Consider the following 820,000-nt stretch of genomic DNA (forward strand, 5'->3'; position numbering starts at 1 on the left):
AGTTACTTCTTTTCATTCCCTCAGCCATTTACTGACAGTGTAAATGTGGACAGTTTCTTCATCTTTAATTTCTTCAAATGCAGAATACAATTTATACTATTTAGTTCACAGAAATGCTGTGTTAAGATAATAATGTATGCAGAATCTGCTCTGTACCTGATAGAATGCCAAACGAAAGTTAATATGTCCAATATAAATATCACCCCTAAGGGGATAAAACTGTGGAATTTAGAGGTTTGAGGCATGAAAAATTAGAATAGGGTAATCTTGGAAGGCTTCCTGTAGGAGGCCGGATATGAATTGGTATGTTTATGTGACTTTTGAAGGACTAGGTATACGTATCACAATTCAAGACTCTGTGATAGAGTAGGAAATGCTAAGACATCCCCACTGGGCATTTAATCAATGGAATGGACTTCTGCACTGGGATATGATCATCACGTGTTAGTTTAATTTGCTTTTTATAATACAGTGGGCTTTGCTGAAATAGTTTTTTATTCAGGAAGTTGACGAGGGACGGTTTCTAGCATAAAGGATGTTCAAGATTAACAGTTCCTGGGTCTAGGCAGGAAGTTGAAACTTCAGTTTTTCAGTATCACAGCGGCAAACGAAGGAAGGTTCAACAGAGTTAAGGATAATTAGGGTGACTGCAGGTAGGGACAAAGGTCTGACTTAAAGAGGGAGAGGGGAGTCATGCATGGAGACTTAGGGCTCTGGCCAAGGGAAACAGAGAAGGTCAGGCAGAAGAGGACCAGACAGCGCCCAGGGACCTACTTGCTAGAAATACATACAGCTGCAGATCTGAGGAGTCTCTGACCATCGCTTCAGTATATGCCAGGAAGAGCACCATGTAAACGCCCTGTCTTTTGGCAAAAATGTAAAAATCTAAAAGATACCCACCTCATTCCATGGTAAATATGGAGAAAAAAATATATATTGGTCCTATGAAGTATGGCATGAGCAGGGGAATCAAGGTTATCCATAGAGTATTGCACTGAAAATAATCTATTTCAGTGAAGTGGAAAATTCCAGGATGCTGTTTGGAATTTTCAAAAGGTACAGTGAGAGCTATCCCCCTGCAAAGAGTACCAGAAAACCACAGGATAAAACAAGCTGAGGCAACGAGGTAGAATGGAAAAGAAAATGGATGAGATGAAATAGGAAAGCCCGCAACAAGTATATTTAAAATCATACCAGAGTCTATAGAAATAATTGTTAAAGGGAATATAAAAATGGATAGAATAAAATCAATGACATGGCTGATACATTTGCCAATCCATCCCACATTGCAGAGGAAAAGGATAAAGAGGAAGGCACAAAAATTCAAACTAGTATAAATTAGTATCTTAAAACAAAGATACAATAATGGGCTCAGAGGATATTAAAATACTAAAATGTTGCCTTAACTAAGAAATCTGGATATAAATGTTTTTATAATATAAAAATGAGATAAAATATAATAAAATAACTAGAAAACAGAGTAACGTGAATAGGACAGTAACCAGGGACCAAACTGGAAAACAGGTAATTATAGAATTACTTACGAAAAAGTTCTCAGCCAAGGCAGTTTATGAATGAATATTTTTTCAAAAATTTTTTTCTTTATAATCAGTGCTAGAACACAGAAATATGGAAACGCTCTCAATTTTATAAATCCAGTATATAATCTTGTTTCCAAACTCTGATGAAGATAGCAGAAGAAAAAAAATTAAAGTCTAACTTTGAAATATTGCTATAAAATTCCATAATAAATTACAGACAAATAGAGCTCAGCAGTAAATTTAAATTAAAATAATAAAATATTATTTCAGAATGAAAGGATGGATCCTTAATTGAAAACATTAATATCTTCATCATTTCTGGAAGAGGCACAGATGCTTTTTTGTTCCTCTTTATAGTAAAACTCAACATTTGTGTCTGTTATGACCATCTCCATTTCTTCACCTCTGCTTCTCTTCTCAACTAGCTCCATCAGTACCCCAACCTCTCCCCATCTTACAAAGGCCAGCGGCCAACTTTCAGAACTCATCATACTCAGTTTCTCATCAGCACTGGACACGGTTGAACATGGCACCCTTCTTGAATTTACTTTTTGGAATAACAACCTCCCTTGACATCTCCTCTTGCCTTTCTGGTCACTCCTTTGCTTATTCCTCCTCCTTGTTTAAATGTTGGTACCCAGGGCTCATCCCTGAAAGTCCATTTCTCTCTAAACACTTGCTGTGTGCTCTCTGTCAGCCCCACAGCTTTGTACACCATTGCTCTGCTGACAACGTCCATATTTATATGTACATACATTGCTAACTTATGAACTCCAACTTCTCTATGCCACTGTCTGCTCGACATCTATTTAGATGTCTAGTAGTCAAAGCAAACTTCACAAAGTACACCTCCCGATTCCTCCTTCCCTTGCCTGCTCCTAGAGGCTTACCAAGTCATTCACTGACACCAGCAATCTACTCCAGCCGAAACCTTAGGTGCCATCCTCCACCGCTCTCTTTTCCTCATACCCCCTGTGCAATCTGTCAGCATGTCTTACCAGCTCTATTTTCAAAACTAACCCCCAGACACAGCACTTTACTTCTCACCACCTCGACCGCAATCACCCTCATAGAGAGACGTTTAATAAACAAATCCCATTTGTTTATTTTTTCTTTTGTTGTCTTTGATTTTGGTATCAAGTCCACAGTCGTTGCGAAGACCAATGTTGAGGAGTTTGCCCTTTGTTTTCTTCAGGAATATTATGGTTTCAAGTCTTATGTTTAAGTCTTCAATCTATTTTGAATAGATTTCTGTGTATGATGTAAGACAGGATTCAGTTTCATTCTGTTGCATGTGGATATCCAGTTTTCCCAGCACCATTTATTGAAGAGCCTATTCTTTTCCCATCAAAAATTAATTGATCAAATAGGCATGGGTTTATTTCTGGGTTCTCTACTCTGTCCCATTGGTCTATGTGTCTGATTTTTTGGCCATTACCCTCCTGTTTTGGTCTCTCACAAGCTGGGAGCTTGTGAACATTCTCAGAATGTACACAGGAACATGTGTATTATTCCACATCCGTTTCTACCCTTTCTCCCTTCCCTCCTACACCAGAATTCTGATCTCTCTTAAAATAAATGGAATAAACAGGATCAGGAAGCTTATCTGTTCCATTCCAAAGTGTTTCTACTTGTTTAGAACCAATCAAACTTGGGTGATTGTCTCTCCTCTGCCTTTGCCCAAAACTCTGCACACACCACCATCACAGAACTCGTTTTTTTTCTAGCTTTCTACGAGTCCCCTCTCTCCGTAGTGAGGAACATGCTTCCATAGTATCAGTGGATATTCCTGGCCCTCCCTCCCTCCCTCTGCTTTTCCCTCCCCAACTTAATTATAAACATCCATGAGAGGAGGGCCTTAGAGCTGGCACCCCAAAATAAAGGCTCTGTGTTCAAAAAGAAACCTTGATGAGCTGCTTGAGTCAACACTTAGACACTAAAGTCCTGAGTGGGCAGAGTCGAGCACATGAGAAAGCTAAGATGCTCAGTCCTAGGAAAGAGCAGAGCACATGGGGCATTGGAAGAGAAGGCGAAGAGGGGGCTTACGAAGCGGTGCGGCTGACTGGCCAGCGCGCCTCGCAGTCTGGGAGTCGACTATCCAGTGTGATCGTGATCGCACCGTGTCAGCGTAAACACCCCTCTCCTTCCTCTCAAGCTCTCAGGAAAGTTGACCACACGTATAAATACTGTGCGATTGTGAGTATGTGTGAGCGTGCGTGTGGCAACTGAGAGAGGGGCTGAGTTCCACACCTGGACCGACGTGGGAGAATATCGAGCAGGCAGTGGCATAAAGTAAACTCAGCAGAAGCAGGAGCCTTGACCCAGAGAGGACGATGGAAACATGAGTCTACCCACCCCACCTCATCATCGGAAATGTGTGGAATTTTACATACGGGGCTTCCAGAGTATGCAAATAGAGTTATAGCCCATCTCATATGGATCTTAGGGGCAGGGAGACTCCTGTTGCCATGTGGACCATGCACACATATCACCCTCCAATAAGCACTCAAAAATGTATAAGTAAACGTGGTGCTGAAAGACCAGGGTTGTTAATAAGGACAGAGGAGGAACTACTAGACTCTCCTACCTGATATGATGTTTGCAGCCCCCGTGTCCATCAACAGAGGAATGGATAAAGAAGATGTGGTACGTACACACGATGGAATATTACTCAGCCATGAAAAAGAATGGAATAATGCCATTTGCAACAACACAGATGAACCTAGAGATGGTCATTCTATGAAGTAAGTCAGAGAAAGCCAAGTATCATATGATGTCACTTATGTGTATGTGGAATCTAAGAAATTACACAGATGAACTTATTTACAAAACAGAGGCTCGCAGACGTAGAAAACAAATTTATGGTTACCAAAGGGGAAAGGGGGGAGGGGAGGGATAAATTAGGAGTTTGGGATTAAAATATACACACTCCTATATATAAAATAGATAACCAGCAAGGCCTACTGTATAGCATAGGGAACTATATTCAATATCTTATAATAACCTATAGTGGAAGAGAGTATAAATATATATAAAACTGAATCACTTTGCTGTACACCTGAAACTAACACATTGTAAACCAACTATATTTCAATAAAAAATAAAAGTTATATATCTTAAAAATTAAAAAAAAAAAAGATGTTGCAGCTTTGATGGTTCAGTGAAGGATCTCTTGTTTACTCCAAGACATGGCCTTAACAAATGCTGGCCGAGGTTCAAAGCGAAGGGGGAGATGTGCGAACAGGACTAATCTGCTCTTTATCAAAGGTATAAACAGAAGCTCAGCAAATGGACAAGAAGGGAGACTTGCTCGCTTAGAGCTTTGTAATGTGGCCGCACACGCACACTCCATCAAAAGCTGAGCCTCCGGGCTTCCCTGGTGGCGCAGTGGTTGAGAATCTGCCTGCCAATGCAGGGGACGCGGGTTCGAGCCCTGGTCTGGGAAGATCGCACATGCCGCAGAGCAACTGGGCCCGTGAGCCACAATTACTGAGCCTGCACATCTGGAGCCTGTGCTCCGCAACAAGAGAGGCCGCGATAGTGAGAGGCCCGTGCACCGTGATGAAGAGTGGCCTGCACTTGCCACAACTAGAGAAAGCCCTCGCACAGAAACGAAGACCCAACACAGCCATAAATAAATAAAATTAAAAAAAAAAAAAAAGAAAAGAAAAAGCTGAGCCTCCAAACACGTGCAAAGGCACATCTCCTACCGATTCAACGCCTGACCCCATTGCCACCAGCCCAGCTCTGTTCCTCAGAGTCGTAGATCAGGGCTGGAAGCCACTGCACTGATTCCCATACTCCCCGTGGCCCCGTGTAGACCATCAGGAAAGTGCTCCTGTCTATCCTAGAGTGACAAAACTGAGAAGATTAGATTATACACGCTAATCTGATCCCAGATCTTTCTCTTCTCTCTGTGACGTGGCTCAGGCAGTGTTCCCATAGCAGCTCCACATCTTACAGGGCTACACCTCCTAGCAGAGGGTCCGTGGTGGTTCCCACTCTTGTCAAGGAATGCTGGCCACTGGGTTCGGTAACAGTACCTCCTGATGCCAAAGGAATGGAGGTAGTGGATTTGTGGTGTTACTAAATCTGCGCTAGTTCAACATCACCTATTCATTTGTCAGCTTTTCTATTACCTGTTTAACCGTCTCCCTGCATCAAATTCCCTCTCTTTCAAAATACTCAAAATTGTTGGCTTGCAAACTGGCCCCTGTGCATGGAGGGGAAGAAGCGATGGAAGAAAGGGGCAGCCAGTCCAGATGGGAAGGTGGCCGCTTGAATAAGCAGGCAACTTACTCGCAAGGCCTGCCTTGAACCTCAAGACAGTAGATCTCTGCATTCACCCACTGGGATCTTCAAAGGTTATAGAGAGGCCTTAAGGGGGTTCAGTCACCCCATCCAGATGGTCACAGTACCACATTGCTCTCTCGAGGCTGCGTCCTTGAACAGGGCTCCCACTGTGGAGCCTGTGGGCCCAGCTTATGTTCCAAGGACAGGGGAGAGGCCAAGGAGCCTCCGACTGCGTGGGTCTGGCCCGTGGGTCAACTGGAGGTCACATCCTCTCAGTGACCTCCTCCCACACAGGATGGTGTCTGCCTTCCTGGTTTTATACCCCTTGATACAATGCGTTTCTGGCTTTTTGTACAGTTGCAAAGTTAATATGTGAATGTATCTACTTAAAATGCCAGGTATCACGTCACAAGCAATCATGAATACTCTGCTTGGTAGTGGAGACCCGAATTCATGGATTTGAAGCTACGTGACCTTAAGCAACCTCTTTAAAAGTTCTTTGTTTCTTTTCCAAACCTGCAAAATCAGGATAATAATACCTACTCCAAGGGTTGTTGTGAGGGTTAATTTGACTCACGTAAAGCACTTGGACTAGCCCCAGGTATAATAGGTCCAATAAGTGTGGGTTATTTTCATGAGATTTTCACTTAAGAAAAAAAGTCAGTTGATAACATTCCAACAGAAAAGCAAATGAGAAATAAAAGTCTTTGAGCATCTAGTCTGAGCTAGTTGGAATCTTAGGATTCCAAAAGCAAAACCACTTATCTTTTAAATAAGCTCAGGAGGTAAGAGGCATTACCCTGGGTAAACTGATACTCTCCAAACTGGACTCTCTCATCCCCTATAGAAGTGAAGGGTGTGTACATATACACACATATGTCTATGTGTATATCTGCGTGTGTGTCTGCCTTTCTGTCTGTCTGTGTAGTTATCCCACCACAGCTAGAAACGTGCCTGTTGGGTTGCTCCTAGCTTGGCTGGTTATACAGCTTTGGTGGAAAGAGTACTAGACTTGGAGTTAGGAGGTAGAAGTCTGGATTTCCGGTTGTGGTTGCATCGTATAACACTTATGTGATTGAGAACAAGCTACAAACTCTGAATTTAATTAAACTTACCTATAAAATGGGAATAGTATCTACCTTCCTACTGTGTCGTATGGTGAAATGGAATTTTGCTTGTAAGATAACAGAAGATTATGAAAGGGATACCAGGTGGTCTCCAATCAAAAGAAGAGGTAGAGTATCAGGAAAGCACGGTTGTACCTCTATCCTGTGGTTTTTGTTCCATCGTTATCCCTTTTTTCGGATAAGCTAACAGATTCATGGAGGTTGCTAGTAAGCTGCAGAGCCTGGTTTGAACCCAAAGTGTCTGGAACTAGAGTTCAGGTTAGCAGCCATGATTTTGTCATCCACCTCTAACTAGGTGGGGCGACGGGGCAGGACTGCTTACCCAGTAAGGACCGTGGGAAAGGCAGCCCAGCGTAAGGCTGGAGAGCCTCAGGGTGGGAAACACCTCTGAGGTCCCAGCGTAAGGCTGGAGAGCCTCAGGGTGGGAAACACCTCTGAGGTCCTTTATAAGATCATCCCCACCGACTCCTCAGGCCCACAGGAAAGTTTTCAACAACACAAGTCTTGAAGGAAATTGTGTTTATTGAGAAAAATAGTGAAGGGCTGGAGTTTGTGTACCAGCTCACTTAGAGTAACTGACACTGACACACACAGATGAGCACAGAGGAGTCCACGTGGAAGACATGGTAAGACATGCCAGATGGGGGGAGGCTACAAGCCTCACCCAGCCTCTGACGTGGGAGATTCAGGCCTTCGGGGAGGCCCCATGTCACTTCTGGGCCCCATAATTAGGCGCTAAGAGAACCTACAACAACAGGAAGGACCCTTCCGTCAGATACCAGACAGCACGCACCTTCATCCATCTCTCTGTGTGCAGGTACTTCATGTGTAATGTAGAAACATTACCTGTCACATCTGTGCCAGGCCTACATAAGAGGAAGACAGAACAAGTCATAATAACAATCGTTATTGACATGTGTTTGCAAAACGTTTCCACATGTGCCTTCCCAGGTACATCTTACACCAATCCGACCTTATCAGTAAAAGCTGATATTTATTGGAAACTTACAATAGACCAGGCATAATCGTGAGCCCTTTACCTGTATTTTCTAATTTAATCCTCAAAACAACTCCGTTTCATTGATGAGAAAAGTGAGGCGAGGAGGAGAGGTTAAGTCACTTGTTCAAGGCCTCCCTTCTAGTCGTTGGAACACGGATCCCAACCCAGAAAGTCAGCTTCCAGAGGCCCGGATGAGTGGCGAGGTGGATATACCACCCAACTCACTGATGGAAAAAATGTAGTTCTAACGCTTGGATGATTGATTGAGAAATGACTTTGAAACGTCTTTCGCGCTCGGCAAAGGGATCCCTTTGATGCAAACACAGATCTTGTTGCCAGTGGCAAACGTCAGGTGCCAAAGTCTCCTCTGCAGCATCCGGGCCAGACTGCAGCCCTTCTGGTGCTTCTGCGGTTGGCTGATTCACCACGCTAGAGTCAAGAAGTCGCTTCCCCAGAGCGGGAGAGCCCTCCCTAGCTCGGACTGCGCGGACCCAATGGCAGATCTTCATGCCTCTGCTTGTTCACTTGCATTTCAGGCAGATCAGGCCTACTCCTCTCTGAATATTTTATATTCATCAGGGCAAGAAGGATGCCTCTTGTTTAATTTCCACCTTAACCTTCAGCCTTTAACCCCTTACTACCACCTGAAGCTGGAATTTGGGAAGAGTCTAGACTTAGGTTTAGGAAGGCAGTGGAGACCAGCAGTACTTGCTTTGCGGGATCGTCATGCAATTAACCAAGTCAAGTACGTAAACCGTGGGACCCCTTCAGTCGTGCAGAGGCTGGATGAATAAGGCAAGTCCCAGAGGCCCTCAGAGCAGCTTTGTCAGTACATGTAGCGTCTCTTTCCTGTCCAGGGGCTTATTTGATCTAATGGAGTTAGTCCTGCTTCTAAATACAAGGTTAGAGAGTGGGGAGGCCCTACCCACCTCCTGCTGGAACCCCTCTTCTGAGTTCTGTGGCCTCCCAGAATTAGGAAGTGACTGTGCCCTGTGCCAAGCACTGTTTTTCTTTTTAAAGACCTTTCTCGTGTGGACAATTTTTGATTCAATTTGTTGCAATATTGCTTCTGTTTGATGTTTTGTTTTTTTTTTGGCTGCGAGGCATGTGGGATCTTAGCTCCCCGACCAGGGACTGAACCTGCACCCACTGCACTGGAAGGAGATGTCTTAACCACTGGACTGCCAGGGGCGTCCCTAAGCACTGTTTCTTATGTATTTGCTTCCTGGATGCTCTCACTGTTTGGGCCCACTGCCGGCACTGGTGGTTCTTCTAGAAAGGATAACCCCAATCCTCTGATGCTAGCCACAGCCCGGCACCCCGAGTCAATTAGTTTATATCCACCATCAGTCCCTTTTCTCAATGCCAACCCTTGGGGCCAGGTGGCCAGTTAGGGGTTCAGGCTTTCCTGATACAGCCTGTACTGTATCAAAATCTGCCCTCCGTTGAACATCTGAGTTGGTGCGTCTCACACTGCAGAGTATATATAGTACAGATTCCAGGCCTGTTTTATTGTTACTTTTAATATTAAAATAGCCTTTAAAAAGGCTTTCTCGGGACAAATGTTAGAATGAACAGAATGCTGATATAAATGGCATAAGTTGGTCTTTGCAGGGCAGACAGGTCCTATGTCACCAGATCTATGAGCCATATAAAGTTGAAGGAAATATGGTTCTTGTTCCCAAACAACTTTGGCAAGTGGCTGGGACTCCTTGACCATAACTATTCATGTTATGGCCTATCTGCTTTCTCCCTGGTATCCTAAAGAAGAGTGTAACACAGAGGACAGTATTTAAATTCCACGGTGGGGATGGAGACGGAGATGGAGAGAGACCTCAGGAATGAGGTGGCATTCAAGCCAAGTCTTGAAGGCAGGTAGAATTGCCACATCCCCCAGAGAAAGAGTGGGAAATCCGGATGGGAGGAAACACAGGGAAAGGGGGCTGAGCTGACCGTGGCAATGGGTGCTCGGGGAGGGATGAGTCATCCGTGGTGGTGGAAGCAGAGGACAAAAGAAAAGAGGAAGAGAGAGGGGCTGGGAACGGAAAGGTAGTTTGCTGGGACCCAGAATGCTCTCCAGGAAGTTTCGACTTGATTCCCAAAGATTTCCAAAGAATATAGATCCCCACAGGGGGTTACAGTGGAGAAGTGGCCCAATTAGAACTGGATTCAAAGAAAATGCTGGCGGCCCCTTGTGTAACTCATTAGGGGAAGAGAAACTGGATGCGGTAGCATCGTGAGCAGGGTCCAGGCAAGAAGACCCCACAGCGGGAGGAAACGGAGAGGAGAGACGAGACCCCGGGGAGAAAATCATCAGAATTCAACGTTCCCCAACTGCGCAACTTGAACACTTGCTATCTGTCTCTCCTGAATCAGGAGATAGGCTGGAGCGTGTGAATAATAGATGAAGTGCTACGTAGATGAGGTTGATTAGAACAAACAGTTTAACAATGTGCTTAAATGAAAATTTCAGGGCTGGAGACCCAGTTAGGAGTATCGTTAGAGGCGCAGCACAAGGGGCTCCAGCTTTGTTCTCTGGGTGATTTTTAGGGAGCAACAAAACATTTTAATGTCGATGTCATGATGGGACATGATTCCTGGATGGGTCGTGGAGGGCAGAGATCTGGAGAAAGGCAGCCTCTGCCACAGCAGTGCAGATCCGAGGGGACACTGTGATTCAACATCCCTCCTGCACCCGTTTCTGGCAAATAGAATCATAACTGATTTTAGGGTCTTTTTTTGGATCCCCTCAAAATAGGACTCATACATTAGCACTGTCATTCCCATTTCATAGGACCCCGAAGCATACTCGCCTCAAAAAAGAAGACTTAAGTCATTAGCAAAGGCCCCAATCTGGGCTCTGAAGCTTTTTCTGTGTGTGCTTGTCTTAGGACACACAAAACCAGCAATGTCGTGATGGTAATGAACAGGTGACTTGAACTGAAACTTGAGTCCTCGGTGAAAACTAAAGCTTTGGAAATTTACATTGTAAACTTAATATTAAGCTAACTGTGTTCCATGTTATTTTCAGAAGTAATACTGGTTATATGCAGTAATAATGATTTGTATTTACCAAGCACTTAGCAGGGTCAGGATCTATGCTAAGCGATTTCCACAGGTTAACTCATTTAATCCTTACAACACCCGTCGAGGTAGATTCTATTACCCTCATGTAACATACAAAGAAACTAAGGCAGGAAGTGACGGACCCAAGGCTCCCAATAACAAGTAGGGATCTGATCTCCATTCCTTTCCACTCTTAAGACTTAGCAAATACGTATGGTGGTGTAGACCTAACAGACCTTTCACAAGCAGCGATTATATTTCAAGACAATGCAAAGATGTTACTGTCAATGGTCCCTCCTTGCAGCTGATGCTCAGAGAGCTGAAAGTGACTCACTTAACATTTGTACGGCTCAAGAGTGGCTTGTTGGGGATTTTCAGCAAGGTCCCCTGACCCCAAAATACAAGGGTGAGTCAGGTACACAGCCCATCCCATTCTTGCTCTAAACCTATTTCTCTCCCTTTATTTATTCCCTATTTTGGTCCACTGTATTGCCAAGTGATCCCAGCTCAAATCCAGAGCCATCCTCGGTTCTTGTCTCCTTTCTCCTCACCCACACCTGCAGTCATCACAGCCTGTTTTCTTTCTTTCTAAACTCCTCTCTCCTCCTTTTTGGTTTCAACTCCCCTGACTCAAATAAAGCCTTTGCCTATAATTGTTTATTGTCCTTTCATACTGCTCTCCTCATTTCCCCCAGTGGTACTCGAGCTTTAGTATACACAAGAGGTACTCGGAAAGCTTTTGAAGACACAGATCTAGAGAGTCTGATTCAGTGGGTCTGGGGTGGGCCCCACAGATTTGCATTTCTAACAAGTTCCCAGAGGAGGCTGCTGCTTCTGGTCTAAGGACCTCGTTTTGAGAACCGCTGTCCTACTCCATGGCCGCCAGAATGATCGCTTCACTTCTGTGCGTATAAACTCTCCATAGCTCCAGAGGGTCTAGGGCAGACAGATGCCCAGCATCGCAAAGCCTTTAGTCCATGTGAGCCTTGGTGACCCAACATCGCCCAGAAGCAAGAGCTGGGAAAAGCCACTCTTGCTGATGGCGCTAGTGCATGTATAAGAATTTTCCTCAGCTCAAAGTAAGAAATCAAGCCCTGAGGACTAGGGGTCTGAGTGAGCAGGTCAGGGGTAGCTGATCTTTGTTAAAGGATTTTTCCCAACCTCTTAAAAATCCTGCTGATAAAACTATGGTCTGGATCATGACTTATTAATCAATGGAATACACTATGGTAATGGAATAAAGAACAAAAACCACCTGGTGACCTCAATTAATGCAGAAAAAGCATTTGACAAAAATCCACTGTCCTTTCATACTAAAAACACTCAACAATCTGGGAATAAAGGAGGCTGCTCAGCCAGATGGAGGTCCATCTATGAGAAACCCACAACTAACATCATCCTTAAGGGTGAAAGACTGAATGTTTGCCCCTAAGATCAGGAACTAGACAAGGACGTCTGCCCTTGCCATCTCTATTCCATGTTTTACTGAAGGTTCTACTTAGTGCAATTAAGCAAGAAGCACTTCAAAAGGAAGACATAAAACTATCTCTATTTGCAGATGACATTATCTTTTATATAGAAATTCTAGAGGAACCCACTAAAAAACTGCTAGAGGTAATAAATGAGTTCAGCAACATTGCAGGGTACGAGATCAATACACCAACTTCAATTGTATTTCTGTGTACCAGCAATGAACAACCCTAAAGTGAAATTAAGACAACAACTCCACCTACAATAGCATTAATAAGATTAAACTGTTTAAAAATAAAGTTTAAAGAAGATATGCAAGACTTCTACACTGAAAGTATAAAATATTATGGGCACCAATTAAAGATCAATATAACTGTAAGGAAAGTTCATGTTTATGGATCAGAAAATGTAATATTGGTAAAGCAGCAATAATCCCCCGAATAATCTATGGATTTTATGTTATCTCTTTTAAAATCCCAGCTGGGTTTATCCTGTAGAAACTGACAAGAAAATACTGAAATTTATTTGCAGGTGCCAGGGACCCAGAGTAGCCAAAACAATGTTGAAAAAGAACAAAATTGGATGATTCACAATTTTAAAACTTACTACAAAGATATAGTAATGAAGGTAATTAAGAGGTACAAACTACTATGTAATACGGATATATAGTACAGCACAGGGAATATAGCCAATGTTTTATAATCACTATAAATGGATTATGACCTTTAAAAATTACGAATCACTATGTCGTATACCTGAAACTTATTTAATATCATACATCAACTATACCTCAGTTAAAAAAAATTATACTAGGTAAAAGAAGCCAGACAAAAAGGCCACATGGTGTATGATTCCATTTACATGAAATACGCAGAACAGGCAGATGTATAGAGACAAAGTAGGGTAGTTCCCTTCAAGGCATCGAAGGCCTGAAGAGAACAGAGAGATGGGGAATGAGTGCAAATGGGCAAGAGATTTCTTTTTGGAGTGATGGAAAAGTTCCAAAGTTAAATGATGCTGATAGTTATGTGACTCCATGAATATACTAAAAAAAAAAAAAAAAATTGAAATGTACTCTTTAAATGGGTTGAATTGACGGTACATCAATTATGTCATAATAAAATGATTTTGTAATCCCATTAGGATAAGCTCTTGACTAGATCCAGCAGAACAAATAGATGGTACATGGGGAGATAGTCCTGAGGAAATTGCCCAGAATGCAATGCGGAGTGATAACATGAACGACGTGAGAAGCAGCACAGAGGCTACACTGGGAACCTCCAACAGGTACGAATGGTGCCAGAAGAAGGAAATGGATGGATGCTGACAAAGGAGAGAGTAACCAAAAATATTCCAGAAGTGAAGATTTCTGACATAGACTCTCACGTTAGAAGATGATATTCTGAGCTGTAAGCAAAAGGCATAGATGTCTAGGGAGACTTTAAAATGCAAAGAAAAAGGAGAAAATCCTAGAAGCTTTCCAAAAAGAATAGATCGCTTACCAAAAATCTGTTTCAGAACAGATTTCTCATCGGCGAGAGAACTGATGCAGATGGGAATGAAATAATATCTTCAAGGTGCCAAAGGAAAGTAATTTTCAACCCCACATTCTAATCCTAACTAAGCTGTAATTTATTTGCAGTGAAATGTAGTGGTTAAATGCATGACTCTGGAGCTAGAATACATGGATTTGAAACCCAGCTCTGTGACTTATTTGCGTGGAGCTGGCCTCAGTTTTCTGACCTGTAACACAAAAATAACCACCTTATAGGGAGTTGGGAGAATTATATGAATTTTGCGTATGTAATCGTGCTCAGAACAATGCTTGACATGTAGACACACTGTTGAAGGGTTAGCTACTGATTCAAGATATATAATTAGGTAATAAATATGGAAAACAACTTTCTAGTCATATAATCAAGAAAGTTATTGTAGCAATGCTTAGTATCAGATTTTAAAAAGAACCAAAAGAAAAACATTAAAAGAATTGGGGGCCTCCCTGGTGGCACAATGGTTGTCTGTCTGCCTGCCGATGCAGGGGACACCGGTTCGTGCCCCAGTCCGGGAAGATCCCACATGCTGCGGAGCGTCTGGGCCTGTGAGCCATGGCCGCTGAGCCTGCGCGTCCGGAGCCTGTGCTCCGCAACGGGAGGGGCCACAACAGTGAGAGGCCGGCGTACCGCAAAAAAAAAAAAAAAAAAAAAAAGAATAAAAGCATCCACTCAACAAAAGGATAAACTATCCATATCCATCAAAAGGATATCACGTGCAGGACCTTGCTTACATCTTTGTGTACAAAACATAGTCTCAAAATATATACAATAAAAATTAAAGAAAAAATGACAAATCCACAATTAACGGTATACTTTAATGTAAAAGATTAGAAGTATTATGACTGAACAAATACAAATACACACATACTCCCCCACAAATCTCATAAAAATGTTTCAGCACATTTCAATGAATTGATAAACAGTTCACGATCTCTTGCCATACAGAAATTAAATTCGAAACCAACAAAGAGTAGAACAAAGAGAATCCAAAAAATGTGTGCTTTGAAATCTCAGAAGGAAAAAACACACGGAAGAATAAATATAAGCAAGTTAAGTGTTCAACAAACTAGAAAAAAATAGGTTAAAGGAATGGAGGAAATAATAAAGAAGTCTGTGGAAAATTCAGAATTGAGTCCATTAATATTTTTTTCTAAAATTCCCTTCTTAGTTTCTCTCATTTGTAAAAAAAATTGTAACTTTTATTTGTACACATACATTCAAAATGTTATTGAATTCATTAAAATTGTGAGACTCATACCATAAATAGAGTGCCTATGTATATGTGTTTGTAATGCTTAATAGAGATTATAAATTCCAGGAGGAGAAGTGTTATGACTTATTCACTACTCTATCCCCATTCCGTGTAATAGTGCTTGGCATCTAGGAGAGTGATGAATATTTATTGAATACTGCAGTTGAAGAGCAAGTAAAATGAGTCAGAAGCTAACCCTCAGAGAATTTTGCAGAGTCAAACACAACTAGATTATAATCCTGGTTCTGGAACATTCTGGCTGAACTCTGGGAAAGTTTAATGTCTCCCAGCTACAGTTTTCTACAACATAAAATGGAAATGACAATAGCTACTTCACAAGGATCTTGCGGGACTTAGAATGAGGACCAAGTGCCAGCTATTGGGTCTAAGACTTATTGGGTCTTAGCCCCATACCCACCTGTTCTAGTACTGTTCTATGATACTGGGGCTGGGACTGCAAACCGCATTTCTGCTTGGCCAGCTGGTTCCATGCTCAGCTCTGGCAATGGGGGACTCCGGAGCAGGTGCTGGAGGAGAAGGAAGCTCCTTTCTGTTTGCTCTCCAGGGAGGTCCCATCTACTTCCTGTTCCTGTGAGCTTCACAACACAAGGTTTCTCCACCCTGGCAGTGACTCACTCCTTTCCCTGGGAGTGATGAAATCCAGTTTGCAGTTTTGTCAACACTCAGAGAACCAGCTTCTTCAGGGCACCAGTACCAGCAGGACAGCCCCCTGCTCAGAAGGATGAATTTCAGTTCCATGACCCCTCCTTTAAATGTCTAAATTTTACATATTCTTCTAGCCTTTTCTCTTTGATCCTCTACCCCTGAAATTGCTACCTCTGTGATCCCTTAGAGTATTCTTTCTACCCTTTTATTACCTAATTGACAATTCTCTGTATTAACTTATCTCTATTTAAATAACCAGTGTGGTTTCTGTCTCCTGACTGATCCCAGATTAAGAACTCAAAGCCCCTAACATGGTGATTCCCATCACCATGCACAAAGCACTTTTGCATCTCAGTTCCCTGACCAGGGGTTGAACCGGTGCCCCCTGCAATGTAAGCGCGGAGTCTTAACCACTGGACTGCCAGGGAATTCCCACATTTTTGCATGTGTGTGATCACATTTGATCCTCAGAACAAAGCTGGGAAGAAATCACTATAGGTAGCCAACCCTTTTTCAGATAAGAAAAATAAGACTCACTGAACCACAAGCTAATTCCAGGATGCAACCTTGCCCCTTGTTAGATATCTTTTTTCAGAATTTATTGGCCACTATTCTGTTTTACAATAACAATCTGGAATAGATATTGAATGAGTCTTCATTGATTTATTTCAGCAGAATACTGAACTTGATCAAAATCGTTCAATTCTTTTGAATTGTTTTCCATTTATACTCAAAACGATACAAGCATTGATAAACCGCAAATGTTTGATGTGAAAGTGAAGGACAGAGACCTTATTTAATTCAGCTAATTAACAGGCAGCCTTGGGAATCGGAAAGACCTGGAATCTGAATGCGATCTGCCAAATTATCAGCCATGTGACCTTCCACAAGACACTTGAGTTCTGAACCTCAATCTTCTCATATGTAAAATAGGCAGTGCCTTGCTGGGCTATTTGAAGATTAAATGGCTTCTGTACAATTCCTGGAGCATAGACTGTCTTAAATAAAAATTGTCTCACAGGATACAGAGATTGGTCCTATCCTCAGAACAAAACAACATGTATTGTCTTTAAAATTTCTACAAAATACAGCTGGATAATTTACACAGTTCTCTGGACCCAGAGAAGAAGTTCTTTTCCATCTTGTTGCATCTTAAAAAGAAGAGATGTACTCGGTCTGTAGTTTCAAGCTCTTTTATTTGGAGGCTTAAATGGTCCTTGAAGTCTTAGGGGCTGACATGAAGGTCAGCGGCAGCGGGACAGAAGACAAGAGACCTCTGGGGAGACTTCAACCAGTCAGGAAGATGCTGGCAGCCGGGAAAGGAATCTAGACAAAACGGCATAAAAAATAAGGAAATCTATCACCTCACATAATATTCAGTCCAGAGGTAATATAGGCTTCAGCGCCTTAAAGATATCTACAAGAATTGTTGTTGTTCCTTTTTTAATCTTTCCATTTTTGCCATCCTTGCTGATTTCACTCTCGAGCCAGAAGGAAGATGGCTTATAATCTGTTAAGCTTCACATGTGATCCACTGACACCTTGTGGAAGAAAGGAGTGTCACTTCCTGCTTCTCTATTAGGATCAAGGACTGTTTTCCCAGAAGGCTCGTCAGACTTTTACCTGATAACTCCTCAGCCAGGACGAGGCCATATGTTCCTTCCCAAGAAACGAACACGTGCCTTGAAGCTGGAGTGGGATCCCTTTCTCTGTGGCACACTGCTTCCTGGAGGAGGGTGGACACTCAGATAAAAAACCAGGTTTCCACTAGAAAGTGGGACTTGAGAAAGAGATCCCATTTCAAATAACTATTAGGAGACCACTGACCCCAATGACATCAGAAGTTCTTGTTATCCCCTTTAGGGAGGATACCTGTGTGTATTAGTTTCCTAGGGCTGCTGTAATAAATTGTCATACCTATGTAGCTCAAAACAACAGACATTTATCACAGTTCTAGAGGCCAGAGTCAAAAATCAAGGTGCTAGAAGAGCCATGCTTCCTCCAAAGGTTCTAGGGGAGAATCCATTCCTTGCGTCTTCCAGCTTCTAGTGTCTCCAGCTGTTCCTGGGCTGGTGGCTGCATCCCTCCAATCTCTGCCTTGTTGGTCACCCGGCCTCCTCCTCTTTTCTTTGTGTCACCTCTCCCTGTTCTTCACTCTTAGGAGGACACTTCGCATTGGATTTAGGGCCCACCTGGATAATCCAGGTGATCTCAAAACCCAAGATCCTGAACTTAATTACGTCTGCAAAGACCCTTTTCCGAATAAGATGTACGGATTCGGGGGACTAGGATAGGTCGTACATTTTCTGTGGTTGTTGTGGGAGGAGGTATCACCATTCAGCCCACTGTACTGAACTGCGGGGTTGTTGTGATACTGCGTATCTAAAAGCTCTGGCAAAGGGCTGGCACCAGGTGAGCATGTGATAAGTACTGGTTGAACCTAAATCCATTTATACATCTCTGCAGCCTCAGCTGGCTTTTTTCTCACTCCCTATGGCCTGACTTCTGGCGTTCTTGGCAAAAGACAGCATTCCCTTGGCCTGAACAAGAAGAATGTGAGCCAGCAGGACAAAGGGAATAACTGCGGGATGGAAAGTCAAATGCGGGGTGAGCAGGTTGACCCAGATGGCAAGGAGATGGAACAGGATGGCTATGGCAGCGGGAAGCCAGGGGAGGTGAAGGTGCATGTCTTGGCGCAGTGCAGGCGGGATACCGGCCCCTCTGTCTCACTGCTTTCCAGAGTCCTAACGTGGGCTAGAAATACCTTCTCTGCCTCAAGTCAAGCAATTACCCCCAGGGTATGTAACTTCTTCCTCTTGAAAAATTCACAATTTCATAAAAGGTATACTTTACAGACCCTACATCCAAGTTTATTTTTCTTCTAGGCAAACACATCCATCTTCCCAATCCCTCATTTGCAAATAATGAGCCAAAGCAGTTTTCTCATTCCTCTGTTTTCTATTTTGCAAAGAAAGGTGATGCTGAAATTTCATACTTCAATTTCATGCTCAGACAGTTTCCCAGCTGGAATGAAGGAAACTTAAGAATTATCTATCTCAGCCCTGCATCTCACAGAGGAGGAGTCCAGGGCCGGGAGATGTTAAGTGGCTTGCTTAAGGTCACGGTGGGGACGGGGGGTGGGGGTGGAAGGAAAGGATGCACTGCCAGAAGGAACAGCTGGAGACAAATTCCAGATGGGAAGAAGTTCCTGGAAGTCTGGGTAGTCAAGCAGGAATGGAGCGTGGAGTGGTGACCTTGTCACTTTCCTGGGTCACCAACTCTAGATGAAAATTTCTGTTTTGTCCCTTAAATTAACCCTAAGATTCTTTATGTAATCTCATTTACCAAATAAAGGTTAGACCCTTAAACTATCAAAGCGTCATTACCCATGTTCTGGAGACTCTGAGCAAGTGAAGTGAATCCAAAGTATGAAATAAGATCTATAACTTTGTCATCGATTGTATTAAATGAATCACTCATCACCATCCATCGACCTGCAGTTACCATCCTCATACCAGTCCCTATTATACTCACCTTTTTAAGAATACATTTTGTTGGGGGGGCTTCCCTGGTGGCGCAGTGGTTGAGAGTCCAACTGCCGATGCAGGGGACACAGGTTCGTGCCCCGGTCCGGGAAGATCTCACGTGCCGCGGAGCGGCTGGGCCTGTGAGCCGTGGCCACTGAGCCTGTGCGTCCGGAGCCTGTGCCCCGCAACGGGAGAGGCCACAACAGTGAGAGGCCCACGTACCGCAAAAAAAAAAAAACAAAACATTTTTTTTTTTTTGGCTTGGCCTGAAATGACATGAAGGATGACAGAGGTCATTGAAGAAAAGAGCAATCTTGAACCAAGCAAGTGAAATGGCAGAACTGTATCTCTTTCCCCACCTCTGTCCTCTCGCGGACTCTGGCCTGGGGATGGTTCAGCCAACACTGATGCTGCCCACGAGGAAAAACAGACCCGGAGAACTTAAGTGACCTGTCCGTGAGCGTACCTTCTGGTAGTAAAATGGGTGTGCTGGGAACGTCTATCTCCTGACAGTAGCGCTTTCCACAACTCCATGTTGTTAAATCAGCAGCTCAGAGTATAACTTCGCCTAAAATAAAAGTATCTGCTCAAAGGCTTTGGGGAAGTTGCAAGCAGAATAATTGATTTGGCAACAGTAATAATTGTATCATCAGTCAAAACTCAGAGAACTAGAACCAATAGAGTGGGTGTGGGAGGGAGGCAGAGAGGGTGACTGGGACCGATTTATCACAAGGAATTGGGTTACACAACTGTGGGAGCCGGCTATGCAAGTCTGAAGTCTGTAGGGCAGGCCGTCAGGAAGGGAAGAGCATAGCATACTAGACACCAGCAGGCATGTGGTCCAAAGGAAAGGGGGAACGAGAGAGGCTGGTTAGAAAGTGACCACAGCTACACAACTTTGTAAATCAACTATACTTCGATTTTTAAAAATATCTCTTACTCAGTGATTTAATAAACATTACCTGAGTATCTTAAAAAAGAAAAAAAGAAGAGAGGGAGAGAGAGAGAGAGACCACAGCACAGTCTGGAAAAGTCCCGTTCAGGCCAACAGAGTACATACAGCAGAGCAAGGACCCGTCGTGAGAGGAGTCTGCATCGGGCAAAAATGCCCAGCCGTCGTGCTCCCACTGTGCTCTCCATCACTGGGAGCGGCTGGGGGAGCAGGTCCCAAAGATGTAGGAGCTGGAGGCCGACCGCTAATACACTCCCCAGGGTGGGCTGTCTCGCGAAGGGAGTCCTGAGCCGCGCACTCCCATCGCCGACGTGGAGGGAATGGGGGAAAGCCAGCATTCTGGGATTTAGTACTCCTTGTTCACCCATGAGAAAAGTGTGGCTTAGACGAATTCAACACCCACTGGTGAGTCTTAGGGATGCAGAATTCCAGCTGATACGCTCTTGGCTCTCCATTCTTCTTTTCCTTCCCGTTACGCCACATTTCCATGCTAGAAATTCTGCACAGACTCCAGATCAAGATGCCTTTGTCACTGTCACCCCATAATAGTGAGAAAACAGGCCTGCCTTTAAAACGTTCCTCTGTGTGCTGTGCAGCTACAGGAAACTCGAGGAAACGATGTGTTAAGGAAGGGAAGGTCCTCTTGGGTTATTTTGCAGACAGTCCTCCTCAGAAATTGGCGATAATTAGTATTCTGGCTGCTTTTCTAAGGATGAATTCTTCCAAGGTGAAGCAGTTCAACTCTGCAGTACCTGAAGCAGAAATAATGTATGTTATGAACACAGGGGACAGTCAAACAGCCTCCCCAGGGTCTCCACTTGGAAACCTGAGATCAACCCATTAAGACAACAGAACAAAGCTTCCTCCAGAGGGAAACGAAACTGGAAAGTCCAGGAGAGCTTCTGGGTCAGGAGGCAGCCCTGGTGCCCTGAATCTGTGTCCTTGTTTCATCTTCCCCTCAGGTAGGAAAAGACACTCTGAGGGGGTCTTCTCCTGCCTCTGTTTCCTATTGCTATAATAACACGTTACTCCAAATGTAGTGGCTTAAAATAATACAAGTCCTTTCTCTTACAGTTCTGGAGTCAGAAGTCCTAAATGCTCCTTCCTTCTGGAGGCTCTAGGAGAGAATCTGTTCCCTTAACTTTTCTGGCTTCTAGAGGCTGCCCAGCCACATTCTTTGGCTGATGGCCACAGCGCTCTAATCTCTCCTTCTCCAACTCTGATCCACCTCCTGAGGCTTTAGGGGCAAATCCATATCCTTGTCTGTTTCAGCTCCCAGAGGACATCTGCATCAGCGCTCACAGAGGTAGGGGGTAGTGACCCTGGCCAGGTGAAGGGCGCCTGGGTGGGTCATCCATAGCTTCTAGTACAGTGGTTCTCAGTCTTCAGCGTGCATGAGAATCGTCTGGAGGTAGGGTGAAGAGGTTTAGCAAGTAAAAGTACAGGACACCTAATTAAATGTGAATTTCAGATAAGTACTTTTCTCATATGAGTACACAGTATTGCGCGGGACATTGTTATACTCAAAAATTGCTCATTGATGGGCTTCCCTGGTGGCACAGTGGTTGAGCGTCCGCCTGCCGATGCAGGGGACGCGGGTTCGTGCCCCGGTCCGGGAGGATCCCACATGCCACGGAGCGGCTGGGCCGCTGAGCCTGCGCGTCTGGAGCCTGTGCTCCGCGACGGGAGAGGCCACAACAGTGAGAGGCCCGGCGTACCGCAAAAAAAAAAAAAAAAAAAAAAAAAAAAGTTGTTCATAGTTTATCAGATGTATACAAATCTAACTGGGCATTCTGTATTTTATCTCCTCCCTGGAGGGCTTGGTGAAACACAGTTTGCTGCTGTTCCTGATTCATTAGGTCTGGGGTGGGGGCTGTGAATGTGCCCTCGTAACAAACTCCCAGGTTCAGCTGATTCTGCTGACCCAGGATCTTCACACATGCAGAAAACCACTTTTATAGTGCTACATACTTTAAGAATATGTCAGATTGTTCCTCAAAATCATTTAGGGCTTTTCCCAGTCCCGTAAAGGAAAAGCAAAGTCGTGACAGAGGCTTTCAAGGGCCCAGGTGCCCCGGCAGTTACCTCCCTGGACTCGTTCCCTGATCCCCTCTCCATTGTTGAGAAACTCTGGCTGCGCAGTTGTTTCTGGAACAAACCAGGCACAGTCCAACCCAAGGGCCTTTGCACAAATAGATCCCCCCAATTAAATGGGTCTCCCCTAAACAGGTACAGGGGTTCAGTCCTTTACCTCCTCCAGCCTTTGCTTAATTCTGTCTTTTCACCTGGTTTTAAATTGCATTGCTCCATCTCCACCAATCTACGTGGCATGTCGATTTCCGCAGCATTGTCTCCACCTGACAAGCAAGAAATGTATCACCGCTTATTATCTACCCGCTCCCGCTAAAACTCAAGTTCCACGAGCACACAGATTTGTGTGTATTGTATTCACTGCTATTCACAGCAGTGGTAGAGTTTCCCAGGATGTAAGAGGTGCTCGACAAACGCGTGCAATGTGTTTAAAGAATGGAGGTGCCCTAGTCTGACACTGTTTGTTCATGCTGTGATCAAAGGCGTTAAGTCACCCTGTGGACAGGTCTTAAAAAACCTTTTGCAGAAAATGTCTCCTTTGCAAATGGGTAAAGCCAAGTCACCCAAGGGTGTGTGTGTCGGGGCATGGGGTGGGGGTGGGCAGTAGGACTTTAAAAATGCTATTGCAAGATCACTGAGCAATTTGACCATTCCACAGCTGTCAGCTATCTGTTGTTTTTGTGGTTGTTAATCAATAGTCCGGCAATAGGGTCAGGTGGAAGATATTCCCATCTCCATAACCCCGCCTCTGACCAGAGAGCCTATCACAACCAAGATGAGGCTTGGAGCCCATTCTGATAAACGCGCAGGCGTTCACCAGCGATCCAGCAGCGACCATGCGGTCATGTTTTTTTTTAGTTCAGGGAGTTCCATATACTTTGTCTCCAAGCTTTCTAAAAACAGGGTGAAAATTTCCTTCTGGGGCAAATGCACTGATATCTACACGGCAGAACGGTTCAAACCTTTCGTCTCGAGGGATTTGAGACATCTGTGAAGGCAGAGAGTCTGAGGAGGAAGATCGCAGCCCTGCAATTTGCTCTCAATACAGCGTCCAAGGGAAGGTGCTGGGATGATGGGCGGCTCAGACACTGTCCACCCAAGGGTGGTGGCATCCATGCTGTTTTCAAGGTAGCCACGTGGCTTGGCCGTTGCCCATTGTGCCAAAGAGAAATTACTTCTAATGTCCCTTGGAAGCACAGCAAGGTTTTTTTTTTGTTTTTTTTTTTGCGGTACGCGGGCCTCTCACTGTTGTGGCCTCTCCCGTTGCGGAGCACAGGTTCCGGACGCGCAGGCTCAGCGGCCATGGCTCACGGGCCCAGCCGCTCCGCGGCATGTGGGACCTTCCCGGACCGGGGCACGAAACCGTGTCCCCTGCATCGGCAGGCAGACTCTCAACCACTGCGCCACCAGAGAAGCCCAGAGCAAGGTATGTAAAGTGCTTGGTAGTCCCCTCTGGATACAGAATTTCTTTTAAGTTATTGCACTTTGAAGTTAACTGAAGGCCCCCAGGATATAAACTAAAGGTATTCAAACACCTTACACTGTTTCTACCAGAATATTTTAAACTACATGTAAACAATAATCATCTTTATATATACGCATATATAAAGTTTAAAATGTTTGCTAAAATCACCACTATGTATCAATTAAAGTAAAACTTTACAAATGAAATCATTTCAAGATGCTTTGCTTTATTATCGAAGCTGGCAATGAAACAAAAACCATTTAATTCATTGAACTCGCTGGATTTCCCAGTCCTGAGGACAAATAAAATGAAATAAAGAAACTTACAACCATTGCAGAGTTAAAATTTCAAATTCCTAACTCGAATCATTTACGTTCTGCTTGTAGGATCTTCGCCTTTGGAACTAACATCTTTCACGTGCGCAGAATCCTAACGCTAAAAGCCTGACATTTGACGCCTCAAATAGGAGACAGACTTCTTTTAAACATCTCCCTGGAAATCGGTGAGTTTGTTCATAACTAATACACAGAAATACACATTTAACAAAGCTCGCAAAACTCTTAGCCTTTCTACCCAAAATTAAAACAATTTGAACTGAGAGTAATAGGAAAGGCTTCCTGTCTTTACATAGGCAGAGCTGAGAAAGGTCTAAGGTAGTTTGTAAATCTAAGTGGTGTAGAAAAACTCAAAAGCATTTAATTAAAGCAGCTTGTTTCCTTAAAGCTCCCAGTCCAACCCCTGCCAATTGTGGGGGGCCAGTCCAAGTGCTCCTGCGTGGTGGAGCTTTGCTCCAAACCCCAGGGGAAGTCGTCACATCTTCCTCTGCTTGGGTGACCAGCTTCTGGTTTGCGCAGGACTGAGAGGTCTCCCGGGATGCAGAACTTTCGGTGCTAAAACGGAGACAGTCCCAGGCAGCAAGGACAAGCTGTACACCTCACCTGAACCCTGGCTCCTCTCCAAGAAGGATCCCTTCCCCTGGGCTGTCCCCAGGGCCGGGAGGATCGCCCATGAGTGTTTTTTGTGTTCAGAGGAACCTGCTAAGCCTCAGATGTCTGTTTCCAAGCTTCATCCCTCTACCCTGTTTAGCTCTGCTCACGGCCTGGGCCCCTGGAGGCCCCAGCTACCCCTCCTCAGCCCCCCGAACGTGACAGGAGGCTGATGGGGGTGGGCAGGTGAGGCTCTGCAGGCGCAGGTGCCTGGAGTTGAGTTAACGGGGGCGAGAGGACGCAGGCCAGGCGTGTAAAGAGGTGGGTTGCAGCGCCTCTGCGGGGATAGCTCGTGGCTGCTCTGGGCTGCAGGGGCTCCGGCTGCTCTCTGACGGGTGGGGTGGTAGGGCTGCTGGGGGTTGTTTTCAAGCTTGCAAGTTCGGCTTTCTCAGGATTCAGCTCTTTCTCTCCTGAAGATGCTCTGCCTGCCTCTTTCTCTCTCCTGTTAAAAGCGTGAAGAGGCTGTAGCCGGCAAAAGCCCGTCTGTGGCCTCTACTTTGCATAAAGAACGTCCTTTGTTTTCTAGGCCTTTCCTTCTCCCTCAGAAGAGGGTCAGGGATAGCACATCCTTGGTCCAGGGCGCTAAGGTCAAGCTCCGTTAGCTTATCTAGAGGAACAGGACGGGATAGGAGCTGGCTGGGCCCCTAATGACCTGGTCTCAGAGGGAACAGTAGAGCAGGGTTTCAGAAGCTTCCCTCCTCCCCTCCCACCCCCCGCCGACATCAGCACAGAGACCAGTGTTGGGAGGAGAGCCACAGGCAGGGCCTCTGAAAAGCTGGGGAACTGAAAGTTGGGAAACTGAGGGACTGGGGCTATCGCTGTCTGCCTTCCATGAGAATCAGGCCAGCCTGATCTATTGTGAACCATCAGGTCAAAGGGAGTTAAAACACGAGAGCGTTAAGTAGATGAACCTGAGGCCCTAAACTGAGCTCCAGGCCTTCCTACGTCCATGATACGTACCCTCCCCTCACCCCTGAACAATAGGGCTAGCAGCTGTGACTCCAGGGCCCCTGAGCCTCAGGGACCCTCACCAGCTCCTCTTGGGGTTGTGCGAGGGGTAAGGGGCTCCTCAGACCTGAACTGAGAGCTAAGGACTCCCAGCCCAGGCCCCCTACCCTCGCCCCACTCCTCGCAGCGAGCCACCCGCTCAGGTGCTGGACACGCAGCGTCAGTAAGAAGGTACTTGGAACTGGGAAGGGCAAAGATCTTGCAGCCGCTCTGCCCAATGCTGGTCCCTGCCCTAGGCCGTGGGTGACTGAAGCAGAGGCTCTGGTCCTTAGGCCCCTTTAATAACTGGATCAGACCGAATGCTCCTGGAGTGAGAGGGCTGAGAAGTAGCAAGAGGTCGTTATCAGCATCTAGAAACCCCGTAGGACCTCATCCCCTAACTTACGAGGCAGGAGGCGTGCTGCCTTCTGTCACAGAAGTGCTATCTGGGTACCAGACTGTCAGCAAGTTAGAGCTGCAGAGCTTGGGTATTCGTGCAAGTTTAACCGTCACTCTAAGACTTAGCCGGCGTGCACTAAAGTTAATTGAGCCCAGTCATTTTTTCCTGAATCCAGCAGGCGTTTGACACCCCTTGTCAATTTCATCACTTCCCTGGTCAACATTCGTGTCACCAAGAGGGAGTGACCCTGATCCCAGTTCCAGCATTTCATGGGGACACGCTTCCACACTCGTGTCTAGTTCTCCCCTACAGGACACATACTCCCCATCTTAAGAGATACTTGTCAGTTGGGTCTTTCTTGAAGCAACATAACTAGTTACTGGTGGAGAAAAGATTTAGGCCCGGTTCCACCCAGTCAGCTGGCTCCTATTTCTTGATGCTGGGGACCATGTGAACTCAGGTCTAGCCTGACTCCCTTCTACTCTCGTAAACCTAGGCAGCTGCTCTGATGCTGGCGTCCTAACTAGTAAGACAAGGGAGTAGGTAATAGCTTCTGAGGCTTTCACAGGCCCCCCTTCAGTGTGAGGGGGGCCTAAAGTTGGGGGACACCACCTAAATCACTACTGTGAGTGCAGGAGTGGAAAGTCAGCTGGCAGTGAAACGTCAACTGGATTGCTCAAGGCGGCCCCCAATCGCTGCCACAAGTAGCCAACAGGGGCATCTCCTCTTAAATGGAGGTGAGGACAATGCTTCTAGTGGAATGTGGAAATGCACAAGACTAGAAAATGCCTCCTAAACATGCACCCTGGAGAGCAAACTAATAACGTGGGGCATTGCCTAGCTCTCGCTGTCCTGCTGTGAGTATTGATACATCTTTTTAAGTCCCCTCAAGGCGAGAAAATACTGCAGTCCACTGCTTAATTAGACGAAGCCACTAAAACTCATCCCGTGTGGATCACAAGCCTGGCTTTTCGTTCTAGCTTCTGCAAGCTGCCCTTCCCTCTACTGTGTTTGCTGAGAAAAGTGCCCTTTAGGGCTTTGCCAGTCATTTAGTCATTCCCAAACAGTAGTCTAAGGGTTTATGTTGGTGGGTGACTGTTTCTCAGGGGAGTAACAGTATTAAAGATGGGCTATAAAGCTGAGCCTTGAACGGCCACCGTCAGTGTATGTGAGGTGTAAGGGTTCCGAGGCTGCTCATCAGATCCATAGTGCGCAGCTGTCAGGGTGACGTCACCGGTGACCCGACACTGTCCCGTGATGTCTGTGCCGGGACCACTTAGATGTTAGCCTACAGGACACTAGTGAGCCCAGGTGGCCCCTAGGGTGGACATTGGGAGGGTCTAGGTGCCCAGAGGACAGGCTCATTACTCCCCAGGAGAAGTGATGCCTGCAACGCCTAGATTGGAGGTCTGAGTGCACAGGCTCAGATGCAGAGAAACTGCTCATTTCTCCATTCCCTACTGAGACTCGTCAGGATGTAAGAGTTAAGGGCAAAAAAAACCAAGATCTTTCCAAAACATCACTTGATAGGTACTAGGTCTAGACGTCGGGTCGGGAAGAATACTCGGAGCCTCCCAGAGTCCTGAGGAATGAAGAGCAGGCTTTGTTGGAGATGGCTCGGTACCGGCCTCTGCTCCTAGGTTTAAGGAACAGCGGTTATTTCCAAGCCCAGAGTCCATTCCTAATGTCAAGTTCGCAGTGGAACAAAACAGATGGACCATGGTCCTGCAGGAAGGGTCTAGAATCCAAGCGGGAGCTGAGTAGACTGGCCTGCGCCACTTTGCACTTGAAGCAGGCCCCTTAGACTTGGCTCAGATCGCCATGATTTGGGGTTTATTCACACAGGGCTGTTGCTGCTTCGCCGTCCCCCTCCCAGTGGCCTATGTCTGGTCTTTCCTTTTAAGTGATAGCCAGAGATATTCATGGACTCCTTGGAGCTGTGTCTGTTCTGCTTCATAGTTTTCAGCTCGAGTCTCGCCTGGTAGCAAATGAGGATTGCGTTTGTCAAAGGAGAAAAGTGGTAAACATTGAACGCAAGCGGTAAAAATCACCGAAAGCTGGCCCAAATATCACCAAGAGCTGCCCATTGGCTGGGAGCAAGAAGCATGGGATGCTAAGTGAACCGTTGGTCTGAAGAAAGGTTGGCATCTGCCGGCCTAGTGGCCTAGTTCTGCAAGAAGGGGGGCCGTGGAGAAACCTCCAGATAGGACCATCTTTGTTCTGTCTGACTCTTGTGCAGTCGGAGGTTGGCAGCTGAGTTTGAAGTGTAATGAAGGACACTGACCTTGGAGCTTCCCAGGGTTGGGCCTTGCCAAGCCTAACCTCCGTCCTGTGAGCCGTGTAGGTGGGGTGGAAAGGGTATGTGAGGTGTAAGGGTTAGGGTTACACCTAACCCTTACACGATAGACGGCTCTGTCATCCACACTGAGACCCCCTTGGGAAGGAGGGTGAAGGGAGGGAGATTTCCTCTCTTCCTGATTTCAGGGTTAGTATTCTCACGTGGACAACTAAACATGACGCTGATGTGAAGCTCCAGGCATTCACTAAACTGCATTACTTGGGGGTTAGTTGCACCTTGGTCAGCACGTGTCCCAGGTAGGCAACCGCCTGTTTCAAGTAAATCAAAAATAATGAAAACACCAAATCCTGGGGTGTTCTCTCTCTGAGACTGAATGTCAGCGTTTTCTCCGATGCAGGGTCATTAGACCTGAACGAGTAGCCTATCTTCCAGACTTGACTTTGTCAAAGTGAAGGGAAAGTCTGGCAAATCCAAGCCACATGAAATGCTGGCACCAGCTGTGCTTCTGAAAGATGCATTCAGTCAAGACATAGTCGGGAGTTGCGGGGGGGCAGAAGGTCCCTGTGGGCACCTAGTCCGGGTCACAGATGACATGGCATCCAGCAGACAGTGTCCCTGTGGCTGGATTTGGGGGAATGTGACTACAGCTCCCTCTGAAGCTCACTTTCAAGAGCAGAAATGCACATCTGCTCAGCAGATCCCTGGTGCCATCACAGGATAGCTCTAGAAACGAGGCTCTTTCACAAGCGTGATGTCTTCCTACCTAGTACTGGAGGGCACCTGTGGGGTGGGACGTGGATAAGGGGAATAACTTCAAAAAGAAAGTCCTTGTTGAACCCTCTGTTCTGATATCTGACTTCCAGAGCTGTCATCTCTACACAAGAGCTGTTGAGATTAAAGTGCCCAGTTCTTAAGACTGTAACTAACCAGACCAAACTCCCTGTGGCCCAGTGGTCGGGGGTGGGGGGTTGGGGGAGAAACAATCTCCCAGGATTAGCATGCTTCAGCTCCTGAGAATTTTGAGTCAAAGGAGAGTAGGTTCCAACATGAGAAGGACATCCAGGGGAGGTGGTTGTACTAACATGGCCAACAGTACAGTCTCAAGTTTCTGTGTCACTGGCAGTGACAAAAGTCCTGAAACGGGGGGTGAGGGTGTTGGAGTGGATAAGATCATGAAATAACCTTTGTGAAAAAGTGGGTCTGCCACCTTTGATTCCTCCATCCCCAGTATGGTTGGTGAGAGCCCAACTTTTGACCTCTATCAAGAGCCACAGATGGCTTCAGATTCTGTTTTAGGACTATTACTGCTGTGAAGTGACGTTAGACAACCCGAAGGAACCAAAAGTAGAATCTGTTGTATCAGTTACTCCGGAGATTTAAAAATTCCATGGCAGTGAATGAGGAACAAGAGAGCCTAAAGTATTCCTGGTATGACCCAGTACTTTAGTCTTTCCAAATCAGTTTTGAGCCCATGACACTCTAATACAAATCAGATCTCTCTTCCCTCTTTCATGATTGAGGACTGGGTCATAATCTGAAATATAACCAGAACCATCAGAGAAATCCTCCTTACCGTAGGCGACCTGCCTGTAGTGAGGATTTGGGGCAAAATTGTGGCAGAATACGGCTGTTGCCTTGTGCCGAAGCCCTAGATTCTGTATCCTTCGCCGTGAAGGGAAAACTGGACACTTCTGCCCACGTGGGCTTCACCATCTGTTCCAGAGGCAAAACTTGGAAAAGTCTCTATGTGCCATCAGGTCCTAAAGACTGAGTTCTCAGGGCACAGGGATCCTGAGTGGTTTCTGGGGGAGCCATAGTCTCTCCAAGTGAAAACTAGGAGATGAGGGGACAGGTCTGGTGTGGTCCGAAATCCCAGAGACCCAGACAAATCTTGGCTCTTCTTGCTTGTCTGCCTCTTTCTTTACGAGTATTTGCCTGAATTCTCCCACCTCACCCTCAGGAGACCCTGGCCCCAGGGGTCCTCTCTAGTTTCCTGGCCTCCCTGTGCACCCACGTGCCTAGGGAATCTGTCCCATCTTGTTGATGGGACTGCTGGTTGTACAGGTCACTGCACCTGGAAATCCTTCCCGTGGCTGGCCCTCTAAAAGGTGGCTTTCTGGGCTGGATGAACACATAGCCCTTGCATTCCTTCCTAGGAGCAGTGGGAATCCTCCAGGCCACATCGGTGTTTTTGCCAGCACTTCGGTTGCTCTTAGTTTCCCTCAAAAACGACGTCTCAGTTGTAGAAAGCTTGTTGAGGGTCTGTCTCACTAACTGGGGTTTCATCTGTCCTGGAGAAAGGTATTTTCTATCCATTCTGCAGGATTCCCTCCCTTTACCTTTTACGGGAAATCGTTCATCTCCATCCAGGCCTGGATCTTCTTCCAAGGCCAGGGTCTTCACCCTGGTGACTAATCGTTTCCCAAGTAGTATTTGTGACACGGCATGTTGATAAGGTCTCTCTAAACTTCTGGGGTCTGAATGCTCTCGTGGTTAGTCGGCCCCAAACAAGTAGATTCCAACCTCGCTTCTAGACCTGCTGTGAGGATTTGGGCTGAGAGGGCTTTGGCCCAGATGCTGCCTGGTCCAGGGGTTGACACATCTCTGGCTACTTTGTTCCTGTCTCCTTTGCAAGCTCTTCTTTGGCCCCCATTCGGCCTCGACTAAGAGCTACGGCCTTCTGTTTTTCCCCTCTTCCCATCTTCGCCTCTAGTGGAGCTCTTCTGAGCCTCAACCCAGCACACTCAAATACCTACTACCTGTCCCTATTTGAGTTTCACAGGTGCGTCAAACTTAGATTGTTGTTCTAGGTGGAATTCATCATCTCTCCTAAATCGGCTACATCTCTGCAATTCCCCATCTCACTCTGATTTTGAAAGGAGAGTAAAATAATCCTTAAGTTTCCAGGTGTCATTGTACTGATGGCCTTGGTGGTGTGTCTGATTTAACCAGCTATTCTGAAGTTAAGAGAGGCTGAAAGGGAGATGGCGTTTTCTTCACGTTGGGTTTTAAAGCGGGCAGTGCTGTCACTGCCCTGAGTTGCTTTTAGGTGCAGAGGCAGCTCCTAATAGGCACCTACCCCCACCCCCTCCATCAGAAGACCTGAAATGCATGCCTGAGTGACTGAGGGCCTTGAGCATGGGATCGGCATTCCCAGGGATTAGATGAAGCCTCACGTTTTATTATTTACCGTAAATGAGCAGCTGAGGAGAGCGGGGTCCGAGATGTATCAGCCTTTCTTCAGCCTCTCCCCCAAACCCGAGGGGGCTAAGGGAAGCGGGGCCCAGTGTATGAACTTAGCCTGTGGTGAGTTTTATAAGATGACAGAGCCTGGCAAGCGGTACTTAGCTTGCAATGATTTATTGGGATGGAAGTCTTTAAGACCTACCAGCTTTTTGGTCATAGTACTTACTCTTAAAAGCTGGGTACACACCCCTAGGAAGGACTTAAACAGTAGAACTTGAGACTGGAGTGGGAGCCCGGAATTCTTTTGGTGCTGGAGAAGAACTGTCTCAGCATCCTCTTATTTTAGCTATGAAGCTCTAAATCTCAAGAATGGCTGCCGGCAGTGCCCCTTCTCCAGTGGTACCCAGAAGTTCTGCAGTGACTTTCCCCGAACGTCCCATCTTAGACCCGGAGATGTCTGGATGCCACGGGGTCTTGGTCATGCTTTGCTTATATACTAAGCACGTACAAAGGCCAAGCTAAGGGGACAGCTGGGTGGTTACCTGTCATGGGACTCAAAACTTGTCCAGGAGGGAGTTGTCCAGGACCTCCTTGTCTAGGAGGGCAGAGGTCTGCAGTTCTGGGTCTCTCTGGTCCAGCACTCTCCAGAGAGCACTCTACTGAAGTGATCAATCAGGGTTAAGTTAGACTAGTCTAGAAAATGCTGTGCGACCTGCCTGGTCGAGTTTGATGGGTCAGTCCAGATGCCCAGTTCTGTGAATGTAGCTTTGGGCCAGTCTGGGTGTAAGTCTTTGTTTTCTCTCTAGAACAGTTTTAGGTTCACAGCAAAACTGAGAGGAAGGTAGAGAATTTCGCACGTACCTCTGCCGCCATACATGCCCAGCCTCCCCATTATCAACATTCCCCACCAGAGGGGAACCGATATTGACACGTGATTTTCACCCAAAGCCCATAGTTTACAGTAGGATTTACTCTTGGTGATGTACATTCTATGGGTTTAGACAAATATATAATGACATGTACCCACCATTATAATATCATACAGCATTCTTACTGCCCTAAAGTTCCTCTGTGGGTAAGTTTTTCCTCCAAAGCAAACCTAATATGCCTAGGGACCTTGGTTGAAGATTCTCATGTGAGTGTGTGTTAGCTTGTGACAACTTTGATCTGCACAGACCAGGCCATGGGCTTCCTCCACGCTATTACTCTGATCCAAGGGATGAAGAGAACCTCAGTGTTAAGTGAGAAGAGAGCATGATGTGAGGATTGAGGTGGGTGGTCGAGAAGTGTGCACCTGAGACAGTTATCTTAGGGTCTGTGATAGAGAAGAAGGAGGTGAGGGTCAGAGAAAAATCGAATAGAATAGTTGATAGGCACTGGGTCTTGCATGGCCTGGGAGCAAGCATGAGCTCCAACAGGCTAAGTCTGACAGGGAATGAGGCCGTGAGCAGTGTGTTCTGCCATCAGAGCTCTCACAGGACCTTGAAACTGAAGATGGAGGAAGTTTCCTCCTGCAGGGCTGTCTGGACACCAGACCCTCAAAGAAGGCTCATGAGGCCAGATCGGGTGTGTGGAGCACAGGTCGTCACTGCTTCTGCTCCTGTGGAAGTTGGCCGCCCAAACTAACAGAGTCCAAGAAACATTGTTAACAAGTGTCTGTGCCTGGCTGGCTATGGGGGTTAGATATACAGGAAGTGTTTGCTGTTATTCTTTCAAATAGCAATAGTTTCTCTCTCTATGAATTTTCGCTGGAGTATGGTTGCTTTACACTCTTGTGTTGGCCTCCACTGCACAGCGAAATGAATCGGCCGTACGCATACAGATATCCCCTCTCTTTTGGACTTCCCTTCCATTTAGACCACAGACCAGGTAGAGTTCCCTGTGCTATACAGTACGTTCCCATCAGCTGTCTATACATAGTATCAATAGTGTACATGTGTGAATCCCAGCCTAGTTCCTCTCGCCCTACCCCTTTCCCCCTTGGTATCCGTACATTCATTCTCTACGTCTGTGTCTCTATTTCTGCTTTGCAAATAAGATCACATACCGTTTTTCCAGATTGCACATATATGCATTATGATACGATATTTGTCAAATAGCAACAGTTTCTTGAGCTCACAAAAGTGCCCAAATCTCTAGTTTTCCAGCAAACAAGTAGCCAGAGGACAAATATTACAGGTCCCAGAAGACTGAGCTTCAGGTTCTACTTCAAGCAATAAACATGAGTGTGGTAAGAACAGTCTCTCTGACAGGTCTGGGAGCCTTAGGAGCTCAACCACACTTCCTCCGAGCCAGACACCCTAGGTCATGTCCATGGTGACTAGCGAGCCCTTTGGGAGATCTCACTCTGCAGTCACATTCTCCAGGACCCAGCCAGAAAGCTCGCAGTTGCTGGGAGCAGGGCAGCAACACTGAGGGACAGCCTTGCAAAGTTAGGGACTGAATTCACCAACCTGCGAACTTACTTGTCCTTCACTCTGTTTAATGAAATAACATTGAAGAGTGAGACTGAGGGAAAGTTAAAGTGAACACACTCATGAAACCGTGACCCGGGAAGATAGAATGTTACCAACAAACCAAAGGCCTGCCTCCTACCCACTGTCCTCAAAGAACAAATCAGGGATAAAAGTGGGGACATTTTGTGAAGCTTTTACTGTGAGTCCATTTATATACTCTAGTCTTTTCACACTATCTTTGAGACTTGTATATAGCAGTAGTTTGCTCGTTTCCATTGCTATGTAGTATTTCATTATACTTCAGCTTATCCATTCTAGTGCTGCGATATACTCAGGTGACAGCTCGGGAACTGTTAAAAGCTGTTGCTTTAGCATAGCGTCGTCGGATGTGGTAACTGATGTGCGTGTGTGTGCCTTCCTGTTGGTGTACCTTGTAGTGAAATCTCTGGGTCGTAGACGCTGTGTGCTTGCCTTCGGGGGACACACCAGAACGGCCTTCCGAGAGGTCATGCCATTTTACATTCTTGATGTAAGGAAGTTCTAGTTGCCTCACATGCTAACCAGCGATTAGTGACGTCAGTCTGTCACTTCAGCCCTGCTGGTGACTGGGCGGTCGTAGGTTACAGTGCTTCAAATTACTGACATCTTATTCAGTCACAGTTACAGATACTGTTTGGGTATCTAAACTAGGCAAGGTGTTCTTGTCCACATCAGACGATACAACTTATACTTCGTAACATGTTGCTACTTTGTTTCCCAGGATAGCCCAGAGTGGTCACTTGGGCATCAATCTGGGTATATTTATGGGAACAGATATGGCAGAAGGTGGTGGTGTATCAATTCTTGAACTTGTTCCTTCCATCTCCACTCCAGGACCTGCTGGAGTCCAGTGGGTAGTGGGTCTGCAATAATGCAGAGGTTTAGCTTGGAAGATGAAAGGAGAGCCCTCTTCCCCAGGCTCCCTCTTCTGTGGTCCTTTCTCTTCCCTTCCCAGGGTTCAGTCCTATAACAATAGTCTTGAGTCACACTGGACCTTTCACTTCAGAGCTAGGCCTGGAACTCACTGTCTGCTGGATCAATGAGTGCCACTCTCCTCCAGCCTCTGCCTGGGGTTCGTGGGCTCAGTGTGGCTTTGGTGGCACTGGGCATCTTGAGACTTCTTATCTACCTGGGTTGGAAGGCTTCCTACATCTAGTCTTCAAGTGCAGGAGCAGTTGGCCTCTAGATCTCCTTCCAGAAGTGGTTTGTGACTTATGTGTGTGAGAAGAAACTCCTAAGACGGTCCTAGAGTCACGCCGTGCCGACGCTTTGCAGGGCTTCTGCAGGAGGTTTGGGGGTCCTCCCTGTCTACTGTGCACGGCTGCTGCTGAACTTGCTTATGTCACCTGTTTCCAGGTCAATTGTGCTCCTGGGGGTGGTGGCAGCTGGTCTGAGAGACTTAACCCTGATGAGGACGGAGTTGATCACTTGATCTATTTCTTTGTTCTTAAATGAAAGTCTATGGCTTACTCTGGACTTGGTGCTTAGGGCCCTGCAACCTCACTTGGCCTACAAATAGAGTACAGGATGCAATTTGCAGGCCATCCATGTGCATGAAGGGGGGAAATCCTCAAATGGCAAATGAAGGTCAGACGTGACCTCAGGAACTGGGAAGCTCTGGGAGAGTCCCAGCTGTAGCTGAGGGAAGTTGGCAAACTGAGGACCAACTTGCATGCCAGAGAGGTGCACTTAACTATCATTCTGCATAAGAATATTTTGACTTAAAGATCGGAGCCTGATCCTTTAATTTGGTGTAGGGAAGGAGTTTTGATCTGGGTGCCCGTATGATATGGTGACTTTAGTGATCACGGTAAAACTCGAGGTAAAGGCCTCGGCCGTTGTGCGAGGTCGTGAGCCTGCTCTGAATATGTGATTGAGACATCTGAGGGTCCTCCGTAATCTAAGACAGAGAGGCCTTGGAATCTCTGAGACGGCTAGGTCTTGAGGCTCAGAAATTAGAGGGTTTTGTTCAGCTTTACTACGTATGTTTATATATATATATTTTTTTTAATTAATTTATTTATTTATGGCTGTGTTGGGTCTTTGTTTCCGTGCGAGGGCTTTCTCTAGTTGCGGCAAGCGGGGGCCACTCTTCATCACGGTGCGCGGGCCTCTCACTATTGTGGCCTCTCTTGTTGCAGAGCACAGGCTCCAGATGCACAGGCTCAGTAATTGTGGCTCACGGGCCTAGTTGCTCCGCGGCATGTGGGATCTTCCCAGACCAGGGCTCGAACCCATGTCCCCTGCATTGGCAGGCAGATTCTCAACCACTGCGCCACCAGGGAAGCCCAACTACGTACATTTAATGTATAGAAATTGCACGTACTTAATGTATACATTTTAATGAATTTGGACATATACATAGACCCATGATACCATCACCACAATCAAAGCAAGAGTATTTTTATAAGTGCATACGTACCAAAACCTGACAGTGTTTTACAGGGAACCAAGAGAAAGGAAAGTCATGTGAGGGGGTATGAAAAGAGGCTGAGTCAACTGAGACAAGAGCTGACCTGAAGGGCTCTGTCTTCAGGAGACAGAAGCAGGAGGGCTCTGGAATGGGGGAGAGAGGAAGCTGATTGGGACGGAGATGGCTGGAAATTGCCATATCAGAGGCCCCAAGAAACTTGGAGAAAATGAGCTGGGAGGCTCACGTTAGCAAACTAAGAATGAAGAGGGCTTTTAGTGAGGACAAAGAGAACCTCCTCCAAGGTCCCAGCTAGGCTGGACTCGGCTTCCAGGGCTGTGGCGCCAGCACTGGGCAACTTGACCTCAAACTAAAGAGCACTCAGTGTTTCAGTGCAGTTAAAGATCAGTCCTCCTGGGCTTCCCTGGTGGCCCAGTGGTTGAGAGTCTGCCTGGCGATGCAGGGGACGTGGGTTTGTGTGCCGGACCGGGAAGATCCCACATGCCGCGGAGCGGCTGGGCCCGTGGGCCATGGCCGCTGAGCCTGCGCGTCCGGAGACTGTGCTCCATAATGGGAGAGGCCGCGACAGTGAGAGGCCCGCGTACCGCAAAAAAAAAAAAAAAAAAAAAAAAAAAGATCAGTCCTCCTTTTGAGTGAAAGAGGATTCCTGATGGGCCTCTAGAGATCCAGTGCTGCCTGGATTCCAGAGTCACACGAGGCTGAATTTGTGTTCCTTCAAAGAGGTATCTGGCCTAGGATAAAGGATGGGATCCAAAGAGCTCCTCACCTTAGTTTGAGGGATGTTGATGGGCCCCCCCAGATGGTGGCCCCCCTCACAATATGCACAGATAACTGAGTCTAGCATTAAATGCTTCAAACCTTCATTCTGGCTGGAGTCCTGTAGCCTATGCACAAATCAGGGTATTTGTTACCCATGTGATCAAGGTTCAGATCAGACCAGAGATTTTTGAATAAACAGGAATAATCCTCAAGTGCAAGAAAATACTTGAGACTTCTAGACCTGAGCCAGCTGGTCCTTTAACTATTTCTGTATTTCATTTATTCTGCTGTGAAGTGCAATCTTATGATACAGATGACATCCAGCTTGTGGTAGAGTTCATAAGTACACTAGAAAGTTCCAGGCATTTAGGGAACCATCTTTAGGATTTCATTATTACCAGGACCCAGGAGCAAGCCTGGAGTCGGCTTTTAAATGTAGAATACTTGCTGGCAGAAGTAGGCATGGCTCTTCTCCTCCGGGAATCTGTTGGTCATCCAACTGGGGCTTTCCAGTGGCTCTGTATAGCAGTTTTCTCTGTCGTGATATCCTTTGAGATGTAAGGACAACGTGACATGGAAGGTCATCCTAGCCTTCTTGTGTCCAACTCAATAGTGACAGCTGTAAGGGCCGTTCCATGCATCTGAGCAGCATCCCCAAATGTGTGATGTCCCCCAACTCTAAAGATGCCTACCAGGATATGCCTTTTTCTTCATTAGTCCAAAGGCAGCGACTTGCCTCTCGTTTAACGAGGATATCCTAACAGGTTTCAGATCACTGAACACGGCAGTGACGCTGGGGCATGCTTCACGCTAGAGACTCCTCATTGAACGTACTTGAAGCATAGCCAGGTTCTTAGGCTTTCTGACCCCCTAGAAGCAGGGGTCTTCTGGCTTCTCGATGTGGACAAAGCAGAGCTCAGACTAGAGAAGGCAACCTGCCCTCAGCAAAGTCTGAGCTGCTCACCCAGGGTCTGAACTGTCACTAGCCAGAGGCACCAGCGCCCAGGAACGGGAGCTGCTGGGAAAAGCACCTGACCCAGTGGTCAGGGCTGCCTTAGGGGCCTCCCTCCCTCAGAGCCTCTAGGCTGCAGCTGTTCTACCTGATAATGTCTCATCATCTCCCCTTCCGTGTAGAAGAGGGACATTACTGTGCCAGGAAGGGTCCATCTGCTTGTCTCCAGGGCTTTAACCAAAACAGTGACATGGGATGCCAGAGTTCAGTGCACGTGTTCTGCCCAGTGAGGTCTTCCTCCCTCAGCTTGACTGAACTTGAACTAATATCTGTCTCAATATCCGACTGCTGTCTTTTTTCATTCGAGCTGAAGTGTTTCTGGATCTCGGTATGAGTGTGTAATTCCGGGCTGTACCTTAGGCTTCTGAGGACTGTAAGGCTGATTCCTATTGACCTTTCATTTTAGCAGGTAGTCAGCCTGTTTAGAATGCATATCGCACTTAGGAGCTGTAGATCAAGTGTCAGTTCAGTTAATAAAGCTATTCTCGTGGATCCCACCTGTGTTACCCGGATGACAAGACTCTCCCCAGGGCCTCCTCGGGGCAGGGAAGGAGAGCTCCCTCCCACCGGAGGGAAGCGTGCTGGATCTCAGCATTCTGTCCGCGGGCTCTGGGAGAGAGGGCCACCCCCTCACCCCTGCGGGAGTGAAGAGGAGTTTCCTCCATGAGCTCTAATGCAGCTGTGCTCAATAAGTTGGGGGAGGGGCTTGACTTTTCTCAACTAAAGAACAGGCAGGTGCGATGAAAGGGCTCCTGTCATGTTGGGGGTCCTTTCCCCAGGCTTTTGGCTAGAGAGAATAGACTTCCCTTGGGGCTGTTTCTCGTCTGTGCCTGTTGGCATTTCCTGGCTTCGGATCTCACTAGTGCCCAGCCAGGCAGGGGTGTACAGAAGGTCAAACAAAAACCCAGGAAACTCACTGCTAGGTGGTTCTCACATCCCTGGGTCCCTAGCCAGTATGCCTCCTTCTCTCCTACTTCCAGAACCTTCTGGTAGGTGACTCCTGCAGGGAGTAGGCAGCTTCCAGCCCAAACTGTCAAATCGAGCTGCTGACTGCAGGGAATAGGCTGTTTCTCTTGAGACAATGAAATAATACTGGCTTTCTGAGTTCCCCAGTATCTCTCTTTATTCCCTTGACATCCACTAACCTTGCCTACTGTTGCCTACTACTAGCAGCCAGCTAAACGTGTCTCTTACTTCTGATCCTTTGTGTTCATCTTCTGACACTTAAGCAAACACAAAGCCATGGTGGGCGTTCTTTCTCAGACTAAGGCAACTGCTGTGAATTGTGTCTTAATCACCCTCTTCACCCGAACTCTACAGCTGGACAGATGAGAGCCACAGAAGGTTACCTGTCACATACTCAGAGCCTAGGAGAGGACACTGCCACACACGGCCCCTCGGGGGGAGAGGCGGACAGAATGAACAAGGGGTAAACTTTAGACTTTCAGCCTTAAAGCCACCTCCCACCCAGTGGACCATTTCTCCTTAAGGACACCCAGAAACCTCCCAAATTGGCAGCTGTGGGCTACTTAGGAGAATTTTCAATAACTTGCTGTTCGCGCATGCTGTGCGAGCTTGGATTCGCATAGTGGGAATAATACAAATGGAAAGCGGTCAGTAATGTCTCACCCTAGAAAGGCATTAATGACAAGCTCTTCTTTGGAGACCTAGCAATCCAGTTTAACTTCATCAGTCATAACTGGGCAAGGAGGAATTTGGGCTAGCACGAACACTTCTGGCTGGGACTACGTGAGTACAACCAATCAGGTACAATGGTCTATAACTTGGCTAAAAGAAAAGCCACGTGGCCGGTCACAACTGACCCAGCTGGATTTCGGGACATGTTTTCCTAACCAGAACCTGCTGTATGTACAGCTGAAACACCAGCTCAGGCAAGGCTCCGTGAGGGTGGGTGCCATCCTTCGGGATTCAAAGTAGAAGAACTAAGTAGAAGAACTCTAGGTGGTGGTCTGTTCCAATAGGAAGAACCCGTGAGTCCAGAAACCAAGGGGCGGAAGTAGGTGTGGCCTCACTTAGCATCATTCTTAGTCTCTTACAGAGGACTTTGTGCTTATCATCACCTCCAGTTCAGCTCTGCAGGATTGGAGGTCCTAGTCCCAAGAGGGTGGAGACTTGGAGAGGGTGGGAGTAGGGTTCATTCTTGCCGGGGACACGGCAAGGGGTCCCTGAAGTATAGGATGTGACCGCATCCCAGGCACTTCAGGCTCCTTGTATCCAGGACCATCAGGCAAGAAAAGGCGCCCTTCTGGCAGGGATGACCAATCCTGGTGATCAGCTGGAAGTAGAGCTGCTGATATAAAAGGAGGGCAGAGAGGAAGGGATGTGGCACTCAGGCGATCCACTCGGACGCTTACTGATTTTCCCCTGCCCGGTTGTGACTGTGAGTGGACGAGTGTAGCCAGCATCCTGAGAAGGATGTGTCTACTGGAGGCTCAGACCCTTCAGGAATGAAAGCGAGTTCTAACCGCCTACGCCAGCAAGCGCAGCATAGGTAGTAACTGAGGGTCAGGGAGATCTCGGAACAGAGCGTGGAAGAGGAAGACAATGGGTACCAGTTGCGGCTCTGGGACCGACTTCAGTGATGTAGAGTAGATCATCCTGCTAGTCCTGCTTTTCTTGAGTTCATTTTCCTCCTCTCCTCGAGAAGGAGAAGGCTACCAGGGCCCCAGAAGAGCTGTTCCCCATAACTGGATGAGACCACAGAGGTACAGCCGTGCCTGATTAGCTTCAAACTGTGGCCAACGTGATCCAGAGATTTCCTGGAAGAATTTCTGCCTCGTGGCATTTCTCGTGACAGCTCATGAGATCTCTGGAAATAACGCGCATGCCTTTTCCTTGGGAGTGTATTGGTACACTTTAAGAAATCTAAAGGCTCCTGATTTCTCAGTTGCCAAGTGTCTACCCTACCTGATTCACAGGAAGAATGCCAATCTGTCCCATGAGCTGGGTCTTACACAGCGTTTGGCAGAATGTGTGTTGGTGTTTCTTGGGTGGTGGGAGAGATCAGGAGAGGTGCTTCCACTGAGAGCTAATTCAGGGGCTCTGTAAATGGAGTGAATTGACCTAATTCTGGAGGGTTAGGTGCTCAGCTCCCGGGACTTACCGAGAGTTGCCTTTCTCGGGCATCCCCGGAATTTTGAAGAGGTGCTTTCCTGTGGTATCTCCTCATGGACAGAGACATCAAATGTGGAAACTGCCAATGAGTAGGTTAGTTTATTCTCATGGTGACACTAATCTAAGGAAGTGGTTCCCTAAGCGACATTATTTTCGCTGTTTCTTACCGGTACTGAGAGGGACAGAGCCCATAGAGAAGAGCATATGCCTCCGAAGACACACACAGCTCTTACAATGGAGGGGAAAGTCCTCAGTGATCATAGGAACAGAAGACCCTTTGTGGGAGCCAGGTGTTCAGTGATTCCCCCGCAACCAGAGTGGGGGCAGGGCTTCCTGACATTCATCCTGGAACACTTGTCTTCCATGTCCTGCAACAATCCTTACATCAGGCTTCCTGAACTTGGACAAGAGAGCCCAGAGGGTGCTACAAATAAGTTCTCAGGGTCAAAGACCTCCAGACAGAGAGAAACCAGTGGAAGCCGGTACTGAGACTACTCAGAGGAAATAAAAATGGAGGCTTGGGGGAGCACAGGATTTTTAGAGCAGTGAAAATACCACGTATGACCATGATAGATACATGTCATTGTTCAGCTGTCGGAACATACAGAATGGTACAGCATGAAGAGTACACCCTAAGGTAAACCGTAGACTCTGTGATAGTGATGTGACAGTGTCACTTCCTCAAACATTACACATGTTAAAATACCCACTGTGGTATGGGATGTTGGTCATGGAGGAGGTTGTACATGAGGGTGGTGGGGAGAGGCACATGGGAAATCTCTGTACCTTCCTCTCAATTTAGCTGTGTACCTAAGGCTTTCTTTTAAAGGAGTTTTTATACAAAAATGGAGGCTTGGTTTGAATATTCCTGATCTAAGTATGGAACAGGACTTTCTCTTCCACATTCATGGCTTGATATTCTATGTTCCCCTCTGGGTCAGGGTTCTGTCCCCCTTCAATTTCTGACTGAAGCATCTCGGAGTTAGTAAAGTCGCCACGTGTCACCTTATGACCACCTCGTGAGCGTTCCAGAATCCCATGCCGGGGAGTGTAGACTGTTCAGTGCTAACCCCATGGCTGCTGTATGCCGTGAGCACATCAGTTGGTCACTGTGGGAGGTGGGATTCCCCTTCCCCTTCAGAAGTGCAGGCTGTTTCATGGGCAATGCAATCTCATCTATGAGATTTCACAGAATATTTTATTTTAGGGATGGAGAGCATGTTGGTGATGACCTTGTACAGATTCTAGGACTTCTTGAATATCTTATTGCTTTGCCTGGTTCAGGTTGACCTTCTACTTTTAGACCTGGTTGCAACAGGATGACATGGGGTATGGTATCTGGGTTCCTAAGAAGACACCAAAGGTACCTGAAGTCTGGGGTTCAGCTCCACGTGGGGTGAACCTTGACCTACAGGAAGAGATGAGAGCAAGCGAGCTAATAAGTTCTCCTTTGTCTCTCATCTATGGATTACTCAAAAGTATAATCTCTTTGTGACCTTTCTGGGCCTAGTGAATGAACCTGCTAAGCTAAACCTGTGTCAGTTTTCAACTCTTTGTAATGGGGAGTCCAGAGGGGAGGTGCATTGTATCACATCACTTCATCTTCTCTTTCATCACCTATTTCCTCATCCTTACCTAGCCAGGCTCAGCCACAGTGCAGATATGACCATTTTAATCAAATGGGGAACTCCAGGGCATGAACTGACACCTAAAGAAGTCCTGTGTCAGGTAGAGATGCTCAGTCGTTGGCAGGAGGCTGCCCAGGAAGAACAGACCCCCAAATGCTGAGCTGAGTCCTAAAAACACCAACCACTGGAGGCCCTCAGACAACTCCTCCTCGAAGGCGAACACCTTTCTTCAAGACCCAAGGCACACGCTTCTCCATGCGTGTAGGGGAGCAGCTTCCCCAGCCTCTGGTGGGCAGACTCAGAAGAGGGAGGGTGGAGGAATGAACTACAACACCGTCACCGCAGCTGGTCTCAGGCTATAACTGGCACTCACGTTCCTGCTCCTCTTTCTGCCCATCCTAAACTCGCTCCTCAGCCAACACCTCTCCTGCTCTCGGTGGCTTACTTGATGGTGTGACTTGAGCTCATCCTGGAGGGAATCTGAGCCCCTGATAATTATCCTTTCTCGGGCTGGTGTTGCTGTACTTGTCTGTTTACCTTTGGGTAGGGGAGGACCAAGAGATGTCCCAAGGGACCACTCAGTGCCATCCATCCTCTACTCTGATGCCTTGTGTCACAGAAACCCTATCTCAGTGAGGTCCGCTGTCCCTACCAAGATGGTGCTCACTCTTCCTGCCTGCTGTTCCTGGACGCAAGAAGCCCAAAGTACCCAGACAGAAGCCATAACTGGACGGCCAAAGGGATCCTTTGGCAAGAGTGTGCTGTCTTTGAGGAACAGAGCTTTGGGCTTCCTGTCGCTGCAACTCTTAGCTCTGCAGGATTAGACTAAGTCCCCCCCAGTGGGTCATTAGGAATTATGGCAAGTTGGGGCCTCTCCTGTTTCAACCCCTTGGCTCCTGCACCCGTGTGTTCCTCCCACTGGAGACATAGCGCCATAGAGTCATCTGTTTCACTGTGGATACAGCCTCCTGAAGGATCATTGCAGAGGAGCTACAGCTGCCCCTTCAGGAGGCTGTGCCAATGCCCCATCAGGCCTGCGGCCTCGGAAAGGTGCAGTGTGTGAGGCGCCCGCTGGATTCCAGGGTCTGGCCTTCATCGTTCATTGTAAAGTGGCTCCAACAGTCATATGCTACGGTGTAGCGGTTCATACTGTGGGTCAGGCATTCCGTAAGCCCCCCAAGAGCGGCTCCTGTTTGAGGTTCTGATGGCAAATCCATACCTGGAGTATATCTTCATCAACATAAGAATGAACCGTTGGCCCCACCCAATAGAGTAAATGACACCACGTGGGTAGGCGGGCTTCTTGAGGCACAGTGCCGTGTCGGGAGCTCAAGACTGGTCTCTACTGCTGGCAGGGTGGACACTTGGAGCGAGAGCTGGTTTAGCCTTGAGGGGTGGGCTGCCCTGCCACTGGGCCCTTGTGTAGCCTCCATCACTGCCACCATAGCCTCTCTGTACATATGCCCATTGCACCCTCTCTCTCGTGGCTGCTGATAAATGCCAGCGAGTATATATTTAACAAATTTGAGACATAACTCATACCATAAAATTCAGCCATTTAAAGTATACATTTGAAGGAGTTTGTATATTCAAAGTTGTACAACCATCACCACTGATTTAAGAACATCAGCCCTTCAAAGAGAAGCTCTTACCCAATAGCAGTCATTACTCGTCCCCCCAAGTCACCCACAATCTCTAGGCAAACACTAATCCACTTCCTGCCTCTGTAAACCTGCCTATTCTAGACAATCGTATGAATGGAATCATACAAGTGGCCTTCTGTGTCTTGGTTCTTGTGTCTTGGTTCATAACTTTCTCAACGTGGATCCATGTTGTAACAACTATCACTGCTTTACTTCTTCATATCAAGGACTGGCTGAGGTTAACCGGCCAGAGTCATCTTCTCTACTAGCATATTCAGTGGTTCCTCCGCGGTGGGCATTAACGCGAGATGCAGGCATCTTTACACTTCTGTACTTCATGTTCACTCCCGTATGTTGATCTGAGACCCAAGTCAGGCAGAGAATCGTGACTGCTTTGATAGCAGCCGAATTCGGCCCACTGTTCATCCGTGCCTGCTTCCTAAAGGGGGACGGTGGGTTGGCCTTAAGTGTGTATGTGATGTATACACACAGCTCCAGCTTCTGAAGGAAGCGCCACCACCTAGCCTCTGTCGGTTTGGGGTTGATCATCCCCACTGAGGAAGCTCCGCTGTCATCAGCCGTGGCCCGCAGAGGGGCCACCACTGAGCTTAGTGATGCCGTGCCCCTCTCAGGGTACAGTCCTGATGGGCTTGCTGAAGGGCATGACCTGTGGACACTGTGTGCAGAGCCCTCTGGGTTATTCTGGCTTCACGTGTAATATCTACCCTTTCCCATGCCCTGAAGTCCCTTCTACCAACTGCTGCAACAATTCAGAGGATAGAAGAGAAAGGAAGCAGGAGTGGATAAGGACGGCTTCAGAGGGGGTGCAGGTATGACAGAGTCTCAGACAACCAAAGTTGGAGCTCAATAGCAAAGATTGCCCATTAGGGAAGTCCTATGTGTGGCAGAAGTGGCCAGGCCTTAACACCCCATCATGTGTGGTCATTGGGAAGAAAGTGGCCTCAGCTTAAAAGCTACAGCAGATCCTAACTGCCCTCACAGGTGGAGGCTTCTACGTGAATGGCAAACTCATTCTTTTTTTTTCTAACATCTTTATTGGAGTATAATTGCTTTACAATGCTGTGTTAGTTTCTGCTGTATAACAAAGTGGATCAGCTATACATATACATACATCCCCATATCTCCTCCCTCTTGCGTCTCCTTGCCCCCCTCCCTACCCCACCCCTCTAGGTGGTCACAAAGCACCAAGCTGATCTCCCTGTGCTATGCGGCTGCTTCCCACTAGCTAGCTATTTTACATTTGGTAGTGTATATATGTCCATGCTACTTTCTCACTTCAACCCAGTTTACCCTTCCCCTTCCCCGTGACCTCAAGTCCATTCTGTACGTCTGCGTCTTTATTCCTGTCCTGCCCTTAGGTTCATCAGAACCTTTTTTTTTTTTTAGATTCCATATATATGTGTTAGCATACGGTATTTTTCTCTTTCTGACTTACTTCACTCTGTATGGCAGACTCTAGGTCCATCCAGCTCACTACAAATAACTCAATTTCGTTTCTCTTTATGGCTGAGTAATATCCCATTGTATATATGTGCCACATCTTCTTTATCCATTCAGCCGATGATGGACACTTAGGTTGCTTCCATGTCCTGGCTATTGTAAACAGAGCTGCAATGAACCTTGTGGTACATGGCTCTTTTTGAATTATGGTTTTCTCAGGGTATATGCCCAGTAGTGGGATTGCTGGGTCGTATGGTAGTTCTAGACAAATTCATTTTTGTTTGATTCTTGAAGGGAGGTCCAAGCATCACAACTCTGTCTGCCATGCAAGTTGTAGTTCTTGTCTATTCTGGTCTTGTATGTTTCTCACAACACCGTACCACAGGGATGGTGCTGCTTAGAGCCTTGTTACTCAAGGTTGCAGGTCACACAGTATGAGACCATGTGGGCTGGGGGAAGGCGTCAGACACAGGCTGTCACGGGTTCTTATCGAGTATACGTAACACTCAGGATTGTTTTGCCCATCTTAAGGATTTGGTTTCTATACATGTTGCAACAAATGAAAGTTCTTACCTTACAGTTTGGAGCTGTGGTTGGTGGGATCTGGGTCACGCACGGTTCACGTTAATTTACTTGTGGCTCTGTTTTATGGAATGAGTCTGAGGATGGCTGGTGTGATTAGTGTCCTGATTACTTGTCCCTCTGACCTCTGGGGCATAGCCCACCATACTTAAACTCAAGTCTTCTTCCCAGAACTCTTCTGCCACCACCCCCTTGTTAGAAATGAACGAGTGCCTCCCTCTGCTGTGACCTTGAAGACTACAGGCACCTCACAGGGGAACTCCTAGACACAGCGAAGCCCCCAAGGTAGCTCACAGTATTTTTAAATTGTCCATAAAATAGTAACTCTTCATCTGGAAAATGATCCATTCACAACTCGGGCCTCAGACACTGGGCATATTGTTATCCACATTAGAGGTGACCACGGCCTTGCAGAGAATGGTTCTGAGAAAGTCCAGTGCTGGGCTGGAATCTCTAAACACTATAAGAAGGGTAGAGATCTCTTCTTTATCACTGGCAGTCCCGCTGGCCTGCTGTCTTGCTGCCCTGCTGTCTCCCTCTCATCCTGTTCTTGTCTGGGGACTCCTTGGGTCCATATCACCATGTTGTCACCAGAACTCACTTTGTTGGCCTCTGTGATGTCAAACATGAACTGAAGTTTTGCCACAGACGCTCCCCACGCCGCCACATATTCTACATTTGTATTTGGTGGCTTTGAGCAAGAGGTGCTTTGCCTCCGTGTCATAACAAGCACAAAAGGCCCACAGAGCTGGCTTCTTTCTCAGCTGGAACCTTCTCCCCAAATAAAGCACACTGTGTCTGTGACCTCAGCCTACTTTTCGGTATCCTCCAAGGACAAAATGTCACCAAGACAGAACCTTGATTTGTCCCTCAAAAGCAAAACGTGGCAGTTATTCTTCCAATGCCAACTGATGTCCAGAGATGAAAATGCTTTTGGAGTTTCCAGTTAGAGGTCGTTGTACCACAGGCCAGAGGAACCCGTTTTAGGTCACAACCAGCACTCTGTCCCCAGGAAGGTCCAGTGTGTTTGTGTCGTGTCCTCAGTGGATGCTGACTCAGAGGGTTCAGATTCTGTTGTTGGGTATCTGAATCGAGCACAGTAGGAAAGAGGCCTGGCAGTGTCTCTGGCTATGAAGATCACACGTCTTGCAGTCCACCACAGGATGGTTTTGTGAGGCTAGGAGCAATCAAGCCTGGACCGAAGGTTCCTTTTCAGGGTACAGCAATCACTGACCTGGAGGGTGGTAAGGACACCACAAGGAAAACCCTGCCAGGCCGAGGTGGTGACTAAGGCTGGGGCGTGTGCGCGAGTCCGCGTGCACTGAGGATAAAAGGCCAGTGATACTGGTTCCAGGAGTAGGAATCCATCCCTGGGGATGGTTCTGCTTGCTTCCAAAACAGGAGGATTTCTCTACCCATGTGCCCCAGCCACAGCCTTAGCTGCTTCTGGAACACCTAGAGAATATTCCCATCCAAACCAAAGGGTGTACAATCCCCTGTTTCCAAATGAAGTAGTTCACTGGATGGAGCAATAGCTCTGAGAAGGGGAGCCAGGCTCTTGAGAGCAGCAGAGAGAGAGAACTCTGGTGTCCATGAAGCACAGCATGGTTCAAGGAGAGCTGCCCCTCTAAAGGGGCCACGTTCTACCTGATTCTCCATCAGGGTGCAAGCTCTGGGACTACCTATCTGACCACTGACCGGAAGATGAAGTGCAGGGGGCGAGGCAGTCTGGTCCAGAAGAAAGTATCACCCTTGGAATTGGACGCTTAGGAGGTTACAGACTTCTTGAGCTCAGCCTAATCTGACTCTCTGCTTTGAAGTTCCTCCTCCTCTACCCGCCTCACACATACATGGATGACAAGTGGGGAGGGGACCCCAGGGTGCTTCTGAGCCTTGCGAGGCTGGTTGTCTCTTTCTATATGGCCCTGAATTTGACACTAACCATCTTCCTTGATGGAAGTTGAAGGGGAGAAAAGGATAGTCACAAAGAGACTGAGTGAAAGACAAATCATGGTTTCTCTCTTCGATCACATCCCGCCTTCTTTCAGTTTCTGATGGATTCCTTTGTGCTGATGTGGGTGTAGGAGAGGAACGCATCCTTTGTAATATAAAAGACCAAATGACATCCCGTTTATTTTAAATTAGTGTTTTCTTTAAAAGTGTTTGAAGTTATAATTCCTGGTACAACTATTATATCATAGGCTATAAGAATGCCTATTTCAAATATATAATAACTTTTAATGAAAACAGAACATAAAACTATTCAAATGTTCCCAGTGTTCTCACTACCTGTCTCATGAGCTACCAGTGGAACATGGACCATAATCTGGAAGCAGAGTCACCGGCCACAGCAGGCGTATCCTGCCTCCTATTTCATCATTGGTACTTCACTGCCCCTCCTGTGCCCCAGACCCCCAGGAAAGCTTGAGAGGCAGGGAGGCAAGACTTGAGGATGACTCTTGCCTCAGAGCCATCTCAGCTCAAGTCACCCTCCTCCAAGGAGGAAGAACCTGAGTGGGGCATGGAGAAAGTGTTTCTCAGACTTTATTAGACCCTGAAGAGCTAGAACAGCCTGTTCAAGGTCCTCATACTGGGGGAATCTTTATCTGGAGTGTCACTGATTCTTTCCCAATTTTTAAAAGAAGGTACTAGACTCAAGGGTTGTTGGGCCACAGAGAGTAAGGTGCTGTGGAGATCCAGCTCCCAGCATTCCACCGGTATAATTCCACCAGAGTCGCAAGAGTAGCCCGGTTGACCGCTGAGTCCAGCTATGGCACCTGTCTGGTTGGGGGTCCAGTCTAGCAGGGCTTCAGGAAGCTGGAGAACCTAGAAGGGCTCCAGACCTGTTCTCTCGGGGCTCTGCTGGGGAGTGCTGCAGGAAACAATTGGTATCTTGACTGCTTGGTGAGGAATCTAGTTCAAGACCAGAGGAAGACTCTTGGGTTGTGACAGGAGTGAAGGTAGAATCCTGTGTCTTGGTTCCAGGCTGGGCACTGCAGACAGAGCCCACTTCAAGTCCCTTGGCTGGCACTGGTCAGGTGCAGGGACTGACTTTTCATGGGTGGGTACATGTTTAGTGCCCAGATGTGGGTAGTAATTATGCTACACTTAATTCTGATGTTAACGGGGGTAAACATGCTATAGGAAGACTCTTAACTTCTTATTCCGTTAGCTTGGCACGCTGCTGATTTAGAAATGTTCAGAATCTATGACTACATCTTAGAAGCTCTAAGAAAGTACAGAAATTCCCTATGCTGAGCTTTTTACAAGTTTGACATTGATTTTTATTCTCCCTGCTCCCTACCCCTCTCAGTTTTTAAGCAAAGGGCTCTTTTTGGTTCCTTTCTGATAATTAGCATTTAATACACTATTCCTTCCATCTGAGAAACTGTGTAGGGCCAGAGAGTGGGTTGGAGTCACTTGAAATCCCTGCTTCCCTGTTAACCAGTACCCCCCGGCCACATCTGTGCCCTTCCTTACCCATCAAGCTCGTTTCTTCATTTCAGGTGTTCAAGGAGTCCTTGTGACCCACAGTCGAGCCCTTGAAGTCACAGGGGTCTGTGTTTCCATCTAGTTCATTCTACTTCATCACTGTCCTTCCGTCATGAGGCCCCAAATCCCCCACTCCCGTAGTCTCCCACCCCCAATAGGCTAGGTCACGGAGCTGAAGAAGAAACCATGGAAGCAGCCGTTTCGGTTACCCAGCACCTCCACTGTGACAGATACCTCGAGTCACTCCCCTCAGCCCAACACTGATTTCAGCCGCGTCTGTTTTGCACAGCTCCTCCCACACAGGACAACTTCCACATCCAGCACACTCACACCCTTTTGCATCGGTGCCTTCTCCAGTGCCCAGAGACCACTAGGCCTTCCAGTTCAGGCAAGCAGAGGTGTTAATGTCTCTGCACTGACCTTCAAACAAGGGGCAACCAGAGCCAGCAGCTAGAAGCTCCTGACTCCTGTACTTTGTCGCTATTTCCAAGAGGCATCCTGCAGGCTCTGAGAGGTCCTGTTGCCAATGGTACTGATTCCTTATTGGCTTTTCCTATTTCCCCTTTTCTTTCCTCCTCTTTCCTCACCTCTGCTTCCTGGAACTAGTTCTCAGATAAACTACAGCACCAGAGTGCTCATCTCAGGATCTGCCTTTAAAGGAAGGTAGAGCCAATCACTGCAACATCACAGAGGGCTGCAGCCTTTAAATACCTGGACCGCACACTCATCCCTTTCTCTGACATCCTGCTTGGTCTCCCCTTACCTGTCAACAGGCTCCAGTGCCCTCTAGTGCCTATCTGGCTATCAGTAGGCTGGGCCCTGGAACAGACAGAGTGGAGAAGCAGGGAGACTGGACGCCCAGTGGAAGATGTCTTGTGTGTTCTTTTTTAAATCCAGACCATAATTTACTTTTAGCTGGAACTTACTGCATTTAAACTTAATATAATTGTCAATTACTGATAATTAACTAACATCATACTATGTGCTTCCTGTTTGTCCCACATGTTCTAAGTTCCAATTCTTCTCTTTCTTGCTTTCTTTAGGTTGAGTTTTTATTTTTCCTTATTTCTCCTCCAAGCTCTAATGTTTAATCTCTTAGGAGTTATCCTAGGGATTTCTGCAATGTTAGGGATATCAAAATCTAATATAAATTAGGACTCTTACCTCTTTCCCAGAAAATGTGAGACGTCTAGATTACTATGACAGTACTCAGTCCTGATTTTAATGTCGTATTTTTATATCATTTCAATCCATATTGAAACCTCTCATTATTAGTCAGGATTTACATGTCATTCTTCATTCCTTCATTTGTTCACGCTTCATCTGCAACCATTTACTTCTTCCCAAATAACCTTTTTTTAGCTTTGAGATATAATTGACATATAACATTGTGAGTTTAAAAGGTACAATGTGTTGGGGCTTCCCTGGTGGCGCAGTGGTTGAGAGTCCGCCTGCCGATGCAGGGGACGCGGGTTCGTGCCCCAGTCCGGGAGGATCCCACGTGCCGCGGAGCGGCTGGGCCCGTGAGCCGTGGCCGCTGAGCCTGCGCGTCCGGAGCCTGTGCTCCGCAACGGGGGAGGCCACAGCAGTGAGAGGCCTGCGTACCGCAAAAAAAAAAAAAAAAAAAAAAAAGTACAATGTGTTGATTTGATACTTATATTGCAAAATGATAACCACTGTAATGCTAGTTAATACCACCACCATTTCGCATAATTATCGTTTTTTTATAGTCAAATGTAAGATCTACTCTTAACAACTTCCAAGTATACAGTACAACACTAATTATAACCACGATGCTGTGCACTAGATGCCCAGGACTTGTTTATCTTCCAGCTGGAAGTTTGTACCCTTTGACAAACACCTCCCCATTTCCCTGACCCTCCAGCCCTTGGTAACCACTATGGCACTGTTTCTACAAGTTTGGCTTTTTCAGATTCCACGTATAAGTGATGGCATATAGTACTTTCCTCTGACTTATTTCACTTAGAATAATGCCCTCAAGGTCCATCGTGTTGTCGTAAATGACAGGACTTCCTACTTCCTCTTGGCTGAATAATATTCCATTGTGTGTATCTATACCACCTCTTTCCATTCACCCACAATAGACACGTAGGTTGTTTCCACGTCTTGGCCATTTGTGAATTATGCTGTGGCAAACACGAAGATACAGACGCTGCATTGAGATAGCGTTTTCATTTCCTCTGGTTATATACCCAGAAGTGGGATAGCCGGATCATACAGTAATTCTACTTTTTTTTTTTTTTTTTTTTTTTAAGAAACCTCCATACTGTTTTCCATCGTGGCTGCACCAATTTACATTCCCACCAAGAGTGCACAGGGCTTCCTTTTTCTCCACACCCTCTCCAGCGCTTCTTTCTTTCTTGAAAGCCTTTCTAACAGGTATGACGTGATACCTCGTGGTCTTGATTTGCATTTCCCCGATGAGTAGTGATGTTGAGCATGTTCTCATGTACCGTTGGCCCTTTGCACGTCTGCTTTGGAAAAAACGTCTATTTAGGTCTCTGTCCACATCTTAGACTGTTTTTTTGCTATTGAGCTGTATAGGTCCTTTATATATTTTGAATACTAACCCCTTATCAGATATGATTTGTAAATATTTTCTCCCATTTCATAGGTTGCCTTTTCATTTTGTTGATTGTTTTTGTTGTGTCTGAAGAACAGTCTTATTTCCCATAGTGCACGTCTTCTGGTGACAATTTTATTTTCACTAAAAATGTCTTTATTTTAAAAATAAATTTAAAGTACAACGTACATTCAGAAAAGTGCACACACACCATACATGAACTTTGAAAATTAGTTGCAGCTCTAAACATACCTATGTACTCAGTACTTCTTAGTCCATTTTCTACCACTTATTCTGTGTATAAAAATGCAATTTGATTTTTTAAAAATAACCTCATATCCAGCGATTTGTTAAAAACCGTATTTATTCTTATAGATTGTAGCTGCTTTTGGATTTTATACATATAGTCATCTATGCATAAGTTTTCTTTCTTTAGATTCCTTAGGCTTTCTACATCTCGCTATTTTATTATACCTCCAGTATATCATTCAGGGAAAGTAGTAGTTTTGGACATCTTCCCAAACTCAGAAGAAATGTTTCCAATATTTCACCATTAAAGTACAATGTTTACCAGAGGGTTTTTTATTCCTTATCTACTGATGCTACTTTATTTAACGACAAGGTGTTGTGATTTTTGTCATGCTGTTTCTACATCTATCCCAGTGATCATGACTTGTTTCGCTTCATTAATGTGGCAAATTTCACTGAGTTTTTGTCTTTTACGTTTAAAATAGCTCTTGCGTTCCCGGGTTGGGGGGAAACTATGTGATCATGCTAAATTATTTTTATAGATCACTGGATCTGATTTACTAAAATAATTTGGGAGTTTGAAACTACATGAGAAGGATTGGGGTGTAGCGTCCCTTGTCTTGCTAACTCCTTGTCACATTCTTACACTCATAAATTAGAAGCAACTGTTCCCATACAAATGGTGAGGGGGGGTCTGAGGGTCCTAGGGGGAGCATTGACATCCTTCACAGAGCTAATATCTGGATGGCCAGCAGGTCTACTTAGGTTATCTTTCTTCTTGATTCTTGGCTATATTCTCTTTGTATGTCTAACAATTTGAGCAAATGGCATTGTGAATAAATAAATCTAAGAATATCTCCGACCAGAAAGGATCATCTTCCCTGTTGGCTGTGTGGGGTGAGGAGAGTCTCCCCTCACCCTACATCAAAGACTGAGCTGATCAAGGCCAGGTGTCAGTTTTAGTAAGACTCTGGGTTGTCCTTATTTCTGGGCTTTGGTTGAGAGCTTGGGAGGTCCGTTTCTTTCGCCATGAAGGATGGTGGAGATCTCCCTCCGCCCATCAGAGCATCCCATCCCCCTCCACAGCCTCGACACCTGGAAAATGTCTTCAGAGGAGATGGAGTAATGTGCTTGGGGCGGCCCCTTCCCCAGCACATCTGCGTCCCAAGCATGGCAACACTGCTTATAAGCTTTCAGCCCAAGTCCCAGCCTTCTGTGCAGCCCTAAGACCTAGAAGATGTCCCCTGGGAAAACTGGCCCCGTGCTCAGAGCCCTTCAAACTTCCAATTTGTCACAGCAGCCCTGGACAATCAAAAGCTCTGCTGCTTTTTGTCCCAGCAGAGCCCCCAGCCAGGGCCAGTCAGATCCTCAGCCCGTGCCCAGAACTGACAGTTGCCACCAGCAAAATGTGGCTGGTTGTAAGCAAGTCACCCCCAACAGTTTCCCCATCTCTGGAATTTAGTTTAGTCACCTGTGGTTCTGATGTCTGTAAAAGTGAGGGGTTTTTTTTTTTTTTTTTTGGTAATTTAACTTTTCCTAGTTTCAGCAGTATGACCTATGTTCTCCCTAGAAGTAGATGCAGCTAAAGGTAATTTCTAAAGCTCGATAGTTACTTTCGAAAATCTCGGGATGCTCTAATGTAGAAAATGACCTTGTGGTGACATGCTGTGTTCTACTGACATTGTTCAGACCCAGGTCAAACGTCCAGGCCTCACAGCAAGTCTCTTAACCTGGTCCAGCTTCATGGACGTGTGGCCTGGAAAGTCACACACACTCTGGGCTCAGAAGGGCCCTGCACTTGGGTTTCTTGATGATTTAACAAGAGGGCCTACATATTTTCCTTTGGCACTAGGTCCCACAATTTCAGTGGCCACTCCTACACTTAATCTTCGCTGACATCGTTTCTCCTGCCTCTGAAACCCTAGCTCTACCCTTGCAAGGTCCCAAAGGATGATACCTCTTGTTTACCTACAGGCCAAATGTACCATGAAAACTAGCATTGGGTAGTTTTCTCATTTGAAATAAGACATAGGAAACAGAACTGTCTCAGGGTTCCTCTCTTCCACCTGACCAGAGGTGATCACTGTACCCTCCCTCCAGAAATCCTCAAAGGCCCAGGACTCGGCATTCCTTATCCTAGGAAACCCATGAACTTGCAACTGGCAAGAAAGGGGCTCCAGGTCCACCTGCTCATCATTGCAGTAAATTGGAAGAGGAAGGAAAAGACAGAGGAAGCAGGCAAAGGGTGCCCCTCCTCAGAGAGCTATCCTGGTCCAATGGCTCCGTCCTCAGAGAGGAGGGCCGTAAAGCCTGGAAGGTCCAGGCTCTTGGGGCAGGGGAGGGGTGTCTGAAAGTGCTGTGAGACTGCAGTGAACACAGCTGTGGGACTGTGTCCCAATGCTCCCTGGCTGCCTCCTTCCCTCCTGCCCTTACCATCTCTCCTGTCATCACTCTTGCGCATCCCAAGGGGACAGCAGGCAGGGCTGCAGACATGCAAGTCTCTAAGGGAATGGAGGGACAGCCGTTGTCCAGTGAGACCCAGAAGGAGACCACAAGGAGGTCCTGCATCAGGCCCCTTCGAAGAGCCCTTCTTTCCTTTTGAAACCTGCCTCTGTCCTTCAGAAAAGGCTCTTGGAAACTGACTACCCCCAGTTCAGAAAGCCAGGGTGAGGCTTGGGTTACTGACTCCGAAGTACAGGGCAGGGAAGAGATGGCTGAACCCTTGACTGGCCTGACAGCAGCTGAGGGATTCTACATCATCATGGAAACGGGGAGGGTTGCTAAATACTGGAGGGGTGGAGCCTTGTGCGCATGGGGGAGGGCCACACACTGAAGCCCGTCTTGATGCTCCTTCTAGAACTTCTCTTTGTTAATTTCCATTTAACCTGGCAGTTGGTAGAGACAGCCAAAGCCGTGTGTGGTCCTCTGTTCAATAAAAGCAGTCATATCAATCCAAAATTCGGGAAGATACAGAATGGTCTCTAATTAAAGACTCCGTAATGAGGAAAACAGCTGCAGTGGCAATGCCCATGGAGAGCCAGGCCCTGTCCTAGGGATGTTATTGTTTTATTCACTAGCTCTTGTGATCTCTGAGGATTAAATGGTGATGGATGTAGACACTGCTTTATCGACCAGCAGAAATCTGTGTAAAGCTTCAGCGTGTCACTTGCTTGATCCAAATAAACCTATATGGTGGCAAGTGTCCTGTGGGAGTGCAAAAGGCAAGATGCTTACAGTAAAACTTAGCTGAAACTCTTGATGCCAACTCTTCTCCTGAGGGGTAAATGAATTAAAATGAAGCCATTGTCTCTAGGCCCCTCTTCAGTAATAAAACTGCATTAACTGTGCCCAGAATGCAAGACGTGGATGTGTGGCCTCAGCAGAAACATAGGAGGCCGTTATAGTCTTTGACCCCAGAAAACATGCAACTAAATTTCATGGATATATTCATGAAGTACTGACTGGGTACCAGACAGTACTATTGTAAAAAATAAATAGCAACCTCAGAATCAGTGTTTGCTAATGCAATTAAGTAAATGTTATTGGTCCATTAAGACACAATTTGACTAGCTGAATTGTGTTTAGTCAATCTTTTTCTCAGCCAAGAACAATGTTTCCATGTGATTCATGGTGACATGAGCACTGTGGCAAACCTGGTAACCTGTGCTAATCTCCTAAATGATGTGGGATCTGATAAAACCCCAAGGAGTCATCCTTGTTTCCAGCTGCCAGTGTGTAAGAATCTCTCACTCATACGCCACAAAATACATCATGTGACACTTGACTAAAACAGAACAATATTTAACTTTTCGGCATTCTTGTTCTGAAATGTTCAGACAGACTGAGAGTATCATTTATTCAGTTTAACTCATAAGTCTACAATCCAGTCTCATCCCAAATTAAAAACATTTGAGCTTTGAAATCTAAAGTCTGAGACTGCTTATCGACAGAGCATGTATGTTTCTGGAATGTTACATGAATCTTAATTCCGTGTTTTTCTATGAGGTCTATCGAGTTAGTTAAGATGCTATATTGTAGGGTCCATGGGGCTAACTGACCCTTATGGTTGACATAAGACACTTGTCTCCAGGGTGGACAGATGAATGTAAACCTAATACCATTTTAGGGAGTGACAAAGCTTGACTCTGAGGATGAGTTCTGTCACTATGATGGATAGCACTATATATGTTCACTTAAGATGAGGCATTGGGAAGAACAAATAAAAACAGGATACTAGGATCAATGCCAGGAACACCCAAGCTGTAAGGTGGTCTTACAGTCATGTGTTCATTCTTTTTTTTTTTTTTTTGGTACACGGGCCTCTCACTGTTGTGGCCTCTCCCGTTGCGGAGCACAGGCTTCAGACGCGCAGGCTCAGCGGCCATGGCCCACGGGCCCAACCGCTCCGCGGCATGTGGGATCTTCCCGGACCGGGGCACGAACCCACGTCCCCTGCCTCGGCAGGCAGGCTCTCAACTACTGCGCCACCAGGGAAGCCCCATGTGTTCATTCTTAAAGCTCCAGTGGCAACCAGATCAAGAATATGAAAATTATATATATATATGTAACTGAGTCCGTTTGCTGTATAGCAGTAACTGATACAACATTGTAATTCAACTTTTTTTTAAATTTATTAAAGTAATCATGAGGAAGGCAATGATAATTGACTTCCTGGTCACTTAAGCATCGAATCAAGAATGAACCATCTGGCTCCAGGCATGAATATGATTCAGTGTTCTAGAACGTATTCCCTCTGGGGAATAGCTTATATTGGGGCTGTTTGGTCTTGAAGGTTCAGGGATTGTGAGAATACTTGTATTTAAAGAACACTGTCTAATACGAGATGAGCTGGTACTGGTCACTAGATCAGGAAAAGGATCTGTGGGTATTTACAGCAAAGGCAGGCTTTGGCTCAGTAAGGAAGATGCCTCTAGCCAGCTGTCAACAGGTGGAATGAACTGACGAGGGTAGCTAAGCAGATGCTCATGGTCACCTTGTGAATGCCTCGGGTAGGTGCTGTGTATGATAAAACAGACAGACATGATGCTAGAAGCTCAGAGCCTTCAGCGCTGAATTCCCTAGTCACTGGGTAAAGCCACGTGGCTGTTAGCAAAATGGTGCGTTGCTAGTGACCTTCTTGTTTCCCACTGTACAGACTCATCTCCTCCCAGAGGACGAGGGGAGCCTTTGAAAGCCGTGTGTTTGCTGTGGGCTAGTGAGAGACACCACTGGCTGGAGTGAAGAGTTCTCTGCTCATATGCAGCCTTCCTCCCTGAAATGAGTTAATCCCATTTTTCTAGAGGTGGGAACGTAGCAGTTCGACATCCCTCTTCACGTTGGTGCTGATCCTAGCACTCCCCTCCATCTGGGGAGTTCCATTCTCATCTTGCAGTTGTCTGCACAATTGATCTCTGGATTCTCCTTTGTTGACCAAGGGTGGATGCCTGCTGTTTATGTACCAGGCATTGTTCTGGGTATAAGGGATGCATCAGTGAACAAGATGGACAAGGTTCCTGCCCTGATGGAGCTTCTAGTGGGAAGAGACTAATCAGAGCTGTCAAAAAAGCATGTCAGGGCAACAGGAGTTAATGAAGTTGAGTAGGGTGGGCTTTCGTTAGCCTTAACGCCGTTCTTTCCCTTCATAAATTTCAACTTCCCTTTGCCTCTATTCAAATTCGGTGAACTTGATATTCACACCTCAGCTGAGGTGGACTTCTTCCTTCCTCCTCCTTCCTCCTTGTTTGCTTCCTCCACAGCTAAGGACCAACCCAGTTCCGGTTTACTTGTAACCAGACCTGAGCTTTGATCACGCTCCTTAGCGGAAGCAGTTTTCCCATAGCTTTCCTATTTCGTCGTCCCTTCACAACATGTGACATTTAAAAAGAAACAGCAGTATCTAAGGCGAAAGACATCAGTGGCCAGGACCAAATATTTGGCTATGTTACAATGGAATTTTCTCCCATGGTCTTTGCTGGGTTCCCCCCAAATCAGACCTTGAGAAAAGCATATCCTTAGACAAGGGTCCGCTTCGAGTGTTTGGAATTGCTGACAAGGCAGTGAGGAGGTGATGGGGTGGGGGAGGGAAGGCAGAAAGTAAGAGGCATCTTACTAAGCCAGCTGCTACAGTACGTGACTAGAGATTAGCCCTTCAGGAAAGCTCTAGGAACTAGTACTTCAAAAGGATCCTAGATTGAGAAAGTTGGGTTATGTATACTCCTGACACTTGTTAGGGTATCCCATAGGTATCTGGGGGGATGTTAATTCTGAGGCACTTTCAGCCTTTTACGTTGCAGACAAAGTGGGTTCTACCAGCCTATGGACAGCCTCCAAAGAAGGTGCAGGTGTTCTGATGCAGGCCGTGGGAAGTGAGCCTGGGGTGCACAGAACTGGCGGTGTGGGGCTTCACGGGGCATGACGGAGGATTGACAGTGTGGAGTTGCAGGTATTAAGATGAAGATTTAGCTTTAAGAACTCGTAATGCAGAATAAGAGCTAGTAACAGTGGATGGTAAAGACAGAGGTGGGTTTTTCCATCTTCTTTGCATTGAAATGGTATTTTAAAAACGTTGACAGTATCCAAGTGCTTTGGGTTGTACTTTTTCCCTGTTAAATATTTTTTCCTACCATCTCAAATACTTTCAATGTGAGCTATCAGTTGAACTTGAATTTTTCTAAGATGGAAAAGGGTGGGTGGCGGTTTGGGACTCGTTCTATCTTGGATCAAGCCAGCGCTTCATGGAAATCTCTTAACCTAAATTCAGTCTTGGATCTGTGGAAACCATGGGAAACATCTGGTCACAGGATCCTGAGGCCTGGTCACTGACAGTGTCTTAGCTTAAGCATACCAAGACATGCAGAGGAGAGAGAGAAGAAAGGGATAGGAAGTATTTGAGGGGAAAATGGCCCGCAAATCCCCAAATTTGATGGAAAACATAAATCTCCACATCAAGACATATTACAGTCAAATAGTTGAAAGACAAAGATGGCCTCGTGAAAGCAGCAAAGAGAAGCAACTTGTGTACAAGGGACTCAAAGATAACTTATTTCTCATCAGATCACGGAGGCCATAAGGCAGTGGGATGATGTATTTAAAGTACTGAAAGAAAAAAACCTCAAAGAATTCTAGATCTGGCAAAGCTATCCTCCAAACCTGAAGAAATTAAAATATTCCCAGAAAAACAAAGCGGAGGGAGTCTGTCACTAGTAGGACTGTCCTATAAGAAATGCTGGAAGGGGTCCTTCAGACTTCAGTGAAAAGGACACTAGACAGCAACTCAAATCCATATACGAAATAGTGGGTATGAGCTTTCCTTTCGGGATGATGAAAATACTCTGGAACTAGATAGTGACGACGGCTGTAAAACATTGTGAATATACTAAATGCCACTGAACGGTATACTTTAAAATGGTTAAAATGGTAAATTTTATGTTGTGTGAATTTTACATCAATTTAAAAGTCTCCTGGGAGACATAGAATCAACTGAATAACTGCGTAGGACCCATCTGACTGAGCGGGTGCACTTCCAGAGGGTCTCATGTCAGCAAAGCCAGGATGTGTTTGTCAGAATCACACAGTCTTAACTGTGGAAGAGCTGAGAATGTTGGGAGGTGTCTGGCAACCCATATCCACAGATTAGGCTGCCTTGGTGGAACTGGCTTCAACTCTCAACCTCAATGAGCCAATAGTAGAGTTTGGTTTAATAACTGCATGAAATGGATGCAGTCATGACCCAGGCTGAGAGAGACTTTCCCTGAAGATCCCTGTTAATTGAAAAGTGTATGTCAGATGCTGTCCTGTTCACCTTTCCCTCAGATCTGCTTAATCTCAGCATTTAGGAATGAAGTGTGGACCTTCTTCCAGGGTATGAGTTACTCCTTCTTTGGGTTGTGTTGGCTCTTCTGTCAAAGCAAGACCAGCCCCTCTTGAAGATTATCTATACCTTAGCAGTTATGGTCTCATCATTTTCCACACCTGAACCTCTGAGGATTGGGTCCATTTCTCCTCTCATGCCAGGTCCTCCAGGATTAATTCTCTATGGCCATCACTGTGATTTCTCTGTCATGGATCATTCCTGAAGAGAGATACCTGCCGTCTAAGGCAGTATTTCTGGGATCACGCAGATTTCTGTCAGTCTGAACTTGTTACAGACTGAGCTCAGGAGGTTGAATAAGCCCAGCCACAGTCCTTAAGGGCAGAAGCTGTCGCATCCTGAGCTCCTCGGGAATCTGTTTTGTACGAGGAGGTTCATGTGTGAGTAGTATATTATGGAGTGCTATCGGGATCCGTCCCTGCGGGAGGATTGGATGGGGAATAGCTGACCAATGACACATTCCAGTGGAGAGCATCACTGACCCTACAGAGAATTCTGAAGCTGGGGTGATGATTCAGAGCCATCTCAAGAGGGGGTGAGAGGGCTGACACCCTGGGCATGGTACATGAGCTTAGACAAAGAAGTTCCCCTCAGATGAGGCAACCCCACAGAGAAGTGATAGCTCAGGGCTTTCTTCAGGGAGCACTTTTCCTCAGGTAGCACTTCAAGTAGCATCGGGGGAGGAGCCCTTTGTTCCTGGAGAGGAGTTTGGGCAGTGTATGCCAGTGTGCACTGCAGCCCCTGCACCACTCAGATCTACTTCTTGGTGGAAGTTCCAGAAGTTCCCCTAGGATTCCAGGGAGGGGTGGGTGTCTTCTCCTGAGGGATATATAGAATAAGGAAGAATAGAAGAAGAAGGTTGGAGAGAGAAGCTATATCCCATGAAGCAGCTGGTGTTGGGGATACAACAAATACACGGCATCCCCTTCCTCTGGATTTCCTGTACCCTTGTATAGCTCTGCTGGTCTTGGTGGATTTCCTGGTGGTATGAACAAGATCCTCATCATTCATGCACCTGAGTGTGAAGTCATGTTCTTCCCAGGTCAGGGATGCTGTGCACTTGCCCTTTTATGATCAGAGCAGAGCAAGGGATAACCAAGAAGCCTGGGTGCTAAACATTCTTTCCTGCCCCTGTGTATAAAAGCACGCCCACCTCCTCCTGGTCAAGATGGTGTTCTTTCTTGTCTGCCAGTTCCTTTGCTCAAGGAGCCTTGAGTGCTAGGGCATCAACCATGGGCCATTCTGAAGTAGGTCTTCTGCCGTGTCCCCTGGCACAAGGGTGCCCCTTTGGGGAACCAGTGTCCCTAAATCTAAGAGGCCCAGAGTTGTATGGTCAGGAAGAGGGACAGATCCTCAGGTGGGTCCCTGGGAGTGATGGCAAATGACAGCCACACCGACTTGAAGCCCTTGGTTCCCAGGCCCATGTCAACCGTAACCCATTCTTTTTTTGCAGAGGACAGGGGGAGGGGTAAGGGTAAGCTGGGACAAAGTGAGAGAGTGGCATGGACATATACACACTACCAAATGTAAAATAGCTAGCTAGTGGGAAGCAGCCGCATAGCACAGGGAGATCAGCTCGGTGCTTTGTGACCACCTAGAGGGGTGGGAGAGGGAGGGTGGGAGGGAGGGAGACGCAAGAGGGAGGAGAGATGGGGATATACTATGCATATAGCTGATGCACTTTGTTATACAGCAGAAACTAACACAGCATTGTAAAGCAATTATACTCCAAAAAAGATGTTAAAAAAATAAAACCACTTCTTTGTATGAATGGTAAACCACTAGGAAACGGTCTCTGATTTAAAGGATTTTGCATCAGAATACTTTATTAGAATACTTAGAATGTTTAGAATATTCTGGCTGGGTCAGCCACTTACATTCTTAAGGCCCAGTGTAAACGTTGAAAGGACCCCGTGGTGCTTGTTTAAAAAGACCTGCAACTCCTACAGCCCTGTTCCGTGCGGTGAGCCTAGCTTATAGGATTCGACTCATGTAGGGTCTAGGGCCCTGTTACCTACAGATTTTAGACTCCTGGCTAAATCCTCCTATTTCCAAACTCAACACCCAGCAGGGCCACAGCCTCATCCCCAGCTTTTGGCATGTTGCTATGTCACTTTTAAATATATTTCTATTTGGGGATCATGGGAATTAAAGAATATATTTACCATACCATATTGACTGTTTGGGATCTATTTTAAAAATAAAAATAAAGAGGCTGGATGTCTGGCCTGACGATGGCTCCAAGCCCAGTAACTTAACGTCTAGAGATTGCTTGGAAAGGGCTTTTTCACTCCAGCAGTGTGGTTTCTGATGACTGTACATAATTGGTCACCAATTTAGATACTACATTTGCTTTGTTGGCTGTATTAAATTTTCTTGCTACGTTGGATTCACTTCTGTTAGCACTAATTAAGTTGCAGTTTGGTTTGGTATCAACATTAACAGAATCTCCAAACGGAAGTGTCCAATTTAGCGTAGCCCTTCGGACTCAGATGGTATCTCTGGATTTTTGCGTACTTTACCCCCAACAGTCTATTCTGGAATATAACCTTCTCTAGGTTTGCCAGATAAAACACAGGGGTGCCCAGTTAAATTTGAATTTCAGAAAAAAACTTTAAAAATGTGTGTATATACCAATTACTGCATGGGACATAGTTATGCTAAAAAATCACCTATTTAAACTTGACATCCTGTGTTTTATTTGCTAACTCTGGCAAACTTACCTTTAGATAATAAAGCAAAAAAAAACCAATTAGGATCTTCTCAGCCTGCACGCAGTGCTTTCCTTGAACCAATATTCCAATTTTTTTAGTATTTTCTACCAATAATAAAGCCAGACAGCTTTATGCCTCTAAGTATAAATAGGATGCTGAGATCAGAGGCTATGCTGACAGATGCGGTGACTCTATGGGTGACATCTGTGCCCCCGCATGGGGGGCCAGGCAAGCCTTAACACCCCGGAATTTGTCATCCTGTGCCCACAGTTCAGTTGGCACCGGTTACGTGGATGGTCATGTCCACCCTAGACTGTGAAATAGGATCCTGACTCCTACTTTAAACATCAGGAACAAAAATATGAAGAGCCAGGCTCTAGGATCCATCCTAGGATCAGAGAAATCAACTGGAGGCCTCTTAATTTTCAATAATTTGGGGACCTTAAATTATTCCTAAGCCTTCATTCAGTATTTACAACGCAATGCCCTTCTCATCTGTCTGCTGGACAATTAACTAAGACTTTGCCCCTCCACAGTTGGCTGAATTGGGGTGTTCTAGCATTTCTCTTCATGGATGTCTCTCAGTGGGTTATTTCAAATGATTCCCATATATTGTAATAATGCAATAATTTTTTTACTTTAGGGCTATGTTTGTTTTTCCCAAACTCACTCAGCTTTCTTCCATGCTTCTTATTTCACCATACTCCAATATGCAAGGCATGACCAAATACACCTTGAGGTAGGGCCCACGTGATTCTCTCCTGTCCTCACTGCTCCTTGGTCTTGTAACCCTAGTGGCCAGAAATCAGGAAGTCTGCCTGTCAGGGCTAGAGTTGGGGGTCCCAAGCTGGTGCCTGTGTTTATTTAGCATAAATCGTTTAGTCTACCCCTGTTGACTGTAGTGACACAAAATAGATCTTCCAACTTTCTTACTAATGCTCTAGTTATTTCCAGTTTTTCTGTAGACCTATAGATTGCAAAAGGAGTACTATCTATAGCATACTAGGTTTTTCCTATTTCTCTAAAGGGGATTCTGATCACTTCTGCAGTTATTTGACCTGATTTATAGCTCCAGTCCTTTGAGCAAAAACTGGAGATGGGGCAACAGGGTATGACACAAAAGTACCTGCCGTACATAGGTAGAGCTCACCTGGGGAGGATGTGTTCCCTTGCACTTAATGTTTTACTTCTTACAAACCTTTTTATGTAAGCACTCAACATCACCACCTTGATCAGTTGCGCTGTGAAATGGTCCAGTTGGTTTTCTCTGATGGTGTCATTTGGGAACAGTCAGGCCATCTGAAAACAAAGGTGTGCCAGGACTCACCAGGGAACACAGTGCAACAAAAGATAGAATCGACACGCCTAGATAAAGCTATAAGGAGAGCTCAGGCAGAAGCCTGTTCTTGGAATTTTTCTTAAATTTCCCTTTAGCTCTTTGTTCGGCAAACCAGAATATGGATCCTTTTTCATTAATATTTACAGCTGGCCTTGAACAATGTGGCGCTTAGAGGCACTGACCCACCATACAGCTAAACATCCACGTATAACTTTTGACTCCCCCAAAACTTAATGGCCCACTGTTGACCAGAAGCCTTACTGATAGCAAACAGTTGATCAACACAGTTTGTATGTTACGTGTCCTATAGACTGTATCCTTAAAGTAATCTAGAGAAAAAAATTAAGGTCATGAAAGAAAATACATTTACCGTGCTCTATTTATTGGTACCGTAAGTTTATGATGTCCTTTACAAGGGGGTCTGTCAGTACCTATCTCATTATGGTCTTCTACAGTACAAAACTGTATGTTATGTGTGTTACTGACACTGTATATCAAAAATGAAAAGATAATGTGAAAAATTCATTTACAGGTATAATGATCCACGCATTGATAAGAGGCAGCAGTATGATAAGCTAGTGTAGTCCATAACAGTTGCTTCAAGGTAGCCTAGCCTGTACACTAATGAATGAATGGTTATAAAATCTTCATGGCATACGGCGTTACAGTCAGATTTCTAATACAGTACTGGAAACATAGTTACATCTTTTAAAAAGCCACTTATCTGTGATGATAGGCTGACATGCAGTCTCTCCAATTACAAGAGAGAGGCCTACTGTTTAGTAATTTAATTCTTTGAAAGCAAAGTTATAAAACGGTAAGAACTGGCACATAAATTTTACATTAAATATCACTTCCCTTGTGCCTATATAAGTATAGGCTATCCACTTCTATACAAGTCTTGCACACGATGTTCCACACGTATATTTGTGTATAATTATTGAAAAAAAAATCCAAGTGGACCCATGTTGCTCGAGTCTCAACTGTATTTAAAATATTTTAAAATATATTTTCCCTAGATTTTCTTGAACGCTTTCAAAGCTGTTTTAAAAACGGAAAGAATAATACATCCCTCACCCAGGTCATCAGTTGTCAATATTTTTACTTGCATTTGATCTCTCTCGTATTTATATATAAAATATTTTCTATAAAGAACCCTGACTGACACAATAGTATACAAAACTTTTTCTCCAAATAACTGTACTCTCCCTTCTTTGTGCTATAACTGTGCCTTAGAAGTTCATCAGTAGTTTTATAATTGATTTATGTAGCCGTCCTTATAAAAGTACTTTTTCTATTAGACCTTAACATTTTAGGCCAGTTTGTGTATGGGAATATTGTAGCACGTAGTAAGAGAGTCCCCATATACTCCCATACAAAGTCTTCCCTTCTATTAACATATGACATTAGAATCGCATGTTTGTTACAGTTAGTGAACAATATTGATACACTACTAACTAAAGTTCATGGTTTATTCAGATTTCCTTATTTCACCTACTGTCCTTCTCCTGTTCCAGTATCACATGCAGAATAAATCACATGCACTTGCCGTGTCTCCTTGGGCTCTTCTTGGCTGTGACAGTCGTGGAAAGTACTAGGTTTTAAGGACATTAGCAGGTCAGGTATATGGTACCGTGTCCCTCCGTTGGAATTCACGTGATGGCTTTCTCATGATTTGACTGGATTTACGGATTTTAGGGGAGGAAGATCACAGAAGTAAGTTTCTGTTTTACCACATGAAGAGTACGTACTGTCAACATGATTTGACTGTTAATGTTGACCTGATCAGCTGGTTGATCAGGTGTGTGTCAAGTTTCTCTACTACAAAATTTCTCCTCTCCTTTCTATACTGTCCTCTTTGGGGGAAGTCACTATGCACAGCCCACATTTAAGGAGTGAGGAATTCTGGTCCATCTCTTTTAGTGTGAAGTGCCTTAGTTTAAATTTAAATCTAGTTTAAATTCTTCATGGGGGACTCATGGATATCTATTTTATAATTTGAGTTCTAATCCAATACTAATTCTGTTGCCCAAATCGTTCCATCTTTGGCCGTTGGAAGCTCATTGAGTTGGCTCCTATGCCCCTCTGACATTCCCCCATCAATGTGTTTGTTGTTTTGTATTGTTTGTATCTTTGTTTTTGTACATTTCCTTACTTTCTGACACTGTAAGGTGCTACAGACTCATCTTGTACATCTTCTGTTCCAGTCTCAGGATCAGCCATTTCTCCAATTTGCCCTGGTTCCTTTTATTGGAGACTGGTCTTAGAAACCAAGGTCTAGGCGCTAGAGGTTCTTGTTGCTACTTGGGTGACATTTCTTTTAGGCCCTCTCAGCTGATGGAGGAAAGAGATATATGCGTATACGCTAACCCATGTATATATGCGTATCTAAGTATTTATGTATTCATCTGCATTTACATTAAGCTAAACATGAATTCACACTAATGTCTCCAACTTCCATTCATTACCGCGTGGAGAATTCCAGCTTCCGCCCCTTACTGATCTGTAAATTTCCACTCCAACAGTGAGAAATCTGGCTCCCATCAACCACCATCCATTTACTTAATTGTTCAATTCCAGTAAACACATGCAGCCGTATTAGAATTGACACATGTCCCCACTGGAATCAACTTTCTTGCCTAGAGGGTGCTTAAGTGTGGTTCCTTTTGACTTTATCCTTACAGGCCCCATTCATTTCTAATGTTATTTGGGGCATCACCTTTCCCCTCACCCTCTCCAGAGAGGTTGTTTCCCAAACAAACTACAGTTGGATTCTGTTGTCACAGTCTGCCTTCTTTCCTGGGATTCACTGTGCCCTTAAGTGATTTTCTAATTGGCGTTCATTAAGGTTTACTCTTTGTGTTTTAAAGTTCTATAGGTTCTGACAAATACACATCATGTCGTGTATCCGCTATTATGGTATCATACTGAATAGTTTCACGTCCCCCCAATCCCCTGTGTTCCATATATTTCTCCCAAACTGGAAACCCTTGATCTTCTTACTATCTCTATAGTCTTGTCCTTTAATGAATGTCATATAAGTGGAACCATACAGTCTATAACCTTTTAAGATCGGCTTCTTAACCTAGCAACGTGCGTTTAAGTTCGCTCCGTGACTTGTAGTGTCTTGATAGATCATTCATTTTTATTCCTGGATAATATTCTATTGAGTGGATGTGCCAGTTTGTTTATTCCTTCATTTATTGAATAATACCATGGTTGCTTCTAGTCTTTGGCAATTGTGAAGAAAGTTGCTATGAACATGTATGTGCAGGTTTTTGTGTGCACTCAAATCAATGGGGTAGAAATACCTAGGAACCCAACTGCTGGATTGTATGGTTAGACTATGCTAACCTTTGTGAGAAACCGCCAGACTCTTTTCCAAAGTGTGCGGGTTTGCATCCTCCACCAGCAGCGAATGAGAGGTTCTAATGTTCTGCATCTTTGTTGACATTTGATGTTGTCAGTTTTAGATTTTAATCATTCTAAGGGGTGTGTAGTGGCATCACATTATTTTAATTTGCAGTTCCCTAATGGCAAGTGACGTTGAGCATCTTTTCATATGCTTATGTGCCATTTGTGTATCTTCCTTACTGAAATATCTGTTCAGGTCTTTTGCCCATTTCTGAATTGAGTTTACTTTCTTGTTGAGTTTTAAGAGTTGTTTTTATATTTTGGATATAAAGTCCTTTACTAGATGTGTTTTGCAAATATTTTCTCCCAGTCTGTGACTCTTCCTTCTCTCTTTTTTTTTTTTTTTTTTTTTTTTTTTTTGCGGTACGCGGGCCTACCACTGCCGTGACCTCTGCCGTTGCAGAGCACGGGCTCCAGACGTGCAGGCTCAGCGGTCATGGCTCACGGGCCCAGCCGCTCCGCGGCATGTGGGATCCTCCCGGACCGGGGCACGAACCCGCGTCCCCTGCATCAGCAGGCGGACTCTCAACCACTGCGCCACCAGGGGAAGCCCTCTTCATTCTCTTAACAGCAACTTTCACAAAGCAGTTTTAAAATTTAATAGAGTACAACTTATCTGTTTTTTCATGGACTGTGCTTTTTGTTCAAATCTCATCACCAAGCCCAGTATCACCTATTTTATCAGCTGGAAGTTCTATAGTTTTGCATTTAGGTCCGTGATCCACTCTGAATTTTTGTGAAAGGTGGAAGATCTGTGTCTAATTTTACTTTTTTGCATATGGACATCTAATTGTTATAGTACCTTTTGTTGAAAAGACTACCCTTTCTCCTTTGCCTTTGCTCTTTTGTCAAAGATGAATAGACTGTACTTGTGTGGATCTGTTTCTGGGGTTTCTATTCTGTTCCATTGATCTATGAGTCTCTTTCTTTCACGGAGACCACACTGTCTTGATCACAGTAGTTATATAGTAAGTCTTGAAAGTGGGGAATAGCAGACCTCCAGCTTTGTTCATTCTCCTTCAGTGTTATGTTGGCTGTTCTGTATTTTTTGTTACAATCAGTTTGTCAGTATCTACAACAGTGCTTACTGGGATTTTGAAAAAGTACCCTGTCATCCGAACATCAGGGATCTGTGCTCTTATCACTGTCTGCACCGCTGTGACCTGCAGCAAAGAGGCTTTGTCCTTCCACCTCCCCCGATCCGCATTGTTTCAAGACCCTCCCCCTCTGGCTGAAGTGACTTCCAGGGGATTTAAAGACTGGTGCCCCCTTTTCTCCCCTTATTTTTCTTTTTTCCCCTTGGCAGAGCCAGGCATTAAGGATTAGGGCAGGGCATTCAAAAGCAACTTGAATATACAGGGAAAATTAGAAAGCGACTACATATGCGCGCTGATACGATCCCAGAAAAACCCTGAGAGGCCCCTAGGCTTACATCTCAGGCTGATCCTTAGCACAGAGACAGCCTACAATAATCAGTAAAACTGAGTCAATTAACGAAACAATAAAAAGCGAAGAGGGAAGGTGGGGAATCTGATTTCCAGAGTTACCACATTATCAGATGTTCAGTTTTCAAGAAAACCACCAGGCATACAAAAAGACAGGAGATTATGGCCCACTCAAAGGATAAAAAAACAGAAACTGTTCCTGACAGGACCTCATGGCAGACCTAGTAGAATAGATCCAGCAGTTCTATTTTTCAACTCCACAGTTTTGTTCCCTTCATAATTTTCATCTCTTTCTTAATATTCTCTATTTGGGGAGATGTTCTCATTTCTTTAGTTTTTAGACATGGCTTCTTTTCTCTGAACGTATTTATAATAGCTGATTAAAAGACTTTATCTAGTACGTCCAACATCTTTGCTTCCTTAGGGACAGTCTTTACTGGCTGCCCTTTTTTCTTATATAAATCATACTCCCATATTTCTCACGAGTCTTGCAACTTTTTGTTAAGTTAGACATTTTAACTGAAAGTCGGATCTTCCCCTCCCCCCCGTTCTGTTGCTTTTTGCGGCTGCTGTTTCTGTTTTCCTAGGGTGCATTTGTAGAATCTGTACTCTTTGTCACGCACAGCCACTGAAGTCTCTGCTCAGTGGTCAGCTAATGATTGGACAGGGGCTTCCTTAAATGTCTGAGCCTGTAAGTCACCCAGGCTTTGCTGAGTGAATCTGTGTGTGTTGGAACAAGCCATCAGTGCCCCGGCAGGTGGTTTATAACTGTTCCTCAGCCTTCGCTTCTTGTTAGCACAGAGCCTCAAGGTCGACTAGAGGTGAGATATTAGGGCCTTCTTTTCTGGTTTTGCAACAGCTCTCACTTGTGTGTGGCCATCTATATTCCCAGGAGTATGTTGGACCTTTTCGAATCATCCTATAAACATCTCATTCCCCAGTTTTTCTCCTTTTAGGTTTCTGGGTCAGCCTTTTTTTTAATCCCCAAGTGGTAATGCTACCTCAGACGTCTGTGATGATAAACAATTGCCTCTGATTGTTTTTAACAAACACGCTGGCATAGGACTGATCACAGTTACTCCTGAGAATAGTGAAAATGCTCTGTGGGTGTGAAGAGCTCCCAACTGTCCTGCTCCTTCCAGTGGCGACTAAGCCGCTGACTCTCACAGCTACCACAGTTGTAAGGCTATTGGAGTTTTCAGGGCTACTATGAGGCTGGGGAGATAGGGGAAGGGATGGGGCAAGTTCAAAGGCACTGAAGCTCGCTGTGACAACTGAGATCGGGCCAGTTTCCTTGAATAAATGCTCCTCAGAATGTTGCAGGTCTGGCTAATTTCAAAAGTTCTAAAAAAGTTGATCTACAAATTTTGCCGGTGTTCTCATTGCCTTTATGGAGGATTGAACCTTCCGAGACTGTTCCTCAGCCATTGCAGGAGTGCTTCTCTCTTTAGGCTGGTTTGGTCTCAACTTTTCTCACTTTTTAAAATGACATTGGTATCTTTGAAGTGTCTCGGTCAATTATCTATAGATAATCCCATAGTATGGACAAAACATATACATTATTACTTCCAATATGTTATTTTCCACATGAAGTTCCAGTATTAAACTAAAATTTCTCAGTGTTCTCTGGAGGAGGGAAGATGGGGAGATGGAGAAATTAAGACTATCAAGAAATTTAACAGTATTGAAACTTTTTAAGGGAAAAAAATGGCAAATCTTGCCATCTAAAAAATCGCCCAAAGTTCACATGCCCATTTACCACTTATAATATTAGGACCACAGAAAAACAAATATTATCCAATAGCACTTGTAGTATTATGTCAGTACATAAAGGGCATATTAACATTGTGTTTAGATACTCCAAATAACAAACCAAGTAGTGATCTATATAAACTGGGGATTCTATAGAAAGAAAGTCACAAAATTCCTGAAACATACATCAGAGTTATTTCACCATTAGTGCAAATATCTAAATTTCGCTTCATGTGCATTTATTTAAATTTTTGCATGGTTTATAATAGAATATACATACAATCCAATCTTGAATTTTTAGCAATTTCATAGGTGTTATAGAGGTGAAACGTGAATCACCATTAAATTGTTGAAGGCTATTAGCACTTTACTATAAAGAAATATTTTCCCTAATCCAATTAGCACATCTGCCAAATTTGACAAGTGTTAAATCTAAACTTTTGCACTTGTATTATACTACATTTCTTTCAACCACTTTCTGATTATTTAAATTTGTGGCATTTAATAACTACTTTTACAGAACTCCTAAAAAGTTAGGAGAACTGAACTAGTTAACCTCCCCTTCCCTTTCCACTGAGAGGTAATTGCCTCACACAAGAGTTTAAAGGCTTACAAATATTCTTCCTTGTTTGATTTTGTTTTATAATAATCCCAGATCTTTATCTCTTGATGATTTCTAAGCACATAGTCATTCTAGCCTGATTGTTTTATTAAAAGTTTCCTTTTCCTAAACGGGAAATTAAAATTAAAAGTTAACTCATATACTTTGTATCGAATACCTAATATTCAATAATTCAGCCTTTATTTTGCTCTAGGATACTTAAACCATAAATCAGTGATTTTTTTCTGAGTAAATAGTTAAACTCTAAGATTTATTAAACTTTCCACTTGGCCAAGACACAAGCTTATTATAAATAGGAGACTCTAAAATAAGCATCTGACAAATTTAGCAATGGAAATTTCATGTCTTCATTTAAGTATCATAATTGATTGTTGAGAAGGCATCTTTCCAAACAATTACTTTCCAAACTTTGCAAATGCTGAGCACCAATTTCAACCCAATTATCTCTACATATATTTGAACAAATCAATGTCCAAAATCATTTCTTTAGTAAAAACTGTTCTTATCCAATCCTCTTGCCATAATTGAGATTCTTTTTTCCCCTCACCATCTCAGAACCTCTACATTTTTAAAGCCAACAATTTCAGGGACATATTTCTTGTTTGTGTGTGGGGGCTGGCTATTTAAGTTTGTTTTGGGGAAAGAACAAACTGGAAGAAACCAGAGTTTATTCTGTTTTCCCCTGTACCGTGGAGGTTAGAAGTCCAGGTACCATATTTGCCGGACACTTACCTCCAGGGTCCAAGATGTTATTTACATTCTGCTAATGAGAAATTCTCATGGAAGCCTGGAAAAATGAAACTGAAGCAGAATCCATTTCTGCACCTCTAATGCACGTGCTTGCCAAATTCGAACTTAAGCAGTGCCCTCCGACATCCCCTGTTGTCCTGCCTCAGGCTGGAGAGCCGTGAAGTTTGATTTCTATAAGCACCCTAATTCTGGGTAGCAGCTGCCATCTGACTCTGTAGCAGAGAACCTGAAAGATAGATTTGGTTCCTCTAACAACTTTTGTCCCTTAGTTGTTCCAGTGATTTTATAAGTAGGTGATTCCCTGAATTAGATCATTTCTGCTTGAAATACCTACAGTGGTTCTTCTCTTTTCCTGTACCCTGAATTATATGGCATTTGACACCAAAAAAATGAGCCTGCCTACTTCGGACTGCACTAAAGATATCACAGAACGAAAATGACAAGTTCAGGCCTCTACGTTTTCAGTGCAGGGCATAGAAACCTTGAATGTCAGAATTGAAGAGCTAGTAAAAATCCCTAAAAGAATGTCTCATCTGTTGTAGCTATAGGGTCAGTGTATTATAACAGCAAACTCAAATTTTGATCCTCGAGTGGTAAAAGAATTACAAAAATTTAGCTTCCCATCCACATCAGGGCTCAATCTGTGAAAGTCAGATTCATTCAAATGTCCCCATTCCGGTTTTCAGGATACTATTTTAAAATCAATCGTGAACCTCCAAATCCCACTGACTTTCATTTCTGCCAAAGTAGAAAGTAGCTCCTCCTCCCTGGTCTTGAGGATTCAGACGTCCCCTTGTATAGGATCCTGTACCGACTTCACCTGAGGAAGTTACCTCGCAGAGGGCTCTGCAAAGTATGTCTCCAAAGCCCACCTCCACCAACCCTCATTCCTTCCAGATCAGCAACTACAGTTAGATCTAAACATACACAAGGGACAGGTTGAAAAATAGGAAGCAAGCATTGGCACACTGTCAGAATTGCAACCTTTGGTGGTTTTTATCAGCCAAAACCTAGGTATGGGTGTGGAAATAGACCGTAAGGGTGTTAGACCAGGGAAGAAGAAATGTAAAATTGCATTGGTCCAAAATTATCAGCAATAGATCTGAACCTTTATAGTAAGCACTCGAATGCATTGAGCAGATAGGAGTAAAGTTGTGGGTTTAAACAGGAGTTCCGTGTTGGCTTATATTAAGTGAAGTCAAGATGCCAAAACTTCTTTCATAAAATGTAGAAGGAAGAATCCAAATACTTGGAAAGATGTAGATGTTGGAGTGTGGATTTAGCGATATTTGATGCCCCATCTCACACCCTCTTGGTCTACCATTATGCTCCGGCATTGCTGCAGCAATGATGGAAGTGTAATCTGACACCTCTCTCTATTGCATACCTGTCTTGCTTTCTGCCCCAGGGCTTCTGGTGCTGCCACACGAATACCTTTGGGAGCCCACATCTCCACCCTGGCTCATCCACAGACCTGAAATTGCAAGGTAGTTACCATTTGGCCCAAGGGTAATGGAATATTGTAGAAATATACTCCCCTGTTTCATACCTTGTACAGCACACTCTACATGTGGTTCCTCAGAGGGTTCCAGAAACTCTTAGCCCTAGATTCCAGTAGTAATCAGGACCCCAGTCATTCCCTTCCTGTTATAACATGCGTGGCGACTGTCAGCATCTTCCCCTCTCCATCCCGCAGCTTTTTCTGACCACTGGAACCTACTCTGTTTGCACACATGCAGACCTGGGTGCCTGAGAATTTGTACCTCCTGGAAGCCACCCTAGCCAGGGGCTGACAGAAAGTTGTACGTAAATATCTCACCTCCCTCACATCTTGGGTGGGCTAATCCCAAATCGCATGTTCTGGGTTGGTTCCCAGAGTTCTCCCATGGCATCCATCCTGGCATCCATCTCTGGTTCCCACAGCGTTAACTTGTCTCAGGATGTACCATTGATTGGGAAGATGATCCCCGGAAATGCTGATGAAGGAAGGAATGGGGAAGTGAGAGAAAGGCAGTGAACTTGCACTTGAATCCTCGCGCCAGGATCTGCTCTAGGGGGACCGTAACTGCGACAGCTATTACTACAAGTGGCCTTAGGAGGCAGAGGCTCAGAATGGGAATCTAGCGTTACACTCAGGCATGTTCAAAAAAACGTTAAGGGTTTGTTTAAGCCAAAATCGATTTGAATCGCACAGCACCAAACCGGAAGTGTTCGGAGCACTCGGCCAGCAGGAGCTGGGGAAAGACTTGCACATACAGAGAAGGCGCAGCGGCGAAGAAGGGAAATTGATTGGCTATAGCTTAAAGCCTACTGTCGGTCTGTGATTGGTTGTCCTCAGGTTTCAGTTTTAACCTTGAGGCATTTATAGGCTTAGATTTTGGTTTGGTTAAGGAAGCCACCGTGGCAATAGAGTTTAATTAAACACTAGAATTGGGTCACTCACTGGCCAGACTGCAAGAAGGACCCCATTACTGAAGAGACAGTCTTGGTTATCAAACGGGGTGGGCAAGAGGATGGTTTTTGTTTTATAAATTTATTTATTTTTGGCTGTATTGGGTCTTTGTTGCTGCGCGTGGGCTTTCTCTAGTTGCGGTGAGCGGGGGCTACTCTTCGTTGCAGTGAGCGGGCTTCTCATTGCGGTGGCTTCTCTTGTTCTGGAGCATGGGCTCTAGGCGCACGGGCTTCGGTAGTTGCGGCATGTGGGCTCAGGAGTTGTGGCTCGTGGGCTCTAGAGTGCGGGCTCAGTAGTTGTGGCGCACGGGCTTAGTTGCTCCACAGCACGTGGGATCTTCCCGGACCAGGGCTCGAACCCGTGTGTCCCCTGAGTTGGCAGGTGGATTCCTAACCACTGCTCCACCAGGGAAGTCCAAGTGGATTGTTAATGGCAACTAGTGGGTAGAGGCCAGGATGCTGCTAAATGACCCATAATACACAGGACTGCCCATCTCCCCCAACTATACAGAATTATCTGGCCCTATGTTACCTACTGGGGATTAGAAACCCAGGTACCTTTCAAGTCGTTGATTATGCTAATCTCTGAGGGTTATTTTTTGTTTACTTTAAAACATTTAACTTTTAGTAAAACTCAAATTAATCTCACAAAAATGTTTTAAACCCATGTGCCAGTCGAACAAAAATGCCTGATTTTAAGGAACACTTACAAATCAGTAAGAAAAGATGAACACTTGAAAATCCCCAAATAGGCCTTGCATTGGCTCTTTCTTAATAAAAACAACACAAACGCCAACAAATCTGTGAAAAAATAACCTCATCAGTAACAAAAAAACAAATGCAAAGGATCAGTCAGGATTCAGTTAGGAAAACAGAAAACACTCTTGGCATTTCCAGTAGGTAGGGATTTAAAACAGGAAGTTAGGTGCTGACGAAACATCTGGAAAAGTTTGGAAGCAGGAAACTGACGAAGGGCCTCTGCCAGCTCACTGGTTTTCCACCAAGGAATCTGGAAGCTGCTCCTGCCACCGGGCCTGGACCAGCAGGGAAGCACTGAAGGGTCAGAGCTGCCTGCAACAAAGAGGCCTCCCCCCTCCCACTCCCCGCTCCCACAGAGGCCACTGCAAAGCTCAGGGTCAGCCAAGGCCATGCCTTTGCCTCCGACTTCCGGGAGAAGAATAATGGCTTTTGCTTTGGGGCACTTGCCACCTCTTGCCTGCGGACCTCATCATGACAGAGGCTAAACCAGTATACTACTGAAAAAGGGGTTCTGGAAAATGTGGGTTCCAGGCACCAGCCCTGTAAAATAAGGAAGGAGAAAAAAGCATCGGAGAAAGAGGATGCTGCTGAATGCAACAGACAACAAAAATGGACAGATGATAAAATACCAGCGCCACTCAGGTCCACGAGGTTGGCTACCTCCAGAAAGACGGAACAAATTTACACTTCTGCCAGCACGGTTTCCAGTTTGATAAAATGTGACCACATAAAATACGCATATTAACTGACCCCCCAACCCAATTCGAGGGTGGTAATCACACAAATTTACAAAAACATAGATATGCAGATACTCAACACGCTATGTTTAAGGTAGCAAAAACTGACCAGCTAAAACATCCATTAATAGGATTTTAATCAAATGCTTCTACCTCGTAAGAGTATCACACAGCCATTAAACATAATGAGGCACATTTGTATTTATTGATATGTTATTTTTCTGTGACCTCCATAGTCCTTAGGTAAGGATTTTGCATTTTATCCTACAGAGCTCTGGGTACCGTGGCCCCTGCTTGCTTCCCTAACTGCATCTCCTGCTACCTCTCCCCACACCAGCCAAGCCTCAGCCATGTGGCTACCTTCTGGTGCTGCTTTCCCTTCCGAGGTCCCCCTTCGCACTGTTGCTCTGCCCAGAACACTCTATATGATGTATATCATCCGATTTAGGCATTTATGTAAAAGCACATGTGAATATATGCATAGAGGAACCGGATTTTAAAAGGAAGATATTCTTGTATTTCTGTATCTATGGTTATATTTGCAGCTCTATGGGAGCTTATTAAATTACTTTGCAACTCCAAGACAGCTAGTTTGAAAATCTAACGGAAATGATACTTGCAACTTTGTGATGAATTTGAAAACCTAGTGGAAGCAGACGCTCTTCTAGCAAAAGGTTTAAAAAGAATGACTCACCAAGAGGTAGAAAATTTGACCAACGCCATAACCATAGAAAACCTTTCCATCATTAAGTTTACAAGTTTCTCTTGAAATATTATACAGGAAGATTTTGTTTTATAAACCAGTTTAAGAATGTATTATACATGTAGAAGGGTGTTTACAACATTTAAGGGTATTTGCCTTATTTTTCTTTAAACATACATTTACTATCCAGATTAATAAAACATTCCCAATTCCTTAGAAGCCCTCTGCATGCCTCCTTCACAGCACCCCCTTTTCCTCCCAGCACCCAAAGATTAACACAAAAGTTAGGAATATGATCACGATTTCCTTATTTTTAATAAATGTAAATGTTATAATAAGAATACCAAAATATATATACACTAATATGTATAAAATATATAACTAGGAAGAAACTGCTGTATAAAAAATAAATAAAATTTTTTAAAGGTACCCAAACAATAAATTGGATAGCTTTTTTAGAAACTGAATAAAAAGCCTAAACCTAGCTTAGAAAAGGGCACTGTTACCTCTGTTAGACAAAAGCTCCTGTGAGAAGACACACTAAACAGACTCCTTGGGTTTTAGCCTGCAGTCAGCTCCAACCATTTACAAGAGCCCATCCTGGTCCAGCTAGTAGACAAACTCATGAGTGAGTTGTAAGAGACAAGAAAACCACAGCTGGGGCATTTAGAGATTGCAAGAAGAAAGAGGCGGCTCTTCTGCTCTTAAGATCTCCCTTGCCTACCTCCAGTTCTGAAGAAGAGGTCGAAACAGAACTGTTCTGTTCAGAAATTAGTGTCCTCTGGTGTTTGCAGCATTGGGACCTAGAGAGCAGAGCAAGAACTCCATCAACATAAGCTCAAGACAAACCAAATACAGAATAGAAGAGGGCTTATCTAGAGGAATCGACCTTTGATGAAAGAAATGCGTCTTGGATTGCTCACCCTTGGGACACTCCTTTCCGGAACCCAGCCACCAAGCTGTGAGAAGTCCAGGCTCCATGAAGAGGCCGTGTGCCTGTCCCAGGGGATAGCTGAGCGCTCACTAAGCCAGCAACCACTGCCAGCTGTGTGTGTGAGCCGCCTTCCGATGGCTCCAGACTCCATGTGATGGTAAATCTCACGTTTCACCTTGGCTGAGCTGTGGTGCCCAGTTAGTTGTTTGGCCAAACACCAGCCTAGATGTTGCCACAAAGGCATTTTTTTTTTAGATGGGATTAACATTTAAATCAGGAGACTTTGAATGAAGAAGATTACCCTTCATAACAGAGGTGGGCGTCATCCAATCAGTTGAAGGTCTTAAGAGCAAAGTTGAGGTCTCCCAAAAAGGAAGAAATTCTGCTTCCAGGCTGCGGTATAGAAGTTCTGCCTGAGTTGCCAGCCTTTGGACTCAAGACTGCAACAGCGACTCTTGCCTGAATATCCAGGATGCTGGCCTGCCCTGAGAATTGATGTTTTACATGTCAACTTGGCTGAGCCACGGTGCCCAGACACTTGGCCGAACGTTATTCCATATGTTTGGATGTCTCTGTAAGAGTGTCTTGGGATGAGATTAACATTTAACTCAGTGGAATTGAAGTAAATCAGATTGCCTTCAGTCACGTGGGTGGGCTTCATCTAAGCAGCTGAAGGTCCGAATGGAACAAAAGACTGACCTCCCCTGAAGAAGAGGGAATTCAGCCAGAGGACAGGCTTTGGACTTGAACTGCAGTATCAGTTCTCCCCTGTGTCTTCAGCCTGCAGGTCCACCCTGCAGATTTTGGACTTCCTAGCCTCCGCAATTACATAAGCCAATTCCTTAAAATAAATCTCTCTCTCTCATATACATATATATATATCTCCTACTGGTTCTCTTTCTCTGGAGAGCCCTGAGTAACACATACATCCACTGCAGTTACAAATACACAAACGCACTGACGCTCCTGAGCAAGGACCACCCAGCCGAGTCCAGTCAACCCACAGAACCATGAGAGGTATAATGAATTGTTGTTTTGAGCCACTAAGAATTTGGACGGTTTGTTACACAGCAATAGGTAACTGGACCACTAAGCATTTTTCACTCACAACCAAAAGAATCTTCACAAACACATTGTCTATCCTTTCTTTTACAGTTTTTCCTGTGAGGTCTTGACATTTGAGGCTTGTTTCTTCTCTCCAATTTCTCATCAGAGAGTATTTGCTTTTTGTTCAGACTAATTATCTATTTTGACTTTAAGCCGTTCAAGTATCTGTAAAGAATCTCAGTCCATGTGGATGAGAAGACAGACAAAAAGCAAGTCCTTCTCAACACTGGTTCTGCAGTGATTCCTGCTGTTTTCATTGGACTCGTCCCAAGAATACGCTAACGCTACATAATTTTCACTGTTTTATTAGACTGGTCATTTCAGCAGGATTCGGGGAAAAGGAGTCATGTATGTGAGCATAATTAGGTGTTCTTAGAACTTTGCATAATTATTGTGGACCTGTGTACTGAGCCTATAAGCAAACTATTTTCTCTCCGTTGTGATTTGGATCATTTATCGATATAAAATAGACCGTTCCATTTCATACTGTGTCTGAGATCAATATCTCCGTGCCACTTTTCTGTTTGCATCGCCCTGAAACAAAAACTAGAAGGTTAAAGATAGAAGGATAAACAAGTTTATGTGAGTTTCTTGTTAAACAAAATGTAGGTGAATTGTTTTGTAGCCCAGTTGGAGCGTTGGGCACTTTTGTTTTCAATAAACGAGCTTAAATTACTTCATCTTTCCTTATATGGGGCACTTTTGCAGTATCACGTGGTGCTTTCAATGCTGGCTGTTCGTATATGAAGGAAAGTCAAGTTCAATGACGTCTGGCCTTAGAGGTTTACTTCCCAGAGAGCTTGTTCCAAAGAAGGGAAGTAGTGGTGCAAAAGGACTGAAAGGATTTATGCCAGTTAAGTGTTGCTATCGTGTGATTAATCACAGCGTCTAAACCATAGTACTGTTGCAAAGATTAAGTGGGATCAGGTATGTATATGAGCTTTAACTCCACTTATATACGGGCTAAATCTAGATAGCCTTGATGCTTGAACTGAGTTTAACTCTATCCACTATTCAGAGGATATACTGTTAGATGGACTTGTTTTAGTAACAGTCATTTGGAATCTAAAAGGTGATCTGGATCCTATTATCACAAAAGCTTGAGCTTTGAGTTTCATTGTAAGAGTAGAAAAAGCAAACTAAATTTTTAGAGGGCACACCTGATAAATGCCCCCGACCCTCCCATTCTCCTCTGGTTTCAGAACACACTTAGAGAACCTATGAAGGAGCGGCAGATGAAGCTCCAACATATTAGCTTTATTATTGATAAAGGTGGAGCTGGGGGTTGTAACTTCTTGTGAGAGCCATGCAGGGCCCAGGCCTGGCCCGAGGGAACTAGGAGGGTGGTGTTCTCTCTGGCCGGCTGGTACCCAGAGGAGGAGAGGAAAGGGCTGAGCTGGGCATGCCCAATTTATCCTTCCTGAGCTTGACAGGTGGTCAAGTTACTCTCTTTCCCTGATGCAAAATGAATGGAGAGGCGGCACAAAGCCAGGAGTTAACATTAATTGAACTCTTCCCACCTAGAAGGAAACATCTAGCGTAAAGAAGGAAGTTCGCCCCGTACTGTTCATCTTATGGAGGAAAGTCAAGTGACAGGCACTGCGGAGCCTCGGGAACCCGGCATCGCCCTGGTGGTTTCCTCCTCCCTCCTCCGCCCCTTCTCAGTCTCCTTCACTGTGTCCTCTTCCTTGACCCCGCCTTTAAGTGTCAGAGTCCCAGGGTCTGCTCCTGGCTCCTCTCCTCTCCTCATACCCAGCCTCCTAGGTGAGCTCATTTAGGACTTTAAATACCAGAAACAGATGGAAAGCTCACCATTTAATTTTCTAGAACTAATGTAACCTTAATATCAGAATCTAATCAAAGGAAAAGCAAAAATATTGTCTTCTGAATATAAATGCAAATCATGCAACCTGCTGGCATATCAGTGTGTCAATTGTAGTAGATGATACAGCACACCACACAGATCTCGCCCCACCCCTTTTGTTGATGGAATTACTACCAGTGGATGGGAGTGTTAGTGGCTGATAGCTCTCAGTTGAGACCCTCCCTGGGCATTGACCTTGACTGGACAGAATGTCTCCCCAAGGTCCAAGGCTATACTCCCTTCCTGGTGGACGCAGCGGGTACAAAGGCCCCACCACCTCGCCTCAATCCAGGACAGCTCTGTTGATCCATCAGTCGGTCCCAGCATTCCCTGTGGGGTTAGCTGTTCAACATCCCCTTCTGTCCAATCCTGGTTCCTTCTCTCCCTCCGTTGTTGCTGCACATAACCCTCCACCTAAGAACCTGTTTCCATGGAACCCAACCTGCAGCATCAGTAGACAGTGACCAAGTCCGTTTTAGTCTGAGAATACAGAGAGAATTCAACCTCGGGAGTTCTAACCTGTGAAAGTAATGAATTACGTGGTAAAGGAGGTTAAAAAATTGTATCAATGGCTACCAAATTGACATTTCATACAATTCAGCAGTAATTCCTAATAAACATTACGTGTGAAATAGGATTAAATAGAAACTACTACTTATTAAGGGAATTTTCATTAAAGTCTAGAACATTTTTCCATGTTATGTCTTGATTAGACATTATTAAGACCATTCACCAGAAACTATTACTTAATGTTTTCAGAGCTATTAACAAGCATAATAAGGTACACAAAGTAAATGCTCAAAACAGAGGTTTGAAAAAGAGACATCTTTATTTACAGGTGCTATAGTTGCACAACTATAAATCCAGGAAACCTTAGAGACGTAGGTTAAAAAACAAAAAAAATTTAGACGTAACTTCTGATTTCTTAAGGTGCGGAATAGCAGATGTGTATTTAAAAATAAAGCTTTTCTCTAGCAATAAAAAGCTAGAAATGAAATTGGAATAAAACCCCATTCACAATAACAATAAATCTGAATAGGCCCAAAGCTGAAATAACCCAGAGGTCCATCACCTGAAGAATATATAATACAAAGTGTGGTCTGTCCATACACTGGAATTCCACTGAGCAATAAGAAGGAATGAAGTACGGATCCATGCTAGAACACTGATAAACCTAAAAAACGCTGTGCTAAATGAGGGAAGCCAGACACAAAAGACAGCGTGTCGTATGTTCCCAGTAATACGAACTGTCCATAATGGACACAAAGTGGATTAATGGCTGTCTAGGGCTGATGGAAGTGACTCCTTTCAGGGGTGATGGAAACATTCTAACATTAGATTGCGGTGATTTTTTTTTTTTTTTGACAACTTATAAAAATACCCCCCCCAAATTGAATTTTACACTTAAAGCTGAATTTTATGTGGTGCATATTATATCTCAATATGGCTATTTTTAAAGAGTCAACTCGTATTTTAAGAGTTCAAGCACACAGCATTGAACATAAATCTTTGGCAAATAAGCTTAATATTTTTAGCTCAGTGAAAACAGAGCTGTATCTTCTCTGATTTGTCAGTGTTAAATCTTCTCTCATCTGTCAGTGTTAAGTATAATACAAGCATATGTTTTTATTCTACTTGGGGATGTTCTTTCTAAATGGATTCAGGTTTACTGATCAAAGGAGCTAACGCTACTCCTACATGTTTAATATTATGAAAAATGTAAGTTTGCATTTACCTAAATGAATTTATTCTTGTGATGAACTTGTATGTCAGCATTGTTTTGTAATTTGTCAGCTTGAAGATAATTTCCAAGATCTTTAGATAACTTAAAACCTGGGACTAATGTTAAGTTGAGTTCATTAACGATACTCACTGGATGCCTGGATAAATTTTAAGTGAAATAGAATTGTGAAGCCCAGATCACAAAGCATGACTTTAAGGTTATGTGATTTTGCTTCTTATTTTTATACACTACAGAGAGGCTATATCTTTGGGTCTGTTAAGAACAGTTTCATTTTGCCACTGAGAATTTGCGCAAGGAACACGTGTGGCTGTAGAGAGCTGTGTTGTGTGTTTCCATGAGCTCTGATAGATCACGTGCTGGTGTGTGACCCACGGTTCTCAATTACCCCCTAGTTTTCTCTGTCAAATATTACTACTTTGTTTTTAAATAACTAATATAGTTAACATACTAATTATCATAAGTGATTGAGGCTATACTTGGGAGCAGTGGTATCAGAGAAATATAACAACGCACGTGTTTCTGTTTCACAAGGAAGAGTAGTTTTGTCCTAAAGCAGCAGTGTTGAGGGTATTTGTGTTATCCAAACCCCTTTTGCATTCTTCATAGTTCTTGTGGACTCCTTAGTTAAAAATCCAATCTGAGACTCCTTATGAAAACTTCTAGCAAAGCAAGCTTAGGGCCTTTATGGTAAATTAACACTCTTGGTGTACCTGTGTACATAATCAGGGCCAAACTAATGAGAACAGCCTTACTCTGTGATCAAGAATAATTTTTTTTAACTTTGAGTAAAAGTGGGGATACAGGGGAAAAAAATATATGCTTCAATGGAAAATGACGGTGTACCTATAGCACTCCCTCCCGTGTGTGATTCTGAGTTTACAGAAGCTATTTGGCACCTCTGGAAGTTGTAGATAACTGAGAGCAATGCAAAATCATTCTTGTTGTGAAATGCAAATGAACCCTCCACTGCCCCCAATCCACCAGAAAGATCCATTTCAGCTCCATTGGCACATCCCTCCCTATCAATATTTCTGATCTATAAATATGTGTTCTTTGGATTCTCCTTTGAACTGGTTGTACCGCCTCACCAGCTTTCTCATGATTTAGTTAAACAAAATAGTTAGTGTTTTATCTTTATACCTGTATGAGAATCACGATCTTACCTTTCTTTGGAAAATTCTGATCTACTGACTCGCGGACCTTGGAGAGCTCGCTCTACGATAAAGGCTGCATTTCAATTCAATGAGAAAATAACTGTCTAGTTAAATGTTGCTGGAATAATTGGCTCTCCATTTGGAACAGAGCAAAGCCAGACCCCCAGGTCACACCGTATACAAAAATGAGCGCCAGGTAGATTAAAAATTGAAGTGTACATGTGTGAAAAATAAATGTAAAAATGTAAAGATTTAAGTAATAACAAATGTGCGTAATAAAACTCCTAAAAGAACATTTAGGAAAAAATGTAATAGGCTTGGTGTGCTGGAGGCCTTCCTGAGCAGGACAGAAACGTGTCCTGCGTGAATATTACAAATGCTAATTTTTATCTTTCATATGGGTTACATCAGACTCCTGCCTATTAAACTGGTGTTATAAGCATAAACATTTCCTCAGGCTGTTGTGTCTTTTGACTGTATAGTGCTTATTTTTATTCAAGATTTTAATCTTCTTAGTCAAATTTCTCTTGCTGTCCAGCTTCTGGGTTTCTTGTCTTGCTTTTGGAACGTTGTTTTTATATTACTATTTTATATTATTATTTTTTATGAAGTTTTATGTTATTGTTATACCAAAGTTATTTTCCTATCCATATGTAGAGAGAGTTCTCCACAGATTTATTTTTAAACATAATTATAATTGCTTTACAATGGTGTGTTAGTTTCTGCTGTATAACAAAGTGAATCAGCTATATGTATACATACATCCTCATATCCCCTCCCTCTTGCGTCTCCCTCATACCCTCCTTATCCCACCCCTCTAGGTGGTCATAGAGCACCGAGCTGATCTCCCTGTGCTATGCGGCTGCTTCCCACTAGCTATCTGTTTTACACTTGGTAGTGTATATATGTCCATGCCACTCTCTCACTTCATCCCAGCTTACCCTTCCCCCTCCCCGTGTCCTCAAATCCATTCTCTACATCTGTGTCTTTTGTCCTATCCTGCCCCTAGGTTCTTCAGAACCTTTTTTTTTTTTTTTTAGATTCCATATAGATGTGTTAGCATACGGTATTTGTTTTTCTCTTTCTGACTTACTTCGCTCTGTATGACAGTCTCTAGGTCCATCCACCCCACTACAAATAACTCAATTTCATTTCTTTTTATGGCTGAGTAATATTCCATTGTATACATGTGCCACATCTTCTTTATCCATTCATCTGTTGATGGACACTCAGGTTGCTTCCATGTCCCGGCTATTGTAAATAGAGCTGCAGTGGACATTGTGGTGCACATCTCCGTAGATTTTTGAATAGAAAACGCATCTGGACATTTAGACACCAAAGCATGCATGGTGACTTTTTTGTGGGGTAGGATTGTGGATAATTTTATTCTCTTGGTTTCTGTTTGCTTATACTCATTAAACAAGCAATACATATTCACTGTAAAAAAAAAAAAGCAGCTTAATTTTCTAAGAAAACTTAAGTGCCTTATCTCTAGAAGGATGTTTAAAAAAAAACAATAAAACTGTCTACATTGGCTGTCTGTGTGGCTGGGGACTAGGTAGATGGGGGACAGGAGTGGGAGAGAAACTTTCACTGAGTCCTCTTTTGTACCTTTTGAATTCTGAACCATGTGAACAAATAGTCTTTTCAAAAACTTAAAACCGTGATTCCTCCAGTGCGAAGGGAAACACCGTGGCCCACGCACTGCCTCAGGCACCAAGTTGCCCGCGATCGTATCCTCCTAGGAGCAGCATCATCCCACCAGATCGTGAGCACAGCCCACCCTGTAGCTTTGCAGCCAGGTCTGGGCATCAAAGGCCTGGACTTTGGAGTCAGACCAACCTCAGTTTGAATCCATGCCCCAGGCCCTTAGGGACAGGACACCAGGGGGGAATTTGCTTTTCCCTCTCTGGTCGTTTCCTCATCTCCAGAGTGAAGGTATTCGCCGCAACAAGCCTCTGAGTCTGGAGTTGAGATACTGAACGTAACGAGCCTCATTTCAGTAGAGACTCAATAAATGGAGGCTAGGGATTGATTTCTGATCAGATATCTTCTAGAGCAGGGTTTCAGAGCAGGCATTATTGATGTTTCAGATATGGTAGTTCTTTTTGGGGGGGTGGGGTAGGGGCCCTGCCCTGCACATTACAGGATGCTTAGTGGCATCCCTGGCCTCCGCTCACTAGATGCCAGTAGCGCCCACACCCCCATCATCCAGGAGCTGTGGCAGCCAGAACCGTCGGCCGACTTGGCCAAATATCCCTTGCAGGCTAATCATCCCCAAATGAGAACCACTGATCTAGACAGTCCAGAAAAGTCCTCAATGAAGCGGACAGGTACTAAGTGTTCATACACAGGCTGGTCCATTCTCAGCTTCGGGCAGCCCAGCCTTGCGTTCCGGGGTGGGTGGGGAGGTGGTGAACAAATGCCTCCATCTAGAGACAAGGATGACTGTTCACGTGGGCCAGGCTGGGCCCTCCTCTACACCTGCCTCATAAGGTGGTTGTGAGAGTATTTCTCCCATTTTGCTGTGACTGGGCCGGGCCCCAGAACCAGGACGAGGGTTCTGCACGCTCATGTTGCCGGATCGCCTCTGCTTTCCAAGGGCTGCTAGGGGCACATGGAGAGAAAGAGCAAAGTAATAAAAATCAAGGCTCCCGCTGCTTCTCTGCTGACATTGAGAGCTTAAAATAATAATAATAATATCGATGATAATAAAAACCCTGTGCTCTCACCCTCGCCAACTAGTGGCCACACAGCATCCAGGATTACACACACCCTGACTTCCTTGGGGAACTGAGGAATGAGTGAACGTCCCTGGACAGATGGGGAGGCCGCCTGACCTTCTCGCGGGTCACAGGGGCTTCCCATGCCCACTGGCTGCCTCTGCCATTTTCACCATCCTCAGGTCTGAGGAATAGCTGGGCATCCAGGAGTTGGGGCTGCAGTTTGCCTACAAGATCAGGAGGCCTTCCTAAAAACTGCGAAGGGCCAGTGAGATGGGTCTGAGAGGCAAGAAACTCCAAGAAAATCTCTTCCTGGCTAGTATTTCTAGGGCCTCCACGAAAGCTGTCTTGAATGTGGGTGTTGGTCAGCCTGAGGGGAAAGGCTCGCACTGTGAGGTAGGATCATCTGACGGGCAGGAACTAACCCCCTTGCTCTCAAAGAAAGGTCCTTCAGCCTTTGTACAGTGCTATCCTAGTCCTGAAAATGGGAACGTGCAGGGCTTTGGGGAGCCCTGCCCTCGCCCTCAGATGGGCAACCAGGGAAGAGAGGATTGTGAGGCTAGCTCCTGTTGCCTCCTGTCTCCTCCGTCCCCACGAGACAGGGAGATGTAGCCCCAGCTCTCCCTTCAAGAAAGAACTTGCCGTTCAGCTGTAAATAATGCTGCTCCCTGGCAGCTTCCAGCTCTTCATGTTTTTAGAGTCCATCTCAGCTTTTGATCTGTGTCTACACTCTTCCCAGGCAGCCACTGGGACTGAACAACACTGGGGGGGGGGGGGGGGGGTGTGAGGGGGCGGGTCCCAGGGCCTTGCCATTTCTGTCCAACAGAGATTCCTCTGAGGAGCCATCTTTGCTCTGGAGCTCCTGGTCGAGCTGACTGAGACTTTGTCAGATCTACTCACGATCTGATGGCTTCCTCTACCCAGGGCTGCTTCCTCGCTGCTTTATGTCACACACATCATCCCCCATAACCTCTTGCAATCCTCTCTTTGCCTTGTGGTCAGCTTCCGGAAGTCTTCATCCACACAGCCCCTTAGCCAGTGCTGTCTCGGGTATGTCTGAGGAAGAGGCTGCCCCCTGCAGGCCTCCATCTCCCCGTGTGGAAGTGAAGGCGCTGGCCTTGCAGAGCTCCGGGTCTCTTAGCTTGGCCATCAATGAACTTAGCCTCATTAGGAGGCCGTATTTAGAAAGCTTTGCTCATCGTGCGCTGACATCATATCATTGGCTTTAGCACTCCAGGACGACTTCAGCCCTCAGGCACAAACCGTTCCTGCTGTTTTCTCTTTTGGACACACTCTTAAAGCCCCTCGGTTGACCCTTCTCTTCCTCCACAAGCCTCCATGGTCTTGGTTCTCATCCAGGGGGCAAAACCTATATCACCATGGATTTGTGAGAAACGCACAGAGTTCCCCAGAGTTAATCTCTTCATCTGGACAAAGAGAGACAAGTCACACAGCTGGCTGCGGTCGGATATGGGCAAGAGAAGTGTCTCCTGAGGCTCTTGTACCTGAAACATTGTCTGTCCTAAAGAGGACACACTGTGCAAACATATCTGATTTCATTCTCTCTAAATCTCCACTAAAACTGCAGAAAAGGGAATTTTTTTTTTTTTGATTCTGTACTTCAACAGCAAGACCTTTTTTTTTTTTTACATCTTTATTGGAGTATAATTGCTTTACAATGGTGTGTTAGTTTCTGTTTGATAACAAAGTGAATCAGTTATACGTATACATATGTTCCCGTATCTCTTCCCTCTTGCGTCTCCCTCCCTCCCACCCTCCCTAAACCCCACCCCTCTAGGTGGTCACAGAGCACCGAGCTGATCTCCCTGTGCTATGCGGCTGCTTCCCACTAGCTATCTATTTTACGTTTGGTAGTGTATATATGTCCATGCCACTCTCTCGCTTTGTCACAGCTTACCCTTCCCCCTCCCCATATCCTCAAGTTCATCTTCTAGTAGGTCTGTGTCTTTATTCCTGTCTTACCCCTAGGTTCTTCATGACATTTTTTCCCCCTTAAATTCCATATATATGTGTTAGCATATGGTATTTGTCTTTCTCTTTCTGACTTACTTCACTCTGTATGACAGACTCTAGGTCCATCCACCTCATTACAAATAGCTCCATTTCATTTCTTTTTATGGCTGAGTAATATTTCATTGTATATATGTGCCACATCTTCTTTATCCGCTCATCCGATGATGGACACTTAGGTTGCTTCCGTGTCCTGGTTATTGTAAATAGAGCTGCAATGAACATTGTGGTACATGACTCTTTTTGAATTATGCTTTTCTCAGGGTATATGCCCAGTAGTGGGATTGCTGGGTCATATGGTAGTTCTATTTGTAGTTTTTTAAGGAACCTCCATACTGTTCTCCATAGTGGCTGTACCAATTAGAAAAGGGAATTTTCAATCTCATATCCAGAAGAACAGGAATAAAAGAGTAGTACACAGCAACAAATTTCAGTAACAGGAAAGCAGACAGGATAGTTGTACTTATTATCTCAGCCTCTCTGAGAAATTCAAGTACTAATCAGGCAGTGGGGAAAGCCAAGAGCCAACTGGATGCACAGAGTCCTCAGAAGGCTCAGGAATTGAAGGTACCAGGTACTTGCAGAGGTGGAGGGTGAAACAGGCTAAAATAAGGAGCATTCAATGATAGCAATTTAGAAGCAGCCTTAGAAACCCCTCTCACTCCACCCCTCTTCAGGGTTTCCCCTCCCTCACCCCAGCAGAAGCCTGGAAATTTATTCACTGGAGTGAGTAAAACAGAGAATCTCTAATCGAGAGGATCCCTGGACACTTAGGGGCAGAAGTACTATTAGAAAACGAGGGCATTAAATTCTCACATGCACAATGAACAGTGAGATGTTACAATTCTTTTCCTTTCTTAGTTCCTAACTACTGGCAGCCCAACCTCAATCCTTCAGACAGAAGTTGGAAAGAGTACTGTTTGTGAACCTCTGACCAACATCAAGGACTCCTCCCCAAAAAAGGCCCTACTAGATCACCCTACACTGAAGATCACCCTACACTAAAGTTCACAGTCAGCAAGTTCAACCCTGTGCTCAGAGACCCCATCAGCGCCTTTGTTCCCCACTCTTAAACATAAGCAGATAACCAAAGGTTACCAGAAATATGAGGGGAAAGTCTAACATAAAAAGCAGAAACCAAAAAAAGCAGGAAAAACCAAGTTGAAATAATTGAGACAAAACAGGAAGAAGGGTGGGGGGAAAAGCTTAATTTCCTCAGAGATGCTGCATCCATGACGTAAAATAGGATGCAATTTTTTTTAGGGAAATAAAAGAACTTTTGGAGTTTGAAAATAAAGGCAGACATGAAAAACTCAGTGGGAGGACTGTAGAACAATTTTTGAAGAAATCTCTAGGAAGTAAGCAAAGAACAAAGGGATGAATAAAAGAAGGCAAAACATGAGAATATTAAAAGACCATCCTAGGGGATACAAGATGTGAATAATAGGAGTTCCAGAAAGGGAAACCAGAGGAGAGGAGATCATTAATGAAATAAGTTTTTAAAATTGTTTCCCCAGATATGGCAATTTAGAAGCAGCCTTAGAAACCCCTCTCACCCCACCCCCCTTCAGGGTTTCCCCTGACTTTAAAGACTAAAAGGGATCACCAAGTTCCCTGCATATCAATCCTTACACATTATCATGAAATCAGAGAACAACAGAGATGAAAAAGATTGTATACTTTACTTCCAGGAAAAAAAAACTGGCATCAAAGGATCAGATATTAGAATGTCTTTAGACTTTCCAACGTCAACACTAGGAGACAGAATTCTAACGCAATACCTTTAAGAATTTGAAGGAAAATCATTTCCAAACCAAAATTCTATTCCTTTTCAAACTATTAATCAAATATAATGGTAAAATAAAGACAGTTTTTTACAGAAAAGTTCTTCCAAGAATTTACCCCCCAAGCAAACTTTTTGCAGAAAGCTCCTGGAAGATATGCTCCAACAAAACAATGCAGTACATGGGGAAGTGGGATAGAGGAAGCAAGAGATGAAAAACATAAAATGATGAAAGATCCAGGATGACTGCTGTGTACCAAGCAGTTAGTCTGGACTGGAAAAGAGTAAACCAGGGACAAAGTTTTGATAACCAAGAGACCTACTGCCAACATTAGTAAGATCCGGGACACGCTTTGTCTGAGTTTTTATACTATATCATCACATATGATAGTTTTGCTTGGTATAGAATTCTAAGTTGTAGTCATTTTCCTTCAGAACTTTATGATGACATATACAGAGCAAGTGTAGCTTAAATTTAAACGTTATAGGCACTACTGTGCAAATACCTGCCGAATCTTTTCTTTCTTTCCAAACAAAAGCTGATGGCTGGCTCACCCAGTGCTTTGTGTTCTCAAAACACTTGTGCAATCAGCTTCATTAGAAAAGTTATTTTTAGAAGGTATTCTCATTAACCAATGCGTGAATTTTGTGGTCTACGGCTTTAAGCAAATTTTAAGATAAAATCAAAGAAACTTGGGGCTTATGATGATACATTTCTACCAAAAGCAAGCACATGAGATTTGCAATCCAACAATTGCCAAAAAAAAAAAAAAAAAAAAGATTCGTGTCTAAGAAGACACCTGAACTCCTAAAGAAGTCAGATACCCAAAAAAAGATTGGATTTTTGACTCTGTCTACAGACAAGAAGAGCCTACCCCTTCTCTCCATTTTTATGATCGCTGAATTGAAGACCTAAAGAAATGACAGTCTTATCCCACTGGGATTATCTCTTCAGCCTCCTTAGCTGCTTAAGATTATTTAAGCTTTCTGTGCCCCAGTTTCCTCCTACGTCAGTTGTGGATAATAATAGTATCCACCTCATAGAGTGGTGACCATTAAATGAGATGACGTATGTAAGGCACTTAGAAGAGTGCTTGGCACACAGTAAGTGCTATAGAAGTGTTTGCAAGAGGTTCTGGAGTGGATGAAGCAAGAGAGGAAAACCCACTTTCTGTAGAGGATGATTCCCCAAATGTCTACATTTCTTTTCCAAGAGGAAGTAGTACTTTATTCATTTAAATCGGCAAACACTTATTGAGAGCCTGCTGTGTGATAGGTGCCCTGATGCTGGGCCCTGAGGATGCAGCAATGACAATGTTGTAGATTCTGCTCTCAGAGCTGGGGGAGGCGTATTTAGTTGTCCAATTATTTGGTTACTGTCTTCTTGCAACTTTTCACAAGTGCTATGAAAGGAAAGTCCAGGGCATTATGAGAGTACAAGAGGAACCTGAAGTCTATGTTGAGGGGGCAGAGGAGGTATGGCCAAGGAAGCCACCTCTGAGGCCTGAAGGATGAGTAGGAATTGGCCAAGCCCCAGGAGGGGGGCCTTCCATGCAGACCAAAGAGTGAGGCCCAGGCCCTGAGTCAGGAGAACACAAGGTGCCCTGAGCATGCCAGGAGAAGGCGACTGTAACCGGAGGGCAGGGAGCAGGGAGAAGGCTGGGCAGGACTTTCGGGGCCTTGCAGTCCAGGGCAAATAAGTCAGACAACGGCCTTCCTCTGCCCAGAACCTATTCATGGCTTCTCATTGGCTTAGGACAACAGTAGCCTACTGGTGGGGCGTTGTCATCAACTAGGGAAGGTGGACACGAGTGCTGAGAGGCTCCGATTTGATTCAGAACAGACGGTGATCAGTGGCTGCCTTCTGAGATGAGTGGGATGAGAGTTTGACAAATGCCTCAAAGTCACCCCCAGGCCTCAGGGCCTGGACCTCCGAAGAGGGGTGTCTCCATGTGACACTGTTCTAATTGCTCTGGTCCAGCTGGAGACAATGGGAGGGTGACAGGCACAGGGCAAGCCCTGGAACGACTACTCTGCTCCACTGGTTTGGTTCAGTGCTGTCTGCTCAGCTCCTAAGGATGCCCGGCAAGGAGTAAGCACTCTATGGGTTGTTTGCTGAGCCAGGGAGGGTGGGCACCAGGCTTATCAGCGAGGGGAGGGATGCCCAGGCAGAGGGAACAACATGTGTAAACGAAGGTGACGTAGCCCCATCCCCTGCCTGTCATCACTGATCCAGCACAAACTTCTCATCCTTCCCTGTCCGGACTTTAAGAGGCGGTGGCTTGTAAGTTGACATTGTCATTACAGCAGTTAAGCGTGCCTAGGGGAATATAGACCCCACAGTGACAGGTACAGAGGAGAAGCTTATCCCATTGTCTTTTAATTATTATTAAATACTCAGTAATTGTGCTGGACCCTGGGGTTCCAGCTGCCAAGCAATTAGACCCAGCCAGGCCTCAAGGAGAACCGCTGAAGGAAGTGACACTTCCAGGCTGCAAGCTCCCCGGTGAGGCAGGATGGACAGAGGGCCTGCCAAGCTGCCCCTTTCCCTCTGTGCCTCGGTCTCCGCACGTTGAGCTGCTCTCACCTCCTCCGTGGAGCCCAGACTAGGGTTCCTGGGGATGAGTCTGGGCATCTCCCTGAATGTTGATGCCAGTGAGAGTCGTGCAAGGCAAAAGAGGGGTAACTTCACTCTGGGGTGGCCACCTGTCTCCATATGCCTGGGACTGGGGGTGTCCGAGAAGGAGGAGACATTTAACGTTAAAGCCAGGAATGTCCCCGGCAAATCGGAATGACTTTGGCACCCTGCTTCTCCCTCACACATCCAGGGGGCCAGACTCAGCTGATCCTACCAAAGCCTCCTAAAGCATGTTGTCCTTTTGCAGAGGTTGGAGTGGCCCTGCCCTCCCCCTGCCTCAATTCCTGCAGACACCTTCCATCACCCAAGGTGGGCTGCCAGCTAGCAGTTCCCAGATCTACTGGTTTGTCGGGGCTCCAGCAGGAGACAGATGGGGTGCCCAGAGGTTTCCTTGGAGGGAGTGTAATGAAGGGACTATCGGTAAAGATGAGGGCAGGGTCAGGGGAACCAGGAAGGGATGGTGAGGCACCAGCGGTCTGAGAGCTATGGGAAACCTTTGCCACTCTGCGGCCTGGAAGGGTCTGGGAAAAAGGAGGTGGGTGTGTTGCCAGGTCCAGAGAGAGATGGGCCACTGCTGGTGCCGTGGCAAGGCAGGGAGGAGTCAAGGTCAGTGTATGTCCTAATCTCTCTCTTCCCACCCTCCCATCTCCTACCAGTGTCTCCCATTGACCAAGTCCAGCGAGAAGCCAGAGGGATCCTGGATGATGCAGTTCACGGGGTCAGCCTCCCGGGGCACAGAGCAGGGAAGGGGTGGGCAGAGAATAGGTCTGGAGAATGTCCAGCACATCATCTGTAAGGAAGTTATCCCCGATCCGAGGCTTGAAGCTTGAGTTCAGGAGCCCCGGGGCCAAACCAGGCACTTCTTCCAACAATGCCAAGTATCCAAGAGGCATAGCCTCGGAGTCACACAGACCTCAATTCAACTCCTCACCTTACCTACGGTCTCTGCGTCTTCAATGACCACACAAGGGTAATAATGTCACTCTACGGGGAGGCACCAAGGGCTAGGGGAGAAGACAGGTAAAGCATGCAGTGGGAGCCTGCCGCCTGTTTGAAGAAGGGGGCGAGAATGAGTGAACACAGAGTATTTCTTCGCTCTTATCAGATTGAGTTTAAGCCCCTCACAGAACTCTCCTATGTAAAGTGTCAGCATAGCACCTGATTTAAAATACGCCTTTCTTTGGCTTCTGGATCCTACAGACCTTAGACTCGGGTTAAGTAACCTCTTTGGTCCGTGAGGATCAGAACGGCACCTGCCAGATATGCTCACTGAGAGGATTAAATAGGTACTTAGGATAGGCCTGGCACACAGTGAGATTCCGGTTGGCTACAGTTACGCTTTTGTCATTATTGCTAGTATTAGGCTTAAATAAGATAAGCACTTATAAATCACGTCGTAAGTTCCCCCAAAAGCCCACTGGCCCCACTTTACAGAGGAGCCACTTGTCACGGTCTTCTTGTGTGTCCAGCAGTCCCCAGTTTCTCAGCCAAACGTTAATCTAGGTGCTGCGGGGAAGGTATTTTTGTAGATGTGAATAAGGCCGTAATCGGTTGACTTCAAGCAAGAAAGGTCACCCTAGATAATCTGGGTGGGCCTCGTTCGGTCCGTTGAAAGGCCTTTAAAGCAGAGCTGAGGCCTCCCTGGTAAAGAAGAAAATCCCACCTGCGGAGGGCAGCTCCCGCCCGTGCTGGAGAAGTCCAGCCTGCCCTTCCTGGTGGCCTGCCCTGTGGGCTCCAGACTTCCTGAGCCGGACCCCGCAATCACGTAGACCAGCTCCTCAGTAACATCTCCTGGTTCCGCTTCTCTGGGTCATCCCTGCCCGACTGCAGCACTGAGCCTTTGAGAGGTTAAGGGACTTGCCTGGGGCTTGCTCAGCACGAAGTGGAGACCCAGGCTGAGGACCCAGGCGCCTCTGACCCCAAGCTCTATGCTTTGCCTTTAACTGTGGGAGGCCATGTGGCCCAGGGTGGGCCCTGGCCTCCAGGACTCAGGGATGAGTGGGTCTTGGTTATACCCCCATCAGCCCCTGTGCCTCATACCTCACTCCGCCTCGTGCCCAGCACTGCCACCAGGACTCCACACAAGCAGCTGACGTTTGTCTCAAAAATGAAAGGAAGAGCTGCTTGCTGGCAGGACAGGGTGGAAGTGGGCAGCCCTGAACTGGGGGGGCAGCCAAGGCCCCTGCGCCCACTCAAAGAAGTCCCTCCCCCTCAACTGCTCATACTTCTTTCAAGATGCCACCCACCCACCCCACCCCCTTTAAAAAACCATCTATTCCTGGTGCTGCACTGGGGCATTGCCATGGCAACAGGGCAACTCGGGAGGCTCAGTAAGCCGGCTTGCTTCTCTGATGGTTCTGTGGGGACCTCACGGTTCGCAGAGCAGCTGCACAAGCCAGCACCATCTGCTTTGAGTGGTGAATACACACCCTCCCTTCCTACGCCCCTTCAGTGAGCTTGCCTCACGTCGAGCCCAGGGGCCAAGGACCCTGGCAGAGGGGCCATAGAAGGGTTGGTTGAGAAATGTGGAAAACCAGGGTCCTGTTCTAGTGCTGAAGCTAGGAGCGGGGCAGGCTGTATGGGCCGAGAGCATGGGAGGTGTGTTCCTCCAGGTAAAAATCAACCCTGTTACCCCGTGAAGGAGAACACTGGGTGGGCGGTGCTCCCTAGGAGAGCAGTAGAGGAAAGATCCCACGTAAGCAGTGTCCTGTCCCTTTAGTCCAGAGCTGGGTTGGAGCTGGCCATCCTGAACCCTGGGAAGTTAGGGGGCAGCTGGACCACTGGGGGTAGAAGTAAGGCTGAGGCTCACCAGGTTGTGCTTCTGTGGAAGGAAGGAGAGATTTTGTCTTCCTGTGCCCACTGCATCTCAGTTTAACAGACATGTCACATGGGCTGGGGAAGCATTATTCCCATCTTGCAGGAAACCCCTGGTCCTCTCCACAGTCCTCCCCCACCCCCTCCCCCATCCATTCCCCCACTGCCAATCTCAGCCTGTTTGCCTTTCTCTTGGCAGATAATAGGTTCTGGTTCTGAAGGAGACATGGCCACATAATCCTGGACAGATGATCCGTCACAATCCTCATGTCCTCATTGCTCATATACTAAGCAATTGCTTTCCTTTCCTGGACAACAGAAGTTAACTTCCCCAAGATCTTTGCCTGGGCAGAGATGTGCACCCAGCTCTCAGGATGAGATGATCCCCGTGGTGGTATTCTGTCCACTTACGCTGAGTCGTCTGGGTGTAGCAATCAAGTAGTGTATGCAGATGGCAGAGTCTGCCGGACTACAAGATAGATGGCATACTCACATTGGGTGATTTGAGAACAGTTTAATGAAGGGACCATTTTCAAAAACTTAGAGTATAAAGAAACCGTAAAGGTAGTGCAGTACAAGAAGCTAATAATGTCAGGGCACCATTACCCCTTGTGCCAGGGTAAGAGGGGCAGTTCCGAGCCTGGAAGCAGAGGCTGTGCAGAGAAGGCTACCAGGGAGAGGCTGGGACCCTTGCTTAGGAAACACCCAGACCCCAGGGTCTCCACGACTCAAACGGAGGGAAGAAATGCTCCTCCTCCCTTTCCTCAAACCTCCTGACTTTGTGCTAGAGCTCCCCATTGGCCAAATCTAAGTGGAAGCCACACAGGTTTGTTTCCATGGACACAGAGCAGAGTGGATAAAGGTGGAGAGAGATTTGGAGGGGAAAATAGAAGATTCCCAGCCCAGCATTTGTCTTGGGACACTAGAGTCAAATCCAAGCTCTCACTGGCTCACTGAAAGTGATTAGCTTGTACCATCAGCCAGTAGAAAGGGCAAGGGTAGATCTGGTCTCAGGTATAACTTGATTCAAGACTTAAGTGCTCTTAGGCTCTGTGAGATGTGTCAGCCCACCTGCTTCAAGAGGCCGCAGACACAGCTCTTCCCTACCAAGTCCTGCTGGGGAAAAAAAGGGAGGGCTCCCACTGGCTGATTTGGGTCACGTGGTCATCCCTGGAGCAATCACCGTGGTGGCCCAAGGGACATGGTGCTGTAATTAGCCCAGCCTGGATGACAGACCACACCTGTGGCTGGGAGCAAGGTCTGTTACCAGCGCAGGGACCCTGCCATTGCTGAGTGTGACTGCCCAATGATGCAGCCCAGAACTTGAAACAACAAACACAGGATGACTTGGGGGACCCGCTGTGAGACAGACTTGATCTCATTGATCACCTGACCTATATAAGCTCCTACTCTGACGGGGGCACCACGGTGACGTTTTGGGTCTCCTGGAATTAGTGTCAGCTCAGAGCCAGTGTCCAGGAATCCCCCCAAAAGTCTGATTATTTCCCTTTCCCCACGGCACGGTCACCCTGGTAAACAGCCATGGGTCCTTTCAGAGAAGGCTGGGAGAAAGATTAATAATACACACTTTTGGCCATGTGCCCGGGTCCATCCTCAAGGGCACCCGACCTCCCCTTCATTCAAAGGGTTCTGAGTCAGTAATCTGGCTCAAGTCTGGACAATTACCAGAAGAAGGAGCAAAAGGGGGCAGGCACCAGACGCATAGATACACTGGAAGCCCCTTTTCGTAGTAGACGCACAGCCCACGGTAGACAAACAGTCAAAGGGAATGTGTGGAATGCATACAGCGGAACCAAAAACAATAACCACGAAATCAGGGTCTCAGAACAGTGCTGGCACACAGCTAGCTTTTATTATGAGCATTGAATATATTATCTCAGTAGGTACCTTGACTCAGGGGGTGATGTTAATAATCATAATTCCTCAAAAGAGCCCTGTTTTACACACAGGAAACCTGTGGTATAGTAAGCTACCTAAGCATTGCTACCTAAGACTGTGGGTGCTGAGCTGGGAGGCTGACCCCAGAGCTCCCACCCTCCCTGCCACTGTGCCCAGCCCTGCAGGTGGGCCAGGTGAGAGAGCCCTGCATCCTCAGGCTGTTTGGGTTTTGGTTTTGGTTTTCAATGCAATTCTTGGTCTGGCTGAGGCTGAGTTGATCGGAGCTGCTAAGACAGTTGGACATGACAGCTGGACATGACAAAGATTCTTTTGAAGTCTCAAAAATGGGACTGGGATTGGAGTGGCTTATGCTTAACCCAGATAAGTAAGACCCTGACGTGGAATTGATTTCAGTGCATGCAACTGTCTCCAGGAAGATGCTGTGGGCTGATCGTTAACTCATAGATATTCTTTACTGTTACCGAGCCAAACTTGGGTCCACTTGCCTGCAGGCAATAAAGTCGATCTACTGACACTGGGTTGTGGTGAAGGAAATTGCGGCATTTATTGCAGGGTGCCAAGCAAGGAGAATGCACAGCTCGTGCTCAACTCCCTGATGGCTTTCAGGGAGGGGAGTTTTAAGGCAGTGTGGGGGAGGGGCTGCAGGGTTCACGATCAGCTCATGCACTATTCTCAGATTGGCTGGCATCAAGGTGAAGTTCCAAGTATCATCAGATCTCTGGCTTCAGTGGTCTGGGGTCTATGTGCTTGTGGTCAGCAGTTGTCATCTGGTGGGGGTCTGGTTCCTATAAAAAGCAACTTGGGAATGTGTGTCAGGCCTTTATATCTTGCAGAGAACTGGGAGTTTGGCCACTCTGCTGCGTGACGTATTTATAGTCTACATTGTTACCAGTTTCCCGGCCCAACAGCTATTCTTGGTTTCTACATCTTCATATTTCTAATCATTAACTCTTGAGCCAGCCTTTGAGACTCAGGGGAGCCCTGAGAGACTAAAGCAAAAGCCTTTTATGTCCAAGGACAGGGACATGGCGGATTGTATACGGTTTCAACGGTTAACCATAAACTCGGCAGAGGAACTTGGTTTTGGGAGACTCGGTTTCGTTATGAACCAAACACGTACCAGGCACCACAGGCCTGAGAAATCAGTGTCCCAAGGGGTGCGGCTCCGTCAGGATATAGGCTGTGGATAGTCCGAGCCCCAGCATCTTAGCGGTTTAAAGGTATTTTTTCCCCTCACTTTCTGTGTCCGCTGTGGGCCAGCTGGGGACTCTGTGCCCCACCTCTTCACTTCAGGACCTGGACTCAGCAGCCTCTATCTTACAACCTGACTGTCAGCATGATGTCCTGGAGGGTCTCACGTCGACACCTGATGCTCCATCCAAGAAGGGACCAATGTCACTTCACTCAGGATTCATTGGCCAGAACTAGTCCCATGATTCCACCCACCCAGGGGACCAGGAAGTGCCAACTGCGTGTGCCTGGAGCATGGGAAGCGGGAAGAACGGGTGCACCAGTGCATGTGGGGTGGGGTCCTGACTGTTGTAAACGGGTGCGCTGGGGAGCGAGGACCCCTTTACCCATCATGCTCGGGCGTCGCTGGGCCATCAGAGCTCTGGGTTTCTTCATATAGCAAAGGCTATGAGGCGCTGTGGTGTGGTGGCTTGTCAATCTCCAGGATGGGGACACGGGATACGGCAACGCACATAACCTGTGTTGGCGGGTGGGGCTGGGGACAAGCATTCCATGGAACGTATTTTGGGAGAAGCTATGCGTTATTACGTGAGACGATGACTAGGCAGAGCACAGAGGATTTTTTAGGGCACTGAAACTGCTCTGTATGACACTCTAATGGTGGACACATGTCATTACACGTTTGCCGGAACCCGCAGAATGTGCAACACCAACAGTGAACCCTGATGTAAACTGTGGGCTCCGTTACTGTATCACGTGGTTAGATTTTCACCAAGTTTGTTGGGTACGTCTGTAAAGGCCTGGCACTGAACACAGGTATATACAACATTCACTTTGGAGGGTCCCTGGAGAGGACCCCAGGGGCAAGTGCAGATATACTCCAGTGCAGCTGAAACCAAAGTGGCAAAGAGGCCTGTGACTCCTGACTGGGGGCGACAGGCCACAGGACGCTGGGCAGTGGTGCCCAGGCACAGCCAGGAGGCCAGCAGGGCTGCAAGGGGGTCAGGGGAGCAGCTCTGGGAGGGCCTTGTCAGCTGGGGTGGATGGGAACAGGGAGGGTGGAGCAGGGAAAGTGACCTGACCTTATTTACACTCTAGAAGGATTGTTTTAAGTCCCTGTGTGTTGTCAGGATGCAGAGAACTCTACAGCCAGAAAGGGTGACTTGTTCTGTATGTGAGTTAAGCCTCACTAACCCTGAGTTTAAAATGCAAACGCATGCATTGGCTTCTGTATTGAAAGCAGATGGGAGGAAAGGGGGAGGGGAGGTGGGGGGGTGGTGGAGGGCTGACGCAATAATGCAGGCGAGACCTGGTACTGTGGACCCAGGGCGGGTTGGTGGAGGTGAAAAGGAGTCAGATTCCGGATAAATGTTGAAGGTAGAACCAACGGGACTTTCTGAGGGTTTGGATTTGGGGTAGAAAAGAGAAGTCGAGGATAATTCCAGAGTTCTTTGGCCTGACCAGCTAGAAGGATGGCACTGACTTACTGAGATGAGAAGCCCTTCAAGAGAAGCAGGGGTCTGGGGAGGTGGGGGGGAGGGAGGTGATCAGGAGTTCACGTTGGACCCGCGAAGTTGGAGATGCCCGTCGGAAACCCAAGTGAACAGGTGTCACGGGCAGGTGGATGTACAGACCGGAGATTTTTAATGAATGGTTGCTGGATGGAAGGGTGGGAGGTGGGGAAGAAAGGGAGGAAGGGGAGAGGGGGCGGGAAGAGGGAGAGAGGGAAGGAGAGAAGGAGGGAGGGGGGAGAGCAGGAAGAATCCACACCCGACTGTTGTCCCGTCCGAGACCTCCCGTGCTCTCAGCAGCCTGGCCGGCTGACACTAGATGGAGGTCTGTCGCCGCACACTGAGACTCATGGATCAGAGCGAGACCTTCGTCTCTAAAATGTCAACACAGATTGTAAATCCTCTTCCACATGCTGCCTGTGATCTTCTTGGGAACCTCCCAGAGGCAGGACAAGGAGACCCAGCCTAAAGAGGCTCTCTGTGGGGCGACAGTGCCAGGGACAATGGCCTGGGCTCCCTGACCTCATCTGGGGCGGGGTTGGGGGGGGGGGACGCTGCATCTGGCCCTTAACTGTACGTGCAGGGTTCCAGCAGTGTCTTCGCCGATGCTTGATGTTCAGGCGGGGCTGGGGTGGTACGGAGCGAGGAGGGGAACCACCGTCAGGGGCGGCTGGCCTGGGCTGGCCGGGCTGATGATCTCTCTGAACCCTCCCAAAGGTGGACGTCCACGAAGGATGGACAAAATAAAGCCCCCTCTGACCCGTGAACTGAGTTTTAGCCCTTGCTGCTCTTGTGAGAAACCCCGGCTCAGATGAGAACACTGAGTGGTGAAAACAGTACCAAGCTCGGAGGTTGTGGGAAGATGAAACGAGTCCGTATCTGGAGAAGAGCTTAGGACAGGGGTCTGCAAACTGTGGCCTCCAGGCCACACCCGGCCCCCGGTCTCTGCGTGGCCCACCAGCTAAGAATGAGTTTTACATTATTAAATGGTGCAGGGGGTGGATACCAAAGACGAAGAATATTTTGTGACCCATGGAAATGCTGTGAAATTCAAATTTCAGTCTCCATAAATACAGGTGTATTGGACACAGCTGCGCCCGTTCATTTACGTATTATCTCTGGCTGCTTTCCTGTTACAGCGGCAGAGTTGGGGTATGGCATTAAGTCTAAAATAGGTACTGTCTGCCTCTTTATTGTCAAAGTTGTCTAACCCCTGGCTTAGAAGACCCGGCTCCTGAAACAAGGTGTCCCATCGAGGAACAAACTGTGGTGATGTGATGTTGGTCATTGAGAGTCAAGGTTCTTACCAGGGTCAGGCCTCTTCCCCGTATGAGCCTCTGTTCCGGGGCAGCAGAGCAGAACAGGCAGCAGGTACCCCATGAATGAGCGCACTTACGACAGGACCAGTAGAAACGAGCCTGGCTTCCGTGGGGCTCCACCTGTGGCCATGATGTGCTTTGGTCCAGAATCTCCCCTTAATCTCAGAGTTGGGACAGCACGGAGAAGACCACGGTCCTCAAGGGTGTGGTCCCAACCCCAGCAGCATCAGGACCCCTGAGGCCTTGTGAGAAAGGCACAGTTGTGGCCCCACCCTGGACCCAAAGTGAGGATGGGGCCTGGCAATCTGTGTTTTCAGGAGCCTTCTAGATGCGGACAAAATCAGAGAATACCACCCCTTCAGGAAGCTCTGACACTGGCACCCCCAGAGTTCCGTGATGCCCAGGCCTCTGGAACACGAGTGAAGTCAGAAGCCCCTAACCTTTCAGCAGCTACTGTGGGTTGCCGAAAGCAGAGTTTACGTTTGACGCAGAGATGACAGAGCATCTTTTATCTGCCTGTTTCTGCTTTTTCCCACACACACGCAGAGACAGGTAGAAAAGGGCAAAAGGGGTTGTCTCATGTTTTGAACTCCAATTCCTCAGCCAGAAAAACAAAAATTGGCCAATCGGGGGGTCTCGGTTGATTTGAAGTCCTTGCTGAGGTTTTTAGGGGCAAGGCTTCTTAGCGGGCCTGCCTGCAGTGAGGAAGACCAATGACAATTTTGACTCTGTCCACCTTGCTTGAGAAAGTTTTCCGAATGTGGCTTAAGGCGGGAGAGCCTGGACAAAAACACCTCTTAATTCCCCTTTTTCTTAGTGAAGGAAGACCAAAACACATTTGCAAACGTGCCATAGAGATTTTAATGAAAAAATTAGAAAAGTGCATTATTTTACAACACTACAGTAAATGATTTTCTTTTTTCTGTAAAGACATTGTAAAATATATACAGGGTTGCTTAGTGCATTCGTTACAAAAGAAAGATGCAATCCCTTGCATAAATTACATATTTTACATGGGCTGGATGTCTACTTGGACTTGTAAACATTGGTGATACAGTTTTGTTTTGTTTTTGTTTTTCATTTTTCAGATAAGCTGCGATAGTAAATACCTCTGATATTCATTTGATGGTTGTCTCATTCTGTTAAACTTCAGAACGGCATTCTAAGGCCATTTGTGAAGGCGCCCTCTCCACGGGTGGAGAAGGCCAGAGAAGATAAACAAAAGGAAAACGAACAGGAACAGTAGGCTTCTTTGAAACTGGTTCACTGTGGTCCAGTTGGGATCACTGAATCTGCCAAATCTGGTGCGGCTTCCCACCCAAGGTCTGATGCCTTGACCACAGTTGGGCCTGCTATCCAATCCCAAACGCCCACCAACGTGGGAAGGGAGAGCCCTGCTAGGGGTTCGGGACAAACCGTTCCATCCTCCTGGCATGTGGCCAGGCTGACCCAGCTTCTGCTAGAAACTTCCTGATCTCCATCACTCCTCGGGAATGTTCTGGAGGCCTTCCAGCAGCAGCATCGCCATCAGAACAAACCCAGGTCCTTTTAGCATGCAGTCATGAAAATGTCCAGCAACGCCAAGAAGAAAGAAAAAACTCCAGAGACCCAAACATACCCGGTCAGTGCATACACGCGCGCGCCCCAGATGAATGAGTGAGTGTCACACCTTTGTGCCCCCAACTCCCAGAATGAACTCCCTGTGCATATAGGCCAATCATTTTAACGGGTGTGAGTTTGAACCTAATTCAAGCTTAACTTCTTCTATGCCTAGGGTCACAAATGACACTTTTTAAATGTTTCACGTTTGAGGTACAAGGATACACAGTTGGCTAAGTTAAAAAGTGTACGTGGTAGAGGGATTATCAGCAATTTCTTGGCCTGCTGGGAATAGACTAGAAATTCTTCCTTCTTGTTAAGTGGTTCAGTGACTTAAAGTCTCATCCTCTTTGACATCTTTCCTGTGTCTCCTCTGTTTAATTACAAGCCTTCTGATCAACATTATGGACAAGCGAGAGAGCCTCAGACCTTCCAGGTGGGGTGAGTCTGTTTTCCTATTTAAATTTCACTCAGTAAGGCCACCAGCATCACCTAATCCAATGCATTTTCTGTTCCGTGGAGATTTCTGATAAAGCACAGGGTGGACTGAGGTGGCCTCTGGAGGTCCCTTCCAGCCCCAGACGGCTGTCAAAATGCTATTTGTGGGCTGAATAAACAAATATGTAATTAGCCTTTTTCAGGACCATGTTCTTCTCTGAGGAGCCATCAAATTATAGAGAAATCTGGTTAATTGTGGGTTCTGCTTCACTGGATTCCTACGAATCGTGTTTTGCCTTTCATTCGATTTTTATTTTTCTACCCAACTTCTAAAATTCAGCTCAAGAAAGTGCAGCAGTAGCTGAGCCATGTTCTGATTCCAAGAAGTACTCATCTGACTCTGTTTCTAGAACTTGTGCATCTTGGGAGCACGTGATCCAGTGGAATTTTAGCCTTGTGAGGCCACAGAACTTGACCGTCCAGTTCACCACAATGGCCTCTCACTGAGGTTGGTGGCAGATGCCCAAAAGCTCTATAAATAATCGCTGGATAAGTGAATCAATCAGCAGGGAATACTGCTCAGAGGGGGCCCTGCAGAACCACTGTTGCAGCTCACATCAGTAGCTGCTTTGATCTCTCAGGTTAAGGAAAGGTAGGACTTCCCCAAGGTTGGTCAGGCAAAGGGGGGACTTTGGTTCACTGGGCAATGTCCACCGCGCCCCCCCGCCCCCCGCCACTGCCAAGCATTTGGTCCACTTGGGACTGAGCAGGGCCACAAAGGAGAACCTGTCAACAGAAGGGTCAGAGAAGCTGGGTAAAGACATGATTCTTTGGTGCGAGGAGGGTTATAGAACAACTCTACCTGGAAAATGTGATGTTCCCCAGGGGGAAGGAACTGGCCCCGCTCAGGAACCCTATGCTTGGGAGGACTTGGCCATCCCGCCTCCAAAGCCCCCCCCACCCCCCAAGGAAATGTCAACCAAGAGCATGGAACATAATGACACTGATCTCCTGTCATCTTCACCAGCATCTGCCTCGCCCCTGGCCATTCCATCCTTTGTCGGAGAGGAAGTGACTTGCCCAAGGCCACTTGGCCTGATTACAAAGAGGAAGGAAAGAAAGCCGTTGCCCGGGTGGGTGCTTACGAAGGCCCTGAGGCCTCCACCCCCCAATGCTCAGGAGCTGGAAGGGGCAAAGCTGAGGTTTTATGTTTGTAGTGGTCGAGGCTTATAGCTAACCTTCACAAGACCTCCCTCTTCAAGATCAAGAGCTGCTCTCTGGATGGTAGGGGTCCCCAGGCAACTTGACTGGAGCCTCCAAGAGGCTGAAGTTAGGATCCAAGGGTGAATGCGATGATGTGGAGAATAAAAACTTCCCAAGTAAAAAGTTACCTTGCCCTCAAGTGCGTCCTCTTCTCCTCTCTCCATCCCTGATTCCTGGTCACAGGCAGTCACAAAATCTGTTGCTCCCAGAATCTCAGGAAACAGCGAATTCTTCACGCCAAGAAAGCCCAAGAATTATACATTTTCCTTTTAGTGGTTTCATGCTAATCTTTTGTCAAGCTGTTGGAAGTCTGCACCAGAACAAGCCCCCAGGATGCTTAAATGAAAGACCAAGTAGATCTTATCCAGAAATATTCCCATATGCAAATTAGACCTAACGTCCAGAAGAAGGAAGAAAACCTCCACCTGAAGAATAGGACGCCACAGAATTCAAATTGGCTGAGGCTCCAGGATCTAGTTTCAGACTTTTGTAATCAGAGGAGAACCCAGTAGGGATATCAGGATGAATAGCTCCTCCATCAGAGCCCAAGGCTCAGGCTCTGGGTGTTAGAGCGAAGGACCTTGAAATAAAATGTGTGGGCACTGGGGAGCCATGGAAGGTTCCTGAGCAGGAGAGTAGACTGGATGACTTAAGGTGTGACCAGCTTGTGAAGGGCCTTGACAGCTCACTGACTCATCTTTCAGGTGTGGCTCTGTGGTAGAGAAGCCACGGAGCACTGGGTGAAATAGCTGCTCCCTGCCCTCTCCCATGCCTGGGCCTCTGCCCATGCAACAGTGCCCACTTGCTCCTTCAAGGCTCTCCTCAAAGATTACCAAAAGCCAACTCCTCCCTGAAGCCCTGCCTGCGTTCCTCCACCAGACTGATCACCTCTTTCCATAGCTGGACTTAGTCAAGTGCCCGGGAGTAAGCTTGCAGGAGCCTTGGACTCGCCTTTAGGAGAAATGCCAACGGTGTTAAAAAGTCTAGCTCGGCGCTCTGCTCAGAACAGGTGCCCGATGTTGGCCCACGCTGTCCTTGTAGGCACCCCGTGCAGTGGGGTTTATCTGAAATCTCCAACTTTAAAGGCTGGAACACGGAGGCTCAGAGAGGCAAAACCACCACCTGCCTGTGAACGGCAGAAGCCGGTCCCAGGTGTGCATGCAGCTTTATTCCCTCACGCTGCTCTGCAGAGAAAGAAGAGCCTGCCCCGTCCCGTCTCAGGGCCCCAGAGCGAGCGCTGGGCAGGTGCAGAGCCGAGGCCGGGGATCCTGTCCCTCGCCGTGTGTGCCCCACACCGCTCAGCCTCTACCAGAAGTACTCCCGTGAGAAAACGGTGCCGCCCTGACTCCTGCTGACACTCGCCATCACAGGGCTCACTCACTCCAGGGCAAAATGTCACAAGCGTGCCGCTGGCGTCTGAAGATGTACCGACCACCTGCTTTATGGGAAATGCCCAGCTGTGGACAGCCTGTGGCCCTATCGCACGTGGCCCACCCAACTCTGCCAGGCAAATGCCTCTGAATCGCCAACGGTGCATATCCCATGGATATGCATCGGTTTCCAGGGATGGAACAAAGTCTGGCAGTGAAGTTAAGACGTGCCTTGATGACAGTGACGAGTGGCCATTTAGGCAAGATGCTGGAAGTCTGATTGTCTTTATGCCCTGCTGTGGGCGCTGCCCAGAACGTATAGCTCCTATGGCCGGGTCACTGGAGGTTTCCTTCCCAGTGTATTTCTCCATGATAGAAAGAAGGACTGGGGACCCCAGAGGAGGACACCATTGAGTCCCTCATGGAACAAATAGTCAGAAGGAGCTTTTAAAGTATGCTCCCATCTCCACCTCCGTGCTGGAGAGCGGCAGGGATACCTTCCAGGCAGCGGGAACAGAATGGGCAAAGGCTCAGAGGCGGGAATCTGTATGGACATATTTTCTTGATCAAAATTAAAGGGACTGTGCCTCAGCCAGTGGGTTGCTCTATGCTACCAAGACTGAGAAGGCCATGCTATAGAACTTGCCAGTGCAAACACACATCTCAAACAGAGATGAGAAGCAACTGGGTGCCGAGTACCCCACTGGCTTACGGGCATCCTTCCAACCACTCTACTGGGCTACACTTGCTACCCTTTACAACCCATGAAAGAATGTCTTGGTGCTTTATGTCTGTTTATAGCTGCATCATCCCCACAGGTGTTTAGGGGAAAGATTGCTGACTCTCAGCAGAGAAGAGAGATCCATGTGAGAAGTTAGAAATAGCAGAGGCTTACTCGGCTTTGGTGACGAGACCCAGCATCCAGGAGCTCCTGGACACCTTTCCTACAGCTTCAGTTCATGTCTCCAGCAAAGGAGAACAGCACTTAATATGCCTTATTTATCTACGACGAAAGAGGTTATCACAGAGGTCTCCAGAGAGTCAAATTTCTCAAATGCATTAATCGTAACAACACCTTTAATTCCTCAACCTGAGGAGACACAGGCAGGTCGTGGGCCCGCCCACAACAGAACTGGCTCAGACAACAAAGTGGCAACGTCATGACAAACAAAAACGGAGAAAACATCCTAGACCGGGGGAGTCTGGGGTGAGCAGACAAGCAACGTGGGATGCAATCTTGGATTGTCTCTCAGATTCACAAAAAGGCCCTGGAAGACATTTTTGGGACGACGTGAGAAATGTGAGTATGGGTTGCGTCTTAGACAGTATCACGGTGTGACTGTTAAACTTAAGGGTGACAACAGCACTGTTACCAAAGAGAAGGCTTCTGTTCCTGGGACAGAAACAATTTTTCCCTCTGGCCGAACCGCCTAAAAGTTGCAGATGTCACTTCATCCTCCAAATGCCCCTGGGTATGAATGTCGGGGTTGGGGGGTGTGGTTTAAGCAAATGTGGCAAAGTTCTGAAGGCTGGTGAGTCCGGGTGAAAGGGATATGGAAGTTTTCTGTAAATCTGGAATTTTCACAACAGAAAGTTGGGGCGATAGGGAGGAATCATGGTAATAGGTTTCCCTCCCCACGCCCCCCCCCAAAACAGCAACCTCTACTAAGGTGTGCTCAAGAAATAACCACATAAAATGGACGTATGCCCAGGGCCTTGGGGAACCCAGCACGCACGGGGCCTTGGTTTGCACGATGACCACCCTTCTTGATGCCTCTGCCTACTCACTCGCCATCTTCCCAGCTCCCAGGATGCTGCCAAACGAAATGATTTTGGGTTTTCAATGTTGTGGCTCAACCCTCAGATGTGCCCAGGGACCAGAACATCAGGCCAGATGTCTTCATCAGTCAAATTGATTTTGTGCTAAATGCTCACAAAGTCAGCCCAAACTGGCCCATTGTGTGGATGAGGAAGCTACAGAGGCCCAGGGAGGGGAACGGATTTCCAGGAGCCCAGTGAAGCTGGAGGTGAGAACCGGCTCCCCGTCCTGCCAAACTTTCCTTGCCTGGGATCCTTCCGGGGTCCCACACAAACCATGACTCTGTAAGAAACACACGTCAGCCACTCCCAGGCAGCAGGCCTGCATGTGACAGACCCCACATCCCACCCCTTCCAGGGTGAAGATACAATTCATTGGAGTGTTGGACAGATGATACCGCCCGTCCCACCAAGAGGACGGACATAGTCCGGCACAGGCCTCAGACCCCACGCCTCTGTGGATGCCCTTAACGGGTACCCTAATTAGGGCCTATTATTTAAGAAGTTTACATAAAGAAATAGGGCCGAAAACCTCAGCGATGGGTGGTTTTCCTTCTTTAATCATTTTTACCTCTCTCACCTACCCCTCCAAACTCAGTGTGCACAACGAATGCCTCCAAACCATTCTTCCCTCCAGCTTCAAACCGCTAGTGACCAGGAATCACTAGGAATCGAGGCTTTCAGAAGATCTGGAGGCAGAGAAAGATGACCTGCCTGGGCTTATCTGCAGGTTTCCAAGTCACCATCCAGATATTCTCCCAACCGAGGCACCGTGTGCAGAGACCAGACGACGGTGCACCGAGATTAAGCGGTCAACTCACCCTTTCCTACAGATGGGTTTTGACGAGCACCTGCAAAGCCAGGCCTCCTGGGCAGCAGTCTGCATCCATCTGCTTCCTCTGCTGGAAGGATTAGGGACCCAGTGGGGATTCCTGGGCTGCAAGTGATCTGCTGTGATCATTCCAAAGTGCAGGTACCCTCCTCCCAATTGGTGGTGCATAGTAGAGCACAACAGATGCTTCAGAGACAGTATTTAAATTTAGGGCACCAGGCGGCCTGCTGTGTTTAAGAGGCTGCCGCCTGAGTTTCAGAACAGAGTGGTGTGGATGGAAAGAAGTGCTCCGATCCCAGCTCTGGGGCTAACTGGGTATCTCAAAGGCCAAACAGGTTGGTTCACTCCTATGTAAAGAATCTAGTAGACCAATGGCATGACAGCACCTTCCACCCAGGATGGATGTCATAAAGATCAAGATGGGATGGTCTCTAGAAAGCATGGCACTCAGAGCTGCTGGGCTAATCGGTACCACTGCTTACCTTCCTTTTGTCTTTGATGGAGGGGATGGATTGAGATCTCCTAGTTGGAAAGCATTCAAGTGAGAGTCCAAAATCTCTTTGAGTATCTATGTGGCATGTTGATTTCTAGACCCCCACCAGGGACCACGTGGCAGGCCAACCTCCTGGGATGCTGGTGGAACGTGGCTCTTCTTCAGCTCATTCTAACGGAAGTTGGGGCCCAAATTCAAACAACCTGGTGAGATTTCTTCCCCCTCCCTGAGTGGGTGTGGTCAACTGGAAGAAAGGTGTGGGAAACCTGGGCTGAAAGAAAGAAATCATCAGCTGTGAGGGGGGGAAGAGAGACCTGGGTCCGAGATGCTGAAAAGTCCAGCAACAAGGACTGTTTGGAGGGTGTGACAGCAATGACGAAGCAGCAGGATAAACAAGTGGGAAGACCTAAGTTCTGGCTGTCGGGCCTCAGATTCGTGTCCAGCCTTTCTGGACCTTGATTTCCTTTCCTGAAGATGAGGGACCTCAGCGAGGTGACTCAGACTAAGCTTTCCCTTGGCTTTTGAGGATTCCAATGCTGATGGTGGGGGGGGGGGGGCAAGCTCTAGGTGGAGATGCCCCAGGCCTGCTTTATCAAGAGACGAGAACCCTGGAGAACTCCTGACTCAGCGCCCCCATCAGAGCACCTCACTGGATGCACCTAGAGGACTCCTGGGCCAGACAGCGTGGTAGGGAAGAGCTCGACCATCTGAGAAAAAGAAGGACATCACAAGGGAAGCGAACCGAGGTCCCCCTCCACCCCCGAACGCTCTGAGCATAAACAAGGATGTTTACCTTTGGAACAGAAGACTTGGTACGTGTCCTTCAGGGGCTGAGCTGGTAGCAAAGGGCAGGGGGTGGGGTGGGGGGCTAGGATATGGAACCAAGAGAAATTCCAAGTTGCTTCAGACACTTAAGTTGGTGGTCATCCCGCAAACAGGAAAGACTTCATCTTACCCTCCTTAATCCTACAAAGAAGAGCCAGCTCTGTGGAAAGAGAGATTATGGGATGTTTTCTAAACTTCCCTGCGAAAGGAGGAGCTCCCTGTCACTGGAAGCATTCAAGCAGAAGTAGGTCACTTTATGATCACTGTACACTGGTGAGGGGACCAGTTCTGAGTGAAGGGTTGGACCCGTGTACCTCTAACTGACTCTAAAAGCCTGGTACACTTACCTGTGGAGAAAGAGATGCAGGTTCCCTCATCTGAGGGCTGAATGAGGGTGCCATAATGTGGTGGGGTCACCTCCTTGGACACTTTCGGGGTCCAGACTGAGACTAATGTCTCAGTTCTAGCAAAGACCAGCTCTCTGACGTTGAGCAAATCACTCACCCTCTCAGTGCCTCTCTCTCTTTTATAGATCAAAGATTACCTGCTCCTGAGCAGCCCAGCCAAAGCACATTGCTGTCCAAGAGCTGGAAGAATTTGAAAAAGGGAAGTGAGGATGGCTGATTTTTAGAAATGGCCGAGACAGTGATGAGGGAAATGAAGGTCCCCCCGTGAATCTGGAGGTGAGACTTTGCTTTATTCCTGCTGTGGAAAGGGCCTCCAATGTGCTATGTTCTATAGCCCCCCCCGCCCGCCACCAGGATGTTAGCAGGCCTTCCCTTTGGGGTCATCCCCTATCGAGAGTGGGGAGGAATTTCTCCATTATTCAGAAAAAAAATCACCCCCTGAGACTGACAAGTTCCCAGCAGGCCAAGACGCAGCTCCTTGCCTCCAAACTCTTCCTGAGACCAACATCAACATTCCCTTATTTACAAATCAAATGCAGTTAGAGACAATCTTTCTTAAAATACATTATATATATTCTTTAAAATGAGGAATGCCCTGTCGTTTTTCATTAGGAAAAGAAACCACATCCACTTAGCAATACCCATTCTCATCCAAGCATCCTGAACTGTGATTCTTATTCATGTAGGTAGATGCTACACAAATCGTCATCACACAGATAAGAGAATAAAACACTCTGTGGCTGCAACAATTTTCCAGTTTCCCCCAACACGTCCAGTTACATGGAAAATTGTTGGAACTAGAGGTGGTAAAATTAAAAACGTCTCTAATAAATTAATATTATTGGCTTTTGATTATTCCATTGCTAGTTTTGTTTTCTTGTGTTGATAACGCATACCAGTTTAACAAAGTGCATGCTTGTTTAAAAAATTTTTGAACTGGCAAGCTAAAATGATCCGTGTCGGCTTGCCCACCCACCCCCTAAAAAGAAGTTAATATAATTTAGAATCTAGCGCTTCAAAAATGTGGTCATGACGTATCTGGGATAAAGATTGCTTGTGGAACATGCATGATTTGGCAAGATGATAAATCAGAAACCTCGTGGGTTTTGTTTGTTTTCCCGTTTTGTTTGGAAGCGGCCGAAAGCAGGCTATTAACAGAATTGTGTGACGGAAAAGAAGGATGAATACCTGATACTTTCCATTTTGTCGCATCAGAAGCACACTGGTGTGTGCACTCATTCACACACACTCAGACCACACGCATTCGGCCACCCACTGCTTGGGGAGGAAAAGAGAAAGGAGTTGGGTCAGAGACACCACTGTGGGTGGGCACTCGAGGCTCTCAGCCGCGTGTGCAACTTTGGGTCAGGTATCCTCTGGGCTCTGTCTCCTTGTCTGGGTCTCACACCTGTCCTGGGAAAGCCACCCCAGAGGTGGGGCGGGCTGGGGAGAAATGTAAGGCATACTTTGCTGGGAAGAAGGAAGAAATCCATGCTTCATGCTCAGATGCGAGTTTCACAGGAAGACGGGCCTTTCCTTTTTTCCCTTTGGCCTGCTCTGTCTCGCTGGGAAGGTGGGGAAGAAACGAAACCAAGAAAGAGGGAAGGAGAGAAAGAAAAAATGATGACAGTAACCATAACAATAAAGGATATAACCATAATCAATAAATAAGACAAGGTGGGCCAATGAGACTTAACGTCAGCTGTGACAAATGACTTCTGTTGGTGTTTCCCTCCCCAGACCCTAGATGGACTTCCGCCGTCTCGTCAGCCTGTGGTTGTCGGTAAAGCTGTGTAACCCGGGAGAAACGGAGCTGATAGGGGACGGGAAGAGGCTGTTTTTTAATGTGCTTGGTGAGATCTCCTCGATCTTGTAAGAGATGGGGTGGAAGTACTGGGGGGCGAGCTTGGCGCTGAAGGAGTTCTGCTGTGCCGCCGAGCGGCCACCGTATTCCTGCGGGCGGTAGCAGGTGCAGGAGCACACGGACTGCAGGTCCGCCGCGTCCGCCTTGTACCGGGGCCGGCCCTGCCGCGCCTCCTCGGGGATGTGGATGGCCATGCTGTTGCGGTTGCCGGCGAGGGACGCCCGCTCCTCGGCGTCCCGCCGCTCGTCCTCGCTGTTCATGGTCAGGAACCTGAGGACCACCAGGTTGAGGAAGGCCCCTATGACCGTCAGCCCCACCAGGATATACATAAAGCTAAAGGCCACGTAGAGCGGCTTCCTCTGCAGGGCGCCCTTGGTCTGCAGGGCCACGTAGTCCCCAAAGCCAATGGTAGTCAACGTGATGAAGCAGTAGTAGTAGGCGTGGAAGAAGCTCCACTCCTCGCACTGGGAGAAGGCGGCCGCCCCGATGCACAGCGTCCCCATGCAGGAGAAGAAGCCCACGGTCACCATGTTCTCCATGGACACCTCCGTGTTGCGCATGCCACAGCACCTCTTGATGCGCTTCAGCAGGTAGCGCACGAACGTGTTCATCCGCTCGCCCAGGCTCTGGAACATGACCAGCGTCAGCGGGATGCCCAGCACCGCGTAGAACATGCAGAAGGCCTTGCCCGCGTCCGTGCCCGGAGCAGCGTGCCCGTAACCTGCGGGAGGAGGTGAGAGGACAGGGAGACGGAGTCAGCTGGGGTCTCCTGCGGTTCGGGGTGGGTGTGGGGGTGGGGCGAAGAACAGGGAAGAATCAGTGAAGAAAGAGCCTTTGAAGTTTGGCGGGGGGCGGGGGGGAGGTCTGGGGCATTTGGTCACAAGAGGAGCTTGGGGGTCATTGCACTGTTCTTCCAGTAACACAGTTTTCTCAAAGAAAAGCAGCATATTCACTCGTAACATTTTGCAGAAAACTCCAAAAGTAGCCAGCCCAAGGGAGAAAATTCAATAACCCAGCACGGATCAACATTAAGAGTGAGGACTCAGAGAAGGCTAACTGGGTTTTTCGGTGGTGGTTCTTGTTTTTGACCACCACGATTCTATTCTTAGATACATGCGCGGTCCAAGGCCAGGTCGAGCAGACAGGTGGGCAGACAGCCAAGGAGGTGTGGATCCCGGCACCTCCCCCGCTGGGAGATGGAGGTGGGGACACCACGGAAGGTAAGAGGGGTGCACGGAGGGGATGATGGATTCCCTAGAGTCCTTTCTGCGTGTGCTGGGGAAGGGGAGAAAGAACCCCGGTTTCCACGTTCTCAACGGTGGTGCCGGAAAGCTCGGCATGGAGCAAATCAACTTGCCTTCTGCCCCAGGCTCCCCGTGCCCACAGCCAGTCCGTGTGGACTCCTTGTCATACATCACCTCCTTCTACCCTCGTGACGACCCTATAAAACAGGCGTGATGCATCTGACACCACGGGCAAGGAAACCGAGTCAGTTACTTAATAGCAGGGTAGCTTGGTTTCTTCAGAGTTGGTGGCTGAAAACTCTGGGTTCCAATCCCCCAAATGAGGCTTTTTTAAAAGCAGACATCTTGAATTGAGAGAGGTCACTGCGGGGTGGAGCATCAACACCACGAGGGCAAAGATTTTTTACCTGTTTTGTCCCCTGCTGTATCCTCACACCTAGAGAAACACCGAGCACGTAAGATACCGCTTTAACGTAAGGCCGGAATAAACTGATGCCACTGTGTGAACGTGGCCTCGTCAGAATGGAGGGAACGAACAATCCTCAGCGACCTCGTGTGTAAGTGCTTTTGAAACTCTTCACGCAGCTGCACGGACCATCACTTCGTTGGTCCCCTGCATCAACTATGCAAGACCGAGCCTGTATTTCCTCACATTCAAATGCGGACAGGGGTGCTGGAAAGGTGCTGGAAAGGTGAGTTACCTGCCGGCGTCACCCGGCTGGGCAGTGATCGTGTCAGAGCCAGGACAGGGTCTAAGACTAGTTCAAGTTCCGGGACCAATCCTGCCCAGAAAAATACCAGGGTCATGGGCGGTATTTGGACTGGGCACTTGGAGGAGGCGCACGGCCTTCCGACGTCTCAAACCCTGCCCGGTCACAGAAGGCTTCCCTGGTGCTCCCCAAGCCACACGCTCATGGTCATTTAACCGGCTGCGCTACCTTAGGCCCCAGACAACCTCTCCCGATCTGTTACGTGGGGGGAGGATAATTTTGAGGTGGGGATGTTGTGCAGGTCCGCTGAGGTCAGAGAGCCCAGGGCCTAGGACACAGGAGGGACCTGCACCCCGCCCACTGCGTCCCCCAGGAAGACAACTGACTGCCCTAGCCCGGGCCTCTCTCCCAGAGATTCATCGCTTCCGTTGAGCCTGCCCGCCTTTCCCCTGGCATGAGCTTGTGCCACGTCCTGCCTGCCCCGGGGGCCACACTTTCACGGCAGAGATGACATCACACGTGTGTATCCTCTCTGGCCCTCAGTCCCACTGAGCCAGTGCAGAGCTCTGACCCCTCAGCAACCCCACAGTCTTACGAAAGAGGAGAAATGGCAGGTCAACGTTGGAGTTGGGCCAGAAAGGACAGAACAGTGAAACAGCAAGGAGGAGAGAACAACAGGCATATCAATGGAAATGATCCAACCTGAAGGGACGAATAAAGATCAGAAATGAATAAAGTTTAAAAGCCTCAGAGACGTGTAGGACAGTGTCACCAGGTGTCCTAGAAGAAAGAATGAGACAAAAAATTGAAGAAATAATAACCAAAATTAACCAAATTTGGTGGAAGACAAATTTACAGCTTCAAGAAACTCGGTAAGCCTCAAGCAAGATAAATACGACGAAAACCACACGTCGGAGTCAAGCTGCTGAATGCCAGAGAGGGAAGATCTTGAAACCACCAGAGAGAAACCGTGTATCACATACAGGAAAACAACGATTTGAACAGCACTTACTTCCAATCATAAACAACAGGGGCCAGGAAACAGTGGGTAACATCCTTAAAGAGCTTTTTAAAAAGACTGTAACCCAGAACTGTCTATCCAGGGAAAGTATTCTTTAAGAATGAAGGCAAAAATCAAAACTACAATGAGATATCATCTCACACCAGCCAGAATGGCCCTCGTCAAGAAATCTATAGACAATAAATGCTGGAGAGGGTGTGGAGAAAAGGGAACACTCTTTCACTGCTGGTGGGAATGTGAATTGGTTCAGCCACTATGGAGAACAGTATGGAGGTTCCTTAAAAAACTACAAATAGGAGACTTCCGGGAAGATGGCGGAAGAGTAAGACGCGGAGATCACCTTCCTCCCCACAGATACACCAGAAATACATCTACACGTGGAACAACTCCTACAGAACACCTACTGAACGCTGGCAGAAGACCTCAGACCTCCTAAAAAGCAAGAAACCCCCCATATACCTGGGTAGGGCAAAAGAAAAAAGAATAAAGAGAGACAAAAGAATAGGGACGGGACCTGCACCAGTGGGAGGGAGCCGTGAAGGAGGAAAGGTTTCCACACACTAGGAAGCCCCTTCGCGGGCGGAGACTGTGGGTGGCGGAGTGGGGGAAAGCTTCGGGGCCGCGGAGGAGACCACAGCAACAGGGTGCGGAGGGCAAAGCGGAGAGATTCCCGCACAGAGGAAAGGGGCCGACCGGCACTCACCAGCCCGAGAGGCTTGTCTGCTCGCCCGCCGGGGCGGGCGGGGCTGGGAGCTGAGGCTCGGGCTTCGGTCGGAGCGCAGGGAGAGGACTGGGGCTGGCAGCGTGAACACAGCCTGCAGGGGGTGAGTGCGCCACGGCTAGCCGGGAGGGAGTCCGGGGAAAAGTCTGGAGCTGCTGAAGAGGCAAGAGACTTTTTCTTCCCTCTTTGTTTCCTGGTGCGCGAGGAGAGGGGATTAAGAGCGCCGCTTAAAGGAGCTCCAGAGACGGGGGCGAGCCACAGCTAAAAGCACGGACCCCAGAGACGGGCATGAGACGCTAAGGCCGCTGTTGCCGCCACCAAGAAGCCTGTGTGTGAGCACAGGTCACTCTCCACACCTCCCTTCCGGGGAGCCTGTGCTGCCCGCCACTGCCCGGGTCCCGGGATCCAGGGACAACTTCCCCGGGAGAACGCACGCACGGTGGGCCTCAGGCTGGTGCAACGTCACGCCGGCCTCTGCCGCCGCAGGCTCACCCCGCACTCCGTGCCCCTCCCTCCCCCTGGCCTGAGTGAGCCAGAGCCGCCGAATCAGCGGCTCCTTTAACCCCCTCCTGTCTGAGTGAAGAACAGACACCCTCCGGTGACCTACACGCAGAGGCGGGGCCAACTCCAAAGCTGAGCCCCAGGAGCTGTGCGAACAGAGAAAGGGAAATCTCTCCCAGCAGCCTCAGGAGCAGTGGATTAAAGCTCCATAATCAACTTGATGTACCCTGCATCTGTGGAATACATGAATAGACAACGAATCATCCCAAATTAAGGAGGTGGACTTTGAGACCGTGTGGATGAAAGGCTCTTGGTGCTGCAGCCAGGAGTCAGTGCTGTGCCTCCGAGGTGGGAGAGCTAACTTCAGGACACTGGTCCACAAGAGACCTCCCAGCTCCACGTAATACCAAACGGCGAAAATCTCCCAGAGATCTCCATCTCAACACCAGCACCCAGCTTCACTCAACGACCAGCAAGCTACAGTGCTGGGCACCCTATGCCAAACAACTAGCAAGACAGGAACACAACCCCACCCATTAGCACAGAGGCTGCCCAAAATCATAAGTCTACAGACACCGAAAATACACCACCAGACGTGGCCCTGCCCACCAGAAAGACAAGATCCAGCCTCATCCACCAGAACACAGACACCAGTTCCCTCCACCAGGAAGCCTACACAACCCACTGAACCAACCTTACCCACTGGGGGCAGACACCAAAAACAACGGGAACTACGAACCTGCAGCCTGCAAAAAGGAGACCCCAAACACAGAAAGATAAGCAAAATGAGAAGACAGAAAAACACACAGCAGATGAAGGAGCAAGATAAAAACCCACCAGACCTAACAAATGAAGAGGAAATAGGCAGTCTACCTGAAAAAGAATTCAGAATGATTGATAGGAAAGATGATCCAAAATCTTGGAAATAGAATAGACAAAATGCAAGAAACATTTAACAAGGACCTAGAAGAACTAAAGATGAAACAAGCAACGATGAACAACACAATAAATGAAATTAAAAATACCCTAGAAGGGATCAATAGCAGAATAACTGAGGCAGAAGAACGGATAGTGACCTGGAAGACAAAATAGTGGAAATAACTACTGCAGAGCAGAATAAAGAAAAAAGCATGAAAAGAACTGAGGACAGTCTCAGAGACCTCTGGGGCAACATTAAACGCACCAACATTCGAATTATAGGGGTTCCAGAAGAAGAAGAGAAAAAGAAAGGAACTGAGAAAATATTTGAAGACTTATAGTTGAAAACTTCCCTAATATGGGAAAGGAAATAATCAAGTCCAGGAAGCACAAAGAGTCCCATACAGGATAAATCCAAGGAGAAATACGCCAAGACACATATTAATCAAACTGTCAAAAACTAAATACAAAGAAAACATATTAAAAGCAGCAAGGGAAAAACAACAAATAACACACAAGGGAATCCCCATAAGGTTAACAGCTGATCTCTCAGCAGAAACTCTGAAAGCCAGAAGGGACTTAAAGTGATGAAGGAGAAAAACCTGCAACCAAGATTACTCTACCCAGCAAGGATCTCATTCAGATTTGATGGAGAAATTAAAACCTTTACAGACAAGCAAAAGCTGAGAGAGTTCAGCACCACCAAACCAGCTTTACAACAACTGCTAAAGGAACTTCTCTAGGCAAGAAACAAACACAAGAGAAGGAAAAGACCTACAATAAGGAACCCAAAACAATTAAGAAAATGGGAATAGGAACATACATATCGATAATTACCTTAAATGTAAATGGACTAAATACTCCCAAAAGACACAGATTGGCTGAATGGATACAAAAAGATATTTCATGCAAATGGAAGCCAAAAGAAAGCTGGAGTAGCAATTCTCATATCAGACAAAATAGACTTTAAAATAAAGACTATTACAAGAGACAAAGAAGGACACTACATAATGATCAAGGGATCGATCCAAGAAGAAGATATAACAATTGTACATATTTATGCACCCAACATAGGAGCACCTCAATATATAAGGCAAATACTAACAGCCATAAAAGGGGAAATGGACAGTAACACATTCATAGTAGGGGACTTTAACACCCCACTTTCACCAATGGACAGATCATCCAAAATGAAAATAAATCAGGAAACACAAGTTTTAAATGATACACTAAACAAGATGGACTTAATTGATACTTATAGGACACTCCATCCAAAAACAACAGAATACACATTTTTCTCTAGTGCTCATGGAACATTCTCCAGGATAGATCATATCTTGGGTCACAAATCAAGCCTCGGTAAATTTAAGAAAATTGAAATGGTATCAAGTATCTTTTCCAACCACAACGCTATGAGACTAGATATCAATTACAGGAAAAGATGTGTAAAAAATACAAACACATGGAGGCTAAACAATACACTACTTAATAACGAAGTGATCACTGAAGAAATCAAAGAGGAAATTAGAAACAAATGACAATGGAGACACGATAACCCAAAATATATGGGATGCAGCAAAAGCAGTTCTAAGAGGGAAGTCTATAGCAATACAATCCTACCTTAAGAAACAAGAAACATCTCGAATAAACCACCTAACCTTGCACCTAAAGCGAAAGAAGAACAAAAGAACCCCAAAGTTAGCAGAAGGAAAGAAATCATAAAAATCATATCAGAAATAAATGAAAAAGAAATGAAGGAAACGATAGCAAAGATCAGTAAGACTAAAAGCTGGTTCTTTGAGAAGATAAACAAAATTGATAAACCATTAGCCAGACTCATCAAGAAAAGAAGGGAGAAGACTCAAATCAATACATTAGAAATGAAAAAGGAGAAGTAACAACTGACACTGCAGAAATACAAAAGATCATGAGAGATTACTACAAGCAACTCTATGCCAATAAAATGGACAACCTGGAAGAAATGCACAAATTCTTAGAAAGGCACAATCTGCCAAGACTGAACCAGGAAGAAATAGAAAATATGAACAGACCAGTCACAAGCACTGAAATTGAAACTGTGATTAAAAATCTTCCATCCAACAAAAGCCCAGGACCAGAGGGCTTCACAGGCGAATTCTATCAAACATTTAGAGAAGAGCTAACACCTATCCTTCTCAAACTCTTCCAAAAGATAGCAGAGGGAGGAACACTCCCAAACTCATTCTATGAGGCCACCATCACCCTGATACCAAAACCAGACAAGGATGTCACAGAGAAAACTACAGGCCAATATCACTGATGAACATAGATGCAAAAATCCTCAACAAAATACTAGCAGACAGAATCCAACAGCACGTTAAACGGATCATACACCATGATCAAGTAGGGTTTATGCCAGGAATGCAAGGATTCTTCAATATACGCAAATCAATCAACGTGCTACGCCATATTAAAAAAATTGAAGGAGAAAAACCATATGATCATCTCAACTTTCGACAAAATTCAACACCCATTTATGATAAAAACCCTGCAGAAAGTAGGCATAGAGGGAACTTCCCTCAACATCATAAAGGCCGTATATGACAAACCCACAGCCAACATCGTCTTCAATGGTGAAAAACTGAAAGCATTTCCACTAAGATCAGGAACAAGACAAGGTTGCCCACTCTCACCACTCTCATTCAACATAGTTTTGGAAGTTCTAGTCACAGCAATCAGAGAACAAAAGGAAATAAAACGAATCCAAACCGGAAAAGAAGAAGTAAAGCTGTCACTGTTTGCAGATGACATGATACTATACATAGAGAATCCTAAAGATGCTACCAGAAAACTACTAGAGCTAATCAATGAATTTGGTAAAGTAGCAGGATACAAAATTAATGCACAGAAATCTCTGGCATTCCTATACACTGATGATGAAAAATCTGAACGTGAAATCAAGAAAACACTCCCATTTACCACTGCAACAAAAAAGAATAAAATATCTAGGAATAAACCTACCTAAGGAGACAAAAGACCTGTATGCAGAAAATTATAAGACACTGATGAAAGAAATTAAAGATGATACAAATAGATGGAGAGATATACCATGTTCTTGGATTGGAAGAATCAACATTGTGAAAATGACTCTACTACCCAAAGCAATCTACAGATTCAATGCAATCCCTATCAAACTACCACTGGCACTTTTCACAGAACTGGAACAAAAAATTTCACAATTTGTATGGAAACTCAAAAGACCCCGAATAGCCAAAGCAATCTTGAGAACGAAAAATGGAGCTGGAGGAATCAGGCTTCCTGACTTCAGACTATACTACGAAGCTACAGTAATCAAGACAGTATGGTACTGGCACAAAAACAGAAAGAGAGATCAATGGAACAGGACAGAAAGCCCAGAGATAAACTCACGCACATATGGTCACCTTATCTTTGATAAAGGAGGCAGGAATGTACAGTGGAGAAAGGACAGCCTCTTCAATAAGTGGTGCCGGGAAAACTGGACAGGTACATGTAAAAGTATGAGATTAGATCACTCCCTAACGCCATACACAAAAATAAGCTCAAAATGGATTAAAGACCTAAATATAAGGCCAGAAACTATCAAACTCTTAGAGGAAAACATAGGCAGGACACTCTATGACATAAATCACAGCAAGATCCTTTTTAACCCACCTCCTAGAGAAATGGAAATAAAAACAAAAATAAACAAATGGGACCTAATGAAACTTCAAAGCTTTTGCACAGCAAAGGAAACCATATACAAGACGAAAAGACAACCCTCAGAATGGGAGAAAATGTTTGCAAATGAAGCAACTGACAAAGGATTAATCTCCAAAATTTATAAGCAGCTCATGCAGCTTAATAACAAAAAAACAAACAACCCAATCCAAAAATGGGCAGAAGACCTAAATAGACACTTCTCCGAAGAAGATATACAGACTGTCAACAAACACATGAAAGAATGCTCAACATCACTAATCACTAGAGAAATGCAAATCAAAACTACAATGAGATATCGTCTCACACCAGTCAGAATGGCCATCGTCAAAAAATCTAGAAACAATAAATGCTGGAGAGGGTGTGGAGAAAAGGGAACCTCTTGCACTGTTGGTGGGAAGGTAAATTGATACAGCCACTGTGGAGAACAGTATGGAGGTTCCTTAAAAAACTACAAATAGAACTACCATATGACCCAGCAATCCCACTACTGGGCATATACCCTGAGAAAACCATAATTCAAAAAGAATCATGTACCAAAATGTTCATTGCAGCCCTATTTACAATAGCCAGGAGATGGAAACAACCTAAGTGTCCATCATCGGATGAACGGATAAAGATATGGCACATATATACAATGGAATATTACTCAGCCATAATAAGAAACAAAATTGAGCTATTTGTAATGAGGTGGATGGACCTAGAGTCTGTCATACAGAGTGAAGTAAGTCAGAAAGAGAAAGACAAATACCGTATGCTAACACATATATATGGAATTTAAGGAAAAACAAATGTCATGAAGAACCTAGGGGTAAGACAGGAATAAAGACACAGACCTACTAGAGAATGGACTTGAGGATACGGGGAGGGGGAAGGGTAAGCTGTGACAAAATGAGAGAGTGGCATGGACACGTATACACTACCAAACGTAAAATAGCTAGTGGGAAGCAGCCGCATAGCACAGGGAGATCAGCTTGGTGGTCTGTGACCACCTAGAGGGGTGGGATAGGGAGGGTGGGAGGGAGGGAGACGCAAGAGGGAGGAGAGATGGGAACATATGTATATGTATAACTGATTCACTTTGTTATAAAGCAGAAACTAACACACCATTGTAAAGCAATTATACTCCAATAAAGATGTAAAAAAGAAAAAAAGAATGAAGGCAAAATCCACTTTCAGACTAAAAACTTGTTTCCTGCTGCTCTGCATAGCATGATTACTAAGGAAGTTCTTCTGCCTGGAGGGAAACAGCACCAGATGGAGACTCAGGTCTTCAGGAAAGAATGAAGTGCATCTTGGTAAACAAGTGGGTTTATATTTATACAAAGTGCAGGGGTGGGAATCCCGCGACATCGCCATATAGCTCACCTGTGTGGCTGATATAAAACCCAGATGGATGCTGGAAGACAGTAGATCGCTGGCAACTTAATAAGGCGGTAAATTAGCTAACGGTTCCGGATGGGATATATTTACTGGAGGAAACCAGCACAGCATTTGCTGGCTCAAACCCAGGTGCTCAGGCCCCCCTCCTGTAAAGTAAAAATGATCAGAAGCGGTGTCCCTTCACAGGGCCTGGATGGCAGTATGCCCGTGTATCCTGTCCCGGGGTGGTGTCAGTTCTCCCGCGGCCCATCGTACTACAGAAAGAACTCCATCATTTTGACACCCCACAGTATATCTCACTGATCTGTTACAGCAACGACATCCCTTAGCAAGACGCGTGCACAAGAGAGTGTGGGCCAGGGACACCCCCAAAGTTCAGGGCGTTCCAAAGTTCAGGCCCTAGAATAAATCTCCTAGGGCCCCAGTGGTCCAGGGCACAGGACCACTGCAGCAAGAAAGAAGCTGCCCAACTTGCAGAGCCTTTCAGGAAGACAGAGGCCTGACCGGATGTCTTCAACTCCCCATCTAGATGCACCCATCTCCACCCTGCTCTCCGCTGGGGAGGCTAAGTCTGCATAAGCCACCTCAAGGGGTTCTTGGCCCTCTGGTGTCCAGCTGAGTTCATCCAAGGCACAGTCCCAGCAGGAGGTCAGAGGAACGGAGGAAGATGAGGACCTTGGTAATGAGCTACATCTGCCAGCAGGTTCACGCCATGGAGCAACCCTACAAGTGCTAGCAGCTACATCCCAGGCATGTTGACTGACAGCTCTCCACAGTTGCTCATCCCAGGCTACCACACCTTCCCTCGTTGCTTTCCCTGCAACCTACCCACCCTCCCACACTATAAATAGCCATTAATTAACTGTTCAAGTTGAGAGTGCCACCTCCTGCAAAGACCCTGGCTGATACACCACGTGTATTCTCCACTAGATCTGCTTCCCAGGTCTCCTTATGATGCAACGCGGTGGGCACTGCATGCAAACGCAAACGGGTCAACACATATCGGGTCTACGTATAGAATATTCATAAAGTATCAGTGGAACACACAGACATAGCATGGATGCTTTATACAAACACACACGGTATATATACGCTTGGAACTCTGTGAAAGATGGATGTGTTGGGTAGAGTAACTGCACGTGGATGTGAAACGTGGGCAAAAGCCACATACCATATATGTATTAGACCAACACACAAAGCATCTACGGTATACCCACCGCACACCCAGAGTCACACACTTTGTGCAGGATGTGCATGTGCACGGAAAGTGCACTCAAGACACAGGATGTGTGCACCACATGTATGCACAGGCTGCAGGGATTGTACGTACCCATATCTCAATAGCATCCATGATATCTACAGATAACAGATATACGCAGTGGAGAACATACAAAATACACATATGCCAGACACGAGAGAAGACAGCTTCTCCTTCCCAAGAGGAGAATGGAATTAATATACAGAAATCTGTTGTATTTCTATGACAACGAAAGATCAGAGAGAGAAATTAAGGAAACAGCCCCATCGACCAGCACGTCAAAGAGAATAAAATACCTAGGAATAAACCTACCTAAGGAGGCAAAAGACCTACTACACTCTGAAAACTATAAGATGCTGGTGAAAGAAACTGAAGACGACACAAACAGATGGAAAGATATACCATGTTCTTGGAATGGAAGAATCAATATTGTTAAAATGACTATACTACCCAAGGCAATCTACAGATTCAGTGCAATCTCTGTTAAATTACCAATGGTATTTTTTAGAGAACTAGCACACACAAAAAATTTTAATTTGTATACAAACACAAAAGACCCCGAATAGCCAAAGCAATACTGAGAAAGAAAAATGGAGCTGGAGGAATCAGGCTTCCTGACTTCAGACTATACTACAAAGCTACAGTAATCAAAACAGTATGGTACTGACACAAAAACAGAAATATAGATCAATGGAACAGCATAGCAAGCCTGTTATAAAGAGGAGAACAAGCTACAAATCTTCAGTGCTCTCAGAGAACCTGTGTGACAACTCAGATCCTAGAAGACTGTGGGTGTTTGTTTGTTTTTTTATCTGTGAGTGAATGAAGGCAGCCTGGCCTTCCTGGGCTGGGAGCCGGATTTATGTATCTACTCATATGTCATCCACTGAGACTCATCCAGAGCCTTGACTATGCACCATGACCTGTTTCTGGCACAGGGGATCCACGGGGGCTTTTCATCTTCCCCCGAGATCTCCAGAGGGGCACCAGCCAGCCAGTGCTCAGAGCCCCACCCAGTGCCTGGACAGGGGGACCTTAGGTGGAGGGCATGGGTGTCACAATGCCACTGAGGACTCCCAGGCTGGTGCCTGTTCTCCTGGGTTGCCTCCCACCCCACCTGTGAGGACCAGTCCCTTGAGCTCAGAGCCACATCCCTGTCCAGGTTTTTCCCTTTAAGATCCTGGGCTCCCCCTACCCACCCCCCCCCCATCTTCCCAGGCACTGGGAGCCAGTTTCTCCTCCACCGACAAAACCTCAGGAATCCCACCTAGGACCATACTGCTCATCCTTCCATCACCATAAACAATTCATCCTTTTGGCAAAGACACATCTAAACTTGATTTATACGGTGCTCAGGAGGTGTGCTTAGGGTGCAGAAGATATGCTGAAACCTCTGGGCTGCTGCTCTGTGACCGAAGCAGAGTTATTCAGTGCCCTGGACAGATGTGAGAAAGGGGAGATCAGACCAGCTCATGGCCACCCTGCAAGAGACAGGGTCATCCTTCCCCAGCCCCACAGGAGCCCAGCAGTGACCAACATGACCATCACCCAGACCTCCACAAACTGGGGAACGTGAAGACCACCAGCCACCAGATGCGAAGCTCCCTACACATGGGGGACACAGTGACTCACACTGTCCCTCTGCACCCAGCCCTGCCGCCCCCTTTCTGCTGACTTTTCCACGTGTGCAGAGCCAGAGACTCAGACTTGCTCGTGGCCCTGATGGGCTGCTCAGGTGGCCACAAGGGGCCAGGCCCCTGGGCGTGAGGCCAGCCATGGGGACCACTGACATGGATGGCGACGGCGGTGACAGCCTGAAAAGCCACCCCCAGCGTGCACAAACGGCAGCTGCGTCTCCAACACTGTGCTCCCTGGGCCAGGGTTCTCTTTGTCAGCAGGTGGCAGGGCCCAGGACCAGGCTAGGGGCAGAAGCAGGTGGACATATGGGCTTCTGCTTAGTGCCTGAACCCAGGACCCTGGCGTCCCCCACCAGGAGCGCTAAGGGCAGGGCAGGTGGACACATGCGGTGAAGGAGTTCAGCAGAACAGAAAGGAAGACCGCAAGCCCAACCCCACATCCCAGCCCGTGCACGTGCACCCACGTGCCAAGCCCAGGGGTAGGGATGGAGCATTCTAAGAGCTGCAAGGCTATTCGTTAAGAGGAATGCACAAAGTCAGCCTTGCAAAGAACCTCCACTTTGCCCAGCCAACCTCCCCACCCAGAAAGGGCTGCAGAGCCCAGCTCCACACCACAGGCCAGCATGGCCTTCCTCACCTACAAATCCCAAAAGGGGACAGAACTGTTCAAACAACAAGCCCCACCTTGAAAAGCTGATCTGGACTCCTGAGCATCCTAGAAAGACACCTCGGTTTCCTCATCTGCGAAATGGGGCCAAGGACAGGGAGCAGAAACAGACAGAGATGCAATGGGAACTGACCTCTTATCAGGTCACCAGGTCCCTGCTATGGACTAAATGTTTGTCCCCCACAAATTCATACGTTGAAGCCCTACCCGCCCCCCCACAGTGAGATGACATTTGGAGGTCATCCCTCCCTCCTTCCCTCCCCCTTCCACTGTCTTCTTGCCAGACTCTGAGCTCCCAGGAGGGCAGCGCCCACCCCTGGCTCACCCCTGTGGACCCCAGAGCCCAGCACAGAACAGGCACTCAGAACTTAGAGGGCGGCATCACCATGCATATGACCTCCGTCTTCCAGGCCTGCCTTGAAGTCCTAGCCCATCCCCAAGCCCAGCACGGCTGAGGGCAGAACACACTGCATCATCCAGCCCGATTTTCATGGCCCCTTTAATATACTTAGTGGGTCTCTTTGATCTGTCCTGGGAGAGGCTTTGCAGAAGAGAGGCCTGCATCTCTGGGCTGCAGCTGGCCAACGCATAAAACAAATGAATAGGCTCTGTCTTCCCGGAGGGGAATGAGGCAGGGAAGGAGGGTAATAAAACTAATCATTTCTATTGGGCTGGGGGCTCCCCAAAGAGCCAGCTGCAGCTACAAGGCAGCGCTCCCTTGCAAGACACCCTGTGCTCCCCCGGCTCCTACTAGATTTCCCAGAAGCTGACAACCGCCAGGTCCGAGAAGTTCCCAGGCCCAGCTCCTGCCCTGGGCAGCATGTCATTAAGATGTCATGGGTGTCCAGCGGGCTGTCCTCACTGTGAGAAGTAAATAAGGCAACTGGGCAGTGTGGGTCGTAGACCAGCCTCACTCCTGACACTCCGGGACTGTCCATGGCTCCCTCCTTTCCCCTGGGAATCTAGGCCTATGAATAGTTGGCCGTAAAAGCCCTGTCCAGACTCTCACAGCACTTCACAGTTTGCAAAGCTCCCCCCACTGTGGAGTGCCCCTCCCTGAAGCCTGCCCTGATCCCTGTGCCAAAAACGGCCAACCCAGCTTTGAATTCCCCTCCAGGACACTTCAGCGGGTGGGACAAGGCTGGCCCCTGGCATCAGGACAACCTGGGTTGGAGCCCTGACTCTGCCCCTTAGGGACCGTGGGTGCCCAGGCCTCCTCATTCTCTTCAGTCAAGTTCACTGTGATCCCAGCCTCCCGGGGACACTCTGCCGCTCACTGTGCAGAAGCAGCCATGAAGGCCAGGTACCAGTGCTCACGGGCATCACTTCCGGCCCAGAGGCCGCCCGGCCCAGGCAAGGAGATGGCCACCAGGCATTTGGGCATCAGGAATTTGCTGCTGGAAGACAATGAAATATTTATAAAGGACACGCAAGGGTTTTGTGCCTGTAGGAATTAAAATAGGCACAAATTCCATTAAAGAATGACTCAAGGTGGCTTTGTGGAGAGAGGTGCCGGAGAAGGGGGCTGCCCTCAGCCCCCCGTGCTTTCTGGCTGGCCGCCCACTTCAGCCTGCAACAAGCATCCCACTCACCCGTCCTCCAACCGTGCTGGCCCGGCTCCGGCCCCCGCATGGGCTCCGCATGGTTATTAAGACCCAGGTGTCTGCAGACACCAAAAGGGAAAATGATTCATGGGCCCCGTGGGGCATGGGGAGTGGGGGTGAGGGTGGGCAGGAAGGGTCCTCCAGCGGTTCCTGGATGGAAATCAGTAAGTCCCAAGGACTACATCTGGCTCCATCTCCTACTCTACCAACCATGACCTTGGGAAAGCCACCTAGACTCTAAGCCTTTACTCTCTTCTGTAGAGGGGAGTGAGGAACGAGGAGTTCCTTCCAGTTAGTTCCACAGCACTCTACAGTCTGCAAAGCTTTTCTGCATTCATTCTTTCATCTGAAAGGGCCGCCCCTGGTGGCAGCCCCAGGTCAAGCCACGCTTCTCACATTATAACCGAACCTGAATTTCTCCCGGGTCCCACCACGGAGGCTTGGGCTAATGTGCAGGACTGCCGTTCAGCCCCCGAGAGGGCATGATGCTTCCTGTGGGCTCCGATTGGGTCTCCGGCCAAGCCCTGAACCAGTGAGCCTTTTGTTCTTTCCTGCCAGACTTGAAGGGGCCAGGGTGTGATGTCCGGAGCCTCTGAAGTCATTTCACCACCATGAGGATGAGCCCAACCATGCAGGAGACTATCCCGAGAAACGGGGGCTATTGTTCCACCCCCAGGTCCGAGCCCAGTCTCCAGTCAGCCCTTCTCAGGCACTCCCGTCTGTGTCCCAGTAATCTGGCTTCAGCCAGTGCTCTGACTGCAGTGGATTAACACTCAACATGTCCTACACCTCAGCAGGACTACAAATAACGAAGAGCAGTTTGGGAAGGATAACAAAGCACTTTGCAACTCACACACCCCTGCACCTCTCACGGTTTCTCTTACAGGCCACTAGGTCTGTCTGAGGGGAAGTGGGCAGGTGAGGCCAACCAGGCCTGCGGGCAGCCGGCGGCCAACTGGAGACCCACGTCCCCGAAAGAGCAGCTGCTCCCCGAGCCCAGCGACTGGGGCTGCAGGCCAGGGTGACCCAATGTCCTGCTTTTTAAAGAGAAGCTGGAAACACTGGATATTGAAAACGTGGGATCTAACTGGTATCTAATGAAACATTTTAAAACGCGGCACAGGCCAAACACAGTAAGAGAAAACCGACCGTCTCTTTGTCCGACGGGTAAGTCACGATGCTCAAGGACTGGAGCGGAGGGAGCAGAGGACAGAAGGGACTTGAGGAGAGAGAGGCCGGGGGCAGCAGAGGGGGCAGTGAGAGGGCAGCCAGGCCCGTGGCTCCCCCCGCCCCCCGAGCCCCATCTCACCCCCCCCATTCACCTTCCCCCATCACAGTGAGGTCCCTGCTGCAAGTCATCTGTTCGTTCCATTTCACAGACGCACAAATAAAGGCCACAGACGCGCCTGCCCCGCTCAGAGCACCAAGCCGAGCCACGGCCAGGTGAGCGTGACCATCTTGGGCACCATCCCCAAGGGGACTCAGCCCACAGGACCATGACCCCATCTCACAGATGGGAACCCTGAGGCTTCCTGTCCAGGGCCGGGCTTCCAAGGCCTGAGCCCCGCCCCCCTCGGAGGCGCCTGGAGGCCTGGGGAGTTGCTCAGTCACCAGTTTGGCACTGTGATCCCCGGAAGAAAACCTGGCAGATTTGGTGTTTTATTTAATGACAGAGCAATTCCCTCATTAATTTCCCGAAACGTTCCCTTTTGGTTTCGCTTCATTGTTTCGATATGTCTTAAGAGGGAAAGAAGACCTAAAAATACATTTTTAAAAATATGCAAGCTCACGAGGCACAGATTTCTAACAACAGCTCCTGATAGGTCTTTCTCTTCTGTCTGGAGGGAGGCCTCATGTGAGGACGCCCTGGGGAGAGCCCGGTGAGCCCCTTCCTGGGAGGGCTGGGGAGGCTGGGGTGCGGGGTCTCAGGTGAGGCCAGGGCCTGCTCGGCCTCAGGGACCTTCCCACTCGTATCAACCTGGCGCCCACTCCCCCCCCCCCCCCGCCCCCGCTTGTGCTAAATGGACACCGCATCTCTCGCTTGGTCTGTGCTATCACTCAGGAGCACCTGGCAGACGAGACGGTGGGGGCTCCTAGAAACCCTGGTCCAGACTCCAGGTGGGCCTCTCCCCAGCTCTGGGCTGTACCTCCCTGGGTCCTGTTTCCTTTGTGTTATGAGGACCCAGGGGATCCAGTCACATGTCGTTATCCCTATCTTAACGGAGGAGGAAACGGAGCCTGGGCAGCCCCGTGTGCTTCTCCTTTAGTCCCACAAAGACCTTGGGAGGCTGGCATCAGGAGACCCCTCAGATGGGGGCAGAGCTGCATCCCAGGGGTCCCTGAGGGTGCTGAGAATGGCGCCCACAGCAGATGGTGGTGACCACCCAGAAGTCAGCGGGTAAGTAAAAGGCAAGACTTTACAGTTTGCTCAAGAATGTTCTCTACTCAGCGCTGACCAAAGCAACAAAACATACTTCCTTTAGAAACTCTTTTTAGCAACTCTACTCCTTAGTTATATAGCCAAAAGAATTTTAAATAGGTATTCAAATACTCGTGCATGCATGTTCACAGCAGCGCTATTCACAACAGCCAAAAGGTGGAGACGGCCCAAATGCCCATCAGTGGATGAACGGATTAGCAAAATGTGGTGTGGGACCTAATTAAACTCAAAAGCTTTTGCACAGCAAAGGAAAATATAAACACAATGAAAAGACAACCTACGGAACGGGAGAAACTATTTGCAAATGATTCAACCAACAAGGGGTTAATTTCCAAAATACACAAACAGCTCATACGGCTCAATATCAAAAAAAAGAACCCAATCAAAAAATGGGCAGAAGATCTAGACAGACATGTCTCCAAAGAAGACACACAGACGGCCAACAGGCACATGAAAAGATGCTCAACGTCGCTAATTATCAGAGAAATGCAAATCAAAACTACGATGAAGTATCACCTCACGCTGGTCAAAATGGCCGTCATCAAAAAGTCTACCAATAAACTCTGGAGAGGGTGTGGAGAAAAGGGAGCCCTCTTGCACTGTTGGTGGGAATGTAAATTGGTGCAACCACTATGGAAAACAGTATGGAGGTTCCTTAGAAAACTAAAAATAGAACTACCATACGACCCAGCAATCCCACTCCTGGGCATAAATCTGGAGAAAACTGTAATTCAAAAAGATCCATGCACCCTTATGTTCACTGCAGCACTATTTACAATAGCCAAGACATGGAAGCAACCGAAATGCCCATCGACAGAGGAATGGATAAAGAAGATGTGGTACATATATACAAGGGAGTATTACTCAGCCATAAAAAAAAACAAAATAATGCCATTTGCAGCAATATGGATGGACCTAGAGATGATCACACTAAGTGAAGTAATTGAGACAAAGATCATGATATCACTTATACACAGAACCTCAAACAATGATACAAATGAACCTGTTTACAAAACAGAAATAGACTCACAGACACCGAAAACAAATTTATGGTTACCAAAGGGGGAAGGGGTGTCAGGGGAGGGACAAATTAAGAATTTGGGGTTAAAATATACACACTACTATATATAAAATAGAGTACCAACAAGGACCTGCTGTGTAGCGCAGGGAACTACATTCGGTATCTTGTAATAACCTATAATGGAAAAGACTCTGAAAAAGAATACATATATGCATATATATACATATATACAAAATCGGAATCACTTTGCTGTACACCCGAAACTAACACAACATTGTAAATCAACTATACTTCAATAAAAATTAAAAAAAAAATAACATAAATGAACGAACCAAACGAAAACAAGCACACAGATACTGAGAACCAGGGTAGTGGTTACCAGGGTGATGGAGGTCGGGGGAGGGCGAAATGGGTAAAGGGGGTCCACAGTGTGGGGACAGATGGAAACTAAACTTTCAGGGGTGAGCGTGCTACGCTGTGTCCAGAAGTAGAAATACAACACCGTACGCATGAAACATATAATGCTATAAACCAATTTTAAAAAACTAATTAATTAAAAAGAAAAGCTGGTGCATGTATACAATGGAACATTACTCCCATAAAAGAGAAGGAAATCTTGCCATTTGTGACAACACAAATAGACATTACGCTAAGTAAAATGAGTCTGAGAAAGACAAATACTGTATTATCTCACATATATAGAATCATAAAAAAAAATCAAGCTCATAGAGAAAAGATTGACAGCTGCTGGAGGCGGGACTCGGGGACGGTGGGCAAAATGGGTGCAGGGGGTCAAAGGAGCAAACTTCCAGGTGTAAAATAAATAAGCCCTGGGGACGTAATGTACGGCACAGCGACGGTAGTTCATAACACTCTATTGCATATTTGAAAGTTGCTAAGAGAACAGATCTTAAAAGTTCTCACCACAAGAAAAAAAACTGTAACTGTGTGTGGTAATGGATGTTAACCAGATGTACTGTGGTGATCATTTCACAATACAAACAAAAATAAAATCGTTATGTCATACATCTGAAACTACTACGTTATAGTTCAATTAAATCTCAATAATTTTTTTTTTTTTTGCGGTACGCGGGCCTCTCACTGTTGTGGCCTCTCCCGTTGCGGAGCACAGGTTCCGGACGCGCAGGCTCAGCGGCCATGGCTCACGGGCCCAGCCGCTCCACGGCATGTGGGATCTTCCCGGACCGGGGCACGAACCCGTGTTCCCTTGCATCGGCAGGCGGACTCTCAACCACTGCGCCACCAGGGAAGCCCAAACAATGTTTTTAAAAGGAAGGAATCTCTGACACATATTACAATGTGGCTGAGCCTCGAAAACATTATTCAAAGAGAAAGAAGCCAGACGCAACAGGTAACACTGTATGATTCCATTTATATGAAATATACAGAACGGGCAAGTCTACAGAAGCAGAAAGCAGGTTAGGGCTTCCCGGGGCTGGGCGAGGGGACGACACGGCAACTGCTTGATGAGTCGGGGGTTTCCTTTTGGGGTGATGGAAATGTCCTGGAACTAGGCTGAAGTGGTGGTTTGCAAACATTATGCACTAAATGGCTACGTTTACATTATGCCTATTGTACCTCAAGAAGTGGGGGACAAAACATTATTTTTAAAGCCAAACGCTTCCCATTTTCCAGGGGTCCCGGCTCCGACCCGAACAGGAGAGACATCAGGAACAGGACTGGGACAAGGCATACCCAGACCCCAGACCCTCAAATATCTCAAGCTTGGGCCGAGCCTCACTGCTGGAAGAGGTTAGAGGCCCTCCATCCGCCAAGTAAGTTTGCTCTTGAAGAGGGTCATATAAAATGTGGCCAGTAAAGAGTTTAAGGGGCTGAGATGATGGTTAAAGCCTACAGCTCTCAGTATTTTCAGGCCCACTTGCTAAAGAGCCTCGGACCGCCAGTCAGCGACCAAAATGCAAGGGCGCCCTCTGGCGGGCACACGGACAACTGCAGAGCCGGAACTCGGCCGCATGGGCCACCAGCCCTGCTGGGTTCCCCTGGGACAGCATTCAGAACCAGGGAGTCAGGGAAAAGCCATTCATCTTTTTTACAGAGGACGTGTGTCGTGTGGTGAACTTCTTCTCATAAGTTACCACCAACCAACGGCATCACTGACGAAACATAATAATAGATGATGGTGATCACAACCACTGTCTACAGAGGGCATGCACTGCGCCAGGGACCAAGCTAGCATGTTTCACGTTCCCCAACTTATTCGCCCTGCAGGGAGAGGGAACGCCCTTTGCGTAGTGAGTGGTGTTCTCTTGTGGGGCACGGATGAGAAGCCCCAGAGTCAGACGGAGCTGGTGCCCATCCGAACTCCCTGCTCTCAGCCAGCCACATACTGAAGAAGAGGTGTTTTCCTTCTGTCTCCTCCAGCCCTTTGCAAGAAAATCCTCCTCTCTCTCCCATTCTACTCTCCTTCCCTCGCTGCATAGTCCATAACGCCCCCCTTCCCAAAACAAAAACTGCAAGGAAATCTGGGGAAACAAACTTAAATTTAAAAATTAAGTTCATTAAGAAAAATTATATAAAATCGGGCTGACTTCTGAAAAGTCTAGGGTGGAATAAGACAATTTTAAGACGGGCTTAATACCCAAGAATACCCACTCATTCGGTAATCATTGATACTTGTATTTTTAAAGAAGTAAAACCAAGTCACAACTATTTAAACTGGTGCTTTGTTTCTGTTTGAGGTGGAGACGCTCCTTCAGGGCCTGGAGGGCAGGAGGCAGAGGGAGCAGGTGAATTCATGGAGGAAAGATCCATGGGGGCCGAACAGAGAGAGCCCTGGATGCCAAGGTACTCAGCCTCTGAGTGCCAGCTCCCCAAAGCCCCCAGCCCCCCAGGTGCGGCCTGCCCTTCCCTCCCGGAAGCTTCTGCCCCCTCTCAGGGCCCGGCTCAAAGGCCACCTCCTCCAGGGAGGCCCTCTTCTCCTCACCCCCAAATCGCAAAGGCGTTCTGGGCACACAGGGACCTAAGAGACCCGGCGTTAGGTGGCCTGTCTTCAAGCCTGGCTCCCCTCTCAGTGAAAGGAGCATGACTCACGCCGCTGAGGGCAAAGACACGCGGCTTTCACAGCTGAAAATGCTAAAATGCAAACGCCTCTGCCTCTGGGACACACGATGAGCTGAAGTGAAGGTAAAAGGTAGACAGCTCGGCTTCCCAAGCCACCCGTGTGCTCACGGGGATTGGCCGCCCCGGGGTCTTGTTCCAGGGCAGGTGCTGAGGCAGGGGGCCCGGGCCTGGGACTCTGCATTTCTCTCCAGCACCCTGGATCCTCCTACCACTAGGGAGGGACCTGAAGGGAAGCAGGGGCCTGTCGCAGCTGAGCGGGTCAGCGCCCGGCCTCCGGGGATGTCACCGGCCTGGTCCCGAGTGCGTGGTGATGGTTGGAACTGAGCTCGTGTCGCGCGCACGCTCGGCACCCACGGGGGTCTGACAGCAGCAGACTTGCTCCACGTGGCGAGAGAGGCTCATTTGCTCAGGCAGCAGCAAAAGCGGGGGGCTCTAGCCGAGAGCACTGGTGCCCACCCAGATGTGGACCCTCTCCTGCTCCGCACACGGCGGGCCACACGGCACTCGGGCCTCCTGCAGGGCTCCAGGCCTGGCCCGTAAACCCGGCCTCGGGACTCCCGTCCTCTCTCCTCCTTCCTCTTTCCCGCTCTGCCTGAACAGGGAGCCGACCTGGGACCTCGGGGAGGATGGAGCCTCCCGCTGTTCGGAGCCCGGGTTCCTGAATGACCGTGCACGACAGAGGCCCTGCTGATCCCCGGTGACTGTGACACGAGGGGTAAAGGAGCTGGAGTCGCATGAAGCCGGGGATGAGGGGAGGTGCTTGCTGCGCCCCCCCCCCCGCCCCGCCGGCTCACAACAAGCACTTGTAGAGATCAGGGTTTACCAACACAGGGGCCACACTCAAGGGGCAGGTACGTACAGGCCGTCATCGCCGACCCTGCTGTCCAACAGCATCCCCCGGACTCGGGTGCAGACACGGATGACCCCTTCTGTACCTGTTTCCACATCTGCCAGGGGCAGGGACGGCCGTGTCCATTTCACAGGTGAGAAAACTTGGTCTCCGGGACATGATTAGCTGTGTGACCTTAGGGTCACCCCATATGTAGTGGGGCGAGGCGTGGGACATGGCCGTGACTACACAGCGCAGCCTGCTGTACGATGCTGACAGCCCCCGTGCATGTGTATGCAAATGCAGACACCACACGCACACGCACACACATGTATGTGCGCACACAGGCGTACACAGATACCTATGCACATATACATAGGTACACAGATGCACATGTAGACACACATGCACACACACGTGTGCTCGTCTGGGGCCCAGGACACTCTGGAGAACAACAGAAAAGCAGCAAGATGAGCTGAGGAGCACAGCAAGCCCCTCCTCCTTCTCCAGTTATTACAGCGAACGTGCGCTACACTGAGCCTTACAAAAACCGAGGGGCAGTGCTCGGCACACAGCCTCTGTCCTCGGTCCTTGTTGGAAAATGGAGAGTCATAACAGCTCCAGCCTCGTGGAGGGGGCGGGATTCAAGGATTCCAGCCAAGTCACTTGCCCAAGGACACACAGCTAATATGCGGGCCACCGCGGCTGCCATACAACCACCCGGTGTTCACCTCCTCTTCAAAAGGCTGCAGCCAGCACCTGCGGGAAGACGCGCGCGCGCGCGCACACACATGGCCCGGACCACAGCTCTCCCAGCCCCTCGCTCGCACAACGGCAGCCCGAGGTGTCTGCAGGTCGAGTGGAAACAGCCCGCCGTGAGCCACACCAGCTCGGCCTGCTTGCTCGTCTGTGGGACTCTGGGAACGTGCTCTAGCACCTTGCGCCCAGGTCTGTCCTGGAGGCGATATAAACCCGCATCTCCCCCTCCAATGCTGCGAGCATTAAAGAAGGTGACAGACACAAAACACCGGCACTGGCCTCCCTAAGGGCAGGGGCCTCTCCCTGGACCCTTCTGGCCTGTGATTTTTGCCTTTTGGTTTCCCAGACACCCTGCAAACGTTGTAAATGAGCTTGTCCCAGGTGCACATGAGTCTCCTTTCTTCTACTTTATGCCCAGGGACTTCGCACGTGCTGTGCTACCAGCCGTGGACGCCGGCACCCTCCTCAGCTCCACCTTGCCTACAGGTTCACCCCTGGGCCCTCAGCCTCAGGCTGGGACGGCTCAGCGGAGGGACCCAGTGCGGAGCCAAGGTGCCCCTGCCTCGTGGCTCCCTTAGGCCGGTGGCCTCAAGGAACCGGGTAAGTGCCAGTCCCGAGGGAGCAGGACTTGTCCCAGAGGTCAATGGGAGGAGACCCTGAGGAAGGGGACAGCATGTGGGCAGCCCCAGCCGGTTACTGCTCTGCAGGGTCACAGCCCAGGGGGCCTGACCTCCTTCGCAGAAAGGGAGGCGTCCAGATGCACGGACCGGACGTTTGCAAAGCCCTGCCTCATCGATGTCTTCCCTACCCTCTTGGCAAGGAGGCGTTGGTGTCTGGGTGCCAGGGGTCTGCCAGGTGCCCTCCCCGGAGCCCTCACTCCCCTCGGCCCGAGGGTTGCAGGGGAGGCACGTCCACTGTCACTAGCCCTGCAGGATGGCACCATCTCTCCGGTATCTCGAGGTTTCCCACTCCCTCCCACCCCCTGGAGGGGCCGGCTCACCGTGCTGGACCATCTGTCCTCCCCAGACCAGCAGGAACACCTCAAGGGCAGCCTCTGACTTTTTTTCTGGAGCCCCAGGACCAAGCCTGGCATGACGAACGGCCAGACAAGGGAGGTCTCCTCTGGTGCGTCTCTTTCAGGTATGATTCCACTCGGGACCTCCACTGGGTGTCAGCGGGATCCTCGGGTGAAGGCAGATGATACAGATATAAATTGGCCGAGGCATGCCAGGCCTCTCGTGGTGTGCACGGGAATCGCGTTTTACCAAGGACTTTGTAGGAGGGGCGCTGCCTGGGGCACAGGGCTGGTCAGTGGGAGAACAGGAATCACCTGTAACACTGGCCGGGGAGGCAGGGGCAGCCTCGCTCTGATACCCGACTCAGGTCACCGTCCGATCATTCCCCTGCGGCATACAGAGCCCTGGAAGAGGGGGCTGGGCGGCCAGGCTGTGGGCAGAGTTGGGGGCAGGCAGTGTCCCTCACACAGCTCTCTAAAGCCCATCTTATTCACGGCCATAAGTATCCCCAGTGTCTGGTACACAGGACCTCAATAAAACATTTGTGAAACGAATGAATAAGTGAACAGATACAAACCGTTGAGTATATAACATGTCAGCCACGTGCCGGCCACTGTTCTAAACACCCACAGGAGGTACAGTTACTACACCCATATTTCAAACAAGCAAACTGAGGCTCAGGGGCCGGTAACCAGCACAGGGTCACCCAGCTGACAGCATGGCAAAGGGGGAATTCAAACCCAGAACCCCGCTCCCTCAAACCTGTCCCCGAGGCCACCTTGCTGCCAGGCTGGGGTCAGATCGTCCACATACGACAAAGCAGCGCCCCCTGTCCCGTGGGGAGGTACAGGGCAGGGCCTTGGGAAGGAGGCCAAGGCAGGAGGAGGGAAGGCCGCCAAGAGGCAGGTGGGGGGAGTGGCGACGTGGACGAGAGGAAGGTTGAGGGCTCTGACATCAGGGCCAAATGGCTCGAAAGTCTCCAAGGGTGACAGCTGCCTTTATGGGAACAGACTGCCGCAGTGCAGGGTGGGAGCATCTCCTTCTTTCCTGCCACAGCGGGTGAAATGCCTGTGTCTTTCATCTCTGCACTCCCAGTGCCTGGGACATACAGGCACTTCTTTCATCCCTTCATTCATCCAACAGGTAACTACTGAGCACCCACCATGTGCTGGGCACTGGGAAGGCCAAGAGAGTGATGACAGCAATGATGGGGATGACGGGAAGGAAGAGGAGGAGGGTGGTGACGAGGCTGATGAGGATGACGACGACAGCAGTGATGACAAGGATGACGGTGACAACGGCGCTGCTCTGTGTCAGGCCCTGTTCAAAGGCTGTAAGCCAGTGGCATCACAGAAGGCACAGCAGCCACTAGGGTGTCGTGAAGGATGTGAGACAGAAGTGCTCTCGGATAAGCCTACTGTATCCTCAGTTCACGCTGCCACTTCCCCAGGACCTCACGTGCCAAGCCCCCCGCCAGGCCCCTGGCTGCGAATGAGGAAGCCAGCCCTGGGCTCAGCATCTGAGAAGGGCAGGGCACCCCCCCACCCCCCCACCCCCCCACCCCCCCACCCCCCCACCCCCCCACCCGCCCACCCCCCCCACCCCCACCCGCCCACCCCCCCACCCCCCCACCCCCCCACCCGCCCACCCCCCCACCCCCACCCGCCCACCCCCCCACCCCCCCACCCCCACCCGCCCACCCCCCCACCCCCACCCGCCCACCCCCCCACCCCCACCCGCCCACCCCCCCCACCCCCCCACCCCCACCCGCCCACCCCCCCACCCCCACCCGCCCACCCCCCCCACCCCCCCACCCCACGGAGAAGAGCCTGCCCAGAACCTCCAGCCCTGCTGCAGGAAGCGTTTACAGACAGAAGCTGGCCTCAATTCATCTCTCCAGAGCCACGGAGCCCTTTTAATTAAAGAGCCTGCCCAGCTGTCTGTGGATGAGGAATGGCCCTTGGACCGTGAGAGCGGCCCTGTATCGGTCTTGTTAGTGGCTTGGTGTCCTGGAGCTGCTTGTGCAGGCCTGGAGACTCAGCCAAGGGAGCCAGGCCCGAGAGGACCACCCCGTCCTCCTGCCTACACGGCCGTGCGGTCTTGCCAGGATGGGCTCCACCCCACTCAGCCCCCAGGGAAAATGAGGACGGGCTCCGCTTCTGAGGCTGCCCTGGGTGAGGTCCCCTTCCGACTGCACCGCACCCCTCTGGAGATCCCCAGATGCTGGCCACGGGGAGAGGTGGCCTTCGAGGGACGGGCCTGGGAAGAGCACCGGGTACAGGTTACAGGAAGAGTGCTGGCCTCTCTGGGACCCAGTTTCCCCTCTGCCACATGGAACGAGATCGGTCCCGCTGCCTGGGGTGTCTGCGAGGGCTCCGTGGGGTAAGCTGAACTCTGATCAGACAGGGCCAGGTGTATAGAAACTGCTGCATTACCACTGAAAACAACGCGACGTCACCATCTGTCACTGACCTTCCTGAGAACACCGCGGTTGGCGTGACATGACACTGCAGACACACAGTAGGCCCTCAACAAATGTTAGTGGAAACCCAACCCCCTTCCCACCCCCATTGTTCCCCCAGTCAAAACCTGTCCCCAGAACACTATTCCTCCAGGACAGTCTGCTGGAAGAGCCAGGTGGGTATTGCAGCAGGAAGGCTGTCCAACCTTTTGCCCATAGGATGGAGGTGACGTTCGGGGAGCCCTGCACTGGCTGCTCTAAAGTTGGACTTGCAGTGCTCACGTGGGTCGTGTGATTGATCAAGTCACTTAGCCTCTCTGAGCCTCCATTTCCTCATCTGTCAAAGGGAAAGGAGCCCCCCAAATGGGGGATGGACATGCTGCGTGATTCCTGCCCAGGGCCAGGTACACACAAGTCCCAACGGTGGGTCTTCTCCCCCAGCCAGCCCTGGGCCACCCCCACGTGTCTTTCTGCAAAATCCCACATCCCGTCCTTTTGAGGCACCAACCATTCAGGTACTCCCCAGCCCAGTGTTCTGCAAAGCATGGCCACAGACCATTCATGGGACTCCCTAGTGCAATGGTCAAAATGCAGATTCTGGGCCCTGACCCATGGAATCAGGACCCTGGGAGCAGGCCCTGGAATCTACCTTACAGAACTACCCAAACCGGGTTCTGAGAGCCCCAGCCCTAACCTGAGCTGGGCTCTGGGTTTGGTGCCCATTTCTGAGCCTGGTGTGAGGTGGAAAGTTGGATGGATCTCCAAGGGTTTGGATGCAGTTTGGATGGATGCTCGCAGGGCCCCCAAAGGCAGATACCCACTGTTTTAGGCTTCTCTGTACCAGTCCCACAGGGAGAAAATCCTGCCCACCCAGAGCACTGCCCTTAATACCCTTCCCGAAAAAGCCAAGGGTGACAGTCACTGGGGTGGACTCTCTCCTGAATCTGTCACCATCAATTCCCATCACCATCTGACGCTGGAGCCTCAGACACCACCAGCAAGGGGAGCAGGCTGGCATCTCTGAGTGGGATTGCGCTACATTCGTAATCACTCTGTCATGACTATGAGAGAAGAGCCGGGTCCCGGCGCCACCTCCTCCGTGTCTCAGCCATGTGACCTTGGGCAAGTCACCTAACCTTGCAGAGGTCAAACACGGAGATGCAAAACAAGAGATGGAAAAATCCCCACCGACCTAATCGTCCTTAATTTATCTCCTGGACTTCCAGCCACTTCTGTTTTCTACTTTTGAGATTTTTCCATTTTGTAAATTGCTAATTGTAGGAATAATACTTGCTTACTTACCGAAGAGCATTGCAAAGTTAAAAAAAAAAAAAAAGTCTACAGAAGCAGGAAAGAATTACCCACAATCCCACCACTCAAGAGGCAGCCCTGTGAACATTTTGTTATATTTCCTCCAGCCTTTTCCTAAATACATCTTCCATGGCTGAGAGCAGACTTTCTATAAGCAATTACGTAGCTTGCTTTCTTCTACTTATAAGAAAATGCTTATGCCTCTATATTGCCAATAAAAATTTTCATAAACATTGTTTTTAATTCTTCATAAATTTCAAGTAGACGTGCCATAATTTCTTCCCCTAAATAGGCTAAATACGGAATCCACTGATCTCCAGTTTGTCTCTGTTGCTAATAACCATTTGTGTTTTAGCCAAAAACACACTGTTTCTGGCCCTTGGTATTTTACTCACACCACATTAAAAAGACCAGAAACCAAAGAAATGCCTGAACCTGGGCTGAGCACGGCAAGAGATTCAAAGCTGAAAAGGATCCCTCACTGTCCCCTTTCCTGAGGGCAGCGTCTAATGAGAACCTGCTTCCCACGGCATGCCCATCTTCTAGGAACAATCGCCCCCATTTTCCTGGATGAAGACACATGCTTAGAGAGGTCAAGTGATCTGTCCCAGGTCATACAGCTAGTATGACCCCAAAGTTCCAGCTATTCTCATGCTGATGGTCACAGCCAGGGCTGGAGACATCCAGGCTGGGATGAACAGGGCCGGCCCTGTGCCCCAAGGTAGGGTCAATTCCTGAGCCTCTCACCCGGCCAGATCCAGAGTCTCCCTTTTCCCCTCACTGTCACCCTTTCCTTTAAGCAGAGGTGGATCCCACCTACTGCTGATGAACCCAAACCGTAATGTGCTTTCTGAGGTCACAGAACTTCACTGCTGGACAGCCAGCTTCCAGAATGGCAGAGTAAGGACCTCCAAAAATCTGCTCAGCCAGAAAAACAATGAGAGCCCTGGGAAAAGTGTCAAAATCAACTTTTTCAAGTTCTGGAAATTAACAAAAGGCTTTCAATAATCCAAGATGTTTATTCGAGAAAAGTGACTAAATCGCAGTAAGAAAGGAAAGCTTTATGGTATTTTAACTTTTCCTAGTCCCATCTCCCTGTCCCCAGCTCTGTGGTAGCCTTGAAAATCAATAGCCCAGCAATCGTGACAGCTGTGAAAACAGCATCCCATGGGAGGGGGAAGAGGAGGGCTGGAGCTCCCAAGAAAACCTATACCCAGAGAACTGCCACTATTTGACCTGTCTGGCAGCTTCCTGAAAAGTTCCATTCCCATGGCTAGTCTTTATTTGACCTGACTCAGAGCCTGCTCCGTGAGAAACCATATACCCAGGGCATTTGCTGAAAACAGTCAGGGGCAAATTCTTTTAACAGTGCAGCTGCCTGAAGTGGAGTTACCAGTTGGGGCTAACAAGAGGCTGACCAAAAAATTAAAAAACTGGGGAATGGAAGACTTGAAAAGCTCTGACATGTTCCTGGGAATCTAGAAGGTACACATTACCAGGGAACACTTTAGATGGCCCTAATCCCCCACTTTCTGGATGACCGTGAGACTCTACCCAAGCAGGAAGTGAAGGCTAAGATGAAGCGGTAAACTGCCTGCCAGAGCACTGTGTACCCCAACCCACACGTAGATTCCCTCAGCAAAGACGGGGAGACTTATCTGCTCAAGGCATCTAAGGAAATCTCCGTCCGACAATTAGATGACCACTAAGCTAACCAGGCAGAGACTTCATGGCCGCATGTGACAAAGAATATAGACTTTACAGAATTCATCCAGGAAAGCTGCTAAGCCAGCAAACAGCAGCATCAACAACAACAAAAAATAACAACATTAAATCCTGGAGGTTAAGGAGCAATTTGATTTCCAGAGTTTCCATATTATATCATTGTAAACATGTAGTTTTCAACAGAAAATTCCAAGACACACAAAGACACAGGACAGTATGGCCCATACACAGGGAAAAAAAAGGGGGGGGCAGTCAGTAGACACTGTCTCTGAGGAAGCCAGAGATTAGTAGTGATGCTAAATTGGGTTTTATAAATATGTTCAAAGACTAAAAGAAACCATGTCTAAAGAAATAAAGGAAAGCATGAGAATGATGTCTCACTAAATAGTAAAGAGATAGAAATTATTCTTTAATAAAAATTATGGGATTGAAAAGTACAATAAGTGAAATGGAAAATCCTCCAGAGGGTCCAACATCAAATATGAACTGACAGAAGAAAAAAATAGTGAACCTGAAGACAGATTAATTGAGATTACCAGGTCTGAGGAACAGAAACAAAAATGGAGAAAAGATAAACAGAGCCCTCAAAGACCCATGAGACTGTAATAAAAGATCTACCATTTATTTCATTATGGTCCTGGAAGGAAAAGAGAAAAAAGGGCAGAAAAAATATACAAAGAAATAATGACCCAAATCTACCAAAATTTGATGAAAACATTAATCTGCACATCAAAGAAGACTAACACATTCCAAATAGGACAAACTCAAAGAGATCCACACCTAGACACAGTTAAGCTATTGACTCATAAACAAGGATAGACTCTTGAAAGAAGCAAGAGAAGAATAACCCAAAATGTACAGGGAATCTTCAGTAAGATCACAACTGACTTCTCATTTGACACCACAGAGGCCAGAAGGCTCTAGTGACATGTTCAAAGTGTTGAAAGACAAAGACTGTTAAGCAAAAATTATATACCCAGCAAAACTACCCCTCAAAAACAAAGGAGAAATTTAGACATTCCCAGATAAACAAAAACTCAAAGAAGTCATTGCTAGCAGACCTACCCTACAAGAAATATTAAAGGAAGTCCTTCAGGATTAAATGAAAGGACATTTGACAGTAACTCAAATCCACAGAAAGAAATAAAGAATGCCAGTAAAGTTACCAACTTTATATAGGTAAATATATGAGTACATATGTGTTTTATTTGTAACCCTTTTCTTCTCCTATCTGATTTAAGACCATTGAATAAAGCAATAATAATAAAACAGTGTTGAAGGGCTTATAATGTGTAAAGATGTAATTTTTTTTTTTTTTTTGCCAGGCCACACAGCTTGCGGGATCTTAGTTCCTCGACCAGAGATTGAACCCAAGCCCTTGGCAGTGAAAGCGCTAAGTCCTAACCACTGGACCTCCAGGAAATTCCCAAAGATGTAATTTTTTTTTTTTTACAATAATAGTGCAAAGGAAGAGAGAGGGAATGGAGCTATAGTGAAGCAGTTTTTATATACCATTGAAATTAAGTGAGTATCCATCAAAACTAGACTTTTTAAAGTTGTTAATTATAATCCCCAGGGAAATCTAAGAAAATAATTCAAAAAATATATATAGTAAAAGAAACAACAAAAAAATCAAAATTATATACTAGAAGATATCTATTTAAACACAGTAATGGAGGAATCAAGGCACAAAAAAGCATACATACAGAAGTAGCAAAATGATAGATAAACCCTACGTTATCAATAACTACATTAAATGTAAATTTACTACACACTACAATTAAAGAGGCAGAAATTGGCAGAATGGACAAAAAACAAAAACATGATCCAACTATAGGCTGTCTATGAAAGACACACTTTAGATTCAAGGACACAAACAGGTTTAAAGCAAAAGGATGGAAAATATCGATCATGCAAACTTGCCGAAAGAACTGGAGTGTGGCTATACTATCAGACCAAATAAACTTTAAGACAAAAATTGTTAATAGAGACAAAGAAGGACATTTTAGAAGCATAAAAGGTTCAATCTATCAGGAAGGCATCATAATTATAAACATATATTTACCTAATAACAGAGGCCCAAAATGCACGCAACAGAACTTCACTGATGTAAGGACGGGTTCAATTTTTTTTCCCAGTCCACTGCCGTCAACCACACCCTGTCCCATCAACCCTTCAGGATACCTGGGGAAGATTCCAAAACTATCCAGTCCCTTTCAGTTACTCAAATCTCAAGAAAGTCTACAGTGCCATCTCAAACTCAATTTAAATCTTGTCTCCTCCTCTACTTCCAGTGCAGAATGGAGCTGGGATCCAGGCTGGGAACAGGGAGAAATGGAAGGGGACCCACAGCCTGGCGAAGACACCTGCTCCCATCCCCTCGTAGACTCAGTCTTGTGTGAGTGGCAGAGCAGGGCAGGGGAGTCAGCTCCCTCCCGTGGCCTCAGCTGTCTCCGACGACGTATTCTGCGCACTTGCTCCCATGCTAACTGCACCCAAATATCAAAGCCCAGTCTTCACGTGGAGCTCTACGACTGATAGACGCATACCATATGTGCTGCTAATTAACATAAGTGAGAGGCGCACGGAGAGGATGAAACCTGAGCTTTGAAGCCTAGTGGCCAGCTGTGCCACCTTGGGCACATTACTTCATCTTTCCGAGCTCCACTTTTCTCTTAAAATATTAGCTGCTAATATGCACTGAACACTTTTTTCCATGCCAAGTGATGCTAAATGGATAAGCCCACTAACTCTCATCACAGTCCCCTAGCAGGTCCTAGTGTCATCCCCATTCTGTAGAAGCAGAAATGGAGGCACAGGGAAGGTGGAGGACCTTACCAGAGGCCGGGCCACCAGCAAGTAGCAACACTGGGGGTTTGACCCCAGGCGGCGTGACTACACACGTTTGTTCATTTTGCAGGTGTGTCTGGCACCATGCCTAGCATATAGTAGTTGACCAATAAATGCTAGCTACTCTCCCTTCTCTGTCCGAAAGTGCCAACGAACCCCAAGGCCACGGGGTGAATAAACGCCCTGTGCCAAGCAACTGGGAAGGATGAGAACCCAGTTACAGAGCAGTTTGCCCTGTGTTGGCCTGTGGCTCCACCCCCACAGTTCTGAGTATGTGGAACCTGGGCCTGGCCACGTGGCTCATTTTAGCCAAAGGGAGAGTAGAAAATGCGATGCAAGGAAGGCTAGGAGGGCTTCCCTGGTGGCGCAGTGGTTGAGAGTCCACCTGCCGATACAGGGGACACGGGTTCGTGCCCCGGTCTGGGAAGATCCCACATGTTGTAGAGCGGCTGGGCCCGTGAGCCATGGCCGCTGAGCCTGCGCGTCCAGAGCCTGTGCTCCGCAACGGGAGAGGCCACAACAGTGAGAGGCCCACGTACCACAAAAAAAAAAATGGCTAGGAAAGTGCTTCTGCTTCAGGGCTGGCCTCTCTGACTGCTTTTGAAGCCCAGCCTCCATGTGTGTGACAAGACCCCAGCTTCCCTACAGGAGTGAGACCACATGGAACAGCCAGCCCAGCTGAGTCCCCCAAACCAACCAGCCCCCGGCTCGCCGGCACCGCACCAGCAAGCTGTGGCCAGACCGCAGGGCTGCCCAGCTGGGCCTCAGACATAACCTCTCTGAGGTCAGCGTCCACATCTGCAAGAGGTAAGGACCCCAGCTCTGCCCCATCCATCCCAGAGATGGCATCAGGGGACAGCTTGCCTGTGCCAGGGCTGAGTGGCGGCCTCATACCTCACCTGGTCCCTGCACGCGCCCCCAGCGGGTCACGAAGCCTCTGAGCCCGCTAATCGCACCTCCATCCATCCCGAGCCCAGCGTCTTCCTGCTCTTCTGGGCAAGGCGCAGATCGTGGGGCCTCCTGTGCTCGGCACGCCCCCCAGCCCCAGAAGAGCGGTAAAACCAGGCGAGCTCGGCTAACGCTGAGGAGTGGGCCCCAGGCACTGTGCTCGGCTCCGCAGCGCAGAGAGGCTGCATGCAGCTTAAGTGAAGTAACGCCCATGGCCTTCGCATCTGCAAAGCATCCCTGCTTGAGCACGTCAGCAATCGAGCTGGTGACTTGAACCCTAGTCTGTCACCTAACCCACCTCCTTAAATGTCTTTCTCCTTTGCTCTACCCCAGAACACCCGCCAAGCTCCTGCTATGCTGTACACTTCCCACTCTCAGAACAAGTCAGGTTGTTGACAGCCACTGGGATGATGGATGGGCTAGTACCCCAGCCTGTGACACCTCACACCTCTTTCTCCAAGACGGCAGTCAGGGCTCATCTGCGGGGCCCTAATAAACTGGTTTGGGGTCCTTCCCGTGCTCCTACAGTCCCGTGCTGGCTACGGTCAGTCAGAGGGATGTATTTCTTCAATGCCGTTCATCCTGGTCACAGACCTGCACCCAGAGCCACTTGGGGCTCACCAGGGCCTCCTCGAACCATGAGCCCATCTGCCCTCGGGGCTGCCGAGGACAGCAGCCTTGGACAGGGACCCTGAACCCTGCGGGGCTGGGTCTGTGGATAGAATTCAGGGGTGTCCAAAACTTAGATGTGGAAAAATACACCATCTTCAATTTCACCACCCTCTGGCTGAAATTTAGCAATTCCTTCTATTACACTCATGAACAACAAACCAAAGAGGGGTCAGTAGTGGCTATTGCTGTGACGTCAACAGAAATGAGACGTGATTCCCTCCCATGTGTGCAGTTGGGGACATTTTGAGACATCGCAGACATGCATCATCGCTGGGTAGGCGCTGGACCCACCATGGTCCCCGTTACTGAACGCGTCGGTCAGAAAGCACACCTACCAGTGGGTCACCCACTTTAAAAAATTAGTTTCATCCTGTGTTTCAGTTTTACTGGTTTCTAGAGAGGATTAAGGGAGATGACTAGGGAATCGCCCTGCCCAGGGCCCGACACCAGATAGGGGCTCTGTCTCTCCTGGTGGTTTGGGGCACCCTGTGACCTGTACTTTTGGGGGTGGCGGTGGATGCCTGGACCACCCTGCAGGTAGAGTTCACCCACTCCCTGCAGCTGCACCCCAGCCCCACCCCAGGGTGCCCTCGGGGCACAGGACACTCAGGGCACTTCCCTCTCCATCTTCTGTCTCCTATAACTACCCAGCTTTCCCCAGCCTGTGGCAGAAAAGCCACCCGTCAGCACGCCGAGCTCGGCACGGACCACACAGCCTGCTGCAGATTACCCAAGGGACACTGGGCCCTGGCATCCTCAGGCCGCCTCAGCCCCCAGGAAATGGGCATCGTGACCTTTCTTCTCCTGGAGGTGGAGTGGCACGTGAGGGTCACCCTAAATAATGGTGTCCTCACCCACTCTGACCCACACCTACCTCTCCAGCCTGCCCCCGGCTGCACACCCAATTCTAATACACCATTACCCCTTCGTCCGTGAGCAGGCGGAAGCCCTCCTCTCCAGCAGCCTTGCCCCTGCCACGCCCTCTGTCTGGTCTGACCCCCTATCGCAGGACGAGCTGACCTCGGCCGCCCATCCATCGCAACTTTCCCGATGCCGCTTCTGCCCAGTGCCCAACCTCTGCGCCCGGTCAGGGCCATGATCCCCTGGTGATACGCTTCTCTCCCCTCCTCGCCCATCCCCCCAGCCAGCCCACACCTGACCAGGAGCTCCCTGAGGGCAAGGCCTGTGCTGCAGAAGATGAGAGATGAGAACTCTGGAGGCGCCCACTGGAGGAGCTGTCCCGCTGGCAGGGCTCACCCTGTGCAACGAACAGGTCTCCTCCCAGACTCTGCCAGACAGATGTCCACTTCCGCTCTGCAGCAGGGACCAGCCATAGCCCGGTGAGGTAGTGAGGTGCCCGTGGCTGAGAGCATGAAGCCAGGGCTGGACCACCACGCACCCAAGGTGGCTCAGAATGGACCCCTGCATCAGGGAAGGAATGCTGAGGTGTCCTTACTCCAGCTCAGGTGCTCCTATAACCCCAAGTGACATCCATGGCTCGGGGACAGCCCTTTCCCCACCTAAAATTGAAATCAACTAAATCCCATCCCCCACCAAGAGCAGGTTTTAGTGCAAATTCAGCGGCTCCTTCAGAGACAGCCGCCCAGACTCAGGAGATGTTAAGTACGTGGCTGGAACCAGAGGTCCTTGAACAAAGGCGATTCAAGCCCTGCTGAAAAAATTGGGAACAGCACCAAAACAATTAAATTGATTGAAAAAGAAGGGCTCGAATTCACTCGTTTGCTGTAATCAAAACCAATAAACAATTTTAGTGAGCTTAAAAGCATGTTTTTTTTAAAGTCTGACTTTGGTTTCCTTCTGGGTTTTTTTGTTTGTTTTTTTTTTAAGTGAGGCTCTTATAGAATGCCATGGGTGTGAACTAGCCCCCAGCCTTGTGAAGTGACAAGTGACTTTGCAAGTCAACGTGCCCTCCCTGGGCTCCACTGGGATCTCTCCCCACCTGGCTTAGCCTGGTGGCCAAAAGGCCCGGAGCACAGACAGTTCTCGACAGGTCGCCCCCCAGAAGGGACCCTGGGAGAAGCTCCTTTCTCTGGGTAGAACCCACCCCCTCACAAAGCTTTGAGGAGCGAGGGTGAGGTTGGCAGCCCCAAGCTGGATCCCACACCTGAGGGACACAGGACGGGGGGATGGGAGTGAGAGCAAAGAACATTCCAGAACCCAGACCCCAGAGGCCAAGGGGTGGTTTCTGAATCTGTTGTGTGATGGTGATGCCAACTCCCCGAGCTCCAATTGCTCCCCCCACCGTGAGATCACCAAGTAGGACGCCTCCTCCAGCCTCCTTCCTTGCCACACCCACTCCCCAAACAGAAAAACTAAGCCCCTGGAGTGGCACCCCCACGTGGGCAGAGGGCGCTGGCCAGCTGGCTCCGGGCCCTGGGTGAGTATGTAATCCACGCTGGGACACCAGCATCCTCTCTGTCCGGTAGGAGAGCAGGTTTGGGGGTCGATGGCTGATGAGCGTGAGCTGTGTACTGTGGTCAGAAAAGGGACAACTACCATCCCCCTGCCCTGCTCAAATACCCCTGGGGACGCCCCAGACACTCCAACCAAGCCCAGAGCCCTAATAGTCGAGACCTCTCCCAACCCGCCCCAAACTCATCTAGGCCTCCAAGAGCCCCCCTACGCCCTCGGCCTCATCCCTCTACCTCTCATCCTTGCAGCAGGTGAGCCAGCTTGCCAAGGTCACAGGTGTTCTCATCTGGCAAGTGGAGATCCTAACGCCCCCTCATCCCACCCTGTCACTGTCCCGCACAGCAGGGACTTGCTGCCGGCACCATGGTCAGCAAACAGTTCAGAATCCATGGAACCAGCCAAGCTGGATCCCCTCCACCTCTGTGTCTCCAAGCTGCTCCCGTTCCACAAAGCACCCCCTTACAGGAAGTCCTCCTGATATTCCAACAGGAAGCACTTTGGAGAAGGTGGGGGAGAAGCATCCCTTCCCTCACTCATTCATCTCACAGCTGAACACCCACCCTGTGCGGGTTTCACGGGAGCCCAGAGAGCTTGCGGTGGACAAGTCGGGCTGATCAGGGAAGAGCCAGGGCCCCCCACTCCGGAAGCCAGGTTCAAGGTCCACCCTGGTCAGTCCCTGGGCTGTGGGAGGAGATGAGGAGACCCTGGGAGCCGGCAGGAGGTGTCCCTCACCCGGACCAGGGTCCAGAGAAGCCCCCTGGAGGAGAGGACTTCAAACCTGTCCCCCTTCAGGACTCAGCGGCAGCCGGACAAAACCCTGTACGTGGAGGGGCGGAAAAGAGTGGGGAACTGGGTCCCGGACAGAAGGACTGCCTGAGCCAAAACCTGGGTGAGACCAAGCGGGTGCTTCTAAGAAAGGCCCTAGAGAGCCGAGGCAGGGAGCGGGGGGCCAGGGACCACACCCTGTGCCCCCTGAGCCGGGAGCCTAGGGAGGGAGATCCCTGGAGGAGAGGGCTCGCGTGGGGAGCCGGGGCTCCAGGGGCCGAGAGGGCCTAGCAGGGAGGAGGGACACAGGGGCCCTGAGAACTCTGACAACACCTCCACCTGGCACCGCGCATCACGCAGCAGGCAGAAAGGTGAGCCTGGCCTCCAGCTCTCCGGGCCTGGGGTGTTCTCGGCATCAACACGGGCCCCAGCCGGGTGGTGGCTGTGGTCCCCACCCTCCCATGGCATCTTCGCTCGCGAGCTAGTAGCTGCTGCTGAAGTAACAGTAATCCCAGCTTTAATACTCTTGCCATTAGGAAGGGCCAGGGCCGTGCAAAGCGTTCTGCAAATAAAGGGATTTTGGGGGACTGTGGGGTGTGGGTACTATCATTACCCTTATTATCCTGTCTGACCGACGAGGGACAGAGTGGGAGGAGCTAACCGGCATCTCCTGCTTGCAGGTAGCAGGGCCAACAGACCCAGCCAGGCTGAAACCCATGTGGCCAGAAATTCATTTAACACAGCGTGGCAGCAGCCAGCGTGCGAAGCTGGGTCTCAGAGCAGGCTCTCCTGACAGCGCGGCTCCCTCTCTCTATCCTATTTGATTCCCTTCTATTCTAGCTTGTGTTTTAATATGCTGGCTGTGACCCACTAACTTGATTTCATGACCCACTAATGGATCACAGCCCACGGTTCAGACGATATTCCTGGGCAGGGTTTTGCAGCCTGAGGCGGGCGGGGTGGGCTTGGGAGCGAGCGGCTGACACTCAGGTGGGTCCAGAGGTTCAGACTCCCATTCGTCCGTGGGCATCACTGTCCCTGATTCGGAGCTGAGGCCACAGGCTCTGGAGGCCTGCTCCGCGGCCCCAGGGGGCACAGGGTGCCTACCTGGGCCCATAGGAGGAGGCTGCAGAAACAGAAGGCTGGCACCAGACTGAAACGCGAGGCTGCTTCCCTCCCCACACCGTGGGCCGTTTTGTCATCTCAGAATTAAGAGTGTGGAGTGGGAACCATGGGCGGTGGCTCCCCAAGCAGGGGTTCCCCCTGAGGGCTCCAGAGGGTCCCAGGGAAGCATTCCACAGGTGCCCATGGGGCCCTGAGCATCAAGGTTGAGCGGAAGATTGATGCTGTGTGACTTTAGGTGTCTCACTCACCCTCTCTGGGCTCTTGTGGAACCACCTACCTGAAGAGGTCAGGATTCTTTCACCTTCCAAAGGCTGGGGCTGCCCCGTAAGCCCAAGGCCCGTCCCACTCAAGGATTTGGCTGCAGAGGGCAGAAGCCCCTGCCCCTCCCCACCCAGGCCCACCTGCCCTCAGCACTGGAAAGGGCAGGGGTCATCAGAGTCCAGGTTGGGCGGTCAGGAGGTTGGCAAAGCCAGGCAGTGGAAGAGCTGGGAGCCTCCCCAGCTCTGGGCTTCCCTGTCTGTAACTCAAGGCCTGAACTGCCCCCCGCACAGGGTGTGTTAAACGTTACAAGAGAAGGTATCTCAGAAAACACTGAACTCGTGTGATGCCCAGAGCAGGTGCTCCGGGGAAGCCAGTCCTCTGCCCTCCTGACCATCCCCCAGCCTCCTGGCACCTGGGACCCACCACTGCCAGCCTGGTCCACGTTTGTCTCGGGGACAACTTCAGCCACTCTCTCACATCACCTGGAGCCAATTAGGCATCCATTCTGAGCACCTGCTTTTGAAGCCCCGAGGGGTATATGGGGGAATTTGTTACCACTGCCTGGGGCCTCCCACCCCTCCACCCACTCCCTAGCCTCCCCCAGCGACAGCAAGCGGGGCCTTCTGAGCCTCAGACCAGATGCTGCCCTACCCCTGCAGGAGACCCCTAAGACTCCCCCAACACTGCTTAGCCCCCCACGGCCTTAGCCTGGCACCCCAAATGCTCACAGCTCTTACCCACCTGCCCCTCCTGGCACGCTCAGAGCTTCCAGGAAAAACCTGCCGCTTCCCCACTGCCCATCCCCTGACACCTCCACCCCGTGGCCCTGCTGCTCACCACAAGCATCCCTCCTGCCCCCTTCTCAGGTTGGAACCGGACCCAGTGTTCAAGGCCCAGGTGGACGTCACCTCCCCTGGGAAGCCCTGCCTGGGCCCAGCAAGCAGGAGGACCCCTGGGGCCAGCACCTATCGGGAAAGGCTGTGAGCATGGCACGTCGGCAGCCCCGCTGAGATGCAGCCCTATGGCACACACGCCTTGTGGCCTCTCCCCTGCCGGCCCTGTGCGGGCTCCTGCAGATGTACAGTTCTGGTTCGATTCGCAAAGAACAAGACCAGTAACAATAGACATTTTGCCAAATTCATCAGTTTCTGAATCTCTTCCAGTAACCTGTGGAGAAGACGGGTGACCATGTGCAGATGAGGGGGCAGTGGCATCTGAACTTCTGTTACTTATAGCACAACAGGGATTCTAGTGACCAGGTCAACACGGAAGGAGGTCTCTAGTGGCTGGCCACAGGGCTCTACCTCGGACTCGACCTGAGCAATATTTTTCATTAATTACTCAGATAATGACCCAGAAGAAGCCTCTCACACAGAGCAATGAGGGACAGCCCGCTGTAAATGGATGGGTGCCCTCAAGGACGGTACCATGTCTTTGTGTCAAGCGGTATCTGAGACATGGGAATAACAGGTATTCCAGGGATATTTGCTAACTGACTGAATGAATGGTATTTTGGATGGTAGTTCTGGCCGTCTTTCCAGCATTTTAAAATCTTGACCCTAACAAGATAAAATAAATCGTGGTAAACAAGAATTCCCAGAAATGGGCTCTAAGTTTATGGCGCAAACATAGACTTGACATTAACGGGTAACTCTTAGTTGAATACAGTAAACTGATGTGACCGCCCCAAAAGAGATCTCTGACATCTCTAACAGGGGGACCCTGGCTCACTGCCCTGAAACTGGTCACCAGCCCTAACACATCCACATAGCAGGTGTGCTATGCATGTAAAGGAGAATCGGTCCCTCTGTGCACTGGGCACACAGGCCCCTAACCAAGCATCCCCTCCCACCCTCTGCTGGCAGTAGGATTCTCTGCAAGTCTGAGGTTCAAAGGCACGAGAAGGGGTGCTAGGGCTGTGCCCCAGTGAGCGTGTGTTTTCGAGGGGGCACTAACACAGTGGGATGGGCCCAGGGACAGAAGTCTGAAGCGGGGGGGGGGTCCCGGCCTCCCCAAACCCACAGCCCCGAGAAGGTGGCGGGAGGTCTCAGGAAAAAGCTCATCTGTGTAATCACCTTCATTCATTCACTCAGGAAATATTTATTGAGCGCTTAACCGGTAGGCACAGCTGTAGACATTTGGATTCTTTTGTGGGGAGAGGAAGAAGGGAGACAGACAATGGTTACCGAACACAATAAATAAGTAAATGATGCAACAGGAGAGAGGGTGGTAAGGGCACATGCCACTGTCTTCTGCAGCAGCCCCCATGGCTATGGGACAGCCGTGCAAAGGCCCTGAGACACGGGCATGCCGGCCACTGGAGGACAGCAGAGGGGCCAGGGTGGCTGGGGAGGGGGAGGAGGGAATGACAGGGGCGGTCTCAGGGACCTGACGGGCAGGGCTGTGGACCATTTTAAGGGCTTTGGTTTTTCCTCCAAGAGACACAGGAAGGTCTAGAAGGTTCTGAACCCACAGTGTTCTGTCCTGGCTTCCACTCCAAAAGGTAGGTCTCCAAGTCCTACCTTTGCCCCCTCTCCAGAGGCTACCGCAGAATATAAAATGGGGCGGCCATGTACAAATAGTTTGGTGGTTCCTTAAACCTAGAATGACCACGTGAGCCAGCAATTCCCCTCCTAAGTATGCACGCCAAAGAACTGCCAACAGAACTCAGACAAACACATGTTCATAAGCGATGCTATTCACAACAGCCAAAAGGTGGAGACAACCCAAGTGTCCATCACACGAATGTGTATGTCCTCAGGATGGCACATTGCTCAGCCGTGGACACACGCTACAGAGAATGAAGGTCTGACACAGGCTGCAACGTGGATGAACCTCGAAAACATTCTGCTGAGGGAAAGGAGCCAGACACAACAGACTTCGCATTAGATGATTCCACAAATTTCCAGAATAGGCAAAGCCATAGGAACAGAAAGCAGATGACAGGCACACCTCAGAGGGACTGTGGGTTGGGTTCCAAACCATTGTAACAAAGCAAATATGGCAATAAAGCCAGTCACATGAACTTTCCGGTTTCCCAGTGCATGTAAAAGTTATGTTTATATTATACTGTTGTCTATTAAATGTGCAATCGCATTGTATCTAACAAAATGGACGTACCTTAATTTTAAAATACTTTGTTGGGCTTCCCTGGTGGCGCAGTGGTTAAGAATCCACCTGCCAATGCAGGGGACACAGGTTCGAGCCCTGGTCTGGGAAGATCCCACATGCCGCAGAGCAACTCAGCCTGTGTGCCACAACTACTGAGCCTGCGCTCTAGAGCCTGCAAGCCACAACTGCTGAGCCCACATGCCACAACTACTGAAGCCTGCGCACCTAGAGCCCATGCACCGCAACGAACAGTAGCCCCCGCTCGCTACAACAAGAGAAAGCCTGCGTGCAGCAGTGAAGACCTAATTCAGCCAAAAAATAAATTAATTTAATTAAATTACTAAAAAAAAAAACCCAAAGGTATTTAATAAAAATAAAATACTTTGTCGCAAAAAACAAATGGTCAGTTATCACAGAAACGCCAAAGATCGCTGATCACAGATCACCGTAACAAATATAATAATGAAAACGACTGAAATATTACGAGAATTACCGAAACGTGACACAGAGACACGAAGTGAGCCAATGCTGTTGGAAAAAATAGCACCAACAGACGTGCTTGACGCAGGGTTGTCACAAACCTCCAACATGTAACAACCAGTATCTGCGAAGCACAGTAGAACAAGTTATGCCCGTCTGATGGTTTTGACAGCTGGGAGGAGTGGGGACGGAGAGTTAGTGTTTAATGGGTACGGGGTGTCCTTCTGGGAGGATGCAAATGTTTTGGAACCAGATAGAGGTGATGGTTACATGACACAACACTGAAAGTACCAAATGCCACTGAATTGTACACTTTACAGTTACTGATTTTATGGGATGTATTTTACCTTAATTGGAGATGGGGGCCACACAAGCCCGACTCAAGATGGTAGCGGCTGCAGTGTCGACCCCCACTTGGGGCTCCTGCCTCCTACACCCTCCCCCCACAAGGGGGAGGCCACTAGCTCAGCACACAACTTCAAGAACTCGCTGTCACCAGCTAGTGACCATAAACACCCACTGGCATCAGCCCACCCAGAGCAGCCGTGTTTCAACCCAGAGCCTGGTGCAAATGGGGTTAACCAGTGAAAAGCACATGCTGGCCTGCAGATAGGTAAGGACAGGGCACCTGCCCCCAGGGAGTCACCCCTGGGCTATGCGTGGATGGGAGAGACAGACGCCCCACGGGCTGCCCCACTGGCTGGAGCTCTGTCCTGGGGACTGGGCTGGGGGCAGCTGCTGCTCCGCCCATCTTTCCCAGTTTCAATCTCCACCTCACGTCTCCCCTGTGGCAGGAAGTCATCTGCCTATAAGAGGGAAGGAGCCTCCCGAAGCCTAAGGATTTCTTTCCGTGGGTTTTCATAATTCACTTCTGTGAAATGCACCCCCCGCCCCCCCCCCCAAAATAATCAAAGACGACTGAGCTGCTCTTTGCCCTCCAAGAAGTGCTCTCTTCCCTTCCACACCCTGCATTTCAGGTCCTTCAACTGCAAATGGGGTCCAATTGCTCACTTGCATTGAAGATGGATGCGCTCCGGTTAAATTCTCCTTTTTCACTGTAACTCAGCTGGTGGAAAATGACAGGATTTTCAAGTAGACACGATCTGGAAAATTGGCCGGAGTGGCGTGTCAGAAGCGTGTGTTTAATTATGCAAACGCTGGCGCTGGGGGCGCAGGAGGCCTGTGATGAGCTCGCTGTTGGATTTGGGGGTTGGCAGCAAGTGGACATCGTGGGTGTAGAAAGAGGGTGGGCTGAGCACAAACAGAGTCACAGGTAGGCCAAATCCACTCCCCAACACGTCCCACGCACATGCCACGCTCCCTGGGTTCCGGCCGTGGACTCTGCATCCCACCCTGGTCTAACTCCCACTCCCATCCTCCTCCTGCACTGTGCCCAAGGGGGCACCCCCTGCTCAAATACCTTTGATGGCTCCCCAGCACCTGCAAGGCAACCGGGGTCTGGTTGCAGGGCTGTGCTGCCCGGCTTCCAATCCCAGCCCTTCCGCTTCGCAGCTGTGTGACCCTGGACAAATTACTTAACCACTCTGCCTCGGTCACTCATTAAGAGAAAATTCACGAAGCACCTAGCATGTTCTAAGATCTGGGGATACAGCAGAGAACAAAGCAGCGCTGACAGGCAGTAAAGAAAAGTCTCCCCACCAGCACGGAGGATCCAAAGAAGCTGAGTGGAAACTCTCGGTTCACTGGGGGAAGAGGTAGCGTGGGGAGGGCCCCTCGATTTCATCTTACGAAAGGCAGTGAGAGAGCAAGCCAGACAGATACCTGAGGGGCGGAGAGAACTGGCATGTACAAAGGACCTGGGGCAGAAGCAGCCAACCCAGGCAAATTAAGGTCCCGAGGCCACGGGAGGAGCTTGACTCAAAACTCCATAGTAAGGTAGATAGCTAGTGGGAAGCAGCCGCATAGCACAGGGAGATCAGCTCGGTGCTTTGTGACCGCCTGGAGGGGTGGGAGAGGGAGGGTGGGAGGGAGGGAGACGCAAGAGGGAAGAGATATGGAAACATATGTATAACTGATTCACTTTGTGATAAAGCAGAAACTAACACACCACTGTAAAGCAATTATACTCCAATAAAGATGTAAAAAAAAGAAAACAAAACTCCCCACGGCTTCTCATTTCACCCAGAATAAGCTCCAGAGTCCTGAATCTGAGTTCAATTTTCAGTGGATCATTCTGGCTACTGTGTGAAGTGTAGACTGTTGAGGGCAAAGGTGGGGCACCCTTGGTTAATCATGTCTCCCCCATGGCAGCTCTATGAGTACCAGTAACTGCCCCCACCCCGCCAGCCCAGCCTCAGGTCTCACCGCGAACCCTGCAGCAGCCTGGCACACACACCGCTGGTTAATTCAGTACTTATCATGATTGTTAACAGGGCACCAAAGAGCCCGAGGGTAGGCAGTGGAGGCAGACGCCTTAGGACAGGGGAAGGGGCTGAGCCGAGGTGGCCCTGTGCCCACCCTGGTGCTTGTGGCTGCTCTGCCCACCCGCCCCCCCCCGTCCTCCCCACTGAGAGGCGACCCCCAGGAGGGAGGGGAAGGAGGGTGAACAGAGGATCCACGTCCCCTCCCCACCTCAGGTCCTTGCCATCTGACCATAGCAGGAAGGGACTGGCTTTGGACTGGATACAGACTGAAAGTTTGCAACTGGCCCAGAGTGAATTTCAACAACCAGAAGTCCCTGGGAAAGGCAACACTCTGCCCAAGATGTGGGTGAGGGGTGGCCTGCACCCAGTGAGGGGTGCAGCCCTGCCATAGCTGGTGCTGTGGCAGGGGAGGAACGAAGCGGCCTCCCATCAGCCCTCAACGGGCTGGGCCCAGAGACTCACCGAGACTCCCCCAGCCCCTCATCCCCTCACAAGTGATGCTGGGTGGGGGCCTTTGGAGCCCCAGCCAACCACAAGAACATCTGCTCCTACTAACATCGAGAGTTCCAGAATCTCTGGGTGAACGCAAAAACAAGAATGTTAGGCTGCGGGTCAAGAGAACGCGTTTTAAATTCCATTCCACTTCTTCCTGGCTGCAAGGCCAAGGCTGGATGACCCCTGAGCAGTTCACCAAACGTTCGAGGAGGGGCTGGAGCCAGAGGGAGGCCTGGGGGGGGGTGGTGTGAATGCGGGATAATCTGCAATGGCAACTCAGCCTCTATCAACAGGTACCAACGACCACACAGTCAGAGACACAGGCATCTGGTCCACCTCCAGGATCAACACCACACCATACCCCCCACACCCCCAGTCTGTGGTCCTGGGGCAGGGGGGCTTCCAATCACAGCCCCATCCCACCCTCCGCCCGAGTCTTTCCCTGGAGTTGCATATAAGGATGCTGTCTCTGCTCCGGCTAATGAGCCCCACTCATCCTCTGCGTCCTCCCCCTTCAGTGAGAAACACCTGGGCTCCTCTCTTAGCTCTGACAGCATCACCTGAGCCCTCAGATCCCCAACCAAAGCACCTAAAATCCGTTCTATGCCTGAACTTCCCCATCTTGTGAACCCCCCATGTCACCAGTTTGAGTCTCAAATGTCCTTACTCTCAAACCCCCCGTGACCTGGGTAACATGATCCCAGCTTTCTGCAAAATTAAATGAAATGGTAGGATAGGCGGACACAGGCTAGCGGCCAGCAGATGAAAAACACCCACAGCAGAGGTTCCACACGGCGCCGAGCCCTCCCAGTAGACCAGCGACAAAACCACCCAGGATCAGACACACAGGATGCTTCAGACCTGATTCGAAGGCACCACCACGTTGGAGTCATCCACAGCTCGCCTGGCTTCAAGCCCGACACGCACTTCTCAGCCCACGACGGCTCCAGGGCTCTGTGTCCTCGTTTGTGAGAAAATGGGTGCTTCTCCACTTAAATGCATTTAAGGACTGACACCTGAGCAACCTGGGCGTGGTGAGCTGACCACTTGCAGGTGAGGCGGCTGATTTGGGAGAACCGCCCTCCCTACCTGGTCCCACGGCTATCTCAGGGGCTCAGGGTTCAAGCCCCTGTCCTGCCACTGGCCTGCTGCCTGCATCAGCACCCCTCCCTGTAAAAAGCTGGGGGGAGGCTTCCTCTGATATTCATCAGGTGAGGGGCGGGAAGAGGTGGAGGCTGCCGGCCCTGGAGTCCTCCAAAGGCACGATTCTCGTGCTGGGAGCTGGGGGTTAATTAAATGGTTATTTGTTCTGCCTTCCAAATGGGGGAAATACGCACCCTAAAGAGCTTTCAGGAGAAAAAGTGCTGCGTGATGATTATTTAATATTTTATGGGTCCATAAATACACCAAGCGCTGTCAGCCGCTGGCTGCCGGGAGCACCCGTCAGCAGGTGGCATGCTCTGGGCGCCCCTGACACCCGGTTCCCGGTTGGCAGCAGCCCAGGGTCCCTCTGAGTTCAAAGCCGCCGAGACCAGGCAGGGGGTCCCAACCCCGGATGCATCCTCACCCTCCCTCCTGGAGTCAGAACTTGGCATCCTGGGGGCTAGGGATGGCACCATGTGTGCCGTGGTAGCAGTTTGCTGCTGCTTCCTGGGGGCTACGCAGGGGCCCTCCTTCCACATGTGGAAGATGGGGGTGCAGAAGCGCCGGCCTGCCTGTGCCCTGCCGCCCAGTGTTCGCTGCAGGAAGCGATGGAGAACCATCACACAAGCCACCAGCCCTGTCGGCCTCTGATCCCAGACCCGTTTCCAAGTAGCTGAGACCACTCTTCTAAAAAGTATTTTATGATAAGAGATCACAAATACCTGGCCAGGAATAAAAAATGTTTGGACATACTTCATACACATTGGCTTTACCTTAACATAATAAAAAAGAGTACCTGAAATGTCTGCTTTCTTGGTGTCACATTTGCTTTGAATCAAATTGAGGTCTCCCACCCCGAGACCCTGCCTGATCTAGTCCCCCTGCCCCTCCCCCCGCAGCTGATCCTCCTTCCAGTCTCAGGGTCCATGGTTCTGGTGGTCTCCACTCAGAACCCCCCACCAGAGACCTACTCTTCCTCCTGCTCTCTCCAGAGATTTCTGGGGTGGGGCTGGGGCCCCCGTGGGAATGTGAGCCCCTGGGGGCAGAGCCATCCCACTGCCTCTCTGACCCCGCAGGGCCCGGCTTCCCCCTTGTCCACTATATGCAAACACTTGTTCGGCAGACACTCAAAACTCAACTCAGATGACACAAGGGAAAGTGCTTTTAAAATCCATAGATTGCTCTACAAACACAAGGCGGTATTATCGGCTCAGAAAGAATCCGTCTTCCACGCTGTCCAGAGGCCCACGAGCTCATTCCTCCCCATGCCAGCCCGGCTCAGCTCTCGGCAGCACCCTCCCGAGAATGTCCGCTCCATGCTGCCCAAGGCCTCACGGCCCCCAAGTCCCCCAACCCCAGAGCCTCAGAGCAGAAGTGGCAGGCTCTGATCCCCACGTTCCTTTCAGCCAGGAGGAAGTGGAGGCTCAGAGTGGGCAAGTGGGTACTCGAAGGCCACACAGCAAGTCAGTGCCCATGCCAGGGCGCTGGGCCCCACGCCCAAGGCCTTGTCCACGCAATTTCTTCAGGAACAGAGCTTTCCAAGTTAACACACCTGATGAGAAAAAGGAAGATGCTCTCATTTACGAAAAAGAAAACTCTTAAGTCCAAGCATAAGCTAGGAATAGCTGCGGTTTATCAGAATTTTCAGCTTGTACTGCCAGGGAAAGCTCGGGGAGAGCTTTTAACACTTACTTGTAAAACATAAGGCACCAAATCGCTTGCGTGCCCCAGTGTCCAGCTGCCCCAGCCCCCTTCATCTGGGGACAGCTTGGCCTGATCAAAGAAGACAGTTTCTGAATAGGAAGCTGGCCTCAGAGCATGTGCCCGTGTGTCCAGGCCCGTCCAGGTGTGCCATGGACTATATCAGATGGCCAGACAGACAGACACTCTCCAGCCCTCAGGGCCCCTCCCCCTCTCCCTCGCTGAGCTGCAGACCCTCTGGCTCCCTGACAACAAGCCCCTCCCACTCGGGGCCTCGCTGGCTCCTCACTCAGCTGAGTGTGCTGGGCAGACACCTGGACTCTGCCTGGGTGGAAGCTGGGGCACCATCCCTCCAGGAGCCTTTCATTTTGGGCCCCAGTGGTTTCCTCACAGAGTACCTGGTTCAAATCCTCCAGACCCCTCGGGATACTGTAAGGTCCAAAAAGATAAGCACGATATGCCAGGTTAGTTGTTTAATCATGGCCTCTAGTGGGGAAGGCGGGCGGCAATAGTGTGTCTTGTTTACCATTCTATCCTGGAGCCTCGTACAAGACAAAGCACAGATTTATGGAGCACCTGTGGTATCCGCTGAAAAAGGATGGATGGGTGGGTGGATGGATGGATGACTGGATAGGTGGATGGATGGATGGATGGATGGATGGATGGATGGATAGATGGGTGGGTGATTGGATAGATGGGTGGATGGATGGATGGGTGGATGGATGGATAGATGGGTGGGTGATTGGATAGATGGGTGGATGGATGGATGGGTGGATGGATGGATAGATGGGTGGGTGATTGGATAGATGGGTGGATGGATGGATGGATGGGTGGATGGATGGATAGATGGGTCAGTGATTGGATACATGGATGGATGGATGGATGGATGGATAACTGTTTCAATGAAGAGATGGTTAATATGGACAAATGGATGGATGGGTGGGTGCATGGTTGGGGGATGAATGGGGTGGTAGATAAATGGGTGGATAGGTGAATGGGTAAGAGGATGGTTTGTTGCAAATGGACAGGTCAGTGGGTGGATGGGTGGACACACGAGCAGATGGCAGAGCTGGAAATAAAACTCTGGTGTGGCAGGATCCGAGTTCCCTGCTTTTTCAACCCTCCCCTCCTCCACTCCTTTTCTCTCAGACACTACTTGGGGACAAGATGACAGTGACAAGTGACGGGGGCGAGGCTGCAGACCCATGTGGCCTCCAGTTGTCAGGAAGTCTGACAGCCCATCTCGCTGAGAGCCAGGCCCTCCTTCCCTTCCCCATCCCTCGCTCAGCCCTCACTTGGTGTCCAGGGGAGGAGAGGAAGAACTCTGCCACCTCTTGTAATCACAAGGAGCAAACAAAACAAAACACTCCTTCCCCGCTCGTTCCCAAAATAGCCTCTCTCACCACCCAGACATGCTGGCTGGCTGGCTCTCCCTCATTCAAACCTGACTAGGCAGATTTTCTAGAGCCCTGAGCTGGGGATGGGGGAGGGAAGGGGCAGGAGAGGCTGGACTCCCACCAGGTCTAGAAGGGAAGCAGGAAGCTGACTGGCGTCAAGCCCTGTGCTGTGGTGTCACGACATGGAGAATCCCCAGTCCACCCTGCCAGGAAGGCACTGTGACCCCCATTTCTCATACAAGTAAACTGAGGCCCAAAGAAGGGAAGTAACTGCTCAAACTTGCATAAGCAGGTGTGGCTAACTCCACCAGCCTGCTTCCCCCACACCCTGAGCCTCCTCATCCAGGGGCTCTGCCAAAGAGTTGGAGGGGAGAAAGCAGATGTGGCAGGCCAACGCAGGGTAATCAGGGAGGGCTTCCTGGAGGAGAAGACAGGATTCAAAAGAGGATTTCAACCTACAGCAAATGAAAGGTAGAGCAACACTGGGGGGACCTTGGGAAAGTTCCTGGAGCCCTGTTAGCCTCAGCTTCCTCATCTGTGTAATGGGAACAAGAACCCTGGGAGGGAGGTGGAGTGAGGTTCAAATCAGATAAAGAGTTAGGGCCGCCCTCTGATGGGCACTGAGCCACATGGCTCGGTGGACATTCAGGTGACTCAGGGCCCCTCTGCTCCACTCTTCTCACAGGCACAGCGAGGGAGGTTCGGAGGGGGCAAGGTCAGGGGCCGCTGATGCGCCCAGGTGCAGGTGAATGAACCCCACTGGGGCTCTGACCTGAGCTGAGAGGCAGCTGTCAGCTCTCCCCACCGCCAGCCTGGCCCTCAAGAGCGCAGGAAGCAAAGTGGGAGCAGCCTGAGAGGGGAGCTGGAAGTGGCTCGGCCCCAGGCCCTGACCTTCCAGCCTCCTCCAGTGCACACCTCCCTGCCACGCCTGCTGTCCAGAGGCAACAAGCACGTTCTCACCTCTGGGCCTCCGCCCACGCTGTTCCTCCTGGCCAAAGCACCCTTCCCCATTCTCCTTGGTATGCTCCCCACACACCGACATCTCAGGTGGGACCACACTGACTTCTCCCTCACCATCTCAGGCCGGTTCTCCCCAAGGGGCTCCCAGCCCCGAGGAGCACACAGAGAAGCAAGTGGCCGGGTGCACGGAGCCTTGTCAGATGGCCTCTCCTCCAGGAAGCCTCCACCCTCCTCGCCCTCACCTTCCCGGAAACAGCTGATCACTTCCTCCTTTAAGCCAAACTTTGGCGGGGCTCAAACTCACACAATGCTCCACCTACTGCCGCAGAGACTTCCTGAATAATCATGATCCTTCCCAGACCCGTCGCTTCTCTTGGGCTCCACGCACTGGCCAGGTACAGGCCACCGTCATCTCTCACCTGGACACAGGCCACAACCTCCTCACGGCCTCCCCATCCCTGGCACAAGGGACGGAACATCCAGTGGCCAGAGCGGTCCTCTCCAACACAAATCGGATCATGCCGTAGCCCTGCTCGACCCCCCCAGTGCCAGGGCTCTACCCCACCCCGACCCACCCCTGCACAGTCTGTGCTTCCCCCTTCCAGCCCCATCTTCCTGCAGCCTTCCTGGCCTCGGGATCCATTCTAAACCCACCACTTTGCCCCTCCACACCACTGCAGGTGCTGTGTGCTCCAAGGAACAACCGTCTCCATCCTGCTAGGTCCTCCTGACAAAGTCCTGCTGCTCCCCAGGGCTCAGCTCCAACGTCACCACCTCCAGGAAGCCTGCCCTTGTGTTCCCAGGGAAGCCAGGCTGCACTGAGCAGCAGAAAGGCAGGCACTGGTTTGAGCTAGGACTGAACTCAGGCATCCCGGTGCAACTAACCTGCTGTGCGACCTCAGGCAGGTCGCTGAGCCTCTCTGAGTGTAATCCTCTTAGGAGTCTAACCAGGAAACAAGGACCCACTTGAAAAATTTAGAACAGAGGGAATTCCACCCAGTCATGGGGGTGACAAGAAAGCTGAAGCAGCCCAGAGTGGGGACAAGAAGCTGCCACCAGGCTTGGGCAGTGAGAGCAGGCAGGCCAGGGTCAGGAGCCTTACTGGCCAGGGTCAGGAGCCTTACTGGCCAGAGCAGGAGCCATGGCACTGTCCTCCAGTGGAGCCGCTGCCAGGGATGCGGGGGAAGAGAGGGTGCCGTGTGCACCCTCACCCTGCCGTTTGAACTTCTGCCGCTGCCTGCCCTGGGCTAAAGTCCCCCAGACCAGAGCATGAGTTCCCTGCCGTCCGCCGCAGGAGAAGGGGGCAAGTGGGTCTGCGAGCACAGCCCTTCTCCCACCTGCCAAGCAGAGCTGACGGCATGGTCACGCCTAGCAAGGCCAAGGCCGTGTTCCAGGAGCTCTGCGTGACTTAGCTTCCGTCTCCCCGCGGAGTCCCAGGCTTGTCAGGGCCCTGGACCAGTCCTCTAGGTTCCCACGGACTCGGGTGCTGTCCGAGGTGCTGAGACCCCCAAGTTCAGAGGGTAACACAGCGTGGAGAGAACTAATGTTTTCTGGGGGGGTTGTGGAGGGGGCGGCCCTGGGAAGCTCCCCGAGGGGACAAGATCAGAAGTGATTTGAAAGTAAAAATTAAAATACTGAGGCAGGGCAAGTTACCGAGGGAGGCATTCCCGGGGGCGCGGAACAGCACGTGAAAAGACACTGGGGGCCCCGTGGGTACCAAATGAGTTCATAGGCCAGAAAGTGCTTGTGCCCCAAGGCACCCCATGTGGATGGGGGCCCTGACTGTCATGGGGGACTGGCCCAAGGCCCCCCGCCTCCTAGGGACCCAGCTGCAGGCTAGGTTTTCCTTACTGGTCCCAGGGGTCCCCCTTCAACTTTCCGAAGCAAAGCTCATGCCTAGGATTGAGGGCACAGGCTGCGTTTCTCTCCTCTTTGCCCTCTGCCTCAGGCACATTGATTAAAAATGGTGAATGCTGCTCTGTCCTACCCTCTGGCACTGGGCTCCAAGCCCCTGGAAGCTCAGACCTGACCCCAATGCCAGGTTCGAGGTACCCGCTTGCTGCCTATCCAACAGCAGTGGCCAAGCGATCAGCAAGGGGAGAGGGTGGCCTCCTTCCCTGGGGGCCTGTTTCTCAAAGGTTCCCCCTCCTCTTTTTATTATTCTTCCCCTATTTCTTCTCAAGTTCTGGAGAGCTGGAATTTGAACCTGGGGGGGGGGGCGGTCAAAACTGAGAGCCTGGGCAAATGACACAAACAGACAAATTCCTGAGGAAAGAAAACCCACAAATGACCACTCAACATAGGAAAAGATACTCAACCTCACGCTCAAGCTACACCAAGCTACCATTTCCCGCTAACAGGTTGCTGGTGGGCAGGTACAATAGTACAACCCCATGGAGGGGAATTTCTATACCTACCAAGTTTACAAATGCATTTGCAATTCCACTTCCGCACATTTATCCTAAGGTACACCTGCATACGTATGCAATGATGTTGGTAAAAAGTTATTCATTCACGAGTTGTTTCCAGTCCTTTTCTATCAGGAATAGAACATCAATTAGTAGAGGCCTCACTGAATTCTGGTACATTCGCAAAATGGAATAGTATGCCTAGGTCAAAAAAAAAAAAGAAAGAAAGAGGAAGTTATGTACTGGTATGCAAAGATCTCTGGGATTTATTATTACGAAAAAGCAAGAGACAGAACAGTGATCGAGATGCTGCCTTTTGTGTAAGAAAGGGGGGATAATAGTAGATATTTGTGTCTCCGTCAGAAACACAAGATATTAATAAAAGTGATTCGTACTTTATTAGTAAGAACATGGAAAAACAGATGCAGATGGGATGAAAAGAACAGGATGGGAATGAGTTACTTCAATGAACACCTTCGTATCTTGGCTTAATATCTGAACTATGGAAATGTATCAATATTACCTACTGGATCAAATAGCTGGTCAGAGTGGTTTTATTTATTTTTATGTGACCCTGGGCGAGTAACACATTTCTGAAGGTGCTAGTGTTAGCAATGAAACGGAGCCTTAGCCTCTCTGTAATATTATTATATTGATGAAACGTGAGAATCTCTAAAAGGCACTTAGACCACCAAATCGCAGGTAGCAATCACTCGGTAATAACAACTGACAAGGAAGAATGGGGCTATTAGGACCCAACTCCTTCATATAAAGCACAAAAATGACTGGGTAAAACCTACATATTGGATATATTTTTCATTCAGTTAACAGAGCTTTACTGATTATCAATGATACATACTGCTTGCCATTAAGGGGCTTAGCGCGAGAGACAGTCGCTCGCACCCAGGCTGTTTTGAGACTTTCTGTGTCTATGACCATCCCCCTATTCCAGATGGAAAAACTAAGGCTTAGAGAGGTCAATCCATCTGCCTAAGGAGGTCTCAAAGCCAGTCAGTAAAAGGAGCCCAGTTCCCTCAGCTTCAAAACCCCCATTGCTGCCCCACTGCCGGGGGAGGGCATCCTCAACCCCCAGCTCCCAACAAGCACCAGCACCTTCCCTGCATCTCTGGTAGAAATGCAATGAAAATGCTCAGCTCCAAGTAACCTTCCTGGGGCCCCACTTAGAACGTGGCAGAGCCGGGGCCGAGGGCAGTGGACGACAGAGCACCAACCATGCCCGGGCCTCCAGCCACACAGCGGGGACCACTCATGCCACAAACATGCCCTGAGCTCCTACTATGTGCCAGCCCTGTTCTAGCCACTGCGGACAGCAAGTTGGGGACAGCCTCTCTCCCACTGCAATGTAAGCTCCCTGAGGAGGGGAGGTGACCATTTAGTTTGTGAGACAGAGTGAGGCAGGGCCAGGGCACCGGTGATAACACGGGAGGGGTGTCAGGACTAGGAGAGAGCAGGGCCAGGCAGCCAGGTGGGCTTTGAGCAGATCTTGGAGGACGTAGAGGTGTCCAAGGGGACAGCATCTCTGCTGGAGGAAGATGAAGTGCCAGGGAGCAGGGTGACCGAATCCCTGCTCTCCTCCTGCTTCCTGCAGGGAGTACAAGGCGGGGCAGGGGACCCAAGGCCTTGTGGTCCACTGTGAGGACTTGACTCAAACCTTCCAGTAGTTTCCATCTCCTTCCAAATGGAAGCTGGAACCATGCAATCAGACCCCGTCTTTAGTGGATCTCCCTAAGTCTAACTGTGGTGTGGGGGATGGAAGGGCCAGCGGGGCAGCTGCAGAGTGAGGGGAGGCCAGGCTAGCATCAGTGGCCTGTCCAGGGTGTGGCCAAGGTGACAGAAGGAGGGCTGGCTGCTGGGTTGCTTCCACAGGTGGGCCACAAGCCTGGGTGTTGGGTTGAATGGAGCCGAGGTTTCTAGCCTGAACAACTGGAAGGACAGAGGAGCCAACACCCGGGGAAGGAGGGAGCTGCTGGAGGCACCGGGTGGGGCGATTATGAGGATGACTGCTAACAGCACTCCCATTTTGCAGATAAGGAAACTGAGGCACACAGAGGTTAGACTTGCCCTTTGCAGAACCAGGGCTCAGTAGAAGTCCCCCCACCAGGCTGCTGCCTCAGCACCCAGGCCTGCCGGGCGCCCCCAGACGTTGGCACAGCCGCTTCCCTTCATGGGGAAACTGAGGCTCAGAGTGGCAACAGGCCAGCTCCCCAGGTCTTCCTTGGGACTAAGGCCTGGGCCCCACAACCCAGGCAGGCTGAGCCCGCAGACTCCAGCCCTCTGGGAGCCCCCACCACCACCCTGCTTCCCCGTTGCCATGACAATCGCCTTATAATTCCTCACCGCCCAAGTGGCAGGGTGGACACAGTGTCTGGAGTATCCCAGCTGAGGCTACCAGGGGCTCCGGACTGGACAGTGCTGGCCTGGGCGGGTGGCTTTGCCCTCCTCCAGCACCGGCCCAGGGCCTGCCGTGCTCTGGGCCCCCTCTCTCCCCACTGCTGGGGCTCCGGACCACGGAGCTGTCCCACTCCCTGTGGGCCTGTCTGGTGTCCTCCCCTCTTCAGGCCGGCCTGGGGCCTCCCCCAGTCCCTTGGCTCCTGAGTTTCCACTGCGGGCAGTAAGGGGTGAGTGGGGAGGCCGGTGGTCCCCCCTCTCTGCCCAGGGTTCAGCAAGTAAAGCCAGGAGGAGGACTCGGAGGGGAAAGAGGCACAGGTGTGGCCAAGTGACACAGGCACGCGGTCAGGGATGGCCTTACGCTGAGTCTCTAACCAAGGCAGGCCCATGGGGCTGTGTGCACACATCTAGCCTAAGGCCTCGGCCAGTGCCCCCCACCCACCCCAAGCCCTGCTCACCCAGCTGCTCCTGGCCTTGAGGATGGGTCAAGCTCGGGTGGCCGTAACTGGGCACCATTGTTCCAGCGACTCGACATCTCACGAGGGTCTACACTGAGCCAGACATGGCTGGGCACGGAATTGCTGGCGCAGTGGGAGGAGAGGGGGCCAGGGGACCAACCGCAGGCAGGGACTGGACCACAGGGACGGGGCGCCATGGCAATAGGTTGGGAGCCAGGATGGGTGGGGTGACCCCTCGGTGTGAGGAGTTTAAAAGGAAGCTCCCCTGCCCCCAGCTTCTCACCAGGCTGGCCCCCGCCTCCCCACGCCCAGGGGTCTTCGGCAGTTCTACCTAAGGGATTTGGAGGATGTCTCCTTCCCAAAACAAGGATGGGCAGACCCCAGTACCAGCACAGTTCTACACAAAGTACTCAGGCCGACGCAAACTATTATATAGAGAATAGATAAACAGCAAGGTCCTACGGTATAGCCCAGGGAACTATAGTCAATATCCTGGGATAAACCATAACGGAAAAGAATATGAAAAAATGTATCTATATGTATAACTGAATCACTTGGCTGAACAGCAGAAATTAACACAACACTGGAAGTCAACTACACTTCAACAAAATTTAAAAAACAACAACAAAGTAATCAGGATGATGTCTGCTCTGTGTATCAGCTTCTTACGGCGGCTATAACGACTGCCACAAACTTGGTGGCTTAAAACAGCACAAATGTATTTGTTTGCAGTTTGAGAGGTCAGATGCTGATCAGTGTCTCATTAGACTAAAGCCAAGGCGTCAGCAGGACTGCCCTCCTTCTGGAGGCTGTCGGATGCCATGGCCCCTTCCTCCACTTTCCAAGCCTCTTCCCGCCTCTCCATCTCTCACCTCTGCTCGCATCACGACGTGCCGTCTGTGACTCTGGGCCTCTGTCTCGCTCTTTCAAGGACCCTGTGATTACACCGGGCCCTGGACGATCAGGACGCTCTCCCATCGCAGGGTCAGCTGGCTAGCAACCTCGGCCCCACCTGCTGCCTTAATTCTCCCTGCTGTGCGAGGTTACATATCCACAGGTGTGTGGACGTTTCTGGGAGAGGGGCACATTCTGCAACTGCCAGGTGCCCACCCCCCCTGGAACAGTTCACAGGAGGTCCCCCGGAGCTTGGATCCTTCCCCCCACCCCTCCCCTAACAACTTGCCCTCTTGTGACATGGGACGAGGAGGTGCAAAGGGGGGCTAGGGACACTACCCCAAGATGGACTCCAGAACAACCGAGGCAGGATGACCCCCAGCCCACCATCCAGACCAGGCTTCTCGAACTTGAGCATGCACAGTCCCCTGGCGGGGAGGGGGATGGGTGTCTCATCAGGAGGCAGCCTTGGATGCCGAAGGTCTGGCTGAGACTCACCTGTCCGCCCAGCTGCCAGTGAGACCAGGGCTGCTGGCCCCAGACAACACTGAGCGCGGCCAAGTGGGAGGATTTCGGCTCTACCCCATGTCATCGGAGCTGGGCTCATCAGTGCCCACGTTCGACTCCATCACCACCACACCTGGGATGCACTAAGCGGTCGCAACCCAAAGCCGAATCTTGCAAGGGAAGAACCGGGGACCCAGCTGGGGTCTGATCCCAGCTGCCTGGCTACCAGCCGTGCACCGTGTGGCAGTTAGGTATCCCTAGTCTAGAGCAGAGAAAACTGGGGGCCGAGAACAGTAACTAAGAGGAACAGAGCTGCAAATCCTGCTTTTACCAAGTACTGCCTGCGTGACCAGAGGCAAGTTCATAATAACCCTGAGCCTTGGTTTCCCTACATGTAAAATGGGAATAGACCCTGCCGTGTAGGGGGGTTAAAACAATATGCAACAGTATTTTAAGCCCTGCCATGTGCCCTTTCTATGAAGCGAAATAAATATATACACATGAGCACCTTCCCCTTGGGTGTTAGCAGGTTGGAGTGGGTCAGCTCCTCACTGGCAACCTCTACAAGCTGGATCATCCCATTTTACAGATGAGGAAACTGATGCGAGGGAGGCCCCATTCATCAGCCAGCTCTGGAGGCCCTTGAACCTGGCAGCCGGCCCGAGTCTGTGCTCTGGGCCACGGCAGGACTGCATACAGCAGGTGCTCAAAAGGCTCCACAGAAAGTCCAGATGCACATCGGACTGTATCTGATAACTGAAAGCCCACCACCTCTTCACCAACATGCAGTGCGGTTTTTATTTCTTCCCACTTAGGTCTCCTCCACCTGTTTTTCGACCTTCAGCCACGTGCCTCCTTGGGCATTGATGCCCGTGGCCTTGCCCTGGCCTGGAGGGCTGGGTCTCGCCCTTGAGCAGAGGCCCCCCCACCTCCGTCCACGGCAGCATCACTGTGGCTGCATCTGAGGCTGGCGCAACCCGCCCCCCCCCCCCCAGCCCGGCACCCGACGGCTCGGTGGTCGAGGGCCCAGTGGGGACGTGTGGCCTGGCTCGGGCCAAGGCCGCACAGCCGCAGAGGCGCCTGAGTGAGATGGGAGTCAGGCCCCAGGCCTACGTTCCACAAGCAGCCCTGCGACATGAGAGAGAACACAGCACACACCCGGCACGCGATGGTTCCCGCCCTGCTGATGTGGAGACCGAGGACTTTCAGACACGACGAATCTACAGCAGAGGGGGAAGCATCCACCGACGGAACACCAACCTCCAAACCTTAAATCACCTCTACGCAACCTGTCCACACCAGCAACACGCCACAGCTTCTGAAAGGTCTCCAACGGGTCAGGCGAGAGGCGAGGAGACACGGCTGGGGTCTGGCTGTGCAGCCTCTCCCTAGGACTCGGCTCTCCGTCCTACAGGGGGTGAGTCAGAAGCCAGAGGTGGGGGAGGAGCCCAGCCAAGGGCGATGGAAGCTCCCAGAACGAGGGCCACACTGTACCCCATGTAGGACATGTGCTCTCTCTCTGAATTCCGGCCAGGACCCCAGAGGCCGGGGCTCCCGTACACACCCCACAACTGGGAAAAGCCAAGGCCTCCAAGGCCAAGGGGCTCCTCCAAGGTTCTGTGCTAAGCGTTCAGGGCAGCCTGATTCCAAAGTCAAGGCCAGGACCTTGGAGAGAGCTGCTCCCTTCGGACGCCGCCCCTAGAGAGTGTCCACTGACTTAAAAAAATAAACGAATAAAGGTTCCATCTTTAGGATGTCTTCCCAGTTCGGCTGGGGTCTCCGTGGGCATCTGAAAGGGGAGAGGGGCCGGGCGGGGAGAGGCCTGGCTCAGCAGAGCCTGTACCAGAGACCCACAGACAATGGCAGCGGATGGAGACTCCATTTCGCAGTTGCGATCCTCATCTTTTCCTGATCATGGAAAAGAAATGAAGAGAGAGAAGAGATGAGAGGGGCAGGGAGAGGAGGGGGGAGACGAGGAGGGAAGGAAGAGAGAAACAGGTCCAGAAGCACCCAGCGCAGCTTGGGTGGCACCATCCTCCTTGCTTCACGGAACTGTCAGTTTTCCAGGAGAGAGGGGGGCGGGCGGACAGGTGCTGGGCCACAGGGTAAAACGTGTCCCTCACCCGTCTCAGCCTGCAGTCTCACGAGCCACCGGCTGGCCCGTCCATTCCCTGCAGACAACACCGAGGACCCACAGAGGGTCCTGCCCACAAGGCCCCCAGCCAGGGGGTGGCCGAGACCAGCCAGCACTCGGACCCTGGCTCTCCCCATGCCAGCCCGGACCTGTGGATAAATCAAAGAGGCCCGGGCTTCCCTGGTGGCGCAGTGGTTGAGAGTCCGCCTGGCGATGCAGGGGACGCGGGTTCGTGCCCCGGTCCGGGAAGATCCCACGTGCCGCTGAGCGGCTGGGCCCGTGAGCCATGGCCACTGAGCCTGCGCGTCCGGAGCCTGTGCTCCGCAACGGGAGGGGCCACAACAGTGAGAGGCCCGCGTACCGCAAAAAAAAAAAAAACAAAGAGGCCCCGCAGGGCCGGCAGCCCTCCTGCCCATCACGTCCCCCCACCCATGCCTGCGCCAGGCTGATGGGCCACACACACCCGCTGGACAATGCACCAGCCGAGGTGGTCCCAATGCCAACCCACAGCAGCCGCCTGGGCCACCGGGTTCCTCCTCAGGAGGCTGGGCTGGGGTCGGGGGCGTGGGGACAGCACCACCTCTGGATCACGCGGGGCGGCAGGTGGCGCCGGGCGGGAGTCAATGGCCATGGGGCCCTGAGCACGATCCTAACGTAACCTCTCCGGCTCCACAGCCCCGAAGGGAGCCAGGAGGCCCAGAGAGCTCTGGAGGTGTCCCCCAGGGAGACAACGCGACCAAATTCAGCCTGCGCCCCACCTGCGTGGATCCTGCGACACTGGCTCCGTTCCGGAACCTCCATTAAAAGGATTTTTCACCAAGGCCCAGGCGACCTGTGAGCAGCTGTTCAGGGAAACCACTCCCTTGGGGACGCTTCACGGCCCTCCCCGCTCATCCCCCTGCCCGGAGCCAACGCAAGCGCCTCCACCATCGCCCTCAACGTCCCTCTGCGTCTCTGCCTGCAGCCCTCCTGGTGGCCTCGCTGGCGCCGTACCCTGAGCGGGACAAGAATTCAGCCCGGGTCCCTGGCCTCCGCCCAGCATCACCCCGAAGCTGCCTACACCCCTTCCCCAAGGCAGGGCTGCAACTGGCATCAACTGAAAACAGTTCTGGCCCCCAAATCACAGCTGAACTGCCTTCTCAGGCACAAGAACGTCCACTGGTGCCCAGAGCCCCCTTCCTGGGTTCTGGGCAAGGTAGGACCCAAAGACAGGCTCACGAGGCGGGCAGGATCACATGAAGGGCCGCCAGCCACCGGCTGGGGAGGCCGAGGGAGCGTGGGAGCCACAGAGCCCTGCAGCCTGCAGGGCACATCCCACCTGCCTCGACGCCCTTCCCCTCTTCGGGGATCGCTAGGCTAACGGATGAAGCCTTTGTCAGGACAACCCCCAGCCCACTATTCCCACCCGAAGGGGGGCTGCTCAGAGACCCCAGACACACCACATCCCTCAGTCTGACACCTCTGACCCACCACGCCGGAACTGTTTTTTAGCAATTACACCAATCACTCACCTGGACCCTATTTCCTCTCCTCCCTAAACGACTCAAGGGGCCCTGAAAGTGGCAGAGGAGGGCACTGGCTCCCCCGCCCCGTTCATGCCCACCCCCACTCTGTCATCCGTACAAAACCCTGTCCCTCTGTAAAATCAATCCCCAAAACCACGGGCCCCAGAGAGTGAAGTGATTCACTCCCAGGTAGGTCCTGCTGACGTGTGCGGCTCCCCTGTGACCTCGCCCTGCCCAGGGATGGAGAGAATGAAGAGCCAGATGCCACCCGGCCAGAGGCACCATCCACGCATTCCCTTAGAAAGGCCAGCGCCTGACACCACGAGGGACCCGGTACCCTGAGATCTCACCTAAAGGAAGATCCAGAGAGGTGAACTGCGTTATCCCCGTTGCAAAGGTGAGGAGCCCGAGGCTCTCGGTCACGTGCATAATTGCCGTTTAAGCAAGGAGGGCTCAGCCACTCTGGGGGAGGGGGAGGGGTGTCCCGCACAGTGCAGAGCCCCAGCCGTCCACGCCCTCCAGCAAGGACCCCCCAGCACGGGCTCCACCTTCACAACCCAGGCAGCTTTTGTGAGGATGGAGCAGAGTGGGTTGTAGATGATGACCCTGCAATTGTACTCACAGGACCGCATCCTAAGGGGACAACTGGACAAGAGTACAAAGGACCGTGAACAAGACATTCAACACAGCATTCCTTATAACAGCAAAACTTGAAAGGCTCTGAATCTCCCACACCGGAGAGCAGTTCATTACGGCTTATTACGATTCCGCCGCACAGATGGACCATGAAGGCAGGGCTAGAGATGTCCACGATTACACTTATGTCCATGAGAGCAGGTTCTGGATATACTAAATGGCAAACACCAAAGGTCCAGGAAAGTCAGTGTACTACAATCCTGTTTCTTGCAAAATACATAAAAATAAGAATAAGAACGGGAAACAGATGCTGGCTGCATACGTATTTGAAAAGTGTGGACAAACACACTAGAAACCGCAGATTCAGCGGGTGGGAAATCAGATCTTTTTCCTCACCTGTCCTTTCTAACGTTGCTTTACAATGACCATGTATTGCTGACCTGATTATAATGTTTTGCTTTTTAAAGTTAGAAACACCCCGCAACAGGACACGTTTGGGCGACCTGACCTCCCACTGAGAATCTTCCCAGCTCCGGGATTGGACGACGGCCCCGGGGACGTCCCCGTCACCGAGCAGGGGCTCTGTGGCCGCCTCACCGTGAGCCCGGCCCCCGCCCAGCCACGTGGAGCAGGCGTGCGCGCGTCCCCTGCTCATCCCGTGGGCTTCCTTCCTGGATCCACGTCTGCTTTAATCACAACATCACCGAGAGAATATCCGATAAGAGCAGCAGCTGGCCCGCACGCATGCAGGCAGGTCACCTGCCAGGCCCCTCCTGGGACCAGAGGCAGCAAAGAGAGCCCACGTGCAGAGGATGTCTGGGATCCAGGTGGCCTGACCCCAAAGACAGGCTGTCCACGGTCAGCACGTCCCTCCCTCCCCTTCCTGGCTCCTCCCTCCTAGGGGTCACCCTCCCGGACCCCCTCTGGCCGACGTCCTCAGGTCTTTGCTCTGCAGCCCCAGCGGCAGGACCCCGAAGCCGGCCCAGGGGAGGTGACAGGCCGCCAGAAGCTCCCACAGGCGAGAGGCTTGGCCAGCATCGAGCCCCTTCCTGAGGCCTCTCGCGTCATCCATTCTCTTATTCACAAGTGTTTATTCACGGTTCCCTTGTGCTAGGCACGCCGCGGGGATGGCGGGAGGGGCACGGCCCCCGGCTTTCCCCTTGGGGCCCGCAGCCCAGCGGGAGAGGCAGACGTTGAGTGAATCAAGCTCTGATGCGTGATGAATGCCATGCAGGGGAGGCCGGGGGCCGACAGTGGGCGAGACCCCGCATCAGGCCAGGCCGCAGCTGGTGCTTCCGCCCTCCTCCCAGCCGCTCATCACAGTACCGGCCATAGCCAGTCCCTCACCCCCAGCCAGGCTCTCATCGAATTCCCAGAGCCCGGGGATGACTCCCTCCTGCGTTCCTCATCTGTCCCCCACGGCACGGGCCCCGCTCACTGATGCCCCGGCTGGCCAGAGGCTGGGGGAGGGACGCCACGTCGCGTCCTCTGAAGGGGGTCCTCGCAAGGCCCCTGCCCCACTGTTACTAATTGCTCAGACCGTGCTCTGGGCAATGCCACAGCCAGAAACAAACCCGGCCCAACCTACTGGCCAGTCAAAACCCGCTCTCTTGGGAAAAACATAGAAAAACCAACAGCCGACACCAGGCAGTAATAAAAATCATGCTACAAAATGGTCTCAAAATAGATCCCAATACACAATTCCCATGGCAACTGCCCCACGCCTGAGGGCTGCCTCCGGAGGAGTATGGACATGGGGCAGGTGGGCTCAGGCGCTCCGGGACATGGCACACCTCGGGGGCAGAGGGCCCGGCCCCCTTTCCAGTCCTGTGTCTTCTCCAGTGACAGGGTGAGTTAGGAGCTTGGGGCTCCAGCAACAGCCTAGAACGTGTGGACTGGGACGGGCCTCAGGAGAAGCTGCCCAAGCCTGCAGGACCTTCACAGCTCCTCCCTGAGCCCAGGTCCCCAGCACCACCTCCCACGAGGCAAGGTGCCAGGCCCCACAGGGTGGGAGAGGTGGGCAGCGGCCAGTCCAGCGGGGGGACACGACAGGAGGGAGAAATAAACAAACAGCCATGGGTCCAGCCACAGAGTCCCCGCCTCAGCCCCTGCAGAATGGAGTGTGGGCCCAGACAGTGACAGCGAGGAAGCCCTGGGTCCTCGGCTTCAGGACCTAATCCCCACTGAACGGCCAAACCAACACCCAGCAGACACGAGCTCAAAGCCTTGCCTCAAAGAGGCAGCAAGGCGATCAGCGGTTGCTTCGAGCTGGTGGAAGGGGGACGGGGTGATGGTTAAAGGGCACAGGGTTTCTTTTTGAGGCGATGAATGGCTCTAAAAGTGACCGTGGACTTGCACAATCTGTAAATATGCTGCGAACCATGGAGTTGCACACCTTGAGTGAGGAAATGTGCCGTCTGTGAACTGTGTATCTCAACAAAGCTGCTACAAAGAAGCAAGAAAACCCCGCCAGACCTGTGCCAGCAATCAGGAGGGGCACCTTAGCAGGACCTGGCCGATGCCAGGTGAGCAGCGGGGACACCAAACATTCCACCGATCACCTCGACAGTCAATGTCTCACTTGACAGCCCTGATAATCTGACCTGCTAAACGCCAGTAGCCCACTTTTCAGGTGGGGACAGTGGGGTTACGAGAGCTTCCGGAGCTCACCAGGGCCGCAGAGCTGGCAAACACAGGCTGGAGAGAGAACTCGTGGAGACGAGCGAAAAGCCAGCCGTCCATGTTTGAGACAGGGGGCTTAACACCTTGCAGGTTGTGAAGACACCACCCAGGAGGCGGCCCAGCCTCCCATTTCCTTCTGTGGTGGTGGGACCTCAGGGTCCCACAGAGAGAAGAGAACCCATTCCAGCATGACACTGAGTGCACAGCCCACCCAGTGCCCCAGCTTCCTCCAAGGCTGGATTTGGGGCGACCTCCTCCCAAAGCTGGGCCCCACTGCTCCAGCCCAAGGCAGCTCTGCCCTCCCTGCCGCCTCAGCCGCCTGGGCTGTCTTTGGATCCTTCCAGCTCTAGACCACTGTGCCCACCAGGGAGACAAAACCCCGAGCTTGTTTCCCACGGCCCGTTTGGGGTGTGTGATGTACTGAATGTTTGTGTCTCCCCAGTGTCCATATGTTGAAACCCTAGCACCCAATGCAATGGTATTTGGAGGTGGGGCCTTTGGGAGGTAACTGATTATAGATGGGGTCATGGGGGTGGAGCCCCATGATGGGATTCACGTCCTTATAGGAAGAGGAAGGGACCAGAGCTCTCTCTCTCCAACACAGAAGGATACAGCGGGGAGGCGGCCATCTGCAAACCAGGAAGGAGGCCCTCACCCAACCAGGCTGGCACCTTGATCTGACTTCCCAGCCTCCAGAGCTGTGAGAAATAAATTTCTATTGTTTAAGCCACCCAGCTTGAGGCACTTTGTTATGGTCACTGAGCTGACCAAGACAGGCTGCCAGGGCCAGGTGGACAGACAGCAGTGCCCCCAGTACTATGTCTGTGAGGCAGGGGACCCGGTGCTCCCGTTTCCCGGATGAGAAGCCTGACGCTGTTTCTCATACAAAGCACACAGCTATGGAGCAGGGAGCCAGGACTCGAACCCAGGACCTCATGCCCCAGCGCCCAGCTCTGCCCAGAAACCTGTGTCCCCCCCACCCGGCCAGACGGCCTCCCTCCCCACCTTCTGCTCCGCTTGAGGCCCTCCTCCTTCGCCGACACTGAGACGGGACCCGTGCGGTCAGGGTCACAAGAGCTCAGACACCCGGTGGCCCTGAGGCCAAGCAGCAGATGGGGTTTCAGCACAGGGTGGGGCCTTCAGAGGCCCCTGTGCACGGAACGTGCTTCCCTGAAAGCCACACCCAAGGGCCATGTCCCCTGGCATGTCAGCCCAGAGACGCGCTCTTCCTCCCCCCAGAGGCTTCCCCACGCTGAGTGCTCGTATGCACTCCTGGCCCGGTGACACAGATGCCGTGTGGAGCACCAGAAATGGCACCGGCCACGGAGTCAGACACACTGGGATTCAAATCCTGGCTCCACGCTATTTGTCTGAGTGAGCTATAGGAAAATTACTTCATCTCCCGGAGCCCTGGGTGTCCACCAGCCCCAAAGGGAGCAGAGGTGGAAGGACTGAATGAGGTAATAATGTTCACGGCGGGGCCTGCTCGGGGCACGGGCACTGCCTCAACTGGAAACGAACACCAAAACCCTCAGGGACTGGGGGATGAGGGGAGACATCCCATGATCCCCTGCACGCCTTTCCACGCACCCCATCTCCTGGGCCTCCTATCTCCCCCAAATGTGCTGGGCTCTCTCAGCCCTCACCCAAGCTGCCCCCTGCCTGGAGGGCCTGTCTCCCCTCCCTACTCCCAGGCATCTTCCACGGCCCAGGCCAGCCTCAGCTTCTCCCAGAAGCCTCTTGGGACAGACCCGCTGGTGCTCGCCAAAGCTGGCAAACCTCACATACTTCCTCCCGCACACAGCTGGACTACATCTCCCAGACTTCTTTGCAGCTAGGCAGGATCGCATGACTGTGTGCTGGCCAATGGGATGTGGGCAGGCATGAAACACACCAATTCCAGGCCTGTCTCTGCACACACCTCCAAGCTCTCTTTCCCCATTGGCTAGCTGAACGGAGAGCACTCCAAGGACCTAGAAGAAGGCACAGTCACAAGATGGAAGAAGCCTGGGGCCCTGAGTGACCTGGTGGAGCAGAGTCTCTAACCTGCATTCACTCGAGCAAAATAAACTTGTATTGTGCTAAGTCACTGGGACCTGGGGGTGTCTGTTACAGCAGTCAGCCTATGCTGACGAATACACAGCCCCGACTCCTCTCCAACAACAAACATGTCCAGTCGTGGCTCCCTCCTCAAGCCCCCTCCTGGCCCTCGGTCCTCTGCACCACCACTAGCCAGGTTCTTGTCTGTCTCCCACGCTGGTCTATGACCAAGGTGCAGCCTGTCACTTCCTCATTTCCATTTCCCTAGCTGGGGCTGGTGCAGAGTGGGCAACCATAAATTTTGCCCCATGAGGACACCAGAATTCCTCAGAATAGGATCACCTGGAAAATAAGAAGTTTGTTCCCAGAGGGCCTTCCAGTCTTAGCTTGTGCCTGATTCTCCAAGTGTAAGCAATGACTATGGATCAGCCTCATGTCAGACACCGTCCTAAGCTCTTCCCAAGTACATGCTCACTTTACCCTTCCCAAAACCGAGGTAAGTCACTTGTCCATGGCCCATGGCAGGCAGGTTACAAGAACTGGATAAAAGCCAGGCCGCGGGGCCCCGGAATGTACATGCTTCCCCCAGACGCAGGCCAGCATCGTGTTTGTGCCCCCTCCGGCCCCACCTCCTGCTGAGGACACAGATCCAGGCCATGACAGTCCGGCCTGAGGGTCAATCGTCCCCAGGGCCGCCCTCGTGAGCTGCTCACCCTCAGATCAGCTGAGTGCAAATTCCGGGCACTCAGGGCAAAGGAGTCAAGAGGGACAGACACCGTCCCCCAGCTGAGCAGAAGTGAGGCATCAGAGAGGGACAGTGGCCCGTGAGAGTGGGCCTCCCTGCCCAGGAGCCCACTTGGGCTTGAGAAAGAGGAACCTATCCCAGGGGCCCGGAGACCAAAGGGAACCAGAAGGGACACTGCACTCCACACGTGAGGTGCCTCACAGACGCCACCATCCCTTGCGAGGTGGGCACACGTGTCACTAGCACTTCTCACCAACACATGGAGGCCACGTTGCTGAAACACCGCCATTCTCCCCACCAGCTGGGACACAGCCACTCCCTCACTTGCCATCCTGTACTCCACTGCCCTATCCCTCATATCTACCAGCTGAAGGCTGACGCTGGGCAGCGGGCCCTGCAGCAGCTGTGCCGGGTGTCAGATACTTTCCCTGTCACCTCTGGGTGTGCGAACCCCATGTGGCAGATGGGGAGACTGAGGCCGAGACACTGAGTCACGCCGGGGAGGAGGGACAGCGCTGGGCTCACGAGCAGGCCTGCCTAACCCCAGGGCCCGTGGCTCTGTGCACAGCACTTGTCCTGCAGGCTACTCTGACCCCGAATGCCAAGAAGTGTTCGTCACCCAGCCCGCCTGGCCTGCTGGTTTGTTCAAACCCCAAGAGACAGCTCGGGGTCAAGAGAGAACATAATTCCTCTAAACACTGAGCACTCAGCAAAGGGGGAAAAGTGGGTCGCAACCATTGACAAGAAGAGAAACAAGCAGGATGCTCCGACCGGCGCATTACCTGGCACCCCAGCCCGAAGGCCCAGCGCCCTGGCCAGCCCAGGGCCGCCCAGCTGCCCCCCTGCTTGGCCTGGAGCCTCCTGGACTCGAGCGCCCAACCTTCCTCCCCAGGCTCTGCAGGGCCGCAACAACTCCTGGGAAGTTCTGGAAGCGGGATTCCGCCCAAGTGTGGGCCCCCCCTCTTTCAGGTGGAAGGATTTCACAGGGCCGCGGAGAGGCCTCTCCTGGCAGGTATGCCTCTCGGGCCTCCCCTCTTGGATTCAAAATTTGAACCCACCTCCCCTCTGTGGGCTGAGAGCGCCGAGGTCTCTGTCCCTCTGGAACCACTGCCCTGTGTTCACCCGGGCTCTCCGGACACCCCTCTCCACGTCATTTCAAAGTGCGTCTGGATCTTAGTCTGCAGCCAGCTTGGCCCTTCCACAGGGGTCTCCAGCTCTGCTGGGATGAGGCTCCGGGGAGCAGGGTCCTCACATACCTGGGACGTCCTCTGGTGTCCGCAAGGGCGTCCGAGCCCGCTGTTGGGAAGGTCACTGGTTCAGCTGCAGGGCCACTTCCAACGCCACACAGACACTGTTCCCTTTGGGAGTCTGGGGCCTGCTGGCTTGGGGGCTTCGTGGCCAGGCTGAGGGCCATCACTGGGCCTTTAGGGACATATGGGCTCCCGTTCGGGACCCAGGGCCTTGCTCTAAGATGCAGCAATGAACAGCCTCTCCCCAGGCATTAAGTGGGCAAGAAAGCGGCACCCCCCCTCACGGAACATGGCTACACCCCGCGTTACATTCACACAGAGGCAGAGATGCAGAGGCCCGGGTCTACACTGACCTGAAAGGCTACCCCTGACGCATTTGCAGCTTTCTTCTTTTTAAGCCCATTTCAGAGTAGTAAGCATTCAATTTGCACGTGGGTTGGCCACTCCATACCGTACCCCCTTTCTCCTCACTGAGAGAACCCCAGTTTTACTTGGAACAGCCATGGGCCCAGCTAGAAACACCAGGGGTGGGCATGGGCCCCTGATCTACCCAGGGACAGCGGAAGCGCCTGCCGACAGGGCTCTGAGGGAGCCCGTGTCCCCAATACACAAGGGCAGCCCCAACAGACACCCGCCTTTACTCCTCCCCTTACTCCTACCGAGGAGGCAGGATAAAAGCTGCTTGCTAAGATGGGGGCACAGGGGGCCAGAGGGCCTGGGTCCGTGATGACTTCCCCAAGGAGCTAGTCTGCTGACACCCAAACTTCCTGTTCTAGGGGAAATCCCAAACTGGTTAAGCTGCTGTGGTCAGATTTTTTATTTTTATTTTTTGCGGTACGTGGGCCTCTCACTGCTGTGGCCTCTCCCGTTGCAGAGCATAGGCTCCAGACGTGCAGGCTCGGCGGCCATGGCTCATGGGCCCAGCCGCTCCACGGCATGTGGGATCTTCCCGGACCAGGGCACGAACCTGTGTCCCCTGCATCAGCAGGCGGACTCTCAACCACTGCGCCACCAGGGAAGCCCTGTGGTCAGATTTTTACAAGACTTACAAGAAGCCAACCCATTCCTCACTGACACAGGTAGCCATCATTCAACCCAGGATCTCTGGGTACACACATGCCTGGATAAGACTGAGGGACTGTCAGCAGGAACCAGCCAAACTCACCAAGAGCTCACCAAGCACCAGCCTTTTCTCCATCAGTCCTCACACTGGCGGTCCCATTTTACAGATGCGAAAACTGCTCAGAGAGGTCACTGAACTCGCCCAAGGTCACACAGCCTGTGAGGGCACAGGTCAGGATCTGAACCCAGGTCTTTTCTAAGACGCCCAGTTTCCTCCTTCAGAGAAGGGGAGGTTGAAGCCAGAGCCAGGAAGCAGCTCCACACCTGGGGGCAGAGCAGGACTCCGGGCGGACTCACTCGTTAACAAGCAAGCACTGAGCTAGGATATGGGGACAAGGATGAAACAAGGACAGAGGCCGCAGCCCCACCACCTTCCCACCTCCGCTCTGGCCCTGGAACCCACACTTCGCCTGCAGCCGGAGGCTCAGCCTCGCTTTGAGCCATGTCACAGCTGTAATTATTCACCAAGTGATGCAGTGACCCCGTGACCCCGGCGGGGTGAGCCTGGGGCACATGGCCTGGGGGCCTGTAGCTCCTGGGTCCTGTCCTCTGAGCCACCTGGGCCCACCCATGCCTGCGGGGATTGGGGAGTCATGCCCGAGGCCAGCAGGAGCTGGCAGAAACTCTTCCGGCTGGCACAGCCTCTGCCCAGGGCCAGCCAAGTGTGGGCTCCTGACCTGGCCTGGGCCAGCAGCGGCAGAGGTGGAGGGACCGGAAGTTCCAGTGCCCAATCCTGCAGGGGTGTCACAGGGGGCAGGGCAGGTCCCAGCTTCAGGAAGGAGCCTTCCCTTTCAGCTGCCCACCCTGACCTCCTGCTTCACTGGCCTCAGGAATCAGAGCAAGGGCCTCGTCCAGGGCCTGCAGTGGCGGCTCCTGAGGCCAGCTGGGCCCTGCATACCTCCAAGGGGCTAGAATTGGACAGCACTGAGGGCCACCTCAGGGACAGTCCTGGGGCTGGGGGAGGGGCAGAAGGGAGGGATCCTTCCCATGGAGGAAGCTGCCCTCCTGCCACTTCAGCATCTCAGGTCTGCCTCTCCCCTTCCCTGAGGCCACCACCCTACCCAGAGCCTCCCTCTGCACCCAGAAGGCATGAAGGCTGCAGCCCACCGCTCCCCCCTCTCCCCTCCACACCCTGCAGCCCACCCTTCCCCTGCAGCCAGAGGTCCTTCTCAAGTGCAGCTGGCAACCCCTTGCACTCAAGTGCATGCAGTGGCTTATTTAGCCGAGGTAGTGTCTGGAAGTTAGTTAGGTGAGCTCTCACTGTGTGCCGGGCTTGGCACTCGTACTCTCTCTCTGAATCTACACACAGCCCTTTGAGGTTGACACTCACGACCCCTACTCTGGAGTTGAGAAAACGAGGGCACAGAGAGGTTAAGTAATGTGGGCAAGAAAGCCACACACTAGTAAATGGCTAAGCCAGGATCTGAGCCCCACTGGCCCAGTTCTCCAATTCCAGAGCTCTGCCACCTCCCTCAACTCTTCCAGGTCTCACCCATCCAGCCCAGGGCACTCGCTCTGGCCTCATCCCCAGCCTTCTTTCAGTCCCTCCCCTGCCACAGGGCCTTTGCACATGCCACGTGGTTCCCTTGTCCTGGGCAAGTAACTTCTCCCTACGTCAAGTCTCAGTTTAAATGGCACTTCTGGGGGACGCTGTCCCTGACCACCTAATTGGAGTTTAGTCGCCAGCATTCACTCTCATAGCACCCACTTCTTGCCCTTCACAGCACATCCCATGACTTGGAGCTTCAGGTTTGTGTCTTCACTTGTTTAACAAGTATCTCCCGGAGCAGACATGTGGCTTTCGCGTCTGTTTCATTCACCTCTGAGCCAACCACATCTGGCAGAGTCCAGCACATCAACATCATCATCACAGCATCCACTGTCCATCCATTACGGACCACATTCCAGGTAGCAGGCCAAGCACTTTACCCACTCTATCCTACTTAATTCTCAGAAAACCTCTCAGAAGCAGACACTGGTCTACCCATTTTACATATGAAAACACTGAGCTGCTCAAGAGAAAGGCCAGGACAGGCACCGACAAAGCCTGAGTCCACAGTGGTTCTAACCAGGGTGCAGGGCTCCTCTCACTAGCAAGCTGCTTCACGCATGCGCATTGGATGAAGAGACAGCAGGGCAGCCTGGACGGATGTGGGCCAGGGGGACCAGGCTGAACCAAGGTGGGAAGCAGGAGGCACAGACCACAGTGTGAAGGAGAGAGGATGCTGGCAGAGATGGGTAGAGTCGTGGGGGGAGGTCCACACATCTCCGAGCTTTGGACCTGACCCTGCAGACTTCCCAGAGCCCCTGAGGGTTTGGGGGCGGGACAAGGGCCACAGGCTTTAGGAAGCTCAGCCCACACCACAGGGGACAGCAGGCTGACTGCTCCCTTTGCTGGAAGGTACTAGAGTCCCAGAGGCTTCCGTGGTGAGGCCAGTGGTGGGTTGATCCTACGTCAGGGGGTGGGGCACTGGCCATCTGCAGTGGACGCCTGGACCCAGCACCCTACTTAGAGAGGTCTGCATGCGGACCAGTGCACAGAGTGACGCTGTGGAGAAATTTAACTGATGGGCCGCTTGCCTGGCCCGTGGTCAGAGCCGCACTCAGGGCTCAAGCCACCTGGAAAAGTGGCCCAGCCTCAGGTGGACGAGGGAAGGCCCCCTTCCTTCCCATGGCCTGCTCATCCAAAAGCTCCCGGCAACCCCAAGGGAACCAGACCAGGCCCTGCAGGTACCCTGGGATTTGGAGGAACAACTGCGAAATCAGCAGGCTCCCGAGTGAGCCAGGAGGGTGAGGGGTGCAGGGAGAACCCCACTCCCACGGAAAGCGGGGCTGCCCTCCCAACCGGACTGCCCACCACTTCATGCAAACACCTGCCATTCAGATTCGTGGGCTGTGGTTCTTCAAGGATTTGCTTTTCTGAAAGACTTGGAGAATATTCTAGAACAATTAAATATAGCTCCTGTGGAAGCTGTTCCACTTCCATGCCTATATTCATTCAACAAACATTCTCCGAAGGCTTGCTCAGTGCCAGACACTGGCGGACATATGCCTCAGTCCCTGCTGGGAAGGCAGGGGGCAGGGGAGGAGTCAGACTTGGGAGGAGCTGGGCACGACACGGGGTGACAGGGGCTGAGATGGCGGGGGCCCCGGAGCTACAGGGACAACAGGAGGGACACCTAACCAGCCAGCCAGAGAGGAGCGGTCTTTAGTGGTTAGGGACTCCATCTACATGGCATAGGGTGCGGTGCTGAATGGCGCTGAGTGGTAGGCAACAGCTCAGACTGCAAGGGCCATGGCGGGCAATGCCTGTGCGCTCCAGGCAGCTGGGAGCCATGGACAGCTTTGGAGCAGGGGAGTGACTCGATCTGATTTGATGGCCTGTGGCCAGCTTGGTGCATATCAGCACAGGCCTTGAGCCATCGCAGAAATGCATGCATTGGGACAAGGCCGAGTGGGTAATGTGGTCTCAGTGCAGTGTTGCATAATGCCCCGTGGCCCCCCGCCAGCCCTTTAAAAACAAATGCTTAGGTCATCCCCAGAGCAAGCCAAAAATTAGAGAGGGCTCCTCTGTGTGCCCAGAAAAGACTGAGGCTGAGCTGGAAAACAAAACCCAAAGGAAAAAACCCAGAACATTTCCGATGGCTGGGTCTCCTGGGTCTGGTGGGAAGTGCAACTTCAGCCAGGGGCATCAGGGGCTGGGGGAGGGGACAGTAACAGGACAAGGTCCTGGCTGATGGCCAACGCCCCCTGGATAGGAAGAAGCGAGTACAACGTACCAACAGCACTTAACACCCCACCCTGTAAAGGTCACTGATGGGCCCAGCAAGACGTAAGATGAGGGCACCGGCCTGCCAGCATCTCCCCTGTCAGAGGGGTGGAGAGCAGGGGTCTGGACACCAGGCGTGAGCAGAAGGTAGCCAGGGAAAGCATCACCACCCGGGCCGCAGCTTCCTCTGCTCGCCTCTCCCACCCGTGCTCCTCCCACACGAGGTGATGCCCTGCCGACAGCATTCCCCATCTCAGCTCCATCTTCTCTTCTGATGCCTTTACCGTGGGACTCTCGGGACACCCTGAGAAGCAGACAAAGCAGCCAGTGGCCTGTGTCTTCAGCAGCAGGTCCAAGGGTTTCCGTCGCCAGCCACCGGAGACCTCAGAGCCAACCTCGTCCGCGGACTCACTTCCCACTCAGGAGTTAAAGCCCAGACGGGGAAGGGAAACCTGCCCGAGGGGTCGGAGCTGACCACGTGGCTCCAGATCACATACCAGGACATGTGGTAGCTGACCATGGACGAGGGCTCAGAGAGCTGTCCCTGTTACAAGGGGTGTACAGGCGGAATCTGCAAGGCCTCTGAACAGGCTGCCAGGAGGTCCCTCCTTCCCCAGAAGTCTGGGCTTCACGCTCCCTAGGCCTTCAGGCACGTGTGAAATCGGGCACGCAGCCACACCCCCTTCTCCATCATCTTCCAATGACTGGTCTAAGTGTGGCCACAGGATCCACCCCTGGCCAATGAGGGAGAAGCAAAAGTTGCTGGGTGGGGCTTCCAGGAAAGTTTGTTCAAAGGGCAATCTCAGTTGGCATACCCCTTCTGACCTTTAGCCCACCGTTCTTCTTCCTGCCTGGAACATATATATGATCAACATGGGTATAGATGACAACACGTAAAGAAGACCAAGCAGGAAAATCAAAGGAACTGGGAGCCCAGATGGCCCTGGACAGAGTACCACAGAGACTAGCACGGTCACTCCCTGATGTTCCACCCAGACATCCCCTGGGAACTCCACGTCCTCCGGTTGTCTCCAGGTCAGCCACATCTCAACACAGCCCACATCGATGCTCGTGACACCAACACATTACTCAGCGAGCCCTTCTTATGCAATTTAGTGCCAAACACTCTACAATAGGAGTTATAACATTTGACATGTTTTCTTTCTGTCCTTTATCCTAGGAAACTCCATGTAAATTTGAACTTCTATCATGGCCATCATGAGAGTTAATATACGTGAAACACACGCACACAGCCCAGATTCCTGGACCTTTGTACCTTATTTTTAGGCATTTTGTTATACGCAATATCAAAATCTTCCTAGAAGAGAGAGGGTAAAAATAAGCTCAAAACGTGTGTGTATACATATATATATATATATATATATATACACACACACACATACACATACACACATATATAACAAATGCTAATAAAAGAAAGCAGGCACAGAAATAATATCAGGAAAAAAAGAACCCAAAAGGCAAAAAATATCAAACACAATAAAAAAAAGCATGTTTTATAAAGGCAAGCTTATCTCCACACCAAGAAGGAATGAGAAACACGAACCTTTATGCATCTAACCAGATAGCTTCAAAATACATAAAACTAAAATTGACAGAAATACAAGGAGAAAGTGACAAACCACAGTGATGAAGCACTGAAAGAGACACTAACAACCTCTTTCAAAAATAAAGTAGACCTAATAATAATGACAATCAGATGATTATAAGGCAAGGGCACAAGCAGAGATGTCTACAGAGCTACAGGCAGCTGAAGGAAATGAGTGAGGTGACCTGATGTGATGGTGGGGACTGTGGCAAACCGGACAGAGCACGTGCTCCATTAAAGGCATGAGAATTAACAAAATAATGATCATTTAAAACAGTATAGAAGCACAGGTGTGCAGGTTGATTTAGCCAATAATCACTAGTTTCAACCCTCGAAAGGCTGTGAACAACATAATAAACAAGTTTGACTTAGATTTATATAGAACTTCATGCACAACGAAGAGATAAGTTCTTTTCAAATATACATGGAACGCTACAAAAAGTAATCATTGAGCTACAAAGAAAAATTATAGTAAATCTTAGAATACAGAAATTATGCTTTAGAAATGTGCCTACAGACAGTGAACACTCGATAAAGGTTGGCTCTCTTAAACTTTCGGAATGCAATAGCTAACAATTTTCTCAACAACTTGAGGGCGATTATTATTATTATTTATTATTCCTATTATTCCTATCATTATCCTCAATTTTATAGATGGGAAAAGCCCAAGGTCACAGTTAGCAAATGCCCAAGAAAGAATAATACCCAGGAAGTCTGGCTTCAAAGCTTACGCTTATAACCAACTATGCTAACTTTATGTGTGTGTCTGTGTGTGTGCATAATTTTAAAACACATACACACACTTCAAATAAGTCTTGGATTAAAGAAAATACTAATTTTCAAGTTATTTACAAATAAGTGATAATGAGAGACCTACGGGATACAGCCAAAGTGGCATGCAGAGGAACATGTATAGCCCTTGATACATTTATTTAAGAAACAGAAACTGTCAGTGTGTGAAGGGCGGAAAAGAAAAATAAAACTAAAGAATGTAAAGTAAGTATTTAATAAGTACAAAAGCAAAAATCAGTAAGATAGATAACCTTACTATACTATAATAAAACCAAGAGCTGGTTCTTTTGAAAGATCAATATATGTTGGCAACTAATTCAAAATATTTTCAAGCAATGTAATGGCCAAAGGAAACTTGTGAGCAGGCCAGAGGCTGCATAGGAGCCAACTGTTTCATCCTCTTCTACACAGCAACCTGCTGGAAGCTGTTACCTGGAAGTGGGGCTAAGGGGCTAGACTGTGACGAGACACTTCCACTTTTACTTTATGTTTTGTTCAAATATATACTAAGGTAGAGATTAGAAGTATAATAAACCCCCAAACACAAATAATCAAACTTCAATAATTAACAACCTATGGCCAATCTCATTTCATCTAAACCTCCACCCACTTCCCCTGCAATTCAGATAATTTTGAAGCAAATCCCAGACATATCATCTCATCTCTAAACCTTTCAGTATATATCTCTAAAAGATAAGGGCTCATTTATTATATATAACCATCATAAAATAATCACACCCAAAACTTAACATTAGTATGTATGTGTGTTTCATTACGGAAGTACTACATGCTACCTGTTAGAAAATTCAATTAAGAAGTTTAAAAGAAGCACAGTAGACCTCATATACCCCAAAACATGCTGAAGGATCACCCGGAGTGTACAAATGGGGACACTGAGGCTGAGACCAGTGAAGGGGTTTGCCCACCGTCTCCCAGCCAGTAAGAGGTGGAGCAGGGATTTGAGCTCGGGCCTCTTGATGACACATCCCAGGCTGGGTCCGCTCTACCGTGGCAGCCTTTTGACCCAACATATAACCAGATTTTGAAAATAATGATAGGATAATGAATACATCGGGGCAACAACAGCTCCTTGGCCGTAAGGATATACGCTCACACTCTTACATGAGATAGGGCAGAGACCAACATTTATGGAGGGAATTCTGCACGACAGGCCTGGATAGGTACTTTCATTTCCATTGTTCTGCTCTTAGCAGTCCTAAGAAGATACTATGGGCTGAATTGTGTCCCCCAAATTCGTATGTTGAAGTCCCAACCCCCCACCTCAGAATGGGACCAAATTTGGAGATGGGGGTATTTAAAGTGGTGATTAAGTTAACATGAGGTCAGTAGGGTGGCCCTAATCCAGTGTGACTGATGTCCTTATAAGAAGAGATTAGGACACAGACGCCCATAGAGGGACAACCATGTGAAGACACAGAGAGAAGGTGGCCATCTCTAAGCCAAGGAGCGAGGCCTCAGGAGGAACCAAACCTGCCAACACCTTGATCTCAGACTACTGGTCTCCAGAATTGCAAAAATATAAAGTTTTGTTGTTTAAGCTACCCAGTCCACGGTGCTTCGTTACGGCAGCCTGAGCTCAATACAGAGGTAGATGATACACTGTCTATTTCACAGATAAGAGAACGGCACATCTTAGAGCTACGAAATGGGCAGCATTTGAACCCAGATGAGAGTCCAGAGCTATGCTCTCTCCCCTGCACCAGGCAGCTAAGCACGGAGAGCAGGAAAGGCTCAGCAAGGGGCGTGGACAAACTTGGTCAGCCAAGAGGATGAGCAGACTGCACCCCTGCCTTGGCCTCATCGTGGGCAGGTGTATCTCCTGCCCTTACGCTCTGGACTTTGTCATGTGACTTGCCTCAGACAACGGTTACGTGGAAGAAATGACAGCACGGTAGCAGGGTCATGGCATAAGACACCTCACTTGCTTTCACTGCCCTCTTGCACCTCTGCCATCACCAAGAGGAAAACACACAGTGGCTTGGAACAGAGCTGCCCCGTCAGCTTCAGACCAGCAATGAGAAAAAAGCTGCCCAGCTGAGTGCTCTGGAGCGGTCAAGCCCATGTGAGCCACCGTCTGTGAACAATAATAAATGGTCATTGTTTTAAGCCTCTATATTTGTGGGTGATTTGTTACACGTCACTAGCTAACTGATATAGAAGGTCAAAAGAAGCAGTATATAATGAAACAGTAACAAGCACAGGCTCTGAAGTCAGACTGCCTGGGTGTAACTCCTGACTCTGACATTATTTTGCTGTGTAACCTTGGGAAAATTGCTTGATCTCTCTGATCTTCCATAGCCACATCTGTAAAATGGGAATACATGAAAATATCTATCTGATAGGGTTGTTGAGAGGATGAAGTTAACTGAGATGGTTATCTGTAGAAAAACAAAACCCCATGAGTGGTAGCTCTATTGTTGTGACAGGGACTAGAGACTAAGCTTGTCCTGGGGTGCTCTGGTCAGCCTGACCAAGACAAGCAGATGACAGACCTTTCGTCTTCTTTTGTTTTAACATCAGTCCCACATCTGCCTTTCCCTACTAATTTAATGAGGCAGTGAGCTCCCTGTCACTGGAGGGTCAAGCAACGATGCCATCCTGAAAGGGTAGAACCAGATGACCTTTGAATCCTGTCAGACAATAATCACCGAGGCAGGTCTTCTGCCCTGTATCCAACCCATGATCCCTGGAAGGTGAACAGTGGTATAAAGAAGAGAATGTTGGGCTTGAGGGCAGAAGACCTGGGTTCAAGCCCCAAAGTCCACTGTGTGACCTTGGGAAGCCACTGGACGTGTCTGGCCTCGCTGGTATAACAGCATTAATCCTAACCATGCCTATTTCACAGGGTTGTTATGTGGATGAGAGATGGTAGTGGATGGGACCCTGCTTCGTGACCTAGATAATAGCCGGGACAGGCAATATCCATGTCCATAGAGTCCTCTATAGAGAGGTCACTCCAGGCTTACTGAGGGAAAAGCCCTCCACCTCTGAAGTTACGGCTTTCGCTGGCTCGGGGTGGGCAAGTACATGGCAGGCACACTGCCACTGTCCATCCTATACCCATGGCACACATGACTAATCGATCACAGCACTCCTCCCCACTGGAGCTGCTTCTCAGAGCTCCCGTGACCAAGCCGACTGGCTGGACCAGAACCGATCAGGCAAAACCTCCGATCCTGGGAGCCAGACCGAGGCCCACTGGCTCCCCTGCCTCCACCTGGTCCCGGGGTTTCCAGGAGATTGTGGGTTGCAGGTGTCAACTGCCCCCACAAGACTCCCTTGGACTAGCTGAGTCTGGGATGAGGATGGGTTTTCACAGCTGTGGACACCATCCCTCTAACCCCACGTGACCTGGTCCAGGCCACAGAAAGATTGCTAAGAGAATGTTCTAAAATAGTAAGAACATCCAAAACATGTCTTCAACACTGCTGAGGGCTCTGCACCATATGCTGCTGTTTACAAGACAACACACAACACGGCCAGGTGCTTGTGCCCTCTGACCTGGGAAGCCCACCAGCACGGCAAACCCTTAAGTAATAACCCAGCAGAATCCACACACCCACCCACACACACACACACACACACACACACACACACACTCACATTCAATAAAGCACTACCTATAATTGGCCAAAAAAAAAAGGAAAGACACATTAAAACACTATAAATAGAGAAGTGGTTAAATAGATGATCATATCCATTTAGTGGATATGGAGCTGTGAAAATATATTTCCCTTAAGACTGCGGAAACACAAGGTAATGTTTGATATAAACTTAAAGAGAAAAAGACTCTGAAATGCCTAGACACCATGGGGGCCTACCAATACCTATCTCCACTCCTTCCTCACCTTCAGAACCCATTTGGCTTGAAAAGCAACATGCTACATTTTCCCAGACTTCCTTGCAGATAGAGTTGGCCATAAGACAAAGTCCTGGCCGATGACGTGTAAGCAGAAGTCCTTAGGTGGACCATACAGGCAAGCTGTTTAGAAAGGAGCAGGCTCAGCTGATACATGCCTTTGTCTTTTGTTCTTTTTTCCTGCCAGGAAAGGATGCCGGAGGTGATGCTGGAGTTAGGGTAGCCATCTTGGAACCATGAGGCACCAGCCTGAGAACTAAAGCCAAGCTAAGACGGCTGAGCAGAAAGATAGAAGGAGCCTGAGTCTCTGAAGGCATCGTGGAGCCACCTGTCAGCCCATCTACCTGCCCCAGACTCCTTCATTGCTGTTTGGTCCGGTCACTGTTACCTGGGTTCTCTGCTACCGGCAGCTGAACGAAGTCCCTTACAGATCCATCCTGATGAAAGGATAAAAACAGTGAGCACAGTTGAGCAACGAGGAGAGTGGGAACATGAAAAGCTAAAACCATTCCTGCATGTGACCACGAGACCACAGGGGAGTGGTGGGGACTTTTCTCACCTCTTTATAAAATGACCTCTGCCACGGCTCACTACTTCCCCTTTTCTGTGATGTAGGAGCTACTTTGTGAACCAACACACACTGGGCATCCACTTCATCGGCGTTCGAATCCCTCTGGCCTAAACACTTGTCCCAAATAGATGCTAGACCAATTGTGCTAACTGCCAGGGCCCCTCAGCACTCGGGGCGCGAAGAGGTCTTTATCTCCCCGGAAATGGCGCTCACACTGGGAAACCCTTCATTACGACCAGACTCAAAGGGAACATTCCCCCGCAGCCTGCAGCAGCCCTGGGCGAGGCCCTTTCCTGGGGCGCAGACGAGACTCGTGGTTAGAGCCCAGCCAGGCCAGCCCTGCGTCACGAGCAGTCATCCCCCACCAGAGTCCAAGAGAGAAAAGGTCCCGACACTGCAGGTGCAGCCCATGGGACACCGAGCTGCCTCCAGACGTACCTGGGGCCTCGCCGCTGGGCTGGAGCAGGAACCACACCCTCCGTCCTCCCTGACACACAACAACGCTGCCTAGAGCTTCTGCGTGAGGTGGGGAAGGCAAGCGCCCTCCTACGGTTCCCCCCAACACCTCCAAGCTCACCCCACCTGCCCAGAGTGAGCGAGCTGGCCTCAGCCCCACCTGGGCTCCCACCCCCCCATCCACATGGGACTGTGCCTGAAAGCTCAACGCCAGAGTCACCTCCCTCCCCGACATGTGGCTGTGAGGCCTCCTCTGGGCAGAAGGAGGGGGCAGGGAGAGGGAAGGGACCCACCTCCCAGGCACTGACCTCACACACACACACGCCACACCGCTCGGCCCCCTCTGGCCATGATTCGGAAGGTGGCTTCTTCTCCTAGTCTGCAGAAGAGGCTCCGGGAAGGGAAGTCACCAGGCCAGGGGACATTCTGCACTTCGGGCAATATCTGGCAACGTCTAGAGACATTTTTATTTGTCACTACTGGGTGGGGGAGGGGGGTTGCCACTGGCAACCAGAGGATGATGGAGACCAGGGATGCTGCTCCGTGTCCTGCGACGCACAGGACAGTCCCCACTGCAAAGAGGTATCCAGCCCCTAATGTCAGTGGTGCATGGGGAGAACCCTGCCCCAGCCCGAGGTCACCCAGTGACCAGAGCCGGGGCCCTGCGTACAGCCCGCGCTCTCTGCAGCCCTCACGCCAGGATCCTCACTGTGGGTCACAAGCAATCAAGGTCTCCTGCCCACGGAAGTGGGGACACTGCCGGTGGGCACCACGGAAGTACCTAACGGAACCCCCAAGAGTCAGCAGGTAGATCCTCACCAAGCTCCCCTGTGCACGAAGGTGTGGGAGAGGGACAGCAAGGGGGGGCAGGCGTGCACACGGGGAGGGTCCAGGGAGCAGCTGTGCCCAGCCTGGACACCTCAGGGCTGCCGCTCCCAAAGTGGCTGCCGGCGCCCGGCTCTGCCCCTCACTCCCAGCAGGCCTCACCCGCCCCTGAAACCCACAGCACCCCAGACGTGTGCCACCCTGCACGCCTCCAACACATGGCCAACAGGGACCAAAGACACCACTGCCGTGAGCTTCACGTTTACTGACATTTTGGTCCCTGAGTATAACATCTTGTTCCTGACGGGCCATCGGGGGGTCAATCATCAAACACCTTCTGGGGCCCGGTATGTGCCAGGCGCTCGGGACACTGGGATAAAAGGCCCGAGCCCAGCCCTCAAGCGCCTTTCATGTGAGCAGACCTAGCACAGTGCAGGCCCCTGCTGTCACCCACTGACCAGCGTCCAGAGGACAGACACGAATACAGTCTCAGCATCTTGTGAGTGCACGGGGCCAGGCTGGGTGGAGGGGACAGCACAGGCAAGGTCCCAGGTGGGAACTGCCCGGCAGTGGTGTCCCAGGGGGCGTGGGGAGAGGTGGAGGGAGGTCTGGGGGCCCACAGGGCGGGAGGGGCAGGCAGGGCGCAACAGGGCGGAGGGCTGGGTGCCATGACAACACACTGAACGCCTCAGCCCCGGGCAAACGCCTGGTGATGCTGCCCGCTGGGAGCCTCTCGCCTTCCTGTACCTCACGTCTGGCAGGGCTGGTGACAGCCCAAGGCTGTTTCACAGGTGGGTGCCTCTTCCCGCCAGGTGCCGGACAGACTCACACGAGCCCGTCACTAGCGATGGCCTTGGGGACCGAGATCACACATCTAAGGCGTGGGAGTGAGAAGCTCCCCATTTGGCAAGACGGGTCCCTAACCTGCTGTCCTCCCTTAAAACCAACAGCTGAAGTTCAAAAGGCCAGGCCTCTGCCCTGCACCTGCCCAGTGGCCCCGAGGCTCATCCGAGCGGGAAGATGGCCCCAAACCACTCAGTTCAAAGTCCCCCCAGCTCGCAGGGCCGAGCGCGCACCTCGGCCGCCGGCCGGTGCCGAGTGGCCCTGGGGACTCAGTTGCCCCCTGTGGAGGCTGTGGAACAAACACATGCCCGGGGCACCCTGCAGGAGGCGTGGCGGGCCCGGCTCTGACCCGAGAAGTTGGGGTGCAGGGGTGTCGGTGGTAGAGGAAGATGGTGGCGTGGGGCTGCAGGGTGGAAGGCGGCCTCCCGGAAAGCCATATTTTCCCAACAGGCCTGGGTTGAGAAAACCTACTGCCCAGGGTTGGACCCCACGGCTCCAGAGGCCCCCGAGTCCCCCAGCCTGGCATCCCACCACGGGAGCCTCCTTCCGCTGGATGTCAGAAGCTTTTCCATCTCCGGGGTTGCTCTCTGAGTACAGAGTGGGCATGGGGCAGCCCCCCCATGGTCAGGGCCACGGCACCCAGCAGGGGCGGGGGCTGGAGACAGGCAGGGGATGGGATGTCCCCCAGGGGGGAGGGCGGGAGAGCAGGGCTGGGAAGCTGCAAACGACGACTCTCCAATTTGCCAAGAGCCGTTGGAGTGCAAGGAGGTGCGAGGCACCTGGCAACCACTGTCAACACAGCGGAGCCCCGGGGCTGTGACAGGAGGCCTTTCACGGTTGTTCTGGCACGTTCTCTGATGCTCGAGAGCCACCAAGCTCTACGCCCCCATTTCACAGATGAGAAAAAAGCCCCAGGCTAAAGGGACGTGCCTAGGATCAGGCCTCCAGGACAGGCAGACGTGAGCGGGACTGCCGGTGATCTGCCTGCCGCCCCCGGCCCCGAGTCCCTTGGGCTCAGGCTCTGGAGGCAAGCGCGCCATGACCCGCTCCTGCAGACACGAGACCAAGGCCAGAGGTAGGGCCTGGCCCCGGCCCCCTCCGCTCTCCATACGCCCAGCCCAGCACGCCCCTTGCCACCCAAGGGCACCTGCACCCTCACGCCAGCCACAGCTCATCCACCTCTGGTCTGGCGCCATCCTTCACCTCACTGCCACCCAGGGCTCTTCCCAGGGCTGGGGACACGACGAGGGTGAGGGCAGTTCAGGGCAAGCCCACCGCACGGGGCAGCCCTGCCTTTGAGCAGCTGTTTCCCGGCCAGGCCCGTCATCGCTCAGGACCCCAGGAAGGAGCACGGTGGCGGAGGTGGCTGAGGGCTACAGCCGGTCATCAGCTGGGGACCCCCTGCTTCTCCCAGGCCCAGGGGCAGACATCTCACAGCATCCTGGCAAGCCGGGCCAATGCATTCACAGACGCTCCTAAATTTTCTCATCTTCCCTTGCTGCAAATTTTTCCATCAACCATCCCTTCTTCTCTGGGTCCACAGCACATAGCTGTTTTGCGCTCCGAGATCAACGTCAGGGCCTGGATTCGCCCCAGTCCAAGACAGAGAATAAGAGAAGTTCACATGAGCCAGAAGCTCGAAACATGTCAGTGCAGGGAGGGGGCTGCCCAGAAATGCTGGGGTACTGACTGGGAGCATGAACGAAAGTATAGTGCAGACCAGGGGAGGTGAGAAAATTCTCTGCTCTCCCTGCGGGATCAGACCCAACTTGGAGAGCACACTGTGTGCGCCAGAGCTGCTCAGAGGAGAGCGGCCAGCTTACAAAGGCGTTATCAAAAGAAACTCAGGGGCCCTGGGGCCATCTCCAAATTCCCAAGACTGTTACGGGACAGGAAGTGAACCAAGCTCTACTCAGCCCTTCTGCTGGAGAACTGTACGCCACAGGGTGGGTGCCTGCAGCTTAGAAGGGAGAGCCTCCTACAGACAGAGGTCCCAGAGTTAAGACAGGCAGAAGGGAACTCGGAACAAAATCCCTTAAGGAAATGAGCACCAGACCCCGCCCCTGCTCCCCGCCCATGGGTGGCCTGGAGGAGGATATCCCTGGGGTGGAGGGGAAGATTCTCAACCAGACGCTCACGTCCCAGATTCCACTGCCCATGGACTCTTTTTTTTTAGCTGCATCGAGTCTATGTTGCTGCGCGTGGGCTTTCTCTAGTTGCGGTGAGCAGGGGCTACTCTTCGTTGCGGTGCACGGGCTTCTCATTGCGGTGGCTTCTCTTGTTGTGGAGCACGGGCTCTAGGCGCACGGGCTTCAGTAGTTGTGGCGCGCAGGCTCAGTAGTTGTGGCTCACGGGCTCTAGAGCGCAGGCTCAGGAGTTGCGGCGCACGGGCTTAGTTGCTCCGCGGCATGTGGGATCTTCCCGGACGAGGCATCGAACCCATATCCCCTGCATTGGTAGGCGGATTCTTAACCACGGCGCCACCGGGGAATTCCAGGGTCCTTGCCTCCTAACTCCCTCCCAGAGCACTGCCAAGACCAGGCGTTACATTCATCTCCGCCGGCATTTTCCCTGGTCCTCTGGCGCGGCTGGTGTGAAGACAGTGCGGGGCTGCTCTGTGTTCTGACTCACAGAGGCAGGTGCCCGGGGCTGCCCACCTGTCCATCCTAGCTCCCCAAGCCCATCCCACCCTGGACCACTCCACACACCTCCCACTCCAGACTCACCTGCACTCTGTGTGCTGAGTTCCCTCTCCTTTCCTGAGCCTGGGCCCCCGAGTTCCACTTTCTAAATGGAGACCCTCAGGCCGCTCCTCAGGTGACCACCATAGAGACTGGCCAGCCCTTTAAGAGAAGACCCCCCCGCCCAAGTGCACACACCCCCTTCCACGTGGAAGCCCACAGGTCAAAACTTCACACAATAACCTCAACGTTCATCTAAGCACACACACTTCATCACATGTGAAGTGATGAGCTCCCTGTCACTAGAGGCGTTCAAGAAAAGGCCGGCTGATGAGGCAGGATCGTGGGTGCTGGTAATGTTCTGTTTCTTGATCTGAGTGCTGGCTGCACGGCAGGGTTTGTTTATCGGAATCACTGAGCAATACACTTGTGACACGTGCGCTTCTCCACACGAACTTTCTACTCTCTGAAAAATTAGAAGTGACTGGGATCGGCTGACCATTTGGCAGGGAGGAGATGAGGCTGGAACAACGTGAAGATCGCCCACCATCGAGGCGTTAACACTCACTGAGCCCTGCCAGGGATGCCGTGCACCCACCCTGACCTGCCCATGGGAGGAACTGGGTAACATCCCGCTGACGGAGGAAAGACGAACGACGCACGGAGCCAGGTGAGTGCTCCGAGCGATGAGGAGTGAGCGAATGAGTAAGTGAACGACAGCACAGAGGGAAGAATGGACGGATGCGGGGATGGGTGGAGCCTGACATACACGCGCAGGGAGGGCTGGCTGAGGGGCAGTGTGGGGGATGGACGGGTGCAGGTGCGAACGCAGGTCCACAGGGGAAGAGATGTACACGGAAGCCTGGCTCACCTCCCGCTGTGACCCCCCCCCGGACTTAGCAGATGAAAGTCCAGGCCATCCGGAGAGAGCAGGTGAAGGCCATAGATGTCTGCACACGGGGTCTCCCGTGGTCCCCGCTGTCTCAGAGCCCTCAGCGGGGTGTCTCATACGCCTCGGGAGAGCCGTCTCTCTCAGGTCACCCCGAGTCAAGGAACCCACCCCTTTGCCTCCCCCAGGACATCTATAAATAGGCCGTGCTTGCTGGAGGGCCAGGGCCACGTCGAGCAAGGCCAGGTCCGGGCAGGCCTGGGAGGAGCTGAACACGGCACCTTGTGCTCCTGCACCCGACCAGCTGCCATACTGAAAGTCACAAGGAGACCCCAGCCCTCCCGTCCGGCCCACGGTGTGCTGGGTGGCCGGGTCCTCCACCTGGGCCTGGCTGAGCAGCTTTCCTGAAGCGTGACGGTAAAGGGAGAAGCAGAAAGACACAGATGGAACACTCCACAGGCCCATCCCTGGCTCCTGGGTGGAATCCATCTTTGGAGCCTGCGGTAAGGAGATCCCGACTGCAGAGTTCCAGGCCCTCGGCCTCAGTGGGCACTGCCTCCTCTGGGCCTCAGTTTCCCCATCTGTAAGTTGGGGCAACACCTCCTCCCGCCTCGAGGGTGACGTGAGTGCGTGTGTGTAGAAGTGGTGCTTCCCTCCTCGGTCCTTCTGGAGGTGACCACTCTGTGCGGGGCTGTGTGCGGGTCCCGCCGGTGCCGGGAGGAGACATGGTTCCTCCAGGGACAGAATAAATGGCAGCAACAATGCTGGAGCTGGGGGCGTGCGGAGCGCAGGGGGCACAGCTCGGGGGCAGGGAGCGGCAGAGGGTAAGCCGTGCCCAGCCCCTGGGCTGTCTGCCGGTGGCTCGGGAAGGGTTAACTGAGTTTAGCTGTCCCCACGCTTCACGATGGACTGCACCCAACTGTTTGGGTTTCCAGCTCCCCTCCTGCCTCAAGGCCAGGCCTTATCTTGTCATCTAGACGGTCCCCAGAGCCCCAGAGGCAGCACAGGCCAGGCAGGGTCTGGCACGCAGCGAGTGTAAACCGTGGATCGAAACCTGCACCCCAGAGCGCGAGAAGAGGACATGGGAGACGCTTTCCACTTGGTGAGAAGTCTGTTCAAGGTCCTGCGGATGAGCGAGAAAAGGGGGCGCCCCACTGCATTCTGGGGCGGGGGACCTTGAGCAGGGAGCCCGCAGGAGCGCAGAACCTTCTGGGACTGTGCCCCACCCCCTGCCAGGGACCCACCTCCTGAGCCGGTGCCCTGGAGCAGCCACCCCGCCTTCAGCCGGGCCCAAAGGGCCTGACGTCAGTCTGTTCCTCCTCCTCCAAACAGCAGCAAAAACAAAACGCAGGGCCCTTCTTTCCCTCCTTCCCCTGTGAGGCCCAGGTTTTAAATCTGCCTCTTAGATCCTCCAAATGAGATCTGAATTCTAAGCACAGTTTCCTCTTTAATGATCCTGAAGGTGGTAACTACTTAGAACACAGATGTTAGAGTCGAAAGAGAAGTGTCTGGAGATTCCCGCTGTTGTCAGAAGTAGTCGCTGATGGCGGGACACAATTTTGGCCTCAAGCGCCTCCTGTAGGAAGAGCCCCCGTGTGCTGGGGGTTCCTTCCCACCCAGGCCTCAGCCCTGAGCAGAGCAATTCGGAGCAGGCGCTCTACAGCCCCTGGCCGCCGGGACTCCTGACTGCCACCACTCCTACCAACAGCTCAGGAAGGCAGGTGGGAGGGTTTCCAACCAGCCTGCTAATCAGATGGGCACGGCAGGGGACGCAGAAGGAGTTTTCATCCTGAACATGATGGAGAGTTCCGAAGGCCTCGGGCTCGCCAAATTTAGAACGCAACAATACCATCTCCTGGGCAGCAGCTACAAGTGGCACAGACATGAGAAGCAGCGAGCGGGGACGGACGGCACCCAGAACTGGAGCAGCGATGGGAGCGAATCTGCCTTCTTGGAGCCAGCGGGACCTGTGCTCGCCCCTGCCTAGGACAAAGGTGCCTGGGCCTGGGCTCCCGGGAGAGCTGGCCGGCGGTCAGTGTGAGAGCCCGACAAAGCCTCTGACGAGAACGGCGGCCACAGATCCAAGGCAGAGTGGTAATTATATATGTTCTTAAAATCCCGTTCACCGAGTGCGCTACTAACTGCATCCGGGAAGCGGCGTACATTAGCAGAGGGAGTGAGGGTGGTTCCTGCCCCACCTTGGAGACCCGAGCTCAGAGTCGAAGCATGCACGCTCAAGGTTAGCTTCGAAAGAAGGACGCCCCTGCAGATGCGCCCGACTCAGGAATATCACTGTCCGATAGGAGGCGGTTCCGTGGAGGGCCTGGCTGGGGGCTGGGCTTTGGTCTAGGCCTAGGAGCTCCTTAATTTGCATTTATATTAAAATAGAAGAAAACAAACAGAATTAACTAGATAGGTGCTTGGTTTCCCGTAAATGCGAGCTCTTCAGAGCTAAACAGCTTCCTAGGGCAGAGTCAGGCTTAGCTGATGTCAAAATTCATGGATTCTCACCTACGAAGCGCACACAGCGCCGTACCAGGCGGCTGCAGGCACGAGGGATCCCACTGGCCCTTCAGAGTCACCCTGGCGGGAGGTTACAGCGTCACGCCCCTTCTACAGGTGGGGAAACAGGCTGGGGAGTCAGCACACCACCCTGCCCTTCATGGAACTCAGGTTCCAAGCCCGGTCAGCGGGCTCCAGGTTCAGCATCTTTCGACCACAGGGCAGCTGAGTCAGGACAGTCTTTTCTTCCCAGCCTTACACACACATTCCACCCTCTCCTTCCGGAAAATCAGTTGAAAACTCAACAAAAGAAGTGAGGAATAAGCCAGCACGGTCATCGGCTGCCCCTCCACACGCTCCACCTGGCCACCCCGCCTCGACCCTTCCTCTTTGGAGCCCTAACCGTTAGAGGCATATGCCCAGAACTGCCAATCAGAATCAATCAACGCGATCGAGAAGAACCTTATCAGGTAAATGGAACATCTCTAGGTTTGATTTTAACTCCAACCATCTCTTCGATGTTGCAGTTCAACTCTTGGGACCGGCCAGAGGTCTCCCGTGCTCATTTCACTACTGGTGGCCAGCACGCTCGCAGATTTCATCTGATTTGGGTCTACGGCACTCAAGGCACTTTAGGGAACGATGAGTTCTTCCTCCCCAGGGGTGGTCAGTTTTGGAGGCATATCCCCGGCTCTCTGGCTCTCCCGCAAGCAGGCCCCTGCCCCGCAGGATGGACGCCCTGTGCATGTGTGTCACGGCCACAGCTCACACTGGAAGTGTAAAGAACAGGAACGATGGTTATGACTGGCTGGCCCTTTCAGGACCCGGAAGCACAGGGTGGGAAAGGAAGGACTTTACTGTGTTTTGGCCCCTGGGCCAAGGACGTGTGGCAAGAGGAGCAAAGCTGGTTCCACAGACAACAGAAGGACAATTTCCTCCTGAAAACATAAAAACCTACACCAATGAATTAAACATTTCAAACAAGATGACTCTCTTAAAAACTCTTTTCAACCAAGAAGGAAAGACAAGCCGTCCTGTGTTGGCGCTTCCTGTTGCATATGGCACTGAGAAATCCTGTTTTTTCGGCACGCAGAGCTTTCCAGAGAAAGAAAAATATCAAGGGGAAAATCAGAGAAGGAGGTCCAGAGAAGTCAGGCAGGAGGGACAGAGAGAAGGATGGGGAAGACGAGGCCTCTTCTCAGGGCACAGGGGCACAGAGAACTGGAGGGGAGCAAACTAGAGGTGGCCCCGAGCCAATACAGTGGCCCTGACAGGTCCACGGAGGTGGCCATGAGAGGCCGGGTGCCGTGCTGGGACAAGGTGCACGCCACAGAGACACCACCCTGCCTCCTGCGGCGTGGGGAGGGCAGCCCCAAATCCACTGGGATGAAGTGACCTGCTCTATTTCCCACAGGTCTCCAAGGGTGATGGACGCAAGTTGCCTGAACCCCTTGGCCTCAGTGGGGGTCCTGCCCTAGGTGCCCACCAGAGGCTGCTTCACGGGTAGCACCTTCGGGCTCAGACCCACAGGAATCCCCAGGGTGTACCAACTGGACTCTCTCCCTGGACCGGAGCTGAACTTCCCCGGCTTCTGGGCAATACGCACACATGCCTTACCCACCGGCACAGCCTGGGGGTGGGCTGGTCCTGCCCGCCCCCCCCCACGGGCTCTCCACCGCGCTCCTAGAGCCTCTCACCAGGCCGCCACCGCCCCGCCCCCGCCCCCATCACCAAAGAGCAAACCCTCTCCTCCCAGGGGCCTGGCACGACCAGGTTCCAGCATGGAAGAAGAGGAGCCAGGAGGCAGGAGAACTGAAACCTGGGCTCGGAGAAGGCTGGAGGCTGGCGAGGGTCAGCGCCTGCCTCGCTCCGAGAGCCGTCCGCGGCCACCTGAGTCGGTCTCCGCGCCGCAGGTGCCAGGCCAGCCCTCTCCAACTCCCGGAGAGGTAGTAAGTGTAAGGCTTGGAGGCCCGCGCAGCCCAGCCCGCGCCGGGGCGGTGGGTGGGTGGGTGTCTGCTGTGGGATTATTCTTAGCGCTCCACTCTCTTTGCAAAAGTGGCGCCTCCGCCCTCCAGGCTCCGGCACGCTCGCTCCGGGCTCGCACGCCCGGCCCAGACACCGGCGCGGAGGAGGGCACCGGGTGGGGTCCGCGAGGGGTGAGACGGCGCGGAGGCGCAGGAGAGGTGGGGGCTCCCGGAGAGGAGGGGGCGCTGCGGGAGGGGCCCCGGCGACAGGCTGCGTTTAACCCTCGGCGCCCCGCACCCAGCCCTGCGCCGCGCGCTCAGCCGCCTCCCCGGACTCCTCCCGGGACGCGGGGAGCCGGGCGGCGGCGCGCCCAGCCCTTACCTATGGTGGTGATGACCGTGATGGCAAAGTAGAAGGAGCCGGCGAATTTCCACTGGACGCCAGCGCGGTGCGGCTCCGACTGCAGGATCACCAGCTCCAGCTGCCGGTAGTCCTCGCTGCTTATGTTGTACTTGCCCTTGATCCGGACCTCCTCCGCTTTGAGTTTTTCCTCCTCGCGCATCTCGTGGTCCGACTCGAGGGCGTCGAAGACGGCGGCGCCCACCAGCAGGTAGGTGAAGGTGCAGACGATGAGGGACAGAGTCCGCACGTTCTGCCTCTTCATGGCCGCCAGCAAGGAGCCGGCGCGGGGGGCATGTCCCGCAGGCTCGCAGCCGCGCGCGTCCCACTGCAGCGCCCGGCGGCCGCCGCCGCCTCCTCCGCCGCCGCCGCCGCCGCCTCCAAGTTGTAAGCGGCGGCGGCAGCAGCAGCAGCAGCAGCAGCAGCAGCAGCAGCGGGGAGGCGGGGGGCGGGGAGGCTGGGGGGGCCCCCCTCCGCCGGGGCCGCCACAGCCGCCGCCACCGCGAGGCGGCTGGCGGGGCAGGGGCGGCGCGGGCCCGGGCTCGGGCGAGAAGGCGGACAGGCACAGGAGGCTGCTCGAGCGCCGGGGCCAGGCGTCCGGGAGCCCCGACACCCTGCGCCAGACCCGGCCGAAACAGCCCGCCCCACTGCGCAGGGCCATGCACGGCGGCCCCGCCGGGCACCGCGCGGGCCTCGCTGCCCTCCGCACCCCGCCCCCAGCTCCCGCCGGAAAAGCAGGGGCGGGAGCGGGAGCCGGAGCGCGGCCGCCGGGGCCCGCGCCCCTCCGGGTCGGCTCCGGGGAGGCGGCGCCCAGATAGGAGACCACAGGTCCGCACGCGCCCCGCGGGACCTCCTGCCCCTTTTACGCCTCCGCGTTCCCCTTTGAGGGGGGTGAAAAAGTTTGCGAAGTGGCGGCGTCTCCGGAGTCCCCAGCGAGCGGGGAGGGGGCCGAGCAGGTGCAGCGGTTGGGGCGGCCGGGTGCCCGAAGGTCCGAGCGCGCTGCGTCCACCCGGGCGAGCCGGGACGCGGCGGGGTCCCAGCCAGGCGTCGGCCGGTCCACGAAGTTTGCTCGGCTCAGCCCCCGAGGCGCGGGAGCGGGGCGCGGCCCCCGGGTGGCAGGGCCCGCGGCGGAGCGGCCTCGGGGGCGGCCGGGAAACGGCGCGGCGGCGGTCGCCCAGCCCGCTCCTCCGGGGGCGGCGGGCGCGGCGGAGGCGGCGGCGGGAGGGGTCCCGCGGGCCTCGCGGAGATGCGGGGTGGGCGCGGGCGCATGAGCCGCGCGGGGGTCGGGGCCCTCCGGCGTCCGGGCGTCCGGGGAGGCGGCCGCAGCGCCGCTCTGCCTGGAGCGCTGCGTGCGTGCGCGCCGGAGGGAGCCCGAGTGTGTGTGCGTGTGTCTGTGCGTATGTGTGCCTGTGTGTGTGTGTGTGTGTATGTGTGCGTCTGTGTGTGTATGCGCGCGCGGGAGCGCGCGGGTGTGTGCGCGCGGGCGGGCGTGTGTGTGTGTGTGTGTGTGTGTGTGTGTGTGTGTGCGCGCGCGCGGCAGCCCCGCTCCAGCGGGAGGGCCACGGGGGGCGGGGGCCGGGCTAAGCCGAGGCCCGGCCTCCCTCCCTCCCTCCCTTCTTTCCTCCCTTCTTCCCTCCCTCCCGCAGCCTCCCGGGCGCGCCACCTCCCGCCTGGTCACCAGCCAGCTGGCGAGGCTGCCGCGGCGGCTCCCGCTGCAGACCGAACGCGGCGCAGGGCGCACGCGAAGGGAGCTCGGGAGGGGCGGCCGGTGCAGCCGGGGAGGGGGTGGAGGCGGACCGAGTACTGGGTGTCGCCCGAGAGGAGGTGGGGGGCGGAGCCACCAGCAGGTTTTGGCGGGGGATGGGAGGATAAATGAGGCTGCTTGGGCCGTTCTAGGCCAGCTCCCCGAGAGCACATGCAACCACGAGAGGCGGAGAGTTTGAGGGACCCGGGGTTAGGAGAAGAAACGGGATGCAGCCCAGCCGGAGAAGGCAGACAGGCAGCTTAAGGGAGAGGGGAAATCCGGCGGAGGGTGGGAGCACGAGGGGAGGGTCGGTGGGCTCCCGGGAGCGCAGCGGCGCACGCGGCTCCCCCAGGGTCAGCCACCTGGCCCGGGCGCGGGTGCATGTCACTGGCCTGGGGCGTCTCCTCGTCGCGTGCTGGGGTCCCAAGGGCCGCGTCAGACCCGGAGAGCATCGCCGGCCGGTTGGCCCAGCACCGGCCGACCTGGAAGGGCGCTGACGACGGCAGGAACCGCCACTCTTGGGATCGGGGCCTCTGGGGAGGGCGCCGCATTCCCCTTTCCCTGTCTGCTTCCTGTTGCTTTTACGAGAAACACTCCTTGGTTCCCCGAGGTTGGGCGCGGGGTGCACCCAGAACTCAACCCTGACCCTCCCCCCTGCTCCCCGCACCGCGCGACGGCGCCTCTCAGGACCAGCCTGGGGAGGAAACCCGAGGCTCGGCCTGGGTGTAGCTATTCCCTGAGTCCAGACAGGGGTCCTCGCTCGGCTATACCCCCTTTCTATTTCAGCCTCCTTTGCCCTCTTCCCCCCCATCTCCCTTCAGGTCGTCGAGGGGGTTTCCCTCAACCATCGGCCCCTTTAATTGCCTCTTGAGCAATGGCGCACGAAAGGGGCAAGCGCAAGTGGCGGAGACCCCCGGGCTCCGCTTCCCTGGGTCAGGCGATCTCCCTTGGACCCAGCCAAGAAAGAGATGGAGACTTGGGGAAAGGGGCGCCCTCCCCGCGCTGGCGGCGGGCTGAAAAACGGGGCAGAGGCTAGCCATGGACTATGAGGCGGGTAGGCCAGGGAATTATACTCAACCCTCGCGCAGCTCGCTCCGGGAGCCCTGATCCCTCTGGGTTGCCCCCTCGGGCCGTGCTTGGGCTCCCCGCCCACAGGATTCTGTCTGGGTCGATCGAGTCTAGGGACCCACGGGGGCTCCCCGGCGGGGATGCTCTCCATCACATTTTGGGGACTCGCGGGTGCTTGCGCCCCGGGCGCACCAGGGAAGGGGGCCCCCGCTGTGGGCGACGTCTGGGCCGCCCGGTCTCCACTGGGTCTGAGCTCGCCCGCGGGGGCGGGGAGCCCCACCCCTAGCAGCCGCTCTCCCCAGAATTCATTTTGGAAACCGAGGCCCCCGCGCTCGGCGAATGAGCCTGGCCGCCCGGTGAGTCACCGCGAGCGGGCGACAAGGATTCCCAGCAGCTGGTAATTAATTGCGCCGTGGCTCGGCCCACGACGGAACCCCAGTCGGGCCTCCCGCCGCCCTGCAGCGGCGCCACCCCTGAGTCACAGCCGTCGGGCCTACGCCGTCCGGAAGCAGCCTGCCCGCCTGGACGCCACCAGGGGGCACTGGACTCCGACCCACAGGTCGCCCCGCTTTGAGTCAACGCCTCGTAGGAAAGTCCAGGCTGTCCCCGCTGGCAGGTGCGGGAGCGGGGCATGGGGTGCTCTCCACCCACAGATTCCAAGCTTTGTAGGGAGCCACTTTTATTCAGTTTACATACAACCTTTCAGGAAAGCGGAGCAGCTTTGCGGATTGGAAGGGACCTCAGAGATAAACTAGTCCAAACCGCTTGTTTTACAGATGGGAACACTTCCAACGGGAGAGGATCACGTGCCCAGGGACACAGGCAATTCGGATCCAGAACCAGCACTGAACCTCCTCCTGGCTTCTGTCCTGCGTTCCTTCAAGGACCCAGCTGCCTTCTGACCCCAAGTTCACAGTGCCACGAAGAGCCACAGACCACTCCCAAACGCCGTTTCTTCCTTTACTTCCCCCCCGCCCCCCCCCCCCACATATGGCCTTTGGACTCAAGAGAAACAAGCCTGGGAGCCGGGCCTCTGGAGGGTTCTTGGTCGGGGAGGGGGGTAAAAGGAGGGTTTCCTGGTCTTTCCATCCAGCACCCACACTCCTCTCCTCACCCTACACTCTCCTTCCATGGTCTTGACCTGCAGGTGGAAGTGAACTCCTTGAAGCAGAGCCTGGGTCTTGACATCTTCCCTGTGTCCCCAGCACTCATCCCCAAGGCAGGTGCTCAGCTAGCACTGTGGGTTGCTGCCGCACGACAGTCCAGAAAGCGGTTAGGCTGGTGGCAGTGCGTCTGGGGAGACCACCTTCCCTGTCTGCCCCTGTGGTCTGGGAGCACCAACTCCAGCTCAGCCTAGAGGTGGATTCAGAGCTCAGGTGTGGCCAATCAGAGCCAGGTTTCCCCCAGCCACGGTGATTGGCTGGGCGTGGCTCACCTCTCAACCAATGAGAACCCTGGGAAAGAATTTCTTTGAGGAGGCGTGGGAGGGAGGCAGGTACTGAGACTGCAGGTTCTTTACACACAGTGGGCGTGTCCGTAGCCCCTGGGGCTAAGAATCACTACCCTGTGTTACCCAGAGAGGCCGACCAGCTTATTCGGGCCCCTCAGTGAGTCCGTGGGTCTCACCCCCAGTCTAGTGCTGCTTCTACACCAGCGCTATGTGTCTGTGAAAGACTCAGCTGCGGGCGGGAAGCAGGGAGGTACCGTGCTCTAGGCCAGCCACCCAGTGCAGCACGTCACACCTCCGTGCCTTTGCTCACGCCGTTCCCTCTGCCTGTATACCTTTCCCTGTCCTCTTCAGGCTCCCGTCTCCTCATCTTTCAAGATTCAGCTCTGGCAGCATCTCCTCCAGAAGCTTCCCCTGTGCCCAGCCTGGATGAGGTGCCTGTGTCTCTGCACATACTTCTATCCTGTGACCCCTTTGGTGCCAGTCACACCTCCCCTGCCAGACTGTGAGCTTCTCGAGGGCAGGGGCCGTGCCGGCCTCAACTTGGTCATGCAGACCTTCCACACGGTAGGTGCACGATAAATGTTTGTTAAAAACCAAAGAGCAGAGTTGAGCTCACGTGCCAGTGCGTCTGAAGTCATCACCCCAAGTGAGATCTCTCAAAGGAAGGCAGGAAGAGGTAGATGTAGAAGAGTGAAAGAAAAAAAAAATAGCTGTGCAGATGGCAAAGGTGGTTGCCTGCCAGGACCCCGAGAGTCTCTGAGGTTTAGGCCTTGACTCTGATGTCCCTGGGGGTCGAGTGCAATGAAGGAGGAGAAAGAACACGAAACGCAGAGGTGGAAGAGAGGGCAGAAAGCAACAAGAGCTCAGACAGTGGAAGGAGTGAGGAGTGAGCCTGGAGAGGGGAGTGGGTCCAAGGGTGAGCTCACCAATATTGGCACACAGGCTGCCTTCCCTTGGCCTGGGCCCACAGCAGACATTGCTAATCAAGCCCAGCCCTGTCTTTGGTCGAGATCTGTTACAGCCTGAGAATCTTGAACACAGGGGTCCACACAGGGCTCATCCTGGGCTCAGTGCTCACCTGTTTCCCTTCAAGGCCATCACCAACCTGGCCCCAGCTGAGATGGCATTGTGAGAGGATGTAGGGAGCCGTGAGCAAGCAGCACCGTGACGGTGGTGTGTGGCGCCCTGGCGGGCTGGTCCTGAGGGAGCCTTTCTTGAGCACCTGCTGGGTGCTCAGCCTGAGCGGGGGACTGAGCGTTCATGAGGACTCTGTGAGGCCATCATCATCCTCCCCTTGGCCGGTGATGAAGCCAAGGCTCTAAGCTTCGGACAGTGGCCATGACTGCAGATCCTTCGTGGGGTGGGGTGGGAGCTGGGGGGCTGCGTCCTCCTCTCCAGGCACAGGCTACCAGGCCGGACCAGTGTGACGGCGAAAAGGCTGCGAAGGAAGAGGGAGAGTCAGCCCAGTCCCTGGTACACAGGAGGTGCTAAAAGTTGTTTCATTGGCTCCATGATTAAATCCCAAATATGCTAAGGCTGGTCCCAGGGCTGATGTGGTGAGAGTCGGGGGAGGGGAGCAGGAAAATGGCCCGGGGCTCCCAAGACACGAGAGGCAGAGCCAACGCCAGAAAAGGGAGACTGAGGCCGGCCAGGCTCAGTCTGCCCAGAGGATTCCAGAATGTCATGTCAGGGGCAGGGGAAGTAGTTCATAGGGTGGACAGTCAGAGCCTGTGACCTGGGGCTGCTGGACCTGCACCTGCCCCAAAAGTCCATCAACAGGTGATGTGAGGACACAGAGCCCCAGATGGGTGGGCTCCTCCCTGAGATGTGAAGCCCAAGGGGGGTCTTACTTGGAATTTCTGAGCCCCAGAGTTCTCCTTGTGCAGTGATGTCTCCAATGGTGACCACGTGGGCAAAGACGCCTGGGAGATTCACACTCTAAACTGTTGCAGGAACGATCGGTGTGCAGGTTCGAGGCTCAGGGAGGATCTGATCTGCCCCCGGAGTTAGAGGACTCTTAAAAGTAGGAAGTACATCTAGCAGGTGAGGAGCCAGCCAGCCCCCTCTGGGACTCAGGGTGACATGCGAATGAGGGCAGAGGCAAGGCCAGGGGCCCCTCCTTCGAGCCAAGGGCGGCCCCCAACCCCACCCCCCCCAACACACACACAAGCCCTTGCTTTACTGCAGGAAATATCAGTGGATTTCAGGCTTCTTAAGACACAGCCTGAACCACTGCCCAGCTCCACACCTGCTCCATAAATAGCTCCATCGTGCTCCCCACGGAGACCCAGTGCTGCCAGGATCAATCAGGCCATCGGCAGAGGCTTCACCAGCTGACAGCTCCTGAGGGGGGTTGCTGGAGGGGCACGAACCCTGTGCCCAGCAGGAGGGTCTCATTAACCGAGGCCGGAGCGTCAGGGCCAACCCCTGAGGGAGGCTGTTCGAAAACCAGGCCCAGGAGATGGGAGGGCAGCATGTCCACGCCCACAGCGGGACTCCTGGGCAGTGGGGAGGGCATCCTGCCCCCAGCCTCCGCTTCTGGGTACTCGGGGCTTGGCAGAGCAGAGGCTCCTGGGCGTTTGCTGACTAGATTAATGAAATGGATTCAAGAACGACGTACCGGTGGCCAGGAAATGGCACTGGTGACCTTTCTCTCAGTCACCTCCTCACCACCCAGTGTGTAAAATAATTAGACACCCATAGAGAGGGGACATTTGTTGAACCCAGCTCTTCTCCTTCGTAATACTAATGCTGACGTAAATAAGAATAATTAAAAATAAAAGATCTTCCGCTCTTAAAAACAAACAATAGCTTACGGAGAACGCTCTAAATGTGGGACGTGGGGAAGCTTGCGCTCGGGTGTGAGACGGGATGCCCCGCGGTTGTTGATGTGGCTGTGGACAGGAACACCTGGAAGTTGTCCAGCACGGGCACGGGGCAGAGCCGGGGCGTGGAGGCTGCTCTGCGGGCCACCCCCCCCCCCCGTCCGAAGCAGCGTGTCCCTAAAGCGCACACGGGGTGTGAACAGGCTCTCCATCACCATCAGATCAGTTCTCCCAGACGGACCCCGACTGGCACTCGGGCTGTGGGATAAGTACCGGCTTCTGAGTCAGGCGGCCGGGATCCAAATCCCAAGCTTGTGTTTCCACCCGGCGTGACCGTGGGCGAGTGGGCGACCCTCTCCGTGCCTCTGCCCCCCACCCCACCGGTTGGTTGGCGAGGGCAGAAGAGGGCTCTCCATCCATCTGGATGAAGCGCGGGGAGGCGTGTGCGGCTCGCCGGCGGAGGCCTGGCCCGCAGGCGGAGCCGCGCGGTGCGGGAGCTCATCCCGCCCACCCCGCGGAGGACACGCTGCCCTCCTCCCTCCACCTCCCTGGCCGGGGAGCCAGCTTCCTCCGGTGGGAGCTAACCTCAGTCCAGTCACATGGCGCCATCGTTGTCCCCGTGCCGAGAGTTTACAGATCCCCGCGGAAGGTGTTTAAATATTTTCCCTTTTCAGAAGCCTCGTTCTCGCCTCTGCCACGTTCACCTTTGTGTGGCAGAAGGTATTTCTGCAAACGCAGCCGCGGCGGCAGCGATTCCGCAGCGAGACAGGCATCCCTGTACACACTGCTGCTATTCTGGGGACTCGCAGGTGTATCGTTTGTATAATCACGGGCCTGTCACCTCCCGGGGGAGGGAAGAGAGGGTGGGGTGCTTCCAGAGGCTCCTGTTCCATGGGAGCCTTCCCCTGCAAACCCTCCTGGCCCAGGTGGGGTCTGGGCCTGGCCCACGTGCCCTGGTGCGAACAGCCCCTGCTCCGGTCCAGGCCTCGAGATTCCTAGGACAGGGCCTGTCCGACCTGTCTGTGTCCCCAGCACAGAGTAGGGATCAGGAAACATCCACTGAGCTGATGGGAGCTCTGCAAGGGTCTGGGGCTTCAGAGAGGCTTTCTCTGCCCCTGAAACATCACCTGCCAGGCTCGGGGCCGCCATGCCAGGCGGGGGCTGGGAGTTTGTGACACAAGGTAGATGGGAGATGGCCATGGCAGGTCTGGAGCTGGAGACCCGTGGGTCACGGGGGCTGCGGGAGCCCAGCCCAGCATAGACTGTGGGACCCCAAAGGGCTTCCTGGCCAGTCCCCAGGCCGTGGGATGGGCTGATCCCAGCTCTCTGGTTGCTATGGGCGTGGAGAAGGCACAGCTACACTCTGAGGATGCACGCATCGTAGGGCCCCGCCCAGGGTTTAAGTCTCTTCCCGCAGGGCCGGAAGGTGCACTGGCAATTAGGTCTCCTTCCTCGTTCGATGAATAAGGAGACGGCAGCCCAGAGAAGTCCAGGGACTTATGGGAGGTCACAGAGTCATCATCGTCTGCAGAGCTGGGACACCATCCACCTCCCAGGCCCCCGAGCCCAGGTCCAGGGCCCCCCAGAGGGTCTCCAGGGAGTCCACATAGCTTGGCAATCCAGCCCTTGCCTCGAGGAGTATTGGGGAGCCAGCAGCAAGGTCTCTGCTGTCACGGAGCAATCGTCCTGCTGGGAAAGTGAACAGTAAGCCAGTTAACCATCAGGGAAAAGCCAGAGACAGGTGATTGCAGGAAGATGAGAAACACGGGACGGTGAAAAGTGTACTGGGCAGAGAGAGATTTGAGGTGCATTGGTCAGGGATGGGCAGCCCGTGGGGATGACACTGGAGCTGAGACTTGAATGACACGTTTGGGCCCAGGAAAGGGTGTCTAAGCAGAGGGAACAGCCTGTGCAAGGGCCCTGGGGTCAGGGGAGGGGCGCTGGCTTGTTCAGGGAAGAGCCAGAAGGCAAATGTGGCTGGGATGCTGGCCCAGAGGAAGTTGGCACAAGATGAGGTCAGAGGTCAGGGCTCCGAGCCCCTCCAGGGAGGACGGGAGGCAGGGCCAGATCACGGAGGTTCTCGCAGCCCACGGGAGGAAGATGGATTTCACTTGCGCATTCGTGGAAGTCCACGCGTGCATTGTGTGGGGAGGGAGAGAAGGCACATCCGCTTCATTGGACAGTGTGGGGCACCCACATCCTGTAGAATCAGCACCACAGGGCACCTGGGGAGCTCTCCAACCTGGAAGAAGAAGGGTCCCCAAGAAATGGGTGGTCAATTAAAACAATGACGACTCCAACTCTGATGACTGTGAAGGGGCTGGGCCTGCAGTGCACACAGCCCGTGGCCCCAGCCTCCCAGAGGCCACTGCTGAGCGTCTCTTGTCGGGGCCGGGGTCCACTCACAGGGGACCAGGCGCCCCGGGGGTGAGTTGGGTGAAATCACTGCAGCTTCCGATGCTGTCTGGTCTCCAACGACCTAGGACAGGCCTGGTGGACAAGGTGTGATTTCCGCAGCAACAGGAAGAGTCCCCAATTCCCCCAATCCCTCCCACACCTCCACTCAGATGCCTAAAATCTCTTTAATGGTGGCAGGTTGAATTACTGGCTCTTTATAATCATTGTACCCTTTTAATTTATTTATTCTTGATCACAAACAATACTTTTTGCGTAAAATATAAAAAGTAGAGAGAAATATAAAGAAACAAAATCCTAAGGATTTTCCCCAGGGAAGTTAGCACCATTTCAGCAATGGGGCCGGCCTTGGGCAACACTGACTTTTACACCCTAAAGTCCACGGATGCTGATGTAAGACCTTCCTTAAGGGTCAAGTGCAAGGGAGCAGGTGAGAACGCAAAGGGGATGGATGTTCAAGAAGGTTCGAGGATATGGTTAGAGAGGAGGACGCCCAGGAGAGAAGGCTGAGCTGAGAAGGACCACATCACAGGTTGCACTCCTGTTTTTCTCACACTCCACTGCCGCTGTGCGGCTTGGATGGAGCCAGGCAGAGATTCCATCCCTTGAGTATGTGACAACCGTGCAGTCCTAACACAGCGCAGTCCTAACACAGCCCCGGATCAAGGCCGGCTGGAGCATGGGTGCATCAGGACCACGATGCTGGGGGTGGAGGAGGGCTGGAGGGGACACCTTGTGTGAGGAGGTGGCCCATAATGGTCAAGGACTCAGTCTGCGTGTGCACGAGGGCCGATCTGGCTCAGATCTGGGCACCGACTTCCTGGGTGAACCCCCGGACTTCAAGCCTCAGGCCCGTCCCTTGCAGAATGGGTGGAATGAGGGCTCCTGGCTGATTGGATGGTGGTGAGGGTGAAAAGCCAGGTACCACACTGGCACAGTCTCCGAGCTTGGGGTGGAGGTACTGCAGACAGGTGGGCTTTGGAATCAGATGGTCCCGAGTTTGAATCCTGGCTCCGCCATATACTGGCTGATTGACCTTGGGCCTGTCACTTCACCCAAGTCTCAATTTCCTCACCTGTGAAATGGGGACGCGGTGTGTATTGTACTTAGCAGAGTGCCTGGCACAGGTAAGCACTGAAGGAAGGTGAGCTGGTTGTGTTTGTCTCTGTCCCTAGCTTTGAACCTCACTCTCTCATGAGCTCCTGTTGCTTCTCCAAATGCAGGGGCACCGGAGACTCCTGCACAACAGTCCTGAGACTTTGAACCCAGCAGAGCAGGGGCAGGAGCGGGAGAGTTGGAACATCGGAAAGAGGAAGGGAAAGTGGAGGACCAGAGAGAAGGATGGAGAGACTGGGGGATCGGAGAGATGCAGGAACCAAAGAGGAGGGAGAATGTGGGGTGCAGACGAGGTAGAAGGGGGCAGCGATGACGGGCGGGGGTGAGACGATCAGGGTAGGTTTCCCTGACTCTGGTGCTGGTGGACACCTCCTTGGTGCTTCCACCCAAAGTCTCTCTCTCCCAGACTATGTCTTAGAATCTGAGACCAGAGTAGAGATACAGGTCTTCATTCTTTCTTGAATGTCTGTTAAGCGTGTACTCGGCCAGTTCCTGGTCCAGGCCCTGGAGGCTGCAAAGGTGAGGTCAGGATGCTTACACACCACAGACCGATGTACTGTGTACATGTTGGCTCCCACGATCCTTCATCAGCAGTACTGTCCACAATTCAGTCCCCAATGCACCCCACACCCCTTTCTCTCCTGTGCAGCCTGTGCTTGGCCATACCGACCTGTGTTCTGGCCTGCACTTCAGCTACCATGGAAAGGAAGCGTCAGGCCAGACTCTGGGGCCAGGCCTCACTTCACCTCCTGTCTGTTTGCCTTTTCTGAGCAGTAGCCTTTTGGCAGCTAAATTTAACTGAGTATTTGGTTTCCACCCTACCATCCCTCCTTCCCTCCCTCTTTCACTTGGGTCAGATCACGGTGTGATGGCTCTCCCAGCTCCCTCCCCGTTTCCTCTCTTAAGTGTCCTCCCTAGTAAGTTTCTTGTGTGTTTAGTTGCATCTCAACATCTGCTTCTTGGAGGACCCAGATCAACACAGGGGCACTCAGCTATCAGATCTGAGCCTCCAAAGAGCTGACAAAGAAAAATCATGGCATCTAGGGGGGCCCAGAGCCAGACACGACAGGGAGAGTTGTACCTGGAGAGTGAGAACACCCCGCATCCTATCGGTTTCTGAATCAGTCAGGATGGGATAGATTATACAGCATGTCATGGACTGAATGTCTGTGTCCCCCACGTTCATATGTTGAAACCCTCAGTGTGATGGCATTCGGTGGTGGGGCCTTCGGGGGGCGATCACGTTTAGATGAGGTCATGGGAGTGTGGCCCCGTAATGGGATTAGGGTTCTTATAGTAAGAGGAAGAGATCAGAGCCCTCTCTCTCTCACTATCTCTCGGCCACGTGAGGACACAGTGAGAAAGGGCATCGGCAAACCAGGAAGAGGGCTCTTGCCAGGTGCCGTATCTGCCAGCGCCCAGTCTTGGACACTCCAGCCTCCAGAACCATGAGAAATAAACGTCTGTTGTTGGTCACCCCCCATCCCCACCACTGTCGGCAGCATTTTGTCGCAGCAGCCTGCACTGACTGAGACATAGCAGAACCAGAACATTTTTTAAATAAAAAACTCAGTGGCTCAAATTACAAAGGCTTATTTCCTGCCCATGTTGAGTTGACAGTAGCTCTGTTCACTGGCCCCCTGAGACCTAGGCCCCCCTGAGACCTAGGCTGACAGAGGCTCCCTTGCCCTAGACTTCCACCATCCCAGACAGGGAGATGGAACCTGACAGATTTCACCGTGGTCCCAAAAGCTGCTGCCCAGAAACATCCTCCATCACTTCTGAATGTACCGTGTTGGCCAAAGCAGGCCACACGGCCAAGCCTGGGGTCTTCTGTCCACCCTCATACCTGGCAAAGACCTTCACCCAAGAATCCTGTCCCTAGGCAAGTTCCCACTCACCCGTCAAGGCAAAAGGAAGATTCTGAGAGTACGCTTCCCAAATTCTCTTCTATCCCCTGCATCCTTCATTTGAAGAAAAGACTCAAGAGAAGACCCAAACCTGAAAATAAAGAAGACAGAACAGAGCCCATGAAATGAAGAACGATGAAAAGGGAAAGACGTAATGGTGAGCAGTGGAACTTGCTATGTGGTAAATTGAATAAAAATGAATAAGGATAGACCTGTCCCAGACTGTATCATCTAAGTGCTAAGTAAGGGTTCCTAAAATTGAAGGTCCGTACTGAAAGGAAAAATTGTAATGATAGTCTATTTATAAAAGTCATAGCTCAGCAACAGCTACAAGTTATGGCCAGGAAGGACACTTATAAACTTTGCAAGGATCTCATCTTGGAGGGGGAGGGGAAAGGAAGAAAATAAAAGATGTCTAGAAATGTCATCTTATTGGACTGGGGAGGAATAATCAGGGGAAAAATAGAACACCTTATTGTGTGGAATAGGTGGTATCTTACTTTCAAAGTAGAGAGATCTGGGAAACAGGGAAGAGAGAATGGCTATCAGTGCAATGGAAGGGGTCTTAGGGTCTGTCTGCTTGGGCGATCATAACAAAATACCACAGTCTGGGGGACTTACACAACTCACATTTGTTTCTCACAGTTCTGGAGGCTGGAAGTCCAACACAACATTGTAAAGCAATTATACTCCAGTAAAGACGTTCAAAAAAAGACATTAAAAATAATAATAAAATAAAATAAGTTGCTGGGAAAATAGCTACAAGGATAAAGCAAATGAAAATAAAGTAGGACGGGTAGATAGTAATCTCAAAAAGGTTTAAGATATTTATATGTGATAAATTAGAATGTTATACAATGAAGTGCTATACAGTCATAAGCCTGTATTTAAAAAGAAAAAAAGAGTTAAATATGTAAGCAAAACCTATTAGGAAAGGAAAGAGAACCGGATAAAAGTATAATTATAGTGAGAGACCATTGCACAGTCTCCGTAAGAAACGGACAAGAGTATTAGAAATGAAGAAACTGTTAGAAGTTAAGAGGCTATCAAATTTATTGCATGGCCATTGATTGGATCCTAGTTTGAGCAAATCAGATTTTTAAAAGCTGTTTTAGGGACAGTTAGGGAAATTTGAATATGGATGGAGTTTTAGCAGATTATAGAACATCACTGTTATTTTCTCAGGTGCAGTAATGGTATCATGGTTAAGTAGGGAAGCATCCTTCTTTAGTAAAGAGATAAACTGAAGTATCTAGGAGTGAAATGCCATGAAGCCTATAATTTAATTCTAAATACCTCAGTAAAAAACAAACATAGCAAAATGTACACAGCTACTGAATCTTGATGATGGATGTATAGTATACGTTATCTCTCTGCTTCTATGTATATTTGAAATTCAAAAACAACAAAGTAATAACACCAGAACTGAATAATGCAACCAACAACTGTGAACATATATATATAATATAGTTATATATATATATATATATATATTTTTTTTTTTTTTTTTAAATAGTGAATCCCTTTTTATGTGCCCAAATGTCACCGAGGAAAATCAGTATATAATAGGCTGACAATAAAACATTACCAAATTCAAGAACCCAAGAATGAAGTTTTCACAGGCCTCATGCTCCAGCCATATTCAACACAAGTAGTAATTAGTAATAAAATGGGAGCCAAACACTTGACTTGCAAGTTTAAAACATTCATGCATAACTCTTGGATCAAAGAGAAAAATCAAGGGAGAAGTTATATATCATCTGGAAAACAAAGAAAAAGAAGATGCTTCATGTTAAAACATATGGAGTAAAGATAACAGCTTAGAAACACACCACCTAAATGCCTTCATTCGAAGGGGCAAAGGCTAAACATAACATCATTTTTAGTACTTGTCTCAAGCAATTAGGAAAAGAAACAAGAAAAGGGGAATTCATAAAGAACTGAAACTGATGAAATAGAAAAAAACATTTAAATAGTGGGAAGAATATGTAAATGCAAAAGCTTATTCTTTGAAATGGCTAATAAAATAGAAAAAACCCTCGTGAGTCCAATTATGGAGAATGAAGAGAGAGAGTAAAATTAGACAAGATTAGCAGTAAGAAGGCAGACATACCAATATAACTAGAGATACAGGAGAGATAAAACTAATTATGAGAGAATATTACACGCAACTCTGTGATAACAAATTGAAAACCTCAGGGAAATGGATGATTTCCTAGTAAATTACCAAAATCAGTCCAAGAAAAAACGGAAAATTTTAATAGACCAATTACCATAGCAGAGACTAGAAGGTGACTGGAGATCTATCAGTGAAAAGACAGCAGAATCAGACAGGCTCACAGCTGAGTTTTATCTAATTTCTAAAGAATGAATCATTTTAATACTGTTTAAACTATTTGAGGCCATAGAAAAGGATAGGAGAGAAATGCCCTTATTCATTCTACGCATCTAGAATATCTTTAATACAAAATAAGGGGAACTATAGACTGATGGCACACGTATAGGTGAAAATTTCTAAATAAAATACTAATAAATAGAATCTAGCGACTAATCAAGAGAACAATATATTACCCTTCAGGTTCAATGTGGGAAAGCAGTGTGTGGTTGAGGACCCCTTAGCCTTGGAGACATTTTGTAGGCATACTTTCACCCCTCTTCTCTGAGCGTCTCTTGGCATGACAAAAAGTAAGGACGTATTAGGCAACGATCAGGGGCCTCTAATGAACCAGACTGGACAAAGCTAAGACATCGACATCTAAGGGAGCCTTAATGTCTGTTAGCAATGCCAAGATTTTATACGGAAATTTTGTGGGGTTTATTTCCAGAACAGCCTCTAGTTGTTTCAGCATCTTTGAAATGTTCCAAAGAACCACTTTTTTTTTTTTTTCTATATGAAATCCACTGAGGGAGAGGGAATTTTCTAGGTTTTAAATGCACACCAGAGCACAAGATCTAATATTACTGAATTCTCGCAGCAACTCTGTGGGGAGTTTGGAGAGGTGGAGAGACTTCCGAGGGCACTCAGATGATGCAGGCAGAGTCAGACCTCAACCCTGCTGAGACTGACTGCGAAGCCCAAGCCTTCAATGGCATGTGTGAAAGCCACATGTGGAAGGCCCCTGGCGACTTCTTGGTTCAGGGAGGAGTTTCAGTCCATTTAGCCAAAGCCAGGAGCAATGGAATGAAGACTAGATTAGGTATCAGGAGACCTGGGTTCTGTTTCATCCTCTGCCTCCTGGGCCATGACTTTGAAGGCCTCTGCCCTTCTGCAACATTCTGAATCCCTACGTAGCTGGTCTCAGAAGGGCCAGCCGTGGGTTGCTGTCCGTGGTGCTGAAGGTGCTCTTGTCCGAGGGCTCCCACTTCACCTATTTTCAGAGGAGCTGGTCTGGGCGGCTGCCAGGAACACACTGTGATTAATCGGCGGGTTTGAAATGGCAACTAAAGGTGGAAGGAAAGAATTTCTTTATTGGTTTGCTGAATCTGTGCCAAAGGAGCTTTTTCTTTTTTTTTTTCTTTTTTTTACCGAAAGCCATGTCTTTTTGACAATTCTCATCACCTGGGCCTAAACTGAACATCTCAATTTTTGGACAGAGGCATAGAACTAAGTTTTCACTGCCCAGGTGAGTAAATGGGACATTACCTGATTCCCAGTGCCCCGTTTCCCCTCTCAGGTCCCATGAGAGTTCTGAGGGAATCCAGAGGGAATCTATGCTAAATTTTGTGTCAGTTACTCACTTGTTTGTCTCTATTGTCTTTTTTTTTCTTTGTAACAACTTGGTATGTATCCTTAACAAATACACTGATTTGCTTTTTGGACTTCAAGTAATTAGAATCATATTGCATGTGCTTTTCTGTTGCCTTTCTTCCATCAACGTTATGTTTTGGAAGTGGATCCACATTGTTGCATATCCCTCACTGTATACTATTCTGCTATATGAATATGCTGAAACGGATCTGTACGTTCCATTCTTACTATGGAATGTGAACTTATGTCCTTTTCTTCCCTGCTATGAACCATTCTGCTGTAAACATTCTGGCACACAGCTCATGTTACACAAGCCACTGTACATTCATCACGTTATGTACATGACAGTAGAATCGTTGAGTCTTCGGGTAGGACCAGTTCAGCCTCACTAGGTGCGGTAGAAACTTCTGGTGCTCATTCTTCCCTCCTCCCTAAAAGAGACATGCCTCGTTTGCAGTCAGGCAAGGCCATTCCCAGGGTGAATAATCTCATTACGGTGTAAGACCCTCTTCATATTTCTCCCAGTTTGTGACTTGTCTTTCCACTTTCTTTATGGCCTTTTGATGAATGGAAGTTCTTAGTTTTAATATAGTGAAATCGATCATTTTTATGGCTTGTGCTTTTTGTGTCTTATTTAGGATATCTATCCCTACCCCAAGATCGTAAGATACCTTTAATGTCTTCTAAATATTTTATACTTTGCCTTTCACATTAAGGTCTTAACCTAGAATAATTTTTACATATGGTGTGTAGCAGGGCCCAGTATCTCTCTTTCCCTATGGCTACTCATTTACTTTCTGAGCACTATTTAAGGAAAAGTCCATCCCCTTCCCACTGGCATGTGACAGCAATATTTCATACATCGTATGTCCCTATATGCACAGGTCTGTTTCTGGGCTTTCCATTGACCCATTTTTCTATTCCACAGTGTGTACTTGTTTAGCTTTATAATACATTTTGGCTTATTCTTCAAGAGTACGTTGGCTATTATTGGGCCTTTGCATTTATATATGAATTTTAGAATCACCTCGCCAAGCTTCACCGCCCCACAAAAAAATTAAGATTTTTACTGGTGTTGCATTGGACCTATAGATCAATTTAGTGAGAAGTTACATCTTTATGAAAGAGAGTCTTCCAACCATTTACTTAAGATCTCCTTTAATGTCTTCCAATAAATTTTTATAATTTCCTCCATAACTGTCTTACACATTAAAGATTTATTCCTGGATTCTGTGTTTGTTTCCTTTTTTTAAAATTTTTATTTATTCATTTTTGGCTGCATTGGGTCTTCATTGCTGCACAAGGGCTTTTCTCTAGTTGCGGCGAGGGGGACTACCCCTCGTTGCAGTGCGTGGGCTTCTCATTGTGGTGGCTTCTCTTGTTGCAGAGCACAGGCTCTAGGCACATGGGCTTCAGTAGTTGTGGCACACGGGCTCAGTAGTTGTGGCTCACGGGCTCTAGAGCGCAGGCTCAGCAGGTGTGGCTCACAGGCTTAGTTGCTCCGTGGCATGTGGGATCTTCCCCGGCCAGGGCTCGAACCCGTGTCCCCTGCATTGGCAGGCGGATTCTTAACCACTGTGCCACCAGGGAAGCCCCTGTTTCCTATCGTTTCTGTAACAAGTCACTACAAACTTGGTGGCTTAAACAACACAAACATTATCTTACAGTTCTTGAAGTCAGAGTCCAAAATGAGTCTTGCTGAGTAAAAGTCAAGATGTGGGCAGGGCTTTGTTCTTGCGGAGGCTCTGGGGGGAGAATCTGTTTCCTTGTCTTTCCAGCTCCTAGAGGTTGAGGCACCTCTTGACTCATGGCCCCTTCCTCCATCTTCAAAGCCAGCAACATCGGGCTAAATTCTTCTCATGCTGCCATCTCTCGGGTTCTCTTGTTTCTCTCTTTCCCTTTTAAGAAACCTTGTGAATATATTGGACCCACATGGATAATCCAGGATAATCTCCCTATTTTAAAGTCAGGTGATTAGCAACTTCAATTTTATCTGTACCCATAATTACTCTTTGCCATGAACCCATCATTTTCACAAGTTCTGGGAATTAGGACGTGGACATCCTTGGAATGTCATTATTCTGCCTACCACAGATTCTTTATATTTTTCGTAGTTCTACAAATGGTAATGTTTATGATTTTATTTTCTAGCTGGTTTTTGTTGTGGTACCAAAATGTTGTGGATTTTCTATATTTATTTTGTACCCAACAACACTGCTTAAGCACTTACTAATTCTGATAAACCTGAAGATTCTTTAGGATTTTTTAGTGTAATTGATGATATAATGTGCAAATAATGACAGTTTTGTTTCTTCCTTTCCAGCCCTTATGCGTTTTATTCGCTCTTGTATCTAAGTTTCTGTGCTGGTATGGACCAGTTATACAATGTTGAATAAAAGTGGAGACAATGAACATCCTTGTTTTATTCCTGATCTTAAAGAGAGTGCTTACATTTCAACATTCAGAATAATGTTTTCTGTACCACAATGTTCATTGCAGCTCTATTTACGATAGCCAGGACATGGAAGCAATCTAAGTGTCCATCGACAGATGAATGGATAAAGAAGATGTGTCACATATATACAATGGAATATTACTCAGCCATAAAAAGGAACGAAATTGAGTTATTTGTAGTGATGTGGATGGACCTAGAGTCTGTCATACAGAGTGAAGTAAGTCAGAAAGAGAAAAACAAATACTGTATGCTAACACATATATATGGAATTTAAAAAAAAAAAGGGTCATGAAGAACCTAGGGGCAAGATAGGAGTAAAGATACAGACCTACTAGAGAATGGACTTGAGTACACGGGAGGGGGAAGGGTAAGCTGGGACAAAGTGAGAGAGTGGCATGGACATATATACACTACCAAATGTAAAATACATAGCTAGTGGGAAGCAGCTGCATAGCACAGGGAGATCAGCTCGGTGCTTTGTGACCACCTAGAGGGGTGGGATAGGAGGGTGGGAGGCAGGGAGACGCAAGAGGGAAGAGATATGGGAATATATGTATATTCCCATCAGTGTATAGCTGATTCACTTTGTTATAAAACAGAAACTAACACAGTGTAGTTATACACTACACTAAATCAGTGTATAGCTGATTCACTTTGTTATAAAACAGAAACTAACACACCACTGTAAAGCAATTATACTCCAATAAAGACATTAAAAAAAATAAAAAATAAGTACCCTAAAAAAAAGAATAATGTTTTCTGTATGTATACTTTTAATAGATATCCTTTTATTAGGTTAAAGAAACTCTTCTAGACCTAGATTATAAGAGGTTTTTGCGGGGTTTTGGAGTTTTTTTGAAAGTCATAAGAGGATGTTGACTCTTATCAAAGACTTTTCCCACATCTGTAAGAATGATATGATTTTTCTTCTTTAATTTGTTAGAGGGGTGGATTCATTACTACCTTTTCCAATTTAAAACCAACCTTGTAGTCTCTGAATAAATACAGCTTGATCATAGTATTCTTTTTTTCTTTTTGCTGTGAAAAATAATTTTTATTTTATTTTTTTAACATCTTTATTGGAGTATAATTGCTTTACAATGTCGTGTTAGTTTCTGCTGTATAACAAAATGAATCAGTTATATGTATACATGTATCCCCATATCCCCTCACTCTTGCGTCTCCCTCCCACCCTCCCTATCCCACCCCTCTAGGTGGTCACAAAGCACTGAGCTGATCTCCCCGTGCTATGCGGCTGCTTCCCACTAGCTGTTTATTTTACATTTGGTAGTGTATATAGGTCGATGCTACTTTTACTTTGTCCCAGCTTCCCCTTACCCCTCCCCACGTCCTCAAGTCCATTCTCTACGTCTGCGTCTTTATTCCTGTCCTGCCCCTAGTTTCAACACAACCATTTTTTTTTTTAAGATCCCATTATATGTGTCAGCATACAGTATTTGTTTTTCTATTTCTGACTTACTTCACTCTGTATGACAGTCTCTAGGTCCATCCACCTCACTACAAATAACTCAATTTCATTTCTTTTTATGGCTGAGTAATATTCCATTGTGTATATGTGCCACATCTTCTTTATCCATTCATCCGTCGATGGACACTTAGGTTGCTTCCATGTCCTGGCTACTGTAAATAGAACTGCGATGAACATTGTGGTACATGTCTCTTTTGGAATTATGGTTTTCTCAGGATATATGCCCAGTAGTGGGATTGCTGGGTCGTATGGTAGTTCTACTTGTAGTTTTTTAAGGAACCTCCATACTGTTCTCCATAGCGGCTGCACCAATTTACATTCCCACCAACAGGGCAAGAGGGTTCCCTTTTCACCACACCCTCTCCAGCATCTACTGTTTGTAGATTTTTTGATGATGGCCATTCTGACAGGTGTGAGGTGATACCTTGTGGTTTTGGGGTTATTTTTTTTTTTTTTGACATCTTTCTTGGAGTATAATTGCTTTACAGTTTAGTGTTAGTTTCTGCTGTATAACAGAGTGAATCGGCTATACGCATACATATATCATCATATCCCCTCCCTCTTGCGTCTCCCTCTCACCTTCCTTATCCCACCCCTCTAGGTGGTCGCAAAGCACCGAGCTGATCTCCCTGATGAATGGATAGAGAAGATGTGGCACATATATACAATGGAATATTACTCAGCCTCATTGTGGTTTTGATTTGCATTTTTCTCTAACGATTAGTGATGCTGATCATCCTTTCAAAACGAAGCAACTGACAAAGGATTAATCTCCAAAATATACAAGCAGCTCATGCAGCTCAATATCAAAAAAACAAACAACCCCATCCAAAAATGGGCAGAAGACCTAAATAGACATTTCTCCAAAGAAGATACACAGACTGCCAACAAACACTTGATGATGGTATTCTTTTCCACGTATCACTGAATCTGTTTGCTAACATTTAGATTCAAATTTTTTGCATCTACGTTGATGCAAAGTTTTAGGATTTAGCCTAAAATTTTCTTTTCTTATGCTGTGTTTGTTAGATTTTGATATCAAGGTTATACCAGCCTCATAAAATATACCTGAGTGCTTCACCTCTTTTCCCACGTTCAGAAATATTTTGTGCAGCATTAGAATTTTTTGTTCCTTGAATTAGAATTCACTGGTAAAAGACCATCTGGGCCTGGAGTTTTCTTTTTGAAAAGACTTTTAACTACAGATTGGATTTCTTTCATGGTTTTAGGATTGGTCATCCTGTTTATTACCAGAAATTTTAACTATTATATTTATTAGAAAATGTATATTTCATTTACATTTTCAAGTTTATCACGATTCTTCATAATTTCCTCTTATAAGTCTCCTAGTATTGTCTGCAGTATCCGACGTCCCCTCTTTACTTGTAGTGTGGCCATCTGGGCCTTTTCTTTTTTTCTTTATTAATCGACTCAGAGGTTTCTCAATTTTATTAGCCTTTTCGAGAAACAACCTTTGGCTTTTTGTTACTGTGTGTCTCTTTCTTATTTTATTAATGTATAATCTTATCTTTATTATATTCTTCTATTTTCTTTGATTTCTTATGCCGTCTTTTCTAGCTCCTGGAGATGGTGCTTTGTTCATTAACTTTCCCACTTTCTTCTTTTGAATATAAGCATTTAAGTTTATAAAACCTTCTTCTAAATACTGATTTATGTGCATCACACAAGTTCTGATAGACTTTTATTAATTGTTCAATTTCAGTATTTCCTACTTGCCATGGTTACTTCCTCTCTCAACTCTGAGTTACCTATAAGTGTTTACTAGATTCCAAATACATGACAATTTTATAATCATCTCTTTCTGATTTCTAAGTTAAGTATATTGGGTTCAGATAATGCATCTGTAGGATAACAGTCCTTCAACTACTTACTGGGCCATAAAGCAAATCTTTAACATATGCCCTTGATAAAAACGACTTTCTAAGCTGCTCTGTATTCTAATATAAATCCACTAAATCAAATTTAATGACGGAATTTTACAAATCTTGTATGTTTTTAACAATTTTTGTCTTCTCGATCTTTTAGTTACTGTGAGAGGTTTGTTTATTTCTCCTTTTAGTTCTACCAAGTTTTTCTTTATGTATTGAAGGCAGTATTATTGGTTGCATACATATTTGGAGTTATTATAGGCTTCCTGATGCTATTACTTTTATCATGATGTTATTGTTTTTATTTCTTAAAGTAATTTATTTTTTGCTTTAGACTTACTTTTAGGATTAGGATTTTTCTGGTACATTTTTTCCAACATTTCATTTCAACCTACTATATCCTTAGGTTGTAGTGTCTCCTGTAAATATCATAAACATGATTTTGTGGGTTTTCTCTAGGCTTCTATCTGGGATATTTAGCTTAATTTACTCTAAGTATGATACGCTTTATTTCTACAACTCATTTTATAACCACTTCTAGGTGTTACTTAATTGCTCTGTGCCTCATTTTTTTCACCTGTAATATGGGGATAATACCACTATGGTTGTCATTTTCTTCTATTTGTTCTGTCATTACCATTTATTTCTTTGGTCATTTTCTTTCCTTTCTTTCCCACTTTTTGATTGAATAATTAACTTTCCTGATTCCATTTTTTTGGAGCAACTAGTTTAGAAGTTGTTCATGTTATTTCTCGTTTTCTTAGTGCTTATCCCAGAAATGGAAACTTCCATAAACAAAGCACCAAAGCTTAAGTCTAAATTACTCAACATCTTTACCCTCCTCCTGAACCTTTAAAATTGAAATTAAAGCATTTAATTCCAACCACCCCCTTACCAACACTTCTGTGTTATTTTGCTATATGTCAATGCTGTCTTAATAATTACTATACGGTAACTGTTTGTTTAGATTCACCCGCATGTGTGCCGCTCAATCTCTCGCTCCTTCTTCCTCTCGCATCTCTGACGTTCCATCTGGCATCAATTTCTTTCTGCCTGAGATTCATTCTTCAGAACTCCCTTCCGTGAGGTTTTGGGGGTGGAACCCCTGGTTTTGTTTATATGAAAATATAATCATTTCATCTACTGAAAAAGACTTGCATCACTCAGCACATTCTCCGAGACTATACCACCGACTTCTGGACTTTGTTTTTGCGGATGGAAAGTCAGCTGTCAATCAAATTGCCACTTCTTTGAAGGTAAATCTGTCTTTTCTTTCCAGCTCCTTTTAAATCATCCCTTTGTATCTGTCCTTGAAATTGTATTATGACGTGTCTATTGTGTCTTTTAAATGTTACACTACTTGGAATTTATCAGGCTTGTTAAAATATGTGGACTTTTGTCTTTATCAGTTCTGAGAGGTTCTCAGTCATTATTCCTTCGAATACTGCCTTTTCTCTATTCTCTTTACCCACTTCTCCAGGAGCTTGATTAGATGTATGAGAGAGTGTCTCACTCTGTCCTCTGTGTTTAAGTCTCTTTCATATTTTTTGGTCTTTCTGGGCTGCATGTTTTTCCTTAACATCTTCAGCTCTATCTTTCATTCACTGGTTCTCCCCCAAGCTGGGTTTAATCTGCTTTTCAACCTATTTGTTAAGTATTTAATTTCAGCTCTATTTTCCAATTATGGGAGTTCCATGTGATTATTTTATGATGTTCTAGGTCTTTACCCATTTTAATCTTCTTCTTCGTTTCTCAAAACATATAAAGAACACGTATCTTGTAGTCTATGTCTGATAAAGCCAACGTCCGATTCCTTTTCAAGCCCAAGTTTGCTGCTTCTGTTTCTTCTGGCTCTCACACATGATCCGTGGTTTCCTTGTGTATTTAATGACTTTCTTTCTTTTGAAACTCTGAATTATTCATTTTCCTTGTAGAAGCCCTTGGAGCTTGGGACAAGAGTAGATTCCTCCAGAAAGGATGCATTTACTTCTGTAAGATGTCTGGTATGTGGTGGTAGGGGTGTGTACATTTAGGGTCATTTTCAAATTAATGAATGACTTGAAGTTTGGGGGCAGATTTCAGGGAGTGTGCCTTGGGACTGCAGATTCAAGGGAGGGCCAATGTGGGTTGGAATCAAAGGGTTGAGAGAGAGTAGTTTTATTTCCACTCTCTAAGTATGGTAGGCCTCCCAAGTTATTGGGGAGTGGCCTTCTATTAGACTTCCCACCTGATGGGCCCTAGGATTTGTCTTCCTCCTTCCTGTTTTGTGAGACTGCAAAAAACTGATGCTCCTGCTTTGGCAAAAACCCTCAAAATGAAAGTTGGCATCAGTTCACTGCTTGCCTTTTTGGATTCTGCCTACACACAGGTACTGGACTATTTCTTACTCCCCGGCCAGCTTTGTGGATGCACTCACAAATGTGTTTTTACATAATTACCATCATTTTTAGTTGTTTTCAATAGGAGCTTAGTCTGGGCCCCTACTCCTTCATGTTGACACCCTCTTTTGATCTTTACTTATTATTTGTCGTAATCCCTTAAGACATTGCTCAGAGGCCCCAGGAGCCAGGTGATCACATGCACCTCACTCTCTTCTCTGCTTACTGGGACCAGGCTGGCTCTTAAGACATCTAATGACAGTGGCTTCTGGGCTCACAGGCCTCATCCGACACCTGCATCTTTTGAAACCATCCACAGTTCTAGCTTTTGCTTGACTACAAAGAGTCACAGAGCTCCCTCCTTTGTCAGACAATCCCTTTACCATTTGTGTTAGAAATACCTGCCTTATATTATTTCATGTTACCTAATAAATTAACCTGTGTAGGGGTCTAATGGGAAACAGCAATATCCCTTGTTAAGCTTCCCAGGGGAATGGTGGAATTCCAGGCACACGCCGGGGATGTGGATGGGAGCACACAGGCGACGGGAGGGGTACGAAGAGGGAACAAGTATTCACGAGGAGTTGCCCTCCTGTGTAGGAATGTTGAGGAGATCAAACCAAACTCCTAGCGTAAACTGCCCACGAAGTAAGTACTTTTATCTCCATTTATTCGGATGAAAAGAAATCGAGTCTTAAGTGACATGTCTGAGGTCGCAGAGTTGACCTGTGGCTGAGTTGGAGTTCAGTTCCTCAGACCCCCTCCCATGGATCAAGGCTCTGCTTGGTGAATTTCGGATGACAGGAGTGTGACGGCTGGGTGATTACGGGGTCATTGCAGGCCTGTCCTGGCCAAAGGGAACAGTGTCAGGAGGCAAAACCAAGCCAGCTCAGCTAGTGAAATGAAAAGGACAGTCTATTCTGGGCTTAGCCTCCTCTGGCCTTGGGAGGGAGGAGGGTTCCAGACACAGCAGCTGTAGGACTGTTGTGCTCAGGAGCCGACAGCACAGAACCTGAAGAACCAGGACGCTGAGCTGTCACCCAGACACCTGCGCCTGGGTTCTCTGCCTTGGCCACACACCTCCACGCTGGAACGATCCAGCCGTGCCAACGCCAACAGTAACATCCCTGCTCTACATGGCTCCTGGGTGCTCGCTGACCCTACGAGAAAGCTCCAAATGCTCACAGCCCACACAGGGCTGTCCTTGGGCCGGATGCAGTTCATCTCCTCTGCCGTGGGGGGCACTCGGGACACAGGCCTCATGTGGGTCACCTTTCAGGGTGCCTGGGTTAGTTCCAACACCCCCTCCCCCAAGAAGCCCTTTGAGACTTCTCTCTTGGTGCATTCAGTAACTTCTCTGGCAACTGTTGTATTTGTTTTGGAAACTATAAAACACATGGGGTTCCCACGACCCCCTCCTCAGGTTTGATAATTTGCTAGAACAGCTCACAGAACTCAGGAAAACACTTTACTTACGGCTTATGTTGACCAACTGATTATAAATGACGTTATAAAGGATACAGATGAATGGCCAGATGAAGAGGTGCCCAGGGTGAGGTCTGGGAGGATCCTGGGTGCAGGAACTTCTGTCCCCGTGGCGTTGGGAAGCACGACCTCCAGCTTGTGGGTGTGTTCACCAACCAGGAGGCTCTCCGCACCCCACAGCTGAGGGAATTTTACGGGGGCTTCGTCTTGTAGGCATGATCAATTAACCCAACTTCCAGCCCCTCCCCGCTCCCCGGAGGATGAGGGTGGGAGAGAGAGGCCCAAGCTTCTAGCCATGCTGGGCCTTTCTGGTGACCAGCCCCCATCCTGAAGCCGTCTAGGAGCCCACCCAGAGCTGCCTTTTTTCGAACAAAAGATGCTCCTGTCACCCAGGAAATTCCAAGGGATGAAACAGCTCTGTCAGGAACTGAGGGCAGAGACCAAATACCTACTGTGTTACACTCAGCCAGTCCCCGAAAATGGCTGTGGATGAGCCCTCACTCCCAGCCCCCAAGATTCCTTGCAATGTTCAGCATCCCTGGGGCTCCCAAGGCTGGCATCTGACCTGTTCAGGTCCGAGAACAGCTGGCATGGCAGGAATGAACCCCCGAGGGGTGGGGGACACACGGGCCAGCTCTCGCCGCTGGTAGGAGGAGCCTGAAGCTGTGTTCTCACTCCCCGCAAGTTCCCCGAGGATTTCAGCCCAGGGGCCCAAGAATGCTTCCGCCCCGGCTCGTCCCCGCCCCTGACCCCTCACTCCCCCGCGGGGGACCCCTCATCTCCCAGATGAACTTGTGCTCACATTCAGGGCTTGCTATGGGGCACTCAAACGAAGACCGTCCCTGGGCCGGCCTCTGCGAGGAACCAGGTGTGTGTGCCCTGGGCAGAAGGGAGGGCCGGCTAAGGGCAGGGCTCTGGGAGAAGCAAGGTCCGCGAGGGTGGAGGCCGATGGAGTGGGGGGAACGGGCCACCCCAGGCCACGTGGCAGCTCGTGCAGTTTGAATAAGCACCCCCTGCCCAACCCAGGGGCACAGCCCCACGAGGGGCAAGACAGCGCTCCGGCCCTCACTCGACCTCCCTGTGGGCGACAAGCAGCCTGCAAAGCCACGGGTGGCAGCCTGGCCCACGAGGCCTGGATTCGGGCCGAGAGCCTGCGAGGGACCTTAAGCATCGTCAGAGAGGTGGAGTGTGGGAGAAGGCGGCTCCTCCCAGGCGTCTCCTGGGGTGACCCTGCCAGGGCAGCGGGATTCTGCCCAGCCGCCTCTGGCGCTGTGCTCCGGGCACCTGGAGACCCAGTGCCCCAGGCCCTGTGATGGGGCAGTGCCCCAGGGCCCAGAGGGCTTGAGGACCACACAGCAGGGCGAAGTCCCGGCACTGGGAGGCGTGCCAGGAACACGTGCAGCCCACGTGAGGCGGGCCCGGGAAGTTCGTCGCTGCCCTGAGCCCAGAGCTTTCGTTGAGATGTTTTCTAATCAGGGTGTGCCGGTACGCGTGGAAGGGCACCCATCTCTGAAGCCCTGGGGTTCCCACGGGCCATGCGCCCCAGGCCCACGGCAGCTCGCTCGCTGCCCATCCTCCTCTGTCCCTGGGTGTGGGCTGGCCATGTGCCTGCTGCCCGGGGGCCTCGTTTAAACAGGGTGACCCGGGAGCCTTGGACACGTCCAGCTTCACCGCACCCTGCTCTGTGCCTTGGGACCCTCGCCCTCTCTCTGGCCCCAGAACTCTGCTCAGCAGGTGGAGTTTACTAGACAGGGCCTGTGGATGCCTGGGCAGAGATGGTCTGAACCTCCAGGGCTGGGAGTGAGGCTGCAGGGGGGCAGCAGGCTGGGCGACCCGGAGAGGAGGGAGCAGGGGCGAGGCAGCCTTCGCGGTGGGTGGGTAGGTGGGTCCGAGGGCGGCTGCAGGATGCCCACCTCCAGCCTGCACCTCGACCTCTGGACACCTGTGTCACCCCCAGACATCTTCCCGAGTGTGTGTGGACCTCAGGAGAGAAAGTGAGGGGCCGAGATGGCCAGAGCCATTGCGGGGGCTGAGGACCACGGTGTAGGACTCGAGGCAGTGCTCTGAGAGGGGCGGCATAGAGGCCCAAAGAGCACACGCAGGGGAGGGGCCTGGGGGGGCCACAGGCACAGACAGACACAGGCCCAACCCTGCTGGCCACCAGCCGTGCGTGCTGCCTGGGGCCGTGCGAGTCCCTACCTGCGCCGGGGGCTGACGAGCTGGTGGGCGGCCCCCTGACCACACTGGACAAGCAGAGGCAGGGATGCAGGTGGACCAGCAGAGAAGTGAGGCAGGCCCTTTATTGGAGAATCTGTCACCGACACGCAGACGCACACAGGCCGTGGCCCCCCACAGCCCAGCCTGGAACCAGCCCAGGGGCCAGAACAGCTGGCACAGGTGACCGTCTACCCACCGGGGGCAGGTGGCCCCTCTTGGGGTCAACCATGGTGCCACCTCTCCTGGCTGGGCTGCCTCGGGGCCCCGGGGAGAAGAGCCAGCCCTCGGGGGATTCCAAGGGCCGAGGGGGCTGAGGGAGGCTCCCCAGACCCACCCCAGCTGTGGCCCTGCCTCACGCTCACCTCTTCTTCCTGCTGGCTGGGCTGTGAACCCCCGGTCACAGGAGCAGGTGCGGGACCCAGGGTCACGCTTTGGGGTTTCGTTAGCACTCACCCTAGCAGCGGCCTCTTGCAGGGGAGCCCTGATGGCCAGTGTGGGAAGGGGCACGGCTGCCAAGTCTGGGGGCCCCTGCAAAGCCCAGAGAGGACGGCGCAGGTAGGAGGGGAGGGGAGGGGAGGGAGGAGTGGACAGGAGTTGCAGCGAAGGCCTGTCCCCTGCCCGGGGGGCCCTCTGGTCATCTCTCCCCGCGGGAACAGCGGCTCAGGCCTGGGCCCCCAGGGCGCGCACGTGCACACTGGGCAGGCGGAACCAGGAGGGCGGCAGCCCCTTGCTGGAGCTGTCCTCGTGGAAGCGGATGCGGAGGAAGAAGTCGCCCGTGCAGAGGAACAGAAGGGCCCCAAGGCAGGCTGACTGGCCCGACGGCCGCACCTGAGGGGAGGAGGGGCATCAGCCGGGAGCAGCGCGGACCCCCCGAGCCTCCAGGAGAGGCCTGAACCTAGCTAGATACGGAGGCGGGGGCGGGCACGCCCCCAGGACTTTCTCCCGTGGCCCTCCAGGGCTTCCGTGCTGTGCTGCCCCGGGCGAGTCACTGCACCTCTCTGGGCCTCAGCTCCTATCCTAGGATGGCGCTAATCACACTTCCTTCTCTGGGCCGTTTGGGGGTCAGGGAGCGTGGGGAGCGTTTGGGGCAAAGGCACCATCTCAACAGGTAAGTGGAGCTTAAGGACAGTGCCTTGTGACCCCATCAGCCCCTCTGGGCCTGCATGCAGCGACCGCGAGCAGGGAGCAGCCGGCCACGTGGGGCAGGGCAGCGGTGCCAGGGGCACAGAGATCTGACGCTGTCTTGCTGCTCCCCCAGCACACTCACCTCAGCTCCTTAACAACCCTCGGGGCCAGCATCCCCATCCTAGCTCTGCTCCCGGGACTCAGGTACAGAGACGTGAACTTGTCTGAGGTCTCAGGGCGAGTCAGGGGGACGAGGGTCAATGCAGAGAGGCCGCCACGTCTACCTACCCCTAAGTCTGCCACTGGGGGAGGGGTGGGACAGGGGACCGTGACCGGGGGCCACACGCACCTTGTCCAGGTAGAAGGTGCCGGAGCCCACGAAGGAGACGGCATGGCGCAGGTCGTAGGTGTGCACGCCGTTCTGGTGGTCCTGGAAGGGCACCACGCCGAGGGCGAAGGGCCCCACGCTGCGCGGACTCCGGTTGGTCAGCCTCACCTCCAGGCGCACGGGGTCGCCCACCCGGCAGGCTGCCGCCTCGCGGTCACAGGGCTGTCCGTCCACCAGCACATCTGCGAGGGACATGGGGCACGAGGCTGTCAGGGCACCGCCCAGCCGGCCTCCCTCCCTCCATTCATTCATTCATTCCCCGCTCCTTCACCCACCAAGGCTGCCTCCTGGAAAACAGAGGAAGGGCCCCGGTTCCTGCTCTCCCGACGTGCAGGCCAGTGGAGACAGGCGTCGGGGCCGGAGCTGTATCCCAGGGGGTCTGTGCCACGCTGGAGAGGCCGAGAGGGCCCCAGGGTCACTGGGGGGTCCTGAAGGGCCTCCTAGCTGCCCCCACCTGGAAGGGCTGAGCTCTGGCCTGGACCCCAGGGGCTCCTGCAGGTGGAGGCCAGCCAGGGTAGGGGCTAAGAACTGGCGGGGACTGTGCACAGGCCGGGGCCGAGGAGCCGTGGCTGGGCCTCCATCGAGTCACCTGCAGACCGCCCCGCCCAGACTGCCGCAGTGAGGGCCGGGTGGCCCTGGGGCACCACGGAGGCGGGACGCTAGCTGGGGGAAGGTCTGGGAGTCACGGAGCAGGGCGCACGCCCGCCAGGCAGGGAACAGGGAATGGGCGGCAGCAAGGGGGTGGGGTGATGGGGCAGGTAGACCCCCACTCTCCTCAGACCACCAGACATCCCAGGAGGACGGCGGGGTGGGTAGGCTGGGGGACCCGCCTTCAAGCATGGGTGCAAGGCACAGGCTGCCACTTGAGAGTGACAAGTGTCCTTAAAAGAGGCAGAAGAGGAGAAAACTGACTCAGAGGGGAGCCCAGAGCCCAGAGGCAGCCCTCAGTCTGTGAAGACAGAGGCAGAGGCTGCAGTGATGCAGCCGCAGCTCCAGGAGCTGGGAGAGACAGGGGGGATCCTCCCCCAGAGCGCTGCCCACACCTTGAATTCAGACCTCCGGCCTCCAGAAGAGTGAGGGTCAGTCAAGCCCCGTTGCCTCGAGGCCCCCAGTTTGTGGTGATTTGCTATGGCAGTGCCGCATGCCGATACGGTCAGTAAGGGTCCTTCCTGACACCAGAAGGTCACCGGCTTGCTGATCCGGCCATGGAGGCCAGGGAAGGGGGTCCTAGACCTGCAGTGGGACTTCACACCACACGGTACTGGCCGTGGGGCTACCGAGCGCCGACCCTGAGCCCTGGCCTCGTCACATCTGCAGGTCCTGGAGTAATGATGTGACGGTGTCACCTGTGTACTTCCTCACGCCTGCCGACCTTGCTGTTTAGGGACTCGTCACGTGTGTCTCAACCTTGACCCCGCCATTACCGGCATCCCGCAGTGGAGGCTAGTCGGGGACAGCCCCTGAGTCACTGCCACTGCTCCCGACACCAGGCAACTGCATGGAAGACCCTCCTGCCCGACAGCTATGGGGCCTCGGTGCCCACGGGAGGAGGCCAGCACCTCACTGGAGTTCCTGGAAGGCACGGCTCTGGAGAGTGGCCAGCACTGGACGGGCCATGCAGACCCTCCCTCCAAGGCAGTAGCACATCCAGGACTCGGAGTGAAAGTGTGTGTGTGTGTGTGTGTGTGTGTGTGTGTGTGTGTGTGTGTGTGTGTGTGTTGAGAGGTTATATCAGGAACAAGAGACACTGGCTTCTGTCCTGGGCCTGTTTCAAACCTGAGAAGTGGGCGTAATGACAGTCCTTGGTCCCTCTCCTGCTCAGGCCGGGCCCCGGTGATGCGTGCTGAACAGTGAACCCAGCCAGGCAGGTCTGAGCCTCATGTGGACAGAGCAGGTGTAGGAGAGCCTCGGTTGATGGTTCCATTAAGGGCAAGGCAGGATTCTCTGCAAATCAGCGAAGGGTGGCCGGCTCGCTGCATCTCTGCCCCCTGTTCTCCCTTGTAGAGAACCGCGTGGGCCACGGGCACTGGCCTATGGCTCACCTGGTGGTGCCCATTTAACCCTTCCCTGATGCCCAGCTCTACTTGGCCCCTGGGGCAACGAAGAGGGGAAATGAGGCTGTGGACGCAGTTCCCAGTGGGACTCTTTCCTTGGCATTCTCTAAATGAGGGGGAGGGGCATGTCCTGAGGTCAGGCCAGGGTGGCAGGGATGGGGGACAGAGCTGGCCCCTGGCTGAGCAGCAGGCCGGGCTGGGATCTTGGCTCTGCCCTAACCCTTCATCCTGGAGGAGGCCCTTTGCCGAACTGAGCCTCCTTCACCTCATGTGCAAAACCGGGGTAATGATCCAGAGGCAGACAGAGGGCCCAGCCAGGCCTGCCCTGCCCTAGTCTGGGGAGAGCTGCTTGCTTCCTTGTCTGCCTCCCCAGGGAGGAGGGCGACCGACCCTCAAGAGGGGCAGGACCCACCTGCCCTGCTTTCTGATGTGTCTCCAGTCACAGGTGACCGACTGTCATGGTTCATCCATCCTGGCCTTAGTACTGAAACTTCTGCGTCCCGGGAACCCCTCAGGCACACTGGGACGGTTGGTCACGCCACACCCGTGCCTGGCACCCACAATAAGTGCCTGCCAAACTCTTGACTTTCTGGGCTCAGCAAGCAGCTGCCTCCTCCCACCCTGCCGCTCCAGCACCTCCAGCCTGGGTCCGAGAGCACCAAACCTTCCCACGTCACTCACTGGGAAGAAACAGCAGAGGTCCGTTTTCTCTGAGAATATGACACGCTTCCTGAATTGAAAAGGATGCCAGGGCTGGCCTCTCCTGGGACCCACGGGGTACTGTGCGAGAAATCTAGTGAAAATCCATCTGAGATAACAGTGTTGATGGTGACCGTGATGGCTGTGCCCAGGTCAGGGGTTGTAACTCCACCAGCACTAATGTCCCAGCATACCCCCTTGCTGTAGTGAATTCGGTTCTCTGACTCTGGACCAGGGCAGCTGTGCCCCATGCCGGGGAGAGGGGACCCTTCTCGCGTGGAAGCCCCGCTGAGCAAGGCTTGAAGGAACAGCTGAGACCAGCAAGGAGAAGCCCCAGCTATCCACCAGGGAGTCACAGAACTCACCAGGAAGGAGCAGGGAAGAAATAATTAAAAATTTCTCAAAGGCAAGCTGTGTTGGAGCCGTTTCTAAATTGCCCAGAGGAAAGAGAACCACCTCGCGGCACTGCTGGGAGTTCAGCCGCCCTGCTCGTGCAGGGCTCAGCTCGGCTTCCCGCCCACCGTCCCTGGGGGCCACCTGGCCCAGCCCCTCCGCCCTCAGGTGGGGAAGGTGGGCGCCGAGTCCACTCAGTCGCCAGACCGGTGGGGGGGGGCCCTGTCAGGGACGGCGGGTTAGCACTCCCTCTGTGTCCGCAGCAGACTGGCCAGCTGCAGGGAAGGGGTGGGCACACCAGTCCGAGTGTGTCCCGTGCAGCTGGTGCCTCCCCGCCCCGAGAATTCCTCACAATCACCCGGGAGCCTTCCCGCGGCATCCAGGGTGGGCTCATTAAGACCCCCGTGGGAACCCCAGGTCTGATGTCCGGGTGTGCGGGGTCTAGTTGCTCCCCTTGGCCGCCAGGGTCGGCCCGTCAGGCCGCTGCCACTATGCACTTCCTGGGGTGGTGACCCCGCTGCCCACCTCCAGGCTGGGGTAGAGGGATCCCTGCTGCAGCACACTTTTGAGTAGTTTCTCCCTGACTCCTCCCCGCTTGCCCACTCCGAGCCTCAGTTTCCTCACCTTTAGAAGGGCTGATAGGAAAGCCCACCTCAAAGAGGTTTTGTGAGAATTGGAAACGCGCACGCAGAGGGGGCGGGGCACACAGCGGCCGCAGCGGGACGGCTGGATCATTATCACCATTATGCTCACATCCACCCTGGGCAGTGGAGAATGCGCAGGGCGGGCCGGGTCCCTGACCAGCTCTAATCCCCAGCCGAGGAGGACACTTTGCATTTATATAGCTTCTCCAGGGCCGTTCCTCACCCGCAGGCTGGTCGTGAATGCTGATGGGGAAAGACGACCAGCACGGCGCTGATGCGTTGGACAGAGAGGACCGAGGCCGCAGGACGAGTCCCTTCAGCCTCTCCTGGCCACTCTGTCCAGGAGGGATGCAGACCCACAGCCAACCTGCAGGTGGGCCACACGGCGACCTGGAATGCTCCTGGCCACTCTGTCCAGGAGGGATGCAGACCCACAGCCAACCTGCAGGTGGGCCACACGGCGACCTGGAATGCCCCAGCCTCCCGGGGAGGCAGGGAGGGGGGTCCCAGCCTGGAAGCCCACCTCCTGACCCCCAGGCTGCTGGGGAGCTGCACACGGGCAACCTCGACCTGGGGCCTCCTCGGGAGCGGTGGGCGGGAGACACAGAACTCTGGCTCTGTGAGGTCCAGCCTTGTCCCCGAGAAGCTCCCGGAACCCTGAGTCTGTGCCACCAGAGGGGGTGGTGTGGTAGACAGAATGACACCCCCAAAGATGTCCACATCCTAATACCTGGATCCCGTGCAGCGTGTTCCCACACATGCTAAAGGGACTCTGCAGGTGACATTCAGTTAAGGACCTTGAGACGGCAGGTATCTTGGAGTATATGGGTGGGCCCAATGTCGTCACAAAGGTCCTCATAAGGGCAAGAGGGGGCAGGAGAGAGCCTGGAAGGCTGTGTGTCCGTGGCGGCGGAGGGAGGCTGGGAGTTGCTGCACGGCTGTCTTTGAAGGCAGGACGGGGCCAAGGGGTGCAGGCGTCCCTGGAGCCCAGAAGGCGGGAACCGGGGTCTCCCCAGCCCCCAGCCTGCCGCCACCTCTTAGACTGGCTTACAGGACCGTGGGGTAGTAGCTCGTGTTGTTCTCAGCCACTAGGTTGGCGCTCACTTGTTAGAGTGGCTGCCGCTCAGCGACCAAAGGGCTGCCGCCGCCTCCCAGGCCCAAGGGGAGGGCAGGCAGAGCCTGGCCTGGAGCTGGACCATGCGCGCAGTCTGAACTCTGCCTGTGTCCCTCATCTGGAAACGCAGCGAGTGTCACATTCTCTGTGCAAAGTGCCAAAGGGAAGTGCTCAAAGGTTCGTCTCGTTTCTGCCCGACCTGCCCCCAAGCCCCCAGTTTCTGAAACCGGAGGCCAAGGCCACAGCACTCGTTATCTTAACGAGTGTCTGTGGAACATCCTGGATGTGGCCCTGCCCTCAAGCAGCTCCAGGTGGGAGGGACTCCTGGACAGGAAAGGTGGCCACCCTGCAGGACCGAGCAGGAGGGGCTCAGGACCCAGTGAGGGCTGCAGCCAGGCACCGGCTCCTCTGGGCAGCCCTGACCTCCTCGCCCAGGTGTCCAGCGGGGTCTCACCCTTAACTTGGCCCAAACGAAACCCTCCCACTTTCTCCCGGAAACCCCGCCTCCCCAGGGTCTTCCGTACAGATGTGGCCCTACCCGGCAGGCCTCCCTGGCGCCAGGAGGTCACACCGAGGTGTTCCCCGGGCACCCACACCCAGCCCACCGGCCCGCCTGGAGGCCATCCCCATCTCCGCCCTGACCCACTCTATCTTAGCCCACGCCAGCTCCCCACACGGCAGCCAACGGTTCACAGTGGCGTGAACCATGGTTTTACTTTGTCACGTCCTCGCTCGCCCCTTGCCCGGTCCCAGAATAAAAGGGAGTTTTGATCACATTACGGCCACTGACCCTGGCCTCCAGGGCCCTGCACGGCCCTGAGCCAGGTTCCCCCATCCCCACGCTCCTACCACGTTGCCTCCTTCCTCCCTGTTCCGCCAGCAGGCCCAGCGCATCCCTGCCCCAGGGCCTTTGCACCTGCTGCTCGCACCACCTTGGCCCTCTCCTCAGGGATGCTGCCTCTGACCACACAGTGAAGAGCCTTCCTGCCCCGTCACTCTTCCACTCTCTTCATTTTCTCGTGACCCTCAACATCTTATCTGAAGTTCTTCTTTACCCATTTGTTTGTTAACCATTGTGTGTCTCTCCCTCCTCGCCCCAACACCCAGGCCAGGCAGGCACTCTTCTGGTTCATATTTGTTGAGTGAATGAGTGGATGAATGAAAGAGTAGGTGAGTGGGCTTTGGGGCAGGGGTACCTGGGCTCAAATCCCGGCCGTGCCTGCCCCCTTCGGGCCCCCTGGGACTTGAGGGGACTGGGCCACATCCCCGAAGCACCCCTGCAGAGAGGACGTTAGGACCAAGCTGCCACTGCCCGGCTCTGGTCCTGACTCGCAGACCCGGCTTTCGTGGAGGAGATTATTTATGCGGGAGAATCTCATATCGTAAGAAATCTCCGGGGAGCGGATTAGTCTCTTCCCTCAAAGCGTTAAATTGGGCCACAGTCCATCTTCGCCCGCCGCCCCCGGCCCTGCTTCTCCTTCACTTTTAATACCAGCCAGAGTCACGGACTTAATTTTATCTGGCCCAGAATGGCTCCTGAAACGGCTGCCACGTTTATGCTATAGCACGTTGACAAGCTCTGGCAAGAGCCCATGCTATAAATAGAAGGCACGACGAGGGAAGGGCCTGCAGGGCCCAGGCTGGCGAGGAAGGCACTAGGGGGAAGGCGGCCGGCGGTGCCAGCCTGCGCTCTGGCCAAGGGCAGCCACCGTGCGGACAGCGGGCGGGGGTTCACGCAGTGAGAGTGCGCTGAGAACGGGGCGGTGCCCGCACCCCAAGGCGCCACCAGGTCAGGCGGGTCTTCCGTTGCTCACTCCCTCCCCCCCACCCTCACGTGCTCCTGGAGGGCAGAGAGAACAGGGGAGGCTTTAGTGGGTTTTGAGCAGGGAGGCTGAGGCCCGGGAAGTGATGGGGCTGCCGGGGCCCGGGGCCTCTGGCCCGCCCCAGACGCTGCCCCGACAGAGTGCCCGTCGTCCAGGGCTTGGCATCGGCATGGCGGCTGGAGTCCTGCTTCTGGAGGGGGCGGCTCTGTCCTCCAGCCTAGGTCTCCCCTCTTGCCCCAGGAGGGGCTGCAACAGCTCCGCTTTCCCATGAGAGCCCGGTTTAGACCCCTGCCTGGCCTCGCCAAATGCCGCCCCCACTGCACGCCGCGCCTGGAGGGGGCCGGCCTTTCTTGGTGCCCAGGACACAGGCAGACACCGCCCTTGGGACCTGCCAACCTCTCATGCCCATTGCACTCCAGAGGGTTCCGGGCCCACGTAAGCCTGGGAGCAGGTGGAGAGCGCAGTGGAAGGGGCCCGGCGTGGCCCTCTGCACCCAGGCGCCCCCCTCGCCCTCCCCCGCGGGCACCAGCCCGCTGCGCTTCTCACTGTTATTAGTCTTGTGGGTGACAGGAGCTCCCAGTGGCACCCTGGCCACTGTTCTAAGGCTTCACAGGCCCCGCCTCACGCAGTCCTCAGACCAACCCCATCAGACTGGCGCTGTCACTGCACCACTTTACAGGTGAACCTACCCCGGTGCGGAGAGGCTCACAGCCGGCCCGAGGCGCCCAGCTAAGCGCCCAGCTCCCACCTGAACTCTGGGCACAGGGGCTGGTGTTATTTTTTAAACAGCTTTACCGGGATTTAGTTCACAAACCACACAGCTCACCTACTAAAGTGTACAATTCCATGACTTTTCATAGATTCCCAGATCTGTGCAACCATCACTACGGGCAATGTGAGGGCATTTTCATCACGTCAAAAAGAAACCCCATACGCCTTCACCATCCCTGCCTCTTTCCCCGTCCCCCAGCCCTGAACAGCCATGAATCGAGTTTCTAGCTCTCCAGACGCCCCAGATCTGGACTTTCACATGAGTACCATCATATATATTCGGTCTTTAAGGACTGGCTTCCCTCCCTGAGCGTGACGCTGTCAAGGTTCTGCCCTGTGGGAGCCCGCACTTCCCTCCTCTTCACGCTGGAGTGATGTTCCGTCGTGTGGCCACACCACAGCTTGTCTTCATTTGTGGATGGGCCCTCGGGTGCTTCCACCCTTGTCTGTCGTAAGCAATGCTGCCGTGGACACTCCAGGACAAGTGTCTGTACGGACTCAGGTTTTCACTTCTCGAGGACACACACCTCAGGGCAGAACTGCTGGGTCGTGTGGGTCTGCGTCTGACCTGCTGAGGGACCCCCAGGCTGTGTTCTGAAGCAGCTGCGTTATCTCACAGCCCTACTCGCAGCGTTCAGGTTCTCCACGTCCCTCCCAGCACTTGTAGCGCCTGCCTTGCTCTGTCCGCGCCATCCTAGTGCGGGTGCGGTAGCGTCTCCCTGCTGTGCCCACGCCCGGCCAGGCAGCTGCGGCCCTCAGCGCCCCACAGGGTGGACGTGCACCTCTGCCTGCCGGGACAGGAGTCTGCAAAGGCCCTTCTGTCCGGTCCTCTTTACTCATCTATCCCTCGCTGAGAACCTTCTGGAATCCCAAGCCCTTAACCCCACTCGTCCTCCTGGAGACTGCGGCTGGGCAGAGGGCTGGGGCATAGTGTGGGCTCCTCTCCCCTCGTGCACGGCAGAGAATAGGGGGCTGGCGAGTCCGAGGCCAGCAGAGAGCATCAGGACCCAGACTTCAGAGGCGCAGGTGGGAGCAGGGCCTCTGGGGCCAAGACGAGGGCCGGGTAGAGAGCGGAGCCTGAGGACGAGCAGGTCACGGATGGGCCAGTGGTCAGGCCGGCCCTGCGGCGTCCACAGTCTGGTCCACGGAGTGGGAGGGCGTGAAGGTCAGGGGCGGGCAGACGGTCCTGGCACTTGGGAGACACTTGCCAAATGGCTGTGGACAGCCCAGCGGTTCTAAACCACTGTGGACTCTTCAAAAGGGACCTGCCTGGCGGCTCCCGGGAGTCTGGCCTCCTAGGTCGATTCTGACGTGTGCGTGTCCCGGGCCACGGTCTCGCTCTGAGAGGCAATGGAAGACGGGTGAGGTGGGACCTTGGGCGGAGCCTGCACAGCACAGTTCCCTTGGGGGCTGAAGGAAACACGGAAAAAATCAGCAGCACCCCCGCCCCAGCCAAGGTCACGCGCAAGTCACTTTTCAGTGGCAAAGAGGGGTGAGTCATGGACGGCCTGCTCGCTGCTTCTTTAGGACACAGCTCCCAGGGCCGGCAGTGGAAGGCTTCTTCTTCCCCGGAGCCCAAACCCCCAGCAAGGACACCCTGCCGGCCTCACCCCAGAGCTCCACCTTCCTTGCCTTTCATTTCTTTGATAAAACTGGACGACTAAGCAGACTTTAGGTCTAATTTTGGACAAAACATTTTAAAGACTTGGGAACAATGCAGTAGGAATTAATGAGGTGAAGACTCCAAAACTGCTGGAGTGAGTCAAGTTTTCGAGGCCCTACCAAGCCTGCTTCAGCTAAAGCACATTTAAATTTCAAATTTCACAAGACACACATTTTTCTAGTTGACATAAATCTTGGGTGGGCCTAAATTTTAGAGCCAAATTTGATTCAGGCGAGGCTAGGTTCGGGAATTTATCAAGGAGCTTTGTCACCCTTTAAATGAAGCAAAAAAGAAGCTCAAGTGGGAACAAAATACAACAGCTGAGGCTCGGGGATGCGGAGGAGAACCAAGGCCTGGGGCCCTGGCCCCGGTGGTGCTGCCCACTCCCCCCAGCACTGGCTGTGCTCTGGGAGAAGGCACAGGCAGGTCCCGCAGAAAACCCCGTAATTCCCGACTAGCCAGTAAAAAGTGGTGAACTTTCTCTAATGCCAACGTAGCTAGTTGCTAGGTACGCAACCAAGGTGGCAGGTTTTCCCTCGCTACCGACGAGAGCCAAGTAACTTACCTTTTCTCTGTGGCTGTTAGGGAGCTCAGAGCCAAGAGTGTACCAACCTAAGGCACCACGTGGGCCCTCAGCAGCCGTATTTCAGTCTACACACACAGGCGCACACACGCACGCACACGCGGACTCTCCTGCATGCCCACTCCTCCAAGTCTTGACCAACTGTGCCAAATATGGTTTCCCTTAGTCCACATGTTTCAAATCTTATTTTGCTACTTTATTGACAGAGAGTTTGCAAAAGAGGTCAGGAGCACGGAGATGCCCCGGAGGTGGGAGTGACGGTGTTCTGGGCAACAGTGTTACACACAAAGAGGCAGTGGGCATCTGGGGAGGTGGCATCAAGCCCCACAGCCGCCTCCCGCCTCCCCCCACCTTCCGAGCCTCCCGCGCCGTGGGGAAGGGGGTCTTTCTGCCGGCCGCGCTGGCTCAGGCTGGGGTACACGAGCGGAGAGTGACGGGCCGGGAGAAGGGCTGTTCCCGAGAGCTCGGCTCGGCTGTGCAGGCTCCACCGGGTCCCGGGCCGGGCGCTCGTCAAGGTGGGCACCGCACAACGCCTGAGCCCTGCTCTCAATGTGCTAAATGGCGCGCATTTTTAACAGTTACTGAGGTAGATAATTAGTTCATAAGCCAGGATGCCTCTTCCCCAGCATCCGGGGAGGGAGAACGTGCAAGACACACACGTGTAATTACCCTCAAGTCGAGAACAGCTCCTGAGGAGCCGTTTGTCTCTCTTGGGTAAATCATTTACTTTTACAACTTTTCATTAAAGATTTAAGGGAATTAGATTAAAATGAAGGAGAGCTGGAGTTGGAGGGGAGATGCGTGTGGCTTGGAGCTCACTCGTGGAATGTCCTCTGGCTTCCCGGGCACGTCCACCCGGGTGCCAGCACCTGCGGGGCGGGCGGGGAGCCCCCGGCGGCTGCATCCTGTGACCCTGCGGACTGTGCAAACCTGCTTCAACGACGGGGAGAGACGCACACGGCCAACACCACCCACCAGCTCAGGGGTCCCCCTGCCCACGGTCGCCCCGGTTCTCGGGCCAGGCGAGCAGGGTGGCGGAGCTCAGACCAAGTCCAGGTTCCGGGAGAGCCCCTTGAGAAACCGGAGCCTCTGCTTCCTTGCCTGCAAGGGGGTGATGCAGCCAGAGGGCTGGCGTGCAGAGCCGGGGCAGAGAAGTGCCCGACAAACGCGAGGGCTTACGACGGGGACCAGAGGCAGTGGTGCAGGCGGAGCTACAAGGTCGGTTCAGTTTGAAGAGACTGAGGCAGTGGTGCAGGCGGAGCTACAAGGTCAGTTCAGTTTGAAGAGACTGAGTTCGGGGCGGCCACATTCAAACCCGGGTCTCGCCTGAGGGTTCCGTGCTGGTGGCCGCCCTCTGCTGTCCTCTCCCTAGCAGTGTCCCCCTGCCCCAGGTCTCAAGGCCCCTCCACCCCGGGGCCCGCCCTGCTCTTCCCTCATGGAACACTTGAACTTGGAAGGTTCTGGTGGCAGATGGTCGCGTGTTCACCAGACCATTCCCTTGCCTCCTGGGCACACAGCCAGAGTGCAGTGCCCGCAGTGCTGAGGCATGAACACGGGACTGAGTCCCGGCCAGTGGACAGCAGTGGGGAAAATGACACCTCCCAGAGCTGGCCCACACACACATCCCTCCTACAATCCCCCATCTGCCTGCTGACAGAACTAAAGGAGCTGAGAAGGGTCCAGGGGAAGCCGCGGGATAAGGGAAGCTCTGGGATGGGCAGGGTCCCAGGGTGGGCGGGGCCAGGGTCCCCCAGTGGGCTCCAGACAGGCCCCACCACCACCACCACAAGAACATAAAGTAAGGCTGCTGTGTTGGGCCCCTGAAAGTTGGGGCTGTTTGTTAGGGCACTTAGCTATGACGTTTACTGGCCTCCAGGGCTCGTCTCTCCAAACTGCTCCCTTTCAGAAGCGACACTGGAACCCGGTGTGGAGCTGACGTGCTCAGGACCACAGTGTGAATCAGCGGTGGCGTGGGCACTGGAGCCCGGGTGCCCTTCCCTTCCCAAAGGGACCGGAATTGCTTTTGCACGGGGAGCACCGTGCTTAGTGGAGACAATGCCTCTCTTAGGCCCTCTGCTTCAACCTTCTCTTTTTGGACAAGCACTTCAGACAACTGAAGATAAACCAGGAAAAAACGGAAGAATGAAAGCTGTGCCTGCTGGCTGGTAGCATTATGCAAAGACATCATTCTGAGAACAGCAGAGAATTTGAAATGACTTCTCTGTCTCCGAGCAGTGTCCCTACGTTTTCAATCTCTCCGTTTTCCTCTTCACTCAGGACTTTCTAAATAAAGATTGCTGGCCCCCGGGCAGCCCCTCCGCCGCTCCTGTGGCTCTGCGTCCAGGCAGGTCCTCACCACACGAGGCTGTCCCAGCCCCAGACCTTCTCACCCACAGGGTCAGATCACACACTGGCACTGTTGGCACCAGGAGGATATGCAGGAACCTAAGGACCCTCCTTTCCCTAGATGAGGAAGCTGAGGGCCGGAGGGGAAGGAGCATGGGAGGCCCCAGCGGACACGCGAAGGGTCCGTGCAGTTGGTTTCATGCCGCTGGACCTTTGCACAGGCGGCTCATTGCCTGGGCCTGGGAGCCTGCCCTGTCCGCCTGTCCAGCTCAGCCTCCCCTCCCTGGTGCCTTGGGGGCTGCACTCGGCATCCTGCATTTACCTGGGGTCCTGCCACCACCACGGACTCGGGAAGGCAGGACATGGGCACTCCTCCCTCCATCCCCTGGCGCCCAGCAGGGCCTGAGTACCTGGGGCAGCCCCCAGGATTTGCAGACCTTCTGCTGACCGGTAGTGGGGCCAGGCCTAGGAGCCAGGTCTCTGGACTCCGGGGTCTGTCCAGGCAGGGAGACAGCCAAGGAGATGAAAAAGGGTTTCCAGAGAGAAAATGTAAAAGGATGTCGATATAGGATTGGTGCCCTCGACTGCTCCTCCAGAGTTTTCTAGACCGAATTGAAGGCCATCTGCCTCTCTCCTCTGCTCACTCTTCCCCAGCACCCTGTGACACCCCTCCCTCCATCCATCACCTGCTCACAGCCACACACAATGCCCCTCACACTCTCTGCCTTGCCAGCTCCTCTAGGCCTTTCCAAAACTCAGCTCGAGCAGCACCTCCTCCAGGAAGACTTCCTGAATCATACCCAGCCCCACACAAGCCTCCTGTCATATCATGTACAGCCTCATGCCGGAATTTTCCGTTGACAAAATGTCTCCCTGATTGAGGCGAGCTCTTCTGAGGGCAGGGCTCAGGGTTCACTCACTGAACTAACCGACGAATGAACAGGGCCCGACTATGGCTTGCTGTGTGACCTTAGGGAAATCACTAACTTCTCTGAGCCTCTGCTTTCCCATCTGTAACTCGAGAGGAACGAGCTGGATGATTTCAGAACAGGCTACTACTTCACGGTGCTCGTGCCTGGGCTCAGCCCTCTAAGTCCATACTCTCACTGCTCTTTCTACTGATCCAAGGTGGCACGTTGGCTCCCTCGGCGTCTGGACACCGTGCCAGGACCGTCCCCTCACCCCGCCACACACAGCCCAGGGCCTGACACCTGCCTGGTGCTCGGTCAACGTTTACCACGTCAAACAGACTCTTCAAACGGTGGCAGCTGAAGCTTCCCGTAGACGTGGAGCACCCAGAGCAACTCAGATCACTCAGGAAGGACACGGGCCACGAGAGAAGCTTCCGAGCGGCCCACTCGGGCTTCCGAACCACGGGAGCCAGGCAGCTGGACAAACAGGCTGGTGATGAGCCCGCTGCCCTGCACTTAACTGGGGTCACTCCCGGCCATGAGAAAGGGCACCCTCTGAGCCCCCAGAGAGCACTGCCCTGCCGAGACTTTGCCGCTGGCCCTTTGGAAGGTGGGCTAGAGGCTCGTGAGATGCAGTAAGGGGGCCGCTCACGGCCCCTCTGCCCTGGGCGAGCCCCGCGCAGCAGGCCCCACGGTGATGCTCACGGCACGGGGTAGGGGTGGGGGTGGGGCGGAGGCCCGCACAAACCCAGGACGGAGTGAGGAGCGGCCCCCACTGCACCCACCCTGGGCGCAGGGTGTCGGATGCGGGAGGGCGGCGTCAGAGCAGAGCGGCCTCAGGGAAATGGGCCCCGGCTGTCCGAGCGGCGCGGGCTGTGCACTGGGCCCGCAGACCCTCACCAGAGGTGACCCTGCTGAATGAGACCCCCACCTGGGCTTCTCTGACGGGGGCTTGAGCGTCGCAGAGGCTCCAGGGGGCCCGACCCACACGAGAGTCCAGACTGTCCCGGACTCAGGCGGGCTCCCTGCAAACGAGTGTGGACAGAGCAGCTCCTGGAGGACCGCCTCCCCAGGGCCCGTGCCAGCGCCCGTGTGCTTCCCTCTGTGCTGCTCTCTACCTGAGCTGCCCCTGGCACGGGGGACGGGTGCCCTCGTGCCGCTGCCTTTGCATTGGCTGGGTCCTCTGTTTGCAGAGGAAGAGCTCGGGGCCAGGCAGCAGCCCTGCACCGCACGGTGAGTGTGAAAGGCGCCGGGGCGGTGCCGGGCACAGGCTGAGGGGCTGTCTGGGCAGCCCTGAGCCAGAAAAGAAGGCCCTTGCCCAGGGCCCTGCAGCTGGCTTGTGGCCTTCTGCTCTTGGGGATGGGCCTCTTGCCTCTCTGCAAGGACTGGTGGCTTCTCTAAATGTACTTTCCAGCCCGAGAGGGCCAGATCGAGGAGCCCTGGGATGAGTCCCCAGGGGCCACTCAAACCACACCTGTCACCCAGGTGCCTGTCCCCTGCAACCCTCGGGCAGTGTGCCCCGTGGTGGGGGGGGCCCTGTCCTAACACGCGAGGTAGCTGCTGCATGTCACGCACTCCTGTCCTCCCAACCGACACAGTGCCAGCGAGAGAGAGCACTGACCCCAGAGCAAGCACGGAGAATCCTTCCAGGTCGACCTGGCTTCCCTAACTGAGCCTCCTGCAGAGACATCAAGACTGCCCCTGCTGTCCCGCGTCCTGTGTACAGATGACACACCCGAGGCAGGTGCAGGTTTGGGGGGAACGCTCAGGAGGAAAGATGCACCGCGAGGGCCCAGGACTGGAGTCGGCACGAGGCGGGGAGGCTGGCTGACGGGGCCCTGGGGATGGGGGGCTGCCAGGCCACTAACTCGTGGGGCCCTCACCCAGCCTCAGTCTCTCACCTGTAAGATGAGACGGTGATGCCTGCCCGGCAGGGATGCTGAAAGGTAGAAGGTGCAGGAGCGCTGCAATGTCCCTTGTGAGTGCGCTGTGCCGCGAGCTCGGGTGGCACACCCTCCCGGAAGCCCTCAGCTACGCCTGTACCCAGCCCGGAGCCCCCTGCGCTGTCACTACCTGTCCCTGCTGCTCCCCCCACGCGCAGGGGCTGAGGTCTATCTGTGTCTTGCCCGGTGGGTGTCTGTGAATGAATAGTGTGCAGGGTGAGCGGCGGTGGCCCCTTCTGTAGCGACACTGGGCCTTCCAGCTCCCAGCGACCCCGGGCACCCGCAGCACCAGCACTGTGAACTCCCCTCCCCTGAGCACCTCCCACGCGCCTGCACTGTTCTCGGTGCTTGGCGCGCACGGGCCCGTTCCTCCTCCCCAGGGCCCTATGACAAAGGGTGTTACTGTCCCCACTTTGTGGACAAGGTACACAGAGCTCAGGTCCTTGCCTAAGCTGGATTTGGCTGCAGAGCTCACGCTCTTAACTGCTTCCTTCCACACGAGTTCCTTTGTCCCCTGCAGTAGTAGCAAGTGACATCGGCAGGATGGGTGACCCCAGCGGACACGGAGAAACCAAGTGCAGCTCCAGCACGAGGGACAAGGGCCCCTGCCGCTCCACCAGGCAGCCCGGCCAGGTCGCTGCCTGCTCGCGGGTTGCAGAAGGCCGAGTGCGAGGGGCGGAGCCTCCTGAGGAAGCCTGCCCTGCTGCCCGCGGAGCCGATCCACGTGCCCTTTGAAACAAGCCCAGCCCGGCCCAGCCCAGGGGAAGGTTAAGGGCAGCCCACCCAGTCGGCCTACCTGGCTGCACGTCTGAATCTCTGGCCCGGTTCTGTCAGATGTTCGATGGAAATCACTGTGGAGCCCTCAGCCCTGAAGTGACCAGCAGCCAGAACTGGACAGAATACATCCCTGCGAGGGTCCAGAGGCCAGGGATGCTCAGGGGCCAAGCCCGTAGCACCCGACATGGACCTCTGCCTTGGCTCTCAGATAAACCTCGCCCTTCCGGAAACCACGTCTCCCGTAAGCATCCATGCTTCAGGTACCAGGGCCATGCCCCGGCCCTGACTCATTTCTCTGTCTCTGCACACTGCCCGCCTGCTTCCAACCCTAGCTTGTAACCACTGGCAACAGGGGCAGGCTCCCCCGTCCCACTTACTCAAGTTGGCGATGTTGGCTTCGTGGCAAAGGGTGGTGCCCACAGTTCCTAATCTGCCCACCTATCTGGGCTCCCGTGCCCCAGCCGCCTCGGAACAGGGATCTAGATACTTCATCTTCTGTGGCCACGAACTCAACCAACACTGGACTACACATCACCCATCCAACATCCATCCGTGTGTCTGTCTACCCACGTACTCACCTGTCCATCCATCCACACGTCTCCCATCTGCCACCTGCCCATCCTTCCGCCAACCCCTGCCCCCCTCCCTCCCTCTATTCGCTTCCCATACAGTTTCTCCATTTTGCCTTTTCCCACTTTGCTAACTTGCCCTGTTCCTCCTTCATGGTGGGACAGCCCCGGTGCCTGCGGACTTCTCGGTCAGCCTTGGAGGCCTAAACCCACGAAGTCTTCACCGCAAGCGTCTTCCATTCCTTCCAGATTTCCCCACACTTCCTGGGGGCCTTGACCAAACTTTCAACAGGCCGTCTGAAATGGTACCTCTGCCATTTATGAGCTGTTTGCCCCTTGGCAACCCACTTACTTCGTGAGCCCCAGAATCCTCACTTGGAATACAGACTATGGTGACTGAAGATTAAAGGACACGGATACGTAAAGGGCCCGCGCTCGGCACATGGGGGAGTCAGACAACATCAGCCCCCTTTCCTCCGCTGCGTTATGGCTTATAGGACGGTTCCTTGTGGGCCGTCCGCTGCGTTATGGCTTATAGGACGGTTCCTTGTGGGCCGTCCGCTGCGTTATGGCTTATAGGACGGTTCCTTGTGGGCCGTCCGCTGCGTTATGGCTTATAGGACGGTTCCTTGTGGGCCGTCTGCTGCGTTATGGCTTATAGGACGGTTCCTTGTGGGCCGTCCGCTGCGTTATGGCTTATAGGACGGTTCCTTGTGGGCCGTCCGCTGCGTTATGGCTTATAGGACGGTTCCTTGTGGGCCGTCCGCTGCGTTATGGCTTATAGGACGGTTCCTTGTGGGCCGTCCGCTGCGTTATGGCTTATAGGACGGTTCCTTGGGCCGGTCCATCTCCTCGGCTGGAGTACAATCATATGGTTTGCATGTCCCAACCCCATCTCCTGGCGCTTAGCAGGAATTCAGGAAATACTTGCTGCATTGAACTGGCTTCATCATGGCAAGTCTGAACCCTTGAACCTAGAACTGCAAGAAGAGAGATGCTCCAGAATACTCTCAGTTCATTCTGGCTAACCTGACCCTCAGCGGGGACAGCCAAGGCTGCCCTGGCGTTCTCTGGACCTTAGTTTCCTTCTCGGTAAAACAGGGCAGTCAAACCAGAGACCTCCCCTCTGACTGCCTAGTCTCAGCCACCCAATCAACAGCAAAGGCCACCAAGGACTGGTTGATGGCATAAACCCTGGATGTCCGCATCTGCCCTCAGCGGAGACAGGACTGACCCCTCCAGGGGCGCAGACAGTCTGCCATGGATGCTGTGATACCTGCTCGGGGGGCCGCTCCTGGAGTGAGGCCTCAGGCCCCCCAGCCCTTCAGAGGCTGCCTTGCCCAAGGTCACAGCCCCTTTCCAGGGGGGCCCACATCCGGTGACCGGCTGACACAGGGCATCAGGCCCCAGACCCCTCGTCCCAACGAGCCACCCCTGCTCCGGAGCTCCTTCACGGGGCCTGCGTCGCAGCCCGGCCTCCCCCTCCTCTCCCTCTCACAGGGGCCCCAACCTGTGGCGCGAGCTGAACAGTACACCTCCCACCCTGCTGAAGAGGCCTCCTGCTTCGGGTCAGAGAGACTTAAACCCTGGCTGCACCACTTACGAAGCTGCATGAGCTTCCGAGCCTCCACTTTCCCATCTGCAGAATGAGCTTAAGCACTCAGACAGACAGCGTGGCTGCAACGAGTCAATGAGATGAAGCCCGAGAGCTTCCTGGCACGCGGTGCTGTCACTGCCTGGGGTTCTGGGGAGGAGACTGGACCCGAGATGCTGTGCACTCGAGCGGGGCCTCTTTCTGCCCCAACTCTGAGCGAACAGAGCTGCCGCTGCCCGTGACAGCAGCTGCGTTTACCAGGACCTTCCGTGGGCCCGGCCCTGTTCTAATCCTCACAGCTACCTTCTGCGTTACGAGCCCTTACTGCCCTCACTTTACAGATGAGGAAACTGAGGTTCAGAGACGATGGTCACTTGTCCAGGCTGCACAGTAAGTGGCAGAGCTGGAGGCTGGGCCCAGGCGTCTCTTTAACACCTTCACAGCAGGCTGTGGCGTGGGGAAGGGAAGGAAAGATGCGGGCTAGCGCCCACGGAGTATTTACGGTGTTCCTGGCGCTGCACTGGGGCGTCTCCATGTCTGGGCCCGTGGAAGCCACGCACAGTCATCTGAGCTGGGTTCTGTCTTCGTGAGGAAGGTGAGGGGTAGAGGCCGAAAGGCCAGCTGTAGGCTCGTGACTCCAGGCCCTTGACGGCCACCCTGGCAGTGCTGGGATGCTGACAGCAGGAACGCTGGGACAGCACACTCGGAACTTGGCATTGCCGGCCGGCATCCCCCAGTTCTGGCAAGAATCCTGCCCAGTCGGTTCAGCGAGAATCCCCGCCCCTGATGTCCGATCGCCTGGCCTGCCTTCAGCAAGAATCCGCCACGCTTGATGTCTCCTCTTAGTGACTTTCCACCCACTGACCCCTCACTCTGCTCGTTGGCTCCAAACTCCCAGCCGTCTTTGCTGCATTTATAGCAGAGTCTGACCTCTCTCTGCTACTGGACAGGCTTGACCCCTGTCACAACAGTCCTGAATAAAGTCCCCTTACTGTTTGAACAAGTGTCAGAATCATTTTTTGACAGCACAAAGCTTCCTGTCCCCACCGCAGAGGCTGGTTGAAGGATTAATGCATGCTGTCCCCAGGCCTAGAGAGGACACGGAGCCACTCTGGGATGCTGGGAGGGGGTCCAGATCCCAACCCAGCCTCTGCACGTGCAGGCCACCTGGACCACCACGCTGCACGGGGCTGACCTCGGGTCTTCCTCACAACTTGAATCCTGCACGTGTGTGCGCGTGGGCAGGTGTGTGGGGTGAGTTCACATAATCTGCTCCAGAGGCTTCTGAGGCTAAAGGGAGGCCATGCCTGCGCGGGAAGGGCAGGGCCAGGGCTTGGGAATGGGGGTCAACATGGATCCTTTCCTCCTCTGTCCCTGCAGTACCAGATGGAGAGAGCAAAGAGCAGGGAAGGACGGAGATGATGGGGGCAGGAAGCCGGCCCAGGGAGGGCCCAGCCTAGTGGGGGGGCTCGGGGGGCTGGGCGCCCTCTCCCCGGCCCCTCCCGCCCCAGGGTGATCTGTCTCAAGGCAGGCACGACAGTGGCCTTGTGCTCAGAAGGCTCCCATGGCCCAGCACCCAAAGGACACCAGCTTCTGGGCAAAGCTCCCAGGGTGCCCTTAGAGGCCCCATAGCAAAGAGGGTCTCTTTCCTCACCCTGCAGGCCGCTGTGCCCCTGCTCCCTCCTCCGAGAAGCCCTCCTGGACCTGCGCAAGTAGAGCAGGAGCCCCCAAAGCCCCCTCCTCCCCATCTCTGGCCCTGTCTCTGAGCACAAAGCTCTAAGCCGTGACTTTCTTTCTCAGCACCAGGCAGGGCGTGAGTATCTCTCCAGGGTCAGCCAGGGCACCATGAGCACCCCCGGGCTGGGGGGGAAGCTCCTGACCCTCAGTCCCTGCTCAGACCTCCAGGTGGCCTTGATCAGTGCCTGCTGATGGAATGGATGAGCACACAAATCTCTTCCGGGTCACAGTGCTTTTCAACTTTTTGCTGGCGACTCCTGCAGGTGTGGCCCGGCCACAGAAAGCAGCAGGCCTCTCCCTAGCCCCAGGCCCTGCATTTAAGTTTGCGGTGAGCAAGCTGCTCGTTCCCAGGCTGGGGGTTCCTGAGAGAAGTCCTCTTGGTACAGTAAATAAACGGGGCTGAGCGCGCAGTAAAAGCCGATGAAGGCCTCACTGGCTGTTTGCCCAGTGGTTTCTCATTAACTGAAAATAAAAATTAAAGACAAAACGTCCCCAGAGATGCAGGAGGGGCAGGGGTGGGGATGAGGGACTTGCGGATGCCCCTTGGGGGCTGGGTCCCAACCATTCACGGAACACAGTCACCTCCTTATACCCGTGCCAGGGTCCGCAGCCGGGGTGGGGCACGGCTGGAGCAAGGCCAGGCCGGTGTGATGCCCCCAGACTCCACCCCTGCCCCCTCGCACCAGGCCGTGTCCCTCCTCAACCTTCACTACCCACCAGCAAAGGTCCAGCGAGGCCGGGAGCGGGTCTGCTTGCTCCTGTGTCCCCGGGACCCAGGGAGGGCCTGGCCCAGCAGGGGCTCAGGAAATCCCTGCGGATGGGCAGCAGCCCGGCCCTCCCTGCCCTGCGGCAGCGGGTACACATCTGCCCGCCTGCCAGGGGCTCGCCAGGCTGCCACCCGCCCAGGGCCATTTACCCTCCCTAATCGGGCTCGGGAGACAGGCCGGGTGAGTGGAACAGCCTACTCTGTGGGGAGCTGGGGGGGACAACCAGGAGATTTAATTAGACCTCTGAGCTCCTGCCGGTGTCCTCTGGGGCTCACACCTCACCGGCAGGGGCTGTCAGATCCCTGTCTCCCTGGGGGATCTCTGGTCTGGGAGCCGGCATGGGGGCGGGGGGGGGGGGGCTTTGTGAGCTCTGGCTAAGCCTGAGAAGCTCCACGTTCACTGGTTCAGCGAGCGGCACCAGCATCCCGAGGTCGGCACAGAAGGAACCCGGGTCACTTGCTCTCTCGCTCACCCCTCGCCACCAGGGCCTGCGGCGTCTACGGCCTAAATCTCACTCCAACTGCCCCACAGTGTGAAGGCCCAGAAGCTCAGGGTGTGGGTCCGGGGACCCCAGGCCTGGGTTCAAAGCCCCATGCCAGCCCTCGCCAGACGGGTGTCCTGGACACGTGCCCCTGTGCTCGAGAGCGTGGATAGGCGTGCACGGCTCAGCCCCAGAACCCTGGCCCAGTCCCCAGGAGTGGGTGCCGCCCTCCACGGGGATCCCCATGGTGCCTCTGCCCCGCCAGCTCCCACCCCGTCCACGCAGCAAACCTCTCTGCATCTTTCAACCCCCCTCGCGCCCCCAGCGCTCCCCTGTTCTTCGCACGCGTCTGCCCTAGGTACCCCGGGAGCCCTGTCTCCCATAGACGGTAAGTGGCGTCTCTCAGGGCCGGGCCCGCCGAAATCAGAGCCCGAGCCCCTCAACCCTGAACAGCAAGTCTGCGGACTCACAGCCCCTCAGCCCCAAAGCCCAGAGACAAGCAGCTCCCTGTGCTTTCCCGGCTCAGCTCACTGTCTAAAGGGCCAGAGACCAGGAAGCAGTTGGGAAACGAATTCGCTCAGCACTGGGTGTTGGGGAGCCCTGGAGCCCGGGCCCTGGTGACCGGTCCGGGTGGCGGGGAGGGCATTCAGCAGGGCGATGGTGCCGCAGAGCTGGCTGTGGGTTCTGGAGACCCCAGGGCTGCTGTGCCAACTATCCTGGCGCTATTCCTAGTGTGGTTACGGTTCCCTGTTCACTTCCGCTGCTCCAGGCGCCTGTTCGAAACTCGGGGGCACATCGTGCATGTTCCTTTAATCCCGGTCTCCGTGCTGCAGAGAAGGTATAAATGTTTCCATTCTGCAGATGAGAAAGCTGAGGCTCAGGAAAGTTACATCACCAGGTACGCAGCCCTGGGTGGCCCCCACCTGTGTCTGTCCCGGTGGCCCATCAGACTCAGCACACCTCTGGGAAGTCTGACCTGGGCTCCGGGCTGGGCTCTCAATGCTCAGCTGAACCCCAGGCAGGGACACGGCTGCCATGTGCTCGCAGAACCCCCTAAGCTGTAAGCCCCTCAGCCCGTCCCCTCTGAAGCCTGGCCTCCACACCAAGCTCCTTCCAGGAGCCCCCGTTCTGCTCAGCTCACACAGCCTGCCACCTCCCTGGCAGCCCCACACGGGCGTGTGATGGACCTGCAGACATGAGCAGACACTCCTCTGCACCCCCACCTGCACCCAGCCCCACTCCACGCCACCTTGAGAGGCCCCGATGATGGGGGGTAAGTGCAGCCCCCAGGCTGGGGTCAGGGCCGGGTGGGGTAAGTACGGTGGGAGGGGAGGCCGTGCAGGGCGTGGACCCCTGGCAGGAGGACTCTGGGGGCGGTTTTCGGGGAAGCACGGAGGAGGTGACTTCCGGCCCAGTGAACGCTTGTGAGGGAGTCAGTGTGGGATCCTTGAACCGCTGAGTTGGGGAGACTGGGGGTTACATCAGTCCTTCTGCCCTACCCGGCACCCTCCCGGTTTGGCTGATCAGCCTCCTACCGTCACATGAGAAGGAACACGTACCTCTCTGGGCCAAGAGCATCGCTTCCAGGAGAAAAATGGAATTTTTAAAAGCAACTCGGAAGCCGATTGCCTGCCATGTTGTCTGCTTCATGAGCAGGAGAGCAATTCCAGTCACAGAGCAGCACCCGGGGCAGGGGACCAAGGTTCCTGACACGAGGGAGCTGGCCGCGGCGGCCCCTGCTGGTGAAGGCTGGGGAGAGACCCAGCCAGCCGGGCCCACCCACATCCTGAGCCGTGGGACTCAGGACGGCAGCACAAGCGGCGACCGCCTACCACAGGGCCGGATATTCAGGAGCCGTAGACCAAGCTAACAAACAAGGACGTAAGACACGTTTCATCCTCCCAGCGTGACAAACACACCTCCATCATGGCCGGGAGGCCGAGACCAAATGTAGAATTGTGGCCCCTTGGACTTCCGGGCTGGGATGCGATGCCGTGAGAGCACCTGGCAGTCCTCCTCCCTGCTCACCCTCACAGGGGATTCATTCCCTCCCATGCCTTCCACCACTTCTGGGGCTGGTGAGCCCCATTCTGAGTCCAGACCCATGGATCCCGGGCCTCTGTACCTCCGCCAGGTGACTTGCTGGCCAGCCCTCAATCCCCACCTGCTCTCTGGGCGGGGCCGCCCCTCGGCTCCACAGGGAGGCCCCGACAGTCACCCTGGCCCTGAACCCAGAGCTGCCGAGCTCCGCCCTCGCTCCCACGGTGCACGGCCCCTCTCCAGGGCCGGGGGCCACCACCCCTGTGGTTTCCAGCTCTAGGCCCTCCCTCCCCACCCTGCCTGTCTCCCCCTCCGTGCACCTTTGCTTCCTTTGCTTGTCTCCCCTTCCCACCTGCCCCCCTCTGCCTATGCTCTGGTACCAAGTTCAGATGGAGGTTCCTGACTGATGGAAACAGATTCTGCGGCGGGCACAAAGCCTTGAGGAGCCACAGACGGGAGGCTCCTGGCCGCACCCTGACACAACGCTAATCGGAAGGGGAGACCCAGGTCTGAACAGGCTGGGTTACGTCTGAGGACACCTCCGCGGTACCCGTACTGCACACAGGGCAGCCCCCTCGAGGGCTGGCTGGAGGGCCGTTGCTTTAGAGAACCCGGAAGAATGGTTGTAATGAGCACGTTAGGACCTGGTATGCAAATCAAGGCGCTCAAAACAGTTTGTTCTCTTGAATAATTTAATCATCTCCACCACCATCTCCTTCTCCTTCTAAGCAGCCTGTATTTGCTTAGGAAGTGGGTGGGCAAGTCAGGACAGGGTCCCTGCGGCCAGAAGCCCCGGGGCGGCCCCTCTTCTCTGTGGGACTTGGCCTCCCCTGCAGGCTTCAGCTGTACCCCACCTGGAAAATGGGGATGAGAACCCCAGCCCCAGGCTCCTGGGGTCATGGGGCTGCACAGCTGGGGCGGACCCCTGAGCCCACCAGCGGCCATCCCAACACCTGGCTTTCTGAAAGCAGGACGGGTCTCAGTAACGGGACTGGCGGAAACTTTTCTTCATTCCTTGATCCAATAGGAAAGAGAATAATATTTACTGAGGGCCTTGATCTGACACTAACGGGGTGTAGACCTGTGGCAATAGGCATATTTCAAACAACTCTTTTGTCTTCTCAGTAACCCTGTAAGCAAGGCTTGAGAGAGGGAAACAGATGAGGGCTCGGAGAGGTTGAGTAATTTGATTAAAGCCATTGAGTAGTGCTGGGATTGAAACAGGGCTCTGTCTGAGCACACAGCTCATGACCTTTCACCAGAACCACACTAAGGCCTGGTCTCCCAGAAGAATGAGAAATATCGTGGATTCATCTAGGAAGACGACTCTTCACTGAAATGCCCTTACAGCGTCCTGAGGAAACAGAATCTGATGGAAGCTACAGCCTGTCTTCCCCACCAGAGAGCCCTTTAGGTCCATCCTTCCACACATCCGTCCATCCAGCTCAGATGTTCTCACAGCACCCACAGGAAAGCAGCAAACAAATGAACACACACGCACACACGCACACACGTGCACACGCACGCGTGCATACACACACGTCTCAGCTGGTCGCAGGCGGTCCTGAGGCGTGAAGGATGAGGGCGGGATGGGAGGCTGTTTTATGTCGGCCGTCGCGGACGGTCTCTGCGAGGTGGCATTTAAGTCGAGCCCTGAAGGAGCCAGACAGACACCTGGAGAGCAAGTGCCGGCAGAGCAAGCAGGTGCGGAGGCCTGAGGGACCAGGCAGAGACGCGCTGGGAGATAGGTCGGGCTGCATCCGGGAGGTGAGATGCTTGGCCTTTCCCTCGGATGAGATGGAAAAGCCCCGGAGGGCCCTGGGCAGAGAGACCAGGCAGCTGGCCTCGGCTTTGTGGGCTCACTGGGGCTGCTGGGGAGCAGGCAGTGAAGAAGCGGGAGGTGAGTGAGTCGGGAGGCTCCCGCGGGCGGCCCGGGGAGAGGCAGGAGCAGTGGGGATGTCAGATGCGGTGCAGGCGGGCCCGGCCCCACGAGCCAGGAGCAATGAGGCCTTGGGTAGATGCCCAAGTTCTGGGAGCAGGAGGGAGGGAAAGCCAGGCAAAGTTGGCAAGACTCCATGGGAGGGAGGGGCTTCTGAAAGCTCAGCCCACCTCCGCAGGGTCCTGGACGCCCTGGAAGGACAGGCGTGTTGTGTGTACTTATGTGAGTTTACACTTTCCTGAACAGATGGTTCGAAGCTTCCACTGGATCCTTGAGACACTCTGGGGCCCCAAAGGGTTAACAGCCAGTAACTTAAAGGATGGGCTGGACCCAGGCAGGAGGAGGAGAGGTGAGGGAAAGAGTTTCTGAGTTAAGAGAGAGAGACGGGAAAAGAAAATGAAGGAGGGCTCAAGATTCGTTCATGGGTCAGGGTCCCCATCCAGTGCTGGCGGGAGAAATGGCGGATACTGAAGGCCCTGGGGAAGGGTGAGGGCAGGCCCTGTGTGCTGAGTTGGGGGAGATTCTGGGGGCTGCACGCAAGAGCTGTGGGCATGGGTACGAGAGGCACGTGTCCTCGAAATGCAAAGCCCACAGCGATCTGCTTGTGAATTACACCCAGGAGAGCTCTTTTCCCACAAGTGGATTTGTACCCACAGGATGAAGACGACCCGCCTGGATCACACTCCTCCCTGCACTGCTCCCAGCAGGGACCCTGGCAGGGCCGGGAGTGGGAGACTCACGTAGCCGGGCTCTCTGGCATCTGATCTGGAGCTTGGAAACTGCCAGTGGCCCCCTTTAAGGACACAGAACTCTTTATCCCCAAAAGGGTTACAAGTACTAAAATAATCACGGAGCAATTTTCATAGACACAACATCTAACGCACAAAGCAATTCAATAGCGGAATGTTTTGCTTTTTTCTTCTTTTTCACAAGGCCCCAGGGAACCTGCCAAATCCCTTTGGTCCCAAACATCAAGGAATAGCGATGGAAAAGAGGAGGAGCTTCCCTGCCTTACGGTGGGGGTGGGGGCGTGGGGCGGGGGGGCAGTTATCCCTGGGCAGGTGGCTTCTCAGGCTCCGCCCCCAGCTGTGAACAGAGGGGGCCCAGAGTCCTAAGGGCCCCGCCCCGCCAGACTCCGCCAGACTGGGATTGGCACCTGCAGCACTCCGGTGGCCCCTGGCTGGGCCAGGCCTCCTCCCCAGCCCACCTCTGAGCTCCCGTCCCCACGGTGAGCATGACGGCTGTACGCTCGTGAGTCCCCAAAGTGACAACTTCTCCAAATGCAAACTAAATCCTTCCTTCAACAAATATGTACTGACTCCTGGACCAGGGCCTCTGGTATCAGACAGACACTCAAAACAGGGCTATCACATTTACCAACAACTGGACTTTGGAGAGGTCAGGTCACTTTGGGGCACTTCCATTTCCTTCTCTGCGACATGCTTACCTGGCACCGTGTGGGGACTTGCAAGCTAGTCCCTGCAAAGGCACTCAACCCACAGTGTTTGTTCTTGGGGTCTCCGCTCCCAAGCTCCCTGCCACAGGAGACCACAGAGGGGTCTCAGGGCTGGGGCTCTGCCTGGCCCAGCGTCCCCACCTGGCTCCTCCCGAGAGCACCTTCCTCAAGGGGAAAGGCCGAGCCTGTGTCACATCCTCGGGAAGGGTCCTCTTCTCCAGAAGGGCTTGCCTGGGCGTCCCACGCACCCGCTGTTTCAGCACTGTCACATGTCCTGAGTCTCTACTCCATGTGTGTGTCCCCTACACGACTGCAAGACCCCAGCACAAGCCTGCCAACAGTCACAGCACTGCTCCCACTGCTGCCGCCCCTCCTGAGGCTGCTGAGGACCACAGTGATGACCACGGCCTCAACTGCCTCCGGGGGCTTCACACATCACCCGTCTCACTTCTCACAACAGCGGCACGAGGTGGGAACGACGAGTCCTCAGATCACAGATGGAAGGCAGCCTCTGAGAGGCTCCAGGACCAAACCACACAGCGACACCTGCTCTGCCCGATTCCACAGCCCTGGTTTCCCCACTCCAGCCACGTGTTCTGAGGTGTGCGGTCAGTCAGCTCCACACAGGGAGAAATGCAAGGTGTCACGAGACGAAGGCTGGGTTGGACTGGACAGAGGGACCCAGGTGGGAATTCGGGCAGGTGCGGGTGGGAGGACGGGGAGAAGCTTCCAGATGGAGGAGACGCGGGAGCCGAGTGCAGAGGTGGGCAGGTGGTATGAGCTGGCCGGGCCCAGATCCCGCACAGAGACGGGGACATAGCAGACACGATGGGGCTTCATCCAAGAAGAAACGCAAGCAGCTGACGCACACATAGCGAGAAGCCGAGCCTGGCCAGTGATCAAAGAAGCGAAGTGGAGGCCCGCAGAGCCTTTCCTTGCTGACCCAGTGGACTGGCACGGGTTTCTATGGAAAATGAAAGCCACTGCTGGCAAGGGTCAAGGGGAATGGGTATTTACATACACGGTTGGTTACTACCTAGAAGCTGTAATATGGATGCAGGGCGATCTCGAAGTAAGTAGCAAACAGACACACTCTGACTCGGTGATTTCAGTTCTAGGAGGTTATTGGTGAGGGTGGATTTGGATAATAACACTGAGAAACCAGAAACTACCTCCAGTCCAAAACCAGAGGGGACGGGCTACATAGGTTAGGAGACACCGGAATAAAAGTACATCACGCAGCCGTGAAAAATCATGCTTTAGATGTACATTTGGTACGTAGGGAAAGACAGGACTATGTACATTGAGGAAAAGTGTACTTATGTACCTATATTTTCAGTTACATCTCATTTTTATAAAAGATGTACGCAAGAAATAACCTAGACGACTACAAACCTCCCTGTTAAGAGTCAACACCTCCGGATGACGGGATTGCTGCTAACAGGTAGCTTCTTTGTGTTCACCTATTATTGTTATTTCTCTACAACGAGCGTACATTTTTTGGTTTAATTTGTCAATAAGGGTTATCTGAACAGAGAGCTCATAGCCCACTTTAATTCTTATCTTTGTACAATCTGTACTAAGTGGTGTATGCCAACGTATGCCACATCTCGAGCTATGGGCTAAACTGTGTCTCCCCAAATTCATATATTGAAACTCTACCACCTGCAGAGCTCAGAATGTGACTTATTTGGAGAGATGGCCCTTAAGAGGTGATTAAATTAAAAGGGGGTCCTGAGGGTGGGCCCCAGTCCAGCATGACCAGTGGAAGAAACAGCAGGCGGCTGACGTCAGGGGCCAACCTGGACCCGGGGGCTTCTGGGCATGCTCCACCTGAGCCTCAGAGCCGCACAGGCCCCACCGAGGGTGGGAAAGTAACAGCGAGACCTCAGTAGAGGCATGGCAGCAACCCTTATGTGCCCAGTCTTCTGAAATAGGGGCTTAAGTACATGCTTTCCAATAAAACATGCACAGCGAGAGAAAACTGAACTCTGCCCGGGCCACTGAGGACTGGACCGGGGGAGCTGGGAGGGACTCGCTGACCACCTACACCCACTTCCTCCAGGAGGCGGGGTGACTGGCTGGCAGGCGAGGAGGACACACGTCTCCTGATTCGGACCCCAGGGCCCAGCGTGAGGACCACGGGACATTCGTGACGTGTGCACATGGCCGACCCCACCTGCCCCGGCAGCTTCAACACCCGGGCCAGGCGGGACCCGGGACACAGTTCCCGCAGCCCCCTGGCCGGCCGAGAGCTGGGGTCTGGGAAGTCTCCCCCGGGCACGAGTCCCGACGGCTGCCTGGGTGGCTTGGGCAGGAAGACGACTCCGCTATCGGTGACAGCCCCGTCGGTGGAAACGTAATTATGTTGCGGCCTGGTCTGCAGGGACGGCAGGGGCCCTGGCTGCCCGAACGCTGCTAATGGCTATTGATTTGTCCTGCCAGTCTCCGAGGCCTATATATAGCCTGCTCATAAAATCACTTGGGATCCAAACGGAAAGTGACCGTTGATCAAGTCCAACGGCCCTCGTGCGTGTGCGCGAGCACAGGTGAGCACGGCCGCGGGTAGGTCTGTGCACTCGGGCGACAGGGGAGAGGACTCGATGGGGCACCCTCGCGGGGCCTGGCATTGCGTGTATGTCACCTCCCCCCACGGGGACCCAGCCTGGCAAAGGGGCTTTGAGGAGGTGGAGGCTCAGGGTTCAGTGACCTGCCCACAGGCTCCTGCCCTGCCAGGAAGTGGCCGAGGAGAAGAGTGGACAGCCAGTCTCTGGGAGGAGAGACTCGGCCCAGCCACTCCTGGCTCTAGAAGGGGGCCGGGGGCCCAGAGGGGCCTTGGTGCCCTTCGTGGGTGAAGGAGAGGGACTGGGCACCCACGGGGGGCTCAGGAACTCAGAGCACACGGCGCAGTCCTTGCGCCCAGGAGCTACGGTCGTGCTGGAGAAGAAAGCGGATGTCGGGAAAGACAACCAGGCAGCCTAGGCCAGGGCCTCACAAGGGGTCCACCCGACAGTCCCCAAACCCCTCCACTCCAGCCATCTCCATGGCCACCGCACCTCAGCCCCATGCTCCCAGGGCCCCGTGAGCTCCGCTGGGATCTGTCCCACGTCCCGATGACGCTCGGGGGGTCCCAGGGCCACGGCCGAGCCCAAGTGAGTCTCTGCAGAGTGGCGTCGTGCAAGAGGTAGGGCCGGGGCTGGGGTGACCACGTCTCCTCCAGCCTGAAGTCTGCGTCCCCAGTGTGGCACGTCCCAGGAGCCCTGTGGCTACGGGCCGGGGTCTGGCTCTGGATGGAGCGCTGGCTCCCTCAGCAGCGCCCACGCTCGCTCTGTGCCCACCTGGCAGGCAGCATGGTGAGGTCGGCCATGCCAGCCCAGGCCTGGCACAGCCAGGTCCTTGCCTCTGTCTTTCCACGTGCTGGTGGCTTGCATAGGTTTTAACTAAAATCCAAAGGAAACGCTAGACAGTACTTAGTGCTAATTAAATGAAGATAAAGCTCCCCACGGCAGCCAGAGGCCCTGACTACAACTGGAGGCGTTTGTCCTGAGGGTAAATCGCCCCCTGGCAGCAGGCAAAGCAGCAGATGGAGGCCGATGGGAATCAGAGACCCGAAAGGCATCATCCACCAGTGGGAAGTGGAGGCGGGGATGGGACAACAGCTCACGCACCCCTCTGCCCCGTGGTTGCCCTCTCCCAGCTCAGCCTTGCCAGTGCCCCCAGGTGCCCGTCACCACCCACCTGGCTGGATGCCCGCCCTCTCTGTGGACCTGTGACCATGGCAGCCCTGTCGCCTGCAACCAAACGATTAATGCATTCATTCTTCCGATTACCCTTCACTCAGCTCCCCCTACCTGTCTGGTAGTCTTCTAGAAAGAAAACAAATTTCTAGAAAGAAATAACATAGAAAGGCAAACCAAGGGCCTGCTTCCCTGAAGCACAGGTTCTCATGGGGAAGGAGGGCGGAAACACTGCGCTGGCACATCCCGCGTTGGTGAGGGATCAGCTCTAGGAAGGAGATGGGACGGGTGAGGGGGAGACGGACGTGGGCTGTGCTGGAAAGGGTGCTAGGGGAGGGCGGGCAGCTGCAGGACGGGCTGCAGGATGGGCTGCCGGACGGGCAGGCGAGGGCTCGCCTGGCCAGGCAGGACAGAGGAGGGCAAGAGGTGGCCGGAGAGGCCTGAGGGGGGCTGGAGGGAGATGGGAGGTGACTGGGGGTTTCAGCAGAAGAGTGACAGCCTGATGCACGGGTGTAGAGGGTCACCTGGCTGACGTTGAGGAGAGATGGTGGCGGTGATGCGAAGAGGCCAGAGGAAGGCCTTAGAAGGGGCCCAAGAGAAGCACGATGCCGGCGACCTGGACTTGGCGGGGGTGGGGGGGGACGACGACTGGGAAAGCTGGCAGCCTTGGGGCCGCACGTGTGTTTGCAAACTGGCTGCCTCTCCCTCTTGCCTGCACAGGGCCCCGTCCGGCGTGACCTTTGATGTCCACTCAAAGATGTCACCATCCAGCTGGGCACCGCCTCCCCCCGGGGCCGTCAGCAAGGCGGGTGCTTCCCCCCCTCCCCAGGCCCTGACCTTGCCCACCTTGGGACAGTACTGCACTCCCCCGTCTCCCCAGGCCAGAAACAGGCAGAATGCTTCAGAACATTTACTGAAGGAACATGGTCTTCCTGTCAACCCCAGAGTAGCGGCTCATTATCATTAATTATTGAGAAGATTATCCCCGATAAGGACACGGACGGCTCGGTAAGGGGAGGGGATTTGCCCGACTGACAAGTGAGGGACAGAGCTGGGAAGTGACCTCAGCTGCTAGAGCCCAACCCCCATTCCCGACAATGGCACACACTCTGGGGATCCTGGGAGCGACGGAGAACACGCAGTTAACAGCAGAGTTCGCTGGGCACGGAGGGAAACGACCCAGTGGCATCACGCGACCTTAGGGTAACGCTTGGTGAGGAAGCAGGTTGAAGGCTGTGATCCAAGGGCCAACAGGGGCTTTGTCCCTGACACACCCAAGGCCAGAGTGGGCCCAGAGGCATCTTGGTGGCTGCCGTGCCTGGAGCTGGACGCCTGGGAGAGCTGGGATTCCCCCCCATCCTACAGGGAGGGACCCGGCAGGAGGCCCTCAGGGCCCCTTCCCACCCCTCAGCCCAGGAGTAGGGGGGTCGGTTCCCAGTTCTCTAGAGGAGCTCTCTCTTTGGTTCACTTATCTAATAAAAGCAAGAGACTAGAATATGGGTCTCTGGGGACCAGGAACGGGGCTGCAATTATTCATTCACTTTGCGTCTTCCTTTCCTGTAAACATTTCCCCTTTTCACGAGCTGATAAATTTGCTTTTCCCAGAAACTGAGAAGAGGGCCTTTGGCCCAGGCTGGGCACTGAGAATGTCACGCAGGCTAGAAATTACCAGCTGCCCTCCTGGGTGCTGGCAGGTCGAGGGCCGAGGTCACATCTTAGAGGGAGGGCGCAGCTGGCGCGGGCAGGGGGTCACCCTGAGGGCAGTACGGCCCGGCCCCAGCCGGGTGTGAGCACAGCCTGGGCCGTGAGTCTGACAGGCTGGGTCCCCCTGCCCGCCTTGTGGGACCAGATGGAGCCCCAGTCAGGACCAAGCGCTCTGTCTTGCCCTCCATGGCTGTCTGTCATTCTGGCCCTGGCGCCTGGGCCTCGACATGGTGGGGCCCACGTGGAACGTCCTCTGCATTCACGGCCCTGACATTCGGCTCCGCCTTTGGGGTCTACCCAAAGGCAAGTGTCTCCCTGACTCCTCCCTACCACAGTGTCTCGGTGACACGCACCCGACATGCAGCCACCCTGGCCCCTGCCCCCCGAGGTACGCTGCTCCGGTCCCCTGACACGCCCCCCCTCCCCCAACCAGGCACTCTCAGGGGACCTGGGCGTTTTTGGGCCACCAGCCTGGCCACTGCCTTACTGAGTGCAAGAGGACCAGGCTGGGAAGACTCGGCAGGACCACAGTCAGTTCAGTGGGGACTCGGGATCCAGGCGTATGTTCTCGGTTCCCAGGTGGAGTGCCCTCTACCCTACGAGGCTACTGGCCTGCATGCCCATGCCAGGCCCGGCCGGCCAGATGTCGGAGTCCACGATCACTCAGCTGCGTGAGCACGTGGGGCCAGCAGGCCAAGCAGGGGAACTAAACTGCCAGGTGACGTCACCCCATTTTTGCAACACAGCGCTGACCAGACTGCCCCCTGTGGCCCAAGGAGAGGCGGGGCTGCCGGAAAGGATGGTGGCACGGAGGTAAGGACGCCAACACGGCTTGCTTACGGAAAGGGGACGCATAACCGCTTATTCGGGAAATCGGATCTTAATTACCAGATCGATCACCTGATCAGGAAAGCGCTGCTGACCACGCAGCAGCCAGGGCGCCAGGCTGCCTTGCCCTCGGCTTCTCCCCGAACCCGGCCTCCAAAGTGGCTTCCGTCAGGCAGGCCTGTCTGCCCCGTCCATCTGCCTGTGTGCACGCACGCATACGTGGAAAGGCACATGTCTGTGTCATGGAAAGGCACGTGCGGTGCTGCCTTCAACTCAAGTAACTATAAATTTTCCATAAAGAAATTACCATAAAGTTCCTTTAGGGAAACCAAAAATGATTTGGTTTTGGTTTTGGCAATAAAACCAAAAGTCCATCATGCCTTGGAATCCTTATGAAATGACGATACAATAATGTCTTCTTAAACCACAGATCCGGTATGCCCTAGGCCCTCTGCAGCTCCTGCAGCGCCAACCCCCAGCCTGCACGTGACCCCCACCAGCCTCGCCGCTGAGCCCTGAATGCTCTGCTTCCGCCACCTGAACATGCCGCCTTGATCCTTCCCCTTCCAGCGCCCCCGCCTTGACCATCTTTCAAAATTCAGTTCCACCGCCACCTTTTCTGGGAAAGGTCCTCTTTCCCCGTCATGGTCGAAAGCAGCACCTTCACCTTTTCTCTGGATTTCTGTCTCAGGGTTCAGCAGACAGTTTTCCGACTGTACATCTACTCCTCAGCCTACGTGCTCCTTGGGGCTGCACCGAGACGGTCTGGCAGATGCCAGGCACTTAGTAAATGTCAGCTGAATGAATGATGGAAGGCTTTCTGCTGCTTAAGTTTTCCCAAGGGAGTTGTTAAAAGTGGTTCCAAATAAGCTCCACAGGTGTGCCTGTTTTCTTCCTGGGTCCTCCTCCCCGCCTTGCAGGGACTAGGCAAACATTTCCTGAATAAGCAAATGAATGAATGAATGATTTTCTCCTTGGTAATAACAAATAAGTTACCCACGCTGGCCATGAGACTTCTTACGTATTAACGTGCACTTCAGTGAAACAAAATCACATGAAAACAGCTAGAGTGAAAGAGACTTTCGCTTCCAGCCAAGGGACGACAGGGACAAGCTTACCCTCCCCCAGCACAACGTGGCACAACAAATACTGGACAGAAGGCGTGAAACCATGGTTTTCAACACGCTGATCATTGAGCAACAAAGTACAGTGACCCCTGAGAGATGAAGTGAGCCTACGATACCTCAGCTTACTGCCTGGAGAGGTTTCTGGGTCAGGACACAGGGAATGGGGACCTTAGGGGGACCCTGAAGATCCTGTGAGTTGAGAAGACGGCGCTGAGAGTCCAGGGAGGTGGAGGCAGCTGGAGCTTATCAGACAGAACGCTGGCGAGAAGACAGCAAGGGCAAAGCAAGGGACTGCGGAGGTCCAGGGGGGCCCTAAGGAGTCAGCGACATCCCGAAAGTACCCAAGGCTGGGGAAAGGAGCACCTAAAAGGCTCGCAGGGAAAAGTGTCTCTGGCTCACACAGACCCAGGAACAAGACCTGTTCCCACCTGTCAGACAACAAAACGTCAGAATTCATAAGGTGTTAGCCTGGTTGGAAAGTCCTTGCCTTCGTAGTGGGGGAAAATCGGCCCCAGACTAAACGCTGTTCTGGTCTTGCCTAAAAGGTCTTGAGAGCAAAAACCTAGATGATATAACCTTCTCTAAGTAATAAAACTGTGTCCCAGCATCTCAAGAGTATTTATATCCTGTACCCGAAAAGGCAAAACTGATCATGTTTGCCACCCAATGGAAGATTACTAGGCATTCAAAGAAGCAGAAAAGTATGACTCACAATGAGAAGGAAAAAAACCCAACAATCCAAACACGTCCAGAACTAACACCAGAATTAGCAAATGAGGACATTAAAACAATTGTAATAATCCCAGATGTTCAAAAAGTTAAGCAATGACATGGAAGGTACAAAAGAGACCCAATTCAAACTTCCATCGATGAAACGTACAATATCTGGGATGAAAATATACAGGATGGACTTCACAGCAGACTACACGGCAGAAGAAAGAAATAAGTGTCCTTGTAGGCACAGCAATAGGAAAGATCCAAACTGAAATATGCAGATTGAGAAGTTTACAGAGAGAAGAGCATCGGTAAGTTCTTGGAAAATTTCAAGTGGCCAAACCTATCCGCAGTTGGCGTCCCCTGAAGGAGAGGAGCATATGGAGGGACACAGAAGAAGCAAATGAGAAACAATGGCCAGTTTCTTCCCCAAACTGAGAAAAACGATGAACTCCAAGATCCAAGTAGCCAAACAAGCACAAGAAACAGGAAGCAAACGACACCAGGGCACACTCTAGTCGTACTGCTCAAGCCCAGTGATAAAGAGGAGCATTCTTAAAAGCAGCCAGAGAACAAATGCTACATCTCGAGGAACAAAGGTAAGGACGACAGTGGTTTCTTACCAGAAACGACGTAAAGGAGGAGACGCTGCAGCAACATCTTAAATGCTGGATGGGGTGGCACGCAGAACTGCTAAACTCGAATTCGAAGCCAGGTAGAAAACAACTTTTTCAAAAACTAAGGTGAAGACAAAGACTTTCTCAGAGAAACGAGCAGAGAGAATTCAGCAGAAACAGACCTGCATTTTCGGAACGCTAAAACAAAGTCTTCCAAGTACAAAGAAAATAACACCAGATGGAGACGTGGATTGATAAGAAGAAACAAAGGCACAGGAAAAGGTAACTACATGGGTAAATAGATAAGATTTTGTTTTTATTGAAAACTCTATAAAACAATAAAAACGTTTTGTGGAGTTTATAATTTATATACAAATAGGATGCATGATAATAGTGGTATTAAAACTCAGAGAGGAGAATTGGTACTATGTTATCATTAGGTCCTTGAAGTATATATAAAGTTTATAACGTCACTTTAAGATAAGTTAAAGATGTACACTATAAACCCTAAACCAGCCACCAACATAATACAGTAAAAGAGTCATAGTTTTAGCCAAAAGAGGAGGTAAACTGTCTTTGTTCACAGATGACACGATCATCTATGTAGAAAATCCAAAAAAAACAACAAAAAACCTCCTGGAACCAAGTGATTATAGCTAGGTTGGAGGATACAAGGTAAACATACAAAAGTCAATTAGCACCCCCCAAAAATGAAATACTTAGATAGAAATCTAACAAAATATGTTTAAGATCTGTGTGAGGAAATGAACAAAACTCTGATGAACATAAACAAAGTAATAATAAATATAGAGAGAGATAGTCCATGTTTGTGAATAGACTCAACATTGTCAAGATGGCAGTTTTTCCCCACCTGATTTATAGAGTCACTGCAATCAAAATCCCAGAAGGTAATTTTGTGGACATTGGCAAACTGATTCTAAAGTTTATACCGAGTGGCAAAAACAAACAAAAAACCCAAAGACAGAATAGCCAACACAATATTGAAGGAAAAGAACAAATCTGAAGAATTGACACTACCTGACTTCAAGACTTACTAAAAGCTACAGTAATTAAGACAGTGTAGTATCAGTGAAGGAACAGACAAACAGATCAATGAAAAGAATAGAGAGCCCAGAAATAGATCCAGGTAAATACAGTCCACCGATCTTTGACAAAGGAACAAAAGCAATACAATGGAGAAAAGACAGTCTTTTCAACAAATGGTGCTGGAACAACTGGACATCCACATGCCAAAAAAAAAAAAGGATCTAGGCACAGACCTTATACCCTTCACAGAAATTCGACTAAAATGGATAATGTAAATACAAAATGTAAAACTATACAATTTCTAGAAGATAAGAGAAAAATCTAGATGACCTTGGGTATGGTGATAAGTTTTTTTTTTTTTTTTAAACATCTTTATTGGGGTATAATTGCTTTACAATGGTGTGTTAGTTTCTGCTTTATAACAAAGTGAATCAGTTATACATATGTTCCCATATGTCTTCCCTCTTGCGTCTCCCTCCCTCCCACTCTCCCTATCCCACCCCTCCAGGCTGTCACAAAGCACCGAGCTAATATCCCTGTGCCATGCGGCTGCTTCCCCCTAGCTATCTACCTTACTACGTTTGTTAGTGTGTATATGTCCATGACTCTCTCTCACCCTGTCAAAGCTCACCCTTCCCCCTCCCCATATCCTCAAGTCCGTTCTCCAGTAGGTCTGCGTCTTTATTCCTGTCTTACCCCTAGGTTCTTCATGACATTTTTTCCCCCTTAAATTCCATATATATGTGTTAGCATACGGTATTTGTCTTTTTCTTTCTGACTTACTTCACTCTGAATGACAGACTCTAGGTCTATCCATCTCATTACAAATAGCTCAATTTCATTTCTTTTTAAGGCTGAGTAATATTCCATTGTATATATGTGCCACATCTTCTTTATCCATTCATCCGATGATGGGTGCTTAGGTTGTTTCCATCTCCGGGCTATTGTAAATAGAGCTGCAATGAACATTTTGGTACATGACTCTTTTTGAATTTTGGTTTTCTCAGGGTATATGCCCAGTAGTGGGATTGCTGGGTCATATGGTAATTCTATTTGTAGTTTTTTAAGGAACCTCCATACTGTTCTCCATAGTGGCTGAACCAATTCACATTCCCACCAGCAGTGCAAGAGTGTTCCCTTTTCTCCACACCCTCTCCAGCATTTATTGTTTCTAGACTTTTTGATGATGGCCATTCTGACTGGTGTGAGATGATATCTCGTTGTAGTTTTGATTTGCATTTCTCTAATGATTAATGATGTTGAGCATTCTTTCACGTGTTTGTTGGCATTCTGTATGTCTTCTTTGGAGAAATGTCTATTTAGGTCTTCTGCCCATTTTTGGATTGGGTTGTTTATTTTTTTGTTATTGAGCTGCATGAGCTGCTTGTAAATTTTGGAGATTAATCCTTTGTTGGGTATGGTGATAAGTTTTAAAATACATCAAAGGCACTATCCGTAAGATAAAGAATTGGTAAGCTGGAATGCATTAAAATGAAAAACTCCTCTCAGCAGAAGACACCATCAAGGGAATGAGAAGACAAAAACTGGGATAAAATATTTGCAGAACACATATCTGGTAGAAGACTGTTATCTAAAATATACAAAGAACTCTTAAAACTCAATGATAAGAAAACAAACAACTCAAAAAACATGCAGAAGACCTGAACCAACATCTCACCAAAGAAGACAACATTTGGCAAATAAGCATATAAAAAGACGCTCAACGTCATATGTCATTAGGGAATTGCAATTTAAAACAAGATACAGCTACATACCTGTTAAAACACCCAAATTCCAAAGCACTGACAATACCAAACGATGATGAGAATACGGAGCAACTGGAATGCTCACTCACTGCTGATAGGAATGCAAAATGTACAGTCATTTTGGAGGACAGTTTGCTGAATTCTTACAAAAGTAAACTCTTACCATATGATCCAATAATCATGCCCTTTGTTATTTACCCAAATGATTTGAAAACGTATGTCCAAAGAAAACCTGCATGTGGATATTCATAGCAGCTTTATTCACAAGTGCCAAAACTCGGAAGTAACCAAGATGCCCTTTAGTGGGTGAATGCATAAATAAACTGTGGTACATCCAGACAACGGAATATTATTCAGCACTGAAAAGAAATGAGCTATCATGCCATGAAAAGATACGGGGGACACTTAAATGAATATTACTAAGTGAAAGAAGCCAATCTGAAAAGGCTACATACCATATGATTCCAACTACGTGACGTTCTGGAAAAGGCAGAACTATGGAGACAGTAAAAAGATCAGTAGTTGTCACGGGTCTTGGGGGAGACGAACAGGTGGAGCACGGAAGATTTTTAGGGCACCGAAACTATTCTTTCCGTATGATACTCCAACAGCGGATATACGTCATTGTACACTTGCCAAAATCCACAGAATGAACCGCACCGAAACTGAATCCTAATGTAAACTGTAGATTCTGGGTAATACTCAAGTGTCAGTGTAGGTTCATTGATTGTGACGAATGTACCACTCTGGTGGGGGATATTGACAATGGGGAAGACTGTGGGGTGGTGGGTATATAGGAACTCTCTGTACTTTCTGCTCAATGTTGCTGTGAACCTAAAACTGTTGTAAAAAATAAAGTCTACTTTTAAAAATGGAATCATAAAAATACTTAACAAATCCAAAGGAAGTCAGTAAAATAGGAAAATGGAACAAAGAACAGTTGGAATAGACAGACAGCAGACAGAATACCACAGGCTTAAGGCTAAACTTAATAATAATCACATTCAATGTTAATAGACTAAATGTAAATGGACCCAAATAAAAGGCAGAGGTTGCCAGGATAAAAGCAAACTAAAACCAAACTAAACAAGACCTAACCATATGTTGCTTAAAAGAAATGTGCTTTAAATACGAAGAAACAGATACACTGAAATTGAGAGTATGGAAAAAGGTGTATCATGAAATCACTAATGTAAAAGTGGCTGGGGTGGCTATGTTAATATCAGTGCAAGTGATATTATGAAGTTATGAATGTTATTTCACAGTTGTAAAGGGGTCAATTCATGAAAAGGACATAAGAATCCTAAATGTTTATGTATTGATACCTAGTAACAGAGCTTCAGAGTTTGTAAAGTAAAATCTGATAGAGCTGCCAATAGAAACAGCAAAATCCACAATTACAGGCGTGTATTTCAATACCTCTTTCTCAATAATTGATGCAACAAGTGAACAGAAAATCAGCCAGGGCATAAAAGACTGGAACAACGCTGTCAATAACTTGACCTAATTAACATTTCTAGAGCATACTGCCCAAACGGAACACACAGTACGTGCAGGTGCACGTGAAATACATACAGACCACATACAGACCACATACCCCACTGTGCGTTTAAGAAGACTGCCATACGAAGTATGCTCTCTGACAACGATGGTATTATATTAGCATTTAATAACAGAAAGAGATCTGGAAAATCCCCAACTACTTAGAAACTAAACAACACACTTCCAAATAACCCTCGGGTCAAGAAAGAAATTAAATGGGAAATTAGAAATTATCTTGAACTGAGTGAAAATGGAAACATAGCGAAATTTGTGAGATGTCAATAAAGCAATGCTTACTGGAAATTTATAGCACTAAACACCGATTAGAGGAAAAGAAAAATCTCAAATTTAGGATTTCGGCTTCCACACTAAGAAATTAGAAACAGAAGAACAAATTAAATCCAAAGTAAAAAAAAAAAAAAAAAAAAGGAAGGAAACAGACAGCAAAGTGGAAATCAATGAAATGGAAAACAGGAAATCAATGGAGAAAAATCGATGAAACCAAAAGCTGGTTCTTTGAGAAGCTCAATAGAATCAGTAAACCTCTAGCCACACTGATCAGGAAAAAAACAGAGAAAATGCAAATGATCAGTATCAGGAATGAGAAGGGTGAAAAGATGAACAAACACCCATCACGTGACCCAACGACTCCACTCCTAGGCCGTGACACCAAATAAATGAAAGCACACGTCCGTACAAAGACTTTTACAGGAATGGCTGTGGCTGCTTTCTTTTTAACAGCTCCAAACTGGAAGCAAACCAAGTGTCTATGAAGTGAGCAGATAAGGAGTATACGTAAGTGCATCTGATGGGATGCGGCCCAGCCACAAAAAGGAGCAAGCTACTGATATACACAACATGGAGGAATCTCGACATGGTTATTCTGGATGAAAGAAGCCAGTCTCAAGAGAGTATGTAGTGCAAGAATCCACTTGTATGAAACTAACCTACAGTGACAGAGAGCAGATCAGCGATGGGAGGGCCGGTGAGGGGCGGGGGGGCCAGAGACGAGGCGTTCTACGGAGCAAGAGGCAACTCGGGGGGACGATGGCTCCACCAGCGCATACACGTGTACGCTTTAGATATGTTTAGTTTGCTGTGTGTCAACTAGACCTCAACAAAGCTGCTCAGGGCTTCCCTGGTGGCGCAGCGGTTGAGAGTCCGCCTGCCGATGCGGGGGACACAGGTTCGTGCCCCGGTCCGGGAAGATCCCACGTGCCGCAGAGCGGCTGGGCCCGTGAGCCATGGCCGCTGAGCCTGCGCGTCCGGAGCCTGTGCTCTGCAACGGGAGAGGCTGCAACAGTGAGAGGCCCGCGTACCGCAAAAAAAACAAACAAAAAACCAAAACCACAACAAAAAAACAAAGCTGCTTAAAATCCGGAAACTGACTCAACCAGGGCGCACCGGAAGGCCATGGCTCTTCCATGCAGAGCACTGAAGCGACGGGATGAGTACAGTCACAGCCTGGGGGAACGTCTAGTCACTGCTTAATGTAAGTTTGAGGAGGAAAACTCTGGTTCAGAGTGATTGAGCTGCTTCATGTCTGTGTCACAGCCCACGCAGAGAGGGGAGAAGGGCACCAGACATTGGCTGGGCCCCGCTGGGCACATGGCTGTCAGGAGTGTCTTCCATCTCATCACAGCCCCAAAGCAGAGCTACTGGGCCCGCTCTGAGGATGAGGACCTTGGTTCTGAGCCGACTTCTTCCCTGGGGTCTCACTGTCAATCCCCAAAACAGGAAAGGGCCTTGCTGAAAACTGCAGTGTGGGTGCATCAGGTCAAAGATGCTGATACGTGTCTCAGTTTTTTTCTAAATCTTGACCAGGTTAACACCTAAGAATTGGTGACTGTTTAATGTCCACTTTAAATTTATTTTTCAAATCAATTCCATTGTACTTCAAGCTGTGAATCTAACACTTCCCTGCCTGTTTGCGCCTGCGCCAGTTCCTGCCCAGGGACCCCCGTATGTTGGCCGGGCCCCACAGGAAAGCTGCTCCGAGGCGTGACTGGGAGTGACCTGTGACCCCATGGCTGGGCCTTAAGGTTGGCTGGTAACGTGGGGATGACACCTGGACGCTGCCTCACTCCCAGGGCTACTGTCAGCCCCACAGTAGCAGGGAGCAGACGAGCTCTGGAAGGCACAGAGGGCTGCTCAGAAGTAAGAGGGGGACCCACCTGCAGTGGGCACTGCCCCCATCCCCACGGGGTTCCCCTTTGCTGCCAGCCCACTCCCAGGTACAACACAGGACACTGGACTCAGAGTCAGGCAGCCCAGTTCCAGCCGGGACCCAGCCCTCCCGGCCGTGTGACCCGACAAGCCGCTCCCCGTCCTTGATCTGCGCTGTGGTGATGTATGCGTGGGCACCAGACAGGACAGCGCCACCCGATCTCAGACGCAGGTGCCCCTCACCGAGCCTGGTGGGCAGAGGAGCCTCCGCAAACGCCCCCTCCCCCCAGCCCCTCCTGCAGGGCCCACCCCCCCGGTGGCCACCGGGCGTGCTTCAGGAGAGCCGGGGTGGTGGGTTAATTTAAAATTTAACTTGCTTTGCTTTTCCCACCGGGAAAAGATGTGGGAACAGGTTTCTAAAAATAGCCTGGCCTGTCAGAACTGTTAACCATCAGGCTGGGCAGAGACGCCGGGCTGCTGGGGAAGGAGCGGCGAGGACTCCCAGCTCCAGGCCTCCCGCTGCTGGCCAGTGGGCAGCGCGCTGTCCTGGGGCCGAGACCACCCCTCGGGGAGGCCGGGGGGACCTGCCGCGGGCGCTTCCAGACAACCACCACCATGGAGGTAACAGCAAGTACCACCCGTGTCAAACGCCTCCCCCCTGAGCTGCCTGGCCAGGGGCGCATGCTTTACGCGCTCTCCCTCGCTCCCCCTCACAGGCCTACAAGGACCCCACCTTCATCGGAGCAGACAGAGGCTCAGAGACACTGGGGGCAGGCTGGAACCCAGCTGGACCGAGGCGGAGTGACCGCAAACCCAGCCCGTCTGTGAAGTCTGTGGCCACTGGTAGCGATGCCTCCCGTGTACCAGGGTCCCTGGAGCTTGTGGAAATGGGTTCTGGCTCCCCCCAAAGGTCCTGGGGTGCCTGTGGACACTCCAGCCTGGGCCTAGGCTCCGTCTGCTACCCGCCTTCCTTTCTGAGGAAAGAACAGACCCGGCAGAGAGGGGAGTGGGAAGAGAGGGAAGGAAACCCAGGGCGGCTTCAAACCGCTGAGCCTAGAGGCAGAGCTCACGGCCCACGGCACCCGCCCAACACAAGGTCAACCCACCACGTTTCTGAGCAGACAAACCCACAGATCGCACCCAGGCTGCCTGCCTCCCGGGGGCGCTGACCCCGGGCTCTGCAAGGGACCCAACTAGATCTGGGGCCCCCTCTGCCAGCAGTCTTGGGTCAGAGCAGAAGGATTTGGAAGAGAAGTCCAAGTGAAGGGCGCCTTGTTTTAAAAGAGCCGAAAGACAAACACCTGAGTGTCTCTAATACGAGAAACTGTCTATACACTACGACGCAAATAAATCCCGGGAGTCAGGCGAGCAGCGCAGCTAAGATCATCAGCGTGGACATTAATCCAAACGTCGCGAAATGGTAAAAGTGTGCCAGAAGCACGGAGTCCGCAGCTCTCACCTGGGGAAGCGCAGGGCTCACTTAAGCACCGGTTCCCCACACCCCCCTCCTCTCTCCCTTCCAGGTGGGCGCCTCAGCTGGAGGGGAGACCCACGGAGGTGAGAGCCCAGGACCGTAGGAGCGCTGTGCCGCCCTCAGGGAGCTGGGGTGCTCTGGGTGAGGTCACAGTCTCCCCCGCCTGCCCCCCAGGCTGGCTGGGGGCCGGCGGAGGTCTGCCCAAGTCCACGGGGCCCTCACCTGACCTGCCCTCACACACTTGTTCACCCTTGGCCTCATCATCCCCAGGCTGCTTGAATTTTAGCCCAGCTGAGCCCCACTTTAAAACGGGGGAGGCTGTGTGTCTCACTGAGGGCTTCCTGAGGCCCCACACTTTGTGTCTGTCATCTCACGTGACCTGGAAGCACGTCTGCGTGATCAGGATCCTCGGTGGCCGGAGACGGAGGCGAGAGGTGAGTCAGTACCATGCCACAGCTCACCCAGCTTGGGGGGAGGGCGGTGCTGGGGGTGATGGCACCGGAGCCCAGGGCACCCGGACCTCCCCCTTTTGACCGTCCTCGTGGCCTCCTGCCCTGGCCGGACACAGCACATGCTCCTGGCTATTTGCTCCCTGGTGTCCGGGGCTGGGATAAAAGGCAAGCACACCTCTGACCCTGAACCACAGGGAGGCAGGCGATGGCGGGTGGCAGAGGTTAGCGAAACGGAGAGAACCGTGTTGATGGGGGAGGACGGAAAGGCAGCCTTGTTGAGGGAGAGCTCATCCATTTTGCTAACGGGCCTCAACTGGAACACTGAAGTGGGTAATCTGATTAAGGAGGGCTTGGCCCGGGCCGTCTCCCGCTTCCTCCCCTCGGCCGCCCCTCCCGGCTGCAGGCAGCACATTTGGTATGGATCATCTTTCTCGGTAATGGGGTTATTCGGGGCCTGGCCGGGCTGGGGAACATTACGACGTGTCGCCACTGAACTGGGACAGCAGGTGCTTGTCGATGCATCTGTGGAAAATGCTCGCAGCACAATCTCTGCATCAGGACACACACGGGCAAGGACACTGGGAAATTGAATCTTATTACTAATTAATGGCTTTAATGCCTATGATTAGGCCTCAAACACACTCTATTTTCCCAAAGATAAGGTTAGCCCTGTTTGAACCAGGAACCCAAGAGCTCTGCTAACGCTGACGCGAGAGAGCTCAGCTCCGCTAATCAAATTCAGACGTTCCGAATCGACCGCCTAGATTTTCAAAACTGTGACCTGAGAATAAATGACACCAGGAGGCCTGCTTTGTTCTCCAGTAAGAGGTGCCACGTGGGGAGAGTGAAGGAGCCGGGGAGGGGGTGCAAAGGCCCGGGAGCCAAGACTCACTGAGCGCCACCGGTGGACAGGCCCCACCGCCAGGGCGCGCGGAGCACAGAGCGAGGGTTCTAGACACGGGGTGGCTCTGCCTGCCCCCACCCTGGGACATGCTAACGTCTAGAGACAGTTCCGGTTGTCGCACTCGGGGGAGGGGTGCCGTGGGCATCCGGTGGGTGGAGGCCACAGTGCGCGGGATGGCCGACAAAGACACGTATGGCTCCATATGTCCACAGCGCCCAGGTGGGCACAGGAGATGGACACGGGGCTTGGAGGAGGGCGGCAACACACCCTGCGAGAAAGGGGTCTCAAACCTTCGGGGGCTGCCCGTCAGTGTCTCCAGCTGGCCAGCCACAGGCACCCTCGGCAACCCGCGTGCATGCACACCCACAGGCACACATGCTCACGTGTGGTGACGTGTGTGTGTCGGACAGACAACAAGGTGCCACGGCCCCTGAGCAGAGCGGCGGTCTGCTGGCAGGAACCTGGATGCGGGGCCTGGCCACAGCGGCCCTGCTTCTCCTGTGAAGATGCCCCAGCCCAGACCCCCAAGGGAGCAAGCGCTCGGCACATCGGCACCCACTTGGGAGGTACAGGAGCTCAATGGATGCAGGCCTGGGCGCCCCACCTCCCGCTGCACAGTGCCCTGCAGAGCGGACACCCAAAGGCCAACGAGGGTGGGCCTCTGCCGGTACCACCTCTGCGGCAAGGTGACACTGTTCGGTGGGACTTTAAACTATATTCGTCCAGAGTCGACAATCAACAGCAGTCGAATAAAACCATCATTCACGGCAAAGCAGAGCGACAAAGGGCTTCCTTGGGCCGTCGTGTGTCAGGGGGACAGGAGGTGGCTGTTTGGCAGGGCAGCTTTGGGCAGTCTCAGAGCCAACAGGACAGGCTTGCTGGCCAAATGACTCACTGGGGCTGGCTTTGCAGTGTGCGGCACGCCCAGCCGGGGGTCCAAGGCAGCCAGGCTGCCAGGGGCGAAGGAGCCAGGTTCAAAACCAGCCTGTGCCACTTACTAGGCTGTGTGCCCTGGGCGAGACACTTAACTTCTCTGAGCCTCGGTTTCCTCCCCTTTTAAAATGGGTCAAAATCCCCACCTCCTAAGGAAGTGGGGCGATGGCCCAGGGGACCCAGCACAGAGGGAGCATCTCCTGGATGGTGACTCTCCTGGCCCAGAGCTGGTTCCAGGGCAGAGGAGCTTTCTAAAGGCCAACTCGACTCTGCTCCATCCCTACCACGTCCATCCGGGTGGTGCCCGCCTCTGCAGAGCGCCCCTGACCCCACGCGGGTGGCATCACCTGACTGCCGCCCAGCCAGCCCCCTCTGCTGCCGAGCTTGTCACTCTGTGGCTGGTCCCATCAGACAGGGTCCACACACTGTGGATTCCTGGAGGGAAGAGACCGCACTCCCCCTCAAGGCTGCAGACGGCAGAGGGTCAGCTTGCGTCTAGGGAGGCGGCGGCCAAGGGGAGGGGCCTCAAGCTCGGGAGCCACAGAGATGGGGCTCGGACACTGGTTCGGGAGCCCCGCCTCCGCTGGCAGCAGGCCCTGTCCACAACCTACCCTGCCCTCCCCGGCTGCCCGCAGCTCCCACCAGCAATGGCTGCCACGGGGCTCTCGCCACCCAGGGCGTCCCCAAACTACTGCATGACCCAGGCAGTGTTGCCCAAGGTTGCTGTCAGACAGGCAGACAGGAAAAGAGGGTTCCAAGGCCAAAGGGCGACCCCCGTAACACGGGGGACCTCTCAGAGCCACGACTGTGCGGAGGGGCAGCGTGTCCCCACGAGGGGCTCGGTCGACGTGCAGCATCCCAAGCACAGCTCTCCAGGCCGGGCCCACCCGGGGGACGCGCTTTGGGACCCCCGGTGTGAAACCTGCCTGACGACCGTGCGCTCCCCAGGAGCGGGACAACGAGCCGGCAGTCCTCTGCGGCCCCGGAGCTCGCCCACGGCGCACAGACCGCCCCCGCCCCCTCTTCTCCGGCGGGGCTGGAGCCGCAGAGGACACGCTCATGCACATTGCTGGGTGGACGCTGCTTCTGCCCGGGGGCTCCCCCGGCTGAGCCTCGGGTGGGTCTGGCAGGGACAGGTGCTAAATAGAGGCCCGCAAACTGACTGCAACCCCGCGTTCCAAACAAGCAGCAGCGCTTGCTGGGAATTCATCGCACTTTAAAGCTGTTCACGTGACAGAGGCCGCATCCACCCCGAGAGGGATCTGACCTCAGGCGCACGGCCCGAGAAAGCAATCGTTCTTTTCCTAAGCCTGGGCGAAGACAGCAAGGGAATAAAAAGACAGGAACCAGGATTTATGAAGCTCTTACTATGTGCTCAGCATGCCTCACACCCTAACTCCTCTAGTCCTCTCAGAGCTCTGGGAAGACAGAACCGGCTGGGTCCTTGGTGGGAGACGTGAGATGCTCTATGGACAGGCACAAAAGTTGATTCTTTGCACCGTGTTGGGCTCTTTATACGCGAGACTCAGGGCCCGGCCCAGGTCCCCACAGGCCACGGTGAAACAGGGATGGGGGCCCAGGTGTCCTGGCTCCAGTGCAGAACCTATTCTTCTTTGCCATGTTTGCATGCTGCCCGTGGCTCCACCCACCCAACACGTGCGGCAGGAGAAAGGCCACTGCTGACAAGCTGGAAGAGCTAGGCTGCCACCCTGTGTCGGCAGTGACCTCCCCGTGGGCCCTTCAGCGAGACGCCAGGCTTCTCCTGGACACAGAGATCTCAAAACGCTACCTAGAAGATGCGGGAGTTGGCCAGATCCTCCCCGACCCTTCTAGCTTGAGTAGCCATGTTTTCATGATTCAGACACAGCTTTCCCCTGGGGCTCACTTGGCTTCATGGCCAGGCAATGCGGCTGATAGGATCCGTGATCAACGCTGGGTAGGAGTGTGGTGGAGGCGGTGGGAGAGGTGAAGCCACCAGCAAGTGGACACTCTGATGATCACTTACAAGCATCTGAAAGCATCCTCTTCAATTACGTGGAAAACAATCCACGACTAACCTGAAACCCAGAGTGCACAAGCGAAGTGTCGGGAAGCGATCAGAGATCACGACGCTTGCCCAGCCGGGGAGACGCAAGAGGTGGGAAGCGGGCCTCTGGAACTGAAAACGAGCCAAGCACGAGCCAGTTAGCAGCTTGAGACGCCTCCGCAAAACAGCACGGGGCGGGAACAGGGGCCCCGGCATGTGAGGCTCAGGGTCACCAGCCATGGTGAACAGTCACTGAGCAAACCCAACACAGGAGAAGGCGGTGGGGTTCAAACCGCATCAGTAAGAGCCTGACACCCTCAGTACAAGCAGAGATGGATGGGGGAGGAGGCCCGCTCAGGACGCTCCCTCTCCTTTCCGCGCTGCTCATGGTGACATTCACAGAGTCAGCCCGTGAGCAGAGCCCTGGGCTTCTCCGGGTGCTCAGAGCCCAGCTCCGCACTGTTGGGGCGTTGCCACAGGTCACTCAGCGATGCTGGGGCTCAGGGAGAGGAGTCAACCTCGGTCACCTGGTAGGTCTGTTCCAGCCCCGGGGCCCCAATTCTGAGACACATGCCCAGGAGCTGGGTGACAGCAGTTACTTCCCAGACTGTTCCCATCCTCCCCCCACCCCTCCCCCGGCCAGGCAGTCTCCATAGATTTGCCTATTCTGGACATCTCCTATGAATGGAATTAGACAACAGGTGAGCATGTGTGTCTGGCCGCTTTCATTCAGCACGATGTCCTCCAGGTTCTCCCGTGTTGCAGCATCGATCAGGACTCCATTCCTTTTCACGGCCGAGTAATATTCCCTTGCGTGGATGATCCACATTTATTGGTATCTATTCAGAAGTTGACTGACATTTGTGTTGTCTCCAGTTTTTGGCTGTTATGAAAATGCTGCTGTGAACATTCGTGTACAAGTTTTTGTGCGAACGTGTTTTCACTCCCCTTGGGTATATACATCTCAGAGTGGAACTGCTGGGTCATACAGTAACCTTATGTTTAACTCTCTGGGGAACTGCCAGACTGCTTTCCGGAGCAGCCACACCATTTTACACCCCTACCTGCAGTGCATCTGGGTTCCAACTCCCCCACATCCTTGTCAACACTGGCTGTCCTAGTGTGTGAGAAGTGGCATCTTATCGTGATTTTGACTTGCGTTTCCCAAATGACTAACGAATGATGCTGGAAATCTTTTCGTGTGCTGTTGGCCATCTGATTTCTTTGAAGAAATGTCTACTCGAGTCCTTTGTCTATTTTTAAACTGGCTTATTTATCCTTTCTATTGCTAAACTGTAAGAGTTCTTTATACACTCTGGATACCAGTCCCTTATTTGCACATATTTTCTTCCATCCTGTGGCTTCTCTTTTCACTTTCTTGATCGAGTCCTGAAGAGCACGCAAGTCTTTAATTTTGATGAAGTGCAAGTTATCTTTCCTTGTTGCTGTTATTGCTGTACTCTTGGTGTCCTATCTAGGAAGAGATCGCCAAATCTAAGGTCATAAAGATTTACCCCTATGTTTTCTTTTAAGTGTTTTATAGTTTTAGCTTTTATTTTTAGGTATTCGACTCATTTGGAATTAATCCTGACGTATGGTGTGAAGCAGGGGTCCAATTTCATTCTTTGGCTTATGGATATCCAGTTGTCCCAGCAACATTTGTTGAAAATACAGCTGACCCTTGAACAGTACGGGTTTGAATCCACTCACGTGTGGATTGTCTTCAGTAAATAGGTGCTACGGTACCACATGACCGGAGGCTGGTTGAATCCACAGAGGCGGAAGCGTGGATATGGGGGGCCAACTATGAGGTTTTATGCTGATTTTTGGCTGTGCAGGGGTTTCTCGCCCCAACTTTTGTGTTGTTCAAGGGTCAACTAGACTATTCTTTCTTTATTGAACTGTCTTGGCACCCTTGCTGAAAATTAATTCATTAATGTGAGGGTTTATTTCTGAACACTCAATTTTATTTCATTGATCTGTATGTCCATTCTTATGCCAGTGGCACATTGTCTTGATTGCTGTAATGTTATAATAAGTTTGAAATTGGGAAGTGTGAGTTGTCCAACTTTGTTCCTTTCTTTTTTTCCTTCTTCAAGATTATTTTGGCTATTCTGGGTCCCTTGACCTAGAATTTGAATTCTAGGATCAGCTTGTCAATTTCTGCCAAGAGACCACCTGGGATTTTTTTTTTTTTTTTTGCGGTACGCAGGCCTCTCACTGTTGTGGCCTCTCCCGTTGCGGAGCACAGGCTCCGGACGCGCAGGCTCAGCGGCCATGGCTCACGGGCCCAGCCGCTCCGCGGCATGTGGGATCTTCCCGGACTGGGGCACGAACCCGCGTCCCCTGCATCGGCAGGCGCACTCCCAACCACTGCGCCACCAGGGAAGCCCAGCATCTGGGATTTTGATAGGGATTGTGTTGAATCTGTAGATCAATTTGGGGAGTACTGATTCAACAAAATTAAGTCTTCTGATCTATGAATAAAGGATTTCTTTCTAAAGATTTAGGTTTTTAAACATTTTAATTTCTTTCAAGGATATTTTGTAATTTTCAGCATATAAATCATACACTTCTCATGTTAGGTTTATTCCTAATATTTTATTCTTTGTGCTGCTATTGTAGATGGAGTTGTGTGCTCTTCATTTCACTTTGGGGTTGTTCATTGCTAGTGTATAGAAATATAATTGATATACCAGTCGTGCGTGGAAACGGAGACTTTCAGTCAGAGCTAGGATTTAGAAATATTACCTCATCGTCCTAAAGAGAAGCTTCTGCAGATAGAGGAGACCGGAAGAGGGCTGCTGTGCTAACCCAGGAGAAGACGAGGACCTGAACTGTAGCGGTAGATGCTTCTCACCGTTTGTTTGTTTGGTTTCTTCGAAGAGAGGGGTGGTAGGGAGGCCTGGAGGGGCGCTGCCCAAGGTGTGGCGTCATCAGGATCTGTGCTCCGGAAAGGGTATAATTAGCTCCGATGCATGGGAGCCCGTGTGAGCTGCTGCAAATGTTATCTTCCGAAACTCTGGATCCTGGCCGTCACTTCAATCAGCCAATATGGAAACACATAATGGGATCCCAGCGATACTGCTTGGAAGAGTTTCCTGCAGCTGCTGGAACAAATTACCGCAAACTGAGTGGCTTAAAACAACGGAAATTTATTCTCCTACAGCTCTGCAGCCAGAGGTCTGAAATCGGTATCACTGGGCCGAAGGCAAGGTGCTGGCAGAGCCGCTCCCTCCAGAGGCGCTCGCGGAGGTTCTGTTCCGTGTTTTCTCCGGCTTTGGGTGGCTGCTGGCAATCCTTGGCTTGTAGCCACTCTGCTCCAGTCTCTGCCTATGGGGTCACGTGGCCTTCTCTTCTGCATGTCACGTCTTCTTTGGCCTCCCTCTTATAACAACACACATGATGACGTTTAGGGCCTATGCATATTATCCAGGATAATCTCAAGTTCCTTAAATTACATCTACAAAGACCTCCTTTCGGCCACGTACAGTCACAGTCACAAGTTCCCGGGGACTAGAACTTGGATCTCTTTTGGAGAGCTGTTGTTTTTTTCCTGGCTGCGCTGCTTGGCTTGCGGGATCTTAGTTCCCCAACCAGGGAGGGATTGAAACCAGGCCCCAGCAGCGAACGCACCGCGTCCTAACCACTGCGCCACCAGAGAATTCCCTGGAGAGCCGTTTCTTAGCTACTCCCTGCTGTGTGTGCAGACAAGTGGAATCCTCATAACCACATCCATCAAATGCTGAGCCTCGGTCTGCTGGAACCACCCCCCTCACTGGCTTCCAAAAGGGTCCATTTCCCCACAGTTGCCATTTCTGTCCAATCTCAGGGGGCTCTATCAGAACCTGTGCTCCTTGTTCCGTGTCGGCACCATGGCAGCTCCACCCTGTCTCCCACCATCCACACTGAGGCCCTGGACAAGGGACCTGGGGGGGCTCCTGTGCGCTCTTCCTTACAGCAGCAGGCAGAACCTCCTGTAGGGACTGGCAGTGGACGGGGCGGGGGGCAGGCAGCCTCTGAAGGCCCTGCAGTTCCATGCGCTGGGGCTCAGGCAGTCACCTGTCAAACGTTTACTGAGACTGGCTCTGTGCGGGGCACAGGGACACCCTCAAGGTACAATCCCACTTATTCAGCGCCCTCTGCCACCTGCACCCTTATGGGCCGTGGAGCCTCAAGCATGTCACTCGTCACCTCTATACCTCTGTTCTCTCGTGACCACCTGCTCCACTGTCTGTGGACTGGGTGGTCGGTGCCGAGTGGCAAGAATGTGCCCGAAGGCCTTCAGGGAGCTCTTGTGATTACACGGGGCTTCTGGGAAAATCCTCTCATTTCATCCCCACAACATCCGTCCTTGCAGCCGAGAGTACCTCTTCTGGAAGGCCTGCCCGGTGACCCTCTCTGGGCTCCCGGGGGCCCTGAGCGCTGTCTCTTTATTGCTCTCTCCCTCCCAGCCACAACCGACTATCCCGCACTCGGAAGCCCCAACCTGGCGCACACAGTAGGCCCTCAGCAACAGCTGGCTGAGCTTTCTCAACACCGGGCCCCAAAGCCCCTTCTTCTTCTCTTAGAGATGTGTTGAAGGAGAATTACAGTCAAAACCCGAACACTAACTCATCCTCAGAGGCCCCCAGTGGCCGGCCCGCTCCCCAGCCCCCGTGACTCTGCTCCAGCCCAAGGGTCCCCTGCTGGCCCCTGAACGTGGTTGGCTGTTTCCACCCAGACACCTGGCACTGTGTCCTCCTCGGCCTTGAATGTCCCTCCTGTAACATCCCCTGGCTTGGCCCCCCTCCCTTGGGGTCTTTGTGGGTGTCACCCCGCAGCGAGGCCCTCCCTGCCCACCCGCCCCCGGCCCCTGCCTGACTCTTGGCACCAGCCAGCGTTTGTCTTGGGCCATCTTCCCCGATGGAAAGTGGGCTCCGGAGGGCGGAGCTGTGCCTGCCGTGCTCCCTGCTCCATCCCTGGCATGCAGTAGGTGTTTAATACACAGCAAAAGAATGAATTAAATGACTCCAAGAACGGAAAATGTATCCGTCCTCGGTGCATGGGGACACGTGCAGGGAGTGACTCGCAGTCAGGGCTGGCTCCCTGGCTGGAGGATGATGGTGGGATTTACTACCGAGATGAACGCCCAGTGCGTCGTTATTTTCACTGAAAGAACAGAGCATAAAAGCAATGCTGTCAGATGAGTAAGTCTCACATTTAGAAATCATGCCGTCTTATCTCTGAGAGGCCAGATCAGCACAGGACCAGGAGGAGGGACTCTGCTCACTGGGTGGGTGTCGGGGAGGCAGGCCCCCTCCTCGCCTGGCTGTGTGCCCAGCCGGCCCCTCCCGCCCGGGCCCTGGTCGCGCTGGTAACACTGGGGGCACGGCCACTTTCCTTCCGCTCAGCGCCTGGCCCCCAGTGGGCACGGAATGTGCAGGCAGCCTAGTCCTTCCCCTTCTGTGAAGTCACCCTCTGGCAGGGCTGGCACCACGTCGGCCTGGAATAATCCCAATAACTAACAAACGCCACCCCCTGCCATCCAGGGGGTTTGTTACTTACGTAACAGGTCCAGGGGCAGAGTCTGTTACGTATGCCTGTATCAACACACACACACCATCGACACACCGTCCACCGAGCTTCGGAAAGGTCTGAAGGCAGTCTCATCAGGAGTGGGCGCCTGGCACACGTTTGCTAAAATGTGTGTGGTCTAAAGGCAGAAGCAGCCCAGGTGTCCACGCAAGGATGGACGCACAAAGGGCAGTGTATCCGTTCACGGGAATATCGTTCAGCCTTAGAAGGGAAGGAAACGGACACTGGCTATGAGGTGGATGGACCTTAAAGACAACAGGCTAAGCGAGATATAAACCAGTCACAAAAGGACAAATACCGTATGACTCCACTTACTAAGGTCCCTAAAGTAGAATGGGGTTCACCAGGGCTTGGGGGAGGGGGAACGGGGAGTCGTTTCATGGAAACGGTTTCAATTTTACAATATGAAAAGTTCTGCAGATGGACGGCGGTGACGGTTGCACAAAAAGTGAACGCACTTAATGCCACAGAATGCAATGAGATTGGATGGACAAGGCCCTGGATCTTCTCACAGGGGACGCAGGAGGCCGGGCTGTCGCGTCTGGCTGGCGTAGTGAAGAGGCCGTAAGAGGCAGGCACATCCCCACGTGGCCAGGTGGCTGGGACACCAGGAGCGCGTGGATGCCGTGCACGGGGCGGGGGGTGCTTCTGCGGGACGTCCCCCACCCGGCCTGGGCTGTGCCCACCGTCAGGTGAACGAGGCAGGGGTGTGATGGCGCGGTGAGCTGTGACAAGCTCTGTGGGGATGGCGTAGGGGTCCGAGCCAGGAGGCGGTGTCCTCCCCCAGAAAGCACCATGGAGTCAGGAGTCCTGGTTCCCAAATGCACAGCCACCAGCTGTGGCCGAGGGACCCGCCAGGAATCCACGCTAGCTACCCCGTCAGCTGTGCTGCGTTACCTCCTTTCCTCTGTTCTGTCCTGTATCCTGAAACTTTTCAAGTGCCGACTGGCTAAGAAACGGGATTTGGGAGCGTGCAAGCAGGAAGCGGCAGTTCTGCCTTTGAACACCAGCATCTCAGCAGCCTCCCAACCCAGCACCGGTCTGCAGAACCCAGCGGCAACCCCCAGAGGCCCGCGGACGTGCCTCATGGACACCTCTCCGCCAAGCCCTGGGCCTCTGCTGGGACCCTCTGTACCCCACAGTCTGGCTGAGACTCACGTGGGTTTGCTGGGCGCCCACCCTGCCGGCGCTGATTCTCCCACCGGGCACATATGCACAAACCAGAGCACGACTGCCCAGCTCACCCCAGGAGGGCAGGGATGCCCTCCTGCTGGCTTCTGGGCACGCCTCCTGTGGGCCAGCCCTGGGTGAGGCTTTAGGGCTTGACGGGACCAGCGGGCAGGGGACTGGCCCTCAGGAGGGGTGGAGGGAACAGTGAGAGTGGCTGTTGTTGGGAGAAGAGGGTGATATGAGATCCTGGTCACATGAGGGGCTGCTGGGCAGCCGCAGGACACCAAGTGTGGTCAGAGGGATGCCCCTCCCCGCCCCGGCTCCCACCCCTCCCCAGCCAGGCCTCGGGCGGCCCCTGGCCCTCAGACTCAGTTTCTTCACCTTTAAAACGGGGATGGCCTCATATCATTCCCAGGATTGCTGTGAAGAACAAATACAATAGTAATGTGTAAGCTGTCAAATCCTGTGAGATGCTGACATTAGCCCCACGGAGGAAGACTGAGGAACAGTCTTCTTTACAGGCAACATGTCAACTAGTATTTATTTCTGATGATGATGGGAATATATTAGAAACGGAACATCCTGTTTGGAAAAAAATGACTGTCTTTGCCTCTAGAGTGAGGAGCTGTTCTCTGATTTGGGAACCGAAGCGTTGCACTCGGAGTGTTAGAAGGGTTTAGAACGTGGAGCGTGTCTGTGTATCTGTCTCTGTGTTGTGCGAGCGTCTGAGTGTTGTGTCTGTGTATCTGTGCGAGTATGAGTGTCTGAGCGTTGCTGTGTGTGTTTGTGTATCTGTCTGTTCTGTGTGTGTGTGACAGTCTGCATGGTGTGGTGTGTTTGCGCACCTGTGTTGTGTGAGGGTGCGTGTCTCTGCGTGCGTGTGTGCTGCTAGGGCCCTTCCCAGGCTCTCGCCAAGGTCGTGGCCTCTTAGAAGGCAGCGTCAGAAGGAAACTTGAGCCCACCTAGCCCGTACTCTGCCCGTGACCCCTACCCCTCGTGCAGAGACCGACTCCGCTGCCCCGGGGGGAGGTGGCCAGGGCACCCCATCTGTGCTGGACCACACGCAGGGCCAGCGCGTAGCCACCTTGCCCAGGAGCCCACCCACAGGCGGTGCCAACGCAGGGGACCCTCAGGCCCCAGATCCTCTCTGAGAGGGCCCTTGGACCGGGGCACGTGGCCTCTGCCCTCTAGCAGCCCACAGTCACACGCGAGGCCCCCCCGATACAGCTGAGCACCCACCCTTTCCAGGGGCCATCCTTGTGACCTGCACACTCAACCCGTTGCCAAAGGCTAATTCCCCTCCACGTTCACTGGTGGAAGGTTTTCCAAAGAACTTCAAGCCCTTTCTCCTCAGAGGAGACGTTTCAAGGCCCACCGAGCAGCTGGGAGGCCGGGCCCGTCTCTTCAGATGTGTGCAACGCCCTTCGGCTCCAGTCCCCCATCTTGGAACCGCAGCTCCCCTTCACCCCTCGCCCGGGGGCACGCACCTCAGTGGGGATTTTTATCTCAGTCGCTTGGGCAACAACCTGAAGTCAATGCCATCCAAACGTGGTCTCAACGGTCACTGAGTTCACCCTCTGTGAAGCCAAGATGTGCCCGTGTGCCTTTTCCCGGGGAGCCCCAGTCAGCAAACAGAGCACCACCAGCCCATGGGGGCAGCAGCGGCTTGCACACGTGTGCTCCACAGACACCCCGAGTCCTCAGACCACCCCTCGTGCAGGGCGGGAGCCTGAAGCTCAACCAGCAGAGGTGTCGACCAGCCCCCACCGGCGGGGCGGCAGAAGAGCTGGGTCGGCAGCCGGTTCCTCTGACTGCCTGCCTGTGGCCATCTGGAGCAGTAGCGCTCCCAGCGTGTCTCATGCAGGAACTCACGCATCACGCATCACGCACCGAACATCCCTGTAGGCCCTCACCCCGTCCAGGGAGGGCTCCTCTCATGCTGGGGGCCCAGAGGCACCTCCTAACTGGGTACACACTTGGGTAGGTGGTTGAGTCAGGCCAAGGCTCTCTCCCTGCCTCCTTCAAGCTGTCGAACCCCCACTGAACTCTCCAGAGAAGCCCCCAGGCCTCGCCAGGCGGGCAGGGTTCCCGGCTCTCAGCCCAGATGCAGAGCAGACGCCCCCCCCAAAGGTGTGTGTTCCCTTGGGAGTTTCTGCGGGTCTGGGGAACGTGGAGCCGGTGGGAGTAGCAGTGCTCGTGCCGCCTTCCTGCCCGAACGTGTGTAAACTCCAGGCCGTGCAGAGGCCTGGAGAACGAACGTTCCACGGAGACTGAGGTGGGCCCCACACGACTGGGTGAAGTGCCCCAGCAGGGCTCCTGTCTCCCAGCTCTCTCTGTCTGGTGCCCAGGAAAGCCTGTGATCGCAAGCAGGCGACGGACAGCCCACAGCAGGTACACAGCAGAACTGCTGGGTGGAGGACGTGCCGGCACAGGGTCGGTGGCTCCTGCGGGTGGGGACTGGGTTCTTATGGCTTTGCCCTGATGGGCTGGGATTGCCCCACGTACAGGCAGGTGTCACGAGTCTCATTTTACACAAGAGGAGGGCAAGACACAGAAAGTTTAAGGAGCTTAGCTAAGGTCGCAGGGCCCGAGGGTGGTAAAGGCAGGGTTCTGCCTGACCCTTAAAAAAAGTTATTATTTTTGAACATCTTTGAGACCTACGTCACACACAACACGATTCGCCCCTTTAAGGTGAATAATTCCAGAGTGTTTAGTATGTTCGCAGTGTGCCGCCATCACCACCATCTAATTCCTGAGCACCTCATCACCCAAACAGGAACCCTGCACCCACTAGCTGTCGCTCCCACCCCCTCTCCCCCGAAAACCACCGATCTACCTTCTGCCTCTACGGATTTCCCTATTCCGGACGTTTCACATAAATGGAACCAGACAATATGTAACTTTTTACACCTGGCTTCTTTCACTTTGCATTATATGTTAAACACTCATCAACACTTCAGCATATATCAGTACTCTGTTCCTTTTACTGGTGAGCAATGTTCCATCGTTCGGAGACCCTGAGTCGCTGAGCCATCCGCCGGTGGACACCTAGCTTGGTTGTTTCCACTTTCAGCTGTTACAACTCATGCACGGGCTTGGCTGGTCCTTCATATGTTTTCATTTCTCTTTGCCAAGGAGAGGATGTGCCTGCTTTAGACCCCTGTGTTCTTGTACCCAACCTAGTTCAAAACAAGAATAAATCTCTATAGACGATAATATCTCATCACTAAAAACATCTAACTTGATAACCCTCTGAGAACGGAGAGACAAATGCAAAGCCCAGATAATCTACTTAACTTGTCCCACTTAGCATTTACCCCCAAAGCAAAAAAGTGTTACCTCGAATTGTACAGAAGCCGCTTCTAAAATTGACTTTACAGTACAGTCTTCTCCAAAGGCGGACTCAGCACTTTGCCCCGCGTTGCATCAGCAACATTTGGACGAAACGGGCACAGGGAGGGGAGTGAGGCCGTACCGTAAGCGTGCCTAAAGGCCGGCAGTGTCAGGGCGGGAGCTGAGAAGCTGCGCTAAACGCCCCAAGAGCCAGCGGGCGATGTCCTGCTGCAGAAGGGAGGCTGGCTGTGAAGTCGGCTGGTGCTGATGAGACAGGCAGGCGGAGGCCGCTCTGGGGAATGAATCCTGGGCCGTCGCCTTACGCTTCTGTCTCTTCCTCACTGTGACGCCCTTCCACTGTCTTGGGCAAATCTGAGTTCGCCTGCGGGCACCCGGTATCCTGACAAACCAGCCTGCCTGCCGTTCCAGCCCTGTGCTTCCTCATTTCCCCACTGGGGCTTCCCTCCCCTGTCACCAGAGAACACCAGCATCACCCCCACTAACACGCTCATCCCCGAAACCACAACGGCCCCCAGCACACAGCAGCCCTGACTACCTCCTCCACAAGCACGGCACAGCCACAGACACGCAGCTCGACACCCTACGTGCCAGCCCCGAGGCTGACCGAGCGCTTTCCCCCGCAGACACCACCGAGCATCCCCCCAATTCCTCCCACCTTCCCCGACCCCGGCACCCCCCACCCCGACTCCCCCGAGCACTCCCCAGAGCAGAGGTTGCCGCAGGTGCGACTGGCACCTGAGCACACCTGCCCTGCGTGCAGAGTCACTGAGGAACTGGAAAGACAGGGGTGGTGGGAGGGTCTGTGTAGATGGGCTGAGGAATACAAGTGATTGTCTGTTGCCTCCTGAAACCCACGGAAAGCACGGCGATGGAACAGATATGGCATGAGGCCACGAGGAAAGAGGCCATGACAGCTGGGGGAAGAGGGCGGTCATCCTGGGGAGGAGTGAAGAGTAATGGACAGAGCCCCGCAGAGGCCGAGGACAAAGGAGCAGCTGCTGGGAGGCGAGGGGTCAGGAGGACCGGCAGGAGCCGGCCAGTGAACAACGCCCAGGGATAATGCAACCTCGGGCCCAGCGGCAGGGGCACTGCCCTGGGAGCTGCGGAACATACGAATGAGAGTCTAGAGTCTGGATCCTTAGGGGAGCTTTGTCCCCTGCGGTGCCTGTTGTCGCTGGTCTGAACTATGAAATGGGACCAAAATGAGCTCCTCTCCCCGCTAGCTGGGAGGAGTGGGGAAGGAAGCGCCGCAGGCCTGCCGTGTCCGGCTGCACAGACCCTTGCTGGGTGGTGGCACCGTGGGAGAGCGGGTCCCTGGCAGGCGGCCGTCTCCCCTCCTCTGGCCTCACTCCTGCCGTCTTCTCTGTCCCTGCTGCTCAACAAGAGGAGTGCAGCTTGGCGAGGACAGAAAAGCAGCGGGTGGGACTCATGCCTACGAGCTCTCCCACCTGTCTGACCTGGGGTAAATCGACCTTGGGGCCTCAGCGGGAGCTGAGCTTGATGCCCACGTTCAGTTCCCAGGTCTCGGGCCAGGCAGACGTGAAACGGAGGCTCAGACACTCACTTTTCCAGGGTTTTCTGCTAACAAGTAGCAGAGTTATTACTACAAGTAGTAGACTCTGAATCCACATCTGAATTTAAACTCCACTCCCCCCTAAACTCTGCTGCTGGCCTAGAAAAACAGAGAACGGTCACTGAGAACTCTGAGCGTTCCTACGCGGGACACGTGGAAAGGCGCAGGAGACAGCCAGAAAGCGGCCACTGCTTCTGCAGGAGAGCAGCTGCGGGGGTGCGGCTGGACCACTTGTGCCGTAGAACCCCACGTGCTCCGGGTGCCACTGGCGGCTCTCACACCTCTCGGCCTGCGGGGGCTTCAAAACCAGGGTCAGGCTGGCAAAAGCTGTGCTGCCAACTGGCTTTATCTTCCTGCCAACAGAAGGGGGAGGCAGCTGTGATAGGAGGAAGAGCGTCCACAGCCGTGCTTCCAGCCCTTGGACGGCCCCTCAGGTTCCAGGGTCCTCGCTCTCCCAGCGCAGAGGCAAATATTATCACCTTGTGTCAGGGACGAGACTGGAGCGCAGAGGAGGTAAGCACTTGCTCAAGGTCACACAGCTGACCCGAGATTCAAATGCTCTCCATCTCCAGATCACCAAGACGACCCAGTACTCCGCTCACGGTCGACACCCATTCACCCGCTAGACGTCCCCGGGCCGGGTGCTGGCTGCCTGCCGGAAGTCCCCCCACGCCCCTGCCGGGAGAAGGCCGCGCTGGGCATCCCCAAGGGAGCTGCCAGCAGGAGACACACAGTGAGGGCAACGGTGGACCCCGTTCTCATTAATCACCACTCCTGTCCCTCACTGAGCTGCCTCAGACGCCCTTCGAGACAAGACGGAGAAACAGGCCAGGGAGGCTCCAGAACATGGGCCAGGTGATGCCGGTGGGCGGCCCAGCCTGGGTTCCCGACCACTGGCCAAGCTGGCAAGAACGGTCACGGCTGGAGTCTGTCCGCTGCACGAGTTGCGGGGCACTCGGGGCAGACCTGCTGACCAGGGAAGCTTCCAGAAGGAGGGGACGCTGAGCCCTGGAAAGCAGGTCTGACAGACGGGAGGATTCGCTCCAGCAACAAGGGGCACCGTCCAGAGCTGTGGGGCTGGCCATGCAGAGGCAGAGGCAGAGGCAGAGACGGGGGAGCAGAGGAGGGGAAGGCCGGGGGCCTCGGGGAGGGAGGACGGAAGGCTGCAGGTCTGAACGGGACCGTCCCATTCCATGTGCCACACGCAGACCAGAGCCGCACTGGACTCACTGCCGGCACGCACGGAGCTCTGAGATCCGGCCCGGGCGGTGGGCCTGCGATCCCCACAGGCAGACGGGGGTCCCGACAACGGGCTGCATTAATCAACGTAGAATCTGTGTCACAGTTTTATTTTTCTTCTGCCGGTTGTACTAGTATAGGCTGAGGGATCCACATCCATTGTTTACACACGCGTGCAGGGATTACTCGCACTTCCTGGACAAGGCTATGGGGTTGGGGACTTCAGGTGACTTGCCCTCGGCTAGAAAGAGACTGACCCCAGGTTTTTCCAGTTCTGAAGCTTTACAGTACTTCCCATCTCTGGGCACCAGGCCCTCAGATTGAGGAGCGGCAGGACCCTGCCCTCGGGGCGGAGGGTGATTGGAAGCTGAGGGTAAGTGGTGTGCTGGGCAACGTTTAACCATCTGCTGTTTGGAAAAACAAAACTGACTTGTCACTGGCCAATTTCCCTGGTGTAAATACTTCCACCTGACTGATTTCTAGCTACGAACGTGAAGTTAGTTGAATTCACAAAATTCCTGAAGATGTGAGTGGGTCTAAGGGTACGCTGACACAGCCCCAGACAGTCTTCTACTGCCACTCGGCAACGTCCCAGTCACTCTATAAGGATCGGCCCCCTACACCGACATCCTGAGAAAGCCGCCCCTGCCCTCCTCGGGCACAGCCCCTCACACTATTTTCCCACCCCTCAACCCCTTGAACCCGTCTCAATCACAGCACTTATTCCCGAGCACCATCGCTGTTCCTGGGGAGCCCCCCCCCAAGACAGAGACCACCTCATTAGGGCACAGAGGTGACATCTGGAAGACAGCACTTCGGAGACAACCGTAAATAAGTTCCACTTATGACTACAGATGCAAGAACTATAGATAAAATATTAGCAAGTCAAATCAAGCAGTGTGTCACTAGGATAGCTCACCGTGACCAAGAATGGTTTATCCTAAGGGTGGGTCACACCAAGAAATCTATCAGCCTAACTCACCACAACATTTAAAAGGGGAAAAAATGAGGATTACATTAATAAATGCTAAAAGTCATTTGATAGAAAAAAAACTTAGAGAACTTCGCCCCCCAAAAATCCTCTTAAAACAGAAGAAAACTATTTAAATTATAAGAACTGTTTTTATAATAAAATATTTTACATATTCAAATATATACATATATGAATCTGTTACATTTCTAATTAGAATGTTAACTTTTAACTGGACAAAAATGCTCTTAAAGTTCATACAGACATACACCTAAGAAAAGTGTAAAAGAAGAATAGTGAGAAGGGGGCATGCTTTGCCAGATATGAAAACTTATCCTAAAGTTACTATGATAGAAGGGCATGGCATTAGTGCAGAAACGGACAAACCTTTTCAATACTACAGATAAGAGAATCCAGAAGTAGATCCATGTTTACAAAGGAACTAAATATATTACATAGATGGCACGCTAATTCAGAGGAAACGGCTGGTTTTCAAAAATAAATTGGTTCTGGCATAACCGACTAAACATCTCTAGGACAAGCCGGGATCCACCTCGTTCTATATGCACAAATAAATTCCAGTTGGATTAACATTTTAAATGAAAAAAAGAAATGAAAAGCACATGTATATAATAGGAAGTGGGGGAGGCATTCCTAAGAGGACACTGAACCTCAGGAAAATAAAGGGACTCTTTCCGGCAAAAGCCACGAAGGCAAAGTCACAAGAAACAACAGTCGAGGAAAAGGTACCCGTGGCACATCCAGCAGACAGTAGGTTCTCACGGCCAGGTTACAGCTTCCTATGCATGGGTAAGAAAGAGACACAGGATCTCATAGGAGAAGGGGTGGAGGGAGTACACAGGGAATTCAGGGGGAGGAATCTACAGGATCAGTAAATAGAGGAGATCCCCAACCTTGCCAGTTGTCTGGGAAAGGCAAATCAGAGCAACAATGGTGTGCTCTGCCCATCAGAGTACAGATGGAAGCCATCAGGCTGAAGCAGGAGGACGTGGGCAGGTGGGCATGTGACCTCCTCCAGCAGTGCCCTCTGGGCAAGGGGGCTGGGGTGCATAGAACATGTCCAGTACGTGGTTCTTAGAGGGGTCTAACAACAGTAGGATCCCACCTGGGGAGAACAAACACATTTCATATATAAACACGTGTGTATGCGGCTACATGAGCCTGGAGAAACGTGTAAAAGGACATAAACATCTATATCAGGGCGCTGGGACTGGGTGCCTCCTCAGAGGACAGGAATGGAGAAGGTAGGCAGGTGAATACATTTCATACTATTCAGTAGTATTTCACTAGTAAAAATGAACAGGGATTACTTGTATAATTTAAAGAATCTAATAAATGGTTTTTAAGTGCTTTCTACATCAAAAACCAATCCCAACGCCCAGGCTTGTCATCGGTCCGAGCGTGATCATTGCTCACAGGGCCTGTGAGCTTGTTAAGGCTTCCGAGTAAAGAGATCAAGGATGCTCGGCACTGTAACAGCCTGGTAAATAGGAATCAAAGAGGCAGCAGCTGGAGCCCTCCCCGCGGAGCTCAAGGGAGAGCAGGGATGGCGGCGCCGTGCTCGGCTATTGGCTGGGCCCAAATTGCCCCTCACTCGGGGAATGAGTCGAGCAGGGCTGAGCAATCAGGCCGAGAGACTTGAGAGCACTTCCCCGGCACCGGGCTCTGACTCCTGCCCCCTCGTCAACGTGGCTCTATCAGGGGCCACGTGTGCTGCCAGAGCCCCAGGCAGGATGCGGGTCGTGGGACGTGGGACGCAGGAGACCAAGCCCCGCCCCCCCTCCCGCCGCCGCGGTAACACACACACTCAGTGTGTGTTGAGGCTCCGGACAGGCCAGTTCATCAGTTCAACTAAAAATCCATGCCTGGAGCTGATCTGGGCCAGACCCGTGCAGGGCCCTGGGGATGTAGAGATGACTTCCTCTGTCTATTCATAACCCAGGCCAAGCGCTGGGCCCCGAGGAAACAGCCATGGGGAGACACAGGGACCCTGCCCCTCAGAGGCTCCCGAGTCATGGGGGTCAGTGACACACAGGGAGCTGACCTCGACAGCTTTCTCAGGGCAGTCCTCCCACACGTGAAACAAGAGGGTTGAGCCCAAGCACTCATGTGCCCAGAGGGAACACCAGGTGCTGGACCCACAGGGAAAACAGACCCAGGCCTGTCCCAGCTCAGAGCCCGGAGGAGAAGAGGGGCCCTGGCGACCCCACTGGTGTACCTTTACAAACCGAGCAGTGCTGGAAGGGCGCTGTTAGGGGATGCGTGCGGGGGCTAGGCTCCACGTGGGTGTTAGAGAAGGCCGCCCCGCAGAGGAGGCGTGTGAACCGGGAACTGTAAGGCGGGGCCAGGGCTCTGCCATGACCCCACGGGGAGAAGGCGCACGAAGCCCTGGTGACAGAAACGTGCTCAAGGCCTCTTTCCCTCTGGCTTGGTCTGCTGGGGCTGCTGGAGCAACACGGGCCGGGGGGCTCACGCGACGGACATTTGTTTCTCACGGTTCTGGAGGGTGAAGTCCAGGGTTGAGGGGCCGGCAGGGTTGAGGTCTGGCGAGGGCTCGCCCCTCGGCTTGCAGATGTCAGGGACCCTCACTGGGGAACCGGGAATTCAGCTCCAGGCCCACGGCACAGCTCCCCCATCCCAGACAGGCACTGTGAACACTGGTCGTGAGGTTCTTTTATCTTTTGTTTCTAAGCAACACTCAGTGTCCCTACCTGGGTCGCCTGGGCTGAGGGGGGAGTGCGGGGCACTGGGATGGGTCAGCCCACGAGAAGGGACTAGAAAGATGTTACTGAGGGCTGGGGTCTCGGAAGGATCAGAGGCAAGACCCGCAGCCTGCAGGGCCCGGCAGGGTGGGCAGCTCTCCCCTCCGGGGCCCACGGCCCAGCTGGGTCCAGAAGCTCACTCCCTCCCGAAAGGAGGCGCGACGGCGGGGGGCGTGGCTGGTGTGGGTGGCACCGAGTCCCTTGAGGCCGCTGTCCCGGCCAGGCGTCACTCGGGGCAGTGCTGCAGAGGTGTCCCTGGACGTGCTGGCAGGATGGACGTGGGCCGCGAAGGCAGAGCTGCAGGAGCTGGGAGGGGCTGCACAGGCACCTCTGAAACTCTGTCCCCAGAATCTCTGCCCTTGATCCCTATGGGATCAATTAACGTTCCCATGAAAATGGAAATTTAATTTCCATAATAAGTTCTGAGGAAAAGGTCACTTCCACCCCCAGGAGACTGCGTTTCTCGGCTTGTTTTCAGCTAGGCATTCTGCAGGACAGGGCTGCTGACACACGCCCCGTGGAGGGTCCTGGGGAGCCGAGTGAAGGGCAGCTGCAGCTCCAAGACCGTGAGATGGAATCGGGTTTTAAGGCTGAAGGGCTCCCTCCCTCCCACACTCCGCAGTCTGAGTACTGATTGTGCAAGCTCCAGCCAACCTCGGGGAGGGGCGGTCCTCAGGGAGGCGTGGCTGGGGGTGTGGCAGCCTGGACACTGGGTTGAAAGGATGAGACAAGAGGTGCAAAGGGAGAGTTAGAGACGGTCTGGTCCAGAGAAGGTGGGCGGGGCTTCTCATGGGTCAGGGCGGTGCTGGGTTAGAAGGACACATGGCAGAGGGCCTGCCAGAGTCGGGGGCGGGGACTGTGGGCAGGGGGACGGAGGAGGACAAGGCTTTGGACTTGCAGGTCCGGAATTCAGAGAGGCTGGGGGGAAAGGGCAGTGTGGGCCGCCAGATTAGGGGCCAGGCAGGACACAGGACTGCTGTAAACAGTCTCATTTTTACGCAAAGCAAGGTTGTGGCAGAGAAGGCACTGATGTTGTCAATTTAGTGAAGGAAACTGAGGCTCCAAAGGTTCAATCACTTGCTGGAGGGGTCTCGGCCCAGCTCTGGCCCCAGGGCCCATGCTCAGCTCGCCTGCAGGAGCCACTGTGACCGCTCCGACGTGCCCATCGGGTTTCTGCCAGTGGCCCTTTGTTGTCCTGGCTACACCTCAGAGGTGCCCGTGCTGGCATCCTTCCTTCAGGCTGGCACGGGCGTCCCCCGACCCAGTAACAGGTTATGAAAGGGGTGAGGGCCGGGTCACTGGGGCTCCAGAGCTTCTGGGGCAAGGCTCTCTCTGCCCCACCAGACTCCCTGGTCTCCTCAGGTGGAATCTGCTGTCGCGAGCGCGTCTCCTAGTCAAAGTGCAGAACAGCCTTTCTTCCTTGGGCTTCCTGTGAAAATAGCAGCATTTACATGATAACATCTGACTGCCATCCAGCTCGAAGGCCGTTTTTAATACTTGAGGTCTGACACCGCACGGAGACGAGGTGCTCAAGACACTAGGATGCGAGTAGCTGGCGAGACCTGCCGTGCCTGCCCGCGGGCCGCTGCTGGTCAGTTCTGGGATGCGGGGTTGGCGGGGCGCCCCGGGGAGGCCGGAATGGGCCTGGCGCTCTGACCTCACCGTTTACGTCGGACTTCCTTGGTCCTCAGCTTTGCCATCTTGAACTTGAGCTCTAGGCTAAGGGTGGGGCTGATGCTCTGGGGAAACGTTCCTAAGTGAGGCCAACCAGAGTGAGCAAAGGGGTCCGTTCCCCTGCTTGGAGTGCCCACCAGGCTCTATTCAGCATTCACGACTCTGCCCAGGGCGGCCTCCTCTAGGAAGCAGTCTGGCCCGCAAGTGGGATCAGCTGTCCCTCCCTCCCTCTGGGAGGCAGAATTCTACTCACGCTTGTACAGCCCCCTCTTGAGTCTGGCAAGAACCTGTGGATATGTTATCTGGCAAAAGGGAGGTGTTTTAAGTGGGCCTGACCTAATCAGGGAGCCCTTTAAAGCAGAGAATTTTCTCCAGCTGAGCTCAGAAGAGGAAGTCAGAGCTTCAAAACATGAAAAGGATTCAATACACCACTGCAGGTTTGGGATGGAGGGGGCACATGGCAAGAAATGGGGGAAGCCTTAGGAGCTGACTGCCAGCAAGGAAACGGGGACCTCAGTCCTACAGCCACGAGGACCTGAATTCTGCCAACAACAAGAAAGAGCGTGGAAGCAGACTTTTCCCCAGAGCCTCCAGGGGAGAATTCCACCCAACGAACACCTTGGTTTTAGCCTGGTGACACCCCGAGTAGAGAACCTTCCTGAAGCTCCCTTGGCTGACCTCTCCTTAGCTTTCAAGATTCTGCCCATAGCAGGTATCTTCTTCAGAGAATTCTCCTACTGTTTGGTAAGCACGGAATGCTCCTGGGCAGGCTGCTGACCCCTCCCCTTCCCATCTCAGACCCTCTCTCCTCGGCGATCCTCAGCCTCCACTACTCTGGCTTAGAAACAGAGGTCAGCCATGCACATGCCCAGCAGAGCAAAGAATTCTCCTCCTTATATGAAGCAGAAACTCCCCCAAACAGGCACTATTCTTCTCCTGGCACACGTGCATCTACAGGTAGCAGAAACCCTGGACAATCCATGCTACAAATGCATGCCTAGGGAAAAGCCCCACGGACAGCAGAGGGCTGTGTGGGGAATAATTGGGCTAAGGATCTATGACGGAGGACTGACGGTGCTCACTAAGTGCCATGCACATTGAGAGCGCGAGGTGGCTCCTTTACGAAGATGGAGAGCAAAAGCCTTGGCGCACGTGGGGATCCACCAGCCACCCGGCCAGCCCCGGGGACCGCCTGGAGCAGCAAGCACTCTCGTCACCCCCACCTCCAGTTGAGGGAGTAGGAGTCAGAGGGGTCTGCTGGTCTGGCTGACCCAAGAGTCGGTAGAACAGCCTGAACTTGGACTCAGGTCCGCAGGCTACAAAGTGCCATGTTTTCCACCCATCCCTGGTGTGGCCAGTTCCACACACGGAGGTCTCCGGGTCAGTCTGCGCAGTGGAAGCTCGAGGCAGGTCACATCGGGCACAGGCTTGGCCATCAGCATCCCTATTTGAAGACGTGAAACCGCAGCTCTGACAATGTCTCAGGCCCGAGGAGCAGTGCTGCTGTGTGGGCTGGCTCTACCGGGGTGCAGGCCCAGTGATGGCCCGCCAGCCCAGCAGTCGTTTCATTAGGGCCTTTCCATTCCAGGTGCTGTGGGCTCTTTATTCCAGGTTGGCTCACCTGGACAGGGTGACGCTGAGGGGAGGGTTTCAAAGACAAATGTGCCCCCTGTGAAGAGGGGTCTACTCTCTAGCCTGCGGCATTGAGGCTGTTCTGCGGACAGGGCTTTGCTGATGTGAAGGTGACCCGTGAGCACCTATCTCCCCTCTTTGAGCCCTACGCTCATTGGAGCACCGTTTTTTTGTTGTTGTTTTAAACTGGTTGTGGGTGGGGCAAGTCTTCACCCACCTGACCAGTCCCCTGGCCTCCTCACCACCTACAACCAGAGCGGCTGCTGATTTTGTTTCATATGTTGGGTTGCAAACACACCGCATTTGATGAACAGATTTCGAAAGCACCGAGCAGAATCCTGCAGGCCCTTCCCGGCTCTGCACGCCAGGGCTCTGTGATAAGCGTCCTTATCAGACCCTCTCTCCTGCGGTTGATGCTGTTTGCTGTGCGCTGTCTGTCTGTCTCTCCGTATGTATCCACCCACCCATCCATCTATGCATGTATTTTACATCCACGAAACGTCCTAACTCGTAACCCTGGGGACACGAGTGGAAGGCAGCACGAGAGGCCCAACACCGCAGCAACCCTACTGCTGTGAACTGATCGAGTCCCAGCTGACAGCAGATAAGAGGCACTGTGGCCACATCTGCTTGCTTTAATTAAGGAGGAGATTGATAAGAAGTGTCACAGTGAAATGAAGAGACTCTAAGCCTCACTGGTCTGCTGAGACATAAGAAGCTGAAGATTAAAAATACAATAAAAGTTTCCCCAGAAAGCCTACAGAAGTAGTGACAGGGAGGATGGAGCTCATGGGGCAGCAGAAAAAGCCTGGCAATGCTCAAGAATTGATCCCACTCCCCAGTCTCCAGCAGGGGAGGTGGCCTCATCTCGCCAGTCACTTGGACAAATTGTATTTATTCTGGGGTAAATGGTACTTTTCACCAAGGGAAAAGCGCTCCTGGACAAAGAAACGCTCGCCCTTCTCAGACACTGGAAGATGTTCTGATTCTGATTCCCCTGGGCTGGACGTGCACCTGCTCCTGTAATCTTCCCCAGGTCCAGACACGCCAGAGGCCGCCAGGCCCCTCCTACAGACAGACTTGGAGGGGCTCAGAGTTCGGACCAGACCCAGGCCCCAGCCCCAGGCCGTCTGATCCCAGAGCTGCTCCGTTCACTTGGACAGTCGAGATGCTGCAGCCTGCAGGACGTACGACCCAGCTAAGGGCTGAAAACTCACAATTCATCTGGATGCCGGAAGAGAGAGAAGCTGGGCTTCCTGCAAGCCTGGAACATTCGGCTGAATTCCCCTGAGTGGAGACCAAGGCTCTGAGAAATCTCAGCACACCTGTCATTTGTTCTGAGAAGGAACAAATGCTCTTTGAGGTGCTTCTAACTGGAGGTGTTTTATTTTGAAAACTAAAGAACACGATCATCTAAACTCCCCAACGTTTGCTCCTGTTACTAAAAACAGGAGGTTGTGGTTCAGCCCCACCACCCCCAGGGAGTCAGAAAGGCTGATGGGAACTGCTTCTTCTGCCTCTGTATTTTTTTTTTTTTTCCTCCTTAAAAAGAAAGACAATGATGAGGACTCAGAGCCTGGAGACCCGGGTTCAAGTCCAGACTCAGCCGTGAGACCTTGACCAAGGAGCAAAGACGGTGGAGGCCACGGCGGGGCCCTGGGTGTCTACCCAACAGCAGGGTTTGGACAGGGAACCAGTGAGAAAGTGGACAGAAAAAATACTCTGTAAACTTTAAAGCCCAAGACAACACATCTGCGAAGAACAGAAAGGCCGGTCAAGGTCGCCAGCCAGACCACGGTCCTTGTCATCACAGTCTAAGTGTACAGGGTCCCGCTGGCAGTGACAGTGAGAAGGGCTGCATTCATGGAGCCCCGAGACAGCCCTGAGGTCGGCCGGGGAAGAAGGGGGTCCCGTCGCCATTTCCAGACGAGGATGCCAAGGCGCGCCAGGAGAGCCAGATGCGGGTGCCGCTCCTGGGCGTGCGGCTTCCCAGACCCCTCCCGAGGGCCCCATGGCACCAGGTGGGTCTTCCAAGGGGTCTCCGGGTGCCCGCATCCGCTCAACCTGCTCTCCCGTTTAGCCCTTATCATACTTGGTTGACATCCTACGTACTTGGTCGCTTTTCTTCTCTGCTGGGCTGGGAGCCCTGTGAGCACAGCGACCGCATCTGCAGGGACGAGCGCGTGGGCAAGGCAGAGTCCTCCGGCACACGGGGCGGTGCTGGGGGCCAAGCCTGAGGGCCTGTGCTACGGAAGGCTCCTCCCCGCAGCTGCTCGGAGACGCTCCGGAAGAGCCTCCTTTGCCTTCTGCCGCTGGACCTGGTGGCCTCAGAGACCTCCCGGTGCCAGTGTCTGACCGGCATGAGCCAGCCTAGTTTCTTTTGGGGGCGGGGACTCTGCAGAACCAGACTGCTGGCCCTGACAACAGACGTGTCACCGCCACCTAGGCACCCACAGCAATGTCTGCCGGGCTGGCGACCACTGGACGTTCTCGGCCCCATCAAAGGCATTTGTACGGCTGCCTCTGACCGATGGTTCCTTTAGACGAGGCTTGATGTCCAGGGGTTGCCTGGGAACCTGACCATCAGTTTTCTTCCTCTTATTCCTTCCCCGCTTCCAGCCCTGCTATGGGGAGATCAGAACCTTTACGAGCTGAAGGGTGGGCAGGCAGCTACAGCCCCGGGTCAGCCAGCCTTGTAGCGACAGGGGAGCTGACACACCAGGCTGGTAAAAATACACACCGCCAGGTTCTCTGGGGGCAGCTTCTCCCACGCTGGGAGGCCCATTCGGTACCATCAACTACCAAATAATACCAAATGCACCACAAGATGGGCAGTCCACCCCTGGCCTTTGTTCAAGCTGTTACCTTGGCCTCACGACGCTCTGGCATCCTCACCTGCCTGCCACTCCCGCAAGCAAGGCCTCGGGGACTGGCTCTCTCACGCATCCAGCAAACACGGCGCACCTGCTACCTGCCCGACACTGCGCTTGATGTTGGGGACGTTATCAGGGGATGTGAGCATCATGGTCTTGGCCTCCTGGGACACCAGGCCAGGCAGTGAGTGCATCTAGAGCAGGGCTTGGGCAGGGCGTGTCCCAAGCACCCCGGGGGCCGGGGACAGCTCTCAACAAGTGGTGCCCACACTGAAGGACTGATGGACCAGACAGACCACCACCGCAGGGATAAGGAGCTGACGCTGGGGCAAAGATCCGCGGAGGGACCGAGGCCCCGTGCTGACGGGATCCACGTCTGTGTCCACTTGAAAGTGGCCCATCAGAGAGGAGGCTGAGCCCCTCACACTAGTCCCTCACTCTGCACACCTGCGGGCTGCGCTCCACGGGGGGTCTTCCCACTCCGCGTTCCCGCAGGTCCCCCTGCAATGCCACTTCCCCCAGGAAGCCGCCAACTCTGTTGGGTGTCTCCCCTGTCTGGTGAACACGATAAGGAGGGAAGGAAGGACCGTCCCAGGACGGCACACGGCCAGCCTGTGCTCTGGGAGAGGGAGGGGTGCCTTCCAGAGATGGGAAGTGCCAGCCCCGTGCCAGGCCTGGAGACACGGGGTAAAAGCAAATGGCCTCTCCCTCCCAGGGCCCAAAGCTTCCATGGCAGTGCCCTGTGCTGTCTCCAACGGACTCCACTTTCTGAGAAACTCGGGCACCCAAGACAGTGCGGCCATCAACAATTACTTTGCTTCTGTAGTGACTGTCCCCAGGGTGGCTGTTTGCCATCAAAAGCAAGGGAAATGGAATTCTCAGCTGGTCTGGGCCACCTGAGCCCAGAGACAGACATGCACACACCGCGGACCTCGGACGTGCTGGGAATGGCTCCCAGCCCCCATTCCTCGCCTGGAGGACCTCAGGCCAGGGGACCGTGTACTACTTACTACACACGCAGGGCTTGGCAGACAGCACCAGATAAATATTTGTTGAATGAATAATCGAGAGAACGCTAGTCATCATTTACCAGGTGCTTCAACGCCATCTAATGTGGTAGTCGTGGCACCAGGGCAAACCTGGATGCAGAGTCTTAAAACTGATGTGACAACCTGGCACGGCTCCCCAAGAACGCCTGAGGGACCTGGGTGTTGCTGGCCGACCTAGGAATCCCTGAGGGCCCTTCTGGTGCAAGGCTGCAGGGCCCTAGGGCAAGCGGCAGAGCCAGCTGGGAACTGAAAACTGACCCTCCTGCCCTTGGTCTTGGGCCAAGAGTGCCCTTGGGGCAGGAATTCACAGCAACTACCGTTCCTGGCTGACGTCGGCCTGGCCGTGCGCGGGGTTCTCAAGGCCCTCCTGACACGCTGCTTTCTGCTGAAGGACCCCAGGTCACCTCCTGCTCTGTCTGAGGTCGGAAGGAATGTGAGCTTGGGAACCGGTCCTCCACTGGCTGTGGGTTGTGCTCCAGACAAGGCGGGTGACCCTGGGGGAGTCACCTGATTTCTCTAGGCCTGTAGCATGGGGACAGGCCCCTGGCGAGGCTGTGAGACAACGGTGCCCTCCTCTGGCGCCCACGGGGCCAGAGCCCTCGTTCCCTCAGCCCCTAACCCAGAGGCATGGCTGGCACACCAGGATCCTCATCCAGGGTGCGATCCTGGGGCCTCGGTCAGCGGGGGGTCAGAGAAACATAAATGAACTTTACCCAGAGCCCAGGAAACCCGCAGATGAATTCAAGTTCAACTACCGCTTCCTGGGTGTCTTCTAAGCCCCATGTGCCGTACTGTGCTTTGAAAAGACTGGCCTGATACCAAGCTGGCCAGGCTGTAGCCTCTCTGGACAGCTGCAGGGAGAGCTACTTTCCTGGCTACTGAAAAAGCACTCCTGCTTGGCCTTGGGGCACCTCCTTCTTCTCCCTTTTAAGTGCTCCTGCCTGAGCCTGGGGCGTCTTGCCTGGGGCAAGCTGCTTTATAATCTGCTGCTAGCCAGCTCTGTCCTGAGAAGCCCTCCAGCCAGGCCTCCACCTGCCGGCCTCACTCAAAGCGAGCAGGGAGCGCTGGAGGGGAGAGCAAACCCACCTGCCGCTCTGTCAGAGCAGATACCCACCCCCAGACACAGCCTCACTGCAGCCTTGACAAATAAACACGGTCAGCGGGCAACCCATCACGCTGGTAAATTGAATCAACCGTTTCTCTTGCTTTCCTGCTCAGGGCCGCGATCACAGCTCCCCCTGCACCAAGAGGTGGGAGGGGACCGGCAGGGGTGCGCTCAGGACGCAGGGCTGATCCCTGCGAGGGGGCAGTGGGCGCTGGCTCGGCCCCACCGCAGCAGGGTCCTCAACACACAGCACAGAGAGGCACCACCACCACCACCTCCGTCCAGTAGTTCACAGTCCTGCCCGTCAACAGTTTTCAAAGCGCTCGTCCCTCTGCTCTGGGGACACTGGGTGATGCTCTGTAATCTACACTTAGCATCCCCGTGGAGTGCCTGCCGGGGCCGGGACCTGGGATAGGCAGCATCTAATCTAACGTCCTATAACCCGGCAGGTGAGTGTGAGCGTTTTTGTTTTAGGGATGACGACGCTGAGGCCCTCGAGGTGAAGAGACAGACGTGTGGCAGTGCTGGCTGGGCCTCCTGGGCCAGGATGCTTCTGGCCACCCTGGCCGGTCCAGCCACCCCCCAGCCCTGGGCCTGCGGTCGGACTACAGGCAGCTGGAGGCAGGCGGGGGGGGGGGGGGTCTATCTTGCTTGCTGGTACAGACCTGGGGCCAACCCCATGACAGGCACATGGCGGGTGGCACTCAACAAATCCTGAATCGGGGAGAGAACGAGTAGCACATTGAACGTGTTCAAACACCTAAACAAGCGTGTGGAGTGAACGGGGCAGGGACGGTTGTCCTCACTTGGCAAATGAGTAAACTGAGGCTCAGAGAAGTGAGGCAGCAGAGTGAGCTGGTGGCAGGGCTGGGACTAGAACCTGCGGTCCAGTCTCCAGTTCACTACTTCCTGATTTCTAGGCTCCTGTAGACTCAGGTGAAAAGAGTCCTAAAACGTCCATTTTGCGCATGGGGTAAAGTTGAACTCCAAATTTCCGTGAAGTCTTAACAGGCTTGGCAGGCAGCACACTGCCCCGCCCGCGGATGCCCAGACCCTGTACACACACTGGATCACATGGCAAAGGGGAACTTGGGTTGCAGATGTAATTAAGGTCGCTAAGCAGCTGTCTGATAGGGAGGTAAGCCCGGGTTGCTCAGGTGGGTCCAACATAATCACCAGGGTCCTCAAGTGTGGGCGAGAGGGGCAGAAAAGTCAGAGCCGGAGAGGTGGCATCAGGAGAAAGGCTGGACCAGCCAATGCTGGCTTTGGAGGCCAAGAGGCCATGAGCCAAGCGGCCCCTGGACACTAGAACAGGTGAGCGACGGAGCTGTCCTCAGGGCCTCCAGAAGGAACACAGCCCTGCTGACACCTTGATTTTAGCCCAGCGAGACCCATTTTCAACTTCTGACCTCCGGGACCGTAAGACAACAGATTTGTGATTCTTTAAGCCACTTTTGTGGCCGCTCGTTACAGCAGCCCCAGGACACGCAACACAGCACCTCAGCCAGAGCTCAGCACTGGGTACGTGCTCTCTGCACAGCTCTCCTCACTGTCCCCTTGGTCACCTGCCCTCCATCCCCACGCCCAACCTCCAGAGGGCATGGCCTCTGGGGTCCCGCAGGCTTCAATGGCGTCCCGACCCCAACCCCGCCTCCCAACGTGGGCGCCTGCCCAGAGGCCCACCCATGCCACCAAAGCCCTGAAGTGGCCCGCACGCAAGGAGACCCCATCACCGTGAGGGTGAACTCAAAGACACAAACCCTACCCCCAGCAGGGCTCACAGCGCCTCCACCAGCCTCACTTCCCCCATCTGTCGCACAGGGTACATCACGCCCAGCTGTTGCAAAGATTGCGTCTGACAACCCCGTACGATTCCCAGCAAAGTGCCTGTGGCACAGAGGAGGGGGTCAGCCAAGCCGGCTCCCTGCTTCTCCCCCCGACATGAAATAACCGGGCTTCAAACACATCATAGGATGAGATGGAGGACGAGTCATTTCCGTCTCACCAACACTTCTTTACTGTTACCTCCATAACAACTAGAGGGGCCGTTACTTTTCCAGACGGGCGAGTCATGGACCGGACGCATGCCCACACGAGCCGTGAGGGCACTGCCTGTGCGCACACAGCCGCAAGCTCCGCGTCCACACCTCGGGGAGGGCTCTCTCCCACAGGTGACGAGCTTGTGTGTAAACTGGCTTAAGCTTTCTGGAAGATGGTCTGGAGAAGAAAACAGGGTTTTTCATCTTGTAAAAGGCCAGGAGCCCTCATTTACCAGTCAGGTTGGTCTGGATCCACTGTTTCAGAACCGGGCCTGGGTTGTTCCACGTGCAGATGCCTTGGCCGCGATCCCCAGGTGGCTAACGTGACCCGTTGGCCAGCCTTGGTCCGGAGGCCTCAGCCTCTCGCACGCTCCCAGCCCGCCCTGTCTCCTCGGATGTCCCACGAGCATCGATTCCTCCGGCACGTCCCACCCAGGCTCATCGTGGTCTCCTTTGGGCCTCACCACTCAACTGACACTTATCCTGTCTTGCATGTGTTAATTTTCTCCAGTTAGAGGTAACTAGCAAGTGTGTGGTGTTTATCACTTTCTGGTTGTACGACTTGGGCAAATTCTCTCTCTTTTTCTGGGTCCCAGAAATGAGGCTGACGCTGCCCCTGCTTTGCAGGGTTGTGGGGAGGGGTGGAGAAGATTTAGAGGGAAAGCCCCAGCGAGGCCCATATGTCTACAAATGCCCGCACCCCCCCCCCCCAACTCCTGCCCCAGGCCCTTATAGATGTACAGGGCGATCCGTGGAGTCTGCAAACCTGAAATACACCTGAGGCGCAGAGATTGCTAATTGCCTCCGAACACCCGCGTTCCCTTGTACAGTGAGGGGTCCTGAGATTTAGATGGGCCTTTGGCCACTGTCAATAAAGCCATACCTCCGAGCTTCCTGTAAATTTTGGCCAGTGGAATGAAAAGAGTGGAAGTCTGCTTGAAGGGGGCCGGCAGTGCCTCCTTCCCTCCCCTCGTCCTTCCCGCCGGCCGAAATCCCGAAAGCCACAGCAGCAACAGTCAGCACTGCCGCGGCCACACAGGATGGGGTGGCGGGGGTCCAGGCCCCTGGCGCTGAGCGCGTCACACCAGCCTTGGCCCGCCTGCCACCGGGTTTTTGCGTGACTGAGACATGTGAACTTTACTTAAGCCGCTCTCATTTTGGGGCTTCTGCTACGGTAGCCAAACCTCAGACTACGGGACACAACCTGCAATTTCTGTGTGTCACAGACGCGGTTCCATCTCTCTAGGGCTCGCTGGCTGGGGTGCGGGCCAGCTGAGTCAGCCCCCGAGGGGCAGGCCGGGGCAAGGAGCGCTGGGACGAGGGCACACCAAGGACCAGGGGATGGGGAAGGCTTCCTGGAAGAGGCAACGGCAGCTCAAAGGGCAAGCAGGGAATGCAGGGAAAGGGGGGGGTGGAGGCATGGCAACCACATCACCTACTTAGGTAGGACCTGACCAACAGAGAGACCTCGAGGGAGTGGCTGTGATGGGCCCTGAGAGTCATAAGGAAAGTTCAGGAAAGTCTTTGAAGGCCTGAAGCTGGAGGAGACTGGGAGGAGTCCTGTAAAAGTCCCAGCAAGTAGGGATGAGACCCTGGCCCCCCCCACCCCGCCCAGAAGCCAACCATCGATCCTAAACTGAACGGAGCTCTTAGTTTCATCCCCGTGACAGCAGCCGGCACCTCAGGAGGGTGGTGACGGGATGACACTCGTTCTCCTCTGCAGCTGTGTTTCCAATCAACGGCCCAGCTCCAGGCCCCACCACATTCTCACCAGCCTGCAAACCTCGGGCTTCAAGCCCCACGACTCTGGTGAGATAAGGTGAACCACATCCTAGATCAGCAGAGTAGGTGCAATGAACACATGACCGTGGGAACACAGTGAATAACAAAGACAAATGTTTACACAGCACTTTAAAGAAATTAACTCTCTTACACACACATAATTACGATGATCTTGGAGAGAAAATGTAACTGTTTCACTGAGTTCTAGTTAATCTGCGTTAGGACACAATTCCAGACACACTGGAAGCTGGCTGATGCGTTCAGACATCTGAGAGACTCCAGGCTACCAAGCCCCAAGGGCCCTCGTGGACAGGCTCAGAGCAGCATGAGGACGGGGCACTTTCCTAGCTCCCCTACCACTCAGTCCTTGACGCTACTTGCCAAGGGTGCCCCCCGCACTTCCTGTTGGGGAGGCCACGGGTGAGCACAGCAGGTTAGAAATCTGAGTACACGATGCAGTCTGTTAGTCCAATACAACGTCAAATCTATATCATTTTTATCAGATTATCCAAATTCATTAAGAAACTATTGAAACTATCTGGTCAAGTTAATCAAAACATTCATGGTTTCATTCACTCAATGATTACTTATTAACAGGCGACTCTGTGCCAGCATCTGGACTTGCCACTGTCCCTGCCCGGCAGGGTCCCCAAATGCCGGTCACTGTGGGCACACAGGAGGATTAAGCCCGCCCCAACCAGGAAGGAAGATGCTGCAGACCTTGTAGAGTGGACCAGAGAGGCCCCTCAGGAACAAATGCACCTCTTTTCCAAAACCAAGGCTTCTGCCAAGAAAGCTGAATGTGGCTCGTGGTGAACAGAAGAAAAAAAAAAAAAAAAGCAGTTTCTGAGAAGGAGAAACACACACACTACAAACACTCTTCCATGAACACCCAAAGCACTGAGGTGAGAAAAGAACGGAACCAATGTTCATCCTGGACGAGGAATGGAATCAACGGACCAATTCCGTCTGAATGACATAGACACGGCATCCTGCAGCCAGCGGTCGTGTTCACTCAGCCCTGTGTTATCCTTCAATACAAATGCAAAGAAGTGAAATGGCGGCTTCGGACTACCTCGGGGACGAGCGTGAGTGAGCACCTGTGTTCCCCTCAAAGGCGTCGGGGAGAGGAGCACGTTTAAAGACCCCTCCAGGAGAAAAGACCACCACCGACAAAGCACTGCCCCTCCTGACCCACCAGCGTGGGCCCCTGTCACCAAGCAGGGGCCTGGACTTCGGTCTCCAGGAAGCGAACAAGGTCCCCCGTGGAGAGTTTCAGCCACTCCACAGGGCCTGCCCGGGAAGCTCTCGGGCAGGTCACTCAATGGAAATGGCTTTCTCAAGAGACTTTGAGGGAGGAGGCAGAGAACAGAAACAGGCGATGAGAACAGAGCAGCTGACAGCGTGCTCGACAGCTGGGCCCCTGGGGCTCCAGCCAAACCGCCGCTGCACCGCCGGCGAGCAGCCCCGGCCCGCGCAGGCATCAGGTGAGGGACGGGTGCCGCACCCGCTCCGCGGGCTGCCCGTCAGCCCTCCCAGGGAACATCATCATCTGGCCTCCCCGATCTGAAGCCCACGTTGCCTCTAACGATCGAGAAGGTGAGTGAAACGCCTGTACGCGTGCACACAGACCCACACACACCAGAGGGCCACTGACACACTGACCGGTTACCTAGTCAATAACCTGGAGAAGAAAATCCCCCACTGACGTTAGAGAAGTAGGATGTGCTGTATGGAACACACACACATACATACACACACACACACGTATCTCTTGAAAATCCACATGTCACACGCGCCTAAAGTTGGGTCTCTTTCTATACGTAGACACAGAAGTGTAGAGACTCAGCCCTCTCCATATAAATACGTACGTGTGTTTATGTAGCTCCAAGCCCCTGAAATAGAAATCTACATGCTTAGGTGAATCAGAGGTTTCAGAAGAGTCCAGACCCAGGTGCCCGTGCTCCAGACTAACCACGCGCTGAGCCATTTTCTTCTCCTTAAGTAGCCTTCCCTTGGCACAGCGAGTGCCCCTCCCACTCTGACGAGGGACTTGAGGGCACACCTGCCCAGGGCCCACCGGCCCCCGTCTCCAGCAGGAGGTTCCTGGGTGGCCTCTTTTCCTCTGCCCTTGTCTAGGATCCCTGAGGAAAAGACGGATCTCCTGGGGCCCCCAAGGGCACACTCAAGGGGCCCCACGCGGATCACAGAGCAAACGGGAAGCAGACGATGTAGGGCCACGCCGGGGATGCTGCTCCCATGGCGGGAAGAGCTTCACCGCGGACCAGGAGTGTCGGCGATCTTCGACGCCGGCCAGCCTTGCCTGCTCTGGTATCAGAGAAGCGCGTCAGGAGCCGGGAAGGGACGGGCGTGTCGAGCTGTCTCCTCTAACCCTGCTCTGATCCAGCTCTTCAGCTTCACTGCGCTCCTCGTTAAGAATTTCTTAATAACTACGAGGGAACTGCCAAGTAATTGTTCTAATTATGTAATACAAACACATGATTTGCCATAGCAAATAGATACTATAGTCCCAGTTATATATTACGGCATACAGCATTCAGTAACCTGATAACACCTTATGGAAAAACCCAGACGAACTTTTTGGCCAACCCAACACAACAGTGAATACAATCGTGGTCACATCCCAGGGGGTGAATATTTTTGAGCATGTTCCACACAAGGAGGCCCGCTGCGGGCCCCTCACCCTCCGCCTCGCTGAACCCTCACGCTGCCCTGTGAGGTGGGCACCACCTACTCCTGGAACAGGCCAGGAGGTGAAGGAGCTTCCTCGGGGTCCCCCGTCGGGAGCCCCGCTGAGCCCATCTGCGTCAGGGGCCAGTTCTGCCGGAGCGCCTGGCTCCGCCCCGGCTCAGCGCCAGCAACCCCTGACCTCTGGGGGACGGGGCCTGGGAAGGTCTGCAGCCCGTGGCCTGAGGGCCTGTGCGCCCTTCCTCTCCTCGCCCACAAGTGCCCAGGCCTCCAACGGTTTTCCCTCCGCTTCCTGCTTCCTGTACCAGCTCCCCAGTGACCCCCGAGCCCAGTTATTCGGAGCCTGAACCCCTGGAGGCTCGACCGTTGACACGGTGCTCCTGCCTCCGTCACCCCATCTGGTACACATCACACGTGGGGAAGATGGAAGAAAAACTAGAGTTTTTGAGCGCTCACTATGTGCCAATTACAGTGGTGACCGTCTCATATTCACGACTCACGCAGGGTGGGCAGGTCTCACGAGGCACAGCCAAGTCTGGGGCCTGGGGCCTGGGGCTCCTGACTCCCAGGGGCTCCTCCCTGCAGCCCCCAGAGGCAGTACCCTGAGACGCGCTGCCGCTGTCCTGCTGAGAAACGGGGTTACTTGTGACAACGTTTTCATCACAAGTCACCATAACTGTCAAAGAAAAGAAAGAGCGAGACTCTAATATACCTCCCAAAGCCACCTGCAAAAGCTGGGCCGCGAAAGTTACCATTGGGAGGGATGTAAGTCACACGAGGAAGGCTGTCTGGTCTGTCAGTGAGTTGGGCAACCAGCTCCCCCATGCACGCACAGAGGCACACAGCCACCTGCCCGTCCATTAGGCATGCGCTCTCCATCCTTTCCACCCACCAGCTGTCCAGTCACTTCGCTCTTCACCCACCCGCTCACCCAACTGTGCCTCGGCCCATCCAAGCATTTACCACGCAGCTGTGCCCTCGTCTCTCCCTGCCCAAAGGCCCATCTACCTCTCCAACCATCACCTATCGAAGTCCTGTCACACGCCAAGAACCATGGCAGCTACGGGAGCACCAAGGTGAATAAGATATCCTCCCTCCTTCAAAGGACTCTCAGTCGCAAAGAGGACACCAGCACGTAAAAACAAACTGCGGAAGCTCCTCCATCCACACTTTTCACTTCACGAACATTCACGAGAATAAGGGAAGCTAAATAATGGAGAGAATGCACATCAGCTCAGCTGCCAACCAACAGATGATGTAGTGGGTCACTTACATGGTGTTACTTTGGGACTGGCTAGTGAACAGACTTTCAGGGGTCTCACGTGTTGGTAAGTAGAGGAACTTCCACACAACAACGCACTAGGTCCTAAAGGGAGGTAGGAACAAGGTTCTGTGGGAGCTGGGAGCACATTGTACCAGGGTAAGAGAATATTGTACCTTATCTGAAATTGGTCTGATTCAAACCTAAGTCAGTGTGATTCAAAAGCTCATACCCGTCCCATGTTACCATCTGCTTTCAATAGGAACAGAAGCTCAGGCCCAAAGCAACTCAGAAACTACAAATGCTGACCCCCAAATGCTACCAGCTGCTCCCCCCATCTTGATTCCAGGAGTTGTGTGAGGGTAGCTCGAGACTTCTCTGGCGGTCCACTGGTTAAGACTTCGCCTTCCGATGCAGGGGGTCCCTGGTCGGGGAGCTAAGATCCCATATGCCTCGCGGCCAAAAAACCAAAAGAGAAAACAGAAGCAGTAGTGTCACAAATTCAATAAAAACTTTAAAAAACGGTCCACATCAAAAAAAAAAATCTTAAAAAAGAAAAAAAAAAAGACGGCAGATTTCCTGAAAATGTGTCCTGGGACGAAGGGCACCTGGGACGGCTCCGCAGAAGGTCCCCGGGCTCCGGTCTGGCCAGATGCCACTGCTGGGTCTCCAGAGGAAGCAGAGCATGAAAAGGGTCCTGGTTGCGTTACCGAAGACACGGTAATGCAACCTGGGAAGCTTGGAGAGCGCTAGAAAACTGAATCTGAATGTTCAACGAGCAAACCAATTAGGAAAGGAAAGGACTTCCTGTGGACTTATTGGAAATACTCATACTTAATGATTTTGGAGCATATGTAGTGGCTGCAGAAAATAATTTTACTGTGAACATTCTGGGGAGACTGTGCGGTGGCATGAGGAAGAGCTCTCCAAGGTCAGGAGGCTGCAAACAGCCCGGCCGCCCTCCGTGCGTGTGAAGCGGGTGAAGGAGAGAGGATGCTGGTTTGGGTCACCAAGCACAGCTGGCATCCTGGAGGCCCTCCTGGGGGAGAGCGCGCTGCTGAGCGCCCAGGAAACAGAACACCTGGTCCCTGAGATCTGACCCCAAACCAGCACAAACCAAAGAAAACCGTACACTTCCTCCCCGGGCTCGGGCGCGCAGCTCTGCGCGGTTATAAGGGTTACCACGCGCCGGCAGCAGCTCCGCTTGACAGCTGTGTGGCTTTGATTACTGAGACGAAAAAGTGAGTTCACTGAACAGGTTGGGACACAATCTCTCAAAACGTGGGTGGACCCTGGGGGGAGGGATCCTCGGAGGCGGGGCAGCAGAGACACGGCTGTCTGCAGGCCCCTGCCCACGCCCACCTTCCGAGCAGCTGTGAGAGATGCTGAGCAGGCCACACGTGCTCTTAGCTCCAAAGCGTTCTCTGTGGCTTCTTCCCCAGGAATGGTTCCGACCTAGGCATCTTGTGGAATGTTCCGAGGTGACGCTCCTGTCCCGTCAGCACCTCGAAGTGCCATCCTCCGTCCTGGGAAGGCCTGCCCATCACAGCTGTGTGGTCAGCGAGCCCCACACTCAGTACCCACCAACAGAGCCCCCCGTGGCAGGCACGCGGATGGGCAGGGGCCCTCTTCCAGGCAAGAGGAACACGCGGTCTTCCTGAGCAGCCTGGGTCCCCTCGGGGTGATTAGCAGGGGGCAGTCTAGGGATCAGCGCACCGTCACTCAGAAGCACCTTCCAAATCTCCTCCACTGCGGAAGGAGCTAAGGAGGCGTCCCTGTGCTTCCCTCCTGATATCCACCACGGGCCGTGGATTCCGTGACTCAGGAGTCTGTCTGCCCCACCATTAGGAGAGCTGGGACAAGAGGGACAGACCCTGGTTAACGCTGAGCACAAGGCAGGGGGTTCACGGAACGCTTGCTGAATCAACGGGCGAGCAAAGAGATGAATGAACAGCGAGCAAATGAATAGGGCTCCAACCACTGGTCTCCCCAAGGGTGCAAGTCAGTTCTAAAGCCGTGGGACTGTGACTGTTTCCTCCGGGTCAGCAACAGTCAGGACCAGGAGAAAGCAGGGCCAGCCCAAGGGGCGAGGAGCAGACCTGGAGAACAGCTAAGGGTGGAGGGTGGAACTCGGCATAGAGCGCTGACTCTGGGGGCCCGGGGCAGAGCCTGGGGACAGGCGCCCTCAGTGGTTAGGGCGCGTGGTGGCAAGGTGATGGCCAACCGACAGCGGTAACCTTCGAGAGGAGGCAGAGGGGTCTTGTTTTGGTTTTCTTTTTTTTTAACTTGTAAATAAATATGGAGATGTTTCATATTTTAATATTACATATGCCACCTAATTGAATTGTATGCGATTATTACATATACACAGATTATATACAGCTATACAGTGAATGTGCAAAATGTGCAGCTATTATTTGGGATTTTGTTTTGTTTTAATTCTCAGGGCAAATGGTCTCACTGCAATAAAACAACAGAACAAGGAAAACGAACGCCTCTGACCATGCCGTGTCTTTGAGTGCTCTGGGGTGGAAGGCTCATCACTTCCTACCAGCTTATCAGATCCCTGGAGGGTCTTGTGAGGCTCACTGTGCTCAGACATCTCCGCAGGTTGGGCTCTTCCAACACTTGAAATACCTCTCCACTCTCCTGACGACTGTGCAACATCCAGCACCTTCTCTTTGTCAAGCCCTGTCAGACTCGACAGGGCCGGCTCTGCTCCCCGGAGCCTCAGATCTCGGACGCCGCCGTCAATGACGTTTCTAGTTCCAGAAAGAGGCTAGGAGCTCAGTGCAGTCTAGGCCTGGCTGGGGTCCCATTCCATCTGGGCAGTGACTCGACCCTCAGCGACGTGGGCTGTGCCCAGGTGGGAGTGCTTCCGGCGCACCTACCCTTGGTGGTAGGGGCACCTGGCACAGCGGCCAGCGTACAGGATGCCCCGAGTAAAGGGCAGCCTAGCCAGGCACCAAGACTCAAACCTGGCTCCTCCACCTCCCAGCTGTGTGGCTCTGGAAGAGGAACGTAACCTCTCTGAGCCTCGGTGGGACGAGAGTCACAGGGATCACAGCAGCTCCTTCACAAGGGGGGCTTGGCATAACGCCCGGCACACAGTCAGGTCGTAACAAGCGCTACTCTAATGAACTGCTCTCTCCTTTCTCTCTCCTGCTCAAATCTCTCAGGAGACTTGTTGGCAGTGGTGGGTCTTGAAAGAGCCCAGCAAAGGGGGCACCAAGTGGGCACTGAGGCCGGTGCTGGGCACCCTGGGACCCTCACCGGCAAGCACGCTGGCCTCCCCCTTCCCCCTGCAAATCACACCGACCTGGCTCCCCCACTTGCCAGCGGGGCCCCCGGGCTCTGGATAGGCTCCTGGCTCCTTCCGCTGGGCGATATTCATCTACAGATGCAGCTGGCACGGTGTTCTGAGGTGGGAGCGTCAATTATTAAACCACTATTTGTTCATGTCTCCGGGAGGCGGGAGACTTTGCCTCCTCCACAAACATGCCTGGAAGACCACTGGGCCTACGCGGTTACCCTGCAACCAGGAGCTGGGCCGCTGATCAAAAGACAAACAAACAATCAGGCCTAGAGATTCTGAATCGGGACCATGAAGCCGCTGGGCATGGAGGTGAGCAGACAGCGGTTCAGTACTGGCTCTCCTCGGAACCTGGGGAGCAGGCGCTGGACTTTCCAGGCCTAAGAATCTTGCTGAGAGCCCCAAGCTGGGACTGCAGGGCCCCTGGGTCACCGGGTGGCCAGCCTTGGCTCTGAGGCCCTGGCGGGGTCTGCACCCCAGCTCTGGTGCCTCGCCAAGTCTTGTCACTTCCCTGAGCCTCGGATTTGGCAACTTCAAATGACAGTGGCATCCCCGAAGCTGCGAGTCCCGTGGGGATCCAGGACGGTGAAGGGCAGGGTCCCCAGCTCGGCTTATCCGAATCATCATGTTGGCTGTCCGTTACACACGCAGACTTGGGCTCTGCGCCTGACCCTCTAAATAAGGAGCCTTAGGAGACAGGGGGTCAGTGATTCTGAACTGGCCAACCCAGTACCTTGCACCCTCCCTGCGGCAATGGCTGATGAGAAGCCCCATCAGGTGTGGGGTACCCAGAAGCTGCCCTGAAAAGAGCACTCGCCTCCTGGAAGGCCCAGCTCGACCCTGTGCCTTGGGGCCACCAGCTGATGCACGGATTATACAGCCTGTAAGACGGGCAATTCCCTCGGGTGACCTCCAAGCATCCCCTGCACATCACCGGGCCCAGCCAGCACAGCCTCCTACAGAACCAGGGAACTGGGAGGTGGTGTGCTTGGTGGAAGAGCAACAGAACCGGGTCCAAACACGCTGTCTGACTTGACCCCAGCTCCCCAAGTCCCCGTCCTTCAGTCTTTTCCCCAGTAACACGGGAACGGTTTCTCCATCTCCCTGGGTTACATCAGAGATGAAACGAGACAGTGACTGTGAAGAGTAGTGACTCAGTTTGGACTCAGGACATGCAGTGGCCCCTTCCCTCTCTCAGCGGTGACCTCATCCATCCTCACTCCAGCGTGGGAATCCCCTCCCCCCTACCCTTGGCACCACGAAGATTTGGGACTTTGGGGAGGTCTGTGGGAAGAGGGGTGTGCAGACACTGGGCAGGGCTGCAGGTCGGGTGGGCGGGGGTTGGGGAGGAGTCTTACCTTGGGGGCAGCTATGTGCCTAGTGCCTCATCTCAACGTGCCTTTTCCAATAGCCACCTCTACCTGGAACGTTCTCAGGACCAACGCCAAGCCTCCCAGGGGCCTGTGTCCCAAAGCCATCTCTGCTCCCCCAGGAGATAGACCTCAGAGAGCCCTGGGCGCCCCCCTCCCTCCTCTGCCCCCCGACTCTGGGACCAGGAGGCAGGGAAGTGAGCCCACAACTCCTGACGGCAGCCTGAGCTCTAGCAAGAGAGGCTGTGCAGCCAGGGCTCCTCCAGAGGCTCACCGCTGCTTCCCCAGGGCTCCCCTGTAACGCAGGCCAGCAGCAAAGCACCGGACTTGGGGGTGGGGGGTGGGCGGGCCTGTTTTCTCAACAGCGACTGCATTAACCGTGTCTGAGCACGGTCTCCATTTGTAAATGTGACAGGCTTGCTTTCAGAATTAATTTCTTCCCGTGCCAAACCTGGCGCTGCCCGAAAGGACTGATGGAGGAAAGGGGAGGCGGTCGAGGGAAAGTGCAGGCAGAGCCAGCCTAGGTGGAAGAGAGCGCCCTCATCCACTCACGCATTCACCCGTCTGTTCCTTCACTCATCTTTCATTCACATGTTCTCCGAGCACCGAGCACTGTCACGGATCTGGCGCAGTGCTCGGCGTGGGGTCACAAATGACTCAGCCACACCTCTGCTCTCCAGGAGGGCTCGCAGCCTGTGAGAGGAGGCGGGAAGGGCAGTGGAAAGTCAGGCAAGATGCTCTGGAACCCAGGGTAGGGGCAGCCAGCTCAGACGGGGACGCAGTGCCTGTGCTGCGTTTTCAAAGAGTAGCAGGAAGGCGCACAGGGCAGAAGGAAAAGGCACGGAGGGGTGATCGTCCGAGGTTTCGGACATGGGTCAGCATGGCAGAGGGGCGAGGCCGGACGCCAGCAGGGGTGACCAGGCCTGAAGGCCCTGATGGGGAGGAGTCTGTATTCTTTTTTTTTTTTTGCGGTACGCGGGCCTGTCACTGCCGTGGCCTCTCCCGTTGCAGAGCACAGGCTCCGGACGCGCAGGCTCAGCGGCCATGGCTCACGGGGCCCAGCCGCTCCGCGGCATGTGGGATCTTTCAGGACCAGGGCACGAACCCACGTCCCCTGCATCGGCAGGCGGATTCTCAACCACTGCGCCACCAGGGGAGCCCGAGGAGTCTGTATTCTGAGCACAACAGGGGCCCAGTGGGCATTTGAAGCTGCCGGGGCCTTAGTCACGGAAGCAGGGTGAGAAACACCACTGCTGCCCGTGTCTCCACGGAGAACTTGCACACAACCTCGGACTGCATCCTGACCGTGGCCCTACCGGATGCTGCCCACTGTTCCTCCATTTGTCAGCTGAGGAGCCTGAAGGCCACATGGTGGGCGAGCAGGGCAGCGGGGACCCCAACCTGCCTGCCGATGCCGGTCCAGGGCCGGGGCCTCTCACGGCCACACATAGCAACAGGCCAGCCAGAGAAGCCATGGGGCCTGGCAGCCGCTCCCCGCAAGAGTCAGGAGCCGGCATGGGGTCCCTTCGGCTGGCTGCCACCTCCCAGGCAGAGGTGAAGCCCTTCTCCCACCAGGAAAAACTGCCGTGGGGGCGTGAGCTCCTCCCTAGCAGCTGCCACGAAGCCCGCGGCGGGTGGAGGGAGCCACAGACAGAGGCACCACGGACCCAAGTGGCCTGGCCCGTGGACCCACCCGCCTTTAAAACGCCATCAACCGGCCACTGAACAGGCAGCTGTCCTGAGGACAGGAGGCCTTCCCCGCTGAGGAGAATGGCTCGAAAAAAGGCTACTTTTAAGTGAATCCACTTACAAATGGGACCAAATTGTCATGGCGAATAGTGAAAATAAGGTAAAACTGAGGCTTTACTTTGGAAATAAAATGAAAAGAAGTATGAAAACAAGCTCACTTTAGGATATACTTAACACAAGCCAGGTTACATTTGCCAGAGGTACTAAGTCTTTGAAAGAGCAAAGGAAGAGCCAAGTTGTGACCGTCTTTTCCTGCCCTTTTCTGAGAGCGCGCACGAGGGCACAGCGCGCCCGCTGGCTTCACTCCACACGGCAGCGGCAGCGCAGGAGGGCCATCTCTGTGCACCTCCTGGAGGGCCCCGCGCTGGCCCAGTCACCCCCTACCCTTAGCTCTCAGCTCTGCCCCCAGGTCCTCCTTGGCCCAGGGCTCGGGGTCCAAAGGAAGCTCTCCTGGATCATTTCACCAACTTCAGGAAATTCTGCACCTTCTCCAAGATTTGTGATGGACTCTGCAGTTGCTCTTCATTTTCTTTGCGCTCTCCTGTCAGGTGTTATGGACAGTAGGCAGCCGGGCGGGTGCAGGGACTCCACAGGAGGAGACAAGGGCCCGTGTGGGGCAGGGGGAGGGCGTATGGGGGAACCCACTATACTGAGGTCAGCCCGTTCGTGTGACCCCTGGGACAGCCCTGTATCTGCAGGGCGTGGACGCTGACGAGTCAGGAAGATCAGTGGTCTTGCCAAGGCCAGAGCCGGCCCGCGGAGCCGAGAGCCAGGGGGCGGGAACGCCGGGCACCCAGCCCGCGCCTCCGTCAGCCCCGCACCCTCACCCCACGGACCCGCCTCACCGGCCCATCCAGGCCCTGCTCATCCTGCTGCCTCCAGCCTGAAACCTTCCCCTCTGCTCTCGCGGGCTGAAATCCTACCGCTACTTTCAGCCCTCTCCCACACGCCACTTCTTCCACGAGTTCTCCCCGCTCAGCCCCAGACAAGGCACTGCTTGGTGCTCTCAGCAACGCATGAGAACGCCCGGGTCCGGAGCCTCTCCCCCACCCCGTGCCCCGATCGCTGGCCCGAGTCAAACTCAAGAGGTGACGCTAACTTGAACCGACGCCCAGGTGGCCCACGTGGCTGCGTGGCCTGACGTCCAAGCCCTGGCTCAGGGCTCACGGGCACCTTCAGCCGCCAGCTCCCCATCATCAAGCCCGTCCCGCGCTTCCAGTCTTAGAAGTGGCCGTCAACGCTCTCACCATCCCCATGACCCACAGAGACGTTCAGTGGAAAGCAGGGCTTTCTGCTGCTTACTAAGCAAAGCTGGATTTCTGCAGAATAAAGTTCACGCTTCCAGAAATAGAAAAGGCATGTGGGTGATAACGTGCCATAGCTCCAGAAAGCAGGGAAATTAACGCTTCCTCCTAATGACAGCTTGGCAGGTTCCGCGTCTGAGAAAGAGAATGACCGAGGGCGATTCTGCTCCCCGGCTGGTGGCAGCGCTGCCTGTGGCGGTCAGCCTCGCACCCACAGGAAGGGTCCAGATGCCAGCACCGCCCCCAGGCAGCCAGCAAAACGCGTGGGACGGAGGGGAGCCCGGCCGGGGCCTGGGCCCAGGACCCAGAGGACACGGGAGACACGTGTGCGGGATGCGCTCCCAGAGCTCACGCAGGGAGCTCTGAGGTCCGCGGCAGGAGCGGGTGACAGCTGGGCTGCGCCCTGAAGGACGGACTAAGTTTTCCAGGTGGAGCAAAGGGAGGCGGGAGGGGACCCCGCCTCAGTGCTTTCAGTAGAGACACCCGCCCCCGTAGGGCCACAAAACCCTCTGAAAATCTGACGAGAACTACAGACCCCGTTCCCAGAGAAACGAATCCCCACGTACAGTGTGTGTAATTTTGCGCCGTTTGAGGACAACTCACCGCCAGCCCCCGGCTGACATACTTGCTCAGCGGAATGTGAGTGGCTGAGGACAAAGCCTTTTGCAATCCCTGTGCCTCCAGAGTCTAGGCCGCACCCGGTGCACGCCACAGCGCTGAACAGACGCTTGCTGAGTGAACAAACAACCGAATTGGTGACGCCGCCGACGCCCCGCCAGGCTGTGCGTGGGCATTAACCGAGCGCACATGGGCTTGAGACAAAGGTCCGCGTCTTCCTTGAGCGCAGAACAAGCTCACGAAGTGCCCTCCCTGCAGACCCAGGTCCTGATGAGACTGTCACAGGCTCCCAGGAGTGGGGGAAGGCAACATGGCCCAGGCAGCCGGCCTGCTCCTACGCCAGGCGCTTGGGCGGCCCGACGATGCTCGCCACAGGCCCCTGTGCTTCAGGAGAGTGGCTGCCCCAGCTCTACTCGCACAAAAGGCCAGCAGGGGGCCGGCGCTGGGGGCGCCCGGGGAGGATGCCCAGGGTGAAGTGCAGGCTGCGACATTCCCCCTGTGGGTTCTCAAAAGCTCCAATGGATTTTTAACAAAACTCAGCCAAGGTAATTCAAACCAATCTATCCCACACCAAATATTGCCATCAGAGCACAATGTCAACTCAGGACAACCCTGCCTTCCCCACCCCTGGCCGTTCGTTCAATTCACAGACATCAGGGCGACCTCTGAGCTCCAATTTTCTGTAGCTGTCTCCATGTCCAGAAGACCCCGTGCTTCCAAGTCTGCAGTGAACCTTCCAGTGTTCAGGCTGCCTGTAACACCCGGAAGCACCAGGTCCCACGTCAGCCCCGAGCCCTGACTTGCACTTCAGAAACCACGGACAGTGACAGTCTGTGTCCAGAGCCACAGGCGTCGCAGAGAGGGGCTGGGAGCCAAATGACAGGGGGGATGCTGACCTCAGGAAGATTACGTCGGAGGATGAAACACCCACATGAATAACTACCACCCCAAATGAAAGATGTGGGTCTCTCAGGGCGGTGGGGTAAGGTGCTGCGAGCAGGAACCACGGAACCACGTGGGAGGAGCCTGGTGCAAAGAACACCGGCATGACGGGCGCAGGGACAGGAAGAGAGGGGCTCACAGAGCACGGCACCGCCTCGTCATCCGAGCGCTCTGGGGCCCTACTGCCTTCCCGCCCTCTCCACCGGGACCCCTCCCCCTCCTCCGGGCTTCCGTCACCAGCTCGCCGCTTCCCTAGTCCCTTCTGCCCACACCTGCCCCGTGCTCCATCTTGGAGCCCCATATCTGGGCTGACCTCTGTCCTCGGAACCACACGTCCACCCGCCTGCTGAATGCCAGCTGTGTCCAGGTCTCCCTGACTGTAAACACCACTGAAAAGTCTGCACTGACCTGTCTGCATTCCCCCTAAGGTTTCAGGTTTGGGGAAGAAGGAGAATTGGGAACTGGAGGCACGGATGTTCACAGCCCCCTGGAAACACAATCCACGGCAGACGCCTCTGCTCCAGGCCCCTCTCCTGCTCCCTGGTCCTTCCCGGCCCTGCCCACGCACTCCTGGCAGCTTGGATGGACGGCGAAGAAGCTTCTGTCTGTCAGGCGTGGCACTCAACAGCCTCAGCTCCTGCTGGGACCGCCTCCCTCCCCCTTCCCTACATTACCCTCCCTCCCTCTCCTCCTCCTGCATTAATTCAGCGTATGAGTCATGAGTTCTGACTGCGGCCAAGCTCCTTCCGTGCCCTGTACTACAGGTAAACTCTTCCGTACTCTTCAAACTTCCAGCACCCACGACACAACCGCCCCAATCCTAACCTGTGACACGATCTCCCCTCCTGTTTCACAAGGAAAATGGGCCACAAGTGGGACCCCTGTGTCTTCCTGCTACGAAACATACACCCCACCACATCTGGACCCTCCAGGTGCCCCTCAGCGTCTGGGCTCCAGGCACACGGCCCCGTGGAAAGCGCACCCGACCTTGGCACACCATATCCTTAGGCCCGCACTGCTGCCGCCTCTTCTACTTATCTCTGCCCAGACGTTACCTCCTCCGGCCCCCTCCCCAGGAAACCCAACCCCTACTGCCTTCCCGCCCTCTCCACGATCACCCACAGGCCTTGGCGCCATCGCACTGCTGAGCTACGTGAGTGACAGGCAGGTAAGTGAGGGTCTGTCTCTCCACAAGAGGGTCAGCTCCCCGAAGCCAGGCTCTGAGCCGCTCCTGTGCCTTGCCGTGTCCAGAGCACACGGAGGTTCCAACAGTCCTCACGACACGCTGAAGGTCCTCTGCTAGGCCGGGACATGAGCTCAGGACACCTGAGGCCCAGCTCCTCCCATCACGCCAGGCTACACCCACGGCCTTCAGCGTCTCCTACCAGCCCATGCCCCTGGACCCCATTCCAGGCCCAGCGCTCGGTTCACAGTATGCGCCCAGGAAGCGAGTGCTGACTGATCCAGTCCCTGGCATGACGGGTGGCCTCTCTCCAGGCCTCTGGCAGAGCCGCAGGTTCCTGCTGCGGGGTCTGCCCCGCCCCCCATCTGCCCTCCCCACCACCCCGCTTAGAGCTGCTTCTTGACAAGGCTGCAATAAGAGAAACACCACAGCCTGCAGATCCCGGGAACCACCTGGCCACAGCAGAGCGGGCATCTTGCAGGCTGGCAGGAAGTGGCTCTCTGGCACCTTCCCACGGCTGCACTCCTGCACTTCCTGTCAAGCCACATATGCTGTCAGGAAGAGCTGGTTTCCACGCATGTCTGGAGTGGCTGCTTCTGCCCACTCCAAACCAGAGGAGGGGATATGCTTTGGGTCCTATGGAACCTACACGCTGGGGGATTGGGAGCTGACGCTTTGAGCCTCAGAGCCCTGGCCTCCTCTGTGACAGAATGAAGGGATCGCGTCTACTTCACTGCCCCGCCCTCAGCTGCCTTGTTATGATGCGATTCTGCCCCACCCTCGAGAAATCAGGGCTCTTCCGCAAGAACCAGCGCACTTTGGGTGGACAGGGGCGGAACACCTGCAGGAAGTGGTCGGCTCTTAACAAAAGGGGCCGTAAAGCCTCGTTCGAGTGTGTATTTATCAGTAGGTCCCCAGGGGCTCCCGACGTGATGGCTAAGCTTGGCCGCTCCGTTTGTTCGATGCAGCTCGCTGTTGTTGAGAAGGTATCGCACCACACACTCCTGCTTGACAGATGCTGGGGATACGTTACGCCATTTAACCTTCCGCTCAGTCACATAAACTGGGACCTTTACAGATCCAGAGACTAAGGGTCTGCAAGGAAAAGCATCAGACCCAAGGAAGAGGAGGACCCAGGGCCCACGGCCCCGAAGCCCACGTTCCTCCTGATCTGCTGTGGTTTTGGCAGACGGGGCGGTGCCCTGCATTTTTCTATTCCACCAGGATCTTTACATTTGCCACCACCAAGGGAGATCTGGTGAACTCGTTTCAAGCTAAGGGGCCGATCCTCTGACAAAACGGACATCTCCAAGAGTGACGGTCACTCGGCTGGTTTCTTCCAGCTGTCGGCCTGGATCAACCGTCCAGTGACGAATCACCAGGCCAGGCCTCGGGGAGAAGGATGTTGTCAGGGGCCGCCTGGAAAAGGTCAGCAGCTGAGTCTTGGAAGCTGCCTTGTCAGGCTCAAGGTCTGGCTTCAAAGTGGCCCGAAGGCCAGCACCTTTTAAAGGACAGCTTCCTTTGTCGATTCCTCAAATGGGAAGGAGTTATTTTCCCCCAAAACCTCTTAGCACTGCAGCCCAAGCTGACCCACATTTGCTTCCAGACCTCTTTTCCTTCCTAAGAAATTACACAGCTTAATTTCAAACACTCTCCCTTAAGCATCTGCTCTGCGCTTCCTTAGCACATTCTGAATAACGTGGGTAAGACACAAAAATGGCGGGTAAAGTAGAGCGAGGCCAACAGCCCTGTCTGGGGGGGGGCTGACGGAGAGGGACAGACAAGGAGGAGGCAAACCTGGACCCCACGCGGGAGGCCAGGTGACCTGGGAGGCCCCATCCACATCCACGCTCCCATGACCTCTCCCCCTGAGGGCGTCACCTCAGTCACGGCCCATGCACAATCGGGACCTCACTCCACCCTCAGCCCGGCCCGGGGAAGGTCTGTCGGAGGGAGAAGGGAGCACTCGGGGGCAGAATCACTTATCCAGGGTCACGCAGGCCCACAGCTGAAGCCAGAGCTCCTGTGCCCAGACACGTGCCCTGCACTGCTGATGGCTCCTGGGCTGCGGTGGGACGGGCTCAGACACCAGCGCCTGTGAGCCACGTGGACTGGATGGAGACCCAACCAGGCCGCCTGACCTGCCCGGCCTCCGGTCTGCTCAGCTGTACGGAGGGACCAGTGGACAGCTCCGGGCGAGGCCGTCGGTGTGGGGCATCCAGCTGTCCCACCACCAGGGAAAGGCACCTCCTCCTCTTTGCCGGCCGATGGACGGGGTACGAGGACTGCTGGGATGGTGAGCCCGGGGCCCAGATCCGGCCCTACTTCCTGATGCTTGATCTTGGGCGAGCTGTCAGAACCATGAGCTGTTTTTGTCCACCCATCGAAGGGAAACGCCTGTGCCCCTGGGTGGTCCCCTAATGCTGGGCCTCGAGCGCACGGGGAAGGCCAGTGCCTGCTCCCTCCCACCCTGCGCCTCCTGACCACCCCACCCATCGGGGAGGACCAAGCTCTGCGTGACCCCACCGTCCCTCCGGCCTCCTGACATGCAACCGCGTGCGGAGTGGCCCCTACTTCCCGCCCGGCCTTCCTTCCACAGTCGGCTGTGCTGAGCAGGCCTAACTCAGTCCGATCTGGGCTGGGACGCCCCTGAGCAGGGACAGGCCGCCGGGGGCCGCCCCCGCTGGCAGCGCCAGAAGCACGGAAGCCGGCAGCACCGGTCTAGGGTCCCTCCTCTGACCGGGAAGCCAGAAACCTCACCTGAAGCCTAGATCTTTATCTCAGCAGACACTTCCAAAAACACAGATAAAAGGTCATGTGGCTCATCTTCTCCATGAGAAAAAGCCACAGGAATCGGCTGAATTTAATGCAAAGTGGGAGAATAAATAAATGAGATGCTTTCCAAGGTCGCTTTCAGCTCTTGCTGAGACCTAGGCCCGGCCCAACGCCTGCAGTGCCAACCCAGTGAAGGCGGGCAGGGCAAGGCGCCGCTCCCCATTCAAGCCGATCCTTCCTTCGTGCCTCCCGCAGCAGGCCTGTTCTGAGTGGACCCTCCACTGGCACGTCTAGGAAGGATGTTTTTGCCTTTGAGAAAGGCTGAGATGGCAAACCTGTCAACCTGGGGAAGGCCGAGGCAGCCACTCCACCACCAGCACATGCACGCCGCATGCACTGGCTCATTTGCAGCTCTGGTTTCAATGCTGCAGCTAAAAATACATGCGCCGCCAATGAGACGAGGAGGGGCCTGCCAGCACGGGCAGCGAGCAGCTTTCTCCCTGTGGCAGGCTGGAAACTGAATCCAGGATGTGGGGAAACAGCGACATTCCCAGGATTGCCAGGAAGCCCAGTGGGTCCCCGCCAGGATTCAGGCATGGAAGGCCCTGGGGACAGCACCGTCTGCCAAGGGCGGTCGAAACGCCACCCAGGTCACCCATCCGTCCGGGCACAGCCCCAGCAGGCCACACACAGCCCCCTGTCTGCACGGGGCACAGGGCTGGGATTTTGACTACTCAAGGACAGGCCTTAGTTCCCTAAAAGATGCCTTGTGGAGCTGGAGCCAAGGGAGAACGGCGGGCGACGCCGTTACGGGTTGGCTGCGGGCCCTCACAGCCACCGCCCAGGCCTCAGGTCAAGAGAGTCACTAGGGTCACGAAGCCGGGACTCCAGCCCAGGGCAGCTGCCTCCCGAGTCCACAGGGAGGTGGAGGCGAGTGAGCTGGAAGCGCGGGTCTCCTCCCTGGCTCCCCCCACCTCCCGGGAAGACGGCCCAAGCATGCTGACCACTCACCGGCTCTTCTCTGGTGGAACTGGGCGTCCCCCACCCCCCAAGTCCAGATCTTGGCAGGTGCCCTTACTCCCTCCCTGCAGAAGACACACTGCTGTCACCAGGCCTGATGCCCAGGTACAAGGTCTCAGGGGAGGAGCTGCAGGGAGTCGATGAGCACAGCAGAGGGAGTCAGAGGCCTGGATTTGATGTCCTGGGCGGAAGGCCTTGGGCAAGTCACTTAGCCTGGCTGTGTGCCCCAGGGCTCTCCTCTGTAGAGCAGGGACAGTGACGCTATCAACCCAGCAGGGCCTTTCCAAGGCTCTGATGCAACACGGACATGCAAGCACTTTGTAAACTGAAAACCCAGGTATGTACACCCTCCAGCATCTTCTCAAATGAATCAGGGGAAATAAGAAAAGCGGATCCTGTATCTGTACTCAAAGAGCGTCTATCCCAGATGGCGAGACAGAAGGTACTTTAAGAAGAATATAAGGCACCACCAGCCCAAGGGCACAGAGCTGGCATGGCCAACATATACAGGAGCACGGCACACGCACACGGGCCGGCACTCGCCGCGTTTGTGCCAAGGGTAGCCAGTGCAGGGGAAAGATGACGTGGCCGGGCAGTATGGGGACAGTTCCACAAGGGAACCTGAGCCTTGGAGGAAAAGCGGAGGAAAGGCAGGCAAGGCTGCTTGGATGGGCCACCACGGGAGTGGACGTGACCCCCTCCCGGGGACTCCCACAGCCCCCCACCCCCACCCCGGATGGGAAGCGGCCTGCGAGGCACCCTGCGTGACGTGAGGAAGCCGCGGGGTGAGTGGAGGGAGGAGTCTGCACCTCAGATGCTGGTGTTCCGGCTTTGTCCCGGGTGACACAGGCCGGCAGGATGAGCTGGGACAGGGAAGGGCCACTGCTATTAGGACATCTTTGGCCCGCAGCACAGAACGCGGTGGTTGGAGGGGAAGGAGGAGGGGCGGTGGCGGTGGCAGTCCAGCAGGGAGGCCTCTGCCATGGACGGCAGATGGTGAGAGACGGGGCTGGGATGTGGAGGAGCTGCTGCCCCCAGCCAGCCTGGGCCCGAGTCCGGGGGGAGCCTGCAGCAGCCACGGCCACCCCGCCCAGCAGTGACGTGAACTAGCAGGTAGACGGCCTTCACCAGCCAGAGCGCTGAGCTGCCTCGGCTCCGTTTAACAGAGCAGCGGACGCCAGGGGCTCAGCAAGGTCCTGTCTAACGGCCTTCGCTAGCCGTGCTCCCGACGGCTCGCCGGGCTGCAGACTCAGTCAGAAGACACATCCTTCTCCTGAGTGCGCTTCCCGGCCAGAAGCCCCAGGGGCTGGCTCGTCCAAGGGGCCGTTTCCTCAGCTGGCACCCGAGGCTCTTTGCTGTGCTGTCCGTCCCTGGACGAGGCGTCAAGAAAAACAAGAGATCCCATTCACCGGTACCGTGAGTCCCAGCTGATGCACGTCCAGATCCCCATTCCACGACTCTTCTCTCTAAACACAACTTATGTTTGAAAAGGGCGTAGCATCCAGAGAGCAAATTTCCTGTGAGACGGAAGCCCTGGGGTTAAAGTTTTTATCTTGCAAAGAAACAATGGGAAAACCAGAGAAAGACTGAAACCTCCATCCCTTGTTTTTCGCATGTTGCATACCTTGAAATCACTTTCTTATTTAAGAAACGGAAAACACCTACAACAGTGTGACAGAAGCTGAGTCCTGTGGTCGATTCAAGCACCAGCTCTGTGACTTTCTGAGTGGGAGACTCACTGCTGTCTCTGCAGAGCCCCGTCTCCAGCTCTGTGAGGTGAGGGTCCTCCACCTGCTCCAGGGGCCCCGGGAGGGGTGGGGCGGGCAAGGCAGGCGGTGTTTGTAGGGCAGATGGCAGAGGGCGTGCTGTGGGCAAGCCCTGCAGAGCTCTGAGCGCCTCCAGCCTCACACAGTGGATCTTCCCACAGCAGCGGAAAGATCCTGATGCTCTTTTCCTGACCCTAGAGGTGAAATCTCGGCAAACAGAAAGGGCCTGGGACCACCCAGTCCAGCAGAACCCACCCTTGCAGCCTGGATTGAGGTGGGTCACTTTTGCACCGGGGCTGTCCCACACACCGGGACAAAGTGCTTTATGTCAGCAGTTGTTCAACTGCAGTGAAGTGCCTGTCATTACATGAGCCAGTGGAGGGCCCGTGGGTACCAGCATCCTAGGACACTGATCGTCAACAGGTCCAGGAGCGACGGAGTAAGCGCTGCAGGAAACGCGTGTGAGCTCTGCCTGGAAGCTCATGTGAAACTCTGGGACTAAGAAGCTCGCAGAGACCTGCACTTGACCTACATCTGCACTAATTAGCACCCGTTCAAAGCAGCCGTCTAGATGCTCCCGATTTCACTTTCCACTGTGATTAGGAGAGAACTCAAGCAGGCCCAGCCCGAGGACAGAAGCATCGTCACGATTAAGGCTCCTCGGTGCTGCGGATGACGAGGAGGTTTGAGAAGCTTCTCTCAGAAGCCAGAGCCAGAGGCACCTTTACGAACGGACAGAGATGTTTTCCCCAGTGGAAGTCTTCTGGCCCATCTATCTTTGTCCGGTAGGAACACACCCTTTCTCCCCAACAAGCCCGTGAACTCCTTCGGGAAACAGACTGTTTCTCATTCATTCATTCATTCATTCACAGAACAGACGTTTGTTGAAGGCTTAGTATTTACCAGTCACTCAACAAGCATTTGCCTTGTGCCTCCTCTGGGTCACATAAGGAACAGGCCCTGGAGACGGAGATGGACGTTAACTTGGACCTCATCCCCGTGAGTTCATGGAGAATGAGAGACAGGCACAGATCCTCACAGGGGAATCGGAAAGAGCCACCATGGGGATGGAGGACAGAGGGGAGAACGGGGCCCGGAGAATAAGAACAGGGAACCAGCCAGGAAAGGGTGTGAAGAGACAGCGAGGAAGGGGGTGCCGTGGACAAAGGCAGGGCCTCATGTCAGGCACCCCTCCTGAAAAATTCAGTTCCGAGGCCATGGGGTGGGGGCAGGGGGGACCTGGGGGACCAGGGGGATGAGGGAGGGGTTGGGGGCAGGGGGGTATGGGAGACCAGAAAGGGAGTGGGGACAGGGGAGCATGGGGACCAGGGAGAGGGGGAAGGGCATCGGCACAGCAGAGCCAGCCCATGTGGGATCCGCCCCGTGCAGTGTGAGAGGTTGACATGCTGAGAGTGGGGGAGGGTTGGGGCAGAGACGGAAGACCGGTTACAGTGGGGGGATTGACAAATCGGTAATTACATTAGAGATAACAAAGCCAATCTCCCAATGCCAAGGAAGTGAGGTACAACTGAGGAAAGGGGACAAAACCTGAAGGAACTTTGCCGTGTTGGACTGGAATTAGAGGTATCAGAGAGAACTGGTAGCTGTCAATACGCATAGAAAGAGACGTTGACGTGTATGTGTGTATTTAGAGTTATATGTACATGTATATTCCCTGGCTGTGTTCTCTGAGAAGGCCAGGGAGTAGCAACACCGCCCCCGCCGGCAGTAGGAATGACCATTCTCACATCTGCATCTTGGTTTCTAAATAATGATCTTCACTAAAGGGAACCAAGACTTCTTGGGGAAAATGGATGCTGTCGCAGCTGTAGTTCGTGATGAATCTGGGACACCTAGTGCCAGAAAGCAAGGAAGTGTCCAGGGAATGACGGAGACTTGTCGAGAGACACAGAAGTCAGCCTGAAAGAGCTCCCACTGCATCAAAATAAATAATGACAGTCACATACTTTAACCCACTGAGTAAAAGAGGAAATGACGAATCCACTCAGAGTAAACGAACAAAGGAAAGTTTAAGGAGGAATCGGTACTTACAAAGTTTCAAAGCACCTTCCCACAGAATACTTAGTGATTACCAAGAGAAACAAAGAAACCTGATCGCAGAGAAGGCTGGCAGACACCACCTTGTCAAGTGATCAAGGTGGCCACCACTGGTAGTGGAGCAAACAGAACTCACGAGCCATCTGAGAGGTGCAAGAAGGACACAGCACTGCCTCTGTGACTACTGACAGAGACACAGGTACTGAATCTAATCGTGAGGACACATCACACAAATGCCCCAAGTTGAGGGGCATTCCACCAATGGCTGGTTGGTAACATCTGGAAGCACCAAGGTAAAAAAAAGTCAAAGAGAGACTGAGGAATTGTTGCAGATTGACTGAGACTAGAGACATGAAACAACTGAAGGCAACAGTGGTTCTGAACCACGTCTAGATCCTTTAGGAACCAAGGACACTATTGGGATGACTGGCAGAACTTGAATGGGGTCTCAGTACTGGATGGTAGAATGGACGCTAATTTCCTGATTTTGATGGCTGTGTCGTGGTTAAATAAGAGAATGTCCTTGTGTGTAGGAAATACACAGAATTTGGGACGATGGTGCAGTGCCTCTAAAATGGCTCAGAAAAAATTCTAACCACTGTACGTGCAACTTTCCTGCAAGTCTGTGAGTAATAACACGATAAGTTCCTTCTTTCTTTCCTTTTGCTTATCTTTACATCTAAAAGACTATGGTACTGTGGAATTTCTGGTTAGAAGTCAGCAGACCCAGGCTTCCAATCCAGCTGTAGGCCACTAGCTCATTATATGATTTTGGGAGGCACAATAATGGGGAAAACGTGGATTTTCGAATCATAGTGACCATGCGCTAGTCTTCACTCTGCCACTCACAGGCTGAATAACCCTGCATACGCTTTGCATTTCCCTCCCCTAAAGCACAGGAATAACACTACCTACTTCAGAGACAGACTGTGAAGGTTACGTTATTAATTCCTTCCACAAATATGTATTCAGCTGTCACTAAAATGTTCCGGTAACAGTTCCAGGTTCTGAGAATACAGGGAAGAGCAGATTCTTTCTCTGTGGAGCTTATACTCTAGCAGGGGTGGAGAGACAAATAAGAAAAAAACCTGTATATGTAATGAACTTTCAGAGAATAAGAAGAATTGTGAAGAAAACTAAAGCAGGTAAGGCCTTAGAAGGTGATGTGGGGATGGGGAGGTCAGACAAGAGAAGCAGGAGAGCTTAGAAAGGAAAAGGAAGAAAAAATAAAATCATCACACAAAATAAAACCAAGATGACACAGATCACAAGAGTCAAGATAAAAAGCATAACAGAATACATGACAGAAATAAGACCAAACATATGTGCCATATCAAGGAATGTAACTGGTCTAAACCCACTTATTAATGAAAAAGACAATGAAGTTAGATCACAAACAAAACTCAACTCTATGCTTCATCTAAGAGAACCACATAGGGGAAAAAAAAAATTCTCAAATGTTTAAAACAAAACAAGAGGCAAAGGTACATCAGCCAAACCAAAAGAAAGGAGGGATGAGAGCTACAGTCTCAGACCAGATTGAAATAAGGGCAAAAGACATTAGAGGAGCCACAGAAAGGCACTTTACATGGTAAAAGGCACAACAAAGTGAGAATAATTATGACATCTATGCACCAAAGACCATCAGCCTTCACACTGCATGTATTACAGGACAGACAGTATCACATCGATGGACAGAAGTCCATCAGGGTGAAGAGGACCCATGTTAGCAGTAATTGTAATTCACTTCTCAAAGTCCATGGGTAGATCAAATAGGTAAGGATCTTAAAAAACCTAAGCCAATTAATAAGGTATAGCTAAGTGATACATTTCAACTCAATACACTTAAAACAAGGAATATGCCTTCCTTTTAAATGTCCATGGAGTAGTCATAAAAAAAAAAAACCCCAAAAAACAAAAACTAACCACAAAGAAATCTCAGTAAATTCTAAGAGGTGAGAATAGTACTAAAGTGATTCCACTGCTGTTACATTAGAAAGTCATAACAAAATGAGAAAAAACAAACAAGCAAAAAACTATGTCTTAAACAGCTCTTAGGATAAAGATGAAACAAACTAGAATCGCAGAATGCCTAAAAATATCAAACATGAAAAATGTAAATGCCAGAATGTGGTTAAAGCAGTAATCATAGGAAAATTCATAGCCCCATAAAACTATACCAATAATAGGACAATCTAAATGAATGAATTAAATGCCCAACCCAGTAAGTGAGGGAAAAAAATAATATAATAAGCCCAAATAAGGCAGAAAGGAGAAATTAATAATGATAGAAGAATCACTGAATTAGAAAAGAGAAGAGAGATAGAATTAATGAAGAAAGTAGATCATGTGTTAGCTCACTTAAACAAGAAAAAGAAGAGGAAGCAAACTTATATAAAAGAGGAAGCAAAAACAGGGAAAAAACCCTCCGTTAAAGAGGCAGTTAAATACCTATATAAGTTTTCTTTTTTAACAAAATGAGCTATACAAGCTCTTTCTGAAGTCATACAAATAAATATGAAAGATGTGTAATGGGCATAGGGCTGATTTTACAAGATAAAAATATTCTACAGATCTTTGGCATAATAATACAAATACACTTACAACTACTGAACTGTACACTTAAAAATGGTTAAGATGGCAAATTTGTATTATGTGCTATGATCACAATATTTAAATAAACAAATGAAGGAATGTAAGAAAATGACATTGAAGAGGATTACCCAAGCAAATATTAAAATATATTGTAAACCCATAATACACTTACAAGGGTGATACTGGCCCATGGATAGATTAATGGAAGAGAATCCCAAGATTTTCCTAAACATATGAGAAAATGGCATTGCTTATTAGTGAAGATAGATCATTTATTAAGTGACTTGGGGATAACTAGATAGCTTTCTGGAAAAAGAAAAGGTGGATCCATGCCTCACTCTTCACACCTTAATAAATCCCAGATAAATAAAAGATTTAAATCTTAAAACAGCCGAGCCCATGAAAGCATTAAGAGAATTTTTTTTAAATGTACTCTAAATGAGGAAAGTCTCAGTATGATATAAAAACAAAGTTTTTGTTTGTTTGTTTTTAAAGAGATTGTTAAATTTAAATAAGTATCTTCCAGCTTGACTCACTCCTGGGAGGACTGGCATACTTATAAGGGTATTTGCTGCAACCACATTTCTAATAGCAAAAGATTACTAAGGGCCCATCAGAAGATACAGAGTAAATAAATTACGATACATCTTACGCTGTGGTTGAGAAGACTGTGGCAGCTCTGTGTGCAATATGGAATGGGGCTGGACCCAGCCTATGTCATTAAGCAAGAAGGGAAAGTGGCAGGAAGCTCTCCCGTGGTACCCGAGGAGGAAAATACACAGTTTGTGCACGTTTTATCTTCACAAAATAAGCAAATCACACAAACACTGACCACATGCCACACAGAGGATCCATTTTGGGGCGGTAGTCTTTCCCATCAAGGAAAGCCTCACGGCCCCGCTTTGTAGAAAGAGGAGGACGAAGCATCACCCATGGCCTTCACTGGAGGCCCAGAGTAACAACGAACACCCACAACAGAGCTGGCGGGAATCGGCCAGCTCCTGGGCTGGGCAGGACCCCCTTCTCCACAGCACCCTCACGCCACTACTTCCAGGTCCACCTGTCACCTTCCCTCCGAGGAAAGGGGCCCCGAGGCAGTCACAGTCGTGGGCCTCCCTGGATGCCCACGACCCCTGTCCCCGAGGCCAGAGGCTGCAGGTCTGGTATGTGCACCTGCTCCCCTCAGGCCAAGTCCCTCTCAATCGGATGCAGGAAGCTTACTGAGCACCTCCTTTATCCTGCCCACACGGAGCTCCCAGTCTCGGGAGCAAGACAGAAAAGTGAATAGGCAAAGACAACGTGGGGTGGGAACTCGAGAGGCGAAGGCTTACCGCCGGGACGGGAGGATGTCTAAGCAGAGCGCTGAGGGGTCCAGCGCAGTGATTTCAGGTGGAGGAGCTGGGGACTGAGGGAAACTCAATCCACCTGGTTTACATGCTGTCCTTTGTCCTTGAGCTTTCTCCAGGGACCTGGCTCGGAGAGACATACCCTCTGGCCCAGGATCAGAAACCCTGTTCTGACTCTTGGGCCCCAGAAGCAAACTCCAACTCAGGCTGCCTGGGTTCCTGGCACAGGGGTAGGACAAGGGCAGGGCTGGGCCTCACTCAGCCTGGCCCCTCACGCCTGGGGTGCAGCTGGCCCTCCCGGCTGCTGCGTCACAGAGGATCCAGAGTGACCCGTGGTGAATTCGTTCTCTCCTTGCCAGGGGGAGTGTGGATCAGTACGGCCTCCCTGGAGGCCAAGCTGGCCACAAGCGTGCAACGCCTCCACAAAGCACCAGTAACCCTGCCCTGGACACTGGCCCTCTGGGACTGACCCGGGGGCAGAAGGGCAGATGCCAAGAATGTCCACCTTAGTCTTATGAATGGAAAACCTGGAAACCATTAATAGCCAGCCAGCCAGAAGGGTGTACTTGGGCACGTCAACACGGAAGTCACGTGCATTTAAGTCATGTGGAAGGAGGACGTCTAAGGACTAGGACTTGGATGGCCTTGACCCTGTGAGGAGGATGGCCTTCATCCACCGATTCTTCCACGCGGTCAGCAAACATCGAGACCCGGCGGGTGCGGTCAATGCTGCCTGTTCCCAGGGCGCTCACTGGGAGTGGTGGACACCATCTACAGGCCACGAGGACTTGAGGAGGGGACACAAAGGAGGACACGCAGCTCGGTGGTGGGGTGTGACAGCATGGAGGTGTGGGCGGCAAGCAAGGCTTCCCAGGAGGACTGAAGAAGGAAAGACAGGACTAGGGGAAATCACGGGGCACAGGGAAACAGGCCTGGACGAGAGGGCAACTTCCTGGCAGAAGGCAGAGCAGCGGAGGGAGCCCGGGGTGCACACCTCGGGGAGGATGGCGCTGGGAGAGCCCAGAGAGACGGGGGACAGAGGCTGGAGGGGCAGGCGTGCTGGTCGGGGAGGGACTTCTAGGCCTCATTAAGGACGCTCCCGTCCATCCTCAGTGATAATGGGAGACAAGGAATTGTTTTAAGTGTTTAAGAGTGACATCATTGGGGTCACGTTTGGGAGGGTCACTTGGGCTGCAGGGAGGACCCCAGGTCGCAGGAAGCAGATTGGGGGCAGGAATAGCAGTTTGGGGGACCAGTCATGGAATCTTTTCACGCAGCAGTTTCTTCCATAAAACATAGACTAATGCTTATCCCAGCAGGTAGTTATGAAGAATAAACGAGGTGACAGAGTTACTGGACACGCTGCATGCGGGAAGTGCTCCCCAAATGCAGCTATTCTTTTGGGAAAGATTATCACAATAAAGCAGGCTCCCAAACATGCTTTAAAAACTAGAATGCTTGGGACCAAATAGAAGAATGGGGGGCAGGGTCGAGCGGGTGGTGGGAGGGGAGAGGAGAGAGGAGAGGTGCTGCAGAAGGGCAGGAACAGGCTCTGGGGCGCCGGGGGGCCCAGCACAGCCGAGGCTCTCGGGGCTCCAGACAGACAGCGGTGCCTGCCTTCAGTGGCTGCGAGGAGGGGGAGGGCAGCTCACAGAACACGCCTGGCACGGAGGGGCCCAGGGCAGGGCTGCTACCCAACAACGAAAGGGCAGGAGGGGACTGGCTGGTCCCACAGGGTCATTCCCTGGCGGGGGATCATGGCCTGGGGCTTTTTCTTTGTATGGGTTTTTGTGTTGTTGTTGTTTTGTTTTTAGTTATTTCTGAGATACACATTTTAAAGTAATAACTAGAATTATGACTTATAACATTATACCAGAACATATATTTAGAAATTTCATGTAACATCTGAAACATTTATATTAACATATTTCCATACAAATAACCCAAAGAAAGTTTAGTATTAGTTGTTTTGTTTGCTTGTTTGTTTGTTTACACAGCAGGTTCTTATTAGTCATCCATTTTGTACACATCAGTGTCTACACGTCAATCCCAATCTCCCAGTTCAGCACACCAGCACCCACCCTGCCACTTACCCGCCTTGGTGTCCATACGTTTTATATGGGCTTTTTGTTTTCAGCTTTTTTCCTTCCTTTTTTATATCCTGTATAAATTATTTTTCCTTTTTTTTAAATCAATTTACATACATATATATATATATTTGGCAAAGGTGCCAAAGGGACAGTGACTCAGCCCCTTGGCTTCCCTGCACCCATTGCCAGGCCAGCTGGGCCTCAGACCAGATGGCCATTCACCACAGCTGGGCCTCAGGGAGGGGTCCTCAGACCAGGCTGACCAGCCGCTGGGACTCACCAAAACCACCCGATTCACCTGGCCCAGCAGACCCAGCCTGGACCGTGGGCCTGAGTGCTAACCCTGGCCCGGGAGCAGCTGTCTGGAGACGTAGCCTGTGGGGGAGAAATCCACAGCCCAGCGCCATTGCTAAGCTCCCTGGGAAGGAGGCGGGTGTCCATGGGCAGCTCACCTGCCAGGGAGGCCTGCGCCACACGTATCCAAGATACAAGTATTGCCATCGGTCCTCACGAATCTCACGCTAGAAACAAACTAACCGTCTCCCCCACCAAGGCCTCCATGTCACCCAGTTTGATGACATGACATCTTGCAGGAGTTGGGCCGCGTCTCCCCGCAGAGTCCCAGGAGGGCGGGATGCAGCCCGACCTCAGGCTCAGGACAGTCTGGCTGCCTGGCGCGCCGGGATCCAGACTCCAGAACGGAGCTGGCAGAGTGCAGAAGGGGCCACTGAGGTAGACGGAGCAACGTGCAGACGTGATGAACCCATAGCGCCTTCCAGGTGGTTCTGTCCCCAGGGAGGCCCGTGAGCTCCGCTGGTGCCGCGGGCTGTGTGCCCCATCCCAAGCACAGTGCCGGCTCCTTTGAGACTGAGCAGGTGGTCAGTGTGGGGGTCCAGGGCTGCCTCTGGCCTCCGCTTCCAGGACACCCGCCAAGCTCCCACCTGGCAAGCACACCAGGCTACATGGGGATGGTCTGCTGACCGACCTGGGCCCCCTGCCTGCATCAGACCAGGAGTGTCTGGAAGGCCGGGATCAAGTCTAACTTGCCTCTGTGTCCCCAGCACCTGGGACAGTGCCTGGTGCAGATGGACAAATCCATCAATCCAAGAACCTACGTATTCCACATAACTTGAAGCAACAAAAACCCCGTGAGTCTGTTTCCTAATTTGTAAAAGGGGGACAGTAATCATGACCTCAAGACTTGTGCGGCTCGGACGAGCCACACGGAGGGTTTGGCGTCATGCTCCCCAAATGTGAGGGTGGATCACTCTCCGAGGCAGGGCAGTGGGTGACCTCACACAAGGCATCACGTGGCCGCTGCTTCCCTGACAGGCGTTACCCTCGTGCCTACAAGTGCTGCCCACACATCACAGCTCGGCCCTGGACCTGGGGGTTTGCTCGGTGATGATCTGGAGGCTGTGCACTGAAAGCATCCCCTCCAAGAGGTAGCCAACACCTGACTGGTATTCACTGACTGTGGATGAAGGACAGGACAGACCGGGCACCACGAAGCTATGAAGAGGAAAGCTTCAGCTGTCAGCTGAAGAAGGGAGAAGGGGCACAGCCGTGGGACAATCAAATCATCATGGGAAACGGCTTAGCCCATTAGTCACCGCCACCCAGTATCCACGGAAACGACTGGAACTGGCCCTCGAAGCAGGCCGTCAGGAAGCCCACTGGGCTCTGCCACCCTCCCAGCCTCGTCTTCCCACCCGGAGGTGCAGCCTCCCCAGCTCGCAGTTTTGCTCCCGGATGGACAGAGACAGGAGGCAGCCGACGCGGGGTCCCGTCCCAGGCCCCTCCCCCCCTGCCGCGGCTCTGTCCTGTCCGGTCCTGCCTTGCCTTGGGATGCTCCACAGAAAGAACGCATGCAGTCCTGGATCCACCCCAGAATCTAGCTTCCTTTCCTCCTCGACCACCACACAGCATCAGTCCTGGTGGTCCCCACCGCCCCAGGCCCACATCCCCGCTGAGAGGGAAGGAACGTGCTCTCGCAAGGTCACAGGCATCTCTTCAAACCTTCGCCCAGGATTTGGGGCCCTCAGCATCTCCAGTTTACAAATAAGAAACCCAGGCCCAGAGAACTTGCTGACTCGTCCACAGAAGTTGCCCCAAGAGGAAGCGGCAGACAGGACTGAGACCCGTGGTGGGTTTGTGCCACCCACAGGTCTGCCTGTGGCACGTGACGCAATCACCATCACGAAGCAAACCTGACGGCTGTGCTCTCTGCCACCACTCCATGGACTATTAACAATTCCAGGGTATCCTTGCTGAGGGAACGACCCCAAAACACAGAGAAAGCTCTATGTACAGCCAAGGCAAGTAACTTACATAACAACAAACACCTCCAGAAAACAGAAACAGCCGAACACCAGAGCAAGTACTAAGTTATCTTGTATCCATTTGATGAAATTACGGTGAGGACTTAAACAGCATGTGTTAAGACGTGTTTATAACATGGGAAATACTTATGTTTGGTCAAGTATAAAAAAGGACACAGAAGTATGATCATCTCTATGAACAAAATTTAAGTTGGGGGACAGGAAAAAGACTTAGAAATGCACACAAATGAAGTAGAGACTGTTTTGGGGGGGGGGTGGGAAAAAGGTAATTTTTCTCTATCCAACTTTTCTGATTTCCCCTGGCTTTCTACAGTGAGAATATATTGCTTTCATGAAGTGAGCTAGTGGAAAGGTCAAGAGTCCAGGGTGTGGAAAGCTGCCTTTGAAGAACCAGGAGGACAGCCCAAGTTATGGGGTGAGGAGCTGGTGGCTCCAAGATGTTGGCTCCACTGCAGAGGGGACAGTGAGGGTGGGAGGTGACGTGTGCTGAGGCCAGGGATGAAGACCCCACCCCACGCACGGTGGGCTGGGGAGGCCAGCCTGGGGCAGGAGGGAAGCAGACGAAACTCACCGCCTTCCCTCACGGGCCATTACCCTGGAACTGCATTCACAAGAGGGTGAGAAAGTCACCCCAGAAACCCAGGCTCCCACAATGCCCATGTCATGATCAATGACCAAGAGTCACATAGTCACTTGACAAAACAGCTCAAGAGCCTTAAATGTGTGCACGTCTTTTGACTTGATAACACTAAAGCTAGGAAACTGATCTAAGTCAGGAAAGTCTACAGAAGATGTTCCTTGGAAGCAGCCAGATATGGTAAGAGTTAAATTAATCATGACACTCTGAACAGGAAAATACTACGCACTGTTTCTGGAGACCGTGGATGCCTCGAGGACAGGAACTGGGCTGCCGGGGATGCTGCTGGGAGCCCGAAAGCGCAGCCCCGAGCTGCCTGGCACCGCGGACACTGCCAGTGAGACCTCCTGGCAGAAACGCCTTTCAGGTCCTGGTATTACTGTTTAAAACGTCATGCATCTCCTCCAGGATAAAATCTTTTAATACTTGCATTATTTGCCAACACACTGGTATGCATGTGACACATGACAAGGAAAACACCTGCGAGGAGACCAGTGCAAATCCAGCAAGGGCCTCTGACCTCTCCCAATGTACCCTCCCCACCCCCAATCTCTGGAATGAGTCAGACCCTCCAGGGCTCACTCCCAGACTGCCGAGGCCTTGGGGAACTTCTTCTGACTGACATGATGCCTTAATACAAGTTTTGCGTCACTGTGTTTCCTCGGGCTGGTTGGGGCTGGGAGTCTGATCCTCCTCAGCTACCACATACGGTGGAAGTAGCTGGCTGAGCCCGGGTCATTAAGAGCCAACACATTCCAAACTAGGAAAGCGAGGGACACCCCCAGAGGTGCAAGCAGTGACACATTCCGCAGAAACACCGCCCGCCTCCTTCCACTCGGGCTGCACCAGCGAGGCGGGCGGCTTCCACGGAAGGAGCCCCCGGTGCAGCAGTCCACTCACAGCTGCCGTGTCAGCGCCCCTCACAGGACTCCCGACAACCTTCACGGGCGGGAGTAGGGAGCCCGGCAGAGTGGGCAGCCCCCGGGCAGCGCGAGGGGCTCTCACAAACTGAAGGGGAAGTGCGGGAACGCCAGGAGGAAGGCCTGTTCTCTTCAGACCCCTGGGATAATTTTCCTGTGTCTCCAGCATGCCAAAGGGGGAGGTCAAGCTAATTCATTAAGCGGATGAAATACCAGATACTAATTTACAATGGTTTCTGGGGTAAAGAGAAGAAGGTACACGTACAAGATTGTTTGCATCTGACCCAACATAGATTACATGATGGAATCATTTCCAGAGGATAATAAAGACTCCCACTTCAACAAAAATTCTACATTTAGTTTGTTTCTCAACAAAATTGTTTCACCGCTATTTAGGAAGGCGGAGACTGGGGTGAGAGTTCCAGGTGCAACGGGCAGCGAACGTTCAAATGCCTTTTTCGAAGTGCCACCTCAGGGCGATCGCTCACGGGCTGAGCGCCAGGCTGAGTTAGGGTGTTTACCAAACAAACTCTGTCAGAGCTAGTCCAGGAGAGACGAGCTAACCGCAGCCTCGCTCCCGCCCACCACCCTGATCACGGGAGATGCAGAAACATCTGCAGAAGACACGCCCATGCGGACACCAGGTGCCCCCACGGAGGACGGCAGACTCCGCAGCAAATGGACCCCGAGGGCACCTCCACGTCACGGCCACACCTGTGCTCAGAGGGCAGCGAGCCCGTTCACGAGGCTGTGCCCGGGCAGAGCTCGGTAGACACGCAGAGGCCGGCGCGGCGGTGAGTTTCCCTCCTCCCACCGCTCTCTGTGACGTCCCACACACCGCCAAGCGCGAGAGCCTGCGCATTCTGAGAAAAGGAGCGCGGGCCCCCGAGGTGACGAGCGGTACTCACCCCACAGGAGAGGGGCCAGCTGCAGATGCTCCAGGACCAGCTGGCTCAGGAGTCCTTCCACACTCGCCTCACCTGTGCGCTTCAGAGAGGGGTGAGCCGCGTTAAGGAAAACTCCGCTGCCTCCGAGTCCCGGGCCAGGGGGAGAAGTTCTAGAAGTTTCTCCACAGACTCCCAGACGGGAAACCTCCCACGGCAGGTGACCGTCCCCCTGCTCTCCAGGGATGGTCTAACCAACCACAAGATATCACCTGAGTGTGTGGGAAACAGGTACGTAAATGTGGCAAGGGCCTCTCCCCCCCCCACCCCGCCCCCCGCCACCCCCCCCCGCCCCCCCCCCGGCCCAGATCTGGTAAATTGAGCTGTTACGTGAAGAAGGGAAATCCACTGGGATAATTTCAATCCAACAGCTATTCTTGCTGGGGGAAATAAAGAAGAGGGAAGGTTGTTTTTCCTAAAAAGGATGCAAACTGTGGCTTACTGTTCAATACAACCAAGTGCGTCTCTCTACACGTGTCGGTTTCATGCCAGTTTCACGTCTGCCCTGTTATACATCTTGATGTAATTACACATATTATTACAAACGGACTCAGGCGAGTTCATAATCGAGGAAGTCATAGGGCCTCTCAGCAAGTATCGGTGGATGAAGAAATTAGGTTTAGAAATGCAGGAAACAGACGTCTCCAAGGTGCTAATGTTAAACAGCCAGTGTGGTCCTCAGAGAGAGATCTGTAAGCCTCTCTCCCTTTTCCTACATAAATTAAAGCCCCAGTACTTAGGTTGCAATCAAAAGGGAAGAATGTCATTCCTGACATTCTCTAGTGACTGAGGAAGTGGGGGAAAATCCCATTACTTTCTTCCATTAGCAAGTTATTGCATTCAACAAACACAGAGTGTGTCTGAAACAAGACAGGCATGGTGAGAAGCACTGAGGACACTGAAATGACTGGACGTGAACCTTGAACTTGAGAGGCTCACATTCCAACAAAGATGACAATATAGGAACAGACCATTGCGCTTGCCCAGCCTGAGGACAGCCGGGTCGGGATAAAGCCACACAGGCAGAGTAGAACGGGCTGGGGCAGGGAGCGAGGGGTGCCGAGGCCCCGAGGGAATGAAGACCAGAGCTCCCGGGTCCCTCCTGCCAGAGAGGGACAGCCCAGCCCTCAAACAGCCCAGCCGAGCATCCACGGAAAGCTGTTCAGACAAGAGGGCTGCCCAGGAGAGCCAGCTGGCCGCACGCGGCAACGGGCCTCAGACCAGGGCACAGGCCAAGCCGCTGGCGTCCAGGATGCTCAGGAGCACCGCCCACCTGCCTCTCCAGCCCCGGGTCCTGCTTTGGCTGCCTTGGCCCCGTTTCAATTCTTCCAAAACACAGCGTGCTCTCTCAGAACTCCATACCCTCCACCTTCCGCGCTCTTTGCCTGGAAATGCTTTTCCCTGCCCTCTCTCCTCCTCACTGTACTCATGCTTTACCCCTTACCGCAGACCTCACCTCCTCCAGGAAGGCCTCTCTGAACTGCCTCTGCTCCGAAGGCTCTCGGCAGCCCCTCGGCAGCCCTCGCCAGATGTGTGTGTCTTCCATCGTCTGGCTTCACCACTCGCCTGTCCGCTGGGCGAGGGCAGAGCCCTCATTCTGGGGCCTGGAACAGTGTCTGGATCATCGTGGCCACTCCATGAACACTGTCTGATGACTAAATGAATGCTGGCATGAGTCAACATCCCAGGTAAGTGGTGCAGGGGCCACATCTGTGTGTGTGTGTGTTTCTTTCTGTTTTCTTTCCTGACTCTCTCTGGGGGGTATTTTCACTTGTATGAAATTAAGACTTCAGAATATGGCATATTACTCCCTCTTGTTAAAAAAAAAAAAAAAATCACGCCAGGCTTTTGAGGCTGATCGCACCCCGGTGCTTGAAGAACAGAAAGAGTGCCTAACAAACGTGGCCAGGATGAGGAGCCTGTGAGATGATTAGCGAGAAGAGCAAGTTAGCATGTGAGTAATTACAAAGTCGCCAACGGCACTGGGGCTTTGGAGACCATTCCAATAGCATATTTCCGTATTCGGACATGAGCCATAAAATTATACAGCTGAGCTAGTAAAGCTAATTACCTGCACGCACCTCCCCTCCCCTTCAGCCCCGTGAGCCACCAAAGCAGCCTTGTGTCTGAGCCTGGGCACAGGAATGCAAGCCTGGCTGGCCAGTCAGCTACGCAGATGCTCTATCGGCCACTTTCAGAGCCCAGGTTACAGTTACAGTGAGGGCAGTGGACATGGCAGCCGCTTCTCTTTCCTGAACACATGGACTCTGGCGGTGGGGGCAAGAGGTCGACAGAGAACGATGACGAGGACAATAATTCCTATCATCATTTCTGCTAGAAGGAGTATTTCCAAAGCGAGTCCCATGAGAGAGGCTGTGTGCTAAGTGTTTAACATGTATCTTCTCAATTTAATACTATTTTCAAATTGAGTATGTGGTGGGTTTAAAATAGGGACTGTTACTTCCATTGCAGAGATTTTTAAGACTCAGGCCCGTGGGGATAACAAGAAAGCAGACACGGCTAGGAAGTGGCAGGATTGAGGCCGTCTGACCCTGGAGCCCACACTGCAGCCCACACTTTCAGACACTTTACTATGAACACAGTATCGATTCCTCACAATAAACCTGGAAGCCAGGACCCGTGATCCCCACCGGACAAACGAGGATCCTCTGTGCACAGGGCCGGGGCCCGGCCAGGACCCCAGCACTGCCAGGGGCAGAGTCACCGCCCGCTCCCAGCATGGCGCGTGGTGGCCAGCCTCTTTCCTCCAGCCCTGAGGGAGGCCCACGGGGAGCTCTCCGTGGTGCTGAAGTACCTGTCTCCCCGCTTCAAGCCCTTCCTAGTCACCTGGGACGCAGCAATTAAGTTTCCAGGTCAGCCGATGGGTTCTTGCCCCCAAGATATACTCCTGTCCCTTAGGAGGGCAGGGGTGGTGACACTGCAGCAGGGGGAATGTAGACCACTGTGGGTGCCAACCAGGCTTTGCAAGTCTCCTAGCCACACCCTCAAGTAATGATCATCAACAACCCCTGTGCGCCTGGAACGTAAGAAAACTCAAGTGCCCAGCTCAGTGCATCCAACTCACATTCGTCCTGCCTCTGGAGCCTCCCACAGGCAGCTTCTGGCTCCCCGCAAGGAGCCACGCATCCCTCTCACAGCGCCCTCTGCGCCTGCCACTTCCTGCCTCAGAGCCACGGCTGAGCTCCCTGGAGCCACCACACTTCACTCACGCCTCTCAGAGGTGGCGAGCCTCGCACTGCGGGCTGGCCCTTGCTCACTGCCATCCCCGACTCAAACCTGCCGGGCTGACGAGCGGGCAGCTCTGCCGTCACGACTGCTTGGCCGCTTATTTTTGCAAACCAGTAAGAAAGACTTCAGAGGGCTGCTTGTGGCTCCAAACCCAGGAGAGTAAGGGACGCTGCCCCTGGTCAGTGGCACTGCGCCTGGCACACAGTAGGTGCTCCATCAATGCTCAGTGCTTCTCACTGAGCACCTACTTACCTAAGGGGCATCTCACACAGCGCTCACAGCAACCTCAGGTTGAGGAAACCCCTTCGGGGATGTTAAGCCACACAGCCAGGGAGGGAGGATCCAATTTAGCCCTTCAGCTCCAGGTGCAGAGCTCCTCCCTGCCAGGGGGTGGGCCTGGATTCACATCAGGGTATCAATACCTACAGCGTGGGCTGTGGTAGCTGCCGGGGACGAGAAGACCCACCAGGTGAGATCCTTCCTACTTTTAAGAAGCCCAGCCTATTGTGCAAGGATGAGCCCTTAGTATTATTAGTCACCCATCATTGTTAATTACATTTAATTAATCAATATTTGTGCAGAGCTTTTTTGTTTACAAATGTTTTCATGCACATTGTCTCAGTTAATCTTCTACGAGTCTTGGGAACCATGGATATTTGCTTCCAAATCTTAAAAACAACGCCAGATGCTAGGAAAATGCAGCAAGTTAATAAAATACCTTCCCTTTCATTTCCTGCTAGCCCGTTAGCGGTGAAATATTCAGTCATGCACTGCAATCAAAGGACCGTTTAAAACCACGGAGCAGTTTTTGAGACCCCGCCTGTGTGTATGGGACTGAAGTTTACCAGGACCCAGCCTGATGCTCTAGAAGAAGCGACTGTTCAGTCAGCTCTTCCCTCGGGGAACATGCAGCCTGGCGGGCGGCAGGCCTGGGTCCTCCCACAGGGGAGTGCAGCACCGCGCTCTGAACACCGGCTGTTGTAAGTGGTCTACTGCTGATGTAGATGTTCCTGAACGGGCCCCCAGGTGAGCGTTCCGGAGTGGGGAGCTCGTTGAGGAGCAGGCCTGCACCTTGGCACCACCCCCGCCAGGAAGATGGGTCGTCTGCGCCCCATGTGCCAGCTCTGGAGTGACAACCCCAGGTGCAGGGACTTAGCCCAGCCCCACTTCAGCTCAAATCAATTAGCAAATTGTCACAACTAGAAATTACGCTAATGGAAAGGCTGCTTTAGGTGATTAATGAGCCTCTTTCCCATGACTCTGTCCTCCGATTTGCTTCATGAACTTTAAGAATGCTGATGCTGGGCTGTTCTCATCCCAGCAGGGCCGCCAGTGTCTGGGCTCAGCTCCCTGGACAGCGCCACGAACTGCCGGGGAGAGTCTGCACGCGGTTCGGGGCTGCAGGTCTTGCGGGGAGAGAACAGTCGAGTCAGAGGATGGAGGGCAGGCAAAATGGAGAGAGCCCTGCGGGGTAGGTGTGCCAATCAGCAGCATGCCCGAGGAACACTACGTCTCTTTGGCTTCATCTGAAAAATGGGGATAACTTGAAGGCCCTGGCAGAGACCAGATGCTCTTCTGCTCTTTTGCCCAACACAGAGCTAATAAGAGCACAGACTCTGAAGCCAGGCAGCTGGATGACAGCCCAAGCTCTGCCACTTACTAGCTGGGTGACCTGGAACAAGTTAGGTAAACTCACAGGCCCTCAGGTTTCTCATCTGTGGACTGTGGATAAAAACTACTTCACAGGGTTTTTGTCAAAACTGAGTAAATCTAGGTAAATTGCTCAGAACAGTGCTGGCATCTAGTAAGTGCCATAAGGTGTTAGCTGTTACTTAAGCTCTGTAATTTTATGATTCTATTATATAAGATACACATGCTCACAATAATTGTCATGCCAAAAGTGCACAGAATGTGTAAAAGCCCAGCGTGCGCCCAATCACATGAGCACGCTGCACGTTGACTCGTGTGCGTGTACACTCTCTCTCTCTCTCTCTCTCTCTCTCACACACACACAGATTTGGAACTTTGCTTTGCATACTAGGGAAAAGTCCTTCCCCACTCTCGTGAGCCGGTGAAACCCGAAATCTATGCTCTCTGTGAGCCAAACCCTGATTCCATTCAGAGTAACTTCAAGGTATACATATTTGGATTCGGGGGAGTCAAGAATCAAATATGTGTCCCTCCCACCTCACTCCCTCCGTCCCCTGAAGGCTAAAGGGCCAGGGCAGCTTTACATCCTCGAGGGTCGGGAGCAACGCTTCTCTTGGGCTGGCACGGCTTCCCCACTATGAGGATTGAAGGCCTAACCGAGTGATTACCCACAGCCATAAACATTCACTCCCTAAAGACAAATACAAGACGCAACCCTGCATGTTACTGAAGATGATCAAGGAATCAGCTGTACCGATAAAGGGAGCTACTTGTATTAAAATTCATTTAGATAGAACTCTCTCTCCTAACATGACTATCAGAAAAACCTAGTGCACTGTTTTAAAGGAGTCTTATCTAAAAATACTTAATTTCTCTCAGGGAATGAGAAGACAGAGCTCCATCAGAAGCATCTGTGAGAGTTAGCCAGAAGCCAATTAGAGAGGCTGAGAGGCCATCTCAGGCAATCCGGTGCAAACAGTGAGAGCTCTGCCTCAGTCTATAAAGGGAGGAGGGCTTGGCTATCGGCAACTTCTCCTCACTGGCGGGGATGCGGTCTCAGAAGCTGAGAAGCCAGGTGTGGCCGTATGCCAGGTGGCCTGTCCTGGTGGTGACCAACCAAACTGAGGACGTCGTGCCTAGAGTCTCACAGGGTGGACCCCAAGTACAGACTGATGACAGACGTCACAGCCGCTGCTGCGCTTCTGGGATTTATAGAGGGCCACTGGTGTCTGTGAGGCCAGACACGCCACCATCAGCGGCACGGCCCGGGCCAGCCCTGGGAAGGCAGCCCCTCGGGGGCGCAGCCGTGCTCTCAAGAGAACGACCACACTCCCCTTCCCAGTTATTAAGGACTCTGCCCTCTGCGTCCCCCGAAGACATTCCCGCCCCCGCTCTGGGCTGCTGAGTCGTGGGCACCTAAGGCCCACTGTACCCCTGGGGTCCTTGAGCCTCTGCCTCACCCTCAAAGCAGCCAGATGGTTACAAACGATCTCCAGACGGAAGGCGGGAGACGCGTGCTTACCAGACCAGACCACCTGGCAGAGACTCAGCCCAGATGGTCCGGGCCGCCAGCCTCGTGGGGATCAGCTGAGCTGGGCATCCAGTCCCCGTCGGGAAACCTACATGGGGTTGGATTCTAGCAGGTCAGCACTCAGCAAACCCTGAAATGCTCTCTGAAGAGAGATTTGCAACAAAAACGAGGGAAGCGAGAAGGGGCGCTGACAAAACAAGCTTGCTCCCAGCGTCTCCCGCATCTGTTTCCACCGCAGACAGCCTGCGCAGGGCTGCCCCCTGGAAATGGAGACGGGCTTCCACTCAGACGAATCTTGCTGGTTGCAAACTCCCTTCCTACGTTCATCACAGCACTCAGCGTAGTGCAACCAAGCGGGTGACCATCGGCTGCATCAATCAGATGGAAACCACTGAGTCACCAAAAGGTTTCAGTAGCTACATGGAAGGATTCCAGGCAGCACCGGGGCGGGGAAGAGAGCACGAGCTTGGGCTCCGTCGGGCAGAGTCCACACCCCATCTTGCTCACCGCAGTGTCCCCGGCGCTGGGCGCAAACCGCAGCACATCATAGGTCATCAGGAAATAGCCGCTGACACCACCTGACCTCAAGAACAGCACAGCCTGGCAAGGGAGACAGTCCTGGGAAGAAAACAAACTTTCCTGTGCTCTGTAAGCAGTATTCCAAACAAGAGTTAAGCACTGAGAATTGCAGGACCCCAGAGGAGGGGCAGTTCCAGCCGGGCCAGATGGCAGAGGGGGCAGAGTGGGCTCCGTGGAAGATGGAACATGTGAGGCCAACCATAAAGGACGGCCCACACCTGCTCCAATGCTGATGCCTGTTCCTCCGTCTCTCAATTACCGTGGAAAGTGAAAACAGATATGGTCAGCTTCCATACGTCCCCAAACCAGACGCTCTGGGTGATTGTCAGAAATGCCAACCCAGCCCCTTTCAGGCAGGCCCCAGCAGAGGTGGAGGTGAGGACGCCAGGGGACAGTCGTGGGGGAGGTCTGGCCCAGCGTCCCTTGTCCAGGAGAAGCCTCACCTGAGGCCGGGTCACCTGAGCAGCGCCGAGTCTTCCAGCAGGAAGCGTGTCCCCTGTACTGACACACCCTAGGGTCAGGGGCCGTGACGGCACCACGAGGGTGAGGCCTCACTTCAGGTTGACTTCAGTCAACAGGAAAATAACACGCGTTCTGGGATCCTGGCTCTCCAGCTCCCGGCACCATCTCAGGTGAGTTACTTAATTTCCAAAATTTACTTATTTACTTCTTTTTTTTTTTTTTTTAGGTTAGGTCATACAGTTTTTTTTTTTTTTTAAACATCTTTTTTGGGGTATAATTGCTTTACAATGGTGTGTTAGTTTCTGCTTTATAACAACTTATTTACTTCTTAAAAAGGGGTAGGTATTACCTGTTTTGTAGGTTTGAGGGAAAGTGCTAATATCCTGTCTGGCACCTGGTACGGGATCAGAAGGGCAGATACAATTGTTAGAACTGACCCTAACGGCAACCCGGACCAGGGGTCATCACGGTGCTGAACAGATGGAGACACGGGCCTGACAGGTCACCACCTCCCTGCTGGACGCAGGAGACAGCAGAGCCAGACCTTCGGAGCCAGGGCTCCGGCCCCCAACGATGCAGCATCTTTGGTCCCAGCCCAAAGGCAAATGCAGACGGTCACTGGGTCACGTGCGGGGGCTACTACCTGCTACTGACAGAGTTCCGGGAGAGTTGGCTGTATTAAGGTTTCCGAATTTCAGTAAAAAGGGTCCAACAGTGGCAGCTGGAGGGAAGAAGAAGGTTCAAAGAAGAAGAATGGAAAGCAAGGGCATGTTTATCCGGAAAGCACGGACAGGCCTCTCTATGTAGGCCGCCCCTCCCCGCCCCCAAGAGCCCCTCCGACATCACCCCCAGGCGAGTTCCTCCTGCGAGATGGGAGCGCTCAGGAGGACATTCCCTTTCAAAGTCACCAGGCTGAGGTGGCACAAGGGATAGGCAAGGGAAGAGGGCGGGCTTCAGGACAGGTCTCTGTGAGGAGTCCTTCGTCCTGGGCAGAATAAGGATCGAAGCGCAAGGACAGGAGAGCCCCAGGTGTGACGGGGGCAAGCCTGATGGCGGGGAGGGTGCTGGTCCTGCAGGCGCCACACGACGGGGCTCCTCGTGGTACCGTCACCTCCCCCCACTACACTGGGAGGAACGGGAAACAGAGGGGTTAGGCTGAGACCCAGTGGCTGGCGGGGAGGGGTGAGGCGGGGGAAGAGCGCCTGCCGGTCCCACGTCCAGCTCCGCTGCCCGGCATCCCTTCCCCAGCCCCGCAGACAACACACTAAGTAACTGACACACAGGAGCCGTGCGAGCGGCGGTTTTCATAGCAGTGATGATGATGGAAGTGATAAACAGAAGAGAGACAGGTATCGTAAATCTAGGGGAACAAGCGGTACTCATGAGCTCATTTGGCGGGGCCAGCGTGTAAACCCCACCTCAGAACCAGTGAGCGCCAGGGCTGAAAACACCACTAGGCCCCTGGTGCTCACTGCCCCTGGATGGCCAGGTGCCCTCCACCACCTCCTCCACAGGAGGTCACCCTGTCCCTGCAGAGGTGGGTCTCCTGACCCACCGGGCAGCCTGCGGGGACCCGTGGACTGTGTTGGCTCTCGGCCAGTTACCAGGCTCCTTGTAATAAAGCCTGCCCTTTATTATAAGGGGGGGAGGGGTTACAAGGAGGGGGAGGGACGGACTGGGAGTGTGGGGTTACTAGATGCAAACTGTTACATGCAGAATGAATAGACGACAAGGTCCTACTGTACAGCACAGGGAGCTATATTCAATATCCCGGGGTAAACCATAATGGAAAAGCATATAGAAAAGAATGAATATATGTGTATAACTGGGTCACTGTGCTGTACAGCAGAGATCGGCACGGCATCGTGAACCAACTAGACGCCAATAAAATATAAATTAACAAGTAAAAATAAAAATAAAGCCTGCCCTGCATCTTTCACAGAGTGGCGGGGGAGGTCAGACGAGAGGAGGGACCTGAAAGCACGGTTGGGCTGTACTGGGAGGGACAAATCTTCACGGCCTGCAGGGAGAGCCCTGGAGGTCGATGCTCACAGGCTGCTGCGGGCAGGACCTGAAGGAGGAGGCCACAGAGCCGAACCCTCGTCTTCAGGAAGGGAGGGGAGGAGGGAAGGGGGCAAGGAGGCAGGCAGGGCAGCCCGACTGCTCCGCACAGCCTGAGAGACGCCTGGCCCCTGCTGCCCCAGACTGCATTCTGTACAGCCAGTCACAGGGGACGACTCAGGTCCCCAGTGTGTGTCAGGAATGTGCTTGGAATACTCCAGCCCTGCCGGTCCTTACCGCAGGAAAGCTGTCTCAGCCCTCCCAGGCTGCACCGCGAGTGTCCGTCTCTGCGTCTGCCCCTCCCGCAGACTGGGGGCGTCTCCAGGGCTCAGCCCACGGAAACAACAATACGTACAGGCTGTTAGCCAGGTGCAGAGTAGGTCTGGAGCTCCCGGTGTCCCTGCCACGTATCTGGATGTTGCAGATGTTACCCAGACAGGCGTGCACACACCTACCGCAAGAGCCACAGTTTCCTTTAAAACACGTCTGTCCAGCCTTACGTGCCACATACGGGCCATTTTTATTACTACAGTGGGTGTCAAACTAGGCTCAAATTTTTTATGAAGTCTAAATATTGAGAAAATATTAAAATGCATAATGAAATAATTAGCCAATTCAATCTTTGGTCTTTCCATCTGCTTGAATTTAGATTTACAATAGCAAAAGTCTGCTATCCATCCCATGCCAGATGTCATTACCAGATAGGAGGGGAAGTGGGGAGGGAGGGAATGTCCTTAATGCTAATTCTCTTCACTCAAATTCGCCTTTGGGGACAGTCTTCCAATCCTTAAACTAGGAGACAGGTGTGTCTGGCACATGGTAGGCATTCAATAAGGATTTGCAGCATGAATTATTAATCGAACACAAAACAGGGAAGTCAGCTTCTTGAAAGAATCAAGGCTAAAACGAGAGAAACCCAAAGACATTTTAGTACGTTTTCAATAATAGTTTTCAAAGCACGTTCAGAGTTTTGATGGTGAATATAACCCCGTTAGAAGGCAAGGACTGTGGGCTCAAGCAGGCCGCGGGGTTCAGTGCTGGCTCCTCCCCGTTCTCTGCAGGAACTCAGAGGCAGCTGCATCAGTAAGACGTGGTGAGAAACGCCCTGGGAGCTGTTGAGCGGTGCCGAGGACCATGTGGGACCCCTGGGGGCAGCACCCAGGAAATGACACTTGCAGGTGCTGCCGTGCGCCCTGGCTCCCAGTGAGGCCCAGTCTCCGTGAAACTTGGGGAGGCAGGGCCCCCCAGTCCCAGAATGAGACCCCGCAGAAGGATGAACCCTTCCCACCGGGTGCCCGAGCACAGTGCCCCTCCTCCACGGGTGCCAGCCAGGCCTGCCTGGCTCTGCACGAGGCCCTGCATGAAGCCAAGGCTCCAGGACCCAGCGCGGCTCCACGCAGGAGGTGCGGAGCCTCCGCAACCCAAGGCCCAGAAAGGACCCTCCTGGCTCGTGCCAGGACGTAGACGCCAGGACTGAGCGCTAATGGCCTCCTTTTACGACCGCCCGCCCCCCTGCCCCCCTCCCCACCACAGGATATGAGCACCTTCGCCACGCTCCCCATGGGGCCCTGGACTGGCGGGTAAGCGCTTTGCTGCCAGCCACCCCACCTGGGTGCGTCCTTGGCTGCACCACTTCCTGGCTGGACTCAGGGTGAGTCAGCTCACCCCGCTGAGATCCCGTTTCCCCAGCGGACCGTGAGAGGTGCCGACCAGAGAGGTGTGAACAGTTGACAGAGGTGACGGATGCAGCGAGCCTGGGGCGCGGCGTGGGTGCCGCCTTCCTCCGTGCTATGACACTGCTCACTCGAGCAGCGCCGGCTGACTGGACCCTGACTCTGCTGAGAAGTGGGGTCACCGAGGGAAGGGCACCTCCCGCGGCCCCCCACCTTTTCACTTCTCTCTGTACAGAAGACAAACGCCTAGCTCCACCATGCATGCCAGCCAGGCTCCCTCCGTGAGCCCCTGAGCGCTCTAGTTTATGGCGTCTGGTTCTCAAAGCCTTCCATCTACAGCGCTTTATCTGTCACAAGCTCCTCGGAGACAGGGGTCTTGTCTACCAAGCCCAGATTCACGTTAGCTGGCGCGAAGGAACTTGCCTCAGTCCTGGAAGCTGTGCCTCCTGCAGCCTAAGGTTGATTCCGGAATCCAGGGCGACGAGCCCACACAACAGCCTGTGACTATCCCACTTCCACAGAACCAGTGTGTGAACAAGGTAATCAACAGACATTCCCATCAGAGTTGCCTCTTCCTGGGAGACACCCTGAGCGAGCCATCCTCTCGCACCATGCGAACTGTGGGGCATCTCCCACCCCTGTCCCCTTGATAAACTTCTACTCACCCTTAAAAAGCCCACCGTGGCGACACCCCCTCTGTGAAGCCACCCCTGACTGCCCTACCCCCGGCAGCTTCATTCTCTGAACCTCACAGCGGTTGGCATAACGCTCTGTCCCTGCTCCCCAGCCGTCCGTTTAATCCTCAGATGACGCACACGCTCTTTGGGACCGGGCAACCCCATGAGGCCCTGCCTACGCACTGCAGTCCCTCAGGCAACTTGCCACATACCCAACCCAAAGCAGGCACCGAGTAAAGACTGCTGGAAAAAACACGTAAATAGATAAGTGAACCTGAGTTTTCTCCAGAGTCCCACTCACCCAACTGAGTGTCTACCACGAGCCAGGTACTGATCGGAAACTCAAGGCAGGGCCACTTACTTTATGAAACCGTCTTTTTTAGTGCAGTCCTCCTAACGCCCCCACCCCAGTCTTTTCAAAATGGCATCTGCGTGCCTTGCTGAGCTGTACGGCCTGATTTCAGTTTCCCCAACAATCGTATCCTGTGTCCAGCTGTCAGTATGTGGAACCTCCCGACCCCAAGCCCAGCGCTGATGGGTGGCCGTTAGAACCGGTCACTAACACAGATCTCAACGCTGACAGGAAACACGTGATCCAAGTTAGAGCAGCTCCGGCCCCAAGGAGGCCTTTCCTCATCCTGAACCTTGTACTTCACTCGTGGGGCCCTGGGCGTGGTGGAAGGGTAAGAAAATGCCCACTCTTTGGTCCGTATCTCCCTGCCATGCCGTTTGTGAGTTATCTGTGGCTAGCGCTCAACAACTGACCCCTCTGGGGTCCTCCTCAGGGGTCCGCAGGTCGGGGTGGGCACCGGGAAAAGGATATGATGGTCCAGTGGATGTCCAGCTTGCTGTTGATCTCCAGGCCTCGGGCTTCCTGCCTCTCCTCCTCCAGCTCCTTGGGATTTGCAAACTGCCCCTTCTCCCCAGGGGATTCTGGGAAACTCTCAAAGTTGAACTTGTCCACTTGAATAGCCATTCTAAGAGAAGGGTGAAACAGAGCAGAGAATCAATCAGGAAGGCAATTTCTTCTGTGGGCTGCTGGAGAAACAGCCCCTGCCAGCATGAGACAGGATAATGAATCATCATCGTTAGTAGTTCATAACCGATTCACTCCAAGAAAATGAAATAATTGACTCCCAGGGTAGTACCAGCTTCAGAGCTGGCTCAACACCGTTTAGCACGGAAGACACAGTCAGAATGTCCGACGCCAGAAGGAAATCTGAATTCTGGAGTAGGGTAAGGCAGAGAGGAAGCAAGGGAAAAATCGCAGAGGGGTGGCCTGGCAACCACTTACCCCTGGGCCCCCAAAAGCCAGGGGGAACTACAGCCTCGTCATCAGAGCCCTGCCTGCCGCGCTAAACCTCACCCTTGGCCAGATGGACTTGCTCACACACGCCGTGTGCTCTGCCAGTCGCACAGCTCCCCACCTGCCCACTTCCAGCCCCTGAGCCCAGGACCCTACCCTCCCTTCAGGTCTCGGCACAAGTACAACATCCTCTACAGAGCCTCCCACACTGCTGCTGTGTCCCGCACTCGCAACCTTCTGGCAGTTTCCAGAACACACCAGGCTCTTCCTCCCTTAGTCTTTGTGCCCACAGCTCCCCACATGGGAATGTTCTTCTCCTGACCCTTGGCACAGCTGGAGGCTTTCATCCTTTAGATTTGAGCTTAAGAAAGGCCTTCCCAGCCCACCTCTCCACAGCAGCTTTCCATCGCATCCCTCCCCTCGCCCCACTCTCCACTGCGGCATTCAACCTATTTCTGCAATAGCATTTACCATGAGCTGTAAATATTTACTTTTGGATTTGTTAACTATCAATCCTACCAAAATTCAGCTCCTTGAGGGCAGAGATCCTCTGGTCTTGTTTACCAGTGTTTCCCAGGCCTAGAAAAATGCCTGCCAGGCACACTGTAGTAACCGGTTCAGAGAAGAAATGAACGAGTGAATTAAGATCCTTCCCTGGATCTAGGGGAAGATGACGGAAAAGTAAGACGCGGAGATCACCTTCCTCCCCACAGATACATCAGAAATACATCTACGCGTGGAACAACTCCTACAGAACACCTACTGAACGCTGGCAGAAGACCTCAGACCTCCCAAAAGGCAAGAAACTCCCCACGTACCTGGGAAGGGAAAAAGAAAAAAGAATAAACAGAGACAAAAGGATAGGGACGGGACCCACACCAGTGGGAGGGAGCCGTGAAGGAGGAAAGGTTTCCACACACTAGAAACCCCTTCGCGGGCGGAGACTGCGGGTGGCGGAGGGGGAAGCTTTGGAGCCGTGAAGGAGAGAGCAGCAACAGGGGTGAGGAGGGCAAAGCAGAGAGATTCCCGCACAGAGGATCAGGGCCGGCCGGCACTCACCAGCCCGAGAGGCTTGTCTGCTCCCCCGCCGGGGCGGGCGGGGCTGGGAGCTGAGGCTCGGGCTTCGGTCGGAGCGCAGGGAGAGGACTGGGGTTGGCGGCGTGAACACAGCCTGCAGGGGGCTAGTGCGCCACGGCTGGCCGGGAGGGAGTCCGGGAAAAGTCTGGACCTGCCAAAGAGGCAAGAGACTTTTTCTTCCCTCTTTGTTTCCTGGTGCGCGAGGAGAGGAGATTAGGAGCGCTGCTTAAAGGAGCTCCAGAGACGGGCATGAGACGCTAAGGCTGCTGTTGCCGCCACCAAGAAGCCTGTGTGTGAGCACAGGTCACTCTCCACACCTCCCGTCACGGGAGCCTGTGCAGCCTGCCACCGCCAGGGTCCCGGGATCCAGGGACAACTTCCCGGGGAGAACGCACAGCGGGTCTCAGGCTGGTGCAACGTCACGCCGGCCTCTGCCGCTGCAGGCCCGCCCCGCACGCCGTGCCCCTCCCTCCTCCCGGCCTCAGTGAGCCAGAGCCCCCGAATCAGTGGCTCCTTTAACCCCCTCCTGTCTGAGTGAAGAACAGACACCCTCCGGTGACCCACATGCAAGGGCGGGGCCAAATCCAAAGCTGAGCCCCTGGGAGCTGTGAGAACGAAGAAGAGAAAGGGAAATCTCTCCCAGCAGCCTCAGAAGCAGCGGATTAAATCTCCACAATCAACTTGACGTACCTGCATCTGTGGAATACATGAATAGACAACGAATCATCCCAAACTGAGGAAGTGGACTTTGAGAGCAAGCTTTATCATTTTTTTCCCCTTTTCCTCTTTTTGTGAGTGTGTATGTGTATGCTTCTGTGTGAGATTTTGTCTGTATAGCTTTGCTTTCACCATTTGTCCTAGGTTTCTATCTGTCCTTTTTTTTTTTTTTACTTTTTAAAACATTTTTTCTTAATAATTATTATTTTATTTTAATAACTTTATTTTCTTTTACCTTACTTTATTTTCTTTTCTTTTATCTTCTTCCTTCCTCCCTTCCTTCCTTCCTTCCTTCCCTTTCTTTCCTTCCTTCCTTCCTTCCTTCCTTCCTTCCTTCCTTCCTTCCTTCCTTCCTTCCTCCCTCCCTCCCTTCCCTTTCCTTCCTTCCTTCCTTCCTTCCTTCCTTCCTTCCTTCCTTCCTTCCTTCCTCTCTCTCTCCCCCTCCCTCCCTCTCTCTCTCTTTCTTTCTTTCCCTCCCAGCTCCACATAATATCAAACGGCGAAAATCTCCCACAGATCTCCCTCTCAACACCAGCACCCAGCTTCACTCAACGACCAGCGAGCTACAGTGCTGGACACCCTATGCCAAACAACTAGCAAAACAGGAACACAACCCCACCCATTAGCAGAGAGGCTGCCTAAAATCATAATAAGTCCACAGACACCCCAGAGCACACCACCAGACGTGGACCTACCCACCAGAAAGACAAGATCCAGCCTCATCCACCAGAACACAGGCACCAGTCCCCTCCACAAGGAAGCCTACACAACCCACTGAACCAACCTTAGCCACTGGGGACAGACACCAAAAACAACGGGAACTACGAACCTGCAGCCTGCAAAAAGGAGACCCCAAACACAGTAAGATAAGCAAAATGAGAAGACAGAAAAACACACAGCAGATGAAGGAGCAAGATAAAAACCCACCAGACCTAACAAATGAAGAGGAAATAGGCAGTCTACCTGAAAAAGAATTCAGATAATGATAGGAAAGATGATCCAAAATCTTGGAAATAGAATAGACAAAATGCAAGAAACATTTAACAAGGACCTAGAAGAACTAAAGATGAAACAAGCAACGATGAACAACACAATAAATGAAATTAAAAATACTCTAGAAGGGATCAATAGCAGAATAACTGAGGCAGAAGAACGGATAAGTGACCTGGAGGATAAAATAGTGGAAATAACTACTGCAGAGCAGAATAAAGAAAAAGGAATGAAAAGAATGGAGGACAGAATGGGATAACATTAAACGCACCAATATTCGCATTATAGGGGTTCCAGAAGAAGAGAAAAAGAAAGAGACTGAGAAAATATTTGAAGAGATTATAGTTGAAAACTTCCCTAATACAGGAAGTTAATCAAGTCCAGGAAGCACAGAGAGTCCCATACAGGATAAATCCAAGGAGAAACACACCAAGACTCATATTAATCAAACTGTCAAAAATTAAATACAAAGAAAACATATTAAAAGCAGCAAGGGAAAAACAACAAATAACACACAAGGGAATCCCTATAAGGTTAACAGCTGATCTTTCAGCAGAAACTCTGCAAGCCAGAAGGGACTGGCAGGACGTATTTAAAGTGATGAAGGAGAAAATCCTACAACCAACATTACTCTACCCAGCAAGAATCTCATTCAGATTTGATGGAGAAATTAAAACATTTACAGGGCTTCCCTGGTGGCGCAGTGGTTGAGAGTCCGCCTGCCGATGCAGGGGACACGGGTTCGTGCCCCGGTTGGGGAAGATCCCACATGCCGCGGAGCGGCTGGGCCCGTGAGCCATGGCCACTGAGCCTGCGCGTCCGGAGCCTGTGCTCCGCAACGGGAGAGGCCGCAACAGTGAGAGGCCCGCATACCGCAAAAAAAAAAAAAAACAAAACACATTTACAGACAAGCAAAAGCTGAGAGAGTTCAGCACCACCAAACCAGCTTTACAACAAATGCTAAAGGATCTTCTCTAGGCAAGAAACACAAGAGAAGGAAAAGACCTACAATAACAAACCCAAAACAATTAAGAAAATGAGAATAGGAACATACATATAGATAATTACCTTAAATGTAAATGGATTAAATGCTCCCACCAAAAGACACAGACTGGCTGAATGGATACAAAAACAAGACCCATATATATGCTGTCTACAAGAGACCCACTTCAGACCTAGAGACACATACAGACTGAAAGTGAGGGAATGGAAAAAGATAATCCATGCAATTCGAAACCAAAAGAAAGCTGGAGTAGCAATTCTCGTATCATACAAAATAGACTTGAAAATAAAGACTATTAGAAGAGACAAAGAAGGACACTACATAATGATCAAGGGATCGATCCAAGAAGAAGATAAAACAATTGTAAATATTTATGCACCCACCATAGGAGCACCTCAATACATAAGGCAAATACTAACAGCCATAAAAGGGGAAATCGACAGTAACACATTCATAGTAGGGGACTTTAACACCCCACCTTCACCAATGGACAGATCATCCAAAATGAAAATAAATCAGGAAACACAAGCTTTAAATGATACATGAAACAAGATGGACTTAATTGATATTGATAGGACATTCCATCCAAAAACAACAAAATACACTTTCTTCTCAAGTGCTCATGGAAAACTCTCCAGGCTGGATCATATCTTGGGTCACAAATCAAGCCTTGGTAAATTTAAGAAAATTGAAATTGTATCAAGTATCTTTTCTGACCACAACGCTATGAAACTAGACATGAATTACAGGAAGAGATCTGTAAAAAATACAAACACATGGAGGCTAAACAATACACTACTTAATAACAAAATGATCACTAAAGAAATCAAAGAGGAAATAAAAAAATACCTAGAAACAAATGACAATGGAGACATGACCACCCAAAACCTATGGGATGCAGCAAAAGCAGTTCTAAGAGGGAAGTTTATAGCAATACAATCCTACCTTAAGAAACAGGAAACATCTCAAATAAACAACCTAACCTTGCACCTAAAGCAATCAGAGAAAGAAGAATTAAAAAAAAAACCAAAGTTAGCAGAAGGAAAGAAATCATAAAGATCAGATCAGAAATAAATGAAAAAGAAATGAAGGAAATGATAGCAAAGATCAATAAAACTAAAAGCTGGTTCTCTGAGAAGATAAACAAAATTGATAAACCATTAGCCAGACTCATCAAGAAAAAAAAGGGAGAAGACTCAAATCAATAGAATTAGAAATGCAAAAGGAGAAGTAACAACCAACACTGCAGAAATACAAAAGATCATGAGAGATTACTACAAGCAACTCTATGCCAATAAAATGGACAACGTGGAAGAAATGGACAAATTCTTAGAAATGCATAACCTGCCAAGACTGAATCAGGAAGAAATAGAAAATATGAACAGACCTATCACAAGCACTGAAATCGAAACTGTGATTAAAAATCTTCCAACAACAACAACAACAAAAATCTTCCAACAAACAAAAGCCCAGGACCAGAGGGCTTCACAGGCGAATTATATCAAACATTTAGCGAAGAGCTAACACCTATCCTTCTCAAACTCTTCCAAAATATAGCAGAGGGAGGAACACTCCCAAACTCACTCTACGAGGCCACCATCACCCTGATACCAAAACCAGACAAGGATGTCGCAAAGAAAGAAAACTACAGGCCAATATCACTGATGAACATAGATGCAAAAATCCTCAACAAAATACTAGCAAACAGAATCCAACAGCACATTAAAAGGACCATACACCATGATCAAGTGGAGTTTATTCCAGGAATGCAAGGATTCTTCAATATACGCAAATAAATCAACGTGATACACCATATTAACAAACTGAAGGAGAAAAACCATATGGTCATCTGAATAGATGCAGAGAAAGCTTTCGACAAAGTTCAACACCCATTTATGATAAAAACCCTGCAGAAAGTAGGCATAGAGGGAACTTTCCTCAACATAATAAAGGCCATATATGACAAACCCACAGCCAACGTCGTCCTCAATGGTGAAAAACTGAAACCATTTCACTAAGATCAGGAACAAGACAAGGTTGCCCACTCTCACCAGTCTTAGTCAACATAGTTTTGGAAGTTTTAGCCACAGCAATCAGAGAACAAAAGGAAATAAAAGGAATCCAAATCGGAAAAGAAGAAGTAAAGCTGTCACTGTTTGCAGGTGACATGATACTATACACAGAGAATCCTAAAGATGCTACCAGAAATCTACTAGAGCTAATCAATGAATTTGGTAAAGTAGCAGGATACAAAATTAATGCACAGAAATCTCTGGCATTCCTATACACTGATGATGAAAAATCTGAAAGTGAAATCAAGAAAACACTCCCATTTACCATTGCAACAAAAAAGAATAAAATATCTAGGAATAAACCTACCTAAGGAGACAAAAGACCTGTATGCAGAAAATTATAAGACACTGATGAAAGAAATTAAAGATGATACAAACAGATGGAGAGATATACAATGTTCTTGGATTGGAAGAATCAACACTGTGAAAATGACTCTACTACCCAAAGCAATCTACAGATTCAATGCAATCCCTATCAAACTACCACTGGCATTTGTCACAGAACTAGAACAAAAAATTTCACAATTTGTCTGGAAACACAAAAGACCCCGAGTAGCCAAAGCAATCTTGAGAACAAAAAACGGAGCTGGAGGAATCAGGCTCCCTGACTTCAGACTATACTACAAAGCTACAGTAATCAAGACAGTATGGTACTGGCACAAAAACAGAAAGATAGATCAATGGAACAGGAAAGAAAGCCCAGAGATAAACCCACGCACATATGGTCACCTTATCTTTGATAAAGGAGGCAGGAATGTACAGTGGAGAAAGGACAGCCTCTTCAATAAGTGGTGCCGGGAAAACTGGACAGGTACATGTAAAAGTATGAGATTAGATCACTCCCTAACGCCATACACAAAAATAAGCTCAAAATGGATTAAAGACCTAAATGTAAGGCCAGAAACTATCAAACTCTTAGAGGAAAACATAGGCAGAACACTCTATGACATAAATCACAGCAAGATCCTTTTTGACCCACCTCCTAGAGAAATGGAAATAAAAACAAAAATAAACAAATGGGACCTAATGAAACTTCAAAGCTTTTACACAGCAAAGGAAACCATAAACAAGACCAAAAGACAACCCTCAGAATGGGAGAAAATATTTGCAAATGAAGCAACTGACAAAGGATTAATCTCCAAAATTTACAAGCAGCTCATGCAGCTCAATAACAAAAAAACAAACAACCCAATCCAAAAATGGGCAGAAGACCTAAATAGACATTTCTCCAAAGAAGATATACCAGCAAACACATGAAAGCATGCTCAACATCACTAATCATTAGAGAAACGCAAATCAAAACTACAATGAGATATCACCTCACACCAGTCAGAATGGCCATCATCAACAAATCTAGAAACAATAAATGCTGGAGTGGGTGTGGAGAAAAGGGAACACTCTTGCACTGCTGGTGGGAATGGGAATTGGTACAGCCACTATGGAGAACAGTATGGAGGTTCCTTAAAAAGCTACAAATAGAACTACCATGTGACCCAGCAATCCCACTACTGGACATATACCCTGAGAAAACCATAATTCAAAAAGAGCCATGTACCAAAATGTTCATTGCAGCTCTATTTACAATAGCCCGGAGATGGAAACAACCTAAGTGTCCATCATCGGATGAATGGATAAAGGAGATGTGGCACATATATACAATGGAATATTAGCCGTAAAAAGAAATGAAATTGAGCTATTTGTAATGAGGTGGATGGACCAAGAGTCTGTCATACATAGTGAAGTAAGTCAGAAAGAGAAAGACAAATACCATATGCTAATACATATACATATGGAATTTAAGAAAAAAAAATGTCATGAAGAACCTAGGGGTAAGACAGGAATAAAGACACAGACCTACCAGAGAATGGACTTGACGATATGGGGAGCGGGCAGGGTGAGCTGTGACAAAGTGAGAGAGTGGCATGGACATATATACACTACCAAACGTAAAACAGATCGCTAGTGGGAAGCAGCCGCATAGCACAGGGAGATCAGCTCGGTGCTTTGTGACCACCTAGAGGGGTGGGATAGGGAGGGTGGGAGGGAGGGAGACGCAAGAGGGAAGAGATATGGGAACACATGTATATGTATAACTGATGCACTTTGTTATAAAGCAGAAACTAACACACCATTGTAAAGCAATTATGCTCCAATTAAAAAAAAAAAAAACAAGATCCTTCCCTAACACCCCAGGCCAACGTTTACCTCCCGCCCACCGCCACTGTTGCCCAGCCCGCACACCTGTATCCACGTTCAACTGCGTCCCCAGGTGCTACAGTCCCTGGTCTCGAGAAGGCAGGAGGGCTCTAGCTAACCACCTGCAGCTGGCCTCCAACTCCCACTCCCATGCCCCTGACAGGCGCATAGCCAGGGACTGTGTCTTACTGACGCTGGAAATCCTACCTCTTGGCATGAAATCAGGCATACAGCAGGTACTCAACAAAAACGTGTTACATGGATGGATAAAGAAAGGGGGGGAGAAAGGGGGGGAGGCCCTGAAGATGACTGTCACTCAACACATAAAAGTAGGCATTTTCTTGTATTTCACAGCCTGTGCTGTGGCCAAAATATTCCACTGAGCCTCAGCACGCTCTGATTGGCCTTTGGAGCTTCTTCTTTAACAGCCGGGAACTGGTATTCAGGGTGTATGAACGTAAGATTAAACCCAAGGAACAGAGGTCTTGAGAGCTCGGAAAGGACTACTGGAACATTGGTAAATCCACAGCATTTGGCCAGGAGCGTGACGTTTGAGGGTCAGCTACTGAAGAGTTAGAGGCACTTACTTCTGTGTAAGAGCAGAAACAGTGCATTTCATAGCAAGGACCACTTTCAAAAAATTACATGTACTGTTCTTGTCGGATTATACAAGTAGATAGGCTTACTGTAAAAAGCTGGAAAATAGAGAAAAGCATACAAAAGAAAAAGCACTCAATCTTATATTCTAAGGTTGATATGTTAATTCTGTAGTCTTTTTTCTAAGCACTTGTATTTTAATGTAGTTTAAATCATTATATAGGCATACATACAAGTCATTATATAAGTATTAAATATATGTGACCACACATACATATACACATAATTTTAAGACTTGCTTTCCTCTCTTAATATAGGATGAGCAATTTCGCATCATTAAAAATTAGTCTGGGGCTTCCCTGGTGGTGCAGTGGTTGAGAATCCGCCTGCCAATGCAGGGGACAGGGGTTCGAGCCCTGGTCTGGGGAGATCCCACATGCCGCGGAGCAACTGGGCCCACGATTACTGAGCCTGCGCGTCTGGAACCTGTGCTCCGCAACAAGAGAGGCCGCAACAGTAAGAGGCCCGTGCACCGCGATGAAGAGTGGCCCCCGCTCGCCGCAACTAGAGAAAGCCCTCGCACAGAAACAAAGACCCAACACAGCCATAAATAAAATAAATTCATTAATTAATTAAAAAAAATTAGTCTGCAGAATATTCTATCGTATGGCTGTATCATAATTTACTTAACAATTCCCCTATTTCTCATACTTTCAGGTATTTTCCATTCTTTAAAAACTTACTGGTGAAAAAAATCGTAACAACCATCTTTGTGCTTAAATTTGTTCTCTGCATTTATGACTGTCTGTTAGACTCCATTCTAGAGGCAGAATTACTGATTTGAGGGTGTGAAAACCTTTGAGGTTTGGAGGCAGAGGACCAAGTTCCTTCTCAGAGACTTCTTCCTGAGGTACACTACCCCGAGCAGTGCGGGCGGGCACGCCTCTCTCTGCACCCTTGCCAATACTGACAATGATCAATTTTTAATCTGTGCTAGTAAGAGGCAAAATGCTGCCTCGCTGATGCTTTAATTTGCAGGTCTGTCTGAATTACTCCTGAGGTTGCACATTTTTTCAGGAGCTTATTAGCCATTTATCTTTCTTCCCCTGTGAGTGCAGCCGGAGTGCTTCTAATTTCCCACCCGGCAGAAGCGCTTCCTACTTCCAAGCTAGCCCGGAGCAAACTAGTGCTCTCTTCAAACAAAAGGTCAGAATATTTCCTAGGTTTCACTAAAAAGGCCAAATTCAGCTCATCGTCTGATAACTCAAAAAGAACTAATAACTGTCACCTGTCAGATGGGTGTGGACACATCCTAATACCCAGCTCTCTTCTGGTCGAATGCAAAAAGGGAGAGAGGCCCGGCTCTCAGCAGCCTTAGGGTCAGAACACACACTGAACACTGGACACCAGGATTACATTTGTGTGACCGTCTTCGGTGGGGGGAGGGGGGCTCTTTCAAACAATTTCTGACTGCGTAAGCGTCATACTATATGACCCATCTCCACCCTTCAGGAAAGTGTAGCCAGGTGTGCCCACAGAACAGGAGAGGAAAAAAAAATGAAATGCAACGAACACTTATTGCATACCCAGTCCCGGGCCAGGTATTTTCAATACACATTCATCTCTTTTCCTACTGTGGCCTGAGGATGAGTGTGATTTGCTTCCTTTTACAGATGCAATGACGCTGTGGGCATAAGCCACCTGCCCAGTGTCACAGCGCTGCTCCCGTCAAGAGCCGGCCGCTCAGACTCAGCGCTGCGCTGTTTTTCGCTGTATCTGGCTCTCCATTGCTTAGGCAGAGGACCTAAAAGGTAACGGTTTTTGCTCGTGCTGTTTTCAGAGCCGGCGTGGGACACAGACCCGGTGACCGCGGGCCTGCCATCCACAAGAACCAGCGCACCCCCAAACGTAAACAGCCCTCCTGACCCAGCAGCCCCAGGTCGCGTGCTGCCAGCAGACGTCCCAAAGGCAGTGTCCCTCCTCTCCCACAGATGACGAAATCGAGGCACCAGAAGTCGAGTGGCTCACCTAGGGGCACCCTGCTTAAAATCCTGCAGCCACGGTGGCAACTCCAGGACCCGAGGACTACCCATCCCCCAAACCCCAGAGGAGCACTGTCCACCTCTACGTCTCTATCTACGTGGGCCTGGGGCACGGTCCTGAGCCCCGCCGCCCTCCTCCTTCCTCCCCTCCAGGAAGGGGCCGGCAGCAAGGCCGGGAAACGTTTCCCAGAGCCGAGTCCTTACACGTGAGCTCTCTGCCCGCCATGACGCGCACACCGGTCCCAAGGGCCAGCACTGTCAGAGGGGGAGTCACAGCCTGGTGTCCTGGGAGGCACCCTTGCTCCAGGTGCACCCGCAGACGTGCCAGAGGGCCCCCTGGCTGGGGGCAGCAGTGCTCCCTGGTGACGCAGCAGGTCCAGAGCCCATCACAAAGCAGCTGCTCGAAGAGGACGCGGCCCCACGGCCGTCAGGGCCGCTTACGGAGGAACTGAAGCGGAGCTGCTGGGAGCCCCTTGTGGAGAGGAGGACGGGAAACCCAGGAGGAGGACGGGAAACCCAGAGCCGCCTAGGGGAGGCAGGGAGGGAGGAAGACCATCTACTGCAGCGGCCCCCGGAGGGGAGGGAGCTGAGGCCCCGGACGGCAGCCCACGTCCACCCCGTGGGCACCGAGGCGGCAGAGGGCACAGAGCAGGGAGCCCCGGCTTGGGAGCAGACCACCTGGGCTGGACCCCCAGCTCTGCCCCGACTTGAACATGACCTTGGCCGTGGCCCTCCACTTCACTGAGCACCTCTGCGGAATGCGGTCGGCAGTAGTGACCTAGAGGGCGGGCGAGGGGTCAGCGTTCTTACTCAGTACTAGTGACCACGCCATCAGAGGTCAGCTCCGCCACAAGGCTCGGTCACAGCACAAACCCTCCTGGAAGGGTGGCACTGCCTCACAGTGCAAAACCCTGCACCCAAACTGGGGCTAATAAGCCCCGTCTTGTAAGATTTTGTGCAGATTAAGTAAGACGGTCCGCAAGTGCCCAGCACACCATAGCATCCTACAAACAGTGGCCACTGTCACGACTATCAATCCCACCTTACATATGGGCAGACTAAGGGGCTGGGAAGTTAAGGAAATAACCTGAGCTGCTCACGGAAGAGCTGAGATTCGGACCTGAATGCGGTTCTGATGCTGACCCAGCGCCCTAGCGAATTCCCCAGCCTCCTAACCGTACATCCCCACCACCATTCAATTCTCTTCATCTTTGCCGCATCGGAGTGAAACAGAATTAATACTGCTATTGAATGCCAATTTTCACGTTTAATTTTATGGCCAAATGTGACAATAATAGTCAAGAGTTGGCACTAAAAAAAGGTGCTGTGATTTTTGAAGAGTCTATAAAAAAAGCGGTGGTTTTTAAAATACCGTATCATATGATTCAGCCTTTGAACAGCTGATAACCTCGCCAGGGAAGTCATAATGATGACATTTAAATACAAATCAAGGAGTCGGATTTAGAAGGACTATCCAGATATAATTAAATTGAACTTCCATTGGGAGATAATTGATAGTTATATGATGGTATTCTAAATTTATGTGGTGCATCCTTCGGGAGTCTATTTGACTATGCAGAACGCCAGCCTATTTCTCTGTTTTATAATGACGTACAATCCAAGTGAAAGGGAAGCGGCCAATCTCCAGAGTCATCCATCCTGAATGAGAAGAACTTTTGGCAGACAAGAAAATGGCATCACTGACAACCTGGATCACACCCAAGAAGATCATTTTCACCTTAAGCCTCATAGATCAGTTATGGTTTTAAAAAAAAAACACCTTCCTTATTATTATTTTTAATCGAAGAGAACCGTATTCTAAAAATCAAAGCACCATCAGGGATCGCAGCAAACACAAGAGTGGCAGCACCCGTGGCCACGGGGGGCCCAGCATGTGCCTCACCACCACCACCTACGTCCGTCCCCACGGCAGCCCCGGCGGGATCACACACACGTGCTGCCCAAGGCCACAGGGAAGGCAAACGGGGCAGAGGACTCTTAACCAGGCCTGGACGGCCCAAAGCCCGCGGCAGGCGAAGACGTGGGTCCGGAGAGGTGTCCCTGCTCCCCGCGCTCCGGGCACACGGAGGGCTGATGCAGCTGAAGGACAGAGCGCCCGGCAGGGCCACTGCAGCTCAGACACGAGCACAGGCCTGGGAGCCAGGGCTCCACCCTCTAGCTGGCACCACGCAGAGGCTGGGATCCACCTGGAGGGGAGAAAGCTGAGGAGATGCCCGCTTCAGACAGATCCCAGCCTCTCTTGATCGCCGAGTCTGCCTCTGAGGCTCCAGCCTGTCTGAGTCTCCAGTTCCTCATCTGTGAGTTGGAGGCTGTCCAGGGCCCACCGACCTCCTGCCTGGGTTTCTGTGAGTTCAGCGAAGGCCAAGGGTGGGGACTGGAGCGGGGACCATGGCCTCTTGCTGCCGAGACAGCTTCTCGGAAGAATGACCACGTGGTGTGATCACGGGCGAGGGACCAGCTGGTTCCGCAGGAGAAGAGGACCAGGGACCCCACGTGACATCCCCCGTCACACTCCCCCATACACGTGCTCCCCCGTCGTCCACACGCGGGGACCCCAGGGCACTGCCCCATCTTACAGACGGGCGAGCTGAGGGCAAACAGTCCTCCTCCCCCACGGACCTGCCCTCCTGGGGCCCCTCGCCTGTCCTCACCGCTTCCTCCAGGCAGCTAACTCCACTCCCCCGCTCCAAGACCCAGCCTCCCTGCGAAGCCTCCCTGCCTCCCATGCTGCCTTTCAGGCCGGCTGGGGCACCCCCGTGTCACTGTGCCCCCATCGTCCCCAGCGTCCTGCCCTCCTCCTCCCCGAGGGCGGCCAGGGCTCTGCCGACCCATCTCCGGGCCAGGGCTGCTTCCGCCACAGCCACATGTGCAGCCTCCGAATCACCCCCGAAACGCCGACACCTCCTGTATAAAACTGATATGAGTTTATTCTGTATTAGAGAAAAAGAAACAAAGCCATGCTTCTAACGTCCAGAGGCGCTGGCTCTGAAGCATCGGGAGTGTCCCCTTCCATCTCAGCCAACGCTTCTGCGGAAGCACAACCCCGTACCTTGCGTTTCTGTACACGAACGATTGTTTGGGGACCCGTTAAGTACCTTTCTCGGCGCAGAAAACAGTGCTTAATTAATAAAATGAGATTTACTCCTAACGTCATTGAGCTGCCAGCTGATGCCCCTGAAACTGCGGGAAGCAGAGTGAGGGCTGGATCCCGGCTTTCCGGGGCCACTTTTCATTGACTTCTCTCTGCTAGGCCTCCTGCGGGGCGGCGGGGGGGGGGGCCCTTGCCATCTAGACAGGGCTGGCCGGCCTGCTGGATCCCTGCCACAGAGTTCGGCAGAGGCAGGGACAGCCGGGGCCTCTGTAGTGCGGTGGAAAGGGGCGGGATGGCAGGCCAGTGGGCAGGGGTTCAAGCGCGACTCTGCTCCTGACGGGACGTGGGATCCTGGGCGGGTCACCTGACTTCAGGGCACCCTCTGGGATGGAGAACTGTGTGGAGGAACGAGCACGGGCTTTTTGCAGCCACACAGACCTGGATTCTAAATCCACGCTTGGTCACCTAGGAGCTTGGTGGCCAGAGGCTGTGCAAAGCAGTCAGGCCACAAGGACAGGGAGCACAGCACAGTTTCTTGTCCTCTGGGGTGTGTGCTGTGACCAGGAAGGTGGGCTGTAAGGTCCCTCTGGCAGCCCAGTTACCTGTGATGATTAAGAACTCACATGGGAACTGGGTATCTGACATGGGGGTTAGTCAGGATTGTGGAGAATTTGGACCACCTGGCATATAATTGGTGATCAAAATTACAGCTATTACTTTGCGGGGGGGAGGTAAAAAAAGTTCTAGAGTGGATTGAGATCAAAACAGGAAAGCATTTACAATGGCGTTTATGAAGTAAAAAACGCCAGGTAGATGCTAGGTACTTTATTTCTTCTTTTCACTATCCTGTAATCACAAAGAATATTACACGAAGGCTAACGTGAAAGCATCTGAGCCTCTCGCTGTGTCCTCAGCCCTGCATCCTCCACAGCTCCCCCCTCTGCTCCCAGAGGCCCCGCATAGGACAGGCTGGCGGGGAGACCCCACCAGCTCCTGCCCGTCTACCCTCATCTCCTGTCTCCCTCTCTTTCCACAGCAGGACTCACAGGTCCCCCAGCACAGGACGAGCTTGGCTGAAGCAGGGCCTTCCCTCCCCGGCGAGCACCAGAAACCGTTCCAACAGTGCCCTGGATTTGCTGGGTCTCTAAGGGGGAGCTTGGGGTTTTCTCCAATGCTCCTCAATGACTACTCTGGGGAAGTCTGTACGAAGATCAAAATAGCTATCAGATGCTCTCCCGGTTTTCTGCTATTCTTTTAGTCTGAAAGACCTGGCTTCTGCCTAGGCCTGCCTCTCATCGGCTGTGTCTTTGGCGAGTTACCCACTGGGAGCCTCCGTCCTGGGCCGGCGCGGGGGCCCTTCCTAGGGAGGGGACACGCAAGTTAACCCAAGTAAGGGTCCGGCCACGGTGCAGCTGGCACCTCATCAGGGTTAGTTCCCGCCTGCTTCCAACCATAGTAGGAAACGAGCTACTTTCCTGTGGTAGGTGGACCCACTCTGCCTGGTATGAGTGAGTGAGTCCCCGCTTCTCCCCGAAGGCCGTGCTCCACTCCGGTGGGCTGGGAAAGCCACCGAGGAGCTCAGATCAGAGCAGCAGCCTCTGCCGGGGCAGGTGGGCCGTGGCCGCCATGCATCCTTCAGTGAAAAGCAGGTGCATTAACACACGCTCGGGCACCTCCGGCTCCTTTGAGTTCTCCCAGAGTAACGTGCTGGCCAGGGAGGGAGATCTAAGGCAGCAGCGTCCCCATCGTGGAGCCTGCTTCACTCCCATCACCCTGCAGAAGACGTGGCTGCATCGTGGGGCGGCCGCTACCTCAGGGTGAGGGCACTAGCCCGGGTCCCGGCTGGCAACCCCATCACCCTGACGAAGTCGGGATCCTGCACAGCAGCTGCAGGTCAGTGACTGCGCCCGAGGGACACGAGCTGATGGGACACTTCACTGTTGTCCCCTAGTCACCTTATTCCACACGTTGGCCAGCCAATGTGCCAGGGTGGGATGTGCTGTGAGCAACATTAGGGTTCAGCGGGGTGCTGGCTGGGCTAGACTGAGGAGGGAACCTGGGACCAGCCACCTGGGACCAGCGCGACGGTACTCAGAGAGCTGTCGGCACGACGCAGGCCCCGCGCTTAGCATTCAGGGACATGGGCGAATCCGAAGCAGGCCCCATCTCCCCGTGGGAGATGGACCTCGGGCAGACGGGCTGTGAGGTTTGTGACGAGCTGTGACAAGTGCTATGCCACAGGGATGCTCGGGTACGACTCAGCGAAGGGGCGACCCGTCCTGTCCACCGTCCCTGAAGCTGCTCGGGCTGGGAGTCAGGGTGAGATGAGGAGGGAACAGCCCAGGTACGGGAACATCACAAGTGGCAGAGCACGATGTGATGGAGCGTGAACGCCGGCTCGGCTCCCTGGACACCAGTCAGACTGCTCTGAGGGGCCTGGGAGGGACGAGGCCAGAGGGGTAAGCAGGGGCAGATCACAGAGGCTCCCATGGCCTCGTCAGGGTGCGTGCACAGCCCCTGCTCGCTATGGCCGAGTAGATGGCCACACCGCCAGGCAGGTGGACCCACGCTGCAAGGAGTGTCAAAGGCTAGTTTTAAGAACAAAGGAAAATTTTTTTAAAAATAGTACAAAGAGGAGAGACTGAAGGAGGCAGAGGAAAAGGCAACTACAGAGGGAGAGAACGATTACTGAGTATTTGCAGTTAGCACACATGCCCTCCTTCAAATGCAAGGTCTTACTGTCTTCACAAAGCAGATGAGGAAACCGAGGCACAGGTGATGGTGTGGTCACCAAGCGTCAGGCCTTCCTGGACACAAACATCCTTCCACAGAGCCCAGGTGGGGATGGCAGCCCGGAGCAGCTTCCTCCCTGTGCCGCACTGGCCCCTGGCAGCCAGAGGCCTCCTGCGCACATAGGAGCATCCACGGGTGAGGCACTGGCTCCTCCCTCCTGTCCAGGTGACACCTAGGAGGGAGGCTGCTGGGAAGGCAAAGCCCAGGGCCTGGGTCCAGGGTTCCAAAATGAGAAGGCAACCTTCCTCGTTGCATCCCCTGGGGTCGCACAAGGGGGGTGGGCAGGGGGCTGCTGCTGTTTGGGGGATGGGGTTCAAACCCACTCCACTCGGCAAACACGGGGCGGAGCCAGGATGCTCACAGGTTCAACCCCAGGCCCGGGGGGATGAAGAGAAAGAGGGAAACAAACTGGAACATCGCTGGCAGATTTTTTCCTGGCAGATGCTGCTAAAGAAAGGACGTGAGAGAAATACGTGGAGGTACTTTTGACATCTGGGTTTAGGACAGACCATGGCCGTTTCCCTCATCAAGCTAATGAGAAGCAGAAGAACCCACAGAGCTCAGTGACCCCAAAACAGCTCTGGTAGAGCAGCTACAGACGGATCAGACAGTTCAAACGCTCGGAATGGAGCGCAAGGATCCTGGTGCATTGCCAGTGGCAAAGGTAAGTGAAAATATCCCGCATTTGCGGAAGGACAATAACACTTCAATTATGCTCCGCAGAAATTAAAGTTCCCTTGTATAAAAATGCCCCTGTTAAGTGGAGCTGAACCTACAAAACATTACCGTGTTGTATCAGTCTTTCTGGACAGAAATATTTCTACGTTGGGATGCAGATTTCCCACCTTCCACAGGACGCGTACCTGCTTCTACCTAACTAGGAGATCGAGGAAGGGAGGGTCTCAGGTAGGGGACGGGGCATCTGGCACTGAATCTGCATCTGGTGGAGGGTGGTCCCCTCGCCGAGACCTTGCTCACAGCCAGGTTCCTTGCTGGGTTCTCTATAATCACGTCTCTTAATTCTCACAACCACCCCGGCGATAAATGTTATCAAGATCAGTGTCCGAATCCTCTAGAAGAGGAAACCTCAGAGCCCTGTGTGGCCCTGGGGGGCAGAGGAGCAGGGCGCTCTGGAAGGCGGACGTGGCCCTGTGTCCTTGGAGCAAAGCCTCCTCCCATCACAGCGTGTCCAGAAAGGGTCAGAGGCGCCCTGCAGACGCCAACCAGTCTCCAGGGTGGAGTCCAAAGGCAGGTGAGTCACCTCTGCTGGACTCTGTTCTCTCACCAGCAGACAGGGTAACCCCCGGAGAGCGTCCTGAACACTGTGACCTCAGTTTGTCATCTGTAAAATGAGCACATGATCTAGCTAAAAAAAGGTGATCTGTGGATTGATTTGGACAGTGTATTCTTAATAAGAAAGCCTTTTAGAAATCCTAGTTCTTTCATTGCCATTGTTATTACACAATACCTTCCCACCAGCACCTAGCACTCCATACATCCAAAACCAGAAGCATGCCACCTCCCAACTGCTCCCCTCCAGGCCCATCTCACTCCTGCATCACCCCACACACCAGGCCTGCGATCCCCCTTCCCTTTGCCCTCCAGGCCTGGGCAGCAGGCTGTGTGGACTGACCCCGCCCCGTCCCCACGCCCTAGTTCAGGCCTCCTGCCCCCTTCTGCGGCGGCCACCTGACGGCAACGTCACTCTAACTCCCAGCCTCTCCCCTCTCTGCCCTCTGCACCCTGTGTGCAGAACTCGATCACAGTGTATATAAACTGCCCTGGTTCTAAAGGGCTCCTGCCACCCAGAGAACAGAACTGGGGATGAGGGTGATGATGCCTAAGAAAAGTGTGGATGCAAAATCCAAGGGACCTCCCTGTCCTGCTAAGTGGTTTCCTAGAGCTTCTAGAGCTTTCTTTAGACAAAGGGGCGAAGGAGGTTTAGCAGAAGGAAGGCAGCAGCCGGGGGGGAAGGCTGGAGGGGGGAAGAGACCGATGACGAGCCCGTGTGAAGGCTAGTGCAGTGGCCCAAATCCAAACCAAAACCACCATCAGAAGAAGAAAATTTCTAAGGTATGGAATTCTCAAAGGGATTTACAAATTGGAAATTGCCCAGTTACTATCTGTGTGCAAATAACATTAGTGTAACCATCAACAAATAGTGTACATACGGATATACTTATAAACACAGAAATAGAATTAAGGGAGATTCCCTTGGAAAATAAAAATTAGAATACATTTCCAGAAGGTCAAAATTCTTTCCAAGAGGCCTAAGTGCCAGGGAGGAATTCAGTTTTTACAGTGAGAATCCCTACCACGTACGAGGCCTTTCCCTGCACCAGGTGCTGTGCTCGAGCCTTTCCGTCCCATCATCGCTCAGGGCTCACCGCAGACGCGGCCGCCTGCTGTGCTGAGACCCAGCTCTCATCTACCCCCCATGAAGCCCCGAGTGTAGCACTGTCATTCCCGTCTGTACTGATGGGGAAACTGAGGCTCCTAAGCCACCCCCAGGCTCCAGAGGGACACGGTCAGGGAGCAAAGGTGGAGGCCCGTGAGCCACGGTCCCCGAGTGCGAGGAAGTCGGCGGGATGCTGGGGGCGGGAGGAAGTGGGGGCCTTGGCCTTCATTCCAGAGGTACCTACACGGGTCCTCACGTCAACAACCGGCTCTTCTGATAAACCTCTTCACATGACCGCCCCAGAGCCGTTCACCAAGACGGCAGTCTCCACGTGCCGCCCGACACCAGCGAAGGGAGTCCGCGTGGATGGGGCCGCACCAGCCTCCGTGACCTGCCCCGCCAGTCTCCAGCCCCGTCCTGCCGCCGGCACCACGAAGCCCTTACTGTCCCCACGCCGCGTCCACGCTGCACTCAGCACTTGCACCTCTGGCCTCTCACCCGGCTAGGCTCACCCTCGACCCACCTCCCCTCAGCTCCCTGTGCTTCCAGCAGCCACCCTGGTAAAGCACACCCTGGAGACCTCCTGCCCCACCTGACAGTGCTCGGAGGACAGAGACGCGGCCTGCCTGTCCTCGCCGTCCTGGCGCCTGGCACAAGGTCTGGAACGCAGTCAGGGCTGAAGAAAGTGGACGCTGAACTGAGAGTCACCCCACAAGCCCTTCGTGCGACTGCAGCGTCACCCGCCCGGAAGGAACCACGCGCTGACGGATTTTAAGGCAGCTAAATGCCTCCATTTTATTAACAAAATGCTTCAATCATACCAAGTCAGCTGCCGTTAGGAAAAAGGTGCTTTTACATCTAATTGCACATTTCATCAACGCTAAGTTAAATGTCCTACTTCCTAACGTCAATGAGGAAAGCAAACAGGGACAGGAAGGGGTCAGATGTCCCGAGCGTGCCCAGCTTGGGAGAGGCGGCACAGGGGTGCGCGGCCCAGCCTCTCACCCCCCGGAGTCAGGGCAGGGGACGGATGGGGCCAGGGCAGCGGAGACGCAGAGACCTGGGCTTGCATCCTTGCTCTGCCCCAAGTCTGGGCCATCTCAGGAAGTCATTTGGCTTTCTGAAGCATTTTCTGGCTGTAAAAATAAGGATACGGAGGCTAACCTCAGAGTACAGTCGTGAGGTTTAAAAGGCCTCGCGCCCCGTGCTGAGCACTGGGGATGCACTCCAAGGGCGGGGCTACCTGGAATCACATCCCACCATGGACACCACCCACCCTGGCACTGATCCGGCCAAGGGAGCAGAAGGGAACCGGGAGGGCACGGAGCACGCAGACTCCTTAGGAGGCATGCGAACCCCCGAGGCCTGGGCCCGCGCACCTCCGGGCCTCAGCTGTCCCGACTCACCTGCGTGCCTCCTGCCCCGGGGCCTGCAGCGCTCGGGCTGCTGGGCCTTGACTCCGCCTCGGGGATCAACCCTGTGAAGGCTACTCTGGCCTGTTCCCGCCTCCGCCCCACGGGAAGTGCAGGCTCCCTGCCCTGAACACTGTGCCCACTATTTAACGGTTGGTTAACCACACTCATGACCGTGGTTGCTTCACACCCACACACACACACCCACACACACACGACTATGAATTCAGAGTGAATTCACTATGGATTCTTATCCATCTTTCATAGACCTACAACTTAGGTGTTCAACAAGACTGCTGAATGAATTACTGAAAACTGCCTTTGATAACCTGAACGATGCGATGAGAATGAGGGGCCAGCTTTGTTCTGTGTGGCCCCAGGGGGTAGGACAGAGGGGCTAAAGTCACGCAGAGCCCTCTGTACCCCTGTGTGACAGCCCACCCCTCCCACTGACCGTGAGGAAAAGTCTGGACCCGCACAAAGGCAGGCCCCTGAGCTCTCTGGGAGGAGAGCACAGCGGGAGGTGGGACGGGAGTAACTCAGACTAGCGCCCCCCCCCCCCCCCCCCCCCCCGCCGCGGGCTGGGCCTCCACATCCCGTCTCACTTCTCCATGGAGTGGCCTGGGGCGCCCCCAGTAGACAGCATCAGGCAGCAGCCCCAGTGGATGCAACTCGGATAGAAACGCCACCTTTCTGGCCAGGAAAGGGGGTCCCTGGAGGTGGCAGAGCGTGTGTGTGTGTGTGTGTGTGTGTGTGAATCTCAGGGCACGGGCCCTAAGAACAGACCTGGAATTTGACCCTCCGCACCTGCACGCCCGCCTCAGATTCTGTTCGCCCCTGAGCTGTGGGCGCACAGGACAGGCACCAGCTCGCAGGGCTGCCTGGCTGGGATCCCGAGCAGACACAGGCACCTCAGCCTGACCCCGAGCGGCCCAGGGCGCCACCGCCGGCCTCTCTTCTCAACCCCACATCCAGTGAGGTCACGTCGGGAGCTGGAATCTGGCCGCAGGGGAAGTATTTGCACCACAGAATTTGGCAAACGCTACAATCCAGGGTGAGTTGTTAACAACCTAGCAGGTCACGCTGGACAGACCCAAACCAGTGAAGCAGAGGCTTGGGGAACTGAGCTGAAGGACGAGAGATCTCGACTTCCAGCCCAGGAAGGCGAGGCAGGATTTACGACTGGAACCTCACTGGACAGGCTGCCTGCCAAAACAAAACCATCAGTGCTCTCCAGAGGCTCATAAAAGATAACCCTCAGAGTCTACAAGAAATAATGCTCGCAGTGTCCAAGAACAATGTAAAATACCTGCCATGCAAGAAAACAGGGAAGTGTGACCAATCCTCAAGAACCAGTGATGCCAAGCCCAAGACAATCCACACGCCAGAGCCACCTGCCAATAAGCCAACAGGCTTAAAACGTAGAGTCACCGTAACACAGCACGACATCTGAGAGACACGAGCTGAGCTAAGGGGCCTTTAAATAACTCCATGACACAGCCAGTCTCAAACACGGTGCTGGTCTCACATTTGAGGGAAAAGACAAACAATCAAAACCTGCTCAGCCCCTCCACACCTCGGGCAGCCACTGGACCTCGCTCTGCTTTCCTCCTCCTAAAGCCTCAGCCCGCCTGCTTCTCTTTCCAGATTTGCAGGTTTCCGCAGCCCTGCATAATTCTGCTGATCTTCTCAAACCGTGCTTCTGCACGTGGCCTGCAGCTTCGGGAACACAAAGCCACGGCCTGACACGTGGGGAGCAGGAGGCAGGGGTCGGAGGTGCCCCTCCCTGTAACCACGGCCCCAGCAAGGCTGCGGGGGTCAGCAGAGGGGTTTAAGAGCGCACCGAGCCAAGCAGGGGGCTCCAGGACCCTCTCGCCGCCTTTCCAGCCTCATTTCCAGCCTAGCGCTCTCTGCTTCACCCACTCCAACCTCCTCGAGGGTCCAAACCATGGCACACTCACTTGTAAAATGGGGTAATAACCGCCTCCTCACGGGGGAGGGTTTCCCCAGCCCTGGGAGCAGAACTCGACTCCGACGGCCCCAGAAGTAAACGATGCCGCGAGTGGTCCCCTGTGTCTCTACACCTCTCCAGTACGCACAGGTGACGTGAACAAACACTTAGCATGGTGGGTGGCACGTAACAGGTGCTGGACAAGCACAACTTCACTTCCCTTATATTCTGGGATCACCTGAACGTCACAGACGTGGTAGGGGAAGGGACGGTACTCACGGAGGGCGGGCCCCACAGAGCCTGCTGCCCTAACACGCATTCGCCCTCCGCTCCGACTCCTGGGATGGGCCAGGCATGAGGGGTGGGGGCAGGAGCCACAGCCCACCCGGAGCTGACATTACCAGGAGCAGGACGGAGCTAAGGTGAGTAGTGGCGAGAACAGCTAAGAGCTCCCCCAAAGCTCTCTCCAGCAACCGGTGGGTTGGGTGGATGCGGGCTGGAATCAGACTGGAAAACAGGCAGCTAATGACTAGATCGAAGCTTTGGAAAGAGCTCCTGCTTTGCATTCAAGTAGCAAACACAGTGCAGGCCTTTAAGGGAACAGACTAGAGCTATTTATACCCTCCTTTCTCCAGCCAAGACATTAAAAGGACAAAAAGGTAAGACTAGAGCTATTTATACCCTCCTTTTTCCAGCCAAGACATTAAAAGGACAAAAAGGTAACAGTGACAAGATTAACATTCAAAGACAATTTCAACTCTTCTAGACCCGTCAAATCCAGTAAGAGGCATTTTCACCTTTGGCCCCATGGAGGAGGGAACTTAGATTTCATTTTCAGTCAGCCATGGTGAGTGGCGGCCCCTGAGAGACCCTGACATCCCTGGGAGAGGCTCAGAGAGGAAGCAGGAGCGAAGGAGGCCACACGGGGTTACGCTGAGATGAAACCACTGCGGAGACAGCAGCAGTGCTCACCGGACGACAGGCACATGCCCCCCTTGCACAGATGCAGAGACTGAGGCGCAGGCAGGATAAAGCCCTGCTGGAATCGGCCCTGGGGCGCCGAGCCTGCTCCCTCCACGGCTCCGCTGTCCTGCACAGGAAGCAAGCCCGAGGCCCCGACCCTCACCGTCCCACCTCCCGGGCCGCGCCACCGGGGTGAGGGCGAGAGTTGGAACCCCACGTCTACAACTACAAGCATGAGACAACTGGAAGCCACCTCGACCTCGTGGGCTCAGCCTTCTGACCTGACGGTGAGGGTTTCGGTCACAGGCTAACTGCCATGTACCGGACGCCGGCTGTACTAGGTCAGCTTTGCCCCCAAACCTCACAGCCCCAGGCAGCCACGCCCCCCATTCCACAGAGGATGACGCCCAGGACCTCGGGGGTTACCGGCAGGGCAAACGCACACAACGGCAGTTTCCAAACACGAGGCTTCACCAGTGGATCCACATGTGGCTTGAACCCCAGGAAGAAGAATGGACGCTCCTCTGCGGGTCTGGCTCGCCCCTCGAACACACAGCTAACAGCTGCCCCCAGAACCCCGTCTTCAGTGTGTGGAATTTTACATCTGAAAGGGGACAAGCACATCCCTCTCTCTGCACAGATTAAATGAACCCAAGCCCCAGCTTCCACAAGGCTGCACGCAGCCCCAGGCCTGAGCCCTGGGCCCCGGGGTCCGGGTGGTGCCCTCGCCCCGAGTCTGCTCGTCTGGATGGGGCTGTGGGCTCAGCACAGGCCGCCAACGCAAGGAGCTCAGATCGCTATCGCTCATCTACCCTCCGTGGTAAGACTGAGGCTCTGACCATCCTGTCTCATCACAGAGTTGCTAAGGATTACACGTCCCAAGAAGCAGAGGAGGAAGGGAAACGTGAACGCAACGATGAGAACGGAAACCTGCTTCACCCGGAAAATATGACCGCGATTTATCGCTCCACAGCAGATGACGAAGGCCCATCAGAGAAACTCTGCTGAAAATAAAGAAAAAAAAAAAATCACCCGGAGTTGTTTTGCCACAAATTAGAAAATGCTACTCTCCGGATGATTTCTGCTTCAATTTTTTCCTTTATTCACAGAGAATTTGTCAAGCGTTACAGGAGCACCTAAGAGCAGCGATGTGATTCAAAATGAAAGAAAAGGCTGAAGAAGGTTGGATGCACAGCTTGTGTCTGGGGCAACCCCAGAGTCAGTGGCCTGGAGCTTGGAAGCACTGCCTGGACACGCAAGAGGCACGGAAGCCAGATGCGCAGCTCCAAGGGCGGCGGCCCCGGGCCTTCGTAGGGGGCCTTGCACACCACCAGGCCTGGCTACTGGCCCCGTGCACGGTGACACATCCATGCTGGGTCAGGGGCTTCGAGGACCACGGTGTGGCCGGCCAGTCCTCTTTCCCAGACACGAGCACAGGGGAGGCTGGGCGTTCTGATTCCTGCAGTGGGAAAGGCGTGGGAGGCAGCATCCCCGAGCCTCGGCCTACCTCTCCTCCACGTGTGATGTGAGCACGATGGCAAGCCTGACTGATTCAGTGATGCTTCGGGGTAGTTTGTTACCACAGCACAATCCCCTGAATGCTGCCCAGCCCTTCTCCCCGGAACGCCTGTGCACTCTGCCACCGCAGATGAACGCCGAGCTTCAGGGTGCGGTGCGAAGGCCACCACTTCCGGAACGCTTTCCTGATTCCCCAGCCAGGAGCCATCTTTCTCCTCTCAAGACCCCCAGCCCCTTGTCTGTCCCCCTGCGAACTTTATCACTTTTTTCCCCTGCATTACGGTTCTCATGACCCAGGTTTCCTTCTCCCGCTGTAGGAGAATTTCCCTGAGGACATGCCCCAGCTAAGACTGCTCTGACTCTCACATCTTCTGTCTGAAACAGGGACTCCACAACCATCACCGCAGACACTCACCGCACGCTGCTGGCTTGTCAAGACGCTCAGGTCCCTCACATGTAAGACTCAGGAATCCCCAGATGCTGCCCTGCTGAGACTGGACCCGGCAGAAGCCAGGAGAGCCACAGGCTAACACACCACCTGGCACCTGGCACCAGGCCTCGCCAGTCCTGCTAGAGGAAGATTCAGAGATGGGCAATCCAAAGCGCTTCCTAGGTCACTGTTGAGGATGCAGTATACTTACTCATTGGTAAAGTGTACCCTAAGGTCCAGCCCTGTAAACAGCACTGGACCACACAGCAGAGACACGAAGACAGATGAAACGCAGCCACACACGCGGGAGCGAATGGTTAGTGGGGAGGCAGACAGGTACTTGCAGACGCGCGACAGATGTGGTAACAGAGCTGAGCGCCAGACCCCACCTCCCAGAGGTGGAGGGGAGCCCCCTGGCCGGCAGGAAGAGCAGGGCACCCCCAGGACGAGCTCGGGGAGGCGAGCCTGTGGCAACTACGGGACTCACGGCACTTCGGCAAGTGACAGTGTGAGCGCAGAGCGGCAGGCGCCAGCTCAGGTGGGAAGGTGGGAGAGGCTCAGAAGACACCATGCTGTGTGCCCAGAAGGGAGCTGCTTTAATACACTGGGCGTATGGGTATTGTGAGACCATGAAAACGTGTGCTCCTGAAGGGTAACAAAACAAGCCCCTGTGATGCTGTGGCGGAAGGGGAGGCTACAAGAGAGCGGCCACAACACAGTCCTGGTTTTGCGTCAGTAAACTAGACACAGCCCCATCACTGTGGACGAGGATGCGGGTGGTGAGGGTGTCATCTCTGGGAGGCGGGATGAGTGCAATTCAAAAATCATCTTCTTGAGACTTTTCTAAACTGAACATGTGTTCGTTTTGCAGGGGGTAAGGGTAAGGGATGCTATCTCAAAGAGCAAAAGAAAACCCTGTTCCCGGGAAGCTGGACAGCAGGGTGAGAGCAGCAGCGGGTGGGATGACAGCACAGGGGACGAGCCCCCAAGCGCGGTGACGGGGTGATGGCGACGGTGCAGGCCAGGGGCTGGCATGAGGGCCACGGTCGAAGCAAACAGGACCCCTGTGTGCAAACGAGCGGGGACAAGCATCGTCCACGTGGGAAACTGCACACGGTCGGGTTGGAAGAGGAGAAAAAGGAGGCAGATCCGGGCAGACGGGAAGGGCTGTGGACGAAAACACTCGGAAGGCAGAGTGTGAGGTGGAAACGTTAACATAAATGTCACATTTTATTCCCACTGCCGCTACACTTTCTAAGTGACCGCGGCGTTGGGCGATGGAGCCTCTGACCACAGGGGACAGAGCCAGCGCTGCAGTCAGCACTGCGGCCCGGCATCTGACTCAGTGCCCGTGCGGATCAGAAAGCAGACAAGGCGAAGATACGTTCGGAAGATGCATGAAGAAAGGTAGGCTTCCTGTGCCTTTGTGCATCTTTGGGGATTTGAAAACAGAAATCAACCTTGCGGAAGATCGATTCAGCCAGAAATACCTTTCAGCAGTCTGGCCGCAGGTTGAAAATGCCACAGCCATTTAAAAAACAAAAAGGAGAAAGTCCTCCACAACGTGGAATTGGCAATTAAGGCAACAAAGGAATTCCTGAATGAAAACAGTAAAGCGGGAGCCCTTCCCCCACCTCATGCGCCTGCAAGTCTTTCTCTGGGGAGCTGAGCAAAGCTGCCCCCCAAGCCTCGATCCAGTGGTCCCTCCACGGAAATCCTAGGAGAACGCCAAAGAGGGGCTGGTCATTTGAAACAGTCTGTTTTAATGGGAGAGCTCTTAAATATGCAACCCCTTGAGACATGTAGTGTTGTCCCGCCTTACTTTTTGGAGGCCAAAGGAGAAATACTACAGTTGAGTGAGGTATCCTGTCTCCCAGACCTCCCTCCCTCCCCCCACAGCCTCTTTTTTCTTTTTAATTTTTTTTTTTTTTTTTTTTTGCGATACGCGGGCCTCTCACTGTTGTGGCCTCTCCCGCTGCGGAGCACAGGCTCCGGACGCGCAGGCTCAGCGGCCATGGCATGGCTCACGGGCCCAGCCGCTCCGCGGCACGTGGGATCTTCCCGTACCGCGGCACGAACCCGTGTCCCCTGCATCGGCAGGCGGACCCCCAACCACTGCGCCACCAGGGAAGCCCCTTTTCTTTTTAATTTTCTTGAAGTGTAGTTGATTTACAGTGTTGTGTTAATGTCTGCTGTACAGCAAAGTGACTCAGTTATACACGTATATGTATTCTTTCTTTATATTCTTTTCCACGATGGTTTATCATAGGATACTCACTACAGCTCCCTGTGCCCCACCCACAGTAGGACCCTGTTGTCCATCCTACAGATAACAGTTTGCGTCTGCTCACCCCAAACTCCCACTGCATCCTCCCCACCCCTTGGCAACCTCCAGCCTCTAGGTACAGGTAAGGAGCATCCCCCATCCTCTGGGCCCTGGGACAAGAGAGGCCAATCAAACGTGGTCTCTATGCTCAAAGGACTGGGGAGAGAGACGGAGGGACAGGCGGGCAGTTGATGACGCCACACTGTGGAGGGGACGAGTCCTAGGAGCCGGAGAATGAGCAAAGCCCAGATGAAGGCCTGGAAGAGGTCACGCCCGGGCTGGGCACCGCGGATGGACAGTGCACACAGCTGAGTGAGTGCAACCCAGGGGGAAGTGGGGAGGGATGTGCTAGGACAGCCAGGGGGGCAGGCGGGAGCGGCCACAGGAGCAGGGGGCTGAACAGGAGGCCAGATGGGGCTGCCAGGAAGTGTGTGCCAGCCAAGACCCTCACCCAGCTTCCCAGGCCCCTTCCTAGGGTGGGTCTCCCTTGACCACCCCCGGAGGCTTCTCCTCAGGCTCGGGGTCTGCAGGGGTAGGGAGGACAGAGGCCCACTAACTCGGGCTGGCGTGGGAGCCCCCAGCCGTCTGTCCCACGTCACCCCAACCTTACGGGGCCACTGTCCCCACAGTGGCCGCTAACGGGCCAGTGCTCACACACTCTGATTCCAGACCAGTCTGATCACATCTAGTAACTGTTCAATCAGCACTGCCAACATATTTTCAAGTCCTAAATCCTGGAACTGGAAAGAAACCTCTAAGTTCAGTGCGGCAACGACGATGCCCCAGGGCCCAGGAGGCAGGGTCACAGCAAGGGGCGGACTGAGGGTGGTGACCCCCTCCCCTGCGAGGAGCTGGCAGGAAACTCGTCACAGGAGCGGGGCAGCGGCCGACAGGTGGCCTTCAAGACGTGGCTCCCGCCGTGCTGCCTGATCTCCCGACTTGTCAGGAGAATCAGAAACTAGACCGAATCTAAAATGTCCATATTTTTTAAACGGTGGCTCGGGATTTTTTAACACGAGGCAGGCCAAATGGATCTGTGAGCTGGACTGGGCCTGCTGGTCCCCACCTCGGACTCTCTGACGGGGTGCTTGGTGGGCAGGTGACCCCCTTTGAGGATCCACCGCAGGCTCCACCAAAGCACGGGGAGCCCGGTTACTGACCGGAGGTCTCTCATTTCTGAACAGCTCTGTCAGTCATGTTTTTCTTAATACGTCTCCTCTGCCACCTCTCTGTATGTCGACATAAACCACTGGGCAGAGAAACGGGGAAGAAACCAAAGCTGAAGTTTAACTGGGGAGCTTTCTGCCATTTTCTACTCCAACCAATATTACCATCCTCATCACCTTCATCTTACATTTCATACTGTGAAAGTCTCATAGCGCCAGATGGAAGGACAGGAAACACTGTAATGAAATGGGGGGAAAATAAAAAAATAAAAACGTGAATGAATCCGACGATGCAGAAGGAGAGCCCAGACTCAGAGGAACTGCGGGCCCGCGTTCCGATGAGCTAAGGGGGCTGTGCTCTGCCCTGCTGCGTCAGGGCGCATGGCTGGAGGAGACGCAGCGGGACCACACTCCATCCAGGCCTCCACACCAAGGGCAGGAGAGGCAGCTCCGCTGTCACCCAAGGAGCCAGGACCACACCAGCCCAGGGGCGTGGCGAGCACCTCGACAAGGCCCCCTCCCCTCCTCAGCCTCACAGCTCTAGAGAGCCTCTTGCCTCTAGGCTGCATGGTGCTCAGAGGCACTTGCTCCGTGCTACGTCCACGGAGGCTGCGTCCCAGCTGAGCAGCCAGAGGAACCACGGAGGGGCCAAGGCTGTGGCTGCCCCCAAGCACCCACAAAAGGAAAGTGTGCAGGCAGGGTGTTCACGGCAGCAAGTGAAGGGGCCCTGGGGTGGCACTTCTCAGCCCTGTCCTCACCAAGAGATGACAGAGGTGGCACTCACATCACTGGTTTTCTGGCAGGCCCAGCCTACTTGGCAGGGGAGCAGCGAATGGGAACATCTGTCTGGGCCTCAGCCCCAGAGGGCACTGCAACAGGTTGCGGAGGCCAGCACAGTGCCCGGGGGCAGCGGGGGGTGCTATCAGTTTGTCCCCAGGGGGTGGAAAGGGGCATCCCCCCTGTCCCTCAGCCCTGCTCAGGGGGCTGCCAGCTGAGACAGGACATGCATTGGGGTCCCAGGGATAGAGACCCTATCTCTGGCAGGGTGAAGATGGAGGCGTCAGAGCAGGGGTAGATCATCAGGCTGGTGGTCCCTCATGTGACCAACTGTGACCACTTCCGTGAATGTCACAGGGCAGACTGGCCGAGCGGAAGGCAGATGGTGGCAGAACGCGGCTCTGCAGCACCAGGCCGGACTGTGCCCACCTGGGCTCAGGGCGTGGGTCTGCCAGACGCTTAGCAAACCTCTTCCCAAAGCAAAGCGGAGAAAATGCCAGAGCAGACCTGAAGGCGCATTTCCTTGGCTTCAAGGAAGCACTCTGAAGACCCGCGTGCAGGAAGCACAGGGGCAGGTGGGAGGCACCAAGAGCAGGGGCTTCAGAAGCAGACACACCCGGGTTTGAGCCCAACTCCCCACCACGGCACTTAAACACTGTGCCTCGGGTCCCTCGTCTGTTACTAATTAAAGACCAGCCTCCCTGATGTGTAAACAGTAAAGAGGGCTGAGGACACTGCATGGTGGCAGCAGTGCTGGCCACCCCTCCTCCAGTCCTTAGAGGGTGGTCCTATCTGTTTACCCAACTCTGGGGCTTTCCCCCACTATGCCATCCTATCTTCCTGGGGTCAATTAAGGGATGAACAAACAATAGTTACCATTTATTGATTGCTTAGAAAGTGACCAAAAAGGACCCTCTTTGGATCACTGTATTTGGGTAACTAATTGCTCATTGGGAAACACGAAATTTTAAAGAAGAGAAAAGTTCTAGCATGTCTCAGTAAGCCCCAACTGCTCCTATAGATAACAACTATAAATTTCGGACAAAATATTTTTAAAGACAACAATCTGAAACCACTGGAAGGTGAAGGAAAACAGGCAAACACTGAGAAGAATAGCCACCTGGAAGAAGGAAAAAACATGGATTTTACCCTTTCTTTATGGCTTTTGGCCTGAGGATGAGCTCAGGTCAGCACCACACAGAAGCTAAAGCTCTGGTAGAGAACCTACATCTTTCTTGGCCAACGAATCCGAAGACAGAGTACAGGGAAACCACAGCAACTGGAAAGTGAAGCAGGGGATGCAGGAAAGGACAAAGCCAAAGAGTAGGAGCCCAGAATGTTGTGTATGGACTCTGCCCAAATCTTTGGCTGACTCCTGAAACAGATGTGCATGGAGCAGACTCAATGCAGTCCAGCCAGCTATAAAAGAAAATGCTAAGATTTGAGATGACCAGAAGATGGAGTTTTCAATTTGAGGCCAACAAAGATAAACACTTGCTATAAAATAAAAACAACAGATTCTCTTCAGAGACTATAACAGAATCGAGAGACTCCAAAACATAACATTACAATGTCCAGAATACAATCTAAAATTAGTTGGCTTTTGATGAACCAAAAAAGTGTGACACATTCTCAAGAGAAAACACAATCAATAAACTGATATCCATCTTGAGATGCAAATACTGCAATCAACAGACAAGGATTTTTAGAAGTTTTAAAAATTATACTTGAGAATATTAAGGAAAATACCATGGCAATAAATGCACAGATAGGAAAACTCAGCAAAGAAACAAAAATTTCAAAAAAGAACCAAGTAGAAAAGCTGAAACTGAAAAGTATCTTTAATAAAAAGAAGCAATCCAATCTTAAGAAGAAAAATAAAGAATGAAAAAAAAAAAAAAGACTAGAGCTTCAGGGACCTTGAAACAGTATCAAAAATTCTAACATACTTGTTCTTAGAGCCCCAAAGGGAGAAGAAAGAGAGAATAAGGTATGAAAGGGGGGGGGAGGGAGGGAGGGAGGGAGAGAGAGAGAGAGAGAGAAAGAGAAAGAGAAATAATGATCAAAAAATTTCCTAATTTGGTAAAATACATAAATCTACAGATTCAAGAATCTCAGTGAAGCCCAAGCAGGACAAATGCAAAGAAACCCACATCTAAGCGTGTCGTAACCAAACAGCTAAAGAGCAAGGATAAAGAGAATCTTGGAATCAGCCAGAGAAAAACAACACAAAAACATACAGAGAAACACCAATTTAAACCACTACTGGTTTCTCCTCATAAATTATGGAAGCCAGAACACAGTGCTGAACAATACTTTAAAGCACAGAAAGAAAAGAGCTGTCAGCCATAGTTCTATACCCAGTGGAAATATCCTTCAGGAATGAAACAAAAACATTTTAGATGAAGGAAAACTAAGAAACTGTCACCTCTTCTGCAAGAAATGCTAAAGCAAGGGCTTCCCTGGTGGCACAGTGGTTGGGAGTCCGCCTGCCGATGCAGGGGACGCGGGTTCGTGCCCCGGTCCGGGAAGATCCCACATGCCGCGGAGTGGCTGGGCCCATGAGCCACGGCCGCTGAGCCCGCGCATCCAGAGCCTGTGCTCCGCGACGGGAGAGGCCACAACAGTGAGAGGCCCGCGTAACACAAAAAAGAAAAGAAAAGAAAAGAAAAAAAACGAAATGCTAAAGCAAGTTCTTGAGGTTAAAGGGAGACAGTACCAGATGGAACTGGTTATTCTGGGAAAAGTGAGCATCATCAGAAATACTAAATGCTCGGGCAACTATTAAATACTTTTTCCTCTTATTTCTTCTAAATACATAGGACTTCTTAAAGTTAAAAAAATGTTAACAATGTCATGTGGTTAACAGTGTATATAAATCTAATATCAATGACAAGGATAGCATAAAGGACAGAGGTGGGGCAAATGAACCCATATGGATTCACTTTATATGAAATGATACAATCTTAACTTTAAGTAGATCATGAAAAATTAAGATTCTATATTTTTTTTTTTTTTTTTTTTTTTTTTTTTGCGATATGCGGGCCTCTCACCGTTGTGGCCTCTCCCCTTGCGGAGCGCAGGCTCAGCGGCCATGGCTCACGGGCCCAGCCGCTCCGCGGCATGTGGGATCTTCCCAGACTGGGGCACGAACCCGTATCCCCTGCATCGGCAGGCAGAAGATTCTATATTTTAATCCCTAGATTACACTAAAAAATATAAAGAGGTATAGGTAAAATGTCAACAGATCCATTTAATTTATATGTGTGTGTGCATAGAGAGAGAGAGATAAAAATCAGAGATTGTTATAAGAGACAAAAACGCAAAATTCAACTGTATGTTGTCTAGAAAGGATGCAATTTAAATACAAATACATAGTAGGTTCAAGTAAATGGACTGAAAAACCTCCCCATGCAAACAGTGTGGTTATATTACCATACCGGAGTGGTTATATTACTATCACATAAAATACACTTCAAGACAAAGAGTATTACCAGAGATAAAGAGGAAAGTCCATAATGGTATGAAGTGAGTCCATGAGCAGTGCGTCATCACCGTAAGTGTGCATAACAACAGAGCCTCCAAATACACGAAACAAAAACTGTCCACGATGAAAAGGGGTCACAGACAATTCCACGGTCATAACTGGACATTTTAAGATCTCTCAGAACTGATCAAACAATTAGACAAAAAAAAAAAAGAAAAAAAGAAGTGAAGAAATAAGTGAGTTGGACAGTACTATCAACCACTTAACTGGTGTTTAGAGAACACTACAGCAAACAACTTCAAGCGCTCAGCTACATCCACCAAGGTGAACCGTATGTCGAGCCATAAAACAAGTCTCAATATATTTTAAAGGACTGGAATCGCACAGAGTATATACTAAACCCTAGCTAATGACATATGCGCCAAGGATTTTAGGGGAAAATGTACTAATGTGTGCATGAACAAAGTATGAATTAACAGACGTGTAAGAAGGCACAAATGTAAACATATATGCAATAAAGGACAGCAGAATATTAATGCCAGAATCTAGGTGGTGGGTATACCAGTACTCACTGTGAGATTCTTTTAACTTTTCTATATATTTGAAATTTTTCATAATAAAAATTGAAAAAATTCAATTATTCTTCAAATGGGAGTCTCAGAATACTTAAGGCACTACTGTACATTGTAACTCACTAAGAGGGGGAAATGGCTATGTAGTATTTCCCCAACTTATCCATCTCAAGAACCACCCCCACCCCATACCCTTTTTTTTTTTTTGCGGTACGCAGGCCTCTCACTGTCGTGGCCTCTCCTGCTGCGGAGCACAGGCTCCGGACACGCAGGCTCAGCGGCCGTGGCTCACGGGCCCAGCCGCTCCGCGGCACGTGGGATCTTCCCGGACCGGGGCACGAACCCGCGTCCCCTGCATCGGCAGGCAGACTCCCAACCACTGCGCCACCAGGGAAGCCCCCCATACCCTTTTAAGGATGATCTCAAGGGAACAGGAGGCCAAAGATTCTCCTGGTATAGCAGAATAGGCCCAACCAAAATTTGTGTCAGGTAGACCTGATCTTTATTCCAATTCCGCTGAATCCTCACTGTGGAATTACTTCATCGTTCTGAGCCTCAGTTTCATCATCTGTAAAATGGGGCCAATACTTGCATCGACTTGAGGGATTATTTGGGGGCTAAACGGGACCAGGGATGTGAAAAGCCTACCTCAATGTCCAGCATTTAGTAGGCAGCTGATAGTTATTACTGACCATCTCCCTCCCCTTCCTGAGCCAGGAGCGCCATGCCTGGACTCATCTTGCCTTCACCAAAATCCCATGAAATCATTATTTTTTTCTTCTTACTGCAGAAGCAGCAGCAACAGCTCAGGGGGTTTAAGTGACTTGACAAGCCAAACAGTTACACAAGTGACATAATCACGGAAGGCTAAAGTAGAATAAACAAAACTGGACCCAAAGTGGTGAGACTTTATAGGTGTCCGGCAGCTGGGATTATGTGAGGGCTCTCCGTAGGAACAGTGAACAAAGAGTGTGCCAAGATAACAGAGCAGGGGGGGCAATGTGCCGAGAAAATGGAACACGAGGAAATAAAAAGAGAGTCGTGAACATTCAGGCGTGCCTCCACTGAGGACAAGATATCACAAGACAGGCCAGGACACTGGAGAGGGGCCATGGGCAGCTGAGGCAGTGGACATCCACCGCACAGGGCGATGGTGGCCGTAAGGACATCACCTTTGCTGTTCACTGAGCACCTCCTGTGAACCAGACCCTGTGCTGAGAGCATCAGATATAATATCACATCAGTTCTGTCAACCCTAACGAGTACACTCTGTTGCTAACCACGCTGTGGAGATGAGGAAACTGAAGGTTGAAGTCAATTAACTTGCCAAGGTCCCACTGCTCCCCCAGGTCCCTCGGCCTCCCATGTGCTCCTCCATCACTGCGTTGGGCACCTGAAGTAAAGGAGGTACCTGAGTCCTCCTTACTCCCCCCGCATCCGCTTCTCCTGTTGCTTGGTGCCAGGGAAGGCACTGGTTAACGTGGAGAGAGCAGACGAGGGAGGGGCTCTCCTTGCTTGACATACATCCCGAACCCACCCCCACGCCCCAGCACCTGCTTTCTTCTCATATTTGACTCCATGTGGATTCTTGTTACTCTAGTATTTGTGCAGAACCTCCTTGGCCCAAGGGCCTCTGCCCGACCTGTGTCTCCATCCTCCACCGTGGGGCCTCGTGCAGCCAGCACCTCACAGGTATTGTCTGAGGTCAGGACAGGCCATCTCTGTGGACAAGGACCAAGACCCGTGTGCCTGGTGCAGCTCTGCTCAGCTCGCTGGAGCCTCACACTTGTGAACAGTGCAGAAGACGGGAGCATCACTTCATTTACCCGATGCTCCAGGAGCCCTGGAAGGGGAAGGGTCTGAATTCTGGGCATTCTGTAGAGGGATCTCAAGGGATGTAAAGGTCATGTCAGAGCACTGCAGGGTTAGGAGAGAAGAAACAGGTCTCTGGGCATCGTCACCTGCTGTGGAGGAGCCGCCCAGGATGGCAAGTGTCATGCCATGGGAGAGTGCCCTGGGGGCAGCCCAGGGAAGCCCGAGGGCAGGGCCAGGGTGAGGGGGGACTGGCACAGAGGCCTGGCAAGAAACAGGTGTAGTTTAGTCAGGAGCTCGGGCAGAGGGTGCTGTGCTGCCCAAGAGGGCACTTCCTCGAGAACCCTTCTCACCAGTGGCCACAGGAGGGTCGGACCAGTAAGTACAGATAGGACTTTGGATCATGGGCCATCAAACCGGAGCAGAGCCAGATGATCTGGGAGGTGCCCTAGCATCACCAGAACCTGTCCCTGGTGGGCTCCGGCGCCAGTGGCTCCCTATGAGCCACTTTGGACACAAAAACTGGGTTACGTGTGGCAGTGAAGAAGCTAACCGCACCATTTTAGTCTCTCAGTCATGCCTAAAGGACTCACAGAGAACTGCGGTTTACTTAAACACACGAAACATGAAAATGTAAGTTATTTGTTCAAGGAAGAATAAATTCTGCTCTTGAATAGGCTGGGGAAAAGAAACCCCGAAGACGTGGTCCTCCCCATCAGTCTCATCGCCCCACCCCCTGGCACAGCCTTCACATCCTTCCAGGTCTCTCTACAGAACGCAGGGGCCGGTGCCTGATTCAGCTGAGGCCCGCCCTCTGTACCCAGCTCACCGGTGACAGGGGCCTGGGGCCAGCGGGGTCACACGGTACTGTGGTGGCCCTGACATCCCCACACTGGAACCTGCAGGCTGGCCGTGTCCGCACGCGGCCCAGGCTCAGAGGCTGGCGTCGGGGCATGGGGGGTGGCCCCTCACCCTGGGGGGAAAGCACCCTGTCTTCAGGTCTGCACAGGCTGAGCACAGCGGGCTGTACCAAGTCACTGCAGGATCGCCTCCTCTTCCAGTCAGCCCAGAAAAGGTGTGCGGGGCTCCGAGCTAAAAGAGCCAGCGGACGGGACGCAGGGGAGACGGAAGGGCACTTCTGGCGCGAGTCTCTGAGTGTGAGAGAAGACGGCAACGGGAGCCCGCTTTCCCGGAGAGAGCAAACTCGCTCCGACCGGGGGTGCCGGTGCGCCCTGCACACACACCGCCCTGTAACACTCAAATTTAAGTCAAAAGACTCCCCTCACGGGGGCTAAAAATAGCACACACGAGTCCAATTAGTCCCAACAGCAACCAGCAACTCTGGTTGCCATAGAAACAGCACAGCTAGGACGGTGCGTGGGCAAGAAGGGCTCGGCCCCTCTACCTGCAAGGTCCCCGGGGACTCAGGCCACCCCGGGTGCCGGACTGGGGGAGGGGCACTAAGGCTGTCTTGACGGATGCTCCCTCCAGACACCTGTCCCAGGTGAACAGCGTATGACCTAATGCTTTAACATCGAAGTCAGCCTTTCCTTTTAAAAATAACTGAGGAGATCACGGGGTGTAGGGGAGCAAGCACTCGGAGCCCGGCGGGCGGGTTCACGGACCTCCTCCACAGTGAGCGCGAGCACCTAGGCAGACGGTTCCTCAGAAACAAACGCATATCGTGTGCCCATGGGCCGTGCCCTGAATGGCTGCTCCCCCTCGCCCTCCAGCTGTGCCCACTCTGAGAGAAGACGAAGAGGGACCGTCAGGTGCCTGGTGTCAGCTGCATCTCAGAGCAGCTCAATCCCAGCCACACGGCCCCCTCGTGCACCTTCTAGGCTGGATGGAGAAGCCCGACAGGCACTGCAAACCTCTCTGGTCCTCGTGGGCTGAACCATCTGCAGGCAGAGCCAGCCTGGCACCCAAGGGCCAGCCACCCACGCCACCCACAGGTCCCAGTGCCTCCTATCGTCCCCTCCAAAGGCCCTGCGTTCCAATCAAAGCGACCTATTTTCCCCGCCGAACCCGATATTCCAGCTCCATCCACAGCCCTGCCAGGGGAGCCCTATGAACACACAGGTCCTCAATGGCAGGTGGCGGCCGACCACGGACTCGAGACAGTTGTGGTGGGGAGTAGAGCAGGCCCGTGGCCGCCGAAGCTCCCCACAGGCCAAAGTGGGGTTCACGAACAGCCGCAGGTTGGCAGGGACCCCATCACGGGGAGAACAGAGCAGGCGGGAAGAAGGCAACCAAGACGGGATGCCCGAGGCAGAGGGAGGAAGAGTGGCCATCGTGGGCCCGCATGGCTCCCTCCCCATCCCAGAAGCCTCCCCATGACGCCCGCTTCCTGCCCGTAAACCTCTTGAGCCGGCGTGGGCGTGCCTGTGCGATACCCATGTAGCCCTGTGACTGAGCAGCCCCCTTTGTTTAAACTCCGTGACCCCCTCCCCTGCACCCCTTCCACGTGGTGAAACCTGGCCACTCCACGAGCCCGAGCCCAGATGCCGCCACGTGGCTCCCGCGAGGGCCTCGCTCTCAGCACTTCACGGCTCTCCCCGAGGAACCCAGAGTCCCTGCCAACACTTGTTTCTAGGCAGCTGTCACTCTCTCTGCTGCTTATGTCTCGTTTTGTCTCCTCTCCTGGACAGCAGGCTTTACGGGGGCAGGGCCAACTTCTGAACAACCTCTGACAACCCCGATAGCACCCTGCAGCCCACAGTTCAACCCGTCTGAAGGAAAGAGATGTGGACCCCTCTTTAAAAGTGCTGCCCCACTAGGGACACACGGGTTCTGAGGCCCCCGTGCCTGAAGGGGCAGTCACACAGCCACAGACGGCGGTTCTAGATGGCAGGGAATGCTCCGCACACAGACTCACCTTCCCGGGAAGTGGGGAGCTGCAGGGTAACCGTCCTCGTCCCTAAAGAAGGGCCCTCTCCCCTCTGCAAGGACGCACGGAGCAGTCTGGACACCACGACCACTGCCCTGGGAGCACGTGCTTGACGGAAAAGACGAGCCGACCCCGGGTGACCAGCCCGTAAGGGCCCCAACAGGCCAGATGCCGGGTCTGAGTGACAGATGGGGGTGGCTCCCAGCTGAGGCACCTGCTGGGTAGGTGACCAAGAGCAAACCACTGAGCCGCCATCACTGCACCTGTAGGAGGAGGCCAGGTGGGCGTCCCGGTCACAGCTGTCACGAGCGCCGGGTGACCTGTCCGCCAGGAACGCCTGGCCCAAGGACGCCGACACACGCCGAGGGCCTTAAACACCACTCCCCCCGGCGTTCGTTGAGTGCTTCCTGTGTGTCAGGGACTCTCGGCTGCCACAAGTTCCACACATCCACGGCCTTTGGGCACAGCTTGCGAAAAGGTCGTCTTCCCCATTTCATCGCAGATAAAACTGAGGGTCTGAGAGTTAATGATTTTCCTCTAAGCCCCACAGCTGGCAAGAGGTGAAACCAAGCCTTGAGCCTAGAGCCATCTGGCAGTAAAGCCGGCCTGCCCTCTCACAGGACGCCACCACCAATGGCCGTTGTTCCACAGCCAGCACCCCTGGCCACCTGGCCCCCTGGGCACTGCAAGCTTTACTACAGGCACAAACAAAGGAGAATGGGAAGGCCGACCAGAGCGTCCACAGACCAGCACCACCGAGAGAAACCCCACCTCACGGGAGGAGCCCAATCACAGCCACGACTGCAGTGGAGACAGCCCCCCAGTCAATAAACAAGTACTGGCCGTCAGGTGGCGTCCCCCATCGCCAACTCGCACTGGCTGCCTTGCAGAGGGGAAGGGATGCAGGAGCTGGCTCGGGACCCCTTGTGGATCTCGCCCCAGCAAGACGTGGGGCTTCAAAAGGACAGCGAGGCCACGTGGCCATCACTGCAGACCCCCCAAGGCCTGGGGTCCCAGCCTAGCCCCAAGCTAAGCCACAACCCAAGACCCTCGCCTGTGGATGAAGGGCAGGGGCTGTGGGGTGATGGAGCTGAGGAGATGGTGGTGGAAGGGGACCCGGATCGAGCACACGTAAGGTGCTCCAGCAGACACGCATATACGTTAGCTCATGCACTATTCACGACAAATTGTTTCCAGATGTGGAAATCGTGACGTCCGGGGCTGTCTTGCCCAAGACCAGTGGCAAATGAGCGCCGGGGCTGGGATTCAAATATCACTCTGGCTGGCCCCGTCGCCTGTGATGAGCAAGCCGCCGGCACCGGAGGCCTGTGACCCACCCCGTCCCCTGAGGAGGCCCCTCTGACCACCACCGAGCTCCCGAGGGTCTGGACACCCACGTGGTGAGACGCTCCATGAGGCTCCCGTCAGGGCGAGTCTGCCTGCTGACGCCATCCGAGGGGTGAACTTGGCCCCTGAGCCCACTTTCATCCTGCGGGCAGAGGCCTCTACCTCTGCACCTGTTCTGAACCTGCCTCCTGCCCTTGGGATTCTCCCGCCAATCCCACATATGCCTCTAAACCTGACCGGGCCAGCTCCACATACCACCTGTGGTCTGTGGCCTCCCCGAAGGCCAGATGACATCACGGCCACTGTCCGCGGCACCAGAAAAGCCAGGTGTCAATCCTGACTGCCTCTTTCTAACGCGTTCCCTTACTGCCCAGCGGCCCTGAACCTCAGCTTCCTCAACCGGGAGTCGAGGACACCAGCTTCCATGCAGGGCTGTGGAGAGGACGGCAACGGTGTGGGACCCCCAGCACTGGCCTGGGCCTGGGGCCCAGCCTGTCACTCCTGCTTGTCCCTGCTGCATGACTGCATGTCCCGGGGGCTCAGTGGCAAGGGGACCCGTCCCCAGTGATGCCCTGAGGTGGGCAGGAGGGAGGAGGTGCACAGGCTGCCTGGAGGCTTAACCCCTAACTTTTTAAGATCTGCCTTCTGGGTCCAACTGCTCCCAAAACCAAGTTCTATAAAACAAGCCAAGAGCAGCAAAACACCTCCTTTTATAAACCCTTCTGAGTCAGAGACCAGCAAGAAAAGCAAAAACAAAAACACAAGCAAGGCAGATTACGGGACATCAGATTCTCGTAGTGAATGTCCGTCTCCTTCCTTACATAATTTAAGATGACATTTAAGTAGTAACAGAGCAGCAGGAACACACTGAAACCCAGAACAGATGAACACGGGAGCGCACACACTTGCAGCCCACAGACTTCCACTATGCGCCCGCTGTGTGGGGCCAGGAGCAGGTGTGGGAACAGTTTCTGAACTTAAGGACTGTATGGCCGATGGGGTTCATTCGCTATCAGGAGCAGAAGAAACTGTCGTTTTAACACTAACAGAATAGAAGTTACAGATGTTCCATGAGCTGGAGAAGCAGAAGCAAAGGCACAGAGGTATAAAAGCATAAGCTGTATGTCTCATTCCTTCCTTCATTCAACAAACATATACCGAGGACCAAATATGTGCTGAGCGAGCTCCAGGTATATGAAGATTACAAAAAACTTTTCAAATTCCCTATGTCAAGAAGTTTAGGGCCTGGTACAGGTGGCAAACATGGAAACAAATGGATAGAATGTAAAAGGTTAAATCTAAAACACAAAAATGCTCACAAGTTATGGGAGAATGAAGTAATGCACTGTGCTTGGGACTGTCAGGCAGGGCCCCTCAGAAGAAAGACTTCATGGAATGTAGGAAGGAAGATGAACTCGCCGGTGAGGGGAGGGCATGTGCTATGGGCAGAAGGAACACACATTTGTGTGTGTGTGTGTGTGAACAGGATGCACCATGGTGTGTCTAGGATGCAAACGCAAGGGGGCAAACACACGTATACGAACGAATGAACAAGGAAAGAATCGAGGAAGATGATGTAAGAGATGAAGCCAGGGGACCCTTCCGCCTGTACCCCAACATCTGGCATCGATCCGCCCCCTAGCAGCCGGCAAGTTCTCAAGAGCAGAGACGGGATCTTCTGTTACTGAGTTCATAAGAGCACCTCGTACCCTCTTAACACCTGTCTGAGGAACAGACAGGAGGAGGGAAGGAAGGTGGGGAGCTCGTGAACCACACGAAGGCGTTTAGACTTCACTGCACGTGCAGAGAGGCTCTACACGATGACCCTGAAACGGGAGGGCAGAGCCGGTGGAGGAGCACCCCGTGAAGCCAACAGAAGGAAGGAGGCTAAAGGTGAGCGTGTGGTCCGGCCGGAGGGCTGGAGACAGAGCACGTCCCGGAGGCCAGAGCGGCGGCGAGGGGTGAGGCAGGGTGCTGGCCACCAGGAGCAGGGCCGTACAGAGACCGCTGAAGAAAGCTGCCTACGCACACCAAAGGGGCTGACGGGAGCCGCTGCTGGCTAAGCAACCCTCGACGCTTCAGGAGATGACACACAGGAAGCCAGTTAACATGGCTACGATGCCCTGGGATGCTGGAGACGCGGCTTCGGTGGCTGCAAACACAAGTGAAAACGACTCCACAGCTGCCGACGGGGAGTGAGCGGAGTGAAAAAGCGAGATCACCAGCTGCATGGGGCGCTCATTGCAGCACTGCAGCCTCCCCTCAAGGGAGCACTGACCCCAACGCTGCTTCTCTAGACACACTTGATTTTCTTTGGGGGCCGGGAACGGGCAGCCTGGGTCTCCGACAAAGACTCCCAGAGCGGGGCTTCGCTGGTGGCGCAGTGGTTGAGAGTCCGCCTGCCGATGAAGGGGACACGGGTTCGTGCCCCGGTTCGGGAAGATCCCACATACCGTGGAGTGGCTGGGCCCGTGAGCCATGGCCTCTGAGCCTGTGCTCCACATGGGAGAGGCCACAACAGTGAGAGGCCTGCGTACTGCAAAAAAAAAAAAAAAAAAAAAAAAAAAAAGACTCCCAGAGCAGAGGCCCTGGCAGGACGGCGAACTCTGGAAGGTGCCTGAGTGGACAAGGGGGGCTGAGATGAGGGGGCAAGCGTCAAGTTCAGATCTGCCCCAGAGAGCACGAGGCCACCACGTCCCCAGAGACACCCAGCGCTCCTGGTGGACAAAAAGTGAGCGGTCTGAACGCACACACCCAACAATAAAATGGGTAGGCGAACACCATGGCTTTGGAAAACTGAAACGCACCTGGTCATGCAATGTGCTGAGGATTTAAAAAAAAATAACTTGCATATATTTCGAATAATATTATTACATGCACATCATAAACACTGAAGAACAGAAGGAAAAGATTCCCCCACGACTCTCTTCCCGTGCACACTTTGTTGCATTCCCTTCCAGTCACATGAACTTGCCGTGCTTGTTGATTTGTACACATTGTGTATCACACTACAAATACCAGTTTATGTCCTGTCTCTTCCACACATTAAGCGGTGGACATGTATCCACGCTGCAGGCATGAAATTCAGCTCCTCTGCAGTCTGGGCCTGGAGCGGGGGTGATCGGTCCTGATCCTGGGAAATGGACTTCAGATTCTCCCAGCCTCGTGGAAGCATCGGTGGCTGCCCACCAGCTGGTGAACAGGCAGACACAGAGCCAGGGGGGTCAGGTACAGTGACTGGGGCCAGGAGGATCCACAATCCCAAGGGACGGCCCAAGAGCTTCGGCAAGCACCTGGGCAGGGCTCCCCAACACCCCCGCCCTGGGTCTCAGCAGCAGCTCGGGGACATCCCAGCCTCGCAGACCACGGCGCCAGGGCCACCTGCTCCAGACGTGGCGTTTGCTTCACTCTCGTCTAAGCAGCGTGTCTCCCTCGCCTGTGTCTGCTGGCATCACAATCCTCGTTGTGACAGCGGAGCTCGGCATTACAAACTCTATAAAAACACAATCTCTGATGGCTGCAAACAGTCAATTATACAAATGTACCGTAATTCACTAATCATGCCCTATGGTCGGACATATTGGTTTCTAAAAATCACATAGAAATAAACACCCTTGTGTTCAACCCTCACTCTGTAGTTTAGATTTATTTTCATCAGGACAGCTTCCCAAGAGGGACTCGCTCACTGGCTCAAAAGCTTTCGAGGCTCTTTGTTATAGATTCTCAAATGGCTCTGCAGTGAGGCTGCAGCACAAAGGTGCGTTTATGTTCATGGAAACCCTAACACTTCATGGCAGAAGATCCAGACGTGGAAGGGAGAGGGACCCACAAGACCTGAGGCCCATTCCTCTAGAAGCTCATAAATCCCCGTGGACCACAGGGAGCCATGCCCACCAGGGGACAAAGAGGAAATGGGGAAAAAAGCTGACCCTGACCAACGTCCTCAAAGCCCACTTTGTGAGGCACAACCTCCAGCAATGTGAGGACCGGCAGAAGCATCTGGAAGCTTCAGATGCCGGGAAAGTGCCAGGAGTGCTTGGAGCCACAAAGACCTGGGTGTGAAACCCCCATCCCAGAGCAACCAGATGATCTCAGACTTCCGCCTCCAGGACTATGAGAAAGAAATTTCTATCGTTTCCAAGCTACCCAGTCTGTCGTACTTTGTTACGGCAGCCCGAAGACACCAGGGTAATCTCCCCATCTCGAGGTCCTTAACTCAATCACATCTGCAGAGTTCCTTCCGCCACGTAAGGGAACACATCCGCAGGTTCCGGGGATTGGAACGTGGATGTCTCTTAGGCGGGGGGCATTGTCCTGCCTACAGCCCTTGTTAACCACTTGGCACTGCCCTGGACCCTAGGGAGAGAGACAATGAGGAATGCATGGCCGCTGGTGAGTGGAGCGTCACCCCTCACTGGGGAGAGACACCCGTAGACACAGTCATGGCAGAGTGGAGTCTAACAGCAGGGCAGGTGCCAGGAACTGTGGGACACAGAGAAGAAGGAAGTGTCTCAGCAGGCCTCCGGCAGAGAGGATGCTAGACTGGGTCTGGGAGAATGCACACATTCTCCAGGTGGACCGAAGAGAGGAATCTGTTCCCTCAGGGAAGGGGCGCAGTGCAGAGCACCGGCCTACACTTGATTCTGAGGGTACTTCCTCTCTCAGACACCCTGACTCAACCCCCTGCTAGGAAGCCACAGCCTGGGATCTAGAAGCCAGGACGCCCAGTCTAGCCTGGCTCTCCCTCCAGGCAGCTGTGAGATCCTGAAAAGGCCACTTTGCCTTCTTGCTGGCCTCAGGGTCCCCACCGGTAATGAGCGGTCAGGGCTCTGACGATCTCAAAGACCCCCCTTCCAACTTCAAGGTTCCAAAGGTTGATGGAGTTAAGAGGTATTTTTCAGAACAATCATTACAAATATTCAGAAGAACCGCATCTCCAAACTAATATTAAGAATAGTTATTAAAGAAAACACGAAGAGATTAAATAAGGTAAACAAACATGGCAAGACTGTGTAACTTCAAGCACTCAGCAAATTCTGGGAAGAATAATGTTTGACAGAGGCTCGATTTTTAATTTCCCTACAATACTAAACATCTCTACCAAGGAACTTTGACCCCAGTGCTATTAATAGGCGCACCTGAGAAGACTGTTCAGTGAAAGCAGCAGAGGAAAGCTCTCCCTAAAATTAACCCAACAGCAACTGATTTCCTCCCCGGGACTGAGCGCAGAAGGCACATCACGTTATACTGATGCAAGGAAAGCAGGGCAGGGTGAGGGCGCTCACCGCCCCTGCCCCCCCAGGGCCATGTCTGTTCTGAGCTGCCCAGGCTGGCGGTAACTGTCAGCCTGCCCACCTTCACTCCCTAGATCTGGGCTCCCTCCCGCACCACCTGTAACTGCAGTGCCGAGTGTACGGCTTATTCGTCTGCAGACCCTCAGCACCTAGCACAGGGCCTCTGACATTCGGGCCTTTGGAAAGGGCTGTTAAGAATATTCTTGTGTGGTCTGAAATATGCCTTTTGTAGCTGCAATACTGGCTTGTCTGCTTCCTGAGGCTACAGATGCTCCCCACATGACACCCTTGAAGATCGCCTTTTGTCAGGCAAAACACCTGGGAGGAAGCATCAGGTCCTCTCGACCTCCGGCCACCCTGTCTCCTGTGAACAGACTGGGGTCTGCACACACCTCTTGGGCACAGAGCTGGGAATACGGACTGACAAGGTGGTCCTCAGGTTCTGTTTAGCAGAAACAGTGCCTTCGTGAATTTTTTATTGTCAGAACTACTTATCAAGAACAAAGGTTCCCAAAGCAAAGCAGCTTCACCTCCTGGTCTCAGGACACCCCTCTCAAGGTGTCCATTAGAATTCAGGAGCCATAACCTCTGCCTTCCTCTTCCAGAAACATCTCCAAAACACAAGAAGCAAACACAAACCATGCAATTACTTATAAAAAATAGAGAAGAGTCCCGGAGGGAGCAAGGAATGTACACGTTAAGTAGGGAGTCTGCTGTGTGCTGAATGCAGAACAGGTTCGCAAGAGATAATTAACTGGAAATAAAAGAATTCCCTCTAACCTAACCAGCAATACACAGCCATGAAGGAAGCAAGGCAGACAGGTGTCCTGGGGGCTGTGCAGCCTCCATCACGAGGCTTTCCAGAACAACACCCCGAGTTCTCTCGGAGGGAGGTTTTTAAAGAGAAAAAAGGTCCTTGGTACATATCAATTCTGAAAAACAAACAAACAAACAAACAAAAACCAACTTTAAACAGGATGCTAGTATGAGGTGATGAAGACAGCTGATTTCAACCAATACCAAGGAGCACTTCCTCCAGGCTAGGCCCTGCATAAGAGGAGAGGGATCCTGGGCAGGGGGGATGAGGTCCTGTCTCGTCCTAGAGGGGAGCTGGACACAGGGAGAGGCCGTGCCATGCGACCCCAGAGCAGGTGCCCCGAATTCCAGTCCTCACTCGGCCTCGTGGGAGTGCGGGGTGGGACACTTGAGGACTCTGGCCTCTCCCACCCGAATCTCTCTGACGGGGGATGGGGCAGCCACGGTCTCAGTCTCCCCCTTTACTGGATAGGTTCAGGCTGCCCACTCTTCCAATTGCTGAGGCTCAATAAGCAAGTCTGTAAAGCTGGCAGCACGGTGCCCGGCACGTGCCGGGTGTCACGCACATCAGTCCCTTTCTGGTCTCGTGTAACAAAACCTGAGAGCAGAGATTGGGCTTCCAGCCAGAGTCTGACAGGTGCTCAATAAACCCCAGTTAAAACAACAAGGGATTCACTTCCACGCCTAGCACACATGTGCATCGCACCAGGCTAAGTGGGTATGTCTGTGAGCCCTCCTCCACACAGCACCAGCACGGTGCTTAGGACACGACGGGTATTCCAGTAATGCCTTCTGAACGAATGTAGGAAAGAACGAAAGAATGCAGAGTCAGTTGTAACGTTATATGTTCATAAAGGAAAAAAGCAACCATCCTCTAAAGATGGCTAAAAGTGAAAGATGAAGACCCAAAGAAGTATGGTAGTTTCCCTTTAAATGCAAAGAAAGTACTTGGACTCCAGCACTGTCCACATCTTGGTGTCCTTCCTACAGGACTGCCCACCCTCGCCTCTTTGATCTCAGGCTGCCCTGTGACTTCTCTGACCAACAAAATGTGCAGGCACGACCCAGGCCACATCCCAGCAGAGTACTCCTGAGCTCTCATGTGGCCGGTACCCTTCTCTTCTCCTCTGTCCCCAAACCAGGATGTCTCCAGAGGACGTGGGTCACGAATGAAAGCAAAATGGAGCAGAGCTAAACCAACCTGTGATACACACAAAACGTGAGCAAGAAACACATCTTCCTGCGGCACTAAGTAACTAAGGTTCTGGGGCTTCTGTTACTGCGGAGACACTCAGCCCAAACTGAATGATACAGAAAGTGATTCAATCCAGTTCCTGCTGGGCCAGGCACTAGGCCAGGAGCCAGCACTGCGATAATGAGAACGTGATCCCTGCCCAGAGGGGGCTCCCAGGGCAGAGAGAGACACGCAAGCAAATAAGCACACCCCAGCATGAGATGTAGGGGACGCGTGGATAAGAGGCGGGAGGAGTGGGGAAGCCCTAAGTCCCCGAGGATCAGGAGATGATGCGGCCGACGGGGTCGGGCGGGGCGCTGCACAAAGAGAACGGGACGCCCCAAGCCCACACCATGCTATGTGTCCTTTTACTGTTTCTTCCCTCTTTTTCTTTTTCCTATTGCTGTGGGACAGTACTTGGAAACTGGATGATGAAAGAGGCAAAAAAAGTATGCATTATTTTTGGCTTTTTAAAATGCACAATGATTCCGGTAAAACTAAACAAACTCTTAGTATACGATCCAGCTGCCATGCCCCTTGGTGTTTACCCAGAGAAGCTGAAAACTTACATCCACACAAAATCCCGCACAGGGGTACTTAGAGCAGCTTTATTCACGACGGCCAAAACTTGGAAGCAACCAAGACATCCGCCAGGAAGTAAATAGATAAACAAACTGTGGCACTTCCAGTGGAATATTATTCAGTGCTAAAAAGAAAGGAGCTATCAAGCCATGAAAAGACACGGAGGAGCCTTCAGTGCATATCACTAAATAACAGAAGTCAGCCTGAAAAGGCTACGTCCTGTATGCTTCCATCTGTACGACATTCTGGAAAACACAAAACTACGGAGACAGTAAGAAGATCAGTGATGACCAGGGGCCAGAGGTGAGGGAAGGACGCACAGGCGGAGCACGGGGGATGTTATGATGATGGATGCACGTCACTATACGCGTCATTGTCCAAACCCACAGAATATACAACAGCAAGGATGAAAAGAAAACAAAAAACAATTTCCCTAATAAAAAGCTGGTGTAGGCGGATGGAGGGTACACAATGACATACACACGCGCTCTCTTTATATATATATATATATATATATATATATATATATATATATGTATATACATTAAACGGAGAAACTCGCAGCCTTTGCCCCATGGCCTTAACAATTCCCACAGCTCTCAGGTGCCTGTTTTCTGACTATGTGCCCCCTGGTCACTAACAGGCCCTGGAAACAGGCTCCTACTATCAGCAGTCTTAAGCTCTTTCCCAGGAAGGAATGGATGCCCAGTCTTCCGTGAATCTCAGGGATTTCCAAGACGACCCTGATGTCAGGGGGGAGGACACAGTAGAAGGAGGCAACTGGACTTGGCCTCTGGAATCGGGCAGCTGGTGGACAACTGATACCGTACGTTAACGAAGTGACATTCCTGAAGGGAGGCGTGGTCTGCTCCCTGTAAAGCCTCACCTTACAGGGCCTTTGCCTCTTTCCCTTCAGGATGCCCCGTGACTGACACAGCAGGGTACCCCACGCACCTCCGAGGTGACACAAGGGGACTGGCATGTCTGGAGCAGCTGCAGGTACATGAGAGCTACTCACTCAGCCTTCTCAACCCCTCCCCGGGCAGGTACCGCCACCAGCCCGGGTGTGCAGATGTCAACACCGACGCCAAGGCAGGGTAAGCAACTTGCCCGAGATCGCGCCACAGGCAGAGGTCAAGGAGGGAGGACCTGGCCCAGGTCTCTGCAACCCTGAAGGCACGGCTTTTCCACTAGTTCTGAAGTGGAGAGATTCTCAGCTACGGCTGCACTTCACACAAACCCCCGGAGCTGTAACAGTATTTTGAATATAGTAAGGATAACATTCATAGTTTTTTGCATGTGTGCAGGTGTGTGTAAGTACACCTTGAGCACGTGTATATACACGGTGCACATACTGTGTGCATATAATACCTATGCAATATATTCACTCTTAAGTTGAAAGATAGGGAAGGCAACTGATAAGATGGCCCTGAATGGGCGGACCCGCTATTGTGCTAAAATGCTCCACGTCACGGCCTCGGGAATGATACGCGGTGATGGCACCCCTCCTGCGCAGGTCTGTCATGTAGCCTTGCCCTTGATCTATCTGATCGCCCCAGTCACTGGCCCTTCCCTCCCGACACACTCTGGGGTCCTCCAAGCCACTGTCCTGTAACACCTGCCTCTCTGGTGCCTGGAGAGGCTCCTGGGAAGCTCTCGACTCACAGGCAGAATGAGCCAGGGAGCCGACAGGAGGGAGCTCACCACAGGAGGCCTCTCACGAGCCCGCTTCAAACCCTGGCTCGGACACCCACGGGCAGTGTCACCTGGGGTGGGTCACCTGATCCCGCTGAGCCTGTCTCCTCAACGGGCACGCAGAGATGACAGAAGGGTGGGGGGGATGACACGAGAGGCCCGGAAGCCTCCTGCTGACGGGGAGGGCTAGAAAGCGTGACCGTGTAGAACGCAGAGGCGTCAGCAAGTGGTCCAGGAGGAAGCCTCGGACGCCCCCTTCCCTCCAAGGCCAGGGGCACAGCGGCTCACGCGCTGGAAGCCGAGGGGAGCTCCTCTGCCAGCGCGGCTTTTACTGTGTCCATCGTGGGCAGGTTCCAGCGGCTAACGGGTCCTTTGAGTCAATGTACCTTCGTGGAGACCTTCTGAACTGACACAGATTAAACGACTCCATCATGTCAACACCCGTTTCCTTTCAGTTTTGCCACCAGTGGTTCTAATACTCTGCTGTGAGGCTGCCTTGTTATCCAAGTTCCAGCCCAATTTCACCCCTGAAGTGCTTCCTTATGTGAAAGATGCTAGGTAAGGCAGTCCGAGAAAGGACGCACGCCGTGGACTAGACTCCCACCCCAGAGGAGGGTCCCTGGACTGGCCTCAGCCCTGCCGACCCCTGCAGGCTCGGGGCCTGGGACCAGCCTGCCCAGCTTCAGGCTGCCCCACACTGCTGGCCGGGACGAGGATCCCGACCCTCCTTTCACTTCTCCTCCCACGGTGGGATCTGCGTCCCATTCCCAGGCCCAAAGGCAGTGTGTGGGGTTGAACAGGAAGAGCTTCCCTAAGCTGGGGAACAGAGGCGCTAGCTGGGCCCAAACAAAAGGGCAGCCCCCGGAGTCCCGCAGGGGCCCAGCAGGCCTCTCTGAGCTTCACCGGTTACGAGCCCGATCAGGGCCAGGAGAACCGGGTGCCAGCAGCTTGAGATCCCTTGTGGGGCCCCAGAGAAAGGCGCCGGTTACACAGAACGCCTGTCCCAGGAGACGGGGAAGAGCACGCCTCTGCCCCACCTTTCCCCAAGGTCTCACTCCCGGGAGGGAGGGAGGAGAATAAAGTGGTCAAGTCTTCCAGGTGTCCTGCAGCTTGCAGTCAGCTCCACTGCTATTTCCTCACAGGACCCAACTGAGACCCCAGTTTGCTGGCAGCCTGAATGACAAGCCCAAGGGCACGAGCCAGGCATTGGCAGAGACGCAACCAGAAGCCAGACCTTCGGCTCCCAGTGCTGTGCTCTTTGCCCAAGGTCACAGCGTGGCATTTCTGGTGCAGCAGGAAGTGGGCTGCCCCTGCGAGGACAGCAGCCTTGCGGCCATAGCCTCTGTGCCCTCAGAACCTCCCCACTCCGCCCTGGCCATGCATCTGCTAGGCAAGCAAATGGCAACACCACCCCCAGCTGCCCAAACTAGAAACTTCCCTTTCTTTCTCCACGACCCACACCCACCAACCCTCTATCCTTCCTCCCTCCTGAGGGTCTCCGGATTCCGACTCTTGTCTCTGCTCCAAAGGGCGCCCCCAGGCGCAGCCACCATGACCTACCTGAGACCACCCAGGCTCTCACCAGCTGTCACCCCTTCCAGACACTTCCTAAAAGGTCAAGCTGACACTCTCCTGCCTCGAGCTCTCTTGTGACCACCCCTTCCCCTCCAAAGACGTGGCTTTGACTATGGCTCTCACAGGAGGATTTCAAGCCAGGGTGAAGCTGTCATTTATCCTGAAGGTGAAAACGAGGAAAACCCAAAAGACAAAGACATCTTCAAATGTATCCCTCATTAAAAATGTATTAAGACTCATCGGCCTCCACGGTCCTCTAAGATCTGGCCCAGACTAGTCCACCCGTCCTCACCTCCCCCTAACACTCGGGGCACGGGAAACACCCAGCTCTCCCATCCTGAGCTGCAGTGAGCTGTTCGTCAAATGGGAAAAATAACCCTTGCCCTGGAAAAACACAAACATTTACAAGCCTAAGCTAGTTTCAGGGGAAGCAGCATAACGTATGACAAATACACACAGATGCTGCCCCGGCTAATATGTGCCGCAAAGTCCCAGACATCCTGAACTCTACTTCCCCTCCTCTCCCCACCAGCCCCTGAAACCAGTTCCCGTGGACAGTCAGGATGCTGCCACTCCCGTGTGGGCCGCAGCCTGGTCCTGCCAGACCTGGAGCCACTCAGCTCCAGGGCTGCGTCAGCTACCAGAGGTGGATACGAGGTTTCCCAATCCCGCTGGGCCTCTGAGAGCCCTAAGCAGCACCAGCGTTACCCCGATGTCTCCCGCTGGGCGGCTGCTGAGAACAATGAGCCTTAATTACCTGACGGGCGGGACGCTCTAGAGCGGAGAGACACAGGAAACGGCTTTGCTTCTTCATCTGTTCATTTTCCAAACCTTAGACAGAAAATGCTTGTGTGTTTCATTTTGAGCTTATGAAAAAGAGTTAGAGAATTTCTTAATGTCTACTCATCCCGTGGGGATGAAAAGGCATGCATTTGGGGTGTAAGGATAGATAAAAGGAAAAGATCTAATAATAATGGCTCCATCACAGAAAGTAGATAAGCAGACACCAGTGCCTTCTGATGGAGATTCTTTGCAAAAAAAAAAGAAAACTATCACTGAATATGATCAAGCCTCTAGAGCTTACTACCAATTTAATAAGGAATAAAGAAAAAGAAGTCAGAGGAGCAAGGTCACCACCACCACAGGCACCCAACTGGCCAAATCCCCAACTGGGGGACCTGATTTAGTCAATGAACAATTGTGAGAAAAAAGAGATGCACAGGGAGCCTACAGATTAAAAATGGATGTGAGACTTATCAACCTCTTGAATTCTGATTCCAAAAAATGTTTGAAAAACATGGCACCGTGGGCTTCCCTGGGGGCGCAGTGGTTGAGAGTCCACCTGCCGACGCAGGGGACACGGGTTCGTGCCCCGGTCCGGGAAGATCCCACATGCCGCGGAGCAGCTGGGCCCGTGAGCCGTGGCCGCTGAGCCTGCGCGTCCGGAGCCTGTGCTCCGCAACGGGAGGGGCCGCGGCGGTGAGAGGCCCGCGTACCGCAAAAAAAAAACAAGAAAAAACAAAACATGACATCGAGATCAATGGAAATTTAAACACTGATATTGAGGAACTGCTCATTTTAAAACATGATATGGCATTGCAGTTATGTTTTTAAAAAGAACTTCAATGTTGACTATTAAAATATTTGCAGATGAAACGATACATCGTCTTGGATTTGCTTCAAAATAACACAGGAAATGGGGCAGTTGGTGAGGGAGAGATGAAAAAGATTGGCCATGAGTCACTAGTTATAGAAGCTGGGTGAGAAGTACTGTTATGGCACCTCTTGTATATATTTGAATTCTCCACATAAAGTTTTTAAGTAAAAGAATGAATAACGACACACCCCTTCCCTTCGGCACCTTCGCTGAAGTGGCCCACCTGACAGATGAGGCGTCAGCATCAGAGAGTGTGAAGGACCAGCCAAGGGCGCGACCAAGGACCAGCAGAGCTGGGGTTGCAGCGCACGCCTCGGCTCGGTCCAGGGCACTTTCCTCTTCCCACCAGATAAGACGAGACCCTTTCCCTAACATGTGGGCAGACACCTTTGGGGACCCTGAGAGGTCTGTGCGTGGGGCTCCACGGCCAGACTCCAATCCCCACGAAGGGAAAGTTGAGTTCCCAGAATTTCTAGCTCCAGACCAACCGGAGCACCGTGGCTGGGGAAGACTGGGCTTGGGAGTGTGAGGGATAAACACCAAAGAGAACACAAGACCCGCGTCACGACCCGCCACCTCCTCCTGGTGAACTGAACCAGGAGGATAATCACCACCGTGTCCCCCGATGGGGTCAGGCTGTGAGTGGAGGCGCCCTGAGGAGGCTCCCTAAGGAGGAGGCGAACACCTGTGATGACACTCAGCACGCCCACTGCTAACTCCCTCACTCGTGCACATTACCTGAGCACCTGACAGTGGATCAAGGTGGTAGGGATGTTCAGAGCTGAGCAACACACACACGCTGCCCTCAAAGAACCCGTAGTCGAGCCCCGTGGTCCCCGCACAGGGCCACACGTTAGAGTCACCAGGTGAGATTTACAGGTCCCGATGCCCAGGTGGCACCCAACCAATCAGATCAGGATGCGGTGGGGTGGGGGGAGCCCCGTAATAACAATTTGAGGCAAAGTTTGGGAACCTCTAGCCTGGCAAGAGCGAGACGCGAGGTAGAAAATAACCAACACCATCCAAGAGTCCATGGACACACAGAGGAGCAAGGCACGGCTCCAGGGGGAGATCGGGGAGGACCCGGTGGGGCGGCTCTATCACGGCTTGAAGTCCCGCAGTGCTGACCCTGCAGGCCACGTTCCGCTCTCCCATCCGTGCCGAAGGTCGAGGAACCACAGGGGGACGGCCTTGCTCTCTCCGGGCCTTCCTGTCACTTCCCGGGGGTGGTCATCTGCCTGAGATTCCTGTGGGTGCACCTCCCCCGAGACCCCGGGCGTCCCGCCAACCCCCACCTCCCAACTGCAATGATGCCGGCCCATAACCTCGGCCCCCAGACCCAGGGGCGGCAGGTCTGCTACAGCGGACGCCTCAGTGTCGCCCTCTGCCCTTCCAGTTACCTGGTTACCTGTTCCCTGGTCAGGCCTCGTTAACGAGTCCTCATAGTAAGTCCTCCCTGTGAAGTGGCTGGGTGGCCTCTGGCTCCTGACAGAGGAGGACCTTCTGTCCCCACGTCAGACACCGCCCAGAAGCCTGGGCAACGCGGCTCCGAGTCATAACTAAGCACTTGAGCAGAACTCCGCAGTCATCTCCCCAGAAGGGAGGCACAAGACCCCCAGCGCACGCCCTTCCCTAGGCCTGGCGGCTTGGACGGTGGGAGCCGTTCTCACAGCTGAAAATAACATGACCTGCCCGTCATGGGGCACCTGCCGGGGGTCACGTGCAGTGCTAGGCACACAGCCTGGACTAACTTTAGGACTTATAACGACCTGCAGGACATGTATCAGTATCCCCACTTTACTTGAAAGCTCGACAAGGCCAGGCGACTTACCCAGACTGCCGAGCCAGCCAGTGGCCGAGCGAGACCGGGCCTGGGCTCTGTGTGGCCCCAGGTCTGCGCCCGCTAGGCCCGTGTCCACGGGGTGGGCGCCTGAACACCAGCCTGCAGCCAGGGCGTGGGTGCAGGGGGCACCACCTCCTGCCCCAGGGAGGCTCCAGTCGCTCAGGACAACAGAGGCCACACAGAGCTGCCCGGCGTGTGGAGCCCAAGTGAGTGACCTGGTTTTTCTCTTCTCACGAAGAGGAGAGACTCTCTCCTGTCATCGGAGTCCGCAAACTGCAGCATCTTCCAGGTATCGAATCTCTGTCACCTGGATGCTTCTCCAGGCTGAGCTCTGACCCCTCTTCTTGCTGCCTATGAATCATCAGGGGATCCTATTGATTCTGGCGCCATCGGGTTTCTCTTAGGAGACTTGCAAAACCGCTAACTGGGAGGGATGCAGAGTGGGGTGGCGGAGACGCTGTGGCCAGGGAGTGAGGCGTCCGGCGCCAGCGTCATTCTGCCCGGGGCCTGCGAAGCAAACCCGAGCCTCAGTTTCCCCATCGGGCAGCTGAAAGGACAAGAACACACCAAGGTGCTTTCTCCTGGTTTCCATAAGTTTACTTTCTGAAGGACTCTCCCACTTTCCTCCCAGCCTGAAAAAGGAACAAAGAAAATCCACAAAGTCTTCTGACTCAGAACGGCTGCAGAAGAGACCACCGGGCTGGGGGCACAGGCTTGTTGACTGCAAGGGACAGGGCAGGCCACCCGTGGAAGGAGGCCATGCGCAAATTCCAAATGCGGTTACACAGCAAAGAGCAACGGGCTCCTAACAAGGGCTTCCTTGCATGATTCCGTGAAGCGTTCGACAGAACTAAACGAGAGAGAGACACGGAGACAGTTGGTAGGAGGAGCTAGACATTTGGGGCTGGGGCTGTTCTGGGCTCGGGTAAACACCAGAGGTTGGCCTGCGCAGAAATCACTGCTGACACACTCACTGTTCCCAGGGAGGGCACCTGCACACAGGTGAACAATCGCGGGGGTAGAGGACGCACAGGCTGCTCCCCAAACCCCTCTGCGGGGAGTTACAGAAGACCAAAGTCAAAACGAGAGGAGGACAGGACCTTAGTGGTCACCTGGCTGGTCACCTCTCTGAGCCTCAGTTTCTTCACCTGCTAAATAGGGATGATGGTCATGATAGCGACCTCAAAAGACACGTTGAAGACAGAACACGCAGCCCAGCAAGTAACCGATCACAAGTCATCGCTTATCACGTGATCACTTCATTTGCTCGTTCATTCCTACAGGAAACATTGTCTGAGCCTCTCAAAGGACCCGGGAAGAAGTTAAAACCTAGAGGAGGGAAAAGGCTTATCTAAAGCCACTCAAGAGGCAGAAGAAGAAAAGTTAAACCAGAAACAAACTGCGGGCTGAATGCAGCGCTGCGCCACAGGCTGGACCCCTCGGACCATCAAGAGAACCCTAGAAACACAACCACAATGCCGTGGGGCACCCAGGCCTTCCCACTGCCGCCCCAGAGCCCCGCCAGGATCCTCCAGATGTGAGGGTCTGGCCCTCGCCATGGCCTGGACGGCGTCAAGGGGAAAGTCTCAGAGCGCCGAAGTTGTACTTGCTCTAGAGACCGTCCCTGCCCCTCTGGCGTGACAGCCATTCTAGGACCCGTGCGGTGCACCATCCGGACACTGGACAGGGCTGACCTGTTCTCAGCCAGCCAACGACAAGGCTCCCCAGCGAGGAGACGCCTGGACCAGACGTGCCGGGCCTGCCAAGCAGGCAGTGGCTCCCTGTGAGTGAGGGCGGGACAAGGCGGGGTAGCCTGAAGCACGGGATGAGACGGCATCTGTTACTGTAAATTAAGAGAGATCTGTGCATAAATGAGGGTTGTCGTGAAATTTAATTTTAATGGTTTGATAATTAAGCAAAAACACAATAATTATCACACCTTAATTTTTCCAGTACATTTGCTGCTGGCGACACTGTATTTTCTTAAGGAAGTTCATGCTGTTTCACTCAGAAAAGCGTTCTAATGTTTCTGGTCATCTTTTGAAACTGGAGATGGGGGATGCCCAGTTCTAGGGACATAGCCTAAAGAAGTGTAGGTAACTCCCGTGGAGGGGTATGGTGGCAACTGGGCAGCCCTGGGTTCCAGTTACAACTAACTGCGTGGCCCTTGGCAAGTTCGAGCTCTCTTACACATAAGCAGAGATGGGCACGATGCCCACACCTCGAGGATGAGGATTAAAGGCGGAGATGCTTGTGAAAGTGGGTTCTTCTTTACACCACCCCTCGGGGAAAAATGAATGTCACTACAGGCATCTAGCTGCAAGTCTGGGGGACATTCTCAATGTCACAACCGACGGCGTGGAGCCCCAGGAAAGGCAATCAGCACGGACCAAGCGTCACAAACTGTGTATGGCAAAAGTGAAGTTAACTAACGGTGCTTAATTACAGAACTGAGGCATCAACCAGGCCACAGAAAGAGAGATGAGTCACCGATTCCCAAAGGACCTTTCACGGAAAAGATGAGGAAGGTGAAAAGGTACTTGCTACGTCCATTTGCTGAAACGTTGTATCTTAAATTATAAGATGACATAGATATCCCTAGGAAATATGGGTATAAGAGTGGTATTTCCAGTTTAAAAACTCGAATATGCAGCCTGTGAAGAGGCCCTTCACGCCACCCCATGCACACGCCCCTTTCCAGGGTGCGCTGCCCCTTCACCTGGGCTGCTCTCCCTTGCACTCCAGCTCTACCTCACTCCTACTCAGTGTCCTGTTCTGTATTAGCACCACTTCCTCCAGGAAGCCTTCCCAGCCCCAAGCTGGGTTTCTTCCTCTCAGCTTTGGATTCTCCTCAGCCTGTGCGACAATCCCTGCCTTTTTTCCACACCAAACGTAAGTGCAGTGAGGACACAGTGAGGACCTTACTCACTATGCTATCTCCTGGCAGGGCGTGGTACTCGCTCGCCGCTCGGGAGGTGCTTGTTGAAGGAATGAATGAGCGCCTCCCGAGCCGGACACCCAGCCTGCTCCCCCCGCCTCCCCGACTCCTGCCGGCCTGTACGCTTGACAATGGACTTCGGCGCTGGTCACAGCTTACCTAAGGCTGCACAGAGCAGAAAGAGGAGAAAACAGAACCTGCTTCCCCCCCGCCCCCTCCAGCCCATCTTTTTTTTTTTTTAACATCTTTATTGGAGTATAATTGCTTTGCAATGGTGTGTTGGTTTCTGCTGTATAACAAAGTGAATCAGTTATACATATACACATATCCCCATATCCCCTCCCTCTTGCGTCTCACTCCCACCCTCCCTATCCCACCCCCCTAGGTGGTCATAAAGCACCGAGCTGATCTCCCTGCGCTATGCAGCTGCTTCCCACTAGCTATCTATTTTACGCTTGGTAGTGTATATATGTCCATGCCACTCTCTCACTTTGTCCCAGCTTACCCTTCCCCCTCCCCGTATCCTCAAGTCCATTCTCTAGTAGGTCTGTGTTTTTGTTACCATCTTGCCCCTAGGTTCTTCATGACCATTTTTTGGTTTGTTTTTTAGATTCCATACATAGGTGTTAGCATCTCCAGCCCATCTTAAATCACCATTCCAAGCTCAGCCGTGGCGTCATTCAGACCTGGGTCCCACCAAGTGCCTTTGACCTCTGTACTCAGTCTGCTTGTCTATAACATGCGGACAGAATCTCCTGTGTGAGGGTACTAGGAGGACAGAGTGCCTGAACTCCTGCAAACACACGGGGCTCAGAAACTGTGACTCCAAGGACACGTTTCTCGTGTACTTGGCACGCCTTTCTACCCGGAGGGAGGGGGAGACGGATGCAGGCTCCCAACAGTCTAATTGGAGTTGGTCCCTCTCCTGGACTGCAGGTCACCCTTAAAAGGACGTCAAATGCCTTGTGACCCAGGATGCCAGGGCTCTGAGAAGAGCAGCATCACGGCTACGTGGATTCCAGGAATACGGCTTTTCACTGAGCGTGAGGCTGTGTCACCCCGGCAGAACCCGTGCTTCATCTGCCCACTCCCCAGGGAGCAGTGGGAAGGTGGCCTGCCACGCCCTGGGAGATAAAACCAGAGTCTGAGGGCTACCGCTGCCCTCACCACCGGCGAGAGCTGGCCCGCCCTGCTCTCCTCAGAGTGGCTGAGCCTGGCCGAGGGCAGCCCTCATGAGCGCCTAGGGAAGTCCGAGGTGTGTGTGGGGGCGGGGTGGGGGTGGGGGACAGCCATTGCGGGTTGAGCTCAGGACTCCGGGAGGGCACTGGGCTCCAAGGAGACAGAACCTGGAGGTACGGGGACAGCAGCCCAGGACTCAAGGGGCTTCCACCTTGAGTCCACCTTGAGCTCAAGGTCCACCCACCACAGCTTCCTCCCCCAGACCTGCTCTGTCAGACCAAAGACCTGGGCCCTCTCCACGGAGGCAGAGCGTGCGTCCAAACCAGGCAAAGCTGGAGAGGTCTGGAAAGGGAAGCACAGTGACTCCCTGCATCCCTGCGAACGCTGGGATGCCCGGTGGTCACCCCTGGGTTAGCGGGGGCAGTGGGAGCAGAGCCAAAGTTGACTCCCCAGACAGAACGGGGCATCACGACCTCCGGTTTACCCCCCACCCAAAACAGCAGGATGTCCCATCAGGCAGGAGTGGCAGGGCCGCCCCGGCCGGGGAGTGTCGTCAACTCCCGGCCACGAGGGGTCCTTGCTTACTCATCCTGTAGCTCCTGAAGCCTGACGCAGGCACCCCAGAGCAAGTTCTCGAAGCATCGATATTTATCGAATGAATATTTTATGAATGAATAAAGAATGTGTGAGTTAGATGCATCAAGAAATGAGAATTTAAGGAAAACGCTTAACAAGGAAGAAGCCGGAAGCACAAGACTGAACTGTGCTTATTTGCAAACGGGGTTGTTAACATCGCTGACTTCTGTGGCTGACAGAGAGTCAAGCTTAGAACAAGCTCAGCAATTTGTAATTTTTTTAAAGCAGGATTTATGCTGGTGTCATGAGACAACCAGAAGGATGTCCTCTGGGATCCCAGGCTACATCAAAACATCTAGACTAGGCAGACAAGGCAGGGGGCAGACGGTCTCCTTCACAACTTGGGGACCAGCACGGGGCCCAGGGCGCTGCCGGTGGCCTAGAGCACCAGGGACGTAGCAGCAGCCCAGGAAAGAGCCTGTCCTCACGCCCTGGAGCCAGAACACTCAGCACGGCCGCCACGGCCTCCGTGCACGAGCACGTGAGCCCTGCACACGCCCGCACAGCAAGAACCCCCTAGAACAAGGAGCTCTTGAGAGGGAGTGTTTCCTTCCTCTCGAGGGTTAGGCCATAAACACCCTCCCAGTATCAGCCCCAGACAGCAAATACGACTGTGCATTTATATGTCATCATCATCAATAATGACATTAAACAGCCACACCCTGGAAGCAACCTCGTCGTGGATCAGCGTGGAGATGGATAAACGGTGCACTCACGAACGAATCATGAAGAGCAGTCAGAAGGCAGAAACCTGACTCATGTTCGACTCGAGAGCACAGTGCTGACTTAAAGTTATACAGACGTGCAGAAAAAGACGCATGATATGGAACCACTTATGTCATTAAAGAAAAACCTGAACACAGTGTTTGTTGTGGCTATAAATAAATACAATAAAGCAGTAAAGGGCTTCCCTGGTGGCGCAGTGGTTGAGAGTCCCCCTGCCGGTGCCGGGGACACGGGTTCGTGCCCCGGTCCGGGAGGATCCCACATGCCGCGGAGCGGCTGGGCCCGTGAGCCATGGCCGCTGAGCCTGCGCGTCTGGAGCCTGTGTTCTGCAACGGGAGAGGCCACAACAGTGAGAGGCCCACATACCGCAAAAAATAAATAAATAAATAAAGTAGTAAAGCATGGAGTGGATGATGCCATGGCCTCCGAGACACACAGACTCTGGGAGGAGGAAGAGAAAGGAAGGTGGGGCGGGGGCCGGGGGCGGGGCTGTCGGGCTTCGCTGCTTTATTTATTTATTTATTTATTTATTTATTTATTTATTTATTTTTGGCTGTGTTGGGTCCTCGTATCTGTGCGAGGGCTTTCTCTAGTTGCGGCACGCGGGGGCCACTCTTCATCACGGTGCGCGGGCCTCTCACTATCGCAGCCTCTCTTGTTGCGGAGCACAGGCGCCAGACGCGCAGGCTCAGCAGTTGTGGCTCACGGGCCCAGCCGCTCCGCGGCATGAGGGATCCTCCCCGACCGGGGCTCGAACCCGTGTCCCCTGCACTGGCAGGCGGACTCTCGACCACTGCGCCACCAGGGAAGCCCTTCGCTGCTTTTTCAGTTGCTTATTTTTTTCCAACATGTTCTTACGAGTTGAAAGAATTCCTCAGAGAATACTCTATATACCCACTGGTATAGTCTATAATTAACATTTTATTCTATTTGCTTTATCAACTCAGTCTGTCCACGTTCCCATCCCTCCACCCATCCAGGAATCTAGTTTTTTAGGCATTTCAAAGACTAGTTTAGATGTCATACACCACCCCCAAGTCCTTCAGCAGGCAGAGCTTAACATCTGCTTACAGTTTCTCTTTTGATATAAAATCGACTCTCAGAGAAATGCACAACTCTTAAGTACACGTTGGCTAAATTTTAACAATGGCAGGCACCTGTGGAACCCACACCCAAATATCAAGCTATACAACATGGCCATCACCTAGAAAATCCCCTTGTGCCCCTTCCTGGTCAAAGCCCATCCCAACCTCTCCAGAAGCAACCGATTCTCTGTTTCCACCATCACAGAAGAGTTTTGCTGGTTCTGGGATCTCAACTGAACGGAACCACACGGTACATGCTATTTTGGGTCAGGCTCCCCGCACTCGGCATAAGGTTCCTGAGATTCTCCCATGGTGATGTATTAGGAGTTTGTCAGTTTTTGTTGTTGAGTAAATATCCCCTTAGGAAAATGCCACCATTTGTTAATTCATTCTCCTGTAACAGACACCTGAGCTCTATTTTTTGGCTTGGAACATTCTTTATAGGTCTTTTTGTGAACATATGTTTTTAAATTTTTCTTGAGTAAATAACTAGAGTTGGAACTGCTGGGCAGAGTACGTGTATGTTTAGTTTTGTAAGAAACCGCAGCAGCCTCTTCAAAAGTGGTTGCACTGTTTCACATTCCCACCCAGGCATGAGCCTTCCAGCTGCTTCATGTTCCTTGTGGACACCTGACATTGTCAGTCTGTCATTTTAAGCATTCTCACGAGTGTGTAGTGCTCTCTCATTGTGATTTAAATCTGCATTCCCTCCTCCCCGCTGACCAATGGTGTTAACGTCCACTATTTTTTTTAACATTTTATTTCCTTGAGAGAGATAGAGAGAGAGAGAGAGAGAGAAGACAGAAAGATAGAAGGAGACAGAGAGGGAGACAGAGAGGGAGAGATCTCGAGCAAATATAGCAAAACGCTGAAACCTGAGATACGGTATGCTAGTATCTAAATTATTTTCTGTATGTTTCAAGTATTCTGCAATACAAATAAAAATGATATTTCACCTATATCTTACTCCAGCTATACTTCCACCTGTAAGGGTATGGCCCTAACATCGAAGCTGCGCCTGGGGGCACAGCTCCTGGTCTGGAGAGAGGCCCAGATGAGTGGGAGTGGGCCAGGCCCTGGGGAAGCCATCCCCACCGCAGCAAAGAGCTTCTTTCCAGAGTCACCGAGCTCGACCTGCCTCCGGACCTGCCCCTGTGGCCCCGGCTCTGCTCCTGGTCAGCTCTTACTTCCACCTTGGCTCCCTGCTCGCCTCTGCTGGACCAGGGCACGTCCTGCAGCTGACCCTGGCCAGGGCCCACGGGGGCCACCTCTCTTTGCCCCCAAAGGCTGAGCTCGGGTGACACGGCACCTCTTCCAGGCACCTCTGCCTGGCCTGTCTCCTGTGACATTAATTTCTCCAAGGAACTTCCCATTGACATTGATATGCGTCCCTCAGATGAACAGCCAGGGACCCCAGATACAGCTTTCTTAAGAATTTAGAAGTGAAAGGTCTTGCCCAGATGTCTGGGCGTCCTCAGACTTGGTGCCTGAAAGCATCGGTAGCTGACGTGCTGCTTCCTCGGACGGACACCATTCATTTCTACCTTGACTTTACACTTGGCTCCAATTTGCAGCCACGACCGATCCTGTCACTGAACCTGAATAAGGGCTGTGATGCCACTGAAAGGGGGACCAGACTGCCCACCCTCTAAGGTCTCGAGGCTGGACTGTTTCAGCACCTCCCAAGCAGGGTGATGAGAGCAGGGCCAGGGAGCACGTGGGGCCGTGACGACACTCACCGCTGGCACTCGCCGGCGTGCAGGACGAGCTCTTCATTGCTCCGGGCGCTGACTGTCAGCTCGTGCTCCGTGGAGTTGAAGACGTCCAGGAGCAGGTGGCACTGCCGGGCACTGCGGTGCAAAGACAAAGCCAAGTTCAGCATCTTCTGGCAGCCAAAGAGGAGAGTGACTCCGCTTCCCCCCACCCCCAAAGATTTTACGCCACTGGAGGACACGAGAAGTACGATTTATCAAAATGTCATGTACCCCGGGACACAAAGGCTTACGAAGAAGACTCATTCTGAACTAACTGTGAATTCTACACAGTGGGTTTGGACAGGAGGTCCTCCTTGGTCCTGGGACACATGCTTACAACCCAGCTCTGCCCTTTACACACTGAGTGACCTTGGGAAGGTAACTTGAGTTCTCCAAGCCTCACACGTGTGACCGCTAGGACGCGTGACCCAGCGGGAAAGCACTCGGCATACAGCGTCATTCAATAAGTGACCACGTCATGGCCCTGGATTTCTACGGGTGCCAGGCCAGGTGCTGGGCAGGGGTCCACAGAGAGCCGTGCCCATGCTGTCTGTGCACATGTCCACCGATAGTCCTCATGGGGGCCACCCCTCACTCCCCCAGAACTGTGGGTGACACCTGGGGTCACTCACCACCCACCTGAAACCTCCTTTCCCTGGCCTTCTCTACCGCAGACAGTAAAACTGCAGTAACCAAGTTCCCGCCGCCCCCTTCCCCAAGGGGAGGGCCATGGAACAAAGTTCCAGCCAATAACCGGCTTCTGGAGACTCTTCATCCCAAACAAGAAGACAAGTCCTTGAGAGGGGAAGGCGCCACCCTTCCACCTCCTGACTCCCTTTGCTTCCTCCCCGGGGAGGAGCAGGACGCCAGGAAGCTCAGGGACTCTAGGGGGCGATGGGGACGAACGCCACGGCTGTGGAGGGCAGAGTGGGGCCCTGGGAAATGATGGCACAGACCCATTAGCTACATGTGAAAAACAAAATTCCAGCCACGTACGCTTCGTTTGTGCTAGCTGCCATTTGTCAGGTCCCCATTACGGTCCAGTGCTTGCCTAAAACTAACACAGCATCTCAAACACCAAGTGTCGCAGCTGGCTCGTGACAGCTGATGGATAAGCGTCCGCTCATCAAAACGGGACAACCGGACCTAAGACAGGAGCAGACAGCAACAGAGGCAGCAGCCATCCTCCTTCCTGGAGGAACAGGGTAAGGAGATTTTCAGAGAAGAAAAAAAGAAAAAGCCTCAGAAAAGGATCTGTGCTCTGGCCTCTTTCAGCTGAGCATTTCTTCAAAACGTGACCTTCCATAGGGCATCTGAATTCTCAGGTGTGTTTCCCAAAGTGTGACAAGGGAAGATTTAGCTGGTTGTTAAGCAAAGGGGAGACAGGACTCACACCCACACGTGCCGGCTGCCTGCATTGCTTATTTCATACAAAAGCCCTGCAAGGTTGTCCTCCCGAGACCCACTGATGGAGAGGAGAGGAGAGGGAGGCTCAGGAGATGACGAAAAGTGCTGGTGATGACCGAGAGTCAAGACATAGAGCTAGAAACCCTGTAGCGCTCACAGCGGATCAAGACGCATATTCCAATCCAAACTGCGTCCCCTGTTCTTTCCAGAGAAGGGAACCGAGGTGGAGAGGGCGCAGTGACGTGTCCAGGGGTTCACACACGCGCACACGTGCGCTCACATACACAAAGACTGACAGCATCCCAAGGCCACTGGGCATCTGTGAGATACCAGATTTTCAAAACACATACGTGCGCTTACTCTCAAGGGAGATGGTAAAAGTAGCAGCCCGATCGTCCCGCTACGCACTACGAGACGTGGCACGCCACGTCTTTAGTTGATTCTGGGTTCTGTGGGTCGGGGTGTCCTCCCCAGAGGTTCAGCACTTGGAAAAACATTCATTAGCTCTGACAGCTGCCTCCGAGAGGCCTCTTCACTCAGCTCACAGGAAAATGAGCTCTCGAGAATGAAGATCTATTCTGCCTTTGTCATAACTTGATGAAATCTTTAATCACAGCAAAACCTCTCATCAGAAAAGAAATCCATAAAACATTTATCAGAGGCAGAAAATTGAAGTGATATTTAAAAGCAGGAGAGAAAAGATTCAAATACATGCTGTTTTCACCCACGGAACAGAGTTGTTAGAAAACTGCACAGGAATGAACAATGTCGGAATGTAATACTTTTTTTGTCCTCTGTTTTTTCTGACTCACTGTCTGCGTATGGGGGCGCTTGATCCAGTGTTTCTGTTCCTCCTAATCGTTGGCAGGATGAGATGCTGGTGGATCTTTGCTTTCTGTCTATTATTCATAAATTAATTCCCTTTCCCAAACTGCAGCAGCACTGTGTGCCCACCATCGTGTCATTTACTCTGGTATCTTTCCATACCTCTTTGGATGATTCTCTTAAGTTTTAATCTGTGTTTGAGCATATAATTTACTTTTAATTCTTATTTGCTTTTTGGTTTTATTTTTGGTGTTTTTGGTTTTTCTGGATCCATCTTTCTGAAGTACCGGGAAGCCCAGGAAAGCTTCCTAGAAGAACCAAGATCAGAGTAAGGCTTCAGATCCATCTGCCTGGTCGGGGGGCGGGGGTGGGGGGGGGGCGCCCAGCAGCAGGAAAGAATCTGGAGTAAAGTTGGAGGGAGGAGATGAGGTCGCCAGGTGGAAAGGAGAGGCACAGCCCAGGCACAGCAAACAGTGCGTGTGAAGCCACGTCTATATAGTTAGTACGCACTATTTCCTATCTAGAATTAGGACAATTAATTTTATTTATTAATTCATGTAACAAATATAAATATCTACTGAGTACCTGCTGTGTGGCAGGTACTATTCTAAGCACTTGGGATAAGGAAGTGAACAGGAGAAGCAGGATCTCTGCTTTCACGGAACTCACACTCTCGTGAGGGGACAGGGCTAGGAGAGATAAGAGGAATTAAAAGTGAAAAAAATTTAGTCATATTTGGTAAAATGAGGAAAAATAGGTTCAAAAAGGTTGCTAAATACAGGGTTAAGACACACATCCACACACAAAATCAATAACAACAGCATTCCTATATATCAACTAAAAACAAGTACAAAATATAATTTTTAAGAAAATATATTTACAATAGTAATGTACCTAGAAAAAAATCTAACAAAATATATGCAGGATGTTTATGAAAAATATTCTAAAGTTTTATGAAATGATATTAAAGGTGATGAATAAATGCAGAGATGTATTATGTTCAAGGATAGAAAAACTCAGTATTTTTAAATAACTCACTTCTTTCCAAATGTATATAAATTTAATGCAACTCAATAAAAAATCCCAACATTGTTCTGGTTTTGGTCAAACTTGATACACTGATTCTAAAATTTATATCTAAGATCAAAGGGCCAAGAACATGCAAAACAACAATGAGGAAAATTTTTGGAAGAGACTTGGCCAGCTAGATATCAAGAGTTGTCATAAAACTGTAAAAATGAAGGCAGTGGGGCGATGACAAACACATCGATGAAGGAAAAAACAGCCCAGAAGCAGATCCATGAATACAATAAGGTAATGGATATATGACCAAAGTAGCAGTGTTGATTATTAAGAAGGAGGTTCAATAAACAGTGCTGGACAAATGGTTATGCAGATAGAAAGAAAATGATATCCCTACATCACACCATAAACAAAAGTAAGTTCCAAACAGACTGAATAGATAAATGTAAAAAGCAATATTTAAAATCCTGTAGAAGAAAATACAGGTGAACAACTTCTGACCTGAAAGAGAGAAAGATTTCTCAAATGAGTTACAAGACATACAAAATATAAAGAGATCTTCAACCAGGGCACCAGAATGCACAATGAGAAAAGGACAGTCTCCTCAATAAATGACGTTGGATAAAATGGATAGTCACACGGAGAGGAATGAAACTGGACCCTTACCTCACACCATATACAAAAATCAACTCAAAATGGATTAAAGACTTAAATGTAGGATCTGAAACTGTAAAACTACTAGAAGAAAACAGGGGAAAACCTTCTTGGCATAGGTCTGGGCAATGACTTTTTGGAAATAACCCCAAAAGCACCGGCAACAAAAGCAAACACAGATTAAGGGGGGTTGTAGCAAACTAAAAGCTTCTGCACAGCAAAGGAAACGATCAACAGAGTGAAAAGGCAACTTACAAAATGAGGAAAAATATTTGGATACAGTAGGTCTCAAAAGGGGTTAATACCCAAAATACATAAGAAACACAAACAACTCAATAGCAATAGCAATCATCATCATCATCCAATTAAAAAGTTGGCAAGGGCTCCCCTGGTGGCACAGTGGTTGAGAGTCCGCCTGCCGATGCAGGGGACACGAGTTCGTGCCCCGGTCCGGGAAGATCCCACATGCCGCGGAGCGGCTGGGCCCGTGAGCCGTGGCCGCTGAGCCTGCGCGTCCGGAGCCTGTGCTCCGCAACGGGAGAGGCCACAGCGGTGAGAGGCCCGCGTACCGCAAAAAAAAAAAAAAAAAAGTTGGCAAAAGACCTGAATAGACATTTCTCAAGGGAAGACGTGCAGATGGCCAACAGCTATATGAAAAGGTGCTCATGTCACTAATCATCGTGGAAATAGAAACCAAAACCACCATGAGATATCACCTCACACCTGTTAGAATGGCTATTAAAGAGACCAGTAAGTGCTGGTGAGGATGTGGAGGAAAGGGAACTCTCGTGCACCTGTGGGAATGTAAATCGGTGCAGCCATTACACAACAGTGTATAACTTTCTCAGAAAATTAGTAATAGAACTACCATATGATCCGGCAATCTCACTTCTGGGTATATATCCAAAGGAAATGAAATAAGTATCTCAAAGAGGTAAGTGCACTCCCATATTCACTGCAGCGTTATTCATAATAGCCAAAATATGGGAAAACCTAAGTGCCCATTGACAGATGAGTGAATAAAAAAACTCGTCTCTCTCTCTCTCTCTCTCTCTCTCTCCTTCTCTCTCTCTCCCCCTTTCTCACACACACACACACACACACACACACACACACCATAATATTATTCAGCCATGAGAAAAAAGAAAAATCCCACCATTTCTGACATGGATGAACCCAGAGAACATTATGCTAAGTGAAATGAGCCAGACACGGAAAGACAAATACTGCGTGATCTCACTTACACGTACAATCTCAATTAGTTGAACTCATAACAGCAGAGCATAGAATGGTGGTTAACCAGAGGTAGAGGGGTGGGGGAAAGGGGGAGAGGTTGGGCAAAGGATACAAAGTTTCAGTTACGCAGGATGAGTAAATCCTGGAGATTTAATATTCAGCATGGTGACTGTAGTTAAGAATACTGCATTGTATACTTAAAATTTGCAAAGAGATTAGATCTTAAGTGTTCTCACTATGCACTCACAAGGTAGCTAGGAGAGGTTACAGATACATGAATGAGCTCGAAATGTGAAATGAAATGAAATGTGACATGATTGTGTTAACCATTTCACAATGTATATATCACACTGTACACCTTAAATATATACAATTTTACCTCAATCAAGCTGGAAAAATATATAACGGAAAAGACTGAAATGTTTGGCTGCACTGAAATGAAGCACTTTTGTACAAGGAAAAACATTAAAGTCAAAGCAAAGAAAAGCTAGCTGTGAAAAGGTGTTTGCAACACATAAACCTGACAAAGGATTAGAATTCTGAATTAATAAAGAACTCCTGTAAATCAATAAGAAAGAAATGATCCAATGGAAAATTGAGCAAAGAACAAGAGTGGACAGTTTAAAGCAGAGGAAATCCAATGGCCAATATATAGGAACAGAGTCTCAATAGAACTAGTAGTCAGAGAAATGGAGAGAAAACCCTCAGGTATGACTTCCCACCCAACCTATTGGAAATGTTTAAAATGTGCTCTAAGACCGAGTGCTGGCCAAGATGTAGATGAGCAAGAATCATGGGAATCCTCATTCAGTGCTGCTAAGGGTGTAAACTGGTACAACTCCTTCACAGGGCAGGTTGGCACAACCTGGCCAAGTGGTAGATGAGAACCCTTTGATCTAATGACTCAACTTGTAGGCATGTATCTTGGACCAACTCTCAGAGTTCAGCACAAGGATGCTTCCTAAAATGTGCACTGCAGCCTCATGTATAAAATCAAAGAACTGCCTTTAACGAAGCGCAGCCAACTGGAGAGCAGATAAATAAATCTGTAACAGTCATACACTGGAAACCTATACATAAGCGAAGATGAATTAAGAAGTACAAACCTCACCACAGCCTCACCACAGTCTCATGTTAATAAGGTTGAGTGAAGAGCAAGTTGCAGGAGATAGTTACATGTTTATACCAAGTTTAAAATATTTAAAAATACTCTATATTACTTATAATAACTGTAGGGTAGTAGTCACTCCTGGTGAGAGAGGAAGAGAATAGGGTCACAGGGGAGCACACAGAGTTTTAACAGTTTCATTTTCCTTTCTTTAAATTAGAAAAATAGATGCAAAAACAGCAAAATGTAAAAATTTGACAAACCTGTGTGGTTAGATAGATTAGCATCCCCTTGACTTTTCTTTATATGTTGCTTATAAGATGTAAGACATGTTTTATAAGAGGTATTTTTAAAGTCACTTAGAATGTTGTCTTAGCTGGGATTCCCCCGGGAAAGCAGAGCCTGAGAAGAGGGCTGGAGTGGAGCAGGTGTTTGGGAAGGGGATGCTGAGGGGAGCAGGGCGGGGGCACGGGGTGCGGCGAGAACACAGTACCACGGCGCCTTACTGAGCTGGCTACCATGTGGACCGCTGGCGCTCACCCTGCTGGTCCCTCTGAAGAGTCACGGACTGTGCCTTGAAGTGTGCGCCTCAGGCAGAGGAGAGGGGATTACTTCACCAGCCCCCGCCCTCCCTGGCCAAGCTCCCCCCAAAAGGGGGGCAATTCCCCAACTCCCCACACTGTGCGGCATGTGCACCTGTGCTGCGGCCCCGGAGAAGGCTTTCAGACACTCCAGAACTCGAGAGCTACGCAGCACAGCTGAGGTGAGGTGCTGTCAAGTTTCCCCTGCATAAATCTGGCTGCCACAGAGACGGCTGGTGTAAGACGTGGGCTAGGACTTGAGGCAGAGAACAAGACGCGTGGCTAACAAATTTTTTTTTTAATTAAGTGCATCTCCTGAAATCATAAACAGATGAAAAACTGACTTCAGATGTGACGGCAAAGGAGGGCCTCTCTGATGAAATAGCATTTCATTTCAGACCCACACAACAAGAAGGCAACCATGTGAAGGTCTTGGAGGACTGCTTTCCAGAGAAAGCAGTTAAGGTCAAATCTTAAGGCATGGTGTCATCAAGGGACAGAACGGGCCAGGAGGAGAGCGGCATGAAATTAATGACAGAGGAAAGGTCGTGACAGAAAGTTTGGATTTTATTCTAAGTATGATGGGAAGCTATCTTTAGAGTCTTAAGCAGATGAGTGACATGAACTGGTTCACGTTTTAAAAAAAATGACGAGTTCCTATTCTGGAAAAGATGCCGTAAGTACAAATAATCCACTGCGTCTCTCCTACTGAACCCAACTATAAATCATACATATAATGCATGGAGCAGCTATTTGAAGATTCGAAAAGTCAACTATAGAAGGTGGATTTGGGAAGGAGATCTGAAATCGAAGTTTCTCTGAACTTCAGAGTGAGTTTCCATTTCCCTCAGTCCTACCTGTCCTAAAAGGCGGCTCGGAGGCACCCATCAGGTATAGACAGGCAGAGCTCCGCGAGCTGCCTCTGTCCCAGGTCCAAGGCATGGGAGAGGGCACCATGAAGGTGTGTTGGGGGGCCCTGTGGGCTTTTTCTTTTTTCTCCTCCGTTTCTCCCAGCCCAGCCCCTGGGCAGCACTGCTATGTGACAGTGCCACGATGGGTCGTGGCTGCACAGCACATACAACTCCGAGGCCAGGAAACCACCTCTCTGACCCAAGGGACTGAGGTCCCATAAGCACAGGGCCAGTCCCCATCACTTTATTTCCCTCTCTGTCCTCTGACCAATTAGTCCCACACAGAGGAAGAACTCAAACCCTGGCTTTGTTGTGGGCAGACAGCGAAGGGAGGCGACTATGGAAAGGAGAGAGATGAAGAGCGCCATTTGCTAAAGTGGTACCTGACCTGGGCTCACTGTGGAGCAAGCACGAGGGGATGGAGCCTGAGGAGCAAAGCACGGGCTTTGGTAACTGAGCTCCAAGGAAGAACACTGGGCGGCACACACAGGACTGATCCAAGGAGAACCACAGACTCTAAAACCAGAACGGCAGCACAGCCCACAGAAGGCACTACGGGACCATGGTGTGGACCACCCACCAGAACAGAGATATCAGCATTCTCCACAGGAACCAAACAAGACGCCAGCACCTCACAGCATTGTAGCCGAAATGTCCAGAATGCAGTCCATAACCACTCAGCATGGGAAGAGCCCGGGAAAAAGCCAACGTGCAAAGGAAAGTAAAATCAACAGGCAACAACCTCAAGATGAAAGTCTTAACAGAAAAAGACTTTAAATACGTTCCGCAAAGTAAGGGCAAACACACTTGAAACAGATGAAAAGATAAAATCTCAGCAAAGAAACAGAAGATATAAAGAGGAAGCAAAGAGACACTTTAGAACAGAAAAAACTAAGAATTCACCAGGTAGTGAATTATCTGAGTAATTGAGGGAACGAGTAGACATAAAATGAGAAAGGATATAAAACAAACAATACCATTGAGGAACTGGATCCAACTGACACTTAGTGAACATTCCACCTCCCAAAAAAGTAGGATATCCGTACTTCTCAAGTTATATGCAACATTTACCAAAATAAACCATTTCTAGGCCATGATAAAAAAACCTCTAGCAACTTTAAAAGAGTAAAAATCACACAAGTATTTTTTTGAACCACACAGGAATTAAACTAATATATTTGAAGACAGACTAGTAATTTATCCAAAGGAAACAGCTGAGAGAGAAAAACGGGATAAAAACAATCTTATGAGACAAGAAAGGCTCTAAAAGTCATGTCATAGGAGTTTGAGACTAACAAAACACACACACAGCTGTTGAAGAAATAATGGCTGAAAATTCCCCACATTTGGCAAATAATGTAAACTTACAGATTCAGGAAGCTCAGCAAACCCCAAGCAGTATAAATTTTTAAAACTCTAGGCCCAGAAACATCCTAAGCAAACTAAACTTTCAGAAGCAAGAGGAAAGAAGCCACCTGAAAGCAGCCTGAGCGAATAAGGCTTCGGCTCAAGGGAAACGATTCGAGGCCTGAAGCTTTCTTATCAGAACACCAGTTTTGTTGCTTAATGGGTATATAACATCTTAATGGGTATATAACAACATCTTAATGGGTATATAACATCTTAATGGGTATATAACATCTTAATGGGTATATAACAACATCTTAATGGGTATATAACATCTTAATGGGTATATAATATCTCTTACTTACAATAAGTAAGTCATTTCATTTCTCCGAGTCTCAGTTTCCCCAACGAGGACAAGAATGCCTATGTCATGGAATTATTAGGAGGCTCCAACGGGAAAAAAAGTGAAAGTGCTTTGTAAAACTACAAGCGGAATATTACATAAATATGAGGGGTGGTGATTATTATTAGCTTGGTTGCAGTCAGTGGAGCAGCAAAAGGGAAAGCACACAGCCCTGCCAACAAAGCAATCCCAGCTAATTACTCAATACTGACTCAGCTAAAAGTGACTATGAGAAATTCCCACGCCAAGGTCTGAGTCTGTCTAAAAACCATGGCATCATGCCCAGAAAGTTAAGTGGGGCGCTTTCTCCCCGAGTCTGGCCGAATTCTCCCAGCCCCTGCAGGGTCCAAACATCACTGTTCCATCAATCCTAGGGGCGCGGTAATGTGAGTAAAGACACAGCCAGACCGGTAGTGATGGCCACATACACCTTTGGCCAAACCCATGTGGTCTTTTAAAGTTCCATAAGCCTGCCTGTTATCAATCAGCCTTCCTTCCTGAAAAATTAGTAGTCAGTTTTAGGATGGAGAGCTTTATTGTAAGTCTTAAGAAAGCCAGGGAGCTTATTAAATTTAAAATGACAAAAAAATAATAGAAGAAACAATCAGAATGTTCTTCGGGGGATATCATCTCATCTTCACCTCTGCCACACAGGTTACGGAGCTTCTAAATCTTACTGAAGACTCTTACAGTAGATTTACTGTCCATTAGAACTGGGTTTCCCAAAGTGTGACGTGAGGACCACCTGAAACAGATGCCCTGGCTCTGCAGGGGACAACGGATCAGCGCCTCGGAGGTGTCACACCCAGGGCTCTGGTGTCCTCCGGGCCTGGGGTTGGAAGAAGCTGAGTCTTACTGGTGAGAAAGACAAGTGGGCGGCGGTGGCACAGAGACACAGGAGACAAGCAGGGGAGGCTTCTGGAAGGAAGCGGCTCCTGCGTTCGCTGAGGGAACAAAGGCTTGAGAGCAGGACTGCAGGCGGACAGAGCAGAGCATGGAGCAGACAGGGCTGGAGCAGCACGGACCGTGCCGGGAGCTTGCAGGCGTCTCCTCGGAGTGAGGAGGCGCGTGGGGCGGGGACAAGAAAAGGCAAGGCAGACAGGCTGGGTCAGATTGTGCAAAGCCTTGTGTGCCGAGCTCTGGAACCGAAACATGACTTACAGACGACAGGGACTCGTGGAAGGACCCTAAAGGGGGGACAAACTCATGCTTGTGTTTTAGAACAAACACTTCAGCAGCTATTTGGGGAAAGAACTGGAAAGAGAAAACGAAAGCAAGAGACTTCGAAAGGCTATAGCAACTGTCCAAGAAAGGGAGGGAGAGGCTGGCCCAAGAGACAAAGGTGACACGCCTGAGTCAATGCAGAGCTACTGAGGTGGAAAGGACAGATCTGGTGACCGACTGAAATGTGGGAACAGTGCCCTGTGGATGGCTGACACACAACCTGGCCTCTGACGGGTCTTGGGGGGCTGCTAATGAAGGCAGGAAGGGCCTCTGTTTCTGATTTTTTAATACGTTTTAAAATAATGTTTTAAAATGTTCCCTTTAGAGGAAACAATTTGGAATGGCTAGAATCCAAAAGACATATAGGATAACAAGCATCGGCAAGGATGTGCAGAATTGGAACCTTCAAGCACTGCTTGAAGGTTTGGGTGGGAACGTAAGATGGTACAGCCGAGCCGGAAAATGGTCAGGCAGCTCCTTAAACGGTTAAACAGTTATGACACGATCTGATAATTCCACTCCTAAGTATATACCCAAGAGAAATGAAAACTGGCCCACACAAAAACTGGTATGTGAATGTTCATAACAGCATTATTCCCAACAGCCAAAAAGTGGAATCAACCCATCAACTGATGAATGGATAAACAAAACGTAGCATATCCACACAGTGAAATATTATTCAGCATAAAAAGAAATGCCATACTGATACTTCCTTGTGGGTGAACACTGACATTATGCTAAGTGAGAGAAGCCAGTCGCATTTTGTATGATTCCACTCACATGAAATATCTAGAACAGGCAAATCTAGAGACACAAAGTAGATTTGTGGCCGTGTAGGGGAGGGGGAGGGGGGACTGCTAATGGGTGCAGGGCTTCAACCGGGAGAATGAAAAATTCTAAAATTAGATGGTGGCGATGGCCGAACGGCTCTGTGACTAAACTAGAAACACTAAGTCGTGCAGCTTAAGTGGGTGAATTGTGTGGCATGCAAACGATGTTTCCGTACAGCTTGCGCGTACATGCAGCGAGAGTGCCCGGGGGTGATGGAGGTGAGCTCAACACGCTCCTGGCTCAGCGAGACCACTGCGTCACCTCACCAGGGCGCAGCGCTCAGCGCCACCGTGGTCTTGACAAACACATCGTTTACTCTCTGCTATACTGTCTACTTTGCACTCATAACGGACCACAGGTACGAGAAAAGAACCATGAAGACCACATGTTAAAAGGGGCACAAATATGAACACCAAGGCACCTGTGTCTCAAAATCCAGGTTAAAAAGGTAACATAAAATGACGACTATGTCATATTTGGCTTTTCATTTTCTGGGAATGAAGACAACCCAATTCAAAAAGGATGGAAAAGTACTTTAAAATAACTTGAAGTCATGGTTCAATGTAGCATCATTTGCAATGAGCTCTATAATGATTAAAACTCTGAAAACGCCAAATGCAAAGACTCTAAACGGAAGGTCACAGAAAACTCTGGCCGACTGTCGACAGACAATCTACCTTTCAACATACGATGTCAATCCCTAAATCAAGTATGACATGGGCCTTTTTAACTGGTGTTTATAAATCATACTTAACATAATTAGTGCATACTACTTGTTAAGTAGAACAATCTTTACATCTGTCTTTAAATAACGAACATTGATAGCATTCTTAAATGGACATTAACACATAACATTCGATAATGTAATAGTTCAAAATAAAATACAGATCACTTAAAATTATTGATTGTAATACTTTAATAATACGTATGGTTGAGACATAAAATAGGTCCCTTCAAGGTACAGCTGCGTGAGTGGAGACAGAAAAATGGGAGGGGATTCACCGCCTGGGCGGCTCCTAACTGGTGACACTGGGGACCAGAGGGTGCTAACTGCTGTGTCAACCTAAATGACATGTCCAGCTGCTCCTGCCATGGGAGGTGGGGTCCCAGCTCCTGCCTGTGCAGACCTACACTATGTTAACACTTGGAAAGACGATGAAAAGCGTGCTCATCATTTCAGGGAACACAAGCCAACAGGAGCAGGAAGGGATGAAGCAAATGCGTTAAGTCATTAAGCTCCTTCCACCAGAGATTCGATGAATGGGTTACAGAGAGATGGGAGCCCTGGGGCAGACCCAGCCCCCTCCCATCACAGAAGCAGGTCTCAGTCCGCATCCCCTCCTCTGTCCTCCCCAGGGTGCCCCTCACAGCCCAGCCTCAGTGAGGGCTCTGGAGAGGGTGAAGCTGCTGGGCAGGCGAGGGCTTCCCTCTGAGTAACACAGCCCTGGTCTTCGTACCAGCCACCCAGACGTGAGTCCCCAGCTGGGCTGTCCCTGTGTCACTTCCACACGGAAGAGGGGGAGTCCCTGACCTTGCCCTTGACAACCGCCGTTTCTCAGTTTTCTACCCGTGTCAGGCACTGTATTAGACGCTCTGTGTATTGATGCATTCTTTAAACCTTACCGCAGCCCTGCAAGATCAGTGTTCTCTCCATTTCAAGATGAAGAAAAATGATGCTTAAAGAAACAGGAACGACTTACTCAAGACCACAGGGCAAATAAGTGGGAGGATCAAAATCTGAAATTGGATACAGGTACAATGGGTTCTGAAACCTGTGCTTGTTAAAATTCTAAATTGTTGTTAAATTTAAAACCAATTTAAATCAACACAGCAACTTGAAAAGGATCAACCGTGAGGAAATCCGACATTGAAACTGCCTTTATTACATGTCTGTGAGCAGAGGCTCCCGACGGCGTGGAGCGGTCCCACTCCACGGGGGGAAACGGAATTTTTCTTCTAAATGTCCGGGAAGAAGCGCCATGGTGTGTCAGGTTGTATGATTTTTATTCAGAATGTAACAACTCCCACACCTTACACCCTGCTCAGGGGAGTGTATTTTCCACAGAGCTCAGAGTAGCAATGTATAAGATTGGACCACTTACCCTAGCAGCCTAGAAAGAAGTTGCTCCTGAGGTGAGGGAGGCCAGGCACTCAGACAGGGCGGCATGGCCCAATCCATTTCAATCTGGTCCCTAACAACATTACCAGGCAGCTTGGTGTAAAAAGTGAATTTTAATGGTAATTGATCTCCTAAATAAAAGTCAGCTGAAAGCTAGGTACACCCCTGAAGGAAGGAGAATGGTTAAAAAAAAGCAGTGAGAATTCCACCTCCCATCTATATTGTGCTTTGCCTTTGAGAAAACACTGGGCCCTCTATTGTTTCATTTGATTCTCTTACGCCCCATGAGGTGAGCAGAGCCGGTGATCACTCCAGTGAGGGACAGGAGGGCTGAAGCTGCGAGAGATACAGAGATGCTTGCAAAGACACAGGGGGCCAAGGGAAACCCAGGTCTCTGGAATGCCAGTTCAGCGTATGTGTGGCAGGAAGCATGGGTTTTGGTGCCAAGAAGGCCAGAACTCAAATCGAATCTCTTTTTCTCATTAATGTGCAACCAGGGTGAGTTATTTAACATCTCCATACAGCAATGCTGACTTCAAAGGGTTCTCTGGAGTTTAAATTCCACCCATTTTTGGTCTCTTGGGTATTTATTTTTAGGACTTCCTGGTATATGTTGGATACAGACCTTTGTTGCATAAGTGTATTGTAAATATTTTCTCCCAATACGGAGCTTGCTTTTTGATGAGCTGAAGTTTTTAATTTTGATAAAAACCCTCTTATCAACTTTTTATTTTACGGTTAGTAGTTCTCACTCCATCTGAGAAATCTTTGCTTCATGGAAAAATTTTCATTAAGAATTAAAACTAATTAATTAAAACTAAAAATTAAACTCTTCAACTGAGATGACTACCTCAGGGATTCTATTTTCTCTTGTACCAACTTTAGTAATTCATGTCTTTTAAACTTTTTTTTTCCATTTCATTTAAGTTGTCAAATTCATTGGAATATGATTTCTCACAGTACACTCTTATTATTCTTTTAATGTCTGCAGAATTTAGCCATGCCCCCCTCTTTCATTCTCATTATTAGTAATTTGTGTGTTCACTCTCTTTTTTAAAATTCTGACCATCCTGGCTATAGTTTACTAATTTCATTAATCTTTTCAAAGAATCGATTTTGGGTTCCATTTAGTTTACATATTTTTTTTTCATTTTCTATTTCATTCCTATCCACTATTATTATTTTCTTTTACTTCACTCTTTATTATTTATTTTCTTTTACTTCAGTTTATTCTGGGTACATTTTGCTCTTCTTTATCTTACATAGACACTTATACCACTGATTTTAAGCCATTCAGCCTCTAGCATAAGCATTTAGTGTTCTATGATATCAGTTAGCTGGAGTTGTTTACTAGTCCTGTGCAAGCTTTCTATATTTTTCCGTTCCTTTCTATATTTTCCTTGTTCTGTCAAAAACTGAGAGACGAGTGCTGAAATATCCAACTATAATTATCTGTTTTCCATCTCTCCCTTCAGATGTCGGTTTTATTTTGAAGTTATGTTTCTAAGTGCATTTGCATTTAGGATTGTCGGGTACTCTTGATGACTTGACCCTTCCGTCATTACAAATTATCTGCTTACTTTCTCTCTTTTTCTCCTGAAAGTCTACTTATTTGATAATATATCCATGCCACCTTTCTTATGATTACTGTTAACATGGCATGCCTTTCCCCCCCCATCTTTTTGCTTTTAAACTGTGCATATTTAATGTGAGTTTCTTATAGAAAACACAGAGAGTTGGCTCTTGTATTTTTATACAGTATGACAATTTCCACGCTTTTTCCCACCACATACATATCCAGTTCTTCCATCATCATTTGTTGGAAAGATTTTCATTCCACATAAAATTGTTTTCATACTTGCTGGTCACATGATCAATTGATCACACAGGAGTGAGTCTATTTCTGGACCATCTATTATGGTCCGTTGATCTCTCTATCTTTACAACAACAGCATTCTCTCTTGATTACTGTAACTTTATGTTAAGTCTTAAAGTCGTATAGCTTAAGTCCTCCAACTTTGTTTTTTTGTCAAGTCATATGCCTATTCCAATAATCCGTTCCACTGTGAAATAATTTTAAAAACAGCTTGTCAACTTCCACCCCCCCCAAAAAAAAGTCCTGTTGCGATTTTAATTGGGATTGCATTGAATTTATAATCAAATTTGGGGCAACTGGTGTCCTAGCAGTAACTGACATTTCCAATCAATAAACATGGTATCTCTCCCCAACTATTTAAGTCTTTCATCCATACGTCACATCACGCACAAAACTTCATTTGAGACAGATTCTGGGAAAAACTTTAACTATAAACCTCCTCAAAGAAAAAGAGGCAAAGTATCTCTGTAACTCCGGGGGGCAAAGATTTTAAATATAGCATTTAGTTCAGTTACATTTAATGTAATTCTTGGTACAGTGGGTTTAAATCTACCACACTGCTATTTGTTTGTATTTAACTAGATGTTCTTTTCTTCTCCTTTCTTGCCACCTCTTTCCCCCTTTGGGGGGTTATTTTTTAGTGTTCTGTTTTATCTCTCCTGGTATACTATCCATACCTTAAGTCATTGCTCAAGGTTTTACAACATGGGTCTCTAACATCACATTCTAACTTCAAATAATATAACATTTTGCATATAAAAATGTCCATTTCTCCCTCTTCTTCCATTTGTGTGACTTTTTTTTTAACATATTCTACTTCTTTATATGACATGCACTACAAAATTAAATGCTATTATTTCTTTCTTAGACAGTCAGCAGTCTTTTAAAGAAATCAAAAAGCGAGGATAAAAAATCTCATACCTAACCTGCTCACTTTATTTCCGGGATTCATCATTCCTTAATGTAGATCCGAGTTTCCGTCTGGTATTATCTCTGCCTGATGAGCTTTTACCAGGCTGATAAAACACAAGGACTGTGTTCTCTGTCCACCTCTGATCCCAGTGGGTGCTTCACATAGCACCCAAAACATTGGAGGTGTTGGTTTAAAGGTTTACAGTCTGCTAAGTGCTTTATTAGACATAGAAAGAATGTACAGGGGAACCCACAGAAGGACCCCAACTCTGCCTAGTCATGGTCAGGAAAATTTTATAAAAATGTAACATATATCAATGGCAAACAGACGTTTTCCAAAAGGTTAAGTGAAGGAATGATAGTTTAAGAAAAAGAACAGTTTTAGAAAAGGAGGTATGCAAAGGCACACTGGAGTAAGCTGTCCTGACACGTCCTGGTGATGGTGAGAAGCAAAGTGTCTTTCACATGAAGTGTGGAGGGACTGGGGACAAACAGCTGAAGAGGAACGCCTAGATCAAACATTTAAGTACCTTGAATATCAGAGTGGGGACTTTGAACTTTATCCCGCAGGCACTGGGGAAGTCTTTAAGCCGGACGGTGACGCGGGAACGTTCATGTGTGTCTACAGGACGATGCCGGAGCAGGGTTAGAAGGCAGGGGGACTGAGTAGACGAGTATGTCTAGAGTCCCAAGGAAAGACGGCAAAGACGTGCAGTGGAATGCAGGGACATCAGCTCAACCCACAGGATTTGGGGCGCAGTTAGACTTAGCAGGAAAGGAAAGGGAGGATTAGAGGAAATCAAATCTCAATCCCCAGAGCAGGGAGAAGAAACACGTAGGCCAAAAGAAAGTGAGGTCAACAGGCGGGTAACCAGGCGCCAAACAGCACGTCAGCTAACCACCAACTCTTCCGAGTGTACATTTGCACCAAACCACAAGGCAACATTTTTCTCATCTTAAACCGTCATTAAGAACTGCAGGGGCCATGACATGGAAGCCAGATATCAATAAGGCGAAAATAATCCAACTCAGTGACAACCTGTGCGGCTTCTAAGACCTATTTATACGAGCAGTGGCAGCAGGAGGTGAGGGGATGAAAAAGAACGCACACCAGGAGTGGACCAAAGCACAGGAAGGGCCTGAGAAACTCTAACGGCACCTGGCAGGCGTCCTTGCCAAAGCTTCCCGCCGGCAAGTGCTTTGACGCTTTATACAAATTCAAAACAGAGGCAAGCGTTGGCAAGAAAGACCATCACTCTGTGGGTTGAAAAAGTGATAGATGATGAATGCGATCAAAATGTGCTTGGGCTGAAAAGCCCAAGCAAAGACATTAATTCTTGCTGAAGCCATTCTCCAATGGCTGGGGAGAACAGCAGTCTTTCCTATGAACCGAAACTCCCCTTACTTTTGGGGGCTGTATCACTCTAAAGAGAGTTTTATATCGACAGTAACATCCCTCTATTATACTCTGTGGACTACAGAGCCCACTGGTGGAGGGGAGAGGGATGCTGCATGGGATGTTCTCTCCCCCACAGTCAAGGATAGACAGGTAAGTATAGCCTTAACTCCATTAAAAATAAGTAATACTGGGACTTCCCTGGTGGCACAGTGGTTAAGAATCTGCCTGCCAATGCAGAGGACACGGGTTCGAGCCCTGGTCCGGAAAGATCCCACATGCCGCGGAGCAACTAAGCCCGTGTGCCACAACTACTGAGGCTGCGCTCTAGAGCCCGTGAGCCACAACTACTGAGCCCACATGCCACAACTACTGAAGCCCACGCACCTAGAGCCCGTGCTCCGCAACAAGAGAAGACAACGCGATGAGAAGCCCACGCACCGCAACAAAGAGTAGCCCCCGCTCTCTGAAACTTGAGAAAGCCCGCGCGCAGCGGCAAAGATCCAATGCCGCCAAAAATAAATAAATTTATTAAAAAAAGTAATACGAGCCCACTCTATCCTACCCCGAGATGTAATGTGCCCCTGGACGTGAGAATGTGGACATGCCCAGGGGTGATCAGGACCTGCCTTCCAAGGGCGGCTCACCACCTGGGCAGGAATCTGACCCCAGAGAGTCTCCATTTGGCTGGAGCCCCACCCAGTGCTTCGGACCCCACCACTCCCGGTTCATCACAGGTCAAATTCGGGGGTGAGGGACTGTCATTCTCCCACCTAAGGGAGGAATAACCTCTAGTATCTCTGACCACTTCTGGGTTTGAAGTAGACAAACTGGTTTCTTTCTCCTTAAAGGAAGACTAGGCCTGGAGAAGTAATCAAGAGAGAAAGCCTCTTGCAAGTAGGGTGCTCTGGGCAGAAATGACCCCACGCTCCAGATGGCTGGGAGCTCCGCAAAGATGGGGCTGAGACGTTGGGCAGCCTGGCCCTGCCTGCACAGTGCTACTGGGGCGCCCAAAGTGACACAGACACAGATGTGCTGGACGCCTCCAGAAGTCTCCAAGACAGGGAGCCATCGGCTGAGCCCCTGCTAACAGGACAGCTGAACCGGACTGCAGTGAGTTCCAGGCTCGGGACAACGGGCGGGAGCCATGTCGTGCACGATGACCACCAGAAGCAAGCATACCGCGCCACTGACAATGTTACCACAGCGCGTAAAAGGGATGAAGTCCAGGCACTCCCATCTAAATGAAGCGGCATCGCTCTACACTGCCTGTCTTTCTGATGAAGACCCGGGGAGGCTAAATAACTCAGCACAGTGAACAGGGGGACCACAACGAACACCAAGGTCAGAATTCCAAACGCAGCGCCCTCAGACTCTAGAACACGGCAGTCAAAGAGCAGAGGTGCATTTACCTGGTTGCCGGCAGCGTACTGACTCGTGTGAAGAATACAGATGGCTCAACCTCTACGTGCAGCCCCAGCGAGAGGTTCCTGTAATATCCTTCAATGTGGCCCGGGCCTCCGGAGTATTTGAAATTCAGGATAGCTTCCAGGGTCTAAAAAGATGTAAAAAATGGTAAGTTAGTACTCTCTGTGTTGACCGCCATTCCCCCAGGCAGCAGACTTCACTCAGATAAGGCTGAAGATTATCCCAACTGGTAAAGTTATTACCACGGGCAACTCTCACCCAGGGCTGTCACCTGGCGCCTGACATCTGGTACCATCTTTCCTCCCATGATGCCCTGTATCTAACACCTACAATTCTCAGCCTGGAAACACGAATGGAAAGGAGCTCCAGAATTACTCTGTGATGGGATATAGCATTTGGGAGAGAAAAACATTTCAATCAGCATCACTTAAACACACAGATCAGGTTGAGGGGGGAGGAGGGACTCCCATCAAGGAGCTAGAACATGGCTCCCAGGCTAACAGCGAGTAAGGCTGACAAGCTACAAACTCATGACACTTCCTTGAACCCACAGAGGTAAGGTCACAGGGCAACCACATAGCCAGAAGGCCAAGGAGGAACAAGGTCCTTCCAGGAGGGACAGGGTGGGGACACATCTCACCAGGGGCAGAGGCAGCCACCATACAAGCTGGCAGGAAGGAATCAGCTCAGACCTTAACGAATTGCTAAAGGCTGAGTAGGGGCTCTATTGACGGTGAGGACTCTCCAGACCCAAGGACAGTTCCCACCCACTCCGGGTCTTCTCCGAGGACCTCCCTGGGGGCTTACACAAAGGACTGGCAGGGGCAGGAGTGCAGGGGAGCCTCCCTGGTGGTACAGGCCTGGCAGAAGGGGTCAGGAGCCACCATAGGAAGAACAAGAAACAGAAACCCCAGCTCCAATCCCCTACCCCCATCCCAACCCCATCCAGACCCTTCTCTCCTCTAAAGCAAAATCTTGGGCTTCCGGAGGAGGGGGAGCCAATGCCAAGGGCACAAAGACAGGGGTAAATATCCGTTCTAGTGAGGGGAGGGCAGACGCTGCTGGGAGGGCCAGGATCCTACAGCAATGCCACTAGAGACAGAGGCAGGAGACCCATCCATACACACTGCCCACCACTACACCAGGCAGAGGATGGCTGCTACCGGGGGAAGGGCAGGAACGCCGAGAGCCCACACGTAGGATCCAGGGGCACGGCTCTGACCTAGGACTGAGGCAGCACGAGGACAGCAAGAGGGCCCCAGCTGCTCCCGGCACAGACCTAGCAGGCACCCAGTAAGAAGCCTCTGGGGGTGGCATGAAGGTGTGGAGAGACCCGGCCAGGTGCTGGCGGGCAGGGAGGGCTCAGGGCTGAGGATGGAGGACCATTACGGGAACAACCCCTGGTACCTACCTCAGCAGCCCCGACTTTCTCCCCTTCCCCCAGCACAATTCGGAGCCTGTGCTGTACCCAGGGCAACCATAGCAACAGGAAATCTCAAACCCAGCTCGACTCCTCGCCAAAATGACTCAGCCTTCCCCGGTAAGGTCCTAAAACAGGCGTCAGCACACTATGGCCCAAGGGCCAGATCTGGCCCGCAGCCTGGTTCTGTATGCCCTGGAGCTGAGAACAGTTTTCACAGTTTTAAAAGGTTGTAAAACAAAACAAAGGACAAAACCAAAGAAGAATACGCGACAGAGACCACAGGCAGCCAGCAAAGCTAAAATATTTACTATATGGTCCTTTACATAAAAAGTTTACTGATAAAACTCTAAGAAGAAAACACAGGAGGAAATCTTCATGACCTTGGATTAGGAATGGTTTCGTAGACATGACACCAAAAGCACAAGCAACAAGAGACAATAGGCTGGTGTCATGGAAACCCAAGGAGGGCAGAGCTCTGGGAAGAAGGGCCAGAATGTCCATTGCTGCAGCCAATCCACGTGAAAAGGTCTGAGAAAGCGTCCACCACACTAATGGCGATGAACTGGTCACTAATGACCCTAGTGGAAGCCTTTTCCAGAAAGGGAAGAGTGAGGGTGAGCTCAGAGCATTGTCTGGGGCTGACAGTGCCGGACGGGAGCCTCAAAACCACGTGTTCAAGGTGGGGACTCAAGCACATTCCCACCTGCAAGAGCCAAGAGAAGCCACACTTGCCAACGGCAGAGCAGGTGCCTGCCCACCTGTCCTCCTGCTCTCCTCCTTACGCTTCAAGAGTCACACTTCAATAAGCCTTCCAGGCAAGACACGGCATTTAGCCCTCAGTCATTGCTTTCACTGACCGGTTTCCCCTCTCCAAAAGAGGGGCAGCCACAGCCACACAATTATTTAGAACTAAAGAAAACCACCTGTGTACACATGCTGTCAGAGGCCATCCTAGGTAGAGAGTGGTTTTCCTCTGGGAAGGCCAGAGTACAGAAATTCCAGAGACAGGCAAGGCAGCCTGGTACGGTGGACGAGAGCAGGTACGGAGGCCAGATAAACTCAGCCTGACGCTCTGTGAGACCTCGGGCATAGTGTCTCACCATTCTCAGCCTCGGTTTCTCAAGTGTTAAGTGGGGACAATAATTAACACCTATCTCACTGGACTTTAATGAAGACTCGGTGAGAAAACGAAGTAGCGGGACAAATATGCACTCACTAAATAGGTTCCTTTCTCCTTCTGCGACATCGCCACCTGACACCCCAAGGCAACACGGCTTAAAACAGGAGGAGATATGAAATGTGTTTCAACACCATTTGTTTATTTATTTATTTTTTTGCGGTACGCGGGCCTCTCACTGTTGCGGCCTCTCCCGTTGCGGAGCACAGGCTCCGGACGCGCAGGCTCAGCGGCCGTGGCTCACGGGCCCAAGCCGCTCCGCGGCATGTGGGATCCTCCCGGACCGGGGCACGAACCCGTGTCCCCTGCATTGGCAGGCGGACTCTCAACCACTGCACCACGAGGGAAGCCCATATAGTAGTGTTATTTATATTTTGTACTTCTTTAGAATGTCGGTACACTACTTGATTAGCTATAATTTCTAATTGTTAAGGTCATTGCAATTTTCAAACTGTTTGGCAGAAAGTTGTCCATAATATTTCTCTATCTTTCCTATTTCTGCTGACCTGTGCTCATGCCAGGTTTTGGCCTCTCCCGTTGCGGAGCACAGGCTCCGGACGCACAGGCTCAGCGGCCATGGCTCACGGGACCAGCCGCTCCGCGGCATGCGGGATCTTCCCGGACCGGGGCACGAACCCGTGTCCTCTGCATCGGCAGGCGGACTCTCAACCACTGCGCCACCAGGGAAGCCCTCAATGCCATTTATTTTATTTAACATTTTTCGTATCGTGGTAAAATACTCATAAAATTTATCATTTTAACCGTCGTTAAGTGTATGGTTTTGTGGCATTAAGTACTTTCACGTTGTTGTATAACCATCACCACCATCCATTTCCAGAATTTTTCATCTTCCCAAACTGAAACTCTGTACAAATTACACACAAAAAATCTACTCCCCTCTCCTCAGCTCCCGGCACCCACCATCTACTTTCTGTCTCCATGGATTTGACTAATCCAGACACCTCATGTAAGTGGAATCATTGCATCTTTGTCCTGTTGTGACTAGCTTATTTCCTCAGCATAGTGTTTCCAAGGTTCATCTGTGCTCTAGCTTATATCAGAACTTAATTCCTTTTTAAGGCTGAATGATATTCCACTGAATGTTGTTTATCCATTCACCTGTCAACAAGCACTTACGCTGCTTCCACTTGTGGGCTATTGTGAATAATGCTGCTGTGAACGTGGGTGTACAAATATCTGTTTGAGACCCTGCTTTCAATTCCTTTGGGCATATCCCCAGAAGCGGAACTGATGGATCCCATGATAATTCTATATCTAATCTCTTTAAGAAATCATTATACCATTTTCCACAACGGCTGCACCATTTCACATTCCTACCAGCAATGCACAAGGATTCCCATCTCTCTACATCCTCAACAATACTTGTTTTTTTTTCCTGTTTGCTTGGTCTGTTTTTTAATAATCACCATCCTAATGGGGGTGAAGTGGTATCTCATTTTGGTTTTGATGTACATCGCCTAATGACTAATGATGTTGAGTATCTTTTTATATGCTTACTGGCCATTTGTACACCTTCTTTGGAGAAATGTCTATTCAAGTTCCTCAGTCCCATTTTAAAAGCTCATTGTTCCAACTCACCTCCCACCACTCCTCAAGGTCTATATGTTTACAGGTTCCCTTGAACTTTGGTCCTACTAATTCTCTCAACCTGTATAAATGTTACTCCTACTTCATGGCCTCTCAAAAGCCATGCCTTCTCCAGTAAGATGGCTATACTGCCTTACTTTAAAAGGACTCCGTGAAATACAGATTTTTAAAAAAATACTCAAGGATCATATTTTGGTTTCACCAAAATCCCAAATTCTTTTCCCATAGCATAAAGCACTGTACCGTCATCTCAAAAGTATTGCCAATTTTATGTCTTATACTTCTGAAAACCCTTGTTTGTGAGCAGAAGGTAAGACCCCCTCAGACACACATCCAAATAAACCTTTCTGGAACGACTTTCTCAGTGCAGCTGACTCTCATCTGTTCGGTCTATTCTTTCATTCCTCTGTTCAGTCACCTCCCGGGTACTTTGCCAGGATCTGTGATTAGAACAGTGAATACAGTATGGTCCCTGATCCCAGAAAGCTCACTAAATGTTGAGTCAATGAATGTCTGAATAAATTAACTGATAAATAAGCAAATAAAACCAATCCATCACCCAACACATACATGGCAGCTTCCACAAATTGCAAGCATGGTGGTCAAGGAAATAAACAGGTTCTCAATTATGGCCTTGAAAAGCCAAAATCTGTGAAGTAATAAAAATGTCACACTGTCTTTTTTGTTTTTTAAGGTAAACTTAAAAGTTGTCTCCAGGTAGTGATAGAGTAGAAATCACCTGGGAAATGAACAAAAAATACGCAGAGACAGATAACTGTCAAGTACCATATAACAAAGAAGAAATAGTCTGTGTTTCTATCTTCTTGGAATTGGCTGTTTATTTACTCTGTAGAGAAGCAAGGAAAAGATATAATTATGGGGGGAAATATGTAATTTATGAAAATCAAGCACAGAAAAGATTTTCTAAAATTGAGTATTACTGCCTTTCTTCCTTGATTAAAAAAAAAAAAAAAAAACCTCAGTCCCAAAAAATTAGAATATCTTAATAAAGCCATAAAGTGGGGTGATAAAAGACAAAGGATGTCCAAGCTTTATTTCATCAAAATATAAGGAGAAACAATGCAGTACTCTGCCATAAGACTTTCCCTTCTTAGAACACGCGATGGTCTTTACTTTGAGGGAAGACTATTATAAAAATCAGAAACGGGCAAAGAATTAGAGAAAAGTTACTTTCTAGGTATACTATCAATATAATTTATTATTTGAGCTAAAATGAAAGGTCTTTCAAGAGCTACCTTTTATTGGGCACCTACTAAGTGCCAAATGCAATGCTAAGTTGTCTTCACACATGGGCTCTAATGTTAAGAGCCCTACAAGGAAAGTCCAGTTTTCGCAAACAAGCAGTTAGGTGACTGGCCTATGCCAGTCCAGTCCCTATACACCCAGGGAGTAGCACATCCAGGGTTCAAATGCAGAGCTGCATGGCTGCACAGCCCTCTCTCTTTCATGTATGCAAACTGCTCAGAACAGCATTCATTCATTCATTCATCCACCCACTCATTCACTCACTGACCCCGAATGAATGTCTACTAAGTGTAAGGGACTATGGCAGATGACACAATGCCACCCCTGAGGGCTTGCTCAGGTCTAGTCAAAGACACAAGCCCCTAGATCTCTAAGACACTTGTGATGTATTACATCAGAGAGGAGCGTCCTAGTATATACAAGGATACAGGAGAAAAAGAGCCCGTGTGTGTCAGGTGTAGAGTTGGATAGGAAGAGCAAACAACCCAGCAAGGAAAGGAGGATTGGGCAATTATTAAATAGAAATCGGACAAATAATGGGAGAAAAAAATCAATTAAGCTAAAACCTATGTTGTGAAAATATCAATAAAAGTGACAATCCTCTAAGTTAGGCTGATCAAGGAAAAAAGAAGTGAGAAACTAATTGCTAACATCAGGAATGAAAACGAGTATCTGTACAGATTGTGCACACGTGAAAAAGACAGTAAAGAAAGAGTGTAAACAGTTTAGTGCCAAGAGATTCAACAACTTAGGTAAAATGGGCACGTTACCAAACGGAACCAACAAGAAATAGGAAACCTGAAAAGCCTCCTGCTAAGTGAAGACATTGGATTCATAAACTAAAACACCCTTCTAGTAGGAATGGATCTGAGCAACACCAACCATCAAAACAGCTCCTCCTCAAGAGGCCCAGAAGTCCCCTGGTGACTGAGAAGGGTCAGGACATGAGGTCCAGATGGAGGAAGATGTGTCTCGGGACTGTTAAAAGGCCAAAAGTCTGATTTCTGGTACCAGGAAAAGCAGCCGTTTCATCTTTTTTGTTGTGAAGCACATGTTCACATCATTTGACCATTCTTTTTTTTAATTGACCTGTCAGGTTTTTTTCTTCCAGATATCTAGGAGGTTTTATATATTGAGGAAATTACTCCTTGCCTGATATAAGCTGCAAATATTTTTTCACATTTGGATGGTATCTTCGGGTTTAATTATGATGCCCTTCGCCTTGCAGAAATGTTTAATTTTTTTGCAATTAATGCATCAGTCTTTTATGTCCCTTGCACCTTTTTCATGGCTCCTGAATCATGGTTAGAAACACTCTCCACACTCCAAGGTTATAAAATATTATTCTCCCCTGTTTTCCTCTATGACTTTAAGGTTTATCTTTTAAACTTTTAACTTCAATATCATCTCAAAGTGACAGAAAATTTGAAAGGGAAGTACAAAAACCACCCCGTTACCCAATTCAACAACTTTTCACATCTTCTCTCATTTTTAAATTCCCTCTCTTCAGATAGAGACAGAAGATAGATAGATAGATACATAGATAGATAGATAATGAAAAAATGACGATAATGGTATCTGCAAGTTCTGTTCCTATTTTTCCATTAGTAATTAACAAGCAATTTGTGTGGAGATGCTTTGAGAGGTGATAAATACCTTATTCCTCATTAAATTCTCACTCACCAGCTTTAGCATCCATTGACAATTTTCTAACAACACAATTTTCTTTTGCTACTAAGATGCTCTTGCTTCAAGGCTTTTCCAGTGAACAAACCTGAGAAATATGTGTCTGTACATACATACATACGTATATATTGGCACCTTGCTGTAGATAGATATGGATATAAGTATATATATAAGATACAGAAATAAACACAAACAGGGAGTTCAGAGTGATACCTCAAGTTGCAAATTTACACCACAAGATTCATTCTCATTTTCCCACACCTGTGACAACCTTCTCTAATGTGAGAAACGTAGGGTGCATCGTGCACCCTCCTCCACAGGACACAAGTCAGTGCCTGTTGGGCCTGTCCCCACCTCAGTCGAGGGCCCACAGAGAGAGGACTCCCGGCGTTCCACCATTAGACCTGGCACCTGCTCTTCATGGGTATGGGCGGAACAGAGAGCTCAAGTCCACCCCTAAGACCCCGGGCCCAATGCCAAGTGCACTGTAAGATCCCATCCAACGTTAAATCCGTGACAACAGGTCTGCCTTTGATCTCATTAGACTCACACCGTGGCACCTTCGTTAAGCGCCTAACGGCATTCCAACCTCGAGTGTGGAACCACAGTCAGGTCCCCCTTCGCCGTATGCTGCCTCTTTGATAGGCCCGGGCCCACATGGTCTGTTAACCCGGGCTGGAAACATGGACACTCATTCTTTCAGATGGCTGAGATGAAATTATGGCTTTACTCCAGAGATGTACAAGAATCAGAGGCTGCCAAAGCCCGACGAGGCTACTCAGGATACAAGGCAGTGACCACTGCAAAGCCCGCGTCTCACGAGGCTCTGCTTTCTCTGGAGCTGGGCTGCTCCTGATTTAATTTATTTCCGCTGATGTTTTCAGTTATTCAACAACCCTTCTAGCCTGTGGCCTTTGCCCCTTTCTCACTCCAGCAAACTTCCTTATTTAAATAGAAGACAAACTTTCTGACCGCTTGGCCAGCCATGGCACTTCTAGGTCCTTGGAGCAGGTGACCCTGGCAAATTCCACCTCCCTCGGAACCTCCACCCTTTATCTTCACAGTGGGAGGCAATTTAACAGCTGCTTTACAGAATTCTTTTCCAGCTCAGTTGGTACAACAGGCCAAGACTAGAGCCGCCTGTCCTGCCCAGACCTCAGGAGTCCCACGCCCAGGATGAAAGCTGAGCAGCTGAGACTGAGGGGCGCCCTTATAAGCCCTCTGTTGGGCTTCTGTCCCCGATAGCAAAGGCTGACTCTGGCACCTAGAATTTCTTCTTCCGGCCTACAATCTGCTCTCCCATTTTGAGATCCTCCAGAACATCTCGGCCAATAGGAAAAGAGGTTAAGGAAATAAAACTGCATTTTAATGGCCATCTATTACTATACACTGAATTCCACTTTCTTTATGCATCGTGTAGTTTAAGCCTCAAAATCCTTCGGAGAAGAGCTCATTAGCCCCATTTTGCAGGTGAGGGAAGGAGGCTTACGGAAGATTAAGCAGCATGGCCCAGACCACCCCTCCGCGGAGAGAGCGCGTTCTCCGACCACCCCTCCGCGGAGAGAGCGCGTTCTCCGACCACCCCTCCGCGGAGAGAGCGTGTTCTCCGTTCTGTTTCCACGTGAAGGACTTTCCCCGAGGACTCTCTCCCTCACTCTTCCATGCCCTGGTTCACATAGAAAACACTGGCTACCCCAACTCCCACTGGCCACCCTGAGGCCTGAGAGACCAATACCGGGGTTCTCTGGTTGGATTTTATAGCCCACCTCTGCCCGGCACCTCTCCTCACTGCGGAGCTCTGCCCCAGAACTCGCGTCAGTCCCCAGGAGAGCTCGTTTCAACACTGTGCTGGGCCCCACAGCAGCGTTTCTGATTTGCAGGTCCAGACGGGGCCCGAGAATTTGCACTTCCAAGGAGATCCCAGGATGCTGAAGCTACTGGTCCAGAGACCACACTCTGAGAGCCACCACGTGCAGATGGGGAGAGGAGGACAGCCTCCCTAACTGGTGAGATGGGAAAGGATGGGTCTTGTGGGCTCTACCCCTTCCCTGTCCTCCACTGGCCCTGCAGGCTGGCCCGAGTCCTAGAGCCGGCCCCGCGGGTGAGAATCATGGACTTCAGCTCTGCCCTTGATTGTGTGGACACGCTAATTCCACGGTGAGGCGCTGGGGAGCCCACGTGGCCACAGCCAGGCCGGCCCTCCCACCTAGCTTCTCCGGGTTGGTGAGATGCACCAACCTCTCTGATGTTCCAAACTTAGATTGTGCAAGCAGGGTGCTAGCTGGGCTCCTCTCAAACCCTGTTACCCCTGTGAAGACAGCCTGCGGCTGACAGTCTAACACCACGCTCCTTCCACGGTTCCTCGGCAGGCCAGGGAAAGCCACCACCCCGACTGTCCAAGAGACGTCCACTGAGCCCCGTCCCGGGCTGTCCACCATGCCGCACGCCCTGCCGAGAGCATGAGGAGGGGGTCAGACTGTTCCGGAAGAGGCTGGAGACAAGAGGAAACCAGGCTGACCCTTTTCCAGTGTGACGTTTGACCCCAGCTGCATGAAGGCAGGAAAGATGGGAAGCGGACCAGTGGAGACAAGCAGGGCACCCTGGCAGGCCAGCCGCCGAGCTCTGGCCAGAGCTCCCTCAGGGCCTGGGACTGAGTGCTGGGCCACAAGCAGCTGAACCACAATGACAGAAACAAGTCACAACAGACCCAGACGTGGCTTTACACTTAGCCACTGACTCTGAAGACCTCACCTCTCAAGACCACTGGCCTACAGAGCCTCCCACGTGCTGATAAAGAAACTGTGGCTTGAGATGTAGAGAACAAACGTATGGGCACCAAGGCGGGTAAGTGGCGGGGTGGGGTGGGGGTGGGATGAACTGGGAGATTGGGATTGACGTGTAGACACTGATGTGTATAAAATGGATGACTAATAAGAACCTGCTGTACAGAAAAGTAAATACAATTTAAAAATTCAAAAAAAAAAAGGAACTGTGGCTTGGATTTGTGATTTGTCCAGCCAGTCGCAAAGCTTGTCCAAGGCAGAATTTAATGCCACACCTGGCCAACTCCGAACTCCCTGTAATAGACAGCCATGGCACCGCTGTAGAAACAGTCATTATAACCCACTTAAATGTCAGGCCCAGCCCCGAGAGTCCCTCCAGGCACGGCGGTGCCCCCAGGGCTGGCTCACAGCCTGGCACGCTGCCCGATGGAGGAGTTCAATCATCGCTTACCAATTAAATAAATAAATGAATGAAAGGAGTACCTTCAGCATTGACATAAAGAGCTTTCAGAGGATTACGGCTTCCTAGCCTCTGGGAGAATAAATCTCTATTATGAATGGAAACCTTATAGTCCCGCAGATGCTTTTTTTTCTTAATGCACAGCTGCATAAGAGAAAATTATCCCTTGTGTGCTAAATATGCCTTTCTAATTACACTCACCTAAGATGCATTCACTCTAAAGGCTAAGAATAGCTAAATAATATAAATTACAAAGGAGTAACATTCTGTGTCAGCTGAAAACATTAAGCCAGAGGTAAGCCAGGATTAGTGAACAGTCAATAAGTCATCGCAAAGGATCATTAGTATTAAAAACAAAACAGATGCACAAGGAGGGCAGCGAACTTCCCCCCCCAAATGGGAGCCAAGCCGCCGCCCAGGCATTTGGTTTCCTGCCTCCCTTGAGTCCTTGCCTCTGGCCACCCTGCCGGGGGCACGGCTGAGGAAGAGAAAGGTGGCAGCCGGGAGCCCAAGGACCCGTGCGCGGTCAGACGCCGTCGTGCACTTGCTGGCTGGGTGCCCAGGGCAGGCGGCCTCGCTCCAGCTTCGGGCTCCTCTGCGCGATGACACGATGAGGGCCCCCTTCCTGCTGGGCAGTTGTGAGCAATGAGTGAGAAAATGAACAAGGGCGGTGGGTTTAACAAGCCTCAGCTCCCTCTGCTTCCTCAGGGAGGACACCTCCCTCCGACAAAGATGAAGGCGGACGCTCGCGGCCTCTTGGGGAGATGAAACCAACGGTCCAAGCGCCAGGACGCCGCCCGCTCAACCGCCACACAGCCAGGAGCCCCAGATGCACTGTGTTCCTTGACTCCTTCCTTTCTCCAAATAGTCGCTCTGACTCAGTGTTATTCTACTTAACCAAGAAAAGTGAAAAGCAGTTATCACCAAGACGACGATTTGAATGTATTGACAGTTAATATTCTAGCAGTACTGGCTTTCCAGAGATGAGTTGTCCTTTTCAAAAGAATGGTAGAATTGCAGTGAGAAGCAAAAGGAATTCGGGGACTGTTTTTACCTGCAATGTGGGGCGGGATCCAGACTGCATTATGGGGCAAGCCCACCTTCTACCTAAGGAACACCCGGATAAGAAGCCCCCAAGGTTGGGAGGGGAGACTAAAGAGACGGGTGTGGGCAGGCTGAGAGCCGTGCTGCCCCCCACTCCTCCTCACAGGGAGGGTGAGAGGGAACTTCCCCCGATGCCTCACAGCCACTGAACCCCACAGCATATTTAGAGTCTCAGAGTACCTCCCACCAATATTTATATTTAGTTTTCAATAAGAGGAAAACTAGCAACTTTTGAGCAGAGACCTGACAGGTACCTCCTTAGCCACAGGATCAAAGTTGCCATCGTCAGGAGCGAGACATAAAGGCACCAGTGCCTCCTGGGTGATGCCTTGAGAAAGGCACACATTGCTCTGAGCTATTCCTGCCCCAAATGCGTGACATCCATTTAATCACCAAGAAATATCAGACAGTCCCAAACTGAGGGACATTCTTTAAAAAAAATAGCTGGCCGGTACCCTTCTCACATGCCAAGACCACGGGAGACAACGACGGACCGAGGACCATCCCGGATGAGAGGGGATGAAGAATGCCTGACTACCAGACGCACTGCCCCATCCTGCACCGAGTCCTGACCCAGAAAATGGAAGCTAGAGAAGTGGCCGGAAAACCACAACAGGGTTATGAGTTACGAGCATTGTATTAAGGTTACTTTCCTGGCTTCGCTAATTTACTGTGGTTATGTAAGACATTAGCACTTGGAGAAGCCAGGGGAAGGGTAGGAATAAATTCTTTGTACGCTTTTGGCAACTTCTGTGTAAATCTGAAATTAGTTCACAAGACAAAGTTGAAAATGTTTAACGGTGAGCAGGGAGCAGCTGCGGCAGCAGCTATGATACACTGAGCACCTTCTTAGTGCAGACAACACACGGATGGCGGGGCCCTCGCCAGCCTGTGCACTCCCGCCTGCAGCCTACTGTGCCCACTTCACAGATGAGGAGACTGAGGCAGACGCAGGAAGGTCCCACAGGTGCCGAGCAGTGGATCGGGGTTAGGAGGACGGGGAGGTGAGAGGTGCCCACACCAGTAATACCACAGGCTGGCTTTGCCATCACAGGTGAATGACGGTGGCCCAGGGCCTCTGCCTGCACAGCCCTCAGGAAGAAAGCTCCTGGAGCACTTCCCAAGGTGAGGCCATGCCCTGAGGGAGGCGGGAGGGCACTGGGAGCCGCAGGCAGGGAAAGGCCTGAGCACCTGTCCTGCCTGGGCCCATTCACGAGCCCCTCGCCTCTCGGTTCTCACCTTCAAAGGGAATCCTGGGGGTCTCTTCACCCCAGCCAGAGAGTGCTGGCACCGGCCCAAATGTGGCCACAAAAGTGACTAAAGAGTCATCCATTCAGTCCGCAGTGACGCTGAAAGCTTAAGGTCCCCAGGAGTGCAGAGAACACAGAGACTGGACCCGGGCAGAGCAGAGCTGGGAAGGAGACGACCCCCTGAGCATCTGCATGATGTGAAGCCCACCCACCTGCTGGAAGGTTACGCACATGCTTTCACTAGGTTTGTATTACATTTGCTTTTTATAGATGAGAAGAGAGATTTGCAAAGGTCAAGGCACGAAGTCCTTGCAGCTGGAGCTGGAAACAACCTCTGCCCCAGCAGCGCCAGGCGTGTCTCCATTGCAGCAGATTTCCCCTAGAGACACACAAACAACCACAACCGTCTGCTGGGCGCTCACATCTAGCCCCCCTCATTTCGACTGAGAGAATTCTCTTACCAAAAAATAATTTCTCTAAATGCTGTCGGGTAAAAACATCATCTCAAGCAGGAGGCTGGGTCAGAAGGAGCAAAGAGAAGCAAGCAGCACAACCGCTCAGATACTCAAGACAACTTAAATACGGTCAGAGGCGGCGGGCTCCACACCCACCCACCACGCGGATGCGGTGTGTCGGCTTCTCAACCGCTCTGGCCTCAGCTTCCCCTGGTGGAGAGGTGGGCCTGGCATGCTGGGCCGGCGGTGTCACGTCTAGGAGCCCACGTGCGGGAGCAGCAAGCCTAGCCCGGCGCCTGGGAAGAGCGCAGCGAACCACAGGCGGGGCAGGGGGCTGGGGTGGAGGGAGCCAGCAAGCGAGTCTCCCCCCGACCCTCTGCATCCAGGGCAGCGTCGTGTCTCCTGGAGCGGCCACGTCCATGGCCCCCAGGCCGTGGGCGGCCTCACATCACACTGTGTGCCAGCTTTTGTCTTCCTAAGCACAGCACGTACGGGAAATTCTTGTCAAATGTGGCAGCTCACAGGGCATGTCTAGTCCAGTCTCTGGGATGCTGTCCCTGCTTGGTTGTAGAAGATTCCTGGGTCAGCCCTTAAATGAGCTGAGATCAAAATCAGTGTCAATGGAAAATTAATTTCCTTTCCCCCAGTCACTTCTCAGAATCTTTAATATATAAGGTGCCGGGGAGGGGTGGGCTGGTGCACTCTGATGTCACTTTATGGCTAGTTCCAAATGCCCTATAAACATTCGCAGGGCTCAGTGTCAACTCAAGGGCATATAAATGCGAATATTAACCCACTGATGAAACCTCCTTGCAACTCCCTCCCGACTTTCCTCTTTCCCTGTATCAGGACGCTGCCCTCACCTCTCTGAGCCCCATTTTCCTGGCTTCCTCCATGAAGGCTTCCTCACCCCTTCAGCCATCCATGTATCCATCCATCCATCCATCCATCCATCCATCCATCTATTCGTTCGTTCGTTCGTTCAGCATCTCCTGCTCACTAGACACCTCTGGCTCCGGGCCAGCTGTGCACCAGGATACAGGGATGGAAATGCAGGGCCTGGAACCACAAGTTCTCACAAAATGGTAGGAGAAGACGCCACAGAGACAGAGACAAGCCAGGCAGGAAGGGCCCTGGGGAAACACGCGAGACGTCAACGGGTCTCCACGAAGGGCTGGTGGGGAAGCAGACGGTGTGGGGGAAAGACTTGTCAGGCAAACGGAACTGCATTTGGCAAAGCAAGCAAACACGGGATGCCCCGATCGGGGAGTCGCTTGTCATACCGGGCGGGCTTCTGGCCAGAGCAGAAAGAGCGACAGACGGAAAAAGAGGGAGGAACTGAGATGGAGAGGCAGGCGGAGGCCAGATTACGAAGGGCCTTCGAGGCAGTAGCTCTCAAACTCTGCTGCAGACCGAATACTCCCAGACATTGTGCGGGCCGTGGTGCCGTTTCTTAAATCTATGGCGGCGAAGCACCAACTCCAGAAGACAGGTTATACCCATCCAAGTGTCAAGTTCAAAGAGTTTTGACAAATATACACTCGGATAATGGACACAGCAAAAAAGATAAAGCTTGTCCATCATCGCCCCTCCAAAGTTCCTCTCTGCCCCTGTCGGCCAGTTCACAGCGCTCCCAGCCCTCAGGAGAACAGAGATCTGCTCTCTACCACCCTAGATGGGTTTGCCTATTCTAGAATTCACACAAGCGGAATCACACAGTATGTACTTTCTGTGTCTGGCGGTGTAATGAAACCCATTCCTGTTTCTGCGTGCGTTGCAGCTTGTTCCTTGTTCTCGCCAAGAGTACTCCACAACCCTACAACCATCCATTTGTGTGCTGTTGGACACAGGGGTTATTTCCCGTTTGGGGTTGTCGTGAACAAATGCAATGAACGCTCATGTATAAGTCTTGCGGAGATACAAGTTTTCATTTCTCCTGGGTAAGTACCGAGTAAGAAGACTGCTTCCTCGCACGGGAACTACAGGTTAAACTTGCAAAGAAACCGCCAACAGTCCTGCAAAGTGGCTGGACCATTTTACGCTGTCCCCAGCAGCACACGTGCCTCATTTCCTCCACTCCTCGCTGATCATCCAGGGCAGCGGTTATGCAGGTGTGCCTCATGGTGGTTTCACCTTTAATTCCCCCGAAAATTTATGATCGTCCTCACCTTTTCACAGGTGTGTTGGCCATTCATATACCTTCTTTTGGTGGGCCAAATTTTGTGCCCTTTTTAATTGGGTGGTTTTATTAAGTTATATAATGTATTTATGTATTCTACAAACAACTCCGATGGTATTTTCAGCAATAAAAGTTCCCATTTGTTCTTTTTCTCTCATTTCTTTCCTCATTCTGTCTCTATGTTTCATTAAATCCTAGAGCACAGCTCTAATAACTGTGGCCACATCGGGGTATGCCGACACGCTCACAGCCTAATCATTTCCGAGTCTGTTGCAAGGCACGGACTCTTCTCCATGTGATGCTTCCTGTGTTTCTCCTTCTTTTCAGGTGTTGGTGGGTTTCGTGTTGAGACCCGGATGTCTGCGTCTCTCTCGTCTTCCTTCCAAGAGTGTCGGAGCCGGTTTCGGCTGGCGGTGAAGGAGCTCAGCCTGCTCTTTCCCAGGCTTGTTTTTCAGCTCTCTCGGGCAAGTCTCGAGCTGGGTTGGCCCGAGGCGTGAGGGGTGGCCCTCACCTGGCGGTGGCTCCACCTGAGAAGCCGCAGGTGTTCATCATGACTGCCCCCAGCCACGCGAGAGTGAGCCCGTGGCGCCGTGCAGGCCACAGCCCTGGTGGTTCTTGTCCTGGCTCCCGGGGGTCTCTGCCTCCATGGGGAAGGCTTAGGGTTCAGCAGTGAGCTGAAGGTGAGCCCTATGCAGATCTGGAGCTCTCTCTTTGCTAGATCCTTTCCTGGTCCTCTGCCCCGCAGTTGCAGCCACCTCAGCCTTCCTAAACGCTGACCTGCATCCCCTCAGCTCAGCAAAGCTGCCATATTCCTGGCTTGAGTTCCTGCTACCCACACACCTTGGCAGGACACCAAGGCAATCAGAGGGCTCACCTCATTGTTTCTCTTCTTTCAGGGGTCACACAGCGCTGTGCTGGTTTTTTGTCGTCTTTCCGTGGTCCAACAGCTATTATTTAAATCCTTTCTTCCCCAATTTCCTAGCAGTATACAGCAGGAGGGCAAGCCTGCCACCAATTAACTCCATCATGGCAGAAGCTGGCGTTCACCCGGCGAGCCTTTGGAAAAACAAAGTCAACACACAGGCCACATTCCAGATCAACTGAATCAGAATTTACGGGAAGGTCCCAGGGTCGGTAGTTTTTAAGGTCACCAGGTGATGCCAATGTTCAGGCAGTCTGAGAAACAGGGCCTTGCAAGGGAGAGGTCGCATGGTACAGGCCAACGCTTGTCAGTCACATTAAAACTGCCTGGGGAGACTGTACAAACCCCACCTCAGATTCTGATTTGGTCAGCCTGGCATGAGACGCGGGCATTTTTTTTTTTTAATATCCCCGGATGATTCAGATCTGATTTGAAGCCAGAATTGAGAACCAGATCTATGGGCACTGGGGAGCCATCGAAAGATTTCAAAAACCGCGAGGCTACCATCCGGTCACATTAGGCAGTTGGTGTAATCCCTCGATTCACGAACGTCCCCAAGCTCCGCGACGGGGCAAGTCGCCCACAGGAACACGGTCCGACAGCCCTCTCGGCGCTGGGCCGCAGCTTCAATCCTGACCCCTAGTCCACAGAGTCGCCCTCCGAGGAGCTGGGGCTGTGGACACAGACAGGGCTGGTCTCTGCCCTCGAGGAGCCCGCGGTCGGGGTGGGGGAGGAGGGGGAGGGGGAGTCGGAGAAGCAAACGGACGCGTTAGGTGAGCACAGTGCTTGGGGCGCTCCGAGAGGGGCTGGCGGCACCCCGGGGAGCCAGTCTGGAAGCCGCCCCAGAAGATGGGTGTCCGAGCTGGGTTCTCAAGGCTCAGGTGGCGTCAGCGGAGCGAAGGAAGTGGAAGCGTTCAGCACGTGCTCTCAGCCTAAAGCGACTAGACCAGGAGCCTGGGCGGGAGGGCAGGAGGGCCGGGAAGAGGGTGGTGGCCAGGGGCCATGCCGTGGGGACACGGACCTCACCTGTGCACTGCCCCGGCCCCAACATACATGCGTGGGTGCCCGGTACACAGAGGTACTCAGTGAACACTCACAACGGTGCCTGGCACGCAGAGGTCTCGGTGAACATCTGAGGAGTGAACGGCGGGTCTTGGAGGCTCTTCCTAATTTGGCCTCATGTATGCCCCGCGGCCCAGCCATAACAGAACAAGGTACTTCTCCAAGTCAGCAAACATGGTATTTTTGACTCACACTCTTTCGTACGTGTGGCCCTCTGGCTTATCATGCACTCACCTCACATATCCACCTAGTAAATTCTGACAGACCCTTCATGAGTCAGTTACAGTGACTTAACTCTGGGAAACTACCCTACCTGGCCAGAGGAGGTACAGGAAAAATGTCTGTTGAATGGGTGGATGAACACAGAACAAGCAGAGTGGCCATAAAGGACACTTAGATTTTGATACTGGATAAAAATGATGCCTGAGTAGTATTCAGACTGTTCAGTGCGTACTTTCTTCATAAAAGATTCATCTCATCAGGACGCTGAGCTAACAATAACTGAAAACATTTCTGCTTTCAAAGAATTATCTCACATCTCCGTAAGAGGAAGCAACCGGAGGGTGGGGTGTTACCCTTTGGGTTACCCTCACAGGCCCTGCCCTCAAGGCACACCCCGGCATCCTGGTCCACGTTCACGCTTCTGCACCTCTGTTAATGCCATGTCCTTCTTTTCTACCAGCCAAAATTCGACTCTATTTTGAGGAGAAATGGCAGTCCTTCAGTGAGGCCTTTCCTGGGGAAAATGAATTCCTGTTTCTCTGTGTATTTCAGTCACCGTTTCTCTAGTGTGGTTTTGTGACTCTGCACGTCCTAACAGCAGACTTCTCTATGACATAATCCAACAGCCCATTTTCCCAACTCAGCTGATATATCTGGCAGGAATAACAAATTCCTGTGCCAAGTACACACTAAACCACATGACCCTTTCCTAAAAGACAGCATCTCATCGTGTTTGCACAATAATGGGTTGTGTGAAATGGTCAGCATTTCTTTTAGTTTATCCCATTCTACAAAGTAACATTTATTGATCTATACCTAGAATTCTGTGTAATATGAGTTGGAGATTTCAATTATAATGGCAAAATAAGAAGTGAGGGCAGAAAAATACGGAGGGACTAGAAGACATTTTTGCGTTGATGAAAAAAAGTGAAGGCTCATAGAAAACAAGACACAGGATGAGAGGCTACCTGTGGCAGAGGGCTCTCCACGCAGGCTTCCCGAGCTCCTGGAGGCCAAGAGCCACGTCTGACTTGTCAGTTTCCTCTGTACTCAGCATAAGGTCTCAGCAAAATGAGAGGGTTGAAAGATCACAGGAAAACGGACGTGCACGTCCTAGGGGCCTGAACCCTGGACGGTTAAAAGGATGGCAGCAAGCTAGGTGAGAAGAGAAACTGTAGACGCTTGTCCTGCACTTCTGCAAACACTGCCCCATGGATTTTGGCAACAACCTGAACCCCGGGCAACAGGATCTATACAAAGTGTTTCAGTGGGACTGGTTTGGACATCAGGTTATGGAAAAGGGACAGTATTATGGTCTGGATGTGCCTGCTGGTACATGGAAGACTCCCCGCTTTCTGCAGGGCTGTAAAGGCCTGTACCCATAGGAGCCCACTGAAATGTCTGCCGTGGAACCTAAAGTGATAGCACATCTTCCCCACACAGGAGGGAATGATCCCATTAGTTTACACAACTGTCATCTCTCCCTTCTAATGCGCACAACCTTGGGCCAAGGCAGCGGTTGGTGATCTCAGCAGTTAGATGCCGTCCCCGTGATAAAAAGAAAGAAGTGACATACAAATGGTTAACACACCTTGAATTAACATTCCTTGCCTCCTGGTTCACTTGCCTTGCTTTTTGATTACTTAACTTGTGGCTCCTTTTCAAATACAGCAAGCCAGTGTAAAACGAAAGCACTCATTGAGCGATGGTCTGATACAGGGGGCAGCTCAGAGACAGAGGCAACTAGGTGTACTGGGAAGGCGGGATCATTTTTTAAGCCGCAAGAGACCTGGGCCTAGGCGAGGACAGACTGAAGAGGCAGGAATGGTCTCAGACGGCTGTGAGCTCCTCGATGAGGTGACCTCGCTGTGTTCAGTGTGATGCCCCGTGGTCGCACAGGGAACACATGCTGACCTGCAGGGAGCTGAGCTGAACTCGTATGGGCTGGGGCGAGACCCACGAGTTTCCGAAAACAGGTGGTCTCCTTGAGAAAATTACCACCAGAATGGGTGGTCAATGAAAATGGAATGAATCCATGAGTCATTATGTGCACGGTGCAATTCTCAACTAAATTACCAAGGATTTACTTAACACCTACTATGTGCAGAGCCCATATGAAACCAACATCTAGAAAACAGTCACTTTGTTTTTATTTTTAAAGTGTGAAAAGCAGACAGAGATCAAAACTCCCTGGTACCAACACAAGGGAACAGAGAACCTAAGGGAGCCATGACAGGGGCAGGAGATGCCCGACGACTTCCCACACGGGCTTGCCTGGGGACAGGCTGCTCTGTCGTCTCCATGGAGCGCTTGCAAGAAAGCTATCAGAGAAAGAAAGGCACCTGCGTGGGCCATCCAAGCCACCTGGTGACAGGCACCCTCTTCACAGCTCCAGGTGGAAGTCTGGGGAATATGCATCTAGAAGGACAGGTAAGAGGAACCTTGAATAGTGTAAAAATATTTCTTCTCCTTGAAGCATTTTAGTCTCACACCCTTTCAACAGAATGGAGGAGTCATTCAGAAAAAAGCCACTGCTTTCCTAAGCAGTGGCTTAGGAAAGACCTTTTTCTTCTAAGTTTTTTCACAGTCAAATTTGGCTCTTGGCAATAGACCACCCGTCTGATTTCCCTCAAATTCCGTGAGAAAACTACTGTCCGCAGTCCACTGAGGTGAGGACAGGGCAAGGCCTGTGGGTTAACGTAAAGCAACGGGAAGAGCTAGAAGGCCGCGTGCAGGGCATCCTTCCCAATGTCTTCATTTTGCAGATGAAAATCCGGAAAAAAAGTGTCTTCACCAAGGTCACAGAGTAAGTAAATGGACGGCAAAAGTCCATTGAAGGAGGTGAGTATAAAACGCAAAAGTCCATTGAAGGAGGTGAGTATAAAACGCAAAAGTCCATTGAAGGAGGTGAGTATAAAACGCAAAAGTCCATTGAAGGAGGTGAGTATAAAACGCATAAGTCCATTGAAGGAGGTGAGTATAAAATGCAAAAGTCCATTGAAGGAGGTGAGTATAAAACGCAAAAGTCCATTGAAGGAGGTGAGTATAAAATGCAAAAGTCCATTGAAGGAGGTGAGTATAAAATGCATAAGTCCATTGAAGGAGGTGAGTATAAAACGCAAAAGTCCATTGAAGGAGGTGAGTATAAAACGCAAAAGTCCATTGAAGGAGGTGAGTATAAAACGCAAAAGTCCATTGAAGGAGGTGAGTATAAAACGCAAAAGTCCATTGAAGGAGGTGAGTATAAAATGCATAAGTCCATTGAAGGAGGTGAGTATAAAATGCATAAGTCCATTGAAGGAGGTGAGTATAAAATGCATAAGTCCATTGAAGGAGGTGAGTATAAAACGCAAAAGTCCATTGAAGGAGGTGAGTATAAAACGCAAAAGTTCTCTGCTCTTTCAATAAGCAGATGCTATTGACACAGACCAGTCCGAGCCCATGCAGAGAAAGGACAGAATCAGTGAGAAGCCTGAAGCCATGTGATAACAGGAAACGCTGACACGAAGGAAGGAGGGAATTCCAGGGAAGCTTGGTCGCTTCAAGCTTCAAAGCTCTCAAGGATGTGGAAAGAGGAGGGAGGCACGGATCACACTGACCAAGTAGCAGAACCAGGATCCACATATAGAACGTCGAAGAAGGCGTATTTGTGTGCACATATGGAAGAGCTTTCTCATCAGGCAAGTAAAATGTGTGTTTATGCACTCCTTCATTTATTTTTTTGGTTGTCTGTACTTGGCACTTACCAATATTATGTGTATGTGTGTGTGTGTGTGTGTGTGTGTGTGTGTGTGTGTACACACACCACCTTGTATGGGAATTGTCAGCTTCCTTCTATGTCTGAGCTGCTTGCAAGCAAGGACTGTGACAGATTCATCTTTACACCTCCAGTGCTGCACTTGGCACTCAGTCATAGCACAGAGCTGCCCGGAAAAGTAGGCAAGGCTTCACAGAGAAATGACACTTGAGCCAGTTAAGAAAGAAATGGTGGCATCTCAGGGCATGGAGAGAGGACAGGTGGCTTTCCAGGCAAGAGAAACAGCACAAGTGAAGGCACACAGCCTGTGCCCTGTTCTCTGCTGGCTGAGGGCAGCCCTGCAGTCACAGACACCAAATGCAACCAGAAGGAGCCTACTCAAACCCCCGCGGGGACTGCAAGAGATGCTGTGGTCACCGCACATCACGGCAAAGCCTGCTGAGCAGGTGCACAAGGGACAGAAAATTTTATATTTAGAAGAGACTTTCACTGGGAAATTTTACATAATTAAAAATTAAATAATTTTCACTTTCAAGGACATTTCCGTCGACAATATTCCTCACTCAAAAGAACATGTCAACCTCAGCTGACCTAATGGAACCAGGCTAATGGATAAAATGAGAATGGGTGATCAGCTGTATTATGAAACTCTTGAATCAAAACACCTTAATTAGTCCATTTGTATTTTGCAGGCAGCCATCAAAGCCTAACCAGTTTACCGCAAACAGCGCTGCTCTGGACACTTGTTCGATCCTTCATAACAAACAGCGACGCCGCGTCTGGCACGGCAATACCGCGTTGCCTAGTAAATTAAATCAGCGAGTATTAACTACCTGAATTATGCATGAACCTTTCCACTGTCAATGTAAATACGATTATTTTATCTGTCTTACTATATTAAGTGATTCATCCTTGAATTTCCCTTGCATTCACAATATACTGAGGATAAAAAAACACTAGAAGGAAAACAAGACTTTAAAATGATGTCAGAAAATATTACTTTCTGAAGTGCACAAGCCAACTGGCCATCGCAGAGTCCGGGCCCAGCACACACAGAATGCCTGCCAGCCCCAGGCTTTGAACACAGTTACGCCTGTGAAGATAGAGCCCCTGATTCCCCTCCCGAAGCCACTGTGCTCACTTAACTTTTAAAGAATGTGAGCATAATAGCAGAATCACTTAATTGTACAGAAGAAATAAAAATTCAGCCCAATCTTGCTATTCTACCAGCACCACCCAGTACAGCACCGGTGCAGAGGGTCCAGAATCCAAAGTCAGACCTCAGTCAAGGTTCGCTGCCCACACAGCCAGGGCACATTAACAACCCAAGGCCTCAGTCCATCCTCTGGAAAGAAAGGATCGTGCTGCCCACCGTGAAGGGCTGGGGTGAGGATACCTGGTGGACGTGGGTAGAGCACCAGCCTCGGTAAAGCGGTCTGAAATGGCCTCACTATTACTCTCCTGGAGTTAGTCCCCTCTGGGCCGTGTCCACACACACACAACTTATAAATGGACATAATCTCAGTGAACTTCAGTAACTCACCTGCATCTACCTTCTAATGCCCATATCATATACCATTACCCAAATGGAACATAAACCGCCAAAAACGTTCCCTGTCAGTGGGCGTTCAAGTTGTCCTCACGTTTGCGAATACAGGTAAAGCTTGGGACAACATCTTCATGCATGCCTTTTCCCACAGTTCTGAATTACATGAAGAGAGAGGCAAAAGACAGGGTCATCACCATAGCACAGACTATATGTACTGACATGCGGCCTTCTTCTTAAGAGATTGTACCAACTTACACTGACAACAGAAACATGTTAATATACCAGTCTCCGCATACTGTTGCCAGCACTGGACCTAACATCTTAAAGACTATACATACACACGTGCATACATACAAAATACATACACATGCCTAATGCATACACCATACGCACGCATACGTATATACACGCCTAAAGTGTGTGCACATACCTGATATATACACATGCACATGCATGAATAATCCATGCGTCATACATACGTAGGCACATATGTAATACACACAGACATACGTATGTAATGATGGCTCAAAGATATGTGAGTTTTTCTTTGAATAATCGGAACAATTAGTAATTGCAATGAGACTTAAAAAACGATGGGCGGGCCTCGGTGGCAAACACGCTGGAGAAACGTGAACAGAGCTCCCGCCCCAGAGCAGGTCCCAGCGCACGGGCTCCGTCGGGGCCGCGGCTTCCACACCAGCCGCCTTGCCCATATTATCCCACTTAATCCTCACAACCATCCTAAAACGCAAGTAAGGATGTTTTTCCTCCAGTTGACAGATGAGGCAACTGAGGCTCAGATGAATGGTGCAGCTTTTCTAAGCTGATACAGTTACTAAGTGATTGAGCCAGATTCCAACTCATGATTTTTGAAAAGAACAACAAAGTGATTCAATGGGAAAAGCAGAAGCCTTTTTCACTGACGCACTCGGTATAGTTAAGACATCAGTTTTCCCCAAATTTATCTATAGCTGCCTGCAATCCCAGTCACAGTTCCGGCAGGATACTTGGTAGGAATCAATGAGTTGATTCTAAAAGTGATATGGAAAGGCAAAGGAATGAGAACAGAAAAACATTTTGAGAAAGGAGTTGGAAGACCCACACTACCTGGTTTCCAGACTTACTCTAAAGCTGCTATAATCAAGACACATGGCGAAAGAGACACATAAATCAACAAAACAGGAGAGAGTCCAGAAACAGGCCCACACCCGCCAGCCAACTGCTTTTCAACAAAGGTGTAGAGGCAATTCAACAGGGAAAGAAAAGCCTTTTAAACAAACGTTGCTGGAGCAACTGTACATTCATACACTGACCGGTCAGTCAGTCTCAACTCATCCCTTCCATAAGAAGAGAAAATAAAACCAAAATTAATCATGGTGCTCACATAAAACCTAGAACTCCAAAAGTTTCAGAAGAAAACACGAGAGAAAATGTTTGTTACCTTGGATTAGGCAAAGGTTTGTTGAATTCAGCCCCAAAATCATGATCCACAAAAGAAAACAAAATCGGTAAATTTTACTCCATCAAAATATTAGACTTCTAATCTTTAAAAGACACTTAAGAAAATTAAAAACACCAAACAACAGAAGGGAAGATGGTATTTGTAAAGCACACATCTGATAAAGGTTTTGTGTCCAAAAGTACATAAAAAACTCTCAGAATGCAATAATATGAAAATAGGCCACCTACTTCTTACCAAAGAAGACGTACTGGTGGTAAATAAGCAAATGAAAACGTGTTTAACGTTATTAGTAACTGGGAAATACAAATTAAGACCACGCACCCGTTAGAATCGCTGGAAAACGAACAGAACTTGGAAGACTGAGGGCTGGCAAGGGTGCAGAGCCCCGAGAGCTCTCGTTCGCTGCTGGCGGGAATGCCAGAATGGTGCAGCCGCTGGAAACCAGGTGGGCAATTTCTCATAAAGGATAAACATGCACTTGCCATGTGACCCAGCAACCCCACTCCTAGGTACTTCCCCAAGAGAAATTTAAACACGTTCGCACAAACTATAAGAGAAAGTTTATAAGCAGCTTTATTCATAACTACCAGAAACCGGAAACAAACCAAATGTTCTTCAGCTGGTGGTGGCGAAGCAAACTGCAGTACATCCAGACAATGGAAAGCTATTCATCATGCAAAAGGACCAGATTACCAATACACTCAACAACATGAATGAACCTCAAACGCATCATGCCGCCTGAAAGAAGCCTGACGGCAAAGGCTACATACTTTATGATTCCATGTGCTCAGGAAACATTCAGGAAAAACAAAACCGATCAGTGCTTGCCAAGGGTGTGGCACAGGGAGCAGGCCTGCCTACAAGGGAGCACGAGGGGACTTTTTAGGGAAAAGGGACTGTTCTGCACCTTAATTTTGGTGGTGGTGGTTACATATATCATTTTGTCAAAACTCCTAAGGCAGGCAGAGGAATTACCATGCAGAAAACTGAGAGGAAGCAGAGCTGCAGTAAGACTGAAGGCCAGGGGAAGGGAAACCCGGAGACACAGGAGACAAGTCCAGTGACAGCCTCGGATGGGGAGAGAAAAGCCCGACCTGTGCAATTATCGTGGTCCTTACAGAAACACACAGTTTTCATCAGAAAAGTGAATGTTTTATCCTCATCTGTCATGGAGTTAAATAACTAGATACGAAGCATGTGAAAACCCAGTAACGCTGGTCGAAACACTGACACAAAATGTCTGCAAAGCATGCGGCTTCTCTCCATTTAATTGGAAACTGCTCTCAGAGAAAGAAAAACACTGTCCCGCAATCAGCCTACAGTCAAGAAGAACCTATTCCAAAGCGTTTCCTCACTGCTTTCTCTGCTTTCAAATCTCTCTACATGGTCACTTGCAAAAGTACAAAGTTTTATGGAATTTTAAAACAATTTTTCACAATTATATTTAGCAAAAGGCAAGAAGAAAACTGCAAAAGTGCTAGACCCTTCACGGCAGTGGCTCCCTGGACGCCGTGGGGAAGACACCACTGGTACTCAGGCTGCATGGCACACAACCGGGCAGTTCGACCCCCACCCAGGCCCTCCAGCACTCTGTCACCCCCCCACCCCAAATCTCGGCCATGGCGGGGAAGGAGGGGTGACAGCAGCAGTGGATGGGGGCGAGGTCTCAGTGGGGGAAGGGCTGGGGTCACGGAGGGCTTGGAGGTGGGACAACGGCTGGCGCGAGGTTTCAATGAGAGGAAAGAGCTTCCTGGGTGGGGAGAGGCAACTCCCCCAGGAATGGTCGCCACCTGGGCAAAGCCCCGAATCACAGGACACGGTGGTGTGATCCAGCAACTGAGCCCCCGTTAAGAGGAGGCAGCTCAGGGTGGAGAGCGCGCAGCCCCCCGCGGAGCCCGTCTAGGAGTGGAGAGGACGGCCCTCCAGGCACATGCGAGACAGAGCCCCAGGTTCCGAAGCCGGGCCCCAAACCAGATGAGCTACCACACCCCGGCCCCCGGCAGTCAGCAGGAGGCCTGCCCCACGATCACTCAGGACACTCCAAACACTCAAGTCAGCGCCACGGTCCCCGGAGCAACCGTCCAGCTCTTCAGCCTTGGAGGCCAAAAGTGACAAAAAACCCGAGAAGAGTTCAGGCTGTGTGTGGCCAAACCTGGTTCAAATCCTGGTTCTGCTCCTTACGAGGCGTGTGAACTTGGCAAATTCTTTAACCTCTTTTTTAACCTCAGGAGCCCCAGAGAAGTGAGGGAGACCCAGCGTGAAGGAGAGCCCAGGGGGCGGCAGCCTGTGTGCGGGGACCTCAGATCACAGGCTGTCCCCGAGACCAGGGGACCGAGGATACACCACCTCGCCCCTTTATCAGGACAGGTAACCACAAAGCCTACACACACATCGCAGCACAAAGGTACCACTTTCATCTGGTCAGATGTTGTTGCACGTGTCAAACTTCTGCTCTAAGAAGCCTCTCCCTGTCATGATCAATTCCATTTCCCCAAGAGGCCGAATTCCCAGAAATGGAAGTGCCGTCAGACAATCCATGAGAATAAAGTACATAAATGGTCCGAAATAAGGGTTTTGACAACGCGCCAGCCCTCAGTGGTGCCAAGCACGGCCCTTAACGGTTCTCCTTGTCCCTCCACACTCAGCATTGGCGAGATTTGAAGCCACGCTAGTGAACTTGCCTTCCACATGCAATTCAGAACAGACGGGCTGAAAAATACAGAAGAATACAAACAACCAGGAAGCCTGACTGTGATTTCCGGTGCGGTGGCCGGAGAGAGATGAGTTATGTGCATGTGACTGTCGACCCTGCCAAGAGTCCCGGGTCCCCCCACAAAACAGGCACCAAACTAGAAAGTTCAAGGTGCTCCACGACCATCACCTCCTGAGGTCCTCACGTTGGGCCATGGGGAAGGTGTTGCGATGGGCCCACTGTGTCCACGGTCACATCCCAGACTCCTGTGCGCTTCCAGCCGGGAAAGCCGCTTCCTCCAGGAAGGCACCTGTTGGCTCTGCGGGTGTGACTGGGGGTTTCTCAGGGAAGGTAACCGCGCAGCAAGATTAACATCGAGATGGAACTGCCCCTCGCCGTCTGTTCCCAAATGCCTCTCCAGCGGACGGACGGACCGCTTGCCTCCCCCGGGGCACAGCCCCCCGCGCTGCTGCTCCCACCTGCCGCTCCCCTGACACCCACATGGCCAGCTATTCAATCCTCCTCCCTCAAAGCCCGCTTAAGTGCCCTCCTCTGAGAAGACTGCCCGGACCTCCTCTCCCCTATTCTGGGTTCACTCCGACACAGTCAAGGTGAAGAAGAAAATCAACGCGTTCAAAAATGCACGCTTGATGCTGCTGTAAGATATTCTACATAAAGACACAAATCAGGGAAAACTCCTTCCTGGGTGTCCCGCCTCCACCCCCTTTTTTTTTTTTTTTGGTTTGGGAAAGATGGCCATACGCACGTGTTCAGTCAATGTTCTATTATAATGAAAATAAATGTAAAGTTGTCCACTGCAAACATCCTAGGTGGTTGGGGTCATACACGTATCATTAGACCGGCCAGACCAGCTGCCCACCCCCCAGTCCGCGCACATCTCCCTGCTTCTCTCCATCCTTGACACCCAAGCCAAGGCCCGGCCCCGAGGAGGAACTCCATCAACGTTTCTTACAGCACTTACTGAATTTACCAGGTATCCGGCAACAGCTCTGCCTCTCCCCAGGGACCACAGGTGCCACTGTTCACCCTGTACTGCTCAGGGCCCAGCTTTCTCTAATGCACAGCACGTCCTCACAAAGAGCCCAGAAACTAAACGAAACTGAAGAATGCTTAACAAGGGAAAGATGCTGTCAGTGGAAGGAAAAGCTTTAAAATCCGGTGACCCATTTCTCCCTTATCTGAAATTTGAGTTTTTATCCAGCTCACATGAAAGCCTCCTGTTTCTGTTATCAGACCCAACAGCTACACGAACACCACGTGTTCCTGTGACCCGGTCCCAGGAGCAATCTTTCTCTCAGGATTCAAAGGAAGAAAGGATCTAACACGTCACATTGGACAGCAGTGTGTCTTCTCTGGATGAAAGATGTCCTGAATGAACCAGCGCATCACTGTTTTCCTCCACACAGGGCTGCCTCCATGGAGGCGGCTCCCAGGCTGCGTGGTGACAAGATGCCCTGAAAGCTCCGGCAGAGAGAGCATTCTGATTTGCCAAATGATGACGGTAGGTGAGACCAAGAGGAGAGTGTTACAGGCTTGGTGCTTTCGTGCATTTTAACAACCTAATTAACACTAAGGCGGTGACAGATACACAAAAGAAAGGGGGTTAAGAAGTTAAGGATTACAAACTGTTCTACTTGAACATACTGCTTTGAACAGGCCAGTGCTTGACAAACTGTTATCGACTTCGTATTTTTCCAGTCTGACGTTCAAATTAACTTTTCTGCTAGAAATAAAGCTTTTGCAAAAGACTGTTAAAAGGAAAAGAAAGAACGCACCTGTTAAACAAATCAAAATGCTCTGATTTGCTTTGAGATCACATGAGCGCAGGTGAAAGTATGTTTCCGTTAAGCTCACATTGGTTTGAGGTCATAACAACGAGAACATCCGCTGCCACGGAGCATGCGGCGCGGTAGACAGCCTCCCGCACAGCCGGTGCTCATCAAGTGGGACAGCCCTGCTGGGAAGCAATCTGACAGCAGGTAACAAGGGACTGTCAGACGTCCACATCTTTTGACAAAGCAATTCTACTTCTGGGAATCTCTCCTAAGGATATGATCTGGAATTTGGAAAGAATCTTTCCAAGGAGATAAATATTTATCACAACAGTGTCTATTAAGTTAACAATACAAGGTAACCACAAGTTTGGCAAACTTACGGTTACCAAAAGGGGAAAGGGAGGGAGGGGTAAATTAGAAGTTTGGGATTAACAGATACACACCCCTGCATATAAAACAGACAAACAACAAGGTCCTACTGGACAGCACAGGGAACTATACTCAATATCTTGTAATAACCTATAATGGAAAAGAATCTGAAATAGAATATATATATGTATAACTGAATCACTTTGCTATACGCCAGAAACTAACACAATATCGTAAACCAACTGTACTTCAATTTAAAAAATTAACAATAAAAAGGTCAGTACCTAAACATCCAACGCTTGGAAAAAATATTTAGAATATTCTGGTAGCAGTGTGCAACAGAGTATCATGTAGCCATTCAATTACAATGACGACGGCGCTGCCTGAGAAGTACTGACACCGAGTGCAGAAGCCAGGGTACAAAATCCTCCATGTAACTTGGTACATGGAAAGAGCAAGCACCACGGCATCTGACGGGCAGGGGCTCACATCTGACCTCTGCCGTTGACTAACCGTGCCAGGGGCTCACATCTGACCTCTGCCGTTGACTAGCCGTGCCAGCTTAGTGTCCAGCCTCTCAAGCTTATCTGATCGTCAGATTCCACATGTGTAAAATGGGGAAGAGTAAACCCTCCCTGGGAGTTGTTCTAATGAAAAGCTTAGAATAGCATCTGTCATATAGTAGGCACTTGATAAATGGTGGCTGTGATTGTTACAATAGAGTGTAGGAAAGAGAATAAAAACGGTGATGGAATCAAATTTTCATGAGGATGAGGGAAAACTGCATCACTCAGAGATTGCTGGGGGGATATAAAATGGAACAGCCGCTCTGGAAAACATTTTTGGGTTTTTTTTTTGCTGGTAAACTAAACATGCCATGACCATATTCCCCAGCAACTGCACTCCTGCTTATTTTCCCCGGAGAAATGAAGACCTATGCTCACACAGAAACCCGTACATGAAATTTTCTGTCAGCTTTATTCATAATAGCCCCAAACTGGAAACAAGCTACACGTCCTTCGGTGGGTAAATGGTTAAACTAACAGTGGTACATCCATTCTATGGAATAACAGTCAGCCATGAAAAGGAATGAACTACTGAACGAACCCAGCCACCTGGATGACTGCACAGAATTACGTGAGTGAAAAAAGCCAATCCAAGAGGCCTGTACGGTGTATTTATATGACACTCTTGAAGTGAAAAAATACAGAAATGGAGAACAGTATAGTGGATTCTAGGGGTTAAGGAAAAGCTGGTGGGTGTGGCTCTAAAAGGACAACTCTCGGGGTGATGGATCTGTTGTCTGTTGACTGTACCATGGTGCCAGTATCCAGGTTGTGATACTGTACCACAGTTTTGCAATATGTCACTCCTGGGGGAGACTGGGTGAAGGATGCACGGATCGCTTTGTACTATTTCCTACAACTGCATGTGAATCTACAACTGTCTCAAAATAAAAAGTTTAATTAAAAAAAAAAGAGTGATTGACTCTGGGTGGTAGAACCATGATTGATTTTTTCCTCCAACATTTTACTATTTTTAACATTTTCTAGAGTAAACTTGTTATGCTATTATAATGAAAACAAATCTCCATAAACATAAAACTGTCCACTAAAAACTTTAAATGGATAAGGTAAAAGAAGTATCATTGGTACCCTTGCTTTCAGACCTCCTCTGATTTAGCAGCCTTTAATCCCCGTGTGATGGCTAATCGGTGGGGAGCTTGCTGAGACCATGCTTCTTTCCTGTTGTCTAGAAGCCTCCCAAGTGGCCTGCGGCACTGCATCCACGCCATGAATGCCTGGCCCGACCTACCTTTCCCAAAGGCCAACATGAAAATCCGAATGTGTCTCATCACCAGGGCTGACCCTGCCTTCTGAGCTCTACTGGGGCTGCTCCCTGCCTGTTCAGTGGTACTGGGTCCCCATAAGGCTCCAGCTGGTGCCCAGGGTCCAGGGAACTCTGGCCTGTTCTCAGCCAGACGACCTGCTCCCCCCCTGAGCACACTGGGTCTGGGTGACACCCTCCCCATCTTGGAGCGCTCACCAAGCACGCGTCAGTGCCAAGCGCGGTGCTAAGCCCTCTATTAGAGTCGTTACTCCTATTTGATAGACAGGAAACAGACACCTGGAGAGGTTCTGTCACTTGCCCGGATGACAGGGCCGGGGTCAGGCCCGGGCTGGGCTCTAAAGCCCGTGCTCTTGATCTCCTCACTGCGCTGGCTCTGCATCGGCAGGACCTGCAGCTGAGTCATCCACAAGATACGGATCCCGGACAGAGAGAGACATGGAGAGGCTGAGCCATGTTCCCCTTAAAGGCCCGCGACTCCTTGAAGACGGGGCTCCCCCAGAACAATCGGCCCCGCGACGAAGCCTCTTCCACAACCCACACGCCCACCTCTAGTGGGCGACACCAGCTGTGCCTGTTTATACCTCAGGTTCCCTCTGCATATTTTGTTTGCAGAAAGGATGCTGCTGTTTAGATTTCCTTTAAGTATGAAACCCACTAGGGCTGTACCATTAGTACGAAATATAAATTCCAACTTCTACCTTCAACGTTCTAAGAAAATCTCTCTTTAAATAAACCATCCTTTCTCTTCCACGCAGAAGGTCTTTATGTTGTAAAGTGAGAATCACCGAGTCCTTTGAATGAAAGCACCAGGGCAGCTCCATGGGCTCACCCGGCCAAGCACTCCGTGGATGCAGATGTGCCCAGGGAAGCACAGGGCCTCTGATTTCACTGGGTGACAACTCTGCTCTGTTTCAAAGCAAACATCTCTCTCCTGTTCCCGGTCCACTTAGAGAGGAAAGGGGTAGGTCCTTCACCACAAGACCCACCCCGAGCCGCACAGCGGAGAGGAGAGCGCTGCTCTGGGTAACGATGACCTCGACTGGCGCTCTCCACGTGGGAGCCCAGCCTGTCTCTGTCAATGAACTGCCTTTTATTCCTCTGATTCACTGTTAAAAATAAACATTTCTTTTTCAAAGTGCTACCAGAACTCTCTCCCAAAGCTGCTGCATTACAGCTCCCTCCCCCCACCGCCTTGGGAAGTGCTGCAGTGTCTGGAACAGGAGGCCGTCCAGGCTCACAGGGGTAACCCTCAGACTCCAGATTCACCCATGACGCCCCCGCTGCCAGAGGCATAAGATGACCTGACGGGCTGTCAGAGCTCCCCTCCGCTTTTAGACTAAATGGATGCAGCCAAACTCAGCCGTAACCTGACCACGGCTTAGACGTGTTAGAGGGGTAGCTGGTAAGGGGGCTGAGGGGGGCACACAGACTCTCAGGTGCGCTCGCGTCAGGCAAGCGCAACAGGGGCTCAGAGTGTGGGGGGCAAGGGGGAGGGAAGGTGGGAGAGAAGAGAGGAAGAGAAGGCAAGAGAGAGAGCTTAGAGCTGGGGGAGAGAAGACAGGGGGAGAAAGACAAAGGGAGACAGAGTGAAGAGCAGAGAGGCCGAGGGTGACGTGTCTTCCCGGCAATAACCCCTCTGCCCCTGCACCGCAACCCTCAGCTGCCCTGCCCTCTCCCAGGAGGGCAGAGGCATCCCGGTGGCTCTTGGGGACCACACTCCCCGCGTGTGCGTGTCAGCCCCCGTGGCCTCCTGAAGCGTTTCGCCCGCATCACTCGTCTCTCTCCTCTGCTCCCGTTTCCTTCCGCGCCAGCTTCTCTATGTCGGAAGCTAGAAAGGCACTGGTCCAGGGCCCCTGGGGCCAGGGGCTTTCCAGAGCAGAGACTTCTCAGGTTTAGAAAGGCCATGGGGTACACACACCACTTACTAGGCAGCACCCTGTAACCAGACACGGTAAGTCTGCAGTAAAATCTGCAAATAGTCGGCTACTGAGTGAAGGAAAGACAGGCGTTACACGGTCTCACACGAATTCAGGGCAGGCTTCACTAGCGAATAGGTTGGAGCCCTCTGCACGAACACACCTCTCTCTGAGCCCTTTCTGGGTGTCGGAGCGGCGGGTCAAGGGCCGTGAGCCTGCCCGCGTTCAGCTCCTTCCTGACGCCTCTGCAGGGATACGGTGGGGATAAAACTGCCGCGACCTCAAAGCAGGGGGGGAATGAGGCGACCTCCTGAGACCCCGTCTCGGGTAACACAGGGTGGACCCGCACTGAGCCACACAAGGCTGTACATGGAGCACGCTCAAGTTGACACAATTTCACTCTACTTGGGTCGCGGTGGTTTTCTTTAGGTTAATACAGCTAATCCCAAGTGGGGCTGACGACCCTCTGAAACACAGTGAGGGAACGACCACCAGGACCAAGCCCACAGCATCCCTCCAAGCCCCGTCTCAGCCCCCCAGGTGTCCTCGCTCGGAGCGAGGCGCAGCAGACAGCCCCCCCCGGGAGCCCACAGCCAGGCATCGCAGCGGCCCAGCTCTGCTGCCAGGCTGCTCCCCACCAGCTGCTCACGGGGGCGGGCCCTGCAGGCGGCTTGGGCAGGGAGGGGGAAGGGCGCGTGTACACAAAACCCCCTTGTGCGGTGCAGTAGCCCACTGGCCTCTAAGAGCCGGGCCGGTGAGGCTCTGCCCAGAGCTGCCAGCTCCCCCAGTGCTGAGGGGGTGGAGTCCCGGAGCCTGAGAAGCTGAGCCAGCCTTCAAGGCTGGACAGAAGACAGCACGGAGGGAGAAGGAACAAAGCATGAACATACAGGGATAAGTCATTAACGCTGAAACGCCAGGTAAGAGCCGACGTCCCTTCGGACTGAAGAACAGGCACCGCGGCGAAGCACCTGGTGGCGGCCCAGAGGAGGCCCCCGCCCTCGGCCCCGGCGCCCCCTCTCCTGTCACTCGCCCTGCAACCCCTGTGAGTCTGTCCACTTGTCAGCGCCCCGTCACGTGTGACAGCCCTGCCGGCTTCACAACCCTGGGGCCAATGCTGAACAAACGCCGTAGAAGGGGAGATGGCAGCACGGACCAGCGAGGCCGAGTGGGGTGGAGGGCACCCGCGGCTCCGAGCAGATAGAGGCAGACGGTCTGCCGGGGCTTCTCACCGAGTTTGCTCAAAGGAGGCCCCTTTTAGCATCACTTGCCTCTGGGCAGCTACTCTGCAGCCTCTGCTTTTTGGGCGCCGAAATATTACTACCAACGGTGTTACCTGCAGAAACCAGCAGGCTTCCTTTGGGAGACAACAGAACATCACATCATAAAGTTATGGGCAGAGTTACTATTGGGGGAGATGATTAACTGCCGTGATGTAGATAAGCGTAGAGATGAAAGACGTGAGGCAGGCCGCAGCGAAGCAGGGCACGAGGGGCCTCTGAAGTCGGCTTCAAAGGGTTCTGATCTGCTGTCCTGCCCGCTGCAGTTCAGTTACAAAAATAACAGCGAATTACACACTGCTCTCAGCCCAGGACTGCTTGACCCGCAGTCTCTCCTTCGCTGTCAGTGGCCCTCCACAGCCTTGGGACAGAGGCCGACCCCCCCCCAGCATGGCTTTCAAGGCCTTCGGAGGTCTGGCCCATCCTGGCCCGCAGACCCGCCTCCTGCCAGCCCCACAAGCTACCCTACGACTCAGACCCACGACCCTGAGCCAGCCTCCGCACAGCCCGCCTGCCAGGGCTCGGCCCTCTCCTCCGTCCAGTGGGGCCTCCCCGCTCCGGCCTCCTGCCCCTCAGCAAAGCCCCCAAGACTCATCAGATGCTTCTTTACCACATTAATAACGGGAGCACTGTTCATCGAGCACCTAACCGGTGTCAGAGGCCCTGCTACCAGCAGTCCCTCTGCCACCGACTCTTCAGTACTTGACCCACTAAAGCATCCCGATCTCCTTCCACAAGCGAGACCCACACCCTCCGAGAGGCTGGGCACCCCCCACCACGGTATCACAAGCACATCCCTTTCCCACCCCACTCCACCCCAACCCAAAGCGACCACTGCCTTCCTTTCAGCAAAGGAGGGGTGACGAAGAGCAAATACCCCAAAATGGAATCATCTCTGGCTGCTGGAAACAACGGTGACTTTGCAACGTATTTCTATCTTTTTCATGTTTTTGGTTTTGTATATGAACATCGAGTGTAAGGGATTTAGAGTCAAAAATTCTTGGTTCTGCCACTTGGCAGTCATGAGAACTTGGGTAGATCACTTAAACTCCTAAGCCGTATTTCCCTAGTCCGTTACATGGGATTAAGACATTTAGATTGTCAGGAAATCAGCGTAGGCGGTGTGCATACAGTACTCATCGCGTCGCCTGGTGCGGCATCTGCTGGGTGATTGCCGCTGCTTTCATCATGGAGACGATGAGCTTTTCCAAATGTCCTCCGGCTCACCCTTCTCTCTCATCAGCCCACATGCAAGCCATGCCCAGACCCTGCAAACCCCGGCCGTCTGAACCTCCCGAGTCTGGGCGAGGAGCGCGCCCCGCTGCCCCTGTGGCAGCACCTCTCACACGCCCCGGCATAGATCCGTGTCCTTCTCACTCCCCGAGGTAGAGTCTGGGCAGGAAGTCGCTCCGGGGCCCCGTCAGCCGTGAGCTTAGCCCATGTTCCTCACCGGCACGTCACTGTCACCTGAAGAACAAGCCCAGCAGCCAGTAACCAGGCTTCGGACGGAAGAACTAAAGCTGCACAGATTTGGGAGGCCGACCCCACCTGCTCATTGGGCAGATATGGACACCGCACCCTCCAGAGACAAAGGCGCCTGCCCAAGGTCGCCTGGCAGTGACTCGAAGCCTGCAATCGGAGTCCCAACCGGGACGGCCACCCCCTGTCCAGACCCTCAGTCATCCTCACCGTGCCTGCTTTCCTCCACACCCCCCAGCCCGGAGTCCACGTCTGTACAGACCATGAAGCCGGCCAGCACAGGCTCCACGCTGACCCTGGCTTCGGCGTGGCCCCTCGTGCACAGCCCAGCTGCTCGTCCCCGCTCCCACCACTGGGCACGCTCTGGTCCGTCATCTCCGGGCCAGGTCACCCTGTGGACTGGCCTGTCACTCCCCACCACACTGTCCAGCTGGGAGGACCATGGTGACCCGAGAGCCATGACAGGCCGTGTTTGCTACATGCAGGGGGCGGCCGCCCAGCACCGCTAGGCCTGGCCCGGGCCCCGGGGTGTCATCTCTGCTACACAGAGGACACGCGGGGCTCGGCCTCCACCAGCAGCAGACAGGGCTCGGGCGAGGACATGGTTAGGGCAGGTCAGGCCGGCTCCGAGGCCACGCGCCCTCACTCCAGTCCTGGAGCCAGCATTCCCCTCCCAGCTCCCACCACGACCACATCCGAGAGGTGCAAAGGAAGGGCTGCTCCAGTGGACACCTGCCCAGAGCCACCCAGCTCGGCTGTGCACCCTCCGTCCCCACACCTGGCGCATGCTGGTGACCTGACAGGCGTGTAGGAAGGGAAGGGAACTCCTCAAGAACAAGACCTGGTCTTTACAACATCTGTATCTCTTCCAGCTCTGAGCACCGTGCCTGGAAGGGGCGTTGGCCGTGCGGCACAACGGGCGAGGCCGGGGCAGAGAACAGCAAGGCAGCCGACAGAAGCGCAAGGCTCTTCCAGCTGCTCTTCAGGGCACCCGTCGGAAATCTGACGACTGGCTGTCATTCTGAAATAGCTACATTAATGAAAAATTGTATCTTTATCAAGCAACAGTTTCCAAATAGAGAAAGAGGGAACAGAGATGAAAGGAAGGAGAGAGGCAGGAGGAAGGGAGGCCACTCCTGATGAGCTCGGTGTCCCCTTAAGGCCTCCAGACAGGCCCCCAAGAAACCCTGCGGCACTTCTTACCCGGCATGGAAGAAGACAAGACAAACACAAAAGAACTTCCAGACACTCTTCAGGAGGAATAGCTGTGAGAGCCCCTTACGGAAGGGTACGATATGCCAAACGAAGGCTCGCTGCTCCCCATTCCCAAGAAACGTAACTTCAAGCAAGGAGCGCAAAACAGTGAACAACAGACGTAACAGATAAGCATATCACACGGCACATGGCCCACTGAAAGTGCGTGGAAGGAAGAGACCGTGGGGCAGAGCAGGGGGTGGGCCGCGGGGGCAGGGGGCAGGAGGAGAGGGGCGTGAAGGCTCAGGGTACGCCTTGTTCACGGAGAAGCTTACATTTCAGCAAAGACTTGAGGAGGTGAGGGCATTAGCCATGTGGATGCCCAGGGGAAGAGCATTTCAGAAAAAGGGAACAGCCTGTGTGAGGGCAGAAGTGTGCCTGCCTCATTCCTTCGACAGCAAAAACAAGCTGGGCCGGGGCTGGGGGGAGGAGGTCATGGATAACATTTCAGGCAACGGTGAGCTCTGGATTTTACTCTGAGAAGCTAGGGAGCCACTAAAGAGAAGTGATGCACCTCACTCAGGCACCAGGTGACAGGACCCCTCAAGACAGACCACAGGGAGAAAAGCTAGAAACACGGAGATGGATTAGGAAATCACTGTGATGATGCAAGCGAGAGCTAATGGTGCTTTCAACAGTGGAATAGGAGGGAAGTACCAGAAACTTGGGGGGGGGGGGGCGGAGAGAGACAGAGACAGAGAGGGGGGGGAGAGAGAGAGAGAGAGAGAGAGACAGAGAGAGAGGAAGAGAGACAGAGAGATGGAGACAGAGAGAGGGAGAGAGAGAGAGAAGGGGAGAGAGGGAGAGAGAAGGGGAGAGAGAGAGACAGAGACAGAGACAGAGAGAGAGGAAGAGAGACAGAGAGATGGAGACAGAGACAGAGAGAGGGAGAGGGAGAGAGAGAGAGAGAAGGGGAGAGAGAGAAGTGGGGGGGGGGGAGAGAGAGACAGAGACAGAGAAACAGAGAGGGAGAGAGAGAGAGAGAGAGAGAGAATTTACTCAAGTATGAAGTTCAAGAGAAAAAGTCAAGAAAGACTCCGAAGTGTTTGGTCTGAGCAACAGGACGGATGGAGCTGCCATCCGCTAAGACGTGTGCAGAGCCGGTTTGAAGGGAAGGTCACTTCCAAGTACGTGGAGTTTAGGATGCCTAGGAGATGTCCAGCAGAGGGGCTGAGAAGGCAAGGGAATGTGAGTGTCTGCAGTGTGGGCGAGGTCACCAAAGGAGTGGGTGTGGACGGAGCAAAGGGCCGGGACTGGGTTGGAACTTTCCTACGCTAAGAGGTCAAGGTCGAGCGGGGACCCAGCGTCTCCCGTCCCTCTCTCCTCCTTCACTGTCTTTCAAACACACACTCTTGGTTCGGTTTGGGTTTTTTCCTGCCCACTTCACCGAGGGAGGCTGGAAGGAGAGGAACTGGAGACGGGGAGTGGAGCCATCTTTTAGGGGGCAGTTGCAAAGGGAGGCGGGGGAGAGCACAGGTGAGGACTCAGGGTGCCAGGCCGGGTCCACCTCTGAGGCCGTCTCCAATCCCCTCGCTCCCGTGCGCCTCTCTGTCCACCTGCGGACATGGCCTGGGCTGGACAGCGGCCTCCACGTCCCCACGGCTCCCGTTTTCATGGAGCGACCGTCCTGGACGTGTCCCAGGAGCCAGGACTGTATCTGACTTGCCAGAGTGGAGCACAATCCCCACATACACAGCCAGGAAAGAAATGAAGCAAAGCTGCAAGTCAGGCTCCACGGCCGAAGGGGCCTGGCCGAGCCCCTGCTGCCCCAGCCCACCTCGAAGAGAGGGACCGAGGTGGCGAGAGGCGAGGAGCCGGCACAGCAGCGGCCGAGGAGGGTGAACCGCGAGAAGAGCCGTCAGGAGCGCTCCTCCTGCAGAGGCTTTGCCAACGGCAACCTGGGGGCAATTATTCACCTCCCTGTGCCTCAGTTTCCCCCTCTGTAGACCAGGACTGGTGCCAGGACTCACCTCAGAAACTCGTGAGGACCCAGGAGGGACACAGTAAGGCTGGGGCCCTCCCCAGGGGACGTCTGGCCGTATCCGGAGACAATCGGGCCGTCACAACTGACTGGCGGGGTTGGCTCCCGGCAAGTGGAGGGTGGAAGACAGGACGCCGTTAAGTGGCCCCTGCAGCCACCTAGCAGCAAACCTCAGGGGCTGCTGTGGAGAAAGCCTCGTGTGAAGCGTCAGTGCCTCGCCGCCACCAAGAAGCAGTAGGAAAGAGCCAGCGCAATGTTACTAACGGCACCCAGAGCTGCGAGCTCAGCCTGAGATGTGCTCCGACTGCTCCTTTTCTACAGATGAAGGTCCTGAGGCTCCCAAAGGCACCACGACTTGCCAAGTAAGTGACAGAGCCAGCCCACTGCCCACTATTCCGCCCCCCGTCCAGGAGGGGAAGGCAGTGCACACCAGCGTCTGAGTCCTCGGCCGCAGGAATGTGTGCTTTACAGCACGTGAATGACGCTCTCTGAGTGAATCACTGTTAGCTTTGCCTCTCTGAATGCCGGCACCGGCCCATCCCTTCGCTCCGTTACGTTCCTTCCTTCTCTCAACACTTACTTAGCACTTCTCCTGTGTACCGAGCGCCGTACTGAGCTGGAGACGCGGGGGTGAAGGTGTCCAGGGAAGGCCGCTCTGTAAACAAAGAATGACAGTCTAATACAAATGCAATGCCAGAGCTAGAATCATACAGGCGTAGGGCTCGGGGGCCAGAGGAAGGACCCAAGCTTCCTCTCTGAACCGGTCTCAAAGACTGAGGAGTTTCCTAGGCAGACAAAGGAGGGAGCAGACTCCAGGAAGGGGGTGAGCATGAAGCGGCATGGGGGACCCTCAGGAGCAAAGGTGACTTAGACCCTGGGATCCCTGAGACACTCACCACCTAGTGGACAGTCGGATACATAGACGAGCACTCAGGATAGGTCACACCAAGGATAGGCAAGACGGATGACAGCAGGACGGGAGAAGACAAGAACCAGCTATGGAAAAAGAGGGACAAGGCCAAGGGTTTTCGGCCCTGGTGACCGAAACGCAGTGTTTCTGAGGCCGGAGGATGACAGCATTGGCTCCAGGTGCCATGAGAGGGGCTGTCCCCTCCGCCCAGCCCACCTGACACAGGTACCTCTTAAACATCTCTCTCGTGATTAGCGTGCTTCCCAGAGTCACCCCAGAGAAGTGAAGCCTCTCCGCCTGTCTCTAACCCTCTTGGGCAGAGTGATGAGCTGTCATGGGCATGCTGGCCGACTCTGTCCCAACCTGCCCCGAGCCAGTAAGCCAGTACCCTGTGCACACCCACGCCCCAGGGTTCCAACTCCCTGGCCTCCGACTCAGCCTGGATGGGCGCGTGCACAGTTCCTCTGATGCCCGCCACGCACGGCCAGCGCCCATGCGACACGAAGGGTGACGCAGCCTGGTCAGGGCTCCACGCCCCGAGGCTCCACGCAGGTTGACGCGGACCCAGACGCAGTCCCGCCTTGCCTCCTCTGCACCCCTTACCCGGTGCCTCCCCTTTGCCAACTCAAGACCACGAAGTCGAAGACTTCGGTTCCTGTTTCCTTACTCTGTTTTGCTAGCACCGCATTATAATTAGCAGGGTCACCCAGAGGCTCCATCTCAAGGATGTGCTGAAACAGCGCCCGGCGTGTAATCAACGAGCTACAAACGTGGTAAACTGTCGCGCAGATTGGTCATTTACTCTCAACGGTCAGCTCTTTCCCTGCGACGTCGGCTAACTGTACTGAATCCATCTCCCTGTCCTGTTCCTGGGTGTGATTCCCACGCTGATCAGCCCAGTCCTTCCTGTTCTTGGTACAAGCTCTTCCTTCTCTGGAACTATTCGGTTTCCCTAGCTTACAGAGAGAACACAGCTACACTTCACAGAGATACAGGCTCGGAAGAGACACAGAGCTGGGTACGTGTACACGCTCTCTCCATGCCTGTCCACCTCCTGGAACCTGCTCCCTCCACCTCTCCCCACCCACCTGGTCAATGCACCATCCTCCTTCAACACTTCACCGCGACGGTCCCTCCTCATCTCTCATCTCTCTCTCCGGGCCTTCCCCATGCCACCTCTGTCCTCCAGTCCGTCTCAGCCACATAACCCGCCAGGAAGGAGCCAGACGGCACGTGATCTGAGGCAGAGGCCCCCTCGAGGGGATCTCCCCATGGACAGAGAGCCAACAGGCAGCATCCCCTGAGGGCTGGGCTGCCCGTGACATCGGACACGTGCGGCACAAGGGCACGTCCCTCACCTCCCTTTGGAAGCAGAAACGAAGGGAAAGAGCAATGAAAAGTCCAAGCCGAGTTCAGTCACCAAGCGGGATGCAGATTTTGTAACGATGAAGTTTTTTTAATGTCTCCTGCTCAGATCAAAAAGAAACACACGTGACAAAGTTCTGGGTGATGAATCACACGGGGCTCCGCTCCACCTTCAGAGCAAAGGCAAGGTCAGCGGCGCTTCCATGAGAGCCTCTCGGCCCCCAGACAAGGGTCGAGCTGCCTGCGGAGCCAAGGCTCCGGCTCCCACAAAGTGAGCACCAGGTTTGCATTTGGGGGCCAGGCAGTATTCACAGAGAAGGCTGGAAAAGCTGCTGATAGAGACAGGTGCCTGGGAAATTGATCTGACACAAGATCAGAAGAATTTCCCAACTGTCAGACCTACAAGAGCAGACAAGACGCCTGAACGGGGCCTTCTGGGTCCTCACCATGTCTGTCTGCGCCATGTCTGTCCTGCAGAAAGGCAGCCAAGGTAGGCCTCGCCGCGATGCCTACAGGTGAGTGATGCCAGGACTCAAGTCGCAGGGCGAGCTGGGCTGGGATCACTACTCAAAGCAACCGTAAGTGGAAAGAGCCAGAGAATCACTGTGAGCTACGTCCTTGGGAAGTTGTGAGATGGAACGAAGAGCCCAGGCTTTGGAGCAAGAGAAAACTGTGACCTCCAATTTTCCCCTTACTAGCTGGATGACCTCGGAAAAGTCATCTCACCTCTCTGAGACTCCATTTCCTCCTATGAAAAAAAAAGATGACAATGCCTACTGCCTAAGGGTTGTTATAAGAATTAAATGAGATAATCTATATAAAGGGCTTGGACCCTGCCAGCCTCCAAGGAGACTCTCAAGAAATAGATCCCTTTCCCCTCTCCCTCCTTGAGTGCTACTTATCTTTCTATCCCCAGCAACTCATCTGCCTGGCATGTAGTCCAGTCTTAATAAACACTTGGCAAAAGTTCTGATTGGTTTCATAGGTGCCTCTGTCCAAAACAGTTGTTATCCTGAACTCCATGGGGTCCAAGATCCTCCTGACATCAGAAGGGAGATATTCCTCGTGTGTAGTTTTGTTTTGTTTTTGAGGAAATGATCCATGGCTTTTCTTAGAGATGCAAAGGCACCCCTGACCTGGACTAGAGTAAGGACCACCGTACACAGGCACTGAAACCGCCGTCAGGCAGAGTCATTCCTCCCCGCTACTCAAGTCCTCAAGCCCTGGTTCAGTTCAACCACCTCCTCTGAAGTATTCCAGCAACTCCCGTCTGTACAAGTCCTCAGTGACTACAGACTCCCAGACACAGAGAGGGGGGACTGGAGAGCCCCTCCGGCGGCCGTTCCCACCTTCACTCAAATATTCCACTCAGCTCTGTGGCTCCTACGATGGACAGACAGCGCTGTCTGCTGAGACCACAACAGCAGATAGAACGGCGCCATCCCCGGGCTCAAGGTGATTGCCGTAACCCGGCGATGATTACACATTACGAGGGAACTTCGGGTTCTACCGGAGCACCCAGGGGGTCGGAATCATCGGAGGCCAACGGTATGGTGGGAGGGGCTCTCAGTTCAGGGAACTGACAACTTGGCTGACACTCGAGAATTAAGGAGGGAACCAAGGGCAAAGGGCTGGCGGGGAGAGGAAGGGCCCCGCAGGCAGGAGGCAAGCGCTCGCCAGAGTTCACAGGCGAGAGAAATGGGATCATTTCATCCTGGCCAGGCCACGCAGTCGCCTGGAGAAGAGAGGAAGCCGCCAGGTGAGACGTGCTGCCGGACAGGTAAGTGTGTGGACTGTACAGCACGTGGCCGGAGGAGATGTGAGAGTGCGCGGGGGGCGGGAGGGTGACGCAAAACGTTGACCGGGCTCCTCGCGGCAGCGCGGGTACAGAACCTGTGCAGACAAGTTAAGACTAAGACATGCCCGAGCTCTTCATCTCGCCCACAGTCTAGGCCAGAAAGGGCAAGTGTGAGGCACTCGGTTTTCAAAACAGGAAGAAAAAGAAACATATATGTGCCCGTACATGTGTATGTATGTATAAATAAGACATCGCCTGGGTAAATTCTGAACTTAATGATGAATCACTGATTCACAAACCTACAAGGATGAATCGGGAAAAGGGAGGGTAAGGGGTTTATCCAGCCCAACCCTCTATTTCCAAACAGTGAAACCATACCCTGGAGAGGAGAAATAACCAACTATACAATTATTAAATTAGATGCTTGGTTATTGGCAAAACCAGAATTCAAACCCAGACTGCACATTCCCAGCCCTGAATTTCTCGGGGGCACAGCCCTCTGGGATTCTGCCTGCACCCCTGACGGCTTCTCATGGTCAATGGGCAGTGCTCCCTCAGTTTTCATGAGCTATTTTGGTCTTGAGCCTCTGGAGAGAGACAGCGCCCGGCCCAGAGAAGGGGCTTCAGCACATGTATGGGTTCGACTCGATAGCGTTTTCCCTTTGCACACCCCGCCCCCCACCTAGAACACACGGCCCCCCAGCCCCGCCCCTCAGCTTCCCAAGTGCGCGTGCAGGAAGGCGGGCTCAGGGAGCAAGCCTGGGGGAACAGCGGTTCTCAGCCTCTCCCCACCTTAGGACGTCATCTTCCTGGCCGTGGCTTTTGTCTGTTTTGTTCTGCTGTGTCCCCAGGGCCTAGAACGACGGCCGGCTCGCAGCAGACCCTCCACAAACACGTGTGGAGTTAACGAAGCCCCAGATTTCCGCGGACTTCTGCCTCCACAGCAGCTCCACCTTCAGCTGCTCTGTGTTTGGGGATTCTCACTTGACACAACGTCCTACCGCTAAGAACACATTTAAAGCAACTATTGAGAAGGTAGGGTTCTTTCCTTTTCCTAATTTCCAGAAGCCTTTATACTTACTGAAAGAAGGCACAATAGAAAAGGAGTTTCCAAAAACCAAAACAGAGGTAATTTATAACTACCCAAAATACTTTACTTTCCCTTTCCAGTTCTGAAGCGAATGTGATTCCAAAAATGCCTCGAGATATGTGTTCAAATTTTACAAAAATTATGTGCTGAAAGGGACACGTCACCAGCAGAGGGGAGGCGAGGTCAGCCAAGTCCCTGACTGTCCGAGGGCCGCACAGACACAAGGCTGAGGGCCCTCCCTGAGGAGCCCCGAGGATGGCCTGAGGGGCTCCAGGCCAGCTCTGCGAGGGAACAATGGGAGTAGACAGGGCCTGTCTCGGACAATCTGGGGCGTGTGGTCACTCTAGTAATACCAGCTGGAGCTCATTCAGTACAAGCTACCACGCATCCACATAGGGGATGGTGATCACCTGGTCAGGGGCCGGGTCAGGGTCTAGCGAGATGCGCTGCCACCAGAAAACTGCTACTGAGAAAACAGGCCCCATGGTACAATGGAGCCAACACATCTGGGTGTGAACTCCAGACCTGCCACCTAGTCGCGGTGTGACCTTGAGTCCAGGCGGTGCAACTTCCCTCACAGGGTTACAGATTATAGAAGAAAAGGTGGTGGGACTCCGTCTGGACTCCAGCCTGTGTGCACAGAGGGCGGCAGGCACGGTGAGAAGCCACTGAGAGGCCCGCTGGGCCCCCGACTCCACATCATACATCCTGGGGGAGGCGGGGCAACTGATCCAAGCTCCCCACAGCGCGCCTCCTCGGGAGCCAGCCCAAACCTCTCCCCCGACGGCACAGAAGCAGAAGACAGACACAGCCAGACGTCCACCCTGCCGGTCTACCCCAGGTCTCACAGGTGCGGAGGAGGGTCTCTCTGGGTGGGGTGGACTTGACATCAGAGCCTTGGGAAAGTCCTTACACAGAAGCCCTTCATGCCCAAAACGCTCTGGGGAGCCTCCAGGTCCACTGCCCACCCTGCCGTGCCCCACGTGGTGGGTCCACACGACAGCTGCAGCCGCCCCGCGCCCCAAGCTTCCAGCTGGGCTCAGGGATGGGAGGCGCCAGCAGGAAATGAGCGGGTGGAGGGAGTGAGGCCAGAGACCCCTGCCTGCTGGGCTCCTGCCGTCCTGTCCTGCAGGAAGAGCCCAGAGCCCTCACGCAACGGGCAGCTCTTCGCTGTGGCTTCCTCTCCTGGCCCCTCCGCCTGGAGCGTTCAAGGCTCCCACCGCCGCCAGCCCCTGCCCTGCCACTCACTCACACGAGCACAGAGGCTCCCTTTATTCCACCCCCCACCCCACCCCCAGTTACCCAAGGGTACCGCCTGCCTCGCGTGGGGACCCTGAGGACACATCCATCCGTCGGGAGCCCCTTTCCTTTGCATTTACAATCAGGCCCGGTCTGGGCTCACCCCGCACCAGGCACCTGTGAGCAAGGTGACCTGCAGGACCTCCTCCCGGTCCCTTGCACAGGTGGGGAACTGAGCACCAGAGGGGTCAGCAAGCTCGAGGCCACCGCCTTCAAAAGGGCCGCCCCAGCTCTTCGTTCCCCCGGCCTACCTCAGTCCAGGCTGGGCTCCAGGGCCAAGCCCCAGCCCCATTCCTGCCCGGCTGCTGCCTCAGGGATTTCGGGGAGGAGGCGCGCGGGGGAGCCTAGAGGACAGCCTGCCCCCCTCCCAACCCCAGGGCAGCGCCTAGGATACACAGGCCCTCAGCAGCAGCGGAACTGACCCGATGCGATGCGGGAGAGGAACACAGCCACAGGCCCCGAGACACACCTGACCAGCCACGTTCACATTCCCTCGGGACAGGCACTCCCTAAAGGTCACAAACGTATGCATGAGGACAACATGGAAACTTACTTCAAAACTGCAGTAAAACAGAAGACGATAGTATCTGTGAAGCCCTGATAAGAACAAAAGCAAGGTGCTCTGTCCTGAAACTGACCCATTTGACAGACGGATACACAGAAACAGTGAGCAGACAAGACTCCTTAAAACATTTATGACTTTAAGTGGCTGAAAAGCAGCACGCTTCCCCGGGCGCACACGCACGACACTTCATCATGGGGACACTTTAATAAGGTGCCTTCCGCAGGGGCAGAGAGCACGGGGGACTCGGTGGTGCTGCGTGAAACATTCACAGCTTTCTCTAGAAAGAACATTTGTGGGTGGTCCTTACGTCCCTCAAGTTGGCCATTTTTATAAACAGAGAAGTAATAATAAAACTGATGTGGCCACAGGAAGCTCTGGCTGGTTCTGCCTCGCAGGCAGGAGGGAATGGAGAATTCTGGATGGCGGCATAGCTGCCACACTCAGCCTCACGCCCGGCTCTGAGCTACACACCCTCCACACATCATCTTTAATCCTCTCAACAGGCCCTGAGCTGCCCCCGTCTTTACGTGTGGAACCGCACTCAGAGATGCAGGGGTGCAGCTGTTCCCCCGCACCCCAGTCCTCCCGTTCACAGGTGCAGACATCCTGCCTCGAGGCCCCGCCGTGGCAGGTGCCGAGCCACAGCTCACCCCCAGGGGTGTCTCACCCTAAGGCCTCCTCTTTTCCACCACGTTCTGCTGTAGCTTAGACACATCCTCAGTGTTTACGTCCCTCTTGTGTTGACATGTAATAAAACATGTTCTTCCACGTAATTTTTCACTCACCTGTTCATTATTTACTAGTCATTTATTCATGCAGTATTTACTGAGCAGCCAGTAAATGTTATATACATATATACAAGGCCACTGCAGGACGGGGAGCAAGCCCAGTGTCACCTGGGGAGCAGAGAGGAGGACGGGAAAGGCAACACCACGGCCTGACACTGAGTTATGAACCACGGAGACACGACGACACACAGCACGTGGCCCCTGCCCGGAAGGAGCTTGGTCTCAGGAACAAAGAGGCAAAAGCAGCAGCATCCCGTGCAGCGTGTGCCGTGGCAGGTGGAGGCTGACGCCACTCCCAGCCTGCGCGGGACGGAGGGCACTTGCAGCTGGACATCAGGATAGCACCAGGGGCGAGCGGCATGGAAGGTGGGCCTCTGAGGACGCACGGGGTCGGAACAGTGCTGGTTTGGGGTGTGCCCATAGAGAGGACCGCTGAGCTGAGCCTGGATGTCGGGGGATTCTCCAGGCGGCCGGGGTCCGCAGCTGAGCCGGCCCCACACGCGTGTTCACCGCCTCCTCTGAGAGCCTGCAGCCGAGAAGAGCTGTCGCTTCTCCACCCTCAACCTTGAAGTAACTTCCCAACATGTGTATGGCTCTCAGACAAGTCATCCCACCCTAGAAATGGTGGCGGCGGCTCCACAGAGGAACACCGGCAGGGCCCTCGTCGCCAAGAGAGTCCCGTGGGCATCGAGTAGAGAAGGAAGGTTGGCCTGTTCGGTACAGACCCCACTCACTGCCCCACTGGGAGCTCTGACGGTAGGAAGCACACATTTGTTTTCTGTGCCGTAAGTCGTCACAAAGAGGCAGGGTCCTTGGAGGAGGCCTCGAGGATAAGTTCAACTCAGGACAGGGTGGCTTCGCAAGGCCATGTGGCTGGTAGGACCAAGCCAAACCTCTATTTCCGACTTTATTGGTAACGTAGGGGCTATTTTCATCTCCTGACTCATTTCTACCTTTGAACGCGCTTCAACCCAGACCCCAGACCAGAGCCCATGCTTTCCACCACATCCTCAAGTCAGGCCCACTCATCTGCAGAATTGCTGGTTCATTTGCAAACTGGCTGATGTGGGCATATGGACCACGGGAGTTGCCCTAACGTCTCCGGGCAGTAACCATCCCTTCTGACATCCCTCCCCAGGCCCTCCCCCGAGCACCATGGCACCCTCACGGTCCACCACTGGTACTGCTGCTAAGTCGTGTGAATCCCCCCCCCGCCCCGGAACACACCCTCCTTTGGAGCAAGGGCTGCATTTCGTTCCTGTTCACATCCCGTCACCTGGCCCCGCACTGGCTTCAGAAGGACATTCTCCTCGACCACGTGTGGAGCAAACTGAATGCTGCCTCGGGTCGTGAATCCAGCAAGCACGCGTGTCCGAAACGAGCCCAGCACTGGGTTTATAAGGATGAAAATGATGACAAGATTAAAAAACTCTTTCCAAAAAAGAAGATATTCTGAACACCAGCAGCTGACACTGCAAAAGACACATGGTCCTTTAGGGCCACAAAGCCTAAAGTAGAAATCTGTTATCATAGTGTCATTAATTTGACTATCCTCATTCACAAAAATCTGAGTTAAGCTTGATCAAAAAGGTGACATTAATGCAGTCATTCTTGGCACTTCACGGTAAGATCCTCAATCCCAGCACAGGCTGCAATCATAATGGGACCATCCGTCACCGATGCAATCGTTTCATAATTGCTTTTACACACTGGGTCATTACATTCAAGACTTAAAGACCAAGGAGGAAGAAAGCGGTGAAGTGTCGTGATTAGGAGAGCAAATAAGAGGCGCAGGGACAGGAAAGCATACGGGAGGGGACTGGAGAACTGTGTCCCCCACAAAGACTTCGTGGATACAGAAAAAGCTTCTGGAACAGGAGGGAAGTAAAAGTAGTCAAGAGGCAAGAAGAAGGGAGGGAATTGCTGATGATCCAGAAATAAGGCTGTTTTCCAGGCGAGGCGACCATACATACATAGGACTTGAAGAAAAAGATGCAATATCCATCCACTGAATGTAATCCACTCGGTTACACTCAGCCACAAGTCTTCTGACCGCCTCCTGGGAGCTAGACTCGCACGAGGGGTGGAGGGAAAGGGAAGAATGAGAGGCTAGCTCCTGACAGCAGGAAGCTTACACTCTAACCAAGAGCACAGATGTGAAAGTAACAACACGGTGGTGCACTAATTGTAGCCTTAAAAAGCAGTTATACTCCAATAAAGATCCATTTTAAAAAAAAAGTACAGGGACTGCACAGAGAAGGGACTAGTTAACCATCTTAGAAAAGGAGTCTAGAAAACGGACGTGTGGACATGGCAGGGGCGGGGGGTGGCGGTGGGGATGAATTGGGAGATTGGGATTGACATGTATACACTACCATGTGTAAAACAGACAGCTAGTGGGCACCTGCCGTAGAGCACAGGGAGCTCAGCTCTGTGCTCTGTGGTGACCTAGAGGTTGGGATTGGGGGGGCGGGGAGGTGGGGGAGGGAGGGAGGTCCAAGAGGGAGGGGATATATGTAGACATATAGCTGATTCACTTCATTGTACAGCAGAAACTAACACAACACTGTAAAGCGACTATACCCCCCCAATAAAATAAACAAATAAATATTTTTTAAAAATTTTTAATTAAAAAAAAAGAAAGAAAAGCAGCCTGGAGAGGAGAGCATCAAGTTTTCAAAGGTGGGTTTAAAAACCAGTCCCACGCTTCTGGGCTGCGGGGACATGGGGCGCGCTGCCCCCTCATTCCCGCCTTCTTCGGAGGACACCCTTGGAGGCACGGTGGCAGTGGGGCTGGGTGAGGCAGTGCCTGGACACGTTTACAAGCCACCCCGCCCTGGGCACCGACTGGGTGTTCATGAAATGTGTGATTATGAATATTATTGGGGGGAAGGAAAGACCACAGAGCAGGGAGAACCTGAGCTGGAATCCGAAGGAGCCCCCGGGGTGCACGAGGTGGGGGAAGGTGGTTCCAGGTACAGCGGCAGGAAGCGCCAGGCCACGCCAGGCCACGAGCAGTGACAAGACACCATGAGTCAGGGGACGGCCTGCCGTGCAGTGGATGTGGTCAAGGGCGAGTGAAGAGGCAGAGGCAGAACGCACGCACGCCGGGTGAAGGAAGAGGGCTTTTATTCCAAGGGCCGTGAGGAATAATGAAAGGGTTTAGAGCGGGGGTGGGGCGGAGGTACAGCCCTGTCTGCCTTTTAGAAAGACCATGCCGGCCACGACGCAAAGTGGAGAGGGTTCACTCTGCACCTGTCGGCGGAAACTGGCCAACTTTCAGAGGCAGGAAATGCACACTAAAAGTGAGTGTCACCGCCCCCCCCCCCCCCCCCGGGGCAGGTTAGCCTAAATACATAGGACGCGCGCTCTCTCTCCTTGTGAGAATTTCAGGACAATCCAGGTAAGCAGCCAACTACACACGCGTTCTCCTTCCTCTGAGAGCAGAATTGTACTGAACCCCAGGGAGCCGATGAGTCATTGGTTTGGCGTCCTCATTACTTTCCTGACGCTGATGCCTGTAATTTACAAATCTGGGGAGCCATTACAGAGCCGCAGCTCTCTCTCAGGCACTAAAAAGTGATTCATCACGCTACTGTTCTTTACAGACAATAATGCCCGCTGTGACTGTGAGGATAAGTTACCCCAGGCTGTGCTCAGATCTGGGGTGCACCCTTCCGGCAGCAGCTGACAAGCCTGCCGGCTCTCAGGGGAAGGGCTGCTGGCTGATGCGGACTCAGTCTGCCAGGATATAAAATGTGTGAGTTGGTGGGCTGGGAGGGGAGTGTGCTCAAAGGCTCCTGGGGTGCCCTGGAGGTAGGACAGGCCGAGGGGGGCTGCGCAGGCGGGGCTTGGGCTCTCCCACGTCACTCAGATGCTGCCAGAGTCCACATAAGGAGAAGGGGGTGGGTTGTGTTCTTGCCAGAAGCTGTAACCGTGCCCTCGCTCTACATTGTGAGGCCGCGTGGGGAGAAGGGGGTCTCTGGAGCCTGAGAGTCTTACTAACTTAACTTACACAGGTTAACTTACTCACTTAGACTCAGTCTTCTCATCTGTAGCGGTGAGAGAGAACGTGTTCTGGTAAGACGGCATAAGGGTCAGATGAGATGAGGCACACGAAGTGCTTGGCACATACAGCCGGAACACCGCGGCAGCTTTATTTAGGGCCGAGCAGTGAAAAGCATAACCCTACAGGAAGTGAAACAGCCTCCAACATGCCGCTTCACAGGACTCAGCGAGTAGCAAAGGTAGGCTTGATACCTTTCCTCTTAAAAGGAATTTGGAAAATAGATTCTGATTCAGCACTATACTTGTCCTAAGAGATACGACGTCAAATGCACATTGTCTACAAAGTAAAAAATAGATTCCTCCCAAGCTTTAGATCTACAAAGACCAACCGTGCGTGCACTGGTAGGTAATTCATCTCTTGTGACTCAGCTACATTATTTACCTGAAATCACTGGTACTTTGAAATCACATCTGCATAATAATTTCAGTGCTTACAAAATTCATAAAAACCTATTTTCCCACAAAAATTCCACGAGATGGTTACTATTAATCCCATTTTACAAATTAGGAACCAAGATTTGCTGGGGGTGAAGCCCTGTGTGGTGCACTGAGGTGCTTCCCCTCTTCCAAGGAGCAGGACCCTGATGGCTAAAGTGTCCACAGAATCGCAGCGTAGCCAGGAATGGGCACCGGACATGAAGTTCAAAGTCGAGCCAAAACAAAGCTTCAGTACAGGTAAAGCCAGATTTCTACCAGGCTTCTGGAGAGTGACCAAAGAAACACACACATCCTACCCTCAGAATCCAGGCAGCACCTGACACTGAAGGAGATTAGTAAGTGGTGGGTGAATGAATTTCCTTCATTACAACTGTTACAGCCTCCGAAGGGGTCCTGGGACCCCAGCTCAGCAGGCCAAGGATTCCATCACCTCCAATACCTTCATCAATACTGTCTGCGGTCTCTGCCCGGCCCACCTTCGCCCCTTTCTTGGGAATCTGTATTCCTGTCCATGGGCAAGGCCACCAGTAGTCATGCTTGTCAGTAACAGGCTTGCACCCCACTGGCCCCAGGTGACAGGACCAGGGGAAGACACGTGAGAGAAGCTGGGCCAAGAAGATGCCTCCTGCTAGAATTACGGAGTCAGGGCTGAGAGAATCATCGGTCAGGGCTGCTGGTGTCACCTGTGGCCGTGTTAGACGTCTACTGCGGGGAACCGTGGGTTTAGAGAAGCAGAGGAGCCGGTGAAGAGGGAAAGACCAAGGAGGGACAAGAGACCACCGAGAAAGCAAGAGCGAAGGATGGGGCCCGCTGGAGCCGAAAGCCCGGCAGGCTGGTCTCAGAGCTTTCCAGCCTGGGGTCCCACCTGCAGCCCAGCTCCGCAGTGTGCCTGCCCTGGATGCCGGGAGACACCAAGTCTGTCCCCCAGTGCTTTCCCTCTTTTGCTCAGAGCGGCTTGAGAGCGATTTATGCTAACTACAATCAAGAGTCTTAATTTAGACAAGCCCCTTCCAGGTGCAGTCACACCAAAGCCGTCTGAAGTTTAAGGGGCTCCAGGAGACCCAGGGGGGCACAGCTGTGTTGGAAGATACAGGGGAGGAGCGGGGAGCCAGAGCACAAAGTGGGGGGGGGAGGGGGCAAGGGCAAAAAGGAGGCCAGCCCAACAATGCCGGCGCTGTCAGTCTGCAGCCAGCGAGCGCGTGGCAGCAGGGTTGTCATTTGAAATGAGTTTAGGAAACCAAGGCTAATTTTATCCACAGCCTAAGAAAACTGATCAGGATGATGAATTGGCTGAGCAAAAATGCAATACGTGATAAGGCAAAACAGGAGTCCTTTCAGGATTTACCCCTAGAATGTCTGTCCTCAGTCCCTCTCCGCCCTGGGTCCCCACCAAACAGCCACCACCAGGCTGGGCATTCTCAGCGCCCCGCCCAGAGCGGCCCCCAGCCCGCCCCGCTGGCTGCCATATCCTGGCTTCTTCACGTACGGTCCCACCCAACCCCTAGGGTCCAGCTCCAACACAGTAATTTAAATGAACGTAATCCCTTCAGGTGACTGTCACATCATTTGATCACCACACAGACACATCTCAGTAGGTATGAATATTCCCCGTCTTAGATGTTAAGAACTGCAGGAAGAAGAGGTCAGTAACTTCTCCAGGGTAGCTCGGCTGAGAAATAAATCAGTGTTTAACCAGGTCTTCTGACTCGAAATCCATTCACCTCATGCCATGAGGCCTCCCAAATGTCACATCCTTCCATGTTCGTTTAAGCGGGATGAGAACTCCCCCCCTTCCTCTCAGCGGGGCTCCCGCAGAACTGATGTACCTGCCCTGCCGGCTCTACCTGCACCTCTTCCCCCACACCCATCTCAGCAACCTGTGTGAGATTTTCAGTTCCACCCAGCTTCATTGCACTACTTTTCTTCCATCACTCACTCGTTCATCCTTTTCATTAATCCAATCAGAATGGATGGAGACACGATTCCTTGGCTCTAGCCTTATTCAGACTCCTTGATGCCTCGTTTCATGTAATGAACACTCAATAAACGTTCAGGAAGTGGGTGAAGATCAACGTGAATTTGTTTCTCAAGGAAACCCCCAGGTTTTCAGAACGTGGATGTTCGGCCCTGGTCTAGGTGCTATGACAGGTTCCACACGAGGAGGCAACATGGCCCAACCTTGAACTGGGTAACATCCACACACACCCACAAAACAGAAATTAAGCCAAATTTGGACTCCAAAGATGCTCCCTCCAACTCAAAATATGGTGTAATGTCTTTTCTTTATTTACCAGAAAAATAAGCACAGCCAGACCTAAGCTCAAAGTGATGAATGAAGCAGGGACTCTGCCAGCTCCTCTCTTCAGTAACTGGAAAAAGAGATTGTTAGCATGGCCCTGATTTGCAAGCTTCTGAGTTAATTAATACGATATAGCGTGCCTCTCCCAGAAAGGAATGCCAAATAGATTTTGCTTTTAAGATTTTCAGTTCTACCCAGCTTCACTGCGCTACTTTTCTTCCATCACTCACTCATTCATCCTTTTCATTAATCCGATCAAAGTTAATGGAGCACGCGCTAACAAATAACTGTGCAAGGTTCTGAGCGTACAAAGGTGCAAATTTTTTAGAAGTCAAATAACTACGCAACACATGGAATCCTGGAAGAGGGGTCTACATGGCACTGCATGGTAAAGCGAAGAGCGTGAGCTGTCCCCGAGGACATCAGGGAGGCCGCCACTGAGGAGGAAGCCTTGCCTCGCGCCTTGGAGGGCACCAGAGGGCACCCAAGGTGTTGTGGGACCTTGGGACACAAGAGGAGTGGCGTCGAGAGACAGGCTGCAGAAGAAAGAACGGGAAAGATCGAGAGGGCTTGGCTATCCAAGGAGCTCGGGGTTTGTTCCAGAGGCCCTGGGGAAGCCACAGGCAGATCTTCATTGAAGGAGGATACCCTGGTAACTGGCCGGGCCTGACCAAAGGCAAGGAAGGCCACCGTGGGAGGTGTCGCAGTGGCCCAGGAAGAAGTGGCAGGGCCCTGGGAGGAGCGGCAACGGTAGCACAGGATGGGTTCAAGGGAGATGGCCCAGTTTTCTTGCCAGTGTTCTATGTATAGGCACACTGTGACGTCATCACCAAAGGCAAAACTGTGTGCCTGTCCTCCTGTAGACTCGACTGTAAGGGCTTCACTTCGGCCAATACTTACTTAGGCCTCCTCTGTAGAGCTCTGTGCTCCCTCCAGCAGGGGTAAAGTCCTCTGTCGGTATGACAGCCCCAGATGGGACGCTTCAGGTGGCTCCCATGACCCCACCTTCTGGTGCTCGTACTCCGTGTGGTCCCCTCCCCGTGAACGGGGGTGGGACCCGTGAGCTGCTTCTGGCCAAGGGAACACGGCAGAGGTGACGGGCTGTGTGTGATCACATCACAGGAGACTGTGGCTCTCGTCCTGCTGGAGGCTCTCTCCCCCTCTCCCCCTCCCCCATGCTGCCTCTGGGGAAGCAAGCAGCCCTTTGGAGAACCCCCATGTGGCAAGGACCTGCAAGGCAGCCTCTAGAAGCTGAAGGTAGTCTCCACCTGACAGCCAGCTAAAAATGGAAGCTCCCAGTCCTACAACCTCAAGGAACTGGACTGTGCCAACCACCTGAGGGCGTGTGGAAATGACCCGACCCCAGCAGAGCCCCAGATGAGGCTACAGCTCTGGCCAACGCCTGGACCTCAGCCTTGGGAGGACCCGGCTGAGCCAGGCCCCGACTCCTGGCCTGCAGAAACTGTGCAACAATAAATACATGCTGCTGTAAGCCGCTAAGTCTGTGGTATGTTGTCACAAGTGAGAGGTAGTAACTAATAGAAACAGTATGGATAAACAAAAATCTTAGAATTAGGGAGACCTAAGTCAGTTCCCAGATCTGCTACGTATCAGCTCTGTGACTTGGGACAAGACACTTAAGCTCCCTGAGCCTCACTTTCCCTTCTAGGAGAAATAATGCCTACGTGCTAGGGTTTCCGTGAGAATTAAAGTTTTTAGGAAGTGTATGACTAGATCAGACACAAAGAGGAACTCAATCAACTGTCACTCCAGGCCTCTCCTGTACCTGCAAGACCAGGTGCTGAGTAGGAAGAGACAGACAGAACACCGCCCCTCCCCGCAAGTGCCAGAGGAGGGGGCCGGCCCCTGGCGACAGCACACAGCCCAGCACAAGCGCAGCCGCTACTGGAGCCGCGTAGAGGGGCAGCTGAGCTGGCCTGGAAGGACAGGACCGGTTTCAGAGGCCGCCTTCTACAGACAAGCAAGCCCAGCGTCACTCAACAGTCAGCACACACGGCGTGCTTGCTGCACGCACACCCGGAAAAGGTGTCCTGAGCCCTGTGGCATTTTTCTTCCGTCTTACGTACTGGGCAAGACTCACCTACACAACCACCGGCCTGACCTCCCCTTGTACATCAGCCCAGTAGCTAAAAGTTAGGGCCTCCGCAAATGAATTTTTTCATTTTCCCGAAACTTCTGACACCCCCACAGGCCCCCCTCCACCCGGTCACCGCTTGCCAGCCCCAGTCCCTACCCCCACCCCTGGTGCCGCCGCACATCTGGCTGCCTGCCCCGAAATGGACTGCAGACCCCCGCGTCCCCCTGCTGCTGCCGTCGCAGCACCATCCAAAGCACCCCAACCCCTGCCCGAACTCGAGGCTGGCCTTCCTGCAGCTCCATTTGCCCTCTTCAATTTCTCCATGCTACAGCCAAAGCGGCTATTTTTTTTTTTTTTAAGTAAAATTGCCAATTTGACTTCCCTTCCTAAAAACCCTTCCCTGCCGTCCACAGTCTTCTAGTCAAACCCAGGCCCCTGACCCCACGTCCGATGGGGCCCTGTGTGACCTGGTCCCGCTGGCTCTGGGTCCTTGGCATCCGCTTCTCCCTGTCCTCCCCAATGCTCAGCCAGACCCCCTCCTCACCGTGTCGCCCCAGGTTTGGTGCCTTCCCCCACCCCACTGTGCACAGTTGGGCTACCCTCCTCCTGCGGGGCCGCCTCACGGTGGCCTCCCACGGGCCCTTGCCGCACCCCACCACGCCACTGTTTCGGTCATCACTCCTCACGTACTTCTGTCGTTATCACTCATCAGAAAGTATAATTCCACATACATTTACTACTGATGTATTCTTTTTGTCCTCCCAACAAGACCACAAGCTTCACAAGAAGAAGAATGATGTCTGTGTATTGCCTGCTGTATGCCAGGGGCTAATGCAGGGCCTGGCCACCAAACGACATGGAAAGGCATTTGCTAACTGAACGGAAGGCGTTCGCTCTTGCGAGGGATGTAACGTACCCTGGGAAAGTGGGTCAATGAGGAGAGGCTAGGTCACCCCGTGACCACCCCCTACCCAAACCTCAGGGGCTTCCAACAGTGTCCTATGGGGCAGGCTCTGGTCAGTCCGCACGCTGGACCTTGGCTGAAGCGCTGTCCTGCCCAGAACACTGCTTACCCCCACGCGGAGGCACAAGCAAGAGGCCACACCCCATGATGGCTCTTTCAACTGCTGCTCAGAAGCAGCGCGCGCCCTGTATTAGACTCCCGTGACCGCTGTGACAGATGACCACAGACTCAGCGGCTTGAAACGACACACACTAATGAACCTGGCAGAGGTCGGAAGTCCCAAGGTCAAGGTGTTGGCAGGGCTGCACTCCTTCTGCAGCTCCAGGGGGACTCTGGCTCCGTGCCAGTTTCAGATTCCAGAGCCACCTGCGCTCCTTGGCTCAGGGCCCCATCTTGGCGTTACCCCGACCTCTCGTTTCCGTCGCCACATCTCGTCTTCCTGAGCCTCCGGCCTCCCTCTGACGAGGGCCCAGCGGGACAACCCCGGGTAACCTCCCATCTCGGGCTCCCTAACTAACCACATCTGCCAAGCCCCCTGCTGTGTGAGGCAGCATATCGCAGGGCCTGGGGATTAGGACGTGGGCAACAGTGTCTCTGTGGAGACACTATTCCATTTACCACAAAGCCCCTTCCATTCACACCGGGCCAAAACAAATCCCAAGACCAAGCCTGACATCCACAGGGTGGGCGATCTCTTGGAGAAAACTGTCTCGTTATTTGGCTCTAGGGAATACACAGTTTTATATTTTGCAGAGCTGGAAGGGAAGGTGTTCAGAATCCTCAGGTTTGAATCTTGTCATTTTTAGAGCAAAAGTACCCTGAAGGCAGCTCTGGATAAAAGGTGGAGGCATCGCCGCTCCGCAGCGGGGCGGCCTTAGATAAATCCTGACACTGTTACTCGCACCACTGGATGACAGTGTCCCTTTGCCGGTTCCTGACGGGGGCTGGGAGGGCCGTGAAGCAGGAACAGGAGTGGGAGGCCGGGGCAGGTGCTGACACGGGGGTCAGGCCATGCAGAGCCCAGGGCAGGACACCACGCTCCCTGAGGCTGAATGGGCAGCCGCCCAGAGGGTCCAGAGCGGGGATCACAGGGCTGGGCTGCTGCTCTGAAAGCTCCCTCTAGAGGCTGTGAGGGATGCACAGGAGAGGGGGTGGACTGGAGGCGAGGGAGCCGCGCAGGAGACCAGGGCGCTGGCCCAGGAAGAAACGAAGTGAGCCCACCCCCAGGACTGCAGCAGAGACCCGATGACCCAAACAGACTGGAGAGAGACCACGCCTCATGCATACAGAGCTCCAGAGAAGGCAGACGTAACCTGCGCTTCACAAAAGTGGCGATGGCCTGCGGAGGAGAGTGGCGAGTGGCAGGCGGGGCCGTGGGACCCGGCGCTGCGGGCAGGAGAAATTACATCTGGGTGGCAGTGGTGGTTTCAGGGGTGTATGCCTCTGTCAAAAGTCATCCTCTGGACTCCTCAACCAGCATTTTACTGTATTGTATGTAAATTACACCGCAGCGAAGGAGACCTAAAAGAGCCGGCCGGGAAGACATGGAGGCTATCAGCCGGGGGAAGAGGAGAGAAATGAGAGCCTCCCTGGGCTCCAGGTCGGGTGTGAGCCAGGAGAAGGTGGGTGAAGGGAGAAGGCTCACAGAAGAGGGAAAACAGTGGGTCCCAGCTGGAGCATTTTAAGCATGAGACACAGTCTGCGGCCACCAGACAAGTGAAAACTTACCAGAGTCTATTTCAGAGCTGGACTTGCGAGGCGCCAGGTTCCAAACAAGTAAATTAAGTAATCAAGCCCCGACCTGCGTGGAGGGGGCTCTCCCAGAGAATATCAGCACCCCGCGAGCCAAGCTGAGCAGACACTCATAGAAACGTGACGTTTTATAAATATATAAAAGCTCCAAGATAGGGTCCAATTTAGTCTGGGGTTGAATACAAGCAGCACAATGATCCCCAAATTAAATGACATCATCCGTCAAACGAGCAGCCTTCTCGTTTGAATTACAGCAGCGTAAAAGGCACCGCTTAATCAGGACAATGCATTTAGCCAGCGCAGAAGTGGTAAGGAGAAGTGGCTCAGCCGGGCTAACTTTGCCAAAACCCCGTCGCCCAGCCGACACTGCCAGGATGTGAGGGACGCCCTGCAGACTTGGGGGCCCGGCTCCGTGCCACGCGGCGCACAGACCAGATGGCAGGCGGGCCGAGCCGGGTCTGCAGCTGAGCCCCCTTTCCCCAAGAGCCGCGCTGGTACCTCCCTAACAAGTACATCTGGAACCACCAGTCCTTTATTCGTAAACCATGGGAGAGGTACACCCCTTTCCAACAGGCTGTGAGGATGAAAGATGGTACCGTGCAAAAAAAAAAAAAACCACAACTGTTTAGTATGCTGCTTTTCTCAAAGCAGATGTCAGAGTCGTTTCCTTCAGAACAAACGAGGGTCTAGACACAAGCTCCTTGAGGGCATGTACTGAGTCAGCGTGGCTGGCTTCCCGGCGTGCTGGACAGGGGCTCAATACGTATGTATTTGTGCATTAACAACGAACAAGCAAACGAATGAAAAGGATCCTGAGCATACACATACACGACGAAATACAATACAAAGTGAAGAAGCAGAATTAAACTGATTTTCAGTGAGTTAGCTACCGGAAGGAAAAACTCAATTCCGTAATGACGTGCCATACCCTATACAATGCATCACTACATCATCACACAGCTCCCTCCAATCAGACAGTAAACCTCTCGAGGACAGTGGCCACGTTTTATGCGTGACCGTATCCCCAGCAGACAGACTAGTACCTGGCATACAGCAGGCCCTCGATAAACATCCAATGAGCTGAATAAACTGAACCGTCGTTTGGCCTCAATTTAAAGAGCCATTTTAACAATGTGAGGTTTTAAGCCACAGATTTCACTGATGGTAAAAAATATATTCCAGAAATTATTTCCTTTGGTCAGTGAACATTTAAAGGCGATAGTTCTTGGTGGCAAAGGCAATCCCATCATGGGAAAGACCCACCATATCCACAAGTGTTGCTTCTACATATAAACTAGCAGAAGTCTAAAACTATGATAGTAGAAGTCTAAGTTTACAAATACCTGTCTGTGGCTTCGCCAGATTCTTGCCGAAAATGAAGGCCCTGAATAAGAGATACGGCGGTTTCACTAGATTAGCCTGAAGTCATAAATGCTAAAGCCCAAATTCACCTTTATTATGAAAGAATAGGCAATACTGCATTTTTTGCAGGGTGAGTAATAGACCAAAAAAGATAGCATCTACCCGACATACTAAAATGATTCAGTGAAGACTTAAGTTGACTTTTTAGCCAAAAATAAAGATGGGACAGACCATGACATACAGAAAAGGTTAGAGTTCGCCATCTGTTTAATTTGTTTTTATCAACATCAAAGGCAGGAAGTGCTCATCTTACTCTCCTATGGCTCTTTAGTCACTGCTTGTTTCCAACCACCATAGTATATATAGTTCAGTTGAGATTATGCTCGATACTGAGACGGCCTAAGTATGGCTTCATTTACTTTGAAACAGGGGGGAAAAAGGGTTTTCACGGCAACCACTCACAGCTCCAGCATTAGCACGCTATCCACAAGGAGATGGCTGGCGCTCAGAGCGACCGTGGTGGGCCTTCTGTCACCCTGAGCCCACCCAGGATGGGTGGCTGGGATGTAGGAAACAGTGAATAAGGGTCTGAGGCTGCACAGCTAAACACCAAGGATGGGCACACCGGCTAGTAACCTCAGAGCTGAGGGGTGCTACGGAAGCATCTCAGGGAACGTGTGCCTCCACCCATCATCCTCTCATCACAGGTCTGGAGCCTCTGCATCCAGAAGGACGATAAACTTGAAAGTTGGGGGAGGCAAAATCATTTTCTCTGAAAGCGGTGACAGAAGGGAACTGGCACTAATTGAAACTGACTGAGGTCACACGCTGTGAACCCTCAGAACCACCCTGCGAGGCAGGGGCCATCAGCATTCCACTTTACGCAAGACGACGCCGAGGCTCAAGGAGATGGTGTGACTTACCAAAGGGGCCAACGTGATTTAGCCAGCAAATGGCAGAGCTTAGATTTGGGGACAGGTCTGAAATCCGTCGCCCTTTCCCCCGTCCACGCTGCCTCCACCAAGTCCTTCTGACGATGAGTCAGCGCTGTCCTGTGAAATCTGCACCCAGGGGACTGGCTGGCTCTGGGAGCAGGCAACTTCACAGCCATCTAGCTCCCCATTCAAAAGCCTCTTCTGCGTAGATCTCTGCCTCTCTGCCAGCAAGGTGGATTTTCAGTTAACAGAAGGCAAAGCCCTCCTTCCTAAGTCACCTCTAAATCTTATTCAAATTCTCTGCTTGAACCAGTTTCACTAGCAGCAGCAGCAGCAACAAGTGGCATCCCATCTCCCTCTGAGCAGTACGGTCCTGACGTTACTGGGTGAGGAAGGGAGATTGGGCGTGGGGTGACCGAGCCCAAAAAGGCAGCAAGCTTGGTGGCACCAACTAAGGTGCGCCCAGTGTAAGGAGTAAGAGCCCAAAGGCGATGAGGAGGACATCCGTGGGTGGGGCAGGCCTGCGGGGACAAGGGGCTCTAGGTGGAGGAGTGGTCTGTCCTGGTTGGTGGAGCCCAGCAGCCCCGTGTGAAGGGCCATGTTGGGACAGGAGGGGATCCCAGTGGAGGGCAAAGTGGGCTGGGGCATCTGAACAGGGGCTGAGGGGGGCGTTTACAAAGGGTGTCCCCACACCTGGGTGTGAAGCAGTCTGGGGGGTGGAGCCTGAGCACGGTGAGAAGGATGTCCACAGGAGGGACGGGGACGGCCTGGCACAGGGCGCAAGAACCCAAACGGGGTGCGGAGATCCCACACGGGGACTGAACAATGAGTAAATGTGCAAAGGACAACGAGAGCCAGACTTCTCCCGGGGAGAAAAAGAAGTTACAAATACGGAGAGAGAAAACTGGAATAAAGCCAGCAATACTGCCAAGAACTCATGTTTCTCGATAGAGAGAGAGAGAAATCATAATAGACGTAAGTGTGTATATAAGCACACATGTGTACATATATAACCTGCCCACTGAGAGGGCCTCAAAGCAGTGACACGCCAATAGCTTTGGGCACACTTTGCTCTCAAATCTTGGCTTCTAAGGAACCAGGGCTCCTGGAGAAATAGTCGACTACAGAGCTGGAACAAAGATAGTACAACATTAGCTTGGAATATCTTATGCCAGAAAGCAAGGAAGCGCTCAAAAACTGATGGACATGTGTCAAGAAATCCAAGGCATCTCGAAGGGACTCCCACTGGTCAAATCTGAGAAAATGTGGGCATCAAACTAAAGAGTGACAGTAATGGGTTAGACCGCATGGAGCAGAATGAGACCGTGAGCTCACACTGGTGCGAATCAATGAAGGAGTAGATCAGGCGAGATGAGGAACAGGGTCCTTACACAGACTCACAGCACCTCCCTGCAAAGCACCCATGAGCTTCAGGGTAGCTCCCCAGTGGAGAATTCTGGCAGGCATCACCTGAACCAACTATTCGTGATGAACAACATGAGAATTGGGACGAAGAGAAATCGTGAGCCACCGACGGATACAGTGAGAACACAGCACCATTTTCGTGACACTGCTGCCAAAGATACGCAACCTGAATCTATCAGGAGGAAACAGCAAACCCAAATGGAGGGACATCCCACAAAATCACTGCATTATAATCTCTTAAAATATCGAGGTCATGAAACTCAAAGACAGTCTAAGGAAAACCAACCCAGACGGCAAGAGGGAAGGAGACCCTGAAGACACAAGTGCTCCAAAGCAGGAGCCTCTGTCATAAAGGCCACTACTGGGACAGCTGGCAAAATGGGAATGGGGTCTAAGGACGGGCTGGGGGTTTCCTTATTCTGATGATTATACTGTGGTTATATAAAGAATGTCTTTGTTTGCGGGAAATACATAGTCAAGAATTTAGGGGTGATGGCATCAGGTTGACAACTTACTCTGAAAAAAAAGGTCTTTGTACTAGAAACTTCTATTAGATTGTGACTGTTTCAAAATAAAAACTACACAAAAAATTTGTCAAGCATAGTAAATGCTCATCATTAAAATTTTATAAAACAGGAAAGAAAATTAAAATACCCTATTATTCCATCACTAAGGTAACAGCTATGAATTCCATATGCAGCTTTTCAGTCTTTTTTCTATGCATAGATTTTTTAACAAACTGAAATTGTACTGTAAAAATATTTTATAATGTACCAGTACTTCTTCAACTTTCTCAGTGGCTGCATATCCTTCCATTATAAAGTTGGTCAATAATTCACTTAATCAATCCTCTATTATACCGCACTCAGATTGTTTCCAATTTTTCCTTTGTTATAAATATAACACTGCAATAACCCTCTCGGCACGCAAAGCCTTTTGCGTATTGGATTTTTTTCTCCTTAGGGTATATTAGAAGTGGAATCATTGGGTAATAGGATATAGACTTTTTAAAGGCTCTTGATACACGGAGGACCGCCAAACTGCCCCACAGAAACATTATACTGAGCTATACTACACAAAGTATATTGTCAGCATCTGCTATAAACGGCTTTGGATTTTCACACAATCACCATCTGCCCAGCGCTTAGCTACTTAGAAGGCTTTCTCCTAGACACACATAGCTCATCTGGCCACTGCAACAATGCTCCGACGAAGGAAAGAAGTTAGTGTGAACCTCTAACTACATATTGAGAAAGTCAAGCTCGGTGGGTCAAGTGATTCTGTCTAGGCCCCAAAGCTTGCAAGGGCTGGAGCTGTGCAGGACGCGCGCTCTCTACAGTGGAAATCTGCTGCCCTTTTGTCCTAGCCAACTTTGTCTCCCAGCCAACTGACTTTTTCTTCTCCCAGCAATCACACCCAAGAACTGCTCCTTCACAGAAATCTTTAGGGAACAAAGTCTTGAGGTTGGGTTGCCCAGACTTAGTTGCCCACATGGTCCTCTCCATCCAGACATTCCAGGGGTCACAGATAACCACTCACCTGCACACATGTTCAGTAGCATCTCATGACCCGGAATCTGGCAATGGAGTCTGAGATTTGACATCAAAAGCATAAACAAAATAAATAAATAAATAAAAGCTCTTGTGCATCAAAGGACTTATCAAGAAAGTGAAAAGACGACCTACAGAATGGGAGAAAATATTTGAAAATCATATCTGATAAGGGCTTAATGTTCAGAATATATAAAGAACTCCTACAGGGCTTCCCTGGTGGCGCAGTGGTTGGGAGTCCGCCTGCCGATGCAGGGGACACGGGTTCGTGCCCCGGTCCGGGAAGATCCCACGTGCCGCGGAGTGGCTGGGCCCGTGAGCCACGGCCGCTGAACCTGCGTGCCCGGAGCCTGTGCTCCGCAACGGGAGAGGCCACAACAGTGAGAGGCCCGCGTACCGCAGCAAAAAAAAAAAAAAGAACTCCTACAACTCAAGAAAAGCCAACCCAATTAAAAAATGGCCAAAGGACTTAACTATTTCCCCAAAGAAGATAAAAGCACATGAAAAGATGATCAACACTGTTAGCCATTAGGGAAATACAAAGCAAAACCACAGAGATACCACTTTACACCTACTAGGATGGCTCTAACAACAAAAAAATAATAATGATAATAACAAACATTGGCGAGGATGTGGAGAAAGTGGAACCCTTGTGTGTTGCTGGTGGGAATTAAAATGCTGCAACCAATGTGGGAAACAATCTGGTACTACTTCAAACAACATGTATCTGTATAAACACACACACATTCAGCACAATACAGTTTTTCAAACAGAATTCTAAATAGCTGCCACACTTGGGGTGGGAGCGGCAGGCAGGGCAAGCAGTGCGGTGGGTAGGGTGGGGCGTCTGGGAAGGCAGGGGAGGAGTCTTCCATTCTGCAAGCAAGGGTTTTAGGGAGAAGAGTGACAGAACCGGCTGTTTTGGAAAGATACATCGTGATAATAAAACAAAAGTGACAAACTACTACATTTCAATCAGGAAAACTATAAATTACTGCAGGGGGGAGATGGGGGCAAAGAAAAGGAGATAGATCACTTTCTCTGCCTTCCTATCTGTGATGTTTCTATAATGTGGAGAGGAAGGCAATTACACTCATCACGCCCTAAAGAGACAGGGGGGTTGGTGGCTAGGAGGCCAGCGGGGCAGAGCTGGAAGGGAGAATAGGGGGAGGGACCTGGTCTGCATAAATCAGGTTCCCACCAGAGAAAGCAAAGCTGCGCAAAACCAGGTGACCAGCGGGAGCCCACACAGGAGGACAGGGCAAAGCAGGGCTGCCTGGCGGGCTGGGCAGGATGGACCCTGGGCTCGGTGCCTGCACACAGTTCCATCGCGGCTTCCTACCGTACGCTGATGGCTCGGTGCCTGCGGGCAAGGATCTGTGAGGCACTTTGGGAAGGACCAAGATGAATCACAACCCTAATCCTGGGCTCCAGGAACTTAAAGCCAAGGGTCTGGGCGGCCAGGGCTTCAGGAAGAAGTTGTATCTGAGTTGGGTCTAGAAGGGTGGGTAGGACCCCGAGGCGCAGATGAAAGCGAGCATTACAAGTGGCAGGAAGCACACACACAGCCAGGGAGGTGGCAGAGCGCCGGGTCCGTATACTCGGGTTCGGGGTACGGCAGTGCAGAGTGCAGGGCCCACGCTAGGATCTCGGTGGTGGCTGTATGGACGCGGGGACCACACACGGATCCAGACACAGCGGGACATTTTCTGGGCGCCTCCTGCAAACAGACCTGCTTCACCCCTGGCTACCCAGAGCGCTGTCCACGCACCAGAAGCACCGGGATCCCCTGGGAGCCTGTCAGAAATGCAGTCTCCAGCCTTGGCCACACCCCTGACCTGCTGAATCTTCTGCTTTGAACAGGACCCTCAGAGGATTCATGCTCAGTAACACCTGGGAAGAACCTGCTTCACTGCATTCTCTCTTTTAGCTCCTGTGAAGTAGGTATCGGCAACTCCACTTTGAATATGAAAAATGGAGGCTTGCTGATATTATGTATTTTGTCCAAGATAGCAAATAAGTTGACTTTCAAATCCACATATGTCTGATTCTGAAATCTGTGCTTTAAGCGTATCACGTGGTGTCACCAAATCTCCCTGAAATACTGGCATATACGTGGCACTATTACCGTCACATTCTTAAGGCAACAGTTAAAATAGCGGCTAATGCTCGGGCAGCACAGACCAATTCAGGAGGCACCGTTTCTCCAGCTGGACACACAACCTCTCTCTGCTATTTTGAGAAAGCTTGGGAGAGGCCAAAAGGACGCCACATACCCTAAAGGCCCTTTCTAGAACCATGCCTTTGCCAGCTCTGTTATCTGCCTGACATTCAGTGCATCTCCAGGCTCCTCTACGCTCTTGTTCGAATTAATGGTAGTTTTCAGTTCAGGTCCAGCTTGATTCCAGAGGGTGAGAGACCAGCTTCTCCCCTGTAGCTGACGCTGCCCTGAATGAGAACAGCAGCTCAGAACAATAAGTACCTCCTGCCTTGTCCGCGAAGAGTCTAAACAAGCAGAAATATAGAATGTCAGGAATGTAGCTGGTATGCTCTGCCTTAATGAGAAAGATAAAACAAAAAACAAAACAGTTCAGAGAAAAAATAGTGGGAGCGGGTACTGGCTTCAGACCGGCAGCAGAGTCAACCCTGACCCAGGTGGGTGGTGATGGCTGTAGCGCAGGGCACAGGGCCAGGTGCAATGTCTGAAGATGCAGAGCACAGGTCGGCACACAGGCCTTTCTGGACCACACAGGAGCCCAGCGTGCTGACTCCCAGACAGAGCCTCGATGGCATCACAGACCAGGAGCGGCCATGCAGGACACCTGGGGACAGGAGTCAGGGACAGGAGTCCATGGCGCACACACTCTAGAGAGGAGGGCAGCCAAAGAAAGGGCTCCAGAAGCAAAGGACAGCGCAGCTAGAGCATCCCTCAACTCTTGGATTCAACAGGCACAGGGGTCTGAGGGAAGATGGTAAGTCAAGGCTCAGTGGGTGCCCGTGGCCCCTGTTCCCTCACTGGGGAGGTCTGGCCCCGCCTTTCCTGGCGCACCCCGACCCAGACGTGAGGCCCATTCAGATTCTGTGATGCTTTCCTTAACACCCTCCCAGGGACTGTAGGTACTCTCCCCTCCTTGTACCAGTTTTACCTTTACACCATGCTGTGCTCCAAACAATTTTCTCACAAAAACAGCTACAGAGCTTAGAACCAGCATTTCTACTGTGAGGTTTATATCCAGCAAAAAACATGTAAATATGTGCGCCAAAAAGACACAAGAAAGTCCATCCAGCATTCTTACATAATAGCCCCGAACAGGAAAAAACCCAAAGGCCCATTAACGGTAGAATGAATAAGTCACGGTATATTCATACACGAGGATGCTACACCCCAGCGAAAAACGGATAAACTACTGTCACAGCAACGTGGATGAATCTCACCAGCATGGTGCAGAGGAAAAGCCAGATACCAAAAAAAACGCGTATTGTACGAAGTCATTTATGTCAAGTTCACAAACAGGCCGAACACTCTACGGTATGAGGCTCTGGGATAGTGGTGACTTTGGGGGAGAAGGGGGTGGGGACTGAGCAGGGGCCCCATGACGAGGACCTCCCTGGGAGCTGCTGGTCTTCCACTTCTGATCCGAGAAGTGGCTACATGAAAGGATTCAATGTTATCCACACTGAACTCACAGTTATACAAGGGTATTCACTATTTCATTAAGCTGCTTTATGATCTGTACATTTTTCTCACCTTAAGTTTTAATTCAATAAAAGCTTCATGTAAAAAGAAAATAGGGCTTCCCTGGTGGCGCAGTGGTTGAGAGTCCGCCTGCCGATGCAGGGGACACGGGTTCGTGCCCCGGTCCGGGAAGATCCCACATGCCGCGGAGCGGCTGGGCCCGTGAGCCATGGCCGCTGAGCCTGTGCTCCGCAACGGGAGAGGCCACAACAGTGAGAGGCCCGCGTAGCAAAAAAAAAAAAAAAAAAAAAAAAAAAAAAAAAAAAAAAAACCAGCTACCATTTACTGAGCAAATATCATGGAACAGCGGGGGGGTCAGGCAGAGTGCCCACGTGCATGATATCACCGAGCGTCGCCACCAGCCCTGCCAGGTCAGTGCCATGTTCGTCTTCCAGACGGGCACCTGCAGCTCAGAGCCACTGTGATGGGTGGCCTCCAGCACTCAGCAACCAAAATGTAAACCAAGGGATTTTTCACAGTAAAACCTGTTTGATAGTTTCACTAGACTGTGGACACCAGTAAGCATCTGTCCATCCAATGACCTCATTAACTAGACCATGAGTTCTCTGACAGACCGTAACCTGCCTACTGTTCTGCTCTGTGATGTCCTCAGTACCCAGGACAGGCTAGATGGTGCAGTGAATAAGTGGGGACCACATAACAGCCAAGACTGATGGAGTGCTAAGTTAGGGGCAGACACTGTGCTGAGAGCTTTTCCTAGAGTATCTCATTTAATCCTCATCATGACTCTGACATCAATACTAATATCCCCTCAACTTTACTGATGATGAAATGCAGGGGGTGAAGACACATATCCTTGGATGTATGAATGAAAGAATGAATGAAATGTAAGGGCTCCTGCATTCCCCAGGACCCCAGGCAATAACCACGGCCCTGAGGACACTGTGGTCCGGGGCATCTTCCAAAGTTTGTAGCCGCTTCAACCCTCGGGTTGCTGCTTGCTCCAGTGAATAGTTCCCTGTTACAGCGTATTTTCAACTAATGTAGAAATTGGTTCCACCTTCTCCTCTTTTGAAGTTTTAAATGCCAGAGAAGCCCCGCCAGCCACGAGGGCGTTCAGTGTAGGACATGCCATAAACAAAGGCTTCTTTATGCCCCAACCAACGGTGCCAGCTACCTCCCTTCAAACTAGGTAAACCGGTAAACCAGTGAGCCCCCAAACCACCCTACAAGGAAGGCACGCATGAGCTTATTCTAAATCCACCTTGAAATGGTAATCAAGCTGACACCAAAATAGGATTGATAGTGTAGTCTCTTTACCAACTATATGGCATTTTTAAAATGGAATCTTTATTCAGAAATCCACTTCTCAAGTATGTACTGTCAGAAAGTGCTAGATTGTTTCTGAAATTTGACATTTTGGTTACTTCCCAGGCAACTGATACCAAACAATTTAGGCAATCCTTTAAAAGAGAGAACAGAAACCCATCTCATGGCACACATTTTTTTTTCTTTCTTTCTTTAAATAAAAGATTTTTGAGACGACAATGCTGTATTTTCTATTTTCTAGAAGCTTCTCCAAAGGTCTGTAATCCATAGCTGCAGTCCACCAGCATGTTCAATGATAAGACATACTGGACAGCATGCTTCTTTTTTCTTGTGGTTAACAAAAAATATACTGCAAAGTCTGACTCGTGTGACTGATTTACAGCATTATGTTTCAAAGTCAGTGTCCAAGGAAAGCCCAGCATTTCCTCAGTTTCTTGCGAATTCAGTTTTCTGGGATGTTTTCAGGTGTGGCTGATGAAAATTCCTGCATCACTAATATTCCTAAGTTTCAGTTTCCTCATTCAAGAGAATAAGGATAGTATCTGTCATGCTTCTTCTCAAATACAGATGAAAAGAGAAAACGAATGTGAAAGTGCCTGGTACATCCCAGAGTCTGCACCAAGTCAGGGGCTCCTCACTATTTAAACCACACGGACATGTGCCACCTCCCTCCTGGCTCCGGGCACCCACACTGGGTTGTGCTCCCTTCCCTGGCCCATTCCTGCCAGCGAGCTGTCGGTTCCAAGACTCAGCTCTCTGCCTCTCGTGTGTCCCCTCCAACCATGTGTGCAACGTTCCCTGGAAGCTGGTCTCACTCCAACACACACAATTCAATTTATGAAAAGGTAAAACACACAAATCACTGTTAGATACTGTTAAGTGAACGACACATTTTTAGTGGAAGTATAGAGAGATGCATAGGACTGTGGTTTCCCTCCATGAAAGGGGGGAGGCTCTGGCTGGGTCCTCGTACACATGGACTTCAAAGGCATCAAAACAATCCATCCCTTGGCTGGACGGTAGATATACGATTGCTCATTACGTTACTCTTTATACCTTTTGGTATATCTCAAATAGTTCCTAATAATTTTTTTAAAACCCACTCCACCAAAAAACCGTCCGTCATTTCTTAGTTTTATTCCAGGCTTCCAAATTTCATTTCACCTTTGACTTATTCAGCTAAATTGTTCCCTCCAGAGATGCGTGTCTTCCAATTAAGTCGTGAGTTCTAACTAGCGAGGATCATCTCTCTTTTCCTATTGGTATGTGTAGCTTTGTGTCCACTTAACACCTTGCGTCCCACTGTGCCCAGCGTTTAACCAGAGCATAGAGATGTGAATGAAAGACAATTCACTTCCACAAACGATGCTCTTATATGCCAATTAAGAAAAATTCAGTGCATTTCAGAATTCCGCAGCAATGCCTCACATCCCACTATCTTTCTGCCTCCAGAATCGTGCCACATTATTCACGTAGCTGTCTTCATAAAGCAGGAGGCAGACCAAGCCAACTTCTGTCCTCAGTCAATAGCAATCCCTCAGCTTGGCACTCTCTGTCTCCCTCGGTCCCACCGAGGGTATCTTTCCCGCCTCAACTCCCACTAGATTGCTTCCAAAGATTCACTTAGGCTACAACCACTGCCCCTACAGGCCAAGAATTGTCGCACATGTCCCCCCCAGCCAAGAATTTTTCTCCACCTCTGCTAATCATAATTAATCCTTGAGGATCAGCCCAAATGTCAGCTGTTCTGTTTCTATGGAGCATTTCTGTCCTTTTTGTAACACTGATTCTGTTCTTCACTCTGGAGTAATTAACTGCTTGCTTTCTCTTCCAACTATAAGCTACTTGTGGGTAGGAGAGGCAGCCCCATATCTAACACAGCACAATGAGGGTTGGTTAAAAATGGGGGGAATAAGTCTACTCATCGGATTATATCTCTATGTACTTTGAACCCAGTGACCTATGAAACCTTCCAGGTAAATCAGGACTGGACTTATATCCCAATGGATGCCAGGCTTAGAGCTTGTTGTAGTGGTGTTCCAGTTAATGAATGAATATTAATAAAGAGATACTTGCATTGTTTAAACCAATAAGTTGCAAAGTTAGAGAAATGACAGGTAGTGAAGCGGGAACAATGTATCTTAAGGGACTGAGTCTTCTTTCTCTACATATGTGAGTCTGTATTCAAATTTAAAAGATGGTTTTAGGGACTTCCCTGGTGGCACAGTGGTTAAGAATCTGCCTGGCGATGCAGGGGACACGGGTTCGAGCCCTGGTCCGGGAGGATCCCACATGCCGCGGAGCCACTAAGCCCGTGCGCCACAACTACTGAGCCTGCGCTCTAGAGCAGGCGAGCCACAACTACTGAGCCCGCATGCCACAACTAGTGAAGCCTGCGCGCCTAGAGCCCGTGCTCCGCGACGAGAGAAGCCACCGCAACGAGAAGCCCGTGCACTGCAATGAAGACCCAATGCAGCCAAAAATAAAAGAAATAAAAAATTCTAAGAAAAAGGTGATTTTAGCACCCCAGTGCTCAGCGATAGATACAAGGCTCACCTTATTGTTCTAGTTTTTTAAGGGCAAGGGAGGAGCCTCTACTAATACTGATCACTCATGCTGCCCATTCATTTACCGAGTTTATTCACTGCTTAAGCATAAAATGCACTCAATTTTTGTTTCCGTTTCAGAGTCCATGTATGCATTCAAAGGCTACTGAGCGCCCTGGGGAACAAAGCGCACCCACTGACAGACTCTTCCCAGCTAAAGGGTTAACGGTAGCCATGGCGACCACCTCCAGGAACAGCATCGGCTGCAGCGGCATTCATGCTGGGCCGTCCACAGAACGGCTATAAATACACCTATTAGCAGCCCGAGCTGAATCTTTAAGCAGCGCTGCTGGGAGAAGGGGTACCTAAAAATAGCTCCACACGATCGCATTTGAAGACGTGTCCTCAGAAACACTGCATCTCGTGCACATATCCACACACGCACAGAATGAGTTTCAATTTTCTTTTTCCCAAGTGCCAAGAAGCGAACACTGGAGGAACACAATAGACTATGTGACACTTTATGACCTTTGTCTTTCACTGTAACATTCCAAAACGCAGCCCCTAAAGCGGAAAGGGGGCTCCAGCTTCACCAGCTGACTGGAGGCACCGCCCAAGCACCCTGCGCAGCAGGGCGGCTCCCCAGCGGGCCGCACAGGTCACACGCACCGGGAAGGCTGTTCCTACAATGACCTGCAATGCAGGAGGACGGGCAGCGTGAATAGCAGCTCCCAAGAAGGGGTATCCCGTCCTTACCCCTAGTCCACCCCGGGTTCAGAGGCCACGTCCATGCAGTCTTCTCTAATTTCTGCTACTTCTATCTGGAGGGACATCTTACCCACATGGCTCCTAAAATACAGGTCATTTTCCACATAGGAGCAGGGAGCTCAGAGCCAGACTGTTGCGTGCTTGAATTTCAGCTCAGCCACATTGTTAGTTTACTTGCATAAATAAATCAACCTCTCCAAACCTTCATTTCTTCATTTATAAAGAGGGATTACGAAACACCTAAACCAGAGATTTAAGGAATAAATCAGAGAGTAAAAGAAAGACGCCCAGCACCTGGGGGCACTCAACTTGCAAGTTCTTCTCCTGTGTTCCTCACTCTCTTACCTACTCCCACAGACTACAACCCTCCGGAAGGCGGGGACTGCGTCACCCCAGCTCTGCATCCACGTAGCCTGGTGCCCCATGTAGGGGCAGCTGCTTGGGGAGCAAACGAACGAGTGACCGTAGCTCCGTCCTGGCCCCGAGGACACAAGCACAGAATCGCACCACCACCCAGCTAACTCCCCTCTGCTGCCACCTGTCGCAACTCCTCAACCACCCGTCAGTCAAAGGGAAGAGATGAGACCATGTTCTAGCTACAGTCCTAAGGACGTGGGCAGTAGAATGTATATGGCAAGGAAAAGATCTACTTAGACAAAGAGGGGAGCGCCAACATATGCCACTGCCCTCAAAGAGCAACTCGGGCCCCAGCAGGGAGCTCTAGACCCGAGGGCCCCACGCCCCAGGCCCCTCAACCAACGGGGACCCATGCAAGGACTCTCAGTCTAGCGGGTTTGGCTTACCTTGTGCAAAAGCCTCCCTCTCTCCTCTCTCAGAAGGAGACACGGGACCTGCCTCACAGGGGTGTGGTCAAGCTATCTGAGATACAGCAGCGCAGAAAGCACTGGGTCTTCTTCCCCCGCTCCTTGGGCTGTACCCCTAGAACCCTTCTCTCTGGCTGGGCTCAGCCCAAGAAGGACAGGCCGCAGACCCAAGGGCAGTGAGAGGGGGGCCTGGGTGTCTCCCTAGCCCAGTGGGGCTGGGACCCCCATGCCCAGAGCCTTGTCCAGCCATGCTTCCATGGCTGTAGCTCTCAGAAGGCTCTGGTTACACCATTCGGTCCCCACAGGCCTAGAGGGGCTGGCAGCTCCCACTGTTGTCAGCTGCTGAGGGCCTTGCCCGCATACAAATGCCGCCTGTTGCTCCGCCCCACTAGGACCTTGACCCCCAGAGGCGCTGGCCTTCGCTTCCCTACCGCCTGCCCCTTAGAGGAAGAGAGATGTCTAGGATTTGGGGGGCTCTCTGAAAATTACAAACTCTGTGTAAGTTTGCCCATCTCTACTCCTCTATAAAAAAAAAGAATCTTAAAATCGCTTCAACCACCCCTAATCCCCCGACTGGGAAGAAAATACAGCGAGTTCTGGTCATTTTCCTTTTATGATGGGATCCTAAGGGGAGACATAAACGATAAAGGAGAAAGTCTTCTAAAACCTCAAAACCAAACTAACTCACTAAGGGAATTCAGAGGTGAGTGTAGGATTTGCAGAGCTCACCTTGAAGCCGCGGTCGAGTATGGCAGGAACACACGTGCGACACTGAGCAGTAGCTCCTGGTGAACAGGCCCCGATCGTGCGTACTGTGCCTACAGGTGTGCTTTATGTGTACGTACGCGGACGCGCACACACGCACTCCCAGACACGCCCCTCCAATTTGTACCTCCGGAACAAGCTAACCAAACGGCCATCCCAACAGGCACTGGAAGGACAAACACCCGTGAGGGGGCGGGACAGGGGTGCGATCAGGGGGTTTCTTGTATTCTGTACTAACTCTACGTCCGCTTTCGTCAGAAGGAGGGCGGGCAGGCAGGCAGGCCGACTGGCAATATGGTAAAAATGTTAAGAACCCATGAGCTGAGGGGAATAGTAAAGGATATACAGTCATCATCCAGGCATTCAAACCCACGGGGCTATGAGAAATCTTCACATTTTGCCATATTCACTTACGGATGAAGCCCCCCAGTGCCCCGCCTTCCTCCTCAGAGGGGACCACTACCCTGAAGCTGGTGTGTGTTCTGCACATATGTTTATATGCTTACTACATGTGTGCAGATACGGTATTGTTCTGCATGTTTTTAAACACGATGGAAATGTGATCATACTCGCTTTATTCTGGAACGTACTGCTTTCACTCATATGCGCTCATGTCCAGGCTTAAGCATGCTGACAAGTGTAGATTTAGCTCGCTGTAACCGCCGTGTGGTGCTTCAGTAGACGAATCTAACACGTTAGTCAAGAGCCCCATCGGTGGACGTTCGGGTGCTTCTGCTCATTCTCACTACCCAGACGGTGCTGCAGGGAACCCTGTGCTTGCCTCCTTGCTCCAGAGCTTCTCGGATGTATCGTCCAAGGAGTGGGGATAATGGGTCAAAAATATACGCAGCCTCAGCCTCATTAAAAACGCCAAATGGTTGTACAGATTTATCCTTTGGCCAACGCTGTATGAGAGTTCCTCTTTTGCTACGTCTTTACAGTTTCTGGTATTAAAGAATTTGTTTTTATTTTCCCAATCTGATGGGTACATTTTACAACTGTGAAACTATAGCTGTCCCACCCACCCATACATCTGTCCCTCCAGTCACTTACTCAACAGATATTTAAACTGTCATACGCCAAGCATTTTGCTGAAAACACTGAAGACACAGTTAAAAGACAGACAAAATCACTGCCCTTTTGGAGGAGCAGGCAATACACAGAAATAAAACAGATGACGGGGCTTCCCTGTTGGCGCAGTGGTTAAGAATCCACCTGCCAATGCAGGGGACACGGGTTCAAGCCCTGGTCCGGGAAGATCCCACATGCCACGGAGCAACTAAGCCCGTGCGTCACAACTACTGAGCCTGCACTCTAGAGCCCGCGAGCCACAACTACTGAAGCCCCCGCACCTAGAGCCCATGCTCCACAACAAGAGAAGCCACCGCAATGAGAAGCCCGCACACCGCAACGAAGAGTAGCCCCTGCTCGCCACAACTAGAGGAAGCCCGTGTGCAGCAACGAAGACCCAATGCAGCCAAGAGTAAAATAAATAAAATAAAAATAAATTTAAAAATAAAAGAGATGATGAATGGACCGTCAGGAGGGTCCTGAGTGCTACGGAGAACACTAAAGCAGGACCACAGGGTAGAGGGTGAGGGAGCTACTACTGATGCATTTCCCTGGCTAGTATTTACAAAAGCATCATTAAGAATCTAATCACAGGGCTGGGCACCGGCAGCATGACCCTCGCCAGCTCAGGCTTCCTCTCCTGGGAAGGGCCGGCTCACCCCCACTGCCCATTTCTCTGGCTTCTTATTGATTCCCACATCCATGAAAATCCCTCCTCCAGTTTAGGGACCACTCCTCTGTTGGTGATGTGTGTTGGTCACACCTCCCTTTCTGTGGATCCTTTCCCTCTCTGTGTTTTTAACTCTTTCTTTACTTGCGGTATATCATACATACTAAAAGATGCAAAACACGTAATGACACGTGACTTAGCTTTAAATTTTGTTCATATAGTCTCCTTTACAGAATTTTGTATAAGTTTAATATAATTGAACTGGTCAGTCTTTTCCTCTACGGTCTGTGCTTTATATTCCAAGACTAAGAAACGCTCCCTAAAATGGTAAAGTCGTAAACATGTTGCTCTTTCATACTTGTGTCTTTATCCTACCTGATGCCAATTTTGTTTATCATATTCCAATTCTCTTTCTTTCTCCACATGGATAACCCAATGTTCCAGCATCATTTATGAAAAAGGTTTTGACTTTCTCCCATCGATTTATGATGACCCCGGTCATTCCATATTCCATCAACTCTAAAATTCTTATCAGAACGCTTTTATAAAACTGTGTTAGGTCTGCCATCTGGCTGGCAACAATTATAAAACATCACAGATTGTAAGATGAATTTGTTTTTCAGAGATAAAACAAAGGTGCTTCTTAGAATTAATGAAACTGGGTGTGTCAATTTTCCCTATACCTATGGACCTGATTTGGACCTTTCTATTCCCTTTTACAAAACATGTCTACCTGTCCCTACACAATTTATCAGACTGTTTTACTTACTCTGGGTTTATAAGCCTTAGTACCTCACAGGGCAAGATTCCACGACTTGCTCACATGCTTCAACTGTCTTGGCTATTCCTGGCTCTTTCTTCCTCCATAGGAATTCTAACATTAGCTTGTCGGGTTGATTTTAAAACTAGGAATGTTTCTAGGGATGATGTATAACACAGATAAGCCTGGAAGTAAGTTGACATCTTCACAATATTGGCTCTTTCCATCCACGAACATGGAACACAGCTCATGCTTTCATCAGGTCTGCTTTTTTTTTTTTTTTTGCGGTACGCGGGCCTCTCACTGCTGTGGCCTCTCCCGTTGCGGAGCACAGGCTCCGGACGCGCAGGCTCAGCGGCCATGGCTCACGGGCCCAGCCGCTCCGCGGCGTGTGGGATCTTCCCGGTCCGGCGCACGAGCCCGCGCCCCCTGCATCAGCAGGCGGACTCTCAACCACTGCGCCACCAGGGAAGCCCTTTTTCTTCCTTTTATACCCGGCAGAATTTGATTTGCTAATGTTTTATTTTGGTTTTTTGCATTGTGCTAAAACCCCAGCCACCCATGAAACTTTGGGACCCAGAACACACCTAACTGCTTGATATTTTTTGATTTGTAACTTTTAAAATGTTTATCTTATATTTTAACTCACAGAGGTATTTTTGATTTCTCCTTTCAGTTTTTTTCTGTTATTGCCTAAGCTCTTTTTCTGGCAAGAATGAATCAAAGCAGGACCTGACCAGACCTGGAATTCCACACCAATTCCCTGTCTGCAAGTCCATCTTCACTGTCTCTCCTTTGCTAAACCTTTACCTAAATTCAGTACTTATTCCCTTAAATGGCACAAGTATATTAAAGGTCCTGGTAGGGTATCTGGCAAATAACGGAATTGATTCAATCCAATTAACAAATTGCTAAATGTTCAATACACGAGTTGAACTTTCAAAACAAACTTTCTTCAAGAACAGAGAATTTGGAAATGTTACATATTTAAGGAATTTATGAGGATATACTTAGTACATTCTTCACCAGCTACTCAATTCTTCTACGTGCTGGACCTCCTAAATCCCGTCTCTGCTTCACACAGCGCTGAACACACAGGGGAAGCTGTGTGGCACGAGACGCGTGTGCCCTTTGCTACAGCAGGCACCTGTCTGCCCGCCCCTACCAGAGCAGGTTCCAAGGGTTTGGTGAAGAGCTAAATTCTACATTCAACCTCCAAGAATGTATGTCGATGGGCACTGTGCATCAGGGGCAGGGGGAGGGGAGGTGTGCTCATGTGCGTATATACATATGCACATTTTCCCCCTCAACTTATAGTCAAGCCAATGTAAGGATCCCCATTAAAAAAGCATGCTCCTAGGGGCTTCCCTGGCGGTCCGGTGGTAAAGAATCTGCCTTCCAATGCAGGGGACGCGGGTACAATCCCTGGTCGGGGGACCGAGATCCCACATGCCGCGGGGTAGCTAAGCCTGCGCACCACAACTACTGATCCCGAGCGCCTCAGCTAGAGAGAGAAAACCCGCACGACACAATTAGAGGGAAGCACGAGCGCCGCAACGAAGGGACTGCGCACAGCAACGAAAGATCCCGCGTGCCGCGACTAACACCCAACGCAGCCAAAAAAAAACTTTTTTAAGGAAAATAAATAAATATTTTTAAAAGCATGCCCTTAGAAACCAACTCTATTTAAAATTATTTTTTTAAAGACCAGCCCTGTGGCATTAATTTGAGCTTTTAAGTGTTACCTCCACCTTAATAACATGGCTCTTGCCAGCCTCTCTCCTATATTACATGCCTCTTCTACTTTATAATGAACAGTCACTAACCAGCTTCTCGTAGTTTCTCACACAGCAGGCTCTGAAACCACTTGCCCTGTCATTAATACACTCCATAACCTTGGGCAAGTTGCTTAATAACTACAGGGCTCAGTTTTCTTACAGGAAAAAAAGTGGGGATAAAAGCACTCATGTTGCAGTATAATTTTGGTAACTAAACGCAACAGAGTATGTGAAATTACCCGTTACGTAACACAGGTGCTCCGTAAAGACACGTTTCCTCCCATTTCTACTCAAACATCCACGTCCTCTTTTCTCTCTGTATGACTGCCTCCCTGTCCCCCTTTCTGGGGTCCATGCTTTACTCTACCTTCAGCAGTGAACAGCTAACCACCCACTTTAGGATGAACCTAAGCAGAAAATCCAATAAAGCATAAATGCTCCACAGGCAACAGCTGTCTACATCAGAATCCCTCCCCTACACCAGCCACAATGCCACGTCCCTCTTATTCACTGTATCCGTAAATGAATTCTTTCCTTTTGTGGGGGCAGCACATATGGTCTCCGCAGACATACAGAAGTCCACGTCTCATCAGTGTCTTAATGTCTTGGTTGATGCCTTACTCTAGGCCTGAGATAGCAAGGCATAATCAATAATTAGAGGAGGCACACAGTTGGCTGGGCTAACACTGTCAAGATAAGCTGGCTGTGTCAGAAAAACAGCGCTTCCTTCATCGTAAAAGAGTCATAATATTTATTTATAGCTGGATAACTTCATGGCAGGAAGATGGGAAATCAAAGAATAAAGCAGAACTTACTAACATTATCAGAGTTATTTTTATCTTAAGTGTGAACATCACTCTCAGGCTCTGGCCTAAATCAGCATAATTACAGTGATTGACGAGACAGACAGAAAGACAGCTCAATCACCAACAACGCTTCCTGCTTTTAAAAAGCATTTTATATGTATTATTTCACTTGATTCTCAAGCCACAGCGAGTTCATTTCCAGAAGAGGACAGTGAAGCTGGAACAGGCACAGTGACACCATCATCCAGGAAAAGCACACGGAGTCAGTGCCCAGGCCCCCAGGGCCAGACACACGCCTTGTGCAGAGCACCATGGGTTCGGGGGCTGCAGGAGGGAAGCACACACAGCCTCTCGTATAGAACGTTCAATACAGAAGAAAAGCAGCCGTGCATTCGTTCACTTCACCAGGAAATATTTATCGAGATACTACTTTGTGCCAGGTGCTGGCTCAGGTCCCAGGGGCACGCAATGAACAAGATAGCCAAAGCCCTGCCCTTGGGCTTTGGCTTAGGGGAGCCTATCCTCAAGTGGTCGTACAAACGAGCCGTGAGGCCCAGAGCCAGGGGAGTGTGTGCGGGGAGGGGAGAAAACAACCAGACCGCTGGAGGGGGTCAGAGACACCTGCACACTTAGCACTGACACACTCAGACCATCTTAATAAAAATGATGCCCTTGTGATGCTGTCATGATGCTGTCCCTTCTCCATTCATAGCCATCAACCGCATTTTCACTTGACTTTCACACCTGGATTCTGGACTCCACTTTATTACCCTGAGTTCTCTTCTAAAACAAGTTTTCTGCTGTCAGAGAAAAGAATCCCCAGTTTTTGTCATGGACTCACTACCTGGGAAGAAACTTGAGGATGGTCCATTTAGCATCTCCTTCATACTGCCCAGGGTCCTTCCAATGTATCACGATGCCACAAACTGTCCACAAGGAGGCTCAGGATGGCGGGACGACAGGGTGCCTGCCACCCCGCCGTCCCAACCTGCCTCGCCGTAAACCTTGTGTCCACACTGACTCAGACCCCGTGGGGCTCCTCCAGAAGGCTTTCCTTTCAGGCCTGTACCTTCCAACAATCTTGCAGCAATTCAGAGAACACTTCAGGCAATTCAGTGAGTGATTCATATCCAAAATTACTTATGCCCACCTTGCAACAGAAGGCCTGGAGAGGCTCTGGGAACCAGTATGTTCACAGTCCTGAGCACGAGGAGAATGACGGAACGGGCAAGGTGAATAGAGTTATTCTCGTTTTGAGCTCAGCTTTTCTATTCATCGTGGCAATCTGATCGTGCTTTACGAGGGCTGCAAATTGTTAATTTACAGCCACGTTCTCTTGATCATGTTTCCAGAAGGAGCTGACCCATTTGGGAGTGGTTTTCTAGTTAAGTTCACAGTCTCCAAAACAGAAAAAGTGCACAGGTAAGTCTTTTACATTTTCAGTCTGTACTTTGCTGGGCTAAACCAGTTGTCTGGCGAAGCTAAATAAGGTAATATACATATGAAAACACTTCCCAGGAGGCAGGAACTATTATTATCATTATTATTCCACTCCTGAGAGTAATGGTACCGTCAACCTCTTATCTCGTCCCCACTGCTCTGGTCTCCCTGCAAACGGAGACTAGTGGGGGCCCCCGGCATGGTCAGTGTATCCCAGACGGCCAGCCAATCCCAAACAGACCAGGAAGGTCAAGAGCAAGTGCAGGTTCCTTGGGCTCTTAAACAGGATTAAGAATATTATTCTCTCAGATTAGTGCCTGGGCTTCACATTGCTTATCTGTGAAGCGGGGATAAAGTATCTACACACAGGGTTGCTGGGTTGATTAAAATGTATCTCAGTCATCTTCTTCCAAGGTGCTGGGCAAACATTTATTAATTCCCTGCTCATCTCATCCAAGTTTTTGCTCAACTTGACCCAGTATGTGAAGCACAAATATGAACCCCGAGAGGCCTGAGGAAACTACATGAGAGGACTCTATGTAACACACACACATATATACACACACACACGTATAATACTATACACACACACATAAGTATGCATGTATCTATGTAGGTATGCATGTATAATGCTACATGCATCCCAGAGGACTCCAACTGGATGACCGGGGGAAGCAGGAGAGCCCACCACGCCATGACACGCGATACATGTGGCAGGACGTGTGTGAGGAAGACGTGCCCAGGCAGAGCGGGAGTGATGCACACACACTGCGGCTTAGCATGTACCAGGCACTACTGCCAAGCTCTCCATTCTGCTCCCTCACTTTAATCATCATAACGACCTCATGTGAACCGATGATTATCGTGGCCCTCACTTTATAGATGAGGAAAATGAAGGCCAAGAGTTCCTGGGGTGGATGAGGCCGGATCAAAGGATCCGGTGCCCAAATCACCAGTAGCCACAGGTGCTAACTGGGACCAGGAGAGGAGACTCAAGACAGAGACTGAGACCGCCTGGCTGGTAACCAAACCCCAGCCGTCCCCACAGGAAGAAGAGGGTGGAAGGGGTGCAGAGACTGTCGTGGGGCCCTGGAGCCAAGAGAAAGGCCCCAGGGCGTGGCTGGGGCGCTGTGGTGCCTCACCTTCCGCACTGTCTGCTCCAGGCTTTTCCCATCAGTGACTTAAGTAAGAACAGAATAAGCAAGTTTATCTCAATCCCTTGGACACCACGGTCTCTAGGGAGAGCAAACACAAGAGACAGCAGAGCTGAAATTCTAAGCGACTTCTCGGGGCTTACATGAGGCATCAAAAGCAGTGAGATGACATGCAGCAAAGGTTCATCGACCTCCCGCATCTAGGCTGCAAGGAATCAAGTGCACGGGGACAGATAAGCGGAGGTGGAGATTGACGTGGGATGACGGGACGGAGGAGGGCCAGGCCACCCAGCAGGGGATGGACACGCCCTCAGGCCACGTTAACCGACACAGGAGCCCCTGCACAGAGGGCTAGTTGATCTCAGGCGCTCAGAGCTGGCGGACAGGCTGGATTCCACCAGCTGGTGGATAATCCCTCCTACTGAGCACCCTTCCTTCCTCTCCGGACTAGTCCGCTAGGGCTGCCAAAATAAAGTAACAAAACGGGTATGACTGAAACAGCAGAAATATATTGTCTCCCAGTTCTGGAGGCTGCAGGTCTGTGAACAAGGTGTGGGTAGGGCTGGCTCCTCCCACACCCTCTCCTTGGCCCAGAGGTGGCCCCCTGCAGACAGTAGTTAAGTCTTCCGATCCAAGAACACGGGACGGGACGTCTTTCCCCTCACCTAGGTCTTCTGTAACTTCTCTCAATGATGTTTTACAGTGTTCAGTACACAAGTCTTAACACTTCTTTACGGTAAGTTTATTCCTAATTATTTTATTATCTTTAATAGCATTATTAAAAGAATTATTTTCTCAATATCCTGCAACTTTGCCGAACTCATTTATTAGTTCTAATAGTGTTTTAGTGAATGACTTACATGGGATCATGTCATCTGCCGGCAGAGGTAGTTTTACTTCCTCTTTTCTAAACTGAAGGCCTTGCGTTTCATTCCCTAGCCCAATTATCTGGCTCAAGCTTCCTGTACAACGTTGAACAGGAACGGCGAGAGTGTCCCCTTCCTGGTCTCGGGGCGCATCCTGACTTGCACCGTTAAGAAGGCCCCGGCAGTGAGCTTTCACAGCCACCCTTTACCCGCCTGAAGGTGCTCACTCTCTGCCTGATGGGGGTTGTTTTGTTTGGGGGGTTGTCGTTTTGTATGGCGAAGGGTTCCTCACAATCTCATCTGCACATCCCTTCTCCCCACACATGTCAGGGTGATCTTCCTAAAACGCAGAGCTCAACCAATCACAGCTTCTATCTCAGACTCCAGGGCTTTCGGGAGCTGGGAGCCCCTCACGGCTCCACCCTCATTTCTTACCACTTTCGCTGTGCTCTTTGCCTCTGGCAACAAGCTGATGGAGATTTTACCTGACACCCTCTTCTGCTTCTTCCCTCCATGACTTTGCTCTCCCTTCCTTCTGTTTGGAACGCAATTTCTATGACCACCCATTTCCCCTGCAATTCTTTTAAAACTTTGTTTTATTGCATCTTAGAAACCTTCTGTAAGCAGAGCCTAGGTGAGCTCCCTTTATTCCACGCCGACAATACTCCATGTGCACGTGCACCCTTACAGCCACCGCATTACGACTGTACGTTTATGGGCCTGTCTTCCCCAACAGACAATCAACCCTTTAAAGCACCATCCCCGCCTTACTGACCTGTCCCACCAGCATCTGCCCCGGAGCTCAGCACAGGGCGGGTAATGTGCAGCCTTGGGGGACGAGTGAAGGAATGATCCATTAAGCCCATCCTCAACTTTCCTGGCAGAGTGGCTTTTCTAAAGTGCAAATGTGATCATATACTCACTGGCTAAAATCCCTTCAATAGCTGCTGATACCCGGCAGGATGAAGTCCAAACTTCCTTGTGGCATAAAAGATTCTCCTGGACCTGCCCCAGCCCCACATCTCTCCATTCCTATCTTCCGCTACACACCCCACTCCCTAAACCCCCAAAAACCATTACGACCCCCTAACACCAGAGCTCTTTCAAGCCTCCCCACATTTGCCGGGTCATACCCTGCATGCTGGACTGCCCTGAATGTCCTTCTCCACTGCTCACCTGGAAACCAGCCAACCCCTTTTTCAAGAGTCAGCTCAAACATCGCCTCCGAGCTCTAGATCTGTTTATACAGCTGTCTACTTTGCTTGGTTATTTCAAAGGCACCCACACTCCCCGAATCTGAGCGTGAACCCATGACCAGGTCCACCCTGCCTCTGCCAAGGAAGAGAACTCCTTTCCTGTCCCACGTTTTCCCGCTCGGCCACAACTCCACTGTCAGTCCAAACGCCCATCTCAAAAACCCCATCTCCTCTCTTCATATCTTCCACCACCAGGTGCCAGCCTTTTTGTTTGCAAATATCTCTGAAATCCATCCATTTCTCTCTGGCTCTACGCCATCAACTTATCCAAGCCGTCATTGTGTTTCTCTTGGACTAGTGTTAACAGTGTCCTGATTGACCCGTTTCCACGCTGGCCTCCCCTCCAACACCGCTCCCCAAGCTTGAGCCGGGGTGCAGATCTTAAATCTCACTCCCCTGCCCCTCCCCCTCCTGCAGTCCTCCAAAGGCTTCCGCTACCCTGATAGCAAACACCAAACCTCACCACGGCCCACGGGCTGCACGGCCAGCTTCCCCTGACCACCACTCCACCCCCTCACCCTGTTTCCCCTGCTTTCAACATTCACTCCGCCCCCATCCCTCTGCCGAGCTCCCACTCATCCTTTGGATCTCAGCACCTCCTCAGGAAAATCTTGTCCGATACCCTTGTCTAGGTCAGTCTATGACCTCACAGAATCACATTCCTTTTCTTCATAGCTTTTGTCCCAGTTATTTGAATCGGAGGGCTGTTGTACAGACTATAAACCCTGTCAGAGAAGGACCGTGTCATTATGCCCTGTGGTCCAGCACACACTGGCTCAGAGAAGGCACTCACTGAGTATCTGCTACGTGAGTAAATGTACATGAAATCTTTACTCATCGCAACCCTCAGGTAGAAATGACCTCCTCCCGCCTTTAGGCTCCACTGTTCCTCGTCGGAAGGCTAGCACAGCACCGGGCTACGCTACGCTATTAGACCGCTATGCTGTTAGGATTCTGTATTGATGTATCTCCCCCTGCTGGATTGTGCGTTCCATGTGGTAGGAAGCTCTTTCATTACAATCCCTGACACTTAACTGATGCTCAAGAAATATCTCATGATGGAAGGGCTCACTCCTTGGACGGGTAGACCTGGGTGCTACGATTTAAAAGGGCAAAAGTTCTCACTGGTAAACACGAGGGCAAGGAGATCTAGATGGGTTTCCAAATGGGGACTGTTTAGCTCAAGGATACAAAGCTTCAGAAAAGGGAGAGCCCCTTTCCTGCTAGGAGTGTCTAAGGTGGAGGCCCCAGAAGGCCGGGGCTGGAACCTGTGGGGGGCAACGTAAGGGAGCACCTGTACTTGGTCGAGACTGGACTGAAATTCTTTCTTTTAATTCAATTTATTTAATTTAAAATAAATTAATTTAAAATATTTGCTGGACACCTATTACATGAATGCTAGGAACAAGGGAAACATACAGAGAAGACCCACCAAGCACCTCCAGGGCACCTGCAGGTGACTGTTCAGATGGCTTCTGGCCCTTAGATCCCAAGAAATAATAATAAATTAAAAGGACAGTCCAATTTGTTTTAATGAGTAACCCTTCGTCCAAAAAGATAAATTTCTGTGATCTATTGACACATGACCCCTGAGTGTCAATGCCCAAAAAAGCAGGCTAGCTAAACCAATTGAGTGTATCCTTTGGTTCTTGCAACAGTTGCCAAATTGATTGGCAATGCCTAACAGGAACAGGGGCTATGTTCTAATAATAACAACAAAAAAAAGACATCTCGCTGTTTTTTTTTTGGAGATACTTGCAAGCCTTGAAAATGGCTTATCTGAGAGCCAGCACTTTGCAAGTTCAAGGGCATACCTTGGAAACCACAGCAGGCAATGCCTTTGCTTGTGGCCTACAAGGAACGTGTGGAGAGGTGAACAGCACCGGGGCTGGGAATGAGGGAGCCCAGGCCTCCTCTCCCGCTAGCTGTGTGCCAAGTACTGTGCTCCTGACCTTGGAAGCAGGGACCTACTTAACGTGAGTGTACCGCTCAACAACGACCCCTCAGGAAGGTCAAGTGACTTCCCCAGATTCATTATTTATTTAACTATTCAACAAATGCTGAGAGAGCACCTACTACCACCAGGCACTGAAGTGAATCAGAGTCCCTGCCCTCAGTGGAGCTGCCCTCCCAGCTGTGACACCAGGAGGCAGGGAAGCAAGTCCCCCACTCACTCTCTTTAACACAGAAAGCAGCAGGTGTCTTCCCCGGAAAGGTCTGCCACCTATCAGCCTCCACATCACGTCCACAAGGAAGGCATACCAGGCAAGAGAAAAGAGTCTGCCCATTAGATAAAGCAGAATTCCATGGATAATGCCAGAGGTTCTCCTGAATCTCATCCTAGCCACTCAGCTCAAGAGGGAAATCAGGTCTCTCACTCTGCAACTCCAAAGAAAATCAAGCATTACATGTTAAAAAAAAACAACAACAAATAAACCCAAATCCAACTATCGACACTATTTCTAGAATAATCCTCTTTTCAGGTCTGGGTGCCCACGGACAGCAGCACAGCTCAGCACTTCCCTGAGAAAGGGCAGCCCTGTGTGGTGAGACAGAGCAACTGCAGTGCTGTACTTGCCCAGAGGCCTCGTTAACTTCTAACCAGTGAGTTTCCTGGCCTCTGTTCTAGAAACCGCTACCCTATTTAGTAGTCAAGGAAGAGGAACAGATACCAGGGAACCAGACTATCCCGAGCTTTGAAACAAGAGCAAGTACTATCACCACAAACACAAGTTAGGAGCAGCCATCAATCACTGAGTGTTCAGGATGCGCGATTTTATGTGTCCAGGGCCTAAACCACTGTCTGATTTGGTCATACGTGGCTATTATCATCGCACTTTACAGGTGAGGAAGTTGAGGCCCGGAGGAGTTAATGACCTGCTGAAAGGTCTCATAGCTAATAACTGAGGATCCCTAGAGTTCCCTGGAACCCAGATGGGCCTCATCGGAAGCGGCAGGCCTAACCCTTCCTCCACTCTTTCCTTTCCTGACACAGTATAAAGTATCGTGTGCAGGCTTCACGGAGCCCTGGCTGTGCTCCAAGCACCTCGCAAGCATGGTCTCCACCCTGCACAACACTCAGAGTAAATCTCATCCTAATTTCACAGACGTAGAAGCTGCGGCTCTGAGAGGCAAAGCGGCTCGCCCACGATGGCACAGCTGGCAAGGAGCAGAGTCAGGACTCACCCCTGTCCCGCTGCTCCAGACGTAACTGTTCATTCAGCTACTTCACGCAGCCACAACAGAGACTCGAAAGCGGGCTCAAGCTCTAAACCCGAGAGAAGCAAGGCCGATGGGCAGAGACAGGGAGAAGGGGGATGCAGACGTGAGTCCAGCTGCAACAGGCCACCAGGGTGTCCAGAGCAAGCCCACAATGCAGAGACACCAACAAAGAAGCCTGATTCCTGACACGATAGCCTCCCAAGGCCAAGTCCGAGAGCTCCGGCAGCACGGAGTTCAGAGGGGCCTTTCCCTGGAGACGCCGCCCTCTGCACCACCGCGGCCCTCCTTCTCTGCACAGGGCTGCCCACCAGCCCTCACTAGCCCTCTGTTATGACGCCAGCCCCACCGTGTGACGCTGTCTACCTGCCCCAAGCTCATGGCCTGCCGCTAAGTACAAACTGTTCGTTATTCTCCACTGTACCTAGAGGATCCACATGAAATTGACAGTGATCAAAATGTTCTGTTTGCTGGTGCGGGAAAAACCCAAATGAAAGATGCAGAACAGCCCAGCCCGCCGCCGGCCTCACCTGCCACCACGCGATGCTCTAGTGATCCATCGCCCGCCCTCAGCCCCAGCCGCCTGAAAGCCCTCAGAGCTCCCCCCGACTAGCCTGCCGTTTTCAGTCCTCTGTGCTTTTTCAGACGCTGTTTCCTCTGAGTGGAAGGCTCTTCCATGCACTCCAACCCAGTCTGTGATTGGTTTTTATCACTGGGCTCCTTCTTAGTCTGAGTTCCACAGAGACAGGACTGATCTCGTGCTCTGTCTTCCCAGTACTAACCCACTGCATAAGGCACAGCAGGTGTTCAATAAATATTTAACGAATGAATAAAAGAATAAACTCTATGTAGTGGGGCCACCACTTCAAAATAATTCAGTTGTGGGAGGAGGGCAGAATCAGAAGCGTCAGCCTCTGCGGCTGGACAGGGTGATGGTGATACAACAATGTGAATGTACTTCGAGCCTCTGAACTGTACACTTACAGGGATTAAAATGGTCAATTTTATGTTCCATTTATTTTACCACAATTTTATAAACTAAATAATTATTTTTAAAGAACAGGGTCCACGCTCGGCACTCTCTCAGCTCACCAGAGCTGCCCGCTCCCAGCAGTGAGGCAGGGCTGAGGGACAAGGAAGGTGTGCTGTCCCCACCAGAGCTGCAGCCCCCCACCCAGGACCCTCAGCAGGTAGCGTCTCCCACCTGCACACCAGGTGGATCGATTTCACAACGACGGGCAAAATCAAATCATTCCAGCATCTAACTTAGGCTGTGAGCTCCTTAAAGAGATGGACTAACCTCCTCCAACGCCCAGAACCCCATGCAGAGTCCTGCACCCAGGAAGTGTTCAATCAAGAAGGACAGCAGCCGCCAGACATAGAGCAGAGACAGGGTGTCAAGTTCCCTGGATGCTACTGTTGCTGTTTCCCAGTACGGAGAAGCAAATCCAAGACTGATGCCGCCTCAGCGCTGAATGAATGACTTCAGTAAGAAATGGAGAGGGCAGGCAGCAGGGCCAGAGGGGTTTACAAAGCTGCACTGCACGGCTTACGTGGAAGCCCACATCCTGGGAATCGAGTCTTAAAATCACATCAATCTGACTATTCTTATATAATACTTCAATATTTTCCAACAATGCATTGCCTCTGTTTGGATAAATTACATCTTAAAGGGAAAATCAACAGTAGAGGGAGAAGGAGATGGGGAAAGGAGAGAGAGACAGAGCTCAGAATACAATTACCAGTTCAGACATCAAGGAATGGATAGGTCAATGCAAGAGCCTGTTAGCTCCGGACCCAGGAGGAGACTTGTGAAAAGAGAACGGACTTAGAAATCATATTTAAAAGAAGATTCCAGAGTAATTAACAAATAAAAAGAAATTTTTTGAGAAACGAAAACTATCTCACCTAATAAAGTTATCTCAAATTATAAAGGGGCTGCTAACTTAAATCTTGAGTGAAGATAAGATATGTAGAACTGGGACTTCCCTGGTGGTGCACTGGTTAAGAATCCTCCTGCCAATGCAGGGTACACGGGCTTGATCCCTGGTCCCGGAAGATCCCACATGCCGCGGAGGAACTAAGCCCATGCGCCACAACTACTGCTCCCGTGCGCTGCAAATACTGAAGCCCACTCGCCTAGAGCCCGCGCTCCGCAACAAGAGAAGCCACCGCAGTGAGAAGCCCGTGCTCCGCAACAAGAGAAGCCACCGCAGTGAGAAGCCCGTGCTCCGCAACAAGAGAAGCCACCGCAGTGAGAAGCCCGTGCTCCGCAACAAGAGAAGCCACCGCAGTGAGAAGCCCGTGCTCCACAACCAAGAGTAGCCCCTGCTCGCCGCAACGACAGAAAGCCCAAGTGTAGCAACTAAGACCCAATGCAGCCAAAAAAAGATATGTAGAACTGAAAAGAGTAAAATCACTGTGTCTTTCATTGAGTACGTGAGACAAGTGGGGAAAAGCAGACACCACCAGGCAGCTCCCACCAGCCCGGGGCTCTAGGCAGAGGGGACACAAGATGCACAAGACTCTCTTCTCAGTCCTGACTCATTTCTCATGAAGTTTCACAACCAAATTTCATAAAAGTAACTCCACTTGCTGCTTCCTTCATCCCAGTGACTCCGCGACCCTTCACAGGCTGGCTTCTTCCCACATTCGCTATTGAAACCTCGCCATCACTTCCTGAAGTTGTCCACAACGCCCATGTTGCCAAATCCAGGGGATATTTTCCACATTCTTCCTGTCAGACCTCCTTGCTGTCAATTGTTTCACCTGTTTTGACGACCTTTGGTTTCTGTGACCCACCCTTCCTCCTGCTGCCTCTTCATTGCCTTCCGTGAACATCCATCCATCTTTCCATCCCTAGGACATTGCTGGTGCAGAACCTGGCACGGCCCAGCTCTTCTGCCCCAGGGTCACACCCTGAGCGGTGGCCGCAACGCCACGGCACCCTTTCCTCCGCCTGCACTCACTGCCAGGCCTCCATCTCTGGCTCAGACCTGTCCCCTGAGGCCTGGACTCGTTTGCACAACACGCTTCTGTGCTCCAGGCACAGGGGTCAGGCCTCAGGGTGTCCAGGTGCCACTCCTGTGCTTAACATGCTACCCAAACCCCTCCCCACTCAGCCAGGAGCTGGCATCACCTCCACTCAACAGGCGGAGCGAGAGCCACTTGTGCTGAACCTCCCAGCTACAACACTTGCTATTCAAGCTTATCTGAACCCAAAAGCCACACACACTGTCTCCACTTGAGACAAAAATGCAGGCCACTGACCCAACCAAACACAAGTACTGGCCGTCAGCTGCCTTTATTTTCACAAGGATACCAGGTCACCCAAGACAGACTCATCTAAGTGACAGCTCCTCATCTTAAAATCAAAACTTACACTCAGGTTCAGGGGATGAATATGCCAAATTTACGTCAATGGCAATGACACACCCACATACAGTAGTCCCCACCCCCATTTATTTGTTGTCTCAATTACCCGCGGTCAGCCTCAATCCAAAAATATTAAATGGAAAATTCGAGAAATAAACAACACATAAGTTTTAAATCACACGCTGCTCTGAGGAGCATGATGAAATCTCGCACATCCCACTCCGCCCCACCACGGGTATCATCCCTTTGTCCAGCGCATCTTGCCCGTTAGTGGCTTAGTAGCCGTCCTGGGTGTCAGACGGACCACCACTATAGCAGTGCTCGTGTTCAAGTGACCCTCGTTTAACTTAATAATGACCCCGAAGTGCAGGAGTGGTGACGTTGGCAATTCAGACACACCAGAGAGAAGCTGTAAAGTGCTTCCTTTAAGTAAAAAGGTGAAAGTTCTCTGTTTATAAATAAATCATACGCTGAGGCCGCTGAGATCTACAGTAAGACCGAATCTTGTAGCCATGAAATCGTGAAGAAGGAAAAAAGAATTAGTCCCAAAAATCATTTTCCATGTTTTTGATAATAGCCATACTAGTGGGTGTGAAGGTGGCACCTCACTGTGGGTTTTTGTTTGTTTGTTTGTTTTTATACAAATTTATTTATTTATTTTATATTTTATTTTTGGCTGTGTTGGGTTTTCGTTGCTGCGCGTGGGCTTTCTCTAGTTGCGCCGAGCGGGGACTACTCTTCGTTGTGGTGCGCGGGCTTCTCATTGTGGCGGCTTCTCTTATTGCTGAGCATGGGCTCTAGGCGCATGGGCTTCAGTAGTTGTGGCACTCGGGCTCAGTAGTTGTGGCTCGTGGGCTCTAGAGCGCAGGCTCTGTAGTTGTGGCGCACGGGCTTAGTTGCTCCTTGGCATGTGGGATCTTCCCGGACCAGGGCTCGAACCCGTATCCCCTGCATCGGCAGGCGGACTCTTAACCACTGCGCCACCAGGGAAGCCCCTCTCGCCATGGTTTTGATTTGCACTCAATAACTATTTTTGATTATGAGTCTCATCAATATTCACCTTAAAACTCTAACAAGTAATGCTATTTTTACTTACTTAAAAACGAATGAGTTTTCCCAGGTTGTGCAGGGACGTGCAGCTCTGAGCCGCGTCTCGCGCCGTGCTGCCCTCCTTCTTTGCCGGCTCACCTGCCCGCCTCCTCCGGGGACTGTGAGCACGGGTATCTCCAGTGTCTGGTAGTTCATTCAACAGGCGTTGACTGAAAGCCTCTTTTTAATGTTCCAGGCACCACTCGAGACACTTGGGGCACAGCAGGGAACAAGACCTCGTCCTCACCCTGGTAAAACTGACATTCTGGTGAAGGAGACCCATGATGAAATGTTCCAACATAACAGGCAGAGTCCAGGGCTCTGCAGAAAAAGCATGCGGGGGCAGAGGGTGCAGCAGGAGAGAGATGCACCCGTGGGCCAGCTGGCCTGGCCCCAGGCCGGGTCCCCCACACGCTTTCCCCTCGGGCAGCACCTCCCCTCCTGGTCCTTAATCCATCTGTCCCGGCTTTATAGGGAGGACCAGACATGAGAGCAAGAAACGCCACACAGAGGAACACGCACTCCACCCCGAAGGCAGCGAGGAGCGTCAAGGAGCCCTCGGAGCTCTTAGCAGCAGCTGCTCCTGCAGCATTTCCAGGGGCCCCTGGTCTGAGGTGAACAGCACCGCCCACGGGTGCATGTCCATGCTGGCAAAGGAGTGCTAAGATCAGCACTTGGGAAACCTTTTCAGCAGAGTAACAAAAGGAGCAGCAAAGAACATAATTCTGGAAGTACACGGGAACAAAGCAACGAAGGAGACGAACCCAACAGGTTTGAAAACAAAAATGGCTCAAATATCTTACATAACTTTTTATCAAGCCTTTTCCTGAAAGCAATAAAGTTACTATATGAATTCTCTTTGATGTTTTAACAAATAGAGGCCCTATCAGAATACTGGGATTTTTTTTCTTTTTTACTGTAGTGTAGTTGACGTACAGCTCTATTAGTTTCAGCTATACCGTATAGTGGTTCAACGTTGATAACATTATGAACTGATTGCCAGGATAAGACTAGTAACCATATGTCAACACACAAAGTTATTACAACATTACTGACTACAGTCCCCATGTCATACATTACGTCCTCATGACTTATTTATTTTATAGCTAGAAGTTTCTACCTCTCAAACCCTTCACCTGTGCTGCCCACTCCCCGACCCCCTCCCCTCTGGTAACCACCTGTTTCTTCTCTGTATCTAGGAGTCTGTTTCTGTTCTGTTTGCTCACTTGTTTTCTTTTTTAGATTCCACATATAAGTGAAATCATACGGTATTTGTCCTCTGGCAGTGGGGTAGGGACAGCAGGAGTTGCACCGTGACTGTCCTCTACTTCACACGTCTAAGAGCCATCGTCTTTCATTTTTGTTCGATCTCATGCTAGGCGCTCTATGTATCATCATGTCACTCTACGAAAGGAGACATCGTTATGCCTGTTCTCTAGATGAGGAAACTGAGTTCACAGAAGCAAAATAACCTACCTAAAGCCACTCAGCTAATAAACAGAATAGCCCCGGCAGGAAGCCAGGCATGTCTGGCTCCAAGTCCACGCCCTCTGCTTTCTGACCCACTGAAATTTTTGCGGACCATCTGACACGTGCCAGGGGGTGTGGGAAAATGATAGGAAAAATCCTCGCCCTCAGGAACTCAAAATCCAATTACAGAAACCTACAGACATCAAACTTTGATGCACGGTAGAATGAGTTTACAGAGGCTCCAGGAACATACCACAGAGTGTGGGGAAAGAGCCCTGGGGAAAATCTGGTAACAGTCAGGGACCTTGGAAAAGTAGACGCAGAAGGAATCTCTGAAGGATAGCAGGGATACACGGGCTCTTTTACAGCCCAACAACCATTCATTCCTCTTCTGAAATGAAGCCCCCATTTTCCTTGGAGAATCATCCAGCCCCGGGGCCGAATGCACGTGCCCTGCTGGGAAGGACCCGTCCCCAGCCGCGGCCCACGCCAGCCTCCGCTAATCTGGGGCACGTGACTGGGTGCTGGGGAGGCAGGTACAAGATTCCTCAGCCAACAAAGCGAAGTGCACGTTCTTTCCCTCATCTTGACATAGGCCCAGCGTGAGATCGGCCACGTTTCTGTCCCATAGAAGCAAAGAATGGTGCCAATTTGCAGGAAACAGAAGAGGGAGTTAAGAGATGAAGGCTGAACTTGAAAATAAAGCTACACCAATGCTTTTCCATGCAATGAGCCGATTAATTACCTCTTGAGAAAACCACTTAGAGCTGGGTTTCTGCCATCAACAGCATCAAGAATCCTGCTCCAGAAATCCGGACTCGGAATGAGTACACGGCCACTGGAGAGACAGCTGCAGACAGAGCAGGACCAGTGGAAGCAAACCCCTCCTGGGCACACGAGGCACAGACACACACACACACACACACACCCCTCCTGGGCACACGAGGCACAGACACACACACACACACACCCCTCCTGGGCACACGAGGCATAGACAGACACACACACACACACACGAGGGAGCATGCACACTGCCTCCCTACACCTCCTAAAGGACAAGCTGTCCTGACCGGTGCACATCTGCAGCATGGACTGGATGGCCGTGCTGGCAGGTGAGTCACACTGCATCCTTCTACTCTTTGTGCGTGTCTGTTGCCACCAGGAACACAGCTGGGAGAGTGGAACGCACCAGGGTCCACCCTACAGACCCAGGCATTTGTTTCCCAGCCCCTCCACAGAGCTGGGGCCAGACAGGAGTGGGGAAAGCACAGAAAGGATGGGAGCCCAACTGAGCCTCCAGCTAACCAGGCTCTGGGCCCCAAGCCTGTCTGCACCAGAGTTCAATCCTGGGGCTTACGGGGTCTTCCCACAGCCACTGGTGTGCTCCCTGAGCCCCGTCTGGACCTTCGTGCTTACACAGCCTGCTCAGGACCTCAGGCAGGGAGGGAGAGGTGATTAGCAGGCCATCTGGGCATTCTGGGCCTCTGGCTATACAATCAAAATGCCTTCCTCAATCTCAACATTCTTACACAGAAATATTACAGGAACAAATAAAATTGTATCACTAACAGTAGACATAAATAGGTAGCTGGTAGTATATATAGGAGAGGGAAAATACTCTTTTAAAAGAATAAAGAAAAATTACTCAATAAAGGCTGTAACATCACTCATTTATTCATCCATCCGTTGAAAACACTGAACTTTTACTATATATATACATATATGAAATTAAGTAGGCAACTGCTGAAGATGAATTCCTCTGGAGGAATAGATCTACAAACCTTTCCTCATAAGTCGTTGAAGGTGACTGTGATGATCTATGCTTATAGTTGTGTCCTGTTAAATCATTTAAGAGTTATAAATTGCCAGAACCATAAACAGCCAGACATAAAAGTAACCCCCAGAGTCACAGCACATAAAAGAGCTGAGGTCCTCACCAGGAAGGCTCTCCCACCCCCTCATGATGCCCCTCACACAAACTCCTGACCCTGGTGATGCCTGGAAGTGCGTCTGGGGGGACAGAGGGATCCCAGGAGCTGCAGGCGCAAGCTGGGACATCACCTGTGCTGTGTCCTGGTGCAGGAAGCAATAGCTATGCCTTGTAATATATTAAAAGTGAGATTTTGGTGTGGAGTACGACCACACCAAACCAAGACACTCCGTGCCAAGGACCAAAGATGCAGAACGTAAAGCCTCCGTCTCCAAGAGGAGGCTGCTTTAGTAGGGAGGACAGAAAATTAACAAAAATGACAACTGCTGCAGGTGCCATATGGAAAAGGCTCAAATCCAGACTTAGAGAAAGGCTGAGTGACTCTCTGAAGGGCAAGTGAACAAATAATGGGAACTCAATGCAGTAACTGCTGTGGGAGAAACAAAGGAAGAAGTGTTTCCTTGTTCAGGAATGGAAGGGCAAGTTGAGGAAGTGACATTGGGCTGGGCCTGGAAGCATGAGTCCATCCGAAAAATTGCAAAACAGAGCAGAGCATTCTGAGATGAGAGGATTCCATGAATAAGAGAGGAAAAGACAGCCACCAGAGATAATGCTGAGAGACCAGACTCGTATCAGGTTGAAAAAAGACCTCTGATGCCAGTTTGAACTATCTTTGGCAGACAATGGAAGGAGATTTAAGAAAGGAATAAGCTAATCAGATCTTAGTGTTATAAGAGATACAATAATAATAACAGCAGCTGACATTTTCTGGGCACTTAGCTAAACGCTTAGCACCGTGCGAACTGTTTTCCATGAGTTTAGGAAGTCTCCTGCCTATGGTAAGCGTGCAACAAAGTGAGCTCCTACCATTGTTACAGCCAATCCCCTCAAAAAACCTACAAGGGAAGTACTAGCATTCCCAATTCTACAGACAACTAAACTGAGATTAACATTACAGGCCAAGGTCAACAGCTACAAAGTAGTTGGGTCCAACAATCTGACTACAGAAACTGCCTCCAAACCACTATGCCTGCTGGAAGCGGGTCAGAGAATGGACCAGAAGGGAGAACCTAAAGCCAGGGTGGGGGCAGTTAAAAGGCTCACAACTGTTAGAGCCAAAGATCATGGGGCCCTGACGTGTGAGAGAGCAGAGAGGGACACACTGAGAAGTCACTTCCCACCCTGGACAAGCAAGGATAATGCGACATTCTGTGGAGTCTGCAGTCTTATTATATTTACACCATCAACTAATCGATGAGACTTTTGATTAATACTTTACAATTAATTGCAAGAAAGGAGGGAAGTGGGAGGAAACAGAACCACGAACTAGAACCCTTGGGTTAAAGCCATCTCCTGTTTAGGCCTCTCCCTGTCTTATAAAAATCAGTGATTAAAATGTCTTCGAGCACAGACCTTCTGGTCTTCCACTCACCTGCAGTAGGAGACCTGCTTGTCTGCAAGCATTTGCTAACTCTGGTCCGGGGTGTGTCTGTAGATCAGGGCTTAAACTCAGCTATCTACTTGCTGAGAATATACACGAGGAAGATATGTGTGAATGAGGCAGAAGAGTATATGGTGGGCCAGAAGACAGAACGTGCTTCAAACCCTGGCTCTGTCGCTTACTTATGTGAAATTGGTAAGGGGCTCAGCATCTCTGAGCCTCTGATGGTGACAGTGTCTGTGAAGTGGAGTTATGGGGAGCACTAGATAAAATGACAGATACGAAGCGCCTAGCACAGCAGATGACGCGGTAGGAGCCCAGGAAGTGCAGCCTGCTGCTATAATTATTATTCAAAAGACGTGAGTGGGGATGCGGTGCAACAGCGGGCAAGACAAGAGAAGGGGAGAAAATGTTTAGCTCAGGGATTTTTTTAAAGTGAGGTGTTAATTCACATGCCACACAATTCACCCTTCAAAAGTGCTGTACAAAAAACTAAAAAAAAAAAAAGCGCTGTCCAGTTCAGGGGCTTTTAGTGTATTCACAGAATTGTGCAACCATCACCACTATCTAATTTCAGGGTATTGTCACCACCCCCAAAAGAAATCCTGTACCCATGAAGCAGTCCCCCCAAATTGCCTCTCTCTTCCCCAAACCCCTGACAACCACAAATCTGTCTCTAAGGATTTGCCTAGTCTGGATATTTCCTATAAATGAAATCATACAACATGGGACCTCCTGTGGCTAGCTTCTTTCACTTAGCAAATATTTTCAAGATTCATCATGTCACAGCATGCGTCAGAACTTCATTTCTCTTATGGCTGAGTAATATTCCATCGCATGGACCCCCGACAGTTCGGTTCTCTGCTCATCAGCTGATGGACATTTGGGCTGTCTCCACTATTCGGCTATCCACTAATTAACATTAACATTAGTTAATGTCCACTAACGCTGCTGTGAACATTTGGGGACAAGTCCCTGTGCAGGTGCATGTTTCCAATTCTCTTGGGCATATACCTTGGGGTGGAACTGCTGGGTCATACGATAACTTTACGTTTGGTTTTTTGAGGAACTGCCAAACCGTTTTCCAGTGCAGCTAGGGGTTGGTTTTGACTGTAATCTAAAGTCAGTGACATTTTTAAATCTCTTTAGAATTTAACAGAAGAAGAAAAACGTGGCAGTAGTAGTTCTGGCGCTGCCTGGTTTCAATCATCAAATCTCAGAGTCCACCCAACACGATTAATTTCCAGCAGATATAACCACTTTCCACACGCCTATGGAAAAACAGCGCACAGCTAACAGGAGAATCAGCCAACCAAAGGGTGCCAAAGAAAACTGATCCAATAGTTTCCAAAATAACTGGTTTCTGAATTATGAATTTCTATTATGCTGAGAGTAAGGGATTTTTTTTCCTTGAGGGAAAGGGAGCAAACAGAAATTGGCACCAGAGTTGTCACGAGTGGTTTTTAGGCTTATAAAGCATAATTAATTCATTTCTTATGCAATTAAGCAAGCAATAATGCTGCTCAACTTAAATGCCTGGCTAGCCTCTGAAGGTAAGCTGGTTCCAGCATATCTCCTACTTTAAATCCATCACCCAAACAGAAGGAACTGATGTTAAAGAGATGAGAAAATTTAAGGTTCGCATCTCCAAAGTAAATTCCACTTGCCGGTAAGACCAATTCTAAGAAACAGAGAGGTAGCTGGAGTCTTAAATACATGCAGACAATAGTTGAAGGTCTATGTGTGAAAAAACAGAATCAAATGACTTCCCTGGGTTTTAATCATGACACTGCCATTAAACAACTGAAGGAACTTAAACAAATATTTAAATCATTTGACTTCGGCCTTTTAGTGAGAATATACTTTGCCACAGTGTGCAACCATGCTACTGTAACTTCTGGAATGTACTGATGATTCTTCATTTGCACAGCAAACATATACTACAGATGGGAAATAATAAGTGAAAGGCATTTAGCACTATCGTTGGCACATGGGAGGCATTCAATAAACTAACACTGTTATACTAAATACGCACTTCAATGAAGCAGTGAGTACCTGTGCCAAACACTGTTGGGCTACGCTCTGGAGGCACACGCATAAAAGTCATTCCTTGCTCTGAAGAAGCTGAAAGCCTGGTGGGGGAGGCAGGAAAGGAGGCAATTACAACTCAGTGTGAGCTGAGTGATTCCATAAATAAAAATGCAGGGTGCTACCGAACACAACAGCGGGATGAACGGCGAGGAAACAAAGTCAAAGACGACTCCTCTGAGCACAGCAAAGTTGTTCTAATCAATTTTACGGAGAATAATTAACATGCAATACAATGCTGCCACATTAAGTAGACAGAACTACAGCTTTAATAAATGAATTTACTGGCGTAGCCACCAGCACAAGTAACACGGAGGATACTTCCACGTCTCCTCAAAGCTCTCGTCTCCTCCCTGTCAATGCCAGGGTCTGTCCCACCCACAGTCCTCAGCAACCAAAGATCCGCTTCCTGTCATTACAGCTTAGTTTCACACATCTCCGAATTCCTTAATCATACAGTATGTGTTCTTGTGTTTGGCTTCATCAGCAGAGGGTTTCTGAGATTCATCTGTCTTGTTGGGCCTATCGGTAGCTTATACCTTTTGTAGTCAAGTGATAGGTCCATTGTACAGATATGTCAGAGTTTGTTCATTCATTTACCTGATCACGGACAGTTGTGTTTTTTCCAGCTTGGGGCTATTATGAATAGAGCTGCTCTGAACACAGTCAAGTCTCTGTGCAGACCTATGTTTTCACTTTTCGAGGGTAAATACCTAGAAGTAGAATTGCCGAGTCCTAAAGGTAACTTTGTAAGAAATGGCTAAATCGTTCTCCGGAGTACTTGTACTAGTTTACATTCTCATTAACGATGGAGGAGAGTTCCAGCTCCCCTACATCCTCACCAACACTGGGAATAATCAATTTTCTCAATTTCAGCCATCTAATCGGTGTATAATGGTATCTCATCATGGTTCTAGTTGGCATTTCCCTACTGACAAATGACACTGAGCTTCCCGTGCGCTCATTTGCCATCCACGTATCTTCTTTGATGAATCAGCGGGTCAGCCTCTTGCCTATTTTAAAATCAGGTTCTTTGTCTCCTTATTGTTGTGTTGTAAAAGTTTTTTAATATATTCTGGATACAGGTGCTCTAACAGATGTATGTTTTGCAAATACTTACTCCAAGGCTAAAGCTTATGTTTCCATTTCCATAAAAGTGACTTTTGAAGAGCATGAGTTTTTGATTTTCACAAAGTCTAATTTATAATTTTGTCCTTTACATTTCATGCTTTGTGTCCTAAGAAATTTTTGCACACCCCAAGACCAAGACTTTTCTCCAATGTTTTCTTCGATGAACTTTACCACTTTACCATTTATATTCCAGGTCCATGATCCATTTCGATTTAATTTTTATGCATGTGTGGGGGAAGTTACTTTTTTGCTTACTGATAATTAATTGTTCCAGCATCATTTGCTGAAAAAGTTTATCCTTTCCCCCTTTCAATTACCTTGGCACATTGATCCAAAATCAAGTGAATTTACATATATATATATAGGTCTATTGCTAGACTCAGGTCATCCCCATTAATCTATGCATTTATCCTTATGCCAACACCATATCGTCTTGATTATTGCAGCTTTGTTGTCTGGGGTGTGTCAGGTCCAACGCACCTCCACATAGATTTTAGAATCCAGTTATCAATTTCTTCATAAAATAAGCCTGCTGGATCTTATTCTAAAGATCAATTTGGAAAGAACTGTGATCTTAATACTAGGTATTACTACCCACGAATACGCACAGCTCAATATCTTTCTATTTGAGTGTTTTTCTGAAAGAAAATAAATCTTACAATTTTCAATGTGCGGTTCTTACACATCTTTTCTTAAATACATTCCTAGGTATATGTTTTTTTGTGTGGTTTTTGTAAATGGTATGGTATTTTTAATTTCATTTTCTGAATGCCTAATAATATATAGGAATAAAATTGATTTTTGTATATTGACTTTGTATCCTATTACCCTGTTAACTTAACTATTCTAGTACACCTTCTATAAATTCCTTAGAATTTTCTGTGTACGTAAAAATGTTTCAGGGAAATAAAGAGTTTTATTCCCTCATTTCCAGTCTATGGACTTTTAGTTCTTCTTCACTCTTTATGGCACAAGCTAGACTTTTCAGTACAATGTTAGATAAAAGCAGTAAGAATAAGCATTCCTGCCTCCTTACTAACCTGAGGAGGAAAACATTCACTATTTTGTATCACGTTAAGGACAGATTTTTCTGTGGATGCCCATTAGCAGATTGAACAAGAGTCCATCATTTTTAACATCCAGCTTACTGGGTGTTTTTGTACCATAAATGTGTGATTTTTATAAATGCTCTTTTAATATTTCTATTGATATGATCATGGTTTTTATTCTGTTAATATAGTGAATTAAACTAATTGGACTTTGGATATGTAGCTAACCTTGCATTCTTAGAATAAATCCCACCAGATCATGATTACCTATTTTATATATTGCTGGATTTTTTATCTTTTAATAAGTACATCACTGGATTCTATTTGCTAATAATTTTAAGGGTTCTGTATGTGTGTTCACGAAGGGTATTAGTCTGTAGTTTTCTTGTAATGTCTTTGTCTGATTTGGGTATCAGGATAATGCTATTCTCATAAAATAAATTGGGAAGTGTTCCCTCCTCTAATTTTCTGAGAGAGTTTTTGGAAGAATTGCTATTTCTTCATTACAATGTGATAAAATTGACCAGTGATGATGCCTGGCAAACATTTTCTTTGGGGGAATATTTTAAAACAATGAATTGACTTTCTTTAATAGGCAGAGCCTATTTAAGTATTCTGTTTTATCTTGAACCAGTTTTGGTAGTGTGTCTTTCAAGAAATTTTTCCATTTCATCTAAATTATCAAATTCAGTCGCATGAAGATATACATTAAAATCCTTTAATATCCTAGTAATGTCTGTAGGGAAAACTGATGTCCCGCTCTCATTCCCGATACTGATAATTTATGTTCTATTTCTTGATCAGTCTGGCTAGAGGTTTATGAATTTTATTGATCTTTTCAAAGAACAAGCTCTTGGTTTCATTGGTTTTTCTCTATTGTTTGTCTTTAATTTCACTGATTTCTAGTCTTTACTTTCTCCCTTCTGGTTACTTTGGCTTTAATTCATTCTTCTTTTCTTCTCTTTTAGTTTCTTCAGATAGAGTATAGTTCATTAATCAAACAATTTTCCTTTCCTAATGGGGGCTACAAGTTTCCCTCAAGGCAACCCTTTAGGTGCATCCAGAAATTATGATAGTGTTTTTACTTTTACTCAATTCACCATGTTTTCAAATCGCCCTTGTAATTTCTTCATGTAACTCAGGGGTTATTTAGAAACGTGTTACTTAATTTCCAAATGTTGGGGTTAATCAAGACATCTTATTGTTATTTATTTCTAATTTAATTTTGTTGTCAGAGAACATGCTTTGTATGATTTAAATATTTTTAAATTTGAGACTTGATTTATGGCCCTGCATAAAGTCTACCTTGCTAAATGTTCAACATGTACTTGAAAAGAATATGAATTATTTTGTTGCTGCGTGGAACGAGCTACAAACATCAGCTCGATCAAGTTGGTTGCATTATTGAAGTCTTGTGTATCTTTATTGATATTCTTTCTAGTTGATCTATCAGTTACCAAGATAGGAGTGGTAGAATCTCCAAGTTTAATTATGGATTTGTCCGTTTATCATTTCAATTTTGTCAGTTCTTTGCTTCCTATATTTAGAAGCTCTGTTATTAGGTGCCTACACGTTTAGAAATGTTACATCTTCCTAAAGAATTTACCCATTCATCACGAAATGTCCCTCTTTATTCCTGATAACATTCTTGGTCTACATTGTCTTATTAATATAGTTGTTCCTGCTTTCTTATAAGTGTTTTCATGGTATATCTATCTCCTGCAATCCTTTCATATTTACTCTGTTTTTATATTTAAAATGAACCTTCTGTAAGAAGCACAGAACTCGGCCTCTTTTTTTTTTTGTCCAATATGGCAGTCTCTACCATTAAACTGAAATTTTTTGACTCTTTATATTTAATGTAATTATAGATGTGACTGGGTTTAGTTCTACCATCTTGCTATTTGTCTCACCTCTTTTTTGTTCCTTTTCTTCTCTTTTCCTGCTATATTTTAGGATTGAATATTTTTCTTAGGGTTCTATTTTGTCTTCATTATTGACTTAGCTATAACCCTTTGTACTGTTTAGTTTTGCTGTGTGGTTTTTCTATGGTTACAATGTGCATCCTGAACTTACCATAATCCATCTTCAAATAATATTATGTATTCGTATACACAGTGTAAGAATCTACCACCATACATTCCCATTTCTCCCTTCCACTCTATTTCTGTCATATTTTATATATGTTTTGAAACAATAAAACAGATGTTTTTGTTTAAAACGTGGTTAATTTTCTTTTAAGGAAATTTTTAAATTCCTAGGAATAAGCATTTTATATTTACTGTTACATTTACCAATATTTCTACTCTTTCCAACACATTTCAAGATCTGAATCATTGATTTCTTCCACCTTAAGAACTTCCTTTAAGCACTCCTGCAGAGCAAGTCTTAAATAGAGATAAGCTCTCTCAACATTTGTCTCTGCATCTTTATTTCATCTTCTTTCTTTGAGGATATTTTTGCTGGATATAAAATCCTAAGTTAACCGTTATTTTCTTTTGCCAAGTGAAAGATAAAATTCCACTGTCTCTGGCTGCATTCTTTTCTGACAATCGTTACTTAATGTCTACATTAAGTACACTACAAAATGTCTACAATCATTACTTTTGTTTCCATGGAATGTATGTTTTTTCTCCAACTGCCTTAAAGATTCCTCTCAGCACAACCAGTTTACAGCAATTTGATTACGATATGATTTTCTCTGTGTTTATCCTGTGTTTGTTAAGCTTCTTGGATCTGAGGATTTATCATTCTCATTAAGCTTGAAAACTAAAAACTCGACGTACTTGTTCAATCAAGGGCTCAGTGCTTCTTAAGCTAATTGTCACTCATAATCTCTGAATATTTTTCTCTCCAGGATTTTTCCCTGTTCTCTATTCCTGGAACTCCTACTGGATGTATATTGGAGACTCTTAACTCCTCTTTCACATTTTCCATTTTTCTTATGGGGACACATTCTGGGAGGTTCTTTAAGATCTATCTTCCAATTTACTTATTCTCTCTTCAGCCTTCAGTTGCATCTAGTCCCCTCTGTGCTTTGGATTTTTGTTTTTTTTACTTCAATAGTTATGTTTTTTTAATTTTAAAATTTTCATAATATGTATTTGGTTCTTTTGCAAATCTGCCTGCTTTCGTTTCATACTTGTGGTTTCATTTCTTCCAATAACATCCTGTTCATTTCAAACAGGACTATTTAAAAGTCTTTCAAATTGATACAGCCACTATGGAGAACAGTATGGAGGGTCCTTAAAAAACTAAAAATAGAACTACCATACGACCTAGCAATCTCACTACTGGGCATATACCCTGAGAAAACTATACTTCAAAAGTACACATGTATCCCAGTGTTCACTGCAGCACCATTGACAATAGCCAGGACATGGAAACAACCTAAATGTCCAAAGAAAAAGTATTCAAAAGATGAGACAGTAACTTTGGAAGACACTGTTCTGACTGGAAACTGTAGGGCTACAGACAGAAGGAACCGCACAGGAACTCTAGCTGGGAGTACTGTTTCTCACGAGTGTGAGTTAACAATTCTGAAACTGCTTTAACTGCTTTACACCTATACTGGGGCCAAACAAATCAGTAAATGGTAGTGTGGCCAGATGTTTCACTGCTGGGGAGGGAAGCTGCAGATAAACAAGAAGAAAGCTAGAACAAACTCAGTGGGGCTGGGTTAAGTCAGACATTGGTAAGAACTCTTGTTTAACTTAAATAGATGTTAACTTAAACAGCTGGATAAATACATAAGTAATTACGGACATATGCAGATATGTGGGTGGCTCCACACACACATTTCCTTGCTCTGTTGGCTGAAGGGGCCTAGAAGCAAGGCCATGCCAGGGGAGATCCTCCTTACAGAGGATTCCAGATCATTTCTAGAGCGACTCCCCCAACAGAAGGTGGAGCTTAATTCCCACCCTGCCTTCCCCCCACTCCACCCCTAGATCATTGGCTGCACTCGGTGACTTGCTTCCAGAGAATTGAGTATGGAGACTATCCTGGCAAACGCTACAGCAGCCAGGCGACCGAGGTCAACATCATCAGTGACACATGCAACGAGACGGGCCAGTCAACTCTGTCTCATTATAAGAAAAAGATCAAAGGAACCCAAATTAAGGAACAGTCTACAAAATATCTGACCAGCACTCCTCAAAACTGTCGAGGTCGGGCTTCCCTGGTGGCGCAGTGGTTGAGAGTCCGCCTGCCGATGCAGGGGACACGGGTTCATGCCCCGGTCCGGGAAGATCCCACATGCCGCGGAGGAGCGGCTGGGCCCGTGAGCCATGGCCGCTGAGCCTGCGTGTCAGGAGCCTGTGCTCCGTAACGGGAGAGGCCACAACAGTGAGAGGCCCAAGTACCGCAAAAAAAAAAAAAAAAAAAAACTGTCAAGGTCATGCAAAACAAGGAAAGATTGAGAAATGTTCACAAACTGGAGGAGAACTGAGGACTAAGTTTCATTAGTCTCCTGTCTCCCATTCTCTAGGTAAACACTGCTGACCTACCAATCGGGCTTGATGTAAAACAAAACTGCTCCTGGATTCCTGTAAGGATGCCTCCCATTGATTTTCTTTTTTCCCCATGAACACTCACTTGATATTTGACAAATCTTATTTTACACCTCTTCCAGAAAATATATCAGACTTAGTTTCCATTCACTTGTTCAATGCCCACTGTGGATACTGTTACAGAGGATCTCTGATTCCCCAGAACAGTTCTAATTTCAAACATTGTATCTCGTCACTTATACATTCTGTCAGATGACGGGTCTTGATATTTATTGTGAAAATACAGTCATACTATGAGTCATTTGGATGCTGGTGACATTTTTCCTCATTGCATTTGACTCCCACTCAAGAGCTTATCCAAGGGGAAGAAGAGAAAAAAGGCAGCAGCCAAGGATGGGGTGAGGCTCAGGGGACGATGGCCTCACGTGGTGAGGGCACACATCCCCCAGGGACACCAGCACGCAGGCCCACAGCAGAGCTCTGGGTCCAGTGGGAGTCCACACACCTAACCCAACACGACACCACCAGAGCTGGTGGAGCGGGGAGGGCACTGAGGACAAAACACTGGGGGTAAAGACTGTGGACTCAGACAAGCCTGGTGTGGACCAGCCTGCACTGACACGATTTATCAGCTGTATCAACTGTTGGGAAGCGTGTGCTCTAAGCCTCAGTTTCCCCATTTCAAATGGAGATACTGACAGATTACAGGTTGTTGGCAAGATGTCAAGAGCGCATTCTGTGTGACGCACGTAGCACCATCTTTGCTGGATTAATTTTCCACTGCTGCCTAACAAATTCCCACAGCCTTAGCAGCTAATAGTTCCCCAGGGGAAACGACAATTTGAACAAGTTTCAAAGAGGGTACCTTTTCTCCACTGAGCTCCTAGGTGTTTGGAAACGTCAGAGAGCTGGTTTGTACCGGCTGCCAGAGCACGCCAAAACACTGACGTGTCTCAGTTCTTCCGTTCTCTATTGTTGCCATAAGAAATTCTAAATTTCACTTGTATTCTCACTTTTAAGCTAACTTCTAGTGAGATGCAAACTGGTGTCCTGAGCCACACAGCTGAGAGAGACTCCGCTAGTGTGGGAGCAGCATTTCTTCACACAGACACAAACACACACACCCGTCTAGTGCTCTGGGCGCCGAGAGTTGCCCAGCAGAGTGAGCACGGATGCTGTCTTCTGGGAGAGTTTTTAAATGAAATGGAATTACCGAGAGAGGTGAGGTGAGCAAAGGGATATGGCTGCATATGAGACAGAGTTGCCACTGAGTTTCAGAGTAATAAGAGTGGGCTGAGCACATCCTACTTCTAAGTGCCAGGCTCAGCGCTGCTCTCCATTTAACTCACAGTCATCCTACCAGACTGGTGCTACTGCTGTCCCCCTTTTATAGATGAGAAGACAGAGGCACAGAGAGATTAAGTAACTTGCCCTAGGTGGCACAGCTAATAAGTTACGGAGCCAAAGGCCATGCTCCTAACCACTGCTTCTCTGTAGCCCAATGAGGTTTGTATTAATAACAAATAGAATGACAACTAATTACATTTGGTGGGACCTTAAACTAAAAGTTCTCTCATATCACTTCATTCTCAAAACTATACCAGGAGGAAAAAAGAAGGGAAGATATTATGATTCCCCTACTGAAGTTTAAAGAAACAGAGAGGTAAAGTAGTATGTCTAAGATCACAAAGCATAAGGAACAAGACCTGTACCCATACCAGCTTTCGACCCCCAAAACCCTACTCCTTCCACTCTATCAAATTTAAGATTAATTTAATTTAATTAATATCCGAAATGTATGCCCCCCTTGACCTCAGGGTTCTGGTCTGGAACCTCAAAGCTGATGCCACCATCAGCCAATACCACAGCTCTCCTCCGCCTCCCTTCTCTGGTCTGCATTCTGGTGACCTGTGTGTCTGTCTGCCTCCCCTACAAGACTGTCAGCTCTCAAAGGGCCAGAAACACACCTCATCGTCTTTGTCTTCCCCTGTGGCAGCCAGTGCAGCACCTGGGAAGGTAGACATAGATTTTGGTGTCAGACATGCTTGCCAAGGAGAAGAAACGATACTCCAGTTGTTTGCGTGTTTAGGGAACGACGTGGAATAAGGCGGGAGCAGGTAACTGGTCCAAATGAAGGAGTGAATTCAGACTGGGAGCAGTGACAACTGACTAGTCCAGTCAGGGCTAAACACAGACGGGCTGAGTGGAGAGCCCACTGGGCACAGAGTCTGGGATGTGAGTGTCCCCGCTGTCACCGCCCGACAGAACCGCTCCAGGGGGTCATTCAACTCCCTCAGTCCCATTTTCCCAAAGAATAAAACAGGTCCAATCCCCCGGCTCTGGGACAACTCCCTGTAACAAAAAGCAATCAATCTTTCAATGATTAATGAGTCATGTCAAAAGGGCACAAGAAAGCTATCACTGGCCAAAGCTGTGACAAGTGGAGCAACCAGAATAACGATTTTAAGGGATCAAAACACACCGAATCAATAAAAACCCGAGACTATAACGGGACTCAAAAAAGAAGAGGGAAAACAGCCCTAATTTCTCACCATCTGAAGTTTTTAAACAGGTCCTTAATGCAAAGTTAGAAATTAAAAGGAAAAAGAGCATTGTTTCTGTTTTTCTAGTAGGTGTTGTAATTCTGGGTAATCAAAGAGCCCCAGCAGTTGAGCTATAAGTGCTACTTTGCGGGAGAAGGCCACTTTATAAATGCAGAAGACATAATAGACATAGAAAATCATTTCATAAAATTTTAATGACACTTGAATCAGGCAATCCAGATTATCAACTGATTTAAAAAACATGAGATGCATTATTGATGCCTCTGTAATACTGCTCAAGCACTGACATGTGGAATAGTCTCTAGTCGCAAGGGGAAAAGCACAGTGGGCTCAGACCATCACCACCCTATCCGACAGTCAATCTTAACCTCACTGATGATGGGACAGCTAGACATCAGGCATCTTTAATGTGATGAAACGAGAATACCAACTTCATCTCTTAAGTATTCCAGCCAAAACCTTTCATCTGAATCCATCAAGTCTTTACATACAATCTGCAGTTTAAGTGAAATCAGTGGATGAAGAAACAAATAACACTGTGAGGCAGAAACTAGGGAGATCCAGAAGATAAGACATTCTACAGGACAACTGGCCTGGTCTCCTCAAGTTAGAGTCAAAAAACAAAAACACAAAAAAAACAAAGGATGGTACTAGATTAAAACAAACTTAAGTGGCACACTGCCCAGATGCAATGGGTGGTCCTAGATCATATACTGATTCCGACTAAATGTCTTTTTTGTTGTTGGTTTTTTTTTTTGGGGGGGGGGTTGTTTTGGTTTTGTTTTTTTTAACATCTTCATTGGAGTATAATTGCTTTACAATGGTGTGTTAGTTTCTGCTGTATAACAAAGTGAATCAGCTATACGTATACATATATCCACATATCCCCTCCCTCTTGTGTCTCCCACTCTCCCTATCCCACCCCTCTAGGCGGACTAGTTGTCATAATAGAATTTGGGGGTCAAATGGGAGAAATTTTAGTATCATCTGCATATTCAAGGCAATAAAAATTTACCGAAATATAAAATTGGAGAGTACTAACTGAACCAAGCAAGTTATAAAACAATATTTACAGTACTATTTCGATCTAGGGGACCCAGAATGAACATTCACTCTGGTTTCCTGGTGGTAACCTCTGGGCAGTGGGAAAGTGAAATTTCACGTTCGTTTTTGCTTGTGTAAACTGTATTATTGAACCAGTTTTTGCTGGTACTGCTTCTCTAATGATAACGTATATCTGTCCGTCTGAAATGTCCCCGTGTTCCAATGACCTCCCAGCGCCGGTCAGCGCTGTGTTGCAGGACAGCAACAGTGCTAAACGCTCACACCTCTGTGAGGGCCCATCACAAATCGTGCCGATGACTGTGGACTTCGTTTGAAGAATGTTAGGCTCTCAATCAGTGCTTGGGGGAAGGCTGAGCCACCAGGTGAGAGCAAGGTAGAGTCAAAGAAACAGACAAGCCCATTTGGAAAAGACCAAAGGATTCGGCTGGAGGCAAGAAGGGCTCAGCTAAGGTGGTGGGTGCTTGTGGTCATGAAAAGACCACACAGGCCTAAGAGACATTGATCAAGAAGACTCTGTAGGACTTCCTGGCCACTGGGTACTGGGGGCAATGGAAGCATCACTTACAAGGCCAGGGTATTAAGCTTCAAAGACTAAGAACAAAAAGGAAAATCAGAAGACCTCTATCACACACAAAGTAGAAATGACAGGAGGTACACAAAGGAAATTACAGTGTCCAGTAGTGTCAAGTCTGGGGAAAAGACAGAAGAGGAATGAGGGCAGTGAAAAGAAATTAGATTCCATTAACAGAAAAAAAAATTCAGAGAATCCCAGAGAAAGCTATTTCATCAACATGCTGAGAATTTAAGCCAGATGCTAGAAGGTTAAGTTCAGGGAGAAGAAACTGAACAAAACTAATGAACAGGAAGAGCTTGCTTAAAGAAATCAAAAATCATCTATGGAGATGTCAGTTTAACCAAAAAAGAAAGAAAGGAAAAGAGAGACGTCAGTATGCAGGAAACCCAAACCAGATGCAGAGGTGAGATCCCACTGAGGAGCAATCCTGGAGTCTGTCACCTACGACTCTAATGTCGAAACTATCCGGCCTAGAAATTCTTAGTGTCACCAGGGGTTAAATCAGACATCACTTGTACTCAGAAGACACAAAGCTCATCATAAACATGAGTAAGTCACTTGAAAAGCAAAAGCTGTATCACACAACACATGAAGTCACAGCCTGAAGGCTCCAGCAAATACGCTCGTTTATTTTTAGCCCTGCAAGAAAACAAACCCAGACCGTGCGAGCAAGCAAGAGGAGAAACATTCGTCACTAAAAGCGTCATTTAGAAAGACAGTGCTACGTAAATATCATTAATACAGAATATTGTTCAAACGCCATGATCAGAGGAAGTCTAAGATTAAGAACTTCAACGTAAATAAATTCTAAGACTGCCACTTCACGGCCTACTTGGAGAACAGATTTTAAACCATGAATGCACTCTACGTCCTATCTTAAAAATCAGAGAGAACAACTCCAACAGCTTTGGGAGAATACAGATGAGTAAAAGGAGGCCCAGCCCAGGAGTCCTGACCGATCCTGGCTGATGGCCATCCTGCCCAGCAGTTCTGGTAGGTCTGGACAACATGCTCCCTTTCCTCCTACATGCTCCATCTCAGGTGGGAAGTCACCCTCTACCCAAACCTCGCAGCCAGTCTTGTGATTTCACCTCACGCTCTCAACACAGATTCTTATCACAGAGTAGCACTGACATCCCTGGAGGAGCCTCTGAAACACAGGCACCTTCCTGTATGCCCCCACTTCCTCTGATGTCAGACCTTCATCATCTCCCTTATTGACTATTTCAGGGCGCAGGTCCTTCACATCATCTGTCAGATTTATTCTTAAGTATTTCAAATGTTTCCAGGCTAAAAAGGATGCTACAGTAAGACTAGGTGGGGCTTATCCCAAGAACACAAGGTTGCTTTAACATTCTAAATCTTATCGGTATAAGTCACTGTATTGACAAACTAAAAAAGAAAAACCATCTGTTCAACTCAAAGCACATACAGAAAGCATGTGACAAAGTCCTGATGTTTTAAAACTCTCAACAAAATGGGAATAGGAAGGGTCAGAACGGTAAAGTAATAGTCCTCTAAGTTATGGAACCGCTTTTAAAGTCAGCCAAGGCCTTTTCTACAGCATCTCATAACTATTTTTAAGTATCTAGTCTTGTACTCTGTTCATTGCTTCCTTTTCTCACAACTTCCTTCAGGGGCTGTTATTTACGTTTATATATATATACACCTTATGCCTGTTCTGAGGTGGACATCAGATAATTCTCCACGCACTGACCTCCTTGGCAGAGCGAGGAACAAAACCTAGAACGTCAAGTCTTGGTTTACAAAGCCAGCAACTTCAGGTTGAGGACGGTCGCAGTGATATTGCTGGCTCCCTTATGGTCTCAAAGTGGTTCCCACTGCCGACGTCAGACAGGCTGGATGTTTCAAGAGGCCTCAGGACTCATCACCGCGCCGTCTCATCTGAACTTCTCCTAGCTCATCTCTTATTGCCATACTTTAGCAGAATTGCTCCACACAAGTAAAAGAAGCTAATTCCTCCTTGCTGTTGCCTAGGCTGGTCCCTCAGCTTCAAATGCCTTTTTCCCACTCAAGAAGAATGCTCGAGGGAGAGGACTGGGGTTGGCTGCACGAACACAGCCTGAAGGGGGCTAGTGCACCACAGCCAGCCAAGAGGAGGTCCGGGAAAAAGTCTGGACCTGCCTAAGAGGCAAGAGACCGTTCTTTCAGGGTGCGCGAGGAGAGGGGACTCAGAGCACCGCCTAAACGATCTCCAGAGACGGGCGCGAGCCACACCGATCAGCGTGAACACCAGAGATGGGCATGAAACGCTAAGGCTGCTGCTGCAGCCACCTGCAGCGTGCGAGCACAGGTCACTATCCACACCTCTCCTCCTGGAAGCCTGTGCAGCCCGCCACTGCCAGGGTCCCATGATCCAGGGACAACTTCCCTGGAACACACGGCACGCCTCAGGCTGGTGCCATGTCACGCCGGCCTCTGCCGCCGCAGGCTCGCCCCGCATTCCGTGCCCCTCCCTCCCCCGGGTCTGAGTGAGCCAGAGCCCCCTAATCAGCGGCTCCTTTAAGCCCTTCCTGTCTGGGCGGGAACAGAAAACCTCAGGTGACCTACACGCAGAGGAGGGGCCAAACCCAAAGCTGAACCCCGGGAGCTGTGCGAACAAAGAAGGGAGAGGGAAATCTCTCCCAGCAGCCTCAGGAGCAGCGGATTAAATCTCCACAATCAACTTGATGTGCTCTGCATCTCTGGAATACCTGAATATACAATGAATCATCCCAAAATTGAGGTGGTGGACTTCGGGAGCAACTGTAGACTTGGGGTTTGCTTTCTGCATCTTATTATTTTCTGGTTTTATGTTTATCTTCATTTAGTATTTAGAGTTTATTATCATTGGTACATTTCTTTATTGATTTGGTCGCTCTCTTCCTTTTATATATATATTTTTTTCCATTTTCTTTTTGTGAGTGTGTATGTTATGCTTCTTTGTGTGATTTTCTTTGTATAGCATTACTTTTACTATTTCTCCTAGGGCTCTGTCTGTTCCTTTTGTTTTGTTTTCTTTTTTTATTTTTTAGTATAGTTTTTAGCACTTGTTATCATTGGGGGGTTTGTTCTTTGATTTGGTTGCTCTCTTCTTTCTTTCTTTTCTTTTCTATTAACTTTTTATTTTTAATATCTTTTAATTTTAATAACATACATTCATTCATTCATTCATTCATATATCTTCCTCTCTTTTCTTCTGAGCCGAGTGGCTGACAGGGTATTGGTGCTCCGGCCGTGTGTCAGGCCTGAGCCTCTGAGGTGGGAGAGCCGAGTTCAGTACACTGGTCCACCAGAGACCTCCCAGCTCCACAAAATCTCAAATGGTAAAAGCGCTCCCAGAGGTCTCCATCTCAACGATAAGACCCAGCTCCACTCAACGACCAGCAAGCTACAGTGCTGGACACGCCAAGCCAAACAACTAGCAAGACAAGAACACACTCCTACCCATTTCTGAAAGGTTGCCTAAAATCATGATAAGGTCACAGACACCCCAAAACACACCACTGGACATGGTCCTGCCCACCAGAAAGACAAGATCTAGCCTCATCCACCAAAACACAGACACCAGTTCCCTCCACCAGGAAGCCTACACAACCCACTGAACCAACCTTACCCACTGGGGGCAGACACCAAAAACAACGGGAACTACGAACCTGCCGCCTGCAAAAAGGAGACCCCAAACACAGTAAGTTAAGCAACATGAGAAGATAGATAAACACACAGCAGATGAAACAGCAAACTAAAAACCCACCAGACCTAACAAATGAAGAGGAAACAGGCAGCCTACCTGAAAAGGAATTCAGAGTAATGACAGTAAAGATGATCCAAAATCTTGGAAATAGAATGGAGAAAATACAAGATACGTTTAACAAGGACCTAGAAAAACCAAAGAGCAAACAAACAATGATGAACAACACAATAAATGAAACTTAAAATTCTCTAGAAGGAGTCAATAGCAGAATAACTGAGGCAGAAGAACGGATAAGTGACCTGGAAGATAAAATAGTGGAAATAACTACTGCAGAGTGGAATAAAGAGAAAAGAATGTAAGGAATTAAGGACAGTCTCGGAGACCTCAGGGACAAAATTAAATGCACCAACATTCAGACTATATGGGTCCCAGAAAAAGAAGAGAAAAATAAAGGGACTGAGAAAATATTTGAAGAGATTACAGTTGACAACTTCCCTAATATAAGAAAGGAAATAGTGAGTCAAGTCCAGGAAGCATAGAGAGTCCCATACAGGATAAATCCAAGGAGAAACACACCAAGACACACATGAATCAAACTATCAAAAATTAAATACAAAGAAAAAATATTAAAAGCAGCAAGGGAAAAACAACAAATAACACACAAGGGAATCCCCATAAGGTTAACAGCTGATCTTTCAGCAGAAACTCTGCAAGCCAGAAGGGACTGGCAGGACATATTTAAAGTGATGAAAGGGAAAAACCTACAACGAAGATGACTCTACCCAGCAAGGATCTCATTCAGGTTCGATGGAGAAATTAACACCTTTGCAGACAAGTAAAAGCTAAGAGAATTCACCACAACCAAACCAGCTTTACAAAAATGCTTAAAGGAACTTCTCTAGGCAGGAAACACAAGAGAAGGAAAAAGACCTGCAATAACAAAAGCAAAACAATCAAGAAAATGGTAATGGGAACATACATATCAACAACTACTTAAAATGTAAATGGACTAAATGTTCCAACCAAAAGACATAGACTGGCTGAATGGATACAAAATCAAGACCCGTATATCTGCTGTCTACAAGGGACCCACTTCAGACCTAGGGACACATACAGACTGAAAGTGAGGGGATGGAAAAAGATAATCCATGCAAATGGAGATCAGAAGAAAGCTGCAGTAGCAATTCTCATATCAGACAAAACAGATGTCAAAATAAAGACTATTACAACAGACAAAGAAGGACACTACATAATGATCAAGGGATCGATCCAAGAAGAAGAGATAACAGTTGTAGATATTTACGCACCCAACATAGGAGCACCTCAATACATAAGGCAAAGGTTAACAGCCATAAAAGGGGAAATCGACAGTAACACAATCATAGTAGGGGACTTGAACACACCACTTTCACCAACGGACATATCATCCAAAATGAAAATAAATAAGGAAACACAAGTTTTAAGTGACACATTAAACAAGATGGACTTAACTGCTATTTATAGGACATTCCATCCAAAAACAACAGAATACACTTCCTTCTCAAGTGCTCATGGAACATTCTCCAGGATAGCTCATATCTTGGGTCACATATCAAGCCTTGGTAAATTCAAGAAAATTGAAATCATATCAAGAATCTTTTCCAACAACAAGGCGGTGAGACTAGTTATCAATTACAGGAAAAAAATCTGTAAAAAATACAAACAAATGGAGGTTAAACAATACACTACCAAATAACCAAGACATCAGCGAGGAAATCAAAAAATACCTAGAAACAAATGACAATGAAAACACGACGACCCAAAACCTATGGGATGCAGCAACAGCAGTTCTAAGAGGGAAGTTTATAGCAATGCAATCCTACCTCAAGAAACAAGAAACACCTCAAACAACCTAATCTTACACCTAAAGCAATTAGAGAAAGATGAATTAAAAAAAACCCAAAGTTAGCAGAAGGAAAGAAATCTTAAAGATCAGATAGGAAATCAATGAAAAAGAAATGAAGGAACCAATAGCAAAGATCAATAAAACTAAAAGCTGGTTCTCTGAGAAGATAAACAAAATTGATAAACCATTAGCCAGACTCATCAAGACAAAAAGGAAGAAGACTCAAATCAATAGAATTAGAAATGAAAAAGGAGAAGTAACAACCAACACTGCAGAAATAAAAAGGATCACGAGAGATTACTACAAGCAACTACATGCCAATAAAATGGACAACTCGGAAGAAATGGACAAATTCTTAGAAAAGCACAACCTTCTGAGACTGAACCAGGAAGAAACAGGAAATATAAACAGACCAATCACAAGCACTGAAATTGAGACTGTGATTAAAAATCTTCCAACAAAAAAGTCCAGGACCAGATGGCTTCACAGGCGAATTCTATCTAACATTTAGAGAAGACCTAACACCTATCCTTCTCAAGCCCTTCCAAAATATAACAGAGGGAGGAACACTCCCAAACTCACTCTACGAGGCCACCATCACCCTGATACCAAAACCAGACAAAGATGTCACAAAAAAAGAAAACTACAGGCCAATATCACTGATGAACATAGATGCAAAATCCTCAACAAAATACTAGCTAACAGAATCCAACAGCACATTAAAAGGATCATACACCATGATCAAGTGGGGTTTAACCCAGGAATGCAAAGATTCTTCAATATACTCAAATCAGTCAATGTGATACACCATATTAACAAATTGAAGGAGAAAAACCATACGAACATCTCAATAGATGCAGAAAAAGCTTTCAACAATATTCAACACCCATTTATGATAGAAACCCTCCAGAAAGTAGGCATACAGGGAACTTTCCTCAACATAATAAAGGCCATATATGACAAACCCACAGCCAACATTGTTCTCAATGGTGAAAAACTGAAACCATTTCCACTAAGATCAGGAACAAGACAAGGTTGCCCACTCTCACCACTAACATTCAACATAGTTCTGGAAGTTTTAGCCACAGCAATCAGAGAAGAAAAAGAAATAAAAAGAATCCAAATCCGAAAAGAAGAAGTAAAGCTGTCACTGTTTGCAGATGACATGATACTATACATACAGAATTCTAAAGATGCTACCAGAAAACTACTAGAGCTAATCAATGAACCTGGTACAGTAGCAGGATACAAAGTTAACGCACAGAAATCTCTTGCATTCCTATACACTAATGATGAAAAATCTGAAAGTGAAATTAAGAAAACACTCTCATTTACCACTGCAACAAAAAGAATAAAATATCTAGGAATAAACCTACCTAAGGAGACAAAAGACCTGTATGCAGAAAATTATAAGACACTGTTGAAAGAAATTAAAGATGATACAAATAGATGGAGAGATATACCATGTTCCTGGATTGGAAGAATCAACATTGTGAAAATGACTATACTACCCAAAGCAATGTACAGGTTCACTGCAATCCCTACCAAACTACCAGTAGCATTTTTCACAGAACTAGAACAAAAAATTTCACAATCTATATGGAAACACTAATACCCCGAATAGCCAAAGCAATCTTGAGAAAGAAAAAGGGAAATGGAGGAATCACACGCCCTGACTTCAGACTATACTACAAAGCTACAGTAATCAAGACACTATGGTACTGGCACAAAAACAGAAATATAGATCAATGGAACAGGATAGAAAGCCCAGAGATAAACCCATGCACATATGGTCCCCTTATATTTGATAAACGAGGCAAGAACACACAATGGAGAAAAGACAGCCTCTTCAGTAAGTGGTGCCGGAAAAACTGGACAGCTACATATAAAAGAGTGAAATTAGAACACTCCCTAACACCATACACAAAAATAAACACAAAATGGATTAAAGACCTAAATGGAAGGCCAGACACTACAGAACTTTTAGAGGAAAACATAGGCAGAACACTCTATGACATAAATCACAGCAAGATCCTTTTGACCCACCTCCTAGAGAAATGGAAATAAAAACAAATAAATGGGACCTAATGAAACTTAAAAGCTTTTGCACAGCAAAGGAAACCATGAACAAGACGAAAAGACAACCCTCAGAATGGGAAAAAATATTTGCAAACAAAGAAACTGAAAAAGGATTAATCTCCAAAATATACAAGCAGCTCATGCAGCTCAACATCAAAAAAAATAAACAACCCAATCCAAAAATGGGCAGAAGACCTAAATAGACATTTCTCCAAAGAAGATATACAGACTGCCAACAAACACATGAAAGGATGCTCAAGATCACTAATCATTAGAGAAATGGGAATCAAAACTACAATGAGGTAGCACCTCACAGCGGTCAGAATGGCCATCATCAAAAAATCTACAAATGGGCTTCCTTGGTGGCGCAGTGGTTGAGAGTCCGCCTGCCGATGCAGGGGACATGGGTTCGTGCCCCGGTCCGGGAAGATCCCACATGCCGCAGAGCGGCTGGGCCCGTGAGCCGTGGCTGCTGAGCCTGCGCGTCCGGAGCCTGTGCTCTGCAACGGGAGAGGCCGCAACAGTGAGAGGCCGGCGTACTGCCAAAAAAAAAAAAAAAAAAAAAAATCTAAAAACAATACATGCTGGAGAGGGTGTGGAGAAAAGGGAACCCTCTTAGACTGTTGGTGGGAATGTAAATGGATACAGCCACTATGGAGAACAGTATGGAGGTTTCTTAAAAACTAAAAATGAACTACCATATGACCTAGCAATCCTACTACTGGGCATATACCCTGAGAAAACCATAATTCAAAAAGAGACATGTACCACAATGTTCATTGCAGCTCTGTTTACAATAGCCAGCATATGGAAACAACCTAAGTGTCCACCGACAGATGAATGGATAAAGAAGATGTGGCACATATATATAATGGGATATTACTCAGCCATAAAAAGAAATGAAATTGGGCTTCCCTCGTGGCGCAGTGGTTGAGAGTCTGCCTGCCGATGCAGGGGACACGGGTTCATGCCCCGATCCGGGAAGATCCCACGTGCCGCGGAGCGGCTGGGCCCGTGAGCCATGGCTGCTGGGCCTGCATGTCTGGAGACTGTGCTCCGCAATGGGAGAGGCCACAGCAGTGAGAGGCCTGCGTACCGCAAAAAAAGAGAAAGAAAGAAAAGAAACGAAACTGAGTTATTTGTAGTGAGGTGGATGGACCTAGAGACTGTCATACAGAGTGAAGTAGGTCAGAAAGTGGAAAACAAATACCATATGCTAACACATATATATGGAATATTAAAAAAAAAAAAAAGGGTTCTGAAGAACCTAGGGGCAGGACAGGAATAAAGATGCAGACGTAGAGAATGGACTTGAGGACACGGGGAGGGGGAAGGGGAAGCTGGGACGAAGTGAGAGAGTGGCATGGACTTATATATATGACCAAATGTAAAACAGATAGCTAGTGGGAAGCAGCCGCATAGCACAGGGAGATCAGCTCGGTGCTTTGTGACCACCTAGAGGGGTGGGGTAGGGACGGGGGGAGGGAGACGCAAGTCAGAGGGGATATGAGGATGTATGTATATGTAGAGCTGATTCACTCTGTTATACAGCAGAAACTAACACACCACTGTAAAGCAATTACACTCCAATATAGATGTTAAAAAATAAAGAAGAAGAAGGCTCCTCCTTCTGCCTGCCTCCTCCACAGCTTTCTGTGTTTCTCCCAGTCTAACGGTCATCGATTGGGCACCCAGCATGCGCTAGATATCCTGTAGAGCGTGGATAAGGAAACGTGAGCGTTTCCTGCCTTCGTGGAGCTTGGGGTCACATGGGGTGACAGACAAGCCTACTGCCAACAACGCCATACAAGCAATGTAGAGATGACAGAGGGACATGCCAACCAGAGGGCAGAGGGAGCTGGGGGGATCTCCACACTTGGGTTCTGTGACCTGCTTCACCCTCAGAACTCCCCTGAGGACTAAGGATGATCTCTCGTTCACAGATGAAGTGAAGTAACCCACCCACTGAGACAACGCTGAGGTTTATCCATGGCTGTTTGATGACAGGTAATTGCTTCCCCCATTTTGCTTGTTTCAATAGTGTAGATGTTTCCGGGTTGGGAGAGGGGGCAGGATTCTTTTGTTTAATGTGGCCACTATTTAAACAGTTTTGGGTTTTTTAGCGACTAATGAGATCACGTAAATCTGTATGGCAGGACATTTTGTAAAATGACTCTTGGACCCCGTATGTCTGTGGTGTGAAATTTCCATTTCCTTACCCAAAGCAAACATATTGGCTTTCTGTCAGTCATTCTGAAAAGCTGATCTAACTCAATTTCCTTGTTTGGCAAGAATGCAATGAAAGTACCCATTTTCCTCTGCTGTCTGCCTGGGAATCCGTGAGTCCTGCTGGTGAACCAACAGGCACTCTCAAGACGGGCCAGGGTGCTCAAAGGTTTGAGGGCTTCTGTGAACCCCACACGGTGCCACCATGAGGCTCATCCCGTGGAAAGGCCCTGGGCTGCAGCAGGGCTGGCAGGTTTATGGGCTCCTAGACAGGTGTCTCTTGACTTTCCCCAAAATATGCATTTGAATGCCTCGATTTAACTTTAACTGTATGTTTATGTTAAGATTTTACCACAAATGTTTATGAAAATGCCTTCCCAGGAATCCAGGTACTATAAATCAGTCACTGAGGTACCTCAAACTGAGCTACTTAGAGAGCTTCCCGTGTGCTAACCTAAGAGTTCCATCACAGGGCATGAGGCACAGCAGGAAGGCCCAGAACTGCTTACACTGCCGTCCTAGAGACAGTAGAAGACGTTAAACAAATCGAAAACATCTCCTACCCTAAGGCAGTGGTCCTCAAAGCATGGTGCCCACAGAGAGCTGCAGCAGCTGCAGACCTGTTACAAGTGCACTCTCAGCCCCGACCCAGACCTGCCGAATTAGAAATCGAGGACGGGGCCCAGCGCTCTGTTTTAACAAGCCCCCAGGTGATTCGGATGCATGCTACCGTGTACCAACCAACGTGATAAGGTCCTGCTATGATCAAACGTAGCATATGATTAATAGGAAAGGAATGAGCGCATAGCAACCCTTTAGAAGCCATTTCCTTTTCTTTCTTGTTCAGTATTCAACACTTACCAGGAGCCTGTGATGTGCCTGCCCTGGTACCAAGTGCTGAAAAGGCAAAGATTAGTAAGGTATCATCCTTAGCTTGGACCAACTCACACTCTGCTGGGAAAACAACTGGCTTATATAATAGTTATGGCAGCCGTGGTGATGTTCTAAGTCATGTCCTACCTCAATACAGGAAACCACCTGACACAGACTGTGTGTGCGCGCATGCATCTCAGACTGCCATGGTGCCTCTGCAGAAAGGCCTCTGCCGACGGGGCAAGCAGGCCCCATCCTCTTCCTTCCTTGACCTTCCCGCACAGCACCTCTCACTAGTTGACATGTGTGTGCTTACTGTTCGTCTCCTCTGCCAGAAGGTGAGCTCCAGGACGTCGTCCTGCTCTCTGTTACAGCCCCAGCTCCCAGAACTGGGCACTGAACAGTTACTCACCAGGGGCTTGTCGAATGGGTGGAGTGGATGAAATGTTACAGGGGTTCAGGTAAACAGTGACCATCATGGTGGACAAAAGCCTTCACCATGTCATGGAACCTCAAGGAGCATTCTTCTGGCCCCTCTCCCTGATATCTGTTTAGAATTCCACATGCAGTGGACTCTCTACTTCTCTTACTGCTACATTTCTTACTAAGTTTTGAAATTGTTGAGCAGATTAAAGGATTCTTTTGATGCCCTTACGCTTAAACTTTGTAGAGTTTAAACTGTCTCTGTAACTATTCCTGGGACAGATTAGAAATAATTTGAAACTGAATTGGATTTGCCATTTTGTAAGCTTTTCTTATCTACCAGGGCTAATAGCAGATGCTTTCCTCCTTACAATAGCCCAGGAGGAAGGCTTATGATCTGCATTTCACAGATTGAAAACTGAGGGTCAGATAGGCGAAAAGCTTATATTCGCTGCTCTATAAATACAGCTTGAATCAATAGAGGATGTTTTGTATTCCATAATAAGTTTGGAAACTTATAAAGTATATATAGAGGGGAAGCATGACATTGTGGAAACAATACAAGCTTTGGATTTAGCCATAACTGGGTTTGAATTTTAGCTTCTACTTTGAAACTGCTTGACCTTGGGCATGTTACTTAATCTTTCTGAGCTGTTCAGTAACTCCCACCCAAATACTGGGAAGTTGCAGTCATGAGGGACGTAACCTGTAAATACTGTTTAAAAAGTTCGATCTCTCTGCTGCCACGTTCCAAGCCTCCCTGGCCAGCACAGTCTCCAGCTGGGCCGCCCACCTGCTTGCCATCCTTGAGCGTGTGGATGATCAATGAACAAACGGTCTAATACACTTTATCCTCCAAGCTAATGAGAACCTCCACTATGCTGCCCCGAGGCACCAAAAGGCTCATGAAACCATTTTCCCCTAATAACACAGCTTGATTAAGGAAATATCCTATTCCATGACATAGGTTTTTTGTTTTTAACTCAACTACATTTACTGTTAAGTTTTTTTAGCAGATTCTTCCAGTCAGTCCATTTATAAGTACAATTATTAAAACGTAAAAGCATGTAAGAACTTCATGAACATCCTATGGTTCTTTACTATAAAGGTTAAAGTAAAATAAAATATTTAACAGGGCATAAGACAGCATCTGAATGTTGCTGGGCCTCTGAAGCATCTGAAAACTAGACTTTACTCTGAGTGAGAAGAAACTTACTCCACTGCCCTGCTTTGCCTCACTGATGGAGAGAACGTCTTTAGAGAAAGGAGAATTCCTGTGGAAAGGGACTATCTGACCTAGCTATCTGGAATATCTGGGTCCAGAAAGATTTCCCAAAGGCTGAGCACTGTGCCAGGAGGCACGGACCAGGCCACGGCCATGAGGAGCTCACAGCTATGGAGAACTCGGGGACATGAGCACAGGGCCACCACTGACAGCTTGGCAGACAAGGTAACATCAGGGCGTGGCCCTGGAGGAGGACCGGAGAACATGCCAGGAATCAAAGGAACTGAGAGAGAACCTCCAATCAAAGTGAACAGCCAGCGCCAATGAAGAGTACAGTAAGAGGGTACACCTGGGGAGCCAGGGTGCGTGGCCCGGTGTGGCTGCCCTTAGGGAAAGCACAACCTGTTTTTCACCTTTAAGTTCAAAGGGGCCTGTAGCAGTTTTGTGGGTGCACTTCATCAGGTTGAGGAAGTTCCCTTCTATTTCTAAGTTTGCTGAGTTTTTATCAGACATAGATGTTGCACTTTGTCAGATGCTTTTCCTTCGTCTACTGAGATGCGTATATCATTTTCTTTTTTTAGTTTGTTGATATGAAGAATTACATTTGCTGGTTTTCTAATGTTAAACCAACCTTGCATTCCTCAGATAAATGCCACTCAGCCAATATTATGGTAAAAAAAATTCCCTTAAAATTTTCCTATGTTCAGGAGTCTTTGTTTTTGTTTTTCTAATCTTTGTCTGGTTTTGATACCAGGGTAATGCTGACCTCATAGAACGAATTAGCAGTATTCCTTCTTTATCAAGTTTCCTGCAAGAAAAGCTTACATAAAATTTGTATTATTCCTCCCTTTATGTTTGGTAAGCTGCATGGGTGAGCCACCTGGGCCTGGATTTTCTCTATGGGATGGTTTGAACAAAAAAATTCCGTTTCCTTAATGGATATAAGGCTATTCAGATTATCTACTTCCTTCTATGAGTAAGCTTTAATACTTTGAGTCTTTCAATGAATTTGTCGCCATTAAAAAGAATGAAATAATGCCATTTGCAGCAACATGGATGGATCTAGAGATTATCATATTAAGCTCAGTAAGTCAGAAAGAGAAAGACAAACACCATGATATCATTTATATGTGGAATGTAAAATATGACACAAATAAACATACCTACAAAACAAAAACAGGCTCACAGATACAGAGAACAGACCTGTGGTTGCCAAGGGGATGCGGGTGGGGAGAAAGGACTGGGAGTGTGGGATTAGCAGATGCAAACCATTACATACAGGATGGATGAGCAAAGTTCTACTGTAGAGCACAGGGAATTACAGTCAGTATTCTGTGATTACCCAAAATTGAAAAGAATATGAAAAAATATGTATGTAAAACTGAGTCACTTTGCTGTACAGCAGAAATTAACACAACATTGTAAATCAACTATACGTCAATAAAAATTTTTTAAAAAAGGAGTTTGTCCATTTCACCTCAGTTTTCAAATTTATTGGCATAAAGTTGTTCATGATATATCTGTCATGCATTTAATATGTGTAGAACCTGTAGTGATGTCACCTTTTTCATTCCTAATATTTTTAATTTATGTCTTTTCTCTACGATCCATCTGACTAGAAGTTGGTAGACTTCACTGATTTTTCTCAAAGAATAAGCTTTTGGTTTGTCAATATTAGGTTTTTTTGTTTCCAGTTTCACTGATTTCTGTTCTGGTCTTTATTATTTCCTTTTCTACTCTAGGTTTAACTTCCACATTTTTTTCTACTTTCTTCAAGTTGAAGCTGAGGTTTATTGATTGAAGACTATTCTTCTGTTCTGACATAGGCATTAAGTATTATAAATTTCCCCAAACTACTGCTTCAGTGGCACCCCACAAATGATATATTGTGCTTTCATTTTCACTCATTTCAAAATTCTTTCTAATTTTTTATTTCTTCTTTGACCCGTGAGTTAATTATAAGTGTCATTTTGTTTCCAAATGTCTGAGGGTTTTTCAAAGATCTTTGTTATTGGTTTCTAATTTAATTTAATTACTGTCAGAATATACTTTATAAAATGAGAATCCTTGGGGCTTCCCTGGTGGCACAGTGGTTGAGAGTCCGCCTGCCGATGTAGGGAACGCGGGTTCGTGCCCCGGTCCGGGAGGATCCCACATGCCGCGGAGCGGCTGGGCCCGTGAGCCATGGCCGCTGAGCCTGCGCGTCCGGAGCCTGTGCTCCGCAATGGGAGAGGCCGCAACAGTGAGATGCCCGCGTATCACAAAAAAAAAAAAAAAAAAAAAAAGAGAGAGAATCCTTTTAAATTTGAGATTTGTTTTGTGGCCCTCTGTATCAGTCAGGGCTCTCCAGAGAAACAGAACCACAAACCAATAGGGCACGTGTGTTGGCAATATTTGTGTGTACACATGTACAAAGAGATTTATTTTAAGGAACTAGCCAGTGTGATTGTGGTGGCTGGCAAGCTTGAGATCTGTAGGGCAGGCTGATGGGCTGGAAACTCAGTCAGGAGCTACGTCACAGCCTTGAGGCAGAATTCCTTCTCCATTTTTGGAGAAAGGGATTTTGGAAATTTCTCCCCCCAAAATTCTCAATTTTTGCTCAAAGGCCTTCAGCTGGTTGGATGAGGCCTACCCATATTATGAAGAACAACCCCTTTAACTTAACTGGTGGTAAATGTTAATCACATCTCCAAAATCACTTGACAGCAACATCTAAACTTGTGTTTGACCAAACAACTGGGTACCACAGCCTAGCCCCGTCGACACACAACATCTAACCATCACAGCCCCAATATGGTCTACTTTGGTAATTGTTCTATGCGCACCTGAAAAGAACATGTACTCTGTACCTAACTGTTGTCGAGCAGAGTGCTCTATAAACGTTGATTACGTCAAATTGATTGACAGAGAAGATCTGAACAATACTATCTCTACTCATTTCTGTCTACTTTTTCCAACAATTACTGAAGGATATGGAACTCTCTCAATTTATTTATGTCTTCTTGCCATTCTACCAGTTTTTGCTTCATGTATCTTGAAGCTCTTATTAGGTACATAATAAATATTTATGGCTTACATTTTCTTGAGGAATTGAGCCCTTTACCATTATGAAAAGACCTTTTTATCCTTGGTAATATTCTTTGCTCTGAAGTTTACTTTTCTCTGTTTTCCATAAGGCCACTCCAGATTTTTCATTAGTGTAAGCATGGTATACCTTCCTCCATCCATTTAGTTTCAACCTATTTTTGTCTTTATATTTAAATTTCATTACTTGGAGGTAGCTAGAGTTGGGTCTTGCTTTTTCTATCCAATCTGACATTCTCTGCCTGCAATTGGAGTATTTAGACTACTTACTTTCGATCTGAGTACTGATATGGTTAAGTTTCTCACCCATCATCTTGCTGTGTCTTCTATCTGTCCCGTCTTCCTTTGTTTCCTTTGTCCTCCCTTTATTCCTTCTTTTGGACTAACTGAATATTATTTATGCTTCAACTTCTACCTCCTTCGTTGGCTTATTTGCTATAACTTTTTTTTTTTAACGGTTGTAGGGAACTTCCTTAATATGATAAAGGGCAGGTATAAAAACTCTACAGCTACCGTCACACTTAATGATGAAAGACTGAATGGTTTATCTCTACAATCATGAACAAGGCTAGTACAATAAAGCAGGGAAAGGAATAAGTTAGCCTGCTTGGAAAGGAAGAAGTAAATCTTTCTATTCACAGACAATCTGAACATCTACTTAGAGAAGTCTTGTTGGATTTAAGATTGACTACTTAATTTTGAAGATTCCTGAGTTTTTTCATATGTGCATGTATCAGTGGACACAGTCATCATCTATAATTTTGACACAACAGGCACGCAGGAGAGGGAAGACAACCCCGGCACGGCCACGCGACAGGACGCAGGCAGCCATGTGGCGCATCTGGGACAGGCAGGCAGGGTCCAGGCTGGGTGGGCAACATCGGCTAGACGAGACGAGGCCTGGCCTCTGCCTGCTCTGTAACCAGGGGACGCCTTCACCACACCCTGCAACTCATCCGTTCAGGCAACCCCCAGTTCTGTTCCTCCTCCCCAGCTTGTGTACTGTTTTTAATAAAACACCTGCCCAAGAATTATTTCAATAGATCTTCACTAACAACCTGTGAGAAAGGACTTTCTCCCCAACTTGCAGGTGATCAAACTGGGGCTCGGTTGAGGCCCCTGGATGGACTGTGTAGGTGTCAGAGCAGCAGGGAGACGGCAGGACATGCAGAGGCAGGGGCACCTACAGCCTCAGCTTGAACCCCCACCATCTGGAAAGCGGCCGACATGACACTGCTTCCCACGGGAGGTGCCCGTGGACGGAGCTGTTACCCTGATGGCCGAGGCTGTTGGGCCTGTTCCCTGATGTTTTTAAAGGCAAAGTGTTGTTGACAAGGGTGGGCACATACCAGCAAGCTCCCCAGAACCACATGTGCACAGAGCCCAAGGGCAGGCCCGGCTGCCCCGCCTCCCGGTGAACTTTGGTTTTGCTGGGATTTCCAAGTGCTTCTCGGCAGGCTACCAGCGGTTGTGATGCGTTTACAGAGCACTGCTGTCGATGGAGGGAAACTGGGGTGTATTTAGCAGCCGGACACGGCGGGGGCCTCGGCTGGATTTAGCTCTGGCTGTGGGGCAGGCCCTCCAGCCTCTCTTGAGTGCTTTACGCTCCAGGCCCGAGTAGGACAGGGCCCCATGCAGCTCCCATCTTTCTGGGTAGTCTGGCCCTGGAGGCTGTAAATTGGATGCCTCCATCAGGCAAAACTGCAGGGAGCCTCGAGCGGGACACAGCACAGCCAACAGGCGAGAGGCCTCCCGTCCGTCCATGCGTGCCCATTTCTGCAGCCCCAGCCCAGGACAGGCGGTCCCCGAGCTAAGCCCCTCCCGGGCAGGCTCTCAATGCAGCCCTGCCACGTTCCAGGCACGCGGCCACACTTCGTGCACACAGTATTAACTCAGAAGGCAGGGCCGAGCCTTGCTGTCACTGGGGAGCTGGCTCAGCAGCGCCAAGAAACTGGTCGAGAGACTCTAGGTCGGCCACCCAGTGTCCAGCCTAGCCGGGGCTGCTCCCCTGTAACAGCCAGCGGGGCGCATTCACCAAGTCTCATTTCTCTCCCAAACTACAGGCATCAAGTCCCAGTCCATTACCAGTTCTTGATTTGATCAGCTTTGTTTCTCCTCCCTGCCCAGCTCTTCTATTATTTGAGCCTCCCAACAACCCCATGAAGGGAGCGTGATTGCTCCATTTTACAGATGGAGAAACTGAGGGTCAGAGAGGCCCTACTGCAGAGTCTAACTGACAGGAATATTATGTCTAATGTGCACTCACTTCACACAATCTGTTTTCAATCCTAGAAGATTCTTCAGGGTGTGCAGAAAAGCCGGGAATAAATGCGGACAGACATGTCGCGAACCAAACGGGGGAAGGAATCTTTCTGGGAAATCCGAAGAAACACATGTTATCTTTTCCCACTTCTTGAGGGGCTCCCCAGAAGCCACTTTCACTGAATTACTTGTTTCCATGACTACACCATTCCTCAGCGAGGTTTACAGGTTTAGCACATTCCCAATTAAAGCCGTTCCTGCTCTGGGGAGAAGGCTGATGTAACAGGCTCAGCAGTGCCAGGAGGCTCCCACATGACAGCACCAGAAGCACAGGAGCCGCTCAGAGACGCCACTCCCGTGCCGAACCTCACAAGTTCAACTGAACCGCGAGGACGCATCTGGACGACCAGGGAGAGGTGCGACATTTCACAGGTTTGGACTCACTGCACCCCTCGCCAACAGACCTCAGACAAACTGGGTGACTCCCTCTCGGCACAAAGCCTCCCACGAGGTCAGCACATCCACCCGACAGCATTCCTGACAGCTCTAAAAGGAGACTGGTGTGTGTGGATGTGGATAAAAGAGAATCGTGGGCTTCCCTGGTGGCACAGTGGTAAAGAATCCACCTGTCAATGCACAGGACACGGGTTCAAGGCCTGGTCCAGGAAGATCCCATATGCCACGGAGCAACTAAGCCCGTGCGCCACAACTACTGAGCCTGCGCTCTAGAGCCCGCGAGCCACAACTACTGAGCCCACGTGCTACAACTACTGAGCCCACGCACCTAGAGCCCGTGCTCCGCAACAAGAGAAGCCACCGCAGTGAAAAGCCCGCACACCGCGACAAAGAGTAGCCCCCGCTCGCCGCAACTAGAGAAAGCCCGTGTGCAGCAACGAAGACCCAACGCAGCCAAAAATAAATAAGTTAAATACATAAATAAAAAGAAAATCGTGCCACAGCTGCACCAACAGCAGACGGAGATGGGGAAGCCACAAGGCCAACTGCAGAGGCAAAGGTAACGATGCTGAGGGGCCTGACCCAGGAGGAGGAACACCTGAGACGGCAGGGAAGTGCCATCCGGGGCCTGGAAGGAAGTCCCTTTCCCAGCTTCTCCTCCGTGGCTCCCTGCCAACAATCACCCCAACAGCATCTATGCTTGCGGAACCTCTACGCCTTTGCTCCCTCTGGTGGGACTTTTCTTCCACATCCCAGGGCCCTTGGCCAACACTACAGCCCTGACTCACAGCCATCAAGCTTCTGTATCTGAGTGACGGAGACTCCCGGCTATGCCACCTTCCTCTTTCCCACAGGGCCCTAAATGGAGAAGACTCTCCCCCGAAACCCAGCTCCTCAGCACTTCAGCCCACCGACGCGACCTCTGTCAACCCAGGTTGGTGCGTGCCCTCCGCCACGGCCTCGTGGCAGACGGCGTCCAGGTCCTTCCACCGTCATCCTGTTTGCGTCAAGTGCAGCCCCGATGGCTCACAATTTGTTGTCCCACTGACTCACAGCCAGTTTGGCCGAGCTCTTCTGATGGGTCTAGTCAGTCAGTGACCCTGTTAAACGCCAAGAATGTAAGCAGTGCCCCAAAAGGCTGGGCCCGGACACACGCCTATTGAAGTCATCCTTGGCGACTTTGCTGCCTGCTCCCCAGTCACAGCTGCTGGGACCTCTCATCCCCTCGCTCTACACACGCTCCCTGGGCAGGCTTGTCCCAGCCAAGCTTTCCAGGTGCTGACAAGTCGCTGACCACCGAGAGCTCTGCCCCGACTGCCCTCGTGCTCTGAGGAGACAGCTCATCTCTGCTCAGGCTCCAGGCCCAAGGCACCTGTGCACCAACACTCACTCGTGACTTATATATTCATTCCGGCTGCCCTGGTGCTCAAAGACCAACAAGTGGAAGGAGTCGCCTAAGGATTAAGACAAGTCTACGGGATAAACATCTGAACTGAGAATAACGATGCGATAGATAAATTTTTTAAATGAACGAGAAAAAAGCAGGCGACATCCTACTTCCATCAGTACAGTCCTAGATTCAACCCACAAATTCCCGAAACTTCAGGAAATTAAGAGTCCACCACCACACGAGGCACTCAAGCTTCAGTGTAACCGCTTCCCGAACCTCACACAGAAGGAGAAATACTGAGAAACCAGCTTTCCACAAACACAGATCTGTTATCAAATACACGCTTCCTTTCCTTTCTGAAAACTACTCAGGACTTTGCCTCCGAAAGGCTCGGCAGAAACCCAGAGCGCCAAGCCCCTTGGCGGGCTGCCCTGTGGGGGCCGACTCACCTTCACGTGACCCAGGTCCCCAGGCCGGCTGCCCTCAGCTGGGTTCACGGGCTTGCTCTCCAGCCGGGGCCTCACAACCTGGCGGAAGGGGCTGCACAGCGGAAAGCCACTCACACTGATGCTGTCTGAAAGATAAGAATAAAATTGTAAGTGAGAAGTTAACCGGATTTTTTTTTTTAATGTAGGAGATTTTATTCAAAAATCGCTAATATCTGGGGTAATGCCCCCGTGTGTGCTCACTACTCTACCTCGTGTTAACTACAACCGCCCGGTGAATCTCCCGGGAACGTAGAGTCACACCTACCACAAGTCAAAGTCGAGGACGTACCACTTCTGAAAAACGCCAGGTGCCTACCATCTGTCAGGAGGCACAGCTGAAGCACCACGTCACCTGCACCCGCCCCCAGCTTCCTGTGCTCAGACAGCGCCAAGCCGCCTTTACCTTCCAGCCTTTGTACGAGCTGCTCCCTCAGCCTCCGTTCATGCGGTGGCTTCACCGTGCCACTTGAACTTAGTCTAAAAGCCCATTCGTCTTCCAATTTCAGGAGGCCACTACTGTGTCCAGGACCGTATGTAAACCTCTGTAGAGCGCTCCCTGCCACCTGTTCTTTTTCGTACCTGGTGATCTCACCTGTCAGTCTAATCCAGGACTCCTCCTAAGTCCTTTATCTCACACCCCACATCCAATCCAAAAGGAGCTCTTGTTAGCTCTCAGAGTATTTGCAGAAATGGCTTTCAAGGCCACCAGCCTGGTCTGGTCGCCATCAGCCCCTCCAGCACTAAGAACAAGGCCTCCTGGCTGCCCCCACACACACATGCCGCTCTGGCTCGTTTCCATCCACAGAAATGTAAATCAGGTCACGCCCCTCCCAGGATGCCTCCTGTTACTCAAGGGCCCTTTGCACAGCACAATGGCTGCATGAGGTTGAAGAAAAATGCATTTTCAGACTGTAAAAACTGCTGACAACAGTGTAAGTATCTTCTGCACCCCAAAAGAAACTGACTCAATTATCAACTAGAACCACTTCTAAATTAGATGGAGGTGCCCACCAATTATGAAGAAACATTTGTTAGGAACATCGCCATGAAAAGTTAATTTTATTTATTTGTTTGTTTGTTTATTTATTTTTGGCTGTGTTGGGTCTTCGTTGCTGCGCACGGGCTTTCTCTAGTTGCCTCGAGCGGGGGCTACTCTTCATTGCGGTGCGCAGGCTTCTCATTGCGGTGGCTTCTCTTGTTGTGGAGCACGGGTTCTAGGCATACGGGCTTCGGTAGTTGTGGCACACGGGCTCTAGAGCGCAGGCTCAGTAGTTGTGGTGCACGGGCTTAGCTGCTCCGCGGCATGTGGGATCTTCCCAGACCAGGGCTCGAACCCGTATCTCCTGCATTGGCAGGCGGATTCTTATCTACTGCACCACCAGGGAAGTCCCAAAAGCTAATTTTTAAATGACTTGCATTAAGCAGAGAAAATGCAAACCCAAAATACAATTCCAGATGGTGGCTAGACGACAGTTTATGCAACCCTCAGAATCACAACAGAAAGTCAAACGAGCTGCAGAGAGCCACACCAAAACTCAGTTACAAGTAAACCAGGTGCCCACGCATCATTGAACAGGCAAGCAGGTGAGTACAAACCCCCAATAGCCCCACGAGCAGCTTACACTGAATAGTTACCGAATACACTTCAGGAGCTCCTACTTCTGATAACAGCAGGTAGACAATTCAGACCAACCCAGCCGCTGAGAACAGCTCGAGAACGCAGACAAGGCACTGGAGGGCTAACAAGGCAGGAAGAACTCCAGGATCACGATCCGGCAGAAAAAGGAGATACAGGGACACGGGCCTGGCATTAAACTTCCCCAGAGGTGCCTGCAGCTCCCTGAAGAACTGACCAAGAGGCTGAGAATCTGAGCAGAGCCTTTCACACTCAGGTGGGAAAGCAGTGACATTCTGTGTCCCCTAAAAAGAGTGGATGGTAAGCCCTAGAGGCTTTGGGTGGGACCCGAAAGGACGACACACTAAGTGAAGGATAGACTGGAAATAAAGCGGCCGCCCAGGGACCGGCACCCAACTGTGAATCAGGTCAGTACCTGCAACCGGATTGAGGCAATTCTCCTGCCTAAACACATTCCCTGTCGCCCCTACTCTGTCCTGCGTCTTCTCACCGTTGTGCACCTCTGACAACCACCTCTGTGGATCCTAATATCCCCAATTCTTCACCATGCAGCCACCCTTCCTCCGAGTCCGGGCACCTCGTCTACACTGAGACCCGCGATCACTACAGCTGGCCCCGTATCCAGGAAGACAGGCTGCGAGGCAGGGCCGTGGTGGGGACTCAGACGGGTCAGGGCATATGAAGTGTTTGTCACAAGACCTGGTACCTGGCAAACATTGGGCAAAAACAGCTATTGTTATTATAGCAACCTATATGCACGTCCCAGATTCCTTCCATGACTATAAACTCATCGAGGGCAGAATTCTTATCAATGTCACTCTCATACACCCCCCACAGTAGCGGGCACAGGCTCTAGCAAATCATAAATCCACAGTAAACGTTAAGTAAATGAATAAATCACAGGGTCAGATTTGGTAGTTTACACGCCACGGTCAACGAAAATTCCATCACCCCAAAGTCACGTTCAATAATCAACTCAATTCACTCACGGTTAACTGAACTTTCATCATATGTCTCTGTGCAAAGACCCATTTGCAAAAGTCAGTCCAAAGCTGTGAGATTTGAATGGGTTTTTCTCTCCCTTTTCTCATTCTCCCAGCATCACGGGCATAACCTGTAAAACCTCTCCACTACACCACCATACCTGCCGCGAGGGAACTAGTATTATGAACACAGACATTTGCAAAACACAAACTCCACACTCTTCAGCCAGAAACTAGGTCATGTGGAGCCTGTAAGTGAGCCCCAGGGTCACCCCTGCTGAGTTAAGGCAGGTGCCCAACGGATTTTAAGTGCCACCTCTCGTTCCCCCACGTACTTCACTCTTCCCTAGAGAAAGTTTCCATCATTAGCATATTATGCAAATGCTGCTAGCTCCCAAAGGCCTGAGGTCCTTTTCTGCCTTGGAAATACTGATCCTGTTTTACACTTGTAACAGTGCTCAAGGCCTCCTTTCTGCAGGGGTCCAGAGGCTCCGGGCTGTAGTGGGAAATGTCCTGAGCAGCTGCTTGGTCTGTCCTCCTTCCTTGCGGAACAGCTCCTGCCCCACGCCAGGTTGCTCTGGCGGGATCAGGGGTGGCTCTAATCCAGCCGTGGTGAGAGATGGAAATGTCCCATCAACAGTGGTTGATCCACAGGACGAACATGAGACCCCAGAAAGGTCTCGTTGAGTCTTTCTGAGCTTTGATCTATGAAGGGTGGAGCAGGTGGGGTGGATCTTCCTTTGAATCATATGTTCTCAAGATAGAGGTTTGGGTCTTCCTGTAGCCAACCTCCCACCACACTGCAAGAGTGAATGAGTCACACAACCCTGTGAGCTCAGTTTTCTTGACTCTAAAATGGGGACCAGCTCAAGGGAATCAGTGAAAAGTACAAATCTGCAGTGTCTTGGAACTGGAGGGATCTAGGATGTGGGCACTTACCAAAAAAGGCTAAAAATTACATCTGAAATTTGCCTCCTTTTCTGACAATGACTTCAAAGCCTCAAAGAAACCTCAGAAACCTGTAATCTTCAAGCTCAGGGAAAAAATATATATTAAAACAGCTACTCTCCGGCTTCTTTATAGATTAAAGAATTCTGCCCCCTAATCCAATTGAGAATGGAAAAGACAAGCTATGTATAAATTATAAATGGGGACAGAAGATCAGCAGCTCTGTCCCCATGGGAGACAGAGGGGTGGGAGGGAGAAGCCAGCCTTGGGAAGGCCGGAAGCCGCCTAAGGACAGGGCTGGAGAGGAGGAGGCCACCGCACAGGGTGGCGAGAGGCTGGACGGAGCCAGTGGAGCGAGCAGGGAAGAGGCCGCTCCCAGCTGGGCGGATGGAGGGCAGCAAATTCTGTTCAACCATTACGGCCAATTTTCCTGCCAACACAGGCTACCACAAATAGAACAGAGAACAGATTGGGATGACAAGTAATAGGAAGGCAAGACCAAGAAAGTCACAAACAGACGATGGCAGCCTCGTAGGAAGACCGCAGAGATGAGTGGGTTGAGGAGGACAGAGGGTATTTAAGAATGGGACGAGCCTGGGAGATCATCATGAATCAAAGTGAGCTTCTCGAGAGAATCTCACAGCTGCCGTTTACAGCGCTCAATTCTTCTATTAAGAGCGCCTCTGTGGGCAATTCAGAAATACAATTTTACATGCTAAAACAGTACGTGTCTCTCGAAGTCAGCTTCATCACAGCCACGGTGGCAACTGGTAGAAATGACAGCTGAAAGTGGCATGTGTGTGGTGGGAAGAAAAAGCACAGTCGCAATAAAAATACTGCAACTAAGAAGGGCTGGAGGCTGCGTGTTCACCGCGGGCTCAGCACAGCACTGGGCGCTTAGGACACGTCATGTAGCTGCTCGTCACGCCCTGCCAGGCGGGCACGATTTTATCAGTTCTATAGACCAGGAAGCCGAGGTCCCGAGAAGGTAAGGAACTTAGTAGTTCATCAGAGGCACAGCCAGAACTAGAAGTCAGTCCTGTCGGATGTGTGATGACCCGGCAAAGCTGGCACAAACAACATGCTTCCGCCCCGACGTGAGCTTATGAAACCTCCCCAGCCAGGCTGCTCTGCAGTGCACCATCCCACGAAACCTACCACGAGGCCCCTCACGACGGCTTAGCATCTGTCTCCGGTGAGGGGGCCACTCCAGAGATGTGTCCACTTTTGTGCACTTTCAAAAGAGACACAAATGCTGAAGGCTGAATACACACTTTGCTCACTGGTGACAGGTATATGAAATAAACCAAACTGGAAAAAAATGCATTTACAAAGGCCAAAGGAGACAACCATCTCCCAGTGGGAGTTGGTCGGGGTCTGGTGCTCCAGGTAGAATATATTTTGAAGATGTTTTTTCAATTATTCATGAAGTCCCTGGGTGCCAAAGAGCCCATCTGGTTATCATAACATATCCTCAAGAAAACCAAAGAAGTAGAAGCATTTGGCTCAGAAATTAGACAATACTCATCCTCAATTTCCATAGAGAAAGTGGTGTGTTTATTCATTCAGAAACTTTGGGATATGCTTAGGAAGAAAAAATAATTCATGTAGAAACAGTGGCCTTCATATACCATTCAAACGGAAACAGCCCTCCCTCCATCCCCCTGGCCTTCCCTCCTGCTAAAGTAGGGGGAAGCAGCACCCCTCCTGAGGGGCCCAATCGGTGCCTCACTGCTCTCGCCCCACGAACGGCCTCCCGGGATGTCTGCAGCCTCTCCCTCCTCCGCACATTCTCATTCCAGGCACCCTCACCCAGTACCAGGGCTTCTCACTTTAACATCGTTACAGAGACACAATTAGCATATCATACCTGCAGATGTTTAAACTGTACAACTGGAGGAGTTCTGACATTCCTAAAACAAGCAACACAATTGAGACGGTGAACATATCCACCTACTGCCAGGTTCCCCATGCACCCTCGCACATCCTCACCGCCACCCTCCTGGCCAGATACCCACTGCTGGCACCAGACATGAGGGTGCGTTTTCCAGAAGTTACCACATTATACACATTGTACATTAATCTACGCTTCTCTGTCAGGCTTCTTTCACTCAGCATACTTATCTCGGAATCATCCTGAGTTATCGTGCATATCAACAGTTCACTCCTTTCTATCTCTCAATAGTATTCCAGTGAGTGGATATAACACAATTTGTTTTTCCACTCACCTACTGATGAACTTGTTTCTGGTTATTACGAAAATAAAGCTGCTCTGAACATCTGTGTACGAGTCCTTGTATGGACATATGCTGTCAGTCCTCCTGGTTCAATATCCAGGAATAAGTTGGCTGGGTCATATGCTAAGTGTATATTTGATTTTCCAAGAAAGTTATTAATGAGTTGTTAATATGCTTGCAAACAATAAAAAGGAATTCAAAGGAATAAATAAGGAAGATGAGCCTATCAAAAGCTGAGCAGGCAATTTAAGAACAAATATCACCTCTTTGGGGGTTTTTTGGTTGTTTTTTGTCTTGTTTGGCAGCATCACATGGCTTGGGGGATCTTAGTTCCCCGACCAGGGACTGAACCTGGGCCACGGCAGTGAAAGAGCTGAGTGCTAACCACTGGACCGCCAGGGAACTCCCAAAATATCACCTCTTGAAGTGAAAGACAAACTGGATAATTTAAACACTCCTTAAAGAGCCAAACAGAAAATTAGGCAAAAAGAAAAAGTTAGTGAATTGGGAAAAAGAGGAGTGGAAATCATCTAGAATGTGGCACATGGAGAAAGATGAGGAATGTGAAAGAACATTAGAGGCCATGGAAGAGTGAGAGGCTACACAGGTGAACAGGAGTTAGGGCAGCAGGTGAGAGTAAACTGGGGAAAGTTGGTATCTGAAGAGAGACAGACTGAACATTTTTCATAATGGAAAAATGTGAATCCTCAAATTCAAAAAGCGCAAAAAAGCTCAATGGGACCAATAAATGGAAACGCAAACCTAGAAATGACACAGTAAACCTGCAGAATACCGGAAAAGTAAGAAAAAGTTATTTTTGAAAACATACAGGGGATTGATATATATACACTAATATGTATAAAATAGATAACTAATAAGAACCTGCTGTATAAAAAAATAAATTAAATTCTAAAAAAAAAACCATATAGGGACATGTCCACACAAAAACGTGTACACAGATTCTCATAACAGCATTAATCATAGCAGCCAGAATGGAAACAGTTCAAAGATCCATCAACTGACAAACCGATAAACAAAAACCGTCTGTCCATACGATAGAATATTACTCATCCTCAGAAAGGAATGAGGGGCTGACACAGGTTGCAACACCAATGACCCCTGAAGCATCATGCTAAGCGGAAGAAGCCAGATTGTATGATTCCATTTATATGAAATGTTCAGAATAGGTAAATCCATAGAGACAGAAGGTAGATTTCTCGTTACCAGGGGAGGGGAGAATGGTGAATGGCTCCTAATGGGTTTGGGGTTTCTTTTTGGGACGATAAAAATGTTCTGATTTTGGTTGACTGCACAACTCTGAACATACTAAAAGTTACTAAATTGTACACTTTAAATGGGTGAATTTATGGTATGTGAATTGTATCAATTTTTTTTTTAATTAAAGGATATAAACACTTGGGGGGGGAGAAAAATGGAGATTGTATCCAAAGGAACAGTAATTACACCAACAGCTAACTTCAATAGCAATGGAAGCCATTAGACAGTATGAATTCATCTACAAAGTATTTAAGAAAATTTAACTGCTAATCTAGAAATATGTACACAGCAGAACTTCCTATTCTTAGAAATAACTGGTGACATAAAGACATTTCAGAACAAAAGCTGAGCAAACTTACCACCAACACATCCTCACTAAAGGAACTCAACAAGAAAAGGAACCCTCATACACTGTTGGTGGGAGTGTAAACTGGTGCAATCACTATGGAAAACAGTACAAGGTTCCTAAAAATATAGCTACCATATGATCCAGCAATTCCACTCTCCTGGGTATATATATCCAGAAGACGCGAAAACACTAATTCAAAAAGATACATGCACCCCAATGTTCTTAAGCAGCACTTCTCACAACAGCCAAGACATGGAAGCAACCCAAGTGTCCATCAACAGACAAATGGATAAAGAAGTGGTGCCTATACACAATGGAATATTACTCAGTCATAAAGAAGAATGGAATTCTGCCATGAAGCCTATACTACGAACGAGGCAGCATCACACAGACAAAGTGTTGTGAAGTTGCAGCCCTAAAATCTGAGAGTAGGATCTCCTTCTGGTGTCCCAGGTAAGAGAAGAAACAAAGGTCTAGTTCCACGACGCTGTGCACACAAGGCACACTTTCTCACAGTAACGTCCGGCTGTCACCTCCAAGGCTAAGTGTGAAATCCATACTTTTTCACAGCAGACGACGTGTTCAACATGCTACAGCAGCCAGTGTCCAGTGCGATCTCGTTTGCGAGCCTGTTACTGATGATCACCTTTGCCGAAAAGTGACACCATTTGAGTCACTGGCCACACAGGAAGCCAACTACAGTGGACTTTTAAACCCTCTGACGGTCCTCTTAGCTTCAGGACATTACCGAGTTTCTCCCCCTCTAAAGATGGGTAAGAAAAAAAGAAACAAGTGAAACCGAAGCAGGTGACACTTGGCCAAAAGATCTCAGGGACGCCTGGCGACAGAGCCCTGAAATGGGAGCCCAAAAGTGGCACTTTCTTTTCTTTGGAAATCTTCAAAGGAAGTGAAGGATTAAGGTACTTGAGGACACACTGTAGAGCACAGGGAATATCAATATCCTGTGATAAACCATGATGGAAAAGAACATGAACAAGATATATATATAGATATATATAGATATATATATGTATATGTATGTATAACTGAATCACCTTGCTGTACAGCAGAAATTAACAAGTCAACTATACTTCAATAAAAATTTTTTTAACAAAAGAGATGTGAGGACATGTGTTCAAATCCCAGATGTGCTCCCTTTGTCTGTCCAGAACCGATGTGCTTAAAAGGAGCACTGGACGTGGAGACAAAAGCCTGGCCCTGCCCCCCGCCCGCCCCCAGCCTTGGGAAAGACTGATCACTGATCAACAGGAAAGGTCAGTGAGAGCATGACCTTTGATAAATGCTGCTCTCACGTTTCCACTCTGGATCTTACACATCTTTTATATCTTGTTTACATGTAGTATTCCATCTCTACTTAAAGAGAAACACAAATAAATGAACATCAATTCTCCAAAGAAAGCCACAGAAATAGCTCAATTAGCATATGTTATTTTAGGATAAAATCAGGAAAACAAAACCAGAGTACTGCCAATTTGAAACTGGAAATAGGATGCCTTTTCCACAAGATAACAAAGGGAGAGCGATGGTCCCAGGCCAAGTAACGACACATGCTTGTTCTTTTAGAAACAAGAAATTCAAAGTACAGTCTGAATGTCTGAGCCCTCTTCACAGCTGTCCTCAAGCACTGCACATCCCTAAAAGACTGGGAAAGTCATTATTTCTTCATTAAAGAGTCAGCCAAATCACAGAAATCACAGAGCTGACAGTTTCAAGTCAGAACACTAATTTTAGGAATTATCTAAAGAAAAAGTTCAAGCCAGCATCATCCCCCAAAACCTCTCCTCTCCAACAAATTCGTTATTGATACTTATGGGGCAAACTCTCTTAAGGAATAACTGTTAGAATCTCCCTCCCTCCCCCTCTCGCTCTCGCTCTCGCTCTCGCTCTCCCTCTCCCTCACCCTCACCCTCTCCCTCTCCCTCTCGCTCTCGCTCTCCCTCTCCCTCACCCTCTCCCTCTCCCTCACCCTCTCCCTCTCCCTCTCCCTCACACACACACACACACACACACACACACACACAAACACACACACACACACACTTTTCAAAAACTAAGTTACCGGAACTTGCTTTCTGCCACAGTTTTTACACATGCATGAAAAACTAATTTCCCCACCCCTCCCTATTTCATCCTCTAAGGTCCCGCTCTTTCTGTAAATTTTACCTCCATCATCATCTCCAAAGACAAGCCTTCCCCCACTCCCTGTGATACAGTCATAGTATCATGTACCTCTCCTACCTAGCACTTAGCAAAGCTGTACTTTTTCATTTATTTGTGAAAAAATTCATTTCACTTATTTTATCAATTATTAAATTGCCCCTCTCTCCCACTAGACTTGCGCGGTCTAACAGAGTGGCCGCAAGACAGTGCACCTTTAAAGTAATTAAAATCAAATAATACTTGATCTTTAGATGCACCATCCACATCACAAGTGATCAAAGCCACATGTGACCCACGGTCACCCTACTGGACGGCTCAGAACAGGAACTGCCCTATCACAGAGTTCTGATGGACAGCACTGCACTGGACACTAAGCTCCTTGAGGGCAGGGACTGCGTCTCATTTTACTCAGGACAATCCCAAGAGGAGTACAGTACAGACACACCTCGTTTTACTGCGCTTCGCAGGTACTGCACTTTTTACAAATTGAAGGTTTGTGGCAGCCCTGTGTGAAGCAAGTCTATCGGCGCCATTTTTCTAACAGCATTCGCTCACTTGGTGTCTCTGTCTCACATTTCAGTAATTCTCACAGTATTTCAGAATTTTTGATTATTATATTTGTTATGGTGATCTCTGATCATTTTTTAGCGATGAAGTATTTTTAATTAAGGTACGTGCATTGCTTTTTTCAGACATAATGCTATTACACACTTAATATACTACGGTATAGTGTAAACAACTTTTATAAGCACTGGGAAACAAAAAACCATGACTCGATTTACTGCAATATTCACTTTATTGTGGTTGTGTGGAACTGAACTCACAGTATCTCCGAGGTATGCCTGTACCTGGAATAAAGTAGACAGTCCACAAATATCTGTGAAGGGGGTGTTGGGGGAAGTACACACCGTAATTGCTAACTCTACTACACCACACACCTCATGGTAAAACCCAGAAGAAAGAAATTATTTAAGTCCTGTTACCTGATTAAAACAGAATACTAGTAATTAGTTACACTTCCATAACTTAAAATTGTATGACGTAACTTCAAATATTCTATAATATCCACTCCCATTCAAATACTTACAAGTACCTAATATACACACACAAAATTAGCTCAAAAACTATAGACTAAAACAGGTAACTAAAATGGTTTTACAGGTGAATTCTACCAAACGTTTAAAAAATTAACGCCAATCCTTCTCAAACTCTTCCAGAAATTAAGGAAGAGGGAAGAATCCCAAGCTCATTTTCCCAGGTTAGCATTACCCCAGTACCAAAGCCAGACAAGGAAACTACAAGAAAACTACACATCCGTATCCCTGATGAATACAGATGCAAAAATCCTCAACAAAGTATCAGCACATCAAATTCAACAATACATTGAGAGCATCATATACCATGACCAAATGGGATTTACCCCTGGGATGCAAGAATGGCTCAGCATACACAAATCAATAAATGTGATACACACATATTAACAGAATAAAGGATAAAGATGATGTGGTCATCTCGATAGATGCAGAAAAAGCATTTGACAAAATGCAAAATCTTTTCATGATAAAAACCCTCAACTAATTGGGTGTTGAAGGAACATACCTCAAGGTAATAATGGCTATATATGACAAGCAAACAGCTAACATACTCAATTGGTGAAAGGCTGAAAAATTTTCCTCTAAGATCAGGAACAAGACAAGGGTGCCCACTCTTACCACTATTCAACATAGTACTGAAAATCCTAGCCAGAGCAATCAAGTGAGAAAAAGATATTAAAAGGTATCCAAATCAGAGAGGAAGAAGTAAATTATCTTTATTTGCAGATTATATGATCTTATACAGAATCCTAGACTCAACCAAAAACTGTAAGATCTAATCAATAAATTCAGTAAAGTTTCAGGATATAACATTAACATACAGAAATCAGTTGCTTTCCTACACACTAACAACAAAATATCTGAAACATAATAAAGAAAGCAATCCCATTTACAATAGCATCAAACACATAAGATAGTTAGGAATTTAACCAAGGAAATGAAAGAACTGAGCACTAAACTATAAGACTTTGATGAAAGACATTGAAGAAGACACAAAAATGGAGAGGTGTCTTGTATTTGTGGATCAGAAGAATATTGTTAAAATGTCCATATTTACCCAAAGCCATCTATAGATTCAATGCAATCCCTATCAAAATTCCAATGGCGTTTTTCACAGAAATAGTAAAAGCAATTCTAAAATTCATATGGAGTCACAAAGACCCCAATAGCCAAAGCAATCCTAAGCCAAAAGGACAAAGCTGGAGGTATCATATTGAATACTTCCAGATTTCAAATTATACTACAAAGCCATAGTAATCAAAATAGTATATAGTAATCAAAACAGCATAAAAACAGACACACAGACCAATGGAAAATAGAGAGCCCATAAATAAACCGCTGCATATGCGGTCAACTAATCTTTGACAAGAGAGCCAAGAATATTCAGTGGGGAAAGGCAGCCTCTTAAATAAATGGTGCAGAGAAAACTAGATAACCACGTGCAGAAAAATAAATCTGGACCCCTATCGTAAATCACTCACAAACATTAACTCAAAAGATTAAAGACTTAAACATAGGACCTGAAACTGAGAAACTCCTGGAAGAAAACATAGGAGAAAAGCTCCTTGACACTGGTCTTGGCAACAATTTTTTGGATCTGACACCAAAAGCATGAGCAACAGAAACAAAAATACAAGTGGGGCTATATCAAACTAAAATAATTCTACACAGCCAAAGAAACAATCAACAGTATGAAAAGCCAACCTACAGAATGGGAGCAAATATTTGTAAATCATCTATTTGATAAGGGATTAATATCAAAATGTATAAAGAATTCATACAACTCAATAAAAATATACGATTTCAAAATAGGCATAGGAACCGAGTAAGATACTTTTCCAAAGATGACATACAAATGGCCAAAAGCTACATGAAAAGGTGCTCAACCATCACTAATCATCAGGGAAATGCAAACCAAAACCACAATGAGATATCATCTCACATACTTTAGAATGGCTGTTCTCAAAAAGACAAGAGATAAGTGTAGGCAACGATGAGGAGACAAAGAAAAAAGTGCACCCTTGTGCACTGTTGTTGGGGATGTAAATTGGTGCAGTCACTGTGGAAACAGTGTGGAGATTCCTCAAAAAATAAAAAATAGAACTACCACATCATTCAGCAATCCCACTTCTGAGTACATATCCAAAGGAAATGAAAAAAAGGATCTCAAAGAGATATCTGCACTCCATATTTTTACAGCATTATTCACAATAGCCAAGATGAGGAAACAACCTAAGCATACCTCTACAGGTGAACAGACACAGAAGATGTGATATATATATATATATACACAATGGAATATAATTCCATGAGAAAGAAGAAAATCCTGCCATTTGCAACAACATGGATGGACCCTGAGGGCATTATGCTACGTGAAATAAGTCAGAGAAAGACAAATACTGTATGATATCACTTATATGTGGAATCTAAAAAAGATTCTTTTTCCACCTGTGGAAAAAGAGAGAGAATGGTGGTTACCAGGGGCTGAGAGGCAGGCAAGATGGGGAGATGCTGGTGACGGTGCACAAACTTGCAGTTAGAAGACGAGCATGTCCTGGGAGCCTAGTGCACAGCACTGTGATTACAGTTACCAACACTGCATTATACATTTGAAAGTTGCTAAGAGAGTAGATCTCAAGTGTTTTCACCACAAAAAAGCAACAGTAATTAAGTGATGTGATGATGGTCTTAGCTAAGGTGATAATCATTTTGCAATATACAAATGTATCAAATAAACACAATGTACACCTTAAACTTATACAATGTTCTATGTCACTTATCTCAATAAAGCTGCAAAACAGATAACTAACGATGCTGCACACCTTTCATCTCTTACTGCTTGGATATACACTTTTGTGAGGGGTCTGTTAAAATATTTTCTTCGTTTTTTACTGGGCAACATCATTAGCTATCTGGGAAAAGCCAATTAGAACACAATGAGGTTACACATGAACAAGAACAGCTAAAATTTAAAGACTGACCCTACCAATCAGTGGTGACGAGCTGGAGCACCAGAGGACTGGTGTGCATGCAGACGGTGTGTGTAAATCCAAATAAGCAGGTTGAAAACCTGGATGACTGTAGAGCTATCAAAGCTCAACATACACCACATAACCTATGATCCAGTAAAACCACTTCTGGGCACACACCCAACGAAAATGTGGGCTGATGTCCACAAAATACCTGTACAAGAAAGTTTATTATTCATAACAGCCAAAAAGCAGAAACAACCCAAATGTCCATCACGAGTAGATTGGATAAACTGTGGTATTTTCACACGGTGGAATATCACCCACCAATAAAAAGGAACAAACAAATGCAACACACAACAACATGCATGAATCTCAGGTATAATGCTGAGTGGGAAAAAAGACACATAGGACTTCTGATCTCCAGAACTGTAAGAGAATAAATCTGTGCTGTTTAAAGCAAAAAAAAAAAAAAAAAAAAAGACACAAAAAAGCATATACTATATTTATTTCTTCTATATGAAAGACAAGAACAGGCAAAACTAATCTATGATGATCAATGTCATAATTACTTACTTTGATGCAGGGTCATCAACAGGGAGAGGACAGGAGAGGACTGGTGGGGTGCTGGAAAAATCACCCCCATCTGGGTCTGGGTGGTGGGTGCAAGGGTGAATATGAATATACAAATAAATTCGGAGGCGGAGTCAAGATGGCAGTGCGGGAAGATGCGGAGATAGCGTCTCCCCACAACTAGGGCACCTGTCAGGCACTGGTAGGGGACTGTGACGCCCAAGGAGACAGGAGGAACCCCAAAGTGAACCGGTAGGATGTAGGGGGACTGAGGGGGGGAGGAGAAGTGGAGGCCAGACGGGGTCGGCACCCCTGAGGCCAGGGAGATCAGGAAAGGCAGGCGGGAGGGACTCTCCAGGAAGAGCAGGAGAGGAACGGAGGGTGATCGCCTGGCCCACTGGGGCCGGGGAGCCTGCTGAGCTCCCAGGCTGGTCCCCTGCTCTCCAGAGCCCCCTCCAGGCCACGTAGGTCCTTGGGGGCACAGGAGGGAGGCTGGGGAGATCAGGAGAGGCAGGCGGGAGGGACTCTCCAGGAAGAGCGGGAGAGGAGCGGAGGGTGATTGTCCCGCCCACTCGGGCACGGGGCGCCTGCTGGGCTCCCAAGTGAGGTCCCCTGCCCTCTAAGACCAGGGGTGGGGGGCACGCCTGGATTCCTTCTGTTCCCTGAGCCTAAGCCCCACCCCCACAGCCCCCAGAGCCTTTCCAGCCTTGTTAGGAAAGGGTCATCAACAGGGAGAGGACAGGAGAAGAATGGTGGGGTGCTGGAAAAATCACCCCCATCTGGGTCTGGGTGGTGGGCGCAAGGGTGAATATGAATACACAAATAAATTCGGAGGCAGAGTGGAATGGTCCTGAGTGTTAGCCCCGCCCACCACCCAAACATCACTCTTGCTTAGGCCCCGTCCTCCACCGCCAAGGACTTCCGCCCCGCCCCCCCGCTTTTTTTTTCTTTTCCCTCCTCCTCTTTTATACTATTATGGTACTTATGTACCTTCTGGTTGTTGATTCAACTATATTTTTATTTTTACATTCTTCCTAACATATCTGTTAGTCTCCTAGTCTAATTTTATTTTTAACTTTATTGTTGTTTTTTTTGTTTGTTTTTTTTGCCGCCCCAGGCAGCTTGCGGGATCTTGCTTCACGAACCCAGGGTCAGGCTGAAGCTCCTGCATGTGAGAGCTCCGAGTCCAAACCACTGGACCAACAGAGAACCTCAGGCTGCAGGGAATATTCATTGGAGTGACGTCGCACGGAATTCCTCATCTCAGCACTAAGACCCTGTTCTACCCACCAAAACCCAGCTCTACCCAATAGCCTACAACTCCAGTGTTGGAAGCCTCAGGCCAAACAACCAGTAAAACAGGAATAGACTCCCACTCATTAAAAAAAAAAGAAAAAGAGAGAGACAGCAAAAAATTCTCTCACAGATGAAGGAGTAAGATAAAAACCTAGAAGTCCAAATAAATGAAGAGGAAATAGGCAGTTTACCTGAAAAAGAATTCAGAGTAATTATAGTAAAGATGATCCAGAATCTCAGAAATAGAATGGAGGCATGGACTGAAAAAATACAAGAAATTGTATTTTAACAAAGATCTAGAAGAACTAAAGAACAAACAAACAGAGATGAACAATACAATAACTGAAAAGAAAAATACACTATAAGGAATCAATAACAGAATAACTGAGGCAGAAGAACGAATAAGTGAGCTGGAAGACAAAATGGTGGAAAGGAGCAGAATAAAGAAAAATGAATGAAAAGAATTGAGGACAGTCTCAGAGACCTCGGGGACAACATTAAACGCACCAACATTCGAATTATATGGGTCCCAGAAGAAGAAGAGAAAAAGAAAGGGTCTGAGAAAATATTTAAAGAGACTATACTTGAAAACTTCCCTAACATGGGAAACCAAATAGTCACCCAAGTCCAGGAAGCACAGAGAGTCCCATACAGGATAAACCCTAGGAAAAGCACACCAATATGCATATTAATCAAACTAACAAAAATTAAGTTCAAAGAAAACATATTAAAAGCAGCGAGGGAAAAACAAGAAATAACCTTATGGGGATTTCTTTGTGTGTTATCAGCTGATTTCTCGGCGGAAACTCTGCAGGCCAGAAGGGAGTGGCAGAATATACTTAAAGTAATGAAAGAGAAAAGCATACAACCAAGATTACTCTACCCAGCAAGGGTCTCATTCAGATTCAGTGAAGTCAAAAGCTTTTCAGACAAGCAAAAGCTAAGAGAATTCAGCACCACCATAATACCAGCTTTACAACAAATGCTGAAGAAACTTCTCTAAGAAGCAAACACAGGAGAAGAAAAAGACCCACAAAAACAAACCCAAGGGCTTCCCTGGTGGAGCAGTGGTTGGGGGTCCGCCTGCCGATGCAGGGGACGCGGGTTTGTGCCCCGGTCCGGGAGGATCCCGCATGCTGTGGAGCGGCTGGGCCCGTGAGCCATGGCCGCTGAGCCTGCGCATCCGGGGCCTGTGCTCCACAGCGGGAGAGGCCACAGCAGTGAAAGGCCCACATACCACAAAAAAAAAAAAAAACCAAAACAATTAAGAAAATGGTAACAGGAACATACATATTGGTAATAACCTTGAATGAAAACGGATTAATGCCCCAACCAAAAAGACACAGACAGACTGGATGAATGGATACAAAAACAAGACCCATATATATGCTGTCTACAAGAGATCCACTTCAGACCTAGGGACATTTACAGACTGCAAGTGAAGGGATGGAAAAAGATATTGCATGCAAGTGGAAATCAAAAGAAAGCTGGAGTAGCAATCCTTGTATCAGATAAAATAGACTTTAAAATAAACACTGTTACAAGAGATAAGGAGGGACACTACATAATGATCAAAGGATCAATCTAAGAAGAAGATATAACAATTATAAATGTTTATGGACCCAACATAGGAGCACCTCAATACATAAGGCAAATGCTAACAACCATGAAAGGAGAAATCAACAGTTAACACAATAATAGTAGGGGACTTTAACACCCCACTTACACCGATGGACAGATTATCCAAACAGAAAATAAATAAGGAAACACCAGCTTTAAATGACACAATAGACCAGATAGATCTAATTGATATTTATAGAACATTCCACCCAGAAGTGGCAGAATACACTTTCTTCTCAAGTGTGCACAGAACATTCTCCAGGATAGATCACATCTTGGGTCACAAATCAAGCCTCAGAAAATTTAAGGAAACCGAAATCGTATCAAGCATCTTTTCTGACCACAGCACTATGAGACTGGAAATCAATTACAGGAAAAAAAACTGTAGAAAACACAAATACATGGAGGCTAAACAGTGTGCTACTAAATAACCAAGAGATCAGTGAAGAAATCAAAGAAGAAATTAAAAAACACATAGAAACAAATGACAATGAAAACACGATGACCCAAAACCTATGGCACGCAGCAAAAGCAGTTCTAAGAGGGAAGTTTATAGCAGTACAATCTCACCTCAAGAAACAAGAAAAATCTCAAATAAACAGTCTAGCCCCACACTTAAAACAACTAGAGAAAGAAGAACAAAGAAAACCCAAAGTCAGTAGAAGGAAAGAAATCATAAAGATCAGAGCAGAAATAAATGAAATAGAAATGAAGAGAACAATAGCAAAGATCAATAAAACGAAAAGCTGGTTCTTTGAGAAGATAAACAAAATTGATAAACTCTTAGCCAGACTCATCAAGAAAAAAAGGGAGAGGACACAAATCAATAAAATTAGAAATGAAAAAGGAGAAATCACAACTGACACTGTGGAAATACAAAAGATTTTAAGAGACTACTACAAAACAACTATATGCCAATATAATGGACAACCATGAAGAAATGGACAAATTTTTGGAAAGGTACAATTTTCCAAGACTGAACCAGGAAGAATTAGAAAACATAAACAGACCTATCACAAGCAATGAAATTGAAACCATAATTAAAAATCTTCCAATAAAGAGAAGTCCAGGACCAGAGGGCTTCACAGGTGAATTCTATCAAACATTTAGGGAAGAGCTAACACCTATCCTTCTCAAACTCTTCCAAAATATAGCAGAGGGAGGAACACTCCCAAATTCATTCTATGAGGCCACCATCACCCTGATACCAAAACCAGACAGAGAGGTCACAAAAAAAGAAAGTTATAGACCAATATCACTCATGAACACAGATGCAAAAATCCCGAGCAAAACAGTAGCAAACAGAACCCAAGAGCACATTAAAAGGATCATACACCATGATCAAGTGGGATTTATCCCAGGATGCAAGGATTCCTCAATATACGCAAATCAATCAATGTGATACACCACATTAACAAATTAAGGAATAAAAACCATATGATCATCTCAATAGATGCAGAAAAATCTTTTGACAAAATTCAATACCTATTTATGATAAAAACTCTCCAGAAAATGGGCATAGAGGGCACCTACCCCAACGTAATATAGGCCATATACGACAAACCCACAGCAAGCATCATACTCAATGGTGAAAAACTGAAAGCACTTCCTCTAAGATCAGGAAGAAGACAAGGATGTCCACTCTCACCACTATCATTCAACATAGTTTTGGAAGTCCCAGCCACAGCAATCAGAGAAGAGAAAGAAATAAAAGGAATACAAATTGGAAAAGAATAAGTAAAACTGTACTGTTTGCTGATAACATGATACTATACACAGAAAATCCTAAAGATGCCACCAGAAAACTACCAGAACTAATCAATGAATTTTGTAAGGCTGCAGAATACAAAATTAATGCACAAAAATCTCTGGCATTCCTACACACCAACAACGAAAAATCAGAGAGAGAAATTAAGGGAACACTCCCATTTACCACTGAAACAAAAAGAATAAAATACCTAGGAATAAACCTGCCTAAGGAGGCAAAAGACCTCTACTTAGAAAACTAAAACACTGATGAAAGAAATCAAAGATGACATAAAGAGATGGTGAAATATACCATGTTCTTGGATTGGAAGAATCAATATTGTGAAAATGACTATACTATCCAAAGCAATCTACAGATTCAGTGCAATCCCTATCAAACTACCAATGGTATTCTTCACAGAATTAGAACAAAAAATCTTACAATTTGTATGGAAACAAAGAAGACCCCAAATAGCGAAAGCAATCTTGAGAAAGAAAAACGGAGTTGGAGAAATCAGGCTCCCTGACTTCAACGGTACAGGATAGAATGCCCAGAGATAAACCCACACACATATGGGAACCTAATTTACGACAAAGGAGGCAAGAACATACAATGGAGAAAAGACAGCCTCTTCAATAAGTGGTGCTGGGAAAACTGGAAGCTACATGTAAAAGAATGAAATTAGAACACTTCCTAACACCATACACAAAAATAAACTCCAAATGGATTAAAGACTTAAATGTAAGAACAGACACTATAAAACTTTTAGACAAAAACATAGGAAAAACACTCTGACATAAACCACAGCAAGATCTTTTTTGACCCACCTCTTAGAGTAACAGAAATAAAAACAAAAATAAACAAATGGGATTTAATTAAACTTAAAAGCTTTTACACAGCAAAGGAAACCATAAACAAGACAAAAAGACAACCCTCAGAATGGGAGAAAATATTTGCAAATGAAACAACAAAGGATTAATCTCTAAAACATACAAACAGCTCATGGAGCTCAGTATCAAAAAACAAACAAACAATCCAGTTAAAAAATGGGCAGAAGACCTAAATAGACATTTCACCAAGGAAGACATACAGACGGCCAAGAGGCACATGAAAAGATGCTCAACATCACTAATTATTAGAGAAATGCAAATCAAAACTACACTGCGGTATCACCTCACACCAGTCAGAATGGGCATCATCAGAAAATCTACAAATGACAAATGCTGGAGAGGGTGTGGAGAAAAGGGAACCCTCCTGCACTGTTTGTGGGAATGTAAATTGATACAGCCACTATGGAGAACAGTATGCAGGTTCCTTAAAAAACTAAAAATAGAACTACCATACGATCCAGCAATCCCACTACTGGGCATGTACCCTGAGAAAACCATAATTCAAAAAGAGACATGTACCAAAATGTTCACTGCAGCTCTATTTACAATAGCCAGGACATGGAACCAACCTAAATGTCCATCGACAGATGAATGGATAAAGAAGATGTGGCACATATATACAGTGGAATATTACTCAGCCATAAAAAGAAACGAAATTGAATTATTTATAGTGAGGTGGATGGACCTAGAGTCTGTCATACAGAGTGAAGTAAGTCAGAAAAACAAATACCGTTTGCTAACACATATATATGGAATCTAAAAAAAAAAAAAATGGTACTGATAAACCTAGTTGCAGGGCAGGAATAAAGAGGTAGACGTAGAAAATGGACTTAAGAACATGGGTTGGGAGGGCGAGGCTGGGGCAAAGTGAGAGTAGCATCAACATATATATGCTACCGAATGTAAAATAGCTGGCTGGTGGGAAGCAGCAGCACAGCACAGGGAGACCAGCTCGGTGCTTTGCAATGACCCAGAGGGGTGGGGTAGGGAGGCTCAAGAGGGAGGGCATATGGGGACATGTGTAGGCATACGGCTGATTCACTTTGGTGTCCAACAGAAACTAACACAGTATTGTGGAGCAATTATACTCCAATAAAGGTCTGTTAAATAAATAAAAATAAATTCACCACGCTGTACACGACTGTGCTCATGACTGCATGTAAGTTATACTTCCACTGAAAAGGACTCAAAAATACCATTTATAATAAAGATACCTAGGAATAACTCTAGAAGAATACTATAGACCATCACAGTAAAATTAGAAAATGTTATTGAAAGACATGAAAGAAGACAAATATACGAAGAGGCAATATTCATAGCTATGAATACTAAGTCTCATAAAAGTATCCATCTTCTCCCAAATTGACCCACAGGTTCAATGCAGTCCCAGTCGATATTCTAACAGGCTACCGTGAGGAACATGACAAACTGATTCTAAAATTTAAGACCAAAGGACAGAAAGTATCCAAACAGCTCCTGAACAGTCATCTAAAGGGTGATGCAATATCCCAGCAGATTGCAAAGCTTCTCAGAGGAAAGAGAAAATGAGCAGCCATTGTGTCTGCCTGAGGAAGGGCAGGAGACTCAGAGAGTACGTTGTTTAGGGAGAAAGTCTATGTCAATGGTTCCCAAACTCCGATGCTTATAAGAATCATTTGGGACACTTTAGGACATCCTGACACCCAGGTCACACCCCATGCCTATGAAGTCACAAGGTCTAGGGTGGAAGCCAGGCAGAGCTTTTAAACATCCCCAGCTGATTCCAACCTGCAGCAGAGTTCGAGTCTACCGGCCTACACTCAAAGGCAAGAGGCGCAAGAGGGCGTATGGCAAGTCAGAAATACAAGTCATTCAGTACTTCTGGAACACAAACCAAACGAGGGAGAAGAGACGGGTGGGCAAGCAGGCCACACAGGCGGGCCAGGGCAAGACCACACAAGCCAGACTTGAGGCTTTATCTGAGGGCGATGGAAAGCCCTTGGAAGGTGCACGGCAGAAGAAGGACATAACAGATTCTGCTCTGGAGAAAGGACTGCAGGGAAAACATGGAAGACGGCGAAGAGGGCGCAAAATGAGCTGCTGGGAGACCAGTCAGAAGGCTCCCAGCATGGTGCAGATGAGAAATTATCCGGGCTTTAAGCCGAGCAGTGATGGTGGATGTGTAGAGACTTAGAAAACAAAATTGATAAGACCTGGTGCAATCACAAGCATGAGCTCGAAGTATACCAGCCTGCGGTGATCCACAGAAATCACCCCTTTCTCTCTGCAGCGGGAAAACCTTTTTAAATCACCTCAACTGAACACCTACCTCATTTGTTTCCCAGTGAGTCACCACCAGCTTGACTGCAAAGGCAGTGATGCGAACAGGGAGATCAATGATCCAGAAGACCTCAGCCCTGGTCGCCTGCAATAGGATCACCTGTTGCTGATGAATGACAAACACCTGGGTTTTCATTCGCTCCTGGTGGTTTAGCAAGTTATTTTCCAACCTGAATTTAAATCAGAGCTGAGTCAACCATCCCACCTGCAGACTAACAGGGACCACGGGATCAGCGCCCCTCCACAGCTTATTAGACGGCCGGGCAAGAACTCAGCTTTCTGTCTCACTCAGATATGCTCCCGAGAGCCCCAGGAAGCAGAAACAGCCTGACCTTTCCCTCAGCTGAGCCATCGTGCTGTGAAATTACGGTTTGTGAGTCAGAAGGCTGGTGGGTGATGCGGGCTAAATATAACGATGGGCAGGCTGTCAGGTGCATCATTAACCTTTTCCTTCAGAACAAAAGCAGATAACCCACTGAACACAAAAGCAGTGTGTAGTCTGACAAATGGCCGACACAGTCCAAAAATGACTGGAGGTCTGATTTAAAATAAAGGCTGTGGGCTTCTGATTACCGCTTAGAAATGCTGAGATTTGAGAAAAGCACTGCTTCCATCCTTAAGAAAAAAGCTGGATAAACTGGAAATTAACTTTTCCTGAACTGATCAGAGAAGTGAAGTCACAGGGGAAACTAACCTGAAATCTGTGGACAGGCACCTACAGGGAGAAGCAGGACCCCAGCACGCGTGCCTATGTGGGTCATGAAAGCCAGGCAAAAGGTTCAGCTAGACGCTGTTAATGAACTGCTAAACGTCTGACATGGGCTATGAGAGCAGGAAGTCTCCCTGGGGGCTGCTGTCCGCGCCATGCAGGCTTCTCCCCCAGGAAAAGGATCCTGAGGGCTCCTCTTGGGGCCGGTTGGGAGGGGACCAGAGCCACTGCCCCACACCAGCCCCTCCCCTCTCCCTGTGGGGTCCAAGCCTTCATCTGCAGGGGAAGAGCACAGACTGCAACACGAGGACAGGGATAAAAGCCCCCCACGGCTGCGGGAGGGGAACGGCAGCCACCAAGCAAACCTCCCCCCAGCTTCACCTGCCGCTTTTTCCCCAAAACCTAGAGCCTTCGGAGCACACGGTCGGATCCGCGGACCAGGAGTACAGAGAAGAGGTCTGGCCAGGGGGTGGGGTGCGGGAGACAGTCACTGACTCCATGTGGAAGATAAGAAAGTTGTGAGAGAGCGAACTTAGAAGGAAAGAAGACGAGGATCTCGGCTGGAGCCCTGAGCAATTCCACTCTGTAGTGGTCAAGAAGGAAAGGAGGAAGCAGCAAATGGAACTGACCAAGAGCTGCCATGAGGAAGAAGGAAAAGCAAGATGAGGAGGGAGGAGCCGCCTCCAGGCTGGGAGCTGGAATTAAAAAACAAAGATGGGGACCTCCCTGGCGGTCCAGTGGTTAAGACTCCGCACTTCCAGTGCAGGGGGTGTGGGTTCAATCCCCGGCTGGGGAACTAAAATCCCACATGCCACACAGCGCGGCCAAAAAAAAAAAAAAAAGACAAAGATGTCCCTGGCCCTGCCCTCAGGATGGGGTTGCTATAGTGAGAAAGACCAAAAATGCAGACAGTTTCAGCAGCTAGGAGCCGGTACAGCCGAGGGGAACCACAGAGCTAGGGGTACAGAGCCCAAACTCGGAGGTCACCGTCCAGCCACCTCTCAGGGTTAGAGATAGAACCTCAGCACCTCCATCACATGCCCCGACGCGGGGGCCACTCAGTACAGCTTCGTCTCCTTCCAGCCTCCATACTCTGTAGCCTCAGAAAAAAAACCCAGGTTTCAAGAAAATCTTCTTTAAAATCACATATGTTTATGAAAGCCTCAGGCATCTAGGAATTATAAAGAAAAAGAGAAATCTTCTGACATTAAGATTCCAACCACCTTTGTCTTTGGTTTCTGAGTAATTCAGGATGAGTCACCGTTCCTTAAAAAGTAAGACGGAGTTTCCCAAAAATTAGTATTTCCTTTTGAGGAGAGCGGCAGACCAGGGCAAAGACACTCAGTGATGCCCTGGTTTCAGGCAGTCATCGGGGAGAGAGACAAGGTAGGAAAGGGAACACAGAAGATTCCACAGCGACGACTCTCAAATAAAACCAATCCCAGGCCACAATGATAAGCCGAAGCATCTCATATCAAATTATGAAGAAGCAAAACATAACGAAATGCCAATTGTAAACATGGCTTTTTTTTAACCCAAATCTCCAACTCTGGACAAAGAAACTGAAATGATTCAAACTTCCCACAGGCAGAGTTTGTCTTTAGCTTAACAAACAAGAGACATTTCAGGCAAGAAGCATTTCCGTGGGGAGCAGAACAAATTCCAATAGCTCACCAAATGCTGGACCAGCTCCTAAATCCTGTGCTACAAACACGGGAGGCCTCCAGCGACGGCCGCGGGGAAGGGTGGGAAGGACGCCCTCCAGGTAGAGACTCAGCGCCAGTCTTCTGAATCCCTTCCTCTCCTGCCCACCTGGCTCTCTCCTGCTTAAGACCTGCGTGCCTCACCCTTGAACCCTCACACCTGTCACCTATCACACCAGGTGAATCTCGGGCTACCCCTCCAATCTGCCCACCCACCTTCTCCCAACATTCTCCATCACATCAACCTTTTTTCAAAAAACTTTCAGGGACTCTCCAGTATCTTCCAATGAAGTCTGAGTTACTCCCCTGGAGTTTCGGGCCTTCCACAGCTGCCTGAACCTACCATTCCAACCAGGACGCCCTCCTTCTCCTGAATACCCAACCCCACCGCCTCCATCCCTGCCCACTGCGTCCAGCTCACGCCGCAGCCAGGCGCTGTTCGAAGACCCCTGGCTATCCCCACCCAGACGGCTCTCCCCTCCCTGAACTCAGGGTCAGGACCACTCAATCTGGCTCCACAACATTCCTTTCATCCCCTCAACTCCATAAATATTTACTGGGATCTTCTCTGAGCCCAGGCCCTGTGCTGGGTATTGGGAGTAGAGAACCGTGAAGTGAAACTGTGACAGCATTCAGAGGTGTCGAGGGGACACACGGGCCATGAGCGAGCACGAGGGAGGGGCCGTGAGGAAGTGATAAAGAGAGGAAGTGATAAGGTGGGGATCGGCAGGCCACGAAGGATGGACAGACACTGCCCGCGGAGAGAAACAGCGTCGCAGGCCCAAAACGCTGTTTCAGAATGGCTGTGAGAGGTGGCAGCGTCCCACAGCTAGAAACCATCCCCACCATCCATCTCCAGGGCTTCATCCCTTGTATTCTCTTGTCATTTACTCGTTGAAGAAACCACGTTGTTTGCAGAGTTAACCGTAGTCTGAAATGGAGTAGCTTCACAGGTTTTTCTGTCAGCAGGATTCCTGTGAACTGGTAGTGAGAGCTGGAGTGTTGATCAGCCTCGGGTGTGATTCGGGGGCAACACTAACTCATGGGAGGTGTGTGCTCTCCCATCAGGAAGAACATAATGCCTGCCTGTCTCTTATTTTGCTGTGTAGATGCTCATGGTCTCAACCCATAATCTATCAGGAGCTGCAAAGTGGAGAGTTTCTAATGCTATCGTCCCTTCTCAAGTGTTAGCGGTCATACGTCTATAAAGAGAAACTGCCCTCATCAACTCTTAGGTTGTCCAACCGTACGTCTGTATGGAAGGCAGAATACTCGTTACCTATCATTTTTAAAATAATGAATAGGTTCCCCATCACTCGCCAAAGGTTGGCAATTCTTTCTAACGGCACTCAGCACCCAAGACTGAACGCAGGTATCGCCCCTGCTGGTGCTCAGACTGCCAGCTGCAGCCTCTTCACGTTGGGTCCTCCTAACGCAGCTTTAGTAAATCCACTCTGACAGCTTCCCTGCTGTAGGTTTCACAGGATGTTCCCAGATCACCTCACTACAGACAGTTCCTGCTCCAGACCTGCAAGTGGCCACTTCTCCAAGAAGCCCTGGTTTCTTTCAACACCATGATGTGGGCGCTAGGAATGCTCACTGCTGCTGGGCTGCTGGGTTTCCAGGCCTTGGAGTAGACAGATAGACAGATCTTTAAATATGCCATAATCTCTTACTGATATCTTTTATTTAAATTCCAAACTACAAGGTTTTTACTTCATCTCTATCATCTTACATCAGTTATCTCTTCCAAATGAGAACCCTCGCTCAGGACCAGATTCAGATGCTAGAATTAGATTATCACAGAATTGATCATATACTTAATTCCACATTCACACACAGTTTCAGCATACCAACGCTATCTCTGCCACAACAATCACTGAAAACAGTTTAAAATCGCTTTTGCAGAGAGTGGCATCATCATCGTGGCAGAATAAGAGTTTTCTGCCATCTTCTCCCCAAAGAACGCCAATTTGGGCCATCACCCACACACGAGAGGGCCTCGGTGGGGGTCCAGGGGTCCAACAGAGAAGGCCCAGCACACAAAACTCTGAGACTGGACGCACTGAAGAGGGTCGGGGACACCGCCTGACTCTACCCACGTCACCCTCCCCGAAGGCGGCAGCTCAGTGCCCAGAGAGACGGAGTCAGCCCAGGGCTCCTCCCGGGGGGCGGTGCACGTGGGAGCGAGGACCATACTTCCTCAGCTGTGCGGGACGAGTACTGAGACACCCGATTCTCTCTTGCCCCAGCCAGGATCCTGAGGTCCCAAAGATGTCTTCAGGGTCTCTTTTTAATCCGGGATACGATTAAGGATTGCACATAGCACTTGGTTGTTAGATCTCTTCCATGTCCTTTAATCCAGAATAGTCCTCCCACCTGCCTTTACAAAATGGAGTCATCTACTTTATAGAGTTGTCGGGAAGGTTAAATAGAAATAATGCAAATAAAGTCGCTGGTCCAGACCTGATATGTGGCATCTGACAACGCTCAACAGATATTAATTCTCTTCCATCTGTCTACAGCCCACACTGGATCCAGTGTCCTGCTTTGCATGACAGCTACATTTATTTCTGTAAGTTTTTTAAATGGCATCTAGTTTCAGTAACCATAGTTAATGTGAGTCCCTGCCTAAAAAGCCAGGTGGGTCCACAGGGGTCCCCGGCTGGAGGTTCTGAAACTGTCAGACCAAGTGCCACCCGTGGGGCATCTCCCAGTTGCAAGAGGCCACAAAGGAGCCTCTGCCACTGAGTGTACAGCTGTCTCCAAATAAGGGCTAAACCACAGGCTCCAGGTCGCTCAGACTGAACTACACGGAGCAATGCATTCATTATCCACCGACCAGACTCTGCAGAAGTCCTTTGTGGGCCTTGGTGTCCAACTTTTTCTTTCCTCTACAGAGCTTGCCCGGGTGTGGACATTAAGATTCTGTGTCTCAAAACTCTACGATTTGCTATGTAAATGACCAGCCGGAGTGTCTATTAACCATTATCAATAGAGAGGGCATCTCACTTAGAATACTGTATTTGCCAGACCACTAGATACATTAATGCAAATTTATGTAAAAGTATATTACTTTAACACACTATAAAAAAGTATATTCTGGGACTTCCCTGGCAGTCCAGTGGTTAGGACTTCGCCTTCCAATGCAGGTGGGTTCGATCCCTGGACCCCTGGTCGGGGAGCTAGGATTTCACATGCCTCGGGGCCAAAGAGCCGAAACAGAACAAAAGCAATATTGTAACAAATTGAGTAAAGACTTTAAAAAATGGTCCACATCAAAAACAAAAACAAAAAATCTAAAATAAGAAGTATATTCTAATTCTGTTCTACTATAAATACCATAAACTATGATACTGTATTACAAAAATAAAAACACATATATCAGTACAAAAATAAATAAAGAGGGCATCTAATTTTTATTTATTTATTTATTTAATTTTTGGCTGCATTGGGTCTTCGTTGCTGCACGCAGGCTTTCTCTAGTTGCAGTGAGCGGGGGCTACTTTTCGTTGTGGTGCGTGGGCTTCTCATTGCGGTGGCTCCTCCTGTCGTGGAGCATGGGGTCTAGGTGCACAGACTTCCGTAGTTGCGGCTCACAGGCTCTAGAGCGCAGGCTCAGCAGCTGTGGTGCACGGGCTTAGTTGCTCTGCGGCATGTGGGATCTTCCTGAACCAGGGCTCGTACCCGTGTCCCCTGCACTGGCAGGCAGATCCTTAACCACTGCACCACCAGGGAAGCCCAAGAGGGCATCTAATTAATTATAACCATGCTCTGTTGCACACCTGTACTATATCTAACTGACAGGAACCTAGGCCAGCCTTACATTTACAAACCACTTGGTAAACCTACTTCTAGCTCTCTTTGGTTTTATTTTAAAAGAGAGAAGAAGGTATTTTCAGACTATAAATCCCAAGTTGCAATTTTACTTTCAGCACAGAGGGCAGAGACAATCCTTCAGAGCTCTGTAACTAAAGGCAGAAACATAACAAAATATGTCCACATTGCACACATAAACTCAAGGAGCCACCAAAATAAAAGCAGCTTCAGCCTCCACCTGGAGGCCTTCCATTTGCTCTCTCTCAGGAGTAGCCTGCCCCAAATGTCAGCAACACAAGTAACGATCAGCTTTCCCTCACGTCTCACATCCAGATGGTCTCAGCTAGGCATCCACTTGCCCAGACAGACCCCTGGGATAACAACTCATCAAGCATTCCCTGGACAGGTGTCAGGCACCACTGATTCTGCTAAACTCCCTTCCTGGGAAAAAGAAAAGTCAGAAACTCTGTCTGTAACCCTCTGTCTACTTATAGAAAGATGCAGTCCAGTGGTACAAAGCCATTTAGAGACAGAAAAGAATATCCATTTCATCTGATACTTTTTGAGTTCTGGTATAATGTTAAATCCACATGACATTTTCCATTTCTAGTGTGTCCAACAGTAAACTTATTTTCCTACCTGCATTAATAATATAAATGTTATTTAAACACTCCAGAGAGTACAGGAGAAGAAATTTCATGGAGCGTGCTATGGACTTAGAGTAGGTGTCCCCCCAGAATCCCTGTGTTGAAGCCCTAACCCCAATGTGACAGCACTAGGAGGCGGGGCCTTTGGGAGGTCATTAGGGTCAGACGAGGTCAGGAGGGAGGAGCCGCCACACCGAGGGGGGAGGGGAAGAGGAGCTCATCCACTCCCCTCCCTCCAGGTATGCCGTCTAGGTAATGTGAATACAGGACCTCCTGAGTAAGACAGATGAGGTCCTTCTCCCTGTGAAACTTCTAAGGTAAAGGACAGAGGCAGCAGGACAGGAAAAACCAAACAAGACGCTTCCAGGGAACAGGAGCTGTCCATAATGTGGGGGGACCCGACAAGAATGACAGTGGGCGGGGCGTGCTGACCCAGCCGACGCGGTCCGGGTAGCCTCTCCACCGGGGAGACAACTGAAATGAGATGTGAATAATCAGGTCTGCGTCCACACGTATGTCCATCTAGTCTCTGGAGGTGAATCCCACTGCACCACTGGCCAGAGATCTCCGGGCCTCGGTACCTGCTGCTCCTTGAAAGGCCTGTGGAGCACAGGCTTTTTTCTTCTTCTAGGATACTCCCCAGTTCAGGCCCAAGTCACACCCCAGCTCTGGGAGGCCCTCCCTGCAGGACCCTACTGACAAAGTGAGCTGCATCTCAGTTACACCCCTGAGTCTCAGGGTGTTCCAATCACAGATTTATTTTTCTGGCTGACCCTCTGGGCACCAACAGGCCACAGAGCAGTTACGAGGACAGACTCTGGAGCCGGGCTGCCTGGCTTCACAACCCAGCTTTGCCACTTCCTAGCTGTGTGACCTTGGAAAAACTGTACAGCCTCTCTGTGCCTTACTGTCCCTATTTGTAAAACGGAGCTATTAATAGCACCTATTTCATAGGGCTGCTGTGAGGGTTCAGCGAGTTGATCTATGCACACCTCTTAAATGTTAGCTGCTGTTATTACTACTGCCCAGGGAACAGACCTTGACTCACTCATCTCTGTTTTCCAAGAGCCCGGTCAAGTGCTTGTCTCTAATAAGAGGTGATTAAATGTCTTGTAATGTCATAAATCTGTGATGGGGGTGGGGGGGGGGTATAACTAACACTTGTTGACCCCTTACCATGTTCCAGGTGAAGGGCAAATCCTCACAACAACTGTAGAAATGGGTATTACTGTCATCTTATCAGATTAAGGCACAAAGAAGTCAAAGTCACATAGTTGCTAAGTTCTAGTAACAGAATCCGTTGACCGTCTCCAATAACACCCTTTGACTGAATGTGGCCCCCCAAATTCGTATGGTGAAGCCCTAACCTCCACTGTGACTATTATTGAAGACAGGGCCCGTGAGGAGGTAACAAAAGTTAAATGAGGCCACAGGGTGGGGCCTTAGTCTGATAAAACTGGCGTCCTTCTAAGAAGGGGAAGAGACACCAGGCTCGCTCTGCCGCGTGAGGACACAGTGAGAAGGCAGCTGTGTGCAAGCCAGCAAAGGGCCCTCACCAGAACCTGCCCATGCTGGCACCTTGATCTCAGACTTCGAGCCTCCACAGCTATGAGAAAAGAAGTTTGTAATTGTAGCCATACTGTCTGTGGTATTCTCTTGTGGCAGCCTGAGCTAACTAACACGCCCCACGATGACTCCCAATGAAAGCATGAATGCATGCTGTATCATCGGACATAATTAATCTATGGAATCTTACCCCTAATCAGCTAGTCCTAATGTTATAACAAAAATAAATTCTCATTTTTCTCCACACTCTATTTCCTTATAGAAATCATTAGACTTTGAAGTAGAACTTCATAATCACAGCTAATTAGATGTCTAAGGGATCACAGCAGTTATGCTTGAAGAAAAATGCAGTAATTCCTACATTCCACTAATTTAGGATGACCTCCTGGCAAATGAGAACAAAATAGTAAAGAGCGTGAATTAAGAAATCGTTCAACTGAAAAGTACTTTTATTACTTTCCCTGTGCAGAGTAACTCACTCATTAAGTACGTGCCCAGGAGAAGTCTCAAGCCGCTAGAGCTAATGAACGACAAGCACGTTACCGAGAGAGCAGCGGGGCGCGAGGCATGGTGATCGCTGCCATGTGACTGGGGACCGCGATGTGCTGATCAAAACTGGGGAGGAACTTACCGTCACTGAGGTCTTGGAGGAGATTCTCTTGGCAAGAGAAATCCAGCTTCACTTTGATGCTGACGGTGAAAGTGGCCACCTTTCCAGGTTGCAAGGGAAACTGGGCAAGGGTTTCTTCTAGTTTCCAGCTCAGGAAGTCACCATATAATTTTTCTACAATGACAGCAATAAAGGTGATAATGAGGATGCAACTGAGGCAGCAGGAGGCTTAGCTATCCCGGTAGAAAATTCGGATGCACCTTCCAAAGCAAAGAAAGATGCAAACCATTTAAAATGTGATGGATCTGGGCTTCTCTGGTGGCGCAGTGATTGAGAGTCCGCCTGCCGGTGCAGGGGACACGGGTTCGTGCCCTGGTCCGGGAAGATCCCACATGCTGCGGAGCGGCTGGGCCCGTGAGCCATGGCCGCTGAGCCTGCGCGTCCGGAGCCTGTGCTCCGCAACGGGAGAGGCCACAACAGTGAGAGGCCCGCGTACCGCAAAAAAAAAAAAAAAAAAAAAAAAGAAAAAAAGTGATGGATCAAAGTACCAGAGAATTCCAGAATCACAGCTGTTCCAAGGCCTGTGTCTATGAGCACTGCCCCCGTGGAGCAGCTTTCTCTCCCCAACAAGAGCCGTGCACTCTTGTTCTCATGAACAGAGTCAGAGCTCAACCAGTACTTTCTATGTTCTATCACCTTAAAGAGAAACAGATCCACGTTTAGTGGGAGAGAGACACTCTTCAGGAAACAGGAACACAAAATCAGAAAGGGCCTTTTTGGGGAAAGGGGGGCATCCTTAGCTCTGCGGAGTCAGATGGCCTTGGGTTTGACGCCTTTTTGCCTCTGACCACCTAGAGCTGGATGGGGAGTGATGACTCGTCCATGTCAACATTTCTTTGTGTATGAAGTGGGGGTGACAACTCCTACATCACACGGCTGTTTTACAGATTAAACTAAGTGGTGTCTGTAAAGCACTGTGTACACTAAAGCTGAAATGTGCTGAGAGGAGGAAGGAGCCCAGGAAGGAGACGGGGTGGGGGGTGGAGGGGCACCGGTTGTATCAAATGGAAGCAGCTGTGTCACCTGTGTGGCTCCCCCTCCTGCCAGACAATCCCTGCTTCATTACAGACCGGGAGGAACGGGTGTTTAAGGCCTAGAATCAAGTCCAATATTACCACTGCCTTGACATGTGGTGAAACCAGGAGGGCCTGGAACAACCTCACTGCAAGTTCTCCTCCTGACTCTGCTCCCGGGGATACGGTCCCCTGACAAACAACCCTCCTATCCCGGGGACCAGACGAAGCTCCCGCTTAGCCCTGAGGGTGGGTTTCAGTTCCCTGCCAGCCAAGCACAGCCCCCTGTGGGAACCAGGGGACACCCCACCTTGTTGACAATACAAAGCCTGCCTCCCCGCAGCCTCTGGTTTCCCTCTGTTCCCTGCATGGCGGGCTGTGATCCCATCCATCCAGCATTGGGCACTACGTGTGTGTCCATCCTCCTGGCCCTGGGGGGCAGGAATCCCTCCACACCAGCGAGGTGAACGGGAGGCCTTCCCGCTGTACTTCTCAGTCCCCTAATCCGCCTCGCTAATCCCCCCTCCTGCTGTCCCTCGGTCCCAGACAGGGGAGCAACCTGCTGCGGTCCCTGCCTCTGGGTTACCTTCCCACCTCCCTTTAAACAAACCGACTCTCTGTGCTAAATCCCCTCCGTCAGAATAAGGCAACGGACACCTAGAGAGAGTAACTTGCCCGTGGTCCAAAACTAGGGAAAAGTGCCAGAATTCTAGGTCCAAATGATTCTAGAGCCATGACATTCACTTCCTGCATGAAGGCCCATCAAGGTGGGGTTAAAAAATAAAGTCACCCTCCTGGGACCCAGAAATCAACATTGCAAGAGTCCAGTGGAAGACAGGGAGCTTGATCGAGGTCCATATTGAAGAAGAAAGACCTGTGAGGTTTGCTAACTGCAAGAACACGAGGCCACACTGTGCTATAAACGCAAAGTAAGTTCATGTCTTCCTGTCCGGGGTGTGCTCCCTCCAGAACTGGCTGAGCTCCACTCAGAACACGTCTAATAGAGCACATTTATCCTCAGGGTATCCTTAAATAGGAACAGATCAGGGGAGGCGTCCTTGAGAGGTGTTGAGAAACCACATCACATTCATTTATTTACTTAGTTATTCACTGAACGCCAGACACTTTCCACATGTGAGTTATCTCACTTAATTCTCACAATAACCCAGCGGAGCTGTGGTCGTTTATCCCCCTTGGAAACCAAGGAAGTGCACGTCCTTGCTGGAGGTCATCCAGCTGGGAAGGAGAGGACCTGGCATACAATAGGTGCTCAATTAAGTGTCCGGTGTACAGCGGCATCACCAATTCCACTAGTTTACAGGGTGTTCAGATTTTTTAGTAGACTGATATCACTACATCATTTCAGAATGATCTAAACACAGAGGGGCAGCTGGGAAAAGGGTGATGGGACTGCTGAGGGTGCTGGTTCCTGGGAGGTAAGATTTAAGGACAACGTGAACGATTAATCACTGCAGGCCGGGACACTTGGGCACCTGACAGTAACCACAGGTCCAGGGAAAACCTCCGGGAGAGACTGCTAATCAGACCAGACCTGAAGATGAGGAGAGGCCAGGCAGGTTAAAGAGCAGTGGGACGCGTGGGGTTGACTCTGGACTTGGCGTGTATGTGTCTACACACCCTCCTGTGCGTGTGACGCATTCAATGGACATTACACTCGAAACACCTCCATACACGCTGGTCTTATCACCCTCCTCCTATAGAACGAATACTGTACGGAACACACAGATTCTAGATGTTTGCTGGCGATGATTTTACTTTTGAGTATGTGGCAGGAGCCTCCTCTGATTAAGTTTTACAAACTGACCTGACCGCTAGTGCTGCTGGATATATTACTCTCTGGGTATTTTGCCAGCATCCGACTCCACAGCGGAAGTTACTGCCTTCCCTCCCAAAGCACTAATGGTACCAAAATCCTCTCGATGACCTAGTAACTCACATTCTATAAGTATGTGTGAACCAGGTTAATACATTCTTTGTCTTTATTTTTCAATCCTACAGATTAATTTGGGATAGAAGGGTATATGACATACCAGGCGACATGAAGCCAGGGCAGAAAACCGTTCGGGCCCTGCTTGCTGGAAGCCCAGATCCCAAAGCCCCAGGACTATAGCAGTGCATGCTAACTTCTTTAAACAGCCTCTCCATCTGCCACAGCAGCTCTGGCCAACCTTTCTGTGAAATGGCAATACCGGCCAAGATACTGAGGCCCCGCAAAGGCCCCCCTCCCAAAGCTTCTATTGGGCCACTTCTGAAACCCAGGCGCCAAGACCCGGGCTCTCATTCAGTTCTGTTCCCATGGACGGGCAGAAACTAGGTGAGGGCTCTCAGCGCATCTCCTGCTGCACCATCATACGTGGGTCCTGACAGGACTGAAATGCCTTGGGAAGAACAGTCCGGGTTCACCCCTGCCTTTCCTCCTCCCCTTCCCCACGTTCACCCGCTGTGCCCCTACTACCACCCACACGTGCTGCCCCCTCTGCCGGGAGTGCCTGGCCCACCAACCCCGTGTGGCGCTGCCACCTCCTCCCAGCTCTCCTCTGCTTCTGTCCTCCCCCAAACGTGCAGGCGGGGTGTGGCATGAACGCTGCAGGAGACACTGAAGAAACTGAGTCTTTTTTCCCCAAGACACTTGTACACTTTGACCGTGCTAAGAAGGAAAAAAACCGTTTTTTTACGAGATTTATTTTTTAAGTTTTGCCCTGTATTGCCACAAAGTGTTTGTATGTGTGAGGTTTTTTTAAGAATTACATAAAAATGCCATAACACAAGCAACTCGAAAAAAGACTAGAAAACTTGGCAGGGAGGGTAACTCTTACTGTTAACTCCTTCATGGGCCTTCAGCAGGCTCCTTAGCGAGCCCCTCGGGTCCTGAGAATCAATCAGCTAACAGGTTCCCCTGGGTGGCCAGGGACAGAGGAGCCAGCAAGCTCCCCACTGTCAGAACTGCCCACGGCCTCCCAGGCTGCTTCTCACCATCTCACCTCTTCTGCTCTCGTTCGCTGTGGGATGAGCAGGGTTTAATGCCAGAACACCCTTGCTCATCTGGTGGATCGTTAAATTTCACCATTCCAGGAAAAAGTTGAGAGCAAAGAGCAAGCTAAGATGGCTTCTGAACAGCTCAAGGAGAGATGGACCCAGGCACCTGCCTGCCTCAGGCGCAGCGTGCGTTTGTGTATTTCAAGTCGGCCCCGCCCACGCTGAGTGCTGGCTTCCCAGCCCCACAGACACTCTCCCTGTACAGCTATCACGAAGCAGAAGCAGCAGCTCATTTCCCCACTTAAAGGGAAGGGAACTTAGCAGGTACCCATCACCCACCACGTGCCAGGCACTGTGCTGGGCACCCCAGAGGCACTACCAGTCCTTCTGGAATCACCAGATGAGAGCAGAGCTGGGCCAGGGGTGCCCAGGCTGCAACGCTAACCCACAAGCACTCAGCGGCCTGCTCAGGGCAGCCACGCAGGGGTCACTAACAACAAGGGGCTGGGAGCCAAACCCATCCGACTCCAAAACCCATCTCTCAAGTCACCGGCTGAAGAGAGGCCGTGCTACCACCTGCCCTGACAGAGGGAACAGCAGAGCAACAGGAAAGGGTCAAGGGCAGCACGCAAGCCGCGTGGAACCACGCTGGCTGCTCCCGCTACGTGCGCAGGCAAACGGCACAGCTCAAGAAGAGACCTGAAAACTGCCACCTAACCCCCGCCCCCAGCCCCAGAAAAGGCCAGTAGCTAAATAAGGTTCAAAGCCCTGTGTTCAGTAACCCACTGCCTCCAAGCTTAGGGTATACTCAGAAAGGGTGCTAGCTGCACTGCTTATTTCTGTGTTAAGTTCCGTGGCTTAAGAGTGACACATTCAGACAACAGGCAAGTCCACCCGTGGGGAACAGCTTATTCACCTTCTGCGGCCAAACAACTAAGGTATTTAGAGGAATTCACAGCGCACGGACTCTCCTCCAGCTGCAGCAGGACAGAAAGCCGAATAGCTTCATTGTCGGATTTAATATGTTTTTACGCCTCAAAAGTGGGCCTTTCTGGTTCTTTCCTTCATTACTGTGCTACAAAATGGAAAGTCCAGAGGGGCTTTTCAAAATCCCATATAATGATAAGCTATCAGGAATAACAGGATAAACATAAACCAAGAGAGTAGCATATGTCACTAATTTTCCCCCCTGTGGAATTCTGTTTCAGAAATAATAGTCATTATTTTAATGCTAGAGTTTAGTTTCATGCAGTCAAGTCATACTGGTTATGTGACACTGACACTACCAGAGGAGTCATTACTGCTGCTGACCTTCAACATCTGAGGACCTTTCATTTATGCTTCTAATTGCAGAGACTTTGCCACAATGCTGATGAGAGCAGGAAGCAGCAGGGAACGGCACCTCAGTCAAAACACTTATGAGCTGTTCATTATACCCACATGGAGCCGTTGCTTTTTGTCAAAAAATTAAGCTGTAAGTATAAAGAAATTAAGGGATGTGTATATGTATTTATGTACACAGGTATGTGTATATTAGTGTTTGTACACACACTCACGGGTATCTCAGAAGATTTGCTGAAAAGCAAATACAATAAATGCATCTCAATTTGGGCTTAATTGTAATAAAATTTATGACTACTTAAGTAAAGGCAGAAGTTTGGCTCTTTGAAAACCTACAAATAGAGACGTGCTCACAAACAGACTGAAATTAGAATCACTCCATGACAAGGGCGGGTGAACCCTGTCCTGATGGGTGGATTGTAAATGCTCAGCTCCAGGTCAGGAGCTTGTGATGGGGGAACACACGTGCCCCATAAGTGCCCAGATGGCAGTTCAGACCCCTGAGAGGCCCACAAAGTCCTGTGTGTCTCTTAAGTGTCCCTGATCCCATATACTGCAAATGCAAAAGGATTTTTTTTCTTTTTTTTTAACATCTTTATTGGAGTATAATTGCTTTACAATGGTGTGTTAATTTCTGCTGTATAACAAAGTGAATCAGCTATACATATACATATATCCCCATATCTCCTCCCTCTTATGTCTCCCTCCCACCCTCCCTACCCCACTCCTCTAGGTGGTCACAAAGCACCGAGCTGATCTCCCTGTGCTATGCGGCTGCTTCCCACTGGCTATCTATTTTACATTTGGTAGTGTATATATGTCCACGCCACTCTCTCACTCCATCCCAGCTTCCCCTTCCCCCTCCCCAGGTCCTCAAGTCCATTCTCTACATCTGCGTCTCTATTCCTGTCCTGCCCCTAGGTTCTTCAGAACCTTTTTTATTATTATTATTCCACATATATGTGTTAGCATACGGTATTTGTTTTTCTTTTTCTGACTTACTTCACTCTGTGAGTCTGTAAGAACAAGGATTAGAACAAGACAGGAAAGCAAGGAAGATGGAGGAGAAAAACACAAAAGGGAGACAGCCTCATCCACCAGAGAGCCGACAGCAGAAGTAAGAAGAACTACAATCCTGCAGCCTGTGGAACAAAAACCACATTCACAGAAAGATAGACAAGATGAAAAGGCAGAGGGCTATGTACCAGATGAAGGAACAAAATAAAACCCCAGAAAAACAACCAAACGAAGTGGAGATAGGCAACCTTCCAGAAAAAGAATTCAGAATAATGATAGTGAAGATGATCCAGCACCTCGGAAAAAGAATGGAGGCAAAGATTGAGAAGATGCAAGAAATGTTTAACAAAGACCTAGAAGAATTAAAGAACAAACAAACAGAGATGAACAATACAATAACTGAAATGAAAAATACACTAGAAGGAAATCAATAGCAGAATAACTGAAGCTAAAGAACGGATAGGTGACCTGGAAGACAGAATGGTGGAATTCACTGCTATGAATGAAAAGAAATGAAGACAGCTTAAGAGACCTCTGGGACAACATTAAGCATAACAACATTCGCATTATAGGGGTCCCAGAAGGAGGAGAGAGAGAGAAAGGACCAGAGAAAATATTTGAAGAGATTATCATCGAACATTTCCCTAACATGGGAAAGGAAACAGCCACCCAAGTCCAGGAACTCAGAGAGCCCCATACAGGATGAACCCAAGGAGAAACACACTGAGACACACAGTAATCAAATTGGCAAAAATTAAAGACAAAGAAAAATTATTGAAAGCAGCAAGGGAAAAACAACAAATAACATACAAGGGAACTCCCATAAGGATAACAGCTGATTTCTCAGCAGAAACTCTACAAGCCAGAAGGGAGTGGCATGACATATTTAAAGTGATGAAACTGAAGAACCTACAACCAAGATTACTGTACCCGGCAAAGATCTCATTCAGATTCGATGGAGAAAGCAAAAGCTTTACAGACAAGCAAAAGCTAAGAGAATTCAGCACCACCAAACCAGCTCTACAACAAATGCTAAAGGAACTTCTCTATGTGGGAAACACAAGAGAAGAAAAGGACCTATGAAAACAAACCCAAAACAATTAAGAAAATGGTCATAGGAACATACATATCAGTAATTACCTTAAACGTGAATGGACATGTTCCAACCAAAAGACACAGGCTTGCTGAATGGATACAAAAACAAGACCCATATATATGCTGTCTACAAGAGACCCACTTCAGACCTAGGGACACATACAGACTGGAAGGGAGGGGATGGAAAAAGATATTCCATGCAAATGGAAATCAAAAGAAAGCTGGAGTAGCAATACTCATATCAGATAAAATAGACTTTAAAATAAAGAATGTTACAAGAGACAAGGAAGGACACTACATAATGATCAAGGGATCAATCCAAGAAGAAGATATAACAATTATAAAAATATATGCACCCAACATAGGAGCACCTCAATACATAAGGCAACTGCTAACAACTATAAAAGAGGAAATTGACAGTAACACAATAATAGTGGGGGACTTTGACACCTCACTTACACCAATGGACAGATCACCCAAACAGAAAATTACTAAGGAAACATAAGCTTTAAATGACACAATAGACCAGATAGATTTAATTGATAGTTATAGGACATTCCATCCAAAAACAGCAGATTACACTTGCTTCTCAAGTGTGCACAGAACATTCTCCAGGATAGATCACATCTTGGGTCACAAATCAAGCCTCAGTAAATTTAAGAAAACTGAAATCATATCAAGCATCTTTTCTGACCACAACGCTATGAGATTAGAAATGAATTACAGGGAAGAAAATGTAAAAAACACAAACACATGGTGGCTAAACAATATGTTACTAAATAACCAAGAGATCACTGAAGAAATCAAAGAGGAAACCAGAAAATACCTAGAGACAAATGACAATGAAAACACGACAATCCAAAACCTATGGGATGCAGCAAAAGCAGTTCTAAGAGGGAAGTTTATAGCAATACAAGCCTACCTCAAGAAACAAGAAAAGTCTCAAATAAACAATCTAACCTTACACCTAAAGGAACTAGAGAAAGAAGAACAAACAAAACCCAAAGTTAGCAGGAAAGAAATCATAAAGATCAGAGCAGAAATAAATGAAATAGAAACAAAGAAAACAATAGCAAAGATCAATAAAACTAAAAGCTGGTTCTTTGAGAAGATAAACAAAATTGATAAACCATTAGCCAGACTCATCAAGAAAAAGAGGGAGAGAACCCAAATCAATAAAATTAGAAATGAAAAAGGAGAAGTTAAAACAGACACTGCAGAAATACAAAGCATCCTAAGAGACTACTACAAGGAACTCTATGCCAATAAAATGGACAACCTGGAAGAAATGGACAAATTCTTAGAAAGGTATAACCTTCCAAGACTGAACCAGGAAGAAACAGAAAATATGAACAGACGGACCACAAGTAATGAAATTGAAACTGTGATTAAAAATCTTCCAACAGGGGCTTCCCTGGTGGCACAGTGGCTGAGAGTCCACCTGCCGATGCGGGGGATACGGGTTCGTGTCCCGGTCTGGGAAGACCCCACATGCCACAGAGCGGCTGGGCCCATGAGTCATGGCCGCTGAGCCTGCGCATCCGAAGCCTGTGCTCCGCAACGGGAGAGGCCACAGCAGTGAGAGGCCCGCGTACAGCAAAAAAAAAAAAAAATCTTCCAACAAACAAAAGTCCAGGACCAGATGGCTTCACAGGTGAATTCTATCGAACATTTAGAGAAGAGCTAACCCCCATCTTTCTCAAACCCTTCCAAAAAATTGCAGAGGAAGAAACAGTCCCAAACTCATTGTATGAGGCCACCATCACCCTGATACCAAAACCAGAAAAAGGTGCTACAAAAAAAGAAAATTACAGACCAATATCACTGATAAATATAGACGCAAAAATCCTCAACAAAATACTAGCAAACAGAATCCAACAACACATTAAAAGGATCATACACCATGATCAAGTGGGATTTATCCCAGGGATGCAAGGATTCTTCAATATACACAAACCAATCAATGTGATACACCATATTAACAAACTGAAGAATAAAAACCATATGATCATCTCAACAGATGCAGAAAAAGCTTTTGACAAAATTCAACACCAATTTATGATTAAAAACTCTCCAGAAAGTGGGCATAGAGGGAACCTACCCCAACATAATAAAGGCCATATATGACAAACCCACAGCAAACATCATTTTAAAAAAAACCACACAACAGGAAACTTTTCTTTATCTGAAGAAAAGGGGGTCAATCAGAGGGGAGTGAGGGCGTGACCAGAGACCTGTGAGGGCCCCTGACGGGCGGCAGGAAGAGGAGGAGAAGACGTGGGGCTCGCAAGCAGGCCTCCCACGCGGCCAGGGTCCCGCGCACGCAGACCACCTGCAGGCAGAACACACCGAGAGCAGTCAGCACCCTCGGAGCAGGCAAGACGTGGGCACTTCATGCTCAGGGTCGTCCTCAGCGCTCCTGTGTCCTGCATTAACGCGCCAGCCGCGCAACAACCTGTGTGGTGGGAACTCGTGCCGGGTTCACTCAGCACCTCCTCTGTGACAAGCACTGTTCTTAGTTCCCGGGCCCCGGTGCTGCAGCAGTGAGGTAAACAGACCACCCCTACCCCCAGAAAGGCCTCTTACAGGTGTCGTTTTTACCTAACGAGAAAAAACTACCTGAAATACCACTCAGCTGGCACGTGGTGAGTGCTAGAAAGTAAAAGTTATTATTACTGCTGAGACATAAAATAACCCCAACAGCGCTACAAAGAAAATAACACGGACCCTGGAGGAGGGAGCGTTTAATTCCCTGTGGAAGAGCTTCACAAGGAGCTCACTCGTGTTCCCGGTTTAAGACATTTTCCCGTCTTCACATTCATAGTACATCATTTATTGATACTGACAGCTTTTTGGTACTGTAGAATATAAGTGACAGGAATTATTCCCTTTGTATATTTTGGAAGCAGATGGTTTATTTTCATTACTTTAATTCCACATGTAAATGTATGGCAGCTCGGGATGAGAATTAAAAAAGAATGACAGCTTTAATTTTTCACTTGCAAACGTGTTGTTTTGAATGGCCAGCCCGTACTACACATGATGGAACTAGCTGTGATCCCAGATACGTCATTTAACCTCTTCGGCCTTCACCTTCCCTATCCATACATAGAGTGAGGGTAATAATACTTGACCCCCTGCCCTCGAAGAGGCTAAACTGAGAGCTGGGCGAGAAGGTGACTGCTGACAGTGTTGGAAGGACCCAGCCCCGGAGGCTTCTCCAGGGATTCTGCCTGGTTCCCATGAGCGTTTCCAACCTCCCACATCGCTGCCAGTAAATGATGAGCGAGGGCTGACCAGGTAAATACGGAGAGTGGCCACCTCTCAGCCTGGGCAGGGATTGGCTGGAAAGGGCCATGAGAGGATTTTCTGAGGTGATGAGAATGGTCTGTGATATATCTTGATAAGAGTTTGGGTGAGACACACGTACTTGTCAAAACTTATCAAATGGTAACTTAAGGTTTGTGTATTTCACCCCATATACATTTTACCAAAGAAAAGTAAACAAACTTGAAGTCTAATTAATGATATGCATGCTAAAGTATTAATGGGTAAAATGCACATAAATCTACAACTTATTTTGAACGACGCAAAAAAAACAAGATGGATCAATGGATGGATAGGAGGCTGGATAGCCAAACATTATAGAACCTAGACGGTGGGTTTGCAGTGTTCGCTGTAAAATTCTCTCCGCTCTTCTGTATGTTTGAATATTTTTATAATGAAAGGTTCGAGAGGGAGGGAATGGCTGATACAAAGAATAAGTTCCACAAGAGTTCAAAAGCGTAAGAACACCAAAGGCAGGGGAACGCACTCGCTGCCTTTGAGAGACTCGCACCTGGCTGGAGGGAGACCAGACCACAAGCAATGACAACTCGGAATGAAAGGGGCTCCTCAGAAGTCACCCGGGCCTCTGAGACGACAAAGGGGGGCCCCAGTCACCCAGTCTAGGAAGGCTTCCCAGAGTGACCATGAAGCAGAAACCCCAGGATACGTTAACTGCAGAAGAGGAGGCAAAGGCAGGAATAGAAGTTAGCAAGTCGGCTCCTAGTGAGAGGAGATGGTTTATCCTCAAGTTTAGAGAGACAGCACGAACGTCCAGGAAACTGAAACTAGCTCCTAACGGTCAACGTGACGAGAGTTTAAGGGGAGAGGTGGCTGAGGCTGAGGCTGAAGCTTGGGGCAGAGGCCAGGGATACGGGGTCTGGGGCGCAGGGACAGCAGGGGTTTCCAAAGGAGAACCCTAAGGAGCTGTGCTTCGGAAAGAAGAAGCAAGTTTGTAATGAATAATGGACACGTGGTTACCATTTGGGTTTATTTGAGAAAAGGAAGAGATATTTTCCAGTTGCTAAGCTGTGAAGGCAAGGTAAATCACAGGAGATGTGGAAATTTTTACCATTATATACTCTGCAATTTTCTGCCATTCAATGCTCGCTTGTTCAGACATCAACCAACCCCTTTAACCACTTAATCAACTTCAGAATACCAGATGAAGGTATTTCATGTCAGGGAGGCATTTTCTACCTAATCCATATGTGTTTGCTCCTGAAAATAGGAGAGAAAGGGAAGAAAGGATGCGATTAAGGTAGGATCATCAAAATTCCCGAAAGACTCAGAGACACAAAACGCAATGACCATAAAAGAAAAGAATGATTAGGTGAACCATACTAAAATGAAGAACTTCTGTTTATCCAAGGACATGGCTAAGAGAGTGTAAAGGCAGCGGGTAGAGTAGGAGGGGATATTCACAGCACACAGTTCCAGCAAAGAACTTACACTCAGGATCAAAGACACCCTGCAAGTCAGGAGAGAGGGGCAGACAGAGACAGCGAGAGAGACAGACACACAGAGACAGAGAGAAACAGAGACACAGAGAAGGCAGAACACCCACCGGGAAAAAAAGGACAAAGCGCTGGTACGACAAAGGACCTGAGTATCCAAAACCACGTGAAAGGTGTTCAACTTTGCTGGTCATCAGGGAAATACAAATTAAACCCTGGTGTTAGAGCATTACACCCCACCTCCCTACCGTGGGTAAAATGACTACGATGCCACAGGGCAGAGGGGACTTGGGGCAGCCGTCACTCTCACACGATGACTGTGTAAATGGACTTTGGAAAAGTAGTTCTGAAGCCGAATGCCTGTGGCCCCATGGCCCAGCATCCGATCCTGGAGAGCCTCACGGAGATGGCGGCCTCGGCCCACCAGTGCCAGGAGCCCCAGGCCAGCAGCATCCTCAGCAGCGCCCAGGTGCGCCCAAGCTCCCACTGGATGCCGGGCTCACCTCGCTCCTACGTCAAAGGCATGTAAACACCCCGAAATCCCACCAGCTTGCTCTCCCCAGACAGTATAATTTCTCTACCTTTATTAAATGACCTGATTCTACTTCCACTTACTACTCTCGATGTCCTCCCCCCCACACACACACACAATATATCCCCCCTTTGATCAGTACCATTCACTAACCACGAGCAGACCAGGTCCTCTGCCGCATGCTGCCTCACTTAATTCTTAGAACAACTTTTCATGGTAAGGACCACCTCCCCTGCTTACCCAGGAGGAAGCTGAGGCATGTGAAGGACAAAGAGCAAGTAAACAGTGAAGCCAAAGTTTAACACAGGTCTTATGGCACCCAAGCTACGTGTGCCTTAGCACTAGGAAACAGAATCTGTCTTTAAGAGGGAGTGCACAGGCTCTAAGTGTTGAACCCACAGAAAACACTGGGCTGGATGGATGGATCCTAGATGGTAATGCTTCTGAACCTGCAAATGCTTCTCTTCATTCATTCATTCCAGGATACGCTTCCCGAGATCTGATCATTGTTAAGAGCACAGGGGATACGAAGGTGCATCCCGTGCTCCATTATCTTCCTTTGCGTGTTCTTCACGCATGATTAGGACAAAAATTTCACAGTGGTGTCAAATTAAAAGTGCAAGAGGGCTTCCCTGGTGGCACAGTGGTTGAGAGTCCGCCTGCCGATGCAGGGGACGTGGGTTCGTGCCCCAGTCCGGGAAGATCCCACATGCCGCGGAGCGGCTGGGCCCGTGAGCCATGGCCGCTGAGCCTGCGCATCCGGGGCCTGTGCTCCGCAACGGGAGAGGCCACAACGGTGAGAGGCCCGCGTACCAAAAAAAAAAAAAAACTGGAAGAAATTTTTAGGCTTTCTGAACGCTGGTTATCTAATGTGTCTCTTCTGCAAATAAAAAAGATAAACATTTCTGGTGTCAAACCTACTTAAATTCCCTACCTTTGGTGGTGAGAAGTTTTGAGGTGACTTCCAGTTTCTCCAGTGGCTCCATCCCAATATTTTCCAGCTTCACAACAAGGTGCTGAGTTTCTCCGTTGTAAAGCTGGACTGACACGTTAGTGGATATTTCATCACCAGAGGAAGGCTGCAGTGAATGTGCAGACCTAAAATAATAGTAATAATCATAATAGATTTTAGAAACACAGAAAAAAACAAAGGAAACCAATGGCATTTTAGAATTATTCACATCACCACACTTAAAACATTTCAGAAACAGGGACTAGGGAGCCTTGGCTTTAACATGGAATCAGCACCCAGCGTCCAGAACTCAAGGGCAAATTGCCACATGATAAGCGCTGTCTACATGCAGACGCGCCCTGGGTCACGGACCTGTCATCCACGTGATCGCTCTCACTGGGCCTTACTTTCTCAAGCGTGTGTGAAGCAAGAAAAAATCTTCATGATTGGACTATGGTGAGGACAAAAGTGAAACAATGAACTAATTCAAATGATCCGTGAGCATGCTGCACTCTTTGAAAATTTTTTTAAATCTCATGCTCAGAAATGGCCTGGGAAAATCCACTGATTTAAGAAGAAAACTTAAATGAACCATTCCAAATGATAACATGGGAAGTGGAGGAAAATGAAGAAAAATGAAAAGTACATACAACAGCCTCCACATCACAGGTAAAATCGATGAGCAACGCTGGCAACTCCTGACGGGACCCAGGGCAGCTGGCGGGTCCTCAGCACTGGTCAGCTGGGGCCCTGGACCAGAGGCCCCGAGCCTCGCCTGACACTCCCTTGAGGCTCCGGCACTACAGCCCTGGTCTGAAGCTCCAGCCTGAGTCCTACTGACTGTCACTCAATCCACAACGCTCATTACCCTGGTGTCTCCTTCCCAACCCACAGGCAGCAAACCCACTTCCGGGCAAGGAGGGACCGGTGACCACAGGGAAAAGGCTCTAGAGGCACAGTGGGGACGAAAGCCAGCCAACAACGAGGCAGGTGCGTGTGCGGGAGGTGGGGTTAAAAAGCGCATCCAAACCACATTTTCTGAAAATAACAGCATAAAGAATCAACGTGAATTCCTTTATACCTGTAAAGTTGTTCATGAGTCAAGAAATAAACTTTCTCTGTCAAGGAAGGAAAAGTGACTCCCGTCCTCACTATAAATGACTTCTTTCCACATTTTAGCAGGCAGTCCTTCTCTCCTTCTCAAGTGAAAGCTGTTTGTAGTCAATTTGAATTTGCAGAGAAGGTGTTTAGGAAAACTAAAACACAGCCTGCACAAATTACTCTGCCTCTCAAGCAAAGAGGATGCCAGCCCCTCTGGTACGGTGGGAAAAGAAGGAGGGAGAAAGCAGAGAACCATGCAGCCTGGCCACAGGCCTGGCCCGGACACAGGCGCTGAGTGTCCCAAAGCACAGCGTCCCACCCATCAGAGCCCTGAGCTGGGATGAGACGAGGCTGGCACTGAGAAGGGGCCCATCAAGTAAGTGACTGAGCTTTTGAAACATTTCAGAAAATACCAAGATATATTTTATAAAAACAGCCCAAAGGATAAACATTAAAGCATTATTCATATGAGCAAAAATTGAGACAATCCCAAATTCCAAAAGCAAGGAAATGAACGGTGATGAGATTCTGAGATACCTTTATGATGTAATTTTTTAAGCAATTAAAATAGAAATGTTTAGCTAATGTTATACATTTATGCAAGAAGTAATCTATGATAGTATATAAAATGTAGTATGATCTCAACTATTCAAACTTTTTTTTAATGGATAAACAGTGGAAGGAAACACCAGAAAGCATTAATAGTAATTCACTCTGAGGTCTCCCTTTCTTCTTTATGCTTTCCTATAATGCTAAAGGGAAAAAAAAAAAAAAAAGACTATTTTTTAGAAGATAAGACTTTTTCTTAAGTTCTCTAAAACCTCAACTGTTTCTCACCAAAATTACAATTCCAAAGCCTAATTTCACATTTTGTTCTGATCTTGGTAAGAAACACTTCAACTATATTCCAGTTTGCTGCAAGCAGAGCACACTGCCTACTGGTTAACTCGAAGAAACCCTTCGCCTCTATTCTGGTCGTAACGATCACAGGTTAACTCAGACTCTTGGGGCCCCTGCAGAAGGTGTACCGAACAGCACTCCTAGGTGCCCCTCTTGTCAGCAAGCAGACCCAGTGCTGCGCGTGCTCTACCTGGGCAGAGACGTGCTGATCTGCAGTCTGGGCAGAGCAGGGATGACTTCCACTGTGGAGCCGCTGGTCTTTATTCCCGGGAGATTGTCCAGCAAACAGTCGCTAAAGACACCAAAGACGGTGGTGTGGTAACCTAGGGACAAAACGCAAAGCTTCACCACCTGAAAAGGCTTCATGAGACACCCACGCCTCAAGGCAGCCCCGGGGTGACAGGAACGCAGGGTCCCTTTCCGACCTGAGTTGAGATTTAGGCCCCGTCGCCTGCCAGGCTCGCCCACAGCTCCCACGCTCAACCCCAAGACCCTCAGTTTCCTTGACCAGGGTGCAAGCAGCACCTGCGTGCCCACTTCACAAGGCTGGCTGCGTCCAAGCAACAGTGTATAAACTATAGATCTCACAGAGCTTAATAATTAGTGTCTCATCCCTTTACCAAGTTGCTTTTCAAATTTATCCATCTCTAAAATGAAAATGATAGTTTGTATTCCTTTCCAGGACATAATGTAACTTAATAAGTATTTGAAAAAAATGATTCAAAATCTTCTGTTGAGAGATGAAAGTTCAAGAGTCAGTTACTGTTTTTATAGCTGTTACGTGATATGGCAAATCTGCTCGATGTGTACAAGTACTACACTGTAAGATTAGCAAAATTTCCATGGAAAAAAAACCCTCCATGGGTTAGATAAGCACTTGAAACTGTTTAAGCAAAGCTTTAAAACGGCTTTTGAAATTCTGAGATAATTATTATAAACAACATTCACTGTGTAACAAAATCAAATAATACTCGATGGCTAAATGCCTAGGGTGACAATTTTTCTGCATTCATATTAAGTGGCTACATACTCAACAAGAAGCAAGCTGGCACCTGATACAGCCTCATCAATGCTCCCCTTTACCTTCCGCCAGTTCCAACTGGCCCCTCAACTTAAAATAACTCCAATTCACAGCACCCGCATTTCCTTTTTTTAAAGTGTGTTCCTTCTAAGACTCCTTTAAATTAACTTGTGAACCTTCTCCTCCCCAGAAACCCACAGCTGGCACAATGCCCTGTCATACTGTTCTTTCTATGAAACCTGATAGAATGTGGCTTTGTCTACGAGGCAACCTTTGTTTGCAGTTTCTTAATTAAAATCAATCATTTTCCTTTTCTCACCCACTGCTGAAGGTGACTGCAAATAAACTGAAAATCTGATGACAATCCTGTGTGTTATGCCCAGTGATACTTCACACATAAGGCTCCCCAAACAATGGACACCAACTAGTCTGTCCCAGCGACCTCTTGTCACCGAGGCTTCACTACTCATCCGTGGACGTGTTGGTCCTCGGCCGTGTGTCACTCTGAATCAAGCCTTTTGGTCCTGGCTACTTCCTCTCTCGTCTGTCTCCTCTGCTCTATTCCCAGCCACAGCTGGGGTCCGATGTCTGACATCTTCTCCCTGGGCTATGGCTGGAGCTTCCTAGTTGGTCTCCTTTCCCCAGTCCTGCCCGCCTGCAGCCCGTTCTCCAACGTAGCAGCCTGGAGCAGCTCTGAACCGCCCGTCAGACCATATCTCTCCTCTCTTCAAATAACGCAGCAGCCCACACTGCCCTCAGCAAGACTTATGAGGCCCTCTGGGTCGGCCCTCTGTCTGCCTTCCCAGACTCATCACTACACCCCTCTGCCTTAGACCAGTTAATTCTGAGCCCCCCTCCAGCTCCCTCTGCACCCTGTTCTCTCTTACCACCAGGTAGGTAAGAGCCTGGACCAGATGTTCTTCCTGCCTGGATCCCCCTTACTCTCCATCCCACTCGTTCGGATAACCCCTAGTTCGCCTTCAAACCTCAGGGTCACTTGTCAGGAGAAGTCCTTCTCCGCCCACCTCCCGTTCTGGGTCACCCCTCCCCCACTGCCCACAAGCCAGGGCTCAGCCCATCTCAGCACTGCCTGCAACACACCCTCTCCTAGGATGCTGTTGCCTCTCTGCTCGAGACAGCGAGCACCTTTCCCAGTGAATGTTTGTTCTTTCAGCCACCAAATAGCTAAGAGCTACTACGTGCCAGGTGTGAGGATACAGCCAGGCTGGCAAGGAAAAGGCCAACAAGCCACCGCGATCAGTGACGTGAAGGAGGGGCCCGAGCCAGCAGAGGGGAGCTGAGGACGATCTCCAGGGGGAAAGGAAGGCTGGGCTAGGCACTGGAGAGGGCCCGAGCCAGCGGAGGGGAGCTGAGGACGATCTCCAGGGGGAAGGGAAGGCTGCGCTAGGCACTGGAGAAGCACCAGGGTCACAAGTCTGGAGGCACACCAACAGAAGGAAAGCATAGCGTGTTTCTGGGACAGGAGTCATATGAGCCGGCAGAGATGAGCAGGGCCCAATCACACAGGGCTCCACAGCCCTGGTAAGGCGGGGAGCCCTGATGGAAAGCGCATGGTGAAGGCGGTAAGACTTCCAGTCCAGAGATGACATGACCAGACTTGCCCTGTGGAAAGGTCACGTGGCTGCAATATGGAAAGAGTGAGGGCAGAAACACCAGTCCTGATGCTTCTGTGACAAACTCTAGAAGAGGGTCCTGTTCTGCCAGGCCAGAGCGGCTGTGGAGGTGGAGGGTGCGGATGACACGGTCAGTGTTGTAGGGGGCAGCGAGGAGGAGACAGGAGCGGGGAAGGATGACTCCCAGTGCCCGGGCAGGGCAACTGGCCAGACGGCAACGCCCTCACTGGGACAGGACCACGGCAGGAGGGGGAGCTTGGGGGATGAGGTGACGGGCTCCGGCTGGGACATGCTGTATGTGACGTGCCCACGAGACAGCCAAGAAGATGGGTGGGAAGCGGCTGGATGTGCAGGTCCAGGAAAGGGGTCTGGACAGGAGACGTGGCCCTGGGAATCAGCAGCATGGAGATGGGACCTGAAGCCAGGAAAGTAGATGACTCTGATGGGACTGCCGAGAGACAGCAGGTGGAGAAAGGAGGGGAGGAGAGAGGAAGGGCGGGAGGGGGTGGGGAAGGGAGGAGAGGCAAGGGGAAGCAGGAGGGAGGGAGGGAAGGACAGAGTTCGGTGCAGATTGAAGGGTCGGGCTGAAGAAGAAGTGCCTGCAGAAGACACTGCCCCAGAATGACAGGCAGGAGAGGCAGCAGAGACGCGAGGGTGACCAGGTGAGCGCACCCGGGAAGGAGGCGGGCAGCGGTGCCCAAGGCTGCTGGGCAGCGGAGTTGGACAAAATCTGAAATGTAGGCACCGGATTTAGCCAGAAAAATACTGCCAGTGGCCTCGGTGACAGCAGTTTTTGTGAGGTGACGGCTGGATGTGCACGATGCGGTGGGTTGGAGAACCAGCACAGAGGTGGAAGCGTGGATTCAGCGTGTCCAGACAGCTCTCTGAAGAGGTCTGCTCGGAAGGAGAGACAGCAGATGAAGCCACAGAGAGAGGAAATCGTGGGCTCGGGGTGCGGGGGGGCAGGGGGTTTTAACCGCAGTGGGAGAACCTTGGAGCGTGTCTGCGGGCTCCGGGGAAGACAGACAGGAGCGCGGGGGGTGCCCTCCACATCCCGCACACTCTACATGGTTCGTGGCGTGTCCCAAAGCACCGCCATCCATCCGTGACCTGTTAACGGGCGAAGACCGGAATGCCGGGCGGCACAGGAGCCAGCAGCCCCCGAACCTGCTTACCATTCACAGCAATCGTCCCCGTCGTCTGCGGGACCCCAACAAGCGTCACTGGGTAAAGACCAGACTCAGCCGGGAGGGAGAGCGCCGCGGGGAGAGATTCAAACTCCACTCCACTTGTGAGCAGCCCCTGGAGCAGGTGACAGAGGACGGCAATGAGCACGGCCCTAACCCAATCCCAAAGCCACCGCTCTTGGTCGGTCCCGATCGGCCCCCAAGCATCGTGCCTCGCCCACAGGAGACCCCCGGGACTCTCAGAAGGAAAAGCCTCATTAGCGGCTCTTATAAAAGTCCACAGGGAATTGTAGAGATGTCCTCAAAGTGCGATGAACACAAAACAATCTCAAAGTGGACAGCACTGTGGGTGCTTGAACAACAATTCCATCTTTAATATTAGCCCCGCTTGATATATTTTTAATATTTGTTCTGCTTTCTTGTTTTACCAAGTTGGAATGTAAATGAAAAGAAAACATAAAATATTTTATTTAGAAACAAAATGAAAAACATGAAGTGTGGAAATAGATCATCAGTTAATATCCTTCCACCAGTGCATCTGTGAATTATCAGTTCATCTCACTAAGCACCCGGCCCTATGCTTGACGGCAAACAAGACAGGCTCCCTGGCCTCCAGGAGCTTCCCCGTGATTGCAGGACCTCTCCGCACTCAGGACCTTCTCCTCAACACTGTAACAGAGGCCCCATCCAGCACAACAGCCAAGAGAAGAAAGAAACGGCATGAAAACAATTATTCACACACACAAAAACTGTGGAACCTACGAGGAAAACTGAACAAGGGCACTTAGCCAAGTAACAAAGTCAGTATTAAAAAGGCAAAAGTATTTCTATAATCTAGCACTAAACAAAACATATTAGAAAATATAATATTACAAATACCGTTAACAAGAGACCAAAAACATCCCCTATCTTGGAATCAGTCTAATGAGTGGTCTGTGAGATTCCCGCGCTGAAATCTACAGAAGATGGCTAAGATACATTAAAGAAGACCTAAATGTAGGAGGGATCCTGGATTCTTCCCAGGGGGGTTGTTTTCCGCAGTGCTATGGTCGAAGCAGTCCTGAAACTCTTTTAGGTCTATCCCAGGAGCAAGCAGATGAGAAGCGTGCTAATGTTGCTGTGAGCCCAGGTTCTCACACTGGAGGGAAGGACGCGGATGTAGAATGGAGGAAGGCGAGAAGGACCCTACGGAGACGGACTAGAATTGGAGGGATGGCTGTGAAGTCAGAATGTGTGAAGTCTGTACTTGTATTGTGTATATGCATGTCTAAGGGCACATGTATATGTATGTACACACACGTGCAGATGTATGCATGTAGGTACGTGTGTAAGCACGTGTCTATGTGTGCGTGCACGCAGACTTTTCCTAACCCTGTCTACAGAAAGTACCCAGAAGCAAAGGCTCTCCAATAACAATGAGCACACCTGCGCCCAGAGTCTGAGCAAAAGCATGAAATGATCTAACCATGTGTGAAACAGATGTAGTGGCCAAGAATGGAAGCAGAGAAACCAATTAGATGGCTATTGTCTCCAGGCAAAATGTATTGGCATTTGATTTCTTTTTAAAATAGCTAAAGCAAATACGGCCAACTGTGAGCATTTGCTAAATGTGAATGGTGGATATACGAGGGCTTATTATTCCCTGTAACATTTCATACGCTTGAAATATTCCATCATTTAATTTTTAAATTCTGAACATGAGTTGTGGGCTATCTCCTAGAGGTAACTTATTTTATTCTTTGTTCCTCCTCATTTTTTATAAAAAGCACATATTACTTTTCAGCCAGATGTAAATGAAAGCTTCTTTTTAAGACTAAAAATATGTATAAGAAAGAATAGCAGGCAAATGATACTTTAACCACTTTGGGGGAAATTCTCTAAACAACTATTATTCCTGGTTTAGGCCAAGAGACAGAAAGTCACTAAAGGGCCTGACCAAGAGCTAAACCCTAAGGTTGGCACATTCTTGTGCAACCGGAGAGGAGGGAACACTCATCCCTACAGGTCATTCTTGGAGTGACCTCAGGGTGGTAAGCTTAATATTCAGCTGAATTTCTAAGAGCTCCAACAGATTTGGGAAAAACCATGTCTCATGCCGGAGGCCTAAACATCATCTTCAATAACTCCCAGTCTGCCTCTGAGCTCCCACTCACCCTGTGTCCTCAGTGGGGCCTCCCCTAACTCTCCACGCGGCTCCTGCAGCCCCTCATGCACCCCACCACGGCTCTGACCAAGGTCACGGCAGGGGCCAGGCCTGACGCGTGGCACAGGCCCTCAGCAGGACACCTGTACCGACAGCCCACCTCCCACCCTGAAGATGAGTCATAAAACCCCAAAGGAAGGCATCGCCCAGCTCAGCACCATCCTTCACACAATGCCGAAAATTTACAAAGTGGTTCTATACAATAGTAAACATAGAGAAGACTTGAGGACTGGAATCCACCCGATGGCAGAGGGCTCCGCTCTGGAAACACTAGGTCTAGCTTGGTGAGCCATATGAATCTCCTTCCCGCTCACTGCAGAATTAGGGGAGCAGTTCCAATGGACAGCAGTGCAAAAAGTGAGCCTCTAACGCCGCACACAAACACAGAAAGAGAACATCAGATTTCAAACCCAAGGGAAACTTCGTATTAGCAGTGTAGCCGTTTATTCTCTTCCGAATAAAGAGCTCGCTCTTCCCTTAGGCCTTGATCATCTTATCACCTTGTAGCAGTGCAGTAACAGTGATATTGAGTGGTGGGCTCAATACAGGGTTTGTAACCTTGCTAATCTCATGTAAATTTCAATATAATTATTTCAAATCTTATATGCAATCAACTAAGCTCTGTGTGTGTTCAAATCCGAGATGCCTTTGTTCGTTGACTCACACATCTCACTGCGTACCAAGCACTAAAGACATGGGAAGGTCAAGATGTAGTCTTCACTCACAAGAAGATTATAATCTTTGGCAAAACAAATATTAAAAACAGACATAGGGTTTCCCTGGTGGCGCAGTGGTTGAGAGTCCGCCTGCCGATGTAGGGGTCATGGGTTCGTGCTCCGGTCCGGGAGGATCCCACATGCTACGGTGCGGCTGGGCCTGTTAGCCACGGCCGCTGAGCCTGCGCATCCAGAGCCTGTGCTCCGCAACGGGAGAGACCACAACAGTGAGAGGCCCGCGTACCGCAAAAAAAAAAAAAAAACAGACATAGATTGTAGGCAGTATGCCTGAAATATTAAGTTAAAAATTTATTTTAATGGTAAGTTGATGTTTAGCCCAAAAGGGTCAAATGATTCATGATACATACCATGTTTTCAACTCGGAGTTCAAATGGCATTGGGTTATATACCATCAGCTGAACTTCACACACATCTCCTTGAACCCACTGGAAATCTAGAAATACACACACACAGAAGAGTCCACGTTTTAGCTGGTGTTTCTGCACGTTTCACATGGTTTCAGATTACTGTCTGGCAATTTTTTTTCCAGTGAAGCAGTGGGCATTGCGATCATCCTGAGATACACAGTTTAAAGCTATTTTACCGCTACCTTTCTCCAATGCAAAGCACATCATCCCTGCCACTTGGATGCCTTGTGACTGATGCCTCCCTCCCTCAGTGCCAAACGCAGCTGCACGAAACTGGAATCAATCCAGACAGCACTATTCTTGGTGTAGAGCCATACGTCACACGGACCTTTGCGGGCCCAGAGGCTGGTACTTAGGAAGATGGCACTGTAGTCAATTTTAAGTGGCACATAGCGTGGTTTCTCTTTCCCCTCCCTAAGTTTGTGAGAGAAGACGGTGGCTTCTCCTCCCTGTCCACTCCCAGGTCAGCTGCAGTCCAACACCTATGGGAGGCAGAATTCTGAGATGACCCCCAAGACTCCCGGCCCCTGGTCCACATGCTGTGTCATCCTCTACCCCTGGGTGTGGAGATGACGATAGGCTATGTTATATAACAAAGGGGAAGGGGGCTTCCATGTCTGATGAAGGCCCCTAAGCAGTAGGCTCTGACTTAATCAATGGGAGATTATCCTAGGAGAGCCTGGCCTACTCAGGTGAGCACTTGGAAGGGAACATACCCATCCTGAGTGAAAAGATTCAAAGCATGAGAGGATGTACGGAGGAGGCCATGTGGCCAGGACCCAAGAACGGCTGCTATGAGCTGAAAGTGGTCCGGCTGACAGCCAGCAAGAGAACAGAGACGTCAGTCCTACAACCACAAGGAATGGATGAAGAACCTGAGGGAGCCTGGAAACAGATCCTTCCCAGTCGAGCCTCCAGATGAGAACACAGCCCCACCTGACACCTGGATTTCAGCCTGCAAGACTCTGAGCAGAGGACCTAGCTAACACATGCTGGACTCGTGACAGTAACAGTGAGAAAATAAACTTGTGTTCTTTAAGCCACTAAATTGGTGGTCACCTGTTACACACAAAAGAAAAGTAATAAGGTCCCCATCCCCACTGCACTGCCCTCTCCTCCCCTTAAGATTCTTCATTAGGCAAACTGGAAGGGGCTTCAGAACCAAGTAACACGTGTTGGGCAGGAGGTACTGTCCAGCCCTTGGAAGGCTGTCTCTTACTCCTCATAATGACCTGGTGAGGTAGATATTACAATCCCACTGTTACAAGGCAGGTACTCAAGGTCCAAAGAGGTTAATAAATGTGCTGGGAATCAGACAGCCAGTAAGTGGGGCAGCAGGGATTCAAGCCCAGGTCTTTGAACTCAGAGAAGTATCTAGACTGGACAGTGGTGGTTAAAGGGTTTTTTCTACAGTAGACACTAAGATTTACTGACTCGAATTATTCAGCTTTCACAGGCTTTCATAAAGACACCATTTTTCCCAGACACTTCACACCAGGTCCCCTGCACAGAGACTAAGACAGGTTGCACCAAACCTATGGCATCCTGAAATTGCATGCAATGAAGAAGGAGCCCACCAGGTGAGTTAGTTTTCAAGATGCTTTGCACAAGCAGGCGCCCATTTGAGCCTCTCGACAGTACGGTGAAGCAGTCAGCAGAGCACATTTCACCCTCGTTCGCCAACAAGGAACACTGAACCATCCACCATCGACGGCCCTAATGAATGAGGCAGCCGAGTCCAACTCCTGTGTGCCTGGCCCCAAAGCCTCTGCTGCTCCCAGGCTGCTGCTCTCCCCCCGTTGGCTCCAGAAACCCACCTCTCTTCACCCAGCCTCAGGCTGGGAACCTCCACGGGAGGGAGGGGTCACAGAAGTCCTTCTGCTGAGACACGGTGCTCCCACCCCCATCCTCAGCAGCATCACTGAGCCCATCACTGCCTCAGCGGCCAGCACCCCAGCCCTTCCTCACTGCCGATGAAAATGTCATTTGTTTTAACAGCTTGCTATGCCTGATGACGAAGGAACTGTTTGTCTTCTCTCCCACGGTCAAATAACCAGCATTTCAAAATTCATTTTCCTGGGGTTCTGAAAGGAATCGTTTATACTTGCAGTCCTAGTCACTAAAGGTAAACCTAAGATAAATCCCTGATTACAGGAATAGTTATTTGTCTGAGAGGAGATCATCTCCTTCCTAAGCCTTAGTGTGTCAAAGCACACGGTGGGGGCTTCCCTGGTGGCGCAGTGGTTGAGAGTCCGCCTGCCGATGCAGGGGACACAGGTTCGTGCTCCGGTCCAGGAAGATCCCACATGCCGCGGAGCAGCTGGGCCCGTGAGCCATGGCTGCTGAGCCTGTGCATCCGGAGCCTGTGCTCCGCAACGGGAGAGGCCAAAGCAGGGAGAGGCCCACGTACTGCAAAAAACAAAAACAAAAACAAAAAAAAAAGCACACGGTGGGGCCCCTTCCTCGATATTTTGTCCCAGAAACCACAGGAAGGAACAGCACTGAAGGCTATGAAACGCCCTCTGTATCGGGCCCTCTGCACACTGTATTGCACGGCCCCCACGTGTGTTCTTAGCCGTGGACAAACAACATCTTTCGGTGGCTTTTGTTGACAAGCTCCTCTCTTTCCACCACACTGGCTGGACCCATCTGGCAGGTGACACTCCTGATTTCTCACGGCATCCCCAGCACCTTGGACAGTGCACACAGCGCTGCTCAGAGCCTTGTGGGAAAGGCTGCTGGATACTTCAAGAACATTATCTCACTTGACCCTCAGAAGAATCCCCCTAGTGAGCTTCTGGCGCCCGGTCTCTGTAGACGGCACAACTGCAGCCCAGGGAGGCCCGGCGGCAGCCCAAGGCCATCTGACAGCTCCGGCCTGGCCAGGCCACCAAGCCTCCTCCGGGGCAGCTGTCGACCCGGGCGAGAAGCCCGGCTCCACCACCAAGTCCTGGCACAAATTATGCTCAGGACGTGTACAGCCATCACCTCGGCGTGGAGGCTAACTCGGACGACAGAGATGCTAGCAACACACAGATGGAAAGACTGATAAATTATTCCAAGATAGCGTGGAAAACGGTCGTCTCAGGAACTGCCCTCAAGGGTTTCCTCTTCTCTAATATTCTGTGCCCCTTGCTGTGATAACTCCCCCAATGATAAGATTCGTTTATAGAGACTGGGATCCTAGGTTAGAGACATGCGATTCTTCAAACCTCCAGGCAGGTCCTCGCTGATGAGCCTGTTGCTGAAAAGATATTAGAAGCCACAGAATATCAATTACATGTCCGTACCCGTGGGTCTGCAACAAATAACATGCATTTTGGCTGAAGTTTCTGTTATATCCCCAGAAATCTTGCATCATCCACTGGATTTATCCTCAGCCCAGATGAACAGGTGCTTCCTTCTCACTGTTATGAGGAGCTGTATTTTAGGAAAAGGTCCCTGGGCTTTGAGTCACAAACCATGGACACAGCCTGAGCTCTGTCCTTACTAGCTACGTGACCTAGGGCAGGACTTTACAATCTCTCAGTCGTAATGTTCTCATCTGTAAGTTGGGAACACAACACTTGCAGCATCACACGGTCATGAGAATCGCTGGATATGGTGGAAGCCCTCTGCAGCAGATGCAGGGCGTTCTTTTCATACAAGGAAGCCTCAGAGGTTTCTGAAGATCAGAGAGGAAGAAAATCAAGAGGAAGGGCCAGCTGCGAGGGCAGGGACCCTGCAGCCACACTGTGCCAGGCTCGGGGGCCACATTCTGCTTAACGTTGTCTCTGTCTCCAATTTCCTCATGACGTTTGAACAAGGGGGCCCCACAAATCATGCAGCTGGTTCTGAGAAGGAGTCTCACTCTTCCAGTCCCCCAACTCGTCTCTGGAAGTTTCTCTAAACAAAATGGGTGAAAGTTTCCTAAAATGTCCTTTAGGGGAGAAAGCTTATCATCTTCCCTAACGAGATCCAAAAAGACCAGCCAGAGACTCCTAGGAGGTCCAAGAGACGAGCCTCATTAACTCTGTAATGACAGGTCCAGGTCCACCCAGGGGAAAAGGGGCCCAGAAAGTGACCTGCCCACCATCGAGAAACAGTGAGACTCGGACTGGAACAAGCCCCCCCACCACCACACCTCCAAAGAGATCAAAGGAGGCACCCACGCTGGCAGACGTGCACTGCTCACCAGCATGCACTGGAGCGGGCCTGGGACCCGGCCTCCCTGCTCAACCACGATGTCCCGCCAGCTGCCCTGCTCCCAGACTCCCCAGCATGCTCTCCAGAGCAGAGAAGCAGTAGGGAGGCTGAGGCTGTCTTTCAAAATCGACAGACTGAAATGAGAATGTCAAAGCAGCTCAGTGCTTTGTGACCACCTAGAGGGGTGGGATAGGGAGGGTGGGAGGGAGGGAGACGCAAGAGGGAAGAGATATGGGAACATATGTATATGTATAACTGATTCACCTTGTTATAAAGCAGAAACTAACGCACCGTTGTAAAGCAATTATACTCCAATAAAGATGTAAAAAAAAAAAAGACTTGCCTTCACACAACAGAGGGCCTGCGGGGGGCGGGCCTGCCCCCCTGACAACCAGGAAACAGTTGCAGCTGGTCACTCGTTCTTTTTCACAGACATTTACTGCTCGTCCTTTGCTGGACCATGGAGAGGGGGCTGCATCCCCTGCCACTGCCACCACCGCAGCCCAGGCTGCCACAGCTGTGGTCACCCTGCACCACCGCCACCGCCACCACCCAGGGGACCCCCGGGAGTGGAATGGCCCCTGCCCTCTTGCACCTTCACCCCCACTGGGGAGACCCTCATGGCAGCCGGCTGGCAGGGAAGTCAGGGAAACCTTCAGCCCAAGCAGCACAGGGGGAATGGCGGGTAGGGGTCAGAGGACTAAGAGGCAGTACCTGACCTCCGATATACACCTGTGTACACTGATTTGTTTCACCCTTACAATGCCTGACAAGTGATAGGGGCAGCCATGCCTACGTGATGGATGCGAAAACAAAATCATTTCCCAGGATGCAAATGGAACAATATCAGAGAAAGTTCAAAATCCTGTCGTTTTAAATATATTTAGTTACTACCTGTCACTTGTCTCTAACTTCTACGTACACCTCACGACAGCAAGGACCACGCCCGCACTTCTCACGGTTAGAACCCACAGGGCTGGGCTGCCACACGCCTCACACACAGGGAACTCGGGGAGTTAACTGATGGATGAGAGAAGGAACCAATGAACCAATGAAGGACTGAACCAAGAGACATGCACGCGCGCACGCACGCACATCGAGGCTGTAGCATGCTACACTTAGGGCTTCCGCTTTCAGAAATGTACCAGAATTTACAATCAGATGCTATTTTTTAAGGGCATCACCCCATATTTCTTCCTTTATTTTCTTGTTTAACTAGAGCCCTCCGAGCCACACCTTAGAAGCCCACCTGCTCGTCTGGGCCAGCTCTGCTTCCTGAGCCTCCGGGAGGCCTTCCGAAGTCTCAGCTCGTTCCATACATATGATCTCCCCAAACTCAACAGGTGAGTCCCAGGTGCTGCTGGCGGCAGACCTAGGTTCAGAGCGCTAGGATATTCAACTTCCCGGGTATTACTGCCTTGCTGTCAAAGCTGACCTGGAGGATGCGGGAGGTGGGCAGCTGTGTGTTATCATTGACTGAGGCCCATGCCAGGCATGCTGCACACATTAAGGAAAGCTGGAGGGCCCTGGTTAGAACAGCACACTTGATCTGAAAAACTGGGAGTTTCTCATTTCTCTGAGTTTGCTTCTTCATCTGGAAAAGGGAGGTAAAAATTACTTCCTCCAAAAATACCAGGAAAACTAACTGAGCTAAAATGTGACAGCATTATACAAAGCACAACTTGAATCAAAGAAATGGTGAGCATTACCAGAAAGCACAGGGTCGTTCTAGCACGCCTACCCTCACTATGCCCTCTGTCTTAGGGAACAGCTTAGAAACACTCATTTTTCAAGGTGTTCAGGTGGTTTAATACTTGTGAATGAGGTTTTTTATGAGATCTTTATAGACTCCAAGAAACTCTCCTGCTGGTGCGAATGTAAGGAATCTCCACCAAGGTTATGGGATGTGCGTCGTGCTTGGCCTTGAGCTCCACGGTACGGGGCAAAGGCTCTGCTGTGCAGTCAGTTACCCATCCTGAATCTCAGCTTCCTTGTCTGTAAAATGGGGTCACACCATCCACCCCACTCCTTCATTCACTCCACACTGTTCTAGCAGGGGGAGATGGGGAGGACGGGAACATAAACAGAGGGACGCATCTAGGTGCTGTGAAGGGCAACCAGCAGTGAGGGGAGAGTGGGGAGAAGCGGCCTGTGAGGTGCGGGTCAGAGGCGGCCTCTCTGAGCGGGGCCTGCAGAGTGAGCGAGGTGGGCAGGGGGTGAGCTCTAGGCAGAGGCGCAGCGAGCCCTGAGACTGGAACGAGACAGCACGTCCAAAGAACAGAAAGCAGCCGTGTGGCTGGAGCCGAGGGGCACGAGTGGAAAGGTGGGAGGTGAGTGGGAAAGGCAGAAAGAGCGTGGCTGGCGCTGTCAGGAGAGCCCGCCGCCCGGCTACGGGGTGTGACAGGACACGTGCATCCTGGGAAGAAGGGCCTCATGAGGTCAGGACGCCTTCTCCTACATCAGGGCTAAGAAGTTAAAGGAGGAAAAAGGACAGAATGAGAAGCGAGCGCTGACTTGCAAAAGCTTCGCACGACTTCTACTGAAACCCCAACCAGTGACGGGCCTCTCAATCCTTTAGCTCTGTCACTGCGACTTGCAGGCACCACGATCTCAAAATGCGAGGGGCCCGAGGAAGGGAAAGCTGGCCAGGAATGAGGCCTGCAGCACGGCCAGGCTTTGGGAAGGACACGGAGGGAGCCCTGGGGTCCGCGGTGAGGAAGGAGAGGCGTGGCCGTGGGCTGGGACGTGGCTGGGGAGCCGAGCACACAGAGGGGCACACTGGAGATTCTCAGGAACGCGTGTTCCACTCCCGGTCAACCCCGAGACCATTCATCTCCCCTTGCTGAGTCACCAGGCATCTCGGAAGTGGCGATCCTTAGTGCGCTACAAAACAAGCGCTGTCAGCGTTCAAAGGGGAAAATGCTACGAGGTCCTTATGCCCCAGTCGGTCCTGAACGTAAGTCAACCTTTAATCTCCTTTGATGATTCAGAAGTTACTCCAGGCCTTGGGAAATCACCCTAATCTCCTAGTACCTCTCTTCTGTAGTTTACATAAGTCTCAGATAACAGAGGTCTTCTGGTTTCTAGAACTTCCACAAAAACTGCCTTTTACGAAATAGATATCAAAAAGTCAGGTCTATAGGCAATGGCCTGGCTAAGGCAGCAAACTGAATAAACCTGTATGAGGGTATATACACACATGCACGAATGAACTGCAGTCAAGTCTCAAGCTTTAAAATCTAGAAGAGCCACCAGGAGCTGGGCAGCAGAGCACAGCCAGAAAGCCAGGATGGGCGGCCTACCTATTTTCCTGTTCCGCTCCTCCCCACGGTTGTGTGCGATGATCGGTGAGTAGATGAAGGGGCTCTTGGTCGACACGCTCTGGCCCAGCAAGCTTTTCATCTTCTGTGGCCGGAGGCTGGCAGGAAGGTTCAACAGTTTCACATGCCTGTGGTTCCAAAGGGAACAAAAATACTTCAGCTGCCTGTTCGCTTGGGTTCAGCGTAAATACGACCAGGTATCAGATGTTAGAACGACAGTAAATCAAGCAGCAGATAAACTGAGGGGAGGAAAAGTACTCAATTTCGCAGGACAAAGCGGAAGAAGGCTGCACACGACCCCTCCAGACCATCCCAGGGAGAGAAGACGTGCACGCCGGGCAGCAGCCACGCCCCTGGGCCACTGCACTGGGGCCAGAGGGGCCACTGGAAACTGGTGACAGCAGGAGACAGTACACCCTTCAACCCCAGCACCTGTGACCTCCCTTGGGAGCAGCTGGGCAAGACAGGGCTCAGGGTCTGAAAAGCCCCGAGGCCTGAGGCTGAAGGGACAGGGTCGGGGAAGGGCTGGAAGGTGGGCGGGACCCTTACTGCTCCTCCCTCCCCATCCGCAGCCCCTTTGCAGGAGGTAAGGCCGGAGGGTGGCGAGGGGAAGCAGTGCACGTCCCTCGAGGGAGACAAACCACTTGAAGCGGTGCGCTGGCCTCCAGCTCTCTCCTTTCCTCTGTAAGGCCACAGGTGGACGTGGCCTGGATCACTGAGTAACCTCAGGGAGGTCAGCCACCCTGGAGAACTCACTGCCCAAATGGTATCAGACTCCGTGTGAGTGGGACTTAAATCTGGGTTGTAGTGAGGGCTAATTTTTCCGAGATTTTAGGGATAATTTCTCTGCCACGGCACAGGCTAACCTATACTGACTATATATATATATATATATATATATATATATACCCTATAGAGACCCCTCACGGAATCCACAAAATCACGCCTTTCTCAGCTGAAGGACTCCCAGCCATCTAGGGCAACCCTGCCCGGCACACAGGCAACCCCAACACACTCAACCGTCACTGACAGCTCCCCGAGCCCAGCCCCGGGAGAGTGAGGGTCGCGCGCGTGACTCCCACCTATGCCCACAACGATGCAAGGAAGCAGACGGTGCTTGCACACCAAAGCCCTTCAAACCAAGGGTTGTATCTTGCACACTTTCTCTGACTCTTCTTGTCCTTGCAAACCCCTCTGGCATGCTTTTCTCGTGCGGGATCAGAATCACTTTGCTTTCTATCTGTTGCAGTTGAGTTGTGAGCTCTCCAAGGACAGGGGTACCCAGGGCCCCATTTGCCTCTCCAGTACTGTCGCAATACTTCAATGTAGAGCTCTCGATAAATGTTGCGTGAATAAACTCCCAAAAGCTGGATTGCAACCTCAGCTTCCAAATCTTCCAAAACCGTATATTTAAGGCTAGGCAGTTTATCCCTAACAGTTGCAAATCCCAGCCCTTTGTGCACATTCAAAAAATACCAGCTGCACTGCACTGGGACGAGGGTGGGCAAGCCCTCGCACTGGCCGAGATGCCACGTCTGATGTGCATCTAACACCCTCCACATCCAACCCAGGGGGGTTCGCCTGCTCCCGAGAAGCAGCTTCAACAGACACAGACCTGACTGCAGTCTGAAGGACCTACAGCTGGGCAACGGGCACAGAGGGCTTCATCTGCCTGGACCTCAACCCTCTCACTTGCAAAACAGGAAAACTAATCGGCACCTGATAACGCTCTGCAGAAGGAGGACACCTCCTTTCCGCCGTTCCATGCTTCCATGAGGAGGGACATCCTTAGGGTAGTGGTCCTAACCTCGCTCTTGCCCACCCTCACTCCTCCTAAGGGAGGTGCTAAATTTGGAAGGAGAACCAGCGTGTGCACCTCTCAGGCCCCGCCGCGAGCACGTATTCAGTCCTGCTCTCTGCGCGGACGGAACAGGGCCTCACAAAAAAGCACACCGTCACCCGGCTCTGCCAGAGGCTGGGGCACAGGTGGACAGCCCTGAGCCACTGCCATCCACCTGAGACAGACGCTTCTTTCTGCTGATTCCAAACTCAGGCAGAGAAGGGGAGTGGTCTGAAGCAGAAACCTTCGTACCTTCGCAGGGTACTTTGAGGACTGAGTTAACACACGTCAAGCACCTGTAATAGTGCCTGTCCCCTAGCAGGTGCACAAAAGCCTTTCTCTTTCCTCCCTAAAACAACACTCGTTTACAGGCACAGAGAGCCAAGTCCCTGCGCAAAGATCACAACACCGCACCGGGACAAAGAAGCGAAGTGCTGGTCCCAGTGATGTTGAGAGCAACCTGGGAACCTTAGACCAGCACCGTCCACTCGAGCCTTTAAGTTTACTCATCTGTAAAATGATACCATTTTCTTGCAACACAAATAGCATTCTACTCTGTGCCACCGTTGCCACCTAAAAATGAGATGTCTTCTGTGATTCTAGGAATCATGCACACAAGCACAGAAATTCCAGATCACATAAAAGCTTATTAAAATATGCAGAGGAATTCTGAGGGCATGGTCAGCCAGAAAAGTAACCCGACAAGCAGTCATGGCATTCATTTATAACTCAAAACCTAGCATCAAATGTCTGTTTATAAAATGTACCCAGAGAAACAATCATTCAAGGCACCTGACCTAAAGGAAATATAATTCATTTAGCATAAATTTCTGTGGAACTAATAATATTATATTTGGTTTATGAAGCTGCCAACAGTAAAGAAGAATTCCAGGGATGAAGTGTCCAAACCAAGGATTATTTTTAGGGATTCCACTTGGAAACAGTTGACATTTTAAAATCTGACTTCTCAGTATACCGTGGCTAATTAGGACCATGCAAAGCAGTGGTGGAACACTAATTAGGAAAGTGATATAAAACATATTGGTGGGAAGAATGACACAGGAAAAAACAGCTCACTTTTTCTTTCTTGGTTTTTAATTCCTCAAGCTTATTCACAGGGGAGACATATCTAAGAAACTCCCAGGGCTTCCCTGGTGGCGCATTGGTTAAGAATCCACCTGCCAACGCAGGGGACACGGGTTCAAGCCCTGGTCCGGGAAGATACCACATGCCACGGAGCAACTAAGCCCGTGCACCACAACTACTGAGCCTGTGCTCTAGAGCCCGCGAGCCACAACTACTGAGCCCATGCGCCACAACTACTGAAGCCCGCGCGCCTAGAGCCCGTGCTCTGCAACAAGAGAAGCCACCGCAATGAGAAGCCCGCACACCACAACAAAGAGTAGCCCCTGCTCGCCACAACTAGAGAAAGCCCACGTGCAGTGACGAAGACCCAATGCAGCCAAAAATAAATCAAATAAAATAAAATAAATAAATTTATTAAAAAAAAAAAAAAGAACCTCCTGGATATCTCTGCACAGATGGGCAATGGCCAAAGCTGGCCACACCTTCCACATTTGGAACAAAGTGAGGTCATCTACTGTCTCAAGTCCGGGCATGACGGAGACAGCTGGAGAGGACCCCCCACGCCAGTCAGGGCAGTGGTGCAAGGCTTCCCGCTCAGACTCCCCATTGACACCACACATTTCTCATTTTATTCGAGAAGCTCAGGTTTGAGGAATTCGTAAGGAGGTTGTGGGCCTGGCGATTACACCAAGTGAGACAGAAGATTCAGGACGTGGCTGTGAACCTGGTGAGATCACGGAGCCGCATCCTGATGGGCATCCGGGAGGCTGGCCCTGCCCTGCTTCACAAACCAAGAAAAACTGCCCTGATAGCGTGGCCTCTAAGCCCCTTTCAGAATAAACACCTGAAATCCTTCCTCAAATACAATTAACTTAAAACCTGGAGTTTTAAAAGTACCAAGGCCACTCAGAACGACTCCAGGCTCGTCCTGACTGGAGGGTTTCGATCCTTATCAATTAAAGCAGCCTCATCCACCCTGGCTCTCTGCCAGGCTGAAGCTCAAGGTCAGCTTGTCAAAGAAACAATCAGTTCATCCCCACCCCACCCCCGTCTCACCCCAAATTAAAGACCCACTGGTTTCCTGTAAATGGCATCTAAACTCTACCCCAATTTCTTCTTTAACAATTCACAACTTGTAGCGTGTGAACAATCTACAGGATTATTAGTGGCTTTTGCATACATTATTGTTTTTGTGAATTTTGTAAGGAGTAACATGAACTTCTCTCTGCTTTAACTCTGGACAGTAGTAACGGATATGGGTTTGGCAGTCTCCTGGCACATGGGATCTTGGCATGTTGACCATCACTGAGTCCCTGGCCCTTAGCATTGAGCCAAGCACATCTCAGGCACTCTATAAATATCTGATTAGTTGAATTTCAGAACAGAATTAAAACAGGGATCTATACTGGCCCTTTTTTAAATTAAATTGCATCGTGATTACTTGACACAACTTTTGGGTGAACCCAGTTCATGCTCCCATGCTACACAGAACAAGTAAATATTTTCCTATAAATTGATGAAATGCCTTTATTGTCAAAAACAAGGAAAGTCCTCACCAGAAAAAAAGGTTCCACTCATCTCTTCCAAAACCAGAAGTATAACTATGAGGCACCACTAACATTAAATTAGCGCATGCCTAACAATTCTATTCAGCAAGTCTGATCATTTACTCATGAATGTGGATATTTTTCAGGAGCTTCCGTCTTCAAAGCCCTTCCTATAGCTACAGGGGGTGTCTTGCAATGACTGACTTGAATTTTTGTTTTGAATTAAACTGACTTAAACATTAAGTCCATGTTTTCCAGGCATAGGCCCTTGAAACATTTGGTTAGAACATTAAAATAGTCCCAGACTAGTTTTCTAAGAAAAAACATTGGCCGGGTCCATGGGTACTGTGTCAGCCCTCTCCAGAGAGAGATGAGGAACACTGATTGTGTGAGAGAGCAACAATCCCACACGCAGTGTGAACACAACCATTCCACACAAAGTCACACAACACCTACGCTGCTCCAGGTCCTGACTGAACACCAGTAATATGGGTCTGCCACCCTCAGTCAGCATCACAGAGCACCTACCATCGCCCTTTTTTTCTCCTGAGAATATAACTTTGAATTCTCTGCTGCCTGACTCTTGCCAAAAGCTGACTTACGAGAAATCACCTTCATGAAGGAGTGCTTGATGTATAAACAGTCCGTCCATTACACTACGTATGGCTGGGACAGTCCAGACTGCTGTATTAGAGTGCTCGTCTTAGCTCAGGCTGCTCTAACAGAATACCAGAGTCCGGGCACCTTAAACAACAATACTCATTTCTCACAGTCTGGAGGCTGAAGTCTGAGACCAGTGTGCCGGCATGATCGGGTTCTGCTGAGGGCCCTCTCCCTGGCTCACAGACATGGTCACTGCATCCTCACGTGGAGAAGAGAAAGAGCTCTGGTCCCTTCATCTCCTTATAAGGGCACTAATCCCATCATGGGGGCCCCATCCTCATGACCCCATCTAAACCTAATCAGCCCCCAAAGGCCTCACCTCCAAATATCATCCCACTGGGGTCAGGTCATTGGCAGATGAATTTTGGGGGGACACATACACACAGTCCACAGCAGAGCTGCATGTTTGGACCACACTGCTCTGTCCTCTGGGAGAGCTGGGTGCACCCAACCCCCTCTGGCATCAAGCCTGTAGTTTGCACTGAGGAATGCCACGAACAAAACAACCATGAGAACCTGCTTCAGATTTTTGTAGGGATATTTTTGAGGACATTATTCAATATGTTCCCTTTAAGAGAACCCACAAGAGGGGTTTCCACAAGCCTCCTTACTGTGAAGAGGTGTATTTCTCCAGTGTGACTGGTTTGTGTCTGCTTATGAGACAGAGAGTCTTGTAACCAATCACATTTCCTCCTATACCCATTGTTAATTATTGACATATGATTAACAGAATCATGCTTTTCCCCATCTCCAGCCACTATGTAGGACCCTTACTTACCTTTCACTCTGGTGACTTTATTTTTAACATAACATTTCTATGAGCTGCCTCAAATGTTTTATGAAAACACGGCAAAATGTGTTCCTGCATCACAATTACTTGAAACCATTCTGGGGCGAGCCCAGTTCATGCTAGACTAAGATCTGAAGGGCAAGCTTATTTGTTGATGAGAATAGATGGGAAAGAAGCTTCCTTCCCCTTTCCCTCCCGCCCCAGCAATTCAGCCCTGAGTCCATTACGGAGGGCAAAGCCAGGTACGCATCTGAGCAGGCGACAGGGCAGAGGGCACGCTGGCCGGAGTGGGACAAGAGGGGCCTGGGGGGCTGGGGCAGCAGCACAGCCTGGCCATCAGAGCTCCCCATGGGGAGGGAGGTCAACCTGATAACCACTGGTAACCAGCAGGGGAACTGACCAAATGAGTAACCATACTGAGGCTAATGAGAAGGGAGTTACAGATTTAAGAAAAGTAGAAGGATCCCCTAAGATGCTGGGTGGAACCGGAGGTATCAGTATGAACTCACGGTTTCCAATACACAGAAATAGATGCAGAAATAACCATGGACATGAACATGCAGTGAGTAACGTATGTATATAAATAGATATTGCTTAGTTCTATCCACTGCGAGCAGCAATACCCCAATGGTAAGGAGCACACACAGCACCCAGATCTTAACTTAAATTCCATTCTCCACTGAAAGGACCAGGGCTCTTGGAAGAAATGGCTAACGCAGGGCTGGGAGCAGGGACTCAGATCTGAGTCCATAACCCCAGCAGAGGCAGTGGAGAGCAAAGGGCATTTGTGGAGGCTCCTGAAAGAAAGAAGCTTCGTCTTTCCCCCACAGGTGTTGCCTCTCTCTTCTCCTGGACAGTGCAGGATGAGGAGCTGCGGCTGCCCCCCTGATGCCACCCGGGGCCTGAGACTAAAGCCTCACTGCAGAGGGCACAGCTGAGAGGGGAGAGAAGACAGGTTCCGATGTGGTGGCCTGAAGCCTGGCCCCAGCCCTGCCTGAATCCCTCTCCTGGACTTTGTAGGTGTATGTGCCATAAATTCCCTTTTGCCTAAGATAGTCTAGGTCAAGTATTCTGCCAACTGCTATGCAAAGAATTCTGATGGGTAGACCTGTTCACTCACTCAACACACATGAGCACCCAAGGGCTACAAAGACAAAGCCCTCTTCAGGTAGCCCTCAGTCAAAAAGAACAAAGAGGTATCGTATAATCAAGTTCTGTAAATGAAACAGAAGAAAGACATAAGAGATACTGCTGGCTGGCTAACCCAGCACCATTTCTGACCCCCTTCTCCCTATACCACCTACAGTACAGAGACTGGGAGAGCTAAACATGTATTTCCTCAGTCTCTCTTACAACTAGCGGTGGCCGCGAGATGCACTCCTGGTCAAGGAGACTGGGGCAGAAGCCTACTATGAATCCGTCCAGATCATTTTTGCTTTCCTAGTAAACAAAAGATAGGCTCCCTGGCCCTGCCCCTTCTTCCTTCATCCTGTCTTGGATGTTGATGTGTTATCTGGAGCTGCAGCAGCCATTTGGTCATCAGGAGGTAAAGACAGAGTTGCAGAGAGGCCACCTGTCTCCAAGTTCTTAATAAATAAGAAAAATCACCTCTTATTTGTGATCCACTGCTAGGTTTTCAACTCTTTGCACTGAAATAATTGGTAATTTATACAGAAGGTATAATTATTTCTATCTGGGTAGCTCTAGAAAAAGGCTTTATGGAGGAGATAATCCTTGAACTAAATCTTGAAAGATGCCTGAATGTCACCAGGCAGAGCAAGGGAGGGAAAGGCACTGCAAGCAGAAGGTGGAGCCTGAGCAGAGGAATGAAACCCTCCGCACATTCTGCCTACTCAGTGATTCCAGAAGGGCGTGCAGGGCTGGGGGTCCAGGAAGGGGCTCACAGTCAGTCTGGAGACAGAGCAGGCCGCAGACGGTCTTGTAAGCCACTCAAAGCAAGCGAGGTGGAGGCGCCCCCCCGGGCCTGTGCGCAGGGGTGAACAGTCTAGGAAAGTGGGCCCTACCGGATGCGGGTAAGTGCAAGTGCCACAAGGCCTGGTTGGCCTCCACTGCACAGAGGGCCACGTCTCGGCCACGGAACCGGGCAGACACGGGCTTGCGGGGCTCCGCCGGCAGACAAGCACGTGACCATGGCAGTTCTCCGATGGCCCTGGCCTGATTCTCTGGTCTATAAAACACACTTCACAGGCGATGGCTGCGACTTAACGAGACGACGGACCAGATACACAGCCAACCTAAACCAGGAACTCTTCTAGAGATCTGCATCCCTGATCAGACCAAAGACAGACGCTGGGAGCGAAGTTCACCTTCCGCACCCCGGCCAGCCTGTCCTACCTGACGATGGGAAGTTTGGTGAAGGGCACCGGGGGCAGTGTGAGGCCATCGGGGAGGGTGATGAGCTCCATGGTTCCGGGACACTTGGAGGTATAGTTCTCCAGGCTTTGCGTCACGTCCTTTTTTTCTGATGAGAAAATAAAAACAAAATAAAGGTTAATTAAACTAAAGAAAAGGGGGAGTGGGGGGGGGTTGTTTTGCTCTATTTTATTTTTTTGAGCAAAAATAAAATTCTTAACCCAAATATTTAACAGTCCGGTGAGTCCAGTCTTCTGAGAGAAATAAAGGGGCAGTGACCAAAAGAGACAAAAAGAAAATAGCAGCTTTATTCAATTTACTTAAATAATCACTAGCAGCTGCTCCATTTAAAGGCCTGTGGATAAAAAGGAAAGTGAGTTACCATCTTCCAGGAGATTTCATTTTCCAAGATAATAAATCCTTATCAAATTCCAAGAAGGTCAATGGGCAGGCAGGACTGGAGAATATTTTATTACTTAATAAATATTTTTCCAGCAATTACTAGGCACCAAGCGAAATGCCAGGCCCTGTCCCCAAGGAGTGTACAGTCCATCTGTATAACAGATATTTAAGCAAATAATTACAAACCAGTATTTTTATGTAAAAGTAGAGCTTTGTGAGATAAGGCTGGCTTTCTCCACCCCATCCCTGCCCCTCTCACTAGGAGGGAGGAGAAGAGGATGCAGGTGCAGGCAATGGTGAATAATGTTTGCTTGTTTGTCGCCCATGACGCAGCCTAGGCACGTGCTCACCGGCTCTGTAACACTCCGGAGCTCAAGGGCGCTTCCTGCTGGAAAACTCGAAGTAACTCGGGAAGGCAGGCATCACTGTGCCCATTTTGCAAACGAGAAAACCGAGCCCAACTGAAGTTAAAGTCGTGTCAAAAATCCCGTGTTTGGCCCTCAGCCTGTGATCTCCACACTCCCACACTGTTTGGAAGAATTAAGGAGTCAGGGATCGGGGATTCACTCCTGGCCTGTTTCCTGTCACTGCTGGCAGGGAGGGTGGAGGACCCGGAGAGAAGAGGGACAGAGCGGCGCAGCCATGGGGGCGAGACTTCGGGCCACGAAGTTAGACCAGGTTCCAGTACATGGCTTGGTCTTTCCCCATCTGTGGTGTGACCACCTGATGGGAAACCTTAACCTCCCATTTAAAGAATTTCTAAGGGTGAATTAAAAACAGTGGCTGGTGGACATGCGACTGAGCTCAGAGGAACGATGACACCGTCACCACTGTCATACCGGTGCCTGCAGGGAATTCGAGGACGTCACAGAGAGTGGTGCAGGGCTGCGCGGTGAGGCTGCCGGCTCCGCTGACCGGCGACCCTACAAAACAAGATCCAGGCAGAGAATGCCTAGATCTCAGGCACATATATTAACGGGTTAACTGTGCCACGGGGCTTTTCTGTGTCTAAGCATCATTCCTTAGAGAGCAGGGGGGCAGAAAAGCAACCAGAATTAATCTGGATATGACACAGTAATGTTAATTTGCAGCACGAACAAAATTTTTTAAATAATCAAATCATCTTCAATTTACAGGTGACAAATCTCCCAAGGGGCTCCCGCTGATAACATATAAGAGACCTAATTTGCCTAATGTTGGGTAGAGCACTCGTGGTTTAGGTACCTTATTGTAAGGCTGAATTATGCCCTCCCAGTAAACCCTGCTGAAATGAAGAAAGGAATGAACCTATTAATGATGCCCGATGCCACCTGCAAAGTTACCCAAGGAGGAATAGTACCCGGGGTGTCCTACTCAGCTGCCTGCATAGAACAGGACGGACGCGCGGGGACACACTGCGGGATCTCCTTCTGGGAATCTCCCGTGTCTGTGCTTTAGCCTCTTCTTCTGGGCACTGTTCCCTGGAAGACTTTCCCATGTGGGGTATAAGACTGGCTGTGGAAGCCAGGTGAAGTGGTCAACGCCCCATATGCATTTAGTCCCCTCGGTTTCAACAGGGCCCTGCCCTCCAGCTGTGCCTGTGACTCTAGCACACGTTTTCTTTTTACTCCGTCAGGCGAAATCCTAATGTTCTGTGGAGACGGCAGAGGGACAGCCACCTGCTTCCGGAGCAGAGAAGGAGATCTGGGGACACAATCAACTCATGAGATGCTTTACAGCTAATTCTCCCACCGTCACGGCCCTCATCACATCACCCCCAGAGCACCGCTGCCTTCTGGGGCCTCTTCCCTGCCTTCCCACTACCTGACAACTTCACTGTCACTTTAGCGGGGTTTGCAGGGTTAAATGCTTATGTTCAATTGTCAGTGTGGTCCATCCGTTAGAAAGTTCTCATCAACCTTCCTCCTGACGGATCTGAGCACCTGCTGTACGTTGTTGCCCAGATCTATTTTTATCAAGGATTCCAAAGTGGTAATTTTTTAATTCTCTAATTAAGAAGGATTTTCCCTCATCAACCGTTTGGTGATCCTGAAACAGACGACACAGAAAGGAGGGCTGACAAATGAGTCTGTCCCTTCATTTACTGGAGAGAGAACTGGTGTCCCTGCCACCTCCAAAGATAACCAGTAAGTCGTATATGACTCAGTATCACTATGCACGGGTGGCTTTTTATATATTTGGTATTTCAGTCGGCTTCCATCACATTCTTTTTTTTTTTTATCACATTCTTTTTTGATGTTCAAACTGTCCCATGTTCGGCCAGTGGGAGCCCTTGCAGGATGGTTCCTATGTCTTTAGAGAAGGCCCAAGATGGTCGACAGCTTGCTATCATTCTGGCTCATTTCCAGCCTCAGGCCTAGAATCTGTTTTCCAAGGAGCGCAGGATCTTTTCAGTGTTTAGAGATCAGAATCTGGAGTCTGGGTGCTCAATGCCACCAGATTCTCCTTGTCTCTCTAGGTCTTGACAAAACACAGGTCCACTTACCAAATTTTTTAAGTGGTGAGACTGTGATTTTTTTCTTTAAATTTTGTTTAAGTTCTGACAGCTAAAAATCAAGGTCATTGGACTACAAGTTCCTTAAAGGGAGAGCATCTTGTCACCTTTTTTGGTTTTCCCCTAATTTGTCAAGAGTATTTAGATGACAAAAGGTGTTAAAGAGCTATGTGTTAGTTGGCTGGCCTCATTTATCCAAAGAGGTAGGACAGAATCAATCTGTGGGCAAGAGTAAAATAAAATAATAAAATGAGAGAAACAGCCAATGATTCACCAACAGAAGCCAGGCTGTGCAGGCTGACCACCTCCTCACCTTTTCTTTGTGCACCTTACTGCGGTGGGAACCACAAAGGAGCTCTGGGTGCTACGTGTCGATACTAAGGACCGTGGCCCCCACCGAGGTGATTCTTCTCCAGGTATTTTCTACTTCAACAAGCAGCTGAAATAATCATGTGATGCATTCCACCGCTCACGACTACTCGTATCACTTTTTCTTCACTCATCAAGTTACTATTTTCCTTCCTCTTCGTTTAACCTTACTTGACTTTACTCATTCAAGCCCTCATCCACTCAGCTTTCATCAAACACCTACTATGTGCCCACAGCATTGAGCACCAGGCACACAGAAGCATGACAGGCTCTACTTTTGGGGTGTCCCAAGTTGAAGGAGCACACAATGTCAAAAGAGGACATTACGACTCCTTATCAGTGACTTTACAGAGGCAGGATCAAAGTCTGGGAGAAGAGCACATGGGACATGTAATTTGGCCAAAGAAGGTTTTATAGAAGAGGCAACATTTGGTCTTTGCCAAGGGTCCTGGGACTCAGAGCAAAAACAATGAGTGCGTTATTTGGACGTTTTGCTATGTTATAAGGAAAATGTGACAAAAATACGGACAGAGGATGAATAATGACATATCATTGTAAGCTGTACATACACAAGAGAACTTGACAGAGAAGCTGTCTGAGGCACGTGCGAGAGGGAATCGGCTAAGGCTGGTGACGTCTGTGGACATCAAGGGCTGAATGGCAGCACGGGGACCTGCATGGGAACGGCGACGGGACTGCCGCGGGCGAAGACGGTACAGGCTTTGCGGCACGCTGACTGTCAAATCTTGATACTTCACACAGGTCTACAATGCGGGACCTTCTCTGGAACACAGGACTCCTCAGAGGCTTGTGACAGTTGCTGTAGAAATTTCACTACTGACAACAGATGATGAATACACGGCTGCTGGGCAGAAAAGGAGGCTTTGTGTCCAAGGGAAGAAATGTAGAAACACTCAGACAAAAACTGACAGACTAAGCTCAGGTCTGCTGCAGGCAGTTTTCACCTCTACAGCACGTCCACAGGGGCCAGCACTGTTCTTAGCACAAAGCGCTGCAGAAATACCTGCAGTCCTTACCCACAATTACGCATACTGAGTACGTGCTCTGCACCGAATCTTGTACTAGGCTCTCTAGAGTATAAAATCTTCAAGGCAGGGCTTCCCTGGTGGCGCAGTGGTTGAGAGTCCACCTGCCGATGCAGGGGACACGGGTTCGTGCCCCGGTCCGGGAAGATCCCACATGCCGCGGGGCGGCTGGGCCCGTGAGCCATGGCCGCTGAACCTGCGCGTCCGGAGCCTGTGCTCCGCAACGGGAGAGGCCACAGCAGTGAGAGGCCCGCGTTCTGAAAAGCAAGGGATCCTGAGACACAGCAGAACTTCAAAATTTTTTCATGCAAAATAGGTATACCCTCCCACAAAATTCCTGTCCTGGAGGGAGAGCTTGGGCATTATTATCTCCCTTTTAAAGGTGATAAAAATGAACTCAGGGACAACCTGGGAAATTTGATTGTGGAATAGTGCTAAATGCTACCAAAATAATTATTAATGTTTGGGTATAACATTAACATTGTGGTTATATTAGGAAATGTCCATTTTTTTTTAGCAATGCATACTAAAGAGTGAAGGTGTACAATGAAATGATGCCTCTGGGATTTTCTTTAAAGTAATTCAACAAATAGAAAAAGTCAGAGATGAAGTAAATATATAAAGATCTTGATAACCATCGAATCTGGGTGACTGTTACATGCGGACTCATTGTATCATTCCTTACACCTCTGTTTGAAATTATTTCATAGTAAAGATACTTAACGAGCTTGAGGAAGGGAAATGATTTGCTCGAGGTCATACAGAGAGGAACAGATTTGAGACTCAGATGCCAGCTGACTGAGTCTTCCCATCCCCACAGATTAGGCCTGACCACAGAGAGCCGGAGCTACCAAAACAGATAAAAGAGCTCAAGGCCATGGTGGCTGCTAACCTTTGTTCCACGTGCCAAACTGGAATGAAGCCTGTGATCAATCTGAACGTTCTCCTAAGCACATGACTTGGTCAGTGGGAAGTGATGACTCCTTAATTAATCTCACTAAAAATCAACTGTCTTAGTCTACTCTGGCTGCCATAACGAAAGACCATGGATGGTAGCTTAAACAATAAACATTTACTTCTCACAGTTCTGCAGGCTGGGAAGTCCAAGATCAAGGTGCCAGTGGGTTCAATTCCTGGTTTTCAGACATCCACTTCTCACTGTGTCCTCACCTGGCCTTTCCTCAGGTGCATGGGCACAGAGGGAGAAAGAGCTCTGTGTCTCCTCCTCTTCTCGTAGGGCACTAATCCCAACGTGAGAGTCCCACCCGCTTGACCTAATCTAAACCCAATCACCTCCCAAAGACCCCACCTCCAAATACAATCACACTGGGAGTCAGGACTTCAATACATGAATTTGGAGGGGACACAAACATTTAGCCCACAATATCGATAGATCTTATTCAATTCCAATCACAACATCCAACAATTATTTCAGCCCAACTAGAGCACCTAATACAGTTGAGAGTTTTTTCCAACCCACAAATTAAAGAAATCATGAAAACAGAACATTTTTAATAAACGCCTAGTTGCCACCAAACTAGATTGTTCCTTATAGAAGCAGAAAATATGATCACCAAAACTTTTGACCACAGGCCATTTGCCATTTCAAGACTTGACCCTGACATGAAAACCAGCGCATCATGATTTTACAGTTTGTCTCTCCTTGTCTCTTCTAAGTGATAATCTGAGACAACCACGTGCGCATTAAGTCAGTTATGGTATTAAAAACAGGTAGAGAACAGAAATAAGATGAAAAAGTACAATTTTTCTTCCAAACCTGAAATAAGAAAACTAAAGGAAGAGGAGGGAGAAAAAAGAAAGAATACAGGGAAGAGGAGGAAAAAAAAGAATACAGAGGCAAAAGTACAGGTATGGCCTGATACGGTCTGAAATGATACCTTGAGGATCGATTCTGACACCTTCACTTATAGAAATAAAAAACACAGTTAGTCTTTGAGTTGCTTTCAAAAGAATATTATTGATCTTTCCATATCATAATGCTGAGATCTCTTAGAGGGTCCCAGTAAGCAGGACCCCTCTTGTCCAGCTCGTTTCTAAAAATAAGCTGACAAAACAAAGAGAAAAGGTAGAGGCTAAAACATCAACATTACTACCATGTACAGACCATGCTAAAGGCCACAACACGGTTTCTTAGAAAGTGCAACTCCTTGCTGACACCAAGAATTGGGCACATAGACCTTCCTGCCTAGACACAGGCTGTGCTGAACTGGGCACGCCCCCACCGCCCACCCAAGGGAGGCCAGGCCTGACCTCCAGCACTGAGCACAGAGAAGCACTTCCCGAGAGAAAGCAGAGCAGAGCGAGGTAAGCTAACGGATCACACTGGTTATTGGGACCAATCCTGGCATCAGGTAAATCATTCCACCTCTCCAGGGATGGAGTGGGGAGGCCTGCACTCACTCTGAGTTCCCTTCGAGGGAAAGGGACATTAGGGATTGTGGAGATTATGATTCTCCACTCACAAATAAGTGTATGTGATGCCATTTTACTAAGACACAAGTGAGCTTCAGGAAGAAGGAGTGATTAGCTCAAAGCTACAACACTAGTAGTCTGGGAAGGTGGGGATCACCCTCAATCCGGGATCTCTGTAACACTACACCTGTCCATCCAACAGCACCTCGCTGCCGGTGAAAAGTTAATCTCCACTACAAACACCGCTGTGACAACTTCCACCGCTGGAGTGGCTCACAGCAAACAACACCGCCACCAAGAACTAAAAGAGCCATAACAAAAGTATTACAGAAGAGGAGGGGCACCGGAGAGTTGTCAAGGCAACAAAGATTTGAGAGTCCAGAGGGAAGGGACACTCATGAAGATGAACCCCCTTCCTGCATCCACTTCGTCCCTGGGAGCGTGTGTGGATTCTAGGCATGGAGAGAACCATCGCCAAGAGGCTGAGCAGCCAGGAGAGCCCGCGGCTTCCTCATGGGGCAGGGAGAGCAACCGCATGTCACCGAGACAGCGGGCCCGGAGCCAGGTGCCCGGGAGGAGCCGGGTCTCCGGACTGGCTGCACGGGTTCCCCTGGGGCTTTTTCCAATCAGCTCTGCAGGCCTGAAGGCTGCCAAATCCATCTGAAAGTGACTCAGAAGAGAGGGCAGGTCAAATGGAAAGGGTGACACCAGATGGCCTTGCCACACCACGGGAACAGCTGCATGAGGTATAAAAGGGGCCTTTTCAAAATCCATCAGAAGGGGAACGTAAATGAACTAAATTCTGGAGAGCGGCAGGCCTCTCCCAGGAGAAAAGACCCACAGCTGCTTTCGTCCCTGGCAGAGCAGTAGGAGGAAATGGGGAGTCAGACAAAGAGGAAGGGAAGGAGAAAAGAGCTGAACTTTTCACAAACTACTCCCAACTGCCCACGGTGGGGACAACGGATTCCAACTCACAGGAACCCAGCCACCAAGCAAGTCTACACACTCATCCTTTCCCTGGGCCTTCGCAGAGGGTGTAGCACACTGCAGGCTGGGGGCTGAGAGGAAGACCCCCTCCTGAGGTGCTCAGAGCCTTCCCCAGATGTAAGGCAGCTGCCCGCAGAAATCTGGGCAAGCCAGAAGAGCTGAGAGGTGCACTGAGGCGCAATGCACTTTCTCCAAGTAAAAGCAGAGAGGCCTGCTGAGCCCGGGGCAGGAGAAGGAGAGGGACCCCTTCCTCCAAGGCCAAGGCCATCAAAGGCCGGAACGGGACAGAAAAGCTGAAAGAAATCCCTCCAAGGCGCCAGGGACATTCACTGCGTGCAAGAAAGTGGCCTACAGAAAGCTGGGGCAGGGCGGAGAGGAAGCACACAGAATGCGGAAAGCCAGAGGTGGGACTGGAGACCAAAGAGAGCCCCCCTAAACCCACCAACCGTGCCACCTGGCTTAGAGCAGAGAACGATGGCCTGTGGTGGGAAAGCCAGCAGCTGGCTGTAAAGCACAGGGGGACCCCCACAGTCTCCCCTGCACCCACAGCCCACGCCCCGTAAAAGGTCTAATCCTGACCCCACCCTCCAAACGCCATGAGCTATCGGCGAGCCACAGCAAAGCCTACCCCCAGCTCAGCTACACATCAGACTGGCAAGGATCCGACAGTGAAGCCGACACGAGAGGCAGCGCCTTTTTCTAAGGGTCAGTATTATTCACCTTACTCTCCACTGTTCTTTAATACACCAAGTACAAAAAGGGAAGTAGTATAATATTACTTGAAGGTAGACTGTGGTCAGAGATGCACACTGTAATCTCTAGAGCAAGTAAGAAAAAAATAGACATGTGGCTTTAAAGTCAACAGAGAAGACAAAATAGAACACAGAAAATATTTTATTCTCCTAAATAAAGGCAGAAAAGGAGAAAGAGAAGGGCTTGGAGTGACAGGTGGAGGACAGGGTCATTGACCAAGATGCAAACCCAGGATAAGAGAAAAGTCAGGGGTCATCTGATCTGAAGACAGTGGTTTAGACATGTCGAATGTGAAGCATGCAGGTACTACCCAGAAGGATGAAAAGACCCAAAAAGCTGTTGGACGATGATTAGGAAAGTAGACTCAGAACAAGATGGAATCCCAAGCACCACAAAAATGAGCAAAGATAACATTTCCTAGGTGAAGTGTAAAGGTGACAGGAGAAAAACAGAGGGTCTAAGGACAACGCTCTGGGGAACACAGAGGTTAAGCGCAGTGAGAAAAGAAGAACTAGTAAATGGGTTTGAAAAGAAACAATCCTAGAAGCTCAGGATGAGACTCAAGAAGCCAAAAGATGAGTTTTTCTGGAAAGAAGAGAAATGGAGGTGAAAGGGCTAGAAAGGTCAATTAGGATGAGACTAAAAACCCATCGCCACATGTGGGAGTTACATGCTCATCTGCTACCTTCAAAAGAAGCTAGTGGGTGCAGGAACCCAACAGCAACAAATTAAGAATCAGGCGGGAAGTGAGTAGGCGATGGCTGGTCCCCTGGGCAGTGAGTTAAAGCACCTACAGGCAGCAGCATGAAAGCCAGGTACGTGTCCAAGACGGGCTTCCCCTGCATTGTCCCACTCAACGGTACCACTTACCCAGTAAGCGACACGCTACCCTTAGCCCTAGTGTAGGGATAAGAACACTTAGGAGCCAAGATCCCAGACCTCTCTTTTTTTTTAATGTTTTAATGAATTATTAAAGAATTATCATTTCTTTCTGTGATAGTGGTGTTGGTTTTCTGGGGCTTTGTTATTTATTTATTTACTTATTTAGCCGTGCTGGGTCTTAGATGCTGTGTGTGGGATCTAGTTCCCTGACCAGGGATCGAACCCAGGCCCCCTGCATTGGGAGCACAGAGTCTTAACTACTGGACCACCAGGGAAGTCCCCCAGACCTCTTTTCTGAGGTCACATTGCCAGTGAGCAGGCTGAGATTTCAAGTCCGGGGTCCTCACACCTAGTTCTCTTTCCACCATTCACAGTGACTTCCTTGGGCATCACTGTGCCCATTTTACAGATAGGGAATTTGAGGCTTGGAATGGTCACGTGAACTCTCCTGGGGTCATGCCAGTAATAAGTGGCTAAACTATATTTATACTCAGAGCTATGAGCTCATACTTTTTGCTTTTTCCATTTCATTGCGCTGCCCACCCAGATTTCCTCAATATGTGAAAATACAGAAGAAAACACAGATATCTTGAAACGTCATATCCAGCAAGGTGAGCACCTGACAAGCAAGAAAAATCAACCTGGCTTTTCTTCACTCTGCAAGTACATCCAGGCAGCATAATGGTCCAACTACAAAGGTTGAAAGAGTCACGTGCCACCACCACAAAGATGAATGATCTTGCCAAACCAGCAGGTACAGAATAAGCCCTGTCACGTACCAAGAAAACAGGCCTCTCCGTAACAGGAGGCTGATTGAATCAGATAAACCTGCACTGAGCCACAGTAACTGCTTCCCATCAGTGTTGCTTCATACTTGTTTTGCACTTAATTTACATAGTGACAGGTCGGAGGCCCGGAGAAGCAATCATTCAAGTAGACAAGGAGACTAAATATTTTCCCTTGTTCTTTTCAAGTATATAAACATGCTCTACCGAAACGAAAGGCACTGATGTTAAGCCATCATCTTTTACTTAACCATCTATTTAAAACGCTACCTAGAAAAATTTTAAATATCTCTAGAGATCTCAATATAACTCCCAGAAGGGAAAATGATCTTAAGAATAGACACTTAATAAATAATTAGACAGAATCTGCACATCCAATTATGAAGTAATGGTTGGATAAGCCATGGTGCAGAAACGTAATGCAAATGTATGCAATCATTGAAAGCGGCATTTATAGAGGAGTCTGCAGTAATATGGAAAATGTCTCACAATACACGGAAAATCAGAATGTATGCAATCATTGAAAGCGGCATTTATAGAGTCTGCAGTAATATGGAAAATGTCTCACAATACAGGGAAAATCAGAATTCAAGATAATATTTTTGAAATGAATGAAATTCCAAAAATCAATCCAATTTGTTTTAAATAGAAAATGAAACAAAAGAAATACACTAAAACGTCAACAGTGTGTGTGTTTGCCCATGTAGGATTATACACAATTTTTTCCTTTCTGCTTATACATTTCAAGACTTCTAAAAGGAACATACATTATATGTATAATAATAATTATTCCAAAACTACTCAAAATTGAGTTTTCAGGAAGTTTTCTAAAGAAAAATCAGGGCTTATTTATCAACATTACATAGGAGTGAAGAAAGTAGCACCCTACAACATCAATGGAGTAAGGAACTTTTGAGGTTCCCCAATCTGACATAGGTGTTTACTGTAGGGACATGTACAGCCCTTCCCAGCCCCACAGCTGCCCTTGGCAATGCCTAGAAACCAGAGCAGCAGCAGCGGCCAACATTTAACGAGGACTTACTACACGCCAGGCACTGTGCACAGCACCCTCCACGTCTTATCTCATTAAATCATCCGAAAACCTAAAGGAAGAGGTGCCCCTGCTCTCCCTGTTTTACAGGTTAGCAAACTGAAGCTTAGAAAGGTTTTATTCTAGCTCAGTGTGCCTTCCACTTCCCCACCAGGCTCTCATTTGTAATCAGTTGCCAGGCTCAGCCAGCTCCCTTTCTTCTAAAACTATTTCGTATTTCACTCAACATTCCTTTAACAAATATCGAGTATCTGCCCTATAAAAGGAGAAGCCCAGCCTTAAAGCACTCAGCGGGATCCCCACATCTTCAAGGACAACAAGATCTCCTAACTCCTCAGCCTCCTTCTACAACTGGTGGGGTCTCAACAAATACATAGTAAGAAATAATTTAGGAAAGGTAGTGTTAATTCAGTTCTGCATTTATTGACTATCTTCTTGGTAAAAGCATTGTCCAAAATGACAAAAGATGAAAGGTGTATAAGTAAGACACAGTCAGATCCCCAAGGAGCCTGCAATCTAGCGAGGGAACCAGATGGCGAAATTGATCTCAGGATATATTGTAACTGTGCTTAATTGAGAACTAAGCAAGGTAATGAGGAGGTGAAGAGGAAAGAATTATTACCCTCTTAATAACATTGGAAACAGGAAAAGTACAAGGAGAGAGCAAGCTACCATAGAACAGCATGAAGAAACATATGATATTACAAGTCCCAATATATATGAAATACAGAGTATGTAGATAGAGAAAGTATGAAATTAGGCTAAAAAAATGGTTTGAATCAAATCTGAGCATCCTTGAGATGGAGTTGAGAATTTACTAGATGGAGGACAGTCAGTCACTGCAAGTTTCTTAAGGGGCAGAAGGATGGGATTTAGTTTGTGCTTCAGGGAGATAATTCTGGTTCCAGTGTGAAGAATGGATCAAAGGAACAAAGGAAGGAATAGGACGTGATGTTAGGAGTCTATTGCACCAATCCAAGAAATAGGTGTTGAAAATCTAGCTTTTACATATAGAATGGATAAATAAAAAGGTCCTACTGTAGAGCACAGAGAACTACATTCAATATCCTATGATAAACTACAACGGAAAAGAATATTAAAAAAAGAATGCATGTATATATGTATAACTGAATCCCTCTGCAGCACAGCAGAAACGAACACAACACTGTATATCAACTATACTTCAACTTTAAAAAATATTGATTAAAAAACACAGTACAAAAATAAATAAATAAATAAATAAATAAATAAATAAATAAATAAAAATAAAAATAAAAATAAAAATAAAAAACACAGTACAGGAATTTCCTGTCCTTACTTCAACCGCCCACATTGTCTTCAAGCTTGCGGGATCTGGGTTCCCAGGCCAGAGGTCGGGCCCAAGCTCCTGTGGTGGGAGCTCCAAGTCCAAACCGCTGGACTAACAGGGAAACTCAGACCCCAGGGAATATCAACTGGAGTGAAGCCTCCCAGAGGACCTCATCTCAGCACCAAGACCCAGCTCTATCCAAATGCCTGCAAACTCCAGTACTGGAGGCCTCAGGCAAAAAAAACAGTACAACAGGAATACAGCACCACCCATCTGAAAAAAAAAAAAAAAAAAAGAAACAACAAAAAAATATATTACAAAGGAGCAAGTAAAAACCTAAAAGACCAAATAAATGAAGATGAAATAGGCAATCTACCTGAAAAAGAATTCACAGTAATGATAGTGAAGATGATCCAAAATCTCGGAAAAAGAATGGAGAAAATACAAGAAACATTTAACAAGGATCTAGAAGAACTAAAGAGCAAACAAACAATTACTGAAATCATAAATACTCTAGAAGGAATCAATAACAGAATAAATGAGGCAGAAGAACGGATAAGTGAGCTGGAAGATAAAATGGTGGAAATAACGGCCAGGGAGCAGAATAAAGAAAAATGGATGAAAAGAATTGAGGACAGTCTCAGAGACCTCTGGGACAACATTAAATGCACCAACATTCAAATTATAGGAGTCCCAGAAGAAGAAAAGAAAAAGAAAGGGTCTGAGAAAATATTTGAAGAGATTACAGTCGAAAACTTCCCTAGCATGGGAAAAGAAATAGTCAAGTCCAGGAAGCACAGCGAGCACCACACAGGATAAACACGAGAAACACGCTGAAACACATATTAATCAAACTATCAAAAATTAAACAAAAAAAGTAATTAAAAGCAGCAAGGGAAAAGCAACAAATAACATACAACAGAATACACATAAGGTGAACAGCTGATTTTTCAACAGAAACTCTGCAAGCCAGAAAGGAGTGGAAGGACATATTTAAAGTGATGAAAGGGAAAAATCTACAACCAAGGTTACTCTACCCAGCAAGGATCTCATTCAGATTCAATGGAGAAATTAAAACCTTTACAGACAAACAAAAGCTAAGAGAACTCAGCAACACCAAACCAGCTTTACAACAAACGCTAAAGCAACTTCTCTAGGCTGGAAACACAAGGGAATGAAAAGACCTACAATAACAAACACAAAACAATTAAGAAAATGGTAATGGGAACATACATATCAATAACTACCTTAAAGGTAAATGGATTAAATGCTCCAACCAAAAGACATACACTGGGTGAATGGATACAAAAACAAGACCCATATATATGCTGTCTACAAGAGACCCACTTCAGACCTAGGGACACATACAGACTGAAAGTGAGGGAATGGAAAAAGATATTCCATGCAAATGGAAATCAAAAGAAACCTGGGGTAGCAATTCTCATCAGACAAAATATACTTTAAAATAAGGGCTATTATAAGAGACAAAGAAGGACACTACATAATGATCAAGGGATCAATCCAAGAAGAAGATATAACACTTGTAAATATTTATGCACCCAACACAGAAGCACCTCAATACATAAGGCAAATGCTAACAGCCATAAAAGGGGAAAGCAACAGTAACACAATCACAGTAGGAGACTTCAACACCCCACTTTCACCAACGGACAGATCATCCAAACTGAAAATATATAAGGAAACACAAGCTTTAAATGACACATTAAACAAGATGGACTTAATTGATATGTATAGGACATCCCATGCAAAAACAGCAGATTACACTTTCTCCTCAAGAGCTCATGGAACATTCTCCAGGATAGACCATATCTTGGGTCATAAATCAAGCCTTGGTAAATTTAAGAAAATTGAAATCGTATCAAGTATCTTTTCTGACCACAAGGCTATGAGATTAGATATCAATTATAGGAAAAAAAAACTGTAAAAAAATACAAACACATGGAGGTTAAACAATACACTACTAAGTAACCAGGAGATCACTGAAGACATCAAAGAGGAAATCAAAAAATACCTACAAACAAATGACAATGAAAACATGATGACCCAAAACCTGTGGGATGCAGCAAAAACAGTTCTAAGAGGGAAGTTTATAGCCATATAATCCTACTTCAAGAAACAAGAAACATCTCAAATAAACAACGTAACCTTATACCTAAAGCAATTAGAGAGAGAAGAACAAAAAGAACCCAAAGTTAGCAGAAGGAAAGAAATCATAAAAATCAGATCAGAAATAAATGAAAAAGAAATGAAGGAAACAATAGCAAACATCAATAAAACTAAAAGCTCATTCTTAGAGTAGATAAACAAAATTGATAAACCATTAGCCAGACTCATCAAGGAAAAAAGGGAGAAGACTCAAATCAACAGAATTAGAAATAAAAAAGGAGAAGTAACAACTGACACTGCAGAAATACAAAGGATCATGAGAGATTACTACGAGCAACTATATGTCAATAAAATGGACAACATGGAAGAAATGGACACATTCTTAGAAAAGCACAACCTTCCAAGACTGAACCAGGACGAAACAGAAAATATAAACAGACCAATCACAAACACTGAAATTGAAACTGTGATTAAAAATCTTCTAACAAACAAAAGCCCAGGACCAGACGGCTTCACAGGTGAATTCTATCAAACATTTAGAGAAGAGCTAATACCTATCCTTCTAAAACCATTCCAAAATATAGCAGAGAGAGGAACATGCCCAAACTCATTCTATGAAGCCACCATCACCCTGATACCAAAACCAGACAAAGATGTCGCAAAAAAAGAAAACTACAGGCCAATATTACTGATGAACATAGATGCAAAACTCCTCCACAAAATACTAGCAAACAGAATCCAACAGCACATTAAAAGGATCATACACCATGATCAAGTGGGGTTTATCCCAGGAATGCAAGGATTCTTCAATACATGCAAATCAATCAATGTGATACACCATGTTAACAACTGAAGGATAAAAACCATATGATCATCTCAATAGATGCAGATAAAGCTTCTGATAAAATTCAACACCCATTTATGATAAAAACTCTCCAGAAAGTAGGCACAGAGAACTTACCTCAACTTAATAGAGGCCATATATGACAAACCCACAGCCAACACTGTTCTCAATGGTGAAAAACTGAAACCATTTTCTCTGAGATCAGGAACAAGACAAGGTTGCCCACTCTCACCACTGTTATTCAACATAGTTTTGGAAGTTTTAGCCACAGCAATCAGAGAAGAAAAAGAAAGAAAAGGAATCCAAATCGGAAAAGAAGTAAAGCTGTCACTGTTTGCAGATGACATGATACTATACCTAGGGAATCCTAAAGATGCCACCAGAAAACTGCTACAGCTAATCAATGAATTTGGTAGAGTACCAGGATACAAAAATAATGCACAGAAATCGCTTGCATTCCTATACACTAATGATGAATAATCTGAAAGAGAAGTTAAGGAAACACTCCCATTTACCATTACAAAAAAAAGAATAAAATACCTAGGAATAAACCTACCTAAGGAGACAAAAGGCCTGTATGCAGAAAACTGAAAGACACTGATGAAAGAAATTAAAGATGATACAAACAGATGGAGAGATATACCACGTTCTTGGATTGGAAGAATCAACATTGTGAAAATGACTATACATCCCAAAGCAATCTACCGATTCACTGCAATCCTTATCAAACTACCAGTAGCATTTTTCACAGAACTAGAACAGAAAATTGCACAATTTGTACAGAAACACAAAAGACCCCATATAGCCAAAGCAATCTTGAGAAAGAAAACAGGAGCTGGAGGAATCAGGCTCCCAGACTTCAGACTATACTACAAAGCTACAGTAATCAAAACAGTATGGTACTGACACAAAAACAGAAATATAGATCAATGGAACAGGATAGAAAGCCCAGAGATAAGCCCATGCACATATGGTCACCTTATCTTTGATAAAGGAGGCAAAAATATACAATGGAGAAAAGATAGCCTCTTCAGTAAGTGGTGCTGGGAAAACCAGAAAGCTACATGTAAAAGAATGAAATTAGAACACTTCCTAACACCATACACAAAAATAAACTCAAAATGGATTAAAGACCTAAATGGAAGGCCAGACACTATCAAACTCTTAGAGGAAAACATAGGCAGATCACTCTATGACATAAATCACAGCAAGATCCTTTTTGACACACCTCCTAGAGAAATGGAAATAAAAACAAAAGTAAACAAATGGGACCTAATGAAACTTAAAAGCTTTTGCACAGCAAAGGAAACCATAAAGAAGATGAAAAGACAATCCTCAGAATGGGAGAAAATATTTGCAAAAGAAGCAACTGACAAAGGATTAATCTCCAAAATATACAAGCAGCTCATGCAGCTCAATATCAAAAAAACAAACAACCCAATCCAAAAATGGGCAGAAGACCTAAATAGACATTTCTCCAAAGAAGACATACAGATTTCCAACAAACACATGAAAGGATACTCAACATCACTAATCATTAGAGAAATGCAAATCAAAACTACAGTGAGGTGTCACCTCACACCAGTCAGAATGGCCATCATCAAAAAATCTACAAACAATAAATGCTGGAGAGGGTGTGGAGAAAAGAGAACCCTCTTGCACTGTTGGTGGGAATGTAAATTGATACAGCCACTATGGAGAACAGTATAGAGGTTCCTTAAAAAACTAAAGATAGAACTACCATATGGCCCAGCAATCCCACTACTGGGCATATATCCTGAGAAAATCATAATTCAAAAAGAGTCATGTACCACAATGTTCACTGCAGCTCTATTTACCATTGCCAGGACATGGAAGCAACCTAAATGTCCATTGACAGATGAATGGATAAAGAAGATGTGGCACATATATACAATGGAATATTACTCAGCCATAAAAAGAAACGAAATTGAGTTATTTGTAGTGAGGTGGATGGACCTAGAGTCTGTCATACAGAGTGAGGTAAGTCAGAAAGAGAAAAACAAATACTGTATGCTAACACCTATATATGGAATCTAAAAAAAAAAAAAAAGGTTCTGATGAACCTAAGGGCAGGACAGGAATAAAGATGCAGACGTAGAGAATCGACTTGAAGACACGGGGTGGGGGAAGGGTAAGCTGGGACGAAGTGAGACAGTGTCATTGACATATATACACTACCAAATGTAAAACAGATAGCTAGTGGGAAGTAGCCGCACAGCACAGGGAGATCAGCTCGGTGCTTTGTGACCACCTAGAACGGTGGGATAAGGAGGGTGGGAGGGAGACGCAAAAGGGAGGGGAGATGGGGATATATGTATGCATATAGTTGATTCACTTTGTTATATGGCAGAAACTAACACAACACTGTAAAGCAATTATACTCCAATAAAGATGTTAAAGAAAAAAAAAGCAGACTTGTGTAAATAAATACTATTTTAGAAAAGGACCCATTCAGAATGAGTCTGAATCAACTCAGTTTATCCCAGTATATCTTGCAAATCTTAGACCATTGAGGGAATTACTGAAATCAGCTTGGAAAAGTGAGCTGTTTTCAAGGAGATAAAGGTTGTAAAATTTCTATTAATTAAATTTTTATTTAAGATACTTCTGTAGCCTTTGGCATGAATCGAATGATTTTCTCCTTAAAATCTAACCTACTCAGGGGTGGGATACGGAGGGTGAGAGGGAGACCCAAGAGGGAGGGGATATGGGGATATATGTATACGTACAGCTGATTCACTTTGTGATACAGCAGAAACTAACACACCATTGTAGAGCAATTATACTTTAATAAAGATGTTAAAAAAAATCTAACCTACTCACTAGGCAGCATTTTTGCGTCTATGGCCATTATTCTGTCTGAGGCTTATTTTATTTTTATGTAAAAACTTTTCTGCAATTAAAACTATTTTTCTAAAAAAACACAAAAAACAAAAAACAGTACAGACCAAACAATAAGAGATGTAAAAGAAATGAACAAATGGACATTAGAAATTAAAAAGAAGGAAGGAAGGGAGGGAGGGAGGGAGGAAGGAAGAAAGGAGGGAGGGAGGGAGGGAAGGAAGGAAGGAAGGAAGGAAGGAAGGAAGGAAGGAAGGAAGGAAGGAGGGAGGGAAGTCTGAGCCAGGACAGTGATGGCAGAAGGGGGAGGAGGAATCCCATGGGAGAACAGCTCAAGCATTAGAACAGATACGGAATACACCCAAGCAATTCACAGGATATAGGAGAAGGAGGACAATTGGAGGATGACTCCAAAAGCTTCAAGCCTCCAAGAGTAAGAAAACAGTAACACCCTCAAGGGAAAGAATTAATTCAACTGAGGGTCCTAGGCCATTCAAAGGACACATCCAGCCTTCACTTAGAAATTGAAGCTCAGAAGTCAGGACCGGATGTACAACTGTGTGAAATCAATAGCAAATTTTTATTTGAATACAAGTACATATTGAATACAACAAGAGCTTAACTCTTAAATCCCCACCACAAATCTTCACAGAATTTTTTAAATGTACACCCTCATTGATCCACTTTGTAATTTCTAGTTTTTAATAACCTTGTTTTTCATAACTCAAATAATTACCTTTGGGGTAACATTAATTTCATAATTTTTTAAGCCAAAGTTTCTCTTCCAGCCGCTCTGGTTTCTTCCCCAAGGAGAAGTATGTGCATGAAATAAATGCACTTCCATATCACAGCATTTAAACTAAAAAAAAAAAACCTTTCTGATCTTATGCCATACCGATCACAAGTTACAATGCAACAGAAGACTTCCTTTTACAGACACTCCTAACGTTGGCAGCTGCAGCTGCAGTGCAGTGAGGCTCCTGGCCCCAGGCTCCTCTGGCTCCCCGCTGTCTGCTCTGCAGCACGGGAGAGCTGATGTGGAACTGCAGGCCGAGAATGGGAACGCGACAACAAGGAGCACCGGCAGTGTTTGGAAAATGCATCACTTCTCGGACTTCCTGCCCTCCCTCGGCTCCAGGACACAGTGAAGCGAGAGTCTGAGGGTCCATCCCATCAGGATGAAACGCCCAGGAGAGCACCTTTCCCAGGCCAAGGCTCAATCTACTCTGACACTGACCATGGCAAATTTCTAACGCATTTTCTTTGGGCTGAGCAGCAAAGTAACGAGCTGGCGATAAAATGAAGGAGAAGCTGAATAAATTAAATCTAACATTTTCTATCTCATCCAATCTTTGTCTTTCAAATAAATGACAACGGTATCTAAGTTGGTAGATAACCCTGGTACAGAGACAAACCAGAAGTGTGATGTCTGATGTCCCAATGCAACCTTTGGTGGGTCTGGCTCCTTGTCACAGTGCAGGGCAACAAGATCAACCGTCAATGCGTGCACTCAGGCAACAGAAGGTGATCGAGGCCAGCGGCGGACAAGAGCATGGACTCCAGAGCCAGATGGCCAGGGTCCAAGTCCCAGCTCCTCCAAATACCACATAGCAGACCTTAGGCATTCTAGCTAATTTCCTTATGCATCAATCGTCTCACTGTAAAATAAGCCCAAGAACAGTAGCTACCCGTTTGGGGCAACTGTGAGGATTAGGGCAATTCACCCCTGTAAGGGCACAGAGTACAGAAAGTGCACGCCCACGACTATCACACACTCTCAGGACCCAGAAACCCTTGTTGAGGCAAAGCACCTTGCAGGTGCTGAAACTGAGGAAAGATACAAGAGGCAGACACTCTAAAAATCAAATACTGGCTGGGCAAGTGAGAAAATGAATGAATCTAGCTTTGGAAGTCCGGGATTGCGACATATGAGCACCAGCTCAAATGCGAAGATGGGGACTGTTCCATCTGGAAAGCAGAACTGAGAACTCAGACTGGGGATCAGGCCATCAGAGATGTGGGAACACATAAGAGAGGAGGGCGCGTGGATTGGAGCCTCACACACCTGCATCTGAACCTCCCTCTGCCCCACCTCCCGCTGGACAGGTTTGTGCCCATGACACCCGCCTTTCCCCCCACCACCACTCCGCACCTGGGCCTGCGTCCTCAGCAGCACAGGGGCTGCTTGGGTCCCAGGAGGGGCTGTGAGCACGAGGCACATGGTCATCAGCCAACATGCAGGGCACTGCTGGTGATGCTGTTAACTTGTCTCGCTAGGGTCTAAAACATCACAACAAAGGGGGCTTGAGGTAAGCAATAAGGAAGGAGTCAACACTAACTGCCTTCCTGTAATGCCAGGTGCTCTGCTGGGTATGGAGCGTGGCTCGTTCCATCATTGAATCACCCCCACTTTAGAGATGAACAAACTCAATCTCAGAGCAGGTGAGGAGCTGTTTCGGCTCGTGCCGCCCCCTCTGCTGCCACGCCGGACCCATCCCGTCTTCTCTCCACAAGTGGGAAAGCCCAGCCACAGCCGAGCATCCCTCCCCCGCGCAGCTTTCGGCATCTTAAGTTTCCCGACCAGGGACTGAACCCGGGCCACGGCAGTGAAAGCGCCAAGTCCTAACCACTGGACCGCCAGGGAATTCCCTCTGTGTAGTTGTTTTATTTCCTCTAAATCCATCTACAGCCACATCAAACACCACGCTTCTCCCCACACCCACAGAGCTGTCCCTCCTCCCACTGTTGGGGTTATTCATGCAGACAGCAGAGCCTTGACATCAGGAGAAACAGGCCCCTGGACCTCTGTACCTTCCCTAGTGCCACTAAAATTACCCCGCTACGTGCATAAAACATGACTGATACGTCAAGAGAGCCGTGGAATGGACACAGGGACAATTAGAGAGGAACACAGACTCGCCGATGTGCAGGGGCCACAGTCGGCCAGGGTCGGCCATCAGCCACGTGAGTCCAGGTGGGCACCAACCATCCAACAGCCCAGCCTCGGCACAGCTTCATATTGCCTACGTAACACAGACCCCTGGGGATGCTCACAAGTAGAAAAAGCCAAGGAGCCGGGGGCTGGCGCTCTGTCCCCTGGCGTCGGTATCCTGTGGGCTGCATCCAGGGTCTCCCCCTGAAAGCCGGGGGCTATCTGTAGAGGTCATCACCCAGAGAAGAGCTAAACCCTGCACATCCTACCAAGGGTCTCTGCATTCATTTTGCTAAGGAATATGCCATTTCTTCCACTAAAATAGTACTCTGCCACTGAGAGGCTGCTTGATAAACATTACTGTGAATTTATCTCAATCTCTTTTTAAAAATGAGATCCAGAAAAGCCTGAACTGTCAGATCAGTGGAGCAGGATACCAGCAGGATGCGATGGCTGCATGGGCCGAACAGCTTGATTCCGTCCACGTGCGACACATGTAAATGAAGCTAACAAATGCGGAGCACAGGTCACAAGAGACACTGGGGAAGTCTGCAAGTGACTCATTTCAAACGAGCCCATTCCATTTAAATCCCATTGCCGATTCTAAAAGAGAAGTAAGGGTGCAACAGCCTGTAAGCTATTTGACCTTTCTGTGGGTCATAAAAATCAGTTTAGTCTCTCTCTCTCTCTCTCTTTTTCTCTCTTACACCTCTTCCTCTTCCTCTTCTTCTTTCTCTTTCTCTTTCTCTGCTACGTGAGGACACAACAAGAAAGCAACCATCTGCAAGCCAAGAAGAGAGCTCTCACCAGAGCCCAACCATGCTGGCACCTTGACCCCAGACTTCCAGCCTCTAGAACTTGCTTAGAACTTTATGGCATTTATGATATCGTCAATGGAAAATATGTCTAAAGTTATCACTGGACAAAGAAGACAAAAACAGCTCTGCCATTTAAAGTTTATAGAAAAATACGCGGGCCTCTCACTGCCGTGGCCTCTCCCGTTGAGGAGCGCAGGCTCCGGACACGCAGGCCCAGAGGCCATGGCTCACGGGCCCAGCCGCTCCGCGGTACGTGGGATCTTCCCGGACCAGGGCACGAACCCACGTCCCCTGCATCGGCAGGCGGACTCTCAACCACTGCGCCACCAGGGAAGCCCTGAATGTGGATCTTGATGTTTGAATATGTTTTAACCTTGCACGATGTCTATACTAACAATGTATGGGTTGCTTGATAAATAAATATTTTTTTAAAAAAATCAGTTTAGTGGGTAGCGAGCAGCATCCCACAGGATGGGACGGGACGGGACGGGACGGGGTGGGGTGGGGTGGGGTGGGGTGGGATGGATCATACTCCACGTTACGGGCTAAACTGTGTCTCCCCATCCCCCACACTTATATTGTTGAAGTCCTAATACCCAGTACCTCAGAAGACGACTACATCTGGAGAGACGGCCTTTAAAGAAGTAGTTAAGGTCAAATGAGCTCATATGCGTGGACCCTAATCCAATATGACCGGTGTCCTTATAAGAAAAGGAGATTAGGACACAGCAACACACACACAGAGGGACGACCGCGTGAAGACACAGGGAGAAGGTGGTCATCTGCCAGCCAAGGAGAGGCCTCAGGAAGAACCAGCCCTGCCGACACCTTGATCTTAGACTTCCAGCCTCCAGGACTGGGAGACAATAAATGTCTGTTGTTGAGGCCCCCAGGCTGTGGTATTTTTGTTACGGTGGCCCAAGCTGACCGATAGGGGACACCACACACAGTGAGAATGGGTGTCGTTTCACGAAACGTGTGTTTTTTCACACGCAGTGTACTTCCTACTATGGGCCGTGATCGAGAAGTTTGAGGGCCACTGTTGTAAGGGCTCCAGGTCAGCTGTCCTCTCCGGTGCTCGGCAAGTTACTGGAGCACATCTTCAACTCCTCGCTTGACATGACAGAAAGTATTAATAGATTCAAAATTCTCAATCAATTCTGAGATGCAATACCTAATGCAGAGCGAATTTGATAAATGAATATACACGTATGAGTGGTCATTCGGTCTCAATGCTTCATTTTTTACCAAAGAGGAAAGTGAAGGCCAGGGATCACAGAAGTGATTGGCCCGAGGTCACACCTGGGAAACCCGACCACCACCACCACCACCCCCACTCCTCGTGCTGATTCCTATCTGGAAATCTACGCCAAACCCACCGTCCTGGTCCAGGTAGTGTGCACACCCTTTCCCAGTTGCTTCAAATTTCAGACTCAATACTTCCATGTGAAAACCGTACTGCTCCATTTTGGCTTGAATTTAATACTCAGAAATTCCTCTTCTCTTACTCTGACATATTCCAGATACAGAGAAACCTACGTTTTAATCATTCTAGTCATCCTTAGCAATAAATAAGTACCTGCCAAGATAACCATTTTTTAGAGAAAATTGGTCAAAGATTAGAGTCAGACACGGCCAAAAGGTTCCCCCCATCTGTTCCCATCTAACTATGAAAATCCTGCAGAGAAACTCTCTTTTTATAACTTTAACTGGTTACTCTGCTGCTAAAACTTCTGATAACAGCCACCAAAAGCTCTTTAAGCTGGAAAGAACTGTATAGCATTACGGGGAGAAACACTGACTTTTCAAGTAGGTGAAGTAAGGGAAGATGCTAATTTTATCGAGCTTCTACTATATTGCAGGCAGGATGCCAAGTGACTGCTACACATTATTTCTGATAATCCTCCAGACACTATCAGACATTATCTTCTTAATCTTACAGTTGAAAGCAGGCTTAGTAAAGTAAGTAAATTCTCAAAGGCTACATTTAATCAGTAGAAGACACAGGAGGCAAACCCAGGTCTGCCTCAATCCAAGGATCATAACCCATACATTTCTCTGCACTGTTCTCCTTGCTGAAACACCGTTGTACTGTCTCCATTCTACACACAGAGCAGCCCAGGCCAGGGACACCGGCATCTTGTCCAAGGCCATTCAACTCCCCCATGAAGGATAGATACACATACCATCAAAATAGAAAACTGTACGGCTCTCCAGTTTAAGACCTGCATATGTTGAAACGCTTCAGAAGTCAGAAACAAATCAATATAAACAGTAAGAATTACAACGTGTTGAGCATATATTATGCTTCCGGCTCTTTACATACAGTGCCTCAACTCCCTACACCAGCACGGCAAGGTAGACATAATCCCGGCTCTTTACATACAGCGCCTCAACTCCCTACACCAGCACGGCAAGGTAGACATAATCCCGGCTCTTTACATACAGCGCCTCAACTCCCTACACCAGCACGGCAAGGTAGACGTAATCCCGGCTCTTTACATACAGCGCCTCAACTCCCTACACCAGCACGGCAAGGTAGACATAATCCTGGCTCTTTACATACAGCGCCTCAACTCCCTACACCAGCACAGCAAGGTAGACATAATCCTCACTTTCCCGATGAGGAAATAATGCAGAGAAAACAAGCAATTCGATTTAACAAGCACGTATTGAGCCCCTATGAGCCAGACTTTATGCTAGGCTGGGGTTTGGGGGGTAAAAAAAAAGTCTCAATTCCAGCTGTCCAGCCTTCACACATAGATTGCTATGGATAAATATCTGCTTTGGGAAGATCACTTTATAGTCTGTGTGGAAGAGAGATGAGAAAGGACGACCTGGGAGACAAGGTGCGTCCTTCGAATGTGTCGCCATATCCTGCACCAGAAATGGCAGCCTGCCCGAGAGAATGGCAGGCTGGCACTCCATGCAGCAGATGGTGGACAAGTGAGCAGCAAAGCAGGCCCCACTCCACTGCTGAAAAGTGTACACCGTCTAGACCACGGTGTCCCACAAGACTAAATCCTTCGAGAAGGTGCAGAGTGCCCCTTTTGGTACCACCCCAGGATGCTCTACTTTGGTTCACCTACGACTTGGCAAATTCGTATTTTCCCATAACTAGTAAATGCAGTTAATATATTGGGGATTTTGACATACTGATAGTTTTTCTTCACCTCATTATTTTACACGTGTGGTTGCTCTACTGAGAATGCATTTTATTAGCAGGTACTTATTATGTTGCCCTACACAGCATTTATCTCGTCAACACACAACTTAAAGGAAGTCAAAAGCTTCCCTTCATTTCTGCTGGGTTTTTGTTCAACCTCTTCTATTTCTGAACAAACAAAAGGGACTGTATAAATTGCGACAGAAACAAATGACAGCTCTTTACTGAAGAGCTCCCACCAGGACTCTGCAAGGTAACAATTCATGTGCTCAGCCCGCCTCCTCCTCCACCCAGGTGAAAAATGGAACATACTAACTCAAAACTCCAGAAGAAACCACGTATACCCCGTGGGGATAAAATGCAATGGGGAAAGAGCATGTCTGGAATGGAAAGCAAGAAGCAGAATAATACATATGCCTTCACAATATAAAAACTATGGCCTTGGGCTTCCCTGGTGGCGCAGTGGTTGGAGAGTCCGCCTGCCGATGCAGGGGACACGGGTTCGTGCCCCAGTCCGGGAAGATCCCACATGCCACGGAGCGGCTGGGCCCGTGAGCCATGGCCGCTGAGCCTACGCGTCCGGAGCCTGTGCTCCGCAACGGGAGAGGCCACAACAGTGAGAGGCCCGCGTACCGCAAAAAAAAGAAAAAAACTATGGCCTTCATCTTTGGGCAGGGTTCATGCTGTAGCTCTTTATGCTTTGCTATGAAGCCAAAGGACAGAAGTTCAAATCTAGGCCTGTATGTTCTTCATGGCGGGAACAAGACACAACACACAGGGCTTTAAACCCAAACCCTGCATATTTTCAATATCTCCTCCATATTGTAGGAGACTTTCAATTTTTATAGCCATGTTATTTTACCCATAATGTCTGATACCAAAATCTAGTAAAATAATGCATTCTTATTTTCAATGCCATTTTACAATTTACTGAAATTCAAAAAAATGTGAAGAACAGATATTTTAAAACCCAGGATTATAAAAGATGGCCAGAAAAGTAATTTTAATTTACAACAGTCTAGAACTACGGTAAGTGAAAAAGTGCAGGGCGGTGGGGCACGCGGAGGAGGTGTGTCCATCTGTCCAGTCCGTTCTGCGCCCGACGCTGCGCTGCCCTGTGTCACCACCTCAACGCCCTCATAGGCGGCTGTCGGGCTGATACACAGGGCATCAGCACCCTCAGAGTCCACGTCAGCCTCAGCGTCCTTCTTCCCAATAAAAACGTGACACCACATCTCTAACTAAATGTGACACAACTTGTATCGCTTTACGTGAGCTTTCACACGAATAACTGTAGAATCCATAAGAAATCTCACTGGCCCACAACTCACGGATCTGCTACCCACGAGCAGGGGCACTAAAGAAGGCAGGAACTCCTCTGAGTGCAGCCAGGGCAGCAACAGTGACTCTATGCATTTTACTCCAAACCCAGTGAACGGTGGCTACGGAGGGGAGAGAAGGGAGGCTGCTTTCCAGAAAGAGGCAAAGACCCTGAAATGGCCCCAGTGAAAAACTCCCCACCAACAACTTGTTCTTATCAAAGCCCGTTTCTCAGCCCACAGAGCACACCTCCTGCACTGGCCTCCCCAGGTCCTTGTGAAATGCAAGTTCTTGGGTCCAGGGCGGGGCTCTGGAACTGGGCCTGTAAATTCTGAGTTAACTGTTGGCTGAGCGTTACTTTCTTTCAAAATGTATTTCCCCCAGGGCTAAGCCTTATTTGAACCAAAGAACCAAATCCACACCCAGCTGAGTGATGGGGGCGGGGGGTGGTTTCAGACTGCCCCTCTAAGCGCAGAGGTGGGGAGAAGGGGCCGGATGGGGATGTTTGGGAGGTAAAACCCGGAGGACTGCCTGAGGAGGACTTAGATATGGGGTCTGATGGGGGGAAAGGGGATCGAGACTGACTTCACCGTCTGTGGTCTGAGCAGCAGGACGGAGAGTGGTGCCACGTGCTGAGATGGGGCAGGGAGGGATGGGTAGGCAGTCAGGCGCTCCGGTCTGGAGCTCCGTATAAGAAATAAATACAAGAGCCATGTGGGCAGAGAGTTCTTGGAGACTTGGGCCTGTGAGTTCACCAGGAGGAAACATAGACGGAGAAGATAAGGATGGTGTTGACTGGACCCTCAAAGTGGATGACAAAGCCACCAGGACACAGACAGTGGCGATGCTGCAGGACAGGGTGAGCCAGGAGCGGGGAGAAGTGACCAGAGCACGTCAGTGGCCACAGCCAAAGGAGCAGCACACCTGCTGTGAGGAGCTGGGGGTTCCAAGGAGGACTGCCTGGAAGTAGCAATAGGGAAGGACTTCTCTGCCACCTCTAGGCCCCGAGGCCCTTGGGGTGCAGCAGGAAAAAACAGCAGCATCTTGAGGGGTGGCCGGGGAAGCAGTGCCTACGGGAGTGAGCTGGCCCCCTCTCCGCTGTGGCTCCGTGGGAGCGCCACCGGCATTCTGAGCAGGACAGCGCTTTCTGTGCTTTATTTACCTGCGTTAGACCTGCATTTAGCGGCCTCGTTCCTTCCTGTGAAACACAAATGAGACCCCTTGGTCAAGGTTCTACCAGAAAAGAAACATTCCCACACATTTGCAAACTCTGTGGTAAAGAGTCACTACCTTAGTACAAGGTTAGTGGAACATTCAGGGAAAAAGGAGGCTGAGATGAAACAGGGGACTTTGCTATGACAGCCCATGAGTTCCTGAGGTCACAGCGGAAGGTCATGAGAGCAGGAAGGGATGGGAAACGAGCCCTGATTGGAAGTACAGACGCCAACAGAGAGGAGTCTGAAGGCGATGGGCGACCTGCAGGCCCGGACCTCGGATAAGGTCGAGATGCAGAGGCTGAGTGATGAAGGGTGCTCTGGGAGACGAAGTAGGTAGCAGCTGAAGCCCAGGGGCACTGGGCACACCTGGCGGAGGCGCAGACTCAAAGGGACAATCCAAAGGGACTCGAAGGGGCTGGGAGTGTAAAGGAAACAAAAGCAGGAAGTGATAACCCTGCCATTTGAACCCAGGGTCTCCCCCCGTCCAAAAATGATGCTCAGAGATAAAACGTAGATGGTAACGAACATAAATTTACCATTCTACTTAAGGAACCCCCAAAACCTAAAAATCCCTGCAGGTTGTTTTAGGGGAGGGTTAGGGATTGGGGTGGAAGGTAACAAGCTTTGGCTTCTTCCATTTTAGCTGGTTTCTGAGTCCAAAATACCCGACCCAGCTTCTCCAGCTCCTCCCGAAACCCCTCCAACCTCTGTCCCTCCTTCTTTCCTTCCCCTAGATGAAGAAGGAGGTGAGTGTGACAATCGTGCAGATAAGCCTCCCTTTACCCCGCCCACAGGACCAGCACCAAGGGCCTCCTCACCCCACCCAGTCTCTCTTGCTGGCTGCATCTCCCGCCATCCCTTAGCCCCACGCTTTGCGGGCATCCCGTTACACTAAACACTGCTCGGCCAAAAGACACGGGGAGCATTCGTAACTCCTCTCACCTCGCTCCCGCCCGCACAGCTGCCGCAATGCCCCGCCCCACAGCCTTGCCGCCGCTATCCCTCCAGCTCAACCCAAAAGTCGCCTCTGGTACTGCATGGACCCAGCATCGTGTCCAAGTCACGGAGATGATCAATAAACACTTCCAGAAAGGAGATAAGGAGAGCTCCCCAATGCCGTCGTTTACCCCTCCCTTGTCCTTCATCGTCTGCACAGTATTCCTAGAACCCTTAAAATACACCTTCAGGAGCCTTAAGGGTCTACTGCAATTGCACTCACAACTCATCTACTTTACATGTAAAAACCAACATTTTTAAAGGAATTGGCAATCCTATTTTTTCTTATTCTCTTCACAGTACAATCCACTCTCGTTCAAAAAGCATCAAGTAATCTCAGATGAACAGTTTTCAAAGAGAGAAGGAAGAAGCGGGGGAGGAAACGGAGGAATTATTCCTGTCTAGCCCATCTAAATGTATAACTACGGGCTCATCAAAGAGAACTCAAAACAAAAAGTTGTTCCCGGTACTAAAACAAGAAGTAAAATGTCAACTATGATAGCAAGGAAAGCAAAAATAAAATAGGAATGCTTTTTCTCAATGGGGACTCATCTCCCGCTTCCTGAAAGGGGACGTGCACTTCAAACCACAAAGTCAAATCTTCACCAGTGTGTGCGTTTAGCTAAGCTGAATCCACACTTCCCAGAGGCCCCTTCCCTGCATACTCTGAGCCAGCGTGCATGGGGACCTGGAAGGCACAGGCACGCCCACTGACACTGCTGGGGTGGGGGGGTGGAGGCAGCATCCCTCCCGCAGCTCCTCTAGCGCCTCCCCCAGGCCCTCTGCTTCAGCTTCTCCAGCTCCTGGGCCAGGTGGCCGCTCCTCCAGGGGCTCCCATCATCGAAGCTGGGGGCTGGGAGGTGCTGAGAAACCAGCACGGTTCCTGTCCATCCCCGTGGGGTGGGGTCCAGCTCAGCCTCACAAGTTCCTGCTCGTCTGTGCTTCCTTCCCACCCACCTCCCCTTCCCAACCACCTCTCCGACTGCCTGCCTGAGGGCTTCAGGATCCGGCCGCACACACAGAAGCAACTGCTCCACGTACCGTGCAGCCAGCTCCCACACTGCACACAGTCAAATCCCGGTCACAAAGCACGCGTGCATGTATGTACCTGTGTGCGTAATGACAGAGAACCTCTCCCTGATGCAGGCTGCTCAATGCCCTACTTCAGACTAGGCCCTGTCCTCGCCCCGCCTAGTCCGGCTGTAGCAAGGATCCCACTTAATTAGGTGAGCGAGAGTCCCCCCACCCTTGATATCCGATCACCCTCACTATCTGATCAAGTTCCTCACACCACCACCACCCCCTTGACGTCTAAGTCCTTGGCTTGCCTTCAGCGAGAACCCTGTTAGGCCAACTGTGCCAGAATCCCCCAGCCCGACGTCTCCTCTGAGTCATTTTCTGTCCACTCCCCACTCCCTTTGCTGTTGGCTCTGAATCCCCACTTGTCCTTGTATTTGGAGGGAGCTCAGTCTCTCTCCCCTACTGCAACAGAGCTGACCCTACTGCAACTGTCTGGAACAGTCTTCCTTGCCATTTTAACAAGTGTCGGGACAATTTCTCTTTAATGGTATGTGTGTACTATGTATGCATGCGTGCATTTAGAACCCTAACTGAACTGCAGTTTTCACAGCTTTGTCATTGTTTTCAAAGCGGTACTTCTTCCTTTTCCATAAAAAAGGTCCTCTGTGCACCAAAGGCTGCCTTGAAGCTGTTTCCAAGCTCAGTGAGTGTTTTTCCCTCTGATGAAATACACACATACCACCATCCCACTGCCAGGGGGCAGTAGCACTGTGCTGAAACGCATTTGCCATCAGCAACTCGAACGGCCACGTGGAAGCAGGCAGTCATTTGGCAGTTAAACGAAAACGTCTCTGTCAACAGCGGTCGGGGCAAGTGGCTCCCCTTCCCCCATATTAGGAGCTGAGAGGCTAGGGGTCCAGGCTCGTTCTGCCACTGGCTGTGGGGCTGGGACAGGCCGCTTCACCAGGCAGGACCTCCGTGTTCACCCCTGCAACGGTCCTCACGCGGCTGTGGCCTTCTGCAGCCAGGCAGCCCAGGAACGCAGGGGTGCCGGGGAGGAACGCCAGGACGCCATCCTCCGGGCGTCCATTCCCGCTTTACGGATGAGATGCGTTACCTGACAGGCACTGCCACGCCCGAAGCAGCAGAAGACCCAGGTCTGGACTGAGCCGCATCCCTCAGCCCAAGCACAGCGGCACCTTCTCTTTCATTCATGCAAGCCCTGCCCTAAACACTACTTCCCTTCACCTCCCCCTCACCTGTGTCCCACACACCTGCTGAGTACCTGCTCACTCTCCAGGGCCCATCTCAAGCACCTGCTCTTGACGAGCGCTCCTTCAGCCCTCCCTGGGAGACTCCATCTCTTCCCTGTTCTGGGTTTCCTTAACCCTAAATCCATGCAAGTAAATCATCTGGCCAGAGGCTCCGACAAGGAGTGAGGGGTGGGTGAGCAGGGGGGATCAATCACCTCATAATTCCTATCAGCCATTCCATATTACTTTTAAAGTATGAACAAACACCATGGTAAAATGTTATTTAAATGCACCTTCAAAACAAGTGTCCTAGCACTGCACTCCAACGTCCCCTCCAAAACCCCCCTCCCAGAGTACTTCCTGAGCGGTCACTGATCACTGCCACCATCACTCCCTCATTCCACAAATATTTCCGGCACACCTATGACTATTTTAGATGCTACAAAGGTACAGTGAGGGGCTTCCCTGGCGGCGCAGTGGTTGAGAGTCCACCTGCCGATGCAGGGGACACGGGTTCGTGCCCCGGTCCGGGAGGATCCCACATGCCACGGAGCGGCTGGGCCCGTGAGCCATGGCCGCTGAGCCTGTGCGTCCGGAGCCTGTGCTCCGCAACGGGAGAAGCCACAACAGTGAGAGGCCCGCATACTGCAAAAAAAAAAAAAAAAAAAAAAGGTACAGTGATCCAAGCAGAGCCACTGCTTTCTTAGAAAGCACGTTCTAGTTAGGGAGGCCCTAGGGCACTAGGGATTGGATTACGGTGTGCTTGCTGGGATGGAGAAGACCACACAAGGAAGAGTCCACTCCACTCCTAGACTCTTCTCCACACGACCCAGTGTGGTCACCAGCAGTTCCTGGGGCTTCACGCTTCTCCCGGCAGAAAAGAGGAAACCCCTCTCTTCCCAGGCAGCTCGGCCCCTCATCCCATAACTTAGCCTTGCTGTCCCTGAGGGGCCCGACTCTCCTAGAGGGGGATTTATCAAGAGAGGAAGTGGAGGGTCAGCCATAAAAACTGCCCGCCCTGAAGAAAAGTCGGGACATGACCAGAAGATGCTGTGAGGGCGGGGATGGGGAGGCCATCTGCACAAACCCACCCCAGAGCTGAAGGCGGGATGGCTGGCAAGAGTGTAGCCAACATCCTGAGACAAGAAAACACCAAAAAGCAAAACTCCTGACGTATTCAAGAAACCAAAGGATGGCCAATGTGGGTCAAATGTAAAGCGCTTCATACTCTCTGTTAAATTCACACATGTTGGTCTGAGCTAATCCTCTGTAATGTTAAATGTATTTCGCAGAGTTCCAGCAACAGTTTCAAGTTTCGTATTACGCTAAAGAGATCTATCATAAAATGTTTAAAACAGATTTTCCTGCTACTTTCAGCTTTAGTTCAAAAACAAGTGAAGCACTTTCAGGAGGTGTCTTAACTCTTTCAAACCCGCTGTACACCATCCAGGTATGTTACGGGCACAAGATACATTTCATAGTATGAGTATCTCTCATAGTAACTGACAGACTTTGGGCAAAGGACTTCATTAGCATCTCAAAGCGTGACAGACCTCAGCACAGTGGCCTGATGCTATCTGCCTCCCAAGAAATGAGACAAGCTACAGGGAAACAGTCAGAAGACTGTAAAAGAGTCTCACATAAAAGAGATACAATTAGTAAACAGGAACACAGAACAAATATCCAAACTTGCAACTTACCCAGATAATACAAATTAAAACAATAAGGCAACGTTTTCTACATACTGAATGAGCAGCACTGCTGCCAGAGGTATAATTAGAACAATCCTTTCAGAACGCAATTTCCAATATGTTTCAACAGCAATAAAAGTGTTCAGAATGGCTGACCCAGTAATCCCTCTCCTGACAAAATCTCTCTCCTGCTCGAAAAGCCAAAGCGCTGAAGAGGCTCACCATAGCCTTCCCAGTAACAGTGAAAATAAACCAAAAAAAGAAAGGGAGTATTCATTATTAATGCATTCAACAGGATGTGAGTACTGAAGTGTGCCACTAACCAGCCACAGTGGCTTTAACTAGCCACTAATAGGGTTTCTTTTCAAAGTGATGAATGTTTTAAATTGACTGTGGTTAACAGGTGCACATATCTGTGAATACACTAAAAAACTGAAGGGCACATTTTAAACAGTGTGGTCTGTGAACTAAATCTCAATAAAGTTACTTTTAAGAAAGGAAAAGCATTTATTATTAATGCATTCAGCCCTATGTGGATGCCAGCACAAGCCACTAGGTGACAGGGACAAGAAAAACAGCAAGTCAGACAGACACCTTCAGAGAGCCTGCTGCCTGAGTGCCGAGCCTGTCAATTAATTGAGCGATCGAAATATAGTGGGTGAAAGTGCTCGATGGGTAAGCACATACTCCAGTGGCAATGTTCCAAAGGAACACAAGGTAGTCTTGAGGGACCAAGAACGGCTTTGTAGAAAACAACAGAAGTGGCTATCTACGCTGAGATCTGAAGGATGAACAAAGGTTAGCCAAAAGAAGGAAGGAAAGTGGAAAGGAAGAAGGGATGAGGGAGAGGAAGAGAATGAGAAATGCAGGTGGACACACCACACTTTCGTTATCCATCCACCAGTGAATGGACATTGATGGATGCCGCTTTCACTTTTTGGCTATTATGCGTGATGCCACCAGGAACACTCGTGTGCAAGCTTTTATGTGGGTTTGTGTCTTCAAACCTCTGAGTATATACCTAGGAGTGGAATTGCAGGATCGTATTGCACTACTGTTGATCATCCACTTTCCTTCCCAAAATCCCAGACAACAGAATCACACAAATCACTGTATCTAACATTCCCCAAATAAACCAAACCCTCTTAATTCCACCAGAACTGGAGAAAGTCCTGCTACCTGAAGCTATTCCTTCTGCTCAGTCTTGTCTGGCAAACACCAATTTGTTCTTCAAGGTCAAGGTCACCTCCTTCATGGAACATGACCCAAACCATTCTTCCACCTCTGAAAAGAACTGTCAATTCCCCCATGATGCTCCCATATCCGTCATTTACTATGGACTCCTCTATAGGCTTAACCGTGGCATCCTCCCCACACCCTATTCTTTTTATGTAAACAGTTGGTCCCAGCAGCCCCGCGAGTACGTGCCTCAGGATGGCCTGTACTCTGGATCCACTGGCAAAGAAGATCTTTAAGGGAGTTTTACTAGCTGAACTTGTGGGCATTTTTGGAGCATATTTTTTGTTTAAAAAGATGAACGCAAGCCAAGATTTCAGGCAAACAATGAGCAAGAAATTCCCCTTCATCTTGAAAGCTTATTACAAATCCACTGAACACTCTGGAATGTGCAGAATCAGAGAGCAAGATCCAGAAAAGAGGCTGAACAGCAAAAATTAGGAATTTGCCCATCGATCAAGGTTTGCCCTATTTCATAGTATCAGGCAAGACTAAAATTCCAAAGTTGACATGGATGGATTTTAGAATATTTAAGGTTAAATGTAAATTCTCATTAAGTCAGAGGTTTTATTCTTTGGACTAACTGTGAAGAAATTGAAGGAAGGTTTGTTTATTACGTTATAAATGCAGTTTCGTTTACTACTCAAAATAAAGTGGTTCTCCTTTAAAAAAAAATCTCCCCTATAATTCTGAATTGATAAATCTTTCAAAGTAGATAAAATAGTAAAACACCTATTTTAAATATTTATTACATTTCTTTTCCATTACAGTTTATTACAAGATATTGAGTATATCGTGCCCTGCACTATACAGTGGGACATTGTTGTCTATCTAATTTATTCCCCTCTCCTTTCCCTTTTGGTAACCGTAGGTTAGTTTTCTATTGTCTATGAGTCTGTTTCTGTTTTGTAAATAAGTTCATTAATATTTATTACATTTTTAACTCACACATTTAAAATCCCATTATCTAAAAATATATTAACTAGAAATACTGCTTTTATCCATTGTCACTTTACCTGAAACAATATTCAAACTCTACATCAATGTCTCTGATACTACTAGAGCCACTTTGGAATAAAATTCGTCTAAAAAAAAACAAAAAACAATTGGCCCCAGAACCCATCTTGTGAGGTCCCGCGCACTGGCACACACCGGGCAGGGGGGGACCTATGAGGAGGGGCAGGCAAGAATCCCCAGACTGTGCCACCTCCATCTGCAAACACCCAGACGGGTTCCCGTCCAAGGAGAAGGCTACTCCTCTCTTCTGTATTTCATTTCAATGCGGTGGTATTTAGAAATGTTAATTATCAACCCTGTGAATGGTACCATGAGCTCTCCAGGAGAAAGGTCACCCAATCAATTAAAATACTATCATTAAAATAATAACAACCTGCCACACAACCTGTAATATCCTAGTTGTACAAATGAGAAAATGAAGGCCCAGGAAGAACCTAATTACTGATCTGAGGTTACGGTAATTAGAGGTTGGGGTGAGTGGAGGGAACCCTTGGTCCTCCTGACTTCAGTCTTCTTCGCAGAAGACTCCAATTAACCAAATACCATTACACACAGGCCCTTATGAGGCAGCGGTCTGTTCAACAGGGTCAAATATCCCAAGTTTCTCTCCTTCTAGACCCAGCGTCTTCGGATCACAAATTAATATGACCTTAAATAACCACCAAGTTCCTTCTCTCCTGGGGCTTCTGCAGGGAAGACAGGCCGACTAAACAGGCCCCAGCTCTGTCGGTGCAACGTGAGAAGTGCGTGAGGGGAGAGACCGAACAGCAGGAGGACGACGGGTCCCCTGGGACTTGTGACAGGCAGTCTAGAGGAAGTGCAGACCCAGGGGAGATGGCTGACAAGGTGCAGGCAAGGGGTGAGGGCAAAGGCCCGCTGTGGGAAGAAGATGTGTATTTGCGAGAAAAAAGTCCAGGACGAGGCAGGTGAGGCAGGGGGAGGTGGAAGCAGCTCAGGGAAGGGATGTGCTCCCCTCCCTGGGAGCAGCTGCATCAGCCCCTGGGTGTGTGATTACAGAGACCCAGCTCCTCTCCACACAGCGCGGCCATCCCAGTGCCAGAGGTCCCGCTGAGGCCTCACCCCCAAGGCTCTGGGCGGCGTCCTCTCCAGACAGTGCCCTCCACAGGGAGATAGGGACCTCGCCACGAGAACCTGTACGACCTTTCGGTGAGGGGGCAGAAGGCTGGCCTGCGGGATGATGCAGGATGGCTCCAGGGTCACCCCAGCCCGGAGCTCCCGGGGGCCGCCCAGGCCCCCGCAGATTCTGCCCCGAGGCCCAGCTTCCCTCTGCCCAAACAGACCTGCCTCCTTCTCTTCCCCTCAGTGGGTGTCGATCCCAAGAGCACTTCTAATAAACGCCCCGCACTTGCATCACACCCAGGAGTGCTTCCCAGGGGACCCACAGCACATGCTAACCCGGCGGGAGGGACAGGCAGACAGGGTGCTGGGACACAGGCAGCGGAGGGCTGATTTCCAAGGGCCTGTGCGGCACCCAGGCAGCAGGAGAACACCTGGGGCTCAGGGTGGGGCCTGGGCTGGAGATAAACGGATCGTGACTGAAACCCAAAAAACACGTAACACCCAGGAACTGTGTGAGAAGAGAAGGTGACGGAGGCAAGGACCTAGAAGAAAGTTGCCCTGATGTATGGGCAAAGACACGCACGATCCCTCAGAGAGTCAAGACAGACGCTGCCCGCGCGGGGAGCAGTGACCAAAAGGGGCACAGAGGTGTTTGGGGTTCTGGTCTTGTGTCCGATCTGGGTGCCGGGTACCACGTGGTCACTTCGTGAAAACTCACTGAGCAGTGTGCTTGTGAATCGTGCACTTCTGCATATAAGTGTCACACTTGGACACTTACATTCTATAAAACGTAGGCAAAGGCAAGGGGAGCCCATGCCGGAGGCTGAGAGCAGCGAGAAGGGCCAGCAGTGTGTGTTGAGAGGGGCCCAGGGAGGTGAGGGCACGGAGGACATCACCCACCCGATCCTGGGCCGGTGTTGACGGGGGCCAGCACCAGGAGGGCACTCATTCATCTTTCCTGGGAGAAAACTGGAGTTTGAATCCACTCACCTTGATCTGACAAGAAATCCAGCATGGTCTGTAGCAGGAAGGACAAGTGCCTGACAGAGAGAGCAGGGTTCCCCATCCTCCGGGACGCATAGACCAGCTCGTGAAGCAGACGCATCTGGACGGCAGCCCAGCCTCGGTGCGTGCCTGCGACAGAAGACACAGAGCATCAGAGCAGGGCTTCAGGGGCGCACTGGCAACAGGGCCGACACATGAGCCCGCTGGAGCCATGTCTAACGTGTAAAACTCGTGATTTCAAGATAACGCCTCAACCACCACGCTCAAAGGGCAACCAAAGCATTTCCCCTGTGTTTATCCTGGAGAAGCACACTCACATGATGCGCCTGTTCACATGTTGTTTTCGGTTTTTTATGTTTTTTTAAAATGCTTTATATTATATGGGGTTGGCCAAAAAGTTCGTTCGGGTTTTTCACAAGATGTTAGACAAAAACCCGAACGAACTTTTTGGCCAACCCAACATTTTTCTCTCTTCTGCAAAGACACAATTTTTAAAATAACCCACTTTGAAATATTTATAATAAGGCTATGACAAAAGATTATGTTTTCAGTGGCATGTATTTGAATTACAGCATACTTTTTTTTTTCAAGAAAATACTATTTGATGAGCCTTCATTATCAACAACCAAGGCCATGAAATTAAAAAGCACAGCATTTCTCTGAAGTATAAGAACAGAAAAGCAGAAAGCTAAAGTAGAAAAAAGGTTACCAGCGAAACTGTGGCTGCTCCCTCCAAAATAACAGCGTGTTTGAAGTTAGAGGTGGAAGGGACCGGTTGCACAGCCATGGAAAAGTACTTTTTTAAGATCACAGGATTTTAGAGTTGTTTATTCCAAATCCCTTTTGGCAACAGTTACTGCTTTTAAATATTTTCCACCTTAAAATTCTTCATGAAGATGTGGAAACAGGGCTCAAAAACAGTTACCACCCAGAGCTGTGTGCCCAGGGGCCCCGGGGGGTTGGTAGAAAGGTTGGGGGAAAGGATTTAAGACTCTGACCAAAGCATTCCTCCTCTCATAGGCCTACTGACCGTCTCTCCCACTGCCTACCCTACAAGGCTGGCAAGTCCCTTTTGTGAATTTCCACTGAATCCTGCACAAATCTTGTCCCATAGGCGTTATCTGGCACACACAGCGAGGCACCTGTAAGCTTGTGTCTTTGTTTCTCCCATCAGTCCTTAATTTCCTTGGGAGCCAGGATGGTGTCTTATTCACCCAAATATCCTTACTGCCTAGTAAGATGCCTAATACACAGCTGGTCCTTAACAGGCTCGTGGGTCAAGTTGAAAGCCTGATGAAAGAAAAAGCCCCTATTTTTCAGACATGCCTACTTAAGCATATAGGGTAAAATGACATGATTTCTGGGATTTGCTGTAAAATGTTTCAACAAAGAACAAACAAAAGAAAAAGAAAGGTCTGAATAAAGCCAGATATGGCAAAATCTTATTAATTATTTAATCTGGGTGATGGGCTATTGTACTATTCTCTCTGATTTGTGTATATCTAAATTATTTCATAGTAATTTTTAAACTGTTAACTGAATAACAATTACTAATAATTATGAATTGAAATTCTTAGAGCTGACCAAACCTACCCACACACAAAAACCTTGATATCCTACCAGTTTTATCTTACAGAAATCTTTTCATACAATGACAGGAGAGGAAAGAAGGACAAGTCCCTGCAGTATTTCCACGATGTCAAAAGACCAAAGGCCAAAACAAAATAAGAGATTCTGAAAAGGATGATAAGGCTGAAATCAACGTCATGACTAACCTAGCCCAGAATTCTAAATGACCTGACCTAACTAATCTCCACCCCACCATACCAAGAATGGGGCACATATCACTCTGCAGATTTTTTTTTAATAGATAAGGATACAGTTCCTACCACAGGCAATTACGGTAAGACTGGGTATAAATTTTCTTAACACCATATAGTGTACAAATCATAATTTCTATGCGATTCAAACTGCTCATCCTATAAAATCTGAATCTTTTTATTCTTAAGACAGATTTGCAGTATATGAGCCAGTGATAAAATTTTCAACACTCTTGTATTCAGAAAGTTCAGCAATGTGAGAGCTTATTACCTCAACTACTGCCTTTTACCAAACTTATGTGCCTTACCACTCTCGTTCATAAGAGTTCCTGGGGGAAATTTAATCTCTCATTGAGGAAAAGGCTAAGCAAAAGGTATGATCAAAAAGTCTTCATATACAGGAACACAAGTAAGATTAAAGTAATAATAAGCAGCCCGTTACGCTAGCAAATACACACAGTGTACTTCTGTGCTCCTACCTCGACTTTCCATAACAGCTAGGGAAAATGTTCATTTCCAGAAACAGAGAGAAACACATTTCAGGTCCTGAGAATACAGACAATTTCCCTTTTATTCACAGGTACGGGGATTTAGTAGAATTCCATTTAATTCTCTGAGAAATGTTGAAAGTAGTCCAGAGCAACAGTGGAGATGGGGTTTAAAGGAACTTTTATTTCCTGTTAAAAATACAGCCAGCTGACATTTATCACTTTTACCTTATTTGATCTCTTACCTTACCTCCCCACCTCTTTCACAAAATGATGGTGAATGTCCCCTCCGGCAACAGAAGGCTAAGTAAAAAGTATCAAATCACATGGAGGTGTGCTTATTTGTTTCATTTTTCAAAAGAAACATGTTTCAAGCATGTGATTTAAAAATTAAGATCAAGAAACAAACTCTGTTCAATAAATGGCAATGAGCACATGTCATGTAGCTGCTCATCAGGTTTGGACACACGTTACACGTATTTACAGGCACGCCTGCTGTGTGCCAGCAAGGGGGACACAGGGACAGGCAGGGTCTCTGCTCTCACGGGGCATACAGCCTGGTGGGGTGGGGGTGGAGGGAGAAGTGCTAAATCATTGCCCCATTTTCTTAATGTACTTACACATTATGGGAAATGCTGTTTAGAAAGAACAGGAGTACGTGAAAGAGAGAAATAAAAGGACTGCATTTAGGTGGAGAGACGACGGGGGACCTCTAGAAGAGCTGACACTCAGGGGAGACCTGAAGGATGCCTGGGGTGCAGCGGTGAACGGCAGGGAAGAGCATTCCTGAGGAAGCAACAGCCGGGAGGAGAGCCGGCAGTGGACACCTGGATGGCGTGTGCACAACTGGCCCTGCACGGAAAGAAAAGGCTAAGGCCAGCCCAGTGTAACTGCATAGAGCCCAGGAGGCTTGCATTTACTCTGGAGCCAGCCTGCAGTTATGTTCGAGGGATACAAAAGGGGTCACTGGAAAGCACCTGCGATCTCTCCAGAAGTCTGTCAGAAGCACACTAACAGGGATCCCGGTCCCACGCACACGGAAACTCAATCCCCCTTCCCATCTCTCTACAGAGCAACAGTGTGACCGCTCGAAAAACCCCCTTCCCAGACACTAACTCACCCCACGAAATTTGTCCCGAAGACGGCCTAACGGAGCCTGTACGCTCAACTGTCCCCTCCACAGGCCTGGAGGTCTCATCTCGTCTCACACCAGCAACTCTCAGCCTTTCAAATGTAAACCCCGAAAGCTTCTAGGGCGTGTCCAGCTATTCTGCCCTTAACTTCAACCACTGGTACCAGGGCCAAGGCAGGGGGCCATCCCACCAGCACGCACTCCTTCCCAATGGGGCCAGGCCTGAAGCACTGGCCCTCAGGGCACTTTATTCCAGCCTCCACGTGGCCTCAGAGGGACAGATGGAATTAGACCTCACCTGACAGTATCTGCTGAGCACTGTCCTAGCACATTCTGGGGACTGACTCACTCAGTCCTTATAACAACCTTCCCGTGACACAGTAAAAGTACCTCCCTGTACAGATGAGGGACCGAGGATTTGACAGGGGCCATGCAGCCAGTCGGTAATGTTGTCACCCTCTCACTAGCTGTTCGACCTGAGGAATAGCATTTAACCTCCCCAAGCCTCTATTCCCTCAAGTGCGGTACAGGGCCCACTGCACCCGCTCACCAAGCCGTGAGAAATGATGGTACACATGTGAAACCGTTCTCCCTGAGGCCACAAGCAGAGTAAGGCAAGTGCAAGTGCAAGGTGTGCTGGGAGAGAGACCGTGTGGAGCAGACGGGGCGCTCTATCACCTGACCCTCCAGCCCTGGGCCGGGACACAGCTGGGCCTGGGCAGCAGGCTCTGGGTTCTGGGCCTCGCCCACACCCAGGACAGCGTCCTCATGCAGGCAACACTCTCAGGCACTGACCCTACCAGGCAAGGAAGCTGCTCTATATTTGTCACTTAAAATACTGGGAAATGTAAAGACAACTTTCTAAAGAAATAAAGACATCCCTGACTTCAAAATGTACTGTAAAGCTACAAAAATCAAGACAGTGTGGTAACGGAAAAACAAACAAACAACACAGAATGGACACCACCAAGAATAAATCCTAACGTAAACCATGGATCCTGGGTGACGCTGTGTCAGCGCAGATTCATCCGTTGTAACAAATGCACCACCCTGGCGGGGATGTTGATGAGGAAGGAGGCTGGGGGGGGTGATGCGGGGGACGGGGGTATGTGGGAAATGGCTAAGCTCAATTTTGCTGTGAACCTAAAACTGCTCTAATGAAGTCTACTTAAAAAATAATAATAGGGCTTCCCTGGTGGCGCAGTGGTTGAGAGTCTGCCTGCCGATGCGGGGGATGCGGGTTCGTGCCCCGGTCTGGGGGGATCCCACATGCCGCGGAGCGGCTGGGCCCGGGAGCCATGGCCGCTGAGCCTGCGCGTCCGGAGCCTGTGCTCCGCAGCAGGAGAGGCCGCAGCAGTGAGAGGCCCGCGTACCGCAGGGAAAAAAAAATAATAATAATAATAAGATCACACAGGGGAAAGTGTGGTGGTAGGAGGGACGTGATAAAATCCATTATCACGTGGTTTACATTTAGAAGAATAAGCACCATCCGAGCTCCTAGGTAAATGGGTGAACTGGTGAAACCACTTCCTGTGACTCGCGTGTGGACACACGTGGACACCCTGCCGCGCCAGTGCCACCGCGCGACACCCAGGGGCTCCTTTGCTGTTGTTCATCTTCCGCCATTAAGCGCTGAGTGGAGAGGAGAAGGGAAGCCACCAGCTGTGTCAGAAAAGCCTTTCAGCTCCCAGCACCTCCACCCTTAGAGCAAACCCCAGGCACGCAGCACACCTCTGAGAGTGTTGTCCGGTTTGCACTCTCTGCCCTCTCCTCCGAGAAGCGGACAGCTGCTCACAACTAGACTGCAGAGCAGCTACAGAGCCCGGGAATTCAGAAAGGGCCTCCCCGGAAGGCGGCCGCTCACTCCGTGGAGACGAGCAAAGTAAACGCAGACCAGTGAGGATCCGGGAGCCAAGCCCCGTGGTGTCTTCACTGCTTTCCTCACCTGGCTGTGTCCCGGGAGAGCTCCCTGTGCAACACCAGACGCAAGGGCGATGGCAAATGTGACCTGCATCCCGAATCCCTCATCCTGGCTCGGCCTGACCTTGGCACCCCAAATCCAGCACCTCCCGAACCATGCATCACACCTGTCCTCTCTTTCCCTGACTGTCCTCTGCCCTCCAGGGTCACCTGGACCTACAGCCTCCCTCTCAGGATCCCCGTCCTGACTCCATTAGCAATGAGAGCTCCCAGCAGAAACACCACCAAGTGAAGCCCACCCTCCCCTCTGGATCCCAATTTCCTGTCTGTAAAGAGAGGGAAGGAGCTAGATCAGTCTTCTCAGAGTCATGTGAGACTTTTCCAAACACATACGCTCGGGCCTCACTGCACACACCCTCCCCCCCCCGCCCCCCCGCAAGAGGTGACAGGCTGGGAGCCCAGGGAAAACAGGTCACGCAGAAGGCCAGCCAAGGGATCCCATCTGCAGAGACGGGGCCCACCAGAAGGTTCTCATTTCTGGCTGTGAGTCCCTTTAGTCCTCAGGCTCCAAGATGACTTTCAGTTAAACACCACATGGTCTCGGTGTTTCAGAACACGAAGGACAGTCCTGTGACCACAGCTGGGGCAAGGCTGTCCAGAGAGAGTAGAAGCAGCCCTTAGAGGCCAGTTAGAGGCCCACAAGAGATGCCAGGAAGAAATTAAAATGGTCTCTGGGAAGCACCTGACTGCCACTGCCCTGAGGTTCTTGTCTGCAGAAGAGAGACACTGGGGCTGAAATCACAGGCCGCCGGTATTAATTTACCCAGAACTCACAGTCCGCCCAAAAGCGCCAGTCGTGAAACAAGTGCTCAGCAAACCTTACGTTTCATCCCTTTTCTTGGGGGAACACAGAGGAAAAAGGAATTAGAGAAAGGAAGAGCAGATGACATGGCAGATGAAAAAAATGTGTCGTGATTTCTGTTTGGGTGAGATGGTGAAAGATCTGGAAGAAAGTGTCACTGAATAAAGTCAGACGTGGCTGAGCGTCCATGCATTTCCCCTCAACATGTGGCACGGTGTCCAGCACAAAGCAAGAAGCAAGAAACGTCTGCTAACAGCAAGACCTCCTGGAGAGGGTCCCCAGTTCTACCCTTGAGCCCTTGCACTTAATACCATCACCAACGGCTGGGACAGAAGACAGGGACAGAGTTCAGGTTCAAAATCACTCCAACAGTACGAGCCCCATCACCGATGCTATCCAGCAGAGACAAACGTCAAGCCCCTTGTTTAACTTTTTAAAAAGATCAACAGCAAGGGCACAGGATGAGGGAGACCAGGCAAGGTCATGTGACCAGGCTCTATTATGTGAGATGGCTTCACAAAGGGAACGCTACGTAAACGGGAAAAGTATGCAGACTGCCCCTATCAGCACTGGGCCCACCAATCTTCCCCCTGTGGCTGCAGAGAAGCAGGACATCTAAAGCCCAAAGTCCACGCTGCCCGGCTCCTATCAACACCTCCTGAGCACGTGTGCTCACATGCCAAGCCCCCAGCAGCAGGTCTCTGGCTTCTACAGGAGGCGGGGGCTAATGAAGGGCTGTGTCCTGTCTCAGCTTCCCTCCACTCCTCAAAGGCCACCTGCCGTGCTGCTCACTCGGTCTCCCTCTGCTCTTCCAAACCCCAGGTCCCGCCTTTTAAATGATTTTGGAAAACATTTTTTAAGTAATTTGGGCCCCCTGAAGTGATTTCGGATATCGCTGTGCTCTGAGCCAGGACTGTGGCAAACTACGGTCCGCACACCGAATCCAGCCCCACCCACACCATAAGTAAAGATCTGTCGGCGGACATTTCATCCCTGGCTGTTCTCACACCTCAGCAGCAGAGCCGACGAGCTGCAGCAGAGGCCGAAGGGCTCCCAGAGCCTGAAATGTTTACTCCCTGGCCCCTGGACAGAAAAAGATTGCCAACTCCTTGCTCTACGCTAATCAGAATTCATCCTGAGTGTACGATTCTATCAAATGTTAAGTGATGCTTTGGGGAGAAGGTCAGAATGGGGGGAAGTCCAGACAGAGTAATTCATCAAGAACCACCTAGGCAACGGAGACAGAGGAGAGGAAGGCTCTGGAAGGACCCGAGAGCTCTCTGCAAATACCTGGAAGGTCAACACATGCTAGAATTGCTTGTTTGTACGTTGGAGGGCAGGAGTTGTCCTCTTCCCACTGCCCCACTCGCTCACCTCACACATCCCATGGCACCAGGCAAGAGCGCGACAAATCATTACTGAGGAGGTGGACACAAAGGGAAAGCGGACACACCGTCCCCAGGAGGTAAGGCAAGCAGGAAGGGGATTCGTAATTCTTTCATGGAGAGACCCAGTAATCAGAACTACCCAAGAGCAGAACAGACTCATCACTCGGACCATGGGCCCCTCAGGCCGGCACACATGACCACATAAAACACGTGCCAGAGGACTGTCTTTGCCCTGGTGGGACAGGAATGTAGACGGCCCCTCAGTTCTCTCCCCGTCTAGCAGGCCAGGCCTGCTGGCTCTGGACGTGAGCTGGAGGAAAGTGCTCTGCATGTCCTGCCTTAAACGGCCATCAACCATTATTTTTCGCCTGCGAATCACCCTTTGCCTGACACTAGGCATCGCACTTGTGTGCACTTGTTATTAGACTCAGAGCTATGTTTAACACGTACTACCCTGCATTAACATTGCAGGATAAGGATTTATCACCAAATGCATACCTGTACTTGTACACATATACCCCAGGACTTATTCTAGATTGGTTGATTTTTGCAAATTGGCTAAATCACATGAGGTAAGTAGGATTCACTAGGTATTTAAGATGTTTCAAGGAGGACACACGTCAGTGAGCTCAGGGGAGATTTCCAACCGGCACACAGATTTAAGAATGCCAGCCCGCATGCGGAGCACCGCTACGTTCTGTTGTGATCTATCAAAAGTACCCAAGTGCAGGAGACCTTAGTCACCTTTGCACGCCAGCACCAGTCATCGTGTCCGACAGGCAGGGCAGGGCCCATTAACTGGACGCACCATTAACTGGACTGAAGCAACTTTCAGCTCTAGTACCTTTGTTGAAGTCTTGCGGATCCAGCGACAGACTGTAGCCAGGAAGCGTCTCGAGGAGGAGTTTGTAGCAGGCCCTCCAGCCAGGCTCTGAGATGCTTGGGGCCACGCACTGCATGGCGGCCACGCGCTTGAAGAAGGCGGACTTGCGGTGGAAGCCGATCAACTCGTAGAGCTCAGAGAGGATGCTGTACCTCTGGATCTTCTCCTCCTCAGAGAGCTGAAGCACACAGAGGAAAGTAAAAAGCATGTGAAAGAATCTTACAAGTGAAAAAGGAAACATAAAAAAGCTTTTTCATAAAACAGGCCCAATGAAACATGAAGGAAAAGGGAAGCTGAGTTAGTGCACTGACAGGGCAGGATCCAGAGAAGCACCGACATGGAAGCTCCAAGGCCTTCTCTGAGCCCCATCTCTCCAAGCTCACCCTGTCCTTTTGCTAAGAAGGCCCATATTCTCTGGAACAAAGGTATTTGCTACCTAGCACATAAGATGCAGAGAAGGGAAAGAGAAAGGGCAAGACACTGGAATTTGGGCAGGGACTTTCATCAAATACATTAACTTCTCAAAACACAAAATATATAGAACCAGGTAACCAGGTAACTAGACAAAGAACTGTTAATAATAACCACACCTAACTTGGACTTAAATTAAGACTTCATGGCTTACAAAATTTTTTCTTTCATCTACAACCTAACCGTATTTTCCCAACCACCCCATGATGTAGTAATAACAATTTCTGTTTAATCACGACTACAGGCCAGCAATGTAACTACTAGGTAACAGCTCAGAATTTTTAAAAGCCGTGTCTGTGATATAGTCTGTGTACACATTTATTTCCTTTTGGCTTCATTCTAAACGAGGATCTAAATCAATTTTTTAAACGCAACAACAATAACAACAAAAAAACAAAAACGAGGGTCAAAAATGGGGATTTAATGCTTAACTGAAACAAGGGGCAGGTGAAGTCACAAAAATGCACGCCATGAGGCAGGGGTAATTAACAGAGGCCGACTATAGATTCAGCTCCAAGATCCCTGGCAGCTGAAGCAAAAAGTAGAAGATGATGAGCTACAGGAACCATAACGCCTGTGTCAGCTGCTGGCGCGCCCCATGCGGGAAGTCCAAAACATCCTTCTCACCATCGAGCATCCTTCTCAGACCCCCCGTGTTAAGTGCGACAAGCACACGCCCGCAGCCCGTGCCCCGGCCTCTACCTTGCCCTTCCCGCCAGCCCTCTCCCTCCCTCATCACTGTACTGGTCTGCAAACCCAGGCCTGAAGCGCCAGATTATGGAGGCAGCCCCACACCTTGGCTTGGCGGGCAGCTCACCCAGCTGGGCCCCTGGATCTGCCCATTTCTCTGCTGCATTGGCTTCCCACGGAGAGAGATTCCTTCCTACGCTGGTCCCCACAAAACTCCTCTCTCCTAAATGCAAGGACGTCAAGCCATATTCCAGACTCCTGTTCGACCAGCAAGTTTTCAGTTCCCTCTCTCTTTTTCCTTCTCCAATAAAGAACTTGACTTTCCTCCCTCTCCATCCAACCGTCTTCTTTGTGAGAGCTCTGCGTTCCCCACACACACACCATCCTGAAAGCCGGGCACCTTGCCGGCTAGGACCGAGATGTCTCCGTCTAACCTGGGCTGCATCCTTACACTTTCCCCCTTCTATCTCAGAAAGCCTTTCCTGAATCTCCCATCCCTCTGATTCTGAGTTTAAATGGACAAAGTTCTGAGGTTACCATTATTATGTGCATATCTACCGGGCTTTTGCTAGGTTCCCTTAGCAACAAGCTTCATTAAGGAACTGCATCAGGAAGTTTAAAGAGGCTATTCTTACATCTGAGTGGAGTAGCCCGCAGGAAATGTAAATGGCTTTGAAGAGAAAATTAACCAGGGACAAAGAGGCCGCAGGTTCTAACCAACAGTGTGTCATGAGCCCAAACGTTATCAAATGGCTCAGTCATTACTGAACGTCAGATCTGCAGGAGGTGCCGGGTGCTGGGTTGAATAGACACTGGCCCTAGAGCATGCTCCCACAGCTGGTAAAGTGCTGGGCTTTTCTCTAGTTTCCCAAACAATTCCTTACGACCTCTTTCTCTTATGGTCACTTACATTTCCTACTAATGGCGAAAATTAATTTCAGTCATCTGGGTTGTTTGCGGGGAAGCTGCACGACGCAGTTCACAGAGCTCAGACTTTGGAGCCATGGTGAGCTAGATCTGAAGACCAGTGGTAGCATTTACAAGGTAATCACGGGCACGCAGCAAACACCCCAGCCTCGATTTCCTCACCTCTAAAACTGGGTTCAATAAAGCCAGTGAGCACAGTCGCCGTGATGATTATGGCCGCAACCTGTTTACCCCTAGGTAAGTGCCGGCAACAAGCTGGCTGCCTAATTAGTAGGAAGCATCCTCAGCGGGCTTTAGTTTACCTGAGAACAGATGCTTTGCCGTTTTGTCTTTGGTAACAGAACGTATTTTACTGAGATTAATACCACCAGAGCAGCACCGGCTAGAAAATTCCCCAGCTCTGCAGGGCGAGGCATGTTCCTTTCCTCTACAGAGCTGACCACATTTTCTAGTCATTTGTTTTTACATTTGTCTATTTAGCACCTGTGTCCCCCTCCGGACATTCTGCTCCAGCAGCGCAGGACCCTGTCTGCTTGGCTGCATCACTGAGTATTCTCGGACTACAAGACAGTGGGCCCAGGGCCTAGCACCCAGCCTCCAGTACAGAATGCAGAGAAGGGAAAACCCAAACAAGCATGCTTTAACTAGGCCCCTGCACCCGAAATTACGGTCTGACTTGGGACAAATTATAAAATCTTCTTTACCCTGAGGCTCCTCTTCTATCAACAGGAGTAAACGCACTTAGCACACAGAGTTACAAAGATAGAAGGAAATAACCAAATTCACAACCTAGTCAAGTGTCTGCTAGCGTCCAACAAACACGAGCTGCCTTTATTGCTCTGACACGTCACCGGTGGGGCTTTCTAAGTGCCAAGCAGTGTGTGAAGTGCTCTACACGTGTTATAATACTATTTATTGATACAACTTACAACAAATCCAGGAAGAAGGGAATATTATCATTCCCATTTTACAGATTCACAAACAGGCTAAGGGAGGTTACATTCCAGTCCAAGGTCACACGGAGGGGAAATGGTGGTTGAAACCTGAATCTGGGCTGCCAAGGTTCGCGTTCCTTCTCTCTCACTTCTACCTGACCTGTGAAATCTACGTGCCTGTGAAATCTATGTGTTCGACAGACAAACCTGCAGACAGCCAGCTGTTAAATGCAATGCACGCAGCCGTTTGTCAGAGCTAATTACCATAAACTACTCTCGTAAACAACGAAAGACAAGACAGGTGGATCCATGTTCCCGCTCACAAAGAGAAGTTCTGCCTTGAACACTCCTGCAACGTGCACAAACCCTTCCCAATACCACTAGATCCAAACGTATTCTTTTTCATTTTTTACATTTGCACAGGGCTTCTTAAGGCAGAAGGCACCTGCAATAATTCCATCTTGGTTCCTTTCAAAGTTTCCAGGTTAGCCAAAATCAGTCCCAGAACAGACACAACTCATCAGTTCTACAATGGAACACACCTGACCAAGAACCAAAACCTTGTCCTGGTTCAGAAAAACTATAGATCCCTCTTTGTTACTGTCATTATAAAATCCCACCAGTGTCTATTTGAATTATGGTTTTCTCAGCGTATATGCCCAGTAGTGGGATTGCTGGGTCATGTGGTAATTCTATTTTTAGTTTGTTTGTTTGTTTGTTTTTTGCAGTACGCGGGCCTCTCACTGTTGTGGCCTCTACCATTACGGAGCACAGGCTCCGGACACGCAGGCTCAGCGGCCATGGCTCACGGGCCCAGCCGCTCTGCGGCATGTGGGATCCTCCCGGACTGGGGCACGAACCCGTGTCCCCTGCATCGGCAGGCGGACTCTCAACCACTGCACCACCAGGGGAGCCCTATTTTTAGTTTTTTAAGGAACCTCCATACTGTTAGTTTTTTAAGGAACTTAGTTTTTTAAGGAATTCTTAGTTATTTAAGGAACCTCCATACTGTTAGTTTTTTAAGGAACTTAGTTTTTTAAGGAATTCTTAGTTATTTAAGGAACCTCCATACTGTTCTCCATAGTGGCTGTATCAATTTACATTCCCACCAACAGTGCAGGAGGGTTCCCTTTTCTCCACACCCTCTCCAGCATTTGTTGTTTGTAGATTTTCTGATTATGCCCATTCTAACCAGTGTGAGGTGATATCTCATTGTAGTTTTGATTTGCATTTCTCTAACGATTAGTGATGTTGAGCATCTTTTCATGTGCTTCTTGGCTATCTGTATATCTTCTTTGGTGAAATGTCTATTTAGGTCTTCTGCCCATATTTTGATTGGATTTTTTTTCGATATTAAGCTCCATAAGCTGTTTGTATATTTTGGAGATTAATCCTTTGTCCGTTTTTTCATTTGCAAATATTTTCTCCCATTCTGAGGGTTGTCTTTTTGTCTTGTTTATGGTTTCCTTTGCTGTGCAAAAGCTTTTAAGTTTAATTAGGTCTCATTTGTTTATTTTTGTTTTTATTTTCATTACTCTAGGAGGTGGGTCAAAAAAGATTTTGCTGTGGTTTACGTCAAAGAGTGTTTTTCCTATGTTTTCCTCTAAGAGTTTTATAATGTCCGTCTTACATTTAGGTCTTCAATCCATTTTGAGTTTATTTTTGTGTATGGTATTAGGGAATGTTCTAATTTCATTCTTTCACATGTAGTTGTCCAGTTTTCCCAGCACCACTTACTGAAGAGGGAAGCAGCAGCATAGCACAGGGAGATCAGCTTGGTGCTTTGCAAGGACCTAGAGGGGTGGGATAGGGAGGGTGGGAGGGAGGCTCAAGAGGGAGGGGATATGGGGATATATGTATGCATATGGCTGATTCACTGTGTTGTACAACAGAAACTGACACAGTGTTGTGGAGCAATTACACTCCAATAAAGATCTATTAAAGGGCTTCCCTGGTGGCGCAGTGGTTGAGAGTCCGCCTGCACGGGTTCGTGCCCTGATCCGGGGAGATCCCACATGCTGCAGAGCAGCTGGGCCCGTAAGCCATGGCCGCTGAGCCTGCGCGTCCGGAGCCTCCACAACGGGAGAGGCCACAATAGTGAGAGGCCCACGTACCACAAAAAAAAAAAAAAAAAAATCTATTAAAAAATAATAAAATGTTTAAAATTGTTTAATTTAAAAATTAAAAAAAAGAAAAATCCCACCAGAACTCATTATTTTGCTGTCCGCTCAGCTGGCAACCAGATACGGAGATGAGTCAACTCCAGCACAGCATCGAGTTGGGGAGAACTCTAAAGGCCCACACCCGCTGCAGCAAGGCGGGCCACTTACCTTCCGCATGGCTCTGCTGACCCCTAGTGTTCTACGAAGATCAGGCCAACAGAGAAGGGGCTGTTCCCAACAGCTGCAAATTCCCACACATTAAATAAAAGCATCTGATCTTATCAAATATGTTGTGTATACACCCACCTGTGAAAACAGCTTCGCCAAAAGCCCAAATGTTCAACATTAATTTGCAAAGCCAACTCCGGTCCGTAAAGGCGAGCAAGTCTTAGGACACTAAGTCTTCCAAGTCCCTCCCACACCCAACCCTCCACCAAACTGCCTGCAGTTCTTCAGCATGCTTTTAAATGCATGCCCCCGCCCCCCAGATGTCCCTCCACGCCCTCTGGCCTGAGTATAAGAGCGGCTACTGGGTAACTGCAGGGCAACACTAGACAGGACTAGACACAGAGAATCTGAACTAAACTACTCCTGATCACCATGAGTTCGTTATTCCATCATTTGACAGATGAAAATGTCGAGAGATATGGAGGATTATGCTCAAGGTCACGCAGCTAATAAGTGGCAAAGTGGGGTCTGCACACAGGCCCACGACTCTGCTCCTCACTCCAGCATGACGCCCCAGCTGGATCCCCACACCCACAGGGTTCTCTCGTGCCTGCCTGACAGGTCCACGTTTCTTTGCTTTGACTCACGACCTATAACAGGTCTGCCTTTTAAGCACCTTTTCCATCCACTGTCCCTCAGCAACAAAACCGCTCAGGCCACCAAACGACTTCCGGCTCCCCAAGCCCTCCGTGCTCGAGCCAGGTCACGCCTTCGCACCTGGTCCCTGCTCAGAGGCTCTTCAGCCCCTGTAGGTGGATTATTTCTGCTCTTTGCAGGAAAACCCCTCTGGGGAGCCCTCCTCTCACCCTCAGCACAGCAGTCCCCGGGCCGCATCCCCAGCTGTCCCACTAGATCTGCATGTGCCCTCTTTGGACCAGCAGCCTAAGAGCTAGGGATTACGCCCTGGTCATCCCTGCAAACGTACTGCCCAGCTCAGAGCTCACACCCAGCAGGTCACCCGGAAATCGTGGTGAGTGATGGATCCAACCCAGATGTCTGTGCCTTTGCCAGCACTGCTGAGGCTGGTTTCCACCCTTCGCTCAGTTTCCCATAAAACTGAAGCTTCACCGTCAAGTGGTGGGTTTTCACTTTTCCTGCCCATCTTTACCAGAAACGTCAAGGGAAACCAAAACACCTTTTCTCAACCCTTTCCTGATGACACATTCCCATCCGTGATATCGCCATGCTCAGCAGCTTTGAGTCCACGTAGTGTTGTTTCCCTTACGCTAAATGGCTCCAAACGTTGTGGGATTTTTTTCTCTTTTTGGTTTGTTTGTACTCGGTTTATTCGCTTGATTCTGCTTTTGTCTCTCCCTTCAGTGTTAGGCTGGCAGCTGCCACTTCTCACTGCCTTCAGCTGCCTCCCTCCCAGTGTCCCGGGGGTGCAGTAACAACCTTCACAGAAGAGGAAACCAAGGCACAGAGAGGTTAATCTACCCAAGGGGCTAAGCCAGATTCAGGCCCCAGCAGTGTGTATTCCGAGTCCCTGTGCTAAACTATTATGCTAAAATAGTTAACTTTTTATAGATTGTGGTTATAAACATATGAGGTATCAAAATATGTATGAGCAGCACACACATCAACGCTAAGACCTTCATTAGCCATTGCTTTATTTCTATTTTAAAAATTAAGAACCTCTGGGCTTCCCTGCTGGCGCAGTGGTTGAGAGTCCGCCTGCCGATGCAGGGGACACGGGTTCGAGCCCTGGTCCAGGAAGATCCCACATGCTGCAGAGCAAACTAAGCCTGTGTGCCACAACTACTGAGCCTTTGCTCTAGAGCCGGCATGCCACAACTACTGAAGCCCGCATGCCTAGAGCCCGTGCTCTGCAACAAGAGAAGCCACCGCAATGAGGAGCCCGCGCAATGCAATGAAGAGTAGCCCCTGCTCACTGCAACTAGAGAAAGCCTGCACACTGCAATGAAGAGTAGCCCCCGCTCGCCACAATTAGAGAAAGCCCGCGTGCAGCAATGAAGACCCAACGCAGCCAAAAATAAATTAATTTTAAAAAAAATTAAGAACCTCTGCAGTCAATATGGCAAAATGTTAACATGTTAAACCTAGATGATAGAGGCATGTGTGTCTTATTACTCATTCTCTCTTATATGTTCAAAATACAAAATGATTGTAAAGTCTCTCTCCCCTCCCCTCCACCCACTACCCTCTCTCTCACCTGAGCCTCCCAGACCCACATATTTTACAGTCTTTTCATTATATCCACAACTGAATCCACCAGCGTTGCCCCCAAACTCCCTCTGCAGCTTTCCCTTCTCCGAGCACAGCATGACCATCATTTACCTAATTAATCAAGCCAGAAACCTGGGCGTTATTCTGTCTGCCCTCACATACATCATTAATCCCTTCCTTTTCACCCCCTAAACACGTCTTCGATCTGTTGGCTTTTTTCCATTGACCGTCCCACCACCACTCAGGTGAAGCCGCCTACACTGCCCACCTCGACTCCTCAAGAGCCTCCCACCTGGCCTCCCTCACCATGCTTACCCTACTCCACACAAAGGGGATCCCATCACTCCTGTGCTTTTAAGACCTTTCTTTTAAAAACCACTGTTCTTAGAATAAACTCCAAGTTCTTCACCTGGTGAATGTCTACCTTTGCCACGAAACTGTCAGCTTAATGAGAGAAGACTCTGCCTTCTCCACCTCTACGCCCCCTCCTGGCACAATGCCATGCTCAGTACAGATCTGCTCGATTACAGTAACGGTATTGTAACCCTAGTCCTGGGTCCTTAACCAAACTGCTTCACTTCTGAGTCTTGGTTGCCCTGGCCATAAAAATCCAAGGTAGATTAGAAAGATTGTAGACGTTTGGCTAGATTATTGATTTAGGGATTTTACAGTAGCAACCTGCAACTAAATGCTCTAATGATTTTGTCTTATTAAAAACACATCCAGATTCAAGTAATATTTGTGGAATGCCTTAGGTGTAAAAGGAGCTGTACAAAGTACTTTCACACGCTTCATGTTTTATAACATGAACAACCCAGACAGGGTCACAAATGGAATAGCTTCACAAGTGACAAATGTAAGGTGATAAGGCATTAAGCTTGTCCAAGGTCGCAAAGCTGGTGAGAGCAAAGTCGTTTCTCCAATCAAAAAAAATTTTGAAAGAACAGAATTCTGAATTTTGAGGGTAAAAGACCATAATACAAAGAGGTAAAACAACTCCCTTAATCAAAGTTTCAAGTTCTGACTCCAGAGTTTTAACCGTGCCATACTGAATGCTAGCACAGCAAAATCAGATGGTCTTTTGGTGAATAAGCTCCAGGAAAACCGCGTTAATTCTTCCACTCATAGGAGGACACACACCCACCTGTCGAAGGTTGATGTAGACTGCATTCTGGAGAAATTCCGAAGCTTCCATGCTCCGCTTCTGAATGGCGAGGACACGGACGGCCTTGACACACGCTTCTAACTCAATCACCCCGGCGTTCTTATACTGCAGGGTCAAAAGAGAAGATGAGAGGTGTTTGTGTCAGGTCGTGCAGGCGGTACCACAGGTACTCAGTGACACTGAGCAGCACGTCCCCACCCAAGGGGGGGACTTTGTGTTTGAGAAAGTCTATCCCGTAAGGGGGCAGAAGGGGTTGGTGGGATTGAGTGAACCTATAAATGCCCATATAGATATGTTTGCGTTCATTCAAATAATACAACCAACAGTCGCTGGATATTCTACAAAATTTCAAAATGTTATCAATGGAAACTTTGCTATTCACTTCCACTTAATCTCCTGCTCGAAAACATTCTTAGACTCTCTCACACCTGCAGCTTTGATGCAGTAGTTGCCAATTCATGTTACTTTGTTACAAAAGTTCTAGCTCCTTGTATCACTGTACCTGTCCTCTCTTAGCACGTTTGATGTCTTTCTGCTTATCTCTCTGAGTTACCTGTTCCTGCTTCTCAGATCCTGAGAGGAAGGACAAATGAAGATACATGAACAGAAAAGGTACCGTGGGCTTCACACAGCCACTCAGTAATGATCCCGGCGAGAACTTCTCCAATCTCATCTTCACCTCTCAAGGTTCTGCACAAGATGACATCCAGCCAGGAGAGCTGGCCTTGCCCACGTGAAAGCTGTGTGGCTCAGACGTGAGGACAGGCCCAGAAGCTGGCTCTGGAGCCCAGGCCCCCCTGCTCTGTGCCTTCCTCTTTCCCGAGGCCCCAACTCGAAGCCCTCCATGCTCCCTGTTCTTCTGCCCTTTTTATTTTTTTTCCTAATTACCCTGAGCTGGAGTGGTTTTCATCTGATGTATCTGAAAAGACTTCCTGCAGCTGGGGAAGAGGCTTCTGAGGTAAATCCATGTATTCTGGTGCCTGAAGAGCGCCCGAGGCTGAGAGACCCCCCACGAACACTCATCAAGGCGTTAAACGTGCTGTGGAGTCAGCCACCCCCCAGCAAGTGTTTGCTGAGACCCCAAGGCCTGCCTGGCATAACCACTCATGAACATGCAGTCTGCCTACTTATCAATTATGAAGAAGCAAAAATATCCAATTGCCCATGTTCCTTACTAAAATTATTTGTAAGGTGGGAAAAGAAATTACTGTGCCAGAAAGAGCAGGTCTCCACTGTTTCCTCATTTCCAATGTGTAACAGGCGCAGAATCTGTGATATATTACATGTAATTTATCAAAGACAGCACGAAAAGAAACTATACTTACCTAACTACCAATACTGAAGTCAGAGTCTATTAATTTTATATACCATTTAACAACACCACACTAAGAATCTAACAGGGACTCGATTTCATTGAAATATAATTATTTCCTTTCCTTCAAAACTCTTAAAATAACTTCTACTGAAGCGAAAATAGAAGTCAACTCATTTTTTTCACATATTTTGGTTATAGTTAAATATTTTAAATATTACAATGAAATTTAAATTGCAATCATAAAAAACTGTTCATATATTAGTAGAAAGATATACAGAATCAATGGGAATCAGGAAAAGAACGGACATTTACTAAAAGGCTACTACATACCTAATCTTTTACAAGCATTCTCCTGGAACATAAGCTCTCTGATGCAGGGGCCCCCATTTTCACTGCTGAGTCCCTAGTAATCATCTACCAAGGCACCAGCATAGACCTATGCAATCAATATTTTAGAAATAAATGAGGGAATTATCTCATTCAATTCTAAAACAAACCCCTAAAATGAATACGGAACTTATTTACAGATAAAGAAAATAGGGTCCCAAAAAGTAAAGTTTCTTGCCCAAGGTCACAAAGCTAGTAATTGGTAAAGGCAGGATTTGAACTCAGGTCTGTCTGACTCCAAAACTAAGGTGGAAATCTCATTCCATTAGGAAGGGTCCAGCACCACAGACAACCCTCCTATCTTTGTTCAGATCTAGCCTTATATAGCCTTAGCATCCCATACGTAGGGAACTCGAGGACAAACCATAACAGTAAGGATTTTATAGCCAGTAATTTCTTAGGTCTTATTTACAAAGTGTCAGCAGATCAGCAGAAAAGCTCTGTAAGAAGGTATTTCTAAGAATAAAACCAAAGAGAAAACCCATAAGGAAAAGATTTACTACATTAAAGACATTTTTGACCACAACCAAAATGAAAAACCTCATAAACAACACAAAAGGCAAGCAACATCAAGAAAAAGATTTGCAATATATGTCAATGACAGAAAAGAAGCTAATATCCATGATTTACAAAGAGCTATCACAAAGCAATAAGAAATGCTCCCTAATTTAAATGTATGCAGAGGACAAAAACAGATAATTCATTTTAAAAATGCAATTGGCTAATACATGAACAAAGTTCAATACCTCACTGGTCATCAAATGCAAACAAACAATGAAAAATTACTTTCGCTCATCATATTGGCAAATATTTTAAAAGGACAGTGTCTGTTTGTGGGAGAACAAACTGTTATAAAGCTTTTTGGAGGACGATACAGCAATGTATATATAAACTCTAAAAAATATATGCACACTTTTTGACTCAAGTCCACTTCTGGGAATTGTTTCCTTTTAAAAACAAAAAATCAGTCCGAAAAGATTTATCCATCACGGCATTTATCACAGCACTGTTTACAACAGTGGAAAGAAAAATTGAAGGAAAATAATATTCAGTAATAGAGAATTGGTTAAATGAGTAATTCTACATCTTTTCATTCCCTGTTGGAGAAGGAATTTGGAGAGTAACTTGAAAGTAACCTATGATAAATGTAAATGTCATATCCAGTGACTAAATTTCCAGAAATCTTAACTAAAGGAATACTCATACAAGAACAAAAGAATATATGTACAAGAATGTTCAAACATTTTTTTCTAAGAGTGAAAAAGTGAAGATTCAATAACGCAGAAAAACGCATAATTTGCCAAATGAAAAATGTAGGTCTCCACACAGTAAAGAAGTACAGAATGCTCACCATTTTATGATATAGACGATATACATCGACAAAAAGAACAGAAAATAGATATTAAAAATGTTATCTCCAGGCTTCCCTGGTGGTGCAGTGGTTAAGAATCCACCCACCAATGTAGCGGACATGGGTTCGAGCCCTGGTCCAGGAAGATCCCACATGCCACGGAGCAACTAAACCCATGCGCCACAACTACTGAGCCTATGCTCTAGAGCCTGCAAGCCACAACTACTGAGCCCGTGTGCCATAACCACTGAAGCCCACGCACCTGGAGCCTGTGCTCTGCAACAAGAGAAGCCACCGCAATGAAAAGCCCACGGACTGCAACGAAGAGTAGCCCCCACTTGCCGCAACCAGAGAAAGCCTGCATGCAGCAACGAAGACCCAACACAGCCAAAAATTAATTAATTAATTAATTAATTTTTTTTTTTTTTTAATGTTATCTCTGAGGACTTCCCTGGCAGTCCAGTGGTTGAGACTCCGTGCTTCCACTGCAATGGGGGGACGCAGGTTCGATCGCTGGTCGGGGAATTAGGATCCCGCATGCCGTGCAGCATGGCCAAAAAATTTTTTAAGTTTTTTTTTGAAGAAGAAGAAGAAGAAGAAACAGTCCATTTTATTGGGCTCAGACTAAGAATCCATGGGTCTTGAGGACCTCTGTGAATCGGTCGATTTTCTTCTCTATGTTCTTTTCGGCCTGCTTCCGTAGCCTCATGAGCTACTTCTTTTTCCGGTAGTGGATCTTGGCCTTCTCCTTTCTCTTCTCCTCCAGTGTAGCCGTTACTGCCTAGTACTTCCAGCCAACCTCATGAGCCAGGCGCCCTAGGTAGGCAAACTTCCGTGTAGGCTTCAGACACACAACCTTAAGGGCGGCAGGAACCACCATCCGCTTTTTCTTGTCATAGGGTGGCGGGATCCCATCAAACACCTTGAGGCGGTCCAGAGCAGCCTGGCCTCGCTTGGTCTTGTGGGGCAGCATGCCTCGCACTGTCCACCAGAAGATGCGGCTGGGGGCTCGGAAGTGGTAGGGGCCACGGGAGGGGTTGGTGTTCATCCGCTTGCGGAGGAATGCCAGGTACTTCAACTTGTTTCTATAGAAATTGCCAGAAATGTTGATGCCTTCACAGCGCACAACCACCACCTTTCGACCCAGAAGCACCTGCTTAGCCACGATGGCCGCCAGGCGGCCCAGGAGATGGCCTCGGCCATCGAGAACCAGGACCTGCCCCTCCGCCATCTTCGGCAGCCGCCTGGGAAAACTAAAAAGTTTTTAAATAAAAAATTTTTTTTAATTTTTTAAACGTTATCCCTGAGTAGCAGGGCTATGATAGCCTCTTTTTCTCCTATTTCCAGACTTATTAAATTAAATATACATGATTTTTAATCAACAAAAACCATTTTTAGGCATATAGTATTTATTATGCATTGGGGAATACTACATGAATACTTACAGAAACGAACACTTATGAGATACTGCGGCAGCATTACACAATGTAAAACAGGAACTTCTGATTAAAACAACACAGTCACATAAAGGATCTACAGAGTAAAATCACCTTGCTGTAATAGGAAATGGCCTCCTTGTATTTGTCAATTATGTCTTCAGGGCTAAGGCAGTTCTTAGCCCGCCCAATCTCAGCGCTGGTATCTGGATTGATGCCATTAGTGGTGAGGGCACCTGCAAACCGAGAGAAAGAAAAGAAATAATCTTTTGCTTTTTCCGTCTTGTTTCTTTGTTATTTTAAAAGAAGGGCACAAATAAGATAAAGCTTGAATATTCCCAACTGAAATTTAAATAATGAAACCATTTTTAAAGTCTTCACAGCTTATACACTCCCTATAATAGTCTTACCATCAAAGCATTGTATTAAATGTTAATTAACTCACAATAAGTTTTCCTCCCTGTTGAAACTTTTTATTAAAGAACATGAAATGCATTATATAAAAGTAACATGTCTATAATAACTAGCTTAGTTGCCTTGACAGCAATGCAGTCAGTGTGCATTATCTCCCAGCACTAAGCTCTTCTCTTAATGCTACAAGAAACCAGACTGCACCCTCAAATGGAGATAAACTATGTGAAAGTATTTTCTGAACTATACAGCACAAAAACACATAGCTTACAAATACTGGCATCCTTTCTGAGGCTGTCATTTTCTGTTTCTGGCCAACCCCTGTCAATAAGCAGAACCACCTAATTCCCCAGCCATCAAACTCACAGGGGCAAGAGCTCTGGAGACATGTCCGTTTATAGAATGTAACCAACTACACATAGAACTCTGACAAGAAAAAGATGAAATACTCTTTGATTTCAGAGAACACTCAAAAAATACTCTCGTTAGCCTCATAGCAGGAAAAGCTGGGCTTCTCCTAAGCCACTTGTTTATTTCAGGGACACTGAGCAAATCCAACAAATTCTGTTCCCCTCATGTCTACTGGGAGACTCAGGCACACATGTGCTGTTATCTTAGAACTCACGGGGCAAAGGGTGTGTCTCACACGGCCCGCAACCTTCACACAAGCTCATCGCCTCACCTTGCTGTCTAAACTTGGTCCCATTTTCTCACCTGCTCTCTTGGTATTTTGTTATTCTGTATGCTGCCTCAAATGCTTTTTGGAACAAGACAGAGAATAAGTGGATAGATAAATGGACAGATGGACAGATGAAAGATGGGCAGACGGACAGAGAGACTCTAAGCAAAGAGGAACAAAGAACATTTCCTACGCAAAATCCTCTTCTAGTCAGGGAAGAAAGAGCCATAACAGAGAACTGGGAAGAGACAGGTGGCTTAGGATTTTGTGTTTCTACAGATTTTGTGAAAATCACAGCAAGAGATAAGAGGGTAGAACCATAAATAATAAAAGAAAAGGGCATGCATGCCTGAAAAAAATCTAAAATATTTACTTTCTAAAGAATAGATTCAAATCAGCAAGGCCCAATGACAAAATCCTTGGGTCCTTACAGAATTGAGAAGTCCATCTCCAAGCCACAAGGCAACCCTTTGGAGCACTGAGAATCTACACTGGGTGGTCGTAAGGCCATCACAGCAAAAACTATGTCATTCTGCACTAACGAGGAATCAGAACCTATGTGGGGACATCCATGCATGTCCTCATTTACAACCCATGGCAGCGTTATGCGGGGGGACTCCTAGCGAGCCCTGTTTCTGCAGGGGAGGAAACAGGTCCTAAAGAGGCTGAGCATTCCTACTAGCTCTCCAGTAGTAGGAGCTGGATATACAGAGCTGTTTACTCCAGAGCAGGATTTGAACCCGGGCCTGTATTTTTTTTCTTTTTTTTTGCGGTACGCAGGCCTCTCACTGCCGTGGCCTCTCCCGTCATGGAGCACAGGCTCCAGACGCGCAGGCCCAGCGGCCATGGCTCACGGGCCCAGCCACTCCAAGACACATGGTATCCTCCCGGACCGGGGCACGAACCCACGTCCCCTGCATCGGCAGGCGGACTCCCAACCACTGCGCCACCAGGGAAGCCCCGGGCCTGTATTTTTAACCACAGTACTATCCTGCTTTGTGTGTTTTTCATGTTTACAATACCTTTGTTTCTGGCATGAAATAATATTTAATAGATGATAGGTTATCTTGATTTATCTCATTAGTTCTAATAATTTGTCTTCATATTGTTGAATTTTACTCTTTTCCCTTGGAGGATGGAAGGGAAAGAGTGGGAATCAGAATGAGGTGGGCTCTTCATTCTTCCTATGGTACCTCACCTCATCCAAGAAGCCCCCAAACAGGGAGAAGGAACAAATTTTCCCTCCATATTTAAAGAAAAAAAAAAGACACCACTGATAATGGGCATTCCCTTAATGATTTACTTAACTCCAGTACAGAGGCCAGGGGAAAAAAGCATATGCAGAAGCCCGGAAGAATATAACCTGTAAGAAGGTAAAAAAAGCATAGCTCTTTTTAAAAAAAGGAGAGCTTAGTGGGTCAGACTAATTAAATTTCACTCAATAAAAGAATAACACACTCTAAAAATACTAGTATGCAATGGATTTGATCTTTCTTGACACCTATAAAGTTTTGACAGCCCACACGTAACATTATTGTGAACCAGTGAAACAAGGAGTCTATAGACAGGAAAAATCAATGCCACAGGCAGGCTGAAACCCAGGCTAGAGGAAAGGAAAAGAAAGAGCATAGTTAAGAAGTGGGGAAAAGCTGAAAAAAAAAAAATCATCACAAGAGCTCCCCAGTATCAGTCCAACAACAGTTTAATAATTCATTCAAGAGAAAGTTACTGAGTTCCTATTATGTGCAAGACTGTATAGGAGGCACAAGCTAGAAAGTCAACAAAAGTAAAATGAAGCAGAAGTAAGAGGGAATGGGACTTCCCTGGTGGCACAGTGGCTAGGAATCCGTCTGCCAGTGCAGGGGGCACAGGTTCGAGCCCTGGTCTAGGAAGATCCCACATGCCACAGAGCAACTAAGCCCGTGAGCCACAACTACTGAAGCCTGCGCGCCTAGGAGCCCCTGCTCCGCAAGAGGAGAAGCCACTGCAATAAGAAGCCTCAGCTCGCCACAACTTAGAGAAAGCCCGCACGTAGCAACAAGGACCCAATGCAGCCAAAAATAAATTTAATTAATTAATTTTAAAAAAATAAAAAAGAAATAAGAGGGAATAAAACAGAGACAAATGATGCAGGAGAAAGAACGGCAAAACTATATAAAGAGGAGAATAACAAGGGTAGCCCCCACTCACTGCAACTAGACAAAGCCCTCAAGCAGCAATGAAGAGCCAACGAGGCCAAAAATAAATAAATAAACGAAAATTTTTTTAATATTAAAAAATAATAACAAAAAATAAATAGAATTGTAAAGTTAGAACATTGTTGAAAAGCTATAAAAATACTCCAAAAAACAGATCAAAACATATATATGTAGGAAGGCTGCCCCACTGTCATATATAAATGCAAACTTATTTTTGTTTATTCATGGGCACTAAATTACTTTATCCAAAGCATGATATATATTTTTTAATTTTATTTATTTATTTTTTGCTGTGTTGGGTCTTCGTTTCTGTGCGAGGGCTTTCTCTAGTTGCGGCGAGCGGGGGCCACTCTTCATCGCGGTGCGCGAGCCTCTCACTGTCGCGGCCTCTTGTTGCGGAGCACAAGCTCCAGACGCGCAGGCTCAGTAGTTGTGGCTCACGGGCCTAGTTGCTCCGCGGCATGTGGGATCCTCCCAGACCAGGGCTCGAACCCATGTCCCCTGCATTGGTAGGCAGATTCTCAACCACTGCGCCACCAGGGAAGCCCCAAAGCATAATATTTTAATTAAAACAAATAATCAATATTACACTTCTCCTGTCAGATCTAGTTCATAAACTTACTCTGCTATGTAACCATAATGTGTCTAAGATAGAGTTAAAATTAATGAAAATACCTTTGTATGGTTTGTGGAACTCTTCTCAAAATTCCAGGCTTTTAAAATAAATCTGTGCAGTATTTCTATATTGTCTTTTCTCTTGTGAAGCAACAGATACTGTTGTCAACATTCTGTCCTTACAATGATTCATGAGCACCATGCTCTAACTAATCTGCCAGACAACAAGGCGCTACCTAGACACCGTGACCAAACAAAATGAAATATAAGGAAGACAATGACCCTATTCTGGAAAATTTACAACCTGTGTCAACACTGGGGTTTTTCTTTCATTGGTTAGCAAAATAAAATAAATCATATACTTTCTTAGAGCATTCAGTAGCCATGACTCTTCTTTTAGTGTAATGACCAGAAAAGAGTTAAATTAAGTATGACTTTATTAGGTCGATTAGCAACAATCATCACTGGAGGGTAAGTAATGCGGTATTAACTGATAGCAATGCTTCCGCCTACATTAGACCTAAAATAAAACTACACTGAGGTCTGCAAAGTATTATAAAGAAAGAGATGAGGTCCCTAATGAGAAAAAAATAGTAAGAAATCAAAGAAGTAAAGGCTTTTTAATTAACCATTCCTACAGAAAGGAATAGACTATGGTAGTTAAGAGAACAGACGCTGGAGACAAATGTGTGGGTGTGAATTCCCACATCACCACTAACTAGCTGTACCCATGACAAGTCAATGAACTTTTCTGCATCTCAGTTTCCTCATCTACAGATGGGGGATAACAACAGTACCTATCTCCTAGAACTGTTGTAAGAATTAAATTGCTTTTAAAAAATACCTCAGATCTTAGATATGACACCAAAAGCACAAGCAACAAAGAAAAGTTAGATAAAGTGGACTTCATCAAAACTTAAAACTTCTATGCTTCAAAGGATACCATCAACAAAGTGAAAAAACAACACACAGAATAGGAGAAAATTTTTGTAAACCATATATCTGATAAGGAACTTGTATCTACAATATAAAAAGAAATTTTACAACTCAACAGTAAAAAGACAAATAACTCAATTAAAAATGGATAAAGGATCTAAAAAGACCTTTCAGTGATCCAGAAAGGATCTCATTCAGATTCGACGGAGAAATTAAACACTTTACAGACAATCAAAAGGTAAGAGAATTCAGCACCACCAAACCAGCTTTACAATAAAGGCTAAAGGAACTTCTCAAGGCAGGAAACACAAAAGGAGGAAAAGACCTACAGTAACAAACCCGAAACAATTAAGAAAATGGTAAGAGGAACATACATATAGATAATTACTGTAAATGTAATTGGATTAAATGCTCCAACCAAAAGACATAGACGGCTGAATGGATACAAAAACAAGACAACATATGCTGTCTACAAGAGACCAACGTCAGACCTAGGGACACATACACACTGAAAGTGAGGGGATGGAAAAAGATATTCCATGCAACTGGAAATCAAAAGAAAGCTGGAGGGCTTCCCTGGTGGCGCAGTGGTTGAGAGTCTGCCGCCAATGCAGGGGACACGGGTTCGTGCCCCGGTCCGGTAAGATCCCACATGCCACGGAGCGGCTGGGCCCATGAGCCATGGCCGCTGAGCCTGCGAGTCCGGAGCCTGTGTTCTGCAACGGGAGAGGCCAAAACAGTAAGAGGCCCGAGTACCACAAAAAAAAAAAAAAGAAAGCTGGAGTAGCAATTCTCATATCAGACAAAACAGACTTTAAAAGACTATTACAAAAGAGACAAAAAGAACACTACATAATGATCAAGGGATCAATCCAAGAAGAAGATATAACAATTGTAAATATTTATGCACCCAACATAGGAGCACTCAATACATAAGGCAAATGCTAACAGCCATAAAAGGGGAAATCAACAGTAACCCAATAGTAGGGGACTTTTAGCACCCCACTTTCACCAATGGACAGATCATCCAAACTGAAAATAAATAAGGAAACACAAGCTTTAAACGACACATTAAACAAGATGGACTTGGGCTTCCCTGGTGGTACAGTGGTTGAGAGCCCGCCTGCTGATGCAGGGGATGCGGGTTCCTACCCCAGTCTGGGAGGATCCCACATGCCGCAGAGTGGCTGGGCGCGGGAGCCATGACCATTGAGACTGCGCGTCCGGAGCCTGCGCTCCACAGCAGGAGAGGCCGCGGCAGTGAGAGGCCCACGTACCCCAAAAAAAAAAAAAAAACAAAAAAACAAGATGGACTTAATTGATATTTATAGGACATTCCATCAAAAAACAACAAAATACACTTTCTTCTCAAGTGCTCATGGAAAACTCTCCAGGCTGGATCATATCTTGGGTCACAAATCAAGCCTTGGTAAATTTAAGAAAATTGAACTCATATCAAGTATCTTTTCCAACCACAACACTATGACACTAGACATCAATTACAGGAAAAAATCTGTAAAAAATAAAAACACATGGAGGCTAAACAATATACTACTAACTAACCAAGAGACCACTGAAGAAATCAAAGAGGAAATCCAAAAATACCTAGAAACAAATGACAATGAAAACACGATGCCCCAAAAACCTATGGGATGCAGCAAAAGCAGTTCTAAGAGGGAAGTTTATAGCAATACAATCCTACCTCAAGAAACAAGAAACATCTCAAATAAACAACCTAACCTTACACCTAAAGCAATTACAGAAAGGAGAACAAAAAAACCTCAAAGTTAGCAGAAGGAAAGAAATCATAAAGATCAGATTAGAAATAAATGAAAAAGAAATGAAGGAAACAATAGCAAATATCAATAAAACTAAAAGCTGGTACTTTGAGTAGAAAAACAAAATTGATAAACCATTAGCCAAACTCATCAAGAAAAAAAGGAAGACTCAAATCAACAGAATTAGAAATGAAAGAGGAGCAGTAACAACTGACACTGCAGAAATACAAAGGATCATGAGAGATTACTACAAGCAACTATATGCCAATAAAATGGACAACCTGGAAGAAATGGACACATTCTTAGAAAAGCACAACCTTCCGAGACTGAACCAGGAAGAAATAGAATATATAAACAGACCAATCACAAGCACTGAAATTGAAACTGTGATTAAAAATCTTCCAACAAGGGGCTTCCCTGGTGGCGCAGTGGTTGACAGTCTGCCTGCCGATGCAGGGGAAACGGGTTCGTGCCCCAGTCTGGGAAGATCCCACATGCCGCGGGGCGGCAGGGCCCGTGAGCCATGGCCGCTGAGCGTGCGCATCTGGAGCCTGTGCTCCACTATGGGAGAAGCCACAACACTAACAGGCCCACGTACTGCAAAAAAAAAAAAAAAAAAACCTTCCAACAGAAAAACCCAGGACCAGATGGCTTCACAGGCAAATTCTATCAAACATTTAGAGAAGAGCTAACACCTATCCTTCTCAAACTCTTACAAAATATAGCAGAGGGAGGAACACGTCCAAACCCATTCTAAGAAGCCACCATAACTGATACCAAAACCAGACAAAGATGTCACAAAAAAAGAAAACTACAGGTCAATATCTCTGATGAACATAGATGCAAAACTCCTCAACAAAATACTAGATGCAGAAAAAGCTTTTGACAAAATTCAACACCTATTTATGACAAACACTCTGCAGAAAGAAGGCATAGAGGGAACCTACCTCAACATAATAGAGGTCATATATGACAAATCCACAGCCAACACCGTTCTCAATGGTGAAAAACTGAAACCATTTCCTCTAAGATCAGGAACAAGACAAGGTTACCCACTCTCACCACTGCTATTCAACATAGTTTTGGAAGTTTTAGCCACAGCAATTACAGAAGAAAAAGAAAGAAAAGGAATCCAAGTCGGAAAAGAAGTAAAACTGTCACTGTTTGCAGATGACATGATACTATACATAGAGAATGGTAAAGGTGCTACCAGAAAACTACTAGAGGTAATCAATAAATTTGGTAGAGTAGTAGGATACAAAATTAATGCACAGGAATCGTTTGCATTCCTACACACTAATGATGAAAAATCTGAAAGAGAAGTTAAGGAAACACTCCCATTTACCACTGCAACAAGAAGAATAAAATACCTAGGAATAAACCTACCTAAGGAGACAAAAGATCTACATGCAGAAAACTATAAGACACTGATGAAAGAAATTAAAGATGATACAAACAGATGGAGAGATATACCATGTTTTTGGATTGGAAGAATCAACATTGTGAAAATGACTATACATCCCAAAGCAATCTACAGATTCACTGCAATCCCTATCAAACTACCAATGGCATTTCTCACAGAACTAGAACAGAAAATTGCACAATTTGTATGAAAACACAGAAGACCCCGAATAGCCAAAGCAATCTTGAGAAAGGAAAACGGAGCTGGAGGAATCAGGCTCCCAGACTTCAGACTATACTACAAAGCTACAATAATCAAGACAGTATGGTACTGGCATAAAAACAGAAATATAGATCAATGGAACAGGATAGAAAGCCCAGAGATAAACCCACGTGCATATGGTCACCTTATCTTTGATAAAGGAGGCAGGAATGTACAGTGGAGAAAGGACAGCCTCTTCAATAAGTGGTGCTGGGAAAACTGGACAGCTACATGTAAAAGAATGAAATTAGAACATTCCCTAACACCATACACAAAAATAAACTCAAAATGGATTAAAGACCTAAGCGTAAGGTCAGACACTATAAAACTCTTAGAGGAAAACATAGGTAGAACACTCTATGACATAAATCACAGCAAGATCCTTTTTGATACACCTCCTAGAGAAATGGAAATAAAAACAAAAAATGGGACCTAATGAAACTTAAAAGCTTTTGCACAGCAAAGGAAACCATAAACAAAACGAAAAGACAGTCCTCAGAATGGTGTAAATATTTGCAAATGAGGCAACTGACAAAGGATTAATCACCAAAATATACAAGCAGCTCATGCAGCTCAATATCGAAAAAACAAACTACCCCATCCAAAATTGGGCAGAAGACCTAAATAGACATTCCTCCAAAGAAGATATACAGATTGCCAACAAACACATGAAAAGATGCTCAACATCACTAATCATTAGAGAAATGGGAATCAAAACTACAATGAGGTAGCACCTCACACCGGTCAGAATGGCCATCATCAAAAAATCTACAAACAATAAATGCTGGAGAGGGTGTGGAGAAGAGGGAACCCTCTTGCACTGTTGGTGGGAATGTAAATTGATACAGCCACTATGGAGAACAGTATGGAGGTTCCTTAAAGAACTAAAAACATAACTACCATATGACCCAGCATTCCCACTACTGGGCACATACCCTGAGAAAACCATAATTCAAAAAGAGTCATGTACCACAATGTTCATTGCAGCTCTATTCACAATAGCCAGGACATGGAAGCCACCTAAGTGTCCATCGACAGATGAATGGATAAAGAAGATGTGGCACATATATACAATGGGATATTACTCAACCATAATAAGAAACGAAATTGAGTTATCTGTAGTGAGGTGGATGGACCTACAGTCTGTCATACAGAGTGAAGTAAGTCAGAAAGAGAAAAACAAATACTATATGCTAACACATATATATGGAATCTAAAAAAAAAAAAGAAAAAGGTTCTGAAGAACCTAGTGGCAGGACAGGAATAAAGACGCAGACTTAGAGAATGGACTTGAGGACACGGGGAGGGGGAAGGGTAAGCTGGGACAAAGTGCGAGAGTGGCACTGACATATATACACTACCAAATATAAGTGGGGAGCAGCTGTATAGCACAGGGAGATCAGCTCAAGTGCTTCGTGTCCAACTAGAGGGGTTGGATAGGGAGGGTGGGAGGGAGACACAAGACGGAGTAGATATGGGGATATACGTATGCACTTAGCTGATTCCCTTTGTTATACAGAGGAAACTAACACACCATTGTAAAGCAATTATACTCCAATAAAGATATTTTTTAAAAAATGGATAAAGGATGTGAAAAGACATTTTTCAAGGAAATTGCACAAATGGCCTATAAGCACAATGAAAAAGATGCTCAAGGGCTTCCGTGGTTGTGCAGTGCTTAAGAATCTGCCTGGCAATGCAGGGGACACGGGTTCAAGCCCTGGTCCGGGAAGATTCCACATGCTGCAGAGCAACTAAGCCTGTGCACCACAGCTACTGAGCCTGCACTCTGGAGCCCCTGAGCCACAACTACTGAGCCTGTGTGCCACAACTACTGAAGCCCACACACCTAGAGCCCGTGCTCTGCAACAAGAGAAGCCACCACAATGAGAAGCTCGCTCACAGAAACAAAGAGTAGCCCCCTCTCGCCACAGCTAGAAAAAGCCTGCAGGCAGCAATGAAGACCCAACACAGCCAGAAATAAATTAATTAATTAAATAATTTTTAAAAAAAGAAAAAGGGGGCTTCCCTGGTGGCACAGTGGTTGAGAGTCCACCTGCCAATGCAGGGGACATGGGTTCGTGCCCCAGTCCGGGAAGATCTCACATGCCACAGAGTGGCTGGGCCCGTGAGCCATGGCCACTGAGCCTGCACGTCCGGAGCCTGTGCTCCGCTACAGGAGAGGCCACAAGTGAGAGGCCCGCGTACCAGAAAAAAAGAAAAAGAAAAAGATGCTCAATATCAATAGCTATAAGGGAAATCAAATCAAAACTACAAGGAGGCGGAGAAAACCATAATTTGAAAAGATACACACACCCCTATGTTCATTGCTGCACTATTTACAATAGCCCGGACACGGAAGCAACCTAAATGTCCCTCAACAGAGAATGGATAAAGAAGAGATGGTACAGGGCTCCCCTGGTGGCGCAGTGGTTGAGAGTCCGCCTGCCGATACAGGGGACACGGGTTCATGCCCCGGTCCGGGAAGATCCCACATGCCGCAGAGCGGCTGGGCCCGTGAGCCATGGCCTCTGAGCCTGCACGTCCGGAGCCTGTGCTCCGCAACGGGAGAGGCCACGAAAGTGAGAGGCCCGCGTATCGAAAAAAAAAAAAAGAGAGATGGTACATACAGACAATGGAATATTACTCAGCCGTAAAAAAAAAGATTGTAATAATGCCATTTGCAGCCACGTGGATGGATCTAGAGACTGTGATACTGAGTAAAGTCAGACACAGAAAGACAAATATCATATGATATTGCTTATATGTGGAATCTAAAAAAAGGGTACAAATGAACCTATTTACAAAACAGAAGGAGACTCACAGATGTAGAAAACAAACTTATGGTTACCAGGGAATGTGGGGGGAGGGATAAATTGGGAGATTGGGATTGACATATACACACTACTATATATATAAAATAGATAACTAAAAAGAACCTACTGTGTAGCACAGGGAACTATACTCAATACTCCGTAATGGCCTATATGGGAAAAGAATCTTAAAAAAAGAGTGGGTATATGCATATGTGTAACTGATTCACTTTGCTATACACCCGAAACTAACACAACATTGTAAATCAACTATTATCCAATAAAAATTTTTAAAAAAGAAAAATATATATATATTATGGCAAACTTTTATGATATTTTAACATTAGTAAATATACACAAATACAAATAAAAATTCTATTTCCATTTTAAATGACAACAAAAAAAAACTACAAGGAGAAACCACTTCACCCTCACTGGAACAGCTATAATCAAAAAGATGATAACACCCTGACCTGGGGCTCCAGGAGCCCCGAGGGCGGTTGCACGAGGCCAGCTGGGAGGGAAGACTTGGCCTGGCTTTGTCCCACTCCACTCTGAGCCTTCTTGTCGACTGGGTTTAGACGGCTCCCGCAAAGAAGGGTGGCAAGAAGAAGGGCCAGTCTGCCGTCAACGAGGTGACGACCAGAAAATACACTCTCGACGTTCACAAGAGCATCCCTGGAGTGGGTTTCAAGAAGCGTGCCCCTCGGGCACTCAAAGAAATCCGGAAATTTGCCATGAAGGAGATGGGAACTCCAGATGTGCGCATCGACACCAGGCTCCACAAAGCTGTCTGCGCCAAAGGAATAAGGGATGTCCCGTATTGTATCCATGGCAGCTGTCCAGAAACATAATGAAGATGAAGATGCACCAGACAAGCTCTGTACCTCGGTTACCTATGTACCTGCCACCATTATCAAAAACCTAAAGACAGTTAATGTGGATGAGAACTAACTGCTGATTGTTAAGCAAAGTTATAGAACTGCCAAAACAAAAGAAAAGTGAATAACAAGCATTGATGAGGACATTGAGAAATTGGAACTCTCATACACTGCTGCTGAGAAAGTAAAACAGCACAGCCGCTTTGGAAAACAATCTGGCAGTTCCTCAAATAGTTAAACATTTAGTTACCGTATGACCCTGTAATTCTAATTCCTAGGCATATGCATAAGAGAACTGAAAACATACGTCCACATAAAAACATATATGAATGTTAACAGCACCATTACTCATAACAGCCAAAAAGTAGAAACAACCCAAATGTCCATTAGCTGATGAAGGGGTAAACAAAAAGTGGTCTATCCATATGGTGAAATATTATTCAGCAAAAACAAAACGTGAAGTGCTGATCCGTGATACAACACGGACAAACCTTGAAAACATTACGCTAAGTGAAAGAAGTCGGTCATAAAAGACTACAAGCTGTATGATTCCATTTATACGAAATGTCCAGCAGGCAAATCCAGAGACAGAAGAGTGGTTGCCTGGGGCTGGGGGAGGATGGGGGAAATGGGTGGTGACTGATAATCCGTACGGGGCTTCTTGCTGGGGTGATGAAAATGTCCAAGATTGATGGTGATACACAACTCTGGTCATAGAGTAAAAACCTCTGTGTATTTTAATGGGTAAACTGTATTAAAACTGTTAAGAAAAAAAAGCACCTCGGACCAGTGCCTTCACGTAGTAAGTGCAAATTGCTAATTTTCATTATAGGAAGAAGAAACTCCTGTCAACATTAAAATGGGAAAAGCAAATTTGAGTTAACTGAAATTGGACAAAAGATCACTTCACTTGAAACAGCCGTTGAATGTACATGCAACAGTCAGAAATGACGAGAAACAACAGTGTGAGACCCAGAAGCATTCTGTTTCAAATGCCCATCAAGGGCTCGGAAGCTGAGCTGCTAGAAGTGATTGGAGAAGCTCTTCCCAAGACGGTCAGACTCCTCCTTCTGGCCTTTGAAATGGCTGTGGGGAAAGCAGGCAGCAAAAACTCTGAAACAGTTTCCTTCAAATAATTTATCCATTTAAAGTTCAAAAATAAAATGAAAGTGATACAGTTTCGTGCTGGGTTTTCTGTAGAGCCGAACAATTTTGCCACCCCCAAGAGAACACTAGCAGAGACTCAGAAGAGTCACAGCACGCTGCTCCCAGGAGGCGCGAAGTGATTCCCCACCAACACACGTGCCAGGGTTTAAAGGGCAGAGAAGAAGAGACTAACGTCTGAAAGGCAGGTGAGACATTGGCAAGTGAAGAGAAGGCTGCAGCCAGTCCTGGGACAAGCCCTGTGAGCAGAGGCTAGAAGGGCTCCAGGTGAACTGGTGGCGGGGGGCGGGGGGGTGGGGGGCTGCGGGCGGGCAGAATCTCAACTCTCTCCTTGCTCTCCCTCGGGGAAGATAGAGTCTGCATGCTTCTCACTTGGAACCGTAATAGAGGGCGTCCTGGGATGCCAAACCCTGGCTCTGCGTCCTTTCCTGCCAGCCTCACCCTCTCCCTGAACAAAAGCCCCACAGAACCACCCTGACTTTACCCCCAGCACTCGAAACTCAATTTCAGCTCTATACAACCTTATTTTGAAAACTTTCAGAAATAAAAAATATTATATTCTTTTTTTAATCTCAACATATGACTGATTTTTCTGACAGCTCTAAGCTACTTCTACTTGGTAGAAGCACCTAATTCTCCTGCAAGGGAATCCCGTACTTTCCATCAGGCATAACTAGCCAGTCTGGGCTCGTTAACTTCTATTGCTCAAATACCAATACATCTAACACTGATTTCATCGTTCATCAGTTTTGGATGGGAGGTGAGTTCCTCAGCCCACCCTCAACTGCTTTCTCATCAGCAACTCAGGTCTCCTAAAATCAAAGCAAAACATTTGTTTTCCTTCCTCTAGGAAGGAAAACACTTTCCACAAGCTCCATCAGGAAACGTCAGCCTAGAGAAAGAATGCAACACAAATGTTAAAACAAAAATCTACAAACCTGAAGCAATTTCATTTCAAACTCAAGATACACAATGAGATGAAAGTAAACGTGTTGGTCACAAAGCATGTGTAAGCATGACCATCTGATTTCCATCCTTCAAAGGAAGGGAGGGTTTTCATTTTTTATTCTTATTCTTTGTCATTGTCCGATTAAGGCAGAAAACAATAGAGCTCATTACGAAATAATTAAGCACTGCAATAAAAGAGATTTTTGCTGTATGAATTACAGAAGGCATTAAGAGGGGAAAGGAAAACCCACCTCTGTAAAAAATGCAAAATGTCTTTCCCTGTTAAGAACACACGAACAAAATGCAACAGAGAATTCAAATTCACACTGAGAGGAGCATAAGTCACAGGATCAGAGCAGAGTCATTACTATGAGTAAATTCGAAATTAACTGGACAGGCATGCTCAATGCATTCAGAGAATTTTAAAAGCACACTGCAAATCATCCACTTAACCATGCTAGAGGAAGAATTTCCCTCTTCGACAAACAACATAAATCAATAGGGTGCCCCATGAAACAAGGAACAAACAACAATCAGGTTTGTAACAGTTCTGATTTAAAGTTACTTAAATCAGTATGTTCCAAAGATCATAATCCAGAAATTTTAACCATTCATTCACACCACCATGAAACAAGCACTTAAAAAAATAACCAAAAGAAACTAAGCACATAGATCATGTACCTGGATCAATGAGAACTTCTTGTGCCCCTGGAAGAAAGAACAGATTATGGTCTTTTATTTGAAAAACAAAACTACTTTTAAAGATAACTGCTAAATCACATTTCATAATTCACATAGCCTCAAAACGTATGAGACACTTGTATCTGATCAGAAAAGCAATTCTGAGTAAGAGTATGTTACAATTCAGTGCCTTTATGCTTTAGAAGGAAAAAAAGAGAAGAAAAACTATTTCTCATATCCTGCACAAACTGTAAAGTGCTTCCCTATCTCTCTCCCTTCCCACCTTCCAAGCTTATACTCCCTAACTCTTCTGAAACAAGTATGAGAATTTCTTTTTCCCACAAATAAGCCAAGTGACAGAAGAATATCAATTTATTTGTATAAATATACGCCCACACTTTAGCCTGAAGAAGAAAGGTATCAGAAGGCTATATGGAACTTATTTCTCCTTCCTAAAATCACACGCGCGTGTGCACACACACCCACACACACACACATTCACACAGACACAGACACACATACACACTGATTTACTGGACATTTCACAAGCTAAGGATTTCTAACTTTTGGAAGGTAGCTCTGTAGTTAGTTTACAACACAAAACAGTTAACTTCATTATCATCAAGAAGCTTTTGAAAGCCTTGATCATCTATTAAACCATCCAAATATCAACGAGACCCAATTAGCCTTCTCTATAGAACGTAATTTCCCATGATGGCAAAACATACCCTAAGAGGAACTGGGTTCAAGAGTCCTGCTTATCATTAGCTATGATCTTTTTTTTTTTTTTTTTTGCGCGGTACGCGGGCCTCTCACTGCTGCGGCCTCTCCCGTTGCACAGCACAGGCTCTGGACGCGCAGGCTCAGCGGCCATGGCTCACGGGCCCAGCCGCTCCGCGGCATGTGGGATCTTCCCGGACCAGGGCACGAACCCACGTCCCCTGCATCGGCAGGCGGACTCTCAACCACTGCGCCACCTGGGAAGCCCAGCTATGATCATTTTTAAACATGTTAACAAGATTCAGAAAGGTATGTCCCAATAACATATAGTCTTACTGAAATAGCATATGTTTTCAATCGTCCATAGAGAATAGGTCCCATGATGCTACTTAAGAGCTACTTTGTGTATCGCAATCTCCATTTTTACATGCAGACTAAAAATCACTGCCATCTAGAAGCCACGATTATAATAAAAAACAGGTGCTTTCTACTGGATACTGACTATATGCCAAACACACTGCTTGACAACCATCATGTGTGATTGTCAGGGCAACCCCGCGAGGTAGATGGGGATGAGAAAGCCTGCGGGGCGGATGCGGAGCCAGGGATGCGGCACCATCACACACTCTACAACATGCCCACGACGAGTGCTGACGGATCTGCACTGAGGGGACACTGAGCTGTGTGGAAACTTGGGGAATGTGAGGTTTCCAGATAGTGCTAAAAACTTCCTGTTCAGTGAAAAACCTGGTCAAATATGTTATACTGTGCCATGTCCTTTGAATAGGGAATATGATTGAGACTTTTTCGATGCCTCAGAGTCATAATCACAATCATCAATTACTCGACCTCTTAGGGCGTCAAGGGATGAACCGGGCCCCACGCTAAGTACACTGAGATTGCAGAGCTTTTAAGGTTGTTTAATGAAGCTTGTAAAAATCTTTCTGTCTCAAGCCTCACACAGGCGGTCAACTATCACTTCTCACTGGTGTGGATGTATTAATACCACCTGAAACGATCCTTTTCTGCCTTTTAAGCTAATCCATCTAATCCAATCTTTTCGAACAGCAAAGAACGAGCTCAACCACAAAAAATGGACAGCTTTTACCAAATGAACTTTAACATCTAATTGGACTCCCTGGAAGCCCTTTCCTTTTATTAAACCCACTTCCAGGTACACAACAGTCTACTGACTGGTCGACCTTGCTATCTGATTATCTGGCCTACTCAGAAGGCTTCTCACCTCATTGTGTGTGTGAGGGGGTGGGGAGATAATAATTGGTGCTGTCTGAAGAAGTCACAGTGAGAAAAAGGAGCACCCTCCAGCCAGGTCTCCACAGACAGGAGTACCTCAATGTGCTCAGAAATGATATTATCAGCATCATCAGCCTCCAATTGACTGATTTCACATTAACCAAATTCATAAGAGACTGGTGTAAGAAAGTCAGAGGCTGGGACTTCCCTTCCACGCTCCCAATACAGAGCACACGGGTTCGATCCCTGGTCGGGGAACTAAGATCATGCATGCCACAGGGTGTGACCAAAAGAAAAGAAAAAAGAAACAGAGGTTTAACTTATTAATGTAACAGGAGACATAAAATTATCGATCAGACTAAAATATCGGAGTTCAACAATCAGCACATTTTCTCTCCAACGACCCAATCATCGGCAGGAGGCCACATGGCAAGCATGGACAGATGCAGAGCAAGAGGGATTTCCTAGATTAACCTGATGGACTAAATTTCTGTTACAGGGACAGACCTGCTGCCTAGACCACAATGAATGCTGGTCACGGTGCATGGACAGTGGCCGAGGCACAGCTGTGAATACTTGTGTAACTCTCCCTTGCCCACCCTTTCCAGGCCGACGAATGGACAGATGTACATAGAGATCCACAGACAGGCTGATACCTCTAAAAACCCAAAGCCCATCTCTGAGAGCCTGGAAGCCAGACTGCCAGGGTTTAAATACCAGCTCTGCCACTTACTAGCTCTGTGACCTTGGTCAAATTACTTACCCTCTCTGTGCCTCAATTTCCACATCTGTAAAGTTGGGAAAATAATCAAACCTACCTCACTTGGCTGTTGTGAGGATCAAAGGATTAAATTAGTTTCTGCAAAGTGCTTAGAAAAGTATGCAGCACATTTTAGGTGCCCAACAAATGTTAACTATGAAGCATGCCCCGCCTGTCTCCCTTCTAATCATCTTTAATGTTTCCTTGCTAGTTTAAGTCACAGAGGACATCCTTATTTCCCTATTTATAAACTCCTGGGGAGCACCCTTCTGTTCCACTCCACGACCTGTTCAAACTGAGGCAGGGGACGCTTCCTCCCACTCCTCTGGGCCATGAGGAGGGCTTCTCCCTCAACACTCCTGACCCCTGGCCCACGGCTAGCCCTCCTCGCACAAATGGAGTGAGGAGTGGGCTCAGGGAGTCTGGGAGACAAGTGGGGCACGGGAAACCATTCTTCCCCCCCCCACCCCGGGTGCTGGCCACCCTCAGGAAGCACCCAGGATGCTCAGCTTTGTGACATGACAGCCCTGAGCATGACGGGGACAGGTCCCCTCATAGGAAGGCCCACTGTGGCCCAGAACTGCCTGCGACTGCGTGAGTCTCTCTAGTTCCGGGACAGAGTATTAAGACACCCATTTCCCTGAAGCCCTAAAGTTCACAGAGAATGTGGCTTTACCAGTAACAAAGGAGACGTTTAGCTCCCGCTGCCTACTCTCTCGTCTCATCTCTCAGTTGGCTGGTGGAGAAAAGAAGAGTGTAATTACTGGGCCCACTTAAGCCCCAACATATACTAATTAGCCAAAAATTCTGTGGCTTAACGTTCAGGGTGACTGTATAACAGCTCTAATTCTGAGGCTGCTGCTAAATCATGAGTACAGGAAGTACTGAACATCTTCAAATATTTTACTCATTTCTTAATTGGATCTTTTGTCATAAAACCAGCTTTTTCTATTTTAATTCCTTAGTAATTGCTAAAGACTATATAAAATGATGGCTTCATACAAAACAATAGCTAAGGGTTTGAGCTCTTTTGAGATAACCACTGTGCTAAACACTTTACATAATTTCTTATTCTCACAATTCTACAAAGCAGATATTAGTGTCCCTATTTTACAGACAAGGGAAAAACTCAGAAAGAACTGACTCAAGTTCGCATGGCTAAGTGGTAGCATGTGCATTCAAACCCAAGTCAAAAAACTGCGCTCCTTCATACAGCAACCAAATCACCTCCCACTAATTAACACACAGCAGTGGGTTCAATACTCAGGGAGTTCAATACGTTTTTCAGCTTTAAGGTGCTCCAGGGACCACTTCTATCTGTTTTATAAAATCATGGCTCACTGGTTTCTAATACTGGAAGAAAAGTACAATTTCACCATTGTTTGCACAGCAAGTCTGAAATTTTCACACTGAGATGACAGAATAAAAATAAGCTATAACTAGAATAATTTGTCCAGGTATCCAGACATAATGGACATTGTGCTATCCTGAAGCACTAAACAAAGAAGTCAAATTAAAGGAACGTGGGCTAAGTCGTCTTCCACAAGCAGGAAAATTAAGACTTTTAAAAGGTGCAACAGCGCCACCTATGGCCCAAAAGGCTGTCCAGGTTGCTGTAAAAGACACAACACATAAATTGCCTGTATAATAAGAAACGATCAGTAAGGTTTTTAAAAATAGGATGCTCAGAGCCTATAACTAAAAGCTTATCTAGCTCATAACTGAATTCTGCTTCAGGGAAGGGAGTGGTATTCAGTACGTAATCTGAAATTGTTAACACTCCTGAATATAAACAAAAGACATAGGCTCATGGAAACTAATCTTAGAAGAAGGAATCCAGTCCAGCCTCTTCATTTTACAGACAGGGAGACTGAGACCCAGGATCCATCCTTCTAGCAATCAGCAGCAAAGCTCTCCTGGTCCTTCTGTTTTACACTAGCTAGCCGTACTCGCTCTATATTCATAAAAGTCATGTCTGCATGTTTCCAACAGTAGATAATCTGTGTCTTGCGAAATACTTCCCAAAGAGCATTTAACTACAAATCATACAATTCTGTTGAAATACAAAACACTCATTTATATATTAAAATAAAGAGGGAGGGGATATGGGGATATATGTGTACGTATGGCTGATTCACTTTGTTATACAGCAGAAACTAACACACCATTGTAGAGCAATTATACTCTGATAAAGACGTTAAAAAATAAAAAATTTTAAAATTTAAAAGTAATTAAAAATAATAAATAAATAAAATAGCATGAGCTCTACTTTTTTTTTTTTTTGCGGTATGCAGGCCTCTCACTGCTGTGGCCTCTCCCGTCGCGGAGCACAGGCTCCGGACGTGCAGGCTCAGCGGCCGTGGCTCACGGGCCCAGCCGCTCCGCGGCATGTGGGATCTTCCCGGACCGGGGCACGAACCTGCGTCCCCTGCATCGGCAGGCGGACTCTCAACCACTGCGCCACCAGGGAAGCCCTGAGCTCCACTTTTATTCCCTCCATAAAGGAAAAGTGACAGATGTCAAATCAACGTTTTGATTATTTACCTCCCCCAGCAGCAGAAATACCTGCTCAATCAAAAAAAAAGCAGCATTCTCCTAGCATCAACAAGGCAATTCCTTAAAAGATAACATTCCGTCTTTATCTTGTAGGAGGACACATGACCCACCGCCATGATGATGCTCAGATCTGTATTGTGTAAACTGTCAACACGTCATTAAATGTACAGCTCTCTTGTCTCAAAAAACTCATATAACTGTGCCTTGACTTCTAACAGGCAGAATTGTTCTCAGAGCTTTCTCAGATGCTCTTCCCAGGTTTTATAAAATCCTCAAATTTGGCTTGAATAAAAATTTCCATTTTCTTTCTTAAAAAATAAATAAATAAAACCTATTAAGGGTACAGGAAAAAAATCAAAACTTTCTACAATCACAAAAGAGATAAGCTTATTCTCTGCAAATAACTGATACTGATTTTTCTAAACATAAAGGCTGTGGTCAAATTCCTAGCAATTTAAAGGTTCTAGTGGATGATTACAAGGCAATATGAATTCTGAGTTGTAAAAATATACATTCTGCACAAATAATCTTCAAGTTCTTCAGCTGAAGACACTTTAGCTAGTCCCTATCTTACTAGGATGACACTCTCATCAAAACTTCATACTGCACTAAAAAAAAGTAACCGAATCCTTATCGCTTTAAGTCATATTCATATATATCACATGTATATACACACTGAATATGCATCATAAATAAACCACCCTCTTCAGTATTCAGAGCTGATGCTTCTAAACTATCTGTCATTGTGACAGCAAATTTGTACTGAGAATCTCTTGGGTGCTTTGTGCAAGGTATCTAAGTCACAGTCAGACTAGGTAAATAACATGATTCGAATTTCACAAATGAGGAAATATATACTTAAACCTTAAAAACCAACTTAACATATTCATCATAAGGAAAGAAAAGAGTAGAGATTTTTATTTTCTCTCAATTTTCAATGGCTTAATCTTTGCTTCCGTACTAAAGACTACATAAAAGCAGTTCAGTCTTTATAACTCTTTCTCTCGACAAGCCTCACTAGAGAAAAACAAGTGGTGAGTCATTAGCAATGGCTGGATCTTCAAAGCTCACTTCTCTTTTGCAGTGTAATCATTTTTATGGTTTTTTAGTGCTTCCAGAGTTAAAATAAAAAATACTAACTTTTTAGGTCATTAGCTGAGAATAAAACATTTGTGAAAATGTACAATGTTAGGCTATGCCACTCTGTCTCGTATTCTCGCTGATACCTCTTCTTTTATGGCCTCATCAGGTTGAGATCACTAAAATCAGTCACTTATGAACTCACAGGAGTTTGGGAAACCCGTCAACGGGAGGCTGATTAGAGGAGCAATTAAAGATGCCTACTGTGCAGTCACCCCAGCCTGGCTCCAGCCCCGAGTCTGCCACTGCCAGCTGCGTGATTTGGGGCAAGTTACCCCATCTCTTTAAACCTCAATTGCTCACCTGCAAGAAGGAGTTACTGATAACTACCCTCAAACACCTGCTATGAGGTAAAACGTAAGGAAAGCATTTAGCACAGCCTGGCCTAGGGTAGATGCCAAATCATTCATAGGTATTTCAATAATTAGGGATGATGACGCTTACTATTAATAAATTAAGCTAGTCCAAAAAGTACAAATAACCATAAAGGAGAAACATTTGTAAGTCAATAAGCATTTCCTTTTGGACTGATTGCAGAATGTCCTATTGATTTTTTAATAAACCAAGTTTTGAATAACCTTGAATACTGTGAATACTAAGAAAGTGACGTTTTTTTAAAAAAAATTAAACAAAAGGAGAATTAAAGCAAAAAGACATAGGGAGTACAGAATTCTTTTTTGAAACTAAATTCAGTTTTAAGAGAGGGGAAAATTCCCTTTTCTCAGAGGAAAACTATGTAAAGGGGATCTGAGATGTCTAGAGTCTTTTAACACTATTCATGAATTCATATTACCAAGTCTTAAAACTACTTGACAATCAACAATAATAATACTGGTAACAGTAATGGCTGCTAACATTTATCCAGCACCGGCTGGGACTGTTGTAGGTCCTTTATATGTGTATCTCATGCAGCCTTCACAAGAACCCTCCGAGGTAAGTACAATTATTATCTCCCCCACTTCACAAATAAGGAAATTGAGGCACAGAGAGATTAAACTTGCTCCAGGTCACATGGGCATTAAATGACATCTGTAGCCTGCTATTTTGCTGGTGAAAAAGGAACCTGAGATATAAATTCAAGGGAGAATGTTAAATAATCCGTTTGTCTGGTCTTCACCTCCAAGAGTAGATACCATAAATTCCTGATGTGAGATGAGGCTGCCACTACAAACTGACTAATCTTGAAATTAACATCCAAGATGAAGCAACATACATACTCATGATACCAAATCCGTTCATGGCTCTGGACCCTTTAATGCCTGAAAGGTGGTAAAATCATTTCCAATCGAAATGCCATCAGCGCTGCTCTTTCAGCTCTCACCCAAGCTTCACGGGATGTTCTTCTCCACAGACTGTCTTCAACAGTAGAGAGTTCTCAAGTGTTTCTCACTATGCACAGCTAAATAAAGACACTTCTCTCCTGCAGACGGAGCACCTTTTCAGGCTTAAAACTTTTTTTGCCTATCTTCAGCAAGGGGAGAAAGTGAAGCATCACCCTTAAAAGGCTCCAGAGTCTCGCTAAGCACATGAGTCGAACAGTCTCAACACATTATAACTCTTCAAATAGCAGGGAAAGAATAAATTAAACAACCTTCAACAAAAGGCACCTCCAGAGAGAGCAGACTTTCTTCTAAGGAGAAGATAAACAGCTGTCACCTGTGTGTTGGATATTTTAGCACTTGGCCGCTGGCGCAAGGGGACGAGAGGACTTGAAATGCTGGAATCTCATAGCAGAGACAGCAGTTACAACAACACGGGATAAACACAGGTGGTGAGCACCGACGGGAGGCATCTCAAGTCAAAACTGAAGCCCAGGAAAGCAGGGAGCAGAGACATTCCAGTCTGAGGACTTTCTCTATCACTTCTCCGCCCGCTTTACTTTCCTCTCCAATAACGGAGACCCCACTAAAACCGTTAGGAACGGTCTGCTGAAGGAAGATAAAACATCTTCAAGGACCACCAGAGATTCATCTAAGCAGTTCTACTAAGAGTGCACCCCGATTCAGACTGAGTGGCTACACTGACTGGCTCATAGAGTTGGTCTCCGCAGTCTTTGCTGGTGACGGGGATGGTATAATTCAGGGGGAAAAGACATGAAGGCATTTCCGCATCCAATACACATCAACGGCCGTGGGCCTTCTCTTTGGGGGGAAAAAATCTCATGGTTCAAGAAACACCTAGTAGTTTTGTGTATAGCCTTGATCTCTGCATTCTTTGTTATTACCTTCGTGACCTATGCGGTGTGACAACTAACTACATCCTGAACATTTAAGGCAAATTCGTTTATTAAGGGTCAAAAGGGCCAAGTTCATTCAACAAGCATTTGTGGTTCTGCTCCTCCAAAGATGCATTTTTATACTCTTCACAGGTGCTAACAAACATGAGGAAATCAAACTTCACGCATTAAGAGAACTTCATCAACCAGAAAAAGAAGAAACAGCTCCCCGGGCCCTGAATTAGCTGTTGAAATTGACATCTGGGACTAACTTCACCAAACACACAGAAATTATGACAAGGGCCCAGACAGAGAACTTCAAAGACAGCCTACCATGAAATTTTATGCAACTGGTCCATAAATCAATCAACCCATCATTGTAATCCATTAATATCATTTGATAAGACTCAATACATATTCAATAGAATCAGGAGACAATGTCTCACGCGCAGGATTTCTTTTTTTTTTTTTTTTTTTTTTTACGTGCAGGATTTCTGACTCAACGGATTTTATGTTTTATTTAAACATTACTCAACCTTCACTCAGAGGGAACAGTAATAGATTACTCCTGCTTGCTTAAGGACTGTAACTGAGTCTAGGATGGAGGCAAGAGCAGAGCTTACCTGGTCGATGTCTGTTGGCTGCTTCAGCAGGAAGTGAGCTACCCTGGAACCTTCGAGCTCCAGTTTTACCACCAGTTCCACCAGGATAGTGACAGATGACAGAAGCTGAACATAACCCTTCAAGGGCAGCTGGGCATTAAAATAAAAGTTCAATTAATAAAGTTAGTGGCCCATCCTTAGCAAACATTGCAGTGACTCAGAATGATATGAACGGTTTGATGATGTGGAAATGCCAATTTTCCCACAAAACAGAGATCAAACCTACAGATCACTGGTTTTGTTACAAACAGGAACATGGCCCCTACTATGTTTTGCAGGCCCGTGTCAAAGCTGGCAGCGCAGAAAACGCTCACGATGCTCAACGTTTCTCTGAGGGGCTGAGCACATGTGAGACAGGCTGTTCATTCATTCATTTAACCAACAGTTTAGTTCACACTGTGTGGCAGGCTCTGTGCCAGGTGCTGACACTGCAGACAGATGAAGCAGTGCCCTGGATCGAAAATATTTTTTAAATCATACCACGGGAAGAAGGACCAGAATACCTATCCCCATCATTCACCCGGAATGCACCTATCCCATTTCGAGCAAACACCTAGCAGGCCTGTCTCCTTCTCAAAGGCAGCCACACTGAGTTGCGGCAACTTTTCATTCTTCTATCACTGGCAGTTAAACCCTAAGAACCTTGGGCTATGCTGCTCGCCTCACAAGTCGTGCTGCAGTGTTCATCTTTACCCAGTAGCTCAGTGGTTCTCAAACTTTTTGGTCTTAGAACTCCATCACGCTGAAAAATCACTAAGGACCACAATAAAGAGCGCTTTTTTTGTGCAGGTTACATCTACAGATATTTACCATGCTCGCAAATAGAACTAGAAGAGGATTTAAATATTTATGTGTTCCTTCCTTTTAAAACAATAATAAGCCCATAACATGTTAACTTTTTTTTTAATATCTTTATTGGAGTATAATTGCTTCACAATGTTGCGTTAGTTTCTGCTGACTAACAAAGTGAATCGGCTATATGCATATGTATATCCCCATCTCCCCTCCCTCTTGCGTCTCCCTCCCACCCTCCCTATCCCACCCCTCTAGGTGGTCACAAAGCACCGAGCTGATCTCCCTGTGCTATGCGGCTGCTTCCCACTAGCTATCTATTTTACATTTGGTAGCGTATATATGTCAATGCTACTCTCTCACTTCGCCCCAGCTTGCCCTTCCCCCTCTATGTGTCCTCAAGTCTACTCTCTACGTCTGAGTCTTTATCCTGTCCTGCCCCTACGTTCATAAGAACCTTTTTTTTTTTCAAGATTCCATATATATATTAACATATGGTATTTCTTTTTCTCTTTCTGACTTACTTCACTGTCTATGACAGACTCTAGGTTCCTCAACCTAAATACAAATAACTCAATTTCATTTCTTTTATGGTTGACTAATATTCCATTGTATATATGTGCCACACCTGCTTTATCCATTCATCCATCAATGGAGAGTTAGGTTGCTTCCATGTCCTGGTTATCGTAAACAGTGCTGTAATGAACACTGTGGTACATGACTCTTTTTGAAATATGGTTTTCTCAGGGTATATGCCCAGTAGTGGGATTGCTGGGTCATACAGTAGTTCCATTTTTAGTTCTTTAAGGAACCTCCATACTGTTCTCCATAGTGGCTGCATCAATTTACATTCCCACCAACAGTGCAAGATGGTTCCCTTTTCTCCATACCCTCTCCAGCATTTATTGTTTGTAGATTTTTGATGATGGCCATTATGACCGGTGTGAGGTGATACCTCATTATAGTTTTGATTCCTATTTCTCTAATGATTAGTGATGTTGAGCATGCTTTCATGTGTTTGCTGGTATATCTTCTTTGGAGAAATGTCTATTTAGGTCTTCTGCCCATTTTTGGATTAGGTAGTTTGTTTTTTTGATATTGAGCTGCATGAGTTGCTTGTATATTTTGGAGATTAATCCTTTGTCAGTTGCTTCATTTGTTAATATTTTCTCCCATTCTGAGGGTTGTCTTTTCATCTTGTTTATGGTTTCCTTTGCTGTGCAAAAGCTTTTAAATTTCATTAGGTCCATTTGTTCATTTTTGTTTTTATTTCCATTTCTCTAGGAGGTGGGTCAAAAAGGATCTTGCTGTGATTTTGTCATAAAGTGTTCTATGTTTTCTTCTAAGAATTTCACAGTATCTGGCCTTACATTTAGGTCTTTAATCCATTTTGAGTTTATTTTTGTGTATGGTGTTAGGGAGTGTTCTAATTTCATCCTTTGACATGTAGCTGTCCAGTTTTCCCAGCACCACTTATTGAAGAGGCTGTCTTTTCTCCACTATATATTCTTGCCTCCTTTATCAAAGATAAGGTGACCATATGTGTTGGGTTTACCTCTGGGCTTTCTATCCTGTTCCATTGATCTATATTTCTGTTTTTGTGCCAGTACCATACTGTCTTGATTAATGTAGCTTTGTAGTATAGTCTGAGGTCTGGGAGCCTGATTCCTCCAGCTCCATTTTCCTTTCTCAAGATTGCTTTGGATATTCGGGGTCTTTTGTGTTTCCATACAAATTGTGCAATTTTTTGTTCTAGTTCTGTGACAAATGCCATTGGTAGCTTGATAGGGATTGCAGTGAATCTGTGGATTGCCTTGGGTACTATAGTCATATTCACAGTGTTGATTCTTCCAATCCAAGAACATGGTATATCTCTCCATCTGTTTGTATCATCTTTAATTGCTTTCATCAGTGTCTCATAGTTTTCTGCATGCAGGTCTTTTGTCTCCTTAGGTATGTTTATTCCTAGGTATTTTATTCTTCTTGTTGCAATGGTAAATGGGAGTGTTTCCTTAACTTCTCTTTCAGACTTTTCATCATTAGTGTGTAGGAATGCAAGCGATTTCTGTGCATTAATTTTGTATCCTGCTACTCTACCAGATTCATTCATTAGCTCTAGTAGTTTTCTGGTGGCATCTTTAGGATTCTCTACGTATAGTATCATGTCATCTGCAAACAGTGACAGTTTTACTTCTTCTTTTCCAATTTGGATTCCTGTTCTTTCTTTTTCTTCTCTAATTGCTGTGGCTAAAACTTCCAAAACTATGTTGAATAACAGTGGTGAGAGTGGGTAACCTTGCCTTGTTCCTGATCTTAGAGGAAATGGTTTCAGTTTTTCACCATTGACAACAATATTGTCATATATGGCATCTATTATGTTGAGGTAGGCTCCCTCTATGCCTACTTTCTGGAGAGCTTTTATAATAAATCGGTGTTGAATTTTGTCAAAAGCTTTTTCTGCATCTACTGAGATGATCATATGGTTTTTATCCTTCAGTATGTTAATATGGTGTATCACATTGATTGATTTGCATGTATTGAAGAATCCTTGCATTCCTGGGATAAAACCCCACTTGATCATGGTGTATGATCCTTTTAATGTGCTGTTGGATTCTCTTTGCTGGTATTTTGTCGAGGAGTTTTGCATCTATGTTCATCAGAGATATTGGCCTGTAGTTTTTTTGTGTGTGACATCTTTGTCTGGTTTTGGTACCAGGGTGATGGTGGCCTCGTAGAATGAGTTTGGACATGTCCCTCCCTTGGCTATATTTTGTAAGAGTTTGAGAAGGATAGGTGTTAGCTCTTCCCTAAATGTTTGATAGAATTAGCCTGTGAAGCCATCTGGTCCTGAACTTTTGTTTGTTGGAAGATTTTTAATCACGGTTTCAATTTCAGTGTTTGTGATTGGTCTGTTTATACTTTCTGTTTCTTTTGGTTCAGACTCAGAAGGTTATGCTTTTCTAAGAATGTGCCCATTTCTTCCAGGTTGTCCATTTATTGGCGTATAGTTGCTTGTAGTAATCTCTCATGATCCTTTGTATTTCTGCAGTGTCAGTTGTCACTTCGTCTTTTTCATTTCTATTTCTGTTGATTTGAGTCTTCCCCCCCTTTTTTCCTTGATGAGTCTGGCTAATGGTTTATCAATTTTGTTTATCTTCTCTAAAAACCAGCTTTTAGTTTTATTGATCTTTGCTATTGTTTCCTTCATTTCTTTTTCATTTATTTCTAATCTGATCTTTATGATTTCTTTCCTTCTGCTAACTTTGGTTTTTTGTTCTTCTTTCTCTAATTCTATAGGTGTAAGGTTAGTTTGTTTGAGATTTTTCTTGTTTCCTGAGGTAGGACTGTATTGCTATAAACTTCCCTCTTAGACCTGATTTTGCTGCATCCCATAGGTTTTGGGTCATTGTGTTTTCATTGTCATTTGTTTCTAGGTACTTTTTGATTTCCTCTTTGATTTCTTCAGTGATCTATTGCTTATTTAGTAGCATATTATTTAGCCTCCATGTGTTTGTATTTTTTACAGTTTTTTCCTGTAATTGATATCTAGTCTCATACCAATGTGGTTGGAAAAGATACTTGATATGATTTCAATTTTCTTAAGTTTACCCAGGCTTGATTTATGACCCAAGATATGGTCTATCCTGGAGAATGTTTCATGAGCACTTGAGAAGAAAGTGTATTTTGCTGTTTTTGGATGGAATGTCCTATAAATATCAATTAAATCCATCTGGTTTAATGTGTCGTTTAAAGCTTGTGTTTCCTTATTTATTTTCATTTGGATGATCTGTCCATTGGTGAAAGTGGGGTGTTAAAGTCCCCTCCTATGATTGTGTTACTGTTGATTTCCCTATGGCTGTTAGCATTTGCCTTATGTATTGAGGTGCTCCTATGTTGGGTGAATAAATATTTACAATTGTTATATCTTCTTCGTGGATTGATCATTATGTAGTGTCCCTCTTTGTCTCCTGTAATAGTCTTTCTTTTAAAGTCTACTTTGTCTGATATGAGAACTGCTACTCCAGCTTTCTTTTGATTTCCATTTGCACAGAGTATCTTTTTCCATCCCCTCACTTTCAGTCTGTATGTGTCCCTAGGTCTGAAGTGGGTCTCTTGTAGACAGCATATGTACGGGTCTTGTTTTTGTATCCATTCAGCCAGTCTATGTCTTTTGGTTGGAGCATTTAATCCATTTACATTTAAGGTAATTATCTATATGTATGTTCCTATTACCATTTTCTTAATTGTTTTGGGTTTGTCTCTGTAGGTCTTTTCCTTCTCTTGTGTTTCCTGCCTAGAGAAGTTCCTTTAGCATTTGTTGTAAAGCTGGTTTGGTGTTGCTGAATTCTCTTAGCTTTTGCTTATCTGTAAAGGTTTTAATTTCTCTGTCATATATGAATGAGATCCTTGCTGCGCAGAGTAATCTTGGTTGTAGGTTTTTCCCTTTCATCACTTTAAATATGTCCTGCCACTCCCTTTTGGCTTTCAGAGTTTCTGCTGAAAAATCAGCTGTTAATATTAAGGGGATTCCCTTGTATGTTATTTGTTGCTTTTCCCTTGCTGCTTTTAATATTTTTTCTTTTTATTTAATTTTTGATAGTTTGATTAATATGTGTCTTGGCATGTTTCTCTTTGGGTTTATCCTGTATGGGACTCTCTGTGCTTCCTGGACTTGAATCACTATTTGCTTTCCCATGTTAGGGAAGTTTTCAACTATAATCTCTTCAAGTATTTTCTCAGACCCTTTCTTTTTCTTTTCTTCTTCTGGGACCCCTATGATTCAAATGTTGGTGCACTTAATGTTGTCCCAGAGGTCTCTGAGACTGTTCTCAATTCTTTTCATTCTTTTTTCTTTATTCTGCTCCCTGGCAGTTATTTCCACCATTTTGTCTTCCAGCTCACTTATCCGTTCTTCTGCCTCAGTTATTCTGCTATTGATTCCTTGTAGAGTATTTTTAATTTCAGTAATTGTGTTGTTCATCACTGTTTGTTTGTTCTTTAGTTCTTCTAGACTCTTGTTATTTGTTTCTTGTATTTTCTCCATTCTGCTCCAAGATTTTGGATCGCCTTTACTATCATTAGTCTGAATTCTTTTTCAGGTAGCTTGCCTATTTCGTCTTCATTTATTTGGTCTTGTAGGTTTTTACCTTGCTCCTTGGTCTGTAACATATTTTTTGTCGTTTCTTTTTTTTTTTTTTTTTTGATGGGTCGTGCTGTATTCCTGTCTTACTGGTTGTTTGGCCTGAGACATCCAGCACTGGAGTTTGCAGGCAGTTGGACAGGGCCGGGTCCTGGTGCTGAGATGAGGACCTCCAGGAGGCCTCACTCCAATTGATATTTCCTGGGGTCTGAGGTTCTCTGTTAGCCCAGTGGTTTGGACTCAGAGCTCCCGCCACATGAGCTCGGGCCCAACCTCCAGCCTGGGAACCAAGACCCTGCAATTTTCGTGGCACAATTAAAAAAAAAAACAGAAAGAAAGAAAAGAAGGAGCAGTACAATATCAAAGAATAAAAAACAAAATAAAATTAGAAAGATAAAAAACATATTAGGAAAAATAAAACTATAATTGAAACAACTGCAACAAGGTAAAATGAAACCACACAGAAAAAAGAAGAAAAAAGAAGCAGGGGGAACAAGTCAAAAGGAGAGAAAAATAGCAAAGTATAAAGAATAAAATAAAATTAGAAAAACAAAAGATTTACTTGGAAAAATAAAAATATAAAAGAATCAACAACAATGAATCAACAAGGTAAAACAGAACCCCAATCTAAAAGAGGAAAAAAAAATAACTCTTGGCTCTGGGGGTGGCGTTTAGGTGGGGGTGCAACTTAGGCAGGGCCGGGGTTTAGGGTGGGGCGGGACCTAGGCAGGTTGGGGGTTGACGTTCAAGCGTGGGGCAGGGCCTCTGCTTAGGACCTGCCAGAAGGGGAGCGGCAGCACGTGGAAAGGAAGGTCTCTGGAGCTGGGTTCCAGGAGTTTGGAGGTGGGGCTCTGAGTGAGGGTGTGTGGGTGGGGATTAGGCCCAGCAAGGTTGGAGGGGGTCTCCGAGTGTAGAGGTGGGGCCCTGGGTGGAGGTGTAGGGGCGGGGCTTGGGCTCTGTGCCACAGGAGGGAGGCTCCGAGGGCAGAGGATTAGGCCTGGGAGCCCAACAGGCTTCCGGATGCCTAGGTGGACAGGGTGAGCACTGGCAGCGTTCCTTTCCGTTCCTTCGTGCCCCTTCCCCACTGTCTCCCCAAAGGTCTCCCCCGTCCCCGCTGGACCCCTAACCGTGGGTGGGTCCCACTGGGTGTAGGAACTCCTCCCCTTCCCCAGCCGCCCCTCAGCAGTGCCGTCCCAGAGGTCCGGCCTTTACTTTTGCTCCCCCTTCCCTCCCTCCCACTCCCTCAGGACCCATGTGGCTGGAGGGGGCCTTGGTGGGCAGAGGATCAGGTCCGGGATCTCAGCAGGTTCCCAGGGGCCCAAGTGGGCAGGGGAAACCTGGCCACGCTCCCTTTTGATCCTCTGCCCTCCCAATGGTTCCCCAATTTCCCCCTTCGGGCGTGGGATCCCTTCCCCTCCCCCAGCCACCCCTCAGGGGCTCCAGTCCCGTCCCACCTTCACTTCTCCTCCTCCTTCACTCCCCCCACACCCCACATCCTACCCAGTTGCTGGAGGTTCCTCCCATCCCCTTAGGTGTCCGTGGTCCCCCACCAGTGCCTGGTAGGTGCCCACGTTGTGAGGAGATGCAAATTCCGCGTCCTTCTAGTATGCCATCTTGACCATGTTAAATTTTTTAAGGGGTGTTTTTTTGGTTTTTTTTTTTTTGGCTGCGTTGGGTTTTCGTTGCTGTGTGCAGCCTTTTCTCTAGTTGTGGCAAGCGGGGGCTACTCTTCATTGTGGTGCACAGGCTTCTCATTGCTGTGGCTTCTCTTGTTGCAGAGCACAGGCTCTAGGCACAAGGGCTTCAGCAGTTGTGGCACATGGGCTCAGTAGTTGTGGCTCACGGGCCCTAGAACGCAGGTTCAGTAGTTGTGGTGCCCAGGCTTAGTTGCTCCATGGCATGTGGGATCTTCCCAGACCAGGGCTCGAACCCATGTTCTCTGCATTGGCAGGTGTATTCTCAATCACTGCGCCACCAGGGAAGTCCCGACCATGTTAAATTTTTATGAACAACAACTACGTTTCAAAACAACAACAATATGCTGGAAGAGGGGCACTGTTTGCATTTTTACAATTTTACATGAAATTTCTTTCATGTCTGGCTCGAGACAAGTGTACTGGATTCTCACACCTGCTTCTGCCCTCAATCTGCTGTGATGTCACACGTCCTGGAGCCCCCCGGAAACCCCACTGTGCGTTTCTGAGGGACCAAGAGTGAAATAAGCTGGCAGCACCCGGCACCACCCACTCCACCCAGCCTTCACAGGAACCCGACCTGCCCATTATCACTGGGTGGGTCAGGTGCCCGGTGGCATTCTTCCCGGATAAGCACCTAACCTTCAGCTCTACTCCACCAGTCCACAGCAAGTCATTATAGACCTCTCCTTCAAGAAAACAAAGTAAAACTCCTATCCACCTTTCCCCTCCTACCTAATCCTTTATCTGTTTCTTGTTTCTTTTCCATCTATTCCTTCTCTTTCTCACTTTTATCTCCCTATCCTCTTTAAGAAGCCAAATTATGAAATTTAAGTCCATTTTAAGAATTTATATTTTGTGTGTCCTATAGGACGCTGTTGATCTTCCACTGAAGAACCTGGTTACTTCATTCTGACTTGTATTTACCACAGTGGCTGATGGGCCCTCTGACTGAGCTGTCAACCTCTTCCGGGAAAGGACCCTGTTTCAGCCCTCACTCACGCCACATTTATTTAACAAGCACTCACAGAACATCTACAATATACTAGATGATGGACACACACAGACCACGCCTCCCACTCCCACCTCCAGGACATAGCCCCTGAAGGAGAAAAACACGCAAACAGGCAGTCCCAGCACAAAGGGTAAACTCCATGCAGACAGGATTCTGTACAAGACCTGCGGGCACCCACTGCGTGGAGGGGTCAGAAGAGGCTGTCCTTTGAAGGAGGTTTTCTTTTTTTTAAGTTTTTTTAATTGAGATATAATTCACATACTGCAAAACTCACCCACTTAAAAGTGTACGATTCGGGAGCTTTTGTATATTGACAGCTGTGCAACCCTTACCACTATCTAATTCCAGAACCTTTCCATCACCCCAAAGAAACCCCATGCCCATCAGCAGTCCCTCCCCATTCCCCCCTCTACCCAGCCCCAGGCAACCAGTAATCTGCTCTTTGCCTCTAGATTTGCCTATCCTGGACATTTCAGATAATCAGAATCATATAATATGTGGCCTTTTGTGTCTGATTCCTTTCACTTGACATGATGCTATCAGGGTTCGTCCATGTTGTAGTGGTATCAGTATCTCATTTGTTTTTATGTCTGAATAATGTTCCGCTATAAGGAGAAACATTTTGTTCATCCATTCATCATCTGACCTATGGATGAGGTTTTGAAGAATGAGGTGACTATCATGGGGAATGGCATTCTAAGCAGAGGGCAAGATGTGCTTTTCAAAAAAAAAAAAACAGAGCAACAAGGCAATTCAGTGTGTTTTTGAGGAAAGTGCATGCTTGCTTCAGCAGGACTTCAGTGCAGGGCTGGGTGGGAAAGTGGCAGGAGATAAGGTGAGGCAGTTACCCCGGAAGACTCCCCACTGCAACCAGCTCAGCTGACGGCTTCCCCTCCCTCTCCATATGTTTTTAGAGCCACCGTTTCTAGGTTTTCTCTTATTTCAAGTAGCAGTTGCTGTAATTACATATGTGATCATCTTCATCAGATAACCTTACCTCCAAGCCACAGAAAGTCATTCACTGAGCGAAGCAGCTCCACGGACATATGGTAATGGACCAGGGAGTCCTGCAGCATCCCGGCCTGCAGGCACAAATCCCCCACATGCTTCCGCATGCGCCCTTGGCACCGCTTCTTGTAATGTCTATAAAGTAAAATGCACAGAAATGTATCATTGCTAATGCCCGACTTCTGCCCCAAAAGCACACTGGCTAAGCACTTTTCAATTCCCTTGCTACAAAAAAATGCTAAGAAGGCAACCTTAGGCTCCACAATTGAAAGCCAGCCACCATCATTGCCAGTTTATGAGCAAAGTTATTTTTTAAACCTAATAGGATACACGTATTTCACATGGATAATATTAGAGCAGACTTTCTCTTTTCAAATTTTCCAATCACAACATTAGCACAAGAAAGTTTGTTTCAGCTTTTTAAAAAAATCAATTATCTTCCACTTTCTTAACCTCAAACCTATTATTATTTTATAAAGAGAGCTATGCTGCGTATTATAAGCCAACTGTTTGGCTTTTGCAAACAAGACCTTTGTCATCACTATTTCAGAGCAAGCTTTAATGATACTCTGAGAGGTGGGGCCTGGGACCCTCGCTAACAGCTCTTTAAATATTGGCAAGGATGTGCTATTAAATAATGCAAAAGCTTCTAACTCTGTATCAACTCAGAAACCAAAGAAACTACACCAAAATCCTGCTTTATCATTTTTAAATATTCCTATTCTTTTGAATATTAAATTTCTTAAAAGATAAGATATTTCAAGAAAAACAGCAGCTGTATTAAATTTCCTCTCACCAAGAAAGCAATCTTATCAAGAAAGAAAACCCCTATGCTAATCCAAAAGATGTGAAGTTTCTAGCTAAATGAATGTACAGATCTCAATACAAACTTAAATCCCATCAGATCTAACTCTGGAATGTAGCTTTTCTGTTCCAAATGTTTGCTGAACTAAGACCATCATGTAACACAGAGAAGGAGAGAAGAGGAAAGTCGGCCTGTCCTCCATCTGTTTTCTTCCCAGCCACAAGGCGCTGCTAGGATGGCCCCCGCCAGCAAGCCCTCCCCGTAAGAAAATACTGCATCTAAACTGCCCCGCCATCCCCAAGCACACCCTGCCATCTCTCCCCCACTGGTCACCTCAACAGCCCTCTAATGGTCTTCTAATGACCCTCCCACCCTGTACCACCCTCCCCTTCATCCCTGCCACACACACACACACACACACACACACACACACTCACACACTCACACACTCACACACACACTCTCTCACACACACACACACACACACACACACTCTCTCTCGCACACAGCCAGAGTGGCCTTCCCAAAGCACAAATCTGATTAGGTCACTCCCTCACTTCAAAGCCTTCAAAGTTTCCCCAGTACGGTTCTAGCCCTCCCGCCCCCGCACTGCCTCCTGCGTTCCCCAGCCTTACCACAGTACCAAGGCCCCCAGTGACCGCAGGGGCCACCTGACCCTTCGGTCTAGCTACTTCCCACTCACCTTAGGGCTCATTTCAACTCAATTTCTCAAGGAAGCCTTCCCTGCCTCCAACCTCTGCACCTGTGGGCCTCTCCCTTCCAAAGGTGGGCAGTGCTTGGCCTGCTTTCTTGCCGTGTCCTCCTGCTCTAACCAGAAAAGAATTCAGCGTCCAAATGCACATTTTCCTCCTCCATGGCCACGACTGTGGACTTTTAATACGTGGCTCAGTTTACAAATACCACCATGATGTTGACTCAACAGATTTTGAATTAGACTTTTTTTCAGTAGACTCTACTCCTATCCTGTTAGACTAAAATTTGCTTTAAAGCATCCTGTCTTAACTCTCCAAAAAAAGTAAATTATTACATCTTTGTATGAACTTACAAAGGTGCACATCTACTGTAGTAAAATATAGCCCAGAACATTTTCAAAAACAAAAAGTGCAATCACTGTGATCAGAAACAGTTGGTCTTGAAAATACAGGATTTTTACAAAAAGGAGTCAGCTAAATATGCTCATAGTTTTTCATATTAAGGTCATATGATTCAACAAAACAATATAAAATATTCTAAATTATATAAAAATAGAATGAACCCTAATACTTTGGAGAAAATCTCCAAAATACCATACAAACAAAATTCTATCACAGATTTATATAAATTAAAGTATTTAACTCTCGAAGTACTATATGTCCCAAGACTGGGTCATCTCAAGATTATTAGCAATTCTGTTCCAATCCTTTGAAAACACAGTAAGAAACAGATAAAGGAATTAAGTCAATTCGATTTGTAGTTAGCCAAACTACAAAATACTTTAAACTAAAATATTTTAAGCCAATTTTGGAATTTAGAATATAAGCTTTCTCATCAAAATTCTTTTTCCAAAAAGACATGGATCCTTCTTTCACGGATCATTTGAAAATGGTAATGTCACGTTTTTTAAGTCTCTCTAAAAGTTCAGAGTTCTTATCTATACATTATTAGAATAGTCACCTTGTATGACCATTGAATATGCTTATGGATAAGGAAAAAAAACATACGAGCAAACAGTATGACAAAGAAAAATACAACATGAAGCCACAGTGGCAAATAAATGTAACGTTAACACAAAATGCAAATATTCAAAATATGCCATAATTTGTTGTAAATTTCAAAACTAATGGTGAATTTCAAAGCCATGAGCAATAGAACTTAGCCAAAAATGTGAATATGCTCTAAATACTTCAAAGAGTTATTTCATTATTCTTACAAGTTATAAACACTGGGTTAAAGGAACTGGAAATAGGGATTGATAGAAAAATTAAAAACCCGATAACCCCTAAGTCATAATGGCCTCAAATCAATCATACCTAAATCACAGGCAAAGACCTGCCAGCCTCCCCAGATAAAGGGAAAGGCATCCTTTCTAGAAGCTCTGCAAAAACACCTAACACACAGCCGCAAGCACTGTCACAGAAGGCTTTCACACTGCACTTTACACTAAGGACAATTCAACTACAGATATACGCTGTATTATTCTCATGACTTCTGATCGGATGAAAGAAGAAAATGTTTCATATGTGTGCAATTTGGGTACTATTTATGTGGCTTGTGGGAAAAAAGGGCTTGGTATATTCTAATCCAAAAACCAATTTACATGCAAAGAATGTATATATTCAAATCCAAAGGAAAACCAGAGCTGCTCAACAACAGTTTGCAATTAAAATCCAAAGGAACTTGGATAAAGGTAATCTTTTTTTTTCTTTTTGGTATTATATAGTTTTAAAGGTATGTGCATAATTAAGTGATAGCTACAGCCCATGATTTTGCACTAGCATATTATGGACTGAGGAAACCTAGATTACGTGCATCGCGCATAAACACGCTGACAGGCGTCCCTTTGGTGGAGCTGAAGTTCCAAAGTAGACAACTTTATATTGTAAGACAGCTCTGAATAGAAAATAAGAAATGCAATGTTCTGTACTCAATTTCAGATGGTATATGGGCCATTAACTGATTCTGCATCTTGTCTTATGAAATCTTCCAATAAATCATCAATGTCGATTTCCTCCATCTGAACTGTTTTATGCTAAGGTTGGATATTTAACCTTCACTCCATAGAGAAAGCCCAGGCCTACCCTGCAGCACAGTTACATTCTGCTGAGGAAAGCAGATCAAGGGAGGGCTGGACAGTTTCCGTTACAAGTTCGGAAGTTTCTAAGTCTGATGTTGCACCTGTACGTCATTTGCAAGCATGTCATCATTGGCGTGAAATGAAGACCTTCAACACGGGGATGTAAAGCACACTGATGCTTCCTAACCATCAGACAAGTCTGAGCTTCATGACATAGACCTGCAGCACTTAAGTCGGAGACTTTTTCTGAAAGGCTCCAAAACTGATCCACTTTACCATTCCAGATGTAACAGGGAGGTAACGGAATTAGTAGTGAGAACACATCCTTGAAAGCCTGACAGGGCCGTGCTTGAATCCTGCTACAGCATTTACTAGCCCTGTGATGCTGGGCTAATGACTTAACCTCTCTGAGAAGGCTTCCCACTCTGGAAAAGGGGGCTGCTACCACCCACCTCAGATGGCATCGATGTGGCATGAATGAAATATGTAGGTGGGGAGGCTGACTGGTGCCTGATACAGAGCCTTGCTAGTTTCCCTCCCCCACCCTTCTCCCCTTATAAACTTGCATATTCCCCCTAATAAGTATCAAGCCCCTGGGATAGACTGTCCTATTCTTTGTATCCACCAGTGTAGTGCCTTACCCTTAGAAGGATCAAAAAAGAACTACTTCCTGCACAGTAACTATCAATGTTCTTAAGAGATTTGGATTTTTTTAAGTCTATTTTGAGGGGAAAGACTATTCCAGGACTATCCAACAGTCCTTCCACACATCAGCCCCTCCTCCCAATGCCCATCCCCTCCGCCCTCAGGTCCCCTGTCTGATCTGCCTTGTGTCCGTGGGGAAGATAGTCCACTGGACCTCAGGGCTCCACACCACCCCAGGCCTTCCTCCCTCCCTCAAAGAAGACCCCATCTTCTCCCCACTCCCATGCCACTTCAACTCCAGCTTCTGAGTCTAGGGAGCCATGGGAAAGGCCCTGCATCCAGGGCACAGCCCAGCCACCACAGGATCCCACCCTATGTTTCCCAACCCAGATGGCCTCAACTTCTTGCACTTGCTACACTTACTTCTGTTTTGTCCCGCCGCCCCAGAATGAGATGGACCCTTGCAGAAAGTCTGGCCTATTTTGATGAAAGATGAAGGGTCCACATTTGGACCAGAGCATTAAAGGAGAAACAAGGCCTCCTGGCCAGCACGGTGGTGCGGCAAAACCCTTCCCCAGGGGTGAGATGAACCGGGGGGAAGAACGCGAGGTCCTAGGTCAGCCAAAGCATCTCCCTTCACAGCTGACCTTGGGTGATGGAGTTGCAAACTAATGACATGCCCATCAGTGGCGGACATTAGCCTCAACAAATAAAGAATCAGCTATTTCTTGCCAACATGGGTTAAAAGTAAAGGCTGGTGCAGGGAGGGCCTATACATCTGCTAAGGTAAACCACAGACCTGGCTCTGAACGCTTATTGGCTAAAGCAGAGAGGAAGCCATGGTCACTTAGAGAGGCCCTTGTGTCCACCAGATCCAAATGAACTAGCTATCTAGGAGAAGGACATATTTTTCTGATACCTAGAAAACCTGCCCTCAGAAAGGGGGTAAAAGACTGGCATAGATTTTAGACTAGCCTCTGCCCCTTTATGACGGAAAGTTGCTCAGACAAAGTAAAGTAAATGGCATGGTCAAGGCAAAAGCAAAAGTAAATCTGGTGTCCGCTCCTCCAACAGCGTCCCTCCACGGCCAGCAGACCCCCAAGCCGGTCACCTCTTCACCAGTGACCACTGGCCAGTAAGCACACCATGCACATCGCCAGCGACAGCCAAGAACCGCAGGCCTAAGGCATTCATTTAAAAGCCAGAATCAAGCAAGGTGCGGCAGACTTTGACTTCCAAGTTAAAATATCCCGTGAAAACCCCTCGGCAGCCGCTTAAATCAATTAGCAACTCACTTCCTCAAAACGAACAAACAAAAATTAATTAGGGCTCATTTGTCACCAAATATAAGGAAGACCAAACAGGTTCCCCAAAGCAAGTGTTTGAATAGCTATCAAACACCAGTGGGTTATGTGCTAAAAAAGCGAAAATTCGAAAAAATTAGAAAATAAAATGATGACCAGGATAATACATGGATCAAAGCAGCAGTTAAGTTTTTGTTTTTTAAAGCGATGAAGGCGGTAAGAAGGCAGCACAGAGGGAAATCTAGCTATTTTCAATGTAACGTGTTCACAGCCTACCTTTTCAGACCCAACAACATACTCACAGGGCGGTATGAGAGAAAAAGAACAAAGGAAAAGAAAAGAAAGAGGAACAAGCAAAAATTAGAAACACACCAGAACAAAAATAACTTTGACAGCATGGTCAAGAATTGACGTGGGCTTTGATGAGGCCAGGGGCACACGTGGACGTTCAGTAAAGCCCACCCACACTTACAGCCCCTGGGAAGGCTGGGGCCTCAGGTTGGCGGCACCTGCCGTGGAGCCTGTCAGCGCCTCAAACCAAACCTCCACCTACATCTAGACGTTTCCTTTCGAGCCACAAAATGCAATCTCATTTCAGGTTGGACACTTTTTATCACCCCTACCAAGAGCCGCAGGAGAGTTAGGCTCTGTCACTGCACCTAACTGTTGTTTTAAAAATTAGATAACTGAGACTAGTGAAAGCAACAAGGGATGAACAGTGACTGGAGGAGAATGTGTTTGAGTTGAAGTCACTGGCATCAGTATCTCACTGAAGTGCATATGATGGCTGAGTGTTTATGGTACCGCGAGAACAGAATGGCCCCACCAGGAGGGAGGTTTCATTCACTCTGCGTAAACACTTGGGAATAGGATCAGCCACCATGCACCAAGCACAGTATCCTGAAACTAGTTGTTCCTGCCCAATTGCGAGCACAGATTTCAAAAGGCAAAAACAAACTGGCATTCCCTGGTGGGTCCGCAACCCCAAAGCCAAGAAGCTGATGAGCAGAAATGTCACCAGTGCCTCGTTTGGCAAGGATAAGGCACTGGTCACGGGGTCAGGGCAGGGTTCCTGGCTTCAGCCACTCACCCACTGGTCTGTCCAGGGAGGGGAAGGCAGTCCCTGCCGAGGCCACAGGCACTATGATGCTGTGTGCCCGTGAGGCCCCACCTTGTGAGGGATGATCACCACGGCATCCACCCCACCTGACGCCCGGGGCTCAGCAGGAGGCAACAGGTGTGGTGAGGAGCTGGCCGGGAGCGGGCCTGGTGCTGGCAGCTCTGCCCCTTGGTGGTGCCTGGGCTCCTAACCCTTGCCACCTCGGCTCCAAGGAGCAGAAGGGGAGCGCTGGCATGTAGATCACAGGGTCATGCGAAAACTAAGTACGGATCGTGGGTACGACATGCCTTGCCCTTTCCTTAGACCACACAGACGTGTCCGGGTGAGGAAATGAAAATTCCTCCAGACCCTGCCAGGCACCACCTGCAGGAGTGGCTCGGGGACTCTGTGCCTCTCACTCGCAGGGCTGCCTGGACTTTTTCCCTCAATTCTGTGACATCTTCTCCTCTAACTTATCAACAACCAGAAAGTCGGGTCTGACCTTAGATAAGTTCAGGAAACCCTGAGCACCTGCTCTGCAGCGGGCACTGCGGCACCCACACCATGTCCCCCATCCTCACCTGGGAGACCATCGTGCGACCTGTACAGAGCGGGGAGGACAGACTCAGGGCCCAGGGCCCAAGGCCAGGAGTGACACAGCTACCCACGCTCTCCCCAGCAAAGGGGACCACGTCTCGACAAAGGCGTGCGTCTCGTCCTCTCCTGCAGGAGGGACACCGCACTGGCCACACAGGGAAACTGAGCAGAGGGCAGAGAGGGGAAGCAGACGGCCCAGCAGAGCTCGTCAGCAATTCTGGTGACTTAATCACAGGGACAAAGTGAGGACTGAACTTTCCCTGCTCTGTCTGACACTCCCTGAGACACAGAAACCATGAACATACCTTCCTCTGCGTGGGGCACTCTTTCGGAAGCCCCCGTGGCATTTCTGATACCCTAAGCATAAGCGGGGGCTCCGGCGCTGCCGTGGCGTGGCCCTCTGGCAGGAGGAGGACCTGAGCCCTGCAGGCTCCCGGGGACTGGGAGGCAGGAGGCACGGCCCGACCCCCAGCTCAGCTAGCACCTCACTGGGCCGCCTCTCCGCGTTCAGCACCTCATCTGCACATTGAAGGGATGAGGCTGAATCAGCCTTCACGCCGTGCCGGAGGGCAGCGCTGCCCAGCAGGAAGACAGTGTGAGCCACGCAAATAAGGTCTTCTAGTTTGCACATTTTAAAAAGTGAAAACCAAACACTCGCAACAGATTTTAATAACGTATTTTATTTAATCTAATACATGTAAAGTGTTATTTCAACATGTAATCAATAAAAAAGAAATACTGAGATAGTTTACACTCTTTTTCCTAGACTAGGTCTCAGCATCTGACGTGCATTTTACCTACAGCACATCCCGGCTCAGACCAGCCTCCTCCACAGTCATAGTGACAGTGGCTACCCTACTGGACAGCGCTCCAGGGGGTCCCACCAGGGCTCCCAGCTGAAAAGGGGCAGTAAGTGTCCACACGAACCCTAAAAGGATTTCCCTGAACCAAAGGCTGTCCCATTTTTAAAAGTCTGAAAACCAGTGGACTACACCCTTTTCCCCCTGCTCCCTTGCTTCTACACTCCCACTTGCTTCTCCCTTTCTGGAGGTCGGGAAGCAGCCCACGCTGAGGAGCCTGGGCTCCAGGGAGACTTACCTACTATCCGTGTCCAGTCCCACGAAGTCCTTCTTCTCGAATGGGATGCAGAGGAGCGGGATCTTGTCCCCGGACTTGTCCGTGGCCCTGTCCAGACGCTTGGACTCAAGCACAATGAACAGCGACTCGATGAAGTCCTCGATCCTCTTCTCCACCGTCCCGCAGTCCTCGTAGCCGGGGTAGAAGGCCACGTCGGTGCGCGGCTGCTCGGCTATCTCCCCCTGCAGCCCGAAGACGAAGAGCCGCGAGTCGTAGAGCGTGGAGCCGTAGATCTCTTTCTGCACGTGGAACTTCTCGAAAGTCTGCGGCCAGTCCTTGGCCGAGAAGCAGTCTGTGATGGTGATGAGGCCCACGACCTTGCGGTGGGTCTGGAAGTCGCCCCACTCGTTGTTCTCGGGCGGGTAGTGGTGCCGATAGCGGATATAGAGCACGCGCTGCGAGTCGCGCACGCTGATCTGGCTCACGGACGAGATCCTCTTGTAGATCTTGAAGAAGTTCTCCTCCGAGACGATCCCCACGGGCTGGACCACCACGAGGAGAGTCTGGTGGTCCTCAGCACACTGCATGTAGTCAGGGACACTCATGGTGAAGACCCTGCCCAGAGAGAAAAAGAGGCTTTGAGGCGCACTGGGTTTTGCAGGCTGCCAGCGCACTCGGGGATGCGGTGGTGCTGGCGTCCACCAGCTGGAAGGCAGGGTAAGCCCCGAGCAAAGCTGTGGGGAACAGTTTGTCCTTAGAGTTCTGCATATGACTATCACAGCTCTTATCACAACCCCCTGCTCTTGGACCAGGCTTGGAGCTCCTGCAGAAAAGGGGCCATCTCTTGTTTTCTGTTTCCAACTCCTGGCCAGGCGCCAGGCACTGATGTGGAGTCAGTGCTCAGAAAGCTGAATAAATGACTGAACAACGGAAGGAACTGCTTCCCCAGCCCCTCAGCAGAACAGAATGAAAAGAACCACAGTGGAATCAGATGGCCTGGACTTGAACTCCAGGCCACTTGAGCTCCTGAACTGAAAAATAATGGCGATAATAAAACTTGCTTGCTAAGAAGATATCTGGATTGAGGAAGGCTGCAAATGCAAAGTGCCAGGCATACTGCCTGACGTAGAAGGAGAGGCTCTACACGGTTACTATCCCTCCTTTATGAACTGTGTTTCCTTGGGAGAGTTTTAATAACCTCTCTGAGTGAATTTTGTTAGATATAAAAAGAAAGCAACATTAACAATACTCCGATAAAAATTTAAAAAGAAAGAAAGAAAACAACATTACCTGATTCTCAGTACTGTTGAAGAATTCAATTAGATAACCCATAGGAAAGCATCTGGCCCACAGGAGTTAAAAAATGTTTGCTGAATGAATGAACAAACAAGCAAATGAATGCTGCCCCCTTCCACAGACCATCATAATGGCACTGCCCAGAAATGTGAAGCCCACGTTCCACCCCTGACTCTACACTAACAACGTCAGTGACCTGGGGCAGGCCTGTGTGCTTCTTTAAACCCCAGTTTTATCATGAATTAAAATGTGGATAATAACACAAACCTCAAAGGGCTAGTGAGTCAATGTTCTGGTTTTAATATGGTACCATAACTTTGCAAGACAGTACCATCAAGGGAAACTGGGCAAAGGGTCCATAAGCTCTCTCAATATTATCTCTTACAACTGCATGGGAATCTACATTACATCTCAAAATAAAAGGTCTAATTTTTTTAAAGGCCATTGAGATTAAATGAGCTCATTGTATCAAATAAGGAATACACCATACAAGGAGGGAAACGCCTAGCCCGTGAGATACACTCAGTAAATCTTTCCACTGACCTCACTGGTCTCTCCTACTTCAGAGTACAGGGGTGGGTACTCGCGGCCAGAGACCGCTGTACTGTGAAGCCAACAGAGCTAATGGCCCCCACTTGCAAGGGCCCCTTCCATGGCCCTATATCTAATTTTGCATTTGTGTTTTCTTTTTCTTGACTAGGAACTCCAAACTGCATAGGCTTCGGTTCACCAGAACCTGATGAAACAATAAAAATAAAAGGCCGGGCTTCCCTGGTGGCGCAGTGGTTGAGAGTCCGCCTGCCGATGCAGGGGACACGGGTTCGTGCCCCGGTCTGGGAGGATCCCACGTGCCGCGGAGCGGCTGGGCCCGTGAGCCATGGCCGCTGAGCCTGCGCGTCCGGAGCCTGTCCTCCGCGGCGGGAGAGGCCACAACAGTGAGAGGCCCGCGTAACGCATAAAAAAAAAAAAAAAAAAAAAAAAAAAAAAAAAAAAGGCCGTTTCCACTAGACCTCTGAGTACGTCCAATGGCAGGGATTTCATCCTGGGCTGAGAGCAAGAGGACTGGGGAGGGAGGTGGGAGCAATTTGGGGCACGCAGATCCTGGGGCCACCTACCCCATGCTGGACTTCAGAGTCAACCCTCACCCTCCAGGAGCTTCACAACACACCTGGACAGAGCAGCAGGAGAAAGTTTTTTGGTTGTTTTTTTTTTTTTTTAAGAAAACTCTGACCTGCTAACTGGTCTTGTTTCTACCCAGGACACAAAAAGCTTATGTGTATATTATCTCATGAAAACCTCTAAATAATATCACCCCAACTTTACACATGAAGAAACTGAGGGAAAGAGAAGTCGGTCACATTGTGTAAGATCACAGAGAGGCCACATCAGCTACAGTATTGAAAGGCAGGCGCTCCCGCTCCCCCACCCCAGCCCCTGCCCCGGCACTCACGCTGCAAAGTGTGATACACTGGCCCCCGGCCCCTCCCTGCAATAATTCTCTGCAGAGTCTTTTCTGCACCTCCTGGAAAGAACCAAAAGCACATCAACTTTCAACAAAGATGGATGTCACCCCTTGGGGGACGTATCAAAATCTTAAGCATTGGGGTGGGTGGGGAGGGAGATTTGAGAGTTTTCTGTTTCTAAAAGGTGGCAAAGATATTGAAAAACCCTTATCTAGTCTAAGCCTTCATTGTGCAGAGAAGAAGACGGAGGCCCAGAGTAGATGAAAAAAGGCCCTTATAAACAAATTTTGCTTCAGCGCAGCACCGAGCAAGCCCTGGACCCTGCTGAATGGGTGCAGGATCTGTGCAGGATCTGTAAGGCCCAGGAGAACAAGTGTTAGAAAAAAGAAAGAGAGAAATCATACAAGGTCCTCTCTCTACAATACCGTACAATCATGTTTCATCAAGTTTTTCCATATTTGTGCATCCAAAATTAAGGTGGGCTAAATCAAGGTATAATAAGTCATAGAAATCAGGAAGTTTGAACCGTAATGGAAATTCCAACCTTTACTGTGTCTTTTCCCAATTCAAGCATGTGCTCGGTGGGCACTCCCTGCACCTGGCCCAGAGTTCTCCCAGACACAGATCTTTATTCACATGTCACACATCACACACAGGCCCACCAGAAGAAAAACACCTACAGATAAGATGGAACCAATGAAAGTGAAAGCGGCCAACCAGCATGTATCATTCGCAAAAAGGATGCTGCTCCCATCAGCAGTAGGCGGCAGAGAACTCCCTGCAAGCACCACGTGCATCGGGTTGGCTCCAGCACTGGCTGTCACTCTTTGTGACCATAAGTGAGTCACGTAGCTTCACTGAGGTTAGTTTTCTCTTTTGTGCAAGGCTATGGTTGAAACTAATGATATATAAAACCTCATCACTCACATCCCCAACATCTAGTGAGGACTTCCCACGTGCCAGGCTCTGTAGAGAGGAAAAGGTAGGCTCCCAGATATATCCATGGGTAGAAAAAGTTTATATCATAAAGATGTTCATTCTCCCCATTTTGATATACAGATTCAACACAATTCTGATTAGAATTACTAACAGATTTTTCGTGGAATGTAACAAGTTAGCTTATGGTCAATAGCCAAGAAACTCCTGAGGAACGACCAATGGGGAAGGGCATTTGTCCCACCAGACATAACTGCTAATGGAACATAGGGTTTCTTTGTGGGGTGATGAAATGTTCTAAAATTGATTGTGGTGATGGTTGTACAGCTCTGTGAATACCCTAAAAACCACTGAACTGTATATTTAAATGGTTTAACTGTATAGCATGTGAATTATATTTCAGTAAGTCTGTAGGGAAACAAAAAACCTATAGTCAGCACAGTATTGGCCCAGGGATAGAGAGAAAAATGGAAACGTCATCAAGCCCAGAACCAGACCCACACATGCACGGCAATTTGAAATACAGCTGAGGTGCCTTTCTAGGACAGGAGGAAAGGACAGACTCTCCAACAGTAGTACTGGCACAATGGGTAATCCATGAGTAAGAAAAAGATGCATAACCCAACCAGAAAATGGACAAACAGACATCTTTGAAGAGGAAACTCAAGTAGCCAAACGTGTACAGTAAGGTGCTGCACCTCAACGGCGATCAGGAGACAGCAAATTAAAACCACAGGAACAGGGCTTCCCTGGTGGCGCAGTGACTGAGAGTCCGCCTGCCGACACAGGGGACACGGGTTCGTGCCCCGGTCCGGGAAGATCCCACATGCCGCGGAGCGGCTGGGCCCGTGAGCCATGGCCGCTGAGCCTGTGCATCCGGAGCCTGTGCTCCGCAATGGGTGGGGCCACAGCAATGAGAGGCCCGCGTACCACAAAAAACAAACCCCACAGGAACAGACCATTTCATACCCACCAGACTGACCAAAAATAAAAACAATTATTGTGGTAACATATACATAACACAAAACTTACCTTTTTAAATGTAGAGTTCTATGGCATTAAGTACACTTACATTGCTGTGCAACCATCTCCAGAACTTTTTCACCTTCACCACTGAAGCTCTGTCCCCATGAAACACTAACTGCCCATCCCCCCACCCCTGGCACGCCCCCATCTACTTTCTGTCTCTAGGAATCTGACCACGCTAGACACGTCACATAAGTGGAATCATATGCTATTTGTCCTTTTGTGCTGGCTTATTTCACTTAGCAGAATGTCTTCAAGGTTCGTCCATGTTGTAGCATGCATCAGAATCTCCTTCTTGTTTAATGCTGAATAATATTTCATTGTATATATATATATATATATATATATACCACATTTTATTGATTCATTCATTGAAGGTCATTTGGGTTGTTCCTAGCTTTGGCTACTATGAATAATACTATTATGAACATGGGTATAAAGACAAAATGTTTTAAGTATAAAAACACCATGTGTCTGCAAAGATGCAGACCAAAGGTAACTCCCCTGTTTGACAGGTGGCACGTATTCTGGCATGTGGCTGGCAGGTTCACAGAAGCAAGAACTGAAGAGAACGCAAATGGCCACCGTCAGGAGAATGGGTAACTAAACTGTGGTCGTTTAACACAATGAAATACTTTAGAACAGTGAAAATGAATGACCTAGAGAGACATTGCAGGAACAAAGATGAATCTCAAAAACATGATGGGCAAATAAAGCAAGTTGTGGATTGATACAAGCAGCACCATTCCATTTATGTAAAGTTTAAAAACAGGCAACACTTAAACAGTATCTTATTTACACATATGGCAAAATTATAAAGAAAAAGTAGGGCTTCCCTGGTGGCGCAGTGGTTGAGAGTCCACCTGCCAATGTAGGGGACACGGGTTCGTGCCCCGGTCTGGGAAGATCCCACATGCCGCAGAGCGGCTGGGCGTGTGAGCCATGGCCTCTGAGCCTGCGTGTCCGGAGCCTGTGCTCCGCAACGGGAGAGGCCACAACAGTGAGAGGCCCGCGTACCGCAAAAAAAAAAAAAAAGAAAAAGTAAATTTGGATAGTGGTTACCTGGGTGGCAAAGAGGAATGCAGTTTGAAAGGGAAGCAGTGGGCTTCAGAAGCAGTAGTTATGTTCTGTCTCTTAAGCTAGATGGTAGATCCAGCGGTGCTTGTTTTGCCATTCTTTAAACTGTACATACATGTTAAACATTTAACATAAGAGTTAAAAAAGGAAGAAGGGGGACTTCCCTGGCGGTTAAGACTTCACCTTCCAATGCAGGGGGTGCAGGTTCCATCCCTGGTCAGGGAGCTATGATCCCACATGCCTGGCAGCCAAGGAACCAAAACATAACACAGAAGCAGTATTGTAACAAATTCAATAAAGACTTTAAAAATGGTCCACATTGGGCTTCCCTGGTGGCGCAGTGGTTGAGAGTCCACCTGCCGATGCAGGGGACGCGGGTTCGTGCCCCGGTCTGGGAAGATCCCACGTGCCGCGGAGCGGCTGGGCCCGTGAGCCATGGCCCCTGAGCCTGCGCGTCCGGAGCCTGTGCTCCGCAACGGGAGAGGCCACAACAGTGAAAGGCCCGCGTACCGCAAAAAAAAAAAAAAAACAAAAAAAGGAAGAAGGTCGAACTTCAAACTTACAGTGCGTGTTTCAGCAGGTTGGCTAGTTTCAGGGCCTGGCCCCCGCCCTTCTCATCTATCAGGAGATTATGCTACTGCCCCTGCCAACACCCCTCTTCTACAAGCAAAAAAGTTGATGCACAAAAAAGGCAAGTGTGTTACAGGTGCACAGGTGGCCTGTGGGTCTGACACAGGTTGAGGACAGGAGGTGTTCAATTTCTCTTCTCTGAAGTAAAATGAGAAAAATATAAACAATGTATATTAAGCTTCCCATAAAACTAAAGTAAGTTTAGTAAGTGCTTTATAAATATTAACTACTATTGTTATCATTTATTTTTAGGTTATGAACTGTCTCGTTTTTTGCTGTTAAAACATTCTTTTTTTTTTTTAATTGACTGCGCCCCACGGCTTGTAGGATCTTAGTTCCCTGACCAGGGACCGAACCCGGGCCACCGCAGTGAAAGCACAGAGTCCTAACCACTGGACTGCCAGGGAATTCCCAAACATTCTTGCTTTATAAAACAATGGGGGGGGGGGGAGATGGCGCTTGTTCTTCCATTATTCTATCTGGGCAAAAATAAAAATTGACAAGCCTATGATTGGCCCTCCAGCTTTTTAGCACTTACCAATCTATGAAATCTAAACAATGAAGTCACCCTGGACTAAAAGACCCCTCTGGGTCCCTTCCAGTTCCAACTAGGCCCTGAAAAGCAGACCAGCAATCAAATCCATGCCACAGCTCAGTAAACCTTACAACCTCAGGCAAGGGTTTTCCCTGAAGCAGCTCAGTATTAGCAAACTTCTTGTTCACTTTTGCCCCAGATTCAAAATATGCAAGTACCACGGGAGGCAATTTGTCTCATATACAAGGTAGGAAAAGGGCTGCACTGGGCGCTTTACAACTTATCATAGTCAGATGTCACAACAACCCTAAGAAACAAGCATTCCCATTTTCAACCTTACAGATGAGGAACCAGGCTCAGTCAGCTGCTCAAGGTCTCCTAATCTGTAAGGGGTAAACTGGAGCCAGGTTCCAGAGTCCATGCTTTTCCACTACTTTCTTCAAGGGAGAAAGAACCTGATGAAATAAGCCCTGGCACTGAGCCAGCTCTGGTGTCTGAGACTAATCTAATACAAAGATTAAAACATCAAGAATATATTTCTTCAACTTGGTAGTTCCTCAAAAAGTTAAACATAGAGTTACCATATAAACAGCCATTCTACTCCTAGGTATATACCAGAGATTTGAAAATACGTGTCCACACAAAAACTAGTATGCGAACATTCATAGCAGTATTATTCCTAAGAGCCAAAAAGTGGAAACAACGCAAGTGTCCATCACCTGACAAATGCATAAACAAAATGTGATCTATCCATAACAATAGAATATTACTTAGCCATAAAAAGCAACAAAGTACTGACCCTACTACAACATGGGTGGACCTTGAAAACGTTATGCTAAGTGAAAGAAGCCAGGCACAAAAGGCCACATACTGTATGATTCCATTTACATGAAATGCCCCAAATATGCTACTCCTTAGAGACAGAAAGTAAATCTGTGGCTCCCCGGGCTGCAGGAGGGGAGACTGCCAACGGGTATGGAATTTCTTTTTGAAGTGAGGAAAATGTTCTGGAATAATAATGGTTGCACAACTGTGAATATACTAAAAACCACTGAAATGTACAATTTAAATGGGTGGACTTCATCGTATGTGAACATTATCTCAATAACGCTGTTATTTGATAAAATATTTCTTGACAACTATTTTTCCCTCTATACTATTGGACTGTCCCACAGTTTAAGAAAAACAAAACAAAAAACCTTGCCAGGACATCTTTAGGACTGCAATATTCCTGGTTCTCCAATATCATGCCTCTAGTGCTGCTATTTCGTGTTAAGGAATACTATCTGGGCTGGACTAGGAAACGACAATTAACTACGTTTTTAAAATCGCCAGTCGCGTTTAAACTGGGGCGGGGAGAGGATGGAGGATGTCACAGCCTCATACCCTCAACTCATCTTTAACTAAACCGAGCCCTGCTTTCAACACTGTAATCCCTCTCTCTATAAAAACACGTGAAATCCACAAGAACCCCATCCGAACACCAGAAAACTCCGTGTTAAAGGGCATTCACGTGGGGCAAATGAGCCGAGGGAGGAGACCAAGGCAGGCACTGTGCTCTCTCTTCCCGAGACTTGGCCGGGAGAAGCCGGACTTTGCAATTCGAGGAGCTCATCCCCGGGAATCAGCGCCTGCCGCCGCCGAGCGGGATCTGAGACACTTTGAGTCCAAAAGAGGAGGAGGAGGAAAAAGGAGAAGAGGGCCTCCCGGGACCGCGGGGCGGGGAAGGCGGCCGGGGGCGCGGGCTGCAGCGCCGCCCGGAGGCCGGCCCCAGCCGGGTCCCGAGACCCGCCGGCCCGGGGTCAAAGGGCCGAGGAGAGGGAGGCCGGGCGGAGGGGGGCCCGCGGGCGGAAGAGGGTAAGGGGACGACAGCCGAGAGCTAAGGAGAGCCAGGGCCGGGCCCTCGGCAGGTGCGGACGCGGCCGTGGACAGGTGTGGCCGGGCTCCGGGCAGGGTAACGGGGCTGGGGCAAGTGGCCCGAGCAGGTGTGGGCTGAGGCGAGCCCCTCGGCGGGACACACGCTGGCTGGCGCCCTCGAGCGCCGTGACACACGGACAGCCCTCCCGCAGCCGACCCGACACCCTCCCTAACCGGGAGCCCCCCACCTTGCACTTACACAGCCGGACCCCCGGGCCCGGAGCCAACGGCCTGGCGGGCGGCGGGGCCGAGCAGCCTCTTCGGACGCACCCCCGGCTCAGAGCGGGAGCTTCCGACCAGCGGCTGAGCCGGCACCGCCCCTGCGCATGCGCAGGGCCCGTCCCGGGCCGGGAATCCGCTCCGGGTTTTGGAAGAGACGCCGGGGAAGCGAGGGAAGGAGGAGGGGGAGGAGAGGAGTGATGAAAAGTGGAGGGAGCTAGATGGTCGCTGGGAGGGACACGGAGGAGGAAGGAGACGGAGGGACCCATAGGGAGAAAAGGGGAAGGAGAGCAGCTGAGAAGGAAAGAAAAGCTTTGGCTCCTGGGGCCGCGCACCCCGAAGGAGATGCCACTCCTGCCTCCGCGCGCCTTTCCAAGCCCTCAAGGCGCGCAGCTCAAATTTCACCTCCGTGGTGCAGCCCTCCAGCCCAGGCCTTTGCAAAACCGCTACGGGATCACACTCCTAGCCCTCGCGCCGAGCCGGGCTTCGTGTCGCGCACCCGCAGGCGTTGTCGCCAGTGCTCTGAACTACCTTGGGGAGAGTATAAGTTCCCCTTTTACAGGCTGAGAAACTGAGGCCGCGTGTCTCCAGGGCATGCCTTATGTGCAAGGCCACAGGGGCTGGGCGGGGCCGGGAAGTAGAAGGTCAGAGCCCGAGCCCCAAGCAGACTGCCCGAGGGCTGGTGCTTGGTCCCCATTCCTCCTTGGAAACCCACTCCTGACTCTGGGGGTCCCGTCTAGGGCTCCGAATAGGCCCCCTGGTGTGGGACAGCTGTCCTTAGTTCCAGAGCCCAGCTTGCTAGGTAGGGGCAGAAGGAGTTATCCAGGTTAAAAATAAAGAAATAAAACTTAAAAAGGAATTCACATACATAGGTTGGAATGTGCATAGCATATTTGAAAAATACACAAGTAATTGTCAACAGTGGCATCTCCAGAGAGTGTTGAGAGAACAGAGGATGAGGGAGACCTTCTTTCCCTTGTGTATTTTTGTGTTCTGTTTTAATTTTTTTACCATATGCATGTATGTCTCTTTAAATAAGAAAAAAAAAGTGTAATGGTGGACAGGAATAGTTCAGCCAATACAGCAGCCATGGAAAAAACTGAGCCATCATTACTTTACTCCAGCAAGCATTTATTGACTCTCTGCTCTGTGACCAGTGGTGTTTTATGACTTTACTATTTATATTTTTTTTATAAAATAGTAATACGCTATCCCTCATACCTGCCCTGGGCCAGTGGAAAACCAAATGAGTTTTTACTGAATTGTTTTCCAAAGAGTAGGAATGAATTACAAACAGAACACATCTTCAGGGCAAAACAGGTGGAACGGATTTCCAGCACACAAGACAGCCAGGAAGGATTTTCAACACAGGTGCCCAGAGGCTAAGAGAGAATGCTTCCAGGACCCTACAAAAAGCCGCCCAAGGTGGCTTCTCCATGGCGCTGAGAGCACAGGTTGACAATTACAGAACACAGAAAACAGACATTAAAAGAGGCCACCCTTTATGGAGGTCTAAGTGCCAGGAATAGAGCTCCCTGTTTAGCACACGATGTCTTCATAAGATCGATACAAGGTAGCTATTCTTAGCACTGAGGTCCAGAAAGAACACTCCACTTGGCACACAAGTGGCTGGTGCTATTTAGGATTCAAATCCCAGGCTGTCTGTGTCGCCTGCGCTCTTTCCATAGTCCTTCTTTGTTCTCATTCTCTCTATAAATGGATAAGAGAAGCAATTTGGAAAGCAAGATTGAAAGCTGGCAAAAGGAAACATTGTTATTTTTGTACAATGTTTCTGTTTACAATGTACTCACATTAATTTATTTTATTGTCCCAGCAAATCTGTGGGGGAGGGAGGGAGGAGACTACTCTGCATTCTGACCAATGAGAAAACTGAGGCTCAGAGAATGTAAAGGCTAGCCACAGCCTCCCAGCCATCAGAGGGAGGTGTCCAGACTTGTCCCAGGTATATCTTGCTTCTGGAGTTAAGTTGCTTACATAGTTTTAACGTTTCCTGAGCATCTCCTCTGAATGCTGAGAATTCAACGAATATACCAAACCTGCTCTCAAGGAGTTTTAGACACTTAAAGTTGGATTGGAAGGGACATCTAAAATCATCAAGTCCAACCTCACACCCACACCAGAACCCCTCTATAAAAAGTCCTAACAGGGCTTCCCTGGTGGCGCAGTGGTTGGGAGTCCGCCTGCCGATGCAGGGGACACAGGTTCGTGCCCCGGTCCAGGAAGATCCCACATGCCGCGGAGCGGCTGGGCCCGTGAGCCATGGCCGCTGAGCCTGCGTGTCCGGAGCATGTGCTCCGCAGCGGGAGAGGCCACAACAGTGAGAGACCCGCGTACCGCAAAAAAATAAATAAATAAGCATCATCGCACACACACACGTGCTTGCACACACGCAAACACACACAGAAAAAAAAAAAAAAAAAAAAAGTCCTAACAGAGGTGGAAAGTTTCATACAATGATACAGGGCCCTGTTAGAAAGTTCTCTCATAAGGCAAATCTACTTCCCTGAAACATCCAATCGTGCATGCAATCTCAAAGATGAAGACCAATGCCCAAAGAGGCTTGGTGGGGTTGAGAATTACCACTGAAACCAGTCAAAAGTGCAGGTCAGAGCATAAACTCCATTACTCACTAACTATATAACTCAAATATCTTCACATATAAAATGGGAATAATCACTTCATAAGGTCACTCTCAGGATTAATAAAAGCAAGTATGAGAAAGCACTTTGAGACAGAGTGGGATAGATCTAAGTTCCGTTTCAATTCTTTCAAGCGCTACTTGTATGGCCTTGGGATAGGGTGATCATGTATCCTGATTTGCCTAGGACAATCCCAGTTTATGCCTGTTGTCCTGGCAAAAAGTGTTCTGGTTGGGTCATATGATCACCCCACTTTGGGCAAAGCCCATCACCTCTTAGGATTTCTGATCCACCAACAGTATTATAAAGGCTTCCTTACTCCTTTCCATGTTGTAGGGCTCTCTTCTACCATGCAGTCCACTTGGATACTTCTCCATAGGGCCATGTCTCACCCGGGCTTTCTAGTGCCCAAGCCAATAGGGAACAGATTTGCTTATTTATCACCATGAAGAGCCAGCCACTTGAGCAGGGCTTTCACATCTATTCCCTCAAAATAACAAAATCCTGGTAGCTACCATTTACCCCGCAGGTAAAGTACAATGTGCTTGGTACAAATGTCTCATATAATCTCACAATGGCCCTATAAGGTCGGTTGTTCTAATGGAGGGGACTAAGCAGTAACACTCCTTTTTTCTCTTCCAGAGTGTGGAGCAATTGAGAAATAAGACAAAAGAATCAGACAATGGATATTTACAAGTCAATTTTATTAACAATACGTCGGTTGAAGAGGGTGCTTTAGATCTGGAGCCAAAAGTTTGGTTTAGGTTTACTAAAGCCTTCACCTTAGAATTAGCCAGCCTTGAGAACCCTCCTACACTGGTGGGAATGTAAGATGGTATAGCCACTGTGGAAAACAGTATGAGGGTTCCTCAGAAAACTAAAAATAGAATTACCATATGATCTAGCAATCCCACTCCTGAGCATATAACCAGACAAAACTATAATTCAAAAAGAGGGCTTCCCCAGTAGCGCAGTGGTTAAGAATCCGCCTGCCGATGCAGGGAACACGGGTTCAAGCCCTGGTCCGGGAAGATCCCACATGCCGCGGAGCAACTAAGCCCTTGCGCCACTGTAGTGGAATAACTGAGGACGTGGAAAGGAGACGTGACCCATGAGCGCCCCCTGCCCAGCAAACTGGGGGCTGGCGAATAAGCAGGAACTGCAAACAGTCCTGGTTGCTTTGAGTGCCCCACCCCACCCCCGGCAAACCGGGGCCCTGCGAATAAGCATTGAGTGCTTCGGGCACTGATCCATGAGATGTCCTCAGTATAATCAGAATGGTGGGAACGCAAGGCAATGTCCTTGTGCTGCTTTTGCGGTCAAGGACGAAGCACTGCACGTCTTCAAGGAAGCCCATTGTTGCCTGTATAATCAATAAAAGCATATGTTGCTGCTTTGGCATTTTTGGAATGTTAGAAAACAAGTCTTAAAATGTAAACATAGATAATGCTTAAATGAAAGCTACTACAGCAGGACAGACGGCGCTGTTTTGCCTGAGCGAGCGGCAGCCCTCTACTACAATTCATCTCGTGTGATGAGCTTACTTGCGGCCTTGTCATAAGAAAACTGCAACACGCCACAACTACTAAGCCTGTGCTCTAGAGTCCGTGAGCCACAACTACGGAGCCTGCATGCCACAACTACTGAAGCCCGCGCGCCTAGAGCCCACGCTCTGCAATAAGAGAAGCCACTGCAATGAGAAGCCCGTGCACCGCAACGAAGAGTAGCCCCTGCTCACTGCAACTAGAGGAAGCCCCGCACAGCAACGAAGACCCAATGCAGCCAAAAATAAATTAATTAAAAAGAAAAGATACACACACCCCTATGCTCATAACAGCACTATTCACAATAGCCAAGACATGGAAACAACATAAATGTCCATCAACAGGTGAATGGATGAAGAAGATGTGGTACATATATACAATGGACTATTACTCAGCCATAGAAAAGAACGAAATAACATGACTTGCAGCAACATGGATGCAACTAGAGATGATCATACTAAGTGAAGTCAGAAAGACAAATACCATATCACTTATAAGTGGAATCTAAAACGTGACACAAATGAACCTATCTATGAAACAGAAACAGAATCACAGACATAGAGAACAGACTGGTGGTTACCAAGGGGGAGGGGGTTTAGGGGAGGGATGGAGTGGGAGGTTGGGGTCAGCAGATGTAAGCTTTTATATACAGAATGGATAAACAACAAGGTCCCACAGTATAGCACAGAGAGCTATATTCAATATCTTATAATAAACCATAATAGAAAAGAATATTTTTAAGTATATGTGTATAACTGAATCACTTTGCTGTACAGCAGTAATTAACACAACATTGTAAATCAACTATGTGTACTTTAATTAAAAAAAAAAAAAAAAAATTAGCCAGACCTGAGTATCAGCCAGTGCTGGACACAGGCCTCCGTGCAATGGCCCAGAGTCACACAGGCGAATCAGGGTCAAAGCAGGGATTCAACCCCAAGATAACCAGCAAAGCTCATTTTAAACCCCACAACCCCTCCTAAAATAACTATACTCTTCTTTCAGAGGTGAATGTCAAGTGGTGGAAGTGCCTCAGTAATTGAGCGGCTAACCAGAACTCCACCTCAGACCTTCCAGTGTTCAGCGGCTGCTTTCAGGGATGGGGACCCTTCAGGAAAGGTGCCTGCAGTAAGAGAGGCCGGCTGTCACCTCCCTGTGCAAGAAGTACACCACACTAGGCTTGAACGGAGAGGAGAGGCGATAAGATTGCACAGGAAGAAAGGAGGGGACACCGCAGAGTGTCAACCAAATCGTAGGATCCGAATCCCCAGCGCTTAGCACAAGCTCAGACTCCGCGTACTCTCCGTGAAGGCTGAGTGAGTCTATCCATTCAACCAGTGAGTGAATGAATGAAACTCCAGAGCCCGCCGCAGGGGTCCACGGCGGCTCCACAGCCGAGCTTCCTAGTGACCAATCAACGCCTTCGCTCGCCCACCCCGCCCCCCGCTGCCCCGCCCCCTCGATTCCCTCCGGCTGCCCTGAAATCCCGGAACACAGGATCCCCGAGACTGCCTCGGTGCGACTGCGCATGCTCTAGGTCTGGCAGCGACGAGACGCCTTCTCCTCGCGGCGCTCGAGCGGATTTGAAAGCGATTGGTTGGGGGACGGAGACTAAGCTCCACCTGCCTCCCTACCAGCTCCTCCCGCAGAACCGAAAAATAATTTTGGCCAACACCATCCCCAGCACAACGCCCCAACTAGACGAAGAGAAATAGCCCCAACCTCAGTCACTCCACAGGCCGGCGGCGACTGGCGGCGAGCGGCCGGAAGTGACGCACGAGTGCGACCGGAAGGATGGAGGCCCGGCTGTTGTTGCCCTGGAAACCGAGCCGTGCACCTGCTTCCCGATTGCGTCAGCAGCCCGCAGGCGGCGGAGTGAAGATGGCGAGCAACAAGCAGGCGGGGGAGTCGCCGCGAGGGGACGCTACGGGGCAGGAAGGGACCTAGGGCCTGCCTCGTGCGCACTCCTTCATTAGCCCCAGCCATGTGCCAGGCATAGTGGACCCCGGCCCGGGGGAGAATCGGACCTGCACGATCTCCCCCTCCAGCACTGGTCCTCCTGGGAAGTCCTACCGCACCTACTCATCTCCGTTTTCTAGCCCCAGCTTCCCCACCTCAAAGCAAACCAAATGCTGTCTTCTCATTTTCCCCTGAGCCATGCCTCTCCACGCTTCCCTGTTTTTTCTATATTGTTCCTTCAGTCCAGAATGCCCTCCATCTAGCACATCCCTGCACCATGAAACTGCACTCCTTTCAAACAATCTTCCTAGGCAGCGTTGGTCTGTGATAGACCTGTGGGTGATTAATGCTTTTTCTTCTTTTAACTTTTCTATATATTTTTTCTCCTTTAGAAAACATACAGGGGCTTCGCTGGTGGCGCAGTGGTTAAGAATCCACCTGCCAATGCAGGGGACACGGGTTCGAGCCCTGGTCCAGGAAGATCCCACATGCCGTGGAGCAGCTAAGCCCCTGCGCCACAACTACTGAGCCTGCGTTCTAGAGCCTGCGTGCCACAACTACTGAAGCCTGCGTCCCTGGAGCCCGTGCTCCGCAACAAAAGCCACCGCAATGAAAAGTCCGCGCACCACAACAAAGAGAAGCCCCCGCTCACCGCAACTAGAGAAAGCCAGCGTGCAGCAACGAAGACCCAACGCAGCCAAAAATAAATTATTTAATTTTAAAATCATAATAAAATAAAAAGCATACATACATTGATTTCATAATGAAAAATAATAAATCATTTTTAAAGAGACCAGTTCTTTGTCATTAAAGAGCTTGTTGCTTTTGGAAACACTTTTTTGGGTTAACTTTTTAATATGTAATTTCAAACACAGAAAAACGGCACGAAGAACTGTAACAAGAACTCTTATACACACTTTATCCATGTTCACCAATTACTTACATTTCTGCCTCATTGGTTTTATCATTCTCTAGGTAAATAGTTCCCAATTGTGCACGTCATAGCTATTTTTCCCCTGTCCAGGATTACAGGTTACAGTTGTCATACGTTTTTTAGTTTCCTTTTATCTGGAACAGTTTCTAAGTCTTTGTCTTTCATGACTTTAATATGTAAGAAGAATACAGTTCAGTTATTTTGTAGAACGTTCCTCATTCTGAGTTTGTCTGATGCTTTCTCATGATTAGATTCAGGTTATGTGTTTTTTGCAAAACAGACCACAGAAGTGATGTGAGTCCTTAGTGTATCATCTCAGGAGACACATGAGGTTGGTTTGTCTGGTTTGTGATGTTAACTTTGATCCCTTGGTTAATGTGCAGTCTGCCAAGCTTCTCCACTATAAAGTTACTATTTTTTCCCATTGTAATTAATAAGTAACTTGTGGGTCTTTTGAAGATACTTTGAAATTGAATAAATAACCTATTCTTCATCAAACTTTCACCAGTGAATTTAACATCCACAGATATCTCAAGAATGATTACCTAACAGCCTAGTCACAATTGTAACTTACTATTTACTACATTTCAAACAATGCACATGCAAGAGGTTTCCTGTTTCATGGAGTATAATCAGAAGCACTAGGTTAATTTGCCATCCAGATTATTCTTTTCCTGCCAGCATCTACCTCAATGCCTGCCATATATTAGCAATAAATTTTTAGAATTAACAAAGGAAAAACATCCCCAAACACAGACACACACACACAAACACCCCAAAAAACAAAGACTGAAAAATTGAGTTCTCACCAATGCATTGTGGCCACTTGTAGAGCCATAAACTTGTAACTATAAGTTGTAGTATATCCAATTTATTAAAATTGGATCTTACATCTCAAATTTAAGTTTAAATGGGAAAAAAATTCAAAAATGGAAAGAAAAATCCTGAGAAGGGTAACATATGGGTAGCTGCAATCCCATGTGTGACCACCAGATGCCGGAACAAGCTAAGGAGCTACTATGGGAAAACATCCGTGTCTGGTGTGAATTAGGATGGCCTCAACAATTCTCACCAAGACCTGGGATTTTGTCACTTTGTCAGGTGAGCCTGGGTCAGTCAGTTCTGGGCAAATTCAGAGTAGACTGATATTAGAAAGGAATTCACAAAAGAGATTTAGCTAAATTGGCAGTGACTTAATTCTTGAGAATTCAATTTATGTATATGACACTACATTATATGCCTTATATGTTACATATAAGGTAATAATAATCCAATTGGAAATATATGTTATATATTACATATCAAGTTATTATAATTCAAGTTATGTTATTCTTTATTATAATTCAAGTTATGTTATTATAATTCAAGTTATGTTATTCTTTATGACTTGCGGGCCTCTCACTGTTGTGGCCTCTCCCGTTGCAGAGCACAGGCTCCGGACGCGCAGGCTCAGCGGCCATGGCTCACGGGCCCAGCGGCTCCGCGGCATGGGGGACCTTCCCGGACCGAGGCGCGAACCCGTGTTCCCTGCATCGGCAGGCGGACTCCCAACGACTGCGCCACCAAGAAAGCCCTCAGTCTTTTCTTTTAAAAATTAGCTTTAATGCTGTAATATTTGACACACAGAAGTCATAAAGAGGGCTTCCCCGGTCCGGGAAGGTCCCCCATGCCGCGGAGCGGCTGGGCCCGTGAGCCATGGCCCCGGAGCCTGTGCTCCGCAACGGGAGAGGCCACAACAGTGAGAGGCCCGCGTACGGCAAAAAAAAAAAAAATTGGAACAGCTGTGAAAGTTGAATGGCGCCTGATGATCAGGTGGTAATAATGCACCGATGTTAATTTCCCACTTTGGATGGCTGCCTTGTGGGGCTACAAGGGAAGGTCCTCGTTTGTGGAAAATCCACACTCAGCTAGGGGTGTTGGGGCAGCCACTTAAACGCTAAAGCAGTTAAGGAAGATAAAGTATTTGTACTGTACTTGAAAATTAAGTTTGCAGTTGTTTAAAAATTATCAAAAAGAGAATTCCAAAAGAATTCAAAGCAGTTAAAAACACACCACCATTTCCTGGCCTGACTCAAAGGGACTGAATGAGAACACTGGAGGTGTGGCCTTGAAATGTGTTTGTGAAAACACAGCCAGGTTTGGAAAGCAGCTACTCCCGTGGCCCGGGAAGAAGAACAGCCTGTATGTGCAGACCAATTTCCTTTCATCCGTTCATCCACACAGTCACTGGGGCAGCTCATAAAAAAACTGTTCCATACAAGTTGACTGGTTAAAATCAGCCTCCACCCATCTCTGACCTGTTTGTTTTCCATTCCTGACATTAAACTGGAGACTCTCTCCCGGTTTTTTTTTGTCTTTTTGTTGTTTTTTTAAATTTATTTTTGACCGCATCGGGTCTCTGTTGCTGCATGCGGGCTCTCTCTAGTTGCGGCAAGCAGCGACGGGAGGGCGGGAGGGAGATACTCTTCATTGCAGTGAGCGGGCCTCCCACTGCAGTGGCCTCTCCCGTTGCAGAACACAGGCCCCAGGCACGCGGGCTTCAGCAGTTGCAGCACACAGGCTCAGCAGCTGTGGCTCGCAGGCGCTAGAGTGCAAGCTCAGCAGTTGTGGCGCACGGGACCAGCCACTCCACGGCATGTGGGATCTTCCCAGACCAGGGCCCAAACCCATGTCCCCCACATTGGCAGGCGGATTCTCAACCACTGTGCCACCAGGGAAACCCTGTTTTGTTTTTTTATTAATTGATTATTTTCAGCTGGGTTGGGTCTTTGTTGCTACGTATGGGCTTTCTCTAGTTGTGGCGAGCGGGGGCTACTCTTCATTGTGGTGCATGGTCTTCTCATTGCGGTGGCTTTTCTCGTTGCAGAGCACGGGCTATAGGCGCGGGCTTCAGTAGTTGTGGCACGTGGGCTCAGTAGTTGTGGCATGTGGGCTTAGTTGCTCCGCAGCATGTGGGATCCTCCCGGACCAGGGCTTGAACCCGTGTCCCCTGCATTGGCAGGCGGATCCTTAACCACTGCGCCATGAGGGAAGTCCCTCTCTCCCATTAAAAAAAGGACTACATTTAACAAGAAAACTAAGAACTTCTTGAAAAGTGTTCATTTCAGTGCACTTCCCAAATCAGCTCTGGGGCACCTGGCCTCCATTTAGTATCTGTCAGGAAAGCAGGACTTCTGGGAGCCTCAGCCTGTTCCAGGGCCACACTCTCAGTATTTTACGCTCCCCTTTGCTCTATTAAGACACAGCCCCAGGTTACAGAAGCTCTGGTCCATGGTGGGGGCCCTGCAGGGGGCCTCCTGTCCCCCATCATGACCCACAGGCAACCTGATGGAGCTCTGCTCTGCTCAGCACAAGGACTGCTGCCTGTTTTCTTTTCTGCCTGGATCCATCACTGCTCCAGCTTCCCCTAGACTTTATGCACCCACACAACCCCCAAAAGACACTTTAGGAAGTCCTGGGAAGGCCACCTTCAATAGGAGCATACAGAGGCTTCAAAAATTGCTTCCTATGGGCTTCCCTGATGGCGCAGTGGTTGAGAGTCTGCCTGCTGATGCAGGGAACACGGGTTCGTGCCCCAGTCCAGGAAGATCCCATATGCCGCGGAGCGGCTGGGCCCGTGAGCCATGGCCGCTGAGCCTGCGTGTCCGGAGCCTGTGCTATGCAGCGGGAGAGGCCACCACGCTGAGAGGCCCACGTATCGCAAAAAAAAAAAAAAAAAAAAATTCCTTCCTATGGTTTCAGGCAACTCTCAACATACTAAAAGCCAATGCATTGTGCTCTTCAAATGGGTGAAATGTGTGCCATGTGACTTACAGCTCAATAAAGTTGTTTTAAAAAATTGCTCCCTGCCTGCCAGTCCAGCCTCACCCTCTGTGATCCCACCCTCATGCCGTGGTTCAGCCTGGCTGCACTGCTACCATTTTCTGAACATCATTCTTCCCATGCCTCTGAGTTTTGCAGATACTCTGCTCTTTCTCTCCCCTAACATGCCCATCTGGCAAATTTCTACTCGCTCTTAGAATCTTAATTTCAGTCCTTCATCTTCTGCGAAGCCACCCTGACTCCCCAAGCAGAGGAATTTCCTTTGTCCTCAGGGCTTCCTCAACCCCCTCTGCATCTCTCTGTCCTGAGACTTTCTACCCCATTCTCGTATCTGACCCACTCACGGTTCTATGAGTTTCAACTCCAACACAGGGACGAGGACGGGGTAAGGACTTCAATGGAAGGCTGTTATATGAGTAAAAAGAGAAATGATAATGGAATATGGGCCGCAGCCCAGGAAAGCAAGCTTGGATCAGAACCCTGGGCTGGCAAGGATACCATAACGGGGCTTCCCTGGTAGCGCAGTGGTTAAGAATCCGCCTGCCAATGCAGGGGACACAGGTTCGAGCCCTGGTCCGGGAAGATCCCACATGCCACGGAGCAACTAAGCCCGTGCGCCACAACTACTAAGCCTGCGCTCTGGAGCCCGGGAGCCACAATTACTGAAGCCCACATGCCTAGAGCCCGTGCTCCACAACAAGAGAAGCCACCGCAATGAGATGCCCGCTTGCCGCAACTAGGGAAAGCCCGCGCGCAGCAACGAAGACCCAGCTCAGCCAAAAATAAATAAATAAATTTAAAAAAAAAAAAAGATAACATAACGATCCCAGGGGCCTCAAGGAATAAGTAGCATGCTACAAAGGAGGCAGTCTTTAATGTAAAGCTCACCTCCTTTATTGCATTGTCCTAATAATAGCTACCATTTATTGAGCACTTAAAATATGACAGACACTATTCTAAGGACTATACGTACTGTCTCATTGCTTTAAGGAACTCATTTTCCCCACCGAAAGTCCCAATGTCCACACGTAGTCTTTCCTAAAACTGATCCACCTTAGACGCCATATGCAGTGAAGCACAGGATCTCCTTTCCCACCTAAGGGAGAGTCTGTGAGAGCCAAGAGAGAAACTGCAGATAATATCAAAAGCGGAGATATTAATTTCACCACACAACAAATTTCACGGCAAAGCCCCATGCCTTAACTATGTATCTACTTAAAATTATGTAAAAGTATAATTTTGAAAAGGTGAAAAACAAATGTAGGGAGAAGAACAGCATCCAGGTTGACCCTCCCACCGTGAACAACTAGAAAACTGGGAGGAGAAAGAAAACGGTTTTCAGACATTGGACAACAGCCAGCTCAGGACTGTGTCCTGACGGAAGAGAAACAAATGAGGTCAGCTCTGGGACCACTTGAGCTTTGTGTCGGGAGTCCAGGTCTGATCCATGGCAGAGAGAGGTCACTCAAAGACCAGCAGTGTCACTGAGTTAAGCGGACGGGGAATGGAAAGGAGAGAGCCAGGGGCAGCCAACCCACAAAGCTGTGTGTGAGCTCCTGGGCTCCCCACCCACGTGTGCACGTGGAAAGGAGGGGAAAAAAATCTTCCTCTACCCACGTTAGGTTCTCCAGCTGGGGCCCTCTACATAACAAAAGACAGAGTAAGGAGAGAAACATTGCTAGTGGGAATGTCACACGGGATAAACACTCTGGAATAAGGTTTGGCAGTTCCCACTCCACACACATCCATGCACTATATGACCCAGCAATTCCCCTCTGAGGAAGAAGGACAGAACTGTATGTCCATGAATGTTCACAGCGGTTCATTCATAATTGTCACAAAGAGGAAATAATCCTTTTTCCACCAGCAGAGAGATGGGAATAGTAGAGAGCACTGAACAGGGACCCGCTCTGACACCCTCCTAGACGTGCCAGTAAAGGAAAGTCTGGCACAGAAGAGTAAGTGGCTTCATCTCTATGAGGCTCTAGAAAAGGCAAGTCTAATCAAGTGTTGCCTGGGGCCCAGACGGGAGCTGACTCGGAAGGGGCACCGAGACTCGTTGGGTTGATGGTGGTCGACGGTGGTTGGGTTGATACTCTGACTGTGGCAGTGGTTTCACAGGTATATACATTTAGCAAACCTCACTGAATTCTGCTTCTAAAATGGGCAGTTAGTGTATGCAATAATGTATTCAATAAAATTGATAACAAATATATAAAATGAACCCGTATTAAACTCAACTCCTTAATGAAGGAAACAGCAGGCTAATAAAGCTGTTTCCAAAAAAAAAAAAAAAAAAAGCTATGAGAGAAGCAAATATATTATTCCCTGAAAGAAATAAGACTGTAAAATGAATACAAAATAAAGCTATGAGTCTTGGAATGTAATCTTCTCATTTGCATCTCTCTAGGATAATATTCATTTGCTTTGCTATAGCTCAAGAATCTTGCATCATAATCAGTTTTCTAGAATATAATGCCTACACTTACAACTTTATAAAAGCCCCAGATTACACCACCAGACTAACCCTGCAAAACACTCAGCAGGACACAGTAATCTCTCTGCCTCATATCTAAAATTTGGACATTTTTTCCTTACAATTAGAATCCTCGACATGTGTAAAAAGCATGCTGGGAAAAAACAATCTTCTATGAAGCTCTTCCTCCGTTTTTACTGTTCTCAGCAATGAGAAAGGATTTGTGAGTATTTTCACCTTCCTGCAGCTCAGTCTATAACTCAGTTGCGTATTTTATATGATTTCAATGAGGGAGGAAGAGATCAAAAGTTTCCTTTTGAAAAAAACAAAGATTTGCTTTTGACAGATCAATGTTACACTTGGACACGCGTACTTTTACCTCACAAAAATTTTCCAGACCATTATTCAGGTTCACAAGATGATTATTTTCATTACCATTTCCCAAAATATCATTGGGTATTGTAAATGTATACTAATTTTTTTACCTTGGCAAAGGTAAACTGGAATTAACAATACTTCCATTTTCCCAGCCTCTTCTGAGCATGTTGGGTTAAACGAGGCGCCTCTAAGCAAAAGAGTAACAAGTCTATTTAAGCGTCATGTGCTAATTCGTGGTATTACTGCCTTGAATTTTGAACTTTTAGCGTACTGCCCAGAAATTAAGAACATGAATGATTCTAACAACTTGGTAACAAATCATTTTGCAAAGTAACTGTTTCAGTTGCTTTCTTTCAGCAAAATCAAAGGAAGACCTGCTGAGTTGTTAGTTGAAAATCACTCAAAATGATTTTTGATCTTATATCGCCATCTGATTTTTGTTATAAAAGTTTGGAGAATTGAGAGACGCTGCTATAACAAAATTTTCTCTATTCCCATCTACATTAATGTGAACAAGAGTCTCAGCACTTACACACAAAAGCTAAAACTCGGGATACGTTTGGTGCATAATCTCTCCCATTCAAGCAAACAATAAATATCAATATTTGTAGGTCCATAAAATAACTTTAAAATATTTATTTCAATAAGAGCTTTATTTCCAATAAAATTTACCTTTATATTAATTTAATAATTATCAAAATAGATAATATATTTATTTATTTAAAAATTTTTTTTTGCGGTACGCGGGCCTCTCACTGTTGTGGCCTCTCTCGTTGCAGAGCACAGGCTCCGGACGCGCAGGCTCATAGGCCATGGCGCGCAGGCCCAACCGCTCCGCGGCACGTGGGATCCTCCCGGACTGAGGCACAAACCCGTGTCCCCTGCATCGGCAGGCGGACTCTCAACCACTGCGCCACCAGGGAAGCCCTAGATAATATATTTATGATGTTTTAGTCAATTGTGTGGCTCAGAGACGTGTGGTCACTGGGAAGGCCCGGTCTCCCAAGGGAGGCTGTCTACCCTCAAAGCAGCCCCCATGTCAGGCTGCAAGGGTGCACCCCTGCTGTAAGCCATGCTGCTGCTTTGTGGTCTGCCAGGGTTTGTGCAGGAGGGCTGGAGCTCCAGGGCCCAGACGCCTCGAGCATTTCTCCTGGCTGGAGATTCTAACTAGGGCCAAACTCCCAGCCCCTCCATTGCCAGGCTGATGCAGTTTTTTAAAAAAACACCAGCTTTTTGCAGAACTTTGCTACATTATCAGATTTGGATGCCAGCCCCCGAGAGCTCTCGTAAGTACTGCTCCTCCTTCCAGCTGAGGTTGTGATGTCAGTCCTGGGAACAGCGTGTACTGGAAATAAATTGCCTTTCAGAGGGACATGTCTGAGCCAGAGCAGTCAGGAAAAAGTGGGTCAGCATTTGTTGTTTTTTTTTTCTTTTTAAACAAGTACACATATCCAGAGCTTTATTTTGGGCACAGACACAAGTGAAGTTGGCCTTTGCAGGGTTCTACCGTCCTGCCTGCCTTCCAGCTGGAGACCACGGAAAGTGATCCTGCACATTGATTCAGGAGAACAGGGCTGGGGGCCCCACGCTTGTGGATCAACACAAGGCCAAGATGAGAACCAACCCTCACTCCAGTGGATAGGGAGTTTGAGGAGAATATCATTTTCCATTGCTGCCATAACGAATTACAACAAGTTTACAGGCTTAATACAAAGTTATTAGCTCACAGTTCACAGTAGTTGGAAGTCCAGTCCGTCTTCCCAGCTCATTTGAGTTGCTGGCAGAATTCAGTTCCTTGTGGTCGTAGGACTGAGGCCCCCATTTTCTTGTGGGCTGTCAGCCGGGACCGAAGTCCGACTTCCAGAGGCTCCTTCCTCCACCGGCAAAGCCAGCAATGCCTGCTTGAGGCCGTCTCTTGTGAGTCTCTCCTGCCTCTTCTTCTGTCCTCCAGGTTCTCCGACAGACTCTTCTTCTTCCTCTTCTAAGGGCTCAGTGTGATTATAATTGGCCCACCCGGGGCTTCCCTGGTGGCGCAGTGGTTGAGAGTCCACCTGCCAATGCAGGGGACGTGGGTTTGTGCCCCGGTCCGGGAGGATCCCACGTGCCACGGAGCGGCTGGGCCCGTGAGCCATGGCCGCTGAGCCTGTGCGTTGGGAGCCTGTGCTCCGCAACGGGAGAGGCCACAACAGTGAGAGGCCTGCGTACCAGAAAAAAAAAAAAAAAAATTGGCCCACCCGGATAATCCTGGATAATCTCTGCAACTCACGACCTGTAACTTTATCATGGCTGCAAAGTCCCTTTTGTCGTGTAAAGTAGCGTATTCACAGGCAAATGTGAATGGGGACCTTGTTCGGCCCACCGAAGGAAGAAGCAGACTCAGTGACAGGATGACAGCCACCATCAGGGAGCTTGTTTGGACTGTCCCTGTTTTCTCCTGACCGCTACCCCGCCCTGCATGCACACATTACCTCCAGGAGGCTGTGCTCGGAGGTCGGAAGCAGTGTGCCCAGGGTCCCAGAGCTGGTTAGATGCAGAGCCCAGGGCTGTCGGGTTTCAAGGACCAGAGGGGTTATGTCAGCCTACAGTTAGACAGTGAGGCCCACACAACCCACCCCAGAGCCAGCAGTGGGCTGGGGTGTACGATTGGCCAACAACCTGTCCCTGTCACTGTCACCGCTACCTGATGGCCAGCTCCCGCTCAGGCTCTGAATGTTCCAGGTTCTGACCTAGAACCAGGACACTTCATGTGGGGACAGCAGGGGTTCTGGAGCCTCCACCAGCCTCCAGTGCTGGCTCTACCACCTACCTGCTGGGTGATTTCTACTCTCCATACAACGGAGCTGATGACACCACCGCCTCATAGAGCTGTCAGGAGGGCAAACGACGGAAAGCAAAGCTTGGCAAGTAGTGGTGACTACGTACGGGTTAGCTGTTACTGTTATTTTTTTAGAGCTCAGAATCAGCAAGAACTGTGCCTGAGTCCCAGCTTGCATGTGTGACTCGGGCGCGTGACCCCAGCTGTCTGAGCCTCCCTGCTTCATGTGTAACGCTGACCTCAGGGGCTGCCGTGGAGATTTCATGCCTTAGGGCCTGAACAGGAGGGGCTCCTGCTACTGCCCAACCTTCTTCTCCCCACCTGCTAACAAGGCTGATTTTATCTCATCACGTGCACTTTGACTAAGTCACTCTCACCTCTGTGATCAACACAATAAGCAATTCCTGGGGATCCACTAAGTGCTGGGGCCTGTGTTGGGCTCTGCAAGGAGGCCTAATTAATCAGGCCCAGGCCTTGCCGCCCAGTAAGGGAGCAGAGGGACATTTAGTCACCTCTAATCCCTGGGGCCAGTGCTGTATCGGGGGCTTAACAGAGGCTCATAGAGGGTGCAGAAAGGACAACCAAGGAGGCAGTGTTGGCCCTTGGTGGGTGAAGAGTGTGGGTGGGGGAGGAGCAACAGAGGAGAAGACACAGCAGCATTAAAACAAGGAGAGGGCTTCCCTGGTGGCGCAGTGGTTGAGAGTCCGCCTGCTGATGCAGGGGACACGGGTTCGTGCCCCGGTCCGGGAAGATCCCACATGCCGCGGAGCGGCTGGGCCCGTGAGCCATGGCCGCTGAGCCTGCGCGTCTGGAGCCTGTGCTCCACAATGGGAGAGGTCACAACAGTGAGAGGCCCGCGTACAGGAAAAAAAAAAAAAAAACGAAATCAAAAACAGAGAATATGTTACTTCCTCCCAGCCACTGGGAGTGAGACTTGCTTCTCCGGTAGGCGAGACCCCTGATGGTGTACAGGGTGCTCAGGACTTTCTGGAGGGATGCTCTCTGCTACAAAGAACAGAAAAGCCTAGGAACTGGCTTTCACGGTCAGGACCTCCACTACGTCACATTACAGAAGTCGGGAGCAGGCCAGTTATTTCAGGGGCCTCCCGTCTTTGTGCTTGGCTTCTCTTTGTGTGACCAGTGTCCCTCATGGCTGCAAGAATGGTCGCAGCAGCTCCAGGCCTCACACCCTTATGTATCAAACCCAGAGACAGGAAAAAGGGATTGTTCTGTCTTGGACCTCTTTTTTTTAAAATCGAGATATGATTCGCATAAATACAATGTACCATCTTAACGTGTACAGTTCAGTAGTGTTTAGTATATAACCGTTTCTAAATGTACAATTCAGTGGCACTAAGTATATTCACAGTGCTGTGCAACCATCGCCAACGTCCATCTCCAGAACTCTTTTCATCTTGCAACACTGAAACTCTGTACTCATTAAACAATAACTCCCCATTCCTCCTCCCCCTTAGCCCCTGGCAAACACCACTACTTGCGTCTATGACCTTGATGACAGGCACACCTTTTCTTTTATTGTGCTTCTCTTTATTACGCTTTGCAGATGTTGCATTTTTTACAAATTGAAGGTTTGGGGCAACCCTGCATAGAGCAAGTCTATTGGCACCATTTTTTCAACAGCATTTGCTTACTATGTGTCTTTGTGTCCCATTTTGGTAATTCTCGAAATATTTCAAACTTTTTCATTACTATATACGTTATGGCGATCTGTGATCAGTGATCTTTGGTGTTACTATCGTAATTGTTTTGGGGCACCACGAACCGCTCCCATATAAGATGGTAAACTTAGTCGGTTGTTGAAATGACAACAAAGAACTTAGAATATGACATAAACTCAGTTGATAAAGCAGTGGCAGGGTTTGAGAGGACTGACTCCAATTTTGAAAGAAGTTCTGTGGGGATAAAGCTATCAAGCAGCACTGCTTGCTACGGAGAAATCATTTGTGAAAGAGTCAGTCAGTGCAGTGAACTTCTTTGTTGTCTTATTTTAAGAAATTGTCATGGCCACACCCCAGCCTTCAGCAACCACCACCACGATCAGTCAGCAGCCGTCAGCACCCAAGCAAGACCCTCCACCAGCAAAAAAGATTATGACTTGCTGAAGGCTCAGATAATAGTTAGCACTTCTAGCAATAAAGCATTTCTAAATTAAGATATATACCTTTTTCTTTACATAATGCTATTGCACACTCAATAGACTTTTACAGTACAGCGTAAACATAACGTTTACATGCACTGGGAAACCAAAAAGTTTGTGTGACTCGCTTCGTTGCCGTATCTGCTTGATTGCGGTGGTCTACAACTGAACCCACAGCATGTCTGTGGTCTGCCTCTAAGTTCTCCTTCCGCCTTTAAAGACCCTTGTGATTACATTGGGCACATGGATAATATAGGATAATCTCCCTACGTTAGTGTCAGTTGATGAGCAACCCTAATTTAATCTGCAACTTTAATTGCCCTTTGCCACACAACCTCACATATTCACAGGTTCCTGGGATTAGGCTGGAGCCCTTCGAAGCCTGGGTCTGGGAGGATTTATGCTCTTATTTTTTTCACTCCTGAAATAAATCTACTTTAGTCGATATCTTCAATATAGATTCAGGAGAGAACACTCAAAAAAGTGTTATTTCCACAGAAAATTCATAGCTAAGCCTGGGCCCTGTGTTCTTCTGTCTCAGTGTTGAGGTTTTTTATCAGCAAAAAAAGATGCAGAAAGAACAAGACTCACCTAGTAGAAAGAATCCAGTCTTCGGAGTCAGCGAACCCTGAACTTGAAACTTAACTCCGCCTCTTCTGTGTTACATGACTCCAGGCAAGCTGTAGGGCTGCTCTGAGCCTTTGTGTCACCACCTAGAAAGTAGGGCTAAGACAGCTGGTGAGAGAGAGAGAGGATCGTTGTTCTGGAGGTGACACCGTGGTAGGTGGCACACCAACTGGGCATGAGTAAGTGCTGGGCGCCTGGGGGATGGGGGTGGCTACACAACTGTCTCCCCACTAACTACGTGTGGTCCTCATTTTACAGGTGAGCATGCAGAAGCAACAGAGTTAAGGAACGTGCCCAAGGAGGCGGCGGGACATGGCCAGCTGCAGGGTAGGCGAGTGGCTCCCGTTTGGCAGTGGGGGAGACGTCACCATCTCACAGAAGGGCCCTGGAGTAGGGCTTGGCAACTTCACCACCAGACCACCACTGCTTCCTTTTGCTTTATAATACAGTTGACACTCATTATTGGTGGTAGTTTTTTAAGTCACCGTTAACACTGAATTAGCAAATCCTGGGCCATTGCTCCTCTGGAACATACAGGGCTAGGCTCCTGCGAAACCCTGGTCACATTTTCATAACCACCGTACATAACTTTGTCTTACGTGTGTTTCAGTTTAAAGACATTTTTTTTTAATTCACTGAACATATTTCATTTGTCTTTTAAAAACAGGTATATTTTTTAAATTTTTATTTATTTATTTGGCTGTGCTGGGTCTTAGCTGCGGCACGCAGGATCTTCGTTGCATTGTGCAGGATCTTTAGTGGCGGCACGCAGGATCTAGTTCCCTGACCAGGGGTCAAGCCCAGGCCCCGTGCATTGGGAGCACAGAGTCCTAACCACTAGACTACCAGGGAAGTCCCTAAAAACATATGTTTTAAGCCATGATACAAAATTACTAGAAGTTGATATTACATGACTGTAAATGTGCAAATTTTTCTTTTTTTTTTGCGGTACGTGGGCCTCTCACTGTTGTGGCCTCTCCCATTGCGGAGCACAGGCTCCAGATGCGTAGTCTCAGTGGCCATGGCTTACGGGCCCAGCCGCTCCACGGCATGTGGAATCTTCCCGGACTGGGGCACGAACCCGTGTCCCCTGCATTGGCAGGTGGACTCTCAACCACTGCACCACCAGAGAAGCCCAAATTTTTCTTTTTTTAAAAAAAATTTTAAACTATCATTTTTAAAATTAATTTATTTATTCTTGGTTGCATTGGGTCTTCGTTGCTGCGTGTGGGCTTTCTCTAGTTGCGGCGAGCGGGGTCTACTCTTCGTTGCGGTGCGCAGGCTCCTCGTTGCTGTGGCTTCTCTTGTTGCGGAGCATGGGCTCTAGGTGCTTCAGTAGTTGTGGCACGTGGGCTCAGTAGTTGTGGCTCGCGGTCTCTAGAGCGCAGGCTCAGTAGTTGTTGCGCATGGGCTTAGTTGCTCCGCGGCATGTGGGATCTTCCCAGACCAGGGCTCGAACCTGTGCTCCCTGCACTGGCAGGTGGATTCTTAACCACTGCCCCACCAGGGAAGCCCCAAATTTTTCTTTTTTTAAATTATTATTATTTTTAATTGGAGTATAGTTGGTTAACAAGGTTGTGTTAATTACTGCTGTACAGCAAAGTGATTCAGTTATACATTTTTAACATTCTTTTCTATTACGGTTTATCATAGGATATTGAATATAGTTTTCTGTGATATACAGTAGTAAAGACATTTTCTTTAATAGGTCTTGTTGATTCCTTAATATTGAACTCACAAAGAAACTTGGGATAGCCATGGAAAATTATTTCCTCGAAGCTTTTTCTACCCGAAGTTTGCAGCTAATATGGTTATAATCACACTGCGTGTATGACGTCATAGCCTGCTCTTGTTTAACAAAAGCATTTCTCATGCTGTTGCCAGTTATGTATAAAGATCATTTTCAAAATCTTTATGTAAAGTTTTTATTCCTGACATTAATAACTCCATTCTCTCCCCCACTTTACAACCCTAGAAAGAAAATTCAGCCAGACTAATGACAAGAGATAGTGGAGGGCAGGGGACAAGTGTGCCTCATTCTGTGTGTATGCATCTCATTTTAAAAAAAATAGATTTATTTATTTATTTACTTATTTATTTTTGGCTGCACTGGGTCTTTGCTGCTGCATGCGGGCTCTCCCTCGTTGTGGTGAGCGGGGGCCACTCTTCGTCGTGGTGAGTGGGCTTCTCATTGTGGTGCCTTCTCTTGTTGCGGAGCATGGGCTCTAAGCATGCGTGGGCTTCAGTAGTTGTGGCATGCGGGCTCAGTAGTTGTGGCTCATGGGCTCTAGAGCGCCAGCTCAGTAGTTGTGGTGCACGGACTTAGCTGTTCCTCGGCATGTGGGATCTTCCCAGACCAGGGCTCGAACAAGTGTCCCCTGCACTGGCAGGCGGACTCTCACCCACTGCGCCACCAGGGAAGCCCTGCATCTCATTTTTAGTGACTATACTTGATCCCATCAGAGTTATGCCACTGTGTGCTTAACCAAATGCCTATCACTGGACAGCTGAATTGTCCCATTTTTACTGTTATAAATAACACTGCAATGAACATCTTTGTGCATAATGATCTTTCCAAATTTCTGATTTCCTTAGAGACATTCCCAGGGGCAGAATTCTTGGGTCAAAGGCAAAGGCCCTCGAAGGCCTCAGATACATATGCCAGAGAACAGTTCAGTAAGTCGGCACAGTTGCACCCTCCGCGGTGTGTGTCTGAGAGCCCTTCCATACAAGCCACATTCGTTAAGAAGCCACTGCTTCAAAAAAAAAAAAAGAAATCACTGCTTCATCTCATCATCCTTATTAACCAGACTCTTTGAAAATCGCCCTGAGAGCTTCCGATCAGCAGGAGCTCCCACAGGGTCACCACACTGAGCCGACACAATTCCAGGCTGAAGGGAGGTCTGTGGCATTTCACGAGGTTCACAGCCCCTGTGCTGCAGCTCAAGCCTCCTTCAGACCCCGTGGGAAGATGGGCAAACCTGATGACAGAAGTGCTCGAGATGCTGACGTGGCCCTTCCCTGACTCTACGTGGGGGCAACAGTGTCTTCTTTGCCCCAGACTGGCTTTTCCTGAATGTGCCCGCTATACCAGCTGGAGTTCCCTGAATGTTTGCTCGTGTCTTGAAATTAAGGCAAAATCTCTCAAGAGAGATTTTCTTACACACACACACACACACACACACACACACACACACAACTTATTGCTCGAAAGACAAAAGACCTCTTAAAAAAAAATTAAGGATTCCCCTAAAGGCTAAACATCTTGTCATATAAGAAACGCAAACTAATTGGCGTGCATTCTAGGCAAACCAATCTAGCCCTGACACATATCTGAAATCTGTCTCTTGTTGTGGGATGCTGGCTCACTCCCAGTCTGTAAAATGACATGAAACAAGCTTTCCGATGGTTCCTTTTTCCTTCGTAGATGAGAAAGGGTCAAGGTGGTTGGTTCGTGCTATGGCAACAATATTATTTGTCACCCTCGTTAGGACACTTTTGAGAGTGAAAGGAAAGTTTGTTAATTACTACTCTGGCTCAAAAGATGTAAACCAGGACCTTCGCTGCAAACCAGGACACATGCAAACACTCATCTGGTTAATCACAGGGCGAAATGCATGAATGGATGGCTGGTTAGACATTGATCTACTGCAGGCTCGGTGCCAGGCACGGGGGAGGTGTCTTTTCACGCTGGCTCGCTGGAGACGCACACCAGCCGCCAAATGGGGGCTGTTCTTTCACGGCTGGGGAGGGGGGTGGGCAGAGAGCCAAAGCAACTGGCCCAGTGCCACACACACACACAAGCAACCCCTGCCCCTCCGCCGGGAAGTAATGAAACCGGGCACCCAAATGAGCAGCAGGACAAAAAGTGCTCCCAGCCAGGGCCGGGGCCCCTGAGGACCCTGTGCTGTGAGGCATGCAGACCCTGGAACGGGTTGCTGGGTCTGAGGCCGAGACCTTTGTAGACACCTCCAACCTGGGCGGAGTTCAGTTCCCAGGAGCTGGGGCGGAAGGTTCACAGTGGAGGCAGATCTGTGACATGAAAGCTCCACGCAACCTTCACTGAGGGAGAACCCCCCCCACTCCCCCTCCCCACGCCAGCTCTCAGCGGGACCCCAGGCTCCTGCCTCCTGGCCCCCCAGGGCCCACCTACAAACCAAGCCACTCCAGGTTTCTGCCCTTAACCCAGACCCAGGAAAGTGCTGGGTTCTGATGAGAAACACAAAAGGAGACAGACAATAGAGGTGTTAGTGACCCAGGAGAGAATGAGTAGGGCTGCCTGGAGAGGCATCTGGCCATGTGGGCAACACATGCATGCCCTGGGGGACCTGACTCCCCCCAGTTATTTCTGAGCCTAATCGCTGGCGGGTGGAATGAAGAGTTATATAGTTTGTGAATCAAGAGGTAAATCGTGTAAGCCCAAGGGAGGGCATGGGCCATGGGGATAAGGGTAAGATTTCTACACCAGAGCTGGACCCTGAACCCTTTTGCACCGCCTCCCCGCTCCGACCATCGGGAATCTGGGCCCAGGGCCCTCCCTCCCTAACCACAGCTGCAAGTCCCGCCCGTCCTCTCCAACGTGGGCGCTAGCGCAGCTGGCCTCGGGAGCACGATTCCTAGCTGGATCTTCCGCCTGGAGTTTACTTGGCACCCCCGCCTTCATATGGGCTGTTCCTTCTGCCCAGAGGGCCTTTCCCTCTCTGCGTGGCTGGGGAACTCCTTCCTGCTTGTCCTTCAAGGCCCAGCTCCAGGTGGAAGGTCTGGAGGGGCAGTGGCCGAAATCGGGGTGAGGCAGGGTGGTGGCTGTACACACGAGGTCTCACCTCATTTTCCTTTTACAGAACTGCTTCCTCTCTTTTTCTCTATACTCAAGAAGTGTCGCTTTTGAGGAAGAAAAGGATTACTTGTAATGATGACGATGAGGATGCCAAGTGGGGCTTCCCTGGCGGTCCCGTGGTTAGGACGCCACGCTTCCACTGCGGGGGCCACGGGTTCCATCCCAGTCGGGAAACCAAGATCCCGCATGGCACCGGGCAGCCAAAAAAAAAAAAAGGATGCCAAGTCCCAGGTCAGATTCATCTCTACTGTGAAACTCACCTTGCCCCACCAGGCATCTCGGCCTCTTACTTCTCGGGGCCCCCTGTGCCTTTTCTTCGGGAGGCTGATCATGGTTTGTGACTGCGTGCATTTCTGCTGTTAACTTGAATGACATCTCTCACCCCCACTGGCTCCATCAGAGCAGGGACAGTGTCTTTCCTTTCTTAAAAAAAGCAACTTCATCGTGATATAATTTCATACGATAAAAGACATCTATTTTAAGTGTAGTTTAATGAGTTCTGGCAAACGTATACACACTTGTAACCAACCATCACAAGCAAGATACACAACGTTTCCACCATGCTCCCTGCAGCCAGCCCTGTCCCCACCCTGGCAGGCAACCAAGGGTCTGTTTTCTGTCCCTATAAATTCGTTTTGCCTGGTCTGGAATTTCACATGGGTGGAGTCACGCAGTATGTCCTCTGCTGGCTCTGGCTTCTTTTCTGTAGCGTAATGCTTTTGAGCTTCAGCCAGGTTGCTGCGTGGCTCAGTGGTTCTTTGTTTATTGCTAAGTCCCTTGTACGGATGAGCCACCATTTGTTACACTCCATCTGTTTGTGGGCATTTGGGTCGGTTCCATCTTTAGTCATTATGAATAAAGCTGATATGGACATTCAGGAACAATCATCTGTGTGGACATATGCATTTGTTTCTTTGGATAAATATTGGGACTGGAACTGTTGGGTCACGTGTAATAATATGGCTAACTTTTTAAGAGCTGCCAACCTGTTTTCCAAAGTGTCTGTACCATATTACTTCGTCAGCAGTATCGTGGGAGAGCGGCGGTCGCTAAACACTCTCTCCAACACTGGGAACCACCCGACCGGGCCTCCTCTTGCAGAGTGCACACCCTCAGCCCCTGGCCCAATGCTGCCCACCAAGGGAACTCAATCGATCACTACGGAATGCATGAGTGAATGCACTTTGCTTTGTTATTTTGTTATCATTTTCAAACCAATGTTTATTCCACTGCTCTGGGTGGTTTTCAAATTTATTTATTTATTTTTGGCTGCGTGAGGTCTTCGTTGCTGCACGGGCTTTCTCTAGTTGCTGTGAGCGGGGGCTACTCTTCATTGCGGTGCACGGGCTTCTCATTGCAGTGGCTTCTTTTGTTGCGGAGCACGGGCTCTAGGTGCACGGGCTTCAGTAGTTGTGGCTCACGGGCTTAGTTGCTCCCCAGCATGTGGGATCTTCCCGGACCAGGGCTTGAACCCGTGTCCCCTGCATTGGCAGGCAGGTTCTTAACCACTGTGCCACCAGGGAAAAAACACTCGCTCTGGGTGTTTTTTAATCTTTTGTTATTTTTAATAATTACACAAATAATACATGCTCAGGGTATAGAAATTAAAACAGTAGTGAAAAAATAATTTTAAAATTACCCCTTAATCTCTCCATCCAGAGACCCATGTTCCAGGCTCAATATTGGGCACTGGGAAAACAAAGATGAATAGAGCACACTGACTATCTGCAGGGGTCCCACAGGCTCCAGCTGCCTGGACAGGGGCCACACACGGGGTCAGCCAGAGGAGGGGGGCACACAGGGGAGGCAGTGAGGAAACCCTTCAAGGGGGTGGAGAGGCATGAAGAAGGGACATGCGGGGGGCCTGGTGGACAGCGGTGGCCAGAAGTGGGCTCATAGGTGTCTGGGACTTCCCAACCCCAAGGCCAAGAAGGATGCTGCCCGGTTGGTCCTGCTGCCCCGCTGCCTCCTCAAATGCTGTGCGCCTCCGTGCAGCCACAGGGCACCGGCCCAGGACGCAGAGTCATGGAGGAGGCCGGCCCCTGGGTGGGCCCCTGGGCGTGTCCGTGCTTGGGCACCATCTCCCCAGGAGCTCACAGCCACCTTTGCTGACTCCTCCTCCGGGTCCCAAGCGCTGAATAACCAGGTTGGCTGGCTGCTTGGACCTCCCTTCTCCACCTACTCTCTTTCCTTGGTCGCCTGACCAGCCTCTGGGCTCTACACATCATCCATCCAGTACTGACACTCATATTTCTCTTCCCAGCCCTGCAGTCTCCCCTGTGCCCCAAGCTTGGGCGTCCATGGTATAGCTGCCTGTCTTCCCATCTGGTGTCTCCCAGCCACCTGTGCCCTCGAAGGAACTCCTGTCACCCCTGGTTCCCAAAGCTGTTCTTTCTCCATTCTTTCCATCCCAGAAATGGGCACCACCGTTTGCTCTAGTCCACAACCAAGGAATCATTCTTGATTCCTTTTTCCCTCCTCACCCACATCCAATCTACCACTAAATCCTATTGATTTCAGCATCCAAACACTTCCCAAAGCCCTCCAGGTTTCTGTATGTCCAATGCTACCATGCCGTTCAGAAACACCAGCAATTCTTGTCTGAACTGCCTCTTAACTGCTTCCATGATTACTACACCCCCAAGTTAAAAATCATGCATCAGCCAATGACTTGTTTTTGTTGAAACAAAAATTCATCCCACAATTCATATGGAATCTCAAGGGACCTGAATAAAAATAATCTTTAAAAAGAAGAACAGGGCTTCCCTGGTGGCGCAGTGGTTGGGAGTCCGCCTGCCGATGCAGGGGACACGGGTTCGTGCCCCGGTCCGGGAAGACCCCACATGCCGCGGAGCGGCTGGGCCCGTGAGCCATGGCCGCTGAGCCTGCGCGTCCGGAGCCTGTGCTCCGCAACGGGAGAGGCCACGACAGTGAGAGGCCCGCGTACTGCAAAAAAAAAAAAAAAGAATAGAATAGAGAGCCCAGGAATAAACCCTTGCATACAAGGTCAAATGATTTGCAGCAGGAGTACCAAGACCACTCAATGGTGAAAGGACAGTCTTTTCAGCAAATGATGTTGGGAAAACTGAACATCCACCTGCAAAAAGAATGAGGTTGAATTCACCTTATACACAAAAATTAACTCAAGATGGATCTAAGACCACAACTTAAGAGTTAAAACTATGAAACTCTTAGAAGAAACAGGAGAAAGCTTCATAGCATTGTATTCGGCAATGACACCAAAAGCAGAAGTGACAAAAGTGAAAAATAAATATGTTGGACTACATCAAACTTAAAAACTTGTGTGCATCAAGGAACACAATCAAGAGTAAAAAGGCAGGCGTGGAATGGGAGAGAGTATTTGCAAATCATGTATCTGATAAGGGGTTAATATCTAGAATAAAGAACTACAACTCAAATACAAAAAACAAACAACTGATTAAAATATGGGCAAAGGACTTAAATAGACTTCTCCAAAGAAAATGTACAAATGAGGGGATATACGTATACATATAGCTGATTCACTTTGCTGTACAGTGGAAACTAACATAACATTTTAAAGCAACTATACTCCAATAAAATTAAAAAAAGAAAAAGAAAATATACAAATGACCAATAAGCCTGTGAAAAGATACTCCACCTCACTAATTATGGAAATGCAAATCCAAACCACAATGAGATACTACTTCACACCGACTAGGAGAGCTATTATCAAAGCCAAACAAACAAAAATGTTGGCTAGGGTGTGGAGAAACTGGAACCCTTATCCATGGCTGGTGGGAACATAAATATTGCGCAGCCAGTACGGAAAAAACTACGGATGTTCCTCAAAAAATTAAACACAGAATTACCATACGATCCAGCAACTTCACTTCTGGGTCTGTGTGTGTGTGTGTGTGTGTGTGTGTGTGTGTGTGTGTGTGTGTGTGTATCTCCAACAGTTAAAAGCAGAGAGTGGAACAGATCTTTGTACACCCATGTTCATAGCAGCATTAGTCACAATAGTCAAAAGGCACAAGCAACCCAAGCACCCACGGCTGGATGGATAAACCAAATGTGGTCCATCCATACAATGGAATATTATTCAGACTTAAAAAGGAAGGAAGGACTTCCCTGGTGGCGGAGTCGTTAAGACTCTGCCTACCAATGCAGGGGACAGGGGTTTGAGCCCTGGCCCAGGAAGATCCCACATGCCGTGGAGCAACTAAGCCCGTGTGCCACAACTACTGAGCACAGCTCTGGAGCCCGTGAGCCACAACTGCTGAGGCCACGTGCCACAGCTCCTGAAGCCCACACACCTAGGGCCCATGCTCCGCAACAAGAGAAGCCACTGCACTGCAACAAAGAGTAGCCCCCACTCGCCGCAACTAGAGAAAGCCCGTGCGTAGCAACGAAGACCCAATGTGGCCAAAAATAAATAAATTAATTAAATAAATTAAAAAGAAATCCTTTTAAAAAAAAAGGAAGGAAGTTCTGACATGTGCTACAACATGATGAACCTTGAGGTCATTATGCTCAGTGAGCTAAGCCAGTCACAAGAGGACAAATGCTGTGTGATTCCACTTATATGAGCGACCTGGAGTAAAGTTCATAGAGACAGAAGGTAGGAGGGTGGGGCCTGGGGCTGGGGGAGGGGAGGGGAGGAGGGGTTAGTGTTTCATGGGGCCAGAGTTTCACTTTGGGAAGATGAAAAAGTGCTGGAGGTGGATGGTGGTGATGGCCGCACTGCAGTGTGAATGTACTTAATGCTACTGAACTGTTCACTTAAAAATGGTTCAAAAGATAAATTTTGTTATATTTTGCCATAATAAAAAATTTATCCAAAAAAATCATGTATCAGCTCTCATCTGTCACTTTTCCACTGAAAACTCTCCAATGACTTCCCACTACTCCAACCTGGACCCTGAGGCTCTATACAGTGTGGCTCCCGGAAACCTTTCCCCTTGGCCCAGATTGCTCCCCCCACCAGATGCCAGCCCCTCCCCTTCCACTCCCCACGTGAAAATCTCTGCAAGCTGCCTGCCTGCCGGCAGTCATCACCACGGTGGGCTCTGGTTTGCCCACATTATCCCTGTATTCTGGCCATTATCTATGACAACCTGGCATAATTATATTTTTACAATTTGTATAACTACATTCTATTGAGCTAAATGATCGTTATTATCATTATAAAATATTTATTAAGCACTTCTAGCCATGCAAATCTAGTAAGAGGTAGCCTCAGCTCTTAAAAATCTCCCTTCCGAATTCCATCCCAAATTCATTTCAACTTTGGTTATTCCTCCTTCCTGGAGAAGGAACAGGGAACTTCTATGTTTTTTGCCTGGGGCTTTATATGCATATAAACTTTATACCATATAAGCTTCTCAGTGATGCTGGGGAGCTGATGTGATTAGCCTCATCTTACAGATGAGAAACAAGAGAGTCAGACTGCGGGAGCTAGTAATTTAGTAATTTAGGTCTTTGTGATGGCAAAGCCTTTACCACTCCTCTCATGTAATGTGATAGCTTGGCTTATTAGGAAGGGCTTCTTTTTTTTGGCCTTATTTAAATCTTACATGCTAAACACTGTGCCAGCCCAGTGGGATAAACACACAAGTAAACAGATCTTTCTAAAACAACGTCCTAAGTCGGGGGTCACAAACTCAAATGCTCACAGGAGCCAAGCTGGCAGTGGAAATGGTGAAGCAGACAGGTGAGTGATAGAGAGTGGTGGGGACGGTGGCCAACCCAAGAGCACCTGACTCATCTAACGACGACAGCCAGCTTTGCCATGAGGCAATGTGGGGTCATGTTGTCTGCCCCTCCCACTCTTCCAGTTAGATTTATAAGTGAAATCTCCAGAATTTTAAATGTTGGCAACTTTGGCGGGTACTGGTCATTGTCTAACCTACAACCATTCCCTGCCTCAAACCTCACCTCCCACCCCCTCAATTTTTGTCAGTAGGGATCAGATACCCTTTGATCTCAGGAAGATAGCCCCAGGGCATAAATCTTAATTGGTATAAAGCAATCCTAGCAGTCTCATTCCCTTTGGCCAGTAATTGGTCTCAGGTCCCAATTCTGACAAATGAGATGTAAGGGGAAGACTGCTAAGGAGATCGCCCCTTCCTTAGTAAAAAGACAAAGGCTTGAGACCTAATGAGGAAAGAGCCTTTTGCCCTTTCCCCTTGTTCCTGTCTAATGCAGTGATGAAGCCCGGAACAGCAGTGGCCTTTTTGGAACCATGAGGCAACAAGCATGAGGCCTAAAACCAACATGCCAAGAATGACAGAGCAGAAAGGTGGAAAGACCCAAGGTCTCTGATGACATCCTTGCTGCATCAGCACCAGATGTGGCCACGGCCACTACACATAAGCTCAATAGAGCAAGCCCTGGGTAGTGCCAGAGGGTGGCTGGAGAAAGAGAACAAATGACGTGTACAAGACAGGCATCCTGCCACTTGTTTATTAAAGGCCTCCCGTGTAGGAGCCCTTTGGTGAGTATGGACACGGGCTACACCTCCCCTCACATCTCTCCTCATTCTGAGAAGTTCATCCACAAACCCCTTCCCCAGACCTTTTTGTCTTTAAGCCTCCAATCTTGTTCTTTCCAAGTTCCCAGACCATCTGATAGCTGCTGCCCCTGCACTGCTGTAGATCCTGGACCTCTGGCTTTCTCTCCGCCCAGGCAGGTGGCCTTCTGGGGGAACCCCTTCACCTCTACCTTTCGGGCACACTGGGGGAAGCTGTTTCGCACGGCATTCCACGTCTGCGTGGTGCCAGCATATTTACAAAGCAACCTATTAACTGGGTCTGCGTCTTCCTTCTTCACTCTTCTGCCCACACAGTCCACTGAGGCCATTGTTGTGGGGTGTGGGGGGATGGAGCAGGTGTCCTGGGAGTCTCAGCCACCTGTTCATGTGACTTACTTGTGCTTCAGGGACCTGCGCAAGGCTGATAGCATCGTCCACATCGACCTCCCCGCGATGGTGGAGTGTGGCATGTGGCTCGGTGGAGCACGTCACACCCAGCTCAGCTCACACACTCACGTGGGGTCTGGCATTTGGTCTCTACCAGTGTCCAGCAGAAAATCTGGAGCTGTGGTTCAAATGGAGAATAGTTATTTGCAGAAGATATATCTTTGCTCCAAGCCCCTGAGAGTCTGTGCTATGACTCTGTTATTGGGATCTGCCAGAACTTCTTACCAAAGACACCCTGGCCTAGAACTGCAGAGTTATCTCGTGAATGGGTCAGAGCAGCACACTGAGATGATGTTCAAGTAGTATTTAAAAGTCAGAGAGCCACCAGCGCAGGTCACTCCAAACCTCACTCCACCGGCTTAGCTAAGCAAACTGATCAAGCCCCTCCTAGCTGCTGGAGCGAACACACACCGAATCCAGAATCTCTGGTAAATCGGCCATATTGATAAATTCAGCCCAAACCTACATTAAACTCTGCCCACCTGGACTGGTGCCGTTAGAATCCATTCACCTCACACTCCCCAAGTTTCTGATGATAAATGCATGAATGCTGCAATTCTTTCACTGTGTGAACATCTCCTAAATCGGGCTTTGCTGTTGCTTCCCTGGGGCATGCTGGGATCTGACTCCGGTTATGGATTGGAGTTAATGAGGGGGTGAGTCTTGAGAAGACTCAGCATCCCTGTTGCCAGGTGAGCACAGATGAGCTCATTAATAGGACTTCAAGCAGGAGAAGACTGATCTCAGGCAGGCAGGGGGCTATTTCCACTGACAAAGAGGCTCAGAGGGACGGGGGGTTAAATGTTTGCCTGTATCCTCCCAACCGTCCCTTTTCTAATTCTCAGGACCCCTCTCTTCCCAATAAACAGCCTAACTTCACAGAAAAGCCCAGGTGAAGCTGTGAATTCAAGTTCTGTCATAATTATGCCTCAGGTAGGATTAAAGGCAGGTGTGACCTTTAGCCCCATTAGCCCTGAGGCTACAAAAGATAAGGAACGGGGGCTTCCCTGGTGGCGCAGTGGTTGAGAGTCTGCCTACCATTGCAGGGGACACGGGTTCGAGCCCTGGTCTGGGAAGGTCCCCCATGCCGCGGAGCAACTAGGCCCGTGAGCCACAACTACTGAGCCTGCACGTCTGGAGCCTGTGCTCCGCAACAAGAGAGGCCGCAATAGTGAGAGGCCCGCGCACCGCAATGAGGAGTGGCCCCCACTTGCCGCAACTAGAGAAAGCCCTCGCACAGTAAACGAAGACCCAACACAGCCATAAATAAATAAATAAAACTTTATTAAAAAAATGGCAAAATTCCTTAAAAAAAAAAAAAAGATAAGGAACGGCTTAGGGCTTGATCTGAGAATTTATAGTCCGAGCTTTCAATTTTCTTTCTGAACTCTCTCTCAGCCTCACGAGAAGCCCATCCCACAAGGCTCCACCGACTTGGGGCAGCCTTGTCTTCAGCGAGCCGTCCATCCAGGCAATGGCTGGTGACAACTTAAGTGGCTGTTTGGCCAGGGCATGCTGCCAGGGAGGTCATCCCTGCACCAGCACAACCAGATCAGATAACCAGCCCCAGATTCCCATTTTCGTGGGTCTGTTTCCTGGGACCAAGTACATGTGTTTCAACATTCAACCGGGAGAGCAGAAACTTCTTTAGATAGTTCAAACAGAGAGGGGTTTAATGCTGAGGATTGACTTCAAGGGTGTGGAAGAGCTGCAGGAGCACAAGGGAGCCGGTGCCGAGATGCTGCTCAGAGCTCAGGACGCTGCTACTACTCCTGGCTGGGGGCTGGGCCCACACTCCCCGCAGACGCCCCCCACCCAGTGCGGATGACTCACTGTAGCCACACTCCCCCCACCGCCCCCCCCACCCCGAGTCCCCACCTGCTGCCAATGCCTTCACACAACCGTAAAACGATGTCTTCTCCTCCATCCACAACTGCACTCTCTCACCTGGGTCTCCCACTGGCAGAATCTAACCAGAAGCCAGCTGGTGGAAGATTCTGGGAAGTGTAGGTACCCGCCTCCCAGCACCCAGCAGGGAACAAGGAAGGCAGCAGAAGCAATGGGCACACCTGAGATGTCGTGAGGGTAAGTGGGCTGATGGGTAGGTGCACCAACCACAGGATGACCAGCTAACGCACCGTGATTTTTCTAGTGCAGGGAAGCTCTGACGATCATCGATTCCTTCATTCTCCCACTGTCTTAGGTTCGAAGCTTGTTTCTTTTTTTTTGAATGCTGAGCATTTTCCCCCTTTTCCGCAGGTTTGTCTTCGCCGCACTCCTTACTTCTCAAAATGATTAATGACAAGATGCCCTGGCAGTTCCGCAACCTGAGCTTCTCACCCTCCTTGTCTCCTTGAATTCTTCTGGCTCTTTTCTGAGCCTTCCTCTTCTGTCCTCTTTCCTAAGCTTAACCCATCCTGCTCTCAAACATGCCGGAAGAGAATGACAAACCTGATCAAAAAGCAGTAACCTGCTAGAGAAGCAAAACATCTAGAGACTGAAAAACGTCAGCTTGCTTCTCGTGTGGACACAAGGACCCTCTTGCACAGCTAGCTTATGGAGGAAAGGCACTCCTTTGCTTTGGAGCTGAATCCTGGAGGCTGAAGCAGCACCTTCTATCTCTGCTCTGCACAGGGCATGGTGCCATTCAGTCATCCCTCGGCAAGCGGGATGAGCTTTTACGTTAGATCCACTCTCTTGCTTCAAGCCTCTTGTGGCTTTCCATTGCTCTCAGAACAAAAGCCAAGCTTCTCACCAGCCTGCCCGAGCGGGTGGCGCCCAGCTTGCTCATCACATCTCCTGTGCTCTCTGCCTCACTCACTTAAGCTCCAGCCACACTGGCCTTTCTATTCCTCAGATTTGCCCAGGTGTCTTCCTTCTCAGGTGTTTTCCCACAGGCTATTCTGTTCAGAGTGCTCATCTTATCCCAGCCCTTCTGCATGTCCTCCAGATCGGACCTTAAATCTTTTTCAGAAAGGCCGTCTTATCACTCTCGCACTGGTCTGTCTCCTCATAGCACTTACCACAGGAGGTGCTATTTTTCTCGTCTCGCTTGTACTTGAAACTACACTCCGTGACAGCAAGGACCATAGCTGTCTTGCTCGCTGCCTGTACCTTTCCTTTGTGCCTAGAAGTGCCTGACACGTACTGGGTGCTACTGGACCAAGACCTGAGGTCACAACGGTGAAGATGACACTGTCCCTGCGTTCTCGGCCTTCACCTTCTAGTGACAAAGCACACAGCAGGTGCTAAGACGACTGGGTCATCACGGCTGAAGGTAGATGGGAAAACTTTTCTGGCACTACAAACGTCAGCAATCTGGGTCATCTGGGCTCTCTGGCCTTCACTCCTCTCCTCAGGAAGACTGAAGAGCAGTGATTTTCAGAACCCACTAAACTTGCAGAAACACGCTCTGCAAGTACACATTTTATATTTTGTAATCATTACCTAAAGGATGGACAAAATGGAAATCAGAAAGGTTAAACAAGATCTATTTTTAATTTTCCAGACTCCTTTCATAGGAACTTTGAAATCAAAGTTGACTGGAGTGACAGGACCTTGCAGCGGGAACCCTGAGACTTTACAGAGTGGTTTAGGCTTTTGCAGGGTGCTGTACAGTTGACAAGGTGCTGTACAGTTGACAAAGAGCTTTCTCGCTCTCAGCTCCTTTGATGCTCCCTGATGACCTGTGAGGGAGGCAGTGCTGGATGGGTGGGGGGACGACTTTAATCTTCATGTACCAGGCATGTCCACACCTTTTAACAAGCCCGAGACAGGTGCGACTCTCCTGTCTCATCTTTGCAAATGAGGAAACAGCGGTTCAGAGAGAGTACTTGCTGTTGTGAATGGTGGGACAATTTTATTCCACCTCCTAGCAGTATTCAATCCAGCGGATCAGTTTCTCCTTTCAGAAAAACTTTCTTCGACTGACTTTATGGACACACGATCTCTTGGTTTTCCTCTTACTCAATGGCCACTTCTTCCCAGATTCTTTTGCTGGATTTTCCTTCTCCTCTCCATCTCAGAATGCTGGAGTACCCCAGTTCGTGGTCCTTAGATCTTTCTACTTTATCCACACTCTCCTCCCAGGTACTTTCATTCAGGTCCTTGGTTTTAATTCCCACCTAGACAAGGGTGGCTTGTAATTCACTGCTCCAGCCTGAACGCCAGACTGGAATAGCCAATTCGTTCCTCAACATTGCCACGAGGGTTCACAGGCAATTGAGACTTAACTTGCTCCAAACTACGCCTCTGCTAAATTTGCTCCTCCCGCAGGGTTCCCCATCTCAGTAACAGCACTACCATCCTTCCACTCATACTCCACATCACATTAGCAAGACCCTGATGAAATAAAATTTCTATTTTAGGGAAGGACAACGAAAAAAATTCATCATAAAATTCTGTTTGTTTGGGCCTCGTCCCTCTCTCCCTAATGTGCAGTATGCATCTGCGTTAGCGCTACGCGTTAGCGCTCCTCAAAGATGGCAGTGCCTGCTCAACCATAAAGATCAATTTTTTTTTCTTTCTTCTGACGCTAGCAACGTAACTTCTTACAAGAACATTGTTATTTCCCAGCTCTGTAGGGGGTCATGGTGACTTGCTGCCCGCTTTGTACGTGCTTACCTGGTCTAGGTATCCTTGGTGAACTTTAAGTGAAACATCAGTACGTCATTTTGTTGTACGATCCGTTGTCTCAAAAATGTACAGACTATACCTTCGACTTCTAACGGGGGGAAGAGCTCTCAGAACTTTCTGATAATCTGCTTCCCAGGTGATAATCCTCAGTTTGGCTCGAATAAAATCCCTTTTTTTTTTCTTAACTTGATAGTTAATTGAATTTTCGTCGATAACCGTTGGCTCTACAAACTAGATCCCCAATCCTACCCTACTTCTACCACCTCCACTGTAGTCTAACCCATCGTCTGCCTCCATCCCCGTTACAGCTTCCTGACTGCACTCTCTGCCCGCCTCCGTTCTCACCCCTCTCCGGTCTATTCACACACGGCAACCTGAGTATTCCTTGTAAAACTTAAGTGGGACCACCTTACTCTTCCCCAGGCCTCCCAACTCTCTGGGAAAGAATTCCATGACGTACAAGGCCCTATCTGGTCTGGCCCATGGCTACTTCTCATCATTCTTCTCCTAGCTCATTTCGCCTTAGCCACACTGGCATCCAATTCATCACCTGCAATCACCTTCTACTCTACAATCTCTTTGCTTCCACCCTTACAACCTCCCTATCCTCACGACTCCCCTCTGGTCTATTCACACTGAGCAGCCAGAGGGATCTTTCGAAAACTTAAGACACAGCCCATCATCCCTCTGATGCTTCCCATGTTTCTTAGAATAAAATTCAACAGGACCTCAGTCCCTGGCTACCTCTCAGACTTCACCTAGCACACCTGGTCCACACAGCGGTCATTTTGAGCTTCTTGAAAGGCCTTTGCCTGTCGCTCCTTTCCCCCGGCAAAGCGCTTTCTCATAAACAGGGCTCTTTTCTCTCTTCGCTGCCCAGCCTTCTCCTTTACTGACCCGGTTTCTATCTTCTTACACTGCTTTGTTTTCCTTCATGGTACTTCTCAGCATCACACAGGTAGAACCCCCACCCACGGTCGCCCCCCACCCCCGCCCCGCCCCGCCCCGCCCCGCCCCGCCGAATCTGCTGGCCGCCCTTCCGCTCCATCTGCACAGCCTCGGGGTCGCGCGGCATCACGGGGCTTGTAGTCCGTCCCGCGGCCGCGCCTCCCGACACTACAACTCCCACGGGGCAGCGGGACGCCGCTCCCGCACCGACCGTGTAGGCCGGCCACCTCGCGGCGGGTAGGGGCTGCCGCTGCGGGGGCGGGGCGCAGAGATGGCGGACGTGGTCGTGGGCAAGGAGAAGTGCGGCGAGCAGCGGCTGGTGTCGCTGCCCCTGTCCCGCATCCGGGTCATCATGAAGAGCTCCCCCGAGGTGTCCAGCATCAACCAGGAGGCGCTGGTGCTCACAGCCAAGGCCACGGTGAGGCGGGCAGCGCGGGGAGGAGTGAGGAGCGCGGGGCGGCGGTGGGGCCCACCCGGAACCATCGCGCCCCGCCGGGCCCCGCGGAGCTGCCCAGTCCCCTTCGCGTGCGCGCGCGCGCCCTTTTGAGAGCCGCCTCACTCCCCTCCCACGCCGCGCGCGCCCCAGCTCCCGCGCGCGCTCTTCGCCCCACCCATCCGGCGCCTCGCGCGCCCGTCTCCCCGCCCACTCCGCTCCCGCCCTCCCTCGCGCGCCCGTCTCCCCGCCCACCCCGCTCCCGCCCTCCCTCGCGCGCCCGTCTCCCCGCCCACTCCGCTCCCGCCCTCCCTCGCGCGCTGGTCGCCACGCCCACTCCGCTCCCTGCCTTCCTCGCGCGGGTTTGGCTTGGGCGGTAGCGTGGAGGCGCGCGGGCCTTCTTTGGTGTCTCCTCCTCCTTTTCCAGTCACCGTACTCCGGGCCCCAAAGCCTCTCCTTTTGTCGCTTCCGGCCAGTTTCGCGGCTTTGGGCCCCAGCTGCTCAAAACGGTTCATTGAGAGGGCCGGCGGCTCCTTCAGGAGGTACGACCCGGCCCAGCCGCTCGCCCACCCTCTCCCAGTCTCCTGGGCCAGAATTGAAGTAATTTCGGGGACCTCAGTTTTAGCCCCCTCCTAGGTCCAGATAGATGATTTTGTCTCTTAATTTGGTCTAGGTAGGCCAGACCTTCCTGTTCTTATCCTGGGCCAGGTTTCTGCTGCAGTCTCCCTCACTTGCTTTAACTTCCCTTCGAGTCTGTTTCCCAGGCCGCCTAGTTCGGTAGACGGTAGACGGTGTCCGGTGCGGTGAGTTGGTCAGAGCTAAGGGAGGGGGGGGAATCATATGGTCTTGGGATAGCTGTACAGTTTCTTTCTGTAGGTCTTAAGGAATTAAGAGATTTGCAGGCACTTCTTATTCCCTTGACTAACTTCGATGGAGTTAAAGTAGAACAGAGAGGGGCTCAGCTCAGGTGGGCTGCCCTCGGAAAGGTGTCCGGGCAGAATGGCAAGCTGACCATTTTTTACCTTTAAGCTAGTGACTGTTACAGTTGTCGGCGGACCACCTTAGACACAGTGTAGTCAAATACAAGACTAAAAGTCTGTTCCTGGCATAGAATTTTTGGATGGTCTCTTGCCAACCCTTCTAACTAGAGATTGGGCATCAAACAAACACGATTCCTTGTTGTATGGCTTTTAAATATTTTTCGTAAGTTAGAAATCTAAAATAAACTTTCGAGGGCTTCCCTGGTGGCGCAGTGGTTGGGAGTCCGCCTGCCGATGCAGGGGACGCGGGTTCGTGCCCCGGTCCGGGAAGATCCCACATGCCGTGGAGCAGCTGTGCCCGTGAGCCATGCCATGGCCGCTGAGCCTGCGCTCCGCAACGGGAGAGGCCACAAGAGTGAGAGGCCCGCGTTCCGCAAACAAACAAACAAACAAAATAAATAAACTTTCGGGAAATTCCTGCTGCCCTGCCAATTTTAATTCAGCCTTGCTTTCTTTCCGACCTCGTATGTCTCCTTTCTCCAGTGATTTTCTGCAATTCGATGAACCAAGATAATCTGAAATCATCTAAACTTAATGTAATTGAAAAGTAAGGTCTGTGGTAAATTTTCAAAGCACACCTTTCACCTTAACTTTCTCATTTTGTTTTAGGAACTATTTGTTCAATATCTCGCCACCTATTCCTACAGACACGGCAGTGGAAAAGAAAAGAAAGCACTCACTTACAGCGATTTATCAGATACCGCAGAGGAATCGGAAACGTTTCAGTTTCTTGCAGGTACTTAGCCTTTGAAACATTCTGGTTAAAAAACAGCTTTTTCCCTGCTCTTTTTCTGCTTTCACTGAAAATGACATTTTGCTGCTGTCTCCAGGTGTCAGAGCTTACCTGGCATGGGGCGAGAGTTTTAGTTTTGTTTAGTGGAGCATGTTTGTAATGCAGTTCACCTAGAGCAGGAATTAAGTTGGCACATGCACGGGGCTGTCTGGGTGGGTGTGGGAGCCGGGCAGCCCACCCCCTCAGACTCGTCCTTACTTGGCTGGGGAAGCAGAAACCCATAGTTGTTGCTGTGGAACAGGCTGTGCGCACCACAGCTACAAAAGAGCGTCCGGTGACCCTTGGGGCCAGCCGCTGTGTCAGGTGGGTCGGGCAGGGCTGCTCCTAGTGGGTGCCAGCACAGAGCAGAGTGTGGTTTGCAGTCACTGGAATAGATACAGGTGTTGAGCCTTCGTCCAGAGGCAGTGCTGGTTTCCTGCTATGTAGTCTGAATTTTGACTTGGCTTGGAACCTGTTTTAGAGGTCATAGCAGGAACTAGCACGTTTGAAATTTGCATTGCTGATGTTAGCTTTATGTTTTTAAGATATATTACCAAAGAAGATTTTAGCTAGTAAATATCTGAAAACGCTTAAAGAGAAGAGGGAAGAAGAGGAGGAGGAGGAGAATGACAACAACGATGAGACTGATGACGATGAAGCAGAATCCTAAAGCAGAAAGAAGTGCTTTAGAGATCAGCCTGGTGAGGACCCTCATGGATCAGCACCTTTGCTCTGGAGCAGGCATTAGTCTGTTCACGCTTCAGAGACTTCACGTACATGATGTTCTTTCCTGGCTGAGACCAAGCATAATGTACCTCTGCCATAAATAGCCCAAAGGAAAGGAACACAGACAGCAGCTTCTCTTCCCCAGGCCCACACTGCAGCTGGAGTGGGAGAGGACCAAGAAGGGGCTGCGTACCGTGAGACACAGCCAGCCTGCAGCTGTAAGCTATAGAGGCAAAGACAACTTTGCTTAACTTTCTAGTTTACAGATAGATTTTGAAGAACTTCTAAATATCAGTGTGTAAATTCACATATGTATATTTTGAAATTCGTTCTTGTGAACAGCTAGATCCCGTTTTAGCTAAATGTGTAGTCTCTGGTACATCTGAATTTTCGTATTTGAAGAAAATTTATGGCTTTGTATATGTCCAAATACTGCATTTTTTTTTAACTTTAAAGAAATAAATTTTACTTTTTTAAAAGCTGTATATATTTTTACAGTGAAATGTTTTATGAAACTAGTTTTAGAACCCTCTGTTATTCTAATGCCCTTCTTATTATCTGGAAACATTTGTGAAATTTTAAAATGAGTACTTTCTTCTTTTTATTTTTCCTTTTTATTGGTGGCGCCGTGAGGCATGTGGGATCTTAGCTCTCCAACCAGGGATCGAACCCACGCTCCCTGCAGTGGGAGCGCAGAGTCTTAACCACTGGACCACTGGGGAGGTCCAAAAATGAGCACTTTCTAATACTTTTATTCCTGGAGAAAAATTTCAGGTCAAATTATTAGATCAAATACAGTAAGAAATACTACCTCTGCATAAGCACGTTTTTCTTAAAAAATTATAAAGCATTTTGTATATTGAAGGTCTCGTTTTACTGTTCCTTTCTTTACACCCATAGTAATTGTTTTTACTGTCCACAAGAGAAAACCATAAGCCCTATTTTTTTTCACATAGGGTAAATTTTGGCTTTTGCCTTTTTTTTTTTTCCAACTGAGTTCGAATTTTCATCCAGTAGAATCACCCTTTAATGTCCATTCTGTTGGTTGTGTAATCAATATATAGAACAGTTCCATCACCCCAAACATTCCTCTGTATACCCCTGGAGTTAGTTCCTTCCCTTATCCCCAGGCAATCAATCACTGATGTTTTCTGTCCCTCTTGTTTTTAAAATTTATTTTAAAATATTTTAAAATCCACTTTTTGGTGTACAGTTCTGAGTTTTGACAGATGCAGAGTCATGTAACCACCACCACAATTAAGATACAACAGTTCTGTCACCTCCCCCAAATTCCCTCATGGTTAAACTCCTTCCTACCCTTTACCTTGGCAGCCACTGATCTAGCTATTCTCTGCCTCCAGAGGAGGAGTCAGCAGACATTCTTCTGGAAAGGGCCATGTTGAAAATACTTGAAGTTTTATGGGCTACATAATCTCTGTCATAACTAGTCAACTCTGCTGTTGTAGTTCAAAAGCAGCCACAGTCAACACATACAGGAATGAGCTTGGCTGTACCTCAAGAAAACTTTATTTCTGGACACTGAAATTTAAATTTTATATAATTTTAATGTGTCATGAAATCTTTTGCCTTGTTTTCAACCATTTCAGAATGTAAAAGCCATTATTAGCTTATAGGCCATACAGAAACACAGCAGGCCACATTTGGCCCACAGACCATGGTTTGCCCACCCATCTTTCCAAAGCGTCATATAAATGGAATCACGTAGTAGTAGCCTTTGCATCTGACTTTTTTCTATTTAGCATAGTGCATTTGAGATTCATCCATGTTGTTGCAGGTATCAGCAGTCCGTTCTTTTTTATTGCTGGGTAGCATTCCTTTGTATGGATATACCATTTGTTTATCCATTCCACAGGTGAATGGATAATTTCCAATTTGGGTTGTTTCCTGTTTTTTCTTTTTCTCTTTTTTTCCTTCTAAAAAATCTCAAAAATTTTTCGTTTCCGGTTTTGACGATTACAGATAAAGCCGTCAGCCTTTGGTACAGGTTTTGTGTGACCATACGACTTCATTTCACTTTGGTGGAATTGCATACTTCATTTTACCAGAAACCACCGAACTGTGTTCTAAAGTGTCTGTACTCTTTTGCATTCCCACCAGCAGCGAACCAGAGCTTCAGCTGCTCTGCATCCTCTGCAAAACTCGGCATCAGTTTTTATTGCTTTAATTTTAGCCATTTTAGTGGGTGTTGGTTTTAATTTGCATTTTTCTAATGACAGATAATGTTGAACATCTTTTCATTTGCTTGTTTACTGTCTGTATATTTTCTTTGAACTGTCCAAATCTTTTGCTCATCTTTTTACTGGGTTATTTTCTTTTTGTTGGGGTTTCAGAGTTTTTTATGTTCTGAATACAAGTCCTTTGCTAGATTATGTGATTTGCAAATATTTTCTACCTGCCTGTGGCTTGTCTTTTCATTCTCTTAACAGCATTGTTCAAAGAACAGAAATTATTTTTTTGAGAAATTCTTAATTTTGAGGAAGTCCATTTTATCACTTTTTTCCTTTGGGGATCATGCTTTTCTTGTTGTATATAAAAACTTGTCACCAAACCCAGAGTCACAAAGATCTCCTGTGTCAGTATCTTTCAAATGCCGCACTGCCTTCAGTACCTCTGCCTATAATAACGTGACGCTGTTTAAGAAATGCCCAGGAAAAATGGTTTTTGTGTGTAACCAGCTGAAACATCCTTAACCTGTCATAAGCCCTTCAGAGCCAATTATGTAGGGAGCTTTCATCCTTCTCAGTTCCTCCTTAAACCGCATGCTAGTCTAGTACAGTAGCTTCCTAACTGGTTTCCTCACCATGTTTACAGCCTGTTTCCTCTTCCCATCTTGCAGCCGATATTGGAGTAGCCATCGGGGGCCGAGCCTCTTCCGTGTGCATTGTGCACTTCCATCTAAACTTCACGACTTGCAAAGTATCCATATTTTGCAAAGAAGAGAATGAAAGCTCAGGTTAAGGAACTAGTCCAAGGCACACCTAGGAAGTGGTGGAACTAGGATTCAAATCCCAGACTACACTCTTCACTGGAGCTTAAAACAGTGTGGTTTTCTCTGCACTGCCAACGGGCTCAATTCTTAACTTGGCAGTCGAGGCCCTGGACACTGGTCTTACTCTGCTTTGTATCCTACTGTTTTCCTACATTAACCTTCCATTCCTGCCGAGATGGGCTCCTTGTCCTCTGTGGAGCGTAAAGATCCCTTGTACATCCTCTGATCAAGGAGCTGTTTTCTTTTGTGAAATCTTTTCCTAATTCACATAATGTCACATCATCGTATGCTGTTTTCACACTTAGGTTTTCACAGTCAGATCATGACTGCTCTGGCCATCCACGGAATGATAGTGAGATAACGGGAATGTAACAACGTAAGGCCATATTTATTAAGTAAGGATACTGTAGGTCTCTCAGCAGTTTGTGTGTATTCTTTCAGTTTCAGCTAGCATGTCCCAGGGCCTGTGGGCACCAAGATGCTTTGTGGTTTTGGATACCAAGAAGTAAGAAGTACTAGGTCCTGTATACATTAAGGGGAAAAGAAAAAAAAGAGAGAACTACATCTTGATTTTATTAGGGGAAAAGAAAAGCCTGGAACAGAATACACCAGAGTGCTAAGAGTAACTACCTCTCAGTGTTGTGATTACAGATAATTTACAGTTTCTGTCTTTATGTTTATCTGAATTTTTACATTGTCTGTAATGAACACATTCTCTATTTTACTTATTTATTTTTGGCTGCATTGGGTCTTTGTTGCTGCGCGCGGGCTTTCTCTAGTTGCGGTGAGCAGGGGCTACTCTTCGTTGTGGTACACGTGCTTCCCATTGTGGTGGCTTCTCGTAGCAGAGCACGGGCTCTAGGTGCGTGGGCTTCAGTAGTTGTGGCACGCAGGCTCAGTAGTTGTGGCTCGCGGGCTCTAGAGCGCAGGCTCGGTAGTTGTGGCGCACGGGCTTAGTTGCTCCGCGGCATGTGGGATCTTCCCGGACCAGGGCTTGAACCTGTGTCCCCTGCGTTGGCAGGCGGATTCTTAACCACTGCGCGACCACCAGGGAAGCCCTATCCTTTTCTTAAAAACATTTTCCGTAAAAATCAGAAAATAGCTTTGGCTGTTTCAAAACAAAACAAAAACTTTGGCCTGCTTTAGCAACAATGTGCATCCTAGGGATTTTCCGCTATTTTTTTGGTTTTCTTAACCCAACCCTCCTTTCCTTTCCCAACACCACATATTCTTCCAGTACAGACAGAAGTCAAACACCGCCCAGAGGGAGGTCACCAGGCCCAGAACCCCAGATATGGTCAGCTTTGATTCCCATACAACATGGAGCTCAGGGCTTTGCACTCGATTGGGGTTTAGCTGAATGACTTTTCTTCTTCTTATGGCTGCTAGAGTAGGAACACCCAGCTCATCCTAGGTACCACATTTGTTCTTCAATTCATTCCTGATGCTTTTATCCCCAGAGCCCAAATTCTCAGGGGCCCCAACGTATGGAATAAGGCTCTAGACTTCTATCACCAAAGGCGTGCTTCCACCTCAGAAGCCTGGAACCTTAACCCGTATGGAAGGAAGTCCCCAAATAAATAACGTGAGTAAACAGAAGATCTTTGGGCGAGGCAGCTGTAAATACGAGGAATTTTATTTTATTTTTTGCTGACATACTATGAGGCAAAACAAAATTGACACCATACAAAATAACTTTATAAAATATCATTCACATCATATTGTATCAGATTTACAGCATTCTGTGCATGTTATGGGTTATGTAAGGAGGTGAAAAAAACACTATGCCAAACTTTTTAGTATTAGTTTATATACACACAGTAAGAAACAAAACAAGTAACTGTTAGGTTTTCCATGAATTTATTGCAAAAATAGTGCAAACTACTTAACCTAGTAAGCTGTAAAACAAACTCTAAAGGACCCAGCTAAGCTTAAACACGACAATAGATGCTCAGTGTCTCAGCCTTTAGCTTTCTTCACCAGTTTAATCTTTGTCAATCAAGACCACTCCCCGTCTGTTCAGTCTGGGGTGAGTGCTGGGGAACAGAGAAGTGTGAAGACCGGCTCTTCAGAGCCCAGATGGATCCGGCTGCCTAGTGCCAGCAATACCTTTAGGATCATGCTACTTACTCAATGGCAATTTTGTGAGGTCTGTGTTGAAAACATTAAGATGCTGTGATGTTTAAGTCTGACCTTAGAAATAAGTCGTCCAACCTCTTGATGATATGGAGAAAAGAATTAAGAAAGCAGCATGAACAGAAAGGATTGGGAACATTATTGTCTGCTTATAAACATGGTATCCTTTTTCTCAGGTGTATTTGGGTATAAACTATTAATCTCCTGGTGGGCAACCTTTGAACCAGATATTGCAGTACGTTTAAAAAAAAAAAAAAAAAAAAAAAAAAAAAAGATACTGTATCCCTACAAGAGTAACTTCAAAATCTCTTTTAACAGTCTACTGGGGTCCAAAAAGCATATATCTAAACAAAATCCTAAGAGCAGAACAAAATGCTACGTATAAAAGCTAAAGAAACAAAATGCAGCATACTCAGGTTCTTTTCCTTGAGGTACCTATAGAAATTTAATCACCTGCCCCAAAGTACTCTTGTTAGGTAAAAAACAAAACGCTTACTGGTGAGCCAATTGTAGGGCATTTATTATTATTGAGAAAGTGCAACAACGCTGATCTTTACATGCAGCATACTAAAGGATGATTTACTCTTTACAAAATATAGCTTAAGTAGTGACCTGATGGAATTTTAAAAATTAAAAACATTTAACTAGAATCATCCCAATTTTTTTGAGATCCTGAAGCGAAAAGCCTCCCAAATCAACTTTCAAAGTTATGCCACTAAGGAATGTTGGTTCTCTTGTAAAATTCAGAGATCTCTTTAAAATAGTAAAACTATATACTACAGGAAAGATCCCTAATTTTTATTTCTTATTGGTATAAAATCAAATTCTTAAGACTCCAAAATATTGCGTTACCTCCAAAGAATTAAGTTAAAAAAGATTGCCGTAGTAGGAAAAGTCTAGACTTGTAAACTGCCAAATATAAAAGCATGGAAAGTCATCGATCTACCCGATTTTCTCACCTGCCAGAAAGCTTTCCTAACTTACAGAAACCCTGGGGCTGCTGCTGCAGGCAGCACCCCTCCCCTCCCCTGCCCTCCCCACCCCCCCACGGCCAGCGGCCCTCCCTTCCTCTGTCGATGGTCACCAACACCCACACCAGGAGGGTGGGAGAGATGAAATCAACGATAGTCCATTCGCTGCTTATGAAATAAACTTATAAAATACGCCAGAGGAAGGCCGGGAGGGTACGTGTGGTGAAAAAGCAACGACAAGAGTGTTTGTGAGTTGTTTTTGGTCGCCCCTTCATTGGCACAGAAAATGAAGTGATAGCTACAAATATATGCGTAGAAGAGTTTGGAATATGCTTGTAAAATGTCAAATTTGCTCTTGGACATAATTCTATGTTTCTTTTCACAAGAGGGCAGTTGGGATTCCAGTATACGTTAGTGTTTAGTTGGCTGGGGTGATCTATCAAATTCCATGGCCAATTGGGCTTTTTCTCCCCATGTACAATATAAAATATTTAATTTCATACTGATTTTTTCAATGCATTAGGATTCAACACAAAAGGCACAAAATAAATAGATATTATTAAATAAACGGAAATTATGATTTCAAGCTTTGTGTGGAGTTATTTCACTGTTTTGTTACTTTTTCCAATTCAATTTGACAGACTTAGTAAATAGCACCCAACTGTTTAACTGAGGTAGATCCACATTGTAAAGAAAGCTGGGTCCCCTCCATTTTATGTCTAAATTTAAGATGCTTTTACAAAAACAAAAATCCATTTAATCATATGCAGAAGCAATGACAGGTGGCACTACCGGAAGAAAGCTTAGAACATGAGCAGGTTTGCAAAGGTTTGTGCCTAAATCATGCTCTTCATCAGCCATAAATACATCTCAGACTGGAGGGAAAAAAAAAAAATCAAACATTTCAAAATAACCCTGAAAAAGTCTCAAGACTTTCAGAACAGGTCTTTTTGACTGACTGCCACAGAAATGCACAATGGTCCATTTTCATCAAGCAATGGCAACAGCCAAGCCAGACCAGAAACAGAGTGAGAGACAGAGAGAGAGAGAGAGAGAGAGAGCGAGAGCGAGAGAGCGAGACAGAGCTGTATCACTGAAAGTTTCCCTTTATAACTCCAGAGAAAAGACTTGTTGAGTTATGATATAGCATCTTGATCTGAACAGTTTAAACTCATTCTGCCTAATATTTTTGCATACTGTGAAACTTACAAATTTAACATCTGATTAAGGCTTAATTTAAAGTGGCATTACCACCTACCATCATGCAAGCATTGGACATCCTCAAAACACACAGAATGGTATTAAACTAAAGACAAGGACAGGAAGCCTCAGATTTGTATTTAGCAGGTACTGTAATTTTATATTTAATTTTACAATTCATGTAAGCAAATGAAAAGTTATACAGAGAGGCCGATGTATATAAATACTAGTTTATACAGGAACTGTCAATGTACACAACAGCACTGCACGGTTTCTATATTGCAAGCACAAGACATCGTCACGTAGACCCACCGCACAGGTAAACGAGTCCGCAGACAGTACGCACAGTACCACCTGGAATGAGGCCCTTTAGCTGCTCAGCTTCTTAGAAAACAGTAAACTTTAAATGGTCATAATACATTTTGATTCAAAATGTCTTCTAAAATTTTTTTTGTGGGAGAAAATTAAGAAGGGGCAAGATCTACCTATGGAACTTTTGAATTCATTTTTGTTTTTTTCAATTATTTTATAAAAATAAAATAAAACTAGAAAAGTCGATAAAACTCAGGGTTAAAACCCCTCAATACATATTAGGTAAGTAATCTGAAGTGTCCCAGAGGTAAGAAAAGATCTGGGTTTAGACACTACATTCTTGTACTGAATGAATAATCAGCCACTTTGCTACACAGAAACTTACAATTATTCCCTTAAAACTTTTTAAAAAGTAAAAACTCACTTGCCGCTACAGTTACAAAACATGAATTTATACCTTCAACAACTACATGGAAAATCCACTGTCAAACTCGGGAGGCGAATTTCAGTTCAGTGCTAACCCGCAGACTTCCGGGATTTGAGTCGCGTGTCTGCTTGGCTTTGAAGAGGAGCCCCCCCCAAAGCCGCCCGCAGCAGCCCCGGTGCCTGGTGCCTCTGCCTTTCAGAACAGAGGACATAGGGGGAGACGGAAGGGCCAAGAGCTGCCACCTTGAAGGCTTTTCTAGACAGTTTAAAATAAGTAACATTGGGTTATTTCCCCCGCTTAAAACCATCCACTGACCGAGAAGAGTGGCTTTTAACTAGACCGTCGGCCAAGAAAACTGCTCAACTCAATACCTGGCTTGGAAAAGTCAGAGCTAAAACCTGCATCTTCGAGACGTCAAAACCCGAGTCCTACGTGCACAGCTCCAGGTGACACCACTCGCGAGGACGCAGTTTCCCAGCACGTCACAAAACAACAACAACAACGCGGGGCACTCCAACAGCTGAAATGGCACCTGACATCTGAGGACTTCCCACGCATTTTACAGACACGACTCCAATTCCAATTCCTTTTTGAAAACAACCTAGTTCCATTACGCTCAACATTCTCATTGAGTGACCTTGAGAACAAACCCCCCAGGTTTGCCGGCGGTCACGGTCAGCACCCGACTAGGAGAGGGGTCCTGTGGACGGACGTGCTCTGGGCCTGGGAGGAGCCACGCGGCCAGAACCCAGCGATTTCCCGCAGGAGCCAGTGCCCAGGAGCCGAGGAGCGGTGCGGCTTCCAAGGCAGAGCGCCGGTGCCTGAGCGTGCGCCGGGCCAGGCTTCCTTCCCAACGACGCAGCCGCACCGTGGTTTCGAAAGGACACTGAGGACTGGACTTGAAAGGCACGGAGGCTGAGACGGGGTCTCCAGAACACATTCAGTCTGGCACCCCTGGCCTCTGGAGACCAGGGGAGGCCTGGGCACCGCCTGCCCCCTGGGTCAGAGGGGCTGCCCTCTCCCACCCCCCAGCATCGTTCCCAGCATCTCCAGAGTCCACAGGAGCCCTGGGCCCCCCAGTTCCGTCCAGCGGGGCCGGGCAGCCCATCCGCATCGCACCCCCCCCCCCCAGCCCGGTAGGTGGTGGTGGGCGGCGAGGGGTCACATTCCTAGCATCAACTCATGGTTTTGAGGACCTTGAAGATTCCAGAAGTACCAAATGAGGTTGGCCTGAACATCGAGCTCCTGGAGACCCTTGGGGGTGGGGGGGAGGAGTCAATATTTGGTGTTGTAGCTTTAACTCTGAACTACTTGAGGCCAAGGAAGTTGTAACTAGGAGATCATTCAGCCTCCTCCAACCGCCTAAACAAGGTGGGTGAGGTGAGGACCCAAGCCTACAGTCACACCACCAAGGGCGTTTAAAGATCTAACGCACCTGAATTTTTCACATCAACCAATAAGACAGAAAAGTATTAACAAAAGCACCAGTAATCTTCAGTTCCCTCATCTTTAATTATCTTTCATGAACGCAAAGATGCCGGGGGAGGCCCACGTCGGGACGCTGGGGACATGAGTGCAGAAAGCAGGTGGGAGATCTGAGTCAACGGCTGACATCACTGAAGTGAGGGGCCGGCCGCCGCGCAGCGGCCCCCAAAAAGCCCTGTCTGGGTTTCTGGCTGAAAGTGAGGCCACTTCAGCGGAGCCCAGCAACCCCAGAAGCAGGTCAGCAGAGGCAGCGGACGCTCCCCGGTGTCCACGCTTCTCAGGGTGGTCTGTGTCTATAGGACAGCACGACTGCAGAATTACACATTCTTAGACTGCAAAGGACACTTGGCGCTTTCGGAATTAAAGCGCAGCATGCAGCGTTGAAGGCAAGGACTTCCTCGCAATGGTGCACCTGGAACCTCTCTGGGCCAAAGTCAAGGTCTGATGAGCGCCCAGAAGAGAGCGGAGCCGCCTCCTCACACCCAGACGCCTGCAACTGCAACACCGCCCAACGGTCCCTCCAGAACTCAGAAGCAAACCAGCGCAAGTGATCGGGAGCAAAAGCTCACCTTCTGAAGACGAGAGAACACGAGGAACCTAAAGAAAAGACGCGAAGGAGCAGGGGGGCGACACTGACCAACCCACAGCAGCGTGCGAGCAGATGAGATTTCTGACAGCAAAGTGGTTCATGACACGTGATGCCGAGCTCTCCCAGGCCAGTCTTCCCGCAGGCTGGCATCCTGGTCCAGGGCGCCAGCAGCAGGAACCCCTACTTCAAGACGCTGCCGCCCTGGACCCTGTGCTCCTTTCAAGCAAAGGGCCTTGGATTTGAACAGAACGTTCTGCTTTCAAACCTTAGCTCACTTTAAAGTATAGAGTGACGAGTAACTCAAGGCTCCCAAGTCAAAGGCCGACGACATCTGCAGTGCATTTTGAAGCCACGCAGCTACCGAAGTACTATTCGCACGGGAGTCGGTGTTGAAGCACCTCTGTGACTTTACAGAGGGCACAAAAAGGGAGAAGGGAGTAGAAGGAGACACTTTCAACCCATTCCTAGGTAAAGCAGGAAAAAAAAGTGCTTCCTTATGTCAAATAGGAAAGTGAAAAGCCAGGACAGTGGGTCGCTTCCAGGTCCCACCACACACGGCCCTGCACCTGAGGACGGTGCAGAAAGGCCCTTGTGTTTCCTTCCTGCTGGCCACTGAGAGTCCTAACATCTCGGAGCCGGGCAGCCCTGAGGAGTCCCTGGTCCACCCTGGACACCCAGAGAGGGAGGGGGGGACTGCCCGTGGGTCACAGTATGGCACACAAATTTTCAAGCCAGAACTGAACAGAGAGATGTTCACGATTCAGTTGATTCAGGCAACATTTTGGCTATTTTCAGTGTGGACAGCTACACTTAAAAGCAAACATGAATCTATTGAGAGTTCAGAGGTAGCCTTTATCTGCGTTTATTGATTTATTTTTCAACTAAAAGGTATCAGAAACCACCTTCTGTAGTGATATGGCTAAGCCAATACATTCACTTTAGACAATAAAATGGCAAAAGATCCAAAAAAAGCACTAAGTGAGGGCACCGAGGTGGCATCGACGCGACACTACCACACACTCAGATGGCTGGTTTGGGTGTAAAAGCTCCTCTGTGTGTCTGATACTGTGTCACCTGATCACAGACAGAACTTACACGCTGCGGACTGGGGCACACACTTCTCACCTGGCCACATCACGAGGCCTAAAGGAACAGCCTGCCTTTCGGGTCTGCCTGGCACCTGTGGGTTAAGCCACACATGACAGCTTTGACATAACAGCGACCTCATGGCTTTCAAACGACGGGTGACCGAAGAGAAGCAAGGGAGGCCCTGACTCTCTAGTAACATTGGCCGTTCAGATGCTTCCTATCCAAGCTGTCAAATGCTGGAGCGAGCTAGCAGCAAATGCTTTAGGGAGTCATGGCAAATAACAAGGAATTAGACCAGAAGCATTCAAAGGATTTACAATTAATCCTCTTAGAATTAAATCTCAGACCGCAAGGAGAGAGCACACTCTTCTTCCAATACACTGCAAACTTCCTTCCAGAAAGAGACGGCAACGAGGCTAATCTGTCCTTCATGAATGGTCAACACACACACATACACGTGGCTGTAGAGGGGGAAGGGCAGCGGCCAGCCCACACGGCCCTAACACGTAATACTGAAAAACGTGGCAGGATCACTAAAACAAAGCAACGCATTGTATTACATCATTTCTGCTATCCTAAATCTATTTACAATCATTTCAAACAAGTACAGCAGATGCAAAGTTGGACATAATAAAAAGGAAGCTGTCAAAAAATCAGTGCAATTATTTCGAGTTGAAAAAATTTTCCTTACAAAAGAAGTCAGCATGTGTGTGTAACACGGACAGCCCTATTACGAAGTCACACGTGCACTGTGTCTACACTGAGAGACGTCACAGCAGCCGAAACTGCTGGCACGGCAGCTAGAGAGAATATTCTTGGTTCCTTTGGGGGAGGGCTTAAAATACAAAGTATTTGCATTCTGAAAGTGAGGAAGTTTCTCTTCATTGTACATTCCTTTTCTCATGAGCGTTTGAGAGATGAGTTAAAGAGAGGTCACAGGGAAATTTCTATGGCTTGTCTGGGCCACTGGGATTGTCCACTGTCTGGATTATGTCAACGTCTAAAGCTCCTCCTAATGGAACTGCCTTAGGTGTAGGAAAATGCCCATGAAAAATCCTTTGAACTGCCCAACAGATCAAAGTCCCACTCGAGGACTCCATCCAGATCCTGACGGGTGGCTCCATGAAACGACGCCAGGCAACCAAGAGAAGCCGCCCCAGCCTCCAGAGGCCTCCTCGAGACAGTCTGGTGTCCCAACTGCACAACGCTTGGCTGGTCTGCCCTTAACATATTGTATCAAATATATAATCTGACTGAAAAACTGCCTTGTAAAAATAAAATTTAAGTCACCCTGCAGATCAATGTTAAATTACGCTGCTGCGTATCTAAGAAGAACAATTCACCCAGAAAAATTACATTTGTGGCTTTCAAAAATAAATCATCCAGCAAACTTGCAGGTAAACATTAGGTAATTTATAAAAGTTGGGGAAAAGAATTTCTATCATATTCATCAGGTACCACATGCACTGGAATATCCGTATCAGACAAATGAAACCAGAGCAGAAAGGAAACAATAAATAGCAACATTTGCATTTAACAACAATAAAATAACATACAATATAACATCGACACCCACCCGCCCACAACCCTGCTGCAGGAATTGAACTTCAGCTGTCTCTTCTAACGAGCACATGCCGGGGTAAACATCACAACAGCACTGCTTACGGCCAGACTCACACAGCACGGAAATCACTCCACTTCCAACAAGTCCCTCCTGGGGAAGCCAGCGCAGTGGCCAGGGATCGCTCGTGGTTCTAGAGTGCAAACATTCATGCACGGGAGTGTGAGGACACTACCAAAAAGCAACACAATCTTGAAAAGAGAAAGCAGACCCTAAAATGTAGTATCAAGTGTATATGTGAAGCCTTCTCAAAACAGAAAACCAAAACCAAAATAAAACAATCCGTTTCTAAAAGTATAGGTATGCCCAGCTTTACAACATTTATCTGAACTAGGAACATCTGAGCTTATTATAATAAGTACACAAACAGCAGGATGGAATCTCAGCAGGGCCAAAGGGCTCTCCTACAAAACGGCGACTTGAAGCAGCTCCTCCGGGTTTCTTTCATCGCTTAGCTATTAGGGTGAGAGCTTGTCGAACGTAATAGGAAGTGGTGAAGGGATGGGAACATGTTAACTTTTCTTACGGTGAATATTTTAAAATACATTAGGAAGAGTACCAGGATAAGGGTCTAATTGGGAAACCTCTTCTGAAGAGATAAATCCCAGTTTTTCTTTGAAATTAATCCAGATTTCTACTTCATAATTTTCACATTCAGTTTGCTTAAAGCAAGGCACACCTTACTTAGTGGGGTCAGGCAGCAAAGCCGGCGAGTGTACACCTCTGCAATTTGTACAGCCCCACACAGGCCTCAGGAAACCCGTCAAACGCAGGCAGAGGCCGGAGGTGCCCGGAGCCCTTCTCGGGCGGCCACGAGGTTGCCCTGGGCGGGCGTGACCCACACAGAACGGGCAGGGCCCCTCTTGGCTTCCACGTGAACAGGGCTTGGACTTAGTCTACTGCACCTTGAGGTTTTACGCTGTCTCAAAATTTATCCTAATAATGGGGGGGGGTTGGTAGAAATTTGGGAAAACAGTTCTTTACCTGAGAAATTGTAACTACAGCCATTTGAATTCTGAACCATCAGACATGTACAAAGGTATGCAGCTAACCCAGCTGGAGACATTTGGTTTACGAATGCTTTTAAGTAGTAAAAGTTTTATAAAACAAGCGCAGGGCTGTAACAAGTACCTTTCTCAAAGTACTCTGGCCCTCTAGAAAGAAAACTTTTCCTTCAAAACGATTTTTTAAAAATTTAGCTCTCATTTTCTGCCAGCCTGTGATCCTGCCCAGTGCATTCGTTTAGAAAGCGTTTCCCTGCATTGCTGGGGAGTCCCTCCCTGCTGGGCCCTCAGTGCTTGAGGGAGCACACTCTCCAGAAGGCTCTAGATTCGAGGTTCTCGGACTCCAGGCAGCCCTGGACCCCCCGCTGATGGTGTAAAACACAGATGCCCAGCCGCCACCCCAGAGGCCGCAGCGAGCACAGGAGTCACGGCGTTTTTACGGCCAATGCCCCGACGGCGTTTTTACGGCCAATGCCCCGACCACCGAGATCCTGTTGCAAGTGGTAGAAACATACCTGCGAGACACACGGTTCTAGATGATCCTAAAAATGACTGAAAACTAACCTAAGTTCAGATTTGAAAAGTGTATTAGTGAGAAGGTTCCCTCCTTAGCTCGAATGCTCCCGGTAACTTAAGCCAAGAGTGTACTGGTATCCTTCTGAACGAGAGAAAGTGCCACTTGCTAACAAAATGACAGGGAATTGCAACATTTTTAGAGCAGAGGCTTCTGTCATTTAAAAAGACATAAAAAAAAAAAGATACAGCAAGAAGAGACTAATGCCATTAATAAGACACCCACATGCACGCGTGCGCACGCACACACACACACACACACACACACACACACACCACTCTTGAGTATATATTGTCACAAATAATAGTCACCCCTTTGTCGTTGCCGCCAAAATCCAGGCCGAGTGTGCATGACAGCGCCTCCCCGCCCCCGCGGAGCCCTCACACAAGACCGAGGCGGGCGCTGACCCCGGCACGAGGCACCCTGGTTGGGACCCTCACTCCACCACAGTGCCAGAGGTAATGTCAGGCCGGGATGGGAGGGCCGTCAGCAGGGCCAGAGGAAACCTACAGAGCACGAAGCAGCACTAGGGAAAGGCTCATCTCCTTCCTAGAATCTCTGTACTGAACGTGGATTGGATTCTCAGAAAACCGCCTACAAGGACAAAAAGCCCACTGAGCACAAACGGAGCTCTCTGCTGTTAGCCCTGTCGAGCTGTCCACGGTATCATTCTTAGTGCAATGGATTCTAGACTGGCAAACCCACGTCCGGGGCCCAGCACGCAAATCCTAGCAGAAGGGTCTGCCTCTGCTGCTGGCTTCGCCATCAGCCATCCTCCCGAGGGCTGGGCTCCTTCGCGGAACGCGGGCCTCGCAGCCCGCAGAGCGCCACCACCGACAGCCTTCTCTGTGTTTCAGTGCATAGATCCTATGACGCTTGTCTAACAAACCACACGCGGAGAGAAGTGCACGCCGACGCGCAGACTCATTCCCAGGAGCGGAAGGATACATACATCCATTTGTGCTTAACTGGCTGAGCGACGCACGGGGATGAGGCGGGGAGGGGAGTGACTGCTGGAAGCGCACCCCGTCCTCCGGAGGGTCCAGGCTGCGCGGTCTACACGAGGGGGTGGGCCGCGGGCACTGAGTCAATTGCAAACTCCTGTACTTAAGCACTGAGAAACCACAAGGGTGGTCCAGGCTCCAGGCTCCAGAACACTCTTGATATGCTAAACAGATCACAAAAGCACCCCGTAGTCAGTAAAATGAAAAACAGCATCTATCTATCACATTAATACTGCAAACCAGATATATATACTCTTCTCTTACATCAAAGACATAACAGTGAAAAAGGATTGTACTGTATTTACCACCACAGACCCGTATTCTTTAGAAACTTTGGAAAATAAATGTCACAGTCCTATAGGACAAATCTTATGATTAGACTGTCGGCATATTGTCTTTTTTCTTTTTTTAAATACATTTTTATTAAAATGGCACTTGTCTGCCAATCCCTCTGGACCTAGAAATGTTGTAAACACACACGGCCCACCTTCTGCCACCCCTCCTTCCTTCGGGCTGAGTGAAAGGTGGGCAGTGGCAGAACGAGAGACACCAGGGCGCCTCGCCTGGCCCCTGCCCTCGGATCCCGGACAGCTGGTGGGAGCCAGGTCAGCAGCACACAGGTGTCACTCTGAAATAAACTTTAGCGACAGCATCAGAATGTTCAAGGCTTTAAAACCACAATGTGTTTTATGTTGCTTTCACGCTCACAGAACGTTCACAGCCAGTTTGAGCCCATCAATTTCATAGAGAATCGTGTGTTAAAAACAAGTAAATCGAACGACCAAATAAATTAAAAATGTTTTAAAGCCCTGAGTTCATAGACTGGTTTTAGGAGATTTTTAGGAAACACGGGACTCTATTTTCATAAGCAGCTTATAAGATTTTGGCAAACCATATTTCCTACGACAATGGGGTCTCATACAGGTCTGCAGTTCAAAATCCAAGTTTGAAATCTGGGACGGAAGGCATTCTGGAAAGTGGAGAATCTACTAAAATCAATGGCGTTTCATGTTCGATGCTGGCTGTCACGGAAGGGCTGGGCATTTGTTGGTCTGAGTGTAGCTGGTCTCATGTGAATCCAACTCGGTACACAATCGTAAACACTAAAACATGTCAAGCAAAGTACATGGTGCGCAGCGTGTCCTGATGGACCTGGACTGCCTTTGCCAACGCCTGGTGGTCTCGTCCGTTACTCTGCCCGGAGGTATGGCTTCCTTCAGCACTGTGGGGATGGGGGACAGAGAGAGAGAGAGAGAGAGAGAGAGAGAGAGAGAGAGAGAGAGAGAGAGAGACAGAGGAGAGGAGGGAAGGAGGGACGGAGGGAGGGAGGGGGAGAGAGAGAGAGAGAGAGAGAGAGGAGAGAGAGAGAGAGAGAGAGAGGGAGAGGGATAGGGAGAGGAGAGGGAGAGAGAGAGAGAGAGAGAGAGAGAGAGAGGGAGAGAGAGAGAGAGAGGGAGAGGGATAGGGAGAGGAGAGGGAGAGAGAGAGAGAGAGAGAGAGAGAGAGAGAGAGGGAGAGAGAGAGGAGAGAGAGAGAGAGCGCAGCCTTTAACGCACCATGAGGCAGCACACTGATAGCTAAGTTAGGACCACGCACCAGCCATCTGGGGAGGCAGCCACACAGCTAACAAATGGCGGTGAAGATGCTAGCTTTTGGGTGTCGTGTCATGGTCGGCTCCAGCCACTGGGACCCCACTGCTTCCCATTCCAGAAAAGCAGCTGCCAAAGCCTGTTGCAGAAACGACCCCAGCCAGGAAAGGCATGCCACTCACCTATCGTGTTCTTTATCCACCAGGTGGTACCTGGCCCGGAAGGCCACCAGGTGAGCATAGTATGCTGGCGCCGGGATGGACACGGAGCGCGTGCAGCGCACGTAGGTGTGACACAGCTGGTAGGTGAGAATCTGCAGCTCATCGGAAGAGAAACGATTGTCATCCCAAAGCACGTGATAGTGGGAAGGCCTGCTTGTTCCCTAAAAGCAGATCAGAGGGTCAGGGAGGTAGACATGCAAGAGAGAAGTCCAGAACTCACCTGCAAAGGGTGCTGCCGAGAGAAGCTGTGCTTCCACCCCACAGTAGAATCCTTCACAGAGGATACAGTGGGAGGACGTTCAGTGGCAAGAAGGTATTTATATTATCCTATTATGTATCGTTATAAACAGGCATCAGAGCCACATATTCTATGACCCCCTACTGGTAAAATAACAGACTATACACACAATTATTTGTGTACAGAAAACTCACAGGAAAGATATAATACAGAAATGGTTGTCTGGAGGATAATGTCATTTGTATATACTAGGTTTTCTACAATGCTTTATTTATAAAGGCAAGAAGAAATCTCTAATAAGTTACATATTAACGCCTTTAAAATGGGAGTTGGAACATATATTTATTTTGTGCAGTGTGGAATCTTTCAAAACTGAAGGAGGTGGGGTTGGTCGCCTGGCCCGTGCCCACCGGGGTTCAGGTGCCGGCACAGCCGCTGCACTGCTCGCCGGGGCACCCATGACCGGGCAGCCAGGAGCGCGCTTGAGGGAAGGGCCTTTCTCTGGCTTCTCCCCACCTGCCTTCCCTGCCACTCAACCCAAGCCAGCCAACAAGCAGGCCCTTCCTGACTCTCTGTCTGTGTTCACGCCCCCGGAGACTGGTGAGCGGCAGACGCTCTTCTCCTCCGGTGAAGCACACATTCTGCGCCCCGCTTTCAGCATTTAATCGGTGGCTGTCATGGGGGCCTGCGGGCAGTGGGGTATTTTGTATCAGAGGGTGTGCCGAGGACATGGCAACCACAGCAGAGCAGGACCCCTTGAGGCCCACTTTGTCAAAGCACTTAAATGTCTCCAGTGCGAGATTTCCCCCATTAGAAAGTGCCTGCGCAGAAGATGCAGGGAGACAGGTTTACCCCTTACACAAACCAGAGGCCCCGGGGCCGAGGGCTCCACCCACCAGGAGGGAAGCCAGGAAAGACAGACTGTGATGGAAGCCGGGCTGGCCTGTACAGAAAAAGCGCCCGCCCGACACGGAAGCCGTCACGGGGACAGACGTGCCCGGGGAAACACTGCGGAAGCCTCCGTCCTCTCTGAGCCACGTTCCTCTTCTTCCTTTTTAACAACCTTTAAAAATGTACACACCGCTCAGCCCTCAGGCTGCACCCTGACAGGCTGCAGGCTGGATGCGGCCCACAGGCCAGTTTGCCAAGCCCTGTTCTAGAGCCACGGTGATGTGAAGGACGTGCAGGTGTATTTCCCGTGGCAGAAGTACAAAGTTTACGGCAAGCCCTCCAAGTTTAAGTTGAAATCCCTTGGGGATGGATATCTAAGTCCTCACTTATAACTTGAAACATCCAAAAGCCCCTCTGTGGTGAAGCAGGACGGGCACCCAGAGCTAAGTCCCTCCTGTCCCAAGGGGCACAGCCTCGCAGATCCTGGTGGCTCAGCTCTGACAACAGGTACGCTGGACGTGGCACTTCTGAGGTGGCAGCATTCTCTCAGAATCACTCTTGGCAAGCTGTGGGTCTCTTCGCCGGGAGAGACAAGGAATGCCACGTGCTGACCTTCCCCCTACACCAGTGCCCGTGCGTGGTGGGCACGCAAGGCTGACCCCGCCGCTCCGTCACCCCTCATACCCCATCCAGCTCGCCGAACTCCAAGCACACAGGGACGCCACTTGTCCCCGCCAGCCTGCCTGGCCTTCACGCTCACTGCTCCTTCTTCCTGGACCTCATCTCGGCTGAAATGGGAACCCACTCCTGGCCCAGCACAGCACCCCAGTGGGTCCTCCGTCCCCAACACCTGATGGTTCTCAGCCTCCACGGTTCACTGGTCAACCGCCTGCGTCCCCTCGGGATGGACTGGCGCCCCATCCGTGGCATTCACCACATCCCCAGTGCCCACGGGAGCACCTGGCACAAGGTTTGTGCTCTGCAGGTGTTTGCTGAATGTGTGGACGACACCCCAGAGACACCAAGACTGTGCAAAGTGGACCCTCTGTCCTTACCTGGATGCCAGCATGACTACACAGGTAGAAGTCAAACTCGGTCGGGTGGGTGATTTTCGTGTCCACGGTCGTCCCTGCTGGAATGTTTCCGCTCTTCCCGACCTTCAGCGACACAGGAGCCCATCAGACACGCCCAGGGGACAACAGGGCAAAGCAAGCAAGCAGGCAAGACGCAGCCACACTGCCTTCCACTCTGACGTCTTTAAATTGACCAATACATTTGCTCAGTGCTATGGCATTAAAATTTAACATATACTAACAACTGAAATCAAATTAATTCCTGTTCTCTTTGGGTTGGGGTTATTTTTCGCCATCTCATACAGGCCCCTGAGGGAAATGCAGAGTCTTCCCTTCACTGAAGCATGTGCATGGGCCATGTGAAGGGTCTTCATTATTGTTGAGGCCAAGATGGAAACTCTCACCGACATAACAAATCTAAGACCAGACGACGGACACGTGACAGCACGTGTCACCTGCCCATGTGCGCCCGCGTGCGCGCGCGCACACACACACACACACACACACACACACACACTACTCAAGGCAGAAGAGCTAGAAAATCCTGACAGCTGTCAAGAACTTCCCCACTCTACCAGGGGTTCGATCACCACCACCAGGGAGGGCGGGTTGCTCCTCCAGAGGCCATCCAAGGAGCTGGGGTGTGGGAGGGACTACAAATTCTACCAAACCACTTAACTCTCAGTTTACACTCTAGCATCGAAAAACCACCAAACATCCGGCTACGCTACTGAAACAGCAAAACTCCCCATCAGTCACGAAGTCACTGATTTTTTTTTTACTCGTGCAATTTCAAATATACATACAAAAAAGAGAATCTCCAGTGTGACCTCTGCACCTGCGGATGTGTGTGTGTGTGTGTTTACTTCTTCTCAACCTTTCTTATACCTTCAGATTATTTATTTATTTGTGTATTTATCTGTTCATTTATTTATGGCTGCGTGGGGTCTTTGTTGCTGCACGCGGGCTTTCTCTAGCTACGGTGAGCGGGGGCTACTCTTTGTTGCAGTGTGTGGGCTTCTCACTTGTTGCGGAGCACGGGCTCTAGGCACGGAGGGCTCAGTAGTTGTGACGCACGGGCTTAGTTGCTCTGTGGCATGTGGGATCTTCCTGGACCAGGGATTGAACCCGTGTCCCCTGCATTGGCAGGTGGATTCTTAACCACTGCACCACCAGGGAAGTCCCAGATGTTTAAAATAAGTAAAATATTTGAAACGAGTGCCCACCTTTGTATCCCTTCCATGCTGCAGCCTCAAATCTAGACTTTATTATTCCTACACATACTTTTATTCTCTGCTACACATTTAGGTCTCCGTTAGCACTACATTGTGTTACTTTGCAGATTTTAAAACTGTAGGGGCTTCCCTGGTGGTGCAGTGGTTAAGAATCTGCTTGCCAATGCAGGGGACATGGGTTTGAGCGCTGGTCCGGGAAGATCCCACATGCCACGGACCAACTAAGCCCATGTGCCACAACTACTGAGCCTGCACTCTAGAGCCCCGCGAGCCACAACTACTGAAGCCCGTGCACCTAGAGCCCGTGCTCTACAACAAGAGAAGCCACTGCAAGGAGAAGCCGGCGCACCAAAACGAGGAGTAGCCTCTGCTCACTGCAACTAGAGAAAGCCCATGCGTAGCAACGAAGACCCAGTGCAGCCAAAAATAAATAAGTAAAATAAATACATAAATTTATTAAAAAAAACAAAACTGTATACGTGTGTCCTATATGTTTTGCTACTTTCTGTTTTTGCTCTGTATTACAATTTTGAGATGTAGTCATTTGGTAGATATAGTTTATTATTTTTCATTGCTATATAAGTGCCAGTACATAAATACATTACAACCTTTTCTCCTGTTAACAGATTAATTTTTTGCTATTATAAACAATACTGCTAGAATATTCTTATAGAATACACGTCTTCTTGTACACAAGTGTGTGAGTTCCTCCAGGGTAGATCTCTAGAATTGCCAAACAGCGTTCCAAGTTGGTTACCCATTTGTATTCCCATCTGAAGTGTAGGAGAGTCCTCTTCATAATAATGCCTTTACTCTGTGCTAAGTGCTCTGCGTGTTAGCTCAGCCAACCCTCCCAACGTCCTCAGAAGGTGGTCCAGGGGGTAGAGGGGCTGACAGCTTGTGGTCACGTAGCCAGGATGCTGAGGGGATGGATTGGAGCCAGGTTATCTGGCTCCAGACCCTTTGCTCCTCATCACGGCACCCACATCCTCGACATTTGGTATTTATCAGGCTAACCTCATAATGTGAGTCCCCCCGACTTTTCCCGTTCTCTGAAATACTTTATACAAGATTATTCTTCGAAGGTCTGGTAAAGCTTGCCTGTACAAATCTCTGGACTAACTTCATAAAATAAGCTAAGTAGTTTCCCCCTTTTTCCTATGCTCTGCCACACTTTAAGATAATCTATTCTTGGAGCCTTAGTAAAGCCTGCCTGTAAAACTCTCTGGGCCTGATGCCTTTTGGAACAATGATTGGACTATCCTACTCAGCTGGTTTTGGTAACTTACGTAATTCTACAAACAAGGGTTTGTTTCGTCTCAGTTTTCCAATGTGTTGTCATGAAGTTGTTATCATTCCATTATGAGTCAAATCACACACACTCCCTCTGCAGCCATTGTTCCCCTTCGGTTCCCAACATGATCACAAGTGTTCTTTTTGTTGAGTCTTGCTGGGTTTATCTATCTTCAGAGAAGTACCTTTTGCTTGTGTTAATATGCTCTATTGCTTCTTCATTTTCTAGTTCATGATTTTCTATTCTGAGAGAGCAAGTGGGGTGCTGGAATAAGCTGACTTTGAGCCCTCCTGACTCCCGGCAAGAGAAGTCTGCAGGCTGAGGTGGCAGGGGGCCTATGCACACCAGCTTTCCCTGCAGTGCGCTTGAAATCAAAATTTTAAGTTTTCTTACGCTTTTTCCTACGTAACAGAAAATGTGGTTTGGGGACTTCCCTGGTGGCGCAGTGGTTAAGAATCCGCCTGCCAATGCAGGGAACACGGGTTCGAGCCCTGGTCCGGGAAGATCCCACATGCCGTCAAGTAACTAAGCCCATGCACCACAACTACTGAGCCTGCACTCTAGAACCCACAAGCCACAACTACTGAGCCCAAGCGCCACAGCTACTGAAGCCCACGTGCCCTAGAGCCCGCGCACCGTAACTATCGAGCCCACGTGCCGCAATTACTGAAGCCTGAGCACTCTAGGGCCCGTGCTCCACAACAAGAGAAGCCACCGCAATGAGAAACCCGCGCACCGCAACTAGAGAAAGCCTGCGTGCAGCAACGAAGACCCAACGCAGCCCCCTCCCACAAATAAATTAATTTTTTTAAAAAAAATGTGGTTTGCAGAATACTGAGGTTTGGCAATCTCCTGAGACCTCTTTTGTGACCTGGGACAACGCCAGCTCAGCTGTCACAGGCAGAGTTCTGTCTGTCAGGTCTGGCTCATTCCTTTCTTCCCATGTTCAGTTTTTCCTAACTTGTGCCTGTTTCACTTTCTGAAGGTGGTCTGCTGAAACAGACCTCTTTGATGGTGTGTTTGTCAATTTCTCCTTGAAATTCTGCCTGTTTCTGCTTCACTTTTTTTCTTTACATATTTTTAGGTCATGGCGTGAGGTACATCCACGTCACAGCTGTTCTATCTTCTCGGTGATCATGACAAAGTATCCCTTTTCCTCGCTACTGACTCTCAATTTGCATTTCGTCTTCCATTTAGGCAAGAAGCATTTTCGGAGCGGTGGTGCCACTGTGGCGTTAGTGGGCTGCACCACGTGGACACTAACGCCCGGCTTCCGGCCCTGCTGGCGGACAGTCTGATGGGATGTCCTTCCCTCTGGGAGGTCTCTTATCTCATGCGGTTACTTTGACGCTGTGCAGTTTTAGGACACTGTGTCTAGGTATGGATTTATTTTTATTTATCCTGTTGGGAACAGGAGAGGCCTTTTAACCTAAGGGTTCTGATCTTTCTCCAACTGTGGACAATTCTCAGCAGTTATCACGACAAGTCTTAAGTCTCCTGCATGCTCGTGGTTCGTGTTCTGGAGCAGCCAGGAGAGGGATGAGGAGCTTGGACACGGCTGTCTGTCAGTGTTCTCCAGACCAGACCCCTGAGTGAGCTCCCCAGGCCCTCTTCCAGCACTCCAACCACCCTGTGGGCTCCCCACTTTACTGCATTCTCCCTCGTTCTTTACACTATGCTGTCTATGACCGTGGTTGCTAACTGGCCCTGAAACCTCACCTTTGGTAATTTTCCTTATCGGATAAATGACATCTGCCTGGACCTATCCTGGACCTGTGGGGTTTGCAGGTTCAAACTTCTCACCAAACTGAGGAGAGCCCTTCTCCAACGTCTCAGGCTGCGTCGCCACGAAGGGCCAGGTCTCCCAAGAGCCTGGGAGGTGGTGCAGGGCGTGAGACCCGTGTCCCTCGAGGCTGCACAGCCCAGGGTCGAGGACACTCACCCGCTCGTTCTTGTCAGTGCAGAAGAGCCGAGTGTGGTGCCTCTTCTGGACCACTATGAACGTGATCCCCGGCTGGTAGTCTTTTTCTAGCTTAATGCATGCCTCTCGGATAGCCAGTAACTCGTGGTGAAGAACCTACAGAAAGAAAGAAGAACACTTTTTTTTTTCCCCCCCGCAGTACATGGGCCTCTCACTGCTGTGGCCTCTCCCGTTGCGGAGCACAGGCTCTGGATGCGCCGGCTCAGCGGCCGTGGCTCACCGGCCCAGCCGCTCCGCAGCATGTGGGATCTTCCCGGACCGGGGCATGAACCCGTGTCCCCCGCATCGGCAGGCGGACTCTCAACCACTGCGCCACCAGGGGAGCCCAAGGAGAACACTTTTGAGGATCATTATTATGTTTTCAGGCCTCTCGCTATCTTGGAATGAATCCCTTAATCATGTGGATGTTTGATACACGTTTACGTTAAGGCTTGTAGTTCCACTAGCTTGCTGTTTGTTACCTGTGTGATTCTGTCTCTCTGAGCCTGTTTCTTCAATAATATCATGGAGCAAACGATATCCAGGTTTCGTGGTTAAATGGTTTAGGTTAGATAACGGAGAAACAGGCTGAGAGCAGTCTCTGGAATGTTCTAAGTGCTACCACCCACCGTGGACATGAGGCACTGGGAAACACATACATGAACAAATCAATCCAACAGCTTATTTTTGGATTGGAGAAGATGGAGAGAATCTAGTAAAAAACAAAACAAAACAAAACAAAAAAACCCAAAAACCCACTGGCTTAGGAGCTGGACCTGAGTTCAAATCCTAGCTCTACCACTAAGCAACTGTGTGGCTTTGGAAAGCCATGCACCCTGTCTGATCCCCAGTGTTTTCAGTTTTAAAATGGGAACATCACACCTTGCAAGCTTGCTGTGAAGACTAAAGTCACCTGCGAAGCGCCAGGAGTTAGGGTACAAGGATGCTGGCACTGTCTCTGCTCCCCAACCTGTGTCAGAGATGAACAGGCACACAGCCTGGCACGGGGTGGTGATGGCTGCTACAGGGACCAGACACCTCAAGGTTTTAGCAACTGCCCTCGTCAAATATTGTGTTGTGATGTCTCAAAACTATGTCTTGGGTTCTGGGTCCAGAAACCCCACTGTGGTGATTCTGTAAGATGTGGAGTGCGTTCACTGAGAGAGAAAACGGAGGATGACACAAACCCTCTTCTGTAGTAAGAATGCCCATGACAGAGGGTGAACGAGTGCTCAGAAGAGGGGAGAACATCTCCCAACGGAGGGAACCAGACGGTTTTGTGTAAGAGGGGCTTCGAGGCCGGCTGGCACAAGCTGGATCTGGACCCGAGAGGCGGCACAGGAACCCCCAACCCAGGTTCCCACAGAAGCTCTGAATCAGGGGCCCTAGCCAAGAGCTACCAGACGGTCAAGGATCCTCAAGCCACCCCCCTCGCCCGCTGTGGCCTCAGCTGCTCCTACTCTGGACCAGGAAGGCACTGGCACCTGTGCCTGGTCATGTGCCACCCCACCTGCCTAGCAGGGCGGCCTGGGGCCTTGGGACGCACTGGAGTGCCTCTTAGGATGTCTTTCTGTCTGGGTGGGTCTCCTGCAGCATCGGGTACTTCTGCCTTCCCCGCCACTGTCTCTCGACGAAGCGTGCACTGGAGACATGGCAGGGATGGAGGTGGCATTAGCCCTGGCCAAGCATGGACACACACTCAGGGCATCAATCCCCCGAGTTCCAGGGTCGGATGGATTCGCCGCTGCCCACACTCCCCTCGACTTGGAGATGCTGCGGGTGCTTTCACCTGGAGCACAGCAACAAACCCCCTTTGGTCCTCACCTGCCCCTCCTCCAGTGCCCCGCTGTCTAAGAGGCTCCCCTGCCTTCCAGACGTTTCCTCAAGGCGATGCCCCACACGTCACCTAAGGTGCCGCCTCTCCCTCCACGTCCAAACAGTGGCTGCGTCCTATTGACTATTTCCAAAGGGCTCCCACCTACCCTCCGCCCGGCCACTCTCCTCACCCTGCTCTGCGCTCTCCCCACTCCGGCCCGCCCCCTCCTTTGCAGACAGAGGTGACCCCCAAGCCACAGTGGTGTCCCTGCCCCACAGAGACCCCCCACAGCCTACAAGGCAAAAACCTGGAGCCGGGAAGGGCCCCTGGCTGGCGTGATCTGGACCAAGTCCGCCTGGACAGGCCTTTCCGCCCCACCTGCCGCAGGGTCCTGACAACCCCGAGTCCATCACTACCGCCCACACGGTGACCAGATAAACCTGGGGGCAAAACAAAAACCACCCCACTGTCTTCATTAGCGAACCCAAGGAGCTGTCCTGCCGAGAAACAGGTGAGTTTAAGACCCCGAGAAGAGGGCAGGGAAGACGCGGGGGAGGCGCCGACCTGCTGGAACTGCCCCTCGGAGACGCCGTCTCGGTAGAAGATGATGCGGGTGGGCTTGAAGCGTGTGGACTTGTAGAACTGGATGAGCAGCTCGCGCACCATGGCCGCCAGGTCCTGGATGATCTCCTGCCGGTGCTGCTGGACACGCACGGTGGCACAGTAGCGGTTCGGGTGGGCGTCCATGCTGCCCACGACCTGCGGGGCAACGCGGGTCAGCAGGAGCCCCGAGGGCCCCCGCTCTAGGGGTGAAGGGGGTCCAGGAGAGGGCTCGTCACACGCAAACCCACCACCTTTACGATTCTTCTGAATGCGTGGCTGTAGTGTTTATAAACGTGTTCCAAAGAGTAAAGGTTTGCCCGAGGGACCTAATAAGAAAATCAACAATTGTTCTGAACCCCTAATTCTGCTTGTGATTAGATGTGGCTGAATTACGTCAGCCCAGAGAAGGTACCTGGCAACGGTGACAGTGACAGTGTTCCCAATTCTTTCAAGCACACCGTTTTCCCAAAGCCATGTGCACCTCTACACATGACACTCCAAGATTCTGACCCCTAAGAGTGACGGGTGTCCCAAAGGCAAGCTGGCCTGAAACCAATCACCCGCAGGTGCCACCCAGAGGGAACCAGACGGCGAGTGCCAGGGACATGACCCCACCGGGCCACCCTGCTGCACTGTTCGTGCTGATCAGACAAGGAAAGGGCCAGGAAGTACGGAGATGCCGATTACGCAGGAACACAGACCAACGGGGGACCCGGCAGGAGGTGATACTCACGGCGGCGATGGACGGCTTCTTCCCGTCCCCGGCAGGTGGGTGTGTGACATCCGCCCCCAGAAAGATGACGGGCTGCTGGAACACCGGAGGCCTGTGAGGGGATGCGGGAGCGTCAGAGGCCAAGGCTCGGGGACACTGCCCAGACCTCTCAGGGTACTGGCACCAGCGTTACTTCGTGTGCTAAGGGTACTGTGGCCGTGTTTGTAAAGACTCCTTATCTTTCAGTCACATGGACAGAAAACCTTACGGGTGAAAAGATGCTTGGTGTGAGATCTGCTTCAGAATAAGGCGGTGGGGGAGAGGGTGTAGGTGGAGCGTAGACTGAATGAGAGGGCTGAGGTGCTGACAGCTGCTGTGGCTGGGCTCAGGGACATGAGGGTTCTACCCACGTAGACGGCTGAAAATTCCAAGATAATTATACATACAAAGAGTCCCATGGTTTGTTACCAACCTTGGACCTGCAGCCGCGCTGCAGGGTGCCCAGGAACATCCTTGTTCTCTAGCTGTTAGAGGCCAGCCCCCGTCCTGACACCCCTACATCTCCTCCAGACATGACCACACACTCTCAGGGCTGCGGCACCGCCCCAGTTGAGAAGTACTGCTCTAAGCTCTCTCCCTGGGTCTTCTAAGCGCCGGCTGCACCCCAGTGGTCACGACCCTGAAGCGCCAGCGTTGGGGACACGGTTCTCGAGCCGGCCGGCGGGTCCCAGTCTCACCGGCTGTGCGCCCTGGAGCTTCCTCTCTCTGTGCCTCACTCTCCTCTTTTCCCTGACCACCTGTGCTCTCCCGCCCACCCTGCGCCTGCCCCCCACCCCCACCCCCACCCCGTGGCTCTTCCCTGCGGCCCCCTCCCCCACTCCTGGATGGGTCCCGGGAGCATCGCAGCACAACACATGCAGTTATGACTCACACCAGCAGAACCACACCTGCCTCCGGACTCCACTCTCTTCCCACAGCTCCCTCACTTCCCTTGCTCGCCTTGTGGCAAAGCTCCCGGAATTAGCCGATCACGTTTACTGCCTCCCAAGCAGGCCTCCTGCTGCCATGGCAACAAGACTCCTCTTTGCAAGGTCACCGATGACCTGCACGTGTCCCCCAGTCCCATGGTGGAGCCTCGGACCTCATTGCACTTGGCCGGTTGGCATCGAGTGACAGGGCCACGCACTGGCTCTTCCCCCGACCCCACCAGGCCCCAGTGCTGCCTTTCCAACCCGGGACTCCCCGGGGGGCCAAGGGCTTGGATGTCCTTCCTATCTACACCCTGCCCTGGGGCTTCTCTCCAGCCTAGAGGCCTTAAACACCACCTCCACGTGAGGATCCCTGAACAAACCCCACCAACACCAGGCCTCTGTTTCCCCTCCTCCCCCCTCCCCCACCCCCAGTGTCTCCCCTGGGAGGCTGACGCACAGCCCAGCTTCCTCGTCCATTGCTGCCTAACCACCCCAGAGGCGCGGGCTTGGACTCACTCTCGAGTCTCCTCTTCCATTCACAGACCATCCCGTCCCAGCCGTGCCCCAGCACCTCTCCTGGGACAACGCAGGAGGGCCCGGTCCCCACTCCACCCAGAGCTGGAGTCGCCTTTTAGAACGAGGTCACTGGAGCTACACCTCCACTCGTGAACCTCCCTCCCATGGATGCGCTCCCCCGGAGGGAGTGCCAGGCCCCCCAGCAGCCCTCTGCCCCTCAGTCTCTCAGTGGAACACCTGCTGCACTCCTGGCAGGCTGTACCACAGGGCCCTTGCATGGCCTGTGCCCTCTGGAACGCTCTCCTCCCAGGCGTCCACGTGATCCCGCCCCCTCCAGTGGCTGCGGTCTGCTTAGTGCCACCTCCCCTGTGAAACCCTCACCCTTCTGAGCTCCTGTCCCTTCCGCTGTGTCACTGTTGCTCACCTGGGAAGTGCGTTTCTGGACCCTCTCACCGGGGCCTGCGCTGGAAGGCTAGGGCTTCTGCACACAGTAGGCGCTCAATAAACACAGAACCTGCCGCTGAGTGAACTGAGCGAGTCCAACGACCCCTCATGGCAGAGCCACCCCCGCTCAGGGCAGCCACCACATCTCACGTGCGGGACCCCCGGCCCCGGACGGGGTAAGAAGTCCCTTCTCCTCGGGCCCCTGCACCCGGTCCTCAGTGGCCTGCAGGTGGCCCTGGTCCCCTGGACCGAGAGTACCCGAGACCCGCGTCCTCCTCGCTTCCTTCAGCCCACCGTCCAGGGGAGCGGACGCAGGCCCCGGCGGGCCCCACCCCCAGCCCCACCCGGCCGGGGAGTCACCTCCCCTGGGAAGGCGGGCCTCACCTCCCCTGGGGCAGCAGGATGTTGTTCACGCCGCCCAGCTTGACGTTGATCTTCAGGCAGAGGTTGGACAGGGTCTGCGGCGTGGTCCTCTGCACGTTCTTCATCTGCACGCACTGCGTGGCCATCCCCAGCACCGTGTCTCCCACACGCTTGACCTCGGCTGCGGAGGGAACGGTGCGCTCAGGGCGGCTCCCCTGGCGCCTCCCCGCTGCCCGCCCCGAGCTCCCCCGCTCCACGTGCAGCCAGGCCCGTGGAAGAAGGGGTCAGAGCCCGGGTTCCAGCTCTGCTCCACGCCTCCCCGGCCTGCGCTAGCTGCGGGGCGTGTGTCCCGCCCGCTCAGGGAGGCCGGGCGGTGCACGCAGCCCAGTCCTGTCAGAAGCGTTTCTGCGACTCATCCAGGCCTGCAGGGCGGTGCGGGCAGAGCCAGGCTGGAAGCCAGGGCTTGCATTCCAAAGGCCACCCTCCACCACGGTGCTCAGGATTGCAAGCGAGCCAATGCCCGAGTCGTGAAAAATATAAACACTGGCATCCTCACATCCTCGGCAAACGCAAATCCGACATCCAAGACCTCTCTGGGCCCACACCCCCTCTACTCCCGGGTTCTTTCGTGAAGCAACTGGTCAGTCGCTCCCTGGGCGGGCCTGGGAGAAGATGCGTGCGTAGCATGGGAATTCCGAGGGCTTTCTCTTTCCTCCTGTCCCTGGACACGGAGCAAGTGCTCCGTCGCCACCCGGACGGGGGATCCAGTCAGCGACACTGACACGCCTCTCTGTTCTTCGACCCAGGGCACCCACACACCTCCCACGCTGGGGCCTCTGGTCCCCAGGGGGCACCCACCTCCCCGTGCCACCGCCACCTGTCTACACCACCAGCGCCCCAGAGCTTCCCAACCCAGGGCCTGGGACTCCATCACAGGGGCCTGGTAACTTTCAGCCGAGTGAAAGTGCAACCACTCTTCTGGCAGAAAGGACTGTGATCAGCTTCCAGAGGATTCTGAGGCGGGCACAGCTCACAAGTGGAGAAGTGAGTCCCAGGCAGGAGCTGAGGACGGCGCCCCGAGTGGGTGACTGCGTGTGCGCCGCCTGGCTGCTCCTCCATCCAGCTGACGTCTGTGTCGGGCGGCGCACAAGGTAACCGCACACGTGTCGAGTCCTGTGCCACCGCAGGATGCCGGCCTCCGGGAACCGCGGCCCCAGACAAGAGTACCAAGGGCGGCTCTGGGCACGTGCGCGGCCGCAATCAGAAGCCACCCAGTCTTTCCCAGCTCTCGAGTGAGCCAGAGACTGGCAGCTCCTCGGTGTGGCAGAGACACCGAGGGCTGAGGCGGCACCGCACACCCACAGCGCCACCGGCAGCGGCCGGAGGCCGTGCGCGCGCCGAGGCCTACCGTAGACGGGCGTTTTTCCGGGCAGAATGACCACCACCAGCTGCAGGCCGGCGTACGTGTTCTTCAGGTGCCTGAACATGGGCTCCACACTATCTGCGCCCTGGGCGTATTTACAGAAGCACGGCTGGCCCTGGATCGGCATTCCTGCGTCTCTCGAGATCTTTCTGAGCTGCTCCGTGAAGGACCTGAAGGAGGAGGAGGTTCATTACGTGAAGCACCGAGAGCGCCAATGATTCAGCTCAACCGGAAGCCCTGGGGAAAGGGCACAGTCCTAACAGATCAAGACCCCAAACCATCTTCATCGAGATCCAAATCCGAGCTGAAGCCCTGGACAAGGCCGTTTCAACATGGTAACAGACAAAGGCGGCCGTTCGTGCTAGCCATGCAGCTTACTGTAAAGTCACGATGACACAGGAGACTTCAAGTCGCGGCCACGCTGCCCCGCACCGGCTGTGACACTCCCAGGGCAGCGACAAGTGCTGTCCTTTGAAAGCCGTGTGTGAGCAGCTGCCGCCCACTTTCCTGCGGATGCCGAGCGTTGTCAGGGTGAGGAGGACTGTGAGCTGACTGTCCCCCCTTGGATTTCCCCCCAGTTATCCCTGTGTGTGCAACTTGGACTCGGATGACATAATCACGGGAGGAAACCAAACAGCCCCCAGTTAGAGTAGCACCGACAGCTGCGGCCGACAGGCCCTGTGAAATCACAGGCGGGGCTGGGGAGACAGAGCCACGGCTCCTATTTTAAGCTCAGGAATAGAAACACCACCGCCTTTTACCATAAAGTCAGGACACTCCGACCCGCTGCAGCCACTTAGCGCTCGACCTCCAGCACGCACCTACGCCCACACGTGCACGTACCCTGGGGCCATCTGGCTCCAGGAAAAGTGAAATGGGGGCCACGGACAGGACACGGAGAGGGGAGGCACCCCGAGGTCGGACTCTAACCCACTCTGCCCCCCGACATCCCGCACTCCCAGCTTCCCCGCTGGTGGCGTGGAGGAGAGGCCCCGCCCCTCTCCGAACCCTGAGAGCCACAGCTCTCTGGAGCCACCCTCTGCTACCTTCCCCCGCTTTGCAGGCCCCCCCGCTCCCCCCCAGAGAGGCAGGAGACAAAAGCCCTCCTCTCCCTGTTAGGTCTGTTTGGCACAAAAGCACGAGCAACTGAGCTGCATGTTTATGGAGCCGCTTTCAAAGGGTCTGACACTGGGCCAGGCTAGGCTGAGACCATCTCCTCCCTTGCCTCTACCTTGTACACGTACTCTTCACTTGCTGTTTTGTTTCTTACGGAACCTGCCCCACCTCTTCACACTCGCTCCAACAGCAAGTCTGAGAAGCACAGCAGCACCGGGGTCCCCCACTTCCCGGCCCGGCCACGCCAGGCAGTGCCCTTCCACGGGGAAAGGCTGCCAACCCCTGCCCTCCAAACGGAGCCCACGATCTGCCCAGCCTGACGCAGCGGGCCTTCCCCGTGGCCCCTCCCCCCGCCCCTCCAAGGCCCGGTGCCCCTGCTCCTGGGGGCCTTACTTGAGGTGGACCTCCGTGCACTGGCGCTGGGGGGCGAAGCACGCAATGGCCCACACCTTGATCTCAATGCCCGTGTGGAACTGCTTGTTCCTCATGTCCCAAACGCCCTGGACAGGGGTGGCAATCGCTTTATTCTGCAAACGGAAAGAAGTTTATAGAGTAAGAAGAAAACGGAAAACATATTCCTCTGACCTTGGATTTTGTCACTGTCCCTACTGCTGTTGGTCCCCTGACCAGATGGCAGCTCCTGAGGCTGAGAAGGGAACCTTTGTGTAGACTCCCCATCTCTGAGCTGCCTGGCACCACAGGGGTCCCACAGGTGTGTGCAGGATGGATGGATGGATGGATGGACGGACAGAGGATGGATGGAGGGGTGAGAGGTGGAGGGAGGATGGAGGGGTGAAGAAGTAGATTGTGGGGAGCAGGGGGGTGCCCGGAAGGCGGAGCAGGGAGGGCCCAGAGCTCCATCCAATCTCACGGGTAGCCTGGAGGAAAAGAAGTGCCTCACGACGTTACAGGAAGGCTTCTTGTCTTATAAACAGGCTTCCGCTCATTTTACCTCATCCATTATCAGCGGGGCAGCCAGGGAAGGGAAGGGAAGGGAAGGGAAGCAAGGTGTTTGTTCCCAGTCCTGTGCCTGGAGCAGACAGGCCAGCCAGGACTGAGCCCATCGCTCCCCCGGCTCCCCGGGCCACGGCCTGCAGTTGCTCAAGCTGCTCCCGTTCCGGAAGGAGAAACCAGCGCACGACGCATCCACTCAACCAGAAACGACCAGGTCTCAGCGCTGTCACTGAAGGAATCTCTGAACTGCCTTCAATTGATTCTGGAGCACAAGGGACG

At 49.9% G+C, this 820,000-nt stretch overlaps 5 protein-coding genes and 2 pseudogenes across 9 annotated transcripts in view; 3 read left to right on the plus strand and 4 right to left on the minus strand.

Moving 5' to 3' along the window:
• Nucleotides 1-113,409: 113,409 nt before the first annotated feature.
• Nucleotides 113,410-204,536, minus strand: KCNK9 (potassium two pore domain channel subfamily K member 9). The gene is made up of 2 exons (XM_065895622.1): nucleotides 204,254-204,536; nucleotides 113,410-114,251 (listed from the first exon to the last, which is right to left on the minus strand). Exons 1-2 carry the CDS (start codon nucleotides 204,534-204,536, stop codon nucleotides 113,410-113,412), a joined length of 1,125 nt encoding a protein of 374 aa, XP_065751694.1.
• Nucleotides 204,537-233,114: 28,578 nt separating this feature from the next.
• Nucleotides 233,115-747,227, minus strand: TRAPPC9 (trafficking protein particle complex subunit 9). Of its 5 annotated transcripts, XM_065895750.1 has the most exons (23): nucleotides 738,078-738,661; nucleotides 735,560-735,580; nucleotides 729,725-729,870; nucleotides 720,048-720,176; nucleotides 710,780-710,806; nucleotides 696,127-696,248; nucleotides 691,503-691,628; nucleotides 682,720-682,936; nucleotides 674,251-674,394; nucleotides 637,153-637,279; nucleotides 628,854-628,999; nucleotides 621,307-621,392; nucleotides 618,008-618,134; nucleotides 614,368-614,500; nucleotides 612,159-612,322; nucleotides 598,410-598,562; nucleotides 567,176-567,300; nucleotides 438,192-438,334; nucleotides 418,912-419,022; nucleotides 355,782-355,935; nucleotides 343,041-343,131; nucleotides 233,935-234,155; nucleotides 233,115-233,288 (listed from the first exon to the last, which is right to left on the minus strand). In XM_065895750.1, the coding sequence occupies exons 1-23, from the start codon at nucleotides 738,659-738,661 to the stop codon at nucleotides 233,121-233,123; spliced, it is 3,465 nt and encodes a 1,154-aa protein (XP_065751822.1). In that variant the 3' UTR covers nucleotides 233,115-233,120. The 5 variants fall into 5 exon arrangements, with proteins under 5 accessions (XP_065751822.1, XP_065751825.1, XP_065751823.1 ...); XM_065895753.1 differs by lacking the exons at nucleotides 710,780-710,806; nucleotides 735,560-735,580 and adding an exon at nucleotides 747,136-747,227 and having other exon boundaries at nucleotides 738,078-738,671; XM_065895751.1 differs by lacking the exon at nucleotides 735,560-735,580.
• LOC136137349 (protein CEBPZOS-like) lies at nucleotides 671,362-671,604 on the plus strand. Its single transcript, XM_065895749.1, has one exon. It carries the CDS (start codon nucleotides 671,362-671,364, stop codon nucleotides 671,602-671,604), a length of 243 nt encoding a protein of 80 aa, XP_065751821.1.
• Nucleotides 695,196-695,807, minus strand: LOC136137112 (large ribosomal subunit protein uL13 pseudogene; annotated as a pseudogene).
• On the plus strand, nucleotides 705,767-708,059 carry LOC136137320 (large ribosomal subunit protein eL31-like; annotated as a pseudogene).
• A 36,916-nt stretch (nucleotides 747,228-784,143) lies between the features above and the next one.
• CHRAC1 (chromatin accessibility complex subunit 1) lies at nucleotides 784,144-787,351 on the plus strand. The gene is made up of 3 exons (XM_065895646.1): nucleotides 784,144-784,327; nucleotides 785,992-786,118; nucleotides 786,700-787,351. The coding sequence occupies exons 1-3, from the start codon at nucleotides 784,181-784,183 to the stop codon at nucleotides 786,822-786,824; spliced, it is 399 nt and encodes a 132-aa protein (XP_065751718.1). The 5' UTR covers nucleotides 784,144-784,180; the 3' UTR covers nucleotides 786,825-787,351.
• Nucleotides 787,352-802,532: 15,181 nt separating this feature from the next.
• Nucleotides 802,533-820,000, minus strand: part of AGO2 (argonaute RISC catalytic component 2) — a 95,022-nt gene continuing 77,554 nt past the window's right edge. Inside the window, exons 11-19 of the mRNA XM_065895234.1 lie at nucleotides 819,161-819,294; nucleotides 817,637-817,821; nucleotides 816,250-816,409; nucleotides 813,956-814,046; nucleotides 813,184-813,378; nucleotides 810,786-810,920; nucleotides 806,297-806,398; nucleotides 804,074-804,273; nucleotides 802,533-803,524 (exon numbers count right to left, since the gene is read on the minus strand). Of these exons, the coding sequence (XP_065751306.1) occupies nucleotides 803,416-803,524; nucleotides 804,074-804,273; nucleotides 806,297-806,398; nucleotides 810,786-810,920; nucleotides 813,184-813,378; nucleotides 813,956-814,046; nucleotides 816,250-816,409; nucleotides 817,637-817,821; nucleotides 819,161-819,294 (1,311 nt within the window). The 3' untranslated portion in view covers nucleotides 802,533-803,415. The remainder of the gene's footprint in view (nucleotides 803,525-804,073; nucleotides 804,274-806,296; nucleotides 806,399-810,785; nucleotides 810,921-813,183; nucleotides 813,379-813,955; nucleotides 814,047-816,249; nucleotides 816,410-817,636; nucleotides 817,822-819,160; nucleotides 819,295-820,000) is intronic.

Source organism: Phocoena phocoena, chromosome 17 (assembly GCF_963924675.1).
Source record: "Phocoena phocoena chromosome 17, mPhoPho1.1, whole genome shotgun sequence".
Taxonomy (NCBI): Eukaryota; Metazoa; Chordata; class Mammalia; order Artiodactyla; family Phocoenidae; genus Phocoena; species Phocoena phocoena.

What these genes read in the sequence shown, in the direction of transcription:
- KCNK9 (XM_065895622.1), bottom strand. Translation starts at nt 204,536, where the DNA reads ATGAAGAGGCAGAACGTGCGGACTCTGTCCCTCATCGTCTGCACCTTC. An exon ending in CACGGTCATCACCACCATAG is followed by an intron (nt 114,252 to 204,253) that starts GTAAGGGCTGGG and finishes CTCCTCCCGCAG; the next exon opens with GTTACGGGCACGCTGCTCCG.
- LOC136137349 (XM_065895749.1), top strand. Translation starts at nt 671,362, where the DNA reads ATGGCCTGTACTCTGGATCCACTGGCAAAGAAGATCTTTAAGGGAGTT.
- TRAPPC9 (XM_065895750.1), bottom strand. Translation starts at nt 738,661, where the DNA reads ATGAGTGTCCCTGACTACATGCAGTGTGCTGAGGACCACCAGACTCTC. An exon ending in AGAAGTTCTCATTGATCCAG is followed by an intron (nt 696,249 to 710,779) that starts GTACATGATCTA and finishes CTCGGTTTGCAG; the next exon opens with GTGCCCTCACCACTAATGGC. An exon ending in GCTGGCCCCTCTCCTGTGGG is followed by an intron (nt 234,156 to 343,040) that starts GTGAGTACCGCT and finishes TGTCCCTCGCAG; the next exon opens with ATGTGCTGGTGGACGGACAG.
- CHRAC1 (XM_065895646.1), top strand. Translation starts at nt 784,181, where the DNA reads ATGGCGGACGTGGTCGTGGGCAAGGAGAAGTGCGGCGAGCAGCGGCTG. An exon ending in TGCTCACAGCCAAGGCCACG is followed by an intron (nt 784,328 to 785,991) that starts GTGAGGCGGGCA and finishes ATTTTGTTTTAG; the next exon opens with GAACTATTTGTTCAATATCT. An exon ending in AACGTTTCAGTTTCTTGCAG is followed by an intron (nt 786,119 to 786,699) that starts GTACTTAGCCTT and finishes TATGTTTTTAAG; the next exon opens with ATATATTACCAAAGAAGATT.